At 40.1% G+C, this 1,016,854-nt stretch overlaps 33 protein-coding genes and 16 non-coding genes across 53 annotated transcripts; 19 read left to right on the forward strand and 30 right to left on the reverse strand.

Annotated features, from left to right (window-relative positions):
- Window positions 1-21,491: 21,491 nt before the first annotated feature.
- Window positions 21,492-23,139, forward strand: LOC128743008 (72 kDa type IV collagenase-like). The gene is made up of 3 exons (XM_053839509.1): window positions 21,492-21,654; window positions 21,720-22,382; window positions 22,443-23,139. Exons 1-3 carry the CDS (start codon window positions 21,496-21,498, stop codon window positions 23,043-23,045), a joined length of 1,425 nt encoding a protein of 474 aa, XP_053695484.1. The 5' UTR covers window positions 21,492-21,495; the 3' UTR covers window positions 23,046-23,139.
- A 687-nt stretch (window positions 23,140-23,826) lies between these two features.
- Window positions 23,827-25,459, forward strand: LOC128741041 (matrix metalloproteinase-19-like). The gene is made up of 2 exons (XM_053836618.1): window positions 23,827-24,006; window positions 24,066-25,459. The coding sequence occupies exons 1-2, from the start codon at window positions 23,827-23,829 to the stop codon at window positions 25,359-25,361; spliced, it is 1,476 nt and encodes a 491-aa protein (XP_053692593.1). The 3' UTR covers window positions 25,362-25,459.
- An 18,102-nt stretch (window positions 25,460-43,561) lies between these two features.
- Window positions 43,562-71,982, reverse strand: LOC128739249 (ras suppressor protein 1). The gene is made up of 6 exons (XM_053834722.1): window positions 71,652-71,982; window positions 71,328-71,378; window positions 71,027-71,266; window positions 70,873-70,955; window positions 43,982-44,229; window positions 43,562-43,906 (listed from the first exon to the last, which is right to left on the reverse strand). The coding sequence occupies exons 1-6, from the start codon at window positions 71,797-71,799 to the stop codon at window positions 43,816-43,818; spliced, it is 861 nt and encodes a 286-aa protein (XP_053690697.1). The 5' UTR covers window positions 71,800-71,982; the 3' UTR covers window positions 43,562-43,815.
- LOC128739247 (fibrinogen C domain-containing protein 1-like) lies at window positions 46,063-47,200 on the forward strand. 2 transcript variants are annotated; one of them, XM_053834718.1, is made up of 3 exons: window positions 46,063-46,218; window positions 46,277-46,954; window positions 47,000-47,200. In XM_053834718.1, the coding sequence occupies exons 1-3, from the start codon at window positions 46,073-46,075 to the stop codon at window positions 47,145-47,147; spliced, it is 972 nt and encodes a 323-aa protein (XP_053690693.1). In that variant the 5' UTR covers window positions 46,063-46,072; the 3' UTR covers window positions 47,148-47,200. The 2 variants fall into 2 exon arrangements, with proteins under 2 accessions (XP_053690693.1, XP_053690694.1); XM_053834719.1 differs by having other exon boundaries at window positions 47,015-47,200.
- LOC128739248 (fibrinogen C domain-containing protein 1-like) lies at window positions 60,036-61,208 on the forward strand. The gene is made up of 3 exons (XM_053834721.1): window positions 60,036-60,291; window positions 60,348-60,971; window positions 61,032-61,208. Exons 1-3 carry the CDS (start codon window positions 60,143-60,145, stop codon window positions 61,162-61,164), a joined length of 906 nt encoding a protein of 301 aa, XP_053690696.1. The 5' UTR covers window positions 60,036-60,142; the 3' UTR covers window positions 61,165-61,208.
- A 312-nt stretch (window positions 71,983-72,294) lies between the features above and the next one.
- Window positions 72,295-72,367, reverse strand: Trnak-cuu (transfer RNA lysine (anticodon CUU)). Its single transcript has one exon. It is a non-coding gene; the product is annotated as a tRNA-Lys (tRNA).
- A 3,077-nt stretch (window positions 72,368-75,444) lies between these two features.
- Trnaa-agc (transfer RNA alanine (anticodon AGC)) lies at window positions 75,445-75,517 on the reverse strand. The gene has a single exon. It is a non-coding gene; the product is annotated as a tRNA-Ala (tRNA).
- Window positions 75,518-79,212: 3,695 nt separating this feature from the next.
- On the forward strand, window positions 79,213-79,322 carry LOC128744848 (U6 spliceosomal RNA). The gene has a single exon (XR_008412470.1). It is a non-coding gene; the product is annotated as a U6 spliceosomal RNA (small nuclear RNA).
- Window positions 79,323-84,369: 5,047 nt separating this feature from the next.
- On the reverse strand, window positions 84,370-216,149 carry LOC128741437 (disintegrin and metalloproteinase domain-containing protein 10). 3 transcript variants are annotated; one of them, XM_053837252.1, is made up of 15 exons: window positions 215,916-216,149; window positions 195,775-197,126; window positions 139,066-139,089; window positions 113,895-114,088; window positions 113,533-113,824; window positions 101,196-101,836; window positions 96,796-96,945; window positions 96,562-96,722; window positions 96,270-96,504; window positions 95,688-96,210; window positions 94,956-95,197; window positions 94,608-94,889; window positions 94,278-94,551; window positions 93,782-94,085; window positions 84,370-87,503 (listed from the first exon to the last, which is right to left on the reverse strand). In XM_053837252.1, exons 2-14 carry the CDS (start codon window positions 195,830-195,832, stop codon window positions 94,039-94,041), a joined length of 3,123 nt encoding a protein of 1,040 aa, XP_053693227.1. In that variant the 5' UTR covers window positions 195,833-197,126; window positions 215,916-216,149; the 3' UTR covers window positions 84,370-87,503; window positions 93,782-94,038. The 3 variants fall into 3 exon arrangements, with proteins under 3 accessions (XP_053693227.1, XP_053693229.1, XP_053693228.1); XM_053837254.1 differs by lacking the exon at window positions 215,916-216,149 and adding an exon at window positions 215,536-215,574; XM_053837253.1 differs by lacking the exon at window positions 215,916-216,149 and adding an exon at window positions 208,766-208,980.
- Trnaa-agc (transfer RNA alanine (anticodon AGC)) lies at window positions 156,303-156,375 on the reverse strand. Its single transcript has one exon. It is a non-coding gene; the product is annotated as a tRNA-Ala (tRNA).
- Window positions 159,097-159,169, reverse strand: Trnak-cuu (transfer RNA lysine (anticodon CUU)). The gene has a single exon. It is a non-coding gene; the product is annotated as a tRNA-Lys (tRNA).
- On the reverse strand, window positions 187,253-187,325 carry Trnak-cuu (transfer RNA lysine (anticodon CUU)). The gene has a single exon. It is a non-coding gene; the product is annotated as a tRNA-Lys (tRNA).
- Window positions 216,150-216,823: 674 nt separating the features above from the next.
- Window positions 216,824-218,559, reverse strand: LOC128741042 (probable 4-coumarate--CoA ligase 1). Its single transcript, XM_053836619.1, has 3 exons — window positions 217,895-218,559; window positions 217,329-217,830; window positions 216,824-217,270 (listed from the first exon to the last, which is right to left on the reverse strand). The coding sequence occupies exons 1-3, from the start codon at window positions 218,557-218,559 to the stop codon at window positions 216,824-216,826; spliced, it is 1,614 nt and encodes a 537-aa protein (XP_053692594.1).
- Window positions 218,560-228,039: 9,480 nt separating this feature from the next.
- Window positions 228,040-488,048, reverse strand: LOC128744415 (centaurin-gamma-1A). 2 transcript variants are annotated; one of them, XM_053841416.1, is made up of 9 exons: window positions 486,656-488,048; window positions 252,952-253,184; window positions 238,193-238,334; window positions 237,976-238,110; window positions 230,833-232,179; window positions 230,536-230,775; window positions 230,343-230,460; window positions 229,904-230,261; window positions 228,040-229,833 (listed from the first exon to the last, which is right to left on the reverse strand). In XM_053841416.1, exons 1-9 carry the CDS (start codon window positions 486,837-486,839, stop codon window positions 229,570-229,572), a joined length of 3,021 nt encoding a protein of 1,006 aa, XP_053697391.1. In that variant the 5' UTR covers window positions 486,840-488,048; the 3' UTR covers window positions 228,040-229,569. The 2 variants fall into 2 exon arrangements, with proteins under 2 accessions (XP_053697391.1, XP_053697392.1); XM_053841417.1 differs by lacking the exon at window positions 486,656-488,048 and adding an exon at window positions 291,208-291,925.
- On the reverse strand, window positions 292,963-293,094 carry Trnay-gua (transfer RNA tyrosine (anticodon GUA)). Its single transcript has 2 exons — window positions 293,058-293,094; window positions 292,963-292,998 (listed from the first exon to the last, which is right to left on the reverse strand). It is a non-coding gene; the product is annotated as a tRNA-Tyr (tRNA).
- Trnal-caa (transfer RNA leucine (anticodon CAA)) lies at window positions 294,719-294,842 on the forward strand. The gene is made up of 2 exons: window positions 294,719-294,756; window positions 294,798-294,842. It is a non-coding gene; the product is annotated as a tRNA-Leu (tRNA).
- On the reverse strand, window positions 296,172-296,243 carry Trnam-cau (transfer RNA methionine (anticodon CAU)). The gene has a single exon. It is a non-coding gene; the product is annotated as a tRNA-Met (tRNA).
- Trnam-cau (transfer RNA methionine (anticodon CAU)) lies at window positions 298,752-298,823 on the reverse strand. The gene has a single exon. It is a non-coding gene; the product is annotated as a tRNA-Met (tRNA).
- Trnan-guu (transfer RNA asparagine (anticodon GUU)) lies at window positions 304,471-304,544 on the reverse strand. The gene has a single exon. It is a non-coding gene; the product is annotated as a tRNA-Asn (tRNA).
- Trnam-cau (transfer RNA methionine (anticodon CAU)) lies at window positions 311,510-311,581 on the forward strand. Its single transcript has one exon. It is a non-coding gene; the product is annotated as a tRNA-Met (tRNA).
- On the reverse strand, window positions 326,584-326,656 carry Trnaa-agc (transfer RNA alanine (anticodon AGC)). The gene has a single exon. It is a non-coding gene; the product is annotated as a tRNA-Ala (tRNA).
- Window positions 326,743-326,815, reverse strand: Trnak-cuu (transfer RNA lysine (anticodon CUU)). Its single transcript has one exon. It is a non-coding gene; the product is annotated as a tRNA-Lys (tRNA).
- Trnae-uuc (transfer RNA glutamic acid (anticodon UUC)) lies at window positions 334,650-334,721 on the forward strand. Its single transcript has one exon. It is a non-coding gene; the product is annotated as a tRNA-Glu (tRNA).
- Window positions 342,469-342,542, reverse strand: Trnan-guu (transfer RNA asparagine (anticodon GUU)). Its single transcript has one exon. It is a non-coding gene; the product is annotated as a tRNA-Asn (tRNA).
- Window positions 488,049-495,125: 7,077 nt separating the features above from the next.
- Window positions 495,126-497,797, forward strand: LOC128744479 (angiotensin-converting enzyme-like). The gene is made up of 9 exons (XM_053841525.1): window positions 495,126-495,563; window positions 495,649-495,868; window positions 495,932-496,075; window positions 496,133-496,353; window positions 496,417-496,559; window positions 496,610-496,961; window positions 497,026-497,381; window positions 497,450-497,622; window positions 497,686-497,797. The coding sequence occupies exons 1-9, from the start codon at window positions 495,300-495,302 to the stop codon at window positions 497,727-497,729; spliced, it is 1,917 nt and encodes a 638-aa protein (XP_053697500.1). The 5' UTR covers window positions 495,126-495,299; the 3' UTR covers window positions 497,730-497,797.
- A 3,561-nt stretch (window positions 497,798-501,358) lies between these two features.
- LOC128741103 (angiotensin-converting enzyme-like) lies at window positions 501,359-514,688 on the forward strand. Its single transcript, XM_053836678.1, has 5 exons — window positions 501,359-501,643; window positions 512,794-513,157; window positions 513,220-513,583; window positions 513,644-514,524; window positions 514,595-514,688. Exons 1-5 carry the CDS (start codon window positions 501,389-501,391, stop codon window positions 514,621-514,623), a joined length of 1,893 nt encoding a protein of 630 aa, XP_053692653.1. The 5' UTR covers window positions 501,359-501,388; the 3' UTR covers window positions 514,624-514,688.
- A 7,960-nt stretch (window positions 514,689-522,648) lies between these two features.
- On the forward strand, window positions 522,649-780,524 carry LOC128743855 (angiotensin-converting enzyme). Its single transcript, XM_053840536.1, has 11 exons — window positions 522,649-522,970; window positions 529,102-529,616; window positions 529,674-530,219; window positions 534,475-534,633; window positions 534,703-534,810; window positions 534,866-534,998; window positions 535,059-535,643; window positions 535,709-535,952; window positions 536,031-536,129; window positions 761,403-761,543; window positions 780,156-780,524. The coding sequence occupies exons 2-11, from the start codon at window positions 529,296-529,298 to the stop codon at window positions 780,463-780,465; spliced, it is 2,646 nt and encodes an 881-aa protein (XP_053696511.1). The 5' UTR covers window positions 522,649-522,970; window positions 529,102-529,295; the 3' UTR covers window positions 780,466-780,524.
- Window positions 545,933-551,746, reverse strand: LOC128743858 (uncharacterized). The gene is made up of 2 exons (XM_053840540.1): window positions 551,735-551,746; window positions 545,933-546,979 (listed from the first exon to the last, which is right to left on the reverse strand). Exons 1-2 carry the CDS (start codon window positions 551,744-551,746, stop codon window positions 545,933-545,935), a joined length of 1,059 nt encoding a protein of 352 aa, XP_053696515.1.
- Window positions 596,985-598,864, reverse strand: LOC128743857 (skin secretory protein xP2-like). Its single transcript, XM_053840538.1, has 2 exons — window positions 598,823-598,864; window positions 596,985-598,297 (listed from the first exon to the last, which is right to left on the reverse strand). The coding sequence occupies exons 1-2, from the start codon at window positions 598,832-598,834 to the stop codon at window positions 597,245-597,247; spliced, it is 1,065 nt and encodes a 354-aa protein (XP_053696513.1). The 5' UTR covers window positions 598,835-598,864; the 3' UTR covers window positions 596,985-597,244.
- Window positions 685,165-692,363, reverse strand: LOC128743856 (skin secretory protein xP2-like). The gene is made up of 3 exons (XM_053840537.1): window positions 692,302-692,363; window positions 691,232-692,107; window positions 685,165-686,126 (listed from the first exon to the last, which is right to left on the reverse strand). The coding sequence occupies exons 1-3, from the start codon at window positions 692,311-692,313 to the stop codon at window positions 685,875-685,877; spliced, it is 1,140 nt and encodes a 379-aa protein (XP_053696512.1). The 5' UTR covers window positions 692,314-692,363; the 3' UTR covers window positions 685,165-685,874.
- Window positions 741,460-742,684, reverse strand: LOC128743859 (serine protease snake-like). The gene is made up of 4 exons (XM_053840541.1): window positions 742,575-742,684; window positions 742,463-742,501; window positions 741,873-742,394; window positions 741,460-741,808 (listed from the first exon to the last, which is right to left on the reverse strand). Exons 1-4 carry the CDS (start codon window positions 742,630-742,632, stop codon window positions 741,480-741,482), a joined length of 948 nt encoding a protein of 315 aa, XP_053696516.1. The 5' UTR covers window positions 742,633-742,684; the 3' UTR covers window positions 741,460-741,479.
- Window positions 780,525-780,534: 10 nt separating the features above from the next.
- LOC128743860 (angiopoietin-related protein 2-like) lies at window positions 780,535-781,844 on the reverse strand. The gene is made up of 3 exons (XM_053840542.1): window positions 781,702-781,844; window positions 781,017-781,643; window positions 780,535-780,961 (listed from the first exon to the last, which is right to left on the reverse strand). Exons 1-3 carry the CDS (start codon window positions 781,833-781,835, stop codon window positions 780,829-780,831), a joined length of 894 nt encoding a protein of 297 aa, XP_053696517.1. The 5' UTR covers window positions 781,836-781,844; the 3' UTR covers window positions 780,535-780,828.
- A 13,880-nt stretch (window positions 781,845-795,724) lies between these two features.
- Window positions 795,725-797,009, reverse strand: LOC128741043 (fibrinogen-like protein A). The gene is made up of 4 exons (XM_053836620.1): window positions 796,991-797,009; window positions 796,664-796,748; window positions 795,961-796,608; window positions 795,725-795,899 (listed from the first exon to the last, which is right to left on the reverse strand). Exons 1-4 carry the CDS (start codon window positions 797,007-797,009, stop codon window positions 795,746-795,748), a joined length of 906 nt encoding a protein of 301 aa, XP_053692595.1. The 3' UTR covers window positions 795,725-795,745.
- Window positions 797,010-798,067: 1,058 nt separating this feature from the next.
- LOC128741044 (uncharacterized) lies at window positions 798,068-812,520 on the forward strand. The gene is made up of 6 exons (XM_053836622.1): window positions 798,068-798,198; window positions 804,041-804,167; window positions 810,898-811,084; window positions 811,156-811,273; window positions 811,341-812,170; window positions 812,228-812,520. The coding sequence occupies exons 1-6, from the start codon at window positions 798,068-798,070 to the stop codon at window positions 812,518-812,520; spliced, it is 1,686 nt and encodes a 561-aa protein (XP_053692597.1).
- A 6,503-nt stretch (window positions 812,521-819,023) lies between these two features.
- Window positions 819,024-838,849, forward strand: LOC128741045 (fibrillin-2-like). Its single transcript, XM_053836623.1, has 10 exons — window positions 819,024-819,387; window positions 819,466-819,956; window positions 820,025-820,210; window positions 820,275-820,398; window positions 832,127-832,167; window positions 835,756-835,941; window positions 836,003-836,847; window positions 836,909-838,364; window positions 838,429-838,565; window positions 838,659-838,849. The coding sequence occupies exons 1-10, from the start codon at window positions 819,067-819,069 to the stop codon at window positions 838,736-838,738; spliced, it is 3,867 nt and encodes a 1,288-aa protein (XP_053692598.1). The 5' UTR covers window positions 819,024-819,066; the 3' UTR covers window positions 838,739-838,849.
- Window positions 838,850-848,055: 9,206 nt separating this feature from the next.
- LOC128741046 (tenascin-like) lies at window positions 848,056-851,845 on the forward strand. Its single transcript, XM_053836624.1, has 7 exons — window positions 848,056-848,108; window positions 848,173-848,339; window positions 848,404-848,521; window positions 849,524-849,630; window positions 849,692-851,120; window positions 851,185-851,373; window positions 851,770-851,845. The coding sequence occupies exons 1-7, from the start codon at window positions 848,056-848,058 to the stop codon at window positions 851,843-851,845; spliced, it is 2,139 nt and encodes a 712-aa protein (XP_053692599.1).
- A 5,171-nt stretch (window positions 851,846-857,016) lies between these two features.
- Window positions 857,017-882,497, forward strand: LOC128741047 (tenascin-like). The gene is given in 9 exon segments (XM_053836625.1): window positions 857,017-857,105; window positions 872,683-872,850; window positions 877,973-878,053; window positions 878,055-878,133; window positions 878,409-878,497; window positions 880,176-880,282; window positions 880,344-881,772; window positions 881,837-882,025; window positions 882,422-882,497. Coding segments are annotated over 9 exon segments (2,307 nt in total).
- A 4,974-nt stretch (window positions 882,498-887,471) lies between these two features.
- Window positions 887,472-898,769, reverse strand: LOC128741048 (fibrillin-1-like). The gene is made up of 7 exons (XM_053836626.1): window positions 898,678-898,769; window positions 898,499-898,619; window positions 898,266-898,426; window positions 897,927-898,201; window positions 889,693-890,304; window positions 889,517-889,642; window positions 887,472-889,462 (listed from the first exon to the last, which is right to left on the reverse strand). The coding sequence occupies exons 1-7, from the start codon at window positions 898,767-898,769 to the stop codon at window positions 887,472-887,474; spliced, it is 3,378 nt and encodes a 1,125-aa protein (XP_053692601.1).
- Window positions 898,770-903,546: 4,777 nt separating this feature from the next.
- On the reverse strand, window positions 903,547-904,848 carry LOC128741315 (uncharacterized). Its single transcript, XM_053837046.1, has 3 exons — window positions 904,711-904,848; window positions 904,080-904,510; window positions 903,547-904,021 (listed from the first exon to the last, which is right to left on the reverse strand). The coding sequence occupies exons 1-3, from the start codon at window positions 904,723-904,725 to the stop codon at window positions 903,670-903,672; spliced, it is 798 nt and encodes a 265-aa protein (XP_053693021.1). The 5' UTR covers window positions 904,726-904,848; the 3' UTR covers window positions 903,547-903,669.
- A 351-nt stretch (window positions 904,849-905,199) lies between these two features.
- Window positions 905,200-907,301, reverse strand: LOC128741314 (EGF domain-specific O-linked N-acetylglucosamine transferase). Its single transcript, XM_053837045.1, has 3 exons — window positions 906,680-907,301; window positions 906,118-906,616; window positions 905,200-906,053 (listed from the first exon to the last, which is right to left on the reverse strand). Exons 1-3 carry the CDS (start codon window positions 907,186-907,188, stop codon window positions 905,433-905,435), a joined length of 1,629 nt encoding a protein of 542 aa, XP_053693020.1. The 5' UTR covers window positions 907,189-907,301; the 3' UTR covers window positions 905,200-905,432.
- A 2,948-nt stretch (window positions 907,302-910,249) lies between these two features.
- On the reverse strand, window positions 910,250-920,938 carry LOC128741052 (apolipoprotein D-like). Its single transcript, XM_053836628.1, has 5 exons — window positions 920,824-920,938; window positions 910,788-911,045; window positions 910,650-910,729; window positions 910,498-910,593; window positions 910,250-910,437 (listed from the first exon to the last, which is right to left on the reverse strand). The coding sequence occupies exons 1-5, from the start codon at window positions 920,838-920,840 to the stop codon at window positions 910,250-910,252; spliced, it is 639 nt and encodes a 212-aa protein (XP_053692603.1). The 5' UTR covers window positions 920,841-920,938.
- LOC128742772 (zinc finger protein 195-like) lies at window positions 911,491-913,428 on the forward strand. The gene is made up of 4 exons (XM_053839223.1): window positions 911,491-911,592; window positions 911,654-912,784; window positions 912,839-913,054; window positions 913,117-913,428. Exons 1-4 carry the CDS (start codon window positions 911,553-911,555, stop codon window positions 913,392-913,394), a joined length of 1,665 nt encoding a protein of 554 aa, XP_053695198.1. The 5' UTR covers window positions 911,491-911,552; the 3' UTR covers window positions 913,395-913,428.
- Window positions 920,939-922,257: 1,319 nt separating the features above from the next.
- LOC128743176 (apolipoprotein D-like) lies at window positions 922,258-927,782 on the reverse strand. Its single transcript, XM_053839702.1, has 3 exons — window positions 927,472-927,782; window positions 922,658-922,845; window positions 922,258-922,594 (listed from the first exon to the last, which is right to left on the reverse strand). Exons 1-3 carry the CDS (start codon window positions 927,732-927,734, stop codon window positions 922,293-922,295), a joined length of 753 nt encoding a protein of 250 aa, XP_053695677.1. The 5' UTR covers window positions 927,735-927,782; the 3' UTR covers window positions 922,258-922,292.
- A 1,518-nt stretch (window positions 927,783-929,300) lies between these two features.
- Window positions 929,301-930,225, forward strand: LOC128741053 (apolipoprotein D-like). The gene is made up of 3 exons (XM_053836629.1): window positions 929,301-929,566; window positions 929,623-929,810; window positions 929,873-930,225. The coding sequence occupies exons 1-3, from the start codon at window positions 929,301-929,303 to the stop codon at window positions 930,223-930,225; spliced, it is 807 nt and encodes a 268-aa protein (XP_053692604.1).
- A 25,548-nt stretch (window positions 930,226-955,773) lies between these two features.
- On the reverse strand, window positions 955,774-958,056 carry LOC128741054 (uncharacterized). The gene has a single exon (XM_053836630.1). The coding sequence runs from the start codon at window positions 958,054-958,056 to the stop codon at window positions 955,774-955,776; it is 2,283 nt and encodes a 760-aa protein (XP_053692605.1).
- A 788-nt stretch (window positions 958,057-958,844) lies between these two features.
- LOC128741055 (uncharacterized) lies at window positions 958,845-959,864 on the forward strand. The gene has a single exon (XM_053836632.1). It carries the CDS (start codon window positions 958,845-958,847, stop codon window positions 959,862-959,864), a length of 1,020 nt encoding a protein of 339 aa, XP_053692607.1.
- Window positions 959,865-979,247: 19,383 nt separating this feature from the next.
- Window positions 979,248-980,535, reverse strand: LOC128741056 (techylectin-5A-like). Its single transcript, XM_053836633.1, has 4 exons — window positions 980,387-980,535; window positions 980,124-980,333; window positions 979,443-980,069; window positions 979,248-979,380 (listed from the first exon to the last, which is right to left on the reverse strand). Exons 1-4 carry the CDS (start codon window positions 980,533-980,535, stop codon window positions 979,248-979,250), a joined length of 1,119 nt encoding a protein of 372 aa, XP_053692608.1.
- Window positions 980,536-989,454: 8,919 nt separating this feature from the next.
- Window positions 989,455-990,753, reverse strand: LOC128741057 (ficolin-2-like). Its single transcript, XM_053836634.1, has 4 exons — window positions 990,608-990,753; window positions 990,337-990,546; window positions 989,651-990,277; window positions 989,455-989,587 (listed from the first exon to the last, which is right to left on the reverse strand). The coding sequence occupies exons 1-4, from the start codon at window positions 990,751-990,753 to the stop codon at window positions 989,455-989,457; spliced, it is 1,116 nt and encodes a 371-aa protein (XP_053692609.1).
- A 4,268-nt stretch (window positions 990,754-995,021) lies between these two features.
- Window positions 995,022-1,006,506, forward strand: LOC128741923 (P protein-like). Its single transcript, XM_053838047.1, has 9 exons — window positions 995,022-995,407; window positions 1,003,641-1,003,803; window positions 1,003,915-1,004,818; window positions 1,004,884-1,004,999; window positions 1,005,073-1,005,211; window positions 1,005,276-1,005,763; window positions 1,005,830-1,006,167; window positions 1,006,238-1,006,331; window positions 1,006,393-1,006,506. The coding sequence occupies exons 1-9, from the start codon at window positions 995,062-995,064 to the stop codon at window positions 1,006,475-1,006,477; spliced, it is 2,673 nt and encodes an 890-aa protein (XP_053694022.1). The 5' UTR covers window positions 995,022-995,061; the 3' UTR covers window positions 1,006,478-1,006,506.
- The last annotated feature ends 10,348 nt before the right edge of the window (window positions 1,006,507-1,016,854 follow it).

A 1,016,854-nucleotide genomic window follows, 5' to 3' on the forward strand; every position in this document is an offset into this window, starting at 1 on the left:
CTCTTAACTTTTTGAAGTATTGCATGGTCACTGAATGGTGTTTTAGTTTGGAGGATATAAAATTCGCTTGCGAAGCAAACACGGATATTTCCGTAATTCAGCACCAAATCGAGTGGAATTTATCCTTCACGGGACAGCACAATATTTTCAAAGTAATACGACAGCACTGGCGGGGTATTATCGTGGGTTCAAGTTTACTAGACCTGAACAATACGACGGCGTTGTGGAATAAAGACCCAATGGCAATAGTAGGGGCACTATCGATTTTTGAAGGAAAGATGAATGCTATTAGAAAAGATGAATATACTAAAGAAACACGGAAAATATTGCATGAGCTAAAGATTTTGGAATTCTCTACCGAGCAATTCAATGCTTTTCACAGACAACTTTTGAAATATTACGAAAATATCTTCCGTGTGGACAACAAGTTTAGAGTGATTAGACAATTTTTTAAATCTCAACAGTGGAATGTGAATGAAAAGATTCTACGAACAATGCGAAACAAAGATGAGAAAATGTTACAAGCAATATTCGACGGCAATTTGGACGAAATGCGGGCGATCCTCAGAGCTGAAGGAATTTCTAACTCTGAGGAATTAATTGTTGGAACCCAACAGATTCCAGCTCACGCAATGATCGCATTAGAATACTACCAACTAGAACTGTGTGAGATTTTGATAGCAGTAGGATATTTCGGGGACAATTTCCATCTACTGAAACATCAAATTCCGCTCATACATGGAAGAAATTATAGGAATTATCTCGCCCATGATTCGCTGTCGTACAATATTTTAACTGATAGCAGTCGAATAGTCGTTCTAATCAACGCAATAGTTATGGCGGATTGTAGAATAGACCTTTTTCGAAGCAAAACTAAAACAATTGTTCATAAATTTGAGTTCCCTGATAGCAAACTCAAATTGAAATGGATTGATCAGCAGACTGTACTATTCAGAGGACTCGAGAAAATGGAATATGAAGAAATTCTCAATAGTGTACAAAATGGAGGTGATCTATTAGGAAAGCTTTTTCAATCTACTGGCAGACGACAGTTCATTAGTTCGTATCCAACCGGTCTCAATTTAATAGATCCAAACAGGGCTGGAGATGATTTGAAGACTTTGTGTATTTCTAAATTTCCTAAAATATGTAACGAAATCTGGGGTGACTCTTACCGTTCGCGGTTCGCCCTGCAACGAGGTGACTACGAGTTCGCTTTCAATCTACTTACAAAGGATAAGCCAGTAAAAAACTCGGCTCTACCGCAAGACTTGTTCTCATGGGAGTTAATAATCGATTATCTTCTGATAGAAATAGAAGACTGGAATGAAACTGACCACTATGGACGAAGTATTCTGCATAGATTGATTCTAGCTGGCAACACGGAAGGATTTCTTTTGTTGATGGCAATTTTTCCGGACGTGAATATTAACGTTAATGCAAACGATGTCAATGGACTTACACCGTTGGATTATGCTCTGAAGCTCGGAAATATTACAGCAGCAGAGGCTTTACTTTCCAAAAGTGTTCTAATATCAATTCACAGCCAGAAGCTAGTAATCATGAATCACTTGAATCATCTACTAGATCAATTGCTACTGAATTTTGATCATGATACTTTGATTGATCAAGTATATATTCAAACTGCAGTTAGAGCGAATAACCTCTACGCTGTCCAGTACTTAGTGAAACGCTTCTACTACGGTTCACATGATTATCTCCAATCAAAACTTCCAGCCTGTCTTGCTGCTGCAGCAAAGTATAATCACAGTACAATTGTTGAGACCCTAGTCGGTCTTCCATCGGTCGATTATACGCCTATCGAACGCAATGGGCCAAACGGAAATACTGCTCTAATCTATGCTGTCCATCGGAGGAACTGGACCATCGTTAAACTACTCCTGAATCACGGATCGTCCCCGAATTGGATACATCCCTTTTTGCCACAGCAGTGGTTCAGAACAGCTTTTCAGCTAGCAGTGAATTTAAATAGTGTTAAAATCGTTAGATTGATGGCCGCGTTAGTGGATGTGAACAACAGTAGCTTACTGCATCCAATAACGATCGCCATAGAAAAAGATTCAATGAAAATGGTACTTTCTCTACAGAAATGTGGTTTCGATTTGCTGGACAGCAGTCAAATTCTTCAGGCGGCAATGCGCCAGGAAAAGACCAAGTTTTTCAACTTGATCATGCAAAAAATAGACGCATCAACCAGCGAGTGGAGATCGGATAATGTTCTAGATGAAATAGGAGTTTTGTTGAACCACTGCAGACTGATTACATATCTTGAAGAACCAAATCAGGACCGGTTTACGATGTTGACAAGAGCGCATGTCGAATCAAAGTTGAACTTGCTAGCCGAGCTGCTGAACAAGTACAAAGAAATTTTGAAACTCTCACACAAGTTTGTCGGAAATATTAAAACCTTCGAAAATCTCCAACTCACGACATCGCTCGATTGTACAAACATTTTAAAAGCCACAACTCGAATGCGGATTTGCGAAAAGTTAATCAAACACGTTAGAGAATTTTCCAAACTTCAAAGTATCAATTCACCTATACAATTCACAGTTGGTACGAAAATTGTTAACTGTAATTTATGGAGATTTTACCGAGACGTTTTAGATCCCACAGTGGACTTTGGAAACCATATTGTCGTAGAAAACGAAACCGAAAACATCATGCAACAAACATTTTTATTATTGACTCAGCTTCTTGGAAATTCCGCCTCCCTAGCATGTGGAGTTCTTGAAGAACCATCCAGCAGTTCTCGGGTTTACTTTCTAATCTGTGAAGGAACGTCCTACCTTATTGAGACAACAGACGTTGATGAGCGTCGTCGCATTGCAAATCTAGTTAATTTTGGAGATCATACCGGAAATACATCTCTGCATCTTGCCTCAACCAGCAAGCAGCATTTAGAAGTAATAGACCTTCTGCTAGAACATGGAGCCAATCCGTTAGCATTGAATTCAGTGCAACAGACTCCTCTCCATTTGGCTATAATGGGCCAGGATTCCGGCAATGCAGTCCGACTTTTAAAACATTGCATCATGCACAACATACGGTCTTCAGACGGCATCAGTGCTTTAGAGCTACCTTGCGACCTGGGCATGCGACCAATTCATCTCGCGGCTATGTTCGGAAATTTGCAAGCAGTTCAAATTCTAATCAACCATGGTGTGGACGCCATCGTCCAAGATACCATAGGTTTTAACGCCGCGATGTACGCGATGGTAAATTGCCACACTACCATCGTCTCATTGTTACTGGTGCGTTATCCCGAAACGATAAATATTCAAGATATCCAGGGTCATAGTTTGCTCCATCAATCAACTGTTCATCATAATCTAGAAGCACTCGAATTGATCCTTCAGTACGATGTTGATCTTTTCCTACTTGATAACGATGGTTTGAATGCTTTGGATTTTGCGGTGTTGTGTGAAAACCCGGGATGGCTGAAAACTGTACTAACCTACGCTCGATCCAAGGGAATACTGGAATTAACCAAAATTACAGATCCCAAAAGATTACCGTTGTTTCATCGTGCGACATTCCGCAGTAAACCTGACTCGCTGAAGGCCATCTTGGAATACGAGATCGGCAGTGAACTATCGGAATGCTTACCAGAGGAAAGCGTGCGGAAAATTGGCAACATTATAACCGAGCGGTCGCGACAGGGGTTTTCTCCACTCTATATGGCGGTCAACAAAAGAAAGGAACGATCCGTGGAACTTATTTTGTACTGCCAGAGGATCTACAATCAGCAAATGGAAAATAAATTGAATCTAGCCGAGGAATATATTACTACGGAGGGCTGCACGTTGATAGATGTTGCGCTGAAATCTGGCCATCAACCGATAATAAATTTACTGTTAAAGTCAATCGATTGTTTTAATGAAGAGAACTTAAAGTAAGGAATGTAATTGACAGCATTTGCTCACTTTGCTACGTATGTTTTACTTTTTTGACAAAAACTAATTTTTTTTTGGAAAAATAGCTTTTGCTATCAGTAATTTAAGAAAGAAACGTTTTATTAGTTGCAAATAAATATGTCTGAAGACACGCACATGATGTAATTCAAGAATATGTGAAATAAATATCTAAACATCTAGATCGCTTGAGAATTCTCTGTGGTTTTGAATGACTAAACAGAAACGAAACAACAAATAATAAAGCCTTGATATGCATTTATCAAATTTTTTCGAAAAGTGTAAATTAAAGGAAGAAATTATTCAAATTGGATATTTAGTAAAGCTTTAAAAAAACATCTATTTTGACAATAATTTAAGAACCTGGATTAATCCACCTAGTTTCGTTTGTTGTTGACACTTTACACCTTTCGGTACACTCGTGTCTGTTAAAGGTTGTTATCATCTGTCTACAACTGTTTGTATAGTCTTTTTGCTTGACGTAATTCACCCATTTTTGTTTTTGTTTCGTTCTCGTCATTGTTATTAAGTGCTTGGTGGAGGCTAGTAGAATTCGTCAATTCTTGTCTGCTGGTTCGAGTCGTATTTGCGTCAAATTGAGATCAACGGAGTCAGATGAATTTCATAATCCCTCAGACGACCCACATGGCAGTCCACGTGGCAGTGGACTTGTTATATATCATATTCACATTAATGACGTCTTCCATGTGTTACCGGAAGGTTAAAATTTTTTGTTAAAGGTGACGACCTCAAAATCTGTCAGACAATTAATGCTCCCATAGACTGCCAGTTACTACAAAAAGTCATCGACAAGTTTTACGACTGGTGCCAACGTAACTTAATGTTTAACGTATGCATTAAAAAAATGGACTTTTTTTGGATGGTGATTAAAAAAAACTAGGACAGATAACTGAGTCTGGTAAATTTCCCAAAAAAGGTAATTATATTAGCTTATTTGCAAAAAATTCTACGCCCTTGCGAGCGGCCTTCCGGCAGTTAACCGGAACATTCGCCATGGCGGACGAAAACGTGCGTGTAGGCATGTTTTTGAGTTCTTTCTTAGTTTGATTTATCAATTCCTCCTTAGTTTTCACGACAAAATCGTTGGAGTAGATTTTACGCTTCGGGTTTGCCCAGAAATTCTCGATGGGACGCAGCTAGGGGACGTTGGGTGGGTTCGCCGACTTTGATATTCAGCCGGTCCATCTCCTCCAGATCCGGCCAGAACACCGCGTCTTCACCTTTATGGTATTTCTTGATGTACGACGCAACTTCCGTCAGGCATTTCGTACTACAAATTTTCCCGTTCACGGCCAGACCGGAGTGAAAGAAGAGCGGCTTTGACATCTCCTTTTCGCTGATTGTCAGCCACAGCAGCACCTTCCTGGGGAATTTGGTGTGTGAAATGAACTTCTCCTCGGAGCTCACTTCCTTCATGGGGGAAGTAAAATACGAAGTGCCCTACCAGTTGTTGCTATCCAGGGTAAGATAGGTCTCGTCATCCATCATCACCATCATCATCATCCATCAATCGTATTGACCATCTAATTCAGTCGTCGGTCGTCCGGAACCAGGTTTTCTTTCGATGCTCTGATTGTTGTCCAATAGTGCCAAGATGTTATAGATGACAGAACGGGCGTTTCCGGCGTTCACAAAGTGCCGCGCGATTCCCGTTTTAGACGCGGTGGGGTACCGTTCTTCGAACGCGTACACTTCGGAACGGAGTACCTTCGTTGTTTTCGCCATCACGCTTAGAGCTCGACTGATTGATAGAGCTGTAGATTTTTTTTTTTTGCAAAAGAACTAATATAATAACCTTCCATGGGAAATTTATTACACTCAATTAGCTGTCTTAGTTTTTTTATCACCATCCGAAAACAGTCCATTTTTTTAATGTATGTTAAGCGTGTACCATAAATGTCAAAGCTGTCCTTCTTGGCCTAATATTGGGCAGCTAGACAATCACTGCGTGCGAATAATGAACTTCAACTGCTGCCTTTTTCTTAGGAGACGTTTGATGCAGATTACGTTCGGCAATCAGAGGGGCCGCTTTTGCACTACGCACTACACAAAGAGTCCTGGAGTATACGAAATAATTCTGTAGGGACGAGGTAGACAATCTGATCACAGGTGGACAGGGCGACAGGTGGAAGCAGTTCTACGATGAACTCCTCAAAGGTGACGTTGCAGACATAGGGCGAACGAGAGTTAACCTCCTAGAAACCTCTGGAAGATAGTAATGTCTCAGCACCTGATCTTCAGGAAATCAAACAAGAAATCTGGCTGCTGAAGACCAACAAAGCCGCCGGTAAGGACTGCCCACCTGCAGAGTTTTATATCACATGGTCGAAAAACGCTGGCAATGGCACTACACTAACGGAGGCATCAAAAGAACTGGTTTGTCCCTTCTACAAAAAGGGTGTTCGGTTGGACTGCTGCAACTATCGCGGCATAACGCATAAGAATTCAGTCAGATCCTGTTACGCAGGCTATCACTGATAGCACAAGGTTTCGTAGGGAATTATCAGCCGGGCTTGATCCAATGCGGACCAAATTAATTTTTGCAACCCGACAGATATGGAGAAATGTCAGGAGTACAACGTGCTCACGCATCACATCTTTATTGATTTCAAAGCAGCATACTATACAGTCGATTGAGATCAGCTAAGGCAGATTATGCACGAACACGGTTATCCGGACAAACTGACAGGACTGATCAGAGCTACATTGGATCGAATGATGCAAGAAAACGGTGTATGGAGACGAAGAATGAACCAAACTCGCGCGTCTCTGCGGCGAACCCAAGACGAAGTGGATCATAGCGAACGTGGTGGCAAGACCAGGTGGAGCGAGATCTGGCGAGCACTGGGTGCCCGTGGAACTGGAGGCCAGCTGGCATGGACCGAACTAGATGGAGAAATTATGCTATATAGGCCTTGTCATAAGACGTAAGGCCAACTAAGTAACTTTTAAGCTTCGTAAATGACTATGATATGACACATTCCAGCGTTACGGGACACTATCCCTACTACGCAGATTGGTTTCTGTTTCATCAAATCCCTGCCATTCTAGTGGAAAATAAAGTACTCTTTAAACAACTATTTTACAAGGTATTTGCCAAAAAATTGGTGAAACAGGAGGCGATTCACAGGGTAACAATGGGTGCTAATTGTGTCCCGTAACGCTGGAATGTGTCATATCATAGCCAGCAACTTTGCGACGGTGTAGGACACCAACCCTAGACTGAAAACGATGACTAGGAGAATTGGGTTTAAAATAAATAGCTTGAATACCTAATAAATGAAAGGAAGATGTTCAGTGCAGACAAGCGGGTGCCTCCCAGTGATGGTGATCCAAAGTGATAGATAAGCTCGTGTATTTGGGACCGCTGGTGACCGCAGACAACAACACTGCCGTGTTTGGGCTTGCTTGTGTTGCTTTTGGTGGCTTGAGAGTAAATCTCTATAAATCCTTATAAATTCCAGATACTTTTTGTTTTTTATGTTAATTAACATATACTCATATATTCTCATTATAGTCTAATCTATCTGTTTAAACACAAAGTTATCTATACTTATAAAGAAGGATTTCTGTCTGTCTGTCTGTCCGTATGTTCCTTATAGAATCGAAAACTACAGAACCAATCGGCATGAAAATATGCATCTAGAGGTTTTTTGGGGCCAGGAAAGGTTTTAGTGATGATTAGAAACCCCTCCCCCCACTAAGAGGGGGGCTCCCATACAAATGAAACACAAATTTCTGCATAACTCGACAACTAATCAAACAAATAGAACAAAATTTGGCATGTGGATGTTTTCGGTGACAAGAATTTATTCTATGGTAAATTGAGACCCCTCCCCTCTTTATAAGGGGAATTATAACTCCTCTCCTCTTTAAAAGAGGGGGCTTCCAAACAAATTTCCTCATAACTCGAGAACTAATCAAGCAAATGGAACCAAATTTGGCATGTGAAGGTTTTCGAGGGCAAGAATATTTTCTAGAGTAAATTAGGACCCCTCCTCACTTTAAGAGGGGGGGCTCCTGTACCAAAGAAACACAGTTTTCCTCATAACTCGAGAAGTAATTAAGCAAATGGAACCAAATTTGGCACGTGGGTGTTTTTGGAGACAAAAATTTTTTCTATGATGAATTGGGACCCCTCCCCGTTTTATGAGGGGGGATCCTATACACATGAAATACAAATTTCCTCATAACTGAAGAACTAATCAAGCAAATGGAACCAAATTTGGCACGTGGGTGTTTTTGGAGACAAAAATTTTTTCTATGATGAACTGTGACCCCTCCTCACTTTAGGAGGGGGGGGGGCTCCTATACAAATGAAATACAAATTTCCTCATAACTCGAGAGCTAATCAAGCAAATGGAACCAAATTTGGCATGAGAAAGTTTTCGAGGGCAAGAATATTTTCTATGGTGAATTAGGACCCCTCCCAACTTTAAGAGGGGGGGCTCCTATACAAACGAAATACAAATTTCCTCATAACGAGAGAATTAATCAAGCAAATGGAACTAAATTTGGCATGTGTGTGTTTTTGGAGACAAAAATTTTTTCTATGATGCACTGGGACCCCTCCTCACTTTAGGAGGGGGGGCTCCTATACAAATGAAATACCAATTTCCTCATAACTCGAGAGCTAATCAAGCAAATGGAACCAAATTTGGCATGTGAAAGTTTTCGAGGGCAAGAATATTTTCTATGGTGAATTAAGACCCCCCCAACTTTAAGAGAGGGGGCTCCTATACAAACGAAATACAAATTTTCTCATAACTCGAGAACTAATCAAGCAAATGGAATCAAATTCGGCACGTGGGTGTTTTTGGAGACAAAAATTTTTTCTATAATGAATTGGGACCCCTACCCACTTTAGGAGGGGGTGCTTCTACACAAATGAAATACAAATTTCCTCATAATTCGAGAACTAATCAAGCAAATGGAACCATATTTGGCATGTGGGTGTTTTTGGAGGCAACCATTTTTTCTATGATGAATTAGGACCCCTTACCTTTTTAAGAGGGGGGGCTCTCATACAAACGAAATACAAATTACCTCATAACTCTAGAACTAATCAAGCAAATGGAACCAAATTTATCATGTGGGTGTTTTTGTAGGCAAGAATATTTTCTATGGTATATTTTCTATGGATTTCCCCACTTTAAGAGGGGGGGGGGCTCCTATACAAATGAAAAACAAATTTCCTCATAACTCGAGAACTAATCAAGCAAATGGAACCAAATTTGGCATGTGGGAGATTTTGGAGTCTTGAATTTATTTTACGATAGTTAGAGACCTCTCACCCCTGTGGTAGGGGGATATGGACTCTCATACAAATAAAACAGAAATTTTTGCGAAACTCAAAAACTAATCGAACTCGAGAAATTCGAGACTCTTCCATAAAACATTAGTCAATACAAGACCACAAAAACTATCTATAGTAACTCTAGATCATTCAGGACGAGACGGCCGCGAGGGGGGAGGCAACTCCCCGCAGAAATCACTACTGTCTAGGTTTATTTGTTTTCCTAGGTCTACCTGGGTTTCCTGGAACGAGCGACAGCCAGTAAGGAGAGGATGGTACGCGAAATGGTACTTTCTACAAAAAAGTTTTCCGTGAAATGGTACATTCCGCTTAAGGTTTTTCGCAAAATGATATTCGGCGAAATGTTGTACAATCATGGCGAATATTACTATCCGCTTTCTGGCTATGCAATGAGGCGACAGGGGAGTTGTTTTCTACTTTACTGTGAGGAAAAATTGCAAATTTGTATATTACATACCCATTCCAGGTAACTAATAAGCATTAACATAAGCAGCAAATCAGCGTATCTGGCATTTTAGACTGCACGTTGTTGTATGTTAGCTTTTTGACTGCATAGGTGTTGTAAATTGGCATCCAAAATTGTATTCAAATTCTTCGTGTCGGTAATTAGCTGTAAATTAGCATTGTCAGCACTATAAGCAGGTTATCAGTAAAGTAGCTGTATATTTTGCCAAAATAGCATTTAAGTAGCATTTAAGGCGACTTAAATGCTTATTGGCCTATATTTGAATAGCATTGGTGATGCTTATTGGTTACCTGAGATGCTTTCATAGTTACGTATCTGCAAAATGAATCAGCTAAGGTTGAACTCCCTAGAAACTTGCAAAACTCAAGATTGTGACAAAGATCATCCGAGATTCATGATTTATGTACAACACAGTTTAATTTGTGGCAATACGAAGTTTGTCGGGTCAGCTAGTAATTAATAAAACTGAATTAATTTGAAACAGTTTGAGTATTTCGTGCCAAATTTCAAAATTCCATGTAAAGTTACTGAGAAAAAGCTTTGTTACTAGAGGGTTAGATCGGTTTATAAAATAAAACAAATTTCACCCGGATAATGGAGTCCCTGGTAAACGAGTCAACCACTCAACATAGAGAATAAAGCTTCCGAGACGTGGGGCTCAATGCTGCCCACAACAATAATAGCCCTTTCTGCACACAAATATAATAACTATATCATTCAAAAAAGTAAAAAGATTTTTCGCTTACCGACCGATAACCAAATGAATACTTCCTGTCGATATTTTGCACACCCCTGTGTGCCTCACCAAAAGCTTAATGAACGCAGGAACGCAGCCACCGAACGTCGCTTGCCACCGTCGCATTCGCTTGGTAACAACGCCATCGCTTATATTATATTAGTTTGCCCAGCACCGCGCATTGAATTTCACTAAGCAAATTAATAATGCGCCCCAGCAATAGCACACACCAAGCACCACTACAGAAAGCAACCACTATTTAGGCACAGATAGGAAATGATACCTTTGACACCGTAAATCACACCGACCTAAGCCTAAGCACAAAAAAATGCTTCTCGAACGATCAAATCACGCATGAAATTTTCCCTTAGCACTTCTCTCTTTTTTTTTTAATCACTTTTCTCCGACTTTCATTTTTTCCCAAGAACATTATTTTTGGCAAGAATTCCCCCCTGTGTAGCTTTTTTTTTGAATTACTTGCCAAAATCACTTACAAACAATATGGCTACCACTTTCATCTCGCGAACCGAACCATTTTTCCCGACGCCACCACTAAAAATGTACCGTTATAGCCATTATATCGGAGGAGCAAGAACCGACAGCAAGCGCGTTTACAAATGAACTGATCAACTGATCCAATTTGTATGCGAAATAATAGATAATCACGAACGCTAATGCGCGATCGCCCTGAGATCACGCACTTGCTTTTGCCTGCTAACATGATGAATGAAATGGCCGGTAGCGATCGGGAGACATAGGGAACGAATGCTTAGAACTATGATCATTCATTCGATCATTCGTGCGACATTCATTCTCGGCTATCTTTACATTATCATACGGCGAGTGATCTGGGCTGGAATATTCGCTTAAACCTTGTTACAGTCAGTCAAAAAAGTATTCGGACAGCATCGAATAATTTTTTCTTTCAATAATATAATTACCTTCCATGGGAAATTTATCACACTCAATTAGCTGACTTAGTTATTTTTTTATCACCATCTGAAAAAAAGTCCATTTTTTTAATGCATACGTTATCAGCGTGGCCAAATGCTCAGTAATTACATTGACGAGAAAAAAGAATTCAATCCAATGGAGATACAAAATAGGAAACGAAGAAATGGAGATATCCGATGGTTTACGCGACCTTGAGGTTATTATAGATTCGGAACAATGCTTCCGAGAGCGTTACAGTGATATCATTGCTAAAGTACGACGAAACCTCGGGTTAATTTTCCGCATTCTAATTGAATTCCGATAGGATCCATACTGCTTACGCGCTTTGTACTTCAGCTTAGTTCGATCCGTGCTAGAAACAGCAGGTATCGGCCATAGTCCGTTTCGCAACATTTGGATCTACAGAGCAAGATGCAGATTTCTGGGAATGAGCATCCTCAAAAGCCGAAGAAACGATTCAAAGGACGACCTTTGGCGGCAAACTTTTGTTGGGGGATATCGACGCACCGTGGATTCTCACCAGAATAAGTATAAAAGTAAAAGTTAGTAAAGAAAATCAATCTAATCCAAACGAAAGTCTTTTGTATTTATGTCTGCTCATAAAAATTCAACCCGTTCATTTTATATTTTGATTACCAAAATGTTTTCGTTCTTAAATTTTGTAAATCGTTCTTTTAATTACAGGAAATAAAAACAAATTTATTTCCCCAGGGAATTGGGGCCTTCAAGCCATTGTGTAATAATCCATCAAAGCACTTCGATAATAGACTACCGCAACAAGCCAGATTCGATTTTTCTGTAACAACATAAATCCAATTTACAAACCCTTTCAAGTTTAGAATTACATTGTGATTGCGCTCTTTTTTCTCTAAAAAAAAACAAATGATCCTCACAGCCGCAGGACACCCGAACAACTAAATATATTTCACCCAGAAGACCACAAGCCTTTATAGCTCAAAACTCAATTAACACGCTTCATCAAATCCAATTTTTATTCCGCGCTCGAATGGCGCGCGGCATCAGGAAAACAAGGGATTTATCGTTCATCAAACCAACCGATGTGTGTGATATCACTGATTTATTTTCAAATTCCCAATATTCCCATCCACCGCTGCAATAGCGGCTTCATATTAATCCTGCCCATCTTTCTGCCTCGAACGCAACGTTCCTGCGCTGCAACTAGGTATCATCATTCTGAAACATTGGAAAGTGAACATATGCAAGAGTCTGCCAACGCACGAGGACCACAGATCCACACCACCCACTCCTCCCAACTCCACCCACACGCACGCAGAAATACACAGAAGCAATAAAGGAAGTTGCTCTCTTATCGTCCATATCGTATAACACTCAATAAACTATTACAACTATTTTCACAATTTTTCACTCCTTGGCACCACCGGCACGACCGACTCTATTCCACGGGCACAGGATGCCCACATCATCCGGGGCCATCCGTTCAATGCATCGGCATCATCGACGCTGCAACCGTGAGCCAACACAGAATGACATTTTCAATACCGTAGATAGTCATCATTTTATTTCCCTTACAAAGCACAAACCATTCATCCGTGAGGCACCACGCACGCCACGCTCACCGCTGAACGGATCGGTCCTGCTGGACCGGAATGGAACCCTTGACGGACGCTGGACCCGTATGTCGTATGATCGCTAAACAGTTGTGGTTTGCTGGTGGCTGACCGGCTAATACCGGACGATTCGATGCGCCATTCCTGACGACGCAAAATAAAAACACGCTCCATCGTGGAAGCAGGAATTTCGCATATACCGTCGTGCGGTCTGCCGTACCGTGATGGGGGTGAAATATAGTGGCTGAACTATTGGATCGAATTTGTTTTTTTTTTTTTTTTGTTGTTGAAGTTCAGATTTTCTCATCAAATTTTCAGTCAAACTGATAGAAGAATATGTTTTCTAGAACAAGTGTCCTTAGCTTTCGGATGAAAGGTTTGATTTTGACCTGAATTATTCACAACTACGTCACTTTTCGTCATCTCTGTGGCTGTGTCAAACCGACAAAGCCGGCATTTCTGTCCACGTGGCGTGGCCTGGTGTGGTAATTTGTGCATCGTAAAATCGATCCCACTACCGATCGGTAACAGAAAAAAGGGACACAATTTTATCGATACGAAATGCCTTCATTTGGTGCTGAATAATGAATCACGGCGTGAAATTTAACTCCCGGTTCACAAATTCACCACGGGAAATAAACAGTTTTACTCCTCTCGATATAATGGCAGGAAGAAACACAAAAAAAACAGGGCCCGACAACCATAAAGCGGGATTGAATCATGAAAAATTGACTAGCCGTCGTGTCGGTTCCCGCTAGCATCGAACTGCTGAGCGAATTATTTTACTGCTTCACCGTAATAAGCTTACTTTATTTTTCCTTCTGCTATCAGCAAAAATAAACTTCAAAGAAAAACAAAAAAACAAAAGTGAGATTTTCAATTTGTTTCGTATTCAAAAAATGTTTAAGCCCATCACTTTAAAAGTTTGTAAATTATTCTAGAAATTAGTGTTCACAACAGGAAATAAATCCAATTCTAATCTCCCTTAGTTCACTAACTGAACTTCATCGATTTTTCGTTACCAAACTTTGCACCTTGCAAAGATAATTAATTAAATCCACTTCCAGGCACCCAACCGGTGTGGCACTGATTTTACCGCTAAGTTCATTTCGAACAAAACTTCGTCAGAAGCGCAAAAAGACACCAGCTGAAAGTTAGCTCCTTTTTGTTGCACTAACTGTACGATTACCCCTGAGAACTATATAAAACCGTCCAACCAGGGGGGGGGGGGGGGGCGATGGGCCGGGAAAAATAACAGGAAGAGACTGTGGGGAAAGCAAAAAAAACAAATGAAATAAGAATAGTCCCATCCTTATTTGCAGTTGTTTGCCCACCCTTGCAGCATTTACGACTCTTTTAATGTTTTTACCCATTCATTATGCTCCCGTTCGCCCAGCTGTTGATACCGACGCCTGAGGACCGACGCTCGAGGACTTCAGCTAGCCTGCCTCTCGGTGGTGCACCGTCAGTCAGCAGAGCGGAGGAAAAGTGGCAATGCACCACTGGCTCTGCGAGCCACTGAGTACCAGTACCAGCTAACATAACGGACGGATTCAGTTCCACCAGAGACACAACTTCAAAAGCTTCCTGCCAAGAAATCCCCGAAGGGTTCCACGGCCGCACCCGACCGACGGCCCAGCCGACTGGCAAATTGAACAAGTTTAATTTATAATACTTATTTCGAGATTTTCTCGGCCGGATCCAGCTTCTTTGTTTCACAGCTTCCGCAAACACACATTTTATTTTGTTATTATCCAACCGACGCTACCCCCATGCCAGCCAATAGGTCCTGAAGTCCGCGCAATTTCCGCTGATGACGTCCTTTTTCTTCATTTCTTCGCGCATCTCCGCGTCGTCGTTTCTATTTACGAGCAAACAAAGTGTAAGTCTAGGTACTTTAGCTCCCTGATAGAGTTAACTCGGAGCTTTACTGATTGAAACGTCCATTAGTGAGGATTACGTATTCACAGGTGCATATCTTCGCCCCCATCACCCACCGCCCGCCATTATCCTCGGGCGCTATTTGACGGACTCCGGAATAGTCGAGCAGGCTGAACTTCGTTGCACATTTCTCTTTCCTGTCGTTGTTGCTGAAGCAAAAGTAAAAGCGGGTCGGCTCTGCTCAGAGATTTGCTTTGTAATTGTTTGCACTGGATAGGGAGTATTAGTACTTAACATGTTTTGTTTTTCTGATCCAGATTGTGGTTATCCGGTGAACAATAATGGACTTGTAGCGATACGGTGAGTTATGGTGGTCTTTCCAATTGATGAAGGGAGCGGTAAAGGAAAGTAATGAAATCAAGGTGCCTATAGTATCCAAACAGAATGGGACAAGGTGTGAAGGGAAATGTTTGAATTCGTCTAATGAGCAATACAATTCAAACAAGTGATAAACAATATTAAATACTAGTTGTTATCCGCGTGCGTCGCCTCGCGCCTAATTGAGATCGAATCGGAGGTACGCTATTTAACTTAAGGAGATGCAACTACGTTGCTTTTGCTTGTCTTGCATGCAATCTGGTATCATTGGTTTGAGTCTTTGCCTAATGTGAGCGATTTTTAGCACGAAAATATGACGCCCGATCAGGGGCCTGGTTTTGGATACAGACAAAGCTCTTATATATAGAAGATTGGGCACATCTCCCGTACTGGTTCATGCTTTCCATACATAAAACAGTGGAAGGACTCCTTACAAGAGAGGCCGTATCTAGAATGAATCGTACGGAAGTCTTTAGCTAAAGCACATAATAAACCCCAAATTTCGGTTAGCTTTGCATATGATACTCGAATAGTGATTCTCATAAGTGAGTTTGGAATCCATTGATATTCCCAGATCTTTAATATTAGTAACACGTTGAAGATGCACGAACTGTTAGTTGACCCTGCATTGAAAGAGATATCCCTCTTCATGGCCTACAGGTTTGATGTTTCGGAAGTTCAATAACCAGCCAGAAACACATTCCGTCAGTTGAGCATGGAGCAAATGCTTTAAATGATGTTGGATGCCATTGGCCGACATCGTTTGATAGTTCTGTTGCTGCTACTTTGGATCCGGGACACCCTTTACTATGGCACTATGGAAGTCCCAGCCCCCTGCGAGACAGTTGTGCGAAACACGTTTTTAACCATGCTAGCGAAGATTACAGACGTTTAAATGCTAGTCTTTACAAGTCGTATGTTTTCAAACAGGCTTGCGTAAAAGCCCGTAAAATTTTGGATATTTTTAAATTCGAAAAGAAAACGCTCTTCGATTCCTACGGAAGTCCATCAAGGTGGAACTGAATCCAATTCATGGGAGTTATATGCTGCGTTCTTTTCGTCTGTTTTCACTTGTGATCCTGGACCAAGTGGAGCAGTTGATGAAGCATCGTTAATGATTCCAGCCAATTGCGTCGATTTCGACATCTTCGAGATAACTCCTGACCAGTGGTGGAAAAAATTAACAGCCCTCCACGAAGGCGAATATAAGACACATTCGGAGTATGCAGTATTACCCCTGGTAGCATTCTTTTATCTGTCAGCCCATGGATATGACTACTGAACTGCTGACAGCATTTATCATTCTCAATTTTCTACCCATCAAAACCTTCGTGGGTTGCACTGCTGAATGAATGCACGATTAACCGATATTTTAGTTCTCAAAGCTCAGTTATTCATACTGACTGCTTTTTAGAATTAACCAAAACCTGACTGAAGCAAATTGATTAAAACTTCGAAGCAATATTTACGTTTATTGTAATTTCGTTTGCCATTGTCGGCAGTTCAAATTGAATGAGCGACTCACATTTGATTTCATTCACTATTGTCGAGAAAGAATGAATGTGGAGAACAACACGAACATAAACCGAAGTGATTCGCTCGAATCGTTGGTTTGCATAGATTGGATATGCGATTTCATAGCATTGCTCCTGACATGATCATCGCTGCCGCCAAAAAAATTTAAGCATCGTTTTGTACCACCAGTTTGCCCGCCGCCTCCAAATTATTTAATCGAAAGCGATGCTTTAATTCGTCCCACTAAACATTACATTTCTTCTAACCAACATGGATTCGAATTACAACCCTGCGGAAGATTTGTGCCTCTTTAGCGATGGTCGATTGGAACCCTTTGTACAGTGCCAACAATATCAATGAAGCGGTTGACTATGAATGAGGTTGAATGAATTGAATGAATCCATGGGATAGATACAACGAGCTCTGCTGATGAAAGCTGCCACTTGTTTGAAAATCATTTCTCCAGTGTCTGCAAGACTGAACCAGTTGCTTCACGAATACATATACTCTTCTCCGCTGCTCTCCGAAATGTGCTAGAAAGAATACTTAAGAAGCAAGATATTTGCTTTTCCGAAACAGATGTTTCAGTTGCAATGAAAAAGCTAAAACCGTCCTTACAACCGCAACCAAATCGTATACCTCCGATCACAAGCAGTAAATTAAGTTTTATTGCGTTCCTCTAGTGGTTTTCATGACCAATCTCATAAAACCGTTAATAAAACTATGAGCTTCATTGAAACCTTCTGATGACCGCTCTAAAACTGCCTTCCGATCAAGCGGACCATTCTTCAGAAGGTTTTATAACCTCCTTATGAATCAGGCTGCTGAAAGCAGCGATAAAACCAATTATGTTTTTCACTGCTTGACAGCCACCGCCATAATTTAATGAAGCTTTTCGCTTTGTTCGACAAAGCTATAAACCATAAAGCTAAAGCTAAAACCAAAGAACCTAAATCAGTCAACCAGCTTCGTGAGAAGAAAAATTCAAGTTTTGCTGTCAGATCATCCTGATTATCCGATTGAATAAATAATAAATTGTTAGCAGTTCCCGTAGTTGTGCACCATGTGCGCATCAAATTTTATCGTGCGTATTGGTAGAACAGGTGGATAAAATCAACTTTTTATCGAAATTTTGAAATGAAAAACAAAAAACTGGTTTTAAAGTTTTGACAAAACAAATATACTCTATTAGTCAATCTCGATTTCTAGTAAAACCATTCGAAGTGCTTCCTGTGACATGAAACCCGATTGATAAAAAATTTCTTTTTGCAACCCACACAAATGGGGATGGCAAATGAGGCGTCCAACATAGCTTTAGCCATGAGTAGTCATGCTAGGAGGTGCGATGCTGGGTGTTTCCCGCCTGCCTGATCTCAAAACCGCGCTTTTGGGCAGACGGCGGAGGCACTCTGCCTTGCTAATAGGTAAGCCTAATGTAAGTTATTTTGATAATTTTTTTCGTTTTAGCTTATGAAGCATCTCCTGCTATATAGTAAAAACTTAGGCCAAAACGAGTTTTAATACTGCACATGGATACCAGTAAGAAAAAATTAAATTAATTATTAGAAGCACTTATGGAACCTCAAAGGACACAACTCTATTCCATACGAAGGACTGCTGGTGAGATTGTTCTATTTTTGCCCATATATACCACATTTCATCTTAATATAATATTATTAATAGTATTATTATTGATATCATAAATGTGGAAGGCTGGATGATGGAGTGGATTGCCAACCTGAATCCTTAAGGTCTGAAGCAAATATGGCACTTCTCAATTCAAAACAAACAAATCATCACGTGGATTAAAGTTGGTACAGCGAAATTGATTATTACATGGAAGGATCCTAATGCTGGAAGGCGACTCTTATAACCCCGGAATGCGCACAAGTGCCTCTGCTTATGGGTCCGGTCAATACTACTACTACTACTACTACTACTACTACTACTACTACTACTACTACTACTACTACTACTACTACTACTACTACTACTACTACTACTACTACTACTACTACTACTACTACTACTACTACTACTACTACTACTACTACTACTACTACTACTACTACTACTACTACTACTACTACTACTACTACTACTACTACTACTACTACTACTACTACTACTACTACTACTACTACTACTACTACTACTACTACTACTACTACTACTACTACTACTACTACTACTACTACTACTACTACTACTACTACTACTACTACTACTACTACTACTACTACTACTACTACTACTACTACTACTACTACTACTACTACTACTACTACTACTACTACTACTACTACTACTACTACTACTACTACTACTACTACTACTACTACTACTACTACTACTACTACTACTACTACTACTACTACTACTACTACTACTACTACTACTACTACTACTACTACTACTACTACTACTACTACTACTACTACTACTACTACTGAACTCCAATATTCCTCAGATCTATTGCGACTTGACAAGTAACCGCAATAAGATCAAGTTTTATTGGAGCGCCATTTTGTATTGTTACGCTCCACTTATAGGAAGTTTACAAGAGATATGCCGCTGTGAACTAATTTAATCGTGCTAATTAAGCAACCACAATAAATTTGCTTGATTAACAGTTTTATTAGGAAATTAAATAAAAGGAAAACTTATCCAATTTAATTCTACTATGTATATTTCATTCTTGACAGATACGTAGGTTCGAAAACAGACACTGAGGAAGCCTGCAAGTCGTAGTCGAAATACGTATCTGTTAAGAATAAAATATACATACAGTATCACCCCGCTAATCCCACGCCCAATAATCCGACGACTCAATAGTCCGGATCTCGCTAATCCGGAAAATTCCGAATTAAAACGTATTGTACTTAACTTCTTTCAATAGAACACTACCTTCGTTTGGCGTCTCCGTTAAAGTCAGAATGGCACTCTTTCTAACTAAATGGAAATGGTGTATGGTGCTGCTTCTAACTACGTTCACTTTTGCCATGGCTATAATATTTTCATTGCTATTCTCAATAGACTGATGTGCTTGCGCTTATTTCGACACTAACTAAGAATTTCAAAGTATTTTGTTAACGAAATTGAGTATTACCGAGTATAAAACATAGTTATTGCGTACTTACGACAAATATTTTCAATAATTTCCGGAGTTGTTTACGTATGGATGTAAACAAAACCACATTTCAAACTCACACTGACGTCAGTTTGACTGTCGGATTATCGAGTCAAAATTCGCTAATCCGGCTATAAAATTGTCGGATTAGCGGGGCGGTACTGTAGTAGAATTAAGTTGGAAAAGTTTTCTTTTTATTTAATTTCCAGGCTCCAAAAACTTCAGTTTTATTAGGGTTTCATGGCTAGTTTTAAGTATGTTTCGACTCGTATCATCTTGGTATTATGGTATTAATAAAACCCGAGGATACTGCAATTATTACTTCAATAAAACCTTCATAAAATGCTAGTACAACCAAGTGGCAATAGAATTGGGAACCTCTTCAAGACCTGTGCAGATTCCTTATGTTGCACCCTTAATCGCAATTTGCAACCTGTCGCCGAGTCAGTCATCATACACAGTTGCTTTGTTTCCTGTTTCCAAAAAAGGCGATCACTACCGAGGAATTGCCTCTTTATGCACAGGATCGTAGCTACTCTAGTAAGTAAGCAGCTATTTCATGAAATAAAGCACCATATTTCTTGTAACCAGCATGAATTTTTTTCCAGATACTCATAGACCTGGCTGAGATCATATCTGGTTAATCGGCGTCGTTTTGTGAGACTGGACAGCGCCCTTTAAAATAATTGTGTAATCGATCTTATGTCCCGCAAGGCAGCAATATTCGACCTCTGCATTTCTCACTATTCTTGAATGATGTATGCGCAGTGTTACCTCAAGGATACAGACCTCTGTTTTCGGATAATTTGAAGCTCTTCTTCAGTGTAAAGTCTATTGAAGATTATCGCAATGTATTTAAAAATTTATACACAAAATCAAATCAAAGTCTTAGATACAACGTCTTTAGGGCTTGACCCTTCTTTATCGCCAGACTTCGCAGTCGGTTTATTAGAGTACAGAACAATTGCGAGGCTAATGCAATGCTCCTACTGACTATAGCAGGACCGTCCAGCCGACATTCGAACAGCATCGTACCTCGAAGCTAACTGGACGGGCAAAACTTTACGTACATTCTGATTAATATTACATAGTGTAAGACTGGAGCTTGCGACACCCTACTACCCAGGTACTTCGAATTTCAAATCCTAGGTTTCGGAAGCAAAATTCAACCACAACATATTAACACGTTTCAAACTTGAAAGCATCGAAAAGTGTGTCTATTTCAGATTACCACTTAGATCGAAAAGAGCTTCGATTAAGCTTATCAGTTTAATCCCATGTTGGTTGGTATTTCTATGTTTTGTGTATTTTGCTACCATTTTGCTGGATTTTCCCACGGTATGAGGACCGATAGCAGTCACGACATTTATTCGAAAATTTATTTTCAACAAACATTTAGACTCGATCAAGTTTCAACTGGCCCCACATCATTCAACCAATTCAATTTCTCCCAACCAGATCAGAATCATGTTTCAAATTAGAATGTAAGCGCTTTTTCTTATCAGTTTAATTCATATATTTAAATGCGCGAACCCACATCTTTGTTGAACAGTGTCGATTTAACTTTCACAAGATGAACAGTTGCAGGTTGTTTCTTCTAGCGGTCTGTATTGCATGTGGAGTGCAAAGTGCTCCGTCGGCTGTAAGCTCGAGGACACGATCACAATCAAGCAATTCTGTAGACCCGACGGAAGCTTTGGAAATTCCGAATGTAACCGAGCAGGATGCTGAAGTAAGTGAAATACGGTGTATTGCTACTCATACCAAGATGAATGACAATGTTTTTATTTGAAACAGATAATGCTACGTGGTTTGGGGTACAACGAAATCGAGGACGTTGATGGATCGGAGATCAACACGCGAATGTCCGATTCAACGGAGCGATCTTTGGCGGATTTGATTCGAATTTTCCAACAGCAGCATGGTTTGGAGGAAACCGGAATCCTGGATGACGAAACGAAGCTGGTGATTGCTTCACCACGCTGTGGTTCGAAGAAAAGTGCAAAAACGAAAGATGGCGTAATGAAGTGGACTAAACAGCGACTTACCTATCGGATTCATAATTATCCACGCGGGAAAACGGCCAAACCTATTCGCAATTCGCTTGCACGAGCCTTCTCGGAGTGGAGCAAAGTAACCAATTTGGATTTTGAGGAAGTGAGTGACGCCGGGGCCGACATCGAGGTACGCTTTGGCGGAACATTTCACAACCAGCGGGGGGATCAGTGCATTTTTGAAGATCCAAACACGCTAGCACATGCTTTCTATCCGGAAATTGGGGACGTTCACTTCAATAGTAAGTATTTCTTCGAGGGAGATGCAACGATGGAAGATTTTCTGGATACGGCACTACACGAGATTGGCCACTCGCTGGGCTTGGAGCATTCCAGTTCTAAAGCTTCGCTAATGCATCCGACCGAAAGTAATGGGTTCACGGAGCCACAACCGATGGACGTTCAGGTAAATTTTCTTCCTCTTCAAATGAATTCTGATTTCTAAACTTTACTTTACGCATTGTAGAAGATTCAATCGATGTACGGTGTTCGCCGAGGGGGGCGAACAATCAACACTTCCGGACCAAAACTATGCTCGCTGAGCAAAATCGATGCTGCGATTGATGATGAGGATGGAAACATCTTTGTCCTGGCTGGAAACTACTACTACAATGCGAATCAGTCTCGTTCCACGGGGCAGCTCATAAGCACCAAGTGGCCCGGTCTTCCCGGTAATATCGATGCCGCCTTCCGCTATACGGACGGCCGAAGCTACTTCTTCAAGGGAGACAAATACTGGCGCTTTAAGGGCAGCCGGTTGGATGTTGGTCATCCTCGGTTGATTCGAAAAGGTTTCCCTGGTCTTCCGAACGACGTCGATGCGCTGATGGTCGATGGCGATGGGGATATTTATGCGTTCCGAGGCAGTCAGTATTGGACGTATGACCCGAAGGCGAGAAAGGTTAGCTCCAATACCCCGAACAGCATCAAAGTGCTCGGTCTTCCGAGCAACGTCGATGCAGCTGTAGATACGGAAACGACGATCGCTGCATTCAAAGGTATTAGCTTGTATAAGGCAAACGATAGTGGAAAGTTCAAAATGACGCGCAGTGATATGCTTATGTGCTAGTGTTTCTAGTTGTTTATTTGTAAGTTTTGTTTTGTTCAATTGTATTAGTTTAATAGTTTCGTTACAATAAAAATCCTGTCAAGTACAGGGTGATTCGGCGCTACTGTCAGTGTTTCAATCAATGTTTTGTTTCTTTTTCACGACATTTTAAACGTCAACAAAAATTAAGTCACTTAATTAAGTTAAATTGCATGAAAAACGGTACCTTTCCGCACAAGGATACGAGTATTAGAAGTCAAGATTTCAAAGTTTGAATGAAGGCCATTAAAATGTCCGAAGTTTAAATCGAAACCGAACCGAATTCAGGATGATAAACTGTTCAATGAGATAAGACTAAATACTTTGAACATTTTACTTGGGACAAAGTTGCAGCATAGATCAAGTGTCCGAAGTTTGAATCAGAACGGTAAATACGTTTTAGTGTACAGTTTGTAAGCGTTCGTCTAAAATTCAAACAAAAGTTGGAGCCGCTGTAGTTGCGATTCCAAAAGAATTATTGGAAAATCATGAAAAACAAAACTTTACTTAAGGCGTATTTAGGACGGTTTAGGAAGTCGAAATACCGTAAGCTTACTTCTCTTTCGAACAGCATTTGTGGTGTAGAACCATTGATTCGCCAATTCTCTCTGAGCTTGAAGGATCACTTCCCAAGCTTCCCCTCCATCGAGTGAGATTACGAAAACAAAACAATCAATGACGACAGCATTGATTAGCCTCTGTATTACAACCATTGCATAGAATATTTCACGCAATCGACGCAGTCAGTAGTGTACCTTCAATGATGATAGTCGTAATTTTAATGTTAATCGGCTTATTTCACTGTCATTTCTGTGCTCCGCTCCACATAAATCCGGACATCATAATAAAACCAGAATACATTCATCAAAATTTCCTTGAGCAACATCGATCAGCAACAGGTGATCCCCGACTTCCACCGGAAGTCACAAATGAAGATGCAGAGGTTTTGCACTACATGGTTTGCCTGCTTACAGTGATCTAATCTACTTTTTCTTAAATTAGAACTTACTCCAAGAGTTTGGTTTTCTCAGGAAAACGCACAACCCCGATGACATCCTCACCCGGCTAGATCAAGTCGATGATTCACCAGCGGTGGAGAACGCGCTAAAACAATTCCAAAAGCACTACCAGCTGCCTGAATCGGGACTGCTGGATGACGACACCAGGCGACTGATTGCTGCCCCACGATGCGGTCTCGCCGAGCTGAACGTTGCACCGGATAGGTGGACCAAGCGGATCCTAACGTACAAGATTCGAAGTTTTCCGATCAGTGTCCAACCATCTGTGGCCCGGAAAATGATTAAAGCCGCCTTCGGACAGTGGACAGGTCACGCAAATTTGAATATCACCGAAGTTGCGCGAGGAATTGCGGATATTTACGTAAGTGACGAACCGACCGTGCACCGCGATCGCGCTGGACAAACTTGCCAATTCACCAGCAATTCGACCATAGCCCATGCGTACTTCCCGGAAGTCGGTGACATTCACTACAATAGAGGTAGGAACTACACTCCGATGGAGTTTCTTAGTGCGACGCTGCACGAGATTGGTCATTCGTTAGGTTTAGAGCACACAACGTCCAGGACGTCGATAATGTTTCCCATGCACATTCGATATCATACGACGATTCCGGCTGAGGATCAACGAGCTTTGCAGGCTTTATACGGATCAAAACGAAATGTTATTAAGCAAGTCACGTCTTCTGTGGCTCTAAAAGAGGCTCCGAAGCTATGCTCACTGACTAAAATGGATGCAATTCTGAACGATCCTGCTGGAAGAACGTTCATCCTGGCTGGGGAAAATTATTACGTATTGGATGAGAAAGATCCTCACGGACAATCGCTGTCATCCAGGTGGCCTGGACTGCCGTCAAACATCGACGCAGCATTCACCTGTCGCACAAATCGTACATTTTTCTTCAAAGGAAACAAACTGTGGGTGTACGCCGATCAACAGCTGGAAGCTGGCTACCCTAAACCGATCACCGATGACTTACCCGGGATGCCTTCGAACCTGGACGCTGCATTTGTGACTGCAGCTGGTAGTATTTTGGCGCTGCGTAAGAAACATTACTGGTACTATAATCCGGCGAAAAGGCCACCGATCGGTAGCAACTTTCCACGGCTAGTTTATGACTTCAGGAACATGCCCGTCGGCATGGACGCTGCCTTACTTCACACCGATGGGCAGGTGTATCTTTTCAAAAATCAGGAATATTTTATTTTTCATACTTCCGGAAAGGATAACTTTTCCGTTAGCAGTGGGCGACCGCTCCGTAGTATGTGGTATACTTGTTAGAACTTTTATTATAACGAAATTTTATGAACTAGGGTAAAAGCACCAGTTTTGGCCATAGTTTGTCAAACATTCAACGTTATCGATCCTTTTCCATCAAAACCGACTAAACTAAATAAGTTCAATATCATCAATAGGTAATTTCCGCTGTAATCTTCATACTGTATTAGTTGATGTGAGGAAAATATACTTTTTTGTTTTAATTTTTATCGAATGAAAAATCTCTGGTGGGTTCCTATTTTGGCCATATTGTTCTAGCATTCGCCACTCTGTGTTCCTATTTTGGCCACCCTGCTGAAAAAGTGTCGCAAAACATGATAAATGTACCGGGTAATCTATTTTACTGAATGAGTCATCTTTTTAATACAAAATTGCATCGTACCAGTATTGCAACCGGATATTTAACGCCCTCATTACTTTCGCAAGACTTACAAATTGGTTTTCTAGAAAAAAGATCAAAACAACAGCTGATATTACAGCTTCAGGAGTATGACGGGTCATGAAACACGAGAACCATTTCCTGCCTAACGTATACGAATGTTAACAAAAATGTGAATATTTTATACAATGTGGAATCTACCAGGACAATTGTTTTTTAATGGAGTACACGAGGGTTTTCATTTAGAAAACCCTTCACTTTGTACAACAAAGTACGGCGCTGTACTGGAAAACCGCGTCGTTGCATTTCAATGAGCCAGGCAACAATCTTTTCCTCTTCCGCTTGGTAAAGTACCGTTCCGGGACCCCGTGTAGTGCTTTTCTGCCACTTTCCACTATTGCGGTATCGAATTGTAGACCTCGGAATACCGCATTTTTGGCAGGCCGCGTATACCGAAGTTGTTGATGTATCCTCAATACAGGACTGAAGTGTACTTTCATTATATGCCTGACTGGCAATGTTTTTGGATGACGCCATCGAATCGTATGCAATCTTCAACAAAAATATCAAATGATCAGTCACCTTATTCATAAATCAATCAATATAGTACTTACTGTCTTCCAGTGGTAAAAACGGAATAATTGTTGATGAACCACAATCAAGATTTCAGAACTAAATAACGTATGGCGAAAACGAGCACGTGAAACTTGAAATCGGTTTGACAGATGGCCAAAAGCGGGACAGTGAATGCTTTTGGCCTCCTATGATTAAACGTCTTTTTTTAAGAAAAAAGACTATTTTACGTTTATTAAAAGATCGAAATGATTTAAGAAATAACCCATTATACCAGATGTGAAAACCAATGAAAAATAAATAATTTTGGATAAAAGTTATTATGTATTGAAAATTGCTTTCATACTATGCTGACAATAGATTATGTGGGAATTTAGTAGAGGTCAATTTTTTTCTGCTTTCCTGATAGGATATTAATTCTCATGGATTAGTTTTTAGGCAAATTATGTGGAGAAATATCAAAAATTTGATTTATTTTAGTTTAAACTTGTGCTATTGACCATATAATTTCACAATTAACAGTTAAACTCAAGTATGGCCAAAACGGGTACTATGGCTAAAACCGGTGTTTCTGCCCTAATACAATTGTACAAAACAAAATTTATGAATAAACAAAGAGAAAGGCTGATCAAAAAGCATTTCACTACGCATCATTTTAAACTATCGATAACTCTATTATCGTTTAGGCTTATCGCGACATGCGATATCGAAGCCCATCCACCTGATAGAATATGCTTGATTGTATGAAATAAAACAGTCTAACTGCAAAATATTACTAAGAGGTACAAACCTATAGTGGACTATCTACCTATAACGGACCCTCGGGCACATTTTCGGAGCTTATTAGCTTGTACTTATTGTATTACTAGCTGACCCAGCAAACTTCGTACTGCCACAAATTGTACTAGTAAATGGAAAAAGCAAAAAGAATAGGGCCGTAGAGTTCCTATAACGGACCAGGTCATTATCCTATTGTAAACCACAAGGACACAAAAGAAAAACTGGCGTTTCAAATTGTTTTGAAAAATACGTAAAACATAGAGATTTGAAGCTTTCGTTACTCGCGCCAACTTCGGTTTATAGGCATGCTAAAATCTAGCAGAATTCACTCGAATACAAATGCCACTTGGTGAAAAACTGATGAGACTTTTTCCATCGTTTGAAAGATCTTGATCAACTTTGCTGAAACTAATGATTTTCTTTCTGGCTGGAATCCCGAGATATACCGAAATAAAGTTAACAGTTCACAGGCATTGCAAAAAATACAACTGTGCGAGTAACGGTGGCTTAAGCGAAAGTTACTAATATTGTACAGGGTGTTCAATAAGTTCGAATACGCTTTAAAAATTTCAAATTCATTTCAAGGTCATGACTAAAATCACTAGGTTTGGTCAAATTTTCACAGGAACTCCGCGCTGAGAACCGCGGCTAACACGCTGCAGCGTTCACACGCAGTACATTGTAAGTCGTAAGGGCCTGCATAGTGTCGTCCCGCCAGTAAACACGAAGCTAGATTAAACTTCTCGGTCGATGGTTTCTACAGTAGGTGTAGGAAGAGGCACAATTTGTGTCTAAAAATAGCCCAACCCATGTCGCTACATTAATAAGAGGCACCCATGCACCTTCCAGCATTGGACAAAGGTAGGAGTCACAACAACTTGTTAAGCGTAGCTACCTATTACCCCCCCCTTCCTTTCCACTCTTGCCCCTCCATTCCCAAGAAAATCGTTCTTCATTATTTTCTCTTACCGTCCCTTCATCAATTGTAGAACCATCGTTTCAAAAAAAAAATATCTAAAAATGTATTTAAAGAATGAAAATACAAGATATTCTTTTTTGAGTCAATTTTTATTGAGGTAGTGTTTATTGAGAACCTTTACAACATATTTGGTTGAAGCGCCCCCCCCTTTGACAAATATTGTGAATTGTGAAGCGCAAACTTACGAAGAAGAATGGAACTGTAAGCGACGAGAAGGAGTCAAAGCATACACGAGATTTGGGTCGCTAAATAAAAGAAAACTTAATAAGAATCGTCTGACTTAAAACTGAACTAAACTTATACTTAGGTTAATTGTAGAAGTATAAGCTAAAAAACTTTTGCATAGGCAGCCGCTGCACTTCTCTGCGATATTAACGGGAAATTAACAGTCATTAACTTTTCGTCGGAGAGCCCAACGTCGGAAGCAGTTTTTGAGCCCAAATGCGGGGTTCTGTTTATAGAAATGTATTCACAGTGTTCTTCTTGCCAATCTGAACACAGCGAATATATTTTTATGAAAAGAATTATTGTTTCAAACGAAAAAACTTCGTTTGAAATTTACAAAATCAATGACGACTCATGTTTCCATAATGAAAAAAGTATTTATTTGCAGAAGTTATTCAACGTAACTTACCTACTTACATATTGGTTCATGTCCGCCGTTCCGGTAAAACCTGTCCAGCCTGGACAGGTTCTTGCCTACTGCCTAAATGTCGTTGGCTAAGCTGCCTCGCCTTGAGCCTCTGGGTCTGCCTCTTCTGCGCTTTCCTTGCGAATTCCAGTCGAGTACTTCTGTACAGTTCTCGTTCACTCCTTTCCTCAAGGTGTTTCCAATCTACTACCATCTACGTTCACGAATTTCTGTTGTTATTGGTCGTTCAATCGTCGATGGAGTTTATCATTGGATATCCAGTAGTCAGGCCACCAGGCACGAATGATATATCGCAGGAAACCTGCAGTTTTTGCGAAGCCTCCACTGAGACGCACCACGTTTCGGACGTACTTAGCGTTTGAGTTAAAAATTCGGGTTTGCGAATGTAGAGTGATCTAGTTCGAGCGCCATATGTTTCACTATGATTATAGCTTGGTTCGTCCCATGCACCCTCCGGCATTCGACAAAAAGTAAAAATCACAACGTCTACTTCGTTAATTGTAGCTACTAACAATCCTACCCCCCCCCCCTCCTATCTCTCACCTTTCCGCTCTTTCTCTTTCACTATTAAAACGAAAAGTTTCATTACTTTCTTCTGCCGTCCCTTCGTCAATTGTAAAAGAACTACAAAAAACAATTTGAGGTCGTCAGCGTAGATAAGGGCAGCGTAGGGCGAAAACCCCATGTTGCTTCCTTGGGAAACAGCAGACTTATTGGTAAACACAGATGAAACGGCAGATTCTAGTTTGATTTGCAAGACTCTATCGCATATATATGAACCAATCCACGACAATAGCCGTCTTAAAGGTTTTCTTAGAAGGATACGGTGTAGCTCGTGATTCATACGTCTCCGCCACTCCCCGCTTTCCGTTTGTACTCCGCCAAAAATAATTCGCAACACCTTTCGTTCAAAAACGGCAAGTGCACGTATGTCTTCCGTAAGTAAAGTTACTGTATCAAGTCCGTAGAGGACTACCGGTCTTGTTAGCGTTTTGTACATCGTCAGCTTTGTGCGGTATGCTCCTAGATCGAAACGTCTTACGGAGGGAAAAGTAGGCTCGATTCCCAGCTTGAATGCATCGTTGGCTCCCCTTACTCGTATTATTGTCGGCGGTGACCAGAGATCCCAAATATACGAGCTCTTCAACCACTTCCAGTTCATCGTCGACAATAATCACTGTCCGTGGAAGGCAAACGTTACTTTCTCGGGAGCCTCTTCCCATATATTCAGTTTTCGACGCATCGATTTGTAAACCCTATCCTCCTAGCCTCCGTTTTTAGTCTGGCGAAGACTGCCTCCGCCGTCTCACTGTTTCTAGTAATGATGTCGAGCTCGTCTGCAAAGGCTAGGAGTTGGCTACTCTTGCTGAAAATCGTTCCTCTCGTTTCGATGCCCGCTCGCCAGATCACACCTTCAATAGCGATGTTGAATAACATACAGGACAGTCCATCCCCTTGCCGTAACCCTCTGCGCGATTCGAAAGGACTTGAGAGTGTCCCCGAAACACGCACGTAGCACATCACTTTGATAAGCCGCGTCAGTTTGTCTGCCATAGCTGTTCGCGTTCAATGGTATCGTATGCTGCTCTGAAATCCTCGAAAATATGATGCGTGGGAACGTAATACTCTCGGTCGCCCTTTTTGTAGATGGGACAGACTACGCCTTCCATACACTCCTCCGGTAGTTTCTCTTCTTCCCAAATCCTTGAAATCAGCCAGCGAAGTGCCGTTGCTAGCGGTTATTGGCCATTTTTGTAGAGTTCTGCCGGGAGTCGGACCTTTCCGGCGGCTCTATTATTCTTCAGCAGACCGATTTCTCGCCGGATCTCTCCGAGATCGGGAGCCGGTACGCTGTTGTCGTTTGTAGGTACTCTGAGGTTAATTTCCATTGCGTCTCCTGCTGCTATATCGCCGTTGAGGTGCTCATCGAAGAACTGCTTCCACCTGTCGACCACCTCGCGCTCGTTTGTAATAAGGTCCCCACCCTCATCTCTACACATGTCAGATTTTGGTGTGTGGGCCTTGCGAGTTTGGATCACCTTCTCGTAAAACTTGCGGGTGTCATTATCCCGGAATAGTTGTTCTAGTTCCTCACGATCTCTGTCCTCTTGGCGCGTTTTCCTCCTCTGGATCGTGGTCAACTCAACAACTTGGCCAAATTCTCTCTCGTGGATATGCTCAGATAGTTTTCCCAAGCTCTTTTTTCCCCTCTATCGTTTCTTGGCATTCCCCGTCAAACCAATCATTTCGTGCACTCGAGGTTTCCACACCTAGCCCCGCGGTTAAGGCCTCGTTGACGGCCGAGCGTATCCTAGTCTATCCGTTTTCGAGGATCGTAGCATCTAGCTCCACAGAGAAAGGGAGAGCTTCATCCAGTACGCGCGCGTAGTTTTTGGTAGTTCGCGGGTTGTCTAGTTGTCGAATGTTTAGCCGAGGAGAGCGACTTTGTCGCGAGGTATAAACCGTCGATAGTTTTGAGTGCATATGTACTGGTAGTAGGTAGTGGTCCGAGCCAATATCCGCACTCCGTAGGGAGCGTACGTTGGTGATGTTCGAGAAAAACCGGCCCTCGATGAAAATATGGTCGATTTGCTTCGAGGTTCGTTGGTCAGGTGATCTCCGGGTGGCCTTGTGGATATCTTTGTGGGGAAAGAAGGTACTTTTGATCACCAATCGTTCGTGTCGGTGTGCATGCTATACATTGTCTTCCCGGCCGACCTGGGCGATCATATCCCCGATGACGATTTTGATGTCCCGTCGTGAGCAGCTGTCATACGTTGCCTCCAGCTGCGCATAGAACCCTTCCTTCGCGTCGTCGGGTCTACCTTCGTATGGATAATGCACGTTTATGATGGTGTAGTTGAAGAAATGGCCTTTTATCCTCAACACGCACATCCTCTCGTTGATCGTTTTCCAGTTCATTGCGCGATCCTGCATTTTGCTCAACACTACGAAGCCCGTTCCTAGCTCGTTGGTCGCTCCACCACTTTGGGAAAATTGGGCTTTGCCGCCACGGATCCGAAACACCTTCTCGCCTTTGCGACAGATCTCCTGCAGTCAGTAGCCTACTAGGGATGGGGCTGCCATCTTATCAGTGTTGAGACAACACTATGCCTCTTCCTCCTGTTAGTATACGACCTTAGTTTCCAGCGGGGTTGGTTACCCGATCTCCGCTAAGGGTCTGTTTTACGCATTATCCAAATGGTCCAACCAAAAACTTCTTTTTGGCTTCGCTAAATCTTGTTGTAGTTTCTTGTAAGATTCCATTTAAACTTTCATTAGACTTCTTTAAATGTCGTTTACACTTCTTTTAGACTGTTTTAGACTACACCGAAACCGCTTTGATATTTCTTTCAAACTTCCTTTGTACTATACCATCCAAGATGGCCGCCAAATAAAATTTTACTCCATTTGAAAGCTTTCTTCTTCTTCGTGCCATTTATTATTTGTTGCACTGAAAATTTAGCCGTAACTTAGACGTTTTTACCTTTGTTATACTATAACAAAGGTTTAAAAATTGGTCGAAAAACACGAAATTGATCCGAGGCCCGGAGGGCCAAGTCACATATACCAATCGATAGGGTTCGTCGATTTGAGCAATGTCTGTGTGTGTGTGTGTGTGTGTGTATGTATGTAATGATTTTTTCTATCGCCTATTTCTCAGAGATGGCTGAACCGAATCGTTCGCTATTACTTTTGTTTGAAAGGTATTATTGTCTAGTAGATCACTATTGAATGATTTTTTGATTGAACGTTTGATTTGAAAGTTATGAGCAACCGTATACACCACACCAAAATTAACAAAAATTTATAATGATTTTAACCAAGATAATTTACCTAATTACAATTATTTTAATATCAAACGAGAGGTTTTGACACTACGAATATATATGCAAAATTTCATAAGAATTGGTTGTAGCGGTCAAAAGATATTAACCCTCGAACACTCGCGCCAACTTTTGTAACGCAGTTACTCGCGCGCCCAATAGCCTCAAACCAAAGAAAACGTGCGTACTAGAGTTTTAACTGGGAAAACTTGGTTTTAGGTTTATCGAACCTTTAGAATAGTTTCTTGAAATTAAAAGCTCTATCGTCTGGTGGAATCCTAATTTTGATTAATCCCCCTAAAAGTGAATAAAAAAAATTATTTTTCTTCAGTGTCAATATAACACATTGATGTGTTCTGCAAAGTTATAGAGCATATTATTACAAGAAATTTTGCTAAAGACAGTAACCTTCCATCTCTGCAGCTAAGATAGAAAAATCTTATTTATTGAATATGAATTTGTAAAATCAGGTTTTATATTTTTGCTCTTTTTGTAATTGTAGTATGACTTTTTCATGTATTACAAAGTTGTACAAATGATAAAAATACACAATTTTGCTGAATATAGTATACCTCTATATTTGCTTGTTTAGGAACTGTAGAACTTTGATTATAAAAGATACCCTAATTTTGACTACGAATTACTCGACTACCAGCAGACGGATACATTTTAAACATTTTACATTGGGTAGTTTTGCTGCATACAGACACCATTTTTCCATATGGAGAAATGAGAGAAAATTCCACTTGGGGTCAATTGCGGTACACCTCGCTTGCTGATTGCTTCGTTTCTGTGATGGCGGTTTATGCTGATCTATTTTCCCAACAATTTAAATTATTAATGCATTGAATAATTATGACATTTTGCTCAGAATATGTTTATTGAAGAATATACGTTAGTTAAACAACGATTTGTAACTTTATAACAATATGGCGTTGAAAAACCTACACGTGTTGTACAAAATACAACAGCGTGAGTAACCGAAGGTTAATAAAAATTGATGAAAATTATTCTAGAAAACTCTATTGATGTGAATCAAATAGAATGGCATTACAGGAAATTATGCATAGTTTAAAAACCTATAAACTAGACATTTACTAGGCAATGTATATGTTAAAGAATAAGATTTTCTCTTACAACTTACTTTTATTTGCACTTACTCAAATTAATAGCAACTTACTTATCCTTACTCAGCAATTTCATGAAAAAAGGATCTATCAAAATTTAAAAGTGTTCCTATTTTGTTCAAAATTTGTAAACTTATTCAATTTTCAAAAATTTTATGTAAACCAACGCATTACGCAACGTTGACCAATAGATGAATTATGTTCCGAAAACGTGTTGATTTCTATCTCAAATAGCAAGTAAGACCGTATAACAAAGGTTCCTTGCACCACTAGGTGGATTAAATCGGGTTTTTGACGTTTCATTTAGTTTGGCTCAATTCTAGGTTTTTCCGTAAAATTTGAGTAAATCGCACTAATCGTATAGCGTTCCAAAATATCAGAATCTGGTATTATCTTTCATATGGTTTCCTGGTCGGGAAGCCTTCATCCAACTTTCAATGGCGAAAATTGTGTTTTCATAACTCAACAAGTTGTGTTAAACCAAAACATTTTGATTCAACGGCCTTGTTTTTTGTTTTTCCCACACCTTCCTTCGCACGGAACTTCGGAAACTTCGGAACTTCGGAAGAAGTTAAGAAAAATTGTTCCAGTTTCGAATCTTCTCCTCTCTGGCTCTGGCACAGGATACACATTTGTGAGTAGGACCGCTTGTGTGTACGCTTCTTACGTGTTTTCCTGCCCAACTTAAAACACTGCATTTGGGAAACTTTTCCAGTCACGTTCCGTTTCAGAATGAAGCGATTGTCAGGTATGGAGAGGTACACACAAGGAACAGAGTAAAATACAAAATTGTTTTTTGCACCCCAGCAAAACAACCGATCGAAAGTTTCGGCAAACAGGAGGTGTGAAACGGGGGTGGTGGGCCTGATTCTGTTTGTTAGTAAATTTGATAGCTTGTTTGCACAATCCATTACATCGTATATGTCGAATAGAAAACAAACACACATTCCCTGGGAACTGCCTGGGTCGTCACTCCCAGTGGCAATTACTTGCGGTTGACGTTAGAAGAGTGAGTACCACCTAGCCGGCCGGGCGGTTTCTCTAGGTGGGAGAAGGCACACTGTTTCCCACCCTCTTACCGGTAATTTTAAAAGAAACTTTCAAAAATGTCGCAGTGTAGAAGAAAAAATAGAAAACTATTTTGGTGACCATATTTTCTAATCTTCATATTTTGTGAAAGTAAAGTTAAAGTAAAACATATTTTCTAGTCATATGTGAGGACTACTGACTGAACAAAATAGATTCGTATCACTTTCCTATCCTTGCACAGTGCGTTTTTTTATTTTGTATACAATTTGCATCCTTCCAAACAATGCTTGTGCACACAAAGCTTGAGTAGGATATATTTAATTAAACAAAAAAAGCGACTCTGCATAGAGAGCATGTTTAAATAATTAAGTATGCATTTCTCACGCCTTCGTAAGTTGGCACTCCCGCCAGCTCGTCTCGTTCCGCCCATCGACCGAAAGGTGTGAAACCCAAACACGAAACACTGCTGCAAAGTATCAACTTCACCGGGACAATGCCGGGCCGGGTCGGTGCTTCCCGCTTCGTTTAACGCAACGCGGAACATCATCAGACTTAAAACTGCAAAAACCATCTTCATGCGAAGTGACGTCTGCTGCCAGGTTGGCCCACGTTTGTAGGATTGGGAAAGTTACCGACGGAGAAGCAACTGCTTCAAACATTTTTTTTTGTTCTCCTCATTTTCACCGTGCAATGTCGACTCGCAAGCTTCAGCTGTTTAAACCCGATGCCCTTCCGCGAATGTACCTTGAACCTAGCTGAGCAGCAGCAGACAAAATGACACTGCTGCACCGAAACCATCAGCCACCGGGTGAATGGGATTCAACTTTACCGTATGCATTTGCTGCCATCTGAAATTGAGTCTCGGCGGCGGTGGCTCAAAACTTCTCAGAACTTACCGAAGACCGAACAACGGGGGAGAAGATTTCGAAACTAGAACCACCCTAACCGACGGTTACGCTGCAGAAAGCATTTTTACGGGTTGCAAAAGTTTAAATTGAATTACTTATGAAATTGGTGCTGCATTGGTGAAGGCGATGAATGTCAGTTTGGTTTCACCGGAAAGGAAGACATCGCAAACGCTGAAACGGCAGGGAGATCTTATTCGAAACCGGATGTTGGTTTTTTTTACGGAGAAAGAAGTTCAAAATAGGTCGGTTAGCATACGCTCAAATGTAATGCAAATGCAACTATTCCAGACGTCGATCGTTACCGAAAATTGTTTTGATACAATCGCCATTGCACGTTTTCAAGAAAATGCATTCTGTTGTGATGTTTAGTATTCCCATCAAAAGCTACTCAAACACTTACCTTTAGTCAGTAATAAGTGGACCTAATTTCTTCGAACCTAGAATGATATTAAAATTGACACGTTTGACACAAGAAGCTTTGGCCCTTATTTTTCCAATACCTTACCCGCTTTTGCGGACCACAAACAGACTCGTCAATTGGTCCATTTACAGCACTGTAATTTTCCACGGAATGAAAACTTTAAAACACGCGCGATAACTCCAATTGAAGTTGATTATTTACTCGATTTTGCCTCATCACTCCACCAACATCTGACGTTTAACAAACGGAACGAAGAACACTCAACCGTTGACTTTGATCCTCAAATTCTCGATTTCCGGCAGCGCAACGCATGCTAGGATGACTGACCATCGCTTCGGCCGTCGCGAAAAGCACAGCACAAAAACTCGATGCCGTCGCCGCCGCCGCCATCGCCGTTCGAGTTGGAAACGTCCATCTCTCTCCGGTCCGCTGCGACAGCTCAGATAGCGCTCGAACCTGCCAATTTATGGTGCTTTGTTTTCGCGCGCTGCCGCCACGGTGCCAAAAAGGAACTCGCCTGCGCTTCGGATGATAAAGTTTGCCGAAGCAAATTTGCTGCTGCCAAAACTTTTACGCCGTGCGTCGCACTGGAACCGGAGGATGGCAGGCAGAACTTTTCCTTTTCCCAGCCAATTGAGCGCTAGCAGGGGAGTGCTTTTAATCGACCGTCAACCAGCTCTGCACAGCCTCCGGAATTGCGACGCTTAGGCTTATCAACAGCGATACAATGATCCTAATGGCATGTGTATATTTTTACATAATTCGGAACATATGCTGATGGTGGTGGCGTCGAAGTTTATGTTCCTTACGAGATTTGACAGGGACTGCGGACAGAAAAAGTTTCCACTTTCGCTCCGGTTCGTTGTTCGGCAGATTGTGGCGCTCGATAGGAGTGATACACTCATACAGAGTTTCATTTCGCTGGAGACAGATGGTGTGTCTACGAGAACTTTGAACTTTATTAAAGAACGTCCCTGCCGAATGTTAAGTGGTGAATGGCTTCGCTAGATGAACTGATTGCGAAAAAGTTGAAGTTACTACATTGCAGTTCAGCTGTGACCTCCGATTTAGGGAAGATAAATGCTACGGTTGGAAATCATCATAACTTGGGAAAAGGCTGCGATTCATTCGAGCAGCGTGGGATGTTTTTTCTCGAAGAGAACATAAACCTAGCGAAGCGTGTAGGACGTAATCGATTGAGTCTTGATTACCAACTTATGTCGCTTAAAACGTTGAAAAGGACACGTGTCGGTAAACCTACCCACTAATTATATGCATGGCATGAACACGAGAAGCGTTTGGATATTTCCAATCCCGCGCTGGGGCACAATCCGTGGGAAGGACAAACATTGCGCATTCAAACTCTAGCGTCTTCGTGGGCAAGAAAGAACTTCTTGGAAAGCGCATCGATATGTCACTATAAATTATTCTAGAAGTTGAAAGTAAATTGTAAGAAGTCAAGGTGAAGGTCGTCAGAGTCCAGCTGCTTTTTTACTGATTTCAGTAAAAGGCACTTTTTCCAGAAGAACAGGATTGCTAGTATGTAGTAGGTAAAAATCTGTTATGGACAATTATGAAACGTGGAATCGCGTATCTATTTTTGCCGTTGAACTAGATCCGATAGTAATTCTATCACATAACATGTTGTTTACGGTGAATTTTATTATCAGTGAATTTTATAAGTATATTGTCGACACCGTTAATTTAATAGCGAATATAATTGGTCAATTCCATGCTCCAATGTTTACGTTGGCATCACTTCATGTATACGCCCGTTCCCTTGGAAACGTATAGTAACGGCGGTCGTGGATTCGTAATTGCAATCGAAACGAAGAAAAGTTTTTCCTATCAATTCAAGTAAACAGTTTGGGTAAAATCATTGTAATATCTTACCAAATAACTGTTCGGGTGGTAAATGGTAAAGTTTTCTGTGCCTCAAGTTAAGTCTCGCGAGTGATATGACGAATAGGACGGCCGAAAAAAAAGTAATGAAAAATCGACGGCGAAAAAGTGAAAATATAGTGATGAATTTTAATTGGGCAGAAATCTCAGTATTTATTGTAATTTATGCCCCAAAAAGTAAAAGAACCTATAGGATGCAATGTTTAGTGCTTCGAGTTGCAATACGGCTAACAGGCTAGTTTATTTTTTATTTCATTTTATTTTTTGTGATGGTTTCCCGAGTCTATGGGAGCATGTTGGTACACTGAAGAAGGGAAGGGAAGAGTGATATTTGGTGCCATACTGATTGCCATAAATGGATCCTGACGACCTTGTCGTTAAGTAGTTTTTGTTTCCAATCGGTGAACGGAAGACAGATCGGTAATTATGAATGGATTCGAGTGTATTACTGTTACACTACCAAAGCAGCACTTTTTACACTAGCACAGACAGCTTCAGATAATTAGCCTTTCATTACTGAATGAATGCAAATGAGGAATTCTCTGTACATTATTGCGAAATGCTAGCAGTGCCCCGCTATTTGAACGAAATTTTACAAACAAATTTGAAGAAGCATAACTATCAGCATTGAAAACCCAAATACCCAAATAAATACTGGCTGAGCACCCAATCTTACTCGGGGTCCCTTGGTTTTCTAGCCACTTGCACATTTGTAATCGTTACGAAATTTCGCATAATGCAAAAAACAACCTTTTCCCTCATTTGGGCGAACCGCCCTGCATTTGTCACTCAGCCACTTGTACACGTATTCTCTATAGAGACACACACTGAATTTTGGCAGTATATCCAAAGACATTCACTTTTATATGTTTTGATTTGGACCTTCTATGATAGAACCGGGGTGGCTCTTGCCGTATCAAGAATTCCTTTTCAGTGTATTCGGACCTGGGCTACTTGTCGCCAATTTGTTGCGCGTCTCGACGTTGGACCCCTCTATTCCTGTTGCCGATGGGGTTCTCTTGTAGGCATCCTTGCCAGGTGGCCAAACCGCCGTAGTCTCCCAACTTTCGCCAGATGTTCGATGGAAATCCATCGAAGTAATCCCTATAACTCATGGTTCATACACCTAAGCCACTCTTCGCTTTCTATTTGTACTCCCGCCACACCTTACGTTCAAATACGGCTAGTGCACGTATGTCCTCCGTAAGTAAAGTTACTGTCTCAAGTCCGTAGAGGACTACCGGTCTGACTAGCGTTTTGTACATCGTCAGCTTTGTGCGGCGGCGCATGCTCCCAGATCGAAGCATCTCGCAGAGGGAATTGAATGCGTCGATGAATTTCCTTGCTGCAGAGATCCTAAATATACGAACTCAGCAACCACTTCCAGTTCATTGCCGTCAATAGTCACTGTCCGAGAGAGGCAAACGTTATTTTCTTTGGAGCTTCTTCCTACCATATATTTGGTTTTGGACGCATTGATTTCGAACCCGCCGCCGTCCCAATTTTCCTTGTCCGAGGTCGTCTGCGAAGGCTGAAGTTCGTTTTTCTCATGCGTTATCTTCCATAACTGTTAGCGTTCAACTGTATCGAATGCTGCCTTGAAAACCACAAAAAAATGATGCGGTTGCACTTTGTACTCTCGATATTTCTGGAGGATTTGTAGGAGTGAAAATTTGTTCCGTAGCACCACCGGCCCCCATGAAGCCTGCCTCAAACTCTCCTCTCAAATCCTCGAAATTATCAAATGATGTGCTGTCACTTGACGTTCCTGGCCAGTTTTGTAGAGTTCTGGCGGGAGTCGGTCCTTTCCGTCATTATTCTTCAGCTGATCGATTTTCCGTCGGATCTCTTCGAGATCGGGAGCCGGTACACTGTTGGGGTTTGTAGGCACTCCTTGATAATTTTTTACAATTTCAAATATTTTTTACGTTTATTAGCTTGCCCGCGTACAGACCCTTCGGGCCTATTTTGCATCATAATTTTAGAAAAGGCCCATGGGCGAATACGATTATTTATCCATCACGCTAAACTGAGTATTATTGCGAATCGGGATGTGAAACATGTCACAAAATGTAACCCAAGGACCGGTTTTGCCAATCGGCAAGCAAAATTTCGGGACGTTGGATCTAAACAGCACTTGATCTAGGGCTAGGGCTAGGGCTAGGGCTAGGGCTAGGGCTAGGGCTAGGGCTAGGGCTAGGGCTAGGGCTAGGGCTAGGGCTAGGGCTAGGGCTAGGGCTAGGGCTAGGGCTAGGGCTAGGGCTAGGGCTAGGGCTAGGGCTAGGGCTAGGGCTAGGGCTAGGGCTAGGGCTAGGGCTAGGGCTAGGGCTAGGGCTAGGGCTAGGGCTAGGGCTAGGGCTAGGGCTAGGGCTAGGGCTAGGGCTAGGGCTAGGGCTAGGGCTAGGGCTAGGGCTAGGGCTAGGGCTAGGGCTAGGGCTAGGGCTAGGGCTAGGGCTAGGGCTAGGGCTAGGGCTAGGGCTAGGGCTAGGGCTAGGGCTAGGGCTAGGGCTAGGGCTAGGGCTAGGGCTAGGGCTAGGGCTAGGGCTAGGGCTAGGGCTAGGGCTAGGGCTAGGGCTAGGGCTAGGGCTAGGGCTAGGGCTAGGGCTAGGGCTAGGGCTAGGGCTAGGGCTAGGGCTAGGGCTAGGGCTAGGGCTAGGGCTAGGGCTAGGGCTAGGGCTAGGGCTAGGGCTAGGGCTAGGGCTAGGGCTAGGGCTAGGGCTAGGGCTAGGGCTAGGGCTAGGGCTAGGGCTAGGGCTAGGGCTAGGGCTAGGGCTAGGGCTAGGGCTAGGGCTAGGGCTAGGGCTAGGGCTAGGGCTAGGGCTAGGGCTAGGGCTAGGGCTAGGGCTAGGGCTAGGGCTAGGGCTAGGGCTAGGGCTAGGGCTAGGGCTAGGGCTAGGGCTAGGGCTAGGGCTAGGGCTAGGGCTAGGGCTAGGGCTAGGGCTAGGGCTAGGGCTAGGGCTAGGGCTAGGGCTAGGGCTAGGGCTAGGGCTAGGGCTAGGGCTAGGGCTAGGGCTAGGGCTAGGGCTAGGGCTAGGGCTAGGGCTAGGGCTAGGGCTAGGGCTAGGGCTAGGGCTAGGGCTAGGGCTAGGGCTAGGGCTAGGGCTAGGGCTAGGGCTAGGGCTAGGGCTAGGGCTAGGGCTAGGGCTAGGGCTAGGGCTAGGGCTAGGGCTAGGGCTAGGGCTAGGGCTAGGGCTAGGGCTAGGGCTAGGGCTAGGGCTAGGGCTAGGGCTAGGGCTAGGGCTAGGGCTAGGGCTAGGGCTAGGGCTAGGGCTAGGGCTAGGGCTAGGGCTAGGGCTAGGGCTAGGGCTAGGGCTAGGGCTAGGGCTAGGGCTAGGGCTAGGGCTAGGGCTAGGGCTAGGGCTAGGGCTAGGGCTAGGGCTAGGGTTAGGGCTAGGGCTAGGGCTTGGGCTAGGGCTAGGGCTAGGGCTAGGGCTAGGGCCTAACAAAAATAACCAGCATCGTAAATACAAAAGATACAGCAGAACCTTATTCAGCAATAGTGTAGATAATAACGAGTTCTAACGGGTGGCAAAATTTTGGAATTTTTTTCTCAAGCTGTCAAAAAAAGATAAAGATACATGAAGAAGATATGATTTACCAAAATTATTGATACATTATCCATTGTTGAAAAAAAATTAGTGTACATTTGAAAACTAGCTGAAATAACCAAGTAAAAAACAGGTTGCTATTAATAAAGGGCCAATGGAGGAATCGAGATAATCTGAGATCTATACAAATTCAATTTCTCACAATGTAATAAGGAAGAAGTACAACGGCCAGTTGAGAAGAATTTGGGAAATTGTAATAAAGCAAAACACTTGGCAGAGGTGGTGAAAGCATCCAGGGTTACGTTTAGGTCAAAAGCTGCATAGCAAATCTTCATTGAGGATCAGCCCGATTAAGCAGGTAATTAATTGATCGTTTTCCAACTATATTTCTTAAGAAGACCGGTGCAAAATGGTCGAAAACAGCTCTATAATTCGTACTTTTCATAGACTTTTTCAAAGTTTATCCATCATGTGGTTTTAAACAACATAAATACTAATGTTTTCAAACATGCCTCAAGAAGAAAGTAAAAACATTGGTCAAGCGAAAGCTCGAACCTTCTAGCCGCTGTACAAAACAATTCGCTGGCGTATGTCTGCAAGCAAAAAGTTTCAGGCTGCAAAGCTATGAATATATACGCAATTTTACGCTTTTCATGAACAGCGAGCGCATCAGCCAGCAGTGCTTGAAATAATGAAGAAATGACTGCGAAAATATTAATTATCCTTCCATACGTTTGCATAATCAAAAAGCGGATACCGAAAGAAACCGAGCGAAAACCGTCCTAGTGAAGCACGAGAAGACGTTTCAACTGATTTCAACAGCGGAACGTGCTTTTATCCAAGTGCCAAGGAAATTTCTCCTCCAACTCGAGCCATTTCAACGCGATACCCGGCTGCATGCAAGTTGACGACCAGTGGACGGCAGAGGACTAAAGATCCTTTCTTTCAGCGCTGAACGCCCTTTCGGCGGCGGTGTGCTCGGCGGTTCGCCGGGGGTAGGTGGTCGTTAAAAACTTTACTGCCGCTGCTGAGCAGCGAGAGGTTGGCTTTTAAAAGATAATCTTCAGAACTTTTCCACTTCCTTGTTGCTGCCGCTGCTGCTGCATGGACCAAACTGCACCGGGCTAGACAGTGCTAGACTGGGGCTACCAACCGACAGGAAAGGTTCCGATGAGACCGGTACTTGAGCCGGGTGCCAGGAGTCGTACGGGACTCCTGCCCAGTATAGTAAGGAGCTCAAACGATGAGTACTCCTTGAAAGCAAAAAAAAAGGAGGCGGAAATCGGAAGAGGTGTGCTGGGTTGAGTCATAATCGGTAACGGCACTCAACTTATTTTAAAACAGATTAAATGTTTATACGCAGACGAAGCAAACAAGCAACATCGCTTCTCTGGTTGAAATACAATTTGAAAAAAGTCCAAGCACTAACATTTAGCTTGATCGTAAACTTCGACTCAATCGTTAACTAGTAGAATACCATGGCATTCAATAATTTTTATTTAGGCTCGATTTCACAACAAAACAATATTTTCCAATCGATTTGATGCTTACGAAGATCCATTAACAAAATGATAAACAAGAAAATGGAATCTACTGCCCAGGGCAAAAAAAAACTTTCTTCAACTCTAGGTAGGTACCTACCTTCCGTCTGACTGACCGACTGAACTCACGGAACTATCACGCGCGCGGCCGTTCAATGCGAGAGAAAAAGGTAGAAAATAAAAACTTGCACTAGCAGGGGAACAGAAACTGAAAGATTTTACAAACGAAAAAAAACATAACTCTACACAGCACAGCCAGGCGGAAGCGAGAGCGAAAAACTTTTCCCCATTAACATGAGCCACAAGCAAATTGCGAGGAAAATATAATAAATCGAATCTTCGAGTGGAAATGTGAACAAGTTGCCCCCGGGGGGAAAGTTGTTGGTCCATCTGCGCAGAACCGGAACCGGAACTTTCGACTCAATTGATGGCAAGGCAAATTAATTGGAACGAAACTACTATCCGACTCGACGATGATGTTGTTGGTACAGCTATCGCCTAAAACTTCGCCGAAAGATGAAAGCCATTTTGCTTGTTGTTGCTGCTGCTGCTGGCTTGATTATTTATTCTATTAGGTATATTAGTTGCAAAAATATATATTATTCAAATGTTAAAACGTTTTGCTCCTCCGAATACAGGCTATAAGGCGGTGGCACATCTACTAAGTCAGTTGTTGATTTTGGCTCTAGTAAAGTTAAATACGTTAGTAGAAAGTGTAACTTTCTCAAAAATGGTGTACAAAAATAATGCACAGGAAGACAACTAATGAACTGATCTGATTATCATCTTTTTTACGAACGAGCCCGAGAAGCTTTCTTGCTCTTATCTACTTTGGGAGGCACATTGCCCGATTTACCAGCCGAAACATGTCGGTTATACAAGCTAAAAATACACGAAAAAGTCAATAGACAAAATTACGAACAAATCTTCAACTGGTTTTTAGTTCGGTCTACTCACATTCTGTACGCTTCGGTTTTAATGTACTCCAGGACGTGGCTGATTCCGATCAGATACTGTTCGGCGATGGCCGTTACCCAGGGGTTTTCCTCCATCTTCAGTACCGACTTTTGGCTCAACAGGTCCAGGTTGGCGATTTCCGGCGGCAGCACCGTCAACCGATTGTTCTGGATGTGCAACTCGCGGATGCGCGTGAGTTCGCCGATTTCACGCGGAAGTTCCAACAGGTCGTTGTCGCGCAGACCGAGCTGAAATGAAAACGTGTCGAAGGTGTTGATTAGCATGTTTTAAAAATTGTGTGGTTGGAAAAAGAATTTTGCGGCCGTTTTGTGATGTAAAGTATCAAATACGTTTATTGGAAGCTGTTTACAACTGAACAAACACATATTGTTTATTCGCTCAACCACTCAGTGCGAAACTATTTCGTTTCTAATTAAAATACGAATTTGCTATCTGAAAATTCATTATAAATCTTCGGTTTTCGCTCTTCAAGTAACGGTAACGATCGATGTGTTTTTTTGTCAAGCAAGAAGTTTAAGAAAAACTCGAACCGAAATCACTGATTAATTCCTATCCCACGATAGGCAAAATTGGAGCCTTTTTCAGTCTGAATTTCAATCAAAGTACAGCCATGCGTAGCATATTTTTATTTAAATTTAATATCGATTTCACTAACACTTTTGCCCAAATTTAGAAAAATGTTAAACCAAACCTGACGTTAATCGAATTGTTGTAGTCCAGCCAACCAGCCAGAAGGAAATGTACAATAAACTTGCTTCAAGATTAACTGCAGAATAAATTATTTCATTCGTTCGCATTATTCGTTCAGTAATGTAGTATGATGATAATCTATAGATCCATAGTAAACCTGAGATCGTGTTTATGCTTGCGCAGCATTAACAACTGCATTACTTTATGCATTCAAACTAAACGTGACAACATGCGCGTCACCAGTGCGGAGCATTCTTGAAAACGACGCAATTTGTAAAGTTGGTCACCGGCGCTATTTTTCATAAAATCTTAAAAAACTTCTGACGTGGTAATACTACGTTTTACTACAGGGTGTTCTTGCATAAAGTGGATCCTTGGAAAGATCACTAAAAACTTTTTACCTTTGTTATACTATAACAAAACTTTAGAAATTGATCGAAAAACATGAAACAGATCCAATGTCCTGCAGGGCCAAGGCTTATACACCAATCGATAGAGCTCGACGAACTGAGCAATGTCTGTGTGTATGTGTATGTGTATGTGTATGACGCTTATTTTCTATCACCTGTTTCTCAGAGATGGCTGAACCGATTTGTTCGCTATATTTCGTTTGAAAGCTATTAGTGCCTAATCCGACGGTTCGTTTGAAAGTTATAAGCAAAAATGTGTCAACCACATGCCATGATTTTCTCCGGAACCACACAACCGATTTCAACGATCTTAGTACCAAATGAAAGCTATCACTAATTTTTTTACGAATTTTATAGAAAATAAAAGAGTAGTTTAAGAGTTATGCTTCAAGCCCTATTTTCATTAAATAATAATTATCGACTGTCTCTCGAAGACCAATTTATGCGTTATTATTTTCATGTAAAAAATGTGGAAAAAAAATCAAAGAAATGATCATGATTACCTTATTTTTTCAAATCAAGTGTTTTGCAATTTTTCCCATATAAACAATAGAAATACCTTTCCAAAGATGTATAACACAAATAATTAAAACATTGTGATTAAGTTTTATGGACCGAAAAAAAATTAGTCTCCACCTGCTATACACACTTAGTTAAATAAAAGCACCGAGCTCGGCAAAATTTTGCCGAGATATCAACAGCCGACCTGAACAGTAACCAGTAACCTAAGCTTGAGCTCATCCCGGCTACGAACCCGCACTCCGTTTTGGTCGTTCCATATACAACTATTATTCGTTAAAATTTAAGTGCTGCGTATTCGATTACAAACATCATTTTGCATTCTCAAAATACAACTCTGCAACGAAATTTGATCGATTCTCATAGAAGACAGGTGCACGATTCACAGACGAAGTGGTTAAACGGTGAAACATTTGATTCAACAACAGTGTTTAACGATCAACGATCCAACATGGAAGTAAAATTAATGCTGCTTTCTGTTCTAGTTCCTATCGGTACTATAGTTAACGATCCCACTGCAAAAAGCAATGAAAATATTTCGACTCCATCCTTTCAGTTCAATCCAATTGTTGGTCAATTGGATGCAGTTATTTCCAAGTAAGTAAAAATTGCCACTGAATTTTACAGAACTACATTTTTCAATTTATCATTTTAGCAGGACACAAAGCAATTTTCGCCCACAAGGATTTACTTCTAATGTCGAGAGTTTAAGGAGAGCTGCCGAAAGAATTGAAACTCTCGTGGCAAAACAAGTGCAGCACGTTAGTGCTCTGGAAAAGCAAATAACTAAGTTTTTACTACCCGAAGCGAGAAATTGGCCACAAACGTGCGCGGAAATATCGGACCGTCGATCAGGGCTGTACCGCATTCAGCCACAGACCGGATTTTCCGATGCCTTTGACGTTTATTGCGAGCAGCAATACGAGGGCGGCGGTTGGACGGTCATCCAAAATCGATATGATGGCTCGATTAATTTCTTTAGAGGTTGGAAGGAATACGAAGATGGCTTCGGGGATCTTCGTGGAGAGTTTTGGTTGGGATTGAAGAAGATACATGAACTAACGTACGTTAAACGGCACGAGTTGCATGTTGTACTGGAGGACTTCAATGGGACAATTGTAACGGCGCAGTACGACCGGTTTATAGTAGACGGGTCAGAGACGAAATATGTTTTGAACAGTTTGGGAAACTACACTGGAACTGCAGGAAATTCACTTAGCGGCAATTTGGGAATCAAGTTTACGACTGTTGATAACGACAATGATTGGTGGAGTGGTGGCAGTTGTGCACAATACAATAAAGGATGTTGGTGGTATAATAATTGCGGCAATAGGTAAACCCGGTGCATTGTTACATTATCCTTTCGTATTTCATCTAGATTTTACTGTTGCAGTAATTTGAACGGGCTGTATCGGGAAGGATCTAAACAAAGCACTCTCCATGTTATGTTTTGGTATAGCTTTCCTGGATCTACCAACGGATTAAAACGGTCACGAATGATGATTAGACCGGCTAAGAACATTTGAAATACTTATTGGCAAATTTTTTCAGCTCTGAATAAAATTAGTTCGTTCCAGTACCAAAATGGTCGATCGTTTAATATATCAAACATGTGTGAACTTATAACAAATTTGAAATAACCAACCAAAAATAGCTTTAAACCACTCGCAGAACTTTGCAGGATTCTTTGGAGCTCATATTCTGAGCAAACATCGATTCCACAAATTAGTGGTTACAAATTGCCTATTTTTGATTTCCTTCTGCCGTGTTTTCAGATCACTTTTTGGCAATTTTGTCGAAATAAAATGTCGATATAGCAGATAAAGGCAAAGAAGTTTTTGCTATATTTTAACAAAATTATAACAAAACCTGTTACAAATATCATAACAAATTTTGATATAATTTTGTTCAAAACATAACAAATTTTGTTACATTTTTGCAACTGCTGCTAAGAAGTTCTCATAGAATTTTTGATATTTTAACTACTAACGAGACCAAAATTATAGCAAATCATGTTAGAAATACCGTCATTACAAAATATCATGATTTGTTACAATTTTGCTATGTTTGTCTGATCGGGAATTAATACCTAGTGGAATTTAATGGGAAAAAGTTTTCTTTTCTTTAATTTTAGATTTCGTATAACAGTAAGACACTCCAAAAATTTCAGTCAACTTAGAGAGGTTACGGCCTTACTCGTTCGGATCAAATATCCGTTGAGCCGTGTGCACGAACTATCCAACTTCCAGGTGAAGTTTGAATCACAAAGCTCAAAATTTCAAGCAGCAACTCCGAGTGATCTACAGATTCTCTTCATCATATTCAAAACAGGTAGGAAAATCAAGATAACCTTTATTTTTTAGAGTAGGAAAATAGCCTGAGTCTCGGGATACAAACACAGGCTTGGCGTAGGATAATGGGCCAGCTCAATGTGGTTTTCGGCAACTTTTTGAATAAAAATTTATGCATATTTTGAAGGGGTCGTCCAATATTTAAGCGTTACATAAACAACAATTTAAGTAATAACTTTTTGAGTAAACTTTTTTTCACCTTTTTGGTTTCAAAATATTAAAGATAAACCAATTTCAAGTATTTTTTCTGAAGATATCAAACTTCTACCTTTTACAAAGGTCTATTGCTGAAAATGGGTAAAGGGTAGAAGTTTGATAGCTTCAGAAAAAATACTTGAAATTGGTTTATCTTTAATATTTTGAAAAAAAGGTGAAAAATGTGAAAAAAAATTACTCAAAAAGCTATTGCTAAAATTGTTGTTAAAGTAACACCTAAATATTGGACGACCCCTTCAAAAGATGCATCATTTTTTCATTAAAAAAGTTGCCGAAGACCACATTGAGCTGAGACATGCCGTTTAACCGCAAATATATTCGTCCCGAAATTTTAATTTCTAGCCCATAGTGGCGTAGAACTACGAATGTTGGTACAGTTCTTTCCGTGAATGTTGATACCAAGTTTTCTTATTTGACATGTAGTTGATACCAAGTTCGAGTATTATCAGCTCGAATTCCATCCTACAATTTGAGCATCAAGTAAGCAATCAAGTATCTCCCGTATCCTGATCTCAAACCGTTGCAGACAAACATTTGTTGGCGAATACCAGTGCGGTTTTTGAGAGGAACGCTCCACGACCGGTTAAATGTTCACCTTGCGACAAATCCTCAATAAATTCTCGGAATTCAACTTGCAGACTCTCCATTCGTTTGTAGACTTCAAGGCGGCGTACGATTCAGTTAAATGATAACATGGTTGCAACAAAACTGATTAGGCGTATACGTGCCACGGCTAGCACGTGGCTCAAAATCAAGTGTCAGGATAGCGGGTGAGATAACGGCCTCGTTTGTGACGTTAGATGGTTTGAAGCAAGGTGACTGGGCTATCGAATTTACTGTTCAACATTGTATTGCTAGGTGTTATTCGAAGGGCTGACATGCAAAGAAGTGGTGGCCTTTCGGGTGTTGGAACTGCATTGTGATAGATGAAAATACTTTTGAAGTACCTTAGGTGGTACTCTACGATCACGAAACCTGGACGTTGACAGAGAGCAACCGACGAGCGCTTGGCGTTTTTGAGCGTAAGATCTTGCGATCAATTTTTGGCGGCATATTAAAAGTGTGGTGCAGGCGCATGACTCACATATATACTTATTACATGTATACAAACATGCGGATATTGTGAGGCTACTAAAGCACAGCAGGCTACAATGGGTTGGTCATGTAATAACGATACCGAATGAGAGGCCAGAGCAAACCATATTCATCGGAGAACCTGACAGGGGTGGATAGCTTCGAGGCAGAATTCGTACCCGTTGGATGAACGCTGTTGAATCTCGAATCTCGATTCGATAAGCAGATTATCGCCAAAAAAGTAAAGTAAGTGAAGTTGTCTAATTGTCGTTGTGCCTGGAAAGTAAGGCGATAATCTATGTATATAAAAGTGAGCATGACTATGTTTGTTTGTATGTTTGTATGTTCCACCATAACTCCAGAACGCATTGACCGATCTTCACCAAACTTGGCACACATGTTCCTTGATATAAGAGAATCAGCACTGGAAGGTTAACAAAAACGAAGGAGGGAGGTTCCCTGTTAGGGGGAGAGGGTCCTTAATAGGGGGAAGGAGGCATAACTCCGAAACGCCTTGACCATTCTTTTTCCAACTTGGCACATATGTTCTTTGACATCAGGGAATCAGCACCGGGGGTTGACAAAGGGGGATGGGACTAATAGGGGGGGGACGATAACTCCAAAACGCCTTGACCATTCTTTATCAAACTTTCATACATGTTCCTTGATATAAGGGAATCAGAATTGAAGGGGCTGACAAAAGAGGGGGCAGTAACAGGAGGAAGACTCCGAAATGTTTGGACGGTTCTTCTTTAAGTGACGGTGGGACAAAAGAGGGAGCTGATGACAGGAGGCTGCTGACAGGAAAGGGAAGTAACTCCCACATGACTGTAACAATTTATCCGTACAACAGAAAAAATCAAAATACGAAACATATTTTTTGAAACGATGGTTCTACAATTGATGAAGGGACGGTAAGGGAAAGTAATGAAGAAGGATTTTTTATTTGGGAATGGAGGGGAAAGAGTGGAAAGGAAGGGGGGGGGTTAAGAGGTAGCTACGCTTAACATGTTGTCGCTGTGACTCCTACCTTTTGTCCAATGCTGGAAGGTGTATGGGTCGAACCAAGCTATAATTTGAGATTATAACCGGATTTGAACCCACAACACCCGCCAGGGCATGTGGCTCGTTGGTACCCGAGTACCTATGAACCACAGAGGCGCTGGACAAAAGGAGTCTGCACAACCCGCTTATTAACGTAGCAACATGGGTTGGGCTATTTTGAGACACAAATTGTGCCTCTTCCTCAAAACCATCAAAACCGTTCAGAACTGGTTGAGTTATTAGCGTTCCAAATCATTGTAGGTGAATTTTAGAATGACCTCCTGTAGTAAGACGTGGCTCTACGTCAAAAAATAGTGACAAATAGTTACTTTCTTCCATTATCTTTTGTCAATAATGAAAAGACAAACAATAAATATTGTTGCACAGTAAAAGTTTGAATGTAATTGATATCAGAGTTGGTTCTAACACTATGTTTTAGTCCCTGGGACGGGAACGTAGACGAAAATTAATTCCAGGCTTTTCTAGGTCATTTCAAATTCCCTGATCCTACCAAATTTTACAGACTTTTTCAGATAGTTGGCACTCTATCAATCTAACGATGTTTATATTTCTGTTTATAGACCAATTAATTGCTTGGTTCAGTTGTGCCATATTAATTCTTTTTTAAATATCTCCGAAGTTACAATGACTAATAAGTTGATAAGAAATTGGCACCAATTTGGTCAACGAAGAAAGAATGAACATCGGCTTATCAATTAGACTGGTTCAATGCAAATTTTTCCTCTTTCTATCACATGAATATATAAGTATATCAGTATAGGAATCGTTATTAAAGCCGAATTTTCGGAAGGAGTCAGTTTCACAAACCGAGCATTTTCTCTGGTTGCGCTGGCGTGTGCGTATGAATATAGATATATTATTCTTATAAGTCTATAGAAGTATAGAAAATAATAATTATTGCAACAGAAAGGGCAGATCACTCGGTTGGGTAGATTAATTCAATATTTTAGTCTACGTCTACATCAACGCAGTAATCAGAATTTTCACTTCATCGTGAGCGAAAAGGCATCAATCAGTCCAGCAACGGAGCATGTCGTAACATTTCGGGACTTCCGTATTAAGCGTATGTGATTTAACAGAAAAGCCATTGTGAACTGACGTACTTTGCAAGCAGTTGTTTACATTTGCAAAATTCTGCTATGCTTTGGTCCATTCTCACAGAGGCCGATTGTACGAGACATGAACATAGTATTTAAGAGCTTGAATGTTTGATGCAATTTCAGTGCTCAACGATCAACTATCCAACATGGTTGTAAAATTCGTGCTGATTTCAGTTCTAGTTGTTGTCGCCGCAATAATCAATACTTCCACGGCAGAAAGCAATGAAACTGTTTCAAATGCACCGTTTGGATACGAACTAATCGTTGCTAGTTTAGATGCCATTAATTGCAAGTAAGTAAGCAAGCAAGAATTGCCGTTGAATTTTGGAGAATAACCTTTTTCTACTCCATTTTTAGAATGCAACAACTTAATTCTGATATCGACAATTTAAAGAAAACTGTAGCAGGAATAGAGACTCTTGTTACAAAACAAGATGAGCGAGTTAGTACTCTGGAAAAGGAAATAAATAAGCTGTCTGAGACGAAAATTTTGCCAAAAACGTGTGCGGAAATATCGGATCGTCGATCAGGAGTGTACCGTATTCAGCCACAGACGGGGAATTCCGATGCATTCGAAGCTTATTGCGATCAGCAATACAACGGGGGCGGTTGGTTGGTGATCCAGAATCGATATGGAGAGTCTGTTAATTTTTTTAGAAACTGGAAGGAGTACGAAGGGGGCTTTGGAAATCTTCTCGGAGAGTTTTGGTTAGGATTGGCGAAAATTCACGAACTTACCAGCGTTAAACCCCACGAGCTGCTTATTATAGTGGAGGACTTTGAACTTACGGTTAAAACGGCACGGTATAACCGGTTTATAGTAGGAGGGGCAAGCACGAAATATGCTCTGAGCAGTTTGGGAGACTACTCTGGAAGTGCAGGAGATTCACTGTCTACCAATCAAACGGGAATAATGTTTTCGACCATGGATTCCTTCAATGGTGATTGCACTTTTAAATGTGTGGATGTATATCAAGGGGGTTGGTGGTATAACAAATTTGTTACTAGGTAAGCCCTGCCCACGGTTGCTAGTTCCATTGGTAGTTATTTTAATCTTTACCATTGCAGCAATTTAAATGGGCTGTATTATGGAGGACCACAGTCAAAAGAAAGAAAATCCGTCCTGATGCATTGGTCTACCTTTCGTGGAGAATCGTATGGACTAAAACGGTCACGCATGATGATTAGACCTATTAAGAACGTTTAAAATACTGATGCAAATAGTTAATAAACAAGTTTTTTAGTCTTGAATCAATTCAATTTACATTTAATCAGGCTTGACAAGCACATTTTGCTTTGATTTTGCTCTTTTGATTACTGCCTCAGATTTGGTTAGCTTCCCAAGTAACAATTCGGGTTTTGTTACACTCTTATGATGGCATTTAAGACCAAAATTGGCCTTGAAACCCGCCATAAGAGTAAAATAAAACTCACTTTGTTGCTTGGGTTGTCCCGGAATAGCAAGCGTCCCGGAGAGTGTCCCGCATTGATTAATTTTTTATCGTGCCAGACGAACGTTAAAACGCTCAGAGAAACGCTACAGGCGTGTTCTAGGAGCTTTTCAAGAAATTCTTTATTTACGAACTATTTTCGAAACAAGTGCATTCAACAGAAAAAAATATTTCCATTCAATATGTCTCGTCGTCGTCGGCACACAGCCGGAGTTGCTCGTGCCGTTTCATATAGTTGACTGCATTCAGCTCGATCTTGGGTCACTAGTCGCCAATTTTCCAGGCGTCTCAGAAATCACAAGTCGCTTTCGACCTGTTCAAGCCATTTTGCACGTTAGCCCCTCTGTTACTGGCATCATCGGTGGAGTTGTTGAAGAGAATCCCTTTGGTCGCATTATCGTCCGGCATCCTCAGGACGTGTCCGGCCCACCGTTATCTACCGACTTTCGCCAGATGAACGATGGGAATCTCTCCAAGCAGTACTTGTAGCTCGTGATTCATTTGTCTCCGCTTTTAGTTTGCATTCTGCCAAATATCGTCCGTAGCACCTTCCGCTCAAACACGGTAAGAGCGCGTATGACCTCGGTGAGCAGCGTCACAACTTTTAGTCCATGAAGAACTACGCATTTAACAAGGGTTTTGTATATTGTGAGCTTCGTATGGCGGCTATAATAATAATCTGGTCGTTACTACAAGTCATGTTGTTCTTCAGTTTTCGGTAGACCGATGCGCAGGGGAAATTACATTGAACGCGTTAGTGCCGACTAGAATTCAATTATTTGCAGCTGGTCATCCGTAACGACAAACAATTGAACAAGCTTTTGGATGAGGTCGCCAGAGCCGTAGCTGGTGTATTGCCAAACATTCAAGCCATTTTGCTGCTAAAGAAAACCCCGATTTTCAAAAACCGTTATTTTACTAACGAACATAGTATATGAAAACATAAAAAATTTTCTCTACTCCACTGGTCATAATGAAACTTTCAGATTATGAACTAGCAGTTTTTGTGAAACGTTTGTCAAACGTTGATGTTTGTTTTGCCTTTGGAGGTACGTCACAGATATTAGTGTGATATTAGCCGAACATCGATTAATTAACTAACGCGAATAAACGAATTAAAACTATAACGTATATTCAGTAAAATATATAATAATGTCTCTGATGAAGCAAGTTTATCAGACCACAGACATATCGTTTGCCATCAGACGGTCATTCGACATCGAGGCTAATCCTCTAAAGAGAGAACAATTCAGGAATCCGAGGAAACCCAGTTGAGCTGGATATTGCCGCTAGTGACCTGCAATGTGGACGGTGTTATAATGTCCGAGCTCATCAACCTCTTTCGAGCCAGTTTCACTTTGGGGTATATCCCGGAGAATTTGGGAAAGTAAGGGTGGTGTTCATACCTAAGGCTGGCAAAAAAGACAAAACCATGCCTCCGACCGATTATTTCAGACCATTTCAGACCGATAAGTCTGACTTCAACGCTTCTTATGCTGATGGAGAAAATCACGGATAACTATATCCGCAATGAGTTTTTAAAAAACTTTCCTTTACATGTAAATCAACATGCATACCAACACAGTAAATCTACAGAAACCGCACTGCACTGCTTAGTGACGTTAATTAAGAAAACGCTCAAATATCAAGAGACGGCACTTTGTGCTTTTCTTGATATTGAAGGTGCTTTCGATAACACGTCCTTCGCGTCAATTAATACGGCTCTCTGTCAAAAGAGAAACGACCACTCTACAATGAGCTGGATTCAAGCAATGCTCTCGAGCAGACAAATTACAGCATCATTGGGAGATACGTCGGTTACGATTTCGGTGATCAAAGGATGTCCACAGGAGAGTTCTCTCCCCCCAGGCTCTGGTCATTGGTGGCCGACGCACTCCTTCACAAGCTATCACAGCTTGGTTATGAGACCATTGCCTACGCCGACGACGTTGTACTTATCGTCAGAGGAAAGTTTGACGCAGTATTGTCAAGTCGCTGGCAAGAAGCTCTAAACACCACCATGTTATGGTGCTCACAAGAGGGACTTAATGTTAACCCCACCAAAACATTCGTTATACCATTCACTAGGCGAAGGAAACATACCATTACTCCCCCTATACTGAATGGTGTCAGACTGGGCTTCAGTAATGAAATCAAACACCTCGGAATAATTCTCGATAAAAAACTGAACTGGGCTGCCCACCTAGATTATGCGGCTATCTGGGCATGCAGCTCACTGTTTGGAAAAACCTGGGGATTAAAACCTCAACTAGCCTTTTGGTCATATACTACTATTGCACGGCCTAGAATAACCTATGCTGCAGTCGTATGGTGGCCAAAGGTGAATGAGGTGACAGCCCAAGCCAAACTAAACAAAGTTCAGCGCCTGGCCTGTCTTACAGTTACTAGTGCCATGCGTACAACACCTACTGCAGCCATGGAGGTAATGCTATGCTTACTGCCTTTGCATCTTCATGTGAAGAAGGAAGCAGAGCTCGGCGCACTACGGTTGCAAAGGAGTAAAACTATTCTCGAAGGTGACCAAATCGGCCATCTTCGCATACTTCGGGAGTTCAATCTGACACCCTTAGTAACTTCAGTCTCTGACTGCATGAAATCCAGGCCCAATATGGACGTTCCATATGAGGTGATTGAAACAGATCGCTCAAAAAGAATATCGGCAAGGTATCATCCGACACCTGCCGCTTTTATAACTCTGAACCTGAAAGTTCAGCGCATCTGCTCTGCTATGGCGGAGCTCTTGCATTATCAAGGCACAACTTCTTAGGAAGTTTCCTTCTTACTCCATATCAGGTATGGAGCCTAAATCCCAAAACGGTCATTAGCTTTATAAACCATGTAGTACCGAATTGGGGCACAGGATTACAACTATCCCGCTCAACTCCATCAATGGATATGAGCGGTCCGTAAACTGTGTACAGCAATCGGGGCCTGCCACAAAAGACGATCATTAAGACTGTCGCAGTGGCCTTCTGACATACAAAAAAATGCCGTGCTCTCAGTTCTGCTCCAGCCTCCAACATAAATGTAACCCTTAAAAAAATTTAGTAAATCTGGGAGACGGTAATTTCGGATCAGGGACAGTAAAACGCGTGGGCTTGTGCAATAAGCTAATATAAGACTGTTTTATTGTTAGGAATAATTGAGCATCCGTTGCTCATGTCAATAGGAAATAGGGATACTATTTATAGATAATACTGCTGTTGGCTGTTATAACAGGGTCAATTTTCACAGAACTCGGTCACCCAGAATAACCAGATGCCCTCTAATTTAGTCGTTGTCTCCGTCAAGTTCGTCCAATTCCGAAACGGAGCACCAGCATTTTTTTTCTGTCCGCCAAGTAAATCGCACAAAAGGTCGTCCATATCTAGTCGCTCGCTGGAATGTCCTTAATCCGACTTCAGCTACCATGAAAGTCTCTTTATAACCTGACGATTTATGTCCTTTTTAACCTGATGATTTTCATCGCACAATTAGTCCCTACCCAGCGCCTTTGTGGTTTCATTCAGCTTCACTTTTATCATTATCATTATCATTATCATTATCATTATCATTATCATTATGTATATTTATGTCATCTGACACACGGTCTACATGAACAAAGCTTAACAATTAACATAGATCAGTCGAAATTAATAAAAATTATAAACACGATTCTTAAAACAGTTACTAGTAATACAAAAGTCAAACAAATGATACACGTCATTAAATATATTACACATTGCTCGAATTGGCTCATTTTGACCGTAAGCCGTCCTGTGGAATGCCAGGCGAAGAAAGTTATTAGACCGTAGAGACCTCGAAGCTGCGGTTATATTTACTTGCATCAGAATATTCGGTGCGTCTATTTCTCCATAAAGTAATTTTGCAATAAATACGGCACGCATACAGTCTCTTCTTCTCCACAAGGTATCCATACTTAATAGTTTACAACGACATTCATACGATGGGAGTTCAAGCGGGTTCGTCCACGGAAGGAACCGCAATGCAGACCTGATGAACCTTCTTTGCACAGGTTCAATCCTCATGGACCACGCTGCGATATAAGGGCTCCAAACCACTGCAGCTGTTTCAAGGGTAGACCGCACTAATGAGTAGTAGAGAGATCTCAAACAGTAAGGGTCATGGAAATCCTTTCCTATCCGCATGATGAATCCCAGGTTTTTGTTCGCTTTTGCGATAATGTGGTTATAGTGGCACTGGAAAGTCAGTTCGGCGTCCAACAAAACTCCAAGGTCCTTCACCACTATTTCTCGCTGAATTGGCTGGCAATTAATAGTGTAGCAGTAGTCCAAAGGTGATTTTTTCTGGTAAACGTAATCACTATACACTTTGCTACGCTGATAGTAAGGTTGTTGCACGAACACCATTCAAAAAACAAATCAACCAACTGTTGAAGTCGCTTGCAGTCCTCCTTCGACCGTACCACGAAAAAGATTTTCAAATCGTCTGCATACATGATCCTACATCCGGGCGGTAGCGCTAAGCAGACGTCATTGAAGAAAAGCGAGAATAACAGTGGTCCCAAATTGCTACCTTGCGGCATGCCAGAGCTTATCAGGAACTCCTGAGATCTGAAGTTTCCCAGTTTTACCGATAGAAAGCGGTTGGAGAGAAACGATGCTAGCCAACGCGTGAATGAAACGGAGGCTCCTAGACGTTTCAACTTCGCTAAAAGTAGACGATGGTAGACGCGATCAAACGCAGCTTTAATATCGGTGTAGACAGTATCCGCCTGGGCTCCGTTTTCGATATGCTAGATACAGAATGAGGTGAATTCGACCAAGCTTGTATTGATGGAGCGACCAGGATAGAACCCATGCTGATCAGGTGAAATATAGCATGTAACGTTACGCTGTAATGCCTCACTAATGAGTAATTCAAACACTTTAGATCCTGCACATAGTGAAGTGATTCCACGGTAATTTGCAACATCACTTTTGCTTCCTTTTTTATACACAGGAAAAACGAAAGACTTTTTCCAAATTGCTGGGAACGTTTCCTCACCTAGAGATCGATTGAATATTTTGCGGAGTGGATGCACGAGTGTCCCTGCACATTTTTTTAATACGAGAGCGGGAATACCATCCGGCCCGGGATTTGCAGACGACTTCAATTTATCTAAAGCGTTCATGACATCGTTCACGGAGAAATTATCGATGTTGATATTGCAGAGGTTCTCTGGAACAAGCTTAATAGCCTCATCAATCTCTTCAACTGATACATCACTATCGCTTACTTAACGTACCCGCATGTTTCATAGGACATCCGCTTCTATATTTCAATCGGAAATCATATTCTGGAAGCTTTAGATGTACCGAAGAATCCTGTCTTCCATTTCCCGTTCGAGATGCTTATCCCGAAACCCCGAACAATCAGTCCGAATGACAAACTTCTTTATCCGACATGGAAAATCTATTCAACAGCGCGACTGTTTGAATGGAAATTCGGTTTCATCGATAATGCCATCCACTATCTCGACCAACGTACGCTGCTTCTTTAGTGTACTCCATATTTTGCGGTCTATAAAGCACTGGGTCCTTATCGATGGGCTGACTCTTTTCCCATATTTAACGTAAAACAGTCTCAGTAGTTTTAAACCATTTTTACCAGCTTTTGGATATTTTCTGGCGTTCGTCTCTCGAGCCTCCTTAGCCGACTTGAAACGAATTTCACCTTTCTTCTAGATACTCATCATCACCTTATCATGTTCGATGATATGCATTCCCAGGATCGCCGGATGATCTTGTGCCATTCTACGCCATCCACAACCACCTTGCGCTCACTAACATCTCTAACTTTCACTTTGTCACTTGTTCGAAGGAGATACCGACTCAACATTATTCACCCATTGCAGCTGCTCTAACAGCTTCTGCACCGTATCCGTCTTCCCAAGCGATGAACCAGATTTTTGGAGAAATTGTTTCAGTTCGCATGTCACAATAACATCTTGCACCGGGAAGAACTGATGGAGGAATACAGCAATTGTTCGGCTTGTAATTTAGTTTGGCTGACTGTTACTTTGGTTTATCGGCCAGTCATTTTATTTAATGTATCCGAAACATAATTGTTTTGTACATGTTCACTTTCAGCGCAACCAATTCATAAATTCGTGGGACGGACAGCCAACCAGTCCTCTGAGAATTCGATCCCGGCTACAGCTTGTGACAGATCTTTCTAGTGAATCTAAGGTACGTTAATTTCCGGCCAGGAACAGTGAAACGTGTGTGCTGCAACAGTAAGTTGATTTAAGACTGTTTCATTGTAAGAAATAATTGAGCATACAATGCTAATTGGAAATAGAGTTACCATTTACAGATAACACCGCTATATATGCAGCTATAAAAATGTAGCTGCACAGTGGTCAAATATCACATAAGTTGCATACGGTTGTTGATAAGAAATTTGCCACCAATTGGATTAGCGAAGAAAGCATACACCTCGGGTTATCAATTAGGTTCAATGCAATGTTTCGCTTTTCTACTATACGAATATATAGTATAAAGGTATGGGAATCACTATGAAATCCAAATTTCGAAAACAGTCAGGTATCATTCGACTCGGTATAACAATAATGCCATTTTTGGAAGAAAACAGTCGGGTTGGAGATCTTATATAAAGAATTGATATCAAAAAATGACACCTATTGAAAAGAGAACACCTATGCAATATGTTTTTAGCTAAAACGGCGAAATAAATATTTTATTTCAACTTATTTTCCAGCCTACTAAGTCTTATAATAGTTCTGGGAAAACATTTAAACGTAACCAAAGCTTTAGATTCAAATTAAGTTTTTTTCAGTAAACTTGCATTGCACTTCAAATTCGAATGAATTTTTAAACGATAATGGAAAGTGGTCAACACATATAACGTTCATATAATAAAATAAAATATATTTATTCATATAAGTACTGAGAAATTAAGAAAAAACCAAATTGTTGCAGTAAAAGAGACCAAGTCGCACGGTCAGGTAGATTAATTCAGACTTTTAATCACCCTCAACCCTGTAATCGGAGTTTTCTCCCGCTATATTGCCCGAAGCATGAATATTATCTAACTACAGCATGTCGTAACATTACGGGATTTCCATTATTAAGTGATGTGATTTCACTGAAAAGCCACAGTGAACTGAGTGAACTTATTTTCCACGAAGTTGTTCACATTTTCAAAATGCTTCCGCTAGGAGTATTTAAGAGTTTGAACATTTCATACAATCTCAGTGCTTAACGATCAGTAATCCAACATGTTTGTGAAATTGGCGCTACTTTCTGTTCTAGTTACTCTCGCAGTTACAGTCAAAAATACCATTGCACAAAGCAATGAATTTAATTCGAAGGTATTGTTTCCTGATTCCTTCCTGACCATTCCTGATTTGAGCGCAATCAAGTCAAAGTAAGTAAAAACTAACGTTGAGTTTTGTAGAATAAATTTTTTTACACCATTTTTAGTATGCAAGAGCTCAATTCCAAGATCGAGGGTTTAGAGAAAACTGTACAACGAATTGAAACTCGAGTTACAATTTTACCATCGCCGTCCCTTTACGAGGCAAGAAATTTACCACAAACGTGTGCGGAAATATCGGATCTCGAATCGGGACTGTATCGCATTCAGCCACAGGCTGGATTTTCCGATGCCTTCGAAGTTTATTGCGAGCAGCAATACGAGCGTGGCGGTTGGACGGTCATCCAAAATCGATATGATGGTTCGGTTAATTTTTTTAGAGGTTGGAAGGAATACGAAGATGGCTTCGGGGATCTCCGTGGAGAGTTTTGGCTGGGATTGAGGAAAATACATGAACTGACGTACGTTAAACGGCACGAGCTGCATGTTGTACTGGAGGACTTTAATGGGACAATTGTGACGGCGCAGTACGACCGGTTTATAGTAGAGGGGTCAGAGATGAAGTATAATTTGAACAGTTTGGGAAACTACACTGGAACTGCAGGAGATTCACTTGCCCTGCATTTGGGAAACATGTTTACGACTATTGATAAAGACAATGATTGGTGGAAAAACGGTAATTGTGCACAATATAATAGAGGATGTTGGTGGTATAATAACTGCGGCAATAGGTAAGCCCGATGCATTGTTGCATTATCCTTCTGTATTTCATCCACATTTTACTGTTGCAGTAATCTGAACGGGCTGTATCGGGAAGGAACAGGGCAAAACATTCTCCATGTTATGTTTTGGTATGGCTTTCCTGGATCTACCAACGGATTAAAACGATCGCGAATGATGATTAGACCTTTTAAGAACATTTAAAATACTTGTACGGATTATCGGAATAATTTTTTTAAGCTCTGAATAAAAACACTTAAACAATCTTGAAACTTGGTTTTAGAAATTTCCCGGAGGTTACTTACTTTACTTTTTCGGCGACAATCCGCTTATCGAATCCATGCCGAATTCAGGAGCCGTCTCTACATTTCTCGGTCTCAGGCTGCTCCTCTAACACTCGCTGGTCTAGCATCCTCGTCAACAGCGCTCATCCAGCGAGTGCGGGGTCTACCTCGAAGTCGTCGGCCTCTGTCTGGTTCTGTGCTAAATATTGTTTACGCTGGTCTCTCTTCCGACAACCTTGCTACGTGGCTAACCCATTGTAGTATTCCGTTTTAGTCGCTTCACAATATCCGTATCTTTGTATACCTGGCATATTTCATGGTTCATGCGCCTGCGCCACACTCCTTCGTCTACTATTCCACCAAGAATTGATCGCAGGATCTTATGCTCGAAAACGCCAAGAGCTCTCTTTCACTCTCTTTCAACGTCCACGCTTCGTGGCTTTAGAGTACCACCGGGAGAATTAGCGTCTTATAGAGTGCGAGTTTTGTACGGAGTTGTAGGCTACGGGACCTCAGCTGACTACGTAATCCGTAGAAGGGCCTATTGGCAGCCGCTATCCGCGTTTTTATTTCACAGCTCACGCCGATGTCACATGTCACTAACGTACCAAGCTAAACTAATTCGTCGGCTACTTCAAAAGTATTTGCATCTATCACTACGGCAGTTCCAACACCCGAAGGGCTACCCCTGGAAACCCTTGTTTAAGCAAAGCCACAGCACATTTCGTTTAACTGAATCGTACACCGCGTTGAGGTCTATGAACAAATGGAGAGTCTGCAAGTTGAATTCTCGGAATTTATCGAGGATCTCTTGCAAGGTGAACATTTCGTCCGTCGCGGAGCGTCCCTCTCGAAAACCGCACTGGTATTCGCCAACAAAGGTTTCCTGCAACGGCCTCAGTCTGAGAAACAGGATGCGGAAGAGTAATACCTATGTCTCAATAGTGACTGCGTTCTAGTCGATGGCCCTTTTTGTAAATAGGGAATATGAGATGGATTGCACAATAGTGCCATTCGCTCCCGAGTTTCAAAAGTTCGGCGCGCATGCGTGGAGCTGCTTTGCCGTTTTTCAATTCTCCCGTTGTCTTGTTCACCATCCAACAATGCATCGAAATGTTGTTTTCAACGCCTAGCCACCGCCTATCTTTCGGTAATCAGGTTCCCCTCCGTGTCGTGCACATAACAGGACTAGGCACGATCCGGTTCCTGATTCCGCTGATCGTAGTCAAAGAAGCCTCTCGTATCGTGCCTCTCAAAGCAACTCTCCACCTCCACAAGAACGCGGTCCCAGTGCTGGCCTTTCTTACGACGCTGTAGTCTCTTTTCGACAGCTCTAGCATCTCGGTATCTCTCTCTACTCTGTAGTTGCAGCCAATATGTGACTTCTAGCTCGATTCTTCCCATCAGTCACTCGCTGGCACTCTGCGTCAAACCACTCACTGGAAGTGACTGCAGCAGTAGTAAGTACCCAACACTAGTTAGATAATGCTTTATTATTTTCTATTTCTCATCAGTGGCACACTTAAGTATCAGTAGTTTTTATTTGGGTCGACACGTCCAAAATTTGTCGATCGATTGGTCCAAAAATATCTGACCACTTTTCGAGATAGATTTTTTGAAATGACATCCTATCTAGCCAAAACTTGTAGTTAGCATAATTCTACCCAATTGATCTGTGAAAAAAAATGATTTCCTTCACTAAATACATTAATGAAGTAGCAAGATCAGGACTTTTAGTTGGTAAGTGCGCAGTCTCAAACTTACAGTGACTAATAACTGTAACAGATTTTTAGTGAATCTGGAAGACGGTAATTTCGGATCAGGGACAGTGATACGCGTGTGCTGGTGCAATAAGTTAATTTGAAACTGTTTTATTGTAAGGAATAATTGAGCATCTACTAGAGAATACCGCTTTTGACTGCACTATAAAAGGGTCAAATTTCACAGAACTCGGACCCCAAGAATAACTAGATGCCCTCATCTTCCTTTTACTTAGTCGGCGTCTCCGCCAAACCGCCTTTACCATTTCACTAAGCTTCGGGTCCTGTCTTTGATGTGGAGCCAAAAGTCATTGCTGTTAATTTCTATCGATAGCACTCTCCCACCGGACTTCTACTTAACGTATCCGCATGTTTCATCTGACATCCGCTTCTATACTCCAATCGGAAATCGTATTCTGGCAGCTTTAGATGTACCGAGCAATTCGGCCTTCTATATCCCGTTCAAGATGCTTTTCTCGAAAAAAGGCATGGAAAATGTAATCAACAGCGCAACTGTTGAACGGTGATTCGGTTTCATCCATAATGCCGGTCTCCAACAGGACTATCTCGACTAATGCGGAATGCGGTTCCTTGAGCGTAGTTCATCATTTGTGGGTTATAAAGCACTTGGTCCTTATCGATGAGTTGGCTATTGGCTTTCCCCATATTTAACGTAGAACCATATCGATAGTTTTTAATCATCTTTCCCAGATTTTGGGTATTTTGTAGCGTTCGTCTTCTCGAGCCTCCTCCCACTCCAATCGAACTTCACCTTTCTTCTAGAACGTCATCGTCTCATCACGTTCTATGATATGTTTCGCCGGATCATCTTGTGCCAAATCTTATTCTATGCCATCCACTGCCAACCTTGCGGATACTAAGTGTCATGATTTCACTTTGACATTAGTTCACTTTTGAATCCTACATCCTACTTCCCAATGTGAATGTCACAATAACATCCTAAATCGTGAAGAACCGCCGGAAAACGCTGCAATTGTTCGGCTTGTAATTATTGTAATTTGTAATTGTAATTTTTAGTGAATCTGGGGAACGTTAATTTCCGGTCAGGGACAGTGAAACGTGTGTGCTTCTACAGTAAGTTAATTCAAGACTGTTTCACTGTAAGAAATTATTAGTCATCCAATGCTCATGGTCCAATGCTCAAATAGCTCAATGGTCAAATTTCACATAAGTTGCATACGGTTGTTGATAAGAAATTTGCCACCAATTTGACTAGCGAAGAAAGCATGCACCTAGGGTTATCAATTAGACTGGTTCAATGCAATGTTTCGCTTTTTTACTAAACGAATATATAGTATAAAGGTATAGTAATCACTAGGACATCCGAATTTCATTCATTCGATTCTGTTTTACAATAATATCATGTTTGGATAGGCCCTTTTGAAAAAGCAGTTGTATTCGGGATCTTATCTGAAGAATTGATATCATAAAATGACACCTTTTGCAAAGATAATACCTATGCAATGTTTTAGCTAAATCGGAGATAAAAATATTTTTTTGTTAACCTAAACATCTCGTGATGTCGTTTAGAAATCATTTTTGGAGCTCGTTAGTGGCGATCATTAAAAAACTTTGGAAAATATTGAACAAATGAGTCTTGACTTTCCCCTTGTAATTTTTTCGATAAATGTTATTTGTTTTTCCATGTGTGGACTCATTACTGCGACCAGTATACCTAGTTGATCTATTGTAATATCGCCCGGGTGTTTGCTGTATGACCTGCACTGCATTTCTTTTTGCTATAATCGCTATTGAGTGAGCGATATGCTTATTAAATTTTATGCGTGCTTGTATGTATTGAGGTTTACCCTTCCTTCAAAGCTTGATCTACTTTACCCACTTATTCCTCACTGCCAGTACTATCCCATATTATAGCCGTCCCTGGTGAGGACTTATTCGTACCGCTGACCAGTACACTTAAACTATAGGAGGGACATTTGCACTGTCAAGAGGCTTCAGAGGGTAAATATAGAATTCAGCATGAAGGAAGGGTAAATGGAGGGGCCTGAGAATAAACCCATGCTAAAGTCACTTGACACCGAATGGCTTGATTCTACTAAGATTCGAACCCACGACCACTCGCTGCGATAAATGTTATATAAAGGTTAAAGTGTGAACATCGCAGCGATAGGCTGGTTGTAACCATAGCGTGTTCGATAAAATCCTAGCTGCATTAATGATCGCTGTCGCAAGGTCCATCCTGATGCCCGGAAATCAAGCACGGATCAAGCGGATCCGTAAAGTCCTTGGCAATTTTGGAGATGAAGCCAAGCTGTCGGTTTGCCTTGGAAATGATCGACTTAGTGCGCATGAAAGGTAAGTTTAGGATCCAGTAGAATACCAAGGTCCGTTACAGGGTCCACTCGATTCAGAATAGTACCGTCAATATGGTAATCAAATATAATCGGATCTGTAGAACGATGAAAGGTTATGACGTTGCATTTTGCGATACTGATAACAAGTTTGTTCAGCTGACACCCATTGACGAACACGTTCAGCAACATTTGCAGATGGAGGCAATCCTCGATACAGCGCACCACTACGTAAATTTTCAAATCATCGACGTAAATGAGTTTGCATCTATAACCAAGCGAGCATGCAACGTCGTTGAAGAAAACGACGAACAAAAGTAGTCCTAAATTGCTCCCTTGTGGAACTCCAGATTTATTAACAAACGGTGACGAGATGCTTAGACCGTGTTTGACATGAAGCGTTCTTTCAATCAGATAGGATGAAAGCCACGACACCAATCTGCTCGAGGCTTCCATTCGCAACAATTTACGCAGTAACACTTTGTGGTCAATTTTGTCGAAAGCCGCTTTCAGATCCGTATAGATGACATCTACTTGCGCTCTGCCTTCCATAGCCGTCGAACAAATGGTAACGAAGTCTAACAAGTTTGTAGTTACGGATCTGCCGGGAATAAAACCATGTTGGTCAGAGGAGATATAAGACATCGTTGCTTGTAAAATTCGGTCGCTGACGATAATCTCGAACAGTTTCGAGGCGACGAAAAGGCTAGTAATCCCACGGTGATTTCTGACGTCACGACGATCACCACTTTTATACACGGGAAACATGTATGACTTGACAGCTTCCAGCGCGCAGGAAATTCTCCCGCAACGAATGATCGGTTAAAAATGGCGGCTAACGGCTCAGCAAAAGAACTAGCACAGCGACAGAAAACAACAGCCGGGATTCCATCCGGTCCAGGAACGTACGAGCTTTTTAACTTTTTTGAGGTAGCAACAATCATGACGGGCGAAATTTCAAACGTATCCAGGTCTACAGAATCTAGTGAGACATTAGGCTTCACTCGTAGATTATCTGCCATCGTAAACCATGTTAGATGGGATTGACTGATTTTTCCTCTTCGTATTCACAGAACTCCAAAAGGATTTTGGATTCCGACGCAAACCAAACTGCACCCTTAGAACGTACGACTTATAAAGTGCAGCATTTAACTTTCTGTAGTTGTCACTCGCACTCTTGAAATTGTTCTTTAACACCACTGATCTATTAGTCCTCAAACGACGCATAAATCGATTGCGGTCCCTTTTCGCTTTACGAAGAAGAGGAGTACTCCATGGAGGTGAAATTGGTTTTCTTTTCACTGGAACGTTTGAGTTTAGCCATTGACGGATAACATCGCCGAACAGGGAGGCCATACCATGAACATCCACGCAATTGTGGATACAGTGCCAATCTACAGCTGATAGGTAAGCAGAAAGTCTATCGAAGTCGATTTTCCGGAAATTAAGTTCTATCCTGCGTTCATCAGTCGTTGGTAGCGACCCCAAAAGTACGCAACACACATTAATACGAATATCCAGTGAAGGATGATGAAGATCTACTGGTAGTAGGGGATCCTCTGAAGTGGTAGCCACAGTACGGCTGGCCTCAGACACAAAAACTAAATCTAGAGAGCGGCCGTTGTTATTCAGTTGTAGATTTATTTGATTCATGGTCAAGAAGTCCATGCCATCGACCAATGCTATATTCGCTGGAGTTAAATATGACAAGTTAGGAACAGTACCGCTCTCATCTTTGCGCCATGCAAGGCGGGGTTGATTGTAATCGCCGGACACAAGGACCGTGTCACCTTGAGAGGCCTTGTTGCAGAGTTCACGGACGGTGCCGATGTGCTCTTCAATTAAATCAACTGATCGGCTTATGTCGGGAGGAATGTAAATATTGCACATCCGGAAACGATGACCCCGCATCGTAGCAGAGACACACACTTGCTCCGGCATCTTGCCGTTATATGTGTTAATGCGGGAACAACCATGCCGCTCGGCAACAGCAATTTACACACCGCCAAAACTATGCTTGTCGCTGTTAACACTGGATCGGTCGCAACGGAAAACAATGAATAAGGTACAGAAAATCTGCAGTGAATTGATGCTGTCATTTAACCCAGTCTCCGTTAGCATAATTACGTCGTAGCTACAATCGAAAGATGCCAGAAAGATGTTGTCATAAGTTATTCTGAGTTCCACTAAGATTCGTACCTGGTCGTTCCGTGACTACAAACCTTTTGGATTTCGTGTCGAACTGTATTTTGGAAACCGAACGTAAAGCACAAGTTGACGTAATATATAAAGTTTTGAAGGCAGCATTTGACCGAATTGATCACCTTACACTGCTAACCAAAATTTTGCGTTTGGGTGCTACTCAACGGTTTGTCACGTGGCTGAAATCATTCCTGTGTGATAGAGTTTTACAAGTCAAGCTTGGATCGAATTTATCATCTGCATTCACAAACGAATCTGGTGTACCGCAGGGTAGCATTCTTGGCCCACTTCTTTATATTATATTTTTCAATGACGCAGCTCATGCCACAGACAATGGATGTCGACTTGCTTACGCCGATGACTTCAAAATCTACTTGACGATCCGTAGCTTAGAAGATTGTTATCATCTGCAGCTTTTATAAGATAAATTTACGACGTGGTGTAAACTGAATTCCTTGCTTATAAGCACTGCTAAATGTGAAGTAATTACTTTTCACCGAACTCAAACGCCGATTCTCTTCGAGTATTCTATTAATGGGCAAGCGCTAAAGAGAGTGGATCACGTTAATGACCTTGGAGTTATTCTTGACAGAAAGCTGACATTCGACAGGCAGCGCACGGCGATCGTGTCTAAAGCGGATTCAAGGATCCTCATTGCCTGAAAACCTTGTACTACTCTCTTGTACGTCCGATACTGAAAAATGTGTGTGTGTGTGTGTGTGTGTGTGTGTGTGTGGTTTGGACCCCGCACCAGCTCGATTGGAACTTACAGATTGAGCGTGTGCAGAGAAGATTCGTTCGTTTAGCTTTGAGGGATTTACCTTGGCGAGATCCTGCCAACCTGCCCTCTTATCCGGATCGTTACCGCTTAGTTGGATTAGACACACTTGAACAACGCCGCTAATTACAACAGGCCTTACTCGTGACGAAAGTGCTTAACGGTGAAATAGACTCCCAAAACCTGCTATCTATGATGAACTTCCGTGCATCACAACGTGTGCTGCGACCATCCTCGATGCTTGTAAGCCGGTTTCACCGGACGAATTTCGGTTATTTTGAACCAACAACGTTTTGTGTGAGAATTTTTGATAGCGTTGAACATCTGTTCGAATTTGGCGAACCCATTTATGTTTAAAAATAGATTAGCTAGAAGTAATTCATTTTAATCGCTTCATTAAGACTTTTATGTCAGATGATGTACAATAAATAAACAAATAAACAAATTATATATTTATTCATATGAGTATTAGAAAATTTATTAAATTAATATCAATTGTTGCAGCAAAGAAGCCTCGTCACACGGTAAAGTAGATTAATTCAGACTTTTAGTCTTCATCAACGCTATCATCGGAGTTTTCTTCCCTCTATTTTTAGAATACAAGAGATCAACTCCAAGATCGAGGATTTAGAGAAAACTGTATACCGAATGTTAGCGTCACGTTTCCTCCCGGCGGCAAATTTGCCACAAACGTGCGCGGAAATATCCGATTATCGACCAGGGCTGTACTACATTCGGCCACTCGACGGATTTTCGATTTCCAATGCCTTCAAAGTTTATTGCGAACAGCAATACAAAGGCGGCGGTTGGACGGTCATCCAAAACCGATATGATGGTTCTGTGGATTTTTTTACAGGTTGGAAGGAACACAAATTCGGCTTCGGAGATCTTGGCGGAGAGTTCTGGTTGGAGCTGGAAAAAATTCACAAACTGACGAAGGGTAAACCCCACGTGCTGCATATTGTACTGAAGGACTGCAATAGGACAATTGTGACGGCGCAGTACGACCGATTTGTAGTAGGAGACTCAGAGACTATGTATACTTTGAGCAGTTTGGGAAACTACACTGGGACTGCAGGAGATTCACTTGGCCAGAATTTGGGAACAAAGTTTTCGACTTTTGATATTGACAATGATAAGCGGAATGATTATAATTGTGCATACAATTATAGAGGAAGTTGGTGGTGGTGCATTGTTATATTCATCTTTTGTATTCATATGAACCTTATTGATGCAGTAATTTAAACACGCTGTATGAAGAAGAGCCAGACAAATCTAACATGTATTGGTATAGCTTTCGTGAATGGAACGGACTAAAACGGTCACGTATGTATGATGATCAAAGCTTTAGAATAGAGTTTTAGGACCTTGTTTAAACTACTTATATAAATAATCATAATAAGTCTTCATGCCCTAAATAAAATCAATTCATTTATAACAAAATGACCTATCGTTGTACATATCAAACATGAATGAACTGATAACAAGTTTGAAATGATTAAAGTTAGGTGTAAACAACCAACAGAATTCAGAAACCCTGCAGAATTCTTTCTAGCGCACACTTTGTTGTCCCTATTATCCACTTTATTGTCCACAAGTTTATGATTGGGAATTGCCCATTTTCGATATTTCTACTAGGTACTAAGTACTTATCCAAATCCGCCAGTAACGGACCTTTGCTGATGAACCGCCATCCCAAAAAAGGCTCTCTAAAAGAGTGAACAAGATGGGGAAATCGGATCGGAACCCCAGCTGTCTGTCACAAGTCACAAGGATAAAGGAGGAGTGTTAAGATTTGTTGCCCGGCGTGCAGCTGCGGACAATTCCATGGCAAATTTGTGGTGTCTCTTCCGCCGCAAGTGTTCAGCAGACATTCTGAGCGAAATGCGGAAGAGGACTCCAATCCTCGGTGTAACGCGACCCGTGCCTAAGGAATGAATGCTTGGACGCTACTGGCGGAGTGATGGACACAGGGATGGAAGAGGACTTTAACTTATGTGACAACTACGACGTTTTGGCTTCACTTTCATGAATACAACTATGGGGTGAAACCACAAACCCGTTTGTACAGAAACGGTTCGCGTATGATGAAGAGTTTTTAACGACGTTTAAATAATTAATATTCATAAACAGAATTTTTTCCTGAAAAAAAAACTTATCTGCAAAGTAAAATCACCAACCCAAAATCGTAAAAAAATGGTTGTTTTTAAACATAATCCTACTCACTTCTTTATCGACTCGTAAGCATATTGGTCTAATTCATTCCAACATTCATTTTGCTACCAAATTGAGGATGGAATATAAAATTGAATGAAAATCTTTTAATTGAAAAAAATTACTATCGAGTGTTATACAAAAATTTTTCAAACGTGAAAATACTATTTAAGATTATTTAAGTATAAAATGAATCGACAAAAAGCACCAGGTTAGGTTTAGGTTTAAACTAAAATTTTGAACAAATTAATGGTACTAAAACAAAATATGTATACAACAAATAAGTGTTCAATCTAATGAAAAGATTCGGCTGTACATTTTACCAAACATTGGGTACTTACTATTTGAAGGTTCTTCAGATTTTTAATTTCGGGCGGTAAAAACTCGAAATCGTTATCACCCAGATACAAAGCGCGTAGCGAATCTAAAAGAAGAAGAAAAAACAATCTCCTATCAATAAAGATCATCTTTCTGTACCACATCGGAAGCATATACCCATCATGAAGAAGTTACCGGGCAGTATCTTTTCGTTCAGATTGTTGTACGACAAATCGAGTACCTCCAGCACCGGAAAGGCACCGAAACCGCGGGGCAGCGTGTTCAAGCGATTGATGGAGCAATTCAGGATGCGCAGTTTCGGCATCGAAGACAGTGACAGGGGCAGCTCTTCCAGCTGATTGTTGGACAGATTCAGAATTTCCAGATTGATCAAATTTGCAACACCCGGTGGAACAGCTGAAATTATGAATGAATTTAACTGTGTCTATCTTTAGCATGTTTATGTTTAACAGCTCACTTTTCAACTTATTATGGCTCAAAGTAATTCTAGTCACAAACGTCATGTTCACTGAAATAGTTAGAAAAACATTAAAAATGCCGCATTTTTCGCAATTTTAAGCATGATTTCAACACAAAACTCATTACAATATTGTGATTCATTCACAACTCTACATGCGTCTCTGTCTGGCATGAACACACGCGGCCCATCCGTCACTCGTGCCGAGCATCGCTTCTCGGATTTTTTTCACGGGATGTAAACACAAAAAGTAGTTTCTTCCAAATTAGGAAATACCAGTTCCGTCCGATCGCACACATATTCCCGCTCCATTCGAATACTTACGTAGTCCGGGCAGTTCCTCGAACGTTGCAATGCCCTTATCGACGAGATCGACCTCCCGATTCTGAGTTTCACGGGCATCGTCCAGCACCTTTTTCGTCTTCGACATTTTCGTGGCTGTCACTGGTAAACAACTGACGGGTTGATTCATCGTGTTGCCTTTTTTTCTTTGCTTTTTTTTCTCCTAACGGTTCCTCCTGTTGCTGCTCGTATGTAGTGCAGTTAAGTACTTACTAGGGGCGTGCCGTATGTTCTTGCTATGCTACGTGCGTTTATGATCTGTTCTTGAATGTATGAATGAATGAAGCAAGGCTAAATGCGAACGAACAAACGACTGTCTCCGATCGCTTCGCAATGAACAGTGATGAAACACGATCAGCGCAGCGAGATCGATCGATCTCGTATGCTCGAGACACCACAACTTGGCGAATCTGGTGGGTGTTGGATAAAAAAAAGTCGAAGGAGGAACACTCACGTATCTAACTCTATACAATACACCGCTGCCCGAAGGTGATTATAGTGTAGTATGACATCACATTACTCGGAGTAAAATTTTTGCTCTTTTTAGTATCAAAAAGAATGAGTAAAAGGTTTTACATGGATTCAGTTACTTCCTATTTATTTCTACGCGACAAAAAAAATCTTGCGCCCAACGTGGGGCTCGAACCCACGACCCTGAGATTAAGAGTCTCATGCTCTACCGACTGAGCTAGCCGGGCAGATAACTAGCCGTTCCCTAAAACATATCAAAAGATACAAAATGTGATCTAAAATATATTTGAAACATTCTACTTGATAATGTAACGGATTTTTTCAGACATGCGATAAATTTTTCTCAATATGATCTACTCAAATTTCCGTCAGTCTCAAATATTACGAAAGATTACGATTGATTTTTGAACTTTCTATTATTAAAGAGTAGAAATACTTCTACTACCTATTTGTTCGTGGCTAGGAGCGAGTAACATGGAATAAAGAACAAAACAGATTAGGAGGGCCACGGAAATTGATTCAAAAATCGGGCATACCACTGCGGAGAATGTGCTATTTTGAAAACTTCAAAATTTATCCAAAATTAAAAAAAAAGTTGAAACCATTAAATTAAAATAAAAATTTAAAAATTTCTAGACTTTTGTATTTGTTTTCATTAAAAAAGAAGGCATTTTTATTCAAAATTATTCCTTCCATTACCGTGCCAGCATCATACGCAAATCATATTCTGGACAGCTACAGGTTTTTCTTAAAATGTACTGCAATTTTTGCTGCCTATTTACTTAGAAACAATTCTAAACTGCAAAACTATGCCCTTAAACTAACTTATACGATATTTAAGGCCAACATAAGATGGTAGAATGATAATTAAAAACTTCATTCATAGTTAACTTGTTTTAGTTTTTTTACTTCAGAAGAGGTACAGCATAATATTATTATCTTCGGCAGAGAAGTTAGACGTCAATTCCAACCAGGGCTTCGACCGATCCTTTTTGTTCTACCGCAGTCACACCAACGCGCATTCAAGTTCACACCGCCCGTTTAGAGGTGGAATACGAATGCTATGCATAACACAACTGGCATTTTGCTCAGTCAAACACCGACTGCACGCTGCAGAACGAACGGCTTCTAAAACTTTTTGACATTTTCGTTTCGATCAAGTTGCCTTTACCGTTTGGAGCAGCGAATGACTGCAAAACAGTCAAATGACTGGCAATCACCACGCTAACGAAAAGCAACCGCACAATCGTATGATTCAATACTACAAAAAAAAAACAACCACTACATGTGCATGGAAGAAGTCGGTCGGACTCCGTCCAATACAAACGAATATTTTGCTTGCGTCGGACCGACGTCTGGGTGACAAACTTTTACTGTGAGCAGCCGATTTGGAGACAAAAAGAGAAACGAAAAAATACGTCACCGTATGCTTCCAGTCAGTTTGCAGTTTATATTCTCAAAGCGCAAAGCAAAACGGGAGATCGACTGTTTGCTTTTGCTGAGATGCCGCATGAATTGTACGACGGCAGCAGCGCAAGCGGCAGTTTGACTGGATTAAAAAAACGGTCAAATGATCGTTCAAAAATCGGAGTTTGAATGCGGAAAGTTCGCATTCACGGCAGTCACATTCAACTTGCGATCCCTTTTTAAGCCCTGATTCCAACAACGGCTTTCCAAAACAAAAGCTTAAGGTATTTGGCTGTTTTTTAGTTTTTGACGTAGGACTACGTCTTACGGCAAGTTTTGAGATAGGGTGTCATTCCAAAAAATCGAAAAATGCGAGCGTCACGAAAAATGAAAGGTTTTGAGCGCTAATAGCTCAGCGGTTTTCCGATCGATTTTCAATATTCTTACACCAATCGATCGGAAAATCTTGTAAGAATTGACCCAAATGAAGAAAAGAATGGATTCTTGATGTTGAACTATTGAAAAATTGAAAATAATAAACCTATGTTTTACCAGAATTCTCGCTTCGTGATTGGTTGGAAGATTCTTTACGATGATCTAAACCTATACCAATTTGATATCTATGCTCGGGAAGTAAGCCAAAACAAGTGACTAAGTTTCCTCATTTCAACAAGTTTTCTCAACACCGCGGTTCAACCTAGACCATTTTAATGTCCTTGCTTGGGAAGTACGCCAGAGAGAGTGACAAAGCCCCCTCGTGTCAACAGATTTCTTAAGAACGCGATTAAACCTAGTCCAATTTGATGTCTGTGTTAGGGAAGTGTGCCAGAAAAAATGACACAAGTTCGTCGTCCCAACAGATCGCAAATTCTTTACTGCGAGACGATTAAACCTCGGCGAATTTGATATCTGTCTTGGAAAAATGTGCTAGAGCTGTAGTGTTCGGTTATAATACGACTCTGTATGAATACGCATGCTTGCCGTTTCATTAGAAGTGTAGTGAAAAGATGTGCTGTTGATAAAATAGGATTGAATTGGTAAAATCCTTTCAACGTGGGAAAACATGGATAATAAAAACAATCTTTAATTTCAGTAAGGTAGCAGGAAAGCAATAGTTTGTGTTCTTGATTTTGTTAAATTGTTTTCAAATGCACAATCTTTTGAGAATCGAACGTATGCATTATTACTACTTTGATAAATGTTACATACAACGCATGTAGCATGTATATATGTTGCATATAGCATGTATACATAAAGAATCGAATAATTACCAGCATGAATACATGCCACTATCACTACAAAGAGACTTACATAGTCCTGCGTCACCTATATATGCGGTCGTGTCTTGTACACAACCCCTCTGATTTTTTAGTTTTTCACAAAATTTTCCGCAGTGGTGGAAAATTCCCAAGAAAAGTCGAAAAAAACTATGTTGTAAATCACAGACAGTTTATACACTTTTTGTTTTTTATTCGTCGAATTTAAGCATTTTAATGGTAAAAGTTTTACATTTCCGTTAATTTTTGCTTTCTAGTTTTGGCTGAAAAACTGCCGATTAACCGGCACAGGACGGGTCGGTCGTTAGTTTTCCGACCCCCACGATACTTGGTATGAATGTTTGAAATAAGCGAAGTCCGAAAAATCGGAACATTTTCTTTAGAGTTTTCTGAAAACACAGAAGACAAAGAATATCCAGAAACTATCTTCCGGAACCCAAACTTGTACAATAATTTTGAAAAATGCCCTATTTTGCTGCTTAATATTAAATAAAACTATTTGCATAGTATTGGCAGTCAACGGTAGAGCACAGCATTTTGAGCATAAACATTATTCGCAATATAATACCGCTACTTGAAGAAGCAAAACATATTTTTTGTTAAACATCAAAAAAAAACTTTGGAGATGCGGGGCATCGATCCCCGTACCTCTCACATGCTAAGCGAGCGCTCTACCATCTGAGCTACATCCCCACACGACAAGTAGTGGTCTTAGAGCAGTACAGTTTGAGCGGTATTCAACACAGATAATTTTTGTCCATCCGACAAAAAAGAGAACACAAACGTAATGCGCACAGGGGGCTGATATGACGTCACATTTTCGTTGCTCACATGAAAAAGGCGGCAAACGCAAAGCGATTTCACAAAACGAATTTATCTAACCATTTTCACAGTTTCATGTATTTCGCATTAATTGTCTGCCTGAAATTGGCTATGTGATGCTAAAACCTTGACTAAAATCGAACTAAAACTAACAAAATTTAACAATTTATACATCCGACTCGGTTGTCAGCTTGAGCCCATCTATGAAGCTGTCAGCTTGGGCCCGCTCTATGTTGGCTACGTTTTTTTTGTATAGGTTGGTATTGGAAGTGTCATTCCCGTGAATGCGCATGAATACCTCATGTCAAATCCCACAAACAGTTATAACTGTTATACCCTACACTAACCGCCGGGCTCATGGCCTACACGCCAGCAGGTAGTACAGCAATTTAACGTAAAATTGATACCTGTTTGATCTATGGGTGTAAAAATAAAATGATTTTTTTTCATCACGATTGTGTTCAATAATATTTATCGATCCATGTTGTACAGAAAACATACGATGCGATCAAGCTAATGATTATTTTTTCATGAAAGTACACTCAAATGAACCTCAAATTCTGATTTTCATGCAAAAATAAATATCTAAAGAGGTAGGTAAAAAATAGTCCTATTTCTCTTTGTCGTTTTTCATGACTAACACTTTACCATAGGCAGACCAGCCGCCCCAGATTTTGCGGGACTGTCCCAGATTTGGATAGCTTGTCCCGGAAAGCGGACTCCCGGAAAGTGTCCCGCATTGCTTAATATCTTTATTGTGCTATATAAACGCTTTGGGTGAGTTCTGGGAGCTTTTCAAGAACCAGCCCACGGCTAAAAAAAAAGCTTTTCAAGAAATTCTCTGCAAATTATGAAACAAGTGCATTCAACTGAAAAATGTATGTAATTTTGTATTAATTTGTCTCTAAACTAATTTGTTATATGCTACAGAACCAATTTAGCAAATAATCCATTCAATATGTCCGCCGTCGTCAGCATAGAACCTACAGAGACAATAGATTACAGAGACGACAAGGCACGCATAAACCGCTAAATACTGAATCAAATCCTGAAAAATTCAGGATTGCGGAATGTGGCCGCAGATTATTTTACAGACTGCAGACTGTAGCAGATATGACATGGATTGGTAAAAAGTCGGTATAATAAAGTGCAATATGGATAACCACAAATTAGAGTGTACAATTAGACTACTCGAAATCTGAAATTAGGTCGACAGCACGGTTCGATTGTATGCGCCCTGAGTCATACTGAGACAAAGCGAAAGCGACATCGCAAAGGCGATCGATTGATCGTTGAGAAAATGAGAGATATTTGAATCGGAGCGAAACGAAAGGAAATTCAGTCTGTTGGATATATTAGCCGACGTAAGTCGCACTTGCAATTTGCTCCCGAAAGAAAAGAACGAAAAGCGCGACAATGGCACAGTTGGTAGGATTCCACCTCGGTAAGTTAAAACCAATGATGAAACCTAGGATTTAAAAATAATAAGCAGCAATAATAGGCAAATCTAAAAAAAAATGTAATGCATTTTACGTGACAGGAGATATGTCAACCTATAGAGTGTGCGAAGTACGGTAATTCATACGACCGTACGTATAAGGAATGAGCTGGAACTGTGAAGTGGGCAAAATAAAATATGGCGGCAAAAAAAAAAATTCATTGGACTTAGTTAAAAAAAAATGGAGACAAACAAAATGAATGAGCAGGCAAAATAAAATTAGGGCAGTCAGTGAAAAAAAAAACGATTAAGCAAAAAATATATGTCATTCAGAGAAAAAAAAACGTGTAAGCAAAAACGGCTTCAGATAGGAAAATGTATGTGCAAAGATGGCATTCAGTAAAAAAAAAAATGAAAGCAAATAAGCAAAAAAAGAGATGGCATTCGGCTGATAAAAAAAGTTTGTGCAAAAATAGTAAAAAAAATAATTCTTTGATACATATGGAAAAAAGAAAAAAAAAGAGAAAAGAACTGGTAGAAAACAAGCCGTTTAGACGGAAAAAAGTTTGTGTAGAGATGGTACCAAAATTCGTTGGTGTCAGCAAAAAAAAAAAATATGAACAAAAATAAACGACATTTATCGAGACAAAAAAAAAGATATGGTATAGAGTGAAAGAAATGATGTGCAGGCAATGCCTGAGAGTAATGCAAAAAAACATAAAAACTAAGTTAGGTAATGGGCAAAAGAGGACGTTTAGTGATTTATAAATTTATATTTTTACAGCAATAATCGTGAAATTTGGACAAATAACTATTGAAGTGTTTGTTGATATGTGTTCATGTTGATTGGATGAAAGAAAAAAAAACAAAATGCGATGCAATCACGGTACTGCTAGGCAGCCATGTTTATGCAATCACCATCTAACCATTTGCGTAAATGAGAGAGCATGACACTGTTATACGTTCTGTTCATTTCACTCTGCAAAGCCAGTATGCTGGCAGACGGGTATTATTTTCAAATCTTAGCCAGATTTGTGCAAATAATACCCACGCCGGTAGTAGATGTTGGCTACTGTCAAACACATAAAGTAAGGATTGGGTTGCCAGTCCCTTGGATGCAATTCATTAAGTGAAATTTCATTCAGTGATTTAACTCATAAAAATAATGGCATGGAGTATGGCATTTGTGCTCTACTTCAGTAAATCTGAACTACGGTGATAGATTTATAGCAAGATTTTCGAGCATTGGATTTGCTCAAAATGCCGCACCGATTTGGACAACAAGGTTGAGTTTCGAAAGTGTCTTATTTACTTTAGCAGCCGGAAGTGGTAGAATCTATTGGTGAGTTAAATTTTGGATGATTAATGCAGAGCATGAGGATGAGGCTGCGCGGTTTACCCTTTGGAGTTGTCATGAGACAGTAGAGTAGTTGTGCTCACGAGTTTTGATGTGAATTTTGTGTCGAATATTGCATGTACATGGCACACGGTTCGTAGCGGTCGTGTTTGGGAGAGTGGTGAGGTTGAGCATGACATTTTGTGTGCACTTTGAAAATGAGCATATCGCCCATTGCTATGGCGGTTTCTTGACAATAGGTTAGTGCATGCGGCGGGGCAGTATCGCTCGTATTCGGAACGTTTTTCAATAGCGCATTTTACGTGACAGTAGATTTGGAGCTTGCTGATGTTGATGCTGCGCTTTCCCAGTGTTGTGTTGGTACTTGACATAACACAAGGTACCACACGGGAGGGTAACATCGATATCAGCAATGTTGTCAGTTCCTAAAATGGTCTAATTGTAATGATGCACATAAAGCGAAGAATACAGAATTCAAGATTGGGTAAAGCAGGTTCCCTTATACACATAAAAGGATAATACTACCAGTTACCCAGGGAACAAACCCATTAAGATTGCTGATATTTACCTTACGCACCGACGCGCGATTTGTAGCTACTTTTGGTAGATTATGCACGTTTCGCCCAATTATACCCCGGTAAAAAAAATCAGACGGTACGGTGAAAAACGATGTTTTTATTGCCTTTTGCACTGGACTTAGCAAGCTCAATAAATATATAAAGATTTTTGGCGTAGGCTGTTGATGTATGATGCTTTCCAACATGACAATTTGTCCTAGCTTCGGCTGGACATATACTAAAATTGGAACGATACAGAGGAGAAGATTAGCATGGCCCCTGCGCAAGGATGATACGCAAAATCGCGAAGCGTGATTATTCAAACAATATTGTAGATGTCAGAGTAATAGCATGTATATAAACTAATACCACCATCTTCCATGGAAGGCGAAGGTACTAAGGGTACTAGGCCTGTTAGACATATCTGACAGTGTGTCCAGTCTCGATACAGGTAGTCGTCGCATGAAGTCATGATAAGAACGTATTGAATCTGTGTTGCTAGTTACATTGGGCTGTCGTTAGAGGCCGTGTTGCTGATTTCTTAAAATTGTTTGTTTTAAAAATGAAGTTTGAACTAACAGAAAGAGAGAAACTCAATATATTAGTAAAAATGTGGTGATTCACTTATGCATAGATATTCAATACGAGGTCATATTGATTTATTTACTACTTTAGTTGCTCTTATATTTGTATCTTACGCAAAGGGGTAATCAAGTTGCCATGTTTATCATCATAAAAACGGGTGTAATATATGTGTGTAATAAACTGGCAAATTTCACATACATTTGAAGTAAAGTAAAATATAGCTAGGTTGGCGAGTGCCCACCCAATTGTCATATTTGTGGTCCCAATAGTGCCTTTCGATTAGTCGATTGATGATAACTCAATTTATTTTGTCACAAGTTGCAACCCGTGTCCGCAGAGTAGAGAAGGGGGATAATGTAGCAGATATGACATGGATTGGTAAAAAGTCGGTATAATAAAGTGCAATATGGATAACCACAAATTAGAGTGTACAATTAGACTACTCGAAATCTGAAATTAGGTCGACAGCACGGTTCGATTGTATGCGCCCTGAGTCATACTGAGACAAAGCGAAAGCGACATCGCAAAGGCGATCGATTGATCGTTGAGAAAATGAGAGATATTTGAATCGGAGCGAAACGAAAGGAAATTCAGTCTGTTGGATATATTAGCCGACGTAAGTCGCACTTGCAATTTGCTCCCGAAAGAAAAGAACGAAAAGCGCGACACAGACCAACCAAGGCAAGTTGCCTCATTTGACCAGTTGGCTCAACTGGCAAGAGAAGCTTGCCGTATGTCGCTTCTAATACTGGAACCAATAGTTGGCCCAGAGGGCTCATGCGGATAAACAATAAAAACGATCGTTGCCTAGTTCCAAGCACGGCAAAAAGCAAGATTGAGCGTCACGAATCAGAACGACTAAGACAGGAACTAAGACAGGGACGATACGTCAAGCTGGAGAGGGCTGGAAGTCTTGTAAACGAAACAACGGAGCCAAAGTCAGCTATCTAATTGAGGCGGGAGAAAGGGCCACTGCCAATAGTCATAACCACTCATTGTAGGAATCTTTTATCCCTTTGGTGATGTTAGCACCAATGCGAGGCTCAAGGTCAGAGCTTGCCAATTACTGATCGACCGTTGAATTGAACAATTAAACAACTCTTCCGCGTCTTAAATATCGCAGTACGTCGCAGCGACCGTGTCATCTCCGAGGTGCCGTCGTTAGTTGAAATTAAAGCCGCTCTCAAATATTTAATGTCTTGTAGAGCATCAGGAATAGTCTGCGTTTCAGCCGAAATGCTGAAAGCCTATATACCCAGTACCCACTATTGCCACCGCAAATGTTGCATCAGCTCTTCATTAACATCTGGGAAACTGCGACATTTCCGGTGGACTGGATGCAAGGTATCTTGGTAAAAGTCATCAAGAAAGGGAACCTATTTGAATACGGGAACTAGGGCGGCATCATGTGCCAGGGCCGGCGCTAGCAAACTTGTCGCTCCACAGTACAAACGAAAAACAGCCGGCGTTGCTGTGACATTTTACTACCTACACATTCGCAAACGCACAGTCTCGTAGCGTCCTTCTGCATAACCACTCACGAGGCAAACAACTCGTGAGCAACCAGCTACCCGTGAGGGCTAGCGGCACACTGGGATACAGATTTTGCGTTACTTTTTGTTTTTTTCTTCGTCCTACGCCCTCGATTCGACACGCGGGTGGGAGTGCGAGTTCTCGCGAGTGATCAATGATTTGCGAGTGCGACGACCGTGGCTGTTAGCTAATTACACACTTGCAAAAGTCGTTGTAGTGCATGAATAAACAAGAGCGGGAGTTCGAAAGGAATGCCTATACCGGCGTGTTGATTAGAACAAGTAAACAAGTGTGTGAAAAAATTAACCCACACAAGTGCGGGTTTTGCAACACTGGTCACAGCACAGTCAACTACCATTTCTTTTGAATAATTGTCGGTTTCTTGAAACCCATTACTAGAATGATAAACCTTCAAAAAAGTTCGGCTCATATTTCCTGTTACTTCAGAAACTTCGTCCGCATACCTTGCTACTTCATCGCAGATGAATCTGCTGATTGCAGATTCTGAAGTGATTCGAAAATGTCTCCCGAAAAATTTCTAAATAATTTAATATCATCAATGTCACTTTCCCACCACGTTTATCGCGTTTACCTGAGTGTTTTGATTGTTGTATTTTGTTGCGAATAGATTTTCATCAGGAGGAGGTGGAGCGCAAACGGAAAGCGAAGAATGGCGTAGGCGTATGAACCATGCACTGCAGGCACTATTTGGGATAATTCTCAAAGTACAATCATCGAAAGTTGGGAGAGTACGATGGGTCGGTCACGTCGCAAGAATACCAGATGACCGTGCAGTGAATCTGTTCTTCTAGACCTTCATCGGCCTTAAGCGCCCCATACACGTACGCATATGTTGGGTTGGAAACGAATAAAATGTTAGCGGGTTATTCAGGTCGCGCGACAAGCCCAACATCTTCTTTTGCCTGCTTGGTTCGTGGCGCTCATACACAGGCGAGAGTGTTGATCGAACATGATTGCACCAACATTTTCGGCCAACACGTTCGTACGTGTATGAGGGCCCTTAGGAATAGAGAGACCCAACTTACTAGATGGCTCGACCAGGTTGAAACCGATTTGCTTGTGTCGAGATGCTCAACGCATTGGTGGCAAATAGCCCAAGGACCCAATACAACGGAGAGTAACTCTAGATACACCACTTGTCATCCCGGCTTTATGCTGCTAAAGGAGAAGGAAGAAAGTTTTATGTTAACCACTTATTTATTTAATGCTACAGTTGCGCCCCCTTGAAGTGGCGCTCCAAGCAGTTGCTTGTTTTTCTTAAGGAAAGCGCCGGCCCTGATCATGTAGCTCGCCTGATCCGTGTCGACCGATCATTTGTGGATCAGATTACGAGATGCGCTCAGTATAATATTGGAGCAAATCATCGAAATCCAGGGCTGTCTTATTCTGGTATTTAATTGCGAAAAAACATTCGAAGTACGAGCAAAGCAAAATCACGAAAACATCTGGGCTCTGGGGCAGGCTAAGGCGTAGAGGAGTTCCTGATAAGCTAGTCTATACCATCAACGCTCAACATGAGAAGGTTTCATATGAAGTTGCTGCAGGAGTGAGACAGAGATACATACCTTCACCGCTAGTGATCCTCGTCGTTATGGACGAAATTTTATTTGGGACCATTGGGCCTTTGACAGTGGAGTAATTAAATGACCTCGCTCTAGCCGACGACATTCTCTTGCTCACCCAATGGCAATATAAGCAGAGAAAGCTTGATGGTCTCTGTGACAACTCCGCAAGACAGCAGGTCTCCTAGTTAACACCGGAAAGACCAAGTCTGTGTGAGTGAGCCTTAACAATCTCTCGAATTTCACAGTAACGGACGCTGGGGAGGTGGAAGATTTTCAATAGTTTGGTAGTCACACAATCGCAGACGTTGGTATCAAGACCTGTAGACACATAAATCAGAATGACCAGCGCTGACTTTTTGGATCTTTGAAATGTTTGGCGCTCAAATTAGACCACTTCACCGATCCTAACACGAATTTTCAATTTGGTAAGATCCGTTCTATTGCCTGCGATACGTGCGTAACAAACGGAGACAACTACAGGTCTTCGTTAATCGTTGCTGGATACATTATTCGGGCTTGGTGGCCTTAGACTTGCATTTCCAATTCGGAACTCGATCGTCGATATCACCAGCGCCAAATAGAAACAGACATTTGGAAGCGTAGGTGGAGGTGGAGCTAACATATTTTGAGGAGAGAAGCGAACGAAATTTGCATGAAGACACTCAACTGGAATCCACAAGGGGAGAAGGTGAGGCAGACCTAGAGGACAATGGCGGCCTGCACCGTCAACTATTGATACGAACCTTACCTGACGACAGATGAAAGCCATGGCAGATGACCGTCGACAGTTGGGAAACGAGACTTTTTTGTTCTGCCAAACCAGCGGACATTCACACATAAGTAATTAAAGCATCATTAAGATTCTAATTTTTCCCGGTGAAAAAATTCCTGGTCGTTTCCTGGTTGAGTTACCACCCTCAATTTTCTGAACCGCGCTGTTCAGCTGGCTGTAGAAGCTCTTTATCTCTTGTAGGTCAGCAGCATCTATTGGCGCATAGTACTGGCTTGCTGTAACTGGTTTCGAACCCGTGTTCTAAATCTGGTAACGATTATTCTTGCTGCACATGCCCCGGGCCCAGTAGGAATCCAACTCCTCTTTCTCGAGTAGCATTTTCACCTCGTATGCTAGAGTTGAGCAAGACTTGCCCGGATGATGTCTTGTGTTTGCCAGTACCCGGTCAGCAGCCTTTGCTCAGCCCCAGGATTTCAAGCTTCAGGCCATTTCTTTGTTGTTTTCGGCTACAGTAAGTTGTTTATTATTAGTGACTCCAATGAAGATTACATCCGTAACGATAAAAGAACATCTTCGTCTCACTCCAGCATTGAATCTGATAGGTTCCTATTCCTATATAAGACGCCGTTGTGCGGCAGTTTGCACCATGAGATAAAATCCTTCGCACCTTAGATGTTTTCGTATTTTAACCAGTCGAACGCTTTTTCAAAATCAGAAGACTTGAAGAGAGTCCTACAATTTATTGGTGTTTTGCGCAGTTTTCCCTCCTCTACAGAAGTAAATCCTGCTGAGGTCCTCTGCTAATCTTCGGAATCGCATTTCACTTCATGCTGGGTCTCCTCAAGATCAAACTAAAATAGTAATTTGTAACTTCTAAGTAACTTCTTTTGTCTATTTCCTTTTCAATCTCAATCACAGCACATAGTTTGGAAATTTTTATTTCTTCCTGCTGTTCTTTATTTAGATCTCTGCTTGTCATCTCATCTCTGCGCCATCAACTCTGGAGCATGACAGATGAATGCCCTATTTACAAACATTTACAAGTGTTACACAATAAACGATCCAGTACTAAATGTTGCGGTCAATGCGGTTCTTTTTTTTTGTATTTGTAACCCATTCCCTACGCATTTTTTGTTTTTCACTCAATTACAACCTCACTTTCTCTTTCTCTCTGTCTCTTTCTTCTTCTTGGTACGTTCCCCGCATGCGCACAATCCCGTCTGCAAAGAAGTGTTGTAGTTCCAATCGTGTCTTGTTCCGTTGCTGCTTTGTTTTACTGGTAGGAGACTTGTTCGCTTCTAAATTTACAATATGTCTAATATGAATGTATATAATAAAAATTAAAAAATAGATCTTTATATATATATTGGTTTTTGTTCTTCGCTTTTCCGCAATTTCTCATCATTTTCGCTACACATTCCTTCCTCTCTCTCTCTCTTTTGTTTTTTCTTTCCCGTTCCTCACGGTTTTCGAACCTAATCGCGTGATGTTTGGGACTCTTCTGCTTTTTTTGTTGTGTTTGATCGTTATCCTTTCAATTATTATCATCTTTGTCCGCCTTTGAATATAATAATATATGTCTAGAACTTATCGCAGTGATTCTAAATGCCGTTCCTAAATTCGCCGCTTATGAAATATCGCCTGTTGCTCATAGCTAGCCGTTTCCGTTGATCCGGACTGAAGCGCCGATACCTAAGTGGATCGAAAATTCCTAACTAAACTAGAGACAAAGTTTTTTTTTTGTTCCGTTTCTTAGAGGAGCTCAGTAATCAACACTTCTCCAACGAGAGAGAATAAAAGGTGAAGAAACAGAAAAAAACAAGCAATGATTTGGACTAAAACCAACGCACCAACAAAAAGAAAACTCAAGGTCCTGCGGAAATCGGGGAAAATTCATTGTAACTAGATAAAATTACATATTTTGGCCTAGATTAATCCGAACAATCTTAACGCTAGCTAGCTTAGTGTTCCATTGCAGGAACAAGTGGAATAACATAAAATCGTGAGGGTTTTGTTCATTTTGCCATTATTGAGTACCTGCGTCGCGTGCGACAATTTGGCAGCGGAATATCAAACTCTGTTCGTTTGCTCGTCGAATTGGAGTGTTGTTGCTTGAGGCAGTATTGAGGAGAATTTGTAGTTTAAATGCGTGCTAAACGTTCGATCTCTGCGCGTTTCTACGTACCTAGATTTTTTTTTGTTAGCAATAATGAGTGTAGTAAACCATCGCGGGTGGTGAAGCCACCGGAAAACCAAATCCTTTTTTAATACTTTGAACGATGTGCGAGTGTCTTTTCTACCCACAGTGTTCACAGGATGAAAAATGCACTCTTTCTATCTTATTGGTATTAGACGAAAAAATATATAGATATATCACATATTACAGATCATGCTTGTTGGCGTTCGGTTTCGTCTAGGTTCGGAAGGTTGTACCGTTTGTTGGATAGTACCTGGTAGCCAAAGGACAAATTGTTACTGATCAAAGTATGAAATTGGGCCTGATTTTTATAAGTAGAATAATAGCTGTCTGGTCAGTCTTCTGCTGAGGAGGTCAAATATAAAGAGAATAAATTTCACAATATTTTCAGGGGAAAACCAGTACAACCTTCCACTGACGAACATATTCTGCCAACGAAATTAGTTCAAGTTTTGGTACTTGTTGCTCGTTAAGAAGGATGCCGGAATGGGAAAGTGACGTACAATTTTGAACAAACGGGTTTGATAGAATTTTTGCTTCCTCACTTTCCGCACAACTGCAAACTTCGTCAGCCCCTCAGCCAACGCGACGAATCGAAACGACTCGGCTATACATATCTAAAACTATCCATAAAATAATCCATCGAACAGTCAACCACAATCTAATTGTGACGGCGCACACGCCAATCCGTAGCGGAGGAAAATAGAAAATAGGAAAAGAAGCAATTCACAGTTTACATACTCCCGCTTTGCTGCTGCTGCTATGTTTTCTGTTATACTTTTCTTTTCACTAGCAATACTAACTTTTTTTTTGTTTAAACTTCTGTTTTGTGTTCACTATTTTTTCTGGACCCGAAGGAAAGTTGAAGTGAATGTCTCTTCATGTTTTGTTGTTTTATTTTTCGTTTCGTTTTGTCTCTTACTCAAACTGAGGGCGCTAAAACAACTCATCTAACCAGTTTTCCATCACCGTTTTTTGATACGTTTCCATTGTCCTAACACTTATTGGTGAAACAATCATGAACGATTCCTACTAGTCGTGCTCGAAAATGCTGCTGTATGCTTTCGAAATCACAATCCAGTCCGAAACCCAATCAATAACACCGTTGGAAACAAGCAGCTAATGCTATCCATTGGATTTGAACCAATCGCTTTAGATCAATCAAATATGTTTCACACGCTAATGAAAATTAGTCTCCTGCAATCAACCTGATCTGTACTAGCTTGGTCTAGAATCGACCCTAATACTATGTTTTTAATCCTTATCTCACACTCTCGCTCGCTCTCTGTCTCTTTCACTCCATCCGTTAAATCACTCACGTCTCACGTCCAAAAAACTTTTAATCTTCTTCATCTATTTTATATTGAGAAAAACGTCTATTTGATTTTCGGTTTCCTCCTGCTCATATTGAGTGTGAGTTTTTCGCTTTTCGCTCATGCCTGCCTGTGCTTGCTTGCTTACATCCCGCTACCGCGTTTCTTCCTCTTCTTCTTTTGGTTCATCTTATTAGAAAAATAAAAATATCTTATAAATATTGTTATTGTTGTTGTAGTGAATTTTCCGTTCGACATTCTCAAAGAATGCGTCATCATCAGTGTTGTCGATGGCGCCGCCGCCGCCGCCGTCGTCGTTGTCCGCTGCACCTACGACTGTTGTTGTTGTCACATTTAGCAGCTGCAGACGCGGACGCCCGTCGCCGCTAGTGGAAAGCTGGAATTGGTGGTGATGATACCGAGGGCCATCTTGTCAGACCTTATTGTTGGTGTGGTGGCGCCGGGGCAGCTCGCCGTACGTACTCCGATCCGGATAGGCTTCGGCGTACAGCTCGGCATTGCTCATCCTGCTATAATTCTGTATCAGTGGCGCAGTTGCTGCAAAGCAGGGGGGGTTGAAAATTTCTACGTTACTTCGATTATTGAAATATGCGGTCGGGATGATCAACCAGTTAGTACAAAACGAAATGAGAAACCGATGCGTTTGGTTTAGTAGGTTCGAGTGTTAGTAATAGACAGTAAAAAAAATGTTGGTGAACCTAGCAAGAGTGAACCAGCACCTTAAAACATACTGAATATCATCCCCAGGATTAAGGACTATTGAAAAATGAAAAGTTAGTTATCGAGTTATCGAAAAACCTTTTTTTTATATTAGGTTAGTAGAATGCTTTTTAACAAGGTTATCAAAAAAAATTTTATTTCGAAAAATATTCTATCCGATGCTTTACAAACAAAATTTAGACAAAATTTAGTGATGAGCTGCAACCCCTGACACGGCAAAAACCCAAATGACGGTAAAATTTCGTATGTTGCATTTGAGGACACTGATTGTCAGCCAATTTCGAGCACTACGCCCCATGGACTGAGATACTACACTGCTGACAGTGCCTATCTTTCTCAGTTTTCTACCCTTCAGAACAATATCATTCCTCAATTGCAATGCTGAATGAATGCTTGACTAACCTGTTAGTTAATTTTATTGCTCTTGACTGATATTGTAGATCTCAGACTTTAGTTTTTTAAACTGCCTGCTTTTAAAATCAACCAAAACCTGGCGTAAGCGAATTAATTAAAACCTCAGAGCAATGTTTACGTTTATTGTTATTTCGTTTGCCGTTGTCCGGAATTTAAAATGAATGAATGAATGATTCACACTTGATTTCATTCACTATTGTCGAGAATGAGTAAATGTAGAGAACAACACGAACATGTAATGCGCTGGAATCGTTGGTTTCAAATTGACAATGCTGAGCTTATTTCATCTGTATGAGCAGTATGCATATATTGAAAATGAGCAGTATATTGTAGCAATTCTGGCATATTGCGGGTTATTCAACTACTTAATTAAACGTTGGTCAGGTGATCACCAAATAGCTTTGTGGATATTTTTACGTTTGAAAGAGGTAACATCGGATTACCAGGCCTTGACCAGGTTGACCGTTATCGTTCGAGTTGGCGTGAGGTCCTGTCACCGCACCGGTCTGTAGATTCGTATCCTGCCGACTTGATTGTTCATACCCCGATGACGATCTTGATGTCCCGTGGCGAACAGCTGCGGTACGTCGCTTTCATTCCACAGTGGTCCAAAAGGGCGAAAAGCGTAACTTTTTTCATAGTTTCTTTTGCTTTCAATTTATTATTTATGGTCTTCAGTACTTTTGTTCGTATGAATATCCCCCTTAATCTAAAATTGTCAAAAGTTAGTCATTGCTTACTATAATGAAAATAAAAAACTAAATTTTTTGTGTTAGGAAATAAAGTTTCTTCGGCAATGTTGTAAATAATGTAAAAACAAGCAACTTTGCTGAAGAAATAAAATTTCTATCTTTATCGAGTGCTGAACTATAGGGCATATTATTTAAAAATTCTTAAAAAATTGGTTTTTTATACTTAGCTTTTCTTGGTTGCATTTTACAAGAATTCAATGTTCTAGGCAATTATCGAAGCACTCAAAATACACGTCGTTTTTGCAATAGACCACAAATCTCTTGAACCTTTACTTGCTAAGTTATCGCATATTCAAGCTTTAAATTTCCATAGCTTCACGTGCCCGTGGGGTAAAATGGGGCAAGCGAATTTATGAAATCAGCGCTTCATCTTAAAGCTTAAGTCGAGTACTATAAACTTATATGGGTTTCGCTTGTCCCCAACCACTCAAATGAGAGTACGGCAAGCATACGTTTTATGTGTTTCGCGTTCGCTATAGCCTCGATACACGTCCATTCTTTTGTGTTAGTAGATAGACATATGGTTTTTTCGGCAAAGTTGTAGAAAATATAAAGGCAAACAACTTTGTTAAAGGAATCACGTTTCTAACTCTATCGAGTGCAGAGCTATAGAGCAGTTTCTTCAGAAATTCGCTGAAAGTTAGCTGTTCATATTTAGCTTATGTTGGTTGCATTTTACAAGAACATATGGTTCTAGGCGATTATTGAAGGACTCAAAATACACGTTTTTTCAGAAGATTTCAAATCTCTAGGACCTTTCCTTACAAAGTTATCGCTTTTGGCTCGTGTTAAGAAAAAATAAAGCCTGAATAATGCCTTAAATAACTGCCGGCTGCACCTCGATCAATCATCGAACGGTGGAGGGGTGTGAACGGTATTCAGGCTTGACTTGCGCTCTGCCACGTTTTCGGATATAGTCCTACCACTGGTTATCTCCTCTGGTTCTGTTTGGTTTGCATTCAGGGTGCATGCTTATGATTTAAGATCCACTCCGGCATGGCCCAGCATGCTTGATACTTTCCGTGATCCAGAGTGTTCGTTTGGCACGTATGACGATTGTGCGCTCACGGACATGGTGCTGGAGTAGATTCTTCAGTTCAGCAGCAAGTAGACCCACCTTTATCGAAGAATCCTTAGCAGCGTACATGTGTTGAAGGTCTCTTGCTAGGAAGTCGAATTGCAGTTGGAGACGATTAATGACCCGAAAGTTTCGGACGCGCATGGTACGGGGTGCGGTTCTCTGCAGCTTCTATCAAGTACACTTCCTCATGGTCCGAGATGGTACTGCCTTACTTACTTAAGGCTACTCGTCGCAAGTTCGTTACGCATCGCGACACACGGAAGTCCCTCTATTCCTGGTGCCGGTGGGGTTCTTGAAGAGAACGGATTCCACTGCATAGTCGTCCGGCATCCTTTCGACGTGTCCGGCCCGCCGTAGTCTCCCAACTTTCGCCAGGTGTACGATGGGAATCTCCGTCAATAGTCACTGTCCGTGGGAGGCAACAAACGTCGCTTTCTCTGAAACCTCTTCCTACAATATGTTTGGTTTTCGACGCATCGATTTGTAAACCCTATCCTCCTAGCCGCCGTTTTTAGTCTGGCGTAGATTGCCTTCGCCGTCCTCAGGTTTCTAGTAACGATGTCGAGGTCATCTGCGGAGGCAAGGAATTGGCTACTCTTGCTGAAGATCGTTCCTCTCGATTTGATACCCGCTCGCCGGATCACACCTTCAATAGCGATATTGAATAACATACAGACAGATGGTACTGCCGGTAAACGTTTTTAATTTAATCATCGAACTAGGAGAGGCTAGTACTAGTACTAGTTTTTGTCGAGAAGTAGTTTCTGACCATCAATATGGTGTTCAAGACCTCGAACATTGAGATGCCCGATACGTAGATTTGGAGTACATATTACTGTTGGACATGTCGGACGAAACAGCATTGGAGAATACAGATGAGTCGTTTATGCATTAGTCCTGACCAGTGAACTCTACCAGATGTTGAGTGCTGTCAACCAGTGTGTCGCTCATGTAGCGACATTCCGAATCCAAAAAACCGGTATTCTCTCCTTCACAGCAAGCGATTTTGTTGATAGCAAGATAACAAACAGGGAGCAAAAGATGTTCATGAGTTAGAAGGCCCATACCCCAACATGGCCCGCAATGACACATGAAATATAATACAGAATGCATTTCGGCGATAAATTGCAGAACGGTGAGGTGTTCCATCACCGTTTAAATGAACCAACGTTTGTAAATTGTTAGCGAAAAATATTCACTGAGATTTTTTGTCCCTCTATTTCCCGCAAGCGCGTATTTAATTTAACTCAAGTTCGGTCGATTTTTGTACCGAATTCAACAAGTTCCCTAAATAATATTCCGGTGTGCCGAATACCTACTGTTCGTTCCCCAGTCACAAAAGAGTTACCGTGAAAGCGAACTAATCGGCCCTCTCTACTCAATACGCATCAATAATCGTTGTACGGTCAAGCTAATCTAATCGTTATCACCCGATTACGATCAATCGGTCGCTTCTATGCGACAAGCAGAACTACCGATCCACATAAGCAAGTGCACTTAAGCCTGCTCAACGGCCAAAATGCACATTAACACACTCGCTTTGTGAATTTGCTACTTTAGTTCTATCTAATTTCTGGTTAAATAAATCGTTGGTTTAAATGGACCCGCGCTAGGTTTGTGTCTCGGTTAAGGAACCGCACTTCAAGTTCTTAAGCAGTCGCACTTCGAGTGCTTTAAGGAACCATATACGTAACTAGTTTGGCTAGCTAATCATTCTGACCAGCGGACGGTGACTATTTATTCGTGGCATTACGTTGAGGTAATCGGCAAACATTGTCCTTTGGGCCGGATAGGCGTCGAATGGTATCCGCCTACCCGGCAAGGCTTTCTCCTATTCAAGTTTAATGGCGATCGGCGCCATCGCATCTGGTAAATTAATTCTAATCAAGGTATTGCTACACATCCATTTCTACCCGTTCTTATCAATTGTTCTACCGGGTCTCTCTATTTGTGCAACGTAGACCGAATAATGCCGAGGGTGCTAAACGGAGAAAAATCTCATCGCTTTGCCAGCTCACGGCCAAATAGTTGCATTTGACGACAATAGACGCTTTATCCATCTCGATTGCACGGAACAATCGAACAACCTAGCTGAGGATTTATTCAATTCAAGGCAATTGAATTGAGGTTCCTATTGAAACACTACCCTCTTTTGGGTTTACGCAGTCTTTCGTTTCAGGATTTTTACAATCCACAAACATGTCATCAGCCGAAAAAGGAAGCTCCGTAAGCTCAAGAACCGCAAACGAGTGGCCATCATATCTCTTGCGGAAATTTCCAACTTTGCTACCAACTAACAAGTGGATCGAGATGAACTGCAGGTTCTAGTACGATTAGCAAATTTATCTGCATTGCGGAGTGATTATAATGTCGTGCAAATAACCGAACTAAAATCATTAGAAAAAGGACGAAGAGGTTTAGAATGTTTACGACAAGGAGACTATAGACATTGAGAGGATGTATTACCGAGTCAAAACTACGCTTCTTTGACAAAATCAAGGGATGAACAACCAAGCTAGCAACTTCATGTCAAACTGCCAAACGTCTAAACTCCAATCTTCAGCAGGGATCATGAAAGTTGGATGAATTTTCACTCGGCACTCGGCAATTTTTGAATGGTAGACAGAGTCTCAGCAATCAAGTTTGATCATCTAATCTAATTTTTGCAACAACGGGTTAGTGTTCTACAGACGGCGGGAAAGGGAAACGTCCCTTTCGGTCCATAAATTATGGGTCAGTGCGTGGCGGTTTCCGCAGTTGCATAATTTGTTCTGAACAGTATACGCCGTATCAGTGCTCTTCTTTTTCGAAAAAGACGGTTGGGGAAAAGGAACGGTTAGTTAGACGCTACCAACGCTACCGCTAGTAAATTGAAAAAGAATAATTCCGGTAATTTAAAGAAACATGTCATGTGATGGACAAAGAACATGGAGAGATGAAAACAGTGTTTCAATGAGTAACACTATAAAATGAAGATCCGTTAAGGAGATGTGTCATTTGCGTGCAATGCCATGAAAATTGTTCAAATCGAGGAATATTAACAACTCAAGACAAGGGACTGTATAAGATATTTGGTCGCAATCAATGTGCATGCGATGTAACAGAATTGCATTCTAATATGGACTCCCAAGTAAAAAACGTAAACGTTACACGCTTGTAGATTAATTTCCCTTAAACAAAGCTTCGTCACATAATCGTCATTAATTTTGAATTTAGTTTAAATTTTGTTAACGCCAATTGTTGAAACTGTTGATCAATGATTAGATTAAAAAACTGGTAGAACAATGATCTAATGCTCAATAATCAAACTCCGACATGAGTTTTTGACCCCGAATTAACAAAAAACCAATAAACGAATGATGTGTTAATTACAACAACAACAACCAAATCGTAACATAAAATATATAACACTGAAAGATATGTTCTATCTAAAGAGAAAATTTTCATGACGGCAACGGAGCATTATTGTAACGGAACGATCTGCCTATGGTGGGTTGTAGGTTGCTTGTGGGACCATACGCACCATCGTTCACAATTTTGAAGATGTTCCAAAAACAAACAAACAAACGGAGATGGGAAACGGACTCTACTGAAGAAGAAAGAAAGCAGAAGGCTAAGGTGTCAGGTCAGCCAACTAATCAAAGCGAATCGAATTCTACGGAATCAAACGCGCTACAGTCTACGGGGGGTATGAAAAATAGGAGGAAAAAACTATTGTTAAAGTTAAGAATGTTAGTAGCTATAACCATTGCATTGCTATGCGACTGTACAGTGAAGTTTTTTTTCTTTTGTGTGGGTTAATTCAAATGATAAGGCAAACGCAAGTTAGGGAGAATAAAAATGCTTACTACTTTTGTTCCTGGGATCAATGTTTTCGGTTTCTAACAATACAGCCACTCAAACGAAATCAAGTCTACTAATGCTTGACTGGGATCAATTTGTCTTTTCAATTTTGTGATAGTCGTGATTATCCTAGTGTATGAATAAGTTTGTTGGCTAAGCACTCTCTTTCAAAAGAAGCGTATGATAAACTAGTGATGTATGTTTGTGTGGGTGTGTGTGACGTTTTGTAGCTGTAGATTTTAGCCTAATCGCCTCTGCGGGTTTACGATTTGGATCTATGCTTACTGGGATGTCGCTTTTTGTGAGCGGCTAAAAGGAATTGTAAACAGAAGATTATTATTTGCGATGATGGAAAGCAAAAAAAAAACTCTAAAGATAACAGCGAAAGTGGGGAAAAATCGAAAAGGGATACAAAGTAAAACGGAAAACGTTCCGTGTGGTAAGAAGAAGGTAAACAGGAAACAACTTCAAAAAACGGTAACAACTCTTGGTAGAACACACCTTTCGGTGGATAGTATTGTTGGCCTCTGCCTTCACCATACCCATGCGCTGGCACTCTGGAACTATTGGACGGCCGACTGCCGCCGGTGGAGGAGGACGGATGCCCGCTTCGGCGTTCGCCATGACCGTCAGCACCACCGCCGCCTCTACTTCTGCCGCCACCACCACCTCCCCCTGCACCGCCTCCTCCTCCTCCTCCACCACCACCTCCACCACGAGAGCGTTCATTTGGCCCGGGAGGAACACTTCGCGGCCCGTGACCACCGTGATGGCGCTAAAAAAAAAGACGGTACAAGTTAAAAATGATCTCCTAGCGAACTCATTACTCACCATTCGCCGAAGAGTGTTCATCGGCCTTCGCAGGGTATCGGTAATCCGTCGGGCCGGCGGTTTCTTCGGATTGGAACTGGGCGTATGCACGGCGCAGCACTTGATGAACATGCCCATGAAGATGACGAATAGGATACTGATCAGGCACACCATGTACCAGTTCTCCGTCACCCACTGGGCGACGGTTTGCAGCGTGTGCCGGTTGAACAGCATGTTCTTCAGCCGCACCAGCGGGCCCTCGGCATCGATGGCGCGGCATTTTAAAAATACATCACAGTAACCCTACCGGAGAAGAGTGCATTGAAAAACAGAGTGTAACGTTTAAGCGTCGAAGCAAGCCGATCTTACTTGGAAGTTATCACAGGGTGATCCGGGCCGCAAGCTAATACCACCTTCCGGCAGCTGGAATAGGTGCGCAAATTCGCTGGTGCTCCGGCAGGTGTTGGTATCGTTCCCGTTCTGGCACGCCAGCTCGCACAGCTTGCGCTTGTCGATGTTTGGAATGATGTGGGACGTCAGGAAGCACTCGGTCATGTTCCACAGCAGGCAGATGGAACCGGAACAGTCACCCTTGATGCACAGTTGAGTTCCTGGGTAAGAAACAGCGAAAGAATAGTTTTTTTTTACAAACGAACTACTAGATTCTGCAGTATTGCCAGGCATAAATTAGTTTGATGTGGTAATTTTGGAGGATTATTATTTGCGTCTTCAAGAAAGAAGTTTGATTCAAGTTTTCTTCGAAAACTGAAACTCCGAAAGCATATTAAGCAATATTCAATAAAAACTATCGATGAAGTCGTGAAAAAACAACCAAGAATGTCGGATTTGTTATCATCACAACAATGCCGGGCAGCTCATCATCTGTATTCGCCTGATTTACGACCTGACAACTTTTTATTGTATGGTTATATCGAACAAAACAAATGGGAAAAGCGATTTTCATCATCTCAAGTCAAGAAGTTGGTGAAGCAAGCTTCCATGGGTTGGAAAAACTGTTTCGAGGATTAACTTAAACGAAAAAGTGTAACAATTTCAGTGTTTTTTTTTACAAAAATAACATAAAACATCCCCCAAACTCACCGTTATTGCACTTGGTTTTGTCATCGCGGGGCTTCGGTTCGGGACATTCGGCCGTCGTCCCGTTGCAGGTTGAACTCCACGAGCATTCCGTTTCCTCCTTGCAGGTAACGTTGGCATAGCTCGAGACGAACCGGCACGTACTGCTGTCACAGCACGGTCCCTGCGATGGACTGCACTGAGTGCGTGCCTTCCGTGCGCAACCCTTGGCCGATGCGTTCAAACCCGCATCGACCTCGCCGATCACCCGCGGGTAGCAGCACTTGTCGGCACACTCCTCATCGTTGAAACCGCAGTCACACTCCTCACCGATTTCGACAATCTTATTACCACAGAATGCACCCTCCGATGCTAGGAAACAGTTGCGCTTCTTGTTATCTTCGATAGCATCCAGCACGTTGGAGATGTTCCGAACCGAACAGGTGGAAAATTTACTATTGTTCGGTCGATCTCCGCTGGTGGCGCTGGCAAACATGATAAAGTTTCCATTTATCCCTCCCGGGCGACACTCAGCAGGATAATCATGCTACAAAGTATCAAATTTAAATTAAAAGTCATTAAAAACTGTGCCACTTTTCAACTTACCGGTGACCCAAAATTGTGCCCAATCTCGTGCGCTAGCGTGAGCTGAGAAACTTTCGGCGGAACGCGGCTATTGTAGTTCACGAACGTTATGATGCCCGTGTTCAAGGAACGTTTGGTGCTCTGGTACAAGCCCGCCACCGTTTCGGTGTAGGTTTTGTACTTTTCGCAAATACCACCGGACGCACCGGAAGCGGAAGCAACCCACGCCAGACCCAGGGTGCCTCCAGTGAAATCTCTGCGAAAGATTAGTTATTATTATTATTTCGGACCCTAAAAGTTAGAAAATACCAACCTATAAGTAAACACATAAGCCAGGCAGAAAATCTCATGATTCCCCAGCGAGTGCAGATTCAGGAAGTTGGAAACGTCAATGTTCTCCATGCAGAAGGGATTCGATTCTCCGTTGTAGTTCTCATTGCATGCCGAATCGTCATCAATCTTAATTCGTTGAACCTAACCGGGGGAAAAAAAAGAACGCGCAACATGCTAAACTTTCGCTTCCGCTGTAATAAAACAAACTACTCACTTCAAAGCGAATGTTTCGATGTTCTATCCGCCCATCGAACTTGGTATTCCGGTAGATGTAGTTGACTGCGGTCACGTGGTGGGCAATAAGCGACAGAATTTCCTCACGAGTTTTCTCATCAATCTCCGACTTGCGGCCTCCCCGGTCGTGCTGAAGGGAAGGGAAGAACAAAATGTTAAATTTATTTTCCTTCGTGAAATTCAGCCAAAAGCTGAAATGAAGCTCATTCCTTCCAATTTCCCCGCACAGGTGTAAGTAATTCATTTCCGTTTAAAGACAACATTAGCTCAAGTACATGCAAATACATACACAGCAGTTGAAGGAAAACAGTACGCCCGCCCGTCAGTGCTCACCGAATCCGGTCCGTGCCGACACTCGGCTTTTATTGCATGGCCACGATAGAGTCGTTCATTAGAACAAAGCGTCGAATGTCTCCCAGAAGTGGAATAAATAAATCATGCGGTAATTTATTATCCTTGCAACACAGTGCGAGTGTTGTGGTTGGCACATCGTTAAACCAACAGCAAGCACAGCACAACAATTGAGAAGTAAAGTTCGGCAGTAGAGAAGCCTATCGACACCCACCCAGGCCCACACCAATCCCACTGTCGAACGGGCGGGGGACAAATATGTGCGCAAACGGGAGGGATGATTGGTTTGGTGGGTGACGAATGATTCGTTTAAAATTTACGCTGTAACGCTGTAAATTGTTTATAGAACTTTTAACAACCAGCAGCGTCGTCTTGTTTTTCAATGAAAACTGAGAAACAAATGACTAGGTGTTTGCAAACTTTTGGTATTCAATAAAATAAAAAATAAAGAGACATGAATTGCACATACACGTAAATTAATGTCAGAGCCTATTTCCATTTTGGGTTTGCCCTCAGATTTCTACATCCTACGGGGAAAACCCATTATTATTTCATATTCCTTTCGTGGTGATAAATTAGTTCTTCAGGTTCAGGCAACACGAAAAAATAGTTGGCCCAATAATTAGAAACTAGCCGAAAGTACCATCCAATGTCCTTCATATTACCAAAACGTAAGTGGTTTTAGAAGCAAAATAGAAATTTTTGTTGTTGCTACAATACGATTGAGTTATAACATCGTTATTACGAAATCCTGGCTAAATTAGAAGCTACAACAATTGAATTATTCGAAAGAGCAGAGTTTGTCGTATAAAAACAGAAGGTCAAGTTTCGATAACAGAATGTAGCACCTAGGCTTTGCTTTTATTGTGGCATAAATGCCAGAGTATCACTTAACCTTTATTAGCAAAGATACATTGTGCGATACAAAGAACGGCTGTAAGCATATAATATAGAAAACGTTTGGTACAGGAGGTCAGGCTTTCTTCCTTCCTGTCGATATCGAGAAGTTGAATGAAATTCGGTATCATTTCTGGTCCACCCTGAATATTTGAAAAGCTCTGCAGTAGATTGCGGCGCAGTTGCCCTGTCCATTGACAAAAAAACTGATTCTTGTAAGCGTCATAAATTACCAATTCAGCCAAGCAGAGGTTCGCCCTTTAATGATTCCACTAAATAGAGGTTCGGCCTTTCATGATGGCAAATACAATTTCGGCATTCTGTGATAATTGTTGCAGTTCGAATTTCAGTTATTTGTTATTCGAATATTCGGTATCGGTACCAAGGTCGTTATGCCAAATGTTTTTCCGCCAAATTTTTATGGCAAACGACGGTATGTCAAGCAGCATTATGCCAAATGAGTTTATGTTTAATGGATAGCCCCGGTACTCCATTGTATTGTGAAACAACGATGATTGACTCAAGTGCGTATGCCCATTATGCCCACTGTACATTATGCCTATTATCCATTATGCCTATTATCCATTATGCCTAATGTTCGTATGCCTAACGTCGTACACCCATCATAAACAGCGCGTCAAGTGATAGGTCTTCTGGAGGTGACCGGCCGAGAGCCATAAATACGGTAACTATACGGACGATTGCCATACGTACGAATGCCAAATGGACGGAAGCCATAAAGACAAATGCCATGAAATATTTTTGTTATGATGGACGGGATCCATGTTGTATTTTCACATCCAGAAGCTATTTTCACATCTCAAATGAGCTACAGCTAATACAATATGGTCGAAGTTCTGGGCCATCATACCAAAAAATCAAAAGGTGGGTAGAGTAGGACAGAGCATAAGTGCGATGTTTTAAGTTGTCATCACTTTCACTTTCTACTATAAACGATGTGAAGTGATAGTGTTACGCAAAACAAGTTCATTGATTTCTGATTAGGTACCGAGTCGCACTTTTACCCCCCTAGCGGGGCAAAAGTGCGAATACCGCGGGGTAAAAGTGCGATGCTTGAACCCATGAAATTAGCACAGCAGTAGCTAACAAAACCATATCTTCAATCTGCAAAGCAAGGAATATTCTCAATTTGCACCTTTCCTATTTTCCGCTGACGTACTGCAGCCTCCGTCAGATCGAACCTTTACCAAACGTTTTTTTTTTGTTTTACCAGCGGAAAGACACTGTTTTCCTTAGGCCAGCATCTGTAAAGCACACAGTTTTCTGCAGATCTTTCATTTCTAGTATCTACAGTATCGTGCCTGAAACTGTATATAATACCTACACATTTTTGCCTCGTCCATGAATCGCACTTTTGCCCCGTCCTCTGATCGCTCTTTTGCCTCGCTAGGCGCTCGACGGGGTTTGCTCAAATTATGAAAAAGCGAAATATATTTTGTAAATTCTTTTCGACGCATTTTCAAAAGAGATTTGTGAGTTGTGTAAAATGCTGTTATAATTTTTCAACAAGTAATATCTTTCGGTTAATATCGTATTTGCCGTATAACGAAATATGTATTACATCAAAACCACTCTAAAATAACATTTACACATAACTCAGCAACCATGCTTCCTAAACAATAAATGTTTACGATAGATTCAAGCTGCCGGTTTAGTTACCCATCTATGCCAATGTAGTCAACTTATTCGGAATCTGCACTGATAAAACACCAAATCGCACTTTTATCCCCATCGCACTTTTACCCCTCCTTACTCTATATCAGCATATCCTAAATGGGGGTTCGTGAACCCCCTGGGTTCACCAAAAATTAAGGTTGGGAACCGCTGCTCTATATGATTTATGGCAAACTACATTATGGGATTCGTGCGTATGACAACCATCTGTATGGCTACCGTATTTACGGCTAAGCGGGTGTCGTAGAGGTATTGCATTGTACTTTTGCATCGAGAAAATTAGGGTAAAATGCCATTCATTTGAAACAACTAATAAATTAAAATAAACTTTCTTATGGCGAAAATATATGCTCCTGGTATTCTAGGTAGCCAACATCTTCTGGAATAATCCGATCCTGATGTAGTATCGCTAATGTACCCCAAGGCAGTAACCTAAGACCATAGCTGTTTTCGCTATTTATCAACGAATTTGCAATTTTTCTACCACTTGCCCTCTCACTTGCACTTATTTGGCTAATGATGCCAAAATATTCCAATTGATTAAAGGAAATTCCGAATGTATTCACAGTCTCCACAGTCTAGTTTACATATCCGAAAATGAAAATTCGAGACTTTCTGAAGAGGGCAACCTAGTTACATCGCAAATTGAAACCAATCCGCATTTGACCAAAATTACAGAACACAAGCCGCAGCGCATTCATCAGTTTGTTTCTGTGCTATTACCCATAAATATTAATAGTAGAATTCAATTTGCAAAAAGTTCTTCTTTTCTTTAATTTCAGGTTTCGTATTCTACTAAGACGCTCCAAAAACTGTAGTACAATAAGTTGTAGATTACCTAATCACCCGAAAACCGCGTAGCAATTTATATGGACTATCACAGTCGAATGCATTTGGCATTGATTGGAAACGCGACGAAAATTATCTAAATAAAGGGCGACCAGAATAGCGCAATCATTCCATTTCAGTACATTCTCATAATAGAGTCCTGGACAGAACATTTTTTAAAGCTAGATGTAATTAAATAAACATAGATTCACTGCGAAAAAGTTTCATTGAAATGGAAATTGTTTGTTATGGCTTCACCGAACTACCACGAATAATGATAGCGAATCGAAATAAATCAATAATTTTTCTTCATTCAAAATCAACACTGCAACGACTGTGAATGTTTTGTTTTGGTTATTGTTCATTTCGCGCATATCCCTGTCCAGTTGAAATTACCCACATATCCACCCATCCCAAGCTGCGGTTAGCATTTCAAAAAACGGACGACCCAACCGGACTGCTGGCAACTACTGAGCCTGATCAAATCCGATTTCGATATAGTGCTGGCAAAAATTCCCCACAAAAACAGAACAATTTGCATGCAAAACAGCGGTTCCCGGAGTGGTCGGTCACCAGCACCCAAAGCTACTGGTCGAAAACAATACTCACATCAGCAATGCTATCCCGGATGTGTCTCCAAATCAGCGGATCCGTCTGGATGTACAGCGAGCAGGTGTTTTTGTTCTCCTCCTTCATCCGGATGGCGCGTCTGACCCGCTCGTGGGACCGCTGGTGCCACTCCCGGTCATCAGGACTCTCGTCAGCCGCCCGCCAGTTAGCGGCCTTGGAGTACTTCTCGTGAGCGAATTTGAACTCGTACCCGGTTTCGATCCGGTTCGGACTACTGCTGCTGCTGCTGCTACTATCGCCGTTACCATCACTGGCTTTGTTATAATTAGTATTCACATTATCTTTAGAATTAATTTTACGGTAATTATTATTATAGTGCTGGCTACTGCCGATGCTGCTACTACCGCTATCGTTAACGTTATTATAGTTTGGCTGAGTTGATGATTTTTGGAATAAATCCCGCTCTACTGAATTATTCACACTATTATCGCCGGCGCTGCGCCGCCGGGCAGACTCTGCTTCATCCCGGCTGGCAGCGGTCGCGGCGTCCTTCTGCCGCTGCTCCGTCTCATCTGCTTCCTCGTCGTCCTGCTGTTCTGCACTGTCGTCCAAGGCAGAGTTTTGGATTCGGTCCATCCAGGCGGACACTTCATCGTTGATACCGCAGCCCGAGGGATGACCTGCAACGAAAAGTGAGACAGAGAAGAGAGGGAGTTAAGAACGTGAACACTTTGTGACGGGAAAAATCTGCTGAGCTCGTTGCTCTACAGTCGGAAGCTTTTCCCGACAATGGGTTTTAAAATAGAATGAATTTTTGATTGAGTGATGATGCAGCTTTTGGGGTGGTATTTAAACCTTGAACAGACTTAGTTAGTTTAGTTAATTGCTAGGTAAGGTTAAACGATTAAACACCACCAGCTGGGTAAATGTAAAGGTTTCCGATAGCTGTAAGCTATCGCTGGATATAGGAACGATTTCCATTGCAATCTAGGCCAAGCAAACCGTCGCTTCCGTTGCGACATCCTTCGAATAATAATCTAATCAATGGAATACCATTCATACATAAAATCATAAGCACACGGCCACTGCTGAGCTTCTGTACCGACCGGACTGCATTTTGCATTCCCGTGAGCAAAATTCCTAAACGAAAACTGCACCATTCGCGAAACTGCGGTTTGACACTAATCCATATTCAAATCGTTCCGTAACGACAGTCTAGGCGCTATTGGCTGTTCCCGGTGCACGGCATTGGCATGGCACGGCACGGATTGCGAACCGTGTCCGGTCGGTTGCCCCAAAAATAACGGAACCTTCCTGCTGCCAAATGAATGCTGCCGGAGCCCTTCTAAACCGTTCGCCGGTTGGTATAGATTGGTTCTCGCCGAGAGCCAATTTGAAAGCGAAGCGATTTTCATCTATTTCGATTGCAAATCGTATCAAGTAATCGACAGGTCAATTCACTATGGAAATCATATTCCGAGTATATACAGGAAAGCCCTAGTTAACTAGGTACGGAGGAGGAATGATATTTACATATGAGTTTGTGGGTGGATTTTGTGGAAAAAAAAAACGTTTTTCGTGCTGGGTAATTTCCAGCAGCATTGTAACGAATGTCTTGCAATAAAGTTACCCACTTTATGAAAAGCGTTACCCACGCGCAAATATATCAATAAACTTCCTGACCCCAGACTGGAACATAATGGAAGGTAATCGAAAGCGTTTGAGCAGATGATAACGAGTAAATACATAACGTAGATGAAGAAAGTTAAAAGTGGTCCCAAATTACCGCCCTGCGGAACATTAGACTTCTGATAGCCGTCGTATCGGTACAAAAATCTTCAGGTATGATGGACCGTCCGTAAGTACTCTGTATCGCAACAGCCAGCGCTGTCCTGTTTTTTTTGTGCGCCGATTTTGCTCATTCAAATGTACCACCTCAGCCAAGCCAAATTTAAAAAAAAATATATAAGGGGCAATTATTGAGCTAATTATTGTCTACAAAGTTGCTAAATTAATGCTCTATCTTTTGTATTTCATGGCACATTTCCAAATCACACCCGTTTATGCACAAAGAGCGCTCTATGTGCAGCACTAAATGTAAACCGGGAATGCATTGTAAATACAATAGACAGAGCAGTATTCAATTAAGCCTTTTTGTAGAAAATAACAGGCTCTATAAGTGCCCTATTCAAAACTTTGCCAATTTTTCCTTGACTGAGGTGGTACGGACAAATATGTAAAAGCAGAACAAAGAGCAGGACAGACCTGTATCTTAGTGTACTGTAAAAATAAATTGAATCTTGAATTGAATTGAATTGAATTGAATTATAAGATTCGTAACCATCGTAAGCGTTATGTCTATCGTCGAAGCTAATGCAAATTACCTTCAGGTACACTGCAGTGAACGCTTAGATTCATGGCTAGCACACATTTTGTTTTATGGATAAACTTGGGACAAATTTTAAAGAACGTCCGTAACGGCGAGAGTCACATTGTGATCTCTGACAGGGCGATTCAAACAATTCATTTGCGGTACAAATGTACATATAAAATAAGAAACATTTATTGTTAATTTGCTCTCAAATTATATTTTGTGGAGAATTTGCTGTGAGAAAGTCTGTTAATCGGATATAACGATATCACCATCACATTCGTTACAAAAATAAAACTACCAAAAATTACTTCTATGCCACCACGAACACTTTGGTAGAACACTAAGCCGCTTGTTATGCACAGAAGTCCGTAAAAGTCCGTTCGAAGTCCGAAGTGAAAAAGTCCGTAAATTCAGAAATTCTCGTAAAAAAAACATGTAAATTGTAAAATTCGCGTAGTAGTCACGTAAATCCTAAAATTAACGTAAAAACCGCGTAAATTTCTGAATTCGCACAGCCAAGTAGCGTAAATAGCCAATAGCGCAGAAAAAAACGTAAAAATTCCAAAATTCCATTCCATTTGTGTTGAAAAACTATGTAAATCCAAAAACTAGTGTGAATCTTCTACCTTTCTATATATGGGGCCTATTCTGTAAGTCACGTCGAGTGTCACTTTGCTCGACTAGTCGACTTTTGGTATTATGTAAGTCACACGCGACCCGATTTTGTCGAGTAACTCGACTGAGTCCACCGCCAAAAAGCTAGTGACTAAGCGGTTAGCAAGTGACGCCTGAGCTAGCTTTGTTTTGGTCGTGCATTGAGCCGCAACGCTGCCCGTTCTTCTTGCACTCGACACTCGACAGTGACTGAGTCGAGCCGAGTTGCTCGACGTGACTTACAGAATAGGGCCCATAAAAGGCTTTTCTGTAACCAAAAAAAAAAACATAAAAGGCTTGTCTGTAACCAAAACCAGGTCTCTGACAGAACGTCATAAGAGGTTTATCTAGGCTAACTAAAAACAAGCCTCTGACCGAACGTCATGCTTCCGTAGCAATGGGTTTTATTCTCAGTCACCTCACTCGTCGACTGGTGGACTACTCGATTACTCAACTGGTCGACTAGACTACTCGACTGGACTGCTCGACTGAATTGCTCGACTGGACTGTTCGATTCGACTTCTCGATTCAGCTGCTAGATTGGACTGCTGGACTGAACAGCTCGAGTGCACTACTCGACTCAACTGTTGAGCTACTCGACTCGACTAGTTAACTCTACGACTTTACTTAATTGCTAAACTTAAACACTCAAGCCGGCTGTTCGACTAAACTGCTCGACTAAGCTGTTCGACTTTACTGCTCGACTAGACTACTCGATTTAAGTACTCGACTCAACTGCTCGATTCAACCGTTTGACTTGACTGGTCGATTCCATAGCTCGACTCAACTGCTTGACTCAACTGCTTGACTGAACAGTTTGATTCAACTTGACTCGACTGCTCGAATTGCCTGCTCGACTGAATTGGTCAACTGAACTGCCTGACTAAATTGATCGATTCCGTGGCTCGACTTAAGTGCTTTACTCGATTGCTCGTCGCTCGATTGAATCGGTACGCGACAGAAAATGGACGGTTCAGAACCACTCACATAAACGAGCCATTTTGTCCAACTATAGAATCAGCACATTTGGAAGCATTCGTTTATGTTCCCGATATTCAAATTCAAGAGTGGAGAAGTGCCAGAAACTATTGTGGCATTAGGACCAGTTTGCCCGCCGCCTCCGGAATAATCGCACAGGATGGTAGGGTAAAGAACTAGTTTTAAGCAGTCTAAGCGGGTCACTGATTTTTTTACCTTATTACAAGCGATGTGGTTGACTAAGTGGGGGATATCAGCATACCAATCTTCTTGCTATCTTTAGTTCTTCAAGCTGTTACCATTGGAAGACACTATTGTTGAGCTAAACTTTTGATTTTTCGCTTTAAAAGTTGGAGCGGCGGAACTAATTTTGAACACACCGAACCCATTTTCACCCGCAATGTGCTTTTTTAAGGAATCCTGAAATCTGAATTTTTTTACGTCCCCTTAAAAAATCCCTCGAACTTTTCCCCCTATTCAGTAAGTTCGCGTTCCTATCCGCGACCTACTAATCGGCATCTGATGCGTAATCGGCATAGCGTATCGGCATAGATGCGTAAAATGCCATCTGTCTAAATTGTTTATCGGGGCATACACTCACCGCACCGTTCGGCAAACGGTATTCGTCGTCTCTTTTATTCTCTGGTGTTCTTATGGGTAACTGCGAGTTTGACGTCTCACTCGCTGTTCATAAGGATTGGTGGGAGAACAAAAGAGGTAAACATATAGTAGTACAAACGATCCGAGTACAAACGATCAGAACAGTGTTGTCAAAGCAAATAACATTGAAACACATCGTTGCTTTATTAAATCACTGAGAAAATCTTCGAAAATTATTGAAAAAGCTGTCTTTTGTGTTGTTTTTAATAAAGAAAAATTAATTATGAACATACATTTCTCTTGAAAGTATTGAACCACGTTTTCACCATAGGAGGTTTCAGGTAATTTCAAACTTAAAATTCTTATTTCCAGAACCGAAACAGTGTCTTGGCAACACGATAGTTCATCAGTTGTGCTGCAGCTGCTGCTAGTGGTGAACAGGTTCAGTCAATTCAGAATTTGTTTTCAGTTTTGTTAGAAAATAATAAAACTTTTGGCTAGTGCCAAAGCCTTAGATAATAAAAAAAAGAGAGTGAATAATATGGTATGTGACAATTGAGTGCTTGACTTTCAGAGTGGTTGTAATCAGTGCTGAAAATTTGATGAATTCGTTAGTAGCGAGGTGGCGATTGCTAAAGAGCAGCTGAAAAATCTACGTTTTTGGACAACAATTTTTAATTCATCATATTTCTTGTCGGAAACCCAGTAAATTGTGTTTGTGTGAATCAAATGTATGGTTAAGTGATTCGTGAAGATGATCCTATCAAAAGATTTTGAAAATATGAATAAAAAGTGCATTTTCGGATCATTTATGTTCAACTGATTAAAATAGGTAACACTGCTTAACTCGTTCCTTAATCTATAATTCGTAGCACTAAGCATTACATTAGAAATCGCTTTTGGAGTTATGACAACTGGCTGTTTCGCAACAGTTTATCACATGGTTACGTTCGTATTTGTGCGGCAGAGTCTCGCAAGCGAAACCTGACTCGAAGGTATCTTCCTCGTTCACGAATCAATCTGGTGTGCCGCAAGGCAGTAACTTAGGACCACTTTTATACATTTTATTTTCCTTAACGACGTTACTTCTGTCCTTGTAAGAGGCTGCAGACTGGCTTAAGCTGACGTTTTTAATATCTACTTAACGATTCGTTGCATCGAGGATTGTCAACGCCTTCGACTTCTCTTGGAAACATTAGTAAAGTGGCGCAAAGTGAATAAGTTGACGATCAACGTAAACGCGAGGTTAAGACGTTCCACCTAATCAAATCTTTTATAGTTTTCGACTACAAAATTTACGGTACTGAAGAGGGTTAAGCATGTGAATTACCTTTGTGTGATTCTCGATCCGAAACGGCCTTTCGTTCGTCACCGTACAATGATAAATTCATCTCAAAAACGACTCGTCAGTTGGGATTTATTGCAAAAATTGGGCGACAAAAAACGCCGTCATCACGGATAAAAATATAACAAAAATCAATTCAAAATCCACGAACATTTTGGTAGTACATAAGTGAATTTGAAGTGAGTCAATTTACTTTACGTTAAATGACCAGTTTCATATACTTTCTTCGGCAAATGACGGTACGCATAACAGCGTCAGTAAACGATGTTGATGTTGATCGAAACTTCTATTGTAATCTATTGTTCAAATTCAATTCTAGGGACGGTGAAAATTTAACTTGAGTCTGGTCAATTTTGAGATGTAGTAGCTTCGTTCATCTGCTGTAACGTCAACCATATTGAAATAAATCAAATAAAACGATCTATGACTCACGGTGTCGGCCCGGACGGTCCAGAGCTTATCTTCCAGTTGAAGCGGAGGGGTTCAAAGGCAAACCAAACACAACATTACAGCAAAATTTTGATTACCTACCTTATTCGCATTCAAGTCTCTTTTCATTTCGAGGAGAACCGTAATTAAATTTGTTCTACCGTAAAAATAAAAAAAACTCAAACCACCAGTCCAGCGAAGGAACTTCTCTGTGACGACGATGCCCCTAGATTGGATCTTCTCACTGAATAAAAAATGATGGATGATGATATCGTGGTCTGTGTAGCTCCGAGAGGAACAGACCAGTGCTACGTTCGCTGGTGACCTTACAGATCTCGGTCGCTTGATTCGGACGTCCTACGTTTTGGTCAGTCAGTTGTGTTCGTTGCTGTGGCCGTGTTTTTTGCCTCAGAAAAGAGAAAATGGGTCAGTTCAAGTCAGTACAGAGGGCCGGTCGTCGTTGTCAACGGCAGGGTAGCGAGCCCGAGCCAAAAGATGCAGCGCAATTTTAAACTGTAGGTAGGCCCTACAGGGAGAAAACTCGTTTCGCATGCAGACAGAGGCTCAACAGATGCTCTGACGCAAAACGGTTCTGCAGTTTCTTGCTTAATTAGCAATTTTCAAATTTTAATTCAAATGACTTTAATGACAGTCAGGTAGGTCCAACGTTTTCTCATTTTACTTTCCACGAAGATATTGCTTGTCTTATCACAAGTGCCCACCAAGGCCAAACCGTCGTTTCATCAGCCCAACAATGCTGTCAGTCACACTTTCTTTCGTTCATGAGCGGCGTGAGTGGAAAGTCATGTTTTTATGAATAGATATGCACCTCACAAAAAAAATTTAGAGCCAGGCTTCTGCGTCTGTTGATAAAGCACACCGGCCATACAAAATTAGTTACCTACTCTGAGGAGGAAGTGAACTTCGTTGATTTGCGCGTTTTATCTGTACCGAACAAGATCTGATTAGTGGTTGTGATTGCGATAAAATTTTCGAGCTGCAAAACAAAAACAACCCGCTTTGAGGTGAAAACATTGCGCTGGACTTGTGCCGAGAGGTAAAAGTTCGTAAATATATATAATACATATAATATGTGGCCGCATGCTGGCCGAATTACCACGGCCGCCACACCGCGGCGATCCGAAGTGAAAGGGAAAGCTACCGGTGAAGTACATTTATGCAATGTTTCGGTTCCGATTGAGTTGCTTTTTTTATTGAAAACATTTTAAACCTTTATTCAACCTGTAGAAAAAGACATGACACGTCGTAAAGATAAATCATTTTCTTTAGATTGAATCGTTTGCGTCGGTAATAATTGAGTAGGAGATTTATTGCCGACAGGTCGACATATTGATTGCTTTTATGATTCTATTATTTTTTTCAAAAGACTGATGAAGAAATTTCTAGTGTTTATTTTAACATAAATTCGAGTTGAAAAAAAAACCTATTTTTCATCGCCGTTTCAAAAATTTCCTCCAATCAAATTTCAAATTAAATCATGATGGACGAATCAAAGCTTAACAAGCGAAGCTTGAGCTTCGCTGAACGGAAAGTTTAACCCCCGTCAGATCTCCACCCAAATTCCTTCTTCATACATCAAAGAAGTCATTGTATCAGATATTAAAAAAAATCGTGACGGGTTTCTTTCAAGTACCTTTCTGCTCTAGAAGCCGGGTCCTATTTTTACTGCGTTAAATGAATTTCAAACCGAGAGAGGTCATTGCCTGGTCCATAGGCAAACCCGCCGAATCACCTTGCCCAATGTCATGCTGCCGAAAAGGAACCGGATTGTTAGTCAGTCGCACAGTGGCATGTTCCTCCTTTTCGGGTTCATTTATCTCGGCTTGCTTACTGGAACGCGCGCGTATGAGTCATGCTATTTGCATGAGATTTCAGTGGAAGTTTAACATTGTAGACGCTAATTTTGCTGGAATTATATCAGTTGCTTTCGCAATTTTGTAGCAATACTATCTATGTTTGGTGGGTTTCAGTCTCTCAAAATTTGCAAAATACAGATAAATTTTGTGAAAGATTAAACGAGATAAGAAAAGCTTTTTAAAAGAAATAACTGATAAATCACAAGTATTGTAAAAATGAGAACTCTTTTTGGGAAGAGTAAATGCCTAGTGTGAAAAATGTAAAATTAGATGAACTAGAAAATTATGATATTAGGCTAAAAATATTGACTAAGCGAAGGTGATATGCGAGCGTGTCACAGCTTCCTATCTGAATCAAAATTGAGTAAAAGTGGTCGAACCATCCTTGTCTGTTAGCATCGTTTATTAGCAAAAAACTATAATCATTGACACGCGATAGAGCCATAAACGAGTATATAAAAAGAAAAAACACACCCGGTGGTGATTAATCACGAGACTTGCCGGAGCGACTATCGGCAACGCACTGCTTGTTTCTATCGCACTGAACGAGTAGACCGAGGTCTATCTTCTCGACGGTACGAGCAAAGAGTAACCATACAAAAATAATGTAAGTGTGTCGTGCGTATATGTAATGGTTGAATCAGGAGAATAAAACAAAAATAGGTATTAGAGTACGTAATATAACGGACGGCAGCAGTTTAGTGAATAAAACATTCGGGTACCAACCGAAAGAGTGTGGATGCGAGCTTCACCTTCATTTTGGGTCTTTATCGAAATTTTCTAGTTCATCCAATTAATCATGCTTTGCATCAAACACTTCCTCCGTTTCTAGTATAATCATTGGAAGAAAATCACAAGCTTTCAGTTGTCAAAACGAAAAGATATTTCTTCGAATTACTTAGGTAACTTTCTTCAGAAAAGGCAAAAATTATATTATTTTTGAATTAAAAATATCAAAAAATATCAACAAACAATAATAGAATTCAATCCAAACTGGGTTTTGTTGAAAAAAGGGATTGACCATATCGATCGAGGAAAAATAGAAGGAAGAAGCGGCTTGGAACCTTTAATTTTTAACCAAAAACCAACAATGAAATTTGGTTCAAATCAGATAAGATCAATAAAACGTATGAACTTTTCCTCGGTAACTTTACGTGGAATGACCCAGCTGCAAATCCCAACTAACAATTTTAAGTTTTATTACGTTCCTCTAGCGATTTTCATGACCAATTTAATAAAACCGCTAAAAAAACTATACAACTGCCTTCCGACCAAGGGCTGAAGTAATTTTATCACGCTCTGCTGAAAGCAACAATTAAACTGATTATGCTTTTTGCTGTTTGACAGCCACCACTATAATTTAATGAAGCTTTTCGCTACAAATCTATAAAGCATACAGCTCGCTGGTTCAAAACTTTGTTAACTTGAAAATACATCCGTGAGCAGAAATGTCAAAGTTGTCCTGATCGATTTGGTTTAGAGCGACCATAATAAAACATGCCATAGAAAATTAATAAATTTTTAGCAGTCGCTACTTTGGTTTGCAGCATATGCGCATTAAATTTTATCATGCATATTGATATGCAACGCGCCATCGCAATTTGGCAATTTTTAAAAACTGGTTGTTTTAATTAAATGAATAACGGGTGACAACTAAAATTTTGGAATTTTTTTGAGGCCCCTATACTCCACAACAAACGAGCTCAGAGAGAAATGAGAGTATGTGTGTGTTTTATCTCTCTTTCTTCTTTTGTCAATATTTTTTGTTTGGTTTATACTTGCCGTGTTTTACTTAAAATGACTTCGAAACAAGAAGCATTTCGAGAGCGCGTTGTACACTTCTACGAACTGCCACAGAAATCTCGCCAAAAAGTATACGGTACAAGGTACAACATTTAAAAAGCGAATTTGTTGCGGCTTCGACTGTTTGCCATATCCTAAGATGCCCTACAACTATTCGCAAGCAAGGTAGTGGAAGACTAGCCAAAATTATGGACGCACAAGCACATCGTTCTCTTTCTCGTTTCTTCAACAACAAGGCCTCTGGTTTGGCTATCAATTAAGATGCAGCAGACGAATGTTCCAAAAAACTTTTGATCCCGCTTCTACAACAACATCAAACTGAGTTCCTTGGTGTACAAAAATAACTGGAGAACCACAAATTGCAAAAAGTTGATTGGTAGAATCAAGAGATGCATTCGCAAAGTTGACATGACGGCCGTACAACGCTCCTGTTTCGACGACAAACGAAAGCTTCGCCGAATAGCCGAATACGGACCGTTTTCAAATGTTCGGCAAATTACTGGATTTTTTTTTCCAATACGGATATGATTACTTTGTTACTGTGTAAAGCTGACACAGTCGCTGGATAAAGGCTTGTCTGTTTGAATGGCTGATTCAGATCAGGTTCAGTCGACCTTCATGAATCACACTCGACAGTTACTGATTCGTGTCGAATTGCTCGATTCGACTCATATAATAGGGTCCGCAATTTGCCGTTAAACAAAAGGTTCTTTTACGTTCCTCGAGCCATTTCCACTCTTATAACATTACTGGCCATGTACACTTTGATCTTTGCAGACGTTTTTCAGCTTATGTGTCTTCAGAAAAGTTTCATGAATTAATATTTTGTATCTTCTTTTGATATTGCAAAAAATACGCTTGCAAAAAATAACTTTTTGTGGGAACTAGATAGCAAGCTTGTGTCTTCAGTAAAGTTGTATGACTAAGATTTTTATTAAACTTTGTCGAAGATACCAAGTGTCTACATCATATGGTTTGCGAGATATAAAAGTCTTTCTGTAGAGACCACTTCAAAATCACTTTTGCACCTACCCAAAACCTCTTCCAATAGGTTTGATATGTTACAGAAACCCATTGATATAATTGAAATACGTAATTTTCTAGAGGAATTAAATATCGCATGTTGTTTTATTTGCTTCAAAAGTCGATTTCAAGTGAAAATTTTACCATTTTTACGAGTAGTTTTTTCTCTAAATAGACACCTTCTGGCAGCTATAAGTTGGCACCATTTGAACCGCCATAGTATTATAGTATAAACGTCAGGCTATCAGAAATTTTGTCCTGAGACTTTTGCAAAACTCTTTCGACGGGATCAACAAGAGTCTAAAAATATCTTTCGTTATTGCATTTCTGTTCAGAAATCAAAATACTTAAATAATCACAATTGTCACCATAATTCATTACTGTCGATATACCTTGAACACTTTCATGATGCTTTTCTCTAAAACGTTTTAGACTCCTATTACGACACTCTTGAGGTTCTTCCAAAAGGAACTAAAATTTATTTATCGGTCAAACGTTGTCTGTCAATATATTTAACAATTATCAAATAGTTCAATTGAATCTTTCCTGAAAGGAGCATGACGACAACCCCACTTCAAAAATGGGTATTCAACAGCTGACAGTATATGATAATATTTCATTATACTGAATCAACTAGAGCAATACTCAACCAGAAGTAATGTGATTTACTATAATTTAAACGTACCATAGAAGAAAGTAAGTTTCACAGTTTCTAAAAATCGTATTGCTTTGCAGTCAAAAACAAGGAATTTAATTAAATGTTAAAGAGAAAGTCTCGCAAAATTTAAATTAAGGACTGCTTCGCAGTCTAACAGGCAAATTTTCTTGCATTTAGCTAGAGCTTTCAACTCAATAGTCATTTTTCATTTGCTTACTCCAGCATCTAGTGCGCGCACAGAAAATAAAATAAAACCTGTCTGGTCTGGTGAGTCCGCCAGTACCAACCGAAACCAAGTACTTACTGCTCTGGCCGACAACATTGCCACAATTTGTTATGTCTCGTTGCCCCCGTACACTTTTTGCTGCGCTTGTTTCGGTATTATGCAATCTTTTAAAACGCTCTTTTCGAAGAAGTCGAAGAGTCGCTGTAGACAAACCAGTCCGCTAGTCAACCAACCATTCATTCAGCTTTCGGTCAGTCGCAATGCATTGTATTAAGGGTAACGAGAGGAAAAAAAGCCGCCAAGAAATTCCGCCTACAACAGCGAACAACCGGCAACCGGCGCGGCAACGATAATAATTGCTCGCTAATAGGCCGACCAAGATGCTATGGTGCAAAAATATCAAACTCACCTTTCCTTCGGTGCCGGTACGGGTCGTCCACGTGCTTCTCGTTGTAGATGACCGAGTGGAACGGTTTGTCGTGGTCGTCCACGTGGTGCAACGGGTGCGTGTCCGGGTTGGTGCTGTTGCGAAAGTAGTGCTTCGCCCGTTCGACATAGTAGCTGTCCTTGGCAGTTATCAGCTTGCCCTCGAACACACCGTCGATGATGGAACCGAACACGTGGCTCTCGGGATCACCCAGGACTTCGCCCCGGTAGAGGTGGGAGGTGTCCGCCTCGATTGGACCACTGTCGGTGAGAATCTGGGAAAAAAAAATTCCGTTGATTAGATAATGTTGGAAACCTTTGAAGAGGGAAGGAAACTCAACTCACTTCTAACTTATCGCTAAATGTACTGAGATCTCGTCTTAGCCTAATATTAAAATCTCTTCCGTGCGCCTTAAACCTAAGATGTACATGGTGATCTTTGGTGACCGATCGTTTCGCTCGACTGTGACTAGCATGCAGATGTTTGTGGTCGTAGCTAAGTGTTTCGTAGTGGGATATGTATTCGTTGAGGGGACGTTCTGAAAAAAAAACAAAAAAAAAACACTCGTTAGTACGTTTTGATAGATTTTTCAATTGGATAGGAAAATTTGAGGCGAGCTCTCTTCTTTCGAATGGCGTGGGTAAAGTTAACGAACCTTGTTTCGTTTTGGAACAGATGCAATGCTAGAAAATCGATTCACTGAACGTGCTGGTGTTTCAATTAATAGCTGTCAATATTCATACATAGCAAAATCTAATTCAATTACAAATGATGCAGTAATCAAATTTTGTCTGTCTAAATGTGTGCAGGCAAAACTGTTCGAAGAGCAGAAACTGCACGTCTAATTTCCGGCACAAATGGTAGAACAACGCTTTGCTTGACCACCATGAAAGAGCTCGAAATAGACAGGGCAGCTTTTAGAGATTTATACAGAGGCCCGAAATGGACGCAGTAGATGAGCAACATACAGGATGGATGCACCGTCACAGAATTGGCCTTGTGAAACGAGAAAATACACAACACAAACGTATGAGTGTTTATTTAAAATTATTTCTAATGAGTCAGGATTTTAGGAAGGATAGCTCGATGAACAATTACTTGTCCTGTCCTATTGTTGCCTGCAAATTATTCGTATTTTCAAACCCACTCGACAGTGAGCCATTTCCATCGAGGTATAGGAATTTTGAAGAAAGGTATTATGACTTGACACTCGGAAATACTGATAAACTTTAACTTTAACTGATTTAACTTACACTGAACATGAGAGCGGTATCGTTTTAAGACAGCAAGAAAAGTAAAGGGCCTAGGTTGCTACCCTGAGGAACACCCTGATTTGGACAACCACCAGAAATCAATCTGCGCAAATCTATACGATTCCACCGTACAAGTATGAATCGGTCTATTGAATAAATTCGAAATAAGTAAAATCGTAAAATTTTCTGCAATGGTGTTCTACGTGAGGAAATTTTTCAAAATTATCGTACAGGGGCCAAAGGGTGTCAGAATTTCATTTCGAATTTCTAATTCTTGGAAAATTTTTAAAACATTTTTTTTCTTATTTGCCCATTCCTTACCCTTTAATAACAAAAGTTTCACGATAGTGTTGTATTTGGTTCTGGAGCTACGGCCAAAATTCTAAGGGCCGGTAATGTACCATTGTTAAGGATTAATTTTCCGGTCATCATTAATATCACCAACTACAATTGAAACACAACCAGATAAATCCAACTGTTTCGTACTTTTTGGTAGTAATGTTAAATTACTGCTGGTTCAAATCCAAAACTTGAAAAGTAGCGTGCAAGTGGACACTATTTATACTGATTTGAAAGCAACATTTGATCGTGTCGAACCTTTAAACTAAAGTTGAACATTTTGATGCTTCAATACATATTACTGAGTGAGCAAAAATCTTTTCATTGACCGCTCATTCTGTGGTGAAGTAGGCAAAGTATCGATTTAAACAGCTTCGTTGGTCTGATGTTCCTCAGGGGAGTAACCTAGAACCACCGCTGTTTTCCCTATATTTCATGATTTCTGCTTCATTATTCTGCCTGGCTTTAATCCTACTGACAATCTGAAATTAATTTTTGCTGTACAAACTATGATGGACTATGCATTGAATTGCAACGCTTGCTGGGCTCTTTCTGGTGCTTGCCTTATTTCACACGTAAGAAAAAACCAACGCTATGCGACTCTAATGTCGTCAAATACATTTTTTCGGCAACAAAACCTTATTGCCATAAGGCCCACTTACCAAAAATTCAAAACTATAAAGCGTTGGGAAAATGGTACATCAAAAGCCAAACGGTTGCTTGAGTTGCTCGCCCTTTTAAATTACAATCCAACAAAAAGTGGACGTCATAAAAGAACCTCAAACGAGAAAATAAAAATAAAGGTACATCTTTTAACTGTTCATACCGTTAATCTGGAAAAGTGCGCACTTTTAATCCAATGAATTTAACCTTTTCCGGCATTTGAATAAATTGCGCGCTACCTTTTTCGACCATCCATTCCGGACCATGGCTGTGGAGCCAGCCATCACGATGGAAAAAAGGAAAAAAAAACGTTCAAATTATGCATGTGTTTTATTGTTTGTTGTACTTGCTTTTTGGTGTTCAGTTTCGCGCTTCTCCCGTTGGGATGGTGATTTAATTTGAGTCTCCCCGGCCTCCTCAGAAGGATAAGGATGGTAAATGAAAATGAAATTGTAAATTATATATGTGCCACTAGCGTTTGCTGTTCTGTTCTCGTCGCAACGAAACTACAGGACTAGCAGAGCTAGCAATTTTCAACATGAAACAAATCTGCACTATAATTTGGTTGTGTCCAATGCTTGCTGAAATGTTTTAAGTACTATAATAGTTTAGGCAAAACTTTGCATAACAAATTAATTTTTAAGACTCTCGCGGAAAAAAAATGTTGGGAATCTTCACCACGAATTGAGAAATAAAGTTAAACCCATTGAGATAAAAACTTTCAATGTCAGCTGACAGAAATGCAAGCTTTTCCACACGAAGCTCACATAATAAATAGTCGGGTTGGGTACATCATTTATATTGCAACTTCGAGCAGCTAGCAGCATTCTGCGAAAATGTGCACAACAACGCATCTAGCTTTTAATATTTCCCACTCTTGTGTGTGCTTCAACTAGCTTTAGACACTGTAAAGTTGACAAATTAATGCTCCGACGCGAATCGCGACGGTTCTCCCCGTTCGGGGATCTACTTTTGCAATTCAAGTAAGAAAATAATTGCTCTGCGGAGATCCTGCGATACATACAGCGCGCGCGGCGAGTGTTGCACTAATTGGAGCCACGCCGGGAGTTTGCTCGTTCCGCATTTGCTGCTTATTACATCGCGCTGCCGTGTATGTGTGTCAGAGATTAAGGTCGCACCACTCCAAAGTACTCTCCGGGTGTGGAAAATTGTCAACCATGTCATGCTTTATTTATGGCTAAACAAATCACCATTTTTCCTATGTAGAAGATAAAACTTGGAAAAAGCTTTTATGACGCACCAAATTGTCATGTGACGGCCAGTTTGTGAAAATTTCAAATTCCTCCTCCCATTTCGGTAGTGTGCAGTTGCCTTACGAAGAACTTTAGGAACTCGAATGAATATTCATACCGATTATTTTGATTTTTTTTTCTGGTGCGACTCGTTGAAAGTGATGCCTTTCGTTTGCTTCTGTGCAGTTCGGAACGGAAGTCAAAGAAAGGACATAGCAGCGCGCTTCACTCTCGACTCTTATGCTAATGAAATATGAAAGTTCTAGTGGAAAACTCAAGCAGTTAGCGGAGAAAAGTAGATCTGCTTCGGTCACCCCGAGTAGTCAAAGCATGACTCTCGGGAAAAAGAAACCGTTTATGGGCGACGACGACGACTCTATTCATAAATTGTCGGGCTGATGTTGAATATTAGGTTATAATTTTGTTTTGCCATGCCTTTGTTGCTCGTAGACGTAGACGACACGTAGTGTGAAGTTGTTGCCACCGCCGCCGCCGCCGGTCGCAATAATGATTTCTGGAAGCCAAAATCAAGATGTCTGGTGAAGCACCTTCGCGTTGAAAGAACGTGACGAAAGGCGGGATTATAGAAGAAAAATTCCTGGTATATTGGCAGTCGCTTTCTGTGAATCATTAGTCGTATTGCAATTCTAGTGAAGAGATAAGAATAGTTCCTAGACATTCCAGGAATAACTTGAGCTTTTCTTCCATGTTTCTCAATCAGAAATTGTTGGTTATCAGAACAAATAATGAATCAAATATACTATTATTTGTGTCTCATTTGTGTCTCAAGGCTGATGAAAGAAGCGGACGGTTGGCCGAATTCCGGCAGAACTCTACAAAAATGGCAAAGAATCACTAGCAACGGCACTTCACTGGATACTTTCAAGAATTTAGGAGGAGGAGAAACTACTGTAGGACTTGATAGAAGATGAGGTTTGTTCCATCTATGGCGATCGGTTTGATTGCGGTAATTACCGTGGCATTACGCTGATTAACGCCGCCTACAAGGTGCCCTCCCAAATTTTGTTACAACGTCTATCTTCGAAAGCAAAAGAATTCGTAGAGCAGTACCAGACGGGCTTTCTGGGGGCCCGTGCTTCTATGGATGAAATTGTCACATTTCGTTTAAAACCTTCACAAATGTCGGGAGTAACGTGCCCACGCATAATATTTTCGTGGATTTCAGGGCAGCATACGATACAGTCATGCGCGAGCAGTTATGGCAATTGATGCACAAGTACGGTTTTCCGGACAAACTAACGCGGCTGATCAAAGCTACCATACAGCGAGTGGTGTGTTAGGTGCGTATTCCGAGGGCACTTTCTAGTCATTTCGAATCGCGCAGAGAGTTGCGACAACGGGTTGAACTCCCCTGTAAGCAGGCTTCATTTTGCTCATCTTCAGCATACAGAGACATAGCAATCTGCTTCTCACAACGACCAAGAGTGTTCGTTTTCATTTCAACCGTTTACTTTTCCTCCGAATGATGCCTGAATACCGTTTTCTCTTATAACCACTCATCTTGCGCAGAGGGAGCACAACTACAAGCAAAGCTAATCTTTTCTTCCCACACTGGGTACAAAATGTTATTTGCTCTATATCCCAAAGAGAATATGGAACAGGCAATTATATGAACTGAAACTCCGTGACCTTGAGAGCAAGCATTCGATAGTGCTCCGACAGACATCACGTAACATCCGATAGGGAGAGAGCAGTTCGATTCGCTTTCTGCGCTTTGCCGGTAAAACACAGTGATCCGAGTGATCCGCCGAGCGGCATCGAATTCAGAGGTAAAAGGAAGAATCATCGGCAAAAGTAGTTAACTTCTAACATTTTGCGAAGACCACAACATCATTCTCAGAAAACTTTGGACGATGGAGGCCAGACTAAAACGGAGGCAAGGAAGATTGGGTTACCAATCAATGCGTCGAAAACCAAATATATGGTAGGAAAAGGCTCCAGAAACAATAACGTTCGCCTCCCACGGATAGTGATTCTGACTATTCACGGCGATAAATTGGAAGTGCCCGATGAGTTCATATATTTGGGATCTCAGGTCACCGCCGACAATAATACGAATAGAGAGATTCAACAACTCATTCAAGCTGGAAGTAGAGCCTATTTTTTTTCTGCAAGGCGCTTCGAACTGCTCCATGTTCGCCGCCGCACATAGCTGACGATGTACAAAACGCTAATCAGTCCGGTAGTACTCTACGGACTTGAGCCCATAACTTTGCTTACGGAAGATATACTTTCACTTGCCGTATGATGGAGTACAAACGGAATGCAGAAAATGGTGCAGTAATATGAGCCACGAGCTGCAGCTCTACGGTTTGGTTATCGATTCGAGTTTGATTGCCAAGGACCTGTTGGATTTGGGAGTTGGTTACTTAAAACCCTCCGAAATTCAACAGGATTACATTTTATCGCTTGACGAGAGTAGAGGAACAACAGCTAGTTACTAGGAGGGTATTTGTTTATAATCAAACAAAATAAACCAAAGTGATTGAAGTCTATACGATATTTTCCCGTTTTATAGTCAACAAAAGCAAAGAATAATTAAATTAGAACCATGATATGAAAGAAGGAATGCTTAAAGAAGCTGTAATCAAATATTCTCAGATGATTTGGATAAATTTAGACTGTTTTATTAAGGACCTTTTAATTTAGAGTCATTTGAAGCAGTATATTATAGTAGAGTTTAAATAATAAAGAATCGCTAAACTTTTGTGTCTAATTTGACATGGCTAGATTTTTAAGGTCTAATAAGTAATGGCATTCAATCAGAATTTATTTTCAGTGCTTTATACACATTCAACTAATGTGCGTGGTTATGAATCTTTTATATTTGCTACGTATTTACACCATCAACTCGAATAGAATTCATCAAAAATTCTAAACGCTTCACACCCGACAGGTCCAAAAACGATTTGGATATCTAACCACTATTTGCATAATCTATACATTTATGTTTATCTTGACAATTTCTTCTCAATCAAGCCAAATCTTGTTCAGTTCAGTTGGAATTAGAACGAGAGCTTGCAACCATCGCCAAAAATACGAAATTATTACGAATATTACATACAATTCCGGAATGTGCAATCATAAAATTCAATCATTTAGATAAATGAAACCTAAAAATGTGGATTGCAAAATAATGATCGATGAAAACTAATATTGGAATATATTCCCTTGGTTAGTACATTTGGGCGATTATCTTAAATTTGGAAAAAGATTGTTATCAATGATTTTTGCGACGAACGAGGCACGATAGCAAGCGATGCTGAACTCCCGTACGAAAAATTACTGAGCATCTGAACATCAAGTTATTGTAAGCTTTGGCTTTCTTATGTTCGTTCAATTGATGTTCTTCGGTGAAAATTATGAAAAATGGAGGTAAGTAACGAAGACTAACATCTAATAATTAATTATGTGTTAAAAATTTATGAAAATTTCTGGAGATGACCGAAACAAGTAGGCAGAAACATCAATTTTAAATAATTTTTCATTATCATTTCCCCTGGTAAGCATCAATTAAAACAACAAGGAAAATATTGCACGGTGATTAAAATAGACCAAAAATAGAACTTTGGAAAAGACTTTTGTAACTTTTAAGCTTTGCACACAAAACACAGCTTAAAAGAAGAAAAAAAAAGACAAAACTTCTACCATCTTTTTCTTTTTCTTAAGTAGTGTTTCGTTTACAAAGCTCAAAAGTCATAAAAGTCTTTTCTTATGGTCCACCAATAGAACAAAATAAATGTTTCAATACGTTGATTAATGTCTGAGAAAAAGATGTATAAAGTGTTTCGTGTTTTCACAAGAGCGGCGATTCATTACGATGAGTTTGTTTCGTGCGGCTCCGGAATACTTATGTGTGTAGTCACTTTTCATCCATCTCCCGTGGTCAGATCGATACAAATTTAGTATCGAAAGAAGCCTAAAAGTCTGTAGAATCAAGATTTGAAATTAAAAATTGTGAATTTTTCATATTTTTCAGTCGTTAAAACCTTTGTTTCAACAAAAGTTTTTCAAGTTTTAAATCTGGCTGGTGCATAGGGCACTCTTGTAGTGAAGCTGATCTACGGTATGATTACCAAATCGAGTTTGACTGTCAAGGACCTACTAGATTGTGGAATTGGCCGTTTGCAGGACTCCAAAATTTTCCCGGATTAGACTCCAAGTTCGAGTTTGAATATTAAATTAAGAGACTGGAAAGTAGACATGAAGTCGGTTTTTACGCAGTTTTTTTTGCGTAACTCTTTTTGTTTGTATAAAATTACTTTTACCTAGTGAAATTAGGCGAATGTAGGCGATTATGATGAACGTGCAACGTATCCTTCGCGTAAAAAATGACTTGAGTGTAATTGCATTGAGAGGCAGCTAGGAAGGAGAGCAGAACAAGCGCTAATTACAAACAGTTTATTATTTATTATTAGACTAAATGGGCTAAGGCAGTGGTGAACTGGAATAGGCATGGTGCGGGTCAAACGAGATCGCCCCATGAATATCGCGGGCCTCAAACTCCTCTGGCCATTCCTGCGCATAACAAAATGCAAAATATGTGGCTACAAAAACCATTTTCTGGGAATCACCACAAGATTTAAACCGGATAGCATTCGAAATTACAAAATGCGACATTACGGCTGATTCGAGTGACCCCAGTGTCATCAAAAAAGTTACTCATAAGTCCACTGTCTCTCAAATCAGTCCGCGGGTCGTACGAAACATCTCGGAGGGCCGCAGCTTGGCCATCACTGGGCAAAGGGGTTTCATATTTATGTGAACTTTGCTACGGATTTTAGTGAAAATTTGATTAAAAATGTGTAAAACTTATGACAAGTATTGCAAAATATAAACCATAGGCAAATTTTCAGAGCAATTTTGAAAAAAATTTAAACCAACAACGAGTATTGAAGTTCAACTCGGGCTAATTTATTTACTATTTGATGGGGCTTTCAACCGTTGGTTGGTTCGCCTCAAAACTAATGCATCCGAGCTTGAATACTTATAATTCAAACCTTTAGTGAATCACTTCTCATATAGCGGAGTTGTGTGGTGTAGTAACCGAAATGAGTTTGAATGTCAAGAAACTATTAGACTATGGAGTTGACCATTTGATGGATTCTAATATTATACCGACTAAGCCACTGGCTGGTAGACAATTGCATTTAACGTCGCTTGAGTGGGGGATCATAACAAATGAAGCGGAAGAACATCGCACAGTCCATATTTAAATTCATTCCCTTTGGAATCACGCTCTCTTCGAGTAATGTTGTGTGTAGGCATAATAAAAAAGTCTAACATAAATTACTATTCGATGAATTGAGCTGCGCCTGAAGGTGTTAGCATGATGTCCTACAATCAAAAGTGCGACCACACTCTAACTTTGTAATGGTTAAATTTCGCTGATTTTTATTTTACTTGATAATCAGCTTGTAATAATCCGAACTAATAGTGGAGTCAACAACGTATTAAAATTTCTGTTGATTTTGCTATCAGGCAGGATTTTAATGCTCTTCAGCTGGTCATTAATTTCTATGCAACCAGCGGCGAATCAATTTCGGATGGATCAAAATCCGTAATTGCAGTGGTTGAGTGAAATAGAATTTCAATTATTTTTTGACCATTATCCATTTGTTATTGCTCGCATGCCGGACCAACGCCCTCTCGGACACTAACACGGATACAATTATGTAATCATATTGAGCAATAAATTAAGCGTGGAATTAAATACAATAGTTTGCATCGTTTATGGTAATAATTATTTTATTTTTTCCGGAATTTATTTCCGCAGCACAGCAAACGTAGAAACAAGCCGGGGGACGTGTTGGAAGAAAAGCAAACTATTTTCCACCCGATGCGGCGCCACCGGCGCACGAAGTTAAAAGTTGGTATCAGACTCATAACTACTAGCAGCAGTAGCCACCGTGATTCATTACCAACGCGCGTGCACACGTATGATCAGTTCAAATTTAATGTGCATTCATTTGTTTATACATTTTAATTGCAATTGCACAAATTAAAATTGCTGACCAGTGAGGATAATTTGCGCAGAACACATTGGCACTTCCAGTGCTAGAGTAGTTAGCTGAGGTATTATCAAAGCGATCCAAATTGCTATTAATTATAATTTGTTTTGACTGATTGGTCAAAAGCTTATTAAAAAATTGCAATGGTAAATGGTTTTCACGCTATTGCTAGGTTAGTGAAGTAGTCGCATTCAGTTTACTCCTGCTTAAGAAAATTTTTGGACCCAGACTGTCGAAATGTATTATTAGTTATTTTACTCCACTTTCGCCTGGATTAACCGGGCTATAACCGTGGAACGGAAACAGTGGATAATACTGGAAACATTTATGCCGTGACAGGAAAAAAATAAACTGCACTCGAGACACCAGCTCTCCCCGTGCATCGCGCGTCCTCCGGCAGTCTCGCGTCCGACTGCCTGCCTGCTGGTAGGGTTTTGCGAATGTTCCGGCTGTTTGCGCAGTCAAGTTGGCAGGGAATTTTACCGGAGAGATATGGGAAGGAAAATTCGTGGTACGCTGCCGTTGGCGGAACTCTTAAATTTCTATAATCTCATTAAAAGTTTCGGGTCTATCCGCTATCTCATACCATCAGGGCAGTCCGTAGTCCGTAACCGTGGTCAGTGTGTAGCTATATGCGTTTGGCTTTGTTGTGGTCCCGGACCGAGAGAGAAATTTAAGCGAATTATGCATAATGAGTGCAGTGTGTATTGCCACAGTTCCAGCAGCTTGGCCTTGGTCTGTGCTGGGTGTGATAGTCAAATCAAGGATTTCGCCTACGCAAGGTGAGAGTTTTTCCGATAGATAGTGTGAGATTTTCGTCTGATCAAGCGAAAAACTAAGCGAGCTAAAAATGTTCACATTTCGTTTGGTTAAAATATATGGGATAAAAACCGTTTCACAAACCACAATTTATTCGAAATGGCCGGCTTATCGCCAAAGTGAGGAATCCCGTCGTTTCACCAGTGCTAAAAATATTTCCTTTTTTTCCATAGCTGCGAAGTGGGCACACATCGGGAATAAATTTTTCCGCACCATATGAACCGAAATGTATGAATGCACTGCACATGTGCATATAGAGTAGCAACCTTTCAGTGGCGGTGCATCCCATCCAAAGTCAAACTTTTTTTTGCGAACGTCGTATTCGCGGCGGCCATCGCCGAACGTTCAGCCATTTTCCATTTTGCTGCCGCAATTCCTTTCTATCTGCACTTGGGTGACAGATGTGAAAAAATATGGTAATAGTTTTTTGCCCGTAATTGTTTACACGTTTTGCGACCAAACTGTCGACCCGGCTGACGACGTGATTTTCCCTTTTCCGCTCGATGTTAATGGGTGAAAAATTATTGCCACAGTTTTTACGGAGCACATTTGCGTAGATTTTTCCCACACCACCAACCGGGGCGGAATTGATGACAGACAAAAATAGATTTAGTTAAACTGGATATTTTATTGAAAATTCAGCACTTTTTTAAAACTACGAACATCGTGACTATTAAACTAAAGCAAATATAACTGTTTAAATTATAGTCACAGTCACAAAAAAGTGTTAGAAAAAACGTTCTTGGTTTTAAAAACCCAATTCATAAAGGACAGGAAAAAAATTCAAACACTTAGCTGTTCCACAGTTTTGTCTACTGACTGGTGATGCGAAGAAAAGTCCACCTGCGCCATGTCCTTCGCCCTGGAAAATATTCGCTACAATACTGAAAGCGGAACACAGCTTGAATCGAATGCACCCAGCTGTACTTTGTGCATTGTGCAATACAATTGCATAGGTACATTTACCTGCGCTGCCGGTTGGTGCTGCGGTGGACCGGTTGTCAAAATTTTCCCACGCTAAAGATACGACGGAAAAATTTGAGTGATTCATTTCAGTGCCCTTGTTTCGGGTTCCGCACTCTGGCATCTGTGCGCCAACAGCAGCGCAGTGTCATGACCCAGTTCTGGTGTGGGGTTTTAAGTAATACTTAGACGGTACAAAAGATAACTCTGGAACTTTTCTCCCTAATCGAGAATTAAATCTATGCTTTCCAGGTGAGTTGGCAGGATAGCCTAACCACTATAGACAATATGGGACCATACAAATGTTGTAATTGAATTAATCCGAGATCTGATAATGGAATAAAAATGTGTTCTCTAGAGTAAAGAAAAGAGAAAAATATATGAATGCAAGCCATCATCCGCGAGGCAATTCTTTTTTTTCGCTTGGAGCACTGAATTCAAGAAAAAGCCGGTATTGTTGGTGAAGGTCTCAGTCACGACTGGGAGCAACGTTTTCCGGGGAATGAACCCGTGCCGCCGTCTGGGGACAATACCCAACCGGTGCGGTGCTGGAGCTCGGGCGAGTTGCTTTCATACTGCGCAGTAACAGGAAAGAGTGGTGTGATTCTGCACGTTCAGTCGTCCATTGCTGCATTAGATTATAACAGCCAGTGAGCACGATAATTACATTCATAATAATTTCGCTGTGATTTTTGAGTGCGCTTAGATGGAAGACTGGTTTGCTTTCGTACATATCAGGTTCGGTTGACGGACGGCCGAGGGCATTCCACCCTTTGTTTCCTTTCCGGTCATTGTTTACCCTTTCTACATCACTATTATCAATAATAATCATTTTATGGCACTGACAAATTGTAGAGAAATTGTCAGTTTTTCAGTAGAAACGAGTTACCACGAGGAAGGTCATTCAATGCCGAACGAAACAGTCCATTAGAATAAAAGTCCCATCAAAAGCGGAGGGGTTAGTCTCGCTACAGTGCCTATTGCAAATGCCATCACACTCAATTATCCTTTCGTCTTTCATATGAACACGGATGATCAAAGACAGCAGCAGTTTTCCACATCGTTCGGTTCATTTGTAGAACATCCATCAACATACCTACTTGCCGTAGGAAGGTGTTTGTGTATGTGGGTATGTGCATTGCATCCAAAAGTTCAAGGTCATTTCGTCCTCGACCAAATGGAAGCTGCTCGTCGTCCTCCGTGTCGGCTTTCTTCTTTGCTGGAATGAAGTTTCAGTTTCATTTCCATCAAGCCGGAAAATTGAACATTTTCCCTCAGGATAAAAAGTTTAAAGGGGTAGAGCACAGAGACAGCAGTAGCAGCAGCTTCCAGCCAAGCAAAAAATCATCCTGTAAGATGGAAACTGTGTACAAACATGCATCTAAATGGGAGAAGGGAAGTATGTTCTACATAGCAGATTGAGGCTCCTTCGAGTCGTGTGTGCCAGCCAGCCAGCCAGCCATTCCGAGAGACACGGATAAGTATCCTTTATGGTTCTCCTCTGCATGGAGGGAAACAAGCTTGTCAGGCTCAATAACGCCATCAGCTGAGATTATGAAAAATGAACATTACCGAAGCTTTCGCGTTCCATTTTCCTATCATCGCTGTGGAATGGTGGAGCACTGAGGCGAGATGGGAGCGTTTCGGTAGCGTAGGGATACATGGTTCGCCGGCAAACCATGTGACGGGTTTTCATAACCGATTTCCTTTCCGTTTTCGCTTTGTTGTGAGCTGCGGGAATGTTGCTTGATGGATGGAATTTTGTGATAATGTGATGTGGGCAAAAACCAAGTCGGCTTTAACGAGTAATCTTGTAATTGTTTTTTGTTTTTTCTTCTTTGAGAGCACTTACAATATGTGTTAAGTGTTGATTGACAAATCTCGTAACAATTAAATAGTTATAAAATGCTTCTTGTGAAGTCGAAAAACGTTTAATGTAACATTTTTTCTCTGTGAGATTTAGTGGGAAGTCCTCTAGGCTCGAGCACATTTTGTTTCTTAGGTAAAATTAGACAAATACCGAATGTTTTACATCTATTTTCTCTCTCTAATTAAGTAGCTAGAAAATTTTCGAATATTCCGATTGTATTTGTATAGCCGGGCGAATATAAATCAAGTGTCGTTTCGTATGGCGATTCAGCATCGTTTGCTTTCGTGCCTCGCTCATTGCAAAAACAAACATTTCCGGACGATGGCCTTCAACATTTTCATTTTTCCTGGTCACACTTAAAACTGTAGACGCCTTTACAAGGCAGAGCTTACATTGAAGCGTAATAAGGTGGGTATCTCGTACATTCGAAGTATGTTCATATATCGAAGTGTCAAACTTTATGTTATCGGCAGGACAGTCAATCGGCAAAGTAATTAACAAAGTGTCGTTTTGCTTTGCCGATTGACTGTCCTGGCGAAAACATAAAGTTTATGTTCGTATTACTGACAAATTTTTGGAATATCAACCTACAAATGGCCATTAAATTAATACAAATACCCCTACAAAAACCCAAATAAATGATGATAAAATTTTGGATATAAACTGTATAGCATTTTTGATAAAATGGGATCATATATTATGCCTTAAGCAGGCTTGGCATACACTTTTCGCTTCGATTTTGCTCTTTTGATTACTGCATCTCAGCCAAGCAAAATTTGAAAAAGTGATGCATGGGACGTTTGTAGAATTTGTTATTATCTACAATATTGCTGAAGCAAGCATTACTGTGCACCCAAGCAACACAGCTTGTTATCGAATAGTATAATATTACATATATCAGAACTTCTCTATTACCTGAAAAGCGCAAAAAACTTAAGTCTAATGAAACAAGAATTGAAAGAAGTATGTATCAGGTTATTTCACACCAATTTAAAACGTTATTATAGCATAAGCTACAACTTGTTCTTCCAGTAGTTTAAATTCAGTAATGGTGACGTAATAAAAACTTCGTGTTGACATGTTGACAAAACAAACATTATACATTAGATATGAGCTGTCAAATAAATTCATGTTATCCCAAAACATCTCAAAACCTTAATAATAACGACATATGTTTTCAAAGTACGTTTATAGTACGCTTAAGCGACTAATTTCCACGAATATTATTTTCTAACTTGTTTTGTGTGTTACTTGGGCATTTTGTATTTATGGCGCTATAAGGCTGCTACCCTCTTGGTAGCAAAAAAAAGCGCTCTTTTTGCTACCAACGGCATTGCTGCCTACAGCGCCGTAAATACTAAAGATAAAACTTCAGTTTCTTCAGCAATATTATAGATAATTTCTAGCTCTACAAATGCCCCATTCACCACTTTTTCAAATTCTGCTTGGCTGAGGAGCAGTAATCAAAAGAGCAAAATCAAAGCGAAAAGTGTATGCCAAGCCTGGCCTTAAGTATTTGTAACTTACAAAGGCTTTGGATGCACGAAACTTCGCCAAATTTAAAATTGAAGTTAGGATTAAATTAGTTTCTATTATAGGATTCCTCGGTCTCTAGTTACAGTAAGTGTCGGATTGACATTCCTTTTCCTCCCAAATTGACCTGCACTGGATGTGACCAGCTTTGCTATTGATCGGCAGTAAGAATTAGATCAGAATAGTCTGTTGCTCCCAAGCATCTTTTTGATGGTTCATTGTGTAATTTCAGTTGATCTGTAATCTGGATCAATCTCAGATGACTTACGGGCGGTCAAACTATGGTATGAAAATTTTAAGGAAAACTTTTACCCGATTATGTTTTCTTGATTGCTGATAAAATTGCCTGGCAAGTATTCAAGAGTAATTACTTTTTGAAATAACGATGTGCAAGAAAATAGGGAAATTTCCATCGAAATTTTCTGAAAAATAGGAAACATCCATAATCCATAAAGCCCCATAATCTAGCACCATGTACCTAATATCATAAAATTCTCACTTTTCAGCCTCACAAACTACTTGTAGTCCTACGTGATCCTATCGTCATATAGTGAACAGATTTCATCTAGCTCCGAAGATATAATCAATTTTCAGCATTTCACAGCAAAGTAATCAAAATACTCTTTCTCTCTCGCGTAGAGCTTTTTTTTCTTTTCCAATGTAATAAGCGTTGACTTTGTTTCCTCTCTCTTATCGTTCAGTCGCATTCTCTACAGCATAAATAGGAAACAAATTTCTAAGTTGCAGTACTCTGTTTAGAGTTTTGTTCAATCTACAGTGTGACACATATATATTCGAACAAAAATCATTTTATGCTTGCAACGGCATATACAATTAATACAATCAAACTCATACCATGTGCGTGTATCATCATGACTGAAATCTTACTTGACGTAGTTTCATTTTCGTATTGTGTCTTGTTCGGTGTACACGTACCAATGTTCGAGTTACGGTCGTTGATAATAAATAAATTCCGAAAGGGTGCTGCATGCAGCACTATTTTTCGTGACATCGAACATCTCGGCATAAAAAGAGGATTTGCATACTATACAGTAAAAAGATTTGTCGAGACAGGATCAGTTGAAAACCGTAAAAAACCGGAAGAAAACGAAGCGTTAGAACTGCAGAGGTCAAAAAGGTTGTTCGAGAACGAATTTGCCGCAGTTGCGACCGGTCCGCACGGAAAATGGCAGTTCAGATGAATTTCAACAGGGAATCTCTTCGTCGAATTTTCAAAATTGATCTGGATGTGAAAGCATTCAAAAAACGTAAAATCCTTGGATTAACGGAAACAACAAAACAAAAACGGCAGGAAAGATGCAAATTATTACTCCGTCGGCACGGTGATTCCGAAGTGATCATTTCTGATGAGTTGAAGTTGTTTGTTCTTCAAATCCTGTTTCAATCAAATCCTTCAAATCCAAAATTCTATCTAGAAATGGTCTTAGAACAAAATTTAACGTCTTACGTTCAGGGAACGTAAGACGAAGAATATTGCTGCTTTCAACAGTATGGAGCTCCTGCCCGCACTGCAAATCTTGTGCAGATGTGGTGCAAAGCCAATCTGACGGATTTCATATCGAAAAAGGAATATAAATGGCTCAGAAGCTCACGGATTATAAATATCATAATTTGGATGAATTTAAGTTAGTTATCAACAAGATATGGGCTGACATTCCGACGGAAGTAGTGCGTGCCGCATGTAACGACTTCAAAAAGCGTTTGAAGCGTGTTATCCAGACAAAATACGATTCAATAGAGCAATGATTGTTTGTTATGTTCTGTATCTATGGGTAAACAACTTCTAAAATTCAAATTCGAAATAAAGCCTTTATTTACAAAAATATGACTTTAAAAAGATAGATTAAAATAGATAAAAAACAACGGTCTGAGTTAGCTTCCTTGCGGAATTCCGGAAAAAGCGGTGAAAGCCTGCGAAAGGGACACCGATAAATACATTAGACGATTCGACAGATACGGTTTAAACCACTGGTGCAGCGACACTCCAATGCCGAGTTTGTTCAGTTTGGTGACGACGATTTGATGATTGAGCTTGTCAAAGGCAGCAGAAAGGTCCGCGCAGATGATATCTGTCTGAGAGCAGTCGTCGAAGCAGTTCATTACGTAAGACGTGAGTGTTAGTCAATTGGTGAACGTTGAGCGTGTTGGCATGAATCCGTGTTGCTCATCGACCATTTACTACTGGATGAACGTACAGAATCGATGTGGAATGGCCCTTTGAAATCCAGGATTGTAGATGACTATTGCCATTTCTAGTATCATTCTAATGTTAGCTTTCCTAATTTGATGATCCTAACTAACAATTTTTCTGTAGTGTCTGCCAGTGAAAGATGTTAAGTGAATGATAGAGATATTAGCCAAAGACAAAGCTGTGCACTGCAAGTCAAGGCTATATCGCGACAACGCCCGTTTATATGGAGCCATTCAGCACTATTTATCCAATCTCTTCCGCTATGACACAAATTTTACTCGGAATGCAGCATTAACGGTCACTAATAATTCTCTCCGAACAGTTGTTGAAGCTTCCCCTGGACGTAGGTAACGGTAATGCAGAAACTGTGTTGAAAAGCAACGGACTCAAGTTGCTCTCTTGAGGAACCTCTGATAAAGCCATTCAGCACTTTTCGTCGAGTCTCTTCTGTTGCCGTCAGTAGCAGCAGCATTCAACTCGATTTTGCTTCTGGTGCCGGTCGGATTGTTACAGGCAATCGCTTCCGTCACACTGCCGTCCGGCATCCTTACGACGTGTCTGGCCCACCATAGCCTACCGACTTCGGTCAGATGTACGATGAGAATCTCTTCAAGCATTGCCTGAAGATCGTGATTCATACGCCTCCAGCACTCTCTGCTTTCAGTAGTGGCGCGCAATTATCGTCCGCCGCACCTCCCGTTCCAACACGACAATCCTACGTTAGTAGCGTCCCAGCTTAAAGTCCTTAAAGAACTACCAGTTTAATAAAGGTTCTGCACATTGAATGCACCGCTCTCCTTAGTAGTGTTGTTGTTCGCGGTCATCAGCGATCCCAAATACACGAACTTATCTTCCACTTCTCGTTCATCGTCGTCAACGGTTACCGTCCATGGGAGGCGTGCCTTTGTTTCCTTTGAACCTCTTCCTTTCATGTATTTGGTCAAATCCTCCTAAACTCAACTTTCAGTCTGGCGTAAATTGCCCCTATCGTAACAAAGTTCTTGGCTATGATATCAAATTCATCTGCAAAACCTAGGAGTTGACTACCTTTGGTAAAAATTGTGCCCCTTCGTTCTCTCTCAAGAACGATATTGATCAAGAGCATGTAGGATAGTCCATCGGCTTGCCTTAATCTTCGCTGCGTTTCGAAGATTGTTCCTGAGATGCTCACAAAACATATTACTCGATCTAATGTAGTTCTGATCAGTCGCGTCAGTTTGTCCGGAAAACCGTGTTCGTGCGTGATCTGCTAAAGCTGGTTTCGATCGACTGTACCGTACGCTGCTTTGAAGTCAATAAAGATGTGATGCGTGGACACGTTGTACTCCTGACATTTCTGCAAGATCTGTCGGGTGGTGAAAATCTGGTCGGAGGCAATACGAACCCAATGAAGCCAGACTCAGATAATTCCCTATGAAACCTTTGTGCAATGAGTGCCTCTTTATATAGTGACATAAAACATTTCCATAGCAAACATTTTTATGGCAACAATTCTCTATAGTGGTGGTTTTAGTAATGTCAAAAGGGCTCAATTATATAATAAAATACAAAAATACATAAATGCCAAATCAACAGGGCGCCTCTTAGTCTTAAATAACCCCATTCGCGTGATAGGACACACTTAAAAGTGAGTAAAAAGTGAATGTTTTCCTGCAGCATAAAATTTTAGTAGTCCTGGTAACGACTTAATAACAATAATAGATTTTCATGAAATCAACTTATGACGATTTTTTCTATGAAATGTGAACATTACTCTCTACTATAGTACACAGTCTGAGGAAATGGTAAACATGTACAAATATCATACCGAATTTTTCTGCAATTGCGACTGTGAAGCTCAAAAAACACATGCCACACGAGGTTCCAGCGAGTAGCATTTCTACTTGTTGTTTGAATTTTTGCACAATTCAGTCAGTATCTATCATCCTACACACGCCCACTCGTCACTCCGACTGAGTGTTAGTCTGAGGATTGTGAGTCAAGTTTATTTCACTGAACGATATGTGTTTGCAAACAATGTAGAATTAAGCTTTCGTACACGTCCTAGCCAAATCTGAAGCAGTGCATTTCGGGATATTCCTTTGCTTGGAGAATGTGCATGATAAACGAGAGAGAAAAAGTGTGTTTGCGATTCTGTTGTTGAGCAGAGTGAAACATGCAAACATGCAATGCTTTTGATCCTTAACCCCAGAGTGATATTATGAATGAAATTTATCTTTTTTTTTGTGGAACTTTTTATAGCAATCTATTCGAGAGCTTCAAACTCGATTATCTCGAACGGCTATTTTTAGGTTATCAAATCACTAATGTAATGGAACAAAACTTGAGTTTAAAGCATTCAATGAAAAAAGCTAAAGCAGTTCTAGAACGGGTGCAACTTAAAACCTTGAACGAACGGGAAAGTAAAATCCCCGTTTTCACCAGACACAGGTCGTGCATGATATGGGGTATGCACTTGCACAGTTCCTCCTATCAGGCTAGCTTCAGCTACGAAAGGCCGCTTTTTCTCCTCTCCCTGAACACCCACAATGCATTCGTGCTTCATTTAACCAGGCAATTCAATTTCACCCTCCTTCAGGGTCCATTTCCGCCGTTTGAATCGTGCTGTCCCCGGCCCCGGACACGACACTCCCGAGGACGTGCCCAACCCAAAGCAACGGCGAATCGAGCAACCCCTCGTGCGGCAATAGGTAATCTGGATTGCACGACCGACTTTCCACGCTAGGTGGATCCATATGACGACATTTCCGCTTCGGAAAATGTAAACTAGAGAAATAAAAGGGGCCTCTCGGACCTTGGTTGAAGGAGGGCAGGCAAAAAAAAAATCTCCATCCACTAGAAACTCGGCCATTCGTGTTCATGTTCTTTTGTATGTAGAACAAAAAAAAACGTATGCAACACATGCCATTCATCCGGCGGGGGAAAAACTGAAAAGAAAGAGGTTTCTTTTGAACTTGTTTAGTTTTATTTTCCCGAGGAAAATAGGAGCTCTACTTGATGCGTGTGGGTGTGGGAGTAGCATGAAACTGTGTACAGGAGATGACAGGAACAGGACGAGCCTGTTTGCCCCGATGCGATGTGCAGCTGACAGTCGTGATAAAACGAATCGTCGCAGGTGTGTGCAATTATGGTCGAGAGGCGGGTGTTTGTCTGTGTGTATGTCTGTGTTTATAGATTCTGGTTTGTAGCTGTAATCAGGTTTTATTTCACTTCCCCTTCCACATCCAGTTCCACTAGCGATTGAATTCGGTGGTTGGAGTATTTATGTGCGCTACCTTCTGAATGGATTGATAAACTGTAACAGTTTTTGCATAAAATTCGTTCAATTTCCGATGGCTTGTTTGCATGTCAGGCGGGCATTTCCGAAATGGCACGTAGCGTGGGATTCTATTTGTAATGATACGGTTTAATGCTTGGTGCATTGTAGTGTAACAAAGCGCGAGTGATAGAATGTAGTTTAAAAATAGCTAAATACGTATTCAATAGCCCGTGGAAAAAATCTTACTCAAACAAACATTACCTATAATTGATGAAGCGTGTTAAATCCAATAATTTATGGATCTATAATCTATCTTGTATAAGGCAGATTTATTATCAATTTAATTCTCCAAAATTCAAAAAAAAACTCACTATTGAATTGTTGGGAACTCGGATATGATGATTCATAATTCAAGAGTGCTTTTTGTTGTTTTGCTGAACAGAATTTAGAAAACGTGAAAACCAATTAGTTTTACCTCAACACTAGAGACCAACACAGGAAAATAAAAACAACCACAAAAAAGTTGTACTATTTGAAATAGTGTATAAACAATAACAGGCTCAGGTTACTACCCTGCGTCACACTTGACATTTTTATAGAACTAATCCGTACAAGTCGCATTCTTTTAGTAAAAATTATTCGCATAGACAACAGAAAAAATGCTGGACATCATCCAGAAAATTAGAATTGGATAGTTTTGAAACTGCTGAGGGAGTTGTAATGATCCTACAGTTAGTTACGTCACGGTTTTCTTCAACTTGTACTTCGATTGTCGAATCGATTGGTTGAAAACCATTCGACAGAAGCTTTACTTTATCGTCACAAAAAGCACCCAAAACATGCATACTATCCTAAGCTCAACACAAGCGCAATCATTCGACAGACAATTTTTCGTCCACGATCTGGAATGTGTCGAATGCTTCGGCAGCGGAATGTACCACCGAGCAGCAGATGCTAACCAACTACACTAAGCTCCGGTTTTTTATTCCTGGCCCTCGAAATGTATCGCTGGCTGCCTCGGGTGCTTAGAACATTATATATATGCACCGACCACCAGCAGCCTTTTGCGTGCGTACAACAAACATACGGTCTGTCGGACGGCGCTCGCTACAGAAAGAACAGCTCCATAAACAACAGGGCTTAGGACAGTATATTTTATTTGCACTCGAGTAAAAGCATTCCATTTTTGCTGCTGCTGCTGCTGAGTGTTGTATTCGAAACCCGACAGACCACAACTGTATACAGCACAGCAACAACAGCGTCAACATAAAAAAGAATCTAACCACCTTCACTGATGATGGCCGACTATCCTGGCCTGCGAAGATTTACTACGCGAATTGAAAATTCCTGTATGTTCTGTAGCTCTGTACTGTATGGCAAGCGGAAAATGCTGCAGGTCTAATGGAATCTTTCTTGCATTCCCTCGGCTCAGTCGAGCCGAGTGGATTGTTTAGTCCTTATTCCACACAAGCACAACATATGTCCGTCTCGTTGACATTGTACGCCCACTCTTTGACGATAGCAATAGCGAAAATTACTGTTGGATAGTTGGAACTTTAGAAAAGCTCTGCTTTAACAGGATCGACACAGCATTCCTATATTTATCTTACACGCTCTCGTTTTGTGTGCTGTCACCTATTGTCGGGCGTGGCGTTATTAGTGAAAAGTTCAAATCGCATCAATCCTGCCACCGATTTATCGAAGCCTTTGCTATGTTTCGTTCCTGTGGGTGTTTTCGATTGAAAACTGATTTATCCAATGCTTGGGTATGAAGTCCTTTAACAGCTGCTTTGAGTGCACTCTGGCTGCAGTCCGTTCCAGTTGAGATTGGTTGTCGGAAGAGCCATCACGGTACCGCTCACTGTGTGAATAGCTTTCAATCAGTTCATCTAGGTGGTACGAATGCTATGTGGGTAGAAGCGTGAATTATCTGTGCTTTAGATGTGATTTTAGCTGGAAAGAAAAGTCTTCACCGGTTGTACGATTTCAAAAACATGAAGGAAGCATCGAAACTAGATAAGCTGACTTTGAAATGAAAGTTTCCCGTTATTATTTTTAAACGAATCATCATTGAGTTTTATGAATAGCTCCGGTGTTAGTAAGAACAAAATACAATGTTCGCCATTTTTCTACATTTTCTACATTCTTATAACAAAGGGAAGGTGTGGAGAAGCCTAAGAATAATCCTAAATGCTATTTCCGTATGTGTGTCTGTTTTTCCAGTTGGCCTCAAGATACGCCTCAAGAATCGTGGTGCTCGGCTAGAGTTCATAGAATCCTAGCCTAGTAATTGTTTACAAGGCAGACATTTGGGACCGTTCGTCTTCCTGTTGTGCTTCAATGATGGCAACCACCTGAAGATTTACTTGAGAATACGCTCTAAGGTCGAAGCAATTTGGTGTAACTTGAACTGCATGCTTGTGAATCCTGAAAATCAGAATCCTGAAAAGACAGAACATTTCCTACATTGATAACAGAGCATCAAGAGATAAACGATTCGGCTAAACGCTCCACCAACGTGTATTATCTCAAGGTATTATACCACTCACTCATCCGTTCAACTCTCGAATACAATTCCATTGTCTGGCATGCGTATTACCAAAACGGGATGGCCAGGATTGAACCGATTCAACACCACTTCTTACGCTCCGTCGTCTATCTTGGCGACATCAGTTCCGACTACCGAGTTAGGAGAATCGATGCCGACTGAACCATTTGGAGACACTTCAGGTGCGAAGGAACGTCGCAAGAGCTTTCCCTACTAGCACAATTGTTACAAAGTAATTATGGCAACCGATATGTGACTAGTTCTAGTCATAAATAAGTTTATGCAACTAAAAGAATCCGAAAGAATTCCAGTTTGGCTTCGTCCCCAATCGGTAAACCGTTCCGGCTAGGATTCCGTGTTTTGCGAGACCCTTCCACCCTCTCCGGCGTCGCCTCTGCACTTTACCCACTGCAGTGGTGTGGCACATATACATCCAGTTGTTGTTACTGTGACTTTTGTTCCAACGTAAGAAGGCACCGCGCACCCACCCACCTTCACATGTTAGCATTGGTGCCAACACTTTGGATATTTCTAAAGAAGTTTTCGGAAGTTCCGTAGCAGATTTTACAGACAGCTTAGATGTTGCGAGAAGCCAGTGAAGCGTATGTGTGTGCGTACGAATGGTTAGACTGGAATAATCGAAACTTGATTTGAGACTATATAATATAGGGTGTCGTGTGCTGGTAGTTTAACTGTCAAAACACATGGGCGCAAATTGAAAGAGTGTGGCTTAGAGTCACTTAAAAGTTTCGCAGTTTCATCCAATCTACCATTCTTCCCACCGCACGCTCCTCCACTTTTAATAAAAGTAATACAAGATAGATCCATTTTGTTCTTGATATCTCTTGTCAGCAAAAAGAAATTGGTAACCGACGTTATTGTTTTCTGATTTTGTTTTAATCTCTTGATACCATTTTGACCATCTGCACTTTTCCTACTTGTCTTACTTACTTACTTTAGCAGTCGAGAGCCGGGGTGGCTCTTGCCGTATCAAGAATTCTTCTCTATTGCACTCGAGACTCGATCCTGGGCTACTCTTGCGCGTCTCGACACACACAAATCGGCTTCCACCTAGTCGAGCCATCTAGTACGTTACGCCCCTTTATTCCTGGTGCCGGTGGGGTTCTTGAACAGAACGGATTTCACTGGACAGTCGTCCGGCATCCTTGCGACGTGGCCGGCCCACCGTAAGCTCCCAAATTTCGCCAGGTGTACGATGGGAATCTCTCCAAGCAGTGCCTGTAGCTCGTGATTCACACACCTCCGCCACTCTCCGCTTTCCCTTTGTACTGAAATCCACGAAAATATGATGCGTGGGCACGTCATACTCTCGACATTTCTGGAGGATTTGTCGGAGCGTAAAAATTTGACACATAGTAGCACGTGCCCACATAAAACCCATCTGATACTGTCCTACGAATTCTCTTGCTTTTGGGGATAGACGGCATTGACCAACGTGATGCTGCGGTAATTACAGCTATCTTCTAGCCGGTCGTCCTTTTTGTAGATGGGACAGATTACACCTTCCATCCACTCCTCGGGTAGTTTCTCCTCCTCCCTAAGCCTAGAAATTATCCAATGAAGTGCCGTTACCAGCTGTTTGCTACTCGTCCTCTTGCCCATTAATTTCTTATTATTTCTTCCACTACAAGCGTAAAATCTACTTCTTTGATACACTTCTCGAACCATTTCGACTGCCATGATATCATCATAAGTAAACCGGACCATAAAGAACATGGTAGCCTTGCCTCTAACCACTCAGAAATACAACATTCGTTAACCAAATGCTGTACAAGCTTCCAGCCACTTCTGAGGCTCATTCGATAATCGATTGGGTAAACCGGAAAGGTTGACTGCAAAGAAGCACTCGAGAAGAAGAGCCGAAAAAACAAATGGCATAATAGCCAAATCACAAATGGCCGAAATACGAATAGCCAACCTGTTGGGTATATTCAAATGTCGCTGCCGTTCGTTCGGACTCAACTAACAGATAATCCCAGCTAGTCAGTAAACCTAAGAAAATGCGTGATTCAACCACATAGGGGTTCCGCCTTCTGTGACAGTTGTTTAAATTCGGCCATTTGGATTTCGGCTATTTATTTTTCGGCCATTCGATACCAGCCCGGCACAATAGTGATTTTAGACAGTGGGGATCCTCCAATCGTTTTCAGATTTTGTCCCACCTTAAAGATGAATCCAAGGTGCCGATACGCTTTCGAGATAATTAGCTCACGATGTAAAAACGTCAATTTTGAGTCCAGTAAGACCCCAAGGTCACACAATCGGGGTCCACTTTGCATGATCCACGGTCCACAATGCACATAATGAGTCTGTTCAGTTTGCACTAATCACCAAACAAATCGGGCAATCAGCGTACATTCATTTGCAGCCAATGCCCAGCAGTAAAGCGACATCTTTAAAGAATAACAAGAAAAGCAATGGTCTCAAGTTGCTACCTTGATCCGAGTTGAAATGAGAAGAGGAGAATAAGAGCTTTTATTGTGCTCTATGCATACATTAAAACATACATTAGCTTTGATCAAACATTTCTACTGTTTGATTTTTACTTCCAACGTTTCCGTTTATATGGGTGAAGCCATCTTCAGTGAAACGATCTTTTTTATGAATTAAACATTTAAACACATTTAATGCCCCTGAATTTGCACCTACAAAGTATTCAAAATAACCCTCTCAATGAACTTACTAGTCGTACCAGTTGCCTCAGTAGAGCACTCGCCAATAAAAACATTCGATTTTGCGGCTAAACTCACCTTTCTTTATCTCTCTTACGTAACCTGCAAAAAATAGAAGAAAAAAAAAAACACACAATTAGTAAAATATTTTACCCATTCGACGGGGTTGGTTTTCATTAGCTAAAACCACAGAACGGAGCAAAAAAACGCAGCCACCATCATCGTTAGAACCATTCTAACCGCGCCGTACGAAAACATAAACACTATTAACTTCACCCCTTCAAGAGCTCTCCGTGAGCTCATGTTTGGACACAAAGGACATTAAAAACAATTTATGCAATTTATTCCACTCTCAACGACTGCGAGCAGCGTGTGCTCGTTCTGGGTTGGGTGCTACTACTATCACTACCTTCCGGTCTGTGCGCGGCCGGCGCGGATATACTTGGGTTTGGTTTGCGGTTGACCTGGCGGCATCCAGCCTCTCTCCCTGAAAAAAAGGGCGAGGTGAAAGGTACTACCTATACTACCTTTCTTTGTTCCACTTGCAACCGATGCATTGAGTTTGAGTGCCTGCTTTTTTCCGAACCGTTTTGTCGCCGGAGTTCGAATTTCTACCTGCTCCAGTTAGTTGGATCGCAACGCAACCAGAATGCAAAACCGATTTAAGGAACGCAACCTTGTATGGGCTTGTAACACGATAGTTAAATTATTATGTGCGATAAGCTCGCTTTGTTCGCTACCCGTGACTTTCCCTTTAGAGGCTGATTATCGATGAAGAATCGATTAAAATATGAGTGCCTTCAAGTCATGGTGGATTAACTTTTTTTTGCAATAAAATTGCCCAGCATAATAAAGTCGTAAAAAGAATAATCGCTTATCTAGCAGTGATATTTACAGTTAGCTTTCATTCATTCTATTTATTTTTAGATATACTGGTATACACATGCAAAATGCAGACGATAAAACATAGCTAGTTTTCAATCCGATTGTGTGTCAATATTTTTTGCCATGGAAAGGACTCTATTTCACTATTCTAGCACTGCAAAGGGCGCTGTAACTTGCTCATGTAACCGATTTTTCTCCTGTCTTGTCTCTGTTCTGTGTTTTATGTCGATTACACAAGTAACCGTACATTTTTATATAATTGTGTAACAGTTTTCGGCGTAGAAAAGTTTACAATTTTAATGCTTTAATGCTTTATATCGTCTAGTTGCTCATTTAACGATTCAGATGTTTTATCTCAGTCATTAGAGGAGCAAAAATTTTAACCTCCCTGTCGATTTGTTTTAATGTCTGACGTCCGAAGGGTTGAGAAAATAGCTACTCTCTCTGCTAATTGTTTATAGCTTCCCTTAGAACCGAAGTTGCCCATCCTAGAGCAATCACTGTGATGTAGTATCCTTTCGTGAGTGGATTGCCTAAGAGGTGGTTACCCAGGTTCAGCCAGCCACTTGGTAGTAATTGACAATGGATGGGATTTCCTAGACTGATTAGATATTTAAAAGGCTGAAGCCGACCTCTTCGCCCCTCATAAATTTATCTTAATGTAGGAATAGATTGGTTTAGATAGTTTGACTTGAAATATTGATATGTTCCATGTATAACTTCATGTCACTCATGGTTCTGTACACCGTATGATAAGCTACCCGTAATTCGAACCATATTTTTTCAATAAAATTTGTTTAGTTACCGTTTCCATACAAGTACTAAACAATCGTACAACGGCAATAAACAAATAAAATAAATGTCGGATACACACCGTTTACAGACGGCAAACATACACTATCGTAACCGACCACCTGGTGTCTGTCGGCCGCACAAACGCCGCGGGCGGCGCAGTTTGATTGATTAAAACACAATATCAGGTTTAAGTAATCGATATAAATAATAATGGACACTGAAAACGTGCACGGTGTGATAATATCACACGCGTATTTGCAAACTTCCGATTACACACGTCTGTTTCCGTGTACGATGATTTCCATACTACGTATAAGCACAATCCGCCAATCTAGAGCTAGACAATCCACGATTGTTTTTAATCACGATAATGGCTACAATGACCACGAGCTGAATGGTTGTCAAATTACGATCTAATCAATCTCGCCACGATTCGTTACGTGTTGCCTGTCCGACTGGGTGTTTTATTGTCATCACCGACAGCTGTTGTGCAAGTTCCGTGCAAGGGAGGCTCAACTACTGCTGCACCATACTTAGTCCCGCACTCATTAGTCTGACCGGGGTAGCAAAACTTTTCGATCACAGTGTGAAGCAGATCCGGATCATTTTCTTCCTCCCGTATCCTATCCAGCCCACTGAATCTTTCCAACTTAACGTGAAATGTCTATTGACATTGGAGTGAGTAACTTCCCGAGGCGGGAAATGGCTTTGAAAAGTCGATATGGCAAAAACAGATAGGGTAAAAGTTTAATTACGACAACAGAGTGTACAAAGGGCTGATCGGAAGCACATGACCCACAGTCGTGGGCCACTGTTCTTCCCGGCTGAATGACATAACTTTGCTCCAAGTGTCGCTGAGTTGTCAATTCATTGGTTTAGTTTCATCAATACGAGACTACGGCGCCGTAAAGGACAGAAAAGTAAACTTTTCCCGAGACGCCTCTCTACGTAGTGAACAGTCTATCCTCGTTGTTGATGATTGTCGAGCCGAGCAACCAATGAAGCTGTAAAACGAAATACGACCGAACGAGCTGGCTCTTGCTTGTTTGATTACTTCGAAAAACTATTTCGAGTCTTTGGGGCTGCTGCTGCTCTCCTACGTACGGGTTAAATAAGATTAACTTGCAAAGTGTACGTGTCAGTAAAACGGGACAATCAATTTTCACAGTAAAGTTCTTCCCTATCAGTGTCGGATATCGCTTTTCCTGGACGATAAAGTTTGCTCTAGCGAACGGAGAGCTTAACCGAAGAAAGCTTCTTACTCAACCGCTGCATCTTGATGGTAATCCCAGTTGCACGTCATGATTTATGCAACGAGCATACCGAAACAGGTTGTAAATTCGAATGATGTAAATGGACCATTACTTGTGTCAACATCATCGGCAGAAATCGACCTTATTGAAAAGGGCTTCTTCGTAGGAACTTGCCCTTCTACTAGACTAGGGCATAACTGGCAGTAAATGCGTTATCAACCACTGTAGGAGCAGTAAATTTAATTTCAAAGCCAGAGTGAGTCGCAAATTAGACCATTCCGAATGCACAGCAATTGGTTGCACATTCAAAGTATTGGGTCAGCGAGTTCAATGAAGTTCTGAAGTGGTTTAACACCAATTGGTTTCTTTCTCTTACTTTCGGTTCCTTATTTCTCTCTGAGTTATTATTCTTCACCTACATTTTTTTTCACTTCGTTCGTCCTTTCTCACTTTCCCTAACCATTCACATCATACTAACTCCCTCTCACTCATTCTGAGTTCTGAACCCCCAGATCCAGAGCATCCAGAGATCTTTCTAGTTTTGGATCTCTCCAATTTTCTCGTTCTGGATCTTTCCAGGTCATTCACTGGATCTCTGCATCTCCCAAGCAGCAATTTAAGTTCTATTACGTTCCTCTAGTGGTTTTTAATTAGCAACCTCTAAAAACAGCTATCGAAACTGTGAGCTCCACTAGAACCTTGTGATGACCACTATAAAACTGCCTCCGGTCCAAGTGCCCATCTCTTCAGAAGGCTTTTATAACCTCTTGAAGAGTTAGATTACAAACTCAAGTAGTCGTGGTTTACGCTGCTTGACATAATTTAATGCTTTATAGCTTTTACCTTTATTCTACAATGTTCTAGCTGAATTAGCCAGCCAACATTGTTAACTTGAAAATATACACAGTAATACCTCGATATAAAGCAACTTCGATATAATGTAACTCGATATAACGTAATTTTTTTTAATTTTAAGAAAATAACTGTATTCACTTTCGTTGTGATTTGACCTCGCATTGCTATTGTGCGAAAATTATTTCTGTTTTTCAAATTATGTTTTTTAGATTTTCAAATTTCAATTAACAAAATCTTTACACATTTTTCGCTTCTTCGCATTTCTTATTGTATCTTTTAAACTACATCTTCATAAAATTTGAAAGTTGACGGGTTGAGAGGCTCCCCTTTCATTTGAAACCAATTTCGGTCGAATAAGAGTGATTTCGTTTTTGTTTCGATATAACGTAACGAAAACAACAGTTAAAGTTTCACTGTTAGATCATCCTGATCGGTTTAATTTACAGCAACCATAATAAAATCAGCGAAAATATGAATAATAAGCTTTCAGCAGAGTTCATAATAGAGCGCTAAAATGAACGCGCTATTGAAATTTTAAACGAATTAAATCACAATTTCTACCAAAACCAGCAAATTCTAGTGGCGTTCTGTGACTTCAAAATGAATTGATAATAAGTAATTTGCTTTCTGCAACTCACCCCTTTGGCACAGACAAACAAACGGGACACTTGCGTCAATTCCATCGTCCAATCAAAAACTACTCATTTTTCAAAAAATCATGTTTCGCAACATGGCCAAACCGCGGCGCGCGGCTGTTGCTTCGAGTTTTCAGTATAAAACCATACAAATGTAAAAACCCTACAGTATGAAACCCTGCAAATGCAAGCTACTCCGCAACATGCATAACAGAGGGTGCTAGTGTGCAAGCAAAATGTGTAGGACGATGGTTTTTAAAGGATTTTCTTCTATGTGTCATGTCAGTTCGTCAGTGCCTTTGTTTTGATGAATTTTTGTTTGGGGGCCAAAAAAATGCTAGAATACGGCAATATTCGACATTCGAGCCAGTCCTAGCATAAAAATGTGTTCGGTGTTAAACTCTAGTTTTTTCATGAAGAAAAAACAACACTAAATCAATTTGGTCAAGGTGTTATTATTTCAACGGTACTATGAAATTACAGATTTATAACGAATTACCAAGTAACCACAATTAGATCAATTTTGTATTGGTATGCCATTGTATCGCCCCATCTTCTTGTCGAGTAGTTTTATGAGGGATGTGGTCCAGTCAATTAGTTTTATCGTACTAATATAGGCAACCACAATAAACTTGCGTTATTGCGTTAAACTTTATTATGGTTTTATAGCTAGCTAATTTTTTTATTTGTATCAGCTTGCTATTTTGGTGCGAACCAACTACCGGTTAAAAGCCGCATTAAAATAATAAATAAATCTATATCTATATAAATGGATTTCTGTCTGTCTGTCTGTCTGTCCGTCCGTCTGTGTGTCGGGATGTTCCTTATAGAATCTAAAACTACTGAACCAATCGGCGTGAAACTTTGCATGTAAAGGTTTTTAGGGCCAGGGAAGGTTCTTATGATGGTTAGAGACCCCTCCTCCCACTAAGAGGGCGGGCTCCCATACAAATGAAACACAAATTTCCTCATAACTCGAGAAGTAATCAAGCAAATGGAACCAAATTTGGCATGCGAAGGTTTTTGGAGGTAAGAATTTTTTCTATGGTGAATTAGGACCCCTCCCACTTTAGGAGGCGGGGGGGGGGCTCCTATACAAATGAAATACAAATGTCCATATAATTCGAGAACAAATCAATCAATCGGAATCATATTTGGCATATGGGTGTTTTTGAAGGCAAGAGTTTTTTCTATGATGAACTAGCACCCCTTACCTTTTTAGGAGGGGGGGCTCCCATACAAATGAAATACAAAATTCCTCATAACTCCAGAACTAATCAAGCAAATGGAACCAAATTTGGCATGTGGTTGTTTTTGGAGACAAAAATGTTTCCTATGATGAATTGGGACCCCTACCCACTTTAGGAGGGGAGGCTCCTATACAAATGAAATTCAAATTTCCTCATAACTCGAGAACTAATCAAGCAAATAGAACCAAATTTGGCATGTGGAGGTTTCTGGAGGCAAAAATATTTTCTATGGTGAATTAGGACCCCTCCCAACTTTAAGGGGGTGCTTCTACACAAATAAAATACAAATTTCCTCATAATTCGAGAACTAATCAAGCAAATGGAACCATATTTGGCATGTGGGTGTTTTTGGATGCAACCATTTTTTCTATGATGAATTAGGACCCCTTACCTTTTTAAGAGGGGGGGCTCCTATACAAATGAAAAACAAATTTCCTCATAACTCGAGAACTAATCAACCAAATGGAATCAAATTTGACATGTAAGTGGTTTTGGACGCAAGATTTTTTTCTATGGTGAATTGAGACCCCTCTCTCCTTTAGAAAGCGAGTTATGGCCCATCTCCCCTTTAAGAGGGTGGGCTTCCATACAAATGAAATGCAAATTTCCTCTTATCTCGAGAACTAATCAATCAAATGGAACCAAATTTGGCATGTGGGAGTTTTAGATGGCAGAAATTTTTTCTATGGTGAATTACGACCCCTTTCCCTTTTAAGAGGGGAGCTCCCATACAAATGAAATTCAAATTTCCTTATAACTTGAGAACTAATCAAGCAAATGGAACCAAATTTGGCAGGTGAGAGATTTTGGAGTCTTGAATTTATTTTACGATAGTTAGAGACCTCTCACCCCTGTGGTAGGGGGATATGGACTCTCATACAAATAAAACAGAAATTTTTGCGAAACTCAAAAACTAATCGAACTCGAGAAATTCGAGACTCTTCCATAAAACATTAGTCAATACAAGACTACAAAAACTATCTATAGTAACACTAGATCATTCAGGACGAGACGGTCGCGAGTGTTGCCGGTGACCCGCCGTCGGAAGCGCCGCCCACTGGGGGGCTTGCAAAATTCGAGATTGTGACAAAGATCATCCGAGATTCATGATTTATGTACAACACAGGTTAATTTGTGGCAATACGAAGTTTGTCGGATCAGCTAGTAGTAACTAAATTGTGCAAGCACCCGAAAGAGTCCAGATCCACCGTTACAATTTAATGCATAATCCTTCATAGTTTATACGGCAAGAAACAATCTTAGATTATCAATATAAATGAGGTTAGGGTGAAATTAGCCGTCATCGATTTTGCAAGTTTCAAAAGCAGTTTTGTTCTTTGAAACAAAAATTCCGTTCATGAAAATATGTTCGCTGTGTTCAGATTGGCAAGAAGAATGCAGTGAATACATTTCCATAAACAGAACCACACGTTTTGAGCCCAAAAACTGCTTCCAAAATTGGGCTCTCCGACGAAAAGTTAATGACTGCTAATTTAATTTAATTAATTTGTTGCTACGCACGAAATCCATCCTGAGACAAAGATAATGAAGCACGTTATTAACTATAGGGAAAACAGCAGAAGTTCTAGGTTACTCCCCTGAAGAACCCCAGACAAGCTAACGAAACTGTTTGAATCAATGTTGCCTAATTTGACACAGAAAGAGTGGTCAATGGAAAGATTTCAGCCACTGAGAAAAAGGTATTGAAGCACCAAAACGTTCAAACTTTGCGCTGAAAGGATCGACACGATCAAACGTAGCTTTCAAGTCAGTATAACGGTGTCCACTTGCATGCCACTTTCCATGTTTTGAATTTGAGGATTATAGCTGGTCTCTAGACCAGCAATAATATAGCATTACTCTCAAAAAGAAACCAAATATTTCGAAATATCTGGTTGTGTTTTCTAATGATTGGTTTAATTGTAGTTCAATTGTGTAAAAATAGTGCCGAAAGTCCTAAACTGTATCATACAAGAATCCCCCGAATAAGACGAGAGGGGTCCACCGGGATTTCTCAGTAGTCCATTAACCAATAAATTTGGTTTTTGGTATATTTTTAGCACATAATCTAACCTAGTTAAGTACTAAAAATCAATTTTCAGTTTAATTTTAATTTAAACTGAACCGACGAATAAATCAACTCAATTTGTTGCATATGTTGAGATATTTATAGAAGCATTTTTCGTCGTAATTTCATTCTTCATTTGGTTTCATTGTTTTGTATCTCGCGCTGCATCTGTTTACAGCGAGTGATTGCATGAGTTAACATTTTCAGCCTAATTGGACAAGTTGGACTCGGCCCCGTAGATGGGTAACTACTTACCCGAAACCGGTCGGCAAAAAGGTAATTTTTATACTTTGTAAGAACAAAAAGTAAAGTGTCCAAGACATTTAAGAGTAATTGGACAAGGTCATTCCGAATCGATTGGTGTGCATTTGCCAATTTTTCGCTCATCATTAACAATCACTGCTGTGGAGCTTATTGAGAAGCATTAATCAAGAAGCGTTATGGCCCATAATGGCGGTAGACTGAATTTTGAATCATTCAAGAAAGGATTGCATATTACACAGAACAGTGTTTGCATTGCCTGTATTGCAAAGATCGATTTACATTTAAGATGTGCTCTATGATCAATGCTTCAGAATAGGAAAAGAATAGAGATCTTCTCAATTTTGAAGAAAAAAAAAGCACTGTAGAAAAAGTAAGGCATGATGATGGAGAAGATTTTATTTCACTAAACTGTAATCTTTTGCGTAATTCTAAATGACTCCTGTTTATACCCGTGCAGTTAGTTACAGATTGTACCGCTTACCTACTCGCTGTTTCATTCTGCAATAATTTGTACTTCGTTCATGTTTTATTGCATTTCAGACCCATTTTATGGACAATTTTATTAGTTTAGTTTAGTAAGTTGATATTTTTATGTCCCTTGGCGCCAAACGCTTGACACGTTTGCCATTTACCGTTGTACGCCACGTAATTTTTTGCATAATTTCTCGTACAACCAAACCAAACCGTACTTCGTGATGCAATTGGTAAATGCGCTCGCACTGCAAATTTACCGCTCGACCCGGTGAACAGCACATATGCAGCAACCGGCCCGTTTACAATGGGTGTGAATTCTTAAAAGACGATAATTGGAAATGGCCGGGCCTGCCTTTTAACGCTGGTTTGGTTCATAATTCGGCTCAATGGTCCAAATGAGAAAAAATGGCAAAGTGCGGGGCAAAAATGGGAGTTCAACTCGCTAAAGCCAAGGTGAAGAAAAGAAAAAAAAAGTCGGAAAATGGGCTTTACTACTCGATACAATGCACAACAACACATTGATTCGCCATTTTCTCGCACTATTGCGCAGGCAGCCGCGTGTGCACTTCTATAGGTACCTGTCTGCCGGACGCAGGCGGGAAAAATGACGAACGACGACGACGGCGGTGGCGGCTGCTGGCTGCTGCTGACTGACTGGTTCATGGAAAATGGTAAGGGTAATTTAATGCATTTCGTTTTCGGTGCCAAGGCCACGCAATAATGCGCGCGAATGGTTAGTTCCCATGCCCGGAGCGATTCGTATCTGTGCGTTTGGTCGCTGGCTGAATGAAATGAAATGCAATTCAAAGACCTTGCAAAGTTGGAAAACGAAAATCTCCATAAATGCAGCCCAAGTTTTTTATTGCCAACCAGCAAGAGCAGTGCTCGTGTTGCTGTTGTTGTTGGTTGTTGGGTAATCTATGGCGGAAGAAACTGGACCGATCTCTAAATGGTAGCGTAAGTTAGAATTGCTTAATGTTGCAATCATTGAATTCTAAACTTCTGTTATACATCGAGAGTTGAGGCATTTTCTGCTGTAAATGAAATTGAATAAAAAATATACACACATACTTATTGGCAAAATATTCCGAAACAGAAAAGAATGAGTCAGTTCGTGGACATTCACAGCTGTCTGTTTCCTCCCATAGAGATGCTTGGGGCTTCATTGCCTTTGTGCCTTTTTCTTTTATGTTGTTGTATGGAATTTAAAAATAAACAGCACAGAATAAATACCCAACTGTAGGAGGAGGGCATCGCTGTATCATTTCAATACATTATACGGAACGGAAGTATAATCTCCGCAGGCTTTGGCTGTACATCCTGTTGACGTGCAGGAAATTGCATAAAAAAATAATAATTTAACGCATTTTGCTTGCCACTCGCTCGCTTTTTGGGTGGAATTAAAATGTTGCAGAATAAAAGTGAATCGCTTAATCAATTTCATCCTAAATTGCCAAAACTGAAATCAACACTGGAGTTTGACAACAATTAGCCCTACACCCGGATGAAGCAAATGTGACAGTTTCAGCCGCATATGGGCCCGGGATCGATGGGTTCCGAAAAACGGCACCATTAAATTGCTGCTCGTATTCAGAGGCACGCGCGCTTAAACGAACGAACCTTCGCTTCCCGATCCCGGATGCTGCGATGTGGAGCTGATGCGTTCGCTGGGTGGGGAACATCATTAATCCTTGCGCGCGCGGAAATAAAAGCATTCCAATTAAGGCAAACGTTCGTTATGAATACACATACGGGCCCTCTCTCTCTCTCGCTGTTTGCCTTTCGATCGAATTAAAAATTAATGGTCTCGCGTCGGCTGTAAGTGTTGTTCCGGCGGCGGCGGCGGCGGTGTTCCATCGATTTCCCTTCGCTGCTCGTCGCGCCACGGTGCGAAACCTTTGATTCTCCGGTGTAAATGTTCGAGACTGAAAATTAATACTCTCTACCGGCTGAGTTTGAAGTCTCGGTAATCACCTCCGGCACTTTAATAATGCAACAGCAGCTTTTACATGTATGAAAATGAAATCCGATTTGATTTGGCCAACTATAATATGCCAGCATATAATCATTATAGATAACATAATTGGAAGCTGGTTTTCAATATTTAAACTGTGCCATCTTTATTGGCTTGGCACAATAAATCTTCAAAAAGCAGTAACGTTCCAGCAAAGCTGCCAGAAAAACAAAAACGCTGCGCCGTGTTTGAATTAAATTGCAACCCCACCCATGGCCGCTTTCCTTTGTCTCACAGACGATGGTAGCAGGAAGGCAGGCGTCTTCTTAACCTTGATAAAGTAATTCGAAATTTTCTCACGATGCTCGTCTTATATGCATTGTGCTCGACAGCGAGCAAACAACAGCAACTTTTGCACGTGCTATAAACCTGGCTCACCTTCCTGCGCGATCACGTGCTACTTCCACCAACCCAACCCACAGGCAGCGTGGCAAAATCCGTATTTATATATCGATTCCACAGCGTTCAGGTGCACAACCAACGGTTGGCAGCGCGTGGGCGATTCTGGGCACCGGACAAAGTAACTACACCAACAACAACAAAAAAACGTGGCGAAACTCACCGACCATTTCCCGGGAATTGTTTGCACCGTTTCGTTGAGCACTGTACAGTACACATCCAGCTGAGCCAGCAGCAGCTGTATTATCCTGACAGCGAGGGCAAACATGAAATTATTTCCGAAACGTGATTTAAGTAATGCTCATCCGCGACCGTGCCTTTACATAACACTGTACATCGGATGAAACAACGAGCAGCGAATCCTCTTGCCAGGGCACATCCTACAAGCGGTGGGTACAGATTATATGACCTTGCGAACGATGATGACCGCGCTGTACACCGGTTCGAAAAACCCTGGTCCGCGCCCGCACGCCGACCCGAACGATAATCGTCAAAGTCAATCTTCCACTTCAAATCTCAAAGGCCGATTGCGAGTTCGGTCGGGCATTACGTAGCACCGTTACCGTTTCGAAAAGTTCAAATTTTATCCCATTTATTATGCTCGGAGCCGACCGAGCGGAAAAAGCGAAATCCTTTCATCGGAACCGTATCCTGTGTCGCGCGGATTTTTTTCTTTCTTTATACGCTCACGGTCTCGTTATCCCACGCTATGACCAGATGCACGACAGATGCGAACTTTTCTCGTAGAGGGTTTCCAGCCAGCCAGCCAACCAGCCAGCAATCGAGTTCGTCTGGAAATAACGTTAGAACCTTTTGAGTTTTTTCACGTAAGGTACACATATAAGCACCGCCCGTAGTTTGAATGCTGTCTGTGTTCGATTGAAAAAATATTGAGCTTTCTGATCCAGCTTGCAAAGGATGGAAATGCGTTCCCAGGGTTGGTTGGAAAATGTACCAAGTTTTTTTTCTCTTCCTTATCAAAATACATTTCTTGTTCAAGATACCGCGACGGGATTGCTTTTTCTCCGATATCGGGAAGCTGTGCACAAGAGCCATTGGTTATTTTGTTGTCTGAAACGATGGCTTCCAGGCGCAAACAGCTGCGGCCGTTTGATAGAGAAAATGCTGTGTGAAGGCGGACAACAGAAGCGAATGGAAATCGCTTTTCACGGTCTGTGCTGATGATGCTAGATTTTCTAAATCGTGCATGGATTTGTGATCACCGATGCCATTTGTGTTCTCCGTAGCAGAGCGGATTCTAGCTTCCGAGTATCGTTTGTAGTACACGCCCGCAGACAAACGTCAATTAGCTTTGGCTGTTAATTTTTTCGTCCGAGATATTTTGTTCACCACGATGAAAACCATTCACTAACACAATAATTTTCTTTTTTCAATATAGGACTACGTCTTACGGCAAGGTTTGGCTAGAAAGTGTGTCATTTCAAGAAATATTTCTTGAAAAGTGGTCAGGTTTTGAACGCTAATAACTTTCTCGGATTCCTAATCGAGCACGTGAAATTTCGTGATGATGGTACCGCGGGAGCACGTATTGTTGGAAAGCCATGTTCACGTAGAATCCACTACACCTAATTTCGTTTAACTGAATCGTACGCCGCCTTGAAGTCTATAAACGAATGGTGACTCTGCAAGTTGAATTCTCGGAATTTATCGAGAATTTGTCGCAAGGTGAAAATTTGGTCCGTCGAGGAACGTCCCTCGAGAAAACCGTACAGGTATTCGCCAACAAAGGTTTCCAGTAACGGCCTCAGTCTATGACACAAGATGCGAGAGAGAATTTTGTATGCAGAATTGAGGACATTAATGTCCCGATAATTGCTTCATTCGAGTCGGTGGTTTGTTTTTCTACATAGGGCATATGGAACTTTCCAAACAGTTCGTAGGTAGTTCCCCGCCACCGCCGAAAGCGAATCTACGCGGTGTTGAAGCCAATCCACCCGGATACTGACTGGTATTTAGTCGTGACCCATGAGAGTTACTAACAGCTTCAATCGCATAGCTGCTGAGGCTTTCCGGTTGGCTCGTTACAACAAGTCTGTGGTCCGCAGTTTTCGTTAGGTCATATTTACCGTTTGTTGTGAAGAAAAAACTCACACTGAATGCGTTGGTGCAAGTGCCGATTAACCTTCTGTTACTCGCGCCAACTTTTGTAACACGGATACTCGCGCGTTGTATTTTGTACAACACTTTTTATCTCGGAATATCTCGGAATCCTGGCTATATAGAAAACTACTGTCTTCAGCTAAGTTAATCAGTAGGCCAATACCTTTCCTTTGGGGGATAATATTTTATAAGTTTGTCACCAGACGGCGCTCAAAAGTGCTGTAAATTGTACATCCTACAATTGCAGCCATATACAGGTTGTTGCATTGGGAAAGATCATTTTATCATTTCTAAATGATGTAATATTCTATTGAATAGATTTTATTCTAGTAGTTATCATGTTTTCTTAGATGTTTTTCACGTAAAACATAGTATGATATCATTTCTGCTGTTGGCAGCTTAGAAAGTAGGGCGATGGGGTGTTTTGATTCGCTTGGGCAGGAATGTTTAGAAAGTTTTTGCACAGTAATAATACATAGTGATTATTTAAAAGCGAAAATTTAAAACTTCCGTTCATCTGCCTAGCGTTTTTGGTCCACTAAAACATTTCTGAAAGCAAGACCTTGCGAATAAACAAATTCCGTAGATACAACACATTCAGAAAGCTGACCCATACACTAGCGCCGTGCAATAACGAAATTGCGAACTTTTGCACACCTTCGAAATGATCATTAACTACTGAATAATTTTGCTGCATACAGAAACTATTTTCCCTTATGAAGAAACGAGAGAAAATTCCAGTAGAGAGACCGTTTGCGGTACCCCTCACACGTCGCTTGCATCGTTTCTGCGATTTCGGTTTATGCTGATCTATTTTTCTGAATATTTAAAGCATTAATGTATTGAATAATTATATCATTTTGTTCATGATAAGTTTATTGAAGAATACACATTGGTTTGACATCGATCTATTACTTTGAAACAAAATTGCATCCAAAAATCTACAAGTGTAGTACAAAATACAACAGCGCGAGTAACGGAAGGTTAACTTTTTGATAAATTTGGATGCTGAAGTTATGGAACTGGCAGTGACAACCAGGCTTGGTTTTGCTCATCTTCCCCATAAAGAGTTTTTATGACCAAAATTGGTCACAAATTGACCAAAACTGGGAAGCCTACATTCCTAACAATTTCATCAATTACCAAACAAACGACCTTTTAAGGGCGAAAGCATTCTTGTATGAAGGTTTAACGGATTTTTTTGCTCTATAGGTTTGGCGTAATTTGTAGATAATATTTCTCAATCTATCAAATTTCAAAAGCAACATGTCTGCTACTGCGTTTTATAGTTTAAATGAACAAAAATTATTCACGCGATTTCTCTAATCTTGGATGAACTAATAACCTCTAGCCCCCGGAAGAAAAAACGATCCTGAAATTAAACTTAAACTTTTTCAAAATTAAATTCTACTATTTTTATTTATTCGCGACAGATACGTATTTCGCCTACGACTTGCAGGCTACATCGGTATCTGTTTTCGAACTTTATCATGGGTTCCCCTATCCTATTTTGAAGTTCAACTCCGATTTCAACCAAATTTGGTATATTTGTTCATTCCGATTATATTTCTTAAAATTTTGTACGGACTGGTCAATTCCCCCCGCGGGAACGCTGCTTTATTTTTCTCAGATTTTCGTAAAACTTCAAAATGTTGCGACAATGTATGATGAAAGTTTGTCACTATTGCATGGTAGTTAGGACAAAGACAAGTTATCGTAGCTGCTTATCGTGGATACAGATGTTTCATGACAACTATGTTGTTGCCTGCGAAAAAGACACACTGATATTGTATGCAATACGTATTGTACGCAACACAAAAGCAATCCTAATCAATCATAATCCTGTGTCGGCAGCGGCAGCCGCGTTACCAAAGTAACGTGGGAAACTTTAGTATGCCAGACTCTAGGTCAAAGTAAGCTGGTCTTTTTCTTAAAGTTTTTGCTGTTTGTCCCTTTTGTTCAAGTTCAAGTTGCTGATAAAGTATACTCTTTAACCAGCCGACTGGCGACAAAGACATGTTTTATTGTATACCTGCATTATCAACAACAAGTGCTTGTGTGACCGAGTGTGTATCAAAATATATTCTCATCAAAAGTTGTCTTGCTTGCTGGTGTGAAGGGACATTCATTTGTCCTAATATTTTGTTATCGTGATACATTCTGGTTGCTACGTATGTTTGTTTTATAGGCAGAGAATAACTGGTTTAGCGCTCTTTATTTTTGTCGGTTATTTCTGCGTATGAACAATGATATTTTGATTCCCTGTCAAACCCATATACTTTTTTCATAAATTTTTTGACGCGCAATCGAAAGATGTTCTTAGTTTTTTTTTATTTTTGACCATGCACACTTAAAGCGTTCGGTAAAATTTTACCGAACTCTGAAGAGCCGAATGTTCGGTAAAAATTTCGATGGTGCCAATCGACGTTTACGGATCGTTAGTAATGTTTGGCATGATAAAAAAATTTTACCGAACGTTCGGCTGTTCTAAGTTCGGTAAATTTTACCGAACTCGGTACTTTTTTTTAAGTGTGTGCCATCTTTTTTTGTATTTTAAAAGGAAAAATACGAATATTCATACAATTTTTCGAACAGACACTAATAACGCCTACAAGTCGTACGCGAAATGCATATGGGTCATTCCACGTCAAGTGACCGAGAAAATGTACAAACTTGTAATCGACCTTCTCGGATTTGAACCAAATTTTGTTAGATTGTTCGTTTCAGATCAGTAAGCAAAAATCCTAAGTTTGGTGCCGATTGGACGTCCCCTCTATTAATGAGAATATTTTCCTTTTTAAAGAAAAGACACGTTTTTGTGGAATACTCTCATTTTCTTTGGCTTATACATACGACTATTTTTGTTTAACCAGTCAATGGAATTAGTTGTGTTTTGTGAGCTGTAGAGCCAATCAATCTCTATTATAAATTATCTCAGAAGAGTTAGAAATATCTTAATACATATTTAAAATCATGCAGCAAACAGACTTATATAGTCCTACGTAAATTATGCGGTAGTGTCTGTGTTATACACAATCCCTCTGATTTTTATAAAATTTATTCTAACAACTAGCAGCTAGTGGGTTAGCTGGACTGATACTGAATCCCCTTCCAGAATAAGACAAAAGACTTGCTAGTCAACCATTGCAAGCCATAGTATTCTAGGCGTAATGGACGTAAGGCATACTGCATATATTCCGGTAAATACGAAATTTTGTAGAATCTCGATACGATACGATGCCGTGTGTTCGTTTGTCTAATTTCCAAGTGTTCAGATTTTAGTTATTTTTAGAGCTAACACATAACATAACAACTAAAGTGATTGTCCTATAAACAACCAATTTCATATGTTTTAATTCTTCTAAGTTTCATTTCAAATTTTCAGTTAGTTAAACAACCACAATCTGCTTTTGATATATGTATTCTTATAAGATTGGAATTCTTCCTATTGTCACATTCTGTAAACTATGACAAATATCTCCTTAAGGATATCATCAAATCTAAAAATAGACTACCACTCCAATCAGAATCTTGCCGGATTCTAAAATCCAAGAAGAAACGAATACCATTCCGGCGGCCACATTACTCGAATTCCAACTTGACCTATCACACCTCTCTAACGAGCGAACGGCACGCTACTAATAAAGCCATATCGTCTTCTCATCGTTGCGTTGGTTATCGGAAGCAGTCGGGGTGAAAATGGCATTCAGCGAATTTAGTCTCCTTCAAAGTAAGCAAACCAAAACAAAAAACAACGCAAATAGTTTCGTGCTCAAGCAGCAACCCAGCCGGGTCTGGCCTGGCGACGACGAATGGGCGGCGCGCGCTCAGTGACCAACCGCAACTGTCCGGAACTCATAAATATGCCCACCGCCGCCGCTGCTGCTGCCGTCAGTCACCCAGCGACCGGCCGGCACACATAAAGATTCATCGAATTGCTACGTTGTGTGGGTTTCACAATCTAACCCGAACGGGTGTCAATGCAAAAATAAAACAGACCGTTAGTAACGAACGACAGGACAGATAGACGGTTAGAGTAAACTGGCTAACTGTCACCATTCATTGGTCGGCCGGATATTGGCCAACAGTCATTTTTTATTTACTTTTCCTGTGTGGCAACCAAAACGGGCTTTTCCATTGGTGAAAATTGTTGAATGTTTTATGTACTCTATTCTACTACCTAACGCCCGGGTAGTGGTTTGATGTTTTGACAGGTGAAAATAATGTTTGTCATGTCTCATTTTTTCTACCCTGAAGCAGGATAAACGAATAAGCTACAAACCAATAAAAAACTATCAGAGTTGGAGATGCGGGGCATCGATCCCCGTACCTCTCACATGCTAAGCGAGCGCTCTACCATCTGAGCTACATCCCCGGTACGTACAGGCCGGTGGTCGTTATCACATTAGTATGAGCACGTACGGTGTTTTCAAACGCTTACAATCGTGTGAGTTAAACAAATAGCACCATCAAATGTAATGAAATCAGCAGATTCCGTTTGCTTCGTTGGATGCTGTCGAAATCTTTGATGGTTGAATACTTTATTTGTGCAGACTTTCCTTATCTCACGGCAAATGTAATCCAATCATAACACACTTCCGGGAAAGGGTTTCATTTTCATCGGCAAAACTAGGTAGATATCGCAGAATGACTTGAAGCATAGGTTTTTTTGTACTGATTCTTTATGGTTTAAATACGAATAAATTTTGGTAATGATGACAAATGACAAAAGTAATTAAAAATAAAATTTTTATTTTTATATCTCAGCTAAAGCATTTTATCTCCGCATCCGATGGAAGTGCGCTGTTGAGGATGCATGCAGTATTCGAGGGGATTGGAGGTACTGCAAACGATATTTGACGGAGTACAAGCTGAAAGCGGAGAGTGGCAGAGACGTATGAATCATCAGCTACAGACAGTGCTTGATTCCCATCGTATATCTGGCGAAAGTCGGTAGGCTACGGTGGACCCCACCGACACCAGGGATAGAGGGGCTTACCGTGTAAGTTAGCTCGACCAGGTCGAAAATGATTCGCGACTTCTGAGGCGATTGGAAAATTGGCGGCAAGTGGCCCAAGATTGAGTTGAATGGAACCGACTGCTTAAAACAGTATTAGTCACCCACGTCACTGACGACGAGTCAAGACCGTTTTGATTTCTGGTTTTTATATTTTTTAATAAATAAAACTGAACAAATCAATAGAGTTATCTATTTTTGAATTGTTTAATTTATTATTTTTGTACGACAATTTATTACACACTAATTTTACATGCAAATTAACTTAACTGTCGTCCACTGCTGATTGAAACATTTTACAAAGAAAATATAATTTAAAAAAATCATATACCAATTTATTCGCGATAACGATGCCAAACGTTCTTATTTTCATTCAATTTTACATTCTATGCTATCAATGATAAAACTAAGATAAAAATGCAGCTGCTGTGTTTGCATTTAATTAATTATGAAAGACATCTCACTTCTTCAAACTCATGGTGCACCGAAAACATCTTCTAAGTTTCTGTGCAACGAACCGAACCTCGTTGCGCCGGGGCTACGAAACGAACGACGGAAATGGAACGGAGCTTTCAGATACAGATTTGTGTAAATATTTTCCTGAAAGTAAATGCATCAAGGCATCCATCGGAGAAAGAGACAGAGTGAACCCGAATGCGAACAAACAACTCGAGAAGTAGGTACTTCATCATCGTGAAAATAATGACGATTCACAACTCAGTCCTTCTGCAGGAAGGTTTTAGCTAATTTTCAGTGAGTGACGCAAAGTAATGCCATGCTTTCTATTTACAGTGGTTGATGTTGGTGTTGATATAGATGCCTAAAGTTCTAGGAGTTTGTTCGAGTTTCGTCGAGTCAATACAATTTTGCTAGAAGTAAGTTAACAAATATCAAGATGCGACAAAAAAACAAATTATCAGCTAATTTGAGTCGAAAATTTCGTCAAAAAATTAATGAAGTTCACGACGTAATAACAACACTGTTAGTAACATAATCCTCATTGCCCCTCACTCACAGCTCGTAAATAATCAGGTAAAGTAGGCAGACAGCCAATGTCCGCTCGAGACTTTTATCAGATGCTATTAAATGGATTAAAATGAAGAAATTTCCCATGAAGTTAAATCCTCTTTCCGTCGGTCCGGACGTCAAAACAGAAGTCCGCCTCGTAATGCTCGAGCTTTAGTGCACACATTTTCCTTTACTGCGCTACCGAAGCTCTACTCGACGGCGGTGATCTGTCGTTCCTCCACGTTCCTCGAAAGGTATTTAAATTGTCGGTAAATATTTGTTCGCTTTGCAAACATCCCAATATCGTTCCCGGCCCCGGGACGCTCGCTCCCTTGCCGATCCGATCCCTAACGCTCATCAGCGCTGCCTGTCATGGGTTCGAATGGATTGGGTGTGCCGTTATTTTCCCTCGAGCTAGGCATACACACTAGAATGCGACCCCAAAAATCCAATGGAGCTCCCTGCACACAAAAGGGGGAATTAGGATTACATCACATCGAACAGTGGGTGGAAAATTTCTATTGAGTAAAATCCATCCGAAGGGTCGAAAGAAAATTTTCTAGCTAGGCATTTTCATGCAACAGGAATAGTCGTCTCGTTATGATACTGAAACTCAGAATTTTGCAGGAAAGTCATTTGCCAACAAACATACATCTTGCATTTGTGGCGGTTTTTACCATGCTTGGAAACTCGATCTGTTGATATTGCTCCAACCACCGTCGAGTCGGGGAAAGGAAAGGACGAAATGAAAATTCGACCTGAATACGTATAAAGTAAATGCTTTTATTATGGTCTATAATTATGCTTCTTCTTGGAGCAGAGCTTCTGCGGCGGGCATATCACTAAAATGAGAAATCAAAAGTTGGAGGTTCAAGTTTAATTGGATTTCTGAAATTTAACTTTGCTTGGGAATATTACCCGACCAGACCTGTTGTGCGGTGAAAAGCTATCCTCACCTGAAATACCCCTTTGGAAGATGAATGACTGTGAATACATATTTAATTTAAATCAGATAAACAAAATGCCACAACAAATACAAAGCAGAGTTTGATTTGACAAAAAGAACTAACGCGCCCAACGTGGGGCTCGAACCCACGACCCTGAGATTAAGAGTCTCATGCTCTACCGACTGAGCTAGCCGGGCTGACGCCAAGAAAGCGTCAAAATACAATATACAATAGGCAGCGCAATTCTTATTTGTCACTGCAAACTTACTCATGAAAATGTTTTTCTTTTAATTTTACTTTTAGCAAAAAAAGGATTACTGCTCACCCAAGTGTTGAGCATCTAGAACATACAACTGATAAATCTAATTAGAAGCAAACCATTTTATCTGAAAGTTTTCCATTTCCAATAAATTGAAAATCATATTAGAACTAAATACAGTTGAAACGAATGAGGTCGACTAAACCCAACCGAAACATCATGAAACCAAATGAAGTGGAACGAAGCGAATTTGCCCATGGATGAGATTGTATATGTGTGTGTTTGTGTGAGAGAATACGCCATCATGGTAAGGGCCAAGGATTTGCGGTGCGGTTTCCTGCAATTAACTGGTACTGCTAATCGTCGCCGGCTTACGACCGGTGACTCGTCGAAGTCAACCATCTCCGTCAACGGTAATTATGTACATCTTCGCATGGCAAATCGATGTAGATTCGACTCCCGAGATCGGTTTTGTTTTACGAAGCGTCAAACCTTTGGACGGAGAGACTGTTAAGAGGGAGGAGGAGTGACTTAGGATGAGGTAATCGAAGCAAAAAAATAAAACCTACAGAGGACGACGTCTAAAGTGGTCCGGGCGGAAGCTTCAATCGATAAACGGTTTCCGCTCAAGTAATTATTGTTGCGAATGTGGTTTTGAGGTTTCCTTGCTAACCAAACCACCGCATCCGGTGTGATTTTACTGTGATTACTGGCCGTAAGGTCAGATTTACTGCAAAAGTAGGTAGCAGTGTCCGACAACGGCTCTTACAATGTTGTTATTTATTATGGTTTGACACGATGATCGAAAAGTAGAATAACAGTCGTTATACAACTTTTTTTTATAGATGCATAAAACTTACTGAACCGATTTTAGTAGTTTTCGAATCAAATAATATATATTTTAATGAGCCTTTCGGGAAAAATATTGGATGAAAGCATAATTTTTTCATTACAAAAACCTTTAAAATATTAGAACATGAACGAAACCTTTCATTTTAACAATTTTAAAAAGGTGACATTACTGTTTTTGAAAACTGTCACATGAAATGTAACATAACAGCATATTTTTTAATTTTTGTGATACAAGAAGCAGCGATAAAGCAATGGAAACTCATGGTGTTTTGTTTTACGGGAACGCAAATTTTTGACATGGAAACGGATGTTCATAGTTCGTGAGCAATGACTCTATTCTGCGAGACAGGCCTTCAGCGAACACTAAATCAATGCACTGGACATTACTAAACGCGAAATGCTAGCTACATTGGTTTTGTTTCCTGGCATCCAAAACCAAAAAGGGTCTTTCATACGATCAGTGAGTGCTTCCCTGACGAATGGAAGTCCCTTGAACAACATGTTGCCCATGTAGATCGTGCCTTTGGCGATTTAATTCAATTATTGGCGTTTGGAAGTATTTCAGTCCTCGGAGCGGATTACACTTTGGTGGCTTCTGGGAGGTGGCGAGGCGCCCCGCTCAAAAACATTTTGTCGCCATCTTTTGCGCTTCGAAAATGGAATGTAATGCTGGTTAAATTCACATCCACTTTTTACAAAACTCATCAGTGATCCCGATGATCTGCAAGTGCTCACGTCAGGTCACTTTCTTGTGGATAACGTACGACTTTTAGACCCTGTGGTAGACTTAAACTAAACTCAACTGGTAGATCATGACGGGAGTACATGAACAGCACCTCACAAAGGACGGAGTGACACGTATTGTTGCTCTTCAGACAGCTAATACTAATACCAATGTCACCTGAATCCATCAAAACTCACCTGTGTAAGTGAGACCATCGTCATCAACATCTCGAATGGCTCGTAACCACGATAGGGCTAGATCGGGTTTCCTGGTCATATTTCTGCAACATCTTTAGTAACCGATATGGTTTCCGCGGTTCAGATTCGGATTGACCAATATGCCAATGAAAAAGAAATCGGAGAGGTTGTGTTGAAGACCTGCCCGCATTGGTTGATGTAGGACTACGTTAGTCTGGTTGTTACATGATCTTGAATATCTTACTAACTCTTCTGAGAAAATTTGATGGCCCTGAAAAGGACCAATTACGATTTTTCATCAGCAATGATAGATGGAAGATTGTATTAACTAGGATTCCCGAAAAATATTCGGTCGTTTGCTCATTTAGATGTATATGGCGATGGCAATAGCACTAAAATTGACAGCACCAATCCGCAATAGGACCGGAACGACCGAGTTAGAATTAGCTTAAATTTAGTTAGCTTGACGTCCAGCAGCGAGCGTTTGGGGATATGAAACTAAGGGAGGCCACTGGGCGAAGAAGCGCCCAACATAGCTCTAGCCATTACTTAGAGCCTCCACGTGGCAATTCCTGGTTCCCGATGTTTCAACTATAGGTTTTAGGTAAGCCATTGAACCACATGACTTTATTTTCATGTTATAATATTTGAACTAATATTCTTCTTTTAAAATTCAGTTCTTAACCAACCATCACCCGATGTTATCATATCTGATTATTGGAAGATTTATTGCCCCATAAATGAAGACCCAAAGTACTCCATAATCCAAATCAGAAAGGTTCACTTTAGATTCCTGATTTTTAGTAAGATTTTGCGTCAGCAGAGCAAACTTCGAAAGAAGGGTAAAAACTCCTTAAGTAAGCAGGGATAAACTATAATACACATATTGCTTACTCAATAGCGGCTATACCAAAAGAAACTCAGAGCGGAATACAGGAAACACCCAGGCACCAGCACTGGTTGGAGTGAGTGAGTCCACATTGGGAAAATAGAATAAAAGTGTTGTATCTTTTTCCTGCTCATGTGTAAAGTGAATATCCTTGGGCATATTATTTACGACTCTCTTATAAATAACTAAATAACTGTTACGATGTTATTTACTCTCTTTTTCTAGTTTTCCGTTTCCCCCTTTTATAATACTGAATATGTCATCAAACTGTAGCCACTATCGTTTTGGTAGTAATTGTTTTTCTTCTACCATAATTGTAACATTCGCCTAATATAACTCACACAAAAATGAGTGCGGGATTCCCCATAGGTTTTCCTTTGGTTTGTTTAAAAATAAGTCATGAATAAAAAGTGATTCTCTACCACGAATCACTAACAAATCAGCTTTAAATATACTTTTACTTTCTATAGATTCTTTCACAGAGCCTCTAGAAAATAAAACTGTATCATAAAGACTTTTAAAAATTGTCTGCTACGCTCGTGTTTTGGTTATGGATCAACTTGGGAATTTTATGGGCATTTTTGGGAACTCAATTATCAACCATTTGGCATTTGGCCATTTATTCTTCCGTAGGCGATCCGTTTATCGTGATAATTTCTTGAATTTTGGTTCCCGGTTTTCTTCTGTTGAAAGTATAACTTACCTGAAAAAGAAAGAGAAAAAGACTATTGTCAGAAATTTATTATTTATAAATTTAAATATGGACTTTCTCCGCAGGAGCACGCGATAAATGATGATAAATACGATTGTTCTAACTCATATTTCATTGAATGCCTTATTGTTATAATCCATTAAATTCATAAAAATCATTAAAGTCTTCGCAACTTTAACGATGTAACTTCCTATTTGTTTTATATGAGAATTTCAATTATCAATGGGTGAAGGCAACTAGGAAGAAGCGCCCAACATAGCTCTAGCCATCCCAAGCCCCTACCTAGCGCCTCCACGTGGCCATACCTGGAAATACTTCAATTTGTATAATTGAGTAGCCAAGCTAGGACCTAACCTTACAAATGTAGTTTTAGGCAACTATTAAACCACACGACTTTATTTTCAAGTATTATATGATTTAAACTAATATTTTTGGCAAACTAATCTATTTTCAGAGAGCGAAATAAGGCGCTATATCCTTGGCCAATTGCAGCCTGGCTTCTGGTCTAAATACCATTAGTTCATCCCTGAGGGTCCGGAGTATCACTTAACCTTTATTAGCAAAGATACTCCCAACGATTGTAAATAAATCATTATCTATGTGTACGGGAAGCGTTTGGTACGGGAGGTCCACGCTTTCTTCCTTCCCCTTGATTTCAAGGAGTTAAATGGAATTAGATATTTTTTCTGGTTCCACTTGATTCCTTGGAATTCTCTCTGCGGTACATGCTGCGCAGTTGGCCTGGCCGTTGACAAGAAAAATGATTGATTCAAGTAATCGTCATTTTCCAGGATGCCTTCAAGAATTGGCTGCGTTAGTGTGAGATTAGATTAGATTAGATGAGAATTTCAATTATCAACGTTTAAAAACATAGTGCTATATGAGTAAGCAAGACCTATTTTTTCCTTTCAATTCTATTTAAAAATATTCTAGATACTATCAAGTCTCGATTTACGCCCACTATTGGGGGAATTTCGCACGTAAAAAGAGAGGACGTTAATTCAAATTTCGGACGTAAAAAAAAGAGAACGTTAATTCAGATTTCCGACGTGAAAAAACAGAACGTTAATTCAATTTTTGGCCGTATAAAAAGGACGTTGATTCAACTTCCGGACGTAATTCAAATTTCGGATGTAAAAAGACAGAACGTTAATTCAATTTTTGGCCGTATAGGCCAAAACCGTATAGGACAGTAATTCAACTTACACACGTAAACGGAGAGAATGTGAATTCAAATTTCGGACGTAAAAAGAGAGAACGTTAATTCAAATTTCGGACAGGAAAAAAGAGGACGGTAATTCAAATTGCGGACGTAAAAAGAGAGGACGTTAATGCAAATTGCTCACGTACGCGTAGAGATTGTGAATTCAAATTTCGGATGTAAAAAGAGAGGACGTTTATTCAAATTCCGGAGGTAAAAAGAAAGGACGGTAATTCAATTTTCGAACGTAAAAAGAGAGAACGTTAATTCAAATTTCACATGTAAACAGAGAGAATCCGAATTCAAATTTCGGACGTAAAAGGAGAGGATGTGAATTCTAATTTCAGGCCTAAAAAGAGAAGACGTAATTCAAATTTCGGACGTAAGAATAAAGGACGTTAATTCAATTTTTGGTCGTATAAAAGAGAACGTTAATTCAAATTTCGGGCGTCGGGCGTATAAAAGTAGTCGTTAATTTAAATTGCGGAAGTAAAAAGGGAGGACGTTTCTTCAAATTTCGAATGTAAAAGAAGAGGATGCTATACGCTAATTCATATTTTGGACGTAAAAGGAGAGAACGTTAATTCAAATTTCGGAGGTAAACAGTGGACACAAAAAGAAGTCATGTAAAATGAACGTAGAAAGAAATTCTAATGTACTTATTTCTACTCAATAATAACATGGTGCCAGTTGGTCGCACACTGATACAGACCACAAATTTTAAATTTCGATCATGAGAACTCAAGTTTTCTTTCCTATACTTCATGCCGTACAGGAACACTCTGCTTCTAGAGATCATTATCCGACCGACGATATCAGCAGTTCGGTACAGGCTTCGAAAACTAATTACATCTTCAACCCACGCAAGGCGATAAAAAAATATTAATTTGCTTTTTGTTTTCCGCAGGACTCCACAGTTCAGTTCCCTTCGCAGTGACAAAGCACTCTTGTCCCAGACACTTTTTTTTGAAAAGCTTCTGTACCCTAGCTCTCTCTTCTGTCACAGAAGTAACATTCGCAACATCAAAGCGAGAAAAACTGTGCACGCATAAATGACATCAAAGCCAAATACCTTTATCCGCAGCGACCGGTCAAACAGCCCACCCCCTCGCCACGGTTCTGTTGACAGGTTGGTACCTACTTCGCAAACCGGAATGAAGGATGAACTCTGAAGTTAAACAATAAAGTAAAAATCCCATTTTCCACAATCAGGCCCGTCTAGACGCTATCGTCGTCGACGTCGTCGATATGCGGTGGCACTGGAGAGCCATTCGGGGGCTTAAAAGATCTAACCCTTGTCGAAAGGTCAGTGCAGACGACTTTTTCCATTAAAATCCCAAAGGAAATAGACGGACATCGATAAAAAGCTTTACGTTTTTATTCGGGTAACTTTTCTTTTTTTCGACGTTCAAACGACAAGCCGTTGAATGTGTCTCGAACGTTGCTGAGCAAACGGAATTTTTCCTCCACGAGACTTGGCTGTTGAAAAAGTTGGTCTATCCGTTGCTGGCTGCCGTCCGTGCCGTGATGAAAACCGACTCAGAGCGCAGAGTTGTTATGCAATTTGCATAAGAATCAATCGCCATATCTGTCGGATCGATAAACAACCGTGGCGCGCACGTTTCTCGCTTTCATAGATTGAGCGAGCTCCGGACGGAAAAGGTCGTACTGGAAGGAAGGTTTAACCGATCCCTTCCTCCTGTTGCTGCTGCTGCCGATGTAGTTTGTTGCCATGTGCGTTGCTTTTATTTGCAGGAAAAAGCGTAACGATGAGTGTATTGAACCGGTTCTACGTGATTTGAGTGCGAAGGAAGTATACGCCGTCTGGAAGGAAATGAGCCAATATTTGATGCGAGAAAGAATATGCCGTCTTAGAATACTGGCTCACATTTGGTTTGTATTCAATCTGAAATCGTTTTTCGTTTATCTTGTTGAATGAAACCCTGGTAATTCCAGTTGTTATTCGATCGTCGACCTTGAAATAATTTCCACTCTGGTCAATCAAAGTAAGTCCTTAATCCAGTCGATTCTCGTTTTCATCTTGATTAAACACCTTTTTCCGACCATTCGCCAACTTCGGGGCGTCCACTTTTTAATTGAGCGTTACCCCGACCAAGCCAGTCGTCGTCGTTCCAAGGGCCAGAGATAGAGAACTTCGCCCGGTTGTTTTTCCCACTTCTCGACCTTTTCTGTGGAAAAGCTTTCACCTCTCTAGCTCGGACGAGAAACTGCCCCACCATGTAACACAACTACCCGAATTAAAGGCTATAAATCTTGTCGGTCGTCGTCAGTGTCCTCGTCGTCGTCGTCGCCGTCGTGCTTTCTTTCAGCCACACTACAGCAGCGATTGCGCAGCGAAATTGCTGACCTTTAAGCTTTTCGAAGAAGGGATGACGGTCGGTGCTGCAACGAAGAAAAATGGAACGGCAAGGTCTTTTTAGTTCATCGTGGGGTTTCATTTTCGAAGGCAAGCAGCCGGAAACCTTACTTTGTGCCCTTACTTGACGTATGACAAGAAACATGTTATGATAGGTTTTCGTAGAAGTCGTATTTGCTAGTATCTATCGAATATGTATTATTCTTATAACATTACCCTCAGTTCTTCAAGAATATAACACAGCCACCCAAGCTAGAGTATGATTTTTAGTGTTTTTAATACTAGACAACTTTCGAATTCTACAACTTTCCGAGCATTTCGTTCCTCAAGTCAGCAAACAAAATCCTTCACCCTCACTCACCTTACATCACACCGACCTGAGAACAGGCAGAGCCGAAAGTTCCTCTAAACTTTTCTTGTTCGTACCGTACCCTGGTCAGGTTCTTTGTTCCAACCGAAAAGAAACTTGGACCCAGAGTTATAATTTTTTTCACCTCTCGGAAATTTTCGCCACTCCCTGGCTCCCTATTATATGGGCAAACAAAAAAGTTGTTCATTTATGCAATTTAGCATACTTTGTACGAACTTCGGAAACCGTCGGCTGGCTGCCCGCGGGGCCCAAACATCGGAAGTTGGTATCGATTGAGAGGCTTTTTTCTCTCTGTGCCGCTCGCATGCTAGGCCGAATTTGGGTCAATTTCCTTCCGCTGTTGCTGTTGCTGATTTTTAAATCTTCCGGTTCGTTTCGTTGGCTTGCCGGCTGGCCGCCTGCGCCGGTCGGTGGTGGCTCGACTGGGCTGCATCGCGAATGAACGAACGAGCGATGCGCCCTGTCTGGAAATGAATAATTAAAAACTCACGTTCAATTACCACGCGCTCGGTGAATCCCCGCGCATTGTTTGTGCAGTGAAAAACCTGCAAGCCGGGTGGGTGGCACGGGGTGGAATGCCCGTGGGCAGTTTGCATAGCGAAGCAGAAGTAATGCGCGAGACAATGCGGGCACAGGCATAATATGAAAACTTTGTCGTTGATGACAGTAACAAGCTATTAGCGTCCGAAGTGGTAGGCAACAACACCGACCGACCGACCGACCAACCAACCAACCAACCAACCAACGGTGACTAGTGTATGTCAATGACATTTATCGGTACTCTCGAGCGGTAATGATCTCGAGCGCAGTCACTCGACCAGAGTCACTATCATGGCAGGCGCGAAGGCCGTCATTGACCGCGTCGCGGACGGCTGGAATCGTACTCATTGGAAGGGTGCGACAGTTAATTTGTGGCACCCATGGTGAGGGCAAATCAAATTCTACCAAACTCTGAGTTAGAGGATTCGGTTCTCAATTTTTTTTGTCGTTAGACTACGTCTTACCGCACGGTTTCATTCCGTAACCCAAATTTTGGTTAGCATCACGAGAAAATGAAAACAAAATGACAAAAGTTCTTCCATTTCTGAATGAATTTCAAAACAAAATTGACCCATAACTTTTTTTGTTCCTCGCATAGCTTCACAGGTAAGTGTCCTTATTCTGCGAGGCGAGTGACGTGACTATTTGGAGTCACCGCGAATCAGGTGACATTTGTCACCTAGGTGACTCGCTTTGTCACCTAGGTGACACGGTCTGTCACTTAGGTGACAGGGGTTTCTTACCTAGGTGACTCGGCTGTCACCTGGGTGACTCGACTCGCCGTGGCGAGTCACGGCGAGTGACAATTGTCGTATTGAGTCACGTGACTCGCAGAATAAGGGCAAAGGACATCAATTTGATATACTGTGGCCGTTTACAATGATTTACTCTATTTTTATTTTAGAAAACATTGACAAAAAGACACCGTCCCTATAGTTCAAGGATTGTTTTCTTCCATTGAACCTAGATTAAGTTGATGTCCTGAAAGTAAACAGGTTGGGAAATGTATCCAACAATCACTTCCTTTGATCGATTGTATTCAAAACTGCATTTGACCTGTCCCATGATGAAAATCTGATTTTATAAAGAAAATTATTCTTATTTTTTTAAATTGATATCTTGTATGAAAGCGTAATGAAGGTGCCAATTTAAAATCATTTATTAAGGAAATTTACAGGACACAAAAAAAATTAATTAGAAGCGCTAACATGGTTCGTCAAACAGTCAAAACTAGAACAAATATCACAAAGCACTTACCATGAATAATGATCTATTAACAAGTAAGTTACGGTATAAGATGGGTCAGACTGTCGTACACAATTTTCAATTCAATTTTTCCAATTTTCTTGGTCTTCGCTCATTTAAAAAAAAAATGTAATACTTCATCATCGCTGAACTTGTTTATAACAATGCGAAAAAGATCTGACAGCAGTTAAAAAAAATTGTATCTCGAAAACTGAGAAAATTTGCTTATATTTCCATAAAAATCAGTGTCTGTCTCGAACTTGCTAATGCAAATCGAAGACGGAATATTGACAGAAAACGTATAGAAGGTCTGTGTCTAAGGGGCACGAAAGCTGGCTTGATATAGAACTACGAACATAGGTACAATTCGATAATGCTGGACAATTTTCAAACGTTCAACAGTTTGTTACACAAATTTAGAGTGCTTGTTAAATAAGGTCGAGATCAAATTCTCCAAACATCTGTGTCCTGTGATTTATTTTTAGCAGTTTCCTGATATTTCTAGTTTTATAAAGAATTAAACCAACAATTCATAATCACAATCCTCTAGTGATAGGCAGGGAATATAGCATTTTGAAGATTTTTGCGTGATTTGTACCTGGTGCCCGCCTTAGATAATTGGCTTCATAGACTTCAAGGTGGCGTCCGGTTCAGTTAAACAAAATGAGCTGTGGCGGATAATGCTTGAATATGGTTTTCGAACAGAACTAACAAGGGTGATATGTGCTACCCTTGATGGTTCAATATCAAGCAGCAGAATAGCGGGCGAGACACTGGACTCGTTTGTGACGTTAGATGGTTTGAAACATTGCATTATAAGGGCGGGCGTGCAGAGAAGCGGTACCTCTATTACCACAATTCTACAATTCTACCAAAATTTGTTTACCTTGGCATGTTAGTGACATGCGACAACGATGTGAACCGTGAAATAGAAAGGCGGATATCGGTTGCCAGCAGAACCTTCTACGGATTACGTAACCAGCTGAGGTCCCGTAGCCTGCAACTCCACACAAAACTCGCGCTTTATAAGATGCTAATTCTCCTGGCGCTACTCTAAGGTCACAAATTGTGGACGATGAAAGAGAGCGACCGACGAGCTCTTGGTGTTTTTGAGCGTAAGATCCCGCGATTAATTCTTTGCGGAATTACAAGGAGTGTAGCGTAGGCGCATGAACCATGAAATATATCAAGTATACAAAGATGTGGATATTGTGAAGCGACTAAGACACGCCAGGCTGCAATGGGCTGGGCACGTAGCAAGGATGCCGAATGATAGACCAGCTAAAACAAGATTCAGCAGAGAACCCGATAGAGGCTGGGTATCTGTGCTTTACCCTGGACATTTTGAGCAACTCGAGTTGTAAAATGTAGTATAGTGAAGAAGTGGAGATCTCGTCAAACCCGCCTAACACCGGTTGTCCTAAACTGCGCATCCGCCATCATTTTTCCAACATAAACAACCACAAATGATTTTTTCTATCAAATTTGTTGCTTATTTTCGGTGAAATGATGATAATTTTGCATTCCTTTTTTTAGTACGTGACGTTTCAGTCTACTATCCTTGGACTATCATCAGACGCTACTTAAAGAGTGTAATCATGCAGGCAAGTGGGTGAGATGAACTCGTAGCCCACCAAAAGCAAACTGATGTGACAAAGGAGAACATTCCTGCCAATTAATTAGCGTCTGATGATGGTCGAAGGATAGCAGACTGAAACGTCACGTACTAAAAAGGAATACAAAGTTGTCATTATTTCACCGAAAATAATCAACAAATCTGATAAATAATAAGTTTACGGGGACTAAACCTCCAAAAGACCAATAGGAAGATAAATCTTGTACCATCAGTGGTTATCAACTTATCAGGTCTCGATCCATAGAACAAGTGGGCGTTCGCGGTAGTCGACAGAAGCTGTAAACCATAGAGTCGCAGCTGCCCCCCAACCCTTGAGACCAAACAGCTAGTGCGTCCCGTTATAAATAACGGGAATCCATTGCGAAGCCCCAAAAACAACCGCTGTACAGCGCCTCGCTGTCCCCGTAGGCTGCGTAGATATATGTTTACAACTACGTAATACGGTCGAATGACCAGTCATGTCAACGTTAAGACATCCAAACGTTTTTTTAACCTCTACTAAGAAAACTTCGTACATGGAATGATACATATACAAAAGAACAAACCAATATAGTGCGTCATTTGTTTTGGAATAGTGGTAATTGCAGGTCTTGGATAGGGAAGCGGATAGGGTAGAACACAATACAGCAGGATTGGATGACATTGAAATAACATGCATTTCATTGCTTGCTGTCCCACGTGGAATCACATAAGAGAGCAAACAACCGTTCTCCCTTTTTTTACGAAACCTAAGCCTTAACGGTTGCAGTTGCAGGTTTGGAATAAGGAAGCAGATAGGACAGAATTGGATAGTGTCAAAACGGCAAGCTTGTTTTTAATTATTGCCAGTGCTCACAAGCAAACGTTTCACCAAGACTGGAGAGTTATTTCAATACGTTTTGAAAAAAAAATACATTTTGGAGTTATTTTCTCCATGGCTTCCCACACAGACGACACACGCATACACGGTCCGGTTACTGTAAATCAATTTTCGTGCCTTAACAATCTCAAACCGCGGAAGTAACGAAGTAGACCGGAGAGAAAGGTTGTTCAAAGGTCTATTAGTTTTGTATCAACAGATTGCATTTGAACAGCTTCTAGAGATTTTTTATTTTTTCCAATATAAGATTCCATTTAAGATTTTTAACAATTTGCATGCTCTATTCTCCGCATCCCACTTAAGCTCAAGCTATGAAATTACATCCAAAGCAACTTTCCAACCGTTTTATACCGAGCTAACAGATTAATTAACCTCCCAAAACCAAACTAACCCAACGTCACGTGCGTCAACTGTTGTTACCCTTCGGAATCCACCTGTACATTCATTCATTCACCTGAGCAGCCGTTGTTTAAACTTTACGAAACACATCAGGTAGAGAGACTGGGAGTGAGCTCAGCCGGCAAAACTCATAGGCTAGGAAACTCCCACCGAAACCGAGCCAAGATTGAACATGTCCCACAGAAAGTTCTCTCGTCACAACCGAGGCCCGTAAACAGAGCCATCATTTTCACATCAACTTGGCCGTATATTCTACCATCACCTAGGAGAGCACCGGGGAAAATTTCAAGCTGCTGGAAACTCTTCACTTTCAACCCGTACCACCACCACCAACCACCACTCATCACAATAAAAGGAGATATGTTTGATTAAAAGTTTTCCCGTAGGAACAACTTATTCCGCCCGTCTGGCTGGCTTTCGGAACATGTCATCCATATCGGAAGCACTGCAGCAAGCAAGCAGCAACCCTTATCAGGAGCGTAAAGTTTTCCCATTTTCCTTCCGGTTCCCAGCGCCGCCTGCCGCTGTGCTGGTTCGGTTGCCAGCTGCGCCGACCGTGGCCGTTCCCCGAGTTTGTCATCTTGCCACAGGAAATCCTCGCAACCGCAAAGCAGCACCGCCATCACCAAACAACCGCACGTCGACATATCGAGCGCAAAGCAGTGTGTGGAGTTGACCACTTTGTGGGCCACATTAACATTTTCTCATGCAGAACTTATTTCTTCATACTCTCAGGGTTCCGACTGCACATCGCACTTGGTTTTGTTTGTTTTTAGGCCACATCCATTAATTTCACTCCTTGCGGAGACAGCTGTCTGTTGCCGACTCGTCTGGTGGGTCTCGTCTCTTCGGTCGGGTTTCTGGCTGTTCATGGGCTTTCTGATGGTTGGTTGGTTGGTTGCTGCTGCTGCTGTTGCATCCAACAAACCGCAAATCAATCATTCCCCCCTCATTTCCACAAATCTTTCCCATCGATCGTTGTGCATTCGATTTTTGATGAGTCTCCGGAGGATGTGTCGTTTACCTGTCCTACTTTTAAGATATCTTTTTCCATGGAATGAAAGACTTTTCATTCAAACTAGGTTAGTTTGAAATTTTCATTTCGTCCAATTTAAACAGGCCGATTATTCACAATTTGGGTTTTCGAACAGCTCTGAAGAGCTTTCATCAAAAATATCGAAGCGGAAAAAAGCGTCAATATTATCATTTTCATTTCTGGCACCTAGCGCGGCGGCGCTTCATCTTCCCCGGAAGCGATATCTTTTTATGTGTTTTCGCTTTCATCATTCAGCGCGCGAGTGGAACCGGTCGACCGAAAAAAAGCCGTCCCCCAAAGAGTATGCCTTCTCCTTTCCTGAAGGAACCGAACAGCCTTCGATCTGGCTGGCACCTTTGATCGGAAAATTTGTTTCATGTTCGGCAGTCAACCGACCTTCTCTATAGGACGACCGACGAGACGGCGTGCTTTATGATTCATGAGCGTTATTATATTAAATGGATCAGAAAATTGATCACACATTTTCGAAGCCGGTGCCAAGCAAAAAGTACGCTTTTTTCGACTCGGAAAAACTTGACTCTGCTCGAAATTTCATGGCAAAACCAACGCCGGCCGTACCGTATCCGAGCGTGGCGATCTTGAATTTAGACAAAAACTAGATGCGCCATTCAATGCCACCGCGTCGTCTGGTGGCTGGTGGCTGGTTGAAGATTAATAGTTTTGTTGCTCATTTTTTCGCTATTTTGCGTTTGGGTCGTGCCATCATGTTATACAATACCGGTGTGCAGATTGCCGGCGGTGATTGACTCCGCATGTTTTGGGAGAAAAAAAACTACGTGCTCGAACAAAGATTTGTTTGGAATGATAACGCGATAATGGGATGCGCATTGCGTTGCTGCGTTGGGGAGTCCCATGCTATCGAAGGTACCGGAAAGGCTCCAAAAATGTATGCTTTTGACTTGATTCGCACCTTATTTTGGCATGGCATGCGGAATTAGTAGAAGGGCAATAAACTGTGCTTTTATTGGATTCGATACGGCCAAGCACTTGAATTAAAACCTTGAAATTTAATTCAATCTGTTGAAGGTAATGAACTCGTCATAGTGGTTTGATCATTTTAAAAAGTATTAATTAACACATGAAACGTTGTTTCCTTTAATCGTATCCATCGTATTCAGACATCCTTCTAAATAAGATTATTCAATTTAGTGTTTTGCAATGTTTATGAATACATTCATTTGAGCTAGAAACTCACAAGTTAAACCTGTCCGCTTGTTTTCCTCACTAAATAAACATATGTAATGTACCGCAGGGCACTTATATGCGACCAATATTTTTTGGCATTTGTCAAAATTATCGTAAGGGTTTGGAAAAAAAGCAAATCTCATAAACCAGCTCATAAATGTTTCGTAGACCAAATTTTTTTACATGAAAATGAAAGTAAACATTCGTCCGTATAGAAAAAATATCTAGAAAAAATAAGGAAAAGTCTACCTCACAGAATTTGTAAAACTGTTATTATTTTCCTTTCAATTAATTCATTTACAGTCATCGTTAAGCATTAGTATTTAAGCTATAACTCAGAATAAAAAAAGAATGCCAACGTTGAATTTTTAAATTAGCGATGTCCATGAAAATCTGAGAAAAATCTCTTGAAGTTATCTGAAAAAATATGAGACATCGAATTTTTTAAATATTGTTTTCGTTCATATATCCATTAACTAAACTCGGGTACAGTGTTTTTGCTAGCAATTGAGTGAAAAAGTTTTCAGTGGCTGATCGAAAGGTTCATGAAATGAAACAATCATGGATAGACCATACTCGAAAAAGGGAAAGTACTAATCAATGTGTTCATGTACTAATGTGTAGCCAAAATTTGACGAAATGCGATGAAGGCGGATGCTTCCAGCTGGTTTGCCCATAAAACGATGAAACGTGCCGGTCTCCACGTTTTCATGGCACGGAAGGTACCGAACTGAAATGACAAACATAACACGAAAAGTGGGTGGGGTCGTGATGGACGACAAAATGTAGTTCCTGCGGCAAGAGCTTCACGTTGTCACATCACGGTTCATCGTCTCTGAGGAGACAAAGAAAAAGAAAGTGGACAAAACTTTGGCCGATTAAGAAACCGGAACATTGTTCGATTGAGAAGTTTTAGTCCATCGTGAAGGCCAGATTTCGTAAAACATAACATAAGGTGTTGTAGCCGGCTTTGAAGTACATTCGTCCTCGACAGCGCACATCCATCGGATGCGAAGTCTACCCCGCAGTCTGCGGTCTCTTTTTGGTTCTTTGCTAAAATAGTTTTGGCTACTCTTTCGCCAGGCATTCTTGCTGAGCCCAACCTACCGCAGCCTGCCACATACCTCCACAATATTAGCATATTTGTATACTTGATACAGCTCGTAGTTAATGCGTCGACGCCACACTCTATTCTCCATTTTTGCATCGCAGAACTTTACGCTCAAAAATCCTAGGCACCCGGCGATCAAATTTCTCTAGCGTCCATTATTCCTGTCCTCAAAAGGCCACCGGAAGGATAAATGTTTTGTAGAGCGCCAGTTTTATGCGAATTTGGAAACTACGCTACTTCAGTTGGCTACGTAATCCGTAGAAAGCCCGATTTGCATCATTGTCACATGTCACGAGCGTACCAAAATATATGAGCTCCTCAACTACTTCATATCGTTCCCCATCCGGCTCCACCTCGGCACGAATTGAGCTTGCACCTTCCCTGCCATCAACCAAGTACTTCGTTATGAGTTATGACGGTGTTAGTGGTAAGTCCCAATCTCGCTGCTTCTCATTTAAAAGCTCTAAAGGGTTCTTCTAGTGCTCTACGATTGATTCCGAATGTAACATCGTCATCCGCAAAACTAAGAAGTATTGCACCTTCCAAGGCAATGTTGAATAGCAGGTTAGAGTATGCATCGCCTTGCTTTAGTTCATCCATCGTCATGAAAGCGACTGAGGGTGTACCTACTATTCTAACGCATGACTTTGACCCATCCAGCATTGCACGAATCAGCGTAACTGATCGGAAAACTCTGTTCTAGCATGATCTGCCGCAGATCATTTCGTTCAACAGAGTCGTACGCTGCCTTGAAATCCACAAACAGAAAATGAGTCAGCAACTTGTACTCCCGGAATTTGTCTAGTAACTGACGCTGGATAAACCTACGATCTGTTATGGAGCGATCCTCACGAAAACCAGCTTGGTACTCGACGACGAAGGACTCCGCTAACGGTCTGAGTCTACAGAAGAACAGGATACGAGAGAGCACCTTATTTTCCACGCATTATGCTACCACCTCTCTCGTAGTTATTTCAATGGCAAGGAGATTTCTCTATAGCCCACTTATTTCTTCTTCCCTTTCTTTCTGCCGTTCTGCAAACGAATCAAAGCATTTTAGCGTATTTCGCTGCCACGGCATCTGCCGTCAACCGCTGGATGTTGAAACAGTATAAGCCTTCGCCGCGTTCGACAACCTTGCGCGAATCTTACACATGGCGAGATAGTGGTCAGACGATATTTAGTTCCCAAACATACATACAAGTACATCGATGACATCCAAAAAGTGTCGACCGTCAATCAAGACGTGATCGTTTTGAGAGCTAGAGTCCCCATTTGTATGCCTTCAGGTGTGTTTCCAAACATTCAGGCGTGAAAAGTATGTACTGCAGGTGGCCATTCCTCTGACCGCGGCAAAATTATAAACCTTAGACCGTCATAGTAGGTCGACAACTAAAGGCTATGTCATCAAATGGCTGGACGGAAGAATGTCCTCCGCCCAATCGGCGCATTTGCTTCTCTGGTGATCATTTTCACGTCATGTGAAAGGGCATGCGGTCTCCACTACGAGTCGATGTAGCTCTCAAGCAAGCAAGCCAGTTCGTGCCAGTTCCTAGCGAATTCGGACATGGCCCAGGTGCCAAGTTTCCAATCGTTTCCTTGTTCTTTGCCGCGATCCTATACCGATTGATCCATTCCGTGTTTCAATTTTCGTTATTCGTGGTAAATGAGAGTTTCGGTATACTACACGGGATGGGTTTGCTATCCAAGGTATAGCTTGCGGGATACAGTATTTCGCCCCGTAACCCGTAGTAAACCCGATTCGCGGCTGCAATTCGTCCATTTACTTCGCAGCTTACATCGTTGTCATATCTCACCAGCGTACCAAGATAAATAAATTCCTCTTCTACTTCATACCATTCCCCTTCCAGCTCCGTCTCGGCACCAACACTATTTGAACCGATTCAGCTGATTGATATTCAGCTGCCCGTTCCGAGACTGACGCTGTTTGAGCCACCCCTCCCATGGGGAATAGACGCTCTCACCATTGCATTGTCCAGAACCTTGTGTTGTGGGAATAAGTGCAAGATGAAGGCATTCGGTTATGGAGAAGAGATCTCATTTGTTCCCTGAAAGTTTGAAGAAAATTCGCCTTAAAATACATTTTCGGCGACCATTGCTGAGGGTCTCACTTTTTTCGAGTACAGTCCTTACTATTAAAAACTGCTGACCTAAATTTAGAACTGCACGATTGTCTCGGTTAGGGAAAAAGATCGCTGTCAAAGTTTTTGCAACAAACGAAGCACCAAAGCAAACGATGCTGAATTCCCATACAAACAAATCACTTATTACGAAAACTGAAATTACAGACTTTTTCTGTTGAATAATCTAAAACCCGAAACAAATTTTTGATGATTTTTATGAAGTTAATATCTTAACAATTTAGTAAAAATGACATAGACATAGAAGTGCTAAATATCGACTAAAAACTCTCCAATCTGTTTTTCTTCAACGCTGTTACGGCCTCCGCACATCTGTTTCTGGAGATTCAACCAGTTTTTTCCAGTTTTGTCTGCTCAATAGCTTTTTCTCTATTTTCGAAAAAATAAACCTATGAACAGTTACTGCGAATTGCCTTGACTAACGATGCGATCACCTTCATGATAAAAATGTTGTCTAAACTGTTTCTCCACTTCCCACTATCGATTGTTGTGTCAATGTGAGGCCCGTGTTATGATTTCCGTAAGTTTCATACAACTTACAGTTATTCTTTACTTGCGATATGTACGGTAATACCGAGCCCCCCGATTGCCACAACGTTAAAACATACATCACACAACGCGTAAATGCAGGCAAGTTTTTACACCGTCTGCCATATGGAGCGATTTGCTGTTAGGTACATTCATTTGAATCATCATCATCATCATCATTATCATCATCGCCGCCATCATTACTGCCATCAACTATAGCCCCAGAGTGTGTGCAAATTCCTTTCTCACGTATAGAACGCGTTTCCGCTACTCAACACGGCGCGTTTGCAATTCAATCCAGAACCTCCGCGTCTGTATGCTATAGGACGCGCATATATCTACATAGAGCAGAGGTACAGTAATATGTAGCTTTGTGGTGGAAAAGGTCAGTCACATTTGATGTTGCGTCTTTCTCCAATCTGCGGGTGATTTTCATTGCGATTCATAGCTTTCTCTGTGCCCTGGATGTGATTAGCTGGTTTGCTTGCTAGCTTTCGTGACACACCGCTCTTGCGGGTTCCTTTCAGATGCAGTTCGCTTGGAGTGGTTCTCTTCTACTCTTGCATCATTTACGGTGCAAATGTACTGTTACGTCTGGGTTAAATAAATTCTTGGTTCCTTTTTCTCTGTGAATATTATGTATTCTAGACGTGCAACCACGCGACGATTAAAGTAAAATTGTTAAGCTAAGAATTAGCACGACTGTCAGTCACAGCTCAGTAATTACTAACAAAATTATCTGGCAATTTCCCTTGTGCTTTATCATGGAATAAGTCACCCAATGCTGGTGTCTGCTGCTCGAATTAGCATACACAACGGAGGAACGGCAGAACCGAAATCCGGTGGAACGAGCTACACAAGATGTCAAAGTTTTATTACTGAAACTTTCCAGACGTTGCCAAATGTTCCGTCAACGGAACCCGTACAGAGTAAGTCTGTTGTAAATTAAATTTCAACCGGTAGCTTTCTTGTCGTGAAGAAAATGCTCACGTCAATCTTTTGTGATGCTTGATTTCTCCAATTCTGAACGCGAAACTCTTATCGACAAAAATCAACCAGAATTTATCTCATTTGTAATCTACGCGAATCAACTCGCAGGCTAGATAAATATTTGCCGACCGGCACTGGAGTAGTAAATAAACCACAGCCGGCCGGACAAGTAAAGTTTGCGGCAATAATCAGCAAATAGTATCTTCGTCCACGTACGCGAGTCCATCAGGCCGCCCGCCTCCGTAACTGTTCCCCGAAACATTGCGCACGAATGGAATTGTCATTAGTCATCGCCCGCCACTGGCCTACGGTACGGGCTGACTACTAGCGGCGATCGTGTCGGGCCGCCGGTGCGGTGTCGGTGTCCTATTTGCCGATTCGCCGGACGGCGGCGTAATGAAGACGCGATAAGAATTAGTAAACATACCCAGTGCTAAACGATCGCCGAAACCACGGTGAATAACACACCGCATTTGCTGTTTGTTGGCACGACTAGCGGTCGGATAAGTATTCATTTTTGGGCGAGGAGAAGCGCCCGGTCATGGTGACATGGAAATACTTTCGCAACCAGAACAACAGAGTGTTCCGATTCTTAGTAGAATATGTCAACAAAATATTTTTTTAATACCATGTTTACTCGAATAGAAAATTGAGATTGACATTGTCTAGAGCTTCCGTACATAATCAATGCATCGTTGAGTTTGCAATTTATTGTAAGATAACATCAAACATCATTAAACCACGGAAGGATGGCGGAAAGTATCACACGACGCAAAGTTTACTGACATGACAGCTTTCACAAACTTTTCCCAACTTTGTAAATCTCTTCATATTGAAGTTCAAAGTTGCTATTACTTTGCTAATAAAATAGCTCCTTTTTGCTCGACGAAACTTTGAAACATGATGCCAAGAGCATGAATGCTTAGAAAAACAACATTTCGGAAAGAATAATAATAGACTTGCCGGTTAGGACGACACGCGAATCCGACGGAATGCCCTGAGGTGGCTCACGTCTGGATCTGAACCAGTTAGCATCGCAAATTGCTTTAATAACGAAAAAAAACTTAAAGAAAATGCTTTAAAATCAATAGATTGTTCACATGGGATCAGCCGTCCTTCGCAAACAGTTTACTAACGCTGAGCAAATACATGCTAACGACACACAACCAACAGCCAGCCGCCATGCCACAACATTACCCAGCAGGAGTGAGCAAGTGTTATTCATTTCCTTTCATCATTTTCCTTTCCAGCTCACTCGCCAGTTTTCCCTCAGACCGAGCGAACATTATCCATCCTTGCAACATTACGTACAGAACAGCCTTGCCACGAAGAAGAAAAACGCACGTGGTTCGACCAATGCTTTCACAACGGAAGATACCTGTACCTACCTGGTCGAGAGAGGTGCACCTGAAGCGGTGCAAACGGTGCACGGCACGTTCCACCCCGCCTAAAGTCCTTGCCAGCATTTCTTTTTTTTGCTCCTGTGCGATTCGTCGGTCTCGCGATATGCATATTTATTACAGGAAAATACGGAAAATTCCGACCGCTGGCTGTCAGGCACCTTTGTGATGGAAAATGAATATTTGCTCGCGATACACAAGGAACGAATGCCGACTGACTGAGAGGTAGAAGAGACACACATCGCCTAGCACAGTAGAAAGTGCGCGGTTCCATAGCTGAGCTGCCATACCACGAGAAAAAATATCTTCATCAGTCGCAGCCCATACCCTCACGAGAAAAAAAAATACATTGAAGCTAGAAAAAAAAAGAAACTTTTCCCTATTTCTTTCTGCCGTTAGCCAGTGTGGCGGTTACTGGCGACCTTCGCCGGATGGAAGCTGCAAGGGACAATGACAACAACAACAACGACAACAAGTATCGGCGTCGGCAGGGGAAAAATAACGCAAAAAATCACCGAACCCCAGGAAAGGTCGTTCATTGCCACGTCAGTCAGAACAGGACACCACACCAGGGCAAGGCAAATCGGAGTGAGCCCCGCAAGGCAAAGAAATGTATTAAGTACGATGGTGCTGCCTTTTTCTTTGCATTCCGGTGCGGTGGCTGACAGAAGGAAAGGTCGTTTTTTCCGTTGCAACTGTTTGTTGGTTTGTTGGTGTGAGGAGGGAAAATTTAAAATTTCCAATTGGAAAAAGCGAAACCTTCGTAGAGGTCACAATGGTTTTTCCTTTTTTTTTTACTTAGATGGATGGATGAAACAACGCAAAAAGGAGAAGACATTAGGATAGCGTAACTAAAAACTTTCAAGGTTGTGACTTTCAGTTTCTGAATTTGCAACGAGAATAGACGGTGAAATTCGTCTACTTAGGATAATCAACAATGCCAAAAGTTTCACTTCCTTCGAGTCGAGAAAGATTACTCAAGTCGATTCATCCAGTTTAACAAAAAAAAGGGGGATGAGCAAGTTGCAAGGTTTAAAAAATAGATTTCAAAATCGAAATTTCATTGCACTGATTTTGAGTCCAAATCAAATTCAATGTTGATTGAAAATGCACGACTCTTTCGATGCATAATGCTGATATGACAACAGGAGATTTATCAAAAGTAGCGGGTGGCCGAAAAGTCTTAGACTTTTTTTTAAATTTGGTACACGAGCATAGTTTATGGGCTTGTGAATATACTCTTGATCTAATATTCTAAGAAAATTTTGAATTACTTCTCGAATGTGAACCAGTGAGTGCCTCTGTGAGATCCTCCTTCAACGGAAGCACAATGCCGAATGAAAAGGTTTCAACTGGCGATAGGCCGACTTTGGGAGTATTTTTTTAAATCGTTGAAAAATTGCTATCCAGGTAACATTTTCAGATAACTCCACCAGTGAGGGACCTTTGCTGATGAACTAACAAGTGTGACTCCATAAAAAAAGTGAACAAGTCTGTCACAAGCCAGGATAACGGAGGAGTGTTGAGATTTGTCTTCTGGTGTGCAGCAGCTCCATGGCAAACATGTGACGGATCCATCTAGATCTGCACACCGAGTCTTTTCCGCGACAAATCTTGTAAAAAACTTTTGCTCACAATGCAGCAAGCAACATTGGAGCATGCCGCATTCTGAGTAAATAGCAAAAGAGGAACCCAATCCTCGGTGTAACACGACTCGTGCTTAAGGATGAATGCTTGGGGGGGATGTGTTCCAATTAAGTTTTCCAAGGTCAAACGGAGCCTGCATGCCTGTAAATTGCTCCCGCTATTCTAAGCTAGTAAAGGACAGTTGATTCTTTCTCCCAGCAAATTAAAGCCATCGAGATGGAAACAATTAATGAAACTTCTAATTTAAATGTAAATAACAAATCAAGTCGGTGATCAGCGCTCGGGAGTGACCCTGACTTCGAAAAGACCCAAGAGGAAACGTGCGATGCTGATATAATCAGTCAAATCCCAAGACCTAGTGGTGTCAACGGTGCAGGGCTATACCTAAAACAGCCCGGTCGTACCACAAATCATATAAAACCACATGGGAAAAATATTAAATTTGTCCAGGTGAATCTTCACCACGCAAAGGGAGCAACTGCTGTACTTTACGAGAAGATTCACAGAAAGCAACCTGGATGTAGCACTGATTTTTTTTTTTAACGAGTAGGGAAATCTGCTATCAGACACCTGAGAAGACAACTCAGGGAGTGGGGTTTGGTATCCCGACCCCCCTACTGGGGCGTGAGAATCCAGACCCACTAAAACCCTACTCGAGTCTACAGCCTCAATCCCCCCTGGCACCACCTTATCGGTATTACTTCAGGGATTTAGGGCCAGCATAGATACCAATAACAGAGGTGAACTCCTTTTAGACTTTATATCATCACATGATATAGATATATACAATAAAGGGGAAAGGCCAACTTTTGTAAACGCAATAAGGTAAGAAGTACTTGACTTAACACTATGCAGTCCAGCGATGACTGATAAAATAAAATACTGGCACGAATCGAATGAAGAATCCTTGGCCGATCACAAGCAAATCATATTTGATTACGGAAGCCAATCAGCAACTTAAGGAAATTATAAGAGATCCCAGGAAAACAAACTGGGATCAGTATAATTTGAAACTGAAGGTTGGAGTCAAGAACTTGAAAGGCTGCTCAAGGACATGTAAAGAACTTGAGGACAACTTAAAACAACTTTCAAACCTGATCCAACAAGCTTATCACGAAAGCTGTCCTGCAAAGGAACGCTCTACGGATAGAGATATGTACCTTGGTGGAACAAAACTTTGGAGAAATTTAGAAAGTAAACTCGGAAATTATTCAACCGGGTTAAACGAACCCACCATTGGGAGGAGTATAAACAAACTCTCACTGCCTATAATAGGGAAATTTGTATGAAGATCAAAGAGGATCCACTGGAGGCACACATGTGGAAACTTTGAAAATACTCCAGCAACTGCTAGATTGCAGAAAATCCTCGCTAAAGATCATTCTAATGGGTTAGATACTTTGAAAAAAGAAGACGGCTCTTTTACTAACTCAACTAAGGAAACATTAGAGTTAATGATAAGAGCACATTTCCCCTGTTCAATCATGACTACATGTGGAGGGCAAGGCGTTTTTAACACCTATTCTAACAAACCTTTTTCAACCAAAGCCTGATACTAGGTCATATAACTGCAGTATGGCGACAAGTTCGGGTCACGTTCATTTCAGGCCGATAAGCTTATCATCTGTTGTGTTAAAAACAATCACAAATACCAATTCGTATATCAAAGAGGCAAATCTTCAATAACAGCAGTACAAACTGCTGTAAAAAACTCTTGAAGCGAAACAATTTTCACTAGCTGCCTTTCTTGACATAGAAGGCGCATTTGATAATTCATCCCATAATTCAATGATTACGGCTATGACGAACCGTGGTTTCAATATATCCATTATCCATTGGATTAGCGAAATGTTATCAAAAAGGAAGATATCAGCAAACCTTGGAAGCTCATCTATAAGCATTAGAGCAGTAAAAGGGTGCCCCACAAGGAGCCGTATCTTCTTCACAAGTTAACAGCACTAGACTTTGAAATAATTGGTTTCGCAGATGATATAGTCATAATTGTTCGAGGAAAATTTGATTCTATTTTGCTTTAAATTTGATTTCATCGTGGCGTGATAGGCAAAGCCTCAACATAAATGCCAATAAAACTACTATCATACCATTTTTACGAGAAGAAAAAATTTACATTAAACAACATCAGATTGAAAGGGACACTTAACCCTCTAACGGGCAACATCGTAAAATCGATGTCAAGCTAATGACTGTTTTATTATAAGAGTACACTCAAAAGAACCTTAAGTTCTGATTATCATGCAAAAATAATTATCTGGAGGAGCGCCAGTTTAGAAAAAGTCCAATTTCTCTTTTTCGTTCATGTCTAACGCTCTACCCAGATATTTTTTTCAATTCAAATACATTACAAAATTGATATAAAGCATGAAATTTACTCATAGAAAAATTTTAAGGTCAATCATTTTGTTCTAGATGTGCTTTCTTTTTCATCGAAAGTAAAAAAAGAAATATTTGCGCATTAATTATTTTCGAAATTTTTCGGAATTTTTGTTTTTGAAAAATGATAACTTTTGAATGCATGGTCAGAATGTTGTGATATTAATATCAAAATGTCAAGAAATCTGTTCTGAAGACATTTTGCATACTGTCAACTCAAAATAAATTTCGTATGCGGCTCTGGTGCTTCAAAAGCACCAGTTAGAGGGTTAAAACTTTCAGACACTGTCAAATATCTTGGAGTATTTCTTGACAGACAACTCAATTGGAAGGCACATCTAGAGTATGCACTAAACAAAGCTACAAATGCTCTATGGATACGTAAAAGAATTTTTAGTAAGCAATGGGGACTGAAACCGAAAATGATCTATTGGATCTACTCGGCTATTGTAACACCCAGGATTACCCATGCTTCGCTGGGTTGGTGGCCAAAAACGAAAGAGAAAGTTACCCAAAAAACGCTAGGAAGACTTCAAAGGCTCGCCACTCTCTCAATAACAGGTGCAATAAGAAGTACACCATCGGAGGCATTCGATGCGTTACTTTATATACTTCCATTGCATCAGTTTATACAACTAGAAGCTGAAAAGAGTGCTCTGAGGATCAAAAGATCAATGAATCTCTTTGAAGGTGACCTAACAGGTCATCTCAATATTCCAAAAACTATTTGTATTGATGCTCTTGTAATCAATAATGAGGACAGGATGGCGAAAAAATACAATTTTAATCGAATATTTCATGTATTTGAACCTAGGCGTGATACTTGGAACAATAGTGGTCCCGATCTTCGCTCAGGCTCTATTGTTTTCTATACACTTGGTTCTAGAATGGACAATAAATTGGGAGCAGGAGTAACTAGCCCAGGAATTGACATGTCAACTTCTATGGGCAGATGGCCAACTGTATTCCAAGCTGAAATACAAGCAATTCTAGAATGTACGACTGTGTGCTGGCGCAGGAACTATAGACATCCAAATATATGCATCATGTTCGACAGCCAAGCAGCTCTAAACGCTCTAAAGTCGGCGCCATGCACAGCAAAACCTGTCTGGGAATGTATTTAATCACTCCAAAAATTGTCTTGTCGTAACCAAGTCGACTTGTACTGCGTCCCAGGTCACTGTGGAATCGATGGAAATGAAAGAGCTGATGCGCTCGAAAGACTCGGATCATCTCATCAATTTGTACTGGGCCTGAGCCCTTCAGTGGCTTATCTGCTTCTGCTTTAAAAATGGAGCTAAAAGCATGGGATTGTACGAAAGTGGAATCAAATTCGAATAACACTTTCAATGCTAGGCAGTCGAAACGGTTCATCTCTCCAAACGTTTCAATGACTCGCAAAATCCTGGAGCTTTCGAAGAAAGATCTAAGCATTTGCACTGGTCTTATAACAGGACATTGTCTCATTTTCACTGGTACCATGGTGACCGCTCCCAATTCTGCGCAGCTCCTAATTCCTAAATCCTAAGCATTTTTCTTTATATAAGTATTTTTCAACATTGTGCATAACTATGATCATTGCGTTATTTTTTTCATAAATGTCTGTTGAATATTACGCCATTTTTCACAAACGGGCCATAATATTTTAGAGCGATATAATTTAACGTGAAACTGAAAGTATTTTATATGACAGAAAACATCGTCGTTAGCATCAACGCTAAGATTGCCTTCTAGAAAATTAACAAATTTATGAACTAAATTCTTTGCAATGATCAAATTACCCAGCGTAATTAGAAAGAATAATTAGTTTTAGTCATGTTTTAGACAAAAAGAGTGATTGCATGCATTGCTTTCCTTAGAAAAATGCGATGCAATAATGCGCAGATTTAGGCACAGATTTTTTATTCATGTTCCAAATTCTGCGCAGTAATGTATCCTACGAAGAAATCGCGAAAGAATACGCAACCTCACCCAAATGGCTGAGGTATAGAGGCCTGAAAATTGAAGTAGAATCTTTAACTTGCATTGATTGTCATCATCTGCTGTGTCTCGGGGTCCGAACCTACGAGCGTCAATTCATGAAATCATGTTCTCTTTTTTTTAATGTCCAACATCATGGGGCCGTCAGGGAGTGGGGAAGTGGTTTCTACATGAAAACACAATTTTTAGTATTAGTTTACAGTGTAATGTTCAGTATGCAGAAAACCCGAATCAATTCGCCCTTCACGTTATCGAGAATAAAATATTTAAAATGAGGCAATCAAAATGATAACAATATTCCTTTGCTACCCGGATAGCACAAGAAGGCCGGATCTTGAATTTAATTATGGCAATAACTAATGCCGGATTTTTTGGTGTGCTTTCAGCATATAAAGACATAAACAGCATGGCAGGAGTATTTATTTTCACTTTTTGGGTGCGCAGAATTAGGAGCAAACATGCGCAGAATTAGGAACATGGGCAAGAAAGTGCGCAGAATTAGGCACCGTGGATAGGTTTACAAAACAAAAAATATACTCAATTATTGGTCGACTTACAATTTTTTTACCATATTTTTTTACCAGATATTATAGACCGTAGCACTACACGTTGACGCTATCCACGTTGTTATTTTAAATCTAGAATACTTAGAATAGCGGAAGAATCATAAAAATGTCTTAACTGCGCAGAATATGGTACGCTCACGGTATAAATGTTAATAACAAAAAATAATTAATAGTGTCCAAACAGAGTGGGACAAGGTGTGAAGGAGAAAGAGTGAAAACTAGGTAAGGGAGCAACCGGTTATTGAAGCAATGCCTAAGTAGTTGTGTTCTGTAGCTCTTTACCGAAAATGAGGGAGAAACGGTGACCGAGCAACAAGAATACAGGTCGAATTCGATTATCCGGCCGAAAAATTTAGTTTTTAATGGGTTTTTTTTAATTGTGTTTACGTTTGAAACGTGTTTATCATTAAAAAAACAGAAGTTCGAAAATAGACACTGATGAAGCCTGCAAGTCGTAGGCAAAATACGTATCTGTCGTGAATAAATTAATAGTGGAATTTAATTGTGAAAAAAAAAAGTTTTTCTTTAATTTCAATTTCAATTAAAATAAATTTTATGCACCCGGATAATCGAGTCCGACCTGTATCGCTTCACTTGATGTTGAAATTTAAAAAAATGTACTGTAAATACTCGTTATCTCGCAAAACAGAAAAGCAGACAGACAGTAAAAACTTAGCGGTTAGCATTTGTGTGCATTTGCAAAGCCCTTTGCAAGAACTCTAACATACTTCAACTATTCTAAAAAAGTTTGATTTTTTTGATTCTAATATGTATCCCGTTAACCTGTTTTCGGGAGAAAGCTGAATAAAATAACTTAAAGTGGCTTATGCCTTATCTAGTCAAATATATATATTATAGTTCTTGCTTTTTTTTCTCGTTACTCACCCAGTTTCGCGATGAGTATTACTTGGGTACTATCTCCATTTATGAAATTATGAAATAAAATCATTTCAAACTTACTAATGGATTCAATAGAAAAATTAATATCTAAAAAAAAGCTTACCGCCCAACGTGGGGCTCGAACCCACGACCCTGAGATTAAGAGTCTCATGCTCTACCGACTGAGCTAGCCGGGCGTGTTAGGCAAAAGCAATCTCTTATCTCACGACAGGCTTTCATCTGCCGACAGGATGCATCACATCCTGTTCCCTTACTCCCTAGTGTAGTTATTTTTCCTTACCGCTCTTGCATTCGGTACCGACATTCATCGGAATCATACTGGATTCAGGAAACCGAAAAGTCAATTTCCGTGTCTAATTGGTCGGATGAACGGAGAACGGGACTGGGTCTCGTCAGTTTCGAATCAGTAATCAGCAATTCCGCATTTCGTGCGGTTGTGAGTGACACACATCCTTGACAGTCAGTGTGTGCCTCGACATGCCGCATTGAACTTCAAACATCAACAACTCAAGGTTAATTGATGCTACACGCCAGTTATTTGCTACCCGGAGCTGCTGGCGGGTGAACTGATTTTTACGGTTGTTTGAAATCCCGATAAGCCAAGTCAAGTGCGCCTTCGATGTTTTGTATTTCGCGCGCACTCAGCGAGGCATTACTTACGAAATCCCATGGCGTCCTTGACTTACGGTTTCTCGTTTGTCTGAGTAACGACGGAAGAACCGTAATAAACCTTGAAATCAATTTTAGAAGCAGTGGAGACGCATAGAGAGAGAGAGAAATAAATTTTAACCTGGCCGCTGTAAAAGTGCAGCCATGGAACCGGCAAATGAATCGCGACTAGATGCGTGTTTTATAATGTTTGTTTGAATTCGTAAGTGGTGCCGCAAGACCGCTGCAAGCCTTCACCGGCTTGGGTGATTAAGCGAACTATGGAAGGCGAAGTATAGATTGATAGCATTCAAAGTCCTCATAACGTCACCCTCTACTGCTGTACATCATACTGGTAGGTAGAGAAAGATGGGCGCCCATTCAGGCCGAGGCTCATCATACAAATCCGACCGACCAGCTATCCAGCGAATTGCGATGGTGCATACACTCAATGGTCCGATCCGAATTGAAGGCATCCACGGCACGTTATGGCGGAATTCTCGGCCCGACAGCACACGATGGATTACTCGCTGATTCGTTGACGTAAAATGTGACGCTGGTATAATAACGTAATGCTGCTGCTGCTGCCGCTGTCGTTGACTCATAATCTTCGGTTTCAGTCATGAATGTGCATGTACGTTCCGGCATTGCCGTCAAGCATAGCAGTACATAGGGTTTGTGCAAAAAAAATGGGAAAAGATGATTTCAGTTGAATTTAACTGCGATGCATCGGCGTACTTTCGGTGCGGTAGTCAGTGTTTGTGGACATAAATAAGAATTATAGGCCATTTCAATATCGATTTTTTTAAATTCCTACAAAGCGGTTTATGAAATATTTTAGGTGATTTTCCACCGTCATAAATATACAGATAATTCTATAAAAGTCGATTTTTAGCTTGCTACGCTACAGTTTTTTCAGCAGCACTGCAGCTCATAGTCATCTCGTCTGTGCATCCTACGGAAAACCTGTAACGTTCTGCATATGCGTCCATCATCGTTAAAGTCTAGTATACGGTTGGCTTGTTTGCCAAGTTGGAATGGCTGCCGTAGACATGCAGCAAGCAACCTCCAACATGGTGGAACCCGTGTAATAAACGCTCTCTAGCATATCTTAATCATTGCTTACTGCGTACTCACTCCGGAAAGAGTGAGCGTATCTGCACTGGCAGGCTGCATCAGCGCGTCGTACATTTGAATATTACTACATACGGCATCCAACGACCCGATGCACTCGAAAATTGAGATTTGTTTCAATCCAAAGAGAATGAAAAATAACACACGACAAATTCCAAAATGTGCTGAACCTTCCTGTTCCCTGTCAATATATTGTCGTGGTAGCTGAAACATTTTCGGTGCAGATCATGCACCGCTTGTGATTATTTACGGTACGTCTGTCAGGAGAAAAAACCGCACGGTTCTAATTCACACAATGACACGAAAGTGTCATTGACAACTTGGCAACTTCTCCTTCATTTTTTCCCTCAACCATACGATATCGAACTAGTTGCTCCCATTCCGGACGACGTTCATTCTTTGTCACGCCACGCCAAAGTCCTTGTCAGCGCTAAACTAGTTCTCGGCGGTTACGTCCACCCGGATAATCGAATTATCAACTATTGACCTGCATCGCGGCGCTTGGTGATGTGTCTTTTTGCATGCCCTGTGGTGACTCACGGCATGCACGGTTTCCGACAGCATTCAACGCTGCGTCGTCGCGCAAAATACAACACGCGAAGGGAATGCGCGTAATTGCCAACGAAGTTGGTCCGAATGCAGCTAGTGCTGTGCTAGCCGTTGTCTTTGTGCAATAATGAATCAATTTTTGAAATTTATACAGCTAACATTGAAAAAGTAGGTTATTATACTTGAAGGCAATAATTTGTATTTTTTGACAGCATATCAGACAAACAATAACAAATTTAAAGAACAAATTATCACTCAGTCATCCCTTAATAGATTTTAAAGATATTGGCAACAATCGATTTGGAATTTTTCAAAAAATACATTACAATACAGTAGTTTACATGTTTCCCTAACAAACGTTTAATAATTGAGAAAATATTAGACGATTACTCGTCGTTTGATTATTTTCATTTTTTTGCCTTCCCACGTCAATGCTTCCCTAGCACGAATGACAGAAATATGTAGGAGATAAGCTATGGGTTAAGTTCCCTTATTATTGTATTTAATTTACGCCCTATATAAATCCGATCGAAAATTGTTGAGCTTCAGCTGTTGCTGCTTCCCCGGATAAGGCAACGAAGACATCCAAATTCACCATTCACCAAGAATCCATCGACTCATCCGCCAGCGAATGATATGGTTTTTTGGCTGCTATACCTTTTGCTGCGCATCGTCATTCGGTCAGCGGCTTTGGTAGGTGACACATCGGCAGGCAGCTTTCGAGTCACATTCGTGGCTTCATTCTAAAGGTCCGTCCGTTTTAGGACGAACGAAATCATTTACGAAGAGATAAAAATTTTCTTTACTAATCGTATTGAAATTTATTAAATGTGGTTCTTTTGTTAGATCATGAAGAACTTTCTTCTGATTAGATCTTTGAAACGTAAAATTTGTGGCGGTGAACCCGTGTCCAAATAGCATTGCTACTAATTGTGTTACACATCATGGATAACCTTTCATTATAATAAATTTCGAAAGTAACCTAATTTCGACTTCTGTCTACCGTACTAAAACGTAGTGGACAAATTTATCTAAACGATCATAAACATAAAAGTCTATTCTGATTACAGACCTTACAAGTAGCGTTTGTCCGGTAAACAATATTCCCAATAGTGTGAATCCTCACACCAATAAGCCATCTAAATGACGAGAGTTGACAATTGACATCAGGAGTCAGAAATTTTTAGAATTCAAGATTAACAAACGGACCTTTTCAGGTCCACAATTTAAGTTATCTGAAGAATTGAAATTCTGAATTTTTCACATGTAAGAACACAATCCTTTAATGCGCAACTTGGGCATCTATAGATGAAATTCATACAAAAATCATTGGGAGACGAATTGCTCTACATTCGTAGTCCTACGTCAAGCCTGCGCCCCTTCCACTAGGCATGAACCCTTGTAGCTTTTGTTCTTACAATAAGTATAAAATTACTTTTGTGCCGACCGGTTTCGGGTAAGTAGTTACCCATCTACGGGGCCGAGTCCAACCAATTATATTGATGACAGCAGCTACAGATGTTTTTGTTAAACCGAAGACCCCGAAATAAAAAAATAGGACGTTTGCAATCACTTTTTTGGGATTCTACCTTCATTGTTTTTTATTTGATTTCTGAAATTGAAGAAAAGAAAAAACTCTTTCCAAATTAAATTCCACTATTAATATTTATTCACGACAACCGCTTAGTTGGTTTCGAGGTACGATGCTGGTCTAACAAACCAGTCGTCGTATGCTCGAATCTCGGCTAGACGGTGCTGCTAGATAGAATCAGCAGGATTGTTGCACTAGCCCCGTAACTGTCCTGTACTCTAATCTCTCTGTAAACCTTTCAGTTACTTAAGCGATGCACCCCATGAGAGTAAATTGGGGTCTATAGAGTTGATATTTTTTTAACAACTTTCAACTGCCATCAATGATGGTATTATTAATCAAGATCTAGCATAACAACTATATCATAATCACCCAGATTTAGTAGAAAAATAATTGGTAGACAATAATAAATAACTATTTATTTATCTTAGGTCATTATTTTTAGGTCATGATCTTCGCCGAGTATCATAGAACAAACATTTTTGGATGAAATTGTAAGTAAATTTTCTAAGGTAGGGTATTGTCGTTATCGTCGGGCCACTGTTATGGTCAGGCCTTCACGATTTCACAGTTTTAGTAACTTATGATATCTATGATACAACCATTGTAAAACTTCTTACTGTGATAGCGAACTTTTCACAATATGGTGAGGTTCAATCGTGTATTCAAAACACCCGTACTGAATTCAGTGACTAAATCTTACAAAAAAAGTTTTGAAGGCGCAATGAACTTTCTTCAAGAAATGATTCACGAAAAGCAATTAACGAGATAAATTTGGAAAATGTATGAAGTGTGTTGTGCTGCACACAAAGACTATAGAAAAATCCCCTCCAGTAAGGTTTTTGGGAACGCTATGGTGAAATACTAGAAAAGCGCTATTTGTAAAGGTCGGGCCATTTGAGTAGTCATGCTTGGGCCACCATAATTTTAAGCGCAGAAGCGCAATAATCGCTAGAGAATGTCAGTCATGTAAAATGTGATGAAATAAAGCAAAATTAATACGATAAAACTCTAGATTTTTGTTGTTTTTTATTGTAGTAGTACACCTCGGAAAAGGCGATGGTAGCAATATTGATTTTACAACATCGCCAAAATTTCGCAAAAATGCAATTAATAATAAGGTATTTGTACCTATATGAGCCGTTGTTCACGGAATTCAATCATTTCATATCTCTTTATAGAATTTCAATACGAATGTCTTAGATTTTCTGCGGTGGCCCAAACTGTACAACATGGCCCGACTATGACAACATTTTTTGTCTTCACGTAAATGCCTATAACTTTTTTATTTTCCAAGCAATCAGTTCAAAACTTTCCGGAAATATACCTTATTCTTAGACCTTTGCAACGATGTATTTAGATTTCCAAAATTCCTTTAGAAACGAAAGTTATGAGCGAGTTCCAAAACGTGGCCCAACCACGACGACACTCCCCTATGCTGGCATATTTTGTAGATTATTTCGTAGACACTCATATTATTCTCTTATCGCCTGAGTGTTTGAGAATAATATTATTTCAGTCAAAGTTAGAGCTAGGAGTCACGATTGCTGGCCACGCCCATCTTTACTGTAGTTTAAGAAAATGGAAGCCATGTATTTACTTTACAGAAATCCTCCGATTCAGAGACTCTTCTATAAATATTACGGATTTGGAAAAGGGTTAGGTATTAGTCAGTAATCACCTCACGCGAGTCAGTTTATTTTACTCGCAGACGCTAATGAGCCTTTGAATCATTTTCTTTAAAGATTGGTTCAGCTAAGAGCGAGAACGAATCGGTACAGTTTCGGATCACTACTGAGCGTTAGCGATCTTTTTGCTTTTAACAATTTTCTCTCTCTCTCTCTCTCTTTCTGTTGTTTATCTCTACCTCTTTTTTTGTTATTGTTGTTTATTGTTTCCCACACGCGTCCGATCGTGTCGGACGCACACGGTGTTCTAGTGTACTATGCGTGATGTATGCATTCGTGCCGTTTTCAGATACTAATGCAACACGGTCAGTTTAAAATTGATATGCAAGATGCAACGAAACTAAAAGTAATAAGAGTTTCAAACCGAAAAACGAATTGTAGAACAGTACCAGAGCTTTAAATTGATGGATAAAAGCAATCAACTTTATCACACTTTTTTAGGAGAAATTTGATAAAAACGCCAATGGTTTGAGAAACACTTATTTTAAAGGTTTTTGTTTCAGAAAGGTGTAATTTCTGTGAATGAGATTGTTTAACGGCAATTTTCAGTGTAAAATTTTCTCACCTTTTGAATGAAAGCAACAGAACTGAGCTAGCTAGCATACTTTTTGTACTAGATTTAATTTAATTGAAACAGAGTGAGATTTGATTTGTCAAATGTGGTCCTCTATCACCCACTGAAATATTTGCACTAAGCTACCTAACACCCTGTATAAATGAACGTATGTTTGTATGTTCCGCCATAGCTCCAGAATGCCTTGACCGTTTCCTATCAAATTTGGCACACATGTTCCTTTACATTAGAGAATCAACTGGGGGCTGATAAAAGAGGGGTGGTCCTTATCAAGTGGGAAGTACTAATCAAGCAAAAGGGGTTGCGATTCTCTTTCAATAACAGTTGTGTAAGTGAATGGAAGAAAAACAGGGGGGTTCCACCGATGAGAGATGTATGGCAAAAACCATTGTTTCGCTTCCTTTACAGGGATTTCAAAAAGCAAACAGACGCATAATTGTAAATTCGTATCTCAGCGGTAGAGTACTACGAGTCAAACTCGAATCCAGTATTTCATCGGAATTTATCAATATGTCTGGAGTCCCTCAAGGCAGCAATATAGGACCTTTGCTTTTGTAGCTGTTCTGTTAGTGTATGCTGATGATTTGAAATTGTTTGCTACGACTGCTGCCCCCCTTGCAAAATATGCTTGACATGTTTATTGGCTGGTGCAAACCTAACTGGCTTATAGTGAGCGTTGCAAAATGCGAATTGATGATGCAACAGGCGATATTTGTAGCTAGAATCCTTAACGGTGAAATTGACTGCATACAACTGTTATCCATGCTCAATTTCCGGGCATCACAACGAACTTTACGCTCAACGGGACTGCTGCAGGCACAGTTTCATCAGACGGATTTTGGTTATTATTGGCTCGCTTATACAGAATGTATAAGAACGTTTACTAAAGTGGAAGAGTTGTTTGACTTCGGCGAACCATCACACGTGTTCGCACTAAGATTAAGAAGATCTAGCTTACTTTAAGAATTCATTCATGTAGACAATTTTACATGTCAGATGAATCACAGATCAGATTCAGATGCCAGATGAATTGTAACTATTAATATTTGGCAGGGCAGTCTTCAGAGCAATTTATCAAGACTGAGGTTTGATGTTTTCCTGACGTTTCGACACTTTGTTGGTGTCTTTTTCAAGGGGTAACACCATTTACGTCTTTTCTTTTATTTTGAGGAGTGTACATTTTACGGTCAGAAAGGGTGGTAGTTGATACATAAGCTAGAATATTTTTAAAATTTTTGAGTTTTTTCTGCTTTGTACTTCAGACAGTAAGCGCTTCTTTGAGAAGCGCAAGACACCAACAAAGTGTCCAAACGTCGGGAAAACATCAAGCCTCAGTCTTGATCAATTTCTCTGGATGCAGGGCAGTCCTCAGATGTTAATAGTTATAAATTTATGCAATTGCTGGCTGCGACTGCGCTTGAAATGATGAAAGGTCCAATTTTGCACCACTTTGTAACCTTTTAATATTGTCTTCCAAAATCTTAGACGTAGATGATTTAGCCGTATAGACCAGAGACCTTACAAAAGCTCCACAAAAGGTACTCTAGAGGTATCAAATCACCCGATCTAGACGACCAAAACGAAGGACTAATTGCTCTACAAACTGGTGTCTCAATTGGTTCATTGTTTCGCGTGCTGTGTCGCTATCAGTAACGCAGTGCCCTCTTGTTGAAATTTCATTTCGGCCAAATCCAATGCTAACATTTGAGACAAAAAAGTCGAAGTTAGCTTTGAATCAAGTATGAATTAATGATTTCAGCAACCCATTAAATGCACCAAATGCTGTTCTAGACTGGCAATGGCTAGTTCTTGTATTGCCTGTGACTGCTCATCATCCCAAATTCGACAATCTTAATTTAATTTAATTTGTTTATTGGTCTTCAACATAACAATATATCGTACAGACATAAACATAAACATTTTTTTGTTCGATTCAACCAAATGTTGGCTTCGTCGCTGAACACAAGTTTTCGATAAAAAAAAGCGAACATGACCTATGAAAATATTGTCTGGATATTTTATTTTGCTGTTGATTATAAATCAGAAAATGACATGTAAATTTAATCCAGCCTCACTATAACATGGCAGCTGAATTTTACCAACCAGCAATGGAAAGCAGCAACCATTATCTCCAGCTGCGGGATCAATTTCATTCATTTCTTCATGCATTTCCATTGCACTAAATATATTGTCATAAATCAGAAAATTAAAAAAGGATGACTTATCTTACAGTCGAGAAAATGAAATAACCCGTAAGCATATATCATAATTTTTTTTCGCAACTGAAAGAGTAAAATGACGAAATTGCACGCTGTGGCATAATCGATGGCCGTTCGAACTGAAACTGAGTTTCGTCGAACAGTTTAAACACACACACGCAGCAGGGCTGGTATTGGCAGCTCAGCCAATATGCATATCGTTTGGTATAGAGCAATACTCACCACTTTCGATGTCGATGACGAGAAGAGTGAAAACGATTAATCCACATTTTAGAAACATTTTCCAAGCAATACAGCCGCCACACCGCTGCCACCGTTGGTCGCCCACCCGCCTGACAACCCTTGGTTGTTGCCGGAGGGGACGCTGAGTTTCACTACCGACCGAGCAGCGCTCAATGAATGTTTGCAAACCCTGTCTGCTGCCTGCTGCTGCTATAGTTGATGATGTTTGGATTCTCGCTCTCGCCACACTCTTCACCTCACTTCACGCCCAAACAGTAATCGAAACGAGAAATAATAAACAACACTGCACGGCCGCCGCACTAGAGCAAGGTTTCACTCGGAACCGGTGAATGGACTTGTGCTTTGCCAGCAAAGTACTTTCGAGTTGCAGATATTTGGACGCTGGTCGGTAAACAATTCTTCTTGCCGCGGAACGAACGAATTTTCACTTTATCGCTATTTTCATTCAAGAACCACTTCGACGGCTCTTGACGGGGATCATCGCAGCGAGATGGCGTTGTCACCGGGCATCTGGTACCGTCGCATTCTGACCCGAATCATTTTAAAACTAGACGACACTTCTGTGCTTGTGCTATGATGATGACGACGGTGAGGATGGTATTTACACAACCCTCAATTACCAGCGTTGGGTGCAACCGACAGTCAAATCATGGCGTATTTCGGGCTTGCATTATTCGCTTGACCAGCCGGGAGTACGAGTAGGATTCCCCTCTTGGCTGCTCGGGCTCAATGCTCATATGGATGTGGATTCAGCCGAGTAGATTGTGAATTTTATTTCTATTGGCACGAATCGAAAGCAGTTGTACGGCCGACCAACGGAATGCAACACAATCTCACCATCAATTACCGCAGATTGGTCTCATCAACTACCTCTACACTGACTGCTTCGCTTCCAATCCAGCGAGTAAATAAAAGCATGTAAAATTAATCATAAAAACCTAATCACTGAATTGAAACACGCGGATGCCAGATTTTCAATGCATCATTGGCACTCTCACTTCGGCTGACGACCGGATGATCGAAGGGGATGCCACTTTTGCTTTCTGCATCGACGATTGTATCATGCTTCAAAACCTGTGTACTTTTAAAGACTTTTCAATTCTATTTTTGATATCACTTCATGAAGCACACCACACAGGACACAAAGGATTGTATATCCTAGCGGGAATCTTACTAACAACTACTATCGCTGCTGGCGTCACAGCGCTCATTCACTGAACAAAGACACACAGCATCCTTTTTTGCCTTTCAACGGGGAGGACATTTCAGATTAAACGCCACCAACACCATCACACACTACACTACAGGATATTCTCACAAGGCTGGAAGTCCTGAAACGAGATGAGAATGAGAAGAAAAAAACATTTTATTCATCAAACTACGCACCAATTTTTTCCAATGAAAATAAAGCAAACTTATTTGGAACTAAAACTAAATTGAAACCACTAAACAGAGTCATTTTGCACAGAATTTCGCTTGGAGAGCAACCCGATTTCCCACCCAAAATAGCATTCCATCAAAGGAAAACCCCGTGCTCACCAGCTGACTGTTAGGAAAGTCCTCGAAAATTCGAAGCAAACGTGAATTGAACTTCTAAACAACGGTACACCGCACTTAGTAGGAAAATCACTCGGGAAAACCTCGACAGCAAAGGAATCACTCGAAATATCTGGTGGGAACTTTGTTTCTAGAGCTAAATACAACAATTCTTACACCACCTGCAGAGCTGAACAGCCGTACAGCCCCGACGGGTTCAAGAGTTCGTCAACAAATTTCCGTTTTCTTTGTTATCGTAGCGCAACGATCCTCTGTGCCAGTCTCAGGACAGAAGCCCATACGTATCATCATTGTGGTGCTGCTGGACTGGATGGATGGAAGCAGCCAGTGCGCAGGATCCTTCCAGGCCAGAGTCGGACTGGAACGATTCCGGTACCACTACGTACATCATCGAGAAGGACCATTTGCTTCGAGGTTGAAGGTACACAGACGACCATACACACAGCCGTAGGTGCATTGTTATCTGCCACACGGAGGCGGCACGGATTCACTTGCACACGTTGTTGCCAAATTCTGTTACACTATTGGCAGTGGCAGCAGCGTCAGCAGCGAAAAACCGACCGACTCTGCTAGAGTCATATGTTTTTCCGTTTTCTCGTTTTCATGCCGCTTTAAGACGAAGACGAAGGTTGGTCTGGAATTTGGGTTAGAGTAAGCGCTGACTGGGAGGGGGAGAAAACAAGGGGGAAACTATCGGTGGGAAGGATTCTTTGTCAGAATCGACGTGTTGCGAACTTTTGTTGTCAACTGTGCTGGATAACGGCGTTGAAAGTAAATTTAACTAACTAAATTTTGTGTGGAATGTAAACGAGTAAAATAAGGATTAGGATTAGGATTAGGATTAGGATAAGGAATTCGATCTCTTGCAAAATTAAAAAAAATCGTGTTTTGCACAATTTAAGAGATCAACATAACTTAAGACTAGTATCATTTGACATTATTCCTGAAAATCACCACTTGAAAGCTGTTATTTGTCAATTTTCTTGATTAAACATCCTGTCTTTTGATTTTATACATTTTACATCATTTTCAAAATGGTTTCAGTTCTATTTAATTTTACAGAAGAGTAGTTAAAATTCGTAACGCGTATAGGAATCCTGCATGAGATTCGTACAGAATGACTTGCTTATAGAACCAGGATTCGTGCATGAGAATCCAAGAGGTGAATTCCCAGGATACCTATAATTCGGTAAACGAATCCCCTTTACCATGAAATAGGAATCCTCGGGATTCTGAAACAGGAATCCAGTATGCGTTAGTAAGGAAATTATTTCAAGCTAACTGGTGCTGATCGATTATTCGCAGTAAAGAAGTAAGAAAGGAATTTTCTGACTTTAGGAAGAGTAAACATTTTATAATACCGCAGGTAAAAAAATACGACACACAAAAATTATTTTAATATAAAGATTGGCTTAATTACCCGTAAACATGAGTTATCCGGAGTGACGTTGTGGTTAGTGATTCTAGTCTGAATGTCAAGGACCTGCTAGACACTGACTGCCAGACACTGAAATTGGTCATTTCAAGTGCTTCAATGTCCGACCGGTAAAGTAAAAAATAATTATTTTCGATAATAACGCAAACAAAATTTTTCCAAAACATGAGTAGATATTCTATCAATCGAATATTCGTCCCGAATATCATTCCAATTTGAATTTCACCGAATATTCGGTTCACTGAATATTGGAGTTAACTATTCGATCGAATGTATTTCGAATAATAAAACAAAAAACTACAAAAAATGCCAAACACAGAGGTTGAAGAACGACAAAGAGATGACGAATTTACGACAGAAATATCATAAAAATATGATAAAAATGACAAAAAGACACCAAAACAGCGACAAAAAAACGAAATACACGAAAAAAAGACAATTAAAAAGCTTTAAAAAACGAGAAAAAACATGCAAAACAACGAAAAAAAAAATAACGAATATACGACAGAAAGGCTAAGGAATGCCAACGGAACTACGCTGAAACAGAAACAAAAGGACGATAAAAATGGCAAAAAGCCGTCGAAGGCAACCAAAAATAGACGTCAAGAAACGAACCGACGACGAAAAATAAGAAGATAACACAAAGAAGAAGAACAAAAAGAAGATTAAGTAGGTTAACAAAAAGACGATTAAGAAGATCAACAAAAAGACGACGAATATGAAGAGAATAAGACAAAGAGTCGACAAACAATGGGAAAAAGCGTTACAAAAACAACCAAAGGAGTGACAAAACAAACAGGTGATAAAATATGCAACAAATAACGACGAATTATTAGGACACAAAACAATGATAGATCGATGAAATGGCAAAAAGCAACATTGCTATTGTCTTGAAAACAAATAGGACGACGAACAAATGCCAAAAAGGTAACGAAAAGACAACAATAAAAACGACGAAACGGCAAAAAACGATGAAAAATCAACAAAATTACAACGGAAGGATGACAAAAATGTCAAAAAAACCATCGAAAATATCCTATGCCAAAAACGGAGGTCTAAAAACGACGAACAGATGATAGAAATAACACGAAAATACAATAAACATGACGAAAAAGGTCCAAAACAGGAACAAAAAGCAAAAAATCGTTCAAAAAGTGTCAAAAAGAAGATACAATATGTAAACAAAACGAATTCAGTACAGAGACAATCTATACCTATAAAGAAGGATTTCTGTCTGTCTGTCTGTCTGTCTGTCTGTCTGTCTGTCTGTCTGTCTGTCTGTCTGTCTGTCTGTCTGTCTGTCTGTTTTGTGTTCCTTATAGAATCAAAAATTACTGAACCAATCGGCGTGAAAATTTGCATGTAGAGGTTTTTAGGGCCAGGAAAGGTTTTAGTGATGGTTAGAGACCCCTCCCCCCACTAAGAGGGGGGGCTCCCATACAAATGAAACACAAATTTCTGCATAATTCGAGAACTAATTAAGCAAATAGAACCAAATTTGGCATGTGGGTGTTTTCGGTGACAAGAATTTATTCTAGGGTAATTTGAGACCCCTCCCCTCTTTATAAGGGGAATTATAACTCCTCTCTCCTTTAAGAGGGGGGGTTTCCATACCAATTTCCTCATAACTCGAGAACTAATCAAGCAAATGGAACCAAATTTGGCATGTGAAGGTTTTCGAGGGCAAGAAAATTTTCTATGTTGAATTAGGACCCCTCCTCACTTTAAGAGGGGGGGCTCCTGTACAAATGAAATACCAATTTCCTCATAACTCGAGAACTAATCAAGCAAATGGAACCAAATTTGGCATGTGTGTGTTTTTGAAGACAAAATTTTTTTCTATGATGAATTGGGACCCCTCCCCACTTTAAGAGGGGGGGGGGCTCCTATACAAACGAAATACAAATTTCCTTATAACTCGAGAGCTAATCCAGCAAATGGAACCAAATTTGGCATGTAGGTGTTTTTGGAGGCAAGAATGTTTTCTATGATGAATAAGAACCTCTCCCCACTTTAGGAGGGGGGGCTCCTATACAAATGAAATACAAATTTCCTCATAACGCGAGAACTAATCAAGCAAATAGAACCAAATTTGGCATGTGGGTGTTTTCGGTGACAAGAATTTATTCTATGGTAAATTGAGACCCCTCCCTCTTTATAAGAGGAATTGTAACTCCTCTCTCCTTTAAGAGGGGGGGCTGCCATACAAATTTCCTCATAACTCGAGAACTAATCAAGCAAATGGAACCAACTTTGGCATGTGAAGGTTTTCGAGGGCAAGAAAATTTTCTACGGTGAATTAGGACCCCTCCCCACTCTAAGAGGGGGGGCTCCTGTACAAATGAAATACAAATTTCCTCCTAACTCGAGAACTAATCAAGCAAATAGAACAACATTTGGCATGTGGGTGTTTTTTTTGGTGACAAGAATTTATTCTATGGTGAATTGAGACCCCTCCCCTCTTTATAAGAGGAATTATAACTCCTCTCCCCTTTAAGAGGGGGGACTTCCATACAAATTTCCTCATAACTCGAGAACTAATCAAGCAAATGCAACCAAATTTGGCATGTGAAGGTTTTCGAGAGCAAGAAAATTTTTTATGGTGAATTAGGACCCCTCCCCACTTTAAGAGGAGGGGCTCCTGTACAAATGAAATACCAATTTCCTCATAACTCGAGAACTAATCAAGCGAATTGAACCAAATTTGGCATGTGTGTGTTTTTGGAGACAATTTTTTTTCAATGATGAATTGGGACCCCTCCCCACTTTAGGAGGGGGGGTCCTGTACAAACGAGATACAAATTTCCTCATAACTCGAGAACTAATCCAGCAAATGGAACCAAATTTGGCATGTAGGTGTTTTTGGAGGCAAGAATTTTTTCTGTGATGAATTAGGACCTCTTCCCACATTAGGAGGGGGGGCTCCAATACAAATGAAATACAAATTTCCCCATAACTCGAGAACTAATCAAGCAAATGGAACCAACTTTGGCATGTGAAGGTTTTCGAGGGCAAGAAAATTTTCTACGGTGAATTAGGACCCCTCCCCACTCTAAGAGGGAGGGCTCCTGTACAAATGAAATACAAATTTCCTCCTAACTCGAGAACTAATCAAGCAAATAGAACAACATTTGGCATGTGGGTGTTTTTGGAGGCAACCATTTTTCCCATGATGAATTAGGACTTCTTACCTTTTTAGGAGGGGGGGGGGCTCCCATTCAAACGAAATACAAATTTGCTCATAACTTTAGAACTAATCAAGTAAATGGAACCAAATTTGGCATGTGAGAGTTTTAGATGGCAGAATTTTTTTTCTGTGGTGTATTACGACCCCTTTCCCTTTTAAGAGGGTGGGCTTCCATACAAATGAAATACAAATTTCCTTATAATTTGAGTACTAATCAAGCAAATGGAACCAAATTTAGCATGTAGGAGATTTTTGAGTCTTGAATTTATTTTATGATAGTTAGAGACCTCTCACCCCTGTGGTAGGGGGATATGGACTCTCATACAAATAAAACAGAAATTTTGGCGAAACTCAAAAACTAATCCAACTCGAGAAATTCGAGACTCTTCCATAAAACATTAATCAATAACAAGACCACAAAAACTATCTATAGTAACACTAGATCATTCAGGACGAGCCGGTCGCGAGTGTTGCCGGTGACCCGCCGTCGGAAGCGCCGCCCACTGGGGGACTTGCAAAACTCGAGAAGTGATAAAGATCATCTGAGATTCATGATTTATGTACAACACAGGTTAATTTGTGGCAATACGAAGTTTGTCGGGTCAGCTAGTATGATAATAAAAAAACAATATTTTGGGTGTCTTTTATATGCCAGAAGGGCAACGGGGTTAGTCTGCGATAGTCCTTCTGTCAGGACGACAAGAAAAGGTGCCAAAAAGAAGATAAAAAGACAACAAAAACGGCAAAACGACAACAAAAAGTGATGAAAACCTGACAAGAAACGATAACAAAAATTGACAAAATGACAATGTTAAAATGAAAATGCGTAAAAGTGTTGACAAGTAGGCGAAAAGCCGATAAAAATAATAGACGAAGGGCGACAAAAATACGATGAAATGTCAAGGAAGGTAATAAAGATTAAAAATAGATGCAAAAAAGGCGATGAAATGACCCCAAAACGACAGCAAAACAGCGACAAGAAATGCCAAAACAGACTTAAATGAGAACGTAAAGACGCCACAAAAACCAACCTAAACCGTCACAAACAGCCACGATAACAGTGTGCCGGCTCCCGATCTCGAAGAGATCCGGCCAGAAATTCGTCAGCTAATAATAGAGCCGCCGGAAAGGATCGACTGCCGGCAGAGCTCTACAAAAATGGCCAAGAACTGCTAGCAACGACACTTCATTGGATAATTTCTAGGATTTGGAAAGAGGAGAAACTACTGGAGAAATGGATGGAAGGTGTAGTCTGTTCCACCTACAAAAAGGGAGACCGCCTACAAGGTGCTCTCCCAGATTTTGCTGCGTCGTCTCTCCCTAATAGCCGGAGAATTCGTAGGGTAGTATCAGGCGGGTTTAATGGGAGCCCGTGCTACTACGGATCAAATTTTTACTCTACGACAAATCCTTCAGAAATGTCGAGAATACAACGTGCCCACGCATCATATTTTCTTAGTTTTCAGAGCAGCATACGATACAGTTGAACGAGAACAGCTATGGCAGATACTGCACGAGTACGGTTTTCTGGACAAACTGACGCGGCTGATCAAAGCTACTCTAGAGCGAGTGATGTGCGCTACGTGCGCGTTTCGGGGACACTCTAGAGTCCTTTCGAATCGCGCAGAGGGTTGCGGCAAGAGGATGGACAGTCCTGTATGTAATTCAATATCGCTATTGAAGGTTTGATTTGGCGAGCGGGTATCGAAACGAGAGGAACGATCTTCTGCAAGAGTAGCCAACTCCTAGCCTTTGCAGACCTCGACATCATTACTAGACCTAAAATTAAATTAAAAAGGTCTCTAAAGGTTTCGTATCTTTTTTTAAAGGTTTCGTATTCTACTAAGACGCTCCAAAAACTTCAGTCAATCATTACTAGAAACCTTGGGACGGCGGAGGCATTCTACGCCAGACTAAAAACGGAGGCTAGGAGGATAGGGTTACAAATCAGTGCGTCGAAAACCAAACATATGGTAGGAAGAGGCTCCAGAGAAAGCAACGTTTGTCTCCCACGGACAGTGACTATTGACGGCAATGAACTGGAAGTGGTTGATGAGTTTGAATATTTTGGATCTCTGATCACCGCCGACAATAATACGAGCAAGGGGATACAACGACGCATTCAAGCTGGAAATTGACCCTACTTTTCCTTCCAGAATACGCTTCGATCAAGGAGCGTACGTCACCGCATACACATTCTGACGGAATAAAGCGGAGTACATCCGTGTTCCAGGAATTCTGGTATATCGGAAAACAGGCAGTACAACTCGAAATTAATTTACTCTTTTCATCGAAACCAACAAACAATGCTAGCATACCTGCAAATGAAGCACAAATGCCGGTTAGACTTTTATTTAAACTAAAATTTGATAAAATTTCAGTTATGACACCCCTTTCCTAGGTGTTAAAATTACGGATTTTTTTCTTAACAAAGTTTGGCAACGCTGGTTCTAAGCATTTGTCATCTCTCGAAAATTTGAACGCTCGCAAGTTCTCACTAAGTTTCACGTCCTTTAGAGAACAGCTATTCGACTTTAATTCTAGCCCAAGTCCGTCTTGAGCTTCAATCTAGAGTATTTTTTATCTCCCTTGCGACATTATTCACAAAAACCGGACAAAAATTTAAAAAAATATCTCATCACACAATATGAGTAATGGGACAATGACACATTCAATGTTTAACAGCAGGCAAGAATAACCGAACTTGCCTGCAAAATTCTGGATGGGGATTTTCTGATTTTCAAGCACTGCATTCCATGCATTCAGTCTTCATCAGTCTAATCATTCACTGCATTTGACTGCTGACAAATACGGGTTTAAAATCAATAAATAAGTAGTGAGCGGAGACTGCTACGAAAACCAAGCTGACCGTGTGATCAGTGATTCTAGTCTGAATGTCAAGGACCTACTGAACTACGGGATTGGTCGTTTGAAGGTTTCCAATATCCAACAGGCAGATATAATGGACTGTAATTGTAATTGTCATGAATCGAATCATTCAGTCAACATTACCTACTCTAATAATCAATAAACATTAACATAACCATTAAATCAACCGTTTATTGGCATTTCTGGCCTTTTTTTACTGCACGTTGCTGTATATTAGCTCTTTGACTGCAGTAGAATTTAATTGGAAATTTAATTGGGAAGCTGTCACTCAACGAATTGGGAACAAGTAGCCCAGGATCGAGTACAGTGGAGAGAAATTCCACCCCGGCTCTATGCTGCAATAAGTAAGTAGTAATCTATCTATGAATTAGTATCGTACACTACGGAGCTAATTAACAACCAGTGGACAAGAAGAACACTTCCTGAAACTTGGTTGTACAACTCTGTAATGCACTTCCTAATTCAAAAAGCAGACGAAAGAAACAATTTCACGAAAACGTATAACCGATATAGACATTAAAGGTAATAGAATAATATTGCTAGCGTGGAGCTTTTCAGGCAACATTCCTCTTTTCGTAAGAAACTTTCTCATTATTCAGATAATTTGAGAACATAGCAAGAGGAGAATGAAGCCACTAAGAATTTCATTTTGACAGCTACTCTCCTCCTCATCACAATTTTTTTGCATCAAATCGGTTGATTTTAGCCTCTGTAGTCTGATAGACAATGCCAATGAAAACCAATGAACCAATGAAAACAGTTCGTGTGCCACCGTCAATATTGACCCAAAGCTTCCCAAAGCAGTAACCGAAGAAGCTGTGGAACTAAAACCGTTGGAGACAGCCATCCACACAGGTCATTTTGCCAGATCACGGTCAAAACTACGACGTCGAGCTGCGGGTATGTCGTGGAAACAAACAGGTCATTCACCTTTGATAGGAGTCCTCTGACGTTCTGATGGTAGATGCTGATGCTAGTGTTGTTAGTCGCTATTTTAAGGGTCATATCTCAGGGACAAAAAATAACACTGTTGTGAAATTTGTACTACTAGAAGATCACAAATTGGCGATTGAAATAAAAATATTTTGAAAAATCTGTGAGACAAAACAGTCTTTTCGACTTTGGTTTATGGTGTTTCTCTACCGTGGGAAAATTTGCTCATTTTTTCATGAAAATATGTTTGTTTTACGGTGTTCGGTTCATGAGATATGAGTTTTCTTAGCAAATCCATAGGGTTTTGGAATTCTTCGGTCCAAACCAATGCGGTAATTTTGAAATATACTCATTTCATTAACTCAAAACTTAAAAACAATCCTTCTAACATTTTGTTTCCCTTTAAATTCGGAATCTCATTTGACGTAAACATAACACAACTCCGATCGGCCGACCCCATCAAGCCAGGTAATTAATCAAACCGGTTCCCATAGCAATTGGAGCACGGTTCAGAAGAGTTCCACTGTTCGAAGGAGGTAATTAGCGGTCAGAATGAACAAGAAAAAAACACTAATTAGCCCTCAACGATTAATTGAATACAGTGACAACACACAAAGCGTTCGATTGAATCCCCTACTACTTGACTATCTGGCGTCTCATCATCGTCCGACAGTCTCGACCGACAGCCGCCGCCGTCCGCACCTGTTGTCTGGGCAGGGCAGTATCGGAACGACCCGAAGCCGTGAGATTTACTACGCATCGCTGATACGCTGTTCCTGTGTCTATAACATTATTTCCCCTCAAACCACACAACACTGAGTGGCGAGCCTTCATTAGTAATTTATATTGGAATGTTTCGAGAACAATAACAATTCCGATATCCGATTTGGTGCTCTACGTCAGAGGCCGGTGCCCGCTCGTAGGTCTATCAATTGACTTTTCTCGAAGTTTTTATGCTCTTTTTCCGTCCGGTAGAGACTGCTGTGTCTCTAACTGTGGACTCGAGACGATGTTGAAGAATGAGAGGAGGTCAGTCGATAATACGTAGAATCATGCAACAAATCATTCCGTTCAACAAACCGATCCATCATCATTACAGGCATCAGAATGCTTCGATACTAGTTTGATTTTTATGTGCATAGATTTTCTTTTAGAATTCATTGTTTAGCCAATTCTAAGTCGTAATCTTTTGTGTTTCTTTTTGGTTACTTGAACTTTCCTTGATGGTCCCTGAAATATGATGGTCCATCATACCTAGCTACAAAAGAAAATAGAGAGGTTTTATTGCGCCGTCAACCGTTAGTTTTTTTATTGTGTGGTGTCAGGTCGTACGCCTGTATCAATTAGCATCAATTGAAGTTGATTGTATTTACATACACCGATCGAAGTTAATGGATGACACCATGGATGGACACCATTGGATGCCAACAGGCTCCTAGCACCAATGATTCAATTAAACCTACTTACAACCCCGAAATTCGTACCGAGTTTTGTTCGACAAATAGAATTTTAAACAAACTAGGAACTAATAACGGACTCCTAAGCAAAAAAGTCATTTCTGACGTATTTTAGTCTCATCCATTCGGTAGGTATATGTCATTTTTCGATCCGTTCGGTGTAGAAGTAACGGACGAAGACGTTAATTGGAAATCTAAACAACCCAGCTGCGTGGCTGTGGCGAGTGCAATTCAATTAGATGTTGGACTTTTGTTGTCCGTTTCAATGGCATCGCTGCAGATGAGAAAAAAAACCGGTTGATGATTCGATGGAGTTTGAAATTCAACCAACATGATGGAAATCTATCAATTAAGGTGAGCATGTTTGTATGGAAGTGAAAAAAATTATCGTCACCAACAGTCTGGTAGGTACTGCTTCTAGTTTTGGTTTATTATTGATATTGTCATAAAAATTTGCACAAAAAAGTAACAAGCGGTTTCCCATCGGTGCTCCTTAGTTTGGTTGTAGAAATGCCACTCGAATTTAAGGAAACCTTAACAATGTGAAAAAACTATTATTTATTGGATTTGGATTAATATTTTTAACTAATCACATACGTATAAGGCGATGGGATTCAATTTACCTTCTTTCGTCACCAATTCATCAACAACCATCAGTCCGAAGAAGCGGCCAATTATAACCAAAACAAACAACCCAAACCTTATTCGGAGGCAAAACAAAAATAAATCATTCCAAAATAAACACAACCCGAACAGGGAAAAACAAGACTGCAAAAACCGTGCAATCATATAATATAGGTGGTAGGCTACAACAAGTCCGACAAGCAATAATAAACGCACTCACTGTAACTATAGAGCAGCAGACCAGATGCGACCCATCTTCCTTCGGTGTGGGGTTTATTTTAGCTGTCGTCGGCAGGCAACCGGGAGCTGCCGCTGGACGCCCGCCCGTCCAGCCCCAGGGAGGTGGTAAGTGTTTGGGGCAGTGGCTGCCGCGGGAAGCGCGGTTATAAGTGCAATACCCCAGAATGGGGGAGAAATGGTTACAGCTTTGTTATTTTTTCCCTGTGCTCTGCATGTTTCACTTCGCGGCCCTTACATTGTTCGATCCAACAGTCAGGCAGGCAGCAAGTCATTTGCTTGCAATGTTGTTTGGCCTATGGAGAAGAACACCACGAAGAGGAAGAACAGAGATCGTACGTTTGAGTGTGGAAGTGAGAAAGGGTTTACGAGCCATCGAACAAGCATCACAGCACAGCTATCTGTGATCGAATCGAACCGCGGAACGTGACGATGCCGTTATCTTTTCACTCGATACGTGTGCTTGTATGTTTGATTCGCACCCACACAACGTTGACTGGTGGCAGTGCCGATGCATAGATGTGACGGGAAGGAACACGCAACAACAGAGCATCAACGGACCTGAACGTACAAAATACAAAACACAGAGTTGGGACCGAAAAGAAGAGAGATCAGAACTCCTTTCTCCTGAAACAAAAATGGTGGACTTACTCGTTGTTGCCGTTCATGCTGAACTGGAAGCTGCTGTCTGGAGTGCTTTTCTGAATGAAAACTCATTCCCCACTGCAGTTAATTTACATGCTATTCTTGCTCAATCAACGGAGAAACGGTCACTGTTAAAACACCAAATTGAAAATTTTGCGAATAGCAAGCAACATGAACGTTTTGTTTCCTAGGCTTCTTTAACTAAACAAACAAACTCTCGAACCCTTCGAACGCAATTGGAAACATTTTAATTTTCCCGATATCGCTTTCACACTTCATATGTCTTTAATTTCTCGATCGGTCGGTTCCACCCACTTCACTTGTCTGTGGATACAGAGGAACCCACCACGTTTCGAACACTAATTGAAAATTGATTTGTTATGCTGCCAATGACACCAACACATTGACCGCGAGAACAGTACCTACTATGGGTAGGTACATACTTGCAACAGCTATCACCCACCGCGCAGCTAGTCGTATGAGCATAGGTATAGCATACACACCGCAGCAGCAAAGCAAGCTCAAGCAGACTCTCCGATCTTGAGATATGTTGCTTTTCGAACAAGGTTGCCAGTGAAGTTGAAATTTTCAAACTAGGTGAACTAAAGACATTTATTAAATGAATTTTAATCTGGTATTTTGCGTAGGCAAACATGTTGAATTCTGATAATTTTACAATCCCTAAATTCCTATTCACATGAAAACTGAAGTCTAGTAGCAGCGGGTTCTAATTCATCGTGGCGATGACTTTTATTATTTAAGGCATGACTTTTCTATCATATATCGACTATCAGACTAACAGCCTAGAATGCAAAATATCGAAAAATGTGAACGTCACGAAAAAGATTTTGAGCGGTAATAGCTGGCGGTTTCCCGATCGTTTTTCAATATTTTCGTACGAATCGATCGAAAAATCTACGCATCCACACTAATAAAGAAAACTATTGATTTTTAGGTGTGCACTATTAAAAAATTGGATATAATGGAGCAATTGTCGCTTCGTGATTGGTTGTTGGAAATGACGTCATCAAAGTGGTAACGCGTTTTCACGCTTCGGCTTATAATTCCTAATAGATTTCCAAGATATTTACACCAATCGAATTGGAAAATATGGAAAACTATTGATTGAAAAACCATTGAAAAATTGAAAATAACTAACTCGGTCTAACTAGAAATTCTCAACATTCGTCTCAAGGACCTGCGTAGTGCCGTCGTCCCACCAGTAAACACCGACTTCTCGGTCGGTGGTTTCTACAGTAGATGGAGAAAGAGGCAGAGTTTGTGTCTAAAAATAGCCCAACCCATGTCACCACATTAATAAGGGGGGTTGTGCAGTCTCCTTTTGTCCAACGCCTCTGTCGTTCATAGGTACACGGGTGCCAGCGAGCCACATGCCCTGGCGGGTGTTGTGGGTTCGAATCCGGTTATAATCTCAGATTATAGCTTGGTTCGACCCATCTACCTTCCAGCATTGGACAAAAGGTAGGAGTCACAACGACAACTTATTATGCGTAGCTACCTATTACCCCCCCCCCCCCCGCTTTCTCGCTTTGGGATTGGTTGGAATAACTTCCAATTATTTTCGAACAAGTCTTGATACAATTCAGGAATCAACGAGAAAGTTGAAGGAAAATTCCCTTTCTCGTTGATTGCAAAAGGGCTTGATAATTCCTTATTCTAATGTACCACTAACGGCAACACGAGCGGTGCCGCAGTTATTTTAATTACAATTATCGTCACATTGAAAAATTGTCTGCCGTGAACAAGTGATAGCAATTAAAACCAAGTTAGCACCTAATTAAACACTAATTCACCGCAACAAATGCGCAGGAAAACGCATTAAGAGGTCATATACATTGAAAAGGCTTAAAAAGTCGACTTTTCTAGAAATTTTCTAAGAAAAGCCCTTTAACTGATTAAAGCGAAAATTTGTTTACATGTTATGGTAGCTTTTGGATATATTTTAACATATTTTGTTTTTGAAAAAAGTTATTAAAATAGTTGTTTTAGTTAATCTCGCGGAACTCTTCTAAAATAAGAAGTTCTGCGGTGAGCACTGTATCTATGGACTGAATAATCGGAAATCGAAAAACCAAAAAGGAATCGGTGATAAAATATATTATCTAGATATTGATCGATTTTTGCTGTACATTCGAGAAGTAAATGATATTACTTCTGTGAGACATAATGCCGCCAACATTTTGTTGGACACAATCGCAAATTGCAATGCAAGGAAATTGGCGATTCGCCGTGCAAGTCAAAGTCCCCAGGAACTTGTAGAATCGAATGAACAGCTTCAAGATCCTGTGTCGCGGATGACTAGAGCAAACTGCCGTGTATTACGATTGGGCACATGAATGTAGTATGTCAATATTGCGACGCGCTAAAATTACGTTCGAAGGTACCAATGTTGTGTTGTGCAGGTGGTAAAGTCAAATTGCCACCGCTGTTTCAACGACCTGAACCATTACGTTCGTTACTTTATAGCGACTTACTAGAATCAAGTCATTTCTTGTCGAATGTCGACAACTGGTGCGTTTGTTTTGAAATGACCTCATTTGGGGCAAACATAGTTAAAGAAAGTAGATTAAATGCGACATTTAGGGTAATTTCCTTTCATTTTAGTCTTTCCCAGGATTTCATATTCGATTTTAAAATTGCCATCGATTATATAGATTCAAGGGCAAATTTATCATCGAACCGGATCGTTGTTGCCGTCAGCGAATGAAGAGCACAAATCTATTTCGTTTGCAACTTTGATACCGAAATTGATCAACGTTGCGTGAATAACTATGCCGAGAAACGACAAATTATTGGAAAGTTGCAAGAACTTCTTCACGAATACGTTTTAGTACGGCGATCAAGACGGCATTGGAATATATGCCCTCTGATTACCACAAAATCATTATTAGAGCGGATAAACGTTCGACAGGAAGTCATGAATGTCAATTCAATGCTGAAAATCCGGTGTTTAATCCACTGCATCAAACTTTGGACCCCCCAAAGTTGACTACAAAATTCTACTTATACCTTAAGAACACTAAAACTAAAAACCAGCAGCTCTCTCAGTTCATCTGAAATACAATCTGAAACATTCAGTCCAATTTGTGGCAGTACGAAGTTTGCCGGGTCCTCTAGTTATCTATATACTGATCGAAAGGATTAGCAAAATAATCATGTTTGATGAAATGACGGCTTCCTAAATTTAACCCTTAAATGCGCAATGTTGCTTTAAAACAACATAGTGAAAAACATTCCCAGAGTAAATTATGTTCACCGCCTTTAGATAAGTAAGTTTTCTTTATAATAATTTATAATCGGTGAGGAAAATTTGAGGAGTTGTGCACAAGACACGACCGCATAGGTGACGTAGGACTACGTAAGTCTCTTTGTAGCGATAGTAGGATGTATTCATGTATGTAATAATACGGTTCTTTATGTATACAACCTACATACGCAACGTTAATCAAAGTAGTAACATTGTATACGTTCAATCCCCAACCGATTTTGGAGTTATATCCATGAATTGATTGAATCTATTTTATTAAAACGAATCGAAGTCACACTAAATCAAACAGTAAATAAATTTCCATGATCTGTTTCTACGTTAGTGACCAGATTTTTTTTGGATGAATGCGGGACATATAGAATGGCTTATTTGATAAGTCGGTTCGGTAGTAAAGATAAGATCATTTTGAAATTGGGCGCTCCCAGTGGTTGTGGATGCTAGCTCTTGTTAGCGTTGTGTTATTTGTAACAGTTCTGCTCGGTATATTTTTTTCGCAGTTTAAACACAGAGAACAAATTAACAGGTTCGAAGGAAGTAACCGATTTTTTGTGTGTAAAATCTTCCGGTGGCGCCTTCCAGAAATAGTTTGCCAAACGCATAAAAAAATATCTATGCACCTTTACTAATATGCTTTGTGTTGGAGTTACATATAGCGAATTCATTAACTGCGCTTCAAACAGAATGCTGTCAGTTTAACCCTCTAACGGGTAAGGAGCTCCAGAGCCGCATACGAAATTTGTTTTTAATTGGCAATATGCAAAATGTGTTCAGAACAGATTTCCTGACATTTTGATACTAATATCATAACATTCTGACCATGCATTCAAAAGTTATCATTTTTCAAAAACAAAAATTCCGAAAATAATTAATGCGCGAATATTCCCTTTTTTACTTTTGAAGGAATAGGACATCTAGAACAAAATGATTGACCTATTTTTCTATGAGTAAATCTCATGCATTATTTTAATTTTGTAATATATCTGAATTGAAAAAATATCTGGGCAGAGTGTTAGACATGAAAAAAGAAAAGGAGAAATTGGACTTTTTTTACCTGGAGCTCCTCCAGCTAATTATTTTTGCAAGAAAATCAGAATGTAAGGTTTTTTTTTGTATGTACTTTCATGATAAAATAGTCATTAGCTTGATCGCATCGTTTTTACGGTGTTACCCGTTAGAGGGTTAACCGAGATGCAATCTCGGTTAATTTATGAACGCTTTGACAGCACTTTGATTAAAACTGAGTGCTAATCGACCTGAGGCAGGTTAATTTATGAATCCGCTAATAGTTACGACGGCAGCGACATCAAGTTTTAGTTTGCCACTTACAGCTCGAGGAGTGCTCTATCGTAGCATTACTCGTTGATTACATAAAAACTTTTTACACAATTCTCGTCAATTACCTGGTAGTCTGTTCTCTGTGGTTTAAAGGTCGAAACCACGTTCGATATATTCATCATGCATGAGGGGAAATGGAAGTAATTGTGTGCGGTCACCTGCAGAATCTTGCTAGCTGCTTGCCGATGTGTCGCCAACGAAAGCCGCTGACTGACTGACGACGCGCACCGTAAGGCAAAGGCAAACAATGTTTCAAATACAACCTTTAAAATTATGCCACGGATGTGACTCGAAAACTGCCTGTCCGATCCGAGGTGTCGCAAGCTAGCTGATTGCCGATGTGTCGCCAACGAAAGCCGCTGACCGAATGACGATGCGCAGTAAAAGGTATAGCAGCCAAAACCATATCGTTCACTGGCGGATGAGTCGATGGATTTTTCGGTTTGTTGGCGTCTCGCGGAGAATTTGGATGTCTTCGTTGCCTTATCCGGGAAAGCAACAACAGCTGAAATTTCCTACGTTTTTTCGTGCGACGAAGAAAATGTCGACTAATCATTTTCATTTCCGTCATTCATAAATGAAAATAACCCACGCAAGGCATTGTCGTTATTCTACAGCCAGGAAAACTTGCCTGAGCTGCAGAAATTTTGCAGAATAACATTTGTCATGCCGTCCTACACAAATACATGCGCGTTAGCTTCGTAAACATTATTGCGATTTTTAGTTCGGACGATGAAAAATTTTGATGGACGAATTTTAAAACGGTACTACGAATTTAAGAAGTAAAGTCAGTTGCGTAATTTCAATAATATGCTTTAATAATCGCTTTTCAGTGATTTCAGTCTACGGATCGGAAGGTAAGTGTGTTTTAATCAAATCAGCACAAGAACTTTCGGGTATTCATTAAATCCATCCAGCAAATGATGAAAATTAGAATGGCTTTACTTACTACGACAGGAATTAGAAATATCCCCTATATTTCTGTCATCCGTGCTAGGGAAGCACTGACGAGGGAAGGTAAAAATATGAAAATAATTCAATTTTCCAATGACGCGCATTAAAAATCAATAGTTTTCTATATTTTCAATATTTTCCAAATCGATTTTTCGATCAATTGGAGTAAATATATTAGAAATCTATTGAAAATTGACTGAATTATAAGCCGAAGCGTGAAAACACATTTCCACTTTGATGACGTCATTTCCAACAACCAATCACAAAGCGAGAACTAGGTTAAAAAATAGGTTCATTATTTTCAATTTTTCAATAGTTCAACATCAAGAATCCGTACTTTTCTTCATTTGGACCAATTTTCAGAAGATTTTCCAATCGATTGGTGTAAGAATATTGAAAATCGATTGGAAAAACCACTAAGCTATTAGCGTTCAAAATCTGACCACTTTTCGAGAATTTTTTTTCCTGCAGTTCAATGTCATACCTCATCGGATAGAGGACATTCTAACGAACACGGTGATGTACAGTAAGCATTATTTTATCATATTGGCGTTACTAACAAGCATTTCATTCTGTAGTGTTCGAAGTTTGAATCAGAACGGTACGATGTTTGGTAGGTACAATTGTAAATTTTATCAATATGTAATGTTCGAGAAAATCGGAAAATTTTCTTTAAAATATTCTTCTCGAACACTTCGTCCCAAATATGTGAATTTTGAAATTACATACCTACTATGTTTAATGTCGATCGGTGCATATCAGTGGAGAATATGAATAACCTAGTACCTTACGACTTAAAAAGAAAAAAATATTTTTACCACTGAGTGCAATACGAGAAAACTGTTGGCTTACCTTTAATATTATGTAATATACTTTTGATAAAAATTTGTTTTTATTTTTGTTCCGTACCTATAATGATTAAATTTGCAGGAGGGAACGAAATAGAATAGAATAATTACAAAACAAAAACTCATGTAATAAGTTTTATAGCAAATTTGATTAACATTAACAACAAACACATTTGGTATTTCGGCAGCACTGGTTCACACACATACTCAACCGCAAGACACGAATCCAGAATTCACTGTTCATGTTTTTGCTCCTCTTCTGAGAAAGTTTTTCTTCTCATGAGAAGTTTAATTAGAGACACCATGAAATCAAATAAAAAAGAAACAACACTTTTCTGTCAAATAAAAACCTTTCTCATTCTCCAGAGGAAATCCATCGGATTCATGTTTTCAGCACAGCGCGATTCAACGGGAAACCAATTCCACTACACTACTGTCCACAGTTCGCTGTCATGACTCATACGACCGTACGGGTACGAGACCATCGGAAACTGGTAGAACCAGTTTCATTTGCTCCGATTTTCTACACTCGCACTGTTGCTCGTTTTTCTGTGTCAAATCTTGAAGAACTGAAACTGAACCCTCCGTGTTCCGTGCCAGCCAGCCAGCCAGCAAACCGCAACATACACAGACGGACTATATGTACTAGCGGACCATGATCCGAGGGTGAGACGGTATAATGCTCTCTAGAGAAACCTATTCACTTAGAAAACAGGAAATGTAAACTCACTTTTAGTGGAGAAAACACAATCACTCCAGCTTGCACAAGCCTGCGATTACAGTTTCCACCTAGATTGGGCACTTTTCACTGGGTTGTATTGAACTTTGAGCAGCGCACAAAATGGTTCGGATTCTAGCGTTCCGCTGTTTAATCGATTCTTTGAAGGGGGCCAGCTTAGCTCGCAGCCTAAAGCGTACACGAACACGAAACGCGTATCATACACGGACACACCGCGGCACAAAACCGGACAAACGAACCAACCAACTCTCTGGGAGGAAGCCAACACCGAACTGACAGAAGGCGATCGCTGGCCGTCTTCACAGAGCTCAGACGTTTACTTTTTGTGCAAACGAAGCGAAGCGCGTGACACTCTCTTGACGGCTCTCCGATGTGTGACGGCGCGACGCAACTGAAATATTTCAGGTGACGTTCCGTTTCGTCACGCAACGAAAGAAAAATTAAACGGTTGGAAAAATATCAATATTGCGACGTTAAAGAAACTTTAAAACCGGAATATTTTCAACTGTTGATGTTTACACGGAATTGCACAACACACTGTCATGGTTTAAAACCAAAATAAACGTTTTCTTCACTCTTTTTCTTGCCACAAAAGAACTAGTTTGCCGTGATGCCTTCAACGCACTGCTAATTGGATAACGTCACAGAAAGCAAAAGATGAAGGTTTTTGTGACGTTCGAGTCAAGAAGACGGGATAGCTAAACGTCACATATTCATGTTGTTCCAAAGGAGATGCCGGGGTTAGGTCACAATTTTTTAGGATTTTTGTTTTTTAAACATGTCGCTGATTTTAACGATTAACAATTCCGAAGTTACCGGATAAGTATTTATAATAGTTCATGAAATTAATTTACAAATTTAATATCAATTCACAAGATAACTTAACAGAATATCAGTTATTATACGTTGATCTTCTTCTCCATGACCAACTGCTTTACTACTCTTCGCAGTACCTTTCCCGCCGCCGATGTTGGCAGTTGATCTACGAAAAACACTCCTCCGCGCAGTTTCTTATGGTCGCTAACCTGACCGTCGACGGTGTCGATCACTTGCTGCTCCGTCAGGGTTGATCCATTGGTTCGTACTATCACCGCCGTTGGTAGATCCGACGAGCGGTCCTCCACCGGAATGCCTGCGACGCAAACCTGCTTCACACCGTCGATCTGCTCGATGATGGCCTCCAGATCGGAGGGTGAGATTTGAAAGTTTTTGTACTTGATGATGTCTTTGATTCGATCGATCACATAGAGAAAACCCTTCTCATCAAAGTAACCAATGTCACCTGTCTTGAAAAAACCTTCCTCATCAAAAGCATTCTTCGTTGCTTCCTCACTATTCAAGTAGCCCTGAAAGCAAAACGGTCTTTCATTACATAATCACTTGAGCAGCTAAATTTCACCTTACCAAAAATCTGTGCTTATACTTGACACGAATCTCACCGCGTTCTCCTGGACCAAGTCGTCGATCATTTTCGTCAAATATTTTCCCACTCACATCGTTAGCCAATGTTCCGACAGATCCGGGAGCAAAAGGTCCAGTGCCCGAAGTGATAAAACCTATTTCCGAAGAACCGTAAACCGGTTTGGCAACACCGTTCGGAAACCTAGCTCCTAGACAGGAACGCAGCTCTTCGGAAACAATCGCTCCTCCCATAGTCCATCGTTTTATGCTGCTAAAATTGGCTGTCGGAAATTTGGGATGAATTTGCAATACAGAGATGTACGATGGTGGCGTAAAAATATCCTCCACTTTGAAGCGCTCTATTATTGAGATTAGATTTTCCTCCGTGAACGATTGTGAAGTGATGACACGAGGGCGGGTGTAGTACAGGGACGTCAGCATGGCAAAAACTCCTGTTGCCCAAAACAGGGGACTATAGTTGAAGATGGGCCCGGCATCAAGTTCACTTTGCAATAAAAAAAAACTATTGAATGACTCTGCAAATAGCTTATCACCGGCACTGGACTTACCAAGCAAACACTTCCCCTTCGAGGATGTGCGCGTGAGATAAGCACACCCCTTTCGGTGGTCCGGTGGTACCCGACGAACACAAAATCACTGCCAGCAGCTTCTTCGAGTCTCCCAAATACTCCGGCACGAATTTTTCTTCCCCTTGAGCGGGAACCAACAGTTCCTCTATTGATCCACACCGACCAGATGCCTTACCCAAAACGAAAATTTTCACGCAACCCTCCCCTATTGCTTCACTCACAGCTTCCTCAACCACTTCACGATTATCCTCATCGCAAAACACCACCTTCGACTTAGTGTATCGCATCATATGCACCAGATCGTCCTTATTGAAAACCGGTGCCAACGGATTCACACCCAGTCCGATAGTCAAACAGCCAACAACCACCGGTACTACATTGTCACTGTTCGCACAGACCAGCGAAACCAGATCGCCCTTCCGGAGGCCCAGCTTCCCGGTTAGATTCAAGGCTATTCGGACACTTCGCAGTCGCAGCTCGGCACAGCTCAACTCCCGGCCGCTGTCGGCATTGATTTGGATCACCTTCGACGGGGTTCGAGCCAGCAAATTGAGTACCACTTGGCCGAAGTTTGCCTCCGGATTGAGCACACCAGGAAGGGCTGGTCCGAACCAGGTTTTTGTAGTTGGATCGTATCGAGCCATTTCTTAATTCTAACGTATGACGGATTCGCAATTTAAAGCACGACTGAAGCTTGTTATAAACGAGAGAACTGCTTTTATATGATTACTATCACTCTCGTGTGTTTACTTTTCAGCTTCGGGGTTGATAATGATAATGCGACCACGGTACGAGTACGGTTCACATTTCGCAAGAGGCTTGGTTTGTTGAATAACGTAGAACGACAGCTCACTGATTGCTCGTAATTGGTCGCAGGTCGTTCCAGTTTTGATGCTAAAAACGAAAAACCCGCTCTAAGATCTAATACGATTGGTGCTGCTGATCTGATAATTATTTAACTTTAATTCTTATCGTATACCAGTTGTGGGAGATAAGAATAATAATAATAATTAATGATGAATAAACATCATGAACTAGAAAAAAAATAATAAAGCGATTCACATCGGTCTGCTCTGACAACACTGTCAATGCAACGTATTATAGTCCAATATGGCAACGGTGCGTCAGCTGCCGAGCGATGCTATATAAACGGACGTCATCCATGTGAATCCTCATTCTTGTGACGGATTTCGGAGAGGAAGGATCTCATCCTCATGGACCAGCAGCAGGCAGCGAAACCAGTGGCCCCTTTGAGGGTAAGACCACTGCTCAACCGAAGGAGGCAGAACCACACCGGCGGCGCGGTACTCTGGAGTGAGCAGCAAATCTGTCTCGGAGCACGACAATGGCACAGCAGCTCCCTCGTAAGTCAAAAGCGGTAACTATGAGTAGAGCGCTAACCGACGGAAGGGCGGTATAGTGCATTAATTTATTTTGCTAGCCGACGGAAGGGCGGTTAGCAACATAATGAATAATACCTTACCCGACGGAAGGGCGGTGTAATGGTTTTGATAACTATCCGACGGAAGGGCGGTTAGTAACATTGTGAATAATACCTTACCCGACGGAAGGGCGGTGTAATGGTTTTGATAACTATCCGACGGAAGGGCGGTTAGTAACATTATAAATAATACCTTACCCGACGGAAGGGCGGTGTAATGGCGAAATTTATCCTGATAACTATCCGACGGAAGGGCGGTTAGTAACATTGTGAACAATACCTTACCCGACGGAAGGGCGGCGTAATGGTGAAATTTATCTTGATAACTATCCGACGGAAGGGCGGTTAGTAACATTGTGAATAATACCTTACCCGACGGAAGGACGGTGTAATGGTTTTGATAACTATCCGACGGAAGGGCGGTTAGTAACATTATAAACAATACCTTACCCGACGGAAGGGCGGCGTAATGGTGAAATTTATCTTGATAACTATCCGACGGAAGGGCGGTTAGTAACATTGTGAATAATACCTTACCCGACGGAAGGGCGGTGTAATGGTTTTGATAACTATCCGACGGAAGGGCGGTTAGTAACATTATAAATAATACCTTACCCGACGGAAGGGCGGTGTAATGGCGAAATTTATCTTGATAACTATCCGACGGAAGGGCGGTTAGTAACATTGTGAACAATACCTTACCCGACGGAAGGGCGGTGTAATGGTGAAATTCATCTTGATAACTATCCGACGGAAGGGCGGTTAGTTAAGTTTTCTAAGAGTATGAATATTTCCACTATCCGACGAAAGGGCGGTTAGTATATTTTTTGAGTGTACCAATGCGGTTAATGCATTGCTAATGGTTAATGGTGAAAAATTGTGTAATGATGGTATTAATAGTCAAAACTGTTAACTGACGAAGAACAGTCTAATCTACAAGTTTAGATTCGCGTCACCTAATGGAATGTGGGAATAGGTGAGATATTAACTACCCGGCTAAAGAGTGGTCAGTTAAATTTTCTTCAAAGTAGTTAGGAAGTCATGCCCTCTTAGCAAGTAGCTGGTAGGAACCATGTTTTCAATGTTAGCGTTTGCATAATAGAGATATCAATATTATCTCTTTGCTTCACACAAGTTAGCTCTTCGGCTGTCAGTGGAGATCATGTCAGTGAGCCCATGAGCGATGTTATTTTCTAAAGCAATTAAGAGAACGGTGTCAGGTATCTGGTTTTTATAACACTAGTGGCTGGTTGCGAAGCCTGTCGAATAGGGACAGAGAGCCAAACTCCAAATACGCAATGTAGCTGCGAAACTTTCAGAATAATATTTAATATTTCAGAAAGGAGCAAGAAGTCCAGAAAGATCTAATATCAGACAAAATCAATAATAAAACGTGAGAGGAATTGACAAACAAGTAAGAAACACACGCTTTGAAAAAAATCATGTCAATTTACATGCACATAAATGGAGCATTGCAAATAATCATAAAATTACATGTTATTTCACCTAACGGCTGATTTATTATATTTGGATTGATGTAAAAATACAACTTTAAAAACGGATTAGGCTATTTACGTCGAATGTGAGATTCATTTTTTCGTTATGTGCAGTGAAACAGCAGTTTATAAATTGAAGGTTAGTTGCCGATTCCCTTCTTCTTTTGTTGCGAAAACGATTTTAAATCCAATATTGAAGGTGTAAAAGAGCATTAGAAAAATAACACTTTTCCACATTGATCCATCGCACACAATTTTCGTTAAGAGTAGTGAAGTAGGAGAATGTGGGAGATAAGAATAATAATAATAATTAATGATGAATAAACATCATGAACTAGAAAAAAAATAATAAAGCGATTCACATCGGTCTGCTCTGACAACACTGTCAATGCAACGTATTATAGTCCAATATGGCAACGGTGCGTCAGCTGCCGAGCGATGCTATATAAACGGACGTCATCCATGTGAATCCTCATTCTTGTGACGGATTTCGGAGAGGAAGGATCTCATCCTCATGGACCAGCAGCAGGCAGCGAAACCAGTGGCCCCTTTGAGGGTAAGACCACTGCTCAACCGAAGGAGGCAGAACCACACCGGCGGCGCGGTACTCTGGAGTGAGCAGCAAATCTGTCTCGGAGCACGACACCAGTTTCAGCTGGACGTCGTTCCTTTGTTTATTTTTCATTTACATTGTTTCACACCGGAATTTGTTTCGTGTTTCGTTTACAAATCTCAGGTTAATACCATTTGACACCAAAAATGTGTTCGTCGGAATCGGAACAGTCCATAGAAGTGCCAACCTGTGTATGAGGAGCTATTTTACACATTCTGATCAGATTTTGATTGAACTAATGTTGACTGGTGTTCGTATTTTCAGAACATTTCTAATAACATTTCTAATAATTTAAAACCAAAGTTGATATTGTACTTGAAATTGAACTTGACATTGGGCAGTTTTCTTTTCTGTACCGCTTTCTTGATTTTTTCTCCCCTGTTTCTTCTTTTGCCTTCCGTTTTTCCTGTTTTACTCTGATTTTTAAATTTTTGTGCTCCGTAATTATACTGTTTCATTGCTTCGTTTTTTTTCGTTTTTTGTCCCATTTTTTCTTATTTCCAGTCCTGGTTTTCCTCTTTATTCTCATTCTTTTTTTTATAATTTTCATTCCCATTTTCCGTCCTTTTTCGTTTTTTTTACAGTTTTCGTCTTAATCCAATTCTCCTGCTTCATGGTAACTGCTCAGTTTTAAAAGGTAAATGCTAGGGGTCATTCCTGGCGTAGTGGTTAGCATTCACGCCTCTCACGCCGAGAAACCGGATTCAAATCCCAACCCCGCAGAAGTCACGAATGACCTAAGCTGTCAAAGTGACTATAATCAAAACAAAAAAAGATAATTGCTCAATTCTCCTCCTTCTCATTGTGCGTCTTCGCCAGTTCCGTTTTTTCCGTTTTAAATGCCTCTTTTTTTTTCTTTTCTCTCACGCTTATTCTGTTTTTGGGTTCTTTTTCTCTCTGGTTTGTCTGTTTTATCTCCCGTTTTTCAGCTTTTTTCTTGGTCTGTTTTTCCTGTTTTTTTTTCTTTTTCTATACCATTTCCCCATTCCTATTTTGTCCCATCTTTCTTCTTTTATACCCCGTTTTATCTCCTCTTCCCGTTTTCCCCGTTTTCTCTACCAGTTTTCTATTTTCTTTCACGCTTTTCTTCTTTCTCCAATTGATTTCTCTTGTTTTCTACTCCGTTTTCCCTTTTTTTCACGATTTTCTCTTTTCATTTACGCTTGTTTTCTTTTTCTGCTCTGTCTACTCTCTATTTGTCTCGTTTTCCCTCCTTTTCCCTTATTTTTCTCTTTTCTGTTCCGTTTCCGTCCCGTTTTTCTTCCGTTTTGCCCTTTTCCAGTCTCGTTTTTTTGTTTTCTGTCGTTAATTCCGTTTTTTTTGTTTTCGTCTGTTCCATTCTTACGCTTATTATGTCCTGGTTTTCCTGCTTTTCTGCCAATGTTTCAAATCGAGTGAATAGCGAGTGTGAGAAACATACACCGCTATTCTGTATTTCGAACGAATTGGTATTTGGAACGAAAGTTCTTTCAAACGAAATTTCCGCCAGCAAAATCAAATCGCTCCGCTGATTTCCGCTCGAGAAGGGTTTGGTTCCGCTAGTCCTTTTCCACAGCAGCTAGTTAATACGCCTAGTTTACGGCGACATGTGGCTGCTTCAGCCGCGTGAGATTTAACCGAGGCATCGGTACCGTATGTTATCCACAATGGAGAGTTTTGGGCACATCTTAACCCTCTCTGTCCCCAAAGGTATTTGGGTGATTTACAATTTTTGTCATCTGAAATAGTTATTAATGAGCAATTCTTAAAGCTAAGTTATACAAATTACACAAACTTATTTCTACTACGTTTTGAGATAGAAATATTCATATTTAAATGCATTAAAAATTTGATCGGCAGATTTTAGTATCGTATGTCATGGATCACTTGTGCTACCATGGGACAAAGAGGGTGTACCATCACTAGGTAGTGGACGGTGTCAACGTTATCAAAATCTGGTCGATCTGTGATTCTGTCTGATTTGGTGACCTCCAGGTGTACTTGTGTAGGAGTCTGTGCTGGAAGAAGATACTTTGTATGGCCATGTTTTTGGAGGCGGCAAAACGATAAGTGTTAGGCCCGTTTCGTTGGTCTAAACCCTCCAATCGTCAGTTTGTATTTATCTTCCTGGCAGACCTGAGCACTGAAATTCCCGAATCTTGATGTCATGTTTTGGGCAGCGTTCGTATTCACACTTCAACTGCTCGTAGAATTCCTCCTTGTCGTCATCGGTACTCCTGAACGTAGATAATGTTTCTATTAAAGAACCAGCCCTTGATTCTTAATCTGAACATTTGAGGATTGATTGGCATCCTAAGCACCCGTTTCCGCATCTTGCCCTTCACTATAAAACTTGTACCCAGCTCGTGCGTGTTGCCGCAATTGTGGTAGAACTCTAGTATGTCCATCTCTGGACGACCGTACTGTTGAATTCTTTCTGCACGCCTCTTGAAAGGCTACACCGTCGAACTTGCGGCTCTTCAATACAAAGGAGAGCAGTCGAGAGCTCCCTTGGAAGTTGAAAAAGTGTCCAATCCATAAGCCTTTTTCGTCACAACAGTTTATTCCGATTATTCCAGTCCGAATTGTTTGTTCTTTCCTTGCGTATTAATTTTCCTGGTGGGCTTGTTGGCTTGCGAGGCCTACGGTACCAACGTTCCTAACTTACCAATTCATCGATCACTTAAAAAAAATCGCTTTCTATCACTACCACATCAGTTCCAACTTCCAACATGCTTTCTACCAGTGGCTGCGAGATACACTTCATTTTGGCAGAGCTTATGATAAGACCTATCCTCGCAACTTCCTTCTTAGGAAGCCTATATACCTCTTTTACAGTACTACTCTTAACACCGATGATATCGAAGTACGTAGGATGTCGTGATGATATGGTACCGCTTCTCCGAAACCCTTCGAGAAGCAGCTTTCAGTGCTTTGCTTCGACAATTAGAATGGTCTCCTTGAGGGAAGAAATTAACCCTCTTGTCCCAAGTGGATCATTATTGAGAACTTTTTTAACCGGGCTGTCATACGACATCCTCACGACGTGTCCAGCCTATTTGTTGGATCGCAGCGTCCGTCCTACGGAGTCCAAAGTAGACACGATTTCCGCCATAATGCGTCTTTGTATTTCTCTGCCGGTGTCGTTGTCTGCGGTAACCAGTGAGCCCAGATACACGAACTCTTCTACCACCTCGATTTCATCACCGTCTAAATGAACCCGGGGAGGGAGGTCAGCATTCACTTCTCTAGAACCTCTTCCTTTCATGTATTTTGTTTTCGATACATTAATGACAAGTCCAATGCGTTTGGCTTCAGCTTTCAGTCCGATGTACGTGTCCGCCATCCTCTCAAAGGTACGTGTAATGATGTCAACGCCGTCAGCGAAACCAAGAAGCTGGACGAACTTCGTGAATATCGTGCCACTCGTGTCTATCCTCGCTCTTCTTATCACACCCTACAAAGCGAGGTTGAACAGCAAACATGAAAGCCCATCACCTTTCCGTAACCCTCTTCGAGATCCAAAGGGACTCGAGACTGCCCCTGATACTCGAACAACACACATTACTCGTTCCATCGTCGCCTTGACCAATCGCGTTAGTTTATCCGGAAATACGTAGTAGTGCATAATCTGCCATGTTCACTCCTCCGGTAGTAGCTCCTCCTCCCAAGTCTTGACAATGACCCAGTGCAGCGCTCTAGCCAGTACGTCACCACCGTATTTCAGCTGCTCACCGGATAGCTGATCAGCCCCAGCCGCTTTATTGTTTTTCAGCCGACCGATCTCTTCTGCTACCTCCTGGAGGTCGGGGGCGGTATTCTGTCGTCTTCTGCACGCGCTCCAAGATCTATTGCCATATCGTCACCTTCATGTACAGCTACATCGCTGTTAAGGTGCTCGTCATAATACTGCTTCCACCTCTCGATCACCTCACGTTCGTTCGTGAGAAGATTACCGTCTGAGTCTCGACACATATCGGCCTGCGGCACATAGCCTTTGCGCGAACGGTTTAACTTCTCGTAGAACCTCCGTTTATCGTTAGCACGGTACAGTTCTTCCATCGCCTCGCGATCCCGATCTTCCTGTTGGCCTGTTGGAGTTTTGCCTGTTCTTTGCTTGTTTATATCGATCCACATTCGCCCTCGTATGGTGTTGCAGCATCCTCGCACGTGCTGCATTCTTCTCCTGCACTAATTGCTCGCATTCGCCGTCGAACCAATCGTTTTTGCGGTTCGGACCGCTAGAGCAGCACTACCGATGGCGGTCTGAATGCCTTTCCAACCATCTTCAAGAGTTGCTGCGCCAAGTTGCTCTTCCGTTGGTAGCGCTGCTTCCAGCTGCCGCGCGTATTCCTGGGCAACTCCGGTGTCTCGTAGCTGCTCGATGTTGGGTCGCGGCGTACGACTGCGACGCGTGTTATGCACCGTCGAGAGTTTTGAGCGCATGCACTGCAACTATGAAATGGTCCGAATCTATATTCGCACTGCGGTTGGTGCGAACGTTTATAACATCAGAGAAAAATTGACCGTTGATTAGTATATGGTCAATTTGATTTTCTATTCGTTGTTCTGGATATATTTGCGGGGGCAGAAGGATCGGACTACCATACCGCGGAAAGCTGCAAAATTAACACATCGTTGGCCGTTGTCGTTCTTTGTGGAATGCAGGCTGTTTGGCCCGATTACCGGTCTGTATATAGCTTTCTGTCCTACACTCCTACCTACGCGTTCATGTTACCGATGACGATTTTCACGTCCCATCGCGGACAGCCATCATACACCTACTCTAGCTGCGCGTAGAAGGCCTCCTTCTCCGTCATCCGGTCTCCCTTCGTGAGGCCAGTGCACATTGATAATACTGTAATTGAAGAAACGGCCCTAAATCCTCAACTTGCACATCCTTGCGTTGATCGATTGCCAACCAATTACACGCTGGCGTATCTTTCCTAGTACTATAAAGCCGGTTCCCAGCTCGTTGGTGGTGCCACAGCTCTGGTAGAAAGTAGCCGCTCGATGCCTGATTTTCCATACCTTCTGTCCTGTCCAGCAAAATTCCTACAGTGCTACGACTTCGAAGTTTCGGAGATGTAGTTCATCATAGATTATCCTACCGCAACCCGGGAAACCGAGCGATTTGAAATTCCATGTCCCGAGTTTCCAATCGTAGTCCTTATTTCGTCGCGTATGTCGATGCCGATTGTTCCGATCGCTATTTTCTTCTTCGTTGTTGGTAACTTTTTGTTTTCCAGGACGGCATGTTGGGCCTGCCTCTAACCCCCTGTCTTGTCGGAGGACCATCGTGCACAGCACTGTTTAAGAGTCCCCGCTGGCACGAGGACGAGTATGATCATCAGCCGCCCCTAACATGGAGACGCTCGTGTTTGACGAAGCATTTCCTCTACCGCCATGCTATGGTTACCGCGCCAGTATTCGCGTATCACCATGGGATGGAGAGGGTGATTTGCAAAAAATTTTAGCAACGAAAAATTTTAACGAAGTTTTCATGCTTTGTAAGCTGTTAGTTTGTTGATGCAATAACAAGGAAATATTCTTTATGTATGTACCTACATATGTTTTTGTCGAGTAAATTGATAAGCAATGTGCCCATTAATGCATGTCATTCATGTTTTCCGTTTGTTTGCTTTTGTGTTCTCGCTGTCATGGTGATATGAATATATGTACTACTAAAAGTGTAATGCTCTAATGCCTAGTTGCCAATTCACTTTCCTTTAGTATTGGCATTTTTTTAATTATCGTACAAAATGGGCCGAAGGATCCCAGAATCTCAAAAAACTTTAAATGCAAGTAAAGTTAATGAGCTTATGAATAAAAACAATCGCCTCGATTCTACATTTGCATTGGGCCCGTTCCGCCCAGTCGGTATGTGAAATAGAGCCGAATACTTATTTAAAAATTAGAAGTCTATCATTTTCCGAAAAATCTTCGAAGAAAATTTAACGATTTTTTCGGATATCACTTACATTAAAAATTTATAATTCTTAAGCCAAGTATGGTAAACTGAAATTATTTATCGTAAATGGAAGTAATTTTTTCCAGCAATCCAGCAAATACATCAGTTGGAAAATGCTTGTTACTAAATTTTTCACATCGGTGAAAGCTCAAACACCTAAAGAATGTCGGTAACAGTAAGTTCTAATTTATGGGAAAATTCTATAATATTTTTTGTTCTCTTTATCGATATTCAATTCAGTTTTATTTCAATAATTCAATTCAGTTTAGTTTGTTCATTATTTTAATACCGAAAATTTTCTTAACACTACGATTAGCTTCTCTAATCGCTGTACCAGAAAGTTTGAAGTATATCAACTTTGTGTACCGCAAAGGTCTTGGGGCCTTGAACACTTGCTATTGGTAAGATCTTCAACCAATTTTAAAACGCTTCAAGTTAAAATATAATCAGAAACAGTAAAAAACTCACCGCTCACCTGGTTGCAGCCAGCGTGTGCTGTGGAGTGGACTGTGAGGAGGGCTTCTTCAAAGTCGGGCTCGTTCGTCCTCTCCGACAATGTGGGGGAGGCAGACAAACACTACACACACAGCACAGAGCAGGGGTACATTTTTTGCAATGGTTTGGTTTTATTCTCAGCCAATACCGCCGACGCCACCGCCGCCGCCGTTGCCATTTCCAACTGCAGCTGCTGCTGTGACGTGACTGTGATGTGACTTAATTCGATCTTCTTCATTGTTATCTCACTATCCTATTGCTGCTGCTGCTTTGCTGCTACTATCAGGGGAGAAAGGATTGTGTAATGACGGGAAAGTGGTAGTGGTAAAGCAGTAAAGGATATTCGAGTGCTGCTGAGGGGCTCGTCGTGTACCGGGGTCGATAGAATTGCGAGTTTCGGCTACTTTGGGCTTTTTTCTTCTAGTTATTTATACCGGAGAATATACTAACGCTTTGATACTGTGTACGGGTGCTGTCATTCTATCATGTCGATTTAGTTGCTTTTCTATTGTATGCCGAAATGTCACATTTTTTGTTTTCTTTGCTATCAAGGTTAGGTGTAGCTAAGTAGAATCTGTTACTATTTTTTTTCTATTCTGCTTTGACTGTCTATTTTATACGTTATTTTAAGGGGATAGATTTTCTCAGCTTTATTTTTAATTCAATATAATTTGTAACCTTTTCAAGCCGGTTAGTATTTTGTGTTAGCTTTTTTTTTCTTGTTCGACACTAAATTTTGGCATTCTTTGGGGGTTTTGTTGGTTATGGTAGTGATTGTACGAAAATCACCGCGAAAACCGCGTTCTACAAATCGTTCATTTTTCTTATAGCAACGAGTTAATTGCGAAATCTTTCAGTCAAATTTGTAATTTTGAAAATACTGTTTTTACCAACACGCCGCGCCGTTGATTGCCGTACAATCGAATGAGTTTCGGTTTAGTTTAGTTACACCTTTTTATTTCAATGTGACTGTCTGTGTGTGTGACAATTAAACAAAGTTCAAATTAGTGTAGTAAGTTTGTAGTAATAAAATAACAGAAAAGTGTTGAAACTATTATAAAAAAAAACTGTGGAAAAAGTGATCAAAATCAACAGTGAACTGTTTGGTTATAGATTATCCTTTAAGTAAACGGTGCGATTGGTTCTAAATGTATTTATCGTAAAAACAAATTTTAAAGCTAGAAAAAGTCGAGGGAACTCCGATAAAATTTACGCGCAGTAACCAACGTTTTGCGGTTATTCGAAAATGGGACCTTTTTACACGTGGGATCTTTACTAAAAACTGAAATAAAATACAAAGATCTATACATAAAAACAAAGATTTTGTATGGGGAATCTTACAAGCGCCTAAGTGGATGGTACCTTTTGTCATCCAACCTAAACAGATAATACCCTACGAAACTGTCTCTTGAAGTGTCTATAATCTAAGCGTTAAATGATTTTGCCTTCGACAAGTATCTAGAAGGATAAATAAAACCAAATCTACCGGTGTCGTTTACTACTATTACTTCTACTACTATAGGTTTTCGCTCTTTCCGCGCTTCTGATGAATATTTTTCTCGATTTAAATAGAAGGATCACATTGTTTTTTGAACGTATAGATATAATAGCCTATGTCTAGGGTTTGTCTCCGCTCCGTCGCCCGGCGCTTGCCGGTGTTTAGATGACGTTCGAGGAAAACTTTTCGAACGTCGGCTGATCGATGGTTTCCCTCCGCCGGGGCAGCGTTCCGCTGGCCGTGAACGGAGCCGGATCCGTGCAGCCTAGACTGGTAAGCAGTTCTACCAGAGCGGCGGTCGTTTCCACGTTCACGTGGTGCGGGGTATTGCTAGCTTGCCGGGCGGCGGCCAGCGAGTTGGCCGCCTTGGCGTACGTCAAACACGATCGGCTCTCGTGGTCGATGTGCTTCAGGTTGGCGTGATGCTGGAATGGAAGAGGAATAGTTTGTAAAGGATTTTTCACTGGATAGTGGAGAGTAGAGCAGATGACTTACCCAGATTAAAAGCTGTGAGATTGCTAGATTTCCGATGGCACAGGCCAAATGCAGTGGCGTTCGCAGGTCACGGCCGCTGACGGTGGAATTAATATGCTCTAGAGAAGCGTTCGCCAGTAGAATGATGATGGATTTCATGTCCGACCGAACGACCGCTTCGCGCAGCTGCTGGCCGATCGGCGGAGACGGATTGAACGCAGGTAGGAATTCTTTTGCCTCGTACTTATTGCGGATCCAGGCTTCCTTTTCCTCACGGGAGCTGGCCGGAGTCGGTTTCACCCGTCCGCGGGTATTCGATTCCCACACCGAATTGGCCAGGCTGTTTCCGATGGCGAGCATCACACTAAGGTGACCCGGTCTGTTATACGAAAGAATATCAAAGTTTAATATCACCCAAAAAATATTTAAAGATTTTTGTAGAATATAAAATAACACTCACGGCCATTCATCCAGCCCAAGCGATCTCACTTTGCTGATGTGCGAGCCAAGATTCCGATGCACACCTGAGCATTCGATACACATGAGAACACCCAAATTCAAGCTGGCCCATTCTGGATCTACAAAATAGAATAAATAGAATAGGCAAATTAATTCACAGGTCAATTTTCGCTTGTTAAGGTAGAAAAACTTACTCGGCGAATCGCAATCCACGCAGTACCCGTTGCCCGGTACCCGGCTCCGGATGGACTGCATCGAGGCGATATCGCTCGGATTCAACGGTTTCGATTTGGACGATTCGATGCCCTGCAGCGATTTGAAAATCTCCTGCTCGATCACCGACACCCACTCGTCCCGTTCCTCCGAGTTGGACGCCTCGAAATGCCACTGCTTGTTGTCCAGCGAAACGATGTAGAACTCGAACCCCTCGGAATCTGTCAAAGCCATTATTTAATTTAAATCTCACACAATTCACAGCCCAATGAACCTACCTTCATACTCATTGTTCTTCCCCACACCGCTGCTCTTCATCCGTCGGTGACGCTTTTTCACGTTCGGTGTCTGAGCATCCAGCTTGCTCGAGTTCCCATCGGAACCGATGAAACTCTGCGAGTTGCTGTTACTAATCACGATTCCTTCATCGCCACTGGTCTGCGAGTTGGACTTAACCGGTTCACGCAGGGTATCAAACGCGGTCAACAGTACCTTTTCGGTTAGTTTCCGATCTTTGGCCAACGACAGGCCGCCAATTCCTTCCGTCAGACCATTACTGGCAGTGGCACTAGATGCCGACATCGTTTGGCAGCCGGTTTGGCCGGCGGATTTTCCATTTATTGCCGCCGTCGAGGACAGATTGGCTCCCGTTAGGGCACTGTTGGTGATTATCGATTTGGAGCCTCGTGGTTTCTGTCCGGGCACCTTAACCGTAACGTATTGCAGTGACACCTCCTTACCGTGGACATCATCCATATAATCGTGCAACGACGGATGGTACGTGAGCCGGCCGTCGTCGCACAATGTCACGTACTTCTTCTTCCACTCCTTGTTCAACGATTTGCTGCTCCGTTTGTACAGATAACCTTGCTTGATGGGAATGGCTCGGCCACTTCCCAGTTCTCCGTTTTTAATTTTATCCTGTTGTTCCTTCTTCGATGAGGAAGGAATGAACAGATTCGATCTTCGCCGGCTTTTTCTCGACGTGGTCGGTGTGGAGGTTGGTGTCGGTAGTTCTTTGTCCTTCCCACCACCACCACCACTGCTTCCACCACCGGAATCTTTTCCGGAAATCAGACCCAGCGGTTGCAGTCCTTCACACGACACCGGATGGGTCGGCGGAACAAATTTGGCGATGTTGTTGTTCTCATTGGTCAAAGCCAACAGCGTCTGCTGGGAGGTTCCGTGCGAGATGGTTCCCCACTTTTGCGGAGGATGAGATTCGCGCTGCGGAATCAGGTGGCCAGTTTCACTGGCCAACATTTCCGCACTGAGCTTGATCGGAATGTGATGGCTCGAAGCGGAAAGAACGTGATGCCTGTGGGGAAGTGTCATCGTTCCCTGCTGGTTCTGGTGCTGCTGTTGTTGTTGTTGTTGCTGCTGCTGCTGTTGTTGTTGCTGAACTTGATGGTGCGGGTTATTGTGATGACTTGGTGAGGAACTGCTCAACGTTAGGCCACTCGCCGGACTGCCGGTTGATGACGAAAAACCATTCGTTGGGCTAGGAACGGTTGCGTGAAAACTGGCCACCCCGAGGCGGGTGCCTTGCGGCGTCGTTGGTCGCGAATTTGTCGGTGTGATGGCGGAACCGGTCGACAGGCGCTGCTGGACGATCTTCTGGCAGGCTGCAATGAACAAAATATTAACCGTTAGCGAATGAAAGTTGAGCACGGAATGCTTTTAAAGTGTACAATATCTTCGATAGAAAGGCATTTTTCGATTGCGAAAATTCTAAATCCAAACACCGAACAACCGACCGAACCGAACATAACCAAACAAAGCGCAACGAAGTACAATCGGAGTCGGCTTCTCCCTTCCTTTCGCTTCAGCATAATATCCTACGACGCACATAAGGAGCACAGCTTTCGCCTTATGCTTCTACGAATTATGCACGGTCGGGCTGTTGTTTTGTTCAATGGGCTGGTTGTGTGTGCGGCACGGTACCGTTCCGTTCCCCCAACCGACATGTATACGTTTATGTATCTCGGCAAGTTTGCTCTCTCCTTTTCTGTATGTACTTTCGTATCATATATTGTACAACAGTACAACATAACACGAGGGTTGTTTTGTTGCTTCCCAGGATCACCACCGGAGGGCCAGGTTATGCTTTTCAACTGGTTTATGCGTGTTGGTCCTACTTATATTAACAAGCAGAAAATAGACAAAAAGCTTGCGAAGCAAACAGGATTTTTCTTCGTTGGGCTTTGTTGTCTCAGGATGGTTTGCGTCTCGGATAAAAAAAATGTTTTGACGCAGCAATAAACCCAGCCTACTATAATAGGAATGGGAATCGAACGGTCGATGCCGGCCGATATTATGAAAGAGTAAATGCAATGCATTTACCTATATGACACTTTTGCATTAATCTTGTAATTATTGTATTGACTTGGTGTCAGTTTTGTGTTTTTGTTGTGCTATTTTAGTGTCTAGTATTGGTTTTGAATCATTCCTATGACTATCGTTTTGCCATTTGTGGCACTTTTATTACTTTTATTTTAGTTTTTGTGTATTTTTGTGCCACTTTGGACAAATTCTTGTGTCCTTTCTGAATCATTTCTATATTCTTTTTATATTTGTTTATCATCCGTGCCATTTTTGTGTTGTATGTCTATCAGTTTGGTGTCTTTTTGTACATTTTTATTGTACTATTTTCGAATCATCTTCATAATTTATGTCGTTTGCGTCATTTTCGTTCGAGACGAGAGGGTTTAGCTTTCTGAGAACGTAATAATATTACATTTGTCGGAGTTCAGCAGCATTCGCTTATATTTACACCGTTTCGCAAAAATCAATAGCTGCTACTGGAGAACCGCGGGCGGATTCTCTCTTTTTGCCTACAGCTTAAGATCGTCAGCCAACGAGAAACGCAGGAGCAGGAAATTGACGTCGTTAAAGACCATAGGACCGAGATGGCTACCTTGTGGGCATCCAAAGCAAGCAAAGAATGAGCTTTATATAAAACCGTTCACTTCTAGATGGCGACCGGAGATTGATTTATACCATTTTTTATTATTTTTGTATCACATTATTAGTACTTTTTTGCATTATTTTGTGTCGGTTAGACGTTGACGTAGGACTACGGCCTTCGAAAGATAGGCCGTCATCCCATCATAGCCGTCGTAATACAGACTTATAGGAGAACAAAGATTTAAAATTTTCTCATAAACCATTTGCCGTGTGAGCTCATTCACTATCGAGTGATTACAGAAAAGCATTTTATGGCCCGTCTGCAATAGCCAATAGCCAATAATGAACAGTATATTCAAACCAAACGGTCCTTTTCAGGGCCACCGCATTTTTAAGAAGAGTTCATATCAAGGCCGTGACATCGTCGAAGCAAATAATTGAAACGGATTTTCTCTTGCTATCGCTTCACACATGAAGCGACTTGTTTCATTAGTAGAAAAGAATCTTTCAAGCCAACTCCTAAAGAAGCTGGTGATTGTTTCCACCAGTGACACCGGTTTGACCAGATCAATTATAGTATGCGTTATATTATTTCCAAAGGAAATGTTACCGAAAATCAGTTCAATTATACTTAAAGTTGCTAACCTTCTACTAAATATTTGATAGAAAAGTACAAACGATACTTTAAAGGCGACCGTCATGATGCAGAGAAACCCATTTTAGGACTCTTAAAATTAAAAAGAAGTGAGCCTAAAATGCAATCCTGCGGTACGTGTGAATTGTTTGTAAATGTTTTTAAAACTACAAACGTAAAATTCAGCTGTTCGCAACATACAAGAATAATTCCAGCCACGTGAAATGCCTGTGAAGCTTCGACAAGCTTAAAATTTGGCATGCTCAGTGCAGCTTCGATTTTGCTGATTTGAGTGTACCAGCTCTGCTAAGCAGAATTTGTAAAAATTATGGACACTCGAAGAGTGGGTTAGTAACTACAATATTGCTTGCTGACTACTTTGATAATTCCTCTACTTTGCCTTTTGTAGTTACTATATGATACTGCAAGGTTGCCATACCGGTAGTAAAGAAACCATTTTAATTTGTGTTGCTTCTGTTTGGAGTGTTAACGATGGAGTCGAGATGGAAAAAAGCCTTTTAATGCTGAAAAGAATGGTTTGAAGTATTAGGAATTATTCGTTTTTTTCTGAATGAACATTATCACTGTGACCAGTATTTTTTTATCTGCATTTTAATATCACTCATCATTCATAATTATTCAGGCGGTTTTTCTGTATTCCGCACTTTGTTCTTTTGTAGTATTATTTTTTCAACTTTTCAACCAATCTCGCTCCATGAGGCCAAGCCAAGAGATGCGAAGGCTAGTTATAATTAACCCTGACAAGAGGCTTCAGTGATAGTAAGCGCAGAATTTAGTACGAAGGAAGGATGTGGAGGGGTCTGAGAATAAATTCATGAGATAAGGGAGGGCCATCTAAAGAAGTAGTGTATCGCTCATTTTTATCCAAAAATGGATCTCACCAAGCTATAATTTGAGCCAACTATAATCGGATTCGAATTCACTCGTCCTCCCAGGCCCTGTGGATGGCCGGTAGAGATGGACCTTTAAACTATACCTCGCCAGGCGAATCTCTGCCTCTGCCTCTGCCTGAATGGTGCCTAAGGCTCGTATTTCATATGTCTGCGTCACTCTCTGCGTTTGTATTCTGCCAAAGATAGTTCGCAACAGCTTTCATTCAAATACGATGAGTGCATGAAAGTTTTCCGTTAGCAATAAGTTACAGTCTCAACCCGTAGAGGGTTACGGGTCTGATTATAGCGTTTTGTACATCATCAGCTTTGTGTGGCGGCGTATGCCTATCGATCGAAGCGTCTTACAGACGAAAAAGGAGGCTCGACTTCCAGCTTGAATGCGTCGTTGCATATCCTTACTTGTATTATTGTCGATGGTAACCAGAGATCCCGAATATATGAACTGATTAATCACTTTCAGGTCATCGCCGTCAATGGTCGCTGTCCGTGCGAGGCAAACGCTTGCTTTCTCTGGATCCCCTTCCATCCATATATTTGGTTTTAGACGCGTTGATTTGTAACCTCATCCTCCTAGCCGCTGTTTTTATTCTGGTAGGAGTTGTGTTTAGCGTCCAAAGGTTTCTAGCAATGATGTCGAGGTTGTCTGTGCGCGCGATACGAAGACTCGAGAGTGCCCCCGAAACACGCACGTAGCACTACACTCGCTTCAGGGTAGCATTGATCAGCTGCGTCAGTTTATTTGAAGAACCATGCTCGTACAGTATCTGACAGAGCTGTTCGCGCTCAACTGTATCGTATGCTGCCCTGAAATCTACGGAAATATGATGCGTGAGCCCGTTATACTGCCGACATTTCTGTAGTAGCACTGGTCCCCATAAAGCCCGTCTGATACTGCCTCACGACATCTCTTGCTATTGGAGATAGACGACGTATCAAGATCTGGGAGAACGCCTAGGCGGTGTTGATTAACGTAATGTTGCGGTGATTACAGCAATCGACCCGATCGCATTTTTGTAGATGTGACAAACCACACCTTCCATCCGCTCCTCCGGTAGTTTCTTCTTTGAAATTATCCAGTGTACTGCTGTTGCTAGCGGTTACTTATCTTTCTTGTGTAGTTCTGCCGGGAGATTCTATTAGTCTTCAGCTCCCCGATTTTCAGCCTAAAGTCTTTGTGATCAGAAGCTGGTAGATAGATAGATAGATAGACTCATTCCGCGCTGGTCGGTACTTGATCAAGTTCTCCATAGTGGCAATGCTTGGCACTAGAAACATTATCATCAACTTCAAATGAAGCTCACTTGAAAGGTTCAGTTCAGAAAATCAAAAAAAGTCGGTGGTTCGTGCTATTTCATGCCGTTGTCTCCATTCAACTCGATCTTGGGCCACTCGTGGGCAATTTCCCAGTCTTCTTAGAAGTCGCAAATTATTTTCGACCCGATCGAGCCATCTTGCCCGTTGAGCCCTCTGTTCCTGGTGCCGGTGGGGTTGCTGAGGAAAACAGTTTTCGTCGATCTACCTACAGCCTTATTATTTTTCATCCTACCGTTCTCCAAGACTTCCTGTGAACTTGGGACCGGAAAAACGTCAACCTCCAGGATGTGCGGCGAGGTGGCGAGTGCTCCAGGGTGTAACACTTTGCTTCATTTCTTCAACATTGTTGTTAAGATGCTGGTCATAGTACTGCTTTAAGTGCGGCTTTTCACGAACTTTCATCGATTTTCCAGCTCATTTTGACGTGATTAAGCTTTTCTGCGTCGTTAGGTGTACTTGCTTGTACTTGTGATGTTTTGTTAATAGTTATTTCTATTCATTCCTTTCAGCTTCCTTTCCATGTCTCACTGCCTATTTAATTTAGTGTAATCTGTGATGATAGTTGTTTTATATGGAATTAAGATAAAACATGGATAAGTCCTGTTAATTACCCTGAATCTGGCGTTCTACGAAAGATAATTCTTTGCCTTTTTCGATTGAATATGATATCCGACATATGGCTAGCTCGGCCTATTTACACTATTTACAGCAATCAAGGCACGTTATCAGCGATGAAGGTACGTTTCAAAGCGTCAATTCTCTGTGGTTAATCGGCGTTAAACAGCGATTACATTATTTTATTACGTTGAATTATTCGTTCGCCGAACGATTCTTTCAATAAATTAATTGAGGCATGTAACGCCGTGTTGTGGAAACCACCGCTCCGCCACATTAAGGGCACAAAACTGTGGTGATTTTTCAGGATTTTTCTCTTCACTCCAGATGTGGCAACTTTGATTGTTAGCAACTTTGTTTTGATTATTCCTCACGTATATGGCGTCGTATATGAGTCGTAGGAGAGAGAGCGGAAGAGGTCCCCAAAATCCGAATCAAATCATTTTTCGCGTTATCGAAGAAAATATATTTGAAATGAGTCATAAAACATTGTAACAAAACAGCTATGCCCCTTTAAGATTAAAAGACAAGAGTTCTGCTTTGTTTCTGTATGGACATTAGGCCGTTTGAACAAAACAACTTGCATTGCTTTTCCCGTGTAAATCTTATGGGAGAAGTAAAGCAAACTCCATTATTCATACGGTCTATTATCACCGCCTCCAGTGACCGTTCAGGTGTTTTGCTGTACTCTGCACTTCGTTATTCTTGCAGGATCGCTATTTATTTTTGCGTAAGTGTAAATGTTTTTACCCTTTCAATATTTCATACAATTTTTGGAGAATTATTTCATCATAGTCAGTTTTGTTCGTCATAGTATCGCTTAATCTGCTTTCAAATAGAAGACAGGTTTGTAAGATAGAGCTAGAGAAAAATCTCTACAAGCTATCTATTCTTTTAAATCACTTTAAATTAACTTTTGAAGATAGGGCAAAAAATTAGCGTGAACCATTTTATTGCTTTTACTCAAACAGATTGAACAGAATAGAGTGGATCTAACATTATGAACATTTTAATCCGAATTCAATCGAAAAACTTACCGTCCTGAAAGACCCGTTCCACGTTCAACCCGTAGGTGGCACATGTTTCGTAGTACGAGCACCGTTTCAGATCCTGGGCCAGCTTGCGCGCTCGGGCGTCGTCGATGACCCGCGGTGACCGTTCGCTGATGGCATCTACAAAAAACGCAACAATAATAAAACATATTAGAGACCCGTTCAAACCGTTTCAAACCATTCATTCGGTTGCGTCGCTTACCTTGCGTTCCGACCAGGATGATCGGAATCTCGGAACTGTTGCGAAAGTGCGACATTTTGGTGTAGTAGGTGTAGACGGCGTTGAAGCTCGACTCGTTCTCCAGGCTGAATACGAAGATAACCGCGTCGACCCAGGCAGCAAACTGCAACAAAAAAGCAGAGATCAAAACAACATTTTAACAATCTTTTCCCGCGGCAACAAGCAGTGCGCAAAAATGCAACATAATAGCAGTTATTAGGAGAACCTTGCCGGACGGAATTGATTTGTCACGGGGAAACGATTAATCACAAATTTACGACAGCGAGTGTCAAAAAATCAACTCTTAAACGAAACCTTTTTTTTTTTTTTTTTTTGAAAATGTCAACCCAAAAACTCACCCCGCGTTTACCGCAATGATTTTTTTTCGTCCCAAAAAAAAAACAATCCAACAAGGGGAGAAGTCCATTAAAGCAAATCTTGCCACATTATTAACTAAGTTAGGAAAGTATGTTCAAAGTTTCGGAAAAAGAGGGATTAAATCAGTTCCGAATTTCGTTTCGTTTCTTCTTGTCAGCAAAAGGAAAGTTTTGATTGATATCGAACTGTATATGATTGATCAATTTACTTCACGAAAGTGATACCTACTGAACTGTTTAGGAAACCGTTACAAAAAAGCTCAAATTTTTCTCTTTTTTATGGCAAACCATTTCTTAAGTGATGCAGTAAAATCAACCCCCAGTAAAAACGGCCATTTACGTGTGAGGAAGAAAAAACAAACCTAAAGAGGTAAGATTTGGTTAATTTTTTCGGCATTTCGGTATTCAAAAGGGGGAGAAATCTGCTTTCAATTTTTGCGATGGAAACTGGCCGCAGGACGGCATGCATTTAATTATATTATTTTGATTCAGCTCTGATTGTTGAGTGCACACGAAACAGAGAAGCCAAATCGGATCGTCCATTAGAGGAACATTTGGATGCGTTAAAAATGTGAATTATGTACATAAATGTAATGCTTCAAGGGCAACCTATTGTTAATTTTCACTCATTTGTTTCATGCATAAAAAAACTAATTTTTGAAGCGTAATGGACCATTCAACCAGTTGTAGTTAATTACTGGACGAAGGTTTGGAAGCCTAGGGGTGTAACAATGGTAAAAACTAATAAGAGAAAAAATCTACAAGAAAAAAATGAAAAAATTGAAAGTTTCTTTGATGAAACAGGATCGATAAAATGATGGATTTCAATCCTTCAGCCCCTCGAAAGGTCAACGTAAAGTACACACAATTCATGTGAACTTTATGAAGTTTGTGCGCCTCACTTTGGACGGGAATTTGCTTTGGTGTTTTCCGCGCGGCTGGCTCACAGCGGCTAACGTGATGATGGGGACAGGAAATGGTCGATTTCAGTAGTGGAAGATTGCACAATTGGATTTCGCAGCTCGTAAATCATCGTCGGTGGGTCGAACGCAGCAGTGCGCCCGCAGCACAGCAACTGCTGGCGCATCGTAAATCACCACCACCGGAAAGCGCACCAACAGACAGAAACAAAAATGCCAAACAATTCGAGGGCGATTATGCTCTAATATAGCTCCGTTTCGGCATAGAACAGAGATGTTGTTACGAAAGGAGAGAAAAAAAAAGACTAGCAAATTGTAACAACAATAAACTTCTTTTTCGAAAAAAAAGAAACGTAACCTCCAAAAACAAATATCACAAATCACCATTCGCACCCTAAGTGAGCTGTAAGTTCGCGTTGATTTATTTACTGCCAGAAGTTAATTGTCACGAGAAATGACTAACAGCAGTTAGTTGGCGTCGAAATATCGATTGTATAAACAAACTTACTCTGTCCCGGTATGATAAACAACAATTACCAACGGTCGGAAGTTCACTACGGAATCGAAAACAAACTGCGACGGTTCTGGTTCTATCGCAATCGCAGTGACTTTCCCATTCGGAAACATTGAACTTGACTGCAGCAGCAGTGACGGCGGTGGCAGACTTTGGTCATCTTTCGGACGGCTACCTGTGCAGGCGCAGGCGCACGGGATCGGCTGGTGGTGCCGTGTCGAGGACAAAATGCAGTCGCATTTGGCATTCGGAGAATGCTAAACAGTAATGCTAAAGTGGTACCATACATTTGCAAGCGACGATAGAATTGGCGAAAGAATTCGGTCAAGAGTTTGAGCAAAATAGCATGGTTCACTGACATCATACATGGATACGAACGAACGTACTTAGAGGTTGTAGATTGTGATATTGCAACGTTGTATGTTAAGTGAGACAATGGACAACATTCTAACAGACCTGGACGTAGCCTTTAGAAGTAGGTACTCTCATCAGAACTTGGTTGTAAATAATTCATCCCGGGCGTCTGAAGAGCACCGTCATTAGCGTACAATTCTGACGTCTGTTGATTTAGAAGCCCTTTATAAAGGAAAAACGCTTTAAAATGAACGTTTTTTTGTCTGCAGAAAAGTGTTAGAAACTCTGCAATGTTTGTTTGTGTTCTGACTCTCAAATCGGAGCCGTTTTTTTCTTTAATTTTTGTGTCTCGTAAAAATCTCTACAATGAAACTATGCTTAACCAATTAAGTGGCATGTCGTGCCATCTTCTGGAAACAAACATCCCCCAATCAATAAAAATAGGTATTGGTGATTTTAGTAAGACTTGATTTGGTAAGGAGGAAGTACAATGGAAGTTTTTGGAGCAATAGAAGCAAATCAGTACATCGGAGCGTCATAAAAAATAGTTCAGCGTTGTTAAATCTCACGATTGTGGAGGGATTGTCTTGTTCCACTACGTAAAACTAATTGAACTTTATTCATTCTCCGAACTTTCCTTTCAATTTAATAGTGTGGTTTACAATTCTTTTTAATTACTAGCTGAAACCCGCGTCGCCTCGCGGCTGGTTGAGAACAAACCGAGGGTTACCCAATCTAATTTTCTATATTTACGGCGAAATAGCACTTTTTTATTGTGATAATCTAGATTCACTACAATGGAGATAACCGGAACGTATGACCAAAACGCAATAATGGACCCTTAACGCTATCTCATAAAGATGCAACTACGTTACTGATGCTTGCCTTGGATGAAATCTTGGGTTGGATGCAATCATGGCATTTGTTTGAGTTTTCCCTGACTATTGTCAACTGTGGCTTTTAACTGCTGCCATCTGTACATCGTTGTATCACGAATATTTATTGTTATGTTTGTAACACAAATTCTGCTCCACATCTCTTTTGGGCCCACAGCGAATCCTGTCCCGAATAAGGGAGCGTTCATGAGGTGCTTGCGCCAACGATTCTTACCACAAAAATAAGGCGTCCTGTCAGGGGTCTGGTTTTCGTTACTGACGGAATAAGGTATGTAAGAATAAGGCTTTTAGTTATGATGATTCTCGATCCTATTAGAAGAATTATCGAATCAACGAGAAAGTTAGGATAAAATTTCATTTAATTGTACACAAACAATCTCCAGAGACGTTTCGTTCCAACTTGTAACCTTCTTCAGGGTGCAATGCAGACGCATCGAATTTCCTAACCAGAAGAAAACTGATGTTTCTAGCGAAGACAAACGAGATATATAAATTTCTTTGCCAAAAATATCCGTAATATTCAAAATCAAAAACTCAAAGTTTTTTGAGTTTAAGAAACGCCATGTAAAAACCTCTCAACTTTCACAAAAAATTAAAGATGGTAACACAATTAAAACTAAAAAATAAACAATGATGAACGGATAGATGCCTCACGTACCTGCGGAATAAAATAGATCCCAGAGTGGTCTTCAGCTTCTTATCCAGCAACTCCTATTCCTACCTCCTCGCGGTACCAATCGGAACATGAACAACCTTAGTGAAGATCGGGTAACCAACCCCGGTGGAAAGTAATGTTGTATACCGACAGGGAAGTAGCTGAGTCAGCACGAGAAGTAGCCTTGCCAGCCACGAGCATGTGTCCCTATGTCAAGGGCGACTCTTGATGGCCCTACATTTACATTCCTCAACGTATTGAGCGCCTGCACTCCAGGCTAGGAGCGGTTCACAACAGCGTCTGATCCGTAGCCGGCGACTGAATTGAAAAACGTGATGTTTTGACACTTGAGACTCGGTAGCGTAGCCTTTACTAGGGCCTAAACCATCCTAAATCAAACTACTACGACAATTCAACTAAATATGGATCGCAATATTCGGCATTGACCTTGGCAACCAAATAAGGACAACGAATGGAATCTCGGTACTTGGAACTGTAGAGTGCTGAATTTCGTAGGTGGCACCCGAACAGTTTGAACTCCGCAAACTTGACATCATAGCTCTGCAGGAAATCTGTCGCGAAAGAGAGAAGATTTAGAAGATCCGCGGTAGAAAGTAAACATCCCAAGCAACAATGTGAGTTTTATTGTGCTCTTATGGCGGATTTCATGATCAATATTGGTCTTAAATGCCATCATAAGAGTGTAATAAAACCCAAATTATTGCTAGGGATCGTAGCTCTTCAGGAAATCTGCCGCAAAAGAGAGAAAATTTGGAAGATCCGCGGTAGAAAGTGGCACTGAGTAAACGAACGGGGAACTGGGAACGGGCTTTGTGGTGTAGATCAGAAGATTTTCATTTTAAGACCGCCATTGGAAAGCTGAGAAAAAATGCTACAAAAACCATTCAAGAAAAGAGAGGGACAAAGTGAAAAAAAATTGGCGGCCATCTAGGATTTGGGCTTTTTTTAACCTGTTAGACCCCTTGCCGCACGAGGGGTCCACAATTTCGAGGTATCAAAAGTGTAATTCTTATTTTTTAACCATTTTTAACCAATTAAGCGCAAAAGTTCCAACATTTGAAGACCTCGTGTCAGTAGCGAGAATTACTCATACTCTTATAATGGCTTTTATGACCAAAATTGATCATGAAAACCACCATAAGAGTGTAATAAAACTCCAATTGTTACTTGGGATGAGGAGGAAGCGTTCTACGCGCGGTTAAAGGCAACGTACGGTAGCTGTTAGCCACGGGACATAAAGATCGTTATCGGGGGTATGAACGCCCAGGTCGGTAGGGACGAAATGTATATATCGGTGGTCGGACACCATAGCGTGCATACCGACACGAACGATAGTGGCAACCGTGGCGCTAAATGAAGAACCTCGAAGAATAGGTATAAAATGTTTGGTTTGGTTTTCCTGGTGTACAGGAAAAAAAAGGCATGCAAAAATTATCTGAGCATTGCCACTAGAGAGAACTTATGCAAATATTGACGAGCTATCGTGTGAATTAGATAGCTGAATCAAAAAGTGAATTCGTGAACAGTTATTCCGAGCTAATGAAACGCACAAGTTTTACAAGAAGGTAAATCAAGCATTGAAATCGGACATATGTTGGGATGAATGAGGATCACAAACGAGCGAGCAAACATAATCGAGAGACGCTGGAAACGGCTATTTACCGTCTTTTTTAAGATTTGGGAGGATGAGAAGCTACCGGAGGAATGAATGGAAGGGATGGTTTGTCCCATCTGCTGCAACTACCGCGACATAACGCTGGTAAATGCCACCTGCAAGGTACCCTTCCAGATCGTATTACGCCGACTGTTACAGCACAAGGTTTCGAGCTCACACTACTACGGAGCAGATTTTGCAGAAATATTGGGAGTCAACGCAAAGTGCTCACGCGCCACATCTTTATTGATTTCAAAGCAGCATACGATACAGTCGATCGAGATCAGCTGTGGTAGATAATGCACAAACACGGTTTTCCGGACAAACTGACACGACGGATCAGAGCTGCCGTACTCATCTCTCACTCTCGAGTCCTTTCAAGACGTGGCGAGGATTGAGACAAGGTGACCACATATCCTTCTATAGTAGACGTAGAACCATGTATGTATAGCTCATTTACCTACCTTTGCAAGACTAAAGAAGGACTTTCAACCAAACTTATCTTTTCAGAGTTACTTATTTACCTCTGCATAGGCATACCAACAAAAAAACCAAAACTGAAGGGCTGAAAATCTTTATATTAATTACAAAATCCCTACTCCATTCTCAAAAAGTTTCTTTTTAGTACGGACTGTAGTCAGGATGAGCCAATGGACCATTCTTCTAGGAACTACTACGAAAAAGTTGTCACAATAACAACTGCAATCAGTCGTCGTATCCTCCGTCTCTTGACTGAGAGAGACTTTTGGAGCCTACAGGATTGTAGCACTAGCCAGTAGCCACGCAATTGTTCTGTACACTAAGAGTTGGCTGTACATAAATTTTGTCGATCAAAAAAAACTAAAAGGTCAGATTTGCTTTCGAAATATTTTTGAACAACATTACCCAACTAACAATGACGTGGATTTGATAGTAGCTTTACTGCTGTTTTTATGACCGAATTGGGGCACTACAACCGTTATATGGGTTATAACAAAACTTCAAATGCGACAGAGTTTGTTGAGAATTTGAATTTCTATAGCTTCAGTTGTCTAACGAGCGATAAAAATTTAATAGCAATGTGTCATTGAATTTGAAGGTCAATTTGTGGAATTTTTAGCCAAGATCTGAATGAATGACGTCTTGCATAAAAAATCTAATTGTTTGAACTTGTTTGTTGCGCTTTCAAACAAAAATGCTTGGCTGTAAACCCGTACGGCCATCTGTCGTAAAAGTTCACATTTGCACACATCTCATTAGACGGGTATCGAACAATACGATTTATTGCATAATTATTATCAACCCTCTTTTCCGATATCATTTACCACTTCCGCTTAACCGCGCGCCATTAGTGTGATTGGAACAATACTAAAACGTCAATGAATCGACGGAGAAAATAATACAAAATTGCAAACTAATTGTGCTCGCAATCGCAAACGAGGAAGAAACAGCAATGAATAAAAAAAAGAATCCAATCCCTACGGAGAACAATGACACGCACGGCAATGAAGTGCATCTGCAACCGGGTATCGAACAAAAAATTTGCATATCGCCCTCGGTTCGGGATGTTACATACATTTGATTACGTGCCGGGTGCTGCTATCTGGCTTGGCTGCTGAACTGGGACGACCGAGCGAGTCCTGCTGCAGCAGCTTGTTACGCACTTATTCGGAATGCAATCTCCGTGTGCCGGCCGGCTGGTGGTGCTGCTTGGAAATGCAACTCGATAATCGATTCGATTCGAATGTAAATTTGCAAATCGTCATTGCAACGCAACGACCGGTGTGGGACAGTAATCTAAATTGCAGATCAGACCCCGTACCGTATCGTCTACCGCGTAGAGTGAGGCGAGTGTTTTAGTTCCAGTTGACTGCAGCAGTTGTTACGCAAATTACGCACTAGCGAAACCGGCCAACTGAAGAAGGGTATTATACACCTTATAGCAGCTATACTTTCATTTTTATTCACCGCGACTCGATCGCATCATTCCGATCGAAAGCGAACTGGCTTCCTTATGCGAATGGGAGACGCTTTGTTTTCATTGTAGTTTTTACGATTTATTGATTTTAGAATGGGAGAGGAGGAGGGATTAGCAGATTTGATTTTTTCACTAATCAGATTCCTGCTTTGAACTCATCGGGACGAAAAGTTCAAAATAGATATGCAAATCCGGGCGAAGTGGTCGGAGATTTGTTATTTATCGCTTCATTGCATGTTGGATGATTTGATGGGGTGACAACTCGGTGAGTATTTACTGTACTGCGTCAATTATTGCCAGCAGAGCAATCTAGTGAGAGTCGAAAAAAAGCACCACTAATTTCGAAGCTAATGTAATTCCAATCGAAATTTAATCTAATCTCGGCTCACAGCCCAGCATGAATTGCGCTTCGTTCGTATCGTTTGACACCCTACCGTTAAGTCTCCCCTTTTTAACTGACTATGAACGAAGCAATGAAGGACGACACATCGTCAAAAGGTGTGCGGGAGGATACGGTTGCAATTGCCCGTTCGCCCCTTCAACCTTGCTCAATGGATGGTGTGTATGCATGCACGTCTCAAGTACTTCTTGTGGTTGCTCCAGGGTAAATCTGTGCTTTGGTTCTTCTACGGATTCGACTACCCCGGCTGCTTGTGCTGCCGGTTTTCGAGAGATGCAGCCGTGCGAAACATGCTAAAATCTCGGCTTCTAATGACTTTCGCCCCCGGCGGGACATGTGGCAGCCCAGCTAGCTAGCTAGCTTGGCTTTCCAGTCCAGGTTGGAGTGTGTGTTTCGTTGCTAGGCCTTCCTCCTTTGCCGGGTGTCTTCCGGTAAGGACGGGCAGCTGTAGCTGGCTGTACTGATGTGCTATACCGACTGCACAGTAGGGGTAATTTACCCGCAAAATGCTGAAGGTGAAGTGGCTTCCTCTGCCTGCCTATTTTTAACCAGTTTTCGAGTTTGTCACTTTGAGCCAAGATTGCAGCCGAAAGGTCAAGTCCCGTAACGGAAGTCACCACGCTGCGGTGCAAAGGCGTTTGCTTGCTTTAAAAACAGTTTATGTCATACATACTTTGCCTTTCACAGAATGTAATATTGTTGCAAAAATTGACGAACATTTAGATGCAAAAAAATTCAGGTGAGTAAAAGAGACATCGGTTTGTACGCGAATTCGTTCTCCATAAATTTGTTCCTTTTAAAGTGTATTTCTAGTAGGATTGTAGTTAAAGCTAGTTTAATTACATTCAGCTTTGTACAGCACATTTGCAGGAAATGAAATCGCTCCCGAAAAAGTAAAATTAAATGACTAAAATTAGCACTAGAAATTTTAATTCGCAACTGTTTATATATTTGGTATGATGCAAAATGGTCCGGTCGCTTAGGCCAAATACCCTGTTGTGATTTGCGACAGACCCTTCCCCGTTGGATGGTATAAGAGTTGTTTGAAGTGCCGATTGAAGTTACTGTTTTCGAAGCTGGAGAGTGTGTTTTGGAAATTGAATCTGCTCTAAATCTACTCACATACACTGACAGGACCTAGAACTAATGGTAACAATCCCCCTCTACAGGCGTATATACATAATCTCAAAACAAACATTGTTTTAGGACCTTCAGTTTTACTTTCTTCAGATATTACAGAACATTAGATTCAGAATATAGAGCAATTGGCAATACAGTTGGATTTCGAATTTGGCAACAAATGCGTGCCGTCTATGTTGCCAAAATCGAAACCGTGCCAAAATCGAGACCCTTTTTTGATATGAAAAAATTGAATGTAAATGCGTTGGAAATTGAGAAAATATTATTAATCAACGATTCCAATCATTTTATGCTTGAAAAGTCCGCCGAGAGCTATCCGTCCGGTGCAAGTAAGTTTTTCGCAACCTGCGGTAAGGCGTAGTCCTACGGCAATAAAAATGTTATTGTTCGAAACACTTTATAACAGCAAACTTTTTTTAATGAACACATTGAGGGCATTATTTTTGCGTCTTTTAATGCATGTATGCGGAAACTGAGTGATATTTAAATATATTTTTATAAGGAAAATATTTTGTGTTGCCAAAAACGGATACTTTTGTTGCCAAAATTGAGGCATGCCAAAATCGAACCATGCCAAATTCGAAATCCCACTGTAATATGAAAAACTTGCCACAGACAGCAACATTCTATTTTTTATACTTTCTACATTACACTTAATATTAATTCATGTTTGCTTACTCATTTCGAAAGTATCTCAAAAAAAAAAGTTTTGCAGAGTATTTTTTTTTAATTTTGGTACACTCGAATCTCTTTTTACGTCCATTCATTTCACGTGATTTATTGTTACGTCCGAAATTTGAATAAATGTCCTCCGTTTTTACGTCCGAAATTTAAGTAACCGTCCTCTGGTTTCACGTCCAAAATTTGAATTAATGTCTTCTTGCTTTACGTCCGAAATTTTAATGAACGTCATCTCTTTTTACGTCCAAAGTTCGACATTGACAATGGCAATGGTATTATTTTCCGACTCGTTCAGCGACATCTCTGGCGTACCACAGGGGAGCAACGTTGGACCCTTGTTCTTTTATCTTTTTATAAACGAACTATCAGCTCTTCTGCCACAAGTGGCCACGCCATATGAGGAACGCTGCCGTTTGCTTAACTTGGAGACTCTTGAAAGAAGACGTGTCAACGCTCAAGCCACGTTCCTGACTAGATTGCTATTAGGAGATATTGACAGACCCGCTCTTCTGAGTCAACTGAATCTGTATACTAATGAACGACCCCTCAGAACTAGGTATTTCCTGCACCTGCAGGGACGGAATGCAAACTACGGACCGTACGACCCTATTCGATTTATAGCAATGCGGTTGGGGGGGAGGAGGCTTCGTAGCCACAAAGTTATCGAGTCTGCTTTGACAAGCGAGTGGTCGTGGGTTCGAATCTTAGTAGAATCAAGCCATTCGATGTCAAGTGACTTTAGCATGGGTTTATTCTCAGGCCCTTCGATTTACCCTTCCTTCATGCTGAATTCTATATTTACTCTCTGAAACCTCTTGACGGTGCAAAAAGTCCCTCCTACAGTTAAGTGTACTGGTCAGAGGTACGAATGAGTCCTCACCAGGGACGGCTATAATATGGGATAGTACGGGCAGCGAGGAATAAGTGGGTAAAATAGATCAAGCTTTGAAGGAAGGGTAAACCCCAATACACACAAGCACGCATAAAATTTAATAAGCATATCACTCATTCAATAGCGATTATGGCAAAAAGAAATGCAGTGCAGGTCATACAGTAAACACCCGGGCGATATCACAATAGATCAACTATACTGGTCGCAGTGATGAGTCTACACATGGAAAAAAATGGCAATGCGGTTCAACGAACTCTACGGTTGGTTCGATTTCAACATGACGCCTAATAATTTTCAACGACGACTTTCTCGTAGACGATAAATTTGTAATTGTACTATTTGTATGCATTTACCGTCGTATGTGTTTATATCATGAAGACCACGATTTCCGATGATTTTTTTTTACAAATAACCAAATAAACAAACACATATAACGTCCTCGTCAAATATCATGTGGTAATTTTAGGAAGTTCAAACTAACGTCTTTTTTTTACGTCCTAAATAGAATTAACGACTTCTTTTTACGTCCAAAATTCGAATTACCGTCCTCTTTTGTTACGTTCGAATTTTGAATGAACGTCCTCTTTTTTTTACGACCGACGTAAAACGAGATTTGAATGTATCTCATAAAAACTATTTTCAGACAAAATTTAGAGCTTGAACGGATACACTTTTTAACGTAGCTTTTTAACAAGAAAGATTAATTTATGAACTGTTTATATTAAAAAATAACGCACTTTTCAAATGCTCAAAGATTTTTTCATTTATCTAAGACTAGGACACCACCTTCAATGAATTTCAGCTCCATGAACATTCCCAAGCAGCACATTTACAGTACATTCGGTTGCAGCAACTAATTTATAACTACTCTTAGTCGTAAATGGGTCGTAGTAACCAAATTTAAGGGAAGCGTGCTACTTGGGCTTACGTATGTGACAAGAAGCATAATGTAGGCAACTTTTTACTTGTAACTTATTTAAAATTGATTTGAGTTTTCCCGATTTTCCAACGAAACCAGCTAATTACATTTTTTCTCGTAACTGCCTCCAAAAGAAGGTGTTTTCCTTGTTTTCCACTATAGTTAGTCGTTGATTTCTCGTGGAATTAAAAATACCACTTTCATGAATTTTTGGTCACTAAAAGTTTAGAAATTCTTGAATATAAAAAAAAAATAAATTGAACATTTTTCATATTCCCTTATGACTTATATTAATATGGTTTTTCACAACTGTGGAATGGATCGTGAATTTTTTTTCTCAGAATATGTGTTTCGCAGACCAACCTCGTAATTTTGTCTTGATCTTAGTAAGCGCCTTATTTCGTCTGTAACCAAAAGCAGGCCCCTGGCAGAATCGCAGTTCACACCATAATGATTTATATAAAGCTGAAACTAAAACATATGCATCTAAACTACAATTGATGCGAACACCTCCCAAACACTGTCTTATCCGGGGTAGAATTTACCGTAGGCCCAGAAAAAAGTGATAACACATAAACATAATGTTAATGTTAATGTTAATATTCGTGACAAAACTATAGAAAGATGTTAGTGCCTCAAACCAATTATGCCAGATTGCAGCTGTAATGTAGTTGCATCTAGCGTTAGAGATACATTTAGGCGTTTTGGTCATACATTCTGGTTATCTCCGTTATAGCGAAAAAACTGTTTTACGTCAAAGTTATAGAAACTTTACTTGAGTACCACAGATTCACTCTTAATTAGACGCGAACCGATGCTCGCGGGCTTCTACTAGTTTACCATTATAACATTTTTACAATCGACGGGGGGAACGGTACAAGAAAGTAATGAAATAACGGTACCTTTCTTTTACTTTTTTGCGGAACAAATCACGTTCCCTCTATAGAATCAATATAAAATATTAGAAGTGTTGTACGTTAGACACTATCGCAGAGCTACGCAGGATTTGCGTTAAACCCTTATATAAAAACAAAAACTTTTCCACGCCTTTAACCCATTCTACATTTGAAAAAAGGAATTTCATCCGCGTGAATTATGGTGATAAAATAGTGATTCGCCAGCGTGGATTTCTATTTCTGACGGTATCCCGGTTGAACTTCTAAAAGTGAGGATCGAGCGGATATATGAAGTTATCCACCGGATCATCGTCAGGATCTTGGAGGAAGAACAATTGTGCCAACCTGCACAACAAGCATGCCTTCTTAAAAATCTCTGGTAAAAGTATCGAATTGGCATTTTGACTGCAGTACAATTTACAGACGCATCATCTGTTTAGGTACTTTAAGGCGGTGTACGATTCAGTCAAAAGAAACGAACCGTGGCATATAATGCTAGAACACGAAACTTCCGACGAAACTAGTGAGACGCTGGATGGGTCAAAATCCTGACTTGCCAGCTAAGAATTGGCTTTTTTATGGATTACGTAGCCAGTCAAAGTCCCAAAGTTTGCGCACAAAACTGGCGCTCTGCAGAACACTAATTCTACAGGTGAACTATACTAGGTGGCAAAATAGATAATGAAGTGTGACGAAGACGCATGAGCTACGATGGGCTGGGCTTGTGACCAGAATGCTCGATGAAAGAGAAGTCGAAACTTTTTTCAGTACAGAACCAGGAAGAGGTCGCAGACTTTGGGGCAGACCCCGCATCCGACAGATGTGTTCTGTCGAGGATGATGCACGTTCAGCTGGTGCACGAGAGGATTGGAGAACGGCTGCCCAGGACCGACAGTACCAATTAGTAACTTAGTTAAGATAAGTAACTGATTCGAAAATTAGCTGAAGTTTAACAACTCGATCGATGAACAGAAAAACGAAATTTTCTGTAAGATTTTCTTTGATATGATCATTGTGGAAAACTTTTTCCTGAATGGTTAAATCAATCAAAATTGTAATTAGTATTGTTTTAACATTACCGAATTGTGATGAAGAATTGTGAAAGCACCAAGGGAGCCTTTTTGTGGTGATCTAGAATTTTGCAGCATTGAGTTGTTCTCTTGTTTGATAACATTAAAGCGTTTTCTTTCCTACTAAATAACGACCTAAACAGGTCGCTTCCAAAAGGCACGTTCGTTCCGGTTCGCCCACTATGCTATCAGGCAGTGTGGACAGGCACAGCTGCGTGTTTGGTTCAAGGTCAAATCGGCCCCATCTTCACATTCGCGTATCGAATTTCGCCAGTCCATTAGCAGCAAACAGCGAGGTTGGAATGGCGAATACGCGACTCCAGCGAATGGCGCCACCACCAGCGATTGTGTGGTGCGCTGGAGCGGTGGCACTAAATCGACAAACGATTGAGTAATACCGCACCGTTTTTCTTTACCTCGTACACCACAAATAAGCCTACTCCAGCCTTTGGAGCGAATTGAAAAAGTTCCAATTGCTAATGTTGTTTGCTAAGGACTAATGTCGCTACCACAGACAATCAAGCCATCAACTCCTGTTTTCTTTTAAGTACAAAGACTTAAGCCAACAAGAACCAAAAAGTTGCACGTCTTTTGCGCTATGCCACAAACAGTCCCGCTTCTGTTCTGTTACGAATCTTTTCCACTTCCGTAAATCATGTTTAACCGTCCTGCAGTGGCATTTCCTCCCTACGGGAGGAAAAATAAAACAAACAAATATTAAAATTCTGAGTAACTTCACGTTCAATCTACGGGGGCGCCCGCTTACTGGGCTGCACGGTTGAGTGACCCACATTCGCGGGCAAGGCCTTATAAATATTAGATCAGCACGAAGCTCGACCGGTACCAGTACCTACCAGCAAAAGGTCATCGAGCTTGGGAATTTAATTAAAAAAATTTAAATTACATAAATAATACGCGCTGTTCCTTCTCTCTCGAAGGTGGCGCCGAACCGGTTTTGGGCTTATTATTTTATTGGCAGACAAGCAGTAGCCGGCAGGATTGGGTCCACCGCATGACTGCTTTCGATTGTTTCACGCCTAAACTGGTTGGTGCGTTCGTTTGCTTGAACAGTCTCAAGTGGCGCCGTCCGCCGTCTGCCTATATTGCCCATCTACGGCCGACGCGACGGGCGGCGCACCTCTCACGCTCGCGGCTCGAAGAGCGACGTGATTCTTGTGGGCGTCGGTGAGTAACTAATTTATTCGGCGTGATGATCTAGATCAACGCTGCAAATTATATTCTCCACACAAGTGAAGTGAGTATTGCCCACTTGATATTTCAATGATTCAGCGTTGAAGTGCTAAACAAGCACTTACCAAGCGCTCAACCATCAGCCGATTAGCGTCGTTTTAGTTTCCCCGCGACAAATACGAAGAAATTCAGCGATTAACTCACCTGCATCTCCGGCGGACCACCCTCATCCCGTATCAGCAGCAGGTAGCTCTGGTTGTCGATTTGGATTTCCTTCTTGAAGCGGCCACCCTCGGGCGATTCCTCCTGCATGTAGGATCCGGTCAGGTAACGGTGTACCAGCGCCGATTTGCCGGAACTGAGGCTGCCGACGATTCCCAGCCGTATGTCCGGTACGGATCGTGAGATCGTCCACTCCTGGCTGTTAACGAACGAATCTGCAAAGGAAAATTCAAAGAGGGGAAAAAACAGCAGTTTTAATTTTACAGCGAAAAGATAATTTTGGTTGGAACAGGTTTTCTCCCCAAAACTAATCAAAAAACAGAAAACCCTTTCCCGAAAGGAATAGACCAAGGTGTTAATGATGGAACAAGATGACTTTGGAATAATTTCATTAGGATCGACAGCAGGAGAGGCAACCGGACAATGAGCGATGAAAACAAGTTTCATTAACACTTCTTTTCAAGTGTCAATCTTGGAAATGTCACACGTTTCGTATTTTTCACTCAACCTTGTACCTTTGCAGCCGACAGCCGACCAGTCGGCAAAGAAGCAGTGAGAGTGCACTCATGTAAATCTTCTTGTAGTTAATCAAAGTTAGATTATGTTTTGATGTGTTTTTATGTCCTTGCACAGCGCCGTCCACTGCTTCTTACTATTTTTCGGTGATGGACGAAAAGAATATGAAGAACAAATTTCTTGAAACCGACACACATCAGTGCCAGCGGTCAGACGATTTGTTCTGGTTTCTCTGCCGAAGTGTTCCGAAAATTGGGAAACAGCATGTGTCAAAGGATCAGCAGCAGCAGCAGCAGCAGGATGTTGTAAACAACCAGGGGAAGAAAGACGTTATTCCACGTCTCCGACCAGGGCCGTCGTAGAACAATCAACAGCCAGCCACAATCGTAAAGCCATAAAAGAGTTTTTAACTGCCGGCCGGTGTGACCCACCCGTTGTTGTTGGTGTTGATGACTTTAATTTACACATTCGGAAGGAACTTTTGGTCGATTTAACAAAAATTTCTGCCAGTTCGGACTAAAGCCATCGAAAAGTTGGAAAACAGTTTTTGATAAACTGTTTATGGTTTGTGGGTTGTAAATAATGATGGATTTGTGGTCCGGGTCGGGCCGCAATAAACTTCCTTGCAATAAAACCTGTCCGCACGCAAGTAGTAGGGATGATAAATATTGTCTATTTGTTTAGCTGTCTGCGAAGTCTTGCTGCTGGCTGGCAATGGGTTTGCATCTGAGTAAATAACATTCGATCCTATGGTGCACGCAAAGTCCAAGAACGGGCTTGCTTAGTGGCGCAGTCATTGTTTCGAATTCTATCGATTGCTTCGAAAAGGATGCAATATTTCCATTTAAAAACCAAGAAAAGAATTGATACAGTTTTTGTTCAAGAGTGACATTAACGAAGAGTGACACGCGGTCGGTGTGCCTTCCGGAGAAGTTTAACGGATGATTGTTTTGCTGGTTCAGGAACAAAAATGAAACTGAACATGCCAGAGAAGAGGGGGTTGAAAAAAGTAGCTGGTTACCACATTATGTAGCATTTCAATGAGTTGGTGGTTGCCTTGGAATGAATGGAGAAAACTTCGTCTTTTAGATAATGGATTATGGAACGGTACATTGTTGGCATCTTGCCAATCCAAATTATAATTCAATTCGATTCAGAAATAAAAGTCATGTTAAGTTGAAATTAAATGTTATGGAAATATTCTGAACAATCCTTGATACTTGATTAAATGCGATTACGAGTGGTTACTACCTGAGTGAGAGAAGCCAGCTCAGTGACAGATTGATTATTTTCGTTTTCTTTTTCTTCTTATATTTGAATCAAATTTTTGATGCAGAAAATTCAAATAGTAGCATTTAAAGCATTTTCGGGTTTGCGAGTGGTTTGAAAAACAATCCCAGATGGCTTCTCCCTCTCAGGTTACTACTAAAAATTAATTTGTTTGTCGTTCAATATCGTTCAATTTACTTATTGTCCTGTCGCCTGTTCCGTACTTTTCCTTTTTTTACGTATTAAGTAATAAGTAACCATAAGAAACCCAATTGTTTGGTATATTGCATTGATGTCTGTGTTTGAGCTTGAAAAAATTCTCCATCAAAGATACCCGGAAGCAGCGTTATCAGCCTTTGCTGAAAAGATATTCATAGTTTTACTATCTGTGTTTTTATCACCGAAGAGTTATGATTTCGCAAAATTTATTCAAATTTAAGTTTAAATGAAAGTTTAACCTACGTTTGTACTTTATTTGAAAGTGTGTTAGTTTTGCTGAAAAGTGTAACTTCAGGTATCACTTAATTTCATTTCGTCTAGACGTGTGATGCTTCTTTATCGTATCGTATCGCTGACCCGACAAACTTCGTATTGCCACAAATTAAACTGTGTTGTACATAAATCGTGAATCTCGGATGACCTTTGTCACAATCTTGAGTTTTGCAAGTTTCTGGGGAGTTCATGGGTGTTTTAATATACAAATTTTCCTCACAGTAAAGTAGAAAACAACTCCCCCCATTGCTTAGCTTGATAAAATAAAGCGGATAGCATTGAAATATTCACCATCATTACAAACCATTTCGCCGAATACCATTTTGCGGAACACCAATTCTCGGTTGAAAATAACGCGGGATATAGAGTTTCGCAGAATACCATTTCGCGAAAAACCTTATGCGGGTTGTACCATTTCACGGAAATCTTTTCGTAGAAAGTACCATTTCGCAGGGGTGACCCAACTGAAGAAGTAATAGAGGTCATTAAATCTAGAAAAATAAATAAACCTAGATAGAGGTAATCTCTACGGGGGGCTGCCCCCCGCAGTGGCCGGCGCTTCCGACGGCAGGTCGCCGGCAACACTCGCGGGCTGTGGCCGTCTCGCGCTGAATTATCTAATGTTACTATTGATAGTTTTTGTGGTCTTGTTATTGATTAATGTTTTATGAAAGAGCCTAAAATTTCTTGAGTTCGATTAGTTTTTGAGTTACGCAAAAATTTCTGTTTTATTTGTATGATAGTCCCCCTACCACAGGGGTGAGGGGTCTCAAGCCATCATTAAAAAAACTCTTGCCTCCAAAACCCCCCACATGCCAAATTTGGTTCCATTTGCTTGATTACTTTTCGGCTTATGAGGAACCGTGTATTTCATTTATATGGGAGCCCCCCTCCTAAAAAGGGAGAGGGGTCCTAATTCATCATAGAAAAAAATTATGCCTCCAAAAACACCCACATGCCAAATATGGTTCCATTTGATTAATAAGTTCTCGAGTTATGAGGAAATTTGTATTTCATTTGTATAGGAGCCCCCCCTCCTAAAGTGGGGAGAGGTTTCAATTCACCATAGAAAAAATTTTGTCTCCAAAAACATCCACATGTCAAAAATTTTTCTATTTGCTTGATTAGTTCTCGAGTTATAAGGAAATTTGTATTTCATGTGTATGGAAGCCCCCCTATTAAAAGGGAGAGGGGTCATTATCCCCCTCCTAATGAGGGAAGGGGTCTCAATTCACCATAGAAAAAAAAATTGCCTACAAAAACACACACATGCTAAATTTGGTTCCATTTGCTTGATTAGTTCTCGAGTTATAAGGAAATTTATATTTCATTTGTATGGGAGCCCCCCCACCTCCTAAAAAGGTAAGGGGTCTCAATTCATCATAGAAAAAATTCATGTCTCCAAAAACACCCACATGTCAAATATGGTTCCATTTGATTAATTAGTTTTCGAGTTATGAGGAAATTTGTATTTCATTTGTATAGGAGCCCCCCCTCTTAAAGTGGGGAGGGGTCTCAATTCACCATAGAAAAAATTCATGTCTCCAAAAACACCCACATGTAAAATTTTGTTCCATTTGCTTCATTAATTCTCGAGTTATGCAGAAATTCGTGTTTCATTTGTATGGGAGCCCCCCCTCTTAGTGGGAGGAGGGGTCTCTAACCATCATAAGAATCTTCCCTGGCCCCAAAAACCCGTATATGCAAATTTTCACGACTATCGGTCCAGTAGTTTTCGATTCTATGAGGAACATTCGGGCAGACAGACAGAAATCCATTTTTATAGGTATAGATTTGCATGGGAGCCCCTCCTCTTTGTGGGGGGAGGGATCTCTAACCATCATAAGAACCTTCCCTGGCACTAAAAACCCCTGCATGCAAATTTTCACTCTGATCGGTTCAATAGTTTTCGATTCTATAAGGAACATAGAGCAGACAGAAATCGATTTTTATAGGCATAGACTAGCTGACCCGACAAACTTCGATTTGCCACAAATTAACCTGTGTTGTACATAAATCATGAATCTCGGATGATCTTTATCACTTCTCGAGTTTTGCAAGTCCCCCAGTGGGCGGCGCTTCCGACGGCGGGTCACCGGCAACACTCGCGACCGGCTCGTCCTGAATGATCTAGTGTTACTATAGATAGTTTTTGTGGTCTTGTTATTGATTAATGTTTTATGGAAGAGTCTCGAATTTCTCGAGTTGGATTAGTTTTTGAGTTTCGCCAAAATTTCTGTTTTATTTGTATGAGAGTCCATATCCCCCTACCACAGGGGTGAGAGGTCTCTAACTATCATAAAATAAATTCAAGACTCAAAAATCTCCTACATGCTAAATTTGGTTCCATTTGCTTGATTAGTACTCAAATTATAAGGAAATTTGTATTTCATTTGTATGGAAGCCCACCCTCTTAAAAGGGAAAGGGGTCGTAATACACCACAGAAAAAAAATTCTGCCATCTAAAACTCTCACATGCCAAATTTGGTTCCATTTACTTGATTAGTTCTAAAGTTATGAGCAAATTTGTATTTCGTTTGAATGGGAGCCCCCCCCCCCCTCCTAAAAAGGTAAGAAGTCCTAATTCATCATGGGAAAAATGGTTGCCTCCAAAAACACCCACATGCCAAATGTTGTTCTATTTGCTTGATTAGTTCTCGAGTTAGGAGGAAATTTGTATTTCATTTGTACAGGAGCCTCCCCTCTTAGAGTGGGGAGGGGTCCTAATTCACCGTAGAAAATTTTCTTGCCCTCGAAAACCTTCACATGCCAAAGTTGGTTCCATTTGCTTGATTAGTTCTCGAGTTATGGGGAAATTTGTATTTCATTTGTATTGGAGCCCCCCCTCCTAATGTGGGAAGAGGTCCTAATTCATCACAGAAAAAATTCTTGCCTCCAAAAACACCTACATGCCAAATTTGGTTCCATTTGCTGGATTAGTTCTCGAGTTATGAGGAAATTTGTATCTCGTTTGTACAGGACCCCCCCTCCTAAAGTGGGGAGGGGTCCCAATTCATCATTGAAAAAAAAATTGTCTCCAAAAACACACACATGCCAAATTTGGTTCAATTCGCTTGATTAGTTCTCGAGTTATGAGGAAATTTGTATTTCATTTGTACAGGAGCCCCTCCTCTTAAAGTGGGGAGGGGTCCTAATTCACCATAGAAAATTTTCTTGCTCTCGAAAACCTTCACATGCCAAATTTGGTTGCATTTGCTTGATTAGTTCTCGAGTTATGAGGAAATTTGTATGGAAGTCCCCCCTCTTAAAGGGGAGAGGAGTTATAATTCCTCTTATAAAGAGGGGAGGGGTCTCAATTCACCATAGAATAAATTCTTGTCACCAAAAAAAACACCCACATGCCAAATGTTGTTCTATTTGCTTGATTAGTTCTCGAGTTAGGAGGAAATTTGTATTTCATTTGTACAGGAGCCCCCCCTCTTAGAGTGGGGAGGGGTCCTAATTCACCGTAGAAAATTTTCTTGCCCTCGAAAACCTTCACATGCCAAAGTTGGTTCCATTTGCTTGATTAGTTCTCGAGTTATGAGGAAATTTGTATGGCAGCCCCCCGTCTTAAAGGAGAGAGGAGTTACAATTCCTCTTATAAAGAGGGAGGGGTCTCAATTTACCATAGAATAAATTCTTGTCACCGAAAACACCCACATGCCAAATTTGGTTCTATTTGCTTGATTAGTTCTCGAGTTATGAGGAAATTTGTATTTCATTTGTATAGGAGCCCCCCCTCCTAAAGTGGGGAGAGGTTCTTATTCATCATAGAAAACATTCTTGCCTCCAAAAACACCTACATGCCAAATTTGGTTCCATTTGCTGGATTAGTTCTCGAGTTATGAGGAAATTTGTATCTCGTTTGTACAGGACCCCCCCTCCTAAAGTGGGGAGGGGTCCCAATTCATCATTGAAAAAAAAATTGTCTCCAAAAACACACACATGCCAAATTTGGTTCAATTCGCTTGATTAGTTCTCGAGTTATGAGGAAATTTGTATTTCATTTGTACAGGAGCCCCTCCTCTTAAAGTGGGGAGGGGTCCTAATTCACCATAGAAAATTTTCTTGCTCTCGAAAACCTTCACATGCCAAATTTGGTTGCATTTGCTTGATTAGTTCTCGAGTTATGAGGAAATTTGTATGGAAGTCCCCCCTCTTAAAGGGGAGAGGAGTTATAATTCCTCTTATAAAGAGGGGAGGGGTCTCAATTCACCATAGAATAAATTCTTGTCACCAAAAAAAACACCCACATGCCAAATGTTGTTCTATTTGCTTGATTAGTTCTCGAGTTAGGAGGAAATTTGTATTTCATTTGTACAGGAGCCTCCCCTCTTAGAGTGGGGAGGGGTCCTAATTCACCGTAGAAAATTTTCTTGCCCTCGAAAACCTTCACATGCCAAAGTTGGTTCCATTTGCTTGATTAGTTCTCGAGTTATGGGGAAATTTGTATTTCATTTGTATTGGAGCCCCCCCTCCTAATGTGGGAAGAGGTCCTAATTCATCACAGAAAAAATTCTTGCCTCCAAAAACACCTACATGCCAAATTTGGTTCCATTTGCTGGATTAGTTCTCGAGTTATGAGGAAATTTGTATCTCGTTTGTACAGGACCCCCCCTCCTAAAGTGGGGAGGGGTCCCAATTCATCATTGAAAAAAAAATTGTCTCCAAAAACACACACATGCCAAATTTGGTTCAATTCGCTTGATTAGTTCTCGAGTTATGAGGAAATTTGTATTTCATTTGTACAGGAGCCCCTCCTCTTAAAGTGGGGAGGGGTCCTAATTCACCATAGAAAATTTTCTTGCTCTCGAAAACCTTCACATGCCAAATTTGGTTGCATTTGCTTGATTAGTTCTCGAGTTATGAGGAAATTTGTATGGAAGTCCCCCCTCTTAAAGGGGAGAGGAGTTATAATTCCTCTTATAAAGAGGGGAGGGGTCTCAATTCACCATAGAATAAATTCTTGTCACCAAAAAAAACACCCACATGCCAAATGTTGTTCTATTTGCTTGATTAGTTCTCGAGTTAGGAGGAAATTTGTATTTCATTTGTACAGGAGCCCCCCCTCTTAGAGTGGGGAGGGGTCCTAATTCACCGTAGAAAATTTTCTTGCCCTCGAAAACCTTCACATGCCAAAGTTGGTTCCATTTGCTTGATTAGTTCTCGAGTTATGAGGAAATTTGTATGGCAGCCCCCCGTCTTAAAGGAGAGAGGAGTTACAATTCCTCTTATAAAGAGGGAGGGGTCTCAATTTACCATAGAATAAATTCTTGTCACCGAAAACACCCACATGCCAAATTTGGTTCCATTTGCTGGATTAGCTCTCGAGTTATAAGGAAATTTGTATTTCGTTTGTATAGGAGCCCCCCCCCCTCTTAAAGTGGGGAGGGGTCCCAATTCATCATAGAAAAAAATTTTGTCTTCAAAAACACACACATGCCAAATTTGGTTCCATTTGCTTGATTAGTTCTCGAGTTATGAGGAAATTGGTATTTCATTTGTACAGGAGCCCCCCCTCTTAAAGTGAGGAGGGGTCCTAATTCAACATAGAAAATTTTCTTGCCCTCGAAAACCTTCACATGCCAAATTTGGTTCCATTTGCTTGATTAGTTCTCGAGTTATGAGGAAATTGGTATGGAAACCCCCCCTCTTAAAGGGGAGAGGAGTTATAATTCCCCTTATAAAGAGGGGAGGGGTCTCAAATTACCCTAGAATAAATTCTTGTCACCGAAAACACCCACATGCCAAATTTGGTTCTATTTGCTTAATTAGTTCTCGAATTATGCAGAAATTTGTGTTTCATTTGTATGGGAGCCCCCCCTCTTAGTGGGGGGAGGGGTCTCTAACCATCACTAAAACCTTTCCTGGCCCTAAAAACCTCTACATGTAAATTTTCACGCCGATTGGTTCAGTAGTTTTTGATTCTATAAGGAACACAAAACAGACAGACAGACAGACAGACAGACAGACAGACAGACAGAAATCCTTCTTTATAGGTATAGATTTGTATGGGAGCCCCCCCTCTTAGTGGGGGGAGGGGTCTTTTGCCATCGAGAGAACCTTCCGTAGCCCCAAAAACAGACAGACAGACAGACAGACAGAAATCCTTTTTTATAGGTATAGAGAGACTGTATGATCTTTCATCATTTAATTTTTGTCTTTTTTATTTTGTGTACTCTGTTGCCTTTTGCCGTTGTCTTCTTGTCTTTTTTTGTTCGTTTTTTCAACATCTGTTAGTCATTTTTCGTTCTTTTATATCATCTGGCTTTCTAGCATCTTTGCATTGTTTTTTGTTTCTTTTAAGCCATTTGTTGCAATTTTTTTCGTCATCTGGGACGTTTTTAGTTTGAAGATGTCTTTGTGCCGTCATTTGGGATCTTTTTTTATTCTATCAAAAATAGTCTTTTCGTCATATTTTTGGTAGTTTTTGGTCTTTTTGCGCTTTTTTTGGCACGATTTACTAGCACTTGGGCGTCTTTTTTTACGTTTTCTCCTTCATTGACTTTATACCACTTTTTCGTCACTATTCTGTCACCTTGTCTTTTCGATGCCTTTTTGTTATCTCTTTGCAGACTTTACTTTTTAAGCCGTATTTTTGTCACCTTTTCTTGCCCTTTTTGCTCATATTCTTTTCGTCATACTTTCCTCGCCTGTTTGTCGTTTTTTGACGACTGTTTTTGGTAGTTTTTGTTGTTTTTCCAGTGCTTCTTGCCATTTTTGTCATCGTTTTATTACTATTTTGGCATTTTTTCGAAGCCATTTTGTCGTCTTTTTTGTCATCTTATAAAGTGTCATCCTAAAGTTTTATCTGCCGTCAAAGTGAAAAATACAATTTCATATTGACAGCATAACAGGAATACGAGCACTTGATCTGTAGATTCGTATAAAATTCCATCCTATCCGTAAGTCTGGCATCACTACCCGGAAGTTCTAATGTTTTGTAATATGCGAGAAAGATTGGTCGCCACATTAAAAAGGGTAGATTAAAAAAATTTAACGTTTGATTAAACAACAGCTACAATCAGAAATTGCAAAAATAGTCCCCTGCATTCGGCATTGTGCTGCCTCGAAGACATCCTCCGTCTCAGTGCAAATCAAAATCCGACCAAGTAACTGGGATTGCGAATTGTAAACATTATTTTTAACTGCAAAAACTAATAAATTCTTGAATAAAAATCGATAGTCAAATTTAATTTAAATTAAATGGGACACTTTCCAATTTTCTCGTGAAATCGCAAGCTTTGCTAAGATGCTCAAAAATTAAATATAACTATCAAAATTTGTTTGTTTTATACTTGACTAAACTAGTATTGTTTAGCTTCTCGGCCTGAACTAGTATTGTAGATAGAAGGCGGATATGAGTTATCTTACATTAGTATAATTCTGTGTTTATTTCTGAGAATTTGAGCTTACTATTCGTCTTTTTTTTTGACTTTTGAACTGAGCTGAAAGGCATAGGCGAAACGTTTCTGCACAACTTGAGTCGATTATTGTTCCAACTTCAGCTGTATATTTTGTCACAAGTTTTTGGCCTTTCTATCGAAATTTAACAGTTTAAAGTCCGGTTGAAAGTCCATTCTGAATTCTAAAATCAATCGATCACACCATCGAACCTTGACTATCGCAAATCAGCACTCTCACAAGCAAGCTGCATTGCAATTCAAGCGCACTCAGTTTTTTCCGTTGCTTCCTTCGGGTTATGAGGATTAAATTTAACAGGACAAAAAAATAGAAAAAGGAATCAAAACATAAAAAACTGAAAAAATGAAAACATTTCTCCTGTCTATGTACAGATAGTACCGTACTGCTGTCCTCCTTCGAACTGTGAATGTGTGTGCCAGTGTGCCTGTCCAGGATTAGGCCAGAGAAGCCAAAACGAAACCATCGGCATCATCGGGAACGGGTGGTCGTCGAACTGTGATGTGATGAACGAAAAGATCACCAATCGAACGGAACAGTGCGTCCCGAAGCACGCGTATAGTAACGATAGAAGAAGGTCATGCCATACGATGAAAAGGGCTTTGTGCTCTAGATTAGGCTTATTTGGAAAGTCTCGGAGAAAAGCAGAAAATCGAGGCCATTGTTTGTTTGCTTGCATGGCAGGCGCGCAGCTGGTGTTTAGCTTACACCTATCTGGAAGCGGATCCCACCGGGTGAAAGAAATATCCTGAGAAGGTGAAGGAGGAGAAACCGGTGGTGGCGGAATCTTATCTACTGGCGGTAGAGTTTGAATGGATGTTTTTCACTACCATTTAAGCTTTCCAGTCGGTCGGGGAACGTACGAGGGATTTATGCAATGTTTGCCCTCGGTGCGAAACCTCCGTACGCAACAGATCGAGCGAGCACTGCAAATCTGGATCACTCTGCAAGAACAGCCAAAGACAAACAGAAAAAATATGTCACCTTTGTTGTTGGCCCCGGTTGATCCAGATCCAGATTTACAGAGCCAATGTCCGGTCTCTAAAAGAAGCTGTCACTTTCTGCAGGCAGACAAGCAGCAAGAACCATAAGGAGGAAATAAAATCCGACTAATGAAAGTACAATGCGCGTCTAATGAAGGTGACATTGTTTGGACTGGACACCGACCGGTGCGGCAGGGCAGCCTGATTGGCGCCTGACTGAATGCCGGTTTCAGCGTAACAAATGCTACCGGAGGAAGTAGCAGCCCTGGTTTTGTGCAGCGTCATCGGTTCCTTAGCAAGGCAACTTCCCATCTAACGGTCACTGGACACTCTAGTAGGTATGGATCTCATTTGTCTGGATTAGCTTCGCCGGAATGAGTTGGCAGCCTTGAAGGAAGTTACGTGTGCGTTCGCAGGATGAAAGCGACCGTTTTTCGAAATTCTTCCAACCTAGATTTCCGTTTTTTTTAACATCAACCACGCATATTGATTACATTATTAGGAACGAAAATTTGTTATTTGATGAGTGGCAGCTGCTTTTGTTGCGAAACCAATTTCGGCTCCCGAAATGCTCCAATACACTTGTTGCCTGTCACGACCGACCTAACGGTGGGAAGTTGCAACGTAAGCGTGACCTACATGTTTTTGTTCGTAAACTATTGACAGTTTATTGACAGGACTGGCAGGTCATTAGAGCTGCTGCTCACGAAGTATATTAAGCTACTACCTACGGTAGGACTTGTCGACGTGACACAATCCCAGCAGCAGGTAACCTTTTGCCCTAGACTGCGACACCCCGGAAGGGGAACCGCACACGTGGTGGGAATAGAAAGTGAAACCTCCACACCCGTTCGCTTTGCATACGCTTGGTTGCACTTTACTGCGCGCCGTTCTTCTTCGCTTATCTAATTAATGCAGAGACGAGTGCTATTTAAGGCCTCCCCGGTGGTGATGTAACAGCGGAAATTGTTTGAAATAGGAAAAAAGTACGTAAGAACGTAACACATCGCGCACATAAAAGCGAAGAAGGTGCAGGAAGTGGGCCGCGTCCGGTCGGTTCCCTCCGGTAGCGGCGGGCGGGCTAGCGGTTGTGATGACCTAGCGGGAATACATTCTTTCCGATCGATTGGCTGTAACCATTATTCTTCGAGTTTATTTGTTATTTCTTCGCCGCCTCGCTGCTCTCAGTCTGACTGCAAGTGCTTTTTTTATATTTGGTATTTTTTCCAGTTCATTATTTTCAATTATGTTTGCACACTCGGCGGAAGCTCATATTTTAAAAGCATTTTAAGAATAAGAATCATTCCATTGCAACTGAGCCTCGGTTAAAAATCATAGGAGGGCCCTCCATAAAATTGCATAATTTACGTCGTCAAATCGCTACGCTTATATTCAATTGAAAAAAGTGGAAATGTTTTTTTTCCACCAGTCTAGTCAAAGTCGATTGACCTTGAAAAAGCAAAAAACAAAATCCTACCCTCGTATACAAAAAAAAAGAACATGAACCATAAACCGCAAACAGGACATTCCTCCGCGGCACGCAACACTTGCACGAAAACTCTGACTTCCGACAGTCAGCAAACGGTTCTTGACTCTTGGCGCAGCAGCTTTTACGCCGCAACACGCGAGCTTTCACTGCAGAGGAGTTTACAGCCCGTTTCGGAAGCTATTTTTCCACGACCCAACCCAGCAATTTCAATTCATCACAAAAGGATTACGGACGGTCGAGCCTTGTTTTCTCTGCCTTGTTTTTCCCACCCGACAAAGCACGGTGCACAAACAAATGACTTTGTGATTAATTCCGGGATTAGATATTGACTAATTGGCGCAGTCCGATGCGGTTGGAAAGATTCTCCCATCGCCGAAGAACCGACGAACGATGCAAATGCGCTCGCTCTCCGTCTCGTCTTCGCTGCTTCTTCCGGAAGGAAAGGGTCCGTCGTCGCTATCCGCTCTAAATAGTGTTAATTTACATGCAATCAATCTTGGATTCATTCCTCCCCGGAGCCCTGTCACTAAATGCCGAGCTATTGTTTGGTCGATTTGAGGTTATGTTTGTACGGCCGGGCTGCACCGCGTCAACGTGCCATCAATCAAGAAAAAACCAAACCAGACCGACAGACTGCGCCAAACGGCAAGGCAAGCAGGACAGGACAGGACAGGACGGAAGGAAGCCGAAACCATACCGGAGCACTGGCTTCTTCCGTTTCTTTTTTCGATCCGACTTCTTCGTGCGGTGTTGATTTTTTTTTTCGTTCGTTCTGGAGCGAAACAAATTAGAGGAGTTTCTGCATCAATCATCGTCTGCAGATCTCTTCCGCAGACAGACCTTTTGTTTCTCATCGAGCGAGGTCTTCAGTATGTTTGCCTTTGCCGGCTGACCTTTGCTTTGCAGCAGTTTTGTCTGTGCTTTTCCGGGGCCCCAGACAGTACAATGAATGTATGGAAAATGACTGCGGATGTGGAAGAAGTCGGTAGCGCGCGATGCAGTGAAACGTTGTTGTCGTGGTACTTATTTTCCAATTAATCATCGGCGTCGGAAGTCAACTGTCGCATTGCGGAGCGGAGTTTGTTTAACTGGATTTTTTTTCTTTTATACAAACTTGCTAGTTTGCATCGGCTGTTGCACAATCTTAAACATCTAGACGAACATCAGACTTTCACGCGTTCCTACTCATCAGCGTAAATAATTAACCGTGAAAGCTTTAATGCCATGAAAAATCGCCAATACCCGAGGCTAAACAATGCACTTATCTGATTGCACGGCCTCCGACTATGCGTCCGCCATCCTGCGGAACGTGACCAAGCGAACCATGGATTATCGACGGCGCTCACCCATGATGGTGCGCGGTTCATGATTTTGGAGAAAAAAAAACTTACGCAACGTTCCAAGGCAGATTTTCAATCAATCAACGCTGTTTCAATTGGTTGAATGATACACACTACTCACAGCACCTTGGAAAAGCACATTACCCGTGCCGGCTGCTGACAGGTGAAAATACGCGATCCTAGGCCGAATGGAAAATAGCTACAAACGAACAACAAGAAAGCCAGGCAACGAACGAACGTGCCCGCAGAAGTGTAACCGAAAGTAATTAGTGGTGAAATTAAACTCCACCCTGTTGAGTTGTGCAACTCGATTAGCTCGAATGTGGGTCGCAAACTTTAAGTCTTCCACTTTTGGACTGGCAAACTTGTTCCGCACAATAATGGGAAACTTAATATGGCATTGGCTTCCCGAACGCTACGGATTAAATCGATCCCGTGGATCGATTAGGCGTCGAACTGTGTACATCCAGAGCCAGAATAAAACTTTATTCCGCACTGCAACAGCAGCCGCATACCAATCACCAAATTGTCCCATCATTCACTGGCATGATGGCGGAGGAAGCTCATCCAGAATAACAAATAGCTGCGATAATTGCACAGTTTGGGATCTGTTGCTACGGGGAGACCCCGGTTTTCCGGTAACAAACCGATTTCATTACCAGATGTCTGTGCTGTTTAATCAATCTGCTGCATACAAGGTTCGATCGTTAAAACACTTAGTTAATGCTAACTACCAGTAGAGGGAGGTACAAATTGCAATTGATTTAGCAGAGAATCCGTGTTTGCGCGAATGTTCGCTTGCCGTTTTACGCGCTTAGAATTCGATTAAAATTGTCCCGTTCCGAGTCTAGGCAGGTTGGCAAACATGACAGTTTTTCCAATCGGAAATGCTACACAGTCCTGTCTTTTGGACTCCTCCTTGATTGGGGAAGCGTTATTTTTTGTTAAGTTTCGATAGAAAGGTCACCACATATAGGGATGACAGAACATGCAAGTAAAGTAACTCGTTTAAAGGGTGACTCAGATTATCCCCAACCACCCAAATGAGAGTACGGTACGCATACTTTTTATGTATTTCGCGTTTGCTATAGGCTCGATACACGTCCATTGTTTTGAGTTAGTAGATAGACACCTGGCTTCTTCGGCAAAATTATAGAAAATATAAAGGCAAACAACTTTGCTAAAGAAATGACATTTCTATCTGTATCGAGTGCAGAGCTATAGAGCATTTTCTTTGGAAATTCTTTAAAAATTAATTTTGTATTCTAAGCATCTGTTGATTGCATTTTACAAGAATATATAGGCGATTATTGAAGGACTTAAAATAGACGTTTTTGCCGAAGATTGCCAATCTCTAGGACCTTTCCTTACAAACTTATCGCTTTTGGCTTGCGAAGTTAAAGAAAAATAAAGCTTATATAAGCGATAACTTTATGAGAAAAGGTCCTAGAGATTTGCAATCTTCTGCAAAAACATGTGTTTTGAGTCCTTCAATAAACGCCTAAAACCATGTACTCCTGTAAAATGCAACCAACATACGCTAAGTATGAAAAACTTATTTTTAAAGAATTTCCAAAGAAAATTCTCTATAGCTCTACACTCGATAGAGATAGAAATGTCATTTCTTTAACAAAGTTGTTTGCTTTTGTATTTTCTATAACTTTGCCGAAGGAACCATGTGTCTATCTACGAACACAGAAAATGGACGCATATCGAGCTTTTAGCGGACGCGAAACACATAAAACGTATGCTTGCCGTACTTTCATTTGGGTGGTTAGGGACTAGCGGAAACCATACAAGTTTGTAGTACTCGATTTAAGCTTTAAGATAAAGTGCTGATTTCATAAATTCGCTTGCCCCATTTTACCCCATGGGCTCGTGAAGCTATGGAAATTTAAAGCTTGAACATGCGATAACTTAGCAAGTGAAGGTCCAAGAGATTTTCGGTCTTCTACAAAATCGTGTATTTTGAGTGCTTCGATAATTGCCTAGAACATTGAATTCTTGTAAAACGCAACTAAGAAAAGCTAAGTATAAAAAACCAATTTTTAAAGAAGTTTTAAAGAATATGCCCTATAGTTCAGCACTAGTCAAAGATAGAAATTTTATTTCTTCAACAAAGTTGCTTGTTTTTACATTGTTTACAACTTTGTCAAAAAAACTATGTCTATATTTCCTAACACAAAAAAAGTTATTTTTTTATTTTCATTATAGTAAGCAATCAAAATCAAAATTTGACAGTTTTAGATTAAGGGGGATATTCATACAAACAAAAGTGCTGTAGACCATAAATGATAAAATGAAAACATAAGAAACTCGGAAAAAAGTTCCACTTTTTGCCCTTTTGGACTACTGTCCAGTGGTAAGTGCGTCGTATAAAACTCGGATCCAGTGTTTCATCGATGTTTACTAATAAGTATGGAGTTCCTCAAGGCAGCAATTTGAGACCACTGCTTTCCTTGCTGTTCTGTAACGGCATTGCGTTACTGTTGTGGGTACTGGATAGAGGTTAGTGATAGTAAAAACCTGATTCTCTTTAGTCACATTGTCGATGGTATTGAGTTACGCAGAGTGGACCGAGTCTTGCTGGACACAAAAATGACATTCAATCTACATCGTGAATCAAATATCTCCAAGACATCACGGCAGCTCGGATTCATCGTTAAGATTGGTCGGAACTTTAAGAATGCCCACTGTCTTAAATCGTTGTATTGCGCCCTGGTTCGTCAGGTATCAGAGAATTGCTGTCTGGTTTGGTTCCCTGAAGACTTGCCTCAGTAGATAAATACGTTTACTCGACCTTGAGCAGTGCTTAAAATTATCAGTTGATATTCTTAAAATTGAATCGCAATGTAGCTGATATTTATCAACATGAAAATCAATTTCAATACTTAGCCACGATATTACTGGAACAGACAATCATTAGTCCACAGACAAACAGATGAGACACTCGCGTTAATTCCATCGTCCATTCAAAAACAAGTTATTTTTCAAAAAAGCATGTTTCGCAACATGTCCACACCCCGGCGTTCGAGTGTTGCTTCGAGTTTCCAGTATAAAACCATACAAATGTAAAAAACCTACAATTAAAACCCTGCGAATGTAAAAAACCTACAGTATAAAACCCTGCAAATGCAAGATACTCCGCAACATGCATAACAGAGGGCGCTAGCGTGCAAGCAAAATATGTAGGACGATGGTTTTTGAAAAATTTTCTTCTAAGTGTCATATCAGTTCGTCAGTGATTATTCTATCTCTAAAACTGTCAAATATCAGTATCAACAAATTTGAAAAGACAATTGATCCTCAGCCTACTAAAAATGTAGGTTACATTTCGAGGTGTTGATATTTTCACTAAACGTTGTTTTCACCATAAACGTTTGATTTCAACGCAAATCGGGAAAACAGTTATCCCAATTTTAAAGCAAATTGTCATTACAAAGCCCACTGCAATAAGTGGCATCTCGATCCACTAGAATATAAATATTCAGTGCAAGGCGCTGATACTAATATTCATATTCACTACAACGGAACTGAAAATGATATTCAGCTCTGACTTCTTTGTACGCATTGTGAATTTTTCGAAACGAATATAGAGCAACATCGAAACTCAACGGTTTGGTTTATCAATGAATTTTTATTTCAGTGATATTCAAATTCCTTATGAAAAAAAGAGTGCAATATTAAAGCATTGACTCAAAATCAATCATTTTGAGTTTCGATAAAGTGATTTTTCCCAGCACTGACCTTGACACATTAGCACATAGACGCAAGGTGTAACATGCATTATATGTGGCTAAAATTATCAATGACCAAATTGACTCCCCAAACTTGCTATCCATAATTAATTTTCGTGCATCGCAACGATTACTATGCTCTACGGGATTGGTGCTAACGGTGCTGCGTTTGAATATAATGAACGTGTGACCGGGCCGGTTGCTAAGGTTCATATGTAGAGAGGAATCCAATCCGTTTCTGGCTACGTCAATATCATTATTTCCAATAACATTAAACAGAATGGTAAAATTAACGTTCATAGCTTTCGGTCACGGATGCCAGTTGCTAGTGGTGGGACCTCTCTTCACGGCAGCACAATGGCGAATGCAGAGTGCACTTTTTGCAGGTCCTTATTGCAACTGATGGATCAGCTGCTGATGTTGGATGGAGCAAAACAAGTGATGCTGCTGGTTCCATAACGATAGTTTTTTTTTACAACAGTTGAAGAAAATGGTACAAGAAGTTCAAGTTCTTAGAGCAGAATAATGCGTGAAGAATTTTAAAAAAATTTAAAAATCGACCCCAGTATAAAAATTATTGAGGAATAATATCGCTCAATGCTGCCAATAAAATGCTCTCCCGTATCCTGTTCTGCAGACTGAGACCATTAGCGGAGTCTTTCGTCGGCGAGTACCAAGTTGGTATAAAGTATACTAATATGCTGATATATTTTATTTTTATCGGCTATCCTATTATATCCGAGCAGATTCCCAGCTAGCACCAACTCCTATATCAATGTACGATAATTATCGCAAATATCTCTTAACAAATTCGAAATCGTAACTAAAGCTTGATAAAGTCCCACATGTCGATTTTCTATCGTATATAATGATAATAACTGACATATATACGATTTTCAGCACAGAATCGTATAGCATTACGAAGCAAGTCGCGCTTAATCGGATATTATCGTATATAAATACTTATATAGTCGTAACGCTTAAAATTATTCCTAATTACATATATCACCTCCAAAATAGTACGAATATGCCAATTTTGCGCATCAAATACGATTTATTAGCATGTATATCTTTTTTATACATATGTAAATGCTAGCTGGGTTTTATACTTTCTGTTTTGTTTTTTTTGCACAAAATCTGTTCGGATTTAATAAAAGTGATAGCCGATAAAAAGAATAGTGAATTTCACAGTCGACAAAACATACCCAATTAAGCTATGCTGATATAGTAAAGGTAGTACAATGTGGCTGGCTTCGGTGGGCTAGACACGTGACCAGAATGCACGACAAAAGAGTAGCCAAAGCTATTTTCAGCAGAGAACCAGGAAGAAGTCGTAGACTTCGGAGCAGACACCGCATCCGATGAATGTGCGCTGTTGAGGACGACACACGGTCAGCTGGTGCTCCAGGGGATTGGAGAACGCCAGCCTAGGACCGACAGTACTGGAGGATCATATTTGTTCGGCTTATAACTTACAACTTTCAACTTACGCCATTAAAGTAAGTACATAAAGAAATATAATTCGTTTGATCAGAATAATTTCCTTACGTTGCCCGTTACAGGAAACTCGGGATAAATGAGGCTTGGTGATAACATAGCAGGCCCTAAGATGCTTCCTTGAGGTACAAATATGTTGGTGATAAACTCGCGCACTATTAATAAATTAATCTATGTTCAAAAGAAGGCTATATTCAAATGAATAAAAGTCGAGTCATATAGATATATTGAATTTTTTGAGTTTCGGCAGTTTTCTTTACACTAACTTTAAAACAGACGCAATTTTCACCAAACAGAATTACTTTTACTAGTTATCATTCCTGAAAGAGGAAAAGATTCCAAGACCCAATTGCCAATCGTACGCTGGCTGCTAAGCCGTGGGCCTCACAAACTCAATCTAGCTCCTCATAGCTCTAACTTAATGGCCTTGAATTAACCCGCTTCCATCCGCAATCCGTAATCCGAAGGAGAAGATTTACGACCACTGGGTGATCGTCAATTTAGAAATCGTAAAAAATTGATCGAACCCCGCGCAACACCACCCGCCCAGTCCACAAACTGGATCGAATAGTTGATTTTACGACGCCGAATCCCGGCAATTGGTTCGGAATTAGTTATTCGAACATGATTTTTGCCGCGTGCAGGTAGGTATTTTTAGAAAGGTCCTACTTGTACGGAGCACGTGTCGAGCAGTGTCAGTTTTAACGATCATCGGCTGGGGTTTGAACACGCTGACGCAACGCAGCGGCCAGCTCCGCCGTGTGGAGCGTTGACAGATTGCAATCGTGTTCGGAAGGAAAAGTGCATCTGCCTGCATTGATGCGACCGACTTTTCGCGTTGGAATGTTTCGAAATCTGTGCGCTTTGCCCCGGATCGGACCGAGCTGGGTCTTGGCTAGCAGGCAGGTCTAGAAGATGAAGATGATCCGCTTGCCTTTTCGTCGTCGTCGTTGATGACGGTCGGTGATGATGATTGGGAAGGAAATGAGTTTGTTTTTTTTTCTGTAGCCAAACAGACGCAAATAGAGGCGCGAGACCCCTCAGCTGGCTGTTGGTTGTTTGACACACTAATTCGATGCGATACGATGCGATGCGATGCAGAAACGCAACGGTGCGGCGGCATGTTGGGGCCAATGGCACGTGACTCGGCTGGGGCGAGGTTGGGGACCTTGCGAAGAAGACGCTAGAAGCGGTTGACTTTTTGTTGGTGTGCTTGCCGTTGATGAAAATATTCAACGGTGATGCTTTGAAGGCGTGAGATATGGATCACGTTTATGGTGTGCTGTCGCAGAGAGTGGTTTGATGTTTTTGGTTTCGCTTTTAGACACTTGTTTTAGATTCGTGATAAGGAGGCCTGCGAGACGGATTTAGTTAATAAAAAGTGGTATTAGGAACGATGGCGTTGTGAAACTTTTGTTTTCATAAAGCAATTTGACGTAAATAGCGCATTTCAACATTAAATTTAATAATGCACATTTATTAATGTGAGAAGCTGTATTGTTTGTGTCGAACACAAAGAAAATCTCAATTAAGGCCATTAGGTTTTTTTGTCAATTTTCCGAATCTAAACGTCAAAATTAAAGTGTGTTTTTTTGAACATTGATGGAAAAACACACCAATTACTATTCTGCCTCTCCGTAGTTTAACAACCGGCTGGTTAGGCATGAATGAATCAGCTGAAAGCGAGCAATCAACCGTTATCAGCGAAACGAGTGGCGTGTAGACCCCTAATGGAGAAAAATGCTTACGACTCGACAAACCTCATTTTCCGGCAACAAACCGGCACGTTAAATTGGAATTCATCACGCAGCCAATTCCGACTCGTACGAGTTCCCATTTCCTTGAAACATAAAACATTTTACGTCATCGAAGCGAGTGGCTAGGATACTGTGAGGCGTTCGATCAAACAACATTTCAGCCTGCCCGGCCAAAGCCTGTGCCGCCTTGGGAATGTGCAGTGTAGAATCCGAAACCCTGCGAAGCGCTGGGATTGCATCTTTGCCGCCGGTGCATTTCATCGTACCGTGTATCGCTTGCTTGCTTGCTTGAAAGGAGGTGGAGTTTTGAAGAGATATAATATACCTTGATAGTCTCATTATTGCAACAACGGCATCGGCATTCGGCTGCGCGCAGGAAACCGGTTTTGGCCCGAAATTAAAAACGGCAAAGATCACCAGGCACCATCGCAGCGAAGCAAATTTCGCACAACCGAAAATATTTGCAATAATAAATTTACCCAGCGGACAATAGGGGACCCTACACAGGCCTGGAATAACAATGCTCCGGGCAGTGAAGAACACGCTCTCACACAAACACACGTTCCCCGTTGATCTGTTTTCCTTTCGCTTCTGCCGGTGTGCCGAAGAGCGGGAAGGACCCTTGCTTGCCACGATCCGGTGTAACTGCCAGCCGGTTTACCTGCCCTTCACGCCGCACAAAGCAACGGAGAGCGAAGATAATATTCATAGCCGAAAAAGAAAAGTGACCTCTCCGCTGTTCCGAGCCGCCTCGCGACGAAGCGCCGCCAAACGACGTGCGTCACAGGGAAGCTGATCAAGATCTTTCCCCGCCAAGAGTTCAGCGAGAATAACAGGAACAAACATAAGTATCAGTGACAACATCGTCGTCAGTGGCAGTGCATCTAGCCGCCGTGGCAGGAGGAAACCAGTCGAACCCTGCTGGGGTACTTAGCAGGGCACCCTGCTGTGGTGCGCTATTGGACCCCCGACTGCCCAGCGGTCGGCTGCAATAGGCAGCGTCATTCATCATGCCGTTTGCACAGTGACGATTTTCCTCCACTCTGAGGTCATTCTAATTGAGTTGACAAATTCCTTTCACTTTGTTCGTACGAAGAAGGCGATTAAATGTTGCAAATATTGTGGCTTATACGGTTCGGTCAGGAGTGGCCTGCCTCCGGGACACGGAACCAGTTCCGATTTCGCAGCTCACCACCGTTCGAGCTCGAGGGGATTCACTCTCTCATTCATGCCAGCATCTCGATCTTGATTGAATTACAGATGCTCGTAAGTGATAGGTTCTCCCGAGAAGGTGATATGCAAATATTTATGATTTTAATCAGTCGTTTCCAGTGCGCCACAGTAAGTTTCGGTATTGATGAACAGCTTACCTGGAAGAGGAGAGAGAAAAAAAACATTTAGTAAAAAATTGTCGCCACAAAAAACTGGTTTGCGTTGGTAGTAGCGAGTGACAAATTGCCCTGGTCCGATTTTTGACTCCTTACATCGCCGACCAGACCAGACTCGGTTGGTCTCTTAAAAGTAATTGCCAAAACATGCGACCACCAACCGGTAGCCATCAATCTCCGCGCGATATAATTGGATTCATCGTCGAAGTGAAGAAAAACGAAAATTAAAAACAGTATAAAATACATGAAAACGGAGGGAACTAATTTGGTATCCAACCGCTAGATGGTGTACTAAATAATATAGATTTTGAAGACGTTCTAACGGAGGTAAACTTTGACACATCGCGCGCTACCAACCCCCCCATCAGAATCCAGCTAGTTCCCTCCGATATCATCATCGCAATTTAACGCATCTTTAGTGCTCAAATTAATGCATTATGATAATCACCGTACATTCATAAATATTCGGAGGCACCCAATTTTCGCGTATGTTCCTGCCTGCCTCACGACGCGGGTCTAAATAATCCCGAAGCCAAAACAAGAAATTTGCTCCCTTTTACGTTCCGCCGTTCAGACGGCGTTCTTCAGGCTTCCACCGTGTAGATCGCAACGAGAGCAACCAGAAGAGAAAAAAAACTGCCACAAACTTAAGCAAAGGTTCGAAACAAGTTTGCTTTCCTCCTATCCTGCCACCCGACGCTTCAGCCAGCCAGCCAGCCTGGGCAGGAGCTGGGAGAACCGGCGCGAGCGCGCGGTGCGGCACCTCCAGAAAAGGCTTGAAGCAATTTAAATTGAAATTTATATTTTTCGCAAATTAAATTTGGATTCAGACCTTCTTCACGTCATTTCAATCGGAGTGCCGTGTTCCACTGGAAGCCAACCGAAGGCGAAAGTTACCACAATCAGCGCGGCGATGACCAGCAGCAGACGATGGCGACGACGACGGACGGACGGACGGACGTGCGCGCGCGTCTTTTTTATTTATTCTCTCGTTTTACTCTGAACCACTTTTCTAATGGACATTTAACTGTTGCGCAAATCAGGCGCGCTCTTCTGACGGGAGGCTGAGGCTGACAGGCAAACTTTGGGGGGGGGGGGGGGGGGTGGAGGTTGAGGAAAGCGGACAAAATATCACGGGAACAGCCGCCTAGCCTTCGGGGCGTTTGATTAGCCCGAGACTTACGGTGGCATGAATAGAAGCGGAAAATCGTGGTCTTTGTGGAGTAAAGGAAAGAGGCGTGCTTGGAGATTTTAGATAATTAAATTATTGTAACAGTTTCGTCGTTTGTCGGTGACCGATGGGATGGATGAACGGCGAAAAGGGTTAGGGTTTGTTTGATCTAAAGATTCGTTCCGCTTGGTTGGGACCTCAGATATTTGCCAACTTTTCTGGGAAGCTGCAACAGCTGGTTGTGATTTTTTCTTGTGGGACATCAGTTTCAAGCAACAAAAAGCAAAGTGCAATTGTTTTATGTTGTCAATATGTCAACATATGTAGACATGCAAACAGGCAAACAGAACGAGCCGAAAAGCTGAGAAAAATAAACATTCTTAGTGTCGTTGACTTCGCACAAACTCCGAACAGAGTCAAATGACTTCTGACCGGCTTTGGTTGACACACCAAAATGGGTCGAAAATCGAGACATTGCATGATATTTGTGTTGACTGAGTCTTCTGTTTCAACGCTTTTGGGACCGACGAAATCGATCCGTCTAGTGTGTGAAAAATAAAGCTTGAATGTGTGCAGTGTGCACCACCAGTAACAGTAAAGTGATGCAGTTTTCGAGACGAACAAACAAAAATCGATACACATTAGTGCGCTCTGCTCTGCTCTGCTGGGTGATATTTATGTGACAGTTCGTTGCTCGTTTCCGGGCAGCAGCAGCAGCGGCAGCGCCATGCCAAACTCATCCTTTTCTCATTTAGTATTGCGCCGAATGTTCATAAACGGGAAAGAACAAAATGCAAAGGGAGCGTGACTGACTGCTGCTGTCACTCTTTACAGGATCAACTGTCTTCCGCCGAAACGATGGATGCGATGGAAGGTGATTGAAACTGGGACAAAATTTCTTCTGTCAATGATCCCTCTCTCGTCTCGCCGTTCGTTACTTTCACAGGAGATGAATCGTGACAATACCTACGTACGGATATCCATCCATTCGAGATTTGAGATCGATTGTGCTGAGATCAGAAGGCAGAAGTAGCTTGACATGCTGGGTGCATCTGTGTTTGTCTGTTCAATGGAGATAGTTTATTGAAGTTGATGCGATTTTTTTTTCGCTCGGAGTACAACAAAGGAAGAAAAAGTTAATAAATTTAGAATAACTGTTCCGTCATGAGCCGAAACGGTGGACGTGATCTGTCTGGAAACAGCGGGGTTTCTTCCTGAATGGGAGAAGCGCCTTGCTACGGTTTGAAATACGATCAGGCAGTTGCTTTTCTGAAGTCGCTTTCTATCAACATTAAACTAGCTGGCAGATTGAATAACAGCAAAATCAAAAGAACACTTATTTAATAACTGGTAATTGAGTCCCTAAGAATAATTTCCACCGGATGGCAGCTTCTAATTAGTTTGCGATTTAATGCCTCATTCGCCTCAGCGAAAATACCGAAAAATTCGATATTCTTCAACTTATCAGGGTTCGACCCATGGAACAAATTTCAACTTTAATCCCCCCGGCAGTGCTGCAGTGTCCCAAGAGAGATCTACAAAGTAAATTGACGACGTAAGACGACCTGTGCGTTCGCGGCAGTCGGAAGAAGCTTTAAAACATAGAGTCGCACCAGCCTGCCAATCCTCGAGATCACAGAGCTAGTGCACAGTATTTAAAATGGGAATCCGCCGCCCAACCCCTTGTTCTTTAAAGCAATTTTTTTTAAAGAAATTGAAAATATGTACCACAAAAAGTAATAATCGAGTGAATGTTGTCAACAACCGGGAAACATCCACGTTGTACGCTACGTCAAAATTATTCGTGTAAGCGTTATTAAACTAATATTACCGTCCTGCCAACAAGTCATTGTCTAAGCGGGTCTGTTCCAAGAATCTACTTTGTTTCATATGCTATGAAACAGACAACTTTATTGGACCATCTCAAACTGACGCGGTCTATACAGACTAGCGCGTTGCCTTCGACAAGGTTGATCAGGTTAATACAAAGCATTGGTAGCTACGCAGCACTTTGGGCCAGAAATTAAAATTCCGGGACAAAAAATTTGCAGGTAGACGACATGTCTCAGCTCAATGTGGGCCAATATTTAGGTGTTACCTTAACAACAATTTAAGTAATAACTTTTTGAGTAAATTTTTTTTCGCCTTTTTGGTTTCAAAATATTAAAGATAAACCAATTTCAAGCATTTTTTCTGAATATATCAAACTTCTACGTTTTACGCATCTTCAGCAATAGACCTTTGTTTATAAACGACCCCTCAAATCACATTTCTTCTTGTAATTCCCAGGTATTCTCTGAAATCAACATTTGGGCAGATAGCTTCAACAATTCTCTACAAATTGGTATGCTAACCAATTGCAAATACTTGCAGATAGCTAAGATATTCAGATTTTTCATCAGACGGTTTTTAACTTAAAATCAGTTATATGTTATTAATTCATGCAAATTAATTAAAGCAAAACAGTCTTCAGGAAAAATATTCCTCTTTTATGTGCAAAATGTTTTCTAGAACATCACATTGAACTAACTGTTGAAATAAATATGTTACAAGAAGAAATGTGATTTGGGGGGTCATTTATAAACAAAGGTCTATTGCTGAAGGTGGGTAAAAGGTAGAAGTTTGATATGTTCAGAAAAAGTATTTGAAATTGGTTTATCTTTAATATTTTGAAACCAAACAGGCAAAAAAAAATTTACTCAAAAAGTTATTACTTAAATTGTTGTTAAGGTAACACCTAAATATTGGACGACCCCTTCAAAAGCTGCATCATTTCTACATTCAAAAAGTTGCCGAAGACCACATTGAGCTGAGACATGCCGTTTAACCGCCAATATTTTTGTCCCGCAATTTTAATTTCTGGCCCATATTTGCGCAGACCTTCACGAGGTGGTTACAGCTTGATTTAAAACTTGACAGACAATGTATCAAAACAGAGCTTACAAAAATCTATCAAAATTAGGTAATAATTGGAAGATTTCGAATGCAAAAAATCAAAAAGACGTCCCACGAAGCCGATCTCTGTCAGAACTTTTTTTTCTACTTCAAATCGTATCGTCTTGCTTCACGCAATTTGATGTTTTTTTGGCCTATGAATTGGAAGTCCCGGACAGAGGCTGTTTTTTCGAATTTCCGGCTTTGATCAGCAGAAAAGTTGCGATTTATAATTTTTATTTTTCGGGGAAGACTCATGTGTTTACGTTCTTTTAATTTTTTCTAGTAAAAAAATGTCAAATTCTAAAATTTCTAAGTTTACGAAAATTGAGGCAATGTTCCAATTGAATTCTTTTTGTTGGTAAAAATTAAAAATCGTTAAAAATCTGGTCTTTTGAAAAAAAAAACAGAAAAAAAATTACTCCAGATTGGAACATTTTATTCAATTTTAAAACAAAATCGTTAGATGAATTTCCATTAAAAAACAAAACAAAAAGAATGAGGTGAAAGCAAGAAAGAATCGACCAAAATGTCTATATCTGGGATATTAAATTTGATTTTAATTCTTTTTAGATGGACACGGGTCAGATGTATAGAACTTAGAGAAGAGAGAAGTTTAGTAAATATCTTATAGAGCTTATTTAGGATATCTTCCTCTGATGAATTTATTTATTTCTATACATCTGTGCACAGACCCTTTTTTCCCTTTTACAAAAAAAAAATTGATGTCCCGGAAGAAACTTTTCATAGATTGTTTCTTGTTTACTTTTCTAAATAAAATCAGACTTTTTCGTTTCACTTCACAGAATCAATTCAAATATATTCAGTTCGAGAAATCAAATTAAAACTTTGTTGATTGCTTTTGCTATAGCAAGAAAATCGTTCATGAACAACTTAGTTTAACTGTTGTTAAACGTCATCACTGAAAAATTTCCCTACATCAATCAACAATCAAATTCAATGATCCTGAACCCCTTTAAGATGGAATCTAATAGCACTCGGCATAAAATCTTGATCTGTAATTTATTGGATTTCCTTCCCATTTCAATCTTGTCCCGTACCCGTTCCTCCCTTCCGGTTGCAAATTCGACCCGAAAAGAAAGAGTTATTCCGTTTGCTGCACATCATCTTCTATTGCACTCGGCTCGGAAGTGACACGCTAATTGAAGTTAATCGTTTCAAGACCAAGACCATCTTACCCTGCCCCAGAGGGATGATTGAGGAATGCAGATAACACTGAAATAAAAGTGCAAACATCGTAAAAATTCCAAACTAAATTAGGCTCGGCTGGCGAGGATAAATTATCGACTCGGGAATATCGATGCAGCTGCAAATGAACTTTTCGCGTGTACTGTAACAAGTTTCAATTAGGATGAAGGATCCATCATTCGACAGAGATACACCGAACTGAACTCGTTCAAACGCTTTAATCTTCACTAATTAGATTTCAAGTGGCGGAAATTGCCGTGTCGAGAAACTGCGGGTCTTGACTGGCTGTCACTTTGCATCTGGAGTGCAGCACCCGCAGCAGCTGCGCATCCTTGTCTTGTGGAATTCAATTATCCTCGACAGGATCCTGCCCGTCCTGTGCCTGTGGTGAAAGTAGGTCACAAGCGTCGCTTCGGAAAACACAATCAATCATGTTGTGAATTTACGATTTTCTGGTCATCAAAATTGAATCCACTGCACATAATGCAGTTCGCTGGGGCGGTCGGTCGGTGGCCCGCTACGGACTGCTACGGACAAAAACCATTCGTCAAACGGTGTGTCCAATCATTATTATGACGACAGGCAATTGTGCGGGAAATTAGCTCACATTTCAACCGGCGACACAGTTCCGCGTTCGGCCCCTAAGTTTTCCTCCTCCTACTGCCATGGTTAGCTGAATTTCCCCTTTGAATGGTGAACGCGGCATTCTCTCAGTTTATGTGCCGAACGATTTATTATAATGGTTATTAGAATTCCTGTTTGCCCCCGATGATGCAGCGCGGAATGCGAGCAGTAAAGTTTAGTTTTTTTTTTCTTCTTCGGTGGTTTGGTCCCAGGCACAGGTTGGAAAAATTAGTTTTCCAACAGGGTCGTCAGAACTACCTAGTGTGTTGTGGATGATTTTGTGAAATATGTCAATTCTGTCAACTGCCAGTCGCTTTCTGGTTCTGGTTACATTTCGGTCACCTGCTCCGGTCGTTCCTGTTTTATGAGGGGGCATAAAGTCCAGTTTAATTACAGCCCTGGTAAACCGTTCATAATTATATGATCGAAGCCGGCAAACTTACGTCGCAACTTGGTTTGGTCCCTTCGCACAGTTATTGCATTCGGTTGCAATTTTTCTCTTGCGCTAACAAGAAGCAACAACCAAAGTACGTATATTCGGGCCGTGACGACCGTTTTGTTCGACCAATAAACGTGTGACCATTGTTGAGTCTATTATGTCTATGTGCAACGTTTTTTTTTGCCGACCCTCAACAGGACTGATGCCGCTCATAAACGTGCTTATTAGCGAATTATTACAATGTTGAGTCAGTTTTAATATGATGCTAATGCAATTAGCAGTCATTTTGTCATTTGCTCGGTGGGCAGTTAATTGTGTACCTTAGAATGATTAGATACCGCTGCAACCAGAAATCTCTTCCACACATGAATGGAGGCGGTGAGGGTGGATCAAGGGCAAGGCATGACGAATTTATCAATTTTATTTGAACCACCTTCCTTTCGGTTCGTTTTAAGCTTGCGTGTGCGAACAACAGTTCGAGGAAGGGTGAATAGTTCTTCATTTTAGCGTCGGCAGTCTGAAAAGCCCGGTCCGACCTGGAGAACCTACCTATTGAGGAAGGAATTTCATTCGAGTGCTGCTGCTGTTTGGAAATTATTATGCGGCGAGGCGAGGCTCCCACATCTGGCTTACCGCACTCACCGATCGACCGGCCACTCAAGGTGCGCTGCTCCGCCGCAGGTCTAAGACCTAAGGCTGCGTTAAGTCGAGGAAACCGCAAGCAGTTTGAAGAGTTTCTTTTGGGAGTTTTTTTTTTGCTTCCTTCTTGTTGTATTTTGAGGTGAAAGGCGTACTTAATTCCAAATCGTACACTTTGCATTTAAATTGGCCCAACAGCTGCGTTATGTTTTTTTGTATCCGAGTTTTAGTAATGCGATGTTTGTTTATAGAGTGTGGTGATGTTATGAAACCATCCACACGTCGTCGACTAGAACATCAACCGTGTGCCGTTGTTTCTGACCATGAATAGAAACAGTTAACAGCGTCGGGGGATTAAGCAACCACACATATTTTAGGGTTTCATTTTTTCCGAAGTCTAAAATATGTTACATTTGTGGTTAAAGTTTACGAATTTTGAAATGAAATTAGGAATACCTACTCGAATGTGTACCAATAACTAGAATCAGATGAACCCTAAAACGATATATGTATAAATGTTTGCACTAACTCCGTCTGTTGACCGGAACTTTACGTGAGAGTATTCATTCCTGCATTCATAAAGTAACATAATAGAGTGTTGGCAGGTTTCATTAGTATGCCGAGTGTGGTTCTTTTGCCGATAGGTTGTGGCTTCAATTGATACCACATAAATTCATGCATTCATAAATAAAAGAAGAAATGAAAGCCAACAGAAACAAAGCGATTCGACGTTAGATCAATACTTACGGCAAATAATTATTTGCAAAAAATCAGATAATTGATGGAATAAAAAATATTTTATGTTAATAGGGACAATATACAAAAGTTTATGACACTCAAACAATTTGATAACATCGCACAAATCTTTGAAAGAAAATTGCATAAAAAAGATATGGAAGATATGAATAGTAAAACGAAGCATTTTTTTGTAAATTCAAAATGCCAACCGCAATTAAACCAAACCCATAGTACATCATTTATTACATTTAAAATATACCCCCTAAAACATCTTTCCAAAAAATATACAAAGAGTAAAATAATAAAATTTAGGAATTTTAGGAAACATCATCCATATTACTGTCTTCGTATCTGCTTCTTGAATTTTTCGAGTCTGATAACCAGTTGCATTCGAAACTAGTTATTTTTTCTCATATTATCATCATTTCGCAAAACTTGGTTCGGAAAAAGAAAATAACATTTAAATTGAAAATAAAACTCATTTAAATCCAAATTTTTAATCTGAATCGAATACCACTCCACTATTTCTGATTTAAAATAAGTCAAAATTAAACTCAAACTTAATTTCTATTTGAATATAAGCGAATTTTTATCGAAAACCAAACTTATCAAATCCAGATTAAATCCAAATCCAACTCAAATTCGATCTTCATCCATTCCAAATACTATCCAAATCTAATTTAATTAGATAAAAACCCATCTAAATCGAGTTCAAAGTCAATTGAAATTCATCCAAATCCAATTCAAATCCATCCGAATTCAATTCAAGCCCTATGAAAATCCATCCAAATTCAACAAAAATCCAATCAAATTCAAATCCATGTAAATCCAATCCAAATTGATTAAAATTTCACTAAAATCATATCTAAATCCTATTTAATTCGAATTCAAACCCAGATTAAAATAAAACGGAGTTCATTCAAATCCAATTCAAATCGTATCAAAATCCAATCGAACTCCAATATATATCTATCAAAATTTAATCCAGCCCCAGTAAAAATCCTTCCAAATCCAATTCAACTTTAACAAAAATCCAATCCAATCTAAAATCCAAACCAAATCAAATCTAAATCCATTCCAATTCCAATAGTTATCTACACAAATTCTATCCAAATTCAATAGGACACTTTCTAAATCCTATCCCAATCTAACCCAAGTCAAATCCAATGCAACAAATCCCAATCCGATTCAAATCCAAAATCAATCAAATTCCATAAAAAAGTTATCTAAATTTAATCTACCTCCTTCTAAATTTAAACGAATCAAATTCTATTCAAATCCTATCCAAATCATATCACAACTCAAACAAAATTCAATCCAATTCAAATCTAACCCAAATCAATGCCAAATCCAATCTAAATCCAACAAAAATCTCCATCAAAATCGTATTTAAATTCAATCCAATTCTCATAAAAAAACTATCCAAATTCAATTTAAATCGACTCTAAATCTACTCCAAATTCAGCAGAAAACCACCTAAATCCCATCCCAATTTAATAGGAATCTGTCCAAATCTAACTGCTGATGCTGATCAAACAAGGCAGTCGTCGTATGTTCGAATCTCGGCTAGGCGGTGCTGCTAGATAGAGTCAATAGGATTGTTGCACTGGCTCCGTTACTGTTCTGTACTCTAACAGCCGGCTGCGAAGTCTGCCGATAAAGAAGGGTAATGTCTAAAGACGGTTATGCTCAAGGCTTTGCTTTGCTATCTAAATCCATTTCAAAATTTAATCAATCATAAAACAATCCAGATCAGATAGGAATCCACCCAAGTCAATTCTAAATTCAAATCCTATTCAAACTGAATCTAATCTAAATCTAATAAAAATTCAACGAAATCGGATCCAAATCCTCACCACATCCAATCGAAATCTATACAAATCAAACGCAAATTCAACAAAATTTCATCAAAATCGTATACTAATCTTTATAGATGCATTTAAATCTTGTCTAATTCGAGTCCAAACCCAAATCAAAACAAATCCAAATCCATTTAAATACAATCCAGATCCTACTGAAATCCAGTCAACGACAATCCAATCCAACCCATATCTATTCAAAATCCATTGCCCAAATCCATTCCAATCGAATTCAAACCCCATCCAAACCCTATTTTAGTTCAGCATTAAATCCAATCTAATCGAAAACTAATCGAAACCTGGTTCAAATTCAATCCAAATTTATTCTATATCAAAAAAAAAAAATCAACACAACACACAACAACACAAATCCAACTCAATTTAAATCCATATAAATCCAATCCAAATTCAATAAAATTCCATCAAAATGTTAACCAAATCATAGCTTAATGCATATAAATCGTATACAATTCGAATCCAAACCCAAATCGAAACGAATCGAAATCCATTCAAATCCTTTGAAAATCTAATCGAAATCCATCCAAATTCAACAGCAATTCATTCAACTACAATTGAAATCTTACCCAAATCTAATTTAAATCCATCAGAGTCTTATCCAAATCCCATAAAAACTCATTCACATCCAATTCAAATCGAATTCAAACCTTTTCCAAATCCAACAGAAATCTATTCAATCCTTTCCAAATTTATTCCGAATTCAATAGAAATCTATCCAAAACCAATTCAGATTTTAGTCATAATCCAATCCAAATTCGACAGAAATTGTCCCAAGTTTAACCAAAATTCAACAAGAATTTATCCATAACCAATCGAAATTCATCCAAATCCATCCAAAAATGCATCCAAACCCAATCCATATCGAATTCTAATTTAATGAAAGTCCATTGAAAACCAATGAAAATTCATCGAACAAAAATAAAGCATAGGTGCTACATACCGTTAACGAGACTTAACCTTCTGTTTTTATATGACAGACTTCAAATATGAAATTCATCGAAATCGAATCCAAATCCAAACTACATCCGATCAAAATCCATAAAAATTGTAAATTCAATCCAAATGCCAATTAAATGCAATCAAATTTGTAACCAACAGGAATCCAATCCAATCCATAACTAATCCGAAATCTTGTTCAATTCTAGTTCTAACTGAAATCTAGTTCAACTCCAATGCAAATTTAATCCGAATCCAACAAATATCCACCCAAATTCTATACCAATGCGATACTATTCAAATCCATGTAAATCCAATCGAAATTGAATGAAATCTGCATATGAAATATCCATATCCTAAAAAAATAATATCTAAATCCAATCCAAGTCTCATAAACATCACTCCACATCCGGTTTAAATCGAATCAAAATCCAATATACCAGAACCAGATCCACACTACTAGCTTCGAGATACGATGGTTGCTCAACAAACCAGTCGTCGAATATTCGAATCTCGGCAGGGAGCTCCTTCTGGAGACAGCAGGATCGTTGCACTAGCCTCGTAATTGCCTTGTACTCTAATAACCGGCTATGAAGTCTGTGTCGATAAAGCAGGGTTAGGCCTTAAAGATGTTTATACCCAAAGCTTTGATCCAAATCCAACTCCAATGCAATCTAATCCACTTAAATCCTATTCAGTTCGAATCCAAATTGCAACCAAATTGAATCGAAACCCTTTCTAAATCCAATAGAAATCCACACAAACCGTATCCAAAACCAATCCGTTTTCAATCCAAATTTTAATCATAATCCAGTCCAAATCCAACAGAAATCCATCAAAGCCAAATCCAAATTCAACAAAAATCTATCTAGTACCATTAATAAAAATTCATCGAAATCGAATCCAGATCCACGCAACATCCAATCGAAATTTGTAAAAGTCAAACCTAAATCTTTTTTTTATTGTAGATTCAAACCGAATTGGATCTAATACAAATCCAATCCAATTTGGACCCAACACAAATGCAACCCAATCCAAACCCAAGCAACAATGTGAGTTTTATTGTACTCTTATGGTGGCCTTCAAGACCAATTTTGGTCTTAAATGCCATCATAAGAGTGTAATAAAACTCAAATTGTTACCTGGGAATCCAATCCATTCGAACCAGTAATTGTGGTTTTGTGGTTTTCTGTGTTGTCGGCTGTTCAATCGAATCAAAAATGCATGAAACATGAAACCAAAATCCTTTAAAAAATATATGTTACGACATCGACGAAACTTGAAAATTCAATTTTCATACCCCAAACGTTTTCAAAAAATTACCGAACTTCCGGCTTTTTGGTGGGAATCGAATATAAAATTAATAAAAGCGAACGACAGTATGTATGTTCTGCTCTAACTCTGGAACACCTGTACCGCTCTTCATCAAATTCCTTGACAGAAGGGAATCAGCACAGAAAGGTTGACAAAAGACCCCCTCTCTACGTACGAATAAGTAAACAGAACTGCGTTTCTCTCGCGTTTGGACTGCTGACAGTTGCATACAGGTGGCTCCACCACAAGAGAGCGGGAGGTTACAAAAAGCGGGGCGAGACAATCACCACAACCACATAAAAGTTATAGAAAAATAACGTTAGAACTCCTCTTGAGCTAAACTTTGAAGAGTAGAGAAATGAAAGTTTCTATAGATTTTCATAGATTTATAGTTCAGGTGCATAAGAATCAGGAAAAATCAGGATTTAGGACAAAAGAGTGCAGCTGAGGGGACCAGCAGGGGGGACGGTAGAACTAGCAAGGAGTAAGAAGATCATACAACGCAAAAATAAAACCACATTGAAAATATTGGTGAAAATGCTGAAACGAAATTTTCTAATATTATATTACTTCTGGGAATGTTAAACCGGATTATATTCTGGGCATCACAAATAATCGGTAATAATTTGGAGAACGAAGGTGTCAGTTTCTTCACTATCATCAGATTAAAGTAAACATTTTCGTAATTGGCAATGTGGTTGAGTCTAGGGCGAAACTTTGAATTCGAACCGAATTCAATTTTATTGACCGAATGGAGCTTCAATTATTAGTATTATTTCACGTGATTCTAATAAATACGTCTTGAAAATGTTTCGTTAAACTAAACGGAATTTCACCCAAAAGTAATGACACAAATTCATCCGTTTCAGTAAAGTTGCCACAATCTCAAAATGGCGATCCACAAACCGGTAGAATATTCTACTGCAACCACTTGCACGTCACACATGAGGTGCATGATAAATCTCAGTACACAGAGGAAGGGATTCCGTTAGACCCTAAATTGTGCATCTTCGTTGCTACATGCAAGCAGCATTTCGTCTTCCTTAGGAAGGAAAACTCAAACGAGACACAAATCAAACAAAAGGGGTGGAGTTTGCTGGTATCCTGACGTCCAGCAGATGAGATGTACGACATCATTGGTGCTGAATGACGAGGATGCTGCTGCAGAATGCACTGCATGGTCCGCAGGACCAAATAGTGGCGAATGATTAATCCACCTGCGCTTTGATTGCGCGCGCGAAATTCCACGCTGAAACCATAAACTCAAAGATGCAACAACGAACAACTGACGACGGACGGTCGGTCGAGTTGTTTACCAGTTTCAAATTAGCTTGTTTACAACGCGGTCCATCAGCGCTAGCACAGCGGAAGTAAACTGAGACTGCTAAAATAATGCTTGTTGTTTACCAATTCCGACCGGTCCCGAAGTCGTGCCGTGGCGATGCTATGCGATGCAATGTGATGATGGTGAAATGCAACAGCTTCAAGCTAAATCGGCTTACATTCCCGTACGGCCCGGGCGGGGAAAGAACTGTTGTCGCGAAATGGTTGAAACTCGTTGAATGCCTAATTGAATTAGTAGAATCGCGCCTGCTGGCCTGCGGGACTCGCCTGAAAAAGCTGAACGATTGTATTTTTAGTCGGTAATAGGACAGGTTACTTTGTACCGCGCGGCATCGATCGATCGATTGTGCCAGGAAGAGCACGACCAGCGAGGGAAAAAGTTCAAGTTTGGTTCGATTTCGAGTGCATCCAGCGTGGGATAACATTGAACGGTGACTCTCTAAATTTGCATTTGCACGTGAGTCATGTTTTTTCGCTCTTAGAGTCGTGAGATTCTAGGTGGGTGGAAGAGTTTCTTTTTCAAGTGCAATGACAAAGCACTGTAACTGCAACGTTCGAATATGGAATAGGAAATCAATGGATTGTTTCCATTTGTAAGGATACTGAAAGAGTTAATTGAAAGAGCTGAACCCGCCTACATTCACCGAATTTCGGCTGTCGTTTCCTAAAGAGAACAATAGCCAACGGTTTGCCTTTCGGCGTTGCTGCGGTTCGACACAATAGCGATGCTTCCAAATTGAATTGTTCGTTCAATGGATTTTCCGAAAATGGAAGGCTCGGTTGGGCCAAACGAAACCGCAGCAGCATAATTTCACATTCGATGCGATCGACAGCGGATATCGCGTAGCACATGCTGGGCTACGTGCCGCATCCGCGGTTCCTATGACTTTTCTGCGGTTTTCGTTGCCCTGCGCAATGACATCATCTGCTCTGACACCCTTTCGGCATTTCCCGACGATAGCACGCGAAGCTTTTATGATGTTCACCTTGAGCAAAACCGAGCAATTCATTTCTTTTCTTTTCCACCCGACGTAACTAACCTTGACCGGTCGACTTGGAAGAAATGGTCCGTATCTGTTACTCTCCGTTTCATACTTTCGCCGCCACAATGGATGTAGGTACTGTCAGCAGCTGCTGGTTTGCACCGAATATATTTCACTTTTCAGCAGCGGCGATGTCCATTCGGAAAGGCGTGAAATTTTTCGGCAGAAAGCAGAAAAATTATGAACCGATTGCTGCTGTCCATTCTGGGCGACGAGAGGGTTCGTCCGTCCTTGATTTCCTCGCAGGAGCCAGTCAAGAATGTGTCAATGATTGCGACGGCGATGGCAATGAAGTTTGGCCGGCGATCATCGATCGAGGATCGAGGCCGGCCGTTGGGAAATTGCGCTGCGCTACATTCGAGTCACGGTTGAGTGACGATTGTCGGGTGGAAAAAAATTGGACCGTTTCCAAGAGATCGCCGTTGGAGGTGGTCTGGTCGGTTATGCACACCCTCCACCCAACCAATGCATTCGATTGGGTGTATTGAAAATGTGTGGAAACCGAAACTGAGACTGGAAAAGTTGCCAATTTTAGCGTGAGAAGATTGAGTTGCATGGGATTTTGCAGCGGTGGTTACGTAAGCGGCGTCCTTTGGTTTGAAGTTTTCTGCGAACTTTTTGTTACTTATGCAGTAAATTTTCCGGTGTAAATTTAAATTGTGTTCGATAGTGTTTTGGGAAATTTATTCAATGGCGCAGTCTGCACGGGAAATGTAAATATATCAATCAAACATCAATCCACATGATGAAAATTTAAAGCACTTGAGTGGGAAATTGACATTATTAAGGTCGAGAAGAAAAATAAGTGGACTCAAATGAATTCCCCGGGGGACAACATACACGGAACGCGGTCTCAGTTCAATCAATCATCATTTCGCAATTTTTCGCCATCTAGATTATAATAAACAAACGTTCTCCATTGTTAATAAACACTTATAATAAGTAGTCTCAATTTAATTGAAATAAAGAAACCTAACTCACTTGACTGATATGTTTTAATTTACTTTTAATAGCCGTAATTGCAGTTGCAATCTTTTCTACTTTCAGTAAGTGATATATATCTTAGCTTGTGTTTCAACTTGAAGCATGAAGCAATTTCATCACATGAAGAAATCAACTAATTTTGTACAGTCGGAGTAATTTTGTAATTTCGGACTCTCGTCTTATAAAGTATGTACTTCCAGCACAATTGCGATACAATCATCACCGCAGTCACAATATTTGCGTGGATAGTCGTAAAGATCTACCCGGCAATAAACTGCTATCAGCGAACAGTCACACTGATAGCGGTTATCACAAGAGCTAATAAAAGAAGTTCATTTCATCGCATGCAAAGCATACGTAGCATAGTTACGACTCCACACTCCACCAAGCACTGCCAGTTGACCCAGAATTACATTTTATTTCTGGTAATTAACGACGAGAAAGACGATGTCAAGCATTATCGTAGACGCTGACTTTCTCCGACGAAACCAATTTAGATAAGACCATCGGAAATTTTTTTTATCTTCCGTGCATGGGAAAAACGTGATTTGCAGCGGTCAATCCCGGGGCACCAATCTAGGCCGATTACCGCGTGAGGTCAGCCAATCGTCCATTTCCGTTTGTTGAAGCACCAGAGGCAGAGGCCAACCAGCTGTGAACCATATGAGCTCAGACGAGAAGCATCACACACGTCATTCGACGCTGATGCGTGTGCCAATTTCGCGAAACAAATGATGCACACATGCTTGACATCTTGCAGCACGGTGTCAGTGGCCCAAAGTGGCGACGATGACGTCTGGTCTGTGACCGGTCCACTCTAGGCGATTAATCACCGGTTGGTGTATAAATAAAAATGAGAAAACAAAACCGCGCACACCGATTAACGAATCATCGGCAAAGACATTGAAACGCGCAGCGTAACGTCAATGACCAAAAATGTCAAGGAAATTGGAAAGAATTTTTCCAACCGAGACGCCAACATGTATGTTTTCTGGTTGAAAACTACGGAGGAAAACAATCAATCCCAATGCACACACATCGCATACCCCGAACTGGAATGTTTATTGTTTCTAATGGACTCTCGTATAATTACCCGATTTCCGCTTCTCGCGCTCCACAATCACGGTTTTCGGTCGCTTGATCCGCAGCGAGCGGCGCCGTATCGAGCGCAGAAACGCTTCCGGCATGCGGGAGAACTTGGCCGTCTCCGGTGGGGCTTTCCGCTCCGGGAGGAAGAAATTTTTCACTGCCAGCATCGTCATATTTTCTGTGCGTGGTATTCGCGTGTTCGTTCTGGGAACTCTTGTTTCGAAGGTAGGATTTTATCCGCTGTTTGCCTTATCTAGATTACACTTTATTTATAGAACTCGAGATACCACGGGAGCGACCTGCGGCTGGATTGCTGTCGTTCTTCAATCTTGCACCGCCACGTTATCTTTGGTATTGGATTTCTGGCATGATTTTTTTCATTCTTCACATTTCACTTCGTTTCATATTATCCTTTCCATGGTGACAGCTGCACAGCGTCAGAAATTTCATTATTCCTAAGCTTAAGAACGACACAGCTAAATTTTCGCACTCAAAATTCCATTATCCTTGCAGAAAAATTCGGTCACTGAATTTGACTTCAATTTGCTTAAAACACATTAATTCTTTTTTTTTTTTGTTTTGCAAGTGCACCAGCACTAAAAACACACCACCTTCACTTGTCTCACAAGAGATAAAACGCGTTGTCCCACGAGTGAGTACTGTGCAAATTACAGTACAAATTTGCTACCATAGCAACGACCCACCGACTGACTGATAGCGCACCGAATTGCACACTGAACCGCTGGTCGGAACCGTGCAGCTTTCGAGTTCGGCCTGCTCGGTAGCGCCGTTCGGGTGCCGAGCGAAGCAGCGTGTGAAAAGAAACGGAGGAAAATACGGAGCCGATTGCTAGCCGAAGGGTTTCACTTTACAGGTATGCGTACTTCCCCTCCTCGTAGGAATGATTTCGGCTCCCTGTGTGTGTGCGCTTCGGTCACAGCACAGGGTGACTACGATGAGAATGTTGTGATGTGAGCTAAGAACCTAACAGACAACCTCCTACACATCCTTTCCCTTCTTTTTGCTTCAATAGAGGACGCGGGTCACACCAGGGGAGATCATCAGCCGGTTATCGACGTCATTGCGGTGTATGACTTCTTTTTTTTTTGTTTTGTGTTGGTGGTTCGACTTGGATGCACCTTTCATTCGTTCAGCAACCCTTTCTCCGCATTCAAGGGTCAATAAAAGAAACTGGTTCCATTGAAGGAAGAGCGTGTTTTATCGTTTGAGGATATAGAATCGTGTGCGCTTAGAGACCCCGCCGAAGAGAATGCTGTTATGATCGTTACGTTTGTTTTTACGGTCCTTCTCTTTCACTGCACCGCCCGGGACCACGGGAGTCCACTTGGAGTGGAGGCGAAGGCGACGAAAGCTCAGAAAGATCAGGATTGCCCACGCACGACACCCCGACAGACCTCTGCTCTGCTGCCTGATGGTGGCTGGTGACCACACTTAGGTCCAGCAACAGCGGTAATTCTGGCACCGAAAGATTGTGAGCTCTGATCAAAGGCTGAAGAACAGGCGACGGCAGCAAACAATGTGAGACAACGCGTGGGAAGGGATATGGCACCGGCCAGTCCCGATATGGTAATTGCATTTTGATGTTGCGAGCTTTTTTGTGATTCGATTATAAAACGAAGAGGAAAGACTAACCATTTATTGAATTTTATTGAAAAATAATGATGGAACTCTATTAATTATTCTTCACAATCTTTGAATTATTTGAATTACAATGAAGTTTGATACCAAAAAAACGCTATCCTTCGAGCCGGATTTGAACCAGCGACCTATGGATTACTGTTGTTTGTTCCATTCCTCTCAAACGGTACCGTTTGAAAGGGAATTGTTTCTCAGCTACAGTCCACCGCTCTACCAACTGAGCTATCGAAGGTCTTGCGAACTAGGGCGGCAATCGACTGTCATAACACTTGTAGGCGAACGTTTTACTACCATGATAACAACAACGTGATCGTGCTCGATCTCAGTAGTGTCATACAGTTTCGTCGGGTTTATGAGTATCGAAACGGTTTTTTCGCTATTGTTACTCGCAAATTTATGCTCATCGATTAGCGGCGAAGAGTGTGATCACGTTTTCTTTTTCATCAAACGGATCATCGCCTTCAAACACGATTTTGAGCTTCGCTTCGGCGGAATAAGAACAAGTAAAAGAAAATGCAAACCGATGTGCATAATACCTACTGCAGCTCTAGCTTCAATCGGGAACTTATTCATGTTTATATGCCGGTATAAATGCAACCAACATGCTTCGTCATGCTGGCTGACGTGCTCGGCGGTTCACTATCTCCGAGATTGTTTGCAGCATTTCCTTGTATAATTTTTCATTGAACGTGCAGATAGGTAGGTACCTAACATTCGCGGATAACCGCCGCCAGTTCGATCGTGTTTTCCTCTATCTGTTTGGGCTGTTTACACGATACTTCCGTTTGCAGTGGATGCAGAACATTGGCACAGGAGAAGAGGCTGTCCCGGAATCGAACATCTAGTGCTTTTTCTTCCTTCGAATGCAATATGAATATTTCATACCAATGGTTGGCCACTAGTATTTTACCAATTTTTATCGGTAGACCATCCGTATACCATCGCACCGTAGTGGATTTGATTCGATACGGCAAATATTGGGCCATCTCTTCTGAAAAATTAAGCTGAATTGGGGAATATTTATGTATTACACTATGCAATAGGGAAAATTTTTCGAGCTGGTGACAGATATCCCATAATACGCTATAGATTATACGTTAATCAGTCAAACTGTAATTTAAAAACATTCTTATTATTACATTTGTTTTTAGGCCCTTACATTAGACTACTGCCTGCAGAATTTAATTTTTAAATGACGACGGAAATAGAATCTACAAGTTATTCCCATTTCAAAACAATTGTCAGATTCTTCGTATATTATTCTGACGAATCAATAGTACCCCAGGTTCAAAAATACTAGAACAATTTTCATTGCATATTCATGATACATCCTTTGTTTTACGACGCTTGGTTCAAGAGTTTTAAATTTTTAAAATAAGCAATGTTCAAGAAAATTAAAAAATTTCCTTTCGAGTTTTTTAAAAATGTTATTCAGTGTGTAACAGTTCATGGAATTCTGAGATCCTTCGGCCCAAATTTATACGATAAATTTGAACAATCCCATCCAGATCCAAATCTTCCTATCTTATCACTCATCATCATTGCAATGCGATGCGCAATGTACGTTTCTTAAGAAATTTTCAATTTACATTTTGCATAGCGACTAACTAAATTTATTAAAAAGTGACCATTAGCCTTATTCAAATAATGTACGAAAACCCTTTCCCGGTATTATGCATATCTAATCTAATATCAGTTAGACGGACATCAAACAGGCTTAGAACTAGCAATAAACATCAATCCGGCAGTTTTCACACTACCACCCACCCACCCAGCACCGGTGCACTACCTGAGTTTTGGGTTCCGTGCTAATCAGTGCGACATCAGCACTGTTCTGGACTGCCCCACTTCAACATGTCAGGATGGCCGAGCGGTCTAAGGCGCCAGACTCAAGAGCAATCTTACCACACCAAGTGTGGGTTCAAGTCCCGAGCGTTCTGGTCCTCTCTGAGGGCGTGGGTTCGAATCCCACTTCTGACAAAAGATTTTTTTTAGTGTTGTTGTATTATTCCACTAGCAGGCGCACATGTAGTTTAGTAGCAGGTAAATTAAAAACCTGCTTAGAATTGTTTGCCCGACGTCGTACGACATAAGCGAATCATTTGCTTGCATCTGTCCGACGCACTGTGGTCCAAAAGGGCAAAAAGTGAAACATTTGGCTTTACTTCTATCAACATAGCATATTCGGAACACTAATTTGTATGAATGTAATCATTCTGTAAAAGTCGAAAACTATGATAAAAATTACAACAATAATTCTTCAGTGTTAGCAGATAGGGGCATGATTTCTTCCACCAAACAGTAGAAAATGTAAAAAGAACTAATTTTGCTGAAGAAATGAAATTTCTGTCTCTTTCGAGTGCACCGTTATAGAACATTTTCTTTGGAAGTTCCTTTAAAATTAGTACTTCACACTTAACGTTTATTAATTGCAGTTGCATAATACAGTGTAAGTTGCATTTTACAAGAATACATGGTCGAAAGGCAACCATCGCAAAGAGCAAAAAGTGGAAGTTTTCTAGCATCTTTTGCTATCGTTTTAGTGACTTTGGACCATTTGTTCCTAGGAATGACCACCATAATTTGAAAGTGTCAAAGTCAAATACTATGATAAATACCAAAAAACTAATTCCTTTGTGTGCTCTAATATGCACGGATGAAGTCAAGCCGCACCTATCAAGTTAGCAATATTTGACCTGAGCGTCAAGATAAAGCACTGATTTCATGTCTCCGATTGCCCCGTTCTACCCTATAGGTTCGTGAAGTTAAGGAAAAATAAAGTTTTAATGTGCGATAACTTTGCAAGGAAATGTCCTAGAGATTTCTCATAAAATACAATTTACAAAAGAAGTATGAATTACTAATAACTAAATACCTAAAGAGGTGAACCAGAAGTTGGCTGAAAGCCTCTGAAATAAATAATCCAATAAAATCAAGTTTTTAAGGAGCTTTCAAAGAAAATACTTTATAACTCTGCATCCGATGGAAATAGAAGTTTCATTTCTTCAGTAAAAATGTTACTGTTTACGTTTTCTACAGCTTTGCCGAAGGAAGCATGTCTCTATCTGCTAACGCAAGAAAGTTTTTTAATTTTTATCATAGCAAACCATAACTAAATTGTAATACTTTCAGATTTTAAATGAGCTAAAAAAGCAAATGATGCTTGCGCAACTTAATAGAACTTCAACGTGTGCACCTATTTGCGGTTATATTTCGAAGTGCCAAAGATTCGATTTAGAAATGAAATCAATTCATATAACCTAGGCAAAAATCTATCGTTTGTTTTTGAATAAGCAAAAAAATCACGATTAGCAGAACGTAGTTTCGATCTACGGACCTCTGGGTTATGGGCCCAGCACGCTTCCACTGCGCCACTCTGCTTGACCTCTGCTTGAACGGTTTCTCGAATTTTACCTCTCCAGGTAGCCTTTTCGTGATTCAGAGTAGGAAGGTTTAGCGAAATTACTCTGTTATTGCATGACCCTGTCATATTTTTCATGCCCATTTTGTGTCATTTAGAACATGTATGCAAAAACTGAACGATGTTTAAGCATACTTTTTAAAAGTGAAATATTTTGTTGGCAACACACAACGAATACTTTTGTTGTCAAAATCGATCCATGCCAAAATTGAGGCATGGCAAAGTTGGAGCAAACCAAAATAGAAATCCCACTGTAACTATAAACTAATTATAAATCTTTTTTGGGCAACATAATAAAATTGAATTGAATTAACTAGACTATTCTTCTTCTTTTTTCATAAGTTTTAAACTAATAATTGTTTACTAGCAGTAGCCCGCGTTCGTCGCATCGCGTCTAGTTAAGAGGGAATCTGAGATACCAAACTTAATTTTCTATAACTTCGGTGAAAAAACACTTTTTGCTGTGTTTCACTTGATCGGAGGTAACCGGAATGTATTACCAAAATGCCAAAATGTACCTCTAACATTATGTAACTCTATATGTAATTACGCTACTAATTCTAGTCTTGACTGCAAAGCATAATTTGTTTGAGTCTTCGCTTACATTTATATACAGATTTTTCACTGTCAATGGCGCCACTAGGGTTTTAACCAGGGCATTGACATCTATACATTGTTATATGACTGACACAAAACAGCAAATGAGACGCTCAAAAGCTATACTCGGATACCTAAAATTAAAAAAGAAGAAAACTTATCCAATTTAATTCTACTATGTATATTTTATTCACGACAGATACGTATTTCGCCTACGACTTGCAGGCTTCCTCAGTGACTGTTTTCGAACTAAAAACTGAGACAGACACTGAGGAAGCCTGCAAGTCGTAGGCGAAATACGTATCTGTCGTGAATAAAATACACATAGTAGAATTAAATTGGATAAGTTTTCTTCTTTTTTAATTTTAGGTTTCGTGTTCTACTAAGACGCTCCAAAAACTTCAGTATTCTCGGATAGACAGTCGCTGATTTTCCTCGCTTATTGAGATTTGCTGCACTCCCGTCACATGCACAAATATCCCTTCAGCCCTGTTTCCGTGCGAGACAACAGTTTCGAACAAATTCTTGCGGTATATGGTTGCAATCTGGCAAAAGGGGAGCATGACCGCTCACTTTTCTATGGAGTTTCACTTTCAGGACATCAAATTGGACTAGCTTCAATGTTTGAAGATAAAATCGGTTGAAGAAAACGAGTGGTTTCACACTTTAACCAAATTGTTTACTTGCAGGACATCAAATTGGACTAGGTTAAATGTTCAAACGATTTAGGTTGAAGAAAAGGAGTGGTTTGCACTCTGTTGCACTTCCCTAGCACAGATATCTTCCACCTGTTGGGACGGGGGTGGGGATTTGTTACTTTTTTTGTAAAAGGAAACCACACTAAACCACTAAACTGTCGTCCCTGCCTGTGAAGTAAGGTAATTACGAAAAAAAATATTTGGAAAACTTTGACCTTGAGACTTTTCATTGATTTTCACTATTTAGTGATTGAAAATGAAAATTGTAATAAAAATCACATGATTATTATATCTATTACGAATCGATTGGTATTCAAACCATCAAGATCCATTCATAATAAGCAGAGCTATTAACGTTCAAAATTTTTCGTTTGCTCGTGACGATAACATTTTTTTGGAATTACCCCTTGACCAGTTGAGCTTCCTGAGAGATATAGTCCTATGTCAAAAATGTAGGTATACGGAAAAAAGACCTGAAATGGTTTTTTTTTATTTTTTGAAGTAGAGTAAATGTACCCTTAGTGGAGGTAGTACCAATAGTGGTGGTAGTTGAATAAAATACGTCCTTTATGAGTGAAAATGCAAATATACTTCCAAATAACACACATTTAATGTGCAGTAATAAAATGTTTAATGAAATATTTCCATTATGGGTACTCGATGCCTTCACCATAGGAACCGTACCGCCACTATTGGTAAACTTATGATGTTAGAAAAATGTTTTTCTCTTTAAAAAATTTCGTATTTTGAATGATTCCAACGATCATTTTTAGAAAGATTGAGAACATCATATCGTGTGCTAATGCATGTAAATTCATTCTAACAACACTGTATTCTGACCAAAATGTTGAAATTATATCATTAAATACGCCACTATTGGTATTCTTACCCTAATGTATTTATTTCCTGTAGTTTAATTGAATGTCTACACTTTTTATTTGACATCATTCCGCTACAATCAATAGTTTTCGATTTATTTGCATTTTTCTTTTTTTTTTTGATTCAACGGAAAAGCCTCTTATTCTTGCCCACTACTTATCAATTAATTAATTCATTCAATGGAAATCAAAACTTGTTATTCTACTCCGAAACAGTATTGCTCTTATAAATTTCTCATAAACAACAGCGCAAAGTGAGTTTGATGAATGTGCCTGCCACAAAAAAAAGTCACGATAGCAGAACGTAGTTTCGATCTACGGACCTCTGGGTTATGGGCCCAGCACGCTTCCACTGCGCCACTCTGCTTACATTCTCCAGCCGCATTGTTATCGAAACACATTCTTCAGAACTGAACGACCGCAGAGAAGGACCCTTCTTCTCTTCTACCGTCGTTGCTCGTAACCGTACCTGCAGCAATCGTTTCGATTGAACACGTCATTGAGTACCACTCTATCTATAGGGCAAGCAGTCCTCTACCTCTCCATGGCAGAAAGAAGACCAAATATACAGGCATAGATAAATGGCAACAAACCGATAGCAGCAGACAAAACATGTGTTCGTTCGTTCGCAAAAAAAGAATGCTAGAGTTCACTTGCCTCGAAACAAAATAAATGGGACACATGCTTGTTTCCGACTCGGGCTTTACGACTCGCTGCTCTGAATATGACGCAATTGTGTGCCAATGTCTGGCAACAACGGTTTGATAACCGTTTTCGGAGCCGGTCGTCTGAAAAGTATTAAAATTAGCATTTCGATCGTTCTTCGAGATGAATAATGAATCACCAAGCGTAACGGTGACGACGTTGAATGAAATTAATTCACTGTCATTCAACAAGCGATGATCGAACAGTTTGGCTCGTGATTGTACTAGCTTGTCTCCGGTCAGTGCGACTGACTCAACACTTACGGATGAAAAAAATTTTAATGTGTTTTTTTGCAATTCCTTAATCATGTAATTATTATCCCTCTAAAGAGACCTAATCAATGGCCCAACAAACGATTTTAAACGACGTTTCGAGCACCTTCCGAAAGAATGGCTCATTCAAGAAAGTCATAAAATGTTCTATTTTTCCCGAATTAGCCCTGTGGGTTCGGATATTACGCTTTTTTATGACTTTTTGGCCTTATTCAGCCCGACAGCAGCGGCACAACTAACGCATCGGGTTCCCAAGCTGACGGTCGTACGCACGCACCCGTCGCTCCCGGCGCGTAGAACGCAGCGAGGGCTACAATTTTACGACTTTTTAAAGCACCGAAGAAACAAAAGTTAAATTCCAGCGGAACAACCTTTAAGTTAAGAGTGCTTTCAAGCACTCCTGGAAAATGATTGGAAACTTGATTGTTCGAGTTCAGACCATGTGGGCTTGTCTTAACAACGTTGAGGTACCGCCTCTGGCGTGATGTACTTGTTGCTTGTTGCATCTTCGAGATGGGTCGTAAAATCAGATCATCTATTCAACGGGGCGAGTAGTCTTTCTGGGGACTCCGACAATAATTCTGGCCTGATCTGATGGATCTAAATGGCTGCTTAAGTGTTGTGCTTTTCACGTAGAACTATTAATCTTGGGAGTGGCTCGGTCCCTAATTGGTTGGTTGTTTTCTTCAAGATAAAAAGCGATTAATAGTTTCGCACATTGTGCTTCAGTCGTATACATTTTACGGATGCAAGCTGGAAACAATCTCATTTGTTTTACTTTTTTCTGCATATTCTGAATCAATTCTTAGATGACGCCACCTGAAATAATTTATTCAATCCTCTGTTAATTTTGACTTAAAACGTTATGATTCAGAATTAAATTAAAGACATTAGGAATTAAAGAAGCGTCATTGGAAACTTTCGAGATGCATCACGAATTGCATCACCTCACCCGGGTTGACTCAGTGTTAGGTTTTTTTCGCCACCCACACGGGCAGTTGTTTCGATATATGTACACTATAAAATAAAACCATTCCCGTAGCGAAGCTTATCCCCGCTTAGTGCTGTCGAGAGCAGAGATTACAAATCCTCGCCAGCATCGGTAAATCGTTTCACCGTTTTCATCGGGCGGCCGGCGGGCGCTCCTCTGCAGTATGACGCCGGCACGTGAAAACCATCATTGGTTGCAGCAGAAAAAAAAAACTTTTCCGGAGAAACACCTTCAAATTGGATCACGAGGGATTATCGGAGATAAAATGCGGTCACGTAGCAGAGGATGAAATTTGCTTTCCTTTGCAGCCTCAGCCAGAAAACCACCCACCAGCAGCGCAGTTGAATTCCCACTCGTCGATTTGTGTCGGAATGAATCTCATTGAGGAATATCGGAAAATGTTCGAAATAGTTTCCCACGAAAGAATTCATAAACCTATTTTTGATAAAAAGCGGACTAAAAACAAATTTATAATTTTTCTTGTCCCCAAAATTTCCAAGCCATCGAAACAAACAATCTATAATTTTCTTTTATGTATGCATGTTTTCAAAATTCAAAGTCAAATCTTTTAGAAGAATTTAATAATACAAAAAAATCTCAAAATGTGATTTCCAAATATCATTTCACTATTTTAGTGTAAATATTACGTACAATAAAGGAAGATTGTATTTCAATCATTAAATGGTGAAAACAGAAGAAAAGTTAGCAAAGCACATAATACATTGATTTTAGTATATCAAGTGTTAACCGTTTCCTTTGAAACTCTTATCCTGCATTCGGCATCATGCTGCACTGAAAATAAATCCAAGCTGCTTATTGGCTCTGGAGATAATTCCGTTCCGTATATATACGGAAAGTTAGTAAGAAAAGAGCAGGGGTCCAAGGTTGCTTCCCTGTGGTACGCCAGAGATGTTGCTGAACGAATCGGAAAACTCAGTGCAGCCACTTGCAACACGGTACGGAAACTACCAAGTTCTCTACCAACTCTACTCTCTACGATCGTCCAGAAACAGATCAACAGGCAGGCCCCGTCTTCGTTCTTCTTAGAGTTGACCAATGATCAGAACTTCTTCGAATTTTTGCGAAGGTATTCATGCATTCATAGAGTACACAGAAAACGGTTGTACACTCGAAAATCGCTTGGTGACTTAGCAGCGTGATCTTTGAAATGCGCGCAGAGCAGAGGATCTTGCACATTTCAATCGACGGAGATGTGCATTTCCCCACGGAGGCTTACGAGCGGGTCGATATATGGGACATAATCGGCGATTAAACTTTTCAGAGTGCGAATGACTTGATCAACAGCGGTGTCAATATCAGCAGTCAGTAACAAAGATTGGTAGTCGACCTGCGCAATTGCCGTGGCTAAGCCATTAAAATCAGTTCTATGAAAATCTAAACCGTTGCCGTTGATAACATCCTCAAACACGACAGAGATCGGCAAACTGAATGCAACATTATATGAATTCAATGAGCAGTGAGTAATAAAACGAATAAGAAATGAAATATAGAAGATGAAGAATGAAGAAGGATATATAAAAAGGAAAAAGGTAGTTAAGTCAAAAAAATGAAAATGGAGACAAGGAAAATAAAATGAAAACAATTTTCATATCATTTAATATTCATAAAAACTGGGCTCAACTCAGTTCATCATCTTTGCAATATCAAACGTGTAAGATAACAATTATAAAAACAATTTCACTGATTTTACTTGGCCAAAAAATGCTTTCTTGTGGGTTACCATTGATTTCCGTCAAACAAAGTGCCTAATTAACTGAAGTTTTTGAAGCGTTTCGTGGAATATTGAAATTAAAGAAAAGGACAACTTTTTCTACGATTAAATTCCACTTTTAATTGTATTCACGACAGATACGTATTTTGCCTACAACTTGCAGGCTTCATCAGTGTCTGTTTTCGAACTGGAAAGTATCTGTCGTGAATAAAATTAATAGTGGAATTTAATCGCGAAAAACGAGGTTCAATAGTAAATTCAAATTTGCTTTATTTTATTTTTTATCTAAGTTTGCTGTTCTATTTTTTTCTACATATTTTTTTCATCGACTTTCATCGCATATTTGAAAATATTTAGAACAGATTGTTCACACAATTACACAAGTCTTTGCGTAGAATAAAATTCATTTACGTGATAAAATGCGAAATTAAACAAAACTTATTGGTGATGAAATAGGTCACGTACTTTGAGCAAGTAGATTATATTTTTTGTCCGTTTGGGAGTGTTTGCAATTTGATGTTGTTCAACTATCCGCAAATAGGTAACACAAACAAAATATGTATTGCGAAAGATACCACATCAAGGTTGAATTGCAGAAAGTCAAATTAGACAAGTAAATTCTAGTACGTCTAATCAAATTATCATTATATAAACATCATTCATCAAGCCGGCACCCCAGTCGGCTGTCGGAACGGAAAACCCCGACACCTAATTATTCACTCACTGAATTTCACCTTTCTATTTTCTACCAATGACTTCACTTTTGCACCCAGCTTCCGGATCGATTTTCCGCGTAATTTCAGCGTTAAAATCGGAACAATGATAAACGGGCACGCATGTAAATTTGCCGGGATGAATCATGAAACAATTTTCGTAGTCGAACACCGAGTTTCGGTGGATGGTTTCTTCTCTTCCCCATCGCAAATGAGCGCTGAGTTTCCCTGAGATATGAGCCGTGAAATTTGTCGCATTTTTCACGTATGCGCCGCATTCTGGGCCACATTTCTGAATGTGACAATTAACGTTGCTACGCACGAATGCAGATCGATATCCGCAAATCAAGCCAACAGTTCGGGCGAGAAGAAAGCCCTTTTCTCCTCTTCACGAGGAGGATTCACCATGAACAATGACGACTGTGTAGCATTAGAGTAGAATCGAAGACAGCTTATTCGACCCATCTTTTCGGCATGTCTTCGGCAGGATTATTATTTATCGTCCAATAAATTATAAATAAACAATAATAAGTACCAACCTACAAGAACGTTGGCTGGTAAGACGAAATAACAAAGAGGACGAAACAAGCCAAGTCCTTGCGTCTTGCCGGGTCCAGCGCCAGCAGTCGAACCAGTAAATAAATTACGCAAAAGTGGTTTCGAAAAGTGTAACGCCGAAATTCCGCATTCCCCGAGCGGAGGGTAAGACAAGGCGCTAGAATCGCAGAAATGAAACGCTATATTTATTCGATAACTGCGACTAATTGGAGGGTTTGCCGGAAAGCCGTAATATTGGCTCTTATCTTGTTTTTTGTTCTTCCCAGCAACAGCAATATAACCGGTCGATGGTAGTTGAATGGAGAAGAAAGGCTGCTGTTCGATTGGGAAAAGCAAGAAAAAACAATCGAACAAAGGCATGCAATTGTTTGGGAACTCCACATACAGCCTTCGATCCCTCTGTTCCGTTCCTCACTGAACGTCGATTGATGTGCCACACCACAATTCAGTGCGTCAAATACTGACTAATTATAAGTTTCGCAATCATCATCGTCGAGAGACTCATTATTGGAGATTTATTGGAACGAAGACGAGTACACTTTTACTTTCTTCTAATCCCGTATGCACGCCGGCACCACCGTAAGGGATCACGCAAAGTCGTAAATATTGTGGACTACATCGGCTATGCAGCAGAGCAGAGCAGGGCAGTGTTGTGTTCGGGGGAACAATGAGACCGCTAGTTCCATCCCACCGAAACATATTTTCGAAGACTACTTCTGCATGGTTGATTGTTCGGCGTCGTACAAGTCAGTCAGTACGGTAATGAAACCAGTCATTATTTTGCGTCTTACGTACAGCGGTAGTTGGTTCCTCATTGATACACCGCCCCGAATATACCGAATTCATTACACGGGGTGTGTAGCATGTGATTAGCACTGTTTTTTCATTCAATCTTTATGAATGCGAGATGCGAGATGCGAGAGACGGGAGTGCGTGACCAGCATCAGCGTACAGTAATTCAATGTAGTATCAACATAATCAATGTGAGGTGGAGGAGCACTAAAAGAAGGTTGTAGTTAGTTTCTTTCACAAAAAAAGTATCTCGCCCCCGGGTGGACTCGAACCACCAACCTTTCGGTTAACAGCCGAACGCGCTAACCAATTGCGCCACGAAGGCTGCTGATTATGTGGGCCATCGATCGAGAGCACTGTGCTACTACTCGTCTATATGGTCTATAAAAAGTCTAAAACACATTCACCCACGCAAGCTGGGGGTTGCTGACTGTAGCAATTGTATCGCAAAATAGACCCACCAGACAGGAGCAAAAATAATTATCGCATTAGAGAAATTAATGAGCGATTCAGACACCTTCGTCAACCGGACGCAATTAAGCTCCACAAGCAGGGAAATGCGTACGCTTTGGACCTGCCAGCATCGACAGGGGGCAGGACGAGATAAACAGCACGACTTATGCAAGCCTTAGCTCTCGCACAGAGAAATTTCCATCACAATTTCCACCGGGTGGTGACTTTGTTGTAGCTCCCAGGGATTTCGTTCTTTACTAATGAGTGTGCTGTTTCTATAAATAAAGCAAAAGTGTTTGTCTAAACTTCTTTGCACAGATTGTGTTCCATTCCGTAGTTGTGAACTATTTCTATTTATTTCTTAGGAACCTTGGGCTAGGTTCTCTTGGTGATACAATTTCAGTTGCTTCCGGTCGGTGGAAAAGAGATAAGGTAAACGGTTAACTTTAAACTTTAACCTACATCAAGGGATGCTATGCTGGAGGCTGGGCTGTGTTATTTTTATTGCAGTCGTGAGTTAGTTGTAATGGCCGGCCGCTCAAATTATTCGAAATGCAGACATCAATTGGTGCTGGATATTGAACCGGTGAGATTGAGGTGTAATATTTTTCAACAGAAGTCAGGCTTCCGAACGACTGCCAACATCAGAACAAGGTTGTTAAAGGTACATTTCTTGGAATTCCCAAACTATTTTAAGTATTTTAAGTGTTTTTTTGGTTTTTTTCATAGGGGTAAATGTGTTCAAGATTCATCGGAAATAACTTTCATCGTTTTTTAACATTGTTCTAACTTCTTGAAAATGGTTTGATGGAATGCTTAATTGACCACCTAAATTTCCCAGAATGTCTGTTTTTTTACAACTGTGCTAAATCATTAATTAAAAACAGCAATCTTTCCAAAATCTTAAAATTTATTCCCATGTATTCGTTGAAAACATATGGAAAATGCTGCAATGTTGTGCAAAGTAATGAGGAATTTTCGTTAAGATGGGGTCACTACTGATACGAGTTCTTCAAATATAGGAACTTTTGTACTTGATTGTTTGGAAATGGACCAAACTCGTGTTTTTAGTCTTTGAGCATGAAATGCGGTCAGGCATTAATAATGATATTTTTGAAATGGTGGTTCTACAATTGATGGAGAGACGGTAGGGGAAAGTAATGAAATTTTTTTTGGAATGGAGGGGGAAGAGCGGTGAGGGGAGGAGGGGGGGGGGGGTAGCTAGTTTGAAAAAAGTTGATTTTTAGCTAACCTTGAGATCTATATGACTTGATATTTCCTGAACTTGCAATGAAACAACTAACAAATGACATAGTTAAGAAGAAGAAGAAGAAGAAAATGGCTTTCACATGAATATTGGATTTGAAAAAAAAACGCCGTCTTCGCCATGAGCCCCGCAGCCAATTTTCATTTTAAGACCAGCATTTCTTAATGTGGTTTTAAGAAAGCTTAAGGCTGAGAAAAAATGCCTTGAAATACATTTATCAAATTAAGTGTGCATTGATATGTTAACTTTATTATTTATAAACTTTATCAACTTAAAAATATATAGCCGTGAGCAGAAAGGGTAGTTTTACTGTCAGATCATTGTGATCAATTTGGTGTATCAGCGACAAATTTTCAGCAGTTTCCGTAGTTGGGCAGCATATGCGCATTAAATTTCAGCGTGCATGTATTGGAATATTTAGTGGCTTAAATTAACGCGCCATCAAAGTTTTGCAATTTTGCTTTAACGTTGCTGAATATTAAGAAAAACAAATTTCTCTTATTTTCTATTTTTTAATCATATTTTAAGGGAGGTCCCACTTGCCCCGGAAAATAAAGTAACTGGGACCTATCGTCATTATTTCGAAAATTCTCCATAAATTCATTTCATGTAAATCGATAGTACTTTTTTGTAATTAAACCTTCGAAGTGATATTACTGAACAGTTTTTGTGTTGCAAGGATTTTAAAATAATCATAGGTAATATTGCACAGTCGAATAAACCCATGCAATTTTTGGGCTCCACTTGCCCCGGGGTACCTTATTTATATCGGATTTTGCACTGCGTTTTTTCGTATTTCTCATTATTCTGGAGTGCCCAATGGGAGATAGTCATGTCCCAACACCTAATCTCCAAGAAGACAATCGAGTTGCTGAAGACCAACAAAGCCGCTACCGGCAGAGCTTTATGAATATAGCCGAGAAACGCCGGCAACGACTCTACTCAAAAAAAGGCCGGAGGGGGGTTCAAAACAGGGCAGGGAGGTAGTCCCCAACATGTGAGAGAGGTCCAAATAAGTAAAAGATGTTGCTTTTCTCTTGCATTTGAATCGATAGCAGTTATGCACAACTGGCTGAGGGACAAAAATAGACGGGGTCTGAATAACGGTGACACTAAAGAGGGAAGCAAAAATAAGTGGAAAAAGCTTTATTACTTTTTTCGTTATAGAGCTGTTCGATGAGAAAGGAGATGTATAAATGGGAATGCCTATAAATGATTCTTTATCAAACCTGGCTTAATTGTTCCTCGACATAAGGGAAACAGGATGTTTGACAATAAGGGGGAGTGTATCTGTATGTTCCGCCATAACTCCCGAATAGCTTGACCGTTCTCCACCAAACTGCAACGCTTTACCAGAAGTAAACTTTTCTTCGAGCACAACGCCATCAAAATTTGATAGTTCCAGCGAACACTACCTCTGGTTACTTTAACTCGCTGTACAAAACTGACTTAGTAAGATCGGAGATAGCAGACAAAAAAGCTATCGCTATCGAACTATAAACGAAATGAAACTTGGCGTAAATGTGCCTTGACAAATGAGAGAACCAAAGGTTGGGGTTCGGGGTAATGTGAGGATGTATATATGTTTCACCATAACTCTGGAACGCCTGGACTGGACCGTTCTTCGAGGCAACTGGAATACAAAAATTATTATTATTTTATTATTTTATTATTTTATTTTATTTTATTATTTTATTTTATTTTACTATCGAACGCAGTATTACATATTTGGTAAATATGAAAAAGGTCGATTCGACGATTTGAGCTTTTGGCATGTGATCATAGTGAATAACTATGTAAATTTTCAGCCGAATCGAAGAAGGTCAACTCGAAATTCAATATTATTATATGCCATTGGATGCCTTTCTAGCGCACGGCAGTCAAAATTCGTCGCTGTGAAGCGGTCATGCTATGGATTTACCGGCAGCAAAAGTTGGAAGGAAAAGCTTGTGTTCTCTGTAAGCTAACATTGGCGTTCTTTTGATTATTGTTGGCTTTTACATATATTCACAGAAAACTGGTATAATATACTGACTTGTAAGAAAAAGTAAGGAATTAAAAATGTTCCAATCCTATTATGTACCTACTTTAATCACAAGTCGGGTTGCTTTAGAAGACATTACAGCTCTTACTTTTTGTTTCTTATGCAATATGTGTATTACGAGTGGATCGTAAACCCCAAACACTTCATAATTGAATTAACAGCAAAAGGTTCAAGAGCATATGATAGTTAGTTGCAACATTGATGTGCTCGTACAACATTCATGGATTGTTTCATTCTTGCGAAAAGTAACGGGTTTGATGGTCGTAGATTTTCCTTTTCATTTGCTGAAGAAAAAACGAATAAAATTGCCAAAGAATGCAATCTTCTTCTGAACCAACATAACCGGCACAGCTCCTGTAAAACTAGGTTACAGCATATCGCATAAAAGAAAACTCCGCCGCACTTTACATTGCTCATAATTCCCACAAAGTTACTGCCAGGGCACGCAACTCGGCGAATTCCCAAACATAAAATTGCACCTTTCCATCGATAAATCAGCCAACTTTACGACGCGAACCGGCGAGACTAGAGGTTTCCGCTTTCCGTCACCGCCACCGTTGCAAATTGGGAAAAGCATAAAACCCTCGACCGCGGTGCGTCGAGCATGGCAGCCCTCTGAGAGGGCACAAACCAAACGATCTAACTTTTCAACTCATCCGACCGGGCAATAGAGAACATAGTTGCACCGTTAAATTATGGACGCATCAATCGTATTGGCCCACATTTTATCGATTAAGACGACTGGCTGAAGTTTGACGACGGAACGCAACAAGTAAATAAATTCCGATATACACGTCACTCAGGAAACTCAATAAAATTACACGCTTATCAATTTTAGCATTCCGCAAAAATAAAATCCCAAGATGCTGTGACGAAGAAGGGGTATGTAATATAGGTAGGTACTTGGAAACTAGAACAGATCTTCCTCCGATCTGCTTCTCGGATCGGATCGAAGTTCAACAACTAAAGCGACAGTAAACTTGGCGTGAAATTAATTTCTGGATTTACAAGACAGTTTGGCAGTTTCGCACGTCAAACGGATGATTTGTCGGTGCAAACCGGGAAAGGGACTGAACGGTAACCCTTTTCTTCCGATTTGGTTTTTCATCGTTGGTGTGGGAACGAATGTTATGGTTCCGATGTAACAACGATTTGCGTTTTGAACTTTTTGAACTTTTTTTTAAACTTTAATCATAGAAAATCTCCTGCACCAGAGGTGCAGCACTTCTTATCAGGGAATAGATAGGAAACGATCCAATTTCTCGTGCCGGTGACTAGGTACATTAATAATGCTTAGTAGCGTGAAAAGTGAGCATTTATAATTAAGAAGGCGGTTGTAAATAGACGAGATAAGTTTGCAAAAACTGTCTGCAAGTCTGCCCGTGTGTTGTTGGCTGAGAGAGGAAAATCGTAACCCGTTGCCGCTGTTCGCGGTTTGTACTGTATGCTGCAGGAAAAAATATACACTTATCTAAAACCGGAAGTCTGCTCTGCAATTTTCAGGGTTGCTCTCGTTTGGGAAAATCATAAGCCAGATAGTTAAACTTGTGGATGATTATAAATTCAACCATGTTCCATCCCGCAGATGGATTCATTAGCAAATCAAACCGCACAACTTTCTGCATTTCTCAAGATAATTAAGCGAAGTGGGTTTCATTATGTGGTAGCTTCCTAAATCAATCTGCTCGTTATCTACGAGTAGTGCCAGAGCTGATTTATGCTGCATGTGTGTTCCCTGCCTTTTTTACGTTTCTTGTTTGAGACGTCGTCTCGAGAGGCATTGAATTTGAAGCTTCAAACATGAAAGCTTTTTTGTCGGCCAGGAAGTGGAACGTTTTTCCATAAAAGCCTGTGCCTGTTTTCCTCCCATATTTTCTGGTTCCTATGCACTTAGAGAACACGTTTCCGGTCGCCGGCAACTTTTCAATTGCTCAGCGTTAGTTAATGTGGCTTATTTTGTAACGCAGTCACGAAACAAGACGCCATCGCCAAAAATCCCGGCACGTTTTATGATTTCCTCGAAATCAGTGGAAGATAACGGGTTACGATAAGAAGGTTCCGCAGCTATGGACTGCTGGGGGAACGCGTCATGGAAGAAGTGTGCCGAAACACTTGTTCGTTTCGTTTTTTTTTTGTTTTTGTTTGGAACGCCACTTGATTAAAATATGATCAGCAGCAGCATCGATTACAATCGCTGCCAACTTCTAGACTGTCAATTAGTTACGCTACCTGACCTACAACCAGTCAATACGGTGGAGATCGTTTACTTTATGGATAGGTGACTATGGACAGTGCTTTGGTTTTCGAAATCGACCCACCCGAGAGTCAGAAGAAGGGCACGACGCCGCCGTACATTGGATTGGTTACAACTTGGGCCGCGTTCGACGGTGCGTGACAGTCGCGAGAAATCAGCCACCGAAACGGCAGTGTAATTGCTGGCCGTTTCAGTTAGAGGACACAATCTACGAGAAACTTTGTTGATTGTTGTCCTTCTTCATTGTCCGGAAATTAAACGGGAACAACGAAAGTGTTCGTTCATCATTTATCACTAATGAAAGTATTACTTAAAGGCGGCGAACATTCAAACCGTTTTTGACAATCCACTCCAATCGACGTGATCCTATTGGCACGTGATTGTTGGTCAAGCAACACTAGCTTATTTTTGATGCAAAAAGTATTAACCTAAAAAGATACCGGATTGAATCACTTCACCAGTTGAATACAACAAAGTTAGTACAAATTTGTTTTAAAATGTGACTGATTTATTGATAATTACTAATGTAACCAAGAAAGTAATTTTATACTTTACGACTGCTGACTGCTTTCAGTATTTTACTATTTTAGCTAAAACAAACTACCTCGTGAAAACTCGGTGTTTTCAGACCAATCAACTCGCTCTAATAACTACATTGCTTCTAGATCGAATTTAAACTTTTACAACTCGCAAGGTAATTTGTAGGTTAGTTTGACATAACTTTTCCTCAAAGATTGACCAACCGTTGAAGTGTGCGCAGCAGTTTAGTGTTTGATTTATTTTCCTCGAATAATTACGTAGCTGTTTGTGTTCGCTGCTTCAGTGGTAGTATAGTTCACTATACGTAGATTTTCGCACTGTTTTGTTTTGCTTCCCTGTCTTGTTGTTCCATGCAAATCCGTGCGGTTTTACGATGGAGGTTGTGCAGCAGACTTTTGGTTATCTAAGACACTCACCGCGCGAAAGGTGTCGAAATAATTTGCCATTGATACTCTTGCGTAATTACGTAAGCGCCCGAAAGCAGATAAAAACACTGTTATTTAAAAGGCTTTAACATTTGCAACTGGGTAGATAATTGATAAATAGTATTTTTGAGGAAAGTTTGTTGTAGAAAAAAGGTGGAAGGTATGTTCTCACATTATTCGACTACCTGTTTCTATCTATAGTTTAAGTCGAAATATGAAAAACAACAATAACATCGGTGGCTGCTCTGGAAGCTTCATGTTACACGGGAAAGGTAACAAATGCTTGAACGAGTCAGCTAACGTATCAAGCAGAGTGGCGCAGTGGAAGCGTGCTGGGCCCATAACCCAGAGGTCCGTAGATCGAAACTACGTTCTGCTAACGAGTAATTTTTTATGTTGATTTGAAACAACCAAACTGACACTACAGGAAAGTATGCGAAGTTAAACTGTGAATGTATTGAAAACACATAAACTTGGCCTTTTGTAGGCAATAGATATGTTGAAGATGAATAGGCACTGTTAATGGTAAGTCCCAATCTCGCGGCTGTCCGTTTAATAGCCCTAAAGACCTCTTCCACTGCTCTATGGTTGATTCAGACTATATCGACGTCATCCGCAAAGCAAGAAGCATGTGAGTTTGATCTTCGTAGTGCACCCCTTCCAAAGCAATGTTGAATAGCAGGTCATTGAAAAGTGCATCTCTTTGTTTAAGTCCGTGAGATCTCACCCGCTATTCTGACGTAAAATTTTGACTCATCACGAAACAGCGGAACTAGTTGCGTCGGAAAACCTTGTTTTAGCAGTATATGCCATAGCTCATTTCGTTTGACTGAATCGTACGCCGCCTTAAGGTCCACAAACAGGTGATCCAAATAATTTTTATAATGGTAGTTTTTTACAATTAACGGAGGAAACGGTTGAAGAAAGTAAAGGGAAAGAGCGGAAGAGTGGACCTTCCAGGAATTAGAGATTTCTCCCAACGGAAAAACTGATACATTTAGAACAAGTTCTAGCTAACAGAACTAGGTAAATTGAAATTCTCGAAAGAAGCTTCAAGCGCTTCCCAGTTACAGCGAAAATCAGGTAAAACAGTCTGTACAAATCTCAAAACACAAATGAAAGTAGGTATGCTAAATTAGGTATACTTCCAAGTCCAAATAACTATCGCGGTAGGTTTTAATTACCTATAAGTTAAAACATACCTATAACAGCGTTTAAAAGCAAGAGAAAATTCTCCCGGTTCAATCAGTTTCAGTCATTCGTCTGTAGAGGCACTAATTTTGAGTCGAAATTCTTCGCTGAAGTTTAAGATCGTAAACTATGCGTCCGATGAGTAACAAGTTCTGTGGAATTCCCGGCAATCCAGCCAGGAATGGATTGTGCTCGGCTTGTTATGAAACTTCGATGGGGCGAACCACTACCGGCGCCGCCACCACCACCGCCGCTGATTCGACACCTAAGGTGACCAATACCGTGCGCCGCTTACTTCGCAAAATATGGAAGCTGTTCAATCCAAGAATTATCGTCGTCGAGCATGTAGCAATAGTCAATTCGAGGACGTAAGAAAAAAGGGCGAAGTGAGACTGAAGCTATGAAGGAATATATTCTGAATTTTGTAACGCTTAAAAAGTATTGAGGAGCCAGTAATAAAAGTAACAATTTTTCATTTTCGAACAATATAACAATTTTCTTCGTTTAACAATATACCACTCCCTATACCAAACCTCTATACCAATCGATAGGTTTCGTCGAATTGAATTGAGTTGCAATGTCTGTATGTATGTGCAACAATTGGGTCTATTTCTTGGAGATCGCTAAACCGATTCCAGTGACCATCTAAAGATATCAAATTACGAGTCTTGCTACCGTAAACCGCGAGAGTGTTGTTGATAGAAGTCCGAAAGCATGCTAACAGGGGTGGTCGAACCGATTAATGCACTAATAGCATTGTCTGAAAGGTATCGTCAAACAGGGTAACTTGCAACAGTTCTTAACTATAAGTTATCTACTACTACTTATCTGTTGTACACTTGAGGACATTTAATTTTAATACACAATAATTAGGTCTAGGATAGAACAATTTCACATATTGAGAAAAAATATGCGAACAATATTACGTAACGCACTTCCACTATGCAAGATCGCGCCACGAAGGGTAACGCGGGAGTTAAAAATCATCGATATCTTGGTTACGTAATATATGAATGTTCATTACGTTACGAGTGATCGTAATTAGACATTATCATATTACAGGCCGATTTCTCTCAGTGAGGATATTTTCTTTTTGGCCTCTTCTATAGCCATTTTCAGTCCATCCAGAGAAAAACTGGCATATTTCCTACTTACCGAAAGTAGCTTATACTCTTCAGGTGTACTTTAGTATTGCTTTATGCAAAATTAAATGATAACTTGACTCGTGAACTTAACGGAACGCGGTTTTTATATCTACCAGCTGTTGCAAGTTACCCCGTTTAAGTACTTAAACGTACTTTACGAATAATGTGGCAACAAGCAGGATAAACAAAACTAGTCACCATAAATCAATTATTTTGTTTCTTTATTATTCATTTTACTATAAAAATGTATGTTCAGCTTCTTTTATTTGAAGTGCTTGTGCGGCGACACAAACGTTTTACAGAAGAAAAATTGACGATGAATTTGTCCTAACCTAAGACTTCTTTGAACTGTTAGCAACAAGATTCAGTGACTGATATAGATTAAAAATTGAAGTAACAGATCAAAAAGGACAATAAATTGGATCGATATAGCGTTGTTGCATGTTACCCCGCTGTTGCAAGTTATCCCGTTTGACGGTAATAACAAAATAAGAACACTTTTAAATTTCGATACAACAGTTTTAGTTGAGTAAGATTACTCAAATAGCGATAAGGAGCCAATAGGAAGACAAAACTCGGGTCATCATTGGTTATCAACTTATCAGGGTTGGACCCATGGAACAACCTTCATCTACCACCCCCTGGCATTTATGCACTGTCTCAAGATAGGTCTACAAAGTAAATTGAGCTCAGCACGATCTGGGCGTTCGCGGTAGTCAACAGAAGTTTTAAACGATAGAGTCGCAGCCGCCTCTCAACTCTCGAGATCAAACAGCTAGTGCGAAGTATTTACAACGAGAATCCATCGCCAAACCCCAAAAACCGACCGCTATCAAGCACTCCACTGGCCCTCCAGCCTACATAGATATATGTTCGCATGTGTGTAATACGGCCGAATGACCAAAAGTGTAAACGTTAAGATGTCGAAACGTTTCTTTTAAAAAGTCATAATTTTTTATTTTAGATTTTGATTCTGAAGTGCTTTCCGCTTATTTTTAAAACTGCGCCGAAATTTGAGAAGTGGCCGAAAAACGATCATACAGATAAGCATTCCAGTGCGGCGCGGAACAACCTCGACGGAATAAAACTCGTAACGATTGTAAAGCTATACCTGTAAAAATGAATTTCTGTCTGTTTGTCTGTCCGTATGTTCCTTATAGACTCGGAAACTACTGAACCGACCGGCGTGACAATTTACATGCCGGGATCTTTGGGGCCGGGGAAGATTCTTATGATAGTGAGAGAGCTCTTAAAAGTCATACAAATTAGGGATGGGAAAATTATCATTAATTACTGATAGTTATTAGTAAGCAAGAATATCACTAAGTATCAGTAAGGTTCCGCAGCTATTGATGCTTACTGATACCACAGACTAACAGACGTAACACCGAAGCCTCATTTGATCGCCAATAAAAACGATCATTTCAAATATTCACTTAACCGAAGACTCAAACAACAGTCGCTGCGCGAGAACGCCGCTCACTTGCGCAGGTGCTGTTGTCAGATGATATACAAGTAAATTTATAGCATTGCTAAATTTATAGCAAGCTGCCTTGCGTAGCGGGAAGACTGCACCAGCTGATGCTAGTGTTTTTTCCAAGTTTTAAGGGTGTCATTGAAACGATGTTTTGTTAGAAAATATGTTCGAAGTGTTACGTCTGTTAGTCTGTGCTGATACAGTTACGTAGTCCCTTTAGAAAAATCAGTAGGATTAAAGTTAATGGTCGGTAGTTGCGTACGATAGACGAGAGTAATATTGCCGTCGTTGTCGTCAGCAGCCTAGAGCCGCGGTGGCTCGTGCTGTGTCAAGCAGTCGTCTCTATTCAACTCGATCGATCGTCTAAAAAGTCATAAATCGCTTTCGACTTGAGCCATCTTGTATGTTGAGTCTTCGTGTTTCTGGTGCCGGTGAGGTTGTTGAAAAGAACTGTTGTCGTTGCTCTGTCGTCCGGCATCCTTACGACGTGCCTGGCCCACCGTACCTTACCGACTTTTGTCAGATGTAGATGAGAGTCTCTGGGATTCTCAAGCAGTGAAAGTATGTCGTGATTCATGTATTTCTACCCTTGATGGAAATCTTGCCTCTACCTTGAACAGCATACTGCATAAGCCGCCACCTTGTCCCAACCCTCGCCGCGTCTCGAAGGGACTCGAGTGTGTCCCCGAAACGTGCGAAACACGTGACTCGTTCCAATGTAGCTCTGATTAGTCGCGTCAGTTTATCCGGAAAACCGGTTTCGTGCATTATGTGCCATAGTTGGTTTCGATGGACTGTATCGTATGTCGCTTTGAAATCAATAAAGATGTGATCCGAGGACACGATGTACCCTTAACATTTCTGCAAAATCTGTCGGATGGTAAAAATCTGGTCGGTAGTTGCGCGAACCCCCATGAAGTCCACCTGATAAATTACAATGAATAATGCGGTTATTACAATTTCTTATTTTTTTGCTACAATGCCGTGATGGGTAAAATTACTGATATTTACTGATAGTTATCAGTAACGTGCTGAAATTACTGATAGTTATCAGTAACGATTTTTAATGATAGTTCCCATCCCTAATACAAATGAAACACAAATTTCTGCGTAACTCGAGAACTAATCAAGCAAATAACATCAAATTTGGCATGTGGGGGTTTAAGTGGCAGGAATTTTTACTATGGTGTAATGAGACCTCTCCGTCTTTCAACAGGAGAGGAGGGGCGGTCCTATAAAAATGAAGCACAAATTTCCACATAACTCAAAAACTAATCAAGCAAATGGAACCAATCTATTGATCTCTATTACTTTCCTTCAGTTGGGTCCGAAGGAGCGATAGCGAGTAAGGAGACGATCACCTCTGCGAAATGGTACATTCCACGAAAAGGTTTTCCGTGAAATGGTACATTCCGCGTAAGGTTTTTCGCGAAATGGTTTTTGGGGAAATGTTATAAAATCACGGCGAATGTTGCTATCCGCTTTATTTTATTTGGCTAAACAATGGGGAAGTTGTTTTCTACTTCATTGTGAGGAAAAATTGCAAATTTGTATATTAAACTACTCATGCTTTCATAGTTATTCATACTCTACCACAACAGATCTAAATGCTGGTCGCAGTGGCATAGTCTATACCTATAAAAATGGATTTCTGTCTGTCTGTCTGTCCCTATGTTCCTTACAGAAACGAAAACTACTGAACCGATCGGCGTGAAAATTTGCATGTAGGGGTTTTGAGACCAGGGAAGGTTCTCTCGATGGTAAAAGACCCCTCCCCCCCTAAGAGGGGGCACCCATACAAATCTATGCCTATAAAAATGGATTTCTGTCTGTCTGTCCCGTCTGGGCTCCCATACAAATGAAACACAAATTTCTGCATAACTCGAAAACTAATCAAGCAAATGGAACAAAATTTGACATGTGGGTGTTTTTGGAGACAAAATTTTTTTCTATGATGAATTAGGACCCCTCTCCCTTTTTAGGAGGGGGGCTCCCATACAAATGAAATACAAATTTCCTCATAACTCGAGAAGTAATCAAGCAAATCTTTCATGAAACATTAATCAATAACAAGACCACCAAAAACTATCAATAGTAACATTAGATAATTCAGCGCGAGACCGCGAGTGTTGCCGGTGACCTGCCGTCGGAAGCGCCGGCCATTGCGAGGGGCAGCCCCCCGTAGAGATCACCTCTATCTAGGTTTATTTATTTTCCTAGATCTACTGACCTCTATTACTTTCCTTTAGTTGGGTCACCCCAACTTTTGGATATTAAAAAATTTGTATATTAAAACACCCATGAACTCCCCAGAAACTTGCAAAACTCAAGATTGTGACAAAGGTCATCCGAGATTCCCGATTTATGTACAACACCGTTTAATTTGTGGCAATACGAAGTCCAGATACGATGACCCGACAATCAGCTAGTATTTTAGATAGGAAGCGTTTGGTACGGGAGGTCCACGCTTCTTTTCTTTCCCCTCAATGTCATGAAGTTGAATGGAACTAACTATTATTTCTGTTGGCAAGAAAAATAATAGAAAAGATCGTCATTTGGACGAGTTTTTCACGAGTTCTCGAATGTCCCGAAATAATTATTCTCAGCATGCCCTAAAATGTTTTATAAAATGCCGTCTTTTCAAAATTTCATAGGTAACACTTTAGGGCCGAATCGTAAATACAAGTTTAGGCCAAAAAGGACCAAGAATTCTATGAAATTATGTTTAAAAAATTAAATAATTCAAAATCGGTGAACAAAAATAAATTTTGAAAATGTTCAATGAGACAGAACATTGTTTCTCCAACTTTTTCTTCGAGCTTTCCTTCATCTCGGATAATTTCGTGAATATCATTTTTCCTGAACTTGTAATTTACTAACATTTTCATACAAATATATTAGCTTTAGGATGCTTGGTTTAAAAATTATAAATTCTTAAAATAAGCGATGACCGAGAAAACCTGAAAATTACCGCTCTAATTTTCTGGTTGAACAGAAGAATTTGAATTTTTTAAATGTATTGTTTTATTTTACAAGTTTCATGTAATTCTGGGACTTCTCCGAGCAAACTTGTACTTACAATAATTTTGAAAAATGTCCATTAAGTAAGCTTACACAAGATCAAGATTCGTTGACGAAAATTATTGAACTGACAGCTAATCTCAGCAATTTCATCCTGTTGGCTATTACCATTAATTTCATTGCCAATTTGGACAACTAGCTTAGTAAATTCATCAATTATTTCCCACCATTAACTCAACGATCCACACTGAACTGACACGGAGAAGTGACAGTGAACAAAAGTAAAATCTTGACAGCCGCCGTTGTTAAGTCATCATCATCATCATCGATATCGTCGTCGCGTCGATTACAGGCTAACTGAGACATGGGTAATTCCGGGCGGTACCAATCTTGACAGCTACCGCTAATTGAATGTATGATGCCACATATCGTTCCGAACCCGGCAAAGTGCAAGCAAAGCCGTTAAGGTAAGTGAGCGTCGCAATTACTGCGTCACAGCTGTTGCGAAAAGTAATTAAACTTAAACCGTAGCTGAGGTCCGTTGAGGTTTTCCATACCGGCGATGGAAGAGAGCTGCCAACTTTGGGCCAGGATGTTTCGCTTTACCTGTGGACCTGTGCGGGGAGGGATGAGTTGAGAGTTTTTTACCAACCTGGAAAGAAACAAAAATATGTAGGCACGGTTTTAGTTGTTTTGTTTTCTACTGTTCGGGTACGAATTCAATTCGAGGTAAGCAAATTTTTGTATCGATTTTAATCTATATTGAAAGCAAATATTGTCTCAAGCTTGCCGCCCCTGACACATTACACACAGGATCAACCGTTCTGACCGATACTGGACGGACGGAGGTGACAGGTTCGGTGTTTGTTGCTTTGTTGGGTAGAGGGATAACCAGCTTGTCCCGAAAAAAGGGATAAGCACGTTTCATTGTTTATTTTATTTATTGAAACATAAGTACAGTACGAGATGAATATGTTCTCGTTAATCGGATTGTGTTTCCGCATGGAAGGACATCGACAGGTAGGCGATGCGATAGTCCCTGTGAAGTTGGTGGGAACCGATTTCCGTAGAACGATTTAGCAAATTTAGGTAATGATTCTTCTAAAACGACATTGATTTGGCATATGAAAAATTGTAAGACGAGTGCAATTGTTCCTTAATCATTAATCAGTATGAATACTGCGACTCTTAAGACACGTACGATTTTTTCTGTGAAGTGCTGCTTACCTTTCCTGCGTGTAATTTTAGGTAATCTGTCTTCATTCTGTGCCCTATCTAAGGAGAACGACTTCAATCCATCCGAAAGAAGCAATAAAACTTGGTAAAAATGATAAATGATAGAATTTGCAATGACAAATGGGTGAATCGCATTCGGCTTTTCGGAAAGGCAGTGCCGCCCTGTCATGTCGATCGGTTCGATTGCACACGTGTCGGTAGGAAGGAACAGAAATTTCTACGGAACGCTATGAGGTGTACGATTTCTCACCGAGTTGCGTCATTCCAAGGCGGTGCATTATTGATGACAAGAGTACTCACTGAAGGTGGGAGGTAACATTTTGTGCCAACTTTTTCTGTCTTTCTTGCGAGAACCTTCACAGCCGCATTTCGGCTTGAATCCGAAATGAATAAATAAACTAAATATTTATTCTCCCCTGGCAATCCTCTCAGGTAAAGGTCAAGCGCATTTCGGGAGTAGGAAGTTTTGTAAAATGGACTGGACTGCAATTTGAATGATTAAATCGGAAGCAATCGATAACATTTCTGGTTCTACATACTTTACTTAACAAGTGACTCACCAAAAACACACAAATTGAAATTTTATCTTTTCTAGATAAATTCCTTGTTACTGAATTGTGAATAACCAGCCTTAAAAAGATTTTTGATTTACAAAGCAGAAGTCAAAAAGCGACAGCGAGAATAATATGGGCCAATGGGACGGGCACACCCGGGACAACAAACACGTTACCGTTCCTTTGATCCCGTTCGTTACGCAGCACCGGGATTATGCACCGGAACCGGTCAGTGAAAGGAGGAAGCATTCGCGCACATAAAATCCACGCTGACATAAATTTGCTGACAGTTATTGTGCTCACGCGAGACCAAACAACCCTGTCAGCCGAATAGCTCCCGTAGAAGAGTAAATATGAAATAACACTGACACTTTATTGCCACGTGATGGATCATGAGCTCAACTTGTTCTGCTTAACGTTGTTTGTTTTAGGAGTACGAAAATCGAATAATATACGTATAGTTAATTTCGGACAAATTTTTATGATTCTTCCAGTGCTTCAGTGCCTACGTATTCAGAGCGTCTGATTCTGTGCGTTTGTTGACGCCAGTGAACTAGTTTTATGGCTTGCTCGGCCGTAAAGTACCGAATTTATTTATTCGCTAGACGCCTGAAATGGACGCGTGCCGTCATCGCCGTCCGAGAATGGTATTGTTGGAAGATTTCAACAGTGATATCATTTGCAAAATTTGGCTTATTTTTCGATGATTGTTCCGAAACATTCGGATTTTCCCCTGGAACATAATATGAAATAAAAGTTCGTTACGACCGCAAATCCGTTGGACCGAAATTCATCGCCGAATCACCGTTGAACCGCAGGCTTCACGCCGGCATTACGTTTTGCTGCTGTGGCGTGGCTGCAACAACTTTGGAAACCAGCATAATTATCGAAAAAACATTTACGCTAACCGCACGACTGACTGACCAGAAACCGATCCGTTCATATGCGCAATTGTTATATAAACATCAATGGGACACGGTTGACCAAATCTAATAGCCATCTCGAATGGATAAATTCGGCGCCGGAGGCGACCAGCTTTTTTTTTCTGAAATTGGAAATCCGCCAGTTTGATCGTATAGAGAAGAACTGCACAGAAATACGTGCCAGTTGAATTAGATAAATGAGAGGGCAGTTTGTCCAGTTGAAATTGACCAACCACTGAAAAAGGACGCTGTTATTTTTGGGAAAATTCATCATTAATCCCTCCGTCACCCCGTCACTCCGTCAGCACCGGTAACCCCCGTTGCACTTTTATGTTTGAGATTTGCCGGCTCTATTACCGAATGGAATGAGTGAATGACCAAACGCAAGCAAATATTGCCTCCGGGCCCCGGGGTGCATTGGCGTAGATCAAAAACATACACAAAATTACCGATGGCTGGTATTGCATCACATCGTCACACACAGTAGCAGCAGCAGTGACGTTCGGCGGCATCATTGTCTGGTAAATCTCTCCGACGACGTCCCTATATCGTTATAGTAAGTTAGTCGTCGCGTAATCTCGTTGGCCATATAATTTCTCTATTATGACTAGTTTAGACGATGCTTCATCACCGTTTGTGACGACACATGAGTTATGATTTATTTAAGTTAAAGAAATGCTTTTGTGTATCCAATCGTTTAGGTTCGTACTTTTACTTATGTCTCTATTTTGAGCTACTGTAATTACGGGTTTAGCAACTTTAGGTCCATAAAAAGCCAAAGTGAAAGTATGAGGAAATTTTTTGTGACCAATCAATAGTATCGGTTCGCTAAAAAAGAAGTCAACAGCGAAAGTTAATTGGGTCTAAATTTTTACCATAAAGCAAAATGGTAGAGAAAAATAAATATGAAAGTTTGTCCTAAAATTATGAAGCTTTTTCAAGTCAGAATACTAACTTTTGGTTGTTATCTTACCGTTTCGATCTTTAGACAAACGAAATTACTGGTTGTGAGTTTCTTACGCAGCAAAACCGTGTCTCTACATTCCGGCCCGCGTAGTGCAGATTGCCGTTGTGCTCAGTGATGCTAGTCTGATCGTTAAAGACATGCTGGACTTTGGCATTGACCAGTTACCCGTCAAAATTAATAGTAGAATTTAATTTGGAAGAAGTTTTCTTCTTTTCTTTGATTTCAGGTTTCGTATCCTACTAAGACGCTTCAAAAATTTCAGTCATAAGAAATGTGGAAAGATTCTGAATAAGTTCTAGACGTACCCAAGCATTGTAAAACATAAGCATATTATTTGAAAAAAATTCACAAAATTTAAACAGCGGTGTAGATGCTTCAAAGAAAAACCGGGAAAGCTATGTTGTTTCCTGAGTTATGACCGCAAACATCGATTTTGCTACCTTTTTATACTTACTTACAAAAATTCATCTCATGAACAAGTAAATATTTTTCCATAAAACGGAAGTAAATTTGTTCAGCAACAGCAACAGTCCTGTGTTATTGCTAATCATGTCACCCTAATTTTCATGATATTACCTGAAAATATTAGGGAAAGATGATTGTTTTTGCGGCAACCAAATATCCTGCCTTCGAAATCCACATGAAAATACCTTTTTTGGCAAAAAAGAACGATTAAATGAAAGTATTTTTTTGTTAAAACACTTAGTTTTCAAACTAAGTTGATTTGATTTCACCCATCTATCATACCAATATGCACGATAAAATTTAATGCGCATATGCTGCACAACTACGAAAACTACTGAAAATTTATTATTTCTTTTATCGGATATTTAATTATGGTCGATACAACCTTTTAAAGGCGGTTCGTTTTTCGTGATTTCTCGGGAAACCGTTAATACTATGAAAAAACTACTTTTTCTAGAACGTATTACACTATGGGAATATGAAGTGTCACGTGAATGATTTTAGATAGCCTTTTTACCAAAAGCTGTCACCTACACATTTGTTTGGTGCTGTGGTTCAAGCTAGTGCTTGAAGGGATAAGCCAAATCGATCAGGATGATCTGATAATAACTTTTCTGTTCATGGATATATATTTGCAAATTACGAAGCTGACTGATTATGCTTTTCACCAGAGCATATAGCAGAGCAACTAATAAAGCGCAGAGCTCCATTAAATTATGGCGGTGCGTGGCTGTCAAGCAACGAAAAGCATAATCGGATTTATTGCACCTTTCAGCAGAGCGTGATAAGAGTACTTGAGCTTATAACCTGATTCTTAAAGAGGTTATAAAAAGCTTCTAAAGTGTGGGCCACTTGGTCGGAAGGCAGTTTTATAAAGGTTACCAGCAAATTCTCGTGGAACTCGTAGTTTTATAAGCGCTGCAATAAATTAATTAAATTACTGCATGGGATGGACATCCCTTCTTTATTTGACAGCATCATTTGGAAACATTGAGAAAAAGGACTTTTTTCGAAAAATCCAAATCCAGTTAAATCACATTGAATGCTTGTCAGAACCGCATTAAATTCTTGTCGAAGCTTATGGTGAACAATCGCAGTGCTTTGAGTGGCTCAAAAAACTTAAAAAAAAGCGATTTTGACGTGAGAGACGAAGAGCGTAGAAAACCACCGAAAAGTTTGAGGACAGTAAACTGCAAGCACTTTCGGAAAACATGACACTCAAACTCAAAGAAGTCATCTTCATGAGAAAGATTCAGAGGATCGAAAATTAGAAGCTATGAGCTGAACGAAAGACAGTATGAGAGCAGAAAAATCATATGTAATTCGCCGCTCACCAGGTATAAAAGGAAGTCATTTCTCCTACGAATTGTGGCTCTCGATAAAAAGAAAATTTATTTCTAGATTTCTAAATCTTCAAAAATTTTGCGTTAGTCCAGAGAAACCATTAACATCAACTGCGCGGCCAACTCGCTATGGACGATAGACAATGCCCTAGATGGTATCAGAGGCGTTTGAGCTAGTCAAATCTAGCGAAACCTTACATACTGAACGCTACCGATAACAAATGATCAACTCGAACCGAGTTTTGGGTGAAAAGCGACCAGAATAAAAATCAGGTAACACAAAGTAATTTTGTTTCGTGACAATGCTCCATCACACACTGCAAAACATTAATTATTTCCAGATTTAGCTCCTTCCGGCTACCGCCTATTTGCATCAGGGACACACACACCTGCTAACGAGTGCTTCAATTTCTACTGAAATAGCGGTTTCATACTTGTCTGGTAAACGATGTCAGTTTTCTTTTAATTTAATTCCAGGTTTCGATGTCAGCAAATCCCGACAACTGTCCCTTCTCCCCATTTATGTAGTACATCAATTTTGATAAACCTCTCGGATATCGATATGTGACGTGTCATCCCCATTTCAAAATTACGGAGTTGGAGGTCGGAGTATCACTTAACCTTAATTAGTGATAATATATTATACAGGAAGCGTTTGGTACGGGAGGTTCACGCTTTCTTCCTTCCCCTTGATTTTAAGGAGTTGAATGGAATTCGGTATAATTTCTGGTTCCACTTGATTCCTTGGAATTCTCTCTGCGGTACATGCTGCGGAGTTGGTCTGGCCGTTGACAAGAAAAACAATATTTTCATGCAATCGTCTTTTTCCAGGATATTTTCAAGAATTCACTGCGTCAGGATGAGATTAGATTAGAAACTTTTCGCCATAGAAGTAGATTCGGACCGATAAATCAACCCATCTCTGTCAGCCAAATACGAAAATGAAGCAAAATAAGTACAATGTCCACAAAATGGCTGGATTTTGTCAAAATCATTGCTTTGAAGGCTTCGGCCGTTTAAAACTATGAGCCATTTTTGTACTTTTTTTCTGAAAAAAATATAATAAATTTATCGTACAGTGGTACAAACAAACATTGAATCGAATAAAATAAAATAAATAAAGATTGTTTTGAAAATTCCTTTTGTAATTGAAATTTCGCTTAACTAAATCGCACGCGGCCTTGAAATTTGCAAAATAGAAGTAGGTCTTGTTGGATTTGCAGATATTTTGCAGAAAATAAATATTATTATTTGAAATCCGAGATGAAAGGCTGAACTAAATCTTAAAACAAACGTTTTTTCGCTTTGGGACCGATGGCGAAGTTGGGCAGCAATTCGGTAAAAAAAAATCGGTACGAAGTGAACCATTACTTACCATTACCACTACATATTACTATCTAGCATTAGTATTCGATAAAAAAATACCTTTACTGACGATAACTAAGAATGTACTAAGACTAATGTTCTTTAATTATCTGACAGTGTGAATATTTAAACAAAATAAGTAATGAATTAAGGGACCCTACTCTGAATGTCACGTCGAGCGTCACTAATAATACAGGAAAGATGTGACTTTGAGATCAGCTCTAATCAACAACAGAATCCAAATGACTGAGTCGACATTAGATTGATGATTGATTGATATAAGTCTGCGCGGAAATAGTGTCATTTCTGTGTTAATATCCTTTTAAGCCAGAGCACCGGAGTATCAACGTATACAAGACGTGGGAAAACCCTATCAATTTTTAATAATTATCATTTTCTTTGTCTTATCGAACACCCATGTTTATGCTACAGGTATTCTACTTATCATTGTCGCACCCTACAAGGGTGCAAGGGTGCCAATATTCATCATCCACGTACCTGACGAAGACATCAGCATAAAAGTTTTTTGCGGGGTGTTCTGAATGCTTCTCAACGATGGATGGTGTCCGCTATCTCAAGTGTTAGCATTGTCTCCAGCTACCAGCGCTATTGTATTTGTTATCGGGTAAAACTTTACTCTAAGGATAAGTTTTCCTTATGCTGGTTAGCATATATGATATAAGGGTGTCTTGAGATAAACTTGAAATAGTGAAGTTTTACAACCATATCATAATCATGGAGAGGTCTAGGTGTGAGCTGCTCTGTACTTTTGGCGCAATATATATTTTATCATAATACAATACAGGGAAGAGATTGTTGTGCAGGATTGCAGCAATTAAATCAATTTTAAATTTTTTCTATTTTTAGTGCGACGATTCTTTCGTTGCTGAAACGACTATCGACCGATAGCATGTTTCCACGTGCTTGCGACCCAGAAGAAAATAATACGATGGAAACGTGGAAGCTGAAAAACTCACGATTATTTAATCCTTCCGAAACGCTTAATCATCTGTACAGGAAAGGGTACCGCCCCGATTCTTTCCCAACAACAACTTCCGTACACAGCGAATATCGAAAAAAATCACAAATTTCACCATCCACTCTAAGCTTACGCAATCGAATCTTCCGGCTTGCGTGCCGAGAGATTATGATTGAAAAGCACCTAATTACCCTAACGAATGCAATCCGTTATGACAACCGAACGAACGAACCGGTTGAATATTGTCGACCGGAAATATTATCGATCATTCGTCATTTATTGTTTACTGTTTTTTTTTGTTCATCAGTTAAAGACCATCGTCGCGTGCCGCATCAGCGTAAAATTTGCGTCAATTATCGCAAACGTTTACAACAATTAACACTGCGCGTTGCACACTAGCGAAAAACCAAACAACACAATCACATTCGTAACCCTAAATGTCGGACAGAAACAGGAAGCATCGCGGTTTGATGCTGTTTTTGGTGTTTCGCATTGATCTGCAATCATTTATCATAATCGGTTTTGGGTGGTTCTGCGGCTGGCTACACGCACGCGTGTGGAATTGAAATTAATGATGTCATTTGGACTTTTTATTTTAACCGCTAAAATCAGGACCGCAACATTTTTTAAATCATTAATCATCATATTGATTGAGCATGTTGATTCTATTTAGTGTAACAAGATTCGACATGGAATTTAATAAAAATAAGACCCTTGGAGATGCGGGGCATCGATCCCCGTACCTCTCACATGCTAAGCGAGCGCTCTACCATCTGAGCTACATCCCCTGTTGTAAAACGACTGTCAGCAAACTTTGAGCCTGTTTGGTATCACCATTCAGTAATAGTAAAAATAAACAAAAAAAAAAGTATCTCGCCCAACGTGGGGCTCGAACCCACGACCCTGAGATTAAGAGTCTCATGCTCTACCGACTGAGCTAGCCGGGCTGGTGAAGAACAGCGCATTTTTATACTGTTTCGTTGGGTGTACCCTCTGCCACTACTTACGTCGCACCCTGTCATGTCTCTTCCATCCCAAATTAACGTCATAGCCAACATTCTTCAATCGTCCTTTCCATTTCATTGGGACGATACAAGAATTGTCGCCGCTCGGAGACAACACAGCCAGCCAAATTGTCTGCTATCAAGAACGAAAAAAAATAGTTCCAATCTCAGTCTGGCGGTCGCCTTTCGTTCATCGTTCGAATTTTCACTGAGAATTGGATAGCGGAACGTAATTGCTTAATTTTCGCCGGTTCTTTCTTTACGCCCGTCCGCCGTCCGAAGCCGCCAGCGACGGCAGGCCAGTGGTTGTGGCTCAATTGTCGTCACGGACCGGCTTGCTTCTTAGCAGATGAAACAATAAACCGCCCCGGCCAACGGATCGATCAACGAATGAATGGTCGAATAGTCGAAGTAGCGAAAAGGAAAAAACAACCTTCTTTTGCAGCTTGTGTGCTGCACACGTATCTTAGGCTACACGTGCCGAACGTCGGCAGGCAGGCAGGCACGTTGGCCCATCCATCTGCGCGATGACCGTCATAAATTGCCGAACGCCTCCGAAATTATTACCTGTAAGGTTCTTTTCTACTGTTTTTTTATGTAAGACTATCGATACCACCCGGTGTGGCTTGGACGATGATACTTTTTTCAGCCAGGTAACCAATGTGCTGTGTTGGTGTGAGAAATGGGAAAGTGTTTTATTAGCAGCGTTTCTTTGGTTATTTTCGAGAAGAAATTATTGGAAACATGTTGAGAGAATGTCGAACAAAACATCTCTACATATTGCTTATAAAAATTTGTCGAATTTTTGAGCTTTTCTAATTTGCGTGAAGGTTAATAAACGTGAGAGGTTTAATTTTACCAAATACAATTGAGATGAAAATATCAGTATTTTAATGTAATCTCTCTGTCATTCTCTCTCACTTTCTTTTACTGTCTGTCACTTTCAATTTCTCTAACTATTGTCACTCTCAACTTCTCTTACTCTCTTTCTCTTGTTCTATATGTTATTATATCTCTTACTCTCTCATTCTCTCTCTCTCGCACTTTCTTTTTCTCTCTTATTTTCTTTCTTTCTCGTATTCTCTCTCATTAATTCATTTTCTTTGTCTTGCTTTTTATTTCACGTTTTCTTTCTCTCTTACTCTGTCACTTTCCATTCCTCTCACTCTTGTCACTCGCAATTGCTCTCACTCTTCTTCTCTTGCTCTACCATTATTATCTTATACTCTCTCTCATTCTTTCTTGTATTTTTCATTCTCTCATTCACTTCCTTTCTCTTGCTTTTTCTTTCTTTCTCTTTTATTGTTTTTCTCTTATTCTCTTCTCTTCTATCTTCTTTTTTTCTTCACTCTCACCCATTCTATTTGTTACTTTTTCCTTTTTCTTTACTCTCTTTTTTTCTCATTCTCGTTTGAAATTAAAAAAAAATGAAATAAAAATGGAAACTTTGCATAAAAATGGAAAGTTGAAATAAAACTACGGAAATAAAAACGCGGCTGCGTAACGGAAAGAAGGAGTTAACAGAGGGGAAGCCTACAGGGGTGAGAGGAAGAATGTGAGTGTGTATGTAGCTGTGTTCCGCCTTAATTCCGGAATGTCTAAACGGTTCTTCATCAAAGCTGGCGCATACGTTTCTTGAGATAATAGAATCAGTATAGGAGGGTTGACAAATACGGTGATTGTTCGTAGAAAAAGAACAAGAACGGGGGGGTGCATTTTTCTTGCATTTGAACCGTTGAAATTGGTTAAAATGGTTGAATAAGAGGAGGTGTGAAATGGAAGGGCGGAGAAACGTGAGTAAGTTTATGTGTTTAATCAGCACTGGAGGGTTGACTAAAAGGAGGTAGAGGCGGTCTCTGACAAGGAAGGAGGTCCAAATAAGTAAAAAGACTACGTTTTCTTACATTTGGGCTGACAGCAGTTGTACAAGTGGCTGGATGACAAGAGGGAGGTGGTTCAAAGCGGGGGTTGCCATCAAAATAAAGGTAAAAGGCTTTGTTTCTCTATTATTAGAAAGATTTTCGAGAAGAAACAATTGTATAAGAAGCGGTGAAGCTAACTGGGAAAGGGAAGGGGTTTAGCTGATAAGGAGGTCAAAATAAAAAAAAAATTGAGACAGGAAATTTTCAAATTTTAAAACCATCGCACAGTGGTCCAAACAGCGAAATACGTGATTGTTTGATATAGCGTCGAAACGTGAAGTTTTTCGCAAATAGTGTCTTTAGGAACATTTCTTGGTATAACAAGCCCCTTCTTGTGAGAGATATCTTTCGGTGATTAATTCCCTTAAAAGTGAGATACGAAATTTATTTTTTCGTATATTCGAGATACGGGTTTGGTACTTTCGGCAAAGTTGTAGTAAATGTCAATGCAAACAACTTTGTCAAAGACATCATACTTGTATCTCTTCATGGAAATTATCTATGAAACGTTATTCGTCGACAAACGCTTAAAACTGTTTTTAAACCCTGACATATTCTAATCAACTTTTACGTGTTCATAGTGTTCTAGAAAGTTGTTTATCTTGCTAAAATCAATGTTTTTGTAGAACATTATTAAACGCGATTTTCTGCAGTTTCGGAGATTTTGATGTCCCAAGTTGGCAAATGGTGGCAGATCAAACAACTCGTACTTAAAAGTACAACAAAAAACCTTTAAAAGCAAGTGTCAATTGTCTGTATCTGTTTGTATCTTCAAAAGTTATAGTTGTTTTAAAAATCCATCTCATTCATGTTTATAGAACAATTAAAATGTACTTCAGATGCAATAAACGCCATTTTGTTTACGTTGACAATCTCTTTCAAACAATAAGAGAAAAGCTTCCAAATAACTAACTTAAGTCTATTTTGTTCAATACCTTCGATTGGTGTCTTTTCAAAAGATCACACTCATAATGGGCTGGTACCGAATGGCCGAAATACAAATAATCGAATCACGAATGGTCGAAATCCAAATGGCCGAATTTCAACAACAGTCACAGAAGGCAGAATTTTCTCAGAATGACTAAATAACTATTTAATTAGAAAACACGTATTGACAAGCAGTTAACAATTAACTTTACTCAAGCAACACATCTTTTTGTTGTACTTCTAAGTACGAGTTGTTTGATCTGCCACCATTTGCAACCTTGGGAAATATTTAAGCTCAAAGAAGTACTATTTTTCATCAAAAATGCTCAAAATCTCCGAAACTGCTCAAAATCTCCGAAACTTCAGGAAATCACGTATAATAATGTTCTACAAAAACGTTGATTTTAGCAAGATAAACAACTTTCTAGAACACTATGAACACGTAAAAGTTGACCAGAATATGTCAGGGTTTAAAAACTGTTTTAAGGGGTTTGTCCACGAATAACGTTTCATAGATAATTTCCATGAAGAAATACAAGTATGATTTCTTTGACAAAGTTGTTTGAATTGATATTTACTACAACTTTGCCGAAAGTACCAAACCTGTATCTGGAATGTACGAGAAAATAAATTTCGTATCTCACTTTTAAGGGAATTAATCACCCAAAGATTTCTCTCACAAGAAGGGGCTTGTTATACCAAGAAATGTTCCTAAAGACACTACATGCGAAAAATTTCACGTTTTGGCGCAATATCACACGATCACGTATTTCGCTGTTTGGACCACTGTGCATCGCAGAGACTATAGCTGTATGCTAAACATGTGGTTTGTTGTCGTTTTATTTAGAATGATTTGTAACTTTTAATGGTTTGTAACTATATTAGTGTTCATTAATACCATATTGTGATCGAAGTTTTTAACGTAGGACTACGTCGACCAATATGAAATCCCGCAAGGCAGTAACCTCGGCCCGCTACTCTTCTCGATTTTCACAACTGATGTCTCATGTTTGCTCCCACATGTTTGCCGACTATTTATGCTGACGATACAAACATTTTTAAAGTTATTTCTTGCTTGAACGACTGCATGGAACTGCAGGAGTACTTGAATACGTTTGTGAACTGGTGTGCTACTAATTACTTAACACTGAGCATAGAGAAGTGCAACGTAATCTCATTTCACAGAAAACGAGCACCCATTGAATACGACTACAACATTTCCAACCAGCAACCACTGCATTCTCCGCGTTCAGTATATAAAGGACTTGGGAGTTTTGTTGGACAATGAATATTGGGGGCCAACCGACAGCTGGGGTTCATTTTTAAGATTGCAGACGAGTTTCGTGACCCACTCTGCTTGAAAGCGCTCACTTGTGAGATCAATTCTCGAAACTACTTCCGTTATTTGGTGCCCATATCAACCTGCTAATTGGTCTCGCAGAGTTGAAATGGTGCAGAAAAAGTTCATCCGTTATGCTCTTCGGCATCTCCCATGGCGTGGTCCGCTCAATTCTCGGTTTACAGCCATTGGATCTGAGATGACGAATCGCACAAGCCGTGTTTGCTGCTAAACTTTTAAACGAATCACATCGAATCGACTGTCCGGCGTTGTTAGACAGCTGAACCTATACGCTCCGAAACTTAACCAAACTTTACTTAACGTTCTGTTCAGATATTAGTTAGGGATTATTCATTAAGACGCAACAGGTCTAAGATTCTTCACGACGTTCAGATTTATTCTACTTTGATATATGTGCTTGGGAAATACGCCAGAAGGTGATAAAATCTCTCGTCCTAACCAAATTTCTTCGGAACGTGATTAACCTAGACCAATTTGATATCCTGAAAGTGAACAGTTATCAAAAAGTTAGCGACCAGCTCTATATTTCTCCCGACTGTATCCACATACTGCAAGAATTTATTTAAAACTGATGTCTTATATGAAAAAGGGGTTGACGGAACATTCATGCAACTCTTAGCGGGACTACAAACTCTAAGAAACGGATAAAACTGATATACAGAGCACGGCCATTTAGGAAACTCAAACTTGTCTTCTTGTATCAAATTAATAGGAATGTTTCAGAGCCTTTATCACAATACAGTGAATTAAAAATTTGAACATTTGGAAAATATCGAGTTTTGTCACTAGGAAAAATCGTTAATAATGAAGTAATTATGTCATGATCTATTTCCCGAACTGGATGTTGGAGGGTAAAATTATATAAATTAGAAAAAAATAAAGCTTAAAGTTCAGTTACGGCTGTATGCGCTGATATAATCCATCCGGGTTGCATATTTAAAATCCTTTATTGCTCCGATTTGAATTCCTTCTCAACGCTGTCGAATAAACCAGTATATTATACGTTTCCACATAAATTACGGCCTTCAAAGGGAAAAACATCAAACAGCACACGACATCTGAATATCGATTCTTAAAAAGTTCTCTCTCAATTTTTAACATCATAATTATGTAAATGATATGCACTCAATATTCCCCCACACACACACACACATACGGCCAAAATCAAAGTTCATAATTCATACGAAAGAACAAAGACTCTTTTTTTCAAAACCCGCAAGCACAAATCTAGACCGGCAGGATACACGGTGGGCAGAACAGTGGTACGCACTCCACCTTCCATCACATCGGCGGTCCTGCCTGGCAGTAGTTCCTGCTCTCGGTTGAAGTACCCTCAGAAAAACCACATTATAGGCAGGCGGATTCCCTAAACGTCATCGTAAATGCTCATTTCTTTTGCACTCAAAACTCAACTACCTCTACCTAAATTGGTGTGCACGTGCGGCGGGTTTTCATTTCAATCCCCGTTTCGGAAGTTTTTTTTTGTCCTAAAAGAATTTGCATAGGCGCGAAAAAAGTACTCATTCTGATGTGTGCAGCAAGCTCCTGCACCTTTACCTGGCTGGTAACCTACACTTGGTGGGTTTTGAATGTTTCGTTACGGCGGGTTGACAGTGTCCCCTTCGCCAGTAAATCCATTCAAAGATCGCGAGGTAGGGCCTACCGAATGCAGCGAAAATTTGTAGCGATCTAAATGGAGTTTTTTTTGTCGGTTGTTTTAACGAGTGCATCTAGATAAGAACATTTTTGGAATTCGTAACATTGCGGTTGCAACTAAAAAAAGGTCCCGTCGAAAAGTCTGGTTTTACGGAACATCCTTTTCATAACCTCGTACGTTCGTTCCTCAATAAAAGTGAATTCAGTACACAGGTTCCATGTAAGGTTTATGATTCAGAAATCAAGCACAATGGAGGAGGGATCATTTGCTGTCACTAAAAACTTGTCAAATGGAAATATTCTGATATGGGTAGGATGCAACTTCGAATCAACCACCAGGTAAGTTCAGTTTGAACCAACTTAAACACGAGTGAAAGTCAGTCGCAATAAACCAGAACCAAATTTTTTGCTCGACTAAATCGCAACGTATTGCGCTGGTTTGAACTTCAAACAACGCACTTCACTCTTTTCGCAGGCAAAAAAAAAAACATTCCCGTTGTTAGTCAAAGACCAGACAATTCGAAGCAGAATAATTCGCCAGCTAATCAGATTACGCCGGAAATGGGCGCGCGCAAGCAAGGCCAAATTATATTTATGTTTTCCGAAAAGATAAAATGTGTCGCGCACATTGTCTGATCTGTCACGGAGGGGACGACGGACGAGGCCTTTCAACAGGCATCATCCCTGCGCTCCGCGGGTTGCGTCCGAACCCGGCACTGATAGTTATCGCTTTCAGTTTCATTCCGATAATCTTCAAACACGTTTTTCGCCTTCCGAATGCCCAGCCGCAACAGCAGCAGCCCATCACGCATCAAATGATCCGTTGTATCATGCATACGGGTGGGTATGGATTATTATTATTATTAGCCGAACTGCGTCACCTGAAACTGCACAAAAACAGCAATCGGACGACGGTGAGTCAACGAGGTCACGCTCCCTTAAAATTTCGCAACCGCAACGCCCTTTCGCAAATTGCTACTGCAGATCCGGGCTACAAATACTCGAACCCCGCCAACGAATATCCGTTTGAAAACGCTTTATATCAATATTGATCTTGCGGACTGCCGATTTGTAGTTTTTAATCAGATCTCTACAAGCCGGTTCCAGCTCCGCTGCATTCGGAAACCTTCGGAGGAAACAAACAAGGGAAAACTTTTGGCTGGGAGGGATGAAATGCACCGCGGCAACCGAACGAGAACTCGCGCTAGGGGAGGAAGGTGTACGCGGGCAAAAAACAATCCTGCTGGAATAAAAACGCGGATCCCAATCGGGGCGTAGCGTTCCGGCTGGAAGAAAGTGGAAATGCGCGAGCCATTGGCACGTGCACTGAATTTCCTGTGCCCGTTAGTTTTCCACTGTTCCCGTTCCACTAAAGGGGTGAAAGACTGCATTTTGTTTTACGCGGTAGCACTGGCAGTAGCAGCAGTGCGCGAGTCATTAGAATGAAATTAATCTGTAAATTATGATCGGTCTTAATCCGGAATTATGTGTTTTATAGACGACAACGACGACGCCGACGGCTGGGTGCGGACCGGCGATGGTTCGATTCAATATGCAAAGCTTTAATTTATATCTGGAATTAGTTGCTAAATAAAGGGGAATTATGTAGTATGTTTTTGCCACGTTAATCAAAATATGTCTAATGCTTTTTCTCAAATTAATTTTACAATATGGCAAAATTGGTAGTTTTAATGTGCTCTATGACCAATTTTGTCATAAAAACCATCATAAGCGTGTAATAAAATCCGAATTGTTGCTTGGAACATGTAACTGACAAGATGTAATATAGTTTATTTTATCGTGAAACTAAAGTGAAGAAAACTGTAGTCGTCACAGTTAGTAGCGTCAACATCCAATAGGAAATGCTATGTTGTCCTTGGCACAAAAGGTCATATTGCGCTCTTTTCATATGTCCCATATGGTCTAGTGGCTAGGATATCTGGCTTTCACCCAGAAGGCCCGGGTTCGATTCCCGGTATGGGAAACTTTTTTTTTTCTGTATACCGTGCCTGCGGGTAAATCAGTGCACTCATCCTAAAAATCGTTTTTTCGCAAATGAATTTCACTGAAACATCGTTAGTGCGCCTTTAACACGGTCGAGGTTCTTGGCACAATCTACACATCGTAAAAATATGCTTGATAGACGGTATTCGAAGATTATCGGATTCAACTTTCTCGAGAACGCAATCACTTCGCATTTATCGGGGCGCAGTATTAGACGATTGTTTTGACGTAGGACTACGTCTTTCAGGAAGGTAGCTGGTATAGGGTGTCATTCCAAAAAACTTTCTCGAAAAGTGGTCAGGTTTTGAACGTTAATAGCTTAGTGGTTTCCCGGTCGATTTTCTTCAATATTCTTACACCAATCGATTGGAAAATCTTCTAAGAATTGGCCCAAATGAAGAAAAGTATGCATTCTTGATGTTGAACTATTGAAAAATTGAAAATAATGAATCTATGTTTTACCAGAATTCTCGCTTCGTGATTGGTTGTTGTAAATGACGTCATCAAAGTGGAAATGCGTTTTCGGCTTATAATTCAGTCAATTTTCAATAGATTTCCAAGATATTTACATCAATTGATCGGAAAATTGATTTGGAAAATATTGAAAATATAGAAAACTATTGAATTTTAATGCGCGTCATTGAAAACTTGAAAATAACTCTAACTCGATCGTACTAGAAATTGTCGCTCTGTGATTGGTTGGAATAATTTCTAATTATTATCGAATTCTTGGGCAATACAACAGCGTGAATGTTTAGCAAAACACCGCTAGTAACTCTAAAGAAAAGTTAGTTCATTTCTTCGTCGATACGGACAGCCAGCTACAGATTGGTCTTCTCGTCACCACACAATCTGCCCACCTGGTCGCGGATAAATCCAAAATTCCAGCTTTATGGGTGCACGTAATTTTCCTTTGTCATTTGGCTGCAAAAGGCGAACGGCTCACTGGTAACTTTGCTCTTTTGTTCAGGCTGAAATTGCTCCATTCTATTCAACGTAGATGATAGAATGAAGACCCACGAAAAAGAGGCGGGACCGATTCTTGTCGCTTGCTCTGGTAAATAACTCGAGGTAAGCCGGCGAACAACATTATTGAAACGCTAGCTGAGCTACTGCCAACATCTTATATTGGCATGTCTGGACGCGACAAAGGAGAAAGCATCAAAGGCAAGCGCAAAAGTCACGCTCGAGTCGTGCACGTCTGCAGCTCCCGGTCAGTCGTATTCATCGGCTGCTGAGGAAAGGAAACTATTGAGGCTGGAGCTGGCTGCCGTGATGGAATAATTAACTGCGGAAGTGCTGCTCACGGCAACAAAAAGACCATAGTTATCCCACGTCGCTTGCAGCTGGCCACCTGAATTGGCATTTCATCGAGATTCATTACTATACACGAACGGCTTCGTCGATCGCATAGCTGCTGTGGCTTCCCGGTTGATTCGTTGCCGCAAGCCGTTTACCAAAAAGAAAATTACATTAAGTGCGTTAGTGCAAGTTTATTGCATGCTGGAGTTATGGAAATCAAACAATCGGTTCTTTTAAGGACCACACAACAATTGAGGAGTTTATTATATTTTCTTGTCCAGTTAATACGATAATAACACAGGCAAGGAGGGAAAAGTTGAATTTTTCGCCGTTGCGGAGGACTAACAAATGGCGGGAATAAGTTTTCTGGTCACGGACGACATTTTCTACCACTTCCAAAACGTCGCCAGCTTGTAAATCAAAGCACTATTCAACGTAGAAACATATCATGAAAATTGATTTATTTTTGGTTTAGTGTGACTGATTCGTTTTAATAAAATAGATTCACTCAATTTCCTAAATCTGTTGAGGATTGATAAACGTTACGTATAACGCATGTAGCATGTTCTAAGAAGGGGGGCTCCCATACAAATGAAACACAAATTTCCTCATAACCTGGGAAACCAGGTCTTCGACAGGACGTCTTAAGAGGCTCATCGGTAATTAAAACATGCCTCTGACAGGACGTCATTCTTTTTTAGCATGGGTTCTATTCGTATAGTCACCTCACTGGTCGACTGCTGGACTGCTCGATTGCTCAACCGATCGACTAGACTGCTCGACTGGACTAGTTGACTAGACTGCTCGATTTGATTGCTCGCCTGGACCGTTCAACTAAACTGCTCGACTGCACTGTTCGATTGGACTGTTCGACTCAGCTGCTCGATTAGACTACTCGACTTACTACTCCACTCAAATGCTCGACTTACTAGTCGACCCGACTGCTTGATTGGACTCTTCGATTAGACTGCTCGACTCAGCTACTCGACTCGACTGCTCGACTTAACTGCTTGATTGGATTCTTCGATTCGAATGCTCGACTGGACTGCTTGATTCAACTGCTCGACTAAACAGCTCGATTAAATTGCTCGACTGGAATACTCGACTCAACTGTCCGATATGACTGCTCGATTCGACTACTCGACACGACTGCTTAACAAGACTACCCGATTTAACTGCTCGACTAGAATGCTTGACTGAACAGCTTGATTCAATTGCTCGAATCAAGCACTCGATTCGAATGCTGGACTGAACTACTTGATTCAACTACTCGATTCAGCTGCTCGACTAGACTATTCGTTTCGACTGTTAGACTGGATTACTCGACTTGACAGCTCGACTCGACTGCTTGACTCGACTGCTTGATTTGACTGCTCTACTCGCCTGCTCGTTTCGATTGCTCATTATTTGAGTGCAAATGAGTGCAAAGCAAATGAGTGCCGCTCATTTGAATCGGCTCGCGGCAGATACTGGACGGCTTAGAGCCACTTGCAGAGACTATAGATTACAGAGGCGACAAGGCACTCAAAAATCGCTAAATTTTGAATCAAAGCGGAGCGTACCATTGTAAATAAAGGAGAGAGAGACTCTGTAGAGTCACTCACACAAAAGAGCCATTGAATAATATTTTTATTCAGTTAACATTGGCAATTGGAATGTATCCGCAATTTTCTTGATAGATATTGACATTTTCCGGGTCGTAAGATTCGGGCTCAACTAGTCAAGTAAATGGAACTAAATTTGGCATGTATGGGTTTAGGGAGGCAGGATTTTTTTTAATTTGGATTGAGACCACTCCCCCTTCTAAGGCGGGGTGGACTGAGACCCATAGGGGGTAGCCCTAAGTTTATTTGTTTTCCTAGGTCTATCACTGTCCTTCAGTTGCGTCCGAATGAACGACAGCGAGTAAGGAAGGGAACACACCAGCAAAATAGTACTTTCCGCGAAAAGGTTTTCATTATATTCCGCGTTTTGGTCAACCGAAACCGTTGAAGACCTTGGAGCGAATCCTTAAGTAAATTTCCAGATCGTCGGCGTAGGATAAACGAGAGCCTTTAAGGACGTCGTTGATGTCATTGATCAGCAGCAGGAAGATTAACGGTTCCAAATGACTGCCTTGTGGGATTCCAGACTAGGCCGGAAACGCATTTGCTCGAAAACCTTCAACTGTCACAATTAGTTTACGACCGGTGAAGTAGGAGGAACTCAACCAACGCAACACGCGGCCGCTGTTAGCAAGACCTTCCAATCTAGCAATTTCAATTGCATGATAGCAACACCGCAGACAAATTAGTACAGATGACGTCTTCACCATTGAGGGACATGGTTGGAGGAAGACCCAATTCCTTACGCTGATCGCTAACATACTATCAGAAAGTTTTCGGTTTCACCTCCAGGTTACGCTGAATTCCCTGCAAGTGTCTTCGAGGCACTCCCGAATGGTTCTCTGGTATACAGCGTTCAATCTTATGTCATTCTCACGCAGCGAAAGGGATCGAAAGTTGGAATATATCCCAAAGCACAGCTATTTTTCCGTCTTCAGCATGTGAAGCTCGCGGGTCAAGCCTCGGTTGACTGTTTAGCGAATGTACTATCTTAGGTACATGTCGATCGATTGCGTGCCCAATTATTTGCGAAAGAGTCAATGCAGCGATTAAAACATCAAAATTTCATTTCTCATAGATACAAGGTAAAATAAATCGCAAAGATTTGAGCAGATTTCGATTTTTGTGAATGTGAATGTATTCACCGATATCAGTATTAATCATAAAACTTTAACTAAAATGAATTGAGTATGAGTTACGACCATTTGTTTAACGCATACTTTAAGCGTCACAAGTCAGGTCCTTCGTTCCCCGACGTCTAATCGAATATAGGTAAAATGCCAAAGGTGCCGCTGCTACCGCTGGGTACACAACACTTTTCAACCAGCCGCCACGCCGGCCGGTTGAAAGAATCACTCCACTCAGGAGCAATTGCATCCAGGCGTACTTGAACGAATGGGAGAATATGTCAGGAAAATTATGCAACTGCACTTTTGCCTCCTGCATTCACCTTCAGCGACGATGACGCCAGCCGGGACCGTACTAGGTACATGGAGACAAAGCGAGTGCCAGCGTGAAACGGGCCTTAACACAGTCCTACCTAGATTGAAACAAGAGGGCTGCCAGCAGATGTTCTCGTTTGGGTTGTACACCGTGCCGCGCCGCTACTCGGTGGTGGTCCAGGTTTTGTTCAAAAACGACCGACCGAGAGGACACTTACCGTGACCATGTTGAACACGTGAAGTGGCATCGAGAATCCTTGAGAGAGCGGTCTGTGGCGATTGGCACGCGTCCACATCCCTTCGTGAAAGCGGGCGAAAAAAAATTTTGTTTGTCGATTGTTTGTTTTTTCAACGCGCGCGGACTCGCGAGATTAATAATGCCCTAAGCAAATAAAGCATGACGATGGTACCGCGGAATTCGGTTGAAAATTCCGGTTCCGTTGCTTCGGTGAAATTAGGAACATGATAGGCGATTATAGTCGCATCGGTAGCGATGCGTCCGGATAGCAGCGGGTATCATTGAGCAATAATAATGGACGGAGAAAGGGGTTTCGGGCAAATCAAATTAATTAAATACGCTCCTGGAAGCACGAGATGAGGCACCAGGGCTTGACACTAGTGATTTTAATTCAAAAGGGGACTTCCGACCGTATCCCGAAATTATTTGTAACTTAGGGAAAAATAATTTTCGGTAAGTTGAAATCGAAGTAACCACAGCACAACACAGTCCAAACTCAAGCCCCACATTTAAACAGTCCAAATGTCTTACTTGGAACTTTCCTGGCCGGAAGAAAACCAACATGTTATCTTTCGTGAACTTGGTAGCCACTACATCCGGCAGAGTCGCTATCCGGTGGCGGCCAGCAATTTGGGCAAATCTGTAGCTGCCTGTCCGGCGGCTATCGACTGTCACTATCGGAAGAGTTTGGCACACTTTCGCAATTTGGATCTGAAGGATGCCTTGCACAGCGTCCGTCGAGGATTGGCAGTGGAACGCGATGAATCAGACCCGCGTGGGGAAGATTTTCCCTGTTCCCTGCACGAATGCCAAACCGTCTTCGAACTGGATGAATTCGAGGAACACCTGAAGGTGGCTTCCAATCGAAGTAAGGCTTTCGTTGGTCATCGGTTGAAGGACATGGATGCTGAGATACGGTTGGCTTTTCGAAATTATGAAAATGTTCTTGGCGAACGGGCGGGACCCTGCCTGTATCAGCAGCGTAATCGATTGAAGAAAATAGCGGAAGAACGCGCGTTACAGGGACAAGACGATACCAGACCGCCGTGGAAGATAAAACGAGAGCGAGGCGAATGCGACGCAGTCAGTGTCGCTGAGTTGATTGTTGAACAACCGCACATCCGAGAGAAAAAACGACTGGAGAAGAACATGAAAATGCTCGGTCAAATATATCTCAACCGTGGATGGGAGGACCTGATGTTTTTGAGATCACTTCGCAAAGGGGGTGATTGGGAGAAGGTGGTCAACCTGCCGGAAGCGAAGGAAAGATCCGATCAGCTCTCGGACACAATTGAAGAAGCTTACCAAAAAACCGTGACAGCTCTGGTTAGCCTACAGTCCAGGACCCCGGTTTACACACACCGCATGAAAAGATTCGGCTCGCCGGCGGGTGCAGATTCGTACCTGTTGGATAATATTTTTAATATTCGTTACAAGACCTATCGCGATGTACACAATCAGATGGATCGAATGCACGAACTGCGCGGTCAAGGACAGCTCACAAAATTACTGGAATATGTGGGTGAAACTCTTTGGAACTACTACCAGATTAAAACGGAGCGTGTATTTCCCGATCGGTATAAATTCGTAAACGAAGTCTGCAACCTTGCGGGTCTGGCTTTTGTGGATAGTTTCCAAATTCCTCCCACTCTGATGGATGAACCGCTCAAGGATAGACTACTAATACTGTTCAATCTACCTCTGACAAAGGATGACGAAGATGTTGTGGTTCCTATTTTCGGAGATAAATCTACCTATCGTGATCCGGCTGCGCCGGACTACGGCTACATTGCATACAAGTAAGTTTTTAATATAGCTGAATTTGAACCTGTTACTAATTTGGGATTTCATCGAAGAAATCGAATCGCTCGTCTGGAGAAGCGAATACCCTATTCCAGGTATGCGATGGAACGAGCTTTCCTGTACCACGAGATGTGCCGTCATCATTTGGCCGCTAGCAAGCTGGATGAAACGCGTATCATGGCACGGAAGGTGTTCGAGGAGGCAAGCCAAAGCGGAAGTAACCTGTGGAAGTTCTTGGGGACGCTGGCACTGGTGCGAGCCGACTGTGTCCAGATGAATGTGGAGAAACTGGTTGACTCGCTGGAGGAAGCCGGCGAAGCGGTGCTGGCATTGGGCGACGAACGGTTGGATCATGTGGTTCAGGTGGCGCGAATTGTGAGTTGTGGTGGAAAAGCTTCAATTTTTTTTTGTTTTAATTTTATTTTGTTTATTTTTTAGATTAACGGTAAGCTGATGAGCGCAAAGATGGGCAAACGTGATTCGGTTCAAATAAACCGTGTCAAGTTGGATTGATTGACAAAATTGACATTAATTAAATTAGTGTAAAATAACGGTGACAAACTGTTTGCAGTTTACTTGATAAACGGTGCAAAATGAGCACGAAAATATATGTTTCTGCGTTTGCTTTAAACTCCATAATTCTTTATTTGTCTATTCATAGTCTTTCAGTGATGAACATTCTATGCAATTTCTTGGCTAAAAACTCGATTTTCCTGAACATTTACACATCATCACAATTCACATCATCAGTTTCATTCAGTATTTCATGAAAACGCACCAGTAATCATTAGCATATAAGTCAAATTTACAGCTTCTACACTTCTCAGGAAGGTTCTTAATAAACATCGAGAACAAAAGTGGTCCTAAAATACACCCTTGCGGCACTCCGCTCGTTACGTTGGATAAGTCTGACTTCATGTTATTGAACTCAATATATTGTGATTGACCTGAAAGACGAAAAGACATGCATTTTAGTATGCAAGATGCAACTAAAACACATTTTGACGTAGGATTACGTCTTTTTTTTTCTTGTGTAGACTGTTCATTGCGACCAACACTGTAGATCTATTGTGATATCGCCCGGCTATTTTCTGTAACCTGCAGTGCATTTCTTTTTGCTATTATCGTTATTGAGTGAGCGATAAGTTTTTTTTGTCTTGGGAAACATGATACAAAAAATTAGGAAAATGGGACAGATAAAAAACCAAACAGAAATTACCTCGCAAGAACAGAAAGACACTTTGTAAATAGATTTATCCATGTTGTACACCTTTTAGCGACCAAACAAAATAGGGAAAGCTGACTTTCGACATGGAGGCAAAAGAAAAAAGAACATCCCGCCCCCGGGTGGACTCGAACCACCAACCTTTCGGTTAACAGCCGAACGCGCTAACCGATTGCGCCACGAAGGCTCTTGCTGCCGGTGTGGTTGGCCTTGTGGGATCTAACAACTTTAGCTCGAACCCTTGAGGGAGTGAGAACAAAGAAATCAAGTCGTTGAAACCAAAACATCGGAATATAATCTACAGTATTGTTCTGATTATATCAGCCCCTCCGTGAATTTTGGGTTGATATAATTAGAAAACTGATATAATCGGAAAATACTTTTTTTTTGGCTCAAAGAATGCCAAGTTTACTTATGAATTATGTTCTCCCACCACTTGCCACCACTTGATCTGCCACCATTTGCCACCTTGAGAAATATTTGAGCTCAAAGAAGTACTATTTTTCACCAAAAAAGCTCAATATCTCGGAAAATTGTCCGATATATTGAGCTTTTTTGGTGCAATTTGACCAGAATAATTTAGAGACAAAAAACTGTTTTTAACGGTTTATCTACATATAACGCATCATAACTAATTTCTATGAAAAGATACAGCTATGATGCCTTTGGCAAAGTTGTTTGTAATGATATCATATTTACATACATCTTTGCTGAACACATCAAATCTGTAACTCTAATATGTGAGGAAATACATTTCGTATTTCTCTTTAGAGGGGACTAATCATAAAATGTTTCCTGTCAAACGAAGAGGTTTTTTGTACCAAGAAATATGGCCAAAGTAACCAAATGCGCAAAATCTCGCGTTTCGACGTAATCTCACGCGATCACGTATTTCGCTATTTGGACCATCTTTGTCCATCAAGGGTTGAAACGCCTGAAGTGCGCATTTGGCTGTTCATATGACCTCAAAGGAATCATCAAATAACTTAAAAAGAACAAACAAAAAACTTATTTTTGGGGCTGATATAAACGGAAAAAACGCTAATGGAATCGAGGATAGATATAATCAAGAGCTGATATAATCGGACCCAAGTACCCTTCTAGCACGGTTGTTACAAAGTAGTTGTGGTAACCGAATTATGACTAATTTCAGTCGTAACCCGGTTGCTTCAACTAAATGGACCTATAGTGTGCTAGTTGGGTAGCAATTTGGGTTTTATTACAGTCTTATGATGGCATTTAAGACCAAAATTGGTCAAGAAAACCGCCATAAGAGTACAATAAAACTCACATTGTTGCTTGGGGAGCCATCTATATATATAAGAACCTTGTCTGTAATCAAAACCAGGCCGCTGGTAGTGAGCCATATTTTCGGAGTAAGAATCGTCCACATGAGGCAAACTAATTATACCAGATTGCATACAAGTTCTTCATCAAACTGGGCACACATACAAAAAAGGAGCAGTAGTGGTCTCTTACAAGGGGGAAGGAAGTGTCAAACGGGTAAAGGGATGCGTTTCTCTTGCATTTCATAGGTCGAATTTCGAAAAGAACACAGATTTACAAGTGGCTGAGAGACAACAGGAGGGGGAGCTGACAACTGATGAAAAGGGGTTTTGTTTCGTGCATGTGAGAATTTTCGTTGCAATAAGAAATGTACAAGTGGCTGAGAAACAAAGGGACTACGAGTAAACCAGAAGTTACCACAATAAAACCTTTATAAAATTTAATTAAAACCAAGCGGCTTTAGAACTCTTACTTGGGAGAAAACATATCATTCACAGGTGTCATTTGATTTTTTTTTAAGTTTTATTCGGAATCTTCTGTTTTAAGTAAGTGAAAGGGTTGTATTTGTTGTTGTTATTAGTTTATTAGGACTTTTTAAACACAATGCGTTCATTCAAGTGTTAAGGAAGGGTTTACTTGGAATTATTTTTAAAACGTTATTTACAATTATTTCATCACGTTTTCCTAAAAAGAGAAAAGAAAGATAACTCGTTCTTTGGACGCAGTGCATTAAGATTGCAGTTCAGGAAGAGAACAGGACTGAACACGTTAGAACGGAACGAAACGATTCGAACATACGACTGGCTTGTTAGACCTGCATCGTACCTCGAACCTATCTATTTTGAAAATTTATATTTTTTGGATAAGTTTTCTTTTTATTTAATTCCAGACAAAATAGTTCACATTTAAAAGTCTAGTTGCAGCCCGCGTGCATCGTCTTGAGGCTAATTAATAGTAAATCGGAGGTACCCAATCTAATTTTCGATAATTTCGACGAAAACACATCTTTTTGATGTGATAATCTAGATTCACTACAACGGAGATAACCGGAATGAATGACTAAAACGTCTAAATGTATCTCTAAAGCTATATAGCTCTATAAGATGTAATTACGTTACTGACGCTTGTGTTGAATTCAATCTGGCATAATTTGCTCGAACCACTGTCAACTGTGTTCCGGTGGGGTTTTAACCAGGGTACCGCTATCTATGCATCACTGTATCACGAAAATTGTTTGGTCTCTTTCGGGCCCACAACAAATCCTGCCCGGATGGCAGAGTGTTCATAAGGTGCTCAGTACAGCTGGTAGTTTAGGTATAACATGTATTAGTTTCAGCTTTCAGCATTGTGCAAAGCGTGTAGGGAGCGAGCTGCAATTCTTACCACGAACATATGGCGTCCTGTCAGGGGTCTGGTTTCCGTTACAGTCGAAATAAGGTACTTATAGTGTTAGATAAGATACAATGCTAAGCATTTCTAGCATATGTAATTTTTATTAAACGCTATAAAAATTTATGATTTTATGTTAAGCAAGAAGAAAATTCTTGGTAAAAATCGTGAAAAAAGGTTTTTTTTAATATTCAACGTTTTAACGTAAAAACAAGTCTAACGTACATCAAACAATCGGTCGGATCTGCAACACAACTTTCTTTATTTATTTTTCAACAAGAAACACGTACTAATGCTGACAATATAATATTTTATTATTTCATTATAGCAACTATGTTCTCATTATGTTCGGTCCTTCATTTTTTCAGAGCTTTTATTTTGTGCTGGGTTGGTGAAAAATTCTACATCTACACTTCCCGCATCTGGTACAGCCGCGGACCCTATCATGCACTTTTGCACTGGTTTCGTATCGTTGTTTTCTTCCGAGTGATTCTTCGGTACAAGTTCAAAAGGCGTAATATGAAACTGACTGTAACACAGTGCTACGAGACTGCACAACAGCAGGATCTTCACCAGTGTGGACTGATCCATCTCTGCGACTCGGTGTTTAGTTCCGATCTAGAGCAATTCAGAATGCGAGCAACAATTTTATTGCAAACGTTTGATGGCTTTTTAATTCGATAATAATGAATTACCTTCTGAATGAATGACTGCAAATTAAGGCCTTGCGTTAGTAAATTTTAGAACGAAAAATACCACAATCGGGGTTTTAAATTTAAAATTCAAAAACTTTAACAATAATTATTAAATTATTAAATTTTAAAATGGATCCTAAAATAACTAAGCCAATTAAGGCTGACACCAATTGTATAGTTTTTGTTGTCACAGTTTCGAACATCTGCGAAGCTTAAACCCTCCTAAACACAACAAAGTTAATTCGATGTCACTGAATGCCTCATGCTGATTGTTTTGAAAACCATATGGATCGACTATCCATTTGTTGTCAAACATTTAGTTAGATTTAGAATATCCTACCCGTGCCGTCGGGCGGCATATTGGTACCGGCATAATTATAGGTTGTGTAACTTCCTATTCGTGAACGCTATTATTATTTACTGGAACTCGTGTCCCAATCATTTGCCTACTGCTGCGGCTAATTATACTTCGGTAGCTCGATCTGCAGGGCCGGTCGGCGTCCGTGGCGATTGTCACCCTCCTGCGGGTCGTGTGACCCCGGGCGTGGTATGGTTATTTCGAGCAACCCCACAGACGGGAGGAAATTCATTGCCGAGCACCTTTTTGCGCCTACATATCTTCATTGTCAAAATAGAAAATGATATTACTCTCTCGAAAAAAAAAACACACCAAAATCAACCGTCAACAGTCGTACGAATCCAAACAGTCAACGATTCATTTGCGCAGATTCCCCGCGGTGAAGAGCCGGCAAAAATATACCAGTGAAAAAAAAAGACTTCATAGAGATCTTTTCCGGGTTTAATCCTCCAAAAGCAGATGGAAATCACATAAGGTAGCTGAAAATTACGGAATATGATAAAATTACCCTATTCACCTTTTAATTCAGTTGGTCGGTCGTTCGCTGTAATTTTTTTTCTTCTGTCAAAGAACTACGGAAATAATCCGAAATGTCCCACTTTCGCCATTATTCACCAACTGAAAAGTCCTTCAAATCCACCTCCTCCAGCGACGACTACCGCCATTGTAAGTGTGTCTCCCATGCGACGTAAATGCAGCATCCTTCGGGGCTCGGGGCTGTGTGATGTGATAATTTTTCATTTTCGCTCATTCGTAGACTTTTGTTTGAACCGGAATGATGACGTTTTTCTTTGCATGATGATCCTTTCGGGATTTGGCTTATGGTTTTTTTTGGTCGGCTTAAATTTGTCCCGTCATTCCGTGGCCGGAGCCGTGTCGAGTGACATTCTGACTGACCCCCGCTGAGATGTGCATTGCAATCAGTTCGACCCTCCCTGTTGGGGGATGACTTTGTGTGGGTTCAAAAGGTTATGTTAGGTTTGGTAGAAAAAAGTGAAAAATGATGAAGCCATCATCGGTTGCATTTGGGTGTTTTTTTTCTAACTTGAAAAGACGACCTAACAGATGTCGTTTACATGAGTCATTTCAAACTGTAAGTATTTAATTCACGAAATATCTGTACTAAAAAAAATCATTATTTTCGAATTAAACTCTAATAAAATGTGATTTACATTTGCTATTTCATTAATGAGGCATTGGGAACTGAACCAGTATATAAAACTCAACAACAAACGATGGAAATCATCAGTTTCTTTGCAACTACCAGGACGGGAACAAAGTTTCTACAACTATGAATAGATTAGTTTTGATAACATTCGCAACCGTGTGCGTTGTCAGTGGTTTGGCTCAAAATGTACCGTCTCTCAAGACTCCAGAAATTAAACTACCTTTCAACAGAGAAGACAGAGGACAGTCCGACCCGAAAGGCAAGGATCTATTCGGCCAGAATAAACGCGAAGAACGACGTGAACCCGGGCCTCTCGGACATGCAGCACTAGCCGATGGAGAACTAAACAACCACGGATACTCCGGTTCAACTCGAGACGTTAAACTGCCCAACAAGGGGGAAGGTCGAGGACACAGTGAATTCGGACGCACGGGACATGCTGGAGGAGCCGATGGTGAACGTGCTGGGCAAGACAAGAGGGATGGCGCTGGTGTCGTAAGCCGAATTGGTGTACAAATCGATCAGCCTACGGACCAACAGGCAGCCGTTGTGCCCAAAGTTGCCAAGGTACTGTAAAGCTGCGTAATTGAGTAAATTTTATATTGCGCAACGTTGTTTTTTTACGGTTTTTGAACTTCGATTTTGATACTAATAAATAAATTCGCTGCGCACTTGACCTGGCTGTTTGTAATTGTAAACCGAGAATATCGAAAATATGTTATTTCTTTTTAGAAAACACACTCTCTAACATGTCGACATACATCAAGTGTGCATGAGAATCCTATGATATATTGTAATCTGAAGCGAGTTTTGTTTTGGATATGGAATTTTTCGAACAAAAAATAGTATTTTTTAATCGGTTCAGCTGCTGCTGATTGATAAAATGAAATCAGCGAATGTGGCTGTGTCAACCTTCCATTTCAGTAGTCAAGTATCGAATTCGAGTATCACAGGTTCTAATCTTAGTTAACAGACCGTCTACTACTAGTATTCGATGAACCAGCGACAATCGCTGCATCAATCTTCCTTTACGGTAGCATAATCCCGAATGCAGAGCAGTGATGGTAACCTGTCAGAATTATTTGAACATCGAGTTTTTCGAGCTAGATTTTTCATAGCCATCATCAGAAGATGGGTTCTCTTGCTTACTGTTCAATAGCACTTTATTTAGTAGGTGGGATTCGCCGGTTCAATGGTACGAAACTCTGAGAAGGTTACGGGACATAGAACAGACTATATTATGTGGTCAAATTGATGGAACTGGTCATTAAAGAATATTCATCTAACCGGTGCACGCCACAAGACATACCGCTAGTACCACTTTCACACTGTAAAAATCGAAAGACCAGCTTAGGGTGGTCACTGGGGGGCTCTGTCGCTGTCAAATTCCTTACATGTGTGCGTTACCGCAGATGGTGTTTGGTTTGTACTGTCACGGACCAAACAGTGTATGAATGATTTCGAGCCAGTTGAAAATAGTTGACAGAAACTCAATCCCAAACATGTAGCGCGGTTGTCGCTTCTGTTGTTTTGGTCGCGGTAATGCAGTTATTTCCCTAATAGCATAAAGGAAACATAGGGTAAGGAACGAGTTAAGCAGTGTCACCTATTTTAATCAGTTGAACCTAAATGAGCCGAAAATGCACTTTTTACCTTTGTTATACTATAACAAAGGTTTAAAAATTGGTCGAAAAACACGAAATTGATCCGAGGCCCGGAGGGCCAAGTCACATATACCAATCGATAGGCATCGACGATTTGAGCAATGTCTGTGTGTGTGTGTGTATGTATGTAATGATTTTTTCTATCGCCTGTTTCTCAGAGATGGCTGAACCGAATCGTTTGCTATTACTTTTGTTTGAAAGGTATTATTGTCTAGTAGATCACTATTGAGTTGCTTCGTGACACGACGTTTCGTTTAAAAGTTATAAACAAAAATGTGAAAAATACGTGACACGGGTTTCTCTAGAACTACATGACCGATTTCAACGATCTTAGTATCAAATGAAAGCCCTTATTAAAGCTAAATTGTTCAGGAATTTTTAATTGAAAACAAACAAGTAGTTTAAAAGTTATGCTTAAAAAACCTGTTTTGACAAGGTTATAATTATCGCCTGTTTCTTAGAGATGGCCAAACCGATTTATGCGCTATTAGTCTCAGTTGAAAGATAATATATGCTAATAGATCACTATTGAATGGTTTTTTGATTGGACGTTTAATTTGAAAGTTATGAGCAACCGTATACACCACACCAAAATTTACAATAATTTATAATGGTTTTAACCAAGATAATTTACCTAATTTCAATTATTTTAATATCAAACGAGAGGTTTTGAGACTACGAATATATATGCAAAATTTCATAAGAATTGGTTTTACCGGTCAAAAGATATTAACCGTCGAACATTCGCGCCAACTTCCGTAACACAGTTACTCGCGCGCACTATAACCCCAAACCAAAAAAAACGTGCGCACTAGAGGTTTGACTGGGAAAACTTGGTTTTAGGTTTATCGAACCTTTAGAATAGTTTCTTGAAATTAAAAGCTCTATCGTCTGGTGGAATCTAAATTTTGACTAATCCCCCTAAAAGTGAAATAAAAAAATTATTTTTCTTCAGTGTCAATATAACACATTGATGTGCTCTGCAATGTTATAGAGCATATTATTACAAGAAATTTTGCTAGAGACAGTAACCTTCCATCTCTACAGCTAAGATAGAAAAATCTTATTTATTGTATATGAATTTGTAAACTCAGTTTTTATATTTTTACTCTTTTTGTAATTGTTTTATGACTTTTTCATCTATTACAAAATTTTACAAATGATAAAAATACACAACTTTGCTGAATATAGTATACCTCTATGTTTGCTTGTTTAGGAACTGTAGAACTTTGATTATAAAAACATACCTTAATTTTGACTACGAATTACTCGACTACCAGCAGACGGATACATTTTAAACATTTTACATTGGCTAGTTTTGCTGCATACAGACACCATTTTTCCATATGAAGAAACGAGAGAAAATTCCACTTGGGGTCAATTGCGGTACACCTCGCATGCTGATTGTTTCGTTTCTGTGATGGCGGTTTATGCTGATCTATTTTTCAAACAATTTAAATTATTAATGCATTGAATAATTATGACATTTTGCTCAGAATAAGTTTATTGAAGAATATTCGTTAGTTAAACAACGATTTGTAACTTTATAACAATATGGCGTTGAAAAACCTACACGTGTTGTACAAAATACAACAGCGTGAGTAACCGAAGGTTAATAAAAATTGATTAAAATTATTCAACAAAACTTTATTGATGTGAATCAAATAGAATGGCATTACAGGAAATTATGCATAGTTCAAAAACCTATAAACTAGACCTTTACTAGGCAATGTATATGTTAAAGAATAAGATTTCCTCTTACAATTTACTTTTATTTACACTTACTCAAATTAATAACAACTTACTTATCCTTACTCAGCAATTACATGAAAAAAGGATCTATCAAAATTTAAAAGTGTTCCTATTTTGTTCAAAATTTGTAAACTTATTCAATTTTCAAAAATTTTATGTAAACCAACGCATTACGCAACGTTAACCAATAGATGAATTATGTTCCGAAAACGTGTCGATTTCTATCTCAAATACCAAGTAAGACCGTATAACAAAGGTTCCTTTCACCACTAGGTGGATTAAATCGGGTTTTATTCATATTTTCAAAATCTTTTGATAGGATCATCTTCACAAATCACTTAACCATACATTTGATTCACACAAACACAATTTATTGTGTTTCCGACAAGAAATATGATGAATTAAAAATTGTTGTCCAAAAAGGTACATTTTTCAGCCTTCAGCAGCAATCGCCACCTCGCTACTAACGAATCCATCACATTTTTCAGCACTGATTACAACCACTCTAAAAGTCAAGCACTCAATTGTCACATACCATATTATTCACTCTCTTTTTTTCTATTATCTAAGGCTTTGTCACTAGCCGAAAGTTTTATTATTTTCTAACAAAACTGAGAACAAATTCTGAATTGACGGAACCTGTTCAGCACTAGCAGCAGCTGCAGCACAACTGATGAACTATCGTGTTGCCAAGACACTGTTTCGGTTCTGGAAATAAGAATTTTAAGTTTGAAATTAACTGACACCTCCTATGGTGAAAACGTGGTTCAATACTTTCAAGAGAAATGTATGTTCATAATTAATTTTTCTTTATTAAAAACAACACAAAAGACAGCTTTTTCAATAATTTTCGAAGATTTTCTCAGTGATTTAATAAAGCAACGATGTGTTTCGATGTTATTTGCTTTGACAACACTGTTCTGAGTCGGATCGCTTGTACTGCTATATGTTTACCTCTTTTGTTCTGCCACCATCCTTATGAACAGCGAGTGAGACGTCAAACTCGCAGTTTCCCATAAGAACACCAGAGAATAAAAGAGATGACGAATACTGTTTGCCGAAGTGAGTGAGTGGTGAGTGTATGCCCCGATAAACAATTTAGACAGATGGCATTTTAGATGGCATTTGCTATGCCGATTACGCATCAGATGCCGATTAGTAGGTTGCGGATAGGAACGCGAACTTACTGAATAGGGGGAAAAGTTCGAGGGATTTTTTAAGGGGACGTAAAAAAATTCAGATTTCAGGATTGCTTAAAAAAGCACCTTGCATCAGATTTCAGGATTGCTTAAAAAAGCACCAGCACCTGTTCAAAATTAGTTCCGCCGCTCCAACTTTTAAAGCGAAAAATCAAAAGTTTAGCTCAACAATAATGTCTTCCAATGATAACAGCTTGAAGAACTAAAGATAGCAAGAAGATTGGTATGCTGATATCCCCCACTTAGTCAACCCATCGCTTGTAATAAGGTAAAACAATCAGTGACCCGCTTAGGCTGCTTAAAACTAGTTCTTTATCCTATTAAGTAACTTTCTGGAAGCTACATATGCCGGCAGGGGCATCAGATCGGTAAGAAAAAAATGGCAAGAACGGCATTTGAAATCATTCGACTCAGTCGAAATCCGAGTTCTCTCTCTCTCTCTCTCTCTGTGAGTGTGTGTGTGTGTGTGTGTGTGTGTAGGATTACCTGCGAATGGCCGAAACACAAATGGCATAATATATCTAATGGCCGAATCACGAATGGCCGAACGCCATATTTGGCCGAAAATATTCCCGTTCCCTCAACCTGCACAAACGTTGGGTACATGCTGTCCTTACTCGCTGTCACTCGTTCGGACTTAATTAAGGGATAATCCCTACTAGTCAGTAAACCTAGGAAAATGCATGCATCTAAATAGAAGTAGTTTCTGCAGGGCTGCAGGACCCCCCGCAGTGGCCGGCGCTTTCGACGGCGGGTCACTGGCGCATACTTGCGGCCTGCGGATGTATACTCTATAGTAAATAGTTGTGTTGCTTATTGTGTTTTTATGTTTGATTACAGTTATAAGTTAACTGCTTGTCAATTCATGTTTTTTATAGAATAGTTTTTAGGCATTCCAAAAAAATTCGGTCTTTCGTGATTCGGCCTTTCATGATTTGACCTTCTGTGACTGTTGTTGAAATTCGGCCATTCGTGATTCGGCCATTTGTGTTTCGACCATTCGGTACCAGCCCGTGTGTGTGTGTGTGAACCGATTTTGATGATTTTTTGTCTTTTGGCTAACCCCTTATGGAGGAGCGCCACAGTCCATCGGGGTTACCTACGGGCAAGAGGATTTGTGTTTGTGTACTTGTTACCTACCGACTTCGTTTCACCAAAGTGTCTACCTATTCGACGTTTGGCGTCTTGTTAGGTAATCAATTGAAGTATTCTGCTTCAGACCCTTAAAAATGGAGCGCGCTCTTTAGCCATTTTCAGTTGTGAGTGTTTATCAAAAGTTCATTAAAGTTATCCATCATGGTGTCATTGTGGACCGAACGGTTTGACAACTTGCCGTTGCACATCTTCGAAAAAATATTCAAAGATCTCAACAATCGGGAGCTATTGGATGCTGCATTGGTATGCAAAACTTGGGAAACGGTTATATCCCAATCACGAATGCTTCTCACTCATTTATACGTACCAGCGTATTATTTCGATAACGAGGGCAGATTTCGTGTGCCGGACAACAACATGATAAGAAACAGCAAACGACGTTACCAAGGTATAAGGTTACCGGTATATCCTGTCCAGCAGAAACTGCAACATTCAACATACATACAGCAACATTCAGCAGAACTACGCAGCACAATTAGGCAGCTTGACGAACAATTTCGCTTTCAGTCAGCTGTGATAGATCAGTTTAGCTTGTCTAATTCCTGGAGCGGACTGTACCTGCAACACCTGCAGCATTTGGAGATCGACTTCAGCTTCTCGCAATTAGCTTACGATGATTGTTTGTCTAGAGCGTTTGAATTTTTCCCGAATCTAACCACGCTTAAGATATGGAGCGGTTGCAGTAAAGCTCTGCGTTCGGCACAGAAACACTGTCGGAAGCTCACCATGTTGCATCTATTACACTTTGAGCACTTCGCATCTCTGAAGAACATTCTCAAATTTCCAAAGCTAGAGGTTCTTTTGATAAACCAAATGTATGATGAAGTTGACAGTGATACTGATAGTGATACTGATGATGGTACGGCAAATGGTGGAGACACGCTGTATCTGCCGAAATTAAAGCATCTAACTGCACTTATAGAAACCTATAAGCTGCACGCAACGGGAGAGCCTCCATTCGAGTCTGTTTTGAAGCTGTGCGCCCCTCAGTTACGAACTCTGGAAATGTCATACCTCGCTATGCGTGCCATTACTATTACCGAACCAAACCTCATCCGATCGTTAGTGTTGGACTACCTTCCACCGGCATCTAATCCCACACCGCATTTTTTTGGTAATCCTTCCTGGCTGGCTAAGCTTGAATGGATGGGCATCCGCTTTTGGCCGGATCACATGGCACCGTTGTTTGCTATGCTTAGGGAGCATTGCCCGCGCCTAAAGCGGTTGGTCCTGGATCGGGGCGTGAAATCTCAAGCGCCGGAATACCGACCAGCTTGGCCTCGCAAAACGCAGTAAATTCACCGATGTATCGTGTTACAATAGTAAATCATAATAAAAATCATACATCATAATCTTTATTCTATTATAATAAATATAGCAATTTTTACAATTACTACTTGTAATCACACGACTTCGCTCAAAGAATTAGATGCATCTTCGTAGCAACTTGTAGCAAATGTAAATATGTGAAAAATATTATTCTATTATTATTAGGTTAGGTACTTGAAAATTATTGTGTTAGTATTTAAGTATTTATTTATTTATTTATTTATATACAGTCAACAGGTTAAAAACAGCCCCAATGACTCCACTTAAATTTACTTACAAATAATACAAACATCTTTTAACATCACACCGATAACGCTCTTACAAAATTACTTTTAATAACACGTCTACATTAATTAAAATCGAAGCACTCGAAACAATTCTCAAATACACGACACATATTTTTTATTGGCTCATGCATCCCATAGTTTGTCCTGGATCTCCCTATATCGAGGAACATATGGGAACGAAGAGCACGTCTGCGGATGTTCACGTCCAAGAGGCCTAGAAGTTCAGGGCAGTCAATGTAGGACGTTAGTAAGTCGCTGATAAAGCAAGCCTTGGCGACATCTCTCCTAACGCTGAGTGAGTCAAGGTGGATTAACTTGCAGCGATCAGCATAATGAGGTAGGTTATTCCGGTCGTTCCATGGCAGGTGTCGTAGTGCATAGCGTACAAATTTGCGTTGGACGGCCTCGACTTTGATGATCCCATTTTGATAGAACGGTGCCCAAACGACCGACGAATATTCGAGAGTTGAACGCACTAAAGCACAGTATAAGGCTTTGAGGCAGTAAGCGTCCTGGAAATACTTGCCGAATCGAAAGATGAATCCCAACTGCGACGAGGCCTTGGAGACAACATATGACACTTGATCTTTGAATGTCAGTGAGGAATCAAGAAGTACACCAAGATCTTTCACAGTGTTCTCACGTTTTAAAGATGTACCATCGAGAATGTAATCGTGAAGCATTGGTGATCGTTTGCGGCCGAAAGAAATAACACAGCATTTAGAAGCGTTCAAAACCATCCGATTTGTTTTACACCATGCTGCAAATGCTACGAGTTGTTGTTGAAGAGAGAGGGCATCACTTGGTTTGTTGATGACGTAATAAAGTTTCAGGTCGTCAGCGTAAGATTTTTTATAACAATCTAGGATCCAGTTTGCGTCATTCATGTATAACAGGAAAAGAAACGGGCCAAGATGGCTGCTTTGTGGAACTCCGGACTTAACTGGAAACGAAGGCGAAACAAAATCTTCTATCTTAACGGACATATTCCGTCCAGTCAGGTACGAACGCAACCAGGAGTGTAGGCTACCAGAAATTCCCAATCTCTCGAATTGAGCCAATGCAATATCATGATCCATTTTGTCAAATGCAGCCGACAAATCAGTATAGATGGCGTCTACTTGCGAGCCTTTCTCTATATGGCGAATGACAAAAGAAGTGAATGCCACAAGGTTGGTGGTAGTCGATCGCTTTGGGATGAAACCATGTTGATCTGGCGAGATATATGGCGAGCATTTCTGCGTTAAAAATTCAAGAACAATTAGTTCAAAAAGCTTCGAAGAGGCACACAAAGCGGCAATTCCTCGATAGTTGGATACGGATCGCTTGCATCCCTTCTTGTGAACCGGAAAAACGTAAGAATTTTTCCAGCAGCTAGGAAAAACACCAGTGGCCAATGAGCAGTCAAATATTGATGCAAGTGGAGATGCAATAGCATTGATGCAGTTCTTTAGCGTAACGGCTGGAATTCCATCGGGGCCGGCATTCGAAGAACATTTCAAACGTTTTGCTGCTGCTATAACGATATCACTTGTGATCGAGTAATGGGGACCAACGCCAGGTAAGGATGGCACATTAGCAGCTGCTTCTGTGATAACAAGCGGGCTGGCTGGAGCATCTAGGAAAACACTGCTGAACTGTTCACGAAAGAGCGATGCTATTTGATCTATTGTTGACACCTCTATGTCTCCGTGATACATGGATGTAGGAAGACCAGACTCTTTTCATTGATCGTTAACATAACGCCAGAATCCTTTTGGTTTAGATTTGAGTGTCCGTTGCAAGCGATTTAAGTGAATATGAAAAAGACGCTTATTTAATCTTTTGTACTTCCTATTGGCTTCAAGGTACAGGGCTTCCGATGTTGCAGTTTTCAATAAGCTGAATTTTTTCAATGCCTTCTTTTTCAACTTTTTTAGACGTTTTAGGCAACGAGTTGACCAGGTAAGGTAAGCAGGCCGTTTTCTTATTCGCTTTGGAACAAACTGATCAATTGCATATAGTAAAACATTGCAAACAGTGGAAGCAGCCAGGTTGACGTCACGATCACGGATTAATTCATTCCAAGGAACAGATGTGAGAAAGGCATTCATACCGGTGTAGTCAGCTTTACTAAAATTATAAAATATACTATTGGGACTAGCACTAATGATTGGACTTCGAGCTTCATAATGCATAGATAATAGCAAAGGCGGGTGGTGTCTACAATCTTTGACCAACGGACATGGTGCATGTGTCAAGCTAATATTAGTCACTTCCTTGCTTACAAAACAGAGATCTAACAAACGGCCATTTTCGTTGAATATCCTGTTCAGCTGTCCCAAACAAGCTGTACTAAATGCGTCTAACAAACAGCTGGATGTAACACTGTTACTAGAGCGAGTCGCATTCGGATAGAGAAATCCGTTAGTGTTGAGCTGCCAAGTAATGCTGCGAAGATTGAAGTCGCCTATAATGATGATGTTATCCTTGGCATGCAGCTGAGATACGATCCAGTCGAGCGATTTGATAAGCTTTTCGATGACATCAACATTGTCAACACGATCTGGAGGAAGATAGATAACACCGATGAAAGTGTTCGCTCCGAACAGCGCAGCTTTAATCCAGAGTTGTTCGATTGCGGAATAATCGGGCGGAAAGACTTGACGCGAGTTGATTCGCGAGCGGATGGCTAGTGAAACACCACCTCCTGAGCACTTATCACTATTGGTCAAAGATCGGTCCTGTCTGTACAAGACATAAGAGTCGTCAAACAGTTGACTAGAGACGGTATTTTCGTTGAGCCAGGTCTCTGTGAAGGCGTAAATATCATAACAAGCATCTGAGCATGCGAGTTTGTATTCCGTTAAAGAACAGTTAATCCCTCCAACGTTCTGATAATACATCAGTAGAGGATCAGTTTTCGGGACGGATCCGATAGAGTTCTCCAACGCGGGTCCATCGGCTATGCATGTTGCGGCAGTAGAATGCGGAACATCGTCGAATTGAGAGACCTCAACACAGCTGTTCAATGTGCGGCGTTCGAATGAGTTTGGATGGTTGTGCAGAGTAGAGTGTGTACTAAAATCGGAAAGATGGTCACCAGAATATTGCTCATCACTTGAACGGTAAATGTACTTGCCTGCGAAGGCAGGCTGGAGAACCTCTTCATCAAATTGGACACCAGGACCACGACGACTAAGATGAACGCAGGCTGCAAAAGGCGCGACTGGGTCGAAATGAGAAGAGGTCTCCAAACTGCTTTCTAACGTGCGTCGTGGTGGTGCAACAATTATTCCGACATCACTGTCTCCTCTGATGGATTCCGGATGGGGGCTGCCATTGATGGTAATGGGTCTGGAGTTTTTTCCGGCTTCCAAAAATTTTCACTCGAGCGAAGATCCTTAAACTCGCGAAAGAGTAGTCCTTTTGGCCAGGTAGAAGTGGACAGAGCTTTAGCTTTCAGGTCGCTGTTCATACCAACTTTAAACAAAACGAAAGACATAGTGCTGATGTCACGGCCATTCGCAACTAGTCTTGTAGCGATAATTTCTTTAGTACCGAGGCGTTTTTGTGCTAATTCACGAACTTGTTCAGCAGTGACATCACGAGATATTAGGTAGAGCCGTGAAAGGTAGAGCCAAAATTTCGGTTGGTTGGCTGGAACTGACACGACTCCATGTGAGGGTGAAATCGATTCAGCAGTTCCACATGCAATCGGCTGTTGTTGAAACCGTGAAGGTTGCCGTTTCTCGAAAAGTCGACGACTGGAGATCACATTCGTAGCGGTTCTAGATGATTTCGGTGTATGACAGTTGGAATTAGCCAGAAAAGGTATTTATAATATTGTATCTAGATATCATCAACAGACGGCCCATATAGCCCTAGCTGTGCTGGCGGCCGGCCAAATGAAATTAAATAAATAAATAAATAGATAAATATAAACGGCCAGCTTTACTGGTCCCATTTTAATAAGCTCCGCTCCGATCAATGAGGTTTAAAAAGGTGTGGCAGATGAAGACATTTGATGGTATTAGTAGCGAAAAATCAGAAAACGACGTCAAACTACAAAAACAAACCGCATCGGACAATGGGGTTTGTTTTTGGAGTTTGACGTGACGCTTCATCGTGATTGGTCGATTTACGATTCCACCCACACCATGATGAAATTTCTTCATTGCACTAACACCACTTAACCAACATTGCCACACCTGTATATATCACATTGCGCCCCGATGCCATCTTTCCCAGCTGACTTGTTGTTCTTTAGCTGCAGCATGATGACCTCCAGTCAATTCTTATCGGCTTTTGTAGCATTTTGTCGCCATAATAGCTAGTGGGGCTTCATTTCTGCATATATTCATTCTTTTCGTCATTTTTAATTATTTTTGACATTCTTTGTCGTTTTTTTTTGCGTATTTTTGGGGTCTTTTTTATCATCTCGTCGATTAATTGTCATCACTTTTCGTCATCTTCCATCGCTTTTCCGCTGTCTTTTTCTTCGTCGTCTTTTTGGCGTCTATGTGCTGCTTTTTTCGTTTTCTCTTCGTCATCTTATTAATGTCTTTTTGAAATCTTTTCACCGTCTTTTTGTCATCTGTTTATTGTCTAGTCTTCATATTCGCAGTCTTTTTAGCATCTCTCGATCATATTTCTATTATCTTTTCGCAATCTTTTTCGAACCTTCACAGCCTGTTTACGTCGGACGTTTGTCGTTTTTAACGTCTGTTTCAGCGCTCTTTTTCGAAGGTTTTTACCGCTTTTATAATATTTTTTGTCTTTTCATCGTTATTTTGTCGTTTTTCTGTAGTAAATTTGTCATTTGTTCCTCTTCTTTTTTTTGCATTTTTGTCGCTGTTTTAGCGTCGTATCGCTATCTTTTCATAGCTATTTCTATCACTTTTTCATGACCTTTTCGTGGCAGTACATGTACCATCCGTGATGATAATTTCATCGTAAATTTGTCATATTTATACCATCTCTTTGTCATCTACAGGCTCTCTTTTCGTCGTTCTTTCCTCATTTTTTCTTCGTTTAGTTATTTTTTAGACGCCTTTTCGCTGTCTTTTTATCAGTTTTTTGTTGACTTTATTCGTATTTGTCATCTCTTTGTCACATTTTTGTCATCTTTGCAGTCTTTCTGACACCTTTTCGTCGTTGTTTTGTCATCTGTTCGTCGTTTGCGACGTCTACTTTTGACATATTTTATCGCTTTTTCGGTCGCATTGTGCCGTCTTTTTTGGTGTTTTGGCGACTTTTCGTCGTCAATTCTGTCGTTTTTCTGTCCCGTATTCGGCATTCTTCCATTGCTTTTTTCTTCGTACCGCCGTTGTTTTTCTTCTTATCTTTCTTTACTTTTTGCCATTTTTTCGTGGGCTTGTTTGTTGTCAAGACAAGAAAAATTTTGCATTATTTCGTCGTCTTTCTATCGTATATTTGCCATCTTTTTTTGCGTGTTTGGCCCCTTTTTAACGCGTTTTTTTATGCTCTGGCAATTGTTTCGGCGATTTTACATCGAATTTTTGAAATTTTATTTTTATTATTATTATTATAGAGTTTTGGCACTTCTCAGCAAAAATGCTGGAAACTTTCACCTACCCTCGGGCTTCTTTATGCCAAGAGGGGTTAGGCTCTGTGGTTCTCATTCATATTTTTTTGTTGTTGTTACGTCTGCTCCAGCTGTGTTTAATTGTGGTGATTCAGGAACCTCCTCGTAATATTACAGGTTTCAAGAACCACCGCTTTTTGGATATTGTCCAAATTTTTTTGGAGCTCTAGCTCTTCCAGGGAACGTTGTAGGCTACAGGGCACTACTCCGGTGGCTGAGATGACCACCGGAACTATACGTACGCCCTCAAGGTGCCACATCTGCTTTAACTCCTCGGCCAAGTCGTGGTATTTCGTTATTTTGGCCGAGAATGTTGACTGGACATTGCGATCCAGCGGTACAGCGATGTCTATGAGGGTAACGTGCTTCCTCCTTTTGTCGTAGATCACAACGTCAGGACGATTGGCACGTATAAGGACGTCCGTAATAATCTCACGATCCCAGTACAACTTTATGCAGCTATTTTCCAGAACCGGGCTAGGCAGGTACTTATAGTAGGGTACGTAACAGTTTACCAAGTTGTGCTTCAAGGCGAGTTGCTGGTGCACAATCTTGGCAACTGCATTGTGGCGTCCTAGGTAAGCCGTTTCGGCTAAGGCTGGACAGCCTGCAATCACATGCTCGATCGTTTCCCCTACTGAATTGCACTTTCGACAACGGTCTTCTATATCTTCGTGCAATATGTACCTGCGGTAGTTCTTCGTCGTAATAACCCGATCCTGAATGGCTACCATGAAGCCTTCCGTCTCCGAAAAGAGATCACCTCGCACCAACCACGCATTCGATGCCACTTTGTCTATATGCGCTTGCTCTAATTGATGGGGGTGCGTCCCATGTAGTTCCTTTGCTTTCCACGTTTCGACCTTTTCTGGTACGGTTTTTAGGTCGCAGTTCAGCTGGTAATGCTCCTGCGCCAGATGCAGGGCGCTGAACCCGTGGTCTGCTTCACAGACAGTGCGGTAGACAACATGACGAGTCTGACTATCTATGAAATATCTCCGCAACTGCTCGATCTGGGATACGCATAGCGCTTGGATGTCAGTGACACCTCTTCCTCCTTCCATGCGTGGTAAGGTGATTCTTTCGACTGCCGATCTTGGGTGGTGCGAACGGTGCTTGGTTAGCGATACTCGCAAGGTACGTTCAATCGCTTCCAAATCCGTTTTGGTCCATTTAACCACCCCGAAGCTGTATGTCAACAAAGGCACGGCAAACGTGTTTATCGCCTTTACTTTGTTGCCGGCAGAGAGGAGTGATTTCAAAATACGGTTGACACGATACAGGAACCGTTCCTGCAGTTCTTTCCTGATAGTCGTGTGGTGAATACCTTTCAGTTGCAGGAATCCCAGGTATTTGTACGACTCACCTTCAATCATACTTCGAATTTCCTCCCTTTCGTTGATGCGGAAACTTTCAGCGTCCATTACTTTACCCCGATGGATATTTACGAGACGACATTTGTCGACGCCAAGCTCCATCCGAATATCGTTGCTGAACGTTGTCACCAGCTGCAACAGATGACGCAGCTTCTCCATAGTTTCCGCAAACAGCTTCAGATCGTCCATATAGAAGGTGTGGGTAATTATTGTACTCGTTGTCCCACTTTTCAATTGGTAGCCATAGCTGCTTATTATTATTATTATTATTATTATTATTATTTGTTTATTAATCCATCTGACTATTTTGTCTACATGAATAACTCTTACAACTAATTACAAATACATACTACCTAGTGGACAGATTTAAGTTCTTCAGTCTTTTCTTAAAAGTAGCAGCAGATTGAGAAAAGTCGAATGTATGGTACACTTTGTTAAATTCACTGCAAATATCATAAACCGGGTCATTTTTTCCGTAGTCCGTTCGTCTGAAGTTCAACCTCAAAAATTCTCTAGATCTCAGGAATACTGATGGCACATTTAAATTGATCTTCTCTAGAAGTTGCGGAGAATTAACATTTCCGAGCAATAGCTTAGCTGCGAACATGGCCCTGGCTGAGTTTCGACGATGCTGTAAGTTTTCCATTCCAATCAGACGACAGCGATCTTCGTACGGCGGTAGGTGTGTCGGATTACTCCATGGAAGCAGCCTCAAAGCGAACTTTATAAAACGTTTTTGGACAGCTTCAATCCTAGTTACCCAGTAGTTTGTGTAAGGACTCCATACTACTGAAGCTGTTTCTAAAACCGAGCGAACAAGGGCATAAAATAATGATCGCAGGCAATAGGGTTCTCGGAAATCACTGGCAGCTCTGGATATAAAACCTAAATTTCTGTTGGCTTTGGCAATGATACTCGAGTAATGATCTCTGAACGAGAACTGCGAATCTAGCAAAACTCCAAGGTCTTTCACCACTTTAGCTCTATGGAGGGGGCATCCGCCGATTTCATAAGCCCAATCAATAGTCGATTTTTTGCGCGTGAAGGATATTATACAACATTTCTGTACACTAATTTCCAGTTGATTCCAGCCGCACCAATCCTCAAACAGTTTCACTAGCCGTTGTAATTCGCTGCATTCTGCAATTGATTTCACGATAGTAAAAATCTTCAGATCATCAGCATACGCAAGTCTACAAGCATCCGGTATTAGCAACTGATATCATTAAAGAAGATCGAGAATAGTAATGGCCCCAGGTTACTTCCTTGTGGTACTCCAGATTTGTTTGTAAAGCAGTACGACTGACATGAACCAAGTTGGATATTTAATTTACGGTTTACTAAGTAGGATCTCAACCAACCTACGAAATGTGACGAGGCACCCAAGCGATTGATTTTAGCCAACAGTAGTTGATGATCAACACGGTCGAAAGCTGCTTTAAGGTCAGTGTAAATTGTATCTATCTGGTATCCATCTTCAATAGCATTGATGCAGAGCGATGAGAATTCAACAAGATTTGTTTCTATTGATCTCCCTTTGAAGAATCCATGCTGAGCAGGCGATATGTATGATTTGACTGCGGCAAAAAGTACGTCTCCTACTAAAATTTCTAAAAGTTTGGATACGGCACACAACGAGGTGATCCCACGGTAGTTAGTGATGTCGCGTCTGTCTCCTTTTTTATGTACGGGAAACATTACAGATTGCTTCCAATTCTCGGGGAACTTTGCCTGGGCTAACGATGCGTTAAAAATTATAGTCAACGGAATTGCAATAGAGTCCGCACATCTTTTTAGTACAATCGAGGGGATACCGTCAGGTCCAACCGCTACAGAAGATTTTAGTTTTCGAATGGCAGATAGGACGTCTACGACAGTAAAGCTAATAGCTCTGACGTCAATAGCGTCGCTGGGTACAGATCTCAATGCCAAGTTCATGAATTGCTCACTTGCAGAATCAGCTTTAAACACATTAGAAAAATGGTCAGCAAACAGATTGCATATGTCCTCACAATTGTCAGCTGCTTTAGTATTAAGAAACATAGTTGTCGGGAGCCCACCTGTTTTACGTTTCTCATTCATATAATTCCAAAACCTTTTTGGATTGCGCTTCAGATTAGCTTCCTTTCGCTGGACGTATCTTGAATAAAGGTAGCGACTCAATGTCCGGTAATTGGTACTAGCGATATTAAATTCACACTTTGTAAACGGGTTGCGATGATTAATGTATCTTCTCAACGCGGCTGCTCGTATCCGTTTTAGTTCCCGAAGTTGATGATTCGACCAAGGCGGTTTTCTCCGAGGGCGTAGAATAGGAACAAAGCGATGAAAAAAACGTGATAGCTGCGAGGTAAATGTTTCTACGGCACTATCGATATCGCTATCTAATAATCGAGACCAATTGAGACTCGCAATAGCGCGTTCAAGCTCAGCAAAATCGGTTTTGTAAAAGTCAAACTTACTGTTGTCAGTGACATTAAAGTAGTTCTCTGAAATATTGCATTGCAAACTAGTAACAAGGGCTGGATGGAACATGTCAGTCTGAAGGAGAGGCTCGACTGCCTCAGACACGGTGCATCTCGAAACAAATTCACTAGTGACGAAAATAAGATCCAGAATACGGTCTCTACTGTTTTTAACATTGTTGATTTGTTTCATATTCAAAGTAGCCATTCCATCAACGAGAGCGGAGCTTGGATGGGAAAATCTTGATTTCGACGGATCGGGATACAGAAAGCCGGTTGAAGAGTTTGCCCACACCAAGTTGGGTTGATTATAGTCTCCAAAGAGTAAGTGACAGTCACACGGCCGCAGCGATTCAGTTATGCTGAGGGCAGATTCGATATGTTTGTCAATCGAACCAGCCTCAGACAGATGCAAGCTCAGGGGCTATATATACTACACCAACGGCAACGGTGTTGCCTGGTCCATGGACGTTCACCCAGAGCTGTTCGATATTGTCGCTAACTAGAAACGTAGACATAGAGGAACTAATCTTGGAAGAAACTGCGATGAGTACACCACCTCCTCTCTTTTTCCCAGTAGCTATGGGATCGCGATCGTTCCGGTATACTGTGTAATTGGCACCAAATAATTGTGCAGAATTGATTTCATCATTCAGCCATGTTTCGGTGAAAACAATGATGTCGTACTCCACATCCGAAGCAGCCAAAAACAAATTGTCAATCTTTGTCCGAAGTCCCCTTACATTTTGGTAGTATACCGCAATTGATTTCTCGATGCGATTGAGAACCGGTTTGGTGATCGGCGGTGTCGTGTTATAGGAGGGTTCCCCTCTGATCACAAATCTGTGAGGTTCGTGTGGAAGAAGGTCTTTTTGAGTGTGTGTAGTACCTACGATAGCTTCGGCCGGACATATACCCATTGTATATTTACCTGACAGAACAGATAATCCCACGTTGTCAGAAAGCGTCTTGGATGCTGTTCGCCTGTATACACCAACTTGTTGAGGTGACTCTCTGGCCGGATGTGGTGAAGCAGAGTTCGGATATACGAGGATCGACGGGGCCGCAAGAAGATATACATCCTCAGTTGTGTTAACATCTGTGCCGAATTCTTCTGATGAAGCCGTGATGGGTGCTGTTGTGTCCATTACGCACTTTCCTCCTACAGCTGATCTACCAGCATACAATGCATTCCAGGGTGGTTCATGTGGATGAATATTACTTTGAATGTGTGTAGCATCTACGGTCGCTTCGGCGGGACATATACCCATTGTATAATTACCTGACAGAACAGATAATCCCACGTTGTCACAAGTTAAAGGAACGGAGGTCGCCGGAACTGCGGAAAGTATCTCGACTGCTAGATTCGATTGTGTCAACGAAGCCTTGAGTGGTTGGCCATCTTCGTCGTACTGAGCTACTGGTCCTAGGCAAGCATCATTCCAAGGTGAAGTTTTCACTAATTGCTATATGGTGTAATCTATTTTAACCTTCGATTTCTTCAGGTATTTTAGATACAGTGGGCATTTTGTACTCCAACATGCATGATTAACGTCTAGGTGATCGCTAAGGGGTAGTTTCTGCTGCTCATTTAGAGTGTAACAATTAATACATTTCTCGGTTTCTGCTTTACATTCACCAATAGGATGTCCTTCAGCACATTTCGGACAGCACACAGCATTGCTACAATTCACCGCTTTGTGGCCATATTGTGAGCATTGAAAGCATCTCATAACGTCAACATATTCAAAAATTTTATGCCGTTCCCAACCAATATTAACGCGCTTAAATTTCATTAGCTGATTAAAAGTCAAGGCATCAGTTTCAATAATTACAGCTTTGGTGTTATTCTTAGCGTTGGCCTGCACTCTTACTAGATTTAAGCTGGCCGTATCTGGAAGCGTGTTTTGTATTTTAATTTTTTCAGTGATTTCATCATTTATAATATCGTTGGGGACCCCTAAAATCTTTATCCTTGGCAGCAACGGTTTTAGGATCTCAGCTACATAATTTTCACTCAACACCTTTTTAGAAGCATCCAACAATTTTTGGGCAAGCATTGTAGATCCGCATACTATCGCTACGTCTCCATTTTTTCTATATTGGACGTTTTTCACCTCATACTTCACCGGGTCTAGGTTCGCATTAATGTCTTTTTTCGTTAACTCTAGCAGCTGGGAATTCTTTGGTTTGAGTAAAACTGTTTTCTCGATTCTGCTTACGACGTCATTTCTAGCCTTAGGTGATTTAATTGAACTCAGTGGCGTGTCACAAGTATCTGACATATTTCCTTTTTTCAGGTTTTCGGAATTTGAGTTTTTAACAGTAGCCATTCTACGTCTTTTTCCTGATCTCAAAATACCACCTTCCTCTGCGGCCACATCCATTACTTTGCGTTTATTGTTGCTTGTCACTTTTGCAGTTACAGAGCTAGTTACGCTGGCATAGGTTTCACCAGAAGTAGAATTAGAGTTTTCAGCAGTCAATGAATCTACTAAGTTAGCCATTTCAGTCGCGATAGCATTTTCCACACAGGATTTAATGCGCGAAAGCAGAGTAAGTTCCAACATATCACACTGCTTTTTAGCGGCATTTTCAGCATTCAGTCCAAATTCGCCTACTGTCGTAATCAGCGCATCCACCTTTTTGGTCAGTTCACTGCACACCGCTTGCGTATCATTCAAACTTGTTTGCTTCTTCCTGCAATCGAAGCACATATACTTCAGCGCGGTATGATCTCGCATCACACTTGCAGCAGCTAGGTCAATCTCGGAGCACCTAACATGTAGTATACATCCACAGCCAAAACAATGCACACGATCTGTGTCCGAAGATATTCGCAGCGCGCACGCACTGCACACTACTGAAGTCATTTTTTTTTCCTTGCGCCGCAGCGCAGGCTAAGTACAATTAAATGCCAATCGATTGATCTATTATTGATGCTTCGTACGGAATATCATATATGATTTTCGTCCAAAAACACCGCCGATATCACGTTATCAGTTTTTTCACTAATTTTATAAGGTAGATCTTTATATAAACAACATTTAAATATAATCACAATTTAAAAGTTGCAACGATTCACTTCAAAAATACGTTTAAAACAAGAGACAAAACTCCCACAACACATCAACATTGCAGCTATGGTATTTCGGGGTCACATTTTTAGACCAACCTCGTGTTTTTGTCTTGTCTTGACCTTGAAATGCGGTCAGGCATATAAATAAATATCTTTTGAAGCGGTAGTTTTTTTACAATTGACGAAAGGACGGTAGAAGAAAGTAATGAAATTTCGAGTGAAAGAGAAAGAGCGGAAAGGTGAGAGAGGTTAGTAGCTACGTTTAACAAGTAGTCGTTGTGACTCCTACCTTTTGTCCAATGCTGGAAGGTGCATAGGTCGAACCAAGCTATTTTCTGAGATTATAACCGAATTCGAACCAACAACACCGGCCAGGGCATGTGGCTCGCTGGTACTAACGTACCTTTGAGCCATAAAGGCGCAGGACAAAAGGAGACTGCACAACCCCCTTATTAAACGAGCGACGTATCTTTCAAACTTTGGGTCTTTGGGTCTATCTTTCAAACTTTGGGACGTCTTTCAAACTGGTGGGTTGGGTTATTTATAGACACAAATTGTGCCTCTTTGTCGATCTATTGTAATCGAACCACCAAATTGGGAAGTTTTAATCTAACTTGTTTTTACTCACGGGACGACGAAACTGTACAGGCACTTGCGACTTACAAGGCACTGCACGTGACGTTGTTCGTCCGTTAGCGTGTTAGCCGCGATTCTCAACGCATATTGTCTTCTTTTCGTATATGCCGCCTTTTTGTCATCTCTTTACCAATTTTCTGTCGCCTGGCATGATCTTTTTGCCATCTGTATCAACGTGTATCACATCACCGGCTGTTCGTAGTTCTTTAACGTCTGCTTTTAGCATTTTTTGTAGCTTTTGCCCTCCCTCCCAGTAGGTCTCGAGGTGTGATGCCGGCCTAAGAAGCCAGTCGTCGTATGTTCGAATCTTGGCAGGGAGAGGCTGTTGGAAGCAATAGGATCGTAGCAACTGGCCCTGCAATTGTCCTGTATTCTAACAGCTGGCTGCGAAGTCCGCCGTATAACGCCAGAAGGTCAAGTTTCGATACCGGAATGTAGCACCTAGACTTTTCTTTGCTTTTTTGTCGCTTTTGCCGTTTTTTCGTCTATTTTACTTTAACGTCTTTTTGTCATGTTTCCTTTGACACTGTTTTGGCTTCTTTTCATCGTTCGGTCATGTCTCTGTTGTATTTTTGGTTTAGTTTTATGATGTTTTCGTTCACTTTTTTGTCGTTGTTTTGGGGTCTTTTCGTTTTTTGTCTTCTTTGCATCGTCTTTATTCGTCGGTTTGACATATTTTTTTGTTGTCTCTTCAGCACTTTTTAGTAATTTTTGCGACATTCAATTTGGCTGTTTGACAGCAAAATTGATACCTTTTCATTATCTTTTCATCATCGTTTTTAATATGTCCCGTCATCCCATACCTGCCGAAATGTTATTTTTATTTCGCTTTTTTCTTATATTGTTATTCGTGTTGACTATTTTAATGTTTTCGGCATATAATACCACATAGATTCTTTCGTTTTGCTTGCACTATTTCAACTGAAATGCTATAAAACAATCCAAATCACTGTCGAAGACGCGTTTCAGCAAAAAATGGAAATGACCACGCAATCATAAACGAATTATCGTTCTATCGTTCTATGCTATCAATTTGCCATTAGTGATTTCAAATAAATATGCCCGGAAACTGCACACGACGTCTCACAGGAATGAACGAATTTACCGTAGTAACAATAGTAATGTCACTAATTGTGGCCGTTATTGCCACAGCCAGCAATCCCTATGGGATGTACGGACTTGCACCTCCGTCGGATTCTTCCGTTGATCCCAACCTGCCCCACATGCAGTATTCGAACCAATCGAAGGAACTCGACGGCGACGACGACGACGTTGACCCCGTATCCCCCGGCGGGGTCAATCTGACGGGGATTACAGATTTCAGAATCATTCAACAATCGCTGAATAAAAGTAGGGATTATACACTCTTAGAAGAGTAGCGTTGATCAAATAAAGCAATAAAATGTAACCAAGTTGAACGTTGTTTTGTGTTTTTACCTGAAACAAAAGAGAAAGAAAAAAGGGATTATTGTTGGCTGGCAGGAGCAGTATCTTTTTCTCAATGACAAGAATGTTGATGATAAAATAATTAAGATAGTCGATTATGGTGTTGTTGTTCGTTTGGTCGAGCGAATCTTATCTTAATCTATAAGGTCATAAAAAGCTAAATCCTACTGCTGGGGATCGGTCGTCTTGGAAGGAAAACCACCGCCGCACACGATCCCCTTCTTTTGCTCGAAGTTATACGCTCGCTGCCCGCGCTTGATCGACGGAATAATCCTGTTAATTAAAAGCCAGCATACCACACAGGGCATGGTGCACGATGGTTGAGCACCCCACGCTTATTTAGTGGGAGAAATTATACTTGCGGTCGATCGAAGAAATATGAACTGCGATCGCGGCTGCCCATTCTTATGCACACGATAATGTCAGGCTTCCTCCTCCTGGCAGGAACCGACGCTAAGGAAGAAGCCATGCGTCAGATGTCAGATGCACTCGGCACGAGGGCACAAGCCTGTTCCGATTGGTGCGGACGCGCACGCGATAAGGAAGAAAGTGTAATAAAGTAATTAACCATCTCTAACGTGGCTCATTTTTTAATTATAGGTTGTACGTTGCGGTCGACTCGTCGCTATTCATTCGGCTTTTGAAGACCATAAAAATGTAAACTAAATGTGTGCAGTTTTTTCCTTCCTCCGAGCTTCTAGTCAAATCTCCCACAAATGAGTCTGGCCGCATCTGTTGCTTTTTAAAGGGAGGTCAACAAGAAAAGTTTTCTAATCATAAACATAAATAATCATTTGCTCAACTGCAGATGAAGTCGTCATCCAATAGAGCCCAACCAACGATTTTAATGACCAACCAAATCCAATCGTGCCAGCAAGACGGCACAGAGTTCGTAAATATTCCGATGCAATTTGAGTCTATAAAATCGGATAAATTCATCGTTCGAACGAGCGAACCGCAAGATGCGCCTCACTGCCAAAACGGATTCTAATCTTCGATTGATGACGGATCCCGTCCGGAGGATAGGGATTGTAACACGAGGGAAAGTTCTTCTTTTTTCAAAAAGGAAAGAAACTTGTACCGGAGGATGGGGTGAGGATAAACCGATTTCGACTCATCCGTCGCTTCCAACTTTCTTTTGTGCCCATCCGACGTTTGAGTTATTGATACAATTTTTCGAAAACAGAGCCCGCAATCGGACGAACGGCAGCGGTGACCGGCAGAAGAAGCTGCACCGCCGGGTGATGCCCGGGCTGGTGCTGGTGCTGCTCTCGTTATTGTTCCTTTCGACCTAATCTTCTTGAGAAAATGGGAAAAGAAAACTAATTCCGAATTGAAGAAGGGTACGGGGCGCCGCCGTTCAACGGTTTCCTTCCTTTCGGATATATTGTTATTCTGACGGGTGAAAATCAAAATTTCGTTGAAATCGCGCTCGGTTGCTGCTGCTTTTATATAGACGGACTTTGCTAACCGTTGCGTAAACGAAAGAATAAATAATAGCCAACGTATGGTCCAAATCGGATAAGCTGCGGCGGCAATAATCCGACATAAACTTGCTTCCTATTTGTTGCCCTTCTTCCGGCAGAAGCAGATCATTTTTGGAAAAGTAATTAAAACTAATGTTTGGGTGATTCCTTGGCAATGACGTACACGCAAGAAGCATCCCCGCTTGATGGATATTTCATTAACTATGTAGACAAACTGTCTGAACTGTTCGTGATCAAAGGCGATTCACTCGAATAAATAAGGATAGTTTGCTATTTTATTACGTGTATTGTTTGTCGTTAAGAACATGGACAGGGAATTGTTCCCTTGGAAGTATAATGTTGACAAATAATATATAAAATTATATAGAACTTTAACTTTTGGGACTTGAGATAAATAATAGCAAAAATCCAAAAATACTTCCATGAGGTACTTTCAAAGTGTTCTTGAAACGACAAAATATTGTGTACAAAACTCAGTTTTATTAGCAACGGTTTTAATCACCAAAAAAACCCTGTGCAAATCCCTTTCTCCCTAGCTCGGATAAACGTTATATTTCTCCATTACTCGAAGCAAAAGTTCAATCGCTTACTTCTGTTTTCGTAATATAAAACTCATTGCCACGCTGCGCCCGGATTAGAGGGCATTATCTATTCAGCGTTGTGTCATATTTGGAAGAATTATGGCTTTTTCATCGCTCCTTGCTTCGGCTGACGCTGCTTCTTCTGTATCTTCTGGCTTCTTGAGGCCGCAATCCTTTCATATACCAAAAACCCTTTCCGGCGCTGCTTATGCCTAAACTGTTTCCATACATTTGTTTGAATCCGATTATGTGATTCGCACTCGCACGATGCTGCTTTATTGTTTATTTAATAACGAAATATGAGATCCAAAGGCAGGTCACAAACCTAATCGTGTATAATTTCGAAGGGTTTTGGCCTTCCGCAGCAAGCAGGAAACTGGAACGCCTTGACTCTTGAGGCGCCCGGAAAATGAGAAGTGAAATTGAATTTAAATCGTTCCTAATCGGAATAAATGCGTTTTCAATTGAATTCAAATGACTGCACAATTGATTTATGAGCGCTGTCGAAAGGAAATATGTCTGTGGTTGAAGGATTCGGTTGATTGCGATTAATGAGCTTAGGAAAAGGTGCCTATTTGTCCTTGGAGAGTACTTTCGAGCGTTAATAGCTACAAAATTATGCACACCTCGACGGTTAAGATTTATGACTAATTTATTAGAGCAACACAGTCGTTGAATGTTTTCAATTCATCTGTAAAAGTTTTAAGAAAAATCTGTTTGAAGTAACCTTCAAAAACGAAGGCTGATTACATACTATGAATTTTTTTTGTTTCGTGTTTTAATACTTCAGGAGAACGCTCTACTATTCAATCCCTTTCAAATGACCACTATGCATAATAATCAATCAAAGTATCCCAGCCGGGGGAAAAGTTTTCCCATTTCATCAAAATCAAATCAAACTCGGGGATTTGACCTCCGAGGTCCGATAAGATACTCGACCGTCGTTGAACCGCTTTGAGCAAAAAAGGAAAAAAAACGGTCAACAAGCCTTAAAAGGTACACTGCTTGTTTGGTCAAGACACCATCATCACAGCGCAATTTCCCGTTTTGATCCTTTCGCAATGTCGCAGGTACTTCGGCGGTCGATGCACTTTCCGAATAGCGCCGATAAAAGTCCACCTTTCCCATCGTACGTTGCGTTTTACCTTTTTTCCGGAAAACCTTTCGGGCCGGTTGTTTACCGCACGGAAAATGAACATCGCCTTCTTCTAGCAGCCGGATAATCCGGTTTTGCGTTGGTCCGGTTTCGGAATGACAGTTTTATTGCAGGAAATCGAGGTCAAAGGTTTTCACCATTCAAAACAGACAGCTGACTAAATTTCAAACCGCCAAAAAGTCCGGCTAAAAAACCGAAATCCAAACTTCGAATGTTGTTGTTTTTGCGCTGTTGACATGCAATGATTCACCAGAAATCCAGGATGAGACTAATTGCCACCGCAATATATCAGCCTGAATTTGCGATCCATATGCCTTTGTGGAAGGCGATAGTCCGGCCGATAGACGACCAGCCCCGTTGCGGTGTGTGTTGTTCATAATAAATGTTTGCCAATTTATCACCGATTCGATTGACCTCAATATTTGCCCACTTCCGAGAACCGAGTCGGGCCTCTTCCGATATGGTTGTTTGTATTTTGCGTGATGGTTGCTTTCTCTGTCATTCGCATCCTCAATTGCAGCGCGGCTGTGCAGTTCCGGCTTCCAACCAGCCGACCGATTCGGTGAATTTAGTTGAGCAAACATCGTTTCGGTAAATATTTGAATAAAGTTGATACAATAGGCGGTGTGCGAGCGAATGAGTCCTGCGTGTGGTAGGGTGGATTAAATTGCACAATAAAATATGTCCGTGTGTGATGGCACCGGGAAATTTTCTCAGCTATTCTACCCGATTGATTGAGTACGATTAGTCAAAATCGTTTTGCGGGGAAAATTTTATATTGCATAGGAAAATTTTAAAGTCTAATTGGTTTTAGAGAATTACGGAGATAAGTTTGATTGTAAATTAGGTTGGCAAAATTATAAAATGTTTTTGAGAAAGATAAAACTTTTCCTTTTAATTTTACAATTTATTTATTATTCTGACATATACGCATTTCGCTTCCAACTAAACGTAATTAGCAAAAATAAATGAACCCTAGGAAAGTTATTTGACTAACAACGGGAAAACGGTAAAAGTCTGTTTTGTAAATGCAATCTAATGCAATCAATTAATGAACTCTAGGTACCCAGGAAGAATAGTTCTAAAATAGTCCAAGAAGAGTCCGAAAACAGTTCAAAAATGCAGATTAAAATGAGTGTAAGAAGTCAAGAATAGTCTAAAAACTCGAAAGTATCCAAAAAGAGTCCGAAAAAGTTCAAGAAGAGCCCACGAAGTGCCCAAATTACTCAACAAGAATCCAAAAAGAATTCACTACGATCCAAGAGTCCAGGAAGCATCCTAAAAAATGCCAAACAGAGATTAAGAAAGGTGCAAGAGGGGTCCAAAAAGTTCAAAAGAATTCCAAGAAGAGCTCAGAAAAAGTTTTAGAAAAGTTCGAAAATAGTCCAGGATAATTCCAGGAAGAGCTCCAAGAAGAAGTCCAAGAAGTCCAAGTCCAAGAATAGCCCAAGAAGAACTCGAAAAGTATCGAAAAAAGTCCGAAAAAAATACAAGAGCCCAAGAAGAGTCGAAAACGAGTGCAGGATCACTTCAAGAAGGGCCCAAGAAGAATTTACTAAAATTTCAGGAGTCCAAGAGTTCTAGAAGCGCTTACGAAAAAAATACAGCAAGAGTTCCAGAAAAGTTTCAAGAAGAGGTCAATAAGCATTCTAAAAGAGGTCAAAGAATAGTCTAAGAAGCTTTCAAAAATAGTCCAAGAAGAGTCCAAAAAGATACGAATTTCAAGGAAGAATCGAATAATATTGTAAGAGCTCAGGAAGAGTTCGAGAAGTGTTCGAAAATGGTCCAACTAGAATACAAAAAGAATCCAAGAAGTGTCCCAAAAATGTCCAAGAGTAGCTCAAGGTAACTCCAAGAACAGGTTAAGAATAGTCTAGGAAGAGTTCGACAAGTATTCAAAAGAGTCGCAAACAGGTCAAGGAGCTCACTACAATCCAAGAGTTCAAGAAAAGTCCAAGAAGCATCCGAAAAAATGCCAAGAAGAGATCAAGAAAGGTTCAAGAGTAGTCGAAAGAGTCAAAAAAGAACTCAAGTAGAGTCAAAGAAAAGTCCTAAAAGAGTCCAACAAGAGCCGAAGCAGAGTCCAAGAATAGTCAACTAAAATTTGAAGAGACCAAGAACAACCCGCCCAAGCAACAAAGTGAGTTTTATTGTACTCTTATGCTGGTCTTCATGACCAATTTTGGTCTTAAATGCCACCATAAGAGTGTAATAAAACCCAAATTGTTACTTGGGCGGAAGAGTCCAGTAAAATACCAAGAAGAGTTCAAAACAAGTCCAAAAACGGCTCAGGAAGAGTTTTAGAAGTGTTCGAAAATAGACCAAGTAAAATTGAAGAAGAATCCAAGAAAAGTCCGAAAAGAGTGCAGAATAATTCTAGGAAGAGCTCAAGAGTAGTTCAAGCAGAGTTCGAAAAATATCGAAAAGAATCTAATAAAATCCCAGAAAAAAATGAGAACAGTCAAGAAGAGTTTATTAAATATAAAACATTTACAACAAGAGTTTAAGAAAAGTTCAAGAGGAGTCCAAGAAGAGACTTAAAAGAGGTCGAAGAAGAGTCTAAGAAGCGTTCGAAAATAGTCCAAGAAGATTGGATTGTCCGAGTCAGAGATACGAAGTAGATTTCAAGGAACAGAAGAAAGATAAGATTCTAAGAGTTCAGAAAGAGTTCGAAGATAGTTTAAGTTTAAGTAAAATATAAAAAGAATTTATGATGAGTCCTGAAAGTGTCCAAGAGAAGTTCAAACTGAGTATAGGAAGAGGTTAAGAATATTCTAAGAAAAGTTTGAAAAGTATCCAAAAGAGCCCAAAAAACACCAAAAATGGTACAAGATGAGTCCAAGAAGAATTTCAAAAGAATTCGAGATTACAAGAAGTTTCCGAAAAGAGACCAAAAAGAGTACAAAAAGCCTGCAAAAAAAGTTCAAGTAGAACTCAAGAAGAGTCCAAGAAGTGTCCGAGAAAAGTCTAAGAAAAGTTCAGGACGGCTCCTAGAAGAATCCAAAAAGGTTCCAGGAAGAGTCCAAAATATGTACAAAAAGAGTCTAAAAAGAATCCAAGAAAGATGAAGCAGAGTCCAAGAACGGTCTAAGAAGAGCTCAACAGGAGTCCAGAAAGAATCCAAGAAAAGTCAGAGTCAAAGAAGCGTTCGAAAAAATATCAAGAAGAGTTCAAGAACAGTTTAAAAAGTGTCCAAGAAGAATCTAAAAAGAACTCAAGAAGAGTCCAAAAAGACTTCTAGAAGAATCCAAGAAGGTTCCAGGAATAGTCCAAAATAAGTACAAGAAGAGTCCGAAAAGCTTCAAAAAGAGTTCAAGAAGAATCCCAAAAGAATTCAAGAAGAGCCGAACCAGAGCTTAAAAATAGTCTCAGAAGAGCTCAAGAAGAGTCCAGGAATTACCTAAGCGAGGTTCATGAATCCTAGAAGAGTCCCAGATGAGCCCGAGCAGGGTCTTAGAAGAGTTCATTCGAGGAATACAAGAAAATCCGGGAAGAGTTCGATAAGATGCCAAAAAAAGCCTAAGAAGAAATCAAGATGAGCCCAAAAAGAGCTCACGAAGAATTTGAGAAGAGCTCGAAAATAGTCCATGTAGATTATAAGAAAAATCCAAGAAGCGTCTGAGAAGAGTCCAAGAAGAATCCGAGATGAACGAAAGGAATCCAGGAAATTCTCAAAATTAGTTTAAGAGTTCGAAAAGTATCCAAAAACATCCAAAAAGTGTTCGAAAAAAGTGCAAGGATACAAGAAGAATACAAGAAGAGTATAATAAGAATCCTAGAGGAGTTTACGAAGACTCCAAGAAGAATTCATGAAGAGACGACAAAAAATCAACAAAAACAAGAAGACTACAGAGAGTCCCAGTCCAAGAAAGGTCCGAAGAGTCCAAGAAGAATTTAGGAAGAACCCAAGAAGAGACTAAGAAGAGCTAAAGATGAATCCAAGTAATAAAACGTTCAAGAAGAATTCACTGAGATTCCAGAAATATAAGAAGAGGTCTAAAAAAGTCCAGCAAGAGACAAAAAAAGTCCAAGGTGAGTCCAAAACGGGTTCTAATAGAGTCCACTGAAGAACGAGAGTCAAAAAAAAAAAGAATAGTAAGAGTATAGGAAAAGTTCATGAAAAAACGAAAGAGTCCAAAAAGAGTACAATAATAATTGAAAAAGAATTCGAAAAGAGTACAAGAACAATCTAATAACATTCCAGAAGTCAATGGAGAGTGCAAAAAGAGTTCAAAAAGAGTCCAACAAGAACAATTCAAGAGGAACCGCAAAAGATTTTTTTCGGATTATTCTTGGACCCATCTTAAACTCTTTTTGAATATTTTCTTCTTAAACTTTTCTTAAGCCCTTTTTTTAATTTCTGTTGGACTCTTCTTGTACTCTTTTCGGACACTTCGAAGACTTCTATTAGACTCTTTTTCAAGAGGAATTCAAAGAGAGTTCAAGAAACTGTTTTTGAACTCTTCTTGAAAAATTCTTAGACTCTTCTTGCACTCTTCTTAGACTCTTCTTAAACTTCTGTTGGACTCTCCTTCTATAGAAATTCAAGCTGAGTCCAAGAGACTCTTTTTGCACTCTTATTGTAATCCTCTTGGACTCTTTTCAGATTCTTAGATTTTTCTTGTGGTCTTCTCGGACTCTTTTTGGAGTTTTGTTGGATCCTTCTTGTACTCTTCTGCAAGAATAGTTCAAGAAAAGTCCAAGAATGTCTAAAAAAGAGTCTAAGAATTCAAAACGAATACAAGAATCCAAGAAGAATCGAAGAGGAGTCTAAGAAGAAACCAAGAAGAGTTCAAAAAGAGTACAATAGTAATTCAAGAAGAATCCGGAAACAGTCTAATAATAATCCACTAAAATTTCAGAATTCAAAGAAGAGTCCGAGAAAATTTAAAAAAGAGCCCCACAAAAGCCCAAGAATAGTTCAAAAAGAGCCGCAGGAAACTTTTTTGGATTATTCTTGGACTCTGCCAGTACTCTTCTTGGACTTTTTTCAGACTCCTTTTTTGGACTTTTCTTTAGTTCATTTTTAAATTTCTGTTGGACTCTTCTAGTACTTTTATCAACTTCTTCTAAGACTCTTCTTGGGCTTTCCTTGGACTCTTCTTCTAGGGGATTTCAAGGATAGTCCAAGAGACTCCTTTTGAACTTTTCTTGAACAATTTTTGGACTCATCTTCTATTTCTTTTGGACTCTTTTTCAGACATTTTTCAGGCTTATTTTTCCTGTATTCCTCTCGGACTCTTTTCACAGTTTTGTTGAGTCTTTCTTGTACTCTTCTCCAACAAAATCTCAAGAAAAGTCCAAGAATTTCCAAAAAGAAAAAAGTCTAAGAGTTCAAGATGAATAAAACATACAAAGAAGATCCGAAAAGGAGTCTAAGAAGAAACTCAAAAGAGTTCGAAACGAGTTCGAGAAGATTCCAAGCAAAATTTAGAAAGTCTAATAAGCGTTCATGAAAAATGCTCAGTATTGTGTTGCCTTTTGGTCATGGTAAGATTAACACCCAGGTAAATTTTACAACTCTATCGCGGAGGTTAGACTATTTTATGAATTTCGTAAATGGCCCAGAGAGCTAAGTGAACCGTTTTAGGCACAGCGGACTAATTTGTTACCCGACTGCACGGAAGATTTTGGTCTAAAATCGTATAAAAAGCAATTCTGTAGCTGAATAGTCTCGAGCGTCAAATCTCGAGCGTGACTTGGCCTTAGACCAACTTGAAGAAAACTCGTTTTTTTACCGCGTGGCATTAACAATTCAACAGGTTACTGCCAATAACGCCCGATATTGGTTGATGTTGATAAGTTATTTTGGTTTCGAGCATTAGATCTGACCGATATATTGTTTCAACAAGATGGCGCTACATGCCACACAGCACGCAAAACACTGGACCAATTAGGAGGCGAGTTTGCTGAGCAATAATTCGCTTATTTTGGACCTGTAAAATAACCACCTGGACCGTGTGGTTCGGCACCAGCGTTGCCAACCGGTTTTTACGAAAATCTGGAAAACGAGAATAAAAGTGTCTGGAAAAGTCTGGCTGCCATTTGCTCCAATGGAAGACAATGTTTGGAAAACGTCTTTTTTTGTCTGTTAGGCATCAAAAAGTCTGGAAAATCCAGACAAATCTGGAAGGTTGGCAACGCTGTTCGGCACCCATAGGTATGGGATTACGAGGATTACACCACCACCAGATGCTCGAAAAAGTGCAAACTTGAAAAAGGTGGAACAAAGGAAATGCAAATGGAAAATATTGAAGCAGAAAATCCATGAAAACAGTACTATCGAAATTTAATTTAAAAGAACACCGATTTTGTTCAAAACTTGTGTACTTGTTCGTTTTCTGACTATTTCAGACTCGTATTATTTATCTGGCGCCTAGGGTGCCTCTTTATAAGTAGAGGTGATCCTCAAAATCACTTCTTTTGCTAAATTTTGCTTTTAGGTTTAGATTAGGATGAGGTTGACATCAAAAGACTGTTATTTTTAAGAACATTTTAGAATAGATTTATATTCAGTCAATGCTACTTTTGAGTAGCTGCGGAAACATTACAAAACTAAGCAATAATTTAGGTTTTATTGCACTCTTATGATCGCTTTTATGACTAAACTGTTAACCATAATAAGAGTACAATAAATCTCACATTGTTAGTCGGGAAATATTCCTTTTTTCGTTTCTTTTTGTTTGGGGTTTTGAGAACATTTTCAGTTCCAAACAAGCACCATAAGAAGCGAAAACTTGGCAACTCACGAACAACTGAAAAATCAGCCAGCGTGATATTAAGACATCATCGCAGTGGTAGCCTTTCGCCCCTCGAATTAATAATTCATATTCAGTGTTTACAAAATTATCAACATTAATTCATGAATTTCAACAATATGCTCCACTGCCGAACTGAGAACCACAACGGATGGATCATTCTGGACATGTTCCTTCGGGCCGCCGGCAACGAATCGAATTAAAACATCAAAAAGCGCTGATAGCATAAAACGGTTTAATTTGAAGCGACCGTAGGCATTTCACATTTTTTTTGTTTTACATTCCATTGAAGCTATGAAACCCAACCAACGGTAACTAATAGGACCGCCGCCACCCGAAACAAAAGCATTCTGCGTTTGGATCCTTTCGTCCGTCTGTGCAGTGCAGATCGCATCGCAACCGGGCAGCGCAACATCGGCGCTAGCAGCGATGCAGCCTAGAGATAGGGCATAGCAGGATATCGATTGCACATGCATGCACAACTGTCAGTTGACCGAATCTAGGCTATACCCGGCTAGTGACCCTTTCGAGTCGAGTCGAGTGGTGTTGTGTGCGCTATGGATGTGTACCTAGCCGATGAGGAAGCGTACATCAAATATTTACGATACAATACGAGCTCACCTGATGAGGACGGTCGCAGTTCCGGAAGCTATCAGACGACGGGACGCTTAGTTTGTCTGTTCGAACTGTTTGTCAGTTTTTGCGCAGGACAGACCTAACGGATCTACAACAAGATTGCAGGAGAACACCTTCTCCTGGTGTTTAGGTGGTGCAGTATGGAAATGACTGTGTTTCATTTCCCCCTTTCAATTTATAATTTTACTTTTTTTAGTTATCCTATCCCAGATGACATCAATTGGCATCGAACATAGTCTGGCAGCAACGCCAGGACGCCAGGCTGACTGGTCCGTCTGCATGTCGGTGCATTATCGGTTAATGGATGCACTGCAATGTACGATGCAATTACCCGTTTATAGGGCGGCAACAACGTTCTGATGCAGTGACGCGTTGACAAGTTCTGTGCGAAAACGTACACCGGGTACCGGGTGTAATTGAATTCGGATGTAATTTCCTCGGGCAGTGTTCCGTTTGTCCTGCTTCCAATGGACATTGGTCAGCCATGCCATATGGTAGCACCAATGTTTGATTGCGAAAGGATGATTTCAGCTTGATATATTTGATCGGTTTACTGGAACTAAACGGCAGTAATTGATGCATCGATATGCTATGCTGGATGCCCTGGAATGATAGACGTCCGACAAAAATGATTACCGGAAATTGCGAAACAGCTTCCGTTCGGAGTTTTCCCCTGGAAATAATCGATTTTCATTGTGTGTATTGAACTGGATGCTCGTTAAAGGTTTTTTCCCTATTTTGAGCCAACCTAATTCTATGGTTTTGTGGAAATCGCACTTCGTCACGTACCTCTAAAGAATCGGTTAAGTAGCAACAAAGAGACGCTGAATTTGCCAGTCACCAGACAATGACGGATTATGACAGTGTCCCAGCAATCATAATCCGTCAATAATGATGTACGCATTTGCATATCCGTACCGAATATGTTTACATGTTTGGAGCGACGAAGATCAGTACAGGGAAAAACAAACAAAATCCAGACTATTTCCGAGACAGGGGAAGTCATTCCAGGCGTCTTACCGCCAGTGGTGCACGGATCAACTCCGTCAAGAATGTAACCAATTGCTCGTGCAATCGATTGGAAAGGATGAAAGCCGCTCGGTGCAGTTTGGATGGCGGTCTCGGTTCGTTCGTCATATGCACTGATGGCTGATGGGAAAAGAACCGTTTGATGGTTTCCTCAATCGCTGCACTGGATGCAAACTGCCTGAGGAACAAATGGGGTTTGTGTTTGTGAATAAACTGCTTCATTTAGACTGGGTCTACTATTTGTTTTCAATTATCGAATGACGTTCATCGAAACGTTCACAGGAAAACAAACGGTTAAAAAGAGTTGTTGATCGCATAATAGTAGGGTTGCGGATTTAAGTTTATCCGCTTCGTTTATGCCCAATTAGAAATGAAGGTGATTATGGCCGTCCTTCAATGTTCTTTTATTTCGCAACAGACTGCTGGAATTCTTTCACATAAAGATAAAATCATTTAAACCGCAAAAACATCCACCGTTAGCACTTAACAGTAATTTCAGTTAATAAATATCACCCCGAACATCCCATTAAGGAACTGCACCGTTTGCACCGAAAATGTCATAACTCATCCACCAGAGCCTGAGAAGCCCATTTCAGACCATGCACCGTACGGAATTTAGGGTCGTAAAACCTGGCCACACTTTCGAGCAGATATATTATTCAAATAATTTATAGCAACTTCAGCCTTCACAGTACGCGATTCTCTTCTCTAAGAATGCTGGCTTTATGCACCACAATGACAAAGTGCTTGCGTGTTCGTACGTAGGAACATTCTCCGGCCAGAAAGGCGCATTTACAAACGGACACACCACCAAGAATGTACCTACCATTGCATTGTGCTGGCGCGCCAAACTATACCCCAATAAAAAGCATCTTGAATTAAAAACGAAATTAAGGTACGATTAAAAAACACTTAAAATTATTTATTGCCTCGTTCTCGCACTGCACTGCGGTTGTAATCCAAGCTGAAACGAGTCGAGTATCGTCGCCGCACAAGCTATCAAATGCTGGTAAATCATATAATCGATCCTTTTGGTTTGGTTTGGACGAAGTGCGCGCGAACAATATGACCGATAATTGTTCGTTCGTCAGCCACCCAAAATCCGCACAGATTATTTTTTGACGAGCATGTCTCAAATTTCAGCAACGACAAACAAGTTTTATGGCGCTTGACGAACTGTGTGACGTGACTCCGGAACATGTCCAGCCAACAACCGGTAGCCGTCGTTGCTTCCCGGTAGTGAAAATCAATTTGGCAGCTTTTTCTTCATTAATCCTGCCATTCATTACTTCATTGTCCATCACCTGGTGGAAATGACAGCAACGTAGTAGCTTCAGAGTGAAAAAAAAAATTGCAATAATTTGGCAGTTTCTCATGGACTTACAACAAGGCAGAGGAAAAGAAAATAAAGAAAAAAGAACCGGAAATAAATATTTTGGTTAACCTTGGATTGCGGATTCGGTCGTGTCGGGATGAGATACATGCGATGCGGTGATGCAGTTTTGATCCGTGCTGTCAATCTCGGCCGACGTCATTCGCTTTTCCGGTTATTGATCATTGAAAAAGAAAACTTTTTTTTTGAAAAGGATTAGGTACCTAACAGGAAACGAACGAGTTGTTTCCATTTTTACCCTCTTTACGCAAAAAAAATTACGAACATTTTTGAATGTGGGACTGCGCAGAAAACTAAGAAAAAATGTCTTTATTTGCAACGATGGGATCAAATAAATTGCAGCGGGTTTAATTGTCTTCTATATTGGTTTGAAGAAAGAAAATTTCTGCTCCCTTTCTCAAACAGCTTTTTTTTGACAAATAATTACAGTATCAATAGACGCCTGTTGAACCCGGAGGTTTACAGCAGTGCATCTCCCCCTGAGGTTTACTTTTTTTTCAAAAATCATCGCACGCAATGTGCTCCGGTGTTGGTTATGAATTTAGGACGCGCGAAAAAAGTGATCAACAGTTTCCCTCCTATTTTTTTATTCATCTTTTTTATCGAGCGCACAACTAGAGAATTTTGACTTTTATTACATTCAAACCTTCCCATATTTTAGGTGAAATTAAAGTCAGTGAAAGGTTTTTTTTGGCTGGGTGCTTCTTTTTCAAAAGAAAGCAATAAATTACGGTACTTTCCAAATTATGAAATTGTTCACTCAAACTCAAAGGATGATTACGAGCTGGTGGTACAAGGATGGTAGGATGCTCGAATTGTTATGATTAATAAAAATTGAAGCAGTTATCAACTGCTTGTATCCATGTTGTCTCTAATTTTGATCAGTTCTGGCATATAAGCATCTTCTTATCTGAAATTGTTTTGCGCATTTTTTAACTTAATCGGAACTGACCTCCAGATAGTAGTAAAGAGCATACTATAAACTGATGTCTTGAGAGAGAAAATAGTATGATATAGGGATGTTTCGATCACTTTGACTCAACTTTGCTTCATTTGAAGAAGTTAAGTTTAATAGAACTAGTTATTATCTACAATTTTGCTGAATAAAGTTTTGCTGTATTTTTAGTAGTGAACATTCATTTAGTCATTAATGATTTACTAGCATTGTAGCGTCGTAACTACAAAAGTTACAACAAAACTTTGTTCAGCAAAATTGTAGATAATAAATAGTTTTACAAATGTCCCATATATCACTTTGTCAAATTTTGCTCGGCTGATACAGTACTGTCAAATGAATCAAAATTGAGTCAAAGTGGTCGAACCATCCCTGGTATATCCTGGTAATATCACAGAGCTAAACCACAAATTACTAGTGTAAGCGTACGACAAAAAAATCGCAGGCGATGCGTGCATACATTCTTTTACTTGCGAGGGCACAGCCTCGTAGCGTCTTTCGGCACAGCCCGCTCAAGAAGCCAACAGCTCGTGAATCGGCAACAGCTCGTAAGCGCGAACGCACACTAGGATGTGTGAATTCGGATTTTGCTTTACTTTTTCTTTTTTTCTTCATCTTACGCCTCGTTTATATACGCGGGTAAAAGTGCGGACTCTGTGAGCCGATGGGGTATCAACTACTGGGTTACTTGAATGACAAGCGCGGGTGATATACACGAATATTTAGTCAGCTTCGAATGAGATGCTCATGAACATAACGTATGTTCATTAGTACGAGAGTACCAGTCTGCTAAACCCTAAATGATATTCTGCATTCCTCATTATGCTGCAATAAAAACTTTTTTTAATGTTCTTGAAAAATGACGCATAAATTCGATCTTGCTTAACATTTACCTGTTTCTAAAACTCATATCTTGGTAATTAGGCATCGCAGAGAATTTTTTTATGAAAATATAAGTGAATTTGTTGTAGCCGTCAGCGGACTTCGCGCGGCGTTAAATATTACTGATCTCTTTAAGGAAGTCGACGAAAAGCATAACGAACACATCTTCGCAGTACGTTTTCTAGTCTACCGCACCAGATAGACTCGAGCGGGGTCCAAACGATGCTCGCAAACTCCAGCGCCGATCGAACAATACAGCAATAGAGAGCTCTGAAGCAAAGTGGGTCATTGGACTCGCCAACGATCTTAAATATGAGCCCAAAATTTCGAGTGGACGTGTCAATTTTGGGAGAAATGTGGGACTTTATAGAGAGTTTCTCGTCAAGTATTACTTTCAAGTCATTACCTTCATTGAGTAGTAACGATACGTCGTTTACGTAGATACTGAATAGCAGTGTCCCCAAATTGCTACCCTGTGGTACACAAGAAAAATTTATTTATTTATTTTCTTTGCTTCATCTGACAACATGGTCTACATGACATAAAATACTAAAAAACTAACAAATTAATTGCACACATAGTGGTATCAGGTTTTGACATACTGTACGATGAAACGGGATTCTGCGAAAGTCAGTTGAGCGAAAAACTCTCACGAGGGCGCGTTCATATTGGTCTTTACTGTGGAATCCAAGGACCATCAATTGATCCAATAACTTTGCAACAAATACGGCACGCGTATCGTCCCTTCTCTTTCCCAAAGTGTCCATGCTCAGCAGCTTACACCTGTGTTCGTTTGGAGGAAGTTTGACTGCATCTGTCCAGGGCAGATCCCGAAGCGTGTACCTGATGAACCTTTCGTGGTCCAACGGCCAGTGTAAGGGCTCTAAACAACAGTTGCCGTCTTCAGTGCTGAGCGTACAAGTGCGTAATACAAAGCTCTTAGGTAGTACGGATCACGAAACTCTTTTACAACTCTCCTTATGAATCCCAGATTTTTGTTTGCTTTGGAAATGATGCAAGTAATGTAGTGGTCATGTGAGTTCGGTATCCAATAGAACACCAAGACCCTTGACGGTCGTTAAGGGTTCAATATTCTGGCTGTTTATGGAATAACTGTATTGAATTGGAATCTTCTTTTAACTGTAACTGATTACGGAACACTTGGGAACGCTGATACTGAGCAAACATAAAACATGTCGATCAGTTTTTGTAATTCAAAACAACCAGCAACTGAGCAAACTGCGAGGTAGATTTTGAGGTCATCAGCGTCAGCGTACACGGTTCTGCATCCTGGAGGAAGTATCATAAAGACATAATTGCAATACAGAGATAAATAACAAGCGTCCGATGTTGCTGCCCTGAAGAACGCCTGAGGTGCTGCGAAAGTAGCAAGACTGAGTGCTCCCCAGTTTCACAGAAATACAGCGATTTTCAAAGAAGGATTTCAACCAGTGGACAAAAGCAGCAGAGGCACCGAGATGCTTTCAGTTTGGCTAGCAGTAAGGTGTGGTCAACACGATCAAACGCAGCTTTGATGTCAGCATACATCGTGTCGATTTGTGCTTTACCTTGCATATGTTGTAAACAAAATGAACTGAACTCCACCCAATTTACGTGGTTTTTTTACGCGAATTTCGGAATTTACGCGGTTTTTTACGCGAATTTCGGAATTTACGCAGTTTTTCGGAATTTACGCGGATGTGCTCAATTAGTCTATTTTTTCACGAAACGTTGAGATCCACGAAGTTTTTTCTACGCGAATTTTGGAATTTACGCGGTTTTTTTACGCGAATTTCGGAATTTACGCGGTATTTCTATTTTCTATTTCTTTGCTGTTCTGCTCTTGTTTATAAGTAAAATTAAATTATACTTATGAATGCTTATGGATCGAAAAAAAATATCACTTAATTTATTTACTATAGTAACCATTTTTTGTTTTTACTGGTACTGACTTTTTCGCGGTCAAACGTAAACTCTTTTTTGATTAAAGCAGAGGAGCGTTTGGTGAGAAAAATGTTAGGCTGAATACTGGGCAAGTTTCGATCTGCGGCTAAAAATATTTTGGGTTTTTAGTTCGTGGCACTGGGACTCCAACCCAGAATTTCTCCATTAGTACTCGAGTGCTTTACGCATTTAAACTATACCACACCCATGTATTAATTAGTCTCAGATTTAGTTTTTGTCCTACCAGTCCAGTACCACACATACGCTCCCCCGGTGCGAAAGATGGAATGCTTGGACTGGTAGGACATGGGTGTGGTATAGTTTAAATGCGTAAAGCACTCGAGTACTAATCGAGAAATTCTGGGTTGGAGTCCCAGTGCCACGAACTAAAAACCCAATATATTTTTAGCCGCAGATCGAAACTTGCCCAGTATTCAGTCTTACATTTTTCGCACCAAACGCTCCTCTGCTTTAATCAAAATATAGTAACCATGTAAAGCTTGAATAGAAGAAGAGGTAAAGGAGGGTTTCCCATAGGTGCTCGTTTGGTTTGTTTATAGCAATTACTAAGCATTGCAAAATTGTAAATTAATGTTTTTCTACAGAAAGTGAGGTTGTAAATTGTTACTAATTTTAGGAAATCAACTCCATCAACTTCCAAAAGTGTACAGATTTCACTCATCGCATCGCTGTGAGACAAAGTCGCCATGAAGAATAATAGAGGAATTGTCCTGTCCACCTCGACACTAAATAATTGTTTTTTAATTTATTGCTGGCTTTCAACTTGTGACGGAGATTGGAATATCATTTCTGTTGAGCCTGACGTTTTGACTTATTTTTTTTTCAATTTGAATTGTGAACCGTGAGCCTATATTTAAGTAAATGATTTTTGTTTCTTTTGTGAATAACAGATTTGCAACATAAGATGAAAAACTAACTTGTTATTTGTAACAGCTATCTGTATGTGAAAATTACCGAAAGCCGTCGGTCAAATGCAAAAAAAATTGTAAACAAATGGTCGAACAATAAAAAGGACAACATTTGCGAAATCCAGAGTGAAAAAAACTGCGGTAGCAGCAGCGAACAAAAATTTAAAAAAATGCATAAGTTCCAATCAGCACTGGGCACTGGCATGCTAGAGAATGGATCAATCCTAATTCAGCACTGGCCTTATTTAAGGCAGAAGCAGTAGACAGGAAAGAGAAAAAATTATAAAAAATGCTATGCAAAATGTTCAGTGAGCGCAATGGACTCTGTTAAATCGTTTTCAGTATTCAACCGGGGCAGACAGGGATGATATAGAATACGGTTTCTGCATAAAATGAATTGCAATGAGTTCCAAAAACTATGTCATAGAACTATTTTACATTTCACAAATACTAATTTAAAAAATTTCCAAATGTCATCGCGTCCAAATGTCACGAATGCGTTTCGATGTTATCGCTGCTTAAACCTTGTAATATTGATAATTGAAAAAAAAATCATACCTTTCAGAAAACAGTCTTTATTATTCTAATGAAAATGCTCATGAGCTGAAGTAAAATTGGTTCACTAGAAAGCTGCTCCAATTTCCAGCAAAAATCACAAGAAATATTTTGTGTTTTTTTTTGTTGTAGTAAACATGCTTTGAGCATTTTATCGAGTCGAGTCGATCCCAATCCTTTCACTTCTGCTATTTTCGGTTGAAATTTCAGTACCTAATTTACAAAACAATCTCGTAAACTACGGAAACTTGTCAACGCTTGGGTGGCTTGTCGGAAAATTACAGATGTAAATTGCTTTCGAATCACATTGGAACTAAACCCAGCAGCTACATTACTAGTGCGCAACAATTGACATTGGGAGAAAAAAAAGTCATACCTTTCCAACAAAACATCTCGTCGAAATGAAAACAAAACATAAAATTTACAATGGTCGGAATAAAAACATATTAACCCCTTTTTCTCATTGACTTCCCCCGGCCCGGCCAACCAGGGTCGGTCGATCGGTCGGTTCTGTGCCTCCATTTGCATCCATTTCGTCCCGGTTTCATACCGATGCGACCATGAACGACGGATTTATCTCACCTATTCGCTTGATTGCAGCCAGCTAGTCAACCAGCCAGCAAGGAAGATTTTCGGGTGCATTCCGGGTTCCGGGTAGAAGTTCTTTGCTTTCATTTTTTTGTTCGTCAGTTGACATGTCAGTCACTCATGTCAAAAATAATTAGGAAGATAATGCATCGAACAATGGGAAAGTTTTTTTTCATGCATCTTTCATATAGTTCAGTTTCGGTGAAGAAGGGTTCTATCGAGCAGCCGGAAATTATTCCTAAGCATGCTAATGAAGGAGTTATTTTTTTCAAGGCTGCTGCACCCTTGCAATCTTTGTAGTGTGGACCAACTAGAAGGATTCAGGTGCGGCTTTCGGTTACCGACAATCCCGCCTTAAGTTCTATCACTAGAAAGTTGCTTGTAATCGGCGCTGTAATCAATTACGGCTCGTAACTGCCAGGTAGGATGGCAAGCACAGGAACCCTTCTTCTGCAAAGATATTGCCCTCATTCTTACGCATCGCATCTGTGTCTTAGCTTGGGTCAGTCTCTAGATTGACCTAATCTGAGAAGGGGTCAGTTTTGCACCGTAAGTATACTTGATTGAGATGCTCTTACTTTAATCCGCGGTGAACCGGAACGACTCTGTTGATGTTTTTCACGTTACCTTCTTCGAATTATGCTGCATTGAAAACAAACAAGCTGGGCGGATTAAGGGCAAACCTATTTGTCGGGTCAAAGATTAAAAATTAATTGTGGGAAAACCAAGGGCATAAGGTTGGACAGCCAAAGGCTATTGTTTTATTTCTTAGAAAAGCTCTAGAGAAGCCATTGACCTCGTTGCTGAATCTTGTGTAAAAGTTCTCACGCAAGGGTCACATCCCTTTGCGGGTCTGCCGAAACTTTTGCCAAAACCGATACTCCGGGGCACACAATCGCTAATGTAGGCACAACTACCGGCAGGGATTCCTGATTTTCATCGCACAAAGATTGGAATTTCAATTAATTTTCCATCAAAACACACTTCACGCATGTCGTCTTTCGATTCGACGACGACACGCCCCTCGCTCTAGGAGTCAAACTTGATTACCATTTAAAATGCGATAACTTTCCCTGATAGCATTCAACAGCAAGCGACGAAAAGTGCGTCCCAAGACGTGCATCTCCCGTGGAAACATGATTTTATTTCGATTTGATGTAATTTGCATTTTTTCCATCAGCCAGCGAGAAGTTTCCCTCGCAGTTTCTCGAAGAAAAGTTTCAACCCCTTTCTCGTTCGCTAGAGCTGCGCTCAGCATCCTTCCAGTGAATGGATCGATCCCCTAACATCAGCAAGTGCTCCGCTGATGTACCGGGAGAAACAGAGTGGAACCAGTGAACAATTGTTGCTCTATTTTGTGACAGTGAGTGTACATCCTTGCTTAGTTCGCAGCCACGGCAAAGCGCAGTGACAGTTTTTTTCATCGAGTTTATTATCTTAACGAGATGTACGCTCGGATTGGGAGCAAACTTTTCTATGAAAGTTTTCTAGATTGATTCGGAGGACGTCGAACGTGCGGTAATGATGACACAAACGCTCCCTGGGGCGTTGGCGATTTCGAGTAAAATTTACAGTGAATCTAAAGCGTAACGAACGAACTTCCAGTAGATTGCAATTTCTGCGTTCGTTATTCACACCGATTTGCAATGTTCAACACGGGAATTAAATTTACTGCTGACCTAAATCATGCCCGCCGGCAGCAAAATCTACAGTCGACGGTAGAACAGCACATTAACCTAAATGCTAACGACATAAATCCATTAGCGTTATCGCTATTTTGCTGATGCCTCTATCGGCAGGGCGAAAATGCGCGCGAAACTGTCAGCTGATGGGCGCGTAAACTCATCCCACTTCATTCTAAACTTTTCTCAGCAAAAGGAGTTTTCCACTTTTCCTAGCTTCAAAATTTATGGAACATTTTTTATCCGCATAAATTAGAGCAGATTTTCTCTCTGTACCCTGGTTGGGATCACCTAAATCCAGCTAATCTCCGCGACAAAATCCTCACGATTTTGTCGCACATTTTGCCCGCTGTTTCGGATTCCGTTGGTAGCTCATTACCGTTGCGAAATCATTTCCGCGCCAGCGCTACCGTCGTCGTCCTTGAGCCGAAATTGGCAAAAACCGTAACTCGAAATTAGGCGAAGGCATAACGGAAACGATGATACGATGACGGTTCTTCTGCTCCGAATGTTAGACACAATGACATTCTAGGGATCCCTTTAGGACACAACTACGTGATGTTTTCATTTCATTTACCCCCACCCCGCTGCTGCATTTCCTCACCCCACCCCACGAGCAAAATCTGAAAGGTCCGTTAGGGAAGAATATCGTCTTGTAGCAGCGCACCTTTTTGCTGCTCTGCTCTGGGCTCGAGGATGATTTCGCCAAGAACAAGGACGATAGCACCAACAACAACAACAATTGTTGTCCTAATTTCAAGTGAACGAACGGTGTATGTCGGCCATGTACATCCTTGATACGAGGCGAAGTATGTAGAGCAAGAAAAAACAGGCCTGAATTGTTATTGTTTTGTGTCTTGCTTTCGGTTTCTATTTCCGTGTTTTTTTTTGCGAACGAAACCCCTCAACCTTTTGGCACAAGCAGTTTCCTTCTAGGCCAGGCTGGCTGTCATGATGATGACGATGATACTGATGATGACTTTTTCTTGCTGACCCGAATTTCTGGTGCAAGGTTTCCAGGTGAGCTAGCTTGTAAAGAATTACAACATATCGAATCGAGGGGAGCGTACGTCGTTTGGTAATGAAAAGATGGTTCAACGAGAACTGTCGATTGGAGTGTCCCTCGGTTAGCTTGCTTGTTGATGACTAGTCGACAAATAAAGTAATCTTTATATGTAGAATGTTATGTAAGATATTGTGGCCTTATGATAGTAAATCGATGCACTGCTACGAATGCTTACCTTAGCTATGCAAGACAGTAATAAATTCAGGTTCTACTAAAACGCTCGAAAGCTTACTTTTTTGTACTATTTCATTCAAATGATTTACAGCATTCTGTTGTACATTTCAATAACTTTTTTCGATTATGAAAGCTCACTGTTAGAATACTTCGAAGAAGCAGAACATGATGTTCCGCAAGGTGGTATATTATGGCCTTTGTTATTTGCTTTATTCATTATTTAATTAATTAAATTTAATTCTGATATGAAATGCCACAGATTTCGAATATTGTCTATCCAAAGCAAAAGATAAATCAAAATTGAACTAGCACTGAGATAAAACTGAAGCGAAACTGGAACAAAGATGTGACCAAATATTGAACACAATAAGAAAATTAAAACAGTTCCAATAAAGCAAAACTGGCGTATGAGAAAAAAATACAATTGTTCCCAAATAAATGATATAATAACACTTATTTATGGCATATTTATGGCAAACTAGGAGGCTAAATGTAACTCTGCTGTGACGGATTTCGAAGAAGCAGACTATGAATGTTCCGCAAGGTGGCATATTAGGGCCCCTGCCTGCTTATTTATCTTAAAATATATCGCGTCCGATAGTGCTACTAATTTTACCCCAAAAATTGAGCTGTTATCTGCTTAGTTTATTAAAATGGCTAAAATTTTATTGAACGTTTCGAACACAAAACAAAAAATCCATTGCAAATTTTTAGACTGTCACAATACATGAGTATTAACAGTGTTTGTAGTGTTTTATGAACGTGTTTAATTTAACTGGGTAAATCACAGATGTATCAGAATATTTTTTGTTAAGAGTGTATTCAAAAAGCAACACAGCTTGTAAGTTTGTTTTGAATTTTCATTCGTTTAAAAGTTGCGGTAATCATGGACGCAAAAAAGGAACTTGTGATGACCCTGTTTTTGAAAAACTGTCGACAGTGTGATATTGAAAAGAAGTGAAACCACTCGGAATAAACGAAAGATTCATCGTACCACCGGAAGATACAAGGAAATTGGTTCTTGGACCAAACCTGGGCGTAAACTGTAAAGACACCGGAAGCCATCAAACGAGTCAGAGAGCGAATTCGACAGAAACCTGATTAGTCTGGACGCAAGATGGCCAAGAAACTGTAAAATTCGCAATCAACCATGAAGAATATTTTGAAAGATGATCTTCGATTGATTCCATACAAAAAACGACGGGCATGGTTTAACTAAAAGGCGATTGTGAAATTCTGTTTTTGGACGAAAAAATGTTCCTGAATCACCACAACCAACAAAATGATCGGATAACTGCAGCACATCTTTCTGATATTCCTCGGAACAAACTGGCTGTTCAAAGGTTCTTGAATATTTCCAGGGTGATTGTAGGCAGATGTTTCCTCAAAAAAATTGAAGGTTCCATTGCTGTTCATTTAGCCTGGTGTTAAAACCAACACTAAATATTACGTCGATAACGTTTCTAAGAACCATTTACTTCCCATCGTCAAAAAAAAAACACTACAAGAATGCACCGTCCTGCTACCAACAAGATTCTACACCGTCTCACTAGGTGAAAGCTACACAGGGTTGGTGTGAAGACAATTTTCCGGATTTTATTTGTTCAAAAGAATGGTCTGCCTCTTCGCCTGATTTGAATCCTCTCGACTTCTATACATGGGGTTACATGCTAGGCAAATTAGGGCGCATCAAAGGATTGACTGTAGACAAGTTTCAAGTAACGGTTGGAGAAGATTTGGAATGAAATGTCTCAGGATATTGTGCGTGCCAGCTTTAACGCATTTCAACAACGACTGGTAATTAAAGCAAAGGGAGAAAGATTTGAATTGGACTAATTTAAAATAAATGTTATGGATATACTTGACACGAAATATTTCCAAAATTAAAAGTTATGCTAACGTCTTATTTTTGTGATCATCTACTTTACTAGCAGTTATTACTACTCATCCTGTACATATAGATCTCTATCTATAGACTGTATTGAACTCCGTCGGTTACGTATTTAAGTATTAAAAGATTAAAAAAGATATCTCTGGTTGTTACGCACTTATGCGCCTTACTGGAAGCCCCTTGCGCACACGTGATTTGTTGTTGCTGTTGACGGTTTTCCACTGTGCTGTTGTAGAGTTCTTTAAACTGGGAAAAAACAAACCTTTATCAGCAGAGCGCACGCCTGCTCTCGTATGCCCCCTGAGTTAAACATCATGCATCATTGTGACTTAAAATTATAAATAAGAAACAAAAATATGAATAAAATTTGAATTTGAGGCGCTTACATGATAAATTTACCGTAAGTTTCAATGTTCGCAATAAAAACTGTTGTAGTTACATTGTTTCTACTGCCAAATTTAGAGTAATTTTTTTCGGGTACCTGGCTTTGGCTTTGCTTTGCTTACAAAAATGTAGCATGCAGTTATATATGCAGATCTCGCATATAAACTTTACATAGAAAATAGTCAACAGAGAGCGCTTGTGTATAAACGTCGAATGACGGTCACTCTACTCTGTTGGGTAATATAGACTGACACGCTGGGGTTTTAACCAGGTTTCAGACATCTTGTATTACGAATTGTATTGTTGTGTTACGAACTTTTAACACCAATTTTCGGACCTACAACAACAACTCCTGCCTCGGGTGACAGAGTGTTCATGACGTGATGGCACCAGTTGTAGTTTAGGTGGCCCATTTATTAGTTTCAGCTTTGAACAAAGCGTGTAGGAAGCGAGCTGCCATTCTTTCCACAAAAATATGGCGTCCTGTTAGGGGCCTGGTTTTAGTTACAGACCAGGCTTTTACATATCAGATTCTGGATAAGTCTCGCGACCACATTTAACGCTGTGTTTTCTCGTACTGAGCTTTATTTGTTCGTCGCACATTTGCCTATTTCATGTTTCACTTTCAAGTTTCGGTCTCCAACGAGGGTAATTTTTGCTACGAAATAGGAATGCAGTATCAAGGCATGATGTGGACCGCCGAAATAACCCTATAGTCCCACAGAGTCTACAGCGGGTGATAAACATTTCAACTGCATTCATAAATTCACACCGTTTTTGATCTCATCTGCTATCTAATTTCCCATTTTATATTGCGGCTGATATGCACTTAGACAGGACACGTTTCTGTCTACCCACTGACACAGTTTAAGGGGGTTCAATGCTCAAAATTAAATTAATAATTGATTTTGTTTTACTAAACTGATTGCATATCCGCAAATGTTTAAGTTGCAATTCTTATTCGAAGTTCTTTGAAAAGAAATGTTTCAAAATCCAAAAATTTCCGGATTGAACCCCCTTAACGAAAACGACATTAGTCGTGCAAACAGAGCGACCCATTTTAGATTTCGGCTTTTTCCCATCTCCTGGGAACTGCACTAGTAGTGAAGCTCTGCTGCAGCTTTCCTATAGCTTGGTTCACCGTAGTGCAGTCACGAGAGAACTGGGACAATCTATATCCTATGCGCTGGACGAGATCCCGGAAGCGAAACTTGACGCTCGCATCCAATCTGCATACGAACGAACGTAGCTTACGGGAAAAGTGGCCCATTTTCACCAAACAGAAGATAAAATGTATGAAGCTTTTTTTTCCTCTCTACAGCCGGTTCTATCGTTCTTTCAGACGGAAAGGCGAACAGAACGCGCCTGTTTGAGCGGTTGGTGTTATGTACGGTCAACCAAGCATATTGCAGGAGCTGGAAAAAATGGGCCAATCTCTGCACCATATCGTAAGTGCATTGCACTCTTGCTTTGCGTCGCGCTGATGACCGATTTCCAAATATTTAAATGATTAGGCAGTTTATCAAAAAAGATTTTAATTGAAATACCTTCACGTCTCTTTCCTTTGAAGGCTATACCTTGACTAGTGAAACAGATGTTTTATGGTTGGAAAAAGGACCTCACCTGAAAGTAGAGCAAACATAAAAAACCACAATTAGTGAAAGTGTTGATAGCTGCTATGTAAGTGTTTTGCGAAAACCAAGAATTAGGCCACTCCCCCCTCCAATGATTACGCGTATATTTAAATTCTTGCAGAGGGGATTCTCTACCTCGATTTTTTACAATTGAGCTGAAGAAGCAGCTGAAGCCAGCAAACCGCTTCCTTGCAAATTTACGGTACCGCATAAACTTTGGACACTAATTGAAAACCGCAACCATGCACGTCCTTGCATGCCATCCTCCTGCTTCGTCTTCGGGGTGAAAAGGAAGAACGTCTGTCGTAGCATGCCCAATTTGACACTGCATCCGATAGCCGGCTACTACGTACGGCGATTCGGTTGGGAGACGCACGCAAGCAAGCAAGCAACGCGCGAAGGACGACTACCGCATAATTGTCCGGAACGTAATGGGTGGCGTGCGCTCCAGCTTTTTGTCTTCGACTCTTCGGTTTCCGAAGCCATATGGGCAGCTAACAATTACGGACGGAACTGGGACAAGTCGAACGGATGCACTGGCGTAATTTATCGTTCACGCTTGGAAGGCATTCTCAAAAGATTATCGTCGAGAGTATCAGGAGGATATTTGAAGGTGTTTTTTGTGGGTTGTTTTTTATTGAATGTTACAGTTAATTTTCTTTAAAGAGAAGGTAATTGTTTTTCGAGAACTGATGAAGAAACAATTGTTTCATTTTTCGAATTTCGATGAAAGAAGGACTGTCTGAATTGTAGAATTACGCTCTCACCAATAATCAACAAACAGAATGAAGTTTAAAGCAGACAGTGATGAAGTAAGTCGAAGGCGCAATGCGTATGTCAGAATAATAAAATAACTTCAAGTTAACCAAAAAAGGTTCATTCCTTGTTTACTATATCGAGTTTTTCTATGCATTGATTAATATAGAGAATGCAATAAAAATTTATCGTCATTATTCAGCCAACCATATATAAGCACGCTTTTGCATCCCAGCCCCGGTACGATTATATACACCTGCGATTTCGTTTTCTTCGATTCTAGGAAAAAGTAAGTCTTTTCATCCTAATAGGTCAGGAACCATTTTAATAAAACCTAGAAAAATGCTGATATCCTGAAAGTAGTTTTATTTTATAAAGTGTAAAAGTATCTCTTTCCTTCAAACAATTTCATTATTTTAGTATCGAGCCTATACGAACTTGATGTCCTGAAAGTAAACCGTTAAAGGAAAGAGCGCAACCGCCTCTTTCAACCCAATGTTGAACATTTAAGAAATATCTAGCATTATCGTATTGTATCTACATTCGTAGTTCTACGTTCACCCTACGTTCGTGCCTCCAGGCTCATTTTTGGATTCTATTACTTCCACTCCTAAAAAAGGAACCTTAGGATATTCAACATAAATATTTTTGGAAAATCACCATAGAGAAAATACTCCAATTTTGGTCAAGCCGTCTTTCTTCAGTACCATCGCTAGCTCAACGACGCCACATGCTCCTTGAAGCGGCCCCACATCTTGTGCACCAATTCCTGCGAACGCTTATATGCATCCTGCAGCGCCTCTTCTAAGTGCGGCGTTCTGCTTCTGTTACTGACGTGTGCAGAATTTCGTCTGTTACCGCTTCCTGGTCGTTCAATGCTTCCAACACCTTTTTAACCATTTCGACCAACCACTCCCATATTCCACCCAGGTGTGAGACTGCCGGTGGGTTCAATGTCCGCTGCATTCGTTCGCTGGTCAACTCATCTGCGAGTCGCTGTTAATGTCGTTAATTCTCCTCGTCAATTCTGTGCTTGCTTCATTCAGGTTGGTCTCGTTATCCGAGAATTCAGTAACGTTAACTAACGGGTCCGAGACGCTTTATTCCGATGAAGATGACCGCTGCCATATTTTGTTTTTAAACGACTCTCGATAATCGTGCCCAAGGCGCTTGGGGTAGTTCTGTACGATCAGCTACGTCACCATGTGACTACTCTCTCGGTAATATCGCCGGAAAGCGCAGATCGAATGGTAAGAATTCAGCATTCGACGTACATTCCAGAATCAGCTATATACACTAACAGATCAAAGATTTCATTTATAAATTAGTTTAGACTATGCTTTTTCGTTTTAGATGTGGACTTAAATTTTAGTTACGTTATTACCTATTTCAGATTAAATCCTTTTAACCGGCTAATCACATACTCAGGATCTCCGCTTGGACTTCTCGATTACGTAGGTCAAGTCGCTTTTCTTCAGTACTATCGCTTCACCGTGCCACTTGGACCACTGGTTCAACGACGGCACATATTCCTTAAACCACTGACCCCGCATCTTCTGCACAACTCCTGTGAACGCTTATATGCATATTGCCTCAGCTGACGTGTGCAGAATTTCGTCTGTCAACCGCTTTCTATCGATCAATGTTTCCAACGCGTCCTTAACCTATTCAATCAACCGCTCCCACACCCCACCCATATGGGGTGAATATTCGCTGCATCCGCGTGTCAATTAACTCATCGTTAATTCTCCCCGTAAATTCCTTGTTTGCTCCTTTCAGGTTGGTCTTGTTATCAGAGAATTCCGTAACGCTTGGCCCAAGTAGTCTATTCCGGTGAAGCTGAATGTGAGTGAGTTGCGGTCAACGAAGAGGAACGTTCTCAGCTGCCTTATGGTGATGTTCGATCCGTTGGCCCTACTTCCCGGGTAGGTAACCAATAAGCATTATCGTAAGCAGTTAATCAGTTGCATATTAGCATATCTGGCATTTTATACTACACGTTGTTGTTTACTAGTTTTTTGACAGCCTATTCGCATTAATTTGGCATCCGAAATTGTATTCAAATTTTTCTTGTCGCTAATTAGTTGCAAATAAGTATTGTCAGCACTATAAGAATATTAGCAGTTAAGTAGCTGTAGATTTTGCTAAAGTAGTTTTTAAGTAGCATTTAAAGCGACTTAAATGCATATTGGCTTACATTTGAAAAGCATTGGTAATGCTTATTGGTTACCTGGGTAGCGCCCGTCTCGATATCCGGAAAAATGTTGATCCAAGACTTGTAAAGGATCGGGTGTGAATGGAATGAGCAAACTGACGACGAATCGATGGAGAAATGGATGCATTGAATGTTGAATGCATCCGCCATTCGATCCTCTTTCAGTTGCGTACATGCTCAGTGCAGTACTTCCAACATGTTGAATGAAGCCATCGCGTAAAAGACAGACTGATGAACAAGACATCCCAACGGATAAAACATTCTAGTGGATAAGACAGACTAGTGGACAAGACAGACCCATGAACAAGACAGACCCATGAACAAGACAGACCGATAGACAAAACTGACAGACAGACTGATGAACAAGGCAGTCCAATGGACAAGACTATAGGCCGCCTATAGATAAAACAGCTAATGAACAAAACAGACTAGCTGATAAGATAAACTAACGGTCTAAACAATGAAGACCGATGGACAGGACAGACCGATGAACAAGTCATCCCAATGGACAAGCCATACTAGTGGATAAGACAGACTAATGGATAAGACAGACTGACGGATAAGACATTTCGATCTGTGTGGTCCAGATCGATGGGCAGGACAGACTGACTGATACGACAGACCTATAGATAAAACAGATAAATGGATAAAACAGACTGGCTTATAAGAAAGACAGACAAACAATACAGACCAACGGTCAAGACAGACCAATGGACAAGACAGTAGAATGGACAAGACAAGGCATACAGATAGACAGGACAGATCGATGGACAAGACAGACTGATGAACAACCCAAGCAGCAATGTGAGTTTTATTGTACTCTTATGGCAATTTTTAACCAACTTTGGTCTCAAATGCCATTATAATAGTGTAACAAAACGCAAATTGTTACTTGGGAAGACGACCCAATGGACGGGACATACTAGTAGACAAGACAAGGCATACTGATAGACAGGACATACTTATGGACGAGACAGAACGATGGACAAAACAGACCTACAGACAAGAAAAACTGATTTATAAGACAGATTGATGGACAGGACAGACTGATGAACAAAATAGATCGATTGGCAAGAAAAGGCAGACGGAAGGACAAGACAAACCAATGGACAAAACAGGCAGACGTATAAGACACGCTGTCTGTCAATCACGGATAAGACAGACCAATGGACAAGACAGTTCACGGACAAGATAAACTGACGGATGAGACACACTGACGGACAAAGGATTCCGATGGACTGGACAGGATAGATCGATGGACAAGACAGACTGATGGACAACACAAACCGATGGACAAGACAGCAGAATGAAAACTGCAGACCAACAGATAAAAAACTTTCTGCTAAATAAATGTTTAATTAGTTATTAAATTATTATGAATGTTTGACTTTGAAGTGAATATGGGAGGTTCCGATTAACGTCTAAACATAGAACATTTTCATCGACTTGTAGTTCGGTAGAAAGTCGATGAGCGAAATTCTTTGCGTATACCAAAATACAGAGGCCGTAACTTAGCCTGCATACTGTTATTTCCCTTGCGCTTTCCTTTCTACCCGACCGATGCTCCATCATAATTCGGCGTATAAGGTTGAGATTTCATCCATGGCACAGTAGTCCTGAATGAAAATTTAAGTTGACACTTGATTTATCTGTGATAACCTTCCAGCGTCCGAGAGGGAAACTTTGCATTATGAAAGACCATTCATTCGGTGCAAATTATGATTGCAGCGGTCATATATTTTTTTAATAATTGCAAAGCTAACTTTTTTGTTTCGACAACTACAGTTTTACTTTCTTCGAAAAAAATACAGAACATTTTATTACGAACAAGCTTGCTGAAAACAGCAATTCTGTATATATATTATGTTCAGTTTTAAAGTCTAAACTCTAACTCTAATTTGAGTGGGTGAAAAAAAAACTGTAGAAACTAGAAATTGTGAGACCGCTTTAGCGTCCCTTAGAGTGCATGATAGAGTAACACTTTTTGTAATCTTAATATCTGAGAATTCTTTAGATTGCAAATCAATGACTGCAAAGTTCAAGACTCCGATTAAACTCGATTAGAAGATTTACACCCTTTCAAACCAGACAGAGCCATCATTGCCGTATGTTTTTCGGTATGTTTATCGCTTTGTCGATCATCAAATTATCGAAACTGTTACTGCCAGACTGGGCCCGGGTCGCTACTTAATTCCGCTTCCTTCGAAATGTGCGTTAAAAGGGGTACCAAACGAATCCGCCGGATCATCGCCGATTCACTCGAGCAAGACGCTCGAGCAACAGGCACTCGTCGTCGGAAGGCAAAACTTACTTGCCGTAAGAAAGCGTTATGTACACTTTAATTGCTATTAATTTATGCGCTATTTGAGCCAAAAACAAATAGTTTTCGGTTCTCGGCTAGTCTGTGGCATATGGAGAGTGAGGAACGTACCTACGTATCCAGCTAACTGAAACGGCGACACAAGAGCAGCAATAAGGCAAACGATTCGATTCTGCGGTTTACCACCGAATCAACCTTCGGTGCGTTCGAAATATCGTTCAACTTTTTTTTCGTCTACTCGGTTTCAATGTCAATAAAATTGAAACGGTTTAAAAGGCAACTCGTTCGTGTTCGGAAAGCATTTGTTGGTGACATAAAAAACGATAACCGAAGGCTTAGAGACAAATAAAACAACCGCAATGTGATAGAAATTGAATTTAGAAGCGAATAAAAAATCAATTTCAGTCCACAGACCGTCGTCAGTTCGTGTAGGGGGCCGGGAAAGGACTGAAACTGAAACATCATCCCCGTGTTCCCTATGTTGAAATTTGAATAATTGTTTTTTGGTTCATTTCGGGATGAGGAGAGAAAACAATAACTATCTCTCGGTTTCGGTGTTGTGCCCGTTGATGTCGAGCGACATTCGGTAGATCTCCGCCGCTCGGGACTTTATTTACATAAATTTCATGAAATTTTATCAGCTGGTGACATCGTAGTTTTGTACATTTGATCTTTTGAGGGATGATGTGTACATATTGAATATTCAGTTACAGGTCTAATAAAATTGCTTTTCCGGGAAACTTTTTTTGCCGATTTAATTTGTTTTGGGAATTTTCAGTATAAATTTAAAACTGACCAACCCACTGATTAGATGACTGTTTTAGGTTGCCATTCAGGACAAGCAATACAAAGAAAGACTACCTCCATTGTTACCCGCAAAGACACTCGTTAATTGTAATTTATGTGCCCCATTTATTCTGTCCTCCTTAGTACCCTCACCAGGTATGACCCATTTGTCCAGCCTATATGCAAAATTCTCAACTTCATCATAGCCAGTCAGCTTCCATTGCATGAACCAACGGAGGCCGCCCAAGTTAAAAATACGATAATTACCCGGCATCATCTGCTGCACCTTTTCTTCATCCCGACGATGCGGCGATGGTCGAGATCCTAACGAGACACAATTCCAAAAGACCCAGGTAGAGAATATATCCACTCGAGCCCACTCGTCGTCGTCGTCGCTTTGCTCCAGTGCTCAGATGATGAATATGACAGGGACGGACAATTGCATTTAAAATTACACCAACAATTGGGTATTTTAATTTTCCAAAATAAGTTGCTTTTTTTACCTCATTTGATAGCCCGTCGTTTTCCGAATCTAACAGTTCTTTTTTTATTTCAAATGTGTCAATATTTGATGAAAAAATTAATAAAAATCAAAAATAGAATGATTTGCTGTTTGACAGATATCAACCAAGCCGATTGATTGAAATGATGTCAGAAGTTCTCTTCCTCTCTTCTATCTTTCTGATAGAGCTTTTCATTTTGACCGAGCTTTTGACAGCTCCCATATGAAACTTGTATCGTCTGATGACCATAGTTTATCTATCCACTGTGTTGTCGAAGGCGAGCTGAGAAGAAAAATGGTTTACCTATAAGCTATCGTCTAATTCCAAAAAATTTTTTGAAATGAAAAAAATGCTTTTTTTATTACTTTCACTCGTCAAATTTGGAAAAGTCTTCATGTGACTTTACAGTGACATCATATCTTATCATAATATGCGAGAATTAAAATACCGCTAAAATACCCAATTGATCGATTCTTAGCAAGAACAAGGGAAAAGAAGAGAAATCTCACCAGCATCGTCATCTGTGTCAAGGTTAGATCAACTTTTGGAGGAAAGAATAACAGCACCTAAATGAGAAGTCCTTTTCGAGGGCTCTTGTCGTTGGCTTTCATTTCTCTGGAACGAAAGCCACGAGATAGATTGGATCAAAATTTCTTTTTGATTCCCTTCTAAGTGATTCGTTTGAAATCTGTCGGATCGAGCAAAAAGAGTCAAGTTTTGCGTGTGCACCCGATTCTGCACACAGAGCGAGAAATGCCTGCCTTTGAAGTACCATAAACACTGTGGAAAGCATAAAGTTTGTGGTTGTGACATTCCGAAAACATGTTTTCCGCCCTCTTGAAATTCCTACCATCTCCATCGACGTCATCTGTTGCTGGTAGCATGAAACATGCGTACGTATGGTGAGCAAGTATGTGTGGCACAAAGTACAATCTTTTCTTTTGATGCCAGCATCCCGATTCCGGAAAACAAGCTGCTGTGAAAGTTTAGTCCTTGAGAACAACACAATTGCTCGCTTGGCGAATCTGGAATCTGGAGTATTGTTGCTCGGGAAAACTGCTCCCAAGCGTATGTGGGCTCACCCCTTCTGGTAACCCTTTCTTTGCTGTGAGGAGGAATTCCGCAGCCGAGCTACCAAGCGGGTTGTATGTACACTTGATATTGCAATTGCTTTTGCATTTAATTGAAGTTGTAGAAGGATTGTATAACAAACAGGACAAACTAAACCATTTTCGAAGCTTATACTGCAAGGAAGCTCTATGCAGTTAGCTATTTTGTCGCAAACAATTTGAACGTTTGAATTTTACAATATCATTCTTCTCAAAAATGTAGACTTTTGACAGTTGTTTGTCTATTTTTATTGATGCTGGAGATTTCCAACTGATCAAGATTTTATAAAAATAATCTATACCTATAAAGAAGGATTTCTGTCTGTCTGTCTGTCTGTCTGTCTGTCTGTCTGTTTTGTGTTCCTTATAGAATCAAAAACTACTGAACCAATCGGCGTGAAAATTTGCATGTAGAGGTTTTTAGGGCCAGGAAAGGTTTTAGTGATGGTTAGAGACCCCTCCCCCCACTAAGAGGGGGGGCTCCCATACAAATGAAACACAAATTTCTGCATAATTCGAGAACTAATTAAGCAAATAGAACCAAATTTGGCATGTGGGTGTTTTCGGTGACAAGAATTTATTCTAGGGTAATTTGAGACCCCTCCCCTCTTTATAAGGGGAATTATAACTCCTCTCTCCTTTAAGAGGGGGGGTTTCCATACCAATTTCCTCATAACTCGAGAACTAATCAAGCAAATGGAACCAAATTTGGCATGTGAAGGTTTTCGAGGGCAAGAAAATTTTCTATGTTGAATTAGGACCCCTCCTCACTTTAAGAGGGAGGGCTCCTGTACAAATGAAATACAAATTTCCTCCTAACTCGAGAACTAATCAAGCAAATAGAACAACATTTGGCATGTGGGTGTTTTTGGAGGCAACCATTTTTCCCATGATGAATTAGGACTTCTTACCTTTTTAGGAGGGGGGGGGGGGGGCTCCCATTCAAACGAAATACAAATTTGCTCATAACTTTAGAACTAATCAAGTAAATGGAACCAAATTTGGCATGTGAGAGTTTTAAATGGCAGAATTTTTTTTCTGTGGTGTATTACGACCCCTTTTCCTTTTAAGAGGGTGGGCTTCCATACAAATGAAATACAAATTTCCTTATAATTTGAGTACTAATCAAGCAAATGGAACCAAATTTAGCATGTAGGAGATTTTTGAGTCTTGAATTTATTTTATGATAGTTAGAGACCTCTCACCCCTGTGGTAGGGGGATATGGACTCTCATACAAATAAAACAGAAATTTTGGCGAAACTCAAAAACTAATCCAACTCGAGAAATTCGAGACTCTTCCATAAAACATTAATCAATAACAAGACCACAAAAACTATCTATAGTAACACTAGATCATTCAGGACGAGCCGATCGCGAGTGTTGCCGGTGACCCGCCGTCGGAAGCGCCGCCCACTGGGGGACTTGCAAAACTCGAGAAGTGATAAAGATCATCCGAGATTCATGATTTATGTACAACACAGGTTAATTTGTGGCAATACGAAGTTTGTCGGGTCAGCTAGTCTATACCTATAAAGAAGGATTTCTGTCTGTCTGTCTGTCTGTCTGTCCTGTGTTCCTTATAGAATCAAAAACTACTGAACCAATCGGCGTGAAAATTTGCATGTAGAGGTTTTTGGGGCCAGGAAAGGTTTTAGTGATGGTTAGAGACCCCTCCCCCCACTAAGAGGGGGGGCTCCCATACAAATGAAACACAAATTTCTGCATAACTCGAGAACTAATCAAGCAAATAAAACCAAATTTGGCATGTGGGTGTTTTCGGTGACAAGAATTTATTCTAGGGTAATTTGAGACCCCTCCCCTCTTTATAAGGGGAATTATAACTCCTCTCCCCTTTAAGAGGGGGGGGGGGTTTCCATACAAATTTCCTCATAACTCGAGAACTAATCAAGCAAATGGAACCAAATTTGGCATGTGAAAGTTTTCGAGGGCAAGAAAATTTTCTATGTTGAATTAGGACCCCTCCTCACTTTAAGAGGGGGGGCTCCTGTACAAATGAAATACCAATTTCCTCATTACTCGAGAACTAATCAAGCAAATGGAACCAAATTTGGCATGTGTGTGTTTTTGGAGACAAAATTTTTTTCTATGATGAATTGGGACCCCTCCCCACTTTAAGTGGGGGGGGGGCTCCTATACAAACGAAATACAAATTTCCTTATAACTCGAGAGCTAATCCAGCAAATGGAACCAAATTTGGCATGTAGGTGTTTTTGGAGGCAAGAATTTTTTCTATGATGAATAAGAACCTCTCCCCACTTTAGGAGGGGGGGCTCCTATACAAATGAAATACAAATTTCCTCATAACTCGAGAACTAATCAAGCAAATAGAACAACATTTGGCATGTGGGTGTTTTTTTTGGTGACAAGAATTTATTCTATGGTGAATTGAGACCCCTCCCCTCTTTATAAGAGGAATTATAACTCCTCTCCCCTTTAAGAGGGGGGGCTTCCATACAAATTTCCTCATAACTCGAGAACTAATCAAGCAAATGCAACCAAATTTGGCATGTGAAGGTTTTCGAGAGCAAGAAAATTTTCTATGGTGAATTAGGACCCCTCCCCACTTTAAGAGGAGGGGCTCCTGTACAAATGAAATACAAATTTCCTCATAACTCGAGAACTAATCAAGCGAATTGAACCAAATTTGGCATATGTGTGTTTTTGGAGACAATTTTTCTTTCAATGATGAATTGGGACCCCTCCCCACTTTAGGAGGGGGGGTCCTATACAAACGATATACAAATTTCCTCATAACTCGAGAACTAATCCAGCAAATGGAACCAAATTTGGCGTGTAGGTGTTTTTGGAGGCAAGAATTTTTTCTGTGATGAATTAGGACCTCTTCCCACATTAGGAGGGGGGCTCCAATACAAATGAAATACAAATTTCCCCATAACTCGAGAACTAATCAAGCAAATAGAGCCAAATTCGGCATGTGGAGGTTTTTGGAGGCAAAAATATTTTCTACGGTGAATTAGGATCCTTCCACACTTCAAGAGGGGGGGCTTCTACACAAATGAAATACAAATTTCCTCATAATTCGAGAACTAATCAAGCAAATGGAACCATATTTGGCATGTAAGTGTTTTTGGAGGCAACCATTTTTCCCATTATGAATTAGGACTTCTTACCTTTTTAGGAGGGGGGGGGGCTCCCATTCAAACGAAATACAAATTTGCTCATAACTTTAGAACTAATCAAGCAAATGGAACCAAATTTGGCATGTGAGAGTTTTAGATGGCAGATTTTTTTTTCTGTGGTGTATTACGACCCCTTTCCCTTTTAAGAGGGTGGGCTCCCATACAAATGAAATACAAATTTCCTTATAATTTGAGTACTAATCAAGCAAATGGAACCAAATTTAGCATGTAGGAGATTTTTGAGTCTTGAATTTATTTTATGATAGTTAGAGACCTCTCACCCCTGTGGTAGGGGGATATGGACTCTCATACAAATAAAACAGAAATTTTTGCGAAACTCAAAAACTAATCCAACTCGAGAAATTCGAGACTCTTCCATAAAACATTAATCAATAACAAGACCACAAAAACTATCTATAGTAACACTAGATCATTCAGGACGAGCCGGTCGCGAGTGTTGCCGGTGACCCGCCGTCGGAAGCGCCGCCCACTGGGGGGCTTGCAAAACTCGAGATAGTGTCATAGATCATCCGAGATTCATGATTTATGTACAACACAGGTTAATTTGTGGCAATACGAAGTTTGTCGGGTCAGCTAGTTGTTAAATAAACAAACATGCTTTTTACCATACAATAAGCGGACGGTCGGAAGGTTGTGCAACATCTGCCCCTACTTCAAGTGGTCTGTATTGTAGGTAGATTATGCACATAAATGCGAAATGAAAAGGTAACCATTTTTCGACAACGCGCGTCGGTCCCTGTCGGATCACAGCTTGACTTTGGCCCGCCATCCAATCCGCAGCATGTGCACTCTCAAAAAGTGCAATGCTCTGATTGATGGATGACCGTCCTGATCCTGTCCCGACTGACTGTCAATATCTGTTGTCCGTGTTTTGTACGCCTGATGGTGGTGGTGGGTTATGTGTTTCGCACTCGCCCGTCGATTAATTTCGACTTCGACCAATTTTCCTCCCAACCGTCACGGGACACACGGAAGGACAATGTTTCGCTTTTGTTATGGTGTAGATTCCCTTGCAAAGTACCATCATAATGAAGGCTATTACTTATCCATAGTTGCCACCGCACAATTTCCGAAAAACTACGATCGCCGTCCTGGCTAGAAGCGCACTTTTGATTAATGATGCACATGGTTTCCAGGGTAAACGGCGGGACGTCATGTAATGAGGACATATTAATTCCCACTCTGACGCGTTGACAAACGACATGAGGGCATCTTGACTTCCAGTTGACCGTTACAGAGCCGGATAGTAATTCGTCGACGGTCCTTGAAACAATATTTCGCTGGGGCATCCAGCCAGAGCAGATGGCTTTTTTTGCTGCGTTGCAGCTTTTTCGCATAATTTTATCGATCGATCATAGTCATTATATGTGGCCTTCCAGTAGCACAAACAACCTAAAAGTGAACATTTTGTAAAGTAAAATACATAATTACTACTGTATAGTTCAATTCGTCCTTTGTTGGATTAAGAAAACAATACCCCCATTAAAAAGCGAGCAATCAACTAAAATTTCTCCTACTCAAAAAGTCCATTGCCGCCGCCACCCGGAGGGATGACTCATCGTCCGAAAATTCAATCCACTTGACTCAATGTGGCAAAACGACCGACCGACCAGACCGAGCGACTGGCAGAGAAGGGAAAAGATTTTCCCTCCCCCGGTAAACGACGAATCCAGCGGCGCCCTATTAGACCCCCCACCCAAAACGTTATTTTCGGTGGTGATTTTCCTCGACTGCCAGGCAGACAAAATGCCGATTCAGCTTCGGCAAACAGAACACCGGAACACCGGAGACTGGGTGCGTGTGTTAATGAGTTTAATGATAATAATGAGAATTAGAAAACCCTGCACAGCACAATCGAGGCCGATGGTTTTGGTTTGATTTGGTGTGTGCCCTCCCTCCTAAAGAAGATGGGGGATGTCGATTGCCGTATGCAGGAATTTAATTACGACCTGTCCGGGATTAGAGCATGATTGACAAATGAATTCGTGATAGGAATTCAATTATTCAGCTCTTTCGCGTTTCGGGAGCTGTTTGCGACGTGTTTGAATGATTTGTTTTAGAACACCTAAAAAGCAGGATAGGAAACAGCGCCTCTGTTTTTCAGTGTACAAAGTAACTTACTTTTCGGACATAACTCTGAATTCGGTATTAATTCAACGAAAGTTTCGTTGAATAGCGAAGACACAAACCCAGCAGTGCCATCTGCTTAAAACAACGAAACTCAACAACAACTACTGAAAGCACAGTCGCAGCGAAAAAGCTGCACAACAGCAACAGGGAACCACCGAACGAAATAAAACGATCAGTTCGAATCAGCTGTTTCGAACTTCACTCTCACCCGCTTCGGTTTGTGCTCAGCAGCAGGACCAAGAAGTGGGGTGAAAAAGCTATACGAACAACGTCGCATGTTGCAAGCGAAGTGAAGCTTAGAGAGAAGAAAATCGAGAGTCCGTGCAATACCAAGAATGAATGCAGCAGCAGCATGCCACAAACATAATGGCCCACCGGGAAAAAATCAACTTTTGTCCATTCCGTGGTTATTCAAGTTATGCTTCGTGATATTTTACCGAATGAAAGGGGCTAATATGCTTTTCAGATTTTTGTTGCATTCAATTGCTGCTGCAGCAGCAGTGCTATTTGAAATGAGCCAACGTTTTTCCTAGTCGTTCAGGATCTTACATTGGGCATTTGATTATGTGTGAAAGATCTTTTTCCGGTTGGTGTCCTTCGAATGAACGAAATGAACTTTTAGAAGAGCGGTTTTGTTCCAGTATATTATGTACGTTTTTTTGTGCTTTTATGCTAGGCCTTTGGAGCCAATTCTAAATTATCATTTCAATTGTAAATGATTCGGCTTGAATCGGTCAATTTTTTAAGATTGAATTTTGATTTTAACCCCAACGTGGGGTTCGAAAACGAAACGTTTTGAATATATATTACTTCTCATTAAAATCATTTGAGCGTTGCGGGACACAGGGTCAAAATTAAAAATGCATGTCAGCGGCTTTTTCTTAGTTGACCTAAAAGAGAATTTTCCTGGAAGTTTCCACTTTCTATCCCTGCTGGGAAAAGTGTGGGGTTTAATGGGTTAAAACAGTGACATTACAATTATGTAAAATGTTGAGTCGATATAATAAATATAAAGTAAATAATTCATACAATTTAATACAGAAAATTGAATTGTTTTGCAGTGCGGTGTTTCGTTCAAAAATTGGAAAACAGTAAAACCCTCTTGACACGTTTTTCTCTGGAACCGCTGAATCGATGTCAACAAATTTGGTAATAAATAAAAAGAACTTGAATCACTGAAAAGACGATGTCCGAAAAGCAGATGTCAAAAACTACGGAAAACGACCAACAAACGTTAAAAAGACAATTACAAAAAAATTAGTAGTCAACACGGTGTAGTGGTTAGCATTTTCTTAAATACAATCAAGAACAAATATCTATGCGAAAAAAATGACTAATTTCTAGGCGGAATTCATCCATGCGAGAACAAGCTCTAGTTACATTTCTCAGCAAAACAAACAAACACTTTATGTTTACTAATAAACCTTCAAATGAAGCATAAATGTCGGTTAAACTTTCACTAGAATCAAAAATTTGACTAAATTTTATAAATCTCTTCTCTGATAAACGGAACTACGGACTTTTATTCAGAGAAACCTGGCATCGCTGGTCCGTAAGGTACCGTTGTTCGTTGGAGCAGAGAATTGCAATTGAATTTTGTGTGCTAAATGGACATGAGAAAAAAAGCATTTGGTGTTAATTATTTGTTAGCACGTCAATTCTGCTAGTACCACAAGGTATTTGTGACAAGCCGTGAACAGTAATAGTGCAAGAGAGAAATAAGTAAGAAATGAAAGTAACACAGAAAGTTTAAAATGAAAGAAAGAGGTAAATAAAGTTAAAATGAATGAGGATGAGAGGAAAAGAGATGGAATTAGAAAAAGAGAGACGGAATGGGAGAAACAGAGAACACCGACTTGAGCTTGAGAGAAACACAAATAATCATGAAAGAGAGAAAATATGAAAGAAAGAGTGAAAGCATGAGTGAGATAGAGAAAACACGCTAGATAGAGATTACGAGATACAGAAGGCAGATAGATAGAGAGATAGAGATAGAGCGACATAGATAAGGAAAGAATGAGAGAGAGAGAGAAATAGTAAAAAAGTAGTGGTACATCTTCTCTGAAACAATTGAAGTAAAACAAAATACTTTCTGTAACCGAGAAGTTCACAGTTAAGTAAATTAGTTCCATGCCCAATTTCAACACCACTTTCAAGTCCAATTCCAAACACCATTTTAGATGCAATTTATATCCAATTTCCATTCCTATTTTTTAGTTCAATTTCAAATTTAACTTCGTATCCATTGCCAAGTCTAATTTCAACTTCCATTTAAAATCTAGTTTCGAGTTCTATTTAAAACCAATTCGATTTCCATGTTTAATACCAATTTTGGTGAAAAACTTTTAAGAAAAGTCGGAAAAGGAATGTTCTATCCAATGTAATTATTTTTTGGAACTTTTTTCCTATTCATCAATTTCTAATATTTTAATGATAAAATTTCCTTAATGACATTTTTGTTGTTCCTGAGGTTCCTGAATTTTTTTATTCAAAAATACGCATCTCATGGACTAAACAGCGCAAACTAACAGTTGACCACGATCCTGAGGAGGAAAAAGCGCCAAAAGGAGGACCGACATCGTGACCGAGAATTAGAACAACTATTCCGAGCTACTGACACGCGCAAGTTTTATGAGAAGGTGAACCAAATTCGGAAGGGCTACACACCGAAACCTGACACGTGTAGGGACGAGGGAGGGAATCTAATCACAAACGAGCGCGAGGTGATCGACAGATGGAAGCAGTTCTTCGATGAATACCTCAATGGCGAAATCGCAGAAGGAGGCGGAACGGAAATTAACCAAGGAGCGCCCATGAAGATAGTACTGTCCTAGCACCTGATATCCAACCTCCGCTGGGAAGGACCGCCTACCGCAGAGCTTTATAAACATGGCGGAGAAATACTAGCAAAGGCTCTACACTTGGTTATTTCGAGGATTTGGGAGGAGGAGAAACCACCGGAGGAATGGATGAAAGGAGTGGTTTACCCCATCTACAAAAAGGGTGATCGGCTAGACTGCTGCAACTATCGCGGTATTACGTTGGTAAACGCCGCCTACAAGGTACTCTCCCAGATCCTGTTACGCCGGTTGTCACCGATAGCACAAGGTTTCGTAGGGAATTATCAGGCGGGTTTCATGGGGGCTCGCGCTACGAACCAAATTTTTACTATCCGACAGATCTTGCAAAACTGTCGGGAGTACAACGTGCCCACGCATCACATCTTTATTGATTTCAAAGCAGCATACGATACAGCCGATCGAGACATGCTATGGCAGGTAATGCACGAACACGGTTTTCCGGACAAACTGACGCGACTGATCAGAGCTACATTGGATCGAATAATGTGTTTCGTATGCATCTCTGGGACATTCTCGAGTCCCTTCGAGACGCGGCGAGGGTTGAGACAAGGTGACGGTTTATCCTGCATGCTGTTCAACATCGCTCTTGAGGGGGTGATCCGACGAGCGGGCATCGAAACGAGAGGCACGATTTTTACCAAGCGTAACCAACTTCTAGGCGTTGCAAATGACTTCGATATCATAGCTAGGACTTTGCGACGGCGGAGGCAATCTGCGCCATACTGAAAGCGGAGTCTCGGAGAATTGGGCTAAAAATAAATGCGTCGAAGACCAAATACATGAAAGGAAGAGGCTCAAACGAAACAAACGCGCGCCTCCCATGGACGGTAACCGTTGACGGCGACGAACTAGAAGTGGTAGAGGAGTTCGTGTATTTGGGATCGCTGGTGACCTACTTTACCCGTCGTAAAACGCTACGATCAAGAAGCATACGGCGCCGTACGGAGCTAAAAACAAAACCCTTATTAGAACGGTAGTTATTTATGGACTTGAAGCCGTGACGCTGCTCACGGAGGACATACGCGCCCTTGCCGTGTTCGAGCGGAAAGTGCTGCGGACGATATTTGGCGGAGTACAAACTGAAAGCGGAGAGTGGCGGAGTTGTATGAATCACGAGCTACAGGCACTGCTTGGGGAGACTCCCATCGTACATCTAGCGAAAGTTAGCAAGCTACGGTGGGCCGGACACGTCGTAAGGATGCCGGACAACAGTGCGACGAAAATAGTCCTCTTCAGCAACCCCACCGGCACCAGGAACAGGGGGGCCCAACATGCACGATGGCTCGACCAGGTCGAAAGCGATTTGTGACTTCTGAGACGACTAGGAAACTGCCGACCCGTAGCCGAGCTGAATGGAGATGAGTGCTTGAAACAGCACGAGCCATCCCGGTTCTATGCTGAAGAAGAAGAAGAAGAAGAAGAAGAAGAAGAAGAAGAATAAGAAGAAAAAGAAGAAGAAGAAGAAGCTCAAGTTACCAGTTAGACCGGTTCCATGTTAATAACTTGACCTAACCCTTGAATTGATCCTCTCTAGCTAGGAACCAATTCCATTCTGCTTCACGTATAACTGTTCGTTTAAACGGGATGCAAATGCGGCAAACCGCAGACCATTGCAAACCACATTTTGAACCAATTTATTTTCGTATCAGTTTTTTACGCTTTCTCAAAATACTGTTGTGCTTCAAAATTTGGTCTCCTTTAAAATGGGATGGATGTGCGAGTCCAACATCAGTGCTTAACGATCAACTGTCCAACATGACTGTGAAATTCATACTGCTTCCAGTTCTAGTTGCTGTCGCTGCAATAATTAATACTTCCACTGCAGAAAGCAATGAAAGTATTTCGAATTCAGCATTTGGATACGAACTAATCGTTGCTGGCTTAGATGCCATTAATTTAAAGTAAGTAAAAATTACCGCTGCATTTTGAAGCATCACATTTTTCTCTTCCCTGTTTAGTATGCAACAAAACAATTTACGCTTCCAAGATCTTAATACTAACATCGAGAGTCTAAAGAAAAGTGTAGCAGGTATGCAAGAGCTCAATTTCAATATCGATGGTTTAAAAAAAAGTGTGGCAGAAATTGAAAGTCTTGTTAAAATTACACGTCCGGTGGCGAGAACGTGCGCGGAAATATTGGATCGTCGATCAGGCCTGCACTATGTTCAACCAAAGACTGGATGTTCCGATGCTTTCGAAGTTTATTGTGATCAGGAATACGAGGCTGGCGGTTGGTTGGTTATACAAAATCGGTACGATGGTTCTGTTGATTTTTTTAGAAGTTGGAAGGAATACGAGGTCGGCTTCGGAAATCTTAGCGGAGAGTTCTGGTTAGGTTTAAAAAAAATTCATGAACTAACGAACGTTAAACACCACGAGTTGCACATTGTACTGGAGGATTTTAAAGGGAAAGTTGTTACGGCGAAGTACGACCGGTTTATAGTGGGAGGAGCAGAGAGGAAATATGTTTTGAGCAGTTTGGGAAACTACACTGGAACTGCCGGAAATTCACTTCGCAGCAATGTGGGCATGAAGTTTTCGACTTTTGATACCGACAATGATGAAAACTATAGGGAAAATTGTGCATACCTTCTCAAAGGAGCTTGGTGGTATGAAGGCTGTGGTTACAGGTACATTAAATGAATTATTGATCTATCCATTGGTATTCATTTTAACTTTTACCGTTGCAGCAATTTGAACGGGCGGTACCGAAATAAACCACTACCAACCGGCAATCATACTACTATGTTTTGGGTGCCGTTTCATGGATGGGAGTATGGAATGAAACGATCGCGTATAATGATTAGAGCTGTTAATAATTTTTAAGATACTCTCGAAAAAGTGAACCGAAATTTTCTAAGTAGTCTTAAAAGTCATTAAAATTCAATTTAATCCACCTTATGGTGAAAAGAGCCTTTGTCATACCATCTTACTGGTTATTTGAGATAGTAATCGGAGCTTTCAAATTTTGTTGACGCTATATTAGTTGCTTTATATCACAAACTTATATACTGACCGATACTGACAGATTAATAAATTAATAAATATCACGAATTATAATACGTTTCATTCGATAATCATGAAAAAAATCATGAAAATCGGTTCAGTCGTTCCAAATTCATTTTTAAGAAAAAGCAAGTTTGGCAAAACGAATATTGGCACCGCCCTGACTTAGAATGAAACGTCTCAAATGCCAACTAAATAGAATAATTTAGCATTATTTCCGAGCGTCTTAGTAGAATACTTGGATCAACGAGAGAAAATTGGACCCGAATTACTTTTAGTTCCACTATATTTGAAACTTTCGCGTATTTCGCCTACGAGTTGAAGTCTTCTTCGGCGTGTGGCAAATTTCTGCAGAAACTGAAAGGAATTCACTTCCAATTCAATTTATTCTCGTTGAGCCACAACAACAGCGCGTCTAAAATTTTCCGATAAGGAATAAGTTTGCAGAGTTCGAATAAAATTGGAGCACTATTAAATATTAATGCTTTTTCCATGAAATTGCTGTGTAAGTATAAGTAAGTGGTACAAGTGAAACTAGTAAGACTAAATATTTACTTTTAACATATAAATAGCCTGTTAATAGGATTTTTGGTAATATTGAGCTAAGCATAATTTTATATAACGCCATTCGATTTGATTCATATCAATATAGTTTTCTAGAATATTTTATTTAGCTCTGTGTACATTCCTCCCGACAAAAGCCAGGATCCTGCTGAAGTTTTTGGAGCGTCTTAGTAGAATACGAAAGCTGAACTTAAATAAGAAAGAAAACTTCTCCAATTAAATTCTACTATTTCATGTTTATTCGCGACAGATACGTATTTCGCCTACGACTGGCAGGTTTCATCAGTGTCTGTTTTGTTGAAGAAGCCTGCAAGTCGTAGGCGAAATACGTATCTGTCGCGAATAAATATAAATAGTAGAATTTAATTGAAAAAGTTTTCTTTTTTATTTAATTTCAGGTTAACTAATTTCGTAGGAAAACCATGTTCTAGTATCATCTGCCACAGCTCATTTCGTTTGACTGAGCCCTACGCTGCATTAAAGTCCACAGAAGATGAGTTTGGAATTTGTACTCCCAAAATTTGTTTAGGAACTAAGAGCAAGACATTCAGTACAAAAATTCCTTCACACGATTTTTTGTTCGTTCGGGAAGTGTGACATAACTACGTTCAGACTTCCCTGTCTTTCGTAGAAGAAAAATCAACAAGGTTATTGGTAGGTCCCGTTCCAGCTACTAACCTTTACTTCAATTATCGGCAATTTTGATCGAATGGCACATTCTCTGCAGTTGTTAAAAGCTTAGATAGTAGCCAATCGCTCGATTGCATTCATTCTTAAATTTAACCGGCTCAAAATAATTTATCACGATCAAAAAAGCACGACTTGACACCCCGGGGTTGGTCCGATTAGGTCGTAAAAGCCGATCGGTTTAATCGGTAGGTCGGGCAATTGCCAGCTCAACCCAGTCGCGTTTTAAATCGACTCACTGACCGCCCGCCCGCCCGTCCGTCCGGCCGATAGCTAATCCCCGATAAGCTTGCTGTTTCGCCATCCCGCAGTGCTACTGAAACGGCAACACAAGCGAAGTAACAAATTTTCCAGCGAAAAACGTTTCCATCGAGTCGCGATGCTATCGCTTCATACTCTCTTGTTTATGTATTAAGCACACACCCTGTATCTAACGCCCGGCACCTTCGAACACTGTCCTACTGGCGCTACTGAACGGCGGCCGTAAATTGTTATTGTTGACGTCGGTTTCGAACGCCACCCACCGCCCACATTTCCACTCTGCCATCGGCACCGCAGCGGCGCTGCAGTTTCGCTTCAATATTCAATAAACTACAGCAAGAGATAGTGGAAGCCTTTCGTCGCCGATGCACCACTTTGTTATGTAATTCAGTTCCATTTTGCGCCATAGCCAGTGCCACAGGGCGGCACTATGGCAGCAAAGTTCTGATCTTGTTGACCGCAAAACCAGCTCATGGAAGCGTCCGACCTTTGTTTATTCTAACTCAATTACACGCTAGCGAGATATCATTGACCAATTAAACGGCTGATTGTCAGACCATGCGCAAGTGGACGTTCAAGCACTAGAATGAAGATCTCCGCCAGACCAGTCTGCACCACATCCGAGGCCAACAATTGAACCACCAGTCAAGCAATTCCATAAATAACTTGTTCATCGAGATGCCGGCAGCACCTCATCTGGCGCAGTCGTTTGTCGTCTCCGCCTACCAGCCGTTCCGTATTCTCTACGACTTCAGGCAAGGCGCAAATTCTTCACGCTTTTCTACTTTCGATATGACAGAGTACCGACTGCCGGTTGTTTTGACCCGCAGGAGTCTTACGATTCCTTTCGCGGTTCCGACAGTTCACCACATTTACCTGCGCTGCAATGCAATTCAAATACATTCATACAGGCCCTGCACAAACCATGGCCATGGCAGCTTGAATGGTTAGCGAGTAACTGCCTGGCAGAAAAAGCTTATTCGTATGCAAGGGGCGTGAAATATTTTTTTGCCATGGATCACCACCGCGAAGCAGGTACACGAGTGCAGATCTTTGCATCAGTCGAACGACGAGGCTAAAATATACGACTGCGTTTTGTCTGCTCGGCAAAAAATGGGTGGACGACAAAAGGGATTGGTGACGCGGGGAAATAGGAAAATGCTCGTAATAGTTTCCGGTCGTCAGGCTTTCCGCCTTCCCGGCAAGCAGTTCCGTGCAAGGATTATCACGATTGTGTGACGGCAAGCTCGTCTCTAGCTCAGACGGTGGTGGTTTCCACTGGCACTTGCTGATGTATGATTGCGTCGTACGGATGATTGCAATCCTTGCTTGATTCGCTCGACTGCCTGTAAGGGGGGCGTACGCAAATTTGGAGGATGCATTCTAGCGGCGTAAGGGTGAACCAGCTGTTTGGAGTGAATTTTCATGTCGTTTTGGCTAGATTTGTTGTAAAGGCACAAGGTGGAAGCCTGGTTTACGTTCCGAAATGCCAAAGAAATGCTCGGAAAATTTTCAGCTAAATAGTTTTTGTTCTTCAAAAATTGAGAACCATTTAGTTAGTTTTATGAAAAGCGTAATTTAGAATTTACTATACGATATAGAACATCTTATTCCAAAAGTGGTATTTTGTCTATCACATACCGCTGTCTAAGTGCGCTACTATTCGTAGAACCGTGGACAGGACGTCGACCAAAAAAACATAAACTACGTACAGACTCCACCTTTTAATTAACCTGTCGTTCACAACCGGCTCCCGGATTCGACAACGAGATGACTTCCCACCCATCTGTAACTTCAGTTTGCTGCTGAAAAACACGAGTAGAACAGGCGTAAACCCAATTTCGCTCCAATTTCCCGAGCGCACTACCGTGCTGACCCATTCCGTCCGGAAAGCCAACCGACCGGCCGGCCGGCACTCGGAGTACATATAGCAGGTAATTAACCATCCGTCCATCCAAATTAATGGGGAACGAATAGAGTGAAAGAGAAAAAAAAAGACTCTTCTCAAAAACAGATTAGCTTCAGCTTCGTACGTAACGAACCACCGTCGAGCAGCACACTTCAACATTGACTAGACCAGAACCGGCGAGCGAGCGAGTTTCAATCTTCGGACATTACACCCGTAGCAAGGTGCGTGGCGGGGACGAAAGCGGAAACAGCGAGAGCAAAATCAAAGCCGATATTGATTACCTCTTTAGCAGCTCATTGCTCTTCGTGGCATAGAGCACTGATGGTGCTGTTCCCTAGCTATTTCATTCTTACACGATAGTAACATGGTTCTAGCGCAGCGGGATGCTGTGGGATTGGATACAGAGAAAAAACTGTGCTTTCATGTTTTTGTTCTCCTGTTCGGCAGTAAATTTTTCACAAGGCTTAAATTGACCTTCGATCGATGGCAATTTTCGGTATGACCAGGCAGTCTTAATTTACGCTTTAGATGGAAATTTTTTGCCGGACTTAGTTTCTGTGTTGTTTGTCTGTTAGATTGGTATTGCCAAATAAACAGGACAATAAAGTGAAACTTACGATCATTTTAATGCTTTCGTAGGCTTTTGTTTTCTAGAAAATAGAACAATTTTACCTTTTTACTTTGGATTTTTTAGATACAGGGAATGGTCCTCATAAGTTGATATTCACTTGTAATTCAAAACCGATAAGGACGATTTTGCATTAAAATTTTCTCTCGGATTCGGTCACTTCGCGTGGAATGACAGCTATGGTAATTTGGTAAAATTTGAAATCTGATAGAGTTCTTTATTACAGTATTGGAAACGATGGGCCCAAGTTACTACCCTGAGGTACACGATAAATAACTGGTTTCAATGGCGGGCGTACCAGGGAGGAAATCTAATCGCAAACGAGTGCGAGATGGACGAGACCTGGAAATAGCTCATCGATGAGCACCTCAATGGCGAAGCTGCAGAAGGAGGCGGAACGGATATTAACCTAGGAGTTCCGATGGAAGATTCTTATATCCCAAAGCCTGATCTCCAAGAAGTCAAATGAGAAATCAGGCTGCTGAAGGCTAACAAAGCCGCCGGCAAGCACCGCCTTCCAGCAGAACCCGCAGCAGAAGCCCGGAAACGCTGCCAATGGGTCCACACTGGGTTATTTCCAAGAGGATGGAAGAGGTTGTTTGTTCCTTCTACGAAAAGGATTGGATCGTCTGCTGCTACTATCATGGCATAACATTGATAAACGCCGCGTACAAAGTACACTCCCAGATCCTGTTACGGCGGCTGTCACCGATAGCATAAGGATTCGTGGGAAATTATCAGGCGGACTTTATGGGAACCCGCGCAACCACGGATTACATTTTCACCATCCGATATATCGCATCATATCTTCGTCCGATGTTCCCACGCATCCCAGCTTTATTGACTCCAAAGCAGCATAGGATACAGTCAATCGATGCCAGCTATGGCAGATTATGCACAATCACGGTTTTCCGGGCAAACTGAAGCGACTGATCAGAGCTACGTTGGATCGAGTGTTGTGTTTCGTGCGCATCTTGGGGACACTCTTGAGTCCCTTAGAAACGTGGCGAGGGTCGAAACAAGGTGACGGCTTATCCTGCATGCTATTCAACATCGCTCTTGAGGGGATGATCCGGCGAGCGGGCAGCGGGAAAATCCTAGGCTCTGCAGTCGATGTTTATATCATAGTTAAGAACTTTTTGGCTGTTTTATTATGCTTATTATACCTGATTGTGCCATGACTACGCTAAGTGTTGGACCCAAACAGCTAGAAACGCTAATCAATAGGCAATTGATGCAAGCAGTTAAATCTTATATGTCAACTGAGCAGCACGGTTTCTTTCCTGGGAAATCTATTTCTACAAGCGTGGGTTTACGTCACAATGTACAGTTTACTACAGTTTGAGCGAAGGTGTACAAGTTGATACCATCTAAATGGATTTGAAATCGGCGTTTGAAAGAGTCAATTACAAAATTTTATGGATGATAGTTTTGTATGGAAGTTGGTGCTTTGCAAATCGCATGGTAATTAGTATGAATAAATGCTCCATAAATTCCTTCACTCGAAAAAACCGTCCATTGCATTGGCATAAGATAAAGTAATCTAAAGAGCCTCAACTTTCAAGGACCTTGGAATTTCACTTGGTACACAACTGTCTTTCAGGATCGTCATATCAAAGGCTAATCGTAGTCTTGGATGCATTTTCCGGATTTCACTTGTAACAACCGCCGTGGTTTGGAGTCCATACCATACCATCAAAAGAACCAGTTTCAAAGTTTTACGTTTTACACTAATCAGAAGCATAGCATCCAATGCTTACTCCACACGAAAGCGTACGACAAACAACAACTGGTGGCATGTGAATATATTCTGCTACCTGCAGACTCGTGGCTGTTTAGCCTCGTAGTGTTTTTCTGCACAACCAGCTCACGAAAACTACAACAAAGGCTGCCAACAGCCCGCGAGTGCCAGACTTCTTTTCTTGTACATTATACGTCCTCGTTTACAGACGCGGATGAGAGTGCGGGTCTCGCGAGCGATTGGTATCAATTGCTCGGGTTGCACTGACGAGCGAGAGTGACGACCAGGGATGGCACAATCACTTTGACTCAATTCACATTCATTTGACAGTACTGTCTCAATCAAGCAGAGTTTGAAAAAGTTATTTATGGGACGATTGAAGAACTAGTTATTATCTACAACTTTTCTGAATAAAGTTGCGCTGCATCTTTTATATATGAACGTTTACTTGGCTACTAATGAGCTTGTAGCATCATAACTACAAAAGATACAGCAAAACTTCACTCAGTAAAATTGTGGATAATGTCTAAATCTACCAATATCCCATATAAAAATTTGTCAAATTTTGCATCGCTGTGACGGTACTGTCAAATGAATGTGAATTGAGTCAAAGTGATCGTGCCATCTCTGGTGACGACTGTCGTTCATAGCTAAACACACACTCGCAAAAACTCGTGGCAGTACGTGAAGAAATAAGAAAGAAAGTCCGACAGAGATACTTATGTCAGTCTATTTGTTAGAACGAGATTGCGCTCGCGAAAAAACACGAGCGTGGGCTTTCGATTGCCCACGGTGATCTGACACCATTAGACTAGTTTTATGGTTAACTAGGTTAAATCTAAAACGTACGTCAATAAATCAATTAGAAAATGGAACTGTTATACAAGTAGCGGCAGTATAACGGAAAAGCCAAACAAAGCCTAGGTGCTACATCCCGATTTTGAAGCCAATGATTAGCTAGTGTTGTACCTCGAAGCCAAGTAGAAGCCCCACTATAGCGGTATTTCTCGAAAAATTCTAGAAAACCGATTATATTTTTTGCTGCTGGCCACAGATGTGATACCAGCACGCAATACCCTTGGAATTATGATAGCCCCCGATATTTGTATGGCAGTCGCTCCAATCCTACCAACGAGCAACAGTCCGAGTAAGTGTGATAACTCCTTTAGCAATTCATTCGCTGTCTGGCTGTGACTGATTCATAACATAGTTCCAGTCGCTGCTGATTTACTACCAGAACGTGCGTGGAATTCGAACCAAAACGAACGATTTTTTTACCATCATGGCAAACTTGGACTCGACATAATAGTATAAACGAAAGCGTAAGGTCGGATCCATTATGTAAAACCGCTAGAGACCGCAGGGAAGCGACCTTGAACCACTGGTTTTTCGCTGTGTGGCTGTGTTTAAATGAACAGTCACCTCTCCTGCCACCTGACTGTCGGTCATTTTATGCCGACAGTGTTAAAATTTTCAAAACGATCGAAACGTAGTTCGATTGGAACGGACTTACATATCTAGTGCACTAATCAAAAGTGGAACGCTAAATTGAACAGAGCATGGGATGAAGGTCGAACGCAGATAAACAGAATTATTTCACTTGTTTATTTAGTACTTAAGGTACAACAAAAATGAATTTCACTGTGCAAAATTAGATTAAGTCGAGACTCTGATTTAGTTCAATTCTGTGAAAATGCTTTTTTTATTTTCTGCCTTTGACTATGTCTCTGTTTACAGAGGCCTTCAAACATAATGTAATTTGCGTGCTACGCAAAACTGTCGTCCCTTTCCTGCTTTCGAATCGAAATCAATTGTAGTATTTGTTACAAAATTTAATATTCATACAAAGTACACTCGAAAGACCCCCTTAACTTGTCACAGCCATTCGTCCACCGCAAACAAAAAAGAAAATTTCGTTCAACGCACCTTGAATGTAATTACTTTCTCCACCATTAATCATCGAAACGTGCTGCATCATCGAAGATAGCAGAGCCACTTAAGAGCAGCACCCGACGCGATGTCACAACCCAGCTCGCTGCTGCGGACACGACGACGAATCCCTATCACCCGGCCAACGCCATAATCGTCGCTCGTAATTACACGTGATAGGGCTTTGATTCATGAAGTGGTTGTTGATATTTATATTGAATAACAACATCCATCCCGGACAGATGATGAACGAAACGATCTCGTGTAGTACTTGAGTTGGAAAGCGGAACTTTCAAGTGGCTTGTTTAATTTTCCTCCGAGGTTTTGTTTTGAGTTATAAATCAACATACGAAGCCAGCATCTGGTTTTCTGAGTGTTGCATTTCAAATTGCTGGACAACTGCAAATAATCGGTGAAATGTGAAGATGCGACATTGTAGCTGAATTCACTTGATTGAAACCGACGACTACGCTTGGGGTTGCAATCTACAGCAGGAACTGTGTAAGTGCACCTGAGCAGATTACTATTGCTCCCTAAAGTAAATCTCGTTAGTAAATCATTTTAAGTTCATTTCTTGCTCGTTCGCCGGTTCGTTCATCGAGTCAACCCGAATCGAAATGGACATGACATTTCCAAGCACGTCCCATTTCATAGATTGGAAAAGCGGATAGTGTGTGTATTGTCGAAGAATCATAAAGGACATATGGAAACACGTGAGGTAATCCGACCGGTTCGTGTCCTCTAGTCTGGTTGGTCGAGCCTGTCCCTACAGCAATGCAGACAGATTTATGGTGGCAATTTTTCCTACTACCTAGGTTCGACCGAATATGACGACGACGACAACGACGGTGTTCCCCAGCCGGTCGGATCTGTTCGAGGGCCAGAAAGATGAGCCAAACTGTGATTCGATAAACACGTCCCAAAGTCGTTCTCGAGTGGAATAATGAAGCGGGTGATCCGTTTTTGCAGCTGACTCGTTTTAATGTGAAAGGGTGGGGTGCAAAAGATAAAAGTTTTTTTTACGTTATTAGACACGGTGACAAAAAGCAAATTCAAATTTTGATAGACAATTAAACAAATCCATCACAGCAAAATAGCGACAGTTCAAAAGTTACATTGTTTTGCTCGTTATTAAATCACCCACAAGCCAACCGCAAATGCAGGTAAAACCGCAGGATGAATATGATGACTGTGTGTATCAGATTTTGTCCGCAAAACACATTCACATCTGGATACATATTGCAGAGCTTGGTTGGCCCATCCTGCTGGCTGGTGGCATCGTGTTATTCTAACCCACCGGTAGCTTAGCTTGTCTTCCTGGCAAGCCACAAACCACCAACAATCGATATACGTACGGGGCAGAAAGCAGCCCCTCATTCACGGACGACCCCCTTCGTCGGCGAAAAATTGCACAAGGTCGCTCTTTTTTCCACTCCATATCGTATCGTATGCCATTTTTCTCTGCGTTGGTTGTGGCTTTTCTGGTTTCGATGGTCGCTGGCTTCCTGGATGGTACTTTGCTTCCGTCAGTGGAGGCGGTTGTGGCTGTGGCGTACGGTGCAAGCGAGTGCCCTTTCCGGATACCGGAAACGCCAGTTGGAAGTAGAAATCATCGATCAGATGCCCGCGGTACGATAGCAGCAAATGGCTTCTAGTGAATTCAAATGGCAGTGGCTTTTTGTGGTTGATGTCATATATTTTGTAGATAAAGCTGCAAACCAATCGATACAATGCGGTTTACCGCTGCAGGCGGGCCCGTCGCGAATGCTATTAATTTTGATGGAATCAAAATGGATTGCAGTTGTAGTGTAACTTATTCTACCGCGGCGGATGCTATTAGCTGTTATGAACAAATTATCCTGATTGGAGTGAGATTCGTAATCCGACTTACTGTCAATGAAGTCAATATTTTTCTTTGCAGCTGTGAGTTGAGAATTTCCTAATGAGAAAGAAAACCAGCATTACGACTAATGAAGCCCAGTGTTCGCAACAGAACTGATTTGCTTAAGTTATTATTTTTGAAACTGTCTCACGTATTACGGGTGTACCTGAGTAGTTTTATATCTTAGAAATATATTTTGAAGCAAAAGTTTGGATCGGATTTATTTTCTGCATTCACATACGAATCAGGTGTACCGCAGGGTACAATGATTGGCTCCCTTCTTTTTATTATATTTTAATCCATGACGCAGCCCAAGTCATAGACAATGAATGTCGACATGTTTACGTTGATGACTTCAAAATCTACATGGCGATTCGTAGCTTAGAGAACTGTTATCGTCTGCAGTCTTTATTACATAAATTTACAACGTGGTGTAAATTGAATTCCTTCATTATTAACACTGCTAACTGTGAAGTAATTACTTTTCACGGAACTCAAACGCCGATTCTATGAATGCGCAAGCGTAAGACAGAGTGGATCACGTAAATTAGCTTGGCGTTATTCTTGACAGTAAACTGACGATCGACACGCACCACACGGCGATCGTGTCTGAAGCTGGTAGACAACTAGGGTTCAAAGTTAGAATAGAATAATTTTCTACCAATATAAACTGTGACTGGATTCCTGTGAATTGGCCCGCTTACAGGACTTAAAACAACGTTTAAGACCAGTAGCCTTGTTTTAACTGGGTCTATTGTGAAACCCCCTTTTTTTGTTTAGCCGTCGATGGCATACCCTACTAGCACAGTTGTTATAAACTAGTTGTGGTAACCGATTAATAACTAATTTCAGTCATAAATAGGTTGCAGCAACTAGAAATGACAAAAGTGTGCTACTTGGGTAAGCAGAGCTATGAGATTAAGGCGGGCCTGTAGTGAAGCAAAAGGGGGATCGGTGAAGCTATGTTCACCTAACAAAACACCCCTAATGTATCCGCCCATCTTTCACACCTTCGGTAAAGGCGCAGGCTCGGATCACAGTTCGGGTCAGATTCACCTTCTCCACCAAACCCGTAAGCACAGGACACCTCGCGATGGACACTGCTCCGGTTTCTGGGTAATGTGGCTCTTTGGTGGTTATCTGTGGCCTTTCCCTTCAGCACGAAGCAGAAGAAATTGGGATAGACCAGTTGTTCGAAACCGGGCACGAAACAGGAACAATGCTCGAGGAGGATCTGCAAGTGCTCGGAGTTTCCGAACGACGAGTGCTAAGAACGATCTTCGGCGACGTACAGGAGGAAAGAGTATGAAGGCGGAGGATGAACCATGAACTCGCACAGTTCTATGGCGAAATCCGGTAGGAACAAGACGACCACAAGCGCACCGAGCACGATGGTTAGACCAGGTGGAGCGAGATCTGGCGCAATGTGATATATACAGGTGCGGCGGTGTTGGTTAAGTGGTGTTAGTGCAATGAAGAAATTTCATCATGGTGTGGGTGGAATCGCAAACCGATCAATCACGATGATTTCGTGACGATTCCCTTCTCTTGGAATCGTTACAAAACTACGCTTCTTGCACATTCGGTTCGTGGTAACAAATTGGTTCTTCAGATTTGCGTAACACAAAAACAGAGTTTTGAGTAGGCCCAATAATTAGAAGCATGCTAAAAATCCCATCCCATGTTACATAGCGCAGTACGTAAATATATTCAAATAAACGAATAAATTGATCTTTATTTATTTGACAGAGTTTCTTTAACATATAGATTTGCAGCTTTAGGCATTTCCGAAGAAAATGAGCAATATAGAATCGACGTTTTATTAATGATCAGCAGAAAAGCTACGGTCCTAAAATACTTCCTTGTGGAACATTATAAGTTCTTACTTCGGAAAGGCGCAGTAACCCAAAAGGAAAGCTGCCAAAGCTCCGACTCCCGGTCTGGGAGTCATGGAGTGGGCACACAAGGCCTTTTCTGTTTCCGAGTCTCAGGGCGTTGTGGTTACGGAGATTTCGGATGTGTGGTTTTACCTATACACAAAACGTCCCTCTTTGTACCTTTTGGTTCGAGGGGGAATAGTCCACTCCAGAACGTTCAGTGATTACGTTCTGGCTCATCGAAAAAACTTGAAGAACAAAAGCTCGTTTAACGTGTCCGAGCCTATCACTGTATAACGTTTCGCCCAAGCGAAAAGGATTCGTTGGCTTCGATGTCTCGATCAGCTCTCTTGACCCGCTTCTCTGTTCGCCAACTTGAGATCGGCTCTTGGGGAAAACTCTCCACGCAGCCGACTTCCTGGCTCACAACCGCGCCCTCTGCATGTCTAAGTGCCGAACGTTGGCTGTATTCACCACCCCATACAATCCGATTTTAAGCTATCTGTACATAATTAGGCCCTAAATTTCCACACAATAATTAAAGTTACCGACAAACGGTAACAACAGCAAAGGTTAGTAGTCGGTGAACGGATGGATAATGCATAACATAGACCTCACAGTGGTCCTTAGCCTCTTATCTAGCAACTCCCATCCCTACCTACACGTGGTACCAGTCGGAGTAGGAGCAACCTTATCGGATATCGGGTAATCAACCCCGGTGGAAACTAAGGTCGTATGCCGACAGGAAAAGAGGCACTTATGCGAACGTTGAGTGTAACAACGAAGAATAGCTTTGTTAGCCTTGAGCGTCTGTTCCCATGTCAGGTGTGGCTCTTGGTGGTTTGATGATTCGTCAGCAAAGTGCAGAGCGTGTACTGCAGGTTTGGAGCGGTTTACAACATCGTCTGATCCGGAGCGGTCCGTTGAGTTAAGAAATGTGTTCTTTCGACACTACGCATAAGGTCACTACGCCTACCACGAGATCCGGTAACGTGGCCCTAGTAAGGCGACCTACTTAAACCCATTTGTACTACGAAAAATGAAAAAAAAATTCAATCCCGAACATTCTGCATACCTAAAGGCGGCAAAATAAGGACATGGAAAGGATGCTTGGTTACCTGGAACTATGTGGAGGATATATAACGACCAGGCCTAATTCTACCAGAGCCGTTAAGCGACCAAGGAGCTGCACAGTTGGAGGCAACATATGACAGCTGTTCGCCCTGAGACATCAAGATCGTAATCGGGGGTATGATCGTCCAGATCGGTAGGGGAACGATGTATAGACCGGTGATTGAACCCCGTAGTCTAACACCGACACGAACGACATCAACTTTGTAGTTTCCCGCGGCCTGGTGATCAGAAACACTTTCTTTCCTCGCAAATATATCCAGAAAGCCACCTAGAGATCACCTGATCAACGAACATTAATGCAAATCGATCATATTCTCATCGATGACCGGGGTTTCGCGAACATTACCAACTAAGGGACCCCAGGGGGTGCGGATATCGACTCGGATCATTGCCAAGTCTGAACCGCCAAAATATTGACGGTTTATACATCGCCACAAAACCGTCCTCCCCGGTTAAACATGCGGTAATTAGGCAACCAGCAGGTTGCCGAGAACTACGCGCGTGTACTGAATTAAGCTCTATCTTCCTCTGTGAAGCTTGGTGCTTCGACTCTAGAAGACGAAAGGAGCAGCATATGCTCGACCGTCAATAAGGCCGCAACCACGGTGCTAAATGAGGTAACCTCGACGCCTCGAGCGCTCGAAATAACTGGTTTGACGGAGAATGTCAAGCGACGAAGCTTGGAAAAACTATCTAAGCATTGCCACAAGGGAGAATTTGGCCAAGTACCGACGAGCGCGGAATGAGTTGACCACAATGCTGAGAAGGAAAAAGCGCCAGAAGGAGGATAGACATTGTGAAGAGCTAGAAGAACTATTCAGATAAGACGCGCAATTTCTATGAGAAGGTAATGAATCTCGTGAAGGATACACACCGAAGCCTGACACGTATAGGGTAGGGACGAGGAGGGAAACCTGGTCACAAACTAGCGCGAGGTAATCGACTTGCCGTTTTTGATCGAAAGGTGTTCCGGACTATTTTTGGCGGAGTACAAACAGAAAGCGGAGAGTGACGGAGACGTATGAATCACGAGCTACAGGGACTGCTTAGAGAGATTCCCTTCGTACACCTGGCGAAAGTTGGGAGACTACGGTAGGCCAGCCACGTCGCAAGGATGCCGAACGACTGTGTAGTGAAATTCGATCTCTTCAAGAATCCCACCGGCACCAGGAATAGAGGGGCTCAACGTGCTAGATGGCTCGGCCAGGTTGAAGCCGACTTGCGTGTGCCGAGACGCGCAACGAATTGGCGACGAGTAGCCCAGGACCGAGTACAACGGAGTGAAATTCTTGATACGGCAAGAGCCACCCCGGCTCTCGGCTGAATAATAAATAATAAACATGTTTGGCAAAGATTTTCAAACAGTCAAATTACATACTTTTCTAGAATACAGTAACTTGCTATCGTAAATATTCAAGGATAAAATTAAAGTTTTCTTTTAAAAATTACACAATTATAATTAATTTTTCAATAGCAATAACTCCTAAACATGCAAATACATGCAAACTATTTAATACCCATGTGAAAGCACAAGAAAAATACTACAAAATGCAAAACAAATTAGCTTGACCCTGGCTATCCCTCTTCAAAACACTCGCATTGAAAATTGTTACTTGGTTGAATTTAATATGGCATAATGTAAAACCTGAAAAATACTCCAAAAATATCAGAAGTATGACGTGTCCACGCATCATATTTTCGTGGATTTCAGGGCAGCACACGATACAGTCGAGCGCGAACAGCTAGGGCAGATAATAATGCGCGAGAACGGTTTTTTGAAGTTCAACAATCTGCCAAGTAACAACCATAAATATCTGTTTTCTTGTTAGATTTGTTTTGTTTTGTTGTTTAGATATTTGTTTTCTAAATTAATAATCGAATATCGTTTTCTGTTTTTTATATATTATCAGAATCAAACCGCCCAACAAAAGTTGGCTTCGAAGTACAGTTTGGGTTGATTTCCCGGATGAATAAAAGGATTCGCACAGCTTTTGGCTTGTCATATACGAATCTTGTACGTCATTTACGTTTTCTTGTGCAGAAAATTCGTACAAATAGTCTTGTTTATGGAATTAGGATTTACGTATGAAAATCCTGCAGTTAGAATCGATAGGATACCTATAATTCATTTTTATAGTTAAATATGAATTCTCGGTATGCTGAAAGCTAGAATTACAGTGTAGCAGAAAGAGTTTGCCAAAAGACAGCTAACTCAAACCGATCGAATGAAATTTTAAAGTCCAGCTGCAGTGCATCTATTTGTGCTTTCGTTCGGAACTGGTTTGTAAATACACATGTAACAACACCAGCTTGTAAACAAGGCATAATACAATATTATTTCGAGCATTGCTACAGGCATATCAGCGGAATTCCACAACGGTTTATTACATAATACAAATCAAAAATAATAGATTCCTTCCATTGTATAGGAAAAATGTTAATTATTTCGTTGTTAAGGGGTTGTAATTATGAGATTAATTAGTGACCCTATAATCTAACCAAATTGACTTTCTTTTTGAATAATGTCGGACATTATTAATAGAAACCGTTATAATGATTTCAAAATACCAATTGAGACTCTTAGATTTTACAATTCTTCCATTAATTGGCAATAAATTTTCTCTAGACACATTAGCACACTTTACTAAATGAGCAAGTTATAGCCAATTACGATAATAAAAAAACCATTTTATGATTCTTACACAAAACATCCAAAGGTGTTTAAGTGTTTCGAAGAAAGTCACTTATGATTGATAATTCATTTGTTATAACAAAATTGTAGTGAGATCAAAGTAATTTAAAGTAATTAGTTTGAAAATCGTAAAATTTGTGCTGGTTATAATTAAAAGCACCGTTTCGCATTTCCACCCTATAGAATTCAGATTATGACATAAAGGAACCTTAACTCAGCCAGTAGTGGTTTGCTCCGAAGTCATGCAACAGCTCGCATGTCTGCCTGCAGCCAATGGTCAAAATAAGGTTCGGCTCCGCTTGCAAATGAATACAGTCATACTAAGAAAAACAATACCTACACTTGGAGGCGCAATTCCTCCGCACACACTGCAAAATTAAATTCACATGATTTTGAGCGAATTGACTGCACCAATCAACGGCATGGCACGGCACCGCACGGCACGGAAGAATTATGCTGCTATTTAGCCAGCAGCGGAAGCGGGACGTGCACGCGTCCAAACACAGCCGCGTGATAATTGTATAATAAAATCAGCATGCAAGTGTACGAGAGCCAGCCCCCTCCTGCCCATGTCCGTCCGTCGTCTTGTATAGGACAGCAGGAGGGCAGTCCACAGTCCACAAACCAAACCAGCTGATAATGTTGAAACATTTGTTGCAGCAGCAGCAGCAGCGTTCGAAACGGATTTGATCGTGCTCGATTTCGTCGGACGGCTCGAGTTTCGGCGCTGCGCTGGAATAGTTTTGCCACACAATAGCAGCATTATGCTTTCAAAGGGCCCCTACCTACTGACTACTGGTCTGGTCTGGTCTGGCCTAGCTGCGGTGCAGCTTGCGTGGTGCAGATAAAAATCTGGCAGTAATTAATACGAACTAAATGATATGCAGATTGCTGTTGTTTGCTCGTAGTTATATGAGTACCGAGAGAGAGAGAGGAAAAAAACAACATCATAGCGATGCAATCTGTCCGATTGTAATTTGTACCGGTAGCGCAAAAGGTAGCTAAGCAGCGTACCAACCTGCAAGTAGAGGAGACGAAAAAAAAACATTAGTCAGTAATAACGACAAAGTGGTTGTCAGTGACACACAATATGTTCCATATTATTTGCTAGCATAAAGAGATATTTTATAAAAAAAAGATCGATTTTTCTTGTCATCATAAAAAAGAGTTACCGGAAAGCAATTCATGTGCAATCGCTCCGTAGCGTATCGGAGTGTGGCAGGCGGCAGCATCGCATCGATTCGTGACAGATTTACAGTATTATACGTCAATATTTATTCGATCCGACAACCATTTCAGTCCCGGCACGTTTCCTGCTACATTTTTTTTTTTTTGCAAAACGGAGCGAAGAATTCGTTCACTATGTGCTTTGTTTTGCATTTCGACTGTGCGAATAATAAATCGCTTGTAATTATGCATCCCCTCTTCGTACGAAAATGGTTCCGTTCCGTTCCGTACGAAAACGGGGCCGCCGGATGTTGCTGTATTTGTCGCGCAGAATCGGCGGGATGACAAATTTGCATACTCCGCTTCGCGGAAACATCGAGGAAGGAAACGATAACAATTAAACAAAATCGTCTTTGGCCGGACTTGGTTTGGCTTGGCTCGGCTTGCGAGAAACGGAGACAAATTTCGTTTTCAAGTTTCGTTTTGCCTGATAAATTTCGCTCGTTTTAAGCGTATTGAACCAGTATTGCTGCTACCCACCATGCTCACAATGTCGGTTATAAATAATTTGTCAATACAAGTTATGGTTCGGAAATATCGCTCATCTGTCTGCTTTGCTGAGCTGAAGAGATAGCTCAAAATGGATGGGAAGCGGAAATAAATTAAAGTGGTTAAAATAAAGCGAAGCGAATCGATATTCATACCCATCGGATAGGAAGCAAGTGTTGTACGCTTTCCGATGCATCGAGTACGATTAATTATCTGGTTTTATGAGGCGTGAAATCACAGTGACAATCGTCCATTCGTGTCAATTAGTTTGATATACTCTGCCCACTATTGCGTAACTTTACAATCAAACTTTTTTACTTTGATTGTAGATCGGACATTAATTTTTTACTGCGTTCTATGACACCATTCTGGGCATTATACTGTACTTTTTTATTTCATTTTGATTCAATTTTATTGCACTTTACATTTCTTCAACTTTATTTTAACTAAAATCGCTGTTCATTTTTTGAATTTTGCTTCCATATTCTGTTAGTATCGTTTCAACATTGAGTTAGTTTCATTTCGTCTTACTTTTCTCCAGGTGTTTTTCAGTTGGGGCGATATTGCAGGTTTGAGCCGAAAATTTTTTATAAACTAAGCGTCGTAGAACAAATACTGTTGATTGAAAATGTAACCAAATCTTCTTTCTCAGCAATCAAGCAACAATATTTTTTTGGATAAAGTTATCCTCAGAATTTTCCACGCCAGCGAAAACTCAAAAAAAGTCAGAAAAACTATGTTATGTTCATAGTAATTTTTTACAACATTTTATCTTGTTCACCATTTTCTGTTAAAAATTTCATGATAGAGTTTTTTTTTGTTCTCAAATTATAATCGAAAAGTTTGAATTTTCCTTAACATTGCCTGCTTCTTAAATTCATATCTCATGAACACATCCATCAACCTTGGACATACTACCAAAACGTAGGTGGACTTTAAAGGATTGATGCTGTGCTCACATAGACCGAACTTCACAATCGCATTCGATTTCATTTTTCAATGGAAGTAGTTTAGAAGGAGACGTCGAACCACTTCGAAAAACTAATGATAACCATGTATAATTTGTTTACAGGATTGTCGTTGAATCGATCTCGCCATTTAATATCTTCGCCACATACACTACTGAACTTTCCTACGTCACTCGAGTGTTTGAAGGCCTACAACATGACATCTATCGGGGTACGGCGGTAGATTTACTGAATCGCCCCAAGGTAAATCTCTCAACGCGAGCCTCACAAAACAGTTTTGGACTCATTCGATGCGAAGATTCCATGCGAGCTGGTAAGGGTAACACTAGGTAAGGAATCGCTTTTTTCTGCAGCAATATGTTATGGTCCACACGGTCGAACTTAGCTTTCAGATCTGTATAAATTGCATCAACGTGTGCTTTTTATCCACGTAGGATATACAGGTAGACGTGAAAACCCTAAGGTTTATGTTTACAGATCGACTAGTCTTCGAATGTGTTATTGGAGTTCCATACAGTCAGAGTCCGTTCTAATTATTTTGTAAGTTCTAGCCTCGTGGGCATAAAATGGTCTACACTCTTAAATGAGTTTGCCCGTAAATTGGTTGAATTTAGTTAAAACTTGGTTGAAACTACTCAAAATGCCCTTAAAGTGTACAAGCTCTGATTTTGAGTAGTTTTTCAATTAAAAAATTGGTAGTGGAACTTGAAAGTACGTTATTTGTCACAGAGAATAATTCATTTATCGGAAGCAAGTAGCCAAAATTGGTTGAATTTTTTACCCAAAATTTGAGTTTGTACACTTTAAAGGTATTTTGACTAGTTTCAAACTAGTTTTAGCTAAATCCGACCTATTTATGGGTAGAATCATATAAGAGTGTACAGTCAGTTGGCAAGAGGGCTGACAGCTTAATCAAAAATGCTCATGCTAGACCTGCGGTGTATTAAATAGGAGTGTATCTACATGCAAAACGGCGAGGAAAGTCCCACTTTCTCAAGTCTTGCAATGAAGAAAGGCCATGCTAGACCGTGTTGGTTGTAATCACTACCATCGTTCAACGATGGTTGAGATTACGTTATTCCAGCAAAATCATTACGATTTAGCGGCAAATAAACCACATCGATGATGCTTAAAGACCGATTGGCCACGATGATTTGGACCGACAGTTTCTGCAGTGTTTCTGAAAACCTATAAAGGCCGACGAGGCAATTCAGCTTATTAGAGGCGAAAATCAAGACGCTGTCGCACGAAAGGTATTTACGAACCACTGTAGTAAGTAAATCTTCTCGTCACGTCGAGTTTGCGAAGTCCGAATGTGCAACAGTAGTAAAAAATAATCAATTTTGTTTCGGAGTCCACGCACGTTCTGGTAGTGAATCAGCAGCGACTTGAAAAAGTACGGCTGTGAACCAGGCACGAAGCTGGAAGCGGCACACGCGACAAGAAAAGAATTACTAAAGGCGGTATCGCATTTGCCAGGATTGGGATGTTGAGAAATATCATGCACACAATTTCACAGCCAAGCAGCAACCAGCAGCGTCTGCAGCACATTTACAATCAAGTATAAATAGTGGCGGTCTAGTGCAGGTTAGTTCATAAGTTGACTGACTACTATAAGGTATATATTGAAAGAAAAGTATTTTAAAGTATCCTGTGAAAACCGAAGAGAACCGCATTGGACTAGTGTTTCTTTCAAGAACGTTGCTTCCCTAGCTAGCTGTCATCGCTATTCTTTCCGTGTGGCATTGTCCTTTGCGTGCTTTTATTGTGTGTACAGAACTGCGCCGAAGTAGTCATACACACTTAAAAAAACGCCGACTTCGGTAAAATTTTGCCGAGATTTGGACAGCCGAGCGTTCGGTAACATTTTTTATGATACCAAACGTTAGTAAAAATCCGTAAACGTCGATATGCACCACCGAAATTAACACCGAACTGTCCAAATCTCAGCAAAATTTTACCGAAGTCGGTGCTTTTTTTCAAGTGTGTAGTATATGCTGCGCTGAGCCTGTTCGGTTAGCAGCAAGCCAGTAAGCGGTTAGGAAAGACACAAATCTTCTACACGGTTGTGAGGACCGTGCTGCTCGAGCCACAGATGCTGATACCTGAAGCGGTTGGGAAGTACCGCTTAGGAATGAGAAGCATAGCATCTAACACCTACTCGACTGACGCAAGTGTACGACAAACAACCGCTTGTGTACGAAGCCAACAACTCATGAGCTGTCAACGACCCGCGAGTGTCACGCTAGGGTATATTGGCGTTGACGGCCGTAAAAGAGGTTTCGTAGGCTGTTTGCACTTACAGAAAATCTCGTTCCGAACTGTCAAAGCGTACGTGATGATAAACGCAAAGAGAAACTTCTCCCAGTTTTTTCCGGACGCAAAACCCTGAGCAATATTAGCAAAGCCGTCATCACGAATGGCAACAGATTTTGCTTTACTTCTTCTCTTCTACTTCAGCGACTGATGGCTAATGGCTGAATACACACTCGCGAAAACTCATGGCATTGCATGAAAAAATAAGAAATTGAGTCCGACAGAGATGCTCATGCCAGTCTGTTAGATCACAAATTAGACCGCACGAGTGCGGGTTCCGCAACAACGGTTTAAACGGCTAAGGTTTAAATAAGATATCACTCCAGAAACCGGAACTTTTTGCACGGTCGAATTTTTGTATTTTGTATTTTTGTCTAGTCCCACTATGTGTCATCTAGAGGTAAAGCGTAAAGCATAGGTTGAAATTCATGTAAAAAGTAATTATCATTCGCAGTACAAAATACAAAGAAAAAACCCCATATGAACACCTTGAGGAACTCCAGAACCAAAAATGAAAATATGAAAACATAAAAGGCAGACTTGATTGACAAAAAGGTGGGTCGAATTTCAAATGACCTTACGGAAATGATGACATGATCATCAACATGTTAGGGACTGCACCTGGACCGCCTAAAAGCTAGCTCATTCAAACAGTTGTTGCTATAAATGATCCTGCTGTTTTTAGTCCGTTCTGTCCTCTTTATATCTTGTTTCATCCTAAAGATTCTTTTCATACATTTCATTGTATTGTTGTCTTCTGAGAAAAGACGATAGATATAGTTATAAAAAAGAAAATAGAAAACAGAAAATAGTGAGTAATAGGCAGGAAACAAAAAGCAAGTATAAAATAAAAAACAGATCAGGTATAAAAAATATCAAATGAAAAATAAAAAAATGTATAAAAAAGTAGAAAAAAAAGAAACACAAAATAAAAAGTGGAAAATAAATAAAATAAAGAGAAAACAGCAAATAGCAAACAGAAAATAGAAAAGAATGCAGAATGAAAAAAGCAAATAGAAATATTAAAATGTGAATTGAAAAATAGAAAATGGAAAATATAGAAGGAAAATGAAAATGGCAAATATAAACACAAATCAAAAATTTGTCAATAAACATCTAAATCCAGGCAAAACATATGAAAAAAACTTTTCAACAATATCTCCTGTAATTGTGTAAATCCCTATGAAAAGTCCTAAACAGGCACGGGTTTTTCCGGCCATAGATTAACAGCTGGTGGAATTTCTTAACATTTTCGATCATTTATGGTTGAAGTTCTCTACCACCATAGAAAATTTTTGAAACCCACCATTGAAAAATTTTTTGGAGTTATTTTTTCGGGAAAAGAATAAATATGGAAGCATTCGTAGCTGCAGGGTTACCGAGTCTGCCTTAACAAGCGAGTGGTTGGAGGTTAAAATCTTAGTAGAATCCACATCCACATCCTTCCTTCGAACTGAATTCAGCATTTACCAACAAAGAAGCCTCTTGTCAAGGTAAGTAACAAGAGTGGTACAGGCTTGAGGAGCGTAATGAACTCTCTTGTCCAAGAGCAAATTATAGCTACTCTCCGCACTTCATAGCTATAAGAGTGCGCAAGATTGGTTGAAAAGTAGCGAAAACACAATGGAAAAAATGATGAAAACACCAACATTCAAATACGGATAATAAGTAGTTCATTCACTTAATAGCGATACCTCAAAAGAACCAAGCGCGGAATACTGCAAAAAGCACCTAGGCGATATCACAATAGATCAAAATGCTGGTCGCAGTGATAACGTACGTATAGAAAAAATTAACTTACTTCCATTGCAAATATGTTCCACGATGCTTAATTCACGAGTTATTCATTTTTGAAATAAAAGATGTCCGTGAAAATCGGAAAATTGCTGTCGGAGTTTTCTGCTAAAAATGGTAACGTTAACGAACTGTGGCGGTGTTACCAATTTTATAAAATTGTGATGTTGTGTGTGGCACTAGTGCTATGATCCCATTCGCTCTTTAACAAAAATTGTTAATATTCTCCATTCATTTTTTGATTTAAAAATGCACTTGAATACACTGCTAACACTGCTAACTCAAATTAACTGCTAACTGCTAACTCAAATTAACAATTCAATCTAAAATATCACAAAACCTTCAATTACTGATTTGTGCTAACGTAAGAACTGATATGCTTCTTCTTCTCTTCTTCTTCAGCATAGAGCCGGGTGGCTCGTGCTGTTTCAAGCACTTGTCTGCGTTCAACTCGGCCTTGGGGCACTTGTCGCCAATTTCCTAGTCGTCTCAGAAGTCGCAAATCGCTTTCGACCTGATCGAGCCATCGTGCACGTTGGGCCCCCTGTTCCTGGTGCCGCCGGGGTTGTTGAAGAGGACTATTTTCGCCGCACTGCTGTCCGGCATCCTTACGACGTGTCCGGCCCACCGTAGCCTGCTAACCTTCGCTAGATGTACGATGGGAGTCTCCCCAAGCAGTGCCTGTAGCTCGTGATTCATACGCCTCCGCCACTCTCCGCTTTCAGTTTGTACTCCGCCAAATATCGTCGGCAACTTGTCTTGATCGACTGTATCGTATGCTGCTTGGAAATCAATAAAGATGTGATGCGTGGGCACGTTAATGTGAAAGAACTGATATGCATCTTAAGCAAATAGGACACTTTACTTTTTGTTCTTATAGTAAGTACTAGCTGACCCGACAAACTTCGTATTGCCACAAATTAACCTGTGTTGTACATAAATCATGAATCTCGGATGATCTTTGTCACTTCTCGAGTTTTGCAAGCCCCCCAGTGGGCGGCGCTTCCGACGGCGGCTCACCGGCAACACTCGCGACCGGCTCGTCCTGAATGATCTAGTGTTACTATAGATAGTTTTTGTGGTCTTGTTATTGATTAATGTTTTATGGAAGAGTCTCGAATTTCTCGAGTTGGATTAGTTTTTGAGTTTCGCAAAAATTTCTGTTTTATTTGTATGAGAGTCCATATCCCCCTACCACAGGGGTGAGAGGTCTCTAACTATCATAAAATAAATTCAAGACTCAAAAATCTCCTACATGCTAAATTTGGTTCCATTTGCTTGATTAGTACTCAAATTATAAGGAAATTTGTATTTCATTTGTATGGGAGCCCACCCTCTTAAAAGGGAAAGGGGTCGTAATACACCACAGAAAAAAAATTCTGCCATCTAAAACTCTCACATGCCAAATTTGGTTCCATTTGCTTGATTAGTTCTAAAGTTATGAGCAAATTTGTATTTCGTTTGTATGGGAGCCCCCCCCCCCTCCTAAAAAGGTAAGAAGTCCTAATTCATCATGGGAAAAATGGTTGCCTCCAAAAACACCCACATGCCAAATATGGTTCCATTTGCTTGATTAGTTCTCGAATTATGAGGAAATTTGTATTTCATTTGTGTAGAAGCCCCCCCCTCTTGAAGTGTGGAAGGATCCTAATTCACCGTAGAAAATATTTTTGCCTCCAAAAACCTCCACATGCCGAATTTGGTTCTATTTGCTTGATTAGTTCTCGAGTTATGGGGAAATTTGTATTTCATTTGTATTGGAGCCCCCCTCCTAATGTGGGAAGAGGTCCTAATTCATCACAGAAAAAATTCTTGCCTCCAAAAACACCTACACGCCAAATTTGGTTCCATTTGCTGGATTAGTTCTCGAGTTATGAGGAAATTTGTATTTCGTTTGTATAGGACCCCCCCTCCTAAAGTGGGGAGGGGTCCCAATTCATCATTGAAAAAAAAATTGTCTCCAAAAACACACACATGCCAAATTTGGTTCAATTCGCTTGATTAGTTCTCGAGTTATGAGGAAATTTGTATTTCATTTGTACAGGAGCCCCTCCTCTTAAAGTGGGGAGGGGTCCCAATTCACCATAGAAAATTTTCTTGCTCTCGAAAACCTTCACATGCCAAATTTGGTAGCATTTGCTTGATTAGTTCTCGAGTTATGAGGAAATTTGTATGGAAGTCCCCCCTCTTAAAGGGGAGAGGAGTTATAATTCCTCTTATAAAGAGGGGAGGGGTCTCAATTCACCATAGATTAAATTCTTGTCACCAAAAAAAACACCCACATGCCAAATGTTGTTCTATTTGCTTGATTAGTTCTCGAGTTAGGAGTGGAAGTGTGGAAGGATCCCAATTCATCATAGAAAAAAATTTTGTCTTCAAAAACACACACATGCCAAATTTGGTTCCATTTGCTTGATTAGTTCTCGAGTTATGAGGAAATTGGTATTTCATTTGTACAGGAACCCCCCCTCTTAAAGTGAGAAGGGGTCCTAATTCAACATAGAAAATTTTCTTGCCCTCGAAAACCTTCACATGTCAAATTTGGTTCCATTTGCTTGATTAGTTCTCGAGTTATGAGGAAATTTGTATGGAAACCCCCCCTCTTAAAGGGGAGAGGAGTTATAATTCCCCTTCTAAAGAGGGGAGGGGTCTCAAATTACCCTAGAATAAATTCTTGTCACCGAAAACACCCACATGCCAAATTTGGTTCTATTTGCTTGATTAGTTCTCGAGTTATGCAGAAATTTGTGTTTCATTTGTATGGGAGCCCCCCCTCTTAGTGGGGGGAGGGGTCTCTAACCATCACTAAAACCTTTCCTGGCCCCAAAAACCTCTACATGCAAATTTTCACGCCGATTGGTTCAGTAGTTTTTGATTCTATAAGGAACACAGGACAGACAGACAGACAGAAATCCTTCTTTATAGGTATAGATTAACTACCTTTTTGCCGACCGGTTTCGGGTAAGCAGTTATCCATCTACGGGGTCGTGTCCAATCCATCGCAAATGCTTAGGTTATTTACAGATTATCTCTTTGCGGACGTCTTTTTTATTATCACTGAATAAATAAATGATTCACGTCTGGACATTCTGCCCGAAACTAATGGTAATTTGTTTTTGCTCGTAAATTACTAGCAACTAGGGAGCAATTTATGATTACATAATTTCATTTTTCATTTTCTCATGATTTATATGAAAGACATAAACATTTGTGAACCATAATCTAAAGAAAATTTTATAGCTTTATACGTCTGATGTCTAATTTTCGTACTGTAATTGATGGCTAACTCCTAAGCTGCTTTAAAAGCTCTTATGTTCATTGAATTATTTACCCGTTGTCGTCTGGATTTTTTCACGGCGCGCCTGAAGTACGTCTACCGGGGGTTAAATAATAAATGTGAAATCTCACATCGCTGCAATCAGAGAAGAAGCCATCGTGTAATCTTCCCCGAAAGCCAAAGCCAAATCACTGCACTCACTCGGGCGGATTATGCGGGAGCGGAAGTTGCAAACTTCCAGCACACAATCGTAAAAAAAGTGTACCCGCTAATAGACGCTGACAAAGTCGAACTACCTGGGTAATTGCACTGACAAAAAGTTGCATATATATTTTATGACCAATCGTCGTAGTGGATGGTGGTGCTTTAAAAACCATTTGCTGTTTATCGAATTTTCCATCAGCTCTTATCCATGGTTGAAGTGGTAGGTACGCGAGGCTGCGAACTGGCATTTCTTTTTATTCATTTTGCACCATAAAGCAGATAGAAATAATAACAAAGTTTAACAGCCTTCGTTTACAAGCTTGTTTTTATGGACTTTGAATAAAACATTTAAAGCTGGGTTTTACTATGACCGCTTATCGGATTTATACGTAACTGACGGCTTGTGATTGTGGAGATTATACTTTTTTATGTTGGTGAGAAGACTGTGTAGAGTACTGAGACGCGTCTCAATTGTGTAATTCAACGTTTTGATGAGAACCTTGCAAATGTAAAAGGAAAATTTTGCATTTCAAGAGTTCTAGCCTTTAGAGAATTGCGTACTATTTCTTAGCACTTTGTATCTAATTGCAGTACATTGTGGCAAATACTCGAACCGTGTGCCGCAGCAGTGTGATGTATGACAGGACCATAAATAACCTAGTGAACAGCTATTAAAACAAGTTAAACTGCTCTGCTTGCTTGCTACTTCTAATAGTTCTGTCACGTTTCTAGTTTGCTTTAAAGACACGAGGGTTGCAGCTGGTTCGATGATAATGAACTGTACTATTATGAAGTCAAAGTACTCCTTGTAGAGCGTGTCAGCAGGTGTATTTACTAAACAGAAACACATTTTTATCAAAACTACCAAACATCTTTTAGAAACGCGTTTAACTGGATTCCTTTCATCGTGCATACCGTCAAACATTTCGTCCGAAAAGTCCGCCTAACATATCCATTTGTTTCACTTCGAGCAAAAAAACATTCGATCAATAATAATTACATTAGCCAATTTCTTCTTTCTGCTGAATTTTATTTTATCAGAACCCTCTTCTAGTTATCCGACTCGTAATCGAACTCAAACTGGAATCTTCCGGTCAGACAAGCTGCCTGGCTATAAGTTTCCGACATCTGTAAAAGCTGCAAATTACAAACTTTTTCAAATATCCGGACTGGTGTAGGTAGCAGCTAGCTTCAGTGCTAGCAAGTTTTACCTACTACGTAAATGAACTCACCAGGGCTCCAGTTGCGGTTTCAACTGCTCTTTACACGCTGCTGCTGGGTACGGATGAAGTTTTGCTGGCGTCCTTCGCAACGACCACCGGCACTGCTAGCAGCTAGCAGCTGGTTTCCGCAGCAAAACTCCTCTGGTAGAGGCACATCTCTGGTTAACTTTTGACATTCGAAAATTTATGGTGTACTATATAACTTATGTACTGTACTTCTGTTGTGCCGGAAAAAGTGCACTTATCTGCCGTTGGAACAAGTTTCGAGCTGAAATTGTATCTATTTTGCTGATATTGAAACAACTTATTTTTTTTAGATTATTGTATCGTGCATTATTGAAGGTTTGCTTACTCGTGCAACATCATGCAACATAGAGGCGCCTCTTCGACGAACCAAAATGCCCCTAGTTTTGCGGTGCAAAACTTTCAAAGATTGGTTTTGCCATCGTCCTCGTCAGCAGCCGGAATGGAACTAAGATGACTCGTGTTGTTTCAAGCAGTCGTCACCTGGCTTTTTTACGTAAAATAGTAAATTGTAAAACATACTTATGATTTAACCGTGGTATGTTACTATTCAATAAATACTCAAACAACAGTTTATTTGGCTTTCGGGTGTACGAAACCATACTGCACTTCGCAGTATTCACTTCGAGACCAAGCACCTTGCTAAAACAGACGAAACGGTTCAAGCAATTCTGAACTGGGAGAAAATCTTCACATCGTCGGCATAAATTAAGACGTAAACATTCGGAAGAAGTTACATTAGGAAGCTTATTCATGATAGTTACGAAAAGCAAAGATCCAAGATGGCTCCCCTGAGGCACATCAGACCAAACCGCAAACGATACTGATCTTCTCTTACTGATCTTAACATATTGCGATCGGTTCTCACTTATCCACTGGAGATTCATTCCGCCTGTTCCATATTTTGGTCGCACCGCTGTAATCGCATCTAGATCAATCACATCAAAGGCCTTCGACTTATCTGTGTGGATTGTATCCACTTGCCAACCATCCATCATCCGTTGTGCAATACTCGAAACAAATTCGTCGCCATTGATCGCTTTTTAAGGAGTCCATGTTGAGACTTGTATTTTTTCGTTCAATCGCACGTCATAAATGCTCATATACTATAGATTCAAATATTTTTGGTATGACTGAGAGAATGGCAATTTTTCGTCTTATTTGTTATGTGCATTTTCTCGCCTTGTGCCTTGTGTCGTCTTTCTGTGGTCTTTATATTGACTTTTTATCGTCTGTTAGTTCTTTTTAACATCTAGAACTAGCCTTTCTGGAATCTTTACATCCATTTTTTAGGCTCTTTTTAACGATTTGTTCTCTTTTTTATCGTCTTTCGTGGCGATTTTAATTGCTTTTGGTTGCGTCTTTTTGTCGTCATTTGTGTTTTTTTGCATTTTTTGTCGCTATTTTATCGTCCTTTTTATTGTATTCCAACTGGTAAAGCCTGTATCAGTGTCAATAGGATCGTGGCACTAGACCCGCAATTGTTCTGTACTTTTACAGCCGGCTGCGAAATCGGTTGTATGAAACCAGAAGATCAAGTTTCGAAAATGGAATGTAGCAACCAGGCTTTGCTTAGCTTTTATCGTCTCTTTATTGCCTTTTCTGCATCTATTTGTAGTTTTTTTAAATTATTTTTAAACGTATTTTTTGTCGTTTTTCATCCTTTTTCATCGTCTTTTCATGTAGTTGTTTTGTTATTACTTTCTTGTTGTGATTTTGTTGTCTGTCACCTGTCTTATATTTTTGTCGTCTTTTCATGATCTCTTTGCAACCTTTTCATATAGACCCTTTTCATTATTTTGTTGCCAAGACAACAAAAATGGTTTTATTCATCATACTTTCGCCATGTTTCTGTCGTACTTTCGTCATGTTTTGCATATTTTGTGGCCTTTTTGATGCTTTTGAACAGCTTTTCTTGTCGTGGTTTTTGTTTTGTATCTTTTCGTCGTCCTTTTATCATATGTTTATGTTATTTTCGTCGAAGTTTTGTCATCTTTTGTCGCCTTTTGGTTTACTTTTTATCACATATTCGCCATGTTTTCATCGTTTTCAATTATCGCATAAAAAGAGTGTAAGCAATGAGGTTTATAAATGCAAAGTGGATAACTTGACTACTTGCCTTTTCATCGTTATTTGTTTTCTGTGTTCTTTTTTTCATCACCTGCTTGTCATCACTTTTTCGTCAAACTTGGTCATTTTTCCGTACTTTTGTCGACCTTTCGTCATTTTACTGTTGTCTTTCTGACGCCTTTTCAGTTTTTTGCCATTTAATTTTTTTTCTGGGAAGAGCAAATACTTCATGTGACAAATGAACAATTGGTTGAACTGAAAATTTTGCCATTTATCTTCTTGTCATCTGTTCGTGGTTTTTAAGTCTGTCGGCATTTTTGTCGCTTTTTTCGGCGAATTCTCACCGCTTTTGTTGGCTGTTTCTGGACTTGTTGCTGTTTTAGCATGTATTTTATACCATTTTATCGTTTTTAATTCATCTTTTTATCGCCTTTTTTTTTCTTTTGTTTGGCTACTTTTTTATTGTGCCGTTTGTTGTCAAGACAACAAAAATGTGGTGTTTGTTCGTCGTCTTTCTGTCAAATATTTGCCATATCGTCATCATCTTTTTTTGCATACTTTGTCACCTTTTAAACGGTTTTTACTTTTCATCGTTTTTTTGTTTTTTAGCGCCGTTTTGGCCCTTTTTCGTCGCCTATTTATCGTAATTTAACGATATTTTCGACGTCTTTTAGTCAACTTATCTTCAAATAGTCGCCACATTTGGCTGAAATCCTACTTGGCTTATCGGCATCTGGTTGGTAAAATCGGAGAATCAATATCCAGCGAGTTTATTGCTGCGTCCGGTATTCCACAAGGTAGCCATCTGGGCCCGCTTATTTTCGTGCTATACATCAACGATGTAAACTTCTTACTGCGAGGGCCCGGCCTTTTCCTTTGCTGATGATCTTAAGATCTAATTCGAGGTCAAAAAGTAGAAAACGCCATGTTCTGCAACGACGCCAGGAGAGCTTTTCAAGATGGGGTAACGAAAATAGAATGGTGCTCACCAATAGCAAGTGTTGAGTTGTGTGTGATGTTCACTAGGGAAACGACCAATCCTTGTTAAAAGAGAGTCCTCTTTGAGTCACAGCTCACCTACAAGCAGCACATCAAGTACATCGTTGCTAAAGCGTCTCGCAGTCTTGGCCTAATTATGAAAACCGTGAAAAACTTCACTGATATACATTGCTTAAAGAATTTGTACTACTGCGCGCTTGCCCGTACGACGCTCGTTGGAATATTTCAACTCTAATTCATTTGAAGCGCCCTCCGTCGCTTGCCATGCCATGCCACGAGTTTTCAGCCAAGTGTCAATTGGGTTCGGTTTTCACCTTACTCGTAGGACTATTCGTGGAAGCTTTTCAAACATTTTATCGTTCAAGGTTCAACAGTTTTTAATTATAGTAAAAAGAGTATAAATAATGAGGATAATAAATGCAAAGAGGATAAGGATTCCAGCTACTACAGAGAATAATCTTATTCGCTTGACAGTAGTAAAGGGTTTTGAAGTACTACCGCGCTACAGTATTATAAACTGTTGAAATGTGCGAAGGTCTAGAAACCAAAACATTTCGCTTTTTTCTCGTACTCTAATTAGAATAATATTAGTACACACAAGTCTCGCTTTACGTCCACTATTGGGGGGACCTAAAAAGATCGGTCGTAAAAAGAGAGGACGTTAATTTAAATTTTGGACGTAAAAAGAGAGGACATTAACGGACGTAAAAAAGTGGATATTAAAAGAAAACACGTAAAATGAATGGACGTAAAAAAGATTCTAGAATATTATTATTCACGTGAATGGTCAGAGAGCGACGGGTTGAAAGTGAAGAATATCGTGTCATCATCGCATATAATGGTGAAGGGTTCTATCTGCCATCAAAGTGAAAAATGTAAGTTCATGTTGACAGCATGGCATCATCTCCTTTACCTTTACTTTACAACTCATTGAGTAAACCCCCTTTACTATTCTGCTCGTTTCTTTCGCTCAGAAGAACTATATTATAAAAACTTTCAAATCGAAAACAGTTATGCTTTTTATGATACTATTTACTGCATGTACCGTACTCGTACTAGCGTATAAGTACGGAAAAGTTTAAATATTTTTTTCAGAGTTTATGATTAGATTCGTAGAAAATTCCTAAATCCGAGATTGCCTAGCGGGTAAACCAAGAAAGGCATGCCCGAGTAGCAACATGCACCAAGCTTATATCTAGTGGTCATGTTCTGCTTTTTCATCTCTTTGTAGTCAATATCCTACTAAACTAGGGATTAAAAGACAAAAGAAGAAAAGAAAATATCGGCAGTCGTAAAGTGATATTGCTCGACACTGACTGACGTCAGCGAAATCGAGTCCATCGGAAAATGAGACGATGAATATACAAGGACGAAATTGCTCTAGTTGTAGCAGCAGGAAAGTCCCCAAACAAGCAGGCAGTTGTATGTCACGTGACCGAGGCTTTCAATTTTTGGTTTTTTGGATCGTTTCCAAATGGACAATGACGTAGAAAGGAATCGATTTTTATTGTTGGTCGAAGAAATTAGCAAGGTGATCATTTTTACGCTAATAAATCAATTGATTCAATGCTTCTTAGAACTATCACCAAACCGAATTAAACACTCTAATGAGAGCCACAGCAAACCACGGGCTAAGGTCGAATATTTGTTTCCAAAACCAGCCAAACAACCGGTCGGTCGTTCGGTCGGCCCTGCTAGCTGTTTGCTGTTTGAACTGCGTTTGTGCGAATGTTTATCTTTAGTCAACCGAGAGCTCCATGCGGCTGGTTCTTTCGCTGTGGAAAGTAAACAGAAATCGATGAAAATTCCATTTTAGCTACACACGATGCTAGAATTACGCAATCGCTATACTTGAACTTCTGCTGCTGCCCAGTCAGTGGGTGCGAATCCACCTCGCCGCGGTATGCAAGATTCATCCAGAATCGAGTGCCCAAGTGGAACCGGAGCGGAGGCTGTGCGTACGGTTTCGGTCGACGACCTTTTTTTTCACTGGAGCGCACCTTTCTCCGTGTTTCGTTCGGAATGTGTTCAAATAGCCCCATAATTCAACCTGATCCCAAGTTGGTGGAGCATTTTCTCGACCATTAATCTATATTTTACAGCGATTTGAATGCTAATCGATAAGAAATAGCGGTATCTTTTCCTGTAAAGCCCTGCGGTCATCAAGTTTCTTGTTTGGTCAAGCCATACAATCAATATTTTTGGCCCGGCTTGACCTCCAGGGCAGTTTAGCCAAGTCACAAAAATCGTTAGGCACAACACTCTAGACGACGATCAGAGAGAGAGAAAATGCATTCAACACCTCCTAATCTGATTCATCGTCAACAGGGAGCGCGTCGTCAAAAAACGGGCTCATAAATCAACTGACGTGAATGTGACAGGTCCATAACACCATATCATAAGGGCCGGCCCGCGTCGTTGTCGGTTTGACGCCGTAACGGCGATGGCGGGTGGGACAATGGGCGATTGAAAGCCGGGTAGCTGCTCAAACTCGTGTCTCGTGGGTGTGTATTTCGTCGGTGGATGGATGGGTATGGGCTGCCGATTGCGGGGAAAACCCTTCCGGGTAACCGTGTCTGGTGCTCCGCCCGCCGTGTCGTTCAACATATGTGTAACGATCACGTTACGGTTCCAGCAATAATAGCACCACGGAGGGAGATAATGTGGGCAGTGCAGCCGGAGCAGCAACAGCAGCAGTAGCAGTAGCTTGGAGCCTTTGTGCTGAACGAGGTACTGTTATGTTTAGGAAATTCCTTACTCGTCTTTCACGTTCAATCGATTCATCGGGAGCCGTTTTGAATTTCAATAGATGCTCAAGTGGATGCCTCTTATGATGTGTATTGTCTAGTCAGCCAAATCGATTACCGGTAAGTGATTGGATTTGTTAGAAGCGGAATTGGGTTAGGGCAAAAAACGTTGTAAGTTTTATTCAATTGAGATTTCAACTTTGAATTAAAGAATTTTCTGTATTCGAAACTCGATTTCACTGAACGGTAGCTTGAAGCTGAGAAACGTCATGTCAACGTTTTGAAGAAATTGTGAGTTTTTTTACGTTTGTCGTGAACCGATTCCGATTCATCTATTATTCCAATAATTTCAGCAGGTTATCCAATAATTGTGTACGCTATAAAGACTCGAATTGGAATATTGTGAAACATTCGTACAATGCGCTAATACTTATCATAAAATCGTAAGTTTTTGTGTCATTTAGAACACATCTGCTAATAATGATTAGCACTTGTCCACACTTTTAGCAGCTATTTTCTGTTGCCCAAGCACTTATACCAGTACCAAAATTGAAATCTAGCTTTCAATTAAATTTCACAGTGAAGATTCAGGTAAGTAAAAAGGGCTCAGTTTCTTTTTGTTTGAAACGTCGTCTATCCACATTTTCATTCGGAGCCGCGTCATAGCAGAGATGAAATTAAACTCTTGTACCGGACAGTTGCCGCTAAGGTCACATAGTTACTTAATTGTAATAGACCGTTGAATTTTTATTAAAAAGATGTGGCTTTTCGGTCTCGAGTTTCTTACGAAAACTTTATTTTACGTTCAGCTGACGTTTCGAAGAACTATGCCTTCATCATCGGAGCAAAACGTTTATAAATGTTTTCTTAGTCAAGTGTTTAAACATGAAAATGTTAATTTTGTTTAACCCTCTATAACTATAACCGTCTACGCACATCACAACCAGATCAATTATTCCAATATTGGAATAATTCAGCTGATCGAAACGTCAGCTGAACGTAAAGTTTTCGTAAGAAACTCGAGACCGAAAAGCCACATCTTTTTAATAGTTACTTAATGATTTTTGATAACACACTGAAAAAGTGCAAACTCAGATTGGATTTTAAATACAAATTAATATGTGTATGCTATCCAGCTTATGACGAACCATAATGGTGAACGGCATAATCCATGTACGTAATATTTGAGCGCAGCACGACTTGTGCATTGGCGGTAGTCGACAGAAGCTTTAAACCATAGAGACGCACCCGCCACCCAACCCTTGAGACCAAAGAGCTAGTGAGCAGTATTTACAATGGAAATCCGTCGCCAAACCCGACCGCTAGAAATTATTATTGTGAATTAAATGTAATATAGTATTAGAATTGACTTAATTTTCGCCTCTGCTGCCTTAGCACCTCTATCATTGTCCATAATCATTGTATAATGCTCCTTAGGCATCCAAACCGGATCTGGGATCCCGCTTACATCCCCTTATTGACCCTAAGTCCCCGGCCGACCCAAACAATCCTACATTTTTCGGAAATATTTGCGATAAATAAAGATGAATAGGCCCACGAAACAGTCATCTATTAATTATTAGAGATCCCCGTACTGGCTTTATTCCTTAATGGAATAAAAGCACTTTCTGAACAACGCAACTATCACATTTGGTAAATTTTTACCCCGAGTCCCACTTGAAATCACAAAAGTATTTTAACATATATCCAAATTCAGAAGTAAAGGTGACCGCTGTTTATTTATTGATTAGTTAAAAAGCCCCACACCACGTTAAGGTTCAATTTTATCGTAAGGAAAAAAATCTCATGCCTGTCATTTGATATCAAAATCATAAAAAAGGCATTGATTTTTCGGAAAAACGTCCAAGACAATAATCGGCCAGAATGACGATTTCTGAGATCACCATAACTCAGAATGAGGCATCTAATGCTAAATTTTGTCATTTACATATTTCACGCAAAACTACTGTTTATTATATTGGTCGACTTCGGCTTTGGAACTCACGGGAACAAGCTGCACCTGTTCTTCTTCTCTTCTCGATAACGAACACAGAATGGAGGGGTTAGAAAAAATACGTTGGTCTGATTTACAACGCTTAGGTATTCATGATAAATAGTTCCTTTATCTTAAGAAGGTCGTGCTCAAAAATATATTTTTACAATATCGGCATCTTACAGGTATACAGGTATATTTCATTATTCATGCGCTTGCGCCACACTTCTTCATCAAATATGCCGCAAAGAATTGATCGCAGGACCTTACGTTCAAAACCGCTAGGCATTCGTCGGTCGCTCTCTTTCAACGTCCACGCTTCGTGGCCGTAAAGCACCATCGGAATTCGTGATAAGCCCTATCCTCACAAAGGCTCTTTGTACGCTTCTTCCACAGCTCTACGGTTAACACTGATGATATCTACGTCGTCCGCAAACATATGAGATTTCGTGATGATGGTACCGTTTCTCTGTACGCATGCTCTTCGAATAGTACCTTCCAATTCTATGTTGAACAGCAAATTCGATAGTCTAACACCTTGCTTCAAACCATATAGCCTAGCGTCACAACACAAATGAGTCCGATGTTTCAGCCGCTATCCTGACGCTTGATTTTGAACCATCAAGAGTAGTACGTATCAGCCTAAGCAGTCTTGTTGGCAAACCATGATAATCAGCCACAGCTAATTTCGCTTAACTGAATCGAACGCTGCCTTGAAGTCTATAAGTTGAATTCCCGGAATTTATCGAGGATCTATCGCAAGGTGAAGATTTGGTCCGTCGTGGAGCGCCCCTCGCGAAAATCGCACTGGTATTCGCCAAGAAAGGTTTCCTGCAACGGCCTCAGTCTGAGAAGGAGGATACGGAAGAGAATTTTGCATGCAGAATTAAGGAGAGTAATGTCTCAATGATTGCTGCATTCGAGTCGATGGCCCTTTCTGTAAATAGGGCATTTTAGATCTTCCAACCAGTCCGTAGGTAGTTCTTACTTAGTATACGTTTAGTATAACCTGATGAACACAATGCAGCCGTTCGTTCCCGACTTCCAAAAGTTCGGTGGGGATGCCGTCCTTTTCAGCTGGTTTGCCGTTTTTCAGCGCTCTCGCTGCTTTTCTAACCTCGTCCAAAGTTGGTGGATACACAGCTTGTCCATCATCCTCAACCGTTATCCTATTTGTTTCCAATGCCTCGCTACGTCTTTCAGCCATTGCTTGGCACTTTCGCTGCTCATCAAACCAGATTTGCTGGAGTATATTTGAAAATTAGAATAATTTTCAATTGCTGTCTTTTCGGTTATCTAGCATCAAAAGAACTGTCAACATTACTGAAAGTTTGCTCCAATTATGCCACCGTATTTGATTAAATAGAGAGAAATTTCCGACCTGTATCGTAAACGAATAACTTGTACCGCAATTAACAAATTATCGGTAGGAGAAATGTTTAATAACACATACAGGTGGACAAAACAGGGATTTTAGAAAAGATTGTTGTGTAATCAAATTATCCTATTTCAAACAATGGCTTTTTCTTTTTATTCTGTTACTCAACCCTGGCAACAAATTGAGTTTTATTGTACTCTTATGGTGGTCTTCAACACCAATTTTGGTCCTAAATACCATCATAAAAGTATAATAAAACCCAAATTGTTAATAGGGAAGTGTTCTTCTGGAAATTCACAATGTACCTTGCGCCACCTTTGACTCACATTCCCATATAAATTTCAAGTTAAGTTTTCTCAAAAAAGTTCCATAGGCTACATTTACACGAGCAGTGCAGTGAAGTTCTGAATCGACAGGAGTACACTATGTTGTATGTGGTTGAGCTCTACACCTGTGACCGATAGTGATTCTCCCTTTGACCAATCTTTTAACGAAACTACCAAAAAGTCTACGACTAAAATCACTTTGTATTTGGACTGTTAGTAAGTAACTGCCTACGGTATGTTATGTTTATTTGTTTGTTTGTTTGTTTATTTGTAAAAATCAACTAACATGGATTGTCTTGTTGAAAATTTCTGGTCGGTTTATAAAAAGCTAACACTATACAATTTATGAGCAAACTTATGTAACGGTTCATTAAAATCAAATAAGCTTTCCACATTAGAAAAAGTCCGGATGCAGGCAGTTATTGGCTCATAGGATCCAAAGGTGGTCCGATGGAATCTCGGTTGCAGTAGCTCGGTTGAGCGCAGGGCACGTTGCGATGCACGAAAGTTGATGAGAGCTAGGATGCTCGGTGATTCTATTTCGCCATTTAAGATCTTAGCAACTTACACTGCTTGCTGAACCTTCCTACGCTGTTCAAGTGTCTGAAGACCCAATAAACGGAAACGATCGGCGTACGGTGGTAGATTGATTGGGTCGCGTCATGGTAGGTCTCTCAACGCAAGACTCAGGAAACGTTTTTGCACTTTTTGATACGCAAATTCCACGACAACTGATAGATGCACCTTACCAAGCAAGCATTTTCAATCAACGGGCGAACTAATGAACAGTACAGCGCCTTCATGCAGTGAGGATCACTGAAGTCACGTGCAATTTTAGCGATGAAACCGAGCTGTCGGGAGGCTTTCGATGTTGCCGTGGTACGATGTAAGTTGAACGTGAATTTGGTGTCAAGCAGCATCCCAAGGTCATTGACTTGATCGACTCTTGTGAGTACATCTTCATTTATTTAGTAGTTGAAAACAACCGGACTGGCGATGCGGTGGAAAGTCAACACTTGACATTTTATGATGCTGATAACAAGCCAATTTTTCTTGTACCAATCAATAAACACATCCAAGAGGCTTTTGAGCCGGATACAATCGTTTATGGAACGAACTGCTGAATATAATTTCAAATCGTCAGCATACATTAGTTTGCATCCAACTCCAAGCAGCGAAGCAATATCGTTCAAAACTGCAAAAACAGAAGCGGTCCCATGTTGCCACCTTGTGGTACACCCGACAAGTTGACAAACTGGGACGAGAAGCAAGAGTCGAACGGCACGCATAGCACTCTACCACATAGGTAGGAACTGAGCTATTTCGTAAAATTCTGAGATGCACCATGTCGCGAAATTTCCTGCAGTAGTATTTTATGGTCAATACTATCGAACGCAGTCTTCAAGTCCGTGTAGATCATATCAATTCATGCCTTTTGTTCCATATGTGATATACAAGTAGATGTGAACTCCAATAGGTTTGTGCTTACGGGTCGACCAGGCATAAAACCATGTTGATCGGTAGAGATATAGCATTTTGTTCTAGCAAGAAGAAAATTGCTCACGATTTGTTGAATATCTGGCACAACGGATCCAGGTCAACTTGAACGTTTCATTTTCTTGGCAGCTGACAGAATCATATCGGAAGTTATTTCAAAAGTGTTTATATTCACTAAATCAGCAGGAACATGAGTGTAGTGGGTTTAAATTACTTTCTAATATGAGAATCCTAGAGCTGATTTTATATTTTTTCAGAATTTTGCACTTTTGGAGAATAATTCACGAAAGAAACAATTATTGCAAACAGCTTGCTGGCTTACATTTTTACCTGTTTAGATTTGATTGCTTGGACTTACTTTTTTTGATGTCAATTTTTGATTCATCATCGAAATCCGTGTATCATATTTCATGCCCCAAAAAGTAAAGAACGCGTACTCGTAATTATCTATCATGGTCATAGATAGTCAACGCAGCGCCTGAAGCAATTTGTTCAGCTTCTACGACGACAAGTTCCAGTTACTGCTTTGATTTATCCGGTGCCATATTGTAATTGTGAGCATCGATAGATCTAAGAAAAAACTTGCGATGTGAACGAGCAGCAGCATAATCGACGGACGGAATTTATTTGCGCGCTACTTCCCTTCAAAGACGCCCACACAACGCGGCCGGCGCACCGGACGGCTTGCTGCTCGCATGTGGGTCTCCTCGGTACGTACTTTTCACGCCGTGTTGAACCCAATTTGCGTGCGCCTACCTTGCTGCGAGATCGAACATTCAATGCTCGCTGCCTGTGGTTGGTACAGTAGGAGATGTGTAAGATTTTCATTTTCAGAAATAAGCTTACAGATCTAATAACATGGTTTGGTTCCAGTTTAAATTTGACTTTCTTTTCAGTTTCAGTTGTTTTTCTTATCACTGCATACAAATAGAAAATTGCTTTTCGAACTGGAAGTAGCAATTTTCAATGTACATCGCGAAACAGTGCTCAGAATGTGTCAGGCTGAAGGTAGATATAATTGCCGCTTACACTGAAATAACAGTAGCCGTATGTCTTCGATATTTATGGGCTTCGGTGGCACCGCTACCTTGTGCGGAAACTAATTGGATTTCGTTTCGTGAACATCAGCTACCGAGAAGTCGGTCCTGTGAGCTATCTTGCGTAGAAGCTATTATCGCCTATCGTAAACAATTCACCACACGGGTGATGTTTAGACCACAACCACTCGTTTTCGCATTTACTTTTGCACCTTATATAAAACCACAGAACAGGTGATTCGGAAACCTGTTCCACTATGGCAGTACGGAGTACGCAAAGGAAACACAAATCGGCAATCTATGTTACTGGAGCACATATATCTCTTTCCAACTGTAGATAATATTCACGATAATAGCCACGATCCGCACGAGCGTCAGTCAGTTCGATCGGGTCTAATGAATCAGAAAAATAAAATATAGCAAGGTTTGCCTGCAGCTCGTGGGTGGCGGGTGCTCATTTTGAAACCGAAACCACAATTCCGGTCCGTGGCACACCGCACACGATCAATCCAGGAGGGCTCACAACAGCTTCAGCCAGCCAGTTCCAATTACGGTCAATTTAATCATTTCCAGCTGAGTCGTCGAGTCTTTCGCGACCGAACGAGCGGATCGATCGTCGGTCCAAAACCACCCCCCGTGAGCTGGTGGTCCCTGTCCGTCCGTGCTGCAATTAGTGTAAAATATATTTGCATATTTCTTACTGCGTGACTGGCCATCGATTCCAATTAAGCATTCATTAAGGAGGTCCGTGCGGTATGCGTTAGAATATTAATTGCTGAAGTTTACTTACAAGAAGCGCTTTAGTGGATTAGAACTGAACGATGTCTAGTATTAGCATAAGTTTGCTGCTCTCTCGTTTGAGTGAAGCCAAAGTAATGCAATTTCATAATTGCGTGATTGTTTAATCAAAATTCGTTGTTGAAAGAATAATTTGTTGATGAAACATCAGCTTTCATGCAATCAGCTTTCGGTTCATGGCTTCGAAACTCGAATCATTTCGCTGCCGCACTGCCAACAGCAAGAACGGATGGAGCACAGCTCCAGCTCCAAACCGGGCACTTTTATAACAGAATTTTGTGTGGAATAAATTAAATTCTTACCGCAACTTTCGGTTGCAGACGGCGGCAAGCGGCAAGCGGTCGCCGGTCTGCTAGTTGCCGCGGTCTGGCAGTTCTGTTTGTAAACAATTCACAAACACGTTCAAAGCACGCAGCAGCAGCGGCAGCATACTTGACCTTGTCATGAGGGAGGCAAACTGCGAGTCGCTCACTCTTGCGGACCGGTTCGCGTGCTGCTGGCTATGGCTGGCTGGAGGCTGGTGCGAAGTGACCGAAGACTATACAACTATCGAACCGCTGTGTTTGCTCGAGGGTCTCACACACGTGAGTAATATTGCAAGTGGTTCAAATATGGGAAAACATGGCAAATCGGCGGTATGCGAGAGTTTTCTAACCAAACAGGTCCGCAATTCACGTTGCAGGCAGTGAACGGTGGTTCATTGCAATTTCTAGTCTAGAAAAGGCATTATGCTAATCAGGTGGTTCTATCGGAGAAGGCCCGTTTGTGTGTGATATGTGTGCCGCAATAGAGCACTGGAGGAGTGGGCTAACAACAGTTGCAGCGCATTCATATGCAGACGGCTTTGAATGAACTCATATATAGAAATGCAGTGCGTCATTGGCCTTTCAAGGTCGAACACTAGCTTGAGCGAGAATGTTTACTTATCACATGACAACAATCAACTCTGAGTCAGAAAACCGTCAGTTGCTTACACAAATATTTGGGCAATTTATCTTATCCAATCCGACTCTAGTCCTATATAAGTCACCAAATTAACTAACGAAAAAACATTTCCCATTTATCACCATAATCCGAACTGTTTTTTTATGTTAGCCAGAAGCCAATTAATTACTGGGGATCGCAAGAAAGCAGAGAAGAAATTCGTATCGTAGTCCAAATTCGTATTACAGTTCAGCTATCTTTTCCAACGACTTGTGGCACGCTACATTGTCTTAGCTTCCTCATTTGTTGCCCTCTCTAATGTTTTCTCCTATAGGTGATAAAAAATGTGTATTTGTTTTTCTGTATCAACCGTATTCACTGTATCTTCAATTCAGTTTCAGTTTTGGATTACACCTACATTTATAACAATAGTTTATACCGAATCCATCTATTTAAACATATAAAAGTGAACATGCAACATTGAATGTTTTATTGCTCCCAAGCTAATGATTGTTTTTGTAACCAAAATTGGTCATAAACACTATTAAAAGAGTGCAAAAAAAATCAAGTTGTTACTTGGTATGTACAGTTCTACGCTTTTTCTGTTGGTACCCGAAGGTTTTACTAACTAAACTACTGCGTTATATTAGGTAATTTTGCTTTATTCTCAAAGTCCATCATTCCACATTCATACCACATACTCCTCTTTTGACGATATTATTTTTGTATCACTGCCCGGACGAATCAAAATTGATGGACGTTTAAGGATGTTTATACCCATGCACAGTAATTCAAAAAAGGCGAAAAGTAGAACTTTTTTCCTAGTGTCTTTTGTTTTCATTTTATCATTTATGGTCTTCAGCACTTTTGTTCGTATGAATATCCCCATTGATCTACTGTCTGTCAAAAGTTAGTCATCGCTTACCATAATGAAAATAAAAAAATAACTTTTTTGTGTTATGAAATCTAGACATAGTTTCTTCTGCAAAGTTGTAAATATTGTAAAAACGATTAACTTTGCTGAAGAAATAAAATTTCTCTCTTTATCGAGTGCCGAGCTATAGGGCATATTCTTTGAAATCTCTTTAAAAATTGGTTTTTCATACTTAACTTTTCTTAGTTGCATTTTACAAGAATATAACGTTCTAGGCAATTATCGAAGCTCTCAAAATAAACGGTTTTGCAGAAGACCGCAAATCTCTTGGACCTTTACTTGCTGTGTTATCGCATATTCAACCTTTAAATTTCCGCAGCTTCACGAGCCTATGGGGTAAAATGGGGCAAGTGTATTTATAAAATTAGTGCTTCGCCTTAAAGCTCGAGTACTACAAACTTGAAGAGGGGCCACTTGTGCCCAACCACCCAAATGAGAGCATACGTTTTATGTGTTTCGCGTTCGCTAAAGGCTCGATACACGTCCATTTTTTTGGTGTTCGTAGATAGACACAGGGTTTCTTCGGCAAATTTATGTAAAATATAAAGGTAAACAATTTTGCTAAAGAAATGACATTTCTATCTCTATCGAGTGCAAAGCTATAGAGCATTTTCTTTGGAAATTCTCTAGAAAGTTTTTCATATTTAGCGTATGTTGATTGCATTTAACAAGAGTATATGGTTCTAGGCGATTATTGAAAGACTCAAAACACATGTTTTTGCAGAAGGTTGCAAATCTCTAGGACCTTTCCCTACAAAGTTATCACTTATTTAAGCTTTATTTGTCTTTAACTTCATGAGCCAAAAGCGATTAGTTTGCCTTTAGCGAACGCGAAACACAGAAAACATATGCTTGCCGTACTCTCATTTGGGTGGTTGGGGACAAGTGGAACCTATACAAGTTAATAGTATTCGACCTAAGCTTTAAGATGAAGCACTGATTTCATAAATCCAGTTGCCCCATTTTACCCCATATGCTCGTGAAGCTACGGAAATTAAAAGCTTGAATATATGATAACTTAGAAAGTAAATGTCCCAGAGATTTGCGACCTTCTGCCAAAACGTGTGTTTTGAGAGCTTCGATAATTGCCTAGAACATTGTATTCTTGTAAAATGCAACTAACAAGAGCTAAGAATGAAAAACTAATTTTTAAAGAAATTTCAAAGAATATGCCCTATAGCTCAGCACTCGATAAAGATAGAAATTTTATTTCTTCAACAAAGTTGCTTGTTTTTGCAATATTTACAACTTTGCCGAAGAAACTATGTCTATATTTCCTAACACAAAAATGTTAGTTTTTAATCTTCATTATAGTAAGCAATGACTAGCTTTTGACAGCCTTAGATTAAGGGGGCATAGTATTTTTTCAATTTTTAAAAACCGAATTTTTTTTTATTGATTTTATTTCGAAAGATTAACATTTTGACCATATGTGTTTGCAGTAGTTTGGATGAATTCCAAAAATTGACAAAGTTACAGCTATTTGTACCGCGCATGTCTGGAGCGATTACACAGCGAATAAAAATTTCAACGTCGTTTTTCTCGAAACCAGGTTTTGAAAGTCGGTACCATAAATATCTCAAGAACGGCACAAGCAATTCTTATGATTCTTTTTTTGTTTCCAAAAGCCAACACAATTATTTAGTGTTTGATCCATCCTTTTTTTGATATTCAAATTTTTGTATTTTTTAGAAATGTTTAAAGTCATTTTTTTCGACTAAAAACTTCATTTTTATGTTTCAATGTCCGCCACTTTGTTATGCGGTCGAATTTTAAAAAAAGATGGGCAAACACGAGGTAATTTTATATACTTTCATGTCGTTTTCGAATTTTTCAATTTGGATAAGCCCCCTAACGCCAATCCATGGTACCGCAATTAATGTTTTTTTTGAATGACTATCTTCAAGAAGCCATAGGGGAAAAGGAAAGAGGTTCCCATATGGAAACAAAATTGTAAATAATGGTATAAAATACAATGTGTCGAATGCAAAAATCCGATTCGATTTGCCTGTCGCGTTATCGAGAAAAAAATATTTGAAATAAGGCAAAAATATGGTGCAAAAGGTACTACGCCCCCTTAAGGGGAATATTCAAAAGAACAAAAATGCTGAAGACCATAAATGATAAAATGAAAACAAAGGACACTAGGAAAAAAGTTCCGCTTTTCGCCATTTTGGACTACTGTGCCATGGCTTTGCTTTGCTTTGTTGCCTTGCTTATAGAACCTTCTAACACATTCCTAACTTAACATTATTTGCCTTAGTCGAATCTTAAAAGTATCACTTGGTTAATCCAAGTCAACTAATTCAAACATGTTTATTAAACGCGCCAAACATCGCTCTAAGGGGAATTAATTTTGGCCTTAATCATTTCGGTGGAAAGCAAGGTACAGAAAATCGTATGAACTTAGGTTTTTGGAGGGCGCATTTAAATCAATTTAAGCTAGTATGTTTTGAATATATATTTCTCCAGTCAATAGCTTTCGCACGAAAATGGCCCCGAAAAATATTTTGCTTTCCGTAATACTCCTAGGTCTTAAATTACTGGGACTTTTTCGAACATTTTTTCAGATATTGTATAGTTGGACAATATTGGGGTTTTCTTACGTGTGAAAGAAATCCCATAACATTTCAACACACTAATGGTCAATAAGTTTCGCAAGCACTAGTTAGAGAGAAAATTCAAGGAATTTGGCAGTTCAAAGCAGGCCGACATAGCTCGAATGAATAGAAATAATTTCAGATCATCAGCTTACAGCAACGGTCCCAGGTTACTCCCCTGTGGAACACCAAACAAGGTAACGAAACTGTCTGACTCAAAATGGCTTAGTTTACTGGAGAGCAAGCGGTCAAAGAGATCAGCTTTGAACCACTCGGTAAAGTGAGGCGTTGAGGCTCCGAGACGTTCAAGTTTAGCCAGAAAGATAAATAGTGTCCACTTTCACACCATTTTTCATGCTTTTAATGCAGTGTAATGTGAATTTATCGTCGTTGATCTGCCATGCTAATCCATGGAGATATATAACTTGAACTCACGTAGTAGTACATTGCCAACTAGTATCTCAAATAGTTTTGATCCAGCTGAGAGAGTAGTAGTAATTCCTCGATAATAAACTATGTCGTGTTTGGCCTCTATTTTAAACACACGAAACATAACCGATTTTTGCCAATAATCTGGGAATACTGCTTGCGACAACGATTGGTTACGGGACGCATCTTTTCAGAACAATAGCTAGAATACCGTCCGGGCCGCTTGATGTAGAGGATTTTAACTTTTGCATAGCCTCAAGTACATCTTCGTTGGAAATACTAATGCCACTCAAATTTATGACATTACGGGGGACGGGGGACATGGAGTGCATTTGCTAGTTGTGTCGAACTGGTCGAGATCGAATCGAACACACCCGAAAGTGTTTCGCAAAAACGGTGCAGATGCCATCAGTTATACTAGAGCTTTCATTTCCTAAAAAATATACTGGCAGGAAGACCTTTTTTATGTTTATTGTTTACGAATAACCAAAACCGTTTCACGTTTGCTATGATTTTTTGAGTAATGATTCGAAAAACATCAACTGAAGGATATTTCTTTGCAACTATTGGGCTGTAAATTGTGCGAGTTTGGAAGTCGTAAATATCCAGTGATTGATATTTTTTCTCCTCCGCTGGGGTGACGATAAAACGTTTATTTTTGGCTTTGTTTAAAGGCAGAAGAAGAATTATCAGGCGAATCGTAGGAAATTATCAGGCTGGCTTCATGGGAGTTCGAGTCACTACGGACCACATTTTGACCATCCGACAGATCTTGCAGGAACAACGTGCCCTCGTATCACATCTTTATTGATTTTAAAGCAGCATACGATACAGTCGATCATGAGTGTTAAAACTCAGTATTTATTTCCGCAGTTTGCGCGAGTGTGTTGTTTAGTGCTGGTGGTTTCCTAATCCCGCTGATTTATAAAGGATAAGCACGGATAAGTACATTTTTAAACTTAAAGTAGTTTCCGATGACATTTCATAGAAACCCCATTAAAAATAATTCGCCAATTGTTTTCGATGTTTATTGACGAATATGGGTTTCGTTTGACATGTAGTTGGTGGTACAAATGATACTGTTATGCAGCAAAATTAAAATAGTTAAGCAGAGTTTTGAAATGTGTAGCTGAACAACTGAAATATTCTCTTCGGCTGTATTTTAATTAAAATTGTAAAAGCGGATAATTTGAATGAATGAAATTTCGTGTTTAATATTGCATTAAAAAAAATAGAACTTAAACGGTATATATATGGAAGAGAACTATTTCAAATCAGCTTCGCATGCTGCTTGTTTCAAATTACAACTATGATTTTGTCAAATTAAATACGCGCCAGAATAATGAAAATTATGTAAAAGTATCCATGCGGGGCTTATTGTTTATGAAAGCGACTTCGGAATGTGCGTGTATATCCAGGCATTCTAGAAATGGGTCGTTGGATGAACAATAGAGCTATCACCTTCCATCTCCAGGACTAAAATTATTTGCATTTAGGAAGACAAACTCTCTAACTAAAAGATGCAAGTAATTTTTTTACATAAAAGCGCTGCCGGTCAGCGGGCGATAGATTGTATCACACACACACACACACACACACACACACACACACACACACACACACACACACACACACACACACACACACACACACACACACACACACACACACACACACACACACGCACACACGCACACACACACACACTCACACACACACACACACACACAACTTTGTCAGGAGATTAAACTAAAAATACTAAACCAATACATTAAAGGAAGAGGTCGGAAACAAACGTGTGCCTTCCACGGACGGTAAACGCTGACGGCAACGAACTAGAAGTGGCAGATGCGTGCGTGTATTTGGGATCGCTTCAAGAGCCACACCGGCATCAGGAACAGAGGGATTCCACGTGAAAGATGGCTCGACCATGTCGAGAGTGGTTTGTGACTTCTGAGAGGACTGAGAAATTGGCGACGAGTGGCTCAAGATCGAGTTGAATGGAGACGACCGCTTGGAACAGCATGATCCACCCCAGTTCTATGCTGCTGATGATAACGACATCGTACTATTTTTACGACACTCTAAATTAAACAATCGGAAAAAATTTCTGAATATAGAATTAATATACGCATAATTATGTGTGGAGTTTTAATCTACTTATAAACTAAGCGTGTGAATGAATAGCAATATTCTTCCACTGGCTTATTTATATGTCGATCCAGCAATATTAAATCTTGTATCGCTATTCGCACCAATCTCGTACTGTAGGACGTCAGTGGGCAAACTCATCGCGTAACTTTCGTTCAATTCCCAGCCTCCACCGTAGAGCAAGATTCAAGGTGTGATATTGAAAATCGCACGCGCTGACGATTGACCGACTACGCACAACTGTTTTTCGTAGTGGATGAGTCAGCAACAGAAACAACCTTCTACAAGTGTCATCGGCTTTTTAAGGAGCCAGTGCTGCCAATAACAGTCCCTCAGCAGTTCGATGGTTAAGTGACATTTCAATTACTCACCTAAACGAAACAGTACGCAGAGTGAAAGTTATGATTAATTCAAGAATTTTTAAAGAGCTTGACCTCGACGGATAAAACAATAAAAAATTACTGCCAGCCATATCGCACATGTGGAGATTTTTTTCTTTCAATCCCCTACCTAAATAATGCAGGAAATATTTTTCCTCGTTTCTCCATCATCTTTGGCAATCATTGCCGCCATGAAGTTTATTTGTTTTTAAGCTGTTTCACTCCCCTGTGTGGAACCGGCTGTTCGCATATTTCACACCGAATAATAAACACAACAACCAGCGTGCGTTTGTTTCCCAAAATTGAGGGTCAATTTTTTATGCGCTCTATTCATAAAGTGAGGCAGGAAAATCATGAACATATTATACAAGAGCGATTCAGTAAAGACATTGTTGTAGCTGGCAGGTGCCCGTTTTCGACGGAGAAAAAATAGTAGTTGAACGCCCACACCAGAATGCAAAAAAAATCGACCTTCTTCTGTGGTTGAATTTCAATTAAACTCTCAAAGCGAGAGCTACTCGAGTCGGTTCGGATTTCTTCCATCCAGCCAGCCAGCATCTGGCGATCGAAGAGGCGTACGTATTCCTCCCAAGTACATTCCGCCGACTTACTTCAAGTGCCAACAACGAATCGAGACATGCGAAAGTTTTCCCTCTTGGCATAATTAAATAAATTCAGCTGAATGCTGCTGACCGCAACCAGCTGTGCCATACAGAAAGTAGGTTATCGTTGGCGGCTCCCTTCCGAGTTGCAAAACAAAGCCAACTTCTGCGCACCAGCTCCAACTCATTTATCATTCATGAATATTTGATCCGCCGGAACCGAGTGGAGACTCACCATCAGTTCGGTGGTTTTGCATCGATGGGCGTCCCAATTTCAACGCGATAAGAAGAAACCTCCCACAAGACAGAATTGAAACCAAAAGTTCTGTCTAGTTCTTCCGAAGTTCTTCATCTCCCATTTCAGTTACCTGCTGAAAAGGACCGAGCAAGGCGGGCGAGATTATCACATCGTAAAATTTTACTTTCTGTACGTTTTCATACTGCACAAACCCAAACAAAACCCGGGGAATTGCTATTATTATTCATGCTTTCATAGCACCTCTTGAGACGTTTCGTTTTCTGGCTTAATATCTGTCAAAAGCCGCATATCCGAGTCGATCCCCCGAGAGCAGTTCCGTTCCGGGTTGTTTCCCGTGTGCACACAGCAATAAATTTGTATTATCATTGTCCGACCTTTTTTTTGCGCTCATTTCTTGTACTTTGCCTTCCTTTTTTTTTTGTTTTGCTGCAGGTAGGATTTCCTTTCGAGGATTGTGGAAAACTACGAGCTGACCTTCGATATGAAATAGGCTCCGAAACAATCGCAGGCGCCTCACATCTTACAAGGCTAACAAAAAGGAAGATACTTTCACACGTTATTTTCGAGGAATTATTTAGTCGAAATGACCCCGAGTGAACGTGATTTGCTAACAAACATTTGCTTGCTCTATTTTCCGTTCGGAGATAATTTAAGCGACTGTCAAATGGATCCAGCTGCACTTGGATTCGTGCGTAGCGTAGTTGAGTAAACGAAAGATGGTGGGCGAACAAGATTCGATGGATTAAACGAAAGCTTTCCGCCGTGTTCTGTGAACTCTGCAACGGAAGCCTCCCACCTGGAAGCTGAAAGTTACCTACTTTTTGTCAGGGTCTCCGAGTGAGATTACAAAAACCTGTCCAACGGATCGGTTGGGACGATGATGCAAACGAAATCGGATGAATCATTTGCATTAATTATTTGTGGGCCGCTGTTGAAGTGAATAAACTCGATCGTAACGTTGTTTACAATACTGAAAACGACCAACTTCTCTGGATAAAGGTAATCATGATTCACCGGCACGTAATCTTTTGTTTTCCATTCGTGTACTACTTGCGTTACAATGGATTCTACGCTTTAAGACGCTTTTTATGACCGGTTCAGTTACTTGCTACGGCCAACTTACAGTTTTATAGCAACGACGGTTAAGGGAAGTCGATAAGCTGGAGTAAAAATACGTGACAAAGTGATTTTTGGATCAGCTCATTGTTCGTTGGCAAAACATGCAGAGAAAAACAATTTCTGTAGCGAGAAAACCAGGTTTTTTTTACGATATCAATCTTCTCGTAAAGCGGTTATTTACATCCATCAAATGGATTTCAAAGGTTCGACCTACTTCCTGGTTCTTTTGTTGACCTAATTTTAATTAATGTTTCTAATACTGAAATCAAAACTAATAAGTGTTTACCATGATCAACGAGGAAATTAGGATTTAATTTTACTACACTAACTATCCAGTAGATCTTCACAAGTACGCGTATTTCGATTATTATTTGCAATCTTCTTTGATGTGGACAATTACGGCTAACATGAAAACTTATCAAAAATCCAAATTTGGGGCAAAACAAAAGCTCACCGAACCATTCACCTTTTTTCATAATCGCTTTAACAATCGCAAGACAATTACAGCCCTAGTGCAAATAATTTAGTTTTAGGGTTCCCCAAGGATCAATTTTGGGACCGCGTCGTTTTCCTCTATTGATTTCGTTGCGTTGATTGAAATTTAATAAAAAAATTTAAAATTCCTAACGTTAATAACAATCTTTACTTCACTGAAAACGCTCGCTTGGCTTCAAGTATGTGACGGCTTGGTGATGTAAATGGATTAACACACTCGAACGGAGATTGTGGGATATATTGCCGTCTTAGTTGCGCAGTCAGTTTTTCAGTTCATCCCATTTGATACTTATTCAAGAAACAAACAATAAAAGCTGACTGATATGGAGCCAAAAAGAAAAAGGTCTCAAAAATATTTACTCGATTCTGTGACAGTGGCGTGCGAGGAACATAATAATAACAAAATGATGCCAACGAGTGATAGCGGCTGCCACTTTGTCTGCAAAATTTATTGTGAAAAAATATTTCCTCAAAAACTAATCACGAAGTACGTAGATTTTAATTCAATAGCCCGGTATTTTTGCGATGACTAAATTAAATACACTCAAATTTCGTTTTACGTCCACTATTGGGAGGACAAAAAAAATCGGTCGTAAAGACATAGGACGATGATTCAAATTTCGAACGTGAAAAAAGAGGTCGTTAATTTTAATTTCGGACGAAAACACAGAGGACATCAATTAAAATTTTGGACGTAAAACGAGAGGACGTTAATTTTAATATTGGACGTAAAACGAGAGGGCGTTAATTTAAATTTTGGACGTGAAACGACAGGATGTTACTACAAATTTTGGACGTAAAAGGAGGGGGCGTTAATTCTAATTTAGGACGCAAAACGAGAGGATGTTTATTAAAATTTTGGACGTAAAACGAGAAGGCGTTAATTTAAATTTCGGATGTAAAAAACGTTAATTTAAATTTTGGACGTAAAACGAGCGGGCGTTAATTTAAATTTTGGATGTGAAACGAGAGGACGTTATTTTAAATTTTGGATGTAAAACAAGAGGTCGTTAATTTAAATTTCGGACGAAAAAAATGAGGACAATAATTAAAATTTTGGACGTAAAACGAGAAGGCGTTATTTTAAATTTTAGACGTAAAACGAGAGGGCGTTAATTTCAATTTTGGACGCGAAACGACAGAACGTTAATACAAATTTTGGACGTAAAAGGAGAGGACGTTAATTCAAATTTTGGACGTAAAACGAGAGGACGTTAATTCAAATTTCGGACGTAAAACGAGAGGACGTTAATTTAAATTTTGGACGTAAAATGAGATGGCAATAATTTAAATTTTGGACGTAAAACGAGAGGGCGTTAATTTAAATTTCGGATGTAAAAAACGTTAATTAAAATTTTGGACGTAAAACGAGAGGACGTTAATTTTAATTTTGGACGTAAAACGAGAGGGCGTTTATTTAAATTTTGGACGTGAAAAGACAGGACGTTAATACAAATTTTGGACGTAAAAGGAAGGGGCGTTAATTCAAATTTCGGACGCAAAACGAGAGGATGTTTGTTAAAATTTTGGACGTAAAACGAGAAGGCGTTATTTTAAATTTTGGACGTAAAACGAGAGGGCGTTAATTTCAATTTTGGACGTAAAACGAGAGGGCGGTAATTTAAATTTTGGATGCGAAACGACAGAACGTTAATACAAATTTTGGACGTAAAAGGAGAGGACGTTAATTCAAATTTTCGACGTAAAACAAGAGGGCGTTAATTCAAATTTCGGACGTAAAACGAGAGGACGTTAATTTAAATTTTTGATGTGAAACGAGAGGACGTTAATTTAAATTTCGGATGTAAAAAAACGGTAATTTAAATTTTGGACGTAAAACGAGAGGGCGTTAATGTAAATTTTGGACGTGAAACGAGAGGACGTTAATTTAAATTTTAGACGTAAAACAAGAGGGAGTTAATTTAAATTTTGGACGTGAAATGACAGGAGTTTATTACAAATTTGGACGTAAAAGGAGAGGGCGTTAATTCAAATTTCGGACGCAAAACGAGAGGACGTTCATTCAAATTTTGGACGGAAAACGAGAGGGTTAATTTAAATTTCAGATATGAAAAAAGAGGACGTTAATTCAAATTTTGGACGTAAAAAGAGAGAATGTTAATTCAAAATTCGGGCCTAAAAAAAGGACGTTAATTCAAATTGTAAACGTAAAAAAAGAGGATGGTAATTTCAATTTTGGACGTAAAGAGAAATCACGTAAAATGATTGGAAGTAGACCCTCATGTCCTGATTGACGGTTGACACTTTTCGGTTATCTCCGATGTATGGTCTTTTTGGGGATAAAATATCGACCCTGACCATTGTCTCAGTCAAGGCTGAGAGAACGCTGCGTTTCAACATCCAGCGGTTGACGGAAGATTGCGTGGCCAGAAAGCTTGATCAACGAATCGCTAAACAACAGGGAGTAACGAAATGGATTGAGTGTAAAAACGACTGCCCATAAGATGCTCTCCTATATCCTGTTCCTATAGTAGATTGAGACCGTTAGCGGAATCCTTTGTCGGCGAGTACGAAACTAGTTTTCGTGAGGTTTGCTCCACGACGGATCAAATGTTTAGCATGCGTAAGTGACTAGATAAGTTCCGTGAGTACAACTTGTAGTCTCAAATATGTTTGTGGACTTTAAGGCGGCATACGATTCAGTCAAACGAAATGAGCTGTGGTAGCAGATAGTGCTAGAACATGGGTTTCCGTCGAAAGAAGTTCCGTTGATTTGTGTGACACTGGACAGGTCAAAATCATGCGTCAAATTAGCGTTTCAGACCTCAAATGACTTTTTAAATGACAAACCCCGAGATTGGGACTTATCATTAACACCTCCAAAACTTGGTACACTCGTGTCATGTGACAACGATATAAACTGCGAAATAAAACGATGAATTGCAGCTGCGAATCGGACTTTCTACAATTTACGTAACCAACTGAAGTCTCGTAGTGTGCAAATTCGCACAAAACTGGCGCTCTACAGAGCACTAATCCTCTCGGTGGCCTTTGTTGGACATGAATTGTGCAGGTAGTGCAATGTGACAGGCTGGGCACGTGGCCATGAAACCAATTGAGTTTTATCATATTCTTATTACGGTTTTGATAACCGATTTTGATTGCTGGATGCGTTAATCATTAAATTACATTGTGATCGTTGGGAAACCAATGAAACACACAGGAATTTATATTTTTCCATATGGATGAGTTGATTATGATTTTCAACCATGATGAATTCTTGAGCAAGCAGTATTGCTTCTTCTAGAATTACTCACAAGCAAACATTAGGTTTAATCAACCGTAAGACTTTTGCGATTTTGAGTTTCATTTCATTATATGCTACTAGCTAACTAGTCGGAAGTCTGTAATGCTCAATTGCCCATGTACGCCTACATTTAATTGCATGCATTTCCGTTCCAAGCATGGCAACGGTTGAAGTCTGCCCTTTTTATTCAGCAAGCTCCTTCCAAGCTGGATTTTCCTACACATTTATTTACTTCTTTTCTTTTTATCGCACAACTAAAACGGCCTTGTGCGTCTCGTAGTCGTGCACGTTGCTTGCATAACCTACGTTAAACGTCCGAGAAGAACTTGAAGTGTGCCACATGGTAGTGTGACAAGAGCTATTTTTTAGCAGCGGAAATCACGTCAACCGACGTGGAAGAAACATCACCGGCAGGAAGTAATAGTCCATGCAAATGAATGATCTGATGAAATTGGTAGGGAAAAAATGTCGTTGCTATTCCTAGTTCAACCTTCCCAGTCTAAGCTCTCGCATACGATGACCAACCAACTACACTAGTGAAAGGCCATCATCTTCTAGCGAGACTTATACTGAGTCCCGTGCGACTCGTAATAATCAATACCTTCCTATTGGGACCGCCGTAGGATCCTAGCAGTAAATTATTTTCCCTGTCTGCTTCGCACATTGTCGATGCAGACAGTACCTGGCGCAAACGATAGTTGCAACTAACTAGGCATCCACTATTCCGCTTCGAGTGACAGGAAAATTATGGTGCACAACTTTCAGTTTCAGGCTCATTCAAGCCGCCACCTACCGGACGACTACCGCAGGGCGTATCCTTGTGCTGTTGTGAGAGGGTGTCTTTCACTTTTGCCAGTACAGTAAACAAGGAAAATGAAGTGCAATACAGAGAAGGCACAATGAAGCCAGAAATGGTTCGACAGCGTGGTTGTGGTGGTGGTGTTGGTGGATAGTAAAGTAAGTGGGCTTATGGTGCCGTATGTATATGGTACAGTGCATCATAAAGGATTCAACTATTCATCGGGTTATGACAAGCTTTCTAGCGTCGGCGGCCCTTATCAGTGGAAGCCTCATTTGGACGGTTCTGAATGTAACGCCGTACGTGAAGAAAATTATGAAACTTCAGTTGATACTAGAGAATGGTATTTTGTGCAGAATAAGGCATCTCGTGTCAAGTATGAGCAACTCATCACTTGAGTAATTTTTGCATGAAATATCGGTAGGAACTGAAACTAAAACTGAGTTCAAAATTTTGATAACCTCGCAACGAAAATATCACAATACGTAACCATCCGGTGCGGTACGGTGGTGACCTATCAGCAAAAAGATGTTTACCAGCAAACCCCTCGGTTCAGAAATAGACTCAGAACTTGTACCAGTGAAGCGTTATGACACACAGCAAAACGTTGCTGCACTACTGCTACGGGAAGCAGCCACCGCCTCGCCGAACAACCGCGCACCACACCATGCGCTGTGTGTTTACAAACAAAACGTTTCCATTTTTCGTTTCGGTTTTTTTTTTGCTGCCGCACTTCCGTGGGCAGTTTATGACATCATTCTAGTAGACTCACGCGACCCATTCCGTCGAACTCAGACTGAATAAAACAGGCGATGATGGGATGATATTGTTACGTTCTTAGTTTCTATTGGATGCTACTATTGAAAGTTAACCAAAAAAATTCCTGCTAGGAGGATCATTCGGTTTGAATTTTTTACTTTGCTACAAATCCATCATCGTCCACAATTGCACCACGTCGGTCGGTCGGTCGGCCGGCTGGCTGGGCCAATGGGTTGAGTCGTAACTCCTGTTTATCCGATGCTATCCGTGCTGTTGATGGTTCAGTCTAAAAATAGCCCGCCGGATCGAATAGTTCCCGCGTCTCTTTACCTCGTCGGTAAACGGTCGCGACAGTTCCGAAATATAAACATTGTGAAAGCGTAGGGCACAGACACAGGCACAACAGGGCAGCCGTGGCAGGTTTTATGATTCTCTGTCTCTGTCATAAAGTAAGTTTGCAATCTGTAATTTTGCTTTTATTATTATTTAACTACTGGAAGGAGCGCGATTTTCCTCGCACTGCGGTATTTTAATTGGATCTTTACGATGGTGAAAGAAAATTAAAACTACTCTGGATCGATGATTCGGGTGGTGCTGAGAGAGTAAAAAAAAAATTCTCTCGATAGCGTGAGGTGGCGAGTGATGAATAACAAATGTGGTCAGGAAACGCCAAGTGCGCGAACTCTTTGGCCCAAACCTTGCAAGTTAAGAAAATCACAATGATTTAATTGGAGATTTTTCCTAATTTATCGTACATTTTAGGCCGTAGGTTCTCAGTAGTTATAAGTACATAGTCGCTTCGGTGAAAAACTGTGAATATTATGGATTTTATATTACTGGCTATGTGTCCTTCTGACATATAGCAATTGTGTTATATTGGTCTTAATTTAATTGAATTACGTCAAAATAAAAAGAAAACATAAAATACAGCAAACAACGAGTATCAAACTAGAAATTAAAGAAAAAATTGAAGGTAAAAATATTGATAAACCATATTTAGACGATTTGATTTATGTTAAATCTTTTTCAAGGTTTCTATATTTTTGTAAATGTATATGGTTTTTATAGAATCCTTAAATAAGATTTATTATAAATCGAAACATTGGACGTAGAAGAAAAACATTCAGTTTTTATCAGCAATTGGACTGCAAAGCCGAAAAACAGAACTCCAATTAAGAAGTTTGTTGAATTGTTTGCCGTTACGGATGGCCAGCTGCGAATGGATAAATTGAATGCTGGCTGCAGGCTTGTTATTTTCTCATTTATTGTGCACAAAGTGCAACTTTTACCTGTACCACAAGGCGCAGAACCAGGAGCGTAGCCAGAAATTTTTCTTAGTGGGGGGTTTTACAAACAAAAATTTTGACATAGCCTAACCTTAAGGAATTTATTCAGGAAATTGGGAATTATTTTCAACCAACATAAGCTATTTTGGTTTATACTCGGGGTTCTTCATTTGGCAAAAAAAAACGAATTGATATAAAAGAAGGTAAATGTTGAAATTGCGCCTACCAGTTGACATCTCGGTATGTTGTATATTCAATTCTTGGCTGGGAGAGACTATTAGAGTCAACATCGCCCTTGAGAAGATGATCCGGCAAGCAAAATCGAAACAAGAGACTCAATTTTCAGTGAAGGTTGCAAACTTCTTGGCTCCGCAGATGACTTTGATATTGAAGGCCGAAACTTCGCAACGCCATCTGCGCTAGACTGAAAGTGGAGGCTAGTAGGATTGGGCTAAAAGTAAATGCGTTGACTGAAGTTTTTGGAGCGTCTTAGTAGAATACGAAACTTGAAATTAAATAAAAACAAAACTATTCCAATTGAATCCTACTATCTATATTTATTCGCGACAGATACGTATTTCATGTTCATGTACTATTAAGTACACTAGAATCTCTTTTTGCGTCCATTTATTTTACGTGATTTCCTTTTGCGTTAATATTTTTACGTACGGAATTTGAATTAATGTCGTCTCGTCTTACGTCTAAAATTTGAATTAACGTCCACACCGATTGTTCTTACGTCCCATGGTAGCGGTCGTAACACAAGATTAGCGTGTATATGAACCACAGGCAGCAGACACAACTTGGGGACATTACACCTGGTGAAGGTGGGCCGGACAGTCATAAGGAAAACGGTTCTATTTAACAACCCAACGGGCACCCAGTACAGAGGGGTCCTACGTGCGAGATGACTCAACTGGATGTTGCGATTTGCGCCTTCTTAAAAGCCTGGGAAATGAGTGACAAGTAACCCAAGATTGAATTAAATGCAGCAGACTAGTTGAAACAGCTCGAGGTCTATGCTGCTGACGACGAGACAACGAGGATCGTACAACTAGTCCTCCGGAAATTTTCCTGTGCTCTAAGCAATTGGTAGCAGAAATTTCAAGCTTCAATGTGTAGAACAAATTGAACCCCCAAACTTGTCTCAAATTATATAGTTAATACCGGGCCAGTAGCTGGTCAATAGGTGGTACTTTCACGATATTTTATAGGGCATTTAAAATTTTCTCTTATACTACCGTAGAAAATCAATTTGGCAACAGGAACCGCAGTCATTGCTTTGAGGGCGGTCATAGTCAAAAGCGTGCAAAGAACAAAATAGTATTAATAACCTTATCCAAACCAAAGCATTGGGCTTAAACGTCTTTTAAGACTTGATTCTTCTTTATCGACAGACTTCGCAGCAGGTTTTTTCGAGTTTTCGTTATTGACCATCTGATCGGATCCTTACCAGCTGATCAATATCGACGCCGGTCACGTCCGAAAGCGGGGTCCTTGTGAGATGGAAAGGAATGATAGACCAATACTTCTGCATCAGGAATTCTTGTAGTGGAAGGGAAAACATGTAGAGATCAAGACTAATATTAATGGATGATGGAGAATGGATGAAGTATAAAAATACGATGATCTTTTCGTTTTCGTGAACAATTCTGCTGTTAACAGATCTGTAACAAAAAAACTGGAATATCTTCCACCTTGACTAAACAATTTGATGAAATCTTAAAGCAACGGGCCATTACTATTCTATTTATATAAGAGGCTTATGTCTGTACCACCCACTTAGCTTCGAGGTACGATGCTGGTCTAACAAGCCAGTCGTCGCATGTTCGAATCTCGGCTAGGCGGTGCTTGCTTGATAGAGTCAGTAGGATCGTTACACTAGCCTCGTAATTTTCCTGCACTCTAAACAACCGGCTGCGAAGTCTGTCGATAAAGAAGGGTAATATCTAATGACGGTTTAAGCCCCCACGACACGATGTCTGTACCGAAAACCAGGTCTCAGACAGGACATCATAAGTGGCTTATCGGTAACTAACGCTTTCGTAGCAATGGGTTGTATTCTCAGTCACCTTACCGGTCGACTGCTGGACTGTTTGATTGCTCAACTGGTTGATTAGACTCGTCGATTGGACTGGCCGATAAGACTGCTCGATTTGATTACTCGACTGGACTGCTTAACTGTACTGCTCAACTGAACTGTTCGATTCGACTGCTCGACTCAATTGATTGGACAGATCGACTTGACTGCTTGACTGAACAGCTCGATTTAACTGGTCGAGTGGACAACTCGACTTAACTACTCGATTCGACTGCTTGACACATTTGCTTGCATTTGCTTACTACTCAACCCGACTGCTCGACTTAACTGCACGATTGAACTGCTCGACTGAACCGCTTGACCCGACTGCTTGACTAGACTTTTCGATTCGAGTGCTCGACTCAACTGCTCGACTAGGCTACTCGATTCAACTGCTCGACTCAACTCTATGACTTAACCGTTTGACCCGACTGCTTGACTAAACCATTCGATTCGACTGCTCGACTAAACTACTCGATTCAACTACTCGTCTTGACTGCTCGACTCGACCACTCGATTTAGCTGCTCGACCGAGCTGCTTGCTGGACAGCTTGAATTAACTGCTCGACTTGACTGTTCGACTCGACTGTTCGACTCGACTGTTTGACTCGACTGCTCGACTCAACTGCTTGCTCGAAAAATAATTTGCAATGGCCTTACTGCAAATGACAGGACTGATAACATAGGATACACGGTATCTGTGAATGGTGAATAATTAGATGGTTTTGTTCGATTCGGTCTTGCAATGAAGGAAATCTATACCTATAAAAATCGATTTCTGTCTGTCTGCCCGTATGTTTCTTATAGAAACGAAAACTACTGAACCGATCGGCGTGAAAATTTGCATGTAGGGATTTTTGGGGCCGGGGAAGGTTCTTATGATGGTTAGAGACGTCTCACCTCAGTAAGAGGGCGGGCTTCCATACAAATGTAATACATATTTCTGCATAACTCGAAAACTAATCAAGCAAATGGAACAAAATTTGGCATGTGGAGTGTTTTAGGAGACAATCATTTTTTCTATTGTGAATTGAGACCTCTCCCCTCTTTAGGAGGAGAGTTATGACCCCTCCCTCCTTCAAGAGAGGTGGTTCCTATACAAATGTCCTCATAACTCGAGAGCTAATCAAGTAAATGAAACCAAATTTGGCATGTCAAGGCTTTTGGAGGCAAGAATTTATTCTATGGTGAATTAGGAGGCCTCCTCACTTTAGAAGGGGGGGCTCCTATACAAATGAAATACAAATTTCCTCATAACTCGAGAACTAGTCAATCAAATGGAACCAAATTCAGCATGTGGGGTTTTTGGAGGCAAGAATTTTTTCTATGATGAATTAGGACCATTCCCTTTTTAGGAAGGGGGGGGGGGCTCCCATACAAATGAAATACAAATTTCCTCATAACTCGAGAACTAATCAAGCAAATGGAACCAAATTTGGCATGTGGGTGTTTTGGGAAGCAAATTTTTTTTCTATGGTGCATTGAAACCCCTCCCCTTTTTAGGTGGGGAATTATGACCCCTCCCCCCTATAAGAGGGGACGCTCCCATACAAATGAAATACAAATTTACTTATAACTAGAGAACTAATCAACCAAATGGAACCAAATTTGGCATGTGGGGGGTTTTGGAGGCAGGAATTTTTTTATGATGGTTTTAGATCCCTCGCCCCTGTGGTAGGGGGATAAGGAATCCCATACAAATAAAGCAGAAATTATTGCGTAACTCAAAAACTAATCGAAGTCTAGAAATTTTAGACACTTCCATAAAATATTAGTCAATTACAAGACCACCAAAAACTATCAATGGTAACACTAGATGATTCAAGGCGAGACGGCCGCAGGCCGCCAGTGTTGCCGGCAACCCGCCGTCGGAAGCGCCGGCTGGTGCGGGGGCAGCCTCATGCAGAGATCCCCTCTATCTAGGTTTATTTATTTTCCTAGGTCTACTGATCTCTATTACTTTCCTTCAGTTGGGTTCAGGAGAGGATAACCCCTGCGAAATAGTACTTTCCACGAACACATTTTCCGTGAAATGGTACATCCGGTACAATGGTACAATCGAAACTCTATATTCCGCGTTATGGTCAACCGAGAAGTGGTGTTCCGCAAAATGGGATTCGGCGAAATGTTATATAATCATGGCGAATATTTTAATGCTATCCGCTTTATTTTAGGCTAAGCAATGGGGGGAATTGTTTTCTACTTTACTGTGAAGAAAAATTGTATATTAAACCATCCATGAACTCCTCAGAAACTTTCAACACTCAACAAAGGTCATCAGAAAGTAACGATTTATGTACCACACAGTTTGATTTGTGGCAAAACGAAGTTTGTCGGGCCAGCTAGTAATCGATAAGTCAACATCACATCACCAGGTTCTTTGAAAATTATCAAAAGCAGCTCATCAGTAAACATCAACTTGCAGTCACCACCAAGCAGCGAAGCAATATCGTCGAAAAACAACACGAACAGGAGAGGTCCAATACTGCTACCTCGAGGGACACCCGAGAAATTAGTAAAGAAGTGAGTCAATCCGTAAAATTTCGTGAGTTGACAAGACGCAAAATTTTCGGAAGCACTGTTTTATGGTATTTGTAATGGAACACAGTTTTTAGACATACAGATTTGTTGCATATGTGGCAATTTTTTGCGATTTTCCAGTTCAGGATAAAGTACGCAGAAGAATCAATGACACAAAAACGCACTAAACCTAAAGATCATAAAAGATTTAAACAGCGTTCAATTTAGAATATTTTTAGAAAGACTATAAGACGTATTTTGTATACCAGTTTAATACATTTAACAGCAACATTTAACATCCAAACCGCGTAACTTCCAGCAAATCCGGCAACCAAACTTTCTCTTCTCTGCGTCCTCTCAAATATCAACCATTTAATCACGTTCGCTTCTGAATAATCTGAAAACTCATCTATCCTATTCGCTGAATTTCACCGCAGCAGCCGGCGGCACTCCACGGTCCTCAGTCAACCCACCACCTATGATGATGAGAGGATAGATTTAACTTAGCGCAGAGCTTGATGAGCCGAGTCAACTTAACTAACGATTGTTTATAGCCGAAAAAAGAAACAAAAAATTAAGCGCATGCGGCTGCCTTTTGGCAGTTCATTTTTGCGTTAGCGCGGCGGCACCGTTTATGACTGACTGACTGACTGCCCTGATCACGCCGCACTTTTCGCCGCGTTCAGCATGTAATGGATGACCCGGAATTGCTGCTGGCTGCGGCCGAGCATTTCGTTTCGTTTATTTTTTTTTCGTGGTAATTTAAACTAAGCTGGATGCCTTAATCGGCTACTGTTAGCAGTAATCTGAGGATTGATGGGAATGCGATGAGAAATTGTTACATTTACGCGGTCGCACCGAGACGGGTTCGGTCTAGTTTTGTGTTTTGCTCATGCACGCCAGCCATTGTCGAATGTTGTATTGTTGTCCTAAAATATTTACCGGGTTACGCTGCTGTTGTTGTTGTTAAATTGTCTCTTTCAACTTTACATGTTGCGATCGGTGGGAAATTAGCTGCTGTGAGTGTTTATTTAAGTCGACTAATAAGGCCTCCTTCATTCACTTTTCATCGTTATCTGTTGTTGAAAGATAAAACTTTAAATTATAATTGTTAAATTTGACATTTTATAATTTCATTTCTGCTGTTTTCAGAGATGTAATCTAGCTTACGTACTTTAATCGAAAGTAAATCTGAACCGGATTTAATGCTGTTCACTGTTCAACAAAAATGAAAAAATAAAAAACAAACTTTTCGGTTTTCGAAAAGTGCAATCGCCAGGAGTTCACTTCCTGCAACACAACAATTCCATTTCGTTGCTTAACTTTTGTTCGAAGGGCTCTGCTTTGTGTATCGTGGGCAGAAAACTCCGAGGACACTATCCAAAATTCAATAAACTCATTTCAGCTTGATTGGATTGCTTCCATTCGCGTTCTCGGTTCATTCCTCGGATGCTGCAGAAAGAATTCAGTGAAAAGAATAGTTCGACCTCAGCGATTCAGCTCGAGGCTGGCCGGAATTGATTCGGACGGTTTCAATTATTCAAGACTTTAGCCCCTCGGCGGATGCGGGAAAACCGGCAGTTTATTTTTTTTTTGCATTTGCCCTGTCGCCGCCTTGCTTTTCCTTCGAAAAAGTGAGCTATTTCAAGATGACGCTATAAAAACCGATAGGCAAACAAGTCGTAAGAAAGTTTGTGAATGGTTGTAAAATAACGAAGCACAAAACGAGCGACGGAAAACCACTGGTAAATTATAATTTTACCAACCAGACAGTCAACCGAAAAGGAAATATATTCCAGCAGGCAGTCGGCCTCGCCCTCCTGTTGCACGAAGGGTCACGGAACAGGTCAGCATTTTCTCGAAAAGCGAATATCTTTAAGATATTTTTCGCTGAATTCATCGCCCGAGACGGAAGCAAATATTTGCTGTTTGGCAAAGGACGGAATGGTTCAATGTCAGCTGACAAGAAATGTAGAGGCTAAGAATAAATGAAGAAAGCCGTTGCGGTGCTTTCTTTATAGCAATAACTGCCAACAGTTCAGAGAGCAGCTTCAACATGACGCACGGATGATTGCAGGGTCGCCCAGTCAGTCGTCAGTCAGCATGTCGTCGTCACAAAGCTACGCAATTGGAAATTAACCTACGTGATGTAATGTCAGTGCTACGACCGATATTTACGGATACCACAAGGGCAATGAGAACCTCTCAGATATGCATGACAAGCGTGGATGAATTCACTTATTGCGGAGTAAAAACCTATTCCATACTTGAGATGTTCAATGGTGCAAGGTGAAATATTTAACAACAAAAATATCAATATTTTCAATCGATAGCACCCATAAGTGAGAGAATAATTTGATTTACCGTTTCTTATCTGTTCTTTGCGGACATTCTCGAACGGAACTTTGGCACCAGGATCGAGCCGTCAATTTCACGCCAGCGAAAATAAACAGTGGAGAGAAAAAAGAAAATCCATAGCTGTTGCTGCCAATCGCATTAGTCGGTAAATAAATAATCCAACAATTGAGCAGCCTTTTCCATCGGAGCTAGCGAGCCAATCGTTAGAAGCCGCTGACGGCGGTGGATGTAGTGTGCTAATGACGGTGTAATCCCTTGGTGACATTTACACTTACCGTAAGTTGATTGCCCGGGAAAGCTTAGTTCCTAGCAGAGCAAATTCTGGAACACTTCCCGAGGCGAATATTCCATCAGCCAGCCTTTTGTGCAACGTGCTCTACTATGGCTTGGCGTGGCACAGACCATGTTGATTACAAGCAAGTCCTTGTGGGGCCAACGTGACGGTGTATGTTTTAGTTATTATCACCATCATCAGAGGAAATAATTGTCTCTCTCTCCCCATGCTGCGTTGGATGACATGGGCACAGGGTACAAACGTAACAAAAATAATATCTTCTTGCTGATTGTTTCTTGTTGCAGGCCCGGAATTCTTCCCAAAGGCATTGTGTTCTGCTTTCATCTCGGAAAATTGGACCAACATTCATGGATGACAATGTTTTCTGCTGCAAGTTGCAAAGTGTATGAATCTTAGCAGAAAACAATACGTCAGTTTGTTTAGACACACTAACCAGCAAGTGTCAGAGTAGAAATAATCAACTTACGGAAATACAACAGTATGGTTCTGTAGGAAAACATTGTGAATTTCTACAACAATAGTCATTCATCACTGGAAGTTGCATTCTTTGATGATTAGTTTCAGACAGTTTACGAAACAGAAGATAAAACTCGTGCACTTGTAAATTTTCGAACAGGACAGCAGACGTCATACTTTTTGTCACACACATTGAAAAACCGGTGGTGGGAGGAAAATCGATCGATACAGTATGGCTTAGACTTACTAAGTAAACACGTGACCGAACACCGGCCTGTACTTCGTAGTCACTTTACTGGTGAAGCAGTTCCTAAACGGAGTCAAATAACACCTCAAATAGTGAAGGTTTCGATCGCAAAATAAGCTTTAAACTTGTAGCTGAAAGCGTCGTAATTACTCCATGACTCACAGTTGCTTTGCCGTCAACATGTCTAGAGTACATACATTGCGAGGAGCGTAACCACAACCGATATGTGTACTTGTCCGTCGCGGTGCGGAATGAGATAATCAATAAAACGTAGGTACTAACTTAATAATTTATAACGTGCTAGCTGTGCTGTTCAAGCAAGCTAAGCGATAGCTGTAACTTATGCGATTCCTATTTTCATTGTGTTGACTGACGTCGAAAACATTCAGTCCGCTCCAGTCACTCCAGAAGGACACTAATCACGATAAATTGATTCGAAATGTCTAGTTTGTTTGGACAAACACTGGTGACTATTTGTTTTTGTTGGTCAGGGTTTTGATAAGAAATTTACAACCAAACGATAATAGTGTTTCACCATGTTGGTAATCGGTTCAATTATCGATTGACTGAATGTCTTGACGCCGGTTGGGGACATGCTAAAGTTGTCACAACCTGATCAGCCTTTTATTGTGATGCTAATTTTTAAATAAATTCTCGGCTATTTTGTGATTCAGTGGTAAGTCGAAAAGCAGTTGGAGTGAACTGATTTGGCCTTTGCGACTCTTTGGAAGCGGTTGTAATTTTTTTCTATATTTCTGCTCTCTAATGACGATCAAATCTTGAACGTAAACAATAATTTTGATTACTCTCTCGTTAGGCATTCTGGTCACATGTCCAATCCACTGCAACCTATCACGATAACGATAACGATATCGTATCAATTTTCCAACAGCTATATGAAGAACTCAATGCAAATGCTCGATGTCAATAGATCCGCTGGTCTTGGTACGCTGTCCGCTTTCAACTTGCGCCTATCTGACGATCATTTGACTGTTTTTTGAATCCAAGCAATTTGCCGCTTGCGCTGCTCCCGCCTTATAATTCAAGTCGACTCTCAAGAGAAGCCAACAGTCGTTCTCCCGCTTTGCGTTCATATTAAAGAGTGTAAAACTGCAAACTAACACTGGAAGCACAAGGTGACGGATTTTTTCGTTTCTCTTTTTGTCTCCAAATCGTTAGTGCTAGTGAAGCACCTTGTTTTCTCAGCTAACGTACTGAAAATGATAAAAACGGCAGGTTTCGTATTCTACTAAGACGCTCTAAAAACTTCAGTGAGTTAATTGTTGTCTATAATCTTGTAGAAGAAATTACAGTGTTACTACCACCAAAATTGCATCGAATTACCTTCCAGTCTGTAAAATTGCCTCCATTCGAAATTTCTCGACTCAAAGTCTTTTCGAGTTCAGTGAACCACCTCACAAGTTAACATAAAAAGTACTAGACTTTTATAAAATAATAAATATTAATTATAAAATATTGCGAAAAGAGATCCTGCCTAAATGTGAGCTAAGCTTGGAGCCATAAAAATGTATTTCCCAAAGCGATCGTACTAAGGAAAAGAAATGTGCATTAGGCCGTCCCTTATTTTTCAAAAATTGACCTAGCGATGAGCTCAACACCACAAAATGTTCGTTTTTTTATGCAGAATAAAATGAGGTGTTGTTAAGGTCCCTGCGATAACGTTAAGTGGTCCCGCAACGGACTTTTAGATAAAATTATGTGAATGACTGGATCCTCCACATAATGACAACTACGCCACTATAATGCGTACGCTTGGTCATCCGTTATTCATTTTAGTGATGAGTTCAACATCATAAAATTTTCGGTTGGCCGTGCAGAAGAAGATTATATGCTCTTAAGACCCCTATGATAACATTAGGTGGTCCCCCAAGGCTCCGTAAGTAGTTTAATGAGCGACCTCCAACGTAATGACAAGCTCTTTACTGCAATGAGCGTTCTAAAGGGTCTAGCAAGCAAAAAATCGAGGCAGTTATCGCATGTGTCATTTTCAAATCAATTCGTTTTATTTCAAACGTAAGTCAATTAGTTCATTTAACGATCCTACAAAGTTACGTAGGGATACCTTCTGTTTGTTTGGAAGTTTCTTCCGAAAATCCTCAACATTTAGCAGCAAGTTCTGAAAAGCCTTTTCTTTTTGGGTAACATTTCTGTTCTAGTCTTGCATTAATTTTATTGGTTAATGTGATTTAGCAGCTGCTGACAAGATTACTGGAGCAGAATCTGTGCTAACCTGTGCAGCGTCAAGAGCCTGTGCCAATTCAGGGGTCACAACATTCTGTGTTCCTCTGCGTCTTTGTGGAGATTCTGTCGATACACGATATTCGTCTCCATCGCTTGTATTCTCAGAGTCTTCATCTTCACTAGATGTGTAGAGAAGCACGGTACTGGCTGCAGTTTAAAAATGTTGTAATGTTGAATCTATTAAGATAGAGCGCTATTTTGGCAGTGGTCGATTTTCAGTTTATTTCCTTCGGCTTACCATGTGTTTCCAAAATGAATGCCGAAGAATATCTGCTGAAGAGAGCCAGTATCAAAATAGTCTGATACCCTAAATGTGCTTACGATGTTCTTCCAACAGCTTTTGTCTTTGTTTCTTACGCTCCTCTGCTTTCTGTTTCTCCTGGATTTTGCCAGCAAGAACTCCATAAACACCAGCAATAGTACATACACGACGACCTTCTTTCTTATCCTTCAGAAATTGTATATCCTCCAACAGAGCTTGCTTCACTATTGGATCCCTTTCCTTTTAACCCTCGCTGTCCCATGGTAGCACAGGTGCTCCATGACTTCCGATACTAAAATTGGCCGATAAAATTTTTGAGGCATTCAAATACTGATATTTTGATTTTATAACGTAGTAAAAACATTGTTTTACAAGCAGTATAGTTGCGTTTGACGAATTGCTAATTAATAGCTTTTTTACATGATCAAAAACTGTAAAGCACCAAAATACCCCTGGGACAGAGAGGGAGCTTTTTGCTGCATATCCGTTATCGCCGTGCGTTTGGATATATCGAAAAGATTGTCAAGCTTTTTGCAGAAGAGAGTCTCTCGATTATGTTGCGTTTTGCTCTCCTTTCGTGATATTTGCTTGCAGAGTGCCGATAATCCAGCATGGAGGGATACGATTCTCCCCAGCTAGCATTTTCATACGACGTACGTACGTATAAAAAAGGTAAAAATCAGCATTACGTACAGATATACATGCTAAATAAATCGTATTTCATGGCAATATTGGCATATCCGTACTAATTTGGAGGCGATATACGTTATTACGAATAATTTTGAGCGTTACGACTATATAAGTATTTATATACGATAATATCAGATTAAGCGCGAGTCGCTCCGTACTACTCTACGATTTTGTGCTGAAAATCGTATGTATGTCAGTCATTATCATTATATACGACAGAAAATCAACTTAATCCCACTTTATCCAGTTTTAGTTACGATTTCGAGTTTGTTAGGAGATATTTACGATTGTTTTCGTACATTGATATACGAGTTGGTGCTAGCTGGGTCGTAATGCAATGTGCTTCCTGGATTATTGGTATTTTCGTTTTCTGCCAGTAGCACAACACTTACTTAACGGCGTTCTTCGCACTCACTTTAAGTGAAAGTTTTGCCGATCGGAGCTGGTAATAAAACGCAGCTAATACTTGGTGTATCGTGGGAAGACGCGCACCAATTATAAATTCGCATTCTTACTAAGAAGTGACAGCATTGTGAAATTTGTTGGACCTCAATGATAACTAATTGATATAAATAAAACTAATTGATTTGAAAATGACACATGCGATAACTGCCTCGATTTTTTGGTTGCTAGACCCTTTAGAACGCTCACTGCAGTAAAGAGCTTGTCATTACGTTGGAGGTCGCTCATTAAACTACTTACGGAGCCTTGGGGGACCACCTAATGTTATCATAGGGGTCTTAAGAGCATATAATCTTCTTCTGCACGGCCAACCGAAAATTTTATGATGTTGAACTCATCACTAAAATGAATAACGGATGACCAAGCGTACGCATTATAGTGGCGTAGTTGTCATTATGTGGAGGATCCAGTCATTCACATAATTTTATCTAAAAGTCCGTTGCGGGACCACTTAACGTTATCGCAGGGACCTTAACAACACCTCATTTTATTCTGCATAAAAAAACGAACATTTTGTGATGTTGAGCTCATCGCTAGGTCAATTTTTGAAAAATAAGGGACGGCCTAATGTGCATTCTTGTGGAACCCGAACCCCAGCAAAGCAAAGCCTAGGTGTGAACCCGCGATTCGAGATTTAGCCGATATTCGAGATTCGAGATTTCTGTAGAAGCCACATTCTACGTACATTCTTGCGTTCCCACATGTATTCGCAGCAAGTATGGAGTTCCTGGCTTAGCTCTACACATCTGTAGACCTTTGCCAGCCTCTCAGTTGACCTCGAGGTTCGGCACTCAATTCAAGTCCAAACGAAATTCACCTAACCAGTCCAAATATATTTTAGATCCAATTCTATCCGATTTTAATCAAAATCCAACCAAAATCTGTCCAAATTTCAATTCAATTCTAACAGTTTTCAATTCCAATTTTAATTCAATCCAATGCGACTCTAATCCAAATCCAATTCCGAGTCAAATCCGACCGATCCTTATCAAATCGAATACGATTCCAAAACAAATTCGGTCCAAATCCGACCAAAATCCAATCAAAATCTGATTGAGATCCAACCCAATCCGATTACAAAGATTATCGAATCCAAATACGAGTCAAAGCGAATCCAAAACGCAATCCTACTTTAATACAAAATCAATCTGATCGTAATCCAAAAAAATGCTATCCAAAATCAATCCAAATGCAATTAAGTTTCAATCCAAATGCAATTCAATTTCAATCCTAATCTAATTTAAACCAAACACGATCAAAATTCAATCTTTATCCAAATGAAATTCGTTCCAAATTCAAGCCTAACTAGTTGCTATCAAAACCCATTAAATACAATTGCAATAAAAGTCAAATCCTATTTAATTCCAATCGAAATTCAACCAAAACGTCATCCAAATTAAGCATAAGCATAAGCATAAGCATAGGATACCGCCCGTGTGCTGCTACTTCGTTATTGACCAGGACCGATGAAAATTGCAAAATGATGGCTGGAAAAAACATGTTTGGGGCAACACACTGTTCCTCATTGTGCAACCTTATCATCCCTGCATGCTGATCAATACCGACGCCGGCCACGTCCGAATGCGGGTCCTGGTGGGATGGGAAGGAGTGCTAGTCCAATACTTGTTGCTACTAAAGACCAGGGAATCCTCTGCATCTTCACAAGTATTTCGGGAAAACAATTAATTGTTGTTAGTAGATGCGGAGAGCTGGATGGGCCAAAAAGTCATCCAAATTCAATCAAAACCCAATCCAATTCTCCATTGAAATTGAATCCAATCTGGCTCTAATCAAATTCTAGACTGAATCAATCCATTCGAAATCGATCTGAATTAAATCAAAATCCATTTCAAATCCAATCCACTTCAATTCGAAACCAAATCCGATACAAATTTAGCTTCAACAGAATCGGAGCAATATTTCCAATTCAAATGCAATAGTTTCCATATCAAATGCAACCAGGACTCGATTGAAATCCAGTGCAAATCTATTTAAATTTCAATTAATTCCAAATCCAATCTAAATTCAAGCCAAATCCAACCAAAATCCGTTCCAAACTCAATCAACAGCTCTAATTTCAATCAAAATACATCCCAAACCGTACCAAAATTGGATCTATAGCCAATCTAAATCCATTTCATGTCCAATCTATTTCAATTCCAAACCACATCCGATAAAAATTCATTCTCGGAAAAATCGAACCACTCCCTAATTAAAATGCATTCCAAATCCGATCAAAATCTATTTAATATCCAATCAACATCTATTTCAAATCCAATTCATCTCCATTTCAAACCAAATCCAATTCACCTCCAACAAAATCGGAACCAAATCTAATTAAAATTCGTTCCAAAACCCATCAAAATTCAAACCAAAACCAACCCATGTTCAATCAAAATCATATCTCAATTTGATCCATTCCAAATCAATCGAAATCCAGTCAAAATCCTGTGAAAATCCATTCCATAATCCAATACGGTTCTAATTAGACTTGGGCGCCGATGCGGCGGCAGCGGCGAGCATCGGTGTGCCTAATTTTGACGTAGGACTACGTCTTACCGCAGGGTGTTAATCCAAAATTTAAAGGGTGTCCCACATCAAATTGCACTACGGAAGAAACGCTTTAGAAAATTACCTATTGGATATTTTCTCTTGAAAATTTGAGTAGAAGTAGTTTAGAGTGTATTGTTTATAGTCTATTTTTATCGTGGTCAGTTTTTCGAAAATTGGAAAAAATGGCGTCACCCGAAAAGCAACGTCGCAAATTTATTTTGCGCAAGCACCTGGAAAATCCTCAACTCTCTCATCATGAATGATGAGACTTACGTCAAGGCGGACTTCCAGGGCTACTGTACTTCACCGCCCAGCACAAGTTTGATGTTCCTGCGCAAGTAAGGATGCAGAAACTTTCAAATTTTGCCAAGAAATACATTATTTGGCCAAGAAATACATCATGTGGCAAACGGAGTGCGCCGTTTGTGACTACCTGGACTGTAAACGGACAGATCTACCTCAAGGAGTGTTTACAAAAGCAGCTGCCTTCTCTGTCGAAGCAACACGAGGGCCCTACGATCTTCTGGCCGGATCTACCTTCGTGCCAATATTCAAAGGATGAATTGGAATGGCACGAAGCCAACGGAGTCACTTTCGTACCCAAGGACATGAACGCCTCCAACACACCTGAACCAAGGTCCATCGAAAAATACTGTACTATTATGAAGCAGGCACTACGGAAGCATCCCAAGGAGGTCAAGTGTGAGGAAAACATGAAGAAAAAGTAGATTTCCGTACAGATGAAGCTGCAGCTAGATTGTAGAAAACTTTTTGAGTGAAGTTAAGCGTAAAGCGCGAGCATACGGTTATGGTATTGAAGTTGAATGAAACAAATATGCCAAAAGCTTACTAATGGGTTATATTTTGTTGTTTGAAAATTTGAAAAGGATCGGTCAAATAGGTAATTTTCTACAGTGTTTCTTCCGTGGTGCAAATTGAAGTGGGACACCCTTTAGATTGGGACCAGCGTAACGGGAGAGTGAAAGATTTTTAACGCTAATAACTCTTCTAATTCAAAACGGATTTTGAAGATACGCTTACTATTCGATTCATAAAAGTTGCAGCAATTGTCTGGTTACTATTAAATGAAATGATAAATGAATAAATAAGCGGGAACACACCACTCGAGAGCGGCAGCAGCAACGATAGCAGAGAGTGAATTTAGCGGCATGATGGAACAGACGCGAAGGAAGGCTCTCAACAGTTGTGTCAACAAACTGCGCGACCACGACTGGCAAGAAGCAACCGAAATCTCCCAGAACAGAAGCGAAGCTATCACAAGGATGGAAGCAGGTTCTCTTCAACTCAACGTGTATACTTATTTCACGTAGTCGTACGTAGTCCCGTAGTTCGACCCTTCTACTTTTTACATCGATAAGCCTTCACAATTCAAATTATTCCAAAACAAATCTTCCAAACAATCTTTAGATTAACCATGGCACTTTTTGGGATGACTTTTGAAATGATTGTTCGGCTTTACATCCGCTTGACAACAGCTAAAATAACGTTTTGCTTCCAACACTTGCCAAAACGTCGGCGTGTTAGAAGAAAAAGATTTTTCTAGCTTCCTTCAAGCGACTGCACAAACGAAAAATTATCTTAGAAAATGTCACAAGCAATTTAAAAACCTGTCCCAGACCAATCCGAAATGTGATGTAAAAAATCTTCACGCCGACACACGCTGCCGCTACACCGGCGCACAGGTCTGGTTCCTATCCAATTCCAGTCCAAATCCGATTGAAATTTAAACCAAGATTCAATTCAATTCGGGTCCAATTGAATTCAAATCTAATTCAAATCCAATCAAAAATAATTTTGAATCCAATCTACTACAATCTAAATGCTGCAAAAATCCAATCCGATCAAAACCCAATCGAAATCCAGTACGAGTCTGATCGAAATCCAAACCAAATACAATCCAAATACATCTAAATTCCATTTCAATCCTACTCCAATCAAAATCCGATCCATTTCAATCAAAATTACATACAAATTTTATACCCAACAAAAACTCAAATTCAAATTCCCAGGCCACTTCACGCCTATCGGCGTTTGCTAGCCTCTCAATAGGCCTCGTGGTCCAGTACTCGATATGTAACATATTCCAAATTTTAATTCCCTAATAATTTCGGTTGGGAAAACCGCCTGCATTATGGCAGCTGGAAGAAGTTCTTCGTAAGGCAATCTCGAAGAGCGAAACGGATGCGGACCTGCGCTGCACCACTGACTCGATTCGGTCAACTTCATTTTAGTAGTAGGGATTCCACACTGGAGCGCAGTATTCAAGATTGCAGTGGACTAGTGCCCAGTAGAGAACTTTAAGACAATAGCTGTCGTAGAAGTTCTTGGTAATGCGCATAATAAATTCAAGGTTCCTACAGGTTCCAGGCGGCCTTGTTGACGACAACTGCGAAGTGTTTAACACAGTCTTCGCAGCGTAAATGCACGTCTAAAAGCGTGTAGTCGAAGACGAGAGGGTTTGATTTCCTGGGGAATGTAAGACTGTAATAAATTCGCATTTGTCGGAGTTCAACTTCATGCGGTTATCTAACCGCGGCATCGGATGGATTCTCTACTTTTGCCTGTAGCTTAAGATCGTCAGCAAACGAGAGTGGTGGATATTTCAGCAGTAAATTGACATCGTCGAAGTAGACGAGGGAGATCAAAGGTCCAAGATGGCTGCCTTGTGGGATCCCAGAGCAAGTAGTGTAAGATCTTGAGATAACACGTTCGATGTTAACTTCTAGAAGGCGATCGGAGAGATCTCCGCCGTAAACAGCGGAAGAGAGAGGAGACACGAAGACAAAATGTAAAATATTTAAATATCACAAAATCTAAGAGATATAGTCTGAAAATAGAATGACTATTGGAGAATATTTTCAAAGCATAAAAACAAAAAGTCAGTATTTTGTAAAGGCACTTTTATATGAGGGGGAGATTTTAAAACTTCAATTTCAAAGCCAAACTTCCTTACCTTCAATGCAGACGACATGATCGCGAATCTGCGACGCAACCTGACTGTCGTCCAGCAGGTCGATCAGATGGTAGATGGCGTAGATCGACGGGTGGACACTTTCGAATCTCTGTATCTCCTGGCGAATGGCCAGCGAGTTGTTGAACAGAGACTGCAGATGCGACCGGGAGCTGTTGTTGTTCATCTTCCACAAGCGATGCGCGCTGTGGCACTGCAAAATATTTGTGTTTTTTTTTGCTTTTCTATCCGTCGTTTTGTTCGTTGTTGTTGTTTTGTTTCGATTCCGTTATGGTCGTCTGCTTCGCGTCGCAGGTTACAAGCCTGCTGCACATACACACTCTTACGAACGGACTAAACCGCGTCGCGGGGAAGAGACTCGCGCCAGACAAAAATCTGCCAAGCTCGGAAGGAACACCACTGGCACAAATTTGGGTTTGTTCAAAACTTTAATTATTTGAACATTTGGATACCACTTTTGCAATCTATCTTCCGTCAGGTGGTATTATTCAAAGGCTGTAATTATTTTTTCTAAAGCACTGCCTCTTCAATTTCACTAGCACGAATCATTTTAGGCCACCTTTGAAGCAACTTAACCCAACGAATGACTTGATTCAAATAGCCGTTCACACTCTTCTAGAAGCATCCTACTTTGTGTGGCCTTATTCACTCACTTGTAGGCTTTCTGTGGCATGACCTTAGAAATATGTTGCACCCGAAAGAACCCAGTCAACATGATCCAAGTGTGCACTGACTGGTGGCAAAAAATAGCAGAAAACATAAAAATACTCCTTACACAACGGACATACAGGCAGGCAGGCAGGCAATCGAGTTGCTTAGCTTCGCACTCACTCTGTCGTGCACCGAACTTTCCTCCTTTTTAGACTATCTATCTTCCTCTTGCGCGCACCGAATACATACGCTTCACCTGTGTGATACTATGCGCTCTCCCACAACAGCGCAATCTTCTTCCACCAGCAAACGGCACCTTGGCAGCACGAAAGGCTTCATTGAAGATTTTCAGCACATCCAGAATGCCTCACCGCAGGCAGGCAGGCAGACCTGGTCATCAATACGAGGCACTACACACTCTTCACTACGAACAATAGCACACAAATAGACTGAGAATTGAACGCAAATTGCACGATTGACACACTTTTCTGCGCTGTTTCCCGTTTCGATAGATTAGCGAATCGCAAAGTGCACGTCCTCGCACACGAATCACTAGGCTCTAGAAGTAGCTAGTAGTTCTTCACAGAAAGCAAAACCAACGATGACGACGACGACGATTACAGCGACGGGAACGATTTTTACGGTGACATCGGCGAAGTCGAATAACATCACTGACTGCTCTAAGGCGAGCCGTGGAACAACCGAACTATGCGTACACCTCGAAAGCTACTTCCAACTCTACTACCAACAAGCAGTTCATTTGCGTCGACCGTAAGCTCTCGTTTCCACAAAACCCGAACTTCACCACGACAGTAGTGCCAGTTGCCAAGTGAGTTTGGTTACGTTCAAAAACATTAAAATCTGAATTAAAATTCAACAACACTTTGGGTCTCGTCTTACAGTTACCCCCAGAAGCAGAATGAATAAGAAACTAATGATTCATAGCGAAAACGATGCTTCTAATTCCTTTTAACGAAGATAAGATAAAACGGTTAAGCTCTGATTTAATATATTAGACGACTGGTCTAATGAATTATTTGCCTGTCGGCAGCACTGCGCGATGTAACACATAAATCAACACACACGCGGAAGGCCAGCGAAGAAAAATGTGTAAATTGTATGCAAAAGCGAATAGAATAAGGGAAGGCAGCTTCTACTGTGCAAGAGGTTGGCTACGGTTAGCGGGGGTGAGGTGAATCGAAATGAACAAGCTTGCTACACTACACAGATAGTCAGCCTCAACAAACGGTACTTGTGGATCACGCGCGGGTGTGCATGGTGTGTTAGTGCGGTGCGACCAGCAGCGATGCCAATTCGTCTGATTGTGGGGTAACATTTATATTAGTTTCTAGTGTTTTCAACTAGATTTTTGGTTCAAGCACGCAGCCGAATCGATTTTGCATTAGTGCAATCAAACACAACGTTGAACAAAAAAGACGTCCTGAAATGCATAATACTTCCCGACACAATTTTCGGGACCCTTGAATTGCTTTCAAAATTTGTCAGCAACGCTGGCTTCGACCGACCGACCGTCGGCCGATTGCGGCAGAACACCAACACACCGAGAGCGCGCTGAAACTTTGTGCATGATGGTTCTTCGCACACACACCACCGCGCATCGTGGATCAAGATAAAATGTGTAAACAGAGAGATTGATGTCACAGTGCAAGAGAGCTCGTGGTGAGTAGGGCTTGCTAAAAAGTATGCAACTGATTGCGTGTGGTGAAACTATCGTCAAGTAACAAGCGTTATGAGCTTTAATAGGGTAGGGTCCTCGGTATTGCGGTTTTTGGGTTTTATGACATTTTTTAAAAATCGCGATTGCTTTTTTCAAATTTCGCTGAATAGGTCACTATCGTATGTGATTCGATAGTTGGCTCAACTGACAAACCGACAAAATTTCATGAGGGGTACTTGTTATACTTATTGTTAGTGCGAAAGTTTGGTAAAATTGGAATAGAATATTTTAAAGACGTCATTAAGTCGAAGCCCAATTAGTAAAATTTGACTGTATCTTTGGAGTCCATTGGGATAAATTTAATCTTTTTAGCTTCGTAATACCATATTTTTTGCCATAAGAAAACTATTTTTCTATGGAATTTGACGGCAGGGTCTTTGAATAACCTGTTTTTTGGTTAACGTTCCTAAATTTAGTGCGAGTGTACAAAAAAAACCTTTGCTCTGATAAAATAGAACTAAATAGAACTACGGAATCCAAAGGTATTCACTTTTATCGAGAAACCTAGAGTAAATTCATTAAAATTTAATAATTTTCAAATTTTGATCATCAAAAAATTTAATAACCACTTAAATAGGTACCATCGGATTCGGTATGAAAATCATGAAAATAGGTTTCATGCAGCGGAAAAGTCAATTTCGGTGGCGGTTTTCCTTCATCGGCGAGAGGGTTAGTCCTGGCTCACTTGTCCCGCCTACAAGCTTGTTTATCAGTAATACCCAGTTCGGCGTATCGCCACTTTGGTTCGCGCTCATTCGATCTTCCTCTAAATTTTAAGATCTAGTCCCACAGCGCGCTGCGCACTTTAAGGGCCAAACCGAATACTGCGTCAGCGCATCTGTCAGCGCTAATTTGACAGTTAACCCATGAGAAAACTGTCAGCATAACGCTGACGGACGTGTTGACGCAGCATTTTGTTTGACTCTTTACCCAGGGTTTCCTCATTGGTCGTGATGAAGGTGCATTGCTCTACGACGGCTCTTGAGGTCCCTTGAAGCATTCAAGGTTGTTACAAATTAGTTGATCTAGAATCTGGTCCAAAATCTGAGAAAAAATGTGCTTTACAATTTGGTCCAGGGTCAAAATCTGGTCTTTGTCAAGCATGTGGTTCAAAATTTGGTCCCACATCTGATCCAAAAGTTGAACAAACATTATCCAAAATCTGATCCGAATTTGATGAAAATGTGGCTAAAAAGCTTGCCCAGAGGTCCAGCATTTGGTTCAGTTCCAGAATCTGGTCCGAAATGTAGCCAAAATCTGGTCCAAAATGTGATCTAGAATCTAGTTCAAATCTACTTAGCTTAGCTTAGACTGATTGCATATAATATGTATATGAATATATATAAATATATTATATCAATGGTTGCACTCAGTGATTGATCCGAATCAGTGAAATTACACAATGAATCAAGCGAATGGGGTTGGGAGTGATAGGTCATTCTCACTATGCAAAATTCAATGACTCGACATATGAAGGATGAATAACTGGGCCGGCCACGTCCTCGCAATCAGGTGGGATTGGAGAAGGAGTGGTAGTGTAATCTTTATTGTTTTAGGGACCGTGTTAACCTCTGCATCCCAGCATAGATTACAGGAAGAAGTGGAATTTTGCTTCGTTGGATGGTCTAGAATCTAGTTCAAATCTGTTTAAAAATTTATTACAAAATTGGATAAAAATGTAGTTAATCTACTCCAGGACCAAAATACGGTCCAAGTCTATAATGTGGTTCAAAACCTCATCCATAATCTTGGTTGATGGTCCAAAATCTGATAAAAAATGTGGTCCAGAAATGGGGGGGAGGTGGATGCGAGGTGCCACAATCTGGTCCAGGTATAGAATCTCGTCTAAAATTTGATCAAAGCTGTGGTCCAAAATATTATTTAAAATCTGGTCTAAATTTGATCAAAATATGGTTTTATATCTGATCTAGAATCTAATGCAGGTCCAAAGTCTTGTTCAAGTCCACAGTCCGATCCGAAATCTGATCAAAAATGAGGTTTAAAATCTTATTTAAAATCTGGTCTAAGTCTGATCAGAATGTGATCCAGCAGCTGATGCAGGTCCAGAAAGTGGTCCATACCAGGCCTAGAATCTGTGTCCATAATACAATCCAAAATTTGATTTAAAAGCTAATCAAAAACCGGATCAAAAATATCATCCAAAATCTTATTCAAATCTGTTCCGAAGTTTTTTTTACTAAATTTGGAACAAAATCTGGTAATAAATGTGGTCCAGCATTTAGCGCAGATTCAGAATCTGGTTGGTGGCTTAAATCTTATCAAAAATAATAAACTTGGAACCAGGTTGATTTAAGAAACGAGGGCGTGCTAAATCGGGTCTTCGCCAAGGGGGCAACAATATCACGCTACGGCTTGTCAGCCTACTTATGAGCTGTGGCAGATTATGCTTGAACATGGTTATCCAACAAAACTGACAAGGATGATGATTCAAAATCAAGCGTCAGGATAGCGGGCGAGACATCGGACTCGATTGTGACTTTAGATGGTTTGAACCAAGATGACGGACTATCGAATTTGCTGTTCAATATTACATTGGAAGGTGCTATTCAAAGGGTAGTGTAGTTACTAGACCTATTTCGTACAGAGAAACGGTACCATCATCACGAAATCTTATATGCCCCTAAGGTTCGCGAACGACATTAATATCATCGTACTCGTTGGATGAGCGCTGTTGGCGACAGCCCAAGACCTACAAATGTGGAGACGGCTCCTGAATTCAGCATGGATTCGTTAAACGGATTGTGGCCGAATTGTTGCAGTAGCTTGGTTTTAATAGCATCTCCAGTTACTGGGGTCTCCGAGTTTTGTACTCTTCCGGTAGACCGCACAGCAGCAACAACGCTCCTATCCATTAATGCGATACCTTGAAACCGTTGCCGTTCGTTAATGCGCCGCGGAAATTACCGACTTGACATATCTCGATATCGACAGACAACTTCCACAATCTGTCTTCACCGTTTAAATTCTTTAAACGCCTTCTCCGTGTTGTTCCAGTTTCCAGACTTGTTTCGCTATCGTTGCTTCTTCAACATGAACGTAATACATCGGATCCAATAAAAGAACTATCCTTGCCTTTGCTTTCCGGTTCTTTGAACGGTCGACATCCTTGAGAGTTCCGTCGTTCTACTTTCCGAGTTTGACAGCCTTCCAGAGGTCTTCGAGTCCGGGATACGTCTTGTTGGCAAACTTCCAAGTGGCCCGGTGCTCGTACAACCGTTTGAATCTGGGCAAACTTGGAAAACCGTGAGCTTCTGTAACTTGATGTGCCGAACTTGTAGTCATTTCGGTTCACAACTACAAGCCGCAGCGAAGAATAAGCACATGACCTATTGTAAGTATTCCAGAAAATAGAATGGAATGAATAATTTTATTGAGTCTATCAAATCATAGCTTACTATGAGTAGTTTATACCAACGCATGGCTAACTACTCTAATATCATTATAGTACATTTTCGTATGAGATATTCATTTTGGTTAGATTATAACAGAATGTCGATACAAACGATCAAACCTGTATATAAGATGCTTGCGAACTCTTACGAAAGCATATCACGATCAGGACACCAGATTGATGTAAATTAACATAAGGATAATAATTCATAAACTGTTATGGCACGGGACGTGCCTGTTACTGTATTTTAGAAACGGAAATAAGGTTCCTACGGTTGTAATCCTGGGCATGAGAAGCAAAAGTAAGATAGGTCGATTCGACTAAGTGAATCACCAACTCTAAATTGTTTTCGCAATTTTATTCTATTCGTTGCAAAATTTCTGATTGATTGACATCAATATCTTTCGAGTTGGTTGAGAAATAACAGAGTTATTAGCGCTCAAAATCTATCAATTTTTCATGTCGCTCGCATTTTTAGATTTTTTGTAATGAGCCCCTACCTTCACGTAAGATGTAGTTCTACGGCAAAAGTGTTTCAAACGACATTGAGTGAAACAGAATAATACGTACATTAAGGTTGCAACCAGTGATGCCAGGTTTTGCTGAAGAAAAATTCGTTGTTTTATCGGGTGTATTTTTTTAACAGACGAATGAGTTATAATTTCGTTTCAAACTAAAACAGAAGCTATATATAATCAAATTTAACTCGAATTTTGGGTTAAATGAAAGTTTACCCGATATTTGTACTTTATTTGAAGGGTTGTTAGTATAAAGTATTTCTTAATTTTGCTGTAAATTAATGACGATGCGCACTATTTTCTGATATAGAGAACGTTGCTGCTTCGTCGTAATTGCCTATTCCCGTCCTATCCAACACAAATTATTAACAATATCAGCATTTTTATGACACACAATGCCAAACTAGTTATATTCCCTAATATTTTAGTTTGTTGTCTATCATACGCGATCCATTAAAGTGAGCTGAGATCTATTTAAATGCTTTTTATCATTAAAGAAGTCCTACCAGCCAAATTTCCTACGTTTTTTCGTGTGACGAAGAACAAAACGTCGACTAATCGTTTTAATTTCCATCATTCATAAATGAAAATAACTCATGCAAGCCATTGTCGTTTCTACAGCCAGGAAAACTTGCCTGATCTGCAGAAATTTTGCAGAAAAACATTTGTCATGCCGTCCTACACAAATACATGCGCGTTAGCTTCGTAAACATTGTTGTGATTTTTAGTTCGGACGATGAAAAATGTTGGATTATTCATTAAATCTATCCAACAAATGATGACAATTAGAATGGCTTTACTTACTACGACGGGAATTAGAAATAAACCCTACTAGAGTTTCTTATGATACGAATGAACCTCGCTTCATTCCGCCTAGACGTGTCATCATTTTTATCGTACAGGTATTGTTCTTAATTGTATTTGAAGGAAGTTAATACTTTTTGAATCGAATCAGTTCATGACACATTTCAAATTTATCCTATTCATACTTCCGGCATTATTTTTTTACATTTCTTGTAATATTTTTTGTCAGTTCCTGTCGTTGTTTTAATGTCTTTTTATTGTCTCTTCGATGTCTTTTCTGCATCTATTTATATTCTTTTCGTCGTTCTGTATCGTTTTATTGGACATTTTTCGTCGCCATTATAAAGTTTTTTCGGCGTCTTTTTACCGTACTTTTGCAGCCATTCGACTTTCCTTTGTCGTCTTTTTGTTATCTTTACACTGCCTGTCCGGCGTCTATTTGTCGTTTATTTGCTGTCTTTTCGTGATTTCTTCATTAACTTATCATTGCCAATTCGCCATATTATCATTGTCTTTTCGGCGCCTTTCCGCCGTCTTTGTGTCATTTCTTTGTCATCATTTCTTCATATTCGTCCTTCTCTGTTGTATTTTTGTTGTCTTTTCATAGATATTTTGCCATCTTTCCACTGTATAACCATTTTTTGTTGCTGTTTAAGCGTTCTTTCGTCGGCATTTTGCCAGCTTTTCTTCGTTTTTTTGTCATCCTGTTGTCTTGTTTGTTATCAAGACAACAAAAATGTTATCTTTGTCGATCGTTCTTTCGTCGTGTTTATTGTCGCTGTTTTTGGCGTCTTTTCGTCAACTTTCATCGTATATTTGTCCATTTATCACTGTTCCGTCATCTTTTCATTTCCGCTGTCTTGTCGCCGTCTCATGGTTGTTGTTTTTCTGCGTATATTAGTCATCTTTACATCGCTTTCTGAAGTCTTAAGGGACAATGAGCAGTCAATAACTTTCGGAAAGTCCAATCTCGGAAGCCATTTTGTTTCAAACAAAAAACTGCATTTAAAATTTACAAAATCAATGACGACTCATTTGATCTCATTAACATCAATTAATGAAACATAAAATATTAATGTGTTCAAGTGATATTCAGCTTATTTCTAAAAAGTATGAAAATTGCATCTGTTTTATAGGATCAACCCAAATAAATATGTATACATCGAAAGTTACCGCATTGGTTTGATAAGGCATGAGCATCACGAATCGCAGTATGCGACGCCAATACAACGACTACTATTTGGATTCAATCGAACTTGCTCACCATTTGGTGATCGCATCTTTATAGATTAGTTCTCATGCAGCCTTCGTGTAGAACACGTCGCTCGAAAAAGTTGATGTTCGTTAATCCATGAACGAGAAAATATTTCCACTTATCAGTTTCAACGAATAAACTAGTTGGGAAAACAATTCACCAGCAGCTGATTACGAAAATCGCTTAATTGCATAACTAAATCAGTCCGCGGATGGTAACCCAACCATTCAGAGGATCCCAGCGCCAAGATGTATCCTTATCGCATTTCCATATTGATCGTGTTTCTCGCGATTAACCTGCTGGAGGCGGGAGTCGTGCGCCGGTCGCCGTCCAACGATCTGCTATCCGATGGTGAACAGAAGGCAAAAGTTGCCCTGCAACGGTGCGAAAAGAGCTACCAGGAGGCCAAAGCCCGGCAAACTCACGCTGCCTGGGCGTACGGATCGAACATCACCGAGTACAATTTGCAGCAGAAGACGCAAGCGGCTGCTGAATTTGCTGCCGTGGCAAAGGTAATAATGATGATGGTGGATCGACAGCAGCGGCCATCATTGTCATCTTAATCTATCTATTATATTGTTTATTGTATTGGAGCAGATCGTTGCAGAGGAGCTTCGCCAGTACGATTACCACTCGTTTCGCAGCGAGGACCTGAAACGCCGCATCAAGAAACTGACCAAGCTGGACTATGCTGCTCTACCGAAGGACAAGTTCAAAGAACTGCTCAAAGCGGTGGCCAAAATGGAATCCAAATACGCAAAGGTTAAGGTGTGCTCGTTTAAGGACAAAACCAACTGTCATCTAACGTTGGATCCTGGTGAGATTTTTGTTGTTGTTCCGTTTTAATGGACATGTTATCGCCAGTGTTTACTATTTGCAGAGATAACGGAAATTATGGCCACTATTCGTGAACCAGAGGAACTTAAGTACTACTGGGTTGAATGGTACAATAAGGCGGGTAAACCGTCGAAGGCTGCTTTTCAGAAGTACGTTGAGTTGAACAAGGAATCCGCCATGTTGAACGGTGAGTTTATTTGCATTTTGATTGGCGTTTGATGCGATTATTCCGCTTTTATTTCAGGTTTTAACAACGGAGCCGAAGCATGGCTTGGAGAATATGACGATCCATCGTTCGAACAGCAGGTCGAGGATGTAATGACTCAGATTAAACCGTTATACGAACAAATCCACGCTTACGTTCGATTCAAACTTCGTGAGACATACGGACCGGAGGTAGTGTCCGAGGAAGGACCAATCCCAATGCATTTGCTTGGAAACTTGTGGGCACAAACATGGGAAAACGTCAGTTTTTAGAAGAATTTCACTTCAAACGTGCGTGTCTATTAGTTTTTCTGCCGATTTCAGATCGCTGACATCACGTCTCCTTTCCCGAGAAAAAAGCTGCTGGACGTGACCGACGAAATGGTCAAGCAAGGTTACAATCCTTTGAAAATGTTTCAAATGGGCGATGATTTCTTCCAATCGTTAAACATGACCAAATTACCACCGTAAGTTTAGGATTTACCAATCAATCCTCTTCTGACCCTTTTTGTTTCAGAGCGTTTTGGGAGAAAAGCATCCTGGAGAAACCGAAGGACGGCCGGGATTTGGTTTGTCACGCCAGTGCGTGGGACTTTTTCGCAACGGACGACGTTCGGATCAAGCAGTGCACCCGTGTTGCGATGCACGATTTCTTCATTGTTCACCACGAGTTAGGTCACATCCAGTACTACCTGCAGTATCAGCATCAACCGATCGAGTACCGACGTGGAGCAAATCCGGGATTCCACGAAGCTGTTGGCGATGTACTCTCGCTGTCGGTGTCTACACCGAAACATTTGAAGCGAGTTGGACTGTTGAAAAACTATGATGAAGATGAACAGGCGCGGATTAATCGGTTTTATCGATCGGTAAGTGATCGTCGGTCGTGATCAGCTCTTCAAGGAGCTAATTACTTTAATTTCTCGTTCGCAGGGTATTACGAAATTCGTTTTTCTTCCATTTGCCTACACCATGGACAAATACCGCTGGAGTGTGTTTAGGGGCGAAATCAAACCGGAGGAACAAAACTGTCGCTTCTGGCAGCTGCGCAGCCAGTTTTCCGGTGTGGAACCTCCGGTCGTTCGTAGCGAAGAGGACTTCGATCCGACTGCCAAGTATCACGTCTCAGCTGACGTGGAATATCTGCGCTATTTTGTATCGTACGTGATTCAATTCCAGTTCCACAAGGCTGCCTGCCAGCTAGCCGGAGAGTACGTACCGGGAGACGCGGAAAAGACGCTGAACAATTGCGACATCTACCAGAGTGTAGAGGCTGGCAATAAATTGAAGTATATCCAACAGCTGATTGGTCTTACACCTCTATTCAAGGGAATAATTTTTAAAATCTTTTCCGCAGGGAGATGCTCTCGTTGGGAGCGTCGAAGCCGTGGCCAGACGCGATGGAAGTGTTGACGGGAGAGCGCAAAATGAACGCCAGTGCCATCTTGGAGTACTTTAAGCCACTGCATGACTGGTTGATCCAGGAAAACAAACGTCTGGGAGCCCACGTTGGATGGACCGCTTCGGACAGTAAGTTTTCATTTAGCCTCTGTCCGAGCGCCTAACTCATAGTAATTTTTCTTCATTTTTCAGAATGCGTTGCACGCAAATTTGACTTTTTGTCATACGAAAAATAATCAGATGAATTAGTTAGATAGATTTGTTATAATAAGATTGACTTCTTGAGACAATAATATATGTAAAAAAAAATTAAAAAAAGTGTATTTTGTTACTACTGTTGAAATATTTTGGTTTAATGGATACATGAAAATAACACTTATGGAATGCAGCGAACGTCACCAATTTTTTCAATTAGCTTTACTTTTAGGACTTCAAATTCGGGCAGGTTCGAGGCATTTCCACCGTCTCTGACCTATGCGAAAGAGGAGGAACTATTAATCATGTTTCTGTCCGGACATAAACACAATGAATAGTGAGTTATACCGTGGATCCCCGTTCGTTTGACCATTTTTAATCTGAACACTTTTTAATTTGAACCCCGTTGGTTTGCACGACGTGCAAATTAAAAATGGTTCATATGTCATTCTCAACATGACATCATTTGTTTATGCAGACAATGCACATAAACACGATTTGTTTATACTGACCTAGCGTGTTTAATCGGTTTCACATTTCGTTTTCCTAACGATTAAGATAGAAATCCATCGGAAAATGCAATATTCGCACTTGCAACTGCCAACTAAAACAAACCACCAAAACAATAACAAAGAGTAGGGCGGCCAGTTCACACAGGTTTCAGCATATTTCGGGTTACCAGTTGTTCAAATTAAAAAGTAACCCCGTTAGTTTGCATGAGGAATCGTTCAAACGAACGGAGGTCCACTGTAGTTATAGTGAGAATAGTTTCAAAAACCAATTTCTTTCATAATTGAAATAAATGTATGGAACTTTTATCGATGGATTGATTTGTGCGACTGGCACTGGCACTGGCACTGGCACTGGCACTGGCACTGGCACTGGCACTGGCACTGGCACTGGCACTGGCACTGGCACTGGCACTGGCACTGGCACTGGCACTGGCACTGGCACTGGCACTGGCACTGGCACTGGCACTGGCACTGGCACTGGCACTGGCACTGGCACTGGCACTGGCACTGGCACTGGCACTGGCACTGGCACTGGCACTGGCACTGGCACTGGCACTGGCACTGGCACTGGCACTGGCACTGGCACTGGCACTGGCACTGGCACTGGCACTGGCACTGGCACTGGCACTGGCACTGGCACTGGCACTGGCACTGGCACTGGCACTGGCACTGGCACTGGCACTGGCACTGGCACTGGCACTGGCACTGGCACTGGCACTGGCACTGGCACTGGCACTGGCACTGGCACTGGCACTGGCACTGGCACTGGCACTGGCACTGGCACTGGCACTGGCACTGGCACTGGCACTGGCACTGGCACTGGCACTGGCACTGGCACTGGCACTGGCACTGGCACTGGCACTGGCACTGGCACTGGCACTGGCACTGGCACTGGCACTGGCACTGGCACTGGCACTGGCACTGGCACTGGCACTGGCACTGGCACTGGCACTGGCACTGGCACTGGCACTGGCACTGGCACTGGCACTGGCACTGGCACTGGCACTGGCACTGGCACTGGCACTGGCACTGGCACTGGCACTGGCACTGGCACTGGCACTGGCACTGGCACTGGCACTGGCACTGGCACTGGCACTGGCACTGGCACTGGCACTGGCACTGGCACTGGCACTGGCACTGGCACTGGCACTGGCACTGGCACTGGCACTGGCACTGGCACTGGCACTGGCACTGGCACTGGCACTGGCACTGGCACTGGCACTGGCACTGGCACTGGCACTGGCACTGGCACTGGCACTGGCACTGGCACTGGCACTGGCACTGGCACTGGCACTGGCACTGGCACTGGCACTGGCACTGGCACTGGCACTGGCACTGGCACTGGCACTGGCACTGGCACTGGCACTGGCATTGGCACTGGCACGATTTATTCTCACACTTTTCTTCTTTTTCGCCTTTTTACCTGTCGTTTTTCTTTTTTGTCTGTCCAGTGTTTCCTGTTTCATTGTTTTTGATGTTATCCTGTTCCATTTTTTTAAATTTTTAGTCCTTAGTTCCATTTGTGTTTTGCTATTTTCTCTCTCATTCCGTCTCTTTTCTTCTTTTTTTTGTTTTTTTTAGTATTGGTTTTTTGTCTCTTTTCCCTCTCGTTTTTCATTTTCGTCTGTTCCGGTATTCCTCTTTTCGATGCCCCGTTCTTGTCTTTTCTGTCACGTTTATTCCATTTCATCTGCGGTTTGTATTTTAGTAACCTGTTTTTCACCTTTTTTCTACCGTTGTATATGATTCTTGACCCGTTTTTCCTGTTTTTTCTTCTTGTTTCCATTCATATTCCGTTTGACCTTCCCATTTTCTTCGTTTCCTCTAATGGTTTTCACCTCTCTCGCTATTCTTCCTTTCCCTTTGGTTTCTCTTGTATTCTGTTCCTTATTTTCTTTGTCTCATTTGCCCTCTTTTTACCTCTAGTTTTTCCCTTTATCTGCCCGCTGTTTTCCCTTTCACTGTTCCTTTTCTCTTGTTCTGTTTTAGCCCTTTTCTCATTATATGTTTTTCGTCTTTTTCTGTCCACTTTAAATATTTCTTCTTATCGGTCCAGGTCTTCGTCTTGTTTTTTGTTTTTTTCACTCCTGTCCTACTTTTTCCCCTTTCTGCATCGTTCTGGTTTTCTTGTTTACTCTTACTCGTTTTTATTTTTGATCTCCATTTGTTCTTTTTTGTGCCATTTTACGCCTTTTTCTCTTCTCGTTTTTCCATTTTTATGCTCAAGTTTTTTTTTGTTTTCCTTCTTTTCTACCAGAAAATGGTGAAAATGGGCCTGGGTGTTGTTAATTAAAACACATACGATCTACATGAAAACATGTATTACTTTAACCAGTAACGGATGTATCGATAAATATTATCAAGTTGAATTACAACTGAAATTTGCGCAGTTTTACATAAGGCGACGAATCTTGTTGCTTACATAACTTCCGAATTACGACCATCTGGCAAATGAAGGTAGGTACTTGCTGCAGTTTGGATTCGGATACAAAAGTAAAACAAGTTGTTGGGTTTTCACTATCTCTCGCGACGATTCGATCGATTTCCCTAGATGAAAGTAATGTCTTTCCATTCATTACTCGATTGTCGTTTTCGATGCCTTCACCGTGTATGGCTTAAAGTTAGATTTTGCAGAGTTTCCATAAACTGATCAAGATGATTGATTTAATTTTCCAATTCAGACGAGAGTACTAGAAATAAACGTTACTGTCAACATATCACCCAATAAATACCAAAAAGGGAACAATCATAGCTTAACCTGATTAAATAGTAAATTTTACCCACACATGATTAATATTTCTCTCGATTATTCGTTTTGCTTTCATCCATCTTGAATGACCAAATTATAACTGGATGACGGAGGCTGGAGTGCTCATTATCTCGCGGCGGGTGAACCAACCTCAACTTATCGGAAATTAAAGAAACTAATTTGCATTCGCTTGGATCGAGTGACAACAGAATATTGCAAAAAATAAAAGTACCGGCTCTCTCTTTCCTGAAGAGTGTATCACACTGAGCCGGGTGAGCTGATACTGAGAGAAGGAGAATGGAACTGAGATAGGAGACCGGAGCGCCCGAATCCGGTGAGTATAAAGCGCGATGGCCGGTGATGCGTTGCGCTTAGTACCGTACTGTTCGCGGTTCATTGAGTAGTTTCTTCTGTCTGTAGCAAACCGGCAACCTTAGAGATGTGGCTGAGAAGCAAAGGGTTTCTGGTGCTGTTGGTGCTAGTGGCCCTCGCCACCCGGCTAGGTCACTGCGCCAGTCAAGAACTGGAGGAAAGTGAGCAGAGTGCACTGAAATACGTGAGCGATCTGGAAACGGAAATACTGGCCCGGAACAACGAAGCTACCGAAGCGTCCTGGGCCTACGAGTCGAACATTACCGATGACAACCTGAAGGCGCGCAATGAGGTGCAGACGCGGAATGCCAACTACTTCAAGGTGGGTGTCCGATCAATGTCGGTCGTAAAGTACGGCTGAGAACCTCGCGAGCAAGTGCGTAATTAGCATATGTGATAAATGTGGCCGTTACAATCGAGTTTGTTGAGTGCCTTGTTGTTTGCGCTTATCGCAACCGGTAAACGATCGCTCTACCGGGTAAATGATGTTCCGTGTATCGTTTAGCGAACCCTACCCTTCCCCCAGCCGTGATGATGATGATGCAACCTAATTGGCATCGATTCTGCGCTATACATAGTTAGTGAAATGTAATGATTGCCTATAATCTGCATCGATCCCCGATTGACCGATAACGGTTACGTCAATAATAATACAGTGATGGTGTGCTATCGAATATTGTTGCCGTTTCACCGGTACCGGCCCGGTCCGGCCTGGGGTCGGGATCGCGAGTGGGCGACAATGCATTATTGATGAGTGCTTTCACCCGCCGGAGAACTTGAATTTCTGGTTTTTTGAATTTAATCTCTTGCGGCCTGATTGCGCAAGGCAGTAGTAGTAAACCCCGTTCAAGGTATGGCAGAGTAACGCTCCGTCCGGAATCAATTAGCAGTTGGCGGTTTTTAGCAATTGCTTGTGGCATTATATTGTGATGGTTTCCTTGTTACCTTGCATTGTCGTATTGGATTTATCAAATTGAATTATGACCTATAAACTACATGAATTTTAATGGTTCTGGATTCTATCTTTAACACAGACCACCCTAAGGCAATTATACTTCGACATCCATGATTCCCACATGCAAAGCAGTGTCGAACGTGTTCAGCATAGTTTCACTAGCTGGCCAGCAACCCCGGATGGCAGTCTCGGTCATTGTCACGCACTGAACTGTTTTTGTGATTTTGTTGTTTTTTGCGGCATTGGTGATCATGTTAAATCCGGCTAAATTTCATGTCCGTATAAAATATTACAACTATTTTGAATTTTGAATAAGTTATAATTTTTTTTTCAAATGATATACAAAGTATAAAACCGTTTCAATGCCTAATGATATTAGTTTTGAGAGCAAGGTATAGAACAATTGTTATTGCTGCTATGAACCTATTTGGTTGTGGCTTCTGCATTTTCAGCAGATTTCTACAAACTCTTCCAGAGTAGTGTTGAGCGTTAGCAATTTTATTACGCTCCATTAAAAGCAGCAATAAAATTAACTGGATTTTTCGCTGGGGAACACTGAGGCACGTGCCCCACCAGCTCAAAAAATTTAAATGTAAAACAAAATAATCGTCTCAATTTTCAAGGACGATTTCAAGTCTAAATTTAAGTACAGTTTCAAGTCAAATTTGATTTAAAATTTCTAAATTCAAATTATACCTATCAAATCATGTTGCTTTTTGGACGCGCATTCTCCGTTTGGTGTAAATTAAAACGGTGTAAATCCCGAAAATGGTGTAAAAAGATACGTTAAATCTAAAATTGGCGAGAAAAACGGTGTAAAAGTACGAAATTAGCGTAAAAAACTGCGTGAACTTCAAAATTTACATAAAAATAAACTCGTAAAAGGCGACTTCCGTGATATACCGAATGCTACTTTAATTTCATGCAATTGCTAGTGCAATTTTAAGACCAATTTTCAGTTCAATTGGAAGTGAAGCCAAATAAAGTATATTATTCCAAATTTAAGTTGTATTTTATATCTCCTTTCATGACAATTTCAAGCTCAGTTTTAAATAAAATTTCACGCTCAGTTTTAAGTAAAATTCGAATTTTATTTTAAATTTGATGGGGTACAATTTCAGTTTTAAGACAAATTTAGTTTCAATTTAAAGTAAAATTCCAAGTATGAATTCAAGAACATTTTCATATCCAGTCCCTTTTTTGCGTGCCTAATGGCGGCTAGTGGGTACAACTTTCGGAAAAAATTAGCATGCTTTTGACAGCTCTGATCACTTCATGATGACATTTTGAATGACGCCTTGCCTGTTGTTGTAAAACTGTCAAGTGTACGTTAGCAAAGTTGCCAAAACATTTAAATATTTTTCGAAAAGTTGTTCCCACTAGCCGCCATTAAGCGCGCGAAAAGGTGGATAAGGTACGACACAAGTCCAATTTTAGGCCCAATCCTATGTTAAATTTCATGTACGATTCCAAGCTTAATTTTAGGTCACTTCTCATGTTTAATTTCAAGTCCAAATTTAATTCTAATTTAGAGTCCCATTTTAAGTCCAAATTTAAATTTAATTCCACTTTCAATTCGAGATCCAATTTCAAACCTGATTTCAAGCGATTTCAAGTGCAATTTCAAACCCAATTTTAAGTGCAATTTCAGGTCCAATTTCAAGTCCAATTTCGTATCAAATCCTAATTCAAATCCAGTTTAAACTACGATTTGAAATCTAATTACTAAAAAAGTGTGTTTTTAAGTACAATTTCGTGTCCAATTGAATGTCCAACGTTAAATCTAATTTCGTAACCAATTTAATTCCGATTTCCCCTCCGATCTCAAGTGGAATTGCAGAATTTCAAGTGCAGTTTCAAGTCCAATTGAAGTCCAATTTTAAATCCAGTTGAGTGTCCCGTTTAAAGTCCAATTCAAAATTCAATTCTGATTTCAATTTGATTTGAAATCCATAATTTTGGTTTCAAAATTAATTAAGCCTGATTTCAAGTGATTTCATGTGCGATTCCAGGCCCAATGTAGTGTCCCATTTTAAATCCTAAACCAAATCCAATTTGATTCCAGTTTCAACTCCGACTTGAAATCAAATTTGAAGTGCATTTTCAAATCTAATTTTACAACTAATTAATTTCAAGTACGTTTTCAACTTTGATTTCGTCTCCCACTTTAAGTCAAATTTCGGGTCCAATTTCATTCCAAATTCAGCTCCGATCTGGAATGCAATTGCAAAATTGCATTTTCAAATCCATTTGGGGTCTAATTTAGTGTCCCATTTTGGGTCCAAATTCATATTTAATTCTAATTTCAATTCCGGTTTTGAAATCAAATTTCAAACCTGATTTCAAGTGCAATTTCAGGCCCAGTTTCAAGTCCAATTTAGTGTCTCATGTTTAAATCCTAATTCAGGCTCCCAGTTGGCCTCGAGGTATGATGTTGGCCTAATAAGCCAGTCGTCGTCTGTTCGAATCTCGGCTGGAAGAGGCTGTTAGAGTCAATAGCGTCGTAGCGACTGGCCCTTCAATTGTCCTGTACTCTAACAGCTGACTGCGAAGTCTGTCGTATGAAAACAGAAGATCAAGTTTCGATAACGGAATGTAGCTCCTAGGCTTTGCTTTAAATCCTAATTCAAAGACTCGAAAAGGAAATTAAATGGTCTATAATAAAAACCAAAAAAAGCTGGTTCAAATTCAATTTAATTCCACTTTCAACTCCGGTCTCACGTGCAATTGCAAAATTTCAAGTGCAATTTCAAATCCATTTGAGGTCTAATTCTAAATCCAATTTAGTGTCCTATTTTAGTACCTATTTCAAATTAAATTTTATTTCCGACTTGCAGTCCAATTTTAGGCCTGATTTCAAGTAATTTCTAGTGCAATTTAAGGCCCAATTTCAAGCCCAATTTAGTGTGCCATTTTAAATCCTAATACAAAGATTCGAATAAGATATTAAAAAGTCTATAATAAAACAAAATGGAATCCTAATTCAAATCTAATTTAATTGCAGCTTTAACTCCGATTTGAAATTTAATTTCAAACCCGGTAAATCTACTTTCAAGTGTGTTTTCAAGTTTAATTTCATGTGCAATTGATAGTCTCACTTTACGTCAAATTTCGAAACTAATTTCATTCCAATTTCACCTCCGAACTCCATTTGAGGTTCAATTCAAAGTCCAGTTTGGTGTCCCATTTTTAGTAAAAATTCATATTCAATTTCAATTTCAATTCTGCTTTGAAATTTAGTGACCCATTTTAAATCGTAATTCAAATCTAATTTAATTCCAGTTTCAACTCCGATTTGAAGTCCAGTTTCAAGTGCTATTTCAAGCACAGTTTCAAGTAATATTTCAAGTTCAATTTCATGTGTAATTTCGTGTTCAATTCAATGTCCCATTTTAAGGTTCAATTTCACCTCCGATCTCAAGTATCAAATTTTAAGTCCAATTGAAATCCAATTTAGTGTCCCATTTAATGTCCACATTCAAGTTTAATTCCAGTTTCAATTCCGACTTGAAATACAATCTCAAGTGCAATTTTAGGACTAACTTCACGTCCAATCATGTATATTTTCAAACGCAATTTCAAGGTCAATTTGTGTTAAATTTAATGTCCCATTTTAAATCCAATTTAATTCCAATTTCACCTCCGGTCTCATGTTTAACTTAATGTCTAACTTTAAGTAGAACTAGAAATTCAATTTGAGTCCATGTTGAAGTAAAGTTGCACTTTACTTTACTTTACTTAAAAAAATGCTAGAATGTCAATACGGCCTGTACTGGACTGTCTATCTCCTCGCTGCAATCCTCTGCGTGATTCGAAGCGTCTCGAGAATACTCCCAAAACCAGGGTTGCTTTGATCAGCCGTGTCAGTGCATTATCTGCCATAGCTGTTCTAAATCGACTGCTCTGAAATTCACGAAAATAATATGCCCGGGCTCGTTGTTCTCCCGACATTTCTGGAGGATTTATCGAAGAGTTAAAATTTGATCCTCTACTAGCGCAAGTGATACGGTCCTACGAATTCTCTTGCCATCGGGAATAGACGACGTAACAAAATCTGGGAGAGCACCTTGCAAGCGGCGTTAATCAGCATAATTCCGCCGTAATTACAGTGATCGAGCCCTTTTTATAAATGGGACAAACCATACTTTTCCTTCATTCTTCCGGTAGTTTCTCCTCCTCCCAAATCCTTGAAATTATCCAGTGAAGTGTCGTTGCTAGTGGCTCTTTGCCATTTTTATAGAGTTCTGCCGGGAGTCGGTCCTTTCCGGCGGCTTTATTATTCTTCAGCTGGCCAATTTCTCGCCGGATCTCTTCGAGTTCGGAAGCCAGGACGCTGTTATCGTTTGTAGGCACTCCTAAGATTTGAATCGATATCAGCACCCCGTAAGGAACGTGCGCTGGATAGTCGAAAAAAGCGACCTTCGATGAGAATATGGTCGATTTGGTTCCAGGTTCGTTAGTCAGGTGATCTCCAGGTGGCTTTGTGGATAACTTTGCGTGGAAAGAAAGTGCTTCTGATTACTGGGCCAAGGGGAGCTGCAAAGTTTACGCATCACTGGCCGTTATCAATCGTGTCGGTGTTAGGACATGAGGCCCGATCAAATTGCTTCTCTGCGATCTGGGCGTTCATATTCCCGATGATAATCTTGATGTTCCATGGCGAACAGCTATCGTACGTTGCCTCCTCGTTGTGGGGTCTATCTTCATGTGGACCGTTTGTGATGATGCAGTTGAAGAGACGGTCTTTTATCCTTAACCAACACATCTTCTCGTTGATCGCCTTCCAGTCCAACAAGCGATCGTGCATCCTGTCCATCACTACAAATTCCGTTCGCAGCCCCCTGGTTGCTCCACCGCTTTGGCAAAATTGGGAGCCTTGCCGCCACGGATCCTCAACATCTTCTCCCCTTTGCGACAGATCTCCTGCAGTGCCACGATACCGAACTTTCGAGGTTCTAAATTATCGAACGGCCCCCTTTCGCCACTTATGAAATTCCGCTTTCTGCAATTTTAGGTATTAAGTATTCAATCCATGTCCTTATTTCATCGCTTTTGTCCATGCTAAATGTTTTGAGTCGAATTAGCTTGTCTTCTTTGGTTTACTGCCAAAACAATACATTTCTTAATTCAGTCGCCCGCTCCGGATCAGTCGCTATCGTAAGCCACTCCTAACCTCGAGTACAACCGCGCACTTGATTGAGCAATCGTCAAGCCATCAAGAGCCGCCCCTGACTCTCAAAGCTGACAAGACTATTCCTCGTTGTTACATTCAGCATCCGCACAATAAGAATAAAACATGATTTATAGTACGAAAACGAACGTTTGTTTCACGAATTCTGTTGTTTTTTTCTATCACGAAGTATATCCGTAAAATCAATGCTAAACGTTTCGTACATATAATCGAGGGTGTATTCGTATGAATCTTTGTATTTTAAAAACATCCCTGGTATATTATACGAATGTTATAAAAGCACGTGGTAAAAATAATATAATACGAACCCCTATTGGAAAATAGCAAAATCTCTTTTTTCTCCGGAAAAGAGCTAATATGATCAGGAATCGAAGTTGAGCTGGTTTGCCATATTACCGTAAGAACAGCCGTCGACGTCACAAACCATCATAGAACGACGACAACTGTCTATGAACTAAATTATAATTTCTAGTATATTTTCTCTTGTAGACTCTTCAGACAATAATCGTGCTTCAAATGCTTTCTGGTGCAAAATATGCTACGAATGTGCTCTCGTACCAAATACGAACTATTTGAGGGTTTATTTTATCCCGGCCGGTACGCGAGACACCAATGCTACACATTTTCCAGCCCGTGAAGCCCCAATTGTTGTAATATTGTCAAACTCAATATTGTTTTACCCAGAGGTTGTCACCGCTAATCAGTTAACCACTAATTTTTTAAATATTTCAAAGAACATTACGCTCAACTGGCTTACTGAAAACGCAGTTTCACTGTTTCATATTCTACTGCTCCTATCGTAAGTTGTACGAACGTCATTCGAGTATTGTATTGTATACAAAAACAACGATTACACTAGTCAATGAAATTGATAAATGAATGAATATATAAAAGCATTCTCTATTTTTTAGAGTGAAAATTTTATAGATGAAGATTTGGATCATAAAACATTATTGACATTATTGTTTCAAAACGTAACTCAGTTGGAAGCTCGTCGACTTGCCCCGTTGGAAGAAAAAATACAATAGAAATCAACTACTCATCAGATAAATGATGTGATAGTGATTTTCTACTTGTCAATTTATTTACATTTTTTTGTCCTAATCTGGTTCAAGCGACTCATTACGTAAATAATCAATCATTATTAGATAATAATGCATCAGAAGATGGTATGCTCGCATATTTTTAGACTGTTTCTAACCGTTAACAATGTATTTCAAGCATTCAATTCATTGCATAACTCTTATCAAACGCAATACCTCCAGAGGTATGATCGGTCATACCTTGATTGATTGTAGTATTTTTCCCACTGATTTGTCAACATCAATCTCCACGGGGATTTATCTTCCCTAGCCGGGCGTTACATACACAATTGGGCGACTAATTGTCTCCAACATCCAGCACCCATTGTATGAGTATAATCACTGGTTTGTTATCTCCGGTGATCCGGTGAGGCTTTACCCTTGATGTATTTTTTTTTGAAGACAAAATCAACTTGTTTCGCTACTTTATTTCCCTCCTTTGAATGAGGTTTCCACTTTAGCCGACGTTGAAATTAACGTTCTCATGTTTGATGTCTCGTGAACTTGCAAATTTATAATTCAAATAGCATGACGAATGTGTTGATACCGTTTTACCTGCTATGTACGAAGGTTTATTCAGTCGGGAAACATTAAACAGTATGTATTTTTCTCATAACTCATAAATTTGCACATTTAAACAATTAGCTAATCTAACCTTGCATCCATTACCGAATAAACCGCAAATAAAATGTTTTCATTACCAGATAAATCGAGATATCAGACAAGACAGCCCGAGCTCACTAGTTGGACAAATCGAATTTCAAATCTCCGCTTATGTCAGGATCAACTGACGATACGATTTGAAATCGCAGGTAACTTGCCAAACTAGCGAAGCAACCCTGTCCCATTAACTATCATAAACAGTTTACTCATCGCCGCCGCCCGTCGACGGTCATTAGGCTAAACGCCACCTCTCAATCTCGATTCGCGCACTCCGCGGCAGGGACTGCACCGAATCGGCTACCTCTATTATTATTTGCAAAGCATCGCGAAGTTCCCACCGCTGCTTACCTGCTGCCGGTCATAAGCAGGTAGTGTTAGTAGAAGCACGTTTGTGGTAAACATTCGATTACCATAAAACTACTAGCTATGATATGAGGGTTGCCGCTTTGTTCATATTTGGATGAAATTTTCACGATTCACACGCGCTTTTCAAGCAAGCAAATGATGCACGACGCGATCTTCCCGTCCAGTAGCCGTCGAGATTCGATCAAGTGAACAGTCGAGATATCTCCCTCGAGGTTTTTGATTCCAATAGTCCGGTTGCCCGTTTGCCACCTAACGGTGCGTGAGTGTGTGTGTGCGTAGGTGCGAGTATTGATCGCGAGTTGATCTTGTAAAATCGTAGGATGTCACATGTGTCACCGTCGCCGTCGTCGAGAGTGACGTTTCTATCAGCTGTTCTGCTGATATGGTCGTTGTGCACCACTGTGGCTGTGGCGTTGAAGCCTTCGAGTTATGCCGAGTTCCATGCCGCCACGCTGCTCGCTTATCTGGAACCGATGCTGCTCACCCGGACCAATTTGGAGATGCAAGCCGCGTGGAATTACGAGAGTAACATCAATGATTACTACGCACAGCAGGCGCAGAGAGTTTCCGTTGAGAATTCGCGGTTTTGGAAGGTGACGTTTCGGTTCTATTAGGGTCAAAGTAATTGTCGTGATTATTTGAGCATTAAATCCGATGACAAGGACTATTTTACATTCGTCATGCTAAGTTTGAGCGTTAAATCAAATTTTCAATGTTTTGTTTTGAAGTTATTTTCAAGGTCTCTTTAATGGCCTTTTTGGTCAGAGTTTTCGTTCAAAAAGTAAAAATTGATTTCCATCGAGCGCAAAAACTGATAAATTTTATATTTGGATACGAGGAGTAAATTAAACAGTAGCCGGGAACCACGCAATATCGTACTTCCTAGCTTAGCTACTCAATCTTCAGAATAGAGCATTACTGGCTATTACGAGCTATGACCACATGGTGGATCTAGGAGGAACTTGGGACGTCTAGAGTTGGCTGTTGGACGCTTCTTCATTGCCATTACCGTTTTAGGCCCAGAATCAAATTAGACTTGAAATTGGGTTTAAAACCGGGCATGTCAATGGACTTGAAATTGAAGCTGACGTTGGATATTTAATTACATTTCAATTTGGACATGGACAAAAAATTAGACAAGAAAATTTACTTGAAATTAGGATTGACTTATTTCGTCTTAGTCTCTCACCTCAGTCTCAGTCTACCTCTCCAATGATTCTTTTTTCTCCGTTTTTGTTCCCTTTTCCTTTTTTTCTGTACCGTTCTCTTAATTCACTTTAAATTGAACTGAAAATTGGACCTAAAATTAGATTTCAAATTAGACAAAAAATTTGGAGTACTTTGGACTGTACGTTTACATACTTGGAATCAGAAATCAAAACTGACTTTACACAATAAAACACAAGTTTTTATTTAGAATTGGAGTTGAAATTTTATTCGAAATTGGATTTGAATTAGTCTTGGAAATAGGACCTAAAGTTGGATTTGAAATTCAAATCGAAAATGAAATTGAAATTGTACTTGAAATTAGGCTTAAAATTGGAATACAAATTGTACTTAAATTCATTAAAATCGACCTAAAGTTGAACCCAACACAGGTAATAAATTAGTCTTGAAGTTGGGTTTAAAATCGGACATGCAATTGAACTTGAAATTGAATAATAAATTAGACATTAAATTAGTCTTAAATTTGGACTAATTGAACTCGAAACTTTACTTCATAACTTACATGGACACGAAATTAGACACGAAGTTTTACTTGAAATTAAAGTTGACATTTTGCATCTTATTCTTTTGTACACTTTACTTCTTTTCTGTTACGCTTTTCTCTTTTCCAGTTCTCTCTGTACCATTTTTTCGGTTTCTGCTCTCACTTCCCATACGTTTTCCTTTTTTATGTTCCGTGTTTCTTGTTTCATTGTTCCGTTTTTCTTCGATTCCTTTTCTATCTTTTCTTATTTTCGACCCTGTTTTTCTTCTTGTTTTTCAGTAGTTTTTTGTTGCTTATTTTTCTAACCATTTTTAACTCCTTTTTTCTCCTTTTTTGTCTTGGTCTGTTCTGTTTTCCTCCTATTGATGTACGTGCTGCTCGAGCCAAAGATGCTGATACCTATTGATGTATCGTTTTTACGTCTTAATTGCCTTTTTATTCCGTTTTTTGCTCCCGTCTTTTCTTTCCTCCGGCTGTCTTTCTTTTTTATTTCACATTTTTCGTCTTTTTCTTATTTCTGATTTGCTTTTCTTATTTCCTCTATTTCAGTCCCATTTTTTCCGTTTTGTCGCGTAAATATAAATCATATGTTTTCCTTGGCGGTTTTTTTCTCTACACTTCTTACTTCTTCACTTACACTTCTTCTCGTTACACTTCTTTTCTCGTTTGGTTTCTCTTATTTTCTGTTCCTTTCTCTTCTTTTTCTCTCCCGATTTTCCTTTTTTCCGCATGCTGTTTCCTCTTAGTTTGTTCTTTTTTTCTTGTTTTTAACGCTTTCGATGAATTCTTGCGAGTTTTTTCAAGGGGTAATTATTCGAACGTTTCTCAGAGACGGCCAAACCGGCTTACGTGCTGCAAATCTTGATACAGTTCAGTTTTATTTTAGTTTCAATTCAGTTTCAGTTCAATTTCAGTTCAATTTCAGTTTAGTTTCAGGTCAGCTTTAGTTTCAGCTAAGTTTCAGTTCAGTTTCAGTTCAGTTTCAGTTCAGTTTCAGTTCAGTTTCAGTTCAGTTTCAGTTCAGTTTCAGTTCAGTTTCAGTTCAGTTTCAGTTCAGTTTCAGTTCAGTTTCAGTTCAGTTTCAGTTCACTTTCAGTTCAGTTTCAGTTCAGTTTCAGTTCAGTTTCAGTTCAGTTTCAGTTCAGTTTCAGTTCAGTTTCAGTTCAGTTTCAGTTCAGTTTCAGTTCAGTTTCAGTTCAGTTTCAGTTCAGTTTCAGTTCAGTTTCAGTTCAGTTTCAGTTCAGTTTCAGTTCAGTTTCAGTTCAGTTTCAGCTCAGTTTCAGTTCAGTTTTAAATAAATTGAATTTTATTTTGAATTTGAATTTTATTAGTAAATCAATTCAATTCAAAATAGTCGCCCAAAATTTTGTTGCCATTGATCAACAAAGTTTTAACTCAAACTTTACGGCTTTAACAGGAACAAACTGTAACTATAATCAAGTAAATTAAACAGTAAAGGTATGAATATACACTATAAATATTCTATTCTCTTCTAACCCGACAGGAAGTGGCCCGTGAGCTGCGCAAGTACGATTACAACAGCTTCAAGGATGAAGACTTGAAGCGCAAGATCGACATGCTGACGGAGCTCGGCTATGCGGCTCTGCCGGAGGAGAAATTCTCCCAACTGCTGGATGCCATTTCCTCGATGTCGGAAAACTACGCCACGGTTAAGGTGTGCGACTATCGGATGCCGGAAAAGTGTGACCTCTCGCTGGAACCGGAACTGACGGAAATCATGGCAACCAGCCGCGATCCGGAGGAGCTGAAGTACTACTGGAAGGAGTGGTACGATAAAGCTGGTGCACCGACCCGGAATGATTTCGAGACGTACGTGGCACTGAATCGGGAAGCCGCCCAGTTGAATAGTTGAGTTCGAGTGTTCAAGTTGACTTGATACAGTTTTAAACTGAAGTTAATATTTCAACAGATTTCACATCCGGAGCGGAAGCTTGGTTGGATGCCTACGAAGATGACACCTTTGAAGCTCAGGTGGATGCTGCCATCGAAGAAATCAGACCTCTGTACGAACAGATTCACGCCTACGTCCGATACAGACTGCGTGAACGTTACGGTGATAGCGTAGTTTCGGAAAAAGGTCCAATTCCAATGCATTTGCTAGGTAATATGTGGGCTCAGACCTGGGATAATGTTGCTGACATTACGACTCCGTTTCCCAAGAGTAAATTGCTGGACGTAACCGACGAGATGGTTGCCCAAGGTTACGATGCCCTTAAGATGTTCCACATGGGTGACGAATTCTTCGTTTCACTCAACATGACTAGACTTCCACAGTAAGTTCTTCATTTACTTTCCTCCATCTGAATGCTTTTTTTTAAAAAATTCACTTTTAGAACCTTCTGGGAGAAAAGTATTCTGGAGAAACCAACGGACGGCCGTGAGCTGGTGTGCCACGCTAGTGCATGGGACTTTTACAAGCAAGATGACGTCCGAATCAAGCAGTGCACTCGGGTTAACATGGAAGATTTCTTCACCGTTCACCACGAGCTGGGACACATCCAGTACTTCCTTCAATATCAACATCAACCTAGCATGTACCGAGGAGGAGCCAACCCCGGTTTCCACGAAGCCGTCGGAGACGTCCTCTCCCTGTCCGTTTCAACACCAAAACATTTGGAGAGTATCGGCCTACTGAAGGACTTCACGCTGGATGACGACGCCAAAGTGAATCAGTTTTACCGTTCGGGTCTGGGAAAGCTGGTCTTCCTACCGTTCGCCTATACCATCGACAAGTACCGCTGGGGCATCTTCCGTGGTGAAATCAAACCGGAAGAGTACAACTGCAAATTTTGGGAAATGAGATCCAAATTTTCCGGTATCGAACCTCCAGTCGTGCGGAGTGAGAAGGATTTCGATGCACCGGCCAAGTACCACGTTTCGGCGGACGTCGAATATCTGCGCTACCTCGTATCGTACATCGTTCAGTTCCAGTTCCATCGATCGGCCTGCGAACTGGCCGGCGAGTACGTGAAGGGAGACCCGGAGAAAACCGTCAATAACTGTGACATTTACCAGAGCGTGAATGCTGGTAATGCGATCAAGCAGATGCTGGCCATGGGAGCATCGAAGCCCTGGCCGGACGCGATGGAGGTCCTGACGGGACAACGCAGGATGAGTGCCGATGCTCTGCTGGAGTACTTCCAGCCGCTGTACGATTGGCTGGTGGTGGAGAACAAACGGATCGGAGCGTACGTTGGTTGGGAAGCGTCCGACAGTGAGTTTTCGCTGAATTGTTATACGTTCGACAGATTGGTTAAATTTTTCTGTTCTCTCCTTTTTTTCAGAGTGTGTCTCCAGCAAAACGAACAAGTGAGGTTGTTTCTTATTCACGTAGGTTTAAATAAAGTTGTTGGAAGGAATGTTTCATTTCAATTTACTCATTCCATCAGTTTTGACGAATCCAACGGGTTTCATATATACTGCTTCACTGGAATCATACTTACTAATGGGATTGATAATATTTTTCTGTTTTCGCTTAAAACAGATTTTTTTAAATTATATATATATTTAAATTATATTTAATAAAAGACCGCGCAAGCAAAGGTTTCTTTCATTAAGCACCCATAGAAATAAATATCATTGTACATCTTATTTATTTATTTATCAGTAATAAATACTTTGATTCAGTGATCAAAGTAATTAATATATCCATGAAATCTCAATTAAGAGAAGGTAAAATTTTGGATTATAAATTTAACAAGTGTAGTGGCAAACATTTCATATGATCGTCCGCATTGCAATGCATTGGGATGGAAACGATCAAAACGATAGCTATGTAATCGGTCTGCATACGAAAAGGCGTTAACAGTACTGGCTGAGGCACCAGATTAGTCTCATAAAATGGTATTTATCAAACGGTATTTTAATCAAAAATTTAATAAAAGGACTGACAACTCTATTAGAAAGATTAAGAAATTTAATAAAAATAAATTAGTAAACAATTTTACATTTACTAGAAATATAGAAAAATTTAATAAAAGATTACGAAATCGAACAAAAAGATTAAAAAATCTAATGAAAAGACAAAAAAGCTAGCAAAAAATTTTAAAGTTTCGGTTAAAAGACTCCAAAATTTAATAATAGTATTTAAAGTTCAAATAAACTACCAACATAATAATTTAAAACAATCTCATAAATAACTACAAAAGACAATCTCTAGAACTGTCGTAGTGGCTTTTTGATCCTAGTTCCCTTCAGGCATAAAAATAGGATAGAAAATCTAATAAACAGTTTAAAAATCTAAAAATATAAGTGAATAATCCAACGAGAGGACCACTAGTAAAATAACGAGCATAATAATCCAACAGAAAGATTAACAAGCGCTTTGGCATTCTTACTTAAAGTTTAATCGTGAAATTGAGCCCACAGACAATTTATTTTAGCATAGCATAGCATAGCAAAGTTTGACCGCCCGTGAGTTGCCCGCGATTGATCTAGATCAGCTGAAATTGCACAAAGAACCACCAAAATGATGCTTGGGAGTAGCATATCATTCGCTAATTCTTTGTGATGATCAATAGCGTCCCAAACCTTTTGGCATCCTTCGATCATAGAACTTGCCTAAAAACTCTGACAACTTTATTAGGGATTTTATTAGCGCCCTATTGCTAGTTGTGCTCAAATAAATTCATAATGGCCTTCCAAAAACAACCGCTGTCGGAAAAATGCAACGAGCGAGACACGAAGGCAAACGATGCTAAATTACCATACGAAACGATTCTCAGTATGTAAGCACCGGTTGTATGAGACGAACTTGGATATTCGCAAATTTTTTATAAATAAAATATAATGGTAATGGTACTACATAATGAATCATAGTTTGAAAATTTATATCGAGAAATATTATGCACATGCGAGATTTACGGTGGCTAGAGAACCGCGTGACAACCTTGAATTTATTACACCTGAAAAAAATCAGGCATAATGAAACGAGCAAAAAATAGTCCCTGAGCATTTTCTCCTATCAACGCTAATATGCAGAGGTATAGCGCCCTGCACGCTTCTAGAACCCACAGACAATTTATTTTATACAAAAAATTTTTACTCGTGTCAAACGAATTTTATTTGCCTCCCGATTTTTGAAGCTAATTTTAAATGGATGACAAAAGCTTTAAAGAAAAGTTGGAAATTTAGAAAAATTTATGAAAGTCTAATAAAAAGTCTACAAAGAATCAAAGAGTAAACTTCAAAAGATTAAGGAGTCGAAAGATTGAATGGTCATAATACTTACAAATCGAAAAACTGAAACAGTTAGCTTCGAAGTAGGATGCTGAGCTAACAAGCCAGTTGTCGTATGTTCGATTTTCTGCTGGGCGGTGCCACTAGAAGCAGTAGGATCGCTGCACTAGCTCCGTAATTGTCCTGTACTCTAATAACCGGCTGCGAAGTCTGTCGATGAAGAAGTGGCAAGTCCTAAGGACGTTTACGCTCAAGGCTTTACTGTGGTTGTAACTTAAAGATTTGAAGACTACAACACTGAAGGATTTAAAGATTAAGAAGCTGAAAAATTGAAAGACTAAATGATCAAAAGATTAAAAGAATGAAAGGACGACTTACTTATTCAGCTCCAGGCCGTAGTTTCCTCTGCTGTACGAAGAAGTCGTCTCCATTCCACTCGGTCCATGGTTGCAATTCACCAGCCACGTAGTCTGCATAGGATCCGCAGGTCGCCTTCCACTTGATCGATGCATCTTGCTCGCTGCGCTCCCCGCCGTCTCGTTCCAGTCGGATCATTATTGAGAACTTTTTTAACCGGGCTGTCGTCCGACATCCTCACGACATGCCCAGCCCATCGCAGACGACCGATTTTTGCGGTGTGAGCGATGGGTGGTTTCCTAAGCAGCTGATGCAATTCATGGTTCGTTCGCCTCCTCCATGTTCCGTCTTCCATCTGCACTCCGCCGTAGATGGTGCGCAACAGCTTCCGTTCGAAAATATTAAGGCAACGCTCCGGTCCACCACGAGCATAGTCCATGCCTCATGGTCGTAACGGACTCCGGTCTAATCAGCGTCTTGTAGATTTTTAACTTCGTGCGGTGGCGAATTTTGTTCGATCGTATGAAAGGAATGAATAAAAGGACGGATGAATGAAAGGACGGTAGTTAGAAATATGAAGAAATTAAAACAGAACAACAGATTAAAAAATCGAAAGATTTAAACGTCGAAAGATTAAAAGATTAATTTATTGAAGTAACGAAGGACAAAAAAAAAATGACGGAAGGACGAAAGTCTAAGATCGCTAGACTAAAATATCGAACGACTAGAACATTGAAGTACACTGAAGTCGCTTTTGATGCGGGTTTTTTTATGCGAATTTCGGAATTTATGCGGATGTGCTCAAATAGTCTAGTTTTTCGCGTAGTGTTGAAATCCACAAAGTTTTTTTTTGTTAGATTATAGTCACTTTAACAGATTGTGTCATTCATGACTTCTGCGGGGTTGGGATTTGAACCCGGGTCCTCGGCGTGAGAGGCGTGAATGCTACCAACTACACGGGGACTGACTCCAAATCCACAAAGTTCTATACGCAAGTTTTTGTTTTTTTATACGAATTTTGGAATTTACGAGGTTTTTTGGAACGTATTCTTCGCGTAAAAAGCGACTTGAGTGTATCGCCCTTATTCTGCGAGTCACGGGACTTAATACGACAACCGTGTCACCTAGGTAACAAACCCCTATCACCTAAGTGACAAACTGTGCCACCTAGGTGACAAAGCGGGTCACCTAGGTGACAATTGTCACCTCATTCGCGGTGACTCCAAATTAGTCACGTCACTCGTCTCGCAGAATAAGAGTGTTATATCTAATATTGGAATTCTTTTCATCAACTAAAAACTCATGATATTAAAAACCGATCGAAAAATTAGAAGATCGAATGACTAAAGATCGAAAGACTCAGAAGATATTAAGATTTATTGCCAGACTGTAAGATTGAAAAAATGGCAAATGGAAAGCTGAACGCCAAAAGCATTGAAAGGCCCAAAGGTTTAAATGCCAGGTCATGCCAATGCCAATTTAACAGGTTCAAAAGTCGTAAGTTTAAACAGTCCAAATTTCAAAGCTTTGAAATTATAAAGACCGATATTTTAAAAAAGGTTCAAGTTTTGAAAGGTCGGAACATCAAAAGGGCGTAGGTTTAAAAGTTAAAGTAGGCTGATAATTCAAAAAGCGAAAAATTTAAATGGGCGATCGACCAATAGTTTAAAAACCGATAGTTTCTTTTGTATGCCATAAGAGCATTGGGTTAAAATGCCACTGCGACAGTCGTAATGATCGTCTTTTGTGGCAGGCCCCGACTGCTGTACACAGCTTACGGCCTGCTCATACCCATTGATGGAGCCGAATGTTTAACAACCTGAAAGTGCAAGAGGCCGAAAGCTTAAAGGGCGCAGGTACAAAGGGTGGCAAGTTTTTACAGGCGAAACGTTCAATATGTTGAAAGTTTCACAGACAGAAAGCTAAAACTAAAAATTTAAATTTTGAAAAGTCAAGACTTCAAAAGACCGAAAGGTCAAACGTGCGAATGTTCAAAAGACCGGCGATTTAAAGGTCGAAAGTTCAAAAGGTCGATAATTTAAGAAGCCGAAGGTTTAATAGGCCGGGAGTTTAAAAGTCGAAATTTAAAAAAAATCAAAACATTAAAAGGCTGACAGCTTGAAAGGCCAAAATTTTAAAGGCTCGAAGGTTTAAGAGGCCGAAAGTTTATAAGGTTTAGCATTAGGTTTAAAAGGCCGAAGGTTTTAAAGAACGAAAGTTTAAAAGGCACAAATTTGAAAAAGTCAAAACTTTAACATGCCGTTTGGAAGACTGAAGATTAAAGTTTAGAAGACTGTATATTCAAAAGATCGTAGACCGAATGTTTAAAAGTCGGAATGTTCAAAGGTCGAAGGTTTAAGAGGTTGAAGGTCGACGGTTTAAACAGGCAAAAGTTTAACAGGCCGGAAGCTCAACAAACCGAAAGTGTATTGATCTTAAGTTTAAAAGTTCGAAGATACAAAAGGTCGAAACTTTAAAACCGAAAGTTTAGAAGGCCAAAATTGTAAAAATTCAAATCTAATCTAACAAAGGACAAACAACTTTAACAACTTCAACAATTCTAAGGTTTAACAGGCCGAAATTTTAAAATGCAGACATTTCGAAAGGTCAGAAGTTTAAAACGCCGACAGTTTGAAAGGCCAAAAGTTTACAACTTCCAAGGTTTAAATAACCGGAATTTTAAAAATCTAAACGTTTAAAAGGCCGACCATTTTTGACGCCGAAAATTTAACAAGCTAAAAGTTTCACAAGCCGAAAGTTTAACAGGTCGAGTGTCTTAGAGGCCGAATGTTTATAAGGCTGAAGGTTTAAAAGGTTGAAGGTTTTAAAGACTGAAGATTTAAAAGGTTAAAATTAGGTTAGGATGAAAAGGTTAAAATTTCAAAACGCCGACAGTTCAAAAGGCCAAAAGTTTAGAAGAATGAAGATTTGAATGACCGGATGTTTAACAGTCGGAATGTTCGAAAGGTCGAAGGTTTAAAATCGTTAAACCGTACAAAACGCCGACAGTTTAAACAGGCAAAAGTTTAACGGGCCCAAAGTGTAATTTACCGAAAGCGTGATTGACGTCGAATGTCTAAAAGACCGAAAGTTTAACAAACCGAAAGTTTGAAAGGCCGAAAGTGTAAAAAGTCATTATTTTAAAAGGCCGAAAGTTTAATAGTTAGAGAGACGAACGTTTAAAAAGCCGGAAGTTTAACAGGCCGAACGCCAAATAGAATGAAAGTGTAGGGTAACCAACCTATTTTGGATCCCATCAGCAGCTGTACATAATTTGGACACTTCCATTTGATTTTGCGGTAAGCGTCCAAATTGTGTACAGCTGCTGATGGGGTTCAAAATACGTTGATTACCCTAATAGACCGAAAGTTTAGAAGGCCGAATGTTTAACAGGCCGATGGATTGAAAGATTGTAGGTTTAAAATGCCGAAGGCTCCAAATGCCAAAGGTTTAACAGGTCGAAGGTTTTTAAAACCGACAGTTGACAGGGTTAACAAACTAAATAATTAAAAGACAGAAACGGATGAAAGGTCGAAAATATCGGCAGGTCGAAATAATCAAAACGTTAAAAAACTGAAAGGCTAGAAGACCAAAAAGGTTCAACAACCGAAAGGTCACAAGGCAATGTCGAAAAATGGAAAAAGTTAAATAGTTAAAATCTTAAAAAACTCAAAAGGTTACAAAGCTGATACAAGTTGGTTTATTTTTATTTATAAATTTTAAGGTAATGGCATTTAAAAAATGTTAAATTTTTAATATGGGACCGTCGATATGTCACGTGGATAGAAAAATACTAATTTTCAACCCCCCATGGACAAGCGTAGACATTGTCTCAACCCCCACCCCTATTTGTCCACGTGGCCATTTTTTTCTGTAAAATTTAACAAAACAGTAATATACAGGGTGCTAAATTTGGTTTTCAATTTGATTTATTCAGTATTCATTAAAAAAGTTTACGTGAAAAGAAACGTGAAAGGATCCGTCATAATGCATCGCTGTAGAAATTTGAGTTTTTCCAAGGACATAAACAAAATATTTAGTTTAATTAGGTTGTAAAGCAAGATATTTACTTACACATATATTCCCTGATCATGGTTTCTCTCTAAAGAATATTGTAAGTAACAGCGCAATATGTATCTGCGGAATATCTGTGCAAGTGAATAATTCGTTTTACGAACTAACTAAAGTTGAATATTTTGTGTACGAATCGCATGATAAGTGAATATGTATTTTGAGAATTCCATAATAGTTGAATTAGAGGGAAAAAATTGAAAATGTGAACCTAAATTTGCAATGTAGCTAATGATTTTTCGTGAAGTAATTAAAATGTACCGCTGCTACCATTCAAGCAATAGAGGTCAATCAGAATCCGGAATGAATTTTCTATATACCTGAACTGATCCCTCAAAATACGGTCATTCGGCACGTGATGATAAAATGATTCACATGCAATCAATCAATGACAACGCTTGTTTTATTTACTACGATGACAATCATCTTTTATCACGCAGACACTGTTCCCACGATTTTAGAATTCTTTCATGGCTTTATTAACTTTCAAGACTATATCGATTGTTCTTTCGTAGTCATATATTAAACCTTCGGACTCCATCCGATGCCACCGCCAATTTACGGCAGTCAAATACCGTGCGCAAGCTTCTCGTTACTCATCCTTGATAAAAGTATCCATTTGTTTGCAGTCAACTTACACAAATGGTAGGTATGCGACTTTTAACAAGCCGCAAGTCTGAAGAGCACGCAAATGTAGGTACGTTGACATAATTGAAAAGGGGTCATAAAACCGCACACAGAAATGTGACATCTCAGCCATGCCACCGGCGCGTCTCGTCGGTCGGTCGGTCGATCGTCACCGTGCGCGAGGGCAACCGATTCCAGCCCGGTAAACTACGGTAAACAATGCCAAAGTGTCCAGCCTAGAATGAAGTACATTGTTTCGTGGTTGACCTCCCGCAGAGCTCTGCCGTTTGCCTCTTGCTTGATTAAGAGCTCGCGTGCCTGTTTTGTCTACATGCATGGTTTGCGGTATCGTGGCAATTGTTGTTGTTGTTCCTCTAAGTCGGTACTGGCTACTGTTTTGACTCATTCTGACTCAGCGATGAACCAAGCTACTAAGCATCTGAACGGTTCTATTCTTATCGCACGTTGAAGTCTCTTTCGTTTGTTATGAAGCGGGGGGTCTACCGGCCGGCAATGCGGTTGACATTTCTACGTAACATAGCCAACTGTACTAGAAGGTTTTGTGGACCCCTTCCTCATGCGAGAACAATTACGATCAGCTAGTAGGTAATATACTAACAAATTGTCAGAGGGAAAACCACCGCAAACTCATATACAAACGCACAAACACCTTCAATTAGACATACGGTACAAATAAGTAAGTACGCTATCTTTCCCGGTCTGCCACCAACCAGCAAGCGACGAGAAAAACAACAAGTGCATTCATTTCCTTTTTGCATTTCCCGCGCCGCAGACTTGAGGTTGGTGGCAAGTTGAGCCCTTTTTGTGGGTGTAAGTACGAGCAGCCCACCACCTTCTCAGGTGGTTGTTGGTTGTTATCTCTCTTTTCGACTGCTTGACTGATAGACTAACAGCGTGTTTTCGGTCGGACTAATCAGCCAGCTGGCTAACAAAACGTTGTTCACACATGCACATGCAAAGTACCCGCATCTTCGTCGTCGTCGTCGTCGTCGTCGTCCAGAGTCGCAATCCGTTCTTGCCGGAGGAGACCGGAATTGGTTCCCAGTACAGATCGGAAACTTGACGCGTACGGTTCGATGGGACGGAAGTCCCTCGGGTGATCGGTTGAATGACGATTGAAGTGACGGAAGGACTTTGTTGTTGAGTCTTGTAGAGGAAGAATTGCATGAAAAGTTGTTATATCGTGGAGTTCGAAAATTACGGATTACAGAGGAATTAAAGGAATTAAAGCTAGTGCAGTGTCATATCATAATGATCACATATAACATATAACTCAACAGCCATTGTGAACTAAGTGTTAAGCGATTAGTGTTTTGCGTGTGACGAAATATATCTAATTTTAATACCAGTATAAGCACGAAGAACTGATAATTAAATTCCATAATATAATTTGATGAACCATTAAAGTTAGTACAATTAAGCTGCATGGCATATATTAGCACTAGAAATGAAAACATGTGCGTTGAACTATTTGATTTAGTAATCTAATTTGAGATGGGCTTTTGAATTTTTATTTATTTAAATATTTATTATAAAAAATTGCGAACGAATCGATCGTTTTGCATTATATAGAATTTAGAAACTTTTGGCTGCACTTGGTTATAATGAAGATATTATTGTTTTTCTTCCGAACATTTATGAGAGAAACTAGATTTTCTTTCATAGTATAACTGGCTAAAAATATAGTTTAAATTTCTGAAAAACAGATGCAGTTATTATACATATTTTCTGGAATAAAAATTTAACGAACCCCGGTAAAATAACATTCAACTTTCAATGGAAAGTTTCTTCAAGAATATACAAAAATATGAATGACAAATAAAGTTAAATAAAATCGATCACTGCTGAAGTAGGACAGCTTTATTATGCAAAACAATTATGTATTAAACGAATTGAAATAATTTAAATTTTAATTTTGTCTTGAAATTAAATACAAAAGAAAACTGTCCAATTAAATTCAACCTATGTATATTTATTCGCGACAGATACGTATTTCGCCTACGACTTGTAGGTTTCATCAGTGTCTGTTTTCGAGTCGTAGGCGAAATGCGTATCTGTCGCGAATAAATATACATAGTAGAATTTAATTGGAAAGTTTTCTTTTTTTATTTAATTTCAGGTTTTGTATTCTACTAAGACGCTCCAAAAAGCAAAAACTTTAGTTGAATTTTGTGATAATATTCAATTTAAAACAGAATTGTCATTTGGATGTGATTCATTGTGTCTACAGCAATTTTAATGTTTCTCTTAAAAATTTCACCTCAGCTGTATCTGAAGTTTATGCCGTTTTTGTTATATTTTTCTCTTAAATTAATCTTAGTTTAGTTCTTGGGCAATGCCCTTGGGTTATAAAGGTCTTAAAGATTTGACCCTTTTTTATCGACACGGACTTTTAGCCTATTAGCCGAATTTATTTTCTTGAACTTTGCATTGTGCTTTTATTGTTTCTATTTTCAACGGGTATTTTTATTTTTCATCTTAACATCGGATATGCATTTTTTCTTTAAATACCCTATCAGAAATGTGCATTTGGAAACAATTTAATAAAGTCAATAAAAAATACATAAAGGATCATATTCAACCGAATAGTACCTACAGCTGTAGCACACTACCCCAACACAGATATCCAATTAGCCTAGGTGTTGAGACAAGGAGGTTTTGTCACATTTTCTGGTGTACCTCCCAAGCACAGACATCAAATTGGACTCGGTTTCGTTTAATCGACGTAAAGAATCTTCGACTTGTTGGAACGGGAAGCCTTCGTCACTTTTTTTTGTAGAAGGAAAATATTCGTTTACTACGATAACAGATAGTGTATTTTACTGTCGTCACTGTCTGTGAAGCAAGTCGATTACGAAGAAAATGTATGGGAATATTTGATCTTTTCGATAATTTTCACATATACTGAAAAAGAAAATTTTAATAAAAATGATATGATTGCTTCATCAATTATGAATCGATCGGTATCCAAACCTTCAAAATACATCAAATTTCATCTCTAATTTTAAGACCAATTCAGTTTCAAGTGAAGTTTTAAATTTTATTTTAAGTTCAATTTCATGACTAATATCAAGTAAACCTTCGCGTCTAATCTAATGTGCAATGCAAAAAACAAAATCTTGCCCAATTTAAATCCCATTTCAAGTCCATTTTCAAAACCAATTTCAAGTCCAATTGCAAGTCCAAATGAAAATCCGGTTTCTATACCGATTCCCAGTTCAAATTGACCTGGAAATTAAATAGTTTTAATATTCTACTAAGACGCTCCAAAAACTTCAGTTCAAATTGAAGTAAAACTTCAAACTCAAACTAATCTAAATTCAAATTTCATTTCAAGTCCAACGTTAGTATAATTTCAAGCCCATTTTCATATCCAATAGTTCACGTCCACTCCGATTTTAAGTCCAATTTGAAGTGCACTTTAAGTCTAATTTTAAGCCCAATTTCAAGTTGAATAGGACACCACACAAACCGTTGCTTTTCAAGAGACGGCGCTTTTCTAGTGGTAGTAAAATCAAAATTTCTCACTTATCTATGCTTACCTACCTGAAAAACAATTACTAATCATATATTATTTGTGGTACAGTTACTCTGTTATGCTTAATTTTCATGACTTAAAACAAACTTTTTCTATATCTGTCCATAGCATCTTACTACCATTCATCCGAGAGCCCGAAAAAGTGATTTGATACCGTACGAGAGCCAGGAGTTGAACATGTTTGCGACATTTCAATTCGAAAAACTTAAATTTCGCAACATGAACGCAATGAATAAAAACAATATTTACCAACTATTTATTGGTTCAGGTGTCAAACGTTATATTGTGATTAGCGATAAACACAAAAGAAACTGATATGCATGCAAGAGTAATGTTGCAGCGTTGGTAAATTTATTGTCGCGCAAAATGAAGTTTTTTCCGAAATGTACAGTATGCGTTACAAAGTAACGACATCTATTGTATTCAACAGGGAAACATTGATAGTTTCAAGCATACTCTTACGCATGGCGCATGATAAAACACTAGCGCCAACTTCTGTTATTTATTATCAAAAACTAGAGACGGTGTCCTATTGAAGTCCAATTTAAAGTCAGTTTAAAGTAAAATTTTAAATTTAATCTAAAGTCGAATTTCATACTTAATTTCAAGTAAACTTTCGTGACTAATTTCATGTTCAATTTTAAGTTCAGGTTGAAGCCCAATTTCAACTTCTATGTAACACCATTTTCCAATTTTAATCTCTGTCTTTCAACTTATGACTTATGAAATGTAGAATTTTGATTTGACTGCTGATTTGTATTGGCTTTTAGAGTTTGAAGCTCTAAACTTTAACTTTTCGATCGAGTTTTAATTCTTGAGTAAAATTTAACTTTTGATTCTTGGATTTTGATATTTGACTTTTGAATTTGGACGTTCAACTTTTGACCTACAAATTTTGACACTTTTCTATTTGACTTATGAATTTCAACTTTTGGTATATAACTATCTCGAATTTACTTTCGACTTTTTGTCTTGACTTTGATTCAAATTAAAATTTGGCTTTTGAACTTTGACTCTGACTGTTGATTATTAACTTTTGATGTTCGATTTTAACTCCTGACTTATGACTTTTGTTTTTTTACATTTGATTTTTGTCTTTTAAATTTGGCCTTTTAATGTTGCTATTTTACACTCAAGTTAGGCTTTTGGTATTTAACGCTCGTTTTTTTTTTTTAATTTTGACTTCTGAATTCAATTTTTGACTTTTATCTTCGGTTTGCCTCATGGCATTTGACGAAGACTTTAATTTGGATTTTGGATGTAAAACCAGAGGACGTGAATTCTAGTTTTGGCACAAAAAGAGAGGACGTTAACTCAAATTTCGGACGTAAAACAACAGACATAAAAAGAAATCTCGTTAAATGATTGGTCGTAAAAATAATAATATTATTATAATAATGGCATATGAGAGCCTAGAAACATAACATGCTGAAAGATTCTAAATAGCAATGAGAGATTAGAGAGAAAAAGTTTCAGAGATTCTTTTTGTCTTTCCCAAGCTTATTTTTGCTCATTTTAACTATAAAGACACAGAGACATTTGCTTCTCACAGGGAGAGCAAAGAAAAAAATCTCCTCGCTATTCGGAGAAGATAGAGAGAGAGAAAGAGAGAGAGAGACTCTTCCTGTGTGCTTTGCCAGTAAAATGCTAAGAATTGAGATTATTTTCAGAGCACGGCATACGCCTGGTCTTTCCTCTCCCGCCCATGAAGACATCATGAATGCACTGACATCATTGAAAGCATCAGTTTTTGCATGAATTTGTTGCTGATGTCATTATCCTGCTAATCGTTAATAAAATTGTCTTTGAGAAGTATTTACATCACCGGAATAATCCCTCTCTCTCTCAAAGATGCTTCGGTTCCTTTAAAAAGTTATTTTTGACGTTTCATTTTTTATCTTTAATTTTTTTTGACTTTCTACTAAAATTTGGACTATTATGTTTCTGAATTTAAACTCCGATTTTTAAGTGCAATTTTAATTCCGATTTTACGTCAATTTCAATTCTAATTTCAGATAGATTTTTTCTAATTTTAGTTCAATTTTAAGTCCAATCGCCAGTTAGCTTCGAGATGCGATGCTGGTCTAACAAGCCAGTCATCTTATGTTCGAATTTCGGGTGGGCGTCAGTAGGGTCGCGTTGCGCTAGTCCCGTATTTTTTTCAAGTCCAATTCTATATCCAATTCTGTTTTTCATTTCAAACGGCACTTCAATCAAAAGTTCTGTTATTTTGTAAGCGACCTTCTCACAGGAAAAAATGAGGGGGAACACAAACAAGTACACAAATTTTGAACAAAAATAAATTTGAGCAGATAGAAAAAAATATTTTAAATTTCTTCACTCATATACATACAATTGTGTTCATTATTTTTTTTTTGATAAGGGGAATAAGTTTTAAAGGATTGATACTGTTTTGATTGGCACTCTAGTGTAATGTGAAGAACTAAACATTTCAAGTTGTTCACACAGAAAGAAAATGATTTGACAATAAATTCTTAACAATTAACATTAATCGTAGCGACGCACAGTGCGTTGAACGTATGGGGGACAAAAATCAAAACTGCTAGTTTTAGACAGTTTATCAAGCTAGTGTAATGAAAAAAGTAGTTTGTGATAATCGAAGCTTGTATTTGCTTAAATATTTACATAAAGGCAAAAATGTCCCAAACGCCAAATTTTTACGCAAGCATCGCAAAAGTTTTTCATCATTATATGGGTTGCCGTCAGCTATATAACTACCAAAGTTGTTTGTGAAACCGGTATTTGTACTAGAAATACTTTGGTAAATTCAACAATGCCATCTAGTGTTAGATTAAGCAGCACTCGAAGATCAACCTTGGTTGCAATTTCGGTAATTGAAAAGTATTTCTTCAGTGCATGAAAGCTTGGAAACATAGCTGGAAGACGTTTAAGTATTTCTAAGCAAAATATACTTTCACACTAACAAATCTATATCTGTGAACAGAGCTAGTGTTCAAGTAATACTTAAGCCTTTTTACCATTCTAAGCCGTAACGGAAAAGTAAATAATAATTTTCCGTGGCATAATTTGAGACAAAATCTGTAGCTCGATGTTCTGTTTTTGTTGGGCAATTTTTAAAAACTTTTAATTAGATCCACGAAACGAATTTCCAGCAGGAAAACCGTTATCATTGATTGTTCGTCATTATTATCAACCCGAGCAATGGGAAAAAACTGCAGCCGGTATTAAGTTTATTAATTTTTTTAAAGAAATATTTTCTCGCTATATGAAATAAAATCGCTTTGAGTTTAATTTTGAACAGTAATAGCACTAAGCTTCATAAACAGTGGTTCCTTTTAACAGGGATAACATAATATAGTAGAATCAACGGAAATCTGACGGTTTATCAGTGCTTGACGTTGATCTACAAATATTGAAATATCTTGCAGAGTTGCAGGTAGTTGCAGCTAAAACCTGTTCGATCTTGTAGAGGACACTTTGAGCAATTATTCTGTGTATATTTTAGCTTGGAAGTCGGTGGAACATTTTTTAAATCAGTAATCAAAGTTGGAGTTCTGTTTTTTTGAAGGACAATATCTATGTCGTTTCTATGGGGCGATTTTTTAGGAGTGAGGTCAAAATAAAATCCTTCTATAACCAAAATTTATTCTACTAACCTTGATTGTTTTTCTCCATTTAAAAGATTTTGATTACACAAACTATGAAACTTTCACGAGCGTGATGAATAACCTTCAAAAATGAAAGCAAAATTTGTAAGTAAAATCCACTCTCCAACTTGACAGTTTGAACGCTTGTAATAGTAGTTGTGGCGCTTTCCCAAGCAAACTAATACTTGTTTATATAGCAGAAGGCATCTATAAACAATTCTACATACCTAGTATACTCGATAAAAAAAAAGTGAAAAACGATTTTTGTCTATGGCTCAACGCACTGTGCGACGCATAGAGCAAACATTGCATCATGGTAACCATCAACGTGAAACGAAAGTGAAACTGTAACCTCACGCATAATTTTCAGAAACAGTGAAAAGTGAAAACCATTCATCCCGCAAGACCGAAAATTCGAAATAACCCACATCCAATTTGCATAAGTTTGTGACCTAAACCAACTGCACTGTGTGTGAAACAACTGAAGCATCAAAAACCAGCCGAAAGGCAGTTGTTACGTGAGAGCTGTTGTCGTGTGCCATTAGAGATAAGAAGAATTTCGAAATGTGTGCCTCACCGAAAACCCTTTTGAGGGCAGCATTGTTCGCGGCTTCCATTTTGCAGCTGATATGTGCCGAAGCTGAGCCGCAATTGCGGCTTCCAGCGCTAAACAGCCAACCGGAAGCGAATGTACGGCCCAACAGTTACACGGACGAGGTGGATGACATGGAGGATTCTGCCAAGCGGAGTAACAATTACGATCAAAGTAGAAGCGAACGGTTTGGTCCACCCTACGGGAACGATGACGAAGATGGTGATGATGATGATGATAACAACTATCCGCAGAGTAGGAGTAATGATGACAGGCTGGATCGACAGAATCGGGTGAGTTATTAAATGGAACACCGTTCTATTCTACGATTTAATCAACTACGATTTCAGCCTTTTTCTTACGATGATCGCAATCGGTACAACGATGACAATCGAAACTACGATCGGGATCGGGACCGATACCCATATGACAGGGATCGCAATCGCTACATTTCCGATGTAGATAATCCAAATCTGTATCAAAACCGAGCTCCCTACAATCCGAACCAACCGGACGATCGCTACAACCGAAATCGTAACAATCCAGACTACAATCCAAACCAGCGGCCCTATTTGAACGACGTCGACAATCCAAACCTCTACCAGGACCGAACGCCGTACGATCCTAACCGGCAGAATCCGTACGATCCACAGCAGCGCAGACCGATCGGTCCCTTTGAGGACCCACGAACGTACAACAACGGTCGACCGCGTGATCCCTACGGGCAGGGCCCGTTTCGGAGTGTGGAAGAAGAACGCCGCTTCCGGCAGGAAACGGAAAAACTGAAATCCTTTTTGACGGACATCGATCGGAAAAGTTCGCTCGAGTGTTCTCTGAATGTCGGCGCCCAGTGGAACTTCGAAACTAACGTGAATGAGGCGACCCAAGTTGAGGCGGTAAGTGATAAGTGTTTTAATTTTAGTTTTGAATACTTTATGCTGTTGAGGAGTGTATCGGGTGAGGTTTAAGATTAAAGTTGGTATCGTCACGCACGATAACATTGAGCCAGCGCAGCCAACGGCTTGTTTGGTGTCATGAGAGAAAAGAACGCTCTTCGGAACAATGCTGGGAAAGCTGCGGTTTGTGCGGTTTGACATTGACACAGACACACAACCCGCCCACGGGTCGTGTGTGTGACTACTGCCGGTATCCGGGCCAGTTAAGAATTGTAGAATAATAGATTGTTAGGTTCTAGGTTTAAGCCTCAGCTGGAAATGAAATTGAGAGTTTTAGAAGTCTTGAGATGGATAGCAATCACTGGCGTGCTCAGTGCCATGTGTCCCAAATTTTTTAATTCAATGGCAATTCTGGTGCCTAGACATAAACAAAAGATGGAGCATCCGACATTTCAGAAGAATGATTCGGCCTGAGAAACTTTAGTAGTCGTAGGATGGGCAACCTGTTATTAGTTATTACAAAAACACAGGTCGATTAGGTTTGGACTTTTGGCTGCCTTTGGATCAAAAATTAAAGATGAAGTTGGACTAGAAATCAGACTTGGAACTGGACTAGAAATTGGAGTTGAAATTGGACTTGAAATTTTTCTTGACATATGACATTAAATTAAACTTAAATTTGGATTAATTTGGGCCTCAAGATTCATTTCATATTGAACCGGAAGTTGAACTTGGACTTAAATTTAAAGTAGTTTGGACTGGAAGTTTTACTTGGAATAAGACATGAAATTAGACATAGCTTAAAACAGAATTATTTGAAATTGGAATTGAATTAGACTTGAAATTGGATTTGAAATTAAAGTTTATATTTGACTTGATATTCGAATTATGTTATAAATTGGACAGAAATTGGATTTAAATTAGACTTTAGATTAGACTTACATTACATTATAGAGATTACATTTGAAATTAGACTTGAAATTGGAATTCAAACTGTACTTGATATCGGAATTTAGATTTGACTTAAAATTGAACCACAAATTAGAATTCAATCATAAATTATAATAGAATTTACACTTAAAGTTTGACTTCAACCCGGACATGAATACGAAATTAGAAATTAGAAATTATTATCTTACCTCTAATTACCTCTTTTATGTTCCGTTTTTCTCTATTCCAGTCCCGTTTTCCACTATTTATTCCATTTTTGCTTCTTTTCAGTAACGTCTGTTGATTGTTGCTGTACTTTCCTTCCGTTTTCCGTTTTTCCTCAAGCTTTCCGTTTTTCTGTCCCGTGTTTCATGTTTCTTTGTTCCATTTTTCTTCGTTTCATGTTCCATTTTATCTTATTTTCAATCATGTTTTCACTCGTTCTGTTATTATTATTGATTTTTATGATTAGCTAATTTATTTCCTGTTTTCCGTCCTATCTCCTCTCTTTTTACCTGTTTTTCGTGTCCAGTGATCGTTCTTTTCTAAGTCTTTTTTTCTTTTTCGATTATCATATTCGTCTGTTCCACTTTTCCTCGATGGAACCGTTTCTTCCTTTTTCTAGTCGCGTTCATTTTGTTTTTGGATCCCTTCTGTCCCTTTTCTCACTGGTCTTTTTTTGTCTCGTTTTTCCTCTTTTAGATCGTTTTACTTTTTTTAGTCCGTGTCTATGGTGTTCTTTTTCTGTCTCATTTTCTTCATTTTCCCTTTTCCCGTGTTTTGTCCCATCTCCCTACTTTAAACCCGTTTGATCGCACTCTCTCTCTCTCTCTCTCTCTCTCTCTCTCTCTCGATAGTCTTCATTTCCCTTTTGATTTCTCTTGTTTTATGTTTCGTATTCCCTTTCTTGTAACATTTTCACCTCTTTTTCTCTCTTGTTTTTCCTTTTTCTATCCGTTGTTGTTTCAGTTTTCGCTTTTCACAATCCTGATTTTCCTTTGTTCACTGTTCACCTTTTTTATTCCGTTTCTTGTCATTTCTGTTTCGTTGCAATTTTTTCTTTGTTACGGTCCCGAAAAACGGAAAATTTTTCAGTCGTCTTTTCAGATTTTCTTTTTATTATGTCCTGCTGTTGCCTCCTTTTCTGTTACTTTTTCCTCTTTTTCTAGTCTCGTTTTTCCGTTTTTGCCATTTTCCTGTATTTTCACTTTTTCTTTTTCTCCTTTTCCTCGCCTTTCCTATCTTGCTTATCCACATTTTATTTCTCGTTTTATTAATAATTTCCCCTTCATTTCTATTTTTTAATATGTAATTATTATTTGTTATTCCCTTTCCCGTTTTCCGAGAACATAAAATCACATTTTTTCGTGGCCAGTTTTGCGTCATTTTATCTCCTTTCCTGTTCGTTTTTCGTCGTTGTCTGTTTTTTTAGTACTCTTTTTAACGCTCCGTTTACCGCCTTTTCTATTACGTTTATTCTGGTTTTGACTCCCTTTCCTTTTTCTTTCTCCGGTTTTCTCCTTTTATATCATTTACTTTTGTTTTTTTCTCTTCTGTCCCAGCATTCCGTTGCCGTCTCATCTTCCTACTTTTATATCAGTTTGACCTCTTTTCCCCGCTTTCCTGGATTCCACTACCTCTCTCTCTCTCTCACTCTCGCTCTCTCTCTTATTCATCCATTTAATTACTCTTGTTTTATGTTTAGAATTCCCTTTCTTGTAACGTTTTCCCTGTTTTCCTTTCTCGTTTTTCTTTTTTCTGTCCGTTAATTCCTATTTCTCATTTCCTGTCGAGTCTTGCACTCTTTTACACAATCCTGATTTTCTTCTGTTCTGCTGATCGCCTCATATCATCCGTTTTTTGTCATTTCTGTCCCGCTTGAACTCTTGTCTCTCTCATATTTGTTCTTTTTTCTTCCGTTTTTAATCTTTTTCTGTCCAGTCTTCTCGTTTTTTTGGTTCGTTTTTCTTCTTTACCTCCCCCTTTTTCTTCTAATCCACTTTTTTTTCTTTTTAAGTCCCATCTTTCCTCCAGCTCTGTTACGGTTTGTCTTTTTCTTGCCCGTTTTTCTCTATTTTTTTGTTCTCGTTTCTCCATTTTCTTCTTCCCGTATTTTTACTTTAGTTTTTCTCCTTTTTCGTCTCGTTTTTTCACTTTCAGTCCAATTTATCCTAATTTTCTTCATTGTTTCTCCTTCTTTTCTCTCATACTTATGATTTTCCCTTCCGTTTTTCAAATTTTTCTGTCCATTCTTCTCGTTTTTTGGTTCGTTTTCCCTCTTGTTCTCCCTCGTGTCCTTATTTTACACTTTTTTCTTTTTTATGTCCAGTTTTTCTTCCCATTCTGTTACGGTTTTTCTCTTTCTCATGTCAGTTTTTATTATTTTTTCACTCGCGTTTATTTTCTTTTTTCATTCTAATTGTTCTGTCGTTGCTTTTTCCTTCGTGTTCTTTTTTTTCTCCATCTGTTTCCTCAAGGAGACGTGAACTTTTGAATTTGAAACCAACTTTTTCGACCATAACTCAGAAACAACAAAAAATGCTATGAAAACATTATCATTTAAAAATTAGACATTGTCAACGAAAAAATGAATATTTCAAAAAATTCAATGAGACAGAACAGAGTTTTCCATCGACTTCAAATTGGGCGTAAAAAATGAAAATTTGACTTGAAATTGTATTTGGAATTGTATTGAAAACTTGACTTATTTCAAGTGCAGATTTCAGTATCGGTGTTGAAATTGAATGAAATTAGAATTGAATTTGAACTCGAAGTGACTGGGTAGTTGAAACTTGAACTTGAAATGGAGCTTAAAAAAGTTTTGAAACCAAACTTGTAATTTCATTTATAACTAAACTTGACTTTAAGTTGGACCTACGCAATTGATTAAATTTTACAGACAAGGTGACGCACGTGCTTCAGTGTTCCCCGGCCTTAGCACGCCAGGCAACAATCTGACAACAATCTGCAACAAATGAATTCACTGCTCTACTTTCTGTCAAGGTCTTGGCACAGCAATGATTAACAACTAGCAAAGTTTAATTCAGACATCGTTCGGGAACCAAAACTGTAGGAAGAAAAACGGCAAACATTGCTGTTGGTTTTCATTGCTGTGAGAAAATGCATTCCGATTGTATTTGACCTGTACCATAACATTGAACTTTACCGTCGCGTTGATGAAGTAAGGTGTTAAGATCTTGGGTTGAATAGATGACAGTTTCATTACGTTTATTTTCTTAGGGAAGCTTAATTAGAAAATTGATTAGAAGAGTTTACTATTATTATTACTAATTTGTAATACAAAACTTATTGTCTCGTTTTCCAGATTGCAGCCCAGCAGCGTTACAACGATTTCCAACGCCTGATATGGGATCAGATGCGTCATATCGATCAAACGAAAATCTTCGACGATAAATTGTACCGCCAGGTTCGTTTGATGTCGATCATCGGTCCCAGCGCCCTGCCACCGGATCAGCTCGATCGGGTAAGCTTCGGGAATGAAATTTATTACTCACCGTATATACTAATTTGTTTTTTTTTCACTACCCTCCAGTACAATCGGATCGTTAACGACATGTTAACGATCTTCAACGGTGCACAAATTTGCGCCTACGAACGACCGTTCGAGTGTGGTTTGAGGCTACAGCCTCACCTGAAAGATGTAAGTTTGCGGTGTAAACTCACGGGTATAAATCATCAGTAAAGAATTGTTTTAGATCATGGCCAAGAGCAGGGATTGGAATGAACTGCAGTACACTTGGTTGGAATGGCGCCGGAAGTCGGGACGACACATGCGAGAGCTTTTCGAACAACTGGTTGATCTCACAAATGAGGCGGCTCGGGTCAATAGTAAAGTTTCCCTATTTCGTACACTCTACAGGACACTAATCGTTTATTCCCATTTCGTAGATTTCACCGACGGTGCCGCCTACTGGCAGTTCCCCTACGAGTCGCGTGATTTTCGGGAAGAAATGGAACAAGTTTGGAAGGAAATCCTTCCGCTGTACGAGATGATCCATGCGTACGTCCGTCGCAAGCTGCGCGAGTTTTACGGTCCCGATAAAATCAGCCGAGACGTTCCGCTACCGGATCACATTCTCGGCGATATGTACGGTCAAAGTTGGAACAACATCCTAGATGTGCTGATTCCTTACCCGGGAAGAAGCTACCTGGAAGTAACGCCGGAAATGCACAAGCAAGGCTACAATCCGCTGGTGATGTTTCAAATCGCGGATGAATTTTTCGTGTCAATGAACATGACCGCAATGCCACCGGACTTTTGGCTTACGTCGGTGCTAACTCAGCCACCGGATCGGCCGGTTTTATGCACACCTTCCTCCTGGGACTTCTGCAATGGCAAAGATTATCGCATCAAGATGTGCACTACGGTATCGCACAAAGATTTCATCACAGTCCATCACGAACTGGCTCATGTGCAATATTTTTTGAACTACCGGAACAATCCGAAAGTATTTCGAGATGGAGCGAATCCAGGTCAGTAATGTTTGTTTCTAAATTTAATCGAAGGAAAAGGTTCTAAAGTTCGTGAAAAATTGCAGGTTTCCACGAGGCCATTGGTGACGCTGTAACACTTTCCGTTGCTGCACCGAAGCACTTGCAGAATCTGGGTCTGGTGCAAAAGAACGTCGACGATACGGCACACGATATAAATTTTTTGTTTTCGTTGGCCCTGGAGAAGGTCGTTTTTCTTCCGTTTGCCCTGGCGATGGATGCTTGGCGGTACGACATTTTCGAAAAACGTATCCGAAAGGAGCAGTACAATTGCCACTGGTGGCTGCTGAGGTGCGTATAGTTGCGGTTATAGTTATTATGAATTGAGGGGAAAAGATTTAATTTTTATATTTTCTGGTTCTCCTGCAGAGAGCAATATGGAGGCGTTAAACCACCAGTGCTGAGATCTGAGCTCGACTTTGATCCCGGTGCGAAGTATCATGTAGCGGCCAACATTCCATATATCAAGTAAGTGATCATTGAACTTTTATAAAAATTGAGTACCTATGTACTGCAAAATTTCGATGTATTTTTTGCGTTCAGCAGAAGGTAGCTTTAGCAGGAATCCTGCAGGTTCAGTGGTGTTGAAATCAATCTGAGAGTACTTTGCACCTGACTGTTAATTGCAAACTGGTCATCACGGTGCTCTTCTGATCGGAATTTTTCTTATATCTGCAACACTTTCTAATTACGTTAACATTGGGTTAATTTGAAACCCACATTATATTAACCTTCCTAATGCATTAGAAAAAAGTTACATATTATGCATTAAGGGTCGAAAACGACCCAAGTTTTGAAATTGCTCTCATTCATCCATTTTCAATCCGAATTTCGTTTTCTTTACCTCGTTTGAAAGATATGGCCAAAAACTAGCACCCAAGGTATGTTGGGGAATATTTGTTGACTGATGGCCACTTCTGCGTCGGTTCCGGAACACCCACTACCAGGTCCCGGGGGACATTTTTATATTTTGAGATAATTCTTTTTGCGGCACATCAAATCACATTGGCTTGATAAAATAAGATTAATGGAAGTGCAATGGGAACATTTTGGACCCAAGCGGCCATTTCCTCATTGGTTCTGGAACATCCGGTACCCGGTTTTTGAGGACAATTTTAAATTTTAGGATGATTTATCTTGCGACACGTCAAATTACATCAGCTTGATAACGTAAGACTATTGAAAGTATAATAAAGACATTTTGAAGGCAAATGGCTACATCAGCATTGGTCCCGAAACATCCGGTACCCGGGTTTTGGGGCCATTTTTGTATTTTAGGATAACCCATCTTGCGATACATCAAATCACATCGGCTTGATTAAATAAGACTGATGAAAATAAAATAAGGTCATTTAGAAGCCAAATGGCCATTTTACCATCGGTTCCGGAACATCCGGTACCTGGTTCCGCGGGATATTTTTGGATTATGAAATAATTCATCTTGCGGCACATCAATTCACAACGCCTTGATCAAATAAGACAGTTACAAGAGCTATGGGGACCATTTGAAGACAAATGGCCATTTCATCATCGGTTCCGGAACATCCGGTGCACGGTTTATGAGAACATTTTTGGATAGGACAATTCATCATGCGCCACATCAAATCACATTGGCTTGATGAAATAACACTAATGGAAGTACAATGGAAAAATTTTGGAGCCAAAATTAGCATTTCACCATCGGTTCCGGACTATCCGGTATCCGGGTTTTGGGAACATTTTTGGATTACAGGGTAATCATCTGCCCCGAGTTACCCCGTTTTATTGTTCATTATAAATACCGGGTACCGGATTATATGCGACTGACGCCCCATTATACTTCCATTTTTTATCAATGCATTATTTTATCAACGCGATGTGATTTGAGGTGCCGCATGGTGAATTATCTCAAAAGCCAAAAATGTCCCCCGAAACTGGTACCGGATGACCCAGTACCGATGGTAAAGTGGCCATTTGGCTTCTAAATGACATTGTTTTACTTCCATCAGTCTTATTTTATCAAGTCGATGTGATTTGATATGTCGCATTATGAGTTATCCTAAAATACAAAAATGTCCCCAAAAACCGGGTACCGGATGTTCCAGGACCGATGCTGATGAAGCCATTTGCCTTCAACATGTTTTTATTATACTTTCAATAGTCTTATGTTATCAATGTGATGAAATTTGACGTGCCGAAATAGAAATCATCCTAAAATTCAAAAATGGCCTCAAAAACCAGGTACCGGATGTTCCGTAACCGATGGGGAAGTGGCCATTCGGGTTCAAAATGTCCCCATTGTACTTCCACTAGTCTTATTTTATCAAGCCAATGTGATTTGATGTGCCGCAAAATGAATTATCTCAAAATATAAAAATGTTCCCCGGGACCTGGTAGTGGGTGTTCCGGAACCGACGCAGAAGTGGCCATCAGTCAACAAATATTCCCCAACATACCTTGGGTGCTAGTTTTTGGCCATATCTTTCAAACGAGGTAAAGAAAACGAAATCCGAATTGAAATTGGATGAATGAGAGCAATTTCAAAACTTGGGTCGTTTTCGACCCTTAATGCATAATATGTAACTTTTTTTGCTGTGGCTCTTCTAGATGTCGCTGAAAGCTGAAACTCCCCCACAATGCTAATTTTCCAAAGTTAGAAAAAGTCAGAAAATTTCAAGTCTCTAGCTCTTACCGTTACTGAGTATCAAGCTTTGTAAGTATGCCGATGGATCGAAAACGACCCCAATGCACTAGGAAGGTTAAAGTACCTATTTTAGATACACATTTTTCTGGAATAAATCCAAACCAAGACTAAGAGTCTTAGGTGGAGTTTTGGGTGAAGCCATTTATTTAAAAATGTTTGCATAAAATTCCGTGGTGCACGTTTTGACGAATAGAAGGGAATGTTTCTAATTCTTTGGACAAGCATTCTTCAAGCATTATTTGTGATAGTTTCTTTTTAATGTACCATTTGGAGATGACACTCCGTTTAGCAAACAGATGTTAAGAATACGAACGCTAGGCATTGTATGTTAGGCATAATGGGTAGATGGATGTATGTTAGGCATAATGGATATAGAACCGAGATGGATGTGAGGCCAAATGGACGCAAGGCGTACATTAGCTAGGCCGGACAAATATGAGGGTAAACCCAATGTGTTGGTGTAAAACAGGTGTAAAACAAGGTAAGTCGATCACTTTAATTCGAATGGCCATTCCGCCAATCGGCTCCTGATGGGTCATGAATGGTTAGCGCAAGACCTAAGACAAAATTAGAATTGGTTTAGTGAATTTTTTCGTCATTTCGAAGTGATATGGGCAGTTTAGTTCTGATTGATCTTTTCGGAACTAATTCTTATGATATACTGGTTATGGTAGTGGATGCGTTTATTGCCAAGCTTTATTATAACCCTTAAGTTACCATATATGAAATACTTAAAAAAAGTTAAAAAACTGAGCTACCGTACCAATTCCAAGAGTTTTGACATCCATACTACTAGGTTTTATTTTAAATGTTGAGATGACATCAATGTTGCAAATAGAGCAAGCAGCAAACTTTGTCCACCCGTACGTGAGCGAGTGTGAGAAGCTTAGCCTCCAATACTCCACTGAATCACGACGTACGACGAATAACCGCTGCTGCTGTGTGCATACGTTCTGCTACCAGTATACTCGCAAGCGCACAGCCTCGAAGCGTCGTTCTGCTCAGTCCGCTCATGAAACTAACAGCTCGTGAGCTGTCAACACTAGTATGTATGGCAGCAGATTTTATTTTTGTTTTCTCCCTCATTTATACACGCGGGTTAGAGTGCGGGTGTTACGAGCGACTCACGATATTTTCCATTGTACCACCAGGTATTGATCACCCGTCGATCGGCTTTCCTTGCCGTCCACGATTCAAGTGATGTTTTACGTTGACTTTGTTAAATAACAGGTCAGAGAGTGCATCCATTTGTTTCAGTCCATCCAACCTCATCCAGCGTTGCTTAACTATAGTTTCGTCGGAAAACCATGTTCCAGCATTATCTGCCACAGTGCAGTTCGTTTGACTGAATCGTACGTCGCGTTAAAAATAACCACTCCTCTGGCTGCGCAAAATTTATGAGTTTTAAAACGTGACCGTTGGTCGACGGATGAAGGCTATGTCTTCCAATCACAGAACGGAAGAACTCCTCCTGCCGATCATTATTTTCACATCATGTTTCTGGCACTCGTCGTAGAACTCGTCCTTTGCCCTTAATTGTCTATACACGAGTCATCTACGGGCCTCCACCTCTATTTTTGCCGTCCGAACACTACGAAACCCCCCATGGGGACTCGTACTACTTTTTTACCGCCACTGTAGTAGATATGGTATTTGAGAGTAGTGCCTGCGCGGAACTTCCATTCTCCGGAATATGGCCATGGAACACCCTGAATAGCGGTAATCTTCACTCTGGATCGATATAGCTCTCGAGCAAGCAAGCCAGCTCGTGATATTTTGCACCGAAAAATTCCCTAAAATGACCATACATTTTTTAACGTTCAATATTTTTCACCAAATTTGGAAATTTTCCCGAAAATCTTTACTATTTTCCTAATTCTTAAAGATCGTGGCCATGTCCCATGGTCCTGGAGCAATTCCGGTGTTCCTTGGGGGACCGCTTGATTAGATAATTTTGTCAAATTTTCGAAATCTGTTTAAGACATATGGATATTTTAAAGGAAATCATCGACTGTGGTCGTCATATTAGTTACTTTGCTGCGGGGTCGAGCCATGGTAAACGCCATCCGGATTCGGGAGGTCACTGTCAATACGGAACCGGTCCCGTAAGGGGACATTTCAATCTCAATAATATATGTCATGTCGCATATCAAAAAACATCAACACTCGACGAAATAGCAATCGGCTACCATCTCATGTCTCTCGGAGGCCATATGGTTGGTTCCAGTCCCCGGACATGTTTCTTTTCTGATCCAAGCATGGAACGGACTTCAAAAAAACTTGTCCAGGATCTGGAATCGGCCATATGACCTCTAAGACAAGTTTCTTTTCTGTTCCTAGTGTGGAAAGCTGTAGTTTTCTCCGGAGTCTTTTCCTGCCAAATATTTGGTTTCTGACGCTTTAATTTGATAACCCAATGCTCGTAGCCTCCGTTTTTAGTCTAGCGTAGATTACTTCTGCCGTCTGAAGGTTTCTAGTAATGATATGGTATGGTGATATGATATGGTGGTCCGCTTAAACTAGGATCGACTATCCGCCATAACTGTTTGCGCTCGACTGTATCGTGTGCTGCCCTAAAATCCACGAAAATGTAATGCGTGGGCAAGTTGTAATCTCGACATTTCTGGAGGATTTCTCGGAGGGTAAAAAATAACCCGCTTGATATTGCCGTACAAATTCTCTTGCTATTGGGGATAGACGACGGAACAAAATCTGGGAGAGTACCTTAAAGGTGCCGCTTTAATTACAGCAATCGAGCCGATAGATGGAACAAATCACGCCTTTCCTCCCCTGGTATGCCTAGGTTGGGGCATACAGGGGTACGTGTCCCTCCTTCTCTGTAAATTTAATGTAAAGCAAAATACTTTTTGTAACACACAAGTCTGCAGTTTTCAATTTAATCGGCCACTATTTTTGCCATAAGTAAATTAGTTGCGTAAAAATAGTGCGTAAAAAAGTGGAAAAATACGAGAGTGAAAAAATCTGCAAAGAAAAACATAACAACAAAACTTGGAAAAGAGGGACATGAAAAGTTAAAAAGGCAAAAAAAAAACAAGAAAATGGTAGAGAAAATGAAGGGCAACGATGCAAACGATGACATTACAGCAAGAGATGAAAAACGAAATTGAAAAGAAGAAAAATGAGAGAAAAGAAGGAAAAGCATAAAGAAAACGAGGAACGAGAAAGAAAATGAGGATAAATTGGGTAGAAAAGAAGGAAAAAACGGACAAACCCGTAGGAAAAAAGGGTCAAAGAAGGTATAACATGGAATAAAAAAGAAGGAAAAGAGAAAGAGAAAATACGGGAGTAGGAAAATGGAGAAACTACTACATAAAAAGAGGAAAAAGGAAAAAGAGAAAATCTGGAGAAAAAATGTAAACGTTAACATAAAGGATAAAATGGAATAGATAAGTATAACGTAACACAATAGGGGAGAGAACGAAGCAAATGAACAGGTAAAACGGGATAGAAAAGGCGTTAAAAGTGAAAAAGGACGGAAATCGGGTCCGAAAAAGTCGAAACGGGACAGGAAATAAAATAGGAAACAGTAACAGAGACAATGTGCTTGAAAACGAAAAAAACTCGAAAGAAACAAGACAAAAACCGGAATGGAGAAGATTCGCGAGTCAGGAAAATCAACACTATCAACGAAGAGAAAAAACAGCTGGCAGATGTAAAAAAACCGGTAGAGAAAACAAAAGAAATGGGAGAATACGTAAAACGGGTTTAAAAAAGAGAAAAGAAATAGGCGAAACCGAAAAAAAAGTAAAAGGTAAAACGCAAGAGAAAAAACGAAATAAAAGAAGGAAAAACGGTCAAAAAACGAGAATGAACATGGGGCAAAATATGGGAAAATAGGCCAGAAAAAGCAGAAAAGAAAAGCGAACTACAGAAAATGATAAAGCGGAAGAGAAAAGAAGTGGAATAGAGGAAAACCAGAAGTAAAAAACTAGAGAATAGAAGGAAAATCCACAAGGAAATCGTAGAACACAAGAATGAAAATGAAGACAAACTGGACAGAAAAGGAGAAAAATCGAGACAAGTAAAGAGGTAATAACGAGGCAAGTATAAGCGGCCCTGAAAACTAGGTAAAATGAAAGAAAAAACTCGAAAAACGGAACAGGGGAAAACCAGGACAAAGGAATAGGATGAAAAAACAGGACAGGAAAAGAAGAGAAAAAAGAATAGAAAAAAGGATACAGCGGAAAAATGGAAAAACGAAAGAGAACAAGAAAGGGAATACGGGACAGGAAAGACAAGGGAAACGAAGAGAAATCAAAAGGGAAATGAAGAACAGTGAGAGATAAAAAATAAAACCGATAGAGGAATGGAGGAAATCGGGAAAAAGAGGTCGAACGGGCTATAAAAGGATAATGATGGGAGAAAAGGGGTAAAAAAGACAAGAAAAACAGGTAAAACGGATTAAAGAAAAAGGTTAAACGGAAAAGAAAAAGGTGCGAAACGGGAAATAAAAAATGAAAACCGAAGAGGATGGAAACGTGTTAGAAAAAATGGAAAACCGAGGCATCAAAAAAAAGGAAAAACGGAACAGACGAAGGCAAAAAGCCAGAATGAAAGGAGTTAAAAAGAGCTTTTTCTAATAAAACTGCAAATGAAAGAAAGGGGAACAGAAAACATTTTTGTTTTCTTGTTGGAATACGGGAAAAAAAATAATTAAAAACGACAGAAAAATATGAGGATGAACTGAAATGAAAAGAAGAAAAAATGGGCTGGGAAACGAAGAGAATCGGAACAATGAAACAAGATACACGAAATGGAAAAAAGTAAATGAACGAACGGCACAAGAAAGCAGAATACACGGAAAACAAGAAAAGAGGTAAAACATTTGAGCAAATAAGACGATAAACCCTAATTGCAAGTAAAAATCCCTGTTTAATTTCATCTCCATGTTCAGTTTGAAGTAAAATTACTAGTCTAATTTAATGTCCTTGACATTGGCCCCGAGTTCAATTCCATTTTCAACACTAATTTCTAGTCCAGTTCCAATCCAATTGCACCCGACACTCCTGAGTTTTCAACCTAATCGGCCGGTATTTTTGTGATAAGTAATAATAGATTCGCCATGCTCCGATTGAATACTCACTTTTTCCAGACCAAAACATTCTTCTGAAATCGGTTTGCTTATGTCTGGGTACGCTAGTGCTTTCATCTGTTCCTCCGGTAGCTTTTCATTCTCCCAAATCGTGGAAATTATCCAATGAAGTGTCATTGCTAGTGGTTTTTTTTGCCATTTTCCCTGTCGGTATTCGAAGTAGTTTTCACCGGGGTTGGTTATCCAATCTCCGCTAAAGTTGCTTGGATTGCGGCTGGTACTATATGGGGGTAGGGATAGGAGTTACTGGAAAAGAGCCTAAGGACCACTTTAATAGTCTTAATTATATAATAAAGAGATAACCGGTACTAATATGCCTAAATGTATCTTTAACGTTAAATAACTATGAGGTATCTTGTCAGAGGGTTGGCTACAGACAAGACTCTTCTTATACAGCAGATTAAAAAATTTAGTCTGAAATTTTTTTTTCATATGCTTTAAATTACGCCAATTTAAATATACATATTTATATCTAGTGGAGTAGCGCTATTCTGAAACAGCGTTTGCGTTGCAGCTCAAAATAATTTGATGTGTGTCGTGTGTGATATACTAAGTGCTAAAAGAAATTTTTGCCTTGTTATGCTGTTATAAAGTCCAATTATTATATGTTTTGTCAATTTGTGGCCGTTGCCTTCAAGAGCATCAGACAGTTGTTTAATCCAATGGGTATTTGTTCGTATCTGGAAAATTCCATACGGAATGCTGCTGAAAATACTAGACATAACTCTCGCGATTAGTCTATTGGTGCCGCTAGAGTAAGCAAAGTTTGTCTCGGCCGCGCGGTTGGCTGCTGCTGCTGCTGTTGCTGCATATTTTGCCTTTCTTCGCCATAAATTTTATTGCAAGCTGTGTTCATTTTATGTTTGGCCCTCGACGGTGGAATAGATAGAAATGCATAGACATGATTTCGACAAACCTGCTCAGCGCGTTTGGGTAACCGAGTAATGGCTGATGGTTATGATGGCAATGATGATAAAATCGAGCGTCGGCGTAATTACGTTCGATTCATTACAAGCGCGTTACACAATAGTGACACAAGCGCCTCGTGCAGATTCATGTCAGCTGCGATCTGCACCCAATATGCAAGTCTGCTTCAACCCGAACCTGGCAATTGTGTAAAAGTGTAACGACAGACAGAAGCAAAGAAAGATTTCCATGCGTGTATTTCAAGAAATTAACCCAGTTTTAGTCTTACCGTGGCAGAATTACACTGTTTTGTCTTTTCAACAAGTTGAACTAGGCAAAATCAATGAAGTTAAATCTGTGACGAAGCAGCTTACTACCCTGCCAAAATTAACTAAAAAAATTTCGCTTTCCAACGAATGTGACGCGTTTTTTGCGTAACCCCTCCCGGCGCCAGATATACTAATGCGTTTGTTATATGATTGCAACGCCTTTTATCGAATAATTATGCAGGCTTTCCTTTTCACTTTTCGCCAGTCAGCTGGCTCGTCCCCGGTAACCGTGGCATACGCGCAGACTCCGGCGGCAATCATCCGGATGGAAAGTGACTTAATTGAAAACATTACCGGATCGTTTCGGTTTGAATCTTTTTTTTTATCACATCTTTTATTTCAATTTTTTTGGCTCTTTTTGTTTCGCTTCTTTTTAAAAAAAATATAAACAGAACATTACTCGCAAAAAGTATACATATGTGAGGAGCTTATCAGCAAATAAAAATTAATAGGCAACATTCCTCGCTAGTACAATTTTTCTCGGGAAAACGCAATCACATCTGCTTCGGGCAACAAAATAAAACAGCTTCTCTTTTCTTTGCGCGGGCGGCTACGTATGTAATATGTACACGACATTCACTGTAACGTTTTCGTAACATTTCCATTCTGGTTTTGTTTCGTATCTTGTCTGCTTCCAGTACGCTTGTTTCACTTACTAAAAATCTATACAACAAAAAAAAATAGTCATAGCAAAAAGTTTTGGTAACTGAGCATTTTGTGTTCCATTTCGGGTTTGCAAAAGTTTCGGGGAACGAAATTTTCTTATCCGAACCCGAGCCTGAGCCCGCTTTCGAGTGGTGCGTGCGAGCGTGGCTCGGTTCGAAAAACTAAAATTTCCTATTGCTACCGGTTCGGGGAACTGTTTTTTGGGAGCGACTTCGAGCAATCTCCGAGATCCGGTCTGCGACCGATGGGCGGTTCTTGCCTTCCCTTTGCCTGTTTGAGAAGAGAACAGTTCGTAAGCTGTTGGATCGTTGATACCGCTCATCGGCCGCGAGCCGTGTCCTGCTCTCGTAGTGTGCGATCGCTCGATTTCGACTCCCGTTGGGGATGTTTGGTTTTTTTTTTGCGATTTTTGCGTTTTGCGTCAAACGGTCGGTTGATCAGTTTTTACTTTCTCTGTTTAGTTGGTAGGATTTCGCAATTAGTTTGTTAGTGTTAGTTGAGGCGTTAGTTCTTTAGAAACTAAAATCACAAGTTTTGCGATATAAATAATGAAATGATGGGGGCTCTTCTTGACTTAGTGATGCTCATGGAATTCTTGATGTCCTTCCGAGCCGAAGTCGTGGTGTTCCTCGTGGTGGTGGTGCACTGGAACAGGGATGGAAACCTTGACTGGGACTGGGACTGGCTTCTCGATCTCCACTGGAACGTGCTTTTCGATTTCGATGGGGATTGGTCGGTCGACTGGGACCTTCACTGGGTATGGGACGTTCTTGTACACCGGGTACGGGATGTGCTTCTCGACTGGGTAAGGAGCTGGTACGTGCACCTTAACCGGGACTGGCACTGGCTTCTCAACTGGAACTGGCACTGGGCGATCAACGTGGACATGGACTGGGTATGGTACCTTCTTGATTACTGGGTATGGGACAGGCTTCTCAACTGGCACTGGCACTGGTTTGTCAACATGAACCGGGACTGGACGATCGACTGGAACGTGCACTGGGTAGTGGACAATCTTCTCGACTGGGTATGGTTTGTCGACATGAACGGCAACCTTAACAGGGACCAGAACCTTCTTTTCGACTGGGTATGGGGCCGGGACTGGGACCTTTACTGGAACTGGGACCTTCTTTTCCACTGGGTATGGAGCTGGCACGTACACCTTGACGGGGACTGGGTTGTCTACCGGTACATGGACTGGGTATGGCACCTTCTTCTCAACTGGATAGGGAGCTGGAACATGAACGGGCACCTTAACGATTTCCTTGACCGGGTAGTGCACGGTTTTGTACACTGGATAGGGCTTTGGCACTCCAACCTTCACGGGCACGGGGATATGTTTCTCGACCGGCACCGGGATGTGCTTCTCGACCGGGTACGGAACCGGAACCTTCTTGATCACGGTCAGTGTCTTTTCCTCGTGCGTTTCGAAGTGCGGTACGTCGTGCTTTTCCTCGAAACCGCTGAAGCCAGCCCAGTCGTGCAGACCACGTTTGTCCTGTTTCTTCTCCTCGAGGTTCGCCGCTTCGGCTTTGGTGTCATCTACCTTAGCTTCGGCCACTGGTTTCTTTTCATCTTCGGCGGATGCAAGAAGCACCAAGGCAAAAAGACAGACAACCCGCTGGCGAGGGGGAGAAAAATCGAAAAAGGGGTGTAAATATTAGAATCAAATGAAAAGAAATGTGTCAAGCGTCAGTAGAATTAATCGTAAATGGTCTAATAATTCTGTGAAAAATATATTCTGGCCATTCGATATGAATTCAAGCAACAATTTGAGTTTTATTACATTTGAGGCACAGTATAAGGCATCAAGGCAATAAACGTCCTGGAAATATTAGCTAAATCGCCGATTTAAAATCGGAAAATGTATCCGAACTGCGACGAGGCCTTGGAGACAACATAAGGCACTTGATCTTTGAATGTCAGTGAGGAATCAAGAAGCACACGATATTTTTGAATTTAGCCTGTTCATCATGATCTATTTTGTCAAATGCAGCCAACAGATCAGTATAAATGGTATCTACTTGCGAGCCTTTCTCCATTCCCATGGAATAAAAAATTCTTTTTTGGATTAGAAATCTAAATTCGATCAATTTACAACAATTTTATCCCTAATGTTCCGACACTCCTCAGACATTTTTACAGTGAGTCTTCTTGCAACGTAAAGCCACTTTGTACTATTTCATATAAAGTTTTCCGGAATCAACTTCTCAGTTTTCAGTTTCACTGGCAAATTGAAATACGATCCCAAAAAAGTAAAGATTAGGTGCTACATTCTATTTTTGACAGACGGCCAGCTGTTAGACTGCAGTGGTACAATCCCAAATGAAGCTTAAACAGACATTTTTAAATGCATAAAAAGACCGGAAAGTTTGGACTCATAAACGAAGTTTAAAATGACCGAATACATTTTTTAAGGCCAAAATAAGAGTTATTTTCAAATGGTCGAAAAAGTCTGGACAGTAAAGGTTAGAAAAGGTCCTAAAAGTAGCTTATAATGGCCAAAATAGCACGTTTTTAATGGCCAGAAAAATAGCAACATGAAAATTATTGAGCTAAAAATGATCAAAAAGTATTTTAGGAAGTTAAACTTGCTAATGGCTAAAACAAAAATAATCCCAAACGGAGCCAAAATGGCCTAAAACCGCTTTTCAAGACCATTAAATAAAAAATTATGCTAAACTAGATTCAAAATGGAGCCTTTGAAGATCTTAAAGAAGACTTAAAATATCCAAAAAAATATTTTTAAGAAATGGATGAAATGCGAAATGAACCAAATGGACCCGAAAATTGCCACAAAACGGCGGGTTAAGACCAAAAAAAACATAAACAATGATTCAAAGTTGAGCTTAAGAGAGACACTTCTGGAGGCCAGCACATATTGGCCACAAGCTACTTCTAATGAGTAATTTAGGAAATGAAGCCAAAAAAAAATTAAAATGGCTGAAAAGGCTAGATTGGCAACCCTTCTTCGCACAGTAGTTTGCCGTTGGAATTGTTCTTCTACTGAAATGGTTAAAATCCACTATTTTTAAGCAGAATTACGACTTCATTACACCGTAGTAAGTGAATAATCCATTAATAATGACAATGGCTTAACCAGCATCACCTAGAAGAGGAAAATAAACCTCCCAACCATGCTCGCTTAGATCGCGTAACAAAGCAAGCGTTGAGATACTAAGCTGTCAACGGATTAATTCGCTCAGTAGCTGTTGAGTAAAATTGTTTTCAAATGAATGCTATTATGGCCGAAACACTAAGATGATCCAAATTGAGCTTAAGAAGGCGGAAACACACTTCTAAAGTAGCCAGAAGCAAATCTAAAGGCCAAAAAGAGGTAAAATAAAAGAGAATTTCAAATTATACTTTAAATGACCAAAAGCTGCGTCAATACGTTAAATAAAAACAATTTCAAATGAAGCTAAAAAGGACCAGAAAACATTTCCAACACTCAGAAGAAAATATATATAAAGATGATTTTAAATTTCGCTTAAAGTGAAATGAAATGAAAAGTTTTAAACAATCAAAATAGCCAAAAAAGTAAAAAATCCCACGGGGGGCCAAAACGGCCCAAAAAAAGCCAAAAAAGAGTAAAATCAAAATTATCTTAAATTCGGCCTAAGATGACCAAAAGGTGCTTAGAAAAGCCAGAAAGGATCTTAAAGGAGGCAAAAAATATTTTAGGCTGAAAAGAAAAACGAAATGAACCAAATGGATCCAAAAATGGCCAAAAAGGCCACTTTAATGCCACGTAAAAGGAAAAGTGAAATAAAAAATGATTCAGAATTGAGCTTAAAATGACCGGAAAGACACTTCTGCAGACCAGTTTTTATAGTGGCCACTTTTAAAAGCAAATATAAAAAAGAATCTCAAATTAAGCTTCAAATGGTTGAAAAACGCCAGATTGGCAACCCTGCCTTATGCTTGTCAAAACCGTAGCTTGTGATTGTCCAGTGAAATGGATTTTTACATTATTTCCTAGCAAAATTGTGGCTTAATTCGGTGACTTAGTGACTGTGCGTGTAACAATGCACGCGTTGAGTAAGCAGGTTTTGTGAGTTTGTAAGTTTGAAGACTATGAAAAAGAGCTGATAATATAACTACTACGAAGTACTGCAGTAGTTCTATTTAGATCGTAAATTTTTTGGCTGTTGCTCCGCAGTGACGCAATTTTGAAGCTATTTTTGAATCTTTGTTTTGTAACTTGATTTTATCAAAATCGTTCAAGTCTCCTAAAAGCAGCTGCATGATAAATTTCTTTTAGTAATGGAAAAGGATTGAAGTTAAAAAACATCGCTTGAATTATGATAAACCTGTTGTAAACTAATGGTTTGTCGTGACAAATAAAAAAATAAGTTACAGATTTATAATTATCATAAAAACTTGCGGATTCAACTAGGAAAACCCACCCAAAAGTCTGGTACAAATTCCAAATACTAGTGTCCAAGTGTTGAAATCGTAACACCACCCTTGCCGTATAAGTCGTTTCCATCGATTCCGAAGATAGAAGATGACGTTCATTATACTGGCAATCCTGAAAATTGCAAATCTTTACGGCAATTTTGTGAAAATAAGTATGATCGAAACTCAAATGTCCTTCTATTTTGTTCAAAATTGTGTTCAACCATCCTTTTATAGAACTTTTTGACCCGTGTTTTTTTTGGTTTAGTGCTTAGGGTGGCGCCCTTTTAGCTTTGAGTGATACCAAAAAAAGCTGCTTCTGTTCATTTTTCTCTTTAGATCTGTTTTCACAAAATTATACCTTTTGAAAATGTAGGTACATATATTATTTTTTGTTTCTGAGATACAAATTTTTAAATGGTGTTTTGGTTTTACAAGCAATGAAAAGGATATTTTTATTTGTTTTCTTGCAGGTAAAAGCAGAGCACCACGCGTCTCCGTCACAGCAGATTTATTTCATAAAAAAATCGTACTGCAAAAACAAAGAAATGGATATCTTTGAGTTTCTGACAAGCAAAAAACTCTAGAAAAGATATAAAAAGGGTGGTGTTTTTAGTTCTCGTGTCGTAGAATCACGATGTGGTTGTTAGAAAAAGGTCTAAGGGGAAAAATGGATGAAAATGATGATTGGAGTCACCATGATTCAAGCTGGGCTCTCATTTGGACACACATCTGAACCTTGTTAGATTAATAGAAGAAGTTGTTTAGGAAAATTACAAGTTCTAACCAATCCATCTTACTCCGAAGTGGTTTCATTGTTCATTGGTTTAGAATGGAAACTTCTTAGTCCTCCATTTACCTCCTCATGTCAAGCTTTAGACAATTTAGACAATTTTGTCGAACTCGGAACCTGTAGAACTTTGGTGGAAATCGTAAATAATTTTACGCTTTTCCGATTATAACACATCCCATGCTTGTTGTTGTCCAATGATGTGCACACAAGCAACCATAAAATGTGACTGAACTATAAAGTAGCGCTAATTAAAGAGGGAAACACTTCCACTTCATTACACTACAATTTCTGTTTATTTGCTTCCACTGGCAAATGCGCATATAAAATGCATCAAACAGGCCATAAACTGTTACTGAAATGCCATCATCGTTCCACTCATTCCCAGCCGAAGCGAGCAGCGGTGGCGGCAGCGGCAGCGGCGTGGTTGAATAGTTCGATAATATTAACATAAAAGCGCTTCATGCTCTCAATCAGTTCACGTTATCTAACTGTACGGGCGGGTAACGAATCGTGTCGAATCATGTAAATTCGCCCTTTCACACCGTGAAGTGAAAACCTTCGAACACGGTCGATTGAAAAATCACTTTCCTCACACTTTTACTTCATCATTAAACTTTTCCGCTGCTGCCGCTGTACAGAAAAAAAACGAGGCGGTACACGCCCAGCTTTCGAAACGGCGCCCGCCGTGGTGGCTCGTCAGTCAGGCCAAAATATTGACACACACCCGGAAAATCCAAGCGAAATTTCAATCCAGGCAACTGGTTTGAATATTTATTTTATTTAATACTTTTTTCGTCGCTGATTCCACTCATCTCATCTCGCCAGCCAGACAGCCAGACTGTGTGTGAATGACCGCACGATTTTCCCCATGAAATCTAGAGCTGATAAAAAGCCACCCAACTTGTTTCTCCTTTTCGATTATCTGTTCATATTGCTTTGATGTTTTTATTGGATTTTCTCCCGTGATCACACTATATCTCTACTTCAAATAGTCCTTCATTTTTTGTCTATCACAAATTACGGGACACATTTTTTTCAGGTAACCATTCTCAGAACAAATCACTTTGAACAGGTTAAGCACCGCCTGAAAATGTCACTAACTCCTTTTTTTGGTCCTTAACAGAATGTCCATTCAATGAGTACACTTCTAGCCACACCGAGTAGTTCAAGAGCCTTTCTTACCAACAATTTCATATTTAATCCAAGCGAAATGTAACAGTGAAACAAGCAAATAGGTAACTGATGCCAAACTTACCAACCGCGTCAGCTTTTATACCGACTGTTTTTCCTCGGTCTCGCTTGCGTCCCTCGCACCCACCCGGTCGCGGCGAGGTAGGTAGGGTAGCGGGAGGGGGGAGGGAATCGTGGTGATGCCGCTGATCTTGAGCTCTTCGCGTCCGTCGTCGTCGTCGTCGTCCGTCGACGGTGGTGGCTTGGTTTACTTGGCGTCGGTCGGGGTCTCTCGCTCGGTCTCCCCCCTTTCCATCGAACTCGCGCGGTACGGTGCGTTTTCCACCGAGGCCAACCCAAAAGCCGTCTTCGCGCAAAACCTTGCCGCAAGGTGAGCAGTGTGTGTGTGTGTGCCCGGCGCCACCCACCGCCCGCGCGCGGGTGCCAATCCAACCCGGGCGCCCGAAAACGTGAGCCCAAAATAATCGACCCAAACATTGGATTTATTTTTTGCACCGTGAAGCAAAGGGTGCCGGGCGGCAACCGCATTTTCGGTATGTGTGTAATCGGTGCAGTGTAATTAAAAGAGATTTTCATAAACAGCTGAACTACTGAAACTTTTAATATACAGGCTTTGCTGTTGTTTGCTGGTTGCGGCTGCTAACTATAAGTTGCGTCTTTGGTGGTAGTAATTTCTTCACGTATGTCAGTTTTTGGTGGTTTCGCTGGTGTGGCTGGCAAATCGAAATGCATTTCTTTTTCTCCTGCGAAACCGCGGGAGGCGTTTGAAATCGGTTCAATTTTGGTTGCAACCTTTTTTTTCTTAATTACTAATTCTATTGTTTTCATTAGTAATGCTTCCCTGAGCCGGCGCACGGCAACAACGGTGTCTGATGTGCCGCGCGCTGCCAAGAGTTTTCTTGGTCGGTGGAAAATTCGATCGTAAATTTAAATGAGTATCGCATAAGATGGGCTCACTTTCGCAGGTTTCGAGAAATATTTCTCGACTGTGTTGGTGCATTGGATTGCAAGTACAGTTTGTGCATGGATGACTAACAATCGTAACAGTTTAGAGAACGTGTTCCGAATGTTTGAAAACCTATGGAAATATCCTTTAATCTCTCTAACATAGAATCTTCCCAAGTTATGTCTAAAATTAGTAATTTCCAACAACGTGTTATTTTTTTTCTGATTTCAGTTTTAGAGGTTTGAACTGTGCCATTAAAATATCGATCGTTATTCATAATTTTTGCACTAATAGTGTGATTCCCATTTAACTATATTATTTTTAATGCTGCAGTTAAGTTCTTGGTAAAAGTTAAAAGACCATCCTTTTAATTGCAGAGAAAGTCTTGTCATGGCCATACTCGCGTCATTAAGTAAACACCCAAAGTCAAGTTTCAATTTGTGTTAATCAGAAGCTTGCTTTGACGTCCCATATCTTGTAGAATTATAGTGAGATTCTCATTCATCCATTCTGTCTCTCATTGTCCCAATATCGCATTCTGTCATTATCCTATTCTCTCGTTCTACCATTCTCATATCCTTTTCTATCGTTCACTCATTGTCTTATTCTATCATATGAGTAATTCTCGCTGGAACGGGGCCACTACTGACACGAGGTCTTCAAATATTGAAACTTTTGCGCTTAATTGGTTGAAAATGGTTAACCCTGGACCCCTCGTTCGCCAAGAGGCCTAACAAGTTAAAAAAACGTTGAATTTTTATAAATTCATAAATTTCACACATAAGGTTCACAATTTTCACATAATTATTATGATATTTCCAAAATTTGCTATGAAACAAACTACAAACGATACGATTTTGTAAAGAGGCGAGATAGGGTTTATAAACGAAGTGAAAAAAAAATTGACGGCCATCTTAGATTTGGCCGCCATGTTAGATTTGATTCGCCGTTTTCGCCATGATACTCCCAACCGATTTCAATTTTATGACCACCATCGGAAAGCTGAGAAAAAATGCTATAAGAAACATTCACCAAATTACATTTGTAGTGGCATTAAATAAACGAAACAATTTATTATCTGTATCAAGGTTTTCAACTCTCATATATTCCATTCCTTGCTACAGAAAATTAATTGTTTTATTTAGTTAATGCCATTGCACACCTAACTTGATTAATCCTTCTTAAAGCATTTTTTCACAGCTTTCCGATGGTGGTCTTGAAATCAAAATCGGTTGGGGGGATCCTGGCGAAACCGGCGATTTTTTGATAAAATCAAACATGGCGTCCAAATCCAAGATTGCTGCCAATTTTTTTTTGTTCACTTTATTTATAAGCCCTATCTCTCCTCTTTACATAACCGTGTCGTTTTTTGTTTGTTTCATGGCAAATTTTGGAAATATCACGATAATTATATGAAAATTGTGAACCTTGCTACAAATAACCGGTTGTTTTATTCAGTTAATGCCATTACACACCTAATTTTATGAATGTTTCCTGTAGCATTTTTCCTCAGCTTTCCAATGGTGGTCTTAAAATAAATTGGTTTAGGGGCTCGTGGTAAAAATGGCGATTTTTTGATAAAATCCAATATGGAGACCAAATCCAAGATGGCCGCCGAAAAAAAATTTACTCCATTTGAAAGCCCTGTTCTTCTTCTTTACAGAACCGGTCCATTTTTTAGTTGTTTCATGGCAAATCTATGAAATATCACATGATATAGATCTCAAGGTTTGCTCAAAATTCAACTTTTTTTTAACCTGTTAGACCCCTTGGCACACGAGGGGTCCACTATTTCTATGTATCAAAAGTGTAATACTTATTTTTTAATCATTTTCAACCAATTAAGCGCAAAAGTTCCAATATTTGAAGACCTCGTGTCAGTAGTGGCCCTGTTTCAGCGAGAATTACTCATATCTAACTCTCTGATTCTTTCATTCTATCATTTTCTCATTTTATCAATCTGTCATTTTCTCATTCGCTCATCATCTGTGAATAAATGTGAGTCGAATGTAAATAATATCGCTTTCGGTCAATGTGCTTTGCTTGAAAAACAAAAAACATCTGCAAATAAAGTCCACTGTAAAAAATATTGTCGCTAGTGAATTGAGCGTTTGCGCTTGCTAGGGCAGGATGACTCCGCGGTGACACAGCGGTCGGCATTGATAGCGGTAATACTGTAGCTACTAATAACGCGGCATACGGTGCTGCAGCAAAAGAGACCTATGCGAATATAACACGTGCCAATGAAGCAACACTGTCAAAACCGTAAAATCACTGAAGCAATACCGAATGTGTTAACAGATTGTAATGACGCTTGTGGCGCTTTGAGATTAGGCACAAAGGCACAAAGCAACGATGAGCCCCCGTCTCGTTTTACACCGAATCCGACAACTACTAAGAAGAAGGAACAAACTGTTATCATTAGACCGAAGACTAATTATAGAGCCGTTGTGACACAGCAGCGCTATTCGCTCTAATTCGGACATCGAGCTTCTTCCTGTTCTGCTCCCTGAAGTGTCCCTTGATTTCCTTTACCGAGTTATAGGTATCTTGGGGATTTGCTTTTTGGATTCTCGTACAAGAATCCTGAAACTATGAGTAAAGCATTCTGTACGGATCTCATGCAGAATTCTTCAACACGGTTGCAATGCGAGGAATCCTAGAGATTCCGTGCGAATCTTTTTGGTTTGCCCGGGGTGCTGAACATTATGAAGAAAAAGATTGTGATTTTTCACTTGAAAAGTATGTAAATTGTGAATTAAATTCCTGTTTCCGGGACGCAATAATGTTGAAAACATGGTAGTCTCAAATCCCCACACCAGAGTCGCGCTCTTCCTATCTTCGCTCTACAGTCGTCCTGGCCCTGAGTGAGGGTGTGGAGGAGTGGTCTTCCACTGCTTCATCTAAGGCAAGCACAGTGCTGTCTCAAGCTAATGCTGAATGACGGCGGCGACGGGTTGGCTCCATCAGCAGTAGCTGACGTTGCGGCGAAGGAATACTGCTACTGAGGGACACCCTTCTAAAATCTGATTGCATCCGCTTATACTATCAGAATGTTAGAGGACTCCGCATTAAAGTAGACAACTTGTTCATTTCAGTTAGCGCTGCTGGCTGGTAAGACAAGAGATGGGGATGTACTATTTAATTACGGTTTCTAAACTCTTTGAATCCGTTGCACTGAAGAAGTAAGTAATCACCAAACACGAGTTTGTTACAGCCAGTCGTCGATACAGAACTCATAACCGTCTATTAAAAGCGATAGGCCCTTAAACAAAATTCCAAACGTTTTTGTGTCATTCGTTAACGAGACGCGCAAGAAAACTGGACTTCCTGCTTAAATGATACTTGGCGATCAAACTGTCAGTAATACTGAAGACAACTGTAATCTTTTCGCTCAGCAATTCTCTAGTGCGTTTGCTAGTGGTGGTGCTTTAGCCCATGACGCACTGGAAGCTCTGAAGTTCGTTCCTGCAAACTGCCTAAATGCAACTAGTTTCACGCAAAATGAAACTGAATTTGCCTTGAAGCAGTTTGAATCATCAGCGTCTTCTGGGCCGGATGGAATACCTTCGATCATACTGGAGAATTGCGTAACTACACTTTCGAAGCCCCACCTGTCGATTCTTGAGAAAATACTTCCTATGTGCTGGAAAAGACCCTATATATCCTGTGTTCAAAAAAGGAAACAAAAACGATATTATTAAGTATCGCAGGATAACTTTGCTTCGCGCTGGCTCGAAATTGTTTGAGATCCTTATCAGTGACCCGTTGTACAGAAGCGTTGCGCAATACAGCGCAACTGATCTTTGTGGCTTTTTACCTGGCCCTCTCGATTAGCACGAATGTAGCGTAGCTCAGCTCATTTTATCTATAACATATGAAAGGTGGAGCACAAGTTGACACGGTTTATACGGATATCAAAGCAGCGTTAGATCGTGTTGACCACACTATACTGCTGACCAAAAGGGAGCACCTCGGTGCCCCATCTGCGTTTGTCCAGTGGTTGAAATCTTGAAAACCAGTGTATTTCAGTGAAACTAGGGAACACTGAGGATTGCGACTTCTGGAGTACCGCAGGGTAGCAAAATCGGACCCTTATTGTTCTTGCTAAGGAACAAATGAACAAAGTTAAGGACTAAAGTTGACGACCTATTCCTTGCATCTACTGACGGCAACTATGATGTAATAATGCTTACTGAAATCGGTTTGGATGGCTGCATCGATTCTCTTCAGCTGTTTGGATCCACCATTAACGTGTATCGTTGTAATCGTAGCTCGAAGAATAGTGAGTAGAAGTTTTGGTGGCGTGTTGATTTCCGTTGCTCGACAGTTCCCTAGTTCGCTGGTCAACTTAAGACATGGAAATTGTCTCGAACAAGTCTGTGTGTCTGCTGTCATCAAAGGAATGAAGTTTTTGCTTGCTGCAGTTTACATCCCACCTGACAGAAGTAAAGTTATCAAGTTTATCGATGAGCATATTCTCTCAATCCGTGAATTACGTGACAAGGGGTCTTCAGAGGGGAGAATTCTCATTTGTGGTGATTATAACCAACCACAAATTTCTTGGTTTAATGGAGAGGATGGATTACAGTACAACAATTCTCTCCCGCTTCCTGCTGTTAACGCTGCTAGAGTTTCGCAACAACTTGGGTTCATCACAAAAATTTCCCGAGACTTCGCAGATCCCCATTGCTTGAAGGCATTGTACTGCGCGTTGGTACGGCCAATACTTGAGAATGCCTGTGTCATCTGGAACCTGTGTTGGAAACCAAGAATAGAACGTGTTCAACGAAGATTTGTTCGTATCGCCCTGAGACATCTACCCTGGCGTCTACCTCACAATCTTCCCCGCTGCGTAGACTGATGCCAGCTTTTGGATTTGGAGACATTAGAGAGTCGTCGAAGGATTCAACAAGCAACTTTTGTGGCAAAGTGGCTTAACAATGAAATAGATGCCCCGACTCTGCAGTCTCGTATAAATTTTCGTGCTTCACGTAGACAGCTTCGCTCATCGAATTTACTGACAACCAGATTCCATTGGACTATGTACGGGTTTTATGAACCACTGACGTCATGCATCCGCACCTTCACGCTGGTCGAAGAATTATTTGACTTTGGAGGCGTTTCTTCACGCGCCTTTAGTAGAAGACTGATAAGGTCTAGGATGCTGCAATAACTTTATTCTAGATTTAAGTTTCATATTCACAAAAATTGTCAGGTGAAGCGACCAAAATACAAATACAAGATACAAATTTGTTCATGCCCTGTGAGTTTTACCAAGTGTGTATTAAGCCATGGTCGTCGATCTCACTCGTCGTTGTAACCCGAGCAGTTGATGTCGAATTCTCACGAGGGCCCACACTCTTATCCGCGAGTGAACGCGAGGGCGTAAGATGAAGATGAAAAGAAGAAGTAAAGTAAAATCTGCAGCCATACATCCTACTCAAACTCGCGTGCAGTCGACAGCTTATGAGCTGTTGGTTTCGTGAGCGCGCTCCGCAGAACGACGCTACGATGGGCTGTGCTCACGAGTGTGTCAGTATAGTGTCTTTAGCAAAGTTGTAAAACACACTAAAATAAGTCACTCTGTTGAATACAGGCTTAACACTTTCTAAGAATTAGATTTTTTTGCTGCATAATGTTGAAGTTAAATTACATTGTTCCATATACATTACGCCCCATATAAACGCCCGCCGAAGTCCTGTAGTTATTCCTGCAGCGGTTACCGGTACCTGAAATTTTTCTTTCAGTTCAGTTGTCTTCATAAATCAATTAACATCAAAAATTCTACAATTCAAACCAAGTAAAAAGAAATACCAACGTCAGCTGTTCAAAAGTAAATGCACACAGAAGAAGAAATTGATTAAGATTGCATCGTTACGTAAAATTGGCGTTCGTGCAGCCAGTGGGAGAAATAAAGCGTGGAAAATGGCCAAAGAAAAGTCTTGGCGGTTGTGCTCAACACTGCCACACCACTGCTGCCGGCCTTAATCGCCGCCGACAAGCCGCCGCCTTAACTCGAACCACCGAACATGCTTGTACGAACAAGCGGTTTGAATTTTTACTCGCTTATTGGCCATGAGGTTTTACAATGAATTTTCGAGAAATTTCAAACCCATCTAGGTATGTACGTAGAGCTGCTATGGTGACCGATTAAAGAAGCGATTCATTGGATTAACGAACTGAAATTTCAGCTGTTTGTTGCCCAAGCGTAAATCCGTGCATTTTGGAGTGACCTTTACAGATTACCAATTCATCAAGACCATCGCACTTTGGCGGAGAACGTAAAAAGTTTCACTTGGCCTTCTGCGGAGAGACATTGGGGCGCATTTCCGGAATGGATCACACGCATCATTAATGGTACCCATTATCTCGAATATCTTTCCATTATTTTCTTTCTAACGCTCGATGGCAGACCGAAAGAAAATGCACCTGATTCATTGTGTAGCGTTCCAAAATGCCATTTGGCCCGTTCAACGATGTAATAGTGCTTTAATAACTTCCTAGCAGACAGCTGATTGCACAGCTTCTGTGTAAGTGGTTAATTTATTCAGGCTTTCCGCCTGGCTCTACTGTGGCATTATGTGTCATGTGTTTGAACGAACCATTTCGGACCACTCAATAGATGACACAAGCGAATTTCAATTCAACTTTCGCACGGGTCAATTTAACTTGCTGCCAGTTACATTCATGCCAACAATTAAAATCAGGCTAAAACGTTTGCGTTTTCATCACTTCAAATTCTTAGCTTCATCGTACGTCGATCGTCGAGTAAAAGGTCCATTGCAGAGGCACCGCTGTGTTGCACCAGAGTGAATGGAAGAAATTGTGCATCTTTTCGATTTCTTCAGTGCCCAACTACAAGGTACGGCTACCGAAACCGCCGGCCGTCCTGCCGGCAAGCGGATAGCCGATGTTTTCCTCGCTTATGACTTTTCGCTGCCACCGCCGCCGCTTGTACTTGTTTCCACTTTCTTGGCAGGTATAGTTAGTACGTACAGCCGCGAAGTTCGTTCATGGTTTTTCCAAACAAGACGGGGCTTTTAGACGTTTACAGAAAAGTGGATATTAAACGAGCGAGAGTATGTTTCCCCATTCGAAGGGTAATACAGATTTATAACTAAAATTGCATTTTTTCACCAAGCAGTTTTCGCTGAAACCTTCCAAGTAAGCTTTACATTTCTTAAATTTTGACTTAATTTTGTTGGACAAAAATTTGTTTGCTTCTCTTACCTTGGTGTTACTAGATTTTAATTTCATTGCAAATTAATTTTTACCATTGCTTGTTTGTTTTTCTGTTGCAATAGTTTTATATCATTTTTCATGTTTTACGTTTGTGTGCTCAATTGTTTCTCATTAGTAGAGCATTATAAACTTGCAATTTATTCCATTTATTTAATTGGCTATCTGTGCTATGACATGGCCTAATGAACAAAGTGTTTCCAATTCACTCGGCTGTGGGCTGCAGCTCTCTAATTCCTCCTTTGCAGAGCAATTACCTGGTATTCTTGCAACATGCTCTGGCTATCGTATCTATGCATCTTTAGACACTTTTGCATTCTGGGTTTGCCATAGAACTGTGCGAGTTCATGGTTCATCTTTCGCCTCTATACTCCGTTCACGTCGTCGAAGATCGTTCTCTCGAAAACTCCGAGCACTCACAGGTTCTCCTCGAGCATTGTCCACATACCATGCCCGTAGAGAACTACTGGTCTAATTCTCTAAGCATTCTGTACAGGGTCCAATTTTTACGAGAGCTTAGTCTGTGTGATGCCCGCCCTTCGAATAGCACCTACCAATGCAATGTTAAACAGCAAATTCAATAGTCCGTCACCTCACTTCAAACCATCTAACGTCACAAACGAATCCGATGTCTCACCTGCTATCCCGACGCTTAATTTTGAACCATCAAGGGTAGCACGTGTTAGCCTAATCAAATTTGTTGGAAAACCATGTTCAAGCATAGTTAGCCACAGCTCATTTTGTTTAACTAAAGCGTACGTCGCCTTGAAGTCTATAAACAAATGGTGAGTCTGCAAGTTGGATTTCCGGAATTCATCAGAGATTGGTCGCAAGATGACCATTTCGTCCATCGTGAAGCGTTTGTCTCACAAACCGCACTGGCTCCCGCCAACAAAGGTTTCCTGCAACCGCCTTAGTCTATTAGACAGAATACGGGAAAATTTTTTTGTAAGCATAATCGAGGAGAGTGAGGCTCCGATAATTGCTTCATTCGAGTCAATGACCCTTTTTATACATGGGGCATACGAGACCTTCCATCCAGTTCGTAGGTAGTTCAATTACAGTCCATACCTTTAGCATAACCTGATGGATTGTACAATACAGCCGTTAGCGCCAGACTTCCAAAAGTTCAGCGGGGATGCCATTGAGGCTGAGGACCATTAAAGTAAAGTCATGGATATAAACATCCTTCAGAACTTCTTTATCCACAGACGCGGCAGCCGGTTATTAGAGCACAGGAAAATTACAGGGCTAGTGTAAAGATCCTATTAACTCTATAGCGGCACCGCTCAGTCGAGATTCGAACATACGACGACTGGATTGCTAGGTCAGCATCGTACCCCGGAACTAACTGGGCGGGGACCACTATGGAGTCTATTTTATACCTACAGGTACGCGAGGTACTGATGGTACGCGTTATCCAGCCATTAAACAGCCAATTAGTACTTCTACAAATGTCTTATATACCTCTTTTTCAAATGCTGTTTGGTTGAGGTGTACTAGAACAAACTACTCCGTCCGAGATGTGGTAAAAATAATAGAATCTGAGCAAAATTTTCGAACAGAAGGCCAAAACACGAGCTGGATTGCGTATGTTCAAGGTTCAGAAGGCCACAACAAAATACGGTCGCGAAAATCCATGGCTGGAAGTAATTCGATCAAAAGCTGACGAAATCAGCTGCGTTATGAACGACGAGACCTACGTGAATCGGACTTCAACCCGATTCCGGGTAAAAAGTATTATAATAAACTTACTCCACGAATCACAACCAGAAACCGATACTAAGTTTTTCAGCTAGTAGGTATCATACAAGGAAACATTCTTTTAATTAAAGATTTAAACTCGTATAATGTCACATCTTTATTGATTTCAAAGCAGCATACGATACAGTCGATCGATACAAACTATGGCAGATAATGCAAAAGTACGGTTTTCCGGACAAACTGACGCGACTGATCAGAGCTACATTGGATCGAGTGATGTGTTTCGTACGCAGGACACCCTCGAGTCCCTTCGAGACGCGGCGAGGGTTGAGACAAGGTGACGGTTTATCCTGCATGCTGTTCAAAATCGCTCTTGAGGGGGTGATCCGATGAGCGGGCATCGAAACGAGAGACACGATTTTTACCAAGGGTAGCCAATTTCTAGGCTTTGCAGATGACTTCGATATCATAGCCAGGAACTTTGCGACGGCGGAGGCAATTTACGCCAGACTAAAAGCGGAATCTAGGAGAATTGGGCTAAAAATAAATGCATCAAATACCAAATACATGAAAGGAAGTGACTCAAAGGAAACAAACGCGCGTCTTCCAAGGACAGTAACCGTTGACGGCGACGAACTAGAAGTGGTAGAGGAGTTCGTGTATTTGGGATCGCTGGTGACCGCGGACAACAACACTAATAACGAGATCCAGCGACGCATCCAAGCGGGAAATCGAGCCTACTTTGCCCTTCGTTAAACGCTATGAACAATGTACAAAACCCTTATTAGACCGGTAGTTCTTTATGGACTTGAAGCCATGACGCTGCTCACGGAGAACATACGCGCCCTTGCCGTATTCGAGCGGTGCTGCGGACGATATTTGGCGGAGTACAAATTGAAAGCGAAGAGTGGCGTAGGCGTATGAATCACGCGCTACAGGCACACCTTGGGGACACTCCCATCGTACATCTAGCGAATGTTAGCAGGCTACGGTGAGCCGGACACGTTGTAAGGATGCCGGACGACAGTGCGACGAAAATAGTCCTCTTCAACAACCCCACCGGCACCAGGAACAGGGGGGCTCAACGTGCAGAAGAAGAAGAAGTCATTTTGTATTAGATGGTGAACCGCCGGATATCACATTGGCGATCTTTTGGCCAAATTGAACCTTCGATATGATTTTAAGGGAATTCCGAATGCAAAGAGGTGATTTGCTTCGGCTGGCGTTTGTTTTGCAAAGTTGCTCGCACTATGAGTTGTTTTTAGGCGGTGCTTGTTTGGGCATTTGGTGGTAGCATTTGTTGTTGGGTGTGTTGTCTACATTGAGCTTCGAACGTTTTGCATGAACAGAGGTGGAATTACAGAGGAGCAATTACAAACTAAATTAAAAAAACATGTAACGCAAAATTATTTAAAGGCTATTAGGGAACGAATAGTTCTATATGGATAGAAATATAAATCTTGCAGATGGGGTTTCAATTTTGTTTCAAAACTATTTCCATTACACGCCTTGTCATAATACTGTTTATTTGATATCATCATCCTTTTCATCCGAAAGATTTGCCGAAATATAAATTTAAAATATTTTATCAGCCGCAATTGCAAGCAATCATCCATTCTAATCAATTGCAAACAATCATCCAAACAATCAATCCATTCTAAAGAATGAACTGTCAAATTTGACTGAAAATGAATATTCCAGCTAAGGTTAACCGCATTAACAGTTAAATAGTGAACGTAATTAAAATTACCACAAAAATTCGTCATCTAAGAAGACCTCCAAGACAAAGTTGCCAGAGCTCAAACATGGTGAGAGCTGTTCCATACGGATAGAACCTCGACCACCCAATCAGTTTGAAATGACATCTAAATATGACGAAATCGATCACATTGCGAAATTCGTTCTGCTTTAACGCTTACCGCAACACGGTTGACATTCACCGGATACTCTGCATTATCCATTTCGATGCGGCGAGCACTAAGTAAAGTACCTACCTACCTGTTCGAATTACATTACTACCATTCCGACCATTCGACAGGTCAGTGCGGAACGGGGTGGCTTCCGCCTCGTTGCATTGGTTTGGTGCAGCGCAGCGGTGTCGCAAATTTACCCCCGAACAAGCTGCTAGTCTTCGGTCTTCGGTTTAATAAATTTTTATGCTGTCGATTTTATTTTATTTGCCCCGCGATGGAAATCTGGGTCATGCTAATAGGGCAGCAACCAATGATCTATGCATGATCGATCCATGATCTATCGTGTCGGTCGGTTTGTTTATGTTGTTTATGCGCTGAGATGTAAACGAATCGTATGTGCAGTGTACACGAAGTTTGTGGCTAATTCTAGGGTATGTTCCAGTGTTGTGGGTTAACGTTTGAGATTAAAACCTGGGGACAGCAATTCTAGGCACAGCTACCCAACCATCGATCGGTTTGTAGTTTGCGTGTGAATTTCTGCAATTATTGCTGAAGGCATGCAGTGGGTTCGTCGCTTAACCACGCGAAGCTCTCAATCAAATCTTTTGTTTTCTGTTTCGATGAGCATCGCAGCTTCGACAGGTGAATATGTATCTGTGTTGGTTACTGTGCAACTTTGGTCCAGCGATTAACGACCAACGACCGACAGCGACGACGACGACGACGACGACTCGCGACTTTCGCAACATCGACCGTACGTCGTCGTCGTGGTTGCTCCACATTATGATGTCGAAAATGATAGATTGCACGGACTCCACCAGATCTGCGAATAACACACAAAACCGAAACGACAGCAGGAGGTCACTCCAGCTAATCGAATTGATTTTGAATGCAATTACATCTCAGTTGAAGTGATTTATTGTATTGCTTGATGCGCGTTTCTTCGCTGCCAAATTATAGTCATTGCAATCGGGGGGGTCATTGCTGTGACCTCTGCTGTACGGACAGTATACTGAATCGCTTATTAGGAAATTTTGATTCCAAATAAGTACGATATCGGTGTAGAATTTTGAGCGGTCGTAAAAAACATCCACTTTAATGGCGAAGTTGGTTCATTGAATATTACAACCGAAATGATTGCGATTTATCCTCGTATAGGGCAGAGCCACCCATGAGCACGAGCGGTGGCTGTTTCTTCTACCGCCCATATCGTACGATACCATCAAGCGATTGACTAACATCGATCGTAAACGGATGCAGCGAAGCGGTTCCTCCGGTAAATTGGCCGAAAAGCTGAGGTTTACCTCACAGTTGCGGAGAACACCTTACTTTTCGTGATGGCGATTACCACAAACAAAACTGCATGTATAAATTCGGACTCGCACGTGCATGACTCATTGCGATTGACTAGTGAAATTTATAAGCTTTGTAAACACTTGTACTTAGAGCAATAAAAGTGTAATTTTTTTAATCTGCTTGGGTCACTGTATAGCGTGTGAGCTTTAATGGATACGTTTTACATTCGAAAGTGGACCAATTGCGCTGAAAACGGGATAATTGTTTCGAATTAATTGCAGAGATTTCTTTAGATGGTTAGTTTAATTTTTATCTTCCAAAGGCTGTGAATAGATTATTATTTGTAAGAGAACTTACAAAATACTGTCAGGTCATATCTTATTTGTAAACATGTAATGGCAAACATCTGTGACAACCACTTGATGTCGAAGGAAAAATAATTTTATATAATTTGAAGAATCTCAAGTTGGGTAAATTCAACGTTAATGACGATCCTCATTTCACCGCTCTGCACTGCATAGAAACACTGGCGTGTCCAGACATCAATAAAAAGGTGAGGCACCTGACCTTTTAGAAGAACTTTTTTGGCCTGAAAAAACGAGTAATGGTAGAATGGCGAATCTAGTATTATTTACCACAAAAATGTCAACGAATTAGGTTGAAAGTTGCAGACTTTTGGGTGCAATTGGCTTTGAAATCAAAATTGAAATCGAGTTAAAAATTAGAAACAGGACTGGAAATCAGTGTTGAAATTGCACTTGAAATCAAGGCATCAAATTAGACTTTAATTTGAACTAATTTAAGCTGGAAGTTTTATTCAAATTAGACTGGATATTGGACTCAAATGTGAAATAATTTCGAGTGGAAGTTTTACTTGGATTTGAAGTCGGATATAAAATAGAATTTAACGTTTTTATTTGAGATTGAAATTGTAATTTTACTTGAAATTGGAATTGAGTTGGGCTTAGAATTGGAGTTGAAATTAAAGTTGAATTGGACGTGAGATCAGCCGTCCAGTTAGCTTCGAGATACGATGCTGGAATCTCGGTTAGGCGGTCAGGCGGCTAGGATAGAGTTACAGACACAGGTTTTTACAGGATTACAGAATTTTTGCACTAGCTCCGTAACTGTCCTGTACTCTAACAGCCGGCCGCGAAGTTTTTTCATCTTTTTCTCTTCCGTTTTACCTTTTTCCTTGGACTGTTTCTCCTGTTTTTCTTTTTTTTTTTTCTTATGATCCATTTTCTATTTCCTATTTTGGCCCATCTAGCTCCTTTTATACACCATTTAACTTATTTTTCTCGTTTTACTCGTTTCTCTAACTGTTTTCCTTTTTCTATACCGATATTGGTCTTTTCTCCTTTGGATTCTTTTGTTCATTTAGTTTTCCATTTTTAGTAGGAGACTTAACCACTGCCACCATTTCGGGAGATCGATTATGGTAATCGCTTTCCCTTTCTTGCCCTAGTTTTCTTCGTTTACTATTTCTTCTTATTTTCAGTTCTGTTCTTCCTCTTGTTTTTCACTCAGTTTTCGTGTTTCTGATTATACGTCTTTTTCTTACCTTTTTCCTTTATTCGTTTCCAGTTTTCCTCTCTTTCTCTTTTTTCCTACTCGTTTTACGACTTTCTTCCTCTTTTTCGTCCTCTTTCAAATGGCCCGTTTTTTCTTGTTTTCTGTCTTATTTATTTTACTTTTGGCTTCATTTCTTCGCTTTGCTGTACGGATGTCCTGTTTTATCTCCGCTTTTATATCTTTTTGCACAATGTTTTACCTTGTTCGTCCATTTTTCCAGTTTATCAACTTTTCCTGCCCTACTTGACCGTTCCATTCCTATTTTGTCCCGTTTTTCATTTTTTATATCATGTTTGATCTCTTTTTTCCGTTTTCCTCGTTCGGTTTTCTTCATCATCTCTCGTTATTCCTCCTTTCCTATTTGGTTCCTTTTTCGTTTCTTGTCTTGTTTTCCTACTTTTTCTCTCGTTTTTCTTTTTTTTCTGTCCGATGTTGCTCTACTTTTTTTGTGCTGTCTTTTGTCGCCATTTTCAGTCCCGATTTTCCTCTTTTCTGTTTCGTTTTCCGTCTCTTTTTTTTCCTTTTAAAGGTCCGGTTTTACTCTTTTCTGCCTAGTGTTTTTTTTCTAACTCATTAACCCCTTTTCGATTTTTTCACTGTCAAATGTTTCGTTTTTCCTCGTCCTCCTTTTTTCCTTTTTCGTCCGTTTTCGTCTCGTTTGTCTCCCGCTTCCATCTTTTCTCTTCATTTTCCTCTTGTTCTGTTATCATTTCTAAATTTTCCAGTCCAGTCTGTCCTTAATTTCTTTTTCATTTTCATATCGGTTTTTCTCTTTCTCTTTTCTCTCCCGTTTTCCTCTTTTTTGACACCCAATTTCCTCCCATTTTGTTATGATTTTTCTCTAGTTCTTTTTTTCGTGCCAATTTGTCCTCTATTGTTTGCGTTTTTCATTTTGTTCTACCCTGTTTATTCAGTTTTTGTCCCGTTTTCCCCTGTGCTCTTTTCGGGCTTTTTTTCTCAAAGAACACCAGAAAACGGGCTACCTGTAGATTCATCTACTTCTAATCTATATGACAATCTGTAAGTTTACTTACATTTTCATAACAAAACTTCTTTTTTCTGCTGTTGTTTCTTCTATCTCTAGTTTTCCTGTCCCGTGTTTCTTTGTTTTCTGCCGCTTCTTATTCTCAATCCTGGTTTTTTTAATTTTTCACTCAGTTTTTGTCCTATATCAGATGCCCCATTTTTTCGTCTTTTTCTCTCCCGTTTTGCCTTATTCGTTTGTTTTTTCAGTTTTTAATCCTTTTCTGTCCTTTCTGTTCTGTGTTTCTGTCATTTGCCCATGCCATTCCTATTTTGTTCCGTCTTTCTTCTTTTTTATGCCGCTTGACCTCTTTTTCCCGTTTTGCTAGTTGTCTTTATCGATTTTCTAGTTCCGCTCTCTTTACTTTTCTTTCCCCATTTTGTTTCTTTCGTTTTCTGCTTCGTTTCTTGTTTTGTTTTCACTCTTCTTTTTCCCGTGTTCCCACCTGTCCTGTTTGCTTTTGTTTTCTCTGGGTTTTCCTTTTTTTCCTGCCAGCTTTTTGCATATCAATCCTGATTTTTCTTTTGTTTTTATCATTTCTGTTTTGTTTTCCGTCTTTTTCCTGCCGTTTTCAGGCTTGTTTGTACTCTTTTTCTACCTCTTGTTGTTGCCTGTCTCGTTAACTCTTTTTTTCGATTTCGCTTCTTCCTCTTATTACATCCCCCTTTTTCATTTTGTTTTTTTTTTCGTTTCATTTCGTTTGTCTTATGTTTTCATTTTTTCTCTCCATTTTCCTCTTTTTCTGTTTTCCAGTTCCTTATTTACTTACATTTTCATAAGAAACTCCGTTTTTCTAGCTGTTGTTTCTTCGCTTCCCGTTCCCTTCTCACTCCTAGTTTTCGTTTTGTTTTTTCACGCAGTTTTTGTAATTTTCTTTCTATTTTTGGCTTCTTTGCCCTTATCTTTTCTGTTCCGTTTTCTTTCTTTTTCTGTCCAGCCCCGTATTCTTCTTTTTCACTTTTTTTCTTTCAACACCCCGTTTTCCCCGTCGTTTTGTTCTTTCGTGTCAGTTTGTCATCTCTTTCGTTTTCATCTCTCGCTTTTTCGTCCGTTTTTTTACAATTTTTTCATCATTTTCTGTTCTTTCTGTCATTTGCCCATTTTATTCCTGCTTTGTTTCATCTTTCTTCTTTTATCTCGTTTTGACTTCATTTTCCCACTCTGCCCGTTGTGTCTATTGGTTTTGTTGTTCCGCTCTCGTCATTCCTCTTTTCCTATTTTCTTTTGTTTTCGGTTCCGTTTCTTGCTTTGTTTTCACTCTGTTCTTTCTGTCCCATATTCCCTTTATTTCCCTTCTTCCCTCCGTTTTCCCTTCTTTTCTATCGTTTTCCTTTTATTCTGACCGCTTTTTCCTCTTTCTATACTTTTCTTGTCGTCCTTTTCAATCCTGATTTTCTTTCTAGTTTTTGTTTTCTCTCCCGGCAACTTCGATTTTTTAATTTTAGTTTGTTTCGTTCTTTCTTATACCACGTCCTTCTTTTTTCCTTTTCTGTCACGTTCTGTTTTTCGTTTTCGTTTCATCTCGTCTGTATTCCGTTTTCATTTTTGCTCGACATTTACCTCTTTTTCTGTTATCGTTTCTCAGTTTTCCTGTTCCTGTATTTTCTCTTTTTCCAATCCGTTTTTTCTCTTTTTCTGCCCAGTTTATCCTTAATTTATAACTCGTTTTCTTTAACAGTTTTCTCTCATTTTTTATCTTTTCTGTTCCGTTTTCTTTCTTTTTCTGTCCAGTCTAAAGTTCGGTATTCTTCTTTTTCACTTTTTTACTTCTTTCGACACCCCGTTTTTCCTGCCGTTTTGTTCTTTCGTACCAGTTTGTCATCTCTTTCTTTTTCGCGTTCATCCTCAAATTCAAATTGGGAATGAAATCAGTGTTGAAATTGGGCATGAAATTGATTTTAACCTCGAGCTATTAATCTCAAATTAGGGTTGAAACTAAACCTGAAATTCAACTTACAACTGGACTTGAAACTGGAGCTATTTTTATGTTATTTATATACTTATCGCAAATATAGTGGCAGAGTGAACTGTAGACTTGTGGGTTACAGAAATTATTTTGTTTTATTTTAAATTATAAAGAGAAGGTGGGGCACGTACCCCAGTATACCACTGCCTGGGCACGTTAGTGCACAGAAGTACATGAAAGTACATAAAACATTGCATAAAGCTCACAGCAAGCTTCACAGTGCAGCTTCAACCATGCCATTTATTGTGCATCTATGCAAATTTGGCTTCTGCAAGGATCCGCAGGTTGCACTCCGCACCCATTGAAATCGATGGTCATCGTTGAGGCAATGGCCATTAGTGAGCTATAATTGATAGTGAAAACAGGTATTTTTACTTCTGCATTTCAATGCCAGTTAAACTGTCCATTTGCATTGTAAAAGAAGCTAACGAATTGACCATTTTCTCAACAATTAAGACGAAGTGCCTTCAAGGACCGCTGATTGATCGGAAACATCAAAACAATTAGAAGCAGCACATAGTCAAGGCTTCCAGCAACCACTTCTAAATTTATGGAAAACTTTCATAATAATACAGATGGATCTTAATAACAGCTTCTCTCACTTTTTTTGCAATAAAACACATTACACAATTCTTTCGTTTATTATATAATAACTGAACTATTGACAGTGAGATTAATCTCGGTAGCTTTCTACTGTGGTGGTCGGTTCAAACAGCCTCAACATAATAGTAGTCTTATGCTCGATTAACCGAGCTAATGGAGGCAAAAACTAGATTGCCTGAAAAGGAAACCATATCATTTTCATTTGCCACCAACCAACCCACCCGTCGAAACGACGGTTTGTTCTCGTTTCTCTATGCAGTCGCGCTGAATTCTTTCTCGTTTCTCGTCTACATTCTCCACCATTTGCATCGGGCATGGAAAACTTTCTTGAACCACTTTCGGTTGCGCCGACTGCCACAAAATTGCAACATAACTCGATCCTACCGATTGCCTGTTACTGGCTGGCATACATCGGGACAAACATCTAAACTAAAATGTCGGCAAACAGAAAATCTCCCCACAGCAACATATCGATTAGTGCCGGCAAGCCGTCGGTAATTATATTTTCTTCTAAGAGACGGTTCATTATATCACGGCTGACAGCATGTGTGCATTGTGCAGCTCATAGCGAAAAAAAAATTTCGCAAGTTTGCTCTTACAGTGCAAACCAGAAAACTGCTCGACAATATCAACTGAAAAACGAAAAGAAAAAAAATACAGAATCGATTATCTCAAATTGTGTTTATATAAAAACGATTAACCCAGATTGTACCCATTAACTTTAGAGCGCTGATCTAATTAAGACACAAATTCCCTAGTCATTGCATCCCTTCTGAACTACCGAGATAATTGTGTCTGTCAACTGCTTGATGTTGAAATTCTTACTTCAATACACACAGTCATGACATGAGAGGCCAAGTTCTACTTTAGGTCGTAAATTTCTTGTTTCATTGAAATGATTATGTTTTTTTTTTTAATTTTCAAACCATCGAAACCTCCAGAAGCCAACCGGCCAGCTGATCGTAAACCTAGTGCTATACACTTCTTTTACACGCGCGCGCCGCGCCACCAGAAAACCGTAGCTTTTACTTTTCTTTCGTACCACCGTAAATTATGCAATTATACCGTGCAAGCATCTTTTGCGACCGCATCTACGATTGTGTATAGTAAATCGATGGTTGCAATCAGAAAAACAGCAAGAAAAAATAACCAGCGGCTGTAGTACAACATGCATTAGTGCCACCGTGCACTAGTGCATCTTTGGGTTACATCAAAGAGGTTTTTCTAATGGCCCGTCCATTGGACGGCATGGATTTTAACTTGCTAAAATGCACAGTAGCAGCACGCCGATTGAAAGTAGCAAGCACTCAAAAGCGCAAGTGTGCAATTTCTATTCAACTAGCCTAGTGCCTAGTAGCAGCAGTGTTGGGGCTACTGTTAAAAACAACCATGTCGTACGGTTTGCTATGAATCAGCAACATTCATTGGTGCGATTTGGCTATTCAGTCCGTTAGTCCGTCCGTCAGTCAGTCAGTAGGTTATATGTAGAGTGTATTACCTACCACTCCACTGCTGCTCCCTCAGCTACGGTCACTTAGCATGGCAATTGACATCCACTGAGTGACCAGACCAGACCGTACCGGCTGCTGGCCGTCTGTCGTGTAGTTGCGAGCCAACATCACTCGAGCACAAGGTGAAGAGTTTAAGAGCGCGCAATTCGCGATAATTTTTCACTCTGGAGCATCGATTGAAGCTTCTATTAGGCTGAGTAGCCGCAAAACAAGTGATCGATTATTTCGATAGGCCTCTTGACCGAGTGTTGAACTCGGGCGTGGAATAATTTGGTGTTGAAAAAAGGAGTCAAACTCGCTTAAGCGTTATTTGGAGTATCATATAACATAATCAATACATTAATACAGTCAGAGACTCGCAATAACTTACGTTTGTTTGGTGCAAAGAATAAAATGAGTTAGTAAAAAATCGCATTGCAATGGTAGGAATCTCTACTTGTTGAAATTAATTTGTATTTTTCTTCGAAAGGTGATGACTTTGTCGGCACTATGACACTATCTCGCTATAATAATTCGGTTCTCCCTAACAATTTATCGAGAAAAATTTGAATTTTCAAAATAAAATAGTATAAAATTTACTGCTAATTTAATTAACGTACATTTGTCCGCACTGACAATGGTCAGAAGCAAGCTCGTCATTTTGATGCTATCCAAGACTGTTCCATCTTCGTTATTTATGAGCTGTAGCTGCAGCTGGCAAGAAAGGTACGAAAATTAATTCACAGTAGCCAGTCCGTGATGCATTCGTTGTCTCGTTTGTGTTTCGAAAGTGGAGAAATCTTGAGTGTAAATAACACAAAAGAAAACTGCAAATTACTTCAAAATTAAATTTAAGGAAAATTTCAATTCTTCATAAAAATTCAAATAGCTTTCCGTTAAGCTTACATTTGTCCGCTCTGACAAGGATCTTGAAATCCAAGCCCGTCATTTTGATGCTGTCAAATCCGATTTCTGGTGCTGGTTGAACGTATTCTGTCCTGTCTACTTCCTTGTCCCCGTGCAGTGCAGTGACTGTGACAATCAAGGTAGGTACCGTGTCCAAATAGGAACAATGCTCTGTCTAGGATGGGGTACAGTGGTACACGTGCCTCATTTCTAAAAAGCTCAACGAAAAACTTTTTAAATCCTCACGCTGTCTTTAGTTTTTATCCTGATTTACCGGTATTCTTACGAGCAGGCGATTTTATAAGTTAATGTAAGGATTGTTGTTCCACCTTCTATCAAGCGCTGGGCACGTTAGTGAAAAAAAAATGACAACTTATTTATGCTTATTTTGTTTATTATTCCGCGGAAGACACCAAGCAATGCTCAGCGTTATTCCGGTGTTGTTCGGTTCCTTCCTCCTGATCTGTAAGTTACAGACTGTAACTGCCGAGGTATCGCTTCGGAAACCGAATGACGCATACCTTTTTTACTCATTTAAACATCTATCCACTAGCGAAGATTGCTCCACAGTAACTAGTTCGTATAAAGATGCTTGTACCGGCGACTAATGCAACCATCTTTTTTACTAGTCCATCAAGTTACCAGGCGTTGTAATTGTGCATAATGACCGCTCTATTACTTTTAAATTATTATTTTGCTTGCTAAGCTTTCTATAAGACGTAGTCCTGTGTCAGAACTATGACAAATTAAGTACGAATTAAATTAAAATTGTAAACAAATTTGCTCTATATTGATGCGAAGTTCAATATAGCGAAGTCTATATTGATACGAAAACTGAGACGAAATTATGCCTAATTGAAATAAGATTAACTGGTAAGTCCCTTTGTATGTGGCATTCGCTTTTAAACTCTCATATGAAATATATTTTGAATTATCATATGAAAAATGTGTTCAGAACAGGTTTCTTAATATTTTGGCATCAACATCACACAATCGCCTCGATTCTACATTCCGATCGGGCTCGTTCCGATCAGAAACATCCCGATCGACATGTGTTATAGCATACGTTGTATTCCGATCGAAGCCAAATTTCTGATCGGATCCGGGTTCGAATCGGTACGTAGAACAGAGGCGAATACTGGCTTTACGATCAAGAGTTATCATCATTAATATAATAGAGAATTCAGAAAAATAGCAACTTAAATACGTAATTTACTTGCTTTATTTAAATTTTATAACATATGTGATTTAAATAAATATCTATGTAGAGTGTTGGACATAAAGAAGAAAAATATGTTTAAACTATTTCTTACCTGGCTTACCTGGATAATTATTTTTGCATGAAAATCAAACTTGAGCTTCTTGTGGGTATACTTTTATGGATAAATAGCCATTGTTTTTGCGATGTTACCCAGAGGGTTAAACCAAAATGAAAAATGGGAGTAAAATTATAAATAAAATCAAACAAAAAGAATACAACCGACTTAAAGTTGAGTTTATTTTATTACTAGCCGATTGCTCGATCTTCCTTGAGATTCGTTTGTGTGCTGTTTGTACATCTGTTATTTGTTACAATAATTCTTATAATAATGCAAGAAACGAAATCCTTTTTCTTCATATGAACGTGTTAACTCCCTTTGTCAGCTCTCATCCCCCTGTTGTTAACCAGTCACTTGTAAATCTGTCTTTTCGTAATAATCTGTTATGAACAATTATGAAACGTAGAATCGCGTATCTATTTTGGTCAATTTCATGCTTAAATGTTTACGTTGGTATCACTCCATATAAACGTCCGTTCCCTTGGCAACGTACAACAACGACGTTTGCGGATTCGGAATTACAATCGAAACGGAGTGACGTTTTTCCTATCAATTCAAGTGAATAATTTGGGCAAAACGATTATAATATCTCTCTAAATAACTGTTCAGCTGGTAAATTAAAGTTTTTTGTGCCTCAAGTTAAGTTTCGCGAGTGATTTGATGACTGAAACGGTTGAAAAAAATCAATGAAAAACCGACGGCGAAAAAGTAAAAATATAGTGATGAATATTAATGGGTCACTACTATCTCAGTATTTAGTGTTATTAATGACCGAAAAAGTAATAGAACTTATAGAATGCAATGGTTAATGCTTCGAGTTGCAAGATCTTATTACGGCTAGTAGGTGAGTTGAACTAATTTTATATTTTTGTGTTGGTACACTGAAGAAGGGAAAGGAAGGATGATATTCGGTGCCATGCTGACTGCCATAAATAGACTCTGACGACATTGTCGTTAATGTCAAAGAGTAAAATGGCACTATTATTTCTGGAATTCTCTCTGCGGTACATGCTGCGCAATAGGCCCTTTGAGGACCATTGACAAGAAAAAATATTGATTCAAGTATATAATCATCATTTTTCAGGATGCTTTCAAGAATTGGCTGCCTTAATGAGAATTTTGCCCTCAACTTGTATTAAAGACTACCATGATTGTCCTACATTGTCGATAATCTTTCATATGCAACTCAGTTGCAACGACAAAAATGTTTTTCTGACGAGAAAATAGCAGTAAGCAGTATGAGAGTATGCATTTCAAAATCACACATACAACACTAACCTCATCGCGTTTCGAATTTTACCATATTGAACAAAGCCGGTCTTATTTCTTCACTTGCAAGTTGCAACGTAGTAAGTATTTAAACATATTTCACAGTAGCAGAACAATATCTGGTTGATTTTTCGCCAAAATATCTTCGCAATTGGTAGAAATTCACAAAATATAAAATTCACAAAGCACACGAGAACTTAATCTACCTTTGCGCATACGAAAGACACATTGCATTAAGTGTCAAAGCTGACTCAGCTAATAAGTATTAGAAAACAATAGGTCGCGTTTACCGCGTTAGTAAAAATTGGCTTTAAAATCGCAATTATCGTGAAAAATTATATTTAACGTACAGTTAGTTATAAATAGTTGGCGTTTACCAAAATTACATAGGCTTATTGGAAACTAAATTTCCCACTTCATCTGAAAATCTGATAAGTTTTATTTACTTAAACATCTTAAACATTAGTCGAAATGCATGCCGACTGCAAACTAGATGTTTCCAAAATTATTCGCTTTTTTATAGTGCATCTATTTTATGCGAAATGGGGGATTTTCGTATTCTTTCTTTTACCTCTTGCTCGTAGTGATCCAGTGGTGCCATACAAAATACCAAGATTGTTGCTTTTTCGTCATGTAATAAAGAAATCTAACGGAATATAGGGTAATATTAAATTGTGTAAAGAATACCAGCGAATTTTGTAAGCTCTCGCGTGACTACAGCTGAAATGTTCGTCGTATGTTATACAATACTCCCGTGTTTTAATAACATTGCTCGTCAATGCGTTTGGTTACTTTTCGCATACAGTTTCTATTCTATTCGCAAATCAATACAAATATAAAATGATGATGTCTTAATGATCACTAATTTCACCTTAATAAGAGATTAGATTAGATTAGAAGCTTCTTTATTGAGCTTCTTAGTAGAATTTAAAAGTAAAGATACCCGGAAATAAATATAGGACATTACACGGAAGATTATATGCATAAATTTTCAAAAGAGAAGGAAGTACGAATTCCTCGATGTAACATGTCAGTATTTACAAACAGGTTTGTCTTTAACTCGACGATATATCATGTATCCGTACTGTTCCGTATCAGATGGGACCGGTGAATTTCAGGAGCATGTAGAAAAAATCGCTTCGTTCCACTCGACAATTGAATACGTGCTGTCCTTACTCACTACCCCTCATTTGGACATACATACAACGCCTATAGATCATTTTAGTAATACCAATTGATATCGCTTGTCGGTATCAAAATTTCCTCTGATTTGAAAAGAAATCACTAGACGGCTCACCGTTCAGTGGATTGTGAATTGTGTGGATTAGCTTGAAAGTTTTGCTTTATTCATACAATACATACATTGGTTTCACTCCTGTTTCTCACTCGAGGTTCTAAATACTAAAAAACTCAACTAGTAGATCAAAGAGGCTAATTACGACAGTTGTTCGTACGCCTCTTTCACCTGGTTTGGTCGGTTGATGAGATGGTGCTGCAACCATATGATTTACCCCCATCCCACCCATCTTCGCCAAGTAGGTAACTGCAGCAGTGGTCACGCATGCGAGGAGTAAATAAGCTTTAAATCGATTATGTGCTCAGCCCCCCCGCCGCCTCCCGGTTGATTGTGCAGGCCGCAGCAACAACAAGCTACAAAAATGTACACGAGTAATTCGATGTGTAGACAACAATGTACGTACATGCTCTTATGTACTAAATATACGACGGTGACTGGTTAATCTAAACAATAATGTTATACCGGAGTTGCAGAAGCCGCCCGGCAGCCGCCGCGCTCAATTGGCAAAGGAAAACTGCCAGAGAGCGCTGTCTATTGAGCGGTGGTGGAGCCATAATAATGACGCCAATTGAGGGCTGCACACAGGCAGGTGTAAACGGATTGCACACGGTTTGGGGTAATAAGGCTTATATTGAAAATTTGCCGGTGTTTTCCATGCGATTAATTCGACCGTTCGATACTGTTACTTGTAAGGGTTGCTGGACACAGTTTTTTGTTCGATAACAGTAATCTCATCCTTGATAGATATCTTTTGAGCATATTCCTGATACCTACATACACTTAATTTCTCTATATTTAGGTAGAAATAAACAGTGAACCGTTCACAATCGTCAATTGCACTGTTACGGGACATTATGAGCAATCATTTTCACTATGTGTTTTAGCTCCTATTTCAGCAACTCACTGGAGAAATAGCTGAATAAAGATGGCCTATTTTCACAGTTATACATTGAATACTTTTTTGTGAAATTGGCACTGAATCGTATAGCAAAAATGATCGCTCAGGTTGTCCCGTAACGCGGGAATGTGTCAAAAATGGTGCTGAAACAATGCTCTGCGAAACGGTATCGTTTTGAAATGAAACCATCGCACACTAACAGTTGCACTGCTAATGACTGTATGTTAATAGGCATGTGACGTGCTTTATATGATGGAAGAGGAAATGATGTCATATTGAATTTACAGTCTGATAAAATATTCCATAGCTCTAACGACTAACCGCTTTCTTTGCTATCAACTGAAGACCTGTTGCCGATGGCATGGTATAAGTGGCCCATATTATTAGGTAGAATCTTAAGCATACGCTGATTATACAATACCATCTAGCAACAAAGTTATACCTGTAAAAGCAATGCAAATAGCATGTCCCTAAAAATCTATGGGATATGACAAAAATCTATAGGAGATGGGACACTGCTGACCCGTCCTTATCTATGCAGTGCCACACGAACCATTGGCATATTTCGAGGCATCGAAACCATGGATTTCCTTTGCCTCCGTGTCAGAAGTTACCACGCTTCTTGGGAATCAAAGGACTGTTGAGCTCGTTCAACGATGCATAGAACTCATACGTTGGCATTGGAGTCCTGAATGGTCTTCAGGGGTTCTCGATTCGCTTCGGGAATTTCGCCAAGCACTTCTTTCGAGTTGGAACATTACTTTCAGGTAAAGAATCCACCTTTCAGATCACGCCGTTACTTCTTGGGTGACTCGATCGAAATCGAACCAGACAGGACATCGCCTATGTAGTAATTACATCGGCTGCTTCCGGATAATTCTTACTCTCGCACGGCCTAGCTGGTTAAGCGATCTCATAGTGGAAAACGAAGCCGCTGAAGTTCCGTATACGACGGAAAACAGTTTCAACACCTTCAACGCTTCCAACAGATGATCTGGCCAGAAGATGTTATACTATCGAGTCTGGGAAAGGTTGATAAGAATTTGCCGGTGGATTTTAAGCATATCCGTGAAGAAAATGGAGGCAGGAGACCATGAGACTAGAGTTTAGGGTTTAGAGTGTGGTCTTTTGGTACACTTTCCACAGAACTTTACAGTCGGCCATGCAGAACCAGTAGACCCATTTGGACTAATTTGGATTTGAAACTTTAATTCAAATTAAACTGTAAATTGGATTTCAATTGTGATTTGAAACTGGACTTAAATTTGGAATAATTTAGGCTGGAAGTTTTACTTGGAATTAGACATAATATCGGATATAAAAAAGAATTTACAAATTTTATTTGAAATTGTACTCAAATCTATTAGACTTGGAATTGGATTTCAAATTGGACTTGAAATTGGAATTTAAATTCTTCTAGAAATTAGACTTAAAATCAAAATGTATTCAAATTGATTTAGAATTGAACTTAAAATTTTGAATTAAACTAGACTTGAAGTTGGTCTTGAAATCGGACATAAACTTAAACTTGAAATTGAACTCGAATTAGACTTGAACAGACACGAATTTGTTATTTGAAATCAAAATTGACATTTTTCGTCTTCCCTCTTTACTGTTCCTCTGTTTTCTTCTCCAGTCACGTTTTTCCAGTTCCTTTTTTATCTTCTTTTCCTCTACCATTTTCTTAGTTTTGTTATCATTTTTATTTTATTTTTCATTTTTCCCCTTTTTCTCTTTCTTTTCATTTTGTGTTTTCTATTTCATTGCTCCATTGTTTTTCTTTTTTCCCATCCCATTTTTTCCAATTTTCCGTTCTGTTATTCCCTTGTTTTTTAATTCTCTCTCCCATTTTTTTGTTTTCTATTACCTTTTATCGTTGTCGGTTTCCGGTTTTCTTTTTCCAATTCTTTTTATATCATTTTTTTCTCGATTTTCGTCGGCACTTGTTTTGTTTATTCTCTTTTTAGATGCCTCGTTGTTTTCTTTTCTGTCACGTTTATTCTGTTTTCGGCTGTTGTTTCCCTTCCCTAACCAGCTTTATCACCCGTTTTTCCGTCTTTTTCTTTCCCGTTTTACATTTTTTGTCCGTTTTTTCTGCTTTCTTTTCTTCTTTTTCTGTCCCATTTAGTCATTCCACTTTGTCCCATTTTTCTCCTTTTATATCCTTTTTGATTTTTTTTCTGTTTCCCTCGTTTCCTTTATTGGGTTTCTTCTTCATGTCCCGCTAGTCTTCTTTTCCCTCTTGATTTGTCGAGTTTTCTGTTCCGGTTTCCCTCCTTTTTCCTTCCGTCTTCCCTCTATTGGTCTCGTTTTCCCTTCTTGTTTTTCCTTATTTCTACCCGCTGTTTCGTCTTTCTTTGTTTCTGTCACGTTTTTTCACATTTCAGCTCTGAATTTCCCCTTGTTTTCTCTATTCTGTTCCGTTTTTCGTCTTTCTTCTTCTAATTTTCTCATTTTCAGGCCCGTTTACCAATTTTTTCTGTCTCTCTTTTTGTTTTTTGTCCGGTTGACTTCTTTTTTATTTATTCGTTTTCGTCTGTTCCATTCTATCTTTTATTATGTCGTACTTTTCCTCGTCTGTCACGTTCTGTTTTCCGTTTTACGTTTTATCCCGTTTGTTTTTTTGTTCTCGTTTCTTAATTATCCTACTCCAGTATTTTATTTTTTATTTTTTTATTTTTCTATTCTGTTCTTTCTCCTTTTCTGTCCAGTTTATCATTTTCTTTCATGCTTTTCTCGTTTACTTAACAATTTTTACTTCTTTTCTGTCATTTTTCTTTTCTTTTCTCCCGTTTTTTGCCTCGTTTTCCCTTTTATTCCCCCCTTTTTTCGTATTCTGTCAAGATTTTTCTTTCGTTTTTCTTTTTTTTCATGCCAGGTTTTCTTCTTTTTCTTTGTCACGTTTTCCCTTTTTTTAAATCTCGTTTGTTTAGTTTTGTCATCTTATTTCTCCTGTGCTCCCGTTCGATTCTTTTATATCCAGGATTAACGCTAGATCCCTCAGAAATGCCGAGTTCTTCGGTCATAGCCGATAGTGCCAAAAGATTAGAAATTGGCATACAAAAATTTTTTTTAGTGTATTTGTATTATATTAAACTTTTATTAGGAAGAGGGGCACGTGCTTTAATGTGCCCCAACCTGGGCACGCCAGTGTGCACTACGGTGGCCCTCAGACCCCTTAGGCAGTGGAAGCACATGTTTGCCACCTTAAACCTGTATTGACGCTGCTCCACGGTTATCTTTTGGAAGACCGGGCACATGCAATTCTGATACTGACCGGAACAACAGTCACATACATACTCCGGTATCACTATTGCTACATTCGTTTATATTCTGGAAACTCTGATTGATTGGCCGAAGCCAGTCGGTCTGATTTTCCAAAGCCCATGTCAGTAGGGTTACTACGAACCTCTGCGTCATTCCAGTTGAGATTGACCTGGTTGTCGACGTGACTGGTGCATTCCGTAGACCCTTCAGTGAGTTTGAGTGTTGGGCGGGAGATGCGGTCAACGTCGAGGGAAACGGCATGCGTACTGACACGAAGGGGGGCGGTTTCGATCATTGTTTCGACCATGACCAATGTTTCGTTGTAGAGTGCTTCGAATTCTACATACAGGAATCCCCCGAAAAAGGCGATGGGTGGTGCTCTTCGCCCAACGCGATATCTCAGCTCTTCATCAATCAATAAAGTTGATAGTTGACCAGGTGATAGTAGATACTAACAATGTACCAAAAATCTACTTTATTGGTTAATGAACAGATGAGATATCGCGTTGGGCCTAGAGCACTTCCCTCCGCCTTATTCGTGGGACTGCTGTATTTTTCTTCCTGCGCAATGACATTCTCCTCCGTCACTGAGGCCGTGATAATGTCATTAAGTTAGCGGTAAAACAGCTGCAGGTTCCTGTCGTGGTTCCGCTGTAACTAGGACCGGAGATAGCCTGTTGTTCTCCAAGCTACTAAAGATTCACATGAGCTTTTCCATGGCATGGTCATGTGTTTAAGGTCAACGTCTTCTTATGTTTCGGAGCCTCCATTTTCCGGGCAGGGGTTTAGATTAGCATCTCTTTACACTTTCAGTAGGTAGTGCAGGATAAACATTAGATGGTTTGCCAAACAGAATATACGTTCGAATTATGACGGTCGCGCATCCGACCGATGCAATACGACGCGTGATTAACTTTGAGGATAACCGTAGCCACTTTTGTTGAAGTTCATTCCTCTCATCTCGATGCCTGCTCGCCGGATTACACCTTCAATAGCAATATTGAATAACATATCGCAACCCACTGCGCGATTCAACAGGATTCGAGAGTGCTCCTGAAACTCGCACATAACACGCCACTCGTTCAACGGTCAGTTAGTCCGGAAAACCGTTATCGTGGATTATCTGCCATATCTGTTCGCGATCGACTGTATCGCATGCTGCCTTGAAATCTAAAAAATTTAATGCGTGGGCACGTTGTATTCCCGACATTTCTGGAGCGTTTTTCGGAGAATGATATTTTAATCCGCAATAGCACTGATCTCCATAAAGTCCACCAGCGGATTCTCTTATAAATGGGGGATAGACGTCGTAAATAAAATCTGGAAGAGCACCTTATAGGAGGCGTTGATCAGTCTAATTGAGCCGATCGCTATTTTGAGAGATGTGAAAAACCGCTCCTCCGGCAGTTTTTCCTCTTTCCAAATCCTTGAAATTATTCAGTAAAATACCGTTGCTAGTGGTTCTTTGCCACACTTCTTTGTCAAAGCCACGTGAACGTTTTTTTCGCGCCAAAGAAATTTCTAAGCCAACCTTCATGCTTGGCACTATCCACGATGCCATTGCCAATCAGTGCAAACATTTTACTCCAATAGTTTTTTTTGCTTATTACTGACCTGAAAAATTGCAAATCGACGGTTTCAATTCAATTCATCACGATTTACAGTATGAATGAGATCGTTGGATAATTGCCACCAAATCAAAGTCTAGCAGCTTAAATAAAAGCTCCGCCGTACGGAGGCTTAAAACGTGAAAACTTGAGCCGTTGAAAAGCGGCTTTCAATGCAAAAGCCTAACGTAAGGCGCTTTTGAATAAAGTCTAGCTCAAGTTTGACGGCAGTCGTTGATGGCTCATGGAGGCGCAGGTGCTCTAACAGTACCTGGCTATCTCTTGGTAAGATTTTTTTTTGTGTTACATCTTCGCTGAAACTGGTCGTTAATTTGTACTCCTTTATTTTTTTAACATCTTACGTCAGAGTTTGCAAGCAGAAATTGTTCTGTTTGCTATTTTTATCACCGTAGCACTGATAATATCAAAATTTATTGACCGTTTCGAGTTTTTTTTTCTAGTAATTTTAAAACATCGACAGCGACAAAGAAACATAGTCGTTACCTTTCCGCTAATAACAATTTAAGTCTATTTTTTGCCGTGAATACAATCGCAACCTCGTAAGTCCTTCTACGGTTCAGTAAACACTGAACATGTCCTGTCGCTTGATTATCGCTCGAAATGCGACTGCGTCCATAAGTGACGCAATTTGCCACCTTCTGGCCGCCTCACAGCCAGCCACAAACGCACCGACCGATGAATTTATCGCAGTTTCTCTTCTTCATCGAACGGTTGGAAGCATTTCTCGGCTGCACGAGCGCGCGCGTGATGTTGATGTTTAAAAGATAAAACTATTAGGTATTCGAAACAACCGCCACCCCAACAACCTGAACCAAAAAAAAAACCAACAACCTGACCGCTCGGTTCGCGTAATTCACTTCGACCACACCATCATCACATCGCCGGTCGAACAATAATTCATCTTTGTCAGCCAGCCGGCCACTCTCATCTCGGTTGGTTGCTGGTTCGCAACTGGAAGTAAGCAAGTATATGCAGCACGGTTGGCGTGGCTCGACCGCACCCACTCCGTGAAGCCACAAACTCACATTTGGCGACCGGTTGTCTACGGTTTTTATCGTGTTTATTTTTTTGTGTTTGGCTTTGTTTTTCATAGCCTCGTAAACCGACGCCAGAAGCAGGAAGCACGGCTGGCCTTGAAACTGAACTTGTTTTTTTTTTTTCATTTTTGGTGGTGGCGTCTTCCTCGCGCGCGCGATTCGACCCGCTGCGTTTCGGAAATAGAGCCGTGGAATGTGGAGGCTGAAAAGGTGGTTTTCGAATGGTGGCACTTCAAACAGGAAGAGTGGCCAAAGTTATGCTTAGCTGCCGTTTCCGTCAGTAATCTTTGCATTAATGTTGTCGAAAAATTAAACTTATCAAAATCTTAAGTGCTGGGTTGCTTCTCACAACTTTGTGCTTTCATAGACTAATTGTAGCAGCATTGCAGCATCGGGTAGAATTACGTTATATCAGCAACTATATGAAGAATATTAAAAAAGTTCAATCAAACTCCAGCTCAATTAAAGTTATCATTCATTCTGTTTTAAATTATCCTTTAATCATATATTTTTAAATATTGGTTAACTGATGACAAGTGAGTCATTATACCTGTTATGCATGACGTTTGTGGGGAAACAATTTTTATAAATTTTGTATTTAAACCTACTAGCAACATGAATGTTTTTACACTAGATTTGCTACTAGGTTAATTGTCGTTACTGTGTTTTATTACCGCAATAAATCTAAGCTTTGTAGAGTCATCCATTTGATTTCGAATGAAGCAAGTCATTAACTCGCCTATATTCTGATGTGCAGTAAAAGAAACATCGTTGTCCACCGCACCGGTGCGGGGTCTGTTCTAACGAACCTCACCCGTTGTCGTCGCTGCAATTAAACGTTGACAAACCGCCGTACGATGTAGGACTGTGCCTTGTGAACCTCATTGAGAGCCAGCCAGGTTATGCGATGCAGTCAGCCAGTCAGCCAGTCAGTAGCTGCACCGCACCGGTGGTGGCGATGGCCAACTAGAGCAACCAGTTGGGTGCGCTCAAGAACTTGACGGTAGCGTTCAAGAGCTGTCTCGGGATTTCGCAACGTCCAACTGCTAGATTGTCCTCGTCGTCCGACCTGTATGCTTGCCTGAGCTTTGCTTTAGCAGCAGACCTAGCTAGGTACAGTACAGCCGCAGAAAGAGTCACGATTTTGTAGTACATACTTGAGACTGCAACTGCAGCTGCCTTGCTTGGCACACACACGCACCCTCACGAGCACCCCGCGGCAGCAGCAGCATTGTCGGACAAAAAGAAACAGAACATGCGAAGTGGAACAATAGCCGATTCTAATGTCGCTTTCATGTTTTTGTTTGGAACCCACTTTGTGGTTTTTGTGCACTTACTTACCGTGTAGTACCTCTTTGAGTGCCCACCAGCTGGTAGAAGTCAGTGCGGTGGTTAATACAAGATTTATTATGTAGCCTGCGAATCGCTGCCAGATATGATGATGATGATGCTGATGACGACCACCGCATTCAAACATATGCAGGTACGAGTGCAAAGTGGCTTCTCTCTGGAGTGTGATTAATGTTTAACTTCTTTAGTTGGGGTGCTGATGGTATGAGGTAATGAAAACGGTGAAAGGTGTTGCACCATTGCTAACTGTTGCAGACGATAATCATCTGGTGAATGTATGAGGTTATCTGATGCATTCTATTTATATTATCTGGCAGATTGAATTGCATACAATGTGGAGAGAGACTGTTGATTATGACCGTCTGATTTGCAATTTGTTATCTAAATGCCGTAAATATATCGTGTGAGTATTAATAGTTATGATTAAGTGATTTATGTACGCAGAAGATATACTAATCATACAAATTGCATTGATATTTAACTATTCAATTGAGGAGTCTTATTGAATCATAACTCTAGATATACTGATTATGTGAAATTGTGAAATGTAGGTACACTGCAATACAATTCTACTACTATGTTGATCTGTTGATCATATATAGGCATTATGCACGTACTACGTCCTCTTTCTTTTGATCCTTTAAAATTTACAAAATACACAGACCTCACGAAATCCTTGGTGATACATTCCACTATCGGAACTTGAAATACAGAAATTATAATATATATTCGACAGACTTCACAGACTTGTTAGACCAACATCCTACCTTGTGCCTCCCATTCAGCAACTATGGAGATTGCTGTACTACTTACGACAAAAATCATTTGCGGACCAAAAGATGTGAAAATAAAAACCCCTTCATTAGTGTGAAAAATCATGCCCAAGGGAAGACCCTATGCTGGAAAGTCGCAAAAATTGATTTTTTTTTGCATTCTCGGAAAGCTTATCCCTTTAAGCACGAAGGGTTTTAGTTACAATATTTTTGGTTTTTGGATCAACATAAATTTTTTTTATCTCTCGACATAACAAAACCAATGTATTTTACACATTGCAATAAATATTTGCTAAATTTAGCAACCTACATAATTGTGTAGGTTCGGCCTTATATTATACAATGCACTATGGGCAAAAACGAGCCGAAAAACTACAAGGTATACAGCCCTAAGGGTTGTACGAAAGGGTGACGTAGGACTATTTCAGATCATCAGATCAAAGACTAATGTAAACTGTAATTTCTGGCATATTATAAGAATCTGTGAGTTCCGTTGTTTAAGTGAATGTTTAAAAGAGAAGAGCGAAATATTCAGATTCAATTCTTCATTTAATGCAATAGTGGCTTTGAAAATACGTGGACGGGGGTTCATAAGTACAATGCCTACATAGAAAACAACATAGAAAATTTCTCTTAAAAATCACTTGTGTTCATCAGAAAGGTTGAAATGGTAATGAATTATCCCCCTACCACAGGGGTGAGGGGTCTCAAAGCATCATAAAATAAATAAATTCATGCCTCCAAAAAACTCCACAAGCCAAATTTGGTGCCATTTGCTTGATTAGTACTCGAGTGATGAAGAAATTTGTATTTCATTTGTATGGGATCCCCCTTTTCGAAAAAAAGCAAAGGTTCTAATCCTATGATGGATTAAAAATCCCCCCCCCCTGTTAAAAGACGGATGAGTCTCATTATACCATAGAAAAAATTCCTGCCTTCTAAAACCCCCGCATGCCGAATTTGGTATCATTTGCTTGATTAGTTCTAGAGTTTTGAGGAAATTTGTATTTCATTTGTATGGGAGCCCCCTTCTTAAAAGAAGAAGGGGTCTCAGTACACCATAGAAAAACATCTTACCTCTAAAAACCCCCACAAGCCAATTTTGGTTCCTTTTGCCGAATAGTTCACGAGTTATGAGGAAATTTGAATATTATTTGTATGGGTGCCCCCCTACTAAAGAGGAGAGGGGTTTTAATTTACCATAGAAAAAATTCTTGCCTTCTGAAACCCCTACATTCCAAATTTGGTTTCATTTGCTTGACTAGTTTTAGAGTTTTGAGGAAATTTGTATTTCATTTGTACAGGAGCCCCCCTTTTAGAAGAAGAAGAGGTCTCAGTACACCGTAGAAAATTAATCTTGCCTTCTGGAACCCCCACATGCCAATTTTGGTCCCATTTGCTTGATAGTTCTCAAGTTTTGAGGAAATTTGTGTTTTATTTGTATAGGAGCCCCCTCCTCTTACGCCCACCTTAAAATTGCTCTCTTACACCCCTAAAAAATTGCTGGTCATTTTATCTATCCAACGACATATAAATTGTTCAGTTTCGTTTAGTAGTTTAGTAGTTATTAGCATTTGAAATCTTTCATTCAAACGTTACACTTCTATTTTCGTTTTCACAAAGTGCTACCCAGTCCCAGTATAGTAAACAAAGACGTAGTCCTACGTCAAAAACGGACGCGATTAAGATATGGCCTGGAGGCTGATAAAATGTAGGTGATCTGATGTAAAATTTTTCGGAGAATTGCTTTATGCCCATCGCTTTCCTGTTTGTCATCGGGAAGTGCCCCATTTTGCTCATTTTTCCCTATTTTTAACATTTTTCACCCTTTTTGGACTATACCAAGCTAGACTTTGAGAAAACAAAACATAAAAACCTAATTATTTTGTGTAAAGAAGTCCAAAGAATTGAATAGGGTTGACTCTGTTTAGTTTAGAGCGAGATTATCGTTTCGAGGCTCACAGACTTCATCTTCTGAAGCAGCGAAAAGGTCGTTACGTAGCTATGGAAATACACGCAACTTTTTGCAAGTTAAGTTTTTACTAACCTTAATACAACAGATATACCGGAATGTCCAGATTGGCTCAAAAAACGTCCAAATGTTGTGCCAAGAATTTGTTTTAGAAAATCCCGTAGGTGAATACATCATTTGCCTCACTTCTTATTACTTTACAATTTATAAATGACCAGTTTTAGGTTCCGGTAGTACTCTAAACGGAAGTTCCGTAGTGTGGAGCATGAACGAGTGCTCTACAGTACAATGTATTCATTCTTACTGACCCAAAATGAGATGGCTCAGCAGATTTCTTTTTATTTCATCTGTTACTTATGGCGTGAAAAAATAATCCCACTGCGGTCTGGAATATCTCCGGGAAAATGGATCCAAAATTTGCTAACATATTTTTTCATTAAAGGTCAATCTAAGGTGGTTCTTTGAAGACAAGTTGTATAAAAATCGATCAAAAAATAGCTAAGATAGAGCCAAAAGTGAAACGGCAAGTACACTAACCTAACTAAAACCGCGTAAATAAAACCTCGCAAATTCCGAAGTTGGTGAAAAAATAACGCGTAAATTTCGAAATTAGTGTAAAAAACCTTATAAATTCCAAACCTACGTGTAAAAATAGACGTTTTGAGCACATCCGCGTAAACTCTGAAAATCGCGTAAATTCCGAAATTCGCGTAAAAACAGTCGCGTTAAAAAAATAGCGTAAAAATAAAGCGCGTAAAAAGCGACTCCAATGTATTTCTTTTCGCTGTCTTCACTGACCATACCATCCGCTCCCAACACCCACCCAGGTGGGGTGCCTAAGGAGGGTTGAACGTCACGTTGAGTTGTTATTATTTCACTACAACTCGGTGGTACAGAGATATAAATGTCCAAAGTAGAAAAGCATTTGAGAATAATATTGGACCAAAAACTGAACTGGAATGCACATATCGAACAGCTTATAAATAAGGCTACTAGTGCTCTATGGGTGTATAGCCGAGCCATTGCAATTGGTAAGAACTGGAGTCTTAGACCTAGTATGATACACTTGATGTACCTGACGATAATTCGACCAAGAATAACCTATGCCTCGCTACCATACTACCATACTAGCCCAAAACACCAGAAAAGTCAACGCAAACTAAGTTCGACAAGCTACAAACACAGGCATGTGTAATGATTTGTGGAGCTATGAGAAGTACCCCAACCAAAGCCTTAGAAGCAATTTTACACCTTCTTCCACTTTACCAGGTGGTGCAATTGGAAGCGGAAAAAAGTGCCCTAAGGCTAACTTGCTGTAGATATATGCAACGAGGCAATATTACGGGTCATTCAAAAATACTGGAAAACTTCCGTATTAACGAACTAATAATGAAGAACGAAGATCGTGTGGATGAAAGAACTAACTCTCGGTTTTGCCCTTTTCAAAATCAATTCAGTTGCGTACTATGGTCAAAAGGTTTAGGTGTTTACATTATTTTTGCACCAAACTAATGCATTTGGAGCAGTTAAAATTTAAACTTCCGTCCGTTGGTAAAATCAACGACTAGACAAGAAAACGTAATCATATTTCCGTTGAAAAATGCCCAAACCAAGGACCGAAACATCAGGCAGTATAAAAAAATCGTTAATAAAATACCGCCACCCGAAAATCCTTAATAAAATACATCCCAGTAGCTCTATCAACAACTATTTTTTTAAGTAAATTTATGGCTGCTTACCAGCTAAAAGGTTTGTACCAAGTCAGCGAAAACTCAGTCAGAAATCCAATAAGTAAGCTCGGCATGCTCTTTCTGCTTTTTGCCCGGCACCTGGGCCAAAGTTTATTATTATCTACAATATTGCAGGAGAAAGTATAGTTTCATCTTTTGTGTAATGTGGTTCATAGTGCAAAGAGCGCGAGATGTTACTGGCACTGATTTCACGGAATTAGCGGTAAGTTGGGTGTTTTTCGATGGATTTCTGCTCAAACGAAAAGGTTGAAAATGCAAACGATGAAAAGAATCCGTTTTTGACATAACTTCGAATAGGCCGAAACATATCCGCTGTTATTTGGTATCGCAAATTTCCGAATGTTTTTGAGTAACAGAAGAAATATTCTCGTCAAATGCAATTGATTGCAGGTGAAAATGGAAAATGGTGAATTTTTTTTAGAGGGCTGTGCGATTGTTGTTGCCGTATTGCTGTGCCATATATTCGCCTCCGGATACCTCCAGTGATGTCAGAACGTCGGAGAAACATCTGCGTTCTGTTCAGGATATCAAAAATTCTCTGCAATCCTGCGATTACCATCTTCTCTTGGGAGATTATAACCAGCCTGGCCTTGTATGGTCAACCGCACCTTTAGGATATGTGTACGCGGATACATATTGCTCTAGTTTTTCTCAAGCAAATTGCTGCCTTCTTGATGGATTTGTAATGCTAGACATGAATCAGATGAATCATATCAAAAACTCTGTGACCGCATCCTGGCCCTTGTTCAAGGCCTATGCCACCCAAAAGTGTTTAGTTCTTGCTGTAGATGATCCTCTAATAGGCCTGGATCCCAGTTACTAAGCTCTCTGTCTCAATGACGTGTAATATAACCTTTCCGGTACGAAGAAGTTGACTGCATCAATGACTTTGACTTCAACAGGACAGACTTTGATGCTCTCAATTTTGTGCGATTGGAGTCCCCTCTCTAAAGTACAAAACGTCGACGGCGCTGTTGAACTGTTTGTCAGTACTCTCAACCAATTATTTTGTGATTACGTCCCAGCTCCTCTTCCTCGAAGAAAACCACCATGGTCCAATTTCTTTTTACGCACACTGAAACGTCGTAAAGCCAAGGCATTAAAACACTACACTAACATGAGGACTCCTATCTCAAAACAAACATTCAACATCGCTAACCGCAGATACAAGTCGTACAAGGAATTGCTCTATGCAAGGTACACAAAGCGTATCGAATCAAATCTCAAGCGATACCCAAAAGGTGTTTGGTCATTCATGAATTAGAAGAGAAAGGATAATGGTTTACCAACAACTGTCTTCCTCCGATACACGTGAAGAAATGTGCAACTTGTTTGCAAAACACGTTGCTGATGTTTTTTCCAGGAGTCGATTCCCACGTGCCTGCTTTGGTGAATGTCCCTCGAGATGTCTTGGACATTGGCAACTTCAGATTCTCGCAACGAAACAACATCTTGTCTGCAATCAAGAAAATGCAATCATCTACTGCTGTAGGTCCAGATGGCATTCCGTCTCTGATCCTAAGAAAATGCGCTGAATCACTGAGTGTGCCACTCACCGTTATCTGCAATCGTTCTAGAGAAGAGTCTACATTCCCTACACAATGAAAAGAATCGCTCATGTTCCCTGTCCATAAAAAAGGAGACGAACGTAACGTGGCCAACTATCGCGGGATCACATCGCTTTGTGCAGGTTTCAAACTACACGAAATTCTCGTTGGAGATGTCCTGTTTTGTGCTTCCAAATCATATATATCCACGGATCAACATGGATTCTTTCCTGGGCGATGTATTGACACAAATCTTGTTCAATTTACGTCGACTTGCCTGACAAATATTGAAAACGATAGTCAAATAGACACAGTATACACTGATTTACAGGTAGCTTTCGACCGTGTTGTAGACCATCGAATACTGATTGCGAAAATGGACCGACTAGGTGCTCCACCTTTCCTGACACGTTGGCTGGAGTCATTCTTGAAAAATCGTCGTCTTTGCGTCAAGCTCGCTAGCGTGCAATCTGATTATTTCACAAACAGTTCGGGAGTTCCTCAAGGGAGTAACTCCGGACCACTATTATTCTCAATTTTCTTCAACGACATATGCTACTTGCTTCCATCTGGACTACGCCTGGTGTATGCTGACGATCTGAAGATATACATCACTATACGGAGTGTTAAGGACTGCAAGGAACTTCAGCGGATGATCGATTAATTTCAAGACTGGTGCCTGAGAAATCACATGACTATTAGCGCTCAAAAATGTTCTATAATTTCGTTTAGTCGTAAAACCGCCCCGATCACATGGAATTACCACATCTGTGATACTCAGCTAGAGCGTGTAGATACTGTGAAGGATCTGGGAGTCATCTTGGATACGAGTCTCACTTTTCGCGATCATTACTCTAGTATGATTGCAAAAGCAAATCGCAATCTAGGATTCATCATCAGGACAAAGAACAAAGAAAGACTTCACGGATCCACACAACTTGCGATCATTATATTTCTCGCTTGTGCGATCATCCCTCGAGACTTGATGTCTAATATGGAGTCCCTATATGGACATATGGATTGCCCGAATTGAAGCTGTCCAGAAGAAGTTCACAAGATTTGCCCTCAGATTACTTCCGTGGAATAACGTAGCCAATATGCCTTCATATGACATCCGGTGTGGATTGCTGGGAATAGTTACTCTACGCAGCAGACGTGACTCCATCAGAGCAATATTTGTCGGAAAACTGTTGTTGGGCGCCATTGATGCACCTAACATTCTAAACAAATTAAACTTCAACGTGCCATCAATCTCCTTACGCCGGAGAGACCTGCTGAGACTGGAGTTCCGGAGAACGGACTACGGACGCAACGAACCGATTATCTCGATATCTGGTCAGTTCAACGAAGCATACGATCTTTTCGATTACACTATCTCGGCATCGGCTTTCAAAAACAGATTGAAACGACGCTCTTTGGAATCTTCAGTTAGGAGTTGATAGCAGCACAAGATTGAAGGAAATTTTGTATTATTATGCGCAAAGATATGGGGTTTTTACGCGTTGTATGTGAGCTTGTTGCCAGGTTTATATACAAAGGCTTTCTTCATCGTTCTCTCATCAAAACAGCAATGTCAGAGGTCGAAGAAAGAAATGAAGAAAATAATGAAATAACGTATTTTGAAGAAATTATGACCGTCTGAATTTTGTTAAAATTTAAACTTGTAATTTTATCTAACCCCTGTACAAGTTCTATAGTAAAGCGAATAACAAGAACACAGAATAATAGATTTATTATAACCATTTTGATCTATCTTACTTTTTACCACATTATTCATGAAACATGTGCTGGTAGATATTAAAAAGCTGTGTTCCATTAATTATGTGAGGCAACTTATCATTTTTTTCGCATCAAGCAATACTAATAGCACAGCTGATAAGTATAACACGCCTCCCCCGTTTGACGGTATGGATGACATTACATATGCCAATGTTTTTGCTGAAATTATAATAATATCGTCAGTTATGGTTGCATTCGATTGGTTTCTTTATTGATTTATTTCGTCAATCATTGTAGATTAGATTGATATTGAATCAAATTGGTGAATTAAATCTAAGTTGTAGCAATAACTAAATATAGTATTTCATAATATATGCTAGACGGGCATTTGGTACTAAAATGATTTTAGCAGACTCCGATTACTGTACACAGATTGGTTGCTCATACTTAGCTCGTTGAAGGAGCTTAGCTGGATGGTAGTAAACCCGTGGCACAATTATGTACTACATGATTAACAACACCAGTGTCCATATTAGGATTAAGTTTTCATACTGAATATGGAGTGGAAGAGTAAATGCCGAAGAAGTATGGTTAGTTGATTATCTCATTAAACCCTGATTGAAGAAATTAACCTAATTTATTAACCTGCTATGACCCTGTTCTGTTACGGGTCCGTGAAAAATCTTATTATTGCGAATTCTTCTCGGACTGCACAGTAAGCCTCAGAGTGCTTGCTAACGCGATTGCTAACTTTCCATAGCTTCATGTTCGAAGATGTCGTGTGATTTTTTCTACCAGCATTCTACTCACTTCGTATTCTAGCAATTCTATGAGCTCTGATTTTGTTCCTCTTCGGAAATGTTTAGACCCATTGGCCCATTTAAAAAAAGTAACGAGACGGTAATGGAGATGAATGGTATTTTGTTTTTTTTCTAGAAGGATACAAGAAATACATCCGTTTCCTTGTCAGAAACGTCGAATATCTAAGTTTTTGATATGTTATGTAAAAAATCCCAAGTAACAAATTTAATTTTAAGATGCACTTGAAGAGGTTTCCAGCATTTGCTCCTTAAAACCGAATATAAAACTTGCAATTCTACAAATCTGCGATAAAACAGCCATAAAACCCTTATAAATCTGGGGAGGCCCACACTAAAGAAGGTTCTCAAGAATATTTCTAAAGGTCCTTTTAAAACTCGTAATTCTTATCGATATGTATTTATAGTGACGTCCAAGAGTCGGTTGAAACTAAAAGAAAACCACCACAAGTGTTGATGATTTTATGGTTGTCGTCTCAAAGAACAGTTGCAAGACATCATACACTTTTCACAGTCTTAATTTTTTTAAATTGACTAAAAGCTATAAGAGAAAAAGCATTCACAGATATTGCTTTTCCAAAATGGATATAAATGAAAATTGAAAATAAAAGCAGCTGCTTTGTTGTCAATCAATGAGAAATTTTTCATGTCACGCTCAGTTTGTCGATGTTTTGTGACATGAAAGTTAGAAAATTTTAACGCGCCGGTTATTTTCGCTAGATTATTTAAAAATTTAATGAGTAAAAAAAATTCAATAATTTCATGAAGAAGTTGATAGCTACCAAATTTTTAACAAATTGCGGCAAAAAGTCTTTTAAGTATCCGAACATTTATTTAAAAATTTAAGATCACTTATGGTGTTGCATAACAACATATTTATAAACGCGCATATGCAATTGGCTAGAATTTCAAAAGTAATCAAAACAGTTCTGTTCGCCATTTTTTCAATGGTTTTATCTAAATCAACCTGAAAGCGCTTATTAGACTAACATGTCTTGCACAAGACAAAGAAATTTTTTCCAAGAGGTCGATAAGTTCATCTATACTTATTGTATTCTTGAAGAAGACAAGTTGAAGACAAGCGCTTGAACAAGAATTGTTTGAATTACTTAAGGGGACCAAGTTTTTTGCAAGATAATCATTCTAGTATAAACAAAGAAAACGTCAACAAAGTGTCAATGTAAGAGGTTTTTTGTGCTGGAGGTTTACCTACTTATATTGAGTTTAATATTTTTTAAGTACAGCAGTCATTATGATTACCCATATAAATTGATTTAAAAAATTAAAAGTGGGCTGCACGGCAGTTCCATGCGTAAAGTTTAATCAGCAAAATTTTTCATATACTTTGTCGTTACAACCGTCTTTAAAAAAAATATGCTTCAACTGCTTCAACTCCTTCGAACATTTTCCCAACACCGGCTAATGACCTCTATATTCAGTTTAAAAAATACAAACAACTACAAACCGGCACCGGCACCGCCTCCGCCAAAATACAATCGAACCAAATTTTCTAATAACATACAAATCTACGATTGATGCATCATCACCGGCATAGTCCTTCCTCAGCTCATTTGGAAATCTTCATTTTTTTTTTGATTTCGCTGGTTTTTCATATGAAATCTTGCTAAAGTTTCGCGCTAAAGTATTTGTTCAATTTTGTCCTGGTTCAGATGCCCATTTTGACAGATCAGTTGTTTACGCTCGAATGTTCTTTCTTCAGAGTATGATTTCTCTTGCAAGAATATACGGTTTTAAGACGGTTTTATGGTAGCATTGTTAAGACAAACCAATCTTGCAGAAGTATGTCATAAATTTTAGTCAAAACTATTGCTTGGTTTTAAGGAGCGTCGTTTTTGAGCAGAAATCAAGTATCCTTTAAAACCACTTATAAGGTGAATTACACTTATTGATATTTCAGTTTTATACGTGTTTCTTCAAGTCTCCTTCAATCATACTCCAGAAATGTTAATCAAATAAGATAACATTCACTTGAGGAAAAACATTATAAAACCTGATAGATTTTGCAATGCTCTGATAAAACTACTATAAGAAATGCGTAAGACCAATTTGCTATTGGATTGTTACTTGGGATCCTAGCTTTCTAAAACAAAATATAAACAATGAGATTCTGTTTGTTCTTTTATGACAATATAAAAACAAAATAATCTTTTCTGTTTCAAAATACAACAGAAAAGTCGTCGATAGTTGATTTTCAGAGGGTTCAACATTTACAGCCCTTGAAAATGTTTCTATCAAAATCATTCCCGAGGAGGAGTGTATTTTTATAAAGCTTAATTAGAAAATTCGCTTTCCTTTCAGTCGGAAATGATACAATTCCCAAAACTTGCGTCGATTTAAACAATCCTCTACATTCATGGTTGCAATTAAAATGCAGGCAGTCAGTTTTCCGAAACGAAGCGATGCAAAATGCGATTGCAGCAGATTGGATTTTGCTCGATGTATGTTATAATAATAAAACACACAGAGAAGCGGCGTCACCTGTTAGGCCCAGGCCTAACAGTGGCAATCTCCCTTACCGAATGAAACCAGGATCTGGGTCAGTTAGTTGATCGCGATCGCGATACTTTCGCTTATTGCTTCAGCACTCTTATGTCTCTTATGCGTTGTGTGATGCGATCGTCGTCGTCGTCGTCATCGTAGGCTGGCTGAGAGGATTAATTTTACCAAACAGTGGTTAAATCTTGGTTAAGCTGTCACAATGCAGTTGTCGACGACTGGCTGCTATAGCTAATTATTGATTCAGTGTAAAGGCTGTTGTGGCGCAATGCCTTGCGCAATCGACCGACCGACCGGCGATCAGCTTGCGATCGACCATGGTGTGTGCAATGTGCATTTATTCGGTTTGAGCGGACAGCGCAATGCACTTGCCTGACGGACACGATCAAAACACTATCGGTCGCTGTGGACGGACGAACGACGGAAGGATGATCGTTTGCGGAAGGGTTTGTTTTTCGAGGTTGGATCAGTTTTTTTTCATCGAGGCTTTTGTCATATTATCAGTGCTTTTATCAGTGCCGGGATTAATTTTGTCGATTAACGTATGCTGGGGAGGTGATTTATGCGCGGCGCGGTTATGCTGTGGCTGCCTGAACTCATGCGGAACTTTTGATGAGTAAACGTGCGGTGGGTGCCATCAAGGCGATAGTATTTTCCCCCCTTTTTTGGACTTTACTTGTTTTTTTTCGCTCTCTTCTTTCAATGTCCAGTTTGGGCGCGCGGACGCGCGTTTGTTGCGGTGTTATAACCCGTGGACAGCGGATGTGTTGCGGCAAGTTGTTTGAAATTGGTTCGAGTTTCTAGTTTTTTTTACTAAACAGCCTAGTCGGTTGGGTGTGAGGGGCTTCCTGCGGAGAAGCGCCGATCGTTTAATGGAGTCATACTTGGTTGATGTTGGTTGTTGTTGGTCTCCGTTGTTTTTGATAAGTGAAATTTCAAACTGCCTCTGTCATGTTCGTTGCTAAAAGGAAGGAAACACAATGCGCGTGGGCTTGTTTCGGAAGCCTGAACCGGGCCCGGTCGGTTGCACATTTGCTTGGCTGGGGTGTATAATTTGGCCACACCTGACAGCTCAGGGATGTTTTTCTTCAAAACTGGCGGCTTCACTGGCAGGTGAATTGAAAGGTACTACGAAGGTTGAATTTTTGGATCATTTTTTTAATTAGCATTTTCAATGCTTTTTTTTCACTCTCTTTCGGTCGTTCGGTACAATATAATAATAATAATGTATGGAAACAAATAACAATTCAGTTTCGTTCGCTTAGTTTTTTGGGCTTTTCTTTGAATACGGGGAGGTGGAATGTGGAACATTTAATCGAAACGAGCTGACTTTCCTTTGGAAACGGAAAGTCACTCAACGTTTTTTTTAGTTGCAATTTTCCGACCTCCGGCGGGTTTGCAATTTTAACTGTGATGAGGGGTTTTGGTGAGTATTTGTTTGTCTGTTTGTAGCATCTACGCTTAAAACAATTGGTAACTTATTCAATATCACGAATGTTGATTGAAATTCATCTCATTCTAGTCTGATACGAATGAGAGGTTAGCTTAAATGGGAAGGGTTATTGGATCGTTACGGAGAGGCGGGGTTTTGGGAGGGAAATTACTAGCAGGAACGAGGAAACTTCTATTAATACGAGGCAGAGGGGGGGAGGGGTTTTTTATCACAATTGTTACTTATTCATGGTGTTCATGATGTTCATGGTGGAAGTCATGCTCGTCGAGCTGGTGGATTTCTTCGTGATGTTCTTCGTGGTGGTGGACTGGAACATGCACTGGGACCTTGACTGGATAGGGGACATGTTTCTCGATTTCCACTGGGACGTGCTTTTCGACAGTGTAGGGGACTGGGCGGTCATATGGGACCTTGACTGGGTAGGGGACGTTCTTGTACACTGGGTATGGGATGTGCTTCTCCACTGGATAAGGAGCTGGCACTGGCACCTTGACTGGGACTGGCACTGGTTTCTCAACATGGACCGGAACTGGACGATCGACTGGTACATGGACTGGGTATGGGACCTTCTTGATTACTGGGTATGGGACGGGTTTCTCAACCGGGACTGGTACTGGTTTGTGCACATGGACTGGAACTGGACGGTCAACTGGCACATGGACTGGGTAGTGGACAACCTTCTCAACTGGGTATGGCTTTTCTACATGAACTGGAACCTTGACAGGCACCAGAACCTTCTTTTCAACTGGGTATGGGGCTGGGACTGGGACCTTTACTGGAACTGGAATCTTCTTTTCCACTGGGTAGGGAGCTGGCACGTACACTTTGACTGGGACTGGCCGATCGACTGGGACATGGACTGGGTATGGGACGTGCTTCTCAACTGGGTATGGAGCTGGGACATGGACGGGTACTTTGACGACTTCCTTGACTGGGTAGTGCACGGTTTTGTACACTGGATAAGGCTTCGGTACTCCAACCTTAACTGGATAAGGAATGTGCTTCTCAACTGGGTATGGGATTTGTTTTTCAACTGGGTATGGAACTGGGACTTTCTTAACAACAGTCAACGTCTTCTCGTGATGTGGATGCAGATCAATGTGCTCATGGTGTCCCTCGTACTCATGGAAATCATGTCCACCAAAATCATGATCAAAAAGTCCACGCTTATCCTGTTTCTTTTCCGCCTGCTCGACTGGCTTGGCTTCCTCGGCAGCCTTCTTGTCCTCGGCCGCTACACTTAATACCAGCAGCGTGGCTATACCTAATGACACCTGTAAAAAGAACACAAAACAAACCAGGAAATTCACATCAATCACAGTTCTCACCAGTAGTAAACACAATAACTTAAAAGTAGAATCATTATTCTAAGTCATAAAATCTCGATCATAAACATCAAGCTTCACAATCTGTTCCAACGATCACTACATTACAACACACTAGAAAACGAAAGTGTCCAAGTCCATCGACGAGCCATATCTAGGCTGCAGATTTCCTCACGAAACAAGTTGTCACTTCAAAACAAGTTTCACTCTCGACCAACAAGTGTAAGTGCATTACTATGCAAATAGGTTCCACTCAGTCCAGATGCTTGCAACACTTGTTTGCCCAGCAACAAGTCCTTTCCGTTCCACTTCACTCTTGCATCATTCACACTGCAGATTTCACTTTCAGATCATATGCTTCTTAACGAGCTCGAAAAAAAAACCCACTCAAGCTGTCAGCAAGAACACTTAACAACTCTCGTTTATTACTAGACTAGAACACCACTTAAGATCAACAGGGTTAAGATTCCGTACCAATATCTTCATTGTGATTCTCCTACTGGTAGCTGGCACGGGTGCTGGTGGTGACGGGGGTTAAAAGACCGAACTGAACTCCAACTGGGTACTGGATGGTGTTCGGTAGCCCGCCAGGGTCTTTTATACAAAACTGCCTTTGCCCCTGTAGTTTTTCCCCCGTTCGCGTGGTTTGCTTCGCCAGCCAGGTTCTTGCAGCGGCGCGTGAGATTGAGCCACCCGAAACCGGAGAGAAACCGCACGGACCCCGGCGGGTGGTTTTTCTCCGGGTTTTAGTTTTGCGCTTGCTCTTGAGTTGAGCAGCAGCCTGCGCAGGGGTTGTGGGAAAAATTTTCCGCGCTTTTACCGTGACTGACCGAGAGCAGTTGAGGAGAGTGAGAGTGAGACGATCTTGACTCACACACTCTCGCGTTCGTTTGTCTCTCCGGTTTGGTCGAAAGCACGTGGCCGAGAGTGGACGCTCAAACCGATCAACCCGGTTGGGCACACCGCTTTTTAGTGGACTATCGCGTGCTCGATCGTGAGGTCGCAGCCGGTCGTAAAAATCGTGCCAAAACTAGATCGATTATTTCTAACTGGGTTAGTCGGTAATGTTTTGATCGGAATGTTGCCTGCAACCACATACTGGATGGGGTGTGACCGGCGACCAGTTGATTGTGCAGTTTATACATCTATATTGTTTATTCTATTAGTTTTCAACTATTTTTCAACTGATTGACAAGTTTTTCCAACGATATTAGTTCCTATTTTTTGAAATGCATTCAAAAGTAAAACTCTCCGAATCATAGGAAGTTGTTTGAAATCACGCATGAGTTTTTCTTTTTTCAACTCCGCACAATATTTTGGAAAAATATTAGATTTGAAAATTCTAAAAATGTCACTGGTGGCCAAAGGGCTCACTCTATGAGATTTATTTAAATACTAGTTGATCCGACCAACTTCGTATTGTCACAAAATAAACGGTGTTCAATCTATGTACGATTGTGAATATCGGATGACCTTTGTCACAATCTCAAGTTTTGCAAGTTTCTAAGAGCTCAATCTTAGATGATACATTTTGGCAGTTACGTAACTGTTAATAAATAAATTTTCAATTTTTCCTCACAGTAAAGTAGAAAACAACTCCCCCATTGCTTGGCCAGATAAATTCAAGCGGATTGCATTTAAATATTCGCCGTGATTGTATAACATTTCGCAGGGGTGATATTCTCCTTACTCGCTGTCGCTCGTTCGGACCCAACTGAAGGAAAGTAATAGAGGTCAGTAGACCTAGGAAAACAAATAAACCTAGACAGAGGTGATTTCTGCCAGGAATTTAATGTTTCTAAGGGAAAATGAGGAATAAACCTCTAGATATCCGGTTGGATGTCGAAGAGAAATCTTGCAATCAATTTAAATAATGGTTAAAGCACAAATATTAGGTGATACAAAAATTCATAATTCATTCCAATTTCTGCTATTGTTGATCGAAGTGTTCTAGAATGTATAAAACTATCTCGATAAGCAAAGGAAGTTCAGGTAAAGTTAACCAGGAAGAGAGTGAGAGTGAGAACAGGTAAAGTGAATGGCTAAAGAATGGTAGGAGCAAAATATTATAAAGCTTAGTTAATTTAAATTCAGATAAATTCAGAAGGGAGAGAAACGTTTCTACTTATACTAGCGGGGCGCTTGGTAGGGGTCTGTTTTTGGACTTTGACGACGGGTTCCCGTTGTAAATACTGCGCACTAGCTGTTTGGTTGCGTTAATTAGGATGCGGGTGCGACTCTATAGTTTAAAGCTTCTGTCGACTACCGCGAACGTACAGGTCGAGCTGCACTCTGTTAACGTTGTAGACGTATCTTGGTACAGTGCATAAATGCCAGCAGGATGGTAGATGAAGATTGTTTCATGGTCGAGCCGTGATAACTTGTTATGTACTGATGGACCAGCATAATATCTCGGCCTTTGGCAGAGAGATCTCAGAGATAGTTTATGGAGCCTGCGCAGGGCCGGAACCCCGCTGCGGGCATTGCCTGTCTCGTCAAACTGATGTTTGAAGTTTCTCTGGTACTTTGATGATGATGACAACACAAAAGGGCCCAGCGTAGAGTTTTATACGCTATTAAGCACCAGTTGGAGACCCCAAACAAATTTGAAACTTAAATTCAAATAAGGTTTCAAGGCCGACTTCCAGTTCAAATCGAAATCAAACTTCATTATCAAATCAATCTAAATTGAAGACTAATTTCAAGTGCAACTTCCGTCCAATTTGTAGTTCACTTTCATGTCCAATTACAACTCGGATTTCAAGTCCAATTTCAGGCCCACTTTCAAGTTTAAACTTAAGCCTAATTTCGAATTTAATTGAAGTTTAATTGACGCTATCTCTCTCTAAAAACAGCCATTAACAGCGTAGCGGAGAACGTCCTAGGCCGTGTGGCAGCAGATGTTGGATGAGACGAAGGCAGTAGAGCCACCCGTCAGAATGTGGAGCGATACAAACAGAAGCGGAGACAGCAAACCCGACTCTTCCAGGAGAAGAAGCGCCACCAAGAGGAGAAGGACTGCGAAGAACTCGAGCAGCTGTACCACGGTATTTCTTTGAGAGACTCAACGAATCTCGCAAAGGCTTTGCGCCGTGGGCCGAAATGTGCAGAAATAAAAATGGAGGTACCTTGACTGACGACCGTGCGGTGATCGAAAGATGGAAGCAGCACTACGATGAGCACCTGAATGGCGTGCAGGCGGAAGACCATAATAGCGGAGGAAGTGACCTCTTTGGTGTGCCATCCTCATCGATAAGGGAAGTCAAAGAAGTCATCCAGCGGCTGAATAACAACAAAGCAGCGGGAAAGGATGGCATTGGAGCGGAAATTATTAAAATGTTCCCGGACAAGTTGGCCGGCTGTCTGCAAAACTGATTGTCAAGATTTGGGATACGGAACGTCTACCGGAGGAGTGAACCCTGGCTTTCCATCTGCCCTATCTACAAGAAAGGCAATAAGCTGGATTGTGAGAACTACCAAGCGTTCACTATCCTGAATGTCCCAAGTTGTCTCCCATCGAGTATCGCCAATGGCCAATAGATTGCGATTCCCCACGCATCACCTGTTCATCGATTTCAAAGCCGCCTATGATAGTGTAAACCGACAAGAGCTATGGAAAAGTTTGGACGAAAACGGCTTTCCGGACTTATCATGGCTACGATAGATGGGATCCAGTACTGTGTGAGAATATCGGGTGGATTGTCGAATCCATTCGAATCTCACAGGAGACTTCGACAAGGAGATGGTTTTCCCTGCCTGCTTTTCAACATTGAGCTACAAGGTGTTATAAGACGAGCGGCGACCAAAATGCGGGGCACGATTTTTAATAAATCCAGTCAATTTAACTGCTTTGCTGACGACGTGGACGCTGTCGACAGAATATTTGAGGCGGTGGAAGATCAGTACACCAGACTAAAGATTGGGTTGAAGATAAATACGTCCAAAACGAAGTATATGCTGGCGGGCGGGACCGAGCGCGACAGGTCCCGCTTGGGCAGTACCGTGGTAATCGACGGGGATGAGCTTGAGATAGTCGACAAGTTCGTATACCTTGGCTCACTGGCAACAGAGGACAACAATGCCAGCCGTGAGATTAAAAGACGTATTATCAGTGGAGGTCGGGCCATAAACATACTACAGACTCCACAAACACTCGCGGTCGAACAATCTGTACCCCCGTACAAAGCCACACTGTATGAAATACTAATCAGTCCGGTTGTCCTCTACGGGCACGAAACGTGGACACTGCTATAAGAGGACCTACGAGCACTCAGAGTTTTCGAACGGCGTGTGCTAAGAACCATCTTTGGCGGCGTGCAAGAGAACGATCTATGGAGGCGAAGTATGAACCTCGCAGGTTTCACGTTCTGTTTCCAGTGCAATTAAATTCCAATTTCCAATTTCAAACTTTGTCTTTTGACTTTTAAATTTTAACTGTAGAATTTTTATTTGTCTTCTGCTTTGTGTAGGTTTCTGAAGTTTGTCTTTTGGGTCTTGATTTTTAATCTTCGACTTTGGACCGTCGCTTTTTAATTTTTGAGTTTGGCTTTTCAATCTTTTTAGATTAGCCTTCTGACTTTTGATTTGTGATTTTAAATTTAAAGTTGATTCCAAAACATCAAATTCTCGAGAGTTCTTTTCTGACTTAGAATTATTTAATGAGAGTGAGAGAAAAATAAATTAAAATTCACGCTACAGGAATACCTCGATATAAGACAATTTATAATTTCAAAAAGTTGCCTTATATCGAAATTGTCTTATGTCGAAACATGATTTTTTCACAAAAATTTGGCATTAGCAGTCACCAATTTTGCTCTGTGTTGTGTGTTTATGCTTTTTGAACTATTTAATATTGTTTGAGCTATTAGTTGTTTACAATTTTTAGGATTATTGTGAAACAATGAACAAATTTATGGCGCCGCTTTTGGAATGCAAAATGTGCTCTGGTGTCGTAACCAACTATGCCAAAGGGATTTGTCTTATATCGAGGTAAAAATTGTCTTATATCGAATTGTCTTATATCGAGGTTGTTTTATAACGAGGCTGTCTTATATCGAGGTATATCTGTATCTCTAATCTAATCTCAGGCTAACGCAGCTAATTCTTGAAAGCATTATGAAAAATGACGATTACTTGAAACAATCATTTTCCTTGTCAACGGCCAGGCCAACTGCGCAACATGTACCGCAGCGAGAATTCCGAGGAATCAAGTGGAATCAGAAATGATACCTGATTCCATTAAACTGCTTGAACTCAAGGGGAAGGAAGAATGCGTGGACCGCCCGTACCAAACGCTTCCCATATTGATAAGACTTACTTATAGTTGTTCGGAGCATCTTTGTTAAAAAAGGTTAAGTGATACTCGGGACCCTCTGAGATGAACTAATGGCATTTTGACCAGACGCCAGGCTGCAATTGGTCTGGTTCAATGGTTGCCTAAAACTGCAGCTGTAAGGTAAGAAACTGAAAATCACATGACCTCACACTTCCTAACTTGGCTATTAAATTATACAAATTAAAGCATTTCCAGGTATGACCACGTGGAGGCGCTAGGTAGGGTCTTGGGATGGTTAGAGCTATGTTGGGCGCTTTTCCTTCCCTCCTTCCCTATTTCATACCCTTCGGCGTCACTAGTTTCATCAGAAAACTATGTTTCAACCACATCTGTCACAGCTCATTTCATTTAATTAAATCGTACGCTGCGTTAAAGTCCACAAACAGATGATGGGTCTGCAAGTTGTGCTCCTGGAACCTGTCTAGTAACTGATGCAGGGTAAACACCTGATCCGTTGAGGATTCTTGGCAGAAGTCGCACTTACTATGGACTTCATAAGTCCCTAAGGTCTGGTAAACTTCACCCCTGTACCAAATGTATTATGTACAAAACGCCAATTAGACCGGAAGTCCTCTACGGGCACGAAACGTGCACAATGCTCGACGGGGAGTTAGATTAAAACTTGGTCGGTGATTATACAGTAGATGGAGGAAGAGGCGCGATCTGTATCTAAAAGTAACCTAACCCGTGTCGATATCTTAATAAACGGGGTTGTGCAGTCTCCTTTTGTCCAGCGCCTCTATGGTTCAAAGATACAAGTACCAGCGAGCCACATGCCCTGGCGAGTATTGTGGGTTCGAATCCGGTTATAATCTCAGATTATAGCTTGGTTCGACCCATGCATTGGACAAAAGGTAGGAGTCACGACGACAACTTGTTAAGCGTAGCTACCAATAACCCCCCCACTCACCTTTCCACTCTTTCCCCTCCATTTCAAAAAAACTTTTCATTGCTTTCCCCTACCGTCCCTTCAGTAACTGGAAAACCACCGTTTCAAAAATAATAATGATTTATTTTGTCAAAAGCCGCAGACAAACAGGATAGAAGACGACCGTTTGAGCGCGAGCTGCTAAGCTTTCCGCAACATATGATATCCCAAGCAACAATATGAGTTTTATTGTACTCTTATGGTGGTCTTCAAGACTAATTTTGGTCTTAAATGCCATCATAAGAGTATAATAAAACCCAAATTGTTACTTGGGATGAGCAGGGAATCAAAAATCACGAACGCACAAGAGACAATGATATTGTCCCTTCTTCAAAATGTTGGGACAAAGCGTGACGAAAGTTTGTCACTATTGCATGAAAGTAAGGATGATAACAAGCAATCGTAGCTGTTTATCATGCATACAGATGTTTCATGACAACCACGCTGTTGCTTGCGGGAGAGACATACTGTTGTACGCAATACTTATTGTACGCAACAAAAGCAATCCTAATCATGTCACACGGCAGCGGGAGTGTTTGGTAATTACCAAGGTTACGTTGGTAACTTACCAGTGGTAAGCATTGTACGTCAGACTTCGGGTCAAAGCAAGCCAGTCGTTTTCTTAAGTGTTTTGCTGTTTGTCCCGCGAGCCGACAATCGTTGATCCCTTTATTTTGTTGTCGTGATATATTCTGGTTGCCACGCATGTTTGTTCTATAATAGGCAGAGAATAAACAGTTTATCGCTCTTCGTTTTTGTCGTTTATTTATTGGTACGAACAATGATACTTTGATTCTCTGGATGTAAGACAAAGGAAACTCGTAGTGGTTGATCTACCTGCGACGAATCCACGTTGATAATCACTCAAGTATTGTTTACAATGCGACAGCACCGGAGTCATGATTGCAAGCTCAAATAACTGAGTAATGGCGCACAATGTGCAGATTACTCGGTAGATGTTGACATCTTTCCGATATCCTTTTTTGTGCACAGGAAATATTTGGGCGGTTTTCCATGCAAGCGGAAATACCCCTTTTCAGATTAAGAGACCAAACACGAGTCGGAGAGGGATTAACAGTTCTCCAATATGCTTCTTTGAAAAAAAAAAACAGACGGAATTCCATGTGGGCCGGGTTTAGTCGATGGTTTCAACGTTAAGGCGGCTCGAGAGACCATTTCTTCGTCGATGTTGAGCGTACTCAGTGTGTTCACACCCATTAGCGGTACATTGCAGGTAGCCTGGGTAATTTGGTCATCCGGGATGACTGCGTCGCAAAAGGTTCGCGCGAATTTATCGCCAAAGAGTTGGCAGACATACCGGGACTCCGAAGCAGCCTCTCCATCGAGTAACATAGTTGAACGAATGCCCGATTTCTTGCGTTCATCGCTAACATGCATCCAGAAATTTTAAATTTAATTCTTCTGTTATATGCTGAACAAAATTTTGCAATGAAAATGAAAGAAAATTTCTTCGGCAATCGAAGACAAACATAATGTGGAATGAGTTTTCCATAAAATCTTCCATAAGGCGGTGGAAAATTTCAAAAGTCGGAACAACTGTTTATTTCCTAATAGAAAAATTGCAATCATGAAAATTTGATTATTAGGAGTCTACATTGACGTACAAGGTTTTTTTTTGAATTTTCATTTTTCAAACTTTTTTTCGCAACAACAAAAAACAACAATTTTGGTTTTATTTCGATTCCAAAGTAGAATCTTTAGAAACTATTTTAAACCACATTTTGATGACCACTCTGTTCTAAGAATCATCTACGGACATCTGATGACGACCCGCTTAACCCGGACGACTCGGTTTTAAGGCAAGCATTAAACCTTTATTACCTAACCATCTTTAGAGTACAGATTTTATACTACTTTTATGCCAGAACTGAACAAAAGGATTCACATGATGCTTATTGCGCTAAACAAAACTAAAATAGCGGGCCGGGCTTCTTCGCTAATATTAAAATTTATGCTATGCGTGAGAAATAAAGTTTAAGGTTTACTGTCAGATCATCCTGCATTGAATCTTCTTTTATGACGGCGTTCGTAAAACGAATATGCCCGGTTATAGTATCAACAATCCGAAGGCACTATAAACCCTTTTTGTACCACTTCGCCTCCGAGGGAACGTTTATCGCCATTATGTAATAGAAATACCGTAGCTGTTCAGTTTTATTGCAATATGACAATCAGTCGCAATAAAAACATAAGCGATGAAATATAGTGCATCATTTTATACTATCAGTGTGACCGTGAATCTATTATATTTATTGTATTAGCGTAGTATAAACGTTTGTTTTTTAAGTAGGTACTTCCGAGAGTTTTTTTATTGCTAAGATACACATCTAACGAGTTATGTAATTTTTCAAGGATTATGTCTTTAGAGAAGATAATCTATCTTCTATTTATATAAGAGGCTTATGTCTGTACCGAAAACCAGGTCTCTGACAGGACGTCATAAGAGGCTTCGGTAACTAAAAACAGGTCCCTGACAGGACGTCATGCTTTCGTAGCAATGCGTAGCAATTCTCAGTCACCTCACTGGTCGAATGCTGGACTGCTCGATTGCTCAATTGGTTGACTAGACTGCTCGACTGGACTGGCCGATTAGACTGCTCGATATGATTGCTCGACTGGACTGCTTAACTGAACTGCTCGACTGAACTGTTCGATTCGACTGTCCGACTCAACTGCTTGATTGGACAGATTGACTGCTTGACTCAGCAGCTCGATTTACTGCTCGAGTGGACTACTCAACTTAACTACTCGATTCGACTGCTTGACACATTTGCTTGACTACTCGACCCGAGTGCTCGACTTAACTGCACGATTGAACTGCACGATTGGACTGTTCGATTCGACTGCTCGACTGGACTAAGACTGTTCGATTCGACTGCTCGACTGGACTGCTTGACTGGATAGTATGATTCATCTGCTCGATTAGACTGCTTGACTCAACTGTTCGATTCGACGCTCGACTCAACTGCTCGATTCAACTGCTTGATTCTACTGCTCGACTGGACTACTCCACTCAACTGCTCCAGACTACTCGATTTGATTGCTCGACTCAACTGACAGCTTAAATCAACAGCTCGACTAGACTGCTCGATTTAACTGCTCGACTTATCCACCCAATACGACTGCTTGACTCAACTTCTTGACTAAACTGTTTGATTCGACAGCTCGACTGAACTGCTCAGTTCAACTGCTCGACTGGACTACTCGACTGAACTGCTCGACTCAACTGTTCGACTTAACCGCTTGACCCGACTGCTCGACTCGACCACTCGATTCAACTGCTCAACTCGACTGCTCGACTCAACTGCTCGACCGGACTGCTTGACTGAAAAGCAAGAATTTGCTAAGCAACATTTTACTTTAATCAGACTACATAAATGTTGCAAACAGCCAGAAGTTTTTATTCAGTTAAATAAAATCTAATACGACCATAAAAACTCTTTGTTTCAGTTTCCGGTTATGACTCTTATGTACAACATCTTAGAGCTATATTATGCTATATAAGAACTCAAAGAACTAATACAAAAATTAAACATCTTCGCAAACACTGGCAAATGGAATGTATCCGCAGTTTTCTGAATTCTGAACAGACATTTATGTTTTCCGGATCGTAAGATTCGGGCTCAACTAGTAAAATATGACGCAGGTTTAGGGTCACGGTCAATAGGGTGACCGTGTATCCGCCATTAGGATACTAGAGATATTCTTTTTTAATGCGTCCGAAAAAAAATGTCTCCACAAAAGTTGTAGAACCGAATTGAGCAACTTTGTTTGATACAGTATCTTTCCAGCTCTTACTGTCATTTATCATGAAGTACCTCAGTTATGAGACATCTTTTCGACGTTTTGCCTTTCTACTATATAAATATATAGTATAAAGGTATAGAAATCACTTGGAAAACCGGAAATGGAAAGAAGGTCCTGCGGGCCGAATGTCATATACCATTCGACTCAGTTTCGAAAACTGAGCATTTTCTGTGTGTGTGTATGTATGTGTGTGTGTGTGTGTGTGTGTGTGTGTGTGTGTGTGTGTGTGTGTGTGTGTGTGTGTGTGTGTGTGTGTGTGTGTGTGTGTGTGTGTGTGTGTGTGTGTGTGTGTGTGTGTGTGTGTGTGTGTGTGTGTGTGTGTGTGTGTGTATGTGTGTGTGTGTGTATGTGACGCTTTTAATCTCACTCACTTTTCTCGGAGATGGCTGGACCGATTTTAATGTTCTTAGTGTCAAATGAAAGGTCTAGGTGTCCCATTGGTCGCTATTGAATTTCATACTGATCGGACTTTTAGTTCAAAAGTTATGTATAAAAATATGAAAAATATGGGACTTCATTATCTCATAGGTCACTTAACCGATTTGAACAAAATTGATTGCATATGAAAGAGGAGCCTTGCAAACCCTTAACTTCCAAATTTCATGATGATTGGGCTTGTAGTTTGAAAGTTACATAAAGAAATGTGAAAAAATAGTATTTAAAACATATTTTTGTAACATATAAGCATTAATTCAATGAAAAATATCACACATTTTATTATTATTTGAAAATTACTACTGAGATCTATCAAACGAAACCGAGTTATTTAAAATCGGACAGTTCATTCAAAAGTTATTTAAACTTTAACACTTAAGCACCGTATATTAAACCGTTAAAACGTGTGAATTCAAAACAAATGTTGATTGTATTCAATGTGTGTGATGTATGTGTGTATGTATGTATGTATGTATGTATGTATGTATGTATTTATGTATGTATGTATGTATGTATGTATGTATGTATGTATGTATGTATGTATGTATGTATGTATGTACGTATGTATGTATGTATGTATGTATGTATGTATGTATGTATGTATGTATGTATGTATGTATGTATGTATGTATGTATGTATGAATGTATGTATGTATGTATGTATGTATGTATGTATGTATGTATGTATGTATATATGTATGTATATATGTATGTATGTATGTATGTATGTGTGTGTATGTGATCCCAAGCAGCAATGTGAGTTTGATTGTACTCTTATGGTGGTTTTCATGACCAATTTTGGTCTTGAATGTCATCATAAGAGTGTAATAAAACTCAAATTGTTACTTGGGATGACAATTTGCAATTTTTAAATTTGCATTGAAATTCAAGAAAAGATGTTTCTCACTTTTCTGAATCAATTGTCTGAAATTTTTGAAGCCTCTTAGTGGAATACGAAATTTGAAATTAAAGAAAAGAAAAAACTTTTACCGACTAAATCCCACTATTTAATATTTATTCGCAACAGATACGTATACGCTTTGAAATAAGACGCTGTTGAAGCCTGCACGTCGTAGGCGAACTACGTATCTGTTGCAAATAAATATTAAATAATGGGATTCAATCGAAAAGCTTTTTCTTTTCTTTGATTTCAGATTTCAATTGTCATTTTGTTCACTTGCTGTTACTCACAATTGTACACGAAAAGCAAACAGCGAAGAAAAGCAGTTAATTTAAGCATACCTTCATGCTGGTGTATAGGATTAAAAATGAGTTGATTTTTCCAAATAAATTTATACAAATTTCAAACAAATTTTGCGCATCAATAGATGCTCTTTTCAATCAATAGATACTAGAGCTTGTTATATGTTATATGAAAAATAGGAAGTAAACGTTGCACGGTAGTAATTTTGTAAGATTTGTTTTCGTTAATGACATTTTAAAGGACAGATGTCTTATGTCATGTATCATGTTTCAACAAATAAATCAAAAATGACAAGCACTGAAAATCTTCCCATTCTCAAGCATGTTTAAGGCGCAGCTTTTGCAACCCTCTTGTTTTCCTAACCCTCCAACATTGTAAAAACGATGCGATCAAGCTAATGACTATCTGTTACGATACCGCATATATGGCAACACTGCCAACATCGCTTATGACGTTTATGTTGGTTAGAGGGTAAAAGAAGAGCGAAGATAAATAAAAAACGCCATCGCAAAAGTGTTCTGAAAAACAAATAGAAAGTGTTTCAAAGCTAATTCTGATTAATATCGACTATTTACCATTTTCAACTTGCGAAATAGCACCGGGTTCGCGAAACAGCGCCTGATAAGTGGTAGAAGTTAGTGTTTTGAGTGATATAGCAACCGTCGAAATACCATAGTAGCCTGGGATACTTACCTGTAAAGAATAATCAACGTAACCAACCGTAAATCCGTTCCGCGGAAATTACTAGTAGGGTAGCTCACCCCAAGTTGACCTTAGGCACAAAACGTATTGCCAAACCATAAATTGTAGCAAGCGTAGGATAGGAAGAAAGTGTTAGTGGAAAACGTAAAACCACTTCTTGTAAGTTAAATGTATATATTTTGAAAATTTGTTTTAATTTAAATATATTGCAGTTTGAGCATTACCGAAAAATAATCGGTTGCTACAAAAACTGGTTCATATCCGAACATTCTCAAAAAGAAGTGACTAAAACCGGTCATAAGAGATGTCGGACGTACCCCGTGATGCACTTTCCGCTCCTAGAGCTACATCGGAGAGCGAGTTTCTGGACTTAACTATGACCCCGTGCGAGATTTGCGGCCCGTCGACGTGTGACGAGCAAATGATTGGTTGTGACAGTTGTGCGAAATGGTTCCATTCCCGTTGTGTTGGAGTCACGGAAGATTCGGTTCCGGAAAAGTGGTACTGCCAAAGTAAAGCTTGTCAGCAGGAGTACCACAAGCAGCAAAAAGATGCCCAAAGGCAGATTCGCGGTAAAAAGGCCGTCGAAGAGTCTGAGAAACCCAGTGCCGCCGTACGCAAGGGCATCTCCGACATCGAACAGAGGATGAAGGAGCTGGAGGAGAAGCGAAAGCGGCAGGACAAAGAGCTAGAGGCGGAAATGCTGCTGCAGCAGATGGAAAGCAGGATGCAGCGCGACTTCGAGAGAAAAAAGTTGGAAATGGAGATGAGATTGCGGGACGAAGAAGAAGAAGAAAGGAGTGCTCTGCATGAAGAGATACTGCAGAAGAAGAGGATGCAGATCGAGCGAATGAAAGCAAGTCAGCGGTCATTCGAGCAACAGGTGGCCGATCTCGACAGAGAATTGAAGGAGCTTTCTGTCATCAAAAACCCGAAGGTGGCCGCGAAACAGCCACAAAGGGTCTTTCCGAGCGAAAGCAAAAACGAAGCGCTGAAGCAGGATCAGGCGAACGCCAACAAGTTGGCTAGAGAAAGGGACGCAGTAGGGGAGTTCGATGACGATGAGTATGATGAGGATTCGGACTGCAGCCAGCACACCAATCCGTTCAGTGGCAACAATACACCGCAAAATTGCACGAAAGTGGGTGATGCCAGCCGAAACAGGCTTGGTAAACAAGTCGGACCTACACGAGCACAGCTGGTGGCAAGAAGCGGTTTGACGAGCAAGCTTCCGAAGTTTTCGGGCCATCCAAGGCAGTGGCCATTGTTTTATGCTTCCTACAAAGCATCGAACGATGCCTGTGGCTACATGAATCACGAAAATCTGGTTCGGCTGCAGGAGTGTTTGGAAGGTAGAGCATTGGAACTGGTCGCTGGTCAGCTGCTTCTCCCCGAGTCGGTTCCAAGAGTCATCGAAAAACTACGGCGGCATTATGGGCGTCCGGAGCAACTGCTACAAGAGTTCTTGGACCAAGTCAACGAGCTAGAACCACCAAAACCTGACAACTTGAAAAGTTTCATACCGTTTGGGAACACGGTGGAGCAGCTCTGTGAGCATTTGGAAGCTGCGGGACTTCGGCACCACCTCGTCAATCCGTTGCTAATCAAGAGTCTGGTCACAAAGATACCGGACCGCGAGAAGCGAGAGTGGGTACACTACCAAAGGCGGAATGCCGGTGGAGAACCAACACTACGAACGCTAACGGATTTCCTAATGGAAATAGTCGACGATGCCTGCGATGCGAACGTTGACGTGCAAGATACACGTAGTAACCAGTCCAGAGGTGTTCCACAGTCTAGAATGGAGATGCCGACCGAGAGAGGTGTGTTACTCAGCCACAGTGACGTTAGCAGTTCGGGTACTATTTCAACCGAACAAAAGGAGCTGAAGCCTTGCAAAGTATGTCACAGTACTGGACACCGCCTGCGGCACTGTGATAGTTTTGGGAGAATGACGTATGATGAACGTTTGAGGGTAGTTACCCGCGGGAAACTGTGCAATGTGTGCCTGAACGAGCATGGCGGTCAGTGTAAATTTCGGATACGCTGCAACATTGACAATTGTAGAGAGCGTCACAATCCGCTAATGCACCCCGTTGGAAGCGCAGGGGGGATGAACGTGCCGGATAGGCGGACGCCAGGACATCTGATGACTGCGTACAGAGACGTGGTACAGTGAATTTGGCGGTATTAGAGAATCTGTAAATCTAGAAATACCAGATGTTACGGGCGGGGGTGTTACGATACCGCATATATGGCAACACTGCCAACATCGCTTATGACGTTTATGTTGGTTAGAGGGTAAAAGAAGAGCGAAGATAAATAAAAAACGCCATCGCAAAAGTGTTCTGAAAAACAAATAGAAAGTGTTTCAAAGCTAATTCTGATTAATATCGACTATTTACCATTTTCAACTTGCGAAATAGCACCGGGTTCGCGAAACAGCGCCTGATAAGTGGTAGAAGTTAGTGTTTTGAGTGATATAGCAACCGTCGAAATACCATAGTAGCCTGGGATACTTACCTGTAAAGAATAATCAACGTAACCAACCGTAAATCCGTTCCGCGGAAATTACTAGTAGGGTAGCTCACCCCAAGTTGACCTTAGGCACAAAACGTATTGCCAAACCATAAATTGTAGCAAGCGTAGGATAGGAAGAAAGTGTTAGTGGAAAACGTAAAACCACTTCTTGTAAGTTAAATGTATATATTTTGAAAATTTGTTTTAATTTAAATATATTGCAGTTTGAGCATTACCGAAAAATAATCGGTTGCTACAAAAACTGGTTCATATCCGAACACTATCTTTTCATGAAAGTACATTGAAAAAAAAGCATAAGTTTTGATTTTCATGCAAAAATAATTATCTGAAGGAGCGCCAGCTAAGAAAAAGTTCAATTTCTCTTTTTCATATCTAATGCTCTATTCAGTTATTTTTTCTAATTCAGATATACTGCAAAATTGAAGCCAAGCAAACTAATAGTAAAATTTTGAGATTAATAATTTTGTTGTCGATATTCTTTGTCTTCAAAGGCGAAGTATAATAATAATTTTTCTGAACTCTTGTTTTTCAAAGATGCTAACTTTTGAACACATGGTATTAATTAATTATCAAAAAATCTGTTCTGAACACATATTTCATATTGTCAATTCAAAACAAGTTTCCTATGTGGCTCTGAAGCCCGAAAGTTTAGGCCGACCGATTATAAAACTAAATAAGGTGTTACAAGTATTTACGCACACAAGGAAAGAAAATTTAATTATTCTACGCAATACGTTGTGAATTTTACTGGCAAATAAGGATTTTGAGGAATACGGAACGGATATTTAAAAATATAGTCAAGTTAATTATACATAGATGTTCCTGAGAAATTAAATGATGATTATTGTGACAGTAGAAAGGCTAGGTCACGCCGCTAGGTGGATTAATTCGGGTTTTTTTTTCAAAAAGTTTACCGATCAGCACCGTCTTAAGCATCAAGTTTCTTCTGTGAGTCACACGAAATATTTTGGTGTAAGTATGATTTTTTTATCCACTTCCCGTGGTTGGATCGTTGCGCAATTAGTATCCAAATAAGCAGAAAAGATTATAGAATCGAAATCTGATATAAAAAATACTGAATTTTTAACATTTTTTTTAGATTAACAGATTAACCAGCTTTGATAATTGCATCCTATTAATTGCTACGTGAAAACTACTAAATTGAATTGGTAATATTGTTATACCTATCATACTAGTATCAATTATCTTACACAGCCCAATCTATTTCGATCGCTAATTGAAGATGCAATTAAGCGCATTTATCTAATCTACCATGCACTTTCCAAACAAGCAACCCCTGAACCGAACCTTCGGATGCGCTGATCGTTACCATCAAGTGCACATCCGATTACAGCACCGAGACAACACGAGCGAAATGAGCGGATCTCTGCTGCTGCGGCGATCGGTGCAAAAAAGTGGATTATGTGACCGTCATCGGGATAGCAGCGATCCGAAATATTTGGATCATCAACTGAGTTATCTAAGAATTGGTAACGAACAATGGTGTCGTAAAATAAAACATCAATTTAGTCACACGGTGGCACGGTGGTTTTCATCAACCGCCGGATAACCGCCGCACCGGCCCGGCTAGAAGCAGGTGGAAAAGTGCAAAAGTAATCCGCCCATCGGAGCAGCAAATCTCATCGAAGCAGAGGATAAGCTGCTAAAGAGCTAACTAAGGCCTTGGTGAAGGAAAAAAAAACACACACACATAAAACAAAAACAGAAGAAATTACGCAGCAAAAACTCAATCAACCGAATCATTATATAAATTAAATGGTAACTAACCAATTAATGCAGGAGGTAAATGAAATTTTTAAGTTGGTTTTCCATTAATGGTTCGTGAGTTAGAGCTTTTTCGATTTTTCCAAAATGTAAGTTAAAATGTTCACACAATATTCAATACATTTAGTTTGATGAAGGTTTAAATTCTGTTTCCTCGATTACTCCGTCAACCAGACCAAAAACTTTAAGACAAACAACAAAAAACAACAATCAAAATGAAATTCGCTTGCAGCCTTCAAGCTGTTAATCCAAGGTTCTCGGAAGATTGTAAAATCGAGCGTGATTGTTTTGACGAAACTGTGCCTTAACTAGTGGCACGGTAAATGTTACATATATCCAGTACAGCAGCGTCATGACATTGAATGTCGAAAGATTAACTTTATAGCGGGACGTCACGTCCACCGTGTCGTCGTGACATCAAGCCACGGATCAATAAATTAGTTCACAGAAACTTTAGCGATCGGTGGCTTGGCCCGTCTCGATCGCCACTGTGCCGATCTATGCACTGCAATATGTAGCAAAAATCACAGCCCAACGGAGCTACTGGCAGCAGGAATAAATCTATTAGAAAGGAAAAACCAGAATGCGAATGCGATAATAAAAGGCCAGGGTTAGGTTAGCAGCGAGCCGCTCTCGTGACGGTGACAGAAAACACGACTAGGAACGGTGATCGACCCTCTGGTGAGTGATGGCAACAAGCGACAAGCCCTCGCGCAGTCCAAGGAAATTGATTCGAACGAACGTGTAATAAACGAGTAAACCGCTCAGTTTCTTGCTAGAGATCAATTAAACTGACGATTCGATACAGCTTAATTAAGCTAAAAATTAAAACATCAAAAAGGTCGTGCTTGAAACGAAATTTAATTGTTCATTACTTATTGGCTTATTTTTACCAATATCATATGAATTTTTAAAAGTGAAAAAAAAAACACATTCAAGTTGAGTTCGATTTCAAATTAAATGCATACACAAAGAGAACCGTGGAAGACTATTTCACCCGTTCAATTGAGGAATTATTCTAATTTATGACAGGTCGTGAATCGATCACCTTCGGCAGAATGGATCGCGCTCGAAAGTGGGCCCCGCAAGAACAAAGAGCATCCCTGGCTGACGGACTGACGGACGGTGAGGTCAGGTCGGATAATTGCCATCATCCTACCTAGGCTAGGTGAAGTCTTCCTCCACCCGGTCGGTCGCGGTTCTGCAAACTGCGCACATCAGAAACAATTTGTGTGCAAAGAGCATTTATACGTTTGCTCACACAAGATCACCATCCATCTATCCATCCATCCATAGACTGACCGTTGCGTAATATGAAAGGTGAAGAAGTAAAGTAAAATAAAAAACACGGAGTGTTGCTCACAGCTGGATTAATATTTACCGATGGTTGCACCAAGAATGTTCCCATTTACCCGTACAAGACTCACGAGCAATGCTCTGGACCAACAGAGCAATGGCAGCAGCATAAATCGGCCGACTGGTGCGGTAATTGGAAGCGGGCGCACTATAAATCAAAAGCACTTATGAGATGAGGGAGAATAGATTAAACTATTGGAAAATTGCTTGTTCTTTGTAGTTTATTATGAAATAATTCCATACCGCATTTTTTCTTTCAAATGGAGCATTTGATCAGCGAATTCAGAAAAGATAAATGAAATATATTCTCGCTTACAGGTATAGCAATTTAATTTTTTTGCAGATCAATCACGAATTTCTCCATGAGCGTATCTTTCAGTCAGTAGTGACGCAATTGCCTGCAAATTTAAATGGTGCTGGCAAATTGCTACAATTATAATTTTGGGCGCCTTGGGGGTCATCAGTAGTGCAGAAATCGAAGGCAAAATGCACGAGCATTGCACGTTAGGAAGCATAAATTACACTTGTTCGCGAGCGAGCGAAGCTCAATCATTACTCAAGGAATTTGGACCACTGTCATATCTGATGATTGGTGAAGGAATGGTGAGGGAAGTCATCAAAATGATACTCGGAAAACTTTCTTGGTGTACATTTTCCGGTGAGTTCTGCTGACCACGTCCAGTTCAGGTCAATTTAAGAAAGGATGGACTATTAGTCTGGTACTTAATTTCTGATACTAGAGACCGATGCATGATGCATCAAGCATCCAAGAAATGAGTTGGTTTTAGTGTTAAGAAGTTGACATGGATTAAGGTAGATGACATGACAGACCGTAGAATGGCGAATCTATGATTACTTATCACAAAAATACCGGCCGATTAGGTTCTAAGCTTAGAACTTTCGGGTACAATTGGATTTAAAATCAAAATTAAAATTGAAGTAGAAATTAGACTTGAAATCGGACTAGAAATCAGAGTTGCAAAGGAAATTTCATTCAATTACACTGGAATTTGAAATAATTTGAACTTTTACTAAAGTTTTACTTCAAAGCGGACTTGGACACGAAGTTTTACTTAAATTGACATTTTTCGTCTTACTCTCTCAGACGTTTTTATTTTTTTTTTTTCTGTTCCGTTTTTTCTCTTTTCCAGTCCCGTTTTTATGCTTTTTGTTTCATTTTTTTCTCATTTTCTGTACCTTTTTCTTGATAATTGCTCTCACTTTTTCCCGTTTTTCCTTTTTTGACGTAGGACTACGTCTTACGGCAAGGTTTGGGATAGGGTGTCATTCCAAAAAATCTTTCTCAATTTTCAATAGATTTCCAAGATATTTACACCAATTGATCGGAAAATCGAATAGGAAAATATAGAAAACTATTGATTTTCAATGCGCGTCATTGAAAAATTGAAAATAACTTTAATTCGGTCGTACTAGAAATTGTCGCTTTGTGATTGGTTGGAATAATTTCCAATTATTATCGAGCAAGTTTTGGTACAATTTAGGAATCAACGAGAAAGTCGGTGGAAAATTCTATTTAATTCTACTATAACAAAGTTACAAGAGAACTACATGGAATCCTACCCTGTATCGTTGATTGCTAATTGGCTTGATAATTCCTTATTGTGATGTACCACCAACGGCAACACGAGCGGTGCCGCAGCAATTTTAATTTCAATAATCGTCACATTGAAAAACTGTGTGCCGTGAACAAGTGATAGCAATTAAAACTGAGTTAACACCGATTTAAACACTATTGGTCACAACAAATGCACAGGAAAGCGCATTAAAACTAAACCCAATGTTTTGTTTTAATAATTATTGCTGGCCCAATAAACTTTATTGTGATCAGCGGAGAACAACAATCTTCATATAAGCAGTATTAGTATTAGCAGTTTTAGTGACATCTTTTGCATCTTCATATAAGAACTGAGAATCACTCAGTTTTCTTTAGCAACACAAATCTATCCATCACCAATGCAGTAATACGTAGCGTTATTTTTCTTTGGCAGCAAAAGGTGAACGGCTCACTGGTAACTTTGCACTTTTGTTCAGACTGAAATTGAAATGCTCCCGTTTGTTCAACGTAGATGATGGAATGATGGACCATGAAAAACACGCGGGACCGATTATTGTCGCTTGCTCTGGTATATAACACGTGGTAAACCGGCGAGCAGCATTATTCAAACGCTAGCTGAGCTACTGCCAACATCTTATAGGCATGTCAGAACGCGACAAAGGAGGAAGCATCAAGGGCAAACGAAAGTTACGCTCGAGTCGTGCACGTCTGCAGTTCCCGATCGGCCGTATTCAGCGGCTGCTGAGGAATGGAAACTATTGAAGCTGGAGCTGGCTGCCGTGATGGAATTAAATTAGCTGCGAAAAGGGCGTGTTTCCATTTTTTTCTAACTCTTTTTATCTCCTTTCCTCCTCGTTTTACCTCTTTTCTGTCAAATTTATTCCATTGTTTTGCTCCCTTTTTCCCCTTTCGTTTCCGGTTTTCCTTTTTTAAATCCCATTTTTTATTTTTTTTCTTCCATTACCAGTTTTTCTTTTCTTTTCCTTTTTATTATATGTCCCAACTCTCTCTCTCTCTCGTTCTCTCCTTCGCTCTATCGCTTGGTCATTTCCTTTTTCTTGTTTTCTGTTCCGCATTCCCTTTCTTGTCTCGCTTACCCTCCTTTTCTGTTCGCTGTTGCCTTGTTTCTGTTCCATTTTTGTTTTCTTTTCTGTCCCGTTTTCGCCCTTTCCTTGGTTACTGATTTTGTCGTGGTGGTTACACACCGTTTGTCGTGATTTTACTTCTATTTTGACGTATGACTACGTTTTACGGCAAGTTTTGAGATCCAAAAAATCGAAATATGCGAGCGTCACGAAAAAGGAAAGGTTTTGAGCGCTAATAGCTCAGCGGTTTTCCGATCGATTTTCAATATTCTTACACCAATCGATTGGAAAATCTTCTAAGAATTGACCCAAATAAAGAAAAGTGTGGATTCCTGATGTTGAACTATTGAAAAATTGAAAATAATGAACCTATGTTTTACCAGAATTCTCGCTTCGTGATTGGTTGTTGGAAATGACGTCATCAAAGTAGAAACGCGTTTTCACGCTTCGGCTTATAATTCAGTCAATTTTCAATAGATTTCCAAGATATTTACCTAAAAATAAAAAATAAGAAAACTTATCCAATTTAATTCTACTATGTGTATTTTATTCACGACAGATACGTATTTCGCCTACGACTTGCAGGCTTCCTCAGTGTCTGTTTTCGAACTCTGAGGAAGCCTGCAAGTCGTAGGCGAAATACGTATCTGTCGTGAATAAAATACACATAGTAGAATTAAATTGGATAAGTTTTCTTATTTTTTATTTTTAGGTTTCGTATTCTACTAAGACGCTCCAAAAACATCAGTCAAGATATTTACACCAATTGATCGGTAAATCGATTGAAAATGTTGAAAATATAGAAAACTATTGATTTTGTTTTTGAAATTGAATTTGAAAAATTTTTGTTTTGGAATTGATTTTGTAAATTTGAAATATTTTCATATTTTTGCCTTCCCTCGTCAGTGCTTCCCTAGCACGGATGACAGAAATATATATGATATAAGCTATGGGTTTAGCTTCCTTATTATCGTATTTAATTTACGCCCTATAGAATCCGATCGAAAATTGGTGAGCTTCAGCTGTTGCAGCTTCCCACGGATAAGGCAACGAAGACATGCAAATTCACCAAGCGAGGTGTTGGAGCTGGAGCACTCGTTTCGCTGCCGTGAATGAATATCTGGCTGCTGAAGTTCTGGAAGTGGCAGGAAATATGCTGCTCGCGATAACGAAACGATCAGAATTATCGTCACTTGCAGCTGGCCATCCGCAACAACGAAGAGTTGTACAAATTGCTGTCCCGTGACACCACTGCTATGAGAAGTGTCTTTCCGAGCATCCAAACTATTTTGTTGCTGCCCAAGAAGACGGAAAAGAAGGCTTAAATTTCCAGCGTATCACGTCAAAAAACCGTTCTTTTAAGAACGAAACATGTTCATGAAGATTTGAGGAATTTTTGCTCTCTGATTTTAATTCTATTTAGTTTAGATTGATCTAATTGTTCGCTTATCAAATAATTTTAACCGATCACCTCTCGCGCTTCTGTTCGCTTGTTGCTGCTGGACGCTGGTTGAGTTGGCCGTCTCGGAAGGTAAGAAGCAGCTGACAAATATACCAGCTCCAAGTAAATGTGTGCGGTAAAGCGTCAAAATAAATGAAACCATGGATTTAATCAAATGAAAGAGTTTTAGTAACATCTTTTGCATCTTAGCAACACAAATTTATACATCACCAATGCTACAATAATAATACGTAGCGTAATTTTTCTTTGGCAGCAAAAGACGAACGGCTCACTGGTAACTTTGCTCTTTTGTTCAGACCAAGTGAAATGCTCTATTTAACGTAGATGATAGAATGAACGACCCTGAAAAATGGGTGTGGCCGATACTTGTCGCTTGCTCTGGTACATAACACGTGGTAAGCCGGCGAACAGCATTATTCAAACGCTAGCTGAGCTACTGCCAACATCGTTTGACAGAGCAAACGAAAGTCAACTCATGCACGTTTGCAGTTCCCGCATCTCACGTTACTTGCAGCTGGCCACTTGGAGTGGTATTTCATCGTGATTCAAGACCATACACGAACGGCTTCGTTGATCGCATAGCTGCTGAGGCTTTCCGGTTGGTCCGTTGTAATAAGTCGTGCCTGGTCAGCGGTTACCGGTACTCCATTTTACCGAACAGAGAATTACGTTAAGTGCGTTAGTGCAAGTTTATTGCAAGCAGGAGTTATGATAATCAAACAATCGGTCCTATTAAGGGCCACACAACGATTGAAGAGTTTATATTTTCTTGCCCAGTTAATACCATAATTACAGTCAACGAGGGAAAAGTTGAATTTTTCACCATTGCGGACGACCAACCAATGACGGTTATAAGTTTTCTGGTCACGTGCGACATTTTCTGCGACTTCCAAAACGTCTGCAGCTTGTTAATGCTTTATTATCAGTGTTCCTTTGCAAGCCGCAGAAAAGTTGCGCAAAACTTTCAACTTTTTGAAAACTCGCGTACCGTCTACCGATCAATTGAGGAAAAGCACTATTCAACGTAGAAACAGATCATAAAAATTTATTTACTGTGGTTTAGTTACTGACTTGGTTTCGTTTTAATAAAATAGATTTAATCAATTCATGGATATAACTCCAAAATCGGTTGAGGATTGAACCTATACAATGTTACTACTTTGATAAACGTTACGTATGTAGGTTGTATACATGAAGAATCGTATTATTACATACATGGATACATCCTAGTATTGGTACAAAGAGACTTACGTGGTCCTACGTCGCTACGACATTTTTCGTCTATTGTTTCATTTTGCCTCTTTCTCTGTCTCTTTTTTTGTCATTTGCAGATCAACTTTCAACTTTATATCTTTTATTTGGTCTCGGTTTTCATCTTTTTCGTTTTTTAACTCCTTTCTTATCCCGGTTTTCGTTTTCGTTTGTTCCGTTCTTCCTCTTATTATGTCCGTTTTTCTCTCTTTTCTGTCTTCTTCTGTCTGGTTTTCTTTTCTGTTCTTTCCTTTTTGTCTTTTTCATTTTTCCTCCTCATATTTTTTCTTTTTTAGTCCCATTTTACCGATTTTTATGTTCTCGTTTCTGTATTCAGGCTCCGGTATTTTCTTCTTTTCTTTTCCCCCTTTTCTATCCAATTTTTTCTCTTTTTATGTCCCATTTTCCCTTCAATTCTGTTCAGTTAGTCTATTGCAAATGAGAGCCTTGAGGGACACTTCACCTTCCCAGAAGTGACTTGAATTGGATTCGAGTTCGTTCCGCTAAATTTAATTATCTGACGCAATTTAAAATTTTTGCAATTTGAAAAGCAGAATAGGTATGTCCATGCAATCAAATGTTTTACTAAAGTCCATATTGAATGCTTCTACATAGTTTCCATTATCCATTGCATTCATTCATTGCATTGCCACAACTCTGGAACGCCTAGACGGTTCGTCATCAAACTTGGCACATATGGCTTTTGCAGAGTTTTGTTTTTCGGTTCTGCAGTCAAATTGCTGATAAAAACGAACGTTTTACCTTTGTTATACTATAACAAAGGTTTAAAAATTGGTCGAAAAACACGAAATTGATCCGAGGCCCGGAGGGCCAAGTCACATATACCAATCGATAGGGTTCGACGATTTGAGCAATGTCTGTGTGTGTGTGTGTGTGTGTGTGTATGTATGTAATGATTTTTTCTATCGCCTGTTTCTCAGAGATGGCTGAACCGAATCGTTTGCTATTACTTTTGTTTGAAAGGTATTATTGTCTAGTAGATCACTATTGAGTTGCTTCGTGACACGACGTTTCGTTTAAAAGTTATAAACAAAAATGTGAAAAATACGTGACACGGGTTTCTCTAGAACTACATGACCGATTTCAACGATCTTAGTATCAAATGAAAGCCCTTATTAAAGCTAAATTATTCAGAAATTTTTAATTGAAAACAAACAAGTAGTTTAAAAGTTATGCTTAAAAAACCTGTTTTGACAAGGTAATAATTATCGCCTGTTTCTTAGAGATGGCCAAACCGATTTATGCGCTATTAGTCTCATTTGAAAGATAATATATGCTAATAGATCACTATTGAATGGTTTTTTGATTGGACGTTTAATTTGAAAGTTATGAGCAACCGTATACACCACACCAAAATTAACAATAATTTATAATGATTTTAACCAAGATAATTTACCTAATTTCAATTATTTTAATATCAAACGAGAGGTTTTGACACTACGAATATATATGCAAAATTTCATAAGAATTGGTTGTACCGGTCAAAAGATATTAACCCTCGAACACTCGCGCCAACTTTTGCAACACAGTTACTCGCGCGCACTATAACCCCAAACCGAAGAAAACGTGCGCACTAGAGGTTTGACTGGGAAAACTTGGTTTTAGGTTTATCGAACCTTTAGAATAGTTTCTTGAAATTAAAAGCTCTATCGTCTGGTGGAATCTAAATTTTGACTAATCCCCCTAAAAGTGAAATAAAAAAAAATATTTTTCTTCAGTGTCAATATAACACATTGATGTGCTCTGCAAAGTTATAGAGCATATTATTACAAGAAATTTTGCTAGAGACAGTAACCTTCCATCTCTACAGCTAAGATAGAAAAATCTTATTTATTGTATATGAATTTGTAAACTCAGTTTTTATATTTTTACTCTTTTTGTAATTGTTGTATGACTTTTTCATCTATTACAAAATTGTACAAATGATAAAAATACACAACTTTGCTGAATATAGTATACCTCTATGTTTGCTTGTTTAGGAACTGCATAACTTTGATTATAAAAAAAATACCTTAATTTTGACTACGAATTACTCGACTACCAGCAGACGGATACATTTTAAACATTTTACATTGGCTAGTTTTGCTGCATACAGACACCATTTTTCCATATGAAGAAACGAGAGAAAATTCCACTTGGGGTCAATTGCGGTACACCTCGCATGCTGATTGTTTCGTTTCTGTGATGGCGATTTTCTGTGATTTATGCTGATCTATTTTTCAAACAATTTAAATTATTAATGCATTGAATAATTATGACATTTTGCTCAGAATAAGTTTATTGAAGAATATTCGTTAGTTAAACAACGATTTGTAACTTTATAACAATATGGCGTTGAAAAACCTACACATGTTGTACAAAATACAACAGCGTGAGTAACCGAAGGTTAATAAAAATTGATTAAAATTATTCAAGAAAACTCTATTGATGTGAATCAAATAGAATGGCATTACAGGAAATTATGCATAGTTCAAAAACCTATAAACTAGACCTTTACTAGGCAATGTATATGTTAAAGAATAAGATTTCCTCTTACAACTTACTTTTATTTGCACTTACTCAAATTAATAACAACTTACTTATCCTTACTCAGCAATTACATGAAAAAAGGATCTATCAAAATTTAATAGTGTTCCTATTTTGTTCAAAATTTGTAAACTTATTCAATTTTCAAAAATTTTATGTAAACCAACGCATTACGCAACGTTAACCAATAGATGAATTATGTTCCGAAAACGTGTCGATTTCTATCTCAAATACCAAGTAAGACCGTATAACAAAGGTTCCTTTCACCACTAGGTGGATTAAATCGGGTTTTTCTTCTACTTCCGACGTTTCGATTTGACATAAAATAATCAGCGCAGGGGGGTTAACAGAAGGGGTTGTGTTTCTGATGTTTCTGATTGCTGTTAATTTTATCTTCAATGTGTTTTGAAATAGTAATCAAATTAAAATTAGCAACAGGTATATTGATACTTAAGCATAGTTTAACTTCAAGTACTGACTTGTGCTAACGTAAGAAGTGGTACAAATCTTAAACAAATAGGACACTTTGCTTTTTGTAAGACGGCACTGGAGACAAAATTAAAATGAGTCCTCAGCAGTTATTAGCAGCCGTACTTGCAAATACAAACTATTTAGGTTGTTGTTGACATAGCTCTGATCAGTTTTGAAAAGAAAAATTCGAATCAGGGATCGACCAAGTTCTAAATTTTTCTTCCAAAACCTAATAAAAGTATAGCAAAACTACACTGCCTGTACTACATGCCATATAGAATCGATTTTGACTTAGTTTTTGTTACACATTAATCCCAAAACGGTGAAGATGATCAAAATCTGCACTCAGTCTGACCAGAGCTTGAAATAAGACGTATCAAAGTGGTAATTTAAAAAGACAACCGGTAAACTCTATAATCTAACTTAGACTAGCAATCGTCCAATCAATGTTTCATGATAGCGTTCGAAGCTTTAAAGAATTTTAGGGATGGTAAATGATAACTGCAGATGTTGTGTAGAATTTCTAAAAATATATTTTTGATAATTATGCTTCCTAGAAATATTATTGAAATTGTTTGAAAACTTCGACAGTACACTAATCCTTATTTTTTAGGCAACTAATAAATTCTTGTCCTTTGCACTTTGAATTATTTGAGGAACGATCATTGTTTTATCATGAAATAGACTAGATGGCAATATTAGCCTCAATCGATGTAATAAAACTCCACGCTGATCGAAACAATCCAGTTTCGCCGGTGTGGCACCTGCCGCTTGGAAACTATTCGCTTCTTAGCCAATACAAAAGATTGTATCTAAGCCTCGGTAGGGCCGACCTAGTGTCATTATAGGGGAACTTTATGGGGCCGTCGACTATAGAGTGCCGTTAAATTTCACCGCTCGCGACCTTCACGGTGTCGTCTGTACGCAACCAGCCAGCCAGCCAGTCATTCAGTCAGTCAGTATGGGCATAGATCGGGGTCCTCGGTCCCTGGGGGGAAAACGGTCTTCGCAACGCAACCGTCCGGTCCGGTCCGGTCCGCGTCCATTCACGGTGTTCGCCATCATGCCAGTACAAATCGAGCGACCTTGAGGTCCGTCTGTTCGGAGCCAACGAACTGTGCCGATTCGATTCGATTTGATCGAATCACCGGCGGCCAGCTTGCACTGGCCATAAAGCATGTTGCGTTGCAAGCGCTGGATTTGGATAGCATCGAACTCGTCACGTCCTGCTATTTTATTTTCCTCTGAGTATCGACTTAATTTGACTTCGCTGGCGACGCGTGCGATGATGATTGCGTTGCGGGGCGGGAGGTCTCGCAACGGGCACCAACCAGCACTGTTTTTGACCAGTTTCTAACGATGTTGTTGATGCGAGTGTGTAGAAAGAAAGAAAAAAAAGCGAACGATTGCAACAAATTTATGCGAAGGGGTTGATTCAAGTACGACTAGCTGTGTCCACCACCACCGCCGGCCCGGTGCCCACTGCACCACCAGGAGAGCCGAGATTGCCTCAATTTGCAAACCGAAAATGAACGGTAATTGGCAAACAGAGATGCGATGCAATGATCTGTGTGATTTTTTGTTGATGCTGTGATTTTTGCCTCAACTGCCCTTCAATGCAATGAACCAGTAGGACATCTAATTGATCTACGACGTTACTGTATGCTTTGTTTTCGACCCGATCTGTACCAAAAAACATATGGAATAATTAGTAATAAAAATGTATTAAGTTGTTTGGTTACGTCAAGGTCGTGCAAGACATCGTAACCATTTGTACACGGATGTGCTAGGTCATCGGAATGTTTTTAACCGGCTTCTTTCATGGTTTTTGACAACATTAAATTTTAAACCTTCAATGTTTATCATTAGCTATCACGGAACTGAAGTGTTTCCTAGAGACAAACAACACAAAAAAATTACAGTCAATGATGGTTCTTACATATATACAATGTAGTTTCCAATGTTTAATTAAAAGCTTTAATTAATTATTGCGGGGTTTTTTTTAACCACATTTGTCAACATGTGAAACCCGTACGAAGCCAAATAAAACACATCACATCAATGTCACTTTCGATTTACCACTGCTCACGCTTGATCGTCGTGCTCTGCTGCTGACAAACCGTTGCAACGAAGTGCAGAGTAAATTACCTAATAATGACTGCACACCTGTTTGCTGCAGCTCATTGAAAAATGCTGCCCGGCGATCAATAGCAACAGCAACCAAACTTGCGAGTTGGAAAACCACTACCGAAAAAGTATAAAACCTTAACAAACTACCAAGTACATAATTGCCGAAATGCACTTGAAATGGTCGCTTGTCCGATCGATGATTACATCGGTTCTGCGAGATTACAGCAGAGGACCTTGCAAATCGTGCAGTGACGACGACGACGACGACGACAGCCAAATGGCAGTCATGACATTCAATCCTTAACACCGACTACGCGCTGTGCTCCAGTTGGGTGTCAATCAACTTCGTATTATGACACAGATAACAACTAGGGCTAAACGGCATGCTTTGTCACACATGTCCAAACACCCGCCACCCATCTATCGCATCGGTCGCAGTCCGCGAACCGGAGAGTAGCAGCTGCGCATACTAACACGCACCTTCGAGTTTGCCGTGGTCTCCTTCATCTAATTAATTCAACTGTTGCAGCACGGTGTGACTTAAGTGTGGTGCATTAGCTAGAGGTAGATCTGCATTTCGTTTGTTACATTTTTCCCTTTTGGTATCTAACTTTTTTAACTGTTCATGCCATAACCTAGATGGCAACTGCGTAGAACTCAGCGAGCTGTTGGTGAACAATGACGATTGTATTCAGCCGACTGTGGCTTTGCTCTGCTTCTGAACATTGAATACCATTGGGTAATAAAGTATAAGTTCAAATGAAAATTCTAAGTGATGAGCCCACCTTCTACATGCCACACTCGATTATCCGGGTGTTCATTTTTATTTTTACTCCAGATAATTGAATTATTTATTATTTATTTAAAGAAATGGTACATAGCACAGATATAGCTTTTAGTACCCAGCTATACAAATACATTTTTTGACATTTTTAAATTAATTAATTTACTTATAAGTTAATGTTAGTACCATATATTCTAAATTTTAGTATCTAGTTTTGTTTCTTTAACTTTTATTAACTCAAGACTTCATTTTTCCACTAATTTTTTGAATTTTTGCTCACACTTCTCGAAGCTGCGTATTTAGATTAATATTGAGCTCTCCTGATTTCTCGTCTAGCCTTTGCCCGTGCGATCTTATCAGACTCATTTGGAGAAAATTGTTCTATCTTGTGCAACACATCACCAGGCTGATCATATTCAGCATTTAGGGACTAAATGTTGATAGTTCGGCCAGTTAGCCGCTTGCATGATCCAACGGGGGCGTCTCGTAATATCGAGATTACGTTGGAGAGGTGTGAGAATTATACGAGGGTGATCACTTGAGCATAGGTCTGAATGCACTTGCCACGAAAAGTGAGAAAGGAGACCGACAGAGCCAAATAACAAATTAATAGCTGAGTATGAGTTATTACCAACGCTACAATCGGTAGGTGAACCATTATTTAAAGTATTCAAATTATGCTGTTCGATCACGTTTTCGATTAGTCTACCCTTATCTCTATAGTTCTGTCCATGTTAGAAGGATAGTGTGTGTATAGAGTAACTCAGGAAACGATTTTTACAAATCTTCTAAATTACTTTCATCAATAAACATAGACGTACTGATTGCTTGTGATATAATAGATACCTTGTTTTTGTTCAGTATGGGGTGATATAGTGAATCTTCGAATAAATCTTCTGTTGTTGCTAGTATTTCATCTTGTTCTACTGTTTCGATAGGGGTTAAAACATTGTGTTGTAATGCATTTTTTTCTCTCATTTTGATTACATTATTATTTATCTCTAATGTTAGTGGTGTTAGATTACCTTCGGTTTCTTCTGTTACCGGCTTACGCACTTGATTCACCGCGATTGCTTTCTTTGAAAGGACTAAGCTTTCAGTTTGATTAGCATCTCCAGCCTTGTTGATCGGTCGAGCAGTAGCCGCAGCAGCATCACTCCTAACAACAAAAGCAGCAGCATTGTTCTTGTTAGAAGCTTCGGGTTTCGTTCTCTCGTTGACAGCGTGTTGAGCAACTTCAGCAAAGCTTCTCGTTAGCCGTGCTGGAATTGGATTCGGGGCCTGAAGTCGTCGTTTACGAGTGGCTTCTCGGATAGAGATTTTCTCAGTTACTCTAAGCTTCTGGATCTCACATTCATCTTCGTAAACTGGGCATGTTTTCGACAAAGCATGGTGTTCTTGGCGGCAATTTACACATACTACTGGTGATAGACAGTCTTGTTCGTGGTAGAGTTTCGCACATTTTGCACAGATCCGATTCCCTCTGCACCGTTCCTTGCTGTGTCCAAATTGAAGACAATTAAAACATCTCATGGGAGATGGTATATATTGCTTCACTCTGCAGTTATAGAAGCCGACGTTGATCGATGATGGCAAGTGTCCAAGGTTGAAAGTTAGCACAAAAGTGGATGAGATTATCGGTTTACCGTCCTGGATGCGATCTTTGAACCGTCTAATTGCAACCACGTGTTCAGTCTTAAGTTCTTCCAAAATCTCTTCGTCCTTAAGGTACTTGAAGTCCCGACAGCTAATTACTCCTTTGGTAAGATTGAGAGTTGGATGTTCCTCGACCTTGATGCTAATCTTTCCTCCCAAAACCGTCTGCTTCATCAATTTTTCAGCTTGTTGTCTATCGATTGATTTCAGCATCAATTTACCTTCTCGCATACGACTGATTACAACATTAGGAGTGATGGTGTCAATTGCCTTTTTTATAAAAAATGGTGACACTTTTTCCATTGTTTCTCCTTCATCGGTACGTGTAAGGATCAAGTAGCGTGATCCATTGTTCCCCTCCAGGCGCGCTTCCTTGGCAAAAGATTTTTCCTGAACCAGATCTCTGGTAATTCCACGTTTCTTATGTTTGTGTGTCGTTCCAGTCTGCTTCACTTCACGGTCCTCGATATTCGCCAACGGGCCAAATCTAGATCCAAATGCCCGTGATGGCTCCCCGCCACCAGGGTCATCCGCCATAACACTCCACAATACAATATTCGTGAACAATAACCTTTTTTTAACTATGAACTATATGAAATATCACACAATAGAAAAAAAGAAGTATCTTACGAGAGAGACTTTGATTTAATTTGGAGAGCTTTTTAAAAAGAGATGTTTATCGCACGAGTGCTAAAACCAGAATGAATTGAATTATTTCTTTGCTAAAAAACCGATTTAATCCACCTAGTGGTGAAAGAACTTTTGTTATACCATTTTACTTGTTATTTGAGATAGAAATTAACACGACTTCGGAAGTTAATTCAAATAATTAATTACACTGTGTCTAATTGAGAACGAATCGGTGGTACTAAAATGCTTAAATGTACTTCTAACGCTAGTTGCAACTACGTTACTGATGCTTATCTTGATAGCAATCTGGTATAGTAGGTTTGGGTCTTTGCGTACTCCGCGCTGGGGTTTTAACCAGCGCGTTGACATCTGTACATCGCTTTGTCAGGAGTGTTGTCTTTCTTTCGGGCCTGCTATAAATCCTGCCCTGGTTAAGAAGGTGTTCGTGAGGTGCTCGCACATAGTTTAAGCGACACATGTATTAGTTTCAGTTTTGCACAAAGCGTGTAGAGAACCCTAGCCCTAGACCTAGCCCTGGCCCTAGCCCTAGCCCTGGCCCTAGCCCTGGCCCTAGCCCTAGCCCTAGCCCTAGCCCTAGCCCTAGCCCTAGCCCTAGCCCTAGCCCTAGCCCTAGCCCTAGCCCTAGCCCTAGCCCTAGCCCTAGCCCTAGCCCTAGCCCTAGCCCTAGCCCTAGCCCTAGCCCTAGCCCTAGCCCTAGCCCTAGCCCTAGCCCTAGCCCTAGCCCTAGCCCTAGCCCTAGCCCTAGCCCTAGCCCTAGCCCTAGCCCTAGCCCTAGCCCTAGCCCTAGCCCTAGCCCTAGCCCTAGCCCTAGCCCTAGCCCTAGCCCTAGCCCTAGCCCTAGCCCTAGCCCTAGCCCTAGCCCTAGCCCTAGCCCTAGCCCTAGCCCTAGCCCTAGCCCTAGCCCTAGCCCTAGCCCTAGCCCTAGCCCTAGCCCTAGCCCTAGCCCTAGCCCTAGCCCTAGCCCTAGCCCTAGCCCTAGCCCTAGCCCTAGCCCTAGCCCTAGCCCTAGCCCTAGCCCTAGCCCTAGCCCTAGCCCTAGCCCTAGCCCTAGCCCTAGCCCTAGCCCTAGCCCTAGCCCTAGCCCTAGCCCTAGCCCTAGCCCTAGCCCTAGCCCTAGCCCTAGCCCTAGCCCTAGCCCTAGCCCTAGCCCTAGCCCTAGCCCTAGCCCTAGCCCTAGCCCTAGCTCTAGCCCTAGCCCTAGCCCTAGCCCTAGCCCTAGCCCTAGCCCTAGCCCTAGCCCTAGCCCTAGCCCTAGCCCTAGCCCTAGCCCTAGCCCTAGCCCTAGCCCTAGCCCTAGCCCTAGCCCTAGCCCTAGCCCTAGCCCTAGCCCTAACGGATGAGTAGATCAAGGAACTAAAATCAGTTTACAGGCAGGAAAAAGAAAAACAGCCAGGAGAATACAATCTCCACGTGTTCTAATAGTCCCTTCCGGATTCCTATATACAGTGTAGCCGTAAGTGAAAAGCTGTCATTCAGCCAAGTTTCAGTTAGGATTGTGGTAGACAATCGACCAATAACCTGTGTGCATGATAAAGAGTCACACAGAGACAAACTGTCAACATAATAAAACTTACTAGTGCTAGCATGATGGAAGACATGCTCATTATATGCATTGATATCGGTAGATGGACAGGGAGTAAAAGAATAAAAACTGGCATGAAAAAAGAAAAACGAACGAAAAAATCGTGACACAAGTAGGCTCGAAAAAAAGAAAAAAACGGAAAAGTAGAAAACGGCAAAGAAAAAGAGTGACAGAGGGGCAAAACATGAGGAGATTACAGAAAAGGATGAAGAACGGAAGAGAAAAATAAGGGACCAGTAGGAAAAACGAGAAAGATAATAAAGATAAATTGAACTGGAAAGGAGAAAAAATAGGACAAAGAGAAAAATAGGATAGAAACTAAAAGCAAGGGAGAAAATAAGGGAGCAAAGGGAAAATGGAGAACAAACGAAGAGGAAAAAACGGGAAACGGAAAAATAAAATATCGAGAAAAAAATGAAAACGGAAGACAAAAGGGGTAAAACGAGAAAAAAACATGTGACGTAAACGTGAGAGAAAGTGAAGAAAAATAAGACATAGTAAGAGGAAGAACGGGACCGACGAAAACGAAAAACCGGAAAGAAAATGTGTTGAAAAGCGAGAAACGACGAAGAGCGGAAGCGAGAAAGTTGACACGGGGCAGAGAATGACAAATGAGACAGTGGGAAAAAACGAGCCTGAAAACAAGGAAAAATGAAAGAAAAATAGAAAACGGAACAGATAAAATCAGGACTTAGCAAAAGGGTGAAAACATGACGAAAAAAAGAAGAGAAAACTAACTGAGACAATAACACAATAAACGGGACAAAAAACTGAAAAATGGAGCAGAAAAAGACGAAAAGAAAAACAGCAAAAGCATGCTGAAGAAAAAGGTGAAAGTGAAGAAAAAAAGACGAAAAACGGGAGATAAAAATAGAAAGCACGGGGAGTAAAGGAAAAAACGGAGCACAGAATAAATGTGACGACTTTACGTAAAAACGAAATGGAAAGGAGATAAAAAGCTTTGGGGTATAAGCGTCTTTCAGATATCATCCTTCTTTATCGACAGACTTCGCAACTGGTTATTAGAGTACTGGATAATTACGAGGCTAGTGCAACGATGCTACTGACTATTGCAGCATCGTTCAGCTGAGATTCGAACATATAACCATTCCATATACGCACGAAGGAATCGTACCTGCTTTCTAAGTCCAACCATTTCACATTCCACCACACGCTTCCTCGCCGACGGTAATTTTTTTTAGACTGAAGGGAAAAAATTAGTTATGAGACTATCTAGTATAGGGTTGAGCTAATAGTTTAATTGTCAAAAACACTCGGGTACGATCCGACTAAGTGTGGGTTGGAGTCCCACTTACCATTAAACTACCCAATATATTTTTGGCCTCATATGCAAGTTTCCCAGTTTCATTCAGTCTACCATTCTTCTCATCAAACGCTCTTTCACTTTACAAAAAAAAAACTCCGTTGGTGTCCCGGAACACAGCGCCAACAAAGAACTGTTAGGTTATGTTGTTCCTAGTCCAATTCCAACTTTATTTTCCAATCAAATTGCTTCCGAAAGTCCGGAGTTTTCAATCTAATCGGCTGGTTTTTTATGATTTTATGATTTTATGATGAAGCTAAAATCATTCTTTTAAAAGGTCGTGTGCCCTACCTTTTGTTTATGCCTGGACATGGCAATGATACTATTCAATTTAATTAGATATATTCGGGAATTTTACCAAGACGATCCAAAGTAATTCATGAATTAAGTCATAAAACAATTGTTTTGCCGCCGCCCTGGCTCATGCTGGTCAAATATTCTCTTAAATTTACATTTGGAACTACAGTAGGTAAATCGTAGTTAACATTAACAAGTTTTGGTGGAGATTTCCGCCCTTTTGATTGCCATTTGCAATCTGGAACACCGCATCACTGACCAGCCGTCCGTCATCCGCTGCACCTTCACTCAGTTTGTTCGAAAAATCGTATCGAAAATTTAAGATCCATTCCGTGCGCAGCTTAACCCATCAGGAGGCCATTCGAATCGAACGTAAATGGTCATAATGTAACGTTTGCTTTGCTCCCGGCCGGCGTACGGCCGGATTTCTCAATATTGTTCATATTTGCGACGACGACGACAGTAGTCGATCCTTTCACTTCTTTGTGCATCGCGTTGTGGACATCTTGATGAATGCAAATCCACTGCTAAAGCTGTCCGGGGCAGAATAACGACCAATCCGAAGCCGAACCGGGTGCACACAGTCTGTACAATATAATCAATTTGAGTTTATTTTTCCTGACCGCTTATTTTTGCTTCGACTGTAGTCGATCTACTCGATCCGATCCGTCGTGTGTAGCATCCGTGTCAAACGAGATCTGTACCGGCAGCGGGGGGAAAACTTTTTCATTCAATTCGAAAAGCGTGATCTAATAAATAGAACATCTAGCTCTGTCCTGCTGAATGCTGTCTGCTGTCAGAGGTTCGAGGATAGCATAAACACGAACATGGATTCATGCTCAACGTGAAACGATTCCAATCGGTCGTAAAATATTGTTGTATAATTTAATTAGACATTGCTCAAGCACCGTTGCCGATGGGCTTACTCTTAATGGTCCGTGTGCGTTATTAAAAATTAAAATTAAAATTTGCAAATTGTTGCAAGATTATGGCATAAGTTAGAGGGTGTTGCAGCGGCGCGAAAAATAACCAACTTAGTAAGGTTTTCTTTTCTTTGCAGTAAAAAATTTTATATCATTTTTGTGAATCGTAAACGATTTGAACGTATACACTTTCTTATAATTGCATGCTTTTGGGAACGTGTTACAATCTATCATTAATATAATCACATTTCTGTCTCCACCGCGAGAAAGAGCTCGTACAAACGTAGGTACCAGTCAGTATGTTTGCTAAAGCTTCGCAAATGGCACTGTGCTCGACTGCAGTAAACAGCTATTGCATATTAACCGACTGTTTCGCATTTCAGCCACATAAAGTACAACATTATTTCTGTGCCGGCTGCAGGCCGGAGGAATCGAGCGGCTCCCTGCGCGTTCAGCCGACATGCTCCGTGTAAGTATGCTTTTTGGTTGAAAACCATTCTGAATTCTCATAGGTGCTCTTCCGCCATGGACCCTCCCGATTCGTTGTTCTACCGTAAGGTAACAATCCCTGCAAGACTGTATGGGTCTCGAATTCAGAGCGCTTAGGTTACGCAACACCTAAGGCAGTCCACAATGGCTAAGCCAAGATCGGAACGATGATTGATAGACCAATGTTCATGTGCAATTAAAACCGCTATGTGTGTGGAAATTACCCATTGCGAATGGAGCATGCATGTCAACAGCAATTATGCTGTGGAATTAGAAAACCATTCGAACGAGAAATACTAATTAATGCACTCAATAATGACTCGAGTGTCCACCTGCTCGTTGGGTGGTGGTTCCATATGTACTTACCTGTTGCCTTACTGAGCTTAGAATATAAGACAAATAGCTTTACCTACTATAATATGGCAAAAATGTCCACAGCACCGTCGGCATTAAATGGTAACGAACAATCCAATTTCAAATCCAATTATCCAACCGTTAATCGCTTCATCAAATAAACCTCTTTCTTAACTGTGACTGTGACTGACAAACAAATAAAAAAAATCGACGCAAAATTTCGCGCAGAAAAAATGTAGAAACCGTCGATTTGCCATTGACGGCTATTTCGCGCATCGTTAGTGCACCTTTTAAATATGCGCTGATCGTGTCTTTCGGTGGCATAAAACATATCTACGTGTAGCGAGTTGAAATTCATCCATACAGGCCACATTATGTCCGCTACATAAGTGGCTAAGTGAGCGAGCGTGGTTCGTGTGAAATGTCACTGCACGCACACGGTACCTGCTTCGTACGTGCAAACGGTGGCAGGTTGTGGCTTCCACGAATTGGAGCGACCTTGGCGCTCCGGTTTGAATTCCCCACTTCTTCAATCTGCTGGCCTTAATCGGTTTCATTACGGGTATAATTGCGTGCTTTTCCATTAACTTGCACTTTCAATTGCCTTTTGCCACTGTAAGTTCGAACTGTTTTGTTCGTCATAAGAGTTAAAAATAGTAAATTGTAACTTTTATTAAATACAATCTACTTCTCCGATTGGATTGTAATTTAAATAACGCTTAGTATGGTTAAATAAAGCAACGAACTAATTGTTTACTTTTAGAGCCTTTATTTTCTATATTCTTAGATGTTTTTCTCTACTGGGGAAATGGAAAAAGAGTATCTACCTTGTAGGGGATGTTAATGCAGGTTGAGAAATATCGCTTACTTTCACGCTAGCTTTGACGGTGCCACAAATGCCACAAATAAGTGTACGGCTTTACCATAGCTCTACGGTTAACACCGATGTCGTCCGCAAACTCCTGAAACATGTGAGATTTCGTTTCTGCAAGCCGGCTCTACGAATTGCAAAGCAAAGTTGGACAGTAAGTTTGATAGCCTGTTACCATAGGCTTCAAACTATCTAAAGTCACAAACGAGTCTGATACTACACCAGCTATTCTAGCACTTGATTTCGTTGGAATTGATCAGTTTTGTTAGAAAAGCATGTTCAACCATAATCCGCCACAGGTCATTTCGTTCAACTGAATTGTACGCTGCCTTAAAGTCTATAAACAAATGAAGAGTCTGCATATTGAATTCCCGGAAATTATTGAGAATTTGTTACAAGATGAAAAGTTGGTTCGTCGTAAAGTGTCCTTCTCGAAAACCATTCTGACATTCGCTATCAAAGGTTTCCTGCAATGGCCACAGTCTATGAAACAGGATGCGGGAGAGAATATTGTTCGCAAATTTTCTCGCGTTTAAAAAAAGAGTTGCTCTGTGGTGTTTTGGCTATTTTTTCATAGCTAAATGTCTGCAACTATGTTTGGCACTAGTTGAATTCTATACTTTTAGGCAGATAAATATAAACTTACATTTTAAGTTCAACAATTTGTCAGGTTTTAGCGCCATTCCTTAATACGGAAACTTCTCTTCGTCATATGCAAGATTTCTTTCATTCATAGACAGACAAAAATCATTTACAAAAATCCATAGTTGGGTGCAGTGCATACGATCTATCAACTCCTACTTTTCAACACAGTTACAGTTCAATTTCAAGTCTAATTTCAAGTACAATCCCAAGCAGCAATTTGGGTTTTATTACACTCTTATGATGACCTTTATGACCAAAATTAGTCATGAAAACCGCAATAAGAGCACAATAAAACTCACAAAATAGTAAAAAATAGGAGGGAAAACGGGACGTCAAAACAGAAAAAAGTGAAAAAGAAGAAAACGGAAGAGAGAAAAAAGGAAAATGAGGTAAAAAAGGAGACTGGACAGAAAAAGATTGAGAACGAAGGAGAAAAGAAGAAAAATAATCGGAAAGAACGAAAATCGATAAGAAAATGAGAACAAACTGGTCAGAAAGAAACGAAACAAAAAAGAAAAACATGGGATAGAAAGCGGGAAAATACGGGAGCAGGAAAATTGAGACACGAGAAAAGAAAAAGAATAAAATGAAGATAGAGAAATTAAAACGGAAGTCAAATGTAACAAAACAGAAAAGATAAACATAAAGTCCCAGAAAAGGAGGAAAAGAAGGACATAATAAGTGGAAGAACGGAACAGACGAAAATGAGAAAGGAGTAAACTGAACAGAAAACATAAAGCATGGCAGAAAAAGAAAACTCAGAACTGCAAATGGCAAAAAAACGGAACAAGACATGAAGAGCAATCAGCGGGCAGAAAAAGGAAGAACGAGTGAGAATAAGAGGGGAACCGAGACAAATTAGGGGAAGAAAGGAGAGAAAAGGTGGGAAAATTGGAGAGAAAGAGAAGGTGTGAAAACGAAACAAGAAAAGAAACGGAACAGCAAACAACAGAACCCAATTGGGAAGGAGCAATAACGAGAAAGGGAAAGAAAACCGATGGTTTCTACATACAAATTGGCTACGAACTGAAATAAATAGAAACTCTTTCGTGACCTTGGCGATCAGCTCCTTTTTTGGCATCAAAATTATTGAAGTAAATGCTTCGTTTGAGCTTCGCCTTAAGATTTCCTATAGGTTGCAGTTGGGGGACGTTGGGAGATTTGGTGATCGTCGGTACAACGTTTGTCTTCAGCTGGTGCAACTACTCTAGTAATCTTTTAGGATAATGGACCGATGCCAGGCCCGCCAAAAGACCACATCCTTTACACGATACTTTTCGCTGATCGCCAGCCACAGAAGGATCATCTTCGGGAAACTGGGGGGGGGGGGGGAGATACTAGATACTAGACTGCTATGCAGACGCAGTCAGCCTCTACTGGCGCATCCACATAAAATGACAGTTTTGGCCAAGTACTTTTTCACCGTTTAGCCGGTTACTCAGACCCAGGGCTTTAAAAGGGATCGCAAGTTGAATGTGACTGCCGTGAATGCGAACTTTCCGCATTCAAACTCCGCTTTTTGAACGATCATTTGACTGTTTTTTTGAATCCAGTCAATCTGCCGCTTGCGCTGCTGTCGTCTTACAATTCATGCGGCATCTCAGCAAAAGCAAACAGTCGATCTCCCGTTTTCCTTTGCGCTTTGAGAATATGAACTGCAAACTGACTGGAAGCATACAGTGACGTATTTTTTCGTTTCTCTTCTTGTCTCCAAATCGGCTGCTCACAATAATAGTTTGTCACCCGAACGCCGGTCGGACGCAAGCAAAATATTCGTTTGCATTGGACGGAGTCCGACCGACTTCTTCCATGCACATGTAGTGGTTGTTTTTTGTAGTATTGAATCATACGATTGTGCGATTGCTTTTCTTTAGCGTGGTGATTGCCAGTCATTTGACTGTTTTGCAGTCATTCACTGCTCCAAACGGTAAAGGCAACTTGATCGAAACGAAAATGTCAAAAAGTTTTAGAACGCATTCGTACTGCTGCGTGCAATCGGCGTTTGACTGAGCAAACTGCCAGTTGTGTTATGCATAGCGTTCGTATTCCACCTCTAAACGGACGGTGTGAACTTGAATGCGCGTTGGTGTGACTGCGGTAGAAAAAAAAGGATCGGTCGAAGCCCTGCTCAGACCTTCCAGCCTAAGCTGCGGAACGGTGAGACCACCTTGCTCTTAGTTTTCATTTTCAGTATTTTTTTGAAACGATGATTCTACAATTGATGAAGGGACGGTAAGGGAAAGTAATGAGGAAGGATTTTTTCGGGAATGAAGGGGATGGGTGGAAAGGAAGGGGGGGGGGGTAATAGGTAACCATGGTTAACAAGTTGTCGTTGTGACTCCTATCTTTTGTCCAATGCTGGAAGGTGCATGGGTCGAACCAAGCTGTAATCAGAGATTATAACCGGATTTGAACCCACAACACCTGCCAGGGCGTGTCGCTCACTAGTACCCGTGTACCTTTGAACCACAGAGGCGCTGGACAAAAGAAGTCTGCACAACCCCCCTTATTAACCATAGTGCGACATGGGTTGGTCTATTTTTAGACACACAAATTGTGCCTCTTCCTCCACCTACTGTAGAAACCACCGACCGAGAAGTTTTTAATCTAACGTCTTTTTACTTTCAGGACGACGACACTATGCAGGCCCTTACGACTTGCAAGGTACTGCGTGTGACGCTGTTCGTCCGAAAGCGTGTTAGTCCGCGTTTCTCAGCACGGTTATTCGGAGAAAGGCTCCGTTCCTATGAAAATTGACCAAACTCGTGACTTTAGTCATGACCTTGAAATGCGGTCAGGCATATATCAATATTTTTTTGAAACGATGATTCTACAATTGATGAAGGAACGGTAAGGGAAAGTAATGAGGAAGGATTTTTTCGGGAATGAAGGGGATGGGTGGAAAGGAAGGGGGGGGGGTAATAGGTAACTATGGTTAACAAGTTGTCGTTGTGACTCCTATCTTTTGTCCAATGCTGGAAGGTGCATGGGTCGAACCAAGCTGTAATCAGAGCTTTCGGATGAACAGCGTCACACGCAGTACCTTGCAAGTCGTAAGGGCCTGCATAGTGTCGTCGTCCTGAAAGTAAAAAGACGTTAGATTAAAAACTTCTCGGTCGGTGGTTTCTACAGTAGGTGGAGGAAGAGGCACAATTTGTGTGTCTAAAAATAGACCAACCCATGTCGCACTATGGTTAATAAGGGGGGTTGTGCAGACTTCTTTTGTCCAGCGCCTCTGTGGTTCAAAGGTACACGGGTACCAGTGAGCGACACGCCCTGGCAGGTGTTGTGGGTTCAAATCCGGTTATAATCTCTGATTACAGCTTGGTTCGACCCATGCACCTTTCAGCATTGGACAAAAGATAGGAGTCACAACGACAACTTGTTAACCATAGTTACCTATTACCCCCCTCCCCCTTCTTTTCCACCCATCCCCTTCATTCCCGAAAAAATCCTTCCTCATTACTTTCCCTTACCGTTCCTTCATCAATTGTAGAATCATCGTTTCAAAAAAATATTAATATATGCCTGACCGCATTTCAAGGTCATGACTAAAGTCACGAGTTTGGTCAATTTTCATTTTCAGCTTTTGCTGCACGTTACGGTCGTGCAGTACTGTCGGGCGTCCGGAACCAAGCTTGCGTTCAACGCTTTCAGCTTTCCCGCGGGGGAGGATGTTGTAAATGCCAGATTGGTTCTATTCAGCGGGTACGAAGTGCTTCACCATGTCCAACTTCTTCGCTACTGGGTGGAGCTGGAAGTACGAACAAAGCATCAACCGCAGATGTTTGACTGTTTTCTTCATGGCTGTCAACTGATCAACTGATAACGTGGCATCAAAAATTGCTAAAATCTGTCCAGTTTTTGCTAATACCTTACTAAATACAAGCCCTTTATAGCGCCCCAAGAGCTAGCGCCTTTGGCGGGGCCAGTCTGATCAACCGCAGACTACGGCGCTGGGTGTATCATTTATGATAATAAAATAATACAATGAAACCCAGTAACCCTAGTCAAAATTCGTTTACATCAAAATACGATTTAAACATAATAAATTTTCTATGTACCTAATGGCTTGGCAACATAAAAATTGAATTGATTGGTTATCATCCCACTGGTTAAGTTTTAAATTCCGAATGATATCTTTACAGTTTTCCAGTTCTTGCAAAACTCACCAGAAGTTTGGTACTATCATTTATTTATTCTTGCTTTCTCCTCCTCTATTACAGGTAAGTGCAGCATTTATGAAAGCATATCGCCTTGAGAAAGCGGTCTACTGTAGTAAAATTGTGGTAAGTGTACCAGTAATGCACTAATGGTAGTTTTTGGAATTTCAAGTTATAGATATACCAATTTGAGGAAAATTTTTATTTCCAAATGGACAACGTTTAACAACGAAGTGTAGCTAGGATTATGGTCTACACTATGACAACAATTGAGGGGGTTAGAAGGAAAGGGGTGTAAGTGACAAAATTGAAAAAATCGAGATAATGATAGGAAACGATACTTTGAGCATGGTTTTATGCATGCTAGAAAATTCATGTCAAAATTTTACCGTTTAATGACTTTTTTAGAAACATGAAAAAAAAAAGAGCAAAATAAAAGTTGGGTTTCGCTTGGAAGAAAAGGGGTGTGTAAGTGCAAATAACATTTTCAAAAATGTCTTATATCTCCCAAAAATTATAAAATACTTTTCCAAGATTTCAATAGAAATTAATAAAGTGAAGTTAACAGAACCATAGTGCGCCATTAGTTTTGTATTTTAACCTGATGAATTTTCTAGCTGACTTCTAGCTTAACTTTGGATCCGATTTTCTCGAAATATACTTTTTGTCACTTACACCCCTTTCCTTCTGAGCGACTCAATTGTGTTTTAGTCGCAATTTGTGATAAACTACAAATCAATTTAGCTAAACTGACGAAGTATCGACATTACAACACTGGAAGTGTTTAACAATCCCACACTAATGACTCGATTACAACCAAAAAAACACCGACAATTTCGAGTTGCATTGTACGAAACTGCAACAAATTCAACTGTGAAATGTGTGTACGGTTGTAGCAAATCAACAGCGACAGATCGATTATGAACGGCCCCACAGTGCCAGTCAGTACTGCAGTAGTGCTATGGCACCGCCAGGAGGTGCAATGCAATTGCTTCTACAACAGTGCAAAAAGCACGTGTCTACGTAGTAGGAAAATTAATACTATTATGTTGTTACCACTTTTACTGCAATACTTTTAATTCATTAGCTTGTTTGACTTGCGTTCTTGCGTGGCTTTTCCGCGGCGCCGTGCCGTCTGCTTTTTCTTTCACCTTTTTCGTCGATTCATGGCTGTGCGCGGTAGTGGCCGACTGCAGTGGCAGATGGAGGTTCTCTCTTTTGGCCAGTTTTTCCAATTATGGTCTCCAATTATTTACCTTTTGTTCCACACACATACACAACACACACTCGAGTTTTCTTCCAACATCAGCCGGCGATTGCTTCAATCTGTGGCTAAACCTCTCTAATTTTACTTTTTTTGTTCGGCGGAAGAATCCCTTTAACAATTGATCGTTCAGAGATCGGTCCTCGCTCCACTAGGTGGATAGAGTCTTGCTTTTGTTTACCTTACTTTACCCTCATAGAGCACGGATGATGTACTAATTTCATGCACATTTAGCACGCAGTTTCATCAAATCCAATTAAGGGTTTGCTGGCTCGTGGCTCGTGGCTGATTTCACATCAACTTCTTACCGGATGGATGCCACCACCAATCATTGTAACTCTGACGACAACAAATCTAGCCTTCGGACCGGCAAGGAAGCACCAGGTGGAACCATGCGGTGAAACTTTTTTCGCAAGGTCCCTATACCGTGTAGGCTAGGTCGTCGCAAGGCTGCCGAAGTAGGAATTCATCGATTGAAAAGAAGAATTGAGCAAGTTCCATCGGTCGGTAGTAGCGATCGGCACTGGTACGGCACGGTAAGGCACGGCACGTGCGGATGAACTCCAAGCAGCAGCTAAGGGCCCGACAGCCGCGTCATTGTGGCTCGTAACAAAGCAGACAGAGGGGCAACCAAGCTTAATGCGTTATGAGTGGCCTGCTAAGCGCGGCATTTTGGGGCCCCTCGAGTTTGGTAGCTTCTTTGGTAAGACGAAAGGATTTGTTTACGATGTGTGGCAACTTGGAGATCGACAGCTGATCAGAGGAGGGAAATTAATGGCGTGCAGATAATGAAGGTTCATTAGCACACATCAGCCCGATGGATGGTAGATAGAGTTTTGATTTGATTGGCTGAATCGATTCGATGTTTATGCGTGCAGCGTGGAGTGGTGTTGGTCTCCTCTGCTTAGCATTCTTTAGCCAAGGCTACAAGAAATGCTAATGTTGATCCAAGCTGAAGCGAAAACGATCGATTGCTGGTTTGATCCTCATATTTTATGATGAAACTAACCATAAATTTAGGTTTGCAGAAGAGCTCTGCCTTTGATTGTTTCGTTGACTCTTTCAACAATTGTTTCTTTAATTTTTTCCTTGACTCTTTCTTTGATTTTTTATTTGACACTTTTTTGACTCTTTCTTTAACTGTTTATATCACTTCTTATTTGACTTATAAACTAGACTAAAAAAATGTAACGCAGAATTACCACCAATCAGTCTACTTACTTTGAGAAACTGAGCCTCTCTTTGAAATATGTTTCAAAACAGTTTTGCAGATGTTATTAACGGGTATTTCACCAGATTTCTGCTTCATTTTAAAACCCTTCATGTACTTACAATGTATGTCTTTCAGCTTTCATTTAATAAATGTCACTTGCTTTTGACAGCAGTTTTTATTTCAACAATTGCATCACTTTGTACTGTACCAACCAATATAAAATCCAGCCAATCTCCAGCACAATTTCCAACTCGACCCGTCCAATAACTGAAGCCAAACCCGCTCCCGTTCGTTCCTCTCGCGCTCCAGTCCGGGAAAAATAATGAACACCAAACGATTTTCGAACGGTCCCAACTTGACGTGGATACGTTACGTACATTTAACTCCTTCGATTACACCATCGCTTCGCATTGGCCGCGCAGAGTTTCGAAACAACATAAAATAATTGAACTATTTAACCGCTCTCTCTCGCTGGCTGGCTGGCTGGCTGCTGCCGTCGCTGCCAGATCGAACCTGCCGGAAAACTGGTTCATGCCACAACAGCAGCAGCTCCTTGGTGGCCCGGGACAATCAGACACGGATCCCACGCCTGGTCCTGAAACTGCAGCCAGGCCAGATCTTCGTTAGCCCGTTGGTTTATGGCAAAAGCATACACCGCAATCTACGGCAGAAAGAATTATGTTAGTGGAACACGTTTGGTGCTGTGCATTTTATTTAGCTGCTGCAGCCGGTTTACAATTGCAACCATGCGAGTTATGTAACGCGAGGTTTAGAGACTACTTCTGAACGGTCCACTCAACTACACCTAGTTTTGGACTTTGACTTTTCGAACGCTATTCGGGTGGAAATTATCCACCCCGTTTTCCGAAGGGGCTGGCTTGGATGGCGGTTTTGTTTTAAGTCGCAAACACCGATACATATTTGCTCATTAGCCGGGTGCGTCGGTCCTACCTGCCTGCTGAACGTTGTTGCTTACTCTGCTGAGAGCGATAGATTACTGGAGAGACTCTAACGAACGAACGAACCAACTCTCAACGCTTTTCGTACGGGGGTGGGAATTTTCCTCTCTCCCTCTCGCTGATACTACTGCTGCTGCTGGTCGGTGATTTTTCTCATGAGTTACTCTGCGGTCGGTCGAATTCGGGTGGTCGTTCCCGTCGGACCTTCCGAGGAAAATGGCCTAAAGTTAGGCGTTAGTTTCGCTGTGAGGTCCGTTCGATGGCTTTCTGTGTGCGTTGTGGCATGAGACGGTACCACAGCTTGACGATTACTAGTGCAGTTTGGGTAACATGAAAAATTGAAATTAGAGTGTACCATAAACCTGTCTGTGCACTTGAAAATGTTTAAAATTGTGTCCCCGGACCCTGTTAAATTTTCTTTTGAAAGCAGATTTAATAATTGATAAATTTTATTAGATTTTCTTTCTAGTCATACATGGTTTTAAACTGAAAGATATTTTTCTTCAACACGACTTTTCTATCAATCATTATAAAATAATAAATTAATTATACATTGTACAACAGTGACCACTAAATAACAGCAAAAGGCTCTTTCTATAAATGAACAAAATGTTAAGTGAAAGGCGACACTGTCAAGCAAATGAAATTAAAACGCATAGTGAAGGACGACCCTTTCAAGAAATTAAGATCGAGAGGAATGGTGGTAAATATTGACTGTTACCATTACTGATGTAAGACAGATTGTGGGATAATTTTAATTAAAGTTTATTCACAGTGTGCCACATTCACGAACGAAACAGTGAAACTGGCTAATTTAGGGGGAAAATTACAAAAGTCAAGAAAGCCCAAAGCACAGCAATAATAACAATTAACATTATTAAGAACACACGATCAGTGGCTCGTTCGAAAAATTCTTCGTGTTATCCAACTCTAAAAACAGTTTGCTTCTTTCTGTACCTTCACTCCAAGTGAAACAAAATAGCTGAGCACTTTCATTAACATTCGTTAAAGACAAGCTTGAAAAATATGATTTCATAATTGTATATTCCTCTAAAGTTTCCGATCGATATAATGTTGCTTTTATCGAACAATACCTAGCGAAATAAAGTATCTTTGGCAACAACAACTTTCGACTAGATCAACCTCTTGTTTTTGTCTTCACCACTTGTTTTTGTCTTGACCCAAGGGAGGATTATTATAGAAACGCTTAAGAAGTTATATGTATCGCTTCTCTTTATCCGAACTGAGGGATCCGCGGTTCGAACCAAGCCGTAATTGGAGTTAATTATAAACGGATTCGAACCCAATCGTCTTCCCAGGCCCTGTGGATTGCCGGTAGTGATTAACCTTTGAATCACAGCGGACTGGACAAAATGGAGACTCCACAGCTTTTAAAAATCTCTTTATATAAGAGGCTTATGTCTGTACCGAAAACCAGGACTCTGACAGGACGTCATGCTTTCGTAGCGATGGATTGTATTCTCAGTCACCTCACTAGTCGACTGCTGGACTGCTCGATTGCTCAACTGGTTGACTAGACTGCTCGACTGGACTGGTCGATTAGACTGCTCGATTTGATTGCTCGACTGAACTTCTTAACTGAACTGCTCGACTGAACTGTTCGATTTGACTGCTCAACTCAACTGCTTGATTGGACAGATCGACTTGACTGCTTGACTGAACGGCTTGATTGAACTGCTCGAGTGTACTTTTCGACTTAACTACTCGATTCAACTCCTTGACACATTTGCTTGACTTACTACTCGACCAGACTGCTCGACTTAACTGCACGATTGAACTGCTCGACAGGACTGTTCGATTCGGCTGCTCGACTGGATAGCATGATTCATCTGCTCGGCTAGACTGCTCGAGTCAACTGCTTGACTGAACCGCTTGACCCGACTGCTTGACTAAACTGCTTGACCCGACTGCTCGATTCCAATATTCGACTGGACTACTCGACTTAACTGCTTGATTACACTGCGCGAGCGGACTGCTCAATTAAACTGCTCGACTGGACTACTCGACTCGTCCTCTCGACTCAGCTGCTCAACTGGACTACTCGACTCAACTGCTCGACTCGACTGCCTGAATGAACTACTCGACTTAACTGTTCGACTTAACCGTTTGACCCGACTGTTTGACTAAACCATTCGATTCGACTGCTCGACTTAACTGCTCGACTGGACTACTCGATTTAACTGCTCGACTTGACGTTTTCAGATAAATTTCAGTTAAAGGGTCTATAAATAAATAAATAATAATAATAAATCCAATTTCGAGTGCATTTTCAAACCCACTTGAGGTCCACATTCAAGTCTAATTTAATGTCCCATTTTTAGTCCAATTTCAAGCTCAATTGAGGTCCAATTACTAATTCTAATTTTATGTTTAAATCTAATCATATCCAAATCTAATCATATCAAGCCTCAAGTTCAATTTATGTCCCAATCGAAGTCCATCTTCAAGTCTATTTCAATTCAAATTTTCACTTGCGATTTCAAGTCCAATTTAGTACCGATTTCAAGTCAAACTTCATATTCAATTAAATGTCCTATTTTAAGTCCAACTTCAAGTCTAATATAGAAACTTTCGATTTCAGGTCCAAACTGAAGTCCAATTTCAAATGCAATTGAAAGCCTAATTGGGATCAAATTTCAATTTCAATTTATTGTTCTATTTGAAGTTCAATTTCAAGTCTAATTTAATTCTAATTTCACCTCCGATTAAAGTTTAATTTCAAATGATCAATTGAGTTTAATTGAGATTCCGTTTCAAGCCTAATACCATATTCAATTCCTAGCCTAATTTCAAATCGTATTCCAAGCTCAATTTCACGTCTAATTTAATATCCCATTTTACAATTTAAAACCAAATTTAGTTCCAATTTCAAGTAAAACTTCAAGACCAATTTTAAGTCCAACTTAAATTCCATTTCATGTGCAATTTAATGTCCCATTTTAGGTCTAATTACAAGTATAATTTAATTCCAATTTTACCACCGATCCAAAGTTCAATTCCAAGCCCAATTTCAAACCCAGTTTCAGGTTTAAATTCAAGTTCAATCGAAGTCCTATTTGTAATTTAATTTAAGTCTATATTGAAGTCCAATTTCCTGTTTCATTTCATATCGAATTTTAAATCAAATTTCAATTCCTATTTCAAGTATAAACTTTTTCCACTTTTATAACAACAAAATGCAAAATGTAAGGCCATTACAAATATTTTTGTCCTTCTTGTGTTGGGCAACTGAAGGGGGCAGAATAAATAATTTTTTTCATTTGACCAAAAAAAAATTTTACTTAAAGGTTAAATGTGAAAATCAAATCTATTCCTGCTTATCATATAGACTTTGACAAAAACTGTAATAATAATTTACATTGGCTTAAATTGGCCAAAGTTTAAGCCAAATTCATTTCTAATTTCAACTCTGATTTCAAGTCCGTTTTCAAGCTCAGCTTTAAGTTAGATTTCAAGTGGAGTTTCAATCCCCATTCATGCACAATATCAAGTCCAATTTCATGTCTCATTTTAAGTCTATCTTCTAGTCCAATTGCATTCCACTTTATGTCCGACTTAAAATCCAATTTCTAATTTACTTAAGTTCTAATTTCAAGGCACAATTTTACGTTTAATTTCAACTTACCTTATGGTCTTTTCTCAATGATTCGCATTTTGAATTTAATTTATCGGTACGTTTATTTGCCTTCCCCTGTTGGTCTAATATATTTAGCTATTTTTCTAGCTATGCTTTGTTTTTGTGTTTCTTTCCATGCTATCCTTTTATTGCTATCTTTCTCTGATTGTCTTATTCACTACATTTATTGTAACGGGACACAACACTAATAGTTCTTACAAGACGAAAAGTTTACTTTTTCAACCGACCGGGTTTCGGGAAATATGTTTACCATCGACGGAGTAATGTCCAACTTATAATAGTGATGAACTACCCAAGTAACAATTTGGGTTTTATTACACTCTTATGATGTCATTAAGGACTAAAATTGGTGTTGTAGACCACCATAAGAGTACAATAAAACTAACATTGTTACTTGGGTAGAGCAGATACATCCTTAATTTGGTTAAACTAAAGAGCGAATACTATCTGAACGTCGTCCTCATTCATTAGAGGTTGCTCAGTTGTGAATATCTGCAGAGAAACATGTGTTATGATATTAAATATATTGTTATATGCACATTTTGCTTTCTGCTTAAGCCGAAAAATAATTGTTGAACTTGAGTAAAAATTAGTTGTGGGTTTTCAAACCTCAGGAACTCGAAAAATGAGTTTACGGAGTGTTAACGCTTCTAGCACGAAACAGAAGATCTTAAGATCGTCGGCATATACCAGTACGCATCCAGAATCCAAGCAGTAGAGTAATGTAGTTAAAGTACAAGGCAAAAAGCAAAGGTCTCAAGTTACTGCCTTGTGGGATACCAGAAGTATTACTGAATGCACGTGAAACTGTGGAATACAGCTTGACACGTAAAGTACGGTCTGTGAGATATGAGCTCAACCACGAAGTCAGTCTATCAGAAACACCCAGTTTAGAGAGTTTGTGCAAGAGTATCTGAAGATTTACTGTGTTGATTTACGTTCCGGCTTTCATCTGTGAAATGCAGGTACTTGTAAATTAGATCAACTTAGACGACGTAAAAGGACCCGGCATAAAATCATGCTAGTCTACTGAAATTGAAATATAGTTTTTGATGCTGTTCAGAATTTCACTACTGACGATGATTTCAAAAACCTATGATCCAGCAAAAAAAAATTGTAATGCCTCTGCAGCTCCTTACGATTCGCTTTCCTCCCTTCTTGAATACAAGAAACATATAGGACTGTTTCCACAACGTAGGAAACTAGCTCTGGCCAAACGGTTTGTTTAAAATCCGGCTGAAGGACAGGGCAAGAGCAGTAGCGCAGCGACAGAGACTAACAGCTGGAACACCATCGGGACCAGGACAGTAGGAGCTCTTCAATTTCTTGGCACCAGCAATAACCATATCGGGAGTAATGTCTAAAACATCCGGATAAATAGCACCATTAGGAACATTCGACGCTTTTATTTCAGATTTATTCAGATTCAGATTTATTATCAGATCAGTGCAGTACAGCCACTAACGAAAACAGAAGAATAAGTGATCGGCAAACAATTCGTAAGATTCGGTAATTCTCAAGAATTTCATTCTGGCCAGGATCACAGTAGAGGGAATGGAAGAGCTTTTTCTCTTGGAGTTTACTAATGTCCAAAAGTTAAGATTATTTCGCAAACCAAATTGCACCCGCAGTACATGGGATTTGTCGAGAAAACAATTCAGCCTATGGTAAGCGTCACTGGCATCTTTGAAAGCGCGTTTATTTAGCGGTGTCCGTTGCTTTCGAAGTAGTTTCTATTTTGCGTTCCGATTCCGTTTTAATCTGCGCAGCTCACTGTTACAGGGTTTTAAGGAGGTTTAACTCTAGGTAGACTTTCGTTTAGCCAAGTGCAGACAGCATCGCAAAACTGCAATGTCATATATGATATGACCACGTCCATCGCGCCCAACAATGTAGCCCAGCCCCGGGAAGAAACGTATTTATCAAGTGCTTCAAAGTTATACGACGATTATTTAGAGTTGCCATTCCAACTTTGGTAGCTACCATGGAGCGTCAATGGGATGTACCAGTATAGTCAAAAATAAATCCAGTGGAGGATGGTGAGGATCCACGAATCTATCAATCACAGCAGCACTAGCAGCAGGAAGTAGGACGGAATTGTCGTATTGTACTCCATCTTCCCCATTATACCAAGTAATTTGCGGTTGGTTGCAATCACCGCAAATAAGAATTCTGTGGTCAAAGGCCCCTTTCTCACGTAACTCACGGATCGAGAGGATATGCTTGTCTATGAACCTGACTACCTTGCTTCTATCGGGAGGGATGTAAACTGCTATAAGCACAAAACTCCGTGCCTTTGCTAACAGCAGAAGCACAGACTCGAGACAACTTCTATGGTTTAGACCGACCAGCAATCTAGAGAACTGTTGAGCAACGCTTTTGCTATTCTTCTTTTTTCTTTGTTTCTTCCTGTCTGCTTTTTTGCTATCTCTGCTACTTTTTTTCAGCATCATTTTCTTTACTTAAAATCATGCTTTTTCTTGTGTTTTTATTTCTCTCCTGTTTTTCTTTTCTCTGTGCCTATCTTGTTAACTATTAGTTTCTTTTTCTATATTTCTATCTTATACTATTTGTACTACTTTCCCCCACTATCTTTTACTATCTGATATTTTGGCTTCGCTGATAATGTTCTGTGTCTGCCATTCTTTTTTCTACTGTTTTTTCTCCACTGTTTTTAATAGATCTTTTTTATATATTAAAGTCGTTTTAACCCAGAGTGTCATTCACCACGAGTGGATCTTTATCTTATATTTTTCTCTCTTCAATGTTCGTTTTTCCTTTCACTATGATCTTTTTTTCTGTTATTCTTCCCTGTCGAAAGAAACAAAGTAGTAGCTACTTTTATTTCCTTACAGTTTTTGATTTTTTTTAATATTTCTTACTCTGCACATTTTTGTCTCAAATTTTATTTTTGCTGCGTTTTCTTGTTTGCTATTTCACCTTGCCTCCTAGTTTTTCCCTGCTTCATGTTAGTTTTATTTTAAGTTTTGCTTTCTCTACAATATGTTCTCTTCTTTTATAATTCGACTTTCTTTCTTTTCTTTCTGCTCTCTCTGTACCACTCTCGCTGCCTCGCTGTTTATTTCCCTCTATTTCTCATTTGTCTTCGTAGACTCTCTGTTTTGTTTCACTGTTCTATCTGCTCTCTCCTGTGTTTATAGTCTTTCGCTAGTTTAACTTTTCTCTTGTAAGTTTTTCTCTGCACAGGCGTACTTTTTTCCCTATCCATACATCAGCGAAATATTATTTACTTATTTCTTCTCAGTGCTGCCGAATCAATTAAATTTTTTGCTTAGCACTGGCGCAGGAAGTCCGGTCCTTAACAAGGGCACGTTTGGAGAGTAAACGCTTGGGTTCGTCACATTTCTATTGATAGCTGTTTCCTCAATGTTTCAACATTGTCTGCTATCAGTACTACTACTGCTCTATATTTGGTTATTTTCCATTATCATTTCTTGTTTTTATTCAATTCTTTTGGCAAGTTATTTTTTATTTAGTGTCTCTTGAAAAAAAAATCTTAAGCTTTAACAGCTTAATGCTGTATAAGTTGATCCTTTGGACAAATTAAAATCAGACCCTTCGGTAACTTTGTTGAGTAATCGGAGAACGTCAACTATACTATCGTAGGTCTCGTAATTCGTTCGTCTGGCTTTCTTGGAGTAACCTTCAGACGGTGTGTACTGCACCAATCTGCAAAACTGTCCAATTGCGCATGAACTGATGGCTCTGAAAGACAAATAGGGAACTCTAAAGTTTGAAATTCACATCGTTGAAGTATATAAGGAAAAACAACGATCCGAGGTGGCTACCTTGAGGAATTCCAGACAGATCAGCAAAATCATCAGAAAAAATATTACCAGTTTTCACTGTTAGCTGATGACTAACGAGGTTCGAACGTAACCAGCTGATGGCTCTTCCGCAAAAGTTTAACACAGAAGTTAAGATTTTTCCAATTTGGCTAAGGTGATTTCGTGGATGATGCTATCGAAGGGATCAGTTTGTTTAGCATGATTACAACCATTGCAGGAATGTACGTCCAATCCGTGGACGTAAAAAATCGGTCACAAGAAAAAGGACCTACATAAATAGAGAGGGCATTATGCAAATGTTGGACGTACAAAAGAGGACGTTAATTGGAAACTTGGTTATTTCGACGACGTTAATTCTAATTTCTGACTTAAAAAGATAAGACGTTAATTCAAATTTCAAACGTAAATAGAAATCACGTATAAAATGAATGGACGTAAAAAGTGATTCTAGTGTATACAAATCTGATTCACTTGACAAACAACTTCGACTTCGTGGTAATTGGAAAGCAGTCTAGAAAGTGAAGCAATGCTGTCGTGTTGGGAAACTAAATGTAGAAGAATAAATCTGATATTACATAAAAGTATGCCTCAATTTACCGAACAAAAGAACCGTCTCTCGAGCTCTCCCACCGGTTTGGCAGGGATTGAATGCTAGAAAGAGTCACAGTTCATTCAATGGTGTTTGGTCAAATGCTCGAGAAGGACCGAATACAATAGTTAAAGTTAAATACTGCACTCAGTTTTTTAATACCTTTCAACTGCTGTTTTTTTCTGTGATTTGAATTTGAAATTGAAAAAGTCTAACATAAAAAACAAACTCGTGATAGCTAAAAGCAATTCCACATTAACAACTGAAGTACAACTAGGGCAGTTTGGAAACGGTATTCAATCACAATCTCAGTACAAACCATTTAACTAGTCGAACCAGAACGGTGAAAATACTCACTCATATCAAATTGCGAATGCATCTGTTGCAATCAGAAGTGATGACTATTTCATGCAATCCATCGTTTATTTGTCAGTTTAGTGCACCGCATTTAATGGACTACCAAGGACATTCCGAAACCAATAAAACCACGACACACACTCTCCGTGTAGGGTAAATTCAAAACAAGGTCGTACATGTTTAATAAAAATGCAATCAACCATCATCGGTGCAATTTTATGCACATATTACTCTGCACATCGGGGAAAAAAGCCAACAGCTATTAATGCCAGGCAATCCAGCATACCGACCGACGATTGGGTAACACTCGACTAATCCACCGCACATAATGAGTGCGCCATTTTTCTTACCACCGCCCGCAGCCCAGCCAGCCCTCCGACTCCTCCGACCGACGGGAGCAGGCTAAGTGGAGTTGGAATCAAATTCATCACTTTTCAGAATTTAAATTGCTGCCGGCAGGTAATGGCCAAAGCACATAAGTATACCTACGTTGTCACCATCATCCTTTGCGAGCAAACCCGTCGTCAGCTCGAACGTTAGCTCGGTTCGGTTAGCTTCGCTTGATTACTGTATAACTTAATCCGTGTGTAGAAGGAAAAAAAAGCGCTTAATACACATTCTGATGGTATGGCAGAAACACAGAGTGGTCTCTTTTCACGGTGCACATTATTAATTGGTTACAGTACCAACCTACAGATCTACAACTGGTGTTTAAAGATTTTAAAATGTTCGGTTCCTGACGGAAAAGGATTCCCTCCAAATAAATTGCTTCGCACCACTTTATCAGTAGCGTGATCCGTTTTAATTAAATTTAAAAACCATAGATAACTAATCAGATTCTTTTTTATTACCCCCGACAAGTATTTAGTACCAAGCGGCTCTTCGTTGATCGTAAAACAACCTCCTCAGCCGAACGTGAAATCAATTATTTGCGCTGTTCGTCCGCGCTTTGGACTGTGTGGAAGTTTTCTCCACACTCACTGCCCTGTGTCATAGTGACATAGTGGTGACAGTTAAGGACCACTTTAGAGTGTGATTCGTTACGCTTTTGAACTGCGAGCTGCGATCGATCGTCGATCCGGTACTGGGCTTGTAGTTTTAACGAAACGTTGCTCGTTGATTGAAGTGCTGGACGCGATCCATCAGCCTAGATTTGAGGCTCCTCGCAAAAGCTGTGCACAACCTGCTCGGCTTGTACGAGTATGTTTATTTATTATTATAAATCGCTACCATTACACACCTTGCCACACACGACACGAGCGCTAGCGAGATCTGAAGAAAAACTACACTTAGTTAGGGCACGGATTCCCGGCGAAAGCTGAAGCATCGCCACCGTGAAGAGGAATTTTTCGAAGGCGCAAACACGAACTAGACGACGCAGGCTCCAATCAGCTGTGCGAGAATTCAACGCCAGATAGTGGACTAAAAAGACAGCTCCTTCAGGCCGACGACGACGACGATGGTGTTGTAATTGGAATGATCTTTTAAATCAACCTTTATGTAACACATTTAACCGACCGACCGACCGACCGACCAACCGATCGGGTTTCGCGCGAGCCCCAAACAGGAGGAACGTCACGTCAGTGTTCTTCCTCTGGCCGGACCGGGCCGCTGACTGGAGGTGCGGACGGCAAACCGGCAAACAACGGTGAATGGATACCTGTCAGGGCATATTGCAACTCTTATGCAGTTTGTACTATTTTACTATTTAATAATATGACAGATGAATTGCTTCATCCATTGCATTGGCTGGTTCACGACAAGTGATAAATTGATTATTTTTTCTCCTGTCGGTTCTCAGGCACGCAGTTCAATACACAAGTTAAAGTAAAAGCAAGACAAAGATTCGAGCGAAAAAAGTGTCAATACCACCGAGCCGGCTGCTCATTGAAAAACTCGAAGTAATGAAGTTGTTGATCCAATTTCGAACGACGCCACCCGGTGGCCCGGTGGCAAATTACTTAATTTATGAAGTGGAAGTTTTAGCGGAATTACACTTTTCAGAGGCTGGCGATTAACCCGAAATCAATAAGCAAGAAGTGTGAGTAGCTCGTCAAATGTTTACATAAGAATTAGTGGAAAAAGTGCCAACTGGTTTCTGGTTCCATAAGTTGCTGTATTTTATGAGGTTGCGCGCACTAATGGAGCCACCTTTGAACGAGTGCCTTGCTAAAGGCCAACAGGAATCTGTAGTTGCCACGGTATTTAGCTGGTGGCGTGATTTTATGTAATTGCGTGTCCAATGCGGTCTTAATGTCCGTTCATGGAGTCATTTAGTCTAGTATTTAGTAATCATAATACTCTGAAGAATAAAATCAGGCCAATCCCAAGAACAAAACAATAACAGAAGATTAATAGAAAACATCAGAAGTACAACAGGAAATCATCAGAAGAGTAACAAAGGAACAACAGAAGAACAACAGAAGGAAAACAGAAGAAGAACAGAAGGAAAACAGAAGAAGAACAGAAGGAAAACAGAAGAAGAACAAATGAACAGAAGAACAGAAGAACAGAAGAACAGAAGAACAGAAGAACAGAAGAACAGAAGAACAGAAGAACAGAAGAACAGAAGAACAGAAGAACAGAAGAACAGAAGAACAGAAGAACAGAAGAACAGAAGAACAGAAGAACAGAAGAACAGAAGAACAGAAGAACAGAAGAACAGAAGAACAGAAGAACAGAAGAACAGAAGAACAGAAGAACAGAAGAACAGAAGAACAGAAGAACAGAAGAACAGAAGAACAGAAGAACAGAAGAACAGAAGAACAGAAGAACAGAAGAACAGAAGAACAGAAGAACAGAAGAACAGAAGAACAGAAGAACAGAAGAACAGAAGAACAGAAGAACAGAAGAACAGAAGAACAGAAGAACAGAAGAACAGAAGAACAGAAGAACAGAAGAACAGAAGAACAGAAGAACAGAAGAACAGAAGAACAGAAGAACAGAAGAACAGAAGAACAGAAGAACAGAAGAACAGAAGAACAGAAGAACAGAAGAACAGAAGAACAGAAGAACAGAAGAACAGAAGAACAGAAGAACAGAAGAACAGAAGAACAGAAGAACAGAAGAACAGAAGAACAGAAGAACAGAAGAACAGAAGAACAGAAGAACAGAAGAACAGAAGAACAGAAGAACAGAAGAACAGAAGAACAGAAGAACAGAAGAACAGAAGAACAGAAGAACAGAAGAACAGAAAAACCATAAAATAGAAAATCCATTAAACCGATAAACAGAAAAACCGAAATACTGGTAGACATAAAGGCCGAAAGACCAAAAGACCAAAGGACCGAAAGACCGAAAGTCAGAAAGACAAAAAGCCAGAAAGCAAGAAAGGGGCCATCCAGATACCACGTGGACAGAAAATACCAATTTTCAACCCCCCGTACCCCTCCGTGGACAAGCGTGGACATTGACTCAACCCCCACCCCCTCCCTGTTTGTCCACGTGGACATTTTTTTCTTTTTGTAAAATTTAATAAACCAGAAATGCATGGTGCTAAATTTTGTTTTCAACTTAATTTATGCAATACTTATTAAAAAAGCTTACGTAAAAGGAAGCTCTAAAGGCCCCGATACAATGCTTACGGATTGCGGAAATTTAAGTTTTTCCATGGATTTTCTGTCAAATTTCCGCAGCGTATTAAAATCCGTATGCAAGGTGTTAGGACCTAAATTTGTCTGTTCATGGTTACCTTTTCTATTGCGAATTATTATCGACTGCAAACAAGTCCGTTTCAGTTTGACTTTCGCTTGACGATTCTTCTTTGTCAACAGTATCCCTGTCTAACTAGAGCACCTCACCTTGGCCGTCTACTTTGACACAACACAAAACCTTTCCGACGCGATGTGGTTCGTAAAATTTTTTAAACACGAATACTTTCATAATGCTCGGTTCATGTATTCACGTCAACATGTGCCTTATCAGAAGATAAAACTTTATTCGAGCTTAACACTAGATATACCAACATTTTAAATATACCTATTTATACCAAAACCAGTCAAAATGCCTGGTGGATAAGAAACGGTTGGTGAACGACTGAATAATGTGCAACACAGACCCTATAGTGGTCCTTAGCCTCTTATCCAGCAACTTCTATCTCCACCTCCTCGTGGTAGGGTAACCAACCTGTTTTGGACCTCATCTGCAGCTGTGCATAATTTGGACACCTTCATTTGATTTTGCTGTAAGTGTCCAAATTATGTACAACTACAGATGGGGTCCAAAATAGGTTGATTACCCTGCCAGCCGGAATACCAGCAATCTTAGCGGAGCTGTGGTGACCAACCCTGGTGGTAACTAAGGTCGTATACCGACAGGTAAGGAGGCACTGTCTTGTCTCGGCACTATACGATGGCAGCCCCATCATGAGACTCGGTAGCACAACCCTAGTAAGGCAAGTTACTTTTATCTAAAATATTACGCAAAATCAAGAAAATTCAACTCGGAACATTTAGCATGGACAAAGGCGACGAAACAAGGATGGGTGCTTCCTACCTAGAACTGTAAATCACTAAATTTCGTGGATGGGGACAGGATGTTGTTCGTTCAGTTAGAACCGCAAAAGTTCGACATTGTGGCACTACAGGAGATCTGTCGCAAAGGCGGGAAGGTTTGGGGGATCCGTGGCGGCAAGGCCAAGAAATGGTCAAGAACCATTAGGAACGGCATTTCACTGAATAATTTCATGCTTCGGACTCACCGTTCTCCCGAAATGCTACATTTCTTCATAGAATCTTGCACCAGTCATTTTGACTGGTGCTGGTATAAATGGCAAAAACAAAAATTATATTTGTAACTAATACATATAAAGTAACATTAAGTACATAAAATGTATTCTCTACTTATAGCTACAAAAGTCATAACATCGTTTCTAAAATCAAATGTCAGATGTTGTAGAAATTTCAAATTGAAATTGCACGACCAGTCAAAATGACTGGTCTGGTATATGTAGTGTTAAAAACAATCACTAATCAATAGTTAACGCTAATATGTATAATCAATTCAATATTTCTGCTTCTAATTTCTATTTCTTGTATGAAAAAAAAATTTGTCCACGTGGACATTTTCCATACCCCCTCCCCCGCCTTCCGTGGACAAGCGTGGACATTTTCATACCCCCCACCCCCCTCTAGACTGTCTACGTGGTATATGGATGGCCCCAAAGCCAGAAAGACAGAAAGACAGAAAACAGAAAGAGAGAAAGACAGAAAGACAGAAAGACAGAAAGACGGAAAGACAGAAAGACAGAAAGACAGAAAGACAGAAAGACAGAAAGACAGAAAGACAGAAAGACAGAAAGACAGAAAGACAGAAAGACAGAAAGACAGAAAGACAGAAAGACAGAAAGACAGAAAGACAGAAAGACAGAAAGACAGAAAGACAGAAAGACAGAAAGACAGAAAGACAGAAAGACAGAAAGACAGAAAGACAGAAAGACAGAAAGACAGAAAGACAGAAAGACAGAAAGACAGAAAGACAGAAAGACAGAAAGACAGAAAGACAGAAAGACAGAAAGACAGAAAGACAGAAAGACAGAAAGACAGAAAGACAGAAAGACAGAAAGACAGAAAGACAGAAAGACAGAAAGACAGAAAGACAGAAAGACAGAAAGACAGAAAGACAGAAAGACAGAAAGACAGAAAGTCAGAAAGACAGAAAGACAGAAAGACAGAAAGACAGAAAGACAGAAAGACAGAAAGACAGAAAGACAGAAAGACAGAAAGACAGAAAAACAGAAAGACAGAAAGACAGAAAGACAGAAAGACAGAAAGACAGAAAGACAGAAAGACAGAAAGACAGAAAGACAGAAAGACAAAAGATAAAATGACCAAAAGACCAAAATACAAAATGATGAAAATGACGTAAATAACGAGAAAATGATAAGAAAACGACTAGGAAATGACGGCAAAATTACTAGAAAAGGATGAGAAAAAGACGGGAAAATGACGGGAAAAGGGCGAGAAAATAATGAGAAAATGACAAGAAAATGACGAAAATATCGATAAAATGACGGGAAAGTATATGAGAAAATGACAAAAATGACGAATATGGAAAAAATACCGAATGGAAATGATGATGGAAAAAATTGCATACATGGAAACAATGGAAATATGACACATAAATGGCAAATGGCCATTTGGTAAAAATGAAAAAAATGGGAATAATAAAAAGTGTAATAATAATTTTTTTTGCTCGATTAAAAAATTTTTTGTGTTATTTTGCCCTCCCCGCCTCAGTTGCCTAACATTGGAAGTATACAAATTTCATAAAATATTTGTAATGGCATAAATATTTGTTTGTATTAAAGAAAATATCAATTGTTGGTGTTCTGCTGTTATCAGAGACACGAAATTTTTGTTTGTAGCAGTTTACATCCCTCCCGATAGAAGCAAGGTAGTCAGGTTCATAGACGAGCATATCCTCTCGATTCGTAAGCTACGTGAGAAAGAGGTTTCGGACCACAGAATTTTGATTTGCGGTGATTAGAACCAACCGCAAATTTCCTGGTTTAATGGGGAGGATGGAGTACAATACGACAATTCCCTCATGCTTCCTGCTGCTAGTGCTGCTGTGGTTGATGGATTCGAATTCCTAAATTTAAAACAAGTAAATCCGCTGAGTAATTACTTTGGACGCACTCGACCTCGTGTACTGCCTTCCTGATCAAGAGATCTCAGTGATTTGCGCAATGTCTCCACTGCTTCCTGTCGATCCTCACCATCCTCCATTGGATTTATTTTTGCCTATAGTGGTAGATCTCGTTGACGCTCCTGCTATCAATGCCGGAACGGCACCTCTAAATTATCGTCGTATAAACTTTGAGGCACTTGATGAATACCTTTCTTCTCTGGACTGGGCTGCATTATTGGGCGAGATGATTGATTGATTGAAACGGCATCGCAAGGCAAAACAGAGACTACTTCGTAAGCAATGAGCACCGCTAAATAAACGCGCTTTCAAAGATGCCAGTGACGCTTACCGTAGGCTGAATAGTTCTCTTTACAAATCCTACGTACTGCGGCTGCAATTTGGTTTGCGAAATAATCTTAAAAGCTTTTGGACATTCGTAAACTCCAAGAGGAAAAACTCTTCCATTCCTTCTAGAGTGATCCTGGGTGGAATGGAATCCTCGACAATTACCGAATCTTGCGAATTGTTTGCCGATCATTTTTCTTCTGTGTTCGCGAGTGGCTGTACTACACACAATCTGATGCTGAAATAGTTGCGTCGGATGTCCCTGATGGTGGTGCAGTTGATCTGGATGTTTTTGACATCACTCCAGATATGATTAATGCTGGTGTCAAGAAATTGAAGAACTCCTTCTCACCTGGTCTCGATGGTATTCCAGCTATTATTCTCTGTCGCTGCGCTACTGCTCTTGCCCTGCCCTTCAGTCGGATTTTTAACAAATCGTTTGATCAGCGGAAGTTTCCTACGCTGTGGAAACAGTCCTATATGTTTCCCGTATTTAAGAAGGGAGGAAAGCGAGACCAGTTGACCAGCAGGGCTTTATGCCGGGTCGTTCTGCGTCGACTAACTTGTTCGAATTCACCAGTACCTGCATCTCACAAATGGAAGCTGGAACGCAAATCGATGCTGTGTACACAGATATTAAGGCAGCGTTTGACACAGTAGATCATCAAATACTCTTGCACAAGCTCTCTAAAGTGGGTGTTTCTGACAGACTGACTTCGTGGTTGAGCTTATATCTTACAGACCGTACTTTACATGTCAAGCTGAATTCGACAGTTTCACGTGAATTTTGTAATACTTCTGATGTCCCACAAGGTAGTAACTTGGGGCCTTTGCTATTCGCCTGGTACTTTAACGGTATTGCTATCTGCTGGGTTCCGGATACGTACTAGTATATGCCGATGATCTAAAGATCTATCTAGTTGTGAAATCTGTTGGCGATTGCAAATACTGCTGGACATCTTCGCTGATTATTGTAACAGAAACAAGCTAACAAGAAGCATTAACAGATAAACGGAGTTATTCTAGAACGCGTCGATCAGACTAATGATCTTGGAGTTCTGTTGGATAACAAGCTCACGCACAACCAACAATATGCTGCTGTCATCTGAAGAGCTTCGCAGCAACTGGGATTCATCACAAAAATCGCTCGTGACTTTAAAGATCCGCATTGCTTGAAAGCATTGTACTGCGCATTAGTACGACCAATACTTGAAAACGCCTGTATCATCTGGAATCCCCAGACCTTATGCTGGACAGCTAAGGTTTGTCCGTATCGCTCTAAGACATTTGCCGTGGCGTCTATGTAATAATCTTCCGCGCTACGAAGATCGTTACCAGCTTTTAGACTTGGATACGCTAGACGTGCTCATATCAGGGATGGCTCTTGACGGCTACACGTTCCTCAACCTGGTGAGCACCTGCACTCCAGGTTAGGAGCGGCTCATGATAGCGTCTGATCCGTTTGCCGGCCGCTGAATTCAGAAGCGTGATGTGTTGGCACTAAGGCCAAGACGGCAGCCCCATCACGAGACTCGGTAGCGTGGCCTTAGTAAGGAATATACCTAAACAATGATTCGATTTCGACCTGGGAAATGAAACGAGGACGCTGAATGAAAACTTGGTACTTGGAACTGCAAATCGCTGAATTTCTCAGGTGTTCGATCCCCGCAAACACGACATCGTAGCTCTGCAGGAAATCTGTCGTAGAAAAGAGAAGGTTTCGAAGATCCACGGCGGAAAGGCTCAGTTTTACCAGTGTAGTGGCACTACCACACGAACTGGGAACGAGCTTTATAGGTTGTTGGGCAAATTACAGGATCGCGTGACAGCTTGGAAGGTGGACCCGACGATGAGAACCCAAGCAACAATTTGGGTTTTATTACACTTTTATGATGGCATTTAAGGCCAACATTGGTCATGAAAACCGCCATTAGAGTACTCACATAAAACTCACATTGTTGCTTGGGAAGGTAGCGTTCTACGCGCGGCTGGAGGAAACGTACGACGGCGGATCATTAAGATCGAAGAAAAATGTATACACTGGAGATAGGGTTCCATAGTCTGCACATAACGGCCAACGGTCCAACGATGTTTAAACTTCACAGCTTCCCGAGGCTTGATGATCCTAAGCACCTTTTCCCTCGCAAAGAAAGATTTCCACAAACCTGACTTGACCATCGTAAAATTAACCAGATTGAGCACGTTCTAATAGATGAGCGGTCAGAGCCGTCCTCCTCGATTAAACATTAGGCAGCTCGATGATCTGCGATTTCCTGAGAGATACGTGCGAATACTGGATGAGGCACTGCCTTCTTCCGTGGATTTCGGTGCTTCAATTCTCGAAGATGGTTGGGGTAGAATACGCTCGGCTATTGGAGAGCCCGCTACCGCGGTCCTAGGTAATGAACCTTAAAGTATAAGATGTGTTTGGTTTGTTCGGGAAGTTGACCACGATCCAGAGGAGTAAAAAGTGCCAGAGGGAGGACAGAGATCTTGCAGAATTGGAACAACTATTCCAAGCTGATGACCCGCGCAAGTTTTTCGAGAAGATGAACCAAACTCGCACGGGCTACACATCGAAACGTTACGATGGTTGATAGGTGGAAGCAGTTCTTCCTAGAACATCTCAGCGGAGAAGTTACAGAAGGAGGTGGAACGGAAGTTAACCTAGGTATGCCCATGGAAGATAGAAATATCTCAGTACTTGATCTCTAAGGAGTGGAGGGTGATCGGAATGGATCCAGGAGTACTCTTCCACATCCTGTTACGCCAGTTGATTTCGTAGAGAACTATCAGGTGGCCTTCAGAGGACTCGCGCCACTACATATGTTTACCATCTGACAGGTCTTGCAGACATGTCGGGAATACAACGTACCCACGCATCACATTTTATTGATTTCAAAGCAGCATACGATACAGTCAATCAAGATTAGCTATGGCAGATAATGTACAGACGTTCGTGTGCATCTCGGGGACGCTCTCAAGTCCGTTCGATATGCGGCGAGGTCTGAGACAACGTGCTGTTCAACATCACTCTTGAAGGAGTGATCCGATGAACATACATCGAGAGGAGAGGCACGGCTTTCAGTAAAAGTAGACAACTGCTAGGCTGCACGGACTGCTTGTTGATGATAACGACGACGACGATATTGCCTGTTGTCGTACGTGAAATGATATAAAAGAAAACAAGCAAGTACAACTCGTCATTCTTCTTCTGAACGGGTGCCTTGGCACACGCGGTCACAGCTCGGGAATAAGGAAGCAGAACAAAGTCCACAAGTTCAGCTAAGACAAGACAGGATTGTACCGCATCAAAATAACAACTTTGGCTATTAAGATCGTTGCTTGTGTGGAGTGTGGACAAATATATACTTCTTGAAGATTTTCCTGAAATTTTTTGAATGCTTAGTTGAAGTTTGTTTCGAAGAGCTATTTGCAGTTTTCTTGGGAATTAATTTTCCCACGTCTTTTCAAGTTTTGTGACTTCTATTAGCACCTTCATTTGTACCTTCCGGGGCATTCCAAAGCATTTACAATGATCGGCACTCAATATATATTTACAGTTTAATGCTTTTTTTATTGTTGCTGTCCAATTAAATGGAACACTCAATCTCCCATATAATCGACAAAGCTGGTTTGCAGATATGTTTGCATGTAGAGCGAAATTCAGTTAATTACTCAGTGGGCAAGCAAAAAATGCCATTTGACGAAACTAACCAGTTCGGTAGCCAGCCTTCTTGCCATACCAATGCTGCTGCAGGGGTCACTGTCAAATCTTGTTTTACTACCGGGTCGACTCACTGGTAGAAACACCTCCGAGCTTGACCACAAAAGCTTGACATTTTCATCTGATGTAACCTAACAATCAGTGCGTGCTGAAGTAATTCGGCAAAGCTTTGATTATACTCGTTACCAAACACGTACCTAAATCAAATTCAAATATCTGCTTTTATTGTTCCGAGCGAAACCGCCCGAAATCCATATCACCCCGGCCGGAGAGACCCCAAACAAAACGATCAGGAACTAAAGCAGCGCACGGTTTCGTGTTCCGCGCTAATCGAATAGTCAGTCCCACCGACTCCAACTGGCCGAGCTCAAACTGCAATTAACTGCACACTTTTTTCTCGCTGTCGCGCTACATTCCGCCGCACAGCGAGCGATCGAGCGAGTGAATGTCGTTTTAATTAGCCCCAGTCAGGCATAGCGTTAATAGCCTCACCACGTCACGGCACACAAAGTTGGCTCCAATTTGAATAACGCGACCGGCTAAAACAGATCTGCCGCCTCTTGGCCGCGCCGAGATGGATGGATGGACACTTTGCATCTGGCAAGCAGGAAAAGCGGTACCGAGCGAATTCATTCAGCGCAACCTTGAAGTTTAAGCGCGACCAGGGCTCCAGTTTGCATCTCTCGTCGTTACGCACTTCCACCGAGCCGAGCGTGTGCTCGCACCAACAACGAGTGGACCCAGCTAATAAAGCTGGGAAAATACATTCCATTTTTCACGCTCCGCGAGCGACTGTTATCGTCCGGTGGTCGGTGAGAAATATTGAAATTTTACGGTCAAAGGGGCCGCCACTTCCTGGTCCTAGGCCCTCAAGCAGATTAGGCAGCCTCTTCAGGAGATGTTCCGTGTCTGATTGTTTAGGCTTTACCGTCCGTGACGCGATTGTTAGCATTAACTTGTAATGTAAATGAAAATAAATTAAATGAATTTGCAAGGGTTCATGGTCTTTATTCTAAAAGTTTAGACAAAGGATTCAAATTGGTATTTTACTATGAAATGCTTTAGTTATTTTTGCACAATCTTTGCTAATGCTTTATTTAACATAATCGATTCGGTTAATGCAATTTCGTATTGATACGCTGCATCCTGTCTGTAATTGACTCGTTGCACGACAACAAATGTTTTCCTTTTCTTTAATACTTTTCTCTTATAAAATCAAATTTAATGCTATATTGCGTAATAGCGTGTTAAGTAGCCTGAACATGCATGGCAGTTCAGTCGGCTTAGTTTCCACTACCATTAGCCGAGCCCCCAGCATCCCATTTCCGGTTGAGATCTAATAGGTCTGATTTACTGCACTCTGATGAGGATAAGAAGTCGAAGTTTTTCATTAGGAAATATTACCTTCCGAGTAAGACGGTACCACCGATAAGCGGTGTACTAAATAGATGGTATTAGCCGGCTGCACAACGTACACTTTTTGCGTCTATTTTTATTGACACCACGCTTGTATGGTGATCCGGAGCGACGCAAGTGCGTGGATAGATAAGTATGTCAACAGGCTTTATGTTCAACGTATAATCAAAATCCATGAATTGAATCAGGAGCTGTTTGACAAAAACAGAAGCGATACTGAATTTTTGTTGTCAAATTTATTACTTAAAATGTTTTAAAATCATTTAATTGATGAGCATGTTCGCCCAAGCCAATGCTTTGTAAAACTATTTTTGGGTAGTCTAAAAAAATTAAAAAAAAACCCGATTTAATCCACCTAGTGGTGAAAGGAACCTTTGTTATACGGTCTTACTTGCTATTTGAGATAGAAATCGACACGTCTTCGGAGTATAATTCATCTATTGGTTAACGTTACGTACTGCGTTGCTTTACATAAAATTTTTGAAAATTGAATAAATTTGCAAAATGTGAACAAAATATGACCACTTATAAATTTTGATAGATCCTTTTTTCATGAAAGTGCTGAATAAAGATAACTAAGTTGTTAATAATTTGAGTAAGTGCAAGTAAAAGTAAGTTGTAAGAGCAAATATTATTCTTTAACATATATATTGCGTTGTAAAGGTCTAGTTTATAGATTTTTGAACTATGCATAATTTCCTGTAATGCCCATTTGATTCACACCAATAAAGTTTTCCAGAATAAATTTCATCAATTTTTATTAACCTTCGGCTACTCACGCTGTTGTATTTTGTATAACACGTGTAGGTTTTTGAACGCCACATTGTTATAAAGTTACTATTCGTTGTGTAACTAACGTATATTCTTCAATAAACTTGTTATGAGCAAAATGTCATAATTATTCAATGCATTAATACTTTAAATTGTTGGGAAAATAGATCAGCATAAACTGACATCACAGAAATGAAGCATCAGCATATGAGGTGTACCGGAATTGGCCCAACTGGAATTTTCTCTCGTTTCTTCATATGGAAAAATGGTGTCTATATGCATCAAAATAATCAGCAATAATGTAAAATGTTTAACATGTATCCGTCTGTTGGTAGTCGAGTAATTCGGGGTCAAAATTAGGGTATTTTTTATAATCAAAGTTCTACAGTTCCTAAACAAGCAAACGTAGAGGTATACTATATTCAGAAAAGTTATGTATTTTTACTATTTGTGCAACTTTGTAATACATGAAAAGGTCATACAACAATTACGAAAAGAGCTAAAATAAAAAACTGATTTCACTAATTCATATACAATAAATAAGATTTTTCTAGCTTCACTGAAGAGATAGAGGGTTACTGCCTTCAGCAAAATTTCTTGTAATAATATGTTCTATAACTTTGCAGAACACCTCAATGTGTTATATTGAAACTGAAGAAAAATATTTTTTTTATTTCACTATTAGGGGGATTAATCAAAATTTAAATTGCACCAGACGATAGAATTTTCAATTTCAAGAAATTCTTCCAAAGGTTCGATAAACCTAAAACCAAGTTTTCCCAGTCAAAACTCTAGTGCGCATGTCTTCTTGGCTTTGGACCATTGCACAGTGGTCCAAACAGCGAAATACGTGATCGTTTGATATAGCGCCGAAACGTGAAGTTTTTCGCATATAGTTCCTTTAGGAACATTTCTTGGTATAATAAGCCGCTTCTTGTGAGAGAAATCTTTGGGTGATTAATTCCCTTAAAAGTGAGATACGAAATTTATTTTCTCGTACATTCGAGATACAGGTTTGGTACTTTCAGCAAAGTTGTATTAAATATCAATACAAACAACTTTGTCGAAGATACCATAGTTGTATCTTTTTATGGAAATTGTCTATGAAGCGTTATTCGTGGACAAACCCTTCAAAACAGTTTTTAAACCCTGGCTTATTCTGGTCAACTTTTATGTGTTCATAGTGTTCTAGAAAGTTGTTTATCTTGCTAAAATCAGCGTTTTTGTAGAACATTATTATACGCGATTTTCAGCAGTTTCGGAGATTTTGAGCATTTTTGATGAAAAATAGTACTAATTTGAGCCTCAATATTTCCCAAGGTGGCAAATGGTGGCAGACCAAACAACACCTACTTAAAAGTACAACAAAAAACCTTTAAAAGCAAGTGTCAATTGTCTGTATCCGTTTGTATCCTCAAAAGTTATAGTTGTTTTAAAAATGCATCTCAGTCATGTTTATAGAACAATTAAAATGTACTTCGGATGCAATAAACGCCATTTTGTTTACGTTGACAATCTCTTTCTAACAAGTTGAGTTACCAGCAATTTTTTCGCCTATTTTCGAGTCGAAAATGAATGTAGACTTAAAATTATTTGCCGCAATTAATAAGAGCAAGACTTCCAAATAACTAACTTAAGTCTATTTTGTTCAATACCTTCGATTGGTGTTTTTTCAAAAGATCACACTCATAATAGGCTGGTACCAAATGGCCGAAACACAAATGGTCGAATCACGAATGGCTGAAATCCAAATGGCCGAATTTCAACAACAGTCACAGAAGGCCGAATTTTCTCGGAATGACTAAATAACTATTTAATTAGAAAACACGAATTAACAAGCAGTTAACAATTAACTTTACTCAAACCAAAAATAAAATAAGCAACACATCTTTTTGTTGTACTTTTAAGTACGAGTTGTTTGATCTGCCACCATTTGCCACCTTGGGAAATATTTAAGCTCAAAAAAGTACTATTTTTCATCGAAAAAGCTCAAAATCTTCGAAACTTCAGAAAATCACGTATAACAATGTTCTACAAAAACATTGATTTTAGCAAGATAAACAACTTTCTAGAACACTATGAACACGTAAAATTTGACCAGAATAAGTCAGGGTTTAGAAACTGTTTTAAAGGGTTTGTCCACGAATAACGCTTCATAGATAATTTCCATGAAGAGATACAAGTATGGTGTCTTTAACAAAGTTGTTTGCATTAATATTTACTACAACTTTGCCGAAAGTACCAAACCTGTATCTTGAATGTACGAGAAAATAAATTTCGTATCTCACTTTTAAGGGAATTAATCACCCAAAGATTTCTCTCACAAGAAGCGGCTTATTATACCAAGAAATGTTCCTAAAGGAACTATATGCGAAAAACTTCACGTTTCGGCGTAAAATCACACGATCACGTATTTCGCTGTTTGGACCACTGTGCATTGTGCGCGCGAGTAACCGTATTACAAAAGTTGGCGCGAGTGTTGGAGGGTTAATATCTTTTGATCGGCAAAACCAATTCTTCTGAAATTTTGCAGATATATTTGCAGCATTAAAATCTCTAATTTGATGCAAAAATAATTCAAACTAGATAAATCATCCTAGATGAAATAGTTATAAATTATTGTAAATTTTAATGTGTTGTATTCAATTGCTCATAACTTTCAAATTACACGTCCAATCAAAAAACAAATCAATAGTGATCTATTAGGCTATGTTACCTTTCAAATGAGACTAATAGTGCCTAAGTCGGTTTAGCCATCTTTAAGAAACAGGCGATAATTATTACCTTGTCAAAACAGGTTTTTTTAGGATAACTTTTAAACTACTTGTTTGTTTTCAATAAAATTTACCCGAAAAATTTAGCATTAGCAAGAGCTTTCATTCGATACCAAGATCGTTGAAATCAGTCATTTGGTTCCGGAGAAAATCGTGTCACGTAATTTTCACGTTTTTACTTATAACTTTTAAACGAAATGTCGGACCTCGAAGCAATTCAATAGTGATATACTAGGCAATAATACCTTTCAAACAAAAGTAATAGCGAACAAATCGGTTCAGCCATCTCCGAGAAACAGGCGATAGAAAAGTTGCGCCCCGCACATACATACACACATACACACACACACACAGACATTGCTCAGTTCGTCGAACCCTATCGATTGGTATATGTGGCTCGGCCCTCCGGGCCTCGGATCAATTTCGTGTTTTTCGACCAATTCCTAAACCTTTGTTATAGTATAACAAAGGTAAAACATCATAACACAGTATCCTAATTATCAAATTATTGCTTCACTTTTCCATTGTAGACTAACAACCAAGTTCTCACACTTTGTATGATGGAGTGATAGGAAAATTGCATTTCACCACTGGCGTGTCCAGGCTGGGCCAATTCTTTAACCCAGCAGTCCGCAATTTTTCATTTAATCTACCACTATTTTTGCGATTAATAAATTAATAGCGTAAAAATAGTTTCAGTTTCAAGTTAATTTCATGTCCGAGTATAAGTTCAGTTTCAAGTTTTATTTTTAAGCCCACTTTAAGCTCAATTTCAAGTTCAAATTCAATTTTAAATTCATACCCAATTTCAATACCGATTTCAAGTCCTGTTTTGGGCCTTGTTTGAAATCCAATTCCAAACACAATTTTGAGTGTAATTTAAATCCAATTTCGATGCCTACTTTAAGTTCAATTTTAAATATAATTTCAAGTCCGATTTATAATCCAATTTCAAGCCTAGTTTCAAGTCAAATTTGAAACCAATTTATTTCCATTTTGAAGTACGGTTTTTAGTTACGTGATGGTGAAAAACTTTAAAGAAAAGTCGGAAAAATATATTCTGACACTTAGAATTTTTTGATTTTTTTTTTTGTGTTTCAATGATTTATTTATTTTAATGATTCAAAATTCATGAAAATAATTTTTCCGGTTCCTGAGTTATGGCTGAAAACCTTGGTTTTCCTGAATATTTACCGTACTCAACAATTCATATCTCATGAACCAAACAACGTAGAGCAGTGATGGCCAAACTGCGGCTTTTGAATACGGTCCTTGCGGCCCGCGGACTGGTTTGATGGATGGTGGACGGAAACTATAGGTTGAATTCATTAATGTCAGAAGTCATTTCGTGCCGCGGATCTATTGAGGAGAGCTGATTTAGCCCTCTTTATGCTTATACCGTGGCCACCACTGGCGTAGAGTAAACAGTTTCTTATGCAAATGTTAGTACGTTTTCGTAACATATTTACAGATGGAGTACCGATGGATTTAGAGTAAGTCCGTCTCCTGCTGCTCTTCATAAATCAAAGCAAAAAAGAAAACAATGAGATAGAAGAAGCAAATACGGAAAAGAGCATTAAGGAAAGCGTGACAAAACTAGACTAGTAAGAAAAACATGTGATGAAATTGGATGGGAAACCAGACATAAAAACAGAAAAAACGGGAGAAAAAAACAAGAGGTGACTAAACGAAAAAAGAAGAACACAAAAGAAAAACCCGATTTAATCCACCTAGTGGTGAAAGGAACCTTTGTTATACGGTCTTACTTGCTCTTTGAGATCGAAATCGACAAGTCTTCGGTACATAATTCATCTATTGGTTAACGTTGCGTAGTGCGTTGGTTTTCATAAAATTTTTGGAAATTGAATAAGTTTACAAAATTTGAACAAAATAGCAGCACTTATAAATTTTGATAGATCCTTTTTTCATGAAATTACTGAGTAAGGATAAGTTGGTTGTTACTAATTTGAGTAAGTGCAAATAAAAGCAAGTTGTAAGAGGAAATATTATTCTTTAACATATACATTGCGTAGTAAAGGTCTAATTTATAGGTTTTGAACTATGCATAAATTCCTGTAATGCCATTCTTTTTGATTGATATCAATAAATTTCATCAATTTTTATTAACCTTCAATTACTCACGCATTTTGTACAACACGTGTAGGTTTTTGGATGCCATATTGTTAAAAAGTTACAAATCGCTGTTTAACTAACGTATATTCTTCAATTACCTTGTTATGAGCAAAATGTCATAATTATTCAATGCATTAATATTTTAAATTGTTGGGAAAATAGATCAGCATAAACTGATATCACAGAAACGAAGCAGTCAGCATGTGAGGTGTACCGCAATTGACCCCAAACTGGAATTTTCTCTCGTTTCTTCATATGGAAAAATGGTGTCTCTATCAGCCAATGTAAAATGTTTAAAATGTATCCGTCTGCTGGTAGTCTAGTAATTCGGGGTCAAAATTTGGGTATTTTTTATAATCAAAGTTCTACAGTTCCTAAACAAGCAAACATAGAGGTATGCTATTTTCAGCAAAGTTGTGTATTTTTACTATTTGTACAATTTTGTAGTACATGAACAAGTCATACAATAATTACAAAAAGAGCTAAAATAGAAAAACTGATTTTGCAAATTCATATACAATAAATAAGATTTTGCTATCTTCGCTGAATAGATAGAAGGTTACTGTATTTAACAAAATTTCTTGAAATTAGATGCTCTAAACCTTTGCAGAACATATCAATATGTTATATTGAAACTGAAGAAAAATAATTTTTATATTTCACTTTTTGGGGGATTAATCAAAATTTAAATTCTACCAGACGATAGAGCTTTCAATTTCAAGAAACTCTTCCGAAGGTTCCATAAACCTAAAACCATGTTTTCCCAGTCAAAATTCTAGTGCGCATGTCTTTTTGGCTTTGGGTCATTGTGCGCGCGAGTAACCGTATTACAAAAGTTGGCGCGAGTGTTGGAGGATTTGATCTTTTGATCGGCAAAACCGATTCTTCTGAAATTTTGCAGATATATTTGCAGCATTAAAATCTCTAATTTGATGCCAAAATAATTCAAATTACATAAATCATCTTAGATGAAATCGTTATAAATTATTGTAAATTTTAATATGTTGTATTCAATTGCTCATAACTTTTAAATTAAACGTCCAATCAAAAAACAAATCAATAGTGATCTATTAGGTTATGTTACCTTTCAAATGAGACTAATAGCGCCTAAATCGGTTTAGTCATCTCTAAGAAACAGGCGATAATTATTACCTTGTCAAAACAGGTTTTTTAAGCATAACTTTTAAACTACTAGTTTGTTTTCAATAAAATTTACCAAAAAAATTTAGTGTTAACTAGAGCTTTCATTCGATACCAAAATCATTGAAATCGATCATTTGGTTCCGGAGAAAATCGTGTCACGTAATTTTCACTTTTTTACTTATAACTTTTAAACGAAATGTCGAACCTCGAAGCAATTCAATAGTGATATACTAGGCAATAATACCTTTCAAACAAAAGTAATAGCGAACAAATCGGTTCAGCCATCTCCGAGAAACAGGCGATAGGAAAGTTGCGCCCCGCACATACATACACACACACACACAGACATTGCTCAGTTCGTCGAACCCTGTCGATTGGTATATGTGGCTCGGCCCTCCGGGCCTCGGATCAATTTCGTGTTTTTCGACCAATTCCTAAACCTTTGTTATAGTATAACAAAGGTAAAAAACGAGTGAGAAAAAGGTAAAGAAAGGTTGGAAGAGAACGATGAAAACGTGAAAGAAAATGAGGATAAACTGAACAGAAAAGGTGGAAAAACGGAGCATAAAAGGAGAAAAAATGGGATAGAAAAGAAGAAAATATAGGAGTCGCGAAACGAAGAAACAACAAGGCCATTACAAATATGTCATAAATTTTTTGTTTTTCCGTTGTTGGCCAACAAAAAATGAGATTTTTGAAAAAGCAAAAAAATTGCGATTTAAGCGTTCAATGTAAAAACCTACCAAAAGAGAAACAAAGTCGTAAGAATTTTTTTTTACCATTTTTTGGTCTTTACGTTGTTTGAATTTTCATTTCTGGTTCGTGAATGAAGCGTTAAAACTTGTTTTTCGAGAGCCCACAGACAACTGATTTGATACAAAAAATTTTGACGCATGTCCAAAAAATTTTGTTTTTGCCCTCCGATTTTTAGACATAAACTTAAAATGGGGAGTTAAAATGAAAACTAGACAAAATAAATAAAGCGAAGATAAAAATCAAAACATGACAAAAAAGAAGGAAAAACATTAGACATAGATATAATATTCCCCATAAACACAAAACAGACGAAGAAATAAAACGAACGGCGACCTAACAAATTTGAGATAGAAAAAAAGCGAACAGAAAAGACGAAAATCTGAACCGAAAAGTAGAAACAGGACAGAAAATGACCCCACCGAAGACAGGAATAAGGGAGAAATAGGGAAACGAATGAAGAAAGATGAAAACGAAATAGAGAAAATTCTGAACTCATGAAAAGGACGAAAAACAGGACAGCAAAAGAAGAGAAACGAAATAGAGAATGAGGAAACTGCGGACAAAATAAAGGTTAAACGAGTGTGAAAAAGCGAGACAAAACAGGGAATACGAAACAGAACCAAATATGAAGAAGTAGAAACAGAAAAGAACACCGATAAAGGAATCGAGAAAAACGGGAAAAGAGGTCAAGTGGGACATAAAAGGAGCAATATGTGACAAAAAAGGGGAAAGTTAGCCAGAATAAGAATAACAGTAACTAAGGAAAACGGACTAAGGAAAAACGTGATACGGAAGAGAAAAAGAAAAAAAGAGCATTAAGGAAAACGTGACAAAAACTAGACAACGAGTTAGAAAAATAGCAAAAACATAAAAGAGAAAATAATAGAAACTGTCATAAATGAAACGAAAGAAAAGACGTGACATAATGAGAGGCAAAACAGAACATGAAAAGCTTGAAGAGGAAAAGATATAGAACGGAAAAGAAAAGAAAAACAAGAGAAAAGAAGGAAAATCCCTGAAAGAAAACGATAAAAAGGAGAAAGAAAATGAGAATAGACTATACAGAAAAAGTGAAAAAACGGGGCAAAATAGGAGAATAATGGGACTAAAAAATAAAAAAAACAGATTACCAAGGAAAAAATACAGGAGATGGGAGACTGGAGAAACAAAAATAGAAAAAGGAGGGAGCTCTGTAACCGCAAGGTTACCTTGAAACACACAAAAGAAAAAAACGAAACAACAAACAATCGAAAAATGAGACTAAAACCGGAACTAAAAAAGAATAAAGTAGAAACAGGTCCTAAAACGGGAAAACCAAATGAAAAGCAATTAGAAATAAGGATGAAATTCGGAGCTCATGAAAAGACTGAAAAAAGATAAAAGTAACAGGAACGGATCAGAAAAGAAGAAAAGTATAACGGTAAAAACGGACTAAATGAAAAGGTTAAACGGAAATGAAAATTCTAAAAATCGGGTGATAATAAAGGAAAACTGGATAGGGAAAATAGCATGAACGAATACCAAAAACGAGAATGGAGGGGGGAGGGAGAGAAAAACTGGAAGCAAGACAAAAAAAGAAGAGAAGAGAAAAGACTGGAAAATAACAAAAAAAAAATGAGTGAAAAGCATGAGAAAAAAGGGATCAGATTACGAAAAAAAATACCGACCGGTTAGCTTCGAGATACGAAGCTGATCTAACAAGCCAGTCGTCGTATGTTCGAATCTCAGCTAGGCGATGCTCGCTAGATAGAGTCAGTAGGATTGTTACACTGGCCCCGTAATTTTCCTGTACTCTAACAGCCGGCTGCGAAGTTTGTCGATAAAGAAGGATAATGTCTTATGACGGTTTAAGCTCATGGCTTTGCTTTTTGATAACGACAAAATTATTTAAGAGACAAAGAAAAACGAAACAATGAAACAGAAAAAAAACAGTAAAAAAGGAAAACGAGAGAAAGAGAGGAAGAGAAAGGAAAAACAAACGAAAAGAAGTAAAATCTAAAAAAACGACTGAAAACGATCAAAATGAAAAAGAAAATGATGAAACAGAATCGGAGAGAAAACGGGGCAAAAGATGAGAAAAACATAGTAGGAGTCTCTTCATTCTCCTAGAATATAAAAAAAGAAAAGAATATAAAAAAAGGAAAAATAGGACACAAAATGAAATAAAACGTGGAGAAAAAAATGAAAACAGAGGACAAAAGGGATAAACCAGAAATGAAATTCAGAAGTAAAAGAAAAAAGTAGAACCGTGACTGAAAATGACAACAACGTTACAGGAAAGTGGGAGTAACGGAACTGAAAGTGGGGAAAACGAATGAAGAAAGACAGAAAACGAAACAGAGGAAGTTCATATCTCGGGGGAAAAGGGCAAAAACAGGAAAGGAAAGACAAGAAAAGGAACTGAGATAGGAGAAACAGCGGGCATGAAAAAGGAAAAGAGAAAGAAAAAGTTTCACGTTTTCCATCGTGACAAGAGAGGGGATTTGAAATAGAAGACAAGAGAAACCAAATAAGAATAACGAGACTGAAAAGGAACCCGATAAGAGAAACGATAACAGCGGGAAAAAGAGGTCAAGTGGGATGAAATAGAAGAAATATCGGGCAGAAAACGGGAAAATGGAACAGAAAACGCAGAAAAGAATAACGATGAAAAAGGTAAATCGAAAGAGAAAAGACGAAAAACGGGAAATGAAAACCGGCGAGGAAAGGGAAAAAAGTGAGCAAAAAGACAGAAAAACGAGGCAACAAAATGAGGAAAACGACACAGATGAGGACGAAATTCGGAAAGGAGAAAAGTTGGAAAAATACAAAAACTGGCAATGAGAAAAAAAGGAAAAAATAGAAAGAAAAGACTGAAGGGGAAAGATAATAACAAAAATTGAGTAAAAAGCATGAGGAAACACAGAGCTGAAAATAAGAAAAATGATCCAGAAAACGGAAAAATGAAATAAGTAACACAGCACACAGGACAGAAAAGAAAAAAAAAATATGAGAAAAAAAGAAAAACCGTAGAAAATTTAAATTCAATGTCCACCTAATCGGCCAGTGTTTTTTTTTTGTGATACGAAACAATAGATTCGCCATGCAATGACTCCATTTTCAGGCTAAATCATTTTTCTGAAAGGTCGGGTGCCTCACCTTTTGTTTATGTCTGAGCACGCTGGTGGCTACAAGCAATTAAAAATACATTTGTCCAGTGCTACAGTACAAGTACCCGAACTACATTAGAGTGTTCTAAGTACAGTAATTACCCTCATTCAATTATGAAGTGGAACTTGAAACGTTAGATTTTCGACTGCCACACCAACTGTCAAGCCTTCGCGTGCCGCCATAGAAAAATTATTTATCCGGATAATAAAACGATGATTATTGCCAATCATTAACGGACATGACATCCTTCGGCTAAACAAGAAATCTCGTATTAATTATCCGATCCGTGTGAGCGTGCTTCATGCGGGCGTCCGTGATTCGCAAGGATCTAGGTTTGATCGATCACGATGGCTGCTGTTGCTGCTATGTTTGACCATCCGGTCTTAGACGGATTAGCTGCCCCCCGGTCAAGGATGCATGCCGATCATGTTCTGCCACCCCCCGTCGAGGCAGCAGCAGGTGAGGTTCCACAGCATCCGTACTACTCTTCGGGGTAGTTAGCGCTGAGTCGTTTTCCTTAACTGCATCGCGATGACCTTGTCATCGGTGTCGGTTCCATAAACTAGATCATTTGCGATCGTTAGCGTACCAGTCAATGTGACGGTGAAACGAAAGGTGGTACGATCGCATGGTACGAATGCGGATCCAAGTTCTACACCACCACCCGGTACCGATGTGGACAATGTAATTAAATCAGGATCGCCTGTCACCCCGCTTGCCAATGCCGGCGTTATTTTGCGCTCTTTTGATCAGGTGTTCTAATAGCTTCGGTTCGGACACGGTGAGTTAATCCAGTTGGTTACGTATCATTCTTTGCGGTCGATGGCGGTGGATAGCAATCACGGAGGCGTACGGATTTATGCAGAATATGCAACCTGGCTGGGGCCGCATCCAAAGCTGCCGTCGGGGAAGGGAAGGCCGTTCTCGTTGGGGATTGTCTAACTGGTCGCTGCATCGTAGGTGAAAGTATTTATTGCTTTACCGCGAGATTTATAGATTCAGCTAGCGACGGGAGCGCGTGGAATATTGCCACACATAAAATGGAGATGTTGAAACGAACGACGAACGATCAATGGTCAACGATCAACACCAATTGGATGACAAACGGCTAAGGTGCGATCAGTGCGATTCACAAATGCAAGCCGGCTGAAAACCACAGATGAATCGATTTCCACCTACGGTAATGTATCATATTTATTGCAGTTTCAATGTTGAATAATTGAATATACTAATGAGATAACCTAATCAGGCGAAGGGCTTATTACGTTCACCTTTGATGGAGTTGAACCTATTGCGTTTGGCGCCATTCGCTGGTTTCTTGGGAGAATGGTATAATATTGTTTCAAATGACGTAATAATTCCTGTATTTAAATAAACATGGTGAGAACGGTTTCATTACGTGATCATTCGTATGTAGAATATGAGGGAGGTACATGCAAAGCAAAGCCATGGGTATAAACGTCCTTCAGAACTTAACCCTCCTTTATCGACAGACTTCGCAGCCGGTTATTAGAGTACAGGAAAATTGGGGGGCTAGTACAAAGATCCTATTAACTCTGAGGCGGGACCGCCCAGTCGAGACTCGAACATACGACGACTGGTTTGTTAGGTCAGCATTGTACCCGCCAGCATCGCGCATCGTACAATACTTTGGGCTGTAGTACTTGCTCCACTTACGAAATTATTTAGCAGGTCACTGCAAGAGAGCAAATTTCCTAAACTGTGCCAATTCTTATTCATGTTACCTGTTTACAAGAAAGGTGACAATTTACAGAGGCATCACCTCTTTAAGCTGCTGTTCAAAAGTGTTTGAGATCATTATGAATAAGGTGCTTTTCTGCTCAACTGCTTAGCATGGATTCTATTCTAAGCAATCTGTTGCGACAAATTTGACCGAATATGCATTACTATGCGTTCGTACAATGGTCAACGGTGAACAAGTTGATGCTGTCTACAGCTACACTGATCTCAAGGCAGCATCGAGTGGATCACGAAAGCAAACTTGGAGAAACTTGGAGTTGATAGATCCGTAATCGGCTGGTTCAGATCCCCTTTATTAAACCGATTGCTTTGCGTTAAGATCGGAGCTTCTTGTTCTGAAGTGTTTACGAATGTTTTGGGTGTCCCTCAGAGGAGCAGTCTTGGGCCTCTTTTGTTTTCGCTATTTATCAGCGAACTTTCTGTTATACTGCCGTCTGGATGCCGCCTGTTTTACACCGGTGACGTGAAAATATATAACATCATCAACAGTGCTAATGATTGCGACTACTTACAACTAATTTTGTGTAGATTGTATGAAGAGTTGGTGCTTCCGCCATTTTTAGAAGCTCTCTTTGCTGGCAAGATCATCACTTCGGAAGTCGATTCGCCTGAACTACACCGGCAGCTCTACTTTTATGCTCCTGAGAGAGTTATGCGTTAATGCAACATTTTACACCTAGCAGCTCGTAGTAGACAATACGGGCAACATGAACGAATTCATGCAATTGCCAATCCATTCAACCCTACGTACAGCTTTTCTGATTTTAACGTTACTTTGCATGTTTTTTTTTCATGTTGGGTATTTTTATCACTGCGACCATTTGTTTGATCTATTGTGATATATCCCCGTTTTATTATAGCTATGTTGTCAAGATGACGCACCACTATCAGAAGCGATCGTCATTGTTTAACTAATAGCATTTGTCTAGGCCGGTGATGCACTTCGGATGAAGTGCACTACTGCGCTGGGAGTTGTTCTCCAAATATCAGAGGGTTCTACCAGCCCTTTGTCGAAGAACCCTAATCTTTTATTAAGAATTGCCGGACACTGGCATAACAGGTGTACCGAGTCTTCCTTTTCTATGCCACAGAAGCGACATAAATCATCTTGAAGTTTTCCCATAAGCTTCAGATGATAGCGGCTCGGACAATGTCCTGTTATAAGACCAGAATAAATGCTTAGATCTTTCTTCGAAAGCTACAGGATTTTGCGAGTCATAGAAATGCTTGGAGAGATAAACCTTCTTGACTGCCTAGCATTGAAAGTGTTATTCCAATTTGATTCCACTTTCGTACATTCCCATGCTTTGAGCTCCATTTTTAAAGCAGAGCCAGATAAGCCACAGAAGGGCTCTGGTCGTACGAATTGATGAGATGATCCGAGTTTTGCGAGCGCATCAGCTCTTTCATTTCCATCGATTCCACAGTGACCTGGGACCCAGTACAAGTTGACTTGGTTACAACAAGACAATTTTTGGAGTGATTGAACACATTCCCAGACATGTTTTGATGTGCATGTCGCCGACTTTAGAGAGTTTAGAGCTGCTTGGCTGTCGGACATGATGCATATATTTGAATGTCCATAGTTCCAGCGCAAGCACACAGTCGTACATTCTAGAATTGCTTGTATTTCTGCTTGGAACGCAGTTGGCCATCTGCCCAATGGAATTGACATGTCAATTCCCGCACCAGTTACTCCTGCTCCCACTTTATTGTCCATTCTAGAACCATCTGTATAGAAAACAATAGAGCCTGAGCGAAGATCGGGATTGTCCCATTGTCCCAAGTATCACGCCTAGGTTCAAATACACGAAATATTTGATTAAAATTGTATTTTTTCGCCATCCGGTCCTCATTATTGATTACAAGAGCATTAATACTAATTGGTTTTAGAATACTGAGATGGCCTGTTAGATCACCTTCAAAGAGGTTCACAGACCTCTTGATCCTCAAAGCACTTTTTTCAGCTTCTAATTGTATAAACTGATGCAATGGAAGCATATAAAGTAAAGCATCCAATGCCTTCGATGGTGTACTTCTCATTGCACCTGTTATTGAGAGAGTGGCTAGCCTTTGAAGTCTTTCTAGCTTTTTTTTTTTGGGTAATCTTTTCTTTCGTTTTTGGTCACCAGATCAACGAAGCATAGGTAATCCTGGGTCTTACAATAGCCGAGTAGATCCAATAGATCATTTTCGGTTTCAGTCCCCATTGCTTACCAAAAGTTCTTTTACTTATCCATAGGGCATTTGTAGCTTTATTAACCACTTGCTCTAAGTGTGTGTTCCAATTATGTTTACTGTCAAGAAACACTCCAAGGTACTTGACGGTTTTTGAAAGTTTCAAAACTGTTCCTTTCAAGTTTAGATTATTGAAAGAAAATTTTTTCCTTCGCGTATCTAAATGGTATGATTGTTGTTTTAATAGGATTAATATTTAAGCCTTCTCTATCACACCATGCAGACACAAAATTTAAATCAATTTGCATTCGATTAGCGATAATAGAATCAAATGTTCCTCGTACAATTATGACTGTATCATCGGCGAAGCCAATTATTTCGAAGCCAAGAGCTGTCAATTTTTGGAGAAGATCATCAACTATTAAAGACCACAGTAGAGGTGATATCACGCCTCCTTGTGGGCACCCTTTTACTACCCTGACGCTGATGGCAAACCAAGGTTTGCTGATATTTCTCTTTTTGATAGTATTTCACTAATCAATGAATCGTGAGATGAATTATCAAATGCGCCTTCTACGTCGAGGAAGGCAGCTAGTGAAATTTCTTTTGCTTCAATAGACTTTTCTAGTTTCCTTACAACCGTATGTAGGCTATTGTTGAAGATTTGCCTTCTTGATAAGCAAATTGATATTTACTTAAAGGATTTTTGGCTAAATATGATGATTTGATATACTCATCAAGTATTTTTTCCATGGTTTTTAACAGGACGGACGACAAGCTTATAGGCCTAAAGGATTCGGTGAAGTTTTATCCTTTTTATTATCCTTCGGGATGAACGCCACCCGCACTTGACTCCATACTGTTGGAATGTGGCCTAGTATCAGGCTAGATTGAAAAAGATTTGTTAAAATAGGCGTTAATATCACCTTGCCCTTTTATAGTAGTACAGGAAAAATTCCATCTCTACTTGGTGATCTGAAGGGTTCAAAGGTGTCAATCTCCTATTCAACCTTGCTTCTAGTAAAAAACTTTTTGGCAAAAGTACAGGCATCATCCCTGTTTCTATCTATCCCAGTCATTTCATTGGCTATTTCAGGAATATCTGTCCTGGTTTCAAGAGCTACAGTTCTTGATACTGGTGTACCTTGGTCTTCACAAGAGGTAATGATGGAACTTGGAAAGTGGGTGCTCATCATTAACTTTAACGTTTCATTTGTAGAGCTGGTAAAAGAGCCATCCTCTTTTTTCAAAGTACCTAGCCCATTTGAGTGATCTTTAGCAAGAATTTTCTGCAATCTGGCAGTCGATTGAGTATTTTCTATGTTTCCACACGTATGTCTCTAGTGAATTCTCTTTGATCTCCGAATTTCCCTATTATGAGCAGTCAGGGCTTATTTATATGCCTCCCACTGTTGTGTCTGTTTGGCCCGGTTGAATAACTTCCGGGTCTTTTTCCGAGATTTCTCTAAAGTTTTGTTCCACCAAGGCACATCTCTGTTCGTAGAGCGTTCCTTTGCAGAACAGTTTTCGAGATAGGCTTGTTGAATCACGCTAGAAAGTTGCTTTGAATTTTCTTCAAGTTCATTTTGCGTTTTTGAGCAACCTTTCAAGCTCTTGACCCCATCCCTAAGTTTTAAATTATACTGTTCCCAGTTTGTATTCCTGGGATCTCTTATGATTTCAGTATGTTGTTGATTAGTCTTAAAATCGAATATTATTTGCTTATGGTCGGATAAGGATTCTGCGTCCGATACATGCCAGTTATTTATTTTATCAGTCACCGTCGGACTGCACAAAGTTAGATCAAGTACCTCTTGTCTTATTGCATTTACAAATGTTGGCTTGTCCCCTTTGTTACATATATCTATTTCATGCGATGATTTAAAATCTAAAAGATACTCACCTCTTTTGTTTGTATCTGTGCTGGCCCACACAGTATGGTGGGTATGGTTATGTTTCTTGTAGTAGGAAACCAGATTTGCAACCTCTGGAGGAGGTACTTCTCCCACGTCTTCGGAACCTCCATCATGATTGCTGCTATATCTTTTGAAATTAGTTCTGAAATTGGAAAAATGTTTGCTTTCTCATTTACCAAAATGGCAGCTCTTGGCTCCGTGAGCTGGCCTTCAGCGTAAATGAACTTACATGACTTTGTAGGAATTTCCTGTATGCTACTTTTATACGTTCATGGCTCCTGGATCAATGATACATCCAATTTGCCTTCCGTGACTCTTTTACAAAGTACAGCGGTTGCTCCCTTTGTATGGTGTAGATTCACTTGAACAAATTTTATAGTTTTGTTTTGTTTGGTTTGCCGCGTTTGTGTGGTAGTCCTTGTTACCCAACTTTGGATTCGCGGTTTCCAGTATTTGGATTAGCTTGGAGATCTATTTTTCTGTATCTCAACGCTGATCCATAATGTTTCCTTTCAACATTTGTGGTACAATCAAACTGCTCTGGGTTTTACCTTGCACCTCTGACACCACTTGGACCTGGGATTTGACTGATCATTTCAGCATCGCCAGTTTCCTCATGGGTCTTGTCGGAGCAAGGATCGATCCCCAGCGCTGATTCCCCACTTGGTTGATTGTTCTGTTCACTTCGTTTTACTGTTTCTATGTGAACCTTTCTCTGGGATTTCTTTCTAATTTGGGCATTGCCAAATTTGAAATCGAGCACAAACGCACAGCTTCTGATAGAGTTCATTGAGACTCCATCTACAGTGAAAATGAGTTCAACATGTTGATTCACTATATTGCGTCACCTGCACTCCAGGGAAAGAACCCGATTAGCATTTCTGACCGGGGAATGTCTTTTTCGTCCACTACTGTGAGTTCCACTCCTACCCAAGGTTTCAGAAAGGGGACGATATTCTTCAGCCAGGATGCGGTTTCCTGGTTTTTGCACACGATGACTAAGTAGAACAGTGTCCAAATTTGGGTTTCAACTTGTCTTTCCTTTGCTCATTCACTTTAATTAAAATTTCGTTTTGCACCACAGTTCCCAGCTAGCATTTTCATATGTATAAAAAAGGTAAAAATCAACATTACGTACAAATATACATGCTAATTTAATCGTATTTCATGCGCAAAATTGGCATATCCGTACTATTTTGGAGGCGATATACGTGATTAAGAATAATTTTGTGCGTTACGACTATGTAAGTATTTATATACGATAATATCCGATTAAGCGCGAGTCGCTCCGTGCTACTCTACGATTTTGTGCTGAAAATCGTGTGTATGTCAGTCATTATCATTATATACGACTTTATCCAGCTTTAGTTACGATTTCGAGTTTGCTAGGAGATATTTACGATAGTTTTCGTACATTGATATACGAGTTGGTGCTAGCTGGGTTAGTTGTTGTGTGGTGAGCTCTACATTTGGATAGCCACTGGGAAGGACACCCAGCTTCACCCCACTAACGACTTCTCTGTACGTAAGGTGAATATTTCCCTCAGTTCCTCTATATTGGCCTGAGTGTCCAATTGCTTCAATTCGTTGTTGCTAAACGATTGTTAGCGACTCAGTTCTGACGCGGTATTTTAAGTGGGCGTGGATTGCCACTTGTGTTTGACCTATTTGGATCCGAATTTCTGGGACGTCTTCGTACTCATCGTCATCATCGTACTCCTCACCCCCACCGTCACCAGCCTTTTCTGGAGTATTATGTATTGAAGGTGAGCTAGAAGGTACATCTTCGACCGATCTACATTTGAGTTGTAGATCCTCGTCCTCCCTCTCTTTATCGATACTCCTCTCTGATCCGCTCATACTTTCGGGAAATTTGTATTGTAGTTGAGGTTAGATACAAATTAGGCTGCTAGCCATTTGAACCGCGAAAATCCGCTTTAATTTGGGAGCCTAAAATCACATTTGTCGTAAACTGACCGGGTTGCCAGAAAACCCATGTTTTTATAAGAAGGCTATCGTGATTTCGTGTGTTTGTTTCTTTCATTGAGACATAATATTGTTAGGTGCATTTTTATGCAATAAATAAATATATCTTTGTTATCTTTCTTGACCTTCTCTTGTTTTTCTTATGTCTGCCTGGTCTTTCTTAAATTGTTCTTGCATTTTAGTTATGTATTTCAAAAATATAAAAAATGCCAAAATGACAAAAACGATAAAAATGCTAATGAGAACAGAACAGAACAGAACAGAAAATAAGAACATAAAAGATAAGAGCAGAAGCGATGGAAAAAGACTGAAAAATGATATGAAAGTTCGAAATTAACTTAAAATGTCTAAGACTAACCGTTTGTCGGTTAGAAGACAAAAATGATAATCATTTAAAATTGTCTTTTTGTCTTTCTGTCTTTATGACTTTTTACAATGCTGTCTTGTGCCTTTTAGTTTTTTATCTTTTCGTATTTACGTTAATTTTTTTTTGTTTCCGTATCTTCGTTTTTTATAGTCTTCTTGTCATTTCGTCTTTGCGTCTTTTTGCCTTTGATCGATCGTACACGGTGCTGGGAATTGCTAATCAGAAATATACAAATTTAAATACAAATTTATAACTTAACTCTTACAGGCTTTATGTATTTTTATGTTTTCGTCCTTGCGTCTGTTGTTGTTGTTGTTGTTGTTGTTGTTGTTGTTGTTGTTGTTGTTGTTGTTGTTGTTGTTACTGCTGCTGCTGCTACCAGAGGAAAACAATTCAAATCGTTACGGTTTTAAATGAAAACTCCAAGTGGAAACTGTTGATGTCACTTACTGTTGATACAGCAGAATGAAAGCAAGTAAGAAATAATTGCCCGCACACCGATTGCCGGGAAAAAAGAGCGGCTACAAGCAGTAAAGTATTAATTGCTTTAAAGTATAATAGATTGCACAAAAAAAGAAACGACCTTCCTGCCAAAAGAGACGCCATCACACACAATTGGACCACCCTCAAGGAAAACATGCAACAAAGCGCAGCAACACAAGGCAATTTTAAATTCCACAAATGGAGAAGAAAAATGAAGAAAAAAAAACCGAAATCATTCATTCTGCCTCCCATTCTCTTTGTCGGTGGCACGCCGGGCGTTGCGATGGTAGCAGCAGCAGCAGCCGGAGTCGAGCCTGTGAACTGCGGCAGAGCCGCGCATGTTCCTCCTGACCTTTGCTTCGTTTGCACGCGCAGAGTCGCCGACGATCGGCGCTTAGATAATTGACTCTACTAAACAGGTGCCTGCCGGTGGTGGCTAGATTAAATTCCCATACAAATATTGGCGGCTGCTGATTACAATTGGGTCTTATGGTTATGATTATGTATCATTAGGGTACATCGGAGTACGATTCTTTCGAAGAAACCATTCAACGGCGCTGTTCACCCCACAGCGCCCTAGCGATCGCGAGTGATCTTTTCGCCCGTGATTCACAACCAGCAGAACAAAAGCAGAGAACTACACAATGTACGCGGCCCGAAACAAGGCACTATACGCTGGCTACGCCGCGGCAGAGGAAGTAGCGTGTTCGATAGACATGCCACATGCATACGCGAGATCGTTCGTTACCTCAATTGTTGTGCAAGATTTATGGGTCGCTTCTTGGAGCACACCCCCGGCTGAGACGATCGTAGAACATGAAATACAGTTTTATGTCAACCGTTGAACTGTGCCGCCGAATGGATGATTCCGGCAGACAGGCAGGCAGGCAGGCGTGCAAAACGTTTGTGGGTGGTGTCACTGCTGCCTGACGGAGTACAAAATGGGTTTGGGTGGGAGCTTTTTGTTGAAAAGCTTTTAATCATAGTTTCTTTTTTTTATTTCGTTGTCTTATTTACATACATAATAATTATAAATTTTTACAACTTTTGCTTGTTTTTTTCCCTCACTTCTTTTTTTTACAAATACAGTAAAAATCACATTTCGGTTGTACAAACTAGTAAATAAAAAAAAGGTACGAGTCATGCTGCAGGATTAGTGACATAATAGAACCGATCAGGGAATGATCCGATGGGAACGAAATGAGAGAGGTTGGCGACCGTTTTCCGAGCCTTTCGAACTTTTATTGTCGTATTCCGCTGACGGTCGCCGCTGGTGGTGATGTTTGCTTGCATTCGTACATTGATAATGGTAACTTTTTGTTTCACAATCAGTTTTGCTACTTTGGGTTTGTTTGCTTTCTTTTTCGTCTTTTTTCTTTCTTGTGAGTTGCTTTTTTTCCTTCTGGTTTTGAGGCCCGTTTTTACGTCGTTTGTCCCGCGTTGCTTCTCGTAACGTAACTTCCCTACCCTCCAGTTGGGAGCCGCCGCGAACGGAATTAATAATTGCTAAAAATTAAAATAAACGCGCACGACGACGGTAGCTATTTCGATAATACTTACTTAGCGATAAGGACAGTATTGGACATGAGAGGATTAACAAAAAGGGATATCATATTAAAGATTGACAGTGATGTTGTCGATGGTGACAGTGATGTTGGTGGTGGTGGTGTTATGCGAAACTAGTACAGTTTCGATTCGATTACGTGTAGATTTTGTATCCGGCTACTGGCAGATTCGACTTTCGACGGTTCGCGCTTCGGTTACAGTTAGTGATGATAGCTGTAATCGTGACCGTAGCCGCTGAAGCTGGTGTAGCTGGTATCGTAATGATGCTGTAGTGGTTCATGATGATCATGGTGGTAGTGGGAAGCAACCGGAACGGCCACCGGTACCTTGACCGGAACAGGCACCGGAACGGGTCTCTCTACCGGGATGTGCTTTTCGACTGTCACCGGATAGGGGCGATCGATTGGCACCTTTACTGGAACTGGGACGGGCTTCTCGACGGTGTAAGGGACCTGCAAACGGAACCAAGTTTAAACATTATTTGTTTAAATTTCAAATCAATCAAATAAATTGATGAATTGAGGTCCTGAGGGTGTCGTGTACTGATAGTTTAATTGTCAAAACACTTGGGCGCAAACCGATAGAGTGTGGTTTAGAGTCCCACTCAGTAATTGAACTATGCTATATATTTTTGGCTCCTCCATCTTTAATAAAAAAATGTTTTTATCACCCACAATTTCATTAGGTTACAGATATTTTACCAATTCGATTCCATTCTATCAGTAGCACATCGTTGCCTCAACACAATACATTTCCATTTCACTACTCATTCAATAAAATGGCAGCATACGCTTACACATAGAATTATGTTACAACCGACCATTACAGCAGTAGCGCACTTCCCCAACACAGATATCAAATTTGCCTAGGATTCGTCATTTTTTCTGGCGTACTTCCCTAGCAGAGACATCAAATTGGTGTAGGTTAAACCGTCATCAAAAATCTTCTACCTGTTGGGACGGGAAGATTCTGTTCTAAAAACACGTTGAAACACGTTAAAATTACGTCTTTTCCAACCAATCACAAAGCGAGGATTTTCACTTGGACCATGCTTCATGATTTTAGATTTTTCAATAGTGCAAACAGAAAAATCAATATTTTTCTTTCTTTCGGACGACACGTAGGAAACCGTTAAGTTATAAGCGTTCAAAACCTGACAACTTTTTGAGACAGATTTTTTAGAATACCAGCTAGCTTCCAGAAAGACGTTGTCTTACGTTAAAGCATGCTTTGTCGGAGACAGCATTTCGATATGACTGGCTATTCTTGTGAAGCAATTGTTTGTTCTTATTGTATATTGTAACCCTGATATAAAAGGGCGATTTAATGATATTAGATTTTAAAATTTTCAATCTGGAAAAATAGTTCCGGATTTTAATCGAATTGTAATAATTTTATGAACCCGGGAAGTTCATTACGAATAACAATACTGAGTTTAAAAATTTGCTTATTTTCATTCCAAGTATTTCCTCCTTGCGAAAGTCAAAGTTGGATGTTGCCTAAATGGGTCAAATTTTGTAACGTGACATAAGCATGTTGATCGTTAAGAGCAACTATCTTTAAAATGCATTACGACCCATATACTGTCTATCTCACTGGTCAAGAACTGATCCTGTTTTTAATAGACGCGTTGCATTTTGCATAGCACTATTTGCTAAATAAAACCAACCAACAATAACGACGGAACTTTCGATTTAAATGCAATTACTGTACATATATTATGTCCATTAAGAAATTCTAGCCAGGCTTGTTTTTGCTCATCTCAATTTGTTTCTCACAACGACCAAGTACTTTTGTTTTCTGTTCAACCGTTTACCCTGCCTCCGAGTGATGCATGAAAACTTGTTTTCGCTTACAACCACTCATCTTGCGCAGAAAGAGCACAACTGCAAACAGAGATAACCATTTTTTCAAACACTGTAGACGAGGGACTATTTGCTCCGTATACCGAAGTGAACATGGGACGATTTGCTCCGTGACCTTGAGAGCATGCATTCGTTAGTGCTCTGGCAGAAAAAGAAATATGAAACCAATCTGACGCTCATTCGGGGGCAGCGTAATACAGCAAAGCACTGCAAAGGCAAAAAACTCGTCGCTAGTCGGAGAAGGTAACACCTAACAGAGATAGAGAGAGCAAATCGATTCGTCTTCTGCGCTTTATCAGCACGGTCGCCAGTATGCCAGACAAATCTGGGTTTTGCAAGATAGATTTTTGATTGCGCTCAACATCTTTCAGAAATTTGGCAGATTTTCGGTGTCTTGCAAAAAGGTCATCATTTCTAATTTCAGACAAAATTTTGCATCTGTGGTGAGCAAAATCAGCAAGAGTTTTCCGAGAAACTGCCTCCCCTCGGGCTTATTGACCCCCAGCTTTTATTCGTGTTCGACAGATTTTCAGGAAAACCTGATGGCAACCCTGTTTACCAGTAAATCGCCGATAATTGATATTTTTTTCAGAGCACGGCACAAGCCTCTACACTGGAGACTGTTTCTCGAGTAACAGGTGAAATGTGCAAACGAGAGATTCTTTTCGTGTCTCCTCTCTTACGTATCTTAAGAGAATATCTTAAGAGAAACTTTCATTGGCATATTGGACCTTCCTCGTGGTTTACTCCGTATGCAAAACAGAACATCGAACAGGGAATAATATCATGAGAGCATGTATTCGGTAGAGAGAGAGAGAGAGAGAGCATATCGAACCGTCTTCTGCCTTTTGCCAGTAAAACGCTGGGAATTGAGATTATTTTCAGAGCACGGAGAAAGCATGTTACTAGCGTAACTTTTTAACATGGCTTTCTCTTTTAATTACACTATTTATTATTTTGACAGACACGCATTTTGCCTCCATAATTGTCTGTTTATGTTTGAATGTTTTGAAATGTTTTATGTTTTATTATTTGAGACGTTCAAAACTAGCTCTTTTGATTATTTGTTAAAAACATATTACTGCAATTGAATTGCTATTTAATTGGTTTTTTAGTTAACTTCATAAAAAGAACAGCAACGGTTTCAGCATCAGTTCATCATCCCACAATTCAACAACATTTTCCTGATAAACTTTGTGAAAAAGTAATATTATTTTCACTCACTTCCACTTAAAAAACGAACTTATCGCACATGCAAAGTTCGCAATATGGTCGATTTTTAGACTCATCCGGATCACCTACGCGAAGACAGAAAAGTCATCTCAATCTGAGCATACAAACTGAAAACAAAATGCCAATTAATACCGGATTCGAACCCAACTTTTCCCCCCAGGCCTTGTTGTTCGCAGTTCGACGATCCACAGGACCCGGGGGAAAAGTGCGGCTCGAATCCGATTACAATTGGCTCCCATTTTAGCGGGTTCCCCAGCTTGGGTAAAGAGGAACATTATACAAACTTAATAAATGTTATCGTACCGTATTTTCCGCTTTTTCGTCTTCGCGCCATGTCTACCCAAGGATGCTATCAACGCCATTACCTTCCTTTCATTACCTTCCTTCTGTCGATGTGTAAAAATTACTGTTATAAAACAGAAGACAGAAAAATGAGGTTCGTCTAGCTGTATATGTAAAATTACGCAATAAAATACAGAGTGTATAGAAACAAAGAGCAGTCATACAAATATAATTCCTCATGCGACGAAGAAGTGTGTGACGCGTAAACGGGAAGTGATAGAATTGGGAGAATAAAACAAAATTAGGAAAATTAGACTAGCTAATATAGCGGGCGGCGGCAGTTTAGTTAGTAAAACAATCGGGTACCAACGGAAAAATGGTGCGAGTGCGAACCTCACCTACCATCACCCCGAAATTTTTTGTGGTCTATTTCGAAATTTTCCAGTTCAGGGTATGAAATGGGGAAGGCAAATGAGGAGCGTCCCATATAGCTCTAGCCATCCCAAGCCCCTACCTAGCGTCTCACCGTGGCCATACCTGGTAATGCTCTATTGAGTAGCCAAGCTAGTGGGTGCGATGCTGGGTAGTTCCCGGCTGCCTGATCTCAAAACTGCGATTTTGGGCAGACGGCGGAACCACACGGCCTTGCTAATAGGTAAACCAAATATAAGTTATTTTAATTTTTTTTCGTTTTAGCTTATGAAACATCTCCTATTATATAGTAAAAATTGCTCTTAAACTTCCTGCTTTATGAAATTTAGTAACTTTTCTCAAGGCGTTTTCATCAAATTTCTCTTAAAAAACTGTGATAAAGTTGATTAGTTTTTAGCTCTGTTACCGTTCTACAATTCGTTCTTTGACGTCAAACGCCTATCTCTTTTACAGGAATTCCCCGATTAAGGCAATGGGCGTACAACAGCCCATCGCGATTTCTCAGCTGTCTATCGGTCAACAAAACTGATTCTTGGTATATTGTTAGAATCCATCATATGCTTGTTAACTGGCAAAATTTTAATGAAATTGATTAAAGGGAAACTGCGAAAATGCAGCAGGCGTGTAGCACCACCCAGCGCCTTATTCGAGGGACTGCTGTAGTTTCGTTGCAATTTAATTTTAACGATACGTTTTGAGTGTTGAATTAGTATCTGAAAACTGCACAAATTCACACATCACGCATAGCACACTGGACCACCGCGTGCGACGGGCACGGTCTGACACGTATGGAAATAATGCAAGTGTGTAAACACAAATCCAGAAGTGCTCGTTTTGTTACACAATGATTTTAATTCAGGAACTTTTACGACAACACATCATCGTTTCCGAGAAGGAGTGCTGTTTTCAAGAGGCTTCGAGGAGAGCAGCATCAGCAAGTGGCGTTAGCGGTTAACCCTAAAATTTTGCGGCTTGTGGAAAATGATCTCAAGACTCAAGACAAGCATGTAGCCAAGTTGCGCCACAACACATTCGTGTCACACTGGTAGGTATGGAGCGTGCGGCCCGTAGAAATGTATACTTTTCACACTATAGATATGGATAAACCTGAACGGCTTGAATTTTGCAGGATTATACAAGCAGACCGCGTCCGTCGCACGCTATGATCTTGTGTGCTATGCGTGATGTTTGAATTCGTGCAGTTTTCAATACGTTTAAAATTAAATGGCAACGAAAATAAATAAGAGATAGCCATTTCAGTTAGAAATCGAATATAATAATCATTTTTAGTAATAATCATCGTATATCGAATATTTGTCGAAATTAGTTTTTTTTGGTTTTCATTTTGCAAGGAGAATATCTTTGACTCAATTATTAGTCACCAAAATTACTGGATTGACATTGCCGCAATTTGAATTGCTTTAGAAATATTTTACCAGCGCCAGTACATAATGTTGATACGAATCAATGATCGAAATGTCGTTTAAAAATTATTTTAGAAACACGCGTCTTTAAATGTATTGTTAAGCTTTGCAAGAATATTGCGTGAATCAAACAGTAATAAGAATTCATTAGTGCACTTTTCTTCTATAACAATTGATATTGCTAAGAAAAAGGAAAAAAGAACAGCAACAAAAAAAGCCCGATTATCAAATCAATCACTACAAAGGCTTTTCTCCATGAATCAAAATATTCCAATTACACACCACAGATTAAAAACCCCTCACCCATTTCCCACCACTTACATGCTTCTCCACGTAGTAGGGCTGCGGGACGGCAACCTTAACCGGATACGGGACGGGTTTCTCAACAGGAACTGGGACGGGACGGTCGACCGGGACCTGTACCGGTACCGGGTAGGGTTTCTCCACCGTGTATGGGACGGGCTTTTCCACTGCAACCGGATAGGGAGCCGGAACATGAACCGGGTAGGGACGATCTACGGGAACCTTAACCTCGACCGGGACCTTTCGCTCGACGGTGTACGGTACCGGTACGGGCACTTCAACCTTGACCGGAACTGGAACATGCTTGGTCACTTCGTACGGTTGTGGAACGGGAACCTTGACTGGGTAGGGAACGTGCTTCTCGACGGTGTATGGTTGCGGGACAAGTACCTTTACGGGATAAGGACGATCGACGGGCACATGCACTGGGTACGGAACCTTCTTCTCGACTGGATACGGAGCTGGCACATGAACTGGGACCTTAACGTATTCCTTAACATGTACTGGCACATGTTTTATAACCTCGTACGGTTGAGGAATCGGAACTTTCACTGGGTAGGGAACATGCTTCTCAACAGGATATGGTACATGTTTCTCTACGGTGTATGGCACTGGCACTCCTTTGAGCACAGTAACGGTTTTGGTCACATCCGTGTGTCCTCCCAAATAATATCCATGACCATAGCCATGAACGGGAGCAGCATGGTAGGCACCTCCCAGATGACCATGTCCACCAATGTATCCTACGTCTAATCCGTTGATTCCGTACCCATACCCGAGATTCAGCAAACCGCGCTTATCCAACTTCTTCTCCAAAGGCACTGCATTTGCATTTGACTGCTTTTGATCTGATTCAGCGTGAGCTGAAGCCAACAAAAGTGCTGATAGACAGATCTGCAGAAAATAAAACAAAACACATTGATCAACTTTTCGCCGGGAACACATTGGTAGAAGCACATTTTTATGTTTATTCATTGATTTTCAACCAAACAGTCCTTATTTTAATTTTTTTATTATTGCACCTCACACTGAACGTCCTTTTATTTTATTTTTTTCATTAAACATGACAAATATAAAATCAAACTCACAAATAACTTCATTGCGACTCCACTTAGTATTTGTTCGCATCGGTTCCAGACAATGAACTGGATGCTGATTTGTACTAACTAGCCGCTTTTATACTACTAAAAACTACAAAATTCACTTTCGATGCATTCTGTGGGGTGGCAGCGAGAAAAGTCAACCCGCGCTTGTACGGGGTGCCCTCGCTCTGGCGACGGCCGGTGGTTTCTCTCTTCACTGCTCTCGACATTGCGAAAAAGAAGAATAATACAACCACAACAGCCAGCGAGCTCTCGGAGATAACTTACCCTGGAAGTCTCTTAAGACGTTAAGAGTTGGTCCTAACCAACCCCAACCGGCATTCTGCAGCTAGCAAAGCGTGCTGCGTGCGCACGAGAGAGTACGGAACCGACAGGACCGGACCGCATTCATTGCAGCGCTGCCTGTTGAGCCGCTCGCGCGTTCAGCTCTCGCGAAGCGGACCTCTTTTGGGAGGGGACACAGTAGAGACCCGCAGACATGGTTCGAAATTCACCACATCTCTCGATGGGCACGCACCTTGTTCGGTCGGCCAAGAGAAGGCAAAAACTGTGATATGAATCGGTAAAGATTTTCCGCTCCCTGCTGCTGCTACAGGGGTGGGTGTTATGAGAAAAAGAAAAACACCCGCACGAAGTGGTGAAGCGACGCTGCGAAGTCGCAGCTTTGTTTGTTTGTTTTGATTGTACCACTGGTTTGCTACGATCGGATAAATTGTAATCCTATTATGCAGTTTGGCGTGTTGTTAATGGTGCTTATTATTGTATGCTTCGACGACGACACATGTTTCTTTGCACGAGCGCAACGCTACGCCGTTTGTTTGTAATTGCTACCGTCGCGTCGCCACTCAAAGGCTGTTTAATGTGACCTTGATCCGGTTCTGCGTTCGTATATTGATTCGCTATTGTTGGAGAGCTGTTGGGTTATTAGTTAAAGCTTCCATTCACCATTATGTTGATTATGGTCGAATTGATTTCCCTATCTTTTTTTATTGTTACGTATCTGTTGATAGCGATAGAGGTTTTCTTAACAGGTTTTAGCTAACAGCTGGCTACGTTCACCAAATTATCAGTACGAATCAGTCAAAAACTATCACTGCGAACCTGCATCCAAAATTTAATGAAGTAGGGGCATTTGTAGGGGTTGTGCAATGAAAAATAGGGCATTATTTTATTTTTTCGAGAGCTAATACGTTGTTTGTTTATTTTCTTCATGCTAATTGGAACATATATCAGGCTACATGTGAAATACGACATGTTGGTCGTTGTTGCTCAATGTTGCTTTTATCGTCACCTGAACATTTGTGGTACGTTACTAGGAACTTGGAAACTTACTTTAGTACATCGGGCAACAGGAACAAATGGAATGTAGTATGTTCCTACTAGGAACAAATACCGTTCTTATACATACTGCAGCAGCTAAGCTAGGAGGTGCGAAATTGAGCGTCTGTTCTCTTCGTGCGGGCGGCTTAAACAGCGTCTGTCTCGGAGCGAGTGACCCCGGTAAGGGAGACAATAACCACAGAACAGAAGTGGAAGTAGAAATCCAAACACGTACATGCTACTTTCTACAGATACTAGCGAACCTGGCGGTAGCGGGTCACTTTTTCCCACGAAAACACACGAACGCATACGAATGCACACGAAAGCATGTGAAATCTGCTATGCGATTGGCAGCGAGCGTTCTGCTTATATTCGCTTCTATGCGAAAACCTTCCCAAAGAAAAAGAAAAACAAAAAAGTCTCTGTTACCAGTTTTGATCGCCGAATCGTTCGGACTTCCAATTCTGTTCTGTGCCATAACTTTCATTTATCACGAACAACGAAATTGAAAATACGGAACGGATCAAACGGTGTAGGACAACTCCGAACTTTCCATGACACGGCACGCGCTGATTTGTTTTCTCGAGAGCTAGATTGACTCGGAGTGGAGACCGGTGCTGTTCAGGAATTTCGATGGGAAAATTCCGGAGAAATAGAGTAGATCCTATTGTAGACACTTCTTTCAAGTAGCACATCTACTACAGTGGCGGTAAAAAGGCAGAACATGCAGTCGGTTTCCTGGTGTTGGAAAAGCAAAAGCAATGACCCCGGTCGAAATTCGCAGAGAAAGTAGACCTGTGCAGAGATGTTCAGTGACCTTGCTGGCAATCTGCTTATTACCAAAACGGCGGTAGCAGCCAGGTGGAGGGAGCACTTCCAGACCTTAGTTATTGAATGGAGAGATAAATTCAGAGATCAGCAGGAACAGGATAAAAATTGTCAGCGATGGCCAAGCTGTGAAGCCACCAACACAGGAGGAGATTAAGAATGCAATTAGTAAGCTGAAAAACGGTAAGGCTGCTGAAAAGGACTGTATCTCAGTTGAACTTTTAAAAGCGGAGAGCGATCGGCTGTACAAAGAATTCCCAGGATCATTATCAGGATTTGGAAGGAAGAACAAATGCCCGAGGAGTGATTCGATGGCCTCATTTGCTCTATTTTTAAAAACGGATTTGTTTTTAAATCGACTCGAGAGTGAAAACTATTGAAGCAATATATTGCTCAAATTTGCCTAGAACGTACTCTCCCGTATCCTGTTCTGTAGACTTTTGTTCGTCGGCGAGTATCAAGCTGGTTTTTTGGCACTCTACAGAACACGAATCCTCCCGGTGGCCTTTAACGGAGATGAATCATAGACGCTAAAGGAAGCTAATCGACGACTGCCTGGGGGTTTTGAGAGTAAAACACTGCGAGGTGGCAAAATCGAAAATGGAATGTGGTGCAAACGCATGCACCCCAAGCTGTATCAAGTATACAAATATGCTGAAAAAGTGAAGATAGTCAATGTGGCAGGTTGCGGTGAGCTGGACACGTGACTCGAATGCCCAACGAAAGAGCAGCTTAAACTAAAACTTTTCAACAGAGAACTATGAAAATACCTTAGATTTCGGGGCAGACCCCACACCCGATGGACGTGCGCTGGCGAGTACGATGCACGTTCAGCTGGGGTTCGAGGGAATTGAAGAACAGCAGTCCAGAACCAAATTAAAGGGTGTCCCACATCAAATTGCACCACGGAACGCTGTAGAACATTACCTAATTGACCGATCCTTTTCAAACTTTCAGACAACAAAATATAACCCATTAGTAAGCTTTTGGCATATTTGTTTCATTCAACTTCATCTTACGCACCTTACGCTTAACTCCACTCAAAAAGTTTTGTACAACCTAGCTGCAGCTTCATCTGCACGGAAAACCACTTTTTCTTCATGTCTTCCTCAAGCTTGACCTCCTTGGGATACTTCCGTAATGTCTGCTTGATAATAGCCTAGTATTTTTTTGATGGGCCTTAGTTCCGGTGCGTTGGGAGGGTTCATGTCCTTGGGTACGAAAGTGACCCCGTTGCGTTGGCTTCGTACCACTGGCACATGAAGATAGATCCAGCCAGAAGCTCGTAGGGCCCTCGTGTTGATTCGACAGAGATGACAGATGCTTCTGTAAACATTCCTTGAGATAGATTTGCCCATTTATAGTCCCGGTAGTCACGAACGGTGCACTCCGTTTGCTACATGATGTATTTCTTAGCCAAATCATGTATTTATCGGCAAACTTTGAAAGTTTCTGCATACTTACTTTCTCCGTAACATCAAACTAGTAACGCGAATACGAGACACAACACTTATGGTTCTTACAAAAACATAAATACCTTATCCGCTAACCGGTTTCGGGTATGATGCTACCCATCATCAGAGCGGTGGTCGACCGCTGGTCGTGAGTTCGAAAACAGACACTGAGGAAGCCTGCAAGTCGAAGGCGAAATACGTATCTGATAATATGTTTCATTGATGGTTTTCGGTTTATTTCACCGAAAAACATCAATGAAACGTTTTATCAAAATTGTAACGGTGACGGAAAATAAAAAGAAAATACGTATCTGTCAAGAATAAAATATGCATAGTATAGAATTAAATTGGATAAGTTTTCTTTTTATTTAATTTCCAGATAGACTGGACAAAGAGAGAGACAGACTGGACAGACTCACTGACAGACCGGACAGACAGACCAAACAGACAGATAGATAGACAAACTGGACAGACAGACAGACAGACTGGTTAGACACACTGGGATAGACAGACAGACCGAAAGACAGATTGGACCGACAGACAGACTAAGCAAACAGACAGACTGGACAGACAGATATACAGATGGGACAGACAGACTACACAGAAGGGATTAACAGACGGAACAGACTGGATCGACAGACAGACTAGACAGACAAACAGGTCCAGTCTGTCTATCGGCCTGTCCTGTTTATCATTTGTCAGTCTATTTGTCTGTCCCGCCTGTCTATCTGGTCTATCTGTCAGTCTGTCCAGTTTGTGTATTTTTGGTCTGTCTGTCTATTCAGTCTATCTGTATGTCAGTTTGTCCAGTCTGTCTGTCTGTCCACTCTGTCTGTTCAGTCTGTCTGTTCAGTCTGTCTATCCGGTCTATCTGTCAGTCTGCCCAGTCTGGCTCTGTCTGTCCTGTTTGTCTATCTGTGCAGTCTGTCTATCTATTTAGTCAGTCTGCCTGTCTGTCTAGGCAGTCTATGACATATTCCAGCGTTACCATGTGAACCGCCTCCTGTTTCACCAAACTTTTGGCAAATACCTTGTAAAATGTTTGTTTAAACAGAAACCGATCTGCAAAGTAGGGATAGTGTCCAGTAACGCTGAAATGTGGCCTATCCAGTCTGTCTATCTGCCCAGTCTGTTTGTTTATAGTTTAGACTTAGGCGCTTAGTAATTGGTGGCCTTGATTTATTATCAGAGATGTCGGTCATAACGAAAATAAAAATAAGAAGCAAGCTGATATGTTCTGTCTAACCACGTCTGTAAATGAGTTTACCTGTAAATAGGCTGGACTTAGCTAATATTTGATGAAAATTTCTCCGAGTGCCCTTAGAGAGTATGAACTTAAATTCTGAGGAGTTTGACCAAACTCGTGTTTTAGTCTATGACCTTGAAATGCGGTCAGGCATTAATATTAATATTTTTTGAAATGATGGTGTTGGGAGGCGGTTCGCGGGCTGAAGCCAGATTTACGATTGGCTTAACCAAGACGATTTTTTGGATCGCACTAAATATAGGACCGTACTCAATCGATAACTATCACACAGCTAGCAGCCTCTCCCCTCTAGTCTATCTTTCAGTCTCGAACTAGAAATCCTTCATTCCTTTATCGTTGACCAATATCCAATCCTTTCCAGCTGTCCAATATCCAATCTTTTCCGAGATCCTTCCCTTGCAATTCGGCGTAGTAAAATTATTACAGCACTTTTAGTGAACTCTCATATATTTGTTCTATGAAAAAACTACATTTATTTCAGGCTATAAAATTGAACGCATACAGCTTGTGTTTATTCGTTCGCTATCGGATGGCTACTGATCAAGGGATCGTTATCTCTCATCGGTCTATCTCCTGGTTGATTCGTGTATGCAATTAGACCGACCCTAAGCTCTTTCTATGTTAGTGATAAAAATAGTGGTGTCTCCTTTTTACAAAAATCGATATCGTATAACAATTATATGTTGGATTGACGTATAAATAGATCAGTTATTTTGAAGCTTATGTAACATCGAACATTGCCGGCCCCCTTGAACTTGCTTCAATCCTTATCTTATAGAACAAATCTTTCACGAATATTAACAAAATAAAACAAAAAAAACCTTAAATACCACTATGGCAACTGGATGGCAAGGGACAAATTCGGTTGACTGGACGTTTGTAGATTCCGTTGGTCGTTTTCACGGTTACGACGCGAACCACTCCATCAGCTCCAGGATGCACGTCGATAATTCTCGCCATAGGCCAACGTAACGGCGGTAGGTTGTCTTCACGTAGTACCACGATGTTTCCCTGTTGAACTGCTGTTGTCTGTCGCTTCTTGCTGGTTGCTTGCAATTCGGTGAGATATTCGTTGCTCCAACGTTGCCAATAGTGCTGGAACAATTGCTGTCGTTGCTGGTAGTGGGTGAGGCGGTTGGTGGGAACATTGCGCACATCACGTTCAGGTAAAGCTTGCATGGGAGTCCCAATCAAAAAATGAGCCGGCGTCAATACCTTCAGATCGTTGGGATCATCTGATAATGGCATTAACGGCCGAGAATTGAGAGCCGCTGTAATTTGGACGAGTAGTGTCGAGAAATCCTCGTAAGACAGGCGGCGGTCACCGATTTCTTTCTTGAGGCACGTTTTAACAGAGCGAACGGCTGCCTCCCACAAGCCTCCGAAATTTGGCGCTCTAGGAGGAATAAAATGCCAGGAAATTCCGTGTTGGGCAAGTTCTGTTCCTATACGGTTATAGCTTGACTCATTGTTTAGGATGCAATATAAAGCGTTCAATTCGTGCTTAGCACCCGCAAAATTTTTTGCATTATCCGAGTGAACTTCGCGCGGTATGCCATGATATCCAATAAAGCGTCGAAAGGCAGAGAGGAATCCAGTAGTTGATAAATCACTTACAATTTCCAAATGCATTGCCTTCGTCGTAAAGCAGACGAACACCGCTATATATGCTTTGGGAGCAGCAGCACGTCGATGCGGAGGTTTCAAATAAAACGGCCCACAATAATCAACTCCTGTAATGAGAAAGGCTCCGCTTGGACGAATACGCGTTTTTGGGAGCTGACTAGTTGGTTGTTGAATGGGTGTTGGATTAAAGCGGAAGCAGCGATAACATTTTCGCAAGACTGAGTTGACCGCTTGCTTACCGTGTATAGGCCAAAACTCTTGTCTCATCGTCGACAACGTTAGTTGACGACCTCCATGAATTGTTTGTCGATGAAAATAATCTATGAGGAGTTTTGTGAATGGATGATTATTGGGTAGCACAGCGGGGTGCTTAGTAACATAATTTTGACTTGAGTGGCAGAGGCGACCGCCAACCCTAATGACGTTATCTTTATCTAAAAAGGGGCTTAACAATTTAAGAGTAGAATTTGGGTTCACAGCGTGACCTTTGCGTAGTTGTTTCAGATCATTTTCAAAGCATTCCATTTGCACCAGCTTTAGTAATGTTAGTTTAGCAGTTGCTATTTCGTCCACAGTAAGAAAAGGAGACCGATTGCGTTCATTCGGGTTGCGGCAATTCTGACAGAAGCGTATACAGTATGCTGTTATCCGAAGAAGTGGTTCCAAAACTGATCGTAACATGAACCATTCATTAGTGCCGGGTGAGATCTTGACAGCGTGTACAAGCTGTCTAGTTTCTAAAATCTCTTCCGAACAGCTACACGAATACGTCTCAGAAGGCCAATTTTCTTCAGTCTCTTGCAACCATGATGGACCTCTTTTCCAAAGTTGACTCTGTAAGAAATCGTCAATGGACATTCCTCTCGACACTAGATCAGCCGGATTTTCTTTCCCCGCAATATGGCGCCATTGGTGTCCATGGGTCAATGTTTGAATACTTGAAACGCGGTTTGCTACATAGGTTTTCCACGTGTTAGGAGGTGAGTTCAACCAGTGAAGTACAATTGTAGAATCCGACCAAAAATATGAGGTAACCTTGTTCAGAGCTAACGCTGGCGATACTTTCGAGTACAGAATTGCCGCCTCCTTGGCTGCTGATAGTTCTAAGCGCGGAAGAGTTACCCTTTTCAAAGGCGCGACACGAGATTTGGAGGACAAAAGCTCAATGTGAATGTTTCCTAACCGATCTTCTGATCTCACATACAAACAAGTGCCATAGGCTAGTTCTGAAGCATCGGCAAAACAATGTATCTGAACGTCAACCCATTCCGAAATGAATGCGAACCGATTGAGGCGTATTTCTGATAATTTGGGTAGTTGGCTATAGAAAGTCGTCCATTTTTTCTCCAACTCCGGAGGTACCACCGTATCCCAATTTGTTTGCAGCAACGCAAGCTGTTGCATGATGATTTTTGCTGACACAACTATGGGCGATATCAAACCCAACGGGTCAAACAGCTTAGCTATTTTAGAGAGTATGTGCCTTTTAGTCCAATTGACGTTATTATTGTCGACGTCGAAGACAAAACGGAGTTTGTCTGAGCGCGGTTCCCAAGTAATTCCTAAAGTTTTTATTTCTTCTCCAGGATTTAATTCAAAAGAAATAGAAAGATTTGTTCCAAGCTGATCTTCAGGTATCCCCGCTAATACGGCTGGGCAATTTGAACACCACTTTCTTAATGAAAAACCACCTTTGGACATCAATTCGTTTAGTTCGGTACGCAACTGAATCGCTCCATCGATATTAGAACTCCCACCAATGTAATCATCCACGTAAAAATCCTTGAGCAGCACTGCCTTCGCGTTTGGATATTTAAGCCCTTCGTCGACCGCCAGCTGATGAAGTACCCTGATTGCTAAGAATGATGAAGGTGTTAATCCAAACGTAACCGTTAATAGCTCGTACACGCCGATAGGCTCGTTAGGAGAAAACCGCCAAAAAATTCGTTGAAGTGAAGTGTCATGAGAATGTACGCGAACCTGCCTATACATCTTTTCGATGTCTGCCACTAGCGCTACTTCATGTTTACGAAATCGTATAAGAAGACTCAAGAGTTCATCTTGAATCATCGGCCCTTTGAGTAAAGTGTCGTTTAAAGAATATCCATTATTAGACCGGGCTGACCCGTCAAAAACAATACGGACTTTCGTTGTGCTGCTTGATTGCTTAACCACCGCATGGTGCGGAAGGAAATATACTTGTTGCTTCGCCAATCGATCAGACTCAAGTTGCACTTCTTCGTCTGACAATTTTCGCATGTGGCCTAAGTCCAAATATTCTTGTATGACGGAATGGTATTGTTTTTTCATGTCTAAATCACGATCCAATCGTTTTTCCATTTTTATAAATCGATCTAGCGCCATATTTCTAGATTCGCCCAACATCCTATCGAAATTTAGCTGTTTCGGAAGCTGTACCACGTATCGTCCATCGTCCAATCTGCTGTGAGTTTTCGCGAAGTGAGCTTCACTATCTTGCTCCTCTTTCGACCAAGCCGGTCGATCATCACAGCTCTCCATCTCCCAAAAACGTTCGAGTAAACCTTCCAAATTTTCCGATGCTGTGGCCAGACAGCAATTGATAGAAGTAGCCTTCTCCTTTGTGGCCTTTCCCGATACCACCCAGCCGAAAACAGTATCCACCAGAATGGGAAGACCAGGACCCAACCTAATTTGATTCCTCTGTCGCTCGTAAAGGAACCGATAGAAATATTCCGCACCAATTAAAAGGTCGATCCGATTGTTTATGTTGAAATCTGGATCTGCCAGTTGAATGCCCTCCGGAATTTTCCAATTTGATACGGAAACATTAGCTGCTGGTAAAACAGACGTCACTCGTTGAAGAATGAGAAAATCTACATTTATTGAGAAATCCGTTACTCTGGAACTAACGAGAGTGCTGACTGAGTGTCGAGCTTTAGACTCCATTTCCCCTACTCCGCAGATGGGGATGTTAACCGCTCTTCGGTTCAACTTTAGTATCTGACTCAACCTCTCGCTCATTATATTTGCCTGTGAACCGTTATCCAGCAGCGCTCTAGCTAAATGCATTTCACCATTCTGATCTCGTACTGCCAAGACTACCGTGGATAGAAAAACATACGAGCGACCATGCTTTGTTCCGACGCTATACGATCCTACTCGATGCTCCTCGTCTACAATTGTTTCCTCGTCTTCACCGCCCGTAGCTACGTTACATTCCCTCGCTTCGTTTGACGGCTGCCTTGTTGATTGACTGTCGTTAACTAGAAAACCGGGATGAATCAGCGAATGATGCTTCTTACCACACGTTCTACAGTTGAAAGCCGAATTACAATCTCGCACCCAATGACCCGTGCGAAAACAATTGCTGCAAAGTCGTTTAGCGTTTATGAGATCCAACCTCTCTTTATTGTTTAATTTCAAGAATTTAGCACATCGAGCCATGTAATGGTCATCCCCGCAACATGGACATTTATAAGTTGGTCGTTCGTTACTTGTAGCAGCATTTACAGCTAATCTTGGACGCCTGTTTGTAGTTTTTTGATCAAATTTTTCTGCCTCCACAGTGCTCGACGATAATGCATCCAAAACTCTAGTACGTTTTTCTAGAAAAGCAATCAAAACGGCGAATGTGGGCTCGTCTACCGAGGCCGCATGATCCTCCCATAGCTTTAAAGACTGGGAATCGAGCTTTGAGCACATCCAATGAACAATCAATGCTCCCCAGCTCTCCGTCTTTTCGCCCAGTTGTGTTAGTATTTTTAAGCGCTGTTCGAATTCATCCACCAAGCCATGAATTGCAATTGCCGACTCGTGTTGAATTTTTGGATATTCTATCAGAGCTTGTACATGACGCTTTTTTAAGAGGTATTCATTGGAGTATCGTTTTGTAATTGTCTCCCATGCTATCGCATAATTACCATTTGTGATGGTCAACGATTCGATGAGTTTTGCAGCTTCGCCTTTCAACGCTGACTTCAGATAGTGAAATTTTTGGACGTCACTTAGTTCCACCGATTCATGAATGAGAGACTCATAAGTAGATTTGAATGACAGCCAGCTTCTATAATCCCCATCAAAATCCGGTAACGTGATCTGGGGCAAACGAACTCCGCTATGCAATCCCATGCCGCTGTTGTTTCGTCCCATCGTAGTGTCTAGATTTTCTGCAGGGCGAGTTGGTAATGTTTTCTCGAGCAACGCCGCACGAATTTCAAAATACTGGTTCTCGAATCTTTCGTGAGCTCTGTTACTTTCTTCCTCGTGATCTCCATTTTCATCTAGATCCGCAATCTCCTCTTGTACGGTTTCGAATTCCTCCCATTTTTTGTCCAACTTTTCCAACCTGCTTGATATTTGTCCACTATGCGTTTCCACACTGTATGATTCCAAAAATTGCGCGTGCCTTTTCAGTGACACAAACATGCGCTCACGCTTTTTAATCCTTTCTTTGATTACTTTATCTGCCATATCCACTACCACTACCAGCTGAGCAATGACGAGAGACACTCCAACCGAAAAAGATAAAACAAAAGGAACCAGGAAGCACCGTCTCTGAGGTAATTTGCCTTGGACAGGTACTCACCTGAGGCCTGTCCGAAAAAAGGCCTTGTATTTAATTTTTCTCGTTATTCGCCAAAGACGCCTGTGCACTCAATACTAGTGCAATTTCTGTCGATGTAAAATGTTAGGCTTCAAACCGCAAATGAATTACCACTCCAACCACGACGTAAAGTTGATCCAAAGTATGAAAGGTAATAAAAAAGAAACACGTAACACCCAACCTTCCGAATGAAAATATTGGACAGGCACTCACCTGAGGCCTGTCAATAATAGGCCTTGATTGAATATATATAAACGGCAATTAATCCCATTGATATCGGTGAATTGTGCGAGGTTGAGCCCAGAATATTCCAGGTAATTTCAGCTTCCGCCTTAATATGTCCTATAAAGAGTACCTCGATCCCAACCGCCGATGATCGTCACCGATTTGATTTCCACTTATACGCTGTAGCTTATTGCTACGAACCAGGAAAGCCGCCAATGCTCCAAGATGTAGTAACATGCAAGACAAAAATGATCCACGTAGCACCGAAAAGCGAAGGTAAAGGTTTGGAAGGCCACTCACCTGTGGCCTATTTGATATAGGCCTTGTATTCAATTATTAGTTAGCAGGCTAAGGAAATACGACCGATGCTGCTATTACACTATAGTACCAATATGGTTGATATAACGTATTGTAGCTCATAGGTGAAATATTTCACATCCAATCAATCGAAGCAAGTGCCAGCAAAATGACGGAATAAAGCCAATTTCTCCTTTGTACGATACAATGCCTTCAGAATAATAGACCAGCTTCAACCGCGAATCCTGGTCACGGCACCATATGTTGGGAGGCGGTTCGCGGGCTGAAGCCAGATTTACGATTGGCTTAACCAAGACGATTTTTTGGATCGCACTAAATATAGGACCGTACTCAATCGATAACTATCACACAGCTAGCAGCCTCTCCCCTCTAGTCTATCTTTCAGTCTCGAACTAGAAATCCTTCATTCCTTTATCGTTGACCAATATCCAATCCTTTCCAGCTGTCCAATATCCAATCTTTTCCGAGATCCTTCCCTTGCAATTCGGCGTAGTAAAATTATTACAGCACTTTTAGTGAACTCTCATATATTTGTTCTATGAAAAAACTACATTTATTTCAGGCTATAAAATTGAACGCATACAGCTTGTGTTTATTCGTTCGCTATCGGATGGCTACTGATCAAGGGATCGTTATCTCTCATCGGTCTATCTCCTGGTTGATTCGTGTATGCAATTAGACCGACCCTAAGCTCTTTCTATGTTAGTGATAAAAATAGTGGTGTCTCCTTTTTACAAAAATCGATATCGTATAACAATTATATGTTGGATTGACGTATAAATAGATCAGTTATTTTGAAGCTTATGTAACATCGAACAGATGGTTTTTCAATTGATGGAAGGACGATAGGGGATGTAATGAAATTTTTTTGAGAAAGGAGGGGAAAAAGTGGAAAGGAAGGGGGGGCAATAGGTAGCTACGCTTAACAAGTTGTTGTGACTCCTATCTTTTGTTCAATGCTGGAAGGTCATGGATCGAACCAAGCTTTTTGGGCCCTATTCTGTAAGCCACGTCGAGCAACTCGGCTCGACTCAGTCACTGTCGAGTGTCGAGTGCAAGAAGAACGGGCAGCATAGCGGCTCAATGCACGACCAAAACAAAGCTAGCTCAGGCGTCACTTGGTAACCGTTTAGTCACTAGCTTTTTGGCGGTGGACTCAGTCGAGTTACTCGACAAAATCGGGTCGCGTGTGACTTACATAATACCAAAAGTCGACTATTCGAGCAAAGTGACACTCGACGTGACTTACAGAATAGGGCCCATAATCAGAGATGTAATGAAAACCCGAAGACCCGCGCTGAGAAACGCAGACTAACACGCTTACGGACGAACAATGTCACACGCAGTACCTTGCAATTCGTAAGGGCCTGCATAGTGTCGTCGTCCTGAAAGTAAAAACAAGTTAGATCAAAACTTCTCGGTCGGTGGTTTCTACAGTTGACGGAGGAAGAGGCACAATCTGTGTGTCTAAAAATAACCCAAAAACCAGATAGGTCGCTGCATTAATAAGGGGGTTTGCGCAGTTTTCTTTTGTCCAGAGCCTCTATGGTTCAAAGGTACACGGGTACCAGCGAGCCACACGCCCTGGCAGGTGTTGTGGGTTCAAATCCGGTTATAATTCGTGTCCGATTATATTCTCTGATTATAGCTTGGTTCGACCCATGCACCTTCCAGCATTGGACAAAAGATAGGAGTCACAACGACAATTTGTTAAGTGTAGCTACCTATCACCCCCCTTCCTTTGCACTTTTTCCTCGCCTTTCCCAAAAAATTTTCATTACTCTCCCCTACCGTCCCTCCATCAATTGAAAAACCATCGTTTCAAAAAATATTAATCTGAAGAATTTTCCAAGCAAAAAATTAGACGGATGAACCCGAAAATGCCTCACAATGAATAATTCATGTGAGGGCCTACAAGACGGCGAAGCATCAGTTTCGATCTTATAAAGAAAATCATGGTTAAAAGTTCACAAAACACTAAATTTCTTATCTGTGCGGGGAGTGAATTGCCCTAGCTACTTGCGGCTAAATGGTTATTCCAACAGAAAAACACGATATAATTTTTGATGTAATAATTTCTATTTTTATGATTCTATTTTTATGACATTATGAATAATGTCGACTTCATTAATGAGTCAAAGTATAACCACTTGAGGTCAGTTTTGATCACAATTCACCAACCTTATTATACTCAAATTGTCTGTTAGGGTATGTTGCTACATCGTCGTAATTGCCTATTCCCGTCCTATCCAACAGAAATTATTAAAAATATCAGCATTTTTATGACACACAAAGCAAAACTAGTTATTCCCTAATATTTTAGTTAGTTGTCAATCATACGCGATAAATCAAAGTGAGCTGAGATCTATTCAAATGCTTTTTATAATTAAAGAAGTCCTACCAGCCAAATTTCCAACGTTTTTTCGTGCGACGAAGAAGACAATGCCGACTAATCGTGTTAATTTCCGTCATTCATAAATGAAAATAACTCACGCAAGGCATTGTCGTTATTCTACAGCCAGGAAAACTTGCCTGACCTGCAGAAATTTTGTAGAATAACATTTGTCATGCCGTCCTACACAAATACATGCGCGTTAGCCTCGTAAACATTGTTGTGATTTTTAGTTCGGACGTTGAAAAATTTTGATGGACGGATTTTAAAACGGTACGACGAATTTTAGAAATAAAGTCAGTTGCGTAATTTCAATAATATGCTTTAATAATCGCTTTTCAGTGATTTCAAAGTTCACGGATCGGAAGGTAAGTGTGTTTTAGTCAAATCAGCACAAAAACTTTTGGAGTATTGATTAAATCCGTCCAACAAATGATGAAAATTAGAATGGCTTTCCTTATTACGACGGGAATTAGAAAAAAACCCTACATATTTCGGTTCGTGTCGTTCAGCGCAGAAGCTCATGTCGCGCGCTAACATACTGACATCTTTTGCGAAACGCAATTCATGACTTCGTTGGAAAATATTGACATAAGCTGCTGGGCCATTCCTTCGTATGCCTGCCTTAGTCTGCCAATTATCAATTCACATCGTCATCGTCGTTTTTCAGTGCAGAAAAGTGCAGCGGAAAAGGTTGTTGGTATTCCGACCGCACCGCCGATATCGACAACAGCCGTACGAAGGTACCTACAGTACGTACGCTTTTTTTCCTTTCCCTTGATACCCACCATGACCAGGTAACCGCAAAACCACCAACCGTGCTGGTGACGTCATTGGTTCACACGGTAACCAGCAAGTCGTGCAAATGTTTTCATTATGGTTTTTGCTGTTTCCCCCGCGGGAAGAAAAGCCCCAAAATCGGTTCCATTTTTGTATGGAATTACTGTCGATCTGAATTTACAATTTTTAGTAAATATCTTCTCAATACTCATTTTAATGTACCGCTCCTAAGAAACTAACCAAAAATGTCTGTTAGTTGGATTGAAAAGTTTTTTTTCTTCACTCACTGCTTGACATGCGTAACGCCTGCGGCGAATTTACGTACCGTACCAAGCGTGAAACAAGAGCACAACATCCGAAAGCGAAACCGGAGGGGCTGCTAATAGGATGCACGGTGCATTCACATTTTGCATAGTACTTAGTCGGTTATGTACTTTGTGTTATTTTGTATGCTAACACTGAGGCTGTTGTGTACTTCACCGCATGGCACGGGAAGTAGTATTGGGACGGAATAAAATTTGAGCCAGTAATCGATGTTGCAATGTAGGAAATTTTATTGGTACACAAGTGCAATCCGGTTCAACGTCTTTGGCTCTAAAAGTAACAAAGTGCGATAATTAATTTTGTCAAAAATAACTCCTGCAAACTTATCTGAAGCCAATCTCGACCACACAAATTAATCTAATTTTTCAGTCCTCATTTCATTTCCCAACATCATCTGTCCATCTCAAAATTAAACTGGCTAAACTGAGACTTTTCGCGTAACCACCCACTTCGGTCGATGGAAATCTCCCACACCCACCGGTCAGGTTGTCACAAAAAAAAAACAGTCAACCGACAGAAGCGACTTAGCAAAACGCTAGGAGACTATCGAGCGGGAAAAATCAGCAGTCCATAATTTAGCTCGATGATGCCACGTTCTTCTTCGCAATCGTTTCATCGAAATCATCGCACCATCGCCGTTCCGCTTAGTGAAGGGCAAAACGTGGAGGGCAGGGTCTACACGGTTACAGGGTACAATAGTTTGCAAAGTGCGGAGGATCAGAGCATAAAGAAAACCTACGAGCCAGAGCTGCTGTCTAGTCGGGTGATCTGCTGAGCGGGTGGAAACCCATCGCTACCGGCGAAACTCTCCCTCGTTTGAGATTATCTGAAGAAATTTATGAAACCGAGAAGCATAACAGTGATTATGGTGTGCCCGACACGGTGGATGGCGAAAAGTTAATTAGATGCTAAATTATTTACGGCTACGCGCTGGCACTCCTCCTCCCGATGGATCCGACGATGGTTGTCACACCGACCGACCGTCCGACCGACCCATTAGACCGGTTAGACGTCGTCGAGCGACGTCATCGGGGTTTATTTTACGAGATTTGGCAAGATCTTTTAATGGGTGTTCGATAGGAAATTAAATTTGCATAACAAAACGGCACCGGTTGGGATAAACAAAGTTGTCTATTTTGGTCAAATTTTTGACGACGCTAACAACCACAAACAATAAACCGGTCTGATAGTCTGAAATTATTTTACGAACTGAAAATGCACTTAAGAAGGCGCCGCCGCGATGGTTGCTATCCGTCTTAGTTTCACTTTCAATTTTATCGTTGAAATTTGTGTAACAATTGTGAAATATTGTAGGTTTTTAGGTGACCGAAAAAAGCAATAATTTCGTTGAAAAATATGATATGGTAAACTCTTAACTGTTAATATATCCAACCACTTGCGCGCCCAGGCGGAGGCAGACTGAGGCTCGTTTCCCACCTTCTCCGTAGAATTTATTGTAAAACAACATCATTTGTGTAAACCGGAAGTCTGCAGTTTGCAATTAAATCGGCCACTATTTTTGAGATAAGTAAATTAATTGCGTAAAAATAGCACAAGTCCAGTTATAAAATAACTAGTTTCAAGTCTAATTTAAGGCAACAACGAATTAAAATGGCATGAAAAAAAGAAAAACTAATGAAAAAATGTTATGGGAGAAAAAACGAGTACACAATGAGATAAAAATGAAAAAAAAAAACGGGAGAAGAAAGAAGAAAAATGTGATAAAAAAAGAAAAATCATAGAGAAAACGAGAAAAAAAAATTGGATAAAGTTGACAGAAAAAGAGGAATACGGCATAAAAAAGGGAAAAAATTAGAAAAAAAAACAAATGGTGAGACAAAAAAGGGTCGGAGAAAAACCGAAAGTGATAGAAAAGGAGAATAAGCAGGACATAATAAGCGGAAAAACAGAACAGAAGAAAACGAGGAACGAGATAGAAAATAAATAAAAAGGCGAAACGGAGACAGAAAATGACAAACATGAGCCTGGAAACGAGGAAAAACGGAAATTAAAACACGAAAAATGGAATAAAGGAAAATCATAATTCAGAACAAGTGCGAGAAACGAAACAGAAAATGGAAGGAAAGAAAGAGTAAGAGTAAACAGCGAAATAGAAAACGTAAAACAAGGGAAACCAAAAAAGAAAAGAAGAATAGCGAAAGAGAAAAAAGAAAATTGACTAAGAAAATGAGGAAAACGCAAAAAGAAAGCGAAAAACAGATTAAATGAGACAAAAAAAGACGAATGAACGGGACAAAAAATAGGAAAAACGTAGCGAGCAATGCCATAAAGGAAAACAGATTTAATGAGGTAGAAAAGGACGAAAATTTGTAACAAAAACAAGGTTGGAAATAAGCAAAAATGAGACTGGTAACGAGAAAAAAAAACGGAACAAAGAAACAAGAAACACGGGACAGGAAAAAATCAAATGAAAGAAAAACGAAAAACGGAAGCAAAGTGAAAGCAAAAACCAAGAAAACGGTACAGAAGAAACGGATCAAAAACTGGAAAACGGGACTAAAAAAAGAAAAAAATGAAACAGAAACCGGAACGGTAAAACGTCCATTCTAACACCCATTCATGTAAAATTTCGTATCACGACGGGTTTGAAGTAAAACTTCAAGTTCAAATGGATCCAATTCCAGATCCAAGTCTTTTTTAGCACCCGATTTCATGTCTAATTCTAAGTAAAACTTCCAGTGCAAATAACTTTAAATTTAAATCCAAGTACAAATCCAATTTTATTTCAATTTCCAGTTGAATACAAAGTAAAGTCTAGTATATTGTCCAATTTCAACTTCGATTTTATATCCATTGCACCCGAAAGCCCGAAGTTTTCAATCCAATTGGCCGGTACTTTTCTGATTACGTAGTAATAATGGAAACGTCATCCTACTATTTCTATGTTTTTCAGGCCAAAACATTCTTCTGAAAGGTCTAGTTCCCCACGCTTTGTTTGTGTCTGGGCACGCAAATGTACCCGGTATAATATAAAATGAGATGTAGTAAACTCGAAGTGTCGCAGGAAATCTTCGAGAACTTTGCTTGGCGGGAAAAAAAAAGTTACAAAAATGCTATTGACAAATCTGCCACCACATTGGCAATATGATACCGAAAGATAAATAGTTGTTCCGTCAAATCTCATCGGAAGCCTACCACAGCACAGTATTATATTATTCTATGGCAATTTTTAACGGCTTGTCAAGAAACCCGCCACCGCACCGGGGCAACCTTCGAGTTGTTTAGAAATCTTGTTCAAACCATATTCAAACCCGCACGACCATATACGCGGCAGATCTTCGGTCCGATGATCGACTGACTACTGCTGCTGCTGCTGCTGTTGCCGGGTCTAAGTGCAATTAAGAATGCCAGAGGAATTACATCAAACTTCACCGGAGCCGCACCGCAGCCAATGGATGGCTTCTACTCGCAGCGCACGGGCCGGTGCAAGCACTCTCGTTGATGGAGGATGTCGTTGGCCTTGATCGGATTCGAAATGCATGCAGGGCAGTGCAGCATCCGTCGGCGCGCGAGAAGCAGAGCAATGGAACAATTTGTAGGAGAGTACCACCGCCGCACCGCGACAGGCTGTCCTGTCTTCGGACGACACGGTGAGGTTGTCTCATTCACTGCGAAATGTTAACACAGATGTTTGCTGGCACATGTTCCCGCTAAATGGATGTCGTGAGGTTGATCACCTACAATGATGATCTTTTTCTTAATCGAATCTTTCAGTCTTAAGACTGGAAGGTGTGCCATTTTGTTTATTATGGGACCAACCCACAAGAAGACTTGTTTGTGACGTGACCTAAGTAAATTTGGGTGCATTTAACATTAAACAGACACTAAACAGTTGTTTTAAGTGCTCTCTTCTCTGAATCGACTATTTATAAGGTGCGGTTAAAACAAAAATGTTAAACCCAAATGTTATTTAATGACACCTATTGAGTTGAAACACGAACAAGTCAAGAAGGATGTTGGTCCACAAATTCTCATAACTCTCAAGCTTACAAGTACGCGGATGTCGAACTGTTTCAATCCGGCTCGAAACAGCTGCCCTCATGAACCAACAGTGCAACATTGTAGCCATCAACGTTGCGATTTTCCTCGGCACCTTTTTGCAGCCAGGTTAAATGCTGTATGATTGGCGCGACCGGTCACTACCGGACTGACGGTGTACCGACATATGTAGTATGTGCGGTTTAATTATTGCTTCACCGAAACCTGCCGAGGATTTGAGCTTCTGGTTGCTGGCACTGCGCTGAATGAACGCGAGTTCTCGACGGAGCAAACCGGCTCATTAACATTCCTCTCCATTCGGATCCGATCTGGTTTTGTGGAACGTTACCGCGACGCAAATTGCAGCCTTTCGGTCAGTTTATCAGGCAGGGGCCTCTCTGGTCGTTCTTTGCCGGGTCTATCGCAGACGCTGTGGTCAGTCGTATTCCCAGCCCGAATTGATTGGAATTGAATTTAGAATTGTGTCGCATTTATAGAGTACATACTTATTGACGACTCGTCTGGAAATTCAAGAATTTCTAAGACCATTCAGCCTATTTTGGAATAATTTTGAAAGATGCCCTTTACTTAATCGTACGCCGCCTTGAAGTCTATAAACAGATAGTGGTGCAAGATAATAACTCGAATTTTTTTTCTTAATAACAGAAACAAGATGAACATTTGGTCCATTGTGGAACATCCTTTTCGAAAACCTCGTTGGAATTCGCTAACAAAGGGTTTCTTTAACGACTTCAGTATCTGGAATAATGCGGGAGAATATTTACATAAGCCGAGTTGAGGAGGATGATACCTCAAGAATTGGCTTATTCGAGTCGTTGGCCCTTCTTGTAGTTTGGTCATATGAGACCTGCCAGCCAGTATGAGCCGTAGCAAGAGTTGACACGATCCCGTTCCTGATCCCTTTGTTCGTCTTATAGAGGCTTATATGCCATGTTTTTGGCCAAGCTGTGGAGCCACCAACATAGCGATGAGTGAACGGCTTACGAGCCGTTCAAATGAACCGGTTCACAAAAAAGAGCGTTATAAACGAACGGAAGAGTGGTTAAATGGACCATTGCTCTCCTTTATAATAAAGTATATCGACCCGAATGTAAAAACTATCGAGGCACTACATTCTTCAATTCAGCTCTCCCGTATCTTATTCTGGGAACTGAGACCCATTGGCGTAGCTAGGAAAGTTCTCTTGGAGGGGCCTAAGGGGCGCGTTCCAAAAATTTCCACAATGTATGAAAACATTGATCTACTAGTAACACTACAGTTCTACTAGTTCTGCTAGTAACACTACAATGTTCTCAGCATGAATATTTTTCTTTCTTTTTTACTCATCTCTGACTCTGTTGCGGTCCAACGAAAACTATTTTTTTTAAAGGTGGAGAAGTGTTTGGTGGGAAGAATGGTAGACTAGATGAAACTGCGAAACTTCGATATGGGGTCATAAATATATTGCGTAGTTCAAGTGCTGAGTGTGACTCTCACCCACACTCTCTCGGTTTGCGCCCAAGTGTTTTGACAGTTAAACTACCAGCACGCGACACCCTATATTAGATAGTTTCACATCTAGTTTCGCTCGTTCCAGTCTAACCATTCGTAGTATTCGTAATTTCTCCACCAAATATCGTCCACTGCACTTTCCGCTCGAACACGGTAAGGGCATGTATGTCCTATGTATTCCTGCCTATGATATCAAAGTCATCTGCAAAGTCTAGGAGTTGGCTACTCTTGATGAAAGTCGTCCCTCTCGTTTCGATACCCGCTCGCCCCTTTCGATACCAGATCACCCCTTCAAGAGGGATGTTGAACAGCATGCAGGATAATCCGTCACACCTTGTCTCAACCATCGTCGCGTCTTGAAGGGTCTCTCGACAGTGTCCCCAGCTGCACACGAAACGCAGTATTCGATGCGAAGTAACTCTGATCAGTCGCGTCAGTTTATCCGCAAAACCGTATTCGAACATTATCTGTCAGACCAGCGATCGACTGTATCGTATGCTGCTTTGAAATCAATAAACATGTGATGTATGGGCACGTTATATTCCCAACATATCAGTCGGACAGTTGGCCCCCAGCCGGCGAAACAGGATCTGGGAGAGTACCTTGTAGGCGGCGTCTACCATTTCTCGTTCTCGGTCATGTTTATAAAGCTCTGCCGACAGACGGTCCTTACCAGCGACTTTGGTGATCTTCAGCAACCGATTTATCGTTTTTCTTCTTGGAGATCAAGTGCTGGAACATTACTATCTTCCAAGGGCACTCCTAAGTTAACTTGCGTTCCGTTTCCTTCTGCAACTTCGCCATTGATGTGTTCATCGAAAAACCTGTCAACCACCTTCCGTTAGTTTGTGATTTAATACCTTTCCTCGTCACTGTGTAATATCGCAACTATATCAACAGCTGTCGATATTCGTTTTGGTTTATGCTCGAGAAATATAAGGAGGGAAATATTTTTGGGAACACATTGAATTGATATACATTGAAATTTTTTCCGGTTTTGAAATTCCAATGGGGAAATTTTCTGAAACCTAACCTAAGTCCCTAAGGCACCTTCTCAAGTTACGCCAATGCTGAGACCGTTAGCGGTGACCTTCATCGGCGGATAACAAGCACAACTTGCACACTCATCATCTGTTTGAGGACTTTAAGGCAGCGTACGATACAGTTAAACAACATGAGCTGTAGCAGATAATGCTGGAACATGATTTCCGACGAAACTAGTTAAGTTGATTCGTGTGACATGGGTCATCTGTAGAGCAGTAGAATAGGCCGTAAGGCCTTTTAAACTGGAAGCAGCGGGATTGGGACTTACCATTAACACTGCCAAAACGAAACGATTATTGCAAGTTAAATTGGTCTTACAGACTGCAATAAACTGAGTTCAATAAAACTCAGATTGCAAATTGGATATGTCAGACTAAGCCATCTAATGATCTAGAAATAATTGATTCTCTGGAATTAAGTAAAAGAAAACATTTTTCAAATTAAATTCTACTATTTATATTTATTCGCGACAGATACGTATTTCGCCAATGACTTGCAGGTTTCATCAGTGTCTGTTTTCGAAGTTCGAAGTTTTCGTCAGTTATTCTCTGCCTATGAAACAAACATACGTAGCAATTAGAATGTATTACGACAACAAAATAGAGGGACAAATAATTATGGGCAGGATAACTTTCATTGAGGTATTATTTTGATACAAACTTTCTTTCACAAGCGCTTGGTTTGGTGTTGTAGGTATACAATAAGATATGTATTTGTCGCAAGTCGGCTGGTTAATGGAAAATTAGCAGTCATTAACTTTTTGTCGGAGAGTTCAATTTCGGATGCAGTTTTCGGGCCCAACAGCAGTACTCTGCGTTTAGAACCGTATTCACTGTATTCTTCTTGTCAATCTAAACAAAGCGAATATATTTTTATGAACAGAGTTTTGTTTAAAAAAACTGCTTTTGAAATTTGCAGAATCGATGATGACTAATTTCACCTTAAAGACAATACTTTATCAGTAAAGGAATATCGTGTTATTGTCCTAGCTTTCATGCCATAGTGATAAACTTTCATCATATATTGTCTCAACATTTTGAAGCAGGGACAGTATCATTGTCTGTTGTGCGTTCGTGATTTTTAATTCCCTGACTTTAACAGTTGGCTGCGAAGTCTGTCGAATAAAAACAGAAGGTCAAGTTTCGAAAAAACGGAATGTAGCACCCATGGTAGCACCTAGACTTTGCGTTTTGTATTACCAATGATCAGAAATTTAGATGCTAGTAACGCCAGCAATCGTTTCACGCAAAATTAATCCGTTCAAGTGCATTTGCATTGCTATTATAAGCGAAAGAGAGCAGGCACGAAGAGAATCTATCATTTGCACATTATCCCTTTTCATATGATGTAGTTGACTACGTTGCATAACTTGTCTTTTGTGGTAGAATTTTTCTAATGAGGCGAGCGAACCTCGGGTTATCAATTGTTTCCCAGGCTTTTAGTTCGTCCACTCTAATTGCAGATTTGTATTCTATTCTGTTTAACATGTAACTGATTAACAGCAAACCTCATTTTAAGCGGATGCATTTTTCCTGTGGCCAAACTGCTGATAAGCTCCGGAATTTGACCTATTCTAACAGAAATATTGATGTACGAATCACGAGCGCAACAGTATATAAGCGCATTAACATTTGATCCAATATCAGTGCTTAACGATCAACTATCCAGCATGATGGCAAAATTCGTGCTGTTTTCAGCTCTAGTTACTGTAGCCGCAATAATTGATACTTCCATTGCAGAAAGCAATGAAAGTATTTCGAACTCGCCTTTTGGATATGAACTAACCCTTGCTGCCTTAGATGCAATTAATTTCAAGTAAGTAATAATTGCTGCTGAATTTTGTGCAGTCACAATTTTCAACTCTATCTCTAGTATGCAACATAGTAATTTAAGTTCCCAAAAACTTAACTCTAATATTGAGAGTTTGAAGAAAACTGCAGAAGAAATAGAAACACTGGTCACCAAGCAAGTTCAGCACGTCAGTATTCTGGAAGAGGAAATGATAAAATTTTTGCATCCCGAGACGAAAAATTTGCCACAAACCTGCGCGGAGATATCGAATCGTCGATCAGGTCTGTACCGCGTTCAACCACAGGCGGGATTTTCCGACGCTTTCGAAGTCTATTGTGATCAGGAATATAACGGTGGCGGTTGGTTGGTGATCCAAAACCGCTATGATGGCTCTGTTAATTTTTTTAGAGGTTGGAAGGAGTACGAAGCCGGCTTCGGGGATCTCCGCGGGGAGTTCTGGTTGGGATTGAAAAAACTTCACGAGCTGACGTATAGTAAACCCCATGAACTACATATTGTACTGGAGGACCACGATGGGAGAATTGTTACGGCACGGTATGACCGGTTTCTAGTAGCAGGGGCAGAGACGAAGTATGTTTTGAGTGACTTGGGAAAGTACAGTGGAAATGTGGGAGATTCGCTTACTGCACATCATTTGGGAATGAAGTTCTCGACTTTTGATGCCGATAATGATAAATACACCGGCACTAACTGTGCAGAACACCGCAAGGGCGGTTGGTGGTATAACAGCTGTGCTTATAGGTGGGTATACCCAATGCATTATCGGGTTGTAAGTTGGCATTTATTGTAACGTTTACCTTTACAGTAATTTGAACGGACCGTATCTGAAGGGAAAACAACCAGTGGAAAACTATTCGATTGTTATGTGTTGGGATGGGTTTCGTGGATACAAATATGGACTAAAACGGTCTCGTATGATGATTAGACCTGTTAACAATGTTTGAAATACTCTTACGAATAATCGGAACACGTTGTTGAAAATTCTGTTAAGGTTAGATTCTTAAATTTATGGTTACAAATTACCTATTTTCGATTTGCTACTGTAATGTTCATGTCCAGAAAATACTCCGAATTTGCTTACACACAATTGACGAAGCTGATTCAACCAATTTATTGTAATTCTATCTTGCAATCTATACATCGCTTTTTAGAACACACAACTCAATACCCCTCTCTACAATCATTAGCTCTACTCTATAATTCGTCGCCATAAATTGTATATGAAAACTTGCACGACTGTAAAACAATGCACAATGGGCAAAAACAAGCTCATAATCCCAAGAATTAGAATCCGCAATCTTACAAGATACCTATTTCTATGTAAAAAACTGTAGGAAATCGATTGGTGATAGTTTCAACCTGCGCAGACTTCAGGAAGTGCTCCATTTTGCCCTATTTTCCCCAAAAATCATGTTAAAAGCTAACCAAACAGTATAAAAACTTAATTGCCGCCCGTGAAACGAACTCAAATAACTTCCAAATTTTGTCATAACATCAGAAGAATCAAATTCCATCCATTGCATACTGTGCGAAATGCAAGAATAGTCCATTTTGCCCAATTCACCCCCATATACATAGATAACCTAATTAAAGCGATTAAAACTAACTCAAAGGTAAAAACAGTCTTCAAAAAAAAAGTGTATATTATCATACTGAATAACTTTGGAGAACAGTTGAAAGCAATAAATTAATTGGATGCGGAGTTATTGTGCAGAATCGATTTTTAAGTGTACTTTTTAAATAAATCATTATATCTCGCAACTAACAAAAGATAGATAGTTACTATATTCAGCAAAATTGCTCATTTCAGTGTGTTCTATAATTTTTCTGAAGAAAAAATTGTTTTTGGACGTATTCAACAAAACAAAAGTTTGTATCACCATGATAGATGAATAAAAGATCACCTTGATAGTTTGAAAAGATGCGCTGTATTTTATTGATAAACTTCTCTAAAGACACCATCGTTGCAAAATTACGATTGTTTTACGCAATAGCAAATGAACGGGTTTTTGTAGATCTAGGAGAGAATCAGGTAAAACGAACCGATTGTGTGTTCATCACGGGACTACATCGATGACAATCAACTCTCCTGATGTCTTTCGAGTAAATCGGTACTATTCAAGCTTATTCCCCTGTCTTTGAATTAGTTTTAATCGCTCTAATTACGTTTTACTATGTATTTAGGGGTGAATTGGGCAAAATAGACTATACCTGCATATCTGTTTCGGGAAGCAGATGAGGTGGAAGGTTTTCCCTCATTGCCTTCAACGGATATTACGCTTGGATTAGAAAAATTGAATTACTGAAAAAAATTGCCATGCAATTTCACAAAACTGGTAGCTTCTAACTCACAAGTTTTACGTAGGATAATGTCCGGAAAAGTAGAAAGTGGTCAAATCAATTGGCAACCCTGATTTTTTTTTAAACCCTATAAATGTACAGTGTTCTTACGTTAGTGCAAAAAGTGAAGATAAAAGCTTATAATGTACAGTGTGACACATATATATTCGAACAAAAGTCATTTTATGCTTGCAACGGCATATACAATTAATACAATCAAACTAATGCCATGTGTGTGTGTCATCATGACTTAAGCCTTACTTGACGTAGTTTCATGTTCGTATTGTGTCTCGTTCGGTGTACACGTACCAATATTCGAGTTACGGCCGTTGATAATAAATATATTCCGAAACGGTGCTGCATACAGCATTATTTTTCGTAAGCTCAAACATTAAAAGAGGATTTGCATACTATACAGTAAAAAGATTTGTCGAGACGGGATCTGTTGAAACCCGTAAAAAACCCGGAAGGAAACGAGGACTACAGAGGTCAAAAAGATTGTTCGAGAACGAGTTCGTCGCAGTTGCGACCGGTCCGCACAGAAAATGGTAGCTGGGCTTCGACGAACGACGAAAAAACGTAAAATTCATGGATTAACGGAAGCAACAAAACAAAAACGGCAGGAAAGATGCAAACTGCTGCTCCGTCGGCACGATGATTCCGAAGCGATTTTTTCTCATGAGAAGTTGTTTGTTCTTCAAACCCCGCATCATGCTCAAAACGATTGATTGTGGTCGGTTTCGAGCATGGGCGTTCCAATGCACAAACGGAATGTACCACGATACCAAAATTCATCATCGGTCATGGTATGTGGGGCATTTCAAACAAAGTGAAACTTCCTCTTGTATTTATTGAAAAGGGTGTGAAAGTTAATGCAAAACTCTATCCAGAAATGGTCTTAGAACAAAATTTTATGTCTTACGTTCGGGAAATGTATGGTGAAGAATATTACTGCTTTCAACAGGATGGAGCTCCAGTCCACACTGCAAATCTTGTGCAGACGTGATGCAAAGTCAATCTGACGGATTTCATATCGAAAACGGAATAGCCTCCAAGTTCTCCTGATTTGAACCTCTGGATTTTTGCATATGGGGATACATGCAGAAGAAGCTCAAGGATTATAAATATCATAATTTGGATGAATTTAAGTTAGTTATCAACAAGATATGGGATGATATTCTGATGGAAGTAGTGCGTGCCGCACGTAACGACTTCTAAGAGCGTTTGAAGCGTGTTATCCAGACAAAAGGCGATTCAATAGAGCAATGATTGTTTGTTGCATTCTATATCTTATGGGTAAACAACTTGTAAAAGTAAAATTCGAAATAAAGCCTTTGTTTACAAAAATATATGACTTTATTTTTGTTTGAATATATATGTGTTACACTGTAAAGTCTGGACGACTATCAACAAATAGTTACAATCGTTCTAACGACTGTCTCATTTGTTTTGTTTGTCTCGTCTGTCCCATCTGTCCCGTATGTCCCATATATTCCATCTTCCCGGCCTGGCTTCTCTGTCATGTCTGTCACGCCTTTTCTTACTTACTTACTTAGTTGGCCTAACGCCTTATGACAAGGGCTGCTTAGTATAATTTCTCCATCTAATTCGGTCCATGGCAGCTGGACTCCAATTCTATCTCGTCTTTTCTTTCTATTCTGACAGCCTCGTCTGTAGCGGACGTCTCGTTTGTCGCATCTTCATCATCTATTCCGTTTTATCGTTTTGTCTATATTGTTTTGTGTGTCCCGTCTATTTTGTTGTCATCGTCTGTCACATCTGCCCCATCTGTTCGATCCGTACCTTCTACCCTATCTGACCTGTCTTCTCTTTCTGTTCCTTGTCTAATGAGTTTCATTCGTCTCGTTTGGCCCGTCAATCCCATCTGTCCCAACAGTCTCCTTTGCTGTCCGTCTGTCCCATTTATCCGATATGATTTATCCTATCTCATATCATTTCGTCTGTTCCGTATTTTCAGTCTGCGTTGAGTTTCTCGTCGGTCTCGTTTGTCCCGTCTCGTCTCGTCTGTTTCGTTGCTCTCAATTGTCTTGTCTATCTCATCTGTCGGGGGGCCCTGTAACCGCAATGTTACCGAGTCTTCCTTGACAAGCGAGTGGTCGTGGGTTCGAATTTTAGTAGAATCAGGCCATTCGATGTTAAATGACTTTAGCATGGGGTTATTCTCAGGCCCCTCCACATCCTTCCTACTGCATTCTGCATTTACTAACAATGAAAGCCTCTTGCCAGGGCAAGTTATAAGAGTGGTACTTGCTTGAGGTGCGAATGAAGCCTCTTGTTCAAGGGCAAATTATAGCTTGTTCCGCTTCCTGGTTCTAGGAACGAGATTGGTAATGCATAAGCAGTAAGGAACACACAGATACATACCCTCACTCTGTGCTGAACTCTGCTTTACCGACCATGAAGCCTTTAGCCGGGACTGGTTATAAGAATGATACTTGCTCGAGGTGCGAATGAAGCCTCTTGTCCAAGGACAAATTGTAACTAGTCTCCACACTTCCTGACTCTAGAGCTAGATTTGTTGAAAAGTAGTAAGAAGCGTAGAGCGCCAGGAGCAGCGCCAGGTAAGAAAAAGTCCAATTTCTCTTTTTCGTTTTTTATGTCTATCGCTCTACCCAGATATTTTTTCAATTCAAATATATTACAAAATTGAAATGAAGCATAAAATTTACTCATAGAAAAAATTTAAGGTCAATCATTTTGTTCTAGATGTTCTTGATGTTTCTTCAAAGGTAAAAAGGGAATATTCGCGCATTAATTATTTTCGGAGTTTTTGTTTTTCACAGATGATAACTTTTGAATGCGTACTCAGAATGTTGTGATATTATTATCAAAAGGTCAGGAAATCTGTTCTGAACACATTTGGCATATACTCAATTTAAAACAAATTTCATATGCGGCTCTGGAGCTCCGAAAGCGAAGGCCGTCTACAGACGGTCTTACCCGTTAGAGGGTTAAGCACGTAATCTAATCTAATCTAATCTAATCTCACACTAACGCAGCGAATTCTTGAAGGCATCCTGGAAAATGATGATTACTTGAATCAATCATTTTTCTTGTCAACTGCCAGGCTAACTGCGCAGCATGTACCGCAGAGAGAATTCCAAGGAATCAAGTGGAACCAGAAAAAATACCTAATTCCAATAAACTCCTTGAAATCAAGGGGAAGGAAGAAAGCGTGGACTTCCCGTATCAAATGCTTCCTATATACATAGACATTAGAAAATGATTTATTTACAGTCGTTGGGAGTATCTTCACTAATATAAATTCTTATTGTAGCTTTCGACTGAATATCTTTGCAGAGTTTTGTTTTTCGGCTTTGCAGTCAAATTGCTCATAAAAACGAACGTTTTTCTTCTACTTCCGACGTTTGTATTAAATCTTTTTCAAGGATTAGAAAATTTTCGTTTTTCGTCTAGTGACCCTATCCAGTTGAGCATTAACGGTCACTTCTTTAAACGGTGCTAGCATTCGTTTTTGCATTACAATTTTGTATAAAAATTATCAAAAAATATCACAATTTAAATAAACTTTTCAAAATTTGAAATTTGGTACTATGCGCTACCTTTACCCAAAACTAACTGACAGTGAATCAGTTAAATTCAACGTTCGTACAAACGAATCCGTTGAGAACAATTGGTTTCTAGGTATTTCAGTTGAAAGAGGCATGACGATTGGAAATTTTGGAGTAATATATCATTCCGCTAGTTGAAATAATCAGCGCTTTTTGGAAATTTTAGACAACTGGTGGGATAATTTTGTTGACTTAAATAAATTAAATATTATTGCTGGTCTCACACTTAAAATTGATTGGCTTAATGTATCAAATTCGAACCAATTAAAGCAATTAGCAGATTTTTTCAACTTAAGGCAAACGGTTAGACAATTTATTAGAATTTCCAGACACAGTCGAACACTAAGTGATCACGTGTTTTCAAACTTTGACAAGGTCCATTCTGTTACAGAAGCCAATTGTAAAATTTCTGACCATGAGACAATTTTTTTTTTAATCGAGAAGGACCAAACCTGTGATGATAAAGTGAAGATAAAGTGCTGAAATAGATATTCGAAGCAGGCAGTGTCTCAGCTTGTTTCGAGAAGCTTGGATTTTCTCCCAATAACTGGTGTTTTAGACCATGAGGCAGCTGTGCTTACTAACACGCTGTAAGAGTGTACCAATAAGCTTGTTTTTGATAAGCATGTGGAACTACGTAACACAAACAACTGGTACTCTTTAGATCTAGTACGTTTGAAACGTGAAAGGGATAAAAAGTACAAGAAGTTTCGTAGAAGTAATAATAGTGATGATTAGGCTAGGTACACAGCCGCGCGTAACGTCTATTCACGCACCTTGAAAAAGGCTCGTTGTGATTATATTCAACGGAAGATTGATCACCATCAAAATAACATCAAGGAGTTATGGAAAATTTTAAAACAGTTGATTCAAAGTAAAGATAATTCTTCGCGGTCCATAAATTTCAATGGCACAGAAGAACAATCGAGTCAAGTAATAGCGAATAAATTCAACAGACACTGAGGAAGCCTGCAAGTCGTAGGCGAAATACGTATCTGTCGTGAATAAAATACACATAGTAGAATTAAATTGGATAAGTTTTCTTCTTTTTTAATTTTAGGTTTCATATTCTACTAATACGCTCCAAAAACTTCAGTTATTCTTGCTGTATTTTTGGATCTAAAACGCGCGTTTGGAATAATCTCTAGGGCCTTATTGTTATAAACCTTGAAGCGATTTGGTATTGTAGGAATGGCATATAAATGGTTTGAAAGCTATTTATGTGACAGAACTCAGAAAACTCGCCTTGATAATTTGAATTCTGATTCCCTTGCCAACACACTTGGTGTACCACAAGGAAGTGTATTGTGGCCCCTTTTGTTCATAATGTATATCAATGACATGAAACGAGTTTTACGGTTCTGCGCCATAAATTTGTTTGCGGACGACACTGTTCTATTCATTGCGGCTAAGGACCCTAATGAAATTGTCACACATTTAAACCAAGATTTACATTATCTTTCGAATTGGTTGAAATTTAAACAGCTTAAGCTCTACATTAGCAAGACAAAATATATGATCATTTCAGCCAACTCCAAGCCAGACGTAAACGTTGAAATTGATGGTGAGACTATTGACCGTGTAAATGAAGTAAAGTATCTTAGGGTAACCATTGATGACAAGTTAACCTTTAAGTCTCACATTGATAATGTCATCAAAAAAATGGCGAAAAAGTACGGTGTCTTGTGCCGTTTAAAAAATGAATTGACGATTAGTAGTAAAATTCTTTTATATAAGTCAATCATTTCACCACATATAGATTTTTGCTCATCCATCCTATTCCTTGCAAACGATACACAAATATTGAAGTTGCAGCGCTTGCAAAATAAAGTTATGCGATTAATTTTAAGATGTAATAGATACACTTCCTCATATATCATGCTGGACGCATTGCAATGGCTTTCTGTGAAGCAAAGAGTTTATTTTTTGACAATGGTGTTTCTATATAAAATTCTTAACGGGATGGTACCTCGATATTTGTGTGACCGAATTGAACGAGGAAGAGATTTGCATTCGTACAACACTAGAAACGCGGAAGATGCAAGAACGCCACATTTTTGTATGGAAGATCACAGAACTCTCTGTTGTACAAAGGAATAAATTATTTCAATTCGATGTCCAGAGAAATAAAACGTGCAGCAACAATGGCGGTATTCAAAAGGCTTTGCATTTCATACATAAAACCTACCTTATAGACACAATTTGATGATTTTTTTTTGTATTAATTTAAGAAGATTGTTTATTTAGTTATTTTTTGTATATTTAGTGGATATAGTTAGTTATCATGTTCACTGATGATGATGGATTTGAAATTGTTATTATTATTATTAATTAAAAAAGTTTAGAGAAGGCTACACATGTTTGAGCCACGCGCGCGAGAGCAGACATACACAATGTGTAAATTGAATGATCAGGTTAAAGTCCTGAACAAAGGGTTTGGAGCGGAAGCTGGACAGGCTTGGGTTTGCTTGTGGACTTTGGAACTCGTATACCATCGCTTTGTTGCGGAGTTGTATAGCGAGCACCAAAGTTCTGCAGGATCTCCCTCGTAGTTCTAGATCGTTATCTATCAACTCTGACCAGCTTGTGCTGCTAAATATTAGGTTCAATTCCTAATCAAGTCCAGATAATTTTCGGGTTGGACACGTTTTGGACAAGCTTTGGACATTTTTTGAAAATGTTGATATTCACTTGAAAGTTTGATATGTCTGCATTAGAAGCCAGTTCGTTATTTGCTTTTGTACCTGGCTACATTGTTACTACATAAATATCTTAATAGATAAATCGTCTCGCTCAAACCGTTGTAAGGGTATGAGGTGGGACCATCATCATCATCATCATCATCATCATCATCATCATCATCAATAGTGATAAACTTTCATCCTATATTGTCTCAACATTTTGAAGCAGGGACAGTAACATTGTCTGTTGTGTGTTCGTGATTTTTAATTCCCTGACTTTAACAGTTGGCTGCGAAGTCTGTCGAATAGAAACAGGAGGTCAAGTTTCGAAAAAACGGAATGTAGCACCCATGGTAGCACCTAGACTTTGCTTTTTGTAAGACCAATAATTAGACATTTAGATGCTAGTAGCTCCAGCAACCGTTTCATGCTAAATTAATCCGTTCAAGTGCATTTGCATTGCTATTATAAGTGGAAGAGAGCAGGCACGAAGAGAATCTATCATTTGCACATAAGCCCTTTTTACATATTGCTCGAGATATCTGGTCGCAGTTACTATGTTGCTTATCATGTCTTTTGTGGTAGAATTTTCGTAATGCGGCATGTGAACCTCGGGTCATCGATTGTTTCCCAGGCCTCGAATTCATCGTCGCTAATTGCAGATTTGTATTCCATTCTGTTTTACATACACGTTTAAACGGCATGCAAATGTTACGCTTGAGGTTTAATAGCCAACCTCATTTTAAGCGGCTGCGTTTTCCTTGCAGTCAAACCGCTGATAAGCTCCGAAATTTGATACATTCTCACAGACAGTAGTATATAAGCGTTTCAACATTGCATCCAATATCAATACTTAACGATCAACTGTCCAGCAAGATGGCAAAATTCGTGCTGCTTCCAGCTCTAGTTGCTGTAGTGACAATAATTGATTCTTCCATGGCAGAAAGCAATGAAAGTATTTCGAACTCAGCTTTTGGATACGAACTAATCGCTGCTAGTCTGGATGCACTTAATTACAAGTAAGTAAAAATTTAAATTCTGATTTCAAGTATGTAACAAAGCAATTTTAAACCCCTAAAAAACATAACTCTAGCATCGAGAGTTTAAAGAGGAGTGTAGACGGAATAGAAAAACTTGTTACAAAGCAAGTTCGGCACGTCAGTATTCTGGAAGAGGAAATAAATAAATTTTTACTTCCCGAGACGAGAAATTTGTCACAAACGTGCGCGAAAACATCAAATCGTCGATCAGGTCTGTACCGTATTCAGCCACAGGCAGGATTTTCCAATGCTTTCGAAGTCTATTGTGATCAGGAATATAACGGTGGCGGTTGGTTGGTGATCCAAAACCGCTATGATGGCACTGTTAATTTTTTTAGAGGCTGGAAGGAGTACGAAGCCGGCTTCGGGGATCTCCGTGGGGAGTTCTGGTTGGGACTGAAAAAACTTCACGAGCTGACGTATAGTAAACCTCATGAGCTACATATTGTACTGGAGGACTATGAAGGGAAAGTTGTCACAGCGCGGTACAACCGGTTTATTGTAGGAGGGGCAGAGACGAAGTATGTTTTGAGTAACTTGGGAAATTACAGTGGAAATGCGGGAGATTCGCTTACTGCACATCATTTGGGAATGAAGTTCTCGACTTTTGATTCCGATAATGATAAATACACCGGCACTAACTGTGCAGAACACCGCAAGGGCGGTTGGTGGTATAACAGCTGTGCTTATAGGTGGGTATACCCAATGCATTATCGGGTTGTAAGTTGGCATTTATTGTAACGTTTACCTTTACAGTAATTTGAACGGACCGTATCTGAAGGGAAAACAACCAGTGGAAAACTATTCGATTGTTATGTGTTGGGATGGGTTTCGTGGATACAAATATGGACTAAAACGGTCTCGTATGATGATTAGACCTGTTAACAATGTTTGAAATACTCTTACGAATAATCGGAACACGTTGTTGAAAATACTGTTAAGGTTAGATTCTTAAATTTATGGTTACAAATTACCTATTTTCGATTTGCTACTGCAATGTTCATGTCCAGAAAATACGCCGAATTTGCTTACACACAATTGAAGAAGCTGATTCAACCAATTTATTGTAATTCTATCTTGCAATCTATACATCGCTTTTTAGAACACACAACTCAATACCCCTCTCTACAATCATTAGCTCTACTCTATAATTCGTCGCCATAAATTGTATACGGAAACATGCACGACTGTAAAGCAATGCACAATGGGCAAAAACAAGCTCATAATCCCAAGAATTAGAAGCCGCAATCTTACAAGATACCTATTTCTATGTAAAAAACCCGAATTAATCCACCTAGTGGTGAAAGGAACCTTTGTTATACGGTCTTACTTGCTATTTGAGATAGAAATCGACACGTCTTTGGAAAATAATTCATTTATTGGTTGTAGTTGCGTAGTGCGTTGGTTTACATAATATTTTTAAAAATTAAATAAGTTTACAAAATTTGAACAAAATAGGAACACTTTTAAATTTTGATGAAAAAAGGATCATGAAATTGCTGAGTAAGGATAAGTAAGTTGTTATTAATCTGAGTAAGTGCAAATAAAAGTAAGTTGTAAGAGGAAATCTTATCCTTTAGCATATACATTGTCTAGTAAAGGTCTAGTTTATAGGTTTTTGAACTATGCATAGTTTCCTGTAATGCCATTCTATTTGAATCACATCAATAGAGTTTTCTTGAATAATTTTCATCAATTTTTATTAACTCACGCTGTTGTATTTTATACAACACGTGTAGGTTTTTCAACGCCATATTGTTATAAAGTTACAAATCGTTGTTTAACTAACGTGTATTCTTCAACAAACTTATTGTGAGCAAAATATCATAATTATTCAATGCATTAATAATTTAAATTGTTGGGAAAATTTATGCAGCAAAACTATCAGCAAATGTAAAATGTTTAAAATGTATCCGTCTGCTGATAGTCGAGTAATTCGGAGTCAAAATTAGGGTATTCTTTATAATCAAAGTTCTTCAGTTCCTAAACAAGCAAGAATACAGGTATACTATTTTCAGAAAAGTTGTGTATTTTTACTTTTTCTACAATTTTGTAGTACATGAAAAAGTCATGCAACAATTACAAAAAGAGCAAAAATAGAAAAACTGATTTTACAAATTCATATACAATAAATAAGATTTTTCTATCTTCGCTGCAGAGATAGAAGGTTACTGTCTTTAGCAAAATTTCCTGTAATAATATGCTCTTTAACTTTGCAGAACACATCAATCAACACATTCCCACTGAAGAAAAATAATTTTTTTATTTCACTTTTAGGGGGATTAATCAAAATTTAAATTCCACCAGACGATAGAGCTTTCAATTTCAAGAAACTCTTCCAAAGGTTCGATAAACCTAAAATCAAGTTTTCCCAGTCAAAACTCTAGTGCACACGTTTTCTTTGGTTTGGGGCTATTGTGCGCACGAGTAACTGTGTTACAAAAGTTGGCGCGAGTGTTCGACGGTTAATATATTTTAATCGGTAAAACCAATTCTCAAAACCTCTCGTTTGATATTAAAATAATTGAAATTAGGTAAATTATCTTGGTTAAAATCATTATAAATTATTGTAAATTTTGGTGTGGTGTATACGGTTGCTCATAACTTTCAAATTAAAAGGCCAATCAAAAAACCATTCAATAGTGATCTATTAGGATATATTATCTTTCAAATGAGACTAATAGCGCATAAATCGGTTTGGCCATCTCTAAGAAACAGGCGATAATTATTACCTTGTCAAAACAGGTTTTTTAAGCATAACTTTTAAACTACTTGTTTGTTTTCAATTAAAAATTCCTGAACAATTTAGCTTTAATAAGGGCTTTCATTTGATACTAAGATCGTTGAAATCGGTCATGTAGTTTTGAAGAAACCCGTGTCACGTATTTTTCACATTTTTGCTTATAACTCTTAAACGAAACGTCGTGTCACGAAACAACTCAATAGTGATCTACTAGACAATAACACCTTTCAAACAAAAGTAATAGCGAACCATTCGGTTCAGCCATCTCTGAGAAACAGGCGATAGAAAAAATCATTACATACATACACACACACACACACACACACACAGACATTGCTCAAATCGTCGAACCCTATCGATTGGTATATGTGACTTGGCCCTCCGGGCCTCGGATCAATTTCGTGTTTTTCGACCAATTTTTAAACCTGTTATAGTATAACAAAGGTAAAACTGTAGGAAATCGATTGGTGATAGTTACAACCTGCGCAGACTTCAGAAAGTGCTCCATTTTGCCCTATTTTCCCCAAAAATCATGTTAAAAGCTAACCAAACAGTATAAAAATTTATTTGCCGCCCGTAAAACGAACTCAAATAGCTTCCAAATTGTGTCAAAACATCAAAAGAAATCAAATTCCATCCATTCCATACTGTGCGAAATGCAAGAATAGTCCATTTTGCCCAATTCACCCCCATATACATAGATAACCTAATTAGAGCGATTAAAACTAACTCAAAGGTAAAAACAGTCTTCCAAAAAAATGTGTGTTTTATCATACTGAATAACTTTGGAGAACAGTTGAAATCAATAAATTAATTGGATGCGGAGTTATTGTGCAGAATTGAGTGTACTTTTTAAATAAATCATTATATCTCGCAACTAACAAAAGATAGATAGTTACTATATTCAGCAAAATTGCTCATTTCAGTGTGTTCTATAATTTTTCTGAAGAAAAAATTTTTTTTGGGCGTATTCAAAAAAACAAAAGTTTGTATCACCTTGATAGATGAATAAAAGATCACCTTGATAGTTTGAAAAGATGCGCTGTATTTTATTGATAAACTTTTCCAAAGACACCATCGTTGAAAAGTTACGATTGTTTTACGCAATAGCAAATGAACGTGTTTTTGTAGATCTAGGAGAGAATCAGGTAAAAAGAACCGATTGTGTATTCATCACGGTACTAAATTGATGACAATCAACTCTCCTGATGTCTTTCGAGTACATCGGTACTATTCAAGCTTATTCCCCTGTCTTTGCACTAGTTTTAATCGCTCTAATTAGGTTTTACTATGTATTTAGGGGTGAATTGGGCAAAATGGACTATACCTGCATTTCGCACAGTATGGAATGGATGGAATTTGATTCTTCTGATGTTATGACAACATTTGGAAGCTTCTTGAGTTCGTTTCATGAGGGGCAAATAAATTTTTATACTGTTTGGTTGGCTTTTACCGTGATTTTTAGGGAAAATAGGGCAAAACGGACCACTTCCCGCAGTCTGCGCAGGATGAAACCATCACCAATCGATTGCCTGCATTTTTTGCATAAGAATAGGTATCTTATAAGATTCCAAGCCGGTGGCTTCTAATTCTTGGGATTACGAGCTCGTTTTTGCCCATTGTCCAATGTATTGTTTACTTCGCTTTGTCTTACTCCAATCATTATGTAACTTCAATGTAAAATTGATAAGCCTACGGCTCAATGTGCGCTTTCCGATACGATCTTGTATTACCTGGGTAAACAATATGTATCCCGTATTTTGCACCAGACCTAGACACCGCAGTCTAAAAGTGCGAGTGGTACAAAAGTACGACATAGTAAGATTGCTGTAGTAAGAAAGAGAAAGAGCGACAAAGAGAGCAAATAATCAGGATTAGTCCAGGTAGAGTTGAAAAACACAATAATATACGTAATAATTTTATTTAAAATACTTCAAACAAATGTTGTTGATGGCACCTTCATGGACAGGAACAGGATGACTGTTCCGAGAATTCGTTGACTGGTCAAAAAACAGACATGACTTCAAACATTACTCTGTTAACTGGCCACTGAGATGTATCGTACTTAGCAATATGTTGACTTCTGACCTCTCAGTCAAGCTATTGCCGCCAGCGTCCTGCAGTCATCCCGGTCCTGAAGCTGATCATGGAAAGGAGGTCTTCCAACCCGTTATCGCAGGCAAGTAGCGTGTTCCAGTACAGTTTTCTTCCAGTCGTCAATCGCCCGTCGTTAAAGCAAAGGTTACATCCGATCAGATTTATTATCAGAACGTGAGGGGTTTGCGGATTAAAATCATTCAACTGCGGTAGTTTTCATTCTAACGGAAACCTGGCTCCACGAGCACATTGATAGCCGCGAAATCTCCTCCAACTATATGCTTTTTCGTTGTGTTCGCAATCCGGCAACCAGTCTTCATTCTCCGGGTGGCGGCGTGCTTCTTTGCGTCAAGAATCACCTGAAAAGCTACTGTGTGCCTCTGGCTAACTGCAAAAACCTCGAGCAAATTGCAATTTGGGTAAATTTACCTATCCTACACCCCACATGCTCGGCTTCTACAACATGCTCTGCACATGTGCATTACATTATAGATCGTTCTTCGGATGGTGATACCGTCCTATCTATAGGAGACTTTAACCTACCTAAATTACTCTGGCGGTTTGACAACGATATCGGCGGTCTCATTCTCTGTAATATGTCTACCGAACACGAACGTGTTACAATCGAAGGCCTGCTTCTTGCGGGATTACGACAAGTGTGTAATTTCGCCAACTTGAACGATAAATTTTTGTCAACCTTCCCGGGCACATAGATCTCATAGCTCTCACTCTCACGATCGAAACGATAGTCTCATTCCTGACTATCGTGCGTACGACTACAACATGCTGAACGATACGATACTTTCATTAACTAATAGATCGTTGGATGAAGCGCTGTTAGTATTCTATAGCACTCTCCGTGGAATCATTAGAGATCTTGGCCCACACAGAAGACACCAAATATCCATCTCTGCTTCCACCAAACCTTGGTGGACAGCGAAATTGCGCAACCTGCGCAACTTACACCGTAAATCTTGGAAACGATTCTTTCCTTCCAAGTCAGAATTAGACCGAGCATCTCTTCACTGATGTGTACAGTGCGCTATTCAATGCAGTTGTTCCAGTCATCTCTGAGACTCAGCACGGTTTGTTGAGAAACCGCTCAACAATTACTAATCTGATGTGCTACGTCTCTACTTTATCAAGAGTAGTCAAAGCAAAACGACAAGTGGACTCAGTGTATATCGACTTTGCAAAAGCTTTCGACATTGTACCACACCTTCTGGTTATCGAACATTCTGGTTATATTACTGAACGACTCTGTTCATATCTGACGTTGCTTATATGTTGCTTATTCCTTCCGGCGTACCCCAAGGAAGCGTACTCGGTCCATTGCTGTTCAATCGTTTTGTAACTGACTTGAGTGCACTTATGTCACCTCCCGTACTTTCGTTCACAAGGAGAGGGAGAGGTCCAAATAAGTAAAATTCACCACACACTGAAAAAGGCTGCAACCTGCAAGTCGTAGTCGAAAGAAGCGCATATGTGACGTTAGTCAAATTATAGTAGAACTAAAAGGAATTCATTTTCAATTAGTTCGCGATAAGCAATACTGCGACAAGTACTGCCGTTACTAAATGTAGCTTTGTGCTTTTTTGTCGGGAGTTGGTCCTTGTCGACGGCTTTTTTAGTCCTCATATATCAACCATCCCTGCTGTATCATTTATTTATTTCGGTACTCAACAACAGCTTCGCAAACGGCAAATCACTTCCACTGGATGCAGCAAATATTGCAAACGGACGGACAACACCCGCACCTTACTTTGACATGCTCCGAACGTACCGCGAAGCGAAAACGATAATTTATGCATTTCGGTGTGATTATTAACTGGGACTAGGACCGCGTCGTGTCCGTGCCGATGCGATGCGAAGCGATGGTGCAATTCCGCACGGTAAACCTTTCTTTCCGAACGAAGTGAAGCGTGACTTCCAAGCGCTCCCCGAAGTAGGTCGGCGCACGCATGTGGTCTATCAGACGTCCACCCAAGGATGATCGAATTAATTTGCAACCATTGTGAATCGCGGTTGGATCGAAATGGATCAATTTATTCCTCGATCATTATGTAATTTCGGCGTCCAACCAACAATGACTTCATTAGCCAAATCAATCGATTGAAATATTAGTGGATTGACTCGTTTGGCGCAGGCTCAGGTTTGCGAACTGCAAGTATGTCGTTAGATATTGATTTGCAGCCCTCTAGGGATCAATATACCGAAAGGAATGCTTAAATTTTGCACCGATTAAAGAAAGCTGCAACGGCTCAAACGAAATATTGCACAAAAGTTCATTATTGTGTTGAAATGCTAGTTGCTAAGTGGACAATAAGCCTAATAGCTCCAGGAGGCGAAATGGTTGCATAATTTTTCCCTGTGAACCAGTCGACTCGACTGGTGTTACTCCGCTGGCCGCAGAAGACTGGGGTGCAAGCTGCAGCAGCGCCTCATATGGACCAGCAGCGCAGTGCTTGGTAAACGAGTTCAAAATCATGATCAACGTGGCACGTTTATAGTTTTTAGACTGTTTTGGTCGTGGTGGAACAGACGGCGATGCAGAGTTCTCGGGTCTCGAATTGTATGAAAAGAACAAGTCACGAAGCGACGGTGTTGGGACAAAGTTTCCTCGGTGCCATAATAGAACAAAAGACATAGTAAAAATGTTTTCTTTGCTAACCGGTGAATCTTCGAATTCAATGAGAACTTCAACCACTAGGTTTGCAGTAGTTTTTTTTAAATCACGAATTCATTCAATACTTATAATAGTGGTCGAACAAGCAATTCATATTCCATATCTTCAGGAAATAGATAAGTTTTCAATTTCTAGTCTGAATTTATTACTTTAAAATAACCTAACAGAAATGAGTTGAGAAATGAGAACTGACACTAATGGAGGTTGCTACTGAAACGGGATCCTTTTACTGGGTTGGGTGTGTGCACATGGCAGTACCTACATGCGGTGAAATACCGCTGCCAAGTGGGAAGCCAACCAATCGAACCATGGCATGGGTGGCAGCCAGCAGTTGGCCTTTACGGAACTGTTGCGGTTTATAAGCTACTCTTGTGGTGTCTTTCCGTAAGTTTACCCTGGCATGGCATGAGCCCGGTTACTTCAAACAAAAGACAATTATCTTGGTGTTTAATTTATTGCAACCATACATATGCATCCGTGTTTGCATGCATGACCCGGGTGGAGCAGCAGCTCCGTTCGAAGTGGGTTGTTCTGATTCTAGCCGGGAGATAGTGGCAGCATATGCGGTCTGCGAAATGTTAGGTTTGTGGAGTAAATGGTAGAACCTTATGTGACCTCGCAGGTTGCCATTCATACACGAACGTAAGGCTCAGCTCCAAACTACGGTAGTTGGTAAGCATTATTGTGGATTTGTTTATGCTAACGTGAGATCAGGTGTGATTTAGTGGAGCACTTTAGCCGGTAATTGGAATAAATTGTTCGGTGTAATAGTGAAACGAGGCTCGTAATCACTGCTTTGAAGCAAATGATTGAATTATCGCGGCAATAATCAGGAGGACCTATAGGTGTGGATTTTTTTTTTGCAGTAAACGGTTTTTTCCACGGCACGGGGAACAATTTACACTAATTGTGGCCTATGAAAACGGTTCAGATAATTACTTGCATATTAGTGGTATTAGTTTTTGACTAAAAAATAATTTATATACAATCACTGGGATTTTGAAATGTAACACATTTACACATAAATGTGGTTTTATATATATATATATATGTCATTATCTTCATAACACTAGTTATGACGCCTTGACAGAAGATGGGGCACCAAATTTCTGCAGTAAACACTAAATTACCTATGAGTTTAAAATAAAGCCGCGATAACATAGTTTTATCTTAATCTGAGCCCAATATTTTCTCGATTTTGTGTAAATTTCTCCTGCTGAGTTTCATTTTAACCAGCCCATCGACATCTCTATATCGAGCTGCAGTGAACGTCAGCGACAGCATGTCCTGGGCTCAAAATTTGACAGCGGGCCCAAATCAGACTGCTGGCAGTTGAGTGAAACGCAATGCTGACATGCTATCTCATTTTCGCACACACGAGATGTTGGCGGCGAAAACATGGTTGCCTGCCGATGGGGTGATTTTAACTAAAGTTTATTTGATTTCAAAAGGAAATTTCTATGGGAGGATCGTAGCAACCCGCGGACGCGAACGGGCGTGAAAAATTTTCACTTCTGAATTTTTGTAGTTTTTTTTTCAGAAAAATAGTATTTAAGTATTAAAATGTGTTCGTTTTCAAAAAAGTTGTCATTTTGTGCTGAGTGGATGTTGAAGACAGGAATTATTCGGATACGGAGTTAAAATTAGATGCTACAGTGAAGAAAGGCTTTGTGGGGCAACAGTGCCACAGCGGGGTGATTCCGAAGAGTCCTAAATGGACAGAGTTGTACATAGCAACTCACTAGAACTAGATTGGCAATTGATGTTAAGAACCATGATCGAGTTACAAGAATATTTTTGCTGTCATTCCATCAATTTAAAAAAAAATGAATGGTTCATGCTGCGTCGTGTAAAACTGCAAACAAAAATCACAATTCATCGAAATTATTATGAAAGTGGAAGATTATCTGGTGAAAAAAAACTCAAGCAAACCCCATCAGGATAACCATTTCATTAACAAAATGCTATATAGGAGATCCGACAAAGGCAAACTGTGGTGAGATCGGTCTAAATATTAATTGCTTCCGAAGTGTGTATTGTGTATTGATGTATTGATAATTGTATATGCAATTCCCGGCATCGCTCAAGGCACAGTGCATAGTTTATTCATGTGGCCGAAAAAAGCGCCAAACTGATGTTGGAAATATGGACCCTGCCCCTAGATATATTTTATACATTTATATATGTGTATTTATATATTATAAAACTGATGTATAAACCACACCTCATACATTATATTTTTTTCCTAATGGAACCTTATAAGTATTGTAGCAATTTCAGTTATGAAAAATTTGTTAACTAATACAATTTTTCAAAAATCATATTTGCACTTATATAATTTTGGTAGATAGCGTGTTTAATCTATTTTCAGAGAGCGAAATAAGGCGCTATAACCTTGGCCTATTGTAGCTTGGCTTGTGGTTAATGCCATAAGTTCATCCCTGAGGGTCCGAAGTAGCCATTAAGAGCGACCAAAGGCGCTATAACCTAGGCTTTTACCAAGGGCAAGTAAGTAAATGTACTTGTCCCATCCCCGAGCGTCCGGAGTATTAATTAACCTTTACTAGCCAAATACTCCCAACGAAAATCAAAACTTAATCAACTTAATTATTAATCAGAAGCGGTTGGTACGAGACGTCCCCGTTTCTTCTACCCCTGTAGATTCAAAAATGTATCTATGTATGAATAACTTATTCAAACAAGATTCATTTTAATGAATCGTCTCTGCGTCAATACTTCACAGCTGGCCTGGCCGATTTAACATTTGCAAGATATCTCGGATGTTTCGCAAATGTCAATACTGAAAAGCAAATAATTTGAAATATTTCTGTGATTAGAAATTATTAAAATTATTTCCAGGAATCCATTATTGTGACTGTGAGGGTATTAATAAGAATAAGAATAAGAATTTAAAAGGAAATTTCTATGTAAGAGTATTACCTCAATTTTCCTTGACTTTTTACTTTTTGTACAATACTCTTGCTGCTTTTTACTCTCACCTAAATTATGTTTGTTTCGTTTATTAATTGAACTTTGTCTTAATTTGGTTCGAGTTTCACTCAATCATCTCCGAGTACTATCTTTTCTATTTTAAGTTTAAAGTGCTCATGAAGTCTGAAAGTTAAGAGGTAAATTCTGCAATAAGTGTATAAAACACAATAGGACAATTACCGGACTAGTGCATTGACTTCAGAAGCACCGCACAGCCGAGATTTGAACATACAACAACTGGCTTGTGAGACTAGCACGGTGTTTCAAATTTAGCTGGGCCGATAGTCCGCCAAAAGTGTGTTTTAAAATGTAGTCAAAAAATCAAAATGTCAGAAAATATTGGATATTGGAAAACCTGAAAAATCAAAAAGTCGGAGAGTTGAGAGGGAACAAAGCCTTCGTTCATTAATTTAAAATAAATTTAATTTAAGAGAAGCTCGGCTGCGAAGTCTGTCGATAAAGAAGGGTTCTGAAGGACGTTTATACCTGTGATGATTCAAGGAATCTGATTTTAAAATTTAAAATGTCAAAAATTAAAACTATAAAGAAGTCTAAAGGTTTGAAAAAACTACAAAAGAATTCCAAAATCTGTCTGAAAGAAATGTAAAATAAGTTCCAACGAAATCTAAAAGTAGTCTAAAGAAAGCCTGAAAGAACTCTAGAAGTGGTCTAAAAGAACTATAAGAATATTCTTTGCCTGGAATGAATCTAAAAGATTACTAAATGAAGTCTATAAGAATTCTACAAGCAATCTGAAGGTAGCCCAAAAGAAAATTAAAAGAAGTTTAAAAGACTAAACATAGTCCAAAAAAGTCTAAAAGAAATATGAAAGTAGTCTGAAAAGAAGTCTAAAAGAAGTCTCAGAAAAATCTAAAAGAAGTTCGAAATAACATTAAAGGGAGTTTTGAAGAAGCCTGTGAGAAAATTAAACGAAGTTTAATTAAAGTCAACAAGAAATTTGGAAGAAGTTTAAACGAGGTATAAAAGCATTTTGAAAGTAGTCATTTCCTGGAAGGAATCTAAAAGCAGGCAAAAAGAGTGCGCACGCTGAAAAAAATTATTTATAAAGAAGACTTACTTATTTAAAGGCGGTAAACATAATTTACTCTGGGGATGTTTTTTACTATGTTGTTTCAAAAGCAACATTGCGGGCTAAATGAATTTTACAAACAGTCTAAACAAAGGCAGCCCAAAAAAGACTAAATTTAGGAGTTCATAATAAATCTAACAGAAGTCTAAACAAGTATATGAGAAGTAGTAAGAAAAATCTAAAAGAAGTTTGAAGTAAGCTTAAGAAAAGTTTTAATGAAGTTTAAAAGAAGTTTAACAGAAGTCCAAAAGAAATTTAAAAGCAGTCTAAAAAAAGTTCAAAAGAACTCTGAAAAAAACAATAATTATTTCCTGAAAGGAAAGAAGGTAAAAAGAGTTCTAAATGAAGTCTAAAGGAAGTCTAAAAGAAGACTAAAAGAAGCTTACAGCAGTCTAAAAAGTCTAAAAGAGTCTAAAAAATATGAAAGTAGTCTAAATGAAATCTAACAGAAGTCTAAACGAATTTTAAGAAAAATCTAAAAGAAGTTTGAAATAAATCTAGGAGAAGTTTAAAGAAGTCTATAAGAAATCTAAAAGAAGTCTGAAAGAACTATAAAAGAGGTCTAAAAAAGTCTAAACATGGTCATTTCCTGGAAGGAATCTAAAAAAAGACAAAAAGAGTTTTAAATTAAGTTTAAAAGAATTTTAAAATAACTCTGAATGAAATTTAGCAGGAGTCTTAAAGAAATATTGAAGAAGTCTTGAAATGCCGGCAAAAATCTGAAGAAAGGCTAACAGAAGCCTAAAAGAAGTCTAAATTGTTTTTAAAATAGTGTCAATGAAGTCCATCAGAAGCTAATAGAAGTCTCAGAAAAATCTAGAAGAACTTTGAAATAAGACGAAAGGGAGTTTTAAAAAAGTCTATGACAAGTCTAATAAAGTTCAACAGAGGTTTTAAAGATGACTAAAGGAAGTCTGAAAAAAAAACTCTTAAAGAGGTCTAGAAGAACTCTGCAAATAGTCATTTCCTGGAAGGAATCTAAAAGAAGGCTAAAAGAGTTCTAAATGAAGTCCACACGAATTCTGCAAACAGTTTAAATAAAAGTAGTCTAAAAGAAGTCTAAAAGAGGTCTAAAGAAAGACTAAAATAGCTTTAAATAAATTCTCAAAATCTTCGAGTAGTTTAAAAGACACCTAAATGAAATCTAACAGAAGTCTTAAAAAATCTATAAAGTCATGAGGAACTCGAAAGACAATCTTCAAAATTCCGGCAGGAATCTGAAGGAAGGCTAAAAGAAGCATAAATAAAGTTCTAAATGAAGTCTAAACAAAGTCCGAACAAAGTCTAAAAGAAATCAAAAAGTAGTCTAAATGAAGCCCAACAAAAGTTTAAAAGAAGTTTAAAAGAAGTCCAAAGGAACCCTGAAAGAAGCCTAAACAGCAGTATAAAAGAAGTTTAAAAGAAGTCTTAAGGAAATCTAAAAGAAATTTTTTAAAGAGCTAAAATAGACTTAAAAAAGTATGGCAGGAATCTAAAGCAAAGCCATTGGTATAAACGTCCTCTTAAGCACCTGACCATTTTTTATCGACAGACTTCGCAGCCGCTTATTAGAGTACAGGAAAATTACGAAGCAAAGATTGACTCTATAGCAACACCGCTCAGTCGGGATTCGAACATACGACGAATGGCTTGTTGGGCCAGCATCGTACCCCGGGGCTAACTAGGCAAGCTATGGCAGGAATCTAAATGAAAGCTAAAAGAAGTCTAATAGCAGTTTAAAATAAGCTTAAAAGAAATTTGAAAATAAACTAAAATATACTTTAAAAAAAGTATGGCAGGAATCGAAGGGAAGGCTAAAAGAAGCCTAAAAAAGTCCAAGAGAAATCTGACAGAAGTCTAAAAGTAACCGAAAAGTTGTTTAAAATAAGTCTGAATAGAGCCTTAAAGAAAACTAAAAGAAGTCTGAAAGAAGGTTAAATAATTCTAAATGAAATCTATCCTTTCAAACTGCTTGATAGGGTTTTAAATGATGTCTAGAAGAAGTTCTGAAGAAGAAATCTGAAATAAGTCTAAAAAAGTCTAAACGAGTTTAAAAAGAAGTCTGAAAGAAGTCAAAAGAGAGTCTAAAAAAAGTAATGCAGAGGTACAAAACACGCCTAAAATAAGTGTAGATGAGGTCTGAAAGAAGTATAAAAGATGCCCAAAAGAAGTGGATGCCCCATAAAAAATCTGGAAAGAATCTAAAAGACAGCTAAAACAGTTTTAAATGAAATCTAAATGAAGATATTTTTTGTGTTATTAATGTGCCATTTGAAAAAAATGTACAAACAATAAATAATTTTTGAACACGTTTTATATCCTGTTTTCCAATCCGTGCAATTTTTCACATCAGTTTTGTCTCGTTGTTACATCTTTTTTTATTTCATTTTGGGTTGACTTTTGATCAGTTTAGTTCGTAATTATCGTGGTATAACTTCGCTAAGTGCTGAATCAAAACTGCTGGAAACGCTAGTTAGTAGGTAACTGATGCAAGCAGTTAAATCCTACTCCTACATCTCAACCAATCAGCACGGTTTCTTTCCTGGAAGATCGATTTCTACAAACTTACTACAGTTTACGTCATACTACTTAGTAAACATGAGCGAAGGTGTTCTAGCTGATACCATCTACACAGATCCGAAATCAGCGTTTAAAACCTTTCTGATGTACCACAAGGAAGTAACCTCGGATCGTTTCTTTCCTTCATATTTATCAACAACCTAATACCTGAAGGATGCAGACTATTCTACGCAGATGACATGAACATTACGGGTGTGGACCGTTGAAGATTGCAAACAGCTCAATGGATGGTAAACTTGTTTGCAGTTTGGTGTGCTGAAAATCGCAATTCGCGTCGCTTGTAGTTCCACCCTGCTCCTTCGATTTGCCAGTACTACTAAATCGGCTGTAGCTTCGAGGACGCCATTGTCGTTATATCATCGCAGATTTGTCTCGTCTTTCGGCGACAACTTCGGGTTCCGTTGGAAGAGAATCACAACCTTCGAAATGAACTATTGCGTTACGATATACCGTTCTTCGTAAGTAGTGATTGATTCAAATCATTACAATCATACTTCGTAGCACTTGCTACATATAAATAGCAGCAAAGCGCTGTTTCTCGTTACAAGAGACCAACAAGCGCAACCAGAGCGCGTATCTATTCAAAATTAACGACAAGTTCTGCAACATCGCCATCGCCGGCTGGCGCAAGATCGTATCAACCGGTCGCACCGTTACGCAAAATGTCGTCTAATTGCCAGTTTAATTATGTTCAATCACCCATTCAAACTTATGCCAAGGGTACAATTTACGCACGGTGATAGATCGCATCGTTTGCGATCGCAACGTCTTCGCTGCCGTCGTCGTCGATCAGGCGCAGACCCCCCCATTTGTAAGGCAAGCTTGAACATGTTCAGAACTATGGTCATGAAGCGTGCGCCGCGTGCTGCTTGGTAGCTTGATACTGTGCTACGACGACGGTTCGGTGTCGTTCGATACTTCCCCAAATGGAATGCAAGTGCATCCGCATAACTGGCCCGGACTGCCATAATGTAATTCGCCGTACACTACTCAGCAGTGAGTGCGATTGCCGTTTGTCAACATGATGGCCGCCGCCGCCGCCGCCGTTGCCATCTGTCCGACGGCTTTCAGTTTTCAATGTTGAAATGTTCCACTTAGGCTTGACTGGCCACCGGCAGGCTGGCAACGGTCCGGCTGTGGAGCATAATTAATCAAACTTGCTTGATTCTACGTTTTAGTGCACCGAATGGTGAAATAACAAATTAGATTAATTTGGTGTTATATTTTAGCGACATTGAAATAAAATATGGTGAGGTGAATAGAGTCTCTCCGCAAACAGTGAGTGTGGGAAAAAAATCTACACAATGGAGTTTGAAGTGCTCAATTACAGGGTTATTTAAAGTAATCATATATCGTAAGATCATTCAACAATCTAACGCGTAAGTTAGTTGTACTTTTCTTGAAAGCTTCAAGCTGCAGAATGCCACTCGTTTTTTTTTTTAGCCAAATGGTAACTGATGATATTAGTCAGTTAGCAGCATTATCGTTCAGTTGTGAATAGATTCAACAATTTCGAGCGGTCAAGCATATCGTGAATAAAACCATTCAGCTTCGCCGCTTGTTTATTCTAGAGGTACAGTGGCGGAAGAATACAACAGCAAAGCTGTTGAATTGTTGGACTTTCTGCAGTTTTATTTGCTCGAAATGATTCACACGAAGCTTTGGTCTGCCGCACAAGAATTTTGAAACGCCGTAAAACAAGTTAGAAAGTGAGTGACGCACATCGATGAATCATTTGCATATCCAGTTTTTCCGTCTGCATTTTGGAATTTTAGATGCAGAATGAAAACGTTTTGATGCTTAAGTGAATATATTATATTATTATAACTTACTTCTGTCTTAAACTAACGATTTTAGTCAATTGGATCCCCAAACTTCCATTTCAATCCAGTCTATGTAGCTCGCCACTCTCGTGTAGATCGAGGGAGATTTTCCATAACCACAGGGCAGGCCGGTGGACGTGATTCCCACAATATGAAATACGCACCCTCTATGGTCGGTCACCGTCTCCAGGGGTCCTCCTGAATCACCCTGGCAGGTATCTTTGGCACCTTCTTGGCTTCCCACGCAAATTTGACTGTCGATTATTCCGCGAGTGAATTTCCTGTCCCTACTCAATGAAATACATTCGGATTGTTCCAAAACATCCAGTTGGACCTTCCTCAGAATGTCGGAGGTTTCACCGGCTACAACGATATCACGCAATAAAAAATCAAAAAAATTTAAAGTCAATTCCAATCTTGATCTTACTGAACTCCGTCTTTCCGAATCCGGTCGCTATCACTTTGGTTATATTCAGATCGAAGCCTGTCCACAGACAGGCCGGCCGAACCAATTTAGTGAAAAACACATCCTGAGCCAGCTTTATCAGCGCAATATCGTGATAAGCTCGGCGAGGTGAAAATTCCGGATGCCTTTTCAATTCCTCAATGTCGAAATCCACTTGATCGTCATCCTCGTCGGTCAAATCACTTTCACCCAGTCGCACCACGGTCGGAATGCCTCTCGTAAAACAATGGGCTGCCGTCAGCACGTACCGTTCACTGATCAGTGAACCTCCACATCGGAACTCAATGGTTCGCGTGTCACTATCCAAAGGATAACCCAACAGTGCTTGGTGCGGAAATTCCCCTCTTCGGGCGGCTTCCCCACCGACTATCAGCTCAATCGCATTGGGACACTTGTAATCTTCGTAATTAATTGCCGTCGGCCGAAGCGATAACGTTATGATGGTTGAGGTCTTAATCGTCAGCTTGCGATACTCGTGACATTCTGGAAATTATCAACATTCGAACTAATTTAACTGTTCTGTCCACCATTAATCACTCCGAAAAACTTACTCTTCACCGAAATCCGCTCCTCATCGGGAAAATTAAAGCCTGTAACGGTTAAATATTTACGACGGATTAATGACCGGAACCACCGTTCTCGGAGACAAAGGCGTATGTATACCTTGAGCTGCACCGGCACAGACAGCAGTCAAAAACACGAGACAACTCAATGGCAGCATCTTGGACTATACTGCGTCTGGTGCCTTCGCTTGGGCCGATTGTTTGTTGATTCGATTAATCGCGCGAGATCTTCGCCACGCCACGGTCAGGGTCGAACCATGCTACTAGCAACAATCGTCCTATTCTCGCGGCTAGCGCTGACTCTGTTTGACGCTGACTTAAGTAGAATGGTCAGCGTTCGCGAGAATGGTCAGCTAGAATACACTCGTGCACATACACACACACACATACTCGCGGACAGCAACGAAAACATCAGGTGAAACGGGATAGAACCGGTTCAAGATGTGCGGTCGGGGATCCCGATCCCGACACACAGCCGAGTGGCTTACTCGGTGGGATTTTTCGACAAAGACGATAGCAGCGGCAGCAGCGTAGTTTGTTTTCGTGGCGTAGCATGAATGACGAACAGGTTTGCTACGCAGCGCAGCAGCAGAGCAGCGGTGTGGTATTGTACTACATAGAGGAAGTGTGGGGTGTGTAGCAAGATGAGCTGCAGATATCAACGGAACCGTGTAACAGTGGTGACATGCTTCCGTGCGCAAGCACTTGGGTTTTTTTATGGATCACCACTGAATACTGTACAGTGTACAGTGACAGTTTATGTTGGCACGTTTTTGAAGCTTTTTTTGTGAGATAATGATCTTTATTTGAACAACAATACTGTAACAATACTGTAATGTAACGTAATGAAAAACACAATGCTTGTCAGAATCTAGCAAAGAACCTGTCTGTTTTGTGTTGCTTCTTTTATTAGCTCAGACTGGTGCTGCATCCCAATTGAGGATGGTAGTATGAGATTTTCTACCCAATTGGGTAATATCGTGGAGGAGTTGCGGATAGATTAACAGAGTAAAACATGGGGATCTTATCTGAATTGCAGCACGGTCTTTTAGATTTGTCCCACAAGCACGCACATTCTGGTAGTACACTAAGGTACTTTATCGGATGCAAAACGATGCGATTAAGTTAATGATAATTTTTGACGTAGTACTACGTCTTACTTTAATACGAAAGCACGAAAGCAAAGATAATCGTGACACGAAAAAGTAATAGATTTCAAACGCTAATAACTCAACCAATTCTGAATATATTTTTATGGACGGCATACAATACGAACCTCAAAAGATGTGTCTTTCGTATAGTTTTCATCAAAAGATTAAATTTTTCAAGTAATTCCTGGAATTTGCACGTAAAGTTGAACAATTTTTATAAATTTACCATAGTTTTCACATCATTTCATTAGTTCAGCACATCATTTCATTAGTTTATGTTGCTAAGTTGCTACAGGCAACACCCTCTAGCCACGTCGTTGATAAAACGGAAAAAATTAGAAAAAAGGAGCGACATTGAAAATTTGTTTGAATCAATCATCTGATTCACACATCACATCATCTGTTTCTATGCAGCATGTTGTACGTAAATTGCATCATCACATCGTTAGGATGACACCAACGTTTAATGAGAAATTGACCAAGAAGGGCATGGCAATGAATAAGTCATGCCCTAAGGAGAGCTAGAGCAGTGTTTTTCAATAGATAATCAGCAGCATGAACTATTTAATCAATGATATCTTCAAATGCACTGTCGCTAGGTTTTCCGGAATGGCTCACTACCAAAACTGCTTCACGATTACCTCTCGCGGGCTTTAGATCTCTATTAGTTTGCTGTCATCTTATGAATTGGGTAAGCTGGTTGTCTCTGAAGCTACCAAGGTTGTTACGAAATACACTTACTCTAAATTAATCTTTTAGTTAATCAGCTCTATGAATCATCAGTCAGCCTTTTCAAATTATTTAATTTCTTCGCTTAGCAAAATAGTTTTTTAACCAGGATCCTTCCTTATTAAGGACAAGGTCGTCAGAGTCCGTTTATGGCAGACAGTATGGCACCGAATATCACCCTTCCCTTCCCTTCTTCAGTGTATCAACATGCTCCCATAGACTCAGGAAACCATCACAAAAAAATTAAATTAGTTCAACTAACCTGCTAGCCGTAATCAGAACTTGCAACTCGAAGCACTAAACATTGGACTCTATAGGTTCTATTACTTTTTGGGGCATAACTTACACTAAATACTGAGATTTCTGCCCAATTAAAATTCATCACTATTTTTTCACTTTTTCGCCGTCGATTTTTCTTTAATTTTTTTCGGCCGTTCCATCCGAACAGTTATCTGGTAAGATATTATAATGATTTTGCCCAAACTGGTCACTTAAATTGATATGAAAAACTTTACTTCGTTTCGATTGCAATTCCGAATCCGCGACCGTCGTTGTTGATACGTTACCAAGGAAACGGGAGTGATGCCATATTTACGTTGAGCACGAAATTGGCCAAAAATTTTCGCCATTAAATTAACGGTCGTAGAGTGTCGAAAATATACTTATAAAATTCTCTGATAATAAAATTCACCGTAAACAACATTTTATGTGATAGAATTACTGTCGGATCTAGTTCAACCGCAAACATGGACACGCGATTCTACGTTTCATAATTGTTCCTAACAGATTATTACCTACTACTAGCAACTCAGCATAAACTTAACATATAACAAAACGGTAGTGGAAACAAGTACTGAAATCAGCAAAAAAGCAACTGCCCTCTGACGATCTTCACCTTAAATCAACCAGAAACACTTTTCCTCAAATAAAGCAAAAGGTGATGCAATCTACCAGCTGCAGTTTCTCAGGAGTCCAAAACCCAATGAGATTAATTTTTTGTAAGGTGCTAGTACTTATTATAAGCTAGGCAATTATCAAAAATCTGCTAATTGGCCTGAAGATTATTGAGGAATCACAACGGATGAACAGTACCGCAGGCTTTTTGTGATCTGCACCAACATTTTATTGCATCAACTTTGCGTAGTCCTACGTTAAACAGGTACGTTAAACAGGCCCGTTAATCGTTATGCCTTCCAGCTGGCCTCGAGATAAGACGCTGGCCTAATAAGCCAGTCGTCGTATGTTCGAATATCGGCTGGGAGAGGCTGTCAGAGTCTATAGGATCGTAGCACTGACCCTGCACTGTCCTGTATTCTAACAGCTGGTTGCGATGTCTGTCGTATAAAAACAGAAGGTCAAATTTCGATCACGGAATAAGCACCCAGGCTTTGCTTTGGCCTTACGTTAAACCGGCGGTTGAGTCTTAAAAACAACCTTCCACTTTTTTTATAAAAGTAAACTCAATCAAAGTTGAAGTTTTTGATTTTCACGCAAAAATAATTATCTAGACGAACGCCAGATAAGAAACAATTTACTGTATGTATGTATGCAAAAGGGATTGGGCGGACCCACAGGCAGAGACACTTATGCGCATTCCGGGATTATAAGAGTTCCCTTCCAGCATTAGGATCCTTCCATGAAACAACCAATTTCGCTGCACCAGCTTTAGCCCACGTGATGGTTTGTTTGTTCGAAGAGTGCAACATAAATTCCCGGTTAGTTCCCGGACGAAGTATTACATCTCTATGTATGTACTAATTTACTGGAGTTTACTTCATCATGTATCTCGAAGATGGAACAGAAAGCTCAAATTAATGTCATTTACACTGATCTAAAAGCCGCTTTCGATCGTATCGATCACGGAATACTTCTGCGTAAACTTTCGCGACTTGGAGCTTCTTGTCGATCTGCTCAATGGTTAAGTTCATACCTTCGTGGAAGAATCTTACGCGTTAAAGTCGGTGCATGTATATCATTGCAGTTTACCAATAATTCAGGAGTGCCGCAAGGAAGTAACATGGGCACCTTGTTATTCATGTTATACTTCAACGACGTCACGCTGTTACTACCATCTGGCTGCAAATTAGTATACGCTGATGATCTAAAATTGTATTCAGAAGTTCGCAACATGGAAAATTGTCGTCGTCTGCAATTTTGTTAAATGATTTCGTTGGCTGGTGTCGGAGGAACTGGCTCGTGATCAGCATTGCAACATGGAAAGTTATAACGTTTCACCGTATTTTAAACCCTATATTGTTTGACTATCACGTGGACGATACATAAATATTGTATCAGACCTTCAGGAGCTTCCTCCTAGTGATTCCGGTTGACTCCTCAAGTCAAAGTATGTATTACTACTCGATTAGTGAGAAAAATCCACTTTTGTTTCTTTCTTGAACCTATAAAACGATGTTAGTCTCTTTATTGCGTGAGGTAGGCTGTTCCAAAGTGCGATGTCTGAACGAGTCTCGCAAAATATTAGTTTCACACCTTGGAAGTAGCAAGTTCAGCATTCTAGGAAGTGTTGTTGTGGTAAAAAAATCTTCTTTTTTTTTCATTTTTTATGTCCAACGCTGTTGTGTTGCCCAATGTAAGGCAGCAGGTGCCTAGAAGTTTTGAATTTTTTATTTTGTTAACCATAAAAAGTTTCACGAGTTGAGGGGAAAGAAAAGTCCGCCACATCAGGGCCACTGATTATTGACACCAGGGATTAGAGGTTTATCCATTCACGTTTTTATTTTATAGCCATGAATGACAGCTATTAAAACCATTCTCCTTTTAGGGGCTTCCCAAGTAGCACTTGTAACTAATCATAAAAATAAAAAATACAAAAAGGTTGCACAGCAGTTACATTTAGGATACTTGTAACGAGTTAGGTTACATAAAATTAAAAATAGTTACTTTTTAGTTTTCTAGTGACAAAAATCTCAAAAAGTTACCAGGTAGTTACCAAATGACCAAATTGAAACCTTTTTTTCGAACTGTCAACAACTTGGTCATCGCAAAACAGTCACCTTTCAGTTACGAGTTACCAAATAGTTATCAAGTGACACAAATGAAACCTTTTTCCAAACTGTCATCAGCTTGCAAAACAGTTAATTTTCCGTTACGAGCAGTTACGAAGTAAAAAAAAGTCGGCTAGTAACATTTTCGCCACCACTTGTTCACTGTTGCTTGTAAACACAACGGATTAAGCAAAAACTAGATCTCAAGAATTTTACTAGTGGTAAAGATAAACAATTGGTACACGGGTTCTAAAATGCTCTAGTAAATGCATTTATTTACTTAATTGATGGTACTTGGAATCCTCTCCGCACAGAGATTGGTATTAAGTAAACAAATTATGATTATTCTCGAACGTCAAAACGATCAAGTTACATCGAAACGAAACCGGCAATGAAAATAGGTTACAGTGTAACTTAGAAAAGATTTAATATTGGTTACCGTTACCGATAGCGTAACCAGGTCTAAGGCTAAGGTTACGTGCAACTAGAATGTAACTGAAATGTAACCTTCTATGATTAACACTGCTGGTAAACTGCTTTATTCAAACTGAAACTATTCTTTGATATTAAATTAACACTTTATTTTCACAACAATCACTAAAAACACCTTTTCCCGATATCTATGAACAATGTCTGCTTAAAATCATTTCATGCAATATGCCGAAAACGATACAAAACTTCAAGGACGATGGTGTAGTAGTTAAAACCAAAGGCAAAATGGCTATGAATTTTACTAAGTGATAGCGAAAACAATTTGTTTTTTAATGATTTCTAGGTGAATGCTTCACTAATTCATTATTGCTAAGAATATAAAATTTAAAATTTTAAAAATCAGAAAATTAAGATTAAAATTTTTATATTTGTACATATTTGTTTTACAAAAAATCAATTTTTCGAAGAAGTAAGTAACGAAAAGCTAGATTAAATAAGAGCGCGTGAATTTTTCAAAGCTAGAATCATGCATTTCATCATAAATTTGAAACTGCATTAAAATTTGTGTTGAAATAACAAGCGAAATTTATACACTCTTCTATATTCAACAGTTAAATTTACTGCTTGACGTTGACAGCTATAGATTGAAATAATAAACCTGCTGCATTGTTTTCGCTATGCAATAAAAGTTTCAAGATAACTAATTTACCACCAATTGAAAGTCAATGTACAGTGTCTAACTTCAATAGTAACCATTTTGTAACTATACATGTTACATATTGGTTATTGAGTAATTGTTAATGTAACCATATTTAGTTACATAAGTTGCGCTATTTCGGTTACACAACTGTTATATTTTAGGTTACTGTAACCGAAGTTTTACATTTAAATTTGTCGCATATCAGCCGCTGCGACTCAATTGTGACAACGTGTGCTACTTGGGTTTTGACCCTTTGCTCTGGTTCTCAGTATTGTCAGGTTCGTTTGAACATGCTTTTACCTAGATCCGTCATTTGCAGCCGGAGAGTTTACAGCAGCATTCGCATGAGTGCCTCCTTCCCTGTCCGCATATGACTCTAGTTTCCACCGGTTATCCGATTTTCCCTAAGCAAAGTACTCCGGATGGTAACACGAGGAGGTACCCTAGTAGCACAGATGTTACAAACCGGTTTTGGCAACTGATTTGTGACTAATTTTAGTGATAAATGAGTTGCTACAACTAAAAGTGCCAAATGTGTGCTGCTTGGGTAGGGATGGGAGTTACTAAATAAGAGGCTGGGGGCCTCCGTGGGATCTATTTTATAGCTCTATGTATAAAATATACTGCGAAGTTCTGGTGCGCATTACCCAGTCATGTACCATTTACAATTTTGGACACTTGAGAGAATCTAAATTATGGAATGACGCCCTACGGTAAAGCGTAGTATTACGTCAAAATCAAATAAATTGTAAAAAAATGAAGCGCAGTAAGTCGATGATACCTGGCCACATATACCTCCCACCCCTTAAAAATAAGTTCCTTTGAAAATTAATGTTAATAACGGAAGATTTTACAATCGACGGAACGGACGGCTTACGGAAGACATACATACATTTGCCATATTTGAACGAAAGGTGTTGCGAACTATTTTTGGCGGAGTGGCGTAGGCGTATGAACCATGAGTTGCAGGCACTACGTGGAGAGATTCGCATCGTATACCTGGCGAAAGTTGGGAAACTACGGTGGGCCGGCCGTGTCGCAAGGATGCCGGATGACAGTAGAAAGTAATGAATCAAAGGTGTTTGTGGTACCTGACCAAATATCTATTACTGGCCATTCAACTGTTTTTCCGCAAGCATCCACTGCACACTCAATCACATTCTGTCTACCGACCAGTTACGCTACCGCTACCGGTGTTTACAAAATATCGCGTCAAAACATCCTTTTACACACTTCAGGCAAAACCTTATAACGTAGTATAAATAACAAGATGCCACATCTTCCCCTTGTGCAAAATAAACAATTATTATTTAAGCTATAGTTTCAAGTTAGTGCAGCAGTTTAATTATTCCTATTTGTCTTATTGAAGTTGGCCTTCTCTCAAATGTCTCGCCGTTTTGTTATGTGACGCATAGTCGTTTCAGTACTCAATTCCAGTAAATTGTTTTTGAACTGACGTGTTAGTGCTCGGGTTATTTGGTTAGTTGGATTCAACCTTCTCAATCGTTGGCCTTGAGCGCTTCCCGACCGAACCTTTTATTGGGTTTGTATTGGGCTTTTCCCGACGGGTCCTGCCCGGTTGCAATCTTCATGCATTCATTTTCAAGCTGGAGGATCCACGGATTGAAACAAGCTACAATCGGAGAAAATTATAACCGATTCTTTCCCGGACGTGTTCAAGATAGTGCTGCAGAAATGCCTGAAGAAGATGACAGCTCCCCGGACAGGAGGAAGATTCAGAAGCTGGTGCTATTGACTAAGCCAGGAAAGACAGCATGGGACTCAGCGCCTTGTAGGCTGATATGTTCACTGGATACAGGAGGAAAATTCCTGAAGAGGTTAATGCTGAATAGACTTACGAGTATAATATAAAAAATAATAAAAACTAATATTCATTTCGCTTATTTATCCTACCTAAGTGACTCACTCATTTTTCGAGTTTCAATGGCAGCGCCTGCAGATATAATGTGCAGCTTGCATGTTTTCTATGGCCTTTACATTACATGTTTCCCCCTAGTGGTACGTCCTTCTCATCCATCGAACTGTAATATAACATTTCTGCTGCGAGATTAATACGATCTCCGCGATCGGGTCGTTACCGCACTTCGCGAGTTTCAATGGTAGAAAAAAATAAAAAAGACTATTCTTAGTTTTTCGATGTCACAAAATAAAGACTCTGTTCTGTCTTCTGTTACAACTTAAACCCCCGCCGTGGCCGGTTCCAAAGTCGCTAAAGAATGCTGTCGAAGCAAAACAAGAAGGTGCGATTTCAATCACGACACTGCAATTATCATCATCTCAGGATGGCATAAATCTAGACCTTATAGTAGTACATCGCTTCAAGCCATCGCTTTCGACATAGTAAAGTGTTCAAGACCACAGGAACCTAAATGCCTTCGGCAGCAGGCAGCACTAATTCAATTGATTAATAGCATAGTGGATCATTATTTTGCAACCACTTAATCACAATGCGCCCACTTGTTTATTCAGCGATGACCCCGGGTAACCCGGACTCATCACGATCGGTCGCTGGAAACGGTCGAACCAATAATGATTTGATTTAATACTGCAGCATAAACAACGCCGAGAGTGAAAGAAATGCTGCAGCGGACCTTGAATCGGATGCCAACATCGCCGAGAGTAACCGGCCCTATGTTGAAATGTTAAGGCTTTTCGAACGAGCTCTGATGAAACGGTTGACCAACAACCACACTATCACCTTCCCTCGATCGTCGCTCCAGTTTTACGTTAATCAATTTTTCCTTTTCATTTTACTGACATAATCTACATATTCGAACCTAGCTGGTTGGTGTCACAAAAGTGAACCAGTTTTTTTTCGGGGAACAAGTATTATTTAATGTTCGCCAGTCGTCGTCGTTGTTATTGTCACGAGATTGTATATCTGAAAGGTAATAAATTAATTTGACGATTTTTTTCCTTCTTGCGTCTCCGCAAACAAATGCGGCAGAAATTTTCCTACTCATTTGTCAACGGCGTGAAAGGCATTAATCTTATGCGTGCAATTCGAGCCGGCTTCGAGTTCGAAGGCACCGTTGTAAACGGTTCAAATTAAGACAGATTGTTTAAATTTGGCGACCGAAACAACTGACTCTACTACATTGGTCACGATTGTTACAACACTGTCAAGTTGCACAATTGCTGACCTTGTACTGTCGGCAGGGCTAGAAAAGTGAACTAACAATCGACCAACAATAACCATGTTATGGTGTATTTTCCACCCCGAAGGTCACATTCTATGCTTGGGCTTGGGCTCTGGGGGTTTTCCGACTTCTGGGCTAGAATCGATGCCATTATCGCGCCACAGAACAATTAGTTCTCGAGCAAACCGAAGCGAGATAACTGAGACATTACGCGTAACAGTTCTCATCACACTAATCATGCTGAGCTGCGATTGTTTTCGGTTGCCACTCATTTGCGTGATCTGTGGCACGTAACTTAGCAAACCGATATGCTCCAGCGCAAAAGTCACACAATTATTGATATGATTCACTCTCACAGGCACCGGGCGGTAAGTTTATGCATCTCACGGCAGCTGCCGCCGGAGCGTACGTGTTACGGCCATTCGCAAACTCGCGGAGCTGCGAACATTGCGTTCCGTGGGTGGAAGCAGCCGCCACCAAGTCTTGAACAAGCCGCTAGCAATTGCGTAAGATCACCGCCAGATAGTGAACGAACGAACGGTTGCGGTCTGGCGGTCTGTGGTTTCAAGCCTGTCGATAAGTAAGGGTCTACCTCAAAACCCAACCCAAAATCCGACTAATTACCATTCGCAGTTCAAATCTTGACAAAGTCAAACATTGAATTCTGTGTCATTTCAGAGCAATTTGCTTTCAACTACGTGCACGGAAATCCTCATGGGAACAGCGGGCAGAATAATGTCCAAAGTTCACATGGCCGCAACCAAATTCGTCCAATTCTCATCCTTGGTCAGTCGCAGGCTCATTGTTTGCAACCCCGCAACTGATGGGATCTCGAAGCAGCGCCGCCACGGAAGAAGCGAAAGGTCGCCCACCAAAGTGGGCATTAGCTAATAATATAATGGTATACTTTTCCGCTCTGAATGGTCCATAAATTAATTTGATGCCGCTGGCCGAAAGGTGTCAGTCCGAACCACTGGGCACGGTTTCGCTCAGCATAATTACCCACAATGCGCGAGGCTGTTAAAGCGTAAACAACAAATCGGATTCACTGCGTAGTGCAGATCCATTTGGTAATTCGAATTTAACCTCATCAGCACAGCGTGCCCCGCACGGTTCGTCACGATTTGCAGAGGAGCAGAAAACGAACACGCTTATTGGCGGTTGGACGTCAAGTTAAGGTCGGAACGATGACGACCTTTGGAGTTTGGGTGCTACGCCGTTGTGGTAGCATGAAACATCCATCTAAAGAACTGACTTTGATCGGCTGAACTGTTTGACAGAACCTAACAAAATTGCAACAACAAAAATTCCTCGTGGTTGGCCTGGTGGCAAAAACGTGACCGCTTTGGTGTTTCGCAAGCTGGCAATAGCATGCCAGTGTGGATTAGCCTCGGCGTTGATCTCTTTTGAACTTGAACCTTACCATGTGCCCGCGGTGGCATTTTGGCAAGAAATGTTGGCCAACCTGGGTTAAAAAGCTGTCACATTAGCTAGTTTATTTGTACTTGCAATAATAGGTTTATAGGGTGAACGAGTTTTGTCCTATCGAATCTAAAAAAAATAGCGGAAGCAACCTTGGCATTGTCAATATATCAGACATATCAGGTTTCCTTTTTTGAAGAAACTGAAATTAGGACATTAACAGAAGGTGGGGTACCCGACCGTTTAGAAACATGTTCTGACCTGAATAAATCAAATAGGTACCGTGACCGCTCCTAATTCTGCGCAGCTCCTAATTCTGCGCATTTTTCTTAATATATGTACATTTCAACATTGTGCATAACTATAACCATTGTATTATTTTTTTATAAATGCCTGTTGAATATCACGCCATTATTCACAAAAGGGCCATAATATTTGACAACGAAATAAATTAAACTGAAACTGAAAGTATTTTATACGTCAGAAAACAACGTCGTTAGCGCCAACGCTAAAACTGTGATTCTAGAAAATTAACAAATTTATGATCGAAATTACTTGCAATGATCAAATTACCCAGCATAGTTAGAAAGAATAATTAGTTTTAGTCATGTTTTAGACAAAAAGAGTGATTGCATGCCTTTCGTTGGAAAATAGCGACGCAGTAGTGCGCAGATTTAGGCACAGATTTTTTATTCATGTTCCTAATTCTGCGCAGTAATGTATCTTTCGAAGAAATCGCGAAAGAATACCTCACCCAAATGGCAGAGGTATAGAGGCATGAAAATTCAAGTAGAATCTTCAACTTGCATTGATTGGACGTTCCTGTATTGCGACTCGAGGTCCGTACGAGCGCTAACTTATGGAACTATGCTTTCTGATTTTTTTTGAATGTCCAACTTCATTTAACAAATAAATTTTTTGTGCACTTCATGGAGCTGTCAGGCAGTGGCGAAGTGGTTTCTACATGAAAACACAATTTTTAATATTTGTCTAAAGTGTAATATTCAGTATGCAGAAAACCCGAATCAACTCGCCCTTCATGTTATCGACAATAAAATATTTAAAATAAGCCAATGAAAATGATAACAATATTCCTGTGCCACCTGGACAGCACAAGAACGCCATATCTTGGATTCAGGCTTGGCATACACTTTTCGCTTCGATTTTGCTCTTTTGATTACTGCACCTCAGCGAAGCAGAATTTGAAAAAGTGGTGTATGGGACATTTATAGAGCTGGAAGCCGTCTATAATATTACTGAAGAAAGTAAAGCTCTATCTTTTGTATTTGTGACGCTGTAAGGCTGCTACCCCGTTGGTAGCAAAAAGAGCGCTCTTTTGGCTACCAACGGCATTGCAGCCCTACAGCGGCGTAAATACTAAAGATAAAGCTTTACTTTCTTCAGCAATGTTATAGATAATTACCAGCTCTACAAATGCCTCATACACCACTTTTTCAAATTTTGTTACGCAGAGGTGCAATAATCAAAAGAGCAAAATCGAAGCGAAAAGTGTATGCCAAGCCTGCTTGGATTTATTTATGGTAATGGCTAATGCCGGATTTTTGACGTGCTTTTAGCGTATAAAGACATAAACAACATGGTATGAGTGTTTATTGCTACCTTTTAAGTGCGCAGAATTAGGAACAAACATACGCAGAATTAGGAACGTGGGCAAAAGAGTGCGCAGAATTAGGCACCGTGGATAAGTTTACAAAACATAAAATATACGCAATTGTTGGTCGACTTTTAATTTTCATGTTTTTTACCAGATACTATAGACCGTAGCACTACACGTTGCTGCTATCAACGTTATTAGTCCTAATGGACCTAATGGACGAAAAAGTTGTCCGCAGATGATGAGCGAAGACCAGTAGTAGCTCGAAACGTCCGGACTAACTGGTAATTTAAATCTTCATACTTATTTCGTCGAAAAACGTCGATTAAATCGAACAAACAAAGTAAATGGCTTCCAAGGCTTTCTATTATCATCCAATCATTGACCATTTTCAAGGCCAAATATGTAAATGATGATGTAATTGAATTTTCTCACCAACCTATTCGGTCTCAAACGAAGAGGTACACATATAACATATAACAATATTACATATTACATATAACAAAATTAAAGCCATGAAAACATGAGAGGTCTAGTTACTTTGAAGCCTGCTCAAACCAGTAATTTTGCCCACGGAATACATGAACGAATTGAGTGAGAGCGAGAACATCATAATGATTAGTTTTTACCATAGTCTCCATTAAGACACATTTATTGATGATTTTGCTTCTGCCGAATTCGACTTTCGAGACGGCAATTATCCTCGAATGCGCTCACGTCGTAAGCCCGCTTGGGAAAACACTGAGCTCCCCTGGCTGAACCGTTTGCGAAAGTCTGCTCTCCGTGCCTATCATAGAAATAAAAATTCTTCTAATCGTCTACGCTTTACAGCAGCAAGTCAAAAACACAAAACTCAACAGATTCTACATAAGCAGTGGACGGAAAACAGAGCGTAACTTTCGGTTTAATCCGAATAATTTTTAGAAGTTTGTAAACTCAAAGCATAAGGAAAATGGCTTCCCTTCTAAACTGACTGTAAAACGACGAAACCATTACCATAAACCGTGAATGTAATATGTTCGCTAAATATTTCTCTGGAATGTTTATAACTTTTTTTTTCTAATTAACCCTCCGCTCACCCCCGTTACCAAAAAGCTCACACAGAGAGCCCCCTGGTATCGGACACTTACAGAAACCTCAGCTCAGAAGAGAACTGGACAACACACTAAACAAAGAAATTAATTTAAGCTGGGGAAAACATAAAGAGGATACATAAAACTATTTGAAAGCTATTTGATGGGCGCCCAGTGGAATTTAATATTCCTTTTTAAGGGGCCCAGTATAACTATAACTAAAAATAATTCTGATTAAGCTACTGGTAGAGAGAAGTTAAATTTAATTTACGATTTACTTTACATAGGCAGGGTTGATACGCTCAAATTATATAATTGATTTTGTTTGTCCTAAAATATTGTTTAATTTTGAATTTATACAGATCGATGTTGGTGATTTGTTTTAATTCAATTGAAGGACCAAAAAATGAAATTCGCGTCTAACCAAGATTTGTTTTGGCTCTATCACGCTGTATGAGATTTGCTCGTCGGGTATTTTGCATTGTTTAAAGACATATTATGGTGATAGTCTGGTTGATGTAAAACTTTCGGCATGTGAATAACAGTTTGCATATCACGTAAGGCTAAGATAGATAAAACTGTGTGGCTATTATTTGTGTAGAATTGAACCCAGATACTTGAAATCATCAACTTTTTCTATAGATATTTCGTTGACGCATAGCTTAACGTGATCGGCGGGTTTTTTCCTAGGTGAGTGGAAAACCATGTATTTTGTTTTTTAAGTTAAGTTGAGTGACAGTAAATTAGCATCAAAATAGTCAGCAAGAATCTGCAAATAAACTGGGTATTCCTTTCAAGTTTAAATTTCCAATATCGTTGATGTAAATCAATAACAACAATGGACCGATATTGCTACCCTGAGGCACCCCAACATCAATTTTGTGGAGTGTGCTACGTGCCTCACCAATCGTTACAAATTGCATTCTTTGTGTTAAGTAACTGCGAATGACTTTGTTTGCCGCTCGTCTTATTCCATTTAATTGGGTCCTAAAATTTGTGATAAAAAGATGATTTTTTTAGAAGGAACGATAAAGCTTCCCATTATGACTACCAGAGTATAATTTTTTCTTTTTTAAAAAGATGCAGAGCATTGAAAAATTAAAAAACAAAAATATTGTAATTTATTCTCCCTTGACATTAGAGATCTTCCTTGACATAACGAAAATAACACGTTTCTGGCAACAATGATAACTTTTTGTCACTGGCAACTCTGGTTTGACATTAGAGCAGTTGATCGTTTTGACAGTTACAGCTTCGCAGTTGTCTCTTGTGCTTGTCTGCGTTTTGCTGGTCGTGAGGAAGTGGAACATCAAATTTGTACTACACTCAAAATAATCCACACGTCCTTTCCACGTGAAAAATCACGTAAATTTCTCTACACGGATTTACGTGACTTTCAGCTGATTGTTATTGGAAAAAATAATAACATCTATCTGATTTTCACGTTAACGCATTAGTATGCGTGCGTACTACCTGAAAATCACGTAAATAGTACAGGAAAAGCTGGATGGAAAATATTCACATAACTTTTCAGGTAACTTCGACGTGAAATATATTTTGAGTGTAGTTATCGGATAAAAGTTTTGATTCGGGCAATGTATTCCAGTCCATCGATGCTAGACTTTGTCCAAATCTAGTTTGCGCTAAGAACGACTAAACGATGTCAAACTGATGGCCAACAGTATAATCTCGGTACAATCGACCCCGCAGAACAGTATGAAAAAAAACGCCAGTCGAAACTGACACCGTATAATCAATCAGATTGGTATGTTCTGCTACTCCTACGTGCATCAGCAGTAAGGCGAACGGCTGACCAAAAATTTCTGTGCGTTTCTAACCAAACACGGTCGCATCTCGATGGCGGGTGTTGCATCCGAAAACTGACTTTTTGCAACTTTTGACTTTTTGATACACTATCACATGAACGTGAAAGTAAACAAAAAGTATTCCGTGACATTTCAAGACATACTATGGTTTCTTTTTATAATTCGTGTTGTCTAGACATCGCTTGACACAACCATGCCCAACTATAGTTTGTCTATATAAAGTTGCCCAAATGTTTATTTTTTGTTCAAAATTTTGCAAAATTAAAAAAAAGGTTTTTAACGGCAATAGCCTAAAAATATAAAATTGAATATCAAAATATGTGTTCCTAACCCTAACCTCATCGATTCAAGTTAAAAACGACATAGGGCTTTAGGACCCAATTCCAGTTTCTTTAAGAGAATATTGTGATTCAAGGTATCAAAGGCCTTTTTTTAAGGTCAAGGAATAATCCTCCAACAAGTTTCTTCGATTCAATTTCGATAACTATGTAGTCCATTAGCTCTGTTATAGCTGTCGTAGTCCCACATTTCTGCCTAAAGCCGTATAGGAATTGGTAAAAAAAATTGTTTGCCTTCGAAAAATCTAATAATCGAGCTACAACTAGTTTTTCTAGGATCTTGTTGAAGACCGATAATGTAGATATTGGACGGTAATTACAGGCATCTAAAGTGTTTCCTGCTTTAAAAATTGGTACTACTCTAGCAATTTTAAAACAGTTGGGATATTCACCAGTATCAAGGATTTTATTGAAGGCTTGACACAAAATAAACGCAAATGCTTGTGAATTGCCCTTTATTACTCTTGCCGGTATGTTATCCGGGCCTGAACTCTTATTAACATCTAATTCTTTTATTAGAGCAGTAACTTTATTAATACTTGCAGAGTAGGACTAACGTTCAAAGGATTTGATATGTTACGTGCAAGATTGGTGCCAATATTAGAAAAATAATTATTAAAAATATCGCAGACATGCTGCGCATCAGAAATTTTACTTCCATTTTGAATTAAACTCATTGATTCCTTTCCTTTTGACCTCCCAAAGATTGTGTTAATATTTTTCCAAAGTTTTGAGTGACAGACAGGTAGTACTCAGAAGCGTTTCATAATATGATTTCTTGTTTTGTTTTTTTTTTGTGGCTTCAACTTTTCTTGTCACATGATTAAGCATTATTCGAAGGTTCGCTTCGTAAGGGTTTCTTTTTACTTTTTTTTAGATATTTTGTTTCAATCTTCATTTAAAGTAAAGTAAGGACATTATTACTGGCTGACCGAGTAGGAATTGAATTTGAGCATATGAAGCCATATGATTCTAATAAATTTTTATTTTTAACCACAACTTTGTTGCCATTCAGATTGACTGGGACGTTTACATCTCCTACAATGAAACATGGCGTGTTCTTTTTTGCATCATGCAACCAGCCTTCCAAGACGTCATGAAATCTATGAGAATCAAAGGAAGGTTATGCACTATTTTGTTGTTAACGTACAACGCCAGCCCCTCATGAGATGATTCCCTGCATGAGACTGAAAACCGGGAATTTCAAGAAGTGAAGCACTATCCGCTCTCACCCATGTTTCGCCAATTACAATTACATCCACTGTTATAACACAATCGTTTAAAAAATATAGTATGTTATCAAATTTTTCCAATACATTCATTCCGCGAATATTCCACTGAAGTATCCGTAAGCTTCTACCATTACCATGCTGATATTGTGTTTTAAAATGATCTATGCTCTCGTGAAGATTATTTTGTAATTGTGGAGTATTCATTTTATAATGTTGGTTTACAAATTTTTTAGCATTTATAACTTTTATTATTTTATTTTTTTTTTTCAGTAGTATTTCTTATTCTTTTTGGAGAGGGAGATGAAACGGACAAATTTATTAAACGTGACATACTTAAAGGCAGCATTTGATTGAGTCGATCATACAATTCTGCTGGTTAAGCTTGATAAACTAAGTGTGTCTGCTAGTTTAAATGCCTGACTAGATTCCTATCTACGAATACGTTGTAGGTGATACTAAAATCTACATTTTTTCTTAATTGATTTGTAAAAAAACCTTTACAAACAGCATGGAGCTGTATAGAATTTTATGATAATGCAATGGAGACGCATGGCATTTTGTTTTAGCATGCAAAGAAAGGAGTAGTTCTGGCGAGAAAGCGGACATTTCTTGTCCCCTTTTGCCAAAAGTATCCGGTAACGCTTCTATTATTTACACCTTGTGGTACATTTTAACTATTTCGTTGAGCCAGAAACATATTTGGAAATGCACTGTTTTACGTAACTGTCACAACAAACGCAAAAAAATGCTAGTTACGACAATTACGTTCCCACGGGTATGGTACAACATTTCAATTACAGCTCCCTTTCATCGAAATGGAAATTCCGTCGTAAACTGATGTGTTACGCCACAGGATACGGTCTTCCCCTTTAACCAGCAAACCGAGGTTACTATCGATTGTCGTTTAATTTTTCCGCTGATTCGACCAAGACAGTGTTTATAGATGCAAATTCGCAATTTTACTGATTGCCTGGTTAAGCTTTCCCGTGAACGGTCGATTTAGAAAGGAGGAAACTCACCAATCTGAAATCAATTCCTCCTATAAGTAGCAACTGCGGCAGCAGCAACGGCAGACAGATATCATCTAGCATCTAGCAATTGAGGCCCATAAATCGTTACCTAATACCTAGCATTGCCAGTCAGCTGATCTCATACACCTGCTGATTTGCCGTTTAGTTAAGTTTGCCCCGTTCTGTGAGCGTACATTTCAGGAACTGCCTCCGAACGGACTGCCAAATCGTTGGGCAACAGGCTCGCTTTTTTTTTCTTCTTTCTACTCCACCAAGACAGCAACCAGCCAGCGACCGTCGTCGCCCATCAATCACAGTCCCGTCAGTTTACTAGTCAGCGAAACCGTTGGTTAAACCCATTATTATCTGCTACCGCGGATTGCCTTGCTAAGGTACTAAACTGTTAGTACATTTTTATGGTCATATGTTCCCAAGCCGATGTTTTTATTTTTTTTTATTTCAAACAGCCTTGATTTATGTTGATCCAAACTTCTATTTCGCCCATTACGAATCTCAACGCATGCACTTCATCTCGGGAGCTGCTGGTGCAAGTTGGCAATTAGTTTACTTTTGGTTGGCTGTCTGCCAGGCAGAGTAAAAACCTACAGCCTATGTTATTATTGCTCATTTTCGAGAGTGGCAAACATTGTTTAATTAGCGGTAGCGGCCTGATGCAGTAGCCGATTAGCAAACATTCTTCGTTGAAGCTAAGTGTTTGTATGTTTACAGTGTATCGAAATGCAACAGTTTTGTTCTCACCGCACGGCTGTTATTATTTTTTTGCCAGATTTTGGCATAGGTACGTATCTCACCGCTGGTACTCCTCGTTAGAGGGCTTAAGTGTAATTATTCGGCCCATCAAGATGTTATAGCCATTTGAATGCTATAAGATTTTCTGAACTATATCATATGGGTATTTAAGCCACTTCTTCGATGCACTTTCCATCGCCATCTGAAGAATCTAGATGTTTTTACGACCAGATGAATACGCGCAACAAAGTAGCGCTAATAGTTTCCAAATAAAGCGACGAACCTGCATTGGGAAATCATTTAGCAACAAGCTGTTCACAATCTTGCCGTTGTATCGGACTCTTATGCTGCTCCACTTAAGAATCGCATCGTACGTTTTTTGTACGTATGTACTTCGTTACCGGCAGACGGACGTGTACGTTGAGACAATTTGCATATGACTAACTGCCTTCTTTTTCTTTTCCATTGCATTTTTCTTCCACAGATACTTCTTCTCCAACGTACTCCAGTTCCAAATTCATCGCGCAATGTGTTCGGCCTCGCGGCAATACGACCCACTCGATCCGAACAAACCACTGCACAAGTGTGACATCTACCGGCAGCCGGCGGCGGGGAATATACTCAAGTGAGTGTACCTTCTACTACCTACTATTTTGCTGTTCTCTATGCGAAAGTGCTGTTGAATGCTTTTTATGTCTAAATACCCTGTAATGGAGTTATTTCCACATTAAATCCCCTGCAGGGGTGATGAAGCAGTTCGTATTGAATTAGAAGGATGAGAAGTTAGTGCGAATTTCTGTTGGCTAAATTGAAGCAGTTAAAATTATTTCTATTCGTTTCGTGTTATACGGAATAACGCGATACTTGCGTGTAAGCGTGATCTTAGCTAGAAAATATTCGATCACATTGCTGGATTAAATATTATTGCATCATTTAATTACCAATTATTTTTTATATTGCAGCTAAATACTAAAAAATAATATAATGCTGTACAGCTTCAGTTCAAAATTTTCCATGGTACCACTGGCGTGCCCAGACTATTTTTATGTAATTATTTTACTTAGGCCATTACAAATATTTTTTAATGTGTTGGTCCTTCAGGTGTTGGGCCACTGAAGGGGGGGAGGGCAAAAAAACAAAGAGATTTTTTTAATCGAGCGAAAAAAATATGGGTTTTAAGCATTTGTACTTAAAGTTTAAACGTGACAACCAAATCTATTCTTGCTTTTAATGTAGGTATATGTTATATTATTTTCCATGCAAAAATCTACGAGAATAAAGAAAAAAAACTAAAGAAAATTTTTTTGACCGATTTTCAGAAATTCCATTGTTTGAATTTCCATTTCTGTTTCGTTAACTCAACTCGTTTTTCGAGTTTTTCAGGCTGTAGAACCTACAGACAATTGATTTTATAAAAAAAATTAACTCATATCCTACAAATTATTTTTTTGCTCCCCGATTTTTCAAGCCAATTTCCAAGGGGGGATGACAGAAACTTTAAAAATTATTTGCAATGGCATTATGGCAACATTACCACCCCTCAATTCCAGCAATGCACAGTGACGATTTTTAAATTAAATTGATCACTTATTTGGACCAATTCAGGCGTGAAGCCTGAACTGAAGTATACTGAAAATTGCGCTTTGAATTGAGCTCAAAATTGGTATAGAATTTGGGTTTCCAGTTCGAATTAAAATCAGACATGAAATTAGACTTGAAATGGTACAAGAAATTTGACTCATAAGGGGGCATCCATAAAGTACGTCACGCTTATAGGGGGAGGGGGGGTAGACCTAATCGTGACGATTTGTGACGTAGGGGGGAGGGGGGGTATGAAGTTATGTGACGTCACATGAAAAAAAATATCAAATGAAAAATTTATTCGGGAAATTGTAATTTGGCCTTCATTTGAAGATACTACTATTGAAGGCTTCTATAAAATTAACGTTCTGATGGATTTTAAAACAAATAGTTAAATTTTTTGAATGAAAACTTTTTTTCAACATATAGGGGAACTGTGGGTAAGACGAACAGGTTAAGAAGAACAGCTAATATAATACAGAGAACTTATGATTTATAAAACCTAAATACAGTTTACTTCAGTTCAACATATTGTTTTCAAAAGGAGCTAGTGAAATATTTAACAAAAAATGTTTTTCAATGTGTATTTTGAGTTTTAAAAATGGTCCGAAAAAGTGAACTTTTTTAGTGCTGCGGGTGAAACGGACAATGTGTGGGGGTAAGATGGACATGTATTGTAAATCGCCCCAACTGAGCGCATATTATTATTTTTGACCCTTAACAAATTGAATACGTAAAATATGGTGGTGTAGCGTGCAAAAAATGAAGGGGGCAGTCCACCCCCTCCCACTAGAGGCAGCCAATAGAAAGTTGTTTGGCAGCTGCAATATGAACAAGTATTTCAAAAACTGTTTCATGCCTGGCCGCTGCTAATTTGTTTGAAGTTCACGTTTGCCGGTTAAATTTTCATTTATATGCTTGAGATATCACTAAAAAGCAAAATCAACAATTTTATTTTAATATGTTCACTGACCATCTTACCCACACTAGCAGTTGTCCATTTCACCCCATCATTATACATTTTTTTAAAGTGTTCACAATTTTGCATACGCAAATGAAATTACGTATTATTTCAATGCAGACGTTACTTGAAAAGGTATTAAATCGAAATACTTCATGCTATGGGCAACATTTTGGAATTAAACTACTCAAAAAGCTTAATTCCGATGGAAAAAAAGTTACATCCAAACGCAGAATCATGTCCAATTTTTAGTATTTTTGTACTTTATCAAAATTGCAAAGTTTTAAATGATGATTGAAACGTTCAGACATCATGAGTTAGCAAGATGGTTGGATGCCCATCAAAACATTTACCAGTTTTAATGCTTAACTGGTAGAATCAACCTCCTGTCCGTCTTACCCACCCTGTTCGTCTTACCCACAGTTCCCCTATGTGTGAACAGGACTCATTTATTCTTCTATGTAGTATAAACTCTCCATTAAGGCTTTACAGAATATGCAGTACACCGCTGAAGAGCTGCTTGAGTACCGTCCTACCTAAAAGATTTTTGCATCCGCAAATAGCAGTCACACAAACTCCTGAGGGGCTACGGGGTGCTACCAGAGACCCACGGCAATGTTTTCCCTTGATATTCGTGCTAAACTCAATCGATCAACATAAACTCATACCGAAGTTCCACGGCTGCTTTTAAGGTTTTTCGGTATAATTTATACTGCCCCTCACTCAAAAGCTATCTGAAGAATAGAATTTATGCCACTTGCGCTAAATTTCGCATCTAACGTAGTGTTGAATGATTGCACGATTGAATGAATACACAAAATGACAAAATCTTCCAATGCGTGTTGCTGCAAGACGTCAGCAGGAAGTCCTGATTCTTTCAACTAGATCAGACGAATTTGAGTGGATGGATGTAAAGGACGTGGATATGCGCGAAACATTAATCGACTTCACATCAGCGACTTCTGATCATCTTCAAAATCCGTGAATCGATGACTTATAAGCTCGAAAATTTTCCTTATTTTATTTGCTGTAATTCATTTGATAACTTTAAATAAAAAGGTTGAAATGAATATCTTTTTTTTTTTGTTGTGAAGGGGGGGGGGGGGGTAACCGTGACGTGACGTACTTTCTCAGGGGGGTCACCGAATGTGTGACGAAATGTGACAAGGGGGGGAGGGGGGGTTGATTTTGGTCAAAATTTGCGTGACGTACTAAATGGATGTCGCCTAATAGCACTTAAATTGGACATGAAATTGAATTTGAACACGTACCTGAAATTAATATGAAAATATTAATTAAAATTAAACTTTAAATTTAACTTGATATGGAACTCAAATTAGATTTAGGCTAAGGCCAATTTAGACGTAAAGCCTGATTGTAAACAAAACTGTAAGTTGAACGTTAAATTGATCTTAAAATTGAATTCGTAGTTCGACTTGCATTTGCACTTGAAATTATACACTAAATTTTACGTAAAATAAGACGCGAAGTGGACTTGAAATTGCATTAAAACTTAAACTTGAAATTTTACTGTACTTAAATTTGGACATGAAATACGACTTGTAATGGGAAATGATATTGAACTTGAAATATCCTGGAAATCCTGGAAAATGACGATTACTTGAATCAATCATTTTTCTTGTCAACGGCATGGCCAACTGCGCAGCATGTACCGCAGAGAGAATTCCATGGAATCAAGTGGAACCAGAAAAAATACCTAATTCCAACTCATTGAAATCAAGGGGAAGGAAAGAAGCGTGGACCTGCCGTACCAAACGCTTCTTATATACATGGATATTAGATAATGATTTATTTACAGTCGTTGGGAGTATCTTTACTAATAAAGTGATACTCCGGATCCTCAGGGATGAACTAATGGCATTTAGACCAGAAGCCAGGCTGCAATTGGCCAAGGTCGCTCTCTGAAAATAGATTAGTTTGCCAAAAATATTAGTTTAAATCATATAATATTTGAAAATAAAGTCGTGAGGTTTAATGGTCGCCTATAACTACATTTGTAAGGTTAGGAACTGAAAACCGCACGACCCCGCACCTCCTAGCTTGGCTACTCAATTAGATAAATTGAAGTATTTCCAGGTATGGCCACGTGGAGGCGCTAGGTAGGGGCTTGGGATGGCTAGAGCTATGTTGGGCGCTTCTTCCTAGTTGCCTTCCCCATTTCATACCCGGAAATGATATTGAACTTGAAATAGGACCTAAACTTGAAACTAGACTTAAATTGCACATGAAATTGAATTTTAAATTGCACTTGAAATTGAACTTAAAACTTTACTTTAATTTAGGTTCAATTTGACTTAAAATTGAGTTTCAAATTGGACATAAACCGAAGTAACAGTTCTAAAGCCACTTGGGTTTACTTGGTTTTATTGCGGTATTAATGATTACCTCTGGTTTTATCATGGTACTACGCAATACCAAGAGGACACGAGTCAAAATACACTTGTAGCTAGCTGTAAAACCATAATAAAACTGTTAAAACCTCTCATCTTTTAACTTGTACAACAGATAACATAACATCCTACAGCACAACAGTTTAACTTAGTGCAATCTTAATAGCTAGTTCACAAACATTACTCTGCTTTACACATACATACACTGATTTAATACCTATAAGCTAGACAAAACATAACGATATTTTTTCTTTAACATAGTACGAGATATATTCAAATCAAATACTTCATTACAAAGATTGAACACGCCACATACACTTGTTAATGGTTGATTGTGACCGTAATTTGTTCGAGAACCACGAATAAGCAGGAAGTTATTATGACGCCATGTTCTAGTATTCTGTTTTAGCTCGCGAAGAAAAATTTATCAAAGCAAAGTGTTTTACAGAAAGAAAGTTATTATCAAGCGGTTTTCCTGTCACAGGAAGCATCTCAAACAACCTGTTTTCGAAAATTGCATAATTTCGATGGCGTGTTGAATTTTCACGATAAAATTAAATGCGCACATGCTGTAAAACAATGTAAATCACTAAAATTGATTAATGATTCTACAAAATATTTTATTATGGTCGCTGCAAACCAAATCGACCGGGATGATCTGACAGTAAAAGTTTTACTTTTCTGCACACGCATATATTTTCAAGTTAACAAAGCTGGCGGACGAATTTAGCCATCCACCAGAGCAATCTGTATGCTTTATAACTTTGTAGCGTAAAGCTTCATTGGATTATGGCGGTAGCTGTCAAGCGGCGAAAAGCATAAACGGTTTCAGCAGAGCGTGACCTGATTGTTATAGATGTTATGAAAACCTTCTGAACAGTGGGTCACTTAATCGGAAGACAGTTTTATAGCAGTCATCAGAAAGTTCTGGTGGAGCTCATAGTTTTATTAGCGGTTTTATGGAATTGGTCATGAAAACCACTAGTGGAACGTAATAAAGCTTGAAATTATTACTTGGGAAGTTAGACTCAAAATAGGATTTAAAATTGAATTTGACTTTTTACATGACATCGAACATGAAGTCCGAGCTGAAACCAGAACTGCAATTGAACTTAATATTTTAGTTGATATTGAACTGTCACTGTTTCGATGCCATCCCATGGGCGTAGCGACGGAGGGGGGGGGGGGGTTGTCTGATGAGCAAAGCGTGGGATTAAACGTCCTTTCTAAGACTTGACCCTTCTTCATCGATAGACTTCGTAGTCGGCTACTAGAGTACAGGACAGTTACGGGGCTAGTGCAAACATCCTACTGATTCTATCTAGCAGCACCGCCTAGCCGAGATTCGAACATACGACGACTGGCTTGTTAGACCAGCATCGTACCTCGAAACCAACTAACAATAAGCGGCATTTGTTGCTGTCTTTTCGTCGTTCTTATGTTATCTTTTCGGTGTTTCTTCGATGAATTTTCGCCGTCTTTTTGTCATCTTTCTGTCTAATTTTTGTCCTCTGTTCATGGTCGTTTTGCCATCTTTACATCACATTTCCATCATCTGTTAGGCATTTCGATTTTTGCGTCGTCTTTCTGCCCGATATTCTTCGTGCTTTTTTGCAAGTTTTGTCGTCTTTCTGGTGCTTTTTAAATCTTTCCTTGTTGTTCTCTGTCGTATTTGCTGTTTTTGTCGGTTTTGCCATTCTTGTCGCTACTTTGCCGTCTTTATAGTACGTGGTCATATGAATAATATGCCGAATATACGACAGAAACCCGATAATTCTGTCGTATATTCGGCATATTTTCGTCAGTTTTCTGCATAATTTGGCATTGTTTTGACGCTTTTCAAATGTCTTTTTCGCTTTCTGTTTTTTGTTTTTTTTTTGTTTGTTGCTGTTTTGGCGTTTTTCCGTCGTCTTCATCGTGTTTTCATGTTATTTCCGTCGTCCATTTGTCCGTACTTTTTTTGACTGCCAATGACTGATTTTGGCAAATTTCGTTGATTATTTCGACGGCTTTTGACGCTTTTGTCGATATTTTTATTGCTGTTTTGATCTTTTCTTTGTTTGTTACTATCATATTTTCGTCATATTTTGTTAACGTTTTTCCGTTATGTCTATTTTTGCAATTTTTTCGTCGTGTTGTTTATCGTTTTACTGCCTTATCGTCGCTCTTTCGTCGTTGTTTTTTCATTGTCTTTTATGCGCGTTTTGTCACCTATTTCAAGCTTTTTAATCGTTTCCTGACATGTTGTTTTTTTTTGTTCCTGTTTTACCGTTTTTATACCATCTTTTCACCGCCTAGAGGTTTATACTTATTTCGTCGTTTTGTGTTATCCTTTTTGACAGTTTTTGTTGCTACTCAGGCGTTTTTTTCGGCGCTTCTTCGTCGTATTTTAGCCGTCTTTTTGTTTATTGTTGTCTTTTCGATATCTTTTCGCCGACATTTTATCATCTCTCTGCCAGATTTCTGTCATCTTTTCAAGGTTTTTTTTGCCATCATTTCAACGTATTTTCGTTGTCCGTTCGTTGTTTTTAAAGTCTGCGTTTGATATTGTTTGTCGCTTTTTCGTTGGATTTTTAGACACTTTTAAACGTCTTTTTATCGTGTGTATTTGTTTTCATAGTCGTGTTTAGTTTTGTTCTTTTGTCGCTGTTTTGGCATCTTTTCGTCTTCATATTGTTGTCTTTTCGCCGTCTTCTCTTGTTCTCTTTTTTCGTAATCGTCAGCCTTTTGTGACTCTCTATCGTATTTTCATTCTTACTTTGTGCCGGTTTTGTCGACTGTTTTATTGCTGTTTTAATGTCTTTTCATCGTCTTTTGTCGTCGTTTCACCGTTTTTTTGCCGTCTCTCTGGCCCTTTTTTGTCATTCTGTTGTCAAGACAACAAAAATGTTACCTTTTTATTATCTCGTCGCCCTTTTGAGACTTTTCAGACCTTTTTCGGTTTCCGTCGTATTTTTCATCGAATTTTTTCCACCTTTTCACCACTTTTTCGTTTTATCAACGCATTTTCATCGGCGATTATCGATTATCAACGCGATATCGTACAGTTAATTTATGCAAATAGAATAAGAATACCAACTACTTGGTTATAAAGAACTACGATATTCGCTTCGCGATTTCAAGTCTATTATTTTTAAAGATAGGTGAGGTCAGATTTTTTTGTCAAACGCCGCTATAACAAAATACTGTCTACCCCCTGGTAATACTTGTTGGTTACCAGGATACCATTGCAATTTTTCGGTGCAATCCGCAATCTTATTGGTATCAAAATAAGTGAGCGCTTACCAACTACCAACGGAATAGTATTCTAGTTCTTTATTTACATCAAAATAATGTTAAAATTTGATAAATTATAATAATAATTATTTAGCAGTCTTAGACAATAATAAAAAGTTTAAAAACTTTTCAAACGTTATCTGCGACCCGAATCATCATGCGCGAACGTTTAAGTCCATAGTGGCGGCCTCGAAATGTTTCCCAACTCATCGTAATGCCTTTTTGTGGTCCTTTAAGATAGCGCCCATTCAAATTGCTACTCATTGGAGAACATATTTAAAATACAATTTTTCAAGTACTAACCATGCATACTTCCTACCTTGCGTCGCATTCTGCATACCACCAGCCTCCCCTGTATATTGCTGCACAGTTTGTCGAAGGGAGACTGCTATTAGGATTCAGGGCTAAAAATTTCATACCCAGCGAGGGAGTTAACGAGTCGCCTGCAGTTCCACTGTAGTTTCCCAAACTTTTCAAAGAATACTCTTCCAGTGGTCCGCCCACCAGAAATCGGCTGTACCTTGCCACGACAACCCTGCCATTAAAGTCTTCCATAACAATGTGCAGCTCGTGTGGCTTGGTATACGTTAGTACGTGAATTCTCATCAAACCCAGCCAGAACTCTCCGTGAAAGTCTCCGAAACCGGTTTCGTACTGATCCAAACTTCGGTAGAACTGAACCGAGCCATCATAACGGTTCTGAATCACCGTCCAGCCACCGTTTTCATATTCCTGATCGCAATAAACATCAAATGCCTTGTTGGAGCTCGTTGGCGGCTGAATACGATGCAGCCCCGATCTACGGTCCGGCAGCACTTCAGTACACGTCTGTGGCAAATGAGGTCGTTCCTCACATTTTCGATGCGCATCAGCAAGCAGTTGTTGGATAGCATCTTTCAGCATGTTCGTTATTGGCATGATTTGTTGAACTCGATGAATTTGACTAGAAATATTAAATTTCCGACATTGAAAAGCTGCGCCTAAAATAACCATGATTTACAGACCTAGTATCATTTAATATTTGGCTTATGTTAAGCGATAGTAATTCCAATTCGTTTCGAATGTTTGGAAGAGCATCTCCTCCGATTCTGTTGATCTGCTGGATATGCTTAACGATTGTACCGCCAATAGTATCCAAGGATCTCCGCAGATTCTCAACATCCGAGCTGAGTACTTGAAATTGTTCTTGCGTACGAAGATTATTTTGTTGTATACTAATATAATGGATAAAACTTCATAATAGTTTCTCTAAAAACGTACAAAATTCTAGCCTACCTAAAATTTATGGCATCCCAACCAGTCAGGGTTAAATTTGAACTTGGGCAGCATACTTCATCTGTACTACTCACCAAACGAGCTAAAATTATCACCGAAAACAGCACGAACTCAACGAGCAGCATGTTGGACAAAGGTTCTGGTTTGGTTCTTGATATACACTGATGCTGCCCGCACAGCAAACGAATCGCTTAAATACTCCATCCATGAATCTCAAATTCGGGGCTTCCCCCGAAGGATGGTTCAAATGCTTCCTGACGTTTATCGACTTCAAGAGTGTAGCAGAACTGCAAGTCCTCCTCCCGTGAACCAGTCTAGGCTCTGGCTTGCAAGATTAGAACTTCTTTTCCCAACTGGTGGTTTGCTTCGCGCTTCGCGGTTGATTCATGTGGAAGTAGGGTAAAGAACCGGTTTTAAGCAGTCTAAGCGGGTCACTGATTGTTTTACTTTATTACAAGCGATGGGTTGTCTAAGTGGGGGATATCGGCATGCCAATCTTCTTGCTATCTATAGTTCTTCAAGCTGTTACCATTAAAAGACACTATTGTTGAGCTAAACTTTTGATTTTTCGCTTTAAAAGTTGGAGCGGTGGAACTAATTTTGATCAGACCGAACATATATTCACCCTCAAGGTGCTTTTTTAAGCACTCCTGAAATCTGAATTTTTTTACGTCCCCATAAAAAACCCTTGAACTTTTCCCCCTATTCAGTAAGTTCGCGTTCCTATCCGCGACCTACTAATCGGCATCTGATACGTAATCGGCATAGCGTATCGGCATAGATGCGTAAAATGCCATCTGTCTAAATTGTTTATCGGGGCATACACTCACCGCACCGTTCGGCAAACGGTATTCGTCATCTCTTTTATTCTCTAGTGTTCTTATGGGAAACTGCGAGTTTGACGTCTCACTCGCTGTTTATAAGGATGGTGGGAGAACAAAAGAGCCAAACATAGCAGTACACATGGTCCGACTCAGAACAGTGTTGTCAAAGCAAATAACATTGAAACACATCGTTGCTTCATTAAATCACTGAGAAAATCTTCGAAAATTATTGAAAAAGACAGCTGTTGTTTTTAATAAAGAAAAATTAATTATGAACATACATTTCTCTTGAAAGTATTGAACCACGGTTTCACCATTGGAGGTTTCAGTTAATTTCAAACCTATAATTGTTATTACCAGAACCGAAACAGTGTCTTGGCAGCACGATAGTTCATCAGTTATGCTGCAGCTGCTGCCACTGGTGAACAGGTTCCGTCAATTCAGAATTTGTTTTCAGTTTTGTTATAAAATGATAAAACTTTCGGCTAGTGACAGAGCCTTAGATAATAGAGAAAAAGATAGTGAATAATATGGTATGTGACAATCGAGTGCTTGACTTTTAGAGTGGTTGTAATCAGTGCTGAAAAATGTGATGGATTGGTTAGTAGCGAGGTGGTGATTGCCTTCAGCAGCTGAAAAATGTACGTTTTTGGACAACAATTTTTAATTCATCGTATTTCTTGTCGGAAACCCAGTAAATTGTGTTTGTGCGAATTAAATGTATGGTTAAGTGATTTGTGTAGTTGATCCTACCAAAAGATTTTGTTAATATGAATAAAAAAGTGCATTTTCGGCTCATTTATTTTCAACTGATTAAAATAGGTGACACTGCTTAACTCGTTCCTTACCCTAATTGAAATTAAGAAAGATTTTGTATCGAACAAAGTAAATGATCTGCATGCTTAATGTGCAAATGAAGTTTACCGCTGATTAGTTTTAAAGAGCCGATATTTTCATCTTTAAATACAATCCAATTGAAAAAATAATAAAATAACCCAATTTCTGAACGGCTTACTGTTGTTTCCAGGATTGAATGCACTTTAGATTTACTTAACAAAGAATCATTGGTGAAATCTACTTGTTAATTGATATTTTCAACTCAATGATTTTTACTCTTACTTTACTTTCTCCTTTGATTTTTTATTTAATCCTTTTTCTGAACGTTTCTTTGAGTTTTCTGTAAGTTTTCTTTCGCCGTTGAATTTTTCCTTGAATTTTTACTTGACTTCATTCTGTAGACCCTTACTTGGCTTTTTCATTAAGTTTTACCTTTGTTATACTATAACAAAGGTTTAGGAATTGGTCGAAAAACACGAAATTGATCCGAGGCCCGGAGGGCCGAGCCACATATACCAATCGACAGGGTTCGACGAACTGAGCAATGTCTGTGTGTGTGTGTGTGTGTATGTGTGTATGTATGTGCGGGGCGCAACTTTTCTATCGCCTGTTTCTCGAAGATGGCTGAACGGATTTGTTCGCTATTACTTTTGTTTGAAAGGTATTATTGCCTAGTACATCACTATTGAATTGTTTCATGGTCCGACTTTTCGTTTGAAAGTTATAAGCAAAAATGTGAAAATTACGTGACACGATTTTCTCTGGAACCAATTGACCGATTTCAACGATCTTAGTATCGAATTAAAGCTCTTGTTAAGGCTAAATTTTTCGGATAAATTTTATTGAAAACAAACGAGTACTTTAAAAGTTATGCTTAAAAAACCTGTTTTGACAAGGTAATAATTATCGCCTGTTTCTTAGAGATGGCTAAACCGATTCAGGCGCTTTTAGTCTCATTTGAAAGGTAACATAGCCTAATAGATCACTATTGATTTGTTTTTTGATTGGACGTTTAATTTGAAAGTTATGAGCAATTGAAAACAACACATTAAAATTTACAATAATTTATAACGATTTCAGCTAAGATAGTTTATCTAGTTTGAATTATTTTGGCATCAAATTAGAGATTTTATTGCTGCAAATATATCTGCAAAATTTCAGAAGAATCGGTTTTGCCGATCAAAAGATATTAACCCTCCAACACTCGCGCCAACTTTTGTAATACGGTTACTCGCGCGCACAATGGCCCAAAGCCAAAAAGACATGCGCACTAGAGTTTTGACTGAGAAAACTTGGTTTTAGGTTTATGAAACCTTCGGAAGAATTTCTTGAAATTGAAAGTTCTATCATCTGGTGCAATTTAAATTTTGATTAATCCCCCTAAAAGTGAAATAAAAAAAATATTTTTCTTCAGTTTCAATATAACACATTGATGTGTTCTGCAAAGTTTTAGAACATATTATTACAAGAAATTTTGTTGAACACAGTAACCTTCTATCTATTCAGCGAAGATAGAAAATCTTATTTATTGTTTATGAATTTGTAAAATCAGTATTTTATATTTTAGCTCTTTTTGTAATTGTTGTATGACTTCATGACTTCATGTATTATAAAATTGTAAAATAGTAAAAATACACAACTTTGCTGAATATAGTGTACCTCTATGTTTGTTTGTTTAGGTACTGTAGAACTTTTATTATAAAAAATACCCTAAATTTGACTCCAAATTACTCGACTACCAACAGATAAATTTTAAACATTATACATTTGCTGATAGTTTTGCTGCATACAGACACCATTTTTCCATATGAAGAAACGAGAGAAAATTCCAGTTGGGATCAATTGCGGTACACTTCACATGCTGATTGCTTCGTTTCTGTGATGTCAGTTTATGCTGATCTATTTTCCCAACAATTTAAAGCATTAATGCATTGAATAATTATGACATTTTCCTCATAACAAGTTTATTGAAGAATATACGTTAGTTAAACAGCGATTTGTAACTTTATAACAATATGGCATTCAAAAACCTACACGTGTTGTACAAAATGCAACAGCGTGAGTAACCGAAGGTTAATAAAAATTAATGAAATTTATTTAAGAAAACTTTATTAATGTCAATCAAAAAGAATGGCATTACAGGAATTTATGCATAGTTCTAAAACCTACAAACTAGACCTATACTAGGCAATGTATATGTTAAATAATAATATTTCCTCTTACAACTTGCTTTTACTTGCACTTACTCAAATTAGTAACAACCAACTTACCCTTACTCAGTAATTTCATGAAAAAAGGATCTATCAAAATTTATAAGTGCTCCTATTTTGTTCAAATTGTGAACACTTATTCAATTTCCAACAATTTTATGAAAACCAACGAACTACGTAACGTTAACCAATAGATGAATTATGTTCCGAAGACGTGTCGATTTCTATCTCAAATAGCAAGTAAGACCGTATAACAAAGGTTCCTTTCACCACTAGGTGGATTAAATCGGGTTTTTCTTTAGTTTCTGTTTTGTGTTATTCGTTAACTTTTTCTTTGACATTGCTTTAACATTTTCTGAACATTTTATTGACTACTTTTTTGACTCTTTCTTGAACTCGTGGTTGGTCCTCTCTGTGATTCTTTCTTGGAGTCTTTCTTTACCGCTTTCTCTGATTCTTTCTCTCAATCTTTCTCTGACTCCTTGTTTGACTCTGTTTTCTTCTTTGAGTCACAGATATTTTCACCCTTTTTTGTGGACAATATCACGGCGACCAGTATTTCGATCTGTTGTGATACCATGCAAGTGTTGTATTCCCCACTTCGCTCTTTTTTTCAGTATCGCTACAGAGTGCACGGATTGCTTTATTTTCCGTGCTCAAGTGTCAATGTTTTGTACCTCCTTTTTTTACTACCTTACAACCAATCTGGCGCAAGAGTCAGGAAGTGCGGGAACTAGTTTGCCCATAGGCTCGAGATGCGAGCAAGTATCATTCTTATAACTTATTGCCCTGGTTAGAGGGTTCATTGTTGGTAAATGCAGAATTCAATAGGAAACTAGTATGTAGAGGGCCCTGAAAATAAACCCATGCTAAAGTCATTTAACATCGAATGGCCTGATTCTACTAGGATTCGAACCCATGACCACTCGCTTGTGAGGGCAACCTTGCGGCTGGTAATGGCTGGTTATTTAGAAAGACTTTTGACTCTTTCTTTGTGCCCACTTTTGTGCCTTCTTGGACTATCCTTGCACTCTCCTTGGACTCTTTTTAAACTCTTTATTTGACTCTACCTATGCTTCATTTTTGGCGCATTTTGTTAATGAGCCATTCATTAAATCTTTCTATGACATTTTCTGTGACACTTTCTTTAACTTTTTCTGAGTCTTTTGGAACTCTTGCTTTGACCCTTGTTGGATTCTTTCTTTCATTCCTTATTTAGTTCCTTATTTAGTTCATTATTCGATTTCACTGTTTGATACTTCCTTTACTTTTCCTTTGACTCCATTTTGATTTTTTCTTTGGATTTTTGCTGATTCTTTATTTGACTCTTTATTCTGGGGGATTCTATGAATCTCTATTTGACTCATTTTTTCCCCTTTCTTGGACTATTCTATATATATCTTCTTTGAATTTTCTTGGCCTCTTTTTACATTCTTCTTGGTTTATTCTTGGAATATTCTTAGAATAGATACGTTTTCCTTGACTCATTTTTTGATCGTTTCTCTGATGCTCTGATGCCATTGACTCTTTAATCTCTTCCTTTTAACTTTTTCTCTATGAGTCTATTTGTATTTCTTTGAGTATTTCATTGTGTCTTTATTTGACTATTTCTTTGGTTATGGTTTCAAATCTTCTTGGACTTTATGTTGAACCTTAATTTTTTCTTAACTTTACTTGGAACTTTTTGGTCTCGCTCTGGGCTTTCTGTGGATTCTTGTTGCACTCTTTTTGCATTGTTATAAATCTCTTTAGATTCATTTTAGGTATTATTTTACTTTTTAGAAACTCTTGGACACTTTTGTATTTTTTTAAATCAATTTGCTTTTTAGTTTTTTCTTAGACTTTTCATATACTTTCTACAAACTTCTTTTGGACTCATTTCAGACTCTTTTGTGAATTTTTTAAACTCTTTGGACTCTTTTCGGTCTCTTTCAGAACTTTTTTAACGCTTTCTGAAATCCTTCGGGACTCTTTTTGGACCCTTTATGGACTCGTCCAAAATAAGCCCCATAGTTTAGAAAGAGCCAAAAAAGTCTATAAAAAGAGTCCCAAAGAAATTTAAAAAGAGTCCAAAAATGGTCCAAAGAGAGTCCAAATAGGGTCTAGAAAGAGTCCATAATGAGCCCACAAAAAATCAAAAAGGGTTAAAAAATAATGCAAAAAGAAGTTAAAAAAGCGACTAAAAAGAACCCAGAGAGTTCAAAATGAACCCATAGTGAGTCCAGAAATGGTCCGGAAAAATTCAGAAAAAGCCCAAAGCAATTTAAAAACAGACCATAACGAACCCAAAGACCTTCAAAAGTTTTCAAAATGGGTGTGTTTTGACTCTTTTTGGGCGCTCTTTTTCAAAGCGAGTGTGAAACGAATCTTTTTGGGAGCTTAAAATTATTTTGAAATCTTTTTAGACTCTTTTTGAACACATTTTTCTTCTTCTAGTTTTGGAATCATTTCAGACTCTTCTTGAAAACTTTTTAAACCCTTTGTACTCTTTTCGGACTCTATTTGAACTAATTTTGACCGCTTTCTGGATTTTTTTCGGACTCCTTCTGGGCCCTTTATGAACTCTGTATGGGTTGTTTATAGACTCGTTTTGGTCTCTTACCCGGTTTCTTGGCTCTTTCTGAACTCTGTGGGCTCATTTCCTACTCTTTTTGAATTCATTTTTATTCGTTTTTGACTTTTTTGGATTTCCTTTAGATTGATTTTGGACTCTTTTTAGACGCTTTTCAAATTCGTTTTTAGATTCTTCTCTCTTTAAATTTTGTTGACCACGCTTATACTTTATTTAACTCGTATTGAACTTCTTTTGGACTCATTTGGGGCTATTTTTTGCACTTTGTGGATTCGTTTTGGGCGTTTTTGTCTTTTCAAAATTATTTTGGAATCTTTTTAGACTATTTTTAGGTGCATTTTAGATTTTTTTGGACTCTTACTACCATACTATAGACCCTTCGTGAAAACTTTTAAACTCTTTGGACTCTGGACTCTGAACTTTGGAACTGTTTAGGACTTTTTTGAACTCCTTTTGGAATTCTATACGACTCCTTCAGGACTCTTTTTAGGCTCGTTACGGGTTGTTTTTAGACTTCTTTGGTCTTTTTCTGATTTTTTTTTCTCGAACCTTTCTGGACTTTCTAGGTGCTTATTTTGGTGGACTCTTTGGTTTCTTTTTAGACTCAGTTTTAACTTTTATTTTTGAACTTTTTTTCAGACTAGGCATATTTTTGCATTATTTAGTAACCTTTTCTGGATTTTCTACGGGCTCGTTTTGAACTCTTTCTGGACCCTTTTTGGACTTTCTTTGGAATCATTCTGGACTCCTTAGAACTATTTTTGAACTCGTTATTAATATATATTTATTGTTGTTTACAGTCTTCAGTGCAGTACAGACTAGTATTACTCATATTGTTTCTAATTTTCTGAATTAATTATTGCATTTCTAAACCTACTTTTGCTGATATTTTCGCGTCATCCTTGCGCAGGGGCCATGCTAATCCAAATTTAGTATATTTCCAGCCGAAGCTAGGCTGTTTTTAAATTTCTTTGGTGTTTCTCGGGTTTTTGGACTCTTTTAGACTCTTTGTGGGCTAATTTTGGATTTTTTCTGAACTCTTTTTAGACGCTTTTTGTACTCTTTTAGAGCTGTTTTTGGACTGTTCATGGGTTTTTATTGAACTTAGACTTTATTGAATTCTTCTTTGACTAGCCTTTCACTCTTCCTTGACCCTTTTTCATTTTTTCAAGGACTCTTTTCACTCCTTTTAAACTCTTCTTAGTTTCTTCTTGACACTTTTCTGGGACGTCAATTTTTCGCCTAGTTTTGGTTCCTTTTTTGACGCAGGATTACGTCTTACTTTAACTTACTTTAACAGCTTCGAAAGTAAATTTGATCGTGACTGAAAAAAATTAAATACGGTCACAACCTGTGACCGTTTCGATCTAAAGCATCTGTGAAATGTCATAAAATATGTTTCACGGGAATATGCCAAATTGTCCCTTATGACTTTGCCAATGTTTTTATGGCAAACGACCATCATTCGTAGGAAAGCGATGTTTTTTAAATTATGCTCAACGTCCATTATGCCTAATAAACGTATGCCAAACGTCCGTATGCTTAATGTCGCGCACCCGTTATCGTTATAGATTATTATTCAATCTAGTGTATAAATCGACTGATAAAGCCAGCCGAATCACCAGGATAAACTATTTCAGCAAGTCGAGCAAGTTATGAAATGAGGTAATTGAAAAAACTTCACATTGCGATATTGATTTTTAACCAGAATCCTTCCTTATTTAATCAACAGAAAACTCTGTCCCCCGAATAAAGCGATGCACAGTGGGCAAAAAGGACCAAAAATACGGAAATTTCAATCGCCTAATAATTAGTAAAACGGTGAACTATTATCACCCGCTTGGTTCTACTAGTAAGACAACAGATTCTTTTGTTGACCCCAACCATATTTGGAGCCGACCATTTCTACTAGTGTAGACAATATCCATTCCATATTTTTTAAATTTCGAATGAAACTGGTGAGTTAAAGCACCATCATTCTCGACAGCTACCCTTTTCAGATCTTCACCTAAAAGAATTAATGTCGTAAAGGAATTTCTGAGTAATACTTTCCTTTTTTATTCAAGCTGGTGAAAACCATCCATTTCATCTTGAAACCATTCAAACTAGCCATTTCTAAAATATGTTTTAATTATACTCTTTTTCTTCTTTATTCAGTGGGTGGCTATCCACACGATGAATCATGTGGTGGAAAGAGGCCATTTTGTTTTGAGAGGAATGGTTGGACGTGATAGGAATCACCCGTTAAGTATTAGTAGGTGCTCTATAAAATTCAAATTCAAAACTTATATCCCGCCTTGTTCTCCACTCATTTCCGCTACGCTGTGAAGATAGCCAGTAACGAGAAGGTTGTGAGAAAAAGCGAAAGCTGCAAAAGGATCAACCTTTGTGCCTTAATATCTTCCGTCAACTTTTTATTCATTAAATTATTGTATAACGAGTATAAAAATTAAACATCGTCAACAAGGTTGCAAAAAATAAATGCAAACCCAAACAGCAAGTGACATAAACTTTTCTGACCGTCACTTGCGTTGGTCTCCGCAAGATATATGCAGCTCAACAACGCTGCATACCAATTGAGTGAATTGAACGACAATCATTAAAACTGCACTGCCAGACCAGCCAGCGAGGGCTAATGGGTACATACGCCGACTTTAGGCATCGGAAAGCTGTCATCACGTTAGTGAAAAAATATGCTTTCAATTTTTAAACCCTCCGAACCGGGGCAGAAAATATGACTTCTATTGATCGCTAGTGGTCCGTGTGGACCGTCCTCCTGCAGGGCAGCGGTTCAGTATGACGATCTCACCGAATCTTTATGGCACATCGGAGATGCTCGAAAACTTTCAATTTTCCCTCCCAGCAACGCCGTTGCTGCGGAGTCGAATTATAATTTTATTTACGAACATCTCTCATCAAATAGAGTCATTTCTTCATCGCCACCGTTGTCGGACGGCCAGGCCAGGCCAGGCGAATGACATCGGACCGAGGTTGAAGCGGACCCCTCTTCAAAGTAATGGGGTTTCAGCTCAAAATTGCGCAACCGGCAAATAATGTCCCCTCGCGGACGCAATCGTGGGTAAGAAGACAGCGGACGAAACGTCCCGTCCCGTGGCAAGTTGTGGTCGGTTGCGAAAATTTCATAACCCGCCATTCATCGCCCGGCCGGCTGCAGCAAACTGTACACGCTTCTTGACATGATCTATCGCAATTCTGTTTCTATTTTTTTATTTTCGACCCAACGCCAGCAGAACCCCAATGGCTAATGAAGGATTTTTCTCTATTCGCAGGCAGCTGATGGAACGCGGCGCATCTGAACCGTGGCAACAGGTTCTCCAGGAGGTGATCGGCGAGGGCCGGTTGGACGGTACGGCACTCCGGGAGTACTTCAGGCCGCTCGAGGAGTGGCTTCGCAACGAAAATCTGCGCACCAACGAGTTCGTCGGCTGGATCTACGACGGGGACTACTGCAAGCACAGCATCGAGACGGCGAATCTGCAGGTTTTCGGTGGCTTCTACAATGGTGCCGTGCGACCCCGGCTGAGTGTGGTGTTGATTTTTATTGGGGCCTATCTTTTTGTGCGAAACAGAGCGTATTAGTCGGGGGTTGATCTAGTAGAGATATTGTTTTCTTTTCGGCAATCAATCAAAGAGTTTTATAGACGAAGTAGAATAAAATGTGTCATTTAATGTTTGCTGAGAAAGTATGTTAATTGGCTGTCATTGTGCAACACACCTGTCTGAATGAATAGTTATGCAGGTATGACATTTTTTGTGTCCGCAGAAAGCGTTTTATGGTCCCGTACAATTACATAAAACATAGAGATTAAATCGAGCGCTTATCGTTCCACTGTATTCCAATGCTGAATGAGCAAATTTTTAACCTGAAGGCTGTTTATAGTCGCTCTGATAGTTCTTAATGTAGGTACCAATAACATTAAGTTATAACTCTTGAGTAGAATATCAGCTATCATCATTAGCCTTTTCGGAGATAACCTTAATCATCATGCGTGAACTTTTTAATTCCGCTCCATGAAACGGAAGCCAATACATCCCGAAGGGATGCCCTCCTTCCCGATACAGCCCATTCAAATTACTGCAAAAATCAAAAATACTTAACTATTCATTTCAAGAGAACACACAGACGGTACCTTGAGCCGCAGGTATTATACCACCAAGCACCTTGATGCTGCCGAGCACAACTTTGGAAGTCCTTATCATTGTCGGAATCAAAAGTAGAAAACTTCATTCCTTTATGATACACCGTTAGTGAATCCCCACCAGTTCCACTGAATCTTCCCAAACTTTTCAAGAAATACTTGCTCTTTGCATCTCCAATCTGGAATCGGCTGTACTTGGCCACAGCGACTGTCCCATCAATGTCCTCCGTTACAACGTGCAGTTTGTGAGGTTTAGCATACGTCAGTTCGTGTATTTTTCTCAATCCCAACCAGAACTCGCCGTGCATATCTCCAAAACCTTCTTCGTACTGATCCCAACCTCGAAAGAAATCAACGGAACCATCGTATCTGTTTTGAATCACCGTCCAACCGCCATCCTCATATTGCTGGTCGCAGTAAACGTCGAAGGGATGCGTAAATCCTGGCCGAAGTTGAATGCGGTACAACCCTGAGAGGCCAACCGTCGCTTCTGCGCAGGTTTGCGGAAATTTTTGTGACCAAACCAGCGAGCAGTTCGTGATTAGGGTTTTGATTTCTTCCAGCGTTCGCTTCAAGCTTTGCATCTCCACCTGTTGACTCGAATTGATTTGTTGTATACTAAAAGGAAAATTCAGTACTGGAATCTGTGGAATGTTGAAATTCTTTTTTAACTTACTTAAAATTAATTGCCTCCAATTTGGTCATGATTAGTTCGAATCCAAAATCGGATGTATTGTAAACACTGGCATTATTTTCCGAAACGGTGCTTCTAGTTATGAAAGCAATAATCACTATCACCACAGCCAACATTATCCTAAGTAGTAGTTCGTTAAACAGACGATCGTTGATAACTGAACAGTGAACTGAAGCAGTTCGCTTATACAGATAAGCAAATTGCATTTGTATGTTGATGCTGTCTAATGACGCAATTTGCCTGTCATAATTGTATCAATCTCGTATAGGTAAGAAACGATTGCGTTTCACCTATTTACAAAAATCTATCGTGTAGAGTAAGTTACTTTTTATATTAAATTCGATCGATCTCACTGCAGAATTTGTATGAAACACGGAAAGCAACTGATCGTTTCCACATTGCCATACCTCATCTGTTCAACGTACCCGATCAGGAGGGCATAACAAAATTATAACTGATCCTGTTATTTTTCGACCGATTTTTTGCTAACAACGGCTGTTATAATTTAGCTACTGCAAGTGGTTAAAATAACTCAAATTCTAACAAAACTGCTTAGCAGTGATAGCAAAAATATAACAAAGTTTGTTATGTTTTGAACAAAATTATATCAAAATTTGTTACCATACTTCTAACAAATTGTGTTATAATTTTGATAAAACAAAAACTTCTTTACCTCTGTCTGCTATATCGACATTTTCCCGACCTATTGTCAAAAATAGTACAACTATTTATCGGGAACATTTACAAATAGCAACAGAAAAAGATTTTCACACATTTTTTCAATTTCATAAACCGCACCCTTTCAGTCGGAATTGAACTCACGACATACCGCACACGATGCCATCGTCTTAACCACTGTACCAGAACTACTCTTGAATGTAGGTAGTTTAAATGCTAATATGATTTGACCGATAGCTTATTCTGTCAGTTGTCAGTTTTTGCTGTTCGAGCTGTCTATAAATAGATCTCTTTTGGTACGAGACCGTGATCAAGAAAAAGAAATCGAATCCGTTTTATCAGTGTTGCACCGTTCTGACAGTGTTGCTCGAAGTGCTTTCAAATATACCAGAAAATAAATTGAAGTGAACCTGGCCATTCAAACTTTTTTTTTTAAATGAGTTTTATATTTCAGGTTTTGATTCTATAAATGTTATTGCTGATTTTGGTAGGAACCAATCACAGTAAAAGTAAAGATTAATAACAATTATGAACCTAATTATTTTAGTGATGCGTGGAAGAAAATATTTCTCAATTATACGAGGTTTTGTTAGTAAAGGATTGGAGAAAACATTTGTTGCTTTTAAATTTTGTAAACAAGACGAAAACCGAGAAAAAAACTAAAACATTTTATTTTATCGTTATTAATTTTTTTCATAATGTGTTTGCTCGATTACGTTTTGTTCCAAAATAAAAGTTTGAGAGATTTTTTTTAATCCTAATTCGTTGTTAGAACTAATAAAGTGCAGAAAATACATAAAAGATGGCTTAACAGGAGCGGCATTTTGCATCGAGTATATTTCTAACTGCAATAGTTTATGTTTTCATTTTATACACTTGCTGTTGTCGGATGCTTAAAAAAACTGTTATCCAAACAAATAAAAAAAGTCTAGAATTGACGACAAAATTTTCTTAGTGCAAAATTGATAGATATCAGAATTCGCTACATGTAATCGTTATTTCGTTCTGATGTACTGAAACCGAACACTGAAAATTGAACAACTGAATAGGACGTAGATTGCAATTTGCAATTGCACTTGAAATTTGACACGAAATTTCACTTTGAATTTCATTTGAAATTACATGTCAAATGGACATGGTATTGGATTTGATATTGGATCAAAATTTAAACTTGAAATTGGACATTAAATTCGAATTAAATTTAGAATTTAAATTGAATACAAAATAAACATGAAATTTGACTTGCAATAGTACTTGAAATTTTACTTGAAGTTAGGCTGGTATTGCATGTAAAATTTGGCTTGAAATCAGATTTGAAATTACACATAAAATTTGCGTTAAATTTTATAGAAAAGGTATGGCACGTTCCCCATTGTGTGTCCCGGGCACACCAGTGATGATATGTAACATTTTTAGTAGTGGCCAAAGCCCTAATTCTCCTATATAACTCAATGAGTTATAACTATCAGAATCTGTTACAAACTTGAAACTTTTGTTTTCACTTCCTGATCAGTTTATTTCCGATTTGTAACACAATGTGTTATAAATATCAGAATGTGTTATAAATTTGATGTTATCTTGTTATGCCCTCCTGATCGGGTAACCTACCGATATGTTTTTAATCGCCCCTAAAAAACTAAAGCGTTCGTTCTCTGCGGGTCCTGATGGGATTCCAGCTGTAGTTTTGAGTCCGTGGCCAATCCGCTATGCTCTATGTTCAATAAGTCATTCGCACAAGAAAAATTTCCCGACATTTGGAAGGAATCGTTTATGTCTTAACGTAAGGAATTATCGTACTACCCAGCTGGCATTTTTACATGTTAAAATAAATGGTCGATGCTAAATCAGACCGGACCAAGTCGCAAAATTAAAAAAAAATGAAATAATGACAGCAAACCATCAAGAGTTTTCTAAGCTATATTTTACTATAATCAGATTACATAAATGTTGTAAACAGCCTAAGTTATGAGATGATTTCGAATGATTGATAGCTGCTATAAACTATACAGAGCAGCAAACTTTGAACGCATTTTTCTCGAAATCAGAGTTTTGTCATTTGGTTCAGTTTGATTTAACACCGACCAAATGATACGATAAAAGTAAAAAATCAAGCATTACGTACAGATATGCATGCTAATAAACCGTATTTGATAGGCAAAATTGGCATATTCGTACTATTTTGGAGGCAACATACGCTATAATGTGTTACGATAAAATGCGATTAAGCACAACTCGCTCCATACTGCTTTACAATTCTGTGCCAAAAATCGTAAGTTGTTACCCAGTTGTTTGTTGGAGTTTCTATCGATGTGTATCTTGCATATGGAAGACAAGAAGCAAGTTACGGAAACTGTCTCTACCTGTGCCTTTCAACAGATGATTGAATGGCTGAGCTCATACCTCAATGGCAAGGTGCTTCATGTGAAAAACCCGAAAACAATGTTTCAACGGTGTTTACCAACACCGTTGACAAGCCTGCAGTTCCTCATGGAAGCAACATGGGACCTCTGCCTTTCTTGCTATTCTTTAACGATGTTGCGTTAACTACTGCTGCAAGTTAGTGTATGCCGATGACCTGAAATTGTTGGTTTCCGACAGGAAATATAGACGACTATCGCTGCTTGCAAGATTTGCTTGATTCATTTACTGACTGGTGCCAACGGAATTATGTGAAGTTATTCATTCGTCAGGTGAACGTCTTAGCGAGCACACGTCTAAATTAGTCGAGCAAGTCAAAAGAAAATTTCCACGTGTTTTTAAGATTTCTACATTTAAATCATTATTTGTGAATCTCTATCAAAAGTTGGTTTAAATACTATTGGACCTAGGCAGGAAGAACCGTATAATCATGGCGGAAGGTGGCGGAGGAGGAATTCTTCCCGATAAAAGAGGTCAAGGTGCTACTGAAAAGAATCAAGACAAAATGAACACTACACAGGAGAAGCAATCTTGTCTCTATTCGCAAACAGACATGGCGCCATATAGGCTTTATGTGGAAATGTTGGACAGCACAAGCAAATTTTCATTGGGATCAGTATTACGAAAAATGGAAAAATATAGAAACAACATTACGGATATGAAATACATGGGAAATAACAAGATTATCATTTTCTGCGATTGCTGGCAACGTGCAAATTCAATGGCTGTCGACCCACTGTTCAAAGAGAGAGGTTATCAAATCTATATCCCGCGTCATCTACTGTGTATAACAGGTGTTATTGGAGGCATAGCAACAGATATCAGTTGTAACGAAATTCTCAATGAGATTGAAAGCAATGTTCAAGTCCTTGAAGTATACCGTTTGAATAGATGGATAAATGATTGTATTGGCAAAGTGCCATCGACACGAGTTAGTGTAATTTTCAGAGCTAAAGTGCTACCAGAAAAAATCAAATTGTTTGGGATTCCAGTAAAAGTTCAGCCGTACGTCCGGAAATTGATCTTCTGCGACAACTGTCATCGGTTTGGCCACGGAAAGGCTAATTGCAAAGCAAAAACACGCTGTGACACATGCTCCCGGGTACAGGACACCACTACCAAAACATGTCTATATGAGGTAAAATGCCTACATATCAAAACATCTGATCACCGTACTACTGACCCAGGCTGCCCTGCACGCCAGAAAGAAAAAAGTATAAAATCAATGATGGCAAGGAAAAATCTGACCTACGTAGAAGCAAAGGAGATGCTAGCACTTGTACCCACCAACAATTTCTACGATGTATTGGCCAATTACGAAGAATTTCCTAACGTGTCTGAAAGTCATGCATTTAAAGCAGGATCGAAGACGAAAAGCAATCAGAACTATCAGCAACCCCGCACGTCTACAAATAAGCTACCAAGTGCAACTGGAGCAAAAAGGAAGAGACCCGAAGACACACAACATAACATGCAAACAGAAACTATAACCAACGTCCATGGGACCGCATTAACACTAGATATACCAGACCAGTCATTTTGACTGGTCGTGCAATTTCAATTTGAAATTTCTACAACACCTGACATTTGATTTTAGAAACGATGTTATGACTTTTGTAGCTATAAGTAGAGAATACATTTTATGTACTTAATGTTACTTTATATATATTAGTTACAAATATAATTTTTGTTTTTGCCATTTATACCAGCACCAGTCAAAATGACTGGTGCAAGATTCTATGAAGAAATGTAGCATTTCGGGAGAACGGTGAGTCCGAAGCATGAAATTATTCAGTGAAATGCCGTTCCTAATGGTTCTTGGCCATTTTTCTAGAGTTTTGTCGAGAGTCGGTCCTTTTCGGCGGTTCTATTTTTCAGCTGACCTATTTCTCTCCGGATCTCTTTGAGATCGGAAGTCGAAACGCCCTTAGGCTCTCATACGTTGACTTTTGCTCCATTTCCTTTTGCTATATCAGCAATTGAGATCCCTATCAAAGAACTGCTTCCACTCACCAACCACTATGCGCTCGTTTGTGGCCAGGTTTCCCTGCTCGTTCCTACACCTATCAGGCCTCGGTGTGTATCCTTTACGAGATCGGTTCACCTTCTCATAGAACTTGCGCATCTCACTAGCCTGAAATAGTGGTTCTAGCTCTCCTTTTGGCGTTTTGCGGCCTCACTGATGGCCGAACGTATCCTACTATATTTATCTTCGAGGGTCGAAGCACCTGGCCACAGAGGAAGGCTCATAGTATGCGCGAAGTTCTCATCACATTCCGGGTTGTCTAATTATCGATTGCTTAACCGAGGGTGGCTTTGTCGTGAGGTATATACCGTCGATAATTTTGAGCGCACGTGTACTGCTACTAGGTAATGATCTGAGTCGATATCCGTCCCCCGTAGGGAGCGTACGTCGGTGATGTTCGAGAAAACCCGACCTTCGATGAGAATATGGTCGATTAGGTTCAATGTTAGTTGGTCAGGTGATCTCCTGGAGGTTTTGTAGATGTATGTGGGGAAAGAATGTGTTTCTGATCCCCAGGCCTCGGGAAGCTGCAAAGTTATCAGTATACATTGCTTCCCTGTCGATCTGATCGTTCATGTCCCCAATGACGATGGTATCCCGTGACGAGCACTCGAGCAGCTATCGTATGTTGCCTCCAGCTGGACATAGAACGCTTTTTTTCTCGTCGTCGGGTCTACCTTCGTGTGGCCAGTGCACGTTTATGATGGTGTAGTTGAAGAAGCAGCCTGTTATCCTCTCTCGATCCTGCATTCTGCCCATCACTGCGAAGCCCGTTTCCAGCTCTTTGGTTGCTCCACCGTTCTGGCAAAATTGGGCCTTGCCGCCACGGATCCCCCAAACCTTCCCGCCTTTGCGACAGATCTCCTGTAGTGCCATAATGTCGAACTTTTGCGGTTCTAACTGAACGAGCAACATTCTGTCGCCATGCACGAAATTTGGTTTTACAGTTCCAGGTAGGAAGCATCCATTCCAAATCCTTGTTTCATCGCCTGTCTGTGCTAAATATTTCGAGTTGAATTTTCTTGATTTTTCGTAATATTTTAGATATAAAAAGCTTGCCTTACTAGGGCTATGCTGCCGAGTCTCATGATGGGGCTGCCATCGTATAGTTCCGAGACAAGACAGTGCCTCCTTGCCTGTCGGTATACGACCTTAGTTACCACCAGGGTTGGTCACCACATCTCCGCTAAGATTGCTGGTATTCCGGCTGGCAGGGTAATCAACCTATTTTGGACCCCATCTGTAGTTGTACATAATTTGGACACTTACAGCAAAATCAAATGAAGGTGTCCAAATTATGCACAGCTGCAGATGAGGTCCAAAACAGGTTGGTTACCCTACCACGAGGAGGTGGAGATAGAAGTTGCTGGATAAGAGGCTAAGGACCACTATAGGGTCTGTGTTGCACATTATTCAGTCGTTCACCAACCGTTTCTTATCCACCAGTCATTTTGACTGGTTTTGGTATAAATAGGTATATTTAAAATGTTGGTATATCTAGTGTTAAATAACCCTCACAGTACTACAGAAAAAGAGCGAAGAAAAGTATAACAAAATGGCTGCGGAAGCAGAAGAAAAAGCACATCGAGCCGTACAAGGTGATCTGATGAGTTTTTATTCGGCACTCTTTCAACTCCCCGAGGTAAATGATTCGATAAAAGAAAAAATTAAAGAATGTTCCAAAAAAAATTTTAAATTTGACCGCGTGATTAACTAATCTTACATTCTTAAATTCAGATACCCACTTGTAATCATTAATTGATAGATCTATAATAGTTTTTACGATGGCTGATTTCAGCATTTTGCAGTGCAATATACAAAGTCTAGCAAAGCACAAAGAAGAACTATTCAGAGTATTACAAATGGGTAACTATTCTGCTGCCTTCGTTTCTGAAACATGGACCAACACTGATTTCGAAAAATCAAATAAATATCATATTCCTTACTACCACGAATTTTTTAAATCCAGAGAAGACAGTTACGGCGGATGCGCACTGCTTTTAAGGCAGGAAATGGGATACAATATAATTAATCTTCCTACACTCTCGGAAGCGACGCAAGCTGTCGCCATAAAAGTGTACTCATTAGATATAGTTCTGGTTTCCGTATATATAAAACCCTCAATTACAGCGAAAGCTTTAGAAGAAGATTTAAACAAAATTTTTAGCACAATCAAACATCACAAACAAATCATACTAGGGGGAGACTTCAACGCGCATCATTGCGCGTGGGGTAATAACTTCAACGATACGAAAGGCGTAGTGGTCATGAACATTATCAATGACTACAACGTAATCCTAATAAATGATAGCTCAAAGACCTATATTCCAATCCAAATAAACAGGAATTCAACAGCAATAGACTTAACCTTGTGCAGCCCAAACATACTGTCCAAACTTTCGTGGGAAACATTAGACTATGGAATAGGTAGTCATCACGTTCTGATTAAAATTACTTACAGTACTAGTGTAACAGTTGAACAGAAATGGGTTTATAATCGTAAAAGAATAAATGACGAAATTAGGAATATTAATTTAGATAACCACATTCGTATTGAAGATTTTCAACAGACAGTAAGCAACATACATAAAAAGAACAGAATCCGTAACAAGTATACTCCGAAACATTGGTGGACAGACGAAGTAAGTGCGGCTTGGAATGACAAAAACTCTGCAAGAGCGGCTTTCAATAAATTATCAACAGTTGAAAATCTCATTGTTTTCAAAAGGAAACAGGCTTTATTTAATAGATTGAAAAAACAAGAGCGAGCAAAAAGTTTCAAAGAATTTGTAGAATTAACCCTTCGTTAACCACAAGCGAACTCTGGTATAAAATAGGAAAATTAACTGGAAAATCCAAAAAGAAAATTACAAATAACATACTATATGAGGATTCATCGTTAGCAAACAAATTTTTGGATAAAAATTTTGGTCCAGACGATCCAACATTTTTAATAGGTTCTAATAGATATTTTACAATTCCTCACGATCTGTTAACTGCTAATCAATTTGATGAAATTATTCATAAGAAAAAAAAGAAATCTGCTCCTGGAGAAGACAAAATCAGTTACCAGCTACTAAGAGAACTGAGTACTGAAGCAAAACTTAAAATAGTACAACATCTGAATAATGTCTGGAAAAATTGTTATTTACCCTTATCTCTTAAAACAATAAAAGTAATAGCTATTGAAAATCCAAGCAAAGATCCGTCAAGTATAGACAGCAAAAGACCAATATCTTTGGTTCCAACTCTTACCAAAATTATGAATACAGCCGTACTACAAACACTCACAAGTCATTTAGATGAAATGAAAATAATTCCTAGTACATCCTTCGGTTTTCGCAAACACTCTTCTACGACTACCTGTACGAATTTTCTTATAAATACTATTAAACAACACAAAAGGGATAAATTCGTGACTATGGTAGTATTCCTAGATTTGTCAAATGCCTTTAATGCAATACAAACAAATCTGCTAGTAAACAAACTATTTGAATACAAAGTTCCAGATGCGGTATGTCTCTGTATCTCCCAATTCTTGAAAAACAGAAAAATCACATTCAGTATGAAGAATAGTAAAATTGAAAGATTTGTATCAAACGGTTTACTGCAGGTAGATGTGCCACGCTTTTCAATATTTATACTGCAGTACTACATCAGATTGCTGATGAGGATACAGTACTTGTACAATACGCCGATGATTTCGGAATCATAATAAGAGCAAAGTGTCTACGTCTTTTAGGAATAAAAGTTCAAAGTGTTTTAGATAACTTTGTACAAGAGTTGGATAAATTAAATTTTAAGATCAACCCACAAAAATCAAAAACAGTCTTATTTAATGGTAGCAATAACACTATACCATTAAAAATAAATAATGTGATTGTAGAAACAGTCAAATCTCATGTTTACCTAGGGATAACAGTAGATCGCTTTTCAAATTTCAGCGGTCACATAAAAAATACAAAATCAAAAATAACAGAAAGATTGAACAGGCTTAAGGTCATCAGCAGCGTTAAACAAGGAGCACATCCACAATCTATGATAAGTATATACAAATCTATTATCCGTAGTGTACTTGACTATGGTGCATCAATCTATAATAATGCTAGCAAATATAGTAAACAAATGTTAAAAACAATCAACAATCAATGCCTCCGTAGAATTACAGGCTGTACCAGAACTACTCCGCTGAATTCATTAATGGCCATAGCTGCCACTACTCCATTAGATATAAGACAACATTTTATTACAAGCAAAGAAATTGCGAGATCAATTTATTTCCGAGATAAAATAGCAGATCAACTACATCTTATTGATGAAAACACTAACCATGTCAAACTTTCATACACCGAATCTATTTTCATTTCAGAGAAGTCTATTCTGAAGAATATATCCCCACTAGTAAGGACCAATCCAAACTTTAAAAAAATTGACATTGTTCATAAATTAGATTCATTACTAACATCGAAAAGAATCACTAACCCGATGCATCTCAAGCAGCTTACATTATTCGCTATGAACGGCAGATACAAAGGAAGATGTCAAGTTTTTACCGACCGCATCGAAAGAAAACATTACTAGCGGAATAGGAATTTACACAACCTACAATAAAAAACGATATTCGTTTAAATTAGAAACAGAAACGTGCATAACAACTGCGGAAATAATTGCAATTGACACCGCACTGTCATATATTGAACAAGATCAAATAACCAACGCTGTAATATATACGGACTCCAAATCTGCTTGTCAAATTATAGATTCCGGGCAATATGAAAAACAGGTTCCTTATCTCATTTTTAATATTATTAGAAAAGCCGCAACATGGAATGTTGCAGTTCAGTGGATTCCAAGTCACACTAACATCAAAGGAAACGATGTCGCTGACATACTAGCAAAACACGATCTTACTGAAACCAGAACTATAGCTAACCAGATATTGATAAAAGACGCGTTTTGTAAGTTCGAAACTGACATGTTTGCTAAAACTAATTCGTGGTATAAGGATTATGCAGATACTAGGGGTAAAACCTTCTATCAATTTCAGTCAAACTTCGAAAAAGAGCTTGGTTCTTTAACAAAAATATAAATAATGAAAATACGAGGCACCTAAATAGGTTGATTACATGCCATGATTGGTCCAAATATTGGAAATTTAAAATGAAATTAGTGGATGATGAAAACTGCGAAACATGTAACGTACCCGAAACCGCTGAACATGTTATATTGCACTGCGATAAGTTTGAGACAATCCGTCGGAAATATTCTTACAATTTAGTGTATAATACTTTAACATCTTTATTCCAAAGTAAAAATCTTCATCATTTTGACGAAATTGGCAAATTTTTAAAAGAATGCAAAGTGGATATTTGATTTTGGTTAGCCCAATACAAGAAAAAAGTAATAATTAAGATATTAGTTACGAAAGATTGCCAATAAAAATGAATCTAAGCCTAGACAGTACTGTCACAAAACACCACAGGGCATTATAGTCATAGTCACTCGGCCCTTACTTAAGAACTGTCCGATGACAGTTCAAACAGAGTTGAAGAAGAAGAAGAAGAAGTGAAGTTATTAGTTTTAACCGCATTAAACACCCAATCGTCTTTGGTTACACCGTCATTGATATTGACTTAAGTCTTGGCGTCTTAGTGGACACCAAATCGACGTTTTATTTACGTCGCGAGTCAATTAAGAAGAAGAACGGAGCAATGAAACAGCCAAACTGAAGAAAATGAGGAAAGAACAATGAAACATAAAATCAGAAAAAACCGAGAAAAAATAAGATAAGTGAGTGCAAAAATCAATAAAAAATAACAGAAAAGAAGAAAAAACTGAATAGAAACTGGAAAAACGAAGCAAAAAGTGGACTAGAAAGGAGAAAAAAGAAACAGAAAAGAGGTGAAGCGTGTGCGAGATTAGGATGAAATATATTAGTCGGAATTTCGAGTAAAACTAATATCCAGTCCATGTCCAAATTCAAGTCTAACTTCAAGTGTAAGTTCATGTCTACCGTCAAGTCCAATTTAAAGTTCACTTTAGAGCATAATTTCAACTCCAAATTCATGTGCAATTTCAACTTTAATTTCAAATCCATCTTCAAGACCAATTCTATGTCTAGGTCAATACCAACCACAAGTAAAATTTCAAATAAAAATTTCAACCTCTCCAAAGTCCGATTTCATGTCTAATTCCAAGTAAAATTTCCAGTTCAAATTACTCCTAGTATAAGTCCAATTTCAAATCCAAATTTTATCCGTATTCAAAGTGTAATTGCAACTTTTATTTCTAGTCTAATTTCAACTTTGATTTTAAAACTAATTACACCCGAATGTCCGGAGTTCTCAACCAAATCGACTAATCGCGATCAAGTGTCCCGCCCGATGTTTATCTCTGGGCACGCAATTTCAAGTCCAATTTAATGCCTCATTTTAAACCTAATTTCAAGTCTAATTTGCTTTCAGTAAAAGTCAAATTTCATCTCCGATTACAAGTGTATTACAATTTTAGCACGGATTTCAAGTCTAGTTTCAAGTTCCTGGTTAGTCGGTGCAATAAGCCAAAAGAGGAGTCATCTTGACGGCGCGCACATCGAATTGACTAGAAATTCTATAGGGATTCAAGAACAACTAGTGCCAAGAAAAAAAATACAGAAAATAAAAGATATTTGCGTTATAACAAGGACTTCAGCTCCTTCAAAATAGATTTAGAAAAGAACGGTCGATTCAACTTTGCTGGGTTTGCTGAATTTGTTTTACAATGTCTAATAAGTTTACAACAAAACTCGAATTGAATAACTTGAAACTTGAACTTCTAAATTAAGCTTGGAATACAAACATGAATGAATATTTTTAATTGGTTTTGGTGATACCTTTAGAACTTGATAAATTTATTTCATTGAAAAGATAAAAGATAAAGCAACTTTTGCCATTAATTTTCGGAGCTAACCGGCAAAATTTACTTAATTGGAATACATTTGAACATTTCGCCGAAACTAACTATGTGATCAAGTAGTCTCTGTTTCATTAGAACGGGGAATCAAAGTCAGTCCTTCTTTTCAAAGTCTTTCATTTCATCATCTGCGTAACTGAAGGGTGTAGCTTGCCGATGCACTACCAGCAGGCCGAGAAACTGTTACTGTTTTTGCAACACGCAGCAACGAAAACTGATAGTGTTTTGTGTTGCATTTCAGTTTATCTGGAAGGACTCATCCTAAAAGGAAAAACCGAGGAATTGAGATCTTAAATATCCAATATTCAATAAAATGGCCATAATTAGACTACAAGGTTATAACAACGCTGGATTTTACACTCACGTCTACCAAATAAATGCATTGGAAGTATCGATTACTTGAAAATGCTCAAACGTGATAAGCTGAAGCTTATGTGAATTCACTTAAATTGATCAACTTTATGTAAAACTTCCAGCAATTAGCAGTAAAAAATTCATCTTTTTGTAAAAACCGCAGAATAGGCACCCGTTTTGTGAGTCGATTGGTATGCAAACCAGTAAAATCCGTACAGAACTATCTGAGCTATTGTCGTTCAAAATCTATCACATTTTCGTGTCCCGATCATGTTTCCCTATTAAAATCGAGCTCAATCTTTCTCAACTTCCCTGTCAGTCGGAGCAGTCGGCACTCCTTTCAAAAATTCAGCCGATAATTCGGCCAATCTGTGAACATCACCAAGGACGGCGGGCGTCTTGTGTTATTAGCGATTCTTGAGACATATTGACCTCCGAATGGTCGACTCTTGATAAAAAGCATCGAACAAAATTACTGCCACTGTTCACGCTGTTCACAAGATCAGTCGCCTAACCCGAGAGTGATCCCAGCTCATGCATTCTGCAACACAGGTGTGCACTATGCTGGCCCACTGTACATAAAACCCATACACAAGTGTACCGTCCCTGTCAAGGCTTACCACTGCATATTCATAAGCTCCTGAGCAAAAACTGTCCACCTTGAGCTAGTTGAGGACCTGTCCATTCCAAAAGTTCTAGCGGCTTATGCCGATTTCGCATATTTTTAAGACGAATAACAGGGAAAACTTCGATGAAGCTGAACGCGAACAGACTGAACTGTTCGCCATATTCACTGGTAACGTCAAATAAAACAAAATTGTTTCTGCTTGCACCGAGAAAGAAACTGAGCAACACTTAACTCCTCCTAAAATGCTACACTTTGGCGGCTTGTGGAAAGAGGCGGTGAAGAATGTTAAGCTCCTGCCAACAGGCTTGGCATACACTTTTCGCTTCGATTTTGCTCTTTTGATTACTGCATCTCAGCCAAGCAAAATTTGAAAAAGTGATGTATAGGGCGTTTGTAGAATTTATTATTATCTACAAAATTGCTGAAGTAAGTATTACTGTGCATTTTGTATTTATGGCGCTTTAAGGCTGCTACCCTTTTGGTAGCGGCATTGCTGCGCTACAGCGCCGTAAATACTAAAGATAATACTTCACTTTCTTCAGCAATATTATAGATAATTACTAGCTCTACAAATGCCCCATACACCACTTTTTCAAATTCTGCTTGGCTGAGGAGCAGTAATCAAAAGAGCAAAATCAAAGCGAAAAGTGTATGCCAAGCCTGCCTGCCAATGATTTCTATAAACCATCTTCGTTTCAATGGCGCCCGCATTTCGAAGTAATGCATGACTAATTTTTAATATACATAAAATCTGGGAAAGGTATTATAAGTTGGCTTGTTTTGTTCTTGGCTTCGAAGCATAAAGTCTCTTTCCGCCGTAGAATCCAAAAAGCAGTAACCAGCAATGGACAATACCTTGAATAAAATATTAACGATAGTTTGGTTTTGAACAACTGGTCTAGATACTTGTCACCTGATATTATTATTGTAGCTTAATATTATGTTGTGAACTTCATTATGTATCATTTTTCTCAGGTACATAGACTACCATCATCATTCATTTCAGAGGTAGCCTTAATCATCATGCGTGAGCTTTTCAGAAAATTTATAAAATCTATCCCCCAGCTCATCAAAGTAAATCCATTCTGTCTCGCTATCTGCTTGAAATACAGTCCATTTAAGTTGCTGCAAAAAAATAAACATTGAAATATACAATTATTCATTCCGAGGGACACAGAAATTGTACCTAGCGTAGCAGCCATCGTACCACCAAGCTCCCTTACGATTCGCAACACAATTATTGGTTTCAGCACTATAATTATCATAATCCTCATCGGAATCAAAAGTTAAAAACTTTTTGTTATAAGCTCGTCGTAATGAATCGCTCGCATTTCCACTGAAGTTCCCCAAACACTTCAAAAGATACTTTCCCTTTGCTCCTCCAATTAGAAATCGGCTGTACTTAGCCACAAAAGAATTCCCGTCATATCGCTCCATTACGATATGCAGTTTGTGCGGTTTGGCGTACGTCAACTCGCGGATTTTTCTCAATCCCAGCCAGAACTCGCCTTGTAGGTCTCCAAAGCCGCTTTCGTACTGATCCCAACCTCGATAGAAGTCAACCGAGCCATCGTAGCGGTTCTGGATCACCGTCCATCCGCCGTCCTCGTACTTATGGTCGCAGTAAACTTCGAAATCATCCGTAACTTCTGGTCGAGGCTGAATACGGTATTGACCCGATCGACAATTGGGAACTTCAACGCACGTTTCGGGCAATTTTTCTCGCTCAACAAGCGTGTGGATCGTGAATAAGCTTTTGATTTCTGCTAGAGTTATTTTTAGGTCTTGGATTTCAGAGCTAAGCTTCTGTTGGCTCGAATTTAATTGTTGCATACTAGAAGAGAAATGCAAAAATAATATTCTTATCTCTCACAATTATTAAAACTTACTTAAAATTAATGTCCTCCAAGTTAGTTGTGACTAGTTCGTATCCAATACCGGTCGAATTAAAACCACTGACAGTGAAGCTTCTAGCTACAGCAGCAAGAAAAATTGGTGGAAATCGCTTAACAGATACTCGTCAATAATTAAAAAGTTGTACATTTTCAAACACTTAGCCGTCTACTCGTACAATACATGATAAGCAGGACAGTCGTGTGATAATGCAATCGGAGTAGCATTACTTTCATTGCAAAATAAATAACATAAGTAATAATAAATAAATATACTTAAAACCAGAGCAGCGTGAGTTCATTGTCGTTCGCCAGGAAACGCACACTCAATCACGCACTCCATTTAGCAATACGCAACAGCTAAATCTAATAATATCATATTTACGACTCTCGGATATCACCGTCAATCTGGTTCAATTTATTAAATCTCGAGACGAAGCGGGAGAGCCCCACCGCATTGCCGCACCGCACGGTCCCAGCAATCAAGTCTCGGTGCAAAAACAACGGAACCCCTCGTGTAGGCTTAGATGGAACATCTCCTTTCGGGGATTCGGTACTCGTCGCTCGAGCAGCTCTCGGTGGATTATATTTCCTGATGACACGGTGTCGACGCTGTCTACATAGTTTTAAGCAACTAACGAGCAGTGGCCGAACACTTTCCGCCACTTGCTGCTCTGCTCACCACTTAGTTAGCATCCCTCCGTTTGTCGTACATATATCATACAGGGCCCTGAGCGCCATAGGCAAACGGATCTACCGCGTAGTTAAGAATTTCCAACTAACTGGCTGGAATCTTTCATTTTATTTATGACAAATCCGCCAATCTCTGGCGAAACGCAGTATTTCACAGGATGACCATAAGCAGCCGCCTGTTAGAATCTGGCAGAGTGATGCACAAGCTGGCGCATGACTTCTGCGATCAGCCAACAGCTGACAGACTGGAATGCCTAAGGTAGTGGCAGTGACCTCCGACAGTAAAACAGTAGCAATCGTCGCAGTCGAAGGGTAACAGACAGCACGGCGACGACTGACCGGGACGATCGTAACTCAACAAAAGCGCAAGATCAAGTGTAGTATACGTGTGTATCGGAATCAGCGAGTTCAAGATTAGCGACGACGATTTGCAGCGTCGTACATATCCTCATCTCCGTGCAGTCAGTTTTCAATCAGTTTCTTACGACGCAGGATGAAAGTGATATCCGCATTCTCGGTGTGCCAAATGCAGTGGTAATGAAAGTGAAACCTTTCAGAGGTCGTTGTGCAGTTAACCAGTGATCCGGTTTTGGTTTTGGTGGTAAAACAATCTGTAATCAAAGTGTCACTAAAATCCGTTAACAACATAAAGAAAGAAGAGATGTGATATCGATTTGAATCGTCGCCATTATCGTCAACATCATCATTATGCAAGCAATTCATGGGAACAGTTTTTCATCGATTTTGCATTGGGCGACAGTCAGCCTAATTATCCTACTGGCACTAGTAGCAGACAGATCTTATGCAACTGACGACCACGTTTGCATTCGTTATGAAAGGTGAGTTTTTAGTTTTTGTGAGAACTAGTTGCAGTTTTTTGCATGGTGTTGCATGGTGATTTCCGCAATCTCTTCGACATGAGTTGGGAAGAAAAGCGAATATCTATACGTATGAAATAAAACTGCTTTTAAACCTGGTCATAATTTAGTATCCGTTGTTAGGTATTTGAACTTTTACAGAAGATGTGGCACCGAATTTTTGAAACATACACGGATAGAAATTTAATCTCCAAAATGAGCAAAATGACTCATGATTTCAGGTTTCTAGCTAATGCTTTATGAAAATACACCATGAATAATAATTATGATATCACGAGCTTCTTGCAGTACAACGCAACGTAAAATCATGAGCTATTACTCATGATTTTGTGCTGCCTGATATTGCAGTTCAGTCATGAATGAAAAAATAAATGAATAAAGGAAAAACAAATAATTTAATTTTCGAAAAGATACAACATCACAGCCTGTAGCGCATCCAGAAAAGGATCTCCATTCGCCACTCACCTCCCGTATCCAGTTTCTGCACATAGCGCTTCGTGTAGGATAAGTAGGTATCATCATGAAGAGAGCACTCGTACTTGAAACGTTGTTTTTGAACCGAAACTGCGTTCACTTACTTATGTCATATCGATGTGTGCGCTGTACGGGAGTTTTGGTCAGTTTTAGAGTTTTTGGACCGCCAACGGTGTCATCTGTTACTGCTGCTTCAGCTGCCCTGTCCTGCTGAACCTGCTGTCCTGTTCCACACTGTTGAGTAAATTGCTTTGACAGTACATTGCTGTGCCAAACCATTTCCGTTAGTTTCAGTACGGCTGAAAACGTTTTTTATTCACCTGAAAATATTCGGTAGTTCTAATAATGTAATGTAATAAGTTTGGAAGCTTTGTGCTGAAACACTTTTTTTTTAATAAGGCTTGTTCGCGACAACATCTGGACACCTCAATTTTGCAGTAATACAAATTTGCTAGAAGTTTAATCCATGAAACAATTTTATATCGTTTATGTGTGTATCGTTAATAATTATCAAACAAATTAATATGACTTATTTGGTCTGCATGAAAAATTGGCGAACTTTGGAGTTTACCCTTGCCATGAGAGTCAGTGCAGACTTGTTGGCAACCAATTTAGCTGCGTTTGTCCAAGATTTTCGAAATTTGTCTATAGATGTTGCTTGTTGTTTGTGCTGAGACAGCTCTCTCTTCACCAAAGCCCAATACCGCTCTATGGGGCGTAACTCTGGACTGTTAGGTGGATTTGCCTCCTTCTGTACAATATGGACTCCATTAGCATCATACCATTCCAAAACATCTTTGGCGTAGTGACAGGATGCCAAATTAGGCCAAAACAGCGAGGGTACACCATGGCTGTGCAGGAACGGTAACAATCGTTTCTGCAAGCATTCTTCACAGTACAGTAGGATTTCGAATTTGACAACAAATGCGTGTCGCCTATGTTGCGAAAATCGAAACCGTGCCAAAATCGAGATCCTTTTTCGATATGCAAAAATTTAATGTAAATGGTTTAGAAACTGACTTACTACCATTAATCAACAATTGCAACCATTTTATGTTTAAAAAGTCCGACAAGAGCTATCCATCCGGTGCAAATAAGTTATTGACACCCTGCGGTAAGACGTAGTCCTACGGCAATAAAGATAATATTGTTCGAAACCACGTAACTTTTTTTCATGAACAAACTGAGGGCATCAGTTTTTCGTCATTTAAAGCTTGTATGCGGAAACTGATTGATATTTAAGCATATTTTGGAAGTGAAATATCTTGTGTTGCCAAAATCGAGGCATGCCAAAATCGAACCATGCCAAATTCGAAACCCAACTGTATATTTCCTTGTTAACCGTTCCCGTAGTGGTGTAACTTTTGCTTGCTCGATCACAGCTGCATATGGCCTGCCATACTAAATATTTTTTGGGGAACTTCGCTTTCTTCTTTGTCCTAAAATGCTCTGCAACGCCATTCCGTTTCATGGCAGTGTAAAGTCTTCTAGGACATATGTTTCATCGTCCATTATAACGCATGGAAACTTCGTTAAATATTCGCGATAAAGCTTACGAGCGCGTGTTTTGGCCGTCGTATTTTGCTTATCATTACGGTTTGGCACAGTCCTCACTTTGAAAGACTTCATGCCTTGTCGTTGCTTAGAAGTGTGCACGAATGTTGGCGACATTTTTATTTTACGAGCAATGGTACGTACAGAAAGATCTGGTCTCCTTTTATTCCTTCTATGACTCTCTCTTCCTCTTTCTATCCCGATTTTCTCTCTTTTTCTTTAACTATCCCTGTTTACTACTCCCATGCTCTCATGCGCTTATTTTTATTCCTTGTAATGATATAGAATTCGTCTCAATAATAAAATGATTTTGGAGTGTAGTACTTTGCGGGACAAGTGAAAGTAGTAAACGGAAGAAATTCTATTGAAGACACTTTGCAAGCCGATAAATGCGCTGTTAGCACACCGTAGTTAGTGCGTCGGAACGACAGGCGTAAAATTGAGATCATCCTTAGCATTCTAGACGGAACATTAATGTTGATCCGCTGAAGTAAATCTGATACCATACTTACTTACTTGCTTTACCAGCCGAGAGCCGGGGTGGCTCTTACCGTATCAAAAATTCCTCTCCATTTCACTCGTTCCTGGGCAACTCGTCGCCAATTCGTTGCGCATCTCGACACATGCAAGTCGGCTTCAACCTGGTCGAGCCATCTAGCTCGTTGGGCCCCTCTATTCCTGGTGCCGGTAGGGTTCTTTAAGAGAACGGATTTCACTACACAGTCGTCCGGCATCCTTGCGACGTGGCCGGCCCACCGTAGTCTCTTAACTTTCTCGATGGGAATCGGCTTCCGCCACTCTCCGTTTTCCGTTTGTACCCCGCCAAAAATAGTCCGCAACACCTTTCGTTCAAATACGCCAAGTATGTCTTCCGTAAGCAAAATCACTATCTCAAGTCCCTAGAGGACTGCCGGTCTCTAGAGTCCCTAGAGGACTACCGGTCTGATTGGCGTCAACTTTGTACATCGTCGCTGCGTAGCTGAACCGTGTCAAGTTGAAGAAGTTGGCAACGTTCCCCGTAAGGAGTGAGCTGCATTGGTTGTCTCCAAGCTAGACGACGAAGGGCATAGCGAACAAATCTACGTTGGATGTGTTCGTTGACTGATGAACAATACAAGGTACTAAGCCATTGCACAATTCGGAATTGAATTGATGGAATTCGCTTTTTGACAATCCGAACGAGTTGCTCCCATGCGCCACCCATGTGGTGCGGGTGAATTTCCAACTTGTATTACATATGACTAGTTGAAGTTATTAATAAGTTATTTCAGCTAATGCTATCGTAAGTGTGCTACTTTGGAACTGAACACGCTTCTTACGAAGCGCCTTGTGAGAGCTCGATTTCTCCGATCAGTTTCACGTGCCCGAAATAATCGGGCGCATTTCGAGCAGCGGATATGCGACACCAGACGCAATCATCTGCTTTGGTAACTTCTGCTAAATCTCGTTCACGACGATCTGTCTGTTGGTAAGATCGCAGGTATGGAACATCACCGATTCTGCTGCGCATCCCCAGGATGCCACGATCGTCCATATCTTGTACATATATTTTAAGATTTTGCTTGGAATGTTATCTTGATTTTTGAATATCTCTAAGCTAAGTGAATATTAGTTACTATTTTCTTAATGAATATTTATACAAAAACAATAGCCTATTAGTTACTCCTTACAACATTTTAACAACCATTTGACAACAATCTTATCAAAACAAATCACCATTTGGTCATGATTGTCAAAAACTGAAGAATTTTTTTCGATGAGGACTTCCAGCTATAGATTTTCCCGCGTTTTTTTTCTGATGATAGCTGTCTTCGTAGTGTAACACGAATACAACTGTTTGACGAATCGTCCGGAAAATTTAATCAAGACTAGCTGAAAACACGGTTTACGAAAGCGTGAAATCTGCAAAGTAGGCTGCAGCTCACCTTTGTTCTAGCTTGATTGGCAACATCTAGTTTAGGAGAGATTCCGTCGAATTGACGGCCGTCAGAATTTCACTGAAGCCATTGTTGCAGATTCTTGAGTGGGCGCTTATTAACTTTGTATAATATTCCTTTTTTATCCAATCGCTTTCATTCTCTTCCAAACGCAGCTTAAATCAAATTCGAGTTAAGCATAGGAAAAGCGTAATATCCAGTGGTGTTTCTCTTCAAGCTACAGAGAACAATAGTTTGATTGACACATTGATCGTTTGAATTCATATTGTAATTCCCTATATAAACAAACCGGTGCCAAATAGCAAAAAGCTAGGTTAATTACGATCACATTCCGCACTTTATTGGTCTTAGATACCAGGATTTCTCCAAATATCACGAAATCCCATTAAAATATTTGGGCTAATTAGACAGCATAGTTGATAATGTTCTCTAAAAAACCCTAGGGAGGTTTTAATTGGTAGCTGCGAAAGATTATTCCGATCATATTTTTGGAATGGAATTAAATTTTTATAGACGGCGCCTAAGAAGCTATGAATAGCCAAATTTACTACATTTCCCACGGATCTGTCGCGCTATAAAAAAGGTCACATCAAACATGTTTGAAATGACGCCGCCTACAGTTTGTTCGGTATTTATTTTTTTATGATAGTGAAGAAATTTTACACAATTCACCCCAGAAAAATGACCTAGAAAAAAAAACTCGATCAAAAACCAACCAATCAACCAATACCGGACGCCCAAAAGGGTTCAAATGGCTAGAAAGACCCATTCGAGACGAATGACATTGATTGACCAACGAACGTTCCGAAACTCACTCTCAGCAACTAATCATCATAATGCCCTAAAAACAGATGTCTGATAATCTATTATCTGTGATCTGTCACAGGCAGTGCAGCAAAGCTAAATTGAACTGTAGTGAAGAAACAGCTCTAAACTAAACCAGACGCATCCGCGAGTGGTGAGAAAAAAGGCACAACGAAAGAGTGGAGAAATAAAACAACTCCACTTTGGTGCTTCCAGGCGGTCCGGTCGGTGGTAGCCGCATGCCCTACTATTATGGACCGTGATTACCATGCATTATCAAATTAGTAAACTTGATATTGAAATCTCCTACATGGATATTAAAACTGACAATGAAAAACAGCAGAGCCGGTGACGGACTGCCATTCCGTCGGACGGCCGGTCGGTGTTGACGAAGTAATTTTACAATTATGGCGCGGCTAGGCTAGGCCAGTTAATGGCGCGGTCAAATACCCCTTGTCCGTAGCCGGCTTATTACGAATGGAGCTTGGAAAGGTTCAGCTGTTCAGTTCACATTACAAAGCTCTCGCTGATGCGGGACATGATGACAGGAGGAAATTTTGCAATCGAATCAAAACGCTCGAGAATGCAGCATGGAATAACCAATCGAAGACCGACCTTTGGTCCGACGGTTGGTTGGTTAATCCAAAAGCGAAGGGCCAACGCGGTCAAAACAAAGGCGGGTTTTCCACCCATATGGGTGACGGTTTTCGATTACGGAATATGATGTGAGGTTTCGGGTGGAATTATTTGTCGGTTTTGGTAACACCGGATTGCTGTTTGATGGATAATGGCCTAGTTTTCAGGGAACATGGTTTGAGCAATTCAAATTTTGACATCTTATGATTATGTTTGTTACAGTTTATTTGGCCGGATTAAAGCATGAAAGGTTTATATCAAAATATTTTATAACTTGATTACTAGGTTTGTTTAACAGGAGTCAATTAGCAAAAAAGTTAGCAGACTTTTATGGTTTTCCACAGCACATTTTACTGATACTCAAATGCTTTTTTCTCTTTCTATCTTAATGATCGCAGTTACACCGAGCTCGAAACGGTTCCACGCAACCAAACCGTGCAGGTACTTACCAGGGAATGGTGCCTGGAGATCCCGCCCCGCTGTACCTCCTATCGGCCCGAGATCAAGGAAGTCTACGTGAAACAGGTTTGTAACGATGCATTTACTTAGGTACAGCTGAGCTGACGCCGAACTAGAGCAGTAGGATTATGCTGGGCTGGTTTTCATTACCTCGTCGGCTCTCGCGGGTGGCCAAGCTGTGGTTTTTTCCTTAGTTTAACACAAACCTAATCCTAACGGACAGCTGGGACGGGCCGGTTGGAGCCGTTGTTTCCCGCCTACGTACGAGTAGGCGACTATCACGTAATCGGAGGAGGTGTGGACGTTTGGACGTTCGGATCAAATGAGAACCCGGCAGCGACGTTGTGTTACGGTAGCGAATTTTACGACGTTTGTCAGAACCGCCTTTCAAAGTGCTATCTTGCTAAATAGTTAGCCGATATCCAATAATGGCGTACACATTGAAGCATTTGTGTTTGGTGGTCTATTTAATTAAGTATGGTATTGCAGCTGTGAGTGCAATCAGTGGAAATTAATCATGTGCGAAGCGAAATTTACTCTTGCATTTAACTTTTATTTTTTATTCGTTCATTTATTAGCGTCGTCAGACCAACAAGATTTCATGTCTGGCCTCGACTTCGCCTCAAATTGTAATTGGCAAGTGAACCTCGAGTCAAAAATATCGTCCCCGCTTAACAATAAATCTGGTATACCCCGAGGCAGTAACTTAGGACCACTTTTATCTAACTTATTTTTAACGACACTGCCTCTATTCTTGGAATTGTTCGTTGCATTGAGGATTGCCGTCGTCTTCAAATACTTTTCGACACATGTGTAAATTGGTGCAAATTGAACTACGATTTGTATTGCCAAATGCGAGGTAATTACATTCCATCATATCAAATCGTCTGACTGTGTGTTTGACCGTAGCATCGACGATCAGGGTTTGAAAAAATCGGTTCACTCTTGACCCGAAACTCCAAATTTCCAAAGCAACTTGTCAGCTAGGATTTATTATCAAAATAAGACTACGCACTACTAACTCTACCGGAATGTTCGGATCAAACGTGTAGAAAAAAGGTTTTTACGACTGGCTTTGCCCTATTTTCCCTGGCTTGGCCCAAATAATCTACCGCCGTACCCCGATCGCTCTCGTTGAGTTGGACTAGAAACATTCTAACTTCGGCGTAAAATACGACAAGCTCTATTTGTGGCAAAACTGCTAAACGGCGAGGTTGACTCTCTGAAATTCCTGTCGCTGTTGAGTTTCTGTGCAACACAAAGAACTCTGCGTCCATCTCTGCTGCTAACCAAGCGCTTGCACCGCACTGAGTTTGGGCGTAAAAACGCGTTAAACGTGAGCATAGTAGCAAGTAAAATGCCAAGGTCAGTCCATCAATCCGATAACTAAAAAGAATCGGATTTTTTAGGCGGTAAAAGTTCATTGCCTCGCCAGTTTTGTGTACACCAAACAGTGAAAACATTAAGTAAAGTTTGCACTCGGGGAACATCATCAATTTTTTCAATTGCCAGAAATAATTTTAGGTCATCAGCATCTACAAGTCTGCAACCAACCCCCAACAGGAAAGTGACATCGTTGAAAAACAGCAAGAAAAGCAGCGGTCTCATATTACTACCTTGCGGAACTCCCGAGATGGTCGTGAAATGCAAAGAAATACAGGAACCAAGTTTCACACGCAGAATTCTATTGTGCAAGTACGAGCTTAACCAAGGTATCACTTGCTTCTTGTTCTCCATTTGCGAAAGGCAGGACGAAGTAAATTCCATCAAGTTCGTGCATACCAGGCACGAAACCATGCTGAACCGTAGATATATAATTCAGCAATCAGTGGGGCAGCATCACTCCACTCACGACTATCTTAAACAATTTTGACGCAGCCGAAAGGCTGCTAATTTCACGATAGTTTCTTACGTTTTGACGGTCACCAGTTTTATATACTGAGAACAGTGTTGCGAAGCCCACACTCTTGTGGTCTAATTTTCTCGCACGCGCGTACTCATCCTAACGAACGCGCCGGCGTAAGTGTCCCTTGCATTGCGACGAGTTTTTGCGAGTGTGTTTTTAGCTAACAGCTACGGACGTCGCTCTCGTTATTCGTTACTGTCCGAGCCGCTGATGCCGATTACTCGCGGTCGCTCGTACTCCCGCCCGTGAGTAAAATCGGGAACGAAGATGAAGAAACCTGTATCCCAGTGCGCCCTTTATGCCTCTGGCAGCTGATTGCTCAGGAGTTATTTGACTCGGGAATAAACTATACAGGAAGATGATGTGAGGATGTGTGTGCGTTAGTGTGTAGGTAGCAGAATGTCTGCACACAGCAACGGTGGCTGTTGATTTCATGCTTGCGTGTGCGGCGTTAGCGTTGAATGCTTTGTTTCTCATACTCACTCGCGTGTGAGCAGGCAACGTTGGCTTCTCGCTCGATTGGTAACATTGGCTGAGAAAATTAATGATAGCTTCCAAATAATCGGGAATTTACCCTTTTCGAATGACTTATCAAAAATCAAATCAGTTAAAGTTATAGAGTAAGTTCTTTATTAGGCTTCCAAATAAAATAAATAGACAAATGAATGTTGTGAATGAACATGAATGTTTTACCTATCTCATTAGACATACGAACGTTGTGCAGAAGGCATAATATATGGTAGGTGTAATGGACGTTGGCCTTGTTTTGTACCAACTATCTGCCGTTAGCTTCAAGAGGTTTAATTAACTCAGTATAAAAAAGAAGACAACGGCTTCGCCGCCGGCAATCAATAGAATAAAATATTTTTTTTAGGAATTACGCTAAATGACTTTATGCCAAATGGTCCCATATAATTATGCCAATGTATTTTAGCCCAAACGGCATTATGTCAAATTGCTCAATGCTACTGGCCGGTCCTTGGTCTCATTGCATCGTGAAAGAGCGGTGATTGGCTTAAATACACATTCATTGTAGAGCGAAGTTTTGTAAATTATGTCTAACATCCTAAATGCGCATCGCCCATTATACCTATCATGCATTATGCCTATCGTCCACTAATTTAACCATACCGGCGTGACCGAACTTAAATAAGAGGTGGGCACCCGCCCTTTCAGAAAAAAATTTTGGGCTGGCAAAATGGAGTAACCGGTGGCGGATGGCGAATCTATTATCTATGTTCAAAAAAACTGGTCGACACGGTTTAAAACTCCAGATTAGCGGATGCAATTTGATTTAAAAGCAAAGTTGAGATTGGACTAGAAATTAGAGTTGAAATCGGACTTGATACAGGACATTAATTTGGACTAATTTGAGCTTGAAGCTTTGCCTCTTATTAAACTGGAAATTGGACTTAAAATAGGATTTAAAATTGTTTTTAAATTTAGAATAATTTAGACTGGAAGTTTTACTTGAAACTAGACATGAAATTGGACTTAAAATCTTATTTAAAATAGGAATTGAAATAGACTTGGAATTGGATTTGAAATTAAAGTTGAAATTGGATTTGAAATTGGACTTGGAAAAATTGGAGTTAAATTAGAATTGAAATTAGACTTAAAATCGAACATGCAATTGAGTTTGACATTATACATTAAATTAGACTTCAATTTGGACTAAATGGAACTTGAAATTTTACTTCAAAACAGACATGGCCACGAGATTAGACGCGAAGTTTTACTTGAAATTAGGATTGACATTTTTCGTCTTATCGTGTGAAACAATAACCTTTTTTTTCTCAATTTCTTTTTTCTCTGTTTCCTTTCTCTTACTTAAATTCGGTTTTCTTCTTTTTTCGATTTCCTTTTTTCTGTCCCTTTTCTTCTTATTTTCTTCTTCTGTTATTCTTCATGTTTTTCACTCGTTTTTTGTTATTTTCTTTCCTGTATTCCGGCTTTTCATTCATTTTTTTCCTTATGTTTCGTTTCGAGTTTTCATATTTCCCTAAATTTTATAATCTCCTTTCATTTTCGTCTTCGTCTGTTCTGTTTTTCGTTTGTCAACACAACTTTTCTGTCTTTTTTTCTGTTTTTGGCTGCCTTTTTTCGGTTTCCTCTTCGGTTTTCCTTTTTTTAACCCGTTTTTTTCGTCTTTTTCACTTCCATTTTCTTTAATCCGTTCTGCCTGTCTTTCTTTTCTTCTTTTTCTGTCCCATTTTGTGTCCCATCTTTCTTCTTTTATATTCCTTTTGACTTCTTTTCCCATTTTACTCGTTTCCTGTATCGGTTTTATTATTTCTCTCTCTCATTATACTACTTTTCATTCTCTTATTTTCTGTCCAGTAGCGCTCTCTGTTCTGTTCTTGGTTTCTGATCAGTATTATTTTCTTATCTCATTTTCTGTCTTGTTCTCTCTGGTTTTTTCTATGTCTGTGTCCGCTATTTTCTCTTTCTCCGGGCGTTTTTCGCTTTTTTCCAGGGCACTGAATTTCAGCTGCTCCGTTTTTGCTCATTTTCAGGCCCGTTTTTCCTCTTCTCTTGTCTTATTTTTTGTCATTCTCCGTCCGGTTTAGTCTTTTTTGGTTCCAGAGTACATATTTTTCCCCTTTTTACCTCCTTTTCTATACCGTTTTACGTTTTCAGCAGTCCCGTTCTTTCTGCTTGTTATGTCCTGCTTTACATCCTTTCCTAACGTGATCTGTTCTTCTTTCCAGTTTTATGATTTCCGTTTTCATTTTTTCTCTCCGTCTGTTTTCTCATTTTCTGTCCAATTTCTCCGTTTCTATCTCGTTTTATCTATACCTTTGTTCCGTTTTTCTCCTTTGCTGTTCAGTTAATCGCCATTTTCTTTCTCATTCCTTGTTTTCTTTACACTGTTTCCTTCTTTTCTCTAATTTTTATTTTTTCACTTCCGCCCTTCATCTTTTGCTATAATGTGTCTTAGTTTTTTGCCTCTTTTTTTCTCCCATTTTATTCTTTTCCCCTTTTTTAATGTCCCGTTTCCTTTACTATTCGGTCACGTTTTTTCTTTCGTTTTCCTGTGTTTTCATCTTGTTTTTCATCTTTTTTCAATCCCATTTGTCAAGTTTTTGTCACATTTCCTCTGTACAATCCATCTGTGAACACGCTCAGAAAATAATTTAACATTTCATAAGAAACCGTTTGTTGTACGCTGTTGGGTTCAAGAGATATGGTTTTTGAATTATGTAATTATTCAGGAAAACCAAGTTTTTCAGCCAGGACATAGTAACGAAAAACGTTATCATGAAAATTTTATCAATAACCGATTAGAAATTGACAAGCAAGAAAAAAATATTTTAAAAAAATTCTATGAGTCAAAACATGATTTTTCGACTTTTCTTTGGAGTTTTCCATCATCACTAAACCTAAAATTGGCCCTAAAAATAGAAATGAATTCGTTTAAATATGGGGCTTGAATTACACTTAATTGGACTTAAAATCGAAGTCAAAATTAGACTTGAAATTGGACTTGGCAATGGACTTGAAATTAGGCTTGAAACTGAACCTAAAGCGAGAATTGAAATTAGATTTAAATTGCACTTGAAACTGTATTTAGAATTGGTCGGTGTCAGATGTGTGAAAGCGAGTTAATAACAGCAAACGGTCATTTCCTCTAATCAGATCACCTAAATGTTGCAAACAGCTAGAGATATGAGAGGATTTCGAACGATTGATAGCTAGGAACAATACGGAGTAGCAAACTTTGAATTCGTTTTACTCGAAATCAACATTTTATCACTTGGACCGGTCTGACTTAACACCGACCAATTGGAACTTAAAATAGAAATTGGGCATGAAATTAAAATTAAATTTAAGCTTGAAATTAAGCTTAAATTAGGTTTGAAGCTAAACTTGAGATTATGCTTATAAGTATAGACTTGAAACTGGACTTGAAAATGTAACTATTTTAACACAAGTAATTTACTTATCGCAAAAATAGTGACCGATTAAATTGAAAACTGAGCATTTCTGGTCATTGGTTATGTAATACCTCTTTATCATGAAGCAGCAATCATAAAACCTTCACATGCATCACAATTTTGCTCAACCACTTCATTCGTTTTTGACAACCAGCAGTGCATACAAACTTCCGGTTATTTATCAGTTTTGCAAAAATACTCTTATTCGTCAACCCGTGCCACCACGGGAGCATGAGGAAAGCAACGTTAAAACATTTCGAAAAAAAGATCCAAATCATCGCCTTGACATTACGGCAAGAGAATGGTCGCGAATCGTCAGAACGATGCTTGAAGAATCACTTAAAGAGTACAGAACGGACGCAAGCACTTGGCAAGCCCTCCGCCTAAACATTTGACTCCACAGGGAGGTCGGTCGATGGAATGCAAAACCACGATGAGAATGCTAAATTATGATTTGCGACGTGATATCATCAGTCGCATTCAGTTGTTTCTAAATAAAAATCAGTAACAAACCCTAGTTAATTGAAACAAAGAATAATAATGCTGATTACTTCTTTTCTACGTTCTCAAATATCTTAAATGTTACTTCAATGTACAAATACTTGTCATTTGTTCAACAATATAGTTAAAAAAAATTGAAATTTCATAAACTTTTGTCTTTATCATACAATTGGTAATTAACTTGATTCAGTCAAGTTTGTCTGTTCGCCTTAAGTGAGTTCTGCGCCAATCCAAGCAGGAAGCGAATTTACGCATGCTAAAAACAATCGCCAGAGCTAGAACAATCACCTATCGAACAGAAACATAAGCATAAATAATGTGAACACTTTACCGATGGAAAAAAGTTTATTGCTAATGCCAATTACTTCCCTATTAGCAAGATAATAAAATTTGTGACTCGTGACTAAACTCCCAAATCAAAAGCAATATGTACATTCTCTTTCTTCCGCAGAACATAACGAAAACGAGAAAAATCGAATACTGCTGCGAGGGTTACGAGGAAAACAGTACAAACGGCAGCGCATCGACCAATCGGATCTGTCGTCCGCTGTGCCGCGGTGGTTGCGGCCGGGGAACCTGCGTCGCACCGAATAGTTGCCTCTGCGAGGCGGGGTTCACCGGAAAACATTGCACGCAACGTAATTCTGCTTATCCAGTTAATTGTTTACGCCTTTTGGCCATCAGCGACTGCTTCTTCCTCTACTTTCAGGCTGCCGCAACGGAACGTGGGGTGAAAGCTGCCGAAGTCGATGCCACTGTCAGAATCAGGCCCTGTGTGATGGAAAGACCGGACACTGTCGATGTTCGGATGGCTGGATTGGGCATCAGTTAGTTGCTCAAAATAATAACATTTGCAAATATTTAATGTGCCTTTCGTTGGTCTGTCTCTTTTAGTTGTGAAGCTCCCTGTCCAGCCGGCCACTATGGCACGCTGTGTAAGAATCGGTGCAACTGCAGTACTTCGAGGTGTGATCACATAACTGGAACATGCCTGATCGACGATGGTCATGTCATGTTTGAAAACATAACCAGGGTGGTGGAAAGCAATATGTCCGGTGAAAGCACCGAGCGGATATCGGTGGAACAGTGGATCAAAGTAAATTCGACCATAAGTTCAACCGTGAATTCAATCGACTCCACTACAACAGAACTGAATGAACCAATCCCAAGTAATGCTACTTATGCTCAGTCGTATAATGAATATCTTCCAGCAAATGCTAGTGTGACTTACGTCCCCATTGAGGATTTAACGTCCACCACTGAAACTGCTAAGAATGAAAGCTACTATGAGATAGTAGCCACAACCACAAAAGTGGAAATCACTTTTATCGATACGGTCCACTCCCGAACCGAAGGGAACTCGACGTCTGATACCAACAGCAATGAGTTGGTCTACGTCGAATCTGACAACCAGTCGAATGTGGTCGAACTTGTCGATGGCAAAGAAGTGTCCAACGAAGAGCAGCAAATCAACAACAAACAGGCAATAGCAACAATATCCTGTTTGCTGCTGACATTGATTCTGCTGCTCTCTGTTGTAGCTTACATGAAAAACCTCAACCGAAAGACTATGAAAAAACAGCAGCACCAACAGCCAGTGAAAAGTCTCGAGGAAGAAAAAGGCCCCGACAGTCCGCGAATTTTAGAACCCCTTCCGGATCCCCCGCGTGTTATCTACACAAAGGTGAAAGCGAAAAACCAACGCACCGGAAGCAATCAATTAGGTGAAAAATTTTACTTTAGTAATTAATATTTCAAGTAATTTCAAGTTTGCTTTGCAGAACACTACGATGTGCCAGTAAACAACTCCTCGGTGAACAAATCCTCCCCGTACAATTACAACTTCACCCTGGCCGGTAGTAAACCGCCGCAGCAGAACTCGCCGGCGCGAAGGTACAGTATAGAACACATCTACGATGAGATACAGTATCCACCGTTTGCCGACATGAGTGTCAACGTGGCAGCTTCTGCGGGGGAAAATGGTTCCAGAGAAAACTTTTCGAAATTCGAAATTTTAACCGACTATAAAATGACTCCGGTAAAAGTGATCGATGAGATCAAAGGGAAACAATAAATTATTCCGTATTCCTCAATAAACTTCTGTGGTTGGTTTTATTTACTGAACTATTCAAACAAAAATTGTTTTTTCGAGTGAAAACTGGAAACATTCCAAGTGTTTCGAGGACGTTTGACCATCAACAGAAAACCCGAACAGCAACAGAAATATCAGTACCTATGTTGGATTGTTGGTTTGAGAAGTTTCAAAGTACAAGCTGCAGCTGCGAACTGAACTTCTAGAGTAGCATGAGCTTCGTTATCTATTAGTAAGCTGGCTTTATTCAAACTAGACCAAATTAGTGGTACAACGACAATGGCGTCGCTGTGATTCACAAGGAGTAGAATGCAGCCAATATCCCGAAGCCAAGGTCGATTGAAATATTGGTCGATTGTGAAGCGCAAACTTAAGAAAAAGTATAGAACTGTAAGCGACGAGAAGAAGCTCATGGAGAATGAGATTTCGTAAATGAAAAAATATCATGAATCATCTGACTAAAAACCGTGACGAACTGGCTAAATATTTAGATTTAAATTTACAGGTCATTAGTAGAGGAATAAACTGAGATAATTTTTGCGTAGGCAGTCGCTGGATGTCTCTGTGATATTAATGAGATAAGTCTTTATTTTTAACTGTCGCTGCAATTAAGTTATTCAGTGCAAACGTTACTCAAATGTTTCATTCAGCATAAAATTTATTAATTTTAATAGCCATTTTAAGTTGAATGGATAATGTTGGTGTGGTTGCATATGGATTCGCAGAGTTTGTAAAGATGTAAAGTTGTAAAGTTGGATTTTCATACATTTTTAGACCTCAGTTCTCGCGTAACATGTGAAAAGGTTTATGTACAAATGAGAAATTGGATTCGTGTCTCCTCTCTTACGCTTATCACGGCAACATAAATGCATTCCAATGAAATGTTTTTTTAATTAATAACTAGCCAATAACGCCAGTTTAAGTGCATTTGTATCATCACGATAAGTGGAAGAGAGGAAACACTAAGAGAATTTCTCATTTACACATAGTCCTTTTTACATGTTGAGTTCCCATAAACTTACACAAGTCCTTTTTACATGTTGAGTTCCCATAAACTTCTCAAATCAGTTAATTTACAACAATATTCGAATAAGGCTGAAAACCCCTTACCTCTGAATAAGACAAATTAAAACGTAGAAAGAAAGCAGAAAAGAGAACTGAAGAAGAAAGATGCAAGAAATGGAGAAGAGAGAGGAGATAAATGGAGAGCGTCAGACTAAAGAAACTCAATTAAATAATGGTCAAGTAGAGTATGTTGCTGCTTCGTCGTAATTGCCTATTTCCGTCCTATCCAATACAAATTATTAAAAATATCTGCATTTTTATGGCACACAATGCAAAACTAGTTATTCCCTAATATTTTAATTTGTTGTCTATCATACGCGATCAATCAAAGTGAGCTGAGATCTATTGAAATGCTTTTTATCATTAAAGAAGTCCTACCAGCCAAATTTCCTACGTTTTTTCGTGCGACGAAGAAGAAAATGTTGACTAATCGTTTTAATTTCCGTCATTCATAAATGAAAATTTCTCACGCAAGGCATTGTCGTTATTCTACAGCCAGGAAAACTTGCCTGACCGGCAGAAACTTTGCAAAATAACGTTTGTCATGCCGTCCTACACAAATACATGCGCGTTAGCTTCGTAAACATTGTTGTGATTTTTAGTTCGGACGATGAAAAATTTCGATGGACGGATTTTAAAACGGTACGACAAATTTAAGAAATAAAGTCAGTTGAGTAATTTCAATAATATGCTTTAATAATCGGTTTTCAGTGATTTCAAAGTTCATGGAACAAAAGGTAAGTGTGTTTTAGTCAAATCAGTACAAGAACTTTTGGAGTATTCATTAAATCCATCCAACAAATGATGAAAATTAGAATGGCTTTACTTACTACGACGAGAATTAGAAATAAACCCTAACTCAATAACTCGCATCATTAACGACAAGGTCGTCAGAATCCATTTATGGCAATCAGCATGGCACCAAACATCACCCATCCCTTCGCTTCTTCAGTATACCAACATGCTCCCATCGACTCGGGAAACCATAACAAAAATATAAAATTAGTACCAAATACTAAGATTACTGACCAATTAATATTCATCACTATATTTTCACTTTTTCGCCGCCGGTTTATCATTCATTTTTTTCAGCCGTTTCAGTCGTCAAATCACTCGCGAAACTTAACTTGAGGCACAAAAAACTTTAATTTAGCACCCGAACAGTTATTTAGAGAGATATTATAATCATTTTGCCCAAATTGTTCACTTGAAAACTTCCATTCGTTTCGATTGCAATTCCGAATCCGCGACCGTCGTTGTTGTACGTTGCCAAGGGAACGGACGTTTATATGGAGTGATGCCAACGTAAACATTAAACTGATAATATAATTCACCGTACACAACATTTTAGGTGATAGAATTACTGTCGGATCTAGTTCAACAGCGAAAATAGATACGTGATTCTACGTTTCATAATTGTTCATAACAGATTAACAGAACAGATTGGGGGAGGCATTCCGTGGATTAAACCAAGCTGTAATCGAAGGGGGGCGCTGTAGCCGCAAGGTTACCGAGTCTGCCTTGTCAAGCGAGTGGTCGTGAGTTCGAATCTTAGTAGAATCAGGCCATTCGATGTTAAGTGACTTTAGCATGGGTTTTTTATTCTCGGGCCCCTCTTGTCTCCGTACTTCCTGCCTCTAGAGTTAGATTGGTTGAAAAGTAGGACGAAGCGCAAATTTCGTTTCATTTATTGTTGCACCGCCTTCGATTAACATCGTACAGGCTGAATATCTTAAATTAAGTTTAGTTTGATCTTATTCTATTCGAGAAAACTGTTCTCGTCGAATCAAAGTCGATGTAATCTCCAATTTTGTTGAATACGCAGAGGGAACAATCCCACGGGTTATAGTGGCCATAACACGTGCGAGAGCGATTATGGCTTCCGTCCATTATGGCAAACATACCTTGTGGCATCCGTCTGTATGGCTCCCGTCCATTATGGCAAACTTACATTATGGCCTTCGTCTATATGGCATTCGTACGGTTGGTAACCGTCCGTATGGCTATCGTATTTATGGCTCTCGACCGGCCACCTTTGGCATATATGTTCGTTGCCATAAGAGAATCAAATCAGAAGGGGGTTGACAAAAGACGCCGTTAAGGTTACCGTCCGTGAGAGGCGCGGGTTCGTCTTCTGAGACTCTTGGGTTCACACAGTTGGTCTTCGACGCATTTATCTTTTGCTCGATCCTCCTAAACTCCGTTTTCAGTTTGGCGTAGATAGGATGCGTAGTCGCAAAGTTCCCGGCTATATCCAAGTCATTCGTAAGTAAAGAACGTTTTGAAAAACTCTGAAATTTATAGCATATAATCTGTCTCGCCTGTAGTGTTTGGACATTTTACCGGCATAAAAAATCAATGCTGGACACTTTCCGGACCTCTAGTCAGCCATAACTGTGTAATAACAAGGACAAGAACTGCAAGAATAATGCTTTCTTTTTGTTTAACACAGAGCTGAATCTGAATCTGAAATCATTGAAACGCCTACAGGTGATCGTGCATGAAAGTATGAAACGTGAGATTTCTCGTGAACAGTGTCTTTGGGAATGCTTTTTGATATAAAAAGTTAATTTTTTGAGAAGAACCGTTAATTCCCTAAAAAGTGAGATACGAAATTTATTATCTCATACATTCGAGATTGGATGTTTTTGGCAAAGTTGTAGGAAATATTAATACAGACAACATTGTTAAAGTTCCCTCCAGGTATTGTCACAGTTCTCCAGGTACCGGGAACAGGGGCACTACGTGCAAGATGGCTCGACCAGGTCGATAGGGATTTGCGAGTTCTGAGATGACGGAAACCAGCGACGAGTGACCCAAGTTCGAATTGAATGGAGACGAAACACCACGAATGCTTGAAACAATACGAGCCACCCCGGCCCTATGCTGCTGATCAATTATTATGTGTTCACAGTGTTCTAGAAAGTGATTTATCTTGCTAAAACCCACGTTAATGCGGAATATTTTTATACGTTATTTTCTTCATTTTCCGAGAAATTGAGCTTTTTTGGTGAAAAATAATACTTTTTTGAGATCTGATATTTCTCAAAAAAAAGTTCAATATCTCGGAAAATTAAAAAAATAACATATGATAATGTTCCACAAAACGTAGGTTTTAACAAGGTAAAAAACTTTCTGGAACACTGTAAACACATAAATGTTGATCAAAATAAGTTAGGGTCCAAAAACTGTTTTTAAGGGGTTGTCCACGAATAACGCTTCATAGCGGTGTGGTGTCTTTGACAAAGTTGTAAGAATTGATATTTACCATGAATTTGCCGAAAATACCTAACCTGTATCTCGAATATACGGTAAATTTGACACCGTATCTCACTTTTAATATAATCAATCACCCAAAGGTTGCTGTCAGAAGAAGGGGCTTTTTATACCAAGAAACATTTCCAAAGACACTATACGCGTAAATTCAGCGTAAGTTTCAGCGTAGTCTCATGCGATTGTCTATTTTGCTGTTTGGATAGGCCATTGCAATTTATTTTTAAAGTTTTTGTCTCCCCCCTCCCCCCTTGAACATTGGCTTGTAAAATCGGGGGGCAAAAAAATTATTTCTTGGATATGAGTTAAATTTGTTTTATAAAATCAATTGTCTGTGGGCTCTATAGCTTGAAAAACTCGAAAAATGAGTGTACGAGTTGAGTTAACGCTTCTAGCACAAAATAGAAATGGGAATTCAAACAGTGAAATTTCCGAAAATGTATGTATGTATGGGGGTAGCCACCATCACCTCAAGGGTTTCCCATTGTATGCATGTAGAATTACTGAAGAATCGAGTTTATCTACGTAGCAACCTAGCAACTTCATGTCAATGCTGTTCGTGAAGGACCAAAAGGGGTTGGGTGGATCTATAAGCAATGTCGCTTATATGATTCCACGGGATATAAGACACTCCTTCCAGCATAGACTACCGGTTTCTAGATACATAACTTCGCCGTGCAAGCTTATGGAATGGAATAGATAGAGTTGCATCATTTGAGTTTACATGAGTGCTTCCATTATAATTTAATTTTTTCTTCTGGTATCCATGAGCATGATTTAAACTTTCTTCGGCCCGAGTTTTCACTGTACAGTAGGAGGAGCTTGCTCCATGAGCTAAAACGAAACAAATCATTAAAATAACTTATGTTAAGATTACCTACTAAGAAGGTCGTGTGGCTCAGCCGTCATCCAAACCCGCAGTTTTGAGATCAGGCAGCCGGGAACCATCAATCATCGCACCTCCTAGCTTGGCTACTCAATAGAGCATTACCGGGTAAGGCCACGTGGAGGCGCTAGGTAGGGGCTTGGGATGGCTGGAGCTATGTTGGACGCTTCCTCGTTTGCCTTCCCCATTTCATACCCAGCAGTGAAATTTCCGAAAATCAGCCAAAAAAATTTCCTTTCATTTTTGTCTTTTTTCGTAGATTTTTTTAAAAGTAAGAATAGATTTGGTTTTCACGTTTAAATTTTAGGTAAAAATGGCTGAAATCTATTTATTTTTGCTCGATCAAAAAATTCTCTTCGTTTTTTTTCGCCCCCCCCCCCCCCCCCTTCAGCACTCCAACATCGGAGGGACAAAACCTTTTCAAAATATTTGTAATGGCCTAAATTGGTTCTTCAGATTCGTTGAGAAATGCAGAGAATGCCGAACATTTGGTAGCCAGTTAAAAATATCATCCAATGCCATAGTTCTAATATTCGCAAACCTCTCATGCTTAAAATTCTAGTTTTATTATGAACTTTGGCTAATTAGCTTTCTATTCACCTGTGGATTTCTGCTATTGACTTTCTGTGATTTTCACTACTTAGAATCCGAATCTGTGTTTTTAAGAGCATTCTTATATAATCCTATTTATATTCAACCCATTTGTGTAGCTATAAATAACTAGAGGTGTGCAATTACTTTCATTATTTATTATCAAAATGTTAATTCTGTTGTTATTACTCTCAGTGATCATCGTGATTCATCGTCAACACATGTAACGATGCGTGTGAATTGCAGTGACAGGTTCTTAAACAGTAGCTACAAATTATCAAGCATCGACAGCAAACGTTACGTTATAATTTATCCCAATACATCCTGCTCCCATTGAATTTATATTCCTAGAAGTGGCTGTCAATCTCGCCGCGCGAATTACAATGAGAATGCTAACAGCTATAGTCGCGATCGTGGCCAAGCCGCCCTCATTCTACGAATCATTTATCACCCCAGCAGGCAGAAATAAACGGACGCTACCGGAAAGCTTCCAGCAGTGTTTTTTAATATATCCACTCATTCTTTTGAAGTGTTATAACAATAATAATAAGAATAACATCATCGCTCGCAGCTTCTTGTTTCGTTTTCTATAAAATTTCAAATGCACTCTTCATGACGCGATAGCAGTACCTCAACAGAATTTAATCCGACTGGAACGGTTGAAGCAAGCGGACGGACGTCGAGAACCGACGTTTTTGAATCAGTTTATTACAATGTCAAGAAAGCAAGTGTTCCTGGCTGTGGTGGCCTGCTGGCTAGCTGTCGTTCTCGCACAGGATGGAATCAAAGGCTGGCGAAAAGGAGGCGGTCAGGTCGTACAGATGATCAGCTTCAATCAAACCGAACCGATGAAGGATGATCGCCCAAGCGGAAACATGATGATCGATCTCACCCGCGGCAATGGTTCCCAAAGCGCGCTGGATAAATTCATGAATAAGACGAAAAGTCAAATTCCGACGGGTGTCTGTTTCGAAGAAGTGCCCACCGCAAGCTTACTGCATCCGAATACCAAAGTAGTTCCAGCTGGGAATGGCGTAAGCGGATGACTAAGCCGGTAAATGGCAATGACATCTAATCTATTTTTGTTTGTTTGTTTTTTATTTTTTCGATAGTCAGATCCATCGCTAAGTCGAATTCAGGTTTGCTGTAAAGGTTACGAACGAAACGTTCATAATTTCCGCAAATGTGATCCCGTCTGTGAGGAACCTTGCGTCAACAGTTTGTGCGTTGGTCCGAACACCTGTTCTTGCTATCCGGACTTTGTGAAGAACCAGCAGGGAAAATGTGTGCCGACCTGTCCGATCGGTTGCGATAACGGTGATTGTGATTTGGGGCTACAAATCTGCGTCTGCAAGGATGGTTACGAATTGGATGAAACGCATAAGTTTTGCGTTCACAGATGCACTGGAGGCTGCGGAGCAGGTCGATGCGTAGGAGTGGAAAGATGTGAATGTGACGAAGGGTACGGCCTGGACGAGGATGGAAAGTGTGTTCCAAAGTGCGAACGGGGCTGTACCGGTGGTGACTGTGTTGCCCCCGGAGTTTGCCAGTGTCGGCGTGGGTACGAAGAAACCGAAAATGGGTGCGAACCGGTGTGTTCAAAGTTAGTAGGAGTTGATGGTTGTGACAAAATTGTAGGTTTTTAACGTTGCATATTTCTTTTTTCCGCAGTGGATGTTTCAATGCAATTTGTACAGCACCCGAAACTTGCACCTGCAAGCCAGGCTACGCCGCAACAGCATCATCGAACAAATGCGAACCAACTTGCGATAAACCCTGCCTGAATGGAGACTGCACCGGAGCCAATACATGCACTTGCCATCGGGGTTACATCTTGGATGAGACCAATCAATTCAAGTATGTTGATGTAATAATCTAGTTGACATATAGAATGGAAATGTAATCACATATTTTACTTCAGATGCCTTGCCCACTGCCCCAACGGATGCCCGAACGGCGTCTGCTCTGGACCGAACATGTGCTTGTGCAATGCCGGCTTCATCAAGGACCGCAGCCTGAAGGGAAGTCAAGCCTGTATCAAGCGCGTCTAGAAATCTGCTGCTGTGTGTATCCAGCATGCGACCATATACTGCGTAATAATCTGTACCCATGACACTGTGACGTAAATTGCGAAATATACTGAAAAGACGATAAGAATTTCATAATTTGTTACCGAGAAAGGCCATCTGGAGAAGTGAAAGTTGGAAACTGGCAATCGTTGGCTCATTCCTTTTCGTTGAAACAAATTCAAAACTTTAATTCAGTTGTTCAAATTATAATCAGTTTCGGCTAGTAGAGCTATCATTCACCAAAGCCGCCGATGGCGGCAATCAGTTACTCTACCGCAGACCACACAGTTAGCACTACTTATCAGAACACAGTTTCGTTTTCAGCTCAGATCAGCCTACATGGGTGGGAAAAATTGCGATAGTTCACTATCAAAACGGCTCGTGTATGAAAAACGTTCACTGTACATACACACTGTATATTGTGAAATCATCATCAACAAAATCAGCCAAGAAACATGTGCAGTGGCACAGAACAAAATGCGACACATAAATAATGTTCTTGCTGCTGCTTACTGTTTCGATTGAATGAACACACGCAGTTCTGCTGAACGATCAGATCAGTCAGTCAGGCAGCTTGCAACATACACACTCCTCCTCCTCGCAAAAGGCAGTTTACTATCGATCATAAAACGGAACAGTTTTGTTTTTTGATGGTTTTCGAATTTTGAGCAGTTGCGGTCAATGAGAGCTTGTAATCTAAGAACCACATCACGTGGAAAATCGAATGGATTACAAATTGGTAAGTGTTGCTTTGGAACCTCAAAATTTTACAATTCATCGATGATTAATGATAAGTTGGCTTGAAATTCCTTATTAGCAAATCAGTGAAGGTATATCATGTGTTTAATATATTTGAGGCACGCCAATTTCAATTCGGTGTTGTTAAAACCGCTACGAGGCGTATTCACAGGGCTTATGTAAGCCGTTGGGCATGCCGGACGTGAGGCGCAATGGATAGAAGGCATGCTGCCAAAAGACGCAATAGACGCAATAGTTTCTCATTTCTAACTTTTCACTACTCACTGCTCACTACTCACTGCTCACTACTCACTGCTCACTACTCACTGCTCACTACTCACTGCTCACTACTCACTGCTCACTACTCACTGCTCACTAATCACTACTCCCTACTCATTACTCACTACTCACTACTCCCTACTCATTACTCACTACTCACTATTAGCTACTCACTACTCACTACTCACTAGTCACCACTCACTACTCACTACTTACTCCTCACTACTTATTGCTCACTACTGACTACTCACCTCACCTCAAAAGTCACTACTCACTAGTCATTACTCACTACTCACTACTCACTACTCATTACTCACTACTCACGACTCCCTACTCATTACTCACTACTCACTATTAGCTACTCACTACTCACTACTCACTAGTCACCACTGACTACTCACTACTCACTAGTCACCACTGACTACTCACTACTCACTACTCACTACTCACTACTCACTACTCACTACTCACTACTCACTACTCACTACTCACTACTCACTACTCACTACTCACTACTCACTACTCACTACTCACTACTCACTACTCACTACTCACTACTCACTACTCACTACTCACTACTCACTACTCACTACTCACTACTCACTACTCACTACTCACTACTCACTACTCACTACTCACTACTCACTACTCACTACTCACTACTCACTACTCACTACTCACTACTCACTACTCACTACTCACTACTCACTACTCACTACTCACTACTCACTACTCACTACTCACTACTCACTACTCACTACTCACTACTCCCTACTCACTACTCACTATTCGGATTTACATCCGCCCAGTTAGCTTCGAGGTACGATGCTGGTCTAATAAGCCGGTCGTCGTACGTTCGAATCTCGGTTGGGCGGTGCTGCTAGAGCACTGATGGCCAAACTGCGGCTCTTGAATATGGTCCTTGTGGCTCGTGGACTGATTTGATGGATGGTGTACGGGACCAGTAGGTCAAATTTATTAGTCATTCCGAGTCGCGAACCTACTGAGGAGATCTAATTTGGCTAACATCACGCCTCTACCGTAGCCACCTCTGTGCTAGAGTCAGTAGGATCGTTGCACTAACCCCGTAATTGCCATGTACTCTAATAACCAGCTGCATAGTCTGTTGATAAAGAAGGGTCAAGTCTTAGAAAGACGTTTAAGCCCAAGGCTTAGCTTTTTTCAATTCTCATTTAATACCTAATACCTAAAGTATAGTTTCAAACCCAATTTCAACTTTGATTTTAGGGCCAACTTTACAATTTTAAAACCGATTTCAAATCCAGTTTCAAGACCAATTTGAAACCAATTTATATTCATTTCCAATTTTAAGCTATAGATGGTGGGAAACTCCAAAGAAAAGTCGAAAAATTATGTTCTGTCACATGGAAATTTTGTGAAATATATTATTCTAGTTTGTACATTTTTCATTTTTATTGATAACATTTTTTGTTGTTGCGTTTTTTTCCTGAATATTCACCTAGAATCAAACAACGTACAGCAAAAAAACGGAACAAACGAAAAAGAACACTGAAACCGTAACAAAACTGAACAAATGGGATACGGCTAGAGGAAAAACGCGAGAGGGAATGCGAAGAAAATCTGGCATAAAAAAGAAGAAAAACTAACACGAAAAACTGAAAAATGAAATCATGAGAAATAGGAAAACGGGACGTTAAAATAGAAGAAAGCGGAAAAGAAGAAAGAGAAAGAGAGAAAAAGGGGAAACTAAACAAAAAAGAAGACACTGTACAGAAAAGAGGGCGAACGATAAATAAAAGAAGAACAATAAGCGAAAAGAAGGAATTCCGATAAGGAAAAACAGGACAGAAAAGGAGAAAAAACGAAGATGAAGAAAAACGGGTTGGAAAGAAAAATTGAGACACGAGAATAAAAAAGAAAAAAAAATGCAAAAAAAATCGAAACGGAAAGGAAACGGGATAAAACAGAAAAGACGAACGAAAGAAGAACGAAACAGACAAAAACGAAAAATCGAAAAGAAGTAAACCGGACACAAATCAAAGCAAGAAAAGAGTAAAAACGGGCTTGAAAATGAGGAAAACGAAAGAAAAAAGACGAAAAACGAAACAGAAGAAAATCAGGACTGAAAATGGTGCAAAACAGGAAAACAGGACAAGAAGAAGAAAGTAGAGAAAGAGGAAATAGCGGACATAAAAAAAAGAAAAGCTAGTGAGAAAAGGAGGGAAAACGAAACAAATAAATGGGAGCCGGGACAGACAAGGTGGGAAAACGTGAAAGGAAAAGAGTGAAGAAGAAGAAGGGGAAAACGGAACAGAAAATAAGAGAAACCAAATGAGAAAAGAGGAATAACGAGAGAGGAAAAAACAAGTAGAGGTAACAAGAAAAACGGAAAAAAAGTCAAAAGGGATATAAAACAAAAACGATGGGACAAAATAGATAGAGCATGGTACAAACAGGAAACTAAAAACTGACGTTACATTTATGATAAAAAACAAGAGAAAACAGTGCATCCAAAAGAGGAAAAACGGAATAGACGAAGACGAAAAACGAGAAGGAAAGAGATAAAGAAAAAGACGACGACGGGAAACGAAAAAGAGAGGACGAAAAAGACGAAAAATCGGAAAGAAAATCACAAAGACTGAGTAAAAAACAACAGGAAAACAGCACCGAAAATAAAAAAAAGGGTCAGGAAAAGAAAAACAGGAAAAAACTCAAAGAAATAAAATAAAATAAAACGGAAGAGAAAAAGACGAAAAATGGAAGATAAAAAAGGAAACCCGCCAGGAAGGGGACAAGGGAGCCTAAAACAGTTTAAAATAGGAAACGACGAACAGTTTACAAGACGAAGATGAAAAATGAAAAGGAAAGGGGTTAAAAAGAGTTAGAAAAAAATTCGAAAACTGAAAATGAAAAACGGAAAAGGGCAGAGTAAAGCAGAAAAACGAGAAAGAAAATAATTGAAAAACAAGAAGAAAACCAGGACTGAGAATTCGAAAAAATGGGACAGTAAACGAAGACCCTCCGATTACTCGATTTTCCAGGCCAGCAGATTCTTTTGAAAGATCGGGTGACCCACCTTTTGTTGATGTCTGGGCGCACTAGTGGTTGTTCTTGATGTTCATTTTATATTTTTATCATTTTTTGACAAGGTTTTTCTAATCTCAAGTTTTTAGTCTTGACCTTGAAATGTGGTCATACATATATATTAATATTTTTTGAAACGATGGTTCTACAATTGATGAAGGGACGGTTTCCGCTCTTCCCCTCCTTCGCCAAAAATTTTCATTTCTTTCCCCTCCCGTCCCTTCATCAATTGTAGAACCATCGTTTCAAAAAATATTAAGGTTTTTTCATTCGTTATTTAATTTATTCACTAGTTATAATATCTGATTTTTGATTTTTAATTTTTGATTTTTCGATTTTTTATATGCTTTTAACCATTTGGTCATTTACCACGCGATTTTGATTTTTGAAACTCATGAAATAATTGATACCTTCATATTTCCTCTTTCCTATTATCTCAAATCAGCATTCCTCGTATTTCACCAACTTTTAATCGGTGAGAAGGGAGGATTCCTACCTTCTTATCTGGCATCCTGCCTGCACTCAAAGTCAAACATTCTCATCAGTCGCAGCCAGCCACGGAGTGTAAAGACAATCCGAGCTTCATTAAAATAATTTTTATTGCTACCAGCGATAGATTTCGCACCACATGCCGTGCCGCCGTGCCGACAAGTGCGAGATGGTGCGCACGATCGATTGCGTACGGCACGTGCATGGAATAACAGAAAACCAATGCTGAAGCGTTTATTGTTCCGGCCAATAACCGCCTCAGCAGCGTTATTGTCTGCGCGCCATTTTTGGGGTCGGCGTCATCCACTTTAAACCGAAGAACACACATAAAAATGAAGAAATGGTCGAAATGCTCTCCACACCGTGCTAGGGTTGATGAAATTCATCAAATCATTAATTTAGTTCTTAAAAGAAAAAGGTTGATTTCAAGCACTGAAGTTTACTGCAGCAACAGATGTGACCATCCCTATTATAATTATTCACTGCTTTACATTTCATTGCCTTGTACGGGTTGTTCCGTTCTGTTTAAATTCTTTAACAGTTTACAGCTCGTTCAATATCTGTCTCTCTTTTTTTATTGTTTCTCCTTTCAATTTCTAGATTACAAAGTCCCTAAGATTGAGTGGCTTGACAGGCTGCGCTACGCTTGAGTTCTGTAAATTGATAACTTTCGACACATCGTCATAGCTCACATACTGTACTCACTCATAAACAACGGACGCCGGTCGTGTAGCATAATCGTTTCCACTTGTTGAGAGTTCTGGCATTGTTCTGGTGGTGGACAGCAGCAGGGGCGAGCATCACACATTTCCTCTGCTGGGTGGGCCCTGGAGAGCTCACAGCACAGCAACGCCACTGGAATAATAAACGAACGCACTCCTCCATACCGGACGGAAGGGAAACGGATAGTCCGATCGATTTGGAACCGCGGCGCCTTGTCTTGTGGCTCGATCGGACGATTCAGTCAGAACCGAATCAACGACCGGGTCCGGTAGACACACAGGAACAACTATTCCCGTATGATTGGTGCAAAAGTGCAAAACTTGTTAGTCAGACTGTGCAAGTGATCTAGTGAACTAGAACAGAAGGTGAAGTGTTAATTGAATCTGAAGAAGAATCGCTACTTTTATTGGTGCTAATAACAATAACGATAATCGTACAGAATGCTATACCTGAAGATAATCGTCGTGGGACTTTGCTCTGTACTTATGTGGGAAACAGTTTGTGCTGCAGCGCCGTGCTCCAATACTACAGTGTAAATATCAAAATTTTATCAAAATTTTACCATTGCCAAAATCATGCCTCTCAATTCGTGGTAATGTGACATAATCTGTGGGAAAGTTTCGTGCGTCTTTGCATATCTCAATGCATTTCGTATTCCGGAAGTTCAAGTAGTCATTCTGCTATTTATTCTACTATGAAACTTTTACTTTGGTTGTGTGCTGACGTAGGAACCGTTCTATACTATACCATTCTGATTCAAACTTCGATCACTTAAGTTATGCTGAAACTTTCTTCAAAGAAAATGGTTCAGTGAATTTATTTATTTTCGTGGAAAAATTTAAAGTATGAGGACAAAATGATAATTTACATTGAAAAACACTAAAAAACTGCAGTTCGGTTTGAATTCAAACTTCGAACACTTTCATGGTCGACATTCAAAGGTCGAATATTTTAGTCTCAGACATCGAACACTTGTATTACTTTGATATGTATTAATGTTTTTAGTGTCGTTCAACTTATATAAGCGAAATTTTAACCTAACCACTGTCTTATTAAATCCACCTAACAGTATGATTTAAAATTTTCAAGCAATAATTAGTCTCAATCCATACTTCTGTAGGTAATTGCTAATATTTTCAAACTCCATGTATCACATCTAAAGCAAGTTAACTTTGCACAGCTTTACAATGCAGACAATTCGTTTTCCCAAAAGAAAACCCGGAAAAACCTGATATTATTCGTGGCTGTTCGAAGTTTGAATCACTCTTCAAAACGTTATTCAAACTTTGAACACTTTAATTTATCTAATATCTTTGAAGTAATACATGAAATATTACATTTTAACTATGATTTAGTATATACATATCTTGCACTTACCTAATAATCGCGAAGTGGGAAGGTAAACATTCTAAAATTGGTAAGATAATGCAAACGAAAAAACAGCTACTTTTGAACGAAACGCTAAGAGTAATGCGACCCAAGTTAAAATCTGAGTTCTTACTTTTTTCCAGCGCCTGCTGATTTCTTACAAGGAGTCCTACAGCTCAATGTCATACCTCACCGAAAAAGGGAACATTCCAACGAACACTGTGGTGTACAATAAGCATAATATTTTATCATATTAGCGATATTAACGAGCATTTTATTTTGAAGGGTTCGACAACAACGACGACAACAACAACAAGACAACGAGCATAGTTATGCAATAGTGACAATCATGAAATGGACTAGATATTTTCGATAACATTAACGACCATAGAGCGTCGAAAATATGCTAATAATATTACTTTTTCACCATAACCTTAAATTTTTGTCATAAAAGATTTAAAATAGCTAGTACCACAGCCATTAGTGCAACTAGAATATTTCCCTGGGAGGGCCTTAGAGAGTGCCTTTTAAAAAAAAATCACTATGTATGAAAATACCGATCAGCAGTTACTATCTGCATAAGTATAATGTTCTCAGCATGAATATTTTATTTATACTAGCTGATTGCCCGATCTCATTCGAGGCCTCTTTGTCACTCAGTGCATGAAACAAAACCCTTTTTTTTTTTCATTTGAATATGACTACTCCCATTGTCACTTCCTCTCACGTTGTCCTCCAACCACATGTTAATCTGTCTACTTCTTGGTAATCTCTGTAAATCGACACAAAGCTTTTTTACGTTTTAGAACCCTTTTCAGAAGTAAAACAATTTGTATAGCTACTAACGTTCCAAATGGAAGAGCAACGCACCCCTTTACTCATTTGAACCTTTCTCCCCCCTTGTAAGGGACGGTCTTCCTCTTTTGTCAACTCCCCGGCGGAAAAGAATCATGCCAGAAGACATGTGTTTGACAAACAACGATGAAAAACAGCCCAGAATTCCGGAGCTATGGTGGAACATACATTCATACTCACGTTTCTCGTCCCCCTACATGACAGTTCCTCCCCAGTCAGCGCCCCCTTCTGTCACGTAGCTAATTATGCATCGGTTTGCTCTATGAAATCTATGCTCTGGACACCTAAATTTTACAATAAAACAAATTTGCTAGAAGTTTAATCTATGAAACAATTGTATATCATTTATGTGTGTATTGTTAATAATTATCAAACAAAATAAACATTACTTATTTGGTCTGCATGAAAAATTGGTGAACTTTGGAGTTTACCCTTGCCATGAGGGTCAGTGCAGACTTGTTGACAACCAATTTAGCTGCGTTTGTCCAAGATTTTCGAAATTTATCTATAGTTGTTGCTTGTTGTTTGTGCTGGGACAGCTCTCTCTTCACCAAAGCCCAATACCACTTTATGGGGCGTAACTCTGGACAGTTAGGTGGATTCGCCTCTTTCGGTGGACTCCATTAGCATCAAACCATTCCAAAACATCTTTGGCGTAGTGATAGGATGCCAAATCAGGCCAAAACAGCGAGGGTACATCATGGCTGTGTAGGAACAGTAGCAATCGTTTCTGCAGGCATTCTTCACGGTATATTTCCTTGTTAACCGTTCCCATAGTGATGTAACTTTTGCTTGTTCGACCACAGCTGCATATGGCCTGCCATACTAAATATTTTTTGGGGAACTTGGCTTTCTTCTTTGTCCTAAAATGTTCTGCAACGCCATTCCGTTTCATGGCATTGTAAAAAGACATACCAGGAAGTTTAAAGTCTTCTAGGACATACGTTTCATCGTCCATTATAACGCATGGAAACTTCGTTAAATATTTGCCATAAAGCTTAGGTGCGCGTGTTTTGGCCGTCGTATTTTGCTCATCATTACGGTTTGGCACAGTCCTCACTTTGAAAGACTTCATGCCTTGTCGTTGCTTAGAAGTGTGCACGAATGTTGGCGACATTTTTATTTTACGAGCAATAGTATATATAGAAAGATCTGGTCTCCTCCGTAATATTTGTTATACCTTCGCATCCTTGTGGTGGTTCCTCAGATCCGTTTTTGTTCCACTTCTCTTCTCCCTAGCTGTTGTCAAGCGAGTATCGAACGATTTTAAAACACTGTGAACAGTGCTTGGAGGAAATCCAAGTTTTTTGGCAAGTTTTCTTAATGAGAGATCCGGATTTTCATTGCGACCGTACACAATTGCTTTTCGCACCGGCTCTTCTTTCGACTGTGTGTGTTTAGGGTTGTGCAAATTTTGTCGCGAACAAGGCTTCGACAGTCTGGCGAAGCTTGTCTCCGCCGTCGCGAAGTTTTTGGCTATGATATCAAAGTCGTCTGCAAAGCCTAGGAATTGGCTACGCTTGGAGAAAATCGTGCCTCTCGTTTCGGTGCCCGCTTTTCGGATCATCCCCTCAAGAGCAATGTTGAACAGCATGCGGGATAGGCCATCACCTTGTCTCGACCCTCGCCGCGTCTCCAAAGAACTCGAGAATGTCCCCGAGATGCGCACGGTCGCGTCAGTTTATCCGGTTTGCAGTAGTGGGCACCGCTAACCGAAAATTTAGCGTCGCTAACCGCTAATTCGCTAACCGAAAAAGTTAGCTCGCTAATCGCTAAACGCTAATCGATAAGCTCAGATTAGCGAAAATTTCGCTAATCGATAATCGCTAAATCTGAATTATCCAAAAACATTTTTGTTTTGAGCATATACTATATATAGCGCAAATAATTGTCGACAATTCATAATTTTTGGACATAATATATATGCAGAAAAAATTAACTGTTTTTAGTATTTTTTCTTGCGATTACCCAGCCAACTGGTAATGAACCCACCTATTTACCGCCAATTGGAATTGATTGTGTACATAAATAATTTGACAGGAGTATCAATTGATTTTTAGCAGTTGCGACGGAAACAAACAAGCAACTACACCCGATGCTTTGTTCGTACTGCCAGATGCAGCCCGGAGTGAAGAAGTTGGATATCGTGAGGCACTTCGTGTCCGCCGGATATAGCCGTTCCGGCACATACAACATCCTCTCCCTGCTAGAGAATGGTTAAGTGCAGTAGAAACAAAACACTGAGTGCATTTAGTTCTAAAACAGACACTGATGAAGCCTGCAAGTCGTAGGCGAAATACGTATCTGTCGCGAAAAATATAGATAGTATAATTTCAGATATCGTATTCTACTAAGACGCTCCAAAAACTTCAGACATTACGCCCCACCAAGAAGGTAAGCGATGGCGTCAAATATATCTCCCACAGAAAGTTCCCAAAGAATGTCCTTCTGTAACTGTCGACCAGCGAGAAGCGAATGTTCAAGCTGCTGTTCTTTCTTTCGGAGCTTGTGGCGAACGGGGATATATGCAATATGAAGTGCATGCTGGAAGTTACCGCCTGTAGAACGTGGTTTTCTGGCCGCCTCGGCCTCGGCCTAATGTGCCAAAAGATCAATGGAGGAGATGTACCGGTTAAGGATAATCATTGTACTAAATACCGTCAACCCTTCCGGTGTCCCCCAGATGCAAACAATAAAACATTTTCATTGTTTCATCGGCCATGACTAAGGTTCCGGCTAACTGCCGTCAAGCCGACCGACAGGGCATCGAATCATTTGTTGTACAAGGCTTAATAAAAATAGCATTTAAGGAAACCTTTTGTAGTTCTTTTCATCTTCCTTGAAGAAGCTTTAAAAATAAAAAGGAGAGTAACTAAAAATTTGTTACGATTTTAGTTTGACTGCATACGCCATTTCCCAAAGAAGTTGTTTTAACCGTGGTCCGTATTTTGTTTATTTTTGAAATCAAATTTCGATTCAATTAGAACTCGTTTAAATTCGACTTGTCTGGAAAAAATGAGTGGACCTCTCGATATACATGATACTCCCTCTGTCATTCACCAGACAGTAATACTATTATTTTAGTGATTCAACCGCATACAAACTTGTTGATTTGTGACATTATTTCTGACCAATGCAATATTCAAATGGCGAGGTAAAGTTTGAATGATTTCGCAATTTTCATGCAGCTTTAGCGATTTAGCGGTTAGCGATTTCAAGGGTTTATTTTTAGCGAAGCTAACGGTTTCGCTAACGTATTCCAAATTTAGCGAAAACGCTAACTCGCTAACCAGAATTTAGCGCCGCTAACAAGCGATTTAGCGAATTAGCGAAATTGTGCCCAACACTGCCGGTTTGTTTTTTTCGATTACTCAAAAACGGTGCAACTTAGAGACCATTTCCAAACTACGTGACGAATGTATCGTAAGCTGCTTTGAAATCAATAAAGATATGATGCGTGGACACGTTTTACTCCCGACATTACTGCAAGATCTGTCGGATGATAAAAATGTGGTCTGTAGTTGCGCGAGCTCCTTGAATCCTGCATAATAATTCCTTACGAAATTATGTGCTATCGGTGATAGCCGGTTTAACAGGATCTGGGATAGTATCACCTATAGGCAGCGTTTATCAGCGTTCGAGCCGACCACCCATTCTGTAGATGGGACAAATCACTCCTTCCATCCATTTCTCCGGTAGCTTCTCCTTGGAAACCCCCAAATCTTGCAAACAACCCAGTGTACAGCCAATGTTTCTCGGCCATGTTTATAAAGCTTTGAGGATAAACGGTCCCTACCAGCGTCTTTGTTGGTCGTCAGCAACCCGATTTCTCGTTTGATTTCTTGAAGATCAGGTGCGGGAACATTACTATCTTCCATGGGCACTCCTAAGTTAACTTCCGTTTCGACTCCTTTTGCAACTTCGCCATTGAGGTGTTCATCGTAGAACTGCTTCCAACTGTCGACCACCTCGCACTCTCTTCTGATTAGATTCCCTCACTCAGTCTTGCGAAGCCCATACTCATGTGGTCTAATTTTCTCACACACGCGTTTTGAATTCTGACGAACGCGCCGGCATAATCATCCCTTTCAGGCTTTCGCTCTTATTTATTCATGCACTGCAACGAGTTTTTGCGAGTGTTTATTTAGCTAACAGCTATAGTCATTACCCTCGTTCTTCGTTGCAGCCCGATCTGCTGATACCGATTACTCGCGACGGCTCCCGCCCGTGAATAGAATCGAGGACGAAGATGAAGAAGAAAAGAAAAAGTTATGCAAAATTTGTATCCCAGTACACCACCAGCCTCACGGGCAGCGGATTGCTCAGGAAGACGATGTAAGGATGTATGTGTGTGAGAGTATGTGGGTAGCAGAATGTCTGCACACAGCAACGGCGGCTGTTTCTTTTACGCCTGCGTATACGAAAAGTTGTTCTAAGAGATAATAAAGTATCTCTTTCACCCTTTTACTCTTCAGGATCGTGATTACTTGGTTCCTTGCTCGTCGGTATTGACCCAAGCTCTCTCTACTACTCCCGCAACTACAAAGCTATTGTTATTCGTTTGGTTTTTGCGCGAAAAAATAAGGAAGGACATATTTTTGGGACCATATACACTGACTTTTTTCCTGTTTTCAAATTCCAATGGTAAAAATTTTTGGAGAGGGCCTGATCCTATAAGCACCCCCTCTAGCTAGGCCGGTGTTCACAGCCAAGGTGGTAAAAGAAATGGAAACAAGCCACTAGCAACTCTTCTATTTTCGGATAGCATAAAGCCCTATCTGTGGCACGTCAATAGTTCTATTAATGGATTTAGGGTAAAGAACCGGTTTTAAGCAGTCACTGGGTCACTGATTGTTTTACCTTATTACAAGCGACGGGTTGACTAAGTGGGGGATATCAGCATACTAATCTTCTGGCTACCTTTAGTTCTTCAAGCTGTTCCTATTGGAAGACACTATTGTTGAGCTAAACTTTTTATTTTTCGCTTTAAAAGTTAGAGCGATGGAATTAATTTTGATCAGACCGAACATATTTTCACCCCCAAGGTGCTTTTTTAAGCAGTCCTGAAATCTAAATTTTTATACGCCCCCATAAAAAATCCCTCGAACTTTTCCCCCTATTCAGTAAGTTCGCGTTCCTATCCGCGACCTACTAATCGACATCTGCATTAATATGCCATCTGTCTAAATTGTTTATCGGGGCATACGCTCACCGCACCGTTCGGCAAACGGTATTCGTCGTCTCTTTTATTCTCTAGTATTCTTATGGGAAACTGCGAGTTTGACGTCTCACTCGCTGTTCATAAGGATTACAGGAGAACAAAAGAGGCAAACATAGCAGTGCACACGGTCCGACTACAGGACAGTGTTGTCAAAGCAAATAACATTGAAACACATCGTTGCTTCATTAAATCACTGAGAAAATTTTCGAAAATTATTAAAAAATGTTGTTGTTGTTGTTGTTGTCTGTTGTTTTTAATAAAGAAAAATTAATTATGAACATACATTTCTCTTGAACCACGAGTTCACCATCGGAGGTTTCAGTTAATTTCAAACATATAATTCTTATTTCCAGAACCGAAACAGTGTCTTGGCAACACGATAGTTCATGAGTTACACTGCAGCTGCTGCTACTGAATTCAGAATTTATTTTCAGTTTTGTTATAAAATAATAAAACTTTCGGCTAGTGACAAAGCCTTAGATAATAGAAAAAAGATAGTGAATAATATGGTATGTGGCAATTGAGTGCTTGACTTTTAGAGTGGTTGTAATCAGTGCTGAAAAATGTGATGGATTGGTTAGTAGCGAGGTGGCGATTGCCTTCAGCAGCTGAAAAATGTACGTTTTTGGACAATTTTTAATTCATCATATTTCTGGTCGAAAACCCAGCAAATTGTGTTTATATGAATTAAATCTATTGTTAAATGATTTGTGAAGTCCTATCAAAAGATTTTGAAAATATGAATAAAAAAGTGCATTTTCGGCTCATTTATTTTCAACTGATTAAAATAGGTGACACTGCTTAACTCGTTCCTTACCCTAGATTATAAATCGTTTAATCTAAAATATTAGTCCCCAACGTAAATAAACAAAATCGCAATCGTTTGCTTATGAAAAAAGTAAACCTATTAAGCCACAGTTGGTTTAAAAAGCATCGTAACTCAGGCCTGTTCATTCACTCCACTCGACTAGATAAAGTTAGAGGTCATAATCTTGGGCGAAACTACTTTTACGTGCGGCTCATGATCATCGCAATATAAAGGGTGTCCGAGATTAAATTGCAACACAATCAATTCGCTCTAACTTTTGAACCGTTGGGTAAAATTAATTGAAATTTTGCATGAAGAAAGCTCAAAGTGCAGTTTAGTGACTCAATTAAAAAGCAGTGAAAACTAAAGCTGCAATAGCACATGATAATTTGACAAATCTATTAAACTAGCTAGTTCACAAGAATAGATTACGTGTTGTGAGAGGTGGGTTTTCTCTCACTATATGTAGTTCATATTTGGTCGGATCCATACATTTTTTTATTGGATCACAAATAAGGCAAAGTTTGAGAATGGTTTGTGGGACAATAAAAAGATATACGAACTTTCGGTTTGAACGATTTTATTTGTAAATCTTTCTTATATTACATCTTTCTTATTGATACTTTTTGTTACAGAAAATCAACATGATGGCTTTAAATGGCGTGTACCCATCCAAATCTCTCAAAAAATGCACTCAATTGACAACATCTTAACATAGAACAAGTTATCAGAAAGTTTTACACATCACCTACAAGATTTTATTAATATTTGAAAATCAAAATGAATATACAGGTACCCTATCGCTTACATAAAGGTTAAGAATGACCTGCGCCTTCGTCATCATAACGCTGGTCTGTTCTTTCGCTTCACTCGACGATTAGACTGAATCAGTTAAAGGTTTGCGCGAAATTATTGTTATGCGCGTTGCATGATCAAATGGTCCAATTAAGAAGTAATGACATTTAAAGCAGCAATGGCCCAAGATAATTCCTCAAATGTGCTAAACTAATTCACAAGAATAGATTACATGTTGCGAGAGGCGGCTTTCCTCTCGCTATAGTTCATGTTGTGGTAGATATAGACATTCATTTTGATTGGCAATAAGGCAAATAAGGCAAAATTTGAGAAACATGAAAGATTTTGCTCGTCCGTAGACTCATTCCGCATAAAACCGCAAGCATTCGCAAGCTCCAGAGTCCAGACCACATTTTTGTGGCAACAAATCAAAAACAAGACCATTGTATCTCGTTTGCCATATCTATATGCTGCTTATCAAACAAGTAGAAATAATTTTTTCAGTACCCATAATTTGTAACATTATAAAGTATTCCTTTAGGAACCAATCGAAGATTTGATAACATAGGTAAACCACATAACAATAACAGGCAAGTAACTTCCTCCTGGGTTCGAACACTGTTTGTTACCAAAAATGTATACTTAGTTCCCGTAACTATCCCGCTCAACTCCATCAATGGGTATGAGCGATCCTTAAACTGTGTACAGCAATCGGGGTCTGCCACAAAAGACGATAATTAAGACTGTCGCAGTGGCCTTTTAACTCAATGCCCTTCTGGCATACAATAAAAAATACTTAGCTTAGATACCAACTCCACTTGAGAGTGTGTATAATTTACAGGAGCACAAATTAGATTCCGGAAAACGTACATAACCTGTTACAAAATTCAAGAAAATGCTGTGAAATGTATTCAAATCATACAAAATGAATTGTTACTTTCGTAATTTTCAATTCCATCTTTAATCTTAAATTCTCTCGACATCGTTACAGCACCCTGGAATATGTACGCCGAAATGGCCGAAACGTGCTGGTTGCTCGCAACAAATGCTGCCGCGGCTACGTACGTCAGAAGCACAAATGCGTCCCGGTTTGTACACAGCCTTGCGAGAACTCCAAGTGTACCGGACCGAACTACTGCACCTGCAACGACGGCTACAGACAGCTGTCGAACTTCAGGTAAGACCGACCGAAACGTCACGAACAATATCCTGAAAAAAATATCCTCTCACATTTGCAGATGCATTCCCCATTGCGAAAGCTGTGACAATGGATTCTGCATCAGACCGGGGTTTTGCCAGTGCGACTCCGGCTACCAGCACGCGGAAAACGGTAGCTGTGTAGCGGAGTGTAACAACTGCGAAAACGGATACTGTTCGGAACCGAACGTTTGCCGTTGCCAGGAGGGTTACACTCTGGGAGGATCGGAGGATCTTCGAGTTTGTGAACCATTTTGCGACGATGGCTGCCCGAATGGTAAATGTACTGCTCCGAGTGAGTGTACCTGTCTGGAGGGTTTCATCCTAAACGAGAACGGCCAATGTGGACCCGTGCCGACTACCACGACTCCCGAACCTTGTGAACCTGGGTTCGAAGAAATTAACGAAGAATGTAGACCGATTTGTGACAGAGTTTGTGTAAACGGGGAATGTACGGCTCCAAATCAATGCACTTGTTATGCAGGATACTCAAACGAAAATTCAACGTACTTTGAGTGCCAACCGGTGTGTTCAAATGGGTGCTTGAACGGAGATTGTTTGGAACCGGGTAGATGTAACTGCCACAAGGGTTATGGGAAAATTGCCGACGAATGTATACCACTGTGCGATCGCTGTTCGCTGGGACACTGCGTCCGTCCGAATGAATGCGTCTGCGATCGTGGCTATGATCTGATCGACGGCGACTGCGTTCCAATTTGCGAGGAGGAATGCCGGAATGCGCGCTGCACCGGACCGAACTCGTGCACGTGTCTTCCGGGGTACAACTATACGGATATCAATTCACTGTTCGAGTGTCTGCCGGTTTGTGAAGATGAATGCCCGAACGGGGTTTGCGTGGCTCCCGAAACGTGTGAGTGTAATCCGGGTGAGTAATTGCCAATTCGAAATGTGTTAAATGAAAGCTAATTAATTTTTGATTTTTGTAGGATTCATCAAGGACGAAGAATCCTGTGTGGAACCTCTGGAGGTGTGCCGAGCCAGATGCATAAATGGCATCTGTGACAAAGAGGCGAAGTGCGTTTGTAACCGCGGTTACATTTTGAATATGATCGGATTGTGCGAAAAGACCTGTCCGGATGGTTGTATTCATGGGGAGTGTATCGGCGGGGAGTGTTTGTGTAACGAAAATTACCGGTTGTCGCTGACGAATTCCTCGGTGTGTGAGCCGATTTGTGATGATGACTACGAGTATGAAAACGGGTGCTACAATGGCCGGTGTGTTGAACCGAATGTTTGTCAGTGCGAGGTGGGGTACACTTTTATCGACGGAAGTCGAACGCGATGTCAATCGATTGTGGAGCTCCAACTGGAGAAGGAACGACAGCAGAAACAGCAGCTGTGTCTGCGGGAATGCCGCAACGGAGTGTGCGAACAAGGTTACTGTCAGTGTGAAACCGGTTACGTTAATCCGGAGAACCTGAATCATCGATGTGTTCCCCTATGTGATCCCATCTGCCGGAATGCAACCTGCGTTGAACCAGATCGCTGTGAATGTCATCAAGGTTACGAGTTTTACAATGACAGTGTTTCAGTTTGTTTCCATGAAGACGATGTTAGACGATTCCAGATTCAATTGAAGCAAGATCATTGTGAAGATAACTGCCGAAATGGGTTCTGTGAAGAAGGGAAGTGTGTTTGCCCGGTAGGGTTCGTTCCATCGGTGAATGATGAATTCAACTGTCAGCCATATTGTGAGAAACCTTGTCTTAACGGCGTTTGTGCTGGTAACAGTCGATGTAGGTGCTTCGAAGGGTACAAGAACGTAAATGATGGCAGTACCTGTGAACCAGATTGTGAACAAGAATGCCTCAACGGACACTGCGTTGGTCCCAATGAATGCGAATGTAATTCGGGATATGTTTTCGTCGAGGGTAGCAAGGTCGATTGTGAAAAAGCTCTTTCGAAACAGGAGCTGATCGCTAAAGAGAAACAAAAGACGTGCAAAGCCAAGTGTAAAAACGGCATTTGTGTAGAGGGGGTTTGTAAGTGTTCTGAAGGATACTATAATGCTGACAAATCGAAGATGACCTGCGAACCGTGGTGTGAACTAGGTTGTACGAATGGTCAGTGTGTAGATAGTGGGGTTTGTGTTTGTAACGAAGGTTATGAATTACAAAATAGCCACGACTGTAAACCAATTTGCACAGAAGATTGTGTGAACGGTTTTTGTGGAGCACCAGAAAGGTGTGATTGCTCTCCAGGATACAGAAGAACACTCGATGACATCATATGTAAGCCAGATTGCGGTGTTGGAGGATGCACGAATGGACACTGTGTGGCTCCTGATATTTGTGAATGCTTCGCAGGATATCAGCAAAATGAGGACGATTCAATCAAATGCGACTTAATTCCGGAGATAATTTACAAAGTCGATAGCCAAAGGTGAGCTTTATTATTTAAAACAGTTAAAAGAGCCTCTAAATTTACAGACCTTGTCCACTTTCAGCAACTCCCTGATGTACAACGTAGCCTACGTCAAGTACTTCATTCCACTGGCGGTGATAGCGACACTTATAACGGCGGCGATCGTGACGATGATCGTACTGCGCAACAAAAAGAAAGACTACCACGTCGGCAAACTTGGTAAAACCCGTCGGCCGGCCTGTGCCACTGGCCGCGAGATGCATTCTACCGTAGATTACAATGATTATAACCTGGTCGTTCTATTCCCTACAGAGACGAAGGAAAACTGTGTCTACTTTATGCCGCAACCGCCGGACTCGACGAAAGACGACGAGGACAGATTTAGTGTGTAATAGGTTGAAACGGCGAACGTGTAAATGAAAGTCATCGAGAGCAAATGTAAATATTAGTCCATAGATTATGGTAAATCTTTAGTAGTAATAAAAAAACGCACTGTTTTTAATTTATTCCGTGTAACAATCGATGCCATTTTGAGTACATTTAACGATGGCTTCACGAAAACTCCATTGTGTGAGTTTGATGTGTGAGATTGCTCAATTCGTCCTCGTAACCAATGGTCCTCGCCGACTCGTCCATCACAATCACCTCATTACCAACTGCAAGGTTCTTAGACTGCTCAAACCATGTACACATACGGATAATCACTGGCAGGTGTTTCTTCGCCCATCGTCAGTAGAATACACTAGTGATGAAACTATACCAACTTTCGGTAATTCCTGAGCACCGAAACACCCCGGTAGAACTACTCAGCAAAACAAAAACGATTTACCAATCGAACGAGGCGCTCCCATGCGCCACCCATGTGGGGCGTAATAGGTGGTTAGAATTACCAACTGTTCTCCCTCCTCGTACGTAAATGACCATGCTAGAGCTCAATTTTTTCCTTGAGCACCCAATTTGCTCTTTAGAAACACATTATCATTATTCGTACAGAATTCTCTCGGAGGTAATAATTCTTGATTCTGTGCCGGGCGAATACACTACCTTAATATGCACTGTCCCAATCGTGCGGCAGGTGAATAGGGTGACCAACAGTTTCACGCGGTATGTCGATCCTAGCATCGAAATAGCAAAATCCGACGTAGATGAATGCTCGAACGAAGAAGGTGAAGCGCAGCTGCCGAAATAGGGATATGACTGGCAGTCTTTGAGCAACCTTTACCATGCGATATCAGACGCAGTCCTACGTAATCTACTAGATCATGGTCCTCGCAATTAAAAAAACGACGTCGAGAACTTAAAGTTAAGCACGGTAGTCTCCTGCTACTTGCAGCAGAAACCATAAAGCTTAGTTGGTCAAAGGAAAGTTGATCAAGACTAACGGGATTATTGCTTTAACTTAGCACATATTGGATAATTTATAGATGTAAACTCGTTGAACTCTAAAAAATATTACTAAAGAATGCCACATAATAATATAACACTCCTGGAGTATCCCAAATCATACGGTTTTGCAAAATACTGAAAGTCTCTGCGGCATTTACTTGCTAAGTTATCACATATTCAAGCTTTATTTTTCCTTAGATTCACGAGCTCGTATGATAAAATGGGACAAACTTAGTATAAGCAAATTTGTATAGGTGACATTTGTCCCCACCTAGCAATATTAGAGTACGACAAGCATATGTTTTATATGTTTTGCATACACCATAAGCTTACTGCACGCACACTGTTAAACCACATTGTAAAACCCAAAAAATAAATGAATTTGGAGCTTCCATAAACTTTTAGAATATTGTAAGCTTTGAAAACGAAAGGAAAACAATACGTTCACAGAAATTTTGATAAAGATTAAATCAATTAAAAAAAACTCTTCAAACATATATTTTCCATACTCTAATGAGGGCGCATGGGGATAAGCGGCACCTATACAAGTTTAAAGTACTTCCCAAAAACATTTTTATAACAGCTTATCAAGTGCTTGTTACCCGGTATTTAGTTATACGACGGTTGAACAAGCTATTAATCAACAAAAATGTTTGCTGGGTTAATCCTAGCTCCAAAATGAAATACTAACTGGATGTCTCCACTTGCCCTGTTCTAACCCTTTGGCTTGTAAAGTTACCTGAAAGCTTAAACAAGCAATAACTTTATAAGGAGAGGTCCCAAAGTAGTGTTCGACATCGGAACGAAAATTGAAGTCCGGGTTCCGGTCTGGTCCGGTCCGGTCCGGTAAAAAATCGGCTCGAACTTTATTATTCCTACTATATGCCGGTCCGATTTGTCTCTGTTCCGGTTCCGGAACCTGAACAGAGCCAAATCGGACCGGAATAAAGTCGGAATAACAAAGTTCGAGCCGATTTTTAACCGGACCGGACCGGAACCCGGACTTTAATTTTCGTTCCGATGACGAACACTATCCCAAAGATTTGTGGTCTACCGCAAAAACGTCAGTTTTGAGTTCTTCGATAATTGTCTAGAACAATGTATTCTTGTTTTTACAACAAAAACCAACAAAAGCTAATTATGATAAAACAAATTTTTAAAAAACTTTTTAAGAAAATGTTTAATGGCTCTGCACCCGATGGAGATCGCAATGTCGTTTCTTCAGCAAAGCTTTTTGCTTTTATATTCTCTACAACGCATATTTTCTACATCAAGGAAACATAAAGCTTGTATGTGCGATAACTTAGCAAGTAAATGTTCTAGAGATCTGCGGTTTCCTGCAAATTCGCATGTTTTGGATAATTACCTAAAACAAGCTCTTGTTGTAAAATCGAACCAACAAAAGCTAAGTATGAAAAACTATTTTTTAAAGAACTTTGTAAGAAAATTTTCTATAGTTTATACAACTTTGCCACAGAAAGCATGTCAAGATTTTCTAAAACCAAAAAGTAATTTTTGTTTTTATCATAGTTAAACCATGACTAACTTGTGACACCAGTTTATGGGGGTATTCATACGAATAACTGTGCGGAAGACCCGAAATGCTACAATGAAAGCAAAACACGCTCGGAAGTTCCACTTTTTGCCCTTTTGGACCACTGTGTACAGTGGTTTTTATTTTTTTGATTAGGCCAAAGGCAAAGCCTAGGTGCCACATTCCGTTATCGAAACTTGACCTTCTGTTTTTTATACGACAGACTTCGCAGCCAGCTGTTAGAGTGCAGGACAATTGCACGGCCAGTTGCAACGATCCTATTGACTCTAACAGCCTCTCCCAGTCGAGACTCTAACATACGAGAACTGCCTTATAAGACCAGCGTCATATCTCGAAGCGAACTGGGAGGCACAGTAGGCCATTGCAAATTATTTTTAAAGCTTTTGTCATTTTGAAAATGATTTGAAAAAATCGGGGGACAAAAAAGTAATTTGCAGAATAGTTGTTATAAGTCAGTTTTTGTATAAAACCAATTGTCTGTGGGCTATACAACTTAAAGAACTCGAAAAAATGAGTATACGGAGTGTTAACGATTCTAGCACGAAACAGAAGTTGAAATTCGATGGACAATGGAATTGTCGAAAATCGTCAAAAAAAACTCTTAAAAAGATCTCTTTTTTCGAAAATTAGGTTTGGGCGTTTAATATGTTGCTTTAATTGACGATATTTTAACTGCTATATTTTAAACTCGCTGTTCGTATGTTAGTTGAAAGGCGATAATATCACTCATAATAGTCACAAACAAGATAAAACGAACATTTTTGTAAGAGTCATCAATTTTTAGTTTTGTCCGCGATTGAGTCACAGAATTGATAACTTTCGACACATCGTCATAGCTCACATACTGTACTCACTCATAAACAACGGACGCCGGTCGTGTATCATAATCGTTTCCACTCGTCGAGAGTTCTGACATTGTTCTTGTGGGCCCTGGAGAGCTCACAGCACAGAAACGCCACTGGAATAACACACGAACGCACTCCTCCATACCGGACGGAAGGGAAACGGATAATCCGATCGATTTGGAACCGCGGCGCCTTGTCTTGTGGCTCGATCCGACGATTCAGTTAGAACCGAATCAACGACCGGGTCTGGTAGACACACAGGAACAACTATTCCCGTATGATTGGTGCAAAAGTGCAAGGTGCTTGTTAGTCAGACTGTGCAAATGATCTAGTGAACTAGAACTGAAGGTGAAGTGTTAATTGAATCTGACGAAGAATTGCCACTTTTATTGGTGCTAGTAACAATAACGGTAAGCGTACAGAATGCTATACCTGAAGATTATCGTCGTGGGACTTTACTCTGTACTTATGTGGGAAACAGCTCGTGCAGCGCAGTCCTCCAATACTACAGGGTAAATATCAAAATTTTATGATGAATCACTACCATTACCTAAATCATGCCTCCAAATTCGCGGTATATCAAAAAATGTGAGCGTCACGATAAGTGAAAGATTTTGAACGCTAAAAGCTTAGCGCTTTCCAGATCGATATTAATCATGTTTGCGCCAATCGATCGGAAAATCTTCTACGCATTCACACCAATAATGAAACCTATTGATTTCAAAGTACGCACTATTGAACAATTGAAAATAATAAGCATTGTCCATTTGGAAGATTCTTTACGATGATATAAACCTATACCTTGATATCAGTGGCTGTGCTTGGGAAGTAAGTCAAAACAAGTGACAAAGTTTCCTCGTTCGCGTCAACAAGATTTCCTTTAATTAAACCTAGACCATTTTGATGTCCTTGCTTGGCAAATACGCCAGAAAAAGTGGCAAAGCCTCCACCGTGCCAACAAATTTCTTTCAAACGCGATTTAACCTAGTCCAATTTGTCGTTTAAATTTCAAACCCCCGGAAACCAGAGCATGCTGACTTGATTTAAACTATAGTATTTGAACTTTTTCCATCAAATATAAGAAGAAGAAGAAGAAGACAGCGACAACAATCAACCTGTCAGCGACAACAATCAAGCTGTGTTGGAAAAGTGCGCTACAGCTGTAGTGTAGTGTTCGGTTATAATTTAATTCTGTATGGATGCGCAAGTTTGCGTTGCATTGGAAGTATAGAAAAAATCAGAGGGGTTGTGTACAAAACACGACTGTATATGAAGTAATTTGCGGTTTCGTCACTAACAAGAATGACATTAGCTGCGGATCGGTTATGTAGGAGTGAGAGGGAAGCGAAGAGTGGAGGAGAGGGTTCGAGAGTTTGATATTTGATGTTTTTGATATTATTCCTACTGCAAACAGCCTCAGCGAGGGCCTCAGCTAATGTCAAAAATTCTTTATATGTGTGCGTGGTGGAATACTTCATATAGGTGACGCAGGACTACGTAAGTCTTTTGTAGTGATAGTAGCATGTATTCATGCTTGTAATCACAGAACAGAAGTGGAAGTATAAATCCAAACACGTACTTGCTACTTTCTACAGATACTAGCGAACCTGGCGGTAACGAGTCACTTTTTCCCACGAAAACACACGAACGCATACGAATGCACACGAAAGCATGAGAAATCTGCTATGCGATTGGCAGCGAGCGTTCTGCTTATATTGCTGTTATTCGCTTCTATGCGAAAACCTTCCCAAAGAAAAAGAAAAACAAAAAAGTCTCTGTTACCAGTTTTGTTCGTCGAATCGTTCGGATTTCCACTTCTGTTGTAATCATTCGATTCTTCATGTATACGTGCTGTGTGCAACATATATACATGCTACATGCCTTGTATGAGTTCGTTCGTTTGCGTGAACTAAAGCGGCTAAAGAACAATTCTCAGCGCAAGCATCGTCGGTTGAAAACCACTGCAACGAGGCAGAGCTTCAAACGTCATAGTAATGGTTACCGTCTCCTGAATAGTGCACTGTATAAATTTTACATTTCACGCGTACAGACCGACCTTCGTAAGAATCCAAAAACTTCGTCAATTCCAAAAGGAAATACTCTTCGGTACCTTTAAATGTCTGTTTGGATGGTACTGAGGCGACATCAGAATCGGATTCGTGCGAACTTTTTGCACAATTTTTTGCTTCTGTTTTTGCCGATCGAATTGCTTCCGACTCAGAAGCCGAGATTGCAGCAGCGGTTGTGCCAGCCAGTTTAGTTGACATGACTGTTTTCGAAGTATCCACCGACATGATTTTGGCAGCTGCAAAGAAACTAAAACGATCATACTCGACGGGTCCCGATGGAATACCTGCTGTCGTTTTTAATAAATGTGCTAATGTGCTGGTAGACTCACTGTGTCTAATTTTCAACAAGTTATTTGCACAAGGAATGTTCCCCGAAATATGGAAGCAGTCTGTTATGTTTCCGGTGTTTAAATCTGGGGATCGGCAGAACGTCAGGAATTACCGTGGCATCACTAGCCTTTCGGCTGGCTCTAAACTATTTGAGATTATAGTTAGCGGCGTCATTCTTTCCCGGACGAAGAAATACATCTCTACTTCCCAACATGGATTCGTGCCGGGTCGCTCTATATGTACCAATTTGCTGGAGTTTACTTCATCGTGCACCTCGAAAATGGAACAGAAAGCACAAATTGATGTCATTTACACTGATCTAAAAGCCGCTTTCGATCGTATCGATCACGGTATACTTCAGCGTAAAATTTCGCGACTTGGAGCTTCTTGCCGAATCGCTGAATGGTTAAGTTCATACCTACGTTGAAGAATCCTACGCGTTAAAGTCGGTGCATGTATATCTTCGTAGTTTACCAATAATTCGGGAGTGCCGCAAGGAAGTAACATGGGCCCCTTGTTATTCATGCTGTTCTTCAACGACGTCACGCTGTTACTACCATCTGGTTGCAAACTGGTATACGCTGATGATCTAAAATTGTATTTACGAGTTCGAAACACGGAAGATTGTCGTCGTCTGCTAACTTTGATAAATGATTTCGTTGGCTGGTGTCGGAGGAACTGGCTCGTGATCAGCATTGCCAAATGTGAAGTTAGAACGTTTCACCGTATTTTAAACCCAATATTGTTTGACTATCATGTGGACGGACTGAAGCTAAAGAGAGTCGACTCTGTAACTGATCTCGGTGTTGTTCTTGACTCTAAGCTCACTTTTCACTTACACCATGCCACTCTGATATCGAAAGCCGCACGTCAACTTGGTTTTATCTAAAAAATTTCCCGTGACTTTAAGGATCCACACTACCTGAAAGCTCTTTATTGCTCTTTGGTTTGATTCCCTCACCAGTTGGTATTAGGTTTAGATCATCGTAAAGAATCTATCAACCAATCACGAAGCGAGGATTCTGGTAAAACATAGGTTTATCAACATAGGTTAACTTTAATTGGCGTTGCATTGTAGGAATTATTACGCGTTCATTTACATTCATAGTTGCTGGTCTTCTTCTGAATATTTGATAGAAAAGTACTAATGAAAAGTTGAAACTGATCGTCATGACGAAGTGAAATCCGTTTTGCTGACGCTGACTGAAGCTAGTTTGAAACTGAAGCGGTGCTACTTCTGTAGAAACCGAAGCTTCACTGCTTCATTTATGAGTGACGCTATGCAATTGAAGGTGACGTTGTAGGGCCCTGCACCCTATACCAGCTACCTTCCTGGAAGACGTAGTCTCCTACGTCAAAATTACCCGAGAATTGGTAAAATCCCTTCAACGTGGTGGAACGATTGGTCATAAAAATCGGAGGGGTTGTTTACAAGACACGATCGCATAGGTAGGTGACGCAGGACTATGTAAACATATCTGTAGTGACAGTAACATGTATCCATGCATGTAATCATTCGATTCTTAATGTGTACTATTATATGCTGCATAAATACATGCTACATGCATTGTATGTAATGTAGGTAACATTTATCAAAGCAGTAATATTATATAGTCCAATCTTCAATGTATATTTCAGAGTTATTTCTATGTGCATTTGGAAACAATTTAACAAAATCAAGAACACACACTATCGGTTTCCTAGGTATAAGACCCTGTTGTTGGCAAAAGGATCGCTCTTTTTGCTACCAACGGCATTACAGCCCCATAGCGCCGTAAATACAAAAGATAAAACATTAGTTTCTCCAGCAATAATGCAGATAATAATTGATTCTACAAATGCTGCATACACCACTTTTTCAAATTTTGCATGGCTGATGTGCAGTAATCAAATGAGCAAAATCAAAGCGAAAAGTGTATGCCAAGCCGTGGTTGCTGTTGAGACAATCAACTTTAGTCATTTTTTCGGGCACACTTCCCTAACACGGACATCAAATTAAGACTAGGTTAAATCGCGTTTGAAAGAAATTTGTTGGCACGAGGGAGCTTTGTCACTCTTTCTGGCGTACTTCCCAAGCAAGGACATCAAAATGGTCTGGGTTTAAACACGGTGTTGAGAAATCTTGTTGAGATGAGGAAACATTGTCACTTGTTTTGGTTTACTTCCCAAGCACAGATATCGAATTGATATAGGTTTAGATCATCGTAAAGAATCTTCCAACCGATCACGAAGCGAGGATTTTCAGTTGGACAATGCTAATTATTTTCAATTTTTCAATAGTATATACTTTGAAATCAATAGGTTTCATTATTGGTGTGGATGTGGATGAGTAGAAGATTAATCGATCGATTGGCGTAAAAATATTTAAAATCGATTTGGAAACCGTTAAGCTATTAGCGCTCAACATCGCATTTTTCGATTTTTTGGAATGACACCCTATCCAAAACCTTGCCGTAAGACGTCCTACATCAAAACAATCTTTAATTTCTGTAAGGTAACAGGACAGCAATAGTTAGTGTTCTTGATTTTGTTAAATTGTTTCCAAATGCACATAGAAATAACTCAAGAATATATTGAGGATCGGACGTATACAATGTTACTACTTTGATAAACAGAACCGGCGCTTCCCTTAAGCAAAACAAGCAGTTGCTTGGAGCGCCACTTTGAGCACTCGTGCCGTATCAAGAAGTTCTCTCCACTTTACTCGTTCCTGGGCCATTCATCGTTAATTTATTGACTGTCTCGATACATCCGTATAAATCTTGCTTTTAACGACTAAATTTTGGGGGCGCCATTTTAAGGCTTTGCGTGGAGCCCTGGGCCCTGTTGATAAATGTTATATAGTATGTATACACGAAGAATCAAATGATTACATGCATGGATACATGCTACTTTCACTAGAAAGAGACTTTACGTAGTCCTGCGTCACCTACATATGCGGTCGTGTCTTGTACACAACCCCTCTGATTTTTACGTTTTCAACAGATCCCTCGACAGATTCTCGACAAATCTTTTTACTGTATAGTATGCATAACCTCTTTTTATGCCGAGATGTTTGAGGTCATATAGTGAAAAATAGTGTTGCAAGCACCGGAATTTCGGAATTTATTTATTATCAACGACCGTAACTCGAGCATTGGTACGTGTACGCCAAACGAGACATAATACGAAAATGAAACCACGCCAAGTCAGACTTAAGTCATGATGACACACACATGGTTTGATTGTATTAAATGTATAGGCCGTTGCAAGCATAAAATGATTTTTGTTCGAAGATATATTTTTCCAGTAGTCCAGTAGTCCAGTAGTAAAATTCCTCCCGATTTTGTCCTACGATGCTGTGCAGACACCAAAGCAAAGGTACCAATAATCGGTAGTCAACGCACGTTTGTATGAACCGCAAACAATCTTTGTCATTCTCCTTACTTATATTATAAACTTATTTATGTAACTTACTTATATTACTTGTATACATTAATATGATGAAATTATGTAAAAAAAATCTTTACAGCCACCTAGGATATATGCGCGGAAACGGAACCTGTGACGACGGATATAGACCGCTGTCGAACTTCGGGTAAGACCGACACTGGCGCAACATTACGGACAATATCCTAAAAAATGTCCTTTCACATTTGCAGATGCATTCCCAACTGCGAAAACTGTGAGAATGGAATCTGCGTCAGACCGGGGTTTTGCCAGTGCATGTCCGGTTACCAGCACGCAGAAAACGGTAGCTGTGTAGTGGAGTGTAAAGACTGTGAATTCGGACACTGTCCGGGACCGAACCGTTGCCGTTGCCATGAGGGTTACGAGTTTCCGATCCACGCATTTTTATCGGGAGAAAAAACATGGAGTTTTTTTACCACCAGGTACATGTGTATGCCACAAGGGTTATAAGGAAATTGACGGCGACTGCTTTCCAATTTGCGAGGAGGAATGCCGGAATGCGCGCTGCACCGGACCAAACTCGTGCACGTGTCTTCCGGGGTACAACTAGGGTTGGGATACCGGGAGTACCGGAACCGGTAATACCGGTACTAGCGCTTGATTTTCCAGCACCGAAATACCGGTACTGGCACAAGAGAAAACCGGTACTTTCGGTACTGATCAATTATGCAATTTTTCTAACATTCGGCCTTCAAATCGAAGATAATAATTTTCAAATAATTTTTAAAACTACGCGCTATATTTTGATAAAGCTAGCGGATGAGTTACTACAACGATTTAACACGCTTCGATGTAACTCAAGGATTGAAGAGCAAGTATTGGGCTATGCTTTTCGGTACCCTGAGTACAGCCTGTCCTTCAGCGATACATTCTGAGAAAGCATTTTCAGTGTCTGGCAGATTCGTTTCCGCATGGTGAACAGTACATTGTATATCCTGTGCGTCTTAAAGTTGAATTTTGCAAGCTTCTCCTCTAGCAGCATATAACCGGGGCGTCGTGTTGTATCAAAAACTTGTCTCCACTGTACTTGGTCCTAGGCTACTTGTCACCAATTCATTGAGCTTCTCGAAGTCGGCTTCAACCAGGTGGCTGGGCCCCTCTATTCATGGTTTTTGGGGTGGGGTTTTTGAAAAGAACAGATTTCGGTGCACAGTCATCCGTCATCCTTGCGACATTGCCGACCCATCGTAGCCTCCCGACTTTCGCCAGATGTCGTTTGGAATCACTCCATTTTTTTGCAATCGCTAACTCTGTTCATTTTTACAAGGGCCCTATTCTCATAGATCTTAGATGAGAACACAATTGGCGATTTTGAAAGTACCTGTTACCTAAGTGACAGTACAAATGAAATGGTAACTGCAAAGTGAGGTGAAGTAACTTAAGAATTGGACCTCAAATAAAAGTATTAGCAGATTTTTCAAAGAACAAGGATTTTCTTTTTAAAGCTTTGGATACCGATACCGGTACCGGTATTACCGGTACTGATCCTTCCAGTACCGAAATACCGGTTCTCAAAGATCCTGACGGTACTCCCAACCCTAGGTACAACTTTACACAGCTCAGTTCACTGTTCAAGTGCCTGCCGATTTGTCAAGGTGATTGCCCGAACGGGGTTTGCGTGGCTCCCGAAACGTGTAAATGTAATCCAGGTGAGTTGTGGCAAATTCGGGATGCGTTAATTGAAATCAAATTAATTCTTAATATTTATAGGATTCATTAAGCACGAAAAATCATGTATGGAACCTCTGGAGGTGTGCCGAGCCAGATGCATAAATGGCACCTGTGACAAAGAAGCGAAGTGCGTTTGTAACCCTGGCTACGTTTTGAATTTGACCGGATTGTGCGAAAAGACCTGTCCAGAGGGCTGTGTTCATGGGAAGTGTATCGACGGGATGTGTTCGTGTAACGAAAATTACCGGTTGTCGCTGACGAATTCCTCGGTGTGTAACCCGATTTGTGCTGATAACTGCTACAATGGCCGGTGTGTCGAGCCGAATGTTTGTCAGTGCGATGTGGGGTATACTTTTATTGACGGAAGTCGAACGCGATGTCAATCGATTGTGGAGCTGCAGCAGGAGAAGGAACGACAGCGAAAACAGCAGCTGTGTCTGCAGGAATGCCGCAACGGAGTTTGCGAACAAGGGTACTGTCAGTGTAAGACCGGTTACGGTAATCCGGAGAACCTGAATCATCGATGTGTTCCCCTATGTGATCCCATCTGCCGGAATGCAACCTGCGTTGAACCAGATCGCTGTGAATGTCATCAAGGTTACGAGTTTTACAATGACAGTAGTTCAGTTTGCTTCCATAAAGACGATGTTAGACGATTCCAGATTCAATTGAAGCAAGATCATTGTGAACACAACTGCCGTGATGGGTTCTGTGAAGAAGGGAAGTGTATTTGCCCTGTAGGGTTCGTTCTCTCAATAAACGATGAGTTCAACTGTCAGCCATTTTGTGAAAAACCTTGTCTTAATGGCGTTTGCGCTGGTAACAATCGATGTAGGTGCTTTGAAGGGTACAAGAACGTAAACGATAGCAGTACCTGTGAACCAGATTGTGAACAAGAATGCCTCAACGGACACTGCATTGGTCCTAACGAATGTGAGTGTAATTCGGGATATGTTTTCGTGGAGGGAAGCAAAATTGAATGCGAAAAAACTCTTTCGCTGATCGCTAAAGAGAAACAAGAGGCATGTAAAGCAAAGTGTAAAAACGGCATATGTGTAGAGGGGGTTTGTAAGTGTTCTGAAGGCTACTATAATGCTGACAAATCGAAGATGACCTGCGAACCGTGGTGTGAACTGGGTTGTACAAATGGACAGTGTGTAGATGGTGGGGTTTGTGTTTGTAACGAAGGTTATGAGTTAGAAAATGGCCACGATTGCAAACCAATTTGCACGGAAGATTGTGTGAACGGTTTTTGTAGAGCACCAGAAAGGTGTGATTGCTCTCCAGGATACAACAGAACGCTCGATGACATCATGTGTAAACCAGATTGCGGTGTTGGAGGATGCATCAATGGACACTGTGTGGCTCCTGATCTTTGTGAATGCTTCGCAGGATATCAGCAAAATGAGAATGATTCAATCAAATGCGACCTAATTCCGGAGGCAACTTACAAAGTCGATAACCAAAGGTGAGCTTTATTATTTAAAACGGTTAAAAGAGCTTCTAAATTTACAGACCTTGTCCACTTTCAGCAACTCCCTGATGTACAACGAAACCCACGTCAAGTACTTAATTCCACTGGCGGTGATAGCGACACTCATTATGGGGGCGATCGTGACGATGAACGTACTGCACAACCTCGGCAAACTTGGTAGAACCCGTCGGTCGGTCGGTGTCGCTGGCCGCGAGATGCACGTGGTCGTTGTAATCCCTACAAACACGACCTAGTAAATGATTTGGTTTGTACATCTCGATTACAACTGAGAAATGCAACATCATATCTGAACGTAAAAGTTATATTTCCCTAAATTGGAGGTAATATACGTGCGAAAATTTTGACGATTATTTGTAATTCTATCATGCATTTTATACAGCAGTTTTTATAACACGCAACTTGATACTCCTGAATACATGATTAAGATATAACTTAATATTGCAATCATCTATACTGCTTTATAATTTACAATCATGAGTTGTATATGAGGGCACGCACGGCTGCATAACAATTTATTGTTCTCTTTGTTTTGACATACTCTAATCATTATACAATTGCAATGTAAAATTGACATGCATGCGATTTAATGTGAAATTTCTATTACGATATTGTGTTCTCTGGGCAAGGAAAACTGTGTCTACTTCATGCCGCAACCGGCGGACTCGACGAAAGACAACGAGGACAGATTTAGTGTGTAGTAGGTTGAGTTGTCGAACGCATAAATGAAAGTTGTTGTAATCAGTTGGACAGAAACTTTAAAAAAAAAAATCAGAAAAGAAAAAAAAAGTAAAAGAAATCACTAAACTGGATTCGATTGAATAACAGAGAGAACACATTCTCCCTTTTGTTAATTCTATCTTAAAATGTAAATATTAGTCTTTAGATTACGGTAAACCTTTTGTAGTAATAAAAAACGCACTGTGTTTAATTCATTCCGTGTAACTATTGGTGCCATTTTGAGTACGTTTGACGATTGCTTGACGAACACTCCACGGAAAACGCTAATAAATTTAGGCCGCTGTGTGTGCTTGAGTAAATTGCACAATCCGTCCTCGTAACCGACGGTTCTGCGCCCATCACCAATCACCATCACCACATTATCAACTGCAAGGTTCTTAGACTGCTCAAACCATATACACATACGGATAATCACTGGCAGATGTACCTTCGTTCACCGTCAGTAGAATACATCAGTGATGAAACTATACCAATTTTCAGTAGTTCCTAGTTCCTGAGCATCGAACCATCTCAGTAGAACTACTCAGCAAAACAAAAAAAGATTTGACGTCAGGGCCTTTTGTTCAGGGACTCAGGTGGTGTTGAAGTAAGCGGTCTGCAGTTGATGACAGTTTCCAACATCTTTTTATTCCGTTTGCAAGCTGCATCTAGAACTTCCCCACTATCTTGACCGAGTCACTCCCACTCGCCATTCAAGTGGCCCGCTAGGACACTCAAGTGGGGCGTAGCAGGTGGAATGAATTTCCAACTCGTCTTTGTTTACTATTCTGGGACTGGGTAGCACTCTGTGATAACGAAAATAGAAGTGTAACGTTTGAATGAAAGATTTCAAATGCTAATAACTACTAAACTACTGAATGAAACTGAACAATTTATATGTCGTTGGATAGATAAAATGACCAGCAATTTTATGGAGGGCATAAGAGGGGGGGGTTCCTATACAAATGAAACCCAAATTTTCTCAAAACTCGAGAGCTAATCAAGCAAAAGGAACCAAATTTGGCATGTGGAGTTTTTCGGAAGTAAGAATTTTTTCTGTGGTGTACTGACACCCCTTCCCCTACTAAGAGGTGGGGCTCCCATACAAATCAATTACAAATTTCCTCATAATTCTAGAACTAATTAAGCAAAATAGTTAGGATGGCTTGAAATTTAAATTGAAATTTTAGTTCTAATTGGGCTTGAAATTGGACTTAAATTTATACCAATTCAGACATGAGACTTTGCTTCAAATTGAACTGGAAATTTGAATTGAAACTGTAATTGATTTTGGACTCCAAATTTTGTTTGAAATTAGATTGATTTAATTTGGATTTAAATTGGCTTTGAAATAAAACTTGAGACTAATTCCATTTTTACGCACTTAATTTAGTTATCGAAAAAATACAGAGCTATAAACTTAAAAACTTTTTACGGTTCTTTAAAATGAGTCAAATAGATTGCGTTATCCTTATCATCATCATGCCAAATAAATACATTTCGATTTTTTGACGTAGGACTACGCCTTACGGCAAGGTTTGAGATATGGTGTCATTCCAAAAATCAAAAAATGCTAGCGTCACGAGAAATGAAAGTTTTTGAGCGCTAATAGCTTAGCGGTTTCCAGATCGATATTAATTATTTTTGCGCCAATCGATCGAAAAATCTTCTACGGATCCACACCAATAATGAAACTTATTGATTTCAAAGTACGCACTATTGAAAAATTGAAAATAATGCAGCACTGTCCAACCGGAAATCCTCGCTTCGTGATTGGTTGGAAGAATCTTTGCTTTTTGCTTTTTTGTATTAACGAAGCTTTAACCGTTATGGTCATTCACCTCGGTATGGTAGTTAAATTTCCTCTTCTAATCCTATAGCCCTGATGAATTTAAGGATCTTTTCCTCTCTTTCCTCACCATAACTTAATATCTCGCCGAGGTTATCTTCAAGGCCTTGATTTCTCCTACATGACACGAGTTCTTGGCAATCCACTAAAATATGTTGGACTGATAGTGTTATACCACAGGATTTACATTTCAGTTGTTCTTCTTTGGTAATTAGCAATTCATGGGTAATTTTAGTGTGCCCAATGCGCAGCCGAGTGAGGATAACTTGGTCCCTCCAGTTTTGTCGATCGTTCCAGGCCAGGGTTGATGGTTTAATCGTGCGAAGTTTAGTTTTCCGATCTCGGTCGGCCATTCCGCTTCCCAGATGGATCGAAGGGACTTTTTGCACCAAGCGATCCGTTCGATAGCCGCCTCCACAGCCGCCATACATGGAAATACTTCAATTTGTATAATTGAGTAGCTAAGCTAGGAGGAGCGGGGTCGTGCGGTTTTCAGTTCCCAACCTTACAAATGTAGTTTTAGGCAACCATTAAACCACATGACTTTATTTTCAAGTGTTATATTATTTAAACTAATATTTTTGGCAAACTAATCTATTTTCAGAGAGCGAAATGAGGCGCTATATCCTTGGCCAATAGCACCCTGAGGGTCCAGAGTATCACTTAACCTTTATTAGCAAAGATACTCCCAACGACTGTAAATAAATCATTATCTATGTATATGGGAAGCGTTTGGTACGGGAGGTCCACGCTTTCTTCCTTTCCCTTGTTTTCTAGGAGTTCCATGGAATTAGGTATTTTTTCCGGTTCCATTTGATTCCTTGGAATTTTCGGTACGTGCGGTGGAATCTGCGGTACATGCTGCGCAGTTGGCCTGGCCGTTGACAAGAAAAATGATTGATTCAAGTAATCGTCATTTTACAGGATGCCTTCAAGAATTGGCTGCGTTAGTGTGAGATTAGATTAGATTAGACAAGCGATCCGGTCGATAGCTGCAACTGTTTCGTATTCGATCGGTGATGTTCTTCCCCTGTTCGCCAAAATATCAGCCTTCTCGTTCCCGAGGATGCCGGTGTGTCCTGGAATCCAGCAGAGAGTAACCTTTTTCTTGTCCAGCTCGATTTGTGCTTTTCGGATCCAAGGGTGGTTTGTATCAAAAGCGAGGGCAGCCGAAACGCAGCTGGCGGAATCCGTGAATAAGACCGCGTTGTCCCCAATACAAACGGACTCTAAAGCCACACAAATTGCTTTGGCCTCAGTGGAAAAAATGGAGCAACTAGTGGGTAATTTAGTGCATTTTTCAATAGATTCGTGAACTATTCCGATGCCGACCTGACCGTCACTATCCAAAGAGCCGTCTGTGAAGATTTTGTTGTGGTTTTTATATTTTGTTTGTACCAATTCGTTGAATAGGGATCTGGCTTTGTTTGGGAGGTCACCTACTTTGAATTTACTTTTGATAGACAGGTCTATTGGAGTATCTGATGAGTGCCAGTACTTTTTTGTTGGCAGAGGAAAAGGTTCTACTGGAGGGAGAGTCAGCTCTGTGAATTTTTCGAACGATGCGATCGCCCGTTTTGTGATGGGCAGGGTGTCTTTAAAATACGAGAACATTTTTTTCTCTTCCAGTTTGGACGATTTGGAAATTAGTTTAAGGCATGCCAGAAGTTCAAAAGGTAGCTCACCTGATTCAGCACAGAGGGACATGATTGGACTGGTTCGGAATGCTCTTGATGTAATGCGAAGGACGCTGTTGTAGATCGATTCCATCCGCTCCTTTACCGAATTTCCACCTTTACTGACCAGACCCCATCCGTGAAAAATTATGGGGATGATGATGGTAGCATTCGCTATGTATAGAAGAGTTTTCCTAGATCCGCCGGGTAAGCGGTTCCCAAGAACGCGGAGTAAATTTAGACTGTTTGTACACTTATTCCTGATCTCTCTGGCGTGTTGAGTGAAACTAAAATTCCCATTGATAATAATTCCCAAGATAGTGATACTTGTGACTGTTGGGATTATGCTCCCGTTAATGCGAATTATGCGAACCTTTGCGTGTTTTCTTTTCCTGCAGATGTAGAGATGATTTTTCAGCTACTATCGAGCAACCCCGAGTCTTGCATATTCATTTCAGTTCATGATATTCATTTTATATTTTTATCAATAGGTTTTTATTTTTTTCATTAGGCCAAAGGCAAAGCCTATGTGCTACATTCCGTTATCGAAACTTGACCTTCTGTTTTTATACGACAGACTTCCCAGCCAGCTGTTAGAGTGCAGGACAATTGCAGGGCCAGTTGCTACAAACCTATTGACTCTAACAGCCTCTCCCAGTCGAGACTCTAACATACGACGACTAGCGTCATACCTCGAAGCGAACTGGGAGGCACATTAGGCCATTGCAAATTATTTTTAAAGCTTTTGTCATTTTGAAAATGGTTTGAAAAAATCGGGGGACAAAAAAGTAATTTGCAAGATAGTTGTCATAAGTCAATTTTTGTATAAAATCAATTGTCTGTGGGCTATACAACTTAAAGAACTCGAAAAAATGAGTATACGGGGTGTTATCGCTTCTAGCACGAAACAGAAGTTGAAATTCGATGGACAATGGAATTGTCGAAAACCGCCAAAAAAATCTCTTAAAAAGATCTCTTTTTTCGAAAATAAGGTTTGGGCGTTTAATATGTTGCTTTAATTGACGATATTTTAACTGTTATATTTTTAACTCGCTGTTCGTATGTTAGTTGCTAGGCGATATCACACATAATAGTCTCAAACAAGATAAAACGAACATTTTTGTAAGTGTCATAAATTTATGGTTTTGTCCGCGATTGAGTTCTGTGAATTGATAACTTTCGACACATCGTCATAGCTCACATACTGTACTCACCCATAAACAACGGACGCCGGTCCTGTAGCATAATCGTTTCCACTTGTTGAGAGCTCTGGCACTGTTCTTGTGGGCCCTGGAGAGCTCACAGCACAGCAACGCCACTGGAATAACACACGAACGCACTCCTCCATACCGGACGGAAGGGCAACGGATAATTCGATCGATTTGGAGCCGCGGCGCCTTGTCTTGTGGCTCGATCCAACGATTCAATCAGAGCCGAATCAACGACCGGGTCCGGTATAAACACAGGAACAACTATTCCCGCATGATTGGTGCAAAAGTGCATGGTACTTGTTAGTAGACTGTGCAAGTGATCTAGTGAACTAGAACTAAAGGTGAAGTGTTAATTGAATCTGACGAAGAATTGCCACTTTTATTGGTGCCAATAATAATAACGGTAGATATACAGAATGATATACCTGAAGATTATCGTTGTGGGACTTTGCTCTGTACTTATGTGGGAAACAGCTCGTGCAGCGCCGTACTCCAATACTACAGTGTAAATATCAAAATTTTATGATGAATCATTACCAGTGCCTAAATCATGCTTCCAAATTCGCGGTAAATCAAAAAATGCGAGCGTCACGATAAATGAAAGATTTTGAGCGCTAATAGCTTAGCGGTTTCCAGATCGACATTAATTATTTTTGCGCCAATCGATCGGAAAATCTTCTACGCATTCACACCAATAATGAATCCTATTGATTTTAAAGAACGCACCATTGAAAAATTGAAAATAATAAGTATTGTCCAACTGGAAATCCTCGCTTCGTGATTGGTTGGAAGATTCTTTACGATGATATAAACCTATACCATAAACCATACCTATGGCTGTGATTGGGAAGTAAATCAAAACAAGTGACAATGTTTCCTCGTCTAGTAATGTCCGTTAATCGTTCGATTAATTCAATTGATTAACAGAATAATTTTTAATCGAATACTGCCAGCACGAACAGTCGAATTAATCGAATAGTTCAATGAGTACGAATAATACCCGAATAATGCCCGTTAATCGTTCATAATCGTTCGATTAATCGAATTAATCAAAGAAATATTCGAACAGGTTTAGTCGAATACCACTAGCACGAATAGTTGAATTAATCGATTAGTGCCGACAACGCTCACCGATTAATCGGTAATCGAATAATTGAAAATTTCGGACATACTATCCTCGTCTTAAACAAAATTTCTTAACACCGCGATTAAACCTACACGAAGAATAAAAATGTAGTTTCAACCATATTTATGGTTGTTTTACGCACAAACAAAAATTTCGTTTTGTTTCAAACTGAAATGTATTAGACTGAAATGTATGATTGAAATGAAAATATTTATTGTTACATCAATGTCAACTTCAAACTTGAAAATACTTTACTTTTAATTCAAAACTGTTATTTACTTGATTCAAACAGAATCTCGTTTGGAAACAATAATATTTTCAGGTTGTTATAAAAATATTTTATTGAGGCTTAAAACAACAATCATTTTGTTTGAAACAAACTGGAGCTTTTTCGCTCCGTGTAGACCATTTTGATGTCCTTGCTTGGGAAATTCGCCAGAGAAAGTGGCAAAGCCCCCTCGTACCAACAAATTTCTTTCAAACGCGATTAAACCTAGTCCAATTTTATGTCCGTGTTAGGGAAGTGTACCAGAAATAATGAGTTAAGTCCAATGCCTCAACAGATTACAAATTATTCACGTTGACGAACGTAAGCTGCTGCCACCTCCAAAAGTTTATTGTAAGGGTGAAGCGGAATAGGAATTTCTTAAAGAATGCAAGAGAGCTTTCCAGTAGGGTAACCAACGTATTTTGGACCCCCTCAGCAGCTGTACATAATTTGGACACTTACAGCAAAATCAAATGCAAGTGTCCAAATTACGTACAGCTGTTGATAGGGTCCAAAATAGGTTGGTTATGGATTAATATGTGTATTGATGGGGAGTGTGGGCGCTTGAGCTGTCAGAAAGCTCTACACTCAAAAAAATCAGCGCGTCAAGTTTACGTGAAAACATAGGTCATTCTCATCCATTACACTTTTCATGTAACATTCGCGTGAATTGTTGGTAACTCGCACTCATACTAACCAGTCTACGTGCGATCCCGGTAAATTTTATCAATTTTCCCATTAACTAGTACATGAAGTTCACGTAAGCTGCTGTACAGAAGTTTACATGATTTTTCACGTGGATGTGACGTGTCGATTTTTTTGAGTGTAGAGATTGAATCATTTTGGCAGATTTTCACCCACACGTACATACGGGCATTTCTATGACTGTGCAAGAGATCGTCTAATGAAGTATTCCACCACGCATACATATAAGGATTTTTTGACATTAGCTGAGGCCCTCGCTGAGGCTGTTTGCAGTAGGAATAATATCAAAAACATCAAATATCAAACTCCCGGATCCTCTCCTCCACTCTTCGCTCCCCTCTCACTCCTACATAACCGATCCTCAGCTAATGTCATTCTGGTTAGTGACGAAACCGCAAATTACTTCATGCCGTCAACGCGAATGCTTTACAGCGAGACGTTTGAACCTGAAAGAAAGACGCCAGCTGGGATTATTATTGTGCATCAAACTGTCAGTGGAAACCGGGTAAGAAATGTCAGTGTGAACTGGGCTAGCTTTATTGAATAAAACAGGGGAAGTATTTATTTGCGTTGAAATTTTAAACCCCTCGCAAACCTTAGCATGCTGACTTGATTTAAATTATAGTATTTGAACTTTTTGCATCAAATATAAGAAGAAGAAGACAAGGACAACAATCAACCTGTCACTGAGCAGGCTCCTCTCTCTCAGGTTTAAACCTAGAGGAATTTGATATCTGTGTTGGAAAAGTGCGCTACAGCTGTAGTGTTCGGTTATACACTCAAGTCGGTTTTTACGCGAAGGATACGTCCCGCGTAAATCAAAAGTGCGTAAATTCCGAAAATCACGTAAAAAACGCGTAAACTCCGAAATTCGCGTAAAAAAACCGGGTAAATTCCGAAATTCGCGTAAAAATAGTCGCATAAAAACCGCGCAAAAAACCGCTTAAAAAGCGACTTCAGTGTAACTTAATTCTGTATGGATGCGCAAGTTTGCGTTGCATTGGAAGTATAATAAAAAGATGTGCCGTTGATAAAATGGGATTGAATAATAATTGGTAAAATCCCTTCAACATGGTGGAACGATTGGTAATAAAAATCGGAGGGGTTTTGTACAAGACACGACCGCATATGTAGGTGACGCAGGACTACGTAAAAATCTCTTTGTAGTGATAGTAACATGTATCCATGCATGTAATCATTCGATTCTTCATGTGTAATATTGTATGCTGCATAAATACATGCTACATGCGTTGTATGTAACATTTATCAAAGTAGTAACATTGTATAGTCCAATCCTCAATGTATATTTCAGAGTTATTTCTATGCGCATTTGGAAACAATTTAACGGCATTGCAGCCCCATAGCGCCGTAAATACAAAAGTATGAAGGTCTGTCTGTATCCTAGGGGCACGAACGGGGGACGTAGGACTACAAATGCACGTTCAATTCGACTAAGCTTTATATATCAAACTAGCTGACCCGACAAACTTCGTATTGCCACAAATTAAACTGTGTTGTACATAAATCGTGAATCTCGGATGACCTTTGCCACAATCTCGAGTTTTGCAAGTTTCTGAGGAGTTCATGGGTGTTTTATTATACAAATTTTCCTCACAGTAAAGTAGAAAACCACTCCCCCAACTTCTAGAGTTATGAGAAAATTTGTATTTCATTTGTATAGGAGCCCCCCTCCTAAAGTAGAGAGAGGTTTCAGTTCACCATAGAAAAAATTCTTGTCTCCAAAAACACCCGCGTGTCAAATTTGGTTCCATTTGCTTGATTAGTTTTCGAGTTATGAGTAAATTTGTATTTCATTTGTGTGGAAGCCCCGCCCTCTTAAAAGGGAGAGGGATCATTATTCCCCTCCTATAGAGGGGAGGAATCTCAATTCACTATAGAAAAAAAATTGCCTACAAAAACACCCACATGCTAAATTTTGTTCCATTCGCTTGATTAGTTCTCGCGTTATGCAGAAATTTGTGTTTCAATTGTATGGGAGCCGTCCTCTTAGTGGGGGAGGGGTCTCTAACCATTCTAAGGTCTAAGAATCTTCCCTGGCCCCAAAAACCCCTATATGCAAATTTTCACGCCGATCGGTTCAGTAGTTTTCGATTCTATAAGGAACATAGAGCAGACAGAAATCCATTTTTATAGGCATAGATTTGTATGGGAGCCCCCCCCCGTATTAGTGGAGGGAGGGGTCTTTTGCCATCGAGAGGACCTTCCGTAGCCCCAAAAACCCCTACATGCAAATTTTCACGCCAATCGGTTGAGTAGTTTTCGATTCTAAAAGGAACATACGGACAGACAGACAGAAATCCTTTTTTATAGGTATAGACTAGCTAACCCGACAAACTTCGTATTGCCACAAATTAACCTGTGTTGTACATAAATCATGAATCTCGGATGATCTTTGTCACAATCTCGAGTTTTGCAAGCCCCCCAGTGGGCGGCGCTTCCGACGGCGGGTCACCGGCAACACTCGCGACCGTCTCGTCCTGAATGATCTAGTGTTACTATAGATAGTTTTTGTGGTCTTGTATTGACTATTGTTTTATGGAAGAGTCTCGAATTTCTCGAGTTCGATTAGTTTTTGAGTTTCGCAAAAATTTCTGTTTTATTTGTATGAGAGTCCATATCCCCCTACCACAGGGGTGAGAGGTCTCTAACTATCGTAAAATAAATTCAAGACTCCAAAATCTCCCACATGCCAAATTTGGTACCATTTGATTGATTAGTTCTCGAGATAAGAGGAAATTTGCATTTCATTTGTATGGAAGCCCACCCTCTTAAAGAGGAGATGGGCCATAACTCGCTTTCTAAAGAAGAGAGGGGTCTCAATTCACCATAGAAAAAAATCTTGCGTCCAAAACCACTTACATGTCAAATTTGGTTCCATTTGCTTGATTAGTACTCGAGTTATGAGGAAATTTGTATTTCATTTGTATAGGAGCCCCCCCCCCCTCTTAAAGTGGGGAAATCCACAGAAAATATACCATAGAAAATATTCTTGCCTACAAAAACACCCACATGATAAAATTGGTCCCATTTGCTTGATTAGTTCTAGAGTTATGAGGAAATTTGTATTTCGTTTGTATGAGAGCCCCCCCTCTTAAAGTGGGGAGGGGTCCTTATTCACCGTAGAAAATATTCTTGCCCTCAAAAACTTTCACATGCCAAATTTTGTTCCATTTGCTTGATTAGTTCTTCAGTTATGAGGAAATTTGTATTTCATTTGTATAGGATCCCCCCCTCCTAAAGTGGGTAGGGGTTCTAATTCACCATAGAAAATATTCATGCCCTAGAAAACTTTCACCTGCCAAATTTGGTTCCATTTGCTTGATTAGTTCTCGAGTTATGAGAAAATTTGTATTTCGTTTGTATAGGAGCCCCCCCTCTTAAAGTGGGGAGGGGTCCTTATTCACCATAGAAAATATTCTTGCCCTCAAAAACTTTCACATGCCAAATTTTGTTCCATTTGCTTGATTAGTTCTTCTGTTATGAGGAAATTTGTATTTCATTTGTATAGGATCCCCCCTTCCTAAAGTGGGGAGGGGTCCCATTTCATCATAGAAAAAAATGTTGTCTCCAAAAACACCCACGTGCCAAATTTTGTTCCATTTGCTGATTTGTTCTCGAGTTATGAGGAAATTTGCATTTCGTTTGTATAGGAGCCCCCCCTCTTAAAGTGGGGAGGGGTCTTTATTCACCATAGAAAATATTCTTGCCCTCAAAAACTTTCACATGCCAAATTTTGTTCCATTTGCTTGATTAGTTCTTCAGTTATGAGGAAATTTGTATTTCATTTGTATAGGATCCCCCCCTCCTAAAACGGGGAGGGGTCCCAATTCATCATAGAAAAAAATTTTGTCTCCAAAAACACCCACATGCCAAATTTGGTTCCATTTGCTTAATTACTTCTCGAGTTATGAGGAAAATTGTGTTTCTTTGGTACAGGAGCCCCCCCTCTTAAAGTGAGGAGGGGTCCTAATGTACTATAGAAAATATTCTTGCCCTAGAAAACTTTCACCTGCCAAATTTGGTTTCATTTGCTTGATTAGTTCTCGAGTTATGGGGAAATTTGTATGGAAACCCCCCCTTTTAAAGAGGAGAGGAATTATAATTCCCCTTATAAAGAGGGGAGGGGTCTCAATTTACCATAGAATAAATTCTTGTCACCGAAAACACCCACATGCCAAATTTTGTTCTATTTGCTTGATTAGTTGTCGAGTTATACAGAAATTTGTGTTTCATTTGTATGTGAGCCCCCCCTCTTAGTAAGGGGAGGGGTTTCTAACCATCACTAAAACCTTTCCTGGCCCCAAAAAACCTCTAGATGCATACTTTCATACCGATTGGTTCAGTAGTTTTCGATTCTATAAGGAACATACAGACAGACAGAAATCCTTCTTTATAGGTATAGATTAGTATAAGTCTGAACGTCGTAAAGTATTTTCGACCTGTCACTTTTTTTATAAAAATAAAGGAAAAATGTAATGACAACCATAAAATGCAAGAGTAGAAACTGGAATTAATGTAAATTTAACTACGGTTGTATACAACCACACTGCTTGTGGTATGTAAACACCATTATCGCTACGGCACTACTTATTCCGACCAATCACAGAGTGTGGATTTTTAGTTAGACAATGGCTAACATTTTTCAATTATTTAAAAGTTTGTGAGGGAAACATATAATCTTAATATTTTTTTGAAACGATGGTTCTACAATTGATGAAGGGACGGTAAGGGAAAGAAATGAAAATTTTTTTGGTGAAGGTGGGGAAGAGCGGAAAAGAAGGGGGGGGGTATTGGTAGCTATGCTTGACAAGTAGTCATTTTGACTCCTACTTTTTGTCCAATACTGGAAGGTGCATGAGTCGAACCAAGCTGTAATCTGAGATTACAACCGGATTCGAACCCACCCACCCATGTAATCTCAGATTACAGCTTGGTTCGACTCATGCACCTTCCAGTATTGGACAAAAGGTAGGAGTCAAAATGACTACTTGTCAAGCATAGCTACCAATACCCCCCCCCCCTCCTTTCCGCTCTTCCCCACCTTCACCAAAAAAATTTTCATTTCTTTCCCTACCGTCCCTGCATCAATTGTAGAACCATCGTTTCAAAAAAATATTAATATACAGCAAAGTTTCGTTAATTGGTGGTTCGTTAATTGGGCGGTTCGTTAATTGGGTGTTCGCTAATTGGGCTATGTGACAACTTGAATGTCAAAATTGTATGGAATTTTCGAGTTTAGAAATTTCTAACAACTGTCAGTCGGCCCAATTAGCGAATCAGCTAGAGTGCAGTCGTGGCCCAATTAACGAATTCAGGCTGTATATGTATGACCGCATTTCAAGGTCAAGACTAAAAACTTGAGATTAGTCTAACATATAATTTACTGTATTGTAATGGATTCTTCGAAAAAAAATCAGAGGGGTTGTGTACAAGACACGACCGCATATATAGGTGACGCAGGACTACGTAAGTATCTTTGTAGTGATAGTAGCAACATATATACATGCTACATGCGTTGTATGTAACATTTATCAAAGTAGTAACATTGCATACGTTCAATTCTCAAAAGATTGTGCATTTGAAAACAATTTAACAAAATCAAGAACACAAACTATTGCTTTTCTGCTACCTTACTGAAATTAAAGATTGTTTTTATTACCCATGGTTCCCCACGTTGAAGGGATTTTACCAATTCAATCCTATTTTATCAACAGCACATCTTTTCACTACAATTCTAATGAAACGGCAAGCATGCGTATTCATACAGAGTCGTATTCGCTATGACGGCACCGCACGACCTCTTTTCCACTTACAGAACTGCCCGTAGCTGAATGCGTGAAAATTATTTTCGACATATTTCTGTCTTTTGCACTCTTTAACAAATCGCTATTCTGCTTCACGCATACTCGAAATTAATGTAGGTGTCTCCACTGCGGCGCCGTCATAGCGAATTATAACCGAACACTACAGCTGTAGCACATTTTTTCCAACACAGATATCAAATTCGCCTAGGTTTAATCGTCTGTAAAGAATTTGCGATCTGTTGGGACAACGAACTTGTGTCATTTTTTCTGGCACACTTCCCTAACACAGACATCAAATTGCACTAGGTTTAATCGCGTTCGTAAGAAATCTGTTGGCACGAGGGGGTTTTGTCACTCTTTCTGGCGTACTTCCCAAGCAAGGACATCAAAATGGTCTAGGTTTAACCGCGGTGTTAAGAAATCTTGCTGAAATGAGGAAACTTTGTCACTTGTTTTGGCTTACTTCCCAAGCACAGATATCAAATTGATGTAGGTTTAGATCATCGCAAAGAATCTTCCAACCAATCATGAAGCGAGAATTCTGGTAAAACATAGGTTCATTATTTTCAATTTTTTAATAGTTCAACATCAAGAATCCTTACTTGTCTTCATTTAGGTCAATTCTTAGAAGATTTTCCGATCGATTGGTGTAAGAATATTGAAAATCGTTCGGAAAACCGCTGAGCTATTAGTGCTCAAAACCTTTCATTTTTCGTGACGCTCGCATTTTGCAGTTTTTTGGAATGACACCCTATCTCAAAACTTGCGGTAAGACGTAGTCCTACGTCAAAATTGCAACCGATTGATACCAATATCTCTAGAATCTATTGAGGGATGACTGAGTTATAAGCGTTCAAACTATAACCACTTTTCGTTACATGTCCCTTTTCGTTTTTCTAAAGTGCACCCCAATATAGAAATCAAAGAAGTAGTCCTACTTCAAAAGATCAAACATTAGTTTCAGCAATAATGCAGATAATAACTAATTCTACAAATGCTCCATACACCACTTTTTCAAATTTTGCATGGCTGATGTGCAGTAATCAAATGAGCAAAATCAAAGCGAAAAGTGTATGCCAAGCCTGCTGTTGAGGCAATCAACTTTAGTCATTTTTTTTGGGCACACTTCCCTAACACGGACATCAAATTGGACTAGATTAAATCGCGTTTGAAAAAATACAAGGGTCCATGCCTAGTGGCACGGGCGCAGGCTTGAAGTAGGACTACGAATGTAGATCAATTCGTCTCCCAATGCCAAAGTCGGTGATTTTTATACGAATTTCACATAATAGATTCCCCAGTTGCGCAGTAACGGAAGGTTTACTCGCGCTGTTGTATTTTGTACAACGCCTGTGAACCGTTGACTTTATCTCGGTATATCTCGGGAATCTAGCAATAAATAAAATTACTGTTTTCAGTAAAGTTGATCCGCAGACAAAGATCTTTCAAATGGTGGAAAAAGTTCCATAAGTTTTTCACCAAGTGGCATTAGTATTCGAGTGAATTCTGTTACGTTTTAGCATGCCTATAAATCGGAGTTGATGCGAGTAACGAAAGGTAAGGGATTGTGTTCTTACATGTGAGAAATTCACAATTTCAACTCTTCAGCTAATTTAAATGGTGGACCTGAAAAGGTCCGTTTGTTAATCTCGAATTCTCAAATTTCTGACTCGTGGTGTCCATTGTCTACTTTCGTCCATCAGATAGGTTATTGGTGTGTGGATTACTGGTGGGAATACTGTTTATCGGACAAACGCTACTGGTAGGATCTGTAATCAAGATAGATTTTTATGTTTATGATGTTATGAGTCGCAAGCTAGCTGCTTGCCGATGTGTCTCCAACGAAAGCCGGTGAGCGACTGATGACGCGCACCGAGGCAAAGGCAAACAATGTTTCATATACAAAATTATGCCACGGATGTGACTCGAAAACTTGCTGTCCGATGCGTTACAAGCTAGCTGCTTGCCGATGTGTTTCCAACGAAAGCCGGTGACCGAAGAAGGTAAGGAAGATTAACCCATAGCTCATCTCGTACCGTATTGTTGCTATCTACCGCTCATTTAAAAACGATTCTAAGTTAGTTTGTCTATAGCAAATCTATGGATCCCATTTACCGCTCATATTTTTTACTGTTACCAAATAAATAAAACCCACGTTTTGACCTTTGTTTTGGGTTTGCCATTTATAGCAGAATAGAACGCTAATATAAATACTGTCGACCAGGCATTCAATTTATCGTTTCAAATGCGCGATATTCAATGAATTTTGCCTACTACGACTTATAACCTTGCAAAAGAGAAACGAAAATGTTTTATACATATGTATTGTCGCTCGTGAGCGCAGGCTATCTATATTTTTCTTTATCCCTAGAAACACGCGATCATGATTTGTTTATTTTTAATTTTTCGTAACACGAGTTTATCCTCTCTTTGTTGTGAGAGGATAAAGCAGTATCAGCCGTTTTTCAGAGACGAAAATACACAGGTTACTATTGAATTTACCAAGCAACCAGCCAACAAGAGAGAGACATATAAAACAACCCAACTTAAGTATTTGGGTATTACCATGGGTTTCATTATATACCTAGTATTGCATTAGAGTTTCGCGCCAATTCCACCTGCGATTTATATTTTTCATGGTTCACTACGAGCGGATAAATGTTTTTCAGGGAAAAATGCTATGAGATATTATCAACTCTCATTCTGTAGCGGAAAAATGTTTTTCTTTCGCTTTTTATAAACAGATAACCACAGAATCTAGTTGTCATATGAGAATAATGGGTGAGCGAAAAACGTTTATCCTACAAGTGAGTGAAAATTTTAATCACTGCTGTCGACGTATTTCACGTATTTAGTAGAATAGTTTCTAAACCAAACCTTCTAACCAAAGCAACAAGTTCGCTTGAGCTAATAATTAATTTAGTCATTTACACTCGGTCTTAATAAAGACGCGATCAAAACGATGTTTTTCGCTCCTCATTATTTTTTTTCGGAAATGATTATTTTTCGGATAATTTTTTTTTTTCGGAAATTAATTTTCGGATGATTATATTTTTCGAAAATGAGCTTTTATGAGTATAGCGCAAATTTATGTTTAATTCGTATCATTAAACATACAAAATTATTGTTTGTCAATAGTTTTTACAATAAGGCTTATACAAATTTGAAAAAAAGTTTATGTCACCCCCCCCTTCAAAAATTTTCGAAATTTGAAGGGGCGAAAAAATAAAGTGCAATAATGTTGCATTCTTTAATGGTAAGCAGATTTTTACAATTCAACAAGTTTACATCTCTAAATTACCCAATTCGTGCAAAGTTGAAGTAATTATCCCGTTAGTCTCGATCAACTATCCTACATCATCTATGCTTTCTGATTCCTGCTACAGGTCACAGGCGACTGTTGTGGTTAACCTTTAAGTTCCGACGCCGAAAATTGGGGTGCTTGGAATTAGACTTTTGGCTCCATTTACTTTAAATTTTGTTCCATTTTAATTCAACTTGCTTCAAAAGAACCGAATTAGATTGAGGCATCAATCAACTAAACAATGTATTAGTGAAATTTGCTCCCACTTTTGACGGAAATATTCCGAATTGCAGTGAGATTATATTTTACTACTGTCATAGGTAGTAAGATAAGATTAAAATAGAAATACAACAAATTGCACACTCCGGAGCATCAGCTTTCGGTGCTTTCGGGGCTCCAAATTGATCGTTTTATTCCGTAGTGTCCATGTACCTACCCTAATTTTGGATGTAAAGGAAGAAAAACTTAATATACAATTTTTTCCATGCATTTGACGCATACAGAATGGATGTCACTGAACTGTTTGAAACTTGTCTGACTATTATCATTTTGTGATTATCATTGGGATCACGAATGTACGAAAGTGGAATTAAATTGGAATAACACTTTCATTGCTAGGCAGTCGAAACAGTTTATCTCTCCAAACATTTCAATTGCTCGCAAAATCCTAGAGCTTTCGAAGAAAGATCTAAACATTTATACTGATCTTATAACAGGACATTGTCCAAACCGCTATCATCTGAAGCTTATGGGGAAACTGCAAGGTTATATATGTCGGTTCTGTGGCACAGAAAAAAAGACTCGGAACACCTGTTATGCCGATGTCGGGCATTTTTAAATTAAAGATCAAGGTTCTTCGACAGAGGGCTGTTAGAAGCCCTGATATTTGGAAAACAACTCCCAGCGCAGTACTACACTGCATCCGAAGTGCAGCACCGGACTGGACAAATGCTATTAGTCAAACAATGACAATCGCTTCTGATAGTGGTGCGTTTGCATCCTTAATATATCAAAGATAAACACGTTATTGTTGAGAATGGGCTGATATTCATATGACTAAAAGGTTGACCAAGAAACAAGCGGTTTCAAACGTGCATGGTGTCAGAGATTTTTATTCTTAAAAAATGTCAGTAGCATAGCACAAACGTTCCAAGTAAAAAAGTTTTAGGGACCCAAATTGCCATTTTTACGAGAAGATTAGATTCCGATACTATTTCGTAGTTACCGAGTTCTGAACTAGTAAGTGATACAGATTTGGATTATTCTAAAATACAAAGTAACTAACCGAGTGACATGCAAGTAGAAAAAAAAATCCAAATGAAGGTCAAGTTACACGTTTATGGCTCTCTAAGGTGATCCTGTAGCACTCCACTATTTTCAAGTTGATTCATCTCTGCCAGAATACTTACTTTATGTGCTTGGATCCAAAAATTTTGAGAGTTGTTTTGATTTGAACTAAAATTTAAGTTCTGTACAGCTTTTTTGTATTGAACTTTTATTAATCTGTAAAAATATATACTGTTTTCTTCTCCTTTGTTTAGTTATTGAAGGTTTGATGTTATTATTTTTTTCTTGCCCCCCCCTTGAACAATATTTCGAGACCAGGACATAAACTTTTTTCCAAATTTGTATAAGCCTAATGAACCATTTTAAAGAAATATAAGAATTTTTTGTTTCAAATGAGCGGTAAATAGAGCTGAACGGTGAATGGCGACCTTATGGTATATATTTCTGTCATCCGTGCTAGGGAAGCACTGACGCGGGAAGGCAAAAAAAATGCAAATAATGAATTATTAAATATTCGACTCATATTTTCTCAATTATTAAACGTCTGTTCGGGAAACATGTAATCTACTGTGTTGTAATGGATTTTTTGGAAAATTTCCAATCGATTGATACCAATATCTCTAGAATCTGTTGACTGATGACCGAGTTATAACATGCAAACTATAACTACTTTTCGTTACATGTTCCCTTTTCGTTTTTCTAAAGTGCACCCTAATATAGAAATCAAAGAAGTAGTCCTACTTCATAAAAAAATTGTTGGCATGAGGGGGCTTTGTCACTCTTTCTGGCGTACTTCCCAAGCAAGGACATCAAAATGGTCTAGGTTTAAACGCGGTGTTAAGAAATCTTGTTGAGATGAGGAAACATTGTCACTTGTTTTGGCTTACTTCCCTAGCACAGATATCAAATTGGTATAAGTTTATATCATCGTAAACAAACTTCCAACCACGCACAAAACGAGGATTTCCAGTTGGACAATGCTAATTATTTTCAATTTTTCAATAGTACATACTTTGAAATCAATAGGTTTCATCATTGGTGTGGATGCATAGAAGATTAACCGATCGATTGGCGTAAAAATATTTAAAATCGATTTGGAAACCGCTAAGCTATTAGCGCTCAAAATCTTTCATTTTTCGTGACGCTTGCATTTTTCGATTTTTTGGAATGACACCCTATCCCAAACCTTGGCGTAAGACGTAGTCCTTCATCAAGACAATCTATAATTTCTGTAAGGTAGGGGACGATTCAAATATGACATCCACCAAATTTCTGCTTTTTAGACCCCCCTCCTCCCTATATCCGCATATGTCAGAAAACTCAATCTCCCCCCCCCCCCTTGGACGTCACACAAACCTTACATAGAAATAAAAAGCGAGTTAAAAGTAAAAAGTGGTTTATAAAAATAGCTTAATCTTAGAAATAGTGTAAGATTAAAAAATCATAGAAAATAATAGTCGCGTATTTTCTTGAAAAAAGAAATTTAAATTTCTAGATTTTGCCAGATAAACTGATCTTAAAGTTATCTTTTTAACGAAATTAGAAAAAGACTCCACGTTTTGCTAACTTTCTTCACCCAGCAGTAGACTTTTATTGATTTTTTTATCGAATTGTTACATGTAATTTTATTAGTAAAAATATTCTTATGGCCATGATTTATGAACTGCCAACAAAGGCTCTAACAACCTTTAATTGCAAATCGTCACAAATCAATGCAGAATTGAAGTATTGGTTTCAATTGAAGAGCACCACTCCACTTTAAAACAGCTTCAATCTGCATCGGCGAGGCAGGTTTCACTACATCGTGACGATAGCTATTAAAGTTTATTTTGTACTTGTCTATCAAATACAGTAAAGACTTGTATAACGCGGTGAGTGGTGCTGTACGCCCATCGTGATATCTCAGCTGTACATTAACCAATAAAGCTGATTTTTGGTAGTAGACTAGGTTGTAACACATGCTAACAATATACCAAAAATCAACCTTATTGGTGAATGAATAGCTGAGATTTCGCGATGGGCGTACAGCACCACCCACCGCGCTATCTTTACTGTATTTATTAAAAAGCTAGAAACTTTGATTGTAAATGAACTGAAATTGATTTACATATATCCTTTAATGTGTTACATTATACGCATGGTATAATTAATCTAGTGTAACATAGGCAAATCGTGCCCGACTTTCGGTGCCGTCAACTGAAACAATTATCATCTTCAATTGAAACTTGCTTGAAACATTCTGTTCAACAAATGAAGCAAGTCGCTTTTTGAGTGAAGAGAAGGTAGGAGAGAATCAGCGTCATTTATTTGTTTCGACGATGTCGGGTCCTCTTGCGATCTTCTGAAGTAAGATAAGTTCGAAAATCGAAATAAATCGATGAGTTTTTGTAGCCTTTTTCTGAGAATAAATTTTCTTCTACGGATGTCACATTTGCCTAGACCCGCTCCCCCCTCTGTCACAACCTGTCACAAAATTGACACTCCCCTCCCCCCATAAACAATGGACGTCATTATTAAATGATCCCTAGCAGGAAAGCAATAGTTAGTGTTCTTGATTTTGTTAAATTGTTTCCAAATGCACATAGAAATAACTCAAGAATGTATTGAGGATCGGACGTATACAATGTTACTACTTTGATAAACAGAACCGGCGCTTCCCTTTAGCAAAACAAGCAGTTGCTTGGAGCACCACTTTGAGCGTTCGTGCCGTATCAAGAAGTTCTCTCCGCTGTACTCGTTCCTGGGCAATTCATCGTTAATTCATTGACTGTCTCGATACATAAATCTTACTTACTTACTTACTTTTAACGACTAAATTTTGGGGGCGCCATTTTAAGGGTTTGCGTGGAGCCCTAGGCACTGTTAATAAATGTTATATACAACGCATATAGCTGTATGTATGCTGCATATAGTATGTATACATGAAGAATCAAATGATTACATGCATGGATACATGCTACTATGACTACAAAGAGGCTTTACGTAGTCCTGCGTCACCTCATATGCGGTCTTGTGTCTTGTACACGACCCCTCTGATTTTTACGTTTTCAACAGATCCAGTCTCGACAAATCTTTTTGCTGTATAGTATGCATAACCTCTTTTTTGCCGAGATGTTTGAGGTCATATAGTGAAAAATAGTGCTGCAAGCACCGTTTCGGAATTTATTTATTATCAACGACCGTAACTCGAGCATTGGTACGTGTACGCCAAAAGAGACATAATACGAAAATGAAACCACGCCAAGTCAGACTTAAGTCATGATGACACACACACATGGTTTGATTGTATTACATGTATATGCCGTTACAAGCATAAAATGATTTTTGTTTGAATATATATGTTTCACACTGTACAGTCCAGTAGTAAAATTCCTCCCGATTTTGTCCTACGATGCTGTGCAGACACCAAAGCAAAGGTACCAATAATCGGTAGCCAACGCACGTTTGTATGAACTGCAAACACTCTTTGTCACACTCCTTACTTATATTATAAACTTATTTATATAACTTACTTATTATACTTGTATACATTAATATGATGAAATTATGTAAAAAAAATCTTTACAGCTCCCTAGAATATATACACGGAAAACCACGGAAAAAATGCTACCCGGATTACGTTCGTGAAAAGAACAAATGTGTCCCGGTTTGTACACCGCCTTGCGAGAACTCCAAGTGTACCCGACCAAACTACTGCACCTGTAACGACGGATATAGACAGCTGTCGAACTTCAGGTAAGACCGACACTGACGCAACATTACGGACAATATCCTAAAAAATATCCTTTCACATTTGAGCCGTTTCGAATTATAGTGGACTATTGACCATTTTGACGTAGGACTACGTCTTTTAGGAAGGTAGCGGGTATAGGGAGTAATTCCAAAAAAAACCCGCTTTCGATTGAAATGCGTAATTTAACCAAATCAAGATTTATAAAAGAAAGTAGGATAGCTTTTAACCCGCATGGGACATGCAGGTTATTCTCAGTGAACTTCTGAACAGTGAACGCATTTTGTCAACCTGTCAAACAAACATTTTTCTTGGTATTAATTATGTTATTTGCATTTTGATGCGATATTTAGATACTTTGGAAACAAGACTCCTTCTATTCTGGTTCTGCTCGTTGTAAACCTGATAGTCCAACAAAAGTATGTTTTATGAACTTTGTAATACATTGTAACACATAAATTTTGTGTTGAACAATCAATAGTGACAGTAAAGCAAAAATTTAAAAACAGCTCGTTTTTGACACGGTTTGATTTTGGCAACATACATTTTTCTGACGTGTTGCCAAAAACGAATGGATACTGGAGTTTAAAATCCGGCTGCGAAGAAAAATAAGAGCGAAGACTTAGAAAGATGTTTAAGCCCAAAGCTTTGCTTTTGTTGCGAATTATTGCGAATACATAACGGGCTTCAACATAACTAATGGATAAACCAAAAAATCTCGAAATTATTACAAATTAAAATCAGACTTTTATTGATTACATAAACACCGTTTCCCTGATAGACTTTTATTGATTGATTTTTATTGATTGTAACACCGTTTCCCTGACAAAGTTACAGGGTTATGATTTAAACTGCATAATCCATGGGTGACATGGTGCATGTAAAACTTTGATCTTCGAAGCCCAACATATTCCAATGTCAACCTAATTCGAGACGATAACACACAGACGAGCATGTAGCCCAAATATAAATTCAGCAAACCTATTATGCGTCGTACTAATCATCACCATACTAATTCCTTTGACAACGGATATGATGTGGTATGATGAAAAATATTATATTATGCTCAATACTTTAGTGAATGAATTTTTAAATTTCGCACATTAAAGATTTCGGAACAAAACACAAACTGATGTTTTGTATAAACGAATTAATAATTAGTTAGAAAAAACTGTCCTTGAATCGAAAAATTAACTTGTGTCGAAATGTTTTCCTATAGATATCATAATAAGCATTACATCGAATCGAAATCATTCTTACTGAGCAGCACCAGCGGATATGGAACAACAATACGGCGTTGTGGAAAGCACCCGCTATCGTTCATAAGTTTTTACCGTATCGCTCCAAGCAGTTAGGGTAAGACTGTCCAGAACGCACCGGGGGGGGGGGGGGGGGGGGGGGGGTAGAATGGCCCAAGCTATTAATTGCTTAAAAACGAGGAAACTATTTGGTAAAATTATGCATGCGCATTTTATTTTGGTGTAAAACAAGCTAATTCATAATTGTGTAGAATGTAAAAGCATCAAACATAGCCACATCCAATAAAATCAAGCGATTATCCGCGATCTCATTCCACATGTAAGAAATCACGGTTTTCTCTTAAGCTTTTACCACTAGTCGGTAAGCAAATTTCATAATAAATACAGTCTATCTAATTGATATACTGTCATACTCAATGATTCATCACAAAAACGGCATTAACTATGCATATTTTTCACATATATTGCAAAAAACTTCAAAATACAAAACAGGGGTAGAATGCATCACAGCGGGATCGAACAGTTATAAAATATTTTTAATTTGCAGTACATCTTTTGTTTCGGATTATTTATTAAAAATGTAGCAATATTATGTATTGTATAGGACTTAGAATTTGCCTTAAACCTAATTGTACATTGTTAAACTTACAATATTTCATCACACATCAGTTGGAGACAAGTAGATGATTAAATTTTATTGCCAATTATGTTGAGATATGAACCCATTGTATCCCAGCAAACTAGCGTTTGCAACAAACGCTATAACGAACGCATCCGCCATTTTGGCAGCCTAGTTTTAGGAGTTTATACAACACGTAATTGAATGTAAATTTTTTGGTTGCGTTTAACGCCTAGCTGGGCAAACTTGATGCGTTTTGTCCACGGGCTTTGGCGTTCTGCCTCGCATAATGATTTTGACTCTTGCCAAAAATCGTCAAAAATAACAATAAATACTGGTTTTTGTCAGGAAGTTTCACCAGGAGTAAGTGTAAAAAGATCCCAAAGTCTTCTAGAAGTTGAAAAACGTGGATCAAACACGCCGTTGCTCTGCAAAATGATGTTTTGCTTAAGCGGTGCATTCTGCACCACCTTACCCTATACAGTGGACCCCCGTTCGTTTGAACGATTCCTCATGCAAACTAACGGGGTTAGTTTTTAATTTGAACAACTGGTAACCCTAAATATGCTGGAACTTGTGTGAACTGGCTGCCCTGCTCTTTGTTATTGTTTTGGTAGTTTGATTCAGTTGGCAGTTGCAAGCAGCGAATTTTCATTCTCCGATCGGATTTCTACCATAATCGTTGGGAAAACGCAATGTGAAACAGAATAAACACGCTAGATCAGCACAAACAAATCATTGTCTGCATAAGCAAATGATGTCATAATGAATATGACGTTTGAACCATTTTTAATTTGCACGTCGTGCAAACCAACGGGGTTCAAATTAAAAAGTGTTCAGATTAAAAACGGTCAAACGAACGGGGGTCCACGGTATATGTTTTTTAGTTTGAGAGCGAAACCGCCAGCTTACACCAGTCGGCACTTGCTAGAGCACGGCAAAAGCACGACAAGAGAACGGTGCCCGAACGTCCTGACAACTCAGTCACGTACACCGAATATGAATGAATGGGAAAGAAAGCAAAGAACGAAATCATGCAAGCCGTCATGCGGCCTGTCGTTAGTACCGTGCTCGTTGGTGCCTAAACCGAAGGCAAAGCACTTCGATCGGGTTTTCGCGTTGTCGGGAGCGTGCCAGTATGTAGCAAAGCCAATGAGTTCTATTACCGAAAGCACCCATTGCCGTGGCGTGCGTATGTGGACGGGTGGCAACCGTGTCGCACCGGCAAAGCAAAGCCTGGGTGCAAATTCCGTTATCGAAATTTGACCTTCTGTTTTTTATACGACAGACTTCGCAACCAGCTGTTAGAATACAGGACAGTGCGGGGTCAGTGCTGCGATCCTATTGACTCTAACAGCCTCTCCCAGCCGAGATTCGAACATACGACAACTGGCTTATTAGACCAGCATCTTACCTCGAGGCCAACTGGGAACTGGGTGTCGCACCGGACCGTGTTTATAACAAGTCTGCATCAAAGTGGAAATGCGTTTTCATGCTTCGGCTTATATTTCAGTCAATTTTCAATAGATTTCCAAGATATTTACACCAATTGATCGGAAAATCGATTTGGAAAATATTGAAAATATAGAAAACTATTGATTTTCAATGCGCGTCATTGAAAAATTGAATTATTTTCATATTTTGACAGAAATATATACGATATGAGCTATGGGTTGTAGTAGTGAGACAATTCTGTACTATTTTCATATTATCTTCAAGCTGGCAGTCACTTGAATAACCTTCCGGAAGACCACAGAACAGAAGTGGAAGTAGAAATCCAAACACGTACATGCTACTTTCTACAGATACTAGCGAACCTGGCGGTAGCGAGTCACTTTTTCCCACGAAAACACACTGTGTTCTGCTTATATTGCTGTTATTCGTTTTTATGCGAAAAACTTCCCAAAGAAAAAGAAAAACAAAAAAGACTTTGTTACCAGTTTTGATCGCCGAATCGTTCGGACTTCCACTTCTGTTCTGTGGGAAAACCGCAACTTTCTAGACAGTCAGCAGCGCAAGATACAGCCTGTATAAGAATATTACATATACACTAGCGCCACGTAGTGAGACAATTATGCGCTATTTTCCTTACCTCCTTAAAGTACGGTCAGGATCACGACTTATTCCATGTTCTAACCAATTAAGTCAGTTCCCATATGCTACATAGACTCGAATAAGGACGTTCGACCGCCTTGATGGAATCACTCGAGACTGTCCTTATTGGAAACGTTCTTGTTCGAAACTGCATATATGGTCATTTTCAGAAAACTGGAAGTCATCATCTTTGGCTCCAAAATGGCGTCAAAACACGATACTCCATACCCAGTCGTCATACTATTACACCAATACCCATTTTATGGGGGTTTTGAATCATTTATTGACATTTACAAATCCCATGGATATAGACCTCGGACAGGACGTGCCAAGTGTCAACCGCGGCGTTGACCCAAAATTGACTCAATTTCTGATTGGCCGAAAGCGACGAGCAACCGTTGACTGGAAAATATAACGCGGCATCGCTTTCAGTGTTGCTGAAACTCATTAGTGGGAATACGACAATAAGTTATTATTTCCGAATTTTGATTTCTTTTGTATTCTGTAGTTCTATACTTGGTTTTGTTTGTACACTGATTTTAATTTTCAAAATGAAATGCAAAACATGATTTTGGTCGCATAAACTGTGGCGTAGGGTAACCAACGTATTTTGGACCCCATCAGCAACTGTATATAATTTGGACACTTACAGTAAAATCAAATGGAAGTGTCCAAATTATGTACAGCTGCCGATGGGGTCCAAAATAAGTTGGTTACCCTATTCGGGAGCTGTTGTTCGGCAAACGAAGATATTCTTAAAATAATATTTGCAGGCAACAGTGGTGCAGAGTGTTACAAAGAATATTCAATCGGGATGGCGGTAATAATAATAAGAAGAGTAAGAAGCCAGATGGCACGTCCTGTCCTAGGATATAGACCACTATGTTGCGGAACGTTTTGGGGATTACAGTGAAAATATATATATGGAATCATAATAGTGGTCTATGTACATTGGTAAGAGTAAATCGCATATTTTGACAAAAGTTGGGATTTTTATGTATTCTCATGTTGAATCACTTTATACACTACACATTAGAGCACTTGGTTTGGAGAATTGTATAGAATTTATTATAGAGTTTTTTAGACAATTGCGTCTCCTGTGAAATTAACTAAATGGTCAATAGACCACTATAACTCGGAACGGCTCATTTGCAGATGCATTCCCCACTGCGAAAGCTGTGACAACGGATTCTGCATCAGACCGGGGTTTTGCCAGTGCCAGCACGCGGAAAACGGAGTGTAACGACTGCGAAAACGGATACTGTTCGGAACCGAACGTTTGCAGTTGCCAGGAGGGTTACGAGTTTCCGCACCCCGTATTTTTATTCCAATTTTTATATGTGCTTGAAAGCAAGTTTTTTTTCCATCAGGTACATGTGTATGCCACAAGGGTCACACTCAAGTCTTTTTTTACACGGTTTGCTTTTTTAGATTATTCAAGAACGGTGCAACTCAGGGACATGTATAAACTACGTGACAATTGTCGGGCCTCTCCCAAATGTATTGAGAAATAAATGAATGGTCCCTAAGTTGCCCCGTTTTGAATAATCGAAAAAACAAACCGTGTAAAAAAAGTACTTGAGTGTATAAGGAAAATGACGGCGACTGCTTTCCAATTTGCGAGGACGAATGCCGGAATGCGCGCTGCACCGGACCAAACTCATGCACGTGTCTTCCGGGGTACAACTAAGGTTGGGATACCAGAAATACTGGTACTTCCGCCTGATTTTCTAGTACCGAAATACCGGTACTGGCACAAGAGAAAACCGGTACTTTCGGTACTGATCAATTATGCAATCTTTCTAACATTCGGCCTTAAAATCGAAGATAACAACTTTGAAATAATTTCTAAAACTACGCGCTATATTTTGATAAAGCTAGCGGATGAGTTACTACAACGATTTAACACCAGTAACGAGATTGAGAAAATTGTTGAGCGTTAGTTATGGGAATGAATATGGCTAACTGATCATGAAGGAAAAATTTGAACGAATTTCAGACCCCTATAGCAGTTCAAGCTTTAAGGCGTTCGATTAGACCTGTACACCAAAACACTCTGCGGAATGAATTCGCTTCGATGTAACTCAAGGATTGAAGAGCAAGTAATGGACTATGCTTTTCGGTACCCTGAATACAACCTTTCCTTCAGCGATACATTCTGAGAAAGCATTTTCAGTGTCTGGCAGATTCGTTTTCGCATGGTGAACAGTACATTGTATATCCTGTGCATCTTAAAGTTGAATTTGGCAAGCTTCTCAGAGGAGAGCAGCATACAATCGGGAGTCGTGTTGTATCAAAAACTTGTCTCCACTGTACTTGATCCTAGGCTACTTGTCACCAATTCATTGAGCTTCTCGGAGTCAGCTTCAACCTGGTCGTTGGGCCCCGCTATTCATGGTATCGGTGGGGTTTTTGAAAAAAACAGATTTCGGTGCACAGTCATCCGTCATCCTTGCGACATTGCCGACCCATCTTAGCCTCCCGACTTTCGCCAGATGTTGTTTGGAATCACTCCAATTTTTGCAATCGCTAACTCTGTTCATTTTTACAAGGGCCCTATTCTCATAGATCTTAGATGAGAACACAATTAGCTATTTTGAAAGTACTTGGGTGACTCCTGTTACCTAAGTGACAGTACAAATGAAATGGTAACTGCAAAGTGAGGTGAAGTAACTTAAGAATTGGACCTCAAATAAAAGTATTAGCAGATTTTCCAAAGAACAAGGATTTTCTTTTTAAAGCTTTGGGTACCGTATTATGGTGTCGACTATTTTCTGTACAAAATAAAACCAAGAACACCCCCACAACCCTAGTGCCTAACCAAACATATCCACACACATAAACAGTAATTGTAGACCCAGGTTACTCTTAGACCGATAGTGCAGGCACAGAATAAAACTCAAAAATAATAGTGACGAAAGATACTAAAAATCCACAACAAATGACAAACTACAGGTTAGCAATAGATGACTAAAACAACAAAATCTACAATCAAATTCATCATATACAGGAACCTAAGATGGAAACATAAGACAGCAGCGACAATTTTAGACATTTTCAGACAAAATCATTCAGACAACGGACAGACTAGTTAGTGAGTAACAAACAAATACTAAAAATTGTCATATAGTTAAAATACCAATGTTTATAGCGATTCCTTGAAAAAGCTTTAAAAATAAAAGCGAAACGTCGGAGAGTAACTAAAAATTTGTTACGATTTTGGTTTGACTACATACGCCATTTCCCAAAAAAAGCTTTGGGTACCGATACCGGTACCGGTATTACCGGTACTGAATACTGATCCTTCCAGTAACGAAATACCAGTTCTCAAAAATCCTGACGGTACTCCCAACCCTAGGTACAACTTTACGTATTTCAATACACTGTTCAAGTGCCTGCCGGTTTGTGAAGGTGATTGCCCGAACGGGGTTTGCGTGGCTCCCGAAACGTGTAAATGTAATCCAGGTGAGTTTTGGCAAATTCGGGATGCGTTAATTGAAATCAAATTAATTCTTAATATTTATAGGATTCATTAAGCACGAAAAATCGTGTATGGAACCTCTGGAGGTGTGCCGAGCCAGATGCATAAATGGCATCTGTGACAAAGAAGCGAAGTGCGTTTGTAACCCTGGCTACGTTTTGAATTTGACCGGATTGTGCGAAAAGATCTGTCCGAAGGGCTGTGTTCATGGGAAGTGTATCGACGGGATGTGTTTGTGTAGCGAAAATTACCGGTTGTCGCTGACGAATTCCTCGGTGTGTAACCCGATTTGTGCTGATAACTGCTACAATGGCCGGTGTGTCGAGCCGAATGTTTGTAAGTGCGATGTGGGGTATACTTTTATTGACGGAAGTCGAACGCGATGTCAATCGATTGTGGAGCTGCAGCAGGAGAAGGAACGACAGCGAAAACAGCAGCTGTGTCTGCAGGAATGCCGCAACGGAGTTTGCGAACAAGGGTACTGTCAGTGTAAGACCGGTTACGTTAAACCGGAGAACCAGAATCATCGATGTGTTCCCCTATGTGATCCCATTTGCCGGAATGCAACCTGCGTTGAACCAGATCGCTGTGAATGTCATCAAGGTTACGAGTTTTACAATGACAGTAGTTCAGTTTGTTTCCATAAAGACGATGTTAGACGATTCCAGATTCAATTGAAGCAAGATCATTGTGAACACAACTGCCGTGATGGGTTCTGTGAAGAAGGGAAGTGTATTTGCCCTGTAGGGTTCGTTCTCTCAATAAACGATGAGTTCAACTGTCAGCCATTTTGTGAAAAACCTTGTCATAATGGCGTTTGCGCTGGTAACAATCGATGTAGGTGCTTTGAAGGGTACAAGAACGTAAACGATAGCAGTACCTGTGAACCAGATTGTGAACAAGAATGCCTCAACGGACACTGCATTGGTCCTAACGAATGTGAGTGTAATTCAGGATATGTTTTCGTGGAGGGAAGCAAAATTGAATGCGAAAAAACTCTTTCGCTGATCGCTAAAGAGAAACAAGAGGCATGTAAAGCCAAGTGTAAAAACGGCATTTGTGTAGAGGGGGTTTGTAAGTGTTCTGAAGGCTACTATAATGCTGACAAATCGAAGATGACCTGCGAACCGTGGTGTGAACTGGGTTGTACAAATGGACAGTGTGTAGATGGTGGGGTTTGTGTTTGTAACGAAGGTTATGAATTACAAAATGGCCACGACTGTAAACCAATTTGCACAGAAGATTGTGTGAACGGTTTTTGTGGAGCACCAGAAAGGTGTGATTGCTCTCCAGGATACAGAAGAACACTCGATGACATCATGTGTAAGCCAGATTGCGGTGTTGGAGGATGCACGAATGGACACTGTGTGGCTCCTGATATTTGTGAATGCTTCGCAGGATATCAGCAAAATGAGGATGATTCAATCAAATGCGACTTAATTCCGGAGATAATTTACAAAGTCGATAGCCAAAGGTGAGCTTTATTATTTAAAACAGTTAAAAGAATCTCTAAATTTACAGACCTTGTCCACTTTCAGCAACTCCCTGATGTACAACGAAACCCACGTCAAGTACTTAATTCCACTGGCGGTGATAGCGACACTCATTATGGGGGCGATCGTGACGATGAACGTACTGCACAACCTCGGCAAACTTGGTAGAACCCGTCGGTCGGTCGGTGTCGCTGGCCGCGAGATGCACGTGGTCGTTGTAATCCCTACAAACACGACCTAGTAAATGATTTGGTTTGTACATCTCGATTACAACTGAGAAATGCAACATCATATCTGAACGTAAAAGTTATATTTCCCTAAATTGGAGGTAATATACGTGCGAAAATTTTGACGATTATTTGTAATTCTATCATGCATTTTATACAGCAGTTTTTATAACACGCAACTTGATACTCCTGAATACATGATTAAGATATAACTTAATATTGCAATCATCTATACTGCTTTATAATTTACAATCATGAGTTGTATATGAGGGCACGCACGGCTGCATAACAATTTATTGTTCTCTTTGTTTTGACATACTCTAATCATTATACAATTGCAATGTAAAATTGACATGCATGCGATTTAATGTGAAATTTCTATTACGATATTGTGTTCTCTGGGCAAGGAAAACTGTGTCTACTTCATGCCGCAACCGGCGGACTCGACGAAAGACAACGAGGACAGATTTAGTGTGTAGTAGGTTGAGTTGTCGAACGCATAAATGAAAGTTGTTGTAATCAGTTGGACAGAAACTTAAAAAAAAAGAAAAGAAAAAAAAAAGTAAAAGAAATCACTAAACATTGTGAAACGTTTTATTTGCCGCGTGGTATAGCATTAAATAGCAGAGAGAACACATTCTCCCTTTTGTTAATTCTATCTTAAAATGTAAATATTAGTCCTTAGATTACGGTGAACCTTTTGAAGTAATAAAAAACGCACTGTGTTTAATTCATTCCGTGTAACTATTGGTGCCATTTTGAGTACGTTTGACGATTGCTTGACGAACACTCCATGGAAAGCGCTAATAAATTTAGGCCGCTGTGTGTGCTTGAGTAAATTGCACAATCCGTCCTCGTAACCAAAGGTTCTGCGCCCATCACCACATTATCAACTGTAAGGTTCTTAGACTGCTCAAACCATATACACATACGGATAATCGCTGGCAGATGTACCTTCGTTCACCGTCAGTAGAATACATCAGTGATGAAACTACCCCAATTTTCAGTAGTTCCTAGTTCCTGAGCATCGAACCACCTCGGTAGAACTACTCAGCAAAACAAAAAAGATTTGACGTCAGGGCCTTTTGTTCAGGGACTCAGGTGGTGTTGAAGTAAGCGGTCTGCAGTTGATGACAGTTTCCAAAATCTTTTTATTCCGTTTGCAAGCTGCATCTAGAACTTCCCCACTATCTTGACCGAGCCGCTCCCACTCGCCATTCAAGTGGCCCGCTAGGACACTCAAGTGGGGCGTAGCAGGTGGAATGAATTTCCAACTCGTCTTTGTTTACTATTCTGGGACTGGGTAGCACTCTGTGATAACGAAAATAGAAGTGTAACGTTTGAATGAAAGATTTCAAATGCTAATAACTACTAAACTACTGAATGAAACTGAACAATTTATATGTCGTTGGATAGATAAAATGACCAGCAATTTTATGGAGGGCATAAGAGGGGGGGGTTCCTATACAAATGAAACCCAAATTTTCTCAAAACTCGAGAGCTAATCAAGCAAATGGAACCAAATTTGGCATGTGGAGGTTTTAGAACGCAGCATTTTGTTCTATAGTGAATTGAGACCCCTTCCCTCTTTAGAAGGGGGGGGGGGCATACAAATAATATACAAACTTCCTCATTACTCGAGAATTAACCGAGCAAAAGGAACCAAATTTGGCATGTTCTATGGTATACTGACACTCCTTCCCCTACTAAGAGGGGGGGCTCCCATACAAATGTATTACAAATTTCCTCATAATTTTGGAACTAATTAAGCAAAATAGTTAAGATGGCTTGAAATTTAAATTGAAATTTTAGTTCTAATTGGGCTTGAAATTGGACTTAAATTTATACCAATTCAGACATGAGACTTTGCTTCAAATTGAACTGGACATTTGAATTGAAACTGTAATTGATTTTGGACTCCAAATTTTGTTTGAAATTAGATTGATTTAATTTGGATTTAAATTGGCTTTGAAATAAAACTTGAGACTAATTCCATTTTTACGCACTTAATTTAGTTATCGAAAAAATACAGGGCTATAAACTTAAAAACTTTTTACGGTTCTTTAAAATGAGTCAAAGTGATCGCGTTATCCTTATCATCATCATGCCAAATAAATACATTTCGATTTTTTGACGTAGGACTACGCCTCACGTGTCATTCCAAAAATCAAAAACTGCTTGCGTCACGAGAAATGAAAGTTTTTGAGCGCTAATAGCTTAGCGGTTTCCAGATCGATATTAATTATTTTTGCGCCAATCGATCGGAAAATCTTCTACGGATCCACACCAATAATGAAACCTATTGATTTCAAAGTACGCACTATTGAAAAATTGAAAATAATGAAGCACTGTCCAACTGGAAATCCTCGCTTCATGATTGGTTGGAAGATTCTTTGCTGTTTGCTTTTTTGTATTAACAAGGCTTTAACCGTTATGGTCATTCACCTCGGTATGGTAGTTAAATTTCCTCTTCTAGTCCTATAGCCCTAATGAATTTTAAGATCTTTTCCTCTCTTTCCTCATCATAGCTTAATATCTCGCAGATGTTATCTTCAAGGCCTAAATTTCTCCTACATGACTCGAGTTCTTGGCAATCCACTAAAATATGTTGGACTGAAAGTGTTATACCACAGGATTTACATTTTGGTTGTTCTTCTTTGGTAATTAGCAATTCATAGATAATTTTAGTGGATCGAAGGGACATTTTGCACCAAGCGATCCGGTCGATATCCACCTCCACGTGGCCATACCTGGAAATACTGCAATTTGTATAATTGAGTAGCTAAGCTAGGAGGTGCGGGGTCGTGCGGTTTTCAGTTCCTAACCTTACAAATGTAGTTTTAGGCAACCATTAAACCACATGACTTTATTTTCAAGTGTTATATTATTTAAACTAATATTTTTGGCAAACTAATCTATTTTCAGAGAGCGAAATGAGGCGCTATAACCTTGGCCAATTGCAGCCTGGCTTCTGGTCTAAATGCCATTAGTTCATCCCTGAGGGTCCGGAGTATCACTTAACCTTTATTAGCAAAGATACTCCCAACGACTGTGAATAAATCATTATCTATGTATATGGGAAGCGTTTGGTACGGGAGGTCCACGCTTTCTTCCTTTCCCTTGATTTCAAGGAGTTCCATGGAATTAGGTATTTTTTCCGGTTCCATTTGATTCCTTGGAATTTTCGGTACATGCGGTGGAATCTGCGGTACATGCTGCGCAGTTGACCTGGCCGTTGACAAGAAAAATGATTGATTCAAGTAATCGTCATTTTACAGGATGCCTTCAAGAATTGGCTGCGTTAGTGTGAGATTAGATTGGATTAGACAAGCGATCCGGTCGATAGCTGCAACTGTTTCGTGTTCGATCGGTGATGTTCTTCCCCTGTTCGCCAAAATATCAGCCTTCTCGTTCCCGAGAATGCCGGTGTGTCCTGGAATCCAGCAGAGAGTAACCTTTTCTTGTCCAGCTCGATTTGTGCTTTTCGGATCCAAGGGTGGTTTGTATCAAAAGCGAGGGCAGCCGAAACGCAGCTGGCGGAATCCGTGAATAAGACCGCCTTGTCCCCAATGCAAACGGACTCTAAAGCCGCACAAATTGCTTTGGCCTCAGCGGAAAAAATGGAGCAACCGGTAGGTAGTGCATTTTTCAATGAATTCGTGAACTATTTCGATGCCGACCTGACCGGCACTATCCAAAGAACCGTAGGGATCTCAAGGGATCTGGCTTTGTTTGGGAGGTCACCTACTTTGAATTTACTTTTGATAGACAGGTCTATTGGAGTATCTGATGAGTGCCAGTACTTTTTTGTGGGTAGAGGAAAAGGTTCTACCGGAGGGAGAGTCAGCTCTGTGAATTTTTCGAACGATGCATTTTTTTCTCTTCCAGTTTGGACGATTTGGAAATTAGTTTAAGGCATGCCAGAAGTTCAAAAGGTAGCTCACCTGATTCAGCACAGCGGGACATGATTGGGCTAGTTCGGAATGTTCCTGTTGTTATGCGAAGAACGCTGTTGTAGATCGATTCCATTCGCTCCTTTACCAAATTTCCACCTCCACTGACCAGACCCCATCCGTGAAAAATTATGGGGATGATTATGGTAGCATTCGCTATGTATAGAAGAGTTTTCCTAGATCCGCTGGGTAAGCGGTTTCCAAGAACGCGGAGTAAATTTAGACTGTTTGTACATTTATTCCTGATCTCTCTGGCGTGTTGAGTGAAACTAAAATTCCCATTGATAATAATTCCCAAGATAGTGATACTTGTGACTGTTGGGATTATGCTCTCGTTAATGCGAATTATGCAAACTTTTGCGTGTTTTCTTTTCCTGCAGATATAGAGATGCTTAGATTTTTCAGTTAGCACTGCTTTTTGCATGGGTTTCCTAACGGCTTTCAGGTTCCGTCCGGACACCAAAAGAACAATATCGTCCGCGTAAACAAAGATTTTGGAAGCTCTCGGAATTTTATTGAAGATACCGTTCATACCAACCAGAAATAGAGATACTGCTAGTATAGAGCCTTGTGGGACCCCATTAATTTGCTGCTTTTGATCAGAAAGCATACCTTCGATTGCAACCCGGAAGCACCTATCCTTGAGGAAGTCTCGCACATAATTCATTAAACGGCCCGTGAAGCCACAGTGTTCCAGTTGTTTAACAATTGCTTTGTAGAAGATTTTATCGTACGCTTTATTTATATCGAGGACCACTAAATTACTGTGTTGTTTTTTGGAGAAGACACTTTCATTGTTGGCTTCAAAGTCTGCTAGATATAGGTCTAGGCCTCTACCACGTCGGAAGGCATATTGGCGCGGATCAAGAAGATTATTAGATTCGATGGTTTCCATCAGACGTCGGTTGATGATAAATGTTACGTACAACGCCTGTGGCAGGTATATATGCTGCATATAGTATCGTATGTATACATGAAGAATCGAATGATTACATGCATGGATACATGCTACTATCACTACAAAGAGACTTTACGTAGTCCTGCGTCACCTACATATGCGGTCGTGTCTTGTACACAACTCCTCTGATTTTTTCGTAAAGATTAGCTAACTAAGGACGCCAGCAACCGAGTCATGCAAAGCAGATTGCGTTTATGGGAAATCGATAGGGAGACGATGGACGATAGTGATGCTGGGTAGACATACAACAATCCTCTGTGTATCCAAGAACCGTTTTAGAGCTTTCTTTTATTGTCCATTGTCTACATAACTAATACAACCCTATCGTTTTCGGTCATCAAATCGTTATTAATATCAATAATAAAAGACAGATCTACTCTTCAGTATTTAAACCTAAATGCATTTTTATTTCCATTATGTCAACAACTAAATTCAAATAAATAAAACTAGTGCATCGAACAAATGAGAAGCTTAAAACAGTCTTATTTGTTCCAAATTAAACAAAACTTCGCTGGGAAAATTCGACATCTCAATGATAGCAACTAATCAATCCTAGTTTCGACAGGTATTGGATCTTCTTTCTTCAAGTAGGTACATGTCCAATAGGATATGAGCATTATAATCAATGCAACCGAAAAAGCTAGCAGGGCTAGGAAAAGATGAGATCGATCGAACATTGAAAATAATCGGAAAGGTTTCTGCGACTGCACTGCCACTTCTTCGACGGATTCCAGTTCGACCAGCTCTTCCTCCGACGGACCCAGATCCGTGGACGACTCATCCAGCTGACAGGATCCTAACCCATCAATATATATTCGAACGAATCCTGCGTGACATTCGCACACGTTCGGAGCCACACAGTCACCATTTGCACACCGCTTACAAACGGGAAAGCATTTCTTCTGCTCTTCTGAATACTCGAACCCATCATCGCACTCGAATTGACCTCCCAAAACTCGTACAAGCTCAGAATTATCTTCAATAACCATCTCCTCTTCTCTGGTCTCAAAGCAAACATTACCATCAGTCAATTCCCACCCTTTTGCACAAACACACTTTCCATGCACACAAATTCCATCCACACAAATTGGCACACATGCCTTTCGACAAATTCCATCCCACTCTTCCGCATATCCTGGCCAGCAGCGACAAACATTAGGTCCAACACAGTATCCGTTAATACACGGTTCGTCGCACTTGGGATGACAAAACCCAAATCCAACATCAGTGTACCCGGCGTTACACTCACACAAGTTCGGACCCACGCAAACTCCATTCGTACAAGGAATCTCGCACACAGGTTCACAGTAAACAACTTCCTGTTCATCAACGGCCTTCCTATACCCAGGATAGCATTCACAAATATTGTTTCCCAGACAAGTTCCCTGACTGCAGTCGACGTAGTTTTCATCACAAACCGTGTTCTCGAAACTAACCATGTTTTGCGTACATTCTGGAGCAGGTGATGTGGGACAAGTAACTTGAGGACAAGGTGCGTCTGTTGGGCATTCGCATAAATGAGGTGCCACCGTTGTGGTCGTTTCTGCATCTATACATGTCTGACTAACGGGTTCCACTGGTTCTGCTGGACAAACAACTGCTGGGCATGGTTCAGATATTTCCGGAAGTGGAAGACATCGTAACACCCCGTTACTTAAACCAGAATAGAAGCCATCGTGGCAACGGCAAAAATTGTTTCCTTCGCAGATTCCGTTGCTACAATCTACAATCTGCGTGTCACAATGAGGCACACAAGCGTGTGTTTTAATATCTGCAACGAATCCATTGTGACACTTACAGTGGTTTGGCTCTATACAATCGCCGTGACCACATGGAGGATTGCAAACCGCTTTGCAGCTCCCCAGCTCAACGTCAAGGTGAAATCCATTTTCACATTCGCAAACACCAGGTGCAACACAGTTTCCATTTATGCAACCAGTGATGCAGATTGGTACGCATTCCACAACTCCAGTATGACCTTTTCTCGAATAATAACCCTCAGAGCATTGGCAAAGATTACTTCCTAAACATGCTCCTTTCGAACAATCCACAACACTTCTATTGCAAAATGGTTCACAAAAGCCATTACCCAAAAGAGCAAACCCTTCTTTGCAAATACATACATCCGGAGCAATACAGACCCCGTTCTCACCACACCCAGCCTCACAAAACGGCTCACAAACGTAATCAAATCTGGACGAACGAACGTATCCTTCGAAGCACACACACAATCCATCGCCCATACAGTAACCATTCACACAAAGTTTTTTGCATGGTTCCAATTCGCAAACCATTCTGCCATCTCGAATGGACAGCGAAAAACCCTCATCACACTCGCAAATATTCGGTTGAATGCAGCGACCATTTCTACAATCTACCCAACTTTCATCGCAAATTGGCTCACATGTGGTGCTGCTGTTGTCCACGAATCGATAACCGGAAATGCACTGACACACGTTCGGCTTGATGCAGTAGGCGTTGACGCACTTGTTCTGACAGTACGGTGTACAAACGGACTTTTTAGAGCTTGTAGCTGTAAAAGAAACAATTGATATTACCTACTGTTTGAATTCTGATGAAAACTCACCACTGGCCGTCGCGAAATATCCTGGTAGACACTCGCAACGTTCTGGACCCACGCATTGCCCATTTAAGCATCCACTACTACACTTAGCTTCACACACGTTTGGACTGCTCTCTAATTTTGAGTATCCTAAAACAAAACGACTTGTAACAATGACACTAGTATTAGTCCACACCCACCTTTGTTGCACTCGCAAACGCCAGGAGCAACACACCTTCCATGAACACACGGCCTACTGCACTTGGGAACGCATTTCGCAAGATCCATTCGATCCAGTTGGTAACCCTGAATGCAAGTGCATCTATCTGGACCACTGCAAACTCCATTTTCACACGGTTTGCTACAGTACGGTTCACATGTTCCATGGTAATCGTTCCTTTTGTATCCTGCCGTACATTGGCAAACCCCCGGCGCCGTGCAGACTCCATTTGGACAGCCATCGGGACAGAAGGGTTCACAAGCACCACGTGGTCCCATGCGATACGAATGATCACACACGCAAACCTCTGGAGCCAGGCACCGTCCGTTTGGGCATCCGCTCTCGCAAACTGGTACACATCCGACTGCGTCATCTCCGCTGAACTGAAATCCTTCGTGGCACTGGCACATTTCCGGGCCTATACAGTTGCCGTTGGTGCAGTTGGTGCGGTCGCATAGGGGGATACATTCATGCTTGGAATTAAACTTGTAGCCTTCCTCACACTGGCAAACATCGGGAGCAATGCAATTGTGACATGATCCGTTGCAGACAGGTTTGCAAACGTACTGTTCAGTTCGTGATAAGGTGTAACCTGAAAATTAAAACAAATATTTGCATTTAAACGTCGATGTAAAGTGAATTTATGGTCTATTAATTTCTAGTAATTTTTAAATATTAGCATAACAGTCCATTGTTCGTTGAATTAATTGTTTTATTTACCGAAACAATTAGCAGAGGAAGTTAGATGACCCCTCCGAGAACTCCCAGGCAGCAGGTCTCACAATCCTCACAAAAACTAGCGCACTAGCGAAACAATAGGTTGAGGTAAACGACTGGATAATGCGTGAAACAAATCCCATAGTGGTTCTTAGCCTCTTATCCAGCAACTCCTATCTCTACTTCCTCATGGTTCCAGCAGGTATACGACCAACCTTAGCGGACGGAGATCGGGCGGAAACTAAGGTCGTATGCTGACAGGGAATGGGGAATCATCGTCCTAGTGTCAGTGTGGGACGCTAAACAGTACTGTCACGATGGTCCTCCGGCGACACAGGGGGTTGGTGCAGGCCCTTTAAGTCATCTGTAAAACATACTATACAGTCAGCAAATAATGTAAATAGGGACCGGAACAATCGGCATAGACCAAGGCAACGAAAAAGGACTAACGATTGGAAGCTTGGAACATGGAACTGCAAGTTTCTCAATTTTCTGAGAAGTTCCCGCATTCTTTCCGATTTATTGAGGGCCCGCAAGTTCGACATTGTAGCGCTGCAGGAGGTATGCTGGAAGGAGTCTACGTGATTGTGATTGGGTGGTGGCCAATCGACTGCCGGTTGTGCAAGTTAAGGGTTAGAGGTCGTTTCTTCAACATTAGCATGTCGAGATAAAAACGGAGGGATTTTGTTGGATGAACGTGAGCTGATCGATAGAGGGAAGCAGCACTATAATGAACACCTGAATAGCGCGGAGACGGAGTACCAAGAGAGCAAGGAGAATAACTACATCAGTACGGCGGATGATGGTGATATGCCGACCCCCAGGATAGGTGAAGTGATCGAGCCGTCTAGCAGCTCAAGAACAACAAAGCAGCTGGCAAGGACGGCATCGCAGCGAAGCTTATCAAGATGGGCCCGGCTAGGCTGGCTACCTGTTTGCCCCGTATGATAGTCAGGATCTGGGAAACAGAACAGCTACCGGAGGAGTAGAAGGAGGGAGTAACATGCCTAATATACAAGAAGGGGGACAAGTTGGAATGTGAGAACTATTGAGCGATCACCATTCTCAACGCCGCCTATAAAATGCTTTCTCAGATCATCTTTTGCCGTCAATTTCCGCTAGCAAGTAAATTCGTGGGAAGTTATCAAGCTGGTTTTGTAGACGGGCGATCGACAAATCTTTGTGCTGCGACAGATCCTCCAAAACTGTCGCGAATACCAAGTTCCTACGCACCATCTATTCATAGATTTTAAGGCCGCCTACGACTATTGACCGTGAAGAGCTATGGAAAATTATGGACGAAAACGGCTTTTCCGGGAAGCTGACGATGGATGGTGTTCGGTGCTGTGTGAGACAACGTCCGATGGTGGTACCAACTGACAAAAACTGATACAGTCACATGAAAGCCCAGGGGCGCCTTTGTAAAATTTCGCCTCTGCGAAATATTTGGCGCTCAAACCAGATCATTCTACATACCAACATCCGAGTTTTCAACTCAAACATTAAGTCCATATTACTGTACTTATTAGTACGGCTGCCTGGGATATGTCATTCATGCCTGGTGACCTGAAATCCATCATCGATTACATCAACGGCCGATAGCAATGGATATTCGAGGGCCTAGGTGGAAGTGAATCAAACACACCTTGAAGTAAGTAGCTTACGAGATCTGCGAGGAGCTCTTGACTGGAGTCAGTAAGGACAAAGTACAAGAGGCCGACCCAGAGGCTAATAGCGATGCTGCTTAGCCAAGGACATCCGGGCTGTTGGTGAGAATTTACGGGAAATTTTCCATATGTTTTTTACGCACAATGAAGGATATGCGAGAGTCCTTGGGATACTGCAAGATCCTTAAAAATTGATACTCTTGAGAGCAATATGGTGCAGTCCCATAGAATCGATTATTTTCTGCCTGTAAAAGAGATCACATCTCATTTGGGTATACTCAGGACAGCTGATTTTAGAAGCCCCATTCAAACAGACTATCCAGATATCGTAGCGATTCAATACAGTCTGCTATGGATCGAATCACAAGAAACAGTTTAAGGTCGTACGCATAAAGTAGTAGCTGCATCCAGATAGTATAATAAAACAGGCCTGAGATTACTTCCTTGAGGTCACCGCTAACTGCCAAAGTTGCTCGGTTGCACCCAAAGAGGATATTTCGGTAGATTAAAAGCACTTTTAATCTGTGCCTGGTGTACGCGAATAAAACTGAAATATGTTCAAAATTTGCGGGCGACGTAGTAATTCTTTCATAGATCAGTGTGAATGTTGTAGTGATTCTCACAGGGTTGGGTTCATTATGATCCTCACATTATTTAATATGAATTTTGCAATGCACCGCACGGGTCGCAGGTTGCGGATAGAAACAGCCTCCAGATATGGAGGTTAGGTGCGAATATACTGAATAAGCACCCCCGGACAAGCGGCAGGAGCTCGTTATGGCCGGGAGATGCGTAGTGGGCTCTACAAGTCTCCCCTCATGGCTTCTTGAAGACAAGTATGCGGCGCCATTAGCGCCTTAGCCCATCGGTACGTTTGTTCTCCAGGAGTCTGTACTGAGTCTGTACTCCAGAGGGGCGGCGGAGTTTCAAAATCCTGTGTCTCGCCAGCTGCACCTAAGAAGCAGCCCCGTCTGCGAGGCTAGGTAGCGTAGTCCTGGAATAACCAACAACCAACCCAGAAAAATGAAATTAGAAAAACAGGATTGGACAATCGGCATAAGACACGGCAATGTTTAATGAGAATGGACTCTGATTGGAAATTTGGTACTTGGAACATCAGAACCTTGATGGATCCTGCACGAGCTGGCCTCCAAGAGGTAAGCAGGTGAGGCTCAGAAGAACGGGAACTTCGCGCAACTGGCCCGAGAGCTGAAGCCTCGAGAGCAGAGGCAGGCCTTGGTTTTTATGGTATGGAAAAAACAAGTCATTCACTGGAAGCCGGTGAGTGACCGTGTCTGTTGAGGATTAAGGGCAAGTACTTCAACTATAGCTTGATCAGCACGTACGATCTAATGAACGACAGCCCCGATGATATGAAAGAATCCCTATGAATCTCTTGTTAAAACATACGGAGAGTGCCAAAAACAAGACGTCAAAATCATCACCGGGGATACGAATGCACAGGTAGGTAGTGAAGAGTTTTTCCGCCCAATCATTGGAAAAAAAGTCTTCACTCGACAACCAATAATAACGGTCTGAGGTTGATAAAATTCGCTGCAGTCAAAGGTATGGCAATTTTTAGCACCTACTTTGCACGCCGAAATATTCGAAAGCCCACCTGGAGACACTCGACTGGTGAAACATGCTCCCAGATCGATCATGTCTTGATTGATGGCCGACACTCTGATCATTACCTAGTGGTATGTAAGATTCGCGCCAGGCTATCAAGCGTAATAAGTTCCAGAAGACAAAGAACTATGCGGCCGAACATCCAGCGACTATCGGCTCAGGGCGTGGCCACAGAATATGCCCAGAAGCTTGATGAGAGAATTGAACAACAAATGAGTGAAGACACTTTGGATGCGAGGTGGCAGCGGGTCCATGATGTGTTAAAAAGCACACACAACCACTGAGGTACTGGGTAGCGGAACAATTCGACCAAGAAGGCAGGCTAAGAGCTACGAGCAGCAGAGAAAAGAACCCATCGGCGTCGTAAGTGTGAGTACCAGGAGCAGGTGCTCAGAGAGACGGAAGGTTGTTTTGCCAGGAACGACGAGAGGCGTTTTTATAAAATAGTCAACAGTACGGCAAATAAGAGCATCCCGGTGCCAGTGATGTGCAACGACAACGATGGAAACCTGTTAACTGGCGAGGCTAGATGGCTGCCATGTGGAAAGGGCACTAAGCTTCTAAATGATACAGGTAATGAAGAAAGCGTCAGACACAGAATTCCTACGAATTGAGGAAGATGGTCAAGCGGTGGAGCCACCCACGCTAGTTGAAGTTAAAAAAGTGATAAAAGAGCTTAAAAACAGAAAGGCTGCTGGTAAGGACGGAATTCCGGCCGAACTTCTGAAAGTGAACAGTGAGCAACTGCACAAAGCAATCTATGCCACGATCGAAAAAATCTGGTTGGAAGAAGAAATGCCTTCAAACTGGCTTGATGATCTCATTTCCCCGATTTATAAGAAGGGACACGAGTTGTAGTAATTATCGGTGCATAACACTTCTAAATTCCGTCTATAAGGTACTTTCCCGTATTCTGTTCAACAGATTGAGACCGATATCAGATCGTTGTGGATTTTAAGGCAGCGTACGATTCAGTGAAAAGAAATGAATTATGACAGATAATGCTCGAGCACGGTTTTTCGACCAAGCTAATAAAACTGTGTCGTACAACGCTAGACAAATCAAAATTAAGCTTCAGAATAGCTGGTGAAATATCAGATGCATTCGTGACGCTGGACGGATTGAAACCAGGCGATGCGCTCTCTAACCTACTGCTTAATTAGCGCCTGAACAGGCGATACGAAGAGCCGGCGTGCAAAGGAATGGAACCATCGTCACTAAATCGCCCATGCTCCTAGGCTTTGCGGATGACATCGACATTGTTGGTATTGATCGTAGAGCTATTGTAGAGGCATTTGTGCCTTTCAAAAGAGAATCACTACCAAAACGCGTGGAAGTCTGAACGATGTTGGCTCTGAGGTGGGGAATAGATGGGGAACAGTACGAGGTTGTCGACGAATTCACATATGTGGGAACTCTGGTAACATGCGACGACGACGTCACTCGAGATGTGAACAGACGTATTGCTGCTGCAAATAGGGCTTTCAACGCACTCCATCACTAAGGTCACGAAGTTTGCGGACGCGTACAAAATTAGCTATGTTCAAAATATTAATATTGCCGGTGGCCCTGTACGGCCATGAGTCATGGACGTTGAGAGAAACAGATCGGCGTGAACTTGGTGTATTTGAATGGAAAATTTTGCTGTCAATACATGGCGGCAAGATGGAAAATGGAGAATGGCGTAGACGCATGAACCACGAATTGTACGAGGTATATAAATATGATGACATTGTGAAGCTGATCAGGCGCCGGCGGTTACAGTGGGCCCTGACATGTAACCCGAACCTTCGAGGTAGACCACTCACTCGTTGAGTGTGTGCTAGGATCGGCTAATATGGATTGTCGGTCATTAAAATAAACCAAGTATGTATGTCCAGAAATATTATAATAAAGCTGCAGCGGCTCTGGATGTATACTCGGATGCTTTTTTCGAGACGTTAAGACCGCAAATCAATTAACGTCTGTGGTTTCAAAGTCCAAGAATGCATAACCAGCTGAATGACTCGGAACAGAAAACCTAAGTGGATCTGAATGTTCTGTGTCCTGAAGGACCTTTGATTCGGTTCGGAAGGGCCAAGTATCTTTACTAACTTCAAGAACATTTAATTCCTAAAGGACCTTTGTTAAAAAGAGGGAACTCGAATTTCGAATGACTCCCCACAAAAGACCATCCAGCGGATACCATAATGACGTGTTTGCCGGTTGGTGCTTTTTGGCCTTACCATATCGGCCAATTTTAATGGAGAGTATCAAGTGTAAGTGTACAACACGAGTACCCAATGGGCTCGATTAATCTGGCACAACTGCAGCGAAAACTAAACTGAACTGTCTTTCCTTATTTTTCAACTCTGTAGTCGGTATTGCTTAAGAGTTTCAAGTCCAAGAAGGTGACAGCGATCGGGGTACGGGGATAGATTCCTCTGATTACGCCAAGACAGATTTCGTAATATGAACTAAATAAGTGTTTTCTGCACGAGCTAGACTGGCAAGTTCCCCGTAAGTTGTTGAGGACTCCAAATCATGCTGGCAAATAGTAGTGGCCGTAGATGAAGCCGAGTTAACGTGTAGCTTTTGCGATAATATTCGTACGATGTAGATTGAAGAAGAGTTTGGCATCCAACAAAACGCCAAGCTCGCCACCACTACTCTTCAATCGCTAAGTCTACTGTTGCGAGTTCTTAGTCGTCGATTTAATATAAGAGGATTTACTATACGGTGAAAAGTCCCAACACGACATTTAAGGACACGAGTAACGAATTTCTACGGTACCAGCTCATGAATATATCCAAAAGCGCTTGTAATTGACGACAGCACACAGCAGTAAGGTTATGTCATTCTCATTAATAAATTTAAAAATAACAAAGGTCCTATATTATTACCTTGGGGCACACCAAGGATAATTGTAAATTGAGAGGCACGGTTGGAACTTAGTTTCCACGCGCAGGCTCCTGTCATCACGTAGGTACGAACTCAGTCATAGAGTAAAATTCTGTAAGGCTCCAAGTTATGAAATATTCCTTAATTTATGCCATAGTCTATACGATTGAAAGCTGCTTTGAAAACGGCATAGATTGCCTTTTGTTCCTTGTTAATCAGTAGAGATATAATTTTTCGTTCGAAACAAGGTGCTTACCACATTTCGAATAGCTTTTAGGCGGTAAAGAGACTAATTACGCCACGATAGCTCCTTACTCTGTGGTAATCATTACCTTTGAATACTGAAAACATAAAAGATTCTTTCCATATTCTTACAGTAAATTTACCTCATTTCAAACGACTCGTTGAATACGCAATGCAACAGTTCAGATTCAATGTGTGCATAAATTTTCAACCGACATAATTGGGAATATTTGATAAAAAGCTCATCAGGCGAGTTAGACCAACCATGGTCTTAGCCGTCTGCGAGATAAAGCAAAAATACGCTCATATGATCATTTGAGCAAATCGTTGGTTCACTAATTCGCAATCCCCTGCGATATTTACGTTGAAATCAACGCAATCGTCCATAAAACTGTTACTTTAGATCTTTAGATTGAATCGTTTTGGCGCACTTTTTCGTTTTATTCCACGCAATCAGTGCGTCAAAGACACTTAAATGATTCAATCTAAACCAGCATTTTCATGAGCGATTGCGCACTTTGGATGGTTAAGTTTGCCTTTCATTCAACAATATTATCGCAATATCGCGCATGTTTCAGATAAAACTTTATTATCTGATCATAAACACGTAGTGTTTGAAAGGGATGGACGCAATTCTGCGCCTGTGACGTTTCGTGATCCTAGAAAAACAATAAACTGATCAGAATCAGAAATGCTTTGAGGAGATCGACAACACCAAACGATCGAACAGCGAAGAATGTTTCGCTACCGAAAATAGAGGCACGATCAATTCCCCAATTTTCTAATGGAATTTGAAATAAACTATATTTACCAATACTAATTACGTTTCAAACCCAGTGTATTCTGTTATCTACTCAATATTTGCCTTTGCCTTACATTTGCGATCCAGCTAGACCTAGTGGAAACAGGCTAGTTCAAGACCGGCTGAATTCAAGACGATCACCTCAGACAGCAAGAGTTTCTAATCTTGTGTCTTGTGTGTTCTATTCGTGAACTCAAACATTATTAGATTAACGCATTCCAGAGGTTAACTAAAAAAAAAATTTTTCTTATAAGATGGACTCGCAAAGTATCCTACCTGCAGCACACTGACAAACATTTGGCAGCACACAGCTTCCGTTCTGACAATCTGGTTCACAAAGCGGAATACAGCGCTCGTCGTTACTCGGATCAAGTTGATATCCTTCATAGCATCGACACCGATTTTCTTCGCACCACCCAAAAAGACACCTTTTCTCGCACTGCTCCACACATTTTCCATACTCATCAGGCACAAAACCTTCTCGACAGATGCATGAATTTGGTGCCACGCAATTACCATTTTCACATGGAATATCACAAATTGGCTCACAACTGAAAAAAAATCACTATTTATTAATTGGACTTCTACCAAACAACTAAACCAATTTATATTCACAGAAACTCGTTAACTTTCCGATAACCAGCATAACAGGTACACGTTTCCGGAGCGGTACATTCGCCAAAAACGCATTTATGCTTACAGCTTGGCAAACATTCACTTCCGTGTCGGTGGTATCCTTCACAGCAGACTTGCTTCTGCTGCTCATCGAATTCCAACTAAAATTTCAAGAAATCACTATTGATTTGAACCGGTCAACGAATTGGATTGATTTTCTCTTCTTAACTCACAGTGCATATCAATTTTTCTGATGGAACTGTTACTGGGAAACTGTGCTCGGAAAACATGCAGTAGTAGGTGCACACCCCATACTCAACTCCCTTTGTTTTATTCTGCACTAATCTGGGTATTCTGAAAACAAAATATTTTTTTCTAAATCTTCAACAAAACCGAAATAATCTTCCACTACTTTTCATTTTCATAGCAAAACTTTCCCAACACGTGGCTCCTTTCGATCACCGGCAGAAGGAAAATTGTTGCAAAACGCAGAATTCTCCACATTTCCACTAGCTCCAGCTGCACTATTTAACAACCACTTAACATCAGCCAAAAGCACTTGGTTTACAGCACTCAGTATCAGCGGACACCGGCCGGAAAATCATCGAACAGTCTCGAGCGTCGAACGGGAACTGACTGCAACTACACTACGCCACTCCAGAATCTCATCTCGAATGAGGAAACCCACCGAGTTAGAACACTTTTTAATGGGGCAACCTTCGGCAATTAACGAACACATCCGAGTCTTATCAAAAACCCAACTTTCACTGCTATTTCGAAATTCCTTACGAATCAATTCCTGCGCGCGCCAAATCCAACCCGATGGGAAACAATGCTAAGTGGTCAATCATTTTTATTGCTTTTGAGATTACGCCGCGCATGTTGAGAGATTACGCCGCCGCTGTGCTGTTCCATCTGTCTGGTACGGATCCTACTGGGTACAAACATCAGTATAGCAAACAAACAGACACGCACTTATCATGACCCCGCGGGAGCAAGTCGCAGAATGTCAGTCAGTTGTCGACGGATGGGGTGTCAGAGTGAAAAAGAATCTGCTTCCTAATTGTGCAACTTACTTACACACCAAGCACAACGCGGGTAATGAGCCTGTCAAAAATACCAAGGGGGAAAGGTTGATTGAACTTTGGAATGATTCTGTAATCTATTAAGTGATTCATTGCAATACAGTTGGGGATGTGGTTTGAAGCTTTTATTAGATCTTCAACGAATGTCGTTCAACAGTTGTCATCTTGTATTATTCCGGTATTTTGTATTACAGATGGCGAAAACTATGTTGCTGAACAATCGATCACTAAGATATTTGTGTTAATCGCCGGTGCCCGTTTTGTTTCTAAAATATCAGCATAATTCAGAATCATTTCCTTATCAAGCCTTTTCTGGCCTTCAGGGGCGTTTTTGGCGAACTTTCTGCGAAATTCAAACTCAATCCGGGATGATTTACTTTTGGCCCCTTTCTGATCTTTTTTGAGCTTAATAAAGACATTTTTGAGCTTAATTAGCGATCATTTTCGTTTGACCTTTCAAAGCGTTGTTGTGATAGGGATAATTTGGAATCATTTTCTTTTTTGACTCTTCATTGCATCCAGCGACGTTTTTCTTACATACTTAGTGATTGGTCCATAGCTGCCGGTTGGGCAAAATCTTGACGCTACATTCCGACGAAATTTTGACTTTGCAAGCAACTGTTAGTGAAGTGTACAATGAAAATTGCTGGGCTTGTACTACGATCCTTTTTACTCTAATAGTTCCTCCCAGTCGAGATTCGAGTACTTGCGGATTCCAGTCACTAAATTTCCAGTTCCTGCAGATCTCGTTCTCTCCTTGCTTAAAGATGTATTTGATCCACTTCCATCGACGACACAGAATTTCGTTAGCTCTCCGCCGCGGATAACATCGGCGGTGGTGGATCTTATTAGATCCATCTGAAAAGATTGTGAACATAAATTGAAAGGATTTTTCTCTTTTTTGGCCTTCGGCGAGTTGAACTTAATTGGGGATTATTCTGTTTTTCTGCACTTTGTAGATTAGAAAGGTCTTTTCAGTGTTATTATTAGAATTCTGTTCAACCCTTGCTGGCCTTCGAAGCCCATAATCTTAATTAACGATCCTCTGTTTAGACCTTTGAAACCGTTTTTGGCGGTATAAAGATTTAGTCGAGATTATTTCCTTTGTCGGGCTTTTCTAGTCTTAAGAGACGCAACACAGTTTGCTCAGCTCTCCTTGCTAGGCGAGGCTCACAATAGCGTCTGACCCAGAGCGGGCGACTAAATTAAGAAACGTATTACCTCGGACGCTATAACCACGATGGCACAACTATTCGTACCTAGTCGTGAACTAAGAAACTTTGACTCGAAATATTTCTCATTAGCCTAGCTAACGAAATGGAGATCTGGTATAAAATACTGATACCTAAGTTTCGTAGAAGGTGGCTGGGTGGGAGCTGCATGTTCGGCAGTTTGCATGTCGAAAAAGTGCAAGATCCGTGGTGACACGACCCAATTTCACCAGGGCAGTGGAGTCACCAACGAGTTGGGAACGAACCTTGTACTTCTGAGTAAGATGCAGGAAGGTATCACTGGAAGGCAATCAACAAGAGAATGTGTCTGTTAAGGAAACAAACTGACATGGCACAAGCAGAGTCGTAGCGTGCCATTGTGGCACCCTTGGCGAAACCCCATGTTAATATTTCCTTGTTTCTCTGAATCAGCGTTCCTTCCAAGTTGATTATTTTGAATAAGATTTTAAATCACCAACCAGATTCTGAACTTGCACTAAATTCTGGACTAAATTTTGGACTACATTTTTCATCAGATACTGGACCAGATTTTTCATCAGCTTTTGGACCAGATATCGGACCACATTCTGGACCAAAACCAGATTTTGGAACTGGACCACATTTTGATACTCATTTTTTTATCAGATTTCGGACCATTTTGACATTTTTGATCAAATTTTTTGGGGCAAATTCCAGGCCACAGTTCCGCACCTGGACCATATACTGGACCTGGATTGCATCGTGGACCACATTTTTTGAACAAATTTTGTTTCAGATTTTGGAACAGATTTGGACTAGATTCTGGACCAACTTTTGAACCATATTGCTGATCAGATTTTTAATCAAATTTTGGATCAGATTTTGGACCCAGATTCTAAACCTGATCTGGACCACATTCTAGACCTACATTCTGAATACTAGATAAGATTTAGGACAACATTTTTATCAGTTTTGAACCAGATTTTATATTTTTGGACCGCATTTTTGATCACGTTGTGGACCAGATTCTACACCTGTACCTGTGGAACTTGCCCTGATTTTGGATCATATTTTTTATCAGATTTTGGACCTAACTTTGAATCAAATTTGGGTCCATATTTTGGAATTGGATCAGAATATAAACTAGATTGTGGGACATATTTTTGGACAGATTTAAAACCGCCAATCAGATTTTGGATCAGGGTTTGAACCAAATTTTGGACCTAGACCGTATTGTGGACCTGTACTAGATTGCGGACCACGTTTTTCTATCCAACTTCATTCCAGATTTTGCAGCAGATTTGAACTAGATTCTAAACCAGATTTTGGACTACATTTTTAATTAAATATTGGCCATATTTGGAAATTGTGCTTACTATGGGCTTCACAAGGAAGATCAAGCAGACTAAGCCCCCGTTCAAAGTGCACACTGTACAAGACGCTTATTAGATCGGTTGTTCTGTACGGGCATGAAACATGGACAACGGTACGCTTGAGTAGGACCTGCGAGCGCTTGGAGTTCTAAGAATGATCTTCGGCGGCGTAGAAGGAGAACGGAGTATGGAGACGAAGGATGAATCATGAACTCGCACAGCTCTATGGCGAACCTCGTATTCAAAAGGTGGCTAAGCTGACGAAGAGTACTCGGTATCCGAGGAATTGGAGAGCGTAGCCTACAACCGAGTTAATTGGAGATACTTAAGTAAATAAGTGGCCATATTTGGGACCAGATTTTAAACTAGAACCAGGTGTTGGACCAGAACCAGTAGATTCTATATCACATGTTTACCAAGTTTAAACCAGGTTTTGACAATCAACGAGGGACTTTGTTAAAACAACAGCAACCAGATTTTGGATTACATTTTTTAGCAAATTTTGTTCTAGATTTTGGAAATGATTAGGTCTAGATTGTGAACCGTGTTTTGGACCTGATTCTAGAGCCGTAACGTGACATTGTGGAGGCCCTGGCGAAAGCCTGATTTGGCACACCCTCGTGTTTTAAATCTGTGTTTTTTCAATGCTTTTAATTTTTTACCTGCTGTGAGACCATTACTGTGAGAATAGGGCCCTTTTGGCTAGTGGCCAGTGCATTCGCCAAGTTTTTAATACTCTAGTGCTTTCAATAGCTTTTGGCAAATTAAATGACGTCAGTGCGGTGCAAACGGTTCTCTTCAACGAACTCACCAGCATCCGAAACAAAGGGGCCCAACATGTGAGATGGCTAGACCAACCACTTGCGACTTCTGAGCAGTTCCCAGGCGTCTGGGACAAGTGGTAAGGCAAAGCCATGGGTATAAACGTTTTTTAGAACTTGACCCTTCTTTATCGACAGACTTCGCAGCCGGTTATAAGTGTACAGCAAAATTACAAGGCTAGTGCTAAGATCCTATTAACTCTGTAGCGGCGTCGCCCAGTCGAGATTCGAACATACAACGACTGGCTTGTTAGACCAGTTAAGAAACTCTTCCAAAGGTTCCATAAACCTAAACCAAGTTTTCCCACCCAACACTCTAATGCGCACCAAAAAAGGTTCTGGACCAGTGTACTGTGCCCGGTTGATTGGATTGCGTTGAGCTTTCGGTAGATCAATTGAGGGTTAAAATTTCATTTTTAGTAGAAGTCTTCGAAATTGCAAGGTCTGAAATCTTGAATTTTAAAAAAAAAAATCCCGATTTTGTCAGTTTCCCCTTCCTGTCAGCCCAAAATTCAAGTGAAGCTGGCCAAATCGGAACATTAATGTATTCTCAATTCACGAAAATGTATTTAGCCAAGTCAACGAAAACATATCGTTACGTTCAGAATTAATTACAGAGATAACCGTAACAGTCACTTTAATTAACATTTTTTTATGAAACGGCGACTATCAAAATCCACGCTCAAAAATAGTATCCCTTATTTCTTTCGGGACATCAAAATATTTATCAAACAATGAACTTCTGAAGTGCGCTCGTTATTTTTTAGTCAACACACAAACATATTTCAAATGCATTATCGACAAAGCATTCACACTGACGATTTAAATTGTTTTATTTTATTGCACTTATCACTTAATTTCCACACTTACGATTACAAAAATAGTAATACTCAAAATAAACACTTATCAGCCTTACGAGTGAACACTCTAAATCTCTAAATAGGATAGTACTGATTGGAGGAACTTTGCTCATACCCGCTGGTGTCCGGCTCTTCCTTTATGATCTGATCCAGCATGTGCTCCGGAATGTACTCCGCTTGACCGTAGTCTTCTATTTTACGCTTGACACCTTGACTGAGCGGTCCACAACCGTGGTACTTCCGTACATGGAGGGTGTAGTTGGACACAATAATGTTTCCCGTGCGATCCTTCGACAGTTTAGCTTTAGTGCTGCACAGTGGACAGAACACATACGCGTCGGGAACTCCCTGCTCGTTCACAATTTGAATGTCCAAATTATCCTGTATGATTTTCAGATAGTCGGGGAAAATTTCTGCGTGATTATTCCTAAAATAAGAACGTTCAATCAATACTAAGTAATATTTTGTTTGGGCCATTAACTCACGTCACTGCATTTAAAACCTTTTCCCGCAGCATCTGTCGCAGCGTTTGAGGGTCGGAATTTTGCAATTGTACACTAACTGTAGGCCTTGCCTCCGTGTGATGCTGTATCGTTCGTAACGATTGAATAAAACTGTCCAGCCCTTTTTTCCTTACCGCGAGGGCAATGTTTTTCATCATTCGACGCTCACCGGATCGGAAGCGGAACTCGTTCGGAGTGTGACAGTAGACACCAAAGTATTTCTTCATCAGCTTTTCGTTGGCTGTGATGCGCAAAACCGACGGAATGGTTCTCGCCTCCTGCTCGATCTGATCAATCAACTCATCGTCCAGGTCGGCAATGGACGAATTGCAGAAGCAGGAAAACTGCAGCAACAGTTTGATGTTTTCCGGAACTGGTCCCACTAGTTTCTCGATTTGCAACCAAAAATGATACTGATCGAAAGGGGACACTTTAGTATTTTCAGTAGACATTTTTCTCTCTAATCTAAACACGTCACAATGCACCTCGCAAGCAAACCAATTTAGAGTAAATTAAAGGTAATTTTAATCAATTATATTTGAAAAAGAAAATGGCTCGCGCAATGAAACTAAGATGCGATGAATGTCAAGCAAGTGGCGGGTGAAATTCTTACCTCGGCAGCATCCATTTTTATGACGGAACTTTTTTTTGGCTCAAAAATAGGGCCACAAATTAAGGAAATGTTTTACGTTTATCCGAAACAGCAATTGTAAAGTACAATTTAAAATTCATACTCTCCAGATTGGCAGATTGAATTTGTTGTTGTTTATTTGCGCACTACCCATTTGACAGTACACCTTTCTGCGCAGAGTCGAATCCAGTTGGGTTCGCTGGAGGGAATCTAATAAGAAAGCAGACACAAAATACAGGGTGATTCAGCTAGTAAAATCGCACGAAGCTTATGAAAATGTTCAAAATGGTCAACATAATTTATAAAAAATATATTTTAAATTCAATTTAATTAAAAACCAAAAGCCTCGTTTATTTTAATTCTTTTTTATTACTTCAAACTAATAAAACGGTAATGTAAAAAAGTATTTTATGCAAGCATATATTAAACCAGATCAGAATACTTTTGAAAATCTTTATTTTTTCGTCTCATTAACGGCAGGCTGGTTTGTCTTAATCACATTATTCGTTAACAAAATATTAAATATTTCTTCGAGCACGTAGCAGTAAAAGAAATTATGGTATGTAATTGTATACTGATATTTTTCGTTGTTTTAAAGGCAACATTGGTAAGCATTTTTAATAGGAACATCTTAGTCCATAAATGAGGTTTGGGTAAACATGAGTAAGTACGTTCATAGCCATCTTTGCATAAGCCCGTGGCCGTTATAGTTCTTCCTTCAAGCTAATCTTTTCCCGTTTCTTTCGAGATCGTTCCAAAAACTCTCGGTACTCTTTCTGGGAGGACACATGATCCGCCGCCCTTGCCACCAATCGTTCGAACTCTTTGACATCAAAAGCATAGTTCGTAAATTTTGCGTGTCGACCACCACCGTCCGGATGATGGCCTTCATCCTCGGGATAAACTAGGTCGTCACGTTCCCACGACATGTAATGAACTCCTTTCAACCGGGCCAGATCTCTATAACAGTTCGGATCCTCGCAGTGATACAGCTCAAACAAAACGGCCCACTTTGGCAGAAACAGCAAATGAGTAAGACCAGCTCCATGCATTCCGATGAAAATGTCCGTATTGCGAGTAATTTTAAGCTGTTCTCGAAAATCCATCTGATAGCTGTAACTCACTCGATTGACGTTGTAGTCTTCGTTAGCGGAAATCGCCTCTATTAATTTGTCTTCATTGAGTACCCGACGAAATTTCGTCTGCCTAGAGAGGAATGTAATTCGAATCTTGTGATCTACAGCTGCCTTCAATGGAATGCGCAAACGGTGCAGCACAAATTCTGAGAATGCTTGAAACAAGCCACTGTTCTCACAGCCAGATATCTACGGGGAAATGAAACTTGAATCAAAATGAGTCCTTAAAACATTTTCAATAAACCTTTCTTACTATGGGAGTATTATAATACAGTCCAAAGATCATCCTAGGCAATAATGGTAGCACCAGATTTTTAAAACACACCACCTTTCCGGCGTATGTTTTTAAATCCAAAATAGGATGACTAGTAAAAGCCTTGAATGTTTCCGCGAACGGTGAACTGTAACTGTATGACTCCCAAACAAGTATATGAACATCCGTACTGAAAGCTGTCGCATCCGATAGGTTCACATGCAACGATCCGTACAGATTGAGGAAATCACAAAAGTGATGATACATATTAATAGTAGCATCGATTTTCATAATAAAGGCGGGTCGTTCGAAAGTAACATCGCAGTGACCACTCTCGGCCAATGGTTGACTAGTAGTCTCAAAGAATCGAAGCTCCGGAGCCCAGGACTGAAGCGGACTGACGTGCTCCAATTCGCTTTCGAGCCGTCGCCGGTGCAGCCGACAGTGGCCACCAATCTGACCCTGCGATAGAACATCCATTTTGTAACGGAGCGGTTCACTAAAACGAAATAACGTATTTAGTATTTTAAAACAATTTCATTTGTTCTCAAAAAATACTTACTGTCGATTAGCCAAATCGGTAAAGTTAACCATAATGTTTCTTCCCCGACAGAATCGCAGATACTGGGAACACTCAAGAGCCGAATCATGGGGAAAAGTCGGTTCACACATTATCCTTGTCTCCTTAATCTGATCCCGCAGGAAGCCGAAATCGGCCTGGGCATAGAACGTCTCCAACTGTGCCTCTTTCGTTCGAACGTAGCCTTGGTAACTGCCTGGACAGCGTGGCTTCGAATAGCGAGCCTCCACACTGCAGTCCTCCTCGTATCCCCAGCAAACGCCGGACTGCTTAGCAGTCCGGTAGGACTCTCCTAGGAGAACGCTCCGATACTCACAAGTCTCATCCTTCAAGCAACGTTGCTCAAGCTCAGGAAACCGTCGGAAATACAGTGGTAGGTGCGATCTCGGCAGATTAATGAAGTCATAATCACCCACCTTCGCAAGAACACCGTTATCACAGATATTTACACTAAAAAGAACCAAAAATAACAGCACATTTCGGGCAGTCATTTTCCGGATGAGTGATTCCACATTCCAGCAAGCTGGAACTGAAGAGCTCTTGTGCGTGGGATCACCAGTTATACAATATTTGTAACTCTAACTTATGCACCACCGCGGCGAGATACTTTCAATGACTGATCATTTATTTTACACGCGATCGTTCACGTTCCGCAGGTTCCCATTATGATGATTCTCTTCTTGACAACCACTTTATATACCTTTTTATATAAACTACAGATGCGCTGCTCAAATAAAATATATATGTACGCGTTTACCGGCAAACATGCTTGTTTACCTTTATTTATGCTGGTTTCGTTTTGATGTTTTCGTCCCTGCCCCTGTGGCTGGAAACATATGCGATTAAAGTCGGATCACACTGCCCGTCATTGACGATTAACATATGAGCAACAGAGCAATATAACTTGAACCAGCGGGGTGCTATCCGTATCTTAACGAACGGTGTTTGACAGTCCACTTAACGAAGGGCGCTATTTCAAAAAATGCAAGAAATAGCGCCCGTCTGACAGGTAGATTTGCTGCCAACCTTTGTCGAGATGTGCTGAGATGTTGGCAACAAAAACATGGCACCCATCGCAAGCCCCTGACTTGAACAGAACGGAAGGATGCGTGCTTTCCCTAATAAAAATGTACAGCGAAAAAACATTGAATTTCACTGTTACAAAACATCGAAAAACCTCATAGCCCAGGTAACCGCTATGCACTTAACTAAGCAGAAATACTATCCTATATTAGCATCTCATATGCTAACGGCTATAAATCCGCATCGTGAATGCATAGCAGTTTAAAAATTTGAATCTTTTTGAAGCATTGGAAAGCTTAAACGTATACCTATCTTTTTGCCAAAGAAGTATCCAGCATTTTACGCGCTATAATGGCGGACGCTATAAATTGTCTTCGTAATATGCGAACAATCTTTTTGACAACTCTGCATACATCAAAACTGGGGACTCTTCTCCAGTACGGCAGTGTTGCTCTTTCTTTCGTTTACGCAAAAGGAGGAGAGCAATAGTTTTGTTTACATTTCGCACATTTTTGCTCTCCTTCTTTGGCGTAAACGAAAGAAAGAGTACGGTAGTGTTGCAAGAGAAGAGTGACAGATTTGATGTATGCAGAATTGTCAAAAAGATTGTTTACATATTACGAACACAATTTATAGCGTCCGCCATTATAGCGCGTAAAAAGCTGGATATTTTTTGTTTAAAACACAAAAATTATAGTAAAATTTCAAAACATGTTTTTTGTGGCTAAAAAAATATCCCCAGTTGTGAAACACCGGGAAATCCTTAGAAAAGAAAAGAAAACAGAAATATCGAAGGAAAATCAAGAATTAAAATCGTTTATTCATGGAAAATACTAACAACACGAAATCATTTATCAATTTCTTCGTTTAATTGTCTAAATCTGAATCGCAAAAAATTTATGTAAAAAAGAAAGCAGTCATATTTGCGCACTTGAAATGGACTGGCCTGTTACATGTGTTATCAAGGAATTGAGTTTTTTCCAAACCGAAATGAATTCTACTGCCATAAAGACTCATATTGCCCCAATGAAACTAACGTATGATCAATGAAGTATAAAATAATTGATTTTCTAGATGTTTCACAACCGGGGAACTCGTTTTTTCAAACTTACTTCGTACAAAGCATTGTAAATGTTGAAGTTTGACCGTTGTTTGCTCAAAAGTTATATTAGGGTAACCAACGTATTTTGGACCCCTTCAGCAGCTGTACATAATTTGGACACTTACAGCAAAATCAAATGGAAGTGTCCAAATTATGTACAGCTGCTGATGGGGTCCAAAATAGGTTGGTTACCCTACCATGAGACTAGACGTTGATAGTAACTTGACAGCACCCACAGCCCTAACAGGGAACAATCCCCTACTAGTAACTACACTCGACTCGATACTTTGCTCGTATTACCAGCTCCACCCGTAGCGAAGAAATTGAACATGGTGAAGCATTTTGTATCCGCTGAATAGAACCAATCTGGCATCTACAACATTCTCTCCCGTGAGAAAGGCGAAAGCGTTGAACAGAAGCCTAGTCTCGACCTCCCGGCAGTGCTGCGCGACGGTAACGCGCAGTAAAAGCTGAAGATGAAGACCGAGAGCAAAGATGCTCATGACCGGGAGGTCAGAGCAACCGGCAGAACGGTGAAGCAGTGTTTGGTCAAAATGCCAATGAACATATTTATGCGGAAGCGTAAGTCGAAGAACGGCCCAGAGAACGGCTAAGGCTGTTGGTGAAAAACATCAAGAAGTATCGCGCCAAGGATGTGATCTTCTGACCGGACGTGGCCTTGGCCATCATGCCAAGAGATCACTGGAGGTGATGAACCGGCTAAAGATAATCCGACGGTCATCAACTCTCCCAACTTCCTCCAGTCGCGACCAAGAGACAATTTTTGGGTGAAGCTCAAACGGATCATTTACTCCAATAATTTTGTGGTCAAAACGAACGAGGAGCTGATCGCCAAGGCCACGAAAGACTTGAATAATATGTCGACGTCTATCTTTTGATCGGTCATACTGCAGGTTCTGGTGAACCGCTGTAAGCCCACCTTGCAAGGCACCGAAGTATTTTTATAGAAAGCTTAATAAACGTAAGATTTAAGGGAAATTTGTTTCATTGAATTATCTTTAGTATTTTCTTCATCGCCATCGGAAATTAGTCCATTTTACCAACACATCCAGCTTGTGACGAGCCATAATGGCGAACGGTGTTTGTAATATTTGGATAGCAGTTTTGACATTTCCTACATACATCGCACGTTTTCTTTCGGCAAGTTTCTTCAGTTTTACCGTGATTGTGCGGAAAGAAAACGTGCGATGTATTTAAGAACTGTCAAAAATGCTGTTCAAATATTACGAACACGGATTATGCTTTCCGCCATTATGGATCGTAAAAAGCTAAAAGGCTGGATAGGAAGCGATGGGCTATTTGCAAAATGTGTTGCAAATTGTGCACGCAAAATAATTCGTGATAATACCATGATGACACAGCACTACATTCTAATAAATCCAGCACATAGATCTTGTCAATAAATTTTATTTCTTAATAGGCCTTATAATAATTTTGGACGTTGGTACGGTTTTTTTCTTGCGTGGTTCACAGTTTTTCTGATCAGTTCGGGTAAGATATGCCCTAGAAAGTTTTGCCGAATCCAGAACAGCATAAGCCTTCTTCATGATGTCAATTGATGGAGAACGATCCCGGGTAAGAATCCATACCACCTCTGGAAATAGAATGATAATTAGTTTCAATTTGTTATTCATCAATAGTAAACAGTTCGTACTCGTATGCATCAAACCCCCAATGTCCATGCAGGACAAAACAACGGCATAATTCGAATAATCGGAACCAATCACCCAATAAGGTGAATCGACGTTAACTGAAAAATACTAATTCTTAATAGAAGTTGCTATAAAAAATATGAATTTCTCTTACAAGGAATTGAAAACGATACAACCATCTTGCCTGGTTGAGCGACTCGTGCTAATCCACGAATTGAATTTTCATTCCCAGTGCTGCAAAAAAAACTTATTAGAAACGTAATTTCTCTTATAGAACAGTGATATATCCTACATTGTGTTCAGTTGCCGATTGAACACCGAAATCCGCCCTTCGGTATCAAGACCGTATTCTGCCACAACGCAACGTGCTGCAAGCTCGAACACGAACGGATATTTCTCTTGTTCGTACCAACGGCCAAGAAAGGATTCGGCTTTGAAATCCTTCACAACTGGTGTATTTGGACATCTTCCCATGAAGGGAACCTGAGCGCTGACCAGTGTAGTGGTGCCCGCTGCTGACAACAAGAAAACCGCGATGACTGTCAGGCGACTGAAAGCAAAGCAAAAAAGAAATCAAAATTGAATGTTGAGCTTGAGATCACACCAATTTACAATACTTTTGAATATTCGTTGAAAATTTTTAGATTTGAAACATTTAAGAATCAGCTAAAGTGAAAATTTTCAGCAAATTTCAGTTTTAAAGTGCATTAAACATCGAAAAATTCAAAGCAAATTCCGATTTCTACAAACAATTCTGGTTTTAGGTTTCAGAAGGTCTGAAAACTAAAGCCATCAAAATTATTCTGCTCTTTTCAGAGGTCCAATTTTATAGCGACCAACTGCTTTTGAAGCAAATTAGCAGAGTCTCACACTAATCAGAATGTTTCCAGCCACAGGGGCTTAAAACGAGTTTGTTTTGATTTCACTTCGCATATGCAAATACAATCAGCATCAGGAGATTCTGGAAAATAAAGAGCAACGAGCATTAATTCACTTAACGTAGTAGATAATCTGATGTTTTCAAACTTAATATCATTTTTTGATTGTTTTATTGGAAATGCCGCGGAGAAAAACAGAAGTGAGCGAGGCGAGATCAGGTAAGAGTGAGTCTTCTAACTAAATTTAGTTCATTCCTCAGTGCCCATGTTGAATTTGCAGCATCGCCTGATCCAATCTTCGAGGTGATTCCCTTCGAATGTGCTGAAATCAAAACCGAACCTTTGGAAGATGATCCAACTCTGAACATTGGTCAAACATACCTGGAAGCTGAGTCAATTAATGTTGCCGTCCAAACAACGAAGCGAAAAACGATAAGCCGTGGTGTTCAGGTTGAGTTACAACATGTTTCGAATGAGGCACAGTTGAGCTACGGTACGTCCGGTGCAGTGGACGAAGCATTGAGTCTAGATTTGTCTTTGGGCGCTCTTGAGAAGCAATGTCGTATATGTTTGCGGCGATTACCGGAATCCAGCCTGACTTACATTTTATTCGCTCAGAAAACAAAAATCTTGAATGCTTTGGGTGTTAAGATCTACTTGGGAGACGCGTTTCCGTTTATCTGCCGGAATTGTACGTCACTGGTGGATTTGATGTATGAATTTCGGAACACCTGCCAGAAGGCGCGAAATATGTTGGTACACGAACGAAAATCAGTTTCCGGCGACGGCTGGGACACCGCAGAGAACTTTGAGGTCATTGAGCGTTGTAAAATGCTAATCGAATCACACAAACAGCTGATAGATGCTGCATACGAAGAGGACTCCTCACTGAGCGTTTCTCAAACTGAGACCGAACTGAAAGTGCTACCGGAAACTATTGAGCTTGTTTTGGTAGATAAAATAGCACCCGAAGACTCGGCAGGTCGAAAATTAGCTATTTCTTGTGAAGAAGGTTCTCGAAACTGTTCAAATGTTAGAAATGATCTAAAAAACGAGCACACTTACGATTCTTCAGCTCAAGAACAAACTGATGGCGACGACACTGATCACCAGGACGGTGACTTTCAGATCGATTCGGAAGCGGATGATTGTGCTGCTAGTCCAGAGCTTCTGACGAAAATGGACAAAAAGAAACGAACCAGAATCGTTACCAAACCGTACCGCAGGCGGCAAAAGTCTCCCAAAGTACGCTCGTACGATGAACTGGCGCTACAGGATGCTGACGGACAGAACGTTAAGAAAAGGCGCAAAAACGCGGCCGATCCTTTCCGCCGGCGAGGGGCGCTGTGCGACTTCTGCGGCGACTGGGTAGAATATCACACTGTCGAGAGCCACAAAAATCAGCATTTAGGTATGATGATTCGCTGGTTTATGTTCTACAAACTCCATCGTATTCATTTTACAGGAATCAAACCGTATACCTGTCAAAGCGAGGGATGTCGCTTATCATTTTACTGTCGTAATCTGTTGATAAAACATACCAAACGACAGCATAGGGCAGAAGGTCCGGAGTACAACGATTGTGAAATTTGCGGTCAACGGATAAAAGGACCAAAGGCGGCACTTAAGAAGCATCAGAAAACACACACCGAAGAGAAAAATTACATTTGTGCTGTGTGCGGTAAGTGGAGTGAACTGGGGTTGGCATTGCAATTGATGAATTGCTTTAATTTTTCCTTACAGGGAAAGGCTTCACCACTCCGGGATATTTGCGGCAGCATTCGAACATCCACACCGATGCAATGCCGTACGAATGTAGCGTTTGTCACCGCCGATTCAATAACAAGTACAACATGCTCACCCACGAAAAGAAGCACACGCTGCGAGGGGAAATATCTGCTTCCAATCCTAGTACCGATTCCGACGTAGCAAATGCCGCACCGTGTCTTAGTGAACATTCTCAGCTTCCAAGTTTTCATCCCATCCATCCGGTTCCGCATGCGTTGCTCCATCCGCACTGAATGCAAGGCTTGGGTACGTTTTAATTTGCGAAAAAGGAACGAATAAAGGTAATTACTTGTACAGTTTTATTGATGAGAATTGAATGTCTTCAACCAGGTAACGTTTTGAAGACGCCTCCAAATTTTACAACCGGCTTTTTGGTTTTGTTTACAAACAAAATGCACCCTAGAAGCATAGCTTTGTACAATACACATTCGATACGCCCATTTTGGAATTATCATTCACAATCATAATTGCGATAATTGATGAGATTGAAAACGAAACCGAACAGTAGCGGATCGAAGTAGCAAAAGGCGAAAGTAAAAAAGGTTGATTGGTGGCGGCGTATAACAGCACGGCCCAGAAAAGTCTACTTGCCCCGGTCGTTAATTGTTTTTAAAATGATCTCACCGTTCGTTGGAGGGTTGTTACTTTGCTGAGGTGAGATGTTTAAATGGTGTTATGATGTTCTGCATCAATTGTTTCAATTGCAGGTTGTAGGATATTTGTTTCCAACCGATACCTATATTTTAGTGTCATTTCATGTGAATGTATTTAAAGGCAGTTTCCTTCTGTATTTCCCAAAAGTATCAAGCAGCGTAATGACCAAAAAGTTGTCTGTTGTAACTCTCTAAAATCTGGGCCCTAGAGTTTTATCACCATTGGTTCTCTCCCCATTTAACAATAAAGCAACGCAAATTCTTGGCAATAAATCCCGCTGCAGGTCAGACCGTCGGGTTCCACATGTACTACAGTGGCAAAGTATGTTAATTTTGTTATAACAAGATGTTCAAAAACTCATAAAATATGCTTCTCGCTAAAGTGCAACGCTTAGGTGTATCGGAGTCATTTGTTCACTGGCTTAACTTGACTTGACTGAGTCTCAAAGTTTTCAAAGCTCATCTGGTGTCCCACAAGGAAGCAATCTTGGACCGCTACTTTTCTCATTGTACTTTAACATTGTATATTCAGCACTTCCTCCCGGAAATTGTGTATGCAGATGATCTTAAGCTATTTGAGGTTGTCCGTTCAGCTGCTGATTGTGAATAGCCCAGTGAAAGTTCATTAATATGTTTTCGAGTTGGTACACTAACAACATTATGCTAAATATCAGTGTCGCAAAGTGTTCGGTAGTAAGTTTCACTAAACAGAAATCTCCAATTAAGAATCATTGTCTGATAAACATTCAACCAATTCAACGGAAGTATATTGTGAAGGATCCCAGGAGTTCTTGGATATCAAACTAACATTTCAGGTGCATTACAGCCACGTAATTACTAAAGGCTTCATTATGCAAGTTGCTAAAGAGTTTCGGGATCGTTATTGCCTGATACTATACGCTACGCTAGATGCTTGAAACAGCTGCAGTACAAAGCAACGGGAAAGGATGGCATTGGAGCGAAACTTAGTAAAATGGGCCCGGACAAGTTGGCCGTCTGCATCAACTGATTGTCAAGATTTGGGATACGGAACGACTACCGGAGGAGTGGAAAGACGTGGGCATCTGCCCTATGTACAAGAAAGGTGATAAGCTTGATTGTGAGAGCTACCGTGCGATCACTATCCTGAATGCCGCCTACAAAGTGCTATCCCAAGTCATCTTCCATCGACTCTCGCCAATAGCCAATAGATTTGTGGGAAGTTACCAAGCCGGCTTCATAGAGGGTCGGTCTAAAACGGACCAAATCTTCACCCTGCGGCAGATCCTCCAGAAATGCCGCGAATTCCGAGTCCCCACGCACCACCTGTTCATCGATTTCAAAGTCGCATATGATAGCGTAAACCAACAAGAGCTATGGAAAATTTTGGACGAAAACGGCTTTCCGGGTAAGCTTACTAGACTTATCATGGCTACGATGCATGGGATCCAGTGCTGTGTGAGAATCTCGGGTAGACTGTCGGACTCATTCGAATCTCGCAGGGGACTTCGACAAGGAGATGGTCTTTCCTGCCTGCTATTCAGCATTGCGCTTGAAGGTGTTATAAGACGAGCGGCGATCGAAATGCGGGGCACCATTTTCAATAAATCCAGTCAAATTATCTGCTTTGCTGACGACATGGATGCTGTCGGCAGAACATTTGAGACGGTGGAAGATCAGTACACCAGACTAAAACGCAAAGCAGAGAAGATTGGATTGAACATAAATACGTCTAAAATGAAGTATATGCCGGCGGGCGGGACCGACCGCGACAGGGCCCGCTTGGGCAGTACCGTGGTAATCGACGGGAATGAGCTCGAGGTAGTCGACGAGTTCGTATACCTTGGCTCACTGGCAACAGAGGACAATAATACCAGCCGTGAGATTAAAAGGCGTATTATCAGCGGAAGTCGGGTCTACAACGGACTCAACAAACACTTGCGGTCGAACAATCTAAGCCCCCGTACAAAGTGCACACTGTACAAAACGCTAATTAGACCGATTGTCCTCTACGGGCACGAAATGTGGACACTGCTAGAAGAGGACCTACGAGCACTCGGAGTTTTCGAACGGCGGGTGCTAAGAACCATCTTTGGCGGAGTGTAAGAGAACAGTGTATGGACATGGAGGTGAAGAATGAACCACGAGCTCGCACGTCTCTGCGGCGAAAAATTCAGAAATTGGTTAAAACTGGAAGGATACGTTGGGCAGGACATGTTGCTAGAATGCCGGACAACTATCCTTCAAAATGGTTTTCGCATCAAATCCGGCAGGAACAAGACGAAGAGGGGCACAGCGAGCAAGGAGGCAAGACCAGGTGGAGCGAGATCTGGCGAGCACTGGGTGCCCGCGGAACTGGAGACCAGCTGCCATGGACCGAAATAGATGAAGAAATTATACGGCGCAGGCCTTGTCGTAAGACGTTAGGCCAATTAAGTAAGTAAGTAAGTTGCAGTAGTTTGAAGCCCTTACACCGAAATCTGGTCCACAAAAATTGAAGCAATACAACGAAGATTTAAACGGTCTTCCTTAAGGCGTTTGTTGTGGGTCAATTCACTCGAACTTCCCCCATACGAAGACCGTTGCAAGCGTTTGGATATGGAAACTTTGGCGAAAAGGAGAAACTTTGCTTTGTGATGAAATTGATGCTCCGAACATCTTAGCGAAATTAAACATCACTGCTCCATCAAGATTTCTGTGTTCAACAGACTTTCTACGTCTACCCTTTCATCGGAGGATGCATGGACAAAACGAACCTATTCGTGCAAAGTGTATTTGTTTTAACAATGTGTATCATCTGTGTGATTTTTCGATTAGCTGTTAAATATTTAAGTGTCGCATGCGTAATTTAAAACCGTTGCGATTTCCATATATTGCTGAATAACTGATTCATGAACAAGGATGACTCGGATGGGCTAGCTTCGAGCATCTCGAAGTGCAATCGATCCCTGACCCGCTGTTAAATTTAATGCTCTTGATTGCGACATCAATTTTAGCCAGTGACGGCATGTCAGAGCTACTTTTTTTATTAGTTTTAGACACTTTACATCAGCGACGCATTCGTATCTGACAGGCCCGCGCTATTGCCTTTGTTGGGCACTGATATTTGAAACTCGAAAGGTTTGATCAAAATGCTCAGTCCATTGTTAAGTTGTCCTATACGGTCGGTAACTACCCAGCTCTGTGAACTTTGGTTGCTACTTAGCATTCATTCTGACACCAGCAATTTACTAGAACATAGCCGCCTAATCAATAAAATTTCTCCAATTCACTTGATTGTGGGCTATTGGTCTCCAATTCCTTGGACATCGTGTTCTCTTCGTCAGATGTCGCTCCACTTGCTTGTTGCGCTCCTCGTCGACTTGTTTCTAACGGATTTGAAATAAACACCAACTTAGCAGGGTAGTTGTCCGGCATTCTTGCAATTCTTGTCCATCGTATCCGTCTAATTTCCAGTTTCAGCCACCTTTTGAATACTGGGTCTGCCATAAAGCTGTACGAGTTCACGGTTCATTCACCGCCCCCATACTGCGTTCTCCTGTACAGAGCATTGTCCACATTTCATACCCATAGAGAACAACAGGTCTGATGAGCGTTTTGTATAGGATACAGTTTGCACGAGGGTTTAGTCTGTTTGACCCAAATTGTTTGTGAAACCCATCGTCCTCGCCGTAGTCATCGTCAGCAGCATACAGCCCGCGTGGCTCGTGCTGTTCCAAGCAACCATCTCCATTTAACTCGATCTTGAGCCACTCGTTGCCAATTTTCCAGTTGTCTCAGAATTGTCGCAAATCATGTTCGATTTGGTCGACCCATCTTGCACGTTGAGCTCCCCTGTTATTGGTCCCGGTGGAGTTGTTGAACAGAATATCGTCCGGCATCCTTACGACGTGTCCAGCCCATTGTAGACTGCCGACTTTCGCCAGTAGTACGACGGAAATCTCTCCAAGCAGTACCTTCCGCTCACGGCAAGGGCGGGTCGATGAAGAACTACCAGTTTGTCAGCTTCGTACGACGGCGTACGGTTGTTTGCGTCGCTCGATTTCATATGTAGTATTGTCCGCGGTCACCAGCGATCCCAAATACACGAACTAATCTACCACTTCTAATTCCTCGACGTCAACGGTTACCATCCGTGAGAGGTACACTTTTGTTTTCTTTGAGCCTTTTCCTTTTCGCAAATTGCTTCCGCCGTCGTAAGGTTCCTGGCTATGATATCAAAGTCATCTGCAACGCTTATCAGTTGGCTACCCTTGGTGAAAATCGTGCCTCTAGTTTCGATGCCCGTTCGTCGGATCACGCCCTCAATACCGATGTAGAACAGCATGAAAGATGAACCATCATCTAGTCTCAATCCTTGCCGGTTGCCGCGTCTTGAAGGAACTCGAGAGTATCTGATCAGTCACGTCAGTTTGTCCGGTAAACCGTGTTCGTGCATTATCTGTCAGCTGGTCTACGCTGCTTTGAAATTAATGAGGAACGTGTGTGGGTACGTTGTTCTACGGACATTTCTGTAAGATTAGTCGGATGACAAAAATTTGGTCCGTTGTTGCGCGAGCCACCATGAAGCATGCATGATAATTCCCTACGAAGGGCCGACAGCCGGGATATAACAGGATCTGGGACAGTACCTTGTAGGCGGCATTCATCAGCTTTATGCCGTGATAGTTGCAGCAGTCGAACCGACTCATTCCATCCGTTCCTCCGGTAACTTCTCCTCCTCCCAAATTTTGGAAATAACCCAGCGTAGAGCCATTCCCAGCATTTCTCGGCCATGTTTGCAAAGCTCTGCTGGTAGGCGGTCGTTACCGGCGGCTTTGTTGATCTTCAGCAATCCGATTTTTCATTTGGCTTCTTGGAAATCAGGTACTGGGACATTACTATCTTCCTAGTACTCCTGAGTCAACTTCCGTTCCTACAGCAACTTCGCCGTTGTGATGTTCATCGAAGAACTGAACCTACATCTTGCGGCTAAAAATACCTAGGTTAGGTAACCAATAAGCATTACCAATGTCCTTAAAATGCAAGACAATAAGCATTAAGTCGCCTTACATGCTACTTAAAAACTATTTAGGAAAAATGTACAGCTACTTTACCGCTAACCCTCTTTTAGTGCTGACAATGCTTATTTGCGGCTGATTACCGACAAGAAGAATTTTGGATGCCGATTTAATGCAGTTAGGCAGTTGAAAAGTTAATGAATAACAACGTGCAGTACAAAATGCCAGATATACTAATAAGTGGTTAATTTACTGCCTATTCTAATGCTGCCATTTTAGTACTAAATCTTGATCATGAACGGCTGAGCACAGGCTACAGTTTTTTTCCGAAGTTTTTTCTATATGTTTCATCTTTTAAAACTTTGGTTAGGCCCGTGTATGAGAAAAGCTTGTCAAACATTTAAAAGTTAAGAAATTGGTTACTTGGATAGTCAATGTTTACAACTGTTATACACCTTAAACCCTCTAGTTAACTTTCGTAAGCAATAACTCTTTCAAATTAATCAAACTATGTATTTAAATGGATCGATTAAACTATTATGAGAAAGTATGATTGTGTATTAATAAATAAAAATGAAGTATCAGGGTTCTAAGATGAAGGTCGTCAGTGTCTAGCTGCATTTTTTATTGATTTCAATACATTCACGTCCTGCTGCCACTATCGTTTTGTATTGCTAGTAGTAGGTAATAATCTGTTAAGAACAATAATTATGCAATGTAGAATCGCGTATTTATTTTTGCTGTTGAACTAGATCCGACAATAATTCTATCACATAAAAAATGTTTTACGGTGAATTTTGTTATCCGTGGCTATTATAAGTATATTATCGACATTCTACGACCGATAATTTAACAGCGAAAATAATTGGTCAATTTCATACTCAAATGTACGTTGGCATGCATCACTCCAGATATACGCCCGTTCCCTTGGTAACGTACAGCAACGACGTGGATTTGGAATTGCAATCGAAACGTAGTAAAGTTTTTCCTATTAAGTCAAGTGTGAAACCCATCGTCGTCGCAAAATCATTGTAATATCTTACAATGGGTAAATTAAAGTTTTTTGTGCCTCAAGTTAAGTTTCGCGAGTGATGTGACGAATGGAACAGCCAAAATAAATTGCTGAAAAATCGATGGCGAAAAAGTGAAAATATAGTGATAAGTTTTAATTGGGCACAAATTTCAGTATTTAGTGTAATTTATACTCCAAAAAGTAATAGAACCTATAGAATGCCATGTTTAGTGCCTTGAGATCTTATTACGGTTAGCAGGTTAGTTGAACTAATTTTGTAGTTTAGTTAGTAAAACATTCGGCCAACGGCCAGCAACCGAAAGAAGGCGGGAGCGAGTCCCACCTGCCGTTGTGTAGAACTCAAAATATTTTGGCCTATATATCGAAATTTTCTAGTTCATCCAATTCCCAATCATTCTTCGCACTTGCAGACACTTCCTTACTTTCCAAAAAAGAGTTTATGTAGCAAATTTGCCGTATACAACTTGCCGATCAACCTACATTTTGTGACTAAAAACAGTCAATTTTTTCAACTGTAATCTCCCAGTTGGCCCCTAATAGAATCTCCCAGTTGGCCTTAAGGTACGGTACCGGTCTGACAAACTAGTAATTTGCCGTCGCATGTTCGAATCTGGACTGGGAGAGACTTTAAGAGTCGATAGGATTGTAGCACTAGCTGTGAAGTCTGTGGAACAAAGCAGAATACTTAATCCCATCGAAATGTTGTGCCAAGGCTTTGCTTTACTTACGCTCCTAAAATTGTTTTCTTGAGAACATTTAAAAAATGCATAATTATGTTTTAAAACAACATCACAGAAGATGCAGATATCCTAAAATATTAGGAAAGATGGCACTTTTTTTAAAACGTTCTTAGTTCCACGTATTACTGCGGTTTGCTGACGCTCTCCCGCCACCCTTTTTCCACGATCAATTTAGCATTAAACACAGATTTTCTTGCGGTCCAAGACGATTGCCCAGTTAGAACAGGAAAGAACTTTCCGAAGTACTTCAAAATTACCTAAATAAATCCAACATTGTTTCCACGATTTCACTACAGCTGTTATAGATTCAAACTTTTTTGTTATTAAATACCCCAAGCAGCACTTGCACTCGACGATTAATTCCGATGAAACACAGAATATTCACCGCACAGAAGAAATTGCACCGATGCAGGTCGAAAGGTTCGCGATAATGAGCGCACTCGGTGGTGTGATCGTCTTGTTCGGTTGACGATGCGTCGTGAAATGAAGCTCACGTTTTGCTACCAGACTTAAATTACCCGCAGGCTCTGCTGGGGAGCCAACCGGAGAGGCTAGAAAACTGATGCGGCTGGCAGACGTCATGATGGGGCAATCGAAATTATCGGTGGCATGCGTGTGTGTGCCTACCTCACGGGGTCAGTGCAGTGCAGGAGTGAGTGGAAGAAGCCCATGGAGGTGATGCTGCCGGTTGTTAATAAGATCTCTCTGGCGGGTGATCTATTGTCAGCCTGCAACTCATATTTTGGTATCACAGCATGTTGATAGGATGTTGATTGTTCAATGATCATGATCATGAACGACCAAGCACAGGCTTCCCATACAGTTTTTTTCCGAATTTTTTTCTATATGTTTCATTTTTTAAAAACTTCGGTCAAGCTCGTGTATGAGAAAGCTTGTCAAAAATTTCAAAATGAAGAAATTGGTCTAAAGTGCAACAAAGCTGTTACTAATTAAGCAAGGGACAACGCATATTAATCGGCATTCAACGTCCAAAACAACGTCAATTTCACAAAAGAAACATAGATTTCCTGCAAAGTATAACAAACTACATATCTGCAATCGGTTGCCAAGTAACGTGGATTACTAATAACCTACATACTTACAAGTAACACGCACATTAACCACATCTACAGCAACAACAAACGCAATATATTCATGCTAATTAGGGCCAAAAACGTGCGACACGATCTGCTTGCAGGGTACAATGGCAAGAGGCTCTTGCCAAGAGCATAACAAACATGATAAATTTTCCAGCAAAGTAGAAAATTCAAAAAAAAAACACAACGCAATTTCAATAATGATAATGGCCACTTCATCGGCAAGTATGTTTACATTTTCTGCTGGCTTGCCAGAAAAAAGAAACCGGTTCAGCTGACCGCCCACAATCGGTGCCGCCGATGATGGATGCTTTTTTTTTTCTTTCTTCTAAATTCACGGCGGTATGATGATCGTAAAAGTGTTGTTGAACTTGTCATTCCTTTCTCCGTTCTCTATGCATCTTTATGTGATCTTGAACTAGCTCCAGTGACCTGATTTCCTCCTATAGGTAGGTACTTATCGGTCGTACGGAGAGAACCAGTTATGTGGCCTCTTTGTTGATGCTGGACAAACCGACGGTGAAGTTCAAGTACCCGCGTTCCAACCAATGAATGACTAAAACAATCAAACTACCGAAAAATGGAAAGCACAATCTTTTATTCGCTGTTAGGTTATGTTAGATGTTAAATTATTCATTCTCATTAACGATCGGATCGATTTCTATTCCCTCGGGGATGGCGAAAATGTCATTCCGCAGCTGAAGCAAATCCTGCTCGGTGGGAGGCGATTTCGTGTCCAAACCCAGCCGAGTTTGGGTTGACGGTTCCGTTGGATCTATTGCCGGTTCCGGTGGGGGCCGAATAACACAATCCTCCTGGATGGTTTTGACGAAGAAGGTACGATTGATGCGATACTTGTCCAAAACCCCGTACGCACGCTGCAAGATCGGTCCCGGTGGAAGTCGCTCGCGGGCCAACAACCAGGCGGATACTGGAAAGATTACAAATAGTTTTTATAGAGTCTCAAGGATACATGCAACTAAGGAAATACAACCTGTGTGACCAATGGGGCCAATGTTGCTACAGGAATATACTACTGCAAAGTTATCATAATCGGTGTCCAAAACCATGAAGGAAGCGTTGTAGTTGTACGGGAAAGACTGATAGAGAACGGTGTACTTTCCGTTTTTCGTCTTACCGGGAGGCACCATTACACCGGAAATTATGCGTTCGACGTTGTTACTGAAGAATGAGATCATATCCAATTATTATTTCATTAAATGTAAATAAATTATTATTTCACACATAAAATATACTTTACAGGCACAACACGGTTTTTTTTTTGTATTTTTTAAGAAGGACGATGGATTTAAAATTGTTATGATTATTAATTCAAAAAATATAGAGAAAACTACACATGCTTGAGCCACGTGCGCGAACACAGACATAGACAACCAGGAAATTGAATGATCAGGTTAAAGTCCTGAACAAAGAGTTTGGAGAAGAAGCTAGATAGGCTTGAGTTTGCTTGTGGACCTTGGAGACCATATATTATTGCTTTGCTGCGGAGGTTTATATTGAGCACCAAAGGACTGCAGGATCTCCCCCATAGTTCTAGATCGTTATCTAGAACCAATTATGACTAGCTCGAGCTCTAAAACATTAGGTTCGATTCCTAATCATGTCCAGATAATTTTCGGGTTTGGCCACATTGTTATATTATAAATATCTTAAGTATAAGTAGATAAACCGTCCTGCTCAAACCGTCATCATCATCATCATCATCATCATCATCATCATCATCATCATCATCATCATCATCATCACCATCATCATCATCATCATCACCAGCATCATCATCATCATCATCATCATCATCATCATCATCATCACCAGCATCATCATCATCACCAGCATCATCATCATCATCATCATCATCATCACCAGCATCATCATCATCATCATTATCATCATCATCATCATCATCATCATCATCACCAGCATCATCATCATCATCATCATCATCATCACCAGCATCATCATCATCATCATTATCATCATCATCATCATCATCATCATCATCATCACCAGCATCATCATCATCATCATCATCATCATCATCATCATCATCATCATCATCATCATCACCATCATCATCATCATCATCATCATCATCATCATCATCATCATCATCATCATCATCATCACCAGCATCATCATCATCATCATCATCATCATCATCATCATCATCATCATCATCATCACCAGCATCATCATCATCATCATCATCATCATCATCATCATCATCATCATCATCATCATCATCATCATCATCATCATCATCATCATCATCATCATCATCATCATCATCATCATCATCATCATCATCATCATCATCATCATCATCATCATCATCATCATTATCATCATCATCATCATCATCATCATCATCATCATCATTATCATTATCATCATCATCATCATCATCATCATCATCATCATCATCATCATCATCATCATCATCAGCGTTATCAAATTGTATTTGTGTTGCATGTTAGGAGTTAGGTGCAAAATATTGTTAAAGTTTAAAATAAAATCTCCTTGTTGAGACACCGCGTTTACCAATGGCTCCATCGCACGATCCGGCCGAGAACAGGAGCTTCTTGTACTGGCAAGCAAGACGATCGGACGTGCCTCCGAGTTCGAGTCGAGAATAGATAGCTTCAACCCAATTGGGTAAAATCCGCTATCCCGTGCCGTGTCGGTTTCATAGATCATAGTAAATCGAGTGTGTCACTAAGACTGATTACCGGGCCGTAAGCAAAATCACGCTCCGTAAATCTTTCGTTGTCATTAAATACCCGTTAGTGCAAGTGTGGGACTAATATGCTCAAAAATCGCGCCAGAATACACCTAGTGAAGTCCTAAAAGCCACCCTTCCGTCGAGTGTTGATCCCGTACCAGGCTAAGGAACCGCCAAGCGTCCGGCGAAAGTTTGATCTGTTTAAATCGATCTGTTAGGCAGCCCCCTGGAATTAGGCGGGTTATTCTGCATGCTCAAATCTATCCGTAAGCGAAACCGTTGGCACAGAGCAGGGGTGACTCGTTCTATTTCAGACAGTAGTCTTCATTCAACTCGATCTTGAGCCAATCGTCGCCAAATTGCCAGGCGATGCGATTTAGGCGAGCAATTTTATACGCTGGACTTCTCTGTTTGTGATGCCGGCGGGGTTATTGGAAAGATTCGTTTTCGTCGCGCTGTCGTCCGGCATCCTTACAACGTTTGCGGCCCACTGTGGCTCAGTGACTTTTATCAGATGTACGATGGGAACCTCTCTAAGCGGTGCCTGATAACTCGTGATCTCCGTACTAGTGTTTCCAGCGGTCACCAACGATTCAAATACATGAACTCACCCTCACCTACCACTTCTAGTTCGTCACTGTCAACGGTTAGCGCCCGTGAAAGGTACGCGTTTGTCGCTTTTGAGCCTCTTCCTCACATTCATTGTAATACCATTAGAGGATAAGCTGTCACCTGGTTTCAACCCTTGCCGCGTCTCGAAAGGAACGTCTGCGAGATGTGAACGGAACACATCACTCGATCCAATGTTTGTAGTTTTGATCATTCGCGTCAGTTTATCCGGAAAACCATGTTCATTCATTATCTGCCATAGCTTGTCTTGATCGACTGTATCGTATGCTGCTTTGAAATCAATAAAGATGTGATGAGAGGGCACATTGTACTTCCGACATTTCTGCACTATCTATAAAGTGGTAAAAATGTGACCTGTACTGCCCTAAAAATCTTGTGCTATCGGCGATAGCCGGCGTAACAGGATCTGGACGGCGTTTACCAGCGATAGTTGCACCATTCGAGCCGATCATCCTCCGATAGCTTTCCCTCCTTCTAAATCTTGGAAATAACCCGGTGTATAGCCGTTGCCAGAGTTTCTCGGCTACATTTATAAAGCCCTGTGCCGACATCCGGTCCTTACCCATAACTTTGTTGGTCTGCCTTGGTTGGACAATCCTAGGTTAACTACCTTTTCGCCTCCTTCTGCAACTCCGCAGTTGACGCTTGTTAGCATTCCCCATCAAAAGCAATCATTTTGTATAGTTCGGGCCTTTTCACCTAGTGCCACCGTTGTGGGCTCTCCGATGGCCGAACACATTTTTCCTTAACCGTCTTCAAGGTTTGAAGCACCTAACTCCTCGCAAGAAGGTAGCGCCTCATCTAGTATTTGCGCGTATTTCTCGGCAGATTGTGGGTTATCTAGATGCCTAATGTTTAGCCCAGGAGGATAGCTTTGACGGGTCTGTTATGCGGTTGGCTTAAAATTGGCAATTTAAATTAGACTTTGAATTGAACATAAATATGATGCAAATTGTACTTGAAATTAAAGTTGAAATCGGATATAAATTGGATTTGAAATTAGACTTAAAATTTGACTTCAAATTGTACTTGAAAATTTTTCTGAAATTAGACTTGAAATCAGACATAAAATTGAATTGTACTTGAATTTGCACTAATTTGGATTTGAAGCATTACTTCAAATTGAACTGGTAATTGGACGTGAAATTGGACTTGCATTTGGAATAATTTGGACTTGGAGTGTTACTTCAAATTGGACTTGGAAACGAACACGAAATTAGACATAAAATTATTCTTGAAATTTGACTCGATTTCAACTTAAAATAGGAATTGAAATTGAATATTGATTGGAATTAAATTTGACTTGAAATCGGATATGTGCGATAGCAGCCATATGCAAGGAGCACCTTCAGACGCTGTTGAATGGAGAGGTCAACACGGATTTCAGCAGAAACAGGATAAGAATTGTGATCGATGACCAAGCTGTGGAGTCACTAACACAGGAGGAGGCAAAGAAGGCAATTAGCGAGTTGAAAAACGGTAAGGCTGCCGGGAAGGACGGCTGAACTTCTAAAACACAGGTGACAGAGGTGATTGCGAGAATAGGGTCCATTAACTCGAGTGTAAAAACCATCGAGGCTTTTTGCTCAATTCTACCTATAAGGTGCTTTCCCGTATTTTGTTATGCAGACTAAAACCAGAGTCCTTCGTCGGTGAGTACCAAGTTGGTTTTCGTGAGGATCGCTCCATGACGGATCAGATGTTTACCCTGCGTCAGTTACTCGACAGACTCATCATCTGTTTGTGGACTTTAAGGCGGCGATTCAGTCAAAGGAAAGAAGCTGTTGCAGATAATGCTGCTGTTTTCCGACGAAACTAATTATGCCTGCTATTCAACATTACCTTGAAAGGAACAAACGTGGAAAAAAACCGGACTATCATCACAAAATCTCACAATCTTCTTGGTTTTGCGAATGAACGAACGTTCACTTATTTACTAAAGAGCTACTACCATTGTAGCACTGTAACCACAAAATTGTGGCCATACCTTCTTGCTTTATTGCCACTCGCGAGCTTTCGCCGAGTGTGCCTTTAGCCGTTCGATAAATTGCGAACGAGCTTAATCCGGCCGCACGGTAGGAGATAGTACGGAAGCGAACCAATAGACTAGAGGAACATAACCGATGATCGATTCACAATTGTACACCACTAACCCTAGAAAGCAATGAATGCAATTCCGCTGGTACAGTTAAAATATGAAGAAAAAGTGCTTCCCAAACAGACAATCTAATCCGAAAAAATCTGCCACGTTGCGCATCCGCATTGGTAAATTAATTTTTGCCATTCTTTTACCCCGACGGGTTATTTGTATTAATCCAACTGATTTTCTTCATATGAATTCCATTGCTCAATCCTCTACTAAACTAATATTCAACAAATCTATCAGTTTATCAAATCAAATCTAAATTAAATTCCACGAAAAACCTTAAACTCACAATCGATTCGTCAGCGCATTCCGAACGTAGATCTTTCCATCCGGTTGCAGTTCGTAGGTTGCCGAAACACACTTGGTGGCGACTTCACTGACCGTAAAATACCGTTCCACTTCATACCAAGTACCCAAGAACCGGCTTCGATTGAACTTGGCGATAGGACTATAATCCGGACATCCTCCCAAGCCCGGTATTTGACCCCTCACAACAGCCACCCATCCCAACCACAACGCACTAATCACCAGCTGCCACTTGAGGTTAATCATCGCGCACAAACCAATCGCAACCGATGCACCGGCGTTCCGAAGTGTCACAAAAGATGTTCACAAATAGCTAGGCTCACGTCACCGAACGCCGCTTTTATAGTTGAACACATTCGAGAAAGGTGAAATTCTGAGCTAATGCCCAAGACATAGCGGTAATTTCAATCAGCCCGATTGTCACCCATTCAACGATGGAGCGGGTACACTGCATGATCGTTTGATGTTTACTTACACACGATCCTCGCCTGGGTGCAGTCCCCCGCCAAACCCTGGCGAAGGTTGTTCGATAGATAAGCGATAAACGATTATGCAAAGATCCTCTAGAAGACAAGTTGTTGTACGCAAGTGGCTACGGAAGAAATGCGCTGATTGCAAGGGTGATCCATGCTTATCAGGCCCACAGTTATCTGATCAATGCAAACAGCCTATTTTACCCTGATCCAACATCTGCTGAACGTGGTCTGAATTCTGGGTCTCGCGCGAACATCAACTCACAACGGTCGGCTATTGTCTTTGAGTTTACGTTTACGTTTTACGTGATGTAAAGAAGAGAAAATATGACGGAAGAGGTGTTTTGTTTATAAACATGTTTTATGCATTACGGCCTTGTAGCCCGCATCCGTTCGGAGCGAGCCGGTTACTGCTGGCCTGGCGTGGAGAAATTGGATCAGGCGTGTGTTTACTGGGCAAATATTGCTATGCGACATAATATCGAACCGCGAATGATAATTTTCTGCTCGATCGTAAAGATGGGTCCGTTGTTTTTTCTAAACCACAATAAAAGTTCAGTTACAGGTGAAGGTAGGTCGAACGAAACTACTCACATCGTTGCACTTTTGCATAATTGATTATAACCATCAACAGGTTATAAATTACGTATTCAAATACGCATATCCTCGTTAAGATCAACGCCTAATTTTGAATCTAGATGAAAAGTAGCAAGCACCCAACCGTTCAACTCAAATCGTAGCTCCAATCGAACGACCGGCATAAAACCCCTTAAACAGCCGGCCGAATCGAAGAAGCACACAAACTTATGGGAAAAAAATTTTCAGCTCGTTCACGCTGTGAGCTGATCTGATTACATTCATGTACGGCAACATCATAACTCCGGACCGCAGAATCAGACGGATAAATCAGCTTTGTGAAAGGAGTGGAGTGGAGAGGCGCGCTGCGCTGGTGCGAATGGCGTCCGCAAGAAGAAAGCTAATGATTGATAGAACGCTGTCCCACGCAGGCTCTCTCCACCTTCCCGCGGCACGCGAGCGATGCTTATGCTTTCATCGATTTCCGAAAAAATAAACGCTTCATCTCAAGAATGTCCAATTTGTTAACGATGTTGTACCTTTCGGCTGACCGTGACGAAGCAATGATGGATATGTTTCTCTAAGGTTCCGACTTGGACCTTCTAATCACGATCGTTTGAATCTGCATAGTTTTGAACAGAATTACCGCTATTTTTTCGGGTCCCTTCAAACTATAAAAGTGGGAGTCGATGGGTTCCGAACAATTATTAGGTCGTGAATTTTAAAACGTTCCGGAGGCTCGTCGTGGCATCAGCAAGTGAAAATGGTGGATTTAAAGTGGAAAATTGGACTTGCCCTGTTGGGCCTGTGTACAGTGGTGATATTCACGGAGGCACAGATTCCTGCCCTGGGTGCCTGTCCTTTGTACTCGCCGATCGCCAAATTCAACCGAACTCGTTTCCTCGGTACCTGGTTTGAGGTTGAACGTTACTTTACTGTCAACGAAGTGGCTATGAAGTGTGTTTCAGCGACCTACGAACTGCAGGTGGATGGGAAAATTGTCGTCAAAAATGCGCTGACCAATTCTTTGTGAGTGTTGATAGTGATTTTAGAATTAAATCTTGCTAATCGTTTGTTCCATTCAGTAACAATGTAGAACGGATCATTTCCGGCATAATGGCACCACCGGGACGAGCGGGCGATGGTCGGTACACTATTCTCTACCAATCGTTCCCCATCAGCTACAATGCCTCGGTTATGGTTTTGGGTACCGATTATGACAGCTATGCTGTGCTTTGGTCGTGCTCCAATATTGGACCAGTCGGTCATACAAGTAAGTTCCAACTCATTAAAAATCGGCAACTGTCGAATAGATCATCCAACGATAAATTGCAGTCTCCGCCTGGCTGTTGACACGCGACCGAGTCCCTCAGGCTGATGTCATGTTCCGTGCTTACGAAGTGCTGAAAAAATATGGTGTTAGCAGAACCTTCTTCGTCAAGACAAACCAGGTGGATTGCGTTATCGTACCGGATCCGGTGAATGCAACGGAACAGCTGGTAGCAACACGCCAGGATTGTGGCACTGATGGCAGTCCTCAGAGAACTGGTGTTCACCAATATTATCAGTTGGCCGCTACCCGCCTCGAACCACCCGTATTTAGCCTTGATGATTTGGCACAATTCAGAAAGGAAATTTTCGCCATGCCAAATGTAGATGTGCAGCCACTTACTCCCGAGGACAATTGAACGTAATGATGTTTGTGGATTTTGTTTGAAAACATGAATAAATACTGTGTTTATCACCAGCGTGCCATAATTCAATTATTTTAATTTGAGTGACGATCCTCTTTCGCTGATTCGTAAACATCACAAATTCTCATAGAACGCTTCCTTGAGCGCTTCTTTACCGAATCTTCTAAACCCTGCCCTTTTCACATAGGATTGCGAAACTATTTCAACTTCCTTTGCTATATATACTGCTATTTCCGGATTTTTTGTCACTGGTCAGACGTTTCAGGTTGTTTCATACAGTATGCATTTGGAATAATGCAACAATTCAGTTTGGGATCGCTTTGCAGTTCCAGTCAGGCCCTGATGTAAACTAATAAACTTTCCCTGATAGCATTTTTAAATTAAGTTATTAAAAATATCACCTTAACCCTTTAAGCACTAGCCCACACAATTGTGTAGGTAAAGGCTTTTAGTAAAAAGCCTATCTAAAATCGGTCGCTTGACCCAAAAAGGAGAAAAGTTGAGCAACGTTAGCTGAATAGTTACCCTTCATATTCCAGTAGTTAAATTCCTTCTAGGAAAACTAGTTATTGCATAGTAATAATTTTCCGAAAAATTCCGGAAAACACGCTTTTTTTAAAGGGTTAAGAAGAGTCGTAGTGAACTTTAGTGAACCGCAATAGAATAAATCGACCAGGATCAAAGCGGCTTCATAATTTGCAGAGCATCACTATAGTTGGGGGCAAATCAATATTACCGCTTCCGAGTAACTATTACGAGTGAATTTCGCAGGTAGGCCAGTCTATTAAGGCTAATTATTAAACAGTTCATATTTTCTTGAATGGCGATAAAAAATCTTAGATTACAATACGGAGTCCACGTACATTCTTATAATATAAGAACAACGAATCGAATTGACTTCAATTCAAATTCTTTTCGGAATATTGCGGAACCATGATGACATAGAACACTGCTGTTCGCTACAAAGAGGTTTCTGTAGTTAAAACACGTTAGATAACGAAACGTTTTCCTTTTCACCATTGATTGCGTTGTCAATTCCAGTCAATCAACAGCTATTTTATGGTTTCCTAACAGAAGCAATTGATACGTATTGCTTCAACTTTTATCAAAAGACAAGATGAAGAGCACAGACTGATCCAAATTCTTTTGACGAAGCAATTTCGTCGTCTACATCGTCTAGCCAGATAGATCACCAGGAATAGATTCCTGGAAACCCAGGGTCGCTAATAGGTTTATTCGAAAATCTGGCAAACACGAATGTCTGACCAAAATCTGGCGATCAATTTGACCGATGGGGAGGACTTTTTCCGGAAACGTCTTGCCAGTTTTGGTCAACGCAGATATAAAATGTTGTCTGAAATTAGGAGTGATGACTCTTTTGCAGAACGGAGAAACAGAAATCTGGCAAGAACCTGGGACATTAACAAATATCTGGAAGATTTGGAACTTTGTCTGGCATGCAATAAAAAATCTGGTAAAATTCTCGCGTAAACTTTCAAAAGGACCTATCTAACAAAAAGCTTTTTGCGAGTAAATCGTGCGCGAAGATTAATAAATATTATTTGAAATTGTTTAAAACTGAATCAATATTTTTGTATTCTGTGCTCTCCACAGTCAGGATGCATAAATGTACTTTGTAATAATAATGAGATCTTGCAATTTTAAGTAGAATTTACATTGAATAAGCCCAAAAATTTACATAGGTCATTTTTTCAACCGGAATGTACATTAGACATATTACATAGGTCGTTTTGTTTAATTTATTGTTGGATTGGTTATTTTGAATTTTCTCATTTCATCGTCCCGGTAATGCGATATTTCTATTATACGATCTTAATATCACGATTTTTTGTATTTAGCAAAGTGCCTGTACATATAAGCAGGAACGGGCAAAATTGCTTCTAACGTCCAAGAACATAGGACATTCGTTCAAACCACCGGCACCTTCAGCAGCTCCTTCTGCATGATTGCCTGCTACCTAGATACGACAGGCCTCGATTGACGTTTCGGCATTGTAACATGAGACCATGTCCCATAATAAATTTAAATAAATTATTTCGAATATTGCATTTTTGTTGCACGTCAGAAGTTAGAGAAAAATCATTGTTAGTTTTAAGAAAAAAATCCCTATCGAGACGCCGCGGTTACCAATGGCTCTAACGTACGGATCGACCGAGAGCAGAGGAGTCAGGTAACGTTTGGGAGTTCTATATAAGCCTGCTAGAGGGCGTTGCTAGCGGATAAAAGAGGAGTCGAGGCTTTTGATTGAGACCGTCACAGTGATCGGACGTGTCTCCACGGTGCTGTGAGAGAGTGATATGGCGTGCGGTTACTATTTCGGGCGTAAAGTGTCGTGGAGAAGCCAACTATCGTTGTTTCGCAAAATACCGCGCGTTGCCAGGAGATGACCTTCCCATAAAGGCTTACAGTAACGTACCATCCCCGTGTGAAAGTTTAATCCGCATGACGATTAGTTCCCTTCTAAGCATTAAGCATCCATATCCATAACGGTGTGCCAATCCGCAAATTATACGCCACGTGGTAGTGCACTGTGTACGAGCGGCGAAGTGAAATCCCCACGCCAACGAGCCGTTTCAGAGTGCGCTAACAACGTGGAAAATTCACCCACAAGAAGAGTTTACACCGCAGGCGACAGCCTCGTGTCGCTATCGATCACCTAAGAAAGTCTCCTCCCCCTGAATAACAGTCCCGTGCCCGCCAAACAGCCAATGCGCGTCCGGGGAAAGTTCTACTCGTTTTACATCGGTTAGACAGGAAGCCCCCTGGAAGAAAACGGTAAGTCTACATGCTCGAATCAAACATTAAGTAGAACCTCTTTACTTACTGCATAGAGATGTTTATTTTGGTCCATTATAAAGCTCTTTATCGCTATTTGGCTGATTGCTCTGATCTCGTAGGCCAAGGCGCACAACGGTGACCGAGGCTATCCTGGCCTCGGTCTTCCTCTTCAACTTCGACAGCACTTTAGGGTTGCGAAGCACCAAAGGGTGGCCAGAACTATATTCACGTTCGACGCTTTCCCTTATCTCCAAAAAAGAGAGGACGCTATAAATGCCGGATCGGCCTATATCCGGCGAGGTGCCTCACGATGTCCAACTACTTTGTTCCGGGTGGGAACGTACAGTACGAACAAAACATCGAGCGTAGTTGCTTGACTGTTTTTGCCAGGATTGCCAGAAATCAACTTATAACACTGTCAATTTTTTTCTATGCTGGCCTAATAAACGTAGGATTCATGGAAAATTTTCTGTGCAGTTTTCCGTCCAGTCCGAAATTAGTCCATTTTTTTAATGTATGCGTTACTAGTTTATTGAAGTATTCCGGTTTTGTCAAATCCTCTGATGTACTTTCTTTTGCTTATTCTTATTCTTATTCTTATTATTTTTCTTATTAATACCAACACAGCCACAATAAAGGATTCCTGGAAATAATTTTAATTATTTCTAATCATAGAAATTTCTAATCATAGAAATATTTAAAATCATTTTCTTGTCTGTATTAACCTTTGCAAAATATCAGAGATATATTGCAAATGTTTAATCGGCCAGGCCAACTGTGAAGTATTGCCGCAAAGACGATTATAAGAAATAAATCTTGTGTGAATAAGTTATTCATACATAGATGCATTTCAAAATCAACAGGGGAAGAAGAAACGGGGACGTCTCGTACCAACCGTTTCTGATTAACTGTAAATTTGTTTTGTTGGGAGTATCTTTGCTAATAAAGGTTAAGTGATACTCCGGACCCTCGGGGATGAACTTCTGGCATTAACCAAAGTCAGGCTACAATAAGCCAAGGTTATAGCGCCTTGTTTCGCTCTCTGAAAATAGATGAAAAATACCAACTACCCAATCAAAGATTATTTCAAATTACCAAAATGTATGATACTATGTAATATTTATAAATTATAATAAATTTTAATTGAATATAAATATAAATATAAAATCAAATTAAAAAATTAAATAATTCCAATTGATCACAGCAACTGTAGACCCAGAGACACGCTTAGCAACCAAACAAAGCATCCAAACTAAAAACCGACAAATACAATTCCCGACTTAAAAATGTGCTGTTCTTCGGTTCTTTAAGAAGAAAATCTGCTGAATGAGCCCACTCCCCAAAATAGATCGGTCCACATCCACAGCAATATCAATACTTTGACTAAAGTATAACAGCCGTATCCATCCGACTATAAAATGGTTTTTTGGAAAAACTACTTTAAAAGATGCGGGAACCTCTCACAATTTTCCCAATGCATTGAAAGATAACACAATACGGTTAGAGATCGTTGAGTAAAATTATGAAATAGGTATCTAATCATCTGAATGAAAATTAAATAGTTTGCATGATAGATCTTATCTTCTGTATGTCCAATGATGCGCCTATTTACTCTCCCAGTTGGAACTGAAAAGCTCCTCCAATGACAATTCCAGATGCAGCAGCGTCTTCTTAACAACACTGTTTTCACGCAGCTTATAGTTATTCCAGTTATTCAAGATTATCCTTTACTCCAACTTTTTTGTATCACGTCTGCTACATTCTCCATTATGTCCCGCCATCACAAGAATTTCAGCTACGGCAGGTGGGTTGAATAGAAATGTTTTTCCACCGCGCCCAGAGTCGCCCAAATGATCAAAACAACTTTAAATCACTTCTCCTAAACCCTACACCACCATCCTGATAGTTATCTACTGTATTAAACACAAAAAACCACAATTTTATGCAAAAATAAAACGAGTGAAAAAATTTTAACGTCCGATCAGACCCATGCTTACTGCGATTCCTGATGTACTTTCTTTTGCTTATATCACTAAATTTGTAGTAAGATGTTTTGTAAAGAATTCTCATCTTCGTGTTATGTCTGCTCGTCATTCTTCGAAAATATGAAGGAAAATTGCCCAAGAAATGCAGTAAAAAGCATTAAATTTATATTTCTCTCCCAATGAGTGTAAGTCTATTCTTAAAATTGTAACACCATTTTGTTCCCTAGATTTTTTAAAGCTGTATGTCTTGGGTTAAACGTATTCTGCATGTGTATCCGTTTCGCAGCCATCTCTGCTTACTTTATTAGGAAATCCAGAAAAATACTTGAGAAAAAACATTGAGGAGATTGCGCAAAAAACCTCTATATCTTTAGACAGGAAGTAGGTTTTCATTCTATTAGTTACTGGAGCACCAGCAAGGAAAAATAATCTATACAATTTCGAGCTTTCCGAGAAAGAGCAAATCAACTTGGAAGCGGTTTTGTGTGCTGTAGAAGGTAGAAGTAGAAGGCCGTGGCGAAAGCGTGGCGCAACAATAAGATTTGTGTTGAAAATTAGTCCTTTTCAACGGACAACTAGAATTTTTCTTTTTTTTTTCAATTAAAACTTGTTGACTAAAAAATAGATGATTTTTCTGACGCAAAAATAAATAAATCTCCGAACGACGAAAACAACATTGTATGAATAATTATTTATTTAATTTATTCAAGTTGTTTATTACTTTAAAGCCTCTCGTGCGTGTCCGGGTAAAAACCGGGAATCCAACAAGAAGAAATGGTGAAATAATCTCTTCAGTGGAATTGGGTGTTCGGATGATACAGTGACACTTTAGTTCACGTTGGAAATTCAACTTAGACTGCCGAGGCCACAGTGACAGTGACAGACAGTCGGATGACAGTGTTGCCAGAAAGACTGCTATAATTAATCGATTTTGATCAATTACACTTCTTTGAAATTATACCCTTTTTAAGCCCTGATCCAAATCCGGATCGAAACGTTGGCGTAAAAGGCAAATAGAACGTCTACAATAATTTAATGACTCAACGGCCAAACCACCAATCATTCGATACTTTTTGGGTAAATTTAATACACAACAATTACTTTAATGAGCAATCAAATCGATTGGCTGTCGTGGAATACAAGACGCCTCCATTTGTTTCAAAGTAAAAGGAGACGCATTGTACTTTTTTTACAAAGAGGCGAACTAGCCGCAAGCTGTTTTGCCACAAAAACTGCAAGACGCTGAAATAGTCCCTCTGAAAATCACCACCAGTAGCGGCTTCAACAAAGAATCCGCCGCGCCGTGATTTGCAGGAAGCCTACAATAGTGTAACTCGGAAACACGTGTGACGGATAGTCCAAGGTTCTGCAGAATTTTGAACCACCACGTTTCAAGCATACGGTTTCTGTATCCTCACACTGGAAACAACTTGGCCATCCTGAGGAAAGCAACCAGGCTCCGCTTTCAAATGAACTTGTCAATGACGCATTGAAGACTCCTCCGAATGTTTGGTTTCGGGTGTTCCATACCAGGATACACTAAGCAGTAAGAGCCACCTCCGTGTGCACGACCGAATCTTTGACTCCGAGGCTGTCGAGCGGTATCCGCTAGTGGTAATGGTGCAATTTAGTCACCAGTAATATAGTATCTGGAACGTTTGATAATTTCTGTATTGGCTACTGCCGGCCAGTCACATAACACAATAGATGTAATCAATTACTTCTAAAGGTCAATCAGCATTAATCTGATTTCTGATTTATTGATAAACATGTGTCTATAAGGTCTGTGTCCCACATTTTGTATAGGTCTAGGAACATCACTACCTACGCGCTTGTCGGTTGGTCTCGAAGTCAGTCGAATAAAAAGTAGTAAGTTCCGAAAACGGAGAGTTTGACTTTCCTGTGCTTTTGATAATAGAGACTATCGCCTGTTTCCGAAACCGAAAGTGATGAGTAATTAAGTCGCCTTATACTAATTGAAAATTTGAAAATTGAAATTTAAATGGATCGAATTCCAATCTAAATACTGATGCAATAACGCGATTAAAAGGGAACGGCATGGAAGAAATGAAGCGATAAATCGAATTATAACCATTACTGCAAAAGTACTAAAAATATACAAAATTTATTTAGCAGAACTGAATGTTTTTAATCTCATATATGTAGATAAAATGTGAATATAATTTCGAATTGGTTTGAACTACAGTTTTCTATCAAAGTTTGGTTCTTAAAATCATCGTCATACTAAAAACGCTACACGCTTGGAAGCCATCTACCAGCAACAACGTCAATCAAATGCCACGAAAGCTCACTTCTCTCGAGCTATATTCAGTCCCGTGCTTTTTCTCTCTCCCATCTATTTCGTTGCCTTTACTCCCACAAATCGCGGCTTAAGCTTTTAGGAGGAGTGAAAAATTGTTTCTCACTTCATGTTCACCCGTTCCCTAGAAACCACGAGCTTTGCGAGCTGTCGACAGAAATAACAACCACCGACCGACCGCGCTCTCACCGGTCGTAGCAAGCCGAAAACGGAGCTCATTTTCCAGCATAATGTACTGGAATCAATGGAGACGCGTGGTATTATTTCGATGCCACTTACCACTCATTCACACTGGTAGTCGGCATTAGCGCTGTTGCTTTTTCAGCGCCGGTATCGCGCCGGTACAGAATAAGTGGCCCTGTTATCAACATTGTATTCGTCGCCGGAACGCTTTTCGGTGGATAGTTAAAATCGATTTTCAAGCACGCAACAAACGAACGAACGCAAGCAGCGCCTGGAAAGATCTCAGCTAACAGCTATAGCCAACCAGCTGCTGACAAAGGACTAATCGGATACCTGTGCGCCTATCAGGAGACGACAGTAACCAACTAGCCAGCTTTTTTTCGGATGCCTTCGCCAACCGGAGTGTGCGAGTGTCACATTGCTGGCGCGGCGTGAGTTGTTGAACCGAACCGACGAAAGAAGACACATGAATTCGAGTAAGACAGTATGTATCGAGTTTCGCGTCCGCAGGATCCAGCCAATGTTTTTACGAGCTCGGCGCGGCGGCGGGGCTCAAACTGGAAACATTTGACAGCGGTCGGATCAGTCGATTTTCAGTCACTGCCACGATCGGAATTAGTTACGGTTGACTGTGGAGCTTTTTCTTTGCTTATGCGTGTGCTCGGTGAAAAATGTCGCTTGTATGATTAGTTTTTCAACAACGTAATGAAAGTAGATGATAATGCGTATATGCTATGTTAGGGCAGTTACTTGAACTTTTATCATAAGTTAATTGATGAATCGCAATGCAATGAGTGTCAAAAATTGTGACAAAGTTCTATCGTGAAATGCACTGCGAAAATAAACGGGTTGCCTTATTTTCAAATGCTGTATCACTTTTGTACATAATATTTTCGCAAATTCAATAAATAGGATATTGACTTAGTATCGGGTGAGTATTATTACGACAGCAAAGCTCGTTTTTAATTTAAACTAACTTGTTTGTTATTTATTACTTCGAAACAAGCTTGATTAAATGAATTCATGTTTCCGATTAAATAACATTAACTGCAGCAGCAAATATCATTACTAATACTTTGTACGTCTGGGATGAGCAGCAAATGAACAATGACAGTAGGTTCAATACATGGAAAGAAGCCATCTTCAGTTATTGAAACTAACTTTTTATTACTTTAAGCCGAATATGTTTTTTACAGTTCAAACAATGTCTCAGGAAAATATTGAAAACCAGTTAAAAGGAACTTTTACGTTTGCTTGCAAACAATCAAGATTTAAATTTGTCACTTGTAGAACATGAATTTTTGAAAATTTCTTGAAAAAAAAACATGATCCAAAACATCTGATTATTGCACGGTTGCATGCCCGCCAAAGCAATGTGTGTCAACGACCCGGATAAGGTGAATCCATAGAACTTGGTTTCGTACTAATACTAGTAGTGAAACAGCCCGTCAAAGCAAAGGATAATCCTTTCGATTCGCATGTTATGCTATTTTATGCGATTTCCTGCTGCACACATAAAATGGTTCATCCAGTTTGGTTTTGTTTGTCACAGGTGCAGTTTGAATGGTATATATTTTCATAGAACAGGGATAGTGGATTTTGTTCAAAAAAATGAAAAATATTGGGCTATCTTATCACGTGTAAGTATTTGTTTTATTGCCACCTTCTTAAGTCATCCATTGCCGTCGCTACTTTGCCATAAATTTCTATCTTGATCTAACTATTCGGCGTTAGTGCGTCATGATTTGTCGGATAAATTCAAAAACTGCAAACTTGGAAGATTATTTGCCGTCCCGTTAGTCCGTTCTAGTTTATTCCTTTAATAGCATTGCAAAGAATTACCAACAGGCAGTCAGGTAGAAGGATTTCGACATTCGTTGGACTTCCGTCGAGACAGGGGTTTTGTGCCACAGGCCTTGTAAGCCGGCAAAATTCGGACTAGACCAATCAAAATTGATAAAAAAGGACTACGGATTGAAAACTCGGGACGTGGAAATGTCGATCTCTTAACTTCTAAGCAAGCACCCAGGTGCTCTCTGCCGTATTAAAGACCCGTAAGTTCAACGTCGCAGCGCTGCAAGATGTTTGCTGGAAGAGCTCAGGGACACGCTCAGCATACCATCTATCAGAACTGCGGCAACACAAACGAGCTAAGTACAGATTTCATAGTGATGGGCGAGATGTGAAAATGGGTGGCTGGCCAATCAATCCTCAAATGTGCGGGTTGAGAGTCAAGATGACGAAGAGGAATTCTACGCCTAATTGAGGAATAAATACGACTGCTGCCCAAAACATGACAACAAGATCTTCATCGGGGATTTCAATGTTCAGGGCGACCAGGAGGAGGAATATAAACCGGTGATTGGAGGGTTCAGCGCACAACCGCTGACTAGCGAAATGGGCCTAAGATCTTCTTTCAGCGTAGACTCCTGCACAAGCACAGCTGTAAGCTACCAAACCAAGCAGAATCACAGATCGACCACGTTTTGATCGACTACCGGCACCTCTCAGACAATATTGACGTTATATCCTATCGATTCCTTGTGAAGAATAAGATACGCCCGAAATTCTCCGTTGTGAATCTCTCAAGCCAGGCGTTACCGTAAACTACGCGCATTCACTCGAAGCTGCACTGCCGGAAAAGGGCGAGCTGGATGAAGCCCCTCTTGAGAACTCAACGTCGCCTGCAAAGTGCTATGCCAAATCATTTTCCACTGACTACCTCCAATTGCGAAAGGCTTTCCTGGAAATTTATCAAGCCGGTTTCATCGAGGGACGGTCTGCAACGGATCAAATATTTACACTGCGGCAAATCCTCCAAAAAGGCCTTCAATACAGAATTTCCACTCACCATTTATGTTTGTTGGCTTCAAAGCTGCATATGATGCCATTGACCGATAAGAGCTTTAGAAAATCATGTACAAGAATGGCTTTTCCGGGAAACTGAGAAAACTAATTCAATCTACGATGGATGGTACACGTTGCTGTTTAGGCTTTCGGGTGGTTTCATTTGAATTGTCGAGTAAGAAATTGTTCAAATGGTCTTAGGTTACGGTAAAGATAACTGACCTTAAAGTGCAATTAAGTACCCTAACATTGGACTGTATCAAAAAGTCTTTAGCAGCATCTATCCGAGAATAGAAATGGAATACCGTCATCCGGGGATGCTTGCAACACTTTTGAACTTTGACTTAGTATAACTTTCGAAGTATACCGTTTAGGTCCAAGTGTAAGTAGCCAAAACGTGTATAGTGGTGAGTACTTTTGATTTATGATTATGAGAAAAAATATAAACTAAATGAATCTGTAGAATGATCCGAAAATAGGGGTGTTGCAAGTTACCCAGTAAACGGGGTTACTTGCAACACTTTTCTGATTTTGCGTTTCTTATGATTTTATGTCTGATTTCAAACCGCGAATGACTATTTTGAAATATTTTGAATGTATTTGTAGTAAAACAAGAGATACTGGAGGCGTTTTTTGTTTCCCAATTTCGTCTATCGCTTTTTTAAAGATATTCGGTGAAAATGCAACATGCAAATTGCCATTTCAAGGCACGTGAAATTTTTCACAAATTTAATTTTTCTGGAGATGGTGGTAGACAAAATAACATCGTACAGATGCAAACTTACTTTGTACATACTGTCTATTACGATAATTTTCATTTTTACAAGTGCTGCAAGCCGCGCCATATTGGAAGTAACAACACGAATTCATCGTTTCTTCTCCAAGTTCAAAATATAAACAAAGCTCAAAGTTGCTATTTGTTAGCTAATATGATGCACTTATTGTGTACAGGAACCAAACAATAAAAAATAATTCCATGTCAATCAACTGACGCAACTTTGCACATCCATTTTTCCTACTCTAAAAGTGGTATTACTTTCCAATCGTATAGAAACAAGCAAAACAATGATGTAATGGATTAAGCTTAACTAAACAATAGGTAAACGTTCCTTCTTTAAAATGGCATTGGGTACAAATGGTTATGTTAACAAACAAATGCGTTAGAGCTGTCAAAAGTGCGATGCACCAAAGTGTTGCAAGTAACCCCCGTGTTGCAAGTATCCCCGGATGACGGTACGATTATTATTTCAATTTTTGTTTTCGGTTTATTAAAGATCAGTACGATTAGAAACAATAACATGGCTTACATAAGTCAAAATATTATGTTCTAAAGAACCAGTTCACTTTTGACGAAATGCCTTTTGTCAAATTCTGCACTGCAGCTTTTGTGCATTTCCTGGATGCTGCTGTTCAATTTTACTTGCATTCCTTTATGCTTTGGGAAACTGTTCTCTCCTTCCGGAAGACCCTCTTTACAATCGCCCAGTAACGTTCAGTTGGTCGGAGCTCTGGACAATTTGGTGAATTGATGTTGTTCTCGACGAATTGGATATTAGTGTCTGAAAGCCACTGTAGTACAAGCTTAGCATAATGCGCAGCTGCTAAATCCAGCCAAAAGAGTGAGGAGCACGTAGCAGAACCGAACCATAAAAATTCCAAAAATCTTCGTAAGGCAGGTATTTCGCTTTTCATGGAATTTTAGTTTTCGTTGTCGTCGTCATCAGCATAAAGCCAGGGTGGTTCGTGTCCAGCCCACCGCAGTTTACCGACTTTAGTCAGATGTGCGATGGGCGTTTGCGTTTTGCGATTTCCCGCTTGTATGCGTGGCTAGATCTTCTTACTAGTGTTGTTGTCCCCGGTCACTAGCGATCCAGAATATGTTAGCCTGTAACTGATCAGTGCTTGATGAGGGAAAATGCATATGGGAAAGCTGGTATGGGTCTGGTCTAGATTAATATTACCACGTAACTTCGCTCGGGGTCAGCAACTTTGGAAGCAAACCACTGATCTCGGATGACTATGTAACCAAAGGAAACCCCACTAAATAACCAAACACCATTCAAAGTAGAAGGGCTGACAACTTCTTTTTGTGTTCGATTAGCTAATTTCAATGCAATGTAAAATTGAGGTTAATGCTGTTTAAGGGAAAAGGACGTATTTCTGCTGATGTACCCCTAGGTAAGTTGGTTATGTTCCGGATTCTGCTATGGACGTCTGCGTGGGCTGTCATGTGGAAACGGTTCGCCTGGTCTCGTCTACCGTCGATGATGATCGGTAGATCTTCTTAACAATGACCACCGTAGCGAATGACTCTACAGTAGCTTGACGGATTGCTCTGAGTAATATCCAGCGGCCATTGGGATACTGTCCCAAATATTTGGCATTTCGAACAGCGGCCCAAAAGGCGACGGATGATTAACTATTTTGTCACATTAGCTTAAAACCTAGCTTTGCGTGCAACACCTGTACTTTTTAAATTGTTAAATTATTTCACATTTTATTTCGTTATATTTTGAATCCAATATTACACTGTTCAAAATCTCGCTTTGTTTTCGCTTATTCTTTTCATCGTTCTGCAATGGTATACAAATGTAAATGAGTCTTTATAATAATGCACTTTTTACATTTTAGTAACAATATGTGACCAATTACGTATTATGAATTAATTTTACGAAATTCGACTTTCACAAAACTTTTGAAAAACTATCACCACGCGCACTTCTGACTTCGAATTAGAATAAAATTTAGTTATTTTACGATGAGCCTCCGATAAGGCATCCGAAAGTTTGAAATCAGGCATTCGGAAGCTCCCCGATTTTAAACAATAGGTCCTTTTGGCAACAATTCCCTCGAAAATGTCATCCTGTGGCATTGAATGCCTACGGTGTATTTACGACATAGCGGAGCACGGCTATGTATGAGTGACCGCTCCGTCCAAAGAATGTTATTACTCATACAGTTGACAGCTCGCAGTGGCTACTCACATTCCACACTGAAGCCAACTTTCCATTGTGAGTGACCTCTACGTCCAAGGGCTAGGAGAGTTATCACTGCTACTGTCAACAATTTGCTCAGATGGGCACGCGTTTGTTTCCTTTGAGCCTCTTGCTTGTATTTGGTCTACGACGCATTTATTTTTAGTCTAATCCTTCTAGACTCCGCTTTCAGTCTGGCGTAGATTGTTTTACCGTTCGTCGGTAACTTTAATTATTGTGTGCAAATGTAGGACATAATTATGTACAGATAGCTTAAAATCGGATTGCATGGGGTGGTGAATACGGTCGACGTTCGAAAACTGTGTAATTGAGCCAGGAAGTCGGCTATGTGAAGAGTTTTTCCCAAGGCCCGATCTCGATAAGGGGAACCGAGAAGCAGGTCGGGAGTCCTGATCGAGACATCGAAGCGAACGAGCCTTTTTCGCCTGGGCAAGACGTTATAAAGTGATTGGCTCGACCACGTTAAACGTTAAAACGAGCTTTTGTTCTTCAAGTTTCTTCGGTGAGCTGGAACGTAATCACTAAACATTCTTGAGTGACCAATTCCTCCACGTGGACCCAATCAGATTGTTGAAACGAGAACGCGGAACCCACTTTGTGGCCCACCAGACGTCACCAGACCGTCATTAAATTTGGCCACGCCGAACACGAACTGATGGGCGATTGCCTCCACCGTCGCAAAGTTTCTGTCTATGATGATCTGCGAAGTCTAGGAGTTTTAGCAACTTTTGCAACAAAAATCGTACCTCTCGGTCCGATGTCCACTCATCTGATTACCCACTCAAGAGCGATGTTGAATAATATGCAGGATAAGCCATCACCTTTTCTGAACACTCGCCGCGTCTTCACGTCGCCATGAGAGTGTCCCCGCGATGCGCACGAAACACATCACTAGTTCCAATGTAGCCAGTTCCTGTCGGTTATCCGGAATATCCTGTTCATGCATAATCTGCCATAGCTGGTCTCGAACGACTGTGTCGTATGCTACCTTGAAATCAATAAATTTGTGATTTGTGAGCACGTTGTACTCCCGAGATTTCTGGTAAAATGGATGGCGAAAATTTGGTCCGTAGTGGTGCGAGTTCTCATGAAGCCCGTCTGATAATTCCGTACGAAACCTTGTTCTATCGGTACCGGCGTAACAGTATCTGGAAGAGTACCTTGGCGGCTTTATAGTGCATAGTAAATTTATTTAGAGGCAATTTAATAGAAAATTACATAAAGACAGCTGACTGTATTTTTTACAACAATTCTTCGTAAATAGAGAACGTCTAGGAAAATTCTTCGAAGTTACTAGTAACGTATATAATATTGCTCTCGGTTTCCCTCTTCAACATCGCGCAGCACCGTCAGGCGACCAGAACCAGGCTTCCGTTCGACCGTTCGACGCTCTCGCCTTTCTCCAGGAAGGTATCAGCATATGTGACTCGAGCAGCACGTTTCTCACAGAAGGGAAAGGACATTGTAAGTCCCTGATAAGAGTACCCGCAGTGGTAAGAGTACCCAACAGAAGAGGGAAAAAAGTCCCTGATCGGACTATATCCAGCAGACACGAAGTGCCTCACGATATCCAACTTCTTCGCTCCGGCAGTACGCAGTACGAACATAGCATCGAACGTAGTTCCTTGACTGTTTTCGTCAACCTTGCCACAAATCAACTGATAACATTGTCAATTTTTTTCGTTAAAAATCTGTCGCGACTATAGCATTTAGATATTTAATAGAGCATTTAATTGGCACGTTTAAAAATCAATGCAGGACACTTGACCATCCGGAACAAGTTATCCAAATCCGAAACCTTTGGTTAACCCAAGTTAAATTATAAGTTTAAACAATTCACCTTGAACTTATTGTAATAAAGTCTTTAACAGTCATATTTAAAGTAGTTTTCTAGTTACAAAAATACTTTTGTTCATTTCGAAATGCTGGAGTTCATAAGCAGGTCATAGCTGGTAGCCTTATGTTTGACGTGTCAACCGTGGAATTTTCAGTGACGTTGAACCTTTTTGCCGGTCGGTTGATCCTTCTACAGGTAAGATGGTCAACAAAGCCGATGCCGTCCAGCTTAAGTTCGCACGTTACGTACTACATCACCTGCCATGGAAGTATCGAAATAATCTTCTTTCTCATGTTGATCGCGACAAGTTAAAAGTTACTCCATTGTGATTTACTCAGTGTTAGGAGAAATTCCAGCAAACACCGAAGCTGAATTAAAATGCTTCTGATTTGATTACAGCTGATTTAACTCTGAATACAGGTGGTACACGCTGAATAAAGAGAAGTAAAGGCCTCTGTATTCTATAAGTGTTTAAGCAGCCAACTAATGCTCTGTATATCAGTTGCTTCACATAACTATGCCACAAGCAGATTAGGCGCATCTTCAACCTCTCCATAACCTGTCAATATTCTCAATAATTTCGCTATACTAGCTGAATAAACGATTTGTCTTCCCAATAAAAAGCCCTCCCAAGCGCCATTTATGCGCTGATTAAACATTTTAGCAGCCATTATTATTTAGCCATAGCTGAATATGCATCGAATAAAATTTATGTACAATTCTACAATACTTATTCAGCCGAAAATGGAGAACTTATATAACCTGTTTCGTTTGAGGCAGAAAAAATACTTGTTAAGCAATTATATCGCCCTTTATATAACCTCTGTGCGCCTTGTTTCCAGTTTTGCGCAAATTGGTTATTTGAAAACACGCAAAGGTTTCTATTAAGCTCCATTGCAGCTTCGAAAGCAGCTATTAGCAAGCCCGAAGCTTGATAAAATCACCAAATTTCATTTATATGTTTAAAAGCATTTGTTACTTACGCGTCGGAAGGCCACGACAATCGACCCCAGTCCCTGGTTGAACCACTGGGGACTATCCGGGGCTGGGCTCCGAATGCCTCTTTTTATGGCTTGCTCGAGCGTGAGGTCCAGAGGCTCAAGGTCGGCTCTAGGACAATGTGACATCAATCGGAAGTCAAAACACGGTCTTTTAAATTTAACTTTTTATTTTAACTTACAGGATGTGTCATAGTGTGTGTACGATAGGCGGTGGAAAAAAACGTTTTTATTTCTAGAATTGAACTATAGTTCAGCCACAGGTTGAATAAATTCAGGTATAAAAGCGTTTGATTAGCCAGAAATTGTTACTTGGATAGCTGCTTTCAAAGCTGCAATGGAGCTTAATAGAGGCTTTTGTGTGTTTTTAAATAACGAACGAGAGCGAGAAATAGTTTTGCAATGCTTTTTCAGTCGCTTAATCAACGCTTCATCAAAAAAATACATGGACATGCATTTTGAATTAGCTGGCATATACGAATTCAAGTTATTCGAAATTAAAAATATAGCATACGACGCCATAGGAAAATAAATATGACCCTGTCCATTTTTTTTAAATTTGAAAATAGATTATTTTTTGGTTGCATAAAGGTTGATGAGACGTTGATTAAGCGACAAGAAAAACATTGCAGAACTATTTCCCATTATAAAAATGGAATTGACACCATTGCGCAAATTGGTTATTTAAAAACACGCAAAAGCCTCTAGTAAGCTCCATTGCAGCTTTGAAAGCAGCTACCCAAGTAACAATTTCAGGCTGATCAAACGTTGAATTTATTCAACCTGTGGTTAAACTATGGTTTAGTTTTAGAAATAAAAACGTTTTTTCAACTCTTAAACATCTAAGTCAAGCTTCGGACTTGCTAATAGCTGCTTTGAAGCTGTAATGTAGCTTAATAGAGGCTTTTGGGCGTTTTTAAATAACCAATTAATGCATAGCTGGAAACAAGGCGTACAGAGGCGATATAACTGCTTAACAAGTATTTTTTGCCTCAAACGAAATAGGTTGTATAAGTTCTCCAATTTCGGCTGAATAAGTATTGTAGAATTGCTTACATAAGTTTTATTCGATGGATATTTAGCATGGCTGAATAATTATGTCTGATAAAATGTTTAATCAGCGCATAAATGTTTCTTGGGATGTCACTAAGGCGCGCGACGTACTAACATCCTATATTGACCGCTTCAAACTTCTCGATTTTTTGGACATAGACATCTCTAAAGGTGCCTCTGTACTCATACTCATTTAGATGAGTTATTGGGATTGCTTTTAGCTTGTTGACTCTTACAAATGCAAACCGTGCGTACCAACTTGAGTATTTGGATGTCTTGTGAAAATAGTGAAAAAGTTATTAAGGAGTATTGCTGCTGTAACATTTTCGACAATTTCGTTGCAAGGATTTGAATCTCACTTTTAACGAGTTCGAAATTCGCGCGGTTACTAGGTTAAGATAGTAGACCAATAGCTTAAAGCTCTCTGGCTCAGGGCCACGAAATGCTTCCGCCGGCCGGAAATGAATTCCGCCGGCAGATTGCTCAATCAACAAGGCCATCCATCATAAAACAAAACAATAGCATGAGATAAGAGGCGCTCGACAACAGTTGATCGACACGGATAAAGGAAACTGAACGAACTCACGCGTTGATAATTCTACGAAAACGCTAGAAGAATATCGTTTCAAAATCATGATTTGCTATAAGTATTGTGCCCTTTTCAATGTGAAAAACATTAGTACTAAGGCACTGACTGAAACTGAATGCAACCAGGCAGATAACCAAAAAATGGATTCAGGTGATAGTCGTAGAGATAGACGAACTAAATCAGTATATTTTAGTTCGCATCAAAAATGGATAATAACAATAGTCTTACTCAAATTATTAATAAATCCGCTTCTGGCATCAAAAATCAATCGAGACAAAACATTTTTTTCTTGTTTAGACTTTAACTCACGTTAAAAATAGAACATAAAAGTTGGGTATGTTTTTTCATATCAATCAAAATGCTATATCTATAACCATAACATAGGGAGAAATGATGTCTAAAAATGGACTTTCCTATATCATGAATCACCCTGCATTACGCGCCGACATAGGAAACCAAATAATCAATAATCTGTCAGTCTTCGTACGCCGCGTTTCGTCGTACTCGTCCATTATCGTAGCTCGTTTGATCGTAATCATTACGATTAAATCGTACGGTAAGCTTCCGGGCAATTCTATTATCGTAGGAAACCCTATCTCTTCGCTCGTGTGCACGAATTCGCACCCTGCCGTCGCCGCCGCCGGTCGGTGCGGTCGGCGTGCGATGCATTGTTCCGTTCCTTCCGCCTCTTTCTCGGGTCAAGCGGTGCTAAACTGACGTTTGCATGCAGGCAGAACATAAACAGCTGTGACGCCCAACCAGGGGGGATTTGACATCATATGGCTGGGATCACCTAACGGGAGTAGAGTGGAAAACTGTGACCGTTCGGGAAAACGAACCGAACGCCAGTGGGACGGTATCCAATTTTACCCTGCAGAACGATGACGGTCTGCCAACTGATGACCAAAAGAAGATCGCATAATAGACAAAGTAGTAATGGGCTCAGTTTGGCTATATATAGAGCGAGTCCTTTGGTTGGTTTTCTTCTCATTAAGCTTGCCACATCACAGGCTTGATAAAGCGATTAGAGAGGGAAATGAAGCGGTTTCTAGTGCATGGCTTCACACAAAAAAACTCAATAACGGCTACCACTTGAAGAAATATGTTAATCTACGCTTTAAGAGGAATGCAATTAAGATAAAAAAATATATTTTTCTTTCTTACATTTCAGATGCAGCCAAGAAATCCAACAACGAAGCGCAATTTTGACAGCTTTTCTATCATGTTAATAACAATCTAAGGTACATAGAGGACAATCATCTCGGAAGTCTTTTTGAGCATAAACGGAAGAACCGAGTGGACAGTCACATATCTGCAGCCAGTTCCTCATCGATCGGCATAATTGATACACACGTTACAATCGCGAGCCCAACAGCGACATCGCCTGCGGTGGTCGTTGCGGGGCCGATCAAAATGCGCCTGAAAGGCACTAGGAAAAGCTTCGGGCGGCACCACAAGTCCAGACATATGCTGGAGTTTCCTCAGCCAAGGTAGGCTCTTTGTGCCCTGTGTTGGCACCTATTTAATGCCGGTCTGTTGGAACCGTTCGTCGTCGCCGTCACCTGCCCAACGTGACGGGCTGGCCATCGCGTCGTGTCGTACCGGCAGTGATGTGATGCCATGAGCGAAGTTCTCTTCCTCAGTCATCCAATCACTTTCAATTTAATTACTTTTGTTCGCTAGTGAAGCGTGCGAATTGTTGCCTCTACGGGAAAATTTACACAATGACAACCGTCGTTATCAGTTTGGTTGGTCGTAAAAAGTAACTAATAAACAAATGCACTACACATTCGTCACGTAAAAAATAAAAATATCTTTCGTAGGTACTGCACTTCTACTGCGATTCAATGGAATATTGCTCTCGCCTGAAAATTTACTAGCCAGTTTTTGTTTATTTGTTCTATTTAATTTAAATGTCAGAAAAATTCACAGTATACAAGTATTGATATCCCAAAAAGGCCGCCTGGCGGAATGGAACACACGTTCAAATTCCTCTACTATTGACATCAATGTTGTGGCTGGTTCAATACGGTTGATCAAACTAATAAAATAAGCTCTCAAATTTCACTGCATAGACGATAGTATGCTGACAAATCGATCATCATATATCATACGGTGGGGGTATTCATATCTATATTTATCTGTTAAAGTGGTCTAAGGGGACTGGCTGAATGCGGGGCGATGGCTGAAAATAGATTCAACAAACCAGCCGATAGAAACAACAAATCACACGTTAACTATAGGAGGCAATTTACTTCAATTAACACTGGTGCGCAAAACTATCTGCTTCACTTCTCGTGACAGGGGAAGACAGTTTATTTGGATAATAATTAATACCTCTCATTTTTATGAGAATTCACTGGCCGGTAAATGCCGGGAAATTTCACATGCTGGGTGTTAATCAGCTCTTCACATAATGAACCTGGCTCAACATAACTGCCATAAACAAACCAAAAACTTAACCAAAAACAGGAGCCCCCCCTAACAAGAGCAATAAAATTGTTTCTAAACTCATATATTTCCACCCAAAACCCAAAGTTTCCGTCTCAATCAAATCAAACTTCTGGAAATTACTATCGATTGCATTTCATCCATCATTCCGCTGTGGTGTGGTGCGTTTCGTCGCCATGCGGCTTTGATTAATTACACCATGAATTTGTGACTAAATTTGTCTGTTTTTGTTCACTCCACCATCCACGGTATCCGGGCTCCGGATTCCCACCGGAGTGATAAAATTTCCCCCCGACACGTTAGCCCCAGACTGGCACATCGACAAGTTAGTGGCGGTGCCGCCGGCCGGTAGGTAACAACAGTTGGTGAAACCACGAAACCCATATCAATCAGCTGCTGAGACTGCTGGTGGTAAAACGCTTCTGGTAAAGGGCACTAATGACGTCTAACATTTCATAAATTTTGGACGGTGATACGATCAGGCTGCGGTAATTGATGCCATGCTATATAAATTCACATACATGTAAGGGCACGTGACGTTAGAAAGATGGTCATTGATATCAATTAGAGAGCGGATGATGGTGAAAGGTTAGCAGTGTATGATGTTAAGTCAAGTAAATGAATATTAGGCTGTCAAAGCAAGCCTTCGAAATACTTTGTCACAGTTTTACGGCTTGAAATTTTTGGCTGCTGAGGAACAGTGCATTGTTGAGTATTATGACCTTCGCTTACATTCCTGATGGATAAAATGGCGAATAACTTAGCGCAGATGAACCAGCTGTTTTCGATGAAATTCTCCAGTGAATTGCTAAGAGCTAAAATGCCCTCAACCATAGAGTGTGTACCTTTTGTTGATTATTCAGAGCAGCCCCGATAAGTCATCTTTTCAGTTTATCCCTCAGCTCAGGCGACTTATCGCCAGTATGGACATTGCTGTATGAAAATTGAAACAGGAGCAATATAAATAGCTTTCGGCGTATACCTGCTCTAAACTCGATGTCGAAAATGTTCGAACTCGTCGTGTTCTAGAAAGTTGAGTCCACTCGGCTTTAATTACAGGGTGTCAAATATGTCATTACGTCTGAAAGCCTGTGTGTGGAAATACTACTCAACTCGCAGGCAGCTCACTTTCAAACAACATTGTGTGTTTATCGCCGAAAAAGCCTGCAAAAACCTGAGTGTGGGCAGAACTAACGTTTATTCCCTGAAAGCCCCTTATTGCACACTAATTTACTCCAATTTTGAAGTCCTTATTACCAAAATATAGATTTAGCCCTCTAACGGACAACATCGTCAAAACGATGCAATCAAGCTGATGACTATTTTTTCATGAAAGTATGCTCAAAAGAAGCTCAAGTTATGATTTTCATGAAAAAGAATTATCTGTACGAGCTCGATTTGCTTGCCTGCGAGCTGACTGCCCGTTTACACTCGACAGCTTTGACTTGACAAACATCAGCTTAGTCGTTTGTCGTTGTCATGAAGAGTCTAAAACTCCTTTTTTAACCCTAGCACGTATCTTTTAGGTTAATTCTATCTATTAATATAATCTGAATCATAAGTTAACACTTGTATAAGTAAACAAGTAAACCACTCGTCGTCCTTCAAGGTGGCCAAAGGTTGGTCATCATGTTTCTGTATCATTCTTCGTTAAACACAAGATCGTTTATTAGTGTATCGTAGCCTTAGTATTGATATATCGCCCGTAACGAGCGGGTATGCGGAATCTTAATTACAACAGTTTGGCTTTTGAGCATAATCACCGAGATCATGGACGTCTTTTTTGAGAATCTGTTCTAAATTGAGATGATATTTTGATTCTTTAGCCGATTTGATCATTTGAAAACGATCGAACGTCCATGGTTGAAATAGCAAAGGGGAGTTCCTATGTTATGACAAATCACAACGGGGTTGGATTAAATAAAATGGCAAAGGTTCAGACCAACCAGGCACTGGGATTTTGCAGCCATCCTACTGATGGGTGTTACTGAGTAGTGTTGCCTCTCAATTAATTGAAAGCCTTTTTTTCATAACATGAATGAACAAGAAAAAATAATTCAAAACTTTTCAAAGAATCAGAACATAATTTCTCGACGTCTCTTTGAAGTGGAAAATTTATTTCGAAATAACATTAGTGTATTTATCTAATTAAAATCTTTCGACGTCGCTATATTCTACAAGCTTTGTCCTATCCGATAGTGAGTGAAATCTTGCAGGGACGTGCCCGGAATGTTATCACAACATTGATAAAAAAGTTTCAGTATTACCACAATTCATGGATTGCTCTTTGATATCGCATTTTCATTGAATTTTTTTTTATTTTATACATTTATGTATGGAAAGCATTAATAAATATTCTTTACGGATAAATGCTCACCCATGTTAAATAAATAATATTTCATTCGAATTTTGAAGCTTTTATACCAAGAAGCAATAGGATGCTGCTTGAAAATTCAATAAACTGCAGCAACAAAATAGTCTTCGAACAAAGATATCAATCCGGTATAGAATGATACTGATGTGACTAGTAGGCCATGTTGTGATTATAGTTACGATATTTAGATGAAAATCCTGCATTTCATATTTCGGACTTATGGCCAACTTTTTGGGTCAAATACTCCAATGTGCGGTTGTTAGTTCGCCCCAATTTCCGGATAACATTTTTCCTGAAATTTAAGAAAACACTAACGCTATTTTATCACTTTTGATTGATTATGAATTTACAGTAAAGAAAACTTTATTTTAAAAATTCTCTAAGAGTTAGTGCATGTTTCACCGACCTTTCTTTACAGTTCTCCACTGTCATGGAAATTTTTGTAAAATTTTCTCGCCAACTGATATTTTTGCTGGGTTTCAGAGAAAATTTCCATGAATTTTCATAAAAAATTGTTCTACGACGCTTCTTTCAAGAGCTTTTCCCGAAAAAACACTTGAACTCAAATTGTTTTTATCTATAGACTACGCTCGTGTACAAATCTTTATGGCATTCTGGGGATCTTAGGCTAAACATGTACAAAACTGGTCAGTATAAATTAGAACTACCAAAGCGGCAATTTGTGCCCTGAAGTTGAATGACTTTTCAGAAGATTTAACCTAACTAAAACAGGTAAATGAATGGAAAATACTTTAGAAATACAGATTATTTTCCATTCAGCCTTAAACTGACTAATAGACTTGACGCAAATTAAACGCACTAGTCAATTTAACGAATCATTCAAAAAATGTTATTTCTTTTTTTTTTTTCAAGAAATTGGGCAGAAATTTGCAGTTTGTTTTTTTTTCACATCGACTTGACCGAGAGCATGATACAGAATTTCAATAAAATAGAACAAACCGGAAAATGTGTTGGTTCTCAACAACAATAAATCAGTAATCCAAAGTAAACGAGCTTTTTTTTAAATTTCTCATTTCAAACTGCCATTTTCAATTATTATTCACGAACTAAGATGATGATTTGTTACCTTAGTACTACACCGAAGCTATGTATCCCACTGTAACTTCCAACTACGAATGTAGGGTCCGCCTCTAAATCGCTAGCCTCTTTCAGGTTTCCCTATTCCTGGATATTGACTTCGCTAGACGTTCATCCGGTATTCTAGTTACATGGCCAGCCGATTGTAGCCTTCTGTGTTTTACTCGCGTGCTAACATCCGTATCTCTTTACATCTGGCACTTGGTAATTCTTGCCGTATCCTTCTGCAACAATCCTAAGATGCATGAAAGTCGTTTCCACGGTTCTACGGTTAACAGCCACTTTGTTCATGAAACCTAGGACCATATGAGACTTCGTGTTGATGGTACCTTACAATGCAGCTAGTGATAACATCAATGATGACTCGTATCAGTCTCAGTGATGGTGAAAACTAAAGTAGACCAACCTAATCCTATGCAGAAAAACTTACGTTTGAGCTTTCCTGTTTCCACAGCAAAAAGCACAATACTCACACATATTTCTTTCCGCTTTATCGTATTCCGCTTTGCTGCCTGGAACTATGCACATATACATATAAATTCGCTGTTGTTTCACAAAATCTATACCTATAAAAACGAATTTCTGTCTATTTGTCTGTCTGTCTGTCCCTATGTTTCTTATAGAATCGAAAACTACTGAACCGATCGGCGTGAAAATTTGCATATAGAGGTTTTTGGGGCCAGGGAAGATTCTTATGATGGTTAGAGACCCCTCTCCCCACTAAGAGAGGAGGCTCCCATACAAATGAAACACAAATTTCTGCATAACTCGAGAACTAATCAAGCAAATGGAACAAAATTTTACATGTGGGTATTTTTGGCGACAAGAATTTTTTCTATGGTGAATTGAGACCCCTCCCCACTTTGGGAGAGGGGGCTCCTATACAAATGAAATACAAATTTCCTCATAACTCGGAAACTAATTAATTGTTACATGAAATGCTAGCTGTGGAAAAAGAAAAGAAAATACTTACAGCTGAATTTGGTTCACATTGCATGACAAATAAGACATCGCTTATACTAGCGAGAGAAGTTCATATGTGAGTTTGGCGCTTATAATCATCGTTGAAATCGTTGCTTGAAATCTCAATGAGTTTTTTTTGCTATTATGAATTTATCAACACTGATCAGCCAAACCAATTTCGTTGGAAAACCATATTCAATTATGATTTGTCATAGCTCATTACGCTTTACCGAATCGCGCACTGCCTTAAAATCTATAAATAGACAAATAGGTGGTGCACCCGCAAGATGAATTCTCGGAGTTTGTCGCGGATCTTTCGCAGGATGATCATTTGGACCGTTGCACAGTGGTCCAATCAGCGAAATTCGTGATCGTGTGATATTGCGGCTAAACGTAAAGTTTTTCGCATATAGTATCTTTAGGAACATTTCTTGGTATAACAAGCCCCTTCTTGTGAGAGAAATCTTTGGGTGATTAATTCCCTTAAAAGTGAGATAAGAAATTTATTTTCTCGTACATTCGAGATACAGGTTTGGTACTCTCGGCAAAGTTGTAGTAAACATCAATGCAAACAACTTTGTCAAAGACACTATACTTGTATCTCTTCATGGAAATTATCTATGAAGCGTTATTCGTAGACAAACCCTTCAAAACAGTTTTTAAACCCAACTTATTCTGGTCAACTTTTACGTGTTCATAGTGTTCTAGAAAGTTGTTTATCTTGCTAAAATCAACGTTTTTGTAGAACATTACTATAAGTGATTTTCTGCAGTTTCGGAGATTTTGAGCATTTTTGGTGAAAAATAGTACTACTTTGAGCTTAAATATTTCCCAAGGTGGCAAATGGTGGCAGACCAAACAACTTCTACTTAAAAGTACAACAAAAAACCTTTAAAATCAAATGTCAATTGACTAACGCGAATACTAGACACAACACTTATGGTTCTTACAAAAACATAAATACCTTATCCGCTAACCGGTTTCGGGTATGATGCTACCCATCATCAGAGCGGTGGTCGACTGGATACAAAGTAGTAATTTGCTGTTTACTACAGTTTCAACTTCGTCAGTTGAAAGAGCGGTGAGGTGATGAGAGCGTCATCCTCATTCATCAGGGGACGGTCCTCCGTACAGATGTACATCGACTCCCACGCAGTCAAATGAGAAGACTTTCTCACGTTTTTGAGCAGCTTTGCGTTTCCCCAATTAATATTATGTTTGGAGCAGATTGAGTGCATGGCTACACTGGAGTCGTTGGGCCGTTCGTTCTCCACTGCCTTTCTATGTTCCTTTAGACGAGTTTTGAATTTTCTCCGCGTTTGCCCGATGTACACCGCTGGGCAATCCTGGCACGGAATTTCATAAATTCCTGAGCGCTCGTCGGGCGGAACCTTGTCCTTTTGATTATTCAAAAGTTCCTGTAAGGTATTGCCGCTTTTGTGGACCACATGGAAACCATGCCGCTTAAGTAACTTTCTAATATGGTTTGTTACTTTCGGGTAAAACGGCAGGCTGATTCTTTGTACTTCTTCTCTTTCAGGCTGTAGTGTAGTGGTATCATGGCGCTGTTTTTTGCGGAGATGTTTGCGGATTATTTTATCCACAAACTTTTTGTCGTACCCGTTTAATTCAGCAGCTTTCTGGATCCTTTCCCTTTCCGCTGCAAAATCTTCCTGCTCCATGGGGATGTTGACTAGACGATGCGCCATAGAATGAAAAGCTGCTTGTTTTTGGGCCCCGAAGTGATTCGAGTCCGTAGTAATGTAACGGTCGGTAGACGTTGGTTTTCGAAAAATGCTGAACTTCAGGGTATTGTCTTCTTTCCTGGTAATCAGCAGGTCCAAAAACGGTAGTTTTCCCTCTACTTCCTGTTCCACCGTAAAATTGATCTTTTCGTGCTGTGAGTTCAGCCAATTCAGTATTTGTGGCACGTAGCGTTCCTTCACTATGGCGTAAATGTCGTCTACGTATCGCTTCCATACGCGTGGGAAAAGTTTTTCACTTTGTAGCTTTTCCTCAAAGTCGCTCATAAACAATTCCGCCAAAAGGGGCGATATTTTACTACCCATGCTGAGGCCATGGATTTGCTTGTAGTATTTACCTCTGAATACAAAATAATTTTGATTCATGCATTGCTTTGCGACAGAAACATAGGCCTCTATATGATTGTGCGGTGCCCGGCTGCGCTCCAAATGGTATCGAAGACTTTGTAAAGCATCTGGTACTGGCACGCTTGGGAATAGGGAGCTGACATCAAACGACACCAAAATTTCTCCCCTTTTTACTTCAACATTCTCTAGTTGACTCGTGAATTCTATTGAATTTTTCACGCTCTTACCGTGTAAAACCGGGTATTTCTTCATTTCTTCGACTAGCCATGCTGCCATTTTTTCTGTTGGTGTACAAATATTCGAAGAAATTGGTCGCATAGCTAGTGGGTTTTTGTGTAATTTAGGTAAACAGTACAGTGAAGCTACTCTCGGGTTTGGCACTAGGAACTTGCGATTTAAATTATCTTCTCCCATCAAGCGGGTCACTTCTTGACGTGTACAATTGGCTTCATCAATCATACTATTGAGGGGATCTTTTGGTTTACCGTTTTTAAATTTGCACTCTTCATACGGGCCTGAATTAATCATATCAAGAACGCGCGCATCGTAATTCTCCCTGTCCATGATCACTACGGCATTCCCTTTATCCGCACGAGCATACACTACATCGCGAGATTTTAATTTTCTAACTGAGCACCAGTCGTCAAAACGGGACGGCTGTTTGTTATTCCGTGGTTCTATGTGTAGAAGGGCACTTTTTATATCGTGACGCGCAGCTGATTTTGACGATATATCTTTAAATTGGATTGCACTTTCAATATTATTCACAATTTCAGCAAGGGGGGCGTGCCGTGGGGGGAGGGCAAACTTCAACCCTTTATTAAGCAGGTCGAGCTCTGCTTGTGTAAACTCAGTGGACGACAAATTTACTACGAAATTATCGATTGGTTGGGGAGACCCTTTTGTTTTTACAGGTTTACACTGGGATTGCGCAAGCGAGAGCAATTTTTTGTGATGCTTTTGCTTCATCTGTTGCACACGGTTAGTAAGGTTTCGGTGAACCTTACACAGCTCTCGCTGCCAGCAATTTTGGTTTTCTTCCACACACCTACGCGCGACACACTCAGCGGTGGAATGATAATCCACTTGCTGCAACAATTGCAGATGTAATGAGTAAAGCTGCTCTTCCACAACCGACAGCTCTTTGTGTTTGCACTTAATTTCTTCTTTTAACCAGATTTTTTCGGCACTTTTGATGGCTTTTACACTAGATTCACTCATGACCCCAGGTTTTATGGAAATAAACTTGGGCTTTAGGCCTCTTCTTTGGCAACGGGTAAGAAACTGAATATGTAACAGCAGGATTCTTTTCTTTGTACACAATCGGCCATATAGGCTAAAAAAAATTAAAATCTCGCGATGTAGTGTATGCTCGTGCGGATAAAGGGAATGCCGTAGTGATCATGGACAGGGAGAATTACGATGCGCGCGTTCTTGATATGATTAATTCAGGCCCGTATGAAGAGTGCAAATTTAAAAACGGTAAACCAAAAGATCCCCTCAATAGTATGATTGATGAAGCCAATTGTACACGTCAAGAAGTGACCCGCTTGATGGGAGAAGATAATTTAAATCGCAAGTTCCTAGTGCCAAACCCGAGAGTAGCTTCACTGTACTGTTTACCTAAATTACACAAAAACCCACTAGCTATGCGACCAATTTCTTCGAATATTTGTACACCAACAGAAAAAATGGCAGCATGGCTAGTCGAAGAAATGAAGAAATACCCGGTTTTACACGGTAAGAGCGTGAAAAATTCAATAGAATTCACGAGTCAACTAGAGAATGTTGAAGTAAAAAGGGGAGAAATTTTGGTGTCGTTTGATGTCAGCTCCCTATTCCCAAGCGTGCCAGTACCAGATGCTTTACAAAGTCTTCGATACCATTTGGAGCGCAGCCGGGCACCGCACAATCATATAGAGGCCTATGTTTCTGTCGCAAAGCAATGCATGAATCAAAATTATTTTGTATTCAGAGGTAAATACTACAAGCAAATCCATGGCCTCAGCATGGGTAGTAAAATATCGCCCCTTTTGGCGGAATTGTTTATGAGCGACTTTGAGGAAAAGCTACAAAGTGAAAAACTTTTCCCACGCGTATGGAAGCGATACGTAGACGACATTTACGCCATAGTGAAGGAACGCTACGTGCCACAAATACTGAATTGGCTGAACTCACAGCACGAAAAGATCAATTTTACGGTGGAACAGGAAGTAGAGGGAAAACTACCGTTTTTGGACCTGCTGATTACCAGGAAAGAAGACAATACCCTGAAGTTCAGCATTTTTCGAAAACCAACGTCTACCGACCGTTACATTACTACGGACTCGAATCACTTCGGGGCCCAAAAACAAGCAGCTTTTCATTCTATGGCGCATCGTCTAGTCAACATCCCCATGGAGCAGGAAGATTTTGCAGCGGAAAGGGAAAGGATCCAGAAAGCTGCTGAATTAAACGGGTACGACAAAAAGTTTGTGGATAAAATAATCCGCAAACATCTCCGCAAAAAACAGCGCCATGATACCACTACACTACAGCCTGAAAGAGAAGAAGTACAAAGAATCAGCGTGCCGTTTTACCCGAAAGTAACAAACCATATTAGAAAGTTACTTAAGCGGCATGGTTTCCATGTGGTCCACAAAAGCGGCAATACCTTACAGGAACTTTTGAATAATCAAAAGGACAAGGTTCCGCCCGACGAGCGCTCAGGAATTTATGAAATTCCGTGCCAGGATTGCCCAGCGGTGTACATCGGGCAAACGCGGAGAAAATTCAAAACTCGTCTAAAGGAACATAGAAAGGCAGTGGAGAACGAACGGCCCAACGACTCCAGTGTAGCCATGCACTCAATCTGCTCCAAACATAATATTAATTGGGGAAACGCAAAGCTGCTCAAAAACGTGAGAAAGTCTTCTCATTTGACTGCGTGGGAGTCGATGTACATCTGTACGGAGGACCGTCCCCTGATGAATGAGGATGACGCTCTCATCACCTCACCGCTCTTTCAACTGACGAAGTTGAAACTGTAGTAAACAGCAAATTACTACTTTGTATCCAGTCGACCACCGCTCTGATGATGGGTAGCATCATACCCGAAACCGGTTAGCGGATAAGGTATTTATGTTTTTGTAAGAACCATAAGTGTTGTGTCTAGTATTCGCGTTATTTAGTGTTCTTACGTTGCACATAAAATCAATATACATATTGTCAATTGACTGTATCTGTTTGTATCCTCAAAAGTTATAGTTGTTCTAAAAATCCTTCACAGTCATGTTTATCGAACAATTAAAATGTACTGCGGATGCAATAAACGCCATTTTGTTTATGTTGACAATCTCTTTCTAACAAGTTGAGTTACCAGTAATTTTTTCGTCTATTTTTGAGTCAAAAATGAATGTAGACTCAAAATTATTTGACGCAATTAATAACAGAAAAGCTTCCAAACAACTAACTTAAGTCTATTTTGTTCAATACCTTCGATTGGTGTCTTTTCAAAAGATCCCACTCATAATGGGCTGGTACCAAATGGCCGAAACACAAATGGTCGAATCACGAATGGCCGAAATCCAAATGACCGAATTTCAACAACAGTCAAGAAGACCGAATTTTCTCGGAATGACTTTTTAGTCTATTTAATAAGAAAACACGAATTGACAAGTAGTTAACAATTAACTTTACTCAAACAAAAAATAAAATAAGCAACACATCTTTTTGTTGTACTTTTAAGTACGAGTTGTTTGATCTGCCACCATTTGCCACTTTGGGAAATATTTAAGCTCAAAGTAGTACTATTATTCATCAAAAATGCTCAATATCTCCGAAACTTCAGAAAATCACGTATAATAATGTTCTACAAAAACGTTGATTTTAGCAAAATAAACAACTTTCTAGAACACTATGAACACGTAAAAGTTGACCAGAATAACTCAGGGTTTAAAAACTGTCTTGAAGGGTCTGTTCATGAATAACACTTCATAGACAATTTCCATAAAGAGGTACAAGTATGGTGTCTTTGACAAAGTTGTTTGTATTGATATTTACTACAACTTTGTCGAAAGTACTAAACCTGTATCTCGAATATACGAGAAAATAAATTTCGTATCTCACTTTTAAGGGAATTAATCACCCAAAGATTTCTCTCACAAGAAGGGGCTTGTTATACCAAGAAATGTTACTAAAGACACGAAAAACGAAAAACTTCACGTTTCGGCGCTATATCAAACGATCACGTATTTTGCTGTTTGGACCACTGTGCGTTGTGATGCGTCCTATTCGAAAACCACATTGGTTTCCTGTAACACCTCCAGTTCTATAGAACAAGATGCGGGAGTGAATTATGTATGTCGCGTTGAGCAGGCTTATCCCTCGATTATTGCTGTAATGCAGTCGAAGGCACCCGCAGCCAAGTTTCATAAGTATAGCAGTATGACTAGTTTTTCTGGCGGCTTCACCGTTTTCAACTCTCTCATTGCTTTCTTCACTTTATCCAAAGTTGATGAACCAGATGGAGGCTCAATCTGAATCCTGTTCCTTTCGACGGCTCCATGTTTTCACCGATTTGTAGCACATCGAAATACTGTTTCCAACGCGTGGCACACAACAAAAGTTGACACGATCCGGTTCCTGATTTCGTTGATCGTTTCATACTTTTTATAGCAATAATCTTTCCAAAACAAGTAGGAAATGGCAGAAGAAAATATGAAAGATGGGTGATTTATAATATTCTTAAGGCAGGACAAAACGTAAAGTGGGAAAAGCAGCAAAATGAAGCAAAACTAGGTCCGTAGTGCGTGTCTTTTCACCAACGTCTATACTGCTCATGGTTTCATAGTTGATGTAACGACCGAGAAAACGCAATTTTATTGTGAAAAACGTTTAACGCCATACAATCTTTAGGGGAGAGTCGTCTACAATGAGACACTTTTTTTTCCAAAAATTAAAAAACAAATTCATGATAGCTACCAACAGCTCTTCAATCTATTTGAAAGGTATATGCTTCTAGTTAGTTGAAAAAAATCAGCTCAGCTGGCAACCCAAATCTTTTTGGCAGAGCTTACAGTGGTTCAGATCAACCAGCTAAAAACGGATGCATCGTTTCGAATACTGGCCACGATCTTCCATCGGAACGTCGGACAAGGTACCTTTGACGGTTGTATCCTTCAAGTAAAAACCTCCACAATCAACTCCGCTTAGGTTTGTTTGCTGAATAATTCGTTTAGTCGACACGACACCGAAAGTTCATAGTTTGACCACCTTTTTAATGCAAAATTTATTTTATTGGAACAACGGACGCGAAAAAACATAACCTCTGTACATAGCAATCGCTTGCTTGGATTCTCCAAAGTCCGGAAAAAATAATTGCGGCTTAACTGGGACCTATTTGGTACTATCTGTAAATATAAACAAACTACCGGAGACTTATTCTCTGCCATGCTAACAGAGAAATAAACTCTCACGCGGTTTGTTTACGTTAGAAACCAAAGCTATTTTTAAACTGTATGCCATAAATGCTTTAATACTATAATAAGTACGGATTTATATACTTTTTGGAACCATAATATCATTTTCATAACAAATTGGAAAACCTTCCATGTCATCAGTGAGAAATGTTATCGGCGGTAGCTAATTGCATTGAACCATGAATACTTAATAGCCAGTCGTAAAACACACAAAAATGTCAGATTGCTTCAAAGCACAAAACTGACCTGGAACGTAAGAAAAGCGCTTAGTCGAAAAAAAAACTACATCGATAGTACTTTCATTAGGCACCACGACTTCACATCGACTAAGCAGAATCATAGAATTTTGTCAATTTATTAAAGTTGATCGAATATTTCACTTCCATTTATTTATAAAAAGTTTCAAACGCTGTATAAAAATCGTCAAAATTAAAACAAATCCCGAAACATCCCGTGCTGTTGATTCCATCTTCAAATGCATGATAAGGATGCTCAGCTGCCTATCATAAATCTTAATACGGCGCTCCCAGTGGGGGCGAACAATAATCGAGAAAACGTAAGTTTTTCGCATCCTTCCCCGTTTCCTATGAGCTATGACTGAACCGCAAGTCGAATCCCTATCTCCCCCAATACCACTCAATAGATACAACTTTTTCTCCCGTATTTTCACTGCTTATGCTTATGCTTTCCGGTACCTTAACGAGGGTAATAATTCTAAATGTAATCAAGTGGTTTCACCATCGCACACCGCTGCTGCTCTGTGGTTCCATTGTGGAAACGCAAAAAATTGGGGCAAAACTTTTTCCTATACCTACCTCCCACTTTTTGCATGAGTGGCTGAAAAAGAAAATCAGTCTAACATTTTAAGTTACTTTATGGGGGCTGATGCAGTATACGAACTTTTTTGAATGCGTAAATATGCACGCCCCTCGTCATGTTGTAACATACCTACAATGGAAGCAGGAATGTGGTGCCTCGGAACATTAAAGGATCATCCATTTATGTTTGTAATTAACGTTTCATTAACTAAACCGGTCATCACATTTGAAAAGAGATTGCTCTTCTTTACAGATTAACAAAATGTATTGTATTTAGTTTCTCGTTCTTTTATGCCTTGCGATTGCGAGCATTCTAAAAATATATTCATAATCTACAATCGTCAAATTTCAATCCATACTCTTACTCCGTACCCCATTAGCAAGAATACAATGGCAATTATTTGACAGTCAGTGCGAATCGTGTGCCGTGCCGTGCATTGAAATGTAGTGTAAGACAGTATACAACGAAACGTAACGTATCTCACCGTCTATCGAGTTGTTTGTTCGATAAACTGTCTTTAGCAAGGTTGATAGCTACCTTTTCTGTTCCTACAGGTGAAATATGCAAATTCTGCAAATATTCAAGTTTCTTGTGAAGAATAACGCAAATGACTTGCTACTCGTTCAATGAATCTCGTTTTAAAAATTACAAAATTTAGAGTGATTTTGTAAAATTCTATAAATCGTTCGTCGGTATCCGTTTTACTCGACATTTCCCACCGCGTATGCACGGCGCGATAACGATGGAAATTTTTCTATCGAAGCGCTTTTGTTTCGCATCCTTAGAGTAATCCATCAAATTTATTGCATTCACCTGTGAACGGAAAACGAAACAAAATAGCACGCTCACTGCCTGGCCGTACTCCGGTGTAGGGCCCATTTGCACGTACCATTTCCCTGGCTGAGTGCCGATAGATTTACCCTATGTTTTAAGAACCATTTTCGATGTGTGAGGATATACTCGTGAGCAGCTCGACAGAGTGTGATAGTAAGAGAGGTTAGTCGGCAGTTAGCCGTGGCGGGCGGATTTCTACTGTACTGTCTACTACTAATAATTCTGACTGAGTGCAATCGAGTGGAGAGTATGGCAGCAGACGTACGTTTGTGCGGATTTCCATAAACCATCTCAGCTTAGCTCAGTCAGGAGGGATTCGGACTCAGTCTGGTGAGAAGCGCGACTCGATGCGTACGCGGTAGTCGGTTCCTTTGTCTTGTTTTCGAGTGCCAACCAGTGAACGGACGGACGGTTTAGAGTTTACTTTGCGAGGGCGTTTTTTTTTTGCTCCCTGGAATCGGATCCAAAAATCTATCGGCTTTCGAGCCGGATGACGGTGATTGATTGGTCCGTATTTTGATTGGAACCATCGTTAGTACACCATAAATCAACCTGTTGGCAGCTAGATGTGCGTGCGATCGAAGAAAGAGTTATTACTGTGGTCAGTGAACGACGAGTTAATTTGGCCTGCGGCCACACGAAATAACGTCACGGCCGGATAACCTTCGGCAAATTATAAACTGGCCACCGAGACGCGGTGCGAAATGTGAGAAAACTAGACAAGAAAACATTTGCAGAAAACTCCCATCCCTCGGCACGGCTGTTTTTCGATTTTCTTACGTCGTTGGACCGTGGTAAATTTTCCTCTATCTTTTTCTACCGTGGGACAGTTTTTTATTAATAGATGCTCGTTATTCGTTGGCGATGTGTTTGTTGTTGATAGTCGAAGTTGTTTTTCAGATACCGGGCCGCATGCACGGTGGGTAATATTCTACCGAAGCCTGAACAACTTTCGCAAGTTAAACGGTGAGACTTAGGCTCCTTCAGTAATTGTTTCGATTTTGACCAATTTTACACAACCTAAAGTCGGGGAAACAACAGTTTTGGGACGTGTGTCGGACAAATACGGCACCAACACAAACCGCATGAAGACAAAATAAGATAGGTTTCGAGTCGACCAGTGGGCTACACCGGGATTTTTAGGAACGGAACATGTGCTGTTGCGGTGAATGAATCATCCCGCTTCCACTAGATTCCAGATTCCATAGTATTGCAAAGGACAAGCTGGAGACGATAAAGTTTAAGGATAATTTTGCCGTCAAATGGAACGAACTTGACAGAAGGTTTGGTGATAAAAATACGCACCGAGATGAGGGACGATGTTTATTTGCCGGACTGAATGATTATTGCTAGAAGTTTGCCCATTTGGAGTGTATGATATTGTGGGATGGATTGTTAGAACATGATTATGAAAGGTATTTTGTTCCATCTGTCATTTATTAGAGTCAATTGTTTAGTAACGCAGCATCAGCAGAATCTCCAGCACATTACAGATTGTTCTGTAAAGTTGTTCAAAACTTATATAATTAGAATTTAACACGAATTAGAACTACATTTTTATGTACTGACAATTCCTTTTAGTTCTGTTCTAGAGAACTCAAAACTCTAAATAAAAATATTGAAAGAATGTCAATTTGAAAGTGCAAGTCATTTGACTGTTACAAAATGAATATTGCTTGTTCTGATGGCTTGTTTTACATTAGCAGCTTATTTTTTCTTTCAATGGTGAACGGGCAACAGGTGACCATGGCTCAAAACCACAGAATTACCGATGACCGTCTATTAACACCAAACCACCTTCAAGTATCAATAATAGGTACTACCTACGGGGAACGATTCAACACATCTAGGAAGCTGTCAATAAAAAAATCATCACTTTGCGGCTACACAGCCGCCTGCGATAGCCGCAGGAATTAATTAACTCACAACTAATGATTTGGTTTTATGACCAAAAACCGTAGCAAGCCGCTTACATGAACAATGCAAGCAATTAACGCTAAAGATGAATACGAGGCAATTGCAGAGCGTGTTTTGATCCTTCATGAAATAATGTCATGCATCCAGCAGGCATCTGTTTGTTAATTTCTTTTTTATTTGTACCTACGCGACCAGAAGCTAATTGAGGAACCTAAACGAAAGGTATTCAAGCCCTTCGGATCGCTTCCTTAAAGGACGTGCAACGAGATAGTCCATCAGCTGGTTTCAATACTGTACGTGATTTGAAAGACAATTTATTCTAAATTGATCTCAACCTACTTCATTACGAACCTACTACCTTGGAATCGACGCAAGTGTGGTGTGTTGGCACGTTGTATTTCGGAAAGTGTTTCAAACTGTGAAAATCTGATCTGTAGTTTTGTTTTCGTTGGGAGTTTTTAGCTGATAATTATGGTGTTCTAGTTACTGTAGAAAGTTTTTTAAATTCTCAGCTCGCTGGTGGTCCAGATCTTTTTTTCCTATGTGAAACAGTATTATTGATTTATTGTGATATCGCACCAGTGTTTGCTGTATAACCTACCCTGCATTTCTTTTTGCTATAATCGCTATTAAGCGAGCGACATGCTTATTAAATTTTTTATTAGTACTGTGCTTGTTAGGCATAATGCACGGTAAGCATAATAGACGATAGGCTTAAGGTGGGTATAATTTACAAAACTTCGCTATCTCATGAATACACAGTTGACCTAATCGTCACTCGGTCAAAATACAATGGGCACTTGGGCCACCCATCTAACAGAAAATCATTTGGTATAATGCAGTTTGTCATAACATGGTTTGCCATAAAAATATGGGCATTAACATAAGGGACAATTTGACAGAAACAAATTTGGCATAACGACCTTTCTGTATAATTTCGAAAAAAATATTTTATGACTTTGTATAGATGACTAGCTGATGGCCCGTTCTCACTCGGGGCCCTTTTGTCACTCAGTCACTGGTACATCTGTAACGAAAACTCTCATAATGCAAGAAACAAAACCCTTTTTCTCATTTGAATATGTCTACTCCCTTTGTCAGTTTCTCTCACGTTGTCCCTCAACCACTTGTAAATCTATCTTCTTTTCGGTAATCCTTATAAATCGACACAAAGCCTTTTTTGCGTTTTTGAACCTCTCCCTTTTTAATGGTTATCCTATTCCCTCTTTCAGAAGTAAAACAACTTGTACAACTGCTATCGTTCCAAATGCAAGAGAAGCGCACCTCTTTACCCATTTGAACCTTTCTCTTCCCTTGTAAGGGACCGTCTCTCTCTTTTGTCAACCCCCGGCGCTGTTTCTTTTATGCCAAAAAACATGTGTTTGACAAACGACGTTTGATGAAGAACAGTCCAGAAGTTCGGGAGCTATGGCGCAACATACATTCATACTCACGTTCCTCGTCCTCCTACATGTCGGTTCCTTCCCAGTCAGCTTCCTCTTCTGTCACGTAGCTAATTATGCATCGGTTTGCTCAATGAAAATCGCTATAAAGGAAGCGAAACATAGGTTTATTTATCGTATATTCCTCCTCGGTGGAGTCCCGCACTTTTCTCAAAGTCAGTTGAACAACTGCAATCGGTTTAATTGCAACCCCTTTTACTTATTTAAATTTCTCCTCCCCTTGTTAGAGATTCCCTCTTTTGTCAACTTGCCAATACTGATTCCCTACTGTCAAGGAACATGTGTGCCAAGTTTGATGAAGAACCGTCCAGGCATTTCGAAGTTATGGCCTCGCCCCCCCCCCCCCTTATATCATATATATTCTCTTATATCATATATATTCCCTTATATCAAGGAATATATGTGCCAAGTTTGCTGGAAATCGGTCAAGGCGTTCTGGAGTTATGATGGAACTTACATACAAACATATAAACATACCCCAAGTAACAATTTGGGTTTTATTACACTTTTATACTGGCATTTAAGACCAAACTGGTCTTGAAGACCACCATAGAGTACAATAAAACTCACATTGTTGCTTGGGACACGGCATACCTAGACCAATCTCAATTTTGGGTGCAACTTCTAGTTCAATTTAAAATAAAGCAGCTAATTTGAATTAATTCAAGTTTAAGTTCATTTTCATGCCAATGTTAAACGAATAAATAAATCCAATTCCAAGTTTAATTCTAAATCCAATTTCAACAATGCTGGTCTAAGAAGCCAGTTTGAATTTCGACTGGGCAGTGCTGCTAGAATAAGTAGGGTCGTTGCACCAGCATCGTAATTTTCCTTTTATCTAATAACCGGCTGCGAAGTCTATCGATAAAGTCTTAAATACGTTTATACCCAAGGTTTTGCTTAATTGAAGTCCAATTTACAGTTCAATTTGAAAAAAAGTTTTAAGTCCAAATTAGTTCAAAATGAAGTCTAATTTTATGATCAATTTTATGTTAATTTCACATCCAATTTTAAGCTCCTTCTCCAAGCAAGTTCAATTTTCAGTGTGATTTGACGTCGAATTTGATTTTTAGGTTCAATTTAATGTTTAGCATTAGTTCAATTTGAAATCCAAATTGGTCCAGAGTAAAGTCCAATTTCACGTCAAATTGCCATTATTACTATTATTAAATTATTATGCGACACCTCAAATTACTTCAGAATTTAAAACTAGATCAATTGAAGTCAGATCAACTACCTAGCACCACGTTGGTTATATCTGGACAAGTACCGGGGACTTCCGGGAACACCCAGACAAGTGTTCAGTTTTGTCCATGAACAAAAGCTTATCGCGTGACACCTTAAATCACACTAAAACTTTTAAAATAGTAAGCCAAATTGAGTCCCAAGAGCCACAATGCCCAATTCCGGACATGATTTTATTACATAGCGTTATTGACTTCCCTAGGGGTTCCCGGAGTCATTGAAGATTTTTATTTACTTTATATGAGAAATCAGCTCTTTAAAACTTCAAGAGGGCGCACCGTGGGATGAAACCCAAATCTAGGTGGACAAAAGTAATTACGCTTAAACCGTCAGTCCTAGGTAGAAAGTATCTTCGGAGAAAATTTGTTACTTCAACTTCCGCATTTTTTGCTGTATATGGCATTAGGGTGATCATCATAGTAGGCGTGTGCAAAATATAAACTTTTTTATGGTTGAAGTTAGCTAAATAAAATGTTCTGCAAAGTTAAAGAACATTAAATTTTGAGTAACTTTGCTGAAGAAATAAAAGCCCTATCTATTATGGTTGATGGACCGGGGTAATTTAAAGTTTTTTGGTCGGGGTGGACCTAAAAAATCCGTTTTTCCTTAATATCTCCTTTCGTGTTCATTTCTCACAAATCATGCCTTCTGAGCACTTTCACATCCATTGAAAACGCACATTTTATTTGAAGAAATCAGGTTGCTATCTCCTGCGGTTCTAAAGCTACAGACAGTTTTTCTAAAAAAATATGCTTTTTGCCTTTCTACTATATGAAAATATAGTATAAAGGTATAGGAATCACTCGAAAAACCGAAAATCGAAAGAAAGCCTAGTGGAACGAATGTCATATACCATTCGACTCAGTTTCGAAAACTGAGCATTTTCTGTGTGTGTGTGTGTGTGTGTGTGTGTGTGTGTGTGTGTGTGTGTGTGTGTGTGTGTGTGTGTGTGTGTGTGTGTGTGTGTGTGTGTGTGTGTGTGTGTGTGTGTGTGTGTGTGTGTGTGTGTGTGTGTGTGTGTGTGTGTGTGTGTGTGTGTGTGTGTGTGTGTGTGTGTGTGTGTGTGTGTGTGTGTGTGTGTGTGTGTGTGTGTGTGTGTGTGTGTGTGTGTGTGTGTGTGTGTGTGTGTGTGTGTGTGTGTGTGTGTGTGTGTGTGTGTGTGTGTGTGTGTGTATGTGTGTGTGTGTGTGTGTGTGTGTGTGTGTGTGTATGTGTGTGTGTGTGTGTGTGTGGAACGCTTTTGATTGAACCAACATTTCTCGGAGATGGCTGGACCGATTTTAATGATCTTAGTGTCAAATGAAAGGCCTAGGTGTCCCATTGTTCGCTATTTAATTTCATACTGATCGGACTTTTAGTTCAAAAGGTATGTATAAAAATATGAAAAATATGGGACTTCATTATCTCATAGGTCCCTCAACCGATTTGAATAAAATTGATTGCATATGAAAGGGGAGTCTTTTAAAACCTTAACTTCAAGATTTCATGACGAATGGGCTTGTGGTTTGAAAGTTACATAAAGAAATGTGAAAAAAATGTATTTAAAACTGCTTTTTGTTGCATATAAACATTAATTCAATAGGAAACATCCTACAATTTATTATCATTTGAAAGTTACTGTTGAGATCTATAAAACGAAACCAAGTTACCGAAAATCGGTCGATTGATTCAAAAGTTATTCAAACTTTAACGCTTCAGCGCCGTATATTAAACCGTTAAAATGTATAAAATCGAAATAAATTAATTAAGGGTCGATTGTATTCAATGTATGTATGTATGTATGTATGCGTGTATGTGTGTATGTATGTATACGCGATTTGCAATATTAAAATTTGCATAGAAATACAAGAAGAGTGAGAAACATTTCAATTGTCATTTTCTTTACTTGCTGTAACTCGCAATCGGACGAGCAAAGCAAAAAGCGAAGAAAAGTATTTAATTTAATCATATAGGTATAGTGGTGTATAGTATTAAAAATACTAATGAGTTGATTTTCCCAAATAAATTTATACCAATTTCAAACAAATTTTGCGTATCAATAGATGCTTTTCCAATCAATAGATGCTAGAGCTTAGAAATTTTATATGAAAAAGAGGAAGAAAGATTACTAATAATTCTGTACGATTTGTTTTCGCTAGTGACACTTTAAAAGATAATATCGTATGTTATGTATCATGTTTTAACAAATAAATAAATATGGGTCCACTCATACCAGCAAAAATAACAAGCGCCGAAAAATATATCGATCATATGGCCGATCAAGCTAATGACTATTTTTTCATTAAAGTTTATTTAAAAGAAGCTCAAGTTTTGATTTTCGTGCAAAAATAATTAACTGAAAGAGCGCCAACTAAGAAAAAGTCCAATTTCTCTTTTTCGTTTTTCATATCTAATGCTCTACTCAGTTATTTTTCCAAATTCAGATATTAACTTTTTTGGATAAGGATTTTAAAAAATAAGGAACGGATATTTAAAAATATAATTTAGTTAATTAGGCTTATACAAATTTGAAAAAAAGTTTATGTCACCCCCCCCCTTTGAAAATTTTCGAAATGTGAAGGGGCAAAAAAATAAAGTGTCATATTAGTCTGTAGAATTTTTTAGTGACAAGCGGATTTTTTCACAGTTCAATGAGTTTACATCTCTAAATTATCCAATATGTGCAAATTTATAGTTATCTCGTTAGTCTCGATCAGCTTTCTTTCACCAACTAAGCTTTCTGATTCTGCTGCAAGTCACAGGCAACTATTGTGCCTTATCTTTAAGTTCCCGACGTCGAAAATTGGAGTGCTTGCAATCAGACTTTCGGCTTGATTCCATTTTAATTTACCTTGTTTTAAAAAATTTGATGGAGGCAACAATCAATTAAACAATATATTAGTGAAATTTGGTACCGCTTTTGCAGTGGGATTATTTTTTTTCTCTCAAAGGTACTAGATAAGATAAAAATAGAAACACAATTTTTCGGGATTTCGGGGCTCAAAATTGGTCGTTTTACTCCGTAATGTCCAAGTAACTACCCTAATTTTGGAGGTAGGGGACGTAAAACTCAACGACACAGTTTTTACTATTCATTGGATGCATGCAGCATGCAGGATGTCACCGAACTGTTCGAAACTTGAAATTTTCGAAAAGGTGTGCATCCTTAATATACACAGGAGAGGCCTGATATTCATGACTAAAAGGTTGACCAAGAAACGTGAATAGCTTCAGAGATTTGTTTTCTTAAAACATGCCGATAGCACAGCATAAGTGTTCCAAGTAATAAAATGGCAGGGACCTAAACTGCCATTTTCACACTATGGTTAGATTACTATACTATGTCGTGGTTACCGAGTTCTGACAAGTAACACGGATTTCGATTATTAAAAAAGCAAGGTAACTAACCGAGTGGCACGGAGGTTCAAAACAAAATGAAGGTCAAGTTATACGTTTGTGGCTCTCTAAGGTGATCCTGTGGCACTCCACTATTATCAAACTGCTTCATCTCTACCAGGATGCTTACTTTATGTGCTTGGGTCGAAAAATTTTGAAGTTTGAAAGGGTTGAACTAAAATTTAAGTACTGTACAAAATATTTGTATTAAAATTTTAATAATATGGAAAAATAAACGCTAGTTTCTTCTCTTTTGTTTGGTTATTGAAGGTTTAATGTTATTATTTTTTTCTTGCCCCCCCCCCTTCAACAATATTTTGAGACCAGGACATAAACTTTTTTTCAAATTTGTATAAGCCTTATAGATGTTCCTGAAAAATTGAAAAATAATTATTGCGGCAGTAGAAAGGCTAGGTCACACCGCTAGGTGGATTAATTCGGGTTTTTCAAATGTCAATAACGTAAAAACTGCTCAAAAGCAGCACATGAAATTTTGTATGGATATTTAGTAATATATTGGCCACCGAAATTAATTGAGATCGCATCGGTCCAGGTCGGCCCTTTATTGCTAGACCGTATTGAATATGAAGTAAAAATTACCGTTTTACTTACCGAAATCACAATTTTTACGGTAATAAGATGGATTAAAAAACAAAAATATTTATTTGTATTTTTTTTTTGCATGATTAAGTTAAATACAAATATTTAGAATTATTTTTGTACGCTGATAACCGGCTGCGAAGTCTGTCGATAAAGAAGGATCAAGTTCTTAAGGACGTTTATACCCATGAAGACTTGACGCATCTTTGTCGACCGACTTCGCCGCTGCACAGTGGTCCAAAAGGGTGAAAAGTGGAACTTTTTTCTAGTATGTTTTGTTTTCATTTTATCATTTATGGTCTTCAGCACTTTTGTTCATATGAATATCCCCCTTAATCTTAAACTGTCAAAAGTTAGTCATTGCTATAGTAAGTAATCAAAATAAAAAAATAACTTTTTTGTGTTAGGAAATATAGAGATAGCTTCTTCGGCAAAGTTGTAAATATTGTAAAAACAAGCAACTTTGCTGAAGAAATAAAATTTCTAGTTTTATCGAGTGTTGAACTATAGGGCATATTCTTTGAAATTTCTTTATAAATTAGTTTTTCATTCTTAGCTTTTGTTAGTTGCATTTTACAAGAATACAATGTTTTAAGCAATTATCGAAGCTCTCAAAACACACGTTTTTGCAGAAGACCGCAAATCTCTGGGACTTTTACTTTCCATGTTATACATCCAAGCTTTAAATTTCCGTAGATTCACGAGCCTATGGGTAAAATGGGGCAGGTGGATTTATGAAATCAGTGCTTGATCTTAAAGCTTGAGCTGAGTACTATAAACCGATATAGGTCCCACTTGTCCCCAACCACCCAAATGAGAGCACAGCAAGCATACGTTTTATGTGTTGCGTGTTCGCTAAAGACTCGATACAGGTCCATTTTTTTGTATTAGTAGATAGACACACGGTTTCTTGGGCAAACTTATGGAAAATATAAAGGCAAACAACTTTGCTAAAGAAAAGACATTTCTATCTCTATCGAGTGCAGAGCTATTGAGCATTTTCCTTGAAAATTATTTAAAAATTAGTTTTTCATACTTAGCTTATGTTGGTTGCATTTTACAGGAATATATGGTTCTAGGAGATTATTGAACGACTCAAAATACACGTTTTTGCAAAAGATTGCAAATCTCTAGGACCTTTCCTTACAAAGTTATCGCTTTTGACTCGTGATGATAAAATGATAAAATGAAAACAAAAGACACTAGGAAAATAGTTCCACTTTTCGCCCTTTTGGACTACAGTGCGCTGGTTATTAGAGTACAGGACATTTACGGGGTTAATGCTGTGGGCTTACTTGCTTGGCTTTTTCGGCGACAAACCATTAATCGTATCCGTGCCAGGATGCCGTCTCCATGTTTCTCGGTTTTGGGCTGCGGCTCTTCAATCGTCCCTAACACCCGCTGTTCTAGCATCATCGTCAACAGTGCTCGTCCAACGGATACAAGGTCTGCCTCGAAGTCGTTGGCTTCTGTCGGGTTTTCTGCTGAATATTGTTTTAGCTGGGCTCTCTTCCGGCATCCTTGCTACGTGGCCAGTCCATTGCAGGTTGTCGTGTGTTAGACTCCTCACAATACCCTCATCTTTAAATACTTGGTACATTTCGTGGTTCATGCGACTGCGCTACACTCCTTCTTCTAATATGCCGCCAAGAATTGATCGCAGTACCACCGGGAGAATTAGCGTCTGATAGAGCGCGAGTTAAATGTTTACTTCAGGACTCACATCGTTATCACATGTCACTAACCATATACTTTGTTTTGGTAGAATTTACGATAAGTCCTATTGTCGCAGCTTCCTTTCCAGGCAATGCTGAGAGCAAATCTTGTAAATTTCTTCTGGACAGCTTCAAAGCAGGCAATTCAATAGTCTATATAGGGACTCCATACTACACACCCAGTGTCGAGGGATGGTCGCATAAGCGTGAAATACAATGATCGTCAGCTGTGTGTGTCCATAAAGTCTTTTATTGTATGTATGCATGATGAATCGTAGATTGTGATTTGCTTTCACAATTATACTAGATTAGGGATCGCGAAAAGTGAGACTCGTATCCAGAATGTCTCACGGATCCTTCATAGACTCTACACGCTCTGGCTTTTACGGCTTCATGGTGCTCCGAATGGAAGCCAATACCATATGTCGTTGAATAATATTGAGAATATTTATGGACCAAGGTTACTCCCTTGGGGAACTTCAAAACTATTTGTGAAATAATCAGATTGCACTTCAGCAAGTATGACACAAAGGCGACGCATCATCAGGTATGACTTCAGCCACAGTGTGAAGCAAGATGAAGCACCTAGTTGGTCCATTTTTGTAATCAAAATTTGATGGTCGAAGGCTGCCTTTAAATCAGTGTCTACCGGTTTCAAGATCCATCGGGTAATGCGACGTGAATTGCTACAGATTTGTATCAATAGATCACCCAGTCAAGAATCCGTGTTGATCCAACAATAACTTCGAGTAGTTTGGAACCTGCACAAAGCTATGTGATCCCGCGGTAGTTGGCCACATTACGTTTGTCTCCTTTTTTATGGACTTACTTACTTACTTAGGTGGCTTGCCGTCCTAAGACAAAGCCTGTTGAACAAAATTTCTCCATGTAACTCGGTTAAGGGCTACCGCTCTCCAATTCCTCGGACACCGAGTACTCTCCGCCAGATCTCGCTCCACCTGGTCTAACCATCTTGCTCGCTGCGCTCCTGGTCGTCTTGTTCCTACCGGATTTGAGGCGAACACCATCTTTGCAGGGTAGTTGTCCGGCATTCTTGCAACATGCCCTGCCCATCGCATCCGTCCAGCTTTAGCTACCTTCTGAATACTGGGTTCGCCATAGAGCTGTGCGAGTTCATGGTTCATCCTCCGCCTCCATACTCCGTTCTCCTGTACGCCGCCGAAGATCGTTCTTAGCACTCGTCGTTCGAAAACTCCGAGCACCCGCAGGTCCTCCTCGAGCATTGTCCATGTTTCATGCCCGTAGAGAACAACCGGTCTAATAAGCGTCTTGTACAGGGTGCACTTTGTACGGGGACTTAGTCTGCTCGACCGCAATTGCTTGTGGAGCCCATAGTAAGCACGACTTCCGCTGATAATACGCCTCCGAATCTCACGGCTGGTATCATTGTCCGCCGTTACCAGTGAGCCAAGGTAGACAAATTCATCGACTACCTCAAACTCATCGCCGTCGATCAATATACTACTGCCCAAGCGGTGTCGTTCGGCCTCGGTTCCGCTGGCCAGCATGTACTTTGTTTTAGACGTATTTACCTTTAACCCAATCTTTTCTGCTTCGCGCTTTAGTCTGGTGTACTGTTCAGCCACCGCCACAGATGTTCTGCCGATAATATCCATGTCATCGGCAAAGCAGACGAATTGACTAGATTTGTTGAATATCGTGCCCCGCGTGTTGATATCCGCTCGGTTCATAACACCCTGTAGCGCTATGTTGAACAGCAGGCATGAAAGACCATCACCTTGACGAAGCCCTCCGTGTGATTCGAATGAACTTGACAATCCACCCGAAATCCGAACACAGCACTGTGTACCATCCAACGTAGATTTAATCAGTTTGATGAGCTTCCTGGGGAAGCTATACTCGTCCATGATTTTCCATAGCTCTTTCCGGTCGATGGTTTTATATGCGGCTTTGAAGTCAACGAATAAATGATGCGTGGGAACTCTGTATTCACGGCCCTTTTGGAGGATTTACCGCAGTGTAAATATTTGATCCGTTGTAGACCGACCTTCGACGAAGCCGGCTTGATAAGTTCCCACAAATCTATTCGCAATTGGTGATAGACGGCGGAAAATGATTTGGGACAGCACTTTATAAGCGGCATTGAGAACGGTGATCGCTCGATAGTTCTCACAGTCCAACTTGTCGCCCTTTTTGTAGATCGGGCAGATAACCCCATCTTTCCACTCCTCCGGTAGCTGTTCCGTATCCCAAATTCTAACAATTAGTCGGTGCAGACAAACGGCCAGCTTTTCTGGTCCCATTTTAATAAGCTCCGCTCCGATGCCATCTTTTCCAGCTGACTTGTTGTTCTTTAGCTGCATGATGGCCTCCTTAACTTCGCCTATCGTTGGGGCTGGCACATCTTCCCCGTTTGTTGCACCGTCGAAATCGCTTTCCCCGCCGCCATGGTTTTCCGCCTGGGCGCCATTCAGGTGTTCGTCGAAGTGCTGCTTTCACCTATCCGTCACCTCACGATCGTCCGTCAGAATACTGCCAGTCTTATCCCGACACATTTCGGCTCGCGGCACAAAGCCTTTGCGGGATCCCTTCAGTTTCTGGTAGAACTTTCGCGTTTCCTGAGAACGATGCAGCCGCTCCAACTCTGCATATTCCTGCTCTTCCAGGGTGCGCTTTTTCTCCCGAAAGATTTGGTTTCGCTGCATCTTTTATGGACAGAGAGCATGATTGATTCTTTTCACTGTGCTGGGAATGGTAGACTCTTCTACAGAACGACTACAGATAACGACTGAGTGGCACACTCAGCAATTTAGCCCATTTTTTTAGTATCAGAGACGGAATGCCATCTGGACCTACAGCAGTTGAGAGTGTTGCGAGAATTTCAAGTTGCCAATGTCCAAGACATCACGAGGGTCATCCATCAAAGCGCAATCTATTAGGTAAATGGGAATCGACTCCTAGAGAAAAACATCAGCAAAGTGTTTCGCGCATAAATCTCCTCTGATTCATGAATGACGTTTCTCATGCAGTACGGATTTGCGCTTGATTATCCGAAGCGAGGTGTTTCCCCTCACTTTTTTCGCAATAAAATAATGCTCAGAGACGCTGACTCCTGGTTGGTCAGCTCCAAGTTGACGCTTCTAAGAAATTTGGCGCTCAACCACTCGGCTGAGCTGATGCAGAAAAAGAAAATCGACATAAATTGTTTCGTTAAACGAAAAAATGGTGTTCGATTTCAACTCAACATTACCTCTTCGAATGCACTTCGAGACTGTATCTATAATATCTATGATTCTAAGACAGAGTGAACTTTATATAAAGTTTGTACCCAATTAGAAGAGAATATTTTATTCAAATATTTTTCACAAGCGTTTCATGTTTTGTACTGTAATATTTAAGGTAGAACTCTATTTGATTGAACTAAAAAGCTCTCTAATAGTTTTCGGTTTTACTTTCTGGGCTATTCATTGCTAATTCTTCAAGCATTCGGGACACCGCAAGTTTACTTTGATACGGTCAGGCCGTCAGATTACTTACTTCCTCGGAGGGAATGTTAAACAAGATGCAAGATAGTTCATCACCTTGTTTCAGCTCTGTACGTGAGTCGAAAGTCAATCCGGGTTTAAAGCCGTACTTGTGCGCTTATTACTCTTAAATTTTTTTTATCGATAAATAGGTTAGATTTTGCTAAAACTAAATAAAACAAATAAAAACTATTCAAAATACCTTTAAAGGGTACGGGTAGTCAGATTCTGGACAGTTTTCCGATCAAAAAATTGGTAAGAGTAACCCAAACGGACGTTATTTGTCCTCCGAGTAACTAGATTATTGCTAGCAAGGAGCTAAAACTGTTTAAATTTTCAATTTAAAATCTGAATTAGTACGCTTCGAGGGAATTCTGAGTAGTTTAAGAGTGTAGCTAATCGCGATCAATAGTATCATATGCTACCTTGAAATTAACACCAGTAAGTATGAGGTGCAGGCACGTCTCCCGAATTTTAAAAATGTCTGCAGTGGTGCAAGCTCACGTGTAACTCCTTTGATGCTACCTTACGCGTTCTTTTGCCATCAATAAGATGACGGTGACGACGTAAGATAATCTGGAAGAGTACTTTATGGACGGCGATAATAAGTATTATGTCGGGATAACTAAATCTGTCGAAACGATGGTTGTTTTGTACACATCACAAGGTGCATTACTTCCTTTCCAAAATAATCCTCCACTCAAGTGCCGATGCAAGTGGTCTTTACCGTATTTACAGTGCTCTCCTAACGATCTGTCTTTACCGGTTGCTGGACTTATCATCAGGAAACTCAGTTTCTACTGAATCATCACATTACATCCTTTCGCTGCATCAATTAGCATTTGTAGCTTATTCGGCACGTTCCTTACAACTGTTTAGAAGATGAATGCCTTTTGCTGTGCCAAAGAAATATTTGCACCAGTCTAAGCGCCTGCCAGACGATGGTATTTCGAATGTTCATACAGAACCCCGAGCCAAAAATCCAACCTAATTAAAACAACAACCGCACTAATCAATCACTAAATCTTTCAGTCCCTCGTTAGGGCTTTTAAGAAATAGCTTGTGTATATTCAATTAGTCGCCATCGCAAGTCACTTAGCTCTTAGTTTCTGTTTCTGACGAGCACTAGAACACTTTATCGCGAAAACGAATTCTTAAAATGGGTGACAATGTTTGACTGCTACGTTTTGCATCCGCACTGTTTTATTTTTCGGCGGAGTTTTTTAGTACAGCTATGATAAAAATAGTACATAGGCAACCGTCGTCGTAGGACAGCACTTAAATAAGAATCGCAAGTACGGGGATCAGAAAGATAACGAAGAACCAAGGCAACCTCCGAGTTGATTTGCTATTAGTTTTGGAACAGATGCATATTAAAAACCAGATTTTTTCTTTGAAAATACAGTTTTTCTTCCAACTTGTTTGAAACAGGGTGTTTAATGTGGACTGAACGACGATTAGTAAAAAAATTAAAAATTTTCAAACGTTATTTGAGACTCTAATCATCATTCGTGAACGTTTTAGTCCATAGTTATAACCTCTGAATGATTTCCAGCACATCATAGTGGCAAAAGCTTCCTGTGGTCCTTTGAGATAGAGTCCATTCAAATTGCTGGAAAGCACAAAACAGCATTAAAAATGTTTATTCATTTATCCACAATGCGCAACTCCCACCTTGCGTGGCATGCAGCATACCACCATGCTCCCTTATACATTACGGCACAGTTATCCGGCGGATGGCTATCATTATCGGCATCCAATGTCGTAAATTTCATACCCAGCGAGGGAGCTAACGAGTCCCCTGCATTTCCACTGTAGTTTCCCAAACTATTCAAAGCATACTTTTCCTCTGGTCCTCCCACCAGAAATCGGCTGTACTTTGCCACGGCAACACTCCCATCGAAGTCTTCCATTACGACGTGCAGTTCGTGCGGCTTGGCGTACGTCAGTTCATGGATCTTTTTCAAACCCAGCCAGAACTCTCCGCGAAAGTCTCCGAAACCGGTTTCGTACTGATCCCAACCTCGGTAGAAGTAAGTGGAGCCATCATAACGGTTTTGAATCACCGTCCAGCCACCGCCTTCATATTCCTGATTGCAGTAAACTTCGAATGCATTCTTGAAGCCCGATTGCGGCTGAACACGGTACCGTCCCGATCCACGGTTCGGCGCCACTTCAGCACACGTCTGTGGCAGATGAGTTGGTTCCGCGCATTTTCGATGCCCATCGGCAAGCAATTGTAGGATAATATCGTTCAGCATTTTCGTTGTTGGCATTGTTTGCTGAACACGATAAATTTGACTAGAAATTTCTGACATTAGAGGGCTGTACCAAAAAGCATTATGTTCTACTTACCTGGTATCAAGCAATACTTGGCTCACATTAAGCGATAACAATTCCAATTCGTTTCGAATGTTTGGAAGAGCATCTCCTCCGAATCTGTTGATCTGCTGCATATGCTTGATGATTGTACCGCCAACATTATCCATGGTTCTTCGTAGCATTTCAACGTCTGAGCTGAGTACTTGAAACTGTTCTTGCGTACGAAGATTGTTTTGTTGTATGCTAAAATGTAAATTAAACTGTTTATTAATTTCTTAAATGAATGGAAAACCTACCTAAAATTGATTGCATCCAAACCGGTCAGGGTTAGTTCATATCCAAACCCGGATGCATTAGAAAGACTTCCGTTGGATGCTTCATCGGAACTCCTCGCTAAGCGAGCTAAAATTATCACCGACAGTAGCACAAACTTAAAGAGCAGCATGTTGCACAAAGAAAGGTACTTGATAAAAACTGATACCGACTGCACAGCAAACGAAACGCTTAAATAGTCCATCCATGAAGCTCAAGGGGAATCCCCCGAAGGATGGTTCAAATTCTTTCGACTTGCCCTCGATGTTCAAAACAAGCAAATGCTTTCTTAACACCACATTCTCCCTGTCAATTTACTTATAATAAATCGACTGTATTGTTAGGAAAGCGTAATAATAGATCAAACTCATTAAAACATTACCTTGAATCAAATCAATTGTTTTGAGATGCGTTACAATCAAAGCTGATACCATCTAATCGTTTATCAACTTCCTGTGTAGGTGACTCACAGGCCTCTTTCCGTGAACCACTCTAAACCCTATCTTATAAGTTTACTTTGCACTTGCACAATTAAATTAAACAGTTCCGATTCAAATTTCGGACGACTTCAAACATCAGGCACTTTCGCATGAAACGCACATTTACATTGCTAATACGACAAAATCACATGCATGTTCACTAGGATGTGCTCTATCCGGGGAGGTATAAGACACCTTGTTTAGAATCAGTAGGCGCTGGGAAAAGTGAAAACTCAGAGTACGAACTTTGGACAAACGCAGATTCTTATCTTACGAAAATAAATTGTCGTGATTATAAAAATGTACAAATTGAACTTGCTTTAAAGGCCGTTCGCGCAGTTTGAGAATATTTATCAACTAACTATGGGACTATCGATTACAATGTTTTTGCGTGGGAAAAGCCACATCATACTGCTAGGCGGATAGAACAGGCAGATGTTCAGTAAAAATATATAAACTCGCTTAAGAGCAATTCCAGCTCAACTAATCGATTTGACTCGATTATTTTTGATTGGAATGAAATTTTGCTGATTGGGTTGGGTACCACGCAAGAACTCATTTTCCATTAAACTTGATTTTTTTCGTCATGAGTAACTTTTCAAAAGGGCGTATTTAGAAATGAGATTACTTTTTTTACAAAACATCATATTTTGAAAAATATTTATTTGATCAAAATGGCGTCAAAGGGAAAGTTGTAGGAAATTAAGTGTATTTTTAGAAAAAAAAAATACACTGATAGAAAAAACTTTTCAAAACCATGATGAAAATTATAGAATGTGAATTATCTCCAAACCTTCCCCTCCGATTTGCCTAATTTATTTTAAAGATAGCCTAAATTATGCCCTTAAATTAAGAACTATCGATGGACACTCTCCCGGATTTTTTTTTTAAATTTTGAAGTTAGACAAATTTTTCAAAAATATCAAAATTTTAGTTTTTTTGGAAATAAATAAATTTTTGTGCTACCGAACTGCTTAATAAGATGAAATTATAATACCTTCGAATTTTTTGCATGGGACAAAGTTGCAGCATAATTTAGTTAAGTGTCCGAAGTTGGAATCAGAACGGTAAATATAATAAAAAATAAATAAAAACATGTGTGCGGGTGAAGTTTACCGTCGATAAGTTTTACAAAACATGCTGTTAACTGTGGCTGCACCTTTTTTATTTCGATTATAGTCATTTTTAATGGGTTAATCGTCACTTCTGCAGGGCTAGGATTTGAACCCGATCCTCGGCGTGAGAGGCGGGATTGAACCCTATATATGCACTATAATTTATTGATTGGCTCCCAATTATTCAAAATAACTGTTAACCTTCAGAGAAAAAGTTTCAAAACTGAAAAGTTTAACAACATTTGAAAAAAGTTATCTAATCTTTTTTTAAGTTCAAAGTTCGATAGTATTAAAAAAAAAATCGCGCCTATATGTAAATGAATCTTATCTGTTCAAGATAATATTAATGATAATGTGTACCAACTATAATATTTTGGCTTTTCTAGGAAATCCCGGAGCAATACATTTCAACATTGTAAATTAGCTCTTAATGAGCTTACTACTAGGTGACTCAGTTAATTTATTGTGACTTGACCTTCACCTGCATTTTGATATATACAGATTAACGAGTAGATAAGATTTATCTTCCTTCCCGGAAATACCGTCAAGTAGTACTTTGGGAGGAGGTTGCGCCTTATCACTTCTCTGTTACCTGTCGAGACGTGCACAGATGCCGGGATGACGACCAACTTGACACCCATTTTTGGAGCAACTCTAGCTTACAATGTTGGATGTAAGCCGTGTTTTATGTCTCGTTACCTTTATTCAATGTTCTGCACATGTAAGCCAGCCTGGTTTAGCCAGGTATCTCATACCGCACCTCTTAGAATCTTGGGCATTCGAACATTACATGCTCTGGTGTTTCTTCCACGCTGCCGCATTCTAGCCAAACCGATGCAAGTACTGGCTAAAGCAGTGTCCAGATAAGAACTGCGTCAGGTGGAAGTTCACCTTTCCATGCTTCCTTTTCATTCAGGTCGATAGAACCGGTATGCCGTTTGACGCCGCATCCAATTCCCGCTCACTACTGCCGCTAGGTCCGTAGCTATTCGGCATAATTCTAGCCAACGCATTGGTGGCCTTCAACGCCTTCTCACAGACAAAGTCCACGTGGCTATTGAAATTAATCCAATCTTCGATTCAAAGCACTTGCTTTGAAGCCATGGCGTACTCTCCAACAGTGATTTCTACCCGCTGCACCGCTTTGCAGTTACTGACTTACAACACTTCCGTATCAATTGTCTCCGTGAGCATTTCTACCTCTTCTAGTCTTTCGCCTGTTACCGACAGTAAGATGTCGCCGCAAAGCCAACAATCTCTGCCCTTCTGGGTAGTTTTGACGTCAACACACCGTTCTGCATCCTGTGCCATAACCTTGAACTGAGAATAGAGCCTTGACGGACTCCCACCGTAATCTTTACCGGTTGCTGCCCCTTGACCGTCTCGTCACCAATACTCAGTTCTGAAAGTAATTCTTCAGGATCTTGCACAAGTAGTCTGGAACTCTTATTTTGTGCAGTGACCCGGCTATAGCCTCTTAGCTGGCTTAGCTTAGCTGGCGCTATCCGGACTACTGTCCGGATAGCGTCAACCGTTGACTTCCCTTTCCGAAATCCGAATTTCATCCACAACCGACCGTGTCGTCAACCTATTGAGGATGATCCTTTCCGGTAGTTTTCTGAGTGTATCCAGCAGACAGATTGGTCTGTACGATGCTGGATTTTTCGGAGGCTTTCCCAGCTTTGGTAGTAAGGCTAACCTCTGGATCTTCCACCTGTCCGGGAAGTGACCTTCCTCTTGTGACCTTAACAGTTCTGCAGTACCGTCCTGAGCATGCCCAGGAACGCTTGTATTTCAGCTTTTAGGGCTACGTTCGGAATTCCGTTTGGGTCCGACGCCTTCTTCACTTTCAGGCCTCCTGCAAAAGCTGCGAGCTCCTCGTTGGACACCCGTACACTCTCGGCGTCGTCCCCTTCGTCTAAGTACGGAGTAGGTGACGGGAAAAGTTCTTCTAGGATGATCTTCATCTTTTTGGACCAAGCCCAACAGTTATCGTTGGACCTGTGATTTTTGCCATAACAATACGGTACGCGTCACCCCACGGATTGGGATCAACGCCACGGCACAGCTCTATCTTCTTGCTGTGATGCAGTTACTGTGGAGGTCGCTGAGCTGCTCGTTCCACCAATAAGCAGGTCGCCGTAGAATGTTCTGCTCCAGGATCCAGACCCACTAAAACCCTACTCGAGTCTCCAGCCTCAATCCCCCCTGGAACCACCTTATCGGTATTACTTCAGGGAGGGGCTATTGTGCTTAACGCACACTCTTAGATAACTACTGGACTATGGTAGTTAGGCTGTTTATTCGCCGTTGATCGGCTTTCCAGCGGTTTTGTAGCTCAAGTACGATCTGGGTAGCAGCCGCATTGACCGCACCCCAGACGTCTGAGCTAGAACACATCCTTTGGACTAAGTTATCCGGAGTAGTGTCCTGTCCGCTAACTGCGAAACAAGGGCATATGAAGAAAGCATGTTCTGCAGTTTCCTCAACTTCCGCGTATTCGGGACACTCGGGGGACTCCGCATGCCCAAACTTGTGCAGATACTGTCTAAAACAACCATGCCCTGACAGTATCTGTATCAGGTGGAAGTTGACTTCGCCATGGCGCCTGTTGACCCATCCGGATAGTTCCGGGATAAGTCTATGTATCCACCGGCCTTTTGTGGAATCAGACCATGCCCGCTGCCATGTGATCATCGAGGCCGATCTTGTGGTACTCCGTATGCCTCTGGTTCCACGTTGGTTGAAGCACTCTACGACCTCGCTGATCATGATACCAATAGGCATCATACCCGCTAAGACGCAGATTGCGTCATGTGAAACTGTGCGATACGCACTCGCCACTCTTAAGCACATGAGACGATAGGTGCTTTCCAGCTTGGCGAGATAGCTTTTGGTACCTAACGCCGATGACCACACCGGCCCGCCATACCTGAGTATGGACTGGACCACGTTGGCTAAAAGCCTTCGCTTGCTGCCATATACCGCAGAGCTATTAGACATCATACGAGACAATGCCGAAATAGCTGTGGAAGCCTTCTTACAGGCATAGTCGACGTGGCTCCCGAACTTGAGCGGAGTTTTAAGGACCGCGTTGACGAAATAGTGCAGTCCCCGACGCTGATATTTGCTTGCTGCACCGACTTGCGGTTGTTCACCACGATAACCTCCGTTTTATGATGCGCTAGGTCCAGTTTCCTGGATCGCATCCAATCTTCAACAATGCTTATAGAGTGGGCAGCCGTCAGCGCTCTTTTTGCTACCAAGAGGGTAGCAGCCTTATAGCGCCATAAATACAAAATGCACAGTAATGCTTACTTCAGCAATATTGAAGATAATAACAAATTCTACAAATGCCCCATACATCACTTTTTCAAATTTTGCTTGGCTGAGATGCAGTAATCAAAAGAGCAAAATCGAGGCGAAAAGTGTATGCCAAGCCTGGCGACCATCCTTACGGAGAGTGCTAGCCGTACCTACGTTCGATAATAATCGATAATAATAATTGATTCTTTAAACAATATGATATCCAGTGATATTTTCTACAGTCGCACTTAACTTTTAGAGTCATATTTATTTTTTATTGAGGTCTTTGAAAATCATAGCAAGTTGTTTGAAATTTTTATTTTATCTTCCGTCGCTTTCGAAACTGCTACTTTTAGCTTATTGATAGTTCTGTGTTGTTTCTGGTTGGCTAGATCTCACTATAATTTCGCAGATGTTCTTTAAAAAAAGAAAACTTAATTTACCGGGTGTCGAACTAGCTGAACTGTTTTTGTTTGATTGTTTGGAGTTAAATTTAAAACTCTGTTCATTTTAAAACGAATAATATTGCGGAAGGTGTACAAAATCTTACGACATGTTTACATACAAATTGGTAGATTCAGTGGGTTTTGGTCTTCGATAGTGAGATACTGCAATTTGAACCCAGTTGCAGGATAAATCGTTTGACCCTCCCCGACAACTAAGATTTTCATTTCATCGCAGCACAGTTTTTTTTTTTGGAATTTTGAAATATTTTCTTATCGATTTGGCCGGTCTACTGCAGAGCTTACGTCCGACTGTTGAATTGATTTACCTTCCTTCTTATAGATTTCAAGCATTCTTTTTTATTTCTCACTTAAAACGCTTCTTTTTGATATTTTTAAGCTGCCTGATCGAATAAATTTTAAAACACCTTGCTTACCCGAGGAAAAACTACGCAAAGCAAGACATTCCATGCGGCTATATCAAATGAACCGTTGCTGATTTATTGAAAACACGTGTTTTTGACAGATTCAACGAACGCACGATCACAGTGATCCATGACAAACGTACGTTGCACTAATATTAACAGAGGTACATTGGTTATATACACTCTTAAATAATCAATCTGTAGATAGGACTTAGCTTAGTTAAACCAACTCAAAATGCCCTTGCCCTTGACTGGTTTGTTAGACCAGCTTCGTATCTAAGCTAACTGGGCAGTGCAGTTTGCCAATGGGCGCTCATTTTGCTGCATTACAGCATCCCAAACAGGAAAGATGAGGCAATGTTTGATAAATTCTAGTTATTTATTTTCATCAAAATAATGATAAAATTTTGTAAATTATAATAAATCTATACCTATAAAGAAGGATTTCTGTCTGTCTGTCTGTCTGTCTGTCTGTCTGTCTGTCTGTCTGTATTTTGTTCCTTATAGAATCGAAAACTACTGAACCAATCGGCGTGAAAATTTGCATGTAGAGGTTTTTGGGGCCAGGGAAGATTTTAGTGATGGTTAGAGACCCCTCCCCCCACTAAGAGGGGGGGCTCCCATACAAATGAAACACAAATTTCTGCATAACTCGAGAACTAATCAAGCAAATAGAACCAAATTTGGCATGTGGGTGTTTTCGGTGACAAGAATTTATTCTAGGGTAATTTGAGACCCCTCCCCTCTTTATAAGGGGAATTATAACTCCTCTCCCCTTTAAGAGGGGGGGCTTCCATACAAATTTCCTCATAACTCGAGAACTAATCAAGCAAATGGAACCAAATTTGGCATGTGTGTGTTTTTGGAGACCAAAATTTTTTCTATGATGAATTGGGACCCCTCCCCACTTTAGGAGGGGGGGCTCCTATACAAGCGAAATGCAAATTTCCTCATAACTCGAGAACTAATCAAGCAAATGGAACCAAATTTGGCATGTGTGTGTTTTTGGAGACCAAAATTTTTTCTATGACGAATTGGGACCCCTCCCCACTTTAGGAGGGGGGGCTCCTATACAAACGAAATACAAATTTCCTAATAACTCGAGAACTAATCAAGCAAAGAGAACCAAATTTGGCATGTGTGTGTTTTTGGAGACCAAAATTTTTTCTATGACGAATTGGGACCCCTCCCTACTTTAGGAGGGGGGGCTCCTATACAAGCGAAATACAAATTTCCTCATAACTCGAGAACTAATCAAGCAAATGGAACCAAATTTGGCATGTGTGTGTTTTTGGAGACAAAATTTTTTTCTATGATGAATTGGGACCCCTCCCCACTTTAAGTGGGGGGGGCTCCTATACAAACGAAATACAAATTTCCTTATAACTCGAGAGCTAATCCAGCAAATGGAACCAAATTTGGCATGTAGGTGTTTTTGGAGGCAAGATTTTTTTCTATGATGAATTAGGACCTCTCCTCACTTTAGTAGGGGGGGCTCCTATACAAATGAAATACAAATTTCCTCATAACTCGAGAACTAATCAAGCAAATAGAACCAAATTTGGCATGTGGAGGTTTTTGGAGGCAAAAACATTTTCTATGGTGAATTAGGACCCTTCCACACTTTAACAGAGGGGCCTTCTACACCAATGAAATACAAATCTATACCTATAAAGAAGGATTTCTGTCTGTCTGTCTGTCTGTCTGTCTGTCTGTCTGTCCTGTGTTCCTTATAGAATCAAAAACTACTGAACCAATCGGCGTGAAAATTTGCATGTAGAGGTTTTTGGGGCCAGGAAAGGTTTTAGTGATGGTTAGAGACCCCTCCCCCCACTAAGAGGGGGGGCTCCCATACAAATGAAACACAAATTTCTGCATAACTCGAGAACTATTGCTTGATTAGAACCAAATTTGGCATGTGGGTGTTTTCGGTGACAAGAATTTATTCTAGGGTAATTTGAGACCCCTCCCCTCTTTATAAGGGGAATTATAACTCCTCTCCCCTTTAAGAGGGGGGGTTTCCATACAAATTTCCTCATAACTCGAGAACTAATCAAGCAAATGGAACCAAATTTGGCATGTGTGTGTTTTTGGAGACAAAATTTTTTTCTATGATGAATTGGGACCCCACCCCACTTTAAGTGGGGGGGGCTCCTATACAAACGAAATACAAATTTCCTTATAACTCGAGAGCTAATCCAGCAAATGGAACCAAATTTGGCATGTAGGTGTTTTTGGAGGCAAGAATTTTTTCTATGATGAATAAGAACCTCTCCCCACTTTAGGAGGGGGGGCTCCTATACAAATGAAATACAAATTTCCTCATAACTCGAGAACTAATCAAGCAAATAGAACCAAATTTGGCATGTGGGTGTTTTCGGTGACAAGAATTTATTCTATGGTAAATTGAGACCCCTCCCTCTTTATAAGGGGAATTGTAACTCCTCTCCCCTTTAAGAGGGGGGGGCTTCCATACAAATTTCCTCATAATTCGAGAACTAATCAAGCAAATGGAACCATATTTGGCATGTGGGTGTTTTTGGAGGCAACCATTTTTCCCATTATGAATTAGGACTTCTTACCTTTTTAGGAGGGGGGGGCTCCCATTCAAACGAAATACAAATTTGCTCATAACTTTAGAACTAATCAAGCAAATGGAACCAAATTTGGCATGTGAGAGTTTTAGATGGCAGAATTTTTTTTCTGTGGTGTATTACGACCCCTTTCCCTTTTAAGAGGGTGGGCTCCCATACAAATGAAATACAAATTTCCTTATAATTTGAGTACTAATCAAGCAAATGGAACCAAATTTAGCATGTAGGAGATTTTTCAGTCTTGAATTTATTTTATGATAGTTAGAGACCGACCTCTCACCCCTGTGGTAGGGAGATATGGACTCTCATACAAATAAAACAGAAATTTTTGCGAAACTCAAAAACTAATCCAACTCGAGAAATTCGAGACTCTTCCATAAAACATTAATCAATAACAAGACCACAAAAACTATCTATAGTAACACTAGATCATTCAGGACGAGCCGGTCGCGAGTGTTGCCGGTGACCCGCCGTCGGAAGCGCCACCCACTGGGGGGCTTGCAAAACTCGAGATAGTGACAAAGATCATCCGAGATTCATGATTTATGTACAACACAGGTTAATTTGTGGCAATACGAAGTTTGTCGGGTTAGCTAGTAGAATATATAGAAGAATTATAGAAGAATATATAGAAGTATTAGACAATAATAAATATTAAAAAAAAAGAAATATTATTATAGCTCAAACTTTTTAAACGTTATTTGTGACCCTAATCATCATGCGCGAACGCTTGAGTCCATAATTATATCCTCGAAATGATTTCCAGCACATCATAGTGGCATACACTTCTTGTGGTCCTTTAAGATAGAGCCCATTCAAATTGCTGCTGAATAGAGGACATGTTTAAAATACAATTTTTCAAGTACTAGCAATGCATACGTCCTACCTTGCGTGACATGCTGCATACCACCAACCTCCCTTATATACTACTGCACAGTTCTCCGGAGGATGGCTATCATTATCGGCATCCAAGGCCGAAAATTTCATACCTAGCGAAGGGGTTAACGAATCGCCTGCAGTACCGCTGTAGTTCCCCAAACTATTCAAAGAATACTTTTCCTCTGGTCCTCCCACCAGAAATCGGCTGTACTTCGCCACGACAACCTTACCATCAAAGTCTTCCATAACAACGTGCAGCTCGTGTGGCTTGGCATACGTCAATTCGTGAATCTTTTTTAAACCCAGCCAGAACTCTCCGCGAACGTCCCCGAAACCAGTTTCGTACTGATCCCAGCCACGGTAGAAGTAAACCGAGCCATCATAGCGGTTCTGAATCACCGTCCAGCCACCGCCTTCGTATTCCTGATCGCAAAAAACTTCGGTTGCATTCTTGAAGCCCATTTGCGGCTGAATACGGTACAGTCCAGAACCACGCTCCGGCAACACTTCAGTACACGTTTGTGGCAAACGAGACGGTTCCGCACATTTTCGATGTCCATCGGCAAGCATATGTATGATAGCATCATGCAGCATTTGCGTTGTTGACAATATTTGTTGCACACGATAAATTTGGCTAGAAATGTAAAAATTCGTATCTGATTTACAGATGTGAAAGAACTATGATTTACTGACCTAGTATCATTCAATATATGGCTGATGTTCAGTGATAGCAATTCCAATTCATTTCGAATTTTCGGAAGAGCATCTCCTCCGAATCTGTCGATCTGCTGAATTTGCGTTATCATTATACCGCCAATACTATCTATGGATCTCCGTAGGTCTTCAACATCTGAGCTGAGTACTTGAAACTGTTCTTGTGTACGAAGATTATGTTGTTGTATGCTAAAACATGGATAAAACTTCATATTAGTTTCTCAATAAAACGTACAAAATTATAACCTACCTGAAATTGATCGCATCCAAACCAGTCAGGGTTAATTCATAACCAAACCCGGTTGAATTAGAGCTTGCACTGGACCCACCATCGTGGCACTTTGCTAAGTGAGCTAAAATTATCACCGAAACCAGCACGTACTGAACGAGCAGCATGTTGCATCAAGATAGGTACTTGATAAAAACTGATGCTGTCCATCAGCAAACGAAACGCTTAAATAGTCCATCCATGAAACTCAAAGGGACCGAAGGATGGTTCAAATTCTTCCTGGCGCTCAATTCATCTTCAAGTAGTGCAAAACCATCCGCCCTGTTTCCGTGAACCAGTCTAAGTCCTATCGTGCAAGATCAGAATTTCTTTTCTCAATTGGTTTGCCCTGCGCTTTCAGAAGAAAATAAGACAAAAAAACAAAAGCCAATTAATTTTACCAATTTATTTTTTATTATCATCCTTCATGCATGTGCAAATGCAGTTTGCCGCTGCGCTGATTAGATTTTATAGAGCCGATATTTTTCATATTTTAAATAGAACCCAATTAAATAATTAATAGAATAAAAAGGCAATAAACATAACACCCAACAACAATCCTAGGAAATATTATTCAAAGCCATAGCATTACAGCACAATAAAGCACCACGTTTTGGTCAATCGGTAAGTTGACTCAATTATTCTATTATGATTAGACCTTCACGGGTGTGTTACCTCCGTTTTATACTTACCGTGACCGCCCCTAATTCTGCGCATTTTTCTTTATATAAGTATTTTTAAACATTGTGCATAACTATGATCATTGCGTTATTTTTTTATAAATGTCAGTTGAATATTACGACATTATTCACCACTGGGCCATAATATTTGAGAGCGAAATAATTTAACGTGAAACTGAAAGTATTTTATATGGCAGAAAACATCGTCGTTAGCACCAACGCTAAGATTGTCCTGCTAGAAAATTAACAAATTTATGATCGAAATTCTTTGCAATGATCAAATTACCCAGCATAATTAGAAAGAGTAATTAGTTTTAGTCATGTTTTAGACAAAAAGAGTGATTGTTTTCCTTAGAGAAATGCGATGCAATAATGCGCAGATTTAGGCACAGATTTTTTATTCATGTTCCAAATTCTGCGCAGTAATGTATCCTACGACGAAAGCGCGAAAGAATACACAACCTCACCCAAATGGCTGAGGTATAGAGGCATGAAAATTCAAGTAGAATCTTTAACTTGCATTGATTGGAATCCTGTGCTGTGTCTCGGGGTCCGAACCCACGAGCGCCAATTCATGAAACCATGTCTTCTATTTTTTTTAATGTCCAACCTGAGTGGGGCAGTGGTTGCTATATGAAAACACAATTTTTGGTATTAGTCAATTCGCCCTTCACGTTATCGAGAATAAAATATTTAAAATGAAGCAATCAAAATGATAACAATATTCCTTTGCCACCCGGAAGGCACAAGAAGGCCGGATCATTGATTTATTTATGGTAATGACTAATACCGGATTTTTTGGTGTGCTTTCAGCGTATAAAGACATAAATAGCATGGCAGGAGTATTTATTTTCACTGTTTGGGTGCGCAGAATCAGGAGACAACATGCGCAGAATTAGGAACATGGGTAAGAAAGTGCGCAGAATTAGGCACCGTGGATAAGTTTACAAAACCAAAAATATACTCAATTGTTGGTCAACTTATAATTCCCATATTTTTTACCAGATATTATAGACCGTAGCACTACACGTTGCTGCCATCCACGTTGTTAATTTGGACACCTTTTCAGATGTTTTTAAACTTGTTTTGATTTCTTTCTGGATTTTTTGGACTGGTTCTGAACTCTGTCAGCTCATTTTGGACTCTCTCTGGACTCTCTTTGAACTTATTTTGGAGATTTTTTGGATCATTTGTAGACTCAGTCAGTATGGCACCGAATATCACCTTTCTCTTCCATTCTTCAGTGTACCAACAAGCTCCCATAGACTCGGGAAACCATCACAAAAAAATAAAATTAGTTCAACTAACCTGCTAGCCGTAATAAAATCTTGCAACTCGAAGCACTAAACGTTGCATTCTATAGGTTCTATTACTTTTTGGGGCAGAAATTACACTAAATACTGAGATTTCTGCCCAATTAAAATTCATTAATATATTTTCACTTTTTCGCCGTCGCTTTTTCATTAATTTTTTTCGGCCGTTCCAGTCGTCACATCACTTGCGAAACTTAACTTGAGACACAGAAAGCTTTAATTTACCACCCGAACAGTTATTTGTTAAGAAATTATAATGATTTTGTCCAAACTATTCACTTGAATTGATATGAAAAACTTTACTTCGTTTCGATTGCAATTCCAAATCCACGACCGTCGTTGTTGATACGTTACCAAGGAAACGGATGTATATGTGGAGTGATGCCATATTTACGTTGAGCATGAAATGGACCAATAATTTTCGCTATTAAATTAACGGTCGTAGAGTGACTTATAAAATTCACTGATAATAAAATTTATCGTAAACAGCATTTTATGTAATTACTGTCGGATCTCGCTCAACAGCAAAAATAGAATCGCAATTCTATGTTTCAAAATTGTTCATAACAGATTATTACCTACTAATAGCAACTCTGTTCTCGTCGTGAAAGTACTGAAATCAGTAAAAAAAATTGCTACTGGACTCTGACGGCCTTCACCTTAACTGTTTTAAGCTCCCCATTTTATATTTGCCAAGATTGTCACTCATTCTCTTATTGCTACCCAATTAATATCATAACATAGCTTAATAAAACGAAACAAGACAAACGTTGCCTAAAAAGCGGACAAAAAGCGGACTAGAATAACATAAACATAACATAAAAAAGACTAAATTAAACAGAAAAAATAGAGAAAATAGAGAAAATGTTGCGACAACGCAGTGACAAATGTAACACTATCATTTAAGTAACACTATTTAAACGTAATAAGACGAAATTGAAAATAAAATTGTAGCTAAGGTTTTAAAACAATTGGTAGAAAATTGATCAGTTTGAATCAGAATTCATTTTCAATTGGATAAAAATAAAAACGACTTTTCTAGATTCCTTTCATGGACGGTTGAAATTGAAATTGATTTGTATTGCTTTAAGAGTTATACCCATGTAAAATCAAATTTGTTTCTAACAGTAATCCGTCAAGCAGATTTTGCACGCTGCAAGTTTTGTTAAATTTTGATTTATCATCAACTTGAAAAGCTAAGGAACCAAGAAACGGAAAAGTTACTCGGGGTATAGTCCTTTACCGGCGAAGCGTATTATCGCCAAGTATACTGTATATTTGATTTTTCCCACTAGCTGTCGATCGATATCAATTTCACACTTCACCGTGCATGTGAAGGCAATGGTCATACAGAAAAAAAGGATGGAAACGAAACGAGTGGCGTTCTTGTCCCGCCCGATCAACTGTGAAGAGAAATTTCTTCGAATTTTACGACCTTATAGTTTTTCCTTTTTCTTCGGGTTGCGCTTGACATTTCTAACTTAAGCAGCCTTTGATTTATTACATTGATTATTATTTTGGAAAATAGTTACATTTTTGAAACTCAAGCAGTTTTCAGTAACAGTAATATAATGTATGTTTCTGGATTATTATTTGTTCCGACAGTAATAAATGACAGATGTAAATTTGTTTCGTAAAATACCGAAATCTCTCAATCAAAAGTCTCCCAAGGAGATCTTGAACACATCCTACGACCGAGTGAAAGGAAATCATCTTGTCAAGTTCAATGCGGGGCTCAAGCATCAATCAGCATTTCCACGACCGAAATTTTATGCCCTCCCGACGTTAAACCGAAAAGGAAAAGGCCAAACGCTAATGGTGTGCGCCGGTTCCTAAATATCATCATTGAGATGCAATCGATGAAAGCACCGCCGAACCAAAACAAAAACAGAAATTCACCCATCAGGTCTCACCTTTCTCAAGGTCTAGAGGAGTAGATGCTTACTCTCCACTCTGTCGACGGTACCGACTGACTGACTATAACTAGCGTTGAAGGAAATCCAACAGAACGCGGACGGTCTCCTTACTTTCCACCTCCATTTCAACCGCGCGTGCTGTTTTCTTTTACGAGCCGTGTTTTAGTACATTTTTTCAATTTTCTTTTCGTCGAAGTCGAGATCTATCTCGAGTAGGACATAAAACTGAAGGTCGTCAAACGAAATTGGGAAAACAAGAACTGTTCTAATTATATTCCAATGTGCTAAAATGAATGGTAGAATAATATACCGGAAAATTGTTTTGCATTTGTGTGTCTTTAAAAATAATTTTATTGAGTGACATTCGGTGCGGTTGGGAACAGTTCTTCTCATGAAGCACACAAAAAAATCTATAAAACTACCTGTTTTTTGTCAGTGTGTATCGGATGGCATTGTAATGAACTGAACATTCTGACGCAACAAATAAATCCGATGAAACGATAGTTCGTGAAAGTGTACCTAAAGCGATGGACTATTTCAACAACCTAAACCCCTTCCGACGTCGCCATCCGGTGCCGGCGCCAGCAGCAACGACCGCACCGTCCATACCATCACCGACGATAGTCCTATCGCCGGCCAGTCCGTCCGAGGGGCAAATTTCCGACGGGTCGAACGATACGAACGGTTCCAACGGCGGCGGGGACAAAAAGTCCAAAAAGAAAAACAAACGTGAACAAAGCCTTTCCGTTGTTCCAATCAGCGAGGTAACGGAAGCATCGCTGGAACTATGGCGCTCGCTGCCCACCAAAATCCGACAGGATCCCAGCATGGTCTCCTTCCAGCAGGTCCAGCTCGAGCACGCCCGTCTCCACGGTGAGTAAATACCTACTTGAATTATTACAATTTTGCTAAATTATTCGTTCGTAAAAGTTCAGGCATTGAACACTCGTTTAGTCAATCTGATTTACTTCGCGCTCAGCAATGCAATGAATCTTATAAGCAATTGAGCAGCCGATCTAGCTCAATGTGAAGTGCCATCCATCACCCTAATAGCCGTAGGCGCCCGTCATTTCCGACCCATTTGCAAGTGTGCAATTCATTGAAGCGGCCAGCAGTCAGCTCACTGCTAACGGCATAATCCAATTGAACTGAGCGGTCATCCGGAAACGTGAACCTAGAAACCAGTTGCTCTCGCTCATCCTCCCGGCTCGGGTGGATCTGGGCCACCAAGTGGCTCCATTCGCGTGACAAACAGAATACCTACTGCAATGCAAGGGCAGACTGCATCGGAAAGTTTTTATAACGAGATTTTCTTCGCCTGGCGTAAATTTTAATACGAAAAAAATATACAAATTATTTTAAGGTGAATGATAAAGTTTGAGCATTAAGCTTTAATCATATTAAATTCCGGAATATAAATATTTGATTGAGTTTAAAAAAAATTTCAAACGCAATTCTCTGTTACTTTCTTGGCAGTAAAAATAAATAATAAACAGAACCATTCCTGTGCAGCACCGGACGGAATTGCACGACACATAAAAAATCGTCATTATACTGTACTTACTTATTAATGGATAAGAACCATTCACATGCAATGCGATATCCAGCAGCGTCAGTCGGTGCAAAAATAGGTCTCGCTTGAACGCGCGGAATTAAGTGGGTGACTTAATAATCAGCAGGAGACATCCATCCGTCGCGGCGGGAGCAGGAAATGTGATACAATGTTTTGCATAGATGAACTGACTAACTGACTTCTGACTGCGAGCGAACATAAAATTACAATCTCATTCTAGTGATTCAAATTAGTTCTCACATCTAAATACAGCAGCTTCTCACTGAACGTTAAACTGCGATAGCTACGCATTTCGCAGGTCTTTTTTTGGAACCGTGCCTTAAATATAGTGAATAACGTACGTACACATACTGTGCTTATGACAAATTGCCTCCGCTGGGGCTAACAGTTGTGGCCATTGTACATTAATTTCGGTCCGTCCGACCGTTTATTAACTACTCTCTCAGCATGTCCGTCATTTGCGATGTTCAATGGATTCATTCACTATATAGTGAAATGCTGCGTGCGACGGCCGGTCGGTCGCGTCTGCTTCTTATCAAACCGTGCCTGCGTTAAATGGTTGGATTCAATCAAGTTTTATCGTGGATGGAATAAAATCATTACTTTCATTCTACATTTCTACATTATTAAATATGTTATCACACATTTTAAATTGACGGCACGCGGATGATTTCTCAATTGTATTGTATGTACTTTAGAACTAGGTAACTGGTGTAATTGGAAACTATTTTGTCTGTTGACACTTTTTTTACTCCAGAAATATGTGGTTATTTTTCAAGTTCATGTTCAGGAACATTGGTTCCTGAACCCAGGAACGAGATACGATGGTATCGTGAAATTTTTTAACTACGGTATTCGTGATTAAAGGACAAGAAACGATCCGGAAGATCGATCGTATCGAATGCTGCTTTGATGTCAAAAAAGATGTGATGCGTGGGCACGTTGTACTCCTGACATTTCTGCAAGATTTATCGGAAAGTAAAAATTTAATCTTCTTGTAGATCAGGTGCTGAGACATTACTATCTTCCATGGGCACTCCTAGGTTAACTTCCGTTCCGCCTCCTTCTGCAATTTCGCCATTGAGGTGCTCATCGAAGGACAATCTTCCACCTGTCCCTGATCCATCTGATTCTAACTACCGTATTGATAGCCTTCGCCGCCTTTTCACAGGCGTAGTCGAGGTGACTGTAGAAATTTAACTTGAGCACACGCGTGCAGTGAATGACGTGCTCTCCGATGGTGATGGCTGCCCGCGGTACCACCAACACCAACTGTTGGTTACTAACCAACAGGACCTTCGTTTCATGGTGAGCAATTTGCAGTTTCGCCCCCTACATCCAGTTTGCAATCGTTCGGTTTGCCTCAGTCGCCAGCATTTCCACCTCGTCCAGTGTTTTGCCTGTCACCGTAGTACGACATCATCAGCAAAACCGCCGATTCATAGTCAGTACACCATTGTACATCCCGTTACAGAGTATAGTTCCTAGGATGGAGCCTTGCGGAACTTCTCGGCTCGCTCGACTACCATCCGTGTAGCATCCACCGTGGACTTTCCTTTCCGAAACCCGAACTGCATATTCGACAGACCATGCAGTCGCTTGCAAAATGGCCGTTCTCGCCGCATTTCCGACACGATCTGGATCTATGCGGATCTTCACAGTTACGCACCTGATGACCGAATCCCCAGCACTTAAAACTACGTTCCAGCTCCTTGGCCTCGTATGGCTTTCAGAATACACACTGACCACCCAACTTTAATTTTGCCCTTCTTCAGTAGCTTGGGGGCTGCTACTGCTGAAAGACGAATCGTCGCCGTCTTGTTCTGTCGTTACCTCATCCAGATCCCTACACTCGATCACGGTTTCTTGGAAAACCGCTTTCACGTTTGCTTAATCTCCAAGTGCTTTGGCAATAAACTCTTTGAAAGTTGCGCTCTTAACCGATGGACCCTTTTGCAGCTCAAGAAACTTACTTACTTACTTTAGCAACCGAGAGCCGGGGTGGCTCTTGCCGTATCAAGAATTCCTCTTCATTGTACTCGGTCCTGGGCTACTCGTCGCCAATTCGTTGCGCGTCTCGACACACGTAAGTCGACTTCAACCAGGTCGAGCCATTTAGCACGTTGGGCCCGTCTATTCCTGGTGCCGGTGGGGTTCTTGAAGAGAACGGATTTCACTGCACAGCCCTCCCAAGGTTTCTAGTGATGATGGCGAGGTCGTCTGCAAAGACCAGAAGTAGGCTACTCTTGGTGAAGATCGTTTCTCTCGTTTCGATTATATGCGTTAATGGCATGATATTCTTCGCTATCAGGCTTTCGTTTCCTGACCGTAGTATGTTCACTTTTATAGTAGGATTTATTTCTAATTCCCGTCGTAGTAAGGAAAACCACTCTAATTTTCATCATTTCTTAGGTAGATTGAATGAATACTCCAAAAGCTCTGCTGCTGATTTGACTCAAACACACTTACCTTCCGATCCGTGCCCTTTGAATTCACTAAAGAGTGATTAATAAAGCATTTGATTGAAATTGCGCAACTGCCTTTATGTCTAAAATTCGTCGTACCGTTTTAAAATCTGTCCATCAAAATTTTTCATCGTCCGAACTAAAAATCGCAATGATGTTTACAAAGCTAGCGCGCATGTATTTGTGTAGGACAGCATGACAAATGTTATTCTGCAAAATTTCTGTAGGTTATGCAAGTTTTCCCGGCTGCAGAATACTAACAATGCGTCGCGTGAGTTATTTTCATTTTATGAATGGCGGAAATTGGAACGATTAGTCGACACTTTCTTCTTCGTCGCACGAAAAACCGTTGGAAATTTGGCTGCTAGGAATTCTTTAATGAAAAAAAGCATTTAAATAGAGCTCAGCTCACTTTGATCGCGTGTGAGAGGCAACAAACTAAAATATTGAGGAATAACTAATTTTGGATTGTGTGTCATAAAAATCGCCGATATTTTCAATAATTTGTGTTGAATAGGACGGGAATAGGCAATTAGGACGATGCAGCAACTTACCCTATCTTGATATTATCCTGCCTGAATTTCGCTTCTATTTCGATATATTGGTAGTTGATGGAATTTCAAAATCAAGCAAATATGGTTGTTCTTTATAATCAAGTATCTGAAACCCTTGTTCTATATGTATTAATGTTCTCTATACTCTTTTTACGCGATAATTGCAAATTGTCGGACATTTGCTTCAGAAAGCGATGAAAAGATGAGTAAAATATGTAGCAAAGGCAACGAAGAAACGGCGACAAGACATTGGAAAGATCGACATATAATAAATAACGGAATAGTGATAAAAAAATAGCGAAAATACGATGAAAAGTTGACGAAAAAACGACAGAAATGGATGAAAATAATGTGAAAATACGATAAATGGACGGCAAAAACATGCTAAAACTGCGACAAAAAACAGCAAAGAGACGTTTAAAAGCATTAAACAGACGATGAAACATGCAAGAAAAGACAACGAAATCGCCGACAAAAAGACAACGAAATAACGACGAAAAGACTTGACAACAAACAGGACGAGAGATGTGAAGATAAAGATGTAAAGATGACAAAAGAAAACGAAGAAAAGGTGGCAAAAATGACGATGGAAAGACGCCAAGGCAAAAAAAACGGCAAGAAGCCGCCAAAAAGCAGGTTTAGGAAGCGTCAAAGATGCCAAAAACAGATATTCAAAAACTCCGAAAACAGGATGGCAAAAAGACCATGATAAGACAACAAAAATACGACAGAGAGATTACGATGAGAGAGATGAATAAGCAACGATAAAATTATGGAAATATGACGAAGAACTGCAGACAAGTAGGCGAAAAAACGATGAAGAAAAGACGAAAGACGACAAAAAACAGTGAAAAGACTTCGAAAAAAGCGACGAAACATCCCAAAAAGAAAAATACAAAACGACAGAAAAAATAGACGTAGAAAGAGTAATGAAGAGACAATAAAAGACAACAAAACAGTAACAAGAAATATCATAAAAGACTACAAATGGCGGCGCCATCAAACCAAAAAGGCCACAATAGATGATAAAAATGACAAAAAATCACTGAAAAGAGGCAAAAAGACGATGTAAAGATGCCAGAAAGCCAGATGTTGATAATAACGAAAAACGACTAACGAACGTTAAAAAGACAACAAAAAACGAGGCAACCTGTGGGCCTGAGGGTCAACCAGGTAGACAGAGCATTCACGCCTTCAACGCCGAGGTCTCGGGTTCAAATGCCAATCCCACAGAAAGCATAGCAACATAGCAAAAAAAAACGAAAAATTCAAGACAAAAGACGAAAAAACCGCAAGACGAAAAATGAAAGATGACATACGGAAAACCAAAGACAGAAGACAAAGAATGAAAGTCGAGAGTATGCGTCTTTGAATAATTTAGGGAAAACTTGAAATGTATTATGAACTGATTTGATTCAAAAAATTATTAATTTGCTTCAAGTACAATTAAAAACAACGCCTGACCAAAAATTTGATGTGAAATTTGATTTAATTTTGCTTCTATCTTCCTTAGTTTGAAATAAAATTATAAACCTTTCTTCTGTGATAAAAACACATATACACACGTACAGCGCAGTAGGCTTTGAGAGACAATTTACTATAAAATTTAGATAGCTGTTGCCTAAATGTTTGCACTGAAAACAAATATTTGTGGTGAAAACAACGTTTGGAAAAAATATCAACACCTCGAGACATTTCGGGTTTTGAGCTTGGTTTTGAGTATCATTACTCAATAGTCATTCCGAATGGATTGATACTGATATTTGATATTCAGTTTTAGGGATTGAATAAGGTTTATCTGTTCTAATAATATCGTGACAGGGTTTTGAAACTGATTTTTTTTTGTTGATAAATACCAGCTAGGGTAAATTAACCATTAGTGGACCCTTTAGTGATTGAGTTGTTTTCTTCTATGAATTTATTTAATGCTAAACTCCTAACCGATGGCATTAACAATATTAGTAGCTTTTTATTAAACCCAAACAAATATCTATTTTTGTTGCAAATCTTTATACTTTACATATCTTTCAAAACAAAATTGAAATTCTTTTATGGACCCTTGCGGTTTACAATATGATAACGAGAACGACCGGGTCCAATATAGAAATAGGCCACTAATGGAGACGTATTTTGCATTGTTAATAGGCCCTCATTTGTTGAAAATGTCGATTTTAAGGCATTAGTAATCAAAAGTAGCTAAAATTTTATAAACTGAAATGTGTATTATGTTTAGTACTTCCTGTTTCATGTCAAATATCTTCAAAAATAAGAAGTAAAAACCTATAAACGCCGAAATTGTACCCGAGGTCCATGATAGGAAAAGGATCCACTATAGGTTAACTTTCCCTACATCGGGAGCGAATTGATATTCAATTCTATGAATAACAACTGATAATTTTAAGCACTGATATATCGTGAAACCAGGCATGACTTACCTTGGGTTTAACCGTACTCCAAGTCAAGGTCTATCTGAAAGTGTATGAATCGTGGGTTATGTTTTTCTGGTCCAAAGTAAAAGATTCAAGGCTTTTGCTTTGGGCCGGAAACACATAACCCATGGTCTGATAATGCAGATTTCAAAGGATCTGACAGTATTCAGCTGTAATTGAGATCTGGAATGGTCCTTGAGTAAGTAAAGCGACTGCTTGCAGTGAGTTCTTTTCATGAAAGTATCGCTTAATTATATGTCACTGTTCATAGAGGTTGACGTCCCAAGAAAGAAATATCTCCAAGTGAAATGGCTGATACTCACGAATTTGCTTCGAACTCCTCTAGAACACGTTAATTTAAACTCCCGAAATGAGTTTCTAGCATTTTCAGGAACACCATCGATCAGGCCTGAATCTGGATTTCCAAGTTTCTCAACATTGTATATGGGAAATTTTCGGCCCTCCATATTAGCCGTCCAACAGCCATCTACTGTTTTTTAAACCAGCTGATTGCAAATCGCCGAAAATTGAACGACTTCCTATGGAATTAACCTTCCATCAATTCCAGACATTGAACATACAAGGCAAAGAGCTTTGTATTGCTCCATTGTATTCATATAGGGTAAGTTAACCTATAATGGACCCTTTACCTATAGTGGACCTCAGGTACAGTTTCGGGGTTTATTAGTTTGTACTTCCCATTTCTGAGGATATAGACATGAAATGGAAAGTACTAAACATACCACACAGTTCAGATTACAAAATTTTTGCCGCATTTGATGATTAATGCCTTAAAATCGACATTTACAACAAGCCCAGGGTCCATTACACGGTTAACAATGCCAAATATGTCGCTTTTAGTGGACCCTCTTCATGCAAAATGCATTAGAATTCCTATAATGGACCCGGTCGCTATCCTATTGTAAAGCAACAGGTCCATAAAAGGAAAACGGACATTCTAATTTGTTTTAAAAAAAAAGTGTAAAATATAGAGATTTGCTACATAAATAAATATTTTTTAGCGTTAATCGAAAGTGTGAAGTGTGAAGTGAAAGGCAACGCCAAGCCAGTTCAAAATAATTCATGGCCACTCAAGCACTAAATGCTCCATTAATGGTTAATTTACCCTATCCCTCCTAGGGGACAAGTTAACCAATAAATGCTGTTCTTTGATATATTCTATTTTGTATAAATTTAAGAGAGCCTTTGCTGACCAGTTTTTTTTATCGTTAACGAACTCTCTAAATCCGATAAGTTTCTCTTGAAAACTTTCTTCGCATTTTCATTCTCAATACTGTTGCGGCCGAAAGAATCTATGCATATTTTTTTGTTTGCAAAATTAAAATTCTGGAGTGTCTTATACTGAAATATCCAACTTCACGTTGATTTTTTTAAAATCATTTAAAAGTTATCAAAAAAAACAGAGGAGGAATGACAAAAAGCAACGCCAATAAGTTCAACAATATCAATGCTAACCTTTGGCTCTGACCCATCGACATTTTTCCAGCATCGTGTCCTCCGCATCGATTGAAACGATAAAGATTTCCAGGTAAAATAGGCTCACTCCATGCTAGATGATTGCTCCCACAAAGCAACCGAACCGACAGCCGTTCCATGCGAAGCTCATTGACACGCCAATAGAGATAAAAATATTGTCCAAGGACTGACTAAAGCATTTTCTTTTCATCATATCTATGAAGCTCTAAATGTGGGACGGTTGACCGTTGATATGGGAACTAACAATGCGGGACAATACGCTCGATGGCGATATTACGTTCAACAACGTATAGGTGGTACCTTTTGTGGTAGCAGACAATTTGATTCAACTTGACTCCATTGACATGACGCGTGTCGATCTACACGCTTTTAGTCAACCCAACTACAATACGCTTGGGATTAAACTCGAGTCGAGGTAGATCTCAAGTTTATCTTATTTTGAACTCGAACGAACGAACGAACGAACCCGTCTCACTATATCGAATTTCAATTTATTTTACTGTCTAATTTGGTAACCGAATCCCGTGATAGCAGCATACTCAGCATCGTTTTTGTTTCTTTGTTTTTCCGCCCATTCCTCGGCGACAGGTGACGACCATGAGGATTCGTTCCCGGAAATTCAACCGATGGACGACGAAGAGGAGGAGGAGGAAGAGTACGATGACGATGATAACGGGAATGAATTCATCACCATCAACGTAACCAACGAGGAGGGCCAGAACCGGGAAGTTGAACACATCAAGGAGAAAAAGTAAGAGTGACAAAGTGAGACGACGATTAAATTACAATCAAATTGAGTGACAGTTCTCAGTCCAGTTGTTTGGCTCAAAACAATAATGAAACTTTTTTTCATTTTTTTTAGAGAAATACCTAAACCTCACGTGCACCATCTGGCCGGTCACTACATCGGTAACATAACGCCGCCGAAGCACGAGGACTTCAATGACACCGGTCAGACTCACATGGATGAGGATCACCCCTTTCGGAAGTATTCGAAAATCATTTGCCTCTTCATCGCGTGGATGATAATAATGGCCTTCATGGTGGTGAAAGACGAGAAATTCATTTCCGAAAAGCACCTATCGATCCCGGCTGGTCGCACCAAGTCCTACATCCTGCCAGAACTGCCTCAAAGCTCTCGGGTAATACTTGCCTTCGAAGGCACCTTTTCGGGGGAACAATATACCAACCTTACCGAATATTATCTGACAATCTACCTGCAATCTCTCACCTCCAACCTGGACCGGAATCAATCGGAGATGTACACCGCCGGTCCGGATTCGGTGCGGAACATCAGCGACATGTGGTTTATTCCGATCGTTCATCCATACCTGTTTGACAACGCACCGGTCGTCAAAAAGCAAAACATTTTCGAGATCAGCGATAGTAACTACGATCGAATACACCAGCAGAGCAGTGCCGTTCGGTTGATGATCAAAAGTAACATCCAGGCGAGCATTCCAATCGCGGTGCATTACGATCAGTCACCGGTCAACCGGGATGTGGGTGTAATTTATGCTGCTTTCGTACTGATATTCCTGTACGCCCTGATAATCTGGGAAGTCGTGCATCGAACGTTTGCGGCGATGATCGCATCCACGCTAGCAATTGCCATTCTGGCAGCACTGAACGATCGTCCCACGATGGAGGACATCGTCGGGTGGATCGACGTCGAGACGATTCTGCTACTGTTCTCGATGATGATCCTGGTGGCCATCCTGGCCGAGACTGGCATCTTTGACTATCTGGCGGTTTACATCTATAAGGTGAGTAGGACTTCGAGAGTGCTAAGCGCAGGTTTAGGAATGATTCTCGTTATTTCATTTCCCAGATCACTAACGGTAAAATTTGGAACCTGATTCATTGTTTATGCATTTGTACAACCTTGATTTCGTCCTTCCTGGACAACGTAACTGTTGTTCTACTGATGGCTCCCATAACAATAAGGTAAGAGAAAATCAAATATAGACGCTAAGAGTTCCAAAATTTCGACACTAAAAACTCGCTTTTTTGTTTCTAGGTTATGCGAGGTAATGGACATGGATCCTGTTCCCGTTCTTATGGCCATTACCGTGCATGCCAACATCGGCGGAACGACCACTCCGGTGGGTGATCCCCCGAACATCATCATCACATCGAATCAGTACATTCTGAAACACGTGAGAATTTTGCACTAAAAAATAAAAACCCAATTGAATGGATCACACTGGTTATTTTTTCCAGGGTATAACATTTTTAACCTTCACCGCCCACATGCTGGTCGGTGTGATCATCGTGGTAATCGCAACGAATATACACCTTCGGCTGAAGTACAAAAACATCAACAATCTCAGGATGCACGAACCGAAGGAACTGAAGGAGCTCCGTCGAAACATCAAGGTTTGGGAACGGGCCGCCGGAAAGATACCACCGTACTCGAAGGATGCCGGCATCGTGCGGGAAACGCTTACGAAAAAGGTTCGCCTGCTGAAGCACGAGCTGAAGAAGAAAATGACCAAAGGATGCGTACCGGAGGATCTGTACCGTTCGACGCTGGAGGAACTACAGAAAGAGCACCCGATCAAGAACAAGGGCTTGCTGATCAAGTGTGGCGTTGCTTGTGCGTTTATCATTTCGCTGTTCTTCTTAGAATCCATTCCGGAACTGCGGCGTCTGTCGTCCGGTTGGGCGGCTCTGCTGGGAGTGGTCCTACTGCTGATTATTACTGACAAGTAAGCCTCAGTTACTAACTTTGACAAGCAAAATTAATGAAAAGCAACGGTTTTCCCTTTTCACAGAAATGACATGGACGCCATTCTATCACGGATTGAGTGGCCAACGTTGCTCTTCTTCGCAGCGATGTTCACCTTGATGGAAGCCGTTGAACGGATGGGTTTGATCGCCTGGATCGGCCACGCAACCGAGAGCATCATTCTGGCGGTATCGGAAGAGTTACGCCTGGCGGTGGCGATTATCATAATTCTTTGGATGTCGGCCTTATCGTCCGCTTTCGTCGATAGCATTCCGGTAACGGCCATGATGGTGAAAATTGTCGTCGCACTATCGGCGAAATCCTCTCTCGGTCTTCCACTGCAGCCGCTGGTTTGGGCGCTTGCCTTTGGAACCTGTCTCGGAGGTGGGAAGGCAGTTTGATGGTGATTTTTGTGCGCAATTAATGTGTTGAAAATTATTTTCTTATTATGCAGGCAACGGAACACTGGTGGGCGCCTCCGCTAATGTTATCTGTGCCGGAATTGCAGAACAGCACGGTTATCGGTTCAGTTTCATGGACTACTTCAAGTATGATTCCGCATTGAATAAATTGTACCATTATTCCTATTATTTCTGACTTTAATTGCAGGCTTGGCTTTCCTATTATGCTGGTAAGCGTGATCGTTACGACTGGGTATTTGATCATGGCGCATGTGGTGTTCGCATGGCACTGAATGGTAACATCTTAAAGAACGCAATCCAATTGGGGATTGATTGGAATGCAATGAAATTGCATTGGAACCCTTTACCAGCTCTGCGGTGCAACCGTTGTATTTACATTACTCTAAAGTCTACCTGTTTGATGCTGTTATTGAGTGTATTTTTTTTCTACTTGAACTCATCGTTAAATTATATAGTAGTGTAAAATGTTACAGCTGTTCTAGTTTCACTTCCAGTCTTGCGTATATTTGTAAAACTTGAAAATTTTACTTCAACACGAATAAAGTGAAAATAATGATAGAGTATGCAACTAAAATAAGGCTGAGTTTAATAATTCGAAAAACTCCATACACTGTACTGGCATATACATCAATCGTTTACACTGTTGTGCCCAGACATAAACAAAAGGTAGTGCACCCAACCTTTCAGAAGAATGTTTTGGCGTGGAAAATTGGCCTAATCGTAAGCTGACGAATGTTGTCGCAAAACTCTAGATTTTCGAGAGCAATTAAATTTAAAATTGGACTTGAAATCAGACTTGACATAGACCATTAAATAAGACTTGAATTTGCACTAATCTGGGCATGAAACTTTACTTCATATTGAACTCAAAATTGGACTTAAAATGTATTTGAAATTAGATCTAAATTAAAAATAATTTGAACTGTCAGTTTTACTTGGAATTAGGCATGAAATTGGAAATTTTAAATTCTATTTGAAAATGAAATTCAATAAAACTTAGTATTGGATTTGAAATCAAGCTTGGAATTGAACTTAAAATTGGGTGACTTGAGATTAGATCTGGAATTTTACTTGAAATTAAACATAAAATAGGAGTTCAAATTGTACTTCAAATCAGTGTTTAAATTTGACTTAAAATTTAACGTATAAGGTATAACATTGAATTGAACTAGACATTAGACATTGAATTAGTCTTGAATTTAAACAAATTAAAATTTTCTTTTCTGTTTTTTTTTCACCCGCTTTTCCACTTTTCTTTCCGTTTCTTCTCCTTTCCTGTACCATTTTTGCTCTCGCTTTTCTTCCGTTTCTCTTGTTTTGCTCTCGTTTACCTATTTTCTGTTCCGCCTTTCCGGTCTCATTTTTCATTTTTTTCCGTTTCCTGTCCCATTTGTCTTCTTTTCAGTTCTGTTTTCAATCTTGTTTTAACTGGTTTTTTGTTATTTCTCTTTCCGTTTTCCGTCTTTACTCTTCCCTTTTCTCCCTTTTCCATTTCCAGCTTTAGCCTTTTCTAACTCTTTTTATCTACAACCTTCTCGGTTTTCATGTCTTTGTTTTCTTTCTTTTCTGTCACATTTATTATGTTTTGGCTCCCTATTTGGCTCGCTATTCTCTCCTGTATTACATCCAGTTTTTCGTCTTCTTATCTTCTGTCTTACTGTTTTCTTTAGTCCTTTTTTATTCTCTTCTTTTCTTGTTTATTTTGCTGTTTTTTGTCTCATCTTTCTCTTTTTTATCCCGTTTGGCCTCTTTTCCTCGGTTGCCACGTTTTTTCTCTCTCGCTATTCTTTTTTCGATATTCCCTATTTTTCCTTTCTTTGATTTCTATTGTTTTATGGTCCATTTCCCTTTCTCGTCTCGCTTATTTTTTCCCCTCGTTTTCTTCTCACCACTTTGTTGATTTTTTATGTCCTGTTTTCCCTCCCATGCTGCCACAGTTGTTCTTCCTTTTTATTCACGGCAGTTTTTATTTTATTGTCTGTCCGTTGCCTCCCCCTTCTCTGTTCTTTTTCTCTTCTTTTCCTGCACCGTTTTTTGCCCTTTTCTTAAGTCCTGATTTTCCTCTGTTCCGTTCTTTATCTTTTTTTCTGTTTTTATTTTTTTGTTTATTAATCTTCGATATAATAGAACATCGCACAGACATGCTACTTTGTACTAATAACTGCTAATCCTTAATCTAAACACATTTTTGACGTAGGACTACGTCTTTGTTTACTATCTGGCACTGGGTGAAATGTTATTTCACTTTGTGAAAACGAAAATAGAAGTGTAACGGTGGAATGAAAGATTTCAAATGCTAATAACTAGTAAACTACTGAACGAAACTGAACAATTTATATGTCGTTGGAAAGATAAAATGATCAGTAATTTTATGGAGGGGGCAAGAGAGCAATTTTATGGACGGTGTAAGAAGGGGGGGGGGGGGGCTCCCATACAAATGGAACACAAATTTCTTCATAAATATTGAACTAATCAAGCAAATAGAACCAAATTCGGCATGTGGGGGTTTCAGAAGGCAAGAATTTTTTCTATGGTAAATTGAGACCCCTCCTCCCTTTAGGAGGGGGGCTCTCATACAAATAATATACAAATTTCCTCATAACTCGAGAATTAATTAATCAAAGGGGAACAAATTTGGCATGTGGGGGTTTTTGAAGGTAAGAATTTTTTCTATGGTGTACTGAGACCTCTTCCCCTTCTAAGAGGGGGGGAGGCTATTCAAATTTTCTCATAACTCGAGAACTAATTAAGCAAATGGAACCAAATTTGGCATGTGGGGTTTATGGAGGCATGAATTTATTTTATGTTGGTTTGAGACCCCTCACCCCCGCGGTAGGAGGATAAGGACTCTCATACAAATAAAACAGAAATTTTTGCGAATGCGCCATATTTTCTGCTATGTAACAAACGGTAAGCTGTGAAAGTAAACTAGTAAAACCTTCTCGGATCAAAATACAGTGAATCGATGCCGTTAACTTACGTGCCTGTTGCCATTTATGTCAAAAGAGAAGGACATTCGAACGGCACGTCATATTTGCGATGAACGTGTTTTGGTTTTAATGTTATTTGTAACCGATGGCCTTTTTAAAGGTCACAAGCGAGTAAAAGTAAGATTATTGAAACATGTCAAGCTACGCATGATTATATTTAATACAATAATCTGAGGGCTGGTCATTCATTACTATTTCAACCTTTATGATGCACACAAGTGATTTTTAAAAGAAATCTATGTCTCAATGGTTGCAGGCGTTGTACTTATGAACCCTCGTCCACGTCCACCATTGCATTCAATGAAGAATTGAATCTGAATATTTCACTCTTCTCTTCTAAACATTCACTTAAACAACGGCACTCACAGATTCTTATAAACATACATATGCCAGAAATGCAGTTTACATTAGTCTTTGATCTAATGATTTGATATAGTCCTACGTCACCCATTCGTACTACCCTTAGGGCTGTATACCTTGTAGTTTTTGACATGCCAAAATCGAACAAAACTTCGTTGAAACGACTACAACAAACTTCCAGTGGATTGTTATTTCCGTAAGCCGTGCAGTGAGTCGATCGTCGAAGGAACTCAGATTGGCGTATCACTCGTGACGGTGCGTTGAATCGTAGTTTCTCAAGAATAGCTGGACAGTCAATACGATCTGCTAACACGTCGAATATTATCATACGTTGGATGTGTATTCGTCTACTTTCCAGCGTCGGAAGGTTGATCAGCATGCACGGATTTACATATGGTGGCAGGTATGTTCGGTCTCTCCAATTCAGATTCCGCTAGGCGTATCGTATCAACTGCATTTGTACACGTTCGAGTCTGTTGACGTGAACAGCGTGATATGGCGCCCAAACTTGCACTCCATATTCGAGAACACTGCGTACGAGCGAGCAGTAAAGTATTCTGAGGCTATAAACACCAACAAAAAAATTGGAGTTCCTCCTCAAAAAACCGTTTTTCTCGTTTTCAAGACCGTTTTTCCTCTTTCCTGTGTCGTTTTTGACACCTTCTGTCCCGGTCATTTTTGGTCACGGTTTTAATCTCTCTTCGCTTTTTACCTCTTATTCTACCCCGTTTTACGTTGTCGTTTGTTCCTTTATTATGTCCATCTGTTTCTCCTTTCCTGTCGCGTTCTATTTTTCTTTTCCGTTTTATCCTTTTTTCTTCCGTTTTCATTTTTTTCTCCTGCCCCTATATTTTATCATTTTCCCGTAATTATTCTGTCAATAAAGAAGGGTCAAGTCTATACTGCTATTAACTTTAGATAAAGAGTTTCCGACTACCTAACAGAAGGGTGCGCTGGTAGTTTAAATGTAAAACCCTTAGCCTAAACTTTAAATACCATCATCATTTTAAAAGTATATTAACTACGTCACTTCAAGTTACTAACACTTGCTGATATATCTTTATTTGCTGTGCATTTTTCCGAATATCTGGAAATGTTGACAATTAATCCTCAACACAATGTGTTACAATTAAGATAAAACTATTACAGGGTTCGTTATGAATCAGGTATTGATTAGAGGCAGATTAGTTATAATTTTTGTTATTTTAACCACTTACGGAGGTTAATTTGATAACAAAATAGCATGATCTGTTATAATTTTGTTAGGTCCAGCGGACAACAGAGGATCAGAGGAAGAATCACAGAGTCAAATTCCAAAACAGCCCTCACAAGTGAGTTGTACAATGATCGCTAACAGCACGGATCACGGAACTTCTTTGCCATTTTAAATATAAATCCAATTTGCTTATTTGCTCACCAGAGATGTTGCAGAACGCATCGGAAAACTCGGACGCTTATTTTCACGGTGTGTAAGGTATAAGCTTAGTAGAAACACCCCGCTTCTCAAGCCTTACAAGGAGGAACCCGTGATCCAGACGATCAAACGCTGCTTTCAAGTTCGTGTACACTGCGTCAATTGGCACTCCTTCATTCATGTGACGCAAGCAGAATGAAACGAAATCAACGAGATTCATGGAGACTGAGCGTTTTGGAAAGAAAACTATGCTGGTCTGCAGAAATGTAGTATTGACAGCTAGCGTGCAAAGTGCAAAGTTCACGATCATCTCGAGCACTTTAGATCTGAAGCGCAACGATTTAAGCTCTCGATAGTAACATTCATTTAAACATAATCGAGTTTTCTCAACCTGCAGCTAATCTCAACAAACCCTATATATGCATGAAGCATGTATAGGGTAACCAACGTATTTTGGGCTCAAAGAAGTTGAACTTCAAGTCTAATTTCAAATCTTCTTCCGAGTTTAATTTTAAATCCCACTTCAAGTCAAATTTGAAGCCTTATTTCAAGTCTGGGGTTAAGTAGAATTTCAAATTCAATTTTAGGATCGATTTCGTATCTAACTTTATGCAAAATTTTGTGTCTAAAAATTGTGTACTTTTAAGTTTAATTCCAGTTTCAATATCAAGTCCAATTTCAGATAAAACTTCGTCCGTGTCCATCAAGCCCGAGTTCAAATTCAAATGCAAGTCTAAATTCTTATCCAATGTCAGGTCCAACTTTAAGGATCCCCGTGATGTAACCCGGAAGTCCGGAGCAACTTGGCTCATTCGCCACAGGAGGAGTGAGAAGAATGTTAGCTACTTGAAACTGCTCTAAAGCGTATTGAAGTGCACATAACCAGATTCTGTATAAAACTATGCAGAATCTGGTTCTGTGCACTTCGAAAGGCTTTAGAACAGTTTCAATCAGCTTGGGCTCTTGTTTCTCTTCCAAAGAGAGTCAAAAATCAGTAGAAAGAATTTAAGAGTAAGTTATTTGTCATCGTGAATTGGTTTAACTTTTAAACTCAGCAATATTTGCAAAATATTTGACAATAACCGACTACCGTGGTAAGAGGGAACATTAATATCAATCATATCAATGATATGAGCTCCGAATAAAATATTTTTTTTTTGGTTCGTTTCGAATGATTTCTTCAAATATTTCCTAGCAGAGCAATAATCGTTTCACAAAGATCAAAAACTTCAATCAATTTCAATGCTGCTGCAAATATGGGTTAACAATGGGCTTGTCCAGATGAGCATGTTTGATTTTCGTACTTGACTATCACGAATTGATTGAAAGTTCTGATTTGCCTATGGTGAAATGTTTATGGCATAGAATTCATTTAAGCATGTTTGAGTAATACGATATACTTACACCTGAATCATAATCATGAATCATGGCGAAAATAACATAGTATTCGCATTATATCTTAAAAAATAAACTATGCTTCAAATGAAAATTACTTATGATTGCTTAATTGTAATTGTTGATTCAACCAAGTAAATGAATATCCTCAAATTTAGTTCAATTACCACATGTAGTGCGCTGCCTTAATTTAATCCCCATTCATAAAAACTCAAAAACCTCCTGAAGCGAGGATTAGCATAATTATCGCAAACAAAGAGTGTACCTCAGAGGAGAAAAACTATCCATTATTTGCTTCCACCCAATCGCTTAGCCATCCCATTTCCATTTTCGACAAGCTTTCCTCCAACGCTCAGACATCTCGAAAGCTTATTCACCAACTCACTATCCTTCCCCGGGGTGAATTTTCTCTCTCACCGATTCCAGTGGGTGAATGCGCATTTTTCCGAGCACTCCGAGCGCTCAGAGTGCTCGATACGCGAGTGTCCCGTTTCCAATACTGGAAACCCCACACGAACCGTCCAGTCAGCTGTGTCGTAGGTACCTGCAGAAGGGAAATTTGTACAGACCGATGAAAATTCGGAAAAGCGCTTCAGTCTGTTGCCGTCTCTCTCGGGTGTTCGCTCTTCTTCTACGGGACCGTGCGCTGCACGGGCACTAGTCGGGCAGCCTAGCAGCAGTTGTGTGGTGCCTCTGTGTCTTGGAACCAAACGGGCTCTATAATTTTGTGATTTTCGTGGCACCAAACCATAACGCACTGATTTGCTGGCAAGATTTGCTTCTTTTGTGATAAATTACTATCATTTGTGTGATTATTCAACGAGTGGTTGAATGGTTGTTGCCGACCAGATCAGCTTCTGTCCGCCTGTTTCGTTACGGCTGATTTGCAACACGAAGTGGGTGGAAAATTTTTGCAGTGAATTTCCATCAGTAGAGTGCGATCGACAAAAAAAGTGGTGTGCCGGTGGTGTCGGTGAGGGGCTGGTATATACAGTGCACAAAAAACGCTTTCCCAAGTGTCGTTCTGCGTACGATTCAGTGGGCATTGGGCACTCCACCCAGAATAGCATTGGGAAAAATGTGTAATTTGACAGCGATTCGTCGGGACATTTGTCAGCCGCAATCATCGGCCGTCACGACAGCAGCCAGCAGCAACGAAGACGACGCCGAGGACGACAGGGTCTAGAAAGTAATTGGAGGGTTGTTGGCCGCTGCGGCCAACCTCCTCCGGTACACGTGCATTCAACTGCACGCTACAGTTCTCTTTGAAGTCAGTATCCCTTCAAGTACGGTGGTGGTGAGAGAAAAACACTTTCGCACTCAATTTTGCCAATCAACACCAGCCATTCTCCCGATATTTATTTTGGCCATGGAACAGGAAAAACAACGCTGTCAGTGAAAATTTGCGCTGCTGTTTGCCGTTGCTAATGACAGAAAAGTGAGTAATTTTCAACTGTAAACCCTCAATATCATACGCCAGTTGGCAGACCAACCTTCTCCATCATTCGTCATAAATCCATATAACACCATCTTGTACTTGGTAAATAGAGGGTAGCAATGAACGGTAGTAACAAAGTGAGCATATGAGGAAAGATAAGAGACCGACGACGACGGCAAACAGTGAGTCAGTCAGTCAGTTAGTCTGTCAACCGAAAATGCACGGCAGCGGTTGGGGAAGGCCCCACTTGCACAGTGGACGTGGCCGTGAGTTCCGTTGGTATTGGTATCATGTAAATATTTGAATTGAAAATTAATTTCAAGGATGATCGATAGATTGTTTAAACAAATATATTTTTGAGCATATTTAGAGCACATTGAAAAATGAAATACCAAAGGTGCGGCCGATCTTGAATGATTTTTTCGGATGCATTTTTCGTATGCTTTTTATTCAGTCTTCTTTGTCCTGGAATCAATGTTTTTCAAGTCATCTGGACCAATATTTTAAAAATTTGAGGACACCAATTTTCTTAGAATACTCCAAAGAAAATTTTCCCATATGCTTAGACATCGCTTATTTTTAAAATAAATTCATAACTATTGAACCAAGCAGCGAAGAGCAAATATTTTTTTACAAAGACGTAGATTAATTTCAACAATTTAAGAAAAATATTACCTGGACAAAGTTTTCAACAAAATTTTCCACGATAGTGGAAAACATCAAAGAAAAGTCGGAAAAATATGTGTTACCTCACAAATATTTTTTTAATTCTCAAACTTTCAGTAAAACGCAATTCTTGTTCCAGAGTTAAAACCCGGAAAACTCAATAGCAATACAATATGGCGTACCAACACTAAGTTGATCTTATTGTGGTTGCTTGTCAAACCGCAATGATATATTTTTTTGTTATTTTTGTATTACTTTAATGTCATTTTTGTATTATTTTAGAATCATTTCTGTAATTTTGCATGAACGTTAAATCACCGCAATATTATGATTGGTGATTGTTTGATAATTTTCGGTGAAGCAAACGCTATGTTTTTACAACACGACCCGCGGGCCTCAGTCTAGCTAGAATCAACAATATTACGGAATAGATAGTAAATGCTCAAACTAGTTCATCGAAAACTATCAAACAATCATACAGCATTTTTGTAGTTTGTTTTATTTTTGTGTAGTTCATTTCTCTATTGATTTTTGTATCTCTTATTTTTGTGCCAATGTTTTATTATTTTGATATCTTTTTTGTTATTTTCGTGCCATTTTGGTATCATTTTTGTATAGTTTTGTACAATGAAACATTATCAGTAACAGATTAACAGATCACGCTGTTACAAATAATTAAATAGTTTTTTTTTAATTTGTTCCAACTCATATTCTTGAAAGAAAGGTGAAATAATCTTTAGATAATACACACAGTGTTGGTTTGCTTGCATTGAGTAGAAATTGCCCGTTCGCTTCGTCACATCATAAAGCAAATGATGTTTAATTAATCAATTTATTACAGAAATATTTATTTTTCCTCGCCGGATGTGCTGACGTCAACACGTTGGGAAAGTATTAACATATTAGCTGGGTACCTAACCGCAGGAAAATGTATCCACTTTCTAGCAGTTGGTTATTAACCCACTGTACCATGCCCAACCGTCAGAGCCGGGTTGTCGGGTAGAATAATGGTTTGGTTATCAACCTTCGCGATAGCATAAAACTACATAAAATTACAGGCACCATTCTGTAGTCGTCATTGAGGTATGCTGTTTGTGGTTGTGTACGAGGTAACACGTGTATGTGCGTTGATTGTGTGATGTGTATGTGTGTGTGCGAGCGTTTCTGATTATGGAATTTGTTGCTACCGAACGGAGTTGTGCAAGTTTGAGGGCAATGCTTCCGAATCCGAGCATACTTGTTTTTATCACCGACTGAGCACCTTGTGGTGCTTGCTAGTAAGTCTGCGGAGAGTTTTCTGCGAAAATGACAAAAGGAAAACTCCTCCGCTAAGAGCATGCATACGAGAGTATTGAATTAAAATATTGGATTAGTGAAAGTGTTTTCTAATACAATATATTCCAATCATAGAGCGAAACTATTCTCATATAGCATTTTGTGCTTTTTTCTAATTTGATAAGAATACTGTAAAGGTCATTTAATAATCTCAGATTCAAGTCCGCTATTAGGTACATAATTCTACCCATCATGAGTCGCTATCAACGAATGATAGTAGTACCCTACGTTAGATCGTCGTTTAGAGGAAGAAATTATGATACCATTTAATGCTGAGCAGTTCAACGTGAAATAGGTGAATGACAAAATTTGAACCTTTCTGACGTGTTATCTCCTAACAAACACCTTCCACAGTTTCAGGCATCATTTTGATTCAAGACTCTTTTTAAGAACGGACTAACTGAAATTTTGACTGAAAATAGTTCAGAGCATGTCGTTTTTATCTGTGCACTTATTTCTACTCACGCGGTAAATGAAATAATTGTAGGGGGAAGTCTTCTATGGCCGGACACTAACTTTTCTCAAAAAACTAAGCCTGTTAAAAATATCGGAAAGAAGTGAACAATAGTAAATTGCAAGTTTTAAAGGCGTCTTAATTATGAAGTCTTTGTTTCAAAAGATAAATGAGAACTGACCAAAGTTCAACCAACTTAAACAGAGAGAATCGAGTACCCGTAAATCAAAAGCGAAAGATTGAATCAATAAGGCCATTGCAAATTATTTTTAAAAAGCAAAGGGAATTTTTTAATCGAGCAAAAATATATGGGTTTTAAGCATTTTTATTTAATCTTTCGTTACTCGCGCCAACTTAGATTTATAGGTGTGCTAAAACCTAACAGAATTCACTCGAATACTAATGCCACTTGGTAAAACACTTATGAAACTTTTTCCACCGTTTGAAAGGTCTTGGTCTCCATATCAACTTTGTTGAAAACAGTAATTTTCTTTGTTGTTGGAATCCCGAGATATACCGAGATAAAGCTACCGGTCTACCGGTTCACAGACGTTGTACAAAATACTACAGCGCGAGTAACGGAGGGTTTAAGTTTAA

This window comes from Sabethes cyaneus, chromosome 3, assembly GCF_943734655.1.
Source record: "Sabethes cyaneus chromosome 3, idSabCyanKW18_F2, whole genome shotgun sequence".
NCBI lineage: Eukaryota > Metazoa > Arthropoda > Insecta > Diptera > Culicidae > Sabethes > Sabethes cyaneus.

Coding starts and splice junctions, on each gene's coding strand:
- LOC128741046 (XM_053836624.1), top strand. CDS start 848,056: ATGCGCGGAAACGGAACCTGTGACGACGGATATAGACCGCTGTCGAAC. Junction 848,340..848,403: donor CCGTTGCCGTTGCCATGAGG/GTTACGAGTTTC, acceptor TTTTACCACCAG/GTACATGTGTATGCCACAAG. Junction 849,631..849,691: donor AACGTGTAAATGTAATCCAG/GTGAGTTGTGGC, acceptor TAATATTTATAG/GATTCATTAAGCACGAAAAA.
- LOC128741437 (XM_053837252.1), bottom strand. CDS start 195,832: ATGTTTCTAAAATGTGGATTAATCGTTTTCACTCTTCTCGTCATCGAC. Junction 96,505..96,561: donor GCTTATGTGTTTACTTATAG/GTTGGTATTTTC, acceptor AATCTTTCGCAG/AGATTTCACTGGAGGCACCC. Junction 94,086..94,277: donor ACAATACTATCCACCGAAAG/GTGTGTTCTACC, acceptor AATTCCTTTTAG/CCGCTCACAAAAAGCGACAT.
- LOC128742772 (XM_053839223.1), top strand. CDS start 911,553: ATGCCGCGGAGAAAAACAGAAGTGAGCGAGGCGAGATCAG. Junction 912,785..912,838: donor CCACAAAAATCAGCATTTAG/GTATGATGATTC, acceptor TTCATTTTACAG/GAATCAAACCGTATACCTGT. Junction 913,055..913,116: donor TTACATTTGTGCTGTGTGCG/GTAAGTGGAGTG, acceptor TTTTCCTTACAG/GGAAAGGCTTCACCACTCCG.
- LOC128741314 (XM_053837045.1), bottom strand. CDS start 907,188: ATGACTGCCCGAAATGTGCTGTTATTTTTGGTTCTTTTTAGTGTAAAT. Junction 906,617..906,679: donor ACCGATTTGGCTAATCGACA/GTAAGTATTTTT, acceptor ATTTCGTTTTAG/TGAACCGCTCCGTTACAAAA. Junction 906,054..906,117: donor TGTATTATAATACTCCCATA/GTAAGAAAGGTT, acceptor ATTTCCCCGTAG/ATATCTGGCTGTGAGAACAG.
- LOC128744415 (XM_053841416.1), bottom strand. CDS start 486,839: ATGAACAACAACAGCTCCCGGTCGCATCTGCAGTCTCTGTTCAACAAC. Junction 253,185..486,655: donor TCATGTCGTCTGCATTGAAG/GTAAGGAAGTTT, acceptor TTTCCTTTGCAG/ATTCGTTCGTTAACAGCCAG. Junction 232,180..237,975: donor GGAACGGGTCTTTCAGGACG/GTAAGTTTTTCG, acceptor TGTTCATTGCAG/CCTGCCAGAAGATCGTCCAG.
- LOC128739247 (XM_053834718.1), top strand. CDS start 46,073: ATGGAAGTAAAATTAATGCTGCTTTCTGTTCTAGTTCCTATCGGTACT. Junction 46,219..46,276: donor TTGGATGCAGTTATTTCCAA/GTAAGTAAAAAT, acceptor TTATCATTTTAG/CAGGACACAAAGCAATTTTC. Junction 46,955..46,999: donor TATAATAATTGCGGCAATAG/GTAAACCCGGTG, acceptor TATTTCATCTAG/ATTTTACTGTTGCAGTAATT.
- LOC128741053 (XM_053836629.1), top strand. CDS start 929,301: ATGGTGGATTTAAAGTGGAAAATTGGACTTGCCCTGTTGGGCCTGTGT. Junction 929,567..929,622: donor AATGCGCTGACCAATTCTTT/GTGAGTGTTGAT, acceptor TGTTCCATTCAG/TAACAATGTAGAACGGATCA. Junction 929,811..929,872: donor TGGACCAGTCGGTCATACAA/GTAAGTTCCAAC, acceptor GATAAATTGCAG/TCTCCGCCTGGCTGTTGACA.
- LOC128741054 (XM_053836630.1), bottom strand. CDS start 958,056: ATGAGTGAATCTAGTGTAAAAGCCATCAAAAGTGCCGAAAAAATCTGG.
- LOC128739248 (XM_053834721.1), top strand. CDS start 60,143: ATGTTTGTGAAATTGGCGCTACTTTCTGTTCTAGTTACTCTCGCAGTT. Junction 60,292..60,347: donor TTGAGCGCAATCAAGTCAAA/GTAAGTAAAAAC, acceptor CACCATTTTTAG/TATGCAAGAGCTCAATTCCA. Junction 60,972..61,031: donor TATAATAACTGCGGCAATAG/GTAAGCCCGATG, acceptor TTACTGTTGCAG/TAATCTGAACGGGCTGTATC.
- LOC128743859 (XM_053840541.1), bottom strand. CDS start 742,632: ATGCTGCCATTGAGTTGTCTCGTGTTTTTGACTGCTGTCTGTGCCGGT. Junction 742,395..742,462: donor GGAGCGGATTTCGGTGAAGA/GTAAGTTTTTCG, acceptor GATAATTTCCAG/AATGTCACGAGTATCGCAAG. Junction 741,809..741,872: donor ATTCGGAAAGACGGAGTTCA/GTAAGATCAAGA, acceptor ATATCGTTGTAG/CCGGTGAAACCTCCGACATT.
- LOC128743856 (XM_053840537.1), bottom strand. Junction 686,127..691,231: donor CCTACTACGTGGAGAAGCAT/GTAAGTGGTGGG, acceptor TTCCGTTTGCAG/GTCCCTTACACCGTCGAGAA.
- LOC128741923 (XM_053838047.1), top strand. CDS start 995,062: ATGGACTATTTCAACAACCTAAACCCCTTCCGACGTCGCCATCCGGTG. Junction 1,003,804..1,003,914: donor GAACACATCAAGGAGAAAAA/GTAAGAGTGACA, acceptor CATTTTTTTTAG/AGAAATACCTAAACCTCACG. Junction 1,005,212..1,005,275: donor ATCAGTACATTCTGAAACAC/GTGAGAATTTTG, acceptor TATTTTTTCCAG/GGTATAACATTTTTAACCTT.
- LOC128741044 (XM_053836622.1), top strand. CDS start 798,068: ATGCAAGCAATTCATGGGAACAGTTTTTCATCGATTTTGCATTGGGCG. Junction 804,168..810,897: donor AGGAAGTCTACGTGAAACAG/GTTTGTAACGAT, acceptor TTTCTTCCGCAG/AACATAACGAAAACGAGAAA. Junction 811,274..811,340: donor GATGGCTGGATTGGGCATCA/GTTAGTTGCTCA, acceptor TGTCTCTTTTAG/TTGTGAAGCTCCCTGTCCAG.
- LOC128741048 (XM_053836626.1), bottom strand. CDS start 898,769: ATGTGGAGAATTCTGCGTTTTGCAACAATTTTCCTTCTGCCGGTGATC. Junction 890,305..897,926: donor TGTTTGTCAGTGTGCTGCAG/GTAGGATACTTT, acceptor TTTAATTTTCAG/GTTACACCTTATCACGAACT. Junction 889,463..889,516: donor ATATTTCGCGACGGCCAGTG/GTGAGTTTTCAT, acceptor TTTCTTTTACAG/CTACAAGCTCTAAAAAGTCC.
- LOC128744479 (XM_053841525.1), top strand. CDS start 495,300: ATGTATCCTTATCGCATTTCCATATTGATCGTGTTTCTCGCGATTAAC. Junction 495,564..495,648: donor AATTTGCTGCCGTGGCAAAG/GTAATAATGATG, acceptor GTATTGGAGCAG/ATCGTTGCAGAGGAGCTTCG. Junction 496,560..496,609: donor AACATGACCAAATTACCACC/GTAAGTTTAGGA, acceptor TTTTTGTTTCAG/AGCGTTTTGGGAGAAAAGCA.
- LOC128741315 (XM_053837046.1), bottom strand. Junction 904,022..904,079: donor AAGGTTTTAAATGCAGTGAC/GTGAGTTAATGG, acceptor TTCTTATTTTAG/GAATAATCACGCAGAAATTT.
- LOC128741052 (XM_053836628.1), bottom strand. Junction 910,730..910,787: donor AATCGGCAACTGAACACAAT/GTAGGATATATC, acceptor TTTTTTTTGCAG/CACTGGGAATGAAAATTCAA. Junction 910,594..910,649: donor TGTATCGTTTTCAATTCCTT/GTAAGAGAAATT, acceptor AGTATTTTTCAG/TTAACGTCGATTCACCTTAT.
- LOC128743176 (XM_053839702.1), bottom strand. CDS start 927,734: ATGATTAACCTCAAGTGGCAGCTGGTGATTAGTGCGTTGTGGTTGGGA. Junction 922,846..927,471: donor AATGCGCTGACGAATCGATT/GTGAGTTTAAGG, acceptor CTCATTCTTCAG/TAACAACGTCGAACGCATAA. Junction 922,595..922,657: donor TGGCCCCATTGGTCACACAG/GTTGTATTTCCT, acceptor TAATCTTTCCAG/TATCCGCCTGGTTGTTGGCC.
- LOC128741103 (XM_053836678.1), top strand. CDS start 501,389: ATGTGGCTGAGAAGCAAAGGGTTTCTGGTGCTGTTGGTGCTAGTGGCC. Junction 501,644..512,793: donor GGAATGCCAACTACTTCAAG/GTGGGTGTCCGA, acceptor CTAACCCGACAG/GAAGTGGCCCGTGAGCTGCG. Junction 513,158..513,219: donor GGAAGCCGCCCAGTTGAATA/GTTGAGTTCGAG, acceptor ATATTTCAACAG/ATTTCACATCCGGAGCGGAA.
- LOC128741055 (XM_053836632.1), top strand. CDS start 958,845: ATGGGTAGTAAAATATCGCCCCTTTTGGCGGAATTGTTTATGAGCGAC.
- LOC128741043 (XM_053836620.1), bottom strand. Junction 796,609..796,663: donor TTGGAGGACATTAATTTTAA/GTAAGTTTTAAT, acceptor TTTCTCTTCTAG/TATGCAACAATTAAATTCGA. Junction 795,900..795,960: donor TACGATGGCTGCTACGCTAG/GTACAATTTCTG, acceptor ATTTTTTTGCAG/CAACTTAAATGGACTGTATT.
- LOC128741056 (XM_053836633.1), bottom strand. CDS start 980,535: ATGCTGCTCTTTAAGTTTGTGCTACTGTCGGTGATAATTTTAGCTCGC. Junction 980,334..980,386: donor TTGGATGCAATCAATTTTAG/GTAGGTTTTCCA, acceptor TTTACATTTTAG/CATACAACAAAACAATCTTC. Junction 979,381..979,442: donor TATGCTGCATGCCACGCAAG/GTGGGAGTTGCG, acceptor TGTGCTTTCCAG/CAATTTGAATGGACTCTATC.
- LOC128743860 (XM_053840542.1), bottom strand. CDS start 781,835: ATGTTGGCTGTGGTGATAGTGATTATTGCTTTCATAACTAGAAGCACC. Junction 781,644..781,701: donor TTGGAGGCAATTAATTTTAA/GTAAGTTAAAAA, acceptor TTTTCCTTTTAG/TATACAACAAATCAATTCGA. Junction 780,962..781,016: donor TATAATACCTGCGGCTCAAG/GTACCGTCTGTG, acceptor TGATTTTTGCAG/TAATTTGAATGGGCTGTATC.
- LOC128743855 (XM_053840536.1), top strand. CDS start 529,296: ATGTGTGCCTCACCGAAAACCCTTTTGAGGGCAGCATTGTTCGCGGCT. Junction 534,634..534,702: donor CACCGGATCAGCTCGATCGG/GTAAGCTTCGGG, acceptor ACTACCCTCCAG/TACAATCGGATCGTTAACGA. Junction 534,811..534,865: donor TACAGCCTCACCTGAAAGAT/GTAAGTTTGCGG, acceptor GAATTGTTTTAG/ATCATGGCCAAGAGCAGGGA.
- LOC128741042 (XM_053836619.1), bottom strand. CDS start 218,559: ATGGCTCGATACGATCCAACTACAAAAACCTGGTTCGGACCAGCCCTT. Junction 217,831..217,894: donor GAAGGGGAAGTGTTTGCTTG/GTAAGTCCAGTG, acceptor TTTATTGCAAAG/TGAACTTGATGCCGGGCCCA. Junction 217,271..217,328: donor AGTATAAGCACAGATTTTTG/GTAAGGTGAAAT, acceptor TTTTGCTTTCAG/GGCTACTTGAATAGTGAGGA.
- LOC128743008 (XM_053839509.1), top strand. CDS start 21,496: ATGAACAGTTGCAGGTTGTTTCTTCTAGCGGTCTGTATTGCATGTGGA. Junction 21,655..21,719: donor TAACCGAGCAGGATGCTGAA/GTAAGTGAAATA, acceptor TATTTGAAACAG/ATAATGCTACGTGGTTTGGG. Junction 22,383..22,442: donor CACAACCGATGGACGTTCAG/GTAAATTTTCTT, acceptor TACGCATTGTAG/AAGATTCAATCGATGTACGG.
- LOC128741041 (XM_053836618.1), top strand. CDS start 23,827: ATGATAGTCGTAATTTTAATGTTAATCGGCTTATTTCACTGTCATTTC. Junction 24,007..24,065: donor TCACAAATGAAGATGCAGAG/GTTTTGCACTAC, acceptor TTCTTAAATTAG/AACTTACTCCAAGAGTTTGG.
- LOC128741045 (XM_053836623.1), top strand. CDS start 819,067: ATGTCAAGAAAGCAAGTGTTCCTGGCTGTGGTGGCCTGCTGGCTAGCT. Junction 832,168..835,755: donor ACTCGCGACGGCTCCCGCCC/GTGAATAGAATC, acceptor ACATCGTTACAG/CACCCTGGAATATGTACGCC. Junction 838,365..838,428: donor TACAAAGTCGATAGCCAAAG/GTGAGCTTTATT, acceptor GTCCACTTTCAG/CAACTCCCTGATGTACAACG.
- LOC128739249 (XM_053834722.1), bottom strand. CDS start 71,799: ATGAATCAACCCGTCAGTTGTTTACCAGTGACAGCCACGAAAATGTCG. Junction 44,230..70,872: donor ATCTGAAGAACCTTCAAATA/GTAAGTACCCAA, acceptor TTTTCATTTCAG/CTCGGTCTGCGCGACAACGA. Junction 43,907..43,981: donor AAAACCGAAGCGTACAGAAT/GTGAGTAGACCG, acceptor GTGTATTTTTAG/CTTGTATAACCGACATGTTT.
- LOC128741057 (XM_053836634.1), bottom strand. CDS start 990,753: ATGCTGCTCGTTCAGTACGTGCTGGTTTCGGTGATAATTTTAGCTCAC. Junction 990,547..990,607: donor TTGGATGCGATCAATTTCAG/GTAGGTTATAAT, acceptor TCCATGTTTTAG/CATACAACAACATAATCTTC. Junction 990,278..990,336: donor CATATATTGAATGATACTAG/GTCAGTAAATCA, acceptor TTACATTTCTAG/CCAAATTTATCGTGTGCAAC.